Source organism: Ambystoma mexicanum, chromosome 2p, assembly GCF_040938575.1.
Source record: "Ambystoma mexicanum isolate Mex_15411 chromosome 2p, UKY_AmexF1_1, whole genome shotgun sequence".
In the NCBI taxonomy this organism is placed as follows: domain Eukaryota; kingdom Metazoa; phylum Chordata; class Amphibia; order Caudata; family Ambystomatidae; genus Ambystoma; species Ambystoma mexicanum.
This window is the reverse complement of record NC_090923.1, coordinates 1,362,160,297-1,363,313,729: the sequence shown is the minus strand read 5'-3', so window position 1 is coordinate 1,363,313,729 and position 1,153,433 is coordinate 1,362,160,297. Positions and strand designations below refer to the sequence as shown.

Genomic DNA, 1,153,433 nt, shown 5'->3' with positions numbered 1-1,153,433 from the left:
AGTGATATCCACGAACCTTCACAGTCCATTAGTAAATGCCTTAGTGTTGGATTTGCAGGGTTTAAGCAAATGGAACACAGTATTTTTGCCTTGTCCCCTTGGTTTCGCTTTTCTTAAGTTGTCCCACAATGGACCAAGTTTAATCTCATTCTGAGGAAATTTGAACGCAACTTTCTGTTAGGGGATTTCATTAGATAGCACGAAAGACACCCAAGTTTCTTTTCCCCCCTCAAGAACGCACTTTAAACTGGATCTGATCTAACCTTCTCTATTGTTTCGATCCAGTCTAAGACTTCCAGTTTTTTTTTTAAATTTTGAGTGGGTTTGAGATCAGAGTTTCCTCATCAAGGTCTATTTTTAGGAGTGCCTTTGTTACTTTTTCCCCAAGTGAGATCAAAAGTGATGACTTGCCCTGCAGCTTTTGAGACCTGAGGTCTCCGTATAGGGAAGTTTCTTTGCCCGTAATTATTTCTCGAAACAGGGAAATCAGTTTCCAGTCTGCCATACACTTCAGTGACTTTAAGCCCAGTTCGAATCTCAGGCTTCTGATAGATGTACAACTTGGAGTCCCAAAACTCTTTTCCAAAGTCGACTCTCGAAAATTTCCCAATTTGCTGACCAGAGACCCGGTTTAGCTTCCAATCCATAAAGTATCACTAGTACCACTTTTACTAAATAGCACTTCACTAGCGGAAGGATGGAAAATGTACAAAATTTATAGTTCAGTTTGATCATTTGTGATCCGGCTTGTTACCTTGTCCATAACCTCAGTTTCTGCCTTGTATTGGGCTGGATGGGCGTGTATATTATAACCCAGATATTTTAAGGTTTCTACAACTCTGATACATTCGCCCCCCAGTTTCCAGTTTCTATATTTAGTTTTTGACAACAGATGTTTGAAGATGAGGATGTTTGATTTGGCAGGGTTGACTGTTAGTTTGTTTATCCCAACGTACTCATTCAGTCTCGTTAGCAGACGTTGCAGACCAATTGGTGTTCTATCAAGAAGTATTATATTGTCTGCGTAAGCCAGCCAACAGATCTTTCTCCAATTTAAGGTGGGACTGGCCAACGCAGCCGATTCTAGGAAAGGTCCCATGTCTGCCAAAAACAGATTGAAAAAAAGAGGCACTCCTAGGCACCCTTGTCTGACCCCCATGTTTACCTCTATTAATTTTGATAGGTGGCCCATTGCATCAAGGCGAACTCTTAGGTTTGTGGCTCTATGCAGTTCCACCAAGATTGATAATAGCGTTTCTGGCATTCCCCACCATCGCAATTTTTGCTAGAGTAATGCTCGTTCTACTTAATCGAAAGCTTTCGATAAGTCGATCTAAGCTCGATACAATGGGGGCAATTTTTTACTCTGTCTGTTCGTTCAGGAGGTTTAGGATCAGACCATTAACTGAGGTTGAGTGTCCCTTCCGGAATCATGTTTGGAAGCATGATAAGATGTCAAAATCTTCTACCCATTTTGAAACATGATTTAGTAGGGGTTTCATAAATATTTTGCTTTCAATGTCAAGCAGCGCTATTGGCCTATAATTTGCTGCTGCCCGACGATCACCATTTTTAAAGAAGGGTATTACCAGTGCCATTTTCCAGGAGATTAGAAATGCCTGTTTCTTAAGGATTTCCCCAAAGAGACTGGATAATAATTTCAACCATAGTTCTGGTTTGCTTTTAAGTGGCTGATAGGTCAGACCGTTCAATCCTGAAGCTTTAGATGTTGAAGAGTTAATTATAATTTCATAGATTTCCTCTTCATTGAAGTTGAGTTGCCAGGGTATATCTGGTTTGGTCATAAAATGACAGGTACTCTGACTCTTAAGTCTCTGTTAGATATTCAACCCAACCTTCAGAGACTAGGTTACAAAGAGTTTCCTGTTTCCCCCTCAAATTGGTTTAGTGCTTCCCAAAAGTTTTTATTATTGTTCTCTCTTAGTATATTAAGTACATATTCCCTGTCTGTTTGCATCCGAATTTCCCTTTGTGAGCGTGACCAAGATTTATAATTGTTTTTTTCTCTTTTTATTTCTATTTTCAGTTGTTCTACCGGATACCCTGTTTTCTTGATTTCTCGCAGGGCTTTCCTATGCTCTCTTTTTCTCCTTTGTGTTGTTTCATCAAAGGCATGGAGATGTTTTTGTTTGTCTCTCCCCGCTAAATCTTCGGGTGCTAGTGTTGCCCAGAGAAACTTGTGAAACCTCTGCGGGTCGCATTCCAGTTTCCAGATATACTCAGGAATCTCTTTTAGCTGTTTGTTGAGCTTAAATCCCCCATTCTTGTATTTCACAACTCTAATTTTCCCTTTTTTTCCTTCTAGGTTCTGAATTTCTCTTTCTGTTCTTGTTCCTAGAATGTTTTGGAATGATAGCTTGAGTCTGCTATGATCACTGCCCCATCCCGTTTAAGAACAAGAAGGGAGGGTGAGGCATGCAGATTTTTGGAAACAAAAATGAAGTCTAAAGCCGCAGAGGATGATTTCCCTCTATGCCATGTTATATATGTTCCTTGATCAACCTCTTGTGGGCTATTGACCATTCTGAGGTCCCATCGTTCCATAAATTCCTGCCACATTCTACCCCTGCTTGTCTTCCCAGCAATCGAGTGTTGTGCCTCACTTTTTTGTGGGTATAGGCAATTTGTATTAAAATCTCCTGCCAAAATGATGTTGCTGGAGGCTGAGTTCACTTTCACTGCTTCCAGTAATAGACCCAAACCTTCCAAGAAAATGTCCAGTTTTGAGCTGGCGGAGTTCCAGTATATGTTTATCAGGACCCAAGTTGATGGTTTCCCTTGTAGATATGTTTTTGCTCTGCATGCGTGAATACCTAACGTATTTTTCCAGATTTCTACTATATTTTTGAAAATTTGATTCTTGAGTGCTATGAGCAAAGCCCCCAATGGTCGCCCTAATGATTTTTGTAATGCCGGTAGGCAGAAAACTGTATACCCTTCTATGTTTAGTGGGTTCACCAATCAAGTTTCTTGTAATAAAACAGCATCATCCAGATTAAATAGGGTACATAGATCAGCGCAGTGATCCTTAATTCCATCAAGTTCCCCCTTCTTCAACATACACTCTTGGGAAACATGGCATCACAAGTGTCATCTAGGCCATCATTTTTGGCAGATGCTTTGCCATTCACTGTTCTGTTTTGCTAAAAATAGAATATAAGAGAGAATTCTCAGAAATGTGCTAATTCCCTTCTACCTTAGAGACCGCCAACTCTTTTGCTAGACTTAAGAACATTTAATTTTTATCCTGGAGAGATTGAGACCTTTTTCTCCCTCTCTCATGTATTTTTCTGGGATTTGAACACTGTGTTTCTTTTGGTTTTGGAGTCTGACAAACTCCATAGGCATAATCTTTTTACATTGTGACACACAGCACCCTCAGTGCAGTGTCACAGAGAAGTCCTTTAGCTTTCTGTTAAGGTTTAAATACCTTCTCTTGGATAACTACTGTTTCCAAGAGCAGTGAAGTGAAATTGACTTTACTTAGATTTGTAACTTTCTAGACCCAGCACACGCTATCTTACAATAGGGTGCTGGATGGGGTTACTTATTGTCTATCTTATGTAGCATTTTTATGTGACCCTTTCAACAATTAATGGCTGGTGGCAGTGGTTTACTTTTTCCTACCATTGTGTGTTTTTACCGCAGGCTGTCCTCGCAGCTGCAGTATTGCACCCATGGGTGCCCATTTTGTCAAAATGGCCCTGGTCGTCTTTTTTTGCCATTTCCTGCGGTAAAGGTCCTTCTTGAAATGTACTCTGCATTCCAAACCAGGTTTGGTCCCTTTTATCTTTTTGTCTTTGATGGGATTCACTGGTGAGGCCCGCCTCTGGCGACAGCGTGTCTGGCAGGGCAGGAAGCAAGGGAGGATCCCGAAACTCCATGTGCTTAGTCTGCTTGGTTACAGGAATGCACCCAAAGGTGATTGGCCAGCTGGCTTTCTTTTGAGGACAGCCACCTTGCTGTTTAATTGACAGCTAGGCTGCGAACGAATGGGAGAAACCTGCATAAAAGGCAATGTCTTTTGGAAGGAAGGCAGAGCCGACCACTGGACGAAGGAATCCCAAGAGGAACTTGAAAGAGACGCTTGCTGCAACTCCTGGACTGTTGGTTTGCCCGGTGAAACCATGCTGCAGTGCTGAAGCTCCGAATTCGCCTCAACTAGAGAAGCCCTGCAAAGGACGACTCCTCCCCTTGGGTTGGTGGGACCAATCGACCCCAAGACTAACTCATCTGGAAAACCTCTCTGAGCTGACTGTACTTCCATTTGCTGCTGCAAGTCAGACCAGGGATCCAGGAAGATCTTCAGACTCCCTCAAAGCAGGACTGACCGAGCCTGAGCCACTTCAACAGAGTGCTGGACCCCAGAAGCAAGGAAAGTCCACAAGGTGTCCGATCTGAACTCTGTCCATTGCTGCCGGCCTCCGTCGAATCGTATTGCAGGAGTCCCCAGACATCCACTCTCTTGTCCCCACGACTGAGGGCCAGGAACAGCAGGACCTGCAGGATCTACAATGGGAACAGAAGCCAGCTGGAAGCATTTCTTCAGACCTAAGGTACTGTGAACTAGCAGTACTTACCTCTTAGCTGTGTAGCTTGCTTGCTCGCTCTCAGTTGAGAATTGTATCGCCTGCTCTTTGCAGAGTTGCTTGCAGCTTTGCCCTCCACAAGCCTCCCAGCGTGTGGCCCAACATTGATTCCTTTTTCAACAAACTCTCTATAACATTGTGCAATACTTTTTACTTACTTTCTATAAGTGCCTCAGCTCCCCTAGACTTTGCTCTAATGGCATTGGCTGTCCTGGCTCCCTGAAGACTCTTCTAAACTGTGACTTTGTGTTTTAGCTATCCCTCCAAAAAGTCATACATACATGTATAGAAAGGGTTAATCTACATTGCATTGGGGGTTCAAAAGTGCTTACCTGTTTGATAAACATGTCAACCATTATTTCCTTCCCTAACCTTTTCTTTTTTGCCACAAACTCACTATTACAGTTAATGTATGAAAAGTGATATATCAATGTCCACAGTGTCCTAGCTATGAGGGTATAGGAAACTCTGTGTGCCATGCCAAAAGGGTATCGGCTTACTTTACTGAACTGAATAAGTGTATTTTGAAGTGTATTTTTATTGTTGCCAATTGCTCCCTTCTAAAGAAGGCTTATTTTAAAACTGACTGTTAAATTAATAATTATTAATTATTTTATCAAGAAACCTTGTGTTAGGCAAGATTGTGTGCAGTACCCTTTGGGAGACTACAGCAACCTTGACCCCCTGGTAATAGGAACCCATCCTTTGATATAAGTCTGTACTACACAGGTTGGTAGTGTGGCTGAGCAGCCAGGTTTATCTCAAGAGGGGTCAATGTGAGCAGTAGTGTTCTTACACAGAGGTCTAAAGTGACAAGTATTTAAATAAACTCTTACACACAAGGTTTTTGTTTAAATGATTAATTTATTCAACAGTCAGTTCAGTAAGCATCTTTAGAAGGGAGCAAATATATGTAACACAAAATACACTTCAAAATACACACTCTCGGTTTTAGTAAACCAGTTGATACCCTTTTGGGGGTGGCACACAGACACTTCCTAGACCCTGACTTAAATAACTAGGACACTGTGGACATTGATATATCACTGGACATTTAGAGCAATACTGAGTTTGCTGTCAAAGAAAAGGGTTTGGAAAGAAACAAAGGTTAAACAATCTGAAGCAGGTAAGTACTTTTAAACCCCCAATGCAAAGTAAATTAACCCTTTCCTTGAGGAAAGGTAAAGCACAAAGTCGGACGTAAGAAGTTATTCAGGGAGCCAGGACAGCCAATGTTAGTTAACAAAACATGTAGGTGAGCTGAATCACTTTTTGCAGGTAAGTAAGTCTTGCACAATGTTTTAGAAGTCTTTGTAGAGAAAGTAGAATAAATGTAGGGCCACAAACTGGGAGGCTTGTGGGGTGCAAAGCTGCAAGCAGCTCTGCAAAGCAGCCAAGACAAGACTCAACTGAGAACAAGCAAGGCTACAAACAACAAGAGTTAAGTCCCCTTAGTTTCACAGTACCTTTGGTTATAAGAAATGGATCCAGCTGGCATCTGTTCCTGTGTAGTTCTGCAGATCCCGTTGTTCAAGAGGGAGGACGTCTGGGGACTCCTGCACTACAACTTGAAGGTCGGCGGCAGCAATGGGAAACTTCAATTCAGTTGCACTTCGCAGTTTCAGTTCCTCGCGTCTATAGCAAATAGCACCACTGCGGTCTCTCGGATACCACTCTAGACTTTCCTCGCATCTGGGGACCACCACTCTGTTGAGGTGGCTCAGGCTTGGTCAGTCCTGCTTCATGGGAGTCAGGGGGATCTTCCTGGAGCTTGGGTCCGACTAAAAGCGATGCACTCAATCTGGTGTTCCTCTCCCTAGCACTTCAGTTCCAGCAGCAGCAGTGGAAGTACAGCCTGCTCCGAGAGGATGTCCAGACAAGTTCATTTTGGAGTCGATTGGTCCCACCAACCCAAGGGGAGAAGTTGTCCTTGCAGGACTTCTCTAGTCCAGGCGAATTTGGAGCTTCAGCACAGCAGCATCGCTTCACTGGGCAAACCAACGGTCCAGGATTTGCAGCAGGTGTCTCTTCCACGTTCTTCTTCGGATTCCTTTGTCCGGTGGTTGACTCTGCCTTCCAAGCCAAAAAGCCTCACCTTTTATGCAGGTTTCTCCCATTCATTCCAGCCTAGCTGTCAATCACAGAGCAGGGTGGCTGTCCACCAAGGACAGCCAGCCGGCCAATCACATTTGAGTGCATTCCTGTAACCAAGGGGATTAAGCACAGGGAGTTTCGGGCACCTCCCTCACTTCCTGCCCCTGCAAAACCTTTCTAGAGCCAGAAGCGGGCTTCACTCGTGAATCCTGCCAAAGACAACAAAGGGACCAAACCTGGTTTGGCGCACAGAGTAAATCTCAAGAAGGACCGTTCCTACAAGAAATGGCGAAAAAAGAAGACTGTGGCCATTTTGACAAAATGGGCACCTACGGGTGCCTTACTGCAGCTGCGAACGCAGCCCGCGGTAAAAACACACAATGGTAGTAAAAAGTAAACCACTGCCACCAGCAATTAATTGTAGAAAGGGTAACATAAAAATGTTACATGAGAATCTAGACAAAGGGGATACGAAGTAACCCCTCCAGCACCCTATTGTCAGATAGTGTGTGCTGGGTCTAGAAAGTTACAAATGTAAGTAAAGTCAATTTCACTTCACTGCTCTTGGAAACAGTAGTTATCCAAGAGAAGGTATTTAAACCTTGGGGGAAATCTGAAAGACTTCCCCTTGCAACTGCACTGAAGGTGCTGTGTGCCACAATGTAAAAAGATTATGCCTATGGAGTTTTTCAGACTCCAAAACCAAAAGAAACCGCGTTCAAATTAAACAAAAATGCTTGAGAGTGGGGAAAAAGGTCTCATTCTCTTCAGGCTTAGAGATTAAAAAGTCCTAGAGTCCAGCAAAAGTGCTGGGAGTCTGTAAGGTAGAAGGGAATTAGCACATTTCTGAGAATTCTCCTAACACCTTGAGTAGAATTGTTATTTGAATACCTGTCACTGTGAAACTTCATGTTAAAACCCTACAGCTCACATTGACCCCTCTAGAGATGAGCCTGGCTGCTCAGTCATGCTACCAACTTATGTAGTAGAGACTTACACCAAAGGTATAATTACCTATTGCCAAGAGGACAAGGTTGGTGTAGTATCCCACAGGATTACTACATACATTCTTGCCTAACACAGAACAAGGTGCCTGTAATCTTCCATCATGAGTGGATCACAGCTGGACCCACTTGGTGCCTCTCCTTTTCAACTTCGCCACATTGTATCCCAGCAGCAGCCTGTCTCATCTTGCCTGGCCAAACAGATGTCTCGCTTATGGATTGCCCTTATTACTAACACACTGAGCTGGAGTTGTATATACTTCTCTGTTAAAGCGTGGTGGAATGTTCCATAGCAGATTTAATTGCATGTTCATGGCACTATTCTATGGCATTTTTCAGGGCTGTCTTACTGCTTTCAGGTCAACCCCTTCTTTGGCTCTTCATCCCTGATCAATAAAGTTTTGTGTTGGAAAATACCTTATAAATGCCAACCTGTCCTTTCTCTGATATTAGTTGCTTGCCAAATCAGACTGTAGAGCCAATGGGAGGGAGGCATGTGAGCAGTAGAAATAACTTTCCAAAAAGCATGCACAATGATGTTAAAGGATATTGCTCCAATGTAGTGTCCCCTGATTTTAGCATCATCCTGATTGTCCTAGCAAACGCACCTTCACATCAGTGAACTGGAACTGTTAGCCGTTCAATAAAAAGCACTTCCTAGGTTTCAAGCCCTAAAAGAACACAAAAATGTGCTTCTCAAGAGCGATGATAACACTACAGCTGTGTTTTAGATCAGCAAACTGGGCATAACACAATCTGACCTTCTTAGGCTGCTCTGCGGATCTGGCACTGGTGCATCTGACAAAGGGCATTCATCCAAGCATACCACGTGATGGGGGCTCAAAACTGTCTAGCAGGCAGTTTAAGCAGCCTACTTGTATAGGAACATGAGTGGAGACTAAATGCACACCTACTCAACTTCAATTTTCAGCAAGTGGGTTGCTACAAACTGACGATCCTTCAGATGGCGTCACTTCTCCCAAGGGAGAACCCCTTTCCATGAGGCTAGGGAGGTGAGGCCGCTAACCAATAGTTCCCTTTTGCAGGAGGAACTCATGGAGAGAGACTTCTCTCTTGGGGATAAGGACGCAATTGGGAGACACCCCCCCCCCCCCCTTAAATCCCAACCGGGTAGACTGATGATAGTACCTGAACCTTATGGGTCTAAACTCATGTCCAAAACCGTGTTATTGTGAAACATTGAACCATATTGATGTTTTTGGCACTGAGACGAAGAAGCATTCGAGAATGATGCAAGTGACAGTGAAAAGTACCGGAACAGCTGTAGTCAATAGAATGGATGTTACGTCAGGGCAGGCCTTACTATATCAGGGTGTCATAAACAAATGAAGGCGGAAGGGTACGAGGAAGGGTACCAAGGTGAGTACCAGGGAGAGTTACGGAGAGAGCAGTCGAGGTGGAGAAAGAAATTGAGAACCAGAGAGAGAGATAGAAGCCGAGAGAACACTCGGGGGCACGCTCGAGAAGCCCGAGCTAGAGACGTGCAGGGTGTGGTTCAATGGAATGCCCGAGGATGTCTTGCAGGTCGATTGGGTGTTGGTTGTGGAGAGAGTAGAAACAAAGAAGAGTAACCATCTCACATTGAGGCAGAACGCCAATCATTTTACAGATGCAGAACACCTGGGATAACCAGAAGTATATTGTCCGTAAGACGCTTGGAAAGCATCATACCAGTCGGCCTATGGACACAGAGATTGGGTCGTGATGGCGTGACCTGTAGTGGGTGGACTGGTGGACCGGGCGGTCCAACAACTGCACCAAAACTGCTAACCCTGCCTGTTTGCACAGCCACTTACACAGACCTGAACAGTATCCAGAGAGATGGTGGCTGGATGTTCTATACAGGGAAGGAAGGTTGAGTCCATGGTAGGCTTCCCGACAGCCCAGGGTCCAGGAGGTGAGCTGTGACGAAAGTGGAAAGAGGCGATTGACCATCATGAAAAACCCGGCCAAATTGCTGAAAACTCCTGACACCAAGTACCAGGTAAAGGGAATTATTAAAGCCTGGGAAACGACCAAGGGAAACCTAAGAGGGCCCCATAGGACATTAGTAATCCCAGGAGGGTGTAAAGAACTGTTAGCTGAACACATACACATTTTAAGAACAGTAAAAAGCTAACCCTCGCCTTGGCATTTGTGATTAACATGTGTCAGTGCTGCTCTGGAAACAAGACACCCCTTAAACCATATTCAAGGGGTTACTTTCTCGAGTACAATCCAAAGAAACGGAAACCTGACAACGGATCTTCGGAAGCATCATTAGTGGGAACACAGTTCTGAGGAAGGCATTCATTGACAGAGCTGGAAAGGTCTGACTGGGCACACCGCAGAATCATCCAGGGCTGATCTACTGAGCCAAGCCCCAGTCATCTTTTGTCATCAGTCTGTTACATATTGCTGATTGGTCTTCACCAGATCCTGCCAAGAGTCCCGTCTTTTCAGCTTGTGATCTTAACCTTGCCTCAAGCTAAGACGAAAACCATTATCTTTGTCATTTTCTTTTTGCTTGGCAAAACCAATAGAAGCGAGAATCCATTGAGACTGTAAATCATTTTGTGATCAAGTTCCCAGGTCAATTCCACAAAAGGGTGATCCTGGAAAGTCGAGAGGGACCCCAGGAACAGCTTCATCATCTCAGTGGGGGCAGAGCAAGATAAGTGCAAAACTCAGATTCTGAAAACCGCCATAGGGGCACTACAAACCTGTGAAGACACTGACTCCCTTCTCCTAGCTGGTTCCCCGCTTTTTTAGCCCCATAAGAACTTTGTGTAACTATATGGTTTTCTGTTGTGTTACAGAGAGCCCAAACACTTATGGAACGTTTGTTTTAAACAACCCAAGAGGCATGTGGATGCTTTTCATCCAGGAAAAGATGGGCATTCTCCTGGCTTACAAACAGTAGCAGGACTTTATGGTGCTTTTTTGTAGTGACAGGAATAGAGTAGGGTCATTTGTGAATGGTCAGGGCCTTTTTGTTTTGACTCGCACTGACTTCCTGATGAGGAATCGTTTTTCTTTAGTTTAGGTAGGGAAATCCTCTTAGCGTTGGCGATAGATAGGTTTGGTTTTTCATTTAAGAAAAATCTATAGTAACCATTATGGCACTACTTGGTCAGTCTCTTTATTCCTTGTCGCCACAAAACCTACTTACTTGGAATAAATACAAAAGCAAAATGCCCAACCTAAATGCCTAGCTACCCACAACTGGAGCATCTAGATAATTCTCTATGGGACAGCTGGTCAGGGATATTTGGTTACCCTTTGCTGCCGACTCCACTCCACAGATTTGCTCAAGCTACTAGAGGAGAGGATATGGGAGCCCCAGGTGTGATATACCCTCACCTGCTTCATGTGGCGATAGGCCCACCATTCAAACTAATCGAAGTGGGCAACCTATTAAAACAGCAGTATCAACAGGATAGTACATGCATATCCATAGATTATTAACTCTGCAGCCTGGCTCCTGAATTTGCCGAATTAGACCTTCCTCAACGCTGTATGGACATAATTTGTGAGGTGCAAAGTTCAATACGTAAGCATCTGAAAGATTTGTAATATGGTGCAATCTCAAGCAGATGAATTGCATAGATTGTTCCCAATCAGACATTAGTTTTGAACTCTCAAATGTCCACCTAGCAGTACTCACAGCATACACCACATCACAACATAAAGTATTGTGGAGATGGTGCCTGTTGTCAAAGCATGTATGCAGGCCCCGCAAAATCCAGTTGACCACTAGAATAGTGGAGCACGTTTTAGGAGGGTCAGATTTCCCTGTGGTCGAGTGGCTCTTCTGAAATGTTTGTATGCACTAATTGCACTGATCACAGCTGTCCTGTAGATGGCAGCAGTGCACCAGGTTAATCCCAATTACCTGGAAGTAAGTCAATCTATGGCAATCTGCCATCCAAACCCGTTGGTGGAGGCAGTCTGAGGCGAATCTGTACTGAGAACAAAGGAGTCCTGCCTATGTGTGGGTTGGCCTACTACTGCTTTTTCTAGAGTCTGCAAAGGAGAGTGCTCCCTGAAACTGTAAATAGTTGGAACAAAAAAGGTATCCATATACCCTAGAACTGGTGTGGTACAATAAAGATCTTGTGTTACCCCAGTCACTATGACAAAATTGTCCACACTGCAACTTTCAGCATGAAGTTTGTGGCTACACGATAAACCTTGAACATGATTAAATCCATTTTGTAAATATGTATTGGTATAGCATTGATAAGTAGTCTGAAACATTATTCTCCATCAATTTATGTACATTTGGAATTAATAAGGTTGAGCCCAAGTGGGTGTGGCAGGCTTTGTAGACGAAGTACCTGTGTTGAGGAAGAAAAGCATTGCGAGGGGTTCAAAAAATTAACATATTGTACATAACAGAGTTGTTTAATAGCCTTCTGTTTGTGGGGCTGAGAGATTTTGAAGCTCGGGTTTGGAACTGGCCCGTGCAGCTGGATGGGACTGTGGATGGTGAAGGTTTGATGTACATAGCCACCAGCCGTATTCTAGGTTGCACGAACCAAGCTCTAGGTGAGAAGAGAGTGATTATCTCTGCTCTCTACACTACAAGCTGAACGGGCCAACCACTACATGTTCATTGTTGAGAGCGAGAACCCAGAGCACAGGCTGAGCATCCATTGGAAATACTGCTCAATAGAGAGAATATAAGAAATATGTGAAAGTCATAAGGACAATACAGCGTTGACACAGACTTCAGACATATGGGCTCTTTTTTTGTATACAATCATGACTGGATGGATCTGAAGTGAGAGGCTGGTGCGAGAGGCAGCTGCATTGGAGCCCAGTGCCTGTGGTATCCCTGGCTGTTGCAGCCATAACACACACAGACCCTCCCCTGACAACTTACCAAACGCTGAGCCTCAAAATAGGTAGGTAAATGAGCGTACTTCATATATAGTTAGCTTGAAGAGTTCTGAGTCCTGTTCTTATTTTAAAATATTTTACATTCATGAATTAACCTGCTCATCTTTTTTCGTGATTGGATATTGAGCTAACAGGCAGCAGCCTGTAGCCTAACATGAATCCCGAGATGTCACTTTTCCTCAGGGGGAGCTCCTTCCCATGAGGCCAGGGAGGTGGGGCTGCTATCCGATACTCAGCAGGAGGATCTCATGGGAAGAGACCTCCCCTTGGGACTAGGAAGAGCATCTCGGGAGAACGTGGTATACCCACCCTCCATCCATGCCCTATACACCCCTACAGTCCTTAGACCCCTCTTCCAACACAGACTTCCATAGACCGAGTAGACCCATGTACTTCGGTAACATCTGTGAGCTTAACCTAACCAAAAGTACTGGGATGAATAAGATTGTTGAGAGCCCTGAGGATTTGCCTGACCCAGGTACTGGGACGAGGTGGCCCATAGGAGGAATAAGGACTGACAGAACGGCTACTACTGCAGGTGTGAATGTTGTGCCAGGGTGGAGCCTGCATAACAAAAGGGAAACCGAAGAAGGACTTGGTGTCTTCAGCCCGCGACAAACCTGTGAGTTTAGAATCGCGTCCAGAGAAGAACCTGGCAGAGCTGCAGACACAGGCGAGCAGCCTTCTTGCAGAGGCAGAGCAGGAAGCAACCTCCCTGCCAGTCCTGAAGAACTGTGTGGTGGCGAGGCAGTGAGAAGCAGACCACAGTCCTGAGCAGCCGACGAGCCAAAGGCCAAGGAACGCTGGTGCTGCCACAAGGATGCCCGTTCCCAGGATGAACAGGACAGCTTCCCGATCCCAACCGCATGTACAGGGAAGTTCAGGAGGCCCGGTAGGGATGGGGGGCAGGCAGCAAAGTGGCCCTGCATCAGAGGAAAACTTCCTCAGCCAAGTGTGAGCCAAGAGAGCTGAACCAAAGAGCAAGAGAAACAAGGCTTTGAGACCCAACCAGGAAGCAAGGCATCTTCCTCAGGGTCATACTTGGCAGGAGAGTGAACCAAGTGGACCCAACTAAACAGAGTGAGTAGCCAGGCTCACAGGACCTTGCTAACATTTGAGAACTGTGTATTTGAAGCTACACGAGAGGTGGACCAGGGGAAGGGAGTAATTCCCCCTGGTTGTGTGAAACTTTCAAAGCTGAGAGAAAGCCAGGGGGAAGGGAGGCGATCCCCCTGGTGTGGTGAACTGTGAGAAAAAAACAGAGGAAGGGAGTCATTTCCCCTGGTTGTGTTAAACTGTGAAGACACTAGGGAAAAGGGGGGCATTCTCCTAGTAACCAAAGTTATACGAACTCTAAAGCCAAGATACCAGGAGGAGGGAATCCTTCTCCTGGAAGATATGGGGGAGTCAGTCCAGCTGGTTATGTTGAACTTTTAGAAAATAGGAAGGGTGGTGGGGCGCTGTTGCACTGAGCAGAGATAGCCGCCTGAGTTCAGAGCTCCGGACTGGGGAAATCCTTTACCTATAAAATTACCCATATTACCGAGCGTATCCTTATTGCCTGATTGCAGCCTGAAGGGAGACCCCCATACTACACCCTTGCCGTCTCTGGAGGCTGGTAGCCCTGTGTGGACGGAGAACGGCCGGGGCGAAATCCAGCGCTGTGCACACCTATCTCGCGCCGTACAGCAGCTCTGGCACCCGCGGCCCCTTCGCCAACTTTGTGCCGTGGTGCGGCAGACCCCTGTGGGGGAGGGGTGACTCGCCCCAGAGTGCGAGCCAACCACCGAGATATACCCAGAGGGTGCCGCACATCATCCTGCGCAGTGGGGGGCTGGAGGACCCTGAGGCAAACTACTGTGGGCTCCCCCAACGGCCCGAAGATCCCCATTCACCGTGGGTCGTTCCCGCCTGACAGACACCTTGCGAACGGAGGCGCTGCGGAGGGTCCGCGACATTCACCTATAATCGCACTGTTGTGCACAACACTGAGCCCCCCCGCCGCCTGCTGCCTGACTTCCCGTTCCGTGGGACAGAGAGGAAGAAAAAGGTAAGAGCCGTGGCGAGGGAGGAGGGGGTCTGGGGGGTCACGCCTGCACCGCGGCGGTTATGGCCAGGGACCACCTCACTCCCAACTCCCCCAAAGACCCCCCCCCACAAGGGGCTCGGGGCCTGCTGAAATCGCCCGTGGCATGCAGGATGGGGCATAAATAGACATTATTGGCCCAGAATTCCTGACAACACTGTGCCTGCAGTGATACTTGGAGCTGGCCCCCCCTCCGGATAACAACGCTCGGCCTCCTCATCACAGGCTACCCATTCCTGTGCTCCTGGTCGTGCATGCGCCGGTGCCGCGGGGATTGCGGACCGCCCCCTGGGCACCGCCCATGGCGAACTGTCCCGTGTCTGGCCCCCCTCCTGGTGCCCCCACCCCCCACTACTTTGGCCTCAGGGACATTTTGATATAGCTGGAAGCACTAGAGACTGAACAGGCACATAAGCAAACAAGGCAGTGTTAAAAGGCATTTTCATAAACCTCAAGTAGCCTGGAAACACTTTCAGCCACTCCACAGGGCCCAGTCGATTGGTGGGGGCCCAACACTTACCGCCAGCGCCTATTCTACACACGCTTGCCCCCCTGGACCGCCGACTAACAGGTCCCCCGCTCCACATTCCCCAAGAGGTACCCTGTTGCTGCGCCCACGGATACGGCGCAACTGAATCCGCAGCGCTGGCATATGGGGCGAATCTGTGGCCGTCAGGACCCGGAACACAACTGTTGCTGAGTCACGTTTGCAGGCTCCAAATACTGCTGGGACCATAAATTCACTAGTAGAACACGATACCTCTTTGTACAGGACCCGTGAGATCAGTGTGCACGGATACTCCACTCCACTGGGCAACACAACGGAACCACGAGACCGCTAGCTGCCCACGCTTACCCACAGTGCTGGAACCCTCCCATGACGGCACCATGACCAAAGGGGCTGGCGCAGGGAAAAAACAGAGTTCGCTAAACATGTTTACAAAAACACCTGCCAAGTCGGTGGGCGAGACCCTGGAGGATGCGGCCGCGGCCCCTCCGGTCCCAGGCGACTCACAGAAGATGCTGGAGTATATTCCTGAGGGCTTCACCACATTACATACCAAACTCAATTACATGAACAGCACCATCTCATCCATAAAAGCTCACATCGAGAAGACCGATGGCTGGGTGGCTGAGATGGAAACAAGAGTGGGGGCCGCCAAGGATTATCTGGGCTCCCTGCGGGCTACTGTTTCCACACTATCCAACCGGGTACTGGCGGTTGAAAAAAGGAATGAGGATCTCGAATCGCGCTCAAGACGTAATAACCTACGCATAGCCGGGGTGCCTGAAGACAACATCAAGGAGCCCTTGGAGGACTTTGTGGAACGCATTCTTCTAACACGCCTGGATACGCCCAAACTGTCTCTGCAATTCGCAGTGGAAAGCGCCCACCGCTCTCTAACCACGAAACCCGGACCGGGAGCGCCTCCACGGCCCATCATAGCCAGAATCTTAAATTTTCGGGACCGGGATGCCCTTCTGAGGGTGGCCAGAGCCAAGTGGGAGCTGCTTCTTGGAGCAGCGAGAATTCATCTCTATTCAGATTTTTCCACAGCAGTACAGCAGGAACGCAAAACCTTTGTGGCAGTGAAAAAGAGACCACGAGACTTGGGGGTTAAGTACTCCTTGTTATTTCCTGCGAAACTGAGGATTGAACACTTAAATCAAAATTTTTCTTTATGATCCCTGAAGAAGCTTCAAAATGTATTGATGAACATTTCCCCAGCGACACACCCGCCCAAGCTTCGGCAGTGGCTACTGCTAAACCCGTAGGCTAAAATTCAACCAACATCCCCACACGAATGGCGGATAGCAGCTTAACCTTCATGAGCTGGAATGTGAGCGGTCTGGGTAACCACAGAAAGATGTGGCAGATACAGCTTTATGCCGAACGCCATGGGGCTAAAATCTTATGCGTACAAGAGACTCGCGCGCAATCTGAACAATTAAAAAATTGCTAAACAATGGGGACTCCTACTACTCCTCAGTTCACGACTCACACTCTAGGATAGATAGATGGCTCATTTCAAATGGATTGCGTCCTCCCACATATTCCTCATCTTAGATATATCCTTACCTTTAGGTTTCGCCTCAGGAAATGTTTTCTCTCTCCAGCAGGGGGCGCTCCACTCGAGGCCGCTGTGTCAATGTCATCCCCGGTATAAGAGCCTCGAGCGCGCCCGTTGGCTTCAATTCCGTTTTTCCGTTAGCTTCACTCTGAATCGAGTAAAGCAGCGCTTCAGTATTTTGTGAGTAAAAGCCATGTCGTCGTCTTTGAACCCTTCCACACCGAAGACGGGCTTTAAAAAATGCCTAAAATGTGGAAAGAAGTCCCTGATGGATCCACATAAGAACTGTCTATGGTGCCTATGTCCCGACCACCGTTCGAAAGACTGTGGTTCGTGCCAGTCGATGACCCACAAAGCCCTAAAAGAGCATAGAGGTAAACTAGCGATGGGGGAGGGTTTTTCAAAGTCCACCTTAAAAAAGAGAGACTCGGATGAGTCTTTGAAGTCACATCATAAAAAACATCATTCGAGAAGTAGATCGAGGAAGTCTTCTTCGTCTTCTAAGAAGGCTAAGAAGAGACAGCATTTTAGAGTTTCCATGCTAAAAATGTTTGAGAACGCGGCCCAGACCCTCTCAAAAATAGCTTAAGAAGACCATGCTCCTGATCACAAGAAAAGTGACAGAGGAAGGTCCAAAACAAGAAAGGCTGATAAAAAGACGTTGAGAGCGTCATCGAGAGACTCTTCTCGATCACCTCGTAAGTCAGATCCTTCGGTGCATAAATCAAAGGCAGAGGGAAATAAAATGGCGTCGAAAGATCATACGCCATCGAAGTCGACATTGACATCGTCGAAGACTTCAAAGCTCCTCGAGTCGACAATTTCCTCGAAGGAAGCTACGTCGAGCTTGCGCTGGAAAACCACAAAGGCTCCTTCGACGGTTACCACGGCTTCCTCGACGATTACATCGAGGTCGTCGAAAGTGATTAAAACTTCGGCGCCATCGACGCTTTCGTCGACGCCCAAACCTTTAATAAAGGGAAGACCTGTAATGCCTGAAAAGGTTTTTCAAACTGAGAGTCGACATGATTTTTTCAGGACCATGTCATCCATCTATGAGGGAGACTCATCAGAAGAGGAGGAAGTAACCTCTGCTGGTGTTCAATTTGGCACACGATCTGTCCTAGAGGAGTTAATCCTCAATCAAGAATTCAAGATCTGCAAGAATGTTTGCAAACCGCAAGTGGCCTGGATACTTCTCCAGAGTATGCATTTGACAAACCAGACCCATCAGAACATGTTACAGAATTTATGGGGTGGGGTAGGAGTTCACCAGTCTGTCATGATGATGACATGACAGATATATTATCTGGAACACCCCAACACGACCCCATTTTACCATTTCATATTGCCTTACAAAGAAGGGATAGTTGAGCATGGGAACATCCTGCAGCCATAGGGGCAGTAAATGGAAAATTTGTGGCAAAATATAGAACTTGTACATCTGATCCGGAATATCTCAGCAAACACCCAACTCCGGAAAGTTTGGTAGTACAGGCAGCCACTTCCACAAAGAATGCGGCATACCCTACAATCCCCCCAGATAGGGACGATAAAAAGGTGGATGCATGGTCTAGGAAAATCTTCACATCTGGCAGTATGGCTTTGAAGTCTACTAATGTAACCTGTACCTTGGCAAGGTTCACATATACCCTGTGGGACTGCATGTCGGCGGCAGCTAAACACATCCCAGAAGGTGAAGAACGTGATGGCTTTCTAGCAATTATAAGGGATGGAAAGTAGGCTTCGGGAGAATGCCTCCAATCAGGATTGGACACAGCTGACAGTATCAGCAGGTCCATGGCGACTAGCACAGTGCTACATAGATTTGCGTGGCTAAGAAAGTCTGTGTTTGCTCCTGATGTGCAATCCAGAATTCTTAATATGCCCTTTGATGGCTCGAGGTTGTTCGGTAGCAAGGCAGATGAAAGTTTGGAGAAGCTACAGACCTCCAAAGCGGCGGCAAAATCTCTCAGTGCCGCTATAAGACAACCTCAGCAACGCCCCCACACAGTCCTTTTCGCTATTATTCCTGAAGAGGAAGAGGGCAGGCCACTCAGAGGTCAAAGAAAATTTCCTCGGGGGCGAGGAAAAGGTGCTAGATCAGCCCCAGCAACGGCATCTGTACCATCAGCCGCCGCTGCAGCTGCCGCAACACCACTCTGAGGTTTTGACCCACAAGACCCTGGTGCGACGCAGAATCTCACAGCATTTAGAAGAATGGCGGGGCATTAGTTCAGATGCTTGGGCACTGTAAACAGTATCCCAGGGTTACTGCCTTCCTTTTCTAAAGAAACCTCAGAATCACCCTCCGGAATACAACTCTGCCAAACATCCGGATCCGCTCCTGTTGCAGGAAGTCTTAACCCTGCTACAGAAGGGTGCAATAGAACATGTACCTGTGCGGAGAGGAACAAGGGTTGGTATTCCCCATACTTCCTTTTTCTAAAGAAAGACGGAGGACTGAGACCCATCTTAGACTTGAGAAACTTGAACAAGTTCCTAATATTATTATTATTATTATAAGGAAGGACAAATTCTGAGAAAGTGTGACCATCTTGATCTTTCAGGCTCTCCAACTCCAGGACTGGTTAGTATCATTGGACCTTCGGGATGCTTACTTTCATGTGCCAATCCATCTCAAGCACAGAAAGTACCTGAGGTTTGTCATTGGCAATTCTCACTATCAGTTTCGAGTTCTGCCATTCGGGTTGACCTCCGCCCCAAGAGTTTTCACCAAGTTGATGGCGGTGGTGACAGCGAGTCTCAGGAGAGGGGGGGATTCATGTCCACCCCTATCTGGACGATTCGATGATCAGGGCACGTTCTCCAGGACAAGCCCTGGATCACCTGTCCAAGACTTGTCACTTCCTTCACAAACTAGGTTTTTCTCTGAATTTAAAAAAAGTCAAACATGATACCATCACAGAAGCTCCAGTTTATAGGAGCAGTCCTGGATACCTGTTTGGGCAAAGCCTCTCCTCCCAATGAGAGAGCTCACCACATTCTGCAGATGGTAACAAAATTCCAGAATGCCCAGCATCTTCTGGCCTCTGATTTTCTTAGGTTGCTCGGTCTGATGGCATCCTGCATTTTTCTGGTGCCAGAAGCCAGATTGAGAATGAGATCTCTTCAATGGGCTCTCAGAACTATATGGTCCCAATTCTCAGGGGAAATGTCAGATCTGCTGCAAGTCCCAGCCCAAGTAGCACAGGATCTACAATGGTGGGCTTGCAGACATCATATCCTCAGAGGAGAATCTTTTTGGCAACCATGGCCGGAGATGACAGTAGTGACGGACACCTTACTTACGGGGTGGGAGCCCATATCAACGATCTGACAATCAGCGGATGTTGGTCTCCATCGGAGTCCAAACTACACATCAATCTTTTGGAGTTGAGGGCAATCAGACTAGCGCTGAAGGCCCTCCTGCCCTCTGTACGTTTAAAGAATGTTCTGATAATGACGGACAACACAGTGGCCATGTACTACCTCAACAAGAGAGGAGTGGTGGGGTCACTACCATTGTGCAGAGAGGCGATGCAACTCTGGTTCTGGGCAATACAAGAAGGGATCTCTCTATCGGCAATTCATCTAGCCGGAGAGCAAAACACAACAGCGGACGCTCTGTGCAGGCAGAGCACAGTCTCTCACGAGTGGGAGATAGCTCAGGAAGTCATTCAAGAGATCTTCGCCCTTTGGGGAACCCCTCAAGTGGATCTGTTCGCGACCGGGGCCAACCGGAAGTGCGAACTGTACTGCTCAAGGGAATTTCCCCCGAGAGGAGCTCTAGGAGACACGTTTGTGGTGGAATGGGAGTTTCCACTTCTGTATGCGTTTCCTCCAATCCCTGTGATCCCTCAAGTAATCGGGAGGTTGAGGAAGTTTGGGAAAACCATGATCCTAATTGCCCCGGATTGGGCCAGGAGACCTTCTCAACATGTCCATCTGCCCTCCAATACGTCTTCCAAGAAGAGAGGATCTTCTCTCGCGACAGGAAGGTCACGTTCTTCATCCGGAGGTCAGCACACTCGACCTTCACGCATGGCTTCTGAAAGGCTGAGATACAAGGATTGGGATCTTCCGGATGGCGTGATGGAGATTTTGCTTTCGGCTAGAAGGCCAGCAACCAAATCTCTGTATCGGTGTCGTTGGAACAAGTTCAGTAGCTGGTGCAGAGAAAAGAATGTGGACGCATTTCAATGTAATATCCCTACAATTTTATCTTTTCTGTTACATTTAGCCAATCTGGGGCTCCAGGTTGGGACGATAAAGGGATACTTAGCAGCGCTATCCATCTTTAAGCGCTCTTCCGAAGAAGAATCTTACTTTAAAATACCCTTGATAATTCAATTCCTAAAAGGTTTAAATAATGTTTTTCCCCCAATACCTTTCCAGGTTCCAGTATGGGATCTTAACTTGGTTCTAAAATTTCTCACATGTGTTCCATTTGTGCCTTTACATTCTTGTCCACTAAGGCTCCTTGCGTTGAAAACAATACTCCTTGTAGCATTGACATCAGCCCGCAGGGTAAGTGAGTTGCAGGCGCTTTCGAGCGGTCCTCCTCACACCATCTTTTATAGAAGAAAGGACAAAGTAGTTCTTAGGGTTAAACCTTCTTTTTTGCCAAGGATTGTTTCGGATTTTCATCTGTCACAGAAAATAACTTTACCTACGTTTTACCCTCCTCCTCATGCACGCAAGGAAGAGGAGCGACTTCATAGACTAGCTCCCAGGAGAGCTCTTAGTTTTTACATCTAAAGATTGGCAAAAATTCGTCAGTGTGATCAACTTTTCGTGGGATACACTGGACGTAAGCTGGGCCTTCCAGTAACTAAACAAACATTATCCAGATGGATAATTTTAGCCATAACAGAATGTTACAGATTGGCGGGAAAAGAACCACCTGATGAACTAAGAGCTCGTTCGACCAGGGGCATGGCAACTTCAACAGCACTAAAAAGGGGTGTCCCTGTGCAAGATATTTGTGCAGCAGCCACATGGTCATCTATGCACACCTTTATAAAACATCATGTATTGGACTCGACTTCTTCTCAGTGAGGTCTGTTTGCGAAATCTGTACTACATTCTGTACACGATTAAAAAAGATACTGTACTCCCACCTCCAATACAAAACTGCTTTGGGAGTCTATTTAAGATGAGGAATACGTGGGAGGACACAATCCATTCGAAGAACAAGTTACTTACCAACTGTAACGTTCTTTCGATTGGATGTTCCTCCCATGTATTCCTCATCGACCCTCCCATCCTAACCCCACAGTACAGTTTACGTGAATTGCACTCTAAACTCTTTTAGGGCTTGGGTCAATGAGGCATGTCATTGACTATCAAAATCCATGGACGATAATATACGAAAAAACAGAACTGAAGTCAACGGGCGAGCTCGAGGCTCTTATACGGGGGATGACATCGATGCTCGACGGATGCCGCCGAGGGACATCGACGCTGTGGCCTCGAGTGGAGCGCTCCCTGCTGCAGAGAGAAAAAAAATTCTGAGGCGAAACCTAAAGGTAAGGATATATCTAAAATGAGGAATACGTGGGAGGAACATCCAATCGAAAGAACGTTACAGTTGGTAAGTAACTTGTTCATCAGACATAGTGGTCAGGTGCCTGTCCCATCTGGCGATCCTCCCTAGAACTTGATCGGACCATTCACCAGTAACAATCTCATTGAATTGGGGTCGAGACCATGCTAAATAAGACAGTGGAGAATGAGGCCTCACGCTCTCCTAGACCAGGTCTTTGCCTCTGAACTAGAATCCTCCATCAAAGAATTCTTTGAAATTAACACGGACTCTGTGCCATCACAAGCCACCCTCTGGGTATCCTTTAAGGCCTACACTAGGGGGGGTTGCCATCTCCAAAGGGAGCGGTATTTTGAAAGGAATCCGTGCAGACATTGCTAGTAGCAAATCGACCTGAACCAATCTAGAGACTCGATATGCCCTGGATCACTCCCCTGAAACACGAGCATTACTAGGGACAGAAATACACGTTCCGCAACCTAGCGGAGCGGGAAGTCAAATTCCTAGATAGCCCCCAATCAGTTAGGAAATATGGTGAGGGAGAGAGGCCACGCCGCTTGCTAGCCAGGTTGATACGCCGAGAATTTGGAGGCCCCAACATACCGGCGATAGAAAGACCCGATGGGACTAGCTACCTCACCAGAAGACATTAATTCAAAATTTCTATCATTCTATACCTCCCTGTACTCGGAGGTCGATGGCCCCCAGACATCGACTCCTATCTAGAAAACCTCCCTCTCTCGGTCCTCTCCACTGACGCTAGCATCACCCTGGAGAGGCCTTTCACTCCTGAAGAACTCGCAGAAGCCATTGAATCGTTGGCTTCGGGCAAAGCCCCTGGTCCGGATGGCCTCCCATGGACTTCTATAAACAATATAAATCTATCCTAGTTCCACATCTACTGGCCCTATGGGAGGAGGCATGTGAGAGGGGCATAATCCCCCCCTTCACTCCGGGAGGCAATGATAACAGTCCTTCTTAAACCTGGCAAACCTCCCACCCAATGCGGCTCATACCGCCCTCTCTCGCTAATTAACTGCAATGTCAAAATATACGCCAAAATACTTGCCAACCACCTCGCTTCGTTTATGCCGCACATCATTCACCCGGATCAGGCAGGATTTGTACCAGGCAGGTCCACATCCCTGAACCTAAGAAGACTCTTCAATGTAATCAGTCGGATAAACCCAAAGACACAGGCAGTGGCGGCCACCTTAGATATGCAGAAGGCATTCGACTCAGTGTCATCGGAGTATCTGTGGCGAGTCCTTGAGAAATGCAAGTTCGGCCCCAACTTCCGAACTTGGGTCAAGCTACTCTACAGCGGCCATCAGCCAGGGTCCGCACTGAGGACAGGTGCTCTACCCCCTTCCAGATAGCCAGAGGTACACAACAGGGATGCCCCTTTTCCCCGCTAATATTCACCATAGCCATGGAACCCTTTGCTGACATGATGCGCCAGTCACTCTCACAGAGGCTTGCGTACGGCGGGCCAATCCGATATTGTCTCCTTGTATGCTGACAATGCCCTCCTTTACATCCGCTCCCCAGAAACCAATCTTGCCCCGATCCTGAGAGATGTGGCCCTATTTGGACACATATCTGGGCTGAAGGTAAACTGTTCTAAATCTTCATTATTTCCACTTACAGATTCGACACAACCCCCCTCTGATCTAAAGGGATATACATGGTCACAATCCAACATCACTTACCTGGGGGTGACATTTTCCCGCCACACAGCGAAGTTGCGCGAAGACAACTACCGGAATTACCTTACAAACCTGGCCACTAAAACTGCTAGCTGGACTAGACTTCCCATCTCCCTGGCGGGCAGGATCAGGATACTTAAAATGGTGGTGCTACCTGAACTTCTTTACCGATTCACCAATTTCCCTTTGTGGCCAGGCGATGACTTCTTTAAGTCGCTACGCCAAATAACCAACACCTTCCTTTGGCATTCCGGTGCAGTCTGACTCAAATTAGCAACACTGACCAGTCTTAAGGAATTGGGTGGGTTTTGGAGCCCCCGACTTCATTAGGTATTGGATTGTAGCCCAAGCTCAATTTGCTTCCCATTGGTTCAACACCATAGATTCCCCTCCCGCCCCCCACTCATGTCCGACTGGAGAAACTAACGGTCAGCGACCGTGTGATCGGTTCCCTTATCCTCAAACCCATCCCTGCTGACCCCGACTCAGCAGACCCCGTTGTTAGTACTTCCTTGGCGCTTGCCATGATCTGGACAGTGGTCAACACACCTCATCCATTCCATGGGGACCTCCCTCTGCAACTTCTTCCCTGATATTCCACACATCCCACAATCCATTGTATCTCGCTGGGCTGATGCAGGCTTCTTGGTACTCCGAGATGCCTATGAAAACGGCAACTTCCTTGAATGGGCAGACCTCCCTCTCTCACTTAAACGGAAACCCTCGCCATGGCTACAATACTCCTCTCTCCAAAAGAATCTCAAAGCCAGATACCCCAACTTCCCTACACTGCCACCTGATGAACCCATAATCGCTGAACTGTGCTCCTGTGACTCCTTCAGAGGGAAAGTATCAAGGCCCTATACCCAGACTAGAGCTGCCCCCGCTTTCACTAAACTGAGACTCAGGTGGGGGGAGGATCTCGGAGTTGAGATCACCGATGAACGTTGGTCCCGAATGTGCACTCACACCCATGAAGTATCCTATAACTCCAAGTTTAAATTGATACAATTTAAGGTGCTGCACAGATATCATCACACGCCAAGTAGACTACATCACATGTTTCACTAACTTCCTCCTAGCTGCCCCAGATGTGGTGCCGATCAGGCCCCCTACATTCACATGCTCTGGATCTGCCCGCGTCTGACACAATACTGGACCAAAATATGCTCCACATTGTCGACCATACTGGACCACACTATAGACCCCTCCCCAATGCGCTGCCTATTCCATGACTTTCCCCAGTTGGGACGTGATTCTAAGAAACTAGCTGGACTCTGCATGTTACTGGCTATGGCTGCATATTGATGTGCTGGCTTCGCCCTAGAGCTCCCACATATGCACAGTGACTCAGGTCAGTCACGGGGGCGCACGACACTGAAGAGGCCTGAGGTGCATTGCAACATCCACACTCGAGACCGAGGGACATTTGGCGGCAGTTCCGTAGTTATATGTCCGCCTTGTCCTCGAACTCTGATACTGAATCCTCTTCCCCCTACTGCTCCCCCCAATAATGCCACCCTGTGAAATGTGTTCTATTTAATCCTGGTTCCGCTACATTACATTGAATCCAACCCTCTCCATGTGTACGGAATGCTAACACTGTACTGTAATGTATGCATTGTGTAAAAGTGTATTATGTTGTTACACTGTGACCATCTCTGCTTGCCTGTGTGTTGTCAAGTCAAATAAAGGTTTTTAAAAAAAATAGGAAGGGTGTCTGCCAAGGAGTCCTGTTTTGAACTTTTGTGTGTTGACTTGGGGGAGAGAGCCATTTCCCCCAGGAAGGAGCCAATACTTGAGAACAAACTTTTACTCAAAGTCCAGAAGAAAAGAGTCATTCTTCCGGAACAAGAAGACCTACTTTATCTTTAGTTTAGTATTAAGCGTAAGGGACAGAAGTACGGTTTTGTTGACACAGTATGGTGGACTATTTACACAGACATTCTGACAGAGCCATTAGTCTTTTAGTTGAGGTAGGTATCCCTCTCTTAAAGCTGGGGAAAGTTTGTTTTTTCTCTTTATTTTCTTAAACAATAAACGTTTATAGAAACCACTGTCACCTGTGTATTAGTCTCCTCCTCCTTCTGCAGCCTTACAAGCCTCTTCAGCACATCATTGTTTTGCAAACACATGCACTGCTACTCATCTATATATATATATATATATATATATATATATATATATATCATGTAGGTATGTTTCCGTACTCAGCTGATGTAATTCATCAGTGCTAGGTTGCCCTCTGCTGTCCAAATGGCAACGTGCACCCACTTCAACAACAGCCATCATTCCAGCATACAGATGCAATTTACCAGTCTTAGGCCACCCTCTGCTGGCCAAATGGCAAAGTGCACCCACTTCAAAAACTGCTACCATTTCAACAGAATGAACATGGTTCTACTTGGTCACCTTCACCTTTCACTATCGCCAACATTCAGAAGTTACTTCTTGCAACCCCCACTTCTCTTCACACGGGCCACAGCGGTCCAGTGTCAATGAACAGTTAATTACCGGCTCAATGTTTGTCTCTCAAGAGCGAAACGCTGTAGGACAAATGCCTCCTCACGAGCTAAACTGAAAGTAGATGCTGTAATTATGCAACTACGCAACCTTATGCCATTACAGGGACTCTGCAGTGGTACAAGGTTGACATTTACGCATCTACAAAGACACAGCATAGAGGCCAATGTGATCAATGGAACTTATATACTGTTCTTATACTCTACATACTTCTCACTACATCTGAAACGTTTAGCCTTTTCAATGACCATTAATGAGTCACAGGACCTACACCCCTTCTTGGAAGCGGTCAGTGGTAATTCCAATTTTTAAGAAGGGGGACAGAAGTGACCCTATGAATTACAGATCGATATCGACCTTCAAGATATGCTAGAACAGCGGATGTTATGCCGGGAACAGCTAGTATTAATATAATTTAGCATCAGTTTGCAGCCCACCATCTTCTTCCTGGTAACATCCTGCATTATTACGTTTCCTTTTTGTTTAATAAGTTCAAACACTAATTCACACTCTAACCCTATTAGCAGCTGATGTCCATTGGATATGGATCATTTCAAATCCAAACCTTTAGGCTTATTCAAACTCTAACTATCTTGTTATTCCAAACTCCAAGCCTATCAGACAAATGTATTGTAGCCCTCATATTAGCCTTGCCCAGCGGTACTTCACATGCGGGGCATGTTCTACACTTTGCAGTCTATTTTTTTTAAATTCGTGTTATTATGGTTATGCTAATGGTTATGGTTAAATAAACCTTTAAACACATTTCCAAAATAAATTAGCAACTCTGCAGTCTATAAGAAATAGTTTTCCAAAGTGCCCAGGGGGAGAACATTGAAAACGCACATTAGCATTGCTGATATTGTTTCTTTATGCATCACAAAGTTTTTCAATGCAAAAAATACTATTCCACCAAGTTTATGTATAGAATTTATTTATCTTAGGTTGAGTAGATAAACTAAATTCCTCGACCTGCAGGTCTGGCCGATTTTAAAGATTTTTTTCAAGGCCTTGTTTATAGAAGGGATTAACCCAATTTACCCACCAGCAACTCGACCAGTGCCAGGGTGGGATCTCAATATTATATTGCAGTGACATGTGGGTCCTCTATTTCAGCCCATCCATAAAGTCTCTTAAACTGCTTACATAAAAAGTTCCTTTTTGTTAGGGGAGTTTTCCTAAAGCCCGCTTAAGCTAAGACTTCATAAACTATCCCTTTGGTATACAGGTCATCAACTCTTAGTATAAGCTTGTACTACTCAAGGAACCTTGGTAGAGTGGCAGAGCAGTCAGGCTTCTTATGGGAGGAAGATGTGATTACACTGAACCCAGTTAGTACAGTCCAAAAAAGATTGTTATATTAATATAGAATATATCCTAGTTACACAAGGATGTCATAAATATACTCAGTTCAATTAAACAAAACACTTAGGAATACTTATAAATACTTTTCAAAGGCCATTGCTTAGTTGGTAGTTGCTTGCGGTATAATTATTACAGAGTTTGGCATGACAGTTCTAACGTATTATCGGTACGACAGCGCACTCGCGCAAAGACCAAGATATACAGTAATTGTATTTAGTTAGCAAAGGCACATAAGATCAAGTCTGATCCCTAACTATATGCAAAAGTCAGTTTGGAGAGGGCTCAAAATCTTACAAAGCAGCAGAACAGCAAAAGTTCCTAAGGATACTTTGTCTCTAAAACACTTGTGTCTTGAAACACTTGTGTATAGGCGCGTTACAAATGCCATATCATATCATATATATATCTAGGACAGGATACTAGAAGAGTTAACACAAAGTAGAGGATCATGTTAAAAGGCTTACAAAAGGGACACAAGCCGGCAGCTTGGGTCGGTGGGAAGAGTGGACAGATGTACGTTATAATATATCCCAAAAGACCGAATTACAAAATCACAAAGCCCATTAGCCCGCATTTTGTAATTCAGTCTCTTGGGATTTTGGCTGTTTGTCCTCCGCGCTGCCTATAATGTATGCAGGGGGCGCAACTGCACCCCTGTTCGGTATTATGGCCTTAGATCTTATATACTATGAAAAATGCTCTGTAAACGTGCATTCGGCATTTTAGATAATATCTTTTCATGCAGTCCCAGAGTGGATTCCTCTTCGTGCACACCCTGGAGCGACTTCTTGGTTCAAGGTAAGCAATACTTTTCACCCCACAGTATCTTAGGGTAAAAGAAATGTTTATTCGCTGGATTCTCCTCTGTGCAGCAGCGACGGAATGGGTCTCCTGATTCCTCAGTCTGGTGATGAAAGGAAAAGGAAGGATTCTGAATGGGACCCTTGGCACGGATTTCTTCGTCTTCTCTGGTCATTCTGCGGTTTTGACACCTTTTTCTCAAAACCAACAAAGGACAGTATTCGCCCAGTCAATCTTCGATTTCTGGAGTCATGCACTCTGAGGGTTCTTGGATGAGTCAGATTGTGTCTCTGTAGAGTCACCTGGAGCTCAGCAAAGACTTGGACGGATTCAGGCTTTCAAAGATGATGCACTGCAATTGGGTCAGAGGTCTGCTGTTATTCGCGGTCTGCAGCTCTTAAAAGGCACAGCACATCAGGAGATGGCTGATTGTAGTTCCTCTCAGAGCTGGTTGGTCCCACCAGCCAAAGGGAAGGAGTCTGCTTTGGAGCTCCTCTGCCGAGTAAAATTGGGGCCAGGACAGCAGTGGTCGCTTCAGTGATGCAAAGGATCTGCAGGCGTCTCTGGTCGTCTTATTCTTCGGTTACTTCAGTTTCCAGTGGTTGACTTGCTTTTCACCTCGGGAACCTCACCTTTTGTTCAGTTTAAGCACCGGACCGGTACAGTATGACTCTGCGGGCGGGTGCCGTCCCGCCACCAGGGTTTCCCGGAAGCACTGTCACCGTTTTTAACGGTGCTGGTGCTTCCGTGGTCCCCATTCCCATTGAGTCCTATGAGACTCAATGGGAATGGGGACTTAGAAAAATGGGACTTAAAATTACCGGCGGCTGACTTCCCGGGCGCCAAGGTTGTAATACCCTGGTGTTACCGGGAAGTCAGGCGCTGGTATTTGTTTTCAGGTCTGGCGGCAAGCCGCCGGTATCACCGGCAGGCTTACCGCCAGACCCGGTATGAGGCCCAATGTTATCGTATTATCGGTTATTCCTCAATCATGCGGTTTTCAACGGTTTATACAGTAATGCATTTACTTTGCATACACATATAGTAAAGTCACTTAAAGGGAAGAAAATTGTTATTTAGTGTAACATGAGCTTGGTTAAAGTTTCTAGAGAGGGTTTCTTCGCATAGTTTGTCTTAAGTCCCAAAACACAATCCTAGCTAAAGGCAGTTTGGAGAGGGCTTGAAGTCTTGACAAGCAGCAAATTGTGAGTTCCTGTGGATTTCTTCCAGTCGCTAGTGTTATTGAAGCACCAAATAAACAACAAGGGAGACCTTAAAACAGACCCAAGGAAGGTACACAAGCAGCAGCTTGGGTCTGAGGTAAGAGGGGGTTACCCTGGACACCTCTATGTGCACTTCGACGCTCTGGAGTGACTTCTTGGAATCAGGTAAGCAATACCTTTTTCCCCACAGTACCTCAGGTTAGAAGAAAATGTTAGTGCTAGATGCTCCACGATGTTGCAGCTCTGGACCCAAACCCTGGATTCCTTAGTTTGATGACTGAAGGCAAGACAATGGATGGGATTACTTAGCAGCAATCTCGAGGGAGGACCTGTAGCATGACTTTCAGCAACTTGTTGGTTCACTCTCGATTTTTGGTGCCTTTTCTGCCACACCAATAAAGGACACAGATCTCCCGGTCAATCTTCCTCACTTCCTGCAGTCCCACGCTCTGAGGAGGGGGTCTAGGCGAGTTGGATCGGATCTCTGGAGTGTCCTTACGGGTTCAGCAAAGATTTGGACGGATTCGGCATTTCCACGATGATTCACTCAAAATGGGCAGAAGGTCTCCTGGTATTGCGGTTACGCAGCTCTGGAAATTGCTAGGACCTCGAGAGATGGCTCGTTTCAAAGTGCGTCTTGGAACTTGTTGTTCCCACAAGCCAAAGGGAAGGAGTCCTCTTCGGAGCTCTTCTGTCGCACAGAAAACGGGATCGGGACAGCAGTGGTCGCTTCATACTGTTGCAAAGAGTCTGCAGGCATCTCTGGTTGTCTTCTTCGGTTACTTCAGCTTGCAGTGGTTGACTTGCTTTTCTCTCCAGAAGCTTTGCCTTTTATACAGTTCCAGCACACACTCCTCTGCAATTTCTCTCAGCATTATACAGAAAGGGGCGTTTGGCTGTCCAATCCAGACAGCCAGACCCCCCTGTGGGAGCTGGACCTATCCTATTGAGGCTCTCTGGCAGACAGAGGGCAGGGGGGTGGAAGACCCCTCCCCCACTTCTTGCCTGCCAGGCACGCTGGAGCCTAGGCGGGGGTACACAAGGGTTCCCGCCAAAGGCAAAACACACACACACAGGCCTCCGCCTCCCAGAATGGTAGAAGAAGGCCTGACAAAGAACAACCCTGCTAGTAAAGGTGAAAAAGGAGGTTCCCAAGTTGGTACTTGTGTGCCCTTATTGTGCACCACCAAGGCTATGGACATAGCCTGCGTTACCACAAAAAATACACAATAGCTAGTAGAACACGTCCACTGCCAACAGCCATAACTAGGTGATTGTCTATGTGACTAAAAAGTCACTGGAGCAGAGAGAAGGTGGTGTGTGCCAATCTCTGTCTATATAGTTTTGGGACAGAGACTAAGTATTCCTCTATCCCTAAGAACTGTACTTACTTGGGGATATTAAAAAAGAATCTTAAAGGAGTACCCTGAGGGTTCCCAGCAACACTGCCCATACAGAGCTGTGTGCTGTGGTAGTAAAACACAGATGCCTTTAGGACCTATGGAGCAGACAGACTCCATAGTATAGGTAGAATACAAAGAACAGAGTTACAAAAGACAGAACTTTAAAGAACAAATAAGTTGAAAAAGGCTCCACTCATTTAGGATTTAAAGAAAAAGGTCCAGAAGTCTGGCAAAGAGCGATGGGCGTCTCACTAGGAGAGGGGATGAAGCATAAAAATAATAAATCTCCCTAACACTTTTCTAGTAGCCATTACGTCAGTTTGGAGAGTACGAGACCTTCAGGCTCTTTTTGTAGATGTGGTGTTTGTGGTTATCCACTAGAACATTGGGATCCTCAAAAGGCATCCATATTTTTCACCAAAGCTTATTTCTAAATTCTACGTCGATCAATCCATTCAACTGCCCTACTTTTTCCCCAGATTCACATATAAGTGGCTGGGGTGTTCGATTGAGACATAACCTCAGCAATGCACCAAGCTGTCCAGTTCTACACTGACAAGACAGTCACTACCTAAAAGCAGTCCGTTCTTTGCTTTTCAAAGCGGGCAAATAGGGAAACAGGTCCACTTTTGCATGCTGAAGTTTACATTGGGTCAATGAATACTTCAAGCTGGCCCACATGTCTTTACCATTCACTTCTAAAGCTCACTCCACAAGAGGTACAAGAGTTATATTCAAATTTATTGTAAATGTTCCTGGATACAATTTGCCGAGCAGCAATATAGAGTTGGTGCATACGTTAACTAGACACTATTGCTTTGACACTCAAGCCAAAGCAGATTCACAGGTGTTCCTTCTCACCCACCTCCTTCTTAGGGTACTGCTCAATACTCTGTGCAACAAAAGCAAGTCTAAACAGATTCACAAGCCTCAGCAGGCAGATGTTGCTTAGCCAGTAATGATCTTTCTGTAGCTTGCATCCATTTATGCACCTACCCAACCTCCCCATATGTGAGCTGCAGAGCATTGCCTACTCACTATTTCTTTTGCTACCAAATGTGGGAATATTAACTGAAAAGAAAAAAATCAGAGGACGTCTGTGTGGGGCATCATGGGTAAATGCTTACGCCAGGGATTGTGTGGTGGCACCATCAGTGTCGACGCCTTTTTACTTTCCAAGTAAAAGCACTAGATGCTGGCCTATTTAAAGCATGTGACTCAAGCCACAGAAGGACTATTACAGGGTAAGTAACATTCTCACAGCCTCCACTGCTACTCGTATACCGACGAGACACAGATTATTGTTCAGCTTGATCTGTCCCAATCCGAGGTGTCGTCATGTTTCCAGGAATGTTTGGCGTTATGGGTTGTTGAATGGGGAACAATTGGCCTAAGCTCAATGGAGACACGATGGAGATCCTGGTGGTTGGCTCTGTCTCTATCCCATCTGCCTCTTCCCTGTGGACTTCTTCTTTTTGGCCATGTGCGCTCGGGGCACGCCCTGTGCAAGTTGCAGTAGTCAAAAATGTGAGCATTAAGATTTCTACATCTCTTTCCATGGAAGCACAGGTTAGCTACATCTGTCAGACTGGGCATTACCACCTGAGGATTCTCCTAAGAGTTCTTGTCTACCTTCCTGCTCACCTGCGGATGCAGGTGTTGCCTCTTCAGTGCTCAGTTTTATCGACTACTGCAATGCTCTGTTCCTGGCCCAGCCTCTCTTTCTCACACGCTGGCTGCAACTGCTTCAAAATTCAGCTGTACAAGTGGCTACCAGGTCTCCTTATGGTGCTCACATCTCCCTGGTACTAGGGTCTCTCCACTGGCTCACAGTCGCTAAGAGGGTTGTGTTTAAATCTTTGTGTATTGCCACCAGGCCTTTTATGGGCAAGGTCCAGAATATTTGAGAGAAATGTGCTCCCTATGTCCCAATGCATTCTCTTCACTCCCTAGATGCTATGTAGTTCCTCAGTTTTGGCTGTCCCGGGTTGGTGGGCATGCCTTTTCAATCGCTGCTGCTAAGTTGTGGAACAATTTGCCACCTTCAACAAAAACCATTATAAGTTCTGCCGCCTGTTGAACGTGCACTGTATAAATACTTATAACATAACATTGAGACTACTGGAACAAAGGCCCTTTATATCTGAAGCAGAACTTTAAAGAAAATGTTGCCCCGCATGGCACATAAGATTCTCAGGCTCTAAAACACTTATCATTGCTACCTTTAGAAAAAATTAACTTGGTAGCAGAAGTCGTGGACCTGCAGAATCATATCTTTGAAATGGCTTGCCTGTGGCCATCAGAGAAGTGGATAACCGCCTCAACTTCCACTAAAGACTGACCTTTTCCCGTTTAGGAAACCCTATGGACTCAACACTTGATCATGTTCCTTCCTGTGGTCTTCATGTCTATTACTCTGGAACACCTCCCTCCACTCCAGTCTGTTATTTCATTGCCATGCTTGTCTTGACTGTCTGTTGTGCACTGTGATATATTGTCTTGTGCATCTGTAATGTACTAAACTAAATACTGTCTGATACACCTGTATTGTACTAAACTCTCATGTACTAAGCTCTGTGATATACTAATCCCTTCTCCCTACCCTCTCTGCTTTACCAATCTGAATTGTCCTTCAGCCTGAGAAAGTCTGGATTACCTTCACCTTTTGCTCTGGATGTGCTGTGAAACAGTATTATAGAAGTCAAATGATCAGAGTTAGGTGAATTGTGGATGATACCATTATTAGCAATGGGCAACTTGATGAGATAATTGATACATTTCGTGAAAGAGGGTATAAAGATGAAGAAATTACACAAGCATAACCGGTGGATTCAATGTCAAGAACTGGATTACTTTTCGATAAGTCCATTAAGAAGACATAAGCAAATCTAGTCTGTGTCCACATATATGTGGTGCAGATTAGGACGTTCAAGCAGATTATATTGAAACCGAGGACAATCTTTGAACAGACGCAGATCTACAGGTATTTAAAGACACGCCCATCGTTGCATACAAAAATCTTTTCATCACACAAATGCTAGTGTTTACTACCGGGCATACAAAGGAAGAACACTTACAACACGGAAAGCCAGGACCTATCCATATTCACAGGGAAACAACTGCAATATTCTAATTCAGGGCCCCAACATTTTACAGCCACATTCAGGTAAAAAGATAAAAATACAGATTTTTGCAACTTGTGACTCCGAAAAACAGATCTATACTATTAAATGCCCCTTCTAGAAATAATATGTAGGCCAAACAAAAAGATGTAATGTACACAAGCCAAATATGAGAACGTAATCAGAAATTCAGTGTCGACAGACACTTCTATGAAGCAGGCCCCCAAGATAATCGGATGAAATTTCAGGTGTTGTGGAGGTGGTTAAAATTTCAAAGGAGGGGGAGATTAACATAATGTACTATTACAAATGGAAACATTTTGGATCGATTTTTTTTTTTTTTTTTTTTTTTTGCAAGACGTTTTCTCCCTATGGGATGAACGACATTTTATACTGCTTTATATTGATTGTAGTATTTTATTTTATTATCTTTTTTACATGTTAGCCCTAATGTTGGATTCAAAACAGCAATACATTAAATCTGGTTTGTTTAGTTGTTTCGGATTATGGTTTTTCATTAATTTTGATGTTTGGATCATTATCTTTGCGATGTGAATGGAATTTGTTACATGTAAAGCAAGACTATATTCCCTAAATATGGAGGACAGTTTGTCCGTAAAGTGATTAAACCTTCAGGAGTGAAACATAGCAAGTTGGAATTGATGAACTATTGAGGAGTGATAATGGTTCATGCCTTCACAGGTCTTTTGCGTGAACACGTACCTTAACAAACATAGAGAAGCGACTAATGAGATAACACGCTGATTAAAATACACTAACATAGAGAGTTGGTGGATCTTAAGTTGTTGCAGTTTTGAGAAGACGAAAATGAACATAGGAGGGTCTCTTTTTCCATTTATTTTCTTGGAGTTAGATATGTAGAAACAGAGTTACGCAAGGTTAGTTAATACTTGTAACAAACACAAGAATGTGTGTTGATTTTTGTAAATTGTTATTGATTTGTGATGTTTTTAAAAAATATTTTTGTTGCAGCCTTCGGATTCTCCTGACAATCTGTACAAGGATCGAAACGCATTGAACTATGGGCTTCCTCTGAATTGGTACTTTATGAATACTTTGGATACAAAAATGTCCTGCTAAATTTGGTTATTATGATGAGAATTTCTTAATTGAACAATTAACGCCACAATGTACAAGGTTTCATGCCAGTCAGTAGCCCCTCTGGCTTTAACACTATTCTGTGCATTGAAACCACTCAGTCCATAAATGTTGCCTTATAAAAACCAATAAAATAAAAATCAATACGGTGAGGAGTCACACATGCGTGATACACTGATTCAATTTAGTGACTATGCATGAGGGATCAGTTCATATTGCACTTACCTGTGCAACTACTTAAAGCTGTAGATCCTGCAAAATAGATATTTGTATGTTAGTTAATGCAAGACTTTTAAATACCTTCATGTATAACGGCATGGACCAGTAACCTCTCTGCTAAACCTGGAATAACAAATGATTAGTGGAGACTCACCAGAATCTATCCCCATGACATTAAAGAAACCTATAGCCAGCTGCGTATATATTTTCCGAGGCTTGTGTATCTGCTTAGAATAACATGCTTTGATTAGGCCGACATCTAGTGGTTGGTGCAGTGTTTTACATGACTTCTCCAGCATGGGGTCTTATATGGATTCATATGCTATGAATATTCCCCGTCGTTAGGCTAGGAATCCCCGGTAAAATAAAGCAGTTTAGCTTTTAGCTAAAAAATGCATTGTTGCTTGAATAGCCTATTGATGTCACTTTGGGTCATACTGCCCCATCCAATGACATTCGTCCTCTCTAGCTCCACCACTGATGGCCATCTTCAGATTTTTACTGCACGTTTTTGTGTTGGAAGTCCTCGAGTTTAGCTCCTCGGCTTTCTTGAGTATTTTGCCTATTTTTGATCTTTTTTTCTTCCAATTTTCTTCATTCCGTCACCGTGGTGACTTGTCGACAGTGGGGATCCGTTGCCGGTCTCGCTTACGTCGGATTGCTACATCGTGTGAGGCTACAAACCGAGTTTTGGGCGTAGCACATGCGCCTTGTCGGAGGCCGTGAAGTGCCCATTTAAGGCCTGTTCCAGATGTGGTCAGAAGAATGTCTTCATCGAAGACCGCTGCTAAAAGTGCATTTACTGCCTGCACCCAGACTATGGAGGAATGCCCCATTTGGCAGTCTTTCTCCACTAAGACGAGGAAGGGTCGCCATCGGAGACTGGTCTCCTGGCCGGACGAAGAGAAGTCTTCTGACTTGGGGCCTGTGCGCAGTCATGCCTCTCCCAGGGCCAAGGATCGTACTCCCTCTGGCAAGAGGTTGAGATCCTTTGAGGATGCTTCCAAGAAGAAGGTACCAAAAAAAAAAGGCCAAGTCTTCGCACACTCCGATGTGCTCGTTGGCAAGCACTGGGGCCACAGTGTCTGTCGTCTGGATCGGCGACGGGCATGAAGGGAACCCTGTATTCGGAGGGGCTGGAAATTTAACTCCATCACCGTCATACCTGTTGACGAAACATTGTTCATCTTTGTCGGCAGCCCCGAAGACTTTTTCGTCAACGGCACCAAGGCCGTTGTCAAAATCATCATCATCATCATCATCATCATCATCATCATCGACAAAGACTCCGTCAACAACATGGTTGATGACACCATCAGCCAGGCGGTTATGGTTTTTGTCACGCCTACAGGCTCGTCGTCGACTGCAGGTACCATTTCAGCGGTCACGATGGCTATCGCAAGGATAGCATTACCTCTGTCAGTCCAAGCTGCGTCTGTTCATCCACACTACCTTGTCCAGCTGCGCCTATGCTAGGCACCTTCCCGAGAGGTTCCAGCAGAGAGAGGGATGCACCGCCAGATCTCTTTGCTTCCAAAGCCACAAGGGCCCCTCATCTGCCAGCCACAACCCCTGTGAAGCCTCCCAAGGTCATGTATCCAGCCCCTGTCACCGTTCCTACCATCCTGTCAGAGTGGGAAGAGAGGCACGAGGAGGAAGAAGTCTTTGAAGACGTTGGCTCACACCCTATGGGGGATGATGTTGGCCTGCTTCCACAGCCAACCCTGCGGCCTGCACAGCCGCTTCAGCCTGCTTGCCCTAGGAGCCCCTGACCTCATGCACCAATCTTGACGCCTCAAGCTCAGAGAGATCCATTGCCAAGAGATGTTTCTTTGGACATTTTGTCAACTCTCCACACTCTGGTCTCAGAGATTCAGCAGCGACTACCGCTTGTGGCTCCTTGTCCTCCTGTGGTTCCATGCCCAGCTCCTGTGGCCAGTCTACCAAGACAGTCTCGTCCCCACCTGGCGCCCCTCCAGTGCCTACGATCCCACAACCACCTACTGTTCCACAGCCCTCTATTGTGGAGGAGTTGGATACAGATGATAAGAGTACGGATATGTTTGAGGACCACGTCCCTGCAGACGGTGAGCTGCCAGATGTAAACCTACCGTCTAGGGACTCTCCCCCGGATGAAGTGGGATCTTTCCAGATGATGATTTCCTGAGTGGTCAAGCTTTTCAACCTGGTTCCAGAGGAAAAGGAGGAGGGATTCCTTTTCCAGTGCTGTGAATAATCCAGAAAGACAGTGGTCGCAGACCCACTTCTGCATGACGTCTGGGAGGATGGACTGCTGGTGATGCAAAAACCCTTTTCCGCGCCTGTTCAAAAGGAGAGGCTGAAGAAGAAATATAGGGTCCTGGATATGGCTCCTAAATGCCTCCGATGCCATCCAACACGGACTCAGTATCCTCAGCTGCTGCCAGGAAATGGTTGTCTAATGCTTCATCATCTTGCTCCGTCCCGTCTGACCTGGAGGGCAGGAAGCTGGTGTCACGACCCTCGCCCAAAACCCCCTCTGGCAAACCCATTGGCCAAGTGGAGTCAGGACTCGGGCCTCTAGAGCCTGGCATCCTCTTTAAAAGCCCTCATGGGGCTAGCCCATGAAAAACAATGTGTTTGGGAACTACTTTATTGTATTGTCAGCCAACATGGAGGCATCCACATAGCTTGGTTCCTGAGAACCAAGCTATGCGGTGTAGTGTTTTGGGTGTGGTAGCTAGGGACTACTTTACCTGGACTATTTTGTTGGGGCTGTTTAAACCACACCCGAGCAAGACAACACGCTTCGCGTTACTTTGCAGCTTGCAACGTGACGCTCACCGTGTCCAGTTATTCCCTCGAACCTCGGAGAAGCAGAACCTGCAAGGAGACAAAAGGAACACCATTAGCAGCAGCATCTTACCTGCAGTCTTCATCTTTAAACACTCGCAGCTACTGAGAACAGCTTCCTCGAATCTGCACGCCTCCCGGACAGAACGACCTGAAAGAGGAAGATAGAGGCAACATTAAAGAAAGCAGTAGACGTTTACAAATTACGGACTGCTCAAAAGGCTTACCTGGCTGGTCGCCTCTCGGCTGGCACCACTCCGGACATTCCACTCGCGCTGAAGAACACCGCGACCTACAAGGAAGGAAAACGCAGGTTAGCAAAGGCAAGACTTTGCAGCGCTGCGCATAGCGCTTACTTACCGCATCATAGCGCTCTTAATGCGCCATCATTTACCAGCGGGATTCAACCAAGCCAGTTCGCCGCGCTGAAGCTCTGCATACCGAAGGGAGAAAAAAGAAACATTTTAAACAAAGAAAGGCATGCAGGTTAGCAACAAAACTAAAGAACAGCAATAAGACCTACCTGAACAATATCAAACGGGCCGGCGTCAGTGAAGTAACTCGACCGCAATCGCCCATGAAAGACAACGTGCCCCTGCAACGAAGGCAGGACGGAGAGCACGCCTAATTCTACCACAAGGCAGAACTTTCCACGCAGACCACATCGGGGCAAAGCTGAGAAGTATACCAGAGAGTAACCCGGCTGGGTGGCGTCCCAGTGGATACCAGGTGAGTGTAACAGCTGGATGCAGCTGGAAAGCGGATAACCACCACTGCAGCCTCTAGGCCATACCCATCCTTGCATGCTACGACAGAGAACTCTGGTACAGGTTGGGACCCATCCTGAATTTCCTGCCACAGGACAAGAAAGCGGAGGCCATGGCCATCTTTCAGGAAGGGCAAGTGGCATTGGACCATGCAATCACGGTCACCCTTGACATTGCCGACTCTGGTTTCCGGCAAATGATATGATATAATTTATCTCGTGCTCGTACAGAAGTACTTCAGAGCGTGACAAGGCAAGGCAGGGGAACAGGGGAGAACAAAAACAACACTCTTACTAGGCCCAGCGACATTGAGAACGCGCAAGTGCCTGGGAAAGGGGGAAAAGTGCATGGAACGGGGAGAGTGGAAAGTGCGGAGCAGAGGAGAAACATAAATAATAATAAATAAAAATAAATGGGTAATAAAGGCAATAAACAGTGGTAGTGCAGCCAGCAAGTGGCAAGTGCTATGTTTAAGGAAGCAGACTGGATAAGTCTGATAAGTGCAGAAAAGAAGAAGAAAATGGGGGTGTGGGGAACTGTATGGGTACAGATACAGTCCCCAGTGCAAGGGGTGGCCAGGAGGGTGGCAGGGTCTTGTCGAACTGCCTGCCACGTGTTGCTTGGCCTGCTGGGTCCAGCCCCCTCCAAGACTCTTGCGTGTGGATCATGAAGCCTACCCTGCTCCTCGGGCCTAGGCCCGATAGGTGGGACACCCTCGACCCGGTGGTCTGTAGAGCTGCGTTTAGGTGCCCCCTCGGTCGTATTGCTGGTACTAGAGCATAGCCCCTCGGACATAGTGCCGGTACAAGGGCAGAGCCCCTCGGGTGAAGACCCGGTAAAAGAACCTTCCGGTCCCTCAACAATGTCACCGGGAGGATCCGAGGATCCCTCGGCCCGGACGCCGGTAGCTGCAGCAGCTTCAGTGCACGTGCTGGTAGAAGGACCAGACCTGTCCCTCCCACGCGGGAGAGTCCCTGGGAAGGAGTCTCCTTTGCGGGGTGCGATGGAGAATATCCGCCCTACCTTGGGCTTGGTTCGATATTTCACAAAGTTCTTGAGGTACCCTGGAGGCGACTTCTGGAAGAGCTCCCTCCACCTGGCTAGTCTGTTCCTCAGCACTTTCGAGGACAGCGAGACACATGCTGTACAGGCTTGCCAACCGTGGTCTGGGCCAAGGCAACGTAGATAGAGGGCGTGGGGGTCTAAAGTTGGGAAGAGCCTTTTGCAGGATGGATACCTGCTGAACCCTGTGGAAGTAGACATGCGCCGGGGAGGGGTGTGACGCCTGAGGACTGAGTACCTGAATGATAAAAAGACAAAGAGAAGAAGTATCAGCACGTGCAATTACATGGCCGAAGCCAAACCCAGGAGCGCTTGCGAATTCGGCCCGTTCCTGTCCACGCGGAAAAGGGGACTGAGGTGTGACGTCGGAGGGAGGAGTCAGGGAAGTGCATGCTCCCTGGGCCACACACCCGGGTACCTCTAAATTTAAAGGGGGAGTTTTTTTCTGGTGAAAAAGGTTCCACCTCCTGTACCTTGGAAGGGACGCCCATGCAGTATGGAGGAAAGGGGACAGGACGTAAGAGACACATTTCAACAAAGCATTAATTGTGGCACAATGAAATCAAGGGCCACTTTATGTGCTATGGTCAAACATTCCTACACTGTATACAAGCTTTTAGGCACAAGGATTATGTCAAGTGACCAAGGACACCGGGATGGAATGTCTTGTGATGATGATCGTAACCAAGACAACGGCAGAAAAAACATGCTATAACTACGACTTGCGAAAAGCAAAATAAATAGGACCTCATGAGTTGGAGGGAGCGGCGAAAATTTGGCAGTAACGTTATTACCGCTCTGCCCAACTTTGAGTTGGGCAGAAAGTCGTCCGCTATACTTCCAGCTTTGAGCTGGAGGTAAATCTGGCGAGTTTCCACCCATTTGTGGCGCAATTACCGCAACGCAAATTTCGCTGCGTTAATAGTGCCCAGCATGCCCCATAGATGGGGATTTACAGCCTTACCACAACTCAGGATTGCAGTAACGATATATGCATTGGTGGTATCCTGGCGGATTTACCACTGGGATGCCACCAAGGTTCTTATCAGGCCCTGTAGTCCAAAATGGATACTTATTCTACTCTAAATGCTTTTTTGGGAGTTTTTGTTTGCATTGTGAATTTGAGGTGTTTAAGAACAGACTAAATCCATCTGAAGGATGCCTGAAATAAACCTTTAATGAGTCTAGCAATTATTGTATAGAATTCCAGAAAGACAAATTATTTGTTATTCCTATTCTGTCTTATTTTGGGTCACTGCTCAAAGTGTCAAACTTGCCTAGAACCCCCTCTTTATTTTAAGATGCCTGAAAAAGAAAGCCAGCCACTCCAGAACCAAAGAGCCAGGTGGCACTGGCCACAGGCCAGGAACTTCCGTAAAAAATGTTTTGAAAAAGTAGTTTAAAAAAAGTGTACACAATCTTCTTTTTTTTAATTTTTTTTTTAGGGGTAGCCAAGGAGACCTCAGGTGCTACTGACCATCCTCATGAGTGGGTAAAAGGGAGTCAGGATTTAGAGGAGCACATGTGATGAGGGTGATATTGGTGCTGGAGAGGAGTAGTTTCTCATACTTGGTGAGGCGTGCAGCTGATAGGTTTTGCGTTTTACCTCTGAGCATAGTGCTAATGGAGTGTGACACAGCCACGTTTGTGGTGTGGCAGTTTTTTTTATTGTTTTGATTCCCAAATGTAAACAAATAAATAAGAATCTTTCACAAACATACAAAATAAGAAATGTTTCACAATATATGTCTAATAAAACACATTAAAATAAATGTAGTTTATACAATTTATGCAATTTATACACAGAAGTAAACCTTTCTGTTACTCTTCATCACATGCAGCCTTTCCTAACTTCTCCAAAATGTTACAAAGAAGGTCACATAACACCAAGATTTGACCCTGCGCTTGGCCACCCACCAAACTACGCTTCCAGGCTTCATTACTATATGTCATATCTAAATATTTCTCCTGGTCTTCTGTCATGGCACCACAGCCCATTAACAGATGTTCTATAGTTTCTTTCATTTGCACCAAACTGCACAACCTACAGCTCATATTCCCCTCTTCTCCCCCCCCCCCATTCCACCTACTAACTCTCACCAGTGTCGATAATTGGTCTAGACGAACTCGGAGATACAGTAACCTTCTTCTCTGGCACAGAAAGATGATTATATGTTTTGGGACCGGTTTCCTATTGTAAACTAATTTAGCATATTCCTTATAGAGTGTATAAGTTGCCACCTCCTCTGCTGTTTTCCCCCAATCATAATTAAATAGCTTTTGTTTCACCCTAGATGGGTTAATAGCAAGCTCCTTCGTAGAGGATCCTATTTCTGTCAGCAAGATGTTCAGTTGTTACTTTCAGTTTGTTATTGAAGCCCCTGAAGTACGTGTTTGGACCTCTCCCCATTTTTCATATAATGAATGAGTCAGAGGATTTAATAGTTTGCCATATTCCATCAATTTCCTCCACACGGTCCTAGTGGACAAGGAAACCAAACCGAACTCCTGTCGTATTACTGGGTTTTGGACAGATTTTGCTAACCTTAATGTGTCTTTCCAAATCATACCTTGGATCGTATTTAGGTATCGCCCAAGTCGCTTAGATTGATTGCCAACCTCTAAAGGATTATTGGCTCCACTTCCATCAGATAAAACGGAATCAGTGGAATCAATGAGAAACAACATAACTGCGCATACACCCGTCTCATTTTTGTGAGTAGTTGGCCATATTTAGCGTTTATATACTTTATCCCCACTTGTTTAGATGTGGAGTTTAGCACTTCATTGCCCAAGTAAGTCGGAGCGGATAGCCGCTCAAGTGGCTCAGCTCCCATCCGCTGTCATCATTTTCGGATTGCTCTTCGTCAAGTATATACAAACTCTGATTTCAGACCATTTATTTTTTAGTTGTTTTTCACAGCATGTGTGTGAAACAACGTAAGTTTCCACTGCGGCCCAAGTGGGGTGAGGTCAAACAAAACTATCATCAGCTAAATCTATCCAGTCAAGTGTTGCTGAGCCCAACCTGACTGGATTTGTGAGACCTGGGGGCAGCCACACAACCCTGTCTCAACCCTGCAAAGATCTTAACAGGAGTGGTCATTGACCACCCCCTCACCACTGTAACGCTCACCAGATTCCCACAGAGACGCTGACCCGAACTGGACTGCTACCGTTTCTTCTATCGTGAGGCGCAGGGCCCGGAAGATGCTCTGGACGGGGCCTCCAAATTTGGATTGCCTGGCTTGTAGAGTAAGTTTTCTGCAGGTGGAAGAAAAGGGATTGATTACCAGCTGGGGTGGATATGTGTTCCCACCAATCTCCCGTTTCTCACTCTTCTTGACCCCCCAACTTGGTTTCTGCGAGCTCTCACCTTAGGTATTGTAAAGATGAGCTCTCCATCCTGCTTCAGGTGCAGGGGTGCGTAGAATCCAGTTACGACACTGGATGGGATATAGTTGCGGACACTGTGTCCTTTCGTCTCTCCTGCAGTAGCCGTAAGTATGAGTGTCTTTTCTCCACAGGAGCCGGGGCCCAGAAACCTAAAGCAGGTAAGTCTCTTGGTGAGTATTTGTTCTCCGTGCTTAGTAGTGCTCACCATGTATTCCTCTTATGCAGGTGCTGGGATGTAGCTGGCGTCGTAGCCGCGGTGGAGGAAGGTAAGTGAAAGAAAAGCGACTGCTTACTTCTAATGATTGTCTTTTTCTGCTTACAGGTGCCGAGATGCTGCCGGCGACACAGCCGCTGTCACTCGTGATGAGGCACGTAAGTAAGTGGAAGAAATGTGGGCGCTTTAGAGCGGGCACCTCTAATGACTGTCTTTTTCTGTTTTTCAGGTGCTGAGATGCTGCCGGCGTCGTGGCCGCGGTGGAGTTCGGCGAGGCCACGGATGGGTAAGGCAAGGCGGCGCGGCTGCGAGCGTTTGAGAGCGCTGCTAATCTTGTACCTTTCCTTTGCAGGATCGTCGGAGGTAGGATTGCTGAGGCCGGATTCCGGTAAGTATTATTTCTAATGCTCACCTTCTCTTTTCTTGTCTGTTTGCAGGTGTTCCGGGTGCTGGCGGGCGTGTCAGGAGCCAGGATGCAGGAGCCGACTCGGTGAGCGTCCTGCTGCTGATGCAGAATAACGCGAAGCACGTGTATTCCAACGGGCGTGGTTTAAATAGCAGAGAAGTGCTTCAGGTGTGTGTTCTTCCACCGGCCCCACCCAGGTAAGAAAAGAGTTCCTGAATAGAGGAAATAGTTCCTCCCAGCCCTGATGGCTGGGGACTTCAGCCAGATTGGATTGTTCTGGGTAAGTATGCAGCATGGTCTGCCTCAGGTAAGTCCACCCAAGCATTATTACACAGTTTATCAATATGAGCCCAGCGCCTATGGCGCCGGGACTGAAGTCCTTTATGAGCCTGGCGCCAAAGGCGCCAGGACACGGTCCAAAGGGCCCCTGCAGGGGTCTGCTGGGTCCGGAGATGTGGAAGAAGGGTCTGCTTCCGGGGGCGCTGGGCCAGTCCTGGCTCCTTGGGAGTAGTGCTCATGACAACCACCACCCCCCGGTCCAACCTTACTCTTACTGTTGTATCTGTGTGTAACAGGGCCAACAGTTTCACCAAAGTAACCAGAACCCCAGCCACCAAGAGCTTTTGCCACAGCTGACCTCGACTTTGTCTTGTACAACCTTCGGTCCGTTGCAGGAGCTGCTGAGCCCCACAGACACACCAAGGTGTAGCACACTCAACCTACTAATTACCAGTTGAGCCTGCTGCCCCCCAGGGGAAAGGGGAAGTGGATAAAATAACAAACTCAGACACCGGATCTCCAACCTCCTTCTGGTACCTGCATGGATGAGAGATTATACAATATTAGTTAAATTCTCAATTTCCCCACCTAAAATTATAATATTCCCAAAACACAATAGATCAGTAACTTGACTGCTCCTAACTTGACTACTCCTCTGCAACTGTTTAGAGGATTAATGGTCTTGTATTAACGTGTTTACCTCATGATAAGCCAGATTCCCAGTTTATACTTAATTTGGAACTTGAGATAAATCAGCTCTCCTGAATTGCCTTTGAAAACTCAGAATTAAAGTGTTCACCCTTTTTATGTTCCCTGAAGGTAATTAGTTCTAGAGAATGATAGAATCCCTTCAAGGAAAGATAAGTAGACTCCTGTCTTCATTTGCCTTACACAATGAATAAACTAAAATTGAGTTCAAATCAGCACTTGAAACACTTTAGGTTCATTGAGCAGTCATAGTAAGAATTCATTCTTTTTTAGGGCACACTTTCTTTTCAGTCTCTTCACTGGGAGTTATTGTTCATGTAGGTCTGTGACTTAATACCTTTGATAAACAGATCAGCCACAAAAGGAAAGAATTGTTCTATTATATACACATACACTGGATTCAGCTGGCACAGAAATATTGTGTCCACAATTGAGCGTGTGAATCTTAACTCCCAATAAAGTTTGTTTATTGAAAATAAACTTCCTGTAGTTCCTTACTATAGCCACTGCGCACAATGTGCCTATTTAAAAGAGTAGAAAGTAAATGGTTGTTTATTGTTAAACTACAGCTGTCTGCAGTACTCTGTCACTGCGCTTACCGCGTCCTGTTAATCAGAAGTAAACTTGCACACAACCGTGCTTTCTGAAAAAACAGGAAAATTAAGAAATCAACACAGTGCTGGAAAAGAAAGGCGTAACGCTCACCTCGTAGAGGAAGGAAACCCAGGAGGAATTTCCAACCTCACCTCTGGACTCCCGTTGCTACCGACGAGTTTGCGGAATGGAATCCTCTTCTCCGTTGGACATGACGCAGCTGCTGATTTTCCTCGTGTTACAGAAGCAGCGAGAAAAGAATAGAAAGCCGCCTAACAAGGTGAGAGAAAATAACCTTACCGAGTGCCCAGTGTCTCTGTCAAAACATCACACGCGCACTATAAAGTCAGAACCATTAACCCGTAATGACCCAAAATACCTCACTAGTTGATAGAATCCAGTCAAAAGACTAACATTGTATTTTAGGTAGAAACAGGAGTTCAAATTCGGACAAAATTCTACTTCGCGTTTAAAAATGAGAATTCTTAATATACATTCAAATCTTCATTTCTTCAATGGAGTCATATCTTCTTTTGATGAAACTTGTCCTGCTTCTTGCTTGTTCAAGGAAGGATTATTTCACTTGAGAACCTAGGCCCAAAACTCGGGAGCAAACAAAAACATGACCTGCATACTTGAAAACTAAAATGAAAGGCAGTTTAGAATGTTTAATATTCAAACGGGGATCATGTCAGCGGAATGTAGCAATACTCAATCAAAGAGACATAGCCGACAAAAAATGAAAAGAAAGGACCCCCAGGTCCACACCACAGATCAACCTTACATTGAATCCAAATTCATTATAAAAAACATTATTTAATTTTTCATCAATATTAAAATGCATATTAAATCATTATGAGCTCATATTTAATATAAACTTGATATGTCAAGAAATAAAGTGCATAATCATAAAGTGCTAATTTAAAGAAAAAACAAGAAAAAGGGCCATCTAATTGGCCCTTTTTTTCTTTCATTTTTTGTCAGCTATGTCTCTTTGATTATTGCTACATTCCGCTGACATGATCCCCGTTTGAATATTGTCTATTGCTTCCCCTCTGTCAGCGAGGAAGGGGTAACCCATCCGTTGTGTTAGTTTAGAATGTTTAGCCTTGTCCTTTGATCTTCCCTCCACCAATCACGACTCGTGTTCCTTTCCTCCATCTTGGCTTGGAACCCCACCTGCATTCTGAAAATCTAAGTTAAGGCCCAAACCAACTCCTAGAGAACTTTACTGTAAATAGTAAATAATAAAATAATAAAAGCTCAGTATAAAGATGGTGATCCACAAAGCAGGTAAAAGTGTATGAAAATAAGTTGGTAATTTAACCAAGGACCAGAATATACGGGTTGTCTTCCCAGGGACCTGACAGACTAACTGTGCAGGTTCAGGGTGTTGAATAGCTCAAAATAGTAACAAAGCACCTTAGCTGCTTGCCCCAGTATATATGTTCAAAATGTCCATATTATGAAAAGGCAATAGCAAACAATGGTCCATAGAATGCCAATCTTTTTTAATTGTAATCCAACGGTTGTGTGCAACATGTGTTTTGACCCTAATACAGGGTCCTCTTCAGGGCATTACTTGATCCATGCAGGACTAACGCTGTAGCTGTAGCTGCAGCGTTAGCGTCTTACTCTTGTTGAAACCACTCTTTGAGTAGTGTTGTTTAAAGGGTATGCTGAGTTCCACTCTTAAATTCATTTGCTGGTAATTCCTGACATTTTCTATCGTTTTCCCAAGATCCATGAAAGATTAGTTGATCTGCTGTGAAAGACCCGTTGTGGCAGCTACATATAGTGTTCTTCAACCTCTGGGAATGGACATTGTCTTCTTTTTACAACCACGTATACTAAAGTCCAATCCATAGAGTGAGCACTGTTAAGGTTTTCCACGGTTGTGGTTTCTACGTGATGGGGCTACTAATGGAAGTACTGAAGTGTCAGTTATTTACTGCAGGGAAGGGTCAGATCATAGAATTTGTGTTTTGCAAAAACAAATTTAGTTTGTTGCTGCAAGCCTTCCAAGGTATGGTAGCTCAAAATAGTGACTGGGTTGCAAGAAGCAACATTTAAAAAAATAATTCTTTTTGTTCAGTTATCGCAACTGCACGTGTGTGACATGTAGAGCATGTTGCAATCTAGGGATACTAGTGTGAGTGAGTGTAGGAAAGAGAGGGACAGAGTTTGTGGGCCCATTCAGTCAAACAAAACAGGACTATGTGGCAAAATTGGGCTAAACCCAAAACAAAACAAGGTGCGATCAGCGAGCATGGGGCAGGAACTGGAATCCTCCCGTTAGACGAGCCTGCAGGCAACAATTTAAAGAGCTCTGTAGTAAAAGGAGAAGTTAAGTGGTAGTGGCGTACCAATACAACGTGTGGGGATGGAGCAGTAACAGCAAACCAAAGTGTTAACCACACAAAACCCACTTCAAGAGAACATAGACGTTAGCATTGTTCAAAAAACCTACATTCTAATTGATGAATTACAATACTACCTCAGCGGTGGGCTGATGCATAACTTTAAGGAGAAAACAGCTAGCATAGACAGCAGAGACGTTTAGCACACTTGGCCATGTGACTAATCCTCCAAGAAAGTCATCAGGCCCGAAACACAAAAACCAAACAAGTGAGCCAAAAGGTTGATATGCAAATGTAGATACAATGGCTTGGAGACAATAAAGAAAATCATAAACAAATGTATGAAGAAAATATGTTTGATTTTCCCATCAGCAGGAATACACAGATTCACATCCGTGATGCCACACCGAGTTTGCTGCAGACCATCAAAGAGACCCTTTACCAATAGATGGCATTTTCGATATAGAACAGGCATGCTGCTTAGTCTTAATAGGCATACTACCTTTCACAACCAGTGTGGTTTGGTTTGGCAACCTCTCCGGTGGTCTGCAGGAACCCAGGGGTAAACGGGAAGGAACGGTCACAGCACCATTCTAAGGGAGAATTGGTCCAGCTTACCTCTCATGGGGGGGCAGGTCCACCCTCGGGACCTCAGAGCAAGAAGAGTCAGGAGACTGATAAACAAATCAAAGGTTCTTATTGGAAAGTACAATACAACAATTGCAATACAGAATGAAAAGTGGGTGGATTAGTTGCCAGACGGAGCACACTGCCCCTAATCGGTCGGCGCTTATGTTATTTAGCATGGCATAAGCATCAGCACTAGTATATTGTTAGTTTCCAAATGATTCCATGACGTTTGCAGACATTTTGACAAAGCAGAAAGCAGTTTGCTGTTCTGAAGGCTTGCGTTTGCATGCAGAGGACATTATGTTGAAATAACTGCAAGCAGCTTTGGCTTCAACAACTTTTATATTCCTTATAAGGTGACACTGGGTTTGAGCCTTGCAGGGCTGAAGGGGAGTGTGGGCAAGGTAGAAGAGCCAGGTGCAGCAGGAGGCTTTAGGCTGATAAAAAGTGGAGAGAGCAAGGCCCAATGTATCTGGCAAGGCCTAATGTCTAAGTGTGACTAATGTATAGCAGCAGGGCAATCCTGCAACATCAATTCTAATAGTCTTGCGCTTAGTACAGGTCTTCATATTATTTAACTTATTTCAAAGGTCTCTCAGTGATTGCCACACTTAGGTTCTCTTTTAAATGTTGCATTTCAGTCTGTAAGGTTACCTTGTGTAATCTTTCAGGGCTTTTATTAAAATATCAAAGTTCTCCAGCATGGGGTCTGGCATGGATTCACATGCTCATGAATATTCCCCATCGTCAGGATGGGAATCCTCGGTAAAGAAAAAATCAGTTTCAGTTTCGTTTCTGAACTGTCTTTCTCCTAATAACCAATCACTGGTCTCTGGGTCATACTGTCCCCAGCCAATGACTGCCCTCTACCTAAGCCCCTCCTCTGGCAGACATCTTCAGATTTTTACTGCACGTTCAAGTGTTGGAAGTCCTCGTGCTATAGCTCTTGAGCTTTTACTGCGTTTTGCGATTTATTTATTTTTTATTATTTTTTTTCTTCCAAGAGTTTAATCTCATTTTTTCAGTCAATCAAGCCTCAAGCTCAACCGTTTCTACTTCCGATCAACGGGACCCGTTTCGGAATTTTCTACGCCCCTCAAGGGCAAGGTTTTCGTCGAGTTTCGCTTCTTGGAGGATTCCGGAAGATCTTTGAGGCCTACCCTGCATGGAGATGGCCCAGGACAAATGAAACATGACGCCCGGATCCAAGCTGTTCAGGAGCTGCCCTGGATGCGGGTTGCAGAATGTCTTCAAGAAGGGTGAGCATTCCAGATGCCTCTACTGCCTTCACGAAGACAAAACGCACGTGGAGAGCCCAGCGGTAGGTGAGAAGAAGTCTGAGCGGTCTTGTAAGACCTTTGAGGGAGCTCCGGCGACGGGGGCCCAACAAAAGGCAAGGCACCGCGAGTCCGCGGGCACCAGGAGCGCTGATCAGTCGGGCTCCTCGGTTGCCAGGCAGGGCGCACTTTCACAGACGCCATCAACCACGAGCCAATGCTCTGGCTCGGGGAAGAGGAAATCAGAGAACCCGGGTAAGCTTCAGGAGAAGCCCCGGTCGATCCTGACAGACAGCCGAGGGGGAGCGAGGCGGTGACCCTCCCCCCAAGGTGAAGGCCTCAAGTGCGGCCAAAGTCATGAAGGCCCTGGTTCACCCGGCTAATGCATTTATCGAGGGAGTCGCCGAGGCCCTGGCGAAGCCTGTGGAGGCTACCCCAGTGGAGGAAACCTCGGGGCCCAGAGTTTCCCTGCCACCGCGGAGGGAATCCTCTTTTCAGCCCATCGATAAAACCCCCATGAAAGCCCCGGTGGAAAAAGGGGGGGGGGCGGTGGCCACCACGGACACTGATACAGCCTCTGAAGAGGAACTGGCTGGAGTAGTGAAGATCCTGAACAAGAAGTTCAAGGAGGTCCCGTCCCACGAATGGATCCCAACGAGGCGGACGAAGGAAGCAACGGCGATGCCGACGAGGAGCCCGTGGAGGCGGAGGATTCCACTCCCCAACCGTCGCAGCCGGTACCTGGGCCACAGGACAACTCGGGAGCAATCTTGATGGCGATCCAGGCCTTGTGTAAGGAGATAAGGACAAGGTTGCCCTTACCCCCAACGGACGATACAGAAGAGCCTGGCCCGTCGGGAAACCCTCCATGCAAGTGGAGGAAAATTCATCCCCCCTCCCCGCCCTTCCAGCCTTCACGGCCTTCGCAGCCTTCATCTCCTCCTGATCCGAGGGATGACACGGGAACAGAGACAGCCATGACGGGGACGGATGACGGTGGTGACGAAGGGATGGGCCTTCCATCACCACCTCCTCGGGCCTCCCCGCCCGACGAAATTGGCTCCTTCCACGCCATGATAGCCAGGGCATCCAAGCTCTTCCAGCTCTGCCCCGAGGAACAGAGGAAGGTTTCCTCTATCAACGGCGTGAGGCCAAGAGGAAGACGGTCCTCTCGGTTCCATTACTTGATGACATCTGGGACGAGGAGTTGTCGCTCCTGAAGAACCCATCCACGACTCCTGCCAAGAGAGACCGGTACGAGAAGTACCGGGTCCTGGATTCCGCCCCCATGTTCCTTAGGGCGCAGCCGACCCCAGATTTGGTTGTCTCTGCGGCGGCCAAGAAGAAAGCGGCGGGGATGATGGTGTCAACTTCGACCTCCCTGTCGGACGGCGAGGGGAAGCTGGACGCCATGGGACGGGGGGGGTCATCTCGGCTGCGGCGACGACGATTGAAGTGGTCAACGCCCTCGCGATTGTGGCCCGCTATGACAGGGAGCTGTGGTTTAAGATCGCTCCCCTGCTGGACTTCCTCCCGGATGACAAGAAGGCTGAGGCCCTGGAGATCGGACAGGAAGGCGAGGTGGCGTCAGACCACGCCATAACGGTGGCCACAGACATTGCTGACACTGGGTTTCGCCAGATGGGCAACGGTGTTTGCCTTCGCTGGCATGGTTGGCTCAAGGCAACCGACTTCCGCCAAGACGTGCAGACCAGAGTTCTGGACATGCCTTTCGACGGGAACAACCTGTTTGGCAAGAGAGTGGACGAGTCACGGAGACGGCTCGGCCCTTGGGGGTTTTGCAGCGACGACGGCCGCCCTTTCGGAACTCCGGAGGCAAGCAAGGTGCCTCCAAAGGATTCAGCGGTGGCTCCTCGACATACCGCCAGGCGGCCCGCTCCTCGTTGTAGGTCTACAGAGCATGCGGCAAGTCAGGAGGATCTCGTTGTCGCCAAGGAGGCCAAGCTTGGCAAGGCCGCTGCCAAGCAGGACTGAACCGGCCGTAGCGTCGGGCCCCCCCACCTGGACCTTTGTCGTTTAAACAAGTACATCAAGTCCCAGAAGTTCCGGATGGTCACCCTCCAGCACGTGCCGGGACAGCTGGAGGAAGGTAACTTCCTACCGTCGCTGGACTTGGAGGATGCCTATTTTCACATTCCCATTCTAAACGGACATCGAAAGTTCCTCAGATTCGTAGTCCAGGGGCGACACTACCAGTTCAAGGCCCTTCCCTTCGGATTGAAGTCGGCGCCCAGGGTATTCACCAAGTGCCTAGCACCAGTGGCGGCGCGGCTGCGCCTGCAGGGGATCCACGTCTACCCCTACCTGGACGATTGGCTCATCCGAGCAAAGACAAGAGAACTCGCCGTCGGGCACACTGCGAAGACCGTCCAACTGCTCACGGTGCTGGGATTCTCGATCAACTTCGTGAAATCCCACTTAGTGCCGTTGCAAGTCGCACTGTTCCTCGGAGCCAGGCTCGACACAGTGGCGCGATTGGCCTCTCCGTTGGAGGAAAGGATGAAGGCCATCTTGGGCAAGGTGCAACGGCTGTCGACCATGGACGTGGCCAGGGTGAGGTCCATCAAGTCCCTGTTCGGCATGATGTCCTTGTGCATCTACCTCGTGCGCCTGTGCAGGTTGCGGATGCTTCCACTACAGGAGTTCCTCGACGCCCATTGGATGCAGGCGGCGGGCAGCTTCGAAGACAGGATCTCGCTCAACGAGACCTTCCGCCAAGCGATCCGGTGGTGGGGCACCCGCGTGCATTTGCCGGTGGCGCATGTATGGAATTCCAGACCCCAGCACATCAGGAGACGGTGACGACGGATGCCTCCCTGGAGAGATGGGGGGCGAAACACTGGAGATCTCCATGCAAGAGGCCTTTGGCACCCGGCGGAGAGGTCACTACACATCAATATCCTGGAGCTCTGAGCCGTGTTCTGGGCCCTCGGGTCATTCCTCCCGTCCCTCAAGGGCAAGGTGGTAAGGATCTTGACCGACAACACCAGCACAATGTTCTACATCCGGAAGCAGGGAGGCACCAGATCCCCAGCCCTATCCAAGGAAGCCCAAGTGATGTTTCTGGTACCCTTCCATCTGGCAGGGATAAAGAACACCATTGCCGACTCTCACTCAGCAGGGAGCTGTGCTCGTGCAACGAGTGGGAACAGCGTCAGGATCAAGTGGCTTAACTTTTCCAACGATGGCGCAAACCCCAGATCGACCTATTCGCGACGGCGGAGAACACCAAGTGCCGGAGGCTCGCCAGCAGGTTTCCCAAGCTGGGGAGCATGGGCGATGCCTTCTCATTCCCCTGAGACGGCCTGTTCCTGTATGCGTTCCCACCGTTGCTGCTGCAACTCATCAACCAACTCACTGTCCCGGTGCAGGATGATCCTCGTCGCACCGGCATGGCCGAGGCAGATCTGGTTCCCGGACCTTCTGGACATGTCGGCGTCCCCCCAGTCAAACTGCCGATAGATGCGGACCTCCTCGCCAGAGGAGGCGCCATCCTCCACCACGACCCGGGGTCCCTGAACTTGCAGGCCTGGCTCCTGCAGCACTAGAGTTTGGAGGGTACGATATCCCGGCTGACTGCAAGGAGGTGCTTGCAAAGGCCAGGGCGTCCTCAACTCTCAAGTGCTATGGACACAAATTGAAGAGGTTCTCTGTCTGGTGCCGTGCACAGAAGATTAACCCTCTTACGGCCCCTCCTGTGCTGCCGTACCTACTGTCGATGGCCAAGGCGGGGCTAGCTCATGCCTCCATCAAGATACATCTGGCGGTCATTTCCCGCTACACCAGGACTCCGGGGTGATCATCTCTGTGGTCTCATCGCCTGGTGAAGGAGTTTATAAAGGGACTGTTCCGATCATTCCCGCCGGTGAAGGCTACGGCCCCGGCGTGGGAGCTCAACGTGGTGCTGGGCAGGCTCGCCATTCGAGCCTCTGCATTCGGCACCGTTGAAGTTTCTATCCTGGAAGACAGCGTTTCTTGTGGCCATCACCTCCGCACGACGAGTGGGAGAGATCCAGGCCCTCTCCTGCAAACCCACCCTACCTGACATTCCACGAGACGAGGGTGGTGCTGAGGACGCACCCCTCCTTCATGCCCAGGGTGCGATCGGACTTCCATCTCAACGAGACCTTGGTGTTACCTGTTTTCTTCCTGTCGCCTTCGTTGCCGGCCAAGAGGACTTTTCACTCGCTGGATGTGGCTAGAGCACTGAAGTTCTACGTGGACCGCACGTAGAGTTTTCGGAAGACATCACAGCTGTTTGTGAACTTTGGGACTGTGAACCAAGGGAAGGCCCTCTCGAAGGCTTCCATTTCCAGATGGCTCTCGGGCTGCATCATGCACTGTCACCGGTTGGCAAACCGACCGCTGCCCGGCCGTCCGAGAGCCCATTCAACCAGAGCAATCGCTGCTACCACAGCGTTCCTGTCTGGTGTGCCCCTGCTCGACATCTACAGGGCTGCTACGTGGAGGTCGACACACACACCTTTATGAGATTCTACTGTGTTGACCGGGATTCCAGGGAGTAGTCCAGCGTCGGCCAGGCAGTGCTGCGCAACCTGTTCGCCTGAAGTTGGGCCTGGTGAGGGGGTACGAGATGCTTAATGTTGAGTTGTATGTAAATGCTTAATGTTGAGCCTTGCCACCTCTCGTGGTTGTGCATGTGTGTACTGCTATGTATTCTTGTATTCATGAGCGTGTGAATCCATGCCAGACCCCATGCTGGAGAAGGAACAAGTTACTTAACTGTAACTGTTGTTCTCCAGCATGGGTCTGGCATGGATTCACATGCGGACCCACCCTCCTACCCCTCTGTGGCTCTTCTCTTGGTCCGACTGTCACTTTACGTGCTACCAATTCTGAAGATGGCTGCCAGAGGGAGGGGCTTAGGTAGAGGGCAGTCATTGGCTGGGGGCAGTATGACCCAGAGACCAGTGATTGGTTATTAGGAGAAAGACAGTTCAGAAACGAAACTGAAACTGATTTTTTCTTTACCGAGGATTCCCAGCCTGACAGGGAATATTCATGAGCATGAGAATCCATGACAGACCCATGCTAGTCTAGTTACAGGTAAGTAACTTGTTCCAATTTATTGGTGAGGGATTACTCCGTGTCTGCTGACTCACTAGGCTTCACTCCTAGTTCAGTATATCCTGGGCCTGCCAAATTACCGGACTATTGCCAGCCCTGCTTGTTTTGTCTCACTTCAGGGGATGAGGGAAAATGTGCATTAATGGGCCACACTAATGCTTTCCTCCTCCTTGGGTTTGCAGAGCATGGTGGGTCTGCCAACTAGTCACCAGCATCCTATGGTCATTAGCTCCCCTGCATGCCTCTCTTCAGCATCTTGCTGTTTCTAGAGGGGAACTGCACACTCCTTTCCTGTTCTCTGGTTATTCTTCACCGCCTGGGTCCTCTCAACATCCAGGGGCCACACCAGCCACCATTGAGTACACAGACTGGAAACATCCTGCACCTAGGCATCCATTGCACACAGCATCCACCCGAGACACAGCAAGCTGGGCCTCCCAGCAGCCATGTTCCCACTCCAGGACCACAGCAGTCGCCATTGCTCAGGCTGACCTCGAAGAATAACACCTCTCTCCTCCCTGGGCTGGGTAACACTCTACTGACAGGACCGGGGAATGCCCATGCCCAGCCCCCAGTAAATGTGCGTCTGGGTTCCTCTGGCGCACCTCTACCATGCTGCTTATGAAATAGGTCTTCTGCAGGCTCAAAGCTCACAGACTCTCCTCCCTCATTGCCATCATCTTGGCCACCCCTCCCGTACTGACACCCCTGAACTTCAATTTCTTTTTTCAACTAGAAAAATTGATCCTTATGTAAGCAACTATTTCTTCCAATTGCCTAATTGGTGACTATGGATGAGGCGGATGAAGTTTCTGCATTAGCCAGGATAGGGAAATGGGGCGCATCATTTCTGCTGTTACCATCTTGTGATAGGTGAAACCTAGGACCTTGTCATACCTTGGCAGTGCATCAAGATCATAAGCATGCACTCCTAACTTCCATACTATAATATTACTTTTGAACTTCTCTTTAGGAGCAGTTCCATTAAAGTAAAGTTCATATAATATGCACCTCTGTCTTGTAACATCTTGATGAGATAGTATGGGGGATTCCTGATGGTGTAAGCATACCCTGTGACATTAATGCTTCTTCCCTCCATAGTGGCGACCAGGATTCCATTGGTTTAGGCCCTTCAACTGGTGTAGTTTACCAGATTTGGTTGTCCGATCTGATAAGAGGTACACTTTTGTGCAGTCACACAATGTACAAAAGGAGTATTCCATGACACCTCATCTATTGGAATGCTCCCTCTACCTCCGTTTCCAGTCAAATCCAGGTAGTTACACAGTGTTTGTTCAAATACAAAACCATTTATAATGGCTGGACAGTGATGAAAGCAGTCCTGTAAGACAGCACTGCTACTTGGTATACAAAAATGGTCTAATACAATGTTTATACAAACTGACCTTTCAGCTCTTACCTCGATTTGGTGATGTGCCGTTAAAGGGGCTTTAGCATGGATCTTGTTTTTTCTTAAATCTCTCCTAATTATTTTTACAAGTGTTACCTCTTACAAGGTTTAAAGGATAATGGCTTTTTATACGTATGATTAAAATACAGAATATTACCTGGAATGCTGAAGTAAGGTTCATGCTTTGAGAAATGGTGAGACGCAAATATAAGTGGGTCTGGCTGGCGTTGAAGTAAGGAATACGTTAGTTACCTATAACTCCTGTTCTACAGCATTGGTATCTTTCATAAATTCACATGCTGTGTTTTTTCACCGTCGTTAGGCTGGAAATCCTTCTTAACAGAGCAGTTTGAATTTAAACAAACTTTCAGTCACTTTTGTGCTCTAGTATAGTCACCTTTGGGTAATGTTGCTGTCAGCCAATCGCAAAGGCTCCCTCATCTCCGCCCCAATCAGAAATGTTCAGATTTTGGCAAGCACACGTGAGTGGCAGTATGGGACAGAAGACAAGCCAGCAGGGTAGGCGGGAGGGTTGCATCTGAATCTATGAAAGATACCAATGATGTAGAACAGGAGTTATAGATCAGTAACCTATTCCTTCTCCACCACTGGATCTTACATAGATTTGCATGCTATGAATAGATTACAAAGCAATATATAACCATGAAAATAAGGGCAGAGGCAAGCTCCTTGTAGCAAAACGTATCACTGGAGACCAACTAACCTCACGCAAACAGGTTCGAACAACGGACTGGCCAACCTTGGACTCTGCCACAGAATCCCTGTTGCACAGTAGAATTTGGTGAACGTGTGCACTGACCTCCACCGACCTCCACCAACCTCCACATAGCTGCACTGCAAATGTGTAGCAGGAGTTCCAGAGAGGAAAGCTGTGTGGCTGCCACTGCCCTGGTGGAGTGAGCTCTGGGCCTGCCAGGTGGCAGGAGGAGATGCATGCAGTGATCCACCTGGAAATGGAATGCTTGAAGAGTGCCCTTCATTGGCGTGAGGTTCCTAATGCCACAAGAAGCTGGCAGGTGTGACAAAAGGGTTTGGTACGGACGACTTAATATAGGAGACGACGCACTCTGTCGAGCGCGTGCAATGAACGCTCAGCTGGTGAAGTAGGTAAGCCGAAGAAAACTGGCAATACCATAGGCTCATTCATGAAATGGGAAAAGTTAGGTCTGGTGCCCAAGTCTCCGTAACATGTCAAGGACATCCCGTGGCTCTCTGCCATGTAATAATTAGAATGGAGAAAATCCTGTTGAGGATTGTGGTGTTTTCCGGATGGCAAAAGGGCCCAAGGTGGTGTCATATCCCAGTTATTGCTGTCTGCTTCCATTAACTTCTTTAGGACATGCTTCAGGTTTTTATTGAATCGTTTCACTAACCCGTCAGTTTTTGGGTGATCAATGGAAGTCCTAAGAGTTTTTATATGCAGGACTTCCTTCACCTCAGACATGAGTCAAGTCATGAAGGCAAGTTCCTTCGGGAAACCAACTCGTGAGAAAAATTGGATCAAGTGTTTGAGGATTTGTTGTGTAGTATCATTGCGTAAATGGGAATACTTAAGGATATCCAGTTGCATATTCCACTATTACCAATATATATATATATTGGTTCCCTAATTTTGATGGTTTAAGGAGTCCAAATGTGTCCATGCCTATACGGGAAAAGGGCACATCAATGATTGGTAAATGTTGTAATGGAGCAGGGTGGGGCATCTTGAAAACTGGTATTTTGGCACACGGCACAAGTAAGCATGATGTTTTTCAGATCGGTGTCACGACCCACATCCCAGAACTCCTCTGGCAAGCCCATGGGCCAGGAGAGATCTAGGCTCGGGTCTCTTAACACGCCTTGGCATCCGCTTCCTAGGCCCTCTTGGAGCCAGTCCTGGCGCCTATGGTGCCAGGCTCATACACTGTGAAAAGACATGTGCTCAGGGGGCTACTTTATTTTGAAGCTGTAAGCCAACATGGAGGCATCCACATAGCTTGGCTCCTAGGAACCAAGTTATGCGGTATAGTTTTTTGGGTGTGGTAGCTTAGGGACTACTTTACCGGGACTACTTTCTTGAAACTATTTAAACCACACCCGAACTGGATAACACGCTTCGCGTTACTTTGCAATCTTGCAACGTGACGCTCGCCGTGTCCAGCTATACCCGCGAACCTTGGAAAAGCAGCACCTGCAAGGAGACAAAAGAAACATAATTAGCAGCAGCATCTTACCTGCAATCTTCATCTTTAGCCCCCCACAGCTCCTGAGAACAGCTTCCTAGGATCAGTGCGTCTCCCTGACCGAAGGATCTGAAAGAGGAAAGAAACCAGGTATTAAGAGACATCACAACATTACAAACTGCGCCGAAAGGCTTACCTGGCAGGTCGCCCCTCGGAATTCCACACCCTGGGAGAACACTGTGACCTATGAGAAAAGAAGAGAAAACAGGTTAGCAAAGGCAAGGCATCACAGCGATGCGCATAGCGCCTACTTACTGCATCATAGCGCTCATCACGCACCATTTACCGGCGAGGCCCAACTCAGCCAATGCACCACGCTGAACCTCCGCATATCTAAGGAAGAGAAAAAGACATTATTAAACCAAGAAAGGCATGCAGGAATAACAACACTATACAAAAACAGCAATAAGACCTACCTGAAAGACATCAAATGGGCTGGCGTCAGTGAAGTAACTAGATCGCATTCGCCCACAAAGGACAAGAAGGCAGGACGGAGAGCACAGCTAATTCAACAATAAGGTGAGGAGAGGCCTCAGAGGGGCTGAAGGCATACCGGGTGGTGGGAGGCTAATTACCTCAGTTGGCCAAAGCCTTTTCTCCCCCTCCGTTTTTATCGGTGGTCTTACATTCCCCTTCTTTAGGAAACAAAGCCCCCTGGGCTGTTTTCTCTCCTGCCTTTACTTGATATGCTTCCTTCCCACTGTTCTGAATCAAGATTAGTCACCTCTATAGTCAGGGTCTATGACGCCTGCTAAGATGTCCAGGCCATATCGGCAAGCCAGGCTTGACTTAGAGGCAAGTCTGATATACGTGTCTGAGGGGTTATTAAGACTCAGACTCCATGTGTATCAGCCCCCACCCCTGCTACTGCATAAATCAAATCCAATGGACTGTTCTGTAGCTACTGATGGGTCAGAAGCTCTGTTGCTAAGTTTTTCCAACCTGAGGGTCCCCCAGTTTGTGTCAACTGAGCCGATCGCACTTCCTGACACCATATGCGAGGAGCCAGGAATGAGACTTTGACACAAGGGAGTCATGGTTTTGATCAGACTTTAATTAAAATAAAAGGGGGTGGGGAAATGCCTCTCTGTCCCTGCTCTAAGCAGTGTTTCCCTACCTACAACCAAAACTAAGGGTCTATCAGTGTGGCAATGTCCAAAGCAAAACTATCCCCAACACAAAAGTCCCAGAAAGATAGTTCCTTGTTCCAGAGGGTGGTTCCCTTCCCCTGTATTTCTCTTCACTGTGTTGTATATGCAAATAATTCAGTTCCTTGAGTTGCTCGTGACCAACAAAACAACTGGTACACACAACAATTTGGCTTTGTCTTTTATATTGTTAGGATACTTGCTGTACTCTCCTGCCAGGTTTGAACTCCTCTCCTCTTGATTAGCACAGCCTTTTGCTAGTCCTGAGATATCTTTCTCCGGACCTCTTTAGGTGATGTATTTCATATACACTGTTTAGCTAGTCCTTACCTGGTGGGCTTCCCTGCCAGGGATTTCTTAAATTAACATAATTCAACTGTCTGGTATACTCTTCTGCCAGGGCATTCTTTGTGCATGTTCCTTGCAGCTTTAATTTTCCTGGTATACTCTCCAGCCAGGGCTTTTTTTTTAATGAACATACAGAGAGACCCAGAAACCGGCCAGCTACACCCGGTGGCCTTCTGGTCAAAACAATTCTCACCTTCGGAGATTAATTATGCCATCACTGTAATTACGCCCTCTAATAAGCCATTAACGAGTAAGCCTCCTACAGCGCAGTCATCCACGGGTCGCCCACCTAAGCAACTGTATAGGATCTCGTCCATGATGGGGGTGACGACGCACCGGCCGTCGATGTAGCAGTTGCCAACAAGGTCCTTGTCTATGACAGACACACCATTCAGGAAGAGCCGAGTGCCGTCGATGGATAGAATCTCAGCAACAGGAAAACATTGTATGGCGCATTGGTTTTCAACAGCTGCACTGTCAAGGAAGCCCCACAAGCCGTTAAAGGATAGGCGCCCGTCACCTATAGAAAACTCCTTCTCAACAGAACAGTGCTAGTCTACGACAGAGAGGTTCCACAAGTCACCTCAGGAAAGCAGAAAAAGCATGATTCCCCAGGGGGTGGAGGGCCTAATCACTAACGATTTTGCATTGTTTCATACTGTATTCACCAAGGCCGCACACACATTCAACCTCCAGGTGTCCACAGAGGAGAAGGAATACATCATTTATTTAGTAAGGAGGCTTACTCGTTAATGGCTCATTAGAGGGCGCCGACAAGTAAGAATGCCCTTCAGCTGTTTTTTGCAGTTTTTCCTTTCAGGACTAGTCCCTTAGTCCCTTTATGAACACAGGACCAAAAGGCGGCAAACTACTAAAGCCATAAATCGATTCTGGATACCATATGGAAAGCAACAGAGACTATCCTCGAAGCCCCCTATCAACACCAGCTACCACAGCTAGACTGGAAAAGAGATATAAAGGACCTGACGCTGCATCGCTGTGTTTGAGGGGCCACCCTAAACCTGACTGTCATCAAAGTGGCACAAGACAGAAGTTAGCAAATCCAACTTCCCCTCTTACTGCTCCTTCAGATAAAAAAAAAAGTACAGGAAACTAAAAGCCATGGGCCACAAGGTGTCTGCCTCTGCATCACTGTCCATAAGAACAGCTGTTGCCTGCCACGACAGGGAGCTTTGGCACAAAATTAATAGCTTTTTGGAACATCTATCATTCGACTTTGAAAAGGAAGCCTGGCCCATCGTCATGGAGGACGAGATGATGTTGGGCCATGCCATACACTCTGCGGCACGGTCGATGCCTCAAAAGCAGGATGCAGACAGATGACTCATAGCACAATGCTCAGAAGACGAGCTTGGATGAAGGCAACCAACGTTGTTCCAGAGGTACAGACTCGGATACTCATGTCATTTGCTGGTCAGGACAATTTCAGTAAGAAAATCGACAACCACCTTAAAGGCATCAAGATGTACACTGACATCGCTAGAACCATAAGCTCCTTGAAGGACTGAGACCAAAGACAGTTTCACTCCTTTTGATGGAGCTCAAGTAAATTGTGCACCTCCATGAGCACCAGCTACCACATGCATCGCTAATTTTCCACACATTTGATGCACGCCCAGAGGGGATAGACTAGGATCAAGACACTCCCACCCTCAGACATCCAAACATTATTTACTCGCTCCTGCCCTACCTCTCGCACAGCACCCTGTGCGAGGCAAGGTCAGCCACCATGTGAATTATTGGTGAGAAATAACTTTAGAAAACTGGGTACTGGATGTGGTTTCCAAAGTGGGGGCATGCTGAAATTTGTTAAATCGCCACCGGAATCTCCTGCACAAAAACCAAACTTCCCAGCCTCAACCAACTTTAGCTGGAAGTGGACAAACTGCTATAGAAAGAGTCGCACTGCGGCAAAGAGGGAAAAGTTTCTAATTCTAGTATTTTCTGGTGAGGATAAATGAACAGAGAATGGTGCCCCATTCTACACCTGTACCACCTCAACTAATGCATCAAACGACTCCAGTACCAAAAGACAACCCTTCAGCAGGTCATGCTATGGAAGAAGGCGACTTCCTATCGACCATAGATTTGGAGGATGCATACATTTATGTCCTCACCCGGCTTACAGGCGTTATCGAAGGTTCACCATGGGCGTGCTGCACTACCAGTTCCAAGGTGGAGGTCAATGACTGATTGAAAACGGCACCCTCCAGAACCCAAGCACTCCAGAATTTGCTGCGGACTGTGCCAACCATCACCGCTCTAGGGTTCTCTATCAACGTCCAAGTCCACATGTACCCTGGCTTGGACCGCCAGGTTTCTGGGAGTCAATTGCGACAAGAGTGTTCCACGAATATGGCCATTGTGGGAAAGAATTGCAGCCCTCCTGCTATTGGCAAACGTTTTCACATTGACAAGTTGCATGGTACGACAATACAAGTCCCTTCTGGGCATGATGTCGTCCTTTATATTGCTGGTACCCAATTGCAAACAAAAATGTGCCCCGTACAAGAGAAATAGATTCAAAGTGTACACAGGCCATAGGTTCTTGGGAAGATACCTGCATCCAAATCAACATTGTCATCAATCCCTGTGCTGTTGGATGAAGGACAACCTGCAGAATGGAATGCCATTTGAAACACCCACCGTCACATTAAGGTCTGACATTTCTGTGACCAGTTATGGGGCGCATCTGGGCCACCTGTAGACAAAAGTGTACATGGTCAGACTTAGAATCCAAACTTCATATAAGTGCCTTGGAGCTGACTGAGATTTTCTGGGCATTAAGTCCTTTCAATCCATCCTCCAGTGGCAAGTTGTGACGGTGCGGATGGACAATACAACATTAATGTGCTACTCCAACAAACAAGGCGGTACAAAATCCACACTGTTGTCTGCAGCGGCACAGCGTCTTTGAAAGTTGGCTCTGAAAGAGAGGATCCATATTACAGTGGAGCACTTCACGGGGAAGGAGAACCTTCTGGCAGACCGCCTCAGCGGGGAGTGTGGGATGTCCCACAAGTAGACACTGAACGAAGAGCAGTGCATCTTTAGGGTTTGGGGGACTCTGTAAGGGGACCTGTTTGCGACCCAGGCAAAGGCCAAATATCCCCACTTCGCAAGAAGAATCTCAGAGCGAGGATCCCTAGGAGATACGTCCTTTCGTCTGTGGAATGACAGGCTCCTATATGCTTTACGCTTTCCCACCAATGCCGTTGGTCTCCGGAGTGATCCGAAAAGTCCAGGAAGAACCATGCAGAATGATGCTCATTGCAGCCACATGGTCCAGACAGGTTTGGTATCCAGTCTTATTAAAAATGTCGATCAGGAAGCCCAGCCGCCTCAGGGGCATTGTTAACAACAGCCAGATATGGCACCACAACCCAACCTCCCTCTCCCTGTTCATCTGAACTTACCCGATTAATGTTGAACTGTGTTTCACGCTGCTAGGGCTCCATGCACTCATCGAACTTAACGCCAAGAAATTGAAGCATTTTTCCATGTGTTATGGTATACACTAAATCCTAAGGAAGTACCAGTAACCCAGCTATGACCCTATGCACTGGATTCCTAAATCTGCATCCTTCGTTCTGATCCTACAGTCAAGGCTTTTCTCAAGGGTCTCTTACAAACTTTCCCACTGGTGCAGCAACCCACCCCACGTTGGCAGCTAAATACCAATACTGGCAGCCCTAATGGATGCACCTTACAAAGCAGTCGACAGGTGTGACACAGTGTTCCTCTTGTGGAAAGTAGCCTCCTTAATTGCCATAATCTCAGCCAGATGAGCGCATTGTACTTCCATCATTCTTTGTAATTACTCAACTCCGGCAGAATGCTCCCTGCGCTGTCTGGACGTAAAGACCATATTCCAGTTTTATATTCAGCGCACAAGTTCTCTCTGTACTTTCGCCTGATTATTCGTCGCCTTTGTGGGCCCACAGAAGGACCAGTCCATTTTCAAACCAGGACTAGCTTGTTTGGTTTAAAGCTGCATCATACATTGTCACTAGATCAATGGCTGTGAACTCACAGGGCCAGTGACAGATCATTGCACCAGGGACAAAGCCACCACAACCGCTTTCCATCCTGTTGTATCCCTGAAGGACATTTGTAGTGCAGCCATGTGGAGTTCGCTCCATACGTTCGCCAAGCACTACTGCATAGATGAAGACACCAGGGCAAGGCCAGCAGTTGGCCAAGCAGTGCTTCAGCATCACTTTCACAAGGTAGGAGCAACCTCTCCCTTCTTTCCCCAAGGTTCAGTTGCATGCAAATATTTAGAGATTGGTATGAGAATCTGTATAGATATGTACACAGACACACAAACTTTGTTCTATTGGTATTCGACTACAGTTTTTTAAGGGGCAAGGTTTCCTATGCATGCTACAACTGCTTGGTGTTCTATTCAAGTGTGTGAACCTATGAAAGATCCAATGCTGGAGAATAGTTGCTTACCTGTAAGTCTAGTTCTCCAGCAATTGGTATCTTTGATAGATTCACATGCGCCTCCCACTGCTCCCGAGAGGCTGCTCCAAGAATACCCCCTGTTACTTGACCATGGATTTGAATCTGAAGATGGCTGCCTTCGGTGTAGCTAAAGCCTTGTTCACCTTATTGGGCTAAGCAGGAAAGAACCATAATGAGGTGGATAGGCTGCAATAGGGAGCTTCTCCACGTTATGGAAGTCAATTTCATTGCTGTGGTTTTGTCATTATATGTACCGGGGGATTCCCAGTCTGGCGACTGGGGATATTCAAACATGTAAATCCAAAAAAAATACAAATGTTGGAGAACTACAGTTGCAGGTAAGCAACTATTGACTTAAATTTTCTGTGTGAACAAGCAGGGGTGCGACCGCTCTCTCCCACTATGTATAATGGCAGTTCAGCGTTCGATCTGGGCTTAAGCAAACAGCATGCTTTTAAGTGGTGGTGTCATACTCAGGGTGTCCTCAGCAGAGGCGACTGGCTCAGCTGTCTCAGTCACTCTGCATGATTGGGAGCTCCATCAAGAGTAGTGCAGAGTATTTTTCTACTTTGGTGTGTGCCACAAGTGGATTTATTTGTGGCAAGACACACTGTATTCCCAGCCCGACCCGGACGAATGCCGAGCTGTATAGCCCAAATCAGGGGTCGTTTTGCCATCACCCACATTAGAGTAAGGCTTTTCGTATCGCAGCCGAGCACCGTTGCTCCCTTTCCATTGAATGCACAATTCAGTATTCCTTGTGGACCTACCCACCGAGGACCATTCCACCCCGGATCCTCGCCTAAGTGTAAAGAGGCTCTCCCTGCTCTACCCTTGAACCTCGTCCCGATGAAGCTGGTCCTGCTGCTTGCCAGTAGAGCAGTATAGCCAAAACTCGAGTCGACGATATGAACAACGCAGACAACTTTTCACCTGTATCTGTGTGTTGAAGGAGACGATCATTGACATTAATTGGACTCCACGTACTAGCGTTTTGATGCACATCATGGTGTGCACTGAGTAGAGACATTTTAGTTACGCCCAGTAAAAGAGATTTATGATCTTGGGTTTCAAGATCAATTTCAAAATAGAACTGGCAACTAGCTACATTTCAGTTTGTTTTGCTCATTTTTTGTGTTGTGTATGAATGGTATGGGTGTTTATTGTGTGCGGGAGAGGAATGATTGAGATGATTTTTAATTGAGTTTTCAGTTTTTGCAATGTCTGTCCCAGAAACAGACACAGCTCAATGATGTATCCTGTATGAAATGATCCAATAAATGCTTTTTTCGTTAATTAGCGGTGGTATGACCTATGTTTAATTGAAACTGCTATAGGGTATGTTCAGTGTTTGAATTTTTGGGCCTCAAGACACACAAGGTGTGTTAGCCCTATGCGTCTTGTTTTGGGGAAATGTTCAATTTCCTTGGTGGATGTTTTTCATCAGGGTGCGAAAGTTACTTTAAGCCTTCCCTCTAATACTGTTTAACCACAAGGTGCTTCAGAAATTCAGGCACAGTGTGAATATGATGGCAATTCTCGCCGAAAACTTGACTCACTAGTTCTGTTCCTCATATCTATTGCTGCTGTTGGACAGTATTCCTAACTCATACCTCTTAGAACAACCTTCTGTCAAATGCCAAAGAGTTGATCCTCCACTGCTCCCTATCCTTGCTCAGATTGAGAGCTTGGTCCCCGAGGGGCTAATTTACACTCGAGAGTATTTTTGGGCCCAACAGCTAGAACAGAGTGTAGCATTAATCATCTGATGGCATCCATAGGCGATTCCATGTCTTCCATGTCTTCCATGTCACATTTGGCTTGTAGTGGCATCAAGATTGAATCTTGCAAACATTATCATTTGGCTATTGCAGCCTATTTAATAAGGGGCAAGAAGTTAATTTTATCTGCAGCAGGGCACCTCTGCCAGGAAGGTGAGCAATTTACAGGCCTAATCATGTAAGGAGCCTTACACAGTCTTACCACGCCACAAAGGTGGTTCTGAGGACGGTTCCACCTTTTACCCCAAAGTCGCATGACTTTCATTTGAATCAGGAAATTACAAGGACTCTTCCCAAGGCATTTCTTCAAAGCAAGATGTCTTTCAGCAGGAAGTGTTGTGTAACCTATTAACTTAAAAACTTGCGACCTATGCTGCACCTCGTCCCTTATGGATTTGTGCTGTGTAATCTATTCCAAAAGGATGGAAGAGAAGAGAGTCGTTTTGGCCATAACAATAACATGCATATCTTCTTGGTGATTCAGGTATTTTAGTCCATGCCTGTCCCTCCTCTACAACTTCCGCCCAGCCACTCCCATGAACATAATCAATTGATTGTTGTTATATCCGGCTAAATGATGGAGTCCAGCCTCCAAGCGGAGCATTGTATTGTTTCAAAGACTCGCCAGTGTTATTGTGTATCATGCTTGGTATAAACGTGGAGGTCGTTTTTTATTTGTCACCATTTTGTCATGTACTAATGAGGGGGTTCAGCTGACAGACCTTTCCTCATTTATTTCTTTTTGTGTGTAAGTGCAAACAATGTTTTTAGTTATTTGTTCAGATGAATCTTGCTTTGGTTATCTAGACTGCCAAGTGTAAAACATTCCGAATAATGATGACTCGATTTTAGTTTTTTTTTTTTTTTAAAGACCTTTATGTTGGAAATAATACATGATTCACAAATCTATTTTCTTAAACAAAATGGGATTTCAGTGTAGACCAAGTATAATGCAAGCCCTTCTCTGGAAGTGATTAACTAATAATGTTAACATGTTGAATTGAGGGGGGAAAGATGCCATTCCATTTGGTCACTTAGTTTATGCTCTCTTCTTGTTCTGTATTTATAGTTTGTTTTGTAGTGTTCCAAGAATCGTAGTTAATCATATTGAACAAAAAACATTGTAACCTTTTGCAAAAACCATTCCCTTTATCAAATGCTTAATTGGTGTTTATACACCTTTTTACTCAACGTGCAGCCGAGAGATCTTTGGTATATTTTTGTGTAAGGGAGTACTGTTGGAAGAAGCATGGATACGTTTTTTTATTGTTTATTTTTATGTTCCATGTTGTTTTGACCCCACAATCCTGGACTGTCATAAGAATGGTTCATGCTGCAGTTTGGTGTACATCCAACATCCTCTTCTATGTTGTGGGATTGATAATAGTTGTAGTAGGTTGACCTATGCAAGTTTGTTCCACAACCACTCAAGAGAAAAGTGAACAGCAGAAACTGGCCCTCTTTGTGTGGTCACTTGGAGTATGTGCCAGGCTTGTTAGAAATCATTTCACGACCCATGTGGATTTATGTCTCGATGCCAAGGTACGCCTGCGGGCCTCACGTGTGTGTTTGTGTCGTACATGAAAAGCAGTGCATTTCGCATTTATGTATCTTTGTTTGTTTTGTCTCTTTGTTATTCTTCCTCCTCACAGTCCGTTATTGAGCAGGTCTCATGGGACAACTGAAACGTACCAGAATCCAGGTTCCCCATCACATAGGTAAACCACATAAATCAATAAGAAACCTAAAAACTAAATGGAGATTCTCACCATAAGTGTCACAATGCATGCACCGCTCACATCTCCATGTGTTTGTCTTCCTTGAGAACTAAGGACCTGACCATCTAATCAAACCATTTTGTGTGTCACTTGGATGTTTCCCACATTTGCTCGTTCATGCACAGGTGGGCCCCTTTTGATCTTGTAGCTGTGGCTTTGGGATTTAAAAATCTCTGTGACTGGCTTGGCACCCGATCTTGCCTGCGTTTGTGCGTGTGCGCCTGCTGTGTTGCCTAGTCACATTATATAATATATTTGCACGATTCGCCAGAGAATGCCTGAAGTGACTAAAAGGAAACCCACCCTACCTAACGTGTTTTTCTTGCTGATCTGTAGATGTATGGAAAATAAATGTGTATCCGTTCTTTTACTCAAAAAGCCAGATAAAGAAGAATTCTTTAATGGCTTAGTGTTGAAGAATGAACATGCAGCATAAGCGGGCAAACAGATTGTTGGCAAGATACAGATTCGTTTTACTGCTGCCCTGTATTCTAAGTGATAGTTTGCTCCTTTGCAGTGTGAAAAGAGTCCACATTCTGTAGCAATTCTTTTTTTTATTGACATTTGATGTAACAAAACAACCTAACGGTGCAGATATTTAACTGGTGGCAAAGTGACGTTCTGACAGAAAGATATCACGAACCCTCCCTCTATTCTGGCCGCCCCCCCCCCCCCTTAAGCTGAATTTAAAGATGCTGATTACATCTCGGCCATCTCCCCTCCCCCCGTATTTTCCCAGATTTGTCCGGACAGCCGTGGTGTACCCATGCAATAGTCCAACCCCCTCATCCCTTGCTCCACATGAAGAGCTGGGAATGTGTCCAATTCATTGCGATCTCCTGAAACCCGATTCTATCACTGCAGAACTCATTTAAAGCATCCCTGTTTTGCATGTTGTCTGACAAAAAGAGAACTGGTCATCGAACACTCTTCTTCAGTTCTAAAGCAATTGTTATGCGTGCTCAAGTGTTGAAAAGTGACATGGAGGTTTGCTAGCCATGGTATGAAGGATAGTTTTGCCCAGCCACGTGGATGATGGCATAGAAGCTTCTGTTTTGGTAAAATACCTTTCCAGTAGCCATATTGACCCCAGTGATTCTCGTATTATAACTAAACCCTTGTATGACTACATTTAAAAGATTCTGGATCAGAGGTAACATATTTCCACCTAGGCAGCTGTCACACTGGGAGTGGTGGTGTAATGCTCAGGAAAAATGCAAATTGTGAATTAATTCCTCACACGCGAATGTTTAACCCATTAAACCTTCTAGTAAAACCTTTGTGAATTATTAACTGTAATAAGCATGTCCAACTAATATCTTCACAAAGTGACCGTTCTATGTGTTGTCTTTACCTAATTGCACCACCTTTTGTGTCTGATAATATTGACATGCCTGCACTTAAGTGGACTGTTTCACAGTTCTTCCTGTGCCCTCCTTCTGCTATAAGGCTGAACTGCTCTGACATTTCTTTTTAATTTCTGTTCACCAGAGTCTAAAAGAAGGACTGACGGTGCAAGAACGGATGAAGCTCTTCGAAACTAAGGACTTGAAGAAACACTGAGTTTCCAAACCTCGTCGCTTGTGTTAGGACTTTCAACATGTGCAACTCCTTGCTTGCAAATGGACAACAAAATTGCGGAGTGTTGTCACCACTCAGTGATTTTTTTTTTTTATGGTCACTAATGGTGATTTGTAAGGAAAGGAATCTCCAGCCAAAGGACTGGGCTATAGACTGCAGTTCCCACAACCACTCCTTTCTCTTCTTTCTTTGATATTGTACAGAGAATTGAAAGTGTCTTTTGGTAATATCTTAGAAATGTCTTTGGTGAAATATACAGTTATTGTTAAATAATTGCATTAAGTATCAGTATTAAGGCTTGGCGGCCTACTAATAAGCTAGCTCTGGGTACCCAGGGTATTGCGAAAAGGGCATGGAGAGAATTGCAGCCTCTTTGCTGTGTGTAGATTCACTGTCATTGTACTTGATCTCTGGGGACCATGCCTACATTTTTGACATTAGCAAATGCTATGGAAACTCGCCCCTCACTTCACCTGCGTTCAGAGAGAAGGCAACTGAAACGGATATAAAATTGGTCTATGCAAACCCAGTAGTGGCGGACCAATGTAGCAAGAACTCTTTCAGGATTGCCAGGTTTCGTCATTACTGTGGTGAGTTGGAAAATACTGTGGAAAGAAGCTCATCCAGTTTTTTTCCTCCATCTGTCCTCTTTAACCGATGCAATTTGCTGACACAGGAGAAGAAATATGTGGGCTTCTCCAACCCCTACATGCAGCTCAGAATAAGATTTTACTGCAATTATTATTATTCACTCTTATCCACTTTTTGCCGAGTTCACTTTGCTTCATTGAAACATTAATATTGCTTATAACACTAGCCCTCTTTTTACCTCAGCCGTGTTCTTTTTGCAGTTCCCAATGTGTTTGTTTCACTTCCTTAGACAGAGGAGGAACTTGAAGCGGACCGGTAACTGCACACTTTTCATACAAACCTTTTGATGATGCTGTCCAATGATAAATATGTAGATCTTGGGTGCTCTGAAGGCAAAACATATTAGGATGTGTATGTTCTCTTTTATCCACAGCACTACATTGCTATTGCTCCTGCACTGATGGATTACTTTACTTGGATATCAACTCTCCTGTGAATCTTGTGGAATCAGATATACCAAATTCAAAAGAACTGTAGAAATGCAAACTCCCATTTCTAATGGTGGGCATTAAACAACCATGAATATCTGATATGCATGGTCGTGGGCCATTTATGTGCCCATTAATGTAAAGCACGGCCATTGGAGTATCAAAGGGGGTAAAAGTACAGGTAAATTGACCAAAGTGAGCAGGTCATGAAGCTTTAAAAAATAACTCCTTGAACCGCCTCCTCAATTCAGCAGCAAATCCAATTTGTAGGTTTTACATCTTTGCACATAAAACCTGAGAATCAATCCAGCTTATTGTTACCACTCTTTCTTGCTTTTGTGTCCCTTTAGCACAAACAGTCCAATGAGAAAGGAACAAAATATATCTTGAGTAGCAGCGCTATAACTAAGGCGGCCATCTATATCACAAATTGATGTTCCCGTTTTTCATATTCGTTCAGAGTAACAATGGCATATTTTCTATGTACTTAATATTTGCATCTAAATTCATTCCAGCAGTCACCAATTCAAATAAAACAAAGCAATGTCTTGTAAAAAAATGCTTTTCGCCAGTTCCACATTATACATTTATAAACTGTTCATTGATGATGGACAGCAACTACAAAACTACTACCGTGGTAGAATTCTTTGGATGCACAGGGTTATGGTCGCACAAAAGCACATTTTAATTCGAATGTAAGGTGGGAAAGGGAACTGGAGTTAACAGAAATTAAATAAGGATATACAGGCAGTTAGCTGTTTTTAGGAATCTTTGATCATTCGAATCGCTCTGCTGCCAAGATGTAATCTTGTTGCAGCTGTCAGCGTGGTTGTGGGGGGTTGAAATTGCATCCAAGTCAACTGGGTCTTTACTTCAGACGCACATAAAACAATATGGCAATGCTTATTAATAAACTACAGTCAGCACTTTTGTATTGTACCATGCAAGACTTTCGTTATTAGTGTTTCAAAGTAGTGGATGCATGAATTCTTCCCGTTTTTTTTCTTCATATTCTCCGTCTTCTAAGCATCACCACACGTATGTGAGTTTATTTTTTAAACAGACATACATAATCCGTAATTGTGTGGCTTTTAGTTATTCAACTCAACCTTGATATCACACATTACGGTGTTAGAGTCTGTGTAAGCTGATAATGAACGCATGCCTCCTGCAGAAATCCTTAGTCTGTGTAGTGCAATTTAAGGTTATTGGACCTCAAGATCCATCTAATAGCCTCATAGGTCCAAATCTGCCAGTGTTCATTTCCTTTAGGTCTCGCCAGTAAAGACAATCCAGGACGAAACAAGGTTTGAGAGGCAATTTCATGGCACAATATTGCATTATTTAATTAGTTTCTGATGGCTTCAGCTGTCATGCAGTGATTCTCATTTGCCTATTAAGTTGTTTAAATACAAGGAGGATAGGCAAGGAGCGCTAAGAATCCAATACATAGTAAACATTTGGAAACATCAACATAACATGATACAGATTTGTTTTTAGGAATGCCGGCAACCATCTTATGTGTTGTAATTCGTGCAGCAGACAGGCCCCTGTTCTTGGCTGTCAGGCGATTTATGTTGCTAGCAATGAGCAAGCACTCCATAAACAGTCTGTCATTAGCAGGTGTATTTTTGTAAACACCCTTGTGGCTTTGGAGAAGGCTATGTATCTGCCAACTGATAGTGTGTGTGCGTTTTACTTACTGTGAGATAGCAAACCAAAGGGAAAAGAGAGTTAATGAGGAATACAAATTCTGAACAAGAAGTCTAAGAATCAATTAGAGAGCCAATTGTCCTGCTGATTGTGTACAAAATGAATCTCAATGTTCCTTGTAATTTTTATTTTACCTTGCAATACATTGTGATTCAATGTGTAGTGTGGTGTTGCAGTGGATGTGTGCAGGATATTCTGTGACAGGCACATGATGCTTTAGAAGCCTCTGTGGTTAGTAGGGTAGCCGGCTGAACAGCAAGTTACTGTATGGTCAGTTGTCACGTTGCTTTCGTGGGAAACTTTTCAGAGAGTTGATGGATTTCGCGATAATAGTTTACACACAAAGCTAAACTGGCTAAAATGAAAGGGTGTACATATGTTATTTCTGCAGTCAATGAGGAGCTTTCTGGGGAAAAGTTGGTATTCGCTTTTAGAGTTTGAGTGTGGTGGACCAGAGTTGCATTGATCTTTTCCCATGTTTTAGTTTGCCCCTTTTTTAAAACAAGATTTACTAATTGACTGTGTCTACTGTAGTAGTGCTCTCATGGGGCAACCATAGTGCATCATTAGATCTGCCTGTCAGAAAGCATCATTTTGTCAGTGTCGCACCAATTTACAATTGAAAATGTCTTAGAATATTCATCAACATTTGAATGTTCTAGAAGATAACTGCAAGGACAATAAACCTCCACATATTGCCACTTGAAAAAAATATTCTGCATTGTGTTGAAGGGGAGGCCAGAGAAGGTGTCCATGACGAACACTGTGAAGCAGCCTTTAGACCCAGAACGAAATAAACACTGTAAAGCTTAGGTCCTGCTAGCAACCATTTACTCAGAGACACGTGAAATGCAGAGTATTTGGTAAACCCTGCCCTTTAGTGCTTCACAATCTCCCACGAGATAAACTATTGTATCCAAATATGGAATATAAATCTAGGTTAATCATGCACTTAAAAATGCTTTTAAAAAGCAATCCTATACATTTTGTTGTGATCATACTTTGGAGAAGATTAAAGTGCAAGCTCGTAGTTCTTCCACCCTTATGGCTGTCTGTTTTTGGAGCTTTCTTATATTTCTAGGTAGACCCGCTCTTCTAACACACAGGAGGTAAGGGGAAGTAGTTATACTGCTAAACCACAAAGCCCCCCCCCCGCCCCAGCATAGGCAACCCTATAAAATGCATACACAAAAATGTGGTAAGCAGTGTCTTATCACGGGTGGTGAATCTTCCTCTTGCTGCTAATGGCCAGCAAAGGGGTTGCTACAACCCTCAGTACTGATTACAATGCACACTAGTGCGCTGGACAAATTAAACCAACCACTAAAGCGTACTAGGAATGAAGAAATTATATAAAATACATGTTATTATTGTAGTTCACATTCAGTCAGACACGCTACCATCCCGCATTCCATACAAATGCAACAGAGTAAGTCATTTGTGCAAGAACACAATTTCCCAAAACTATAAACTTTACTGCAGGTCTTCAAATTAAGTTTCTACTTGTGTATCACTTCAATGTAGATACTTATTGTAGAAGAGTTTTTGCACACTTCATTTCCTCTTCAACTGGAAAGAAAAATGCTTCCTGTAAAGAGAAACCTGCTTATATCATTGAGAATGGTTGATTCTACTCTCCCTGATTTAAAGCTTACTAGAAGGCCTACTGTATTGCAAAGTGAGGATCCGTCTTAAGCCAGAAAAGGTTTGTGCAAAAACGGGCCATGAGGAAATTCCAGAAAAGTTTTGAATTGTATTGTGTTCTTTTTGTTGCTAACTAGACATTTTAGTCCTCAGATGGGCTACAGGATGACTAATATTCTAAAGGCATTGTGAGGGCGAGACAAGTGTTAATTTGGATATTGTAGATTAAGTAGGTGCAATTATTCCTTTACACATGTCAGTGACGTTTTTACGATATTAAAAAATCAATTGTATTTAGATGTCACTTTAAAATGTCTTCCATGAGTCGCTGAACACCAAAAATATGTATTTAGCCAATCGCGCAAATTCAACAACCGTCCCGCAAATGCTTTTCAGAGTATTTTGGAATAAACTCTAGTGTACGAAACTCAGTGTGCGTTCCAAGATGCCACTCATCTTTGGGTATGCAGTTATTAACTCCAATACATTCTTTTTTGTTTAAATCATGTGCTTGATTTTAATTTGTGTATACAGTGCATCTAAAAGCTGTTAAAAATGAACTAACGTACACATTTGGAGGTGTTGTCCAATAATGAACTCCCTTGTGAGTCTCCCTCACAGCAATCTGTTGATTTCATCTTATCTGAACTAATGCTACCACCACCTGTACAATTGTGAGTGGGCGGAGTTTACTGCTATAGTTTGTATCATGCACTGGTTTGTAAACTAACGAAAGTCTTAAATCTTTAAAAATGCATAGTTGCGCACTTGCTATTCAAAGTGTATTCCTCATCGACAATGCAACATTTTTACACCATGAAAAACAAACGTGTGGGTGCTTGAAGAGTTAAGACTGATATAGTTTTCAATTTATTTCTGGGACACTGAACCGTACATTTGCTTTTTAAGCAGCGTCTGGAGAGACCAGTTGGAAGAATATCACGAAATGAGTTTAAAAAACAAACTTTGCAGAGAATCAATCAGCAAAGTAACCATGCTATGCTAAAACATCTAAAATGCATAAAGCAGTAAATCAGTTTTTTTTTTTTAACATCTTGCTTTTAAATATATAGATGTGTGTGTATATATATATATATATAACTGTTGAACGGTACAAAGAAGCACCACGGACTGCACTCTCCAAGAGTTCTCCAGATAACCTGTTCAGTCCACGAGAAATTGACCAATTCAATCTAAACCACCAATTTAAAAACCTTGTATTCAATAATCAGGTAGAAAATTAAAAGAAGCAGCAGTGTGTGTGTGTGTATGTATATATATATATATATATATACCTCTTAAATAGTCATTTGGAGCAATATCAGTGTTTCTATTAATTCTAATCGCCTTTTTGAAAAAGCAGAACGGAACAGCGTAGCCCCTTGTTGCCAGATTGTTGAAACAGTGAACTATTAGCATGAATTGATATCTGTAGTAGTTCTCTTTCTAAACTGGCTACTAATGTGTATATATCAGTTCATGTGTTGTTTTGTTTGTTTTTTAGACAGTTGCATCCCTTTTTTTACTCGAGCATTTTTCCTTCACTTTGCATTCACATTTTCAGTATTCCAAGTGCAGATTTTTCACCGAAAACCTGATCCATCACTTTAAATAAGTAACATTCACACCTGGTTGATACATACTTGTTAAGGAATTCTAGTAATCTAAAAAGTTGAGTATACTTTATTGGAACTGAGTTATAGCAACAAGCCCAAACAGTCTGCTTATAAATAATGTTTATGTAATTGTGCATCGCGTTTATAAAAAAAGAGCATTTGCAAACAGTCCTTTATTATGGGTTAGTTGTGACATCAATGGTAGTCTGCAATAAGATGATGACATCAATACTTTGCTGAAATCCCTCTTATAGTAAAGGTTAACAAAGAGCCCACCACATAAGCTACATTTTTCAAAAGACTACTTCCAAATTCAATTCTTGTACATACGGCACAAGTACTAGTTTACCCTTGGGTGTTATACGTGCATGTTTTCAATTGGGAAGAGGACACCAGGTGTGTTCCTAAATGGCAGGACACATGTTTTATAAGGAATCAAGCGCTCCCAACCATGTATATAAATGATTTGCAAAGTTGACTCACTTTTCTGTGCACTTAATATCTCAAATTCCCTCCATAACCTGCAATAGTCTGATTATGCTGATTTGGCCCTTTACCCCTATATTATATGTCTTGCGTGTATTCCAGAATGTGTTCTGTGCACGCATTTGCATATACGGATATAATACAAATATTTATAAGAGAGATGCATATGGAAACTGCATGACGTGTAACAGTGGGGAACCAGACTTCAATTTCTGCAAATTATATTTGTCTAAGGACCACCAATGTTGACATCTAGGTGTGCCTTTTTCACCACCTACCCACAGTAACTATTGTTTCTAGTGTGTCTCACTTACTGGATTGGGACTTTGGTGGTGAACAGGCAAAATGCAGAAACGTTAATTGTTGCAGATATTGCTTTTTGCAAAGAGAAACGAAGTATTACAATTCTGTTACATAAACAACATGTATATGCCACCAGAATTCCCCTTTGCCTTCTATGATCCAGATCTTTAGAATGTTAATACCTAACCACATGCACGGTCCTGGTAGTTTACGAAATGATTGTTTATTTTCTCTTTCTTTTCTCGCTTTGTTGATTCTTCTCGAGATAATTTAAAACCTGTAAAGTATTCAAAGCACGCAATGTAAATATTTATTATTCAGAATTTTGTGGAGGGTTTTTTGTGACTAGGTTGTGCTTTTTTAAAATATTGTTCTGTACTAAAAATGGTAATTTTTGTTAAAAATTAGTTTTATATTTCTAATATTCTCTGCGTTCACTTGTTTATGCTGTCATAAAAGTTACTTGTATACTTATTCACAAAACGTCACTTTTTTGCTCCCAATGGTTTTGTGTGCCTAAGAACTGTCCAAGTGCACATGACAGCACTGGAATAATGAAAGTTTTATGGAGATGTCATTAAACTTGTGAGTATGCATTTGGCCTGTGATCACAAAGATTTCTTTGTTGCAAAGTTACAGCACATCATGTTTATACCAGCTCCACATGTTTTGGTTATGAATGCGGTGAAGTACAAGATTGTAAGCAATGCAAACTCAGTGTTAGAAATCGACAAAGGCCATCATACATTTTTTTTGTCTTCTACGCAATGTTAATTGCACAATTAGTTCAAAAGTGCACTTTTGAGCTTGTGTGCAAGCATTTCTCCCACCAACCATAGCTACTTTTGCCTGGCATGTATGGGATTCATTAAGTGTGAACATAACCAGAAGTACCATGATAACATAAAACCGTATACTATAGCTTCCTACTTAGATCTGAAAAACATAATGGAAAAGCATGTAGAAGTAATATTTTAGGTTAAAAAGTTCATTTGGCCAACATAAATCTTAGTTATTGCACACACATATTCTTTACTAAGCTTTACTGTGTGTGTGTGTGTGTGTGTGTGTGTGTGTGTGTGTACATGACATACATTTCTCCCCGTAATCGTATTTCTGATGATTGTATTTGCTTAGATTCACATGCTGTGCATATAGTCCGACATCTAGTGGTAATTGTAGAGTATTGCATCTTTATTTCGAAGATCGAAAAGGCACGTCAACATGGGCATGACTAACACTATCAGTGACGTGTAGTGTACCCAAAATCCTTCACGCGTCGAGGTCCCATCTGTTGTTTTTTCTTCTGCCGTGAGGGAGTACAGAAGAGAGAAGGCGTACAATGTCTATGTTCCTTTTCCTCCAAGAAGGGAGGAAGGGTGGGCAAATGTGAATCTAAGCAGATACAATCATCAGAAATACGATTACTGTGAGTAATTTATGGCTTGTGAATCTGCTTAAAATCACCTGCTGTGCATGGACCAAAGAGCAGTACCAGGAGATGGTGGTAGGATGTGTGAAGGAACAGTAGCAAAGAGATGTCTTACCACCGCTTGTCCCACCTGAGAATCAGACTTGGTGTGTATCTAAGCAGGAGTGTTGGGTGAAGGCATGAACAGAACTCCAGGTTTATGCTTTGCAAATGGATTCTAGAGGAACATTTGCTGTGAATGCTATGGTAGCCCTGAGAAGAGTGAGCTCTAGGCGTAAAAGGTAGAGCTCTCTTAGCAAGAGTTTAACATAGTGTGATGCAATTTACAATCCATTCGGATATAGCTGATTTAGAGACATGGTCCCATACTCTACCAGCTGCCACATAGACAAAGAATGTATTTGTCTTTCTCAGTGACTTTGTTTTTTCCAGGTAGTATATTACTGCCCGCTTCACATCAAGTGTATGGAGGCTTCTTTCTGCCAAGTTAGTGGGGTTTTGAAAGAAAGTGGGAAGTTCGATTGATTGATTCACATGGAACTTTGAGATAAATTTAGGCGCAAAACGTGTGTGTGTGTGTGTGTGTGTGTGTGTGTGTGTGTGTGTGTGTGTGTGTGTGTGTGTGTGTGTGTGTGTGTGTGTGTGTGTGTGTGTGTGTGTGTGTGTGTGTGTGTGTGTGTGTGTGTGTGTGTGTGTGTGTGTGTGTGTGTAAAACCATCTTGTGAATCGTCACAAATAGGTTCTGAAGTGAAACAGCCTGCAGTTCACCAACTCTCCTTATCGAGGTGACTGCTACTAAGAAGGCAGTCATACAGGTGAGGGCGTTAAGGCTGGCCTTGTGCATGGGTTTGAAAGGAGGTTCCATTAACCTTGTAAGGCCAACCTTCAAGTCCCATCTGGGGGTTGGGTTGGAAACATGGTGGTGAAGTCCTTCCATGAAAGCCTTAATGACAAGAATTTTTCACCATTAAACCTTGCTCTAGGATGTGGTATACACAAATCTAGAGGCCAGGTGGACCTTTAGGGAATTGAAAACAAGTCCTGAGTATAATTGGTGTGTTACATAAATGACTATCTTTAGCGGAGCAGTCAATGGGATTGATGTTCTTAGTATTGCTCCAGGTAACCATGAACTTCCACTTATGGGAGTAAAAATGTCTGGTGTTGGGTTTTTGTGCTTCTCTGAGTATCGCCATACATCTCTCAGGGAGTTGAAGGTGTCCAAACTCTGACTTCAGGAGGTAGTTTCCTGGATGGGGAGACTGACATTTTCATAAGATGGGAAAACCATGGCTGCCGGGCCCACATTGGTGCTACCAGGATCATCGTGACTTGTTCCTGTTGCATCTTGTGCACTATCCTGTTGAGAAGCGATTCAGGGGGCATTCAGTGGGGACGGGGGTTTTAGGCAAATCTCCTGGACCATGTTATCATGTTATCCAGAGACCGTTCCCTTTGGATTGCTTCTGTGGGTACCTGGAGGCGTAATCTGATCTGGGCATTGGGGCCTTCTCCAGAGTCGTGAACAAGTCGATGTCTGGAAAACCCCACTCTGCAAAAACATTGAGTAAAATGTGGCCTTACAAGCGCCACTCGTGCTCTAAGGGTAGGTTGAAGTCTGCTGAGCATGTCTGCCAGAAGATTGTGTTCCCCTGGAACATGTGTGAGAGGAGGAACATGTGTTTGAGTACCTACTTCCAGATGTTCTGGGACAGTTTGGATAGCCCTAGTACATGGCCGTGGTACTGTTAGGACAAGAACTGCCTTTCCCTGAAGGTGTGCTTGGGTGGCTTTTAGGGCTTTGAACACTGCAAGCAGTTCCAACAGATGGATGTGATTGGATGTTACTGATGGGGACCACACGCTGTGCACTGTCTGTTGAAGGAGGTGTGCCCACCCCGACAGAGAATCGTCCGTGGTGAGAGTGGCTTCTACTGCAGAGGTGGTAAAGGTTTTCCCCTGCAGAAAGTTCTCCCTGGACCACCACTGCAGAGACTGAACGAGACAACCACTAGATTTTCCCACTGGCTGCTGACCTGACGTCATTGATTCAAGAGCCACTCCTGCATGGGGTGCATACGCAGACTAGCGTGAGTAACTAGGAATATGCAGGAAGCCATATTTTCCCACTGGCTGCTGACCTGACGTCATTGGCTCAAGAGCCACTCCTGCATGGGGTGCATGCGCAGACTAGCGTGAGTACTAGGAATATGCAGGAAGCCATCATCCCCAGCAGCTGCATGGCCTTGCGAACGGTTACCCTGTGACTAGCTGCAATTATGAGGGATCGGGAACCGCATGTTTTTAGCCCTCTCGTAGAAGACCAGCCCATCTTCTGTCTGAATTAGGGTCCCCAGAAACTGTTTGACTTGACTGGGGACCAAACTTGACACTACTTCTCGTTGATAAGAGAATCCTAGGTTGAACAGGAGATCTACTGTCTTCTGGGTATTCTCCAGGCATGTTCCGTGCGAGTCTCCGGTTGTGAGCCTGTCGTCGAGGTAAGGATACACAGGGATGCACGGCCTGTGCAGGAGATCCGCCGCTACTGCTATGATATGGCATTTGTAACGGGCCTATACACAAGTGTTTCAAGGCGCGACGAGGCAAGGTAGGGGGAACGAAGGGAGGGCAGACAACAATGCTACTAGGCCAAGTGTCATTCAGATTGCGCAAGTGCATGGGATGGGAGAAGGGGAAAGTGTGGGGGGAGAGGGATGGAGAGTGCAGTACATGGGAATAGAATATTAACAATAAGTAACAGCCAACAAGTGGCAAGTGCAGAAATCAGGTGTCAAGTGCTGGTAGTGGGACTGTTGGGATACAGAAACAGTCCCCAAGTGCGGGGTTTGCCAGGCAGGCAGTGCAGGTGTGTGAGACTGGCAGGGGGAGAGACCTGGGCCCGAGATCAGAGGGTGACCAGGTAACCGGTGCAGTTTCAGTTCAGCCAGGAGGGCAGCAGGGGAGAGGAGGTGAACAAGCAGAAGCAAAGAGAAGGGTTTTGAGGTGCTTCCAGAACCGGAGATGGTTCTCCTCAAATTTCAGGGAGGCTGTTCCAGAGAGAGGCACCAGCTGAAGAAAGTGATCTACCACCAACTCATTGTTTGGAGAAGCGGCTGACCCTGAGGGAGTTGGAGGCGGATGAGCGAAGAGCTCGAGAAGGAAGATATTTAGGAAGAGAGAGTTGAAGGTATTGAGGCCCCAGCCCCCAGTAAGCCTTATGGACGATGCATAGGGTTTTTAACTTAATCCTCGCGCTCGCAGCCACTGGGAGCCAGTGCAGAGATTTCAGTCCCGGAGAGATACGATCCCTGGGCTTGAGGCCAAGGAAAAGTCTCGCAGTCCTGTTCTGGATGAGTTACAGAGGGTGGAGAGTAGAGGCGGGCAGATTAAGAAAGAGGCTGTTGCACTAGCCCAGCCTAGAGAGAACCAGAGCTCTGGAGACAGTGAGCTTCTGGGGGAAGGAGAGGAAAGGAAGAATACCTCTGAGGAGGTGCAGCTGGTAGTGTGACTTCTTAGAGACGTAAGAGATGTGAGGAGAGGAGGAGTGTGGAGTCGAAGATGACCCTAAGGTTTTTAGCCTCGCATGTGGGAGCAGGAAGAGGGCCAAGAGAGGCCGGCCAGAGAATGACAGGAAAGGAGGGGGTGGGGGCGCCGATTAGGAGAATCTCAGTCTTACTGGCATTAAGGCAGAGGTCATTGGCGGAACACCACTCCTGGATAGCAGAAAGACAGTGATGAGAGACGGAGAAGAGGTGGCCGAAGGTAGCCTGAAAATGAGCTGAGTGTCATCCACATAGCACTGAAAGTTGGGGCAGAGGGCGGCAATGCGGTGGGCAAGAAGTGCCAGGTATTGGTTGAACAGCCAGGGAGAGAGGTTAGACCCCTGGGGTACACCACATGTAGAGAAAAAGATAGCGGAGAGGAAGGACCCAAGTTGGACCTGGGATGGTCGGTCAGAGAGGAAAGAAGTCAGCCACGCCATGGCCTGACCATTGATACCCAGGTTATCACAGAGACATTTGAGCAGGATGGCATGGTTGACTGTGTCAAAGGCAGAAGAGATATCAAGCAAGACGAGGACACAGGGGGTGTTAGAATTGAGGTTGGAGAGCAGGTCTTCACGGATGTTCAGGAGAGCAGTTTCCATGCTTCTGGCAGCTCTGAAGCCAGACTGATGGTCATGAAGACAACCAACAAATTCAGTGTGGAGATTAAGCTGGGAGATGGTCAGCTTTTCCAGGAGTTTGCCTAGGAAGGGAGTGATGGAGATTGGGCAATAGTTAGCTGGGCAGGAGGGGTCGGCCGAAGGTTTCTTCAGAAGAGGGTGCACAAGGGAGTGCTTCAGGGGGGATAGGAAGACTCCAGTGGCAAAGGAGTGGTTGCAGAAGTCGGCCAGGGAGTCAATGTGGTCCTTGACGGTTTTAAAGGAACAGGGGTGAACCTGTTTTGACGAGACTTTCATAGATCAGACTTGTCTAGAAACCTCGTCTGCGGAGAACAGGGGGCAGGCAGAGAAGGAGGGAGGAGAGGTGGCTGCAGAAGGGCATGAGGAAGAGCAGGGAGTAGAGAGGAGAGGGGGAGAGTGAGGACATGCTATCCTGAGTTTTAGAGATGAAGTGAGAAGCCAGTGCTGTGCAGAGGGCCTGGGAAGGGACAGGAGAGGTAGAGACTGCAGCAGGGTTGGCCGGTACCTTGCAGATTTTAAAGAGTTCAGCCGAGTTGTTAGATGCTGCCGAGACGCGGACTTGGATATGAGCTCTCTTCTTGGTGGGGACAGAGAGCCGGTATTGCCTTTGGAGCAGGCGGCAGGCCAGTTTATCAGAGGATGTACATGAAGCACACCATTTCCTCTCAGCCATCCTGCACTTGCGTTTAAGGGTGACGAGGTCTGAGTCGTACCAGGAGTTGCACTGGGCTTTGGGCTTCAGGCAGATTCTCATGACAGGGGCAAGAATATCAAGAGTATCAGATATAGCAGAGTGGAGCATGGAAAGGGATGTGTCGGGGTGAGAGTCAGCCAAAGGAGGAGAGGTGGGTGAGAAAGTGGCAGGAAAAGCCTCAACTGACACGCGATTCATGGGTAGGATGACTGAGAAGGTGGGTGGCAATGATGGAAGTGGCTTGGCCTAGGGGTAGAGAGGGTGAAATGGGAGGAAAGGAGAAAGTGATCACTCCAGGAGAGAGGAGTGGTGAGAGGCACAGAAAGGGGAAGATCTGAGGGGATTAGAACATCCAGGGTGTGCCCTGCAGAGTGAGTCGGGCCAGAGGGGAGAATAGAGAGTGAGAGAGAGTCGCAGAGGTCGCGAAAGAGTCCAGAGGGAGGCCAGGAGGCATTCAGGTGGATGTTGAAGTCTCCAAGAAGTTGTTGTTGAGTGGTCGAGACCAGGAGGGAAGAAGAAAGGGCCGCCCGCTCAGAGGAAGGAAGAGATCTGACCAGGTGGCCGATAGATGGTAGCCACAGTAAGGGAATGGCTAGGGGAGAGTGAGAGCCTGCAGACGAGGCATTTGAAAGGGGAGTAGGCCTGCGTAGGAACGACAGAGGCAGGAATCCACTCGGGGAAGATCAAGGCTACACCCCCTCCAGAACAGTTGGATCTGGGGGCGGAGAGGATCTTGTAGCCATCAAGGAGTAGCGTATTAAAGATTGTGGCAGAAATGGCTGTGAACCATGTCTCAGTGAGACCAAGGATATCGAGGTCAAGTTCCTCCAGAAGGCGGCAGATGTCGGAGGAGTGTTTGACAGGTGAGCAAGAGTTAAGAGTGGCAATATGGAGAAGGTTGCCATCCTTGAAGGACTTCTGGGGAGGGGTACAAATCAGAAGTACGCCCTGCGGCGGTGAAGAAAGAGCCTGAGGGGGGGGCAGAAAGTAAAGGAAAGGGCAAGGTAGCCGAAGGATGAGGCAGCAGAGGGAGGCGAGGAAGCCATGGATGGGGGAGAGGGGACAGCAGGAGAAGAAAGGAAATTGATAAGGCGCAGGAAGCGTCTATTGAAGAGGAGAAGGTTGGCCTGAGGCCTTGCACCAGGATGGTGCCATTCACATAAACATTAATGATGACCTTAGAGGAGTGGAAGGAGGCCAGGCGGGCATCCCACCGGGTGCCGCCATTAATGGGAGAAGAAGAGAAAGGAGAGAGCACAGAGACCATATGAAGAGTCCATAGGTCTGGCGAAGGAACGACAAAGAGGATGTCGGTGAGAGTTTCCTTGGGGGAGGCACTGGTGTAGGTGTCAGCGATAGGGAGGCCTGGGCTGGAGACCAGGATGTCCTTTTTAAACTTATTCCTACCAGATTTAGTGAGGAGAGCAGGATAGTCAATAGAGAAGCAATTGGAGAGAAAAAAAAGAGGAGAGACCGAGAGCACCGTAGGGTAGAAGGGGAGAGGAGAGAGCGGGTAAGGGGAGAACACTAGGGAAGGACACAGGGTAGGGTGCAAGCAGATCAGACGAAGCAGAGCAAAGCTAGTACCTTTTATAAACACCCTCTGGGCTAATGCAATGCCAAAGGGGAGAACATTGAACTTATAGTGCGTATCCTCGATCTTGAACCTGAGGTACTTTCTGTGCCCTGGCAACATTGAAATATGAAAGTAATCATCTTTCATGTCCAGTCTGGCCATGTCATCCGCCTGCTGCAGTAGTGGTATTACCTCCTGAAGAGTTGTCATCCTGAACTTTTGTGGTTTGACATATTTGTCTGCAGTACGCATGGTTAGATCCTTTTTGTGTACAAGGAAGTATATTGAATAAATACCCTTGTTTACCTGAAGATGAGGGCCGCCTTTGATAGCGCCCTTTTCCAGCAGGACCTGGACCTTGTCCAACAGGATGTGCAGATGGTCTGGTGACAGTCTGCTTCCGGGTGGATGGTAGCAGGGTGGCTGGATGAGCTCTATGCAGTACCTGTGGGCGACATCTTGAGTACCCACTGATCCGATGTGATCCCCTCCCACTCATGGGTAAAAAATGTTAGACATCCCCCGACCGGGGAAGTTTAGGAGGGGACCCGTACTGCCGAGTCACGTGCATGCAGAGGCTAGAGAGCCTCTGCAAGCAGAGTTTCTACCTCTGCCTTTCCCCCCCGCAAAACCCTCTTTGATTGTAAATCACAGGGGGAGCCCTGTCTGGAAGCCCAGTTGGATCCCCCTGAAAGATGCTGTCCATGAGGAGAGTGGGAGAAGGACTGCCTTTGTAAGGGCCGGCAGGGGTTGAAACTGCCTCTCTGGACGAAGGGCTTGGCCGAAATCTGATTGAGTGATATCAAGGTCTCTTGCTTCTTTTTGGTGTTCTCCAGAGCCTCATCGACCGCTTTCCCAAAAAGTTGGATTCTTCCACTGGCTTATTAATCAGGGAGGCTTGGGTCTCTGCTTTAAAACACACATTTTTCAGCCAGGCATGGCGCTTGAGAAGGGTTTCCTGGGCAAGGACCCACCCCACAGTTTAGGCAGAATTCAAGTTATTTTTGAGGATATTCTGGGTGACTTGCTGTCCCTCTGTAACCACAGCTAAAAGGCGTGTGCAAGCGGCTCTGGGACATGCTTGAGGCCATCTTGGATAAGACCCCACTGAAGGTTACTGTAGCTCGCAAGGAGCGTGGTATTGTTGCCAATCCTGGTGGAGAATGCAGCAGAGGTGGTGACACGCTTGCCAAGGGACTACCATTTCTTGCAGTCCTTGTCGGGAAGGAATTCCAACAAGGACAGATGGACCTCTGCCCTCTTCTGTGTAGTAACGACCAGGGAGTCATGGGTGGCATGGCTTCTGATGTAGAGTGGGTCGGAAGGAGCAGAGCAGATCATTTTCTCCACACAGGGATTGACTGCACGTGTTAGCAATAAGGGGGCCAGGCGCTTCTTGACGGAGTTCAAGAAAGGGATGGCTTGTCTGACCAGAGTTTTTTCCTTAACGATACTTTTACACGAAGTCCGAGTCAGGGTCAGCTTCTTGTGTGGGAATCTTAAAGTGATCAGCCTTTTTCAAAAGGTTATTAGAAATCATCTGGTCGTATATAGGTGACGAATCCCAGGCTTGGGTGACAGGAGGAGCATCCAGAAAAGCGTGAGCTGGGGCATGTGGCGGTGGGGTGGTGGAATGCCACATGCCCTGGTCATTCACAGGGTTCCAGTCCGGGTCCTAATAAGTAGCATCATGGCCACCCTGGCCAGGGTCCTGGACATAAAATAAATCCTGGCTAGAGTCATCTAGATCATCTAGAAAGGCACCTACCTGGGGGTATGAAAATAGAGCACCTGGAGAGTGGAGCCTCTGATATTTAGGAGGGACAGGACAGGGATCAACACCCCTATGTCTCTTCAAGATGTCATCAAATTGGCCTGAGAAATTAATAAACTCCATTTTGTTGATACAAGCTTCAAACTTGTCCGTGGTCCATTCGGAGGAGTCTGAGGGATCAAGAGGGGGGAAAAGGTCATGTAGAAGGAGCTGGGTCATGGTGCAGGGCAGAAGAAAGAGAAGGCGTCAGAGAATAGTCCTCTGGCAAAGGGGAGGCCTTGTTGGAGTTCCGAAACATGCACAGTATACTTGGAAAGCTTCTACTGAAGATTTGGGGGTGTTTTCTATGAGTGGACCCGTTTCGGCATGCCCTTCTACGCTACCACTTCTGAGGCCATAGGTTTAGTGGAGGCGCCCGCTACAGAAGATTTAGCACCATGCATAGGCCACAGGGGCGGCTGCACAGAGGGCACCAAACTGCGAGGTTCAGAAGGCCCCACCGATGACTTTGATGGGCCTGTAGGCATAGAAACCTTCCTCGACCGATCTACAGGGGAAGGTTAGGGGTTGTGTGCTTTAGAGCAAGTGGTGCATGTGTGTCCCTGTCGCCAGGATGTGACTTCGCCATAGCACTGCCAGCGGCATACTTGTCAGGGCCGGGGAAGGACACTGGGGAGGGCAAGGCCTCCACAGTAAGGTCAACGGCCTCCGAATCGGAACTGTGGCTGCTGATAGATTCCTCGTCTGAGGCCCTGGCGGGGGGAGTGACTCTCGGCCTGCATTGCATAGGCTGCCCACCGTTTCGTACGCTTATCTTTCAGGGTCTTAGGCCGAAAGAGTTTGCAGGCTTTACAGTTAGACTTGTCGTGATCATGAGGGTGACACTGATTGCATCGGCGATGAGTGTCTTTCCAAGGGAACCTGCTGTTGCAAGACGAGCAAAACTTAAAAGGCGTCCTCTCCATAGCAGAGGGAAACGGCAGCCAGACCAAAGGAAAGAGGAAAGAAGTGGTAAAGGAAAGGCTTTCTTAAGAGATGTCTGTACAAACAGGACACCATTCTCCCTACTGTAAAGTTCAGGCCAGAGGGCCAAGGCCACGTGGAAAAGAGTTGCTGAGCAGTCAAGGATGGGACGGAGCAGGCGTCGAACAGCCGCTGAGTAGTCATCGAAGGCAAGCGAACCGCTGAAGAATTATGTGCAACTGGCTAGTTAGACGCAAAAAAAACAATCTGTGGGACCTCGACGCGTATGGATTTTTGGTACACTACATGTCACGTTCAGCATGGTGTTAGTCACGCCCATGTCAACGTACCTTTTCAATCTTCGAAAAAAAGATGCAATACTCTGCGATTACCACTAGATGTCGGACTATATGCACAGCATGTGATTCGAAGCAGATTCACAAGCATCAGAAATATTATTTCAATTTTAATCTCTGAGTGTACATTTTAATTCTATTAATGCCATAAGGCATTGAGAAATAAGAACAATGCATTACTCAAGAGTAGCATTGATCAGTTAAAGAAGGTGCCAATCGACACATATAGTATCACATCCAAGGCATACTGTTTTCAGGCAGAGATACTACATGATGTTTTTGTAGGTGTAAAAGGTACTACATCTAACAATTCTTTTCTAAACATAATTCTTAACATCTCATTGGGACTTTTTGCTGTAGTGATGTGATATTTAGAAACTGATTTGGAAATCTTTGTTAGCACCCAGTGCGATTTTCGAAGTCCAAACAGCCAGATTGTTGCTGAATCAATTTATAGTCTCAGTCGCTAACATCTATGGTAGCTTAAGTGCATACTACAGTGGCATGCCTATGGCCACAGCCTGACATTTACTGAGCGGGGGTGGGGATCCTCTTGTTCTTGACGTCTACCTACCACACTATACAGAAATATATTTTTTTTTAAAAAAGAAAACACATTTTAACCTTTTCAGGGGCTTCAATAAATTGGCCTAGTTCATCCTTACTTCTGTAATCCTTGATTAAAAACGAAGGTGACTCGGCATCATCTGTTTTTTTTGGTCACAAAACTTTCACATTGTACTTCAGAATCCATATTGAGAAACTGGATTTCTTGTTGTGGCAGAGATGACCTGAATTTTGAAAATTAACTTTTAATGGTGACTTTTTATGCACGAAGATTGTTTTTCTAGTTGGGCAAATCCAGATATCTGGATTGACCAGTGCTGACTGCTCTACTGTGAATTACTTTCATACTCCAGAACCACCTAAAATGCTGTGTTTCTACATTTGAACCTAAGGCAACCAATTGGATGCTGAAATCAGCGTGATGCCCTCTACACATAAAACATCTTAGCTATCATTAGGTATTTAAAACTTGTAGATAGTGTATTGAAACCAAAGTAACCTGGTAAAAATGGAAAGCATGCTCTGAGGTGCCAGGAGTGAGACGCGGACACAGAGGACTCATGTTGTGGGATAAATACTTTTATTATATCAAAAGGGGTTGAGAAAAGGTTTCACTATCCCTATTCCAAGAGGTATTTCCCTACCTCAACCAAAACTATGAGTCTGTCCTTTGTCAAGATATCCAAAATTATATATCTTGTGTCCGTAATCCTATTCTGGCCCTCACGCTCTAAGACTAAATCTAAGGTGCAACGGGTCTCTTGGGGACTGGATCTTAAAGGTGCACAAATGTTCAAATCCAATACAAAAATGTAAGATAAACTGAAGAGATCCAAACAGAACATTTTTCAAAGTTCCAGGGGATGACTCCCTTCCCCAGGTTCAACTTCACCAATATGATAGTTCACAAACAAACGAATGACCAAGTTCCTGGTAAGCCAAGTGGGTAGTTCTTTCCTCTTTGAGGGTCCACAATTCTCAGGGAATTTTCCTCTTCCGCAAGCTCCTCTTCACACACAAGATAGTTCCATGGGTCTTCCTTGGAGTTCTCTTTCAAGTTATAACTTGGGTGTGGGACTCAGACTCGCGGGTCACCTGGTATACTCCCATGCCAGGTTCTTTTCCACTTTTTCCAACTGCTCGCAATTTCCAGGGCATGGGTCTTCCTTGAGGTTGTCTTCTTTTAATGATTTAAGTGTCACACTTGACGGTGCCTGGTGTACTCCCTTGCCAGGTCTTTTTATACAGACTCTGTATTTAACTTGCAGTCTTTCTCACATTATTGGCTCTGCCTGGTTTACTCTCCTGCCATGCCCTTCATGCATTCTTGAAACTACTTAGCTTGTAGTTTTTCTCATAAACTTGGCTTTGCCTTGTATACACTCCTGCCAGGACTTCTATGTAATAATTTTCCCTTTTGTCCATGTAACACTGTTTGGCCAAAATTGGCTTGTTGGAATTTGTTAAACAGAATTCCCTTTAATATTCACTATTGCCTTCACTTTGCTTTCCTCCTGGGGGGTTGCTGTTGCACAGCTTCAAAATGGGTGCAGGCAGAGACAGCTGTGGCAGATGAACCTGTTAAGCCTACAAGGTGATCTTGCTTTCTGCTAGCTGTGGTAGTGCTGCGCACTCGCCCTGAATTTATGAACCCTGCTGTATCAACTCATCCTATGTTTAACCCTCAGGACTGTGGGCCCATGGAGATACCGGACTGGCTTGGGCTTGAGGGAAGAGGCCTGGTGTTCCGGCTGCTGGCACCACTGAGCGGGCGAGCCCAGTTCGGGGAAGTGATGTGCCCCGCCTGCCCTTTGTTGTGATCTCCTGCAGGGGCAGGGATGACATGCAGTGAGCCATGCGGTCGCAGTGACCTCTGCTGCTTCGTCCGGCGGCCGGGTCCAGAGCAGTAGTTGGCATGTCCCAACAGCGACATTGCGGGGAACATCTGCAGACCGGGCGTTGGAGTGCGCCTCACCTGTGCCGAGGGAGGACCTGGTTGCTGTTGCAGCGCGTTCTCGTCGGCCCTGTCCTGGGACGCAGGTGGAGTGGTGGGGATCGGCATGTGCCCCACATCGGGCGCCCTGGGGTGTGCTGGTGCGGACATCCAACAGTTGTGATCACCGCAGGGACAACCTGCTGGGCAGCCTGCAGTATGTGCCCCCCGCAGTATGTGCCCCCCCCCCCCACCTGCCCTGGGGTGCCCGCAGCCTCAAAGAAGACTGCCTGCCTGCTGTGTAGGGCAGACTGGCTTCGTAAAGGGAGTTAGTCAGACCATCCGGTCCAGGGGCCCTTTAGACGCTGGCATTCTTAATTATCTGGAGGATGTCTTCCTTGGGGAATTCAAGGTTCCATTTTTCTAGGGTCGATGTTGTAGGGTGTAACCACTTCCCTTTTTTACGATACAGGTTTGTGAAGTGGGTAATCCACCCTGTTTCCGGTACCACGCGGATTGTGGAGCACCTTCTTCATTCAGTAATCTCCAAAACTCAGTCGAGTTTTTATTTCTCATCTTTTGTATCATTAATTCTGCGTCTTTTTGGAACATTGAGGCTTTGTGGGTTCTTAGTCAGTTTTTGTATATTTTTGTTTTGCAGCACGCTTTGCTTGCAAATAGCTTGTGTCGTCCTTAGTTCTTATATGTCTTATTGTGGCACGTAAATCCTGCTTTCTTCTCATGACCTCCACGTCGAGTTTGTGTTAATTGACAAAGCCAGGTTTTCTTGACCCCTGTTTTTGTTTCCACAAAATTTTGTAGTAAGTGATCGTATTCCACTCCAAGTTCTTCGTCAATATAAGCATCTTTAATTTTGGAAACCTCTTCAGTCTGAAGTGTCAGCCTCACTCTATTTGACTCCACCAGAATCCAATGGTTCCAGGATCTATGTTCAGCCTGCCTTGCGCCTATCAAGGTCAAAGTCACCATCTCGTGGTGACTTTGACCTCAACGCTTAATTTACCCTTAATCAGATATGGTAACTGCATCATTTAGGCTGCAAGCCGCTTTTTAAAGTGTACATTTGGATTTTTCTTGATGTGCTTTTAATTAGTCTTCTCACCAAACTTCCCTGAGTTATAAATACTGTGTTGATTTCTTTGCGGTCTGTGGCGGCCTTTACTTCACGTCCTGCTCTTGAAGGCAGTAGTCTCTGCTCTTGCTGCTCCCCGAGTGGTTACGGGATTTCTCCTACCAGCATTTTTTGCCGGCAGACAAGACAGTGCAACGGGCACGCAAAAGCAGGGACATCATTTCACCAAAATGCCAGGGGTATCGGAAGTGACATCACACGACCCTTGACCCCCTGATGACATTGCAGGAAGTGATGTCATTTGACCCCACCACGAAGTGATATCGCAAGAAGCGATGGAACACCACCTTTCACCCGTTGACAAAACCGGACTTGGCATTACATAGCATTGCACACTATGAAAAATATGGTTACATATCACTATAGTGTGATGTACATTTCATACAAGAATGGATCGCCATATGTATCGTTAAGATCAGTCTGTATAGGCCCATATTACCAAATGACTGTGAATGCAAGCAGACGTCCATGACCAAATGATAATGATGTGTTATTATATAGCACTTACGCTTCAGTGCTTTATATAGAAAAAGAATATACACCCAACCTGTGTTGGTACTCATTTATCGACCTCAGAAGGATGAAAGTCTGAGTTGAGGCATTTAAGAACAGACTAAATCAGTGACTCACCCCCTGAATTGTGCCTGAAATAAACCTTTAATGAGTCTAGCAATTATTGTATAGAATTCCAGAAAGCCACATTATTTGGTATTCCTACTCTTTCTTAGTTGGGGTCAGTGCTGAAAGTGTTCGACTTGTGGCACTCCTGTTCTTCTTTTTCTTTAGGGGCCTGAACATGAAAGCCAGGCACTCCAGAAGTAAAGAGCCACATGGTGCTGGCCACAAGTTTTTTTCTTTTCTTTTCTTTTCTTTTTTTTGAGGTCACAAGGGAGACCCCAGAGGTCGCAAGAGAGTCTACTGTCCCAATTGTTCCTTCTGAGGCTGGGGTAGGTTTCCTTTCACAGGATATATTATTGAAACTTGCGCCTTTGGATAACATAGTCCTGTTTGGCATAACTCATCCTGTTGTGGGAAAGTTGCCCACCTGTGTGCCATCTGATTATCTATATTGTTTTCTGGTAAATGCGTGTTCGTTAGTTGCTCATGCTGCATCTTGCCATGACCTGATTGTTGATCATGCTCCTGACATTGTATGTGTAACAGAGACCTAGATTACGGATTCTTCTGGTCCTGATATAGTGCGTCTCATCCGGATCCAATTCCCTCCCACCCTGGTGGGGGAAACTGCAACTGTTTGCAAATCCGAGATCAAGCTGCTTGTTCTTCGACTAACTTGCACGATTACAATGGAAGCTGTCCTAGTCTCTTGCACCCTACCCACTTCAATCAATGGTGCGACACATATTAGTTGTCTACCACCCCCTCAATAAGACCCTATTTTTGATACTTTGTTCATGGATCTAGTGTCAGACCTCCACCATACATTTTCCAGCCTGTTAAGAGTGGGTGATTTTAACTTGAGTTTTAATCACCCGACAGACCCTCTTGCAGTTCAGTTTTTTGATAGCATGGGGGATTGTGGGTTCATTCAGTTAGTCCATGAGCATACACATCAGCAGGGCAATACCCTTGATCTTGCATTTTCTGCAACTTCATTATTGACGATCTACCCTGTTTTCCATATTACATGGTCAGACCACTGTGTTGTGCCTTTCACCATCAACGCACGGGTGGCTTATTCAGATCCCACCTCAGTGGAGATCCTTAAACGTAGATGGCGTTCAGTGAGTAAGCATGACATTGTTGCACAACTAAGTTTGGTAATGAAAGTATGGTAATGTCCAGACGATGCATCCACCTTATGTGCTGATGAGCTGGCTCCTACACATCTGGTTAAGTCTCGTAAATGCCCGACACAACCCTGGTTGTCAGAAGATCTCGAAGCCTTGCAGCTAAAACGTAGACAAACCGAGCATAAATGGCGGCTGAGCTATCTTCATAGTGATAGGCAAGCATTTCAAGCTGCCTCTATGACCTAACATGACTCTTTTAGCAGGGCTAAATGTACTTTCTTCCAGGAGAGGGTTGAAGAAGCTCGGAACCAACCTAAGCAACTTTTTTCCTTAGTTCGTTTGTTTGTTTATTTATAGAGCGCGCCAAACCCAGAGGTATCTGGCCACTTTACAAGAATATGCAATTTCTTAGTTACAAAGTAAGGCCATGTTAGAGGAATATACAGTTACTTAATTACAATATATAGGAGCAATATGATATGAAATGTATAACGCCCCTATACACAAGTGTTCAAGGCACAACGAGGCAAGGGAGGGGGAATAGAGGCAAGACAGACATCGATCCTACTAGGCCAGGTGCCATTCAGATCACGCAAGTGCATGGGAAGGGGGAAAGTGCGGGGGGAATGGGGAGGGGACAGTGCAGTACATGGGATAATAGAATAAATAAAAGTATGGCCAACAGGTGGCAAGTGCAAGGGTAAGTGCAGATATCGGGTGTCAAGTGCTGGTAATGGGACTGTAGGGATACAGAAACAGTCCCCAAGTGTGGGGGTTGCCAGGAAGGCAGTGCAGGTGTGCGACTGACGGGGGAGAGGACCTGGGCCCGAGATCAGAGGGTGGCCAGGTAACTAGTGCAGTTTCAGTTTCAGCCAGGAAGTCCGCAGGGGAGAGGAGGAGAAAAAGCAGAAGCAAAGAGAAAGGTTTTGAGGTGCTTCCGGAACCAGAGATGATTCTCTTCAAGTTTCAGCGAGGCTGTTCCAGAGTGAGGACCACGAGAGAGGGGTAGTCAGTCTGGTTCGTACTTTTTCTGTTCCAGAGTGAGGCCCCAGCCAAAGAAAGAGATCTACCACCAACTTGTTGCTTGGAGAAGCGACCCATCCTGAGGGAGTTGGAGGCGGATGAGCGAAGAGCTTGAGAAGGAAGATATTTAGGAAGAGAGAGTTAAGGGTATTGAGGCCCCAGAAGGCCTTGTGGACAATGCAGAGAGTTTTGAACTTCATCCTTGCAGCACTTCAATGCATTACATGACTTTTCATCCCCCACTGTATTTTTCATCTTGTAAACTTGTTCCCACCTCAGGCGGCATCTAAAAGCTGCCAGTTTTACAGCCAGCGTAAAATCTTCAGCCTGGTAGCTGGCCCTGCCCCCTTCCTGTACTAAGCTTCCTCGAGTCCTGTGAACAGCTTTCTCCCCACCCAAGGGTGCCTGCCTATGTTTGCTCACCTGCTCCTTTTTCCTTATCACCAGCTCCTCTGCACCCTGGAACTGTTGTGTGGAAATCATTGTGCCCATCGTTATATGGTTGCCAACCTGTCATGTCCCAGCCCCCTTCTTCCTTGGTCCCGCCATCCCCCTTCCTGGGTCAGCTGTGAAGGGAGGCAGCTGTGCATCCAACACCCTGTAAATCCCTGCCCTTTTCCTGTCACTTAGACCATGGGAACTATTCCGACCTCCTTCCCCTTTCTGTCACTTGGGCAGCTGTGTTGATCATGGCACTTCTTCCTGAGAAACTCTTCTCCTCTCCTCTGGAGTTGGGAAAGCAACAGATGCAGAGGGGGAACCTGGGCCTGCATGGGTCAACCTACACCCTGTCATCCCGCCCCCTTCCTCCTTGGACCATGTGGGCAGGCTCTGCAGGGGTGGAGCAACAGCCTTATAAGTGGACAGAGAACAAGGGTTGGGTCTCTTTTTGGCTGCAGTGCTGGACGCATGAGTGGGGGTAGGAGAGCTACAGAGTCTTAAGCCCAGTCTGACCTACTCCCTTTCCATCTGCTTGTGCCCCTTCCTCCCCAACCTGCTGTCCTCTGCCCCTGCCCCCACTATGCCCCTCTCTCTTTCTCTGCTTCTCTCTCTGTCTCTCTCTCACCCTCTGTGCTACTCACACTCTTTCTCTCTGGGCCTCTGGGTGTGCATTGCCAGCATTCCTGCCATCAGCCCCCCCTGACGAGTGCAGACAATCATCCATGTCTAGTGTGCCTAACTTACTCTGATGGCAATTATCTTACTTCTGTGTCCGACATGAATCAGTTTCCTGATTTCTGCAAAGGCGTTGGTTCCTTCTTTTGTGTTTCCACTTTCTTGGGTAGACTAAGAAACGAACTAGGGGTCGTATAATGACCATGCGGTATTTGATACCGCTACTAGTTGTTGCTAAAAGAAATTTGTACGCATTGGATCTGTAGCACCAACATACTTCTACTGGATCCCCTAGAAGGAACCAGGACACATGTATTATAAGTATTAGAATTGAAGGCGAGTACAGTGCGCCGATCCTAAGTATTCATGTTCAGTATTAATTAAAAAAGAGAAAGAATGCTTCTTGGACTACAATTGTTACAGCAATGATAACCTTTACCTGGAGAAATCTTCAAAATCAGCCGACACGTGTTTCGACCTTCACAGTTGTTGTCAAGGCTGTATAATTAGCAAAAGCATAAGTCCAAATGAAATAAGTACATTAACATGGCAGGTATGACAAGATATGACAGATATTCCAAAATAGCAACAACAAAAAAAAAACATAAACAAAGACTGTCACATATTGACAAATAATAGGCAATGATTAAATCATTTGGAACATTACCATAACATGGTTCAGTAGCGTAGATGAGAAAAACAAATTCATGATGGGTAAAAGCAGCCAGATAGTAACACAGAATGAATATTTAGCTAAGATTATTTGAAAATATATACTCTTACGCCACAGAGATTTATAAAGTTGACCAATTACAAATAGAAACATTGGCGTGGTTAGTAACCAAGTGTTATATGCATGTCTGGAAAGGAAGTGTAGTTAGATCACCCGTGCTAAAATGAGGTATTCAAAAAGCGGATGTGGGAAAAACCGGGTATTGGGAGTTAAAAGAAAAATGGCATGCATGGCATACCGTATGATTGGATGCTATTAGCGTAGATAAAGATGGATGGCTGGCTGGAATGGTTGTAGCACCACCTGGGGAGTGGTAAAGCATGTGATTGAAGAACATAGTAGTCAGAAATTTGTTAAAGAGTGCATGGAAAAGGGTCAAGGAATAAGCAACTTACCCTAAATGCTAATTAGCAGAAGAATATTTGAGATATAGCATAGATGCTAGGAAGGTAACAGTGCAAGTGCTAAGGCAGCTATCAAAAAACAAATCAAAACGGTATCAGCCAACAAAAAGAAGGTATAGTAGTGAGAGGTATACAACTTGATCCATATTAGTGGTAATAGTTTGTAAATAGCTAAAGTTCAAAATACTGAGTAATTGGGAGCAAGTGAATAACTAAACAGACAGGGAGAAATCTCCAATTACCTGTAAATTCATTAGTCAAGAGGCCCAATCCATTCCTAAATGTGCGTCCACCTCATTTTCCTACCTGAGGCGGACGCACATGCCACGCCATTAGGAAATGGGTGGCCCGGGTCCCTTATGTATAACATTATGTCGTCGACATAGAGTAATTATCTCTGACTTGCCTCCTATTTGAATCCCGGCTCTGCTGAATCGGGTGCGTACCAATTCGGCTAGTGGTTCAATAATTAGGGCAAAAACCGGGGGCGAGAGGGGTCTGCCCTGTCTAGTGCCTCCTTTCAGTTCAAAATCCAGACTAGGAATGGCCAGGAAACTGCATCAAACGCCTTCTGCATGTCTAAGGCTACAGCAACTGCTTGGCTGTCTTGTGGGGTCTGCGCCAGGATATTGTAAAATCTGCACAAATTGAGCACCATCGATCTATCGGGTATGAAACCCGCCTGATCCTTGTGCACTTTATATGGCAATATAGGGAATAGTCGCGTTGCCAGGACCTTGGCGAATATCTTCGCATCTATATTAATTAATAATAGCGCTCTGTATGACCCACATTCATTAGTTTCCTTTTCTGGTTTAAGCAGTAAAATAATAATTGCCTCACGCAGTATGCCGGGTAGCCATCCTGTCTCCAGGGCCTCCGTCAAGACCGGCAACATATCCGTCAAGACCCGCAACATATAGGGGGCACGTTCTTTCCTGAACTCCTTGTACAACTGAACGCAAAGCCTGTCCAACCCCAGTGCTTTCCCGTTAGGGAGGTCGCTGATGGCATTAATTATCTCAGTATTTATCGGGCCCTCCAGAGTCAGTCTAGCTTCGTCAGATAGTAGTGTTGTCGATATCCTCCCCAGATAATCGTCTATTGCAGAGGTTGTCCTCTCTCCCTTTAGAGCATACATGGCCGAATAATAGTCATAACATACTGCCTTTATATCTTTATCTAGGTTTGCTACATAGCCATCATCTTGTGCCACACTTGGTATATGGGGTGGGGGGCGGACGCCCCTGTCTACCCTGACCGTGCATGCTAATAGCTTGCCCAGTCTGTCCCCCTCTCCATGGCGGCGGGCAGCTGCTGGTCTGTCAAAATATTTCAGCTCTCTCTGTTATCCCTCAGTATTTCTCTAGGGTTATTTTGATGTCACACCTCAGTTCTGGGGAGGGATCCCTAGTGTACTTCTGCAGTCGCGACAGCTCTTATTCAGATTGTTTCAATTTCCTTCTAATGTCTCATAGTACTCCATATTCGGTTGAGACTGCTATTCCCCTGATATAGGCTTTAAACGCTTGCCATAATGTTGCATGTGACAGGACCGAACCCTCATTACTGTCAAAATATTGTGCAATGTGTTCCTTCATGTTCAGCCTAAATACCGGGTCCTATAGTGACGCTGGTTCAAACCGTCAGTGCATTCTCTCCCTGGTGTGCCCCACTAGTCGTATAGCAGGACCAGTGAATGAACCGATAATTTTCTGGGCAGTATCCGACACCCAGTAACCCGGTTCAGTAATGTACGGGCGATGAGCCACATGTCTATGCATGAGTGTAGGTCATGTACTATCGAGTAGTATGTGTCACCTCAGTCAGTTTTGTTCAGGGCACGCCACACATCTTCTAACCCCAGGTCCTCAGCATGTGACAGAATACACCGGTGAGGGATCTAGTAGTTATGGTGCGGTCCAGCTGCAAATCGAGTAAATCGAGTATTGTGTTGAAGCCCGCCCCCACATATCACTGAGGCGGTTGGGTACTTTGCACATCAGCGGAATGTCATAAAAATCGGGGTCATCTATATTGGGTCCATGCACATAAATTAACAGCACTCCTTGCCCACACAGTCTGCCATGTACTATAATGTATCGACCCTGCTCATCCCTTATAGAGTCTAGGCATTCAAATGGGAGAGAGCAGTGTACCAGTATCATAACGTGTGCCCTGGATTATGTATAGTAGCTATGATTCCCCCCCTCCCCCTCCGGTGCATGTCGGCTTGCCTGATGATTTAGCATATGTGTCTCTTGTAGGTATAGTACCTTTGCACCAAGCCTATTTACGTATGCAATAGTCTTACGTGCCTTTATCGGGGACCCGAAGCCTCTAACATTCCAGCTCAACAACTTAACTGCTGAGCTATTATCTCTGGCCTGCATCATCCAGCGTCCAGTGTCATTTTCATGTTCGTCGATGTGTCAACCTGTGTATTTCCCAACCTCCGAACCATCACCAAGTGCATTTTATAAATGTGTCCCCTAACACCCATCCCCACCCAACCCTCATAGCCTCCCAAACTTCGACTATGTATATCCCTCCCCCAGAGTAACCAACCAAGATTGCAATGGTACTCGCATTGGGGGTTGCAGTTACTGCAGCGAGTGGGGAGCAGTTCTTCACCTGAAGCCAGGCACTAGAGCTAGTCATTGTTCGTCCGTTGCATGGCAAGAACGGTCGGTGGTTGCCATTGGCCAGTAATAGACGGATCCATTCAGGGGTGGTGGCTGCATTCAGTCTGTCAAGTCTCGGGCACACTCTGACAAGGTGGTAGCAGGATCCGTGCCTCTATGAATGCTGTCGCCTCCTCCGGCATGTAAAGAAGTACGTCTTATTGTTATGGTAGATGCAGAGTCACACTGGGAATAGCATGGCATACACAGTGTTTCGCTCCCTGAGCAGTTTATTTACTCTGAGAAATATGCACCTCTCTTGTTGGACCGCCACCGCGGGTGGCACATAGTTCCAGGTCCCTATCTCGGTAGTTCATGAGGCGAGATATTATTGGTCGCGGGTAGTCACCAGGTTTGGGCTTTGCTGTTAATGCTCTGTGTGCTCTTTCAATTGTGAAAAGTGGAGACCACCCAGGATCGCCCAGCAGGTCTCTCACTAGATTCTCAACTGCTTTCTATATATTGCCCTTGAGTGCATCCTTTGGGATCCCTATGATGCGCACGTTATTTCTGTGTGACCTTGACTCCAAATTCTCGCACTTCACTTTCACCTGTTTCATGTCCTTGGTCTATGCTGGCACCACCTCCTGCAGCGATGTCACAGTGTCCTCTGTTACCAATTCAGTGTTCGGCTTCCATTATGTGCTGGGTCTCCTCTAGTTGGGCATGGATTGTGGTGACGTTGGTCGTTATGCCATCCAGCTTGTCATTGATGGAGGCAAACCCCTACTGCATAGAATCCATCACAATTTGTAGGTCAATAGGCACCAGCTACTGATGTTCCCCAGCTGGTGTTGGATTGCTGGACATGCTGCTGGGAATCTCTGTGGACCTTAGGTTGGGCTTGGTAAGTCGGTCAATTGTGTCCCCCTTCTTGCTTCCTGAGCCTTTTGTCATGGCTTCCACTTCCTAATCCACTCCGGGGTTCTGGTAATGCCGGTAACTGTGGTGTTTATGTCCGGATGTGATCGGTTGGGGGTCCAGGTTGTGCATTGCAACTGGGTGTAGGCAGCGCATGTTGTTGGTGGACATGTTGGTTCTTTATGCCTCCCCCGGGATGGCCTCCGGCAATTGTGGCAGCAACAAGCAATCGATCTGGGCCCACCCGGACTAGAATTTGTATTGCAATTATTGTGCATGGTCAGTGGCACACTCACTTGGATGTTCCGGCAGCAGTATGTTGCTTGGGACTGTGTTGTCCCAAGGAGTCGTGTTGGTCCCTTCACCCGGTCTCCAGTTTACAATGGCCTGCCCGCTCGGTCGAGCGCTGTCTCCTGGTCTGTAGTGCCGGATCGCCGTTCCGGTGGCTGCCCTTCATGGCGGTGTGCACCCAGAAGGGTTATTGGCTGCAATCTGCTCCACTGCCTCCAACGGGCACCCCGGTGGAGCTCTTTCGCACGGTGATCCCGCCCCCCCTCAGTCGTGCATCGGCCTCTGAGCGCAAGTTCAATTATTCTGGTACTGGAGCGCAGTTTCCTTTCGAGAGCGCATCAGGGTCTTCCCGGCCCACCAGCCTGCTAATACCTAGGGTAGAAGCGTTATTTCATCCGCACCTGCCACGCTTAAATGTCAGAAAGTCCCCACTCTGTATGGAGCTCAAGCACAGTCCGCCATCTTGGTTTGCCGCGCAACAAATCCACCACTGCAAGCTGTCCATGAGCAACTTTGTTACTGTTAGCTTGTCGTTCCATATTCATGTTATCGGGGACCTCTGATGCGCTAGGAATTCTTGTAGCAGTCTCATTTGTAACCTGCAATGCTGTATTCGAGGAATGCAGGATGATATGGTGCCTAATAGTTGCATGACTGTGATCCTGGCGCCTGGATAGAACTTCATGATTTGGTGAGGTACTGACGCTTCCCTCTCTACCAAGAAACGTACCAGGTTCTCATTGGTGTTGAACTGTGCCCCTATGAACAATAGCAAGTTCGATTGTTTGAAGCAGGATTTGCTTGAATTTATTGCGAAGCCAAGGACTAAAAGGGTGTTGCACACCTTCCGGATCGTTATTTCCGCCACCTGGTGTGACAGTGCTCATACTAACCAATCATCGAGATATGATACATGTGGTATCCTTTTTTCCTGAACAATGCGCCTATTGGATCTAGGCATTTTGGGAATGTTCTTGGGCCGGAGCGAAGATCCAATGGAGGACTTTTAATTGATAGTGATTTGTACTTACAATACATTTTAGGGACTTTCTGTGGATTTTGCAAATGGGAAAGGATGTGTCTTGGAGATCCAGTGATGCTAGAAAGTCATCCTCCCTTATTGACTTTGACATCTATCAAGGTGACCATTTCGAACTTGTACTTCTTTACATATTTGTTCAGCCTGCTTAAGTCCAGAATTGGTCGCCATGAGTCTGTTTTTTTTTTTTACCACTAAGAATCTGGACTAGGTGCCCTTGCACCTCTGATGTTTTGGATCTTTTTCGATTGCGTTTTTTATGAGCAGTTTCTGTACTTTGCTGGTTAAGATGTTTAAGTGTGGCTGGTGTTGAAATATTGGGGGCATTGGAGGGGGGGTTCCTTGGAATTCTATGATGTGTCCTTTTTGTATGATGTCCAACACCAAATTGTGTCTGTGGTTAACTGTTGCCACTGTTGTAGATGGTACTGCAAGTTGCCCCCCACTTGCTGCAGTTGGGCTGTGGGTGTATCTGGTCGATGGAAGTGAGGCTAATTTCTGCGCCTAGAGGAGGATGTTGTTTGTTGCCTCCTTGGAGCTTGCTTGTAATCCTTTCGTTTGTATGGGTATGCCGGCGATACCCCTGGTAGTACATCTATGAAATGAGGATCCCCTCTGGTATACGTTTCTGCCTCTATTTGTTGCTGTGGAATGACCTGAGGCACCTTGGAACGAGCGAAAGAACAAGTTACTTGCCTCTGCTAACGTTCTTTTCGATTGGATGTTCACCATCTTTTGATATATTCGTCTCCAGCTTTGGGGGGAAAAAAATGTCGGCAGAGGGCGCTGTGCGTCGATGCAGTCGACTCAAAGTCCCTCAAGGGCCTCAGACTCGATGTCGACGTCATCACTTCATCACTGGTCCATATAGCAAGTGCAGCGCCCGTTAGCGTCATTTCTGTTTTAATGCCCCTTTTCTTCTTGCAGAATTACAGGCATTAGTGTGCCCATGGCAGTGTAAGACCCTGAATGAGCATAAAGTGTAATGCATGTAAACTCTACTGTTGGGTAGGTTTGGAGGGGCGATGAGGAATATGTGGGAGGAACATCCAATCAAAAGAACGTTACCAGGGGTGAGTAACTTGTTCTTCAAATGGATTGTGTCCTCCCACGTAGTCCTCATCCTTTGAGAGACTCCCAAAGCAGTGTCAGATTTAGAGGGAGTAGGAATTTTAGAAGTGCTCTTAAGATTGGTCATGAACAGAGTGTAAAATCGCCTTTCCCAAATCTTCCTTCCTGGCCTGAAGATGAATCCAGACAGTAATGTTTAGTAGAAGTGTGAAGGGAAGACCATGTGGCTGCCGCACAAATATACTTTGTAAAGCAGAAGATGTTGCCATGTCCCTTGTCGATTGGGCTCTAAGGCCTTCTGGAGGATCTTTCTCAGCCAATCCGTAGCGTTCCGTAATGCCCAATATAATCCATCTGGACAAAGTTTGTTTAGCAACTGCAAATCCCACCTTGTGGCCTATAAACCCAACAAAAAGTTGGTCATCTTTATTTTATTGTTTTTTTTTTTTTTTTAGAATGCTCCTAATACCGTACCCGAGTTTGGTTTCTCACTGTGGATCCGGGATTCAAGTTTCTGTTGCTCTGCGTGGTGTTGCTTCCAAGACCAGCATGTTGCCCCTGTGCTATCCTCTGTTCTTGATGTAACTCAGCCATCCTAGAGATGTAAAATCTAAGAGGTCATCTTGGATGAAGTCTATGCAGCCCTTCTTCATCCTTGCCAAGATGTGGAGGCTAATAAAAAGATTGTAACAATTTTCTGGGATAAATGAAAATCCGATAACATTTTCGGCAGAAAAGTTGGTTTGACTTAACAACTACCCTGTCCTTAAAGAAATTAGTATATGGAGGTTTACAAGATAACGCCTGAAGTTCGCTCACTCTGCGGGCTGATGTCAACGCAACTAAAAAGGATGGTCTTAATGTCCAGCAATCTTCATGGACATGAATGGAGTGGCTCAAAAAGAGCGCACATAAGGAATTTTAGAACAAGATTAAGGTCCCAAATAGAAAACTGAAATAGAGATGGAGGTAACACGTTAGTAAGTCCCTTTAGAAATTGTAGGACTAACAATATCTTGAAGTATGAGACCTCCTCCGGCATGCGCTTCAAGATTGAAAGTGCCGCCAAATATCATTTAATGGTCCCAATCTGGAACCCCAGATTTGCCCAATGTAACAAAAAGGACAACACCATACGTGTACTGCACAAGGGTCCACATCATTTTCCCTACACCAGCTGCAGAATTTGTTCCAATGGCAGCGGTACAAGGGATTTGTGGCTGGCCACCTGACTGAAAGTTAAATCTCCATTACGTCATCTAGGAGGTCCCAATCCTTATACTAGGTTTTCCTGTTTTAAGGGTTTATTATTATAATTTTTTTTTCTTCTTCCGGGGCTGTTTTTCCGGTGTTTTTTAAAATTCCGGTAGCTGTGTTTATCTGTGTTTTCCCGTTTGCCCCTTTCAAAAAATCATGGATACCTTTTTTTTCCGGTGTAAACACAGAAGAACAAGTTACTTACCAACTGTAACGTTCTTTCGATTGGATGTTCCTCCCACATATTCCTCATCTTAGATATATCCTTACCTTCAGCTTTGCTGCTTCAGAAATGTTTTCTCTCTCCACCAGAGGGTGCACCACTCGAGGCTGTGGTGTCGATGTCCCTCGGCGGCATCCGTCGAGCGCCGACGTCATCCGCTGTATAAATGCTTCGAGCGTGCTTGTTGGCCTCAGTTCTGTTTTTTCGTATATTGTAGCCAATGGATTGTAGTTAAAGGTGTGCCTCTTTTGACCCATGCCTTAAAAGAATGAAGAGTGTAAACCACGTAAACTGTATTGTGGGGTAGGGTCGATGAGGAATACGTGGGTGGAACATCCAATCGAAAGACTGTTACAGTTGGTAGTAACTTGTTCTTTGAATGGATTGTGTCCTCCCACGTATTCCTCATCTTAGATAGACTCCCAAAGCAGTTTTGTATCAGAGGTGGGAGCACAGAAATTTTTGTCATGTACAGAATGAAGTACTGATTTGGCGAAAAGACCTCCTTGTGAAGAAGTCAAATCTAGAGCATAATGTTTTTGATAAAAGTGTGCATGGATGACCAGGTGGCTGCTGCGCAAATATCTTGCACAGGGACACCCCTTTTAAGTGCTGTTGAAGTTGCCATGCCCCTGGTTGAATGAGCCCTCAGCCCATCTGGAGGATCTTTCCCAGCTAATTCATTTAGTTATAGCCAAAATTATCCATCCAGATAATGTTTGCTTAGTCACGGCTAGTCCCAATTTGCGGCCAGTGTATTCCACACAAAGTTGGTCACACTGACGTAGTTTTGCCAATCTTGAAATATAGAAGCTAAGAGCTCTTCTAGGATCTAATATGTGTAGCCGTTCCTCTACAAAAAAGTAGGCAGTGTTATTTTTTGTGACAGGTGAAAATCTGAGAACATATTTGGCAAGAAAGAGGGTTTTAGCCTAAGGACCACTTTATCTTTATAAAAGATGGTGTGATGAGGCCCGCTAGAAAGTGCCTGCAACTCACTTACCCTGATGGCTGATGTAATTGCCACAAGAAGTATTGTTTTTAAAGTAAGGAACCTTAATGGACAAGAATGTAAAGGCTCAAATGGAATGCATGTGAGGAACTTTAGCACTAAGTTTAAGTCCCACACAGGTACTTGAAAAGGTATTGGGGGAAACACATCATTTAGACCTTTTAAGAATTGAGTTATCAAAAGGTATCTTAAAGTAAGATTCTTCCTCTGAGGAGCGCTTAAAAATGGATAGCGCTGCTAAATAACCTTTTTATAGTGCCAACCTGGAGCCCCAGATTAGCCAAGTGTAACAGAAAAGATAATATTGTAGGAATATTACACTGAAATGGGTCCACATTCTTATCTCTGCACGAGTTACTTAACAACGACACCGGTACAGAGATTTAGTTGCTGGCCTTCTGGCCGAAAGCAAGATTTCCATGATGAAGAGGGAAAATGGAGACCAAATCCATGCCCCCGCACCCCAAGCACCCCAGCGCACCCATGGGTGACAAATATGCTGAAACACACCCACTTCACCAACAGTGCAACTTCTATGCTACATTAGAATCAATGCTGCAATATCAGAATCTACAAACACAAAAATCCCTGTTTAAAGGCTTGCAAATGCCTATATGAACTAACATGGTCTAAATGCACAGTGTAAAGCTATGTTTCAGGAAAATTACAGCTAAGTTCATTTCACTCACTGAACACTGAACACTGGCTGCGGGAGCCTTATCAACATTCCTCGCAAAAGAAGTCCGACCTGCCAAGGCCGCAAATTCAAGATAAAATTGCTTTCTGCAGACAGACATTTTTTAATTATCCACAAATGCGAATAAACCACGGCAACCCAGTGTGCTTTTTTTTTCTTTCTGGGAAAGAAAGACATTTTCTCAAGGACACGCACAACATTGAAACATAACTTGTAACAAGCCAAAGCCAGGTGCGAACTGCTTGTTCAGCTAAAAAGTTATGGGAACAAAGTCACATTGCAACAAGATTAGAATTAGGTAATGGGGGCTGGCACAGCTAAATCAACCCACTGACGCAGGAGGTTAATATCCAATTATCAGGCTCTCTATAAGGGCTACATATGTAACCCACCACTCTGCAGCCAATAACAGGAGGAGATAGGTTTCTGGGAGCTGATCCAATTCTGTGAGGTCAGCCTGCAGTGTGATTATAAAACTTACTTGCAAGACAGCCCCGGGGAAGACGGCGCCTGAACTCACAATGCTTTTCTTTGGCTTTTTTCTCTTTTCTGTGCTTAGAAATAAAGCAGTTTGAAACATGTTGCTGCCTGCTTGGCACTCTGTTGTATTTCTGGGGGCCATATGGGAGGTGTTGGGGCCTCCCATATCTGGTGAGGGTATGGCTGCTGGCCCCCCACTGCCCTGGGGGGAGGGGGGTCCAGCTTCTCCCCGACAATGACATCATCGGGAAGGTGCCAATCCTTGTATCTCAACCTCTCAGAAGCTATGCGTGAAGGTTGAGCTTTTTGACCTCTGGATGGAGAACGTGACCGTTCTCTTGCGAGAGAAGATCCTCTCTTTTTGGAAGACGTATTGGAGGGCAGATGGACATGTCCAGAACGTCCGGGTACCACGTTCTCCTGGCCCAATCCGGGGCAATTAGGATCATGGTTTTCCTGAACTTTCTCAACCTCCTGATTACTTGAGGTATCACAGGGACTGGAGTAAACGCATACAGAAGTGGAAACTCCCAGTCCACTACGAACGCGTCTCCTAGAGCTCCTCGCTGAGGAAATTCCCTTGAGCAGTACAGTTCGCATTTGCTGTTGACACTGGTTGCGAACAGATCCACTGGTGGGGTTCCCCAAAGGGCGAAGATCTCTTGAAGGACTTCCTGAGCTATTTCCCACTCGGGGGAAACTGTGCTCTGCTGGCTCAGAGCGTTGGCCGCTGTGTTTTGCTCTCCGGCTAGATGAACTGCTGACAGAGAGATCCCTTCTTGTATTGCCCAGAACCAGAGCTGCAGTGCTTATCTGCACAGTGGTAGTGACCCTACTCCTCCTCTCTTGTTGAGGTAGTAAATGGCCACGGTGTTGTCAGTCATTATCAGGACATTCTTTCCCCGTACAGAGGGCAGGAAGGCCTTCAGCGCTTTGGACTCCGATGGAGACCATCGACCGCGGATTGTCAACTCTTTGGTGTGAGCTCCCCACCATGTGAGTAAGTTGTCCGTCACTACTGTTATCTCCGGCCATGGTTGCCAAAAAGATTCTCCCTTGAGGATATGTTCCCTGCAAGCCCACCATTGCAGATCCTGTGCCACTCTGGCTGGAACTTGCAAAAGATCTGACATTTCCCCTGAAAGTTGGGACCATTGAGTCCTGAGGGCCCATTGAAGGCATCTCATCCTCAATCTGGCTTCTGGCACCAGAAAAATGCAGGATGCCATAAAACCGAGCAACCTGAGAGAATCAAAGGCCGGTAGATACTGGGCATTCTGGAATTTTATTACTATCTGCAGAATGTGGTGAGCTCTCTTCGGGAGGCGAGGCTTTGCCCGAACGAGTATCCAGGACTGCTCCGATAAACTGGAGTTTCTGAGATGGTATCATGTTTGACTTTTTTTAAATTCAGAGAAAACCCTAGTTTGTGAAGGAAGTGGCAATTCTTGGACAGATGTTCCTGGGCTTGTTCTGAGAACGTGCCCTGATCATCCAATTGTCCAGGTAGGCGTAGACGTGAATCCCCCCTCTCCTGAGACTCGCTGCCACCACCGCCATCAGCTTGGTGAAAACTCTCGGGCGGAGGTCAACCCGAAAGGCAGAACTCGAAACTGATGGTGAGTATTGCCAATCATGAACCTCAGGTACTTTCTGTGCTTGAGATGGATTGGCACATGAAAGTAAGCATCCTGAAGGTCCAATGATACCAACCAGTCATGGAGTTGGAGAGCTTGAAGGATCTGAGAAAGTGTGACCATCTTGAACTTGTCCTACCTGAGGAACTTGTTCAAGCTTCTCAAGTCCAAGATGGGTTTCAGTCCTCCGTCCTTTGGTATGAGGAAATATGGGGAATATCAACCCTTGTTCCTCTCCGCTACAAGTATATGTTCTATTGCACCTTTCTGTAGCAGGGATAAGATTTCCTGCAACAGGAGTGGGTCTGGATGTTTGACAGAGTTGCATCCCGGCGGGTGACTCTGAGGTTTCTTTTGAAAAGGAAGGCAGTAACCTTGGGATACTGTTTCCAGTGCCCAAGCATCTGAAGTAATGCCCCACCATTCTTCCAGATGCCGTGAGATCCCCACTGGGGTTTTGTGGGTCAAAATTTCAGAGTGGTTTTGCGGCAGCTGCAGCAGCAGCTGATGGAACAGTTGCCGCTGTTGGGGCAGATCTAGCACCTTTTCCTCGCCCTGATGAAAATTCCTTTGCCCTTTGACTGGCCTGTCCCCTTCCTTTCCCACGAGGAATAAAAACGAAAAGGGACGACCCTTCCAGGAAGATGAGCCTGTGTAGGGGCGTTGTTGAGGTTGTTGTATAGCAGCACTGAGTGATTTTTCCGCCGCTTTGAAGGTCTGCAGCTTCTCCAAACTTTCATCCGCCTTGCTGCCAAACAACCTCGAGCCGTCAAATGGAATATTAAGAAGCCTTGATTGCACATCCAGTGCAAAACCTGACTTTCTTAGCCACGCAAATCTGCGTAGCACCGTACTAGACGCCATGGACCTACTGATACTGTCAGCTGTGTCCAAACCTGATTGAAGGTATTCCCCCGAAGCCTACTTTCCATCCATTACTATGAATAGGAACCCCTCACATTCCTCAACTTCCGGGATGTGTTCAGCTGCCGCTGATATGCAGTCCCACTGGGTATATGTAAATCTTGCAAGGGTGCAAGTTACATTTGTGGATTTTAAAGCCATGCTCTCTGACGTAAAAATCTTTCTGGACCATGCATCAATCTTTTTATCATCCCTATCTGGGAGAATTGTATGGTATGCAGCGTTTCTAGTAGAGGTAGCTGCTTGACTACCAGACATTCAGGAGATGGGTGTTTAGTATTCAGGATCTGAGGAACAGGGTCTATATTTTGACACATACTTCTTATTTACTGCCGGAATAGATTCAGGGTTTTCCCATGCAGTGTTAACCTTCCTTTGTAAGGCTACATGAAAAGGAAGTATGGGGTCTTGCTGAGGTCCTCCTGAAAGAATGTCGGTCATATCATCCTCCTGATAGACAGGTGAATTTCTACTCCATCCCATGAATTCAGTTACCCTGTTCATCAATTTTCTATAACCCACATCAGCATGTTCAGCTGGGTCAGGCTTTTCAAATTCATATTCTGGAGATGTATCCAGACCACTTGCTTACTGCAAGCACTCATAAATCTTGTATCTTAGATTGAGGGTCAATTAACTCCTCAGGGACTTGTTTTGTACCAAATTTAACACCAGCAGGTGAAATATCTTCTTCTTCTGATGAATCTCCTTCATATATGGAGGACATGGTTCTAAAGAAATCATGTCTATTTTCTGGATGAAACACCTTTTTTCAGGTGGCATAGATTTTGACATGGGTGTCGATTTTGATTCTGGAGTGAACGAAAAGGTTGACAAAAGCATCAATGTTGTAGTCATTACCTTCGATATTGTCGAGGTAATCTTCGACACCTTCGAAGAAAATGTCGACTCAGTCAAAGGAGTTGTCGAGACCGACAACACCGTCGAAGGAGCCTTCGACATAGCCCTCGACGTAACCTTTTTGGGTTGGGTCGCGACAACTTGTGCTCGACCGCGTTCGATAGAGGCTTCGAGGACATTTTAGACTAGGACTTTGATGGCGTATGAGAGTGTGATACCATTTTCTTGAGTTCTACCTCAGATATATGCACCGGTAGGCTTTTTCTATGAGGTGTTGGGAAGATTCCCTGGACGACACCCTCGATGATATTTTGTCGGATTTTCTCGTCTTATATCTTCCCGTCACTTTTTTTGTGAGCAGGGGTATGGTCTTCGTCAGACTTTTTTTTAGGGGATCTGGGTCTCATTCTCAAACATTTTTAACATAAATGCTCTGAAAGCTTCCCACTTTCTTGGGGAGTCATGTCTCGACGGACATGTTATGATTTCCTCAGACTTCGTAGAGGAAGAGGGAGACCGGTGTCGTCTTTGCTTTGCCTTTTTAGAAAAAGAAGAGGACTTCCTGGATCTACTCCTCGACCTAGATTTGTGACATTTTGCTGAAAGCTCAGCCAAGTATTTTCTCCCTCTCGAAGAAAACTTTGAGGTTTCCTCCCCCACCGCAAGTTTACCTCGTCGTTCTTTTAAGGCCTTATGGGTCGTCGACTGACAGGAACCACACTCATCTATATGGCGGTCGGAACCGAGGCACCAGAGGCAATTCCGATGGGAATCAATTAGCGACATCTTTCTCCCACATTTCTTGAATCCAGTCTTCGGTGTGGAAGGATTAGATGAAGACGACATTATCATACGAACTGAAGCGCCGTTTTCTCGATCCAAAGCGTAGCTAGCGGTAAAAATGGAACTGAGGACAACGGGCGTGCTCGAGGCATTTATACAGCAGATGTCGGTGCTCGACGGATGCCTGCGAGGGACATCGACGCCGCAGCCTCAAGTGGAGCGCCCTCTGGTGGACAGAGAAAAAATTCTTGAAGCAGCAAAGCTGAATGTAAGGATATATCTAAGATGAGGAATACGTGGGAGGAGACAATCCATTCAAAGTGTTCTTTTATTGTTTCAACATGACGACCGAGGTGGAACTTACCCACAATCCCCTGCTCCGGAGGGTGATGCCTTATCCATTAAGCCACTAATTTATATTATATAAAACACAGTGCATAGAATTTGCACAATTGGCCAATTCAAAGCAATTGCTAAGGATTGGTGCATGTCAGGACTATTTGGCCCTATTTTGTGATCATCTTCATTTCCGTCTGTACAAAGCACCAGTATAAACAAATTATTTAGAAGACAGAACATCAGAAGCCAAACGAAAACTATTTCAATGCATATAAATTGAAATGCTATAATTAACAATGGCGAGGCGTAGCAACCACCACACTGCATACACTCTTCAGTTAAAAGTGATAAATATGAATTGCTGAAGGGTTTGTGTTGCAGGAGTTTTTCCTTTCTTTACCTTTGCTCACTGCAACATCATATGTAGGGTGTGTTCTCCAAGCTCAAAGACCTGCTTTACATGTTGACCTGGTGTCTTCATGATTTTGTTTTGCCATGGGGTGTTCATTTTGTGTGCGACAGGGTGTTCACTCAGTCTATCACTGTCAGATCAGAGCTCACCAGTCAAGTGGCCTAATGGATAAGGAATCGGTCTCCGAAGCTGGGGATTGTGGGTTCAAGTCCCAACTGGGTTGTCAACTCTTTTTTAAATTTTGATATAATTAAATATTAACAATTTCAACAAATTAACACAAACATGATTAAAAGGTCTAATCAAAGAAAATCATCATACTCATTGTGATTACTGATGTGAGTATTACCCGATTGTATACAGTGAAGACACTTGTAACAGTCCTGCCCATGTCCCGCTCCTCTGCCACAGCATGGTTTATTTATTTATTTGGACAATGTATGTCGGGGGCGTGGACCCGATTAATTTATTTCTGCAATGTTGGCCGCGACCAACATTGCAGAAATAAATTAATTTCCTGCCAGCATTGTGATGGGAGGGGCTGGTATTAGCTGCAGGGGGAACTGAAGTGTCCTTATGAAGAAATAAGCGCAACAATAAGGGACTAATTAACAGTTAAGTAGACAAAACCTGCGAGAACCGATCAGGAAAAAAAAGCAGTTTGCAATGCACTCAATTGAACATTCGGCCACAAGGTGGCAATGGTGCATTAAAGTCACTAAATACAACTCTTTCATAGCGGTACACCCCCTTTCGGCGCGGCCGTTCGCCGCAGCCGTTTCGCCGCATCGGCCAGTTCAGCGCACCCGTTTTGGCGAGGGAGCCTTTCTGGCGCCGCCGATTTGGCGCAAGGGACGTTTGGACGTGGCTGACATTGCAGCCACGTCTAAACTTCCTCACGCCAAATTTAAAAGCATAATTATTTTCAAATGCAGCACGTTGACAGTTACTGTGCCTGACAACGTGTTGCATTTGAAAAGAATTTGGGGTCAAGTGACTGGCGTGAAGTATGTAGAACATCACAGTTAATCAAGAAGGCAGTGCAGCAGTAGTTGTTTATATACACACACAACACTGCATAATCCATTGCATCTGTTCCCACCATTGGGCAACTATAACATACTGTGCGCGTACCAACTTTAAACTTAGCGCGATTAAGCGTTCTGTTTACTCTAGTGCCAATGAAATGCGTTTTTGTAGAGAAGATTGTTTTGATTTGTAATAGGTAGAGATGGAGAGTGCCAAAACGTTGCCAGTACAGTGCGTGTTCAGGCGTGAAGTTGTATAGCAACTGTGATTTTGGGAAAAATGAACAGGTGATGGATGTACAATATTTATGTCCATGTTATATCGCATATTGTCCGTGTCCTGTAAGTCACTTGGGGCAACTTCTCCATCGTGAGGCTATGCTAGATAAGGGCCCCTAGACTCACATGCCCGCCTGGATCTCCTTGTAATGGGCTCCAGTATATTGTAGCCTGTCCTGGTAAATTTTCATTGCAGTGTTTGGGCTGGTAACAAGGATGGGGTGGTGTGGGGGGGGGGGGAGTACACCTCACGGATGTGCCAGTTTCACATAGGAAGATATCGTGATTTGCTGAAGATCACAGAATTTACTGCAGTGGGGATGCTAGGATTTGAACTCAGATCACCTGATTCCAGTTCTTGAAACGTACAGACACATCCTGAGCTGGGAGTTGACTCGGTGGCAAGGCTTAAGGCGGACTGCTTTGTGGCAATGCCCAGTGTGTGTGTGTCTCCATAACTTTAGCACGCGTTTCATTTTTGATGTCAGAGCAGAGTAAATCAGACAAATCATTTTTGATGTCAGTGTTTGTGTCCATGACTTTTACTCTGCTCTGACATCAAAAATTAAACGCGTGCTAAAGTTATGGAGACAAACACACACACTGACAGCAAAAATGAATTGCCTGATTAGCACGCGTTTCATTTTTGATGTTAGAGGAGAGTAAATCACGAGTAAATCCAATGTCCCCTCACGCCAAAAGATCCCTGCGGCGAAACGTCCCAGCGTCAAAATGGGCGCGCCCAATTGTCTCCTGCGCCGAATCGGTCGCAGCGAATCGGCCCACGCCGAACTGGCCAAGCCTAATCGTCCTGCTCCGCTTTCATGGAGCTGCCAGGGTAGCACACTGCCAAGGCTTCTGTCTTGCATACAAAACACAGTTTCAAATCCCGCTCCCTGCACATAGTAAGTAACTTAATGAATTACCGGGGTTTATCGGGGTCCCCTGAGTAATAGATTTATATTAATGGGGTCTAGATATCGGAGAAAATCGGTAATCCCTGAAAATCGGAATCCCTACTTATACCTCAACTTCTCAGAAACCATGCGTGAAGGTTGAGTGTCTTGACCTCTGGATGGAGAACCCCGACCCTCCTCTCACAAGGGAAAGGCCACTCTTTAGGGAAGACGCCTTGGAGGGCAGATGGTCATGTCCAGAAGGTCCGTGTACCACGTCCTCCTGGCCCAATCCCGGGCAATTATGATCATGGATTCCCCAAACGTTTTCAACCTCCTGCTCACATGAGAAATTACAGGGACTGGAGGAAACGCGTACAGGAGTGGAAACTCCCAGTCCACTATGAAAGCTTCTCCTAGAACAGTTTGCACATCCGGTTGACACTGGTTGTGAACAGATCCACTTGAGGGGTTCCCCTAAGGGTAAGGATCTCTTGAAGAACTGAGGCTGCACAACCCCTGAGCTCCGCCCGGGCGGCAAACTAAAGGAGAAAATAGCAGCCTTATACCTGAATATTCAGCAAGCCGGTCCCCGTGAAGCGCATGAGAAACCTTATGCAACATTATTTTTGAGGAGCGACCCATACGTAGTGAGCGCGAAGAGGAGGAGGTGCCCCCGAGGAGCTGGGCCGCTCTTGACATCTCATGGAGGCTTGAAAGTGGGAGCCGTTAAGGTACCAGCGTCCCAGAGGCCACGGAGCACAGCCCCCAGCCCCGGCCCCTACACATCCGGGGTGCCCCGGCAGGGGCCCGGCAGCAGCAGCGGAGTTGCACCGCAGGGGCAGAGGGGGACGGACGGCCCCCCCAAAAGACCGAACACGGAGAGAACAGCGGGAGCCATGGGGCGAGACCCGGAGGCATAGTGCGGGCGGTTCAGACCCCTCCCGGGCGCTGCGCGGCCCGGAGGGACCTCTCCCCACCTGTGAGGCGGGCCCACTGGGGGGGGGCGCTGGATTGCACCGCATATCAACTGGAGCACCCGTGAGGGGGAGGCTGCGGCGCCGCCCCCGAGTATGGCCCTGTGGGAACACCATCAGAAAGGGCTTTGTTTGGAAGACAGAGGGAGCGGTTCCCACGCGACCCCCCCCCGCCTTAAGGTACGAGGGCCATAGGACCACAGGGAAAATATATAAGGCACCTGGAACTTTAAAGGAGTTAAAGGCGGCACTACAAAGGGGTGCCAACGAGGTCCGTGGGAACCTGAGGACAGCGCGACCTCCATCTGGAGCGGTTCCCACGCGACCCCCCCCTGCATTAAGATACGAGGGCCGTATGTTCACAAGGAAAATATATAAGGCACCTGGAACTTTAAAGGAGTTAAAGGCGGCACTGCAAAGGGGCGCCAACGAGGTCCGTGGGAACCTGAGGACAGCAAGGCCTCCATCTGCAAGCTAAGACTCAAGCCAGCGAGGGACCTGGGGCAGTGCCATGGGGGGAAAAGAGACGATAAGGGCAAAGCAGTACAGCCACCAGCTGAATGAACAACCGCATAGTGCGCCGTGCACACATTACAATAAACAGCGGCTAGCACCGCACGTGGAAAGCCTCTGGGGGCCCGGACCCAGGAGGAGGCACAGGACGGTTGCTGGGCCTGGGGAACACTTGTCTACTATGACGGGCTCTGTCCCATAGGGGCCAAACACAAAAGCGGGCGCTGGCCCCCGGGCTCCTCCTAACACACCCGGAATTGAGATGAAGCAACCCCCAGGGCACTAAAAACAGACCTGTGGAGACTTTAGCGCCTCGGTCACTCACACAGACCCTGACGCAGAGCCGAACGCTGTTTGCCCCCCTCCCCCCAATCAGGAGCCACTGAGAGACTGCCAAGCACACGAACGCAGAAACAGAAGAAAGGGTGCGGGCGGTGGCGGCGCTCGGAGGGCAACGAGGAGGCTCACTGAGCCCAGTGACAACGCTGAAGACTGGACCCCGGAGGAAGGGGGCCCACTTGCGACCAGGCCGCATCATTAGCACGCCACCAGCCACGGCAGAAGCGAACAAAACGGACAGAGGACCCGGAGGGGGTCAGCTGGAGACAACGGGGGATATAGCAGCCCACATATCAGAAGAACGACAAATGTCAGACACAAAACAACACCCCAGCAAGAACCAGATCTAAGGCAAAGGCGCAAAGCAGACAGCTGGAACTATACTGGGGACAGCCCTAGGAGGCGATTCAACACAAGAATAACACAGAAGACCTAAGCACTGAAACAGAAACAGACATAGCGGATTCCAACACAATGGTGTTAAGTAAGGAGGATCTACAGGACTGTCTGAGAGGCATGGAAAATAGAATGATGGAATCCCTCCAGAGCCAACTGGGCACAATCCGTGAAGAACTAAAAATCGGCCCTCCAAGAGGTGAAGAAAGACATAGGGGAGCTGGGAGACAGAGTGGATATCACAGAGAAGGGCCTCTCAGAGACAACAGAAGACGTCAAACAGAATAGTATCCTCCTCAAACAGCTCTCCAGGGCCACACGCAACTTAGAACTCCGAGCGGAGGACCTTGAGAACCGCTCACGTAGGTCCAACATACAAGTCAAAGGCCTGGACGAGTCGATTGGGGAAAAAAGATCTTAAAAACACAATCCAGCTTGCTTTAGCAGCATCCTCAACGATACTCCACCAGAGGAAATATCCTCGACAGAATACATAGAGTGGGGTCTAAGCGAAATGACCCGGGAGCCAGGCCAACAGAGGTGATCATGGCAATGTCCTCATATCTAATGAAGGAGGACATATTACAAGCTGCCTGCACGCGACAGACAGTCACCATTAATGGCAACCAGATCCAACTCTTTCAGGATTTAGCCCTATCCACGCTACACAAAAGAAGACTGATGCAACCAGTCACGAGAGCACTGAAGGCTAAAAAAAATTATATACAGATGGACATATCCCTTTGGACTACAATTTACGTGGGAAGGCAAGTCACAGCGGATTTCTAAATGCGAGGAAGGAATAAGCTTGCTGCAGTTGGAAGATGAAGAGGAACCCCAGAAAAATACGGACACACCCCAATTGAGAAAGCTGGGGGGACCCAGACGATGGCAATTTTCCCCCGATTCGAGGCGACGTCACGAAAGAGAACCCACACCAAAAGGCCCCAAACCGCGATAAACCTTGGAGGAATAGACTGGACAAACCAACAATGAACAGAACACCCAAAGACCCGGAAATGTAACGGAAGGGAAACCGATGACCGCATAAAGGACGCAGCAAAAGGTAAAGCAGAAGGGAGATTAAAAAGAGCCTGGGCAGAGAGGGAGGGGAAATCTTGGATCCCACGACCAAGCCCAGATATGCCCTGGCGTACGGGACGCTGGGGGAATCCAGGGACCAAATGCTCCGGGGGGAACCCGGAGGAGGCGCAAAGACTCCTTATTCCCATCACCGTGAGGGTAAAACAAGTTCGGAAGTTTATAATTCTTTTGGTTCAGTTATGTTATGTTGGGATTCGTTCGAGGCATGGTCCGCATCTACATACTGTACACCATTCACTACTGACAAGAGGGCACACTGCTGATGAGAAATCCATTAAACGAACCTCATGTCTCAGTTAACTGTCATGACCCTGAATGTACAGGGCCTAAACTCACCAGTGAAACGACGCAGTATACTGACACGGCTGACGGAACTCTGAGCAGCAATAGTGTTCCTGCAAGAAACAGCTGCTCACGATAGATGAGAAACGGATGACCCATAAGGCCTTCCCTAAACAGTATTTTGCTTCCATAGAAGGGGGGGAAGAAAACTAGAGGAGTCGCAATCCTATTAAACACTAACTTACCATTCAAGAAAAAGGCCGTATATAGGGATACAGAGGGAAGGTTCCTGTTCCTTAAGGGGATTCTGCATGAGCAAACGTACACCCTAATAGCACTACATGCCCCGAATGATAGACCAGATATTTTCCTGGGTGAAATTCTGCGGAATATGGGAAGTTGGTGCGAAGGACAAATTAGAATAGGGGCAAATTTTAACTGCGTAATGGACGCTGCACCAGATAAGACTCTTCCCTCTACCGCGGCAGACGGCAGGAACAGACAAGCATTAGGCAAACTGTTCAGAGACCTACGGGTAATAGAGACATGCTGATTCTTTCATGGTACAGAAAAGGAATTTACCCACTACTCGCCAGTGCACAGGGGTTACTCGAGGATAGATATGATCCTAACTTCATCAACACTCATCCCACAAATCGAAGACGTACAAATAGGAGTACAATGTCTCACCGATCATGCCCCAGTCATACTTAAAATGATCCCCATAAAAGAGACACCCCGAACTAACAGAACCTCGAAATTGAACGAGATTATACTTAGAGATATCGCCCTTAGAGCCCACATGGAAACAGCTCTGAACAATTATTTTCAGGACAACGGCAACGGCAATACAAACTCAGGGGTAATATGGGACGCAGGGAAAGCGGTAATACGGGGAGAATTCATATCACAAACTGCAGCATACACACAGGAGGGAAAGCTGTTTAAACAGAAAACTTGAGCTGGAACTGAAGGAAGCAGAAACACTTGGGTTAAACAGGAGATAGAAAGCTCTAATCAACAGTTATCAACATTAAACACATAACTGGTCAAAAAATTAATCAATTTGTAATTTGTTAAGTCATAAAAAATACAAGTTATAAAAACTTTAACATTTTCTAAAAACACTGTATATAAAATACAAATCTTCAATAGTGACAATCACTGCCTTCTGGACTAGGCTTCGATCTTGATTGATCGAGAATCGGTCAGTCTAGAGAGGCTTTGCTTCGCATCTCTTAGACACATTTATCAATTGCTTGACCTGTAACTATTCCGAATGGTAGAATCACATAAACCATTATCATGTGCTCGACATGTTTCAGTCCTCTAAGTAGTTAAAGGGACCTTCGTCAGGAGTAGTGTCACCAATATAATGATTAAAACAAATACAAGATCTACTAATAATGTAGGTGGCTGTAGAGTGTCTACAGCTGCTTGTAAAACAGTGTAGCTGTAGATTTCTTCATACAGTGACCGTTGTAACTGTTGAAAAACAACAAAGAGAAAGGGTCAGCTCTAAATGCTGGATTGGGTCTCTTATCGACAATATTTGGTCTAGAACAAACTTAAAGGTCTAAAGTACCTGGTCTGTTCTGTGGAGTATATTGCAGAAAAAATCTTGAGTAAAGCAAGAGGTGTCTTCTGATAGGGTTGAGGATCTCTTAAAAAGTAGAGATAATTCACCTAGAAAGCAAAATTATGCTAATCAGATCCTGAGGGTTTTTGGCCCGGGCTAGGCCGACTGGAAGAACACACGTGCACAACCATCTTAAATGACTTATTCAGAAAAAAGCTTGTTTAAAAATGACAAGATTAAAAAAATACGTGAAAAAATAGTCATATTTAACGTGGAAAAATAGTCATATTTATAGCACAAAGGCTAACAGAGAACCAATCTTAAAATGGCAGGAAACCAGGATATAAATGGGATAACAGGAGCTGTATATAACTGTAGCGAATCCTAGGAGTATCAAGTCTCCTTATTTGTAGTTTCGAATTGAATGATGAGGACAGGGCTTGAAAGCGTCAATCTGGCTCTTTGCTAAAGATATTCTGCCGAACCACCTATTAACAAGTGGAAACAAAATGGTTGGTAAACTCTCCCCCAGGTAGAAGAATATTAGATGCTCAAATAGGCGAATGTTCATAGGATTACATTACCTATAAGGTGTGGATCACTCGATTGAATAGGGAAAATGAGACGGCCATCGATCTGAGGAACGGCCGTCTGTTTCTTCACTGCCACTCTCATACGAGTCTAGATAAAAAACATTTAAGGCAGGGACTTAGAATGCCAAGTCTTTTTTAAAGAATGTGTATTTTGCTCGTAGTCAACCTACACTAGAAGAACAAAAAAGTCTCTTCTACTAGTGTGGGAGATACTCCCGTTCTATCTATTGAAGAATCCTTACCTTTAGGAGTGCAGGCCTGGAAAAATAATCTGTGGTTTGGGACGCTACACGCTCGCCGCCAGACAGTTAGCTTCTGAATGCTAACTGAAACGCGGCCGCCATATTGAGTGGTCTTCTTATAGGCGATGTAGTCGACTCTGATAATTCAAGTCCTACTAACACTCGACAAAATAGAGGCAGAGGCAACCCTAGAAGAGGAGCTAATAATCAAGGCAATCGATCGAAGAATTTTTTACAACAAGGCCCCACAAGGGGCCAATGGAACAGCGACCAACGCCAGTTGAAGCGGGAATCGCTCGTAGTCAACATTTCCCAATATAAACCTACAGCGATCGAGGAACAAGTCTTGAATAAAGGATTGGGTTATGTGATCAGCAAACAGCATGACCCTTTTCAATTCCGAGTAGATTTTAACAACTTGATGCACAAAATACATCTTAAGGAATTTTTCGCTGATCCTACTAACAAAACTAATTCTATGCAAATGACTAACCACTCCGGTCTAAAAAAACCTTCATCGTTCTGTCCACCTCAATCTACCTTTTCTCCGGAATCTAGAATTTTTGAAAAAAAAGAGTCCTACAAGAAATAGATAAACTTGAATCTAAGAACAACCGGCTATTTCACAATCTTAGTCGTAAAGAAACCGATGCTCTAAGTGCCCTGTCGAAAAATGAAAAAATCATAATAAAAAGAGCTGACAAAGGCGGAAGTATAGTTATTCTAGACAAAAAAAAGACTATATAGATGAGTGCCTCATGCAATTGAACAATATGAACTATTATAAAAAACTCACGGAAAATCCCAGTATGAAACTCTTGGAGACTATAGAATCCAAAGTGACTAAAGCCAAAGAAAGGAACTGGATAAGTAGACAAGAGAGTGACTTTCTCATTAATAAAGAGGCAAGTATCCCTACCTTTTACTGCCTGCCTAAGGTGCATAAAACCCTTTATAAACCCCCGGGACGACCCATAGTAGCAGGGATTAATTCTATTTTAGAACCCCTGTCCAAATATGTAGATCATTACCTCAAGATATACGTATCCCAAATGAAATCGTATCATAAGGACACTAAAGACGTAATTAAAAAATTTGAACAACAACCTTATGATAACACTTCACACTATCTTATTACGCTTGATATAGTTTCATTATATACTAATATCCCGCAGAAAGCCACGCTCGACACCATTGAAGAAATACTCCTGGCACGGACTGATAATGACCCAGTCCCTACGTCCTTCATACTTTGGTGCCTTGAAATGGCACTGACTCAAAACTTCTTTGAATTTCAGGGAGTTTATTATCAACAGATAGAGGGAACTGCAATGAGAGCCACTATGGCTCCAAGTATAGCAAACCTCTATGTAGAATTTTTTGAGAAGGCATTTATCTACACTATGCACCCTTATGTCACGAACCTTATTTCATGGGCTCGGTACATAGACGACATTATCGTCATATGGAAAGGCACAAAACAAGAAGCAAATTAATTTCTTATCTGGCTGAATCAATGTAATAGGCATTTACAGTTTACGATGGACAATAATAGTATGAACTTTTTAGACCTAACTATTTTCCATCAGGATGGAGTCCTGCTAGTGAAACCATACCACAAAAGTACGGACAGAAACTCACTTCTCCATTACAATAGTCACCATGTTAAACATTTAAAAGATAACCTACCGTACGGCCAGTTTCTAAGGCTGAAACGGAGTAGCAGTCCAAAAGAATCATACGAGAGAGAAGCCATAATACTCTCTAAGAAACTAAAAGATAGGGACTATCCTAAGAAGCTAATACGAAAATCAGCCAAACGAGCATTTAATAATAATCGAGAATCACTGTTGGAAGAGAAAGTTAAAAAACCTCCAGATGACCGAATAGTTAGTGTGAAAACTTTTACCAACCTGAGACAATTACCAACATAGTTAGGAAACAATGGAACATTTTTGATAAGGCTACAGTGCAAATCCCCTGTCCTATTTTTGCTTACAGGAAGTCAACTACTATTGGAAATCATATTAGTAGTAGCCAACTTAAAACTATCCAAAAACAAAATTCCACACTAACAGAAACTTGGGGACTAGGTCCAGTCCAAGGTCACTACCCATGTGGACATTGTAGCGTATGTAAATACACTAAAAAATCCAAAGAAGCTGATATAGGTCTCGAAAAGAAATGGCAACAGACTACGTTTTCAGATTGTAATACGGAATTCGTAATTTACATGATTAGCTGCCCATGCGGAAGAAAATACATAGGCAAGACTAATAGGAAAATTAAAACTCGAATTATCAAGCACCGTAGCTGTATCAATAATAAAGTCCTGGCGGCACCCATGGTGAATCATTTTTTGGATAGCCATCATACTGCAGAAGATATCACATGGACTGTCCTGCTCACTATCATAGGCTCTGATGTTACAAAAAAGAAAAAAAACTTTAATTGAAAAGGAACAAAGATTAATATTCCTTACTAAAAGTGACCAATTAGGGCTTAATGAGGCAGGCGAATGGCACAAAGTTTGATACTATCTAGATTTCTCTACCCGTATTAAGACTCCTTATCTACTGAATTATATCAATCTTTAAAAATGATAGAGAGCGGGTTAGTGACTCGGATAGAGTTTTATTGGCATACTAACAAGGCTACAGACCTTTTCACCCTTTAGTATTGTAAATGTTATCTACTTTCCATCTATCATTCTCTTACTATACCGCTAACTTTACCCATAGTAAAGCTTCCTTTATGTCAGTGGATATTCCCCTTAGTCCTGACACTAAAAAAGGACTACATCGCCTATAAGAAGACCACTCAATATGGCGGCCGCGTTTCAGTTAGCATTCAGAAGCTAACTGTCCGGCGGCGAGCGTGTAGCGTCCCAAACCACTGACTATTTTTCCAGGCCTGCACTCCTAAAGGTAAGGATTCTTCAATAGATAGAACGGGAGTATCTCCCACACTAGTAGAAGAGACTTTTTTGTTCTTCTAGTGTAGGTTGACTACGAGCAAAATACACATTTTTTAAAAAGACTTGGCATTTTAAGTCCCTGCCTTAAATGTTTTTCATCTAGACTCGTATGAGAGTGGCAGTGAAGAAACAGAAGGCCGTTCCTCAGATCGATGGCCGTCTCATTTTCCCTATTCAATCGAGTGATCCACACCTTATAGGTAATGTAATCCTATGAACATTCGCCTATTTGAGCATCTAATATTCTTCTACCCGGGGGAGAGTTTGCCAACCATTTTGTTCCCACTTGTTAATAGGTGGTTCGGCAGAATAACTTTAGCAAAGAGCCAGATTGACGCTTTCAAGCCCTGTCCTTATCATTCAATTTGAAACTACAAATAAGGAGACTTGATACTCCTAGGATTCGCTACAGGTATATACAGCTGCTGTTATCCCATTTATATCCTGGTTTCCTGCCATTTTAAGATTGGTTCTCCGTTAGCCTTTGTGCTATAAATATGACTATTTTTTCACGTTAAATATGACTGTATTTTTTCACGTTGTATTTTTTAATCTTGTCATTTTTAAACTAGCTTTTTTCTGAATAAGTCATTTAAGATGGTTGTGCACGTGTGTTCTTCCAGTCGGCCTAGCCCTGGCCAAAAACCATCAGGATCTGATAATTTTGCTTTCTAGGTGAATTATCTCTACTTTGAGAGATCCTCAACCCTATCAGAAGACACCTCTTGCTTTACTCAAGATTTTTTCTGCAATATACTCCACAGAACAGACCAGGTACTTTAGACCTTTAACTTTGTTCTAGACCAATTATTGTCGATAAGAGACCCAATCCAGCATTTAGAGCTGACCCTTTCTCTTTGTTGTTTTTCAACAGTTACAACGGTCACTGTATGAAGAAATCTACAGCTACACCTTTTTACAAGCAGCTGTAGACACTCTACAGCCGCCTACATTATTAGTAGATCTTGTATTTATTTTAATCATTATATTAGTGACACTACTCCTAACGAAGGTCCCTTTAACTACTTATAGAGGACTGAAACATGTCAAGCACATGATAATGGTTTATGTGATTCTACCATTCGGAATAGTTACATGTCAAGCAATTGATAAATGTGTCTAAGAGATGCGAAGCAAAGCCTCTCTAGACTGACCGATTCTCGATCAATCAAGATCGAAGCCTAGTCCAGAAGGCTGTGATTGTCACTATTGAAGATTTGTATTTTATATACAGTGTTTTTAGAAAATGGTAAAGTTTTTATAACTTGTATTTTTATGACTTAATAAATTACGAATTGATTAATTTTTTGACCAGTTATGTGTTTAATGTTGATAACTGTTGATTAGAGCTTTCTATCTCCTGTTTAAACCAAGTTCTCACTACCCATCATAAGGTAGAGCTTCCACCCTGGTGGTACAGATGGGATTCCCTCCTAAAATTTAGTGGAAGCAGAAACACAACATAAGGCCAAACAAACACCCAAAACAGTAAGAAACCTCTGAAAAGTGAGAGTCCAACTAGAAACCTTCATGGCAGACCACACTGCACAATCCCTACTACGCACTAAACAGTCCTATGCACACAGAGGCAAAGCTAACAAGTTCCTAGCAGCTAAACCTAAACAAAAGACCCGTAACTACAAAGTTAGCCTCAAGAACCCAAAGGTGGGGGTAAGCACATCAGAGAATGAAAAGTTGGACATCCTCCTCGAAAGAGAGGAACTACCCCTGTAACTCCAACTAGATTACATGGCCAACATAGTTCTCCCCCAGATAACGGAAAAAGGCAATCTGAAGCTTCAAGCCCCCATAACGGCCCAAGAAATAGCGAAGCCATAACACAATTGCCGCACAATAAGACACCTGGCCCCGATGGCTTCGGGAACGGGTACTATAAAACCTTCAAGAACTAGCTAGTCGGTCCACTAACAAACCTTTTCAACCACATCAGAGAAACTGGGGTAGTCACGCCAGACATGGGGAAATCAACAAGTGTCCTAATTCTTAAACCAGGAAAAGACCCCACAGACTACGCAAGTTACAGGCCAATATCATTACTTAACACCGATGCCAAGTTATAAGCAAAGATCCTGGCAACCAGGTTGGCGAAGGTCTTACCCCAAATAATCCACGAAGATGAGGCGGAATTCATTGTAGGCAGGCATACACAGGACAACATCAGGCGGGCGGTAAACATTATAGAAGTAGGGAACAAAACAGAAATTCTCCATATCGGCCTTGGATGCACGTATAGTATTCGACAGCTTAGACTGGGCGTACCTGAAGCAAACCCTGGAAAAATACAGCTGCGACCCAACCTTTATAAGGATGGCTTTGGCAAACTACAAACTCCCCCCAACAACATTCATAATCAATGGCGGACCCACTACAACAATTCAAATTTGGAGAGGCACGCGGCAGGGCTGCCCACTATCTCCCCTTATATTTGCAATGGCAATGGAACCAGTGGCACAAACTATAAGACAGGACCTAGATATAAAAGGGGTGTTAGCAGGTGGGATAGAGCACAGAATAGCATTATACGCGGACGATATGCTATTATTTTTGAGAGACACCGCCAAATCACTACCCAAAACCCTAGAAAGATTGAGAATTTGCTAAGGTATCAGGGTTCACAATTAACTACGGAAAATCAAAAGCTCTAAACATAAAAGAGGAGGAGGTACCCAAAGAAATGGCGACACAATACCCACTAATCTGGGAACCCAAGGCAATAAATTATCTGGGCATCCAACTAACACGGGAATATAGACATTTATACGGGGAGAACATAGTACCACTATGGAAACAATTGAAGGAGGACCGCTCGAGATGGGATACTCAGGAACTCCTGATTGTGTGCCATTGGTGTAAAGGGGCAACGGGTAAACGGGACAATTTTTGGGTAAATTGGGGACGATCACACCCGATCCACCTGAAAGAGTTTTACCAGGAAGGAACCCCATTACAATTTGAGGAATGCTAGCAGAAATTCGGGATAGGGGAAAGGGATAGGTACACGTATATACAAATTAGGCACTGGATTTCCCAGGATGGGGGTTAAAAAAATGGCCACCAGGACCCCCATAGGATTGGAGCTTACCCTACAGGAAGGCCAGACCCATAAACCAATAACAAGAATATATAAACCGCTAGACAATGCACGAATTGAGGATCAACTCTCATATAGAGACAATTTGGAGAAAGACCTGGGAGCCCCAATCACGGAGGAGGTGGGAGACAAATCTGGAAGAGGGCTCAGAAAGCATCCAAATGCACTACAATTAGAGCGACTTCATGTAAGCTATACACAAGATGGTACCTGACCCCACACAGATTACATAAAATGAACCCTGCGTACCCCCCCAGCTGCTGGAGACAATGTGGTAACAGAGGGGACCTATACCACATGTGGTGGACCTGCCCTAAAGCTGAAATATACTGGAAAGAAATACTGGGACATATAAGAGACATCACAGGGCGACAACTCCTACACGACCCAAAGGTAGTATTTATGGGTACTGCAGTTGAAGGAGTGTACGCAGAGACAGGCATTAACGCAACCCTGATCACGCAACTACTAAATGCAGCAAAAATAACACTGGCCCAAGGATGGAAAAACTCCAGTGGTAGCATGCTGGTGGGTTAAAATATGGCACATCCTGGCAATGGAAAGGGTGGGGGCCATAAAAGACAACAGATACTCGAAATTCAGAGAAGTGTGGGACCCATTTATAGACTTTGTTGCAGATAGGGAAGCCTACTTCCATAGACCAAACTTGATGAGAAAGATTTTGGACTAAACTTCCTGGAAGGATGGATGCCCGAATGGGCCCATAGCAACCGCTAACACAGGTAGACAATGCCCAAACTGCATTTGCACTGGCCAATGGTGTAGAAAACGGAACCAGCCCAGATGGGGGGAGGAAGGGATGAAAGGGGACAATTGTTAACCATTTTATGGTAGACATAGCCGGGGGGGGGAGGGAGTTATAAATGTTAAAACTCATGGACCTCTGACCTTCCTGCAGGACTGAAATGGGAACTGAAAAAGAACAAAGACGAGAATACTGTTTCTCACATGCATGTTTGTAACAGTCCATGAGAAGAAAATAAAGTTGGTAAAAAAAAAAAATATATGTAATCAGCGATGCAATGCTGATGCGTAAAGCAAAGGTTTCTGTTTCATTTGCAAAATGCCTAATAAAATAAGTTTTGAAAAAATAATTCTCTCTTACCAACAACCAATGAAGTGCTTTGGGGTGGGAAGAAATGGATGCACATTTTAGCACATAAAACTCAGGTTTTGCAGCTGTATTTGGGGATTTTTGTAGACAGAAAATGTGTTTTGCTGGAATCCCTGAGTAGACTGCATTGCAGTAGTCCAGTTTAGAATTAATCAGTGCGCCAACCACTACCGTCCAATCCCTCACTGGAATAAGTGGGAGAATTGGTTGTAGAAGTCTCAGGCAGTAGTAGATGGTTTTCACTATTTTGCTTCCCTGGTAATTGTTGTAGCTGGCAGTCCAACCTCAACTGCAAAGGTTTTTAACCTCATGTACATAGGAAGGTCAAACAAAACATGGCAGGTAGGCAATTGAGATGGATTATCCAAGAGATGTTTGTTGGCCAAGGAGGATGACCTCAGTTTTTGAAGGATTCATCTGTAACATATTAAACATCATCCAGCTTTTTGTTAAAAGCTGGATCAGACATATGTTTGAGAGAATCCAAGGAGTTGTTTACCAGCACATAAATCTCAGTGTCATCAGCATAGGAGTGATTAACCAGGTTACTCACCATAGTGACCACCTTACTCCTAGTCCATAGTCCCCTTTCCTCCATACAGGCAGGGAGATTGACCGATTCAGATGGAATTCAGTTACCACCTTCGGTAGAAAGGCCGGGTTTGTCCATAGGACTACCTTGTCCTTGTGAAAGACCAAGAAGGGATGCTCCACTGACAAAGCCTGGAGCTCACTCACCAGCTTCACTGATGTAACGGCGACCAGAAAGGACACATTCCAGGATAGGTATTCGAGGTCCACCGTGGCCATTGGTTAAAAAGGCTTACGGCACAGCGCCATCAGGACTACATTTAGGTCCCACGGCGGGTGCGGACTATGAACTGGAGGGTAGAGGCGTGTCAAGCCTGCAAAATGCCTCTTAACCACTGGGTTACTCAGAGAGTAGGAACATTGGTCTGTAGAAAGATAAGCGGAGACCGCTGAAAGGTAAGTTCTGCATGACAGAACGTGAACACCAGACTCTGCTAGGGAGGACATGAAGGACAGCACTGTGTCAATCGTAGCCACCCTTGGGTACAACTGCTTTTCCAAACACCAATGTCAGAACCTGAGCCATTTTACTCCTGTACTGGGATCTGGTCGAGGGTTTCCTGGCTGCCTGGATAATACGCATGTTATCCGTAGAACCTGAGCCATTTTACTCCTGTACTGGGATCTGGTCGAGGGTTTCCTGGCTGCCTGGATAATACGCATGTTATCCGTAGACAAGTTAAGATGCTCTAAAGACCTGAACTTGGGCACCATGCCGCCAAGCTGAGCGATTGTGAGAAGGGGTGCCACAACTGCTGTTCCCCTTAATGAAGAAGATCGAGGGTCACTGTTAACCTGATCAGCGGATACACTGACAGGTGTTGAAGTTCTGAGAACCAAAACCTGGCCGGCCACCAGGGGGCTAGGAGTAGAAGGGAGCAGTTCACCGAGTTCTTCAGTTTCCAAATTGCTCGATGGACTAGAGGCAGAGGCGGGAAGGCATAAGCTCTCATGTTGTGCCATGCAATCCCGAGAGCATCCCCCAGAGAGGAGGCTCCCAGCCCCCCTCTGGAGACATACCGAGGAAGCTTCATGTTCACCTCCGTAGCAAAGAGATCCACCTCCGGTGTGCCCTAACGCAAGAAGATCCATGAGAGGAGCTCCACCTTCAACTCCCACTCGTAGCTGACCACTGTCCGCTGGCTGAGGGCATCCGCTGTGACATTCAGCTGGCCCGGGATGTGCACTGCAAGTAGCCAGACCCCATGAAGCACGGCCCACTCCCAAATCTGGATGGACAGATCCACGAGGGGGGAGACTTTGTTCCCCCTTGCTTGTTGATGCAATACATCGACACCACATTGTCCGTGCGTATGCGGACCACCTTGTTGGCAATGATCGGCCTGAACGCCCTGAGCGCAAGGAAGATCGCCAGAAGCTCCAGATGATTTATGTGAAGGAGCTTGTCCTGAGGCTACCAGAGGTCCGAGACCTGTAGAAGATCGAACGTCGCACCCCACCCCAGCAGGGAGGAGTCCGTCGTGATCGTCACCATAGGAGCTGGGTCCTGAAACCCTGCACCCACCGACAGTTTGCTGAAAGATGACCACCATTCCAGGTCCACCCTCATGGAAGCCGGAATCATTATCAGCTTGGAATCCGGGTCCACTGCCTGACACCAAGAACTCCGAAGAGCCATCTGGGTCCGTCTCATCTTTATAACAGCAAGAGGAAGAGCCAGCACACACAAGGCCATGAGTCCCAGAAGCCTCTGGAACCACCAGGCCGACATGCTCTCCGACTGCGCAAACATCTGATACGTGGCTAACAGATCCGCCATTCTGTCCCTGGTCAGCTACACTCTGCAGTCGATCATGTTCTAGCGAAAACCCAGGAAAATCAGGTCCTGCGAGACCGTCATGGAAGATTTCCGCCAGTTCACTGACAGCCCAAGATGGAACAGGAGCTGAAGGAGAGACTGCAGATTGCCCGCTGCTGCCAGCGGGCAAGGGCTGCTAAAGAGCCAGTCATCCAAATATGGATACACATGGATACCCTGGAGACGAAGACAGGCCGCAATCACTGACATCATCTTTATGAAGACACGCAGCGCCGAGCTGAGGCCAAAAGGAAGCACTCGAAACTGGAAGTGCTCCTCTCCCAAAGAGAAACTGAGATATCTCCTGTGTGGGTTCCAAATCAGGATATGCATGTACGCATCCTGAAGATCCACGACACTGAGCCAATCGCCCATCTGCAAGGAGGACCGTATCTGACTGGGCGTGATCATCTTGAATTTCTCTTGGGGTAGGAAAAGATTGAACTGGAAAGGTCTAGGATGGTGCGCAGGCTAGTCTGGTTGGGTTTGGGCACCGTAAACAGCCGGGAGTAGAAGCCCTGCCCTCGCTCCCCAAGGGGAACGGGTTCCACAGCTCTGAGGTCCAGAAGTTTCTGAACTTCGGCTTTGAGGGAGGGCGAGCCTGACAGCTGAAAAGGAGAGTTGAGGGGTGGGGTAGGGGTAAGCAGAAGCCCACCCAAGCGACTGACAAGACCCATCTGTCTTCTGTGATGATCTGCCACCCTCCCAAAGAGACTCAATGCGTCCTCCCACCGGGGTCTCATGCGAGCGCGGAAAACCCTAATTTAGTAGGTTTCTCGGTGGCGTTGCCACCTGAACCTGAGGAGGAGGCTGAGGAGCGGGAGAAAAAACGCGTCAGTTGTTGCCTACGGCGGTTGTTCCCCACAGGGGTATCCACTCTGAGATTTCCGGTTGAGGAATCCCCTAAAGCCAGAGGAAGGTCGACTTTGCGACAACGGTCTCTGGGTTTTGAAAGGAGTCTTAACAAGGACTGACAAGGACTTAGCTGTCTGAATGCTATCCTTCGCCTTGGTGAGCTCTACATCTATTGTAGAATGAAAGAGCTCCTTCCCATCGAATGGAAGGTCCAACACCTTGTCCTGCACTTCTTTTGAGAATTTAGTTGCATGCAACCACGCCTGCCGTGAGGTATCAACCCCCAGCATAAGGCCCCGAGCCGAGGTGTCTATGTGATGAGCCACAGCCTCCAGGAGATCCTGGGCCAAGACCCTGGCGTCGGATAAAAACCCCTTTAAAGTCTTCCAGCTTCTCGACCGGGATAAACTCCTCAGACTCTGACAGACCTTTCCGCATATTAGCTCCCGCTAACACCAATTCGGCGTTGGCCTGCCTGAGCTGCAAAGCCGAGTTGGCAAAGATTTTCCTCCCAAGGGAGTCAAGGAGCTTGTCCTCCTTTCCCAGAACCTGAGTAGCCGTCCTGGAAGAGGATGCTGCAGGCCTGGATTGCAAAGTGGCCGCGGCCACCACTGTGTAGGAGGGGGGCAGACAAGACGACGGGGCGACTTCTTCCGAAGAAGGCAGCCTGTATCTCGTGTCAATTTTCTTATTGACAAAAAGTCCAGAGTGTGGCTTTTCCCAGACCCTGCGGACCTCGGCCAGAACGTCCTTCTGCAAGAACAGGCCGGTACACTCCGAAGGAGACGGGGTGAACGCCCCAGAAAGCACACCCTCCTGCGGAGTGGGTGCCTCAGGCACTGGAACATCTAAGAAGCACATCATGTCCAGTACCTGGTCATGAAAAGTTCGAATAGAGCGGGGCAGGTCCTCGTTGTCCTGATCGCCCTGCGCTTCATCCGACAGGTCAGGATCCTGCTGAACCGTGACAGGCGCGGCCTTGTCCACAGGGCACAATGGGGGCAAAGGCGGAAGGGTCGGGGGAGGAGGCACCGTAGGCAAGGGGGGTGCTTGCGGAACCAACAGAGGAATGGGTGGAGCCAGGGGCGCAGGTGGACATATCTCCCTGAAAAGCCCTTTGAAATATTCCCTCATGGGGTCGGTATGCATTAACGTTTGAAATGTACCGAAAAAGGCCTCCTCCGGGGACTGCTTCGGAACCTGAGGAGACCTCACACGAGGTGGACAAATCCAGGGACGTAACGGGGAAGGTTGCCACACAGGCCCCTCCACCGATGTATCCACATAAATCAAAGGTGCCGACCCCTCAGGCAACGAAACATTGTGCAGAAGAGGCATCCGGGTGTTCTAATAATAAACTGGCCGATAAGGATTCGCACAAGGGACTCTTTGTTCACCCAAGGAACCAAGCCCTACACCTGAGGCCGATGCGTAGTTGTAGAGGTAGCACCCAAAATAGCTGCGGCGGTCGTGGTCGGAACCAGCGCCATTTTGACATCGCCTGAGGGGAACTGCAGCATGTGAGGAAGTGAGGCAGGGGTCCCCGTCGATGAATCAGGGGTCTTAACTTTAGCCTTAACATAAGGAACCTCGGCAGAGCCGGTACTATGAGACCTGGAATGTTTCTGCGACATACCAACCGCCAAATCAGCCTTCCCAGGAAGACCTCGGCATTGCCGGTAAAAGAAGAGCTTTCCTTCTTTGCCCCCTCAACAGATCTGGTATTGCCGCAAGAGCAGGAACGGTGATAAACAGCCTTCATTGGTAAGGCCTTGTCAGGCCTCTCAGAAACGTTGGTAACTTTAGCCTCTGAAAGAGGGACTTCGGACCCACGTCCGTTGACAGCCTTATCCGCGCGGGCCTCGAACATCCGTTCGGTAACAGCAAGCCCCACCAAGGCCTCGGGGCGCACCCGGTCTTATTTTTGAGGGAAGCCGACAGAGAGACCTCAGAGCGAGCGCCGGTATCCCACGATTCAGTAGAACTAGGTCTACAAACAGCCCCCACAGGAGGGACCTCGGAGCGTGCTGCGGTATCCATAGGCCCCTTACGGAGACCCTCAGAGAAAACTCCGGTACAATTATTAGGCCCAACGGGCACCTCAGGGCGAACCCCGGTGACAGAGCGATCAACGCCCCTCCCGGCCCGAGAGGAACCTGGAAAGGTATCCTCCGGCCAGGGTGCTCTGAAAAGTAAAGAACTTACCAGGCGTTTTTTCTTCTCGTCGATGAACGCCTGAAAATGTGAAGGAGGAGTTCGTCGGCACACATCCTCCCACCGCTCCAACCAACGTTGAAGTGACCGGACCGAAAGGGAGTCGCAGTAAAAACAGGAGTCCCAACGGTGATCCGGACCCAAGCACTCTAAACAAAGAGGATGGGGATCCGCCCTCGCTATACGACGGTGACATGATGAACAATCTGGAAAGTCTAGTTTGAACGACATAGACAGACTAGTACACGATCGCTAGCGAGAGCCAGAGAGGAAAAAAGGGAAGAAAATCTTCCGAGGACGCAAGTATATCCAGTCCTGAATGAGCAGAGAAAAGGACTGATAGGCGATGCGCGGGGCGGAGCCAAGGTGGGCTGGGTTACGCCACGTGCCGGGTCCCGCGCAGAGAGAGAGAGAGAGGAAGGACACATTTTAGAAAAAAGAATTTGGGATGCTTTTTACAAAAGTGCTCCGGTCCCGTCCCACAGGACGGAGAGATGTCCCATAAGTATGGAGGAAAGGGGACGGGACGTAGGAATAAATGTATATCAAATGTAGAAAGAATACTCCAACGTGGCCAAATGTAAATGTTAAAACAGCTAGGGTGACGAGGAGGAACCCTAAGGGACCGATAGTGGACCTGTTAGGTTCGCTCAGATAGAAAGGAGGTAAACCATATTAGGAAATCTTCTGACACACAAGCAGCATCAAATCAGTCTGGATTTAAGAATGTTGAAGTCGACAGTACTACTTGACTTGTTGGTGGCATTTGACACTAACAAGGTGCGATTGCCCTAATCAGCTGATCTCAGAATGCCATCCCAGACAGTAAGCAGTGCTGTCTTGGCCTGAAACTTGACTGAAATGGATCAAAGAGGCAGTGTTCTTCCATAAACTCTTGAAATTGTGCAGTGATTACCTTTTCGAGAATCTGTGGAGGCCCCAGCAATTGGCAATAATTCTGGAACATATAATCCAATGAGGGTTTCTTTCTCCTTCCACCTCTTGCTGAGAAGGTGTTTCTACCTGGTACCAGTAGTAGTAGGTGGTGCCTCTTTCGTCTGCTTACTCTCACTCACCTCCTTTGAGCACTCCCAGGGGCATCTACCCATGGTCTCTTTACCTAGGGACCTATACGTAGCTGTTTCAATAGGACCAAATTGAATTTTCTCTTCTTGTTCACTGGGCATCATGGCAAGCCATTAGAAGACTTGCAGTCTCACTGATATGCCTTTAATACGTGGAATTATTACCCCTTGAATGATGGGATAATTGCTCCCAGCTATTGCTAGTCCTAGACTCATTTCTGCTTTCGCTCGATGTGTGCTCAATACCTCTCTAGGAATGGATGTTAATGCTGTTATTGAGGGAGTCCCTATCAGATGAAGGTTTAAGCAAATGTACACGGAAACCCAGCTACCACAGTTTTTTATAGCTGGATTACAACCAGCTGGCATTATGATTGCTGAAGCCCTCTGCTGAGGAGTACCATGAGGGTAAGCTGCTCAAGCTTTAATGGGCTACCATTTAAGGATCTCCTCATGCTTAGAGAGACAGGTGCCCAACAAAGTCTTGAGGGTCTGGATCAGTAGTGCACCCTCCTCTCCTGCCAACACGGGCTTTAGTGCTGCTGGTGCAGCCCCCAGAGCTCTCACCTCTACAGCCAAAGCACAACCAGTTTCAAAGTGTCCCCTCGTCATAGAATTCCCTGGTGTATGGTTAATTTGCCTCCCTGTTTGGGTGGTACCTAAGGATGTGTTCTAAGGTTAACCCTGCCATATCAAAAGGACCATCCCCCTTGAAAATAGTTCTGGTGATCTACTTGCTTTAAAGCCAACGAAAGATACCTATGGGGTGCATATTGTATGTGGTGTAGGTCCCTCCTAATGTATTGGGTGTGAAACCTGTCCCATGTGTCTTTATGTAAGTAAAAAGGGCTTCCCCGGTCCATCCTCCAGGTAAGGCCACAGTGAAATTACTTTTAACATCTCAACACCTCCTTCATGTAACCATCTAGTAACTGCTCGGTGGCAATTTACAGTTATAGGAAAATTAACATGTGGGTTAGCCATTCTAGCAACTCTTAATTGCTTACAACTACTTGCTTAATAAAGATACCCTTCTCTTCACTAGAGTATACTTTTAACAAAAACCTTTGTATCACCAAGCCTGTTGCAGCCCTAGCCCCTCTTCTATATGCAAGTATGAAGAATATATTAGGATGTAGGATTGTGGTGTTAAGAGGTTTGTGCCCACCCACGGACGCCAAATGTGTTTTCTATCACTTCTACTACCAGAGCCTCCCTCCCAAAGGGAGTGCACTAGACCACCACTCTCCCCCAGTAAGAGCTAGGGTAGGAATAGAGGTAGAGAAAAGTATAAACCTGTCACTGTGCATTAAAGCGAAATTAGACAATAAACCCCTGCAGTGAGCTAACCACCCTCACCTATCCACACAGGACTGATGTATTAATGTCATGTAATTTACAGTGGAACAATTGTTAAAACACCTACAAACCCATTCCTTATCAAAACATGCACAATATACTCTAAAACGATATACAACAATGTATATAGATGCCCCACACTTCATGAAGATATGTTCATGAATGTATTCCCATTACTGAGCCCAAGCAGAGCAAGGGTGTCCCTGCTCCTCTTCGGTGCAGTAACGGGAGTCAGGGGTTGCAAGGTGTCCTCCGCTTACCGTAATTGTAAGTGGAGGATACGTTTAAAAATAATTTGTAAAAAGGACCCTGTGGCATCACTATCAACTCACGCAGACGGGAGGAACTAAAGCCGCAGGTTCGGAAGAGTGATGGCGGCACACTTCACTTTGTGCAGCCAAAAAGGTAAGTGGATAGGGGGGAGGCGGGTATCCGGATGCAGGGCACAGTGATCTATGTGATCACTGCACCGCGCCATAATGTGAGTCAGCAATTTAATATTCAACATTATGGGCGGTGCAGTGATCAATTCAGGAGGGTGAGTTAGAGCCAACTTTTTAGTAGTTTTCTGAATTTTAGGTGTTCGTCTGTTTGTTGTGCCTGAGATGCACAAGAAGGTTTATCACCATATTTCATTTTAAGTTTTGCTTTGGTTAATGCAAATGTCATTGCTGGATCACAGAGTTCGTTTTGGTTTGTAGTTGGAGATTTTGTCATGCATGAATTCCAATCCATGGCTGTGGGTTATGCAGTCTTTAGAAGTGGATCTTTTTTTTGATTGGTAGCCATTGTAGGGTTCCAAGTGCTGGTGTGATGTGTTCTTTCTTAGTGTGTCTGGGGAGTAGTCTTGCTGCCACATTCTGTATTCATTATTCTTTTTTGTTGAGGCAGTCCAGCATTCGATCTTGTTGCTGTAGTCTATTCTTGGACATGAGGGAGATGACGGCAAGCGTTGTATGGGAAGTTAAGGAAGGGTAGTATGCACTCGATTATGCACAGATGAAAGGAGCATTTCTTTACTACTGCCTTGACTTGTGGCTTGAGTGTATTTTCAGTGTCCATTAATATTCTGAGATTCTTTACTATTTTGGAAGATTCTGGTCAGTTTCCCATTGCTTTGTGCCAAGGAGCGTGAAGTTGATTCAATCTCTTGTTGGGCATGATCATGGGACACTTGGTTTCCTAGCAGTGGATGTTTGGTGTGCAGCCTTACAATCATGTGGTGAATGATGGTCCTGTGAGGCCTCTTTAGTTACTAAATGAGCGATTTGCGAGCAGTGGTTCCTTCACTGTGGTCTCTGCACAGCATATGATCTTTGAACATAATTGAAGGGGAATTTTAATGCAGTATTTCCTATCGAGAGAAGAAAAATAGCAACAAATGATCACGGTGACCAGCCGAAACCAACACACTCCAATATTCATTCAATTCATATAACGAATGCCATTCTTTTGAGGTTGGATAAATTAATTTTAGTTTCAACCAATTGCTTCAATGCATACATTTGTGCTGGGTACACAATTATAACGGGACATATAATGATGAAAATGCAGTATCCACACAATTATACACTAACATATTAGTCCATGCATTTGGCCTGGACGTACATTTAAAAAGACAAGAGTCCCAAATAATATTTTGGGATAAGGGGATCTAGTTTAACAAGGACAAAAACCAAATGAGTGTAAACCAAATTACAAAATTTATAGTGTTGACATTAGAGCACCACATTACAGTATAGGACCTAAGTCTCCTTGGAAAACATTGCCATGTTCGGGCCGATGTAATACAATGAACAGCTTGAAAAGAACCAATGAAAATGTAGCTGGTGGTTCAGCTACAGAGCAGTTTAAAACATTTTTTTTAGGTCAGTATTATGCTTAGGTCATATCTAGCTATGGATTTTGAATGTATAATTCTTTTTGTATGTCTCTGGAACTATCATGCTTGCTAACATGAATATTGTGAATTTTTATTTTAGGAACTTGGTAAGGATGTACCCCTGAAGATTGGATTGTGTCCCTAAATGTGTAGGGCTTTCAGTTGAATTATTGTATTAAGGTGTTAAATGGGTCTTATGGTGTTCTACTTATTATTAACGCTTTACTTTATTGAATGGTCTTTTTAAAAATATTTTCTTGCAATGATTTCATTAATGAATGCAGAATTTACGTTGTGGTGACAATTTTTTTTTAACCCATACTTTTCTTTAAATTTAATAAAACACTAAGTTTCTTTACATTTACTGATGTCATTATTTTGGCTTTGGCAAAGTAGAGTTCTGGGCAGCGTTCATCCAGACATTTGCTTAGTTCATTGTGTCAGGTACTGGGCGTACCTTGTTTCAACTATGCACCTGGTGGAAATGTACTTTGAAATAGTTTAATTTTATGGATACGTTTGGATTTGAATGATCTCTGAGTGCAGTCTCTTGTTTTTCTGGAACCCACTTGTGCCTGGTCTAGCATCTGGTTGCGTTCATGTTCCAGGATTTGTTGGTATATGTAGGTTTCTCTGAGTTTAGCTAGGTAAGGGATGTTTGAGATAAGCCGGCAATTGGTTAAATCCTCTGCGTTTCCCACTGGATCTTTGAAGTATGGTTTAATGTATACCGCTTTGAAACATGGTAGTAAGGCTCCTGTTGCAAATTAATTGTTAGTGACATTACAGAAGTATTCTGCTGGGTTAGGATGATCTTGTAGATATCTGGTGAGCATGGGTGTACGGGCGAACCTGGTTTGTTGCTTTGGCTCACTATGTTAGTGAATTTTTCTGTTGAGATTGGTGTGAAGTCATTTAGTCTTGTGGATATTTCTGGAATTGGCTGGTTTGTTCTTTATGTCCTTGGGCATACCATACCGTTGGAGATTTCTGGGAGGTTTATGGTTTTGTTTTTGTAGTGGTTTGTAAGGTCACAGTTTCTGGGGGGTTTGGTGTATTGTTGAAGGCTGTTGAGTTTTAGGCCATTGACATTGCAGAACATCTTTCTGTGTGTTCCCTTTTTTGATGCACTCATTGCAGTTTAGTTTTTTTGCTTTGATTTTTGTTTTATATAGTCTTTTCTGTTCCTGATATGAGTGTTTGCCATGCTTGTTATTGTTCTTCGTCCACACATGTTCCAGTTTTCTATTTGTTTTCTTCAGAGCTCTTAGGTGGGATGTGAACCATTTGTTTTTTTCTTATTCAAAGGGGCGAACTTTTTGTTTGGTGCAACAGCATCTACAGCATCCGTGATCCATTTTTGAATTGTCTCAGCTCTGTGGAGCCGGTCTATAGTCTGGTGTTGTGATCCATGCTGTTTAGGAATTTCCACTTCCTTTTCAAATTGGCACAGTGTTTAGGTGGTGGGTTTGTATTAGTGGGTATCTAGTGATTTTACCGAAAATGGATTGTTAAACCGAAACAAATCCATAAAAAAAAAAATACAGAATATATATATTTTCGAACAAGCGTACACAAGGGCACATGGGATTGCACTCCCCCGGAGCAGCAGATCAAAACTGCGATCTGCATGAACCGCTCAGCCACGTGCAGTCATTTTCAAAAGTAGTTTATTTCATTACAAGTGGACAAAAGTAATAAAAAAAAAAAATAAAAAAAAAACTGTACAACCAGTTTCACAGTTTTTTCCAACAGCTTGTGGGGAGGGGGTTGGGGTTAAAAACATAGGAGAACAGGTCTTGTGGGGACTCCCACCACCCAAATAAAACAGATATAAAAGTGATTTTTTTCGATGGAGTTTGTTCCAATAAAAATTGTATCTAAATATTTTTCTGTAAAAATCAGTGAACCGTATTCGTGTTGGGGAGGGAGGGGGTGCAGTTTTAGCTGAGTGGGTGATTCGCTTCACTAATTGTTGAAGATGCATCATTGACAGTTGTGCAGCTAGTGATTTATCTGAGTTGGTTTGTTCTTTCTCAATCCCTATTGAAGTATTCCAATATGATTAGGTGGTCGCATTTTAATGGCGATTTTGATTATGGCATCTGCAAAGGCCTCCATGAAAAAGTGGGCAGTCTGTAGACGAGTAGGAATTAAATATTAGTTTGGTGGTCCAGTGCTAGTTGGAAGAGGAGCGATTCACAGTTTGGGATATTTAAAAGAAGGTGCTGTTTGGTTGTCTTTGTATGCAATGCCAAGACCCCCTCCTTTTCTTCTCGGTTAGCTTGTTTCAGTCTGAAGTTGTTGGGTATGGATTTGTATGCTTCTACTTTGAGCTTTTCAGTTAGCCAGGTTTTGGTGAGGAATAGGGTGCCTGCTCCACCTTAGCTGAAGAGATTGTGTATCTTTGAGTTTTGACATCAACCTAACTGACTAGGTTGCAATTAATCTTTGTTTTCTGATGTTTGTATGTCTGTGTGAAATCGGTCGGCAAGGTCTTTATTTCCTGTTGATTCTGTGTCTGGATTTGATGTGCGAGTTTTGTGGCAGAATTGAGTTGTTTCTATTCCTTTGTTGAGAAGGTTGTTATGGGTTGTTCTCTGGGTTCGTACAATTGAGTCCTGTAATCTCACCAGTTTTTAGTGATGAACAGTGTTGTGGTCAATGGGTGCTAGATCTGCCATCCAACTAAGGTCACTTTATTGTGTTTCCTGCGTCCCTCTTTGTGTGGTTGGGATGATTAAGGGTGACTGGTTGTTGGGGGAGATGAAAGTAGATGGGTAGCATGACAAATAGTGATTTTGGTTATGCTATTGCAAAATGGCTCTTTTAGTAAGTGGCTTAATGTAGGGTTACTTGGTGTTAGACAGTTCATTGAGGTGGCTGGATGTGATTTTTGGTCTTCTATGTTTGGGCCTTTTATGGGACCTTGAGCATCGAACTTTCCGAGCGTTTTTCTGGTTGTCTGTTCCTCCTTTGGGTTCAGGGTGTTTTAGGTTAATGATCCAGGTCATGAGAGCCAATGTCGAGTCATTACATCACCTGGGTTATGAACGCTAGGATTTATGTTGGTTGATTGATTGACCTAGTCGACTGGCATCTCACTAGGAAGTACTTTATGAGCTGGTCAAACTAGCGGTTTGCATTTTGTTAGTTGGGCAATAGTATCAATGCCGCAGGGACCTAGGTATTGGGGTGTTTCCGGTTTGCGTTGCAGTACAACACACCATACAGTGGTGCAGTAGCCCTGGGGAGGAGTGTTGAGGGGCAGAATATAGCCAGTGTTGCAGAAACAGTGGTTATGCCTGGGAATGTTCTCGATTCTGTAGGAATTCAGGGGTGGGGTTCTTGGGTGCATAACCATTATGAACCCAGCAAATACAGAAAACATGAGTTACAAAAGGGTTCACAAATGGGACATCCAGCAATCACAAACCTAATTATGAAAGTGTTCCAGCATCCCTTACTTTATTGTCCATGATACTATAGGTCGGGGGTGGGGAAGGGGCTGATGAGCAAAGCTGGGTACCAGGTGAGAAGGCACACAGGGAATCACCCTAAGCCTCTGTTCTTTACTGGCTGCCTGGTAAAGGCTTCCATTGGAGGGTCCATGAAGAGTGCCGCTTTGGGTCTCCTAGCGCCCCCCCCCCCCCGCCTTTTCCAGCAGGACCAATCAGCACCTGGGAGAGCAGGCAGAGGGAGGTGTGGGAGGGAATGGGAGTTTGGGCGGGGAAGGGAATGTTGGGGGTTCTTTGGCAAAGGCAAGCTTGGCTTGCCTGTAGGGTGATGGTCTTCACACAAGCAACCCAGGAAGCAGAAGAGCTTCTCTCTGCTTGGTTCTGCTGTTCTGGTCTCATGGCCCTCAGCAGCCCCAATCATGGAATGGGGAGGGTGGACAGAGGCACGGTCGGGAGGTGATGAGGCAGGGACTGAGATTCAGATAGGCAGGGACTGAGATTCGGATAGGCGTGGCCTTCACACAAGCGAGGCAGTACGCAGAAGAGCTTCCCCCTGCTTCATTTCTTTCTCTACGAGAATGTTTTCTGATAGCAAGCTTTTCAGGAAATGTACGCCAAGAAGAAAAGTTGGAATCAAAATATACAATTGGTGTTGCAAATGCATGTTTAATGCTGACAGCAAAGTCTACAGCATCTCCAGATATGTTGCATGCCCTCACTCAAGCTGGAAATAACGCAGCACAGGAAAGATAGAGAAGCTAGGACTTGGAGGAAGAAGAAGAAATGACAAGGGCATTGACATATTCCAACCTTAACATCCTCTGGGTAGTCTTCCTTGCAGAGATGGCGGCCTCTGAGAAAGCAACCTTGAGCTGCACCGGTCTGTGGTGTTGTGAGCAGTTCCCTGCCTTGACAGCTAGAGAGGCAGGCACCAACCCTCCCTACCCCAAAGGGCGCTCAGCTACCCCTTTACAGTGGCAATTTGGAGGCCTGCCTGGGCCAATAAAAACAGAAAATCCAAAACTGAGGTAGTTAGGTTAGGTAAAAGGGTCTAGATCCTTCCCCACACACCAAGCTGAAAATTTACAACACCCGCAGGTTTAAACAGGCTTGCTTGCTGGCCTCAGAACCAAAAAGAGTACATACAGAATGTTTTCCACCAAATCCCACCCCTTGCCAAGCATGGAGCTACTGAGGTTCAGGTGGAAGATCAGCCTGTACGACAGAGAGAGGAGGGCCACTCAGCAGGTGGTGCAGCAGATGAACATGTCCAGATGTTCCAGGTACAATATACTCCAGGCCAAGTTCAGAGTTTTCAAAATCAACATGGACCCACAAAGGCATAGTCTGAGGACTAGCAGTATTACAGGAATTGGCAGGATCACAGAGGAGATGGAAATCCCACTCAATTGTCAGTGCATTCTCCAGGGCTCTTTGCCAAGGAAGTTTCCAGGAGCAGAACTCCCTTCTTGTGACACGGAAGGCAAAGAGATCTACCTGAGAAGTCCCCCACAAGGAGAAGCGCTCTTCCAGAACTTCCACAGAGCTCCCACTTGTGGGAGGCTTAAGATGACCTGCTCAAAGCATCCATTCTTTATTTATTGTTCACTTGTTAGTTGCTTATACAGAAAGCAAATACGGTTTCAAAGCGCCCACCGGGAGGGGACAGAGGATGATGGACAATGAAATTACAACAAAGTAAAATAATTGAATACAACAACAGAAGAGACAATGGGGAGGGGAAGACAAACCTACTATGCCCTGTGAGTGTTCAGAAAGTGCAAGTGCAGAGGGGGGTCGGGGTATGGGATAGGTGCTGTGGTGCCTATGGATAGCAGCATGTGAAGTGCTACGAAGAAAGGCTAAGGGCAACCTCCAGTGGTGGAGGGCAAGCCGAGGCAAGTGCTGAGGATAGACAGCCGCAGGGATTATGAGATGTGGGAGGGTCAGGGCCCCGAGAATGCAGAATGGCCCTGCACACCAATCAAGCTACTGTGCAATTAGCTGAGGGAAGGAAGCAGTAAAGAGGAAGGTCTTGAGGCTTTTCCAGAACTCAAGAAGGTCCTGCTCAAGACGAAGAGGGAGGCTGCTCCAAAGAAGGGAGCTTGCGGAGGAAAGCGATCGACCACCTGCTCTCTGTTTAACAAACCGCTTAACACACAAGGAGTTGGTGCCAGAGAAGCATAGGTGTGTAGAGGTGGAATATTTAGTCAGAAAGAGTTGCAGATAGAGTGGTTCCTGGCCCCAGACATTGTGGATGATGCAGAGGGATTTGAATTTAATCTGTGCTGCGATCGGGAGCCAGTGAAGTCTTTGTAGGGCAGGAGAGATGCAGTCCCTGGGCTTGAGGCCAAGGATAAATCTTGCACCCCTATTCTGGATTAGCTGGAGGAGTTGCAATAGCCTCCTCCTACCTTTGTCCACTCTGCAATAGTCCAGCCTAGAGAGAACCAGAGCCCGGGTAACATTGAGTGTCTGGGGCAAGGTGAGGAAAGATACAATTCCTTTCAGAAGGAAAAGCTGAAAGTGGGACTTTTTAGTATGAGGGAGGAAGGAGAGAGGGGAATCAAAGGTTTATGGCTTCCGTAGAGGGAGCAGGGGAGAACCCATGGAAGAAGGCCAGAGTGAAGGGAAGAAGTCAGGTGCCGGGGGCCCAATAGGGAGGATCTCTGTTTTGCTGGCATTGGGTCAGAGATCATTAGAAGTACACCAGGCCTGGATGGCTGAGAGGTAGTCGGGATGATGGAGATTGCAAGGGCGTCTGAAGGCAGTTTGAAGAAGAGTTGTGGGTCGTCAGCATAGCACTGGAAGTTGGGGAGGGGAAGATGTTACGCTTCCCTGGTCTCAGCGGAGGCGTTTGGACACGGTAGCAGCCGTCCCACGGATGAAACTCCTCTTGTCTGTTCCTCCCTCTGCATCTGTGTGGGGAACTGTGGTGATGAGCAGAGCAGTTCCTGCGTGAATATAGGGGGGGGGGGGGGGGGGGTCGTATGAGTATGCAGCCTGTGGTCCCTGACCCCTTCTCCAGACCTCTTCTTCCTGGATGTGGCGTCCCTGGGGTAGCACTACTCTTGAGGCTCACCTGCTGAATGATGATGAGCTCTCCATCCTGCTGCTTCTGGCAGGGGCGCTTGTTGAAGGGAACCGAGTTCCTTCACTGATCCCTTGTCGTGGAAGTCCTGGCAAGCTGTGACTAGTCCACTTCTCTTGTAGTTAAGTGTTTCCCTTGTTTCCACTTGCCCGCTTGTCTTCCTATTGTTGTAATTGTATTTGTAGAGTTTATTCTATGTAATGTCTCTTTTCTCTGCTCTCTCCCCTTGCAGGTGGTGTAGCGGTGCCGGCGGTAGCAGAAGCGGAGCCAGCAGTACGAAGGAGCGGGGCTGAGATGGTCCGACAGCTGGTAAGAAACCTTTAATGGTGCCTTAGGGTGCGCGTTGGGTTTTAAATGTGGCGCGATCCTGTGTGTGGTGTTTTCAGGTGTTCTAACCTGGTCTTGTCTTCTTTTCTTGTTTCAGGACTTCGGCTTCATGGGACAGAGAGCGCAGGTGCTGCAGCCTCGATTCGGGATCTGCCAAGATGGTGGAGCATTGCCGTGAGATGCGAGCCAGGGTAAGGATGCGGTTGTTGCAGGATCACAAGGCAAGTAGCTGGTACAGACGGCGGTGAGTGTCACGTTGCATGGAGGTGCAAAGTAAGGCCAAGCATTTGCTGGAGAGATCAGTGGGTTTATATAATCTTGTTCCCAGCACGCCGGTAGCTCTGGCCTGCCTGCTGCCATGCCCTGCCCTGCCACACCCAATGAGTCAGCACCTGAAGACCAGGCCTAGCGAGCCACGCCTGATGAATCAGCACCTGGAAAGTTCTTGTAAAATGAAAGCACTCCAGCACTGAAATAAAGGGTTCCTGCTTACGAAGGCACCAGCACTGAGTCCAGCCAGTGCCCCTGTGTTTGAGTCCATAAGGGACATAAATGAGCCAAGTGACCCATTGGCCCGTCACAAGGTGGTGTGGTGTTTGTGTTCTGGGGCCCATGGCCATGACAGGAAATGAGGCGTGCCAGCAGAGTAAGGTAGGTGTTAAAGAGCCAAGGCGAAAGAATGGAGCCCTGGGGGACGCCACAGGTGGAGAAGGAAGTAGGGGAGGAGAAGGTGCCCCCTATGACTTTGGAAGAGTGGCCAGTTAGGAAGGAGGTAAGCCAGTCCAGTGCCCGCTCCAAGATACCAAGGGTGTTACACAGCCTTTTTATGAGAATGGAGTAGTTCACTGTCAAATGCAGAAGAGAGATCAAGAAGGATGAGGACATCAAGGGAGTTAGAATAAAGGGATGTAAGCAGTTCTTCAAAGGTGTTGAGAAGAGCAGTTTCTGTGCCTCTGGATGCTCAGAATACAGATCGATTGTCGTGGAGACCACCAACAAGTTCAGTGTGGGAGTTAAGTTGGGGCAGGGCCAGCTTCTCGAGCAGTTTTCCCAGGAAAGGGGTGATGGCGATAGTTGGTTGGGCAGGAAGGGTCTGCTGATGGTAGTTTAAAGTAGGGGGCGCACAAGTGAGTACTTAAGGATGGAAATGAACCAGTAGCAAAGTAGTGGTTAAAAAGGTCAGCAAGTGCAGGGGCAAGAGAGGAAAAGTTGTCCTTAATAGTTCTGGATGAGCATGGGGCAACCTGTTTGGAAGAGACCATCATGGAGTCGACAACTCTGGTAACTTCTTCTGTAGAGACAGAGGCGAAGGAGGAGGGTGAGTGGTTATGGGAGGAAAGGGGGGGTGGGTTGTAAGAGTATGTGGCAAGGCTGTTCAGTATGTCCTGGGTTTTGGTGGTGAAGTGGAGAGTGCATTGCAAAGGGCCTGTGCGGGAATAGGGCAGAGGATACTGTGGACGGGTTGGCAAGGTCCCTGCAGATTCTGAAGAGTTCAGCCATGTTGTTGGACGCGAGAGGAGATGAGAGAGGGAGGGAGGGAGGGAGGTCGGAATGGATGATGGTGTCCAGCGTGTTTCCGGCAGAGTGGGTTGAACCAGAGGGAAGAATGGAGAGGGATAGTGAGGTGCAGAGGTCAATGAAGAGGGTAGATGGTGTGCACAGGAAGTCTAATTGGATGTTAAAGTCACCCAAGCATAGCAGGTTGGAGGTAGTTGAGCGTAAGGAGGAACAGAAATCAGCCCACTCAGAGAGAAACAGAGGAAGCACCTGGGGTCCAGTAAATGGTAGCAATGGTCAAAGTGGAGGAGGGGCAGATGACACATTTGCATAATAGGCTCTCAAAGGAAGAATGGAACTGGGTGGGTAGGATGGAAGAAGGAATCCACTGTGGGAAGATTAAGGCAACCCCACTCCCAGCCCGGTGAGGTCGAGGCTTGGAGGTGATCTTAAAGCTGTCAGGTAAGAGAGAGTCAAAGGAAGTGACTGAGGTGGCATTGAACCAAGTCTCAGTGTCATGATTCCTGCCCCTCATGTCCCCAGCCCTCCAAGATGTCAGACTGGAGCCAGGCCACGATCACCTACATGGCCCTCAAGGGCCTCTCCATCCCTCCAAAGACCCACTTGGAGTCAGACTTGGCGCTTGTGGCACCAGACTCACTCACTTGCATAGGATAACATTGGGGATTGGACTTGTAGTGCATTGATGGGGACAAGATGGACGGCCCCACATATTTCAGTTCCCAGAACTGCATGTGCAGTCTAGTCTTTTGGGTGTGGTTCAGCCCAGACACCTGGGATATCCAGAGAATATTTAAGCCACGCCCAGGCTGAGAAACATGCTTTGTGTTTTCTGCACCTGCAGCGTGACACTTACCGTGTTCGGATCGGTCTCCAGTAGGCCTGCATCTTTCTTCTGCGCTCAGCTCCTGCAAGAACAAGAACACCGTTAGGAACAGCCTTACCTTGCGGCGCTTCTGGCCATCATTCATCGCTCCTTCTGTTCTGCGGGCATCTTCGGCGGTGTCATTCCAATCCCGGCAGGCCGCTTCCTAAGGAAAAGGGAAAAGAAAAGAAAAATGGCATTAGTAAGCATTCAACAAATGTTCGCTTATTTTTAAAGAGTGTACGAGCTTCAAATGCTTACCCGAATCCCAGCCGCTCTGGGGGAACTCGGTCTCCAGAACTTCTCATCCATCTGCAAGAGGGAAAAGACACTCCAGGTTAGCGTGGAAACATATAGAGGCGCCGCATACCACGCTTACTCACCTCATTTCTTCTTCATAACCGGCATCCACGCTGAAAACGTTGCGGCACCTAAAAGACACAAAAAAAGAACTCAGTTCAATACAAATACGAAAGGGTCGCATCGCGCTCTCACTCACCTTCAGCGCTACTCCTCTGAGCAGCACGTCGCCATCCCCAGACGCCGGCCATCATCTAAGGAAGGAAAGGAACGAAGTTAGAGAACTGTTCAAAAGACTCATTATACTTGCCTGTCGGACTTTTGCCAGTGAAGTAACTAGGCAGCAACGAGCCCGCATCAATCAACGCGCCCCTGCGCTGAAAGCAGGACAGAGAGCACACTTTCCAAGAAAACAAGGTGAGCTGTGGATCAAAGGGAAGGGTTGGACCCCGGGAAAGAATGGGTTCAAGCACACAGACAATAGGGAGTTAAACTCTACCAATCCTGTGTTTCAGGCCCAGTCTCCGGTCGGGTAGACTCCAGGGAAGGGTTCGAGGTCGTAAGAGATCAGAACAGGCTGAGTGACGTCCCTGTGGGTACCAGGTGAGCGTTACACTCAGTGAGTGTGAGTATGTCAGTGTCTTCCAGAAGGCAGATGTCAGCAGAGTGTTTGTTGGCTGAGCATGCGTTGAGGGTCGCCAGGTGGAGACGATCACTTCCTTTGAAAAGTTGGCATACAGGGGCATGGTAGTTTAGTCAGAGGTGGAGGAGCGGGAGGTATAGGGGGGAGAGGCAGGAGAAGGAAGTTCATGAGACATGGTAGAATCAGGTCAAAGAGAAGGCGGTTGTCCTGAGGGCATTGAACCAGGATGGTGCCCATGAGGTAGACATTAATGCATCAGCGAGATGAGAAGAAGCCCACCAAGAGGACTTGGCGCTGCCATTAATGGGAGCATTAGCGTAAGAGTAGAGAGTAGAAGTCCATAGGTCTGGAGATGGAACAGAGAAAAGGATGTCAGTGAAGAGTTCTCTGGAGGACGCACGGACGTGGGTGTCTGTAATTTGGAGGCCTGGGTTTGCAGCGAAGATGTCTATTTTTTTGTAATGCTTTTAATGTCCAGATTTTGTGAGTGTGGATAGGTGTTGGTGCAGCAGTTGGAGTAGATTGGAGAGATAAAGGGTGCCATCTCAGAGCAGAGGAAATAAGTGAGGCAGAGAGATAGAGAGGAGGGGGTGGTTGTGCTGCAGTGCACAGGTCTGACCTTAACTCACAGGCAGTCAAGTTAAAAGCCACAAAGCAATGTAGGAATAAGACACAAGTATTGCAGCACAGAAGTGGAAGCAATAGCTGTGAAGACAATGTAAGCGTTATTGTCCATGAAGTACAAGGAGAAGGGTGCCGGGGGGGGTGCGCCAGCGAAGATAGATCAGTAAGAATGTCAGGAGAGGCACAGAGTAAAGGATAGCTGAGGGTCAGGAGAGGCACAGAGTAAAGGATAGCTGAGGCAGGCAAACAGAGCGAACTGTCAGCACTCACATTACAGCTAAAGGAAGGAGGCCATAGTCCAAGGGCGTGTGGTGTAATTGCCCAGCAGCATGGAGCATTCCTTGCCTGTAGAAGAGTAGGGGGCGGGGGGAGGCGCAGCCAAGCCCAGACAGGCACAGACAGGGCGTTCGATGTAGTGGCCAGCTCCTGGATCCTGCCTCTCGGTGCCACTGATTGGGTAAAGATAAAAGGAAGAGAGGAAACCAATGAGGACAGTGGTAGGAACCTTGGAGAAAAAAAAGCTCCACACAGCTAGGAGCCGGCGGCCTTCTTGAAGAGGAAGACTCTTACTTCATGAAGACAAAGAAGCCCCCAATAAACATTTGCCAACGTAAAAGGTGCTGCCAAACAGAAACGCGTCTAAATGGAACACATATTGAATTTAGCGTGATGTGTGTGCTTGCAGTTTTCCTTTTGTATCCTTTCGATTTATGGTACTGCAAAAAAGATGGTAAGGCCCTGCAGTGCTTCCCTTTCCAATGGGGCCAGCCTGACCACTTACTGCTCAAGCAAGTTTGTGCTCCCACTTACTATCTAAGATAACGTCCACTCCCCCTAAGGTCTAACGGCAGAGCTCCTCAACCCTTCGAGGACACATCCGTGACCACTGTCAGGAGAGGCCAAGGTTTCCCAAGCAACAATACTCTTCGGAGTTTGTCCCTAAGGGACCACCACCACCACCCGAGATCCCACAACACTTAATCCACAAACAGTCTGAGATTTTTGCCCTGTAACTGAGTAGCTACATAAATGACCTTAAGCACAGTCAGGCCGCTGGCACCACCAGAACGCAGGAAGCTATATGACCCAAGAGGCATAGCAAGAACCATTGTCTGGTATCTGTAGACATGAACCATCTGGGAGGAGTGGGGCCTGGGGACATATGCTTTCTCTCCAGAAGCGAGCCACAATAGCTTCCAGCAGTTTGGTAAAGACCCTGGGTACCGAAAAAAGGCAGAACGTCAGGACTTTGAATTGACAGTGGGAACAAACCTCAGATACTTCCTTTGCATGATATGGATCATTAGATGGCGAGAGTCCACAGACATCCTGCAGACGTCAAAGTGACCATCATTAACTTGTCCTTGTGTAGGTACAAAATGTCCAGCTCCAAGACGGTTTTGAGGCCACTGGCTTCTTGAACTGTAAGGCTGGTTCTAGCAGATCCCCCCCCTCACCATAAAAGTCCCCTGGAAAAATCCCTAGTTTCCCTTGTAAAAGAATTCCAGTCCGAAAGGGATAGGGTTCCCCCACCACATTGAAGACCTGATATCTTGGAGATAAACTTGCCTCTAGGAAGCACAGTGTATTCTTTAAAAAAATTCCAGCACCATGGCAGGTGAAGCAGACATCAGTCCCTTGCCACCCAGGTGAGGTAACTAGTCATCAGATCAGAGTCCATAGGTGTACATTCTCATGAGGGTCCCCTGCTGGTTCCTCCAACTGGGGTGGGTTCAGATGGTGATGCCAGCACAGAGGACTAACCCACAGATGTCAGGCCTTGACAAAGAGGTCTACTAACTTTTGCCTGAATTCTGCCCATTCATGCAGAGAAGAGGTTTGGGTAGGAAAAGAGCCAAATACTCTGTAGAGTCTCTGGAGTGATGGCTCTAATTTTGAAGAAGAGTGATTTAATGAACTACTCTGTGAGCTGGACCTCTTGTGAGGCTTTAATCCTTCCAAGTCAGGGAACGGTCTTCACTCCTTCATTCTAAACATAGGTAACTGGAGCGAGTTTGGGCATCCCTTTTGCGTGTCTTGTGGTGAAAGTTTTTGCAGCACACTTGCTGAGGGCCATTCCTACAGGCGGCTTTTCTCCTCCAAGCAGTATAGACACATCCAGTGGTGGCCAGAGACATACATCTGTTGTCCATGAGCCACACAGGGCTCAATTCCAGAGGTCTTTTCAAGATTGGGCATGATGCAGTAGAGCAAAGATTTATCGGTGTTCCCAAAGCCTATAGACTGTCTGGAAAAAAAGGAAACTATGGGCCTCATTATGAGTTTGCTGCTAAAAATCCAACATTACCAGCATGCCGGTGCTACAGTGTCCGTGTAGCACTGCTGCCAGAATCTACGGTAGATTCTAAGTCAGCGTGCATGCGCATACCGGCATTCTGGTAACGATGGCACCGGCATGCCGGTAACAGCCCCAAAACCCTTGATACCAGCATCCACGATGCCGCAGGCACCAGCACCAATGATGCTGATATTACTGGTACGCGGCCATCTTTAAAAACGCAATCCATTGCAATCCTCAGTCCATAGCAGTTGAACAGGAGAACAGAGTGGGCAGGAAGAAACCGAAGCAACATGACTACCAGACAAGGCACCGCCCGTCACCGTAAACCTAGATTCAGGGATGTTGAGCTGAACATGTTGGCAAACACACTTGTCCAACATGCAGACGTCGTGTTCTGTCCTGACCGGCGGCGGGCAGCCCAACTAAGGAAGAAAGCCGTGTCGGAGGAGGCGGCCCGCAAGGTCTCAGCAGTGGGGACAACAGCCCGCAGCGTCCGCGATTGCCGCAAGCGGTGGGATGACCTCTGCCTGCGGGTCCGGAACCTACTATCTGCCGACCTCAGCCAGGGGATGGCCACAGGAGGCGGACCGCCTCCCCCCCACCCCCCCCCCCCCAATCAAGTTTACCACATGGGAGGAGACCTGCAGCACTGTCATGAACATGGAGGGCATTGAGGGTGTGGAATATGCAGAGATGGGAGTTGTAACAACGGATGATGATGGCAAGTCTCCCTTACTGTCATTCCAAAGTCACACCACACACCTTCCTCCCCAACCCCAATGGAGAAGTCCAAATGCCAAGTAGGGGGGGGGCACCAAATTCCTGCTGCATCAGCACCCACCTAACGCCACCCCCCACACAACTACAATGTACCTGCCACGAACACATCCAACAAACCACATCCAACAAACCCCACTGACACCACACATGACCCAATAATAGTGCATTACTATTCTTCTATTGTCTTGGTGGTACTACATGTCCTAGGATTTTATTCATTTCCATGCTTGACCCATTGTACTTGGAGGTGTCCCTTAAGGTGACATGACTGCCATACGGATCTGCAGTGTACCTGTGGACTGAGTGCAGGGACTGAGATTTGGCTGTGTGGCCGATGGATCTAGCTCTGGCAGGGCATCATGACTCATGATTTCCTTTGTTGAGATCATGCATTGTGACTGGAGGCTGGTTCATTGTGGTACCTGTGGTTCAAGTTTTCTGATGTTCCAGATGCATGTGCTGGTGTGCGTACTGTCTGTTGATTGCATGTACACACAGCTGTGTGGGCCTGGCACATATGCAAGTATTGCCTGTGTTACACATTCTGTTGCTTTCACCAAGGTCACAGATTTAGCCACCCAGGACACAGTGTGTGCTCTGGTTCCATTCTGTGCATGTGATTTTATGGTGTGCAGGTTGGGGATGTAGAGGTTGATAGGTCTGATTCCTCATCCAACTTCGACTTCTATTGCCCAGACAAGTGTCTCTGCACTCCATTGCATGCCTAGTGATGCTTATGGCTGTTTGCTGGAATGATGATGGAATCATGCCGGTGGTGTCCACTTGTGCTACTCATGCATGCAATCTTGTGCTATGTTCCAACCCCCCTCATGGGCCAGTCAGCAGGCACGTTGTCAATGGTTGTGACCCCCCCACCCCAAATCAACACCCCTCATGGGCCAGCCAGCAGGCACGTTGTCTATGCTTGTGCCCCCCCCCCAAAATCAACCCCCTCATGGGCCAGCCAGCAGGCACGTGGTCTATGCTTGTGATTCCCCCCCCCAATTAGCCCCCCCCTCATGGGCTACATGGTTTATGCTTGTGATCGCCCCCCCTCCCCTCATGGGCCAGCCAGCAGGCACGTTGTCTATGCTTGTGATTTCCCCCCCCCCCCCCCCATGGTTACACTCACCCAGTAGCCAGGTACATTGTGCAGCATGTCATGCCATGTAGTGGGGCAGCACCATGGCGTCATGTGTGGAGCCAGGGAATCTTGCACAGCAATGCGTGATGATTTTGCGTGCATCACACACCATCTGTAAATTCAGGGATTGGTACAGCTTCCTGTTCCGGTACACTACCTCCACAGCATGCCAGACAACCAACTCCACATGGGTACAGTCGAGGGCACCAATTACATTTGGCTTGCCTGCCACTACATGGAATGCTATTTTGGTTCCATTCACCTCCTCCACAGTCCGTGGTAACTTGATGTGCTTGCTTGCGCGTTTCAGGAGTGCATCTAGCACCTGGATGAGCCCACAGGAGAAACAGGGTTGCAAGATTCCATCCAGATGCCCCATTGCGTGCTAAGAAGTGTAGCACAAACACTACCTTCAGCAAGGAGGGGTGGGGGTGGCTGTCCAGATATTGATCAGGCTCACCAGGTCATCATGGAGGAGGTCCACTATTGTGATGGTGTCCCTGTCCAGGCGGTACAGGGTGTGGCTCTGTGCAGGGGTTAGGTTAAATGGGCTGGCCCTTAGGCGAGGGATTGGTGGCTGCCTGCGGGTCACAACTGCCTGCACAATGCGTATGTGCTGGCCCAATCTCGCCCTCCTCCTCCTGTACCTCTGCTACATTCTCTGCCTCCTCAAGAAGTCCCAGTGCAAGCATGTCCTCCAGCTCCAGTGGTGCAAGTGCTATTGGTAGCATTGTGGATTTGGGTGTGGCGTGTGGGAGTGCTCCTTTTGGGCTGTGCCAGACTCCATTGCCTCCAACTGTGCTGATTTTGAGCACTTGTTGCAGGCCTCTACACAGCAGATTACTATTAACGCCTGCACCACGATGCCAGTGGTAACGGCTTCATTGTAACCGTTATTACCGGCAAGTCCATGCCAGTATTTGCATGTCCGTGCACCTCCTAATTTGCACTTAGCTGCAGCATGCCGTGTCACTGGCACGGCTTCCGCGTGTCACCATTCATACCGGCAACGGTGAGGCCAGTCACGGTGGGTTCCTGCCAATGCCACCGGCATCATGCTCGTAATACTCAAGTCCGGTAAATGATGCCAGTACGGTTATACAGGTATCGCTTTTACCAGACCAGCAACCTTGTATTGAGGCCCTATGTCAAGGGGCACAACTACTACTTATACTCACCCAGATCTGTCCAGCGTAGTGCATGTAATGGTGATGAGCTGAGCTGCACTGTACTCCTTAATGGTATGTGCTGTAGCTAGAATATCAAATGAGGAATCCATGGGAAATAGGAGTCCATTAGAAACAGAAGTGAGAGCAAAACTCCCATACACAAAGTTTAGTTTTTGAGGGTACCATAGAAATGGGAAAAGGCTGTGAAGGATAGATGTCAGGAGTGGATTTGAGTGATGAGTTAGTATGGAGATTTTAGTATTTAGCTCTACACTGCCAGGGAGCCTACTGCTCGAAGAATGGAGCTAGTAAAAAGAAAGAGCCCCCAAAATAATCCACAAAATTGTTGGTGTACCCATCACCCTTGGGTCTCGCCCTGTACAAAATTCCCGATCCAAAGGTCAAACACAGCTTATGCCTACCACGTCAACTAGAAAACAAATGGCCAACACACCATGCTTAGAATCTGCAAACTCAAAACAAAGATACTGTATGCACACTAACCAGATTAAAATGAATAAGAACAATCCAGTGCTGGATGGCACGATTTGAGGATAGATAAAACAGATGGCTTTTCCTTGTCTCAGCTGGTGGGCTGCATCACTTTCCAGGCAGCCATCTTGACATAATCAGGTTCTTTCAAAATATTTGCATACACTAGAGGATTGTGTAAATTACAATATGCTAACAAATTCATGGGTGAGAATGGCTCTCAAAAACAAAGCAGGGCTGACTGAAATTGAGCCAGACAGGGTTATGGATTTGGCCACACAGAATTATTGTAAAGTCTTACAAACCGAACAGTTTGAGTAGTATACTTTTGGGTTGCTGAGCAATTGTTCCAGTATCTACTAAACATGGCACACTTTCCCCCATTAATCTTGCATTCTATAAATGAGCCCTCCTAATCAAATGTTTCCAAAGTTTGGATGATGCCCTTTCTAACAGTTATATTTGCCATGCAACTGAACATTTTTCGCGTTCAGGAGCAGAGGGCACCACTGCTCCTGTGGCTTAGTGTCGAGGAAGATCTGGCACTTACCCAACCTGTATGCAAAAGAGTTGTGATATTGCCGTTCACAAACCCATTTTGCTCGATTTGAGGTTTGGGGCACAACCACCAGTACCACTCAGTAGGCCAGTTCCTGAAAACTGCCCGCCAACTCCTGCTATAAAATCTGTAATTGAAGAGACATTAACTTTCATTCACTCTATCCGACTAACAATGATTCGCTACAGACACAAACTCAGAGGGGCTTCATTTGCCTTCACACATCCGTGAACAAAACACTGCAACGTGCTACGGTACGGTCCCTCCATCATTGTGTTAAGTCTGCTGACATACTGATGCATACGAAAGGACTCTGCAAGCCACCATTTAATTTTCTTACAATTATTTATCTTGGCCCAATCTACTTTCATGAGCACACGATTGAGATGTACTGCATGGAAGCATCTCTAGCCTGCAGCAATTTCACCAGTGCCCATGTCTGCAGTGGGGCAACCACTCAAACAAACGTCGAACATTGGCTAACATTACCCTCATGAGTAGATTAAGGTCAGCCCAGAGGGGTTAACACAGTCACCGCCTCTTCAACTCGTCAGTACATTTTGCGTTCCTCCACAACAGTAGGAAATGCTTTAGACATTATTCTAATCCATGTGTGAGGACTGTACTATAACCACGAATGAGTGTGAATGGTCCTGGTAACTGTGGGGATCGTAAACTGCGCATTTGCTGTACCTTAAAAGGCACTCCTGCCCAGGTATGGTATAGTTTAGTGGCGTATGTGCTGCTTGCCCAACAGGGGTTTGAGCTTGGTCCTCGCACTGCATGCTTCACACATTTGCCCTTTCAGCAGATTTGGGGTCGTGCTTGCACTGCTGGCATGTATGCAGCATTGAGTTTGCAGGGCATGGCCAACTTCATGGAGCGCGGATGTGTCGCTCTGGGGCTCCCATTGAAACATGCACTAGATATGCTTTTCCGTTGAGCTGTGACAAAATAAGCAGCTTCCCGAGAACGGCGGACCCTCAAGCAACTGCTTTGTAGTCAGACACAAGGGACCTCGCACTGCGGCAGTGACATGTCAGCGGAGAAGGCACATGGGAGTGGAGCATACCAAGATTTGCAGCCACCATAGGGGAGTGACCCGATCCATCTAGGGAGAAGCCCCGGCCCGCAAACAGGCGAAGAAGCATAGGTTGGGGGCAAAGTCCCCTGCACAGGATGGGTGAGAAGAGGCGGGAGCCTCGAGGAGGGAAGAAGCAAGGCTCTGGTGCAGAGCGTCTGCAGGCCCAGACTGGGAGCAGCAGAGGCCAGAGCAGGGAGGGATGGGGGGGGGGGGGCTGTCCAAAGGGGGCATATAGCCTCCAGACGTGTTAGCAGGGGCTGGAGGAGAACGTGTGTGGCTGAGGTGGCCTGGGGAGTAGTAAGCCGACAGAACAATGGATGCCGAGATGGTGTCTGCAGTGACAGAGTGAGCAGTGGCCGCAGGAACAACTGTACTCGGTCACTCAGTGGGCCAAGGAGAGGCAGACGCGAAAGCTAGCTTGGGGCGGGCCCATAGAGCAGTACTGCCAGCAGGTGGGTCAGTTGCACCTGAAGTGGGCGCAAGGAGGAGGGCTGGCAAAGACTGCTGAAGGGCCCAGTGTGGACAGACGGAAAAAAGAAAAAACACACAAGCAGAAGCTAGGGGTTGTCCTGCTGGCTGAGCAAGTTGGACCCCTGACACAGGTGACCAACAGGTGATGGGGCAGAAGAAAGTCAAACTCTGAGCTCCTGGAGGTAAACGATGTCAGCTAAGGAGTTTGCAGCAGACTGGCACACATGCCAGACAACACTGGCAAAGCCTATGCAGTCCAAGATTGAGGTGCTTGCAAAGGAGGACAGGTCAGCAGAACCTCCAGACGTAAAGGAGGGGAACAAAGATGGAGCATTGCAATGACAGACTAGAGATAATGAGAAAATCCTCGAGGATATAGCAGCGCTGAGAGTCTCAACGGAAGCCAAGATGGATGTTGAAGTGCTCTGACAACATGTGTGCTCTTTGACTGAAAGAGCTAAGGTGGAGGCAGCTGTGGAAACCACTAAAGAATTTAGGACTAAGATCCATGGCCTGACCTCGAAAGGGAGAGTGCTGGAGGATAGAGTGGAAGGCAGGGCTAGACAGAACAAAGTCAAGATCCTGGGCCTGCCAGAGGGAGAAGAAGGCAGAGACCCTACAGCCTATGTTGAAAACCTGCTGCTACAGGAGATTGGCTGGGGTACCCTGTCCCAAGGATTCACGGTTAAAAGGGTGCATATATCCCTGGCTAAAAAACACCCCAGGGGGCACCACCAAGACTAATTATTGCAAGCATATTGAATTTTAAGGACAAGAAGATCCTGGCTTTCTCACGTGAAGGCGGCAAAAATCAAGAGAGCTTCTGCAACACTAACGATATACCCAGACTATGCGGTGCAGAAGCGCAGGAGAAGAGGCTAAGGCGGCAGGGACTGAAGTGCATGCTGCTGTATCCGGCCAAGCTGAAGGTGCTGCACAACAGGAAGGTGCACTTCTTTGACAGTCCAGAAAAGGTGCACCAGCAGATGGATATTAACAAGACACTGACCATGGGGGACAGAAGGAACAAGAAACATGGATGGCTTTTTGCATTGGAGTCATGTCAGATCTCGGGGTGGCAGAGGGAGCGTCGAGGGTAATTCCAGTAAAACGGGATGTGAGATATTTGAAGGGAACTCGAGGGGGTGACATGGGCCTACAGAACTACATTACATCTAGTGGGCGCATGACCCAAAAGGAGGCTCTGCTGGAGATAGGAGCAGCAAACTGAGATAACAGATGAGTTTGGTGAACAGTAGAGGTCACAAGGGGAGATAAATAGGATTTTCTTCAGGTTCTATGAGAACCTCAACAGTTGGGGCAGGTTTGTGGACAGGGAAGGAATAGAAGCAGCACCGTCCTAGATACATCTACCTAGATTGGAGACAGAACAGCAGGAAGCTTTGGGAGTGCTGCTCATGATAAAAGAGCTGCAGTGGGTAACGATTGCACTGCCCATTGGGAAGACCCCAGGGAGCGATGGCCTGCTGGCAGAATTTTACAGGTAATTCATGGGGAAACTGGCTCCGTAGCTTTAAGACGTTAGAAGACGCATATGAGCAGGACAGGTTGCCACCCAGCATGAGGGAATCTATTATAATACTAGTGTTAAAACAAGGCAAAGGATAAATGTGAATCGAACAGACCACTTTCTATGGTTAACCAGGATTGTAAGATCCTCACTGCTGTCCTGGCAGAAAATCTGAAAGTTGGGGGTTAATACATCTTGAGCAGACAGGGTACGTTCTGGGCATATCCACCTCCAGAAACCAGAGGCGATTGCATAGTTATTGAAAGGACAAGGTTTGGGAGGATAACTGCAGTGTTCTCGCTGTATGCCATTAAGGCATTCAACTCAATCAGGTGGGAATGGCTTTATGCCATGCTGGAACATTTGGGGGGGGGGGGGGGGGGGGGGGGATGGATTCCTCAAGGGGGTTAAGTTGATAGATACGATGCCAAATGCATGGGTGAAGACAGGCAGGCACATAGCCAAAGGATGGGACATACACATGCAACGGTGCCCACTGGCCCCCATGCTTTTCATATTGGCACTTTAACCTCTGGCAGCGTTCTTGCAGAGCTGCAGTGGTGACAGTAGATGGGACTCATGGAGTCTTGTATGTAGAGGACATGCTCTTAGAGTTTTGGACATCCAAGGATAAGTTGGAATATATCCTAGAAGTCCTTGACAACTTAATGCTCTCTGGGATAACGGTTAGCCAAGATAAATAATGTTGCTGCTGGCAGGATGGGCTGGACAGGACGCAGCACAGCTGTCAGACTTGGGGATGCAGCCGGCGACAAGCATTTGGGGTACAAATCTCTCAAATACTTTCAGAGCAAGGAAGGGTATTGCAAGCTCAATAGGTTTTTGGAAAAACTGACTCCTTCAATGAGAGGGATGGGGGGGGGGCACTCGTTAAAATGGTGGTTCTCCCTACTCTACTGTACCATTTTATGAATATGACTTTTCATTTTCCGAGGTGCTTTCTCAAGGAGCTGAACTCTGCACTGTGGGTTTATATGGGGTTCGGGGAGGCATAGGATGGCCATGGGCACACTGTGCTAGGATTATTCGGAGGGCAGAGTGAAGCTACCATATATGGAACTGTATTATTTGGCGGGACAGTTGCTGTATGTTGCAGATTGGCTCTCAGATGAGGTTACGTTGGAAACTAGGCTATTGTAACAAGCAATAAGTCCATACTTGCTCAAAGAGATACTCTGGTTGAACAACAAGGATTTCTGATGCCCCACACATTGTTCAACAGGGAAGACAAATTCGGAAGAGGACTAAGCTGCTGTGTCTGGGAGAACCTTACTTCCAGAATATACTCCTGGTGGCTACATGCAGGAAGAACGAGTGACCTCTGGATCAGCAGAAGCCAGTGGAAAGGTATTGAGGTGGCGGTTTGGGTGGGGGCGGAGGGGTCCTTTTGGAGTTCCAAGCTCTTGTGGAGGAGGCAGGAGTACATAGGGGCAGTTCCTAACATAGAAGCAATTCATTCATCAAGCCAGGATTGGGTGGAAGGGGTTCCTGGAGGCTATCGAAGAGCATGCTACCCTTAGGGTGTTATATGACTTCTTAGAAGGGCCACACAGGGTCTCTATGTTATATGAAAGATATTGGGCTGGCAGATGAGGGGGGCACACAGCATTAAATCCAAATGGGAGGTGGATTTGGACAGGAGCTTTGATGAACAAGCATGGGATGGTATTTTATACCCTAAGAAGGTATCTAGGAATTACACATTTAAGCAGACACACTTATATGTCCTGCATAGGGCATACCCAACACTGCACCAGATTGCGTGATTTCTGGGCATGACAGACGGGGAGTGGGGTGCTGTGGTTCCCTAGATGTGAGGTGAAGGGGGCAGGCATGATGCACATGTTTTGGAAGTGTGCAGTAATTCAGCATTTCTGGCAGGAGGTGCGAGTGAGGCTCGTGCTATGAGATTTAGGGGAAATCGCAGAGGCAGGACTGCTTGGCCTCTTCCCAAGACCAAAGGAGGCCAAACCAGAGAGGAAGATGCCGGATCTGGCATGCAAAATGGCAACAAGAAGGATTGCCATGATCTGGAAGACTCTTTTCATATATATATATATATATATATATATAATCTCTTCGAAGCACTGAAAAACGTCAGGCTGGATGAGTAGCACTCTTCATAGTTTCAGGAATAAACAAAGTCCGGACATCCAGGTTGAAATAAATGTATTCTTTATTAATGCCTTGCAAGTGGCAAAAATCAATTTAAAAAGCCATAAAAGTAAGGCTCTCCCAAAGTGCAAGTATCCGTGCGCGTTTGGAACGTTTACGCGTTTCGCGGCTTGCCTCGCCGCTTGGTCACAACCCTATATATATATATGGGATACATTACTCACCGTAATCGTATTTCTGATGCTTGTATCTGCTTAGATTCACATGCTGTGCATAGGCCGACATCTAGTGGAAGCTGCGGAGTGTTACAGTTTGTTTTTCGAAACTCGAAAATGGGCGTCGACACAGGGCGTGCCAGTAATACTATCCCTAGTGTGACGTCCACTGTACCCAAGATCCCTCACACGTCTAGGATCCTCAGATTGTATTTTTTCTCACATGAGGTAGCATGAGGAGTAGCGTGAGTACAGATAATCCAAGCAGATAGACAGAAAGGTAAGACTACAAGCAATCATGCGCCTTCTCTCAGAGGGGAGGAAGGGTGGGTCGCATGTGAATCTAAGGAGATACAAGCATCAGAAATACGATTACGGTGAGTAATGTACCCCTTCTGAGGCTTGTGGAATCTGCTTAGATCACATGCTGTGCATAGATTAGCGAGCAGTACCTGAAGAAGGTGGGATGTGAGAAGGGTCATGAGCAAATAAGTGTTTTAGAACGCTTGTCCCACTTGTGTATCTGCCTTGGAATGGGTGTCAATGCAGTAATGCTGAGTAAAAGTGTGAATAGAGCTCCAAGTAGCTGCTTTGCAAATGGTGTCAAGGGGTACATTTGCAATGAAAGCCAGAGTGGCCCCAATGCCTCTAGTAGAGTGGGCTCTTGGCGTGAAAGGCAGAGTTCTTTCAGAGAGTGAGTAACAGCTGGATACAGTTAATAATCCACTTCGAGATGGCACCTTTAGAGACGCAATCCCCCTCTCTGCCTGTAGCTACGGAGACAAACAGTTGATCTGTTTTTCTTAGCGGTCTGGTTTTATTTACATAGTAGAGGACCGCCCTACGCACATCTAGGGTGTGTAGTTTCACCTCAGCCGAGCTTTGCGGGTCCTGGATGAAAGCCGGAAGCTCAATGGACTGGTTTACATGGAATTTTGATATAAATTTAGGTGAGAACCTAGGGTGTGTGCGTAAAACCAGTTTGTCTTTATGGACAGTAAAGAAGGGATCCTGCACTGACAGAGCCTGAATTTCACTGACCCTTCTTATAGAAGTAATAGCTACTAAGAAGGCCGTTTTATAAGTCAGGTGTTTGAGACTGCTTTTATGCATGGGTTCGAAAGGGGGGCCCCATGAGCTTGGCTAGCACCACATTAAGGTCCCACCCTGGTGGTGGGTTTGAAATAGGAGGGTAAAGTCTCTTTACTCCTTCCATGAAGGCTTTAACTACTGGTACTTTCCACCACGAAACCTTGCTATGGGAAGTGGTGTAAGCCGACAGGGCTGCCAGGTGTACTTTCAGTGAGTTAAAAGCCAATCCTGCATCTAGCAGGTGGCGCATGTATGTAACAATAGTGGAAGGAGTGCAATCAAACGGGTTGATTTGTTTACTCTGGCACCAGATAACGAACCTCTTCCACTTGTCAAAGTAACAGTGCCTTGTGTTTGGTTTCCTAGATTCCTTTAGGATGTCCATACACCTCTGTGGCAAATTGAGATGTCCAAACTCTACAACCTCAGGAGCCATGCTGCCAGGTTCATTGAGTTGGGTTGCTGGTGCACTGTTTGACCTTTGTGCTGGGACAGTAGGTTGTACCAGGCTGGAAGTTTGATGGGCTCGCACACCGCCATCCTGCGTAGGTGTGGGAACCACGGTTGTCTTCTTGCCCACATGGGAGCAACTAGGACGACCGTCATCGATTCCCTGTTCATCTTGTTCACCACTTTCCTGATGAGGAGTTGGTGGAAAAGCGTAGGCAAACATCCCTGACCAGTTCATCCACAGGGTGTTCCCCTGGGAGTCTGGTTGGGGGAACCTGGATGCAAATCCTGGGCATTGTCTGTTTTCGCTTGTGGTGAATAAGTCTATAGTGGGGAAACCCCACTGAGAGAAGATATCTTCTACGACCTCTCTGTGTAGAACCCATTCGTGTTCCTCTGGGAGGGAGTCTCTGCTCAGAGCTTCAGCTAGGGAATTGAGATCCCCTGGAACATGTTGTGATGACAGGAAGATGTTCCGTCTGAGTGCCCATATCCAGATTTTCTGGGCAAGCTTGGACAGATTTGGCGAGCGAGTCCCTCCTTGCTTGTTCAGGTAGAACATGGCTGTTGTGCTGTCCGTCCGGATTTGCACTGACAGGTTTAGTAGGTGGGGCTCGAACGCCTGAAGCACTCTGAATACTGCCAGAAGCTCTAGCAGGTTGATGTGGTTCCTGGCCACTGAGTGAGACCAGAGACCCTGAGCTGTGTGGTGGAGATGGTGAGCTCCCCACCCCGTCAGACATGCATCTGTAGTGACTACTGCCTGTACTTCGGGATCGTAAAAGGGTTTCCCCTGTGGGAGATTCTCTCTTGTCCACCAGTGAAGGCTTTGTACCAGTGTTGGCGAAACGACCACTAGATCGTCCCACTGACCACTTGCCTGAGACCACTGTTTCGCCAACCATTCCTGCATGGGATGCATGCGCAGGCGCGCGTGGGGGACCAGGTAAATACATGACGCCATCATGCCCAGTAAACGCATTGCTTTGCGTACCGTTATTTGTTGACCGGACTGATAATGCGGAATTTGCAGTAGTATATTCCGAATTCTTTCTTCTGAAGGAAAGGTCAACCCCTCTTAAGTATCTAGGATTGCTCCTAGGAATTGTTTGGAGGTGCTTGGCACCAGGCTTGACTTTTTCCTCGTTGATTAAGCCTAACTCGTGGAGGGGGTCGATAGTCCTTTGAATGTTTGTCCTGCAAATTCCTGGGGTTTCCCCCGTTATGAGCCAGTCGTCCAGATAAGGGTACACTGGGATTGCCTCCCTGCGTAGGTGTGCAGCCGCCACCGCCAGTACCTTGGTGAATACCCTTGGTGCCGAAGCTATCCCGAAGGGCAGTACCTTGAATTGGTAGTGTCGACTGTCCACCTTGAAGCGCAAATACTTTCTGTGCGCTGGGAACAGCTTCTTTCATATCCAAGGTTGCCATGTAATCCCCCTTTTTTTTTTTAGGAGGGGGATTACTTCTTGTAGCGTGGTCATACGAAACCTTTGGGGCTTGACATACTTGTTGGCAGGCCTTAAGTCCAATACTGGGCGCATTGTCAAATCTTTCTTTGGCACAAGGAAGTAAGTTGAATAAATACCCTTGTTTACCTGGTGTCCCGGGACGAGTTCTATCGCGTCCTTTTCTAGCAGAATGGCGATCTCCTCGAGGAGAATCTTTTGATGTTCTAAAGAGTGTACTCTTTGTCGTAGAGGATGGTTCTGGGGACGCTGCAGTAGTTCTATACAATATCCTGTGGATACTGTTGACAGCACCCATCTGTCTGATGTGATCCCTTCCCAAGCCTGGGTGAAGCTGGAAATGCGTCCCCCCTACTGGGGTTGCTTGAGAAGGGACCCTGAACTGATCGTCACTGCTTTGGTGGAGGCGTGCCGCCTCCCTTGTTGGGGCTGCCTCTGCCTTTACCACGACCTCTCTTATTACCCCTGCCGTACCCCTGGGTAGACTTTTGGTTGTTGTTCCACTGTGTACCCTGCCCCTGGGAATAGTTAGATCCTCTGGGAATTTTGGCCGCGTGGGCGACGAAAATTACTATTCCCTCTCTGGTTAGGGGGTTTATTGGTTAACTGGCCAAGGGACTTGAGTGTTTCGTATTCGTCCTTGGCATTTTTCAGTGCGTCTTCGACCGCCTTACCAAACAACAGATCGGTTTCCACCGGTTTGTCCAACAATGATGCCTGGGTTTCTGCCTTAAAACCAGACTGCCGTAACCACGCATGTCTTTTGATAACAGTGCCTTCCACTATCAATCTGCCTGCGTTGTCTGCGGCGTCAAAGGTTGCTTTCAAAATGCAACCAGACACGGCTCTGCCCTCTGCGGAAATCCGAGCTAACTGGCCCTTTAAAGGTTCAGGAGCAGAGGCTATGAGTGCTGCGACTTCTTCCCACTGATGGCAGTTGTGGCTGGCCAACAGGGTGGTGGAGTTTGCAATCCTTGCTTGATAGGCGGACGTTGAGGCTACTTTCCTGCCGAAACCGTATAGTTTTTAGCTCTCCTTGTCGGGAGGAGCTTCGGACGATGACAAGGGTGTTCAAGCCCTCTTACGAGTGTTGGTGACAACTAGGGAGTCTGGCTTCAGATGTCCTCTTATATAGAGAGGGTCAGACTGGGCCGCCCTGAAAGGTTTTTCAACCCTGGGATTCACTGCTCTGGTGAGGTTCGGGTTCACCAGGGACGGATCTATTCTCCGCTGAATGGACTTAAGGATAGGGATGGTCTGGGCAACAGGCCTCCTTTCTCCCACTAACTCTTCTGCGAAGTCCCTCTCCTCTTGGACACCGTGGGTGTCAATGTGGAAGTGTTCTGCTGTGTGCGAGAACCTAGTTTAGGAGGGGTTGGTTATCGACCGGGGAGTCGGTAACCGGGGCTTCGTCCTCTACCGGGGAGTCTACTCTGTATGTTTCCGGGTCCTCCTCTTCCTGGTCCTCATCATCCCCATAGTAGCCCGTCCCGGTTTGCTCTTCTACCATGCCAAATTCTTGGTCCTCACCAAAGGAAGCCTCTCCTTGATACAGTGAGTATGGTCTTGAGTATGGTTGTACCTCGAAGGGGTCTGACCTCATCCGTGTTTCAAACTGGGGCTTTTTACTCGGGGGGGGGGGGGATAGGATCCTTAGAGCCTTAGGGTGTCGCCCCTTGTGGATCATACGAGAGGAAATGTTCTGGATTTTTATCATAAAAATCAGCTAAAGAAGACATTCTTGACATGACCCTATCTATGTCTTCACTGGACCATTTTTTGGAACTGGGAATGACTCTCTCAGCAAGTCTATGGGATTTATCTTGCGTAGCTTTGCTGGTTTTAGACATATCAGCAGACCTGGTTTTGTCTGTCTGTTTAGGGGGAGTGGTGTGTTTCACAGGTGTGGAAGAGTGCAAAGGTTGTTTCTTCTGCTGTTTTCCCCCCCTCCCCGTGAGTGGAAAAATGTTTTCCGTGTCCTTTTGTGGCTCCGGAGTTTTTCGACGCCTGGCGTCGAGGTTCGGGGGTGGTGTCCCGGTCCTTCGAGCGTGGGGCCTCGCTGATTTTAACTGCGGGCTCCGACTCCTGGAGCGCGGCCTGGGGGTGGAAGTCGTCTTCGTCTTCCGACAATCTAACTTCTGTTAGCCTAGGGAGCGAAGCACTCTTGGCAAGAGTGGATGATTGCCTGGAGTCATGCGGCGATCTTGATCGAGAGTGCCCAGAGGAGACCGAATCGGACCGTTCTGTTTGTGCCTCTTTCTGAGACCTCGACGTCGTCGAGTCTCGGTTGGATTTAGTGTGTTAATTGTGTGTAGTATGTGAAGCGCTTGTGTCGCCGGGGGTCTTCCCCATAGCCGTCCTGCCGGACGACCTTCCGAGGTCGGGGACCTGCGCTCGGCTGTCTTTCGACGCCGTAATGCCCTCGCCGTCTGAAAGTACGGCGTCGCTGCCGTCGCCCTCCGCTGCCATGGCCGTTCCTGCCTGGCGTGGTGGGCCCAACGCTTCGTCGAACGGTCCTTAAGTGTCTTAGGTTTAAACCTACTACACGCTCTGCAGTTCGCTTCGGGGTGGTCCCTCGGCAAGCAGAGATTGCACGTGGCGTGCCTGTCGACCCAAGGGTACTTGCGATTGCACTTGGGGCAGAATTGAAAAGGGGTACCCTCAATACGCACCTTGAGGCAGCGGGCTGTTAAGTGTAGGAAATGTATAAGGTGTACCTATATACCAAGAGTGTAGAGTATGTAACACCCCCCACTCTCCCTACTTGCAGGGCCAGAGGCCTTCCAAGGCCCGGGCCAGAGGCCTTCCAAGGCCCGGGCCGAGGCCAGAGGCCTTCCGAGGCCCAAATCCGTCGTGCAGCAGCCGACGGTCGATTTCTTCTCCAGCCGGCGTCGAGTGGCAAAGTTCGACGTTGGGGTGGGGAAGGATGTCAATAGATTATTATTTTAATTTTTAGCAAAAGTATGGCTAAGGCCAGGGGACTCCGCAAAATGCTTTCGACCACTATGGCGGAAAAAAACAATCTGAGGATCCTAGACGCGTGAGGGATCTTGGGTACAGTGGACGTCACACTAGGGATAGTATTACTGGCACGCCCTGTGTTGACGCCCATTTTCAAGTTTCGAAAATAAAACTGTAATACTCTGCAGCTTCCACTAGATGTCGGCCTATGCACAGCATGTGATCTAAGCAGATTCCACAAGCCTCAAATATATATGAAAGAACTATAAACCTCCTTTAAGAAACATCTTTTTTGCAACACATATGTATGTCTGTCATTTTCCATCCCCAGAATACGCTATGATAGAAATCATCGTTCAATTGCCTACAGCACAAGGCTCCACCATGACCCCAGCCAAGCCAAACCACCCTATTATTCACTGCACCTACACTGCATCCTAGCTCACTGTCTACTATACCCCAATAATGTAACCAATGTCCAGTGCTCACAGCTTGCAACTATGACCAGTCTCCAAATCTATGGGGCATAGGCCATGCCACATTCCCCAATAAGCAAATCAGAGTACACATTTGCGTTTGCCGAGGGCCAGGCCCACTACTAACGCACCAAATGTATATCACTAGTTTTTCTACTTACATTCTTACGCTTTTGAAGGGCCTGCAGATAGACTGATGGTGGAACTAATTGAGGCACTGGGCCATGGCAGAGTCGATGGTGTGGCAAAGCGCTCTACAAAAGGGGGTCAACAGAAGGGTGTGATAATGTGCTAGCCTGCAGTGCACTGGTGCAGGGGATGTTCACTTCACCTGATGACTAACCATAGTGAGATATGGCAATTTCCATATGAACAGGGTATTGTGAACTGAATGTTTGTGAGGTGGGGATCAGCAATACAGTGATGGGGAGTGGAGGTGCTTAATATATTACAGATGCAGACCCAGGACAAGACTTCACAGATGTATGCTACTCAAGTTGTTAGTTAAAATGTTTAGGAGTGGGTAGCTGTATATTAAGTCGTTTATTGGTTGGGTATTGAGAAGGTGGAGGGACAACTGCACGTTGTATGATGTCATGGCTGTACCAAACTTAAACTTTTTTTGAAGCGCATAGCATCTCAATGAGCTCTTTCTTTGGAACCACCTGTCTTCTTCGGCCAATTGTGGGTACAGCTACATAATCAAGACTATTTAAAAAGGTAGGAGAGTTAGACCTTGTTCCATTTTCAAAATCCTCTCTCCATTACTGTATTTTGTCCAACTTATTCCTTAGTTTTGCATTCTAATTTTCCAAGCCCCTCATTTTTGATCCCCAACTCTCAAACCCTTCCGCAAACTACTTGTAAAAACCTTCCATTAACTCCAATTTGTTTTTGTACTCACATTATAAAGCAGAATTTACTTCTCCAAAGGCTCCCACCCTCTTTGCTTCTCTTGCTCTGTCTTCCGCTCCCTTTAACGCGGTCCCTGTCTGTGATCCATTTATCCTGTATATATATATTTTCATGTAGTCCTCCCAATTTTCTCTGCTTCCCCTTTAATTAAATAATGCAGGCTTATCTTCACAAGCAGCCATCCTTGAAAACCCCTTGTGCAGCTACCAATTATTTGTGCACACAGAGAGGTTCATGGGGGAAGTAGTCCACTACTTCTGTTACGGTCTCAGCTGGACATGACCCATCAGAGGAATGACGGCACCCGATGCAGACACTCAAACTCGTCACCTAGTAAATAAGAAAACCTCAGGCTGCAAATGTAGAAACTGGATTTATTTCCATACAACTGTGCTGAAATTAGCAGAAACCGCAGCATAGAAACCCATTCCCTAAAATGTGCCACTTGGCACTGAAAACGTAGTCTTTTATAAGCTTTTACACAAACAGCCCTTTAGAGAAAAAGTTAAACACGTTGCGTTGGTTACATTAACTAGTATCTTATTAACAGAGCACCGTTTGACCTTCGAGGGCATGGCTTTACAGCACCAAGAGACCTGTACAAGTCGGCTCATTCTGCCCATGTGATGCAGACCACTAAGCCGGGCGGGTCTTTCCATTGCATATAAAACCTGATCCAGTAACTAGAGCCCACATTATCCTGTTCTTGTTGTACTCAGGCAGTAACACATGCCCCGATTAGCGATTTGAAACATGCCACTAGGACACCTGCACTGTGTTAACATGCTGACAGTTTTATGGGCTTGATGTGCTTTTATGAATAGCTTACCCCTCCAACTCCCCAAACATGGCTGCAGCTACTGTGTCACCTTCAAAACTGACTACGGTTTTGTCTGTTCCATGTGTCATACGTCTCCGAACCCCCCCCTGTCCCAGGATCGGCAGTATCAAGTATATCTGAGAATATTGGGATTGAACCATACCTGTCCTGACGTCAGTTCATTGCTCCATCTTTAGCATCTTGCTTGGTGCGTGAGGCTGGATTCTTGAATACCTGAACTGCACCTGGGAGTAGCAGAGGAGCCTTGTCACGTACCCTTAAAATAACCTTTCCATTCCTCTGCATAGAAGTTGCAGTGGGAGGAAAAAACAGATCTGGCTTACCTTACGAGCATCCTTATAACTCTGGTGTAGTGTCTCAAACACTTCTGCTACTTAAAACAGAAAGAAGAGCATGACAAGCAAAGACTCACTCCTGCAGTGACGATGCTGCTTCCTCTTATCACAATCAGCCTCCAGAGAGCAGCACATACTCTGGGGCAGGCTTTTTCCCAGCATGAACACTATGCTAAACGGAGCAAAAAGGCACGCAAAGCGCACCCGTTTCGAGTGTATGACCTGATAGGACATGATCTCATTGGGGCCATGCCAGTTCCCAAAGCAGAAAACGCAAGTGTTCTGGGTATCACTGCTAGGTCTGTGACAGACCCGCTCACCACGCCTTGAAGCACAATTTTTTGGCAGGATGTCAGAAAATTAGAGTTTCAGAGAAAACCTGCCTTAGACGCAGGAAAAAGAAAATTGAGAAAATGGCACCAGTAATTCAATGATATGCAAGTGCGCCATCACTTCCAGCACAAGACAGCAACAAAGAATCATCACAAGTCCGAGGGGAGAGCCACAACCTGGTGGCTAGAAGAAAACGTATTAAAGCAAGCCAGCGTCTGGAATAAATACAAAGAATGAGAATCTGAGAGAGGCATGCATCTATTACAAGCACACTGAAAGGCGCAGGAAAACCCCACACACTGGACTAGGTTATTAGTGTAACAGTATACTGAAAGAATTTGTCCAGAGGTTGTTTTTTTAAAGGTATCAAAAATTTATTTGAGATACATTATTTTCAAAAAATGAATTAATCATCGATTAATGCACACACATTAAATTACATCAACATTGCAGGAGAGCATAAGACACCAGATAATAAAAACCTAACATCACCATCATTCATCAACAGTCAAACCATTATTTGCAACTCTAATCAATCAGCCTCATTCACTCACGCCTCATTCACGCACAGTAAAAGATTTGGACTAAATCTTTTAGTACAATCCATATGTGGTAGCATTTCATAAATTAGCCCCACATGGTCTTAAATATTTCATTTTATCCACATGGAATGTGTATCAGCACAACCATTAACCAAAAAATGTGCTCTATTCCACGAAGTGGGTACATTCAACAAAGAATGATAAATCCCATCCCCGGATGTTCTTGTCTACCGGTTTCAATGTTTTGTGAAATAATTGGAACAACGTCTTCATCAGGAGAAACAATTGATATAATATTACCACTGACTCCCAATGTCATATGCTCTAAATGGTCAAAACCCGTAAGGTGTGACTCAAGGAAAATCAACCAAATTTCAAGAATCTCGGGAACGAACTGGAATTATTCCAGTATTCGAACTACTGTTGCCGATGTTGGTGTTAGCTCAGCACAAGTAAATTGAGTAATTGAAGCCTGCTGACGGCGCTGCCAAAAGCATGTTCGAATCTAAGTCTGCCGTTGTGTCGGAAGTCACCTGCTTGAATCGGCACCAGGGTCTCATCGCGGAGTTTCCCCAAGTTCTATTGCGGTGGGCCAATTGTGTTTAAACATAAAATGCGTGACATTGATCTATTACAAGGCATAAATTCGTTTTCAACAATTGATTAAATTTGCCAATTAAAATGTTATTAACCAACTGGTACAATTTACCCAAGACAAACTGAGAAACAATACAGAAAATTTGTGTACCGCTGAAGTAGGACATTTGTGAGATGGGTGTCTGAAATATAACAGTTGCCTGCATGAATGGACAAAAATCAATACATAGATACGATAAAATAAAAGCTCAGAACACAGTTTTCAGTGCAAGGCTGTGTGCAGCTGGGTTCAGTAGATGTTGAACAGGACAGGGCCCAGCATAATGTATGCTTGCCCCATCATTTGCAGCATACGAAGTTTTATAAATTCAAAGGGTCACAATGTTAAAGGAAAGAGATAGTGGGGGACTAAGTACGTAATATTGGGTTGCGCATGTTGACCAGGTGTACTTTTCTGTTTAATATCAATTTGTATTTCCAGAACCTGGAGGTGGGCCACAAAGTGTACAGGTGAGTGGGCAAAGGGGTCATCGAGGTGAGGCACGCCAGTGGAGACTAAGCCTGGCCTACTGCTTCAAATGTGAAGGCTGGGCAGAGGCGCTGCGGTCAGGCATTAAATGCAGATGGCTACTTGTGGATTCCACTTGCATTCTCAACATGCTGATTGGTCAGCTCTCTAACCCCCCAGACCCCCAGTGCAAATATATAATGCAATCACAATCCTAGAGCTAAGTGGGTGCTGGATACCTATTGCAGTGGATCTGTAGATGTACAGACTCGATGGAACTATTGACTTCTTTGCATGAACATAATTATTACATGGATTATGTAAGAGGAAAGAAAGTAAAAGACTAAGCAGACTGGATGGCATAGCAGGAGAACTGGGCAAACTAGGTGGAATATCGTAGCTTGCAGACATCTCACATGCAGGGTAGCTGGTATAAAGCAACAGTGAAGAGAATGTCAAGGAGTTTGGGATCAGCTAATCGGCTGGGCTCCAGTTGCACCTAGGTTTTCCCATCAAACTAATTTGCCCATGTGATCATGCATATTAAGCGTTAACTCCTCAGTCCACTACATTTCATTTTGTAGGGGAAGGTGCATCGTACTGAGATTTTAATATATAATCAATATATTACCGAAAAAAAAGGAGACAATCCAGTGATTTACAGTAGAAACACTTTATTTTATGCCTGTGGCAAAACAATCTACAAAAAATGAGTTGTAAAATAGGAGAAGATTTATGTAGAAAATTACAATGCGCAACAATTAAATATAGAAAATTGTTTAAATATTCTTAAGAAACACAAATATTGACATAACTAGAATTCAATTATCACTTAGTATTTTTGTGATGTATCTTATAGCTGCAACATACATTTAGGTTTGCCACCCGTTTAAAATGTCTCTTCCAGAATTCTTGAATTAAACTGCCTTTTTCATGAACATTTTTCAAAATGTACTTCTGAGGTTGGAAACCCAGACATTGAATATTCAAATGTTCTGAATGTTCTACTTTTGACAAATCACAAAATTGCCTATAGTAACCATCTTTCCATCAAATGTTCTGTCTTGCACCTAGAACTTCAAAAGTTTGGAATACAATTAGGTCACAGCCTCAAACAAGTTGCAGCACTCTCTGTTCGGAAACTTCTTTAAATAACTTTAAAACATGCAATCATGTACCATCTTATGTAAATAGTTTTTTCCACCATCTTCTATTCCATCCATTCAATCCAGAGTACATAGCTTTCTTTTAACCACCTACATATTCGTAATCAAGCTAAATGTGCCCAAGTTCATTTGTAATTAAAAACGTCCATACAACCATGTTCCCAATTGTTTAGTTCTTTACAATTTCCTTTCCTAACAAAATCTCACAAATCTTCAAATAACGAATGGGAAGGAGGATCTCAAACTTTCCGATATATAGTTTTTTCCAATGAATAGTTGCGTACAATGTCAAAAGACCCAATTCATATCAGATAACTGAAGGGCACTATTAGGTAGGGACAAGGTCTTTCTCCATAACGCCTCAATATTTTTGCTAATCCTGTTCTGATATTAAGGTGGTCTCTACTCCATAGAGAAAACACAGAAAGATTGTATATTTGTAAAATCCTATCATGGTCAATAAGAATATGTGTTAAATTGTTTAATTTGGCGACACGTAGACTGACATATTAGGTCTTAAGAAATAAAGGTTTTTCTATGGTTGGACCATAAAACCAAAGTATTTCCAATTTGATAATATTTCCAATGAGTCGCGATCTAAATGCCAACTGAATGGTTTCTTCTTGAATTAGAAATAATGACCTCTGATTTTGCATCTATTCAAGTGTGTACTTCCGCTTCACCCAGTGCCTTTGCTCAACCTAGCACCCGCTCTCCATGCTCCCCTCTCCTACTCCACCCCCTCCATCCAGACCCCAGACATACTTAAGACGACATCCGTGGCGAAGTCCAGGTAGTCCCACTCTGCTGTCTGCTGCAGAGTAACTGTGGGTTACGCTCAGAGTTGACCTGCGCTCTGTGCTTCTCGTGGCACCATCTACACCTGTGATGTGATGCCCTGAAGGGCTTGCCCCCATAAGTGGATTCACCATCTCCTCAAGCCCATCTGCAGCCTGGTCTTGTGTACCATCTGGGCGTTGCATACTGCACTAACTGATCCCCCTGCTAGCCATGCCCACTCTCTGGCTTCACCCCCTCCCCTCTATCCACAGAGGGCAAAGCCTGGTTTTTAGACACATTGCCGCCATGCTGCATCCCTTTGCCACCATTTTTTCTCTCCAACAACTGGCTACTCAAATTCTTTTTTCTATCTTTTGCACCATGCCCTGCATGCAGCATGAGCTCTTGCTTCCCCCCCCCCCCTCAAACGTATGGTGCTGTTCACTTCAACTTACCATATTCTCTTTCTGTTTTTCTCTGGTCTCCTCCGCACACAATGCCCCTCTATCCTTCTCAGATACTCCAGCCATCTTTTGTCGTTCATTCACAATTTCGTAATTTAAATAACCTGTCCTATCTACTTATTACTGATCCATCCTCCTATCAACATTGCCTTCTGGAACACAGGCTCTTTATGTAATTAAGCCCACTATGCCCTAGATCTTTCTCTAGTTTCAGCTTCATTTTCTGTGTCTGACTGAGACCTGGCTTACTCCCTTCACCTAGGTCACCCCTACTGCTCACTTTTCCCATACCCCTTGTGAGTCTGGACGCTGTAGGGGCATGGTCATTCTCTCCAGTCTCCCTTAATCTACTTTTATTTTTAAACCTTTAAATACCATGTTGCCTTCTTCTCTACACCTGATCCAATTGCTTTTCTGATAGTTTACTGTCCTCAGATAACCGTAACTTTTGCGACAATCTTTACACTCTTCTTCCACCTCTTCCTTTTGATTCGCCTCTGATCCTCCCTGGTGAATTTAATCTTTCTTCCACTCAATCAAACTCCCTATCCGTACTTGAGGCTCATCTTAATATCCCCACTCCTCATTTCTGGTTCTTCCCTGGACTTATGTGTTTTACTGTTCCATTTAGTTCTACAATATCCACCTTTACCCTTCACTCCTCGGATCATTTTTCCCCCTTACCTTCTCTCTCCCCCACCCCTCTCCTTACCTTCCCCCGCAACTTCCAATATCTTATCAGTGTTGTGATCTCCGATCGTTCAAACCTACAGCTTTTATTTTTGAACTTCACTTCTGCCTTCCCTCAAGACTTTTTCTGCTCTTTCTCCGGACTCTGCCTCTGCTACTCTACTGCAGTTTTGACACTCCACTCTTAGCCGTACCCTTCTGAGTAACCCCCGCCCCCCAACCCTCCCCTCAAATAAACCTCACCAGCCATGGATTAATCCCCCTTGTTTATCCAGGCAGTCTACATAGGGCAGAGTGCCGTTGTCTTAAATCCCAATCCCCTTTTTATTCTCACTCTAGTTAGGATTCTTTGCTATGGATTGCCAAAAGAGAATACTGCACTAATGTTGAACTCTTTTATCTCAGCCTTGTTCTTTGTATCACTTTAAACTGCATTCTGTTACCTCCTGCTACCACCATCTCCTCACTCACGGCTTCTGATATCTCTAAATATAATTTGGACAATATCCGTACTTCCATTTAGTCTTCCACCAGTACCTTTAGTTTCTGCTCATGTGCTCTTTTCACTAAGGTCCTAGTTTCCTCCACTCAGATTCAGGCCAAACCTACTTAGTCTCATTATGTTCCTCTCCCTTCGCCTATAATCCCTTCTGTCTACCCCATTTAACTCCTATTTCGAATGCAGTTTTCCCACATCATTTAAACAAGCTTCCACCAAGTCTAAAGAAACGCTCACTTGCCCCTTCTCTTCCTGCTAATTTTCAACCCATCTCTCAAACCTTTCCAAGCTTTTGGAGCGTATAGTCAATACACAGGTTTAACAGCATGTAAATACCAATGTTCTTATGCCCACTCACGAATCCGTCTTCCACCCGTGTCACTCCTCTGAGACCACTCTCCCCTCAATTTACTATTCCCTTCTCACTGCCCGCTATTCTAAATCATCTCCTCATACTTCTGGCTCTAGCTTTTGACACTACCGATCACTCTTTCCTTCCCTTTATTGTCTTGGTTTCCTGGTCTATTTTGGAATGGTTTTGCTCTCATCTTTCCACTCATACGTTTCCTGGCTTCATCATTCCTCTGCTGCTTACCTTCTGACTTGTGGTATTCCCAAGGCTCTGTCCCTGGTCCCTTACCCGTCTACGTACGATCCCACCTGCTTCTATAATTTATCCTTTTGGAGTCTCCCATCACTTATACGCAGATGACTCCCAGATCTTGCCATCCCTTTCTTCTTTCACCCTGCACTCCAATCTACACCTACGTCATGGCTTCTTGCTATCCAAGCTTGGCTGTCCGCTCGTCATCTCCATCTGAACCCTTTAAAAACAGAGGTTATATTTTGCCCTGCTTCTACTATTCCTCCTTGTATCTCTTTTCATCAGTCCTCAAATTGTACCTGCTTCTGCACAACTCGTATTATTTTTGATTCTTCGTCTTTTGCACATCTGTCATCTTCAGCCAAACAATATTAGCAAATCCCACCAATTCCTTACCACTGAAGCTAACAAGACTTTCCTCTCGTCTTTTCTATTCAACTATCCCTTTTGTTCTTTGGGCCTATAAACTTGCTCTGATCAATCTATAATTCCTCTATCCGTCTACTTCTCTTACTCTCACACCATGAACCCATTTCTCTGGCTTTCTCTTGACTCTGGGCTACTATATCCTCTACCTCATTCTCTCAGGTCTCAGTCTCAATTCTTCTTGTCTGTTCCCCACCATCTTTCCCTGGTGGGTCATCTCGTTTTTGCCGATTCTCCTTGCTAGCCCCAAAGAATTGGAATTCTCTCTCTTTATTGCTCCACCCGCTCTCTGCTTTCCCTCATTCCAAAACTAGTCTTAAGGAACACCTTCTTTGAAATGTTTGACGTATTATCATTTTGTTATACCATTTATGTTCAGTGCTTTGGCAAAAAGCGCTATAGAAATACAAACACTTTTCATGTACGATTCCAGAGTTTTAAATACACACTGTAGCCCAATTGGCGTTTGATCAAACAAACAATCAAAAATTGTCCACTTATAAAAGAACAGGGACTGTAGCCAAACATGGAAGAAATGCCATTTATGTTTTCAAATGCACATACATATAAATTAAATAGTGCAGGTGTTAAAATGCAGCCCTGCCTTAAGCATCTAAAAGGTCTGAACTGACTCCAACATAGGGCCCTCAGAGTCCAATCTAATTTGGGCCAAGGTGTAGGTACTTGAGTATATTTAATAATGATTGACACCATCAAATGCTAGTTAAGTCAATGAAAGGCATTTAGATGGGTTGTGATTTAAAGAATTCTGTTTTCGTGAAAGGGAAACAGTTTAGGGAAGTGCCCAGGTACTTCCTAAAACCTGACTGATATTGGTTAATAATTACTGCACAAAACCCATTGATCCAGCCATTTTATATCAGTCAAATATTTTGCTCAATTTGTCAAGGACTGCGATGGGCCGATACTTTATAGGGTCCTGCTGGTTGTTCTTGTATATCAGGACAATATAGGAGGTCTACCATGAAGCATTTGGAAAAGAAAATGTATTTGTTATTGCCTTCTTTTAAATTTGCTCTAACATTATGATGTTTAACAATCAAGTTGCTTGTCTCTTCAATGATGAGAATACCCATGCTTATTCTAAAATGAAATTTTCTTTTCCAAATGCTTGACCATGACGCGTGCTCTCTCCACTTGAAACATCTCGTGTGGTAAGTGTTTTTTCCGATTTGATTCCACAATGGATTTTATGTATGATTTAACTTTCCTTGTGATATTTTTCACACTATCTTGTGTTTATATCATTTGGTATCGTGACATTGCACAGCCTTGAGAACGACCAAGCTGGTCGAAATACGTGTCAGCTGTTTCTGGAGACAAGAAATAAATCCATTACATTCAATTCAAGAAATTGCATCTCTTAATTTTCAAATTGGATGTCCAAATTTCAATTGTCAAATATTTCTTTGGATTCTCATCTCCTAAATTCACTAATACTCACTACTACGATTGTACTGAGCACGAATATTATCTCTAAACTTATATTTGACATTTATAGTAAGGTAGCGCTCGCCAGAAGACTGGGCCAACCCATTGCTGGAGGCCATCACCACAGTCCCCATGCTGTGTCTCCACCTGGACTCTCAAATACTACCAACTGCACCGGCATGGTTTCAAAATGACTGGGGAGATAGCACCATAGCTCGCTACAGGTCCACACCTACAGTGGCGGTTAAGCCTCATCAGACTTAAGTAGACCCCCCCCACGCCCCCTCCTTCACTTTCCCAGAGTTGGGCTCAATACAGTCCCATTTTAGGAACCAGAACTATTGAAATCCCTTGCTTTATCTCCCTTGCTGTTACCACGTTATAATAATCCATCCGTTGGCCTCAATCACAACTCGCAAGCGATGTTGAATCAGACTCAAGAGCCTTCGTTTAAATCAATTGCCCCATGTCTATTGTACCCCTCAAACGTTCAAATAAAGTACCCAAGCTGCAACAAGTTCATAGGCCAGTCTTACTGTATTCCACAGCCGAATGATTGGTTGTATTTTGAAGCTCTGTTAAAGGCCTAATCAGTCACCCTATAAAGAGCACAGTTACCATCCTACATGATAGCAACATGCTTGAATTAAATTGTAATCCTATGCCACATACAGTTTGTATTTTTATGCACTGCGCACATTTTCTGCATGAAGGGTCAACTTATCAAATACTGCACGAAAGACAAAAAAAACATAGCATGCTAGTTCACTACCCTTAACTATGGTGTTCAGGTAAAATCTGTACCAACATGGAAATATCAGGATGCAGGCAATACAGTCCGCTTATGAAAAACGTGCATACAAAAATGCAGGAGGACTGATCTGAGCAGGCAAATAATTGAATAGCTGTGTATTTTGAACGCTAAAATACAAGTAAGCTAGAGCTAGATCTTTTTCGAGACTCCATTAGGGAAAAAGTCATACGTGGTTGGGTTGTAATGTTCCCAGAGATTTTCAAACTCTCGAAGAAAAGCTTGTACGATAACTGCATCATCCATGACCAAGAGGTTCTCCTTATTTCCCTGTATTGCTTGCGCCGTCCAGTTGAGGGACCCAGTGATTACTACAGTTTTATCCACCACTGCAAACTTATGATGCATATATCCTGAATCCTGGTCATGACGCACCTGGATGCCTGAAAAAAAGAAAAAGTGAAATTAAAAAAAAAAAATAAGCCACTTGCAGGAGTCTATTCCTCAGGAAATTCTGTTGCAATTACCCTAGAATCCTTTGGTGAATAGGTTGTCACAAAAACCAACCATTTATGAATTAAAGCAACTACTTATTCATTTACAGGATGACCATCACGTCCAACAGCCTCTATAGCCCACTGCTACACGTCTCTGCATCAGTTTGTGCAAATAGAATTTTCATAGTTTAAAAAAAAATGATATATCTAATTTGCAAATTATGGGCCCACTACCTATAGAAGAACAAGTTACTTCTTACCTTGTAAAGTTCTTTCGATGGGATGCTCCTCCGACGTTTTCCTTATCTTAGATATCCCTTTCCAGCTTTGCTGGCCTCGGAAAATTTTTCTCTAGAGGACGCTGCGCGTCGATGTCCGCCGAGTCGATGTCCCTCAACAGCCACTGTATCGACGTCATCCCGCCTATAAATGCCGCGCGTAGCGTCCGTTGCTCAGTTGTTTTGTAGCCCACAATGATTCTTTCTGGACTAGACTAATCACCCTGAAGGAGCGTAAACTGCAACAACAAGGGAAGTAGTACTGCGGGGATGGATGGGAGGGTCGATAAGGAATACGTCGCAGGAACATCCCATCGAAAGAACGTTACAAGGTAAGAAGTAACTTGTTCTTCGAAGGGATTGTGTCCTCCGACGTATTCCATATCTTAGTTAGGCTCCCATAGCAGTATTCTGTTATTGGAGGTGGGAGTACTGACTTCATGCTTCCTTTTATTGATGAATAGAGTACAATACTGCCCTTCCAAACCTAATCTCTTGACTGGATGAGGAATCCAAGTTGTAAAACCGTGTAAAGGTATGGACGGACGACCATGTGGCAGCCGCACATATGTCTCTAACCGGCACTCCTCTTTTGAGGGCCGATGAAGCTGCGATACCTCTGGTCGAATGAGCCCTAAGATTTTGAGGGGGCTCTTTTCTTGCCAGTTTATAACATTCCAAAATGGCTAGAATGATCCACCTGGAAATGGTCTGCTTAGTTATCGTTAACCCCAGCTTGTGACCTGCGTAGCCTACAAACAGCTGGTCTGCTTGTCTTATCCTAGCCAGTCTACTGATGTAAAAACTTAAAGCCCTTCTTGGGTCCAGCCTGTGTAACCTCTCTTCCTCTTTCCCCGGATGAGGAGGAGGATAGAAAGATGGGAGGGTAATCTTCTGAGTGATATGGAATTCAGAAACCACCTTTGGGAGGAAATTAGGCTTCACTTGCAGAACAACTTTGTCTTTGTGAAAGATTGTATGAGGGGGTTTACAAGAAAGAGCTTGTAACTCGCTCACCCTTCTAGCAGATGTAAGTGCTATTAATAAAACAGTTTTAAGGGTAAGAAATCTTAACGAACAAGAATGGAGTGGTTCGAAAGGTGGGCCCATCAGGAAAGTTAGGACTAAGTTTAAATCCCATAGGGGAAACTGGAATGGTCTTGGGGGATAAACGTTAGTTAACCCCTTTAGAAACTGTATTACCAAGGGTAATTTGAAATAGGATGGTTCTTCCGCAGTGCGCTTAAAGATGGATAGCGCTGCGAGATAGCCCTTAATGGTGCCACCTTGAAGACCTGAATTCGCTAAATAGAGTAGGAAGGACAAAACCATTGGTGTACCACATGAAAAGGGGTCGATATTCTTTTCTCTACACAAGCTGCAAAATCTGTTCCAACGGCAGCGGTATAAAGACTTGTTGCTGGCCTCCTTGCCGAAAGAAACACCTCCATATCATCAGGGAGGTCCCAATCCTTGTACCTCAGCCTTTCAGAAGCCAAGCGTGAAGGTTGAGGGTTCTGATGTCTGGATGGAGAACCTGACCTCCCTTCTGTGAGAGTAGATTCTCTCTGAGTGGAAGTCGAAATGGAGGGCAGATGGACAAGTCTAGAAGGTCCGGGTACCACGTTCTCCTGGCCCAATCCGGGGCAGTTAGGATCATGGTTTTCCGGAATCTTCTCAACCTCCTGATCATTTGAGGAATGACAGGGACCAATGGGAACGCGTACAGAAGTGGAAACTCCCAGTCCACTATGAACGCGTCTCCCAGAGGTCCTCTCAGGGGAAATTCCCTTGAACAGAACAGATCGCACTTCCTGTTGACACTGGTGGCGAACAGATCCACCTGAGGGGTTCCCCAAAGGGCGAGGATCTCTTGAAGGACTTCCTTAGCTAGTTCCCACTCGTGGGAGACTGCTCTGCCTGCTCAGAGCGTCCGCTGTCAAGTTCTTCTCTCCGGCTAGGTGAACTGCCGATAGTGAGATTCCTTCTTGGATTGCCCAAAACCAGAGCTGCATCGCCTCTCTGCACAGAGGTAGTGATCCTACGCCTCCTCTTTTGTTGAGGTAATACATGGCCACTGTATTGTCCGTCATTATCAGGACATTCTTCCCTTGTACAGATGGCAGGAACGCCTTCAGCGCAAGTCTGATGGCCCTCAGCTCTAACAGGTTGATATGTAGTCTGGACTCCGATGGAGACCAACGACCGCTGATGGTCAAGTCGTTGGCGTGGGCTCCCCACCCCGTGAGTGTGGCATCCGTGACTACTGTTATCTCCGGCCAGGGTTGCCAAAACTGTTCTCCTTTCAGAATGTTCTCCTGACAGGCCCACCACTGAAGGTCTCGAGCCACCCTGTCGGGAACCTGAAGAAGATCTGTCATTCTTCCTGAGAATTGAGACCACTGAGTTCTCAGTGCCCACTGGAGTGATCTCATTCTCAGGCGAGCCTCTGGCACTAGGAAAATGCAGGATGCCATGAGGCCTAGCAACCTCAAAAAGTCGAAGGCTGGGAGACATTGGGCATTTTGGAACTTGGTAACCATCTGTAGAATATCTTGAGCCCTCACCTCTGGTGGCGATGTTTTTCCCAGGGAACTGTCCAGGATCGCTCTGATGAACTGGAGTCTCTGCGATGGTATCAATTGTGACTTCTTTAAATTGAGGGAGAAGCCCAGTCTGTGAAGGGAGTGGCAAACGTGATTTAGCTGGATCTGAGCTTGTTCCGAAGATACAGCTCTGATCAACCAATCGTCCAGGTAGGGGTAGACGTGAATCCCTTCCCTCCTTACACTTGCAGCCACCATTGACATTAACTTGGTGAAGACCCTCGGGGCAGAGGTCAGCCCAAATGGCAGCACTCGAAATTGATAATGAGAGTTGCCAATTGCGAACCTCAGGTATTGCCTGTGTTTGAGATGGATAGGCACATGGAAATAAGCGTCCTGAAGGTCCAGAGATACCAACCAGTCCTGGAACTGAAGGGCCTGAAGGATCTGAGAAAGAGTTACCATCTTGAATTTGTCTTTCCTGAGGAATTTGTTCAATTCTCGCAAGTCCAAGATGGGTCTCAGTCATCCGTCTTTCTTTGGAATGAGAAAGTAAGGGGAGTACCAGCCCTTGTTCCTCTCCGCTACAGGGACCGGTTCTATGGCACCTTTCTCTAGCAGGTCTAAAATTTCCTGCAAGAGGAGCGGATCTGGAGCTTTTTGAGAGCTGATCCCCGGTGGATGACTCCGAGGTATGCGTAGGAAGGCAGGCAGTAACCTTGGGCAACTGTTTCCAATGCCCAAGCATCTGACGTGATAGCCTGCCATTCCGCCAGATGTTGATTTAACCTGCCTCCTACAGGTGTCTTGTGAGGCAAGTCCTCAGAGTGGTTTTGGGGGGGCTGATGCAGATGGTAAAGAGGCACCTGCTGTTGCTGCGGCTTTTGAATATCTACCCCGTCCACCTCGGGTAGTTCTTCTTTGAGCCGGTCGTCCTCTACCTCTTCCGAATGCGGAGTAGAAGCGAAAGGACTTGCCTCTCGCAGAGGATCCTGTGGAACGAAAAGGTGTCTGACGGATTGCAGCGCTTGGGATTTTGCTGCTGCCTTTGAGGTTTGCAGTTTTTCTAAACTGTCATTCACCTTTTTCCCAAACAAATAAGAGCCATCGAATGGCATGTTCAAGAGCCTGGCTTGCACATCTGGGGCAAAACCAGACTCTCAACCAAGCGAATCTCCTGGTTGTTGTACTTGCCGCCATTGCTCTGCTGATACTGTCAGCCGAATCAATGCCCGTCTGGAGGGATTCGCACATAGCGTCTTTACCGTCCTGTATGATATTTAGGAACGCCTCCCTTTCTTCTCCCTCCGGGATGCAGTCAGCCGCTGTAGAAGCACACTCCCAAAGTGTATGGCTGAATCTAGCAAGGGTGCAAGTAGCATTAATAGATTTTAATGCCATGCTACATGCCGAAAAAACTTTCTTTGCCATAGCATCATATTTCTTATCGTCCCTGTCCTGTGGGACGGTAGGGTAAGCAGTCTTGATGTCAGTAGAAGATGCTGCCTGTACCACCAGACTTTCTGGGGATGGGTGTTGGACAAAAACTCCGGGTCTGCAGAAGATACCCTGTATTTAGTAGACAGTTTTATTTACTGCCGGGACAACATCTGGGGTTTCCCAGTTCGTCATGATTTTCCTTTGAAGATCTTTATGAAAAAGGCACTACAGGATCCTCCTGTGGACCTTTATCAAGAATATCAGTGAGGTCATCTTGTTGGAAAGCCTGTGAAGGTGTTGACCACCCCATAAATTCTGTGATCCTGGCCATTAAGGCTCTATAGGGGGTTTCAGCATGCTCTCCCGGGTCTGGCCTAGCGAACTCCACCTCAGGGGAAGTGTCTAACCCACTTGCCTCATGTAAGGAATCATGGAGACCCTTTAACCTGCGTTCTTCTGAGGATAACTCCTCTTGAACTGGGGTTGCAGGTCCCTGCAAATCAAATCTCTCTTCTTGGTCAGATAGTTCTCCTTCTTCCATAATTGAGGACATAGTTCTCAATTGGTCTGAACTCACAAAGGGTGTGAAACCCATCTCCAAGGCAGAGGGTGCCAAACTTCTTGTAATCGGCCTTGAAACGTCGATGTCGTCGACGCCGACACCGAAGGCTTCGAGCGTGGCGTCGAAAACAAAGGCGGAGGCCTCGAGGACCTCGATAGAATTGGGATTCTGCTCGAGGAAGTCAATCTCGACGCCATCGAGGACCTGGGAATAGCCACTCGGTGCGCCGCAACCGTGACTTTCCTTGGTGTCGACGCCGGTGTCGAAGATGGCATCGAGTCGACAGACCCGTGTGTCGAAGGTCCCTTCGACAACGGCGTCGAAGACACCGACCTCGGCGTCGACAGAAATTTCGTCGACAGCACCTTCGAAGAAGGTTGAGGTCATAGCTTTACTCGAGGGTTCGTGATGCACTCGAGAAGCTTCCTTCGCCGGGTACTGCGACTCGCGGTGTTTTTGACCTTCGGGTCTTTCGACCAGAGCATCGCTCTCGGCAGTCTTCGAGGGGGTCGAGGCCGCTTTCTCAAAGACCTTCATCATATTTTTGCGGAATTCCTCCCATTCAGCCCGGGAACTATGTTTCGTGGGGCAAGGGATTCTCTTAGGAGAAACAGAGGAAGAGGACGATGAAGAAGGGGATCTTCGACGTCTCCTCTTCGAGTGTTTCGATCTCGAGGAGTGATGGGACCCACTCCGAGACCTGGAGCGCGAATGGTGACGAGGAGACGAATGTCTCGACTTCGTTGAGGAAGAAGAAGCTTTTGAAGTCTTACCTTTTTCCAGCTTCCCCCTACGCTCCTTCAGGGCCTTAGCTGTCATGGACATGCAGTCCTCGCACTCCGAACAATGGTGTTCAGCTCCCAAACACCACAGACAAACTCTGTGAGGGTCAGTCAGCGACATCTTTTTCCCACAGTCTCGGCATTTTTTGAAGCCGGACCGAGGGGTCGTCGGTTCCGACGAGGAAGCCATCGAGTCTGGATCGAATATCTCAAGGAAATACGATAAATTCTCTACGAAAACTGAGCAACGATATTCCGAGGCACTGAGTAAGCGCGGAAAAATGGAACTGAGCAACGGACACTGCCCGCGGCCTTTATAGGCGGGATGACGTCGACGTCGATACGGCGGCTGTCGAGGGACATCGACGCGCAGCGTCCTCTAGAGAAAAATTTTCCGAGGCCAGCAAAGCTGGAAAGAGATATCCAAGATGAGGAATACGTCGGAGGACACAATCCCTTCAAAGAACAACTTACTTCTTACCTTGTAACGTTCTTTCGATAGGATGTTCCTCCGACATATTCCTTATCTTTGATAATACGTTTCCAGCTTGCTGGCCTCGGAAATTATTTCTGTAGAGGGCGCTGCGCGTCGACGTCCACCAAGTCGATGTCACTTGACGGCCACCGTATCGGCGCCGACGTCACCATGCCCATGAATAGCCACGCGCTGCGTCCGTTGCTCAGTTCCGTTTTGTAGCATAAGAAAAGTCATGCCTGAATTGGTTATTTACCTTGAAGGAGCGTAAGCTGCAACCACAAGGGAAGTATTACTGCGGGGATGGATGGGAGGGGCAATAAGGAATACGTCGGAGGAACATCCCATCGAAAGAACGTTACAAGGTAAGAAGTAAGTTGTTCTTCGAAGGGATTGTGTCCTCCGATGTATTCCTTATCTTTGATAGACTCCCATAGCAGTGGCATGCGATTGGAGGTGGGAGAAAGAATGTTATGCATCCCTTTAGGGATAGACCGAATGAAATACGGCCTTGCCAAATCTGGTCTCTTGACAAGTGGAGGAATCCAGGTTGTAAAATTTTGTGAATGTATGTGCGGAAGAACATGTGGCAGCCGCACATATGTCTCGGACTGGTACCCCTCTTTGGAGAGCCGAAGAGGCTGTGATACCCGTGGTTGAATGAGCCCTAAGATTTTGGGGTGGCTCTTTCCCTGCCAGTTTATAACATTCCAGAATGGCCAAAATAATCCACCTGAAAATGGTTTGTTTTGTTATGGGTAGTCCCAACTTCTGAGTATCCTACAAACAGTTGGTCTGCTTGCCTGATCCTAGCCATTCTGCTGATGTAAAAGCTGAGAGCTCGCCTTGGGTCCAGCCTATGTAGCCCTTCTTCCTCTTTCCCCGGATGGGGAGGAGGGTAGAACGAAGGTAAGGTAATTTTCTGAGTAATATGAAATTCAGAAACCACCTCTGGGAGGAAATTAGGCTTCACCTGTAGGGCAACTTTGTCCTTGTGGAAAATTGTATGTGGGGGTTTACAGGAGAGAGCTTGTAGCTCGCTCACCCTCCTAGCAGATGTTAGTGCTACCAATAGGACAGATTTAAGCGTGAGAAATCTCAGCGAACAAGAGTGAAGTGGTTCGAATGGAGTGCCCATTAGGAAGTTTAAGACTAAATTTAAGTCCCATAAGGGAACCTGGAATGGTTTTGGAGGATAAACATTAGTTAATCCCTTGAGAAATGGTATCACTAGAGGTAGTTTGAAATACGATGGTTCCTCCGCAGTGCGCTTGAAGATAGAAAGCGCTGCGAGATAGCCTTTTACAGTGCCAACTTGAAGGCCTGAGTTTGCCAAGTAGAGTAGAAACGATAACACCGTTGGTGTACCACATGAAAAAGGGTCGATATTCTCTTCCCTACAACAGCTGCAAAATTTGTTCCAACGGCAGCAGTATAAAGACTTTGTTGCTGGCCTTCTGGCCAAAAGCAACACCTCCATGACGTCATCAGGGAGGTCCCAATCCTTGTACCTCACCCTTTCAGAAGCCAAGCGTGAAGGTTGAGGGTTCTGGTGACTGGATGGAGAACCTGACCTCCCTTCTGCGAGAGAAGATTCTCTTTGATTGGAAGACGGATTGGAGGGCAGATGGACATATCTAGAAGGTCCGGGTACCACGTTCTCCTGGCCCAGTCCGGGGCAATTAGGATCATGGTTTTCCAGAATCTTCTCAACCTCCTGATCATTTGAGGAATAACGGACTGGTGGAAACGCGTAGAAGAGTGGAAACTCCCAGTCCACTACGAACGCGTCGACTAGAGCGCCCCTCGGGGGAAATTCCCTTGAACAGAACAGATCGCACTTCCTGTTGGTGCTTGTGGCGAACAGATCCACCTGAGGGGTTCCCCAAAGGGCGAAGATCTCTTGAAGGATTTCCTGAGCTAGCTCCCACTCGTAGGAGACTGTACTCTTCCTGCTCAGAGCGTCCGCTGTCAAGTTCTTCTCTCCGGCTAGGTGGACTGCCGATAGAGAAATTCCTTCCTGAATTGCCCAAAACCAGAGCTGCATTGCCTCTCTGCAAAGTGGCAGTGATCCTACGCCTCCTCTTTTGTTGAGATAGTGCATGGCCACCGTGTTGTCTGTCATTATCAGGACATTCTTTCCCTGTACTGATGGCAGAAAAGCTTTCAGCGCTAGTCTGATCACTCTCAGCTCCAATAGGTTGATGTGTAGTCTGGACTCCGATGGAGACCAACGGCCGCTGATGGTCAAGTCGTTGGCATGGGCTCCCCACCCCGTGAGTGAGGCGTCTGTGACTACTGTTATCTCCGGCCATGGTTGCCAAAACAGTTCTCCTTTCAAGATGTTCTCTAGATAGGCCCACCATCGAAGGTCGCAGGGCTACCTTGTCCGGAATCCGGTGATCTGTCATTCTCCCTGAGAATTGGGACCACTGAGTTCTCAGTGCCCACTGAAGAGATCTCATTCTCAGGCGAGCCTCTGGCACAAGGAAGATGCAGGATGCCATGAGGCCTAGCAACCTCAAAAAGTCGAAGGCTGGGAGATGTTGGGCATTTTGAAATGTGTTGACCATCTGCAGAATATCTTGAGCCCTCACTTCTGGTGGCGAGGCTTTTCCCAGGGAAGTGTCCAGGACCGCTCCTATGAAATGGAGTCTCTGTGATGGTATCATCTGTGACTTCTTTAAATTGAGGGAGAAGCCCAGCTTGTGAAGGAAGTGGCAGACATAATCTAGCTGGATCTGAGCTTGTTCCGAAGATACAGCTCTGATCAGCCAATCGTCCAGGTAGGGGTAGACGTGGATCCCTTCCCTCCTTAGACTTGCAGCCACTACCGACATTAGCTTGGTGAAGACCCTCGGGGCGGAGGTCAGCCCAAATGGCAGAACTCAAAATTGATAGAGAGTCGCCAATTGCGAACCTCAGGTATTTCCTGTGTTTGAGATCGATTGGCACATGGAAATAAGCATCCTGAAGGTCCAGAGATACCAGCCAGTCCTGGAGCTGGAGGGCCTGAAGGGTCTGAGAGAGAGTTACCATCTTGAACTTGTCCTTCCTGAGGAACTTGTTCAATTCTCCAGGATGGGTCTCAGTCCTCCGTCTTTCTTTGGTATGAGAAAGTGGGGGGGGCGGGGGGGGAGGTGGGAGGGGTTGGGAGTACCAGCCCTTGTTCCTGTCCGCTACAGGTACCGGTTCTATGGCACCTTTCTCTAGCAGGTCTATGATCTCCTGCAAGAGGAGCGGATCTGGAACTTTTAGAGAGCTGTGCCCCGGTGGATGACTCTGAGGGATGTGTAGAAAGGTTAGGCAGTAACCCTGGGCAACTGTCTCCAATGCCCAAGCATCTGACGTTATAGCCTGCCATTCCGTCAGATGGTGAGTTAACCTGCCCCCTACAGATGTTTTGTGTGGAGAGGCCTCAGAGTGGTTTGGGGGCGGCTGATGCAGATGCAGAGGGTAAAGAGGCACCTGCTGCTGCTGCGGCTGTAGTACTTTTGACCCATCCACCTCGGGTAGGTCTTCTTTGGCCTCTTTGAGCCGGCTGTCCTCTGGCTTTCCGGAATGCAGAATAATAGCAAAAGGACTTTCCTCTTCCAGAGGTTCCTGAGGGGAGAAAAGGAGTTTGGCGGATTGCAGTTCCTAACGATTTTGCCGCTGCTTTAGATGTCTGCAACTTTTCCAGACGGTCATCAGCCTTCTTTCCAAATAACGAAGAGCCGTCAAAGGGCATATTCAAAAGTCTGGCCTGTACATCTGGAGCAAAGCCAGACTTTCGCAACCATGCATGTCTGCGGATTGTTGTACTTGCCGCCATGGCCCTGCTGATACTGTCGGCAGAATCAATACCAGTTTTAAGTGATTCTCACATGGCATCTTTGCCATCTTTAATAATGTTAAGGAAGGCTTCCTTTTCCGCTCCTTCCGGTATGCAGTCAGCCGCTGATGAAGCACACTCCCACAGTGTGTGACTGAACCTGGCGAGCGTACAGGTGGCGTTGATGGACTTCAACGCCATACTACAAGCAGAGAAGACTTTCTTCGCCATAGAATCGTACCTCTTGTCATCTCTATCCTGTGGGACAGTAGGGTAGGCGGTCCTACTGCTAGATGGAGTTGCCGCTTGGACCACCAGGCTCTCTGGAGTCGGGTGTTTTGATAAGTATTCAGGGTCAGCAGCCGCTACCCTATACTTGGCTGACAATCTTTTATTGACAGCAGGGATAACTTCAGGTGTTTCCCAATTAGATGTAATTTTCCTTTGTAAGGCTGCATGGAAGGGGACCACAGGGTCCTCTTGTGGACCTTTGTCTAATATGTCTGTCAGGTCATCCTGTTGAAAAACAGGCGAAGGCGCAGACCAACCCATAAATTCAATAATTCTTGCCATAAGGGTTCTATAGGGTGTTTCGGCATGTTCCCCTGGGTCTGGCTTAACAAATTCCACTTCTGGGGAAGTGTCCAGCCCACTTGCCTCATGTAGTGACTCCTGTAGGTCCTTCAATCTTCTTTCCTCAGAGGTGAAATCCTCCGAAATAGGCAGTGTGGTCCTCTGCAACCCAAATGTTTCCTGGTCAGAATCTTCCCCCTCTTCATAAATTGAAGATAGTCCAGGGTACTCCGACCTCTGAAATGGTGTAAAACCCATCTCCAAGGCAGAAGGAGCCAAACTTGTCATTATTGGGCGAGAAAACGTCGATGTCGTTGACGCCGATGTGACCGGCTTCGAAGGCGCTGAGAAGACTGGAAGAGGTCGAAGAACTCGTGAGGACCGGGATCCTACTCAAGGATGTCAACAACGGTCTCGGCGTCAAGCCGGAGGCCCTTGGAACCATCGTTGGCTGTGGAGTAGCCTTGGTCTTCTCTTTCATCGCGTCAATGTCGGCGTTGACGATGGCGTCGAGTCGATCGACCGATGTGTCTAAGAACCCTTCGACAACGGCGTCGATGGCGCCGATCCATGCGTCGAAGGAATCTTCGACGACGGCGAAGATGGTGCCTTCTTACCCGATGGCTCGTGGCGCTCTCGGGTGGAATTTTTCGCTGGGTGCAGCGACTCATGGCGTTTTGATTTTTTGGGTTTTTCACCCGGGGTATCACCCTCAGCTGTCTTCGAGTGGGTCAAGGCCGCTTTCTCGAAGACGCTTAGCATTTTCTTTCTGAATTCCTCCCACTCAGCCAGAGAGCTGTGTTTTGTGGGACAGGAGACCCTTTCTGGGGAAACAGAAGACAAGGAAGGGGATCTTCGACGTCTCTTTTTTGAGTGTCTTGATCTCGACGAATGATGGGAGCTACTTCGAGATCTAGAATGGGAAGGTTCGACTGTGAGGAGACGAATGCCTCGACTCAGCCGAAGACACCTTCGAGGAGGTTTTGACTGACTTACCTCTCTCGAGCTTCCCCTTGCGCTCCTTCAAGGCTTTCGCCGTCATGGACATGCAGTCCTCACACTCCGAACAATGGTGCTCGGCTCCCAAGCACCACAAGCAGATCCTGTGTGGATCCGTTATCGACATTTTATTACCGCAGTCTCGACATTTCTTGAAGCTGGATCGCGGCGTCGTTAGTTCCGATGAAGATGCCATCGAGAACGAGTTGGTATTTATTCGAGTAGATATAGAGGGTTATCCTGACTGAACTGAGCAACAACGTTCCGAGGCCCCACGAAGCGCGGAAAAACGGAACTGAGCAACGGATGCAGCGCGTGGCTATTTATGGGCATGGTGACGTCGGCGACAATACGGCGGCAGTTGAGGGACATCGACTCAGCGGATGTCGACGCGCCGCGCCCTCTACAGAAAAAATTTCCGAGGCCAGCAAGCTGGAAACGTATTATCAAAGATAAGGAGTCCGTCGGAGGACACAATACCTTCGAAAAGCTGATTAATGCAACAGGCAAATCTGCCCAATGTGGGATAGCTCTTCCTCCCTACAGCAAGAGGCATCTCTGCCCTAACCCCACCCCTCAAATGTCATCCATATCTCAATCCAAGTGGTGAACTTCTAGTAGACCTGCCAGTTTACCCAACTGTACCAGGCTAACGAAGATATTATGCAAGCTGCTGCAGGTTAAGAGTAACGTGCAGAGTCCAATGTTTGCCCAGCAAAATACCAGACTAACTTATTACAGATACCACTGAAATGGAAGTGCAAGGTGGGTCTCCTAGCACTGACACCGTAGGATCACTGGGAGTCAATAATTTGCAACCTAGCAGTTTCAGCGTTGGGTCGTATACGCAGGTCAAATAATGCATCCGTTATATTGGAGTACACCATGCATTCTAAAACCAATGGTCGGAGCGAGCAACAGCCTGATGCTGCAGCTCCTGCTCTCCCTCTGGCCTTCAACCAATCTATATAGCAGGTTCTTTCAGACTCAGGATAGTTTACACATTCAAGGGAGTATGAATGTGAGGACAAGGAAGCAAGCGAGAGCAAGGAACATATCCCTGGGGAGGCACAACCTATTAAGAGGGTAAGGATGGTGACCCCCTGCCCCTGCCCCCCCCCACATCGAATTGCCACTGGATTGACTTCACCAAGTTCTTCCTGATCAATATGACTGATTAGGATACATGGAAAAAGATAATTTATGGAGCTACAACAAGATTATCAGGCACTCATGCAAAATACTGATGCCTCAAGAGAAGAGTTAACAGACAGCTAACTGCATTTATTTTACGCCCAAACCCGGAGGTACCACAGCGAAGTTTACAGAATACTTGGTCTTACGGTTTACATAATTAGTAGAGTAATGTTTATAGTTCATATATACAATTCTTGGCATACCAACAGCAGTAAGCTTCACACATTTTGGACTTGGGCAAGTTGAGCAGTGGAAAGCTTGATGCAGACATTTGCCTAGTGGGTGATACAGTTCTCAATGTGAAGACAATAGCAGGAGGGAAGACAATAGCAGGAGGGGTCATATTGGATCAGAAGTTGGAGGCGATGATTAGAGTACATCGTGGGGTTAGAATTTGTTAGAGACGTTTTCAATAATTTCTTAAATTTGAGTGTGGGCTCGTTATCAATGTTTGGGGAGGGGGGGGGGTAGTGTGTTCAAAATTCTAGGGGCCACTGTTGGGAAGTTGGATTTACCTGTTCTGGTGCTCTTAAAGCGAGGCATGGATAGGTGGAGATGGGCATTAGATCTGAGTGTGGTTATTTTAGAAAAGGTGAGCTTCAGCCAACAGGAGAGCTCCACCGGGTAAAACTCTTGAGATTGAGAAGGCCCACTTCTCCAGCATCTAAATGTGCACCGGACCTGCTCAAAAAACCCTGTATGTAGTCTAAAATATTAACCAGTTATCTAAAAGATTTGCCAGTTAAAGAAAGGCTGATGCAATAAGGTGTATCAAAATGGGCTATGCAGCAATATCAGGAAGATTGGTGATGGGGAAGGCAATGATGGACTAAAGGATACTATATAAAAATGGCAAGAGATGTGCTCCACTGTGCCATCTGAAGGCTTGCGAGGCATGAGTGACTAAATTTCTCTGATCAAGAGAAGGCCCTACATTGACTGAGAAAGAACTAAGGCCTGCATAGAGGGCAGTACCATTATATGAATGTCCCTGCTTGTGGAAGTTAGTGAGTGCAACGTTTCACATGATTGGAAAAGTGTGGGGAGGGTGTGTGGGTCAATATTCCGGGCAGGGGTAGAAGGTGAGGTGGGAGAAAACAGAAGGCATTCTCTGCACACCCCAGGGCCAGAACCTCTGGGCATTAGTTAAATATTAAATGTGCAGTCCACCGATTCTCCAACACTTCAATCCCATTCATTTTACCCAACATAATGTGGTGTTAAGCCCCCCGTTCCATGGGCTGGAACAGGGGATCCAGGTCCCCCCCCCCCGCTTAACTCGGGGTGGTAAGTTTTGAGTCATTGAACAGGATGCACAAAGTGTCGCGTTCAATGACAGAAAATACTGTGCCAAGATGACCACCATTGACAGGGAAGGTGGTGCTCCAGTCAGAGCTCCTCTTCCCTTTCCATAGCGGCCTGGGAAGCTCCAGCCGTAACAAACAGGTACGTGGAGTTGGGGAGAGGGGTGGGAAATGGCAAAGGGTTGGGGAGTGTGGGGGCAGGGGGACAGTTGGTGAAGGGAATTTGGCAGCCAGATGAACCAGCTGTCAGGCGGCTTGGAATGCAGGCTGAGATTAACCAGGTTACTCACCGTAGTGACCACCTTACTCCTAGTCCATAGTCCCCTTTCCTCCATATTTATGGAACATTCCTTCCGTCCTGTGGGACGGGACCGGAGCACTTTGTAAAAACATCAAAACATTTTGCAAAATTTTAGTGCTTCCTCTCTTTCTACGCGGGGTACGGCACGCAGCCGTAACCCCGCCCATCTTAGCACCGCCACGCGCTCGCCCATCAGTCCTCGTCTATCGCCAGGTCACAGACCTTCAAGCAATAATAGAGGAACCTTATTAGAGGGGACTGCGGGCGTATGGAGGAAAGGGGACTATGGACTAGGAGTAAGGTGGTCACTACGGTGAGTAACCTAGTTATATTCCTACGTCCCGTCCCCCTTCCTCCATACTTATGGGAGATTCGCAAGCACTCCTTACAGGAACTACGGTTGGATGGAAAAAAACCCCTATTGAAAAGGGTTCTTCAGCGCAACCTGGCCAAACTGAGCATCAGCTCTGGAGCTCAAATCTAGACAATCAGGTTTACAAAAAGCCGATGGGGAGGCCCAAGTAGCTGCTTTTACGATGTCTCCCAGGGGACATATTTTTGAAAAGCAACTGCGGATGCTTCGCCCAGCACCAGGTGTGCATGAATACCTTTAGGAGGCTGCAGTCAGTCCTTGGACAGTGTAAGACTCCGTAATACAGGCAGAAATCCATCTGGAGATAGTCGCCTTAGAGGCCTGTTTACCTTGTGGATTACCAAAGGTCACCAACAGTTGAGAAGAGTTCCTAAATTCAGATGTTCTGCCTAGATAGAACTTAAGAGCCCTTCTCACATCCAAACAATGCAGAACCCTTTCTGCTTCTGAAGAGGTGTTCGGAAAGTAGACCGGTAGGGAGATCGATTGGTTCAGATGGAAATCAGAGACCACCTTTATCAGGAAAGTAGGATTTGTCCGTAGGACCACCTTATCCTTGTGCAAAACCAAGAAGGGATGCTCCACCAATAAAGCTTGGAGTTCACTCGCGCCTTGCTGAAGTAACGGCAACCAAAAAGGACACCTTCCACAAAAGGTGCTTGAAGTCCACCATGGCCATTGGTTAGAAAGGTTTATGGCACAACGCTCTATGGACCACATTCAGATCCCACGCTGGGTGCAGTTTGCGAACAAGGCGATAAAGGCGCGTCAAACCTGCAAAATATCTCCTAACCACTGGATTAGGCAGAGTGTAAGAGCATTGGTCCGTTAATAGGTAAGCGGATACCGCCAAAAGATAAGTTCTGCAAGACAGAACGTGAATGCCCAACTCGGTTAGATGAGACACGAAAGACAGCACAGTGTCAATCGTAGCCACCCTTGGGTCCAGCTGTTTGTCTAAGCACCAATGACAGAACCTAAGCCATGTGCTTCTATACTGAGACCTTGATGTGGGTTTCCTGGGTGCCTTAATAATGTGCATCTTATCCGCAGACAGGTTGAGCTGTTCTAATGACTTGAACTCAGGCACCATGCCGTCAAGTTGAACAATTGTGGGGAGGGATGCCACAGCTGTTGATCCTGGTGAAACAGGTCGGGACTCATCGGTAGCCTGATCAGAGGATACACCGACAGGTGTTGAATTTCTGAGAACCAAAACCTGGCCAGCCACCACAGGGCTATGAGCAGAAGAGAACAGTTTGCCATGTTCTTCACCTTGCAAATCGTCCGATGAACGAGGCAGAGGGGGGAAAACATAGGCCCTCATGTTGTGCCAGGGAATCTCGAGAGCATCCCCAGAGCGGAGGCTCCCAGCCCATTTCTGGAGGCATACAGAGGAAGTTTCTTGTTTGCCATTGTCGTGAAGAGGTCCACTTCCGGAGTGCCCCAACACAGGACTATCCAGGAGAGGATCTCCACCTTCAATTCCCACTCGTAGCTGACCATCATTTGCAGACTGAGGGCACCTGCCGTGACATTCAGCTAGCCCACAATGTGTACTGCAACTAGCCAGACACCATGACGAACTGCCCACTCCCAAATCTGGATGGACAGGTCCACGAGAGGGGGAGACTTGGTGCCCCCTTGCTTGTTGATGTAATACATTGACACCACTTTGTTGGTAATGATCGGTCTGAACGCCTTGAGCGCTAGGAAGATCACCAGAAGCTCCAGATTTATGTGGAGGAGCTTGTCCTGATGTGACCAACGATTGGAGACCTGAAGATCCAACGTCGCACCCCATCCCAGAAGGGAGGAGTCCGTTGTGACTGTTACCATAAGGGCTGGGTCCTGAAACCCTGCGCCCACCGACAGGTTGCCGAGAGACGACCACCACTCCAGGTCCGCTCTCATGGAAGCCGGAATCAATATCAACTTGGAGTCTGGATCCACAGCCTGACACCAAGAACTCCGAAGAACCATCTGAGTGCGCCTCATCTTGAGACGAGCAAGGAAGAGCCAATATGCACGAGGCCATGAGTCCCAGAAGCCTCTGGAACCACCAGGCCGACATGCTCTCCGACTGCGCAAACATCTGACAAGTGGCCAACAGATCCACCATTCTGTCCCAGGGTCAGGTACACTCTGCAGTCGATAGTGTTCCAGCGAAAACCCAGGAAAAGCAAGTCCTGCAAGACCGTCATGGAAGATTTCCGCCAGTTCAACGACAGCCCAAGATGGAACAGGAGCTGAAGGAGAGACTGAAGATTGCACGCGGCTTTTAACGGGCAAGGGCTGCGTAACAGCCAGTCGTTAAAAATACGGATACACATGGATCCCCGACATCTTTGTGGAGACACGCGGCGCCGAGCTGGGGCCAAAAAGCAGCACTGGAAACTCAAAGTGCCCCTCTCCGACAGAAACAGATATCTCCTGTGTGGATTCCAGATCAGAATATGCATATACGCATCCTGAAGGTCCACCACGCTGAGCCAATCGCCCATCTGCAAAGAGGGCCGTATCTGGCCGGGTGTAATCTTGATTTTCTCTTGGGGTAGGAAGAGATTGAACTGCGAAAGGTCTAGGATGGTGCCTGGTTGGGTTGGGGCACCGTAAACAGCCAGGAGTAGAAGCCCTCCCCTCATTCCCCGAGGGGAACGGGTTCCACAGCTCTGAGGTCCAGCAGTTTCTGAACCTCGGCTTTTAGGGAGGACGACCCAGACTGTTGGAAAGGAGGGTTGGAGGGCGGGGTAATGGTAAGCGGAAGCCCGAGCGAATGACAGGACCCACTGGTCCTCGGTGATGGTCTGCCACGCCTCCCAATGATACACAATGCGTCCTCCCACCAGGGTCTCGTGCGAGTGCTGAGAATCCTCATTTGGTAGGCTTTTCAGTGTTGTTACCACATGAACCTGAGGAGCGGGAGAAAAACCGTGTCCGTTGCTGCCTCCAGCGGTTATTACCCAAAGGGGTATTCGCTCTGCAGGATTTCCGATCTAGAAACCCTCTGAAGGCAGAGGAGGGCCGGCTTTGCAACAACTGTCTCTGGGTTCCAAAAGGAGTTTTAACCAGGACGAACAAGGACTTAACTGTCTGGGTGCTGTCCTTTGTTTTTGTCAGTTCCACATCCGTTGTGGAATGGAAAAGCTCTTTACCATCAAATGGCAGGTCCAACACTTTGTCCTGCACCTCCTTTCAGAACTTGGTGGCATGCAACCATGCTTGTCGAGAGGCATCAACTCCCAGCATAAGGCCCGAGCCGAAGTGTTGACGTGATGAGCCGCGGCCTCCAGCAGATCCTGGGCTAAGACCCTGGCATCGGACAATCACGCCTTAAAGTCCTCCAGCTTCTCGACCGGAATGAATTCCTCGAACGACAGACCTTTCCACATTTTCATATTCGCCCCCGCTAACACCAATTCTGCATTGGCCTGCCGGAGCTGCAGGGCCGAGTTAGCAAAAACCTTCCTCCGAGGGAGTCGAGGAGCTTGTCCCCTTTCCCCAGGACCCGAGTAGCAGTCGTAGAAGAGGATGCTGCAGGCCTGGACTGTAAAGTGAGTGCAGCCACCACCATAGAGTGGGGGGAGACGGGGGGGGGGGGGTGTTGAACAAGACGCTAGGGCCACCTCTTCCGAAGAATGCAGCCTGTATCGCGCGTCAATTTTCTTATTGACGAAAAGTCTGGAGTGTGGCTTCTCCCATACTCTACGGACCTCGGCCAGAACGTCCTTCTGCAAGGACAGGCCGGTACGCTCCAAAGGAGATAAGGTGAACTCCCCTGAAAGCACACCCTCCTGCGGAGCGGGTGCCTCGGGCACTGGGACATCCAATAGACATGTCCAGTACCCGGTCATAGAAAGCTCGAATAGAGCGGGGCTGGTCTTCACACTCCTGATCGCCCTGCGCATCATCCGACATGTCAGGGTCTTGCTGAACTGTGTCGATCACCGCCTTGTCCGCTGGGGACAAGGGCAGAAGGGTTGGGGGGGGGAGGCACCGCAGGCAAAGGCGGCGCAACCACCGGAGGCGCGGGTGGAGCTGGGCATATTTCCCTAAAAAGACCCTTAAAATACTCCCTCATGGGGTCGGTACACATGATCGTCTGAAATTTGCTGAAAAAAGCGTCCTCTGGAGAAGGCTTTGGAGTTGCCAGAGGAGGCCTCTGATGAGGAGGATAATCACCAGGTTACTCACCGTAGTGACCACCTTACACCTAGTCCATAGTCTCCTTTCCTCCACACTTATGGGACATCTCTCCGTCCTGTGGGACGGGACCGGAGCACTTTGTAAAAAGTATCCAAAATGTTTCCAAAAATGTGTCCTTCCTCTCTTTCTTGCGCGGGGCCCGGCACGCGGCCGTAACCCCACCCACCTTGGCTCCGCCCCGCGCATCACCCATCAGTCCTTTTCTATCGCCAGGTCAGAGACCTATTAGCAATAACAGAGGAACCTTATTAGAGGGGACGGCGGGCAGGCGTATGGAGGAAAGGGGACTATGGACTAGGAGTAAGGTGTTCACTACGGTGAGTAACCTGGTTATACTCCTAAGTCCCGTCCCCTTTCCTCCATACTTACGGGAGATTCCAAAACACTCCTAACTGGAACTACGGGTGGATGGAAATATCCCCTTACTGAAACAGGTTCTTCAGCACAGCCTGACCAAACTGAGCATCAGCTCTTGATCTCATGTCAAGACAATAATGCTTACATAAGCAGATGGGGAGGCCCAAGTAGCTGCCTTAGCAATGGACTCCCAGGGAACATATTTCTGAAAAGCAACCGCGGCTGCCTTGCCCCGCACCAGGTGTGCATGAATACCCTTAGGAGGTTTCAGCCCTTCGACGGTGAAAGACTCCGTGATGCAGGCGGCGATCCACCGAGAAACAGTCGCCTTACACGCCTGCTTACCCTGAGGGTTACCGAAGGTCACAAAAAGTTGAGAACTCCTAAGCTCGGAGGTCCTGTCGAGGTAGAACTTAAGAGCTCTTCTGACATCCAGACCGTGCAGAACCCTTTCAGTCCCTTGAGGCAGGGTTCGGAAAAAAGACCGGTAGGGAGATCGACTGATTCAGATGGAATTCAGTTACCACCTTCAGTAGAAAGGCCGGGTTTGTTCGTAGGACTACCTTGTCCTTGTGAAAGACTAAGAAAGGATGCTCCACCGACAAGGTCTGGAGCTCGCTCACTCTCCTCGCAGACGTAACGGCAACCAGAAAGGACACTTTCCAGGATAGGTACTTGAGGTCCACCATGGCCATGAGTTCAAAAGGTTTACGACAGCGCCGTCAGGACTACATTTAGGTCCCATGGCGAGTTCAGAGGCGTAGAGGCGTGTCAAGCCTGCAAAATGTTAACCACTGGGTTACTCAGACAATAAGAGCATTGGTCTGTAGCAAGATAAGCGGAAACACTGAAAGGTAAGTTCTGCATGACAGAACGTGAACACCCGACTCTGCTAGGGAGGACACGAAGGACAGCACCGTGTCAATCGTAGCTACCCTTGGATCCAACTGCTTTTACAAACACCAACGACAGAACCTGAGCCATTTACTCCTGTATTGGGATCTGGTCGAGGGTTTCCTGGCTGCCTGGATAATACGCATGTTATTCCTGGACAAGTTAAGATGCTCTAAAGACTTGAACTTGGGCACCATGCCGTCAAGCTGAGCGATTGTGGGGAGGGGTGCCACATCTGTTGTTCCCCTTGATGAAGAAGATCTGGGGTTACTGGTAACCTGATCAGAACTTGACACCGGTCAGTGTTTCCGCTGAAAACCAAAACCTGGCCGGCCACCACGGGGGTTCACAGAGTTCTTCAGCTTCCAAATTGCTCGATGAACTAGAGGGAGAGGCGGGAAGGCGTAAGCTCTCATGTTGTGCCATGGAATCTCGAGAGCATCCCCCAGAGAGGAGGCTCTCAGCCCCCCTCTGGAGGCATACTGAGGAAGCTTCTTGTTTACCGCTGTAGCAAAGAGGTCCACCTCCGGTGTGCCCCAACGCGAGAAAAATCCATGAGAGGACCTCCGCCTTCAATTCCCACTCGTAGCTGACCACTGACCGTCGGCTGAGGGCATCTGTTGTGACATTCAGCTGGCCAGGGATGTGCACCGCAAGCCGCCAGACACCATGAAGCATGGCCCATTCCCATATCTGGATGGACAGATCAACCAAAGGTGCGCACCCCGCAGGCAACGAAACATTGTGCGGAAGGGGCATCCGAGCGTTCTGGTCATAAACTGACCGATAAGGATGCGCAGAAGGCCCAGAACCGAGCCCTACACCTGAGGCCGATGGTGCAGTTGTAGGGGTAGCATTCAAAATGGCAGCTGCAGTCATGGCGGGAAAGGGTGCCATTTTGTCATCCCCTGAGGGGAACTGCGGCACGTGAGGCAGGGGTCCCCATCGATGGATCAGGGGTCTTAACTTTAGCCTTAACATAAAGAACCTCGGCCGAGCCGGTACTATGGGGCCTGCAATGTTTTTGTGACATACCAACCGCCAACTGAGTCTTCGAAGGAAGGACCTCGGCACTGCCGGTAAAAGAAGAACTTTGTTTCTTTGCCCCCTCAACAGATCTGGTATCACCACAAGAACGGGAACGGTGAGCAACCGCTTTCACCGACAAAGCCTTGTCCGGCCTCTCAGAACTGTTGGTAGCTTTAGCCTCTGAACGAGGGACCTCGGGACCCAGGCCCGGTAACAGCCTTATCTGCACGGGCCTCGAACATCCGTTCGGTAACAACCAGCCAAGGCCTTGGGGAACACCCCGGTCTTGTTTTTGAGGGAAGCCGACAGAGGCCTCAGAGCGAGCTCCGGTACCCCACAATTTAGTCGAACTGGGTCTACAAACAACACCCACAGGAGGGGCCTCTGAGTGTACTCGGTGTTCACAGGCCCCTTACGGAGACACTCTGAGAAAACTCTGGTAGAATTATTAGACCCAACGGTGAACCCCGGTGAAAGAGCGATCAACGCCCCTCCCGGACCGAGAGGAACCCGGAAAGGTATCCCCCGGCCGGGGTGCTCTGAAATGTAAAGAACTTACCGGGTGTTTCTTCTTCTCGTCAATGAACGCCTGAAAATGCGAAGGAGGAGTTTGTCGGAACACCTCCTCCCACCGCTCCAACCGACGTTGAAGTGCCCGGACCGAAAGGGAGTCCCAACAGTGTTCCGGACCAAAACACTCTAAACAAAGAGGATGGGGATCCGCCCTCGCGAAGCGACAGTAACACGAACAATCTGGAAAGTCTAATTTGAAAGACAGACAGACTAGTAAACGAACGCTAGGGAGAGCCAGAGAGGAAAAAAGGGAAGAAAATCTTCTGAGGATGCAAGTGCGTCCGGCCCCGATCGAGCGGAGAAAAGGACTGATGGGCGATGCGGAGCCAAGGTGGGCGGGGCTACGACGCGTGCCGGGTCCCGCGCAAGAAAGAGGAAGGACACATTTTTGGATGCTTTTTACAAAGTGCCCCGGTCCCGTCCCACAGGACGGAGAGATGTCCCATAAGTATGGAGGAAAGGGGACGGGACGTAGGAGTATTCCAGGGACAGAGGGGAGGGTTGCCAAACAGGCCCATCCCCAGAGGTGTCCACATAAATCAAGGGTGCCAAACCCACAGACAGCGAGATGTTGTTTGGAAGAGGCATCCGAGCGTTCCAGTTGTAAACTGGACGAAAACGATGCGCACAAGGAACCTTATGTTCACCACAGAACCAAACCCTACACCTGCGGCCGATGGTGTAGTTGTAGGGGAAGTGCCCAAAATGGCCGCTGTGGTTGTGGCGGGAACGGCCGCCATTTTGCCATCACCTGAGGGGAACTGCAGCACAAGTGGAAGTGAAGCAGGGGTCCCCCCCCGATGGATCAGGGGTCTTCACTTTAGCCTTTACTCAGGGAACCTTGGCCAAGCTGGTACCATGCCGCCTGGAATGTTTCTGCAACATACCAATAACCAAACTAGCCTTCACAGGAAGGACCTCGGCACTGCCGGTAAAGGAGTAACTTCGATCCAAAAGCTCACCCCTTGCCCCCTCAACGGTTCTGGTGTCGCCACAAGAGCGGGACCGGTGAGAAAGACATTCACCGATAAAGCCTTCTCAGAACTGTTGGTCACCTTAGCCTCTGTACGAGGGACCTCAGACCTGAGTCTGGTAGAAGCCTCTTGACAGCGGGCCCGAACATACGTTCGGTGTTACCAAGCCCAGCCGAGGCCTCGGGCGCAGCCCAGTACTTTTAAGGAAAGCCGATAAGGAGGCCTCGGAGCAAGCTCCGGTACCCCACGACTCAGTAGAACTAGGTCTACATGCAGCCCCCACAGGAGGGGCCTTGGATTGTAATCCGGTGTCCACAGGCCCCTTACAGAGACCCTCAGAGAAAGCTCTGGTGCACTTTTTAGGCCCAGAAGGCACTTCAGGGCAAGCTCTGGTGACAGAGCGATCAACGCTCCTCCCGGTCCAGGAAGAAGTCCCCCAGCCGGGGTGCTCTGAAAAGTAAATTACTCACCGGGCGTTGCTTCTTTTTCGTCGCTGAAGGATTGAAAATGCGTAGGAGTGCGCTGAAAAACCTCCTCCCACCGCTCTAACCGACGTTGAAGGGCCCGGACCAAAAGGGTATCACAATAGAAACAGTAGCCCCAACGGTGATCAGGACCCAAGAGGATGGGGGTCCGCCCTCGCGAAGCGCCGCTGACACGAGTTACAATTTGGAAAGTCTAGTTTAAATGACAGACAGACTACTAGCGATCACTAGCAAGAGCCAAAGAGGAGGGAAAAAAGAAATTCTTCCGCAGATGCAAGTGCGTGCAGTCCCGAACGAGCGGAGAAAAGGACTGATGGGCGATGCAGAGCTAACATGGGTGGGGTTACAGCTGCATGCCATACCCCGCGTAGAAAGAGGAAGGACTAACATTTGTGCAACATTTTTTGATGCTTTTACAAAGTGCTCCGGTCCCGTTCCATAAGTATGGAGGAAAGGGAACAGGACGTAGGAGTATGTAGGTTTCAGCCTGTGTTTCTAGCCACCTGATTGGCTGGTTCCCCATGCCAGGTGCTAATGGCTGTTACAAAGAAGCATAACGGCAATGCATAAGGGCAGTCTGAATGCAGGTTACTTGAAGGTAACATAGGCATGCTTCATTCAATGGAGATGGAAAGGCTGATTCTTCATGAGCGTTGGGGTGCATTGCACCTGCAAGGCGACTTAGGTTTGGCTTATGCACGCAGTGGCAGGGCCAATCATTTAAAGAAGGCCAGATGCTCTGCATTCTAACTGAGCCAGCAGCGAGGGAACTTGGGGCAGGTAGGAGCCCACCAGTCTGGACCTGGTCCAGATCAAGGCTTCTGGAGCCATCAACAGCCTTCTAGAATCGGGGGACAAAGGGACCATCCGATTCAGACAGGGACAGTATTTAACCAAACTGCCAGGGTTAGCGGAAGTGACATCACACGACCCTGGACCTCTGATTGAATCGCAGTAATTGATGACACAATCTTTCACCCCTTGACAAACAGGAAGTGGCATCAGATAGCATTGTTCCTCAGTACACTAAGAAAAATACAGTTATGATATAACTAATGATATACATTTCATACAAGAATGGATCACCATATGTAGCATTAATATCAGTGTGCATAGATCCATATTATCAATTACTGTGAATGTAAGCACTCAGCTTTTATTTTTTTAAAAAACTTGAAGTATAAAAACCATACTAAAAGCACTCACAAATATATAAACCCTTATAGAAATACGCTAGGCAAATAATTTACAATTCTGGCATGTGTGACTGAAAAAGCCCATGCTTGCCTTTGACCAGAACACCTACGGCTTACCCTGACTACAGAGTTTAGGCTCCCCCCCCCACCGTGCTTCAACACCAGCAAAATTAATGATTGCAGTACTCCCTCTGCTACAATAAACCAGACTCCCACCCATTGCCCCAAGCACCAAGAGGTCATGACAATTGCACTATGTTAAACTCAACCACAAAACGCTTGCTATTCCCCACACAGCCATGAAGATACACCAAACCCTGCGCTGCACAGGCTGTTTTTTGTACCTCAATTCAGACCACAGCACTCATGTGTATTAACTGTGCCCATTCAGGTGTCTGAGAGGCAGAGGCACTCCTCACCGGATCCGTGTGTAAGTGAGGATCGTTCAGTAACCCTTGTATCGCCCCAACTTATGCCCCCGTTTGGTAGCGCTTGTGAGCGAGGTGGTTACACTTCCTAATATTCAGTTTGGGGTCACCCAGCTTGCCATATGTTGATTGTATTGTATCCAATCATTAGCTGCAGCACTTTTCTGTTTATCAACAGGGATTCTCCCTGGAAGCGGGTCCATTATTGAAAATTGGTAGGTTTGTGCCAGTGCAGAAGCAATGAATGTCCCATGTATCCTCACGTGTCTTGGGCTACAACTCGTATTACCATTTTCTCAACTGGCATTCCCTTGACAAATATATGAAACGATATTTTCTGCCAAGGCAGTTCTCCAAGGGGAGGCGGGGGGCGGGGGGGGGGGGGGGAGAAGCAGCCACAGAGTTCAATAATAACATATGTTACTCCCGATGTATGCCCAGCCCAGCAGATTGTGAGAAAACCTACAGAGGAGCCACCACTAGAATTTCCATGCAAATATGGCCATATAGCCCTGGCCAAATCTGATCTTTAGAACACGCTTAAGTGCCCGCAGCAGCATTACATATGGCTAACCTCTCGATTCATTGTAGGGGACTAGGCGTGGGGCGTCCTCTTTGGTCCTCTTTGGTCCACTTGACCAGAGGTTTATCAAGAATTTACATTTTTTGAAAAAGCATTGCTTTGATACCACCTGTTAACTATAGCTTCTCCGCTTTTTGCGACATTACCTTCCTGGTGTTTGGCAGGAATATATGTGAGGGGGGAACTGTGGAGGGAGATCCTTCCAGTGATTTTAAGCTAGTGGTGTGCAGGTCTTCACTAATCTTGTGTTATACACACAGCCAAGTCAAAACATCCATGTGTTCTCTCCCTTGTGTGCAGTCTTGGTCAGGGACTAGACACAAGGTACACAATTGGATATGCGATTATATCTTGAAGGTGATGTGTTACTGGAGTACACATTAAGGTGCAACATTTTCAGGTAAGGATTGGGGAGGCCCACCACCAACACAGATCAGCAGAACATAGTGGGGAATTAGCCCCTTCTCCCAAGAGAGAGCCACCCACTTTGAGGCTAGGGCGGTGAGCCCGCTCTGTAAAACCCTCCGCAGGGTTTTGGGTAAGCAGGATCTCAGTGGGAGTGACTCCCCTTAGCGGACAAGGACTTCCAATCTCCAAAGACAATGAGATCTCCCTCAAATCCCAGGTTTTCAGCCTGCATTGCAATTGATAATTATGATGACTACACAGGGGCTTTGCCTGAAAATCAAGTGTTTGTTGAACCTTCCCAAAAAGGTTCACAGGACCAATGGGGCAGTGTTTCCCATTGTCGAAAACTACACGTAACTAACTCGCGCAACAACCTAAGACAGACCTAACGCAAGCGCCAGCAAGCAGAGACCTGATGCAGAGCAAACACGCCCACTGTGGCGTGGAACGGATGGACACTGGAGCCAGGAACACCAATGCTATGTGGTATGTTTGAGGCCTGAGGAATGCTGCCAAAACCAGAGACATCGGGGGAACAGACTCCGAGCTCTGACCGAGCACCAGCAGAAGCCTCAACAACAAGGCCGCAGAGTCAGAAGGAAGACAGCCAATACCAGATGCCAGACACCTGCCCTCCGCAGAGAAAAAGTCGATGGAGCGACTGCCCCTCCCAGGAGAGAAGACAGCAGGATCCCAGGTACAAGGTGGGAAGGCTGGTGAGGGAAGTGGTATTTATGTTCCACAGCACAAAGGGGGAAAACCGAACATTTGGATTCCAAGATACAGTATAGTGCTAGAGGCAGTTGGCAATATACCTGAAGGGAAATCGTGTTGCAAAACGAATTCATAAACAATAAGAAAACTACTCAAGAAGCTTGAATGTGACATGGATCTGAAAATATACCACTTGTCATACTCCAAATACAAAAAATACACGTCTATCCTATGAAGTTTAACAAAACAGACCCAGGAAACCACCATAGTTATTTCAGTGAAACAGAACTAATATTTTCTTTGTGACTGTTGAGATTAAGAAACCATTACTTACGTTTATAAGGATTGCATGAGGGAGCAAGACCAGTGAAGGCCAGAGACATTTTAAAGACATTTTGTTGAAGTGGCGCACAGGCCCATGTGGGGAAATCGGAGAAGAGCCAAATTGGATATTGACATTTGTTTGGGGAAAGAAGTGAGCTACCACAGCAAACCGAGCCCAAGTGCTGATCTTGTTCCTTTTGTACAGTATAGGTTTGGACAGATTCTTTTTATGGAGCCATCCGACAAGAATCTTAACTTAAGTTTGAAAGATAGGGACGTCCCTTACAGCAATCGGGTGAGGTTTTTTTTTTTTTAGTTAAACAGTGCTATTCAGAATAATGTCTCGTTGTCAGAGTTCTCTTTATGGCTCTGCAGAGAAGAAACGATATTGGAGGACATGGCAGTTCATTTGAAACTATGTGGAACATGAAGGGGCTGAACTCTAATGCAGAGAGTAAAAAAGGTACTTACCACAATAAGATAAAACGTGAATATAGTGTACTCCTCCAGGATACCCAGCTGCTAGATAGACACGGTCAATTTATAAATGGGTAAACTGCACATTTTAATACTAGGGTGGTTCTTAAAAAGTCCTTGTTCTACCAACCAGGGAACAGGTAATTTGCCCAGCAGGCAGGTTTGCAAAGGTGGAGCTAGTAGAAGGGCAAAGTACCAATTTTACCCAATATGTATAGCCTGAACACAACTTTGGATATATGCTTTATTTATTTATTTGCATTTTTAAAGCGCTCACACAGCCCGCGGGCATTGAGGCGCTGTTACAGGAATTGTTTTTTTAGTTGCGGAATTGCAATTTTTGTCTTAGTTGAGTATTTATAACGCGCTTAAATTCCCAGAGGTTTCTAAGCGCAGACCCAGGGAATCGAACATGTGTTGCTTTGTGTCGTCTTGCTTCCAAGGCGAATACATTGCCGTTGAGCTATACTCCCGGGAGAAGCAGGTGAATCAAAAGCTGTAGGGCTTCAAACTGACAATTCTTGTGGGCAGGGGACCAATTAGTTCCACTGAGTTGGATTGTGCGCTCATTGACAGAACCCACACCAAAAAGGAACAAAGGAAGAATAGCAGGTCCTTGGTGGGAAATAAGGATATGTGGGGTCTGGTTGATCCCTGGAGAAGTCCATTTCCTGATGGGAATTCACTTACCTTCTACTCAACCGCACAAGTCATAAATAATTGACTCTTCCTGAGGGGAGACAGAGCCAAGATGGCAGATGAGATGTCGTGAAAACTTGATGTATGACTTACTTTACAATAACTCAAAACCTGAGAGCCCCTGAAAAACATATGCTTACCCACGGAAAACAGTGCAGTCACCAGAGTTCACTGCACAGCTGTAATTCAGTTAGTCCAACTGGTGGAGCTCGATGACAGACCAAAGCCAACATGGTGGCCGTGCTACAGAGGTGAAGCAACTATGCAGGGAACACAGAACCCTTCTGCCCCTTCACTTCAGAGCAAAATGAGGTAAACTATGAGGCCAGGATTTCAAACTGAAGCCCCAGATGTTTAGCAATGTGGAACAGGTGAGGAGAGGCTGTAGTCTCCAGGATGATCCAACAGGCTGAGGCATTGCACTGTATTCCTGAAATACAGCAACATAATTGTTGGCGCTGGGTGGGCCAAACCGGATGGTAGCCAATAACTCTGCTAGAGCCTGACCCATTCAGAGACTATGCCCACTAACCTTGTTCAGGGTGGGTATATCCGCCAAATCTGCCACTCATACAGATGAATTCCTTAGAAAGAAACTACTGTGGGTAGGTATCAGCAGAGTGGTTTGCTGGCATCTATGAAACTGGGTCTCAGTTCTCAGTTCCCTCAAAAAGCACTGTTACAATCTGCAAAGTAGATCAAATGAGTTCTGCGAGAGGTGGGTCGGTAGGATGCAGACATTTCCAGTAGGGATTTCAGTTCATCTTTGTTCGACAAACGTCTTTAGCACAAATACATCCAATAAAATATACAGAATACAATAGAGTGAGAAGCACAGTTACAATAGAAAAACCTCTGCACAGTGATGGTACCTAGTAAACTATAAAATCAATTAGAAAACACTGACCCTTCACTCTATTATATACAAAAACCATTGGGTAATATCTAAAATCATATAAATCCCCAACTAGTAATACAGGATACCTGTTCATATCTTGCAATAAAACCGATTTATCTATATTAATCAGAAACAGGAGGTGACAAAACAGTAACTTAGACAAATTGAGTCTAGTCACCTACCAACTGAGAACCACCTATTGGTCTTAATACAGATCATGAAGTGGGTTATTTTTTTGGGGAGAGTATAGTACCTACTCTTATCTGTATTTACCAGTATCGCTGATGTTACTCTTCCATTCATATTGTGTACTACCGTGTTTAATTGCAATGACTGCGACCAGCAGGGAAGACACTATAACACATGCAATGATGCACAGGGTTTTAATGAATCCATCAGTAAATTGGCCATGTGCTTTTACTACAGCGACCTGCGCAATAATACCCATCTAGTACCAGATTGTGCCAAAATCAGACCACAGGGTCCTTATCTATTATCTCCACAATTGTGGTAGTGCATATTCACGTGAATCCAACCATATGGAGTCAATTCTTTCCCTACAGCATGTGCAACTTGCCGGACACCAATTTGTTATGTTTCATTATAACCTTGGTACTCATAACTATACCCTTCTCATCCTCCTTATCCAACCAATGGATCTCTGGTAATACAGAGCAGCACCAGACTTACATGGCCGCACTGGAGGACCAACTGACACTATGCACAGTGTGCGACGCTATCATCGGTTCAGCGACACTCATGGTTCACACCGTGATACAGAGATCCGCCCATCAGTTGGGGCGTACTAGCAGGAGCGCAACTTGGCAACTGCCACATTGTAATACAGTCATGGGCAATAAGCATAACAATCACTACGCGGTCCTCTTAATATCAGCCGCACTGGAAGACAGACTGTCCCATTTGCCATACACATTGCCCATGCCTGCATTGAAATCGCTACGAGGTTCTATGAATATGACTTTGCAATATGCCTATGCACCCCTAATCACGCAGTCATTAATTGGACATCAGCTTGGGTACCAAATGCACCATTCATAAACACAATGCCCATCATTTCCTAAGGCTGGTTCAGTCATCACTGAGCAGCCCCCTACCAATATGGCCGCATCACTGCACAAGATGTATGTGCATTAGCGTGACATTACCAGCACCCCGGCTAAATCTAAAGCAAACCAGATGGCAGACCGCCATCAGGCTTTTGTTTCCCACACCGAAAAACAGGGGTTTCTCTTATCATTGGGTGAGTTTATAACATTAAATAGATTCTATAGCAGAGGGCAGAGTTCTATCCCTCCACCCCAGTGTTTGGAGTCTGCTATGAGCCACATTAGGATCCCCCCGCCCCCATTTCTGGCAACTGCCTCACTTTCTCACTCTGTCAAGTACACATACCACATTAGTGCTTTGACTGGCAAGTATACATGTCAGCGCAAGTTGCTTTGAGTAATGATCTCAATTCACAGGTTCAGGGATTACCTGTGATTATACTGCAACACACTCATCTAGAGCAGTCAGTCAATCCTGGGTGAGTGCTTGAATACTGTCTCCAGGTATTCCACAGCACATGGCACGCTTTCTTGACCCGATTCAATCACTAACACTTAGTCATTGGCAAACAAAAATGGGGTCCACATGTTGTAGAGCATGCACCACAGAGTGTACTCTGATCGAATATTTGAAAATTCTAAAAGAGATATTCATTTCCATTTTTGTTTTTGTGCTTCTCCCTCATGTCTCTCACAATATCACTACTTCTCATTTATCCATTCTGTAACTTATGGTTTTCATTTCTGAATAGTTGATGCAACGATTTGCTTTATTAACAAAATGTGTAATTTGATGTGTTGGTTTCAGCATGTTCATACATGCCGTACAATTGAATGTTTCTGTATCGGTTTGAGTTGGCAATCTGATAGCAAGAATATTTTAACAAGTGCCCAGTTGCACAACTACAATAAAGGCACCTTTTGGATACACTGTCTCGAACAATTTTAGGACTGGCACCATACCTCGGGCAACCAATCTCACTTTCGCAGACGAAAGGGTTGGGTAAACCACCATTGCACCCGTAGCAGCGACAGACCACGCGGCTACTGTAATGGTTAGCGCAGAGAGGCAGTACTACCCCACAGCTACACAATTCTATACAGGCGTCATGACTTAGTCCGTATTGGTTACTGGCCGGTTGCCAGCCGTATTCCTTTGAGCCATGCACAAACCTGGCCACAAAGTAAACACCATTAAAGTAAATTGTAGATTTACAATGAGCCAAGGCTTCTTCTACGTGGCAGATGTGGATGTGTGCAATTTTAAACATTGGTATCAGATATTTAGCCCTCAATTCCCCCAAACCAAAAAATGTGTGATTGGCTCATCACTGGTACTACACACTGGCCAGATTGCAGAATTGAAGCCACCCCAGTTCCTTGTTAACTGTTAGCCTCAGCATGTACATCTTGAACTCAACATAAAGTGAGTGTGCATATGGTGGTGAAAATACATCATGGTACTCTTCAAACCCAGGTACAGGCTTGCTAGTCAAGTATGTCAGTCCCAGTTAAACAAGATGCACGAGTCCTCCATCCTTTTCCATAATAACAGTTGGGTGCTTTTCACATCGTGCTTGCTTCCCTTACTCATGACAGTCATATTGTGCCATAAACTACTCTGGTTCGAATGTAATGTCAGGTGCCAGACTCCATGTGAATTGGGGTGTTTGGGGAGCCTTAGCAGGTGTTAGGGAGTGTTAATAAAGTTCTCCTATGGTAGGACTGTGGAAGGCTCACTTAGGTTTACAGGGCTCCAATTCATAGGTTTGGCCTGAATTAGCCAAAAGGTTTGGTAGCTATGGTCGTGCAGCCAGGCTCAGTCTAGGAGGGCGAAGGGCTGTAGGTAAGTTCCAAGATCTTAAGGCACACCTATAGTCAAAAATTTGGAACATCTTATGAAAATAACTACAATGTGATACATTGAAAAGCTATCCCTTTTGAAAGAATGGAAAGTGAGATTTATAATATGAGACATGCACTAAAATAGTGTTGATATGTGGCATCGTATCCTAATTGTACTATAATTCTCCAATTTCTTAAAGCTTTTGACAAAGCCCTTTTCAAAAATTAAAATGCAAGCTGATCCTACCTCACATCTTATGCAATAATTGAAGTAAATTATTTCAAAATGCCTTCAGTTTATCTCGGTATATGGTACAACCCTGAGTGTTTAACTAATACTGAAATTACACAAACGATATCAGAATATGCACATTGTATTCTCTGCAAATGGGCTGTAAAGAGCTGCCCCCCACACCCCGGATCACCCAAACAAATGCTAGTGAACTCCCCTGTCCATTTTAAGTACCACCTGTTCTGATAGACGTCCACGGACCACTTCATGTGTGGGGGGTGTACATGGTTATTTAACAAATAATTAAATGGACAACATAAAAATGTTAAACCGTCTGTGAAACTTTAGAAGTTGTGAATGACAAACCTTTACAAGCCAGTTTTCATTAAAAAAATAAAAAAGACCTGCATGTACAATCTTGCACACAAAGGCTGTATTCCATGATTACTGAGATGTAGTGCATATTTCTGGAAGCTATTAATCCATTATAGCAATTGTTTTGGATCTATATGATGTCAGGCTAGGTTTTCCAGATATAAACTCGCTGAATATTTTTAAACCAGTTTTCCACTTTTTGTAACTGCAAAATGTGGGGCGCGAGGGGCAGCAGACCTACATTAAAAGAAACACTTGCTCATTGATGGGGCCCAATGCGTCAGGGGTCTTGAATGATTAACAATTCTAAAAGTAATAAAGAAAATCGACTTATGTAGGTACATTTCTTGATATCTACACAGTGAATATCACAAGTCACCAATTATCAATTTGTCTCAAATTAAGAACTTATAAATATATGACCATCTACCACCTTGTGTATCCCATTTTCCAAATGGTACCAATGTTCTTCAAACAAGAAATTAAGTGCTTGAGATTTCAAAATAAGGTAAGATACCTCGCTATTAAAAGACAGTGAATTACCAATTTGTTGCAGTAAAAAGTTAGACTAGTAGATGTAGAGAAGTCTCACCTTTAAATCCAAAATATTCGTACAGAATCCTCTCCATCAGGATAACAGTAGGGATCTATCTCAACTACGGTGTGTTGTTGATTCAATAGGGCAGCCAGCCTCCCAGTTTGAACTGGATCCTGCATCATAAAATAAACCTGGAATCCTGTCGCTACGCAGTCTGGTGGAGTGACAATCCAGATGGCATCACTTTTCCCGGGGGGGGACTGGGGGGGTGAGAGCCCTTCTCATGAGCCTAGAGTGGTGCAGTCGCTATCCAAATGTCGCCCCTAGGGGTGGTAAATTGCGGGAGGACCGTCCTCCAGGGGAGAGGGACCCTAGTTGGAGACGCTGCTCCTTTAATTCCCAACCCCATAGACTAGTAGCAGTAGTTACATCAGAAACTGTTATTGTATAAACTCCAGTACTCTTAAAAATGAACCAACAAGAAAACGCTTGGCTGTGGCTAATCTAACTGACGTCACGTTAGCACCGGCCCCGCTAGATGAGGTCATTAGAAACAAACAACTGAGAAAGACAATCGAGGGCTTGTGACGTGGAGAGAAGGAGAGATTCCTAAAGAGATCGAGGCCTATCTCAAGAACTGGTCGCAGAGGTGGAGAGACTTGGAAGGCAAGTCCAAGTGTTCCACCAAAGAAAGAAACCCATCATACTATGGTGCAGGAGATCCACAAGGATTTCTGATGCATATCCCAGGTGAGGACTGCACGAGAAGTAGGAGCAGAAACCGAAAAGTTATTTGAACAAAGCTTGGTGGCTGACAGGCAAATACAGTAGAGATCGAAACGAACAGTAATTAGCCCCGGCCTGTGTAGAGGTATGGTGCAAGGCATAAATTAGTATTGCAAAATTGATTAGTCAACCATGCTTAAGAAATTTTGATTAGCAATCCAACCTAAATGATTAGTAATTTTTGTAAACGAGCAGTTTATTGCAAGGAGACAAAGACTAAGTTTGTGTGTTCTACATTTTTGTTTCATCAAGCTAGTAAGAACATTTTGCCAGCGTTTGGAATAAAAGTGCACAGCCGCAAGCAAACAGGTTGGTTTAAGTCCAGGTAAAAATGTTGAAAAGGAATCCAGGGCTAAGATTGGTCTTGAGATGTGCTTGGTGTACATCTGTTATAAAACTCCTGTATCTTTTTCTGAAATTGAGCCAGAGAAGGGTCATAATCGGTCAGGTTTCAAATGTGTCGTTTATTATCTGATGTGCCCTTTTCAAGTCTCAAAAAACGAACACTGCTAGCCTGTTGAATCTGAAACTCATGTGTACCAACAACTAGGGACAAGAACACAATCCAGTCCTGAATTGTAGGCTGTGCTCCAATCACAGCTTCACTGTGTAACTTGTTAGATCATTGACAAATAATTTTCAGTCAATGTGCCTTCCCTGCAAAAATTGGAAGCGATTGTTTACTCATATTTTTACAGTTTTCAAATACAGTGCTTGTTGCAGCTTCTTACTGTAGTGGTCAATTCTGCTTGCACATCACAAAGTTATTTGTCACTTGGGTCAAGCAATTAACTGCCCCTGTGATTTACTTAACTGTTAAAGACTGGTGATACTTCAGACTCAGACAATTTTCTGCCACTGCTGTGGGCAAGGCACTGCACACAGACTGGAGGTAGAGGGGGCAGAGGGCATATTAGAAGTGAAGACCCCAGCAGGTGGATTCACAATAGTGGGCAAAGGGCGGACTGTCTATTCAGCAAGTCAGTTTGCCCTGTGGGCCTAGCATGAAAGAGTCAAGTGCTGGTCCCTTGATGGTTTAGGGATGCCTCACTATATGTATTCACCTGCTTCCTGTTCCCTCTCGATAATAATAATGGCTGTCTCAGACAACACAAATACATTAGCATAACTAAAGTGCCTGTGGGACCTTCTACAGCACCTTCCCCCAACAGGCTTCAGTTTAAGCAGGGCTGGTCACAAATCTGCCACATCTACACAGGTCATATTCACCTACAGGATACATAGATGTTAGCAACGGGCTTAGAAGTCTATTGTGGCAGTGCTGAACACAGATTCATACTATGTATGAGGTGACTATTTTAAAAGGGTTTTTAACTATTCCAAAGTCGGATACTGCCCCGGCTGGTGGTGGTCTCCCCATCTGCCCACGATTACTGCAGGTTTTATATCGGTTTGTTATGTGCACACTCATGTCCAATAAAACCAGGTACTATGTTAGCACAAAAAAGCAAGCCAAACCCTAACACCCATGTTGACCAGCAAATAGAGCTAAATGTACAACAGTCCCTACAGTGCATAGACCAGCTTCCCAGCTAAAACCATGTTTGATCCTTGCCAAACCATTTACACTCATTGCGCCTCAATACTAAAAAAAAAATAGAAGTATTTGGTTGCAGTTTTAAAAACTACCGCTTCTTGCTCCATAGAGAACTCAATTAAATATATGCACACGATTACAAAGCTATTTGCTGCTTGATTCACTCATGGCAAAATTACCATGTGACATACTCACTTGACTAACAGACTGGTGTCACTCCAGACAGGACATCTTTCCTGACACTATCTGGGGAAAGGCAATGTGCACATTTAGGGAAAGGTCGGATATAAAACACATAGAATGTGAAACCCTGCAAATATTGGGAATTTAGTAAAGAAAATGGAGTCCCTGGACGAGAATAGATGGTGAAAAAGGAAAGGCAAGTTGATGTATGGTTAACACAGGACTGCATCAATCATCCTGCCCTACTTGGAATTTAGGGCTGGCAGCTGCACATAATGCGATCTGTATATGGCAGGAGAAATATTCCCAGCACTGAGCTAGCAAAGAACCCTGCACTCCAATCACAACATGCTGGGGCCAGGTCCTACCTTCAAATAAAGAAATTCTTCCTTGGTAAAGGTGTTTGGAGTATTCCCACCACACCCGCTAGCATAACTCTGTAAATGCAGAGAACATTGTGAGCAGAGACGAGCGGAGGCGGGGGAAGAGTGCATGTGGTGCAGCGTTGCTGCACTTTGGCTCAGTTAGATCTGTCAGCCCAAGTAGTACTACCAAGGGCTAACATTTGGAGTAGTCCAAGCAGGGGTGAATTAAAATAATAAAAAAGGTAGGCGTGCCGCAGTGTACTTGGTTTACACTTCCCTCTGTCTGCCCTTTTGTCTCCTGTCTCGAGTCACGCCATTTCCCTCTGCAAAGCACTTCCTCTCTCCCACATTTTATTAGAAAGTTCGTGGTCGGGAGGGGTAGATTCCCTTTTGAGACGCTGTTTTGTCGGTGACTGCAGGGGTAATAGCGAAAACCCTCTGAGCCGAATACGGATTTAATACTAATACAATAAGAAAAGCAGCTCTTAGTAAGGAGTGCCAGTGACTTGGGTATAGCCCTTTGGAACCGACCACAATTTTAACCTGGTTAAAAGGAAGAAATAAATATTTATTGATATTGTAACAAAATCTTCCTGGGGAGTTTTTAAATTGTGGTATAAGGAGAACAGCACTTTGAGTACCACGCTAAGCATATAAAGGTTGTTAGTACCTACATGTTGTACCATGCACAGCAAAACTAAGGTATAATCTAAGGAGTGGGTAACCCACACCCTTGGATTGGATAAGGAAATGGCAACAAAAATTACATGAGGTAAGTGCTAATCAAGCAATGCAGGAAAAAAATGACCACTTTTTTTCCTGTGCAAATTAAATACAGCCCAGTAGCTCAATCACTTCCTGATACTGCAATATCAGAAATGGCAAATATGGCATAAGATAGACATTTCGGGTCCTGTTCTTTGTAGGGTCCTGTTCTTTGTAATGTGGAAAGGAGAGCAAATATACCGTTGATCTGGTGCATAACCCTGTGACATGCCCCACTGTACTGCCTGCCATTACTGTTGATCTGTTGCATACTCCCGTTACATGCCCCACTGTAATGTCTGCCATTACTGTTGATCTGGTGCATACTCCCGTTACATGCCCCACTGTATTGCCTGTTGACACTGTTGACTTGCCCAGCAATCAGCCCCTACCTGTTGCTCATCCCCTTGCAAGTCCCCCTACCAGCTTTTCTATGCCAATCAATTGTGCTCTCGTCAACTCGCGCTCTTGCCAGCACATTCCCTGGATGTTCATGACCTCATTACCAAGGACGACCTAGACCTCCTCTTTATCTGTGAGACTTGGCTGACAGACACCTCTGGCCCTAGACTCTCCCTTGCGATCCCATGTGGATACACTATCTACAGGCAAGACCGGGTGGGTCAACGAGGTGGAGGCTTAGCTGTCATAACTAAAGACATTATCTCTATCAGGCGGATCAATGGTGAACTAGGCCAAAACTCTGACTACCTCCCACTTAAACTTAATCCTTCTCCTAACTGCACCATTGTCCTTCATCTCGTCGAACGCCCGTCAGGCCCTGTCACAGATTTCCATGAATCCTTAATTCATGCCCTCTCAGACAATCTTAAGGAATCTTCTAAAATCCTGCTTCTTGGAGACCTCAATTTAGGACTCAATGACCCTAATGACTTGAATTCCGCCACTCTCCAGAAAGCCCTTTCCAGCCTAGGATTCTCCCAAGCTATCTCGCAGCCTACTCACGAGAAAGGCTGCAAGCTCGATTGGGTGTCCTCTCGTTAACTGCTCGCTCCTGGTCTCCGAGATTGCTCCCATTCCCTGGTCTGATCACATTGCATTAAATTCAGCATTACTACCTCCAAGGGGGCTCCGAAAGTAACTACTCCTCTTCCTGCTGCTCTCGAGAAGTTCTTGCAAGATCACTATAGAGAACATCCTGCCCCTTCTCGCAATACCAGCCCTCCTGCCTCCTTTTTCCAATGACCCAGAACTCCTTGCTTCAGCTTTTAATGTAGCCATCACTCAAGCTGTTGATAAAGTCGCATCTCTTACCCTCAAAATACCTAAAAGAAACAAGCTTGCCAATGCATGGTTCACCCAAGAACTAATGGAATTTCGTGCCAAAAAGAGGGCAGCGCTTGCTACCTCAAAAAAACACCCTAGTGATGACTCCAAAGCAGCTTTTTCAGGCCATCTCAAAAAATTACAAAACTTCCATCATTCAGGCCAAGGCGGCCTCCTTTAACACCAGAATTGAAAATGCAAAATCAGTCACAAAGGAAATCTCCATTTTCAGGGAGCTCGAGTCTCCTGCACCCCCTCCACCTACCATGCTAAAAGATACAACATGGTGCAACAAGATTCAAACAGCCATGCTGGACAAACTTGAAACTCTGCACACCAAAAACCTCATCCACCAAAAAGCCCCCTCTGACTTACTAGCCAAATCCCTCCACACAGCGCCTCCAACTGCCCCAGAGAACCCTACCTCAGTGTTTGACCTCAGGGATATGACTGACCGAGGTCAATGCACTCCTCAAATCCATCAAAGCTTCTAACTGTAAAGGGGATGCCTGTCCGGCTCAGGTCATTAAAGACTGCCTCGTCCCTTACCCCATTCATCACTGCTTTTATCAACTCCTCCTTCCAGTCAGGTCTTGTCCCAACGACACTCTGAAGCATTGGTCAGCCAACTCTTGAAAAAAAAAAACTGTCTCAACCCACTTGTCCCAGGGAACTACAGGCCGATTACCACTGCCGTTTTTACTAGAAATTCTGCACAAAGCAGTTCATCTGCAAGTCCAAGAATTCATCGAAGACAACCACCTCCTCGGTCTGCGGCAATCTGTCTTCCGACTCAGGCATGGCACGGAAACTGCCTTGCTCGACTTAAAAAAATCAAATGGACGATCTCAGAGATGTCGGCAAACCTGCGCTCCTTCTCCTAATTGACCTATCCGCTGCCTTCGATCTGGTGGATCACCAGACCCTTTGTCACCACCTCTCCACCGCAGCCAACTGCTCCCCGAGGGCCTGTACTTGGATAACTTCCTTCCAAAAGGACAGTCATGAAGGTTTTTTCTGAATCTTCTTGTGCCAACCCGAGTCTCATCAAATGCGGGGTCCCTCAGGGCTCATGCATTGCTCCCACACTTTACAACCTTTTCACAAGGCCGCTATTCAAAATCTTGGACTCAATGGGCATCTCATATACCAACTATGCAGATGATACCCAAGTGCTCATCCCCCTCTCGGGTGATTATCTGGCCGACCTCAACACCCTAAATTCCATCTACTCTACAATCCAATCCTGGATGGCAGAGAACTGGTTATGTCACAGTGATAAAACCAAACTTCTGTTAATTGAATCCTCATGTACCTTGGGTAAACTGGACAAGCAATACTGCTCCTTTACTGTTGACAACATCCCTATTGCTGTCAGTAATCAAGCCTCTGGGTGTGTACATCGAACCGGACCTAACCATGAATAGACAGGTTAATGCTGTAGCGTCTGCCTCAGCGTACCATTCCAAACTTCTTAATGCAGCCAGACCCTTCCTGTCCCAAGAGTACTGGTTCACAATTGCGAGGGCAATTATTGGCTCTAGGATTGACTACTGCAATACATTCTTTGTAGGGAGCTCCCGCAAGAACTTGGCTAAACTCCAACTCACTCAAAATAACGCCATGAGAGCTGCAACGGGCATATCGAGAAAAGACCACATTTTGGAAGTCAGGAGGAAGGTCCACTGGCTTCCCGTCAAGGAAAGGATTGTTTTCAACACACTCGCCTTGACGCACAAATGCCTTCATGGGTTGTCCCCCACACCAGCTCCAGACCGGCGAGAGCGGTGTACACCAACAGAATAATGGTGCCCATCACACACAGTGCAGGCTGGTGGCACTAGCTTCCCCAATATGGCTGCTACCTTCTGGAACTCCCTCCCACCGGAACTCCGTCAGATTGACTCTCACGCAGCCTTCAGAAAAGCTATCAAAACTAGGCTTTTTGTATGATGTTTACCCTTGTTCAGTAAGCAGCTGTACACACCGTCTGTTTCCTTGTAACTGATCACTATGCATTAAGTACCTTTGTGGGCCGCATTCATGTAACCCTGAATCAAGCCTTCATTCATGTCCTTTCACAGCGCCTCGATGCCCGAGAGCTGTAGTGTGCTCTATAAATTTAAATAAATAAAATCAAAATACCTCTGATGAACACATATTTAAGCTTGGGGGATGAAATTCAAGCTTTAGATATTCCATCAACATGTTTAAGCATTTCACTCTGCCTTACTTTTTCATGGCGATGATACTCCCTTTCAGGAATCCACTCATATGGGGGGCATTTTTTTTTAGAAGCGTTGAACGTGGTTTTGCAATCATGTATAAGATTATATAATACTTTGGTTGTAGAAGTAAACAAATACATCTATCCCAACAATTACTTGAGGCGATAAAAAAAAAAAAAATATTCACTTGGAACTTGGAAAGTAAGGCAAAATTCCTCAGAACAATTTTGGGAGTAACCCACTCCTGTGAACAAATTATAACAGATTGGCTATATTCAAGGATACAGTTGTTACAGATAGAGGTACACACTCAGGAGCTTCCTAAAACAGTCAAAAAATGATTTATTAAGAATAAATCTTAATGGAAATAGAATATTCTCTGCAATACACAGTGGTGGATTCTGTGTCAAGAGGATTCAGAACAAAATGTGATTGATTCTACTACTAGTTCTAACGAACAAGAGGCAAAGAGTGTAATTGATTCAGTTATACCAGCCATACTTTGGTTAACAGACTGGTGGCTGATAAAGATGGTGGTTCCAAGATTAACAGTTGAAACTAGAAGGAACCCATATGTAAACAAAAGTATCTACACCAAATACTAATTCTTTAACATTACCATTTGAATCTTTTGTCTAAAGAAAATCACAACATACCTCTAAAGAGATCCAGAACATGGTCACTTTAGTACGATTCCACAATTGGAGTCCATATTGTCCACAGATTTAGAAATTGTGGACTTTGATGGGTGGTTGGGAAAAGGTCTTGTTCATTTTTGCTCTCCACTGAAAACATTTGGTGTATCCAAACTGAAATTTTAAAAAGGGTATTTTCTTCTTACATTTGAAACCTGTTAAAAAATGGTGTAAGTGGATGTTTGACGATTGTAAGATGTCGTACTTGGAAATATAAAGTGTAATGTCGATGGGCAGGGACACAGGCAGGCCACATTCAATCATGAACCTGGCTTGCCTCCTCCCTTACCACCAACATTGGAAATCGTCCCAGGTTTAAATAAACATAATTAAAAATTATGAGCTGGAACTCTCGCGGTTACAATAGATTTCTGAATACCAACATGAGAAAGAAATTCCTGGAGTTTGATATTGTGCTAATACGGGAAACCTGGTTACATGTTAAGCAACCATTGATGGGTTCCTTTTGGACATCAAGCTAGCCAGAAAGCGAAGTAATGGGTGTCCATATGGAGGAATGTTAACAGCAGTAAAAAAAAAATAATTGTCAAGGGACAGGTATTGAACATATCTCATCAGGATCAGAAACTATTTTTGCCAACGAGTGTTTGTACACGGTGGAGGGGAGGGAGTTAAGGATGTGCATCATTCATGTTTATTTAATCCCATTACTGATGATATAGATGTTCATAATTGGAAAATATTGTAATGGATTTTGCCTTGAATTGCACTAATAGTCCTGTATTAATTGTGAGTTATTATAATAGTATTTGTATTGGAGTTGACAAACCCTTCTAGGAAATGAAAGGAGGGAAAGTCACTATGCATGTTTTATGACAGCAAGGAACAATGTCGTCAGACGTAGGCATTTGGGCTAGATGGGAGTTCATTCTGTTAAACTACCATTTTTGTCAAAGTCAAATTTCGGCTCCTTCTTGGTTTGGCACTGCCTCGTCATCAGCAATAGATTACATCTTTCTTTCACATGTAACTGGCATTATTTCCTTTGCTATAAAAAAAAAGACTAGGTCGAGTGAACATGCCATTTTTACTGCATGCTTTCCAAGATTGGTTGACAGATCCAACTCTGCATGCACAAATATAACGAATGACTCTGGCAACAGGTTAATACAATTTAATATGAAAGCGTCTAAAGTAAAGCGAGATCTAGATATATAAGCTCCGTGACATGCACCATGTTCCTCCTCAAAGGGAGGAAGAAACTCAGTAAGAAAATGGAAAAAAAACGATGTTTACAGAAAATAAGGAAAGTAAAGAAATCTTGAGAGCTGGATAGGGAGGGGGGAAAAAACAAAATACGCTTGCTTAAACAAAAACAAATTGGTTGAAGAACTACAAAATATTAAAGAAAATTAGTTTCTCATAAATATAGTTCAGAATGATGCACATGCAGCATGGTGGAAGCTAAACAGAGGAACAATTAAATCTAAGATGCAATCAACTGTTTTGCAGAAGTGGACCAGGTCAATGGCTTTTCCGCTGTCTTTATGAAGAATAGTGGAGATGAGGCACCTGATCTTAAGGGGTGATATGTGGAAGTATGAATTTTATGTAGAAGACAAATTAGGCATCATAAGGTCAAAAAATTGACGCACCTACAGCCCGGATAGATACTCTTTGAGAATACTGTAGATTTATGGGCCGAGATCCTTTTGAATGTGTTTAGACAGGTAGCTGAGACTATGGAGATTCCAGATTCTTGGCATAATGCAATATTAATTCCAATTTTAAAAAAAGGAAACGTGATTCACCTAGGAGTTACCATCCCATTTCCCAGAGACTGTTCCTCAAAGCTCCTTGCTAACTTGATCTTGAAGGATCTTAATAAATGGTCTCAGAAAGTGCAAAGATACAATTCCTGCCAAACGGGCTACCGTAAAGGGCCTGGAATGGTGAGTGTATGGCTCTGGCAGGTAGAGCGACAGGTTGTACACTATATGGCAAGCCTAGATCTATCCTCTGCCTTAAACCATGTGGATAGATCAATTGTGTGGAAGAAGTTGCTGGCTTGCTACATAAGTTGAAAATGCTGTACTCTAAAAATGAGGCAAGGGTAAGGTTAAATACAGATGGGGACTTGTCAAAGACTATTGCAGTTAATCAAGTAATACGACAGGGCTTCATGATCGTTCCATCACCATTTAATTTATACATCTCCGATCTATGGGAACACTAAATTGGGGAGCTTATCCACCAAAATTAAATTGAAAGAATACATTGCATAGCTTATGCAGACAATGCGCTCCTAGTTCTTACACCAACTGTCCTGCAGTGTTTGCTCAATGGGGCCACAGATCATCTTGGCAAAAATTGGTGATAAATCTGGTAAAATCAATGGTAATTACAGCAACTCGTAAAAAGCAGAAAAGGCCCTTTGAAAGTCCAATCAAAGTAGTTATTTGGGCTTTATTACAAATAAAACGATTTTAAACATACAGAAAGACAAGATGCAAGACAAAGCTAGAGTGTATATCCTTAATGAAGTCTATTACATTTCGTCTATCTGCCTTCTCTCTTACACCACAGATTGATTTTTACTGCATGAAAGTAACCGCTATGACACCATACGGAACTGAATTGAAACTGTCAAATTTCCCAATAGGAAATATTTTGATATACTATATATTTTGCAAGAAGGCCTTAGGGATCAAACTACAATCTTGGCGGGCCTCATACAAGCAAGTGTATCTGTTTGTATAGAAAGATTACGGAAGCAGAGGTGCTTAGTTTAGCAAGTATTCTGGGAGAGACTCCAAGGCTGATTTTAATCAATCTTAAATTTCAGAAGATGCCTTCAGTTTATACAATTGTTTAATAGTTTAAATAATGACGATAGATTTAGCGCCACACAGCAAAAGTGGGACAGAATACAGACTCGGAAGATCTACAAAGACTGAAATTGAATAAATGAAAATATATGTGTGGTATAGAACAAAAAATAACCTAGGGCCATACCTACAGACATTTCCTTAATTAAAATGAAATTCCATATACAGAAATCGAAAATCCGACTGGGAATTTTTCGTTTAGGTCCAACCACTTCCAAAATAGGCATAGAATTAAGAACCTGTAGAGTGTAAAAGTATGTGTATGGAAACTCTTCATGTATTTATTGTATGTCCAGCTCTTAGATTGCAGAGGATAAAGTATGTATCTTCCACCTCAAAGATCCCATCACAAATTATGGGGAAAACATGGTGCCCAAGTATCCTTAATATTGGCATTAATTAGGTTCTAAAAGGACATTTTTAAATTAGTGGATAAAGTCATTTGATAGATGTTTTAGTACTGCTGGTAATTATGTAGAAGGATTCATTTTAATCTTGAATATGTATTAGTGTGTGTTTTGTTGGCTTTGAAGATAATTATGGAATTGAATTTGATGTTTGATACATTTTCTATTTGTGAATGTTATGTTTTCTACCTAAAACAAAGAAAAAAAATATATATTGTGATTTTATTTCTTCAATTTCTACTTGCTTTACAGAAATGTTGCGTTTTATCACCAACAGAGGATAACAGCACATTACCACAATCAATTAAGATAGCTTATGGAATCACACAGCCACCATAATCTTTTTCAAGACCAGTGTGCGAGTTAAAAAAAATACATAGTGCATGTCTTGGAGATATCAAAATACAAACATTTAAATCATCCAGTTATGCCAAAATCTTCCTACCCTGCTTTGTCAGGCGTAATTGTAATTTTTCTTCATATACTATCCCTAACTGGCATGTGACTGTATAATGATTAGCATCAAACTAAATTCTCAATCTCATCTTCTGATACAGTCTCATCCTCTTATGCACCATACAATACGCCTGTTGTGAAGCATGTGTAAAACAATTAAATAAATATTACACACCCATAGTGGTTTTAAACCATGGATTTACGTTCCTGTTCAGCTCTCTTCATGTCTGTAGTGTCGCTCAACTGAATGGACTGGGGTATATCAAGCCCCACACTATTAAAATGTGTGCTAGAAACCTACTCGAGTGGACGTTTCATCAGATTATCTATTTTACCACCTTCATCAGGACCGTATTATTTGATGGACCCTTATTCATCCAATCATCTCTCCTGGATGGGTGAAGTGATGGAGTTTCTTCTACAGCTGTACATCTGCTACTTTATTCAAACACGACATAGCGTTCTTGCCGTTTGTATTTGACTCCATGCTGGGAAGCTGTGTTGTAACAGCTAAAGCGTATTCTAGTCATGTTTAGGTCATCATTTGGACTGAACAGTAAATTAAATAATAAAGTTGTGACCCACTTGGTTGCAAATATCCCTGGACTGTCCCACAAGATTGATACTGATAAGTCAAGAGGAAAGCAGGGAACATCTTGCTCATCCCAGTGGGGACACCAAGTAGACTGTTGGAACCTCGTCTAAAGAAATACCAGCTAGGTTAAAGTCTACCTCGAACTGAAGGGTGTCATACTCCTAGCCCTTGGGAAATCTGATGGAATTTTGTGTGCCAATGTTTTGAACTTATGAACTTTGTCGAAAAGGCTTTGCATCCAGGGGAAGAGTCATTCTCCTAGATTGGCAGACTGACTGTTCTTTTTGGACTTTGATTGGTGTAGCAATAAGCAGGAATTAGGGGCCCTGACCAAGACAGTACTTTGTTTGACTTCCGCGGACTTGACACTTGCCAGAGTTTTAGTTTAGGTAGGGAAACTTTGTTAGTTAGATAAGTGAAGTGTACAGTTATCATTACAGCACCACCTGGGTCAGTATCATTCCTTGCCACCACAGGGAGTCAAAACAACTTGCAGTTAGCTCCTCAAGGACTTCTTTAACCTTTTAACTGCCATGGGTCCCCCCAGTGTGAAGGCCTTTTTTGGTGACTTTGGTATTTTGCCATTCAATGCCTTCTAACTTTTTCTGTTTCATTAACACCTCAAGTGCCAAGGACAAGGTATCTTGTCCTTGGCAACAGGGAGGTAATCCCAAGGACGAGATACCTCGCCCTTGGCACTTCAGGGGTTAATGTATATGCTGAATAGGAGCGGGACGAGGACACATCCTGCCTCACGCCACTTTCCACATTAATCACTTCCGTTACCTTCCCTCGCAGTACAACCGCCTTGTTGTCAGTATACAGTTGTCATATAACTGTTAGTACGTTCATTTCAATGAGTTCCTGACACAGCAAATTTCATGGTACACTGCCAAAAGCAGTCTTCACATCTACAAAGACTGCATTCATTTTTTTAAACACTTTACAATAACACATCAATAAAGCTACATAAGGATAACAACCAGAATACAAGTTAATTAGCATTTCCAGAATTTAAAAAAGCAGGGAAAGAAAATGAATAGATCTAACAAAAGAACTAATAAAATATCCATAGATCATCTGATTGCCAAATAACAATTTGATGACATATCAGAAGCATACATTAGTTTGACAAATACAGGACACTAGACATGACAAACACCAACCCCCCACCATAAAGTATGAAACAAAATCATACACGCTCTAGCAAAGTATCAAGCATAAAACTCATTAAATACACTCCATTGCTCCTTGTAAGCATCTTCCATATTCATTTTACCAAATTTAACCTTCTCAAAGCTCGAAAGAAGCTGCACAAGCCATTCCTCAACACACGGCTTTTTCCTGGTTTTCCAGACTCAAAGTATTTGCCTGGTAGCTACCAGAAGAACTTTATTAACCCAACACAACGTTACGTAGCCAAGGTGCTGAACACAACTCAGGGACTTAAAAGCACAGCTAATGGTGTTCTTGGAAAAATAATATTCCATACCATGTCAACCGTAGGACATCATTCCAAAAGCCCTTCACTTTAGTACAATTCCACAACATATGCAACATGGTACCCCTTGCCTTCAAACATCCCCAGTATTTATCATCACTCAATCCCAATCTAATCGTCCTATCCGGGGTCCAAAAAAAGACACCCCAAAATCCTTTGTTGGATGTAGCGCAGATTCAGATCAGCTTTGGCCTTAATCGGAGCCTTCAACATACTCTCCCACTCCATCGATATAACCTCACCTAACTCTTCAGACCATGCAAGTCTCAAATTATCCCATGATATTACAGAATAGCTCTCCAAAGGGAAGAGCTTCAAAAAAAAAAAAAAAAAACTCAACCTTAAGAAGAGCACACCTCTCAGGCCTCTGCATCAAAGGTACATCCAGCATTTGTCGCCTCTCAGATATCAAAGTCTTCAACAAATTATATCTCCTCAATTCCCGCTTGTGTAAACCAAATTTCCTCCTCAAAAATTCAAACGTTGGCATTCCTCCATCACACCAGAGGTCTCCCAACAACAAAATACCTCTATTAATGCAGCTCATCCAACATAACATCCTATTGTTAATCTGTAATCCAGGATTATGCCAGATGCAAGCCTCCTTATACATATACAATCCTTGCCCACCACCTAATATCAGTGAGTTGATCTCATCTTTAGTGGCAACCACTGCTTGCAATTTAACTACTTGCCTAGGTAAAGAGAGTATAAACTTTCAATACGAAACAGTCTAATTTTACATTCCTCAATCTGAACGCAAAACGGAATCACTGGCCTATTCATAGTAAAATAAGTAACCGATTTCTTTAACAAAAAGCCTTTATAGTAATGGGGTATCCGAATCCCCCATCTTGTGCACCACGAACCATGACATACAGCGGTATCTTAGGTCTTTTCCCAACACCCCATAAAAATTCTTGGAAAACTATCTACACGGCCCAAACCTTTTTTTGTAAATCTCAGAGGAAGCGACTGAATAATATATAGAACCTTAGGCAGGAGCATCATCTTGATGGCATGGACTTTCGCCCAAATAGTCAGAAGGAGTCTCCCCCCCACTTACGGATATCTCTACGAAGAGTTTATATCCCTATATCCAAATTAAATCCAGCCATTCCCTTTATATCTCTGGTGAGATATACCCCAAATATTTCACATATCTATTTTCCCCATTTACAGTTCCAAGTCATCAATTGATCACGTATAGGAGTATCCCGAACTGGAAATACTACCGTTATCTCCCAGTTAATTTTATAACCTGAAAGCCTACCCACCTCCTCAACCGTATTTTGCAAAATGGGACCCCCCTGCCCCCTTCTTCTGGATTACCAAGAACAATCGTAACATCATCCGCATAGGCCAGTACTTTAATTTCAATCTCCCCTACCCTGAAGACTTTTGAGTTTGTCGAAAAATGGCCAAAATAAAAAAGTAAGGCAATAAAGTGCATCCCTGACATGTGCCTCTAAACAGTTTAAAAGAAGCCGATAGATCTCCATTCACCCAAACCCTGGGACTAATATCTGACTGCAACGCTCCAACAGCATTAATAAATAATCGACCAAAACCCACCATCAGTGTGAAATTAAGTCCAATTTACACTGTCAAAGGCCTCCTCGGCATCTAGAAAAATCAGAAGCAAACCATCCGCTTCCAAATCTGATAGATTAAAACATCTGAAAGGGTTCTAATATTATCGTAGCCATAGCACGGTTTCATAAATCCCACTTGCTTTCTATCAATAAGATCACCTATATATATTTATTCAATCTGCAGGATCAAGAAGCAGAAGCTCTGGTGAAGGGTACATACTCCCAACTGGAACCCGGCCTGGAGATGGTGGATATAGCAGTTTGAATAAGCCCATGCCTGAAGATGCGTTAGGATTGCTGTAGTAAAGATTTTCCTTGCGGCATCCAATAGTGAAATCGGGCAGTAGCTGCTCGGGCCACTCCCTCCCTCCCTTACCCATATTGGGACTACCTTGGAAATTAGCAGTGGAAGAATTAATCAGAGCGCTCCTGGGCAGTGCAGGGCTATCCCACATTTCACCATCTTGCGCGCCCATCAAGCATTGGCGGTCAAGCCTGGAGATTATGCCCGGCCAATCATTGGCCGCATCATGAACTACACGGATAGAGACCAGATCCCACAACGGGCCAGATAACTGAATAACTCCGCTACGAGTCTAAGGTCATCCACATCTACCCGCACTAGACCTCACACTAGCGCCATACATTTACCGGTGTAAAGATGCTACTATGGGACAGAAATAGATCCTATGCTGTGCTTTTCCCGGCGCACCTCAAGTTTCAGCAATAAGACCTACTTCTGCACAGTCCTGGCTGAGGCGGTATCCTAGAGACACAAACACCTGTGGACTGCAAACCAGGGGTGGCGGTGGGGGGTTGAGGTGAAGAGGGGAGGGGTTCTACCCATCACCTAAATTCTATGCTCTTCTCCTGAAATCCAGATACTGTGTGTTACAGGTCCATAGTACTGCTCTTAATAATCAGCTATGTTTTTCTTCCCTTTTTGGCATAGGACTAAGATACGTTGTGGGCAGTCCAGGCGTTAACAGCAATCCCCCTTGCGAGTGCAAATATATTGTTCTGGGTTGGTTGTTGCTGGGGAGGGGAAGGTACTGCCACAGTTCAGGGTGCAGTGAGGAAGGGGGTGGATGCACCCATGGGTTTGTTAAAATTACACTTCGGATGGATATATAGATCTAGATATATATTAGTTGCCCACGTTGGGGAGATCCGTTTGTACACTGGTGGTTTGAGCAGTGGGGATGACTCAGCGGGTCTTGTTTCTCAGCCAGAATGTCAGGGGGTTGGGCAATCCAATTAAGGCCTGCAAAATAGTAGCATATGCCAACAGGAAGGATGCGCATATCCTGTTTCTGCAGGAAATGCATGCCTTGGACCAACAAGCTCTTCACCTTGCACCGAACTGGGAGCCTCAGCGCTACTATACTGCCTATTCCACTAGCGCTAGAGGCACACTTATTCTGCTACATCGCACGTTGCGCTTCACACACCTAGACACTGAAGTGGACACAGGGTAGATATGTTCTGGACCATGGTGTCCTACACAGGAAGGAAGTTCTCTTGCTTAATGTATATGGTCCCAATGTCGACGACCCAGCCTTTTATAGCACATTTGCTTTGTGCCTCATACCCCTTGGCAGAGATTGTGTTGGGCGGTGACATGAACTCTATATTGGATACGACACTCAACCGATCTGGCTCCTCATCTGATCACTATCTAGGGCAGCTCAGGTAATACTGCGTAGTATGCAGTCCCAGGATCTACTAGATGTTTGGAGACGCTGCATGGCGAGGACAGGGAGTACTCGTTTTACTCCTCTGTGCACGATATGTGCTTGCATCGCCATGTGGCTGGTATCTACCCCCTTGCTTAATATAGTTGTGCAGTGCTCTATATTATCCCACACCCTTTCAGATCACTCCCCGGTACTTTTAACACTAGACTTCCCAGCAGAGGGGTTGACCCCGCCCACCGTGGCGGTTCAAGCCAGCTTCGCTTCTGGACACAGCTTTATTTGTGAGACCATTCTTTTTAGATAAACGTGGGGTCTGTCTCGTCTGTGGCAGGCATTCAAGGTGTAGGTCTGGGGAGTAGCCTTGTCAGAAGAATTCAGTTATTGAGTGCTTACAGAGAGACCTGGCTAGGAAAAAGAGGAACTGGCAGCACTACAGCAGAAAAGTGGGATATTCCAGACTCCAGGCCTACACCTCGAGGCATACAGGGACATGGCACAGAGGGAGTGGAGGTTCATGGACAAACCATTGATGGCCCGGAGGTATGGGGAAGCAAATGGGCCAGGCCGGACTCTGGCTTGCTTAGTCAAGTCAGTGACTGGGAGTGCGCATAGACCCTTTGTCCGAGCGCCCGACGGATAATAGCTTACACCAACAAACAAGTTGTATAACTTTTATTGGGCCTTATACCAACCTAAGGGGAGTGCTACGGAGAGAGACACTGAGCGGTATCTGAGCAGGTTACCCACCACCCTACTCTCCCGCGAGACTCGTGATGCACTTGAGAGCCATCTGCGTCCACCTCATCTTGAGGCGAGGAAGAGCCAGTACGCACAAAGCCATGAGGCCTAGAAGCCTCCGGGACCACCAGGCCGACATGCTCTCCGAATGCATGAACACCACGTGGCCAACAGATCCGCCATTCTGTCTCCAGTCAGGTAGACTCTAATCGATCGTGTTCCAATGAAAACCCAGGAACATAAAGTCCTGAGAGACCGTCATGGAGGATTTCCGCCAGTTCACCAACAGCCCAAGGTGGAACAAGAGCTGGAGGAGAGACTGAAAGATGTTCGAGGCTTTTTAGTGGACAAAGACTGCGCAGCAGCCAGTCGTCCAAATACAGATACACATGGATACCCTGTAGCCGAAGAAAATCTGCGATGACCGACATCTTCGTAAAGACACGCAGCGCCCAGCTGAGACCAAACGGGAGCACACAAAACTGGAAATGCTCCTCCCCCATGGAAAACCACAGGTATTTCCGATGCGGACTCCAAATGAGGATATGCATATAAGCATCCTGAAGGTCCACCACGCTGAGCCAATCGCCCTTCTGTAGAGAGGACTATTTGACGGGGCGTGATCATCTTGAATTTGTCTTGGAAGAGAAAGGTTGAACTGGTAAAGATCTAAGATGGTGCGCAGGCCAGCCTGGTTGGGTTCGGGAACCGTAAACAGACGGGAGTAGAAGCGCTCCCCTCGCTCCCCTAGGGGGAACGGGTTCCACCACCCTGAGATCCAGAAGCTTCTGGACTTCGCTCTGAGGGAGGGCGTCCCTGACTGCTGGAAGGGAGGATTGAAGGGTGGGGTAGGGGGAAGGGGCAAGCGGAAGCCACCCCGAGCAACTGACAAGATCCACCAGACCTCGATGAGGTCTGCCACACCCCCCAGTGAGACGCAATGCACCCTCCCACCGGGGTCTCCTGCGAGCGCCAAAAAACAATTTAGCTGACTTCTCGGTGGCGAGACCGCCTGATCCTGAAGAGGAGGCAGAGGACCAAGAGAAAAATCGGCCTGGCTGCTGTTTCCGACGAGGGTTCCCAGATGGAGGATTGACTCTGCGTGTCCTACGATCCAGAAACCCTCGAAAACCAGAGGAGGACTGAGACCGAGATGACGTTGTCTGAGCTTTGAACGGCGGCTTCACCAAAATGGACAGGGACTTGGCTGTTTGAGTGCTGTCCTTCGTCTTAGCTCCACATTCGTTGAAGAATGGAACAGCTCTTTGCCATCAAAAGGGAGGTCCAGAACCTTATCCTGGACCTCCTTAGAAAAATTTGTGGCATGAAGCCAAGCCTGACGAGAGTTGTTACCACCAAGCATGAGGCCCCGAGCCATGGTGTCAACATGTGCCACGGCCTCGAGCAGATCCTGCGCCAGAACCCTAGCATCTGACAAGCCACCCTTAAAACCATCCAACTTGTCCGCTGGAATGAACTCCTCAAATTCAGATCGACCTTTCCACATTTTCATATTTGCTGCTGCTAAGATGAGCTCTGCGTTCACCTGGCGCAACTGCAGGGCCGAATTAGCGAAGATCTTTCTCCCCAAGGAGTCAAGCAACTTGTCCTCCTTGGCCAGAACCTGGGCCGCCGCTGTAGAAGATGCGGAAGCCGGTCTGGATTGTAGCATGGCAGCCGCCACCACTGTGGCAAAAGGGAATGGACAAGACGCCAAGGCTACCTCTTCCAAAGTGTGAAGCCTATAACGAGCGTGTAGGCCAGAATGTGGTTTATCCCAGACCTCAGCCATAACGTCCCACTGAAGGAACAAGCCGGTACGCTCCTGAGGAGACAAGGTGAAAGCCCCAGAAAGCACCCCCTCTTGCGGAGTGGGTGCCTCAGGTACTGATACATCCAGAAGACGCATGTCCAGAACCCGGTCATGGAACACTAACAGAGGGGCGGGTCCCTGCTATCCTGATCCCCTTGCGTGTCATCCAACACGTCCAGATCAGCCTGCGTCACAACTGGTTCTGCCAAAGACTTGTCTATTGGGAGACAAGGAAGGCAGGGGCGTGAGGGCTGGAGGTGGGCCAATCGGTAGAGGTGGGATAGCCGCTGGAACAACTGGTGCTACAGTTGGAAACGCCAGCACAGGAGTAGGCGTTGGAGGGCAGATTTCCCTAAAATACCTCTGAAATACTCCTTCATGAGGTCAGAGTGCATGAGCCTCTGAAAATTTCCGAAAAAGGCTTCCTCTGCTGAAGGATTAGGCATTGGAGTGGGCAGAGGCCACTCATGAGAGGGGTAGCTCCAAGGCCGTAAGGGAGAGGGCTGCCAAGAAGGGCCTCCTCCAGCCGGAACATAGATCAAAGGAGCAGATGTAGCAGGAAGCGGGACTGTGTGCTGTAATGGCATCCAAGCATTCCAGTCAAACTGGACTAAAAGGATTCGCACAAGGAAGTCGATGTTCACCTGAAAGCACGCTCCCAGCACCCGATGGCGTAAGTAAGGGAGGAAACAAAAATGTTCACTATAGTTCACCCAGGAATGGGCGCCATTTATCAGAGTCTGAGGAGAACTGCGTCACATGTCTGAGTGAGGCAGGGGTCTCCACAGATGGATCAGGGGCCTTGACTTTAGCCTTAACACAAGGAAACTCAGCAGAGCCGGTAACAGGAATTACGGTCAGTGACCTCACTCTGTGCCCCCTGGTATTACCGCCAAGACAGGAACGTTGAGGAATCTACCTCATCGACAAGACCTTGACAGGTCTCTCAGTTCTGTCGGTCACCTTAGCCTCAGAAAGAGGAACCTCGGAACAGAGTCCAGTAACAGCTCCCTCAATAGGGTCCTCAAAACTGGGTTCGGTACAGAAAGCCTCTACAGAGGCCTCAGGGCATGCCCCGGTGTCTGTAAGGAAGCTCCAGAGAAGGAGACCTCGAAGCAAGCTCCGGTACCCACAGCCTCAGTAGAACTGGGCCGTCCATTAGCACCCACAGGAGGGGCCTCGGATTGTAATTCGGTGCAGACAGGCCCCTTACAGAAGCCCTTGGAGAAAACTCTGGTACCTTTTTTAGGCCTGGAAGGCACTTCAGGGGAAACCCCGGTAGTAGAGCTTAGGAAGCCCCTCCCGGACCGGGACGGAGTCCCCCGGTCAGGGTGCCCTAAAAACTAAAGACTTTACCGGGAGTCTCTTCTCGTCGATGAAACTCTGAAAATGTGGAGGAGGAATGTGCTGAAACACCTCCTCCCACCGCTCCAGACGACCGGACCGAAAGGGAATCACAGTAGAAACACGAGTCCCACCGGTGATCCGGCCCCAAACACTCTAAACAAAGAGGATGGGGATCCGCCCTAGCGAAGCATCGCTCGCAAGAAGACCAAGAAGGAAATTTTAACTGAACCGGCATAGACAGACTACGCGACCGCAAAACCGGAGCAGAAGAGAAGGACACTGGAAGGAAAAAAATCTGAAGATGCAAGTGCGTCCAGTCCCGACCGCACAGAGAAAAGGACTGATGGGTGATGCGCTGGGCAGAGCTAAGAAGGGCGGGGTTACGGCCACGTGTGGTACCCCGCATACAAATTGAAGAACACATTTTTGAAAATGCTTTTTACAAAAAGTGCTCCGGTCCCATCCCACGAGACGGAATGTCCCATAAGTATGGAGGAAAGGGAAGGGGACGCGACGTAGGAGTACTGTGAATACTAGCATGTAAATTGTGAACATCAACCAGCGACACATCTAGTTAGGACTGTGAAGATTAGCAAATGCTGCACTTAAATAAAATTGTGAATGTTAGCAAACTCGTTTATAGATCCGCCTGAGCACTCGGGGAACAATTCCGTTGGTGACGGTGCACTATACAAATACCTTTAACATTAACATATCCAATACATTCATATTTACGAACTGGTTACTAGATAAACATGACAGTGTGACTCCCTTGTAATCTTGCCTAAGTTTCATTAATCAACAAAATCTTGGTTGGCTCCCTTTTTTGGAGCTCATTTCTAGACAAAAACAAAATATACAAAGTTAGCAAACACTATGATGAATTAGGTTTGTTCAAATGGAGCACTATTGAAAGACTTGGCATATGTATGTAAAAAAAAAAAAAAGAATATAAGCAACGCTTTAAAAATTGGGTCAAGACAAACGCAATTTCAGTAATAATGCAGCACATTTCAGGTAACTGCTTTGATAGACAGAAAATGTCATTGCACGAATAGAGGGAAGGCAAGCGTCGTAGATTAACAATCAGTGGTGGTCAATGATCAAAATTTGAGAAAGAAAAGTCTACACAGAACTGTTACCTTAAATCCAAAGGCTCAAGCACAATGAAGGCGGCTTCCCAAAAGTGACAAGAGGGTGCCGGGTTTGGATGGTTGGTCCAATATGGCTCAATGATGGCAGAGTTTTTGGCAGATGCTCTGTACAGCCTCTTATGAAATAACTAGCAGAAGTACCCGTTCTCTGAACGGGTTCTGTAGACCGATAGGATAGCACTGATCCTCTAGGTCGCTGCTCTGAATCATTTATCGCTTGATGTGCTTTGCATCCTGAAGTAAACTGCACTGAGAATGGGGGTTTGTGGCTGGCTTACATACCCAACAGGGGAGGCAAGAATTGGTGTGCTGCTGCATACTGGGACTTTCTGTGCTCTCCCCTCCGGTCGCCTCACCCTTGCATGGTCTAGTTAGTTGTGGTGCAAATGACAAGAGCCCCGAACTGGCAGGCGTTCCAAGTATAAATACTTGTCAGCACTGAGGCGGATCTTTCTTTTCCAGCTTGGGCCATTATCTGCCTGCCCGCATCTAAGACCCCCTAGTGCCTCATGCATTGCATCCGGGCCATGCAGACCCTCCATAATGGCCGCTGTGTTCGGCAAGCTCATCAGCCATTTCTACAACAGAGCGAGGGCCCGCCTGATTAACTGCCCTCCTCTTCATCTACAGCAAGAGCCCCGAACCAGCAGGCGTTCGCTGGCCCCCTCAAAGGGCCTCTTCCAAGGGTCCGGCCACTACCTGTCTGGCCCTGTCCAGGCCTAGAGGGGCTCTCAATAACCCCTGAAAGATCTGGACACCGTCCAATGTGCTCAGTCGCTCCTCATACCTATTCCAGGCTTCATAAAAAGGTAAGCGCGCCCCATATACAGACCTCGCAAGCTACTCGGCGCATATGTTGTTTCCACAGCATTTGACCCAGCTTGCACGCAATTCGCAACATGCTCTTGGATGGCATCTCAATCTTGCTGCTTCACCATCAGCAACAACACCCATGTCTCCCTTGCAGGGCCCCCCGCATACACCCTCGCTCAATTCTGCTGCAACCCGTGCTGCCTGGTTGGAATCTTCGCTACTGCAACCCACGTGTTTCCTCTGCACTGATGCTATGTTTGGACGCCTACCTTGGTCTCTGCACTCCTACATCATTTGAATCTAGGTTGCTTTTAATCGCTGCACCCTCCACTCTGTACTTCGTATGTTGTGATTTCTGGGACATTTGAATCTAGGTGCCTTTTATCTTTTGCCCCTCCCTTTCCTCCATTTTATTTATGTCACAGCACTTGCACCCAGGTAATTGGCACCTCCAGTCTTGTGCTGTGTATGATCTGTACCTTTAACCTATCTAATTGACTTCTCCGGCTCTACATTGTACGATTCCTGTCCAACTTTCTTTAAGCACTGCAATCAAAAACAGAACAAGTTGCAGTGTAAATATCTTGGAAACCATGCATCATAAAGCCTGGATCTAGTGTTATGTTCCTCGTGTCAGAACCAGTCCTTCTACAACCATATTGATGTTTCGCCGATTTCAGGCAACAGTCTCATGTGTGAAGGTGCTGAAATCTGGGGAACGGGGTGGGGTGTCCCAATGTCATGTAGCCAGTAATGTCCGGATGATCCGAACAGGTAACTATGCATAATTTGGTGCAGATTGGTGAAACAGTGTGGAATTTTATAAGGAATGACACTTCCCACAAATCCTGCCACAAACACATTCTCACTTTTATAAAAAATAGATTAAAATAATATTTTGCTCAGGTTATGGACTCAGTCACATAGTACAAATATATCAAAGTGGATAGAGGGACAATCTGGATAATGATTGGCATATAGTATTACTAGACATGACTGGGAACGTAGATTTACATACCAGTTGCTAGGAACGCCAATGAAATGGACTTCAGAAGGGTCAAAGAGGGTCGTTTTGGAAATTTGCTGAAATCATGAGCCCATAGTCACCCAAATAAATCAGTTTACTTAGCAGGTACGGATTATTCTGGTGCATTTGACATTAATAGAAGAACAAGTTATTTACACCTGGTAACGTTATTTCGACTGATGTTCCTCCCACGTATTTGTCATCTTTGATATTCAATATCAAAACAAAATTCGGCACAGGGCACTATGCGTCGATGCAGTCGACTCGATGTCCCTCAAGGGCCTGCGTCTCGAGGATGAGGTCATCAAGGCATATATAGCACATGCAGCGCCCATTGGCTTCAGTTCTGTTTCTTCGTGTCATTCTCAAGTAGAACTATCCGCATCAGCACAAGTTTGACCGTACTAGGCTCTGAAGGAGCGAAAGCTGTAATAGCATGGGAAATTGCACTGATGGGGTAGGCTGGGGGGTGGGGGGCAATGAGGAATATGTGGGAGAAACATCCAGTTGAAAGAAGTTAACAGGGGTAAGTAACTTGCTCTTCGAATTAATTGTGTCCTCCCACATATTCCTCATCTTTTATAGACTGCTTCACCCACAAGACCGAAAACCATCAGTTTCCCCCCCTAGCTTTATCTGAACCCTGGGGGAGGGGGGAGAGAAATCGGGGAAGGGCAGAGTGTGAAGTGTCAGTAGGAAGAGTGCCAGAGGCCCTGCTCACCTGTAGGGACTCTTACGCGTGTGGTGGACTCCTGCAAACCAAGGGGATGAAGCAGGGTTTCCCCGCCACCCTGCCCCCTCACCACCCCCAATTCCTCTGGCCTCATCACTCTGCGGTTGGAGGTACCTGGCTACTTTAGTCTCCACAGTAACAGCCTAATAGCCAGGTAAGCGACTTCCTCTTAGCCTGTAAATCTTCTAATATATTTTTTTGAAGTGGCGGTCTGCTATAGAAATGGAGGCAGAACTATCCAGGAAGCTCCAAAGGGGTCTAAACGGTAACTTTTCTTGAGGAATCTATTGGCATGGTTTTAGTTGCTAAAGTGGTGCCCCTGGCGGATGAAATTAGAAGTGCTTATTTTGCTTAACGAACAACCATAGCTATTTTGCTTAAGCTTGCAGAATCAGGTGCAGCACTGGCATCGGTCCTCTGTTCATCGTGGTGCCATCTGTCAAGAAATAAGCTTAGTTGATCGCATCAAACCAGCATATTGTTTAAATATCCCCCACCTCATCCTCCCCTCCGCCCCCCCAACTGGACGCAGCCCTATGAGCATGAGAGGCACTCCAAAGTAGAAATAATGGCATGCGCATACGCCAGCCGGTCACCATTTCATGAGGGAACAAATGATGCCTACAGGGTTGCGTCCGCATGAAGAGGGCCAAAGGAAAACAGTGGACCCAATTCTTAAGCACCATTTTGAAAGCTTGGCCTTTAGGCTGTTCATTCGTCCAACCATGCCGTTGGCTTGGGTGATAAGTGGAACACAATTAATGCCCAATAGAGCTGTCATTTCTTTAAACAACTAGTTGAAGAGTGCGCCATTGTCTGATCTGAATACTTCACACGCTCCCCATCAGGGAAATACTTCTTACTAGAAATTTGGCCGCAGACTTGGCACCTGGATGTGCACATGGACCAGCCTCTGGGAGAAGGGACACACTACCATAATTATCGGAAAGTGGTGCACCACTCTTCCATGTCAGTGTATTCAATATGACGGTCACAGAATGGCCCAGTAGGGTGGGGCAATGTTCCTCGTAATCTCTGCAAAGTTTGACCAGTATTATACATACGACAGCACAATTTGAGACAAATGTATAGTAGTTATTTAACGTTGGGCACGTACCAATCCTCCTGAATGTCCAGAGCAATATGCTGCTTCAACACATGGGAAGGAAAGTGCAGTTGCTGAAATGCAACCATCACCAATTAATGGTGCATTACCACCTTAGCTGTAGTGTTCTGCTTCCAGATCAAGTCTGTGGGGTCTGCACACACCCTCTTGTGCCACAGTACTTTCTCTTTTTGTGGGTCCGAACCTAGCAGCTAAATAATTTTTATTGATGGGCAAAGAAGGGACTGGTAGTGGTACTTGCATGTTTGCAATATTCAAATATACAGATATTTCTGGTACTGGGAGGTAGGCTGCATATTTGGCCCCTGCATCTGCTGCAGCGTGAGAGATTTCGGTTGTACTATTGGTATGTGTGTCGCATTTAACCACTGCTACGCGAGTGGGCCGCAATAGGGCATAAATCAATCTGTCTAGCAAGGCAGCATGTTGTACAGGGGACCCAGCTGCTGTTCTAAAACCCCTCCTTTTCCACTGGGACAATCGTGAGTGCACTGTGGTTGAGACTTTAGTGTCCGAATAAACGGTTACACAGCAGCCCCGCAACGGCTCCGGAGCTTCTATTAACACAATGAGCTCAGCTGCTTGCATTGAGTAGTGCATGGGCCGCCTTTTCTGCACTAGGAGACGACCACGGTAGCTCACATGTGGCTCTTCCCTGTCTCCTGGTCAATAGTCGCTGAGCCGTCAAAGAACACTTAGTCATCAAGGGCATAATCCTGCGCTTTGGGTAGATAGTCTGATCCCTCATAAGTGGCACAGTCATGCACATCATTGTCAGTAAGAACCTCTGTCAAAAAGGTCGATGTGTTTACAGTGTCACACCGTACTATGCAGATGTTAGGAGCTGGACAATATGACCTCATAGGCTGATGCTCTGTGTAGTCCAGGTGCATTTGGAACCATCTAAAATGGCACTACTGCGTGCTCTACGTACAGCGTCACTGAACACGCCATCTTAATAGTGGCTGACTTCTCTATAGCAAATGCTGTGGCAGCAAGTGCTTGCTCACACAGAAATTGTTCCTGCATAACAGTCGAACATGCCACTATAATAGGCTATGGGCTTATGGCCCATCCTGCTATTCGGTGTCAATACATTTATCATTTGTCCATCAGAACGGGAATATAGACATCTTGTGCGTAGTCGGGTGTAGCTACGACAGGGGCTGTGGAAATCACATTTATTACTCCTGGAAACGAGTGAGCATGTCCTACATCCATGTGATTGTGCCCTTCAATTTCGGTGTGTCTGAGAACCTGCAACAGCGGTCTTGTGCAAGTCATGTAGTCAAAGATCCATGCTCTGCTATAATTACACAATCCCAAGAATTTCTGTGGGTGTGTTGCGCACAGCTACGGCACATTTGTCATCTTTTTCCCCCATGAATAGAAATAAGGTGACCGAGGTATAACACCTCCTGTTGGCAGTAATGAAGCTTCACTCTGTCCACTTTGTACCCTTTGACAACAAACAGTTGCAGTAAGTTGATAGAATCAGCTCTACATTGTTGCTCGTCTACGCTGCACACCAACAAATCGTCCACATACTGAATAATGGTACTCAACACATGTATGTTTCCCAAGTCTACATGTAGTACCCTTTTAAAAACGCTGGAGAATCTTGTGTACTGGAACAACCTCCTACCATGCGTAAAACGCTGTGAGATATTGGGAGTCAGTACAATGGTACTGAAAAGTCAATGACAAAGTGAGTCGCTGTTGTGGGTAGACAAATTATTGTAGCGGAGATGGGAACTACCGGAAACTCAACTTGCACCATCATTCAGAGGGCACAAGTCCTGAATCATTCTCCAACTGGTCCCTTTTGATGGGGTATATGGCCATGTTGCAATGGCGAGTTACAGGGCACGATAATGCCTTGGTGTAAGAGTGCCGTGATGGTGTCATCTATTCCCTCTTGTTTCCTTGGGTAGTGGGTACTGCTTCACTCAGGACAATACAGCACCTGGATTAAGAGTCATTTAAATTGGAGCCACGTCATGGGAGTTGGTCGTCAACAAAATGTCAGGGACATGTACCAGATCTTTGTGGACAAACGTGGAGACACTTACCACAAACATACTGTATCATGATCTCACAGGGACACCATTACCAATCATCATCCTCGTCTTCAAACAGGTAAATATCAGTCAATTGTTTCAGCGGCTTAGTTGGTTCTATGCACAACACTGTGCGCCACTGTCCGCCCTCTGTATCTACCCCTATTAGGACCATCCTTGTTTTCGACAGCACCACCCCTTCAATGTCCAACATGAGAATCGTCCCTGCAGCGTGTTCTTGAGGCAAAGCGGGCCTGAATGTGAAATATTAGGGTATTCATTAATACTCAATTGAGGGATTGCATTTAACACTGTCCCCATAAATAAACATATCCAGATGAACTGGATTCCCTCAGGCAGCCATCTCACTCCCCAAATAATGAATGACCACCATGGCCCTTATGTGGCTCATCCCTGGAGTTTCAGTAAACAAGATAGTCCTGTCATAGCAGATTGACAGGGGAGGTTTCCGAAAACGGGCCACACTGTCTTGCCCCGCAATTGGATTGCCAATTCTTCTGTAAAAAGGAACCTATTTCACAGCCCCAGAGAAGCCCTGCTTGTCTATAATCTCATTTGACAAAGGGAAATGCCCCTCCTTGATAAATTATTTAGTCGCACCTGTATCCACCATGAAAATAAAAGGTGTCGCCTACATCCACGGCCACAAAGGGTTTCTCTTCTGGGTTGGCCGTCACTGACAGGACTGGGCATGCAAGAGCTCTCTGGACTATCCTAATCTGGATAGGTGTTGGTCCCTGGGAAGATGAAAGGTTTGCCTCCTAGCAGACTGGCCCCTTGATAAGGACAGTGCCGTTGGGAACTGTGTTACTGTTGGGTTTTTGAGGTACCTGTGGCGGGGCAGGATGAGCAGCACACAACACTTGGCCGCTGGGAGCTGGCACCTGCAGGAACTGTGGAGGGGAAGCTAACCAGGCTGATGTTTGCAGAACACCATGCGAACTGCTGTGGGGACAGGAGCATAGGGCGGTTGATATGGGGCTGTTGCCCCTAGAGAGTATGGTGCATCTGATTATATCCAACTCCTGGCCTGCTTCTACACCTGTGAGAAATGTCCAATCCTTCTGCAGGTCCACTACTGTCCAGTATTCCCCCCCCACCCTCCAGCCCCATTCCTCCAAAGACTCCTCTCCCCCCCGTCCTGTGAATTTCCCCCCTCGCGCCCCGCATGTGTACCCTCCACGGGGACACCCTTGATATTGTGGCCGAAATCCCCTCCTCCCGCCCATGCTGGTGCCATTTTCATGTCTGCTGTACCGCCCTGTGCTCTATCAGTGTGTCTTGCAAGGCTTCTACTACCACCCCTTCCACTGATCTTTCGCTCAACCGTTTACAATGATGGATAATTATAGACTGCATCTCAGCCCACCCCATTGCCTCTCTGATCAAGTGCTTTCTGTAAGTCTTTGGGAATCCCCTTCTTGACAACAAAATGGGATCGACCGATCCACCCGTTTCTGCCCTCCACATCCCTTGCATCTGTAGAATGTACTGGGCGGGGGTCCTCAGTCTCATCATGTGTTGCATGATGGCCTGAAGATCAGGAGTATAGGGGTAGGCACAGCGTAATGCTGCCCCGATGTCATTAAATGTGCCATGTCATGAATGCCAACTCCGCACACCTGGATACCCTGCTTTCACCCGTATGTCATCAGCCTGGTCTCCCAATATCGCAACAAAAATCCACAACCAGAGTGATCACAGCTGTCTTTTTTCAAATGCATAAATCCACTTCCCCACCCCCCTGCAGTCAGAGACGGCAGTGTTTTGATTTGGTTATTCTGATCGATATGTGGACATGTAACCTACTGCGCTCTTCCTGGTCCTTTATGCAATAAGGGGAATGTGTCCCATCACCTTCTTTATACTCTTTTCTCTGTCAATTTACCCTTGGGCACTCCTATATGCCCATATCAAGTTCACAGCCTGTGTCCCCATAGACTCTCCAATCGGGGCGTTATCGCAGGCGGAGCCTCCCCTTCTATTTCGTCCCTGTGTCAGTCCTCTCCTACGTCCCCTCCCATCTCATCTGACCGCGGTGTCCTGTAATCCAAACTTCCCGCTCGCTGCCTTCCGGATCCCCCCCTCCCCTATCCTCCTCCATGCATATGTCCCTAAGGGCGGTGCCGTCAATCATGAACTATGTCCCCCAGAACCGCCAGTCATCCAACCCACCGGAGGACTTCTGTCCATCCTCAACCTTGCCAACTCCTCTTGTGTCCTCTGCAACGCCTCCCAACTCTTTCTGGGGTTTCCTATCTTGCCCCCCCCTGTGTTCCAGCCCCCACACAGCTACATATGCTATGAGATTGGGATGATTCTGATAGCGGGCTGATGAGGACTAAGGGGGCGGTGCTGTGGCAGGACATAAGGGGGGTTCATGTAGCCTGATGCTGCCCTGGTAGGATAACAGCCTAGTAGTGTTTTTAGGGGTCCTGATAGTACTTGCTCTGGTGTTCCCGGGATAGGGGCCTCTGCACTGGATGGGGCTATTGGTATGCAGGCTATTGGGCGAAGTGCGGGGGGGCTTATTAATGTCTTGGTCTGCTCTGGGGTACTTCCTCCAAATCCCACACATACGAGTTAACGGGAGCCATTTTGATCACCTCTCCCTCCTCAACTTTCTTTCACCAAACACCACAAAACACGCCTTTCATCCGAGGCCCGGCTCCAACATCACCTCTTGCCCCACCCCTTTTCACCCACTTCCTCTATACCACAACACACCCAGTCTTCCAAAATTCACACCCACACTAATCACTCACTCCCTTACTCCACACACCACGTCACATCACATCACCAACCTGGACCCCTCGGTTCACACCAATATAACACCAAAATCAATATAAAACACCAGAAGAAGAAAAGAAAAAAAAAAAAAAAAAAAAAAAAAAAAAAAAACAGCACATCTTGTTCCCACGCTCTTTATATCAGATGGGGAGATCCCAGGCCCACTCAATATACAGAGCCTGTACCCTTATTGCTTCCTTACTCTTAATAAAATACAGTGCTGTCTTCTTCCCCCCCAATTGGAAGGGATCCTGTTCCTTCATCTTAATCCATAATACAACCAAAGACCAAAATGCCAAGTGGTCTTTCCACCACACTCACTCCTCAATCACTGCATCACCATGTCCTTACGCTAATCTCCATGCCTCTTCCCACGTTTTCTCCCACAAAGGGTGCACACATCAGTATGCTCTCCCGAGTTCCTCCATCACGCATAAACGGCCTGCACAATTCGGGAGCAGCGCACGCTCCAAAGAACACAGGAATTTTGCAGCACGGCTCCTGTAAACTACTCCAGGTTGTGCACATAGGGACTGGTCGCTGCAGGTGGGCACAGCCCCTCTGAATGTGCGGCAGGAATCCTCGGTCTCTGAACATTCTGGGATCACGTCAGTGACACCAAATTCTGTAGGGCAGACCACCGGCAACCAGACAAATAAGACAATCCTCTGAGGAAAACTTCTTTAGAACCACAGAAGACCACATCACCTTTAGGAAACTACTCAAATCCTGGTTATTCAACAGACAATGACAAGCACAAAAGGGAGATCGACAGCAAAAACAATGCAGACCAAAAGACACTAAGGGATGCAATCACAGATAACAGCGGCAGAAATCAGAGGACCAGAATACAGACCCTAAAATCCCCCCAGCCTTGCCCAACTAGAGTGATCAATGAAGAGAAGGCCTCCAATCAACAGATTTAGGGATAACACCCATGTGCAATTTATGCACCAAGGAAAAAACTCAAAACAGCTAAAGCATTAAACCCAAGCATCACCTTAACTTGCTCAACCGTACCACTAGTGCCGCCCAGTTGAGCACCACTTCCTCCATTTTAACACCGGCTGCACACCCAACTGCCATGACCAACCCGAACAAGTAATCAGGAACACTAGGTACAACCAAACCCACAGGGAAGTCAGTCTCCAGGCCCGGAGAGAAGGCAAGATTGGCCACCGAACCACAACCAAGAATTTTGGTAAATACCATTGAGCGGCAAAGACTATTGCCAGAGGCATCGTCAAATCAGGCGACTGACTAACCCATTTCCCCCCTTCCTGCTCCTCTAACATAACCAACACCACTAAACATGGGCTAGCCACACAACACAAAAACACAGAATTAATCTAATATTCACACCATACCTCAGACTCTGGAAACACTAGAGGGAACACCCCTGCACATAGTCCATAGAGCACCACACACACCGTGGGTAATAAGCAGCACTCAGATGTCTTAGGGTTCGTAGCGCTATAGAAATGTGAATTATAATAAATCTGACGCTACAAACATGCACACCGACATACTCAAACACCCAACAACCATCTGTAACTCTTGACCCCTTATAGATGCAACTAACTAGTGAGCACAACCACAATTCCCACCCTAACATAACCCAACACTAACACCAGAGACAACAGAGGCACCAAGTCCAATACAACCCATACGGTTAAAACACACAGGCCTCCCGAACCAACTCCCACATGCAAGTAAATGCAGACGCCAGTTCCACCTGGTTCTGAACCATCCCCACTAACACACCCAGCACTCTTCCCTTGCAGAGTCACGTGAGCGCCTGGAGACTTTCCTTGGGTGGTAGCAGTGCACAGTATAAAGCAACAAAGAAAATAACGTCAGTAGAGGGATTCAATTCCGACTGCCATGGAGCGCACTGGTTACTTCAAAGCTTGATTCCCTGATTGAGAATGCTTCTCGCCTCACGAACAACTCACGGGATGTGCAAAGTGAGGAACCCGAGGGTATCCTCACCCCTTTCCCTGGCAAGGCCTCCACCCAGGTGGCCAGGGAAAGGCTGAAGCTACCAGATCCTGACCCTCGGGATATTCTGTAATGTTTTCAATATGCAAGCAGGTTCTGTAAGATTCTTAAGTTGCTATCCTCTGTAACAGCGCCTCAATGCCCACAGGCTGCATGTGCACTTTATAAATGTAAAAATCTGCAAGGGAGGACTAACAGGGGAGAGGTAACTTGAGAAGGTTCCCTTCACCATTTTCTCAGTGAGTCTCCTACTAACACCCACCAGTTAAGTACTGGGGTGAGGAGGAGGCAAGCAAGAGCAATGCAGAACTCCCAAACAGGTAGTGAGTGGTCTAGTCTTCTTTTTGGACTAATCAACCTGGCGGGAGGTGTAAAACTAACAGAGAAGATGTGTCAGCTGGGAAAGCAGGTCCGCAGACTGCTGGAGTAGAGCAAACCCTTAGTGGTAGGCGGCATGGCAGAACACGCATTTGAGACCAGCAGACAGATGCAGAAGGACGTGGAGCCGAGGGAAACTGAAGCAGTCATGACCAGGCAGCGCTTCAGAGCGAGGCACGCACTGTGAGCGATGCATCCGTGGCAGATGCAAAGCCACGGGGAGCCGGCACTGCACAAGAGAGATTGCGGCGGTCAGAAGCCTTGCTTCATCGCTGTGCGCAACCACCAGTTAGCCAGCCTAGAAAAGGGGTACACCGGGCACAGCAGACAGGCTCTCAAATTTGTGAGGACATTTGTTTTGAATACCAATATGAAAGAAAGACAGTACTTTTGAATACCTATTTGTCCAAAAGCAATTACTTTTGGCATACCGAATTAAAGGGAAGATTGTTAAACTGTTTAAAAAAAAAACAGGAGAAATGGAAATGGGAGGATAACAGAATTATCTAAATCTACGAAGGAACTTTGAGTTGTGAGAACAAACATTGGCAAAAGCTATATGAATACATGAAAGCACTAACAGATAGGTGGCAAAGCAGTGATATAGTGTATACAAGGAACTGATGAGAATAACCAGGTTACTCACCGCAGTGACCACCTTACTCCTAGTCCATAGTCCCCTTTCCTCCATACTTATGGACATCTCTCCGTCCTGTGGGACGGGACTGGAGCACTTTGTAAAAAGCATCCCAAAAATTTTCAAAAATGTGTCCTTCCTCTCTTTCTGCGCGGGGCCTGGCATGCGGCTGTAACCCCGCCCACCTTAGCTCCGCCCCACGCATCGCCCATCAGTCCTTTTCTATCGCCAGGTCAGAGACCTATTAGCAATAACAGAGGAACCTAATTAGAGGGGACGGCGGGCATATGGAAGAAAGGGGACTATGGACTAGGAGTAAGGTGGTCACTATGGTGAGTAACCTCGTTATACTCCTACGTTTCGTCCCCTTTCCCCCATACTTATGGGAGATTCCAAAGCACTCCTAACTGGAACTACGGGTGTATGGAAATAACCCTTATTGAAAAAGGTTTTTCAGCACAGCCTGACCAAACTGAGCATGAGCTCTCGAGCTCATGTCAAGACAATAATGCTTACAAAAAGCGGATGGGGAGGCCCAAGTAGCTGCCCTAGCGATGGACTCCCAGGGGACATACTTCTGAAAAGCAACCGCAGCTGCCTTGCCCCGTACCAGGTGTGCATGAATACCCTTAGGAGGTTTCAGCCCTTGGACGGTAATGCAGGCGGCGATCCACCGAGAAATGGTCGCCTTAGACGCCCGCTTACCCTGAGGGTTACCGAAAGTCACAAAATGGGAACTCCTAATCTCAGAAGTCCTGTCAAGATAGAACTTAAGAGCCCTTCTGACATCAAGACAGTGCAGAACCCTTTCTGCCTCTGAGGTAGGGTTCGGAAAAAACCGGCAGGGAGATCAACTGATTCAGATGGAATTCAGTTACCACCTTCGGTAGGAAGGCAGGGTTTTTCCATAGGACCACCTTGTCCTAGTGAAAGACCAAGAAGGGATGCTCCACTGACAAGGCCTGGAGCTCACTCACCCGGCTTGCTGAGGTAACGGTGACCAGAAAAGACTTTTCATGATAGGTACTTGAGGTCCACCGTGGCCATGGGTTCAAAAGGCTTATGGCACAGCGCTGTCAGGACTACATTTAGGTCCCACGGCGGGTGCGGACTACGAACTGGAGGGTAGAGACGTGTCAAGCCTGCAAAATGCCTCTTGACGACTTGAGTTACTCAGAGAGTAGGAACACTGGTCTGTAGAAAGATAAGCGGAGACCGCTGAAAGGTAAGTTCTGCAGGATAGAACGTGAACACCTGACTGCTAGGGAGGACACGAAGGACAGCACAGTGTCAATCGTAGCCACCCTTGGATCCAACTGCTTTTCCAAACACCAATAACAGAACCTGAGCCATTTACTCCTATATTGGGATCTGGTCGAGGGTTTCCTAGCTGCCTGGATAATACGCATGTTATCCGTAGACAAGTTAAGATGCTCTAAAGACCTGAACTCAGGCACCATGCCGCCAAGCTGAGCAAATGTGGGGAGGGGTGCCACAACTGCTGTTCCCCTTGAAGATCGAGGGTCACTGGTAACCTGATCGGCGAATACACCGACAGGTGTTGAAGTACTGAGAACCAAAATCTGGCCGGCCACCAGGGGCTATGAGTAGAAGGGAGCAGTTCGCAGAGTTCAGCTTCCAAATTGCTCGATGGACTAGAGGCAGAGGCGGGAAGGCATAAGCTCTCATGTTGTGCCATGGAATCTCGAGAGCATCCCCCAGAGAGGAGGCTCCCAGCCCCCCTCTGGAAGCATACTGAGGAAGCTTCCTGTTCACCGCCGTAGCGAAGAGATCCACCTACGGTGTGCCCCAACGCAAGAAGATCCATGAGAGGACCTCCACCTTCAACTCCGACTCGTGGCTGACACTGTCCGCCGGCTGAGGGCATCCACTATGACATTCAGCTGGCCCGGGATGTGGACTGCAAGCAGCCAGACACCATGAAGCATGGCCCACTCCCAAATCTGGATGGACAGGTCCACGAGGGGGCGGGGGGGGGGGGGAGACTTTGTTCCCCTTTGCTTGTTGATGTAATACATAGACACCACGTTGTCCGTGCGTATGCGGCCCACCTTGTTGGCAATGACCGGTCTGAACGCCCTGAGCGCTAGAAAGATCGCCAGATCTCCAAATGATTTATGTGCAGCAGCTTGTCCTGAGGCGACCAGAGGTCCGAGACTTGTAATAGATCTAACGTCGCACCCCACCCCAAGAGGGAGGAGTCCGTCGTGATCGTCACCATAGGAGCTGGGTCCTGAAACCCCGCACCCACCGACAGGTTGCTGAGAGATGACCACCATTCCAGGTCCACTCTCATGGAATCTGGAATCATCATCAGCTTGGAATCCGGGTCCACAGCCTGACGCCAGGAACTCCGAAGAGCCATCTGGGTCCGTCTCATCTTGAGACGAGCAAGAAGAGCCAGCACACACGAGGCCATGAGGCCCAGAAGCCTCTGGAACCACCAGGCCGACATGCTCTCAGACTGCGCAAACATCTGACACGTGGCTAACAGATCCACCATTCTGTCCCCGGTCAGGTACACTCTGCAGTCAATCGTGTTCCAGCGAAAACCCAGGAAAATCAGGTCCTGCAAGACCGTCATGGAATATTTCCGCCAGTTCACCGACAGCCCTAGATGGAACAGGAGCTGAAGGAGGGACTGGAGATTGCCCGCTGCTGCCAGCGGACAAGGGCTGCATAAGAGCCAGTCGTCCAAATATGGATACACATGGATACCCTGGAGACGAAGATGGGCCGCAATCACCGACATCTTCGAGAAGACACGCGGCACCGAGCTGAGGCCAAAAGGAAGCACTCGAAACTGGAAGTGCTCCTCTCCCAAAGGGAAGCGGAGATATCTCCTGTGTGGGTTCCAAATCAGGATATGTATGTATGCATCCTGAAGATCAACCACACTGAGCCAATCGCCCGTCTGCAAGGACCACCGTATCTGGCTGGGCGTGATCATCTTGAATTTCTCTTGGGGTAGGAAAAGATTGAACTGGGAAAGGTCTAGGAAGGTGCGCAGGCCAGCCTGGTAAACAGCCGGGATTTGAAGCCCTCCCCTCGCTCCCCAAGGGGAACGGCTTCCACAGCTCTTGAGGTCCAGAAGTTTCTGAACCTTGGCTTTGAGGGAGGGCGAGCCCGACAACTGAAAAGGAGGGTCGAGGGGTGAGGTAGAGGTAAGCGGAAGCCCGCCCGAGCGACTGACAAGACCCATCTGTCTTCTGTGATGGTCTGCCACGCCTCCCAACGAGACGCAATGCGTCCTCCCACCGGGGTCTCGTGCGAGCGTGGAAAACCCTCATTTAGTAGCTTTATTGGTGGCGTTGCCACCTGAACCTGAGGAGCAGGAGAAAAACTGCATCCGTTGTTGCCTACAGCGGTTGTTTCCCGCAGAGGTATCCACTCTGCGAGATTTTCAGTCGACAAAGCCCCTAAAGCCAGAGGAAGGTTGGCTTTGCGACAACGGTCTCTGGGTTTTGAAAGGCGTCTTAACCAGAACCGACACGGACTTCGCTGTCTGAGTGCTATCCTTCGTCTTGGTGAGCTCTACATATGTTGGAGAAGAGCTCCTTCCCATCAAACGGAAGGTCCCAACACCTTGTCCTGCACTTCTTTTGAGAATTTAGGTGCATGCAACCACGCCTGCCGTGAGGCATCAACCTCCAGCATAAGGCCCCAAGCAGAGTGGTCTACGTGATGGGCTGCAGCCTCCAGGAGATCCTGGGCCAAGACCCTGGCGTCGGATAGGCCTCTTTAAAGTCTTCCAGCTTCTCGACTGGGATAAACTCCTCAAACTCCGACAGACCTTTCCACATCCGCACATTAGCTCCCGCTAATACCAATTCGGCGTTGGCCTGCCTGAGCTGCAAGGCCGAGTTGGCAAAGATTTTCCTCCCAAGGGTGTCAAGGAGCTTGTCCTCCTTTCCCAGAACCCAAGTAGCCATAGTGGACGAGGATGCTGCAGGCCTGGATTGCAAAGTGGCCACGGCCACCACTGTGGAGGAGGGGGGGGGGGGACAAGACGACAGGGCCAACTCTTCTGAAGAATGCAGCCTGTATCTCGCGTCAATTTTCTAATTGACAAAAAGTCCAGAGTGTGGCTTTTCACAGACCCTGCGGACCTCGGCCAGAACATCCTTCTGCAAGAACAGGCTGGTACGCTCCGAAGGAGACGGGGTGAAGGCCCCAGAAAGCACACCCTCCTGCGGAGCAGATGCCTCGGGCACCGGAACATCTAAGAAGCAGACATCATGCCCAGTACCCGGTCATGAAAAGCTCTAATAGAGCGGGGCAGGTCCTCGTTGTCCTGATCGCCCTGCGCTTCATCCGACAGGTCAGGATCCTGCTGAACCGTGTCGGGCGCTGTCTTGTCCACAGGGGACAATGAGGGCAAAGGCGGAAGAGTCAGGGGCGGCACCGTAGGCAAGGGAGGCGCCGGCAGAACCACTGGAGGAACGGGTGAAGCCGGAGGCGCGGGTAGACATATCTCCCTGAAAAGCCCTTTGAAATATTCCTTCGTGGGGTCGGTACGCATTAACTTTTGAAAAGTACCGAAAAAGACCTCCTCTGGAGACTGCTTCGGAACCTGAGGAGGCCCCTCACAAGGTGGACAAATCCAGGGACGTAACGGGGAAGGGTGCCGCATAGGCCCCCTCCACCGACGTATCCACATGCCGACCCCGCAGGCAACGAAACATTGTGCGGAAGAGGCATCCGGGCGTTCATCATAAACTGGCCGATAAGGATGCGCACAAGGGACTATGTTCACCCAAGGAACCCTGCCCTGCACCTGAGGCCGACGGCGTAGTTGTAGGGGTAGCACCCAAAATGGCTGCTGCGGTCATGGCGGGAACGGGCGCCATTTTGTCATCGTCTGAGGGGAACTGCACACGTGAGGAAGTGAGGCAGGGGTCCCCGTCGATGGATCAGGGGTCTTAACTGTAGCTTTAACATAAGGAACCTCAGCAGACCTCGAATGTTTCTGCGACATTCCAACCGCCAAATCAACCTTCCCAGGAAGGACCTCAGCCTTGCCGGTAAAAGAAGAGCTTTCCTTCTTTGCCCCCTCAACAGATCTGGTGTCGCCGCAAGAGTGGGAACGGTGAAAAACAGCATTCACCGGTAATGCCTTGCCAGGCCTCTCAGAAATGTTGGTAACTTTAGCCTCTGAAAGAGGGACCTCGGACCGACGTCCGGTGACAGCCTTATCCGCTCGGGCCTCGAACAGCCGTTCGTTAACAGCAAGCCCCACCAAGGCCTCGGGGCGCACCCCGGTCGTATTTTTGAGGGAAGCCGACAGAGAGGCCTCAGAGCGAGCTACGGTATCCCACGATTTAGTAGAACTGGGTCTACAAACAGCCCCCAAAGGAGGGGCCTCGGAGCGTGCTCCGGTATCCACAGGCCCCTAACGGAGACCCTCGGAGAAAACTCTGGTACAATTATTAGGCCCAACTGGCACCTCAGGGCGAACCCCGGTGACAGAGCAATCAACGCCCCTCCCTGCCCAAGAGGAACCTGGAAAGGTATCCCGCGGCTGGGGTGCTCTGAAAAGTAAAGAACTTACTGGGCGTTTTTTCTTGTCGATGAATGCCTGAAAATGTGAAGGAGGAGTTCGTCTAACACTTCCTCCCACCACTCCAACCGACGTTGAAGTGCCAGGACTGAAAGGGAGTCGAAGTAAAAACAGGAGTCCCAAACGGTGATCCGGACCCAAGCACTCTAAGCAAAGAGGATGGGGATCCACCCTCGCAAAACGAGAGTGACACGATGAACAGTCTGGAAAGTCTAGTTTGAACGACATAGACTAGTACATGATCGCTAGCGAGAGCCAGAGAGGAAAAAAGGGAAGAAAATCTTCGAAGATTCCCGAACGAGCGGAGAAATGGACTGATGGGCGATGCGCGGAGCGGAGCCAAGGTTGGCGGGGTTACGCCCGCGTGACGGGCCCCGCGCAGACAGAGAGGAAGGACACATTTTTTGAAAAAAAAAAATGGGAATGCTTTTTACAAAGTGCTCCGGTCCCGTCCCACAGGACGGAGAGATGTCCATAAGTATGGAGGAAAGGGGACGGGACGTAGGAGTAGTGTCAGGTAATGTGCATCGGTTGCGTGACCTGTAATGGGTGAACCGTGTGGTCGGACAAATGCGCCTAGACCGTGGACACATACCTATTGAAAAGCCATGCAAATAACGACAGAAACCTGTGGTTGAATATAAAGGACGTTTTGTGTTTCAAGTCAAGGACCTTTGTGAATCCTGTGAAATGTACTTTTGTGAGACCAATGAAAAGTAACCAAATCTGAGGAGCTGGAACGTATTCCAAGACAACTGTTTTGACGAAGTTGGGACTTGAAAGCTTGGAGAAGGGAATCCCTTGGCATTGTGTACTGTCTTGAAGTGTGGGAAAGAACCACATTGCAAGCCCAGAGCTGGGAGAGACTCCGAACAATGAACACCTATTTATATAATTAAACCGTACACATTTTTCCAAGTAGTGAGGGCCAGGTTAGGTTTTGGACACAGACAGAACTTTTAATTTGAACATCCTGAAGCAGACTTGCCTTAGTTTGTTAGGTATGGAAAATTCCCATTAGAATAGGGGGAGTTGGGCCTCCCCCACCCATCCCCAATCTTTTCATTTAATAAAGTTTTATAGCCAAAGCTATACATCTCTTGCCTGGTAGTTGGACATGAGCTCTGTGGATACTCTAGGTCAAATTGGCCCTCTGAAGTGTGAGGCGCTTCTTTGGATCCCAGCCGCACGGGGCCCCCCGTCCACCATGCTTACCCAGCACCAACCTAGATTTGGTAGCCTCGCCCAGTGCACCTTGTTGTACAAATCACAGCACATCCTGCTCTGTGCTCCCCTTGGCAGCTGCACCCTCCCTGGACCTTCACCTGGGCTCTGCCGGGACCACACTAATCAGTCAACCAGTGAGGGATTGAGGTGCTCTGATGGGGGCATCTGGCAGTTCAAATAAAGTGACCAGTGTCAAGGGGGCACAAAGGCCCCAAATCCAAACTGGGCTGTATTGGCAGCTTAGGACCTCTGCCCTGGCTCCCAGTACATCGTCCTTCAGAAACAGGTGCAGCCCTGCCCACATTTGGCTATTCACATTCCCTTCTGGTTACATAGGCCTGCAACGTGAGACAAAGGGATGGTTGCATTTATTCGGTGTGAAGGCCTTTTAGTCTGCGGCCTGAGCTGGGAACGGGCATGGGAAGTGTATTGATGCTAAATTCGAGGATCTGCCATTGCTGGTACTGGCCTTTCTAGGCCTCAAAATTAAAAAATGGTGGTAGTGCAGTGCTTTCTGCCGCAGAATAGGGCTGGCTCACACTCCATTATACTACAAAATGCTATATTCCCCTTGTCTCTCAAGTGCACCCCAATCCCTGGGGCACCCACAAGACACGTAACCACTACTCTCTAGCCTGTATGTCATATTGCACACCTCCCTCCCCACCACTGTCACGCTTCTTCATTTCTGTATGCCCTTAATATATTTTCCTCAACCTAAAACGCTATGGGGCAGGAGACTTGGATATGCATCCCAACATTGCCTTATTGGAAAGGGTTACAGGTCATTTGGTCGAAAATAAATGGTCGACAGGACAAGTGGTCGACGCAATTTGGTCGAAAGACAAATGGTCGAATTTTTTTTATTTTAACTTTTTTTTTGTGGGGGTCCCCCCGTCCCGTCCCCCCAGCCCCCTTTTTTTGGCTAAAAAACCCTTTTTTTGCTAAACGAAAAACCTGAAGAAAAAAAAAAATATATATATATATATATATATATATATATATATATATATAAAAAATTCGACCATTTGTCTTTCGACCAAATTGCGTCGACCATTTGTCTGTCGACCAAATGACTGGACAGCATTGGAAAGTCCATCATACTCAAACCACCAAAATCCACATCTGGCACTGCCAACACACTGCTCTTAACTATTCCTTCAGCTGTCGCACCTCCCAGTCCCCTCGTTATGGTGCTACACTTTTTTTTAAATCCCCACTCCTTCCATCTTTTCTGCTCCTTCTTGCAGAGTTGCAGCATCACTGATACCGAAAGCACAGTGCTGCATCACAACCTAGTGAGAAGTGGCAGTTTGTGGCAAGGGATGGGGTATTTTCATTTTGACTGAATAATTTAGTGCTTGTGGGAGATGGAAGCGTATATCTCGGAGCTAAATAAGCAAGGAATCTGGTCCCTGCACCGACCAATCCCTGACAAATGCTTTGCCCTGCCTCGAAAGGTCAGTCCCAGGTGGCCAATGAGCATAGCAATGGAGCATCACTCAGCCTGCTAACCAACATGCTTAGTACAGGGAAATGGGGGACTGCAGTCCTCCTAGTGCAAGATTTTTCTATTTCATTTATATTGCGCCAGGCGCAGAAACATGAACACACGTAATGCCATCATAAAACACGGGACAAAACAAAGAATGCAGCTAGATGTAAAATGAGGGTCAATTAGCTAAAAATATGAGTCTTCACATGCTTCCTAAAGCTTAAGTAATTCACTTTTCTTAAATTAATGGGTAAGTTGTTCCAAAGACCTACAGTAACTGTCGGGAAGGATTTGCCTAGACCTAGCTTAAGATTATGCTTCTCTACCACCACTTTGTTTTGGTCAGCCGATCTAAGAAAACAAGTCGGTACGTATGTGTGATTTTTTTTGCTTTCAAGTGCACAGGAGCTTTGCCGTAAATGCAGCGATGTGCGATGGTAAGGGCATTGAATTGAATTCTATTCTCTATTCTAAGCCAATGCAATTCTCTCCTGAAATTGCTAATATGATCGCGTTTGGATAGGCACTTAATAATCCTGACTGTGTTGTTTTGTATAATCTGGAAGGCTTTAATGCATTTATTGTTTGCTCCTACCAACAGGGCATTTCCGTAATCCAGCCGAGATAGGATGGTTGTCCTAGCCACTGTGGCACAATTTATCTTCTGAGAGATAGGGCCTGATGATTTAAGGAGTCTAAAACAGTATCCGCAAGTTTTTTTTGTGTATTGCGCCTGTGCTTCAGCTCCTAATGATGCTTCCATCATTATGCGGAGCGTTTTAACTTTATCAAGGACCTTGATCGGTGTGTTATCCATCTGAAAAGATATGTATTCTGGGGAAAGGGAGTTTCTGACCTGCTGGGAACCGAAGACCATCAACTGGGTTTTCTTTCCGTTTAAACACATCCAATTCAGATCCATCCACTGCTCAATGCTGGAGTAGATGTTAAGTAGATTTTTATTTTCCTTCTTATGATCTCCACAAAGTTCAATCACGAGTATCGTCTGCGTAGTTCGTAAAGTAGACATTTAACTGCTCCAATACAAGGCAGAGAAATCTAAGATACAAGTTCAACAGGGGAGACATGCTGGCTCCCTAGGGAACCCCACAGAGGATTTCTCTTTGACGAAAATGTGTCACCCCAGTGAACCCGAGATGTCCTATTCTTCAGAAATGACTTTATCCACCCCTTAGCTGCCTTAGAGCAGTTGGCCGTTTTACTCGATGCCACTTCGAAAAGGTAATGGTCTAGAAGATTGAAGGCCGCACTGAGATCCAATAAGACCAGGAGGCCTGCTTTCCCATTGTCCATAATACTGAGCATCTTTGTCTGAAGGTCTAACATCGCTGTCTCAGTACTATGGGCCGGCCTAAAGCCCGACTGTTGGGGATGGAGATTCAGATGCTTCTACATGTGCCTGCAATTGTAGAGTGGCTATCCTATCCATAATTTTCAAAAGAAAATTACAGTTAGTGATGGCCTGAGATTACTAGGGTTTCAGGGATCCAGACCTGGTTTCTTAAACAGTGGAATAACAGTAACCCTTTTTATGTCCGAAGGGACTATTTGGTCCCTAAAAGAAGCGTTAATAATGTTGGATATTATAGGTGAGAAGAGATGAGTTGTCCAAGATAATTTTTGCTGGAAGAATATTTTCAGCGCAAGAAGTTGGCTTCATGGTAGCAAGTGTGTTTTCATCTCCTCTGGCTTAATATTAGAGAAGTTGAAAATGTTTCCTTTGTCAATGGCCTCTTCCCTAGGTAGATTTGAGTTTTTAGGTTTATCTAATTGAGATTTAGTAATTAACTCTCTAGCAGCTTCAATTTTCGTGAAAAATGCTTGGTGTATTCTCACTATCTTGTTGGGACGGGATGAACGCGGTTGAAATGGCCTTAGGCTTGTCAATAGACTTCAGGATACTGAATAGTTTGCCTGTGGCATTACTCGTGGAAGTAATTTTGTTATTGTAGTACTGTTTTTTTGCCTCAATTAACTTATATTTTTGCTCTATATTCTTCCATTTTTCCTTGTTCTGTACTGTAGGGCTTTTTTCCATACATTTTCTAACTTTCTTTTTTCCCTTTTTTGCTCTAGCAAATCTTTAGTAAACCAAGTAAGGGGTTTAGCAATTGATCTGCGAGTTTGACTGTAGGGGAGCATTCTGGTAGACCAACTGCTTGAGGTGTTCTAGTAGGTTGGTCATCATGCCTTCGCAGGAGTCATCCTCTTTGAAGTTATTATAACCTCTTTTATGCAAGATTCTAACTGTTCCCTATTGATGTTTTTAAAATCCCTTTGGGCTATTTTACAGTGTGGGTTTTGGATTTTATCTCCGGAGGATGGAGGGGTAATTTGAAAGGTGACACTACAGTGATCTGACCAAATACATGGTTCTGTCTTATAGTCATGTCTTTAAGTAGTTAGTCACTACCCAATCTAATAGAGGTCTATTTTTCATTGTGGGTTCTTTGTTGGTGACATGAAAGTCAAGATTGTTTAATAGTCTCTCTAGGTTGATGGCATCTTTATCTGCTGGGTCACCGTACCATCTATTGAGATCATCCACTACCAACGTGGCACAATTGGAGCCTTTGAGAAGGTTAAGAAGGTGGGAGAACTCTTCATTAAAGTCAAGAGTGCTAGAGGGAGGTCTATATACAACTATTAGGTTGAGACAGCTGTTTCCGGTCGGCAAGTATTTAAGGTGTAAGATTTCACTACCCTTACATATGGATTTACCTGGAAACAGGGGGAAATCGAATCCTTGGCAATGACTGCCACTCCTCCTCCTTGGCCTGATTCTCTATTAGTGAAATATATTACATATCCAACAGGTACTGCAATATCACATGTTGGGCCTATTGGTTCTTTTAATCATGTTTCTGTAATGCAGAATATGTCAGTATCCTCCTCCACAATCCTATCATGAATACAAAGAGCATGCTTATTCAGCGATCTAGACTGTTAAGTATGCAGATTTTAAGCTCTGCAATAGATAGTATTTTGGGTACTGGTTGACAGGACTGTCTCAGTCCGCCAACCTTTCTTTTGGTATCTTTTGATGGCCAAACTTTCTTCTTTCAAGGCTACAGAACTTTTACTATCTAACGTGTTATGAACTGCCTTAGTGGCGTTCATAACACTGTAGTTTATGATTGTTCATAAGGATTTTAGCCAGTATTGGATTTGGCGTGACTTTTTCAGTTTGGGTGTCCTGAGATGAGGGCAATATTGATGACACTGTACCTAAGGGCCACTCACGCAGTTTCCTGACCGCTGTGTCTAAGTCTGTCATGCCAACCCCTGGGGACCCAGACCAAGTCCAGCAACCCCGGAAGCAGGCATCAAGTTATTCCAAGCAAGCCCAACAACCCCTGCTAGGGGCTATTTGGGTGCAGTCCTGGCGTCTATGGCGCCAGGCTCATATGGAGAGTCAATCCTGGCGCCAGGCTCAGATTAAAACTTACCTGATGCAGACCATGCTGCAAGAGCTCCAAGCCAAAAGAGGCTTGGAAGGGACTTTTACCCTGCCATGCACAATGGGGAGTTTTTCCTCACCTCCCTGGTAAACCTAGGGACTATTTTTTACTCGGGTGGGGCTGGGGAGGAATACTTACCTGGGACTACTTTGGAGGCTATTTAAACCACGCCCGAAGAGCAGCACACGCTTCACGTTACTCTGCATCCAGCAGCATAACGCTCACCGTGCCTGCATGTCTGCATCCAGTCTTCTGCCACGTCCGCCTCGAGTCTGGGGCTCCTAGAAAAAGGGAGAAAAGATTAGAACAAGAGCAATACCTTTGATCCTTAACTGAATTCCCGATCCATCGCGCCTTCGAGCTGGAAGAAAGAAGTTATTTTATGCGCGTCGCCTCGCCTGCTGCAGCGCCGCGCTGAACTTGCTGGCCTTCGCAGCAGCTTCACATTCGACCGCATCCTTCTGCATGTTTCCGCCGCACTCCGGCACCTAAGGGGAAGACAAGAACAGCAAGGTGAGCCAAGGGAATACACAGAGGCAATATTAGTTACCCCCCATAGAGTTACCTGATTTTACCACCAGGGGGCACCATTCCTCTTCACTGGTCAGCGTAGCTTCCACTGCATCCTCGCCGAACCCTGGCCCCTAAGGGGAAACAAAAGGACAGCAAGGTGAAACAAAGGGACAAACAAGGGGAAACCTCACCACAATAGACTTACCTGATTTTACCGCCGGAGGCATTATTCCCCGAGACTTCATACTTTCTCTCAGCGCCTGAATAAGGGAGAAAGCAACAGGTTACATATTGACATTATTTTATCGAACTGTGCTGGATAATACAAATCCTTATCCGAATTATTACCGGTTGCCACGAGGAACTCTTCGCTAGGGTCAAGCTGCAACCTGCAAGGAATCGAACAAGAGTGAAAGTCAAGACATTTGCACTCTTACGAACTACATACTTACAGCGTCTTGCCAGGAATCTCAGAGTCAATATTGTTCTGGAACTTCCTTCGAGCCAGTGAAGCAACTGGTTATCTACGCGCCCCTGCGCTCAATGCAGGATGGAGAGCTCATCTTTCCAAACCATCAGGTGAGACTATAGGGGGGGAACATCAAAGGTGATCAGTGGGGAGAACAGCAGGAGTGGGGGAGGATTAACGCTCAACTCCACGGGTGGTTAATTCCCTTTCTCCATTTGCAGAAGAATATTCCTACGGGCCAAGCAAACGAAGCTAGGTAGGCCAGTCCAGTCCGTCATCTCGGCACTACGCGTCACACTGGTGGAGGCCGCAGCTGTCCAGTTCAGATCAACGCCCCTGTGGGAGCCAGGTGAGCGTAACAGAGTCATGATGTTCAGGGGAACCCTGACAGAAAGCTTTCTCCACTTGGAGGAGTTTCGGTCTTTGGGGCTGTATTGGTGGTGTAAAAGAAACAGAGGATGCTGGGGGTTAAACTCCATATTGTTAGTTGGGGTGGAGGTACTTACAATCATGGGCAAGGACCTGCTTCCAGGTGGATTGATGAAAATATTTTGCTGCAGCAATTGCCTCCAGAACCTCCTGAAGCCCCATCTAACTGGAGAGTGATACCACGTAACCACGTCCGGCCACGGACCGGCAGGACCCCTTCGCGCCGGTGCATTCGTGCCGGGTTCAGCAAGAAATGCACCAAAAAGAACTACAGGCGCTGCTGGGAAATGTAGTTTCCCAAAACGTTGTGCATGCAGGAAGCTTTTCTTCCAGATTCAAATCGCACAGAAATAACTGGTATTAGGCTAATCCAAATGTGCTGCTTACAATACTAAGAGGTGCAAACACAATACTATTATTAAAATACAAATGTAACAATAAAAAAAAGTGCTAATCAGCAACTTGAAATTACGAATTAAAATTCTACAATCAAAGCACAGACAAACCACGGACAACCTAAGATGCCCTACCACTGAATCTCATGCGCTTGCCTCCCATAAACTTCAGCAGGTTAAGGTAGTGTCATTTTCCACTCAGTCACTTCCCCTCATAACAACTCACAGATGACGTTTTATTCCTCAGTGGGTACAATGTATCTATTTGGGAAAGACATGTGATTGGGAGCTCGAGAAATGGGACCAGTCTGCAAATGGTAAGGGATAGGGTTACAGCTCGCCTTTTATGGCCTATTCCTGCCTTCATGACTACCAGACTCCCCCTTTAAGATATCCTACCACCTTACACTATACCGCAACATCAGCGGTTACTATACCTGGCCTAGCCCCATGGCCTTTTTCTTCCCCTGGTTAAGAAGTGCCTTGAAAGTGCTACCGTCCATGGCCGCAATAAATCCATGATGCTTAATGCCCATCTTCTGGGCATACCTTTACTGCCCTCCCTCACTGTCAGTGATGGTTTCCAAAGTACCAGAGCATGCCTCAGCCTAGGCTGGGTCCTTGAAAATAAAAGTAACAACAAACATTTAAAATATTGTCTTTTTCCCCAAATGAGAAAGTGATCTGCATTACCCGAATTGACCGATCACAATTTACCTTTTGACCGAATTACAGTGGTCCCAATTGACCTTCTGTACAATTGACCTTTTAATTATTATATATTAAAAGCCGCATTTCCTGTGGGTTGTGTGTGTGCCTGGACTATGTCACGTTGGCGGGCACCTTTGTTTACATTCTCTTCGCGTTTGTTGGTTTCATCTGCGCGGGTTTTGGCACGCAGTTAGTCAGAGCAATCTTGGTAGGCTCCTCCAGCAGGGGGAGCGGGGCTGTCTGTAAGGTGATTTCATCTCAGGGTGGGCGCGAGCCCCCCTGCTGGCAGACACAAGTGGAGAGTTCCCAGGGGAGATGAGGGGAATCGGCTGATGTGAGCCGGGAGAGACTAGCAGGAGAAGGGAGCCTGTTCTGTCACGGAGGGCATCCAGGCCCTCTGGTGTGCCAGGGACAGCCCATACTTCATAGGCCGTCCGCCGGTCTAGGCCTGCTGGCCTCTCTCGCACCTGGGGTTCGAGAGTGTTGCCGGAGGTTGCGCTGCAGAAGCACTTGGTTGGTGCTTGTCCACCGCTCCTGAGACAGATAGCAGTTTCGGTTTTCTCACGCCAAGTATTAGCTTTCAGGTAGGAAAGGGAAAGTGAGTAAAGAGACACCAGGCCCTGCATGAGCCGGCATTACGGCTAACACGTGGGCAGGTAAAGAACGGACGAAAAGGCAGTATTCTCCCAACCTGTCCCGGGGACTCTGAAAGGCTTTCTCTTACAGTAGCTCTGTGGAGGCGGGGTTGGCCAACTCTTGAGACAGTGTATAAGGCTCAGTGGTGCCCGGAAGGAGTTGGGTCACCCCTGCAGTGACAGGGTCCCTCCTGTCAGTCGGAGACCAGTTTTGGCCCAGGCTGTTAAGTTTAGTAATAGATCCGTTCCCCCGGAGATATCCGCAATGGGGGTGGGGACTGTAATTGAACCAGCCCGGAGCTCAGCACTTCGCCAACTGGTTGGGGAAGTTGAGAATTCCGGCTGGGATTCATTCCTAGGGGACTCACCTAGCGTATTGCTGAGGTGTAATACGGTCCGGTTGTCTGACTGGGTGAGTGGTATAATATTGTAATAAGTGTTGTACATACCAGTGGTAGTCTTTAGCTACCTGTAGTGAGAGGGAGCGGGTCCGATCAAGAGGATTATTTATTTGCCAAATATGAATGAGTACTTTCTCAGGTGACCCCACTGATTCATTTAATCAGTTATTTACAAACAAATGAAAATGAACTTGTCCTCTGGGGCCCCCACAGGACCTACTTCAATATTACTTCAACTAAAGTGTAATTAATGCTACGGAAGGTGATGGAATGAGAAGTATTGGGTCTGTTGTGTACTAGCAGAGAGCGCCTCTGTTAGGAGCACTGTATGTTACATGGTTCACGTGTACCAAGGATTGGGATAACAGATTGAAATTACATAAAAGAAAGCGGTTCATGCTATTTATAAGAAGCAAGGCTTTGTCGGTTTATTTAACCAGGGGCAGGGGTATAAGTGTCAGTCATCTGGGCTGACAAAAGCTAGGGCCTAATGAGGGTCCATCTATCATCCCACTGGGTCTTCATTATTTGCAATGTGTGCAGTAAGGTGTTGTACTCTTATGCTCAGATCTCGTACAGGTTGCTTTTCATTCATTCTAAAAAAATAAAAAAAATTTAAAAAAGGAGAACCACCTTACACTTTTTGTAGGCACTGCTGAGATTCTCAGGGGGGGCTTTGACACACAGGAACTTTGATCAAAATCTTAGTGATTGTTTACACATAGTCAAAATGGGGCATGAATACGTGTTACACTGGATACAAGCTGAAGGGCTTAGCCCCGAGGCCTGTTTCATCGTAGGTGAGGTCCCGTTGCACATTACGACAGATGAAGTATTAGCTATGACTGGCCCTCTAGAACCCATCCATACCTGGGCCAGAAACCAAATGTTATGTTATGGTGGAGTTTCTCTTACAGGCAACACCTTGCCCATGGAAATCCAAGGCGAGGAACGGGTTTACCTGCCCGGTGTGGCACTTAAACGCTTGGCCAGGAATACCTCTCCGCCCAGAAGCTACGACCCACACCAAGGATGCCATTGTCATTGCTGCTGCGGTGGCTGAAGCACTAGAGTAACTATGGAACGTCAAACACGGTCGCCCTTGATTAGTGAACATGAGGCCTACACACATTTGTGCCCTTTTTCAGGTGAAAAACCCGTACCCAAAGGAGAAGTGGGTTATGAAGTATGGGGCGACCTAGCACAACTTCTGCTACATGACTGGAAATTATCAGATCAAGGAAAGAGGAGACAAGTGATTGAGGCATTGCGAGGACCTTCACTACAGAAGGTACAGTCCCTGCGCACATTGAGTCCTGATCCAGCTTCCCTACAAGTAATGGGCGCACTGGAAGGAGCGTTTGGCACTACCGAGCCTGGGAAAGATTTGATGAGGTTCCATGCTACTTCTCTTAGGCTGGGAGAGATCGGAGTTCCTGGTGAGGATTGAACACATTTTGCGCCTGGCACACCATATAAGGGAAGTAGAGACTTCCCAATTGAAATAGTGTCGGTTGAAGCAGCTACTTAGGGGGGCTAAAGACGCTGCCATACCCATCCTCCACTGAGACTGCAGGAAAAACTGCACACCCCTCCCTCCTAGGAAGATCTCCTATGATAAGAGCTCTGGAAGAAGAAACCGGCGATGTCAATGTTCAGAGTCATCCTGTCCAAAGCAAGATCCCTGCATCGAACCATGTCAATACTCAGCAGAAACAGATTGAGGAGCTGTAGCAACTGGTAAGAAAGCTAAGCCTGGGCAACAAGCCCAAGAGCCTCGATAATGTTTTACCCAATCATCTGCACCTTTACACCATGGAGATTTTGCCAATGCTGTGGGGATGACAGCCACTCAACTTATCTGTGTGACCGAGACAAAGCCCAAGCTGCTCTATTTACTGCACGGAAACCCACTTCAGCCTGCGCATTGCCGTGAAACGCACAAGAGGTTGTAGCGTGGGAGCAGCTAGAACCTTGAACCCAGGAGTAAGCTCCACTGCCAATAACTACCGCATATCCATAGGGACACGAAATCCTGACTGATTATCTACCAGGCACCAAATGAAGGCTCAGGAAAGTCCCACAGCGGAGCATCTCGGACTAGTCCATGAGCTCTGCAACTCCAAGATGTCGCCAGCGACCTGCAACAGACTATGAACTCACTCATGCTCATTCTCCAAAAGGCTAATTGGACCCCCCATGACAATTCTAGTTGAAATTGAAGGGTGAAGGACTACAGCACTACTGGACAGTGGTTCACAGGTTACCATTGTCTATGAGGCCCATCATCGCCAACATATGTCACATCTTCCCTTAGAACTGCTGGAGAGGCTACATCTGATGGGGGTCGGAGATGCAACCTGCCGGTATCTGGGGCACATCTGCGTGAAGAGACACCTAGATCAAGAAGTGGCTGAGTAAGCACCAATTCCAGTATCCAGAGGTAGCCCTGATCATGGGCACCAACTCCGCCCCGTTTGGTACTCTAGCCAGGATGTGTATGGAGATTGCCTGTGCGCAGTTCGCACATTCTTTGACGATGCACCCAGCTTTAACAGTTCTACCTTAAGAAAAGCATGGAGAAGGCTGCGCAACCGGACGGGCCCGTGTGAAGTGTGACCACCACTAACCACAGTCATCTTGACATACTGCCTGGTTAGACAGTCATGGTGCCAGGCCAGGTACATCTCCAAGGTCAAAGCCGCTACAGGAGATTAGTGATAGAGGCTCCTGAAGGTGAAGAACTGCCTGGAGGCCAGATGGTCCAACGCACACTGATCAGTGATACCGGCCCAGGGGTGACCCATATAAGAGTCCCTATCACTAATGTCACTGATAAAACTGCATCTACCCGGAGGCCTGATAAATCGCACAGTTTCACATTGACTCGGTGGCACAGACGACTGGAACCCAAAGCTCATATACTCCCTTGGATGTGGGAAAGAAACTTTGGGGAATCCCAGTTGTCGGAACATGAAGAAAATGTACGAGACCAACTGGCCCTGAGGGCAGATGTGTTTTCATCCAGTGACTGGGATTTGGGTGAAGCCAAGGAGTGCAGCACGGCATCCACCTAAACAATACCACCCCCTTTAGAGAAAGGTTGCGAAGGCTGGCCCCAGCGGATGTCGGGCGTCATCTTGAAGAATTGCTGCATGCAAGTATAATCCTGGAGTCGAGAAGCCCTTATGCCTCCCCCATAGTGGTGGCGCGAAAGTAGAACCAGGATGTGCTTCTGTGCATAGACTTCCGGCAGCTAAACAGCAGAACAGTGCCAGACCAATATACCACTCCGAGTGGATGAGGCCCTTCACTGTCTGGTTGGGAGCCAGTGGTTTTCTGTATTAGATCTCTGAAGTGGGTACTACCAGATCCCCATGTTACCAGAGGATAAGGAGACAACGGCCTTCAGCTGCCCATTAGGTTCCTACCAGCTTACTCGAATGCCACAGGGGATATCAGGAGCGCCAGCCACGTTTCAACGCTTGATGGAACGAACCTTGGGGGACATGAACCTACTTGAGGTGCTGGTTTACCTAGAGGATGTGAGCGTGTTTGGAAGGACCCTGGAAGAACATCACCAAAGGTTACTGAAGGTTTTGGATCGTCTCCAGCAGCAGGGGCTGAACGTATCCCTAGAAAAATGTCAGTTTTGCCGCACTAGTGTGAAGTATATTGGCCATGTGATGTCTGCTGAAGGAGTGAGAGTGGATCCTGCCAAGATGGAAGCCCTCGAGACTTGGCCCCGCCCACAGAACCTGCAAGAGATGAGAAGTTTCCTGGCATTCTGCAATTACCGAAGGTTCGTGCCAAGTTTCACCAACATAGCTTGACCGCTCACAGACTTGACCAAGGGTTATCCAGCAGCACAGAAGACGGCGGCTAGCAAGAGAAATTAGTACATGCCCCGGTATCATCCTTAAGAGAACTTTGGTCTGCGATGGAATGAAAAATGTGAACAAGCCATTACCCAGTTAAAAAAAAAATGAAGCGCCTGTACTGGCGTACAGTGATCCACACCTGCCCTACATCCTACGTGTGGATGCCAGCTCTGATGGGCTGGGCGCCGTACTCTATCAATAGCAACAGGGAACTGTCTGACCTGTGGCGTTCACCAGCCAGCGGCTGAACCCCTCCGAATTGAACTACCCCACACAGGCTGAGTTTTTGGCCCTGAAGTGGGCAGTGTCTGAAAACTGCATGATTACCTGTACGGAGCTACGTTCAGTGAGAACAGACAACAATCCACTAACATACATCCTGAAGTCCGCCAAGTTGGACGCTATCGGCCATCGATGTTTGGCAGCTTTGTCCATGTACAATTTTCTAGTCGGAATATCGCCCTGGAAACAGATGCTGATGCACGATCCCGAAGACCTCCCACTGACAACAGCTCTGAGTCCATCCCTATCGAGATGGCCTCTGTGGCTGCAATGAAATCTTCCAAAAAGAAATTTGTCAGAACTTTGAACCAGCAGGTTTTATCGACTGCTTATGAAGGACTGAAAAAGGGATCCCTATGAGCTATTATGACGCAACCAGCCTAATTGCTCCTGAACTGCTGCACCTGAACCAGACTGATCCGGGACAAAAGAAGTAGCAAGATTTGGAAATACGAGAAGTGCTGCAAAGCAAAGAACGGCATCAACGGGCCACCGGAATGCAGAAACATGCCCCATCACCAGATCCATCGCAGAGAATGGAAATCGCTAGTGACAGAAGGAGGAGTACTGTACAAGGAGAGTAAAATCCAAGGACGCCTTGTACACCAGCTTGTGTTGCCAAGTTCACTACGTCCACTGGCCCTGCACGCTCTGCATGACCAGCATGGACACCTGGGAAGTGAACGGACATTGGAGATAGTACGAAATCAATTTTACTGGCCTCGCAGGCCCAGAAGTAGAAGAGTACCGCCATACCTGTGCCCGATGCATCTCCCGAAAAACAAAAACCCTCAGTCATTACATCTGCAGAGCTCTGGACCCATGGACTTAGTTTGTGTGTATTTCCTGAGCCTTGAAATGAACCACGGAGGAATACATAACATCTCTGTAGTGACAGATCACTTCACTCGATATGCCCAAGCATACCCCACCAGAGATCAGAAGGCGATTACAATAGCGAATGTACTCATGGACATCATTATGGCTGGCATGCTCGCCTACATTCCGATCAAGGATGAGACTTCGAATCCAAACTAAAGAACGCATGCAGTTGATTGGGGTAAAGGAAACCAAAACATCTCCTCACCACCGCCCAAGCAGAATGTTTCAATCGTATATTGTTGGGTATGCTGGGGACACCGAGTACCAAAGAGAAACTGAAGGAGCCAACAACATGTGTCCACTTTAGTTCATGCCTACAATTGTACCAACTGTGTTGCAGGCGTTGTGTGTGCCTGGACTGTGTGTCACGTTGTTGACGGGCATGTTGGTTTACATTCTCTTCACGTTCGTCCGTTTCATCTGCGCAGGATTTGGAACACAGTGTTAGTCAGAACAATCTTGGTAGGCTCCACAAGCAGGGGGAGCGGGGTTGTCTGAGGGGACTTCACCTCAGGGCGGGCGCGAGCCCCCCTGCTGGTGGACACAAGTGGAGAGTTCCAGGGGGAGATAAGAGCCTGAGGGGATTCGGCTGATGACTCAGGAGAGATGAGCAGGAGAAGGGAGCCTGTCCTGTCACGGAGGGCATCCAGGCCCTCTGGTGTGCCAGGGACTGCCTATACTTCATAGGCGACCCGCCGGTCTAGGCCCGCTGTCCCCTCTGCCCCACCTGGGGTCGAGAGAGTGGTGCCGGAGGTTGAGCTGCAGAAGCGTTTTGCGGGTTCTCCACCCTCCTCACCACCGCTCCCGAGAGAGAGCGTGTTGGTTTTCTCACGCTAAGTATTAGCGTTCAGGTAGGAAAGGGAAAGTGAGTAAAAAGAGACACGGCCCTGTGTGAGCTGGCATTACGGCTAACACGTGGGTAGGTAAAGACTGGACAAAAGGCAGTATTCTCCTAACCTGTCCCGGGGACACTGAAAGGCTTTCTCTTACAGTAGCTCTGTGGAGGTGGGGTTGGCCAACTCTTGAGACGCAGTGTATAAGGCTCAGTGGCGCCCGCGGGGAGTTGGGTCACCCCTGCAGTGATCCAACTCCACTACACCATTGTCATAATGTGCAAGTACACACCGTTTATTAAATTGGTAAATCTTAACATTCAAACGTTTTTAGAAGCCACCTAGCAATAAAATATACTTTTCCGTTTGTAGCAGTAATGGAACAGTACATTCTGCAAAAAGTCCAATGGAGAGAGTGTAGCAAAAATAGTGCCAAAAGCCTTTGTGGGAGTGCTAAGCAAGACAAGTTATTTCTATAACTTGAAACCAGAGTATGGATGCTACTTTTATTAAGACAAATATAGTTTGGTTGGCAAAAACTAGTATGTTAACTTTTTCTGCTCTAAAGCACTGCATTTCTCCCCGTGCTGTTCAGTAAAGTTTAGTGCCAACTGCATTTCATTTTGATGGTGAAGGTGCATCATAGTGACGAGTGAATACTTCTGAAAATTAACTTGATCACGCAGCCCAATGCTTTTGATGGAAAACCTAGTTCTGTGGCCAGCTGGTTGCATTCATCGATGCAAATGGTGCGCAAACCATGAGCTGATCACAAACTTCTTGACGTTCTAGATCATCATCATGTTGTTTTCTACAAGCTACCCGAGAATGAGATGTCCACAAACTAAAATATTCAACCTTGTTTGCCCAGTTCTCTGCCTGCTACGCCAACCACTCTGCTTAGTCTCTTACTTTCTTTCCATTTACATAATGAATACACAACTAGAGGCTTACGCAAAGTATACATTAGAAATTCCATACGGTCAGTACATTAACAGACCTACAGCAATACCATACACTGTAGTTGGTCTCCAGAGCTAGCTTTGCTCTACGAGTACATCATATTAGCACCTGGAGGGTGTGGGGGGGGGTTGGGAGGGGGAAGCTGGCCAATCAGGAGGCAGTGAACACAAGTGAACTCCACAGGTGGCTGCCCTCATTTCATGCCAGCCTGTGCTTCTTCCCAGCCTTCACCATGTCCTCGAGGTGGTGCCCCTAGCGTAGTCCGCACTGCAACCACCCGCCCTACAGGAGTCTACCAGCCAGCCCCCTTGACCACTCACCTGCCCCATCAGGGCCTGGAAATGGCGATTTCCAACTGCAGACATGTGTATAGTTTATTTTTAAGGGAAGCATGAACTGTGCAAAGCCTGGTTCCATTAAAACAAAAAACTACAGCAAAGTGCTGAATGCTGTGCTTCGGACTACCTTGCACAGGCTTGAGGGCAGTTACTGTCCCTGCCCCCTCCGAAAATGGTATTTAAAGTTGATATCAATGACATGCAAGGTCATCTCATCCACCTGACGTTTGCAATTACCCTGCCTGCTGCAACACCACACTAGGTACAGCGGCGATTCAGAAGAATACAGATTGTAACTTAAAAGGCCTTCCTTTCCCCATCACTTTGGGTTGTCCGGTCTACGATCCTAACTAAGGTGCTTGTTCGTCAGTCGTGAATGTCCAAATAAACAAGTCCGCTGTCCAAAACTTCCCTATCTGACTATACCACTTATGCAAACTTAAATCAAGAATATGGGGGTCATTCCGAGGTTGGATGTAAGGGATAAACTATGCCGGTAAAGGATTACCGGCATTGCTTACCGCTCCGGGATATTCAGACCAGTCAAACCGCTATTAGCGGAACCGTAAATAACGGTGCCTCTAACAGCTGCATGGGCGCGGGCCATCATACCGGCAATAGCAGCATGCCGTAAACTGAAGGACATCACAAGTGAAGCGGACATGCAAATACTGGCATCATGAAGGCCCTAAAAGTGAAATCCGGCATGCCGTAAATACTGGCATCGCTGACCAACCGTAAAATGCCATGTGCAGTGTTCCCAACTGCCATAGGTGCACACCATCAGCACAGGTAGAGGCAATCGAGTCTGGGCCTGAACAAAAGGAGCACACCCACACACCACACCCCTTTCCACACCAAGATCAATCCAATAGTAGCATCAACACTTCAGCTGGAAGGGGCGTGGCCAAGCAGCCCTGGAATAGGCTGCGATTCCTTGGAGCGCCGTGATTCGACCTATTGATCCGAAGCAAAGCGCATGTGTTGACGGCTGATTCCAGCAGAAATAAGATACTGTATCTGTGTGAATACCTCGGGCAGAAGATGAACGAATCGGCAGGAGAGGTTGGACACAGTAGCGAGAGTTAAGCTACTTTGTGTCCTGATCCGGGAGTGGTGTAACGGACACCAAGATGGCGGTGTGCCAGCACAAAGAAACCCCTCGGCGGCACTTGAAATCGGGTGCTGGGTTAGTAGTGAGCGGGCTGACTACCCAAGAGAAGCCCGGGCTGACAAGGGGAAGTGTGCAGTGTTGGGCTAACTGGCCATGTGGTCGGCGGCACGTCCTCAGAGCTCCCGCTGATCCAGGAAGATCGTGTACACACGGAACGAACATGAAGCAAGAGGAATGACAACGAACCCACAATAGTGCGAAAGTAACGGGCACGCAGTGATTGCATCCCGGAGCCGTACCGAGGAGTAGAATAGCAGCTACGGGCAAAACAAGCAACGCCGAGATCCGCGTTGTCCGAAACAAAATGGCGATCGATCCTGAACAAAGGAATTGCTCTGATGAACCGTGAAGCAGCCTCATAAGGATTGGGATGCACATACTGCAGAAGTCAACCACTGCGGCCTGCAGACGCAGCAAGTAGGCATAGACACCGTGTATGTACCACCAGCCTCTGATAGACACAGAGACCAGAAAGAGGCACCGGGGACACAGAAGCCAGCACCCTGCTGACGATAGGCACGGACACCGAGAGGAAATTGTGCCCGACCTGAAGATAGACACTGGTGGCGATCGGGGGCTCCAAGCCACAGCAACCCCCGGATCAGGATCGGAAGCGCTGGCTCATAGACGGGGCTGAGAGAGCAAAGGGCAAGTCATGCGATCGTAGGAGAAGATTAGATGAACGACACAGCCAGCCGGCACGTACCTGTGGCAGCGAAAAGGGAGACGGAGCGGAAGATGTGTGTGGAGACAAATGGCCCCTACTGAAGCTAGCAAGGCGGTGCACTAGCAGCTCAGCCCGCACTCTGACCGAATGGCCTCAGTGGCGGCACAATGAACACAACAAAGTAATTTGCTACAGTTGCCTCAATGATCGATTCCGGTGAGCACTGCATGAGCCCAAACACCCAGGTTTTACATAGCGTAGGCCAGATCGTGTAAGGACCCAGCAGATTCAGGGACACTACACAGGGCGAGATCCAGATACTGTGGGAAGCGCCAGTGAATAGGACATGAGGTGCTGTATCCTATGGGACAATGGTACTCCTATGAAAATGGGAGATAACACAGACGCCCATGCAGGATGCCGGAAGCGAGGAAGCAAATCATAGCCTAAGCGGACCCTGCAGAATGGCGGTGGTGTTGTATATTGTTGTGACATAACTAAAATAGGCTCCGAGAACCGGAGCGGCTTGCATCTGTGTGCATAGGCGGCCGGACCTTGCCGCTCAAGTGAAACGGAGGACAATAACTGCCGGCAGACAATGTCAAAAGCTTTCTCTGCCCGGCACCGACGAGGTGGCGCTCCTGGGACTCGCTGCAAAGCTCACTTTGGACTCGACACAATGAAGCAGATGGGAGCGGCTACATGCAGGGTAGCCGCGCTTGCGATGTGAGAACCACGAGATGATAGAAACGGACAGCGGCACTGGGTAAAGCTGTATGTGCTCACGTGCAGGAAGCCCTTACAATACTGACGGCGGAGGCTTTTATTGGTGCAGGCTGTGCAAGCGTCGGGTGACACTCGGTACTCAGTGACACTGAGGGTAAGCAAAAATCAATAAGTGAGGGTGCTTATTACAACCTCCAAAGGACGCCCAACCTGGCTTTCACTGTGCCTAGGTAAGGTGACCACAGGGGGAGGTGTCGGCGAACACGTGTGTTACGAGAATTATGTGCAGAAAGTAATACGTGGGAAGCTACAATCCACCCAAATAACAATTTCATGTGCCATAATAGATGTAGGTTGGTAGACAGAGACCCCAACGACTCGAACAACAACAAAACAGCACTGAGCCGGAGCCAGACACGTGTGCAGGGTTGCATTATGTCGGTAAAAAGTCTAGGAGCCAAGACCAAACAACCCACAATGGAGGTCTTTGCGAAAACGCAGGGGACCCCTACACACCGGCATAGCACTGCTGCGACTACTGCGGAAGAAGCCCCAGAAGGAGATAAGCACCAGATCCTGGAGGCTATAACGAAGCTGAGCACTAAATGGGGCGCGGCAATGGCGGACCTACGAACAGCCCTAGAGAACAAAATTGATGCGGTTAGAACTGAATTTACCCTGTTACGGCAAGATGTCAGGGCGCCGGCGGAGAGAACTAGTGGTCTGGAAAGTGCTGTAAAGACCAATACAGATGTCAGCACAAATAATGCAAAGGAAGTTCATGTGCTCAAACAGCAGGTTGCCAACCTTGAAAATCGGGTGGAAGAAGCGGAAGGAAGAGTGAGAATAAAGAACATACGGGTGGTCGGCCTGCCGGAGGGGGAGGAGGGCCAAGACCCTACAAACTACGTGGAGGACATGATCCTACAGGAGACAGGAGCCGACAAGCTTTCGCAGGGATTCACGGTGGAGCGGGCGCACTGCGCCTTCATGAGGAAACCACGACCTGGGGCTCCACCGAGACCGATCATCGCAAGGATCTTGAATTATAGAGACAGAAAATCCTGGAATATTTTCGTAAAGGCGGAACAATACAGAAAGCATCCACCAACATTACAGCGTACCCGGATTACACGATGCTGGTGCAGAGACAGAGATACAGCTACGTGGCCGTCAAGAGGAGGCTGCGAGCAGCAGGCATCAAGTACATGCTTCTGTACCCGGCAAGGCTGAAGGTGCTACAGAAGAGCAAAGCACATTTTTTTTTTACACTCCTGAGGAGGTGGTGACGTGGCTGGATCTGCAAGGCTGCCCGGAACAAGAAGTGGGCCGTGACCGGCAGGAACAGGACAACTGAAGAACTGGTGCCACGGACATTGAGGGGGTAAGTGGAAAGGTGTACTGGATTATACCGGGAAAGTGGGACCAGTTGAACACTGGGTAGCATTCGGGCCTTGTGCTCGGCATGGACTGGAATATAGTGGGTAAAATGCAATTGGAAGCTGCATAGCATTAACACAAAGCGTAATAAATTCGAAAATAGGAGCAACAGGATGGAAGCAACCCACCCCCGAAATAATAAAAGTGGCCATTAGGGCGACTTCACCCTACTGAGCACTGAGCATAAGCTTGTGCTGGACATGGCTAGATGTGGGGGTGCCTGAGATCCAGGGATGGAGCTGGGCAACAGTTGGGGAAGGTGTTGTTGGGGAAGGGATGGGTGGGGGGAGGGGAGGGAGGTGGAAAGTTTGGGGTGTACATAGTTATGGGGAGAAGTTCAAACATGAGCCTAAATGGAAGAGCCAAAGGGTTGTGTTTGCATAGTGCGACTGGGAGGGATCGGTTGGAAATAAGGGAGGAGAGTATTAACGAGCTATGGGAGATCGCAAGATAATAACGTGGAATGTCAGGGGACTTAACAGTTATATGAAGAGGAATAAGGTCATGATGTATTTGAGAAGGCAAAAGATAGATATTGCACTGTTGCAAGAGACGCATCTGACCCGAGAGAAGTTGGAGCTAGTGGGGAAAAAAATGGAAAGGGATTGTGGTGGGTTTGTCATACTCTGCTTATGCTAGGGAGTGCTTGACTCGGTGGCGCTGCACGTCCCGTTTCAGCTACTACAGGAAGTGGTAGAAACTGATGGCAGGATGGTTATATTGAGAGGGCTGGTGGAGAATAAAGAGGTATGCATCGTAAATACGTATACCCCCAACCAAAACACGGCAGCATACTTCAGAACTCTGTGCACCAACCTTAGTATGTGTGTGGGAAGCGCGGTTATTTGGGGTGGGGATTTCAATTGTGTAATGAACCCCAAGGTAGACAGATCCGATAGCAGGATTGATAGGCCCACCCCAGCGGCTAAAGCATTGCAGGTTTTACTAGATGATTTTGGCTTGGTAGATGTGTGGAGAACAAAACATCCTAATGGAAGGCAATATTTGCACTACTCAGCCCCGCAGCAGCTACACACGAGATTGGATTATGTCTTTGCCACACCGGATGTAATGCCAGAGAGTACTCAAATAGAATAAGGCTAGGGTCCTCTCAGATCACTTGCCGCTGGTCCTCGGGTGGCAATACTGCCCCCAGAGGGCGCGGGTCCCAACATGGTGCCTCCGAGCAGAGGCACTCAAGGATCCGGTCTTTAGAGAGGACATAAGAGATGAGATCACCAACTATTTTGAAGTGAATACTGGTAGTATTGACTCGGCGGGTACACTATGGGAAGCTTTTAAGGTGGCGATGCGGGGGGTTGGCATAGATAAATCAAAGGGCCTGCAGGGCAGGGTTCTGGCTGACCTACAAAGAGCAGAAGATTCACTAGAAAGAATATTAGAAAATGGCAGTGTGGATACGGAGCTAGTACTTAAACTACAGCAGAAGTGTGCGGAACACTGGGAAAGGCTCTGCAACCTCAATTATAAAAAGTATATAGAAAGACAGCATGCGGGAGGGAATAGAATGGGTAGGCTCTTAGCGTGGCTGTACAAGAGCGAAACCACTAGGCCCCCGATTAGGACAATAACTAGAGAAGACCGTGATGTAGTAGACACCCAAGGAGTCAACAAGGAATTTGCGGATTACTACAGGGTGCTATACAGGGACAAGGAGGGGGGCAGTCAAGAGGAGATAACCGAAACACTAGAAGATATAGGACTACCCAAGATAAGTGATGAGGAAAGCGAAGAGCTTGATGCACCAATTACCTTGGAGGAGGTTGTGAGGCAGTTGCCCACCAGTAAGACCCCAGGAGCAGGTGTGTTCCCTAGCAAATTTTATGAAGTATATAGAGAAGAAGTGCTCCCCCCCAATGCTAGAAATGCTTAACGAAGAGAAGGTTGCCGGAGTCACACAGAGAAGTGATCATAATACCGCTCCCTAAACCCAACAAACCAGGGCATAGCTGTAGCTCCTACAGGCCTTTGTCGATGCTGAACCAGGACAGCAAGATATTGACGGCTGTCCTGGCAAACAGATTGCGAAGAGTAATTAGCAAATTAATCCACCCAGACCAAACGGGCTATGTCCCGAATAGGAATATAACTCACAACCATAGGAGACTCCACCGGGTGATCGAATGGGCGGGTAGGAATGAAGGCGAAATGGCGATTGTATCCTTAGACGCAGTAAAAGCTTTCGACTCGGTTAAGTGGCCATGGCTGCTGGCGGCCCTGGGAGGATACGGAGTAGGGTCGGGTTATATCAAGTGGGCGAAAATGCTATACAGTGAGCCGCTAGCCAGAGTTCGAACGAGATCAGTGATATCCGAGAGATGGCAACTTAGTAGAGGCACCAGGTAGGGTTACCCCTGGTCCCCGATGCTTTACATTCTAGCCCTGGAGCCCCTAGCAATATACCTCAGGCAACAATAAGATACTATAGGTATTGAGGTTAGGGGGGGGAACGGCACCTAATATCCTTATATGCGGATGATTTGTTATTATACTTGAAATACCCGGAAGAAAATCTTCAATATATTATGGAAGTGATGGAGAGGCATGCAGGGTTGTCCGGCATAGCGGTGAATCCTCAAATATCTAGTATATTCCCGCTAGGTAGCTATAAGGGGACCCCTGTGGAAAGGTTACTGGTGTTAGATACCATGGGTGGTTAGTTCTTTCCGTTACCTTGAAATAGATGTGCAGTGCAAATGGCCTAGACACACAGATTGATGCGATTGGCGAAAAATTGTGTGTTGAAGGGCGGCGAGGGAAATGGATACTAACAAAGGATAAGGATATGTTGTTGTTTGTGTTTTCTTTTCTTTTTAAAGGTTGAATAAACCAATAAAAAAATAAAAAATAAATAGATGTGTATCACACAGCAGAAGAGGAACATAAGCACAACCCCGAGATAGCTCTTGAGAAAATCCGGAAATGCATGAAGTTTTGGGAGAAGTTGCCCCTACCAATGATGGGACGGGGGGCAATGCTTAAGATGGTGGTCCTGCCTAGGCTTCTACATTATTTTAGTAATATCCCACATATGATACTCAAGAAGTTTTTTGCTAAACTGAATAGTATGTGTAGGGACTTCCTATGGCATGGTACCCGGAATAGAGTGGCGCTATGGAAGTTGCAGAACTTCTATGAAAAGGAGAGGTATTAAATTGCCTAATTTTGAGGTTTACTATGTAGCAAGTCAACTACAATATGTGGCCAAGTGGCTCTCCGACGAAGCGACCCCTGAACTTAAGTTGTTTGGGCAGGACTGTACCCCATTTTACTTAAGGGAAATGATATGGTTTCCAAGTCAGAAATGAAGGAGCGCCCTGGGATGCTGATGTTTGGGTGGAAAATGTGGCGTCGAGCATGTCGGATGATGGTGGACCCATTCCCATGCTCCCCGCAGGTACCGCTGGTGGCTTTAGCAGGGGGAGATAAGCAGTTGAGGATGATTATCAGAACCTACTGGGAATCGGTGGGGCTGGTAATGTTAGGAGACATCTGGCAAGAGGGGACCTTTAGGGATTTTGAAGAACTCGGGGAGGAGGTGGGATTACATACGGGCCAATATGTTACATACCATAGGATGGTTCCGAAAATAACAGTATTGACAGAGGAACCAGACGCTATTATGGGGGTAATATATGACATATCAGAGGGAGGGCATGAGATTTCTAGATTGTATGAGATGGTGATGACTAAGGCTGGGAAGGAATTGACACATTTGAGACTGGATTGGGAAGCGGAGGTGGGGCCCCCAATGGAAGATGGGAACGCGCCCTGGCATATCACAAGAAGGTGTCAAGAAATGGCAGACTAAAACAAATACAGCTGTATATAATGCATAGAGCATATATGATCCCTCTGAGGATATCCAAGTTCGGAAACGCTGGGCGACAGGCGTGTCCTAAGTGCGACATGGAAAACGCTGACATGACACATGTTTTGGTCATGCCCAGTAATTGAGTGTTTCTGGGGTGAAGTGGCACAAAAATTAGCAGAGAAGGGGGTCACGCTCGTCATAGACACGGTCTGGGCTTGCTTGCTGGGAGGGTTCCCCAGACCACGGAAACTTAAACATGTTGGGAAATTGAAAGATTTTGCTAGGCACACGTGCTAGCAAAAAGGAGGATTGCCATGGGATGGAAGAAGTGCCCCAAGCCACGGTTGGAGGTATGGTGGAAGGAGTTGCAGAAATGCGCGGAGGCTGAAACGATAGTATAGCAGGAGGCGAGCAGCATGAGTGGGGAGGAAGAAGTGGGTACCCTGATGGCATGGAAATTATTAATAGCAGAACTTTTCGGATCTATATCGGACCCAACGGAATCTGAGGGTAGTGACACCCTGCCACATGTACCAGATACTGAATGCGAAGTACAAATAGGCTCATAATGGAGGGTGGGACTAAGGGAGCAGTGGCAAAAATGAAAAAACAAAATGGTGTTTAATGGAACTGTTGTAAATTGCACTGTGTGTTGGTTTGTTTGTATTGTTGTTTGGTTTGAATAAAATTAATAAAATCTTTTTTTAAAAAAATATAACACTTCAGCTGGAGGACATGCATGCATTGCAACACCAGGCACCACAGAGGAGACGCAGCAGGAGAAGGAAGGTGAGACAGGCCCAGCATGCCACACCAGTGCGACCAGTGTAACCACACATGCAGCCCCCAATCCCAAACACCAGAGCTAGTCCTTCCAACTCAACCCCGGAGCACTGTACCATCTGGACCGGGTGTAACGCTCACCTGATTCCCACAGAGGCGCAGGTCTGGCTTCAAGTGCTGATGCTTCTTCAATGGTGAAGCGCAGGACTCTGAAGATGGACAGGAAGGGCCCTCTACTCTGGCTTCTCCGGCTCGCAGGAATATTCCCCTGTGCGTGAAAAGGGAGTATTACCTACTGACTGAGTTATGCTCAAGCCTCCCACTCTCTTCCAACCCTCCACGATACCCTTCCACGATTCCCCGTGAAGTCTCACCTTAGGGTCTGAAAGGACGAGCGCTCCATCCTGCTTCTGACGCAGGGGCGCGTTGAACCCAGTTACTTCACTGGATTTAGGTTGGATGGGAGTTCAGGTAAGCTTGATTATACTGGTAAGGCGCTGTAAAAGTTCTGTTGCAAGTTCAAAAGTTCAAGCTTTAAATAATAATGTTCATTGTCTTTTTTCAGGTGATGAATGAAGATTCCTTTGGAGACTTCTTGCAACAAAGCGCTGATGTTGATGTCTTTTCCCCATAGGGGCCGGGGTTCGGAATGCCGGAGATATGGCGCCGACCCGAAGTGAAACGTGCAGTTCCAGTAAAGATCTGGTAAGTCCTAGATGAGCGCTCAGGTAACGTTTTTGCATTCGTTCATCTAATGTCTTTGTCTTTTTTCCCCATAGGGGCCGGGGTCCTGCTTGGAAGCAGCAAGACCCGAAATGAAATGGGAATGACCCAACAGGTAAGTCTTAGAAGGAAACTGAGCTTTTCCTATTCCCTTCCTTCTCTCACCTCTTATTCTTGTCTTTTTCTCTAGGCTCTGGGAAGTGGCTGTGTAACCGGATGATCACTGCTGAAGATGGAGGAACCCAGGAAAGGTGAGTGAAATGCAGCGCTGCAGCGATCGTAACGAAATGCTTTTAAAAATGATGTCTTCCCTTTCAGGATCGTCGGTGATGTCTCCGTGGTGCAGATTAGCTGGTAGGTCTCTTGTCTCCCTTTGCAGGTGACCCAGGATGCTGACAGGCGTGGCTGAAATCCAGATGCAGGAGCTGACACGGTGAGCGTCCAGCTGCGAGGAGCAGAACAACGCGAAGCGTGAGTTGCTGATCGGGTGTGGTTTAAATAGCTTTGGGTGTGGTTTAAATAGCTTTGGAAGAAGTACCAAGTGTGTATCCTTCCTCCGATCAGGTATGTATCCTTCCCCGACCACACCCGGGTGGAAAGTAGTCCCACAGGTAAAGTAGTTCCTATTCAGGCCTCAAGAGGGCCTGGATGTGGCAGCATGGTCTGCATCAGGTAAGTGCACATTAAAACACTTGAACACATGTCTAGCTTTATGAGCCTGGCGCCTAAGGCGCCAAGACAGAGGTCCAACATGAGCCTGGCGCCTAAGGCGCCAGGACTGCGTCCAAAGGGCCCCAGCTTGGGCCCGCTGGCACTCCCCTGGGGGAAATGATGCCTGCCTCTGGGGTTGCTGGGTCGGACCTGGCTCCTTGGAGGTAGGCATCATGACAGTACCCCCCCTCAAGGCCCCTCCCAAGGTTCTTCCCTCCGGGGGTTTGGGCTTGTTCGGAAATCTCCGGTGAAACCTTTGTACTAATCGAGGTGCGTGGACATGGTTACTAGGCTCCCACGATCTCTCCTGAGGTCCATATCCCTTCCAGTCAACAAGATAGAAGAGTTTCGACTTTACCACCTTGGAGTCTAAAATGTCTTTAACTTCAAATTCTAATTCCCCTTCAATTTGAACTGGATCTGGAGGCTTGGACAATCGGGTTCCTGGTTGTACTGGCTTCAAAAGTGATGCATGAAAAACTGGATGAATACGCATGTTGGACGGTAGATCCAGTTTAAAGGCCACTGGGTTGATTATAGCTTTGATGGGATAAGGTCCTATGAATCTGGGATTGAAGGTTCGCGGGCCCTTGAGGGGTAAATGTTTAGTTGCTAGCCATACCTGGTCTCCTACTTGGTAAGGAGGAGTTTTACTTCGGTGCAAATCAGCGTTTTCTTTATACTTTTTCTTGGCTTGCTGTAAATGAGTTGCAGCTTCTTTGAAGGCTCAGGTTATTGTGGAATGCAGATGATTTACTGCGGGCATTTCCAGGGTCAGAGGTGGATCTAGATCAGAGGTCCGAGGATGGTGACCATACAAAGTATAAAAGGGGGTTTGTCCGGTTCCAGAATGCACTGAATTGTTGTATGCATATTCTGCGATCCAAAGGATGTCTTTCCAATTTAACTCGGATTGGTGTAACATGCACCGAAGATATTGCTCGAGAGTCTGATTGGTTCTCTCGGTTTGTCCGTCGGTCTGGGGGTGGTGGCTGGTGGATAACCGCACATCTACTTGTGCTAGTTGGCAACACTTCTTCCAAAAATGTGAGATAAATTGACTTCCACGATCCGAGACTAAAATGGAAGGGAAACCATGTATGCGAACTATATTCTCCAGGAATTCCTTGGCCAAGGTGGAAGCTGAAGGCAAACCCTTTAAAGGGATAAAGTGGGCCATTTTGGAGAATAGGTCCACAATTACAAGGATTGTGTTGTAACCAGCAGAAGGAGGCAGATCTGTTATAAAGTCAATTGACAGGGTGTGCCATGGTGCCGGTGGAATATCCAAGGGTTGAAGTAGGCCGGCGGGCCTTTTCTTTTGAGCCTTGTTTTGGGCGCAAATTCCACAAGACAGTACAAAAGACTTTATGTCTTTTCTCCAAGAAGGCCACCAGAAGTGGCGTTTGATTTTTTCCTCCGTTTTAGCGATACCAGGGTGTCCTTCCATTAAAGATTCATGATGATGGGCAATAACAAGTACTTGCAATTCTTTACTTGGCAGAAACAACCGCTCCTGGAAGTAGGGTAAGTCATCCTTAACGGTGTAATGAGGACCCTTTTGACTCCATTCCAGTAAGGTTGAAGAGTCTAGAAGTTGTTTTACTTGCATTTGGATATCCTCAATAGATTGCAATGAAGTTAAGCCTAAGATTCTTTGCTCAGGTATGATGGGCACAGGTTCTAAGCTCGAATTAGGTTCTTCCATGCCAATCCGGGATAAGGCGTCTGCTTTTCCATTCTTGCAGCCAGGGCGATAGGTAATTACAAAATCAAATTCCGCAAAGAATAGAGCCCATCGGAGTTGTCGTGAAGATTGAGCTTTGGCCGTCTTTAAATACTGTAAGTTTCTGTGGTCCGTAATTACGGTGATGGTGTGTCTTGCCCCGAGAAGGTAGTGACGCCAAGCCTTGAAAGCAGATTTGATGGCCAGTAACTCTTTATCGGTAATTGCGTAGTTGATTTCAGGAGGAGAAAATGTTCTGGACCAAAAGGCCACTGGGTGTAGTTGGTTAGTTTTTGGGTCTCTTTGCGACAGGACAGCTCCCATGGCCGAACTGGAAGCATCGGTTTCCACTATGTACGGGAGATCTGGGTGCGGGTGCTTCAATACAGGTGCAGAGGTGAATTTGGTTTTCAGGTCCTGGAAGGTTTGTTCGGCCTCTAGAGTCCATTCGAAGCGTTTGTTTTTCTTTAGGAGAGCGGTGATGGGTTGGACTGTTCGGGAAAATTCCGGGATGAATCTTCGATAGAAATTGGCAAAGCCGAGCATGCTCTGAACTCCCTTCACCGAGCTTGGAGATTGCCATTTGAGGATGGCGTCCACCTTTCGCGAGTCCATTCGGACTCCTTGAGGTGTCAGGATGAATCCGAGAAACTCCGTGGTATGAAAAACGCATTTTTCGAGTTTTGCAAATAGTCTGTGCTGGCGCAGTTTCTCAAGAACTGCCCTAACATGTTTTCTGTGATCAGATTCTGAAGAAGAGTACACCAGGATGTCGTCAATGTAAACAATGACGCAGACATTGATAAGTTCCCGAAGAACATCATTCATAAAGTACTGAAAGGCGGCAGGTGCATTGCACAAACCGAAGGGCATCACCTGATATTCGAAGAGCCCAAATTTGGTGCGGAATGCAGTCTTCCATTCGTCGCCTTCTTTTATGCGCACCAGGTGATAAGCTCCTCGGCGATCTAACTTGGTGTACACACAAGCGTCTTTCAGATGGTCGATAAGCTCAGGGATCAAGGGCAGAGGATAACGATTCTTAATCGTTATATGATTTAGGGCGCGATAGTCTATACACGTTCTAAGGTCGCCTTCTTTTTTTGGCGCGAAGAACAGAGCTGAAGAGACAGGAGACTTGGACGGGCAAATAAAACCATTGGCTAGGTACTGATCTAAATACTGACGCAAATGCAGGTTCTCAGGTTCCGTAAGAGCATAAATCCTACTACAAGGTAGTTGAGCATTGGGTACCAGATCGATCTGGCAATCATAAGACCGATGGGGAGGTAACGTGTTAGCCTGTTCTTTCTGAAAAACGTCTTGGAATTCTTGGTATTCTGACAGTAGCTGTACAGGGGTGGAAGTTGCTGTGGCTAGACCCATAGCTGGATTTCTTGGATAACAAGTTGGTTCACAATCAGGAAAACATATCTTCTTTGCTCGCCAGTCAATTCTGGGATTATGTGTTTCTAACCAAGGAATTCCAAGAATTACTTGAAATTGTGGGGCCTTGATCACATCAAACACGATTGCTTCCCGATGTCCGTCCTGACCCACCAGAGTGATTTCAACTGTGGAATGCGTTACAGGCCCTGAGGCTATTTCGGTTCCATCTACTGTAGTAATGACATCTTGGGTTACTTTCGGGCGGAGAGGGAGCTTAATCCTGGAAGCCAATTCACGGTCTATGTAATTTCCAATAGCTCCACTGTCGATGTATGCTTTTATAGCATGCAACTGCTGAGGCTGTTTTGGGTCCACGAGCACCATTGGCATGACGAAATGCGAGGTCAAAGAGTTAGTTTTCAAGCTCGGCAAGCGGACCTCTACGCTTGCCGGGCTAGGTCGTTTCCCGAATCAGGTGTCACTAATTCGTTATCAGTAGCTCCAACCACCTTCTTAAGTGGTTTAACTGGACAATTTTGAAGAAAGTGACCGGAAGTCCCGCAATACAGACAAAGTTGCATTTGCCGCCTTCTCCCTCGTTCTTTCTGCGTTAATGGTCCTTTAACACCACCGATTTGCATAGGTTCAGATACGTCGGTACTCTTGGAGGTAGCGTGGGTTTTGATCGGTGCTCGGTTTTCATACTTGAACCGATCTGCTTTTCTATTTTGAAGTCTGTGATCAAGTTGAACCACCAAGTCAATGTAGTCTGCGCAGACTTGGGGTGGGTTTACTATCTGAGCTAAAACATCCTTAAGCTCTCTGCGCAGGCCTCGATGAAACAATGTGATTCTTTTGCTTTCTGGCCATCCAGTTTCCACAACCAGTCTGTTAAAGGTGGCTATGTAGGACAGAAGATCCTGATTACCTTGTCGCAAGGATAGCAGTTCGTTATCAAGGGCCTGTCCTTGAGAGTGTCGAGCGAACAATCTTTCCATGCTGGCCTGGAAGCCCTGAAAATTCTGGAGAATGGGATCATCCTGATTTACCAATGGAATAGACCAATCGGCAGCACTGCCACTGAGGTAAGATAGTATAAAGGCTACCTTGGTCTGGTCATTAGGGAAGGCTCCGGGTATGCATAGAAAGTGTAAACGACATTGGTTCATAAAGACGGCATATTTCTTGGGATCCCCCGCAAAACGTTCAGGCGGGGCCAAAGGCATGTGTCCAGGTAGATTAATTTTTACTGGGTTACTCAAACCCATTGATGTGGAAATGTCTCCGGAATTAGGTAAATGAGTGTGCCCTGCCTGGGCCTGTAATAACCTTTTGGCTAGGTCATCAGTTCTTTCCATAGATAAGATCAGTTCTCTTTTGAGAGCGTTGGTCTCCTGGCGGGCTGAGTGCACCTCTGCCCGTAATTCCCCCAAAAGCTGGGCAGTCTCGGAAGTCTCCATAGCGCCCGGGTGGGAAATTGTGGGTAGGCTTCGCGTTCTGTAACGCTCACCTGATTCCCACAGAGGCGCAGGTCTGGCTTCAAGTGCTGATGCTTCTTCAATGGTGAAGCGCAGGACTCTGAAGATGGACAGGAAGGGCCCTCTACTCTGGCTTCTCCGGCTCGCAGGAATATTCCCCTGTGCGTGAAAAGGGAGTATTACCTACTGACTGAGTTATGCTCAAGCCTCCCACTCTCTTCCAACCCTCCACGATACCCTTCCACGATTCCCCGTGAAGTCTCACCTTAGGGTCTGAAAGGACGAGCGCTCCATCCTGCTTCTGACGCAGGGGCGCGTTGAACCCAGTTACTTCACTGGATTTAGGTTGGATGGGAGTTCAGGTAAGCTTGATTATACTGGTAAGGCGCTGTAAAAGTTCTGTTGCAAGTTCAAAAGTTCAAGCTTTAAATAATAATGTTCATTGTCTTTTTTCAGGTGATGAATGAAGATTCCTTTGGAGACTTCTTGCAACAAAGCGCTGATGTTGATGTCTTTTCCCCATAGGGGCCGGGGTTCGGAATGCCGGAGATATGGCGCCGACCCGAAGTGAAACGTGCAGTTCCAGTAAAGATCTGGTAAGTCCTAGATGAGCGCTCAGGTAACGTTTTTGCATTTGCTCATCTAATGTCTTTGTCTTTTTTCCCCATAGGGGCCGGGGTCCTGCTTGGAAGCAGCAAGACCCGAAATGAAATGGGAATGACCCAACAGGTAAGTCTTAGAAGGAAACTGAGCTTTTCCTATTCCCTTCCTTCTCTCACCTGTTATTCTTGTCTTTTTCTCTAGGCTCTGGGAAGTGGCTGTGTATCCGGATGATCGCTGCTGAAGATGGAGGAACCCAGGAAAGGTGAGTGAAATGCAGCGCTGCAGCAATCGTAACGAAATGCTTTTAAAAATGATGTCTTCCCTTTCAGGATCGTCGGTGATGTCTCCGTGGTGCAGATTAGCTGGTAGGTCTCTTGTCTCCCTTTGCAGGTGACCCAGGATGCTGACAGGCGTGGCTGAAGTCCAGATGCAGGAGCTGACACGGTGAGCGTCCAGCTGCGAGGAGCAGAACAACGCGAAGCGTGAGTTGCTGATCGGGTGTGGTTTAAATAGCTTTGGAAGAAGTTCCAAGTGTGTATCCTTCCTCCGATCAGGTATGTATCCTTCCCCGACCACACCCGGGTGGAAAGTAGTCCCACAGGTAAAGTAGTTCCTATTCAGGCCTCAAGAGGGCCTGGTTGTGGCAGCATGGTCTGCATCAGGTAAGTGCACATTAAAACACTTGAACACATGTCTAGATTTATGAGCCTGGTGCCTAAGGCGGCAGGACAGAGGTCCAACATGAGCCTGGCGCCTAAGGCGCCAGGACTGCGTCCAAAGGGCCCCAGCTTGGGCCCGCTGGCACTCCCCTGGGGGAAATGATGCCTGCCTCTGGGGTTGCTGGGTCGGACCTGGCTCCTTGGAGGTAGGCATCATGACACCGGGACACCATCAACACCATGGTGGACATGATACACGATTGTCAGCCTCATTGAAATACGCACCGCCATCCCCCCTCAACTGAAGGTAGTTTCGGTGCTCCACTTCCTTTCCACAGCCACCTACCAGCACAGTGGGGCACATGCATGGCATATCACCACCCTTATTCACTCGCATCCTGAAGCAAGTGCTGGATGCCCTCCTCAAGCACACAATGGAATACATATCCCTACCATGGACTCCCAAGGAGATTCTTGAAACAAAAAGGTGGCCTCCATGCCATGGAGGTGGTTTATCGCAAGCAATACCACTCCAACCAGGTGCAGATGGGAGGCGACGCAAGCAAGATCACATTGTTGTGCCTGATATCCCGGATCAACCACAGGAATGCTGCATTTCACCATGGCAAAAATCAGCGCAAAATGCCTAACACTGTGGAGCCTACTGCCAACGCTCCCCATCAGATAATCCTACAGAACACAACACATCACTAAATTGACACAAACACAGCTGTATGCGTACACAATGCATGAGCTACAAGACGGCAGAGCACACCATGTATCATCTTGAAGATGCAACCTACACCATTATTCCATGGGACAGGACACATTGAGGGCCTAAAAACGGCGTGCATACAACCAGGGACATGTGCATGTGACCAACGATAATCTGTTGACATGTGTGACTAGTACAGCTGTCCATCATCAATCGACTGACATACCTTTTTATGCCTCCCATGCAGGTGACCGTGGCTATCCCTGGATGCCGTGGCTCCTCACCCCTGTCCGAAACACACATAACAGGCATGAGGAGGAGTACAATCGATCCCACACCCGTACCCGTGTGGTCATTGAGCAGACCTTTGGCCTGTTGAAGGCATGGTTTTGCTGCCTTATCCCGTCAGGTGGGGCACTCGTCTACAGGCATGAGAAGGTGGCCAAGGTCATCCTGGCATGTGTCATGCTGCACAACATGTGTATCCGACACAACGTGCCCCTGACATTGAACTGCAACCACCTGGTGGTGATGAAGAAGTGGCTGCACATCATTGCAGTGCCGATGCACAGGAGGGACGTGCTGTGCGTCAGTCAGTGATTGCACAATATTACTGACACACTTGGCTGCAGAGGTGACAGAGGCCACTGGGTGTGTGGGTACATGCACACTATGCACTGTATATGAATAAATGACAAATGCGCAATGATGAATGTCCACTCAGAACTTGCTTTTGACACAACAGCTGTATTGAATTTAACAATGAAAACGAAACAAGAGTGCAATAACCCTCCACCACCGTCACCCCCTCCGATGTTCTCCCGCCACTCCTGCCTTGCCTGTGCGTTGTCCTCAACGAACTGCCGCACAAGGGCAGTCAGCTGCTCAGCACGCTGCGGCCCTGCAGGTGCACCTGTGGAGGTGGACGGTTCCTGGGCGTCTTGCTCGGCCTCACTACTCGCCACTATCTGACTAAATGGCCTTTCAATGAGCTCCCGCCTAGACTGCTCCAGGGTGGTGGCGTGGTCTGTCTCAAGGGATGAGATTTGGGGGGGGTGCCTGTGGAATGGGCGTGCGGGGCCGTTCTGAGGAATCGTCCTCAACGAGCACAGATACCTCATGCTGTGCCTTCTCCACAGCCTGGGGTGCTGTGGCCGCCACCTCCCCAGCCAACCTTGACTCGGAGTGTGGTGCCTCGGCTGATTCCTCTGGCTGTGCAATGGGTGTTGGCGCGGCAACCTGGGGTGTCTTCCCTGGTGGTGCACAGCGGCCCTTGGGTTGGCCCTGGCCCTTCGAGGTGGAAGGCCGGTTAGCCTCATCCCGGGACCTCTTCTGGGGTGTGTTTTTTGCAGGGAGTCCTGGGCATCGTTGTCATGGTCAGAGCCTGTTGGGGGGGAGGGACAGGGACGGCATGAGTGATGTTTTGATAGGCATCATACATACATTTGGACAATCGATCATCCACACAATCGAGGGTAATAGGCATTTGAGTTTGGATGATCACGTTGTTTGATACATGGGTGGGTTATGCAGGCATACGTTGGGGTCACTCATGTTGGCCAAGACCTATGCTATGTGAGATGCATATTTGTTGGGGCCTGCATGCTGTGTGACTTATGGCATTTACATTTTGTGTGGTATGTGTCAGGTACAGCATTGCAGGCATCTGCATGTGTCCGATGTGTCCGCCAACTTTGCTGGGAGTGTGTCTGTGTTGGGCCATGGCTTGCCTCTTTGGACGGACATATTGGTTGACTTTCATCAGACTCTGCATTAGAGTGTTTTCTTAGGACACACCTTCATCTGCCGATGTTTTGGCGCCACACTCCATGTCACCGACAAATTCTATCCCCTCAATGCCAATCATGCTGGCGCAGATGTCCTCCCATGGGGTCAGCTTGATGGGGGAGCTTGCACCTCCGCCTGTTGCGATTGCCTGAGAGTATGCTCCGTACTCGGAGGCGCAAGTCGTCCTAGCGCTTCCGGCAGTCTTTGATGGTGCGTGGGGTGTTCCGGACTGCACTCGCTTTCTGCGCCACAAGAGCCCAGATCTCATTTCTTAATGATGGCCTCCCTCTTCATACTGTTGGCGAACACAATCTCAGCATGTTCCTGCAGGGTCCCAGCTAGCATCTCCAACTCGTCTTAGTTGAGGCGCTCCTTGCGCTGGCGGCCGGCTCCCTTATTAAGGGCCATGGGCATTGTGGTGTGTTGGATGAAGGTTTTCAAACAAACAGCAGAGTCCCACGTGCCCTGTGTTCTGAGGATGGCAAAGGATTGTGTTTTTAAAAACGGCCGCCGTGCTCCTTCCCGTTCCTGTGCGAGGATGCTACTTCCGGTTATACTTATTTACGGTGACCGTTATTAGCGGTCACCGCTAATGCTGCATTGGTTCATGCCGGTAGTGCAATCTGCGCTATGCATGATGCCGCTAAGGTCATTTTTCGTGCCTTTAACGGCATGGCGGTAATGCCCTTACTGGCATTGGTGCAAAGCTTGTGCCCGTGAAGTCGTAATAGCCCTCTATTAGCAGGCTATTGACTATACGGACACGCTATTTGCGCCATGCCGGTAAGGACCGTTACTTACTTCCAACCTCGGAATGACCCCCAATGACTCCCTTCTCCTGAAGAGTATTCCTGGTACCAGTGTATATGTGTTCCAGGTTAGTATTTGATTTGCAACAGTCTTTAGTTCCATCAACTGCATTATCAAATCTTCCTTTTGGACTCATAGGATCCATAATTCTTGTTGTTGCTGTTACAATATCTTGTTGAAGTATTCTTGTTCTGGTTAGTGTTCCCTCCTGGACAATTACATATCTCCTTGTGTTGAGCTGCTTCTCTGGTTATATATTCCAATTTCTCTCGGAATCTGGTTCACACTGTCTCTTTATACTATTCTTGTGTAAAGTTACTAGTTATGTTCCTTTTTTCCCCAGGGTACTTCATCCCATTGCTTTTCGTTAGCTTTGTTTAGCTTGTCAAGGTTTCCTTTTCTAGCATCAATACAATTGAAGTTCATTAGCTTCCATATACACTCAGTTTCATGTTCATCACAGAAGAGTTATTTGCGTGGTATGATTCCCTGGGTGCCTCCCGTGCTTCCCATCTTTGCCATTATCTTAGTTCCTGATGGGGGGTTAGGGGTGAGAACACCCTTGGGAGCTTCGTCCGTCGGCCACCTCTACCCAGATCAGAGACCGCTACTTGCTTAGTTTTGCTGGCGTTTCCCCCTCTACCTCCTCACTTGCTTCTTCACAGGGTTCTGGTATTTCACAGAGTGAATGGACATCTATGGACTCTTTTACTGGTGGTCTCAGCAATCGTTTGTGGAAGGGACCATCCACCATGGTTGCTTGTTCGTCAACTCGCCACCACCACTTTCCCTTGCTCGCTCCTCTCCGTTCGAGTTCACAATATCGTGGCCGTTCTGCACTGTGTTGTCTGGCGAGTTCAAAACTTGAGGTCTTCCCCCAGGTGTGACATATCAGCGGAGTTCCCCAAGCCTACATATGTGCTTGTCTCGGTTTCTCGTTGCCTTCTCACAGAGGACTCCTTAATAAACCAGCTCTTCTCAGGTCAAGAGATATGCTAGTCTCCCATAAAATAATAGCATTGATTAGGTGCATCTTCAGCCCAGTCTTAATACTTTATATCTTCTGGTCCTTTTGTGCATCCCATGTAGGCTACAATATGTCCAGCCTTAGGGAGCTCCTCATGGTAGGGGGACTCTTCCGGTGAGGTCCCACGTGCCTCTACCCCTGGGAGGGGGTGGGGGGGATGTGCGGAGCAGGCTCGCCTCCCTATCCTCAGAGGGGAGGGGGGTGGGAATTTCCTCAATTGGCCAATTTCACATACACTTCCCCTTATCTCTGGCTTCCCCTTCTTGATTGATCGGAAAGCAGCTTAAGAAATCCATATTTTCTTGTTCACGTCCTTTCCGATGTTCGAATGAAAACCAGAAAGTCTAGGAACCATCAACAGCAGGACTTGGCAGGTCAATGGAAGAAGGTCTGAGGTCACTTTTCCCACCGTCAGCCTCAGTCTTTGATTCGTAGGGGTTGCAGGTTCGAGCAGATCTCCAGTCTGTGTATTTGGCTGGTACAAGGACCCTCGGTGGCAGAATGCAGCAAAACACGATGCAGGACCCCTCAGGATTGGATTGGACTCAGGTAAGCTGTTTCGGATGGTGGTCACTGCAGCACTGCGATGCAAAAGGGACTCAGTTGTCGCAGTTGGACTAGCCCTCCTATTTCGGGTACCCTTGATGCTAGGACTCTCAGGTTTTGCTGAGGTAAGTCTTGTAGGACAAGCTGAGGATCCACCAAGTTCCAGGCCTCAACGCGGAATGGCGATGTCACAGCACAGTAGTCCAAACTCAGAGCTGGCCAGCCACAGGGTAGTCCCGGGGCACTTCCGAATGCTCTTCGCAGGGTACCAGCCAGACATCAGGAATGGTTGTTCACTCCACGGGTCGCAGCTACCTCACAGGACTGTTGAAGAGGGCTCTTCTAAGACAGCAGCAGAAGTTGGTCGCCAGGCCTTGTTCAGGCGGATCAGAGTTCTCACAGCTGGACAGAAGTCTAAGCTCCAGCAGGTTTCTCCAGGATCTCTCTAGAGTAGGTGCAGGGGTCCCCTTATTCCAAAAGCCGAAACTTCCAATAGCAGAACTAGCCCCCCTCCCCTCCACACACACACACACACACAACCCAGCAGTGGTCCAATCGGAACCACTGGCGGGAAACCCTGATGCATAACACTCTAGACACACTGAAACCAGTTTGTGGATTGGAACCAGACAGTCCTAGCTGTGAGGAACTCATGGTGGCAACAGTAAAGACAGACAAGTGATCACAGTTCAAGGGTTTTTCATTAAACTGTATAGGTAGGTTGGAAAAACGCCTAATCTAAACCTAAATCTAAGATGGGAGCAAGCTCGGACCATCAAGTAGTAAGGCAGTCCTAGTGGTGTCTTGGCAAATAAAAGTGCATATGCTAAAGATAAAATAAAAACGATTACCAATCCTTACAACTGAATACAAAATGAATGTGGGATAGGGTTCATAAGAAAGCATGCAACTCCTGATGAGGAACCTTAAATAGGCACTTCTCAAGGTAGACCTCAGCGCCCTTCGTCTTATCCAAAAAAATATATTTATACTAATTGTCGCATGAATTTCGCAACCCCAGAGAAATTGTGGTTCCTCAACTCCGTTTTAATTAACTGTAACAAAGAATAGTTGCCCTCTTTCATTCATGCGCCAACTGGATCAAATAAAAAGCTCCACTCAATTGGAATATGATAAATGCGATTTAGTATTGGTTAGAACTGCTGCCCTTTGCGATGTCACGTTTTTCAACGGACTGCGCCGTCTTTTTCAAATCAGGGCCAATGTTATTGATTATCAATTTGGAACGTTGCTTTTCAGCATTACAAACACGATTCACGGGTTAAATCCCAGCCTCTGATGTTCAAAAAAACAAGCTCCGTACAATTCTGTCCGCGTTTTCATAAGAAAGCAGTGTTCACAACATGGTAAGTCAGGATGTGGTAGCCGGGGTCTCCCTTCAACATGTTTTGAGCACGGGACAAGGCAGACCTCCTGAGCACCGCACACGCTTTCCCAGCATGAGACTACATTTCCGTTCTCTACCAGGAGCTATACAAAAAAGTCTTTTGCTTTCGAGGACCTGATGTGTTCAAAATAACCAAACAAAGTTCCCTTCAGTATGTACGTTGGGTGATGACTTTTCACCCCTGGATCCGTCTTCCGGGTTCAGACCCTTCTCGGATGTTAGCCTCCCTCCGTCAGGTTCACTGCATCTTTTATTCACAAGATTATCTGTTTCTTTCACTAATCTTTGGGTGATGGCTTTTCACCCTTACCCCACCTCCCCCTCTTCCGGGCTGAGACCCTTTCTCGAATGTTAGCCTTCCTCTGTCGGGTTACCTACGGCTTTTATTCACAAGTCTTAATGTCCTTTTTGATAATCCACTGAACATCCCTCTGTCAGTTTCACTCCTGTCAACACAATGTTCAGTGGGACATCATGCTTCCCCTAGTTTAGCAGGAATCCCTCCGTCGGGTTCACGTTTGCCAGCCACACAGTTTCTCATTTCTCACTATGCAGGATTCATTTCCCCTTGTTTTTCAATTACTTGTCGGTCAAGGACTTAGACTGTACAGGGGGTTTTAATAGACCCCTGTATGACCACTTTGACCCTTTCCTTACAGCTCTCCTAAGGTCTGCTGGTATCAGTAGTTTCAACAATGGGGGAAAACAACCAGAGTCTCGAGTGAGCACCCATGTGGTGCCGAACCCCTCTGTAGCTAGTTTTCCCCATTAGGTGTTAAGTTCTTTGATTTTCCCTTATTTGTCATTCGCAACTTCGTTCAACACAGTTTGGCTTCTTATCAGTTTTCCTTTTGAATCACCAGCTGCGATAACCACTCGGCTTTCCTCGTCTTTGGAGTCAGGACTGCACCAATTGTAGCAAGCGCCTCTCCCTGTCCTGGTTATCCATGTAGGAGGGCTCTGCGTACTGTTGACATCTGCTGCAACACACGCTGGCTATTGACCGCGGTCTTAAGATTCCCTTCACTGAGGCTTCGTGGGTCTGGCTCGTAAAGGGCAAGGTTGTTTCCCTCCTTGTCGCCCCTTTGGTTCTAGCTGCCTTTCTCCTCAACTGCCGCCCTGGGATAGCAGTCTCGTTGTGCACTTTGCCTTGCTCGTTGTTCGGCAAGATTGTATGTAGTAACCCTGTGGGAGACTGCACCAGCTGTGTCCTCTTGGCAATAGGTAGCCCAAAGTCTGTGCTGCACAAGTTGGTAGAGCGACTGAGCCGTCAGACTTCTCAATAGGGATCAATGTGACTGTAGAGATGCAATAGAGATTCATAGTGACAAGTATTCAAATAACACTTTTATTCAAGGTTTCTTATTAAAATAATTATCAATTTAACAGTCAGTTTTAAAATAAGCTTTCTTTAGGAAAGGCAATATGCAACAATAAAATACACTTCAAAAATACACTCCTTCAGTTTCAGTTACGTAAGTAGATACCTTTTGGGATGTCACACATACTTGCTACACCCAGAGGTGACTTCAATAGCTAGGACACTGGACATTAATATATCACTTGAACACTTAAATGCAATACTGTGGAAAAAGGAAAAGGTTAGGGAAGGAAACAAGTTTAACAAGTTCTCTGAACAGGCGAGTACTTTACAATCCCCCAATGAAGTATAGGTTAAGGATTATATGTGTGGATAGAACTGCTGCGACTCGCACCCAACCGAGAAGGGATATTATTTCTCCAACAATCCAGTTTTTCTGGCACTAGGAATGCTTAATTAATTTGCAGGCACGAACCACCAATCATGTCTTCATCACTCAAACTGTTTCTTGTTTAAAAAGTCTCTTTTGGACAATTAATACACAATTTACATTGTAGAATTACTTGCTTATTTGCAACTCCATATTTTCTGGATTTCGCCAACGCACTTCTAAGGAGACCTCAATCTTCAGGACATTTGTGTGCTTTCAGGTACATCTCATATCACCAAATACCAACTAGTGTCTGGTTGTATCTGGTCAATAACTTTATGTCCAGTTTTGGAATTAGTAATTGATTAGCTCTTTCATATATGACTTTTCAGAAATTTCACGTGCTGGAATCAAGAGCCAGGGTAAGCATGGCCTTAGACCCACTGAGGGTTTATTTTCGAGACTTATTTTCATGACAAGCTGTCTATGAAATCTCTAATTACTTTGCTCACAAAGGGGCATACTTTAATTTGCATGGAACTTCATACTCAGTGACTAGTGTCCAATATAATGAAGCCTCTCACTTAAAACTATGGGGGGCTAATTTAAGCGTATTATGATTCTTTTGAGAAGTAGTAAGATACTACGCTTTATGGTTGAATTACTCCCGTGTCAGTCTCTAATTTTTTCAAATTTTTACTGTTTCTCCTTGCAATCACTTGAATCAAACTGACTGCCCCATCCTCATCAATTGTGGTATATTTTGTTCTGTTTTTTGATTATTGATACTTATTGATTTATTGTGCATTATATATCATTGTCAATAATGTATGTTTTAAACACAATGTTGATGAATCAGATTTCGTTTACAACAATGATTCAATATGTTGGTCTATCTGATATACTAACATTATGATGACTATCACGATTAGGACTATGATTATGATGATCAACAATTACAGCCTTGAAAGCGACCGAAGCATCGAAACACATGTCGGCTGTTTGCGATTTGAATTAAAACTTTACAAACTTGAGAATTTGGGACTTCTATTGATATTTTCATTGTAATATAAATAATCCTTTGTACCATAATTACGGTTTTGAGCACAAATCATTTATCCGCACATCTATCTTTTTTGTTCTTATTTCCCAACCCTGGTAGATGAGTTGGAGGATTTAGTGTGATCGCTGCCAAACATTTTTCTACGTTCAACCTTAGAACGATTTTTTAAAATTGGTCAAGAGCGCACAGGTTGCATCAATCGAATCCACCCATCGAAGTATAGGTTAACCCTTTCCCAGCAATACAAGTAACGTATGCCTGACCTATGAGGGACAGAAACACAAGGTCAAAGGGTCAGAAGAGTCTTCAGGGAGCCAGGACAGCCAATGTCAATTGAACAAAGTCTATGGGGGCTGAGACACTTCTTGTAGATACAAAGTCTTGCACATTGTTATATAGAGAGTGTAAACAAAAATCACTGTAGGGCCACAGGCTGGGAGGCTTGTAAAATGCAAAGATGCAAGCAACTCTGCAAAGGGCAGCTAATGCAAGACTCCAATGAGAGCAAGCAAGCTACAGACATTTCAAAACAGCTGGGAACGTGGCACGCCAACACTCATAACATTTAGAGAGGAAAGAAAGTGAAAAATATGCCTACCTAGACAATCGGATACATAGAACAAGAATTATAAGTACTAAGACGTAAAACCCACCAACCCTATGCTCAAATCTCTGCACACCTAACTCAAACGAGAATCCACACAACCATTTTGTCACTCGGCAAACCGCACGCACTTCACCACACTGCATCAACAAACTAACACATAAACCACACAAGGTCTCACGTCGGTCCAATATCCACACCAAAGTTCAGCGCACAGTGAAAACCAAACTGAAGCAGTCAACAGCACACCACTTTCTCACTTTCCTATTCCCTCTTCACCGGACTAACCCATTCCCGCCTTCTTGTTTGCAGATCCACCTGGGCGCCTGGGGACCAATTCCGTTGGTGACGGTGCGTGGTACAAATACCTTTAACATTATCCTCTCAAAAAGCTGTCCTGCTGCTCTGTCCTTGCTGTAGGTGAGTGACCCCCCAACCAAGCAGCCCTTTCCATCCTCGCTCTTTTCCGGCCTTTTCTCCTTTCACCGACTTCTCTCTCCCCCTGTCATTTTTTCTCTTTTCCCTCTCCCTTTCTGCTGCCCTTTTCTCCCTCCCTTTCTGCCACCATTGTTTCTCTTTTCTCCCTTTACCGACTTTTCCCCCCTCTCCCTTTCTGCCGCTATTTTTCTCCTCATGCCTACCCCTGCTTTTACCAGTTTCTCACCCCCCTCTCCCTTGGGATTGGCGGACCTCTGTCAAGGCTGCCTTAACAGCAGGATCCAAAGCAGCCTTGCCCAGGCAGCCATCGGCTAAGGACCAGAGTCAAACGGCAGCTCCCTCCTAAGCATCTCATCTCCCGTTATCCCCTCTTAGCCTCAAGATGCTGACAACCTACAGCAACAGAAAATGTGTGATGTGGGCTTGGAGCACAGCCATTACTGTACTTCATTAAAATCCCACCACTCTTATTACTATACTGACCTGCATGTAGCCTAATTATGTAAACTGGATGTTTTCTGCATCTGGCCTATTTGCATGGGTTGGCGCCTTGTTGGCACTTAGCCGATTTGTGTAGGTTAGCCTTGTTTTGCATTTGGCCTAATTATATAGGTTAGCCATATGCTCCCTGTTGCGCCCTGAGATGGGCATTGTATAACAGCTTTATTATGTTGGGTTCTGCTCCCTGAAATGGATTGTTGGGGGCAGAAATGTGCTGCACTTAACTGGTTGTCGGGCGTAGGAAATGTATCGCACGCAGGTGGACTGTTGGGGTGGAAACAGTGTTGCTCCTACCTAACCGTACTAAAAACTCACCATTCTGCACCTCAAACTCTGAAATAAACACAACCATACTCTACCGCACCACAAACCACACACCCAACAGGAAACCAAACCACACTCGATCATACATCACCTCCACAAGTCGGAAACCAACCGATAAGGCACCTACGCTCAATGACTGGTGTCTCCGAACTGAAGCTGCCAGCAGCAGAAAGCTCCCTTGATAGTCTCCCTCTCAATCCCACTAAGAAACCCCCCTAACCTCCTTCCACTGCGGATCCGCTAGAGTGCCAAGAGACCAGCAAGTGGCAACAGTGCAAGACTCATCATCATTACTCCGGCATTTGTGTTTTTTTGAAAACTCATCCAGGTCAGTGGAGAATGGTCAGTGATTAGCCTGAATTTTCAGCATTTTTGATAATATCGTAATTTGGTGACAGCCCATTTTATGGCCAAATCTTCCAATTACACAGTAGCGTAGGATTTCTCCCTGGGGAAAAGTTTCCTGCTTGCATGCAATTCAGGATGTTCAAATCCATCATACTCTTGAGAGAGAACAGTGCTGAGTCAAACCCTAGAAGCGTTGTAACAAGAACCCTTTTGTTAAAGTCTGGTATCTTAAGGATGGGATTTCTGCAAAGGATGCTTCTCAGCCCCATTAAACGTTCCTCATCTTCCTTACTTCAGACTAGATTCTGTGGTTGGGCATTGTCCAACGTATCCCGTCAGATGAGCAGCAAGAGTGGAATAGTTACGGATGAATGGTCTGTAGTAACCAGTCAACCCCAAGAAGGCACAAAGTTCTCTCTTGGTATTTTTTTTATTTTTTTATTTTTTTAATACCGCCTTCACAGTTTGGGGTTGCATCAGGCCATTTCCTACGAAACAGCCTAAATATTTTACTGCCGACTCCCCCAGATGGCATTTTTGTGGGTTGGCTTTGAGGCCCATTTTGTTCTGTGGGCTAGGATGATTTCATATAGGTGGTGCAGATGTTCCGGCCAGAGGACCACAATGTCATCTAGGTAAACTCAGCAGAAGCTTGAATATAATATTCTGTATATTAACTGCTGAAATGTAGCTGAGGCACCATGAATGTCGGATGGCACGACCTTGAAATGAAATAGGCTCTGGGGTGTCAAAAAGTTGTTTTTTTTCTCCATCTGCTGGATTCAAATGTGCTTGCCAAAATACTTTTGTTAAATCCTACCTGGATATACATTTAGCTGTGCCCAATTTTGAGCAGTTCAAAACGATCCTCAGCATCAGGTAGTTGTCGTACAAAGATCTTGAATTTAATTTCCTGAAGTCGATACAAAAAACACCAGGCTTGGCGACAAGAACTCTAGAGAAACAGCAGGGACTCTGATGGTTCAATTTAATCTGGCATAAGTATGTCCTCCATTTCTTGTTCTGTCACTTTCTTTCGGGCTTCAACAATCCTAGAAGGACTCCGATTTATGGCTTGCTCTGCGGGTGTCCCGATAAAAATGACTAAAGGTGGTAACTCTTCCCGGGTGCTCCAAAAAGACATCGGGAAAATGGTCTAACAAATCTTTAATATCGGCCTGTTGACAACTCAGGGTAAATCAAGGTATTTTCCCTATGTGCATCTGTAGGGGGGGCACCATGGTGACAGTGGTCTCACCATTATCTACTTTCCATTCCTTAAGCAAGTTTACATTATAGACTTGAATATTTTGGAGTCTCTGGTTGCAAGATGAGGTGAGATTTAATGGACACTTCTGTTCCAGGACTTTATAGTTTCAGATATAAATTCTGTGCGGAGAAACAAATAATTACATATATACATACTCCTTCAAACCACATATGCACAGGTTTTTCCCACTCTGTTGAAGTAGGTTTGAGGGAATATATTGTATACATTTGTTACTCCATACAGAATTTATATCAGGAGGGTACATTAACAGCCTCTCCCATCATCTCATGTCTGCAAACAAGATGAAGGTGAGCTTGGTCAAACATCCGGAATGTAACAAATCACTCCAGAGTGGAGTGGGACACATACATGTAAAACCCTATATCCTTATCTTATTTATAGGGCTGTCCAGAGAACGTGTAATTACAATATGGATTCTCATCCCAGCTAAACTAAAAGAAGCTGGGATATCTAGAAGACAGCCCCCTTAAGGTAGGAGGGTCAGTCCGTCTGCATAAGTTTGCCTTTTGAAATTTGAAAACAGATTAATTCTATATAAAATACGGATAGACCACCGTTGCTGTATTTTACACATCACAGGATCTCTCCTTCTGTCCTGATGAAGACCTACCATACTTTATGCACATGTACTGCTCATTCGAGACCGAAACAGTACGTCGACTGTATTTCTGGTTCTAAGTAAACACTTACACTGCAATAATTACAAGTCACAGAAGAAATTGGATCTACAACCCCTTGAATGAGGAAATGGGTCGCCAACTATGAGGAGATTTCATGTACAGCTAGCTCTATGTAAAGTGATGGATATGCAGTCATATTGCTCTGATGTATACACCTTGTTTGTATAATACTTGATACATGTCAGTTATTGGTATCCTGTATGATATGGTTTTGTGAGACGATGTGTTATATACACACGTGATTTATTAATCTTAATTTAATAAAGTGACCATTTTTCGGTACTTTGAGGTGTAGGCTGTATATATTTTCAATACAGCACCCATGGCATTCCACATTATGGGCCCTGATCATTTGTTGCTAGTTTACTTCCATTTTTGGGTCGTTTGTGAAATTGGCAATAAGGCTTCTTAATGCTACTCCCTTTTGAGCATCTATCTATTATGGTTTTTATATAGCGCCCTATCGCCCATAGGCCTCAAAGCACTAAAGAAAAAAACAAACATAAAACAGAAGCTCAGGTCAAAGAGAGGAAAGAGGGACTATTAAGTTTCTACATCAAACAAGTTTGTCTTAGGAAGTTTCTTTAAAAAATGGCTAGAGACACACTTGTTTTAATCAGAAGGGGGGTATAATTCCAGATCATAGGAGCCCAATTAACAAAATGTGTACCACCTACTTTCCAGGATTTTACGTGGTTGTTGTAGGTTATATTTATCCTTAGATCAAAGATTTCTTCGAACAGGGGCCTTAATTTATTTGCTAGATAGCTACGGGCAGTGCCGGCTAGACACTTAAAAATCGTAACAGAGCATTTGAACTTAATCCGCTGTTGGACTGGTAGCCAGTGAAGTTTTTACGGCTGCTGGCATTTTTCCTGCCAATTCAATCCAAAAACAGCCCTAACTGCACCATTCTGTGTGGTCTGCAGTTTAGTGGTATTGCTTTTGGAAGTACCCATCAGGAGACTATTGCAGTAATCCAATTTCCCACTAATTATGGCTCCTGCAATATTGGCAAGACGAAGCACCCGATAAAACAGAATATGCGAACATCGTTCGTGTACAAGATTGAAAATAAACCAATTGTAGCACATTTCACCCAGTTAAAACATTCCCACAATGATTTATTTTGGTTTATTATTCAAACGATCCCAGCACGCCCCAGAGGAGGCAACAGAGACCTACTCCTCACAAAACAGGAACAAAAATGGATTTTCAATCTGGACACCGTTAAACGGGGTCTAAACACCACAGTGGAGTGGCCCCTCTTTTTCAAGAGTCCCCTTTCTCTACAGGGCTCTTCTGTTTTCCCCTTTTTTTGCAAAAAATATCTATTGTCTACACATCATCTTAGATATCTGCATTCACAGCAACCCACATAATTGCTGATCTGACAAGTAATTTAATCAGTGCAGACCCTATATTGATTTACCGAAGAATCTGCATTTTCTTCAACAAACAATAGTGCATATACAGAAATAAGGGAGCTAGAAGGGCTCTTCCCGTTTATTTGCTGGCCGACACCCTGTTAGGGTTCTTTAAATGACATTGAGTGCCGCTCCTCCTCATCATTATACATCTGAAAATAAAAAGAGAGCACTTGGATCGTTTTGCAAAAAAGATTAAAAAAAGAGCTAAACTGCAGCAGTACTTCCATGGCCAAATATACAATCCATAATCCCTCCAGTGTATTTTACATGGTTTCGTTGTGTGTTGTAGGGTGGAACACGAGAGCCGGTAGGCTGCATGTTCCACTATTCCACAAACCACCACACTGCCATGGCCAAATACACGATCCACAATCCTTTCAGTGTACTCCACACTGTCCCTTTTTGTTTTACAGTGTAGAACACGAGAGCGGTTCCATTCCATTTCAGCTGCCTTCCATTAGCTCGGGCTCAGCTGACCACAACAGCTGAGGCGCCCGACACGCCTCCTGGTCCTGGATACGCGGAGTACCACGCCCCTTTTTTCCTCACGCGGACCCGTAGCCAACACCGACCGACGACTCTGCTTACACGGCCCACTGCAGGCTGTTATCAGTTAAGAATCGGGTGACTCTTCTATCTCTAAATGGTAATTAAAAACAGTAGTTTACACTGTATTAACTTGCCGTTACCTACCTTTCTGTAGGTCTCGCCCACTTTAACACAACCTTGGTGAAAAAGCGCCTGTCCTAAACGGACTATTCTCTACACAACATAGCGGTTACTAAGTGGACCCACCCCTATAGTTAAAAAGGTAATGAGACCATTTTGTTCATTTATATTAAGATCGTGAATATATTCTATCCTGTATATTCACTGCCTCTACTTTGTTGCTACATTTTACATCTAACAGCAATTGTTCTAACAGCGCAAACCTTGAGGCTGTATTTCAGACGTAGCATCATTCAACAATGAGCATTGAGGCCATTCCTAAAAAAAAAAAGAAATCACTACAGCATTAAATATAGGTGAGTGCACCTAGGTTTTCTAACTGACTTCCACATTTGGTGCTTCAGGTAAACACCAAACTAACAAGTGCGAAAATAGACAAAACCAACTAAAAGCCTGTTTGATTTACAGATCTGTTTTGGTTCCCAGAGATAAAAGCTTAATCTCTCCCCGGCCATTCCTTCGCTTCATCTAGTACATAGGTGAGTGTTTTGAAAAAAAACATTGAATAACCATTTCCTTGAGACACATACAGTCTCTCCCTTGGTTGTATAGCTCCCTTTGGGGAATTTTGCTCCAATTTGCCAGCTGGAGGGTTCTTACACAACACGTCTCCCTCCTGTATGTATGAAAAAGTAATCATATGCATATCTCACGGCCACTATCTATGTTGATAATGATTATGTGCACTGCCAGGGAGAGCTTTGCTCCTGCAACACGTTAAAGGGTTTTTCCTCAAATGTTGGTTATTAAGAAGTGCTCAACACTACCAAGTTGTTCTATCACTCTGGTTTCCTGTGTCCTGAAGATGGCTATACCCGCATCAACAGACAACGGTTTTGTGCATTGCCTGATTTTGAAGATGCTTTTAGCCAAAACATATGTCGACCTCCACATTTAGAAACCTAAAATCTAATAGGTTTCCTGTCTGATAGAGCTGGCTCAACCAAATAGCGCTCTACTCCCAAATGCTTGATGTTGCACTCTCAGTGCCCATAGAGTACTACTTTGCACGTACTAATCCCACTAAACTTTCAGTTTTGAAAACAATTCAACATTTGCTGTAATTTCTGTTTATATGTACTGTGTACAATGTCTTCCGCCCCCTTAAGTGGAACTTTTAGATTAATTGTTAATTTTGTCATAAAGATAAATACAATTAATGTTGTTACTATCCAGTGGTTGTTTTCTGAGGTGCTTGTGTTATATGTATTTTCATCTGCACCTCCCTGTTTCTAATCTATTGAGCGTCACTATGACACTCATACATTTTAAATAAGTGTTGCAGCGGCCTTGCTTTCCAATAACAGGAACATTATTTACCTGAGTGTGGCTGGAAGAGATAGGGTTACCACCCCTTTTGTTTGCTTTTTTCAGTCCCTTCTGATCCCCAAGGGTGGTACTCCCAAAAATCGGATCTTTCCTAATTCTTTATTAGACTCCTGCAATCAGCGCCAGGTTTTGTTCAGGTAAGTATGGTCGGATTTGCCATATAAGATTATTGTAGAAAGCACATGTGGATTTTAAGTAGGAGACAGGTTTCTTGGACGAAAGATGTGAGTCCATGAAAATACCCAAGGTCTTAACATGCTCTGAGACTTCAATGAAACTATTGATCAATCTTACATTTTAAGCTTGTCTAAGACATCTCAAAGTTCCCTTCCATACAAAATTTCAAAGTGAGAATATCCCAGAGAAGCAAGTGGAGTTTTTCTGACTGCAAACATGGCCCAGGGTATGATCACGGCCCAATTCTTTACACAAAATGGATCAAGGGTGCAAGGGATTAGAAGAGCAATAATCCACTTTCCTGGGCAAGGATCTGCAGAGCTCTTACGCAGTCAACTTGGTCTGTGCCCCCTGGTGGTCTACTTGTAAATAGATTTAGTTGCCAAAAAAAAACTTTGAGGTAAGGGGATGTGTTGAACAACTGCTTCCAGTGGAATTCGCAGGTTAATGCAGGATATTGGAAGTTTGAGTAGGAAGGTGGAAGCTGTGTTAATGAACTGGAGCCAATAAAGAAATGTATTACACCCCAATTTGGAAGGGCTTAAGCCATCCCACAGAGGAGTTTGCAGGCCGAAGGCAGTGCTGTTAATGGCCTCACAACCAGCTTTTAAAACTGTCATCCAGCCCCTACAAAATGTTGAGGCCGAATTGGCTCCTAACAATTTGCAGGAGTGCTCTCTGAAAAGCATAAGCATGTGTGTGGCAAGGACACCATTTTAGTTCCCTGCAGACTCCTTAGGTGCCACCCACATATTGATGTGGGGGTTTTATGTGTGCAGGAAAGGTTTTTAGCCCTGTGCAGTTTGCGTATTGGGACATACTCCCTTACTTTGATAGAGGGAAGCGACCCACTACACAAGGGGAGCGTGGCAGAAAATTCAGCAGGTGTTCCATGTGATACTGGTCCACTTGTTTGGGATATACAGCACACAGCCCTGGCAAGTGTCATACAGAAGAGAAACACATTAGCACGCCCTCTGCATTCCAACAAACATTTTGTCATGCAAAGTTCATTAGCCTGAGAATTTACAGTCCACAACTCTGAACCTTCTGCAACCCAGTGTTCCAGCAATTCAAGAACCAATGTTCTATAAAACATAGAATATTCCAGATAAACACATTTACTTGAAGTGTATCTGTATGTCTTCAGCTGTTCAGTTTTGGGCTCAACATTAGTCAGTTAAAGGTGCTAATTGGCATACACTAGACAGCAGCAATGCCTTAGAAACTACACTGCAGAAACCTGTGGAAGGGGAGAACAAATGAGACAACTTCTCCCCTCCGATTGCATTCACCACTTCAATCTGTAAGTTTGCATTTTTTGTATGTTCTGATGAAACACTGGTAGATATAAGTCCACCCATTACCATGTCAAACATAACGGTTTGGGATCATATGGAAACAAAACATATTTACATTCTGAAACGTACACAGGAACACTTAAGATGGTCAAGTGGAAAAGCTGATATTACAACAGAGGCCCAACAATTTAGCCACATAAAATCACTCATAGGAGAAACTGAGAAATGTATGGAAAGAATTCCAACGGCTTATATAGAATGGCTTGGTGGCAGAAATTGATGCGGAAAGAGTTGTGGAGGGTGAAAGTTATCCGGTTAATTCAATGTTAGTGACTCTTCATTAAAACTTTCATTGTAGAAAATGGCGTGGGTCTGATGACCTGAATACAAAATCATTACAGGGACATAGGCACTTAGCTCACACAGCACTATCACTCAAGGTGCCGCACACAAGAGATGGAAATGTCACAAATACTGAGAACATGGATGTCACATGAGCAAGAAGTTGAAAACTTGCCAGCTGCGCGCGCAATCCTATTACGGTCGCTAACTCGCTACGTGTAGAAAGAATACCTGCTTTCCTCAATCGACTTATCTGAGAGCCCGACACGGCCATGTAGTCCGAATCGGTGATAACACGGACCCTCACGCCTCGTTGGTGGAGCAATAACACGGCCCTGCCCAGATGCAGGCTAGAGAATGAGAAAATGCAGAGTTCGAGTGTGTGCCGGGCCGATAACAAGTGCTGAAGCAACCTGTTCAGGGAGCTTTCTACGTGGGGCAGCTTACAGGTACAAGGCAGGGATCTGCTGGGGTGCAGCTCGGCTTCGGTGCAGGTCACCTGCGCGGGAAAAAACAGCACCTCACGCAAGGGCTTCCGTCTATGACGTCGAAGCAGGTGGATAATGCCCTCAACGCTTAGCGCGACCGCCAAAGCGGCGAGGCCTAGAAACTTCCACGTGTAAAAGAACGCCATGACAAACGGCGCATTAAATAAAGGAGCGTGATCGGTGGCAGTTTGCTGCGCACGCTCAGAGCTGGGTGGGCGGAGTCAGTGGCTGAGGTGTAGACCGGACAGTACAAGGTAACAAAGAACTAGTCGCCCAACTTTCTATACCTGACACCACAAATTGAGGCAGCAGCTGCTTCAGTTTGTGGTGGCAACTTTCTGGTTGATTATATGAAACTAAAAGCCACACCACTGACTATGGAGTAGGACACAGACAGCGTGGGTGTTAAGAGTACGTTACGTCTTCTGCCTTCCAAGATAAGAAAGGATGTTCAACTTTAGTACATCATTTTGCGGACCAATGACGTCATTGATTCATTCACCATCGGCCTACCCACAATTTGTTATTTTAGATTTTGGTGAGCGACTATTAACTCCCAAACACCAGCTGAACTCCAATGCTAATTGTCGTTGCATACACATACTTTCCAACATTCTGTGACCAAAAAGATGTAGGATTTTTCAAGTTTGAAAAATAACAATTTCCATAACAACGACATCACAGGAAAATACAAAACATACACACAGCACAACATGGAAAGATGTTGAAATGTTAAAAATGTATAATTCTGAATGGTACCACCAAATTGTCTGCAGATGCTGTGTGATGGTGTTATACTCTGCTACTTGCTTTCACTGGTGGTTCACCTAAGGGTTGCCCCAGCAAGAGTGCAGGACAGAGCCAAGTAGCTGTCATGTCAGTAGATTTTCTTCGGAGTGCAATCAAAGTAATCACCTACCAGTTCATTGTATAGACAGACTAATGTGTTGCATGCCTTGTCCTGGAGCCTGCCTTAGAGTCATATAAATTACTTGCCACTGTAAAAAGCAGTAGGATCTGTCACTGGAATCTGTAGGGGTTAGGACTGATTCAAAAGCAGTAGCCTACTGCCTAAAGCTGTAGGGTTGGCAAGTATGCATACATGCCAACATTCTAAAGCACTTGCCACTGAAGAAGGCCAGAAAAAGGCCCTGTTTGCCCCTGTTCGCCACAGGAGCCAAGACCAGTCCAGGTGAGCCTCCCTCCCCTAGACTGCCTGTACACGCTCAAATTGCTTGCAGCTTCCTAAACCCTTTCAACTCTCTCCTGAAGCCCCTTCCAATCACATACTGCGTCACCAGAGGCTATCTGCCTTTTACTCACATAAGCGGGCAACGTGTCTCTACGCTACTCCGCCTCGCATTGCCCATTACTCTTACGTCAGTTCTCCCTCAAGGATTTCCCAAACAGCCGCGGCTCCTGGCGATACTGCCTAGTGCCTCTCACTACGAACACCTAATCCCTGGTCCTTTGCATTATAGTTATCAAACTTCTCGTACTGGTCGAACATTTCTGATCTTTTGAACCTCACATGGTTCAGTTTAGACAAAATACTGTACTCACTGCATTATCTGCATGCACTGCTGCCGTTTCATTCATTGTCTCAACTTCTTACATATGACTACACTGTAAATACTGTAATGCGACCTGTGCCCTACTTTCACATAATTTTATTTGAAATGCATTGTTTCTCCACAAGTGGATATTTTTCTTCCTTACCATAACTGCAATATCCGTTGGCACTAACCTGGTGAAATGTAAAGTGTCTTATGCTGACTTATCCATAGCTGATACACCTAGCATATTGTTATCATCCTTTGATAATTGGCTTCTGTTTGGTATCGTACTCTCAGCCCTACCAGCCACCTTTGTATCTTATTGTGCTACATGATGCATTATTTAATCAACAGTGATACCAACTTCCCTTGACAGTATGAATACCTGTTGTCTTCCACTAATTGCAAGGTGCGAACCCCTCTGTATCTGACGTGATTTGTTACTATCGGCCATTTTTCCTACCCATCTTGGCCTACAATGCTGCGACTGCAACACCACTGCCCCCTACTACCAGCATTATGCACTTTCTCAACTTTCTGTTGTTAAAATTACTGTACGCCTCATTGGCTGCTGGTTCACAAGTGAATGTACCAGCCCTAAACTACCGTGACTACCTCAGGACTGACTTAACTACTAAGGACATCAAATCCTCTACAGTAACCAAACCTCTCACACTTTGCCTTCAGCTGAGATGTGGCCTTCTCCCTCTAACTATCCAATGCCTTAGTTCCCTACCATCCTTGAACCCCACTACCCAGCCAGGACAAGCCATCAGCATGGGCTTTAATTACGTGCCACCTACCATCACAAAGACTCACTACCCTATCAGCAAAACTAATCTTCCATGCCCTTCTATAGCCAGAAATTTGAGACTTCGGGCTAGACTAACTAAACTCCATGAACCGCCATACAACTCCCTTATTAAAACGAACCCCTCTACTATGGGAAATAACATCAAAACCAAAACCTATGACAGAAATAGAAAATCTGACCTACCCTCCTCTCCAGGCTCATTCCACAAAATATGCCAGGATAAACTGCATGTTGCGACTAATGACATTAACCTTCCGCATATCAAGTGCGCCCTAATTAACACCAGATCCGTAGTGGCGCACCCTACAGAAAATGCGGATCTGATTACAGTTGACAATCTCGACTTCCCTGATGTAACAGAGTCATGGCTGCACGCTGCTGCAGGCCCCGCACTTCTGCTAGCAATACCTGACAACTATGAAATCTTAAGAGCAGACAGAGCTGATTCTAGAGTCGGAGGCATTGCTCTCATTGCCAAATCTGACCTATCCATGAGAATAGCCCCTTCTCCTGTTGTTAGCTCTTGTGAACTACTCACAGTTAAATGACCAACCACCAATTCTGGCACCTTAACAATATACTTAATATACAGACCACCAGGTCCGATTGGGTCATTCGACGAAGACCTCTCTGCAATCCTTTCCAATAACACTAAATTGACCTCCCAAATTCTCCCGTTAGGAGATCTTAACCTAGGTTTTAATGATCTTAACGACCATCACGCCTTAGCAATCTCCAATGTACTAACAGAATTGGGGTTCACTAAAGAGTGACCCAGGCCACTCACGATAAAGGGAGAACTCTTGATTGGGTAGCAGACCTCAATTGCGCAACATCTATCACATCAATCATACCCCAAACTTGGACAGATCACTTCCTGATCTCATTTAGCCTGTCAGCCAACTCCTCCAGCCACAAGGTTAATCAAATTGCACCACCACTCCCTACGAGGAACAAAATGAACATTACCGCAGATAAGCTTATTCCACTCATCATGCCTACACTCAACTTACTGCCAAACTCAACTAGTACAGATAACCTAGTAGATGCCTATAACGCCACTATGACCAATGCCCTAGACACTATTGCTCTACTTAAGATGCAGAAAAGCAAACCCAAAGCTCATCTGAACTCATGGTTCACCCCCCACCTAAAAACTTTGAGAGCGGAAAAAAGTGTCATGATGCCTACCTCTAAGGAGCCAGGTCGGGCCCAGCAACCCCAGAGGCAGACATCATTTTCCCCAGGGAAGTCTCAGCGGGCCCAAGTCGGGGCCCTTTGGACTCAGTCCTGGCGCCTTAGGCGCCAGTCTCATAGCGGACCCCAGTCCTGGCGCCTTAGGCGCCAGGCTCATAGAAGAAGATATGTGTTTAAGTGCTTGGGTGCACACTTACCTGATGCAGACCTTGCTGCTTCATCCAGGCCCTCTTGAGGCCGGAATGGGACTACTTAACCTGTAGGACTACTTCACCACCCGGGTGTGGTCGAGGAAGGATACATACCTGATTGGTGGAAGGATACATACCAGGAACTTCTTCCAAGGCTATTTAAACCCCACCCGAACAGCCACACATGCTTCGCGTTGTTCTGCACCTAGCAGCTGGACGCTCACCGTGTCAGCTCCTGCATCCTGACTTCAGCCACGCCTTCCAGCACCCTGGAACACCTGCAAGGGGAGAAAGGAAGAGAATAGGAGAAGAAAAGCCCTTACCTGCTAAATCTGCATCCCGGAGTCATTTCTCCAACGGCCCTGAAAAGGAAGGCATCATTTTAAAGGCATTTCGTTTCGATCGCTGCAGCGCTGCATTTTACTCACCTTTGCAAGGCGCTTCCATCTTCAGCAGCGATCTTCCGGATTCGGCTACGCCCCGGCGCCTAGAGGAAAAAAGACAAGAACAAAGGTGAGAGGGAGAAAAGGAATAAGGAAAGCTCAGTTTCCTTTTAAGTCTTACCTGTTGGATTATTCCCACTGCATTTCGGGTCCTGCCGCTTCTTGGCATCTCCGGACCCCGGGCCCTATGGGGAAAAAAGACAAAGACATTGAATGAGCGAATGCAAAGACATTATTATTGCGCTCATCCAGAACTGTTTCACTTCGGGTCGGCGCCATATCTCCGGCACTCCGAACTCCGGCCCCTAAGGGGAAAAAGACATAAGCATTAGCGCTTGCTGCAATTAGACAACGAACATTATTATTAAGCTTGAACTTTTGAACAGAACTTTTACAGCGCCTTACCTGAACAGCCAAGCTTACCTGAACTCCCATCAATCCTCAATCCAGTGAAGTAACTGGGTTTCAACGCGCCCCTGCATCAGAAGCAGGATGGAGAGCTCATCCTTCCAAATCCTAAGGTGAGGTTTCACGGGGAATCGTGGAGGAGGTATCGTGGAGGGTTGGAAGGGAGTGGGAGGCTTGAGCATTGTTCCACAGTTGGTAATACTCCCTTTTCACGCACAGGAGGGTATCCAACGAGCCAGGGAAGCCAGAATAGAGGGGCCCTTCCTGTCCATCTTCAGAGTTCTGCGCCTTCAACGCCGCGCCTCCGTGGGAACCAGGTGAGCGTTACAGAACACGAAGCCTTACCACAATTTCCCACCTGGGCGCTATGGAGACTTCCGAGACAGATCAGCTGGCCCATCTTTTAGGGGAATTACGGGCAGAAATGCACTCAGCCCGCCAGGAGACTAATGCTCTCAGAAGGGAACTAATCCTATCCAAGGAAAGAACTGATGATCTGGCCAAAAGGTTATTGCAGGGCCAGGCAGAGCACACTCCTTTACCTGTTTCCGGAGATATTTCTACAACAATGGGTTCGATAACCCGGTACAAATCAATCTACCTGGACATATGCCGTTTTTATGAACCAATGCTGTTTACACTTTTTATGCAGGCCCGGGGCCTTCCCCATCGACCAGACCAAAGTAGCCTTTGTACTATCTTACCTCAGTGGCTGTGCTGCCGATTGGTCTATTCCATTGGTAAATCAGGATGATCCCATTCTCCGGGATTTCCAGGGCTTCCAGGCCAGCATGGAAAGATTGTTCGCTCGACACTCGCAGGGACAGGCCCTTGACAACGAACTGCTATCCTTACGACGAGGTAATCAGGATCTTTTGTCCTATATCGCCACCTTTAATAGACTAGTTGTGGAAACCGGATGGCCTGAAAATAAAAGGATCACATTGTTTCATCGAGGCCTGCGCGGAGAGCTTAAAGATGTTATAGCTCAGATAGTAGATCCACCCCAGGCCTGCGCAGACTACATAGACTTAGTGGTTCAACTTGATCACAGACTTCAAAATAGAAAAGCAGATCGGCTCAAGTATGAAACCAGAGTACCTATCAAGACCCACGTTAACTCCAAGAGTACTGATGTTTCCGAACCTATGCAAATTGGCAGTGTTAAAGGACCATTAACGCAGAAGGAACGAGAGAGAAGGCGACAAATGCAACTTTGTCTGTATTGCGGAACTTCCGGTCACTTTCTTCAAAGTTGTCCAGTTAAACCACCCAAGAAGGTGGTTGGAGCCACTGATAACGAGTTATTGACGCCTGGTTCGGGAAACGACCTAGCCCGACAAGCGTAGGGGTCCGCTTGCCGAGCTTGAAAACAAACTCTTTGACCTCGCATTTTGTCATGCCAATGGTGCTTGTGAACCCAAAACAGCCTCAGCAGTTGCATGCTATAAAAGCATACATAGACAGTGGAGCTATTGGAAATTACATAGACCGTGAATTGGCTTCCAGGATTAAGCTTCCTCTCCGCCCGAAAGTAGCCCAAGATGTAATTACTACAGTTGATGGAACCGAAATAGCCTCAGGGCCTGTAACGCATTCCACAGTTGAAATCACTCTGGTGGGTCAGGACGGACATCGGGAAGCAATCGTGTTTGATGTGATCAAGGCCCCACAATTTCAAGTACTTCTTGGAATCCCTTGGTTAGAAACACATAATCCGAGAATAGACTGGCGAGCAAAGAAGATAACTTTTCCTGATTGTGAACCAACCTGTTACCCAAGGAATCCAGCTATGGGTCTAGCCTCTGTAACTTCCACCCCTGTACAGCTACCATCTGAATACCAAGAATTCCAAGACGTTTTTCAGAAAGAGCAGGCTAACACCTTACCTCCCCATCGATCTTACGATTGCCAAATCGACTTGGTACCCAATGCACAACTACCTTGTAGTAGGATTTATGCTCTTACTGAACCTGAGAACCTGCATTTGCGCCAGTATTTGGATCAATACCTGGCCAATGGTTTCATTCGCCCATCAAAGTCACCAGTCTCTTCCGCTTTGTTCTTCGTACCTAAAAAGGAAGGAGACCTTAGGGCCTGTATTGACTACCGCGCCCTAAATCAGATAACGATTAAGAATCGTTACCCTTTGCCCCTGATACCTGAGCTTATCGACCAAGAAAAAGATGCTCGTGTGTACACCAAGCTAGATCCCCGAGGAGCTTACCACCTGGTACGTATAAAAGAGGGCGACGAGTGGAAGACTGCATTCCGCACCAAATTTGGGCTCTTCGAATATCAAGTAATGCCCTTCGGTTTGTGCAACGCACCTGCCGCCTTTCAGTACTTCATGAATGATGTTCTTCGGGAACTTATCGATGTTTGTGTCATTGTTTATATTGACGACATCCTGGTGTATTCCTCCTCAGAATCTGATCACAGAAACCATGTTAGGGCAGTTCTTGAGAAATTGCGCCAGCACAAATTATTTGCCAAGCTCGAAAAATGCGTTTTTCATACCACAGAAGTGGAGTTTCTCGGATTCATCCTGACACCTCAAGGAATCCGAATGGACTCGCGGAAAGTGGACGCCATTCTCAAATGGCCATCTCCTAGCTCTGTGAAGGGAGTGCAAAGCATGCTTGGCTTTGCCAATTTCTATCGAAGGTTCATCCCGGAATTTTCTCGAACTGTTCAACCCATCACAGCTCTCCTAAAGAAAAACAAACGCTTTGAATGGACTCTTGAGGCTGAACAAGCCTTTCAAGACCTGAAAACCAAATTCACCTCTGCACCTGTATTGAAGCACCCGCGCCCAGATCTCCCTTACATCGTGGAAACCGATGCATCCAGTTCGGCCATGGGAGCGGTCCTGTCGCAAAGAGACCCAGAAACTAACCAACTACACCCTGTAGCCTTTTGGTCCAGAAAATTCTCTCCACCTGAACTCAATTACGCAATTACCGACAAAGAACTACTGGCTATTAAATCAGCTTTCAAGGCTGGCGTCACTATCTTCTCGGTGCAAGACACACCATCACCGTAATTACGGACCACAGAAATTTGCAGTATTTAAAGACGGCCAAAGCTCAATCTTCGCGACAACTCCGATGGGCTTTATTCTTTGCGGAATTTGATTTTGTAATTATCTATCGCCCTGGATGCAAGAATGGTAAGGCAGATGCCTTATCCCGGATAGGCATGGAAGAACCCAATTCGAGTTTAGAACCTGTGCCAATCATACCGGAACAAAGAATTCTGGGCTTGACTTCATTGCAAACCATTGAGGACATCCAAGCTCAAGTAAAACAGCTTTTTGACTCTTCTGCCTTACTGGAATGGAGTCAAAAGGGTCCTCACTACACCGTTAAGGATGATTTACCCTACTTCCAAGAGCGGTTATTTCTGCCAAGTAAAGAATTGCAGGAACTTGTCATTACCCGTCATCATGAATCATTAATGGAAGGACACCCCGGTATCGCGAAAACAGAAGAAAAGATCAAACGCCACTTCTGGTGGCCTTCTTGGAGAAAAGACATAAAGTCATTTGTGTTGTCTTGCGGAATCTGTGCCGAAAATAGGAGTCAAAAGAAAAGGCCAGCCGGCCTACTTAAACCTTTGGACATTCCACCAGCACCTTGGCACACCTTGTCAATGGACTTTATAACTGACCTGCCTCCTTGTGGTGGTTACAACACGATTCTCGTAATAGTGGATCTATTCTCCAAAATGGCCCATTTTATCCCTTTAAAAGGATTGCCGTCAGCTTCCACCTTGGCCAAGGAATTTATGGAAAATATAGTGCGGTTACATGGTTTCCCTTCCATATTAGTCTCAGACCGTGGAAGTCAATTTATCTCCCACTTTTGGAAGAAATGTTGCCAACTAGCACAAATAGACGTGCGGTTATCCACCAGCCACCACCCCCAGACCGACGGACAAACCGAGAGAACCAATCAGACTCTCGAGCAATATCTGCGGTGCATGTTACACCAATCCGAGTTGAATTGGAAGGACATCCTTTGGATTGCAGAATATGCATACAACAATTCAGTGCATTCTGGAACCGGACAGACTCCTTTTTATACCCTGTATGGTCACCATCCTCGGACCTCTGACCTAGATCCACCTCTGACCCTGGAGATGCCTGCAGTAAATTACCTACATTCCACAATAACCCAAGCCTTCAAAGAAGCTACAACCCACTTACAGCAAGCCAAGAAAAAGTATAAAGAAAACGCTGATTTGCACCGAAGTAAAACTCCTCCTTACCAAGTAGGAGATCAGGTATGGCTAGCAACTAAACATCTACCCCTCAAGGGTCAGCGAACTTTCCCAGATTCATTGGGCCTTACCCCATCAAAGCTATTATCAACCCAGTGGCCTTTAAACTCGATTTACCATCCAACATGCAGATTCATCCCGTTTTTCACGCATCTCTTCTAAAACCAGTACAACCTGGAACCAGACTGTCTGAGCCCCCAGGCCCTGTCCAGATTGATGGAGAATTAGAATTCGAAGTGAAAGACATTTTAGATTCCAAGATAGTTAAGTCGCAACTCTTCTATCTTGTTGATTGGAAAGGATATGGACCTCAGGAAAGATCTTGGGAACCCACTAACTATGTTCACGCACCACGATTAATTCAAAGATTCCATCGAAGATTCCAGCACAAACCAAAACCCCCGGAGGAAAAGACCTTGGGAGGGGCCTTGAGGGGGGGTACTGTCATGATGCCTACCTCTAAGGAGCCAGGTCGGGCCCAGCAACCCCAGAGGCAGACATCATTTTCCCCAGGGAAGTCTCAGCGGGCCCAAGTCGGGGCCCTTTGGACTCAATCCTGGCGCCTTATGCGCCAGGCTCATAGCGGACCCCAGTCCTGGCGCCTTAGGCGCCAGGCTCATAGAAGAGGATATGTGTTTAAGTGCTTGGGTGCGCACTTACCTGATGCAGACCTTGCTGCTTCATCCAGGCCCTCTTGAGGCCTGAATGGGACTACTTAACCTGTAGGACTACTTCACCACCCGGGTGTGGTCGGGGAAGGATACATACCAGGAACTTCTTCCAAGGCTATTTAAACCCCACCCGAACAGCCACACATGCTTCGCGTTGTTCTGCACCTAGCAGCTGGACGCTCACCGTGTCAGCTCCTGCATCCTGACTTCAGCCACGCCTGCAGCACCCTGGAACACCTGCAAGGGGAGAAAGGAAGAGAATAGGAGAAGAAAAGCCCTTACCTGCTAAATCTGCATCCCGGAGTCATTTCTCCAACGGCCCTGAAAAGGAAGGCATCATTTTAAAGGCATTTCGTTTCGATCGCTGCAGCGCTGCATTTTACTCACCTTTGCAAGGCGCTTCCATCTTCAGCAGCGATCTTCCGGATTCAGCTACGCCCCGGCGCCTAGAGGAAAAAAGACAAGAACAAAGGTGAGAGGGAGAAAAGGAATAAGGAAAGCTCAGTTTCCTTTTAAGTCTTACCTGTTGGATTATTCCCACTGCATTTCGGGTCCTGCCGCTTCCTGGCATCTCCGGACCCCGGCCCCTATGGGGAAAAAAGACAAAGACATTGAATGAGCGAATGCAAAGACATTATTATTGCGCTCATCCAGAACTGTTTCACTTCGGGTCGGCGCCATATCTCCGGCACTCCGAACCCCGGCCCCTAAGGGGAAAAAGACATAAGCATTAGCGCTTGCTGCAATTAGACAACGAACATTATTATTAAGCTTGAACTTTTGAACAAAACTTTTACAGCGCCTTACCTGAACAGCCAAGCTTACCTGAACTCCCATCAATCCTCAATCCAGTGAAGTAACTGGGTTTCAACGCGCCCCTGCATCAGAAGCAGGATGGAGAGCTCATCCTTCCAAACCCTAAGGTGAGGCTTCACGGGGAATCGTGGAGGAGGTATCGTGGAGGGTTGGAAGGGAGTGGGAGGCTTGAGCATTGTTCCACAGTTGGTAATACTCCCTTTTCACACACAGGAGGGTATCCAACGAGCCAGGGAAGCCAGAATAGAGGGGCCCTTCCTGTCCATCTTCAGAGTTCTGCGCCTTCGACGCCGCGCCTCCGTGGGAACCAGGTGAGCGTTACAAAAAGAAAGCTTGCAACTCTATGGAAACACCTTACTACTGAGGAAAAACAAACTAATATGATCAACTTAGCTGCCTTCTACATAAAGGAAATAATACGCTCCAAACAAGAATCCTACAAGGAGAGAATTGATAAAGCAAGCTCAAGTTACACAGGTACGTCCTGCTCCCCACGATACTAGTGCACATCCAGCTCCCACACACCGTATCAGGCATTCCAGGCACTCAGCACTTGGACACAAATAATAAACAAAGCCAGAAGTTTGGTGTAAAAGCACTGTATTGCTAACACACACCAAGCTATAGAGGGCTGCATTTGACTCTGCCCCCTCCCAGGCCTGGCTTATACTTATGTACAAGGCAAAAGCTAAATATTTATTCGCCTCTCATTAACAGTGCGTATTCATAACAACAGGTCATTTAGCCGAAGAGGGAGAATCAAGTACATTTCGTAACTTCAGATTGTCTTTGCAAGTCAGGCTCTTATCAACTTTGGGACTTGAGCCAAAAGCATCCGAACTGTGTACATTCTTGAAGGGAGAGCTGTTCATGCCTGTCTCTCTGAGGCCTGGGGATTAACACCATTTCGCCTCCGTGATTCCCGGGAAACTGGGGTTGTAATGCCCCGGTAATTCCGGGAATCACAGAGGCGGAATGGTAATACGAGTCCGGCGGTAACAGGCGGTTTTACCACCTCGGTTACCGCCGGACCTGTAATGAGGCCCTATGTCTTTACTCATTTAAAGCCATTTATTGTACTGTATTGCATAAACACCCCCACCTATTAAGATCAGCCACAATCTAGGGTGCATCTAAAACACCCAAAACAGGCATAACTACATGTCGCACCCTTTCTAGCTCTGAGCATCCCTGTCACTCTCACATTCAGCAACACCCCATTCACGTGCCTGTCACGTTTGTTTGCACTGTCCAAGTCAAAGTCTCCCTTACTTTCCAGTATATAGTAACCCGCCAGTACCTCCCAGTCCCTAGGTGCACCCGCAGTCAGTGTCAGCAGCAACTTGTCAGTGCTTGTCATATTTTTCTCAAGTAGCATCTGGCATGCTGAATACCTGGTCGCTGAAAACTCTCTCAGTAGTCCATGGAGAACAAATGACAGGCAGTCTTCCCACTGTGTGCCTTTCACATCCATCGGTTTGAACTGCTCCTTCTTTGGCTCGTCTTTCTGTTTTTTCTTCCAATGAGCCACACAAATGTCCATGTGCTCCTGCCAGCCTTCTTTTGCCGTGGGCCACCAGGCCATCTCTGTCGAGCACTGAAATGCATTGTCGTGCCCTTTCTCTGCATTGATATGCAGCATCATTTGTTCATCCTCCCCTTTCCAAATGGCCAGGAGGCGCTCACATTTCCTTTGATCCTCCTTGTTGCTCTTCTGTAGGATAATCTCCACCACTTCAATCTGTGGGCCCTCCATCACATGACACTCCTTATCTTCTATGGATGCCATTAGCTGTGTTTGGCGGTCATTGTCAGGTGCCACGGGCCACTCTCGCTCAGATGCATTCCTCTTCTTTCTTCCTAGAGCCAACACCACTGATTGTGCTTCACCATGCTGTGCTCTTTCACCTCCAAACACTATTAAGTCACGCTGATATTGACCACCAACTTCATATGTGGGCCTATCAATGTCCTTCTCTGGTGCACATGCCCTGAAAGCGCCCTGTTGTGATTTGACATTCTCCAACATGTATTCGCTTGACACTACACCTTTCACTAGCATCTTGTTCACTTCCTCGTCTAAGGTGCACACTCCACAGTCACCTGTCCTTCTGAAATCCTGTTTATTTATTGCCACTTTGTCCGGATATGCCTCCCCCATTCTGTCAGGACCCCGTTTCCCAAATCAGTAATTGCATCTCTTTTTTCCAACATGTCCTCCCTCCCCTGTGTTGCACACAGTTGCTTCCTCCCAGCGAGCCCGTGTCTTCCCCCACTTCCTCTTCCTCCCCTTTCTCAGAAATACATAGAGCCACCCCCACAGCATTGTGCATCATCCACCCCAACCTCACAGGCACTGGTACTAGCACCTCACAATCCTGCCCCTCGGTGTGTCCTTCCTCCTCCCACTCCTTCACTGACACTGCTTTTTTCATTCTCAGCCATGCATCATCAGCTGCATTCAGAAAGTCTGCCCACCCCTTGGTGGATCTTAACCTTTCCTCCACATCCACATTCCTTTCCACCTCCCTCCTTATCTCGTCTGGCAACAGCCGCCATATTGTGCCCCTCATGAAAATCTGTGTAAGCATTACTTCAAAATCTGCAGGTCTCTGATCACTCTCTACCTCCATCCCCTTTGTGATATATTTGTGCTTTCCTTGTGATTCAGCACTATCTCCCTTGCTCTTCAGCCTCTCCAGGAAAGCTCTTGCCTACGACTTTTATGCAGGGTCAGATTGGCCCCTCAGCCTTTCGGCCCATGGCCGGGCCGAAATCGTCCTTGGAGAGTGGGGACCGGTTAATTGCCACGCCTGGGCCGGTTTGGAAAAAAAGAATATTTTATCCGATGCATCTCAAAGAAACCAAAAAGAGAGTGCAGAATCAGAAATGTACCAGGTAACACCATGGAATTGTTTACCATCCTAAGGGAAATGGAAGCTCCCATTCCTCAGACAGACGAGTGTCTGAAGGACAAACTCTGGTGCACGAATATACAGAACGCCCTTCAGAATAAAATTTCCCTCCTCCAAAGTAAGATTGCTAATAAAAAAGCTAACTTACCTAGCATTGGTAAGCATAGTACAGCGTCAGCCTCTGTGAGCAAACCTCCCTATCAGTTTAGCTTCTCTCAAGTCTCCCCCCTTGAGGTAGAAAAAATCATCTCCTCCCTCAAACCCTCAAGGTGTCAAGGAGACATCTGCCCGGCACAGATAATTAAGGATGCTGCTAGAGACCTGGCGCCATTTATAACTAAACTAATTAATGCATCATTCACGTCTGGCACTGTCCCCAGTAACCTAAAGGAGTCCTGGATCTTACCCCTCCTGAAAAAACAGTAATTGGACCCTTCAATTCCGACCAACTACAGGCCAATCACCACGGTACCATTTTTACTCAAGATCCTTGACAAAGTGGTGTACATCCAAATACAAGAGTACCTAGAGTCTAACCACCTTCTTGGAGCCCGCCAATCTGGCTTTAGATCACGCCATGGCACACAGACAGCTCTAATAGATTTAAAAACACAGATCGATGAACTGAAGGATAAAGGAAAAACAGCCTTGCTCTTGCTTCTTGATCTCTCGGCCGCCTTCGATCTGGTGTATCACCAAGTATTATGTAAACATCTTTCTTCGGCGGTGCACTTTTCACAAGACGCCATCACTTGGATTAAATCCTTTTTGAACAACAGGACTATGAGAGTCTTCTCTCCACTAGCAGCTGCTGACCCGATCCCAATAACTTGTGGTGTGCCACAAGGTTCTTGTGTCTCTCCTACAATGTATAATATATTCACAAAGCCATTTTCGATTATCTAGACCATCTCGGTGTCTCCTACACTAACTATGCAGATGACACCCAGATCCTCATACCTCTTTCAGGTGATTATAACAAGGACCTGGCTTTGGTGAATAAAATATACCTGATCATACAGGACTGGATGGCTGCACACAGCCTATGCCTGAACGTTGATAAAACAGAGCTCCTAATACTCGGCACCATAACTAACCTCAACAAATTGAGTTTGAATTATACCTCTTTCAATATCGATGGCAACGATATTAAAGTGGTAAAAGAAGTACAAACTTTAGGTTTTTACCTTGACTCTGCCTTCATATTCAACGAACAAGTCAGCGCCTTGGCAGCCTCTACAGCTTACACCTTTAAGTTGATCAGGGCCTGCAATCCATTTCTGTCCAAAGAAAGTTGCACAATCCTAGCTAGACCACACATCCTCTCCAAGCTGGATTATTGTAATGCTTTGTACTTGGGGGCAAGCAAATACATTACCAATAAAATCCAAATAAAATCCAAATTCTGCAAAACAATGCTCTTAGAGCAGCTCATGGCATACCAAGGAGAGAACACATCTTGCACCTGAGAAGACAGACCAAATGGCTCTCTACTAAAGACAAAATTATGCTCAAAACTCACTAATGCATAAATGCCTTAACCTAGTAGCCCCTATCTACCTCTATGAGAGAATCACCCAAAAATCCACTACACGTCCTACAAGGACAGGCAATTCAGCATGTCTGGTCGGGCCCAGATTTAAGCTAAAAAAAAGCAGGGGGGAAGTAGCTTCCCTGTATTGGCAGCGCAAGCATGGAATACCTTACCCATCCCCCCCCCCCACTGAGAGCCAACCAACCTTTCTTCTTGTTCAGGCGCAATACCATAAAATAGCTTGTTACGATTGACATAAATGGTCAGCACTAGTCCTGCACCTACAAGGTTATCTGACATCTCCAACCTTGCCAAGTAACTTCTTCTTGACCACCAATTTATAACTACCAATTTATTCTCTTCTGAACTTGTTCTCTGCATATTTTCCTCACCTAGTCTGTATAGATTTGCCTTACCTAGTCTTTATAATTCACTGTATCTACTGTATTATTTGTATCTACTGTAACTAAGCTGAAAGTATACTTGTACATTTTATGTGAAAGGCGCCCAGATACCTCCAGGTTAGACACGCCATACAAGTAAATAAACAAACAAACAAACAAACAAACTTGGGAGGGAGAAAGGAATTTGTCCATAGGCTTGCATTGGGGATTTGGATTAATTTAGGGTTGGCATGTATGTTGTTGGGAGATAATGGCATTGATCGAAATTAAAATCGAATAAGCAGAAGCTAAAAGCAGCTCCTGTGTATCCAGCATTAACCAGGGACCAGGAGCTACCACTAGGCAGTGGTGTCGCCAGGAATCAACTTTAGGGGGACACACAGAGGGGGCCACAGATAAAAGTAGGGGGCCACCTATAAAAGGCCAATGTGTGACGTCACAAGCACTCCTGCAGAGAAGCTTCTATGCTCACCAGCTACCACACCCCACTGCACCTCCCCTCCCCTGGGTGGAATTGGGCTCACTTACTATTTCCAACAATACCGTAGCCCAATTCCAGGGAAATCTTTATGCTACGCAAGCAGCCTCTGCAACGCACCACATACTTATCCAGTCTACCCAAAACTCACCTGTTCGTGATTAAATAGACACAAGAACAGGACATCCCAACAACCTACACCGGCCGTACTTGGCAGTATACTCCAGGTACACGCCAATGAAGGCTAAATGGCACACACACCCAGCGCTATCTTGCATTGTTGCACTTATATTTCATGCTTTTATCTCCACCTAATTTTGCAAGGTGGCTGTCGCATGCAGTCACTAACCTCCCTTCTGCTGGTGCCGTCATATTGACACCTCTAACCAGCTCAGTATTTTATTCCAATTTGCATTCTGGGATTTGTAGTTTAACCTTTCACTTAGTAACGTGAGCACCTAAAAGCCCCGTTATGCAAACCTCAATTGACTAAAAAGCACTCTACATGGACCAGGTCTCTCACACACTATGGTGTCACTGGACAGTTGCAGCTTTCATCGAGAAAACATTTTTTTATCCTACGCTGCACTCTCACGTCCTCCAATGCCCTCTCACCAAACAATACTTACTTCAGTGACAGGCAGTGTTTACACTTTTTTTTAGCCATTCGAATGGCTCGCTCACGTACTTTCATGCTTTTTCCTCCAGTGAATCAATGTTTAATTCTTGACTATCTTCTCGTGCCACTTTTGGATTTAACCATTTGTGGTTTAAGTCGCCAGTGTGGTGGAGGTTTTTTTCAGCACTAACCAAATAGTGCGAATGTGTATTCAAAAATATGAATCTGATCAAAATGGGATCCAATTGCCAGGCTGATCTTGCTTAGATCGACATCACGCCGATGAGCATTCGCGAGATCCCTGAGCGGACACAGCACTGCGGACAGTGCAGAGAGTAGCCCAGCTGAGGTAGAGGGGGCAGAAGGAGGAACCCAGGATTTCAGAGGAGGGGCCCGGGCCCCCCAATCCCCATCCTTGTGACACCACAGCCACTCGGGAACAAGGAGCTAATATATAGTTTTCTGCAAATCTAACTTCCAAATAAGAAGCAAACCTATAATTATGCCCATTATTTATGACCCTTTATGCTTTAAATGTCATATAAACATATCCCAATGTTTTTGATTGTCCTACATGCAGAGAGTTAATCTCCCTCCCAGGTGTGTCTGAATGTTGGTGTTTGTTTGGTATTGGTTGGCCTGGAGAGCCAAAAATAGCTCTTGGTAACTGTTGGTGTCAGCTACCAGACTCTTATAGGTTACAAGCAGGAGCTAAATAGCTCCCAGCTCCCCTCAATTCCGAACCCTGTGATGTTCACGTTTTCAGAAGTTAATAGCAGCACCCACAGAGGCCCACTTTAACTGTAAACATGGCCATCACAAGCCCAAGAACAAAGCATTAGAATTGGAATTAAGCCAGGTGTCAGAGCATTAACAGTTACTGTTATCACTACTCGCAAAGCGACGGAACAGCAGCGCACAGTTCCTTGATCTGCAGGCACACAAAGGAAGTATTGATCGAGAATAACTACTTAATGAAGAAAGTCTGCACTTTTCCCCATCTCGCACAAGTATGGGCAAGACACAGGACAAAGTCATGTAAAACGGGACAGTCCCGCAAAATACAGGAAGGTTGGCGTGAAAGCCCTGTTTTTTGTAAATCATAAGTCCCATGCCAAAAGCATAGTGTGTACTTGTGCCTTGCTGCATCAGCATCCTGCTCTGCAGCGCCTGCTCTACCAGTGGCACAGAGCATGTTCAGAGGGCTCAGGTGCCCAACTGATCGCTGCAGTGACAGCCAAGTCTCTACAGCGCCGGGGCTGCATTTAAGATATGCACCCCTGTACCATGATCATAGGTAGCCTGTGCTGGTGGAAGGGTAAACTCTAAAAATAAGCTATGCCCAGGTGAAACCATGGTACATAGCACCACTTTCAATTTGATATCACACATGTGGACCCTGCTGGGAGAACAGTCCTTTCCAGAGTCCTCCAGTTGTGCGTTAAAGGCAGATGTTCCAAGGCAGAGGCAAGCTCTATCCCCTAACCGTCCCTAGGGACCACTGGGGGAGAACCTGCTGCTGGAACAAGACGTGATTCTCTGCTAGCCACAGTGGTACCCAGGACCTCACAGTGTTGAAGGACGCCTGCAGATGTGTGCCAGCCTCCTCTGTGTTTGGGAGCCCATACAAGGACCCATCTTGTCCCTGGAGTGGGACTCGCATCACAGCGAGAAGTAACCTGCTGCTGGAGCAAGACCTGCCTCTCTGCCAGCCACAGCGGTACCCAGGACCTCACTGTGTTGAAGGACCCCTGCAGTTGTGTGCCAGCCTCCCCCGTGTTTCGTAGCACAAGATAAGGTCTCATCTTTTCCCTGAGCCCCTGGTTTGGGACTCAAATCACCCTGAATGCCAAGACAGCCGGGAGCCTATAGTTCTTCGCCATCTAAGTGCTTGGAGCCATGTTTCAAGAATCGTTTGACACATTTGAACCAACAAGACCCTACAGTACTGCCTTTTGCACACTCCCTATCTTCAAATTGCCCACACAGCACCAAAAAAGTCTGATTTGGCGCTGCCAGATCACCAAGAACTGCAAAAAGGTACTAATGAATGCTAATTGCCCCCTTTTGTACCCTAAAGATTGGTTAGCTCACTTCTATCCCTTTTGCACCCAAGAACATATTCTTTTTGAATATTGTTCTCCCCCTGTCTCATTAACCAGAGTGCTGTGTCCGCTATGTTTGTATATTCTGTGTACATTATATAGGATGTTTTTTTTGGAGTGTTTTCTTGTTAATTATTACCGTGCATGGTATGTTTGATTAATCTATATATATATTTATAGAAGATTGATTGAACATTCCTTTATTTTTGACTGTTATACTTCTCTGTTTGGGTTTCTACTGAACCACACTCACATCTCTCTTGAGAGTATAGCCATCCCTCAGCCCACGTTACCACAAAAGGCAAAGGAGGTATATCTCTTAACTGTGCCTGATTTACCTTTATGATTGTGTTGGCTCTTGGTTTGTAGAAGTGTGAGGGGTTGAGTGGCTGCTTTTAGCTGTACTCATCCTTGTACTGCAGGGCAGAAGTCAATTTGTCACAGTTGGCCATCCCACCAAGATATGCCCATTGTTACTGCTCACAGAGTCCAATGATTCTAAGACCTGGCACGGAAGTTTCTTGTTAGAAATCCCGTTCGGGCCATCTCGAAGGCTAGTAATATACCTGTATCTAATACACTTCATGGTCATTTCCGTTCCTCTCCTCGTTCGCCACTCGCAACCTCTAACACTCCCGTTAGCACACAAGACGCCTTGTTCCTTTCAACAACGCTGGATGTTGCCCTGGAAACGCTGGCTGCCGTTGCACTGTTGTCCTGGGTCACGTTACCTTAGACGGCATGCCGCTAATGGCAGATCAGCTGACATTAATATAAACCCTGCCCGCTCCAGGAAGCGTTGCTTTTGAATTTACTTTCTTGCTAGCCTTACGCGTATTGATTCATTGTTTATTCTTGCGAACCTTTGACCCATTTCTGCTTTCACAGAATCTCTTTGTCTTGATCCCTGGTTACGTTGCCTGGCTACTGATGATTTTCCCGTTACCCTGACCTCGGAACTCTGTTACGACTTGCCTTGCCTGCCGTTTTTGCCTGAAGTCAAACGCTGTATCGAACCTTGCTCCTGTTTTCGGATTTGCCTTTCCTCACGTCTTCGCAACCGGATCTATTTGGAACTTTGTCGACCTTGGAACATTTATTTTGGATGGCCTTTGCTTTTCAATCCTCTGCAACTATGAACTTTTGGGCTTGGACTAGAGACTGCCATCCGAGCACTTTATTAGGCGTCCTCGTGCCGGCGGTGTTAGGGTTGCCATTCCTGGGACCATTTCTTGGATTGAACTTTTGCATCACTATCACGCTAAGACATTTTTGGATTTTGGTACTTCATGGATCCAGATCAACATTTTCTGTGGGTAAGACTTTGTTATACATTCTTGCTTAGTTAAAGAAGGAGTTGTTAGTTCCTTTCCTCTTTCTAATTTTGACCCTTTCATCTGTAGGATATCGCCCCGCTAGTTGAGTCCTTATTCTGACCTAGTGGAAGACTAGATAAACGTGAGTTACCACTGTTTCTTTTGAATATCTTTTGTTGTAACCACGTTGATTACTGATTGCGTGTTTTTTCATTGCAGCCAGTTGTCTTCTGGGGCTAATACCATCTACACGCGGCTGTCTTCCTGGGGCGACATTCCACCTTTCAGGCAATCCACCTTCCAAGATAGTCCTTCAGTACTATTGGAAGTTGTATCGTAGGGAAGAATTCATCACTACGAGGTCAAAACGCTCATAGGCCTGGATAGTTACGTCCACGTAAGGGATCTTACACTTCTTTTATGTACTCTTTTCATCTTTATTTTTATAACAGCAAGAAAAGTAAACATTTACAGAAATCTTTAAAAAGCTACTGCTCCCAGCATCCACTAGTCCATGCTCTCCTCCTTTCCTCCTCCGTTCGGTGACTGGTGTGTCCCATAACTTCCTCTGGCTCCATGACATCTTTCTCTTTTCTTGCTGCTCTGACCATCCGAGTATTTGGTTCTCATTCTGGGTTATTTCTTTTCTGATCATATGTTACTTCCAAAGAAGTATTGGATGTGATTAATTTGTTTATAAGAGATATTCACTGCAGAACACTAGCTTCGCCCAGGACAGTTGCAGCGAGGCAGGGCATATATAGAAAGCGCAGGGCGCCGCCATTCCAAAGTTGGTGTTTTCCAATGATTCAAACTTCTTATCTGCATGCAGAGGGGGCAGTGAAAGGGGAGCATCTGCCATGGATCTGGGCGCCCAGTACCCCGGCATTTCTTTATGCAACGTAGCAGCTATTGGTCGCGGCTGCGTTAGAGGAAAGGATCAGGCTTTCTGGTGACAGTTGCAATCACATAAAGAAGAGATCTCTTTTAAAACCAAGTTCTCTGATATAGGGGCAGTGTAGGTGCCTCCTACTGGGCATCATGTCGTCACGTCACATAAAGACAGTAAAGCTTCTAAGTTGCCAGTCCAAGCAAATTCACCCATTAGGTCAGCAGAATATGCAGACTAATCTAGCCACTTTTGTTTCCAGCAGGGTGGCTCAAGCATACAAACGCTCGGGAGCCTCGAGTTAGCAATGCAATTAAGGAAGCCATGGCTAGAATGGTGCTGAGCTTTCCGTGAGTCAGTGGCAATTGCAGTAAGGCAAGGTCTAGCGGAAGGAGAAATGACCTAGACCATCAATGATGGGTAAAAACCATACGTCCCTAGTATTGATCGGAAGTAGGCATGTTTTTTTCCCGGTATGGGAAAGATTTCTCCAAAGGTGCCAACGAGGCATGGGCAACTTACCAAGGCAATGTGGTGGGCCCAGTCTTAAAAATCCTGGACATGATGGACACCTGGTAGTACCTCATCCACATACTTACCTGTACTGTGCACTGATGTCCTACCTGCCTCTGAACTAACCTGTCACAGGGTGCCTGCAAATGACCAAGTACCCTTACGCAATGTATCAATGTTACTTGTTATATGTAATTACCTATCGGATGCTACCAATGTAACGAACATCTTTATCCCATGTAAGAAATGTCTGGTACTTATATATTTGTAAGCTACTACTGTAACCAACCTACTTAAGCAAAAGCGCCCAGATGCCTCTGGGCTTGGCAGACTGTGCACATGTCTAAATAAATAAATAAAAATAAATATATAAGATTAATCCCAAACTGGTAGACTTGGCGGAGGCACCAGCACAGTGTGAGGCAGAGCAAGTTTTCTTTGGAGACGCTTTGATAAAGGATATTGATGTATTTATTGCAAATTTGTCTCTACCTTTACTAACCTTGATCGGGCACAGACCTCTTGGAAGAGAGTTTTTCAGCCTCTGGTTTCCCGTTTGGCCAGTTGGCCTAGGGGTCATTTGGCTGGCCGAGTGTCACAACTCTTGTTTGGAGACCTGGCCTTCGGGAACTATGAAGAAATGTCACCAACGAAAAGAAGGAAAGGTAGTTCCGTTATTGTGACCAACTGAACCCCTTACCCTCCTCATCTTGATGTTATAATGAATCTGGAGTGCAGAAGATTCCGGTGGGCTGGTCTTTGATGCTGAAGAGCTGCAGCAAGTGGGGAAGATAACATGGAATAAGGATGCAAGATCATTTATCTCTCCTCATTCCCTTCATACCCCATATACAATAAGTACCTGTTATGGATGGTTAATCCTCCAAGAAGGGGAGCTGCCTAGGACCCTATCTACAGTCCTATGACAGCCACCTTCAGTCTTTAGGTTGAAAGAGGCATGGACAGAGAAGGGTGGCACTCTCTTAATGGTTGCCTTTTGCAGTGTGAATTCCTTCAGCACAACATGGATTGGCAATGTGTGTTCTAGTCTTGATTCTGGACATTAAATAAACATACCAGAAACTTTTGTCTTATGTCACTGGTAGTTTTAACAGAATGTCTATTCTGTGATTTACAGATCGTAGCAACATAAAATACAATCAATCCAGGAGGACAAACCAAATGCGGCAGCCACAGCTAAGTACCTAATAAGTCAAGCCGCTGTTCGTACTTCTCACCATGGCTTCCGTCCGACCCTGTGCATTGTGCACAGTGGCCTTGGTCTCGAACAGATGTAAGGCAGGTTTGGGTCGCAGCGGTCCTCCGCGGCGGTCTCCTCCATGAAGAGTTTGAAAGACGAGTGCATCTCGGAGCTCGAGGCATAAATAGGCATACCCGTTCGAGTTCCGGGTATGCACTTCAGAGACTGAAGAACCAGGAACTACAAGGAAGTGCAGATTATTCCAACTTTGTATAGCTTTCTTCAGAAGCATGCAATGAGTGGCCCTGGTGGCTATGCCATTTAGAGGCATGGAATGACAGGGCCATGTTCGATACTGTAGCAGAGTCTTGTCTTAGAGGCAGATGGCAGCCTCAGCAGGTGGGTGGCTCGGTGCGGTGGGGTCTTCATTGGAGGGCGGTGGTCGCATATAGAGTTGAGCAAGCACATCAATTGTTTAGAGATGCTTGTACGTTTCTATGCAGTGCAAAATTTCACAAAATGCAGGTGGCATTGTACCATCACACTTCAGATGGACAATCAATTGGCAGTCCATTATGTAAACAAGCTGGGAGGAATGAATTCCCAGGACTTGTCAGATCTATACATGAATTTTGGGGAATTTTGCCTACCTCAACAATTGAATGTACAGCCAGTGTTCATTCTGGGAGTGCCCAACGTGGTTGCGGATTGGTGCTCACATCACTGGCGAGACCCGCCAGACTGGCGTCTGCTGTCAGTATTTTTACGAACCTTAAGAGACTTTGCGGTTTGTGACTGGTCATAAAAATGATAAGGACTCTGGTCTTCCAAAGAAAAGTGAACATTCCTGACTTTCCCTGTACTACGGGTTTTCCCTATCTAACAAAAACAAACTATGCTCGTCAGTTGTGAGTCCAAAAGGAAGATCTGTCCTCTGTCCAAACTCAACTAACCTGTCCCTACCACTATCAAAACAACTAAGGCCCAGGAGAAGGGGTCGGCGGGTGAAGCTCCTGAGACACGGAAGCCTCTTAGATCTGGAGCCGAAGCTTAAACAAAATGGCAGGTGCCTCTCGCCCGATGTCTAAATAAGAGCCTGTACCCCTGGGAGGCACATCAGAGCGGACGGCAAACGAGAAGAGGCAGCCTGGGGTAGACGCACGCTGGCCCCATGAAGCGCCGGAGAGCCAGGACCAGTGCTCAGAGCCTGTGCTGATAAAAGCAGAGCGGTTGGGAGACTTCACCCCAGCTGCGGGACGTGTGGCGGCTGCCTCACCTGGGTCACGAAAGCCATCAAAGAGATACCAGGACTTGCTGGTAACACGAACGGTGGGTGTATTGGCAGCCTAGAAGGAGCCTGCTCTGCCACAGGGAGTGACAAGTATCCAGCGGGGATTGAAGGGACAGAAGCAACTGAGCGGGGAGCCCTCACTGGGCTGCCTGTTTCCCCACACTGGAAAGCACAGGGGAGTGGAAGAATAGAGCCCATGGAGGAATACAGCAGGGGTTGCCATGGAGAGAGGACAGTGCACATGTCTAATAGGGGCAGTAATAATATAAGTATGAACATTAGGATGGAAGCCTCCGTTAGCAAAGATTTCCATTTATGGGTAATTTTCCCTCCAGCTGTGAACCCCCCAACCTTTTGCTTTTGTCTGACCATCATAGCATGACTTTTACTTGTGGAGCCCAGCCTTCTGCTGTACTCTGCTAGGCTTTTTCTCATCTTGTTAAGGGGAAACTGACATGCCCTTCAGACTGTCAGTACTGGAAAACTTTGTTTCCCTTAGTCTTTCACTTTGTTACCATTTCTTGGTAACATTTTATCAGTGCAAAATCTACCTTCCAGTACAGTGCACTGGGGTCTCTTTTTAACTTTTTAAGGCCCTAGACACCCTCAAAGGATTTCTGGTGAATGTACAAGTGTTCCCTGGAGATGGTGCCAGCTGTTACTTTTGAAGCATTTTTGACTCTTTTCAAGGGTCCAAACCGTGTTTAACGCGTTTGGGCCAGGACAGTGGCCAGTGCCTAAAATGGCCCTGCCACGAAGTCCTTTGTTCTGTCCTTTGGCCATTTTGTCCCTTTGCCTTCCCCAGGTCGAGGGGAAATTCCTTATTTGGTCATGTAGGCTCCCGCGAAAACCAAAGCTTTTGCGGGCTTCTGCATGCCTTGTGTGTGTGCACCCAGGTTGTGGGCTGCAGCTGTCTAGTTCCAGTACACATCCTGGGTGCCAGGATGTCTGGTGTGCTGGGATGACTGGGACCACCGTGGTCTGTGATTGGTCCACGTATGGGATGGTTGCATGTGAGCAGATCTCCCATTGGTTTCCCTTTATTTTGGCTCAAAGGAGACTTTGGATAAGATAAGGCACTCTACACCCATTCCAGGTCGACCTTCTGAGTTCTCACCGAACTTAGTAAAGGAGCCAAGTATCCTGAACCGAAGAAGCAGAACCGTGGAACCGCTGGCGACCCGCTGGAAGGTTTGGCACCCTGACCCCGCTGTTGCCCTGTCAGAGCCCCTGTCTCTCAAGGCCTGGAAGGATGCTTCGACCCATTGGAGTAGTTGGACTAACTACTCTCGGCACCTCCGGCTTGACCTGCAAACAAGCCTCTTCAGAAGTTTTCCTGGATTGCCCAGTGGCCTAACCAGCTTGTACAGGACCTTTGCCTTGGAACCGCGGCCGTCTGGAGTTTTGACTTGAGACTTTGGCAACCGTAAGCTCTTGTTAGAAGGCACTCTCCTGCCGAGTATTGTACACCTAGCATTCCTAGGTCTGGAATTAGGAGAGTCTGCCGGAACCGAGCCTATGCAGTACCTGTATTTTTTTGCTGCTGTGCCATCCTGTGCCCTAAGACGACCTGCAGTGGAACTGGCCCAATTGCCTTCCCCAGAAGCGGAATAAATGCCACTGTCCTGCCATGGATTGAGATCCCGGAGCGCAGACCCCGAAAACCTGAGATACGCGCAACTGCGGGACTCGAACCTGCGAGTGAACTGGACTTGACTGGCGAAGTTTGGTCCTGCGTCGAGGATTGGTGAATACTTGCAACACTGACCGGTGGCCCCTGGCGCATCCATAGACATTTACGCACAAGTGTCCCCCAAGGGCCACTTACCTTTGTTAGGGTAGCCTGAGCTACCATGCTATTCCCGATTTCTTGGAATCCCTCTGCCCTCTTGTAGAGACCCTTCTCGAATAGTGGAACTCTATTCTTCATCGACTCACCCCCCTTCCTGCGACACTACAGCCCCTTGAAGAGACCTGTTTTGGACTTTAATGCATGCTCGAGTGCTGCCACACTAAACGTACTTTTGAGCACAAGGCTCCACACTTTCGACTGCCTATTAGTTAGGGTTTGGGTTGCTGAAAAATTATATTTGCACTCTCTGACCCTCTTCTGTTACAGGTTGTGGATCCATACTTGTTTAATATTAGTTTAGGAGAATAGTTACTGTATATGTTCCCTAGTATAAGGTTGTGTTAGAATCATTATTATTACTGTGGTTTCATCTTTTGTTGACTCAAAAGGCCTTTAATAAATGAATATGTATTTTTTATAAATACACCTGACTCAGAGTAATTTGTGGTGTCGTTTACTGTGTATGCTCATTGTACCCTCACCCCTACTGAGACCTAGTCTTGACTGCCTCCAATGCTACCTTGATTGGTCTGGCTTGTTCAGAAGGTTACCCTGTTCCAAGAAACTAAGCTGGCCTTCTGAACCTCTGCCCACCAGATCAGAGTTCAGAAATCCAGCTTAACAGCCTCTGCCTGCAAGAATGATGGCAAGTCTGTCCCTGCAATGGAGGAACAAGCACTGCAAGCACACGCCTCAGTGGAAGCCAGCGAGGAGGAGGGCCAGATACTGGCGCCCATACCTACATTACAAGCATCTGTGGAAAGAAAGATAGACAAAGTCAGGTTGGATGTTGGCCTCCTCAGACAAGACTTCCCAGCATTAGCTGACAGGATGGGCACCGTGGAGCAGCAGGTCAACGAGAACAAAATGAGCATCAAGACTGTTCAGGCAGAAGCAAAGATACGTCTGAAGAGAGATCCCAGCACAGAAGGAGAAGGAGCACAAGATGCTCATGGCATTATGTCAAGAGTGTATTGCAGACTGGGACAGGGTGGGCAACTTCTACTACACCAAATATACAGAGAAATTACATGGAGGGGACAAACCTGGTAGGCTGCTGGCGGGGATATGAGAAGGGCGATGATTACGGCCATTAACAACAAATGTGGTGAAACTGTAAGGGCACAGAGTGCAATCAATGCCGTATTCAGTAAGTATTACAAATATATGTAACGGGAACAGAGGGTAACATACAGGACATAGAGGAGGCCCTGTCCCAGATTGCATTGCCCCGATTGGAGAGGGAACAATCGGAACAGCTGGACGCCCCATTGATGGAGGACAAGATAAAGGCAGTTATAATGTCATTACCATCGAGTAGTACTCGTGGGATGGATGGTCTCCAGGCGGAGTTCTACAAAGAATATGTCACAGAATTGGCACCTAGAGTATTGGAGACACTCAGAGAAGCATATGAGTTGAAAGTGCTGCCCAACAGCATGAGAGAATCCCTTATTGTGCCAATTATGAAACCAAACAAACCCCCACTGACTGCGGCATGTATAGGCCGCTCTTTATGGTGAATCAGGACTGTAAGATTCTGACAGCACTACTTGCGAATAGATTAGATCAGGCTGACATGTTGCATATGTTCTGTTCCTGCCCAGTGATCAGAGAGTTCTGGTCTGGGATTGCAGATAAGGTGGCCCAGCGAGGCATACATAGGCACACATGGCCACCAGTGGCGTTCTTGCTGGGGATGTTCCTGCGCAACCGCTTGGCGGCTCATCTCACAAGCATGATGGACCTCCTTTGTATATTGGCCAAGCAAAGACTATCAATGAATCCTGAATAGGTGATGCACTCACTGTTAGAGTATTACTGGCATTTAGAGTAATAGACACTCATTCTAGTTTCTGTCTTTGTTTTGTCTGATAGGGTTTGGACGACACAACACACCGACTTATACAACCAACACACTAGCGCAATTTGTATGCTAGTGTAACAACCAGGGTCCCACTCATGATGAATGTTCTGGATTGATCACCCATATGAACAGAAACCTGTTGAGAAGTGATACTGTATAATGGAAATGCAGTCATAAATGGATGCAATTAACCATCAAATGTTATGCACAACTCCAAGGTTTTATTGAAATTATATAAAAACCACAGGTCAACAAATGTTACAATTGAAGGTTGTTTGAGATACTCTGGCCACGGAAGTGGCAGTTTGTATATGTTTCTTTGATCCACTATCACATTTTAGGTGCTGTTTTAACGGATTTTAGTAAATTTAATGTATGATGTTTTGATGTTATAATTTATGATGATTACAATGGTTTTTAATTACTGAAAGCAACCCCACTTTCAGTAGTCCACTCCACCAGACACTGCCTCTATCTCCTTTTTTTCATGGCTTAAGGGTTCTACATGACAATAACAAATATCAGCTTGTACTTCATGTTTTCTTCTGGTAGGTGTTATTATTGAAGGCTTAAGTGGTTTGGTTAGGGAGTTCCTCATCTGAACGGGAGTCCTTGTCCCTCACAGGGAAGGGCTGCCATCTGGGGAGAAGTGACTGAATCCGTGATTCATCACAGGTTCCTTCGAGATTGCTCTCTTTGCATCCTGTCTCAATACACATCTTCCAGAGTTTTTCAGCTCGAAACCAGACCAACATGCCCTAGGTACTGTATGGAAGGCATTGTATCAAACAGTAAGACAGACACAAGTGACCACAGTTCAAGAGGGTTTATTGAACTTCAATTGGTTTTAAAAAACGCCTATCTAATCCTAAACCGAAAGATGGGAGGAAGCTATGACCATCAAATAATAACGCAGTCCTAGTGGTGTCTTGTCAAAATAAAAGGGCCTATGCTAATAAACCCATTGCCAATCCTTACTTCTAAATACAAATGGTGTGGGAAACAATGTTATACAAAAGAAAAGGGTTGAAGAAATGATATGTCAGGATAGTTGAGCCGTTAGCTTCCCCTCCCACGTTTTCAGCACGGGACAAGGCGGCACACTCGAGCTTAGCACATACTGTGGCTTTTCTAGCACAAGAATGTAGTTAAAAATCTCAGTATCAGGACTTTCTGTGCCAAAGTCTCTTTACCATTCAAAGTCTCTTATTTCAGAGGGCCTGATGCGACAAACAAACATTCAAAGTTCCTTTCTCCTCAGGATTCTTATATGCACAACTTCTCTGGTGATTCACTATTCACCTCGGATCCTCCTCTGCAGGACTCAGACCCACTTTAACACAAAACTTTCAATTGGCCTCCCTCCACCGGGCTCGCACCAAATTTATCTAATTTTCCAAACTTTCTTTACTGTATCAAAATCGAAGACTTTCGACTGGGCGAAGGATTTTGCTTGACCCGTCGCAGGACCAGTTCGATTCACAATTCTTTGTTCTCTTCTTAATACAACCCTTTAACTTTCACTTCTGCCACTTCTCAGCTGGATACCTTAGAGACCTTCGATTGAGCACCCACGCGGTACCAGACTGCTCTGTCAAAGGTATCGTATTTTGCTTTTCAAAGTTCAAACACTCATCAGCAGTTCAACTTTACTTCTGTCTTGTATCACACACGTTTTAACAATGTTCATTCCAGCGCTCGCCATCCAATGTAGCTGCTTGCAATGTTGGCTTCAACAGAGACCGGTCCTGTACCGGTCTGCCCAACTCACTGGCTGCATTGATTTCACTGACGCTGCTTTGTTCTTGGAGCCAAGGACAGTACCACCGTGGCTGCTGTTTCTCACACCTTGATTAGTGACACAGAAGGGCCCCGGGTATCTCCGACACACAATACAGGATTCTTTAGTCTTGTTTCTTGGTCTTATGCTTTCTAATCTCGAGGGCTCTTGAAAGCAAGGGTTTCTTGTCAGAACGGTCAAGGGAACCTCCCCCCCCTTGTGATTCCCTCCTGTTTTGCGGTCTTTCCTCTCTCGTTCAGCTGCCGTCTCAAAACTGCTGTTTCCTCAAGTGCTTTGCCTCGCGCAGAGTGTGCTTTCGTGCTCCGCCTTTTATCCGTGTGGGGAAGCTTAATGGAAGTCAGGTGTGAGTGCCGGTCAGTGATTCCCTGACCTCGCCTGACCATTGTATTGGGACACATCAGGTATACTGCTTGGGTGTTAGTCTGTTTTCTCTCAGAACGGGCTGACTGTGTGAATGTGTTTGCGTAGGAAAAGGCGGGGGGTAGAGTTCCTACATATCCTACCTGGTAAGATGTGCTAAAGGTGTTTCAGGGAAGGGGATACCATGTCTCACCATCCTGTGTCCCACTCCCTAAAGACCCCTCACCCAGGTCATCCTCCTGCACTGGTCCACCCCCAGGGTCTGGATCCAAAGGTGATGGATGTGCCCAGGCCACCTGAGAGAGAGATCCGCGGGGACTAGCGGGGGAGACACCTTCTGGTTTCTCATATACCATTCCCCTATGTGATGTAACCGCATCTGTTTCACAGGGAAGCCGAGAAAGGAAATCAACGTTTCCCTGGTCTCTACCTTATCGGTGCCCCACAGTGAAACAGTAGGGTTGCAGGTCTAAGAACCATTGCATGACTCGAGGGTTAGAGTCCTTTTTTTGGCTTATCCATACTAAAGGAGAATGATCGTGACCAGTGTGAACTTTCTTCCTAAAAGATAGTATCTCAGATGGGTGGTGGCCCATTTGATGACAAGGGTCTCTAATTCCAGCACAGAGTAGTTTCTTTCACGTGGGAAGAACTTTCGACTAGTGAATAGAATAGGGTGTTAAGGTGCATCACAAATTTGTGACAAAACTGCTCCTAACCCAGTGAGAGAAGCATCAGTTTGTAACACGAACTCGTTTGAAAAATCTACCACTTTTAGGATCGGGCTCTGGCACAAGGTTTGTTTTAGACTGTTGCAACATACATCGTCCTCATCAGTCCAATGAATCCTCTGGGATTCAGCTTTCTTTAATTTGTCTGTCAACCTAGCTGTTCTGTCTGAGAAATTAGAGATAAACCTACGGTAATAACCAAATAATCCTAAGAATGCTCTGATGTCTCTCTTGGTTTTAGGCATGGGGGTATCTAGGACAGCTTTCACTTTTTCTCGTTGAGGCTGGGCACTGCTATTCCCTACAAAGAAGCTGAGGTATTTCACGGCTGATTGGGCCAGTTTGCATTTGGATGGATTGGCAGTTAAGCCAGCTTCTCTGAGGGCCCTCATAATAGTAAAGAGATGGAAAAGATGGTCTACCCATGTTTTACTATAAATGGCTATGTCGTCAATATAAGCACCACAGAACCCAGGGTAGGGCTGTAATATCCGGTCCATAAGCCTTTGGAAAGTGGATGGGACCCTGTGTAGACCAAAAGGGAGGACTTTAAACTGGAATAGTCCCAGGGGCTTTGAGAAAGCTGTCCTTTCCTTATAAGGTCCATGTACTGGGACCTACCGATACCCCTTGGTTAAGTCTAGGGTTGATAGGAATGTGCCATTTCCGAGTTTATCGGTCAATTCCCTTGCCGCGTGCACAGTATAGGCATCAAAATCGGAGATGGCGTTGACCTGCCGGAAGTCGATGCAAAACCTCCAGGAATTATCAGGGTTATGAACCAACACAATAGGGGAGGACCATGGGCTTGAGGGTTCAATAATTGGTGCCCTCAGCATGTTTTTCACTTCTTCAACCACTATCTGTCTTCGGGCTTCCGGGAGACTATCAGGTTTCAAATGGACCACTTTTCCCTTGGGAGTTCTAAAATAGTGGTAGGTGCTGTGTACTCTCCCTGGTTTCTCGCTGAATACATCAGGGAATGTTGTGACCAGATTGTTTAAGTCTTTTTGTTTTTGTTTAGATAGCTCTTGAGAAATCAGCTGAAAATTATTTATTTCCTCTGGTACCAAACAATACAGTATTGAGGCAGTGGCTGCCGAAGGATTTTCTTTACACTCCTGTAAGAAATGTACATGGTAAATGTGGGTCTTTTGCTTCCTGTCAGGTTGGGCTATTTTATAGGTATAGGTCCATGTTTGCTCTAGTACCTCATATGGCTCATGCCATTTTGAAACAAGTTTATTTTCAGAGGTGGTAAGAGGACTAGTACTTTTTGTCCTACTGAAAAAGATCTTAAGTTTACCTTCTTGTCGTAGGTGGACTTATGTTGGGCTTGGGCTTTTTCCATGTGAGTATAGACTGGATTTTGAGCAAGTTTCATATGCTCTTGCAATCGGGTAGCTATTTGCGAGAGAAATAGGTGCCTCTTCTCTCTCTTCCAAGGTCTCCCGGAGCATGTCTAGGACATCTCTCGGTTCTCTACCATAAAGCAATTCAAAAGGAGAGAATCTGGTGGATGCCTGATGGTTTTTTCTTAGTGCAAATAGGGCCCAGGGAATCATACGATCCAGTCTTTCCCATCCTTGTCTACCAACTTTCTCAAGAACATCTTACAGGTTTTTTAAAATCTTTCTACCAATCCGTCTGTTTGCGGGTGGTAAACTAAGATTCTTAAGGTGGAAATATGGAGCAATTCCTGACTTCACCAATGAGTTTGCTCAGAAAATTGAATCCCTGATCCGTTATAATTTCCCTGGGGAAACCAACCCTGGAAAAAAAGGGTAATAGGTGTTTCCAAATGTGTTGGGTTCTGTTATTCCGCACCGGGAAGGCCTCCGGATAGCAGATAGCGCAATCAACGATTACGAGGACATATTTGTTACCCAGTCTAGAGGTTTCCAACAGTACAATATCCATCCCAATTCGGGAGAAAGGGACTTCTACTATTGGTAAAGAGTTCAAAGGGGGAGAAAGGGACTTCTATTATTGGTAAAGAGTTCAAAGGGGCAAGTAAGGGAATATGTGTACTGGTTTTCTGACATATTTCACATGTCTGAATGAAGTTCTTTATGTCAGCATGGATACCTGGCCAGTAAAATTTCACACTGATATGCGCTTGGGTCTTAGTTTGTCCTAAGTGCCCCCTGTCAAATGAGAATGTGCAATATCTAACACGATCTTCCGATGGGTTTTGGGGATTACTGAGTTTTACTTAGGCCTTCTCTCGAGGTTTTGTTTCTATACAGTAATCCTTGCTTTAGGAAGAAAAAGGGACTTCCCTTCTCTAACCCTTCCCCTTCAGGAATCACCTGCAAGAAAGCTTCTGTGAGTGCTTGATCATTTCACTGGGCGAAGGCTAGATCGGGAAGGATGGCAGGCTCTTCTTCCGTCTTTGCCTCAGTGGTAGGTGGTTCATTGGCTTCTCCAAAGCCTAAGCTTACCTCTCTGTGTTTCTTCTAGTTCACTTTCTGTAAAATGAGGAATAGAGCCCTTTCAAGAATTCCCTGTGCAAATTTGTCCCCACGATGTAATTCAAAGGGAGTTTCGCCATGGTTCTGTAAGATAATCCTTATGTCTCCCCAGAAGAAAGGAACATTGTATGACACCAACTTGGACATCCAGACCAAACTTCCAGGCAAGGCCACATTTTAGAGCCAATCTTATATAACACCCTGCATGGGATATTAGGACTAAGTCTGTAGGAATCATTCCTCTTTTCCCAGGAGGGATAGTAGCTTCTCTGCTACTTCAGATATCAAAGCCGATGGATTCTTTCATGGCGATAGAGGGATCAGAGGCTTTATAATCAAGCTTCTGGAATTTTAGGGTCTCCAATTTGTCTCAATTGAGCCACATCCCACTCCTGGCACCACATGTAAGGATGGCATGATATCAAACAGTAGGACAGACACAGGTGAGCACAGGTCAATGTGTTTATTGAACTTCAATTGGGTTTGAAAAATACCTATCCAATCTAAATCTAAAGATGGGAGCAAGCTACGACCATCAAATAATAATAACGCAGTCCTAGTGGTGCCTTGTCAAAATAAAAGGCCCTATGCTAACAAACCTATTGCCAATCCTTACCTCTAAATACAAACGGTGTGGGAAACAATGTTATACAAAAGAAAAGTGTTCAAGAAATTATATGTCAGGTTAGTTGAGCCGTTAGCGTCCCTTCTCCACATTTTCAGCACAGGACAAGATGGCACACTCAAGCTTAGCACATACTGTGGGTTTTCTAGCACCAGGATGTAGTTCAAAACCTCAGTATCTGGACCTTCTGTGCCAAAGTCTCTTTGCCATTCAAAGTCTTTTATTTCAGAGGGCCTGATGCAACAAACAAACATTCAAAGTTCCTTTCTCCTCAGGATTCTTATATGCACAACTTCTCGGGTGATTCACTATTCATCCTGGGTCCCCCTGCACTGGGCTCAGAACCACTTTAACACAAAACTTTGAATTGGTCTCCCTCCGCCAGGCTCGGACCAAATTTATCTAATTTTCCAAACTTTCTTTACTTTATCAAAATTGAAGACTTTCGATTGTGCGCAGGATTTTGCTTGACCCGTCGCAGGACCAGTTCGCTTCACAATTCTTTGTTCTCTTCTTAATACAACCCTTTAACTTTCACTTCTGCCACTTCCCAGCTGGATACCTTACAGAGACCTTCGATTGAGCACCCATGTGGTACCGGACCACTCTGTCAAAGGTATCGTATTTTGCTTTTCAAAGTTCAAACACTCATCAGCAGTTCAACTTTACTTGCATCTTTTATCACACGCGTTTTAACAATGTTCATTCCAGCACTCACCATTCAATGCTGCTGCTTGCAATCTTGGCTTCAACACAGACTGGTCCTATATCCGTCTCCCCAACTCACCGGCTGTGTTGATTCCACTAACGCTGCTTTGCTCTTGGAGCCAAGGACAGTAACACTGCATCTGCTGATTCTTCCTGCCTTGATTAGTGACCGGGCCCCGGGTATCTCCGACACACAATACAGGATTCTTTAGCATGGTTTCCTGGTGTTATGCTTTCTAATCTCGAGGGCTCTTGAAAGTAAGGGTTCTTGTCGGAACGGTCAAGGGAACCTCCCTCCTTGCGATGCTCTCCTGTTTTGCCATCTTTCCTCTCTCGTTCAGCTGCCGTCTCAAAACTGCTGTTTCCTTGTGTGCCTTGCCTCGCTCTAGTGTGTTTTCATGCTCCACATTTTACCCATGTGGGGAAGCTTAATGGAAGTCAGGTGTGAATGTCTGTCAGTGATTGACTGACCTCGCCTGACCATTGTATTGGGACACGTCAGGTATACTGCTCGGGTGTTAGTCTGTTTTCTCCCAGAGCGGCCTGTCCATGTGAATGTGTTTGTGTAGGAAAAGGGGGGGGAGGTGGTAGAGTTCCTACGTATCCTACCTGGTAGGATGGGGTAAAGGTGTTACATGGAAGGGGATTCCGCTTTCGCCATCCAGTGTCACACTCCCACTCCCCGAAGACCCCTCACCCAGGTGATCCTCCCCACACTGGTCGAACCCCAAGGACTGGCTCCAAAGGCGATGTATATCCCCTGGCCACCTGAAAAAGGGATCCGCGGAGACTAGCGGGTGATACACCTTCTGGTTTCTCACAGTACCCACATGGTCCTCCAGAGATGGGTTGGGGGGCATTAAATATGTGTTTCCACCATTTGCCCCGATTCCTGGAGTGCTCCTTTCCATGATCGCTCAAGGCACAGACAATCATGTTTATCACCCCCGTTATGGCCCACACAGGTCTGGCATCCAGCAGTGCCCCGCTTGTTGCGGGATGGTCCATGATTACTGCCGATACGCCTCGAGATCATTCAGAATTCTGACAGGGAGTTTCACAGTTGAGCGGCCCCACATGGCATTTCTGAACCTGCTGCAACACTTGTGAGACAATCCTGGGTCCCTAATACCCTGCAATCCTATATATCCACATGGAAAGCTTGGGTGCATTGAGTTTACCAAAGGGATTTTGATCCCTATCAAGCCCCTGTTGTAGCGGTGACCATCTCCACCTATCTATGAATTGTTGGGTGATTACCATGTAGGTGAACATCCCTTAGCTTTTCGACACCTTAAAGGGGTCTGTATTTCAAGGCTGCCACACCCTAGGTATTCCCGTCTTTGGGATGTTAATTTGATTTTGAGTTTTTTTGATCGATGGCCATCCAATGGCCAGTTATCTGTGACGAATGCTGGGAATTCATCCCTTCTCCCCAAGGGGGAGCCACCCACCATGAGACTAAGGAAGTGAGCCTGCAACGCAATACACTCCATAGGGGATGGGGTAAGCGGTATCCCATTGGGGGTAACCCCCCACTCGGGACAAGGAATGCCGAAGTAGGGATTCCGTTTCACCTCCCCTCACTGGAAAGTCCCAAGCATTTGTTGGGTAAATGGGAACTGAGCAGGGTAGCCATGTACCGGGCCCCTTTAAGTGGATGGCTTGGTCTCTGTCATATCTGTTGCAGTCTCAATGGAAAACCCAGAACCAATGGGATCTCTCCCACCTCTCTAAGGATGGTCTAAAATACAAAGGCAGAGCAAGAGAAGGAAAGACCAGTCGAGATGCTGGCTGGAACTCCTGCACATAAGAGGAAGTCCCACCCCCTCAGGAGGAGCAGAACGGGAGAGCCGCGCAGTTGGTGTGGTCGTCAGGGACGCGAAGCAGCCTGTGGAGTGCTGCTTCTTCGCTGATTGCTGAGATCCCACCGAGCCCAGAACCACCAGGAGAGGAAGCCACTTACTGCGATGGGGCACATACCAGCGTCTTGCTCCAACAACCCAAGAGGAAAGAACTGAGGTGAAACAGCCGACCGTGCCCTCTGGGGCAAGGACAAGAACCCTGGTACATACACACTAGGATGACCACCTCCACAACCAAGCCGTGCTGCTTGAGCATAGGTATGTGGCCTTACACGAATATCAGGTTGAGGGCGGTGAGACAAACCTGTAGCCCTCACAGGGTTTAAAATCAGAAGATCTCTAAGAGGGAGTAATAGAAGCCACAATAGCAACTGCAACCAAAACATGACCAAACAGGCCAAAAGCCCACACAGGGCTGATGACCAGAAGACCCCAGGAGGGGGTAAGAAAAGTTGCAAAAGAAACCGAAATGAAAGCGGAGCCAGGCCGGTTCATAGCCCATATGGGGCTGATAACCAGAAGACACCAGGAGGGGACAAGAGAACCCGCTAGAGAAACCACAACCAAAGCAAGGCCAAGCAGGCACATAGCCCACACAGGGCTGATAACCAGAAGTCCCCAGCTGGGGTAAGAGAAACCGCCAGAGAAACCTCAACCAAAGCAGGGACAAGCAGGCCCATAGGCCACACAGGGCTGACAACCAGAAGACACCAGGAGGGGGCAAGAGAACCCGCTAGAGAAACCACAACCAAAGCGAGCACAAGCAGGCCCATAGCTGACACAGGGCTAATAATCAGAAGAACCCAGGAACGGCTCAGAGAAACTACGATGAAAGCCAGAGCTAAAGTTGGGCTAAGCAAGCTCTTTGCCTCCCCGAGAATAAAAGCAGGAATATCCAAACAGGAAGAAGAATCGAGTGGTGTTTTCTAAATACTGATGGCCACAAATCATAGCAACTCATTATGTTTAATATATCCATGAGGATGGGGTAAAACAAGAACTGTTTGGAGTAGCAGATAAAGCCATTGTGCCAAAAGAACATTAAGAGCCTTTTTTTTGTTTTGTTCACGGAACCACCAGGCCAAGAGCTAGAAGAGTCTTTCTGTTGTAAATACCTTTTTGTTTGTCCATTGGAACTACCAAACCATGAGCTGGAAGAGACCTTTTGAGAACTTTTTGTTAGGGGTCAGAAAACCAGCCATCACAGAATGAATCCAGGGAGAGGGCAACCTTCATCTAGGTAAAACTTAGATTGACTTTATTCTTTTCATAGTGGTAGGACAGATGTATCTTAGGTTTTGACAGAGGACCAAGTTTATTTGTTCGACATCCTGATGAGAAAGGTTTGCTAGAGCAGAGAACTCATCAAAATGGTAGGGCTTATAGAAGGGTTTCTTTCATTTCAAATAAAAGTTGTGTTTAAACATGTCCGCTTTTCCGTCTCCTATATATGACTTACCAAATGTGGTGTCAGAGTGGGATACGATTGACTACAGTCAGACCCATTAAGTTTCTATATGCCTAACCCCATCGACAAGCTCTCCCCTATAGGCCAGCGAGGTATTAAACCATCGCTACGTGTAGTTCAGAAACGTGTTTCAGTAGTGAGTAGGCCACCTCCAACCTACCCAGCCTGTCTCCTGAGGAGCAAATTCCCTAATGGATCCGAGGAACACAAGGAGTTTGACTGTGTAGGCTCTAAATTGTTTTAGACACAGAGGTCACTAGGGACATTACTGGGGATATTGTTCCCAGGGTCTTGGGTTTGAATATGGCATCCTCTTCCTCTCTGTCTCAAAACTCTCCTAGAAATGATTATTGACAACCAAGCCAGGGCCATTCAACGCCACCAGGAGAGTCTTGAATACTTGGGTAGTGGTCCAGGGAATGAAGCAATCCCTCACGGGGTATAGCAACCCTATCGAGAATGAGGGGCCTTCTTTATAAATGTTGAAAGGTGGGCCACCCAATTCCACTAGGAAGATTGCCTTTCAATGGGCCTCATTACAACCCAGGCGTTAAGCTTTTAGCAGCCGTTAAAATGCAAGGCGCTAACCCGCCTTGGTGCTAATTACGGCATCGTAATTTACGGTGCCGTAATTAGCGCCTTCCCCACTCCCATTATGCCCTATGGGGCAAAAATGGGAATGGGGAAGGGTAAATGGGGAATGGGGATTTACCGCCCCACTCACCTTGGAATGGGGGCGGTAAATCCGCCATCCACCATGGTGTAAACAGAGTTTACACCATGGTGGTAAAGTAGGGAACTTGCCGCCTGGGTTGTAATGAGGCCCAATGTGTTATTTGGCACTTCTACTAAAGGGAGAGTTACAACTGTTCTATCAGATAAAAAATGGGACTACCCTTTTCAGTGAGATAAAAACAGCCATTTTGGGCAGAGCCGGGTAGTGAGTCTTTTTTCAAAGAACACTCAGACACATTCAGTTACTTCCCAATGAGACCTGATGGAGTTAGCTGAGTAAATACAAAATCTCGTAAACCAGTGGCTAGGGAGGAAAATCTTACTGAGGTCTTAGTGATACTGATGCTGGCACAATTTGTCAATGCTTTGCACCCTCACTTCCAGAGGGCTGTTTTACAATAGCATCAACCCTCCTTAGAGACCGCCATTCAAATAGCCCAGACTCAAACTGAGGGTTTCAAGTTCTTCCGACAACATCATATGAAACCTCCTGAGAACCAAAGATTTCCCAGTCCTCGGTCAGGGATAGCCATCCGTCCATGGTCAGAGGTCGAGACATTCCACCACTTTTGTACCTTAAAGGAAGGAGGAGGTAATCCGACAACCAGTAGCCTTTCCACCCTCAGAACCCTGCGTCTTGTCAGAGGAGCCAGTCAGTAGGAAAAAGCCCATTCCCACCAAAGCCTCCATCTGTTTCTCATGTGGGAAAAAGGAGCACCTTGCCCATACCTGTTCCATAAAACAACCAGAACAACCATGGAAATAGGTTGGGTTGGGGTGGAGGAATGGAAAAAATGGGATGGGTCAAGGGATGACAGACTTGAAGAAGCCAGCTATTCCATATGCATTAGTTCTCCCTTCCAGGTTCGAGAACAGGTTCAGGTGAACAGAACCTGGGCTAAAGCCCTAATTAATTCCGGCAGCAGACAGAGGGCCTGATCACGACTTTGGCGGTAACGCCGGCGGTATTACCGCTGGTGGTATTAGCCTTACCGCCAAACTCCCTGGCGCTAATAGCGCCGGATCACGAGTTCGGTGGTAATGTAATTCCCCATTCCCCATTGAGCCCATTCGGGAATGCCCCATTCCCCATTGGGCTCAATGGGGAAAATTCGCGCTCTTACCGCCTGCGGATTTCCCGCCGGCGGTAATAGCACGAATTTTCAGCGGATTTCCCCCCAGCCAAGAGCTGGGTAATAGCGCGACCGCCGGATTTAAGGGTTACCGCCAAAGTCGTGATGAGGGCCAGAGCACAGTCCGTTTGGACCTGATATATCCTGATACCCTAGACCCGAACAACACCATAGAATAACCTGCGTCCTATATCCTAAGGTCCGACTCACCTTAGAGGTCAGGGTAGATAAAACCATCCTAAAAAGTAGCAGGAGTTCCCGGGTTACCCGAGGAGGTAATTATTGGGACCAATTTTCCAATATTCTTGGATCTCCTTCACCAGAACCCAGAAGAAATACCCACAGAGAAATACTCTCCGCTGACTACCTCGGAAACATACCCAGAGGACAATACTGAACCACCATGGGTCTGGGAAAAAGGGACCTTTACTTCGAGTAGTACTTCGAGTAGTACTCTTAGAAAGAGGGTGCTCCCATTTAACGGAAGGGGTATGTGACGAATCCAGAGGTGTCAAGGAGTTCCCCCCTTCTCACCTGGGTCCGTTCTTGCTGGAGTCCTTGGTCGCTGCCTTCTTGCGGACAGACCTGGTTTTGAACAAGGCTGCCCGAGTCTCTTCCGACTCCAGAGTGCGTTCAGTTTCCGGGACGCGGATCCAGGAATCCGGGGAACTAGGAAAGGTGCAACTAGCACACGAGTCCAGGAAATAGGAGGAAAGGAAGAGGCAAGGAACGGGTAGATAGACAGGTACAAGGAAACAATACTGCGAGCTACGGGACAGACGTCAGATCGCTACTTTGCAATATCATTGAGACGCGCAGAGCCGCGGAAGGCGTGGTCTATTAATATAATTAGTTACGTCCAGCGCATGGAGCGAGAAAGGGGTTTCACGCTGGACGTCCATGTTGGGAGTATTATGGAGTGCACGCCCCGTTGTGACAAGGACCAGGAAGTCCAAAAAGGACGTGTTCTGTAGTTCATGACAGCATGCCTCCTCTGAAGACCCTTTCCTCCAGGTTTGCCCGGGTGTATGAGGTGAAATCTTCTGAGCAAACGAGGGGCCTTGATATTAGAAATAGGTTCCCAGGTTCTTTCACTAGGAGGGTATCCTTTCCATTCAACCAGGTATTGAAGCTGGCCCCGTTTATACCTGGAATCGGAAATCCAGGATACCTCATATTCCAGTTGGTTGTCGACCAGCAGAGGAGGAGGTCTACAGGATTTCCGGGAGGATGGAATGTAGGGTTTCAATAAGGAGGTATGAAAAACTGGATGAATTTTCTTCCAGGAGTCTGGTAGTTTGATCCGGTATGAGAGGGGATTAATAATTCCCTTGATGGGAAATGGACCATAGTACCAGGGGGCCAATTCGTTTGGTCGTAGAAGTCGGGGTAGTAATTTAGATGACAACCATACTTGGTCACCGACTACATAAGAGGGGCCTGGTCTTCTTTTGTAATCCGCATATCTCTTGGTCAGCGTTCTGGCCTTCTCTAAGTATTCCTTGGCCTCCTGGTGTATGTTGACAAGGGTTTCGATCCAGGAATCAACAGTAGGTACCGGTGTAGAATGAGGAAGAACAGAGGGTAAAACCGATGGATGGAACCCTTGACTACAATAAAAAGGACTGGTTCTGAGCGCTGAATGTTCGGAGTTGTTGTAGACGAATTCAGCAACGGGTATCAGGAGTGACCAGTCATCCTGGACCTTGGTGGCGAAACATCGAAGATACTGTTCCAGGGTCTGATTTGCACGCTCTGTGGCTCTGTTGGTTTGGGGGTAATACCCTGAAGAGAGGGCACATTGAATTCCGAGAACTCGACAGAGATGTGTCCAGAATTGTGAGACGTATTGAGGTCCTCTATCAGATATGATCTTGGAAGGAAGTCCATGCAGGCGGAATATGTGTTCCAGAAAGATTCCAGCTAGTTCGGAGGAGGATGGTAGTTTACTGAGGGGCGTAAAATGAGCCATATGAGTGAACAAGTCTATGTTCATGATAGTAGTGTATCCTCGAGATGGTGGTAGTTCCACAATGAAGTCTGTAGCGATGAATTCCCATGGCCTAGCTGGCAGTGTTGGTTGCAGTAGAAGACCCGCCGGTCTCTTGTTATCATGCTTATTTTGAGCACAGACAACGCAAGCTTGGACGTACTGCTGTACGTCAGTCTTCATCTTAGGCCACCAGAACTGTCCCTGTATAAGACGGAGGGTATTGGTGATGCCACAATGCCCGGAGTGAAGTGTGTCATGACAGAGGTTTATTATTTTCTGTTGTAATTTCTGTGTTGGAATGAGCAGTGCATTGTCCTTGAATAAATATCCTTCCTTGGCTCTTAGATTCCATTGGGTTTTCCTTGACATATCCTTCCATAACTCAGAGGATTGGGTTTGCGCTCGGATTTCTTCCAGGAGGTTGACTGCTTGAGCTACGAAGATCGTGGGTGAAAACATCTTAGGATATGCCTTATCTTCAGTGGTTAAGTAGTCAGGACGTCGAGACAATGCGTCAGCAATCAGGTTATGTGATCCGGGAACATGAGTGATGTGGAACTGGTACTGGGCAAAAAAGTAGGCACAACGCGCCTGACGACTATTTCTACATTCCAATGACTGTAGAATCTGAAGATTCCGATGGTCCGTACGGACTTGGACTGGATGTCTAGCTCCCAGAAGTAGATGCCGCCATTCAGTGAAGGCTTGGCGGATGGCTAACGATTCCTTTTCGAGGACGGAGTAGTGTGTTTCACTCGGAGTCAGGGTTCGTGAAAGATAAGCAATGGGGTGTTCCAGCTTATCTTCTAATTTCTGTTTCAACACTGCTCCTATGGCGTAATTAGAGGCATCCGTTTCCACTAGAAATGGTCAGCTTATGTCGGGTTGGGCTAAGATAGGAGCTTGTGTAAACTCGGTCTTCAAACGCTGGAACGCTGTGTCTTGCTGTGTGGACCAGTTAAAAGGGGTGTCCTTCTTTAAGAGAGCAACGATCGGTTGAACAATCTCGGAAAAGGTGGATATGAACTTTCGGTAGAAATTGAAAAGCCCCAGGAAGGATTGAACTTGTTTCACGGACGTAGGAGCAGGCCATGCCAGAATAGCCTTTACCTTTGAAGGGTCCATACCAATTCCCTCTGGGCTAAGGATAAATCCTAGGTAGTGAACAGAGGTAACGTGAAACAAGCATTTTTCGGGTTTGGCTAAGAGTTGGTGTTCACAGAGTCTTTGTAGTACTGCCTTTACCTGTTCTTCATGCTTTTGAGGGTCCTTGGAAAAGATCAATATGTCATCCAGATATACAATGACGAAGAGGAACAACATGTCAGAGAACACCCTATCCATAAAACGTTGGAAGACTGCCGGGGCATTAGCTAGTCCAAAGGGCATGACCAGGTATTCGTAATGGCCAAAGGGTGTTCAAAGGCGGTTTTCCACTTGTCTCCTTCCCGGATCAAATGATAGGCACCCCAGAGATCCAACTTGGTGAATATTACCGCGCCTCTTACAGCTTCCAGGATATCCGAAATCAAGGGTAGTGCGTATCGGTCTTTGAGGGTGCATTGATTTAGGCCACAATAATCGAGGCAGGGTCTGAGTTCCTGGGTATCCTTTTTGGGAACAAAGAATAACGAAGCACCTGCTGGAGATTTTGAAGGTCTTAGGGTGCCATTTTCAAGGTTGCTATCCAGGTATTCTTTGAGGGCCTTTTTCTCGGGTTCAGAAAGGATGAACATCCTGCCAAAGGCAATCACTGCTGAGGGTTCTGTTTCTATTGCGCAGTCTTCAGGCCTGTGTGGGGGTAAGGCCTGGACTATGGCAGTCGAAAACACATCAGCGTAACCTTGGTAGGCCTCAGGGACTTGTATGATATTGGAAACCATGAGTGGTGTTTCTTGGTCTTTATGCGGTTCCCTAGGGGGTGTCAATGAAGGTTCCAGGAATAGACAGTGAGACATACAAAACTCTGAGCCTAGGAATAGTGATCCTGCTGCCCAGTTGATATACGAATTGTGTTTTTGTAACCAGGGCATACCCAATACCATGGGGTAGTGGCCTGACCTAATGATGTCAAACCTAATCAGCTCTTGATGCTGATTTATTGAGAGCTGGATCTCCTTGGTCTGCAGGCTTATGGGCCCTGAAGTGAAGGGTCTTCCGTCGATGGCTTCCACAGGCTGCAATTGTACTTCGTGTCTCGTACGGAATCTGGTGACTAGCAACCCAATCATGATCAATGAAGATCCCCATAGTTCCGCGGTCTACCAAGGCCAAAATGGGATAGGTCTTGCTCTTGGAGGGTGATAGAAATGCCTGTAGTATGACCAATTTGTTTTGTCCAGGAGAGTTCAAGGATGGAATTGATGTGGAGCAAACATCTCTCTCCTGAAGCTCTGCTCCATCTACGATCGGGAGCTGGCGTTTCCCGAACGCCGAGGGGGGGCTAGAGGACATTCCCTAACCAAATGTTTGTCCGAAGCACAATACATACACAACCCCGTATGAATCCTTCTCATCCTTTCTTGCAGGGATATGGGTCCACAGAAGGCTCCTATCTGCATGCGTTCTGGTTCTGTGACTGAGCCTGGGTTTGTGTCCGTTCTGACGGTGTTCTCAAAGGACACCTTGGAAGGATTTCCCCTGGATTTCTTCTTTTCAGCCTTTCTTTCCTGGATACGGAAGTCTATTTGCATGGCAAGGTCCATTAGTGCATGGAATGAGTTTGGTCGAGCCACACTGGCCAACTCATCCTTAATCTCATCATTCAGTCCTCTCTTGAACAGGGTGAAACTCGCCTGAGAGGACCAATCAGCTTCCTTGGCCAATTGTTTGAATCGGGTCACATAAGTGAGCATATCCTGGGAACCCTGCTGAAAGTCTAACAGATGTTCCTGGGCACTATAGACCTGCTCAAGGTGATCAAACATGTTTTCAAGGGCCTGTATGAACCCATCATAGTCATCTAGGAGGGCATTGCCGGAGTTAACAAGGGGTGTAGCCCAGGTTAAGGCATTCCCGGAAAGGTGGGAAATTATGAAACCCACCTTAGCCCTGGGAGTCGAAAAGTAATAAGGCTTAAATGTAAAGTGGACCAAACATGAATCCAGGAATCCATGAAGGGTTTTTGCCGACCCATCGTATTTGTCAACAATGCCGCCCAACAAGACGCTTTCTTTTGTGGCCGAATCCCGGGATAGGACCAATTGTTTGAGTGCAGCGTTTTCCGCCTTTAGATTTTGGACCTCGGTTGATAGTTCTTGCATGCGACGCATCAGGTCCTGAACGGCGGCTTCCATGTCGCTATCGAGTTCGGTCGGGTGGCGTCTCAAACTGTCAAGGAGTCCCCCCGCCTTCTCACCTGGGTCCGTTCTTTGCTGGAGTCCTTGGTCTCTGCCTTCTTCTTACGGACGGACCTGGTTTTGAACAAGGCTGCCCGAGTCTCTTCCGACTCCAGAGTGCGTTCAGTGTCTGGAACGCGGATCCAGGAATCCGGGGAACTAGGAAAGGTGCAACTAGCACACGAGTCCAGGAAAGAGGAGGAAAAGAAGGGGCAAGGAACGGGTAGACAGGTACAAGGAACAATACCGCGAGCTACGGGACACATGTCAGATCGCGGAAGGCATGGTTGATTAATAGAATACGTTACGTCCAGCGCGTGGAGCGAGAAAGGGGTTTCACGCTGGACGACCATGTTGGGAGTATTATGGAGTGCACGTCCCGTTGTGACAAGGACAAGGAAGTCCAAAAGGGACGTGTTCTGTAGTTCATGACAAAGGGGGAGCCACCTCCTTTGGGAATAGGGATGTAAACCCACTACGTAATACCCTCTCTAGGGGCTAGAGCAAGCAGGATCCCATTGATGGTGACCCCCGCCCCTCCCTCTGGGTACAAGTAATGATGAAGTAGGGATTCCCTTTCGCCTCACCTCACTGCGAAGTCCCAAGTATGCGTTGGGTATATGGGAACCGAGCACGGTAGCCATTGTAGCAATAATCCAATATGGATTGCCGGATTCAAATACACATCTACCTGTAATGCAGCCAAGATAAACAGGAATATCAATGAAAATACCATCATGGGAGCCATAGATGGAACAAATGATTTTGCATAGCAGATCCAAACCCAACTGATTAATAGGGATTCAGGGTGTAAGGGTGCTGAAGTCAGGGTCAGACACATGGGTGGCATGATTTTGGATAAAGACTTTTATTAAAGGGAAAAGGGTTGGAAAATGATCTCTCTGTCCCTAAACTAAGAGGGGTTTCCCTCCTCTAAAGAAACTAACGAAAATGTCAGAATTCCAAAAACTATCCTGTTGTGTAAAAATAAAAAAAAGACTTCTGCCCCTAACATTAATATACTACTATAACTGTGCAAGGAATGACTTTACTTCAAATAAACAGTGTTCTTGGTGTTATCAGAAAACAGAAAAGTCTCCAGGCTTGTGGTTATAAAGTAATGCAAAATCAATGTTCTAAAATAGCTAGTTCCAAAACTAGGGGGTTGCTCCTTTCCCCTAGGTTTATTAGCCTTCCAAGAAACTGGTCAGCACACAAAGAATGATCTCTTGTATTCCCAGTTTTAAATTTCCCTCACTAGGCATACTCCTCTACCAAGTAAAGGTTTTCACTTTCACAACTGCAGAGTCTTTATTCCCCTGGTTTACAATCTTCTAGGGGAGAGCGAAACCCATACCCTCAAAAGGGTTTCTTATAAAATGTCTCTTCTACTGGGTTCTGGACCCTTCTGGCTTTAGACTGTGGTTTCTGATATGGGTGGGGTCCCAGACTCACACAGATTTGCTGCCCCTTGTTCACCCTTCTGTCAAGTGTGCAACTTCAGGGTCCCAAACACCATGCTACTTACTTATTTATTTGGGTGGGGGTCCCTGACTTGCACAGGTTCGGTGCCCCTTGGTTCACGCTCCAGCCAAATATGCAATTTCAGGACCCTCTGCTTCTTGTTTCTTTATATGGGTGTGGGTTCTTAACTCACACAAGTTTGCTGCCCCTTGGTTCACTATCCTGGCAAGTATGCAACTTCACGGTCCCAGACCTTCTGCTTCTTGTTTCCTTGTTTGGCTGCCGGTCCCGAATCGCACAGGTTTGCTGCCCCCTGCTAAATATGCAACTTTCTTTCAGTCCATTTTGGGTCTGGGACCCTTCTCTTCCAGCTTTTAAATTCACTCTTGAGCTTCCCCAGACCTGCAACACGTTCTGGTAAACCTGGGTACCTGTTCTCTCTGTGAATCGGTACCAGCGTTTTCCCAGCTCCTTTGTTGCTCGTCAAGGCTCTGCCAGCTCCCTACTGAATGGCGGGGTCTGCAGCGGTTCAACAGGCGTCTCTTCTTCTCCGGTTACTCATCCTGCCTTGCAAGCAGTTTGCTGTTGCTATGGTCACCAGGAGGTAAGCAACAACCCTGTCCGTCCTGCCAGCTCAGACCTTCGTCTGGGTTTCCTTCCCCGGCCCACTGTTCCTCCTCTGAGGATCGATCTCTCTCTGCTTCATAGCTGTGCTTCTTTTGAATTCTAGCACAAGCCAGATTTGTTGATTCCGGCACTTAAGGTGGAAGAATACTGCGTTCTCCGAGAGCAATTGTCCCCAATTTCATAGGGGGCTTCTCTATGTGACCCATCCTCAGTGCACCACCCCCAGGGGGAATATTGTTCTGTGAACACACAGCCCTGGCCCCATGGAAAAGGTCCCCTCTAGGGAAGAGGGAAGAAGGGGCGACATCCTCAGATTTGTCACAAGGGACTAAGCATGAAAGCATTATTCTCAGAAATCGGACCCAGGGCGAGAGACAGAGGATGGGGTAGTGGCATGCCCCCAATACCAACAGCATTAACCATTTCATTAGAGCACACAACATGAGGAAATTCAGAAGCTTCCAGTGTGGAGCGTGACGACCCGGAATCAACAGAGCATGAAACGTTATGTCCTCCAACAGCACAGTGTACATAGGGGTGAAGCAGTTTGAGTGTGTTAACAATCTCACGGACCATCTGGCTGTCCTAATGGGTATTACCTATGGCTGGTGGAGGAGGCCGAGGAAACACAGGAGAAGTAGGGTTTGTGGGCTGGCTGACTCGTCTGCTGTGTGGCTGTCTGTTTGGACATTCCATTTTCCAGTGACCAAACTCTTTACAACAATTACATTGATAAATAGACACATTCTCAGTCTGTCTTTCAACATTGTTTTCATGAACCATCTGCATGAAAGGGGCTCCTCTTCTCCTTCCTGTTCCCCGCCACCCTGAAGTGGGTCAGAAGCCACCTCTGCCCTGAGAGGGTTGCAACAGCTGTATCTAAAACAACATGAGCTTCACTTCAGTGCTTACTTTCTGTCTCTCGGCTTTTCTCATAAAAGTGTGGTGCAGCGAATAAAATCTCAGTAAAATTCTTTCCTTCTTAGTCAATCAAAACAGACTTTATCCCTTTGTCTGCTTTCGATTGCAGGCCCATAGCAAACTATTACACTACGGCTTGTGGGGCGAGCGTAGTATTGTTTATCATTCCTGAATATTTATCAAAGCATTGTTTCAATCTTTCGAGAAAGTCAGCTGTATTTTCACCCTTCGCTTGTTTAAGTTAATTTATTTTGGTCCAGTCAGTTCTTATGGGGCAGATCTCTAGCAGGGAAGATATCAGTCTGTCGGTAAAGGCTTGCAAACCCTATGCAGGAGGTTCTGCCGTTCTCCATTTACATCTTTATTTAAGCAGGTTAAAGGTGTCAGTAGGGAGAGCAGGTCTTCAATAATTGAGATCCACACATGTAGGTCAATAACAGGTAATTATGACCTGCAGTTCTTCCCGAAACATGGTTGGATAGTCTCGGATTTGGGGGAATTTCTGAACAATATTAAACAGGCTGACAGCACTCCAGGCTGCGTGGACTGTAACCAGAGTGGCCCGCCCCCTGGAAGTTGCCTTAAAAGGATCTCTGCAGCATAGTTAAAGGAGGGAGCTGTGAAATCTTTCAAAAGAAATAGTGGTGCCATCAAACAGGCCCCGAAAAAGGTTGGATAGTTGTCCGTGGATAGTGTCTGAACGGTTGTGTGGAACTGGTGAGTGATTATATGGGGGTGGATTGGCTGAAGGTGGGCAGTCCACTCAGGGTCAAATCAGGGCTCAGGGTTGGGGGATTGGGAGCCAAATTCAAAATAGCTGAATTATGTGAGTCAAGGATATACTCAGGTAATTCATTGATGGGGCTACCTCTTGGATGACTGGATATAAGTGACGATAGTCTATTTTATGCTTAGGGACCTGCAGGTTGACCAACTCTGCTTTTAGGGGTTTAACTCCTGCAGTTTCTCTTGCACATCTTTGAGGGAACGCATTTCCGACTGTCTTTGTGGTTCTGTAGTACCAGTCCAGCTAGATCGAACACTGTTGCTGGTGCACCTGTGCCCCTTTTTCTTCTTTTGATTTTCTTATTTAGACCAGACTGATGTCAGTTAGATTAGGTACCTTCCCTCCTTGTTTCCATATTTACCAGGTGGTTCCCAGGATCAGAATGTTCCCTTGTCAGAGACAACACGCTAATGGGACCCTTCACCAGAGATCCCACTTTAAACAGGACATGAACCCATGACAGATAGCAATGCGATTAACTGCGCTCACCAACCCACGTTTTGTCGGCTCCTCTTCCGCATCTGCTCTGCCTACTTCCCCTGGATGAAATTGTCTTACCTTGGTCCTTGGGGGTCACTGAGAGTTGTGTCCGGTGTCCCCTGAGTGTTTGCTGCAGGGCAGTGGGAATCCAATGTCGGCAGCACCAATTTGTAGTGAAAAATCACCTGACAGCAATAATCCAATCTCAGGGTAGGCTGGAAAGCGTCTTTAAAGACAGTCAGCAAAGCATCATACAAACAATCCACAGAACAGGACACAAAACCAACGTACAAACTGTACATTGCAACTGCACCCCCCTCCCTGGATTTACATGTTTTTTATACTGTCAACTAGTACAGGTCTTCTATGAAAGGGGTGGTCCATACAACGTTCTATGACAAAAGTATGCAATGTATCAAGGTAGATTGTACCTATATCACAAGGTCCTCAGAACAAGGCACATATGCATGAACTACATACTCTTGTCTGGGTTAGCGCATTTGGCAACAAGGAGCTGACATTGTCAGACACAATTTGTATCAATTCAGCAGATTCTACTATTACTACTGTTCCCACATTACCCAAGCGGTGCTTGGCATGCCTAATGTTGCTAATTCTGCCTGCTGAAGCCACCACTCCGAGCGCAGCGAGAGTGTGGCGGAGAACTAAAATGCGTTTGTGAGAGCCAATACGGAAATACGTAAGAACCGAAAATTCCATGAAGCGGGTAGCTTCCCGCAGCTAACCCGGAGCACATCTGGTCAGGACATGCGCACAACAAGATTGGGCAGAGCAGTTATAGGCAGTAAGGTACAATTCAACATGGTAACCACTGGTGGCTGAGCTTTTGCAAGCAAGGCGCAGAGTACCCTGTATAAATGGAGGGTGCGATTTCCCAACACACCATGTACGGGGCCCCTTTAAGGTTGATGGCTTGGAATCTCACATATATCTGTTGCCGTCTCATTGGAAAACCGAGAACCAAGAAGGGTCTAAAATACTCCAGCATAGTAAGAGAAGGAGAGACCAGCTGAGACGCAAGAGACGCCAGTTTGCGCTGCTGCTGAAATGAGGAAGTCCTGCCACCTCAGGAGGAGAAGAATGTGAGAGCCACACAGTCAGCGTGGTTGGCCGCGACTCGAAGCAGCCCGTGGAATGCTGCTTCTTCACCGATGGCAGATAATCCACCACGCCCAGAGCTGCCTGGAGAGGAAGCTACTTCCCGCATCGGAAGACATACTGGCATACTGCTCCTCCAACCCAAGAGAAAAGAACCGTGGCGAAGCAGCGGACTGCGCTGTCAAGAGCCAGGATGAGAATGCGGGTCTGCACATGCCAGGAAGACCGCCTCCACAACCGAGCCCACTGCTGTAGCAAAGTTATGTTGCATGAATAGAAAGTGGAGGGCAGTAAGACAACCCCGTAGCCCACAGAGGGCTGGTAGTCAGAAGAACGAAAATTAAGAGAAGCCGCAAGAGAAACCACAACCCAAACGGGGCCATTCAGGCTCATAGCCCCCCATAGCCCACACGGTTCGGAGGACGAGAAGACCCAGAGGGGTGAGGGGTTAATAGAAACCACCAGAGAAACCCCAACCAAAGCAGGACCCATAGCCCAGCCCACATAGGGTTCATATTGTCGGAAGACCCCAGATGGGGATAAGAGAAGCCGCAAGAGAAACCTCATCCAAAGCAGGGCCAAGCAGGCCCATATCTCACACAGGGCTGATAACCAGAAGACCCTGGGGGATGAGGAGGGTAACTGAAACTGCCAGAGAAACGGCAACCAAAGTGGGGCCAAGCAGGCCCTATGGCCCACACAAGGCTGATAACCAAAGGACCCCAGGAGGGGGGTAAGAGAAACTGCCAGAGAAACTGCAACCAAAGTAGGGTTAAGCAGGCCCCATAACCTCCACAGGGCGGATAACCAGGAGACCCCAGGAAGGCGTAAGAGAAACTGCAACCAATTGGGGCCAAGCAGTCCCTATAGCCCACCGGTGGCTAATACTCAGAAGAACCAGGAGGGTTTGAGAGAAGAGTGATCAAAGCCAGAACCCAAGCTGGGCTAAGCAAGCCCTTTGCCTATCCAAGACCAAAATCAGGAATATCTGAACAGGAACAAGAGAGTGGTGGTTCCTAAATACCGATGACCACAAATCAGAGGAACTCACTGGGTTTAATATATCCCTGAGGAGGGGGAAAACAAGAACTGTTTGGATTATCTGATAAAGCTGTCATTGTGCCAAAAGGACCTTAAGAGACATTAATTGTTTGTTTGTTCACAGAACCACCAGACCAAGAGATGGATGAGACTCTCTGTTGTAAAGACCTTTTTATTTGTTTATTGGAACTCCCAAACCAACAGCTGGAAGAGACCTTTTGACAACTCTTTGATGGGGATCAGAGAACCAGTCACCAAGGAATGGACCCAGGGGTAGGAGAGATGTTAGGACAGATAGGTTTTGACAGAGGACCGAGTTTATTTGTTCGACGTCCTGATGAGCACTGTTTGTTGTTTTTATATAGCAGGGAACTCATCATAATGGTAGGGTTTAGAGAAGGGTTTCTTTCATTTCAAATGAAGGTTGTGTTTAAACATGTCCTCTTGTCCATCTCCTATACCTAAGGCCATTGATTATGCAGCATTTCTAAATAATCCACGGTTATGAGTTGTACAATATCTGAAATGTTATGAGCAGGGTATGGTTGAGAAAATCTGCAGTGTTGCTTAAATTGTTTCGGAAGCATTCGCCCCAGTTTCCTCTCCCACTTTGGATAGATAGGTAAAAACTGTAATGGGAGAGGCAGGGGTCAGCACAGAGTTATTTCGGGCCCATTCTGCTAGGCGGCAATTGGCATCCAAGGCTTTTTGGGCCAGGCCAAATTGGGAGATATCCTCAGAGCAACCGATTAGGCCAATGCTTCAACATTTTACACCTTTTATTACAAACCTATTCTGCATACTGTAACGGCCGGATAATAGGAGCCTCCGTTCCATGCCTTAAACACTGATTAGTCCTAGGATTCGACGACAGTGGTGATTCTATTAATGGCATGGAGATGAGTATTATCCCTCCCTGGACCTGCCCGGTAATTGCTTTGTCTTGTGTTCTCTCCACCAGATGCAGGGGGGGGGGGGCTGGATGGCCAGATATTCTACTGGTACCATTGGATGAGGACTGAATTGGGCGGGCATTTTGTTGGCACAGTCTCAAGTGGTCTTCTACAGGGTGTTGTGGTCGTCAGCAGAAAGGAGGAGGGTGTCATGGAGCCAGAGGAAGTTATGGGCCACTCCAACCATGGATTGGACGAGGAATGGGGGGCGAGCAAGGACTAGTGGACAGTGGGAGCAGTAATTGTTTATGATTTCTAGAGAAGTTTACTTTTCTTCCTATTATAAAAAAAAATAAGAGTTCACAATACTCACTGTAAGGGAGGCATTGTATCACAAGTATGACACTGACACAAGAGTTACAAGTTTCAAAACCGTTATTCAATTCTTGGGTTTGGAAAAACTCTTACATTACCCTATAGCTATGATGGGAGTAGTGTCTACCATCAAATAATAAATAAAACACAGTCCTAGTCAGCCTCTGTCAAATCCAAATGGCCTTTACTAACAAAACCTAATGCCTGCCCTGTCTCTTATACAAAATGTGGGTAAAGGGGAATGTGTATGCACAGGAAAGTCAGTTTTATAACATAAAAGATCAAGGTGGCTGAGTCAGCTCTCCTTCCCACATTGGACAGCACGTAGTAAGGCGGCGCCCTCGTAAACAGGATGACGGACTCTGGCTCAGGTTATCAAAAAAAGGCAATTCAAAACGTGGGTCGAGGCCCGCTTGGCCTTCCACGTTAAAGTTACTTATTCCAGTTTTCCAAAAGTTCTTTCACATTTCAACAAATGTTCACGTAGGTCTCCCTCTGTCCGGTTCAGACCATGCAACACAAAAAGTACCTGATTCAACATCACGTAGGTCTCCCTCAATTGGACTCGGACATCGCATTCACAGCACTTGCAGGAGTTCCCTTCCCCAAGCTTTATTCACAGTCGTTAGAGGTTCCCTTCCCCTATCTTATTTCATATTCTAGGTCTCCGTCGGTCGGTCTCGGACCTGATGTCGAAGACTTTCGAATGTGGGAGGCTTTTTCCATAGACCTCCACAGGACCACTTCGACTTTCACTTTATCTCCCTTATGGTATTTGTCCCAGTGTCTCTTCGTCTTGGTAGTTCCATAACACAATCGGCAAAGTTCAAAGAGATCTTTCTCTTGAAGTGATCACTTTTTAACTTCCCCTTTCGATGAGATTAACCTTGACCATTACGCATTTCAGAGTTCGTTCACTTGCAGCTTTATAACAAGACATCAAACATTTTGTGGAGACTTTGAGTGGGCTACTTCCTTTCGCCGGACCACTCCACTACTCTGTATCAGTGACTTCACAGTTATCATTAACTTTAGGGTTTACTACTGGTTTGCTTTCTTTCGCGTCTCCTCAGCATGCGCGCAACCTTCAATTGTGAGATACACTGTTGCAGCTTCAATCTTTCCTTGACAGAAACTAGCCTTTCAGGTCTTTTGCTAACTTGCTGGGTGAATGCATTCCTTTCTCGTCTCTCTGGCTTTGATTCACGAGTCAAGGTTGATAACACAAGCTTGGCCTCGCCTCCCCAACTCTGTTGTTCACCTGGGAGTGTCGCTGGCATCCTTGGCACACAATGCAGGCTTCTTCTTGTCTGGGATTTGGCTTTCTCTGCGAATCCTTCACGGTTTCCCCGAGGCAACAACCTCCTGCAGGGACCTTCAGGGTTTCCCTACCCTTCGCTGTGGTCCCTCGATTGGTTGTCCTGCTCCAGTGGGTTCACCTTTGCCCCAGAAGATCTGCTCCTTCTCGTGTCTTACCTTGCTCAGAGTATGTCTCTCTGTTCTGCCTTTTATAAGTGTGGGTGGAGCTAATGTGTATCAGATGTATGTGATTAAGGTCAAGTGCCTGACTTTGCCTGTTCTGATTAACGCAACATGTCCAATGAGATATGTAAGTGTTAGCCTCTTTCCTCTCAGTCGCCCTCTTCCTCGGCCCAGTGGTTGTGTAGAATTGGGGGGAGGTTGGAACGTCTGAGAATCCTATAAAACAGGATTGGGTATGGGCATGGAAAACGGGGAGGGGGGGGTACTGCGTCTCACCATCGTTTGTCTCACCCTCACTCCCTGAAGATCCCCCACCTAGGTGATCCTCCCGCACTGGTCAACCTCCAGGGTCTGGATGCAAAGGCGATGGTCGTGCCCTGGCCCCCTGAGAGAGAGATCCCTGGGGACTAGTAAGCGAGACACCCTTTGGTTTCTCACATTACCTCTGTGCATTAATAGAATCATAACTGTTTGTTGAATCCTATGACTAAATGGTATCATCTATCATCTACCGCATGGAATATTCATGTAGGCATGCATGCGTTCATGCTGCTTGACTTAAGCCATGCTTGAAAAATGTCCAGCTATTCCCCTCCATACACACCATTGTGAATGCTTCTGCGCTCATAAGCACTGGCAGAGGATGCAAAACCTGGCAAGTGATATTAATAAACCTACTACAAGGTTTCCGTACTGTTCTCTGTAGTCTGGCACCTTCTCTTTCCAGGTTTGTGTTTTCCTCTACTGGTGTCTCGTCTCTTTCTCTCGTACATTTCTCTTTCCTCTTCTGACGCTGAGTAATTTCCTATGTCTTGTGTTAATGCTGTCGAGAATTTCCTTTTGACCCCTGAAGTGTTTCAAGCAAGAGACATTTCTTGTTATCTGAAGCTGCTGCTACCAGGGTTCCATTTTGTTCTATTACCTTTAATGGAGTGTGCACATATTGTGAATAAGAATGTATCACATGTTGTCTCACGAAGACTTCATCGCCCACTTCAAATTCCTTTTTTTGCACATCTTCTGTCACTATTTTATTTGGTCTTCCATTTTGTTTGAGTGTCTCTAGTGCACATTTTTGCATCTTTGTCTTCTGTGTTGATTAAAACCCCAAAGACTTGCATTTTCAGGGATACCTCTTATCACGAGTGTTGCCTGAATACCCTATGAAGCAGCATGTGGTGTAATATGTGTGTTCCTGAAAACTGTGCCAATGAATAGGAGTGGGCGATTGTCTGATTTGACTGGGTTACTGTTGCTTGTGTGCTTTTACACACCACTTTAATAAAATCTTCAAAGTCATGAATCTAATTAGTCCATTGCAGCGTCCTATTTTGCTTGGGTCTTTGGGCAAACAGAGATGGCTTCCTCAAGAAAGAGGGCCTGCCAGCAGTGGAAAGATCGGCCTGCTGGTGCTATGGATGTCCTCTACATCACTCATGCGTAAATGGGGGGTTACGGCGCTGTGTGCAATTGCGCGTGCATCGGCTTTCATTGTCAACGTTCTGGCAGGATGAGTATGAGGCCCATACCCTCCATGTAACCACAGAAGCTGTACAACATAACCCCTCCTACCTTGGTTGGCACAGGTGCCTGAATATGAAATGACAGGACACCATGAGGCAACCATGAGGGTTAGAGAGAGGTTACAAACATCACTAAGGTGAAACCACCTGCCAAACAGTAAAAATGCAGAGAGAGGACAACAAGGGAACCGGATGAAGCTAGGATCAAGGGAAAACTAGATATTAAAACAGAAAACAAGGAAGCACTGCAGAACTTACCGGACACAGCTTCAGTCCAGGCTAAGCGCGAGCAGGTGCATTGAGGCAAGAGTCCCGGGCCGGAGTTGCCAGGACAACAGTGGACCGTTGGGCTAGCCGCGCACGGCTCATATACAGAAAGTAACTGCACACGGTAACACAGGCCTAACAGCAGCACCAGTGCCGTATGAAAGACAGTGGGCCTCATTACGACCCAAGCGGTAAGGGGATACCGGTACTGGTAATGGCACTGGTGCCGGTATTCCCTCACCGCCCTATTCCGAGGTCCATTTGCGGGTCCTCCCTTAACGCCTGGTTTTACCAGGCGTTGAGGACAGGACCCGCAAAGGGACTTTGGAGCTAATAATGGTACCGCAATTAGCGGTATCGTTATTAGCCCCTTCCCCATTCCCATTGAGCCCTATGGGGGCTCAAATGGGAATGGGAAGGGGCCATGGTGAATGGGGATTTACCGCCCCCCAACCTTGGAATGGGGTGATATTGCTCCATTCACAATGGCGGAATCGGTAAGGTTTTGGAGGCAACCATGGCGCAAATAGCACCATGGTTACCGCCCGGGTCGTAATGAGGCCCAGTACATCTTGTTCACGAGATAAGTTCGCATCACGCATTTCGGACCCCGCCATATTTTGACAACAGGAAAACGGAACAAAAGCCACAAAACACATAGGATAAAAAGAACAACACCGGCAGCATTTGACAAAGAAAACCAAAAACGTCACGGCAACCGATGAATAAAGAAGGAACACAAGAACGTCCAAGAACTAGGAAAATGGCAAGCCTTAGGAAAAGAATGCAGCAGCAAAAACACAAACAGCAGCAGCAGTTAAAGGGGGGGAAGAAATTGATAGCATGGGCAGCAGAGGCAGATAAAATACATGGCTGGCCTTGAGTTAGACAAAGGCTGGATGAAGACTCAGATGAGGAAGAAACCATTGTAGAACTGGACGAAGAGGAGCCCCCAAGAAAGAAAGCCAGAGAATGAGGAACCAACCCATCAGGAGAATCAGGCAATGGAAGGCAAAGCAAGAAAGTAGAAGGTAACAACATTATGCCTGATATGAATGCTTTTACAAAAATGTTTGAAATAATAAATGAAAATCTTAAGACAATGGAAAAGGTCATGTCTGAAATGGGAGAGAAAGGAAAAGGGGATGAGGTGACAATGGGAAATGGACCACATACGAGTAGCCATCTCCAGGCATGGTTGAGGGAAAACAGCACACAAAGTAATACTAGTGAAGAACATAACAGGGAGGGGGCTATTGCGCTCAATCCAATTATAACAATAAGCAACCTGAACGGGGGGCCAAATAACTTGGGGGCGATCAGAACCATTACCATAGAGCTAATTACAAATAACACAAAGGAGAGCATACCCAACAATAACACGGTTACTGAGGGTAGCAACAACGCGACAGCAGAGCTGAGCACGGGGCTACAAGCTTTACTAGCGGCTATAATTAAGGAAGTAGAAAAAGCCATGCAAGACAAATTCAAGAAACAATTATCCTGGAATATAGAACAAGTAGCCAAAGAAAAAATATGGAAGAAAGAATTAATTGCGATATTTTCTTTACTTGAGGCAGAACAAAAGGGTTATGATGTACACAGGGATCCAAAGAAAATTGAGGAAAATAATCTAACACGCAAAGCACAAGTGGCACACAATTATGACAATTGGTGCAAAGCTTTTAATATTTTATCATCCGTCATATTGGAGAAAAACCCCACTGCAGGCATGGCACTCGTTTCATACCGAAACAAAATCCTACAGGTTAGGGAGGATTTTGAGGGGGATGCATGGCTCACATATGACATTGTGTTCAGGAGACACATGGCAACCCATACTGAAATAGAATGGGACCAAGTGGAAGCAAACATATATATACATGAAGTATTAAAAACCAAATCAACTTGCTGCGCAGACAAAAACGGGGGTCAGGCCAAAGTTACACAAAATAGCAACACACAGCCCACTGACACAGAGCAAAAAAACAAAGGGTACCAGTCCTATCGGAAGAAACAGCCATGGGGGGCTAGGTCAAATACCTGTAATCAAAACAATAACAAAGCCTATGGCACAATTAAAAGCAATACCACTTTCTAGAAATTTGACAAAGGTCAACACTGTTCATGGGGCAAAGATTGTAGATACAAGCATGCATGCTCAAAATGTGGGGCGGGGAGCACATCAGCAATAATTGCACCAAGCTCCCCAACAAAAATACTAGGAGAGAAGATCCATAAAAGGAGCGCAGAAACAGTCAGAGTCAAGGAGAAGAAGACAGAAAATGAACACCTGGGCAGCATACAAATGGCGCCAGGGAAGACACCCATACAATTTGAAAACTTTAGAGAATTCTTGAAAACATACCCAGACAGACAAATAAGCCAAGCCATAGAGGAAGGTTTTACAAAGGGTTTTTACATCCCCTTCACAGGGCAGGGCTCAAACATAATACCAGCTAATTTAAAAACAGCAAGAGAAAACCCCACCCTGATAGAGCAAAAAATACAAAAAGAACTGAGCATGGGGAGAATCGGTGGACCTTGGATGGAAATACCTTTCAAACAGTACATATGTTCACCTCTGGGTTTAGTACCTAAAAAAGAACCCGGCCAATGCAAGATGATTCACCAACTATCATACCCCAAAGGCAACTCGGTAAATGATGGTATACCCAGTACAGAGACAGCAGGATCATACATACACTTCCAGGGAGCCATCAGAATGGTGATGAAAGCAGGGAGGGGAGCAGTAATGGCCAAACTAGATATTGAATCTGCATTTAGATTAATGCCAGTCCACCCCAACCCTCAACCCTGGCTGGGTTTCTTTTTCGGGGGTACATTTTACACAGACAAATGCCTACCCATGGGGTGCGCAATATCATGTGCAATCTTTGGACGATTTAGTTCATTTTTTCCATCGGCATTCATAAAACAAAACCCTGGGGCGCTAACAACCCACTACCTAGATGATTTCTTATTAATAGGTCAACCAGGGAGAAAAGAATGCAAGCAAGCACTGGGAAGGATGATAGCAATGGCCAGACAGTGGGGCATCCCGCTGGCAGAAGAGAAAACAACATGGCCTGACACTAACATAACATTTTTAGGGATAGGGATTGACTCAGAAGCAGGTCAATGCAGGATCCCAGCAGCAAAAATAGATGAACTAATGAAAAATGTAAAAAATGTAAAAACAAAATACAACGGGACAGTAAGAGAGCTACAAGCACTAGCGAGCAGTATAAATTTTGCGGCCAGGGTTATACCTGAGAGAAAAACTTTTGCAAGAAGTATGGAGCTAAAAACAAAATGGGTGCAGAAACCACACCTCCAGATACGGTTGGGGGAAAAAGTAAAAAAAGGACTTCGAGATATGGGAAGCATTACTAAAAAATGTCAACCTGAAAAGAACATGGCGGACGCCATTACACACCAGCAAAAAACGGGTTCTGTTCACAGATTCTGCAGGAAGTAAAGGATTTGGAGCAATTTTAGTAGAATCTTGGTTCGCAGGCCCATGGCCGGAGAATTGGCACATTCAAGGTTTTACTAGAAACATGACATTACTGGAGCTCATCCCCATATGGCTGTCACTGCATATATGGGGAGGGTGAATGACCAATTCAGAACTGACGGCATGGTCAGACAACATGGCAGTGGTGTAAATCATAAATAGAAGATCCACCTCGTGCCAGTCAGTATTGAAAATTCTGAGAGCAATGACGTTGTTAACACTAAAGTACAATATTGATATGAGAGCCAAGCATATAGCGGGCATTGACAATAACATTGAAGATGCTTTGTCTCGCTTCGACTGGGACACGTTTTACGAGCTGAAACCGGAAGCAGAATCCCAAATGACAGATACACGAGGAATGCTGCAACATATTGGCAGGCTGAAGCCAAGCTCAGCAAAGTCAACGCTGGATGGCAGAGACCAAGGTGAGAAAAAGAAAAATGCTTGCACTCCAGAAGTAGGTGCCAGGGCAAACGAGCCACAAAAGGTTGGCAAGACAGTGACACAGGGTTCCTAATAGGTCTGGCCAAAAGGCCATTTTATAAACAAATACTGCAAGGCAGTATAACAAATGTCTAGAAACAGTGCAAAAAGTTACACAGGTAGAGTATGTGGAAATGTTGACAACAAAGGATATCAATACATTTTTGAGATGGGCATACCATAAGAATATGAAAAAAGACTGGGCTAAGAGGCATTTGGCAGCGATAGCCCACTTTTTAAAAATACAGGGAGATGCAGACCCAACCCACAGCACTTAACATATGCATTGAAACGCTGGGGGAAGGTAGAAGGGGAACACAAGGATAAGAGACGCCCTCTAGACTTCAATAAATTAATAATACTACTGAATATGCTGGAGGCAGTATGTACCAATGAATACAAGGTAAAGCTCTACAAAACAGCTTTCTCCCTGGCTTATTTTGGGGCATTCCGGGTCAGCAAATTAATTGCATCCAGCACCAAGAGCGCTGACGGCGTAGGCATGCTGGAAGTACAGGTGGAAAAGGAATTTATGGCAATGGACATACAAATGTCCAAATCAGGCCGCAGCAGGCAATGTATAATCCAATGGGCCTCATTACACGTTAGGCGGTAAGGGTTTACCGGTACCGGTAAGGGCACCGGTACCGGTAAACCCTTACTGCCTTACTACGAGTTCCCTTTGCGGGACCCGACCTTATGGCTGGTTTTACCAGCCATTAAAGTAGGGTGCCGCAAAGGGACCTTGGAGCTAATTACGGTACCGCAATTTGCGGTACAGTAATTAGGGCCTTCCCCATTCCCATTATGCCCTATGGGGGCAAAAATGGGAATGGGGAAGTGCCTTGGTGAATGGGGAATTACCGCCCCCGCTCACCTTGGAGTAGGGCGGTAATTCCACCATCCACCAAGGCGAACACAGTAAAATACCGGCGGCAACCATGGCGCTAATAGCGCCATGGTTACCGCCTACCGTGTAATGAGGCCCAATGTATCAAAGATACTGAGAACTGCCCAGTTTGCATAACCAATCAATATTTCAAACTCCGTGCAAAAATCAGACGATGCTTCCTGGTGCACCAAGATGAGGAGGCTTTAAGCCAATACCAATTCCAGGCGGTCCTCAAAACAACCATCAGCAAAGCTGGTTGGGACAGCAGAGAATTTGGAACACACTAATTTCGGATAGGGGCAGCGACAGCAGCATGGCAAGGGAGTCTGGGGGCAGAGAAAGTAAAGAAAATAGGAGGGTGGAAATCAGAGTATTATAAAAGATACATAAGGCCGGATTTGATATAACGTATGGTTTTCTCCCCCACAGAGTGCAGTGCCCCCCTCAAATCGGTGCCCAGCTGATCGAGTAATCCTGAAGCGCACATTCTTATGCGCAAGCCCACGCTATAGAGTATCCCTTGCCCAGCTGATCGAGCACTCCGAGAAGTGCATTGTACCCTGTGCATCGCCGCGCTGCATGGGAAGTGAAAGTAGCCGACTCCATCCGCACCGTTTCATTGTGAGGTATGTTCAGGCTAAGGCTTGTGCTCCTGCAAAACCTCCATCCACTTGCTATTTCCCCCAGCTGCGTTTGAAACGTTATTTCTGCATTTGTCCCGAAACATGCCTGCCTTAACAATGGCCGCCGTGCTTTTTTCGGCACGATAGCGAGGCTGTTTGGTCGTTGCTAAGCAACACCCCTCTTCATTACCCAGAACACACCGCCGGAAGGCGGAAGCCGTCCCACTACTGAGAATGCCCTGTTTGCGCCTGTTCGGGTCGTGGAGCGTGAGGGAGCGTTCCTGTCTGAACTCGCTTATCAGGAAGAAGGTATTACCTACCAGCATAGCGCACCTTTGCTAATACGAACTCTGCTGACTTTTGACCAATTCTGCTTATCCATCCCTGGTCTAGACCCGCTATATCCGGCCTATCACCTTATGTCATACCTACTGCCTACCATCTGCATGCTTTGTCACTGTATCCTCCTCTCCCCTGCCCCACGCAAATTGCAATGTCGTGCCGATTAAATATCTGACATGCTCAGAATCATATATTATTGCTGCATATTCCGTACTACAAGGGCCTACCCAGATTGGCTATATCCCTATACCTCCACGAACTAGCCCCATGATATTCACAGTTGCCTGCCATAAACTCACTATTGACACAACTGCCCACGGCTATATTAAAACTAGCCTAACGTGATATGACCCCTATTGCCACTACCCGTTTAATGCTGATCTTAGGCCTACCTGGCAAAAATCGAATCTGCCCACTGTGACGTACTGTTTTTTTATGATACATTGCTGATTCTGCATACTGTGTTTTTAGGCCTGCCTAGCAAAAATCGAATCTGCCCACTGTGACTTACTGTGTTTTTATGATTAATTGCTGATTCTGCATACTTTGCTTTTAGGCCTGCCTACCAAAAATTGAATCTGCCCACTGTGAGCTACTGTGTCTTTATGACACACTGATCATTCTGCATACTGTGTTTTAAGCTTGATTAGCAAACCACACCACACCCTGTCTCCTTGATAAACATGCCAGGCCAAAGCATTACTTACCCCATCCTGGTATTAGGTGCCCTACAACTCCTTGCCACCAGCATCTCAGTCCATCTCAACTGAACCACACCAGACGAGAATAGACCAGACCCATACAACTTGCTAAACATGGATCCTAACACCTGCGGCCTTACCCCTTCTAATCACCTCCCCTGCAAGTCTTCAGGAGACTATACTACGGCCCCATGCACTACGATCAATAGAAATCTCAAACTGCGTGCCAGACTTAAACTTTATGAGCCTCGGACCAGATCCTTACCTCCAACCAATAAGAAAAACTGTCACCGCTCATTGATCCCTAATACGTCCAAATGGCCTACTTCCTCACCCGCCCTCTGTGCTAATGAAAATGAGACTACTACACCCCTCACCAAGCCCATGGCTCATATCTGCCCTACTCTGCGCTCGACCCCAGTTAAATAGACAATCAGCCCCTCAAAGGAGCTCTTCTTAATGTGAGATCCCTTGTGGTACATGCCATTGGCATAGCCGATTTAATCACAGAAGATAGTCTGGACTTCCTAGCTATAACAGAGTCCTGGCTACACGTTGCTGCAGGACCCACACTCATGCTAGCCATCCCAGAAGGCTACGCCATTTCCAGACAAGACAGAGATGGAACCCGAGGCGGCGGAAGAGCCATCATATCCAGAGAGAGTCTATCAATGAGAATAGTCTCTCCCCAAACATTGCAATCATGCGAAATCCTCTCTATTAAACTCCCTTTAAATAACTCCCAATCACTTACTATGCACGTAATATACAGACCTCCTGGTCCCCTTGGAACATTTGAGGAGGACCTGCATAATATACTTGCGAATAACCTCAAATCTACCTCCCAATTACTGTTGCTAGGCGACTTTAATTTAGGCTTTAATGATCCTGCGGATAAACATGCCTCACAAATCTCCAATGCCCTTAATGCATTAGGACTTTTGCAAAAAGTAAACAAACCTACCCATATTAAGGGTATAACCTTGGACTGGGTAGCCGACTACAATTGTACAGCTACCATTACCTCCATTTCCCCCCTATCATGGACTGACCACTCTCTTGTGTCCATTACTCTATCAACCACCAGACCACTACTCATGGCCGCACAAAAAGCGCCACCTTGTCTAACCAGATTGAAAAAGAATATCACAGTGGACAATGTGATTCCCGATATTCTACCTACCCTAAATTCTCTGCCAGATAATCTTGACCCAAGCACCCTGGTGCAGGAATACAACAAAATCATGCTCTCCACATTGGACAAAGTTGCCCCTCTCAAACTGAGATCAAGCAAAGCCACAGCACACCTTAACAAGTGGTTCACTCCACAACTAAAGGATTTATGCCTACTGAAAAGAAAGTGTGAAACCGCCTGGCATCTATGCCCTTCTGATGAGAATAAAAAGAAGCTAACTACTACCTCATCGCACTACAAAAATGAAATTTGTCTGGCAAAACGAAACTCATACAATGTACACATTGCCAACTCCAACTCTAGTATGAAAGAACTATTTACTATATAGAGTCACCGATCTCCACACCTGATATATGTATCAAAAACAAGACTTGGTGCTCAGAGATCCAACAAGCTCTAACCAATAAAATAAACACCCTACAAAATAAAATAAAACCTAAGAAAGACCTGCTGAATTTACCACAGCTGACTAACTCTCTCCCACCTAGTGAAGAAACTACTGATCTGAATAATAGATTCCGTTTCACCAAAACTTCCATCCTAGAAGTAGAAAAAACTATTTTATCACTCAAACCTTCTAATTGCATAGGAGATGTCTGCCCAGCACATATTATAAAAGATGCTGCTAGAAACCTCTCTCCATTCATCTCCAAGCTGATCAACGCATCATTCGCCACTGGCACCGTCCCAGCCAACCTTAAACAATCCTGGGTTCTCCCACTTCCAAAGAAGCAAACATTAGACCCACTCATTGCCACAAATTACCGCCCCATCACCATTTTTACTTAAAATTTTGGACAAAGTTGCCTACTCACAGATCCAAAAATACCTTGAGCTACATAGGCTCCTAGGGGTTAGACAATCAGGATTCCGACCGTTACATGGGACGGAAACTGCCTTGATAGATCTGAAAACACAAATCGATGAGCTGAGAGATAAAGGGAAGACAGCACTACTTCTATTACTTGATCTCTCAGCTGCATTCGACTTGGTGGATCACAAGGTCCTCTGCAGGCACCTTGATTCAGCAGCCCACTTCTCCACAAATGCTGTCAAGTGGATAGAATCATTCTTGAGTGACAGAACCATCAGAGTGTTCTCCCCAACGGCAGCAGCTGACCCTACCTCAATTGTGTGCGGGGTCCCTCAGGGTTCATGCGTGTCTCCAACTCTGTACAACATATTCACCAAACCTTTGTTCGATGATTTCGACCTTCTGGGTATCACCTACACTAATTACACAGATTCTCCTCCCGCTTTCCGGGGATCATGGCAAGGACCTGGCGTTGGTTAATAGGATCTACCTCATTCAGGCATGGATGGCCACACATGGTCTATGCCTGAATGATGACAAGACAGAGCTGATAATTCTAGGCACCCCTTCCAACATCACCAAACTAGGTCATGAATACGCCTCTTTCATCATTGATGGCAATAAGACCATAGTCTCTAAGGAGGTGAAAACACTGGGTTCTACCTGGACGCTACCATGTCCTTCAATAAACAACTGAAATCCCTGGCCTCTACCACAGCCTACACATGTAAGCTTATTAGAGCCGGTAAGCCCTTCCTCTCCAACGACAGCTGCATTATACTGGCCAGAGAATTAATTCTCTCCAGATTAGATTATTGCAATGCTCTCTATAGCAGCGCTTACAAAGCCAGTTTCCAAAAACTGCAAATATTACAAAATAACGCTCTTAGAGCCGCACTAGGCATCAACAAAAGAGTGCACATGACCTCCATCAGACGTTAATACAAATGGTTGTCCACCCACAACAAGATACAGCTAAAAATCGCCTCCCTGACACACAAAACATTACACAATGCTGCCCCTAGTTACCTAATTGACAAATTGACAAGAAGAACTTCCAGCAGGCCTACTAGAGTCATCAATACGAACTGCCTGGTGGTACCAAGATTCAAATCTTCTAAGATTGGCGGCAACAGTTTCCCTGTGAAGGCCGCCAAACTCTGGAATTCTTTGCCACACGAGCTGAGAGCTGACCAACCCTACCCACATTTTAGAAAGAGTCGCATCACCCACCTCAATCTGACCGAAGGCTAGCCCAAACTGAAACTATTGCACAAGAGCACGTACTGTATACTATTGTACATCATTGATGTAAATAACTTTACTGTAATCTATTTTTATCTGTATATTCATAGCCTTAACTGTCTTGTACTTCACTTGTCACGTTTATTGTTATTCACTATGTAACCTTGTAAGCTTTGTACCTTCTTGCTGCGCCCTGTTACCTTTGGGTCTGGTGCGCATTAGCAATTCAATAAACAAACAAACAAACAAATCAGTGTGGATTGATGGACACTCGTTTGTCTTTAGAACAGGGAGATGGTTGTAAGAAACAGTGGAGAAACCCGTTTTTAGAAACACCATCACATCATGGTGGGGTTACAGGGGCTTAAAGTGGGAAGAAATTCATGACAGGCTAGAAGATCTGGTGGCATACAGAGACCCACCAGAATGCTTAATCATACATCTGGGCGGGAATTACCTGGTGGAACAAGGGAGAAAGAAACTATTGACCGACATATGTGCCTCACTGGCAGGCATTGCTCACAATTGGAGGGACACATACTTCTTATTCTCAGCAATACTCCCAAGAAAACTATGGCGGGGAGGCAATTCTCGCAAAGCAATCAACAGGAAAAAGCTTAACAAAGGCATACAAACTTTTTGCAGCAGCAGAGGGATACATTTTATCCGACACACAGCCATAACCCTGGGTGACCCCGATCTGTTCAACCCAGATAGAGTACACATATCGGTCAAAGGAATGGAGAAATTCCATGACGAAATTATAGAGAACCTAACAGCCAGAGGGTGTAAGTAAGGCAACTTTTGGGGGTAACCTGGCTGGCCAGTAACCCATCCAGGTGTGGCGGCACGGGCCAGGCAGATGCACTGGCTCCTTGCCCAAAAGATGACAGTTTGGTTTATCATATGTGGTTTATCATTTGGTTATCAGTATGTCCGGTTGGATAAATAAATGTACCAAATTGTGATGAAATTACCATGTGCAATAAAATACCACAGCCTTTTATTGCCAAACACAAAACTAACTTGTCCAGTCATCATTTCTCAGCTGCAAGGCACAGGTAACCAACACACCAAAAGGAGTACAAGTCCGGACGGCTCTGCTTCCTCTGATTATGCCCAGTGCCAAAAACTTGGGCACCAAGTTGAATCAAGGGACAGAGGGGAATAATCTGAGCATAGGCAGGGCAAGGGAACAGAAGCACAGACAAGGGCTGCTATGCAGCAATTGCACAAAACATAATAGTGCTCAGGTGCCACCAGGCAGTCACCCCCGGCCCCTACAACAAGTGTCACACTGCAGGGAGGGAAGGGGGCATGACAAAGGATCAGGATTTATCCAAAGGCAGACAGGAAGGGAGGCTAGGGCCACACACCTAGGTGTGAATGGCCGTCGGCGCCAGTCGGCCATGAGGCAGGAACCCCCCAAGAGTGCGAATACATGCCCTCGGCAAGAAAAAAAGAATATAAGGAGAGGCTGGGCTGTTGGAAAGCCAGTTCACCTTGATACTCTGCTCGGATTATCAGTGTCAACTGCGCACGCAGAAGACGTTTATTCTTGTTCCCCAAGAGCTACCCACCCTAAGGAAAGGCAGAAGAAAAAGGACACAGGGCAACAAACGGGGCCCACAAAGTCGTGGGAAGAATGGTGGCACGGGCCAGGCAGATGCACTGGCTCCTTGCCCAAAAGATGACTTTGTGGTTTATCATTTGGTTATCAGTATGTCCGGTTGTATAAATACATTTTCCAAATTGTGAGGACATTACCATGTGCAATAAAATACCACAGCCTTTTATTGCCAAACACAAAACAAATTTGTCCAGTCATCATTTCTCAGCCGCAAGGCACAGGTAACCAACACACCAAAAGGGGTACAGGTCCGGATGGCTCTGCTACCTCTGATTATGTCATCAGAGAGACATCCACACTGAGAGCCCTGAAAAGGGTAGTGCAGGGCTCTTCCTCAGGGCTGCACCTAACAGACCATGCCCAGGCACGAAATATCAGCCTCCCAACTTCTTAACTTCTTAGGGTTGGGGGGAGAGGCCATGCTCACAGGGCTACTTCTCCTCCTGTCTGGGCCGCACCTCAGAGACGCGGTCCGGCCGGGCTTGTGAAATCACCCACCTCTCCCCACTCTTTACCTTGTTAGAGATGGGGCTCCCCTCTTGCTTTTTGCCTTCAGTCATCGCCGGACTGCACTTTGCAGATGCAGCCTAGTTGCATATTAGTCCTTGCCCCTCCCTCCTCATCACGTATGTACGGGGTCGCTGGGAGCAAGCCAGATCCCAGCAACCACTTAAGGCAGATTTCCTTTTTTGTGTGTGTTCTTTTAAGGGACATAATAGCTTTATAGGCCACTCCCTCTGGCCTTTACCTTGGTCTTCAGGGCCCATAACATTTTGAACAACCCTCAGGCTAGACTTATAAAGCTTAATTACAGTGAGGCACATTGGAAGAATTGCTGATCAGGGGGCTGGAGATTTCTGAGCCTCCCAATCTGCTCGCCTGTGCCACCTCAGTGAATTACACATTCCACTGCAAGGAGTGTGAGCAAGGCAGACACTAAAATGCAGAATATGCCACTGCAGACATTCACAATAGGTTACAATGGGCTGCAACGGCCATGAAGCTGCAGTAATTCAATTGCTGGTAGGGCAGAGGCCGCAGGTATTTCTGTGGAGGCAACATTTTCTATGCTGGTGACATATCATGGATGCTGGGTTTCAGTTGCGCTTTGTCACCAGGTTGTTTTGTCTACAAGTTAAAACGTGAAGGATCATGCAAGAGACAATCTATTTAGAATGAGTTCTTTATTTTCATTGCTCCGATTACAATACGAAGGTGGCACTTGTTACAGGGGGCCCGCTATGGACATCCAGCGGGCCCCTTAGTGCTACAGCCATCCGCACTTTAGAGGCCCAGTGCCTCTGGTGGTTGGGGCCTGCTCTGGACATCCATCAGCCCCCATGGTGCTATGGGACACCAGCACCATCAGGGGTGGGAGCAGCGCCAGCCATGCCCCTGACCATGCCGACCTCTGCCTCTGTACTGGCACAAGGGTATTACGGCATCATTGCACGCAGGCCTGTGCCCACACGTGTAAGCCTGCAGACCTACATAAATGAGACATTGTCTCAGTCGTTCCTCTTTGGCGTCTGCCGGCTCCTTTTATAAGCTTGGGCCATGCCACAGTCATGGCCCATGTCAAAAGGGCAATACACAGGGGAGGGACACATCCCCTTTAAAGGGCAACACACTTGGGAGGGTTCCACACCACAGTACTGTCTCTAATGTCCCTCCTTTAACCCTTTCTAAAAATACCCTGTCCTCACCCACCTTTATTCTCAATCCCTCCATGTTTCCCACAGAAGTCCATAGGCGTCATACAGCTTGTCTTGTTTTGGGCGGGTCATTACTACAGTAGCTTCCCTAGGACATAATACACTCCACAGACACTAGGTCAATACATCACTCCCATTCCTTGGCGAAGTAGTCACGGGCGGTTTATAACCGACGTTGGTATGTAGCCTCTTCTGTTATGCACAGGATATCACTTCTGTCATGGACAGAGCTCCAATTGAGGAGCTCTGCCATGAAAGAAAAAGCATCTACTGCCTACTGGGACAGAGGCCACGCATGCCCTCATTTGGGTGCTTTCCCAGGTGGAAACCTGCTGTGCTTCTGTCCCACAGGCAGGAGGAGAGCTAAGGGCACGGGTTATAGGAGGTCCTGAGGGTGTCATTATAGATGCTCTTCTCATGTCATCCTATTTGCTGTGCAAAGACAGATTCATGGCGGAAAGTGCCAATAAACATTATTTCCTTCTTCTTACTGATGTAAAGGCTGTAGTGAGATGAGCAGTGATATGGGCAGAGCTAAGGTATGAGGTGCTGGACCAGTCAGTAGAAACTGTAAGTAAAAAAAAAACTACTTGAGTGCTTGTGTGAGTGTGAGGACAACATTCTGAAGGGAGAACCTTTTTTGCAGCTATGTCCGGAGTTAACAGTAGTGATGGATGCCTCACTCATGGAGTGGGGAGTCCACACCAATGATCTGACAATCAGCGGTCGTTGGTCTCCATCAGAGTCCAAACTACATATCTATCTTTAAGAGCTGAGGGCAATCAGACTAGCAGTGAAGGTCATTCTGCCCTCTGTAAAGGGAAAGTATGTCCTGATAATGATGGACAACATAGTGGCCATGTACTAACTCAATAAGAGAGGAGGTGTAGAGTCACTACCACTGTGCAGAGGGCAATGCAACTCTGGTACTGGGCAATTCAAGAAGGAATCTCCCTATTGGCAGTTCACCTAACCGGGGAGGAGAACACAGTGGCAGATGCTCTAAGCAGGAAGAGCACAGTCTCCCACGAGTGGGAACTAGCTCAGGAAGTCCTTCAAGACTTTTATAAACCCCTCAAGTGGATCTGTTCACGACTAGTGTCAACCAGAAGTGTGAACTGTTCTGCTCCTGGGAACTTTCCCCAAGAGGAGCTCTAGGAGACGCGTTTGTGGTGGACTAGGAGTTTCCACTTCTGTATGCGTTTCCTCCAGTCCCCGCCATTCCTCATGTGATTAGGAGGTTGAGAAAGTTAGGGAAATCCATGATCCTAACTGCCCCAGATTGGGCCAGGAGGACATGGTACCCGATGCATCTTCCACAAAGAGAGGACCTTCTCTCGCAAGAGGGTCGGGTTCTCCATTCAGAGGTCAAAACACTCAGCCTTCATGCATGGTTTCTGAAAGGCTGAGGTACAAGGATTGGGATCTCAGGGAAGACGTAATGGAGATTTTGCTTTCGGCCAAAAGGCCAGCAACAAAATCCTTATACCGCTGTTGTTGGAACAAGTTCAGCAGCTTTTGTAGGGATAAGAACGTGGATCCATTTAAGTGTGATACACCTAAAGTGTTATCTTTTTGACTTCACTTAGGAAATCTGGGGCTTCAGATCACAACAATAAAGGGTTATCCGGCAGCGTTTTCGATTTTCAAGCGCTCATCAGAGGAAACCTCATACTTTAAAATCCCTTTAATCATTCACTTTCTTACAGGACTCACTAATGTGTTTCCTCCTACTCCCTTTCAGGTCCCGGTTTGGGATTTATATCTTGTATTAAAATTCTTAACGTGCATCTCTTTTGAACACATGCATTCATGCCGTTAAGACTATAAACACTAAAAACTGTTTTGCTAGTCGCAATCACATCTGCCCGCAGGGTGAGCAAATTGCAAGCACTGTCTTGTAAACCTCCATATACAGTGTTTCATAAGGTTATTCTTAAAGTAAGACCTTTGTTTCTGCCAAAAATATTCTCTGACTTCCATTTGTCCCAAAAGATAGTTTTATCAACATTCTATACCCCTCCTCATCCTAGTAAGAAGTAGGAGAGGTTACGTAGACTGAACCCTAGGAGTGCTGTCAGTTTTTATATCTCGCGAATGTCAAAAATTTGCCCCAGGACGTCCAATTAGTTATCGGATATACAGGTCATAAATTTAGGTTAGCAATAACGAAACAGACTCTATCCAGATATATTATTCTGGCTATCCAAGACTGCTATAGAGTAGATCCCCCAGAGGGTCTAAGAGCTCACTCAAACAGGGTCATGGCTACTTCTTCCGCTCTTCCGAGAGGGGTACCTATTAAAGACATCTGTGCGTCAGCCACTTGGTCTACCATACACACCTTTGTAAAACATTACTCCCTGGACACTTCTACTCAAGAGGGACCTTTTGGAAAAGCTGTCTTGCACTCGGTCCATGATAACTGCTAAAAAAAGATCTAAATTCTTTTCCCACCTCCAAGACTATTACTGCTTGGGAGGCTATCAAAGATGAGGAATACCTGGGAGGACACAATCCATTCGAAGAACAAGTTACTTACCTCTGGTAACGTTCTATCGTTTGGATGTTCCTCCCACGTATTCGTCATCGCCCCTCCCAACTTACCCCACTGCAGAATTACTTTTTTGTACACTCTACGCTCTCTCAGAGTCTTTTAAGGTCTAACGAGGCACTAGTAATTCGTCTAAACATGGAAAAACAAAACTGAAGCCAACAGGCGCTGCACGTGCTACATATACTGCGGATGACTTCGACCAACGGACAGAGGCCTTTGAGGGACATTGAGTCATCAACACTACCGCACAGCATGCTCTGTCGAGAATTTATTTTGCCGAATCAGCTAAAGCTGGAACATAATTATCAAAGATGAGGAATACGTGGGAGGAACATCCAATCGAAAGAACGTTACTAGGGGTAAGTAACTTGTTCTTCAAATGGATTGTGTCCTCCCATGTATTCCTCATCTTTGATAATCGTATCTCCCAGCTTCGCTGCTTCGGAATAACATTTCAGCAGAGGGCACTGTGCACGGGGTCGAGGCGTCGATGTCCCTCGGAGGTCGCTGTAGCTTGTCGATATCACTCGTGGTGCAAATAGCTTGTGCTGTGCCCGTCGGTTTGAGTTCCGTTTTTCCGAGCTTTGCTTCGAGACACGTTGCGCTTCATTTTTCTTCCTCAAAAGAAAAATGTCATCTTCATCGACTCATTCTACCCTGAAATCGGGTTTCAAAAAGTGTAAATGCTGTGAGGCAAAAATGTCTATCACAGATCCCCACGAGTTTGCCTTTGGTGCTTGGGTCCTGACCACCGGACCAGCGACTGTGGCCCCGGCCAATCGATGATGGAATAAGCTCTTCGTGAACGTAAAGGTAAGCTAGCGCTGGGTCGGGATGCTTCGAAGTGCTCTTCGAAGAAATTCAAAAAATCTGAGGAATCTAAAGATTACGCTCGACATAAACACCAGAAGAGGTCTAGATCGAGGAGTCGATCAGAACATTCTTCAACGTCCTCCAAGAAATCAAAAAAGAGACGTCATAGGTCTCCCTCTTCCTCCTCAGACTCCTCCAAGGAGCTAGTCCGAAGTCCGACCAAATCGGATTCCCCCAGAAAATGGGAGGCATTTCGAACAAAATGATGCAAATCCTTGAAAAGGCGGCCTCGACCCCCTCAAAAGAGCCTCGCAAGAGCATGACCCCGGTCGCTCCCCTGGACGATGCAGGCAGGTCAAAAGCTACATCAGCAAGTAGCAAGTCAGAGAAACGAAATCGTCGACCCGACGCCAAAGTCTTCGACTCGAGAATCGAGTACATCTCCAACCTCATCTAAGAGACAAAAAACATCGATGACCTAGACAAGTACAATGATGCCATTGGCGCCGATCACCTCGACGCCAAAAACCTCGACGGTTACGAGGAAAATTGGGAAAAAGAAAACACTTACAAACCTGTACTTAGGTCTGACTTTTTTAGATCTATGTCCTCCATATTTTGAGGAGGAAAGTGCATCAGAAGGAGAAGTTTCTCCTCTGTGAGTGAGGTATGGCTCTAGAGATGTGCCTGAAGAATTGATTGGCCCCGAGTCAAAGTTAAAACATCTCTGCGACTCCCTCCACTATGCCAGTGGCATTGATACATCTCCAGAGTTGGAGTTTAGTAAACCTGACCCTAAGGATCACGCTGATTCGGGGTCCAGAAACCTCATGAATATGGTGACGGATTACATGGGGTGGAGCAGGGCCTTGCCAACCTTCGAGCAAGACGATATGACCGATATTCTGAATCAGGGGCAGTAAAAAGATCCAGTACTCCCTTTACACAGGGCCTTGCAGAGAAAGGTATAGGCAAATTGGAAAACACCTGAATCTAGCTCTGCTATAGATAGAAACCTCACTAGAAAATACAGACCATCGTCTACTGACCCTGATTACCTCAGGAAACACCCCACACCTGAAAGTTTGGTGATCCAAGTTGCGACTGCTTCCAGACAGTCAGCTTATCCCTCTATCCCTCCTGATAGAGAAGATAAGGAGGTGGACGCTTGGGCCCGCAAGATATTTACCTCGGGCAGTATAGCTCTAAAATCCACAAATGTCACCTGTACCCTGGCCAGGTTTACACATACCCTCTGGGACTGCATTAAAGGGGCGGCTGAACATATTCCAGAAGGGGAAGAAAGGGAAGGCTTTCTGAATATTGTAAAAGATGACAAGGAGACGATGGGAGAGTGCCTCCGATCAGGGTTGGATACGGTTGACAGCGTCAGCAGATCCATGGCTCCGAGCACAGTTCTATGCAGATTTGCGTGGTTAAGAAAGTCAGGATTTGCACACGACGTGCAGGCCAAGCTTCTTAACATGCCTTTCGACGGTTCGAGGTTGTTCGGCAGCAAGGCAGATGACAGTTTGGAGAAGCTGCAGACCTCCAGGGCTGCAGCTAAGTCCCTTAGCGCCCCCATTCGACAACCTCAACACCTCTACTCAGGGTCATCTTCCTGGAGAGGTGATTCTTTTCGATACTACTCCTCATTTGGTAGCGGGAAAGGACAGGCCATACAGAAAGGACAAAGAAAGCTTCCTCGAGGTGGATAAGGAAGAGGTGCAAATCAGCCTCAACAGCGATATCTTTTCCCTCAGCCACTGCTGCAGCCGCCCCTAGACCGCTTTGAGGCCTTAACCCACAAATCCCCGGTGGGGGGCAGGATTTCTCGACATCTGAAGGTATGGCGGGGCATTACTTCAGATGCTTGGGCACTGGAAACAGTAGACCAAGGTTACTGCCTTCCATTCATAAAAAGGCCTCGAGATCATCCACCGGGAGCCAGCTCTGCCAAAATTCCAGACCTGCTCCTTGTGCAGGAAATATTAACCCTGCTAGAGAAAGGTGCAATAGAACATGTACCTGTAACAGAGAGGAACAAGGGCTGGTACTCCCCATACTTTCTCATCCCCAAGAAAGACAGAGGACTGAGACCCTTCTTGTCCTTAAGAAATTTGAACAAATTCCTTCGGAAGGACAAGTTCAAGATGAAGATCAGCGGTCGTTGGTCTCCATCAGAGTCCAAACTACATATTAACCTGTTGGAGCTGAAGGCAATCAGACTAGCGCTGATGGCCTTTCTGCCCTCAGTGCGGGGAAAACATTTCCTTATAATGACAGACAACACAGTGGCCATGCACTACCTCAACGGGAGAGGAGGAGTAGGGTCACTACCACTGTGCAGAGAGGACATGCAGCTCTGGTTCTGTGCAATACAAGAAGGAATCTCTCTATCGGCAGTTCACCTAGCCAGAGAGAAGAACATGACGGCGGACGGTCAAGCAGGCAGAACACCGTCTCCCACGAGTGGGAACTAGCTCAGGAAGTCTTCAACCTTTGGGGAACCCCTGAAGTGGATCTTTTCGAGACCGATACCAACCGGAAGTGCAAGCAGTATTGCTCAAGGGAATTTCCCCCAAGAGGAGCTCTATGGGACGCGTTCGTGGTGGACTGGGAATTTCCACTTCTGTACGTGTTCCCTCAATTCCCCGTAATACCTCATGTTATCAGGACGTTGAGAAAGTTCAGGAAAACCATGATTCTAATTGCCACGGATTGGGCCAGGAGAATGTGGTACCCAGACCTTCTGTACATGTCCATCTGTCCTTGAATACGTCTTCCACAAAGAGAGGATCTTCTATCGCAAGAAGGAGGTCGGGTTCTCCATCCAGAGGTTAAAACACTCAGCCTTCACCCATGGTTTCTGAGAGGCTGAGATATAAGGATTGGGACCTCCCGAACGACATAATGGAGATTTTGCTTTCGGCCAGAAGGCCAGCAAAGAAATCTTTGTACCGGTGTCTATAAATTCAGTAACTGATGCAAAGTCAAGAATGTGGACCCTTTTCAGTGTGGCACTCCCATAGTGCTCTCTTTCCTGCTACATCTAGCCAATCTGGGGCTCCAGCTTGGAACAATAAAAGGGATATTTGGCCGCGCTTTCGATATTCAAGCGCTCCTCGGAGGAGGTCTCATGTTTCAAGATTCCGTTAGTCATCCAGTTTCTAAAAGGGCTCACTAATGTGTTCCCACCAATACCATTTCATGTCCCGGCCTGGGATTTAAATATTGTTTTAAAATGTCTAACGGGTATACCTTTCGAGCCTTTACATTCCTGCCCATTAAAGCTCTTGACATTGAAAACTGCCCTTCTTGTAGCGCTAACATCAGCCCGCAGGGTAAGCGAGTTGCAGGCTCTTTCATGTAAACCACCTTATACTACTTTTCATAAAGACAAGGTAATCCTTAAAGTTAAACCATCCTTCTTGCCGAAAGTAGTTTCTGACTTTCACCTGTCGCAGAAAATAATACTTCCAACTTTCTACCCCATCATTTGGGTAAAGAGGAAGAGAGACTGCACAGACTCGACCCAAAAAGGGCTCTGTCAAGATTACGTCAAGACGACCAGCTCTTTGTTGGTTATACTGGTCCCAAATTGTGATTAGCAGTCACGAAACAAACTATATCCTGTTGAATTACTCTAGCCATTATGAAATTTTGCAGACTGGCAGGGAAAGATCCACCGGAAGGACTTAGAGCTCATTCCACGAGGGGCATGTGTACTTCCGTGGCTCTTCAGAGGGGAGTCCCAGTGGCCAACATCTGTTCAGACGCAACCTGGACTTCAATTCACACATTTGTTAAGCATTACTGCTTACATACTTCATCCTCCCAAGATGGTTAATTCGCAAAAGCAGTACTTCATTCTGTACATGGAAAAAGTTAAATAGGACTCCCACCTCCACATTTCTTACTGCTTTGGGAGTCTATCATAGATGAGGAATACGTGGGGGGACACAATACATTCAAAGAACAAGTTACTTACCAACTGTAACCTTCTTCCGACTGGATGTTCCCTCCACGTATTCCTCATCGGCCACCCATCCTACCCCATTGTACAATTTACGAGTTTGCTTGTTGTGTTTGCGAAGAGCTTTCCATCTGGAGCACACCTATCTGGTTCCTCTACTTAATAATCAAAAAAACAGAACTGAAACCAACGGGCACAGCACAAGCTATTTGTACCACGAGTGACGTCGACACGCTACGGCGACCTCCGAGGGACATCGACGCCTCGACCTTGTGCACAGCACCCTCTGCCGAAAAAAATCTTTCCAAAGCAGCAAAGCTGGGAGATACGATTATCACAGATGAGGAATATGTGGGAGGAACATCCAGTCAAAAGAACGTTACAGTTGGTAAGTAACTTGTTTTTCTGTTTCGACCGGATTTGGGGTTTCAAAATCACTTCACACACCTGTGTCGCCTTTTCATTGATCCAACTTATTGAATGATTATCATGCTAATCTCTATCGAACTGTGCTACAACGCTACGACTTCTGCTCTGAGGGAGAAAAAGTATGAATAACAGAAATGTAACGATCTAATATCCAAGTTTGGATCAATCCTGCAAAAAGGCGCAAAAGAGTCTTTGCAAGAACTCACAAGGGGATTTGTTTGGTTCACAACCCATAGAGTAGGCAACAGACTTTGCTTCTTGAACGGAACAATATTCATTGAAATGCCTACGCAATTCATTTTTAAAAGCATTTCAAGATTTGGTATTTTGTTCTGACAGACTAAAGAAAAATGCATCCTGATTTTCATCTACTGTCCAGCTTAAGTATTTGATATTTTTTTTTTATCCTCATGAATATCTGCAGTCCTACATGCTCGCTCTACAGACTCATCATGCTGTGTAATGCTTGCATCTTTATCTCTTGTTCCTTATATTCCAAAATTGCCACCATTGGCGCACTCGAGGTGCTCCATATAATAAGATGGCCGCCGCCCCTGCACTGTCGTGCCCTCATCCATGCCTGCCTTCTCCAGGCCATTAGCTGGCTGCTGATTGACCAATACACTGTTCCTAAGCAGCAACGCGATTCACCGACAGGCGGAGCCGGAAGTAAGGCGACGGAAAGAAGGCTTGGCACTGACTGAGCTGGTCAGTAGTAGCCAGTGCCAGGCGACATCCTTATTCCCATACAGCTACAGTCTAGAATGCTTAAGTGACTGTGTTCCTGCTCGCGTTCACTCATCTGCGCAAGCCCAGTGCTCTACCGAGTCTATTATGGCCTCCCCCTTCCACCAAAGCTGCTGAACCATAAATCACTACCTTTACAACTGCTATGATCTTCATCTCCGGCCCTGCCGCGCCATTTGCATTGACTATCCTAAGGTACCTGGATTTCTGTCATTTATCCTGGCTGTAGCCCGCACTGCGTGGCCTATCGATCGTACCTAGATTCTAACCGTGCTGCATTGCACTGTTATACCTTGTTGAGCCCACATTCGAATTTAGCCTTGCTGCATTGCACTGTTATACCTTGTTGAGCCCACATTCGAATTTAGTCTTGCTGCATCGCACTGTTTTACCTTGTTGAGCCCACATTCGAATTTAGTCTTGCTGCATCGCACTGTTTTACCTTGTGGAGCCCACATTCGATTTTAGCCTTGCTGCATCGCACTGTTTTACCTTGTGGAGCCCACACTCGATTTTAGCCTTGCTGCACTGCACTGTTTTACCTGTTGAGCCCATATTCGATGCCATGCTGCATTTTGCCCTGCTTTCTAGCTTGCTAAGATGTGCTATTGTTTCGGCCTTACTGTGTACACTGTTCTAGTACTCTGCACTGCTGAGCCTCCCAATTGACATCAACCTGGTGCAATCTGCATTGCTCTCTAGGCATGCCCATTAACCGTAGCCTTTTACACTGCCCAGCTTGATGTGCCCAACACTCGTCCTTAGCGCTAGTGCACGTTGCTTTGATTACCTTGCAGAGCCCATTAACATCAGCATTCCTGTATGGTGTATTGTACATCTCTTACTTCAGTCTAGTGTCCCATCCACACCCCATTCAGGTATCATGTTGCCACGCCTACCCACTCAAAACATTTCCCTCTCACTATTAAGATTACTCTTCGTACTGTGGACACCCACCAGCGCGCTCTCTACATCACCCCTCAGTACACTGATACACTCCATCCGCATACGACAATCATGGCCCCGAACTGTAGACCTGCTGACACTTGTTCTAGCACTTACACCCAGCACCCTAACATTTACCTTAACGCACCAGCCTTATGGCTCGACCACTTCACTAAAAAACCTACACCGAATCAACCTTGCGCCACCGCCTTAAGAAACCTAAGACTGGGCTCTAGACTTATGGGCAAGAAGAGTCACCCCATGCACCCTAGCATACCTCAAAAAACCCTGAAGCCTAGCCTAGTCCGATTAAGGCAAAGCCAAGCAACACTAGCATGATCAAGGCCGCCATGATTAATGCTCGGTCCCTAGCAGCTCACGCCTTAGACATTGCTGAACTTATCAAGACTCAGGAGCTTGACTTCATCGCCATCTCTGAGATTTGGTTGCACCCCGCCTCCGGCCCAGCCCTCTCACTGGCTATCCCTCAGAATTATTCCATCACCAGATGTGACCGCACCTCTAGAGGTGGAGGAATTGCATTCATATATAAAAACTCACTAGGACTTAGAACTTTACCGAGTATTAAGATGGACTCAGCAGAATTACTCTCTGCTAAACTTACCTTATCGGCCAACCAAACAGCTACCATCCACTTATTATACAGACCACCAGGCCCCCCCACTTCCTTTGTGGATGACATTACCGCTCTAGTACTTGACAAAGCTAAAACAAACTCTCAAACTATTATCCTCTGCGACCTTAACTTAGGTTTCCAAGACCCCAGTGACCCCGCGGCCCTCGATCTTGCTAACATCTTAACAGACCTAGGTTTCTCTCACCACATAAAAGCACCTACACACACCAAAGGGCGAGCCCTAGACTGGCTCAGTGACACCAACTGCAACATCCGCTTATTATCTAGCATCCCTTGCGTTTGGTCGGACCACCACATCATCACCTTCAGCATTGAAGCAGCCTTGCCACCAACGTCGCTTGTCGCCCCAGCTACCCTCACCAGAAACAAAAAGAACATGACTACTGAAAAATTACTCCCTCTCATCCTCCCTACCCTCAATAATGCCTCGGACTCCTGCTCAGACCCCACTATCTTAGCCAACATATACAACCAATCAGTTCTTTCAGCCATAAACTCTATCGCCCCATTTAAACTCAGAAGACCTAAACAACAAGCGCACCTTAACTCGTGGTTTACACCACAGCTTAGAGTGCTACGCAAAGAGAAACGTAGTGCAGAGGCACGCTGGAAAAGTCACCCCACTGACACCCACAAGGACAGCCTCTTATTAGCCACCCTCAATTACAAAGAAGCTCTACTCCAGGCCAAAAAAGATTCTTTTAACAACCGTATCACATCAGCACAATCAAATACGAAGGAATTATTCAAAATTCATAAGGAACTCGAGACACCTGCAGCCCCCCCTCCCACCGATTCCTGTCCTAAAGACAGCAACTGGTGCACGAATATTCAGACAGCACTCCTAGGCAAAATTGCCACCCTCCAAACTAAAATTAGAGATAAGCAAAAGTCTTTACAGCTGAACCAACCTTTGTTCTCATCTACACCTAGCACCCAACACCCAGCTAACCCGGCTGTTAAACCATTCGCCTTCTCCCCCCTTACCACCCGTGAAGTAGAAGGTATCATAAACAACCTCAAACCTTCCAACTGCCAGGGTGACCCTTGCCCGGCTCCTATCATTAAGGAAGCCTCGCACCACCTTGCCCCTTTCATCACACCCTTCATAAATGCCTCCTTCAAAACGGGCACTGTTCCTGACAATCTCAAGGATGCATGGGTTATCCCTCTACTTAAAAAACCGTCCCTCGACCCCAACATCCCGATCAACTTCCGTCCTATCACTACGGTCCCGTTCCTGCTTAAAATTCTTGATCGCGCAGCTTACCTGCAGATTCAAGACTACCTTGAGTCCAACAATCTCCTGGGGCTAAGACAATCAGGCTTCCGCCCCAAACACGGCACCGAAACAGCCCTGATTGATCTGAAAACTCAGATGGAGACACTAAAGGACAATGGAAAGCTAGCGTTACTCCTACTCCTCGACCTCTCCGCAGCATTTGATTTGGTCAATCATCAAATACTCTGCCAACATCTTAAATCCGCTGCCTACTTCTCTGGCTCTGCCAATGCCTGGATCCACTCGTTCCTCAGCAACCGATCCATGCGGGTCTTCTCTCCCTCAGCATCAGCAGACCCCGCTCCTGCGGCGTCCCCCAAGGCTCTTGTGTATCGCCTACATTATACAATGTATTCACCAAGCCTCTTTTCGATGTGCTTGACTATGTGGGTGTATCCTACACTAATTACACGGATGACACCCAGATACTCATTCCCATTACTGGTGACTACACAGTCGATACCAAATCCTTGAATGATGTCTACTTGGTTAGATGGCGCAACATGAACTCTGCCTTAACGACGATAAGACGGAGCTCTTACTACTAGGATCCACCTATCGTCTTAACAAACTCGACCAAGTCTACAAGGCCTTCACTATTGACGGCAACGTCAGCAAGGTCTCTAAAGACACCAAAACTTTAGGCGTTTATCTGGACTCCACCCTCTCCATGAACAGAAACAAACGCGGTTAGATCGGCCTCGGCCTATACATGCAAACTTATCACTGCCTGCAGACTATTTTTGAACCTTCACAACTGCACTACTTTGGCTAGAACAATCATCATGTCCAAAATCGACTACTGTAGCGCCCTCTACCTAGGGACTAGTCAGTCCAACATCAATAAACTCCAAACTATTCAAAACAATGCAATAAGGGCAGCCCTCAATATCCCCAGACGCTCCCATATTTCCATCATCAGATCTGACCTACATTGGCTCCCGGTAAAACACAGAATTGCCCTGAAAACATTAGCCTTGACGCACAAATGCCTGAATAACAACGCACCTCCATACCTCTCTTCGCGTCTCACACTTCACTCTCATCCCGCCCCACCAGATCAGCCCAAGTTCACAGCCTAACCCTGCCCAGATTTAAACTGCAAAAAGCAGGTGGTGCGAGCTTCCCTGTTCTAGTTTCAAATTGTGGAACTCTCTGCCAACCCACTTAAGAACTGAACCTGCATTCCTAACCTTCAAGAACAACGCCAAAGCTTGCCTGTTCACACAGAAATCATAAGGTTCCTCTCACTAGCCTGGATCCCTACCCACAACCATCTCTATGTACATTTCCCACTCTGTCACCATCATAACTTGTAAATTTGTATATGCATAATTTTTAAAGATTGTCTATTTGGTACCATGTGTATACTTTGTTGTAACCTTCACTATGATTATGCGCCCGGTTGCCCACGGGCCTGGTGCGCTTTACAAATAAACAAAACTTCAAACATCTGATTTACAAAAAATGATGATCAGACTTCTCAGATTTAATCATCTTGGTTGGATCCATGTTTTGTTAACAATGTTTATTTTTGTGTTCTACCCTTCACAACTGTTTCTCATCTTCTGAATAGGTGTAAAGTCTCTATTTCTGTTTTTAGATCTCTTCATGAATTCATGGTCAGTATTGTTATGTTCCTCATGCTCTTTGCTAGCCTTAATATTGCCACCACTATGCTGCTTTTTGTATTTTCCTTCTAATTTGAAATGGGCTTATTAGCTTTAACATGGCCATTGCCATTTGTGGGGTTCCTGTGTCTGGTTCTGTAGGTATCACTTTGATTTGGGAATGAAAAAATAACTTCCACCATTTTCACCTTGAAAATGTATCAGTTGCAGTTCCACTTTTGGCCCCTAGGCGGCGATGTTCGATCGCAAATGCACAACATCTTTTTCTTGGTGGCAAAATGGTGGATTTTTCTCAAGTACCCATCTATTCCTTTCAGAATGTAAGTCCCCACGCTCAGACAGGGGTGCAACGAAACCTGTTGTTGGGGGGGAGGCTAAGTGGTGATGGGAGGGGCCACTTCAGCAAATGGCGAGGCAAACTTAGAGGCTCTGCACCCTCTTTTCACTCAGACCCCCATTCACCGTAAACTCGCTCATTCACACGTGCACCCAGTCCCCCATTCATCATGCACTCCTTCACACACACATTACATAATGCATATATACACTCCTTGCACACATACATAAACAATGAGCTAACATGCAACCATGCTTCCCTCTGCTTTATAAACAGCAAGTGCGCACATCAGCCCCCTTCCCTCAGATGTGAAAGAGCACATACGTTATATGCTGGCTCGCATCTGTGGGGACAGGGCTGGCTTATGTGTGAATTTGATTTTTGTTAGGCAGAGAAGGGAGGGAAGCCTTTAGCTTTAAAGTTTAGCTGCGTTTGTACAAATACATTTTATTGCACAAACACAGTAAAACCTTTAATGCCGGAAGTTTCAGGAAAGGCTTCCCTCACCTCCGTGCTTAACAAAAAGTAGTGCGCACATCAGCTCCCTCCAGGGGTGCACTTAAGCTAACATTTTGGGGGGTTAATCCTTCAAATGTTGGGAGAGGCAATAACTTCAAAGTCTGTTGGGGAGGGGCAAACTTACTTGTGTGGGGGCATCTAACTTCTTTACGTATTCCAATGAGAATAGTCTAGTGCAGCATCAATCTTACACGCAGTTAATGCTCTCCTTCACATCCCACACCCTTAAGGACTGCTGGAAGAATGAGCGTTCTCATGCCCCTCACCCCCAATTCCAATCATGTAAGTACTAATCTCACATCACGATTTCAATTGCCTAAACAAGAATGCATATAAATGCAGGTTCTATCAATTAAATGCTTTAATTGCAGGGCCTTTGTGAACAATGAATCCCAGGCGCCGTTTAACGTATGTGTCCTGTTCTGTCCAGCCACGGGTCTGTGGGTCAGCCAGGTCGAGTCAACATAGCCCAAAATTTCTGGGCGGGGGCTACAGCCCGTTCAGCTCAATGGTGTTGTGCCACTGCCCTCAGAAGAGGATATTTCACCGGTTATAGCAACTCTCTGTCCCCTTTGAGGATCGACCCAGTCACTGGAGCATTGTCATAGAATAAGCATTTTCTCAATTTTATCCTGCAAAGTCTATGCGTTTATATGCTGGTTTATGCAAAATGTGTGTGTATAATGTCCCTGCAGCAAGTTATACTCCCCTTTCAGTAGCTCTAACTCTTTTGCAATGTGATTATTGTCTTCTTTAACCTTTCTTATATTGGAATTCAATTGATCAGTGGATGACTGGTGCTGCTTAGCCTCCAAAGGTAATTGAGTACACCTGATGTCAGTCTGTACTTGATTACTCAATAACTGTTGGTATTTCCATGACCAATAATTTTTTTCTGTTTGCAACTCACACTCGCTAATGTATAAATCGTTCACTTGATGTTTTAATTCAATAATCTGGTGTAGATCCCGGGAGACTCAAAGCGAAAGCACCGGCGTTCATAAATACAACCTTGTTGTATTTATAAATGCCATGGTTTTCTTTTTAAGTTTCCCGGGCTCCTCCGGCCCGGGGTAGCCTGGGAAACAAAAAGAAAACCACAGCATTTATAAATACAACCTTGTTGTATTTACGATATCCGTGGTTTCTTACCACAGCAATTATAAATACACCAACATTGTATTTATAATTGCTGTGCCTTTTCTTGTAGGCAAGTCTAGGCAATTATGAATACTCTGCCGTCATCCGGCAGAGTATTCATAATTGCTGCAACTTTCTTTTCTAGTTTCCAGCGCACAGGAAACTAGAAAAGAAAGTAGCAGCAATTCTGAAAACTCCACCGGCAGCCGGCGAAGTATTTATAATTGCACTGCCTTTCATTTTACGTTTTCTATGCTTCCCTGGGCTTGGGGAGCAGAGAAAACAAAATGAAAGTGAATGCTGCCTCCTCTCCATGTTGAGCTCTGCTCTGGCTACAGTAAGCAAAAGCCCCCTTTAAGGGGCTTTTGCTGCTTGATTAGTGCCGCCAGAGCAGAGTTTAACATACACAGAGGAGCCTGCTTGAAATCACAAAATGGATGCCCCCATGTAAACACTTTGAGCCTCATTTTCTCAAAACTTTACATAGGAACTTTCTTTAAAAATATGTTTTACATATATTTTTGATTATTGCCCATCTTTTGGGACAATAACATTTTTGAGCGCACTATCGATCTAAAATAAACCATTCATAGTAATCATCATATATACAAATACTTAGGTAATACATTTTATCAACAATTCAATAAGATCATAATTAAAATCCACATAGAAAAATACACTCACTTTTCAGCCCAATAGCCCCACTCCAATTAAGATCATACTTTCATATATAGCAACATAACCATAATCTAAACAAAACCCCCTCACAGAGTAGCACATCTTTATCAAAGAGCCCGTTGGGCATTAGTTGCATTTTCACAACTATCTACTTCCTGCTAGAAAACCAGCGGCTCTTTGTTCAAAAATTAACTCTTAAATCTTATCTCAATTAAGAGTTTACACAACTGCTCGTAATAGTACGCTTCACACTTCGCAATGCAGCTTTACTCTTTGTTCCACTAGCCGCCAATGTAGCAGCAAACTGCTGCTCGTAACAACACACCTCACGCTTCACGATTTAGCATATTCTCTGTTCGGATAGCCGCACATGCAGAACACAGGACTTTAAATACAGATAATGCTGTCTTACTTATTAGATGTGATAAGACCAATTTTCAACTGAGTATTCACATAAATTATCGGATTATCACTTCCTGGATTTCTAACAAATGAAGCACGGAAAGAAAGAATGGATCGCTGACTCTAGCGCAAACTAGCAAACTGCAAAAGAGTACACTTCACAGTGCACTTTCACGGGCGGATGTGCATGCGCCTATTTAAAATAGGGTAGCTGAGTGGCTAGCTGTATTCAGGCTATTTCCACCATAATTGTGCAGTAAAACATAGAATAAGGAAGTGCTATGAGTAATTACTCTATTAACATCAGTCCATATGAAATAGTCCATAATAATTGATAAATCTTCACCTTGCAGCACAGCTCCTGAGTCTCCCAACAGGAAAACAGTACACTTCACAGTGCACTTCCACGGATCCGCTCGTGTGCCTACTTAAAATAGGGTAGCTGGGTAAAGGGGGAGTGGCCAGCTGTATTCAGGCTATTTCCACTGTAATACTTGCAGCACATCCCCCAAGAGTCTCCCAACAGCAAAACAGTAAACTTCACAGTGCACTTCCGCGGATGCGCACACACTCCTACTTAAAATAGGGTAACTGGTTAAAGGTGGAGTGGCCAGCTGTATTCGGGCTATTGCCACCGTAATTCTTCCCAACAGGAAAACAGTACACTTCACAGCACACCTTTATAAAACCTATTCCAATACTCTTTCAGCATCCAAATGTTTTAAGATTTCCTTCCAAATCATAAAAGCAGCAGCCGATATGACAATGGATTCTGCCCCATATAGCGTAGACCAAAATTGATCACTCCTGATATTTTCTATCTTTGTAACAAAGGCTGCATACCCTTTTATATATCGTTTTATCAGGGCAGGGCATGCTCTTAACAGGTGGCGACCTGATTCAATGGCATTTTGGCACATTCTGCATACACCTATATTGTTTATCTTTTTGTTCCATATATCAGTAAGATCCCTAGTCGGTAGGATATTAAAACGTAGGTAAAGTATAAAACATTTAAGTTCGACTGAACATAATTTCACAAGATACCCGCGTGGTTTAGAGACAACAAAACTCTCATGCGAGTATTCCAAGTATCTTTTCTTCATGTGTAATGCATCAAAACGCACCCTTCTCCATAACATTTCCCCATTTGACTGCACTCTTAAGAGTCTTGCATAACTAATTACTGTTCTCTGAACATGACGTTTACAGCTGCCACCATAATTCTGTCTCTTTCCTTAATAAATCATCATACACAGTTTGAGAAGTTGTGAGAAAAATCCATTCCACGTTCCAACAGCATTGCGCCCAGCTTTTGGATTGTCAAGCCAGAACGCCTTCAGAGCTTTGAAAAGCACTATCAAGATCACTCTATGATCCAGTTCCAGCCGGCAATGGGCCGAAAAAAGAGGTAGAGCGGGCTCGACAAAAAACGTCTTGCCGGAGCGACACCTCGCCCCCCAGACCTAGGGGCATCTGCTCTGACAGCCGGCAAACGCAATGTTTACAATTCCACACCAGCACCTCTCTGAGAAGGTGAGATTCGGAGCCCTCCACTGAACCGTGCATGAGCCGATTGGTTCCCATAATGCTCTTTGCTTTTATGCAAATCACCAGGACTGGGTAAAATGAAGAGATACTGTGTTGCACAACCTGGCCGGGGGCTACACCCCTTGGACCCGCCCCTTCCCACAGCCCCACCCCACCAAAGAGGTGACAGTTCCCCCAGTATTTGTTTTCCATTTCCAGCACTGGTTCCAGCCATGCTGTCAACACAGCTAATCGACAGAAAATCTCAGCTGCAGGAAACCAGCATCCACTTTCTGGAAACCCTGAAATGTGACTGTTCACCCACACCTTATCCTTGCAAAACAATGCCATAGTTGACAGAGACACATCCCATTTCTGGTAGCAAATGTATCGAACCGATGCATATCTGGTAGCAGGCTGAAAGGCCCAAGATGAACAACCCTTCATAAGTCATTTGCTGTGTACAACGATTAACCACACATGCAAGATAAGTCATCTTTCAGTATTAAGCTGATTTTCTGTAGTGTAGTGCCATTGTCCAATGAAACAAAAGGGTTGATAAATAAGCATTGTCACACAGGACATGGGGATCAATGACCAGACAAACACAGAAAACTAAAACTTAAGGGTGAGGTGGTTTATTAAGCAACTGTGTGGACGCAAAATAATAAATGGGAAAAGCATGAAGCAGAACATCAAATGTGCCAAAGTAGGTATAGTGGTTTCTAAGATTCAACGAAAACCCAGAGTTCACAATGTGTCTCAGTCTGAAGTGGTAACAGGATTCCCTTTTTGCAGAGTGAAAAAAGTGTATGAAGAGAAGACACCTTCACAAAAACTCTCTATTTATCCGGGTAACTGGGACTTGCATTTCACTGCTTTCTTTCTCCCTTCTCTTCGTCCCTTATCCTTGCTGGTCTGCAGTTGTGTCAGGTCCATCAGCGTCAGAAAAGGAGTCAGGAAGAACAGAGGGCTTATCCCATTTCAAGAGGGCTTTTGGTGTCCACAGCAGGAGAAGATTAAAACCTTGGCAAGAAGTGCCTTTCATTAAGAACCCTTATTAAGGGTAAGGCATGTTTTGTGGAGCACTTGACTAGGCCGCTGAATCTCCACGCGAGGAAAATTAAGGAGTGAAGGATCAGGGGCATGATCGCAGTCTCAACAAAAGAAGCCAACAACTGTACGTAAAAATAATTTATTATAATTGAAGCCGGATAGTTCCTAAGATATTCAAGTCAGCTTCGAGTTGAATTGGGACATTTGAAGTACCGGTGTGAGGCAATGAGAGTGTTCAAGTACGGCTCAGCTAACTACCAGAAGTAATTAACTATTCCGGACACTTGTGAGCTTTCAACTGCGATTAAGCCTTCATCGGCCCTGCTTACACTCTCTGTGCACGCTGTCTACGCTGGTTACACAGTGCAGGTGAAGCAAACTCTTGCATGTGTGCAGTGTATGCAGAAGACTAGATCGCTGTATGCTTAATACATGCTTCAAGTGGGATGCTTTTCTGACTCGTGCACATTAGTCCTTGGAACTGTCTTCGCGCTCTTTCTCGTTCATCCTGCATGCATCCTTGGAGCCTGCCATTTTGAAGAAGAGACAGTCGTACCTCCCAGGAGACAATGCTCTTTTGCAGATAAAAGAAAGAGTGATGTACAAACTTTCAATGAAAGAATGTAAATAGTGGGCGACACTTCTAACCAAAAAACAGTAACTTCAGTTAGAACCAGAAGGAGCATAATTATCTTAGTTCAAAGAGAGACCTAGTCTTGCTCTAGAAGTAGTACAAACCTTCTCCAAAGAAATGTTCAGTCTGAAGATTAATACCATTTGATTTTATGCCCCTAGGCAATTGGCAGGTGCCACTAGGTATTTGTGGTTCAGAGGGAAGGGAGGTAAAATGTTGTGCTAAAATAACGACAGGTCATCTAATAATTTGATGAATCATTTCTTACCATCTGCAGGACATCAGAGTTGTGATGAGAAATCCTGGTGTATGTTCATTTCTCCAATTCCCCTTTCCCCTGGGAGCGTTGAAAATGCAACAGTAAACTAGAATGTTGTCGGCTTAACATTCCCAGGGATTCGTGGGGCCAGTCAGTATTAGGACTTGGGTAGTGGGATGGGTTGGAGAGCAACTCCTTTTTTGTTTTGTTTTTAAAATGTGTTTATTAAGTTTTGTAACAAAGCATACAACAACATATCAACGTAAACCCCCTGGCCCCAAGAATAACTCTTTAAGTGAAATCAATAAGGTAATCACTCCCAGGGAAGTCCTCTTTCTCCCATACCAGAGGAAGAAGCAGGGATCTGGTCTTTAGGTGAAGCACTTCCCAGATTTGTGGGCTACGTCCATCTCTCACTAACAGCCATGACCTTCCCCTTCATCCCCTTGGGCACAGTTATTTCCTCAGCAGAGCTATTTCCCAGTGCCAGATCTCTCAGTATATCACCTTCTTCTCCCCTTAGGGCACAACTGTCTCCACTTTCCAGATCTTTTTCTCAATCACCTTCACCATTTCTGGCCACAACTTTCTCATTCTCCTCATCTCTTACACAGTCACCTTCTCCCCCTATAGCAAAACAAAAGAGGTGATGATTGGAAGGTTTAGAATTAATATTAAACCTCTGCCATTGCTCTGGGCAACCCTCCAGACCGTCGTTCCTTGCCTGCCAAGCCAGTGCAAAAGGGGAAAGACCATATGCAAATAAGGCTTGGTCCCACACCAAATGGGGCAGTCTAGCCCAAATGACGTGGTCACATCCCTTCTGCATGAAACTACAAGCATCCCCAAACATGTTTCGGCCTCGTTGGGCCTCATCAGTGAGGAGTAGCTCGTGTCTCTAGGCCCAGCAGGCACAGGACCCACGTCTGGGCATACCCGACCCACTCAGAGTGACTACAGCAAAAGAGGTGATGGCTGGAAGGTTTATAACTCATTTTAAACCTCTGCCTTTGCTATAGGCAACCCTGCAGATCATCGATCCTCGCCTTCCAAGCACCTTCTCCCCCTATGGCACAACTGTCTCCACTTTCCCGATCTTTCTCTTAATCACTTTCTTCACCCCTTTGGATACAATTTTCGCATTCTCCACATTTCTCACACTGTTGCCTTCTCCCCTTAGCGCACACATGCCTCTACTTTCCAACTATTTTCCTCTCTGATCTTCTTCGTCCCCTTAGGCACAAATGTCTCTCCTTGCCAGATCTCCCTCCCGATCAACTTCTTAACCCCTTAGTGCAGAGCTTTGTCTGAGAGACCTGCCACATCCTGGCCTACATTCCAGCTTCTCTCAAGAGAAAGGGAGCTGAGTTGGGTCTTCAGGAAGCTAGTGCAGGGATTGGTTGGTGGCCCCCACCTTTTGGGACGGCTTTCAGTTCTGAACTTGGGGTTGGCTAGCCCCTCCTCTTAAGTAGTTCTCTCTCTGGCTGTCACACTTTAACCATGCCCTCTCAGTGTACTACCAGAGTCTAACTGCTGTTAACTGTATGACAGTGGCAGCTTTGTACTGCCTGGTTGATTGTTGAGTTTCCCTTCCTAATTCAGGTTCCCCAGTTGCCCACTGTATATTTAGATGAAATTCCCAGCACCCACTCCGTCACCAGCTTTAGAGGATGCTCTGTGCTTTGTGACTGTAGAGAGCATAATTTCCCCCTGTTTCCCAGGTGTACCTTGTCCCTTCTGGGCACCATAGACTGCCCCCTGTCCTGAAACCGAGAATAGGTATGACCAGGGTACCATCCAGCATCCTTGCTCACTCCATTGAGGTCCCACAGTATTTTGCCATCTAGGATCAGGTGACCTGGTATGTGGTTCAGTGGAGAAGACAAGGATTCTGATTAAAAAAAAAGATAAGATTGTTGAACTAGAGCTAGCTTAATACTACAGTATTTAAAGCTATGCTGCTGAATCGTAAAGTGCATGCATGGAACTGCTATCCCACTACAGCCCTGCCAAGAAGCTGAAACTGCAAGCGGATCAAAATAGCCTGAACCAGGGGGAGGAATTCACAAATGCTGACAATAGCGGATGAATGAACGACACAGAGTATGGACAGGAACAAGTGGCACTAGATGGAAAGTTCGGCCACAGAGCCAGTGTCTAGAAAGAAGCAGTAAGAGGAAGTGGTGAGTGCTCTAGACTGAAGGAGAGCCCCGGGAAGCTGCATGCTGGGAGTTGCAATTCCACACTGGAGCATGAAAAGCGTTGAGCCACTGGAAGAATGCCCAGGAGAATTGTATGTTAGGAGATCCTGGTCAGTCAATCCCTGAAATGAAGAAAGAATTTTCTGTGGGTATTTTGTCTTTCTTCCTGCGACAAAGTTCAATTTTCTGTGCAAAAGTCTGTACGTCACACTATTTACAGTATCTGAAGAAAATGCACACTCCTTTGTAACATTAGATTATCGAGTAATATACTCTAGCATTGCGCCGTACACCTCAAACATATTCCAAAACGGTTTTGTTGATTGGAATTTTTTTATTCCATGTTTACGCCCATCTGTGTTTACACGTGTTTCGGCCACCTGGTGGACTGCAGAAGAAAGTGTCTCTCTGAGCTGGAGAGGAACGAGGGATTTATCCTTGATAACAAGAATGAGGGATGACCTCAACTAAAGGACCACAACAAGTGTAAAGAAAGCAGCGGATTGGAAATATATAGCCCAGTTTTGACTGCAAAAGGTAATGCCTGTGGTGCCGAGGAGCCTCGGGAGAGCCCAAGTGAGTTGTCTTTAGGGAGTTTAAGTCCTGTCACTCCCCATGGTGGCGCTAGAGGTGCTGAGAAACAGATATTGTCAGTGAGAGAAGGGCTGGTTCGATTAATCATTCTGAGATGGGGAATCAAGGAATAGAGCGAAAGATTAACTGTGAGATGTAGTAATCGCTAGCCACAGCGAGAGTCAACTGAGAGGAAGAATAATCTGAGAAAGAAAGAAATGAAACCCGAGACTTAAAGAGAGGAAAGCCTTTCTTTTATTTGTGACCTGGAGAAAACGTAAGATTTTCATTTTACTTTATTTGATTTTTTGAAATCATCTCTGTCGGCGATCCTCCACAATTGACTAAGATTACAATATAATTTCATCAAAGTACAACTAGAAGTAGAAATCCTTCTGATTTTATGAAAATATATATCTAACATTTTATTTATAATTTTTCGATAACCTGTACCCTAGAAAATAAAGCAAAACAAAAAACAATCCAGGGTTATAAATAAACTAGTCATATGCTGTTTTACAGGTCCAACAGGGTATGAAGGCTGTGCAGAGTTCTCCTTCATGTATTTGATTTGCATACAATGAAAGGGTCTTTAAAAAGCAGTAGCTTTTGGTGGTACTGATACAGGTCTACAACACCTTATTATTACCTAGCCTAGTACAAGTGCATTTTTCTAATGAAGATCCTGTAGTATTGCTTCTTAAGAACATGACATTGCAATGTACAAAGATGCACTAATGTGCCAACAGTTTTTATATACATTAAAAAAGGAATATTTTAACAGGTGCAGAAATATCTAGTGAGCTCCTTAATTTCCCCAGAACTTTTATCGCACCACCACTTGAATTTTGAAGACTCCTTGCAAGGGATCCCAAAAACGTTTCATCAAACATTTATTAAAGTAAAAAAAAAAAAAGAAGATATATACACATTTTAGATTCCTGATAGCTGGTAAATTATACCTATTTATACAGGCACATGCGAGGATCATTAACATGGGCGCTGGTTCATGTTCATTTGCACCAGCCTGATGTACTCCACGCACAAATACATTCTCAGATGATGGTATGTCCTGGAGAATTGGCGAAACAAGAGTTCTAAACAAGGTATTAATATACACACTGTCCGCCCATTTCACTGCTTGACCCAATATCAGATGCACACGATATAGACTAACACAACTTTTCGAGCCGCTCTGCTTTACAGTGATTGCCCCACCATTTCCCTTTGTATAGGCACTACAGCCAGCATGTCATGCTTGAATCCCCTACCCGCTGCTGCTTGGTCGTACTTAAATTGGAAAATAGAAGTAGATGGCAGGGGAGCAAGTCCCTTTTTTGTAGCAAAAACACAACAGCATCCTAAAGTGGCCACGACTTTCTATTCTGTTCACATCCATTTAAAGTTGATGATCAGACATTCATTTTGCAGAAGGTCCTTCTACAAGTAAGGGCCTTAAACCAGTGGTGAATCTGATACCTTAGTCCAAATTCTTCATCGTAGGTATCTTCATTCCTTTAATAAACACTGACCAGCTCCAACCATAGGGCAGCATCTCTGAACAGTTAATGGAACGTAACGCTTTAAATCCCTAAATCAATTTACTATACATTTATTTGTATGACATAGTGGCACCCAGGCTGTGGGTGCTGCAACACCCCGAAGAAGCTCCCAGTCGGGCTGTGCATCCAGCCCCTTGCCTGTCCTTAACACTCCTCTAAGGCATTCAGCGTACTGCCCTATGTATGGTGCGTGAATCAGGTAGACACACCTATGCAAATAGTATGACCATCTTTTCTGAATTTTGTGCCACCGCATGGGGCGGCACATTTGTCAAAAGTAAAGTGCTGACATGGTGCAGAAAAAGGTCTTGGAACACCAGACTGATCTCGAAATAAAAGGGTGAAAAAACATACATCCACAAAGTGTTTCACCTTGCCAGAGGATAGAGGAGACTTTGAGTGATGCTGAAAGTGTACTCTTAAAGTATGTCTTTAATCTGAAAAACTCTTGCAAAGATCCAATCAGTGCTCAGAGATCCTTACTTCGCAGAGCAGAACAATGAATTGAGGCGCAACTGCCACCACGCTGCATGATGAAATACTGTTGCAGCTTAGCTGCATTAAAAGGACAGCTTTCTCTTTTATGATGAGCTAGATTATTGAACCCTAAATGTCTCAGGCATATCTACTGCATTTTTAATGATGACATTTTAAAGAACATTTAAAAGAAAGCTAGTTAGGCATTATATGTGTGTGTATTTCTATATACATGTATTTGCTTTTGGATTTAAAATTATATTTTAATTATCTTTTGAGATCCCACCAATAGGCAGAGCTATTCAGTGTTCATGATAACTAATTCATAGCCCATGAATCGCTGCACAAATGTAGTCATCACCAGGTTGAGCTGTTGTGGAGATGGTTTTGCATATTTGCTGCATATTTTAATCCTTGGCATGTTAACCCAACAAATATTCTGTCTGACTTTTCGTCAATGCAGTGGCTGAAAAAAAATTAATTCAATATGCAAGGTGACTGAATGTGCTAGGATTGCTCTTGGTTCATGGTCACCTTTGATCCAGGATCAGATAGAAGGTCAGCAAATCATTTGGCAGAAAGTTCCTTGGAGTTTTTATGTCCATAAATACGGAATCTTTATGGTAGATATCAGTTCCGACACTCAGAGGAAGTGGGGCTCCGAACGGTAGACATGAGATGGGATTTGTAAGTCTTGCTCAGGCCAGTCATCCAGAACTTCAGGAGCTTGACGTTATCCTCCTCAGAAGCTCCTAGAATGCTCAGCAACTTCTGGGTCTCTTCCTTGGGCCGGCCATCCACTTTAGTGAACTTGAAGAGGACCTTCACTTTGCTGTCAAAGAAATATCAACACTTGTTTATTGTATAGCATTAGCCATGGCAACACACATCCGCATACAATCAGGTATCCGTTATCATAAATACACCAAATAACATATACAGTTTTATAGCATGCATAGGTGAAAGGTTAAAACACAGTGCACATAGTACAAACTTAATTTCACATAATCTATACTAAACTACCATAAACAATTTGTCTATATGCGCAATTTCATGAACTGCTGTCATACCCTCCATGCTGCCCATAAGCACCGTGTGACAGTCACCTGTACAAGACTTGCATTGTGCAATCATAACATAACCACATCCTACATGCTGTTATTGGGAACGTTTTGAACATGACTAAGATATCACTTTTCTTATGTATCCTATATGTAGGGCAGAACAATACAAAGCATGCTACGGCCTCCCCAGATATTAGACCCACATACACCTTTCTGAGTTTTAGCGTTTTGCATTGCAGTAGTATAACATGCTAAGAGTAGTATCCCCAGTCTGAACTTCACATACAATGCATGTTTGGCAAAGGACACTGTTACAAAAGGTATTTCTTGTCCCATAAATTCCGATAGATATGCAAGTACCTGTCTCAGTCTGCCTTTTGTAATAATTATGTTTGCTCCCATTCCGAATAGATAGTGCACATTTACTTGGCATGTGTGTTCTGCACTAGAGCCGTGGAATCCAGATATCTTCTAGAGATACATTTCTTTTTTTTGTTTTTAAATAGTTTTTATTATTTTAAACAGCACACCAAACATTACAAACATTTAGGACTTCCATGTTCAAGTTTTACAGCATAACATTACAGAGTACACTCTTCTGTCCTTCCCTCTCCCACCACATTAACTCAAGCCCCTGAGTCCATATCATCAGCCTGTTCATCTTCAGATGTATCCGCTGCCTTTGTCTCTTCCGTATCATCATCACTATGGTCGACCTGGGGGGGACCCGCCATCGAGGCCACCAGTTGTCTCCATGCTATCAGGGGGTCCCACCTCCTCCCTCCCCCCCTGCTGACCGCCTCATACCAGGCAGCCGTTTCTGCCTCTGCTCACTTCATGAGGTCAGCCCACCACATCTCAATTCTAGGCCTGTAGGTTGCTTTCCAGCCCATTGAAATCCTCCTTTTTGCCAGGATGTAGGCCAGGTCCTTCATCTTGCTAATGTGCCTCAGGTTGCATGGTCTGGGAAAGCCCCCAAGCATACATGCCCAAGCTGACTCCACCTCCAGCGTGATACCTTTCTCTGCCAGGCACATTTTCAGTTCTGTCCAAAACCTTCCCACCTCCGGGCAAGCCCAAAACATATGTAGCATCCCCGCCTCCTTCTCCCCACACTTGGGGCATTTCTGTATCACCGGGCCACCAAACCTGGCAATTTTGCTGGGGGTGAAATATGCTCTATGAGTGATATATTAGAGTAAAGAAAAACAAATTTTCAGGATCAGGAAACAATCTCCAAACCGAACTCTACAGAAAACCAACAGACCGCAATAGTCTATTACATTTCTCCAGTTACCACCCGCAGGGTCTCAGATACAATTTGCCTTATGGTCAGTTTCTGAGAATCAGACGTAATTGTTCCAACAAAGAGAAATACGAGCAACATGCCAACGGCCTACAAAATCGGCTGAAAGAAAGGGGGTACCCCAAAAAATCAATCAAACAAGCAAGAAAAAGGGCACTGAACATTGACAGAACAATATGTCTGACACCCAAGGAAAAAACTGAGATGACCAGACTAGTGTGTGTCACAACATATAGCCCATTGAGCAATCTCACTAAACAAGCTATCAACAAACACTGGCATTTAATAAATAAACAAGGGCACTCTGGAGAAGACGCCCATTTTTGCATTTAAAAAGAACAGGAATTTAAGGGACACTTTGGTCCATACATATATCGAAGAAACCAAGACCCCAAACACATTGTGGGACCTTCCAAGTGTTGTGGGACACTACTGTTGTGGAAACTGTGTGGCATGCCGCTACACCACTCCCACTAAAACCTTCGATCACAAAGACTACCACTGCACTCTACAAACCCACACCAACTGTAATAATAGTAAGTTTGTGATCTACGGAATACGATGTCCATGCCTTTTGCTGTATATAGGCAAGACCACCAGACCAATAAAACAGCGGATCTCAGAGCACAAATCCTGTATCAAGAACAGAATACAGGACAAACCTTTGGTTGAGCACTTCAACCGACTAGGACACACAAACGAAGATATTTCTTTGACCATCATACTGCAACTCACTCCACAAAAAAGAGGAGGAGATAGGGACAAAGCACTTACGAGACTGGAACAACAATTAGTCCACAAACTTGACACGGTCAAAACTGGTTTGAATGTTGCGGTAGAATGGAAGCATTTTTATAACCAGTGAACAATAACTTTTGACTTCTTTTTTACCCCTATATCTTGCCCAACATGGGGCTATGGTGGATCTAGACCGTGGGTACTTGAGTCTGTAATGTTATGTTGTGGGTTTCTCCTTAATGCATTTTGAGTTATCCACTACAGGACGTGCTGTTTCTCGTAAATGATTAATTTTCAAATGTTTAATGGCATTGATACCTTGCCATGTCTAATGACACCATGCCAACACATCATCATGTACTGCCTTAGATTGGAAGTGTTTGTTACCACTTGTAAGTTACCACTGATTAATTATATGATGACATCCATTTTTTGTTACAATTGCTAAAATGTTGGTCGAAAAGTTCTTTAAGGTCTGTCCATGACAATTATCCAAGCATACATGATTGCGATTTCATGTCCAGTACACTGGTTATCATTTTTAGATCATGCTGTTAAGTTTTTGTGTCAGCACTTGCATTTACATGCCCCGCACATACATCGCCATATAGTGCCCACAGGGGTACACGTCTCTAGATTTAGGTGATGTGACTAGTCGTTCTTGTCCCTATGACAGCACTTGCAACATGCTGCCTCTCGCAACATGATTCTATTTCAGTAATTCTTTAAGGGCGGGGTCACTGTCCGTCATCCGTATCGCGCATACTCATTGGACACAGCTGCTCGCACACGTCGTGTGAGCACGAGTAACACTGCCCATGCGCCTCTCGTACACTCTGTTTCTTTGCGGGCACTAGCTTCACACGATTAGGGGCCCGCGGCGCGCGCACGCCTGCTGAGTGCGATGCATTGCGTGCGCACCCCGCCACTCTCTTACAGTAACGCACCCCTCTGGCCCGCCTCCTGGCTTTCGTGGCAGTCGGGCATTGGCCACATTTTTACATGACGCCCTACTGTGGGCGCGCTACCACCGAACCTATCAACGCGATCAATGGGTTTGATTACCCATGGTCGCCTAGCTTACGGTTTCATTTACACGACCCTTTCCGCGTTCAGAGCGGACGCTGAGCCTCTCAGCAGAGACGAACACTTCGATTCACAGAAGTAAGTTCGATTCGTGTCAATGTTTGGGGTTATTTTGGAAAGCCGACCACGTCTATATAGTGGTTACTTTCCCCATTATGAGCAGTTCTTGGCTCTTGCAGCACACGTGTGTTAGTTACGCCGTTTTGGTGTACTCATGTGCTTTTTTCCGTACTGTTGTTATGGGTCTTTTTAGAATACTTACCATTTTCGCAGCTATGTAGTTGTTACAGGTACTAATATGAGCTTTAGCAATGCTGTTTGGCTTACCCATGTGTTTGCTTTAAACACAGGCGTTGTCACTGTTGGACAATCTGGCTTAGCAGATACCATCTGCAGGAAGTGTCTTCCCCATTATCAACTTTGAAAACATTCCTTACCGTTTGAGGTAAGATTTTACCTTTCTTCCGTCTAATTATGTATGACATTAGGATCTGTATAGATTTACTTACAGCCCCTCATATGTCGTTACAGGTACACACTTGTTTCCCTTACAGCGCATTCAATGCCGTCTAGACATCTATACTTATGATGGATTTTCTCGCTTACCCTTGCACTGGATAAGTCTTTGGTAAGAATCAGGCTCCTCTAATAGGGAGTTTTTCCTTTGTTATGCAATGAAGGAGCTTATTGAAGGATCATTTTATATTCGAGGTCACTTTTCCACTCACTACACTCCATTTGTTGTTTTTAGATAGAGATCCCGGGACTACCATTGATTCCATCACACGTCCTGATGAAGGCCTGTCCACCAAGCTGCACTTCACAGCTCCTTTAGGCCGAAACACTGTTGTGTCGACGTTAAACACCACCTGAACAGTGCACAATCCTAGCATTGTTGTTTTTCTTTGTGATTTACTGTATACATGTTCATGAAATTGAGTTTGTTCGTTCCTGTGACCGCACAAGTGTTATAATTGAACAAGAGTAACATTTTGCCGTTGCCGTTTATTGCATTGAGATCCAGTTCTGTCCACTGGATCATACTTATTTGTATTGTGTTCTCAAACACTCCTGGGTGCTCTATCCCTATCATGTTTTATCCAGATTTTATTAAAACACATTGATGTGAAAAAAATGTATTTCCAGTGACTGTGATATATGTTCAGAATGCTGGAGTGGTGTGACCTCTCACCCTGAAAATTTGTTTTTGTTTACTCTAATATACCTACCTGGGTTTTTCAGGGTTTTAGCCAGGTGCCCTAATATTTAATCTATGAGTGATATATAATTGGATTTGCTGGAGCCTCGCGTTTCGGGACACCTTCTTATGATACTTTTGGGCTCTGTCCCATTGCCCATCCGACATGGATTCCCCCACCTCCTCTTCCCAATCTCGCCTCAGTTGGAACAACTCCTTCCCCACCCTGGTTCCCAGTAGCTCATATATGTGGGATATTTCATGCCCACCCTCCAAGATGTCGTACATCGTCTCGATGGTGGCATAAGGTTGTTCCGCTAGCCCTACCGCAGGCCACCTTTCTCGCACCTGTCTGATGATTCTGGAATGGGTAATATGTTGGCCCCTTGTGCACTCCGGTGTCCACTGTTAGCCTCTGAAAGTCCAGCGCCTCCCCCTCCTGCCATATGTCCCCAAGAGTAGACAGGCCCACCGGTTCCCAGTATTTACGGACCCCTTTTATCATTTGGGAGTTATCTCCGCATAGCGCCACTAACGGTTCCTGCATGGAGAGCGGGGCCGGGCATCCCACGGTCTGCCATGTTCTATGCCACACCTCCCAGCCAAGCACCAGCAGCCTCGCCATTCCCAGTGTTTTCACCTTAGGCAACCACACGGTCTCTCTAAGGAAGTAGGGAGCAGGATCCTTATATAACAGCCTACCTTCAGCCGTTTCCTCCTCAGACAACCACCTGGCCACATATTGCAGCTGTCCTGCCAAGTAATACAACTCGCAATTCGGTAGGTTTATACCACCCTTGTCACACGAGTTTTGTAGTTTCCAGAGGGCCACTCCATTCCTGGAGTTATGCCATATAAACCCCCTGCACAAGCTGTGGAGTCTGGCGAAGAAGCGCTTGGGGATCATATATGGGATGTTTACAAAGAAGTGTAACAGTCTGGGCAGGACTACCATTTTAATCAGGGCCGCTCTTCCCATCATGGCCAGGGGTAGTTTGGACCAAAATCCCATGCTATTTTTGATGCCTTCAACTGCCTTTTCCGTGTTGTGTTTGTGTTCTTCTCCTGTCGTGTGGTAAATATCAATACCCAGGTATCGGAACGTCTCGGTACGCCAGGGTATCGGCAACACCGGTAGGCTTCTTGGTAGGACACTTCTATATCTCCCCAGGGGAAACAAACTGGATTTCTTGGGGTTCACTGCTATGCCCGAGAGGGTGGCGTATCATTCCATCACCTCCAGGACATACTGTAGGTTCTCCTCTAGGAAGTGTAGATATAAAAGTATGTCATCGGCATACAAGGATATAAGATGGGAGCCTCCCGCTGTGGGGATCCCTATCTCCCCATATTGTTGTCTGAGGCATACTGCCAGTAGCTCCAACGCTAGGATATATAGCATAGGCGACCAAGGGCAGCCTTGTCTGGTGCCCCTGCTATATTGCCATTTATCCGAGATAGTAGCACTCGTTTTGACCCTTGCAATTGGGTAGATATATAGCATTTTAACCCACCTTAGGTACCCCGGCCCCATTCCATATTCTCTAAGAGTCGCTAGCAGCCAGGGCCATCTGACTGAGTCGAAGGCCTTAACCGCATCCAGCGAAATGATTGCTAGTTCGCCAGGGTCCTGCTCCGTTTGGTCAATAATATGGTGGAGTCTCCTATGGTTGTCAGTTATATTCCTACCAGGGACGTAGCCTGTTTAGTCAGGGTGTATCAGTCTCCCGATGACTCGCTTAAGCCTGTTTGCCAGCACAGCCGTGAGGATTTTGCTGTCCTGATTAAGCATTGTTAGGGGTCTATAAGACCCACAATCTGTGCTTGGCTTACCTGGTTTTAAGAGCGGGATGATCACCACCTCCGGTAGGGACTCCAGCAACCTACCACGCTCAAACGCCTCATTAAGCATGGCCAGCAGCGGGGGGAGCAGCTCTTGTTTATATGTTTTATAGAATTCGCTGGGGAGCTCGTCCGACCCCGGAGCTTTGCATGTGGGCAGGTGCTGGATCACTATATCTAGTTCGTCTAAGGTGATTGGAGCATCCAGGTCTGTCTGTTCCTGATCATCTACCGTGGGCAAGCCTATGTCCTCTAATATGTCCTGGATCTCTTGGGCCTCATCTTCTCCTATGTCCTCATAAAGGCGCTTATAATATCTAAGGAACTCTTCGTTTACTCCCTCTTGGGTATTCCAAATCTGGCCTTCGTCTAATTTCACTGGATGATGTTTCACATTTATATAACCAGGCCAGCAATCTGCTCGGCTTGTCTACCCCCGCATGCTGTCTTTCGACATATTTCTTGTAGCTCAACTTGCAAAATCTATCCCAGTGCTCACTGCTGGCTTGTTGTAATTGCCTCACCCTTGCCCCATCCTCCCGAGTGGTGCCTCCCTTATGCATTATGTCTTCCAACTCCCTCTCCGTTTTCTGCAACTCCCGTTCTATGCCCCCCTGGAGCCCTCTTGATTTTGTAATAGCTACGCCCCGCACTACAACTTTGAATGCCTCCCACACGGTTCCCTCAGATTGGGCTCTACCGGTATTAATATCGAAGTACTCGATGATTGCCTCCCTTAGGTCCTCCCGGAATCCCGAGTCCTGCAGGGCCTCAGCTCTGAGCTTCCACGTTGGGATTTGCGCTCTAGGGGGTTGGTGTCGCCACTCCAGGATTAAGGGGGAGTGGTCCGAAAGCACTCTGGCCTTATATTCCGTGTCATTTCGCCCATTAACCCAGCCATAGCAAACACATAATGCAGCCTTGTGTGCAGATCATGAGGTGCCGCGTAGTGTGAGTACTGCCTGTCCACTGGATGCAGCTGCCTCCAAACGTCTTCAAGTCCAAAGTCTCTCAACAGGGCCTGTAACGCCTTTGCGGCCGGGTTGGGTTTGCATAGTTTGCCATCTGATCTATCCAATTGAGGGTTCAGTGCACAGTTGAAGTCCCCTCCCCACAGGATCGTGCCACCCAGCAGGAGGCTAATTTTCCCATATAGAGTCCTAAAATAGGCCGCTGTATCTTGGTTAGGGGCGTATACATTTATAATGCTCACCTCTTGGTTCTCCAGCATCCCCCGCACTACTATCATCCTACCTTCCGGGTCCCCTGTGGATTGAATCAGTTGAAACGGTACATGCAGTGCCACCCATATGAGAACACCCCTTGCGTAAACTGAGTATGTGGCTCCCGTAACGCTCCCCCTTCACTTTCTCCTGACCACCTCCAGTTTCTCCCTAGCAAGATGGGTTTCCTGTATCAATGCTATATCGATCCTCATCCTTCTCAAGTACATCATCACTTACGCTTCATGTAGCTATTGAGGCCCCTCACATTCCAAGTGACCACTCCAAGACTACCCAAAGCCATTTATGGAGTATCGCGCCTCCCCTCCCAGTTTCCCTCCTGTCTGAAGTGACATAAAATTTGGCTCGTTCCCTTCCCCATTTCCAACAAACTCCCCCCTCCCCACCTTTCTCAACTTTAAACCACTGCACACAACCCCATCCCTCCCCCCGCCCCGCCCAACCCCAACAAGTGCACAGCTCCATCCCTGGATCTCAGGCTGCCCCCGCGTTTGGTCCTGCCTCGGAATGCCGAGGCCAGGAACCCAACAGGGTGTCACCGGAATACCGGTGACCTAACTAGACTTCTCGTTATGGGGGTATGAGGGCAGGCTCTGTAAGGCTCCCGCCCTGATATCAAAGTTTCTCGGTGCCAACGGATACTACTTACATATTGCCCAAGCAACACCCGCCCGTAGGCCATGTCTCAGACTATATTCCAGTCCCATTGTCCTTGACTGTGACACCCTGGGTGCCCCAGACTTCTGCTACTTATCTTCTCCTTCTCCCGTCTGAATATCCGGTTCTTGGGGGCAGCTCTGCGTGTCCAGCCATCCCATCGCGTCCTCCGGGGTCTCGAAAAACAAAGTTCTGTTCTTGTGGAACACCTTCAATTTTGCCGGGTAGATCAGCATGTACTTGTGACCTGATTCACGCAATCTTCTCTCCACAGTCCCAAAGTTCATGTGTCTGCGCTGCACCTGCAAGGTGTAATCCGGGTATGCAGTGATGTGTGCCGACCCCCTTTGTATTGTTTCGCTCTTCTGAAAATGTTAGAGAATCTTTTTGTGATCCCAGTAGTTCAGGATCTTGGCAATCACCGGCCTAGGAGGGGTCCCCGGCGGCGGCCTCCTCATCAGGGCCCTGTGCGCCCTCTCAACGGCAAACCCCTGGGACAACACCCCCCCGGTTATCTCCTGCAGCAGCAAGGATTCAATGTACTCCGTGGGGTTCGGTCCCACAGCTCCCTCCGGCAGATCAACGATACGGATATTATTCGTTCAGGCGCATCCTTCTGCCTCCTCCGCCCTACTTTCAAGGTTCCCCACGCGTTGTACTAGGGCGTGGAGTTCTGATTTATGAGTTGCGCAGTCTGCTGTGTTCGGGGCCACCTTTTTTCTAAGTTGCCCGTGCATTCCGCCAGTGATCAGACATCTTGTCGGAGAAGATTCACCTCCTCTTGCACCGCTCCAACTTTGAGCTCCAGTGCTGATTTTAATTCGGTCATGGCCAGACCCAGTTTGGTCTCCCAGGCCACTTTCAGATCAGCAATCGCAGCAAGGATCTCTTGGTTCGTGCCCATGGTGGCTGTGCCCCTGACGGGGTTTTGTCTTTGCTCCTGGCTCCTTCAGCACCCAGTGACGATCTAGCATATTCGTCGAGCGTGGGTTGCTTACCCTTTGTTCTTAAAGGTTTATTGGTCATCGTGCTGTGACAAAGGAGTGCGGGCGAGCCCCACAACTTGCAGCCCACAGGCTTAGCAGAGTTTTAGACTGTTGTTAATGTTAAGGCCCGGCAGTGTCTCATCCTGTCCTCAAAGGTCCTCCTTCGCAGGCACACACGCTGGGCTCGGTCTCCGCTGCGCCTCGCCTGCCACCTCTTCCTGCGATGCAGTGGTCAGTTCATATGGCCCTTTGTCCACCGTCCGCCATTTTGTTCAGCCCCGAGACTCGGGCTCCCCAGATCTTCCAGCATCCGTCCCGCGCCCGTCACGCCGCGGATCGGGCCCTCATTGCGCTCCATTCGTGCCCCCGACGTTCATGCATCCATAGGTGTGCAGCAGGCTCATGTGGCAAAGGTGAAGCATTTTCATATCCAAGGTTCAATGTCAGATCTGCGGGAGCGTCCAGAAACACGTCCACTCATGCGGCCATGTAGCCACGCCCCCCTAGAGATACATTTGTGTGTTCGAGCCATGCTAGTGTCACTCAACGACATTATGGGTCTCATTACAAGTTCGGAAATGCAATAAAATGGTGGTAATGCAGTTAATTACACTGTTTTGTTGGCAGTATGCTTCTATGTTGTCTGTTCTATGTTGAGCGCTCTTAGGCCTATGGGCGATAGGGCGCTATATAAAAACTATAATAGATAGATAGTAAAGGAATGACTGCCTGTTTCCCCCTGCTGCTGAATTCAAGCTTTACCATGAAGTGGAGGATTTATTTACCTCAAAAAGGAGTGGCTTCCTTGCAGGTCAAATAACCGACTACAGTAAATTCAGCAAATCCCCAAAGAACTTCTATGGACTCCAAAAATGGAGATTGACGCTGTCACTCCAGCCCTCGTAATCGGCTGGTAAACCCGCCAGACCAAGCAGCATTAATGATAACAGTTTCAAATGCCGACAAACTTGGAATGAGGGTCTGCCTTTAAGATTAGCAGACACATTGCACATTCAGACTTGTGCAAAAGGTTGTAGTGGGTGAGGACATTTTATCAGAAAGATATTTTACACTCAGTTCACAGTGTATCTGCATCCTAGGCATGCGCATGCGTTACATAGACTAAGCTGTAACAGACAAAGAAAGAAAACTGCTCTCGACACCAAAGTTTGAATGGCGCAAACTTTGAGTAACCCTATAATTCTGCACGATCGAAGGATGATGAAATGGTCTTCCTTTGATAACTTGGATGGCCTGATCAATGGAGTGTACCCTAATGGCATGGTACTACAACACCCACAGCGATTTAAAGATGCACTCCTTTCAGTAGTTGCATAAAACGAAGGCCTAAATAGTTCAAATGTGTGACTGATTCCAACATTTTAGCGTTTTTGGGAGACCTAACATCTGTATTCTGCTGTTTATCACAACATATTTTTTTTCAGTAGTCTACAAAACATGCAATCAGTTTGGGCATGGCTAGTTCCATTCTTGCCAGAAGAACGTCATCATCAGCCAGAAATAATGGTACTGGTGTCCCACTTACACTTGGTATGCCCAGTTTTACATTGGTTGGACGGCTCTCCATGTAAGTCAGAAACAAACTGAACAGTGTTCAGAATAGGCCTTAACCGGCCTGACCCCCCACGACTGTGAACTGTATTAGTATTTTGCTGTTTGAACATTATTTCATACGCTGACTTTAGTCACAAAGCCTTGTGAACTAGGCAGAGCACACAACTCAGATTCAAGGTTTATTTGGAACTAAGTACAATGTTAGCCAACTCATAAGGGGCCAGAACGGCAACACAGATTTTTGTTCAAAAGAGGGCTCAGTCTGCCGTGCAAAGTTGAGGCAATCAATCCCTTATGCTTTGGTGGTGGAGAGGCCTCCCCAGAACGCCACCGGTGGATAGTATTGCTAGGTTGTCTCAGGTACAGCATCTTCCAGCTGTTAGGTAGGATAGGCAGGCTTCTAGCTCACACCACTCTCAGCGTCCTTCACCTACAACCACCCAAACCTGTCTAACGCCCCTCCTTGCCGAGTCAGCTCTTGCTGGTGCTTATAGCCCGGTGGCTAAGCTGGTCTCGAGCCCTCAAGCTGGCTATGGTTCAGTGTTGTTGATGTTTCGCCACATTCTCTTTCCTCCTCCCCCTTAACCCAGACAGCAGACAGGCTTCTGTTGTCTTGCTCTCTGTTTGGCACTACCCCTATGACTCCAAGGGGCTTCCCACAGGCCCCCTCTCTCACCACCACCTACTTATTTCAACTATCCTTTCTTCTTCCAACATCTCTGTCTTGCTCTCTGATAGTGGTTTTCCATGTTCCCACCTTTTCCCCTCATCTGCTTCCTCCTCTCCTCCTGGGTGTTCACCTCCTCCAACCGTTTTTAATTTCACCCTTCCTCATGGATGGCTAGTCTTCATCCTCACCTGCTTTCTTCCCTTCCTGATTGCAGCAGAAGCATTGGGTGGGTAGGGATCACAGCTTCATCCACGAGGAAGGATTGCAAAATAATGCGCTTAGATCCGCCTTCAACATACCGAGATCCCATCACATATCTGAAACTAGACGCAATTCCCATTGGCTATCCATCAAGAACAGAATCTCGTTCAAAACTCTTGCTCTCACCCACAAGTGCCTGTCTAACTCAGCACCTAAATACCTGACATGTAAATTCACCAAAAGCCAATCAGACCGACCTACCAGATCCGCTCAACTACATTGTCTCAGAGTCCCCAGATTTAATCTACAGAAATCAGGAGGCACTAGCTTCCCTGTCCTAGCATCAAAACTGTGGAACTCCCTACCTATAGCTCTAAGAGCAGAACCGTCATTCTCCTGATTCAGGACAAATGTACAAAATTGGCTTACCACTCAGGAGATTCAATAAAGGCCTGTTCCCTCTTGATAATATTATCTTACTGTCAATTTCCTACCTATTGCACTGTACTTACAATGTATAAATCCCTATAATTGTACATAACCTGATATGTTTATCTTTGTATTATGTATTATGTATGATGCTGTAACCTGCTACTGTAACCTTGTAATTTGTAACTTAAGTAATGCGCCCAGATACCAGAGGGTCAGGTGAGCTATATAAATAAACAATTCAATTCAATCATTGTCACAGAGAGGCAGATTCTAAGGTCACTTGATCTCCCTGAAGTATTGGAGTTGTGGATCCCTCGAAGCAGAGACAGCACAGGCCGTACACCTATTGCAGCGTACACTGCTGCAGGCACTGAAAACAACGGTCCATTTGGGCGGCGCAATTCAGGTGCACCGTACGTGAGGGAACACTGTGTGATCATGCTGCCTTTGTCAGATCTCAGGATCCTATTCTTTCAATAAACGACACAGACACACCCAGGGACTTTCATGTATCTACTTTTATTACTCTTTTCCCCTTTTTCCTACCTGACAATCACCTTCCTCTGACTTCACATACCCGTGTCCCTGCCCGTGGGCATAGACATAGGACAGGATGCTGCACTCTGCCTCCAGGATGCTCTCCTGCTAACTTCTTCTGCTTTCTCCCCTCTTCCACCTCCAACTCCTCCTACACCTCCAACTCGTCTGCTTGCTGCTCTGCTACTCCAAACTCTTCCACACTGCTATTATCCCTGTGGGAACTTTTATGATAGTTCCTTCCCTCCACCTGGGACACAGAGTCAATCAACTGGGGGTAGAGATGCGCAGACCGGATGCCACTATTGTGTAAAACCAGCACTGCTTGGTGTGGTGGCAGGACCACGGAGGGCACGTGGTGGGCGAGCAGCCCACAAAAGTTTTCCGAATCCAGGGACATGGACCAAATCAAGTTTTCCTCCTGTGTCCTGAGTGATGCCGACAGAACCAACAGAAGAGACACTGGCAAAGCCATGAGAAGGCCGCCACTAGCAGGAAGCAAAGATAATGCCGTTGAGCTCATGAGAAGGATGCCACCTGTGAGACAGAGAAATCACTGGTACACCCACGAGAAGGGTGCAGCTGGAGCAGTCCACAGAAAGCATTGGCGAACCCACGAGAAGGTCGTCATCGGAGAAAGCCAGCGAACGAGATACCGGTGAGGCTCTGGGAAGGCTGCCGCCAGCGAATGCAAGAAAGCGGCACAACACAAGCGAGTCCGCCATGACCACAGTCACCGACCCACCACAAAAAGAGTACAGCACACCATCAGGTATGCGGGTTGGGCACAAGAGATGGAGGTGGGCGGTCGAACTCCGCAACGAACACTGGGAAGTACAAGACTCTGTGAAATACAAGGGAGGCAATGTTTATGTGAATGCTAATCTCCAACCTCACAAAAACCAAAGCAACCATACAGATGAGACAGAGATTAAACATGAGGAAATACCCAAGCAGGCTGTAAACTGTAAGGAAGGCATAGTAGCAAACAGTAAGACAGACACAAGTGATCACAGTTCAAGAGTGTTTATTGACCTTCGATAGGGTTTGAAAAACGCTCATCTAATCCTAAATCTAAAGATGGGAGCAAGCTACGACCATCAAACAATAATAACACAGTCCTAGTCCAGTCTGTCAAAATAAAGGTGCCTGTACTGATTAACCTATTGCCAATCCTTACCTCTAAACACAAATAGTGTGGGAAATAATATGATGCAAAAGAAAAGTTTTCAAGAAATGATATGTCAGAATATTCAAGCCATTGGCTTCCCTTCCCCACGTTTACAGCACAGGACAAGGAGGCACACTCGAGCTTTGCACACTCTCTAGCACGAAGATGCAGTTCAAAACTTTAACATCAGGGCCTTCTGTGCCAAAGGATCTTTGCCCTTCAAAGTTTCTTATTGCAGAGGGCCTGATGCAACACAACAAACATAATAGTTCCTTTATTCTTAGGAAATTACAAATACAACTTCACAGGTGATTTACTGTTCACCCTGGGTCCATCTTCTCCGGGCTCAGACCCACTTTAACACAAAACTCTCAATTGGTCTCCCTCCGTCGGGCTCGGACCACATTTCTCTATTTCATCAAAATCGAAGACTTTAGACTGTGCGCAGGATTTTGCTTCACCCATCACAGGACCACTTCGATTCACATTTACTCGTTCTCTTCTTGATATAACCTTTCTCTCAGTTCACTTTTGTCACTTCTCAGATGGCTACCTTAAAGAGACCTTTGGTTGAGCCCCCACGCGGCGCCGGACGACTCTGTTCAAGGTATTGTATCTTGATTTTAAAGTTGAATCACTCATCAGCAGTTCAACTTTATTTGGTTCTCTTATCACACACGTTTTAACAATGTTCGTTCCAGCACTCGCCATACAATGTTGCTGCTCGCAACCATGGTTTCAACACAGACCGGTCTTGTATCGGTCTCCCCAACTCCCCAACTCACCGGCTGTGTTGATTCACTGATGCTGCCTTGTTCTTGGAGCTAAGGCCGGTAACACGGCGGCTGGTGCTCCCCCCGCTTTGATTATTGAGGCGAGAGGGCCCCGGGTATCTCCGACACAAAATGCAGGATTCATCAGCTTGTTTTCATGGTTTTATGCTTTCTATTCTCGAGGTCTTGGGAAAATAACAGTTTCTTGTCGAAAAGGTCAAGGGAAACTCCCTCCTTACGATCCCCTTCTGTGTTGCCGTCTTTCCTCTATCATTCAGGTGCCATTTCGAAAGTGCTGTTTCCTCGTATGCTTTGCCTCGCTCAGAGTGTGCTTTCGTGCCCTGCCTTTTATTTGTGTGGGGAAGCTTAATGGAAGTCAGGTGTGTGTAATGGTCAGTAATTGCCTGACCTCGCCTAACCACTGTATCGTAAAACGTCAGGTATACAGCTCGGGTGTTAGTCTGTTTTCTCGCATAGCGGGCTGTTTGTGAGAAAGTGCTTGTGTTGTTAAATGGGGAGAGGGTAGAGTTCTTAAATATCCTACAGGGTAGAATGGGGTAAGGGTTTTACAGGGAAGGGGATACTGTACCTCACCATCTGGTGTTCCACTCCCACTGCCCAAAGACCCCTCACCCAGGTGATACTCCGGCACTGGTCCAACACCAGGGACTGGATCCAAAATTGATGGCTGTGTCCTGGCCACCTGGATGACAGATCGCTGGGGACTAGTGGGTGAGACACCTTCTGGTTTCCCACATGCCCTTCCCCTACGCGATGTCGCCGCAGCTGTTTCACAAGGAAATCGATGTTCCCCTGGTCTTTACCTTTTTCGGTGCTGCACAGAGAAACTAGGAACCATCGCATGACTCGAGGGTTACAGTCCTTTTGCTGGCTTATCCACACTAATGGAGAATGATCTGTGAAGAGTGTGAACTTCTTTCCTAGGAGATAGTATCTTAGATGGGTGATGGCTCATTTGATGGCAATGGCCTCTTATTCTAGCACAGAGTAATTCTTTTCACGTGGGAAGAGTTTTCGACTAGTGAATAAGATAGGGTGTTCTAATACATCACAAATTTGGGACAAAACTGCTCCTAAACTTGTAAGAGAGGCGTCAGTTTGTAACACAAACTCATTTGAAAAATATACGACCTTTAGGATCGGGTTCTGGCACAGGGTTTGTTTTAAGCTGTTGTAACATACATTGCCCTCGTCAGTCCAATGAATCTTCTGGGGTTTGGCGTTCTTTTATTTGGCTGTCAACCTAGCTGTTCTGTCCGAGAAATTAGGAATAAACCTACGGTAATAAATGATTAATCCTAAGAATTCTCTGAGGTCTTCCTTGGTCTTAGGCATGGGGGTATCTCAGACGGCTTTAACTTTTTCTCGTTGAGGCTGGACACTGCCATTCCCTACAAAGAAGCCAAGGTATTTCACGGCTGATTCAGGCAGCTTACATTTGGACGGATTGGCAGTTAGGCCGGCTTCTCTCCGGGCTCTCATAATAGTAAAGAGATGAAAAGCTGGTCTTCCCAAGTCTTACCCATGTCTTACCATGCCTATGTCGTCAATATAAACCCCACAGAAATCGGAGTAGGGCTGTAATTTCCTGTCCATAAGCCGTTGGAAGGTGGTGGGGGCCCTGTGTTGGCCAAAAGGGAGGACTTTGAACTGGAATAGTCCTAGGGGCGTCGAGAAAGCGGTCTTTTCCTTATCAGGTCCATGTACTAGCACCTGCCAATACCCCTTGGTTAAGTGTAGGTTTGATAAGGAGGTGGCATTTCTGAGTTTATCAATCAATTTGTCAATGTGCGGTATAGGATAGGCATCGAAGTCAAAGATGGCATTGACCTGTCAGAGGTTTATGCAAAACCTCCAGAAATGATCAGGTTTTGTGGACAACGAAATAGGGGAGGACCATGGGCATGAAGTGGGTTTGATAATATTTGCCGTAGCATTTTGTTCACTTCCACAACCACTATCTGTCTGCAGGCTTCCAGGAGTAATATGGTTTCAAATGGACCACTTTTCCCTTTGGAGTTGTGATATAATGATAAGTGCCTTGAACTCTCCCTGGTTTCTCACAGAATACATCAGGGAATGTTGTGACTAAATCTTTTAACTCTTCTTGTTGTTGACTAGATAGCTCTTGGGGAATTAATTCAAAATTATCTATTTCCTCCACTGCCAAACAAGACAGTATCGAGGCAGTGGCTGCGGAAGGATTTTCTTTCCACTCCTTTAAGAGATTTACGTGGTAGAGGTTGGTCTTTAGTCTCCCGTCAGGTTGGGCTATTCTATAGATAGAGGTGTTACGCTCACCTGGCTCCCACAGGGGCGTCGGTCGGACCCGGACTGCTGCGGCCTCCACCCACGTGATGTGTAGTGCAGCGATGACTGACTGGATCTGCCCTCCTAATCTTGTCTGCTTGACCCGTAGAAATATTCTCCTACAAGTGGGGAGATGGATTTAGCCACTTGTGGATTCAAGTGATAGCACCCCCACTGTCCTCCCCACTAATCACCTCTGAAGTGCCCTCTCAGCAATCTCACCTTATATTCTTGAAGGATGAGCCCTCCATCCTGCAAAGTACGCAGGGGCGCGTTGATGACCAGTTACTTCACTGGCCTGAAGATATTGGAAGAGTTGTAGACGAATCCTGACTCCAAAAGGTCCAGGCAAAGAGCCGTAAGTATATAGTTCGTTAGAGTTCAAAATGTCTGGAATTCACTTCTGTCCAATTCCTCTTTTTATCTTGCAGCTTTGACCCAATAAGAAGATTGACAGCTGAAAGCGCTCCGGTAAAAGTCTGTGTTACCCAACACTGTCCGGTAAATAATGCCAAGGGTTAAACTTGCTGCTTTCTCCTTTTCTTACAGGTGCAGCATAAGAAGATGTGGCGTACTGATGAAGAATACCTCTGGCGGTAAAATCAGGTAAGCATATGGCGGCTAAAGAGATTGTCTCTGCCTGTTCTCTCTGCTCATCTTATTGTTTCTTGTCCCCCTTAGGTGCCGGAATTCGGCGATGTAAAGATGGAGACAGCGCCGGATCGAAGAGATGCTGCGTGGAACGGTGAATATGGCGCGGCGCTGCTGCTGGCGATGCGACGCGTTTAAAACAAAGTCTTTCCTCTGGTTTGAAGATGCGATGAATCCGGGATCAGGTAAGAAATCAGGTAATACTCTTGTTCTAACCTTTGCTTCTTTCCTTCTTTCTAGGTGCTCCAGGTTCGAGGCGGGTGTGGCAGAAGGCTGGATGCTGCTGCTGGCACGGCGAAGGTTACGCTGCTGGATGCAGAATAACGCGAAGCGGGTGCTGCTCTTTGGGCGTGGTTTAAATAGCTTCCAAAGTAGTCCCAGGTAGGTATTCCTCCCCGACCACACCCGAGTAACAAAATAGTCCCTAACGTAAAGTAGTCCCTCCCAGGCCTCACATGGGCTTGGATCTTCTTGCAGCATGGTCTGCACCAGGTAAATGTGCACCTATGAGACTGATGTCTCATATGAGTCTGGCGCCATGGGCGCCACGACTGAACCCAGAAAGCCCCTAGCAGGGGTTGCTGGGTTTTCTCAAGGCAACATGATGCCTGCTCTCGGGGCTGATGGACGTGGTCTGGATGCCCGGGGGTATGCATCATGACAGCAGGTCCCTGTTTGCTCTAATACTTCATAGGGCCCATGGCACTTTTAGACAAGATGATTTCCAGAGGTAGGTAAGAGGACAAATACCTTTTGTCCTATTGAAAAAGACCTTACGTTTACCTTCTTGTCGTAGGTGGATTTTTGTTGTGCTTTTTCCATGTGAGCGTAGATTAGATTTTGAACAAGTTTCATATGCTCTTGCAATCAATTGTTTTTGAGAGGGGAATAGATGCCTCTTCTCTTTCTTCCCAGGTCTCTCGGAGAATGTCTAGGACATCTCTTGGTTCTCTATCATGAAGTAGTTTGAAAGGAGAGAATCCGATGGATGCCTGAGGGGTCTTTCTTACTGCAAATAGGGCCTAGGGAATTATGCGATCCTAGTCCTTCCCGTCTTTGTCTACCAACTTTCTTAGTATCATCTTGAGTGTTTGGTAACATCTTTCTACCAATCCATCTGTTTGGGGGGTGGTAAAATGAGGTTCTTAAGGAGGAAATATGGAGCAATTCTTTGACTTCACCCATGAGTTTGCTCATAAAATTGGATCCCTGATCCGTTCGAATTTCCGTGGGGAAACCAACCCTGGAAATATATGGCAATATATCTTTTAAAATCTGCTGGGTGGTGTTGTTCCGCATGGGAAATGCCTCTGGGTATCGGGTAGCGTAATCAACGATTACAAGGATATATTTGTTACCCAGTTTAGAGGTTTCCAACAGTCCAATGATATCCATCCCAATTCGGGAGAAAGGGATTTCTATTATTGGTAAAGGTTTCAGAGGGGCATGCAAGGGAATATGCGTACTGGTTTTCTGACATATTTCACATATCTGAATGAAGTTCTTTATATCAGCATGGATACCTGGCCAGTAAAACTTCCCACTGGCCTGGGTCTTAGATTGTCCTAAGTGGCCCCCTGTCAAATGAGAATGGGCAATCTCTAGCATGATCTTTCAATGGGTTTTGGGGATTACTAACTGAGTTTTACTTAGGCTTTATCTAGAGGTTTCCTTTCTATACAGTAATCCTTGCCTTAGGAAAAAAAAGGACTTCCTTTCTCCAATCCTTCCCCTTCCGGAATCCCCTGCAAGAAAGCCTTTTCAAGTGCAGGATCATTTCACTGGGCGAAGGCTAGGTCAGGAATGATGGTAGGTTCTTTATCGCTTTTTACCTCAGTGGTAGATGGTCATCAGCTTCCCCAAAGCCTATGGTACTGCTCTCAGTTTCTTCTGGTTCACTCTCTACAAAACGGGGAAATAGAACCCTTTCAAGAATTCCCTGTGCAATGTTGTCCCCACGATGTACTTCAAATGAAGTTTCACCCTGGTTCTGTAGGAGAAACTTTATGTCTCCCCGAAGTTGGGATCTATGACATCTGATAGGAAATCCAGACATGACTTCCAGGCCAGGCCATATTTTGGAGCCAATCCTATACAACAACCAGGAGGGGGTATCAGGACCAAGTCCGTCGGAATTATCCCTACTTTTCCGTGGAGGGATAGTAGCCTCTCTGCTGCTATAGATATTAAAGCCTATGGGTTCTTTTGTGGCGATAGAGGTATCTGAGGCTCTATGACTAAGCTTCTGGAATGTTAGGTTTCCCCAATTTGTCTCAATTGAGTCGCATCCCACGCTTGACACCATATGTAAGGAAGGTATGGTATCAAACTTTAAGACAGACATAAGTGATCACAGTTCAAGGATGTTTATTGAACTTCAATTGGGTTTGAAAAACGCCTATCTAATCTGAAATCTAAAGATGAGAGCAAGCTACGACCATCAAATAATAATGCAGTCCTAGTCAACTCTGTCAAATTAAAAAGGGCCTATACTAATAAACCTATTGCCAATACTTACCTCTAAATATAAATAGTGTGGGAAACAATGTTATGCAAAAGAAATGATATGTCAGGATATTCAAGCTGTTGGCTTCCCTTCCCCACATTTTCCGCACGTGACAAGGCGGCACATTCAAGTTTAGCACACTCTCTGGCTTCTCTAGAACAAGGATGCAGTTCAAAACTTCAACATCAGGGCCTTCTGTGCCAAAGTCTCTTTGTCCTTCAACATCTCTTATTTCAGAAGCCTGATGCAACACGACAAACAAACGTTTCTTTCTTCTTAAGAAATCACATATACAACTTCTCAGTTGATTTACTGTTCACCCCGGGTGCCACTTTAACACGTAATCTTCAGTTGGTCACCCTCCTCCAGGCTCAGACCAAATATCACAAATATACAACTTCACAGGTGATTTACTGTTCACACTGGGCCCCTGTCATGCACTCACCGTCCCAGAATACACCTGTCCCATGCCTGACACACCAGAACATACCCACCCACAGGCTTCGCTCTCTTCCATTGCAGCAGCGGTGGTACGTTCTGTCGGCTCCTCCACAAACAGGCTCGCACACTCGGAAGGCCCAAAATGGTATACCATGTACCGGGCGGCTGCGGCCGCTTCTACGATGGCAACTACACGTTGGTGTTTGTCAACACGCCCACAGAGAAGTCGTGTTTCCATGGTACCACAGCTCCCTGCACGTCACGTGATACAGAAATTGCGATCACGTGTCTTGGGTTCGATGGCAACCCTGTAAACGGCTGCGGTTCGCGCCACTCTGCGCTTCTCAGCTGTTTCTTCAGCATTTGGCGTTTCGTTTTTGGACCTCGTCTTGCTTCCAGAAATTCTGACTACGGACTATGTATTTTTGGATTGCCTTCTGCCTCGCTCTTTTGTCTTGGTGTTTATTCTGTTGATTCACCTGGACTGCCTTGATTTCAGCTTCTGTTTATTGGACTGCTCTGCACTCTGCTCTTTGGTACCGTACTTCTGATTGATTGTCCGGCTTCCACAACCTTGATTCATGTACTTTGGACTCCTTGGTCTACCAAGTGGACTCCCACTTTGACAGGGGCCTGCCTGCCCTTTCCTCTCTCTCAGGTGCGTCCAGTGAGCGTCTTCTTTTGCATTGAGTTACTGCCACAGACACCTCTTGCTGCTGCAAACCACTCACTGAGGGTACAGTGGACACCGTCGTCCTGGGAAACCTGAAGCAGGAGATCGGCTTCCTTGGTTTTCCTTTGCTACCACCTCCATTCATCATTCTTTGTAGCTTAGCCTATTGTCACTTTGCCATTGGGGGCCCTGTTGTACAACTTGCCTAATTGCTTGTTTCCTTTGCAGTCACTCGGAGGACCCAGTGTTTCTGTTCCTGCCACCTGTGGCCCTATTAACCAAACACCGAGTTGTTGGTATCTCTCTGGTGCTTAGGGACGGAGGTAAACCTAATCTACGCGACTCCAGAGTCTTTACAGCCCCCCTCTGCCAGGCTCAGACCCACTTGAACACGAAACTCTCAATTGGTCTCCCTCGTTCGGGCTCGGACCACATTTCTCTATTTCATCAAAATCGAAGACTTTCGACTGTGCGTGGGATTTTTCTTGACCCGTCTTAGGACCACTTCGATTCACATTTACTCGTTCTCTTTATGATATACCCTTTCTCTCAGTTCACTTTTTTCACTTCTCAGCTGAATACCTTCGATTGAGCACCTATACTGCGCTGGACCACTCTGTCTAAGGTATTGTATCTTGCTTTTAAAATTCAATCACTCATCAGCAGTTCAACTTTACTTGCGTCTCTTGTCACACGCGTTTTAACAATGTTCGTTCCAGCACTCGCCATACCATGTTGCTGCTCGAAACCTTGGTTGCAACACAAACTGGTTTTGTATCGGTCTCCCCAACTCACCGGCCGTGTTGATTCACTGCCACTGCTTTGTTCTTGGAGCCAAGGATGGTACGACGGCAGCTGGCGTTTCACTACGCCTTGATTATTGATGCGGGAGTTATCTCAGACACACAATGCAGGATTCTTCAGTTTGTTCTCGTGGTATTTCACGCTTTCCGTTCATTGAGGTCTCAGGAAAATAACAGTTCCTTGTAGAAAAAGTAAAGGGAACTTACCTCCTTACGATCCACTTCTGTGTTACCGTCTTTCCTCTCTCACTCAGCTGCCTTTTTGATAGGGCTGTTTCCTTGTGTGCTTTGCCTCACTCAGGAGTGTGCTCTCGTGCTCTGCCTTTTATCCATGTGGGGAAGCTTAATTGAAGTCAGGTGTGTGTGATGGCCAGTAATTGCCTGACCTCGCCTGAACATTGTATTGGGACACGTCAGGTATACGGCTCAGGTGTTAGTCCATTTTATCTCATAGCGGGCTATCTGTGAGAAAGTGTTTGTGTTGTAAAAGGGGGTAGAGCTCCTAAATATCCTGCAGGGTAGGATGGGGTAAAGGTGTTACAGGGAAGGGGATACTGTGTCTCACCATCCGGTGTCCCACTCCCATTCTCCTAAGACCCCTCACCCAGGTGATCCTCCCGCACTGGTCCACCCCCAGAAAAAGAAGCGATGGCCATGTCCTGGACACCTAGATGACAGATCCCCGGGGACCTGTGGGTGAAACACCTTCTGGTGACTCACAAAACAAAGGGGCTAGAGGGTCCAGTAAAGGTCTAAAGGGACCAAACCAAGACACTGTCTGAGAACTGTGTAAATCATGTAAATATGTATACTTATAATCGATTTCTAATGCATCCCTCACAACTGTATTAACCTATGTACCCATTGTAATTACTGTATAGCACTGTAACCAAGCTGAGAATAACCTTAATGCTTCTGCGCCCTCATACCCTCGGGTCTGGTGCGCAATATAAATGAATAAACAAACATAAACACAGATAACGAGGCGGCCAAAGAGGTCCCAAAGAGAAAGTTGAACATAGCACAACCCTGAAAAGGGGGTATACCAAGTATTTGGAAGGGAATGGTAAAAGCAACCTTTTTTCTGCATCAGCGAAACTTCTAAGTTTGTGGAGGACTGAAAGGTAAACCAGTTCTTTTGAAAAGGCTTGACAAGTGAATTGAGCTTTCATGAACTGCTGAAAAACTGAGAATTGTGCACAAGAGACTGTTGGCAAAGGCCAAATTCAGAGAACTGTGATTATCATTTCTTTTCAATTAACTTTTATTTTCAATAACTGTTAAGGGAGGATGGGGGTCAGCTACAAGATCCTAAGCCTAACAGGAATTTACTTCAGGTTTTGTTTTTTTTAAAAGAATTTGAGTTTTATTGGTTTTTAAACATGAGGGCAGTACATACAGATAGATGCGTGTTATAGTCACACTGTTGCATCAATGTTACATAATTATTAAACAAAAATAAGACTTTCATATAGATTAACTCCCCCCCCCAATTGAATGATGTTTTCTCAATCCCTCTCCCTTCCCCTCTCCCTCCCCACGGCGGCGTTCCTGATTCTTCCAGTTCATTGGCTAAGGTTCAGCTCTTGGTTAGCGCGAGATGGGACGTTTATCACTGATGTTCTGTTTAGGTTCAGGATTTGTGACAGAGTTTGTGACAGGCTTGGTTGGCTTGTAACATGTCGGGTGATGTTTGGTTCGTATTGGGGCGTGTTGCTTTCTAGGGTCCTTGATGTGTTGAGTTGTTCCCTTCTGTGCGTGTGATATGCTGATTAGCGAAGTCGGATCAAGTTTCCTCGTGACGTGCGGCCTTCTCATGGAGGGCGGCCGTTATTTTATCCATTGTATAAATGTTTGTTGCAATCTTAATCCATTCCTTTTTAACTGGAAGGCATGGGGATTTCCATTTAATGACCAGACCAGCTCTCGCAGCCAATAGCAGTGGGCATGCCAGTCCCTTTATCCTGATTAGCTCCTCATCTTCCTCTTCCAAGCCAAAGAGAGTCAGGAGGGGGGATGGCTTCCGTTTGATGCCGTCTATCTGTTTGATCCATCCTAAGACTTCGTGCCAGTATGTGCGGACTTTGGGGCAGGCCCACCACATGTGCCAGTAGTTGGTGTCTATTCCGCTTTGTCGCCAGCATCTTGGGCTGTTGGTCTGGTACATTTTCGAAAGCCTGTATGGGTCGTACTGCCATCTGTGAAGTAGAATTTTGCATGCAGCTTATATTGTGCTGAGATTGATATTCGGGATGGTGTTTCGCAAATTATTTCCCATGCCTGCTGATCGAATTCTCTGTCGAAGTCCTTTTCCCATTTTTCTTTGAGGCGGAGGCTTGGGACTCGCTCCCTGCAGATCAAGGCACTGTACATGCACGCTATCAACCCTTTGTGGTGGTCGTATCTAGGATTTTTTCGAAGGGCGCGAGTTCTCTTCGTGTCTTGGCTTTCCATTCCCTTTTGGAAAGGACGCCTTTCAAACGTAGCAGGAAGATCGGAATCCGATGCAATTGGAGGGCTTCTAGTTCTGTGATTGGTATGAATTTATTGTCTCTCCACAGCTGGCCGACCCTTTCGAGTCCGGCATCGAACCAAGCTTGGTATCTGGAGTGTTCGGGGATTTCCTCTCTGATCCCGGGGGACCAGAGATGGCTCAGGGGGGAAGACCATGTGGTGACGCCGGTCATTCCTTTCCCTTCCTTCCATATGTTCCATACTGTCCCCAATATTGGGTGATTGCGTAGTCTTCTCGTGAGCTTTGGTCTGGGTACCCATAGCCATTCTGCAAGAGTTGCAGGGGTTAGATTGTCGTTGTCCAATTGGACCCATTACAGGTCCCCTCTGTCTCGTAGATGTGGGATGAGGACTCTTAGTTGAGCAGCCTGGTAATATTGCTCGATATCAGGAAGGCCTACCCCTCCTTGCTCTTTGTGTAGTATCAGGGTTTCATACGGTATTCTTGGTTTCTTTCTCTCCTATAGGAATTTGGTTATTGCCCTTTTCACTTGTTTAAACAATTGTTCTGGGACTGTCACGGGAAGGACTTGAAAGGTGTATAAGATGCGTGGGAGGCTCACCATCTTGATAGGGTACAGACGTCCCATCCAGAAAATCGTGAGGGGTTTCCATTTTGTGAGGTCTGCGTTGAGGGCGGCGAGGAGTTGAGGAAGGTTTGCCTCATACAGGTCTGCAATGTCTCTCGTTAGGTTGACCCCTAGGTATCTTAGTGTTGGGCCTCCGATAATTAGTCCCAGGCGTTCGGGGTCTATTCGTTGGTCCGGGGTGGGTTTGTGGAGCGGGAAGATGATGGATTTGGTTTTGTTCATTTTGAAGCCTGACAGTGCGCCGTATTCTTCTATAAGACGGATTGCTTGGGAAATCGATGTCATCGGATTCTGCACGTGGAGCAGGATATCATCCACGTACAAGGCCAGCTTATATTCTCTACCATTCTCCTGCATCCCCTCTACGCCATTGTTTGTTCTAAGCGTTTGTGCCAGCGGTTCCAGCGACAGCGCGAAAAGTATTGCCGAGAGAGGCCAACCCTGTCTTGTCCCTCTACTCGGGGAACCAGCGTGAATACTGGGAGCCCACTACCACGGACGGTCGAGGCGCTGTGTAAACAGCCTTAATTACTCATCGGAGAGCAGGGCCCAAGCCTATTTTCTGTACTGTGGCTTCCAAGAAGTGCCATTCAACTCTATCGAACAACTTCTGAGCGTCGATTGAAAATAGTGCGGGTGTGTTCGGCATTTTCTTAGCTTCGTGTATGAGGTGAAGGGTCTTCCGGATAGAGTCGGCTCCCTGTCTGCCGAGGAAGAATCCCACCTGGTCGTTGTGAATTATGGCGGGCATGTGTGACTCCAGTCGCGCGGTGAGGCCCCTTGTGTAGATTTTGGCGTCCGTATTTAGGAGGGAAATCGGACCGTAGGATGCACACAGTTTGGGGTCCTTGCCTTCCTTAAGATAACCGTTATGAGCGCCTCTGAGAAGGATTCTGGGGCAGAGCCCGATTGGAGGATGTTATTGAAGAGCTCGACCATGAATGGGAGGAGGGTGTCCATGAAGGTCTTGTAGAACCCCGCTGTGTAGCCATCATTTCCAGGGGGCTTTCCCTGTTGGGAGCCTTTTAATTGCTTCTTCTATCTCCTCACCTGTGATGGGGGCGTCGATGGCTTGTGCTATGTCCAGGGGTAGGATTGGAAGGGATACCTTGTTCATGTATTCTGTAATCGCCTCTGGGTGTGGGGCGGCGACCGAGGTGTATAGTTTCTCATAGAAGCTGGCAAAGGTCTCTGGGATATTGGGAGGGTGGTTTCCGTGGGACACTTCCTCACTTTGTATTGTTGACACCCATCTTTCTCTGCGTTGCCCTCGGAGTCTTGCGGCAAGTAGGGTGTCCGCTTTTTCCCCTTTTTCATATTGTTTTTGTTTTAGATATTGACGTTTGCGCACAATGCAATCGGTTTCTAATCGCTGCAGTTCCTCCCTCTTGTCGTTGGCTTCCTCTATTTTTTGGTTTCTATCGGGGCTGGCTGAGCGGGCGCTATAATCCATTTGGGTTTTTTCGTCTAGGAGCTTGTTTTCATTGAGTTGGCATTCGCTTTTCTTTGCTGCTCCTTCTTTGATGCGTATCCCCCTTCATGTGGCTGTGCCTGCTTCCCATACTGTGTTTACAGAAATTTCACCTGTGTTGTTTTGTTCGAAATACTGATCAATGTCCTGCCTAAATTGGTCTCGGAATATTGGGTCCTTCAAGAGTGTCTTGTTGCAACACCATTTCGAACTTCTGTGGGGGAGCGCCATCCGACTGATGGTGGCCGTTACCATGTCGTGGTGCAACCATGTTACTGGGGATATACTGGATTTGGACATCGCCTCGGTGAGTTCTAGGGTGAGATATATATAATCAATTCTGGTGTACGTGGCATGTGGTGCGGAGTAGAACGTGAAGCCTGTTTGCCGTGGGTTTATGTGTCGCCATGCGTCTTTGAGTTTGTAGACGTCCATCATGTCTGCAACCTGTGAGTGACCAGATTCCGGTGCAGTGGCCGCTAGCGGGTTACCTGCTTGTCTATCCCATTCTGGGTCTATCCATGTGTTAAGGTCTCCTCCCAAGATCACTTTGCCTTCTGCTTCGGTCATTACTTTGGGGACTGTATGTTGTAGGAACCTGGACTGCCCAGAGTTTGGGGCATATATGGATGCAAGTGTAATGGTAGTGCCCTGTATTTTGCAGACCAGTATGATTGCTCTGCCGCTTACATCGGTCCAGGTTCTTAAGGTTTTGAACCAGAGCTCTTTGCTGATTAAGATGCTGACGCCGGCTTTCTTGAGTGGGCCGGAGCCCCAGTATTCGGAGCCTGTCTTAGCGTACAGGACCTTCCTCTCCTCTGCCCTGCTGTATCTGGTTTCCTGTAAGAAAAGTATATCAAGCTTCGCCCTCTTGAACTCTCTGGACACTAGTTACCTTTTGGTGGGGGAGTTGAATCCCTTGACGTTCAATGTGCCAATTTTGATTGTGCCATGCCTGTCACTTGGCGTGTCATGTCTGTCGATCACTTGTATGTCTTCTTGGTTTGCGCGGCGAGTCCCGTCTTCCATCACTGGGTGCCGCTGCAGTGGAAGTAGCCTGGTAGGTGCCTGTAGCTGTGATGTTTTCGACTGCCCTCCACCCACTCTCCCCCTAGAGGTATTCAACGTGATACCCCTTGCCCTCTGTTCGCTTTCTTGGTCTTTCCCCTTTTCAACGAGGGCCTGCATCTTGGTTCAGTGGCGTCCGGATTGGACTGAGTGAATGCAGCCGGTCCGATATCGGACCATCGGTGGGGACCGTTACCTCACGGTCCCTGTCGCAACTAATATCAATGTAACATTTTGAGCCCTCTCCCCCCACCCAACACTTGAATACTCAACAATAACTGTTATAAGTGGAAAATATGGTGATACATGCGGTTTCACGGTTCTTCGTCAGCCGACTATTCCAACCTGCCCTCCAGGAGGAGGCCCTTCTATGAGTCGGGCCTCATATCGGAGGTGCGTGGGTCACCGGGATGTTGACAAATATCTATGCAGTATTGTCCAGCTGACCATTTCTGAGGTTTGGAACACTGGGGTGTGTTATCATTTGTTGCTGTCTGGTGTGTCGTTGGGCCTCCTATACTTCCTTTACCCCTTCACTCTTTTCCTCCTCGGACCCCTGAGAAGGATTCTGGGGCAGAGCCCGATTGGAGGATGTTATTGAAGAGCTCGACCATGAATGGGAGGAGGGTGTCCATGAAGGTCTTGTAGAACCCCGCTGTGTAGCCATCATTTCCAGGGGGCTTTCCCTGTTGGGAGCCTTTTAATTGCTTCTTCTATCTCCTCACCTGTGATGGGGGCGTCGATGGCTTGTGCTATGTCCAGGGGTAGGATTGGAAGGGATACCTTGTTCATGTATTTTGTAATCGCCTCTGGGTGTGGGGCGGCGACCGAGGTGTATAGTTTCTCATAGAAGCTGGCAAAGGTCTCTGGGATATTGGGAGGGTGGTTTCCGTGGGACACTTCCTCACTTTGTATTGTTGACACCCATCTTTCTCTGCGTTGCCCTCAGAGTCTTGCGGCAAGTAGGGTGTCCGCTTTTTCCCCTTTTTCATATTGTTTTTGTTTTAGATATTGACTTTTGCGCACAATGCAATCGGTTTCTAATCGCTGCAGTTCCTCCCTCTTGTCGTTGGCTTCCTCTATTTTTTGGTTTCTATCGGGGCTGGCTGAGCGGCCGCTATAATCCAGTTGGGTTTTTTCATCTAGGAGCTTGTTTTCATTGAGTTGGCATTCGCTTTTCTTTGCTGCTCCTTCTTTGATGCGTATCCCTCTCCATGTGGCTGTGCCTGCTTCCCATTCTGTGTTTACAGAAATTTCACCTGTGTTGTTTTGTTCGAAATACTGATCAATGTCCTGCCTAAATTGGTCTCGGAATATTGGGTCCTTCAAGAGTGTCTCGTTGCAACACCATTTCGAACTTCTGTGGGGGAGCGCCATCCGACTGATGGTGGCCGTTACCATGTCGTGGTGCAACCATGTTACTGGGGATATACTGGATTTGGACATCGCCTCGGTGAGTTCTAGGGTGAGATATATGTAATCAATTCTGGTGTACGTGGCATTTGGTGCGGAGTAGAACGTGAAGCCTGTTTGCCGTGGGTTTATGTGTCGCCATGCGTCTTTGAGTTTGTAGACGTCCATCATGTCTGCAACCTGTGAGTGACCAGATTCCGGTGCAGTGGCCGCTAGCGGGTTACCTGCTTGTCTATCCCATTCTGGGTCTATCCATGTGTTAAGGTCTCCTCCCAAGATCACTTTGCCTTCTGCTTCGGTCATTACTTTGGGGACTGTATGTTGTAGGAACCTGGAATGTCCAGAGTTTGGGGCATATATGGATGCAAGTGTAATGGTAGTGCCCTGTATTTTGCAGACCAGTATGATTGCTCTGCCGCTTACATCGGTCCAGGTTCTTAAGGTTTTGAACCAGAGCTCTTTGCTGATTAAGATGCTGACGCCGGCTTTCTTGAGTGGGCCGGAGCCCCAGTATTCGGAGCCTGTCTTAGCGTACAGGACCTTCCTCTCCTCTGCCCTGCTGTATCTGGTTTCCTGTAAGAAAAGTATATCAAGCTTCGCCCTCTTGAACTCTCTGGACACTAGTTACCTTTTGGTGGGGGAGTTGAATCCCTTGACGTTCAATGTGCCAATTTTGATTGTGCCATGCCTGTCACTTGGCGTGTCATGTCTGTCGATCACTTGTATGTCTTCTTGGTTTGCGGGCGAGTCCCATCTTCCATCACTGGGTGCCGCTGCAGTGGAAGTAGCCTGGTAGGTGCCTGTAGCTGTCTGGAGCTGTGATGTTTTCGACTGCCCTCCACCCACTCTCCCCCTAGAGGTATTCAACGTGATACCCCTTGCCCTCTGTTCGCTTTCTTGGTCTTTCCCCTTTTCAACGAGGGCCTGCATCTTGGTTCAGTGGCGTCCGGATTGGACTGAGTGAATGCAGCCGGTCCGATATCGGACCGTCGGTGGGGACCGTTACCTCACGGTCCCTGTCGCAACTAATATCAATGTAACATTTTGAGCCCTCTCCCCCCACCCAACACTTGAATACTCAACAATAACTGTTATAAGTGGAAAATATGGTGATACATGCGGTTTCACGGTTCTTCGTCAGCCGACTATTCCAACCTGCCCTCCAGGAGGAGGCCCTTCTATGAGTCGGGCCTCATATCGGAGGTGCGCGGGTCGCCGGGATGTTGACAAATATCTATGCAGTATTGTCCAGCTGACCATTTCTGAGGTTTGGAACACTGGGGTGTGTTATCATTTGTTGCTGTCTGGTGTGTCGTTGGGCCTCCTATACTTCCTTTACCCCTTCACTCTTTTCCTCCTCGGACCCTGAAGCTCCCATCGCGTTCTATTCTGCTCAGGCTCCTCTCGAGCTCCTTCTTTTGGGCCTGTTCTGAGGAGGTCCGCAATACAGTCTTGAATCTCTTCTTCAGATCGCAGCTGTATCGTTTTGCTTCCGTGCTCAAAAGTGAGGGAGAAGGGGAATCCCCACCTGTATCTCGTGCCTTACTCTTTGAGCCATTTTGTTAACGGACTGCAGAGACATCTCAGGGCCAGGGTGAGAGAGGATAGGTCCTGGAACATGGTGATCTGCACCCACCCCAGTGTGAGGGGGGGCCCCCGTACCTGGCTTTCGTGAGTATCCTCACTCTGTCCTGGTATCGGTGGAATCTAGCGAGGACGGACCTTGGGCCGCCTGGTGGGCCTCCGGCTCTATGTATTCTCTCGGTTTTAGGCTCGTCGATGTCCTCGCCTGCTGTCAAGATTTTAATGATGTTGTGTATTGTTTTTTCGAGGTCTTCTTCTGTTTCCCCTTCGTGCTCCGGTATCCCGAAAAAACGTAGGTTGTTCCTTCTTTCTCTATTTTCTAGATCGTTCATCTTGAGGCGAATTACTTCGTCCCTCTTCTCTGTGTTACTATCCTGAGGTCCATTTGGGTTTCAAGGGTATCTATTGAGGCTTGGTTGTTTTCAACGCCTTCTAGTCTCTCTTCGATGCTGTCCACTCTGTGTCATCCTATCAATTTTGCCACCTAGGCTGACCAACATGTTTTTAATTTCGCTCAGGAGGGCAGCGATGTCGCCCTTGGTGGCTACCGCACCCGTCTCTGAGGCTTCCGTCGAAATTGTGGTTCCGGAGACGGAGCTCGAGGGGAGTGAGGTGTATGCGTATCTGGCTAGCTTGCTTTTAGTGTTCATTAAGCAATTGTTGTGTCAGAAGAGGCACACGCCCCTAATGTGGGGGCCTTACCCTCTGTACCACTGTGTGATCGGATGTCTTTAGAATGAATCCAGGCCGTTGGGCCGTAGCGCTGCACACCTCGTGGATGGGGGACCTGTGTAGGGCTTCTCTAGGCAGCGTCTAGCGCCGTTTGGTCAATCCATGGTCTAGGTGTTTATGGCGGGCCGCCAGTTTCAGGCAAAGACGTGGCACGGGCCTCCTGTGGGAGTGGGGTGTGGGTGCCGGTGCTGCGTGGTCTTTTGCATGCAATTTCAGCAAGTGGTCCAGGGGGGACTTAACGTTTCCTATTGGTACGTCAGTGAAAGGTCCTGGTGCGTTGTGAGGGATCTGCACCGTGGACGTCACTTTTTCCCACAGGCGGGGGCGGGCTTAGGCAGTGTGCTGAGGCTTTGTGAGTCCGGCGCACTGTGCGGGGGTGGTGGTGGTGGTGTCTCTCTGATTGGTAATGTGCTTGTAGCATCCGCAGGGTAGGAGGAGGCACTTGCCCTGGGTCCAGGGGCCCTACCCTCTGTTTGACTAGTCGTGTGTTGATGGGTCCAATGTGATTCCAGGAGTGCCCCGATGTTCAGGGTATCTTGTGCAGGGCCACTGGTGGGTTCACGTGTGACCGATATCTTTTTTTAGCTTTCGGCGTGGTCTCAATTTCACGGGGGTTACGTGGTTGCTCTGGTACTCTTTGTCACTGCGGGCCACTTGTACCCGTCCTGGTCCAGCCGGGGGCTAATGGACTACCTTTCCGTCATGGGGTAATTCTGACACTGTCATTCATTCAGAGGAGGGCACACGCCCCGTGTTTGGGGGCCCAACCCTCTGAGCAGCCTTCAATGCGGCGGTGATCTCTTTGCCTTGTTCCCCGTGGACCTCGTTATTGTACTTAGCAGGGGCTATATTGGTGGCCCGCTGGTTCTGTGTGTCAGGTTCAGGGCTGCCAGTTGTGGTGTTTAGGCTGGGTGGGCGAGGACTGCGTCGCTGTGGAGTGCTCCTGTGGCGAGGTGCCCAACCCGGTAAGTGGGGAGGGAGTTTCTATGGCCTCGAGTGTTCTGGTGCCCTCGGGAGCTGCAGGGATGTCAGTCCGCTAGTAGCGCTTTATGCCGAGGTCCTGAGGGGGGGGCAGTGACTTTGTTGGAGGTGCCTGATGTGTGGGGGCGTCACTGGATAACGTTCTGTCCCCTTATGGCTTTCAGGAGTTTGTGGCACTTAGTGATCCATCGCCTTCCCACGTTCTGCGCAGGCTTGTTTTGTTTCAGTCGGCCTCTTGGGATTTGGGGCCTTTCAGGAGAACACAGAGTCCTGTGGGCTCTTATCAAAGGCACGGTCCTGTGGGCTGCAGGTTGCGAGATTGCAGACTGGGGCGAAGGGCTCTTGAGGGGTGTCGGATCACCTTTGTGTTATCTCTGTGAACCGCTTTGTCGGGAGGTCGGTGCGTATGGCGGGACCCCTTCGCGGGCCTGCGTGCACTTAAGCAATGAGGGGGCGAGGCGGCCTAGCCACTAGTTTGTTCCTTTATTGGGGCAGGGTGCGCTCTCTGTACACGGCTCGAATGTGGGTTCTACACCCGACACTCGGGTTGGCTGCACGCCAGTGGTTGATGGGGCCCCAGTATTGAGCGCAGCACTCCCGAGCGCACCCGGGAGGGGGGCCGGCAGACCCACCTTATTTCCACTCGCGTCCTGGCGGGACGCCGGGGCTCACTCTCACGCAGCCTCCCGCGTGCTCTGTCAGCCTGTCTTGGCGGGGCGAGGAGTGGCGATTTACCTGCTGGTAGAGTTGCTGGGCGGCCCGTACCATCAGCGAGGGCTCATGACCAGGGACTGGGCTCCTCAGTGATCCTTTGGTGCGCAGCTCGTGTCCCGTTCCTGCGTACATCGCGGAGGGGGGGAGGCGCAGAAAGTCGATCCGTTCTCAGGGAATACTCGTCCGTTTTGGGTCGGGTTTTTGCTCAGTAGGGGGGGGGCACTTCGCACAGCCATCCATCGATTGATATGTACGGGGGGGTCATAAGTGGGGGCTCAACTCACTTCTTGGACCCGTTGGACGAGAGCTCACACGGAGGTGTTCCTCATCTGTGCGCCCCCTGGTGGCCAGAAACTACTTCAGGTTTTAAAACGTGTATCGAGTTGTAGGGCCGGTTAGTTAGATTTTGGACTGAGGACAGACTTTTTTATGTTGACTAAAGATCCTAATGCGCACCTTAGGTTTTTTCAGTTGTAGAATGGGAGACGCACAGTAGCAGTAGGGCCAGATTATGCAGGTTTACAATAAAGTTAATGAAAATCTTCTGTTTAAATCATGTCCAGTGGTCCGACTCCTATTTCTGGCACACCACAGATCCTAAGAGTGACTTCATGGCAGCATCCACAAAGTCAGACCATGCTGTCTGCAACAGTTGCTTCTACCCAGTTATTGATATAGAGATTTTCTAAACACTTTGTGTAGGAAAGTCTCAATTGTATTTGAGACATAGACACAAGCATTCATCTTCTCTTACTTTAAGCTTGCACAGCACGTGTCAGAACAACATATAGCACATGATATAACTTTCTAGACATCACAGCAGTCATGTGAAAAGCTGGTAGTCCTTCACCACTGAATATATGACCCAGTTCATCCAATTTCCATGCACTGGTCCCCGTAACCCTGACTGTCTGTACTTCCTTTTCCTCTTTCTTTTGCTACAGGGACCCTACACTTGACAAATCAGAATAAACAACAGCCATCTGAACGGACCCAACTTCTGGGCAGGCCTCTCTATCACTCATCAGGCTTCTTGGTTCTTAAGATATCTTTGCCTCGTACCCTGCAATGTAAAGTTCCTGGTTATAAACTCATAGGGATACCAGCATAAAAATAAACTCTGGCCCTTCCCAATCCAGTCTAAATAAGGCATTGGCCCTCATCGATGAACAGCATACTCTCTTGATTATCTTAGTTCCTCAAAACATCAATACACATATTAATGACAATTGTGCCAAAAACTACACAAAGGCTACTGAACCCTTTCAGTAGCTTGGCATCACTAGTGCTGTATCGCAGAACAAACCACCTCAAGGCACCTCCTTTTGCACTGCTGGGAGGGATAATGCTCACCTCCATGTCTTTCATAGAATCAAAACTTTCCTACAGAAAGAGTCTGGAAAACCTCCATCATATGTCAGGAACGGAGGTGAGCATTATGCTAATTTAAAGCTTAGTCACCACCTACGAGGCTGGTTGTGTGACAGGCTTCAGATACAACATTTTAAACTCTGATACGCCCAACCAGTCTGCCGCCTTCATGCTATCTTCCAAGCAGGCCCTGCTTGGAAAGCCTTAGAAGAAATAGCTCCTCTGGTAGGGTGGGCCCTTAAGCGACCTCTATCTATGCCAGCCTCCTTCAGCACCCTATGGCTCCTCTAGACAGCATAGGTGAAGACACAGAGTTGTGGGGCTTACAGACCCTGAAAAGCAGTTGTTGGTTCCCTATCGTGTGCAGACATTTTGACCTGCTGGTAAGCTTTCAAGTCATTCACCACACAATGTTTATGATGCTCCGAGAAGTCTGGATAAGAAATGTTGCATCTCAAAATGTAAAATGCCACATCAGACGACAGATACCATCTGACAGGATACTTGACACAAAAGTGTAAATAACTTGCATGAAAGAGCTATTCTAGATAGTCTCATTCGACATTCCAAGACTGAAACCATGCTAGAACCATGATAACATCTCATAGCGCTGAATAACGGGCTAACGCAGGAGTCGTCAAACGCAAGTCTTTAAGTAAGCTTGTCCAGCAGATTCCCATCTACTGGAGTATGACCAGCCGAGATGGCTGACCGATAAGTACTTACTATATGAGAAGTGTAACCATCCTCAACTAAGCCCACCAGGCAGTTGAGTACCAGTGCTAAAGTCAGAAATCATACCGCAAATCCTATCCATGCTATGGATCGTAATGGCCAGCTATGTGTCTCACAGATTCAGACTACATAGCTTGTGTCCCCCCTCCCGCAGCCCTTGAAGAATATCCTTGAACATGCCCACCATCTTGGAGTGCTGATCAACTACCCATTCGTTGAAGTTTTTGATGTTTATTTCTGGCCCTACTTTATGCTTTCTCTTCACTACGGAAAGGTTGCTAAGAAAACCACATGGATATGCTTGCCGTACTATACCACTTTTCTTGATAGTTTATTTCCTGTAACCCAAGTCCATAAGCTCCCGTCCCTATTGCAAAAAGGCCACAGGAACAGAAGTTGCACACTGTAGTTGAGGGCCTAGAAGGCTTACGTGGAACCCCTTAATTGTCTGCAGAACCAAAGCATGTACTAATATCTCTTCCCAACTGCGCTTACACAAAACTATGCCAACTACTGCAGCTAGTGCTGCAGTCGCAGGATCCACCCGACGCAACGGTTGGCTGTTTGGCTGCTCTCCTCCAACTCCTGCCTCTCGTTCCCATGCCTGTGGGAGGGGAAAGGTGTCAATCTGTTGCTCCTGCAATATTGGTGCACGCCTTGGTATTTCCTGGACAAATGCCCCCACCCACGTCTGGCCTTGTCAAAAATCTGTGACATAAATAGGCATTTAATAGGGGATTGGACTCTCGCTAAAGTCATGTAGGTGCCCACAAAGTTGGAGAGCTCTTTAGTGAACAGATCCCCCAAACTTGAGGCCCTGGGCAGCAGCCAGTTCTCCTAACCACCTAGCTTTCTGCTTCTTGCGGGCCTCGGTACAACCCTCTTCATCCACTCTTCCTTTCGCAGTAGCTCATGGCTCTTGCAGTGGAGATACTCCATGTCATTCAGCATGTACTGGACGGGCAAGGTAATTTACGATACGGAGCGTAACTCCGTCTTATGCACAGATGTGCCAAGAACTCTTCTAAAGCTGGCTGTGTGGGTAAAGTTCTGGCCCAAATCATCTGCCTTGCTGATTCTCAGATCACCTGAGCGCATCAACCTTGCCAATTTTAGTTCAGGTGATTTTAAAAAAAATGTCTTCAGGCTTTCCTTTTTCCCAATATTCTTGCCGTACTCCTCACTTCTGCAGCACAGGAGTCCAGCGATGACCTTTACTATATTTAATTTTTCAATCCTTGAATATATCTGTTCCATATCAGTTATCGTTATGTGCTCTGACATGCTGTCTGATACAGTTAGATTTATGAATGCTCCAGCGTTCTGAAAGTGATGCTCAGGCTAGCACTTGTCCACTGTTATTACTGTGTCCCATGGTCTTGGGGCCGCCCATCAACATGTGTCGTGGTCCATCCAACTAGTGGGCGCTTTAGAATAAACAGCATGCCCATGGCATAGGAGCCCTGCCCTCCAATTTCTCTACATAGTGGGTGCTGTTAGCCTGGTGCCACTCCCCCGCCCCCACCTCCACCAGCTAACTTACAGGCCCTTAAAGATTCTAAGCAGAAAACAGGTAATAATCACTCTAATGTATACAAATCACTGGCTCTGCTGTGGAGCGCTTTGCGCCATGTATGTACGCCTTAATCAAACACTACTTTGTGTCTGTAAGGGTGCAGAAGTAAAGCACAGACACAAAGGTGGCATAGTTTTGGCTCGAAACTTTAATTAACCAAAAAAAGGGTTGGGAAAAACGCCTCTCTGTCCCTAAAGCTGTCAGGGTGTCAAATAAAAAAATGTCTGTCACCGTTGTGTCACGCTGGCTGCACCAAAAGCTCCATCTCTTCCAAGCTGCTTTGTAACGTTTGAGTGTAGAGCCGGCCCAGGATTAATTGATGAATTCTGCTGCGGCCCCCAAAATGCCTGGCAAGGTCCCTCTGCTCCCGATACACTGCACGCAATCAGAAATAGTTGGCCTGTCCTCGTCAGAGGATGATAGGTCCCCGAGGTAGGACTCATGGGAAATCTGTGGAATATGTAGGGAAGGGTAGGTCAATAGGACCCCCCTCCCACTACATGTCCCACCCTGGTTGAGACCCATGACTCGCCGGCAGCCCCCCGGCCTCCCGGGCCCAGGCAGCAGGGCGGCTGCCGGCCGACACGTGGGGCTGCACCATCACGTTATGTGGCAGAGAATAGAAGCCATCTTGTATTAAGCCATCTCCATCTTGCTAGAAACGTGCATATCTAACCCAAGGCAGAAACACTGAACGCTGCAGAGTGACCCCCACTTGACCGCACTCACAGAGGCCCACACTTCCCCCACCTCCCACTGCATGGCAGATCCGCTGAAGACTCGTTCTCACGAGTCACCAGACGCGAGCGAACAACAAAATAAAACACTGTAGCTGTTGACCTTCCGCAGTACATCATTGCCCCAGCTATGAACGAGAATACTAGGATGTAACTGAGATCAGCCCAAACCCTGGTCCCGGAGTTGAAGAAGCTAGAATGGAGAGTAGCAGCAGAATTTGTCTTTCGCCCAATCGCCAGCCCCGAGATAGTGCCTGGAACAGTGATGTCAGTGGACATACATGCCGTACAAATACGACCAAAAGAATAGTTGTAATTGCAATGGATATGCACGGCTGCGAGTGGTGCACGGTATTGTGCATAAACGCTGACATTGCACTCCAAGATCTGTCAGATGAGGAGCTTTTCACAGATTCAGAGAGTGACGGAGAAATAATAATGGAAATAGCCATCCCTTGTGAAATAATGATACAGCAAAGACAAGTGCCAATACAGCTGATGGCAGTGAAATGCGCCCCACCTTCATTCTTTAATGACAACATGCAGTCAGTACCCTGGTAGTTGTGGACAACGGGTCCCCATGACGTAGGGCTACTGCACGGAGTAACACCAGTAGAAATAATAATAATTCTGCCCCGTGTCAAACACCCTCTGTCCCGAGAAGCAGAGGAAGGTATAAAAGAAACAATAAATGCTCTACTCGCACAGGGGATAATAGTACCCTCAAACTCCCCGTGCAATACATGCATTTACCAAATCAAAAAAGCAAAAGGAGCCACTTGTACCCGTCCTGGTCCAAATTGTGCTTGATTTATCACCCGCAATGTAACGGGATGGTAGAAAAGATCAACGGATTACTAAAAGGCAGACTCTCAAAACTATGTTTCACGCTTAAGAAAAATTGGGTGCACTGTCTCCCATTGGCCCTTTTTGGGCTGAGGAATCAGCCAAGCAAGGACCACCATTTGTCGCCCCACGAGATTGTGACAGGGAGACGAATGCACACAGCACACTCACCCCTCCGTAGACATTCAGATGCACACAGAAGTGCAACTGTACTGGGAGAAGAATTTAATGACTACCTGACTAAACTTAATAAGGCAGCACGAATAATAGCGAGACAACTTGCACCACCATTCATAAGTGATGGGGAAAATGAAATGCACACTCCAGAGAAAGAAAGCCCAACAGGTCAGCTGGTACCAGGCGAGATGATATACGTCAGGAGCTTTGTGCGTAGGTGGAATGCTCCAAGATTTCATGGCCCATACGAGGTGGTGTTTTGCACACCCACAGCGGTGAAAGTGAAGGGCCTGAGATATTGGATACATTTAACAGACGTCAGAAAAGCATACGACAGTGTGGGGTCAGCAGAAGGTGCAGAGGGCCCCGACGGGGTAAATGTGCATGAATTAAAAAAATAAAAAAAACAAGAGCATGCGAAATGTATTAAACTGACAACTGTATTATAATAATGTTTATGACAGTGTGTAAATAAGTATAAAATGATTTCACTCACTCTCTCCCCTTCCTCAACCCTGCTCTCTCTCTCTATTTCTCTATCTCTATACCTCTCTATCGCTACATCTCTCTATCTCTCTATCCCTATATCTCTCTATCTCTCTCTCACTCTAAAGTAACACTGAAAAGCGGAAAATGCAAAAATAATTGCACTGTATGCTTAATGCGCCCTTTTCAATGTTTCAACATGTAGGAGTAACAATGGCAACAAACAGGCAGCCTGCAACGATTAGCAATAGGGACACTAGGAATAGAAATGTTTTTGATTTACAAACATATTCATACGAATGTGGGTTGACTGTCTGTGCTATTATATTTTTTACACTCATGTTTGGCTTGGCAACATATTACCTATTAACATTTATCTACATTGAGATAAATGAGGGGGGAGGTAATGGAACTAATATGGAAAATGTAAGGTAACTATTTAATATGGGATGGCTTTCAGCTGGTTTGGGGGTATGGCCCGCATCCAGACGAGGCGAAACAGCAGAACGATACTAACAACAAGCCGACCATCCATTTGAAGCCCCAAAGCCACACCACAAATTTTTGCGTACATGAACTAAATGATCGACACCCTTCTGTTATATCATGGTTATATGGCACCACTGCTACCCCACCCGCAACGACAATCAGTCCTCCCAGAGACAAAGACTACACCACAGAGAGAATGAAGGAAAATATTGAAATGGCTAACAAATTCATTACTCTGTATGAGGAATGGGAGAAGGAGGGGGTGGGGGGAGGGAGTCCCTGTTGCACGCAGCCAGACATGCTAAAACATTCCTTAACAACAAGAAGAAGAGGGAAATAGGTAGAAAGAGATATGACGAATACTATGGCCTGGGGCTTGGCACAATAGAGGATCCCAGGCACCCACACCAGTCGAATAAATGGTATGCAGACATGAGCTCCACAGCCAAACAAACAACTAATGAAAGTTGCTACGTGTGCTCCCTGATCCCCCATGCCTCAGGCACACCTAAAGTCTTAATGCCGCAAGAATTGCCTCTTGAAGACGCCCAGTGTCTCCTCCATCTCACTCTGTGCAGAATTAAGAACACCTTCCAGGCACACACGGTATCTATTGAAATGCTGCAGAACAAGAAAACGTGCTACTGAAGACCAAAGGGAGTGGTATGCTTAAAGGAACCATTTTTAGTAATAAAAGGAACACTATTTTCAGAAAACAAATGGAAAGATGACGTGGTAACGTGCAAAGCTGAAGCGCTGCTAGGGCTGCCAGCTGAAAAACTACAATGGATTGCAAAGACGTGTGCCGCGGTGTGGTCAGAACATGTGGCAAAATTGACCTGGGTGAGCGCTATAGAAAAAGCATTGAAACTACAGAAAGAAATCTCAAGTGAACTTTGCTTCCTAGGAGAAGGGAAAATCGACATGGGAAGAAACACAAACTGCAGCAAGAGCCTAATGATCCCAGACATGAAGAAAGGAACAGCAGCCCTGACGGACACTTACTGGGTCTGTGGCAAGCGGGCGTACATGCACCTCCCACCATCATGGAGGGGCACATGTTCCCTGGCGACACTGCACTCAGCTTTAATGGTAATACCGGAGAGCCACCTCGGCCAGGGGGGCCGGAAAACGACTCAAGTTACAACCAATGCCTCACCTACTGAAGAGCCACCACTGTATGCCCTATTAGAGGGAACAGCCGATGAAATCCTGTCCAGAAAGCAGAGGTCATCAAACTATATCTCAAAGGCCTCCTCAGAATTCTTGGCACAGATCCCAGACAGGTACAGGTTATTCAGCTCAGCAGAAAGCTTCTTTGCCTCCCTCATTCCAAGCATTCAGGCACAAGCAAATGCAAAATGGCTGCAGATCACACGGTGGGAGCTGATTCAATTGGCCAACGACACTGAAGAAGGATTCAAAGTGATCAAAGTGGAACTAAGGGCACTGAGACCGATGACAATGCAAAACAGGTATGTCCTAGACCTGTTGACAGCGATGGACGGAGGCTTTTGCCGAAAAATCGGAAGTGCCTGTTGCACTTTTGTACCTTCTGAAGATGCTGATAATGGGACACTATCACACGTCATCGCCGCAGTCCACAACCTGGGGGAACGAATGAAGACAGAAGGTGGCAGTGACCCAAGCACGTGGTTCGACAACCTTTTTTCCTGGGTACCTTCCTGGATGGGGCTCGCAGTGAAATTACTAATGCCACTCATCGTGTTTTTATTGTTGATTTTTTGTATGTGCCAGTTGGGTCTGCGATGCTGCGCAAATGCAGTCCACAATGGAGCAATGATGGTGGTGACGATGGGCAACGCCGGAGGAAGGGCATGGGCGCAACAGGAAGCACACGTACAAACTGGAGAGGCTTCAGAATCCAAATATAGAATGGTGCCCAAATATTACGACGGGGATATAGTGGACAGGTTATATCATACCACGATAAAGGAACCCCGGGAACTAGAGTGGTACACGGAGGTATGGGTGGACCTGGCGGGAGATATGGGATGTATATATATGACTTGCACCCCAGATAAGTATGCCAGAAGGGGGGAAAGCCTCCGGGGGGTGTGCAGAGTCTGGATGCCCATAAAAGGAACACCAGCCTGGGAAGAGGCAGTGTTGGCTGAGAAAGAGAGCGAACGACTGGGGGAGCTAAGGTATTCATTACTTAAGTAACAAAAGGGGGAAAATGTAGGGAAGGGTAGGTCAATAGGACCCCCCCTTCCACTACATGTCCCACCCTGGTTGAGACCCATGACTCGTCGGCAGCCCGCCGGCCGACACATGGGGCTGCACCATCACGTTATGTGGCAGAGAATAGAAGCCATCTTGTATTAAGCCATCTCCATCTTGCTAGAAACGTGCATATCTAACCCAAGGCAGAAACACTGAATGCTGCAGAGTGACCCCCACTTGACCGCACTCACAGAGGCCCACACTTCCCCCACCTCCCACTGCATGGCAGATCTGCTAAAGACTCGTTCTCACGAGTCACCAGACGTGAGCGAACAAAATAAAACACTGTAGCTGTTGACCTTCCGCAGTACATCATTGCCCAAGCTATGAACGAGAATACTAGGATGTAACTGAGATCAGCCCAAACCCTGCAGGCCCTGACCCCTGTACCAAGCCCTCCAGCTATAGGCGGCGTGGCGCCTTGCACCCATACCCACCCCGAAAGCCCTTGCAACGTGCAGAAACCATTTATGTAATATGTGCCTTGTTGACTAACGTTCGCTGCTAATATAAAGGAGAATGGGTAAAGAGAAAGTTGTGCAACCGATATTACATGTAATGAAGAGATATACAAAGACTGGACAGCTGATAACTGAACAAATAACTAATGTGTTACTCTCTTAATACACTCTTTACACACACCTGCTTGACACTACCTCATGTTCGTATGTCAACTGTAAATGTGAAATGCTATGTAAAAAAGTATGATCATCAGCTAGTATCCCATGTAAATACAAATACATATGAGTGCTTTTAGGAACCCCATGTGTTGTTAGTCGCCCCTCACCCATACGACAGTAAAACCGCCTCGTGCAAGATGCCACGCACGGAGCTGGAAGGCCATTTCCCTCCTCCCCCTGCCCAGGCTCTCTCTCGAGATAGACGGTGTTCAAACAGCAAAGCCTTGCCTTCCCTCCCGACCCTGCTGGACCCGTTTCAAGCATCCGCCACCCTCCCCCGTGTCAGAGGCCGCCACAGCCTGACTCTGTGATTTACGAGCTACCTGGTCCTAAATCCCACCGTCTTTCAGGCACCGGTCACATGCCCCCCACGGGTCAGTAGTACCTCCATCGACCCCGAGTTAATGACCCTAGAAAAGGGGGCGCCCACACGTGTACCAACAGATCATAATACCATCCCTCACCAAAATTGCCAAGGATGGTTAGTCGAGCACCCCCGCCCATGCCCCTGACTACGCCCATGGGACCTGATTATTTGAACCTAAGGTGCCTCCCAAACTGATGTATTAAGACACTCCAGATCGCATATCAATGTTCCTGGCCATGTATTGATCTAAGGTCAGCGCTTACAAGAGTTGCAACCCAACAGGACACAGGAAGTGTTTTGAATGGGTGGGAATGTGTGGCCAAAAGGGCAAATGTTAGTTTAGCTATCAATCGTTGTTACAAGGCATGTCCGGCTCAGCGCTACATCCCGATGAGCCCAGCTGACCTCCCGCCCCACGTGGCGCAGCACCAACGTCCGCCAATCCTGGAGAAGCAACTGTATACAATGTATACCACCTAGCCATCACCACCCAATCCCTGAGACTCTGTGGCCCCTATAGCTTACCTCATGCATGATGTGTATTTGTAATATAACTAACTGTCTTTGCTATTGTCAGACAGAGCACTCTCGGAGTTTGCAGAGTCCTTTGCATGCCCTATATTGAATTATATAAAGCTCTTTTGATCTTACCCGCACTTGGTCCTGGCCTCATTCCCCTTCTGGGGTGTGTCCATCATTGTCTCTCACTAAGGGGGGGTGCGTTTCTTGGGACACTTACATTCAAATGTTCCATCAGAACTGGAAACCACACTTGCGACATCCATTTCTGTACTTCTGCCTTTTCTCTCTCTCCTGACCTTCGCCAGTACTCTCACTAACATCACCAAGGGTGTGAAAGCGTAGTGCACTGCCTCCAGCTGAAAAATCTTGGTAACTGTCTGTTTAATCTTGACGCAAATAGGTCAGTGTCTAGGGGTCCCCATAGGGCTGCAATCTGCGCAAACACCTCCTTGTGCAGCATCCAATCGCTTGAGTCGCAGCGATAGCGGGAGTTCCAATCCGATACTACATTCTCCACGCCCAGAAGGTACGCCACTGTCACAGAGATCTTGCGATGGAGGCAATAATACCAGAAGTCCTTGGTCAATTCCACCAGCATACGCGACTGAGTGCTGTAGTTGGTTGATATATCTGACTGCTGAGATGGTGTCCACCCTGAGCAGAATGCAACACTCCACCTGGTTGTCCTTGGCAAAAGCTTTAATTGCAAAAGAGCCTGCGAGCAGCTACAAGCAATTGATGTGGAGTGATAGCTCTTCCTGAGACCATCTTCTGCCTGCTTCCAAGTGGCCTCACCTTACCCCCCCAGCCTGCTCTGCTGCCGTCAGACTATGGCCCTCATTCTGAGTTTGGAGGTAAGTAACATTCCTTACCGGCATGGCGTAAATAGCGTGTCTGTGCTGTCACTAGTCCGTTAATAGAGGACTATTACGACTTCGCGGGCACGAGCTTTACGCCATGCCGGTAAGGTCTTTTGCGCCATGCCGTTAAAGGCACCCAAAATGCCCTTAGCGGCATCAAGCACAGCGCAGATAACACTACCGACATTGTCCAAAGCGGCATTAGCGGTGACCGTTATTAGCGGTCACCGCTATTTAAGGTCACAGCTAATAAGCGGTACCGGAAGTAGCGTCATCGCACAGGAACGGGTAGGAGCACGGCACCCATCTTTAAAAACACAATCCATTGCCATCCTCACCACACAGGACCCCTGGGACTCTGCTGATGTTTGCAAAAGATCCACCTCCAACATCACTATGCCTAAGGCCCTGAAGAAGGGAGCTGCCCGCCTGCAAAAAGAAAGGTTCAATGAGGATGAGCTGCAGATGCTGGTAGACACACTGCAGGAGCATGCTGCCATGTGTTCCCTAACAACATGAAGAGAAAGGCAGTGCCTAAGAAGAAAGATCTGGGCACTTGTTGCCCAGAAGGTCAGTGCTGTGGGGAACACCCCACACACGATTAAGGACTGTCGCAAGCACTGGGACGACCTGCGACTAAGGGTACGCAACATCCTCTCTGTGAACCGCAGCCAGGCCATGGGAACAGGAGGAGGTCCCAGTTCCCCGATCAAGCTCACCCCATGGGAGGAAATCTGCGCCAGCATGACATGGATGGAAGGCATTGAAGTACTTGGCGAGATCGAGTGTGGCGCCACAACATTGGGCGATGGAGGTGAGTGTCCAAAGTAAACATTGCTATGCCAAATCTGAAGAAAGTCAACCAATATGTGAGTTAAAAGAATCAAGCCATGGCCCCCCCCCACGCACACACTCCCAGCAAAGTAGGCTGATGCATTACAGACACATGCAGATGCCTAGTGCAAGGCAATATCGTACATGACACATATCACACAAAGATGAAAATGCCACGAGTCACACAGCGTGCATGGGCAAGCACTGCTCCTGGGCTACATGAGTGACGCCGACGTATGCCTGCATAAACCACCCATTTATCAAAGAACGTGCTCATCCAAACACAAATGCCAATTACGGCCAATTGTGTGGATGAGCAATTGTCCTAATGTATGTATGATGCCTATCAAAACATCACTCATGCCGTCCCTCTCTTCGACCCCCACAGGCACTGACAGCGATGGGCAGGACGCAACCCCTGCACAGGCCACACCCCAGAAGCAATCGGCCTTCAACCTCGAGGAGACAACCCAGGGGGCGCCGTGTACCAACATGCAAGCCACCCCAGGGACCCATTACACCGGTGCCACCAAGGCCCGTAGAGGGCAAAGCACCACCTCCACCCATTTCCCATCCTGATGACTCATGCGAGGCACCACCATCCGAGGAGTCACGTTTGGCTGGGGAGGTGGCAGCCACAGCACCCCTGGGTGTGGGGGACACACAGGACGACATCTGGGTGCCCATGGAGGACAATGTTTCAGAAGTCGTCCATACCCCGACTCCACCGGCATCCCCCAAGTATTGTCGCTCGATACAGAGCATGCCACCACCCCGGAGCAGTCTGGTCAGGAGCAGACGGAGGGATACTTCAGTCCAGTTAGCACGACTGGGGAGGCTGAGCAGGACAGGCAGGGGCCGACTACCTCCAGAGGTGCACCCGCAGGGCCGCAGCGGTCTGACCTGCTAACTGCCCTTGAGCGGGAGTTTGTCCAGGACAACAGACTGGCCAGAGAGGAGTGGCGTCAGGACTTAGCCGCCCTAGGGAGGTCCATCAAGGACAACACTGCCTCTATGGCCAGATCATTCACTGACAACACCAGCCGCCTCTGCGAGGAGGTCTCAGCCCTCCGGCAGGTGTTAGGCCGCATAGCGGATGCCATGGAGGCAGGGCATCCCGCTACACATTCACAACAGGCGGCCACACCGTCTTCCTCCAGTTCTACGCAAACAAGCCCGCTCCGCAGGTCGGCCCGTACCCAGCGCCGGCAAGACATGCCGCCCCCTGGACCAGGGAGTGCCAATTAATTGTCAGGGAAGCCTCATGTAGGCTTTGGAGATTCAATGAGACTTGTGTGGGGGAGTTGTGGGGGGGGGGGTGTGTGGGGGAGTTGTAGGGGGAGTGGGGGGGAGGGTGTGTGGGGGAGTTGTGGGGGGAGTGAGAGGGGGAGGGTGTGTGGGGGAGTTGTGGGGGAGGGGAAGGGGGTTGAGGGTGTGTGGGGGAGTTGTGGTGGGAGGGTGACAGGGGTGAGGGTGGTGGAGGGATTTTGCACTTACATTTAAATTGTTACATTTAATACACCGGTTGTGTGAAAAACAAGACCTGAGTGGACATTCATCATTGCGCATGTGTCATTTATTAATTTACAGTGCATAGTGTAAATGTACCCCCACACCCAGTGCCCTCTGTCCAACCATCATGTCACCCTCTGCTGCCATGTGTGTCAGTAATATTGTGCATACTCCTACGTCCCATCCCCTTTCCTCCATACTTGTGGGACATCTCTCCGTCCTGTGGGACGGGACCGGAGCACTTTGTAAAAAGCATCCAAATTTTTCCAAAAGTTTGTCCCTCCTCCCTTTCCTGCGCGGGTCCCGGCACGCGGCCGTAACCCCGCCCTCCAGTCCTTTTCTTCGCACGATTGGGGCCGGATGCACTTGCATCCTCAGAAGATTTTCTTCCCCGTTTTCCTCTCTGGCTCTCGCTAGCGTTCGTTAAACTAGTCTGTCTATGTCTTTTAAATTAGATTTTCCAGACTGTTCATCGTGTCACTGTCGCTTCGCGAGGGCGGATCCCCATCCTCTTTGTTTAGAGTGTTTGGGTCCGGATCACTGTTGGGACTTCTGTTTTTACTGCGACTCCCTTTCAGGTCCGGGCACTTCAACGTCAGTTGGAGCGGTGGGAGGAGGTGTTCCGACGAACTCCTCTTTCTCATTTTGAGGCGTTCATCGATGAGAAGAAGAAACGCTGGTAAGTTCTTTACTTTTCAGAGCACCCCAACCGGGGGATAACTTCCCAGGTTCCTCTCGGGCCGGGAGGGGCGTTGATCTCTCTGTTACCGGGGTTCGCCCTGAGGTGCCTGTCGGGCCTAATAATTCTACCGGAGTTTTCTCCGAGGGTCTCCGTAAGGGGCCTGTGTACACCGGAGTACGCTCCGGGGCCCCTCCTGTGGGGGCTGTTTGTAGGCCCAGTTCTACTGAGTCGTGGGGTACCGGAGCTTGCTCTGAGGCCTCTCTTTCGGCTTCCCTCAAAAACAAAACCGGGGTGCGCACAAGGCCTTGGCTGGGCTTGTGGTTACCGAACGGAGGTTCGAGGCCCGTGCCAATAAGGCTATTACCGGGCCTAGGTCCGAGGTCCCTCATACAGAGGCTAAGGCTACCAACAGTTCTGAGGGGCCAGGCAAGGCCCTGTCGGTGAAAGCGGTTGCTCACCGTTCCCGCTCTTGTGGTGACACCAGACCTGTTGAGGGGGCAAAGAAGCAAGGTTCTTCTTTTGCCGGCAGTGCCGAGGCCCTTTCTTCGAAGGCTCAGTTGGCGGTTGGTATGTCGCAGAAACATTCCAGGCCTCATAGTACCGGCTCTGCCGAGGTTCCTTACGTTAAGGCTAAAATTCAGACCTCTGACCCATCGACTGGGACCCCTGCCTCACTTCCTCACGTGCTGCAGTTCCCCTCAGATGAGGACAAAATGGCGGCCGTTCCCACCACGACCACGGCGGCCATTTAAGGTACTACCCCTACAACTACGCCATCGGCCCCTGGTGTAGGGTTCGGTCCTTTGGGTGAACCTAAGGTCCCTTGTGTGCATCCTTACCGGCCGGTTTATGATTGGAACGCCCGGATGCCTCTTCCGCACAATGTTTTGTTGCTCGCAGGGGCGGCTCCTTTGATTTATGTGGATACGTCGGTGGAGGGGCCGGTGTGGCACCCTTCTCCGTTACGTCCCTGGATTTGTCCACCTCATGAGAGGCCTCCTCAGGTTCCGAAACAATCTCCTGAGGACGCCTTTTTCGGTAAATTTCAAGCGCTTATGCGCACCGACCCCATGAGGGAATATTTCAAAGGGCTTTTCAAGGAGATATGTCCACCTGCGCCTCCGTCTCCACCTGTTGCTACGGTGGTTCCGCCGGCGCCTCCCTTGCCCGCGGTGCCTCCCCCTGCTCTTCCGTCTTTGCCACCATTGTCCCCACTGGACAAGGCAGTGCCCGACACGGCTCAGCAGGATCCTGACCTGTCAGATGACCCTCAAGGCGATCAGGACAACGAGGACCTTCTCTGCTCTATCAGAGCCTTTCATGACCGGGTACTAGATGTTCCGGGGGCCCGAGGCACCAGCTCCGCAGGAGGCCGTGCTTTCTGGGGCGTTCACCTTGTTTCCCTTGGAGCGTACCGGCCTGTTCCTGCAGAAGGACGTTCTGGCCGAGGTCCAAAGAGTTTGGGAAAAGCCACACTCGGGACTTTTTGTCAATAAAAAGATTGACGCGAGGGACAGGCTGTATTCTTCAGAAGAAGTGGCCTTGTCGTCTTGTCCGCCTCCCTCCTCCACAGTGGTGGCTGCGGCTATGTTGCAATCCAGACCTGCAGCATCCTCTTCCACGACGGCTACTCAGGTCTTGGGAAAGGAGGACAAGCTCCTGGACTCCCTAGGGAGGAAAATCTTTGCCAATTCGGCCTTGCAGCTCAGGCAGGCCAATGCAGAATTGATTTTGGCGGGAGCTAACATGCGGATGTGGAAAGGTCTGTCGGAGTTTGAGGAGCACATTCCGGTCGAGAAGTTGGAAGACTTCAGAGGGTCTTGGCCCAGGATCTCCTGGAGGCTGCGGCTCATCACGTAGACACCTTGGCTCGGGGCCTGATGCTTGAGGTTGATACCTTGCGGCAAGCATGGCTGCATGCCACTAAGTTCTCGAAGGAGGTGCAAGACAAGGTACTGGACCTTCCATTCGATGGTAAGGAGCTTTTTCACTCTTCTACTGATGTAGAGCTCACCAAAACCAAGGATAGCACTCAGACGGCTAAATCATTGTCTGTTCTGGTTAAAGCTCCTTTCAAATCCCAGAGACCGTTGTCGTAAAGTCGACCTTCCTCTGGTTTTAGGGGCTTCCTCGACCGCAAATCTCACAGAGTGGATACTCCTGTGGGGAATAATCACTGTAGACAACAGCGTACACAGTTTTTCTCCCACTCCTCAGCCTCCTCATAAGGTTCAGGTGGCACCGCCACTGATAAGCCTGCCAAATGAGGGTTTTCCGCGCTCGCACGAAACCCCGGTGGGAGGGCGCATTGCGTCTCATTGGGGGGCGTGGCAGACCATCACAGAAGACAGATGGGTCTTGTCAGTCACTCGAACGGGCTTCCGCTTACCTTTACCCCCTACCCCACCCCTCAACCCTCCTTTTCAGCTGTCGGGCTCACCCTCCCTCAAGGCCGAGGTTCAGAAACTTCTGGACCTCAGAGCTGTGGAACCCGTTCCCCTTGGGGAGCGAGGGGAGGGCTTCTACTCCCGGCTGTTTACGGTGCCCAAACTCAACCAGGCTGGCCTGCGCACCATCCTAGACCTTTCCCAGTTCAATCTTTTCCTACCCCAACAGAAATTCAAGATGATCACGCCCGGCCGATTCGCTCCTCTTTGCAGATGGGCGATTGGCTCAGCATGGTGAATCTTCAGGATGCATACATGCATATCCCGATTTGGAATCCACACAGGAGATACCTCCGCTTCTCTTTGGGAGAGGAGCACTTCCAGTTTCGGGTGCTTCCTTTTGGCCTCAGCTCGGCGCCGCGTGTCTTCACGAAGATGATGTCGGTGATTGCGGCCTATCTTCGTCTCCAGGGTATCCATGTGTATCCTTATTTGGACGACTGGCTCTTACGCAGCCCTTGTCCGTTGGCAGCAGCGGGCAAACTCCAGTCTCTCCTTCAGCTCCTGTTCCATCTTGGGCTGTCGGTGAACTGGTGGAAATCCTCCATGACGGTCTCACAGGACCTGATCTTCCTGGGTTTTCGTTAGAACACGATCGACTGCCGAGTGTATCTGACCGGGTACAGAATGACGGATCTGTTGGCCACGTGTCAGATGTTTGCGCAGTCGGAGAGCATGTCGGCCTGGTGGTTCCAGAGGCTTCTGGGCCTCATGGCCTTGTGTGTACTGGCTCTTCCTCTTGCTCGTCTCAAAATGAGACGGACCCAGATGGCTCTTCGGAGTTCCTGGCGTTAGGCTGTGGACCCGGATTCCAAGCGGATAATGATTCCAGATTCCATGAGAGTGGACCTGGACTGGTGGTCATCTCTCAGCAACCTGTCGGTGGGCGCGGGGTTTCAGGACCCAGCCCCCCCATGGTGACGATCACGACGGACTCCTCCCTTTAGGGGTGGGGTGCAACGTTAGATCTTCTTCAGGTCTCGGACCTATGGTCGCCTCAGGACAAGCTCCTGCACATAAATCATTTGGAGCTTCTGGCGATCTTTCTGGCGCTCAAGGCATTCAGACCGCTCATTGTAAACAAGGTGGTCCGCATAAGAACGGACAATGTGGTATCAATGTATTACATAAACAAGCAAGGGGGAACAAAGTCTCCCCCTCTCGTGGACCTGTCCATCCAGATTTGGGAGTGGGCCGTGCTTCATGGGGTCTGGCTGCTTGCAGTGCACATCCCGGGCCAGCTGAATGTCACAGCGGATGCCCTCAGCCGGCGGACAGTGACCAGCTACGAGTGGGAGTTGAAGGCGGAGGTCCTCTCATGGATTTTCTCGCGTTGGGGCACACCGGAGGTGGACCTCTTCGCCACGGCGGTAAACAAGAAGCTTCCTCAGTACGTCTCCAGAGGGGGGCTGGGAGCCTACTCTCTGGGGGATGCTCTTGAGATTCCATGGCACACCATGAGAGCTTACGCCTTCCCGCCTCTGCCTCTAGTTCATCGGGCAATTTGGAAGTTGAAGAACTCTGTGAACTGTTCTCTTCTACTGATAGCCCTCTAGTGGCTAGCCAGGTTTTGGTTTCTCAGAACTTCAACACCTGTCGCCGTATCCGCCAATCAGGTTACCAGTAACTCCCGATCTTCTTCACCAAGGGGAACAAAAGATGTGGCACCCCTCCCCACAATCGCTCAGCTTGGCGGCATGGCACCTGAGTTCAAGTCTTTAGAGCATTTGAATTTGTCTGCGGATAACATGCGCATTATCCAGGCAGCCAGGAAACCCTCGACCAGATTTCAATGCAAGAGTAAATGGCTCAGGTTCTGTCATTGGTGTTTGGAGAAAGAGTTGGATCAGAGGGTGGCCACGATTGACACGGTGCTGTCCTTCGTATCCTCCCTAGCAGAGTCAGGGGTTCATGTTCTGTCTTGCAGGACTTATCTCTCAGCGGTTTCCGCTTACCTTTCTACAGACCTGTGTTCTTATTCGCTATCTAACCCGGTGGCGAAGAGACATTTTGCTGGCTTGACACGCCTCTACCCTCCGGTTCGTAGTTCGCATCCGCCTTGGGATCTAAATGTAGTCCTGACGGCGCTGTGCCATAAACCCTTTCAGCCAATGGCTACAGTTGACCTCAAGTACGTGTCCTGGAAAGTGTCCTTTCTGGTCGCCGTTACGTCAGCGAGGAGAGTGAGTGAGCTCCAGGCATTGTCGGTGGAGCAACCTTTCTTGGTCTTTCACAAGGACAAGGTAGTCCTTCGGACAAACCTGGCTTTCCTACCGAAGGTAGTGACCGAATTCCATCTGAATCAGTCAATCTCCCTTCCGGTCTTTTTTCCGAACCCTGCCTCAGAGGCTGAAAGGGTTCTAGACTTTCTTGACGTCCAAAGAGCTCTTAAGTTCTACCTGGACAGGACTTCCGAGCTTCGGAGTTCTTCTCAACTTTTTGTGACCTTTGGTAACCCTCAGGGCAGGCCGGCGTCTAAGGCATCTATTTCCAGAAGGATTGCCGCCTGCATCACGGAGTCTTTCACCATCCAAAAGCTGAAACCTCCTAAAGCTATCCATGCACACCTGGTGCGGGGCAAGGCAGCCGTGGTTGCTTTTCAGAAATATGTTCCCTGGAAGTCCATCGCTAAGGCAGCTACTTGGGCCTCCCCAACTGCTTTTTGTAAGCATTACTGCCTCGATATGAGCTCTAGAGCTGACGCTCAGTTTGGTCAGGCTGTGCTAAAGAACCTGTTTCAGTAAGGGGTATTTCCATCCACCCATAGTTCCTGTAAGGAGTGCTTGGGAATCTCCCACGAGTATGGAGGAAAGGGGACGGGACGTAGGAGTATTACCAGGTTACTCACCGTAGTGACCACCTTACTCCTAGTCCATAGTTCCCTTTCCTCCATACGCCCACCCGCCGTCCCCTCTAATAAGGTTCCTCTGTTATTGCTAATGGGTCTTTGACCCTGCGATAGAAAAGGACTGATGGGCGATGCACGGGGCGGAGCCAAGGAATGCGGTGTTACGGCCACGTGCCGGGCCCCGTGCAGGAAAGAGAGGAGGGACACATTTTTGAAACATTTGGATGCTTTTTACAAAGTGCTCCGGTCCCGTCCCACAGGACGGAGAGATGTCCCACAAGTATGGAGGAAAGGGGACTATGGACTAGGAGTAAGGTGGTCACTATGGTGAGTAACCTGGTAAAATCACTGACTGGCGCACAGCACGTCCCTCCTGTGCATCGGCACCGCAATGATGTCCAGCCACATCTTCTTCTTCCCCTTCATCATCACCAGGTGGTAGCAGTTCAATGTCAGGGGGCAGGGGCACATTCCGGCTGATGCACAACTTGTGCAGCATGACACATGCCATGATGATCTTGGCCACCTTCTCATGCCTGTAGAGGAGTGCTCCACCAGACCAGTGAGGCAGCAAAATCATGCCTTCAACAGGGCAAAGGTCTGCTCGATGACCACATGGGTACGGGTAAGGGAACGATTGTAGTCCTCCTCGTGCCTGTTCTGTGGGTTTCGGACAGGGGTGAGGAGCCACGGCTTCAAGGGATAGTCACTATCACCTGCATGAGAGGCAATTAAAGGTAAATGTCAGGCGAATCAGGATGGACAGCTGTACTAGTCACACATGCCTGCAGGTTTCCGTTGGCCACATGCACACGTCCCTGGATGTATTGACACCTTTTTCAGTCCCTCAATGTGTCCTGTGCCATGGACTAATGGTCTGGGTTGCACCTTCAAGATGATACATGGTGTGCACTGACGTCTTGTTGCACATGCATCGTGTACGCATACCGCTGTGTTCATGTCAAATTAGTGAGGTGTTGTGTTCTGTGAGATTTACTTAGGAGCGTTGGCAGTACTCTGCAATATTGGGTAATCAGCGCTGATCATTCCCATGGTGACATGCAGCACTCCTGTGGGTGTACCGGCCCTGTGCCAGACAGTGGATTCTGTAGTAGGTTCAGTTTGATGCACTCACAGGGATGCTTGTCCTGTGTGGTGATATGCTTGAGACAGCAACATAGTGCATATGCGCTGCATGATGCTGGATGGCGTTGCGGAGGGTGAGGGCGGCTGACGAGTGGTGCACAAATGTTGTGGGATGTGGGGGGGTTTCCTGTTAGTCATGTAGTGACAGTTGTCGACCTTACTTCATTCCTATGGGATTTGGGCGTCATGTACAGTTTGTGATGCTTTGGGGCACAGTGTCTGGTGATGTGCACATCGTGCAGTCACATCAACATTGACAACATGGTGGTGTGTGCATCTCTCCCCCCATTTCAATGCCATGTGCCAGTCATGTAACTTAACAAACAGCCAGGCACGTTGTCCAGCATGTCGCTCCATGAAGCGGGGTAGCGTGGAGTTCTGCAGGACCATAGAGTCATGAGTTGATCCGGGATATCGGGCACAACAATGTGTGATGATCTTGCTGGCGTCGCATGCCATCTGCACATTGTAGTCCCTTGTGTGCTTGAGGAGGGCATCCAGCACTTGGTTCAGTATCCGGGAAAATAAGGGTTGTGATAAGCCATGCATGTGCCCCACTGTGTGCTGGTAGGTGCCTGTGGCAAGGAAGTGGAGCACAGACACCACCTTCAGTCGATGGGGGATGGCGGTGCGTATTTCAATGAGGCGCACTATGTCGTTGTCTATCAGGTCCACTATGGCGGTGATGGTGTCCCGGTCCAGACGTTACAGGGTGTGGATCTGCTCAGTGGTTAGGTTGAAAGGACTGGCTCTGATGCAAGGGATTGGGGGCTGCCGGCATGGTAACGGTGGCTGCACTGGTTGGGCATGCTGGGCCTGTCGCACCCTCCTCCTCCTCCTGCGTCTCCTCTGTGGTGGCAGCTGTTGTTGTTGATGTTGTGGCAATGCAAGCATGTCCTCCAGCTCCAGTAATGCTACTACTATTGGACTCATCTTGGTGTGGGAGGGGATGTGGTGTATGGGTGTGCTCCTTTTGCACTGGGCCAGACTCCATTGCCTCCACCTGTGCTGATTGTGTGCACCTGTGGCAGTTGTGAACACTGCTTAGGGCATTTTACGGTAGGTCAGCAATGCCGGTATTTATGGCATTCCGGTAACCACTTTTTCCGCCTTCATTTGCGTTATTTGCATGTCCGCTTCACTTGTGATCTACTCCAGTTTACGGCATGCCGCTATTGCCGGCATGGTGGGTTGCGTGCCCGCGCCCACACCACTATTAACGGCATCGAACTTTACGATGCCGCTAATAGTGGTCGGGCTGATCAGAATAGCCCGTAACGGTAATCGATGCCGGTATTCCTTTACCGGCATCGTTGTTCCCTTAGCACCAAGCACGGAATGACCCCCTTTTGACTAGCTCCGGGACTTTGCCAAATATGGCTTGGCCATTGCAGGCTTCCATGTTCTGAAGCCACCATTCCAGCTCTGACCACCCTTCCTGATCTAGGGGTACTAGCTGATGGTATCCCAGACCTTGTAGGTGACATATATTTAGCCTCTGCAGGGCTCTGTAATGTAGCGGCCCTGGAAAGATTGCTTGGATGGAAGCTTATAGAAGTCCGACAATCCGTGGTAGGGCCCGAAGAGAGATCATTTCTTTCTCTAAAGCTGCTCTGAGCTCCTTCTTTATTGCTCTCATCTTGGGGCCTGGCAGCTCCAACGTTGCCTTTGTTGTGTCTACCACAAATCCCAGAAACTCTAGGCATTGCTTGGGGATCAATTCTGATTTCTACCAATTTATCAAGAAGCCTAGAGAGGAGAGCAGATGGGACGACCACTGTGTCCGATCGATGGGAGCCTGTTTGTCGTCCGCTAGCATTAGAATGTCATCTAAGTAGACGATCATCCGGATCCCCCTCCCTTTTCTCATGGCCGCTGCTACAGGCCTCATGACTTTCGTAAAGGACAAGGGAGCTGAGGACAGCCTGAATGGAAGGCATTTGAATTGCCATATCTGATCGTTCCAGATCGATCCTAGATAGCTCTGGTGTTCTTTGGTGATGGTAACTGTCAGGTAGGCGTCTTTCAGATCCAACCTTGCTACTCAGTCTCCCGTCCGGAGGATGTCTCGGAGGAGGTACACTCCTTTCATTTTTAAGTGTCTGTAAACTAGCCACCTATTCAGTTCATCCACGTTTATAACCGGTCTCACTTTCTCCTTCCTGTGCACAAAGAAAAGTTGCTTAAGAAAGCACTTCCTGCTGGCCATCGCTCTATCGCGCCTTTGCTTGCCAGCATGTTCAGTTGCCTTTCAAAGAAATTGTTCACTTCGTGGGCCATCGCAAAGGGCTCTGGCCTGTCTCGCCAACTCTAGGCAAAAACCTGTCACTGCCTGCAGTAGCCATGCATTGTTTGAAAGCACTTACCATTTTTTAAAGAAATGCTGCGTCCTGCCCCCCACCGGGTTGTAGGTTACAGTACCTCTAACCTGCTTGTATGGCGGTAATAACCGCGTCCTCTGCGCCCCCTGTTGCTGCGCCCACACGCTGGGAAGAAAGCGTCTTGTTGTCGGGATTCCAAGTACTGCACGCTTGGATTCTGAGGCCTTCTCTGTGAGTGGAAACGACCAGACGCACCACCTCTGTTGCGACCGGTCCCGGCAAAAACTCTTGACTAAAATATCTTTCTAATGGAGTATTGAGCTTTTTTGGGGGGCTGTGTACATGCCCACAAACCTCCCCATTTCCTTCACAAACACTTCGCTGAATAGTAACTCTTGGGCAGCTTCACCTGCCTTGTAGGATGCTAGATCCTCCAGTTTGGAATCTATTTTCAACAAAAGGCTCCTTCTCCTCTCTGAGGGGAGAGCACAATATGCATTTCCCTAGGAGGCACACAGCTTCCTGTGCCCAATTGGCCAAGACGTCTGGGTCCACTGGCTCCCCGGTGTCCCTGCTTCTTTCTGCCAAGTCCATAATATTGGCATTGGGACCGGCCATGTCCAAGACTTTCTCTTGGCAGCCCTTCCAGGTTCTGTCCATACCTTTCCTCAAGTCTTTGTAACGCTCACCTGATTCCCGTAGAGGCGCCGGTCTTGACTGGGCGTATACCGTATCTTCAAAGGTGATGTGTAACACACGGCTGGCTCTTTGGGCTGGACCTCTGTGCACTGTATGTTTGACTCGAAGGGTAAGATGTCTGCAGATAGAAAATATGGGATTAATGAACTGGGTTATTGAATGTCTCTCTCTTCTTCCCTTTCTCTTCTCCTGTAGAACCCCGAAGGTTAACGCTCTCACCTTAGGTAAGTGAACGCCGTGCTCTCCATCTGCCTCGTGGCAGGGTGCTGTAACCAGTTTCTTCACTGGATAAGGGGAGCAGGCCTCTTGACTTCAGAGGACTGCTGTCCGTCGTTTACTGCACGAACGGTAAGTTTCGAGTAATTCTAATGTCTTTAAAGTCTTTAGTAATGATGTCTCTTGTTTTGCAGGGTTCCGGCGATGGTGGATGACGGGCTGAAGTGAGTTGAATATGGAGCCCGTGTGATGAATAGAAGCGCCTGGAAGCACGTAAGTAAGCGCTTGTTGCCTGCTTCACGATGCGCTCTAACTGTCTTTTTATTTTGCAGGTACAAGTTCGGAGCGGCTGCAGGGTGCCGGAATACCCACTGGGTTAGATGTGGAAAGGAGTAATGGCACGTGAGTATTAAAGTTCCCCAATGTCTTTAAACATACCTTGTTTTGTCTTTCAGATGCGGGATGCAGCGCCGAAGGCCTCCGGAGCGTGCGAAGAGTTGGTAAGCTTTTGTCTTTCAGATGCCGGAATGCAGTGTGAAGACCTCCGGAGCGCACGAAGAGTAGGTAAGCCTTTGTCTTTCAGAATGCAGCGCGGGGCGTTGGTGACAGCCGATGGCCCAGGTAAGTGAAGAGCTGTCACTGAAGACCGTAATGCTAACCTGTTCTTTCTTGTCTTTATAGGTGTTGCTGAAGACTGGATTCAGGATGGTAAGCCTTTTTCCTTAGGCCCACGATCAGATGCTGAAGACACGATGAGCGTTCTGCTGCAGAGGATGTAGAATAGGTCAAAGCAATATTCATCCATCGGGTGTGGTTTAAATAGCCTCCTGTAGTGCGTAGGTGTCTCCTTCCACAGCCACGCCTAGGTAAGAAAAGAGTTCCTGCTTTCCAGAAGAGTTCCAGTGTTCTGAACCTAGGGAGTGGCTCCTGCCCCACCCAACAGGAAAAGTAGTTCCAAACAGAAGAGGATCAGAGGCTCAACTGGCAGGCAAGTAAGCAGCATGGTCTGCTGCAGGTAAGTCCACCCAAGCATTATGAGCCCGGCGCTTCCAGCGCTGGGACTGGGCATATTTATGAGCCTGGTGCCACTGGCGCCAGGACTGGGTCCAAAAGGTCCCAATTGGGACTGGTTGGCACTCGGAACCTGGGTTATGAATCTGCTTCCAAGGGAGTTGGGAAAACCCTGACCTTTTGGAAGCAGAGATCATGACAGTACCCCCCCTCAAGGCCCCTCCCAAACCGGGCTTCTCCGGGGGTTTTGGCTTGTCAGGAAATGTTCGGTGAAATCTTTTGATTAGGCGAGGAGCGTGGACATATTCAGCAGGTTCCCAGGATCTCTCTTGGGGGCCGTAGCCTTTCCAGTCAATTAGGTAAAATAGTTTAGATTTGGAGATCTTGGAGTCCAGAATGCTTTTGACTTCAAACTCGAGTTCCCCATCAACTAGGATAGGTTTTGGAGATTTAGTTAGTCGGGTTTGAGGTTGCACGGGTTTTAATAGAGAGATGTGGAAGACCGGATGTATCTTCATGTGCGGGGGCAAGTCCAACTTGACCGCTACTGGGTTTACTATGGTAGTGATGGAATAGGGACCAAGGTATCTTGGGTTGAATGTGCGTGGCCCTTTTAGAGGTAGATATTTGGTGGATAACCAGACTTGATCCCCTACTCGATATTGAGGGGCTTCCTTCCGATGTTGATCTGCTCCTTTCTTGTATTGTTCTTTAGCCCTTTGAAGGTGAGAAACAGCTTCCTTAAAGGCTTGGGTGATTGTAGAATGCAGGTAGTCTACTGCTGGTGTTTCAAGATCTTGGAGGGGATCCAACTCCGAGGTTCGAGGGTGACTGCCGTACAAAAGAAAAAACGGGGTTTTCCCAGTTCCCGAATGGACAGAGTTATTGTAGGCATATTCGGCTATCCAAAGGATGTCTTTCCAAGTTTTTTCAGTTTGTTGCAGCATGCAGCGTAAATACTGTTCCAGAGTTTGATTGGTCCTCTCGGTTTGTCCGTCGGTCTGAGGGTGGTGACTGGTCGATAGTCTCACATCAATTTGAGCCGACCGACAGCAACTTCGCCAAAAATGAGAAATAAATTGACTACCTCGATCCGAAATTAGAACCGAAGGAAAACCGTGCAGTCGGACGATGTTTTCGAGAAATTCTCGGGCCAGAGTTGCTGCTGTTGGCAAGCCTTTGAGCGGAATGAAATGCGCCATCTTGGAGAATAAGTCCACGATTATTAGAATCGTATTGTATCCGGAGCATGGAGGTAGATCGGTGATGAAGTCCATAGAAAGCGTATGCCAAGGGCGAGGTGGGATGTCAATAGGGCGTAAGAGGCCTGCTGGTCTTTCCTTTTGACTCTTGTTTTGGGCGCATACTCCACAGGACATTATAAAGTCTCTGATATCTTTTTTCCAAGACGGCCACCAGAAGTAGAGCTTGATCTTTTCTGAGGTCTTGGCTATACCGGGATGTCCTTCCATTAAAGAATCGTGATAACAAGAGATTACTTCTTTCTGTAAATCTGTGCTGGGTAGGTATAATCGTTCTTGGAAATACAATAAGTTGTCCTTTACTGCAAAGTCCTTTCCTTGAAGATGCCAATTCTGTATGTCTGCTGGAGTTACAAGTTGCCTGGCTTTATCCTTAACTTCCTCTATGGATTGTGTGGCGATTACACCCAGAATTCTTTGTTCGGGAATGATTGGTACAGGTTTAGGGTTGAACAAGTATTCTTCCACTCCCATCCGAGAAAGGGCATCAGCTTTACCGTTTTTTGTACCAGGTCGATAGGTAATTATGAAGTCAAACTCGGCAAAGAATAATGCCCAACGGTGTTGTCTAGAGGATTGGGCTTTTGCGGTTTTCAAATATTGCAGGTTTCGGTGATCCGTAATCACAGTAACGGTGTGTCGGGCCCCCAGCAGATAATGCCGCCAAGCCTTAAAGGCAGACTTGATAGCCAGAAGTTCCTTGTCAGTAATCGTGTAATTGATTTCAGGAGGCGAGAATTTGCGGGACCAAAATGCCACGGGATGCAACTGATTGGTTACCGGGTCCTTCTGGAATAGAACTGCCCCCATGGCAAGGCTTGAAGCATCAGTTTCCACGATGTAGGGGAGTTCGGGGCGAGGGTGTTTTATGATTGGTGCAGAGATAAATTTAGTCTTCAAATCCTGGAAAGCTTGTTCCGCCTCGGCAGACCATTCAAAACGTTTGTTTTTCTTTAACAAGGCAGTGATGGGCTGGACTATTCGAGAGAATTCGGGGATAAACCTGCGGTAAAAGTTAGCGAAGCCTAACATGCTTTGCACACCTTTTACGGAGGATGGTGATGGCTATTTGAGAACTGCATCGACCTTCTTTGAATCCATACGCACTCCGCCAGGTGATAATATGAATCCCAAGAATTCAACTTCAGTCACGTTGAAAACACATTTTTCCAACTTAGCGAAAAGTTTGTGTTGACGCAATCTTTCGAGGACCATTTTCACGTGTTTCCGATGTTCAGATTCCGATGAAGAATAAACGAGGATGTCGTCAATGTAAACAACAACACACACATCTATGAGCTCTCTGAGGACATCGTTCATAAAATATTGAAAGGCGGCCGGGGCATTGCAAAGTCCGAAGGGCATGACCTGATATTCAAATAGCCCATACTTGGTGCGGAAGGCCGTCTTCCATTCATCGCCCTCTTTTACTCGTACCAAGTGGTAAGCTCCTCTAAGATCCAGCTTTGTATATATGCATGCTTTTCTGACTTGGTCCAGGAGTTCAGGGATCAAAGGTAACGGATATCTATTCTTAACGGTGATCTGGTTCAGGGAGCGATAATCTATACAAGTTCTAAGGTCTCCTTCCTTTTTTGGAACGAAGAACAAAGCTGAAGAAGCAGGGGACTTGGAAGGACGAATAAACCCATTTGCCAGGTATTGATCCAGGTATTGTCGAAGGTGAAGGTTCTCAGGCTCGGTGAGGGCATAAATTCTACTACAAGGAGGAGTAGATCCAGGTATCAGGTCTATCTGGCAGTCATAAGACCTATGAGGAGGTAGAGAGTTAGCCTGATCCTTCCGGAAAACATCTTGGTATTCTAGGTATTCGGGAGGTAACTGGGGAGTCTCTGAAGAAATTGCTGCCAGTGCAACACCAGGTGGAGGGTGACAAGTAGAGACACATTCTGGAAACTGGACCGTTCTTGCTCGCCAATCGATCAGAGGATTGTGTTTCTCTAACCAAGGTATTCCTAGAATAATCTGAAACTGAGGGGCCTTGATCACATCGAACACGATCTTCTCATGGTGTCCATCTTGACTTATTAGCGCCACTTCTTGAGTGGTATGCGTTACTGGCCCGGAGGCTATCTCCGTACCATCCACCGTAGTAATGACGTCCTTTACAGCCTTGGGACAAAGAGTTAGATTCATCCTCAAAACCATTTCATGATCCATATAATTGCCGATGGCACCGCTGTTGACGTAAGCTTCAATTGCATGTAATCGATCCGGATTATCAGGGCTAATGAGGACCATAGGTATCACGAAATGCGAGGTCACGGAACTGGTTTTCACGCTCGGCAAGAGGACCTCTATTCTTGTCGGGCGAGGTCGTTTCCCTGCTCAGAGTTTGTAACTTTGGTAACTGCATCTCCTACTGCCTTCTTAGCAGGTTTCACCGGACAGTCTCGAAGAAAGTGCCCTGAGTTTCCGCAATAGAGGCATAATTGCAACTGTTTTCTCCTTTCCCGCTCCTTTTGTGTTAGAGGACCTTTCAGACCCCCTATTTGCATGGGTTCCCCGGAGTCTACTCCTTTGGAAGGAGTTGGCGGTTTGGAAAATACTCGAGCATCAAACTTGGAACGATCGGCCTTCCTGTTCTGCAGTCTGATCTATTTGAACGACTAAGTCTATATAGTCCGAACAATCTTGTGGGGGATTCACTACTTGGGCTAACACATCTTTGAGCTCTCCACGTAGACCTCTATAAAACAGCGTAATCCTTTTGTCCTCAGGCCATTGAGTTTCCACTATCAGTCTGTTGAAAGACGCAATATAAGCCAAAAGGTCTTGATTACCTTGTCGCAACGAAAGAAGCTCATTGTCCAAGGTCTGCCCCTGTGAATGTCTTGCGAACAGTTTTTCCATACTGAGCTGAAAAGCTTGAAAATCATGGAGGACCGGATCATCTTGATTTACTAGAGGGATCGACCAGTCTGCCGCATTGCCACTAAGGTACGAAAGCACGAAAGCTACTTTAGCTTGATCAGTTGGAAAGGCTGCTGGCCGGCATAAGAAATGCAACCGGCACTGATTGATAAATACTGCAAACCTCTTTGGGTCACCAGAAAATCGTTCGGGCGGAGCCAGAGGTACATTCCCAGGTAGGTTGATCTGCACTGGATTCATAGAGGATGTAGAAGGAAGATTTCCCCCAGATGCGGGTAACGGGGTCTGTCCGGCTTGTGACTGTAGCAATTGTCTAGCGAGATCATCTGTTCGCTCCTTGGAAATAATCAGTTCCCTTCTTAGAGCGTTCGTTTCCTGATGGGCTGCATGCACTTCTGCCCTTAGTTCCCCAAGTAACTGGGCTAGTTGGTCGGTATCCGAGGTTTCCATAGCGCCTGGACGGGAGTTTTGTGGTAGGCTTTGCATTCTGTAACGCTCACCTGATTCCCGTAGAGGCGCCGGTCTTGACTGGGCGTATACCGTATCTTCAAAGGTGATGTGTAACACATGGCTGGCTCTTTGGGCTGGACCTCTGTGCACTGTATGTTTGACTCGAAGGGTAAGATGTCTGCAGATAGAAAATATGGGATTAATGAACTGGGTTATTGAATGTCTCTCTCTTCTTCCCTTTCTCTTCTCCTGTAGAACCCCGAAGGTTAACGCTCTCACCTTAGGTAAGTGAACGCCGTGCTCTCCATCTGCCTCGGGGCAGGGTGCTGTAACCAGTTTCTTCACTGGATAAGGGGAGCAGGCCTCTTGACTTCAGAGGACTGCTGTCCGTCGTTTACTGCACGAACGGTAAGTTTCGAGTAATTCTAATGTCTTTAAAGTCTTTAGTAATGATGTCTCTTGTTTTGCAGGGTTCCGGCGATGGTGGATGACGGGCTGAAGTGAGTTGAAGATGGAGCCCGTGTGATGAATAGAAGCGCCTGGAAGCACGTAAGTAAGCGCTTGTTGCCTGCTTCACGATGCGCTCTAACTGTCTTTTTATTTTGCAGGTACAAGTTCGGAGCGGCTGCAGGGTGCCGGAATACCCACTGGGTTAGATGTGGAAAGGAGTAATGGCACGTGAGTATTAAAGTTCCCCAATGTCTTTAAACGCACCTTGTTTTGTCTTTCAGATGCGGGATGCAGCGCCGAAGGCCTCCGGAGCGTGCGAAGAGTTGGTAAGCTTTTGTCTTTCAGATGCCGGAATGCAGTGTGAAGACCTCCGGAGCGCACGAAGAGTAGGTAAGCCTTTGTCTTTCAGAATGCAGCGCGAGGCGTTGGTGACAGCCGATGGCCCAGGTAAGTGAAGAGCTGTCACTGAAGACCGTAATGCTAACCTGTTCTTTCTTGTCTTTATAGGTGTTGCTGAAGACTGGATTCAGGATGGTAAGCCTTTTTCCTTAGGCCCAGGATCAGATGCTGAAGACACGATGAGCGTTCTGCTGCAGAGGATGCAGAATAATGCAAAGCAAGATTCATCCATCGGGTGTGGTTTAAATAGCCTCCTGTAGTGCTTAGGTGTCTCCTTCCACAGCCACGCCTAGGAAAGAAAAGAGTTCCTGCTTTCCAGAAGAGTTCCAGTGTTCTGAACCTAGGGAGTGGCTCCTGCCCCACCCAACAGGAAAAGTAGTTCCAAACAGATGAGGATCAGAGGCTCAACTGGCAGGCAAGTAAGCAGCATGGTCTGCTGCAGGTAAGTCCACCCAAGCATTATGAGCCCGGCGCTTCCAGCGCTGGGACTGGGCATATTTATGAGCCTGGTGCCACTGGCGCCAGGACTGGGTCCAAAAGGTCCCAATTGGGACTGGTTGGCACTCGGAACCTGGGTTATGAATCTGCTTCCAAGGGAGTTGGGAAAACCCTGACCTTTTGGAAGCAGAGATCATGACAGTCTTTGACAGTTTGGGAAATGAATGTGGTCATCATGGGGGCTAATTCCAGCCTGGGACATTCAGAGCGCATCCGCAGTCTCACTTCTTTCTCAATATGTGTGCGCAACATTTGGGCCATATATGAGGTCACCCTTTGTGCCCGCTGCCTGTCATTTGATCTTGGATGTATTATCGACTCTGGATCAAACATATCCATCAACTCTTCTTTGGGCTCCTCCAACTGCTTCTCTTTATGTTATATTAGCCGTATTTCTTAAGCGTACGCTCGCCAAAGGCATCATGGCGCTGGCAGTATTTTGCATTCTCTTTGCATTTTCTCTTCCCACTCTTGGACTTCTGGGATGCTCTAGAGTCAGAGACTGTGGATTCTGATGAGTCGCCATCCCCTGTATTTTGCGCACCTGGGGAAGGGGGTAGGTGGCTTGGCACAGTCGTCCGCAGTAAGAAAGCGTCTTTCAGCTTCTCAAATGCATGAACAGCATCAGGAGGCTTTCTGTTTTCCCTCCTCCTTGGCGTGACCCTGCAGAGTCGGTGAGCCTTTTCGTTTGTGGGTCTGTTGTCTCCCCTTTTCCGTTGCCTTGCTAATAGGCAGTTCAGAGTATGTGCTGGTGGATGCTTCAGAGCCCTTTTGCTTAAGGCAATCCCTGATCAAATACTCCAGAGCTTCTAGTCTATCTGGTAGTGGGCGTACCCATTGTGATTCTGCTTTGACCAAAGAGTCTCCTAACATTTCAAACATAAGTCTGATTCCACTGCACAAAACATTTGGTCCTGGTTTCCAACACTCTCTTCATCTGATTCCATTATGTATTTGTGCCTGGCTGCCTGAACAGTGCAGGCTGAATGGCATGTCCTCTGTGGAGGTGGCGTGGAGTAGGCACCTTAGGGGGTGGAAAGCTATAACTGCTTTCTGCCTTGTTGGCAGTATATGTTTATTAGTGCCCAATTTGCAGGTTATGATTGATCTGCTCGTGGTCAGCCTGAGCTGTGAAACTGACTCTTGGCAGGAGTGAAAGCCCTCTCCGGCTAACTGCGGTTCCTGATGCAGGATTCTCCAAGAAAATGCTCCCTAATGTTCTATTTTCATCACGCCGATGGGAGAAATGGCTGTGGTCTCTCTGCTCCGTGTTGAGCGGAGTTACTGCCAGTTTAGAGTAAGGCACATTCCCTGTGTCGTGTCCTCACGTGCTGATGCCGCTGCGCTCGCACGCAGAGTGTGGCTACCCCTCAGGCGTTCGCGAGACGAAATAACTACTTTGCTCGGTCGCAGAGTGCCTCTGATAAAAAAACGAATGCCAGCACGATTGTAATACGGAGCACAGCCAGGGGCCCTGCCATGAGTTTGATACTCACGGGTCTGGCTGCGCATCAGTGAAAAAAAAGGGGGTAAAGATATTACACTCGCCCAAGAAGGCGAACAAGTCACAATTTGCTGCATGGCGCACTGTGCTGATAGCCAGGCTCACGGTCTAGAGTGCACTTTCACTCGAGAAGGCGCAAAGCTATAAAGCATCTCATGATACACCCAATACACTTAACAATATAACCAACTGTTTAAGGAGGTGCTTTGCACGTTATTAAAGTGATGTAATCACTACTTGATACTGTCATTAACACTCCATTGTTGGTGACACACAGACATGCAACTTATCTATGAGAAGAGCAGAAAAAGAAGAGGAAAGGACCCAGGCAGGAAGTGGCTCATGGGACAGGATATGGACAAAGGACTACCTGGGACACTGAGGGTCATGGGAGTTGAAGTTTCGAGAGTGTTTTCTGTTTTCATAAAAAGAAAAAGAACATATTTTATTAAAGAAATTTGAAGATTTAAATCTGCAGAAGAGTAGAAATAAAAGAAGAGTAAGCATAATGCTCGCCTCCGGTCTTGAATTGTTTTTGACTAGATTTTAGCTGTGGCAGAGCAGTTGGTAACAAATTATCTTTCTATAATTCTCTTAACAATGGTATATATATGATATGATATGATAGGTTATTTATAAAGTGCTTAATACCCGGAGGTTTATAAGCGCGGACCCGGGGATCAAACCTGTGTTGCTCCGTGTCGCCTTGCTTCCAAGGCGAGCATGTTGCCCCTGTGCTATCCTCCTGAGATAATGAGCAATCAGACTTAATGCTCATTATCGATGCACAAGTGCTGTAGTCACCTAACCTCCTGTGAGTTCAGGGAAGTATTCATACTGTCATCTGTCCTATTCGGTTTATTGGCCAAACTTACAATTTAGAGTAGTAGTTCAATATAGACTGAATTGGAGTTTCATCATAGCAGACTAAGCATCAGTCCATATTTCGAATTTGGACCTTTCTAACGTCCACTCTAGTAGGCAAAATGTACAGCTTAGTCCAAAGACAGTCCAATCATAAGATTAATTCAGAACAGATATAAAACACTGGCAAGCTCTCCTAGACCTACTTACCGGCATAAAGACCTTGAGAATAGCCCATGAATTATCTTCACCTAGGAAACGGAGGTCTATCATCATGCATGTATGTATGTATTATGAGTAATCTCAAACCCTGCCTCTGCGGAGAGTCAGGGGAGCAGCACGGGGGCTGGGTACCTCTGCGAGCCAGTGAATGATGGGTCCATGGGTGAAATGGGAAGGATCCCAGAGCACCCTTCCTGTGTACAGGTTGCTACACAGGGTTCTGTCACAGTGACAAGACCATACACCCCTAAAATAGACCAACTTATCAGGCCCCTCCACCACAACACCCTTAGAGAGACCCCCCACTCCTAACGCTAAACAAAGAAAGGGGCTGGCCCCAGCCCCCACAACAGATGAACAGTGCAATTGCAATTTGTGCTTTCCACAAGGTTTGCAGATCTGTCCATGGGATTCTCAGGCCTGTTGAAAAAGTCTGCGAAACTGAGAAAGTGCATATAAGAGAACTGTGCAAGGAACTAAGGGGTTGTCTGAAAAATACTGCTAGCCCTCCAATCCAGCTGGGTGCCAGGGGCACAGGTAGCGCTACCCTACTCAACACATACACACAGGAATTCTAAGACTGCTTTGAGGGTCTGTAGAAATGTGGGTGAGCCCCCGCAGCAATACTCTGACCTACAGGAAGTCAAGGGCCACAGCCAATTACAACCTGCAGCCCATTATCACTCACACGTGCAGACCGCCAGGGAAATCCCACCCAAGGGGAGGAGGACTTTGAAGCATGCTGCAAGGACTTTAGAGAGGTGGATGCTGCTCGAGGTATGAGGGGAAGAAGGTTGGAGGCGGTGGTATTAGAAGGAGCTGGTGGGAGCTGGAAGGAGGGACGAATAACAGGAGGTGGTGGTGAAGAGTTGAAGTAGGTGGGTGTCGGAAGGAGCTAGTGATAGTTTAAAGGAGAAAGGCAGGGATAACGTCAGGAGGAGGAGGTGGTGAGAAGTTGACCCGTTATGAGGAGGTGGAGAGAGTAGGTGGAGGTGGTATCAGCTGAAGGAAGCAAGAGCAGGATGGAACACTTGGCTGCATTAACCCGAGGCAGGTGGAAGCAGTGGGAAGAGGTATGAGACTCCGAGCAGGGAGAGCAGAGCAGTCAGGGCTTTACAAGCAGGATTAATGCAAGGTTCTAGCTGGAAGGTGATACACAGGGTCTCCTTGTTCCAAATCCCAGAACTCGAGTACTACTTGATGTTGGTCAAGAGAGTGTGGCAAGTCAGAATCATCAGACTGACAAGGTGGCATTTTGGGTTAAATGTTTCTTTTATGTTGAACACCCAAAACCTGAGCTATCCCTGAGTTTTTCTGCCCTACTCTATAGAAAAGAAAGGAGTCTAAAAGAGTGCTCGTCAGGATATCCCACAAAATAAATAAAGTCCTCTGTCCAGAAACCTGATCTTGCCTGAAATCTGCCACTACCACTATAAACAGAAAAGCCTAACTCTAAAAAAAAAAAAGGTACACTAAGGACCTTTGCCTATACAAAAGAATAGTGGCAGGTTTCTGACACCACTGTGAAGTCTCTATTAGAAAGAGGTTTCTTGCACAGTTCAAGTATAGGCACCAAATGTCTTTTCTACCTTTCCTTCCTCAGGTTGTCTATCAGTCATTGGTTAGCCTCTTTATCCCTGGATTACCAGGCGCTTTGTCTCAGTCTCTGGTTGTCGTCCACCACCTCCGCAGAGGAGTCTTGAGGTATTTTCTCCAGTTACCTACCTTCTGGTTTTCACTCCTCCCTGAGGTGTCGCACCTTGCCTTGGGATTTGGTTTCTGACGCTCCACCTTGCAGTTTGCTTTCTGTCACCCTGCCTTGGGCCCTGATTTCTCTAACCCCGCTCAGGGGTCTGGTTTCTCTCATCCCGCCTACGGGTCTGTTTGGCTTGTGCCCTCTTCTTTGTTCCCTGGAGCGACCACATACCTACTGTCTCTGGGTGGTGTTCCTCTGGCCAGGCGTTCACATAGGCTAACGCTGTTTTACCTATCGGCCTCCTCCAGGTATTTTCGCATTTGATGGAGCTGGTGCTCCCTTTCCCACTGTCTTCCGGCAGGGCTTCTGCGTCGGTTCTGCATTACGCCGCTTGCGTGATACTCTGGAGATCTTCACTGCTGGAGAATCTCGTGGGCCAGGCTTCTCCGGTCCTGGCAATGGCCGGTTTGCTGAGTGTTCCATGGGCTTGGCTGTGGGTCAATCCGCCATGCTAGGCCTGTGCTCGATTCTCTCTGTCACATCTTCCAGGAGGAAGTCTCTCCTCTGCAGTTTGGCTGGCTTCTCTCTTCGCCAGGTCCAATGCAGACTGAGTCTTTATCCTCCAAGCAACAAGGGAAGCTTATTCTCTTCTCTCTCTTCTGAGGGTGGATGGTGTCTGTAAAGGGTCAGAAACCATATCAGCCATTTGTATTTGTGTAGTAAGTTGCAAGTTATTACACAGTTTAACTCCCATATAACCAACTAAACTATTAGGTTCTTGAGACAAGGGAGGATAACACATATCCCTGTTTAAGGATTGCCTGTCCTCTAAGGGGGTTACCCCCATTGGGATCCCCTTGGGGAGAAGGGACAAACTCCCTGGATTCATCACAAGAGACGGCATGAGTCCCGAGGAGGTGAATCAGACTTGGAAGAGACCCTTTTGCTAGCAAGCAATGGGCATGTAGGTAGTTGTTCAATGTACGTAAGTTGGTCAATGAATGAAGAATACACTGGAGCGAGAAGGTGAGAGATTTGGTTTGGGGGTTTTCTGAGGATTACTTTTCATTTGGACTTCTGTGAACTGTCTAAATAAAAGACTAAAAATGATACTGCTGTTTCCAGTCCTTTGTGCATCCCCCTCGGCATTCGTGGCCGTATTTATATATGGTAGCAAGGTCGAACAACGATGCAAGTTATGCAATAGGAGTGTGTTTTAAACACAAACCTTTATTCTTTGTTAAGTCAGGAAAGGTGTTGGAACAAATGCCTGTAAGAACTAGACAAAGATTTACAAACAATAAAAGGAAGTTCCAAATGTAACAGGGTCAGGGATTAGAGAACACAAAGTAGGATACTCAACACATCCATTGGGGTTTTTCAGAATATAGCAGTGTCTCTCAATGGGCACACTATTGTATAAATCTGTGAGGTACAACCTACCGGCAATGCATTCATGGCAACTCGCCTGGCAGCTTGCTGACATATCCAGTGGAGGGAGATTCCATTAGCCGCCTCTCTGGGTACAGTAAAGGATCAGGTGACTGCCGTCTGATGAGTGCATCAGTCATGGGAGGCGGAAACCAGGTAAAGTGCTGGAGTGCCGGAGACAACTGCAATGTTATAAGCAGCAGTAATGCCAGCGCTTCTCAGCTGTTTTTCCAGTCCTAATGGCTGTCTTCTGCAAATCTCTGTTCCATGTTTTGGATTTCGGATTGTATATTGGATCTAGAATTGGATTTTGTTTTGGCTTTGGTATCCATTCTGGAAGGTATTATTGTACTTTGGGCTGTTCATAGGATTAAGATTTGATGCTCCTCTTTGGCTTTTTGTGTCCTTGGGACACTTTCTACCTGGTGTGGAACTTTGATTACTGGACTCATTCCTATTGGAACAAGATCTGTGACTGTGCCTTGCTTCATTCCCTCAATACAAAGCACCATCTCAGAGCCTCCTTGTGACGCATGGGGTTAGGTACCAGCCTTTTACCTCTTTTGGGGAATTCCTATTGTGTTGCCGTCTGTCCCATTTCCTGTCGGTGGTGTCCTCCTGTTCCCTAATCTTTCCTCCTGACCCATCATAACTTGGGACCTCAGGTAATGGGGCATGGTGTTTTCATAACGCAGAACAGTGATATGGAGGTGGCACTGTACTCACCCGTTGTTATTTTCTGTTGCAGCTCCAGAGAGTGTGAAGTGAGTGGCATTCCTCCCTTCAAAAAACCTTTTGCTCCATCGTCTGGCTACAGACGTGCTTTCATTATCACTCTGGATGGTCTATACAAAAGGACATTCAGTTCACCTGGGAAATCCGGTATTACACTGACAAAAATGTCCAAAGATGTGACCAACAGAAAGATCAAAATCAAGCCTTAGCTGAAACACAAAATGTTCAAAATCTGGGTCAGCAGAAAGGTTCACTATGTGCAGCCCTAGACTACAGCATCAAAGAAAGAATTTCCCTTAAAGGGATGGTCTAGTAAAAAATTTTATTTAAAAAATAGATAGGCCACATAAAAAAAATATACTAGCATCCTCCGTTTTAAAACTTCCTATGTAAAATTGAGCTATTCAAGCTCAAAATTCGAAAAAGCAAGCACAGGGGCGCCGCCATTTTGTGAAATGGAGGCCCTCCTGTGCTGGCTTTTGCTTTTGCGGCACTAATTAAGGAAAAGCCAGCCAGGTGTAGTAAACAAAGTCTACCGCTGGGTGGCTTTCCCTTCATTAGTGCCGGGACTCGGAGGACGCGGACCGCAGACCAGAGCAGGAAAGCTGCAGCTGAATCTCGGTAAGTGCTATTTATTTTTTTTACAAAAAATAAGCACTAGCTGCGGTTTTTTTTCTAAGTTTTCCGGGCTGGAGGAGCCCGGAAAACTTAGAAATAAAACCGCAGCTTTAAAAACGTTTTTGAAGCGACCGCAAACATAAATAGAACATTATTGTGTTGGAAAACGCTGCGGTTTTAAAACCGCAGCGTTTTCCAACACAACCGCGTTGTGTCTGCCTGAATCTGCTTTACCATTTGGGGCTCTCGGGCTCCCCACGGTGAGCCCGAGAACCCCAAATGGGAAAGCAGATTTAGGCAGACAACGCAGCATTTAGCATTTCCCATTTGGGGCTCTCGGGCTCCCCACGGGGAGCCCAAGAGCCCCAAATGGGAAATCAGCTGCAGGTAGAAACACTACGCGGCATGTAAACATAACTGCGTGTGTTTCTGCCTGCTGTGGCTTTCACTTTGGGTCTCCGGTGCTCCCCTGAGAGCACCGGAGACCCAAAGTGATAGCCACAGCAGGCAGAAACACACGCGGTTGTGTTGGAAAACGCTGCGGTTTTAAAACCGCAGCGTTTTCCAACACAATAACGTTGTATTTATGTTTGCGGTCGCTTCAAAAGCGACCGCAAACATAAATACGTTTTTAAAGCTGCAGTTTTATTTCTAAGTTTTCCGGGCTCCATTAATTAATCTTCGGCTGTGCTATTCCCGGGTTAGTATAGAATCCCCTTACTTCCAGGACAAATGCAATTACATCCTTTTTAGGTCTAGGAGGAGTACAACAGTCCTGATGCGACTATTCCATGTTCATTGGCAGGGACTAAGGGCCTGATTCATGGACGTGTTTTATAATGGGGCAATGCCATTGGAAAACGTTCTGTGAATCAGGCCCTAAATGTGGGCGACAAGGGGATCCTCCACAATCCACCTCCGGCCTCATCTTCCGCTAGTTCAGGGAGTCCTCTTGGTCACCTAAGTAGATGCCCACAGTGATAGGCCGGGGACTTCGTAACACTAGACATGCATGATTACCCTTATGTAGGACACGACACTGCAATATGCAAGGGTATCTTGGTAGAAGAGGCTTAGACCATCAGTGTTTTCACCTGGAAAAGACCTAGGCAGGAAGTTCCAGAATGTATGGGGCATGCATCACAAAATGGCTGCCTCCTATGTACACAAGTTTACATACGTGGATCTGTGAGGTGAATAAGTCAGATTTATTGGTTTTTGTACATAGTCCACTTATGGGGATAGCACAATGCTGTACAGGATGAATATTTAAGAAACACCGAATAAAAACTCAGCAAGGATGGTCATTGACAAAAGTAGGTCTTACAGCTGGAAGAAGGTCCCCAGCTGGGACTCCGGAGTTCCTGGTGAAGTGACTCTCAAAACCTCCAGTTCACTTGCGCAGCATCCCTTGCTCATATGCAGGAGACAATCACCTGGGTCTTTGAATAGTAATAGCTCCCCCGGAGGGAACCCTATCCTCAAACAGCCAGACCTATATGGGAAAGATGGAAAGCAACCACTACAGCACCCATAATTCCCCACTTGGTCAAAGACAAGACATGGAGCATATCCAGAAAATGTGGACTGGGGATTTGGGACAAAGACCACAATGGGGCTGGCGCAGCCATGTCCCAGAGAGTTGATAGAACCCCCAGGAATACGTCCGCAACCCAGGCCACCACCGTTTTGTCCACATATCAGTAGTAGGAGGACTACACCTCTCATAATCCCCCTTGTAGCTTAAAGGAAAAACAAAACCAGGAAACCACAATCACAGTGACAGAGAGCTGGCGGGCTGGGTCAACCAGAGATTGTTAAACTTGAGTGAAGTTAACACAGAGGCACCCACATCCCTTGTTCACAAGAGAGGAGAAAGCACACACCCTCACCCTAATGACAGGAGTAAAAATGAAAATACAGTATCGCTCTTACTCACCCAACTCTTCTTGTATTCGTATTTATTTATGAGGAACAAAGGACTTGAGAGAGATGACTTCAGTATCCGGGCAAGCCTGCACTGAGGTGCTTTATGACAAGGTACACATTTGAGCGATAATCCGATTTGTGTGAGGGTCAAATGGGGCATATACCAGGGATGGAAGTTGGAACAAATACACTATTCATCTCTCCACCAAAAATGCGGATGTCGGTGGTATAATGCTGTAGTGTGCTGCTCAATGCCAACAGACATGTTGATACAATCCTGCCGTTCAGAGGACACAGTGTTGCATTGTCAATGACCAAGATGGCAGGAATACCCTTGCTACTAAAAAAACCGACGTCAGAAAATGCATTACATCACTGATGATGACTTTTTCTCAGAACTCAACTACTGACCAATGGACGTAATAGTCCACAAGCCAAAGCAAATCTTTTGCTGTGCGGCAATGTCTGGCACTGAACTGAAATGTCTAGTACCGCCCTCTGCCAAGGGCCTCAAGGTAATTGTACAGATTTAAGTGGAGCAGGGGGTGCCATCAATTTCTTACCACTGTTCCGCCATTCAATACACATTCTCGCAAGGCTGTCACTACCTTTATCCAACCCTTGGGTGACAATGTTTCCTGCCTGGTTCGGGAAACCCCCAGGGCGGTGACACAAGGGGCGGCACACCACCCTGCACCAGTGGATGTTGTGCCAGGGGTGGTATGAGGAGGATCCCCTGGTCACATTGAACAGGTTTCTGGCACATGGCTGGGATCAGTAACATTGCCGTAAGCAGGCTGGGGCTGGGCTCACCCGAATACATCAGTACACTAGAGCAGCTAGAATACAAACCCTTCACCGGCCCAACACCCTGGGAAACCCATGCAGGGTAATAAGACACCCCTCCCCAATTCAGCGAGCCTGCACCCCTCCCCCAACAAACAACATGGAGGTCCAGTGAAGAAAAAAAGAGATATTCCCTTTAAGGGAAAAGTTTCCCTTCACCAAATACTGCAAGCATGCAAGTTGACGTTGAGTAGACGTCACTTGGAACATCAGGGATGTCATATGACCACTCAAAAGGGACATCTGATGAAAAATGCAGTCCCGCAGATATCATGTTTAAATCCTGAGGCTGACTGAACTGCAAAACCAAGTTACAAAAGCATGGTCTCTCAGAATAGACATCCCTGTCGAGAATACAATGTGAAAAATTCCCAAAGCACACCGATTATTCTGTGGACCGAAACGTATAGAACGCTTATACAGTCTGTTTCCAGCATGGGATGTAGAAGCTGGGAAAGCAGAAGCTATCAGCTCAGTGCTGGCAGCCTCGGGGAGGGCACATACAAACTAGCAGAGGTCAGATGTAGGGTTTGTCCACTCAGAGAAGGCCAATGCCAGCCCTCACTTAAAAAACATTCACAGGGACAGACCCTCAGTAAAAAGCACACTTGAGAGGAGGGAACAGACTATAAATGCAACTAGCTACAGTTGAGCAAGAGCCTCGATTGGAGAGTGTTGGAAAGGAAGTGGCATGAGAGAAGTTGCAGCAGAAGAGAGGGAACATCTACAGGGGAGAAGAGGCAATGGTAGCAACCGGAGTGACAGAGGCAGGAGCAGGTAAGGAGGCGGTGAGACCAGAGCGAAAGGAGATGAGGAGATTAGAAGGTAAGGTGATGGTGGTGTCACACAAGGCAGAGCTGGTAGCTGTCATGCATGCTGGACGTGGTCCTACCTCCTACGCTCGTAGAACAGCTAGACCATTCTATTCCAAATGGCGGTTGTTCGACACGTTGCCGGGAAAACGACGTTTGCACTTTTCACGTCGCTAACTCACGTGTATTCTGCTTCGTAACGTGAACTACGGCATTACGTATTTAAGCAGCGTGGAAACTTCACTCGCTGCTTCTGATCGAATCATTTGGCGTTGTGTAGCTGAACCTCCGGTCTGCATCCTTGCAGGTTACTACCGCTACCTTTTTGGCCTTCTATAGCGTGTTTTCCGCCACACGCTGATTCCTGGAGCTGTTTGGTTGCGTGTAAATCCACACGTTGTCTTCAAACGCGGCCGGCCTGGGCTGCGTGAATCCTGTTCGCGTGTAATTTCACACGCGCACGCTATCTTCAAACGCGGCTAGCCTGGGCTGCGTGAATCCTGTTCGCGTGTAAATCCACATGCGCACGCTATCTTCAAACGCGGCTGGCCTGGGCTGCGTGAATCCTGTTCGCGTGTAAATCCACACGCGCACGCTATCTTCAAACGCGGCTGGCCTGGGCTGCGTGAATCCTGCTCGCGTGTAAATCCACACGCGCACGCTATCTTCAAGTACGGCTGGCCTGGACTGCGTGAATCCTGCTCGCGTGTAAATCCACACGCGCACACTATCTTCAAACGCGGCTGGCCTGGGCTGCGTGAATCCTGTTCGCGTGTAAATCCACATGCGCACGCTATCTTCAAACGTGGCTGGCCTGGGCTGCGTGAATCCTGCTCGCGTGTAAATCCACACGCGCACGCTATCTTCAAGTACGGCTGGCCTGGACTGCGTGAATCCTGCTCGCGTGTAAATCCACACGCATATGTTGTCTGCAAGCGCTGCTGGCCTGGACTGCCTGAATCCTAATCGCGTGTAAATCCACACGCACACGCTCTTTTCTTCGCGGCTTTCCAGAACCGCGTGTACTTTGTTTATACCTTAAAAGGAGCGCTATTTCCAACTCCTGCACCTGTGTTATTAACAGGGGGATTGATTCATTTCTATACTTTACACTACGTGGGAAGGAAACTTTTCAAGGATAATTGGAAGGCGACAATGAACAGTACTTTGGACGCTATCCTGTGGTGCATCAACCCGGTATCTAGCGTGAGCCTCGTTCCGTTCGGGATAAGTCTCCCTTACTAATCTTCCCTTCCTTGTCGTTTGTTCTACCTTGGATTCTGCAAGAGACTCTGCTGGATTCATCTGCCCTAGACTCAAGGTCAGTGTATGCATTCATGACATTTCCTATTCCATCATACCCAGGTTGGGGCAGTTATTCATGATACTTTATTTTGTTCTAGGCTGACTTCTTATACCTTACCCACGCCCTTTCCAGTGATCCATCGCTCTGCCTGTTTTACCAGTCAGAGAGTTGTATCATTTGGAAGATCTTAACTTGACTTCACAACTATCAAAATGCGTGAACAGGGATCCGGAAGACCCTACCACCTGTATCCTTTTAAGTACCGTATCCTTTTCAGTTAATACTTTGGTGCTTTCTGACAGAATCAGAAGCCATGGAGGGTACGGATCCTTTAGCTGTTTTGACTCAGTTGATCAGCGATTTGAGAAATGAAATAGTTACGGCACAGGACATGTTACGGCACCGTATGGACGTTATGCAAGACGCCATGCACGGTAGTCCTCAGGGAGCACAGGTTCCAATGGCCACTGCATCCGGATCTGGGACTATGACACCCCCACATGAAACTATTAATGTGGTTATGCCCACTCAGTTTTCCTTGGCCCCTCCGGAACGGTTCACTGGTGATCCTAAAACCTATAGAACCTTCGTTAATCAGTGCCGACTCCATTTTCTTTGCCGTCCTACATCTTTTCCTGACCTAACCACAAAAGCAGCATTCGTGCTTTCCCATTTAGGGGGCACAGCTGCTGCTTGGGCTAACCCTTTGTTGGAAACAAATAGCCCTTTGTTGTACGACTGTGACGATCTCTTGGCTGCTATGAGTAAAGTCTTTGACATGCGTTATGCTACTCAAGCCATGGATCTGGAGTTACTTAATCTACAACAAGGCAATCAACCTCTTTTGCCTTACATTGCCCGGTTCAATCAACTAACGGCCGAAACTCAATGGCCTGACGGCAAGAAAACGGCTGTTTTCTACAAGGGTCTTTCAGAAGAACTGAAAGATGCCTTAGCTACTGTTCCGGTGGTTCCTACGGGATTCACAGAGTTGCTCGATTTGGTTTTACAAATCGATGCCCGAAGGAATGCTCGGAAAGGAGAGAAAAAGCCCTTCATGCAAGCCTCGGGGCGTTCAGAGACACCGGCAGTCCTCTCGAACGACCCCGAACCCATGCAGATTGGCGTCGTGAGAGGCCGATTGTCCAATGCAGAACGAGAGAACCAAAGAAAGAACCATTTATGTATGTATTGCGGTTCATCCGAGCATTTATTGGCGACATGTCCTAAAAAACCCATCAAGCGTTCGGGAAACGCCAAAACTCGACAATAGCAGGAGTCCCTATGTCGAGTGTTTCATCGGACTCCAGTACCATTCCTAAACACGCACCCGTAATTGTTGAGGTGACGTTACGTTGTGGGGAACGAGAATTGGTTTCCAAGGCCATGGTTGATTCCGGAGCCACCAACAATTACATAGACATCACATATGCCAAGAACTGTTCCATACCCCTTGTAAACAAAAACAAACCTGAAACGGTTAATACCGTGGACGGATCTGTTTTGACTTCGGGTATGGTAACCCAGGAGACGGTATCTGTTCAGATGACATTATCGAATAATCATTCGGAAGAAATCATCTTCGATGTCATAGCTGCTCCGCAGTACGAGATCATACTTGGTCTTGCATGGTTAACCCTTCATAATCCCGCCGTTGACTGGGTTTCGGGATTGCTCCAGTATCCTTCGATTCATTGCAATGAACATTGCTTTACCAGTCAGGAGGTGTCAAACAAGCAACACATATTGGCCTCTATGGTGGGAGCTTCGACTATCAGCGTGGTACATCAAAGCGACGCTACCATACCATGCGAATACGCTGAGTATGCTGATGTCTTTGACAAGGGCCAGGCAGAACAATTGCCTCCCCATCGACAGTACGACTGTCCTATTGAACTGATTCCTGGTGCCAAAATCCCTACAGGTCGTTTATATTCACTGACCCCAAAAGAAGACGTTGTGTTGAAAGAATACATTGACAAAGCTGTAGCGATGGGTTTCATACGGCCATCACAATCACCTGCTGCGTCTCCTCTATTCTTTGTTCCGAAGAAAGAGGGAGATCTAAGGCCTTGTATTGATTACAGGGCACTTAACGACATTACCATAAAAAACCAATATCCTTTACCACTGATAAACGTTCTATTGGATCAATTAGGTACCTCCAGTTACTTCACCAAATTGGACTTGCGAGGAGCATACAATTTAGTTCGCATTCGTGAAGGCAACGAATGGAAGACTGCTTTCAAGACACGGTATGGTCTTTACGAGTATTTGGTGATGCCTTTTGGTCTGTGCAACGCTCCCGCCACTTTTCAATTCTTCATGAATGATATATTCAGGGACATAATGGACCAGTTTGTGGTGATTTATCTGGATGACATTCTGATCTATTCATCATCTTTTTCGGAACACGTCAAACACGTTTCTACAGTCCTACAAAGACTCAGGGAGAACCTTCTTTATGTGAAAGCCGAGAAATGCGTCTTTCATTCACAGGAAGTGGAATTCCTGGGCTATGACATTACCAATCTAGGTGCTCGAATGAGCCGTTCCAAGGTGAAGGCCATATTGAATTGGCCGATTCCGCACAATGTCAAGTCATTACAGTCTTTCTTAGGCTTTGCGAATTTTTATCGCAGATTTATTCATTCCTTCTCCAAAACAGTAGCTCCTTTGACGGCCTTAACTAGTTCTAAAGTTCCTTTCTGTTGGAACCCAAATGCCCAAGCATCATTCGAAAAATTGAAAGAGGCATTTACCACTGCACCCGTGCTTCAACATCCAGATCCAGATCGCCAGTTTATCGTTGAAGCGGATGCATCCAGTGTCGCTACTGGAGCGGTACTCTCACAAGTTTGCACAGAAACCAAGGAGGAGCACCCAGTGGCTTTCTTCTCTCGCAAACTTACCCCATATGAACGGAACTACACCGTCACTGAGCGGGAACTGCTGGCTATCAAGGATGCCTTCCGAGAATGGCGTCACCATCTTCTTGGGGCCAAACATCAGGTGTTAGTGTACTCTGACCATAGAAATCTTCAAGCATTCAAATCCATGAAATGCCTTACGGCCCGACAGGCCAGATGGCATGTCTTTTTTGCCCCTTACGATTTCCAGGTCACATATCGTCCTGCCCGAGAACACGTTAAGTCGGACGCATTGTCCCGTATGAGTGAAGAGGCGAAGGAAGAAGCACAAGTACAGAATCAGTTGTTGGCAGATCATGTAATATGTAGTTGTTCTGTTCAACCATCCTTAAAAACCGAAGTACAAGAGTGGGTGAAAAATCATCCACAAGTTATCCAGGATATGAATCTGGACGTACATAACGGTTTACCATTCACACAAGGAGTGCTCTACCTACCGACGTCTTCAACGCGGAATAAAGCCCTCAAGTGGAATCATGATTCCTTGATCGCAGCCCATCCTGGACGGAAGAAGACACTAGAACTACTCAAAAGATGGTGCTGGTGGCCGTCCATGTCAAAAGATGTCATAGATCATGTATCTACTTGTTCTGTATGCATCCAATGTAAAAACACTCCTGGTAAACCAGTGGGTTTACTCCAGTCCCTACCTGTCCCTCCCAAACCATGGGACATGATATCTATGGACTTTGTGGTAGAACTCCCACCAAACCAGGAGTTCGATACCATATGGGTTGTAGTGGATTATTTCACTAAATTGGCTCTTTTTGTTCCCTGTATTGGTTTACCAACCGCTGCTGTTCTGGCTGACCTATTCATCCAACATATATTTCGTTTCTTTGGTCTACCGTCAGTAATCATTACAGACAGGGGCTCACAGTTTGCGTCACGCTTTTGGAGAGCACTAACCTCTGCATTACTGATTGATGATAGGATGTCCAGTGCTTATCACCCTCAAACTGATGGACAGACCGAAAGAGTCAACTGCACTATGGAACAATATCTGCGGTGTCTGTGTCTGCAGTACCAATCGGATTGGCTCACGGTCCTGCCGGCAGCTGAATTCGCCTATAACAACTCCTATCATAGTGCCATAGGCACTTCACCGTTCTATGCGCTTTATGGACAGCACCCTCGATCAATACCTTTGGATCCCAGCTTGTCTTTGGATACTCCTGCCGCAGGCCGTACCTTTCGTGATCTGAAGAAATTACAGAGGAAAGTGAAGCAGCAATTGGAGCAGGCTAAAAGACGCGACAAGTTCTATGCCGATGCTCATAGAATACCCGCACCCGTCTACAAGGCTGGTATGAAAGTATGACTGTCCTCTAAGCACTTGAGAATTCCTGGCAAAAAGAAATTATTGCCTAAATACATTGGTCCGTATATAGTGCTCCAAGTAATTAATCCGGCTGCTGTCCGTCTGGCTTTGCCACAACGATGGCGAGTGCATCCCGTATTCCACGTGTCACTCATTAAGCCATGTTCTGAAGCTACTAGATTGCCTGTACGGCCTGTTGCTATTTCTGTGCGGGGTTCGGATGAATACGAGGTACAGGACATACTGGATATGAGACTACGTTCTGGTAGGCCGTTTTATCTGGTGGACTGGAAGGGCTATGGTCCCGAAGATAGATCCTGGGAACCTCTTTCTAATATTCATGCTCCTGCTTTATTGAAGCGTTTTCACACGAGAAGGGGTGAGGTTGCCCCTTTGGGGGATGGCACTGTCATGCATGCTGGACGTGGTCCTACCTCCTACGCTCGTAGAACAGCTAGACCGTTCTATTCCAAATGGCGGTTGTTCGACACGTTGCCGGGAAAACGACGTTTGCACTTTTCACGTCGCTAACTCACGTGTATTCTGCTTCGTCACGTGAACTACGGCATTACGTATTTAAGCAGCGTGGAAACTTCACTCGCTGCTTCTGATCGAATCATTTGGCGTTGTGTAGCTGAACCTCCGGTCTGCATCCTTGCAGGTTACTACCGCTACCTTTTTGGCCTTCTATAGCGTGTTTTCCGCCACACGCTGATTCCTGGAGCTGTTTGGTTGCGTGTAAATCCACACGTTGTCTTCAAACGCGGCCGGCCTGGGCTGCGTGAATCCTGTTCGCGTGTAATTTCACACGCGCACGCTATCTTCAAACGCGGCTAGCCTGGGCTGCGTGAATCCTGTTCGCGTGTAAATCCACATGCGCACGCTATCTTCAAACGCGGCTGGCCTGGGCTGCGTGAATCCTGTTCGCGTGTAAATCCACACGCGCACGCTATCTTCAAATGCGGCTGGCCTGGGCTGCGTGAATCCTGCTCGCGTGTAAATCCACACGCGCACACTATCTTCAAGCGCTGCTGGCCTGGACTGCGTGAATCCTGCTCGCGTGTAAATCCACACGCATATGTTGTCTGCAAGCGCTGCTGGCCTGGACTGCCTGAATCCTAATCGCGTGTAAATCCACACGCACACGCTCTTTTCTTCGCGGCTGTCCAGAACCGCGTGTACTTTGTTTATACCTTAAAAGGAGCGCTATTTCCAACTCCTGCACCTGTGTTATTAACAGGGGGATTGATTCATTTCTATACTTTACACTACTTTGGAAGGAAACTTTTCAAGGATAATTGGAAGGTGACAGTGAACAGTACTTTGGACGCTATCCTGTGGTGCATCAACCCGGTATCTAGCGTGAGCCTCGTTCCGTTCGGGATAAGTCTCCCTTACTAATCTTCCCTTCCTTGTCGTTTGTTCTACCTTGGATTCCGCAAGAGACTCTGCTGGATTCATCTGCCCTAGACTCAAGGTCAGTGTATGCATTCATGACATTTCCTATTCCATCATACCCAGGTTGGGGCAGTTATTCATGATACTTTATTTTGTTCTAGGCTGACTTCTTATACCTTACCCACGCCCTTTCCAGTGATCCATCGCTCTGCCTGTTTTACCAGTCAGAGAGTTGTATCATTTGGAAGGTCTTAACTTGACTTCACAACTATCAAAACGCGTGAACAGGGATCCGGAAGACCCTACCACCTGTATCCTTTTAAGTACCGTATCCTTTTCAGTTAATACTTTGGTGCTTTCTGACAGTAACAACCAAGGAGAAAGTAGTTAAGCAGATGGCAGTACAGGAGTTGGAGGAGACCTAACCGTTCAGGGTTGTAGAAAGGAGGTGATAATAATCAGATGATGAGATTTTGCAGGAAGTAAGAAGCTGAAGGAGGTGGAGGTAACAATGAACACCACAGAGGAGGTGGTGGTGGTTAGGAGCATGATGGAGGGGGCGATATCAGGGGAGGAAGCAGGTGGCGGAAAGTGAACAAAAGAAGGTGGAAGAAATGTCGCTGGTGACACATGGAGGGAAGAGTTGACACGGAGGGAGGAGTCAACAGAAGGAGGTGCTAACACTAAAAGAGGTAAAGGAGGAACTTGCTACATCAGGAAAGACGAGTGATACCGAAAAGGTGGGAGGAAAACAGATAAGATCAATGAGTGAAAGACTGAGAAAGATCAGGGCCTCGTCAGCCAGAATTGGAAGGTTCCGTTGGGCTAGGTCGGCCCTATGCAGAAACAGAAGGTGGTACAAGGAACGAGTGATGGACAGGGCGGTTCCAGCAGTGGAAAAGAGGGAGAAGGGCCACGTTCTGCCTCTCTCTAGCCAGAATACCAAGGACATTCTGCCCCCACAGACTCCATAAGCTGTTCCACCGCAAGACTTAATCTCTGGGGTTCGAGGTCCCCGGGAACCCACATCTATCTTCATCCAAGAGAGTATTCAGGATCCCTTACTCCTTTAGGTTGAGGTCAAGGAAAGGCCTTTAAACTCGACAGACTGGAAATATTGCTTCAGAGACACAGCTGCCCGCATTCGGTGGGAGAGGGATTTGGGGAAATGGCCATTCAGTTTGTGGTTTTATTTAGGGAAAGGCTGATTACTGCTTTCTTTGGGAAGCTACCAGTTTTACTTATGTACGCCCATAATTGTACCCATACCTCCAATGAAAGTGTAGAACGACTGTACTTAGTCTTGGTGTCCTTCTTGGTAACAGATGTCTGCTATGTGACACTAGCCACCTGAAATGTTCTCTAACCCGGGATTTAGTTGCTGTGTTTCCTGGATAGCTCATGTGGTGTCCGCATGATCTTCAACTGTACATCTAGCTGAGGTACAACCTTTCCTGCTTTTCTTACTAGGCAACCTTCCACTGTTCGTTTTTCCACTGTTTGTACACATGGACTGAAGGAATAATCTGTGTGTCCTATCCTTGGCCAGCCCTGGTTCTTGACTACCTTAATTATGAAATGATGTTCCTCCACACTGGCTCACTGTTCTTTGGAAACATTGCTGTCATGTGTGATGCGCACATCTGTTACGGAACATTTTACCATGTCCTCCAGGTGTGACAAAGTCACATTTAATGGACCTGTTGGGGAATCACTGGCTTTTCATGCAACCACTGGAGGTGGCATAAGGGAGAATCCCGCAGAGTCCTCCCACAGTTCAAATGGAGGGCAGAAGGTGCTCTTCCCAAACCTTCCAAGTACCATTAAACCACACCATTGCAACTAAAACCTTAAGTTTAAGGTTTCAACGTGCACGCTGGTAGGAGATCAGGAAGGGTAAACCTAGCACGTTTGATTCACCATTAACACAGAACCAACTGAAAATGGAGGGGCTTGGACTACATCTCCCATGATGCCTTGTACTGTCTGACTAAAAACAGACCTTGAATTTTCCAAACTGGACTGGGAGAAGGCAAGCTCAAAACATCCAGGGAAGCCCGTTTGCCATCATCACAAATATGAAAAGGGGACCCCCACAAACTCACCTCAAACCATAACAGTATCTACAGTGAATGTACACGACTTCCACATTGGCACTTTCCGAAATTACTCTTCACCACCCCGCCGCAGGGCTTCCTTCTCCAGAGCATTCACTTTTCCTTACATACAGATTGGAGGCACCAATTCGAAATTCCCCAGGGAAAGGCAAAGCAGCAGGCACCAATCCTTTAAAATTCCCCACTTTTAAAATCCTTAAATGTTAAAAAGGCAGCACACTCGGCAGAGATGGGCATCTTTCACCAATATGACTAAGTCCTGTGTCTTAAGGTGAGGGTGGTGTTAGGAAGACCATCAGGGCAGCGTGCCATCCCTGGCAGACCAATCAAGGGGCTGGAGGCAGAATAGGAGGATACCCCTGATCTAGCCCACTATGCCACAGGCCACCAGCAGGGGCAAGTCTCATGTGAAAAGAGGTCAGGGTGCCCCTCTGCAAGAAAGAGCATGGCATGATAACCTGTTCTGTGGGAATTTACCCACTCAGAGTCTGCAGCCACATGTTCTAGCTCAGTGTACCTTTCACAAAGGAGGAATATCAATTTGCAGATCAGTCTTTGTCCTGCCCACTTGAGCAGTCCAGCAACGAAATGCTAGGCAATCCTCCTTTGAACAAGAGTACCAACAGCAACCCCAGACACGTGTTTCGGCCTAGTCGGGCCTCATCAGTGAGGTGGAGCATGTGTCTCATGTGCCCTAGAGTATCTACTGGCCCTTTAAATGATCAAAATCCAGAAAGCAGTATTGTGGTTAATACTCTAGGCTCTGTCACTGACCCCGCGACTGAGAAATGCCTTTACTCCGTCTTACACATAAACTGAGAGACTTCTATGACAGGGTCAGCGACCTGACCCTGTCGAGGGATTTGGGGAACCTTCTTATTCTGGGGCAGGTGACCTACTAGAGTATTTTTCAGTGTCAGTCCTGTCTCATGGGTGGGGTGAGGGAGTTAAGAAGGCCCCTATTTGTTCCTCTTTTATGTACCTGGTTGGGAGTGGGAAGTACCACTGTTAATCATCCCATGCCTGCCATAGAACATGCTGGCCAGGGTTTTCTTTCTTCCATTTCAGAACTCAAAAGCCTATAAATCTCTGCGTTGAAAGAAGAAACATTCAACCCACCGGAGACAGAAGTGGTGGCAAACTCAGAGCCGGAACAACAATTTTCACTACAGATCGGCAATCAGGTCGCTCAGTTACACTGGACTACGAACTCTGAAATTGACATTTGGTGTACCAAGCCGTCATCGTGAAGCAGTGGTTGACCCATGTTTGAAAAAGGGGCAAGCTTAAAGGGCACTTTATTGGTTCAAACCGGTGTGACCCAGCCCCTGGGAGAAACATTGGCCCAGGGGAATATCTGAGCACAAAGCCAATTGAAGAGGATGGGGTTGGGGGGGAGATACAAAGGGACAAGCAGAATGGGAGAGTGTGGGTTGTTTGAGTGAAGTCGAGGGGCGAGGAGGTGTACCACGAGACCAGGCGGTGGAAGGACAGTGGAGCGGAGCATGGAAGAGAGTAGCAGAGAAAGTGCTGAATGTGAGGTATTCGTTGGTAAGAGAAAGTAGTACTTGGGTGTCTGTGCGTGTATGGTGATTAAAGGGAGGAGTGAGACTAAGTGGAAGAGCAGTGGGAGTGGACAGGTGTGGAGTGTAGAGTGGAGGGTAGGCGTAAGAAGTAGACATGAGAGAAAATAACATCAGAGGTACAGACGTGAGAGGGAGAATAGAGAGTGGGAGGAAGAGAAGGCAGGCAGTACAAGGAAGGGAAAGGGAGGAAATAACATCACAGTGAGGGGCATGAGAGCCTGAGAGGGATGATAGCAAGTGAGGTCTGTGCAGTTGGAAGGCACCAATTCCTGTTTCAAAGACCATTATAGTTGTTGGGGGACACCAGGCTAGGATCCACCTACAAGTCCCCAGAGGGAGTCAGAAAGATAAGGCTGTTGCTTTTAGGCCATCACCACCAGCCAATAAGATTTCAGCTAGTAGGTTTTACCAATCTCTAATGGCCATCTTGGGGATTAGGGAAGTCTGGGCTAGTGTGGAAAGCCTGCGCGAATACAAGAGAGGGATGGCTTTTTGTAAACCCCTTTAACTTGATAATCAAAACCCCTGAGCCTTCTTTGGCCATCTGTGACACTTCCCTAACAACGATACCCCTTACCTGTAAACCAACAAATAATTGACCTTCAATCCCTGCCAGAGCATTGTGGTCTTCCTGCTGGAATTTCTGTGACACCCAGATTCAAATACGAAAGGTGGGGAGGCCGTTCATTCACTGTCCAGGCAGCCAAACTGTGGAAGGGCCTCCCTGTGTCCTTACGCATGAGCAACCATCTGGAGTTCAGCCAAGGTGTGAAGACCTTCCTGTTCCCCCAGTAATTACTTCCTATGCGGTTGTGGATCCTTGAGATGGAGCCTTTTTCAGCACTTTGATGCCTTCTACAAGGTGTGTGTTTGCGCTCTTTGAGTGAGTCTCATTACCATACCATACCAGATGGAGCCAATGCTAGAGCGGCATTGGATCAATAGATCACTGCAGAGCTTCATGTCTTCCAAGAATGCGCGAGACAGAATTCAAATAGACAAATAGGCTTCTTGCAGTCACAATCTGACGCACAAGAGGCTCTAGTTGCACAAGCCAATAACCTTGTAGTAAACTGTTTGTTAGTATATGACCTGTCCCACACAGGTGGAGAAAGTACTCACAGGTGCTGGTGCCCTCAGCTGGAGCCTGACCCGGGACAGGGCAGGGGCATATACATTGGAGCCCAGAGTGGACAGGGTGTGGACGTTTGAAGACAAAGCAAAGGAGCATTTGGGAGCAAAGCACAACTTGAGAGAGGCAGAGAGATTTGAAAGGTGGCATTAAGGAGGTGGTTGGGAAATGTCCAGAGGAGGCGAGTTGGAACTTGAGGTAAACTAAATTGGTGGTTAGGGAAATCCAAGAGCAGGAGAGAAGGAACATAACAGAGACTAAGGAGGTCATTGGGCAAAGTCAAGAAGGTGAGGATTACCAGTAAAACTTGCTAAGTGAGAGGAAAAAGACAGTAGGTAGACCGATACTTGGACTGAAGGAAAATCTTCAGCTCTAAGCAACTTTGGTCAACAGAAAAGACAAGACTGTGACAGAGAAAGCCATACGTCCAAGAAAGCAGGGAGATAACTAGAGATAGTGTGTGACAAACAGAGCGAACCACAGAAAACCCTTGCCCGGATAAGAGTATGAGAGACTGTTGAACTTTTCAATGAGATGCTATCCAGATTTACTGGAGTCTCCCATTAAAAAAAAAAAATCCTAATATTGTATGGCCTTGTACGAGACTCACTCTGCTTCTTGACACAGAATTCTATTCCTTGTCATATGGTTTGATTTCAAGATGGATGCAGGCTGTTGCCCAATCAGTTCATGACAAGAATGCATCTGACCACCCCAGCCAATCCAGGAGCATGGACGTGATCTGGGAGGCATACAAAGGGCTCCAATTTCTAGGTAAGGGTGAAGAGAGGTTAAAGCGGAGACGTGCATTTCAGAGTTAAGCCAGAGCAAGGAGGAGGTGCAAGGGGAGATTGCAAGGGGAAGACAGGTGCTGAGAAGGGGAAAATCAAGGAGAAGGAAGGATTGTGACTGTAAGGTTGTTGCGGTAGGAGGGAGAGAAAAGAGAATTTCAGGGAGGAGGAAAGGAGACATGTCAGTAATGGTGTTTTAGGATGGACAGAGAAGCTTAGGGATGAAGTTGGAGAGTGGAAAAGAGAAGAACATCTAAGGCATGGAGAGTGTTAGGCAGAAACCTGTGCAGTTCCCTCTGGGACCACTGCAAAAGATTTAAGACCACAGGTGGTTGGCAGTAAACCCAATTGGTAGCAATCTGCACCACCCAGATTTACCTGGTAGCTGTGGCTGAGCAGTCAGACTTCTCTCAAGAAGAGTTAGGCAGTATATAGAGTATTCACAATAGGTCAATAGAACACAGTAGAACAAGCAAACACTGACCAGAGCTTGGTGTAAAAGAGATATAATTATTTATTTAAAAACACATCTAGTTAAACACACTGGCACTAATATCAAGCAGTTCAAAAACACGGTCACTAAAAGATATACACTCCCTTCAACGATTATTAGACAAGTCTTAAGTAAAGCAACACTTATTTTCAGACAGCGGTGAGCGCTTAACGAAGATGGCACTCTAATCAATCAGTTTAAGAGGGAGAGAAAGGCAGAGCAAAGATAGCAACAGATCCCAACACTTTCGGAGAACACAGTAGGAGAAGAAGGCAGGTTAAAACCGTACAGTCAAAGTTAAAAAGGCCGGACCCACTTTAAGAGGCTCCGGTTGAAATGTGTCCAAGGTCACACGGTTGAAAGTGCCCAAAAGTCTCGCAAAAGGTTCAGAAAGAGTTGGACCAAAAGAAAGGGACCAGTTAGATGGTCAAGGCGGCCAGCCCAGTGCAGAAGGTTAAGGGGTTATTGTTACCTTGTAGCAATCTTTAGAAAGGGAGACCTAGCGGACACGGTACCTTAAAATGGTGAGAACGCTCCAACGGGGGCAGTTGTTCCTGGCAGCGGGTGCAAGTCGGTGCTTCGTCCGGGGGAAGAGAGGATCTCGTCGTGGAGGAAAACAGGAGTCCGTTGCACTGCCAGGGAAGAAACCAGCCGCGGAGTTCTCAATTAAAAGGAGCGGTCCTTTTATTTGCGGTCCAGTGGCTATCCGGTTGCCGGGGTGCTCGGCACGGGCAATTCGACCACGAGACGTCCTGGAATGCGAGAAAAGAAGGTAAACTGGTTGTGCCCACCAGTCAAGGGAAGAAGACTCTCCAGCAGGGAGATCTCCTCTGTCGTTGGGAAGTGGTGAGTCGGTTCAGCAGTGCTCTACCGGTGGTGTCGTCGTAGCAGGTCGGCTCAGCTTCTCTCTCGTCGGATTTTCACGTCCTGTGGCGACTTCTGAAGTTCCAGTCCCTAAAGCCCTGCTTTTATGCAGAAAACCCCCATTCATTCAGCCTAGCTGTCAATCAAACATGCTAAGTGGTGAGCGGGGTGGTTCACCACTTGGGCCAATCACGCAAGAGTGCAACTTGGGTTGGTAAGGCAACTTAGTCCACGGTGCCTAAACCCCCTAGAACACTCCCTGTGGTACCCAGACAGAGTGGCACCACTTTGGAGGGCTTCTGTGTAGAAGCCCGCCAAAGGTGGAACAAAGGGCTCGACCTTTGGTTTGGAGTTACAAAGGCGAACACAAACGCCATTTTAAAACCGAGTTTTGGCAGAAAATACCAACCGGTGAATTAATATTAAATAAATAAACAGGCGATATGTTAGAGGCTATGTAAAAAAGTATTAGCCTCGAACAATGGGAAAATCCCATAGAGATATATTCGCAGTTCAATACAAAAAGTAGTATCCACTGCCACCAGCCAAAACTCGACGAGGGGGAACGGGACAGTGCCCCCTCGAACAACAGACCCAGGGGCAATCGAATTGCCCCTACCAGTACGTCCACAATATGATGGTTTGTACTGGTTCTGTTAGTAATTTGGGACTAGTAAAGCCAATAGTGACTTTACATGCCCTGGGAGACAGTAGTCAGTCCCAGGGTATGGAGTCTATGGTGGGGGGTCACTATGACACCCCGGTGTTACCTCACGGAGGGTGCTGTGTAACACATATAGGAAAAACACATGAGACCCTATGGAGTAAAGGACCCCATATCCCATGAAACACATTAACATTCAAAGGAACACCACAAATCATGTCCAAGAGTGGGAGAAAAAGAGTCTCACTCTTGGCAGGAGAAAAAAAAACAAACTCCCGAAATCCAGCAAAGCTGCTGGGGGACTCACTAGGTTAGGAAATTCAGCCTAAACAGAGAATTCTCCCTAACATAGAGTGAGAGAGAAAGAAGGAGGAAGGAAGGTGCCATAGGAGGAGGTTGATGGAAAAAAAGGGACAGAGTTGGTATAGACAACGGGGACAGAGGGGTAGGAAGTTGGGAGCAAGCATAGGCCAAGCGAAGCTCGCCAGAAGCAAAGGGCGCTGAGAGACAAGTGGCAAAACTAGAGGGGCCTGAGCATGGTGGCAGGCAAGGGATACAATTCAGGAAAGAAGAGAGCCTGTGAGACCTGGGCCCAAGGATTGATAGGGCCAAAGACTGCAGACCTCAAGAGTGAGAAAGAATGAGAGACCCTGACAGAGGCAAGAGGAAAGCCATAAAATAGACTTTGGAGGGACTAGCAAGCCCACGAAGAAAAGTAAATAACACCTGTCCAATAACAAGCCAAACCCAGGAGACTTTGCCACCTAGACTAAGCCTCTTGTCAGAACAGCAAAAGAATAGTTGTGGGCTATGGAACCCTTGCTCTCTGCCTTACACAAAGTCAATCGTGGGGGGCCAAATTTGAATAAATGGTGGGAACTTGCTATTGGCCAGAGGTGAGATTGTCTCAATAGCCAAACATAAAAACACCCCATACCTTAACCCTCCATAGTTCAATGTTCATACCAGGTGGAGTTCTCCAGGCTTGTGCCAAGGTAAGGTGGGCTGCGTTCAGAACATGTTTAATCAGGGCAGCCACATCACTGCCTTCTAGCACTATCAGCTGCGGGTTCATGGGGAATTGATTACCTAAGGATTGTGCTAGGATTTCCTTCCAGAAGACCTGGGATCTGAGACAGTTACATTGCATGTGCTCCATATCCCTAATCTTCCCAGTTTATCCAAAGCAGATACAGCGTAATGCAGATTCTAGAAGTCTTTGGGGAGCTATGTACTATCAGAATCACAATTTCTATGCAGACTCTTTAATCAAGATACATATAGAGGACCATTGAGCCCTTACCCAGAGAGACACCCAAGATTCCTCAGAGATCTGTATCCACAAATCTTGTCGCCACCTTGTCATGTAAGTTTTGGCATCCAAGGGCATGGAGGAATCAAGAAGCTTTTAGATCCGGGATATTTTACCTAGAGAGATCCCGTCAGCCAGCAACAATTCAAGTCCTCTTGGTGGTCAGGCTCCTTCAGCCATAACCTCTGTGGGAAACCCAATGGCATATCTAGAGATATCTGAACCATTTTGCTTCATCCAGATGGAATGCTTGTTTACATCCCATAAATGTAAGCGGATTACCATTAGCGTATAGATCACCTACTCCTAGTGACCTCTGCCATTCCCATGTTTCCCAGCTGTTCAGGAACATTCCAGGAGAGAAATCTGGATCATAAATTATAGGTGAAAGGGGGCTCAACCGGGTATCTACCTCCATCAGTTCAGACCCTTTGTCCCAAGAACACAGGGAACAACTTGTTTTATAAGTTAGGGAAACGACCACATTTCTAGCTCTGCCACACAGGAAAGGTTTCTTCCTGTAAGGTTTGTAGCTTGCTTTCTCTCTTACTAACTCCTTCCATAATGTCTCTCCTCTCGGCCTGAACTTCTCCTCACTATTCCTCTCCTCTGCCCTTCTAACTTCTCTGTCAAATACCTCCCCTGCAATCCTATACTCCTATTCCTCCTGACCCCCTCCATACTATACTCTTCTCATCACTTGCTGGTACCACCAACCTCATTGATATTCATTTACCCCATCTCTCCTCTTATGTCACTACCCCGCCACCGCACTCCTTCCATACTGATTAATCAACTCTTTCATCCTCACCACCCCTTTCTCCAAACACCCATCCCTGAAAATGCCTGCTGTTTATATAGTGGCCTGGCCCAGTCTCCAGAGACTGCCCTTGCTTAACACTATTAAGGTGTTCATGTTTGACTCAAAACGGACCCTTGATGTATGCTGGCCCATATTCTGCAATGCCATTCAGTGTTCAACCTGGCACCGTTCTACCACGTAGACAATCCAGACAGCTGAATGTTTCCCGAGTGAGGTTGCTCATGTGTGTAGTTTGTCTGTGGTGATCAGTATTTCAATTTCCGGCCCAGTATATTTCTAACCGTAGTGCATCCTAACTTCTTTCTTTACAAGCAGGATTTGGAGGTCCCACCTTTCCATGCCATGCTAATGGTACTGGTCTAGGAGGATTGTGTGACCTGCCTGAATCTCCCTTTGCAGGTGGGTTTTCCATTATTTCAGTATGGGATGTTTCGAGTACAATTGCACAGGAGTGCTGGCAGTTTAGAGGGTCTATTTATATTGGGAGCTTTTCTTAAAGGGACAGAGGCTGGCTTCTGCTTCCTGTGACGAGGCCCTGCTAAATGACTGGAGAATGGAGGGGCAATGGGATCCTCTGAGTACTACCTAAAGGGGCCTGCGTAGCGGGCACATAGCTAGCTACCCCACCCTTTACCCCAAGAGCCAGACAAGGTAGTTCATCACAATGCCCAAAATGGAGAAAACCACTGCATTCTGAAGGTGGGAACATTTTCAAGTGACATAGAATGGTTGTAGAGGTGTACTCGTATGTCACAATTCAAGGATGGCTATGTTAAACAAGTTGAGTAAGTAACCAAACAATTCTAGGTGCTAACCTATTAGATCTGTGCTACCAGATCTGACAAATATTGGAAAACAAAAAATGGTGCCTCAGAATCCCGCCGAGACACAAATAGGTGCACTGCTAATACAGTAAAGACTGAAGTATTTGTTTTATCACTAAATGTTATTATATGTCAAACACATAAATCATAAACATATGTTGTTGCAATTCACAAATTAAATAATTCATAAGACTCTGTATACACATTTGCCAAGAATAAACATTCACATAAGAATATAATTCAATTTATCCTAATTCCAATAGTCCACACTATTCAAAATCATAGTAGTATGCAACACAAAACAAAACAAAGTTTAACACAATTGTAATTATCAGTCAATTTTCAGTGTTAATAAAGCTTCTTATAACTGTCACGATATCTGGACCAGGAGTCTTGTTAAAGATGCTTATTTAAACATGCTCCACTAGTCGTATTGCTACGCGTTTCGGGCTAGATGCCCTTCTTCAGGTATTAGATATCGTTTCTTCCTATGAATTAATAAATAAAATTTGTCAGTATGTTTTAGTACTCACTGTACTTGTAAAGGTAAATAAAATTTGAAGAAATGTAAGTCTAACTAGATTTCCATACACTAACCTGTGTCTTCTACACTTGTCAACCAGCTGTTGTCTGTTGGGTACTATTATCCCCCCTAAAAACAAATCAAAGTTATAAAATTCAGTTCCAGAGATTGACCTCAGGGCTTCATACTTGACATCAGTGAATTATCTGTACCCCATAGAAGATCTGAGGCCGGACATTACGCAAAAAAGCGTGGTGTCTCGCACAGTAAACAGATCTTCCGAGATACAGGAATTCAATAAAGTTATTCATCATTCATCACTTTTAACCTGGGGCTCACCTCTGGCTGTTTGTAGAGCCCTCAGAAGGATATGTTGAGTTGGCCAGGTAATTATGTGAGTTTAAAGAAACTCCAGCTGTGAAAGAGACATGTATAGAATTGTCACCTTTCTGGGTCATGTGAGTCTGAATTAGTCATTCAAAAAATTGCACAAAAGCATACCTGCACGGAATTCAAATAGGATCCCTTTCTGAATTAGCAGGATTATCTACGTATTGGAAAAGGTGCTGGTAACGGTCTGTCCAAGCCTTACAGTCTTTCCCCGCCGAGCGTTTCAATCCCTGTTTAGAGAGCAAAATACACGTTGGATCTACTTGAATTTGTGTACATCTATAAGGGTTACAGCAAAAAATAGTTCCCAATTGGTCTTTAACTTTTGCCGACTAATTCAGTAAATACACTGCGTCGTTGCATCTCGTGAATCCGCGATTCCTCCGCGCATCCGAGATATTAACATTACCCAATTTAGCAGTTCGAATTCTATAACATCTTTTTGTTTTACACCGCAGCTCACCTGCAGCCATGTAATGGTAAACCGTGCTTCTCCCCTTATCGCCTCCCGGAGACGAGCATTCGTTCCGGGTTAAATTCTCGAAGCTAGACCTTTCTCTATACTTCCATTGAGCTACTGGCTCAACGCCATCTTGGAAAGAAAAATGGAAAGTTGCGAAAAACCGTCACTACGTTCCCATGTACATCCTGGTTAGTCATAGAGTATATTATCAGATTTTTCTATTCGAATGCCACTTTCTCTCATCAGTTAATAGTGATGACGATTAAAGACTTACTCTTAGGGAACCAATTTCTCTCATTAAATCACGTGACATGTTGGGCCGTCATGTGTACTTCTTAGCCTAAACTTATCCTCGATGTTACATAATTAAAGAAGCATCTTGCGACTCAATGATCCATACACCATTGACTTCATCGTGTCTGACCAAAGTCTTTCTCATAGAACACATAACCAACAGTTAAGTTCCTATATTGTATGCATAAAAGAACTAAACAAAATGGTATTTTTCATCAGTCACAGTTGTTCTTTGATACCTCAGATGTCATTCAACTCACAAGCCAATTCTTAATCCTTATATCATAGCAGCGATGTGTCATCACTATTTGTCAAGAGATTTTATATAATATTGAAAATTCCCTAGATTTCTCATGAATTTCACAATCCTACAACAACATAATTCACAACATGTCAGATCAGAAGAATATATACAGGATCATGACAAACAGTATCTTGATTTACAAAAAGCAGTATAGATCCCATTCAAGGTTCATTCCTGTAGGGTACATTGAATCCAAACGCTCGATCCAATATGTCTCTCTCTGTTGTAAGAGTCTTTGTAGGTTACCACCTCGCCTGGGTAATACCACATGTTCAAGAATAACAAATTGCAATTTGGCCACAGAATGTTTGAAATCTTTAAAGTGTTGTGCAACTGGGGATTTAACTGAACCTGTCCTTACATTGGATTTATGTTTGACCCATCTTTGTTTGGCTTTTCTGTACCAAGACTGCCCTCCGGTCGAAAGTGTATATTTCCATTGTGCCATGGGAGTAGCGGGTACACCCCAGAGTGCATCATGGATTCTCTAAGAGATGTCCATTTGGAAATGCCTGTCACCGTGGAAGATTTCCCTGCAACCGGCACACCCCATCACAAACCAGGTGCAGGGGAAAGCACAGTGCAGCAAGTGGTCTTTACCACTCAGAAGCAGGGGTGAAAGGGTAAACAATGCTTTGCCAGTTATGAGGCCGTTTAAACTCACCACCCAATCAGGTGGAGAGCTGTTTTGTCCTCTCTAACCAAGAGATTCCTGTGGGCTGTTGCATTTCTGGGTGTTGGAGGAATGCATGGCCCTTGCGAAGAGGAGCAGACTGCAAGACCTTTGCTTTCGTAGTCCATACCTCCTGCACTCTTTGAATATTGGGACTTACGCACAGGCGGTCCTGGATGCAAGAGACAACACACTATTCTTCTGTTTTGTGAATTGTGTCCACAAAGTCTGTGCCAGCTATCAATCAATTTAGGAGGACAGAGATGCTCACATCTGCCTTGCATTAGTCATACAAACGCACACTGAAAGCAAATGGAAAAGGGTCCATTTTAAAAGGATAGGCTTATCTGAGTAGAAGTTAATTGCATATTGGAAGGTAAGAAAGCGCAGAAAAAATACAAAGGGTAATCTTACTTCATCCATTCCTCTTTGAGACAAACAAGGCACTGATCCACGACATCCACGGACAAGTTCTCATTTATCAGAGCAGCTTCAATTTTACTTAAGATTGTCGGTCCGTCTAGCAGGGAACAGGGGACAAAAACACAGACAGGTTAGAATTGTACAGTTGTCACTGGTGAATGCTGAAAGACAAGCCTTCCAGGAGGTCAGCATGTATTCACTGTCAAATAAATACTGCAAGCGTGACACCTCCACAGTCCTTTAGACAAAACATGTACACATTATCACGGCAAACAACATCTGATGTAGTGGACGATTTAAGCATCAACAGCAAGCTTGATTTTGTTTGGTCATGATGCGTTCAAATGCTCACCCTAAATATAGCGTCAAAGGTTAACAATCATGTACGCTTTGGTACTTCCAAGTGTTATGAGTCTCATGCTTTTTGTAGAACACTATGAATAAATCATACCAAATCAAATACCCAGTTGGACAAAGAGCATGTAGGTTCTGTGAGCACCATCAAGGAAGGGAGACCTTGAGGCATATAGTGGTAGCTTTCCCCAAGCTGCTGACGCAAAGGAGGTTCTTTTTGGAAAACTGTTGTAGAGATTGTAGAAATTTAACTGAAGATCTATGGCGAATGATTTTAAGTGGACAAAGGGTCTTGGTGATTTTAGCAGTAATACAATTTTTATTATCGTTAAATATTTTACCAATTGTTTAAAATTGAGAGGGAACTTTGGAAATAAGGATAAGGATTGTCTATATATTGTTATGAGAGTCTCTATTTTGAATTTCTCATGTTGAATATTGTCTTATGAAATTATGGATATTTTATGGATATGTGAAATGTTTTTAAAGGATGAATTTATAGAAATGTGATATATAGTGTGTATCGTTGCATTGATGTACTGTTTATTTACTTATTTACTGTGTATTGAAAGGTTGATTTGTTTCAGCCATAACAATAACAAACAAAAAAATAATTCTTGCTGCTGCAACATCTGCCAAAGTACCCTTTAAAACCTATGGAAACTCAGAAGGGCTATCTTTAAACCTAGCTGTTCTCCTAGAATCCCTTTTCAACCTTTCACTCTCCGGATGTTTTGGACTACAACTCCCATTATCCATAGACAGTGTAGTCAATGATGAGGGTTCATGAAGGTCGCAGAACAAATTGTCCGGAGAGACACCTGTTGCAGACCAATGAACTACGGAAACAGAGAACACCCAAGAGTTCCCCCAGATCTGCTTTCCTCTCACTCACTTTAGCTCTGGGCTCTCCAGGTGAATGCGTCTATAATTAAAGAGACCGTGAGTGAAAAGGTCCTGTTTAAAGAGTTACATGTCAATTTGCAGACAGTAATTACTTCGAAGTAATTTACTTCTAAGTCATTACTTCTAAGAAAAATCCCTTTGAATTGTAATTATTGTATTGGGGGCTTCCACCACCAAACCTTCCTTCCACTACACTAGTACCACTACCCTAAGCCCCTCAACACCTCTTTTAACCCCTTAACCCACAACCCCTTATATGAGTCATACTGTTTTCAAAGTAATTACTTAGAAGTAATTACTGTTGGAAAAATCATGAGATACTGCCGGCAGATGCTGTGGTGGGAAGATAGAGTTAGCCTGGGATTTTCTTGTCCTAACTAGCCTCTAACGTACTGTCAAGTTTCCTTTAATTTCCCTTCTATACCTTTCAATTTCTCTTCAAACCCTCTAGCTCTTGAATTTCATCTATTACCTTGTGTGGCTTTGAAGTGATCTGAATGTGGCAATAAGGGTTAAAAAGAAATCCAACTGTTAGGTCAATAGCCTTGACCCTACAACTGTTGGGGATTCCCCTGACTTTTTACTTGTAGTCAAGGTTGATCAACCTAAACTTATCCCACCGAGTCCTGTGAGAAACCAGAGGGTGTCTCACCTGCTAGTCCCCGGGGATCTCTCTCTAAGGTGGCCAGGGCAAACATTAACTTTCACACATCGTACTGGACATGTCCCGCTAATCATTTCAGGCAAAGTCAGGCACTTGATTGTAAGTGCATACACCTGATACCAATTATCTCATCACACAAATAAAAGGTAGAACCTAGAAACACACTCTGAGCAAGGCGCAACACGGGTATGAGCAGAACTTCCAGGGCAAAGGCAAACCTACTGGAGCAGAGCGACAGACCAAGGGACGAGAGGAGCGGGTCGAAATCCCCAAGAGTTCCCTACTGTAGGTCGTTGCCTCTGAAAGGCTGTGAAAGACACGTGGAGAAGGCCAGATCCCACATCAGAAGGCTGCATTGTGTTTCAAGGACGCCTGTGGTACTAACCTTGACACGTGAATTGGAAATCGTAAAACCAAACAAAGTAACACACACAACCTGTCGATCCAGAAAAACAGACACCCCTCGATCATGGGGAAATGTACTATGTTGGCCAAAGACCAACCGACTCATGCTCTTATGTTAGTAATACATAATCATAAGCTTGACCGAAGTGCGGCCATTTTAAGGTGACAGAAATCGCCATCTTGTTTTCTCCAACGTTTGCTTATTGCTTTCTTTTTTAAATGCTTTGCTGACATGATATTCTGCTTTACCAGTGTGCAATCCAAGGCCAAGGGAAATATGCTGAAACATAACGTAGCAACCCTGATAGAAATACCCGGTCTCCTCCCGCGCGCTATCCTTGAAAGAGGGCAGCAAGGCATCCTAATCAGCCCACAGGTGTCAGTGTGTCTCGAAAACACAGTGAAAATACTCGGAACGAACATTAAATTGCTTGAATTATGTTCTTCTTTGTGGCCCCCCTTCTTGAGCCCTGTAGAGTCCTGGAGAGCGAATTGACCCCCAGGACCCAAATAGAAACTAGGAGATAGGAAGGCCTGGAATGTGGCTCTCCCCCCCACATGCAGCTTGCTAGCGAGAACAAAAGCATTGTGTTCTTTTCAACAAAGACTTATGTCTGCAGCTTTACAAAATTGCAAACTATTGCTAAAACAAATGTTTGAGGTGTCATACTCGTCACGATTGTCAATCATCATGCTCAGTTCAAAGGAGATGTGCAAGGGGTGGTTTTTTATGTGACACTACTGATTGTAAGATGTTAGTTTTGTATATACGTAACTGATGTTTGTGTCTCGCTGTCTTGCGTCTCCCGAAGTCCGTTAGACACACGTCGCGGGGCGTGAGACCAGTTGGCCAACTGAGACTATTTACTTTGCAATAAACCCTAGCTTTTGGGAATACAACCTCGTGTCTGGCGTATCAGTTTGTGTGTGGTGACTGTGCCTTGTTTCCACATTCGAGGGTCCCTCAGGGGCCCCTTCAAGATGGCCCCCGAATAGGGACCCTCCCCCACTTGTTCCATCGTGTATGTTGCAAAATAAGGAAGGCAGTAAGAACGGCGAGGACGGGAACGATCGAGCCGGGATCAAGAGGTGTACGGGGCGCCCCTGCGTAAGCGATGAGACTCCTTTCTGCAGATCTGCATACAGCTGATCCCTGATCGACGTGCCCGGCCAGTGAACAAGGAGGCGAGGGTCCCGAAACGAGGCAGAGCCGAGATACGCAGACACAACGTCATTGGTTGCATCAGTATACGGACGAACTGTGTCTTGGAAAGACAAACTGACTAATCAGGTGAGTCGTGCCCCGATTCGTAAGTAATCCTGATATTGGTTGAGAGTTGATTTGCAAAATCAAACCCCCTGAGGAAGTTTGATTAACCAAGGGTAAGGTTAAAACATGCCTGGGTATTGTCCACCCTAGCAGGGTTTTTCCGCTGCGGCAGACAATATTTGGAAACTGGCCAGGTTGCACCTCTGGGTGGAACGCCGGCTTATGATATGTATGTGAAATATGGTGTGGGAGCGATAATGTTTTGTGAAATTTGGCATAAGCAAACCAGAAAGCAGGAAGATCTTCAGTGGCCGAGGAATGGGAGTTTTGAGATGGATCAAATAGATAACCTGGAAAAGGTTTTGATAAGTAAACAAACACGCCCCGCAGCACTCGATATCCTTAGAGATTGGAGGAGGGAAGCGATGGTCCGATTTAGAAGTAGAGAGTAACATGCACGCAGGCATAAATCGAAATCAGAAAAGGAGGAGGAGGAGTGGAGTAATAGCTTGAGGAAAGCAAATAGACGCGACCAGTTAAATATCGAGAAAATATATCCACAAAGAGAGATACACTCATCAGACGAATTGATAAATAAAATATTAACTGAAACGAAACAAGGCCAGAGAATAGAAACTAAAAAGACTAAGTCAGTAGCTGCTGCTCAGCCCCTCCCAACCCCAGTACAGCCACAGGCTGCATCAGTAACCGCGCCGCCCACTAGTCAGCACGCCCCGAGTGTTTTGCAATTACCACAGCCCCAACAGACATCTCTCGCTTACACTGCCCCCTCCGCACCTTCCGCCCAAGATGGTGTCTCCGCCCCGACTGCTCCCCCAATAAGCAAACTTGAACAAAGTGAATGTGTGAGAGTGACCCACAGGGTGATCAGCAAGGAGAGAAAGTGAGAGTTGCAAGAGCAGGCGGAAATGTATATAGATGAGAATGATGAGGCGGCCACGCTAGCGTCGATGTATGATTTCAGGAGAAGCAATGAAAGACAGGTATTGTTGGAATGCATGGGGGAATATTTGTCGAAACAATGGAAAAAGTTAATTGGGAAGTTTCCGCCACAACGATTGTTGGATTTGAATGCATTAGCCCGTTGTAGAGAGAGAGATGAAGAAATAAAAGAGCATGTGGACCGACTTTTTGAACTTAAGAATGAACTTGATGAAGAATATTCTGAAGTACTTGCCACACCGGGGTATAGTAGGAAAGATATTGAGAGGGGTAGGAAAGAAACGGTACCCAATAGACAGCAGCGATTCTTGTCGCCAGCAGGACAGACTGGGGCTGGGCTAAAAGTATGCATACGAGAGGCGTTAAAATGGATGGCAGACCCTAGTATTCCTGCGATGGAAATACATGGAATATTTGATGAATATTCTCTACCGTTGAAAAGGAAAGCATTACAGACAATGGTTGAATACCTGATAAACCGGGATATACGCGAGTAGAGAGCTAGCCCCCACCCGCTCCGAGACAATGGCAGTATATAAGAGGGCATTGGAACGAGGGACGGGAGAAACAGCCTTATCCCTCGATCTTGGAATATTGTTGCATATGAGAGAAGGGGGAGGAACAGTGAGCACGGTATTTCCTATGAGGGAAGTGCCCCCTACCTTTGTACCAAAGGTAGAGATTCCTGCGGTAGGTACCGCTCCAGCTCAGATAACTCCAGCACATTACACAGCTCTATATGTGCACGTCCCTTTCTCTAGACAGGAAGTAAATAACATAAACCAAACGATCCCTGATATACAAAAGAACCCAGCGGGCTTCTATAAAGAAGTAGAGTCTTTATTGCAATCATCAGTGTTCACTATGAGTGATATAGATCTAATATTCCCAGTAATCCTGCCAGCGGACATATGGAAACGGATAAGGAAGGTAGATGATGAGACGGCCTATGGCGCCACTTGGGCAAATTTAATGCAGGAGGATAGAAATAAAGAAGAAGGCGCGAAACCGGGGCCGAATATGACGGCGTTACCGGCACGAATAGTACAAAAATTGAAAGAATTAGTCCCAGAGAAAAGAATTCAATGGGACAAATTGACTGTGTGTGTTCAAGGAAATGACGAGTTGGCTACAGATTATTTTAATAGATTTGAGGAAGTATTTACAGACTTCAGTGGACAGGATGTAAGCACGGAAGCAGGAAAAAGGTTATTTGTTGACAAATATGTGAGAGGATTAATACTCCCGATTCAAAACTTAATAATGACATCAGAAAGTGCATGGCAAGCGAAAACGTTAGGAGAAGTATTACACATGGCCCAATATTATGAAAATCGAGTGAATACAGAGAAAGAGAAGGAAGCGAAGGAAAGAACAAATTTAAAAACAACGGTTGTACACCAGCAAGTATCAGGACACAACAGGTGAAGGGTAAATGCACAGAGCAGGAGTAATTTGAATATGCACAGAGGGCCCTTGGGATTAAATCAATGTGCGTGTTGCAGAGAGGAAGGACACTGGCGAGCGCAATGTCCACATTTACAAAATAGAGGTGGGTACGGTCAGAGAAGACAGCACAGAGGGCACCCAGGAACAAATGGCCACAAGAGAAACCATATGCAGCAGCACCAGAACAGTCAAGGGAATGGAGCACAGAATCAAGGCCAGGCTCTGAATCAAACTACTTTTACCCAGAATCAAAATCATCAGGGTATGCAAAATGGAAATCGAGGAAGAGGCGGTAACATTTTTGATACTCAAGCGGGTGCATATTACAATAATAACAGTGACTACACCTCAGATGATGTGTTGTTACCCCAATAGGACGGCCCAAGACAGGGGTCGGAACAAGTATCTATTCCCGTGAATCAGAAAGGACCCTACGTAGAAATGAAAGTCGGGAATGAAGAGCATAGATTCCTCGTAGATACAGGGTCACAAAAGTGCTCGATAGACCATCACTTAGTTCCAGAGATACCACTGTCAGGGCATAAAAATATCTCAGTAGGGTTCGCAGGTACCCCAGTGATTAATCCAGTGTCCCAACCAGTAGCCGTAACATCAGGCCCATTCACTGAATACTGTCCATTCCTGTTGACAGAGAATTGTGGGGAGAATCTTTTGGGATTAAACTTATTGAAAAAAATGAGTGCAGTTATTCACTGTACACCAGATGGAGTGTTTTTAACTATTGCGCCACAGAATGTACCAGTGTCAGAATTTTTGTCCAAGCCTTTGCCAGGAGAATTGAGTGACGTGCAAACTTGTATATGGGCAATACATGATAATGACGTGGGATGCTTGAAGATAGAGCCAGTGAAGATTACATTGAAAGAGGGAGTAACGTTGCCACGTATTCCACAGTATAAAATTTCAGCAGACGGAGAGAAAGGATTGAAAAGTATTGTGTCTGATTTGGTAAAATTGGGAGTGATTGAAGAGATTACAGGCAGCATTCTTCCGGTGTATAAGAAAGGAGGTAATGAGGTACCATATCGTTTCATAATTGATTTGCGTGCACTAAACAAGCTAGTAGATCCCCAATTCCCATTGGTTCCGGATGTTACCACAATTTTGACAATGATCCCAGCTTCCGCAAAGTATTTTAGTGTTATTGATTTGAAAAATGCTTTCTTCAGTATTCCAGTACACAAAGAAAGTAGATATCTGTTCGCTTTCACACTAGGAGGGCGATCGTTTACTTTCGAGCGCATTCCTCAAGGCTACACAGAACGCCCAGCATCTATAGTAGAGCATTAAAAGAACAACTAGATATGCTAGAGCTACCAACAGGTTGTGTATTGCTATAATATATAGATGATCTGTTGATCGTAGCAGACACAGAGGAGATTTGTAAAGAGAGTACCATTTTACTATTAACACACTTAGCAGCGCATGGCCACAAAGCCAGCTTAAAAAAGTTTCAGTATTGTCGAGAGGAAGTGGCTTATTTGGGTTACTTACTTTCGAAAGAAGGGAGAAGACTAACGCCGGAGAGAATAGAAAGCATTTCTGGTATGCCTATTCCAAAAACATAAAAAGGAGTCAGAGCTATAATAGGCATGGCTTCTTATTGTCGGCAATGGATAGTGAATTTTGCCTTAATTGTGAAGCCGATGGTGGAGTTGACAAAGAAAGATGTTGTGATGCCCTTGCAGTGGAATGAAGAATGTCAGAGAGCATTTGACTTACTAAAAACTGCATTGCGTTCTGCTCCAGTTTTGGGGACACCAAATTATGAAAAGATTTTTAAATTGTTTGTGCATGAGAATGACGGCTGCGCATTGGTCGTCTTAAAACACAGGAACAAGGTGGAAGAAATAGGTAATGCGGCTATTTTTATTCTGCGCTGGACCCTGTAGCCCGCACTACCACGATGTTTGCGAGCTGTTGCAGCGGCTGCTGCGTCAGTGAAACAAACAGAAGGGATGGTATTGAGGGACACTTTAATTTTGATGGTGCCACATGCCATAGATGTTCTACTCAATAGAACGCAGACGCAACACCTCACTTCTGCTAGATTGACTAGATATGAAATTGTGTTGTTTGCACCCCACATGCAAATTATGAGGTGTAGCGCTTTGAATCCAGCAGAATTAATGCCAATGCCCGGGGAAAACCTTGGTGGAAATGAATCACCCCCCATGATTGTTTAATGGTTACTTAGGAAGAAACAAAAGGGAGAATTGATTTAAGTGATACCCCACTAAAAGAACCAGATGGAGAACTGTTTTGTGACGGTTCCTGCTTTAAATTACCTGACAGCACTTCAACTGCCGCATATGCCATCACCACGGTAAAGAGTATTGTGGAGAGCAAAAGAATCCCTTACAACTCTGCACAAGCGGCAGAAATAATAGCATTAACCAGAGCTTGTGAGATAGATGAGAATCTGAGCGTGAATATATATACTGACAGTCAGTACGTCTTTGGCGTGGTTCATAACTTTGGCCGACTCTGGGCTGAGAGAGGTTTCCTAACATCACATGGGGCTAGAATCCAACATGGCTCTTTGATTGTACGATTGCTGTCTGCACTCACGTGTCCAAAGCACCTAGAAATAATGAAATGCGAGGCGCACAAGAAGGTAACATGTAAAGTGGGAGAGGGAAACACGTTTGCAGACAGAATTTCAAAACAAACGGCCAATGATATGAGTACAAAGATGTTTACAGTACAGTCTGAAGAGGTGCCCTGCATGATAGAGAATAGAATTGCTACTGTCAAAGAGATCCAGGCGGAAGCCACTGTTGATGAAATCCAAGCGTGGGCTGAGGGCTCTGCAGAATTAGATCTGGAGGGTTGTTGGGTGGACAAAAAGAGCGGGAATTGGATGTTGCCAAATGCCTATGTAAATGCAATGGTCACGATGGCTCACAGCCCCACTCATATCTGTGCAAAGAAAATAATTCAACATCTAGCCACAGTTTGGGAAAATCCACTCATAAAAAAGAATGCCGAGAGTTTGGTACAGAATTGTATCACGTGCCTACAACAAAATGTGGGGAAGGGAACGGTGACTCCAACAGGCAGTTTTGGCCCTACCTCTATGCCATTTGAGGTGATCCATTTTGATTTCATAGAAATGGAGTGATGCCAAAACTTGAAGTATGTCCTAGTGGTTATATGTGCATTTAGCAAATGGGTGGAAGCATATCAATTGAAAGACTGCACTGCTATAAGCACGGCGAAAGTGATGTTGAAGGAATATTTCTCCCCTTTTGGCCTGCCCCGTGTCATATGGTCAGATAATGGTCCGCATTTTGTAGGTGCAGTAGTACTACAGATTTGTGCAGGTCTCCAGATCGATAAGCGATTCCATGGTTCGAGACATCCGATGTCGGCCTGTCTTATTGAATGCCACAACGGAATCCTGAAATCTAAGATTAGCAAGATATGTACAGGAAGCAAGTTAAGTTGGGTAGATGCGTTACCAATAGCACTATTATGCATGCGAACATCTGTGCAGGCGAGAACTGGGCTCTCCCCATATGAGATAGTCATGGGGAGACCGGCGAATGTTTGGTGTGCACCTCAGCCGAAGAAACTGAACGAAGTTGAATACCCAGTGCTCAGCATTTATTGTAATCTCCTGATTCAAAAATTGCGTTTTATTCATCAGCAGGTGCAGGAGGCGCTACCGATCAGATATACTGGCCCGGGACACACACTGGAGCCAGGTGACTGGGTGCTGCTTAAAAGTTTTGAACAAAAAACATCATTGGCACCCAGGTGGCGTGGTCCCTATTTGATACTCTTGACAACGCAGACGGCCATTGGTGTGGATGGGCGTAAAGCGTGGATCCATGCCACCCATGCAAAAAAGGTGCCGCCACCATCTGAAAAACTGACTGATCAAGGCGACTGGAAAGAAACAGCGGTTCCAGAAACGAAAGAAACAATTGCCAGTTCTTTGCCACAGAAACTGCCTGATTCTGAAATAAAGCCTGATGAGATTGCCATAAAAGAGGAAGGGCAAAGAATCCCCCAACGTTGTCCAGCAGATTCTGCATCACTGCTGGCTGACACCAAGTGAATACCTCTGCGGCACCCACCATCCTCTGTTGCGCCACAGCCTGCATCGTCGCCTGGGCGCCCATCATCATCTGTCATTGCGCCCCAGGCTGACTCCAAGCTTGAGTCCGGAATAACACCCACACTATTCGTTGATCACACGGTACCAGGAGCAAGGCGGTACAATCTACGAAGTCGGAAAAAGGAGTGATCAAATCTTCGTTTCATCAATCTTTTGTTGCCTGTTTCCTATTCTCGAATGAAGTAGGAACCGGAGGCCTAGAGGAGAGCAACGTGAGGGTTGTGCAAGTCAGACAGCCCAAAAGCGAGACTCCTCGGTGCTAACATCAAATCCATGTGTCCTGAACCCGAGCGGACAAGCGGGGCGCACATGGTACAGAAGGCAATTGATAACTGCTCTGAAGTTCTTTAAGCAGTATACTAACGCATAAGAGATCTTGCCCAACGTGTAAGCAATCCAGGCTGCTGAGAACTGGCAGAATAGACAGTTGACATTTATCGAACTCATTGACGTTCGGACAACTGCAGCGAGGAGAGATATCCATGATGAGAATCGCTGAGGAAGAAGGACCGTGAGAGAAGATGCCAGAACTAGCTTTTGCCCCCTCCTGCACCATTGCTGACGATGCTGATAATGAATCAAACATAGAAACTGAAAGATTGCATAGAACAAGTTACCAAAAGAATTCCATGCTGACCTTGACGATAATCATGTGCATAATGAGCATAATGGCCCCAGTAATAACAGCACTGGTACTGTGGCATTTAGAGGAGATGCACCCTTTAGAAATTCTCTTACCAATTAGGAACATCTCGACCACCGAAAGCCCTGTTTATGTAATTACTTACACTCTGTCCCCAATGGAAGAGAGACAAAGAGAGGGTTATGGAAATAATACATTACTGCAAATTATGAACATGACACATTCAATTTTGAAAAAGAACAACTGTTGGGTGTGTGCTCATTTGCCACAGCATGGTGGCAAAGGAATAGGTTGGTACGTGCAGCCACTGACATTAAGTTCTGCATGCAGTGCATCTCTGAGTACATTGTATTATGGAAAAAGGAATAAAAGCGAAACGGGTCAATTAGATAGCACAAACATGAATTAATTTGAAGAAATTATTATGAGACCCATAGGTTGCTCAATATTTCATAAAGCACGGATGATAACACCAAAAGCTATGCCCAAACCAATGCCACGAGATAGACTGTCTGCACCAGAAAAGTCATCTGTGATCGTAAATCGCATAAGATCATAAGGAAATAAAGATGCAGTGCCCCCCTCTTACACAGTAAACTACAGCCCACAATCTGTTCCTCTTTGTTTAAAAAAGAAGGGCTCCTATTTTGTAGGGACATTCACTAGATGTATAAATACAGCGATTATTAATAGGGAAGTAGAGCCAGTGTACGTAGGTGACCCGGTGTATTTCATATGTCGAGATAAAGCGTATCCTTGGTTACCTAGAAACTGGGGAGGTACATGCTATTTAAGACTACTGTTCCCAGGAGTGTTTTTCTTAGAAACAACAGACATAGCCAAACTATCTAGACCTAGGCCACGAAGAAGTAATGAAGACGGATTAATAGCAGTAGATGTAGCAAAATCATTTATACAATTTTTGGCCCAAGCAATAAACTCCTATAATATTCGACGATTATCCAGAATCTTAGAAAAAACAATAAACGGAACAACAGATATATTATACAACCTGACGTTGGAGGAGAAAGGGGTTAGATTGATGACACTGCAAAACAGAATGGCTCTTGATGTAATCCTGGTTAATCGTGGTGGTGTTTGCAAAATTGTGGGATCAGCGTGCTGTGTATTTGTAAACGACTCCTCCCACGATTTTCGAGGCAATAAGAAAATTACATGTATTAAGTTCTGAACTCCATACCCAAGACGGGGGTTGGGATATAAGTTTCTGGTTCTGGGAATTATTATATTCATGGGGATGGAAACTATTTGTGCTTCTGATAGCAGTACTAGGGATATTCATGACATGTTGTTGTTGCATACACTGCCTACCTGTGATATGCACCGAAATTAGTGAAGGATGTGTACAGATGATAGAGAAAAAGAGCACTAGTAGATCAAGTATCCTTGGTAGAGAAGAGACAAAGACAGTCAAGAATTCATGTCCATTGACATAGGTGACAATGAGGAGGAAACTGAAAATATGCAAGATTCAGAGTCTGATTCAGAATCAGAATCTGAAACAGATACGTGGCCGGAAGAGGATGCAATGTACGGATGAGACGTTTGGCATACGGCCAAAAGGAGGGTTTGTCGATCCAGAAAAACAGACACCCCTTGATCATGGGGAAATGTACCATGTTGGCCTAAGACCAACCGTCTCATGCTCTTAGTGTTAGTAATACATAATCATAAGCTTGACCGAAGTGCGGCCATTTTAAGGTGACAGAAATCACCATCTTGTTTTCTCTAACGTTTGCTTATTGCTTTCTGTTCTAAATGCTTTGCTGACATGATATTCTGCTTTACCAGTGTGCAATGCAAGGCCAAGGGAAATATGCTGAAACATAACGTAGCAACCCTGATAGAAATACCCAGTCTCCTCCTGCACGCTATCCTTGAAAGAGGGCAGCGAGGCATCCTAATCAGCCCACAGGTGCCAGTGTGTCTCGAAAACACAGTGAAAATACTCAGAACGAACATTAACTTGCTTGAATTATGTTCTTCTTTGCAGCCCCCCTTCTTGAGCCCTGTAGTGTCCTGAAGAGCGAGTTGACCCCCAGGACTCAAATAGAAACTAGGAGATAGGAAGGCCTGGAATGTGGCTCTCCCCCCCACATGCAGCTTGCTAGCGAGAACAGAAGCATTCTGTTCTTTTCAACAAAGACTTATGTCTGCAGCTTTACAAAATTGCAAACTGTTGCTAAAACAAATGTTTGAGGTGTCATACTCGTCACAATTGTCAATGATCGTGCTCAGTTCAAAGGAGATGTGCAAGGGGCGGGTTTTGATGTGACACTACTGATTGTAAGATGTTAGTTTTGTATATATGTAACTGATGTTTGTGTCTCACTCTCTTGCGTCTCCCGAGGTCTGTTAGACACACGTCACGGGGCGTGAGACCAGTTGGCCAACTGAGACTATTTACTTTGCAATAAACCCTAACTTTTGGGAATACAACCTTGTGTCTGGTGTATCAGTTCGTGTGTGGTGACTGCGCCTTGTTTCCACATTCAAGGGTCCCTCAGGGGCCCCTTCAAGCCGGTGAGTTGGCAAGCGAGCTGAGAGACCGGTGTGTGTTAAAGTTTGAAGTAGCAACATTATATCACAAGTGAAGGCTGCACGTATGCGTTGTGAGACGTGAAGAAAGACAGACCTGTGAATGATCTTTACAGTAAGGACAGCTGGGAAATCAGCAATACTAAGTAACAGAGTGGTTCGGCGAAAGGAAGTAGCCCATTCGAAAGTCTCAGTGAAAGATACATTGTATGAAGCGATAAAGTGACTGAACGGCAAAAATGAAGTAAGCAAAATTAACTCCTAGAGAAGGGGAGAGTGAAAGTTAAACCATGAACCATGGGTCGAAGTGGCCCTGCAGTGGTCTTTTAAAGAAAGCCATGCACATTTGAAAGTCTTCGACATCCGAAAGTGGTCTGAGACCGACAGAGGGAGACCCGAAGTGTAAAAAGCTTGGGGAAGGAAGCCCCCTTGCAAGTTTTTGTTGAACTTTGTTGTGAAAGGTCTGAGCCTAACAGAGGGGACCTACGTGAACTTTTGTTGAAACATTAGTTGGAAGTCAGGAAACGAGACTTTAACGTGGAAGGCCAGGCGGGGCTCAATCCATGTTTTTGAACGTTTTATTGTGTTGAAAACCAAGCCAGAGTGTGACATCTTTTTTTTTAATTTTTTTTTTGTTTTGGTCGAAACTGACCTTTACAAAATAGAAACATGAAATAAAAGTAAAAATAAAAAAAGTAAAAGTTTACATTTGCACTCTTTTTTCATTCTTAAGAACTTAACTAAATCAGTTCCCAAAAAAACGAGCCAGAGTGTGTCATCCTGCTTACAAGGACAGCCTTCCTCCGTGAGATCTAACGTGGGGAGGAGAGCTGGTTCAATCACATTTATTCTGTTGAACACTGATTTTTCCTTTGCATACATTTTCCTTTATAAATTTGTTGTACAAGAGATAGGGGAGGCATTCGGTTTTGTTAGCATATGCCATTTTGATTTGACAGACTCCACTAGGACTGTTTTGTTTATCGGTTGATGGTCGAGACTACTCCCATCTTAGTTATAGGGCAAAGTAGGAGTTTTTCCAGCCCCAACAACTTCAATAAAGGTTTTACAAATTGTACCCATTGTGTCAGTGTCATGCATGTGATACCATGCCTCCCCTACAGTCCTCACCCAGGGCATCACTGGTGACGCTACAATATTTTGTGTACCTAAGAGTTTCTAAAGCTCCTAGGTCAGGCTGTCCTAAAAGCACCCTCTACTCTGTTTCCCCAAGCAGGTCACCCTGCTTGGCACCTTGTACAATACTCTGGCTGGTGTCAGCTCTGTGTATTTTTAGAAGATTGCATGCTGTATTAGTCATTTTAGCTTTTGTCATTGTTTTCTCTGCAGGTCCCCCCTCATGTGGTGACCTGGATTTAGAAGTCCAGCGATACTTCACAACAAGGCTGTGTTCACCCTCCAAGTGTGGAAATAAGTGTGTGTCCATACATGGTTGTAGCATTCAGGAGACTCCAGAGTGCAAGCTCAGAGCAGCCTTGACCCGATTTTGCCAGATGTATGAATATATATGTGGGATACCAGGTGAATGCTCATTCTCAGTATTTTCCACCAAGAAGAATCCCAGGAAGGTTTGAATGCAGTGATCACTCATGATTTGGTAGCAGTCTAATGTTTGAAGGGTCCAGTGCCCCTCATTGCAAGATGGATGCACGGCCCCTCCCAAGACTGCTAAAGGAATATAGGTACCTTAACCATACCTTTGGCAACTGCTGCAATTTGTCTCGAAGCAGAGGGAAGGGGAGTGGTGTGTGTGTATATATTGTAAGGGTATCAAAGACGGAAGCTGACACAAAGGTGGCAGAGTGGTCGTTATAGACTTATGTGTGCAGAAAAGACCCTCACTATCCCCATCTTCTATAAGGGATTTCCCTGCCTCAAAACTAATACTAAAGCGACATTCAGAATGTCAGTCAAATCAAATTCCACGTTTTAAGTGAAAAGATCCTTTTGAAAATATCTTTTCACTAAAAGACTGATTTAGAAAGACCGCTCCGTGACTGCACAGAGCGATCTTTCTAAATTGAACTGTCATGCCCCTGCCGCACACTAGTACGCGCAGGGGCTGACAGGCAGGTTGGAACCAGGAGCGCAGGACCAGAAGAACGGGTAAGTGTGTGGGTATTGGTGTGTGTGTGTGTATGTATGTGTTTTGGTGAAGTGGGGGGTTGGGGAGAGGGGGTTGGGGCTGAGAGATGGGGGTTCGTGCAGCAAAATGCGAGAGGGTGGGGATTGAGGGTGGTGGGGGGGACCATGGCGGCCTCGGGGGGGTTAAACCCCCCCACCCCGAATATAAAAAAAGAAGAAAAAAAACACGTTTTAAAGATCTTAAGAGAAAAAGACCTTTACAATGCAGGTTTTCCGATCAAAATAAAAATCGGTCAATGTAAATCAGTCTTTTTCTCTTGAGACCTTTAAAAAGAGGTCTTTTCAAACAGAACCAAATTCCACCGTCCTGTGTCACAACCTACTTCTATCCATCACAGTAAAAATAAAGGATGATCTAACACAAAGTTAATTCTCCAGGAGAATGCCTCCCTTCTCCTGAGGCTTGGGCAGTGTTTAAAAGAATGTTCTCTTTTAACAAGAATGCCAGGGGGAATGACTCCCTTTCCCTGGCTTGTGGTTTTCACACAGTCTTCATACAATTCCATGTCCAGGAGAATGGCTCCCTTCTCCTGGTGTAGATCTATACAAGTTCCAATAAAACCAGAGGGAATGACTCCCTTCCCCTGGCATTGCTAGCGCAATTCCCCATTCGGGACCAGGAGAATGACTCCCTTCTCCTGGTATTGCTTGGAGCACTTCACAACAAGACCAAGGGGAGTTACTCCCTTCCCCTGGCATGTTTAGAGTATGTTGCAAGAGCTTTAGCCCCTGCACCAGGAGAACGACTACCATCTACTGGTGTCTAACAAGTTATTTCTCACAATCCTCATCTTGATGTACACTTTGCCATTCAGATTTGTTGTTCGCAAAGTCCCAAATCCTTCTTGGCTGATCACTGTGCTTAATGTCGCCACTGCAACAAGGAAGTTCTCCTTGCTTGTTCAGTTCCCTTTTATTGGGGTCCCAGACCCTTCTCTAGTGTTTAGTGGGCTTATTGCTGCCACTGCAATGTTGCAGCTCTCCTCGGATAATAGGTTTCAAATAGTTGGTGCCTCTGACCCGTCTCTGGTGGTCATTTGGCTTATTGTCACCATTGCGATGAGGAAGCTCTCCTCTGATGCTTGGTTTCAAATAGCTGGGGCTTCTTACCCGTCTCTGGTGGTCAGTGGCCTTATTGATGCAACTTCAACGAGGAAGCTCTCATTGGATGCTGGGTTGATACTGGCTATGGTCTCTGACCCATCTCTGGTGGTCAGTGGGCTTCTTATCACCAGTTACATTCTGAGGGATGTCGGCATGCCACCAGGACTTCTTGGGACTGGGGTTCTTCTCGCCGATGCACCAGGCTACTCTCTTCGGTTTCCACAGCACAGCGGCGACGCTGCGCTCTGGAATGCTGCTTGGCTCTTCTCTCTGTCTTCGCGTTTGGGTCTGCATTAGCTGGACCCTCGGAGAACTCCTTCCGTGCTTTGCCGGCATCCTCCGTTCTCTTCCGACTCTGGTCTGCCCACAGTGTTTGAAACTCCAGCTGGTTTCCGCACCTGTTGCCTCTGCCGGCTGGGTTTGAGAGGTTTGTTAGTCCATTGTCTATTTTGCCAGTCCCGTCCTGGCGGACTGTATAAGTCCTTTATCTCTGTTGCTAACTTAATCCTCATGCCTCCTCAGGGCCTCCTGGTAAAAGTACTAGCACAGTCAATGACCTTCAGATCTACTGTGCTCTTCTTTGTTCTAGTACTTTTGGCTTTAGCTTTGTCCTCTATGTTACAACAATACATAGGTTTGCTTTCAATAAAATGGTTCTGAACAGAGGGAAGGGCTAGGGCATGTTGGGGAGTGACAATACTAAATGGGCAGTACCCCAGGTGATGTTCCCTCCCCATGAGGTCCTCCCGCATTAAACCACCCCAACGGGGGTCTACTGGATAGCATCTGCACCTCCCTAGCCACATTGTAAAGGGCACCCCCTTGGGGAGAAGTGACAACACCTTGTGAATGTGTGAATTGTCACTGTATATATATATATATATATATATATATATATATATATATATATATATATATATATATATATATATATATATAATAGTCACTATAGTTAAGTTGTGTAGCCTGAGCCATAGCAAATCCGAAAATTCAATTGCTAATAACTTTTGATTCGCATGACGGAATTGGCTGACATTTTTCAAACAAAATGCAATCCCCACCGATCTCCCCGGCTGGAAATTATGGGAAAGATTTGTTAAAGATTCAGCCTAGTCCCATTCATTTTCCCATAGAGAAAAAGTTAAAATGTTATCAAGCCCAAGCGCAAAAACCGCTGGAGGGAATTGGACCAAATAAGAAAGAACTTGGGCACAAAGCATTTGGGGTTATTCCGTCTATTTGTTTTTAAAATATTTGACAAGGATAGAGACAGGGGAAGGGGTGCCCCTTCTCCCAAAAATATAGCTATATCCCCATGGTGCTTTGCAGCAGAGAGGCTTTCCAGAAATGAAAATCGCAATTTTTATTGTATTTTTGCTCGATGCGAGCGATTACTGCAGTAATACTGGAGGAAGCTGCAAACAAAACATACTGACAAAGCTATTCAGAGGTGGAGAATGGATACAAAAGTATTAGGCTACAGGTGGGGAGGGAGAGGACAACATGTGAAGTTGGGGGTCATCTGGGGGCCAAGTTACAGAAAAGAGATGTACGGCTTATCGAGTGGAATACTGCGGAATCTCGCGAGATTATCGCGGTAATAACGGAAGACACGATCGGAAAAGAAAAATACATCACAGGAAGAAAAATGAGAAAGGGAGCAATGGTAGGGGGCCAGGGAGGTCAAAATCAACTGAGGTGTGTGGGGGACCTAGGAAAAGGAAAAAGGCACTGGCTAGTGGGCCCCAAGGCACCATATATGTGGAGCATGCAGTGGCCATGGCTGACTGTCATGGATAATGGGCCCTAAAGAAACCCATTGGTGCAATATGTACAGTGGCCACAGCCAAATGCCATTGCTAGTAGCCCTTGAATAAATTATGGTGGAACAAAACGCTTGAGAAATTCACTGAAAAACTTTAGTTAAGGGACATTTAAGGTGATCAGATTTAACGCAACAAAACCCATGAAATTCAGCAGATGTGGAAAGTGATGTGAATCTTAACTAGACGTCCCCCCTGTTGCAAAGCCCACAAGCACATATATAACAGATGGGATTCACAATGACATACATAATTAGAGTCTGGCAAGATAGCTCAGTGGGTTGAACACTCACTGCTGTGTTCTGTGTGTGATCTGCAGGTGACAGGTTCAAATCCTGGCAAGGCAAACTCAGCCTTTCATCCTTCCGAGGTCAATAAATGAGTACCAACTCCGGTTGGGTTATATTGTATGTATATGTGTTCTATGTAAAGCGCTTAGTCATAAGTGCTATATAAATAACACATCATTAGATCCTAGGGGTCATCAACGGGGGGGCGCAGATTTAAGATAATGACTTCCACATCCGCTGATTTTCATGGGTTTTGTTGTGTCAAATCTGATTATCCCCTTAACTCAAGTTTTTTCAGTGAGAGAAAGAAGCTTTGGGTGGGCTTCCCTGTTGGACGGATGTCCTGAAGTGCTTTGGGATTCATGTCACTGAGCTTGCCCACTCAAGTGCCTTCAAAGGTTTGAGCATGGTGACTAGCATAATTGGCTAACCACCAAAATATTGAATGGTTCATGTGTATTTGAATGGGGTTAGAGTCACGCCTTACACTCCCAATCACAATTGAGATCTATTCAAAAGGGAAATCAATGTGTTGTAGGAAAGTTGATCTGGACCTAACAGGACCAGTAAGTCTCCCCATAGGTCATACAGACCGTGAAATACATTTTGAGCACTTTACAACCATTCTGGGACACCTTCCTAAACACACACTTTCAAAAAGTAATTTACTTACTTGTAAAACTGTAAGTATCTTTACAAATTTATTGTAGCAAGAATACATTTTGATAATTATATTGTGTGGACCATCCCTTATTGTGTGTCTATTGAAACTGTTTCTCCTTCTGAGAGTTTACCTGGACTGCTCCGCCATACTGCCTTATCTATAGTCAGGTTATCTCAATGATAATACACTATAAGCCAAATAAATTGACGTACATGGGCGCTATTTATAGGACTGAATGGCCTTAACCAGCTCCCTTTAAACATAAATGTGGGGCTTTATGCTTGCATTTGCACTACAGAAAAATATTCGGTGCAAGTTGTCCAAAATCGTAACCTGTGCAGACTTTGGATAACTCTGAAGAGCTTGGCATCACAATAACCAACGATGTCTACGCCATTGTTTAATAATGTGGTTTCTTTAAAAATACATAAAATTATAATTTGAAAAAGACAGGAGGCAGGCGGTTTTGTTTCCTATGCAATCGGCCACACTGGTTGAATAGTTAATCTGTGGTTGGAGCTGCTCTCATAATCCAGGTGTACACACGTTAGCCTGTGTTCATTTGTAGAATCATTTGAGTACATAGCCTGGTAAGTTTCCAAAAGTACTAAACCTGTGGGCAAAGTTTTGGTTCAGTATTTCTTTTTTAAACTACATCTGATCTAAATAAAGAACCACTTAACTCACCCTGATGCTTACTGTATTATAATTGTGTTTGTTCATAATGTTTCACAACTTTATTAACAATCAATATGTTTTCCCGTCTGTGTACAAGTGTTTCACACTTACTAAGCGCAGTATAGTACGCTAGTTAACTTCATGGCATTGTTAAAAGTAGTTCACATTAAAGTATATAAATTGATTGGAGGACAAAAGACTTTTCAGAACAAAATAAACCAAAATTCATAATAAATGAAAACATAAGTAACAGTAAAATTAAAAAAGAGAAATAAAGACAAAAAGAGCAAAAAAATAATAAATAAATGGCTAAATCGGAAAAAGGTCCTTCATCGATTTTAATGCGTTGAGAGTTGACGAATATCTTTTAACAGTTAATTACTAGTCACATCAAGGTCGTCATATGCACATGGTACAGCATTTAAAAAAAAATCTCTTAGTTAATTTTTATGTTGGCACAGTGACTAATATTTTCCTAAGTTGTATCCCATAAATGTTGCCTCCTTATTGTACACATAATTCCATCAATAGTTCATGTATATTACTTGTGATATTTAGTTATTCTGTATGTATTATTGTTGGTGCCCCTTGGTGCCCCTCCGCTATAGCTAACAGGTTTTTGCTCTGCATCTCAAGATCGTTAATTGGAAGTTTGTTTTCTCACCTGGCCGATGCTGTAAAGAATGGTGGCCCTCTTTGCTTTAGCTTTCTGTGTTCTGTTTTTGCTGCTAGTACTGGTATGGATATGCCTTTGCAGATTCTTGCATTGAATGGGCATAGAAAAAGGATGAAGGGTCCTCTAGCCTTTTTCTTGAAAGACAGAATGGTATATTTATTAGACCAACATATTGAAGGAAACGTTGGTGTTTTCTTTACAGTGTCGAGCTGCACTTTGCGTTGCTGCCTTGTACTTGGTATCTTGTGGCATGAGTTCATCTGCTGGTCCACAGTGTTGTTCTGTTAATGCCTTGAATGAAAAATATGTGGTGGTGGAGCCTGTCAAAACTACACTAGTTACAAAAGGGCTCAGGCTGTGGTGCTACGGTCGCCATGGAATCGCCACCCACTATTTAAAAAACGTTTTCTTAATATTTCACGGTTGGAGTGCAATATCTTTATCAAGAAGATAAGACTATAAAACAATGAGCTTGACATGACATCCAGCAGATAATGGGTTTCACTCATGTTATACATGCAAGTTCAGGCCTAAAGTGTCAGCATTAATCTGAATGGTTCTATAATAAATTTCCATTGAATTATGCTTGATAGATTCAATACTATTTGAGTACAGAAGTATACAAGTCCATTATGTCCAAGAACGTTGATTATACTATGTGGGTTTAAGTACATACTGAGTTGTTCCTATAATACTGGAAGCGTGTTAGAGTGTATTTTGAAAAGAAGCTCTCCAAAAGTGCTGTAATTTTCTCAGATGCCATAATTCCCCAAGTTCTACTCACCCACATATTCAAGACTCGCCCATTGTGATCTTTCCAACATCTAGCCAAAACTACTGTAGCAGCTGTAAGTAAATGTGTTATGAAACACGCTGTCACCCAGAAAATGGATGGCATTGCCCACCACTAAAACTGCAGGACTGTACATGCACTGGGGTGGGCGGCAACTGACGGAATAAGTCAGGACAGTAATTAGCCACATTCTGGATAGACCTTCAGGAAGAGACAGAGTAGGCTTAAAGAACTCAAGAGAGTACATTTATATTAGGTACAGTAGTGTTATGGCCCCTTCTACGGGAAAGAGTAGGGAGGAACAGGCTAACAGGAGGAAGGGGGACCCCAGAACATGCCAAGAGGGAAACTTGACCAGGCAAGGCATAGGGATAGGCCAAAGAAGGCCAAAGAGAAAACAGAGGAGGAACAGTGTCAGAGCCTCCAGGGGACAGGTGAACACCACAGAGATATACATTCAGAAAGCGGCTTGATAGTGATGGAGAATTCAAACTGCCATGGTTAGTAGGGCAGCAGAAAGAAATTAATGTATTGCACATGTGCGGAACCCAGACAATGGTCCGACAAGCATGCACATAGCAGAATAAATGGTGGTGCCCACGTGAACGGGGATTCCGGGGAGTAAGCCTTCCAGCGCACAGTGATTGCACCATAAACAACAATGTATTTATTTTGAACAACCACTATTACTACCAGACAAAAAGTATTGCAAGGGGCACGAAGTATGCACCACCGCTGGACAATTTATTTATGGGTCAATATAAGCTGTGAAGGCATCATGAAGAAGGACGCAGACAACAAATTCAAAATTCCAAATAAACACTTTTATTAACTTAAATGTCAGGATGGAAAAAGGCCTAACTTGCCCTATGCCAAGGTGGGATTTCCCTACCTAAAGTAAACTAACTAAAGTCTGAGTCAAGGAGTTCAACTGAAGAATCTGCCTGTGTCCAAAACCTATACTTGCTCTCACAACTAGATATATACAATGTTTAGGGATTTCAGCAACCAAAAAGAAAACAGTCTTTAACCCAATTTTCTGAGCTTCTTCCAGCTCACAGGTTTCCTTAAGGTCCCTTCCCCAAGTAGAAAAACAGTTCTAGCAAAAGTCTCAACGTTGCTTCTCGTGTTTTAACCAGCATTCGGGGTTCCCTTCCCCAAGTTCCAAATAACACAAATCCAAGCACCAATGAATCTTGAGACTTCGTTCTCAAGTCAATAAATGATTCAAGTCTTAGGGCTTCCTTCCCCAAGACTTAAGTTCAACAACACAAAAATATCTGTTGTCTATGTAAAGATTTTTGCCACTCGTGGGCCTTCTCTTTATGGTTGGTAGTTCATGTATAAATTATAATTATATTCAAAAGCAACTTCAAAGTCTTACTTGGTTCTGCTTCAAAATTAATTCTCTGTGATAAGCAGTTTTTGGCTTTGCATAGATTTTAAATTCAACTTAGAGTTCAACACTTACTAGTTTCACTTGATTTTTTTTGTTTTAATTAGATTTTATTAAGTTTTAACACATAACAGTTCTCTCAATGAGAAAAGAGAATAAAGAAAAAGTTACATATGTATCCATATTCGTTACACAGGTGGAAGTAATTCCAATATACAGTGCTTCGTTTCGTTTCTATACATCCAACGGTATAACAAATGGAAAAAACCAACATATTTTTCTCGTTCTCTTTATTCTTTTGCACCTTCCCCCCTCCCACCACCCCTCACGGACTAAGAAATCGTGTTACCAAGGAGTTGTGTTTTCATGGTCATGTGCTCGTTGTCGCAGGCTGAAACTGTTTCGATGTGGTGTGTTTAGGGGCTCGCCATAAGGAGGGTGTCTTGTCATGGTTCTACTGATGCCTGAGAGGTAGCGTAGAAGCGGTCACATAACAGGTAGAGGGGGAATGGTACCCAAGGTAAGGACCTAGTCGGGCCCAATAGACAGTGAACCCTATCTCCATTTGGGGTTGGATGTCTGTTTGATGTGTGTTTGCTTAGGAAATCTGCCCACAGGACTTCACACTGTGTTGCCCTGCCGTGGAGTGATGCAGTAATTTTCTCCATGGTACATATGTTCATTGCAACATTGATCCATTAATTCTCGGTCGGGGTCGTAATTGATTTCCATTTGGTGGCAAGTAATGCCCAAGCACCGAGCAACAGATGGGGAGCTAGGCCTTGGACTCTCTGCCACTCGTCCTCTATTTTCTCGAGACCGAACAGGACAAGATGGGGGTCCGCCATTCTTTGAATCCCGTCCAGGTGTCTAATCCACCCCAAGACCTCATCACAATAGATCTTAATCTTAGGACATCCCCACCACATGTGCAAATAGTCTGCGACTTGTCCACATTCACGCCAACAGAGGGGGGAGGATGATTGATACATTTTGGATAGTTTGTAAGGGTCATACTGCCAGTGGTGCAAGAGTTTGATGGAATGGAGTTTATATTGGCATGATATGGAATTGCGTATTGCCATGTGGCACATTTTATCCCACACGTCTTCATCAATTTCCGACCCCATGTCATTCCCCCAACGTGCTCTGAGGTTATGTGTGTTCCCTCTGCTCGCCTCCACTAGTAATTTGTACAAGGCGGAAATCAGGCCCTTCCTGTCAGTCTTGCAGTCCAAGAGTTTTTCGAAGGGGGCGAGTTCCCTACTCAGTTTTTCCTTCCATGCTGCCTTTGTTAGGACCCCTTTGATCTGTAAGTAGTGGAAAGTGGACAGCACGCCTATATTTAGGGCCTCTGTTAGCTCCGGGAGAGTGATAAAGGAATCGTTTCGGAGAAGCTGGCCCACCCTTTCTAGTCCTGCTTCATACCACGCCTGGAATCTTTCAACATTGGGGATGTGGTTATTTATGCCCGGGGACCATAGGCGGCTCAGTGGAGATGGCCATGTTGTGATTTCTCTCATCTCTGGACCCTCCCTCCATATTTCCCATATGGTGGCAAAGAGCGGATGCTCCTTCGCCTCCTCAACACTCTCTTTCGTGGGGCCCATAGCCACTTCGAGAGTGTTGCTGGGTCTAAATAGTGGTTGTCCATTGCTATCCACTGTGGTTCTTTTTGGTTACGTAAGTGAGGGACGAGCACCCCTAATTGGGCAGCAACATAATACTTCTTGAGGTCTGGGAGGCCTACCCTTCCTTTATCTTTGGGCAACGTTAATGTGTTGTAGGCGATCCTGGCTTTTTTCCCACGCCACAGGAATTTCAGGGTCGCTTTTCTAACCTCGGTGAAGTATTGCTCCGGTATTCTAATGGGAAGCATCTGAAAGGGGTAGAGAAACCTCGGGAGACATGTCATTTTAATGGCGTTAAGCCAGCCAAGCCACGAGATTGTCAATTTGTACCACCTGGCCAGATCTGCATGGAATTTGGCAAGAAGCTGTGGAAAGTTCGCTTCATAAAGAGTGTATTTGTTTCGTAATTCGAATCCCTAAATATCGCATGGTGTCATGCTCAAGCATCAGTCCAAGGGAGGAATATTTTGTTTCGTTTACCTCTGCTGCCCCCTTGAGGGGGAACAATAGGGATTTGGACCGATTGACCTTGAACCCTGATAACTGACCATATTCTTCAAGGAGGGATATAGCTCGGGAATGGATCTTTCAGGATTGACCACATGCACGAGAATGTCATCAGCATACAATGCCAACTTGTACTCTGTGTGTCCCAGGTGCATCCCTTCTATACTTGTGTCCGTTCTCATCTTGTGTGCTAATGGTTTGAGCGATAAAGCAAACAGGATGGTCGACCGTGGGCATCCCTGTCGGGTACCCCGCTTCAGTTGGAACCACATAAAATATACCCCATTTACAAATACCGAAACTGTAGGCATTGAGTAGACCGCCTGGATTCCCTTGCTAAGCTTGGGGCCCATCCCAATTTTTCGAAGGACTCCCATTAGAAAGTCCCAATCTACCCTATCAAATGCTTTTTCTGCATCGATGGAAAATAGCGAGGGATCAGTGTTCAGGTTGTGGGAGGCATGTACCAAGTGCAGAGTCTTGCGCATGGTGTCTGCACCCTGGCGACCCAGTATAAGGCCAACCTGGGTCAGGGTGGATGAGGCAGGGCATGTATGTTTCAATTCTAGCTGCCAAGACCCTTGTGTATATCTTTGCATCTAAGTTGAGTAGGGAGATAGCACCATATGATCCGCTTTTTCTGGGATCTCTCCCTTCTTTTGGGATGACAGTTATGAGTGCTTTGACAAATGAGTCCGGTGGTTTCCCCGTCTCCAGGATCTCATTAAATAGTTTCATTAGAAAGGGTGTGAGCTGTGAGGAAAATTACCAGGTTACTCACCGTAGTGACCACCTTACTCCTAGTCCATAGTCCCCTTTCCTCCATAGTTGTGGGACATCTCTCCGTCCTGTGGGACGGGACCGGAGCACTTTGTAAAAAGCATCCACATTTTTCCAAAAATGTGTCCCTCCTCTCTTTCCTGCGCAGGGCCCGGCACGCGGCCGTAACCCCGGCCATCTTGGCTCTGCCCCGCGCATCGCCCATCAGTCCTTTTCTATCGCAGGGTCAAAGACCCATTAGCAATAACAGAGGAACCTTATTAGAGGGGACGGCGGGCGGGCGGGCGTATGGAGGAAAGGGGACTATGGACTAGCAGTAAGGTGGTCACTACGTTGAGTAACCTGGTAATACTCCTACGTCCCGTCCCCTTTCCTCCATACTTATGGGAGATTCCCAAGCACTCCTTACAGGAACTATGGGTGGATGGAAATACCCCTTACTGAAACATGTTCTTTAGCACAGCCTGACCAAACTGAGCGTCAGCTCTAGAGCTCATATCGAGGCAGTAATGCTTACAGAAAGCAGATGGGGAGGCCCAGGTAGCTGCCTTTGCGATGGACTCGCAGGGAACATATTTCTGAAAAGCAACCGCGGCTGCCTTGCTCTGCACCAGGTGTGCATGGATACCTTTAGGAGGTTTCAGCTTTTGGACGGTGAAAGACTCCGTGATGCAGGCGGCAATCCTTCTGGAAATAGATGCCTTAGATGCCGGCCTGCCCTGAGGGTTACCGAAGGTCACAAAAAGTTGAGAAGAACTCCAAAGCTCGGAAGTCCTGTCCAGGTAGAACTTAAGAGCTCTTCGGACGTCAAGACAGTGTAGAACCCTTTCAGCTTCTGAGGCAGGGTTCGGAAAAAAGACCGGAAGGGAGATCGACTGATTCAGATGGAATTCGGTCACTACCTTCTGTAGGAAAGCCGGGTTTGTCCGAAGGACTACCTTGTCCTTGTGAAAGACCAAGAAAGGATGCTCCACCGACAATGCCTGGAGCTCACTCACTCTCCTCGCTGACGTAAGGGCGACCAGAAAGGACACTTTACAGGACACGTACTTGAGGTCAACCGTAGCCATTGGTTCAAAGGGTTTATGGCACAGCGCCGTCAGGACTACATTTAGATCCCAAGGCGGGTGCGGACTACGAACCGGAGGGTAGAGGCGTGTGAAGCCAGCAAAATGTCTCTTCACCACCGGGTTAGTTAGAGAATAAGAACACAGGTCTGTAGAAAGGTAAGCGGAAACCGCTGAGAGATAAGTCCTGCAAGACAGAACATGAACCCCTGACTCTGCTAGGGAGGATACGAAGGACAGCATTGTGTCAATCGTGGCCACCCTCAGATCCAACTCTTTCTCCAAACACCAATGACAGAACCTGAGCCATTTACTCTTGTATTGAGATCTGGTCGAGGGTTTCCTGGCTGCCTGGATAATGCGCATGTTATCCGCAGACAAACTCAAATGCTCTAAAGACTTGAACTCAGGCACCATGCCGCCAAGCTGAGCGATTGTGGGGAGGGGTGCCACATCTGTTGTTTCCCTTGGTGAAGAAGATCAGGAGTTACTGGTAACCTGATCGGCGGATACACCGACAGGTGTTGAAGTTCTGAGAAACTAAAACCTGGCCGGCCACCACGGGGCTATCAGTAGAAGAGAGCAGTTCACAGAGTTCTTCAACTTCCAAATTGCCCGATGAACTAGAGGGAGAGGTGGGAAGGCGTAAGCTCTCATGTTGTGCCATGGAATCTCGAGAGCATCCCCCAGAGAGGACCCTTCTGGAGGCGTACTGAGGAAGCTTCTTGTTTACCGCCGTGGCGAAGAGGTCCACCTCCGGTGTGCCCCAACGCGAGAAAATCCATGAGAGGACCTCCGCCTTCAACTCCCACTCATAGCTGACCACTGTCCGCCGGCTGAGGGCATCCGCTGTGGCATTCAGCTGGCCCGGGATGTGCACTGCAAGCAGCCAGACCCCATGAAGCACGGCCCACTCCCAAATCTGGATGGACAGGTCCACAAGAGGGGGAGACTTTGTTCTGCCTTGCTTGTTTATGTAATACATTGATACCACATTGTCCGTTCTTATGCGGACCACCTTGTTGACCATGAGCGGTCTGAACGCCTTGAGCGCCAGAAAGATCGCCAGAAGCTCCAAATGATTTATGTGCAGGAGCTTGTCCTGAGGCGACCAGAGGTCCGAGACCTGAAGAAGATCTAACGTCGCACCCCACCCCAAAAGGGAGGAGTCCGTCGTGATCGTCACCATGGGGGCTGGGTCCTGAAACCCTGCGCCCACCAACAGGTTGCTGAGAGATGACCACCAGTCCAGGTCCACTCTCATGGAATCCGGAATCATTATCCGCTTGGAATCCGGGTCCACAGCCTGACGCCAGGAACTCCGAAGAGCCATCTGGGTCCGTCTCATTTTGAGACGAGCAAGAGGAGGAGCCAGTACACACGAGACCATGAGGCCCAGAAGCCTCTGGAACCACCAGGCTGACATGCTCTCCGACTGCGCAAACATCTGACACGTGGCCAACAGATCCGCCATTCTGTCCCCGGTCAGATACACTTGGCAGTCGATCGTGTTCCAACGAAAACCCAGGAAGATCAGGTCCTGTGAGACCGTCATGGAGGATTTCCGCCAGTTCACCGACAGCCCAAGATGGAACAGGAGCTGAAGGAGAGACTGACGGTTGACCGCTGCTGCCAACGGACAAGGGCTGCGTAAGAGCCAGTCGTCCAAATAAGGATACACATGGATACCCTGGAGACGAAGATAGGCCGCAATCACCGACATCATCTTCGCGAAGACACGCGATGCCGAGCTGAGGCCAAAATGAAGCACCCGAAACTGGAAGTGCTCCTCTCCCAAAGAGAAGCGGAGGTATCTCCTGTGTGGATCCCAAATCAGGATATGCATGTACGCATCCTGAAGATCCACCACGTTGAGCCAATCGCCCATCTGCAAAGAGGAGCGAATCTGGCCAGGCGTGATCATCTTGAATTTCTCTTGGGGTAGGAAAAGATTGAACTGCGAAAAGTCTAGGATGGTGCGCAGGCCAGCCTGGTTGGGTTTGGGCACCATAAACAGCTGGGAGTAGAAGCCCTCCCCTTGCTCCCCAAGGGGAACGGGTTCCACAGCTCTGAGGTCCAGAAGTTTCTGAACCTCGGCCTTGAGAGAGGGTGAGCCCGACAGCTGAAAAGGAGGGTTGAGGGGTGGGGTAGGGGGTATAGGTAAGCGGAAGCCCGCTCGAGCGACTGACAAGACCCATAAGTCTTCTGTGATGGTCTTCCACGCCTCGCAATGAGACGCAATGCATCCTCCTACCAGGGTCTCGTGCGAGCGTGGAAAATTCTCATTTGGCAGGCTTATCGGTGGCGGTGCCACCTGAACCTGATGAGGAGGCTGAGGAGCGGGAGAAAAACCGCATACGCTGTTGTCTATGGCGGTTATTCCCCGCAGGAGTATCCACTCTGTGAGATTTGCGGTGAAGGAAGCCCCTAAAACCAGAGGAAGGTCGACTTTGCGACAACGGTCTCTGGGATTTGAAAGGAGCTTTAACCAGAACAGAAAATGATTTAGCCGTCTGAGTGCTATCCTTGGTTTTGGTGAGCTCTACATCAGTAGAAGAGTGAAAAAGCTCCTTACCATCGAATGGAAGGTCCAGTACCTTGTCTTGCACTTCCTTTGAAAACTTAGTGGCATGCAGCCACGCTTGCCGCGAGGTATCAACCCCAAGCATCAGGCCCCGAGCCGAGGTGTCTACGTGATGAGCCGCAGCCTCCAGGAGATCCTGGGCCAAGACCCTGGCATCGGAAAGGCCACCTCTGAAGTCTTCCAACTTCTCAACCGGAATGTGCTCCTCAAACTCCGACAGACCTTTGCACATCTGCATGTTAGCTCCCGCCAAAATCAATTCTGCATTGGCCTGCCTGAGCTGCAAGGCCGAATTGCCAAAGATTTTCCTCCCTAGGGAGTCCAGGAGCTTGTCCTCCTTTCCCAAGACCTGAGTAGCCGTCGCAGAAGAGGATGCTGCAGGTCGGATTGCAACGTAGCCGCAGCCACCACTCTGGAGGAGGGAGGCGGAGAAGACGACAAGGCCACTTCTTCCGAAGAATGCAGTGTGTACCTCGCGTCAATCTTTTTATTGACAAAAAGTCCTGAGTGTGGCTTTTCCCAAACTCTTTGGACCTCGGCCAGAACGTCCTTCTGCAGGAACAGGCCGGTACGCTCCAAGGGAGACAAGGTGAATGCCCCACAAAGCACGCCCTCCTTCGGAGCGGGTGCCTCGGGCACCGGAACATCTAAGAAACTCATCATGTCCAGTACCCGGTCATGAAAGGCTCTCATAGAGCAGGGAAGGTCCTCGTTGTCCTGATTGCCTTGAGGGTCATCTGACAGGTCAGGATCCTGCTAAGCCGTGTCAGGCACTGCCTTGTCCACTGGGGATAATGGGGGCAAAGGCGGAAGAGCAGGGGGAGGCACCACGGGAAAGGGAGGTGCCGGTGGAACCACTGGAGGAACAGGTGGAGCCGGAGGCGCAGGTGGACATATCTCCTTGAAAAGCCCTTTGAAATATTCCCTCATGGGGTCGGTGCGCATAAGCGCTTGAAATTTACCGAAAAAGGCGTCCTCAGGAGATTGTATCGGAACCTGAGGAGGCGGCTCATGAGGTTGACAAATCCAGGGACGTAATGGAGAAGGGTGCCACACCGGCCCCTCCACCTACGTATCCACATAAATCAAAGGAGCCGCCCCCGCGGGCAACGAAACATTGTGCGGAAGAGGCATCCGGGTGTTCCAATCATAAACCGGGCGGTAAGGATGCGCACAAGGGACTTTAGGTTCACCCAAAGGACTGAACCCTACACCAGGGGCCGATGGCGTAGTTGTAGGCGTAGTACCTAAAATGGCCGCCGTGGTCGCGGCGGGAATGGCCGCCATTTTGTCCTCATCTGAGGGGTACTGCGGCACGTGAGGAAGTGAGGCAGGGGTCCCCGTCGATGGGTCAGGGGTCTTAATTTTAGCCTTAACGTAAGGAACCTCGGCAGAGCCGGTACTATGAGGCTTGGAATGTTTCTGCGACATACCAACCGCCAACTGAGCCTTCGAAGGAAGGGCATCGGCACTACCGGTAAAAGAAGAACCTTGCTTCTTTGCCCCCTCAACAGATCTGGTGTCACCACAAGAGCGGGAACGGTGAGCAACCGCTTTCACCGACAGGGCCTTGCCATGCCCCTCAGAACTGTTGGTAGCCTTAGCCTCTGTACGAGCGACCTCGGACCTAGGCCCGGTAATAGCCTTATCGGCACGGGCCTCGAACATCCGTTCGGTAACCACAAGCCCAGCCAAGGCCTCGGGCGCACCCCGGTTTTGTTTTTGAGGGAAGCCGAAAGAGAGGCCTCAGAGCAAGCTCCGGTACCCCACGACTCAGTAGAACTGGGCCTACAAACAGCCCCCACAGGAGGGGCCTCGGAGCATACTCTGGTGTACACAGGCCCCTTACTCTGGTAGAATTATTAGGCCCGACAGACACCTCAGGGCGAACCCCGGTAACAGAGCAATCAACGCCCCTCCCGGCCCGAGAGGAACCTGGGAAGGTATCCCCCGGTCGGGGTGCTCTGAAAAGTAAAGAACTTACTGGGTGTTTCTTCTTCTCGTCGAGGAACGCCTGAAAATGAGAAGGAGGAGTTCGTCGGAACACCTCCTCCCACCGCTCCAACTGACGTTGGAGCGGTGGGAGGAGGTGAAAGACTGAAAGGGAGTTACAATAAAAACAGGAGTCCCAACAGCGATCCGGACCCAAACACTCTAAACAAAGAGGATGGGGATCCGCCCTCGCGAAGCGACTGTGACACGATGAACAGTGTGGAAAATCTAATTTAAAAGACATAGGGCCTCATTACACGGATGGCGGAGAACCATGGCGCTATTAGCGCCATGGTTCATGCCGGTAAAATACCGGCACCGCCTTGGCGGAAAGGGGAATTACCGCCCCATTCCAAGGTTGGCGGGGCGGTAATTCCCCCTTCCACCATTGCCCTTCCCCATTCCCATTTTTGCCCCATAGGGCATAATGGGAATGGGGAAGGCGCTAATTACGGTACCGCAAATTGCGGTACCGTAATTAGCCCCCTGGGTCGCTTTGCGGGTTGGTTTTTAACGCCTGCAAGAAGCAGGCGTTAAATCCTCCAACCCGCAAAGGGACCTCGTAGTAAGGCGGTAAGGATTTACCGGTACCGGTATTTTACCGGTACCGGTAAATCCTTACCGCCATCCGTGTAATGAGGCCCATAGACAGACTAGTAAACGAACGCTAGCGAGAGCCAGAGAGGAAAACAGGGAAGAAAATCTTCCGAGGATGCAAGTGCGTGCGGAGAAAAGGACTGATGGGATGCGCGGGGCGGAGCCAAGGTGGGCGGGGTTACGGCTGGGTGCCGGGCCCCACACATGAAAGAGAGGAGGGACACATTTTTGGAAACATTTGGATGCTTTTTACAAAGTGCTCCGGTCCCGTCACACAGGACGGAGAGATGTCCCACAAGTATGGAGGAAAGGGGACGGGACGTAGGAGTACGTCTTGTAAAAACCTGCAGTATACCCCTCTCCGCCTGCGGATTTATCTAGTGTTAGTCGTTTGATGGCCTCCTGAATCTCCGCCTCAGTTATGGGGGCGTCCAGGGTCTCAGACTCAATGTATGTCAGTTTGGGCATATCGATATCAGCTAAATAGGATCGAATGCTAGACTGGTCCGATTCCGTCTCTGGGGTATACAGGGCTTCATAGAAGTCTGCAGAGGCTTCGGGGATGGTGGTCCTACTTATGACTGTGTTGGGTCCTCCATCAACTATTTCCTGTACTCTGCGTTCTGCCTGCTGTGCTCGTAGCCTAGCCGACAGCAACGCGCCTGCTTTGTCTCCTTTGTCATAAAATGTTTGTCTTAGGAAAAGAAGTTTACAAGCTATTTGGTCGTGTTCTAGGAGACGGAGTTCCGCCCTTTTTTTCCTTGCTTCACTGACTTTTTCATGGTCCATTACATCCCGTTTGCTTCGTTATCTAGTTGGGCGATTTCTCTACAGAGTCTATTTTCAATCAGGGTTCTCTCTCTCTTTTTATTGGCTCCCTCCCTCATCAGGACTCCCCTCCAGGTCGCCTTGCCCGCATCCCAGACCCCTTGTGTAGAGACCTCCCCGGTATCGTTCAATCGAAAGTAATCAGCAATTTCAGTTTCCATCTCCGACTTAAAAACAGGGTCTTTCCATAGGGTCTCGTTGCATCTCCATTTTCCACCTCTAACTGGTAGGGATTCCCATATTATATCGGCGGTCACCATGTCATGGTCAGACCATGTGATCGGTGTGATTTCTGTCTGTGAGACCGTATCACATAGATCTCTTGAGAGGTAGAGGTAGTCAATGCGGGTGAGTGTATTGTGTGGGGCTAAAAAAAGGTGTAAGCTCTCGCCGTGGGGTGCATTCGTCTCCACACATCAGTCAATCCATACAGTTCCATCATCACCCTGAATTGGGCGTGGTCTCCCCCGAGTTTATCACGTGTTTCTGGGTTACCGGGATTCCAATCTAACGTGGGATCTGCCCATGTATTAAAATCTCCTCCAAGGATGATATGATCCGTTGACTCTAGCATGATTTTGGGGATTGTTTTGGCGAGGAATCTACCCTGTCCTACGTTGGGGGAGTAAATCGTGGTGATCGTAGTGGACACATTCCCAATGGTCCCTGAAACAAGCAAGGCTCATCCTTCTGCATCTGACCAAACCTTCCATGTCTTGAAGTCTATCCCCTTCTTAATGATTATTCCCACTCCCCCTCTTTAATGGTCCAGAGGCCCAGAATTCAATCTGGATCGCCTCCCCAGGACCGCCCTCTCCTCACCCTTCATATATTTAGTCTCCTGCAATAAAAGGATATCGATATTTGATCTGCGAAACTCTCTAAAGACAAGTGATCTCTTGGTCGGTGAATTAAGACCTTTGATGTTCAGTGTACCCACCCTTATGGCACCCCTGCTATATGGTTCAGCGGTCATCGTAACAACAGAATCTGAGACCATACATACTCTTTGACCATTTCAACCCGCTTCCTCGGTGTTTAAACAACCACGTAACCATTGTGCTGTTCATAGTTCTTGAATATCCCCTTGATTTGACACGTGCCTTTGTCCGTCTTCCCCACCCCCCCTCCCTTCCTTCTTCCTGAGTTCGGTGGCGTCCGATCGAGCTTAGTTAAACGCACTAGCCCGGAACCGAACCACCAGTGGAGACCGTTACCTCACGGTCCCCTTGTAAAATAAGCATCAAAATAACTAATGAGCCCCCGGTAACCTCCCCCCAGAGCGAGCACATTTCTGTAAAATAAGTGAAGGTCTCAATCACGTTACCCCAATAGACACCCATGTTTTCCCCTTATAAAATGTCAATTCAAGCAAAGGGTACCATACTTGTCGAGGATCAGCTGCCCCCTTCTGAGGAGCCGTTTCCCCTGTGATATTTCCTCGAGCCTTTCACCTTCTTCCTCTTCGGGCCCTGTATCTGCCACTCCCTCCCGTCCTTGGGGGCATGGTCACGGGATTCCTCCCGATCCTGCGGGCCTACTAAGTCAAATATGCAAGCTTTGATTTGTTGCTCAGAGCTCAACCTGATCCTTGTGCCTTCATGTTCGAAAGAAAGAGAAAAGGGGTATCCCCATCTGTACCGTGTGTCACGAGATTTAAGCCATGTCGTGAGTGGTTTACACATTTTCCTCAGGGCCAAGGTCAGGGAGGAGAGGTCCTGGTATATCGTTATTTGGGATCCATTTAGGGAGATGGTGCTCCCGCTCCTCGCCTTTTCCAACACTCTCATCCTATCCTGATAACGGTGAAATCTTGCCAGAACTGATCTCGGGCCTCCAGGTGGACCTCCCGCTCTATGGATGCGCTCTGTCTTGGGTTCATCAATGTTGTTGTCGGCAACTAGGAGCTTGATGATGTCGTGAAGGGTTGTTTTCAGGTCCTCTTCTGTTGCCCCTTCTTTCTCGGGAATCCCAAAAAAACGTAGGTTGTTTCTCCTTTCACGATTCTCCAAATCGTCCATCTTGAGTCTACGCCTGCTCTCTTTGTTCCAGCTCAGTTATTCTGTGGGCCAGCTGTGTTTCCAAGACATCGATTGAGGCCTGGTTGTTTTCGACACCTTCAACCCTATCCTCTATGTTGTCAAGGCGCTGTGTAAGTTTATCAATCTTTCCTCCTATATTGGCTCCCATGTTCCTTATTTCCGCCAGTAAATCTGCTATGTCTCCTTTTGTGGTGGTGGTTTCTGTATCTGTGATTGGCGATGTGGCCATTTTGGAGCCGACGTCCGTCCCAAGACAGACCATGGTGAAGAGGCAGAGTCTGGATAAGGTCCTTATCCTCTGGCGGGTGAACGGAGGGGGGGGACAAGGGCAGACACTCACTTCTCTTGGGCCGCGGGGAGTCCCAGGTCTCAGGCCGCACCCCAGCCCGGTGGTGGGCCCGCCTCGCTTGGTCCGTCAGGAGGAGGCGATCTGATCCCGCCGCGAAGGTTTGTTTCGGCGGAAGAGGAAGCACATTTTCTTCACGGGGTGCCTGGCGTCGGACCGCTTCCGAAGTTCCTCCCCGCTCCTTTCTCCACTATTGCGGTCTATCGTCTGCTCTGCCGGTTCCACCCATCCAGGAGTGGCGTTGTATGGACGTGGGGGCCCAACCTCTAGTGTGCGCTCCAGCAGGCCAAGAGTTCCGGGCAGAGTCGAGGCCGATTCTAGTTTCGTTTTCACCTTTACAGTTTCACGACGATATTTGGTAGAAGTGGGGGCCGTTTTCACCCGGGATTTCTTCCGTACATGGCGAGTACCTTCACAGACCTTCGTCTCGAGTTTACACCCTAGGGGGGGGTCAAAAAACGGGGGCTCATTCCGTTTTTCGGGACCTCGGGACAGGAGCTCACGCAGGAGAGGATCTCATCTGCACGCCCCCTGGTGGCCACCTCGTTTCACTTGATTTTAATGTTCTGTTTTACTTCTGAACTTCATATGTAATAGATTTGCTAGTTAGTAGAGGTTTCACTCAGTTCGGTATTCAATGAATGTTGAATTGTACTTGTTACGATCTCATTCAGTTTAGTATTCAATAGACACGGGTTGCGTTCCGAACAAACCTTCCTTTTTAACTTGTGATATCATTTTGCACTTAGTTTGACGTTTAATATGAGCGGGTTGCACTCAAAACAAACTTGCTATTCAGCCCGCTGTGTAATACTTCTTTAATAATGTTAAATAGGGGCGGGTTGCAGTCAAAACACACTTTCTGTTCAGCCCGTGGTATAATACTTCTTTAATTAACTTCAAATGAAATGTCCAATGATCAGAATCTTTCGAGAACATGTTTCCTCCCACACACATCCACTCAGATACAAAGTATTCTTCTAGGAAAGTTCAAACACATGTATACAGTGTTTCTCCCTTGCTAGAAACTCACTAGTGGTGTTTAAGGGTCTCCCAGCCGCGTTGATTTCTCGGCCCTCTGCTTTCCATATCAGGGCTCCAATTCCTGCCCCTCAAGCACTCCTGTTTCACCATCTGAACACAGGAGAACGAACACTTGGAATTCAATGAAAAGAGATAGCTTCTCCACACTGTTCCCTTCCCAACGTTTGATCTGCTACACAGAGCCCCAGCTCCCACGCCATGCTTCCATAGGTTGTCCCCCTCTGCAAACTTCAGCATCTCATCGTGCCTCTTCACCATGGTTCCCTGTTGCTTCTCTTGGCCTCTCTGCTGCTGCTTCCAATCCGCCCCCACTTCCACCTTCACCCTCTTTCCTTGAATGGGGCTTTTTTAATACACCTGCAGCCCTTTAACAGGCTGCATTGTGAATGTTCAATTAGCCCTGCCTGACCACAATTAAAGGAACATGCTTGACCATTACAACTTTCAGCAGGCATCTTCCTCGTCCCAGTACCAGAGTGGTAAAAAAGCACAATCTTCATTGCTCTTGGTTGCCTCTTCTTTGTCCCAGTACTGTCAACTGCCAAATGTTAATGTTGACAGTATTTATATCGTGCACTGTTACCAACAGAGTTGGTCCTCAGGCGGATCTGTAACAAGAGCGCGGGCGGGTTAGGTTAGTCGGGTGAAGACGGAGTAGGAGAGTGAGAGAAGAGGTGTGCTGTTGGCGGCTACAGTTCGGTTTCCACCATGCGCTGAGCTTTGGTGTAAGTATCGGAGCAAGACCTTGTGTGCTGTTGATGCAGTTTATGTGTTGTTTGTTGTTGGTGCGGTGTGGTGAAGTGGGTGCGGGTTGCTCGGCGAGAAATGATTGTGTGGGCTTTCGGGTGAATTAGGTATGCAGAGATTTGAAGGTGGTTTAGTGTGTTGTATGACATGGTTCTAGCTGATCTTGTTCTATTTAAATGGCATTCCAGTGGGTACGCTTAGTAGCTGGTTACATTTCTTGGCCATCTATCTGTTAAGTTAGATGGAACGGCGCGTTCCCGGTTGTGTTGTATGGGTTTTAGGTTGGTGGGGCGGTTATGTCTAGTCCTCCCTCTGCTGTGGGGCTGTGGATTGGCCGCCCCCTATTCCCTCGCTGACTATGTTGGCGGTGGTCTGCTGGGTTTGGGCATGATTCAGGGCCAGGATATTATTGATGAATCGTCCTTGACCTTCCGTCTTGGTCTAACTATGTATTCAGTCATTAGTGTCCTCCTGTTATGGCTATCTCTCAGTTTGTAGTTTGGTACATCATAGAATGTCTTCCTTAGATTCTGTTTGTAGTTGATAGATTGTTGGGGTACGGGATCGGTGTCTTCACTCATCATTGTTACCAGGTCTGTGTGTGCCCCTGTGGGTGTTTTTCTAGTTATGCAGTGAAAAGCCAGGATTTGAGCAGTTTCCTGAATAGTAGGTGTTTCTTGTGTTGCATATATTCTTTAGTAAGTCGTTCCACATTTCTTGTGCGAGGTGAGAGAAAGAGGATCCTCTGAGTTTTCACTTGTTGTAGGGTTTTGGTTCCAGGCGAATGCCATTGATTGATCTGAGCGTTCTTGTTGGGTGATGTAGGTGCAATTTGTCTATCAGGAATTCTGCGCCTTGGTTCTGGATTGGCTTGGATATGTGAAGTAATACGGGGAATTGGTTTATAACAGTCCAGGAAGACTGAGGAATGGTTGGGTTGATTATCAATAGGGAAATGGGGATACCATGTCTCGCCCAAGGGCATCCCACTCCCAGTCCCCAAAGACCCTCTACCCATGTGATCCTCCCTTGCTCGTCCATCCCCAGGGTCAGGATCCAAAAGCAATTGCCTTTCCCTGGCCACCTGCGCAGAGGACCCAAGGGGAATAGGAGTGAGAATACCCTCAGGTTTCTCACAGAACGTACACATTTTTTTATTTATTTATTTAAATTTATATAGCGTGCAAACAGCCAAAGGGCATTGAGGCACTGTTACTTGTAAGAGCTTAGTTACAGATACAGGAATGGTAGCAGTCGTTGGTACATCATAAATACTACAGACGTAATTCAAAACTTACAGTTTATGCAACTGGTCATGACATTAAAGCTTATGCAGTGGGTCATATGTATAGTATTCATGCTGATGCGAGGGACCTTATGTAAAGAGGATGGTTTTCATAGCTTTACGGAAAGCGATGAGGGAGGTCTCACCTAGGATTGTGGGAGGTAGGGCATTCCAGTGTGTGGGTGCAAGATATGGGAAGCTGGAACCACCCGCTCTGGCTCTTTTTACTAGTGGCACATAGAGCATGTTGGTATAGAAAGATCTGGTTGGCCATGTAGAGGAGACGGGTGGATCCTTTCCGAGAGGTAGACAGGAGCAGTGAGGTGAATGCACTTGTGGGTCAGCGTCAGAGCTTTGAAGACAATTCTTTCCTTTATTGGGAGCCAGTGGGCTAGTTTTCTAGCCTCAGAGATGTGTTCTCTTTTAGCAATGCCTTGGGTTGCGCGGAGAGCACTATTCTGTATGACTTGTAACCTCTCCAGATTTCTATTGGAGGTTCCTAGGAAGAGTACATTGCAGTATTCTGTTCTCTTTGGAGAGAATGCCTGACTGCGTTGATTAGTTTAGCGTGATATGCAGCTGAGGAGGCTATTGCATTGACTTGTCTGTCCGTGGATAGGTTGGAATCTAAATAGACTCCAAGAGTTTTGACTGAGTCTGAGACAGGTATTTTGATGGTGTCGATGGTGAAGTGACTGAATTGGGAGTCTAGATTTTTTAGTGTGTCGGGGGAACCTATCGGGAGGAGTTTGGTCTTATCAGAGTTGAGGCATAGTCCATTCTGATTCTTGCTATCACAGAAGACAAATTTGAAAATAAAGTGCTAATATGGATAAGGTATGGAGATATCTATGTGATCTGGACTGGCGCATCAGATGATCCAGATATACAAGTAACAGACTACCTGATCCATTTAGAATTCAATTAACCTGCACTTTAGACTTAGAAACCATCACATTTTAAGACTTGCGTATTTTGGTTAAAGACAAACTAGAAAACAAAACGTATAGAAAAGAAACATGGGTCAATTCGATGTTTAATGAAAACGATAGTCAAAAAGTAAGCACAATCAGTAATATTTTAAAAAAGAGAAATGATACGTGGTAAGAGAAATTGCAGTAAGAAAAAAATGAATTTGAAGTAGAAATGGCTACTATTAGTGATACATTCAGACTGAAAGGTTTGTGAGGGGTCAGAAATGTGAGGCGGACTGCTTTGTGAAGCTTTCTCAAAAGGTTGGATAAACGCCTCACTATCCTGATGAGGATTCCGCTGCCTATAATAAACTAAAGGAAACACTAACAAAAGGATTCTGTCCCTCACACTTAATCATACAAAACATAAGGCATTTATATGGCAGTTCAACAACAACATATATAACAGGTAAATTCACATCATAATAAATGTCTCTCCTTCCAATCTGGGTGAATTCACCTTTCCCAGATTCAAGTAGGATTTTGTTCAACAGTTCCAAAAAGGTTAAGGAAATCCTGTATAGTAACACCGTTCTCTTTGGTTCCAACTTTAAGAAAACACAGTTCCAATTTGATAACACCAAGCTCTTGAAATAACTTCTGTTCAACAATTCAGAATATTTCCATACTTCATTGATTTCAACAAAAAGGTTTTTGTTGGGCTATGTCTGCACCAGTTCACAAAACCATTTGTTTGACAAAATTGAAGACTTCAGCAGCAATTCACATAACACTTGCTTCAATGTTATTAATTTGTCAAGATGATTCTGCATCAATCAACAAAATACTTTAGTGGTTCTTTAACATCTTCAAGACTTTTAACCATACCACAGTAGTTCAAAGGCTTCCACCTGGGCCATTCATCGGCCAAGCTTATTGATGCAAAGTTCTCTGCTCTGGTATACTCTCCAGCCAGAACAGATCCAACTGCTACAACAATCTCTGACCTGGTGTACTCTCCTGCCAGAGTAAATTACTACTCGTCAGTACTTTAGTGGTAAAGCTTAAACTCCAACAAAACAAATTAGCAATGTCTTTTTGCTCTACAATTTCAAATATCAGAACCACTTCAAAGCAAAGTACCACTAACTAACCGCTGATAAGGGTTTTGTTTCAACTTCACACTTCTTTGGTTTTGGCAAAGTGGGGTTAAGTCCTCTCTTAGAACCTCCATTTCATACGGGCAATCATTTTTCTCAACAGTGAAAACACCAACTGTCTTCGTTTGGCTTTGCCAATTATAGTTCTTTCTTAATTGCTTTGATATATTTCTCTTTTGGCTTTGGCAATTAGTGTTTTTCCTTTCTCTCATAGATAATGCCTTTTCGTTGCTGGCTCTTTATATGTCCCACAATGTCACAATCACCCGCTTCGGATATAACAAGCAGATTCTTATGTTGCCATCTGTGCCCTTTTAAATCACCTTGGTTGTTAACATAGTGGTTAACTTGTTTTCTATTAGTTTGGGTTCTTTTCTTGTGTTGAGACTTGGCCAGCAGCTGGATACGGGGTGCTCGGGATCACTCTCTACCAGTGAACTCACTGGGTCTGGCGTGTGCATCCATTCGCCTTGTTTCCTCCACGTCGTATGCTTCACTTTCCCCACACGGTCCGTAAACATTGTCTCTCTGGCTCTCTCCGGCTTGCGTCCACTGTCAGCAGATCTCTTTTGGCCCCAACGAGGAGTTAGTGCTTGCCTGCCACTGGTATTTGCAAAACAGGGGGAACGTTTTCAAAAAGCACGCTTTCGCTGCCTGATGCTGCAGTGGTGTTGCTCAGAGGGAGAGTCGTCTCTCCCAACACTTTCCAGAACTACCCCACCTTCTACGGCTGCTACTTCCTATGACCTGCAGACCTGTGCCTCTGCAGTCTTCCTACTCATCGCAGTACTTAGGGATGTATGGGACTTGGCGTCCATAATATCAATTTCAGCTTTCTAACAGTTTCTATTTTGCAATAGGCTATTAGAAGGTTAGGATCTTGGGGAAAATTATATAAGCGGTTTCCCATTTTTCCTACCAAGGCCCACCAACCCCCTTTGTGATCCTCCCGCAGAAAACCACCCACAGGGTCAGGATCAGAAAACATATGCCTTTCCCTGGCCACATGAGAAGAGTCCCAAGTAGGGTTTCCTGGGTGAATAATCTCCGATTCATCACAGGTTATAAAAATAAAATGCGTTATAGGCCATTAAGAAATGTACAACAGAAAGGAAAGATCATCTTACACATAAGATCAGAACAAACTAGACAGAAAGCAGATTTATTACACAATATTGTTTACAAATCTTAACCATAGATAAGGTTCTCATGAAACATTGACATATTCTTACATGACACAAAGAATCAGCAAACTATGTTGATGCAACACCAACATTAACATATAGAAAAGCCCCAACCATTAGAAATTATTTGGGTCCCAGCTATAAGCAACTGAAAAACACACGCCAAAGCTTGGGTGAGGAACAATTTAGCTGTTTTATTTATAAATGGGACACAAATACCATGTGTGCCTATGAAGCACACAAACTTATAAATTCATTTCTGGAAAGAGGTTATTATTAAGGAATTTATCAAATGTGAAAGTATATTTATGATTTATGCAATGATCTATATATGTAGCAATTATTACATTGGCAGCCCAAAAAAAGAACTAAGAATTTGCAATTGAAAGAACATGCATGCAATTTGCAGTAATGATAACAAATATCCAATAGCACAACAATGACAAAAGGACAACAAAGTTGATGTCTGGTTTCTTGGCTTAGAAAAAAATAATCAGTTACTGGATCGAGAAAGGGACAGGGAGCTACAAGTGAGTAAGAAAGATGGCAATCTGTTTCGCCTAAAAGCAATCAAAGAGTGTTTAAACATAGACAACATAGACTTAGGGCCTCGTTACAGGTCTGGCAGTAACCCTGCTGGTGCTACCGGTGGGTTGGCACCGGACCCGTAGCATTTTACCAGCACCTGACTTCCCGGTGCCACCGGGAGATTACAAATCCGGCAGCCCGGCAAGTCAGGCGCCAGTAAAATTTTAGTCCCCATTCCCATATGGACGCAGAGGACTCTATGGGAGTGGGGACCCAGAAGCGCCGACACCGTTTCTAATGATGCCGGCGCTTCTGTAAAGAGTCTGCCTACCGTGACTGCTTCGCCTGGCAGGGTCAGACCTGTCGGTCAAAGCAGCCCCAGCAGGCAAACTCGTAGTTTGCTGGTCCGGAAACAAGGGTCCCGGTGAGCTTACCGGCACCCTTGTTTCCGGACCGGCAAACTTGTAATGAGGCCAATGTCTCCTTATTGTAAATGTATTTACAAATGAGTTGAAAGATCGGTTTTGAAGTTAACATCCATTTATTTATGCCTAAATGAACATTCTGTGATTGAGCCAACATCTAGACAAGTTATCATGAGTTTGGACTACTCAAAACTGTACTCAAGGGAACATAAAAAATGGATTCCGCTTTATTTATCAATGTGGCTATTTCTAGAAATATAGCAATAAGAATAAGAAACTAATAACGAATGAATAACGGAAACACAAAGTGATCAGAGTTAATGAATGCCCTAATAGTAAAGGTAACACGATCAAATATGCAGGCTTGACTCAAGGTTGTAACAAATGGGTACAAGATTGAGTGGATCCGTTTATGGCAAGACGAAAGATGTTCACAGCGTGCACCACTGCATACAGGACACACTTGTATGATTTGCACACATTGATACATAACCAGGTTGAGAAACAATATAAAATTGTGCTCTAGATTTGTGATACAAGAGAATGAACTAAGTAAGTATATGACAGTCAACAAAATATATGAACATGATTACAGTTATCGTATTGCTAAATTTCACTAAAGCATGCACGCGCAAGGAAGGCAGGCTACCATCAAAATAGATGCAACCTTAAATAGACATGCTACAAAGCTGATACTGATCCATTAATGCTTTGCACAAAATCACACAGAATTCTGATCAGCATTTAAAGGATCTTAATCTCCACAGTGGAACAATACGTGCATACATGGTGGGACTATTCCGAAGAGTCTTTGTCTAGGTACATTCAATGTAAGAATAAACACCAGCAACGGTGGCCAAGATGCCAGCGAACACGCAGAGACCAGGCACAGCCTCCCTACATGTGGAACTGAAAAAGCAAAAACTCGAGGCAAAAGATAAGCGAGAAATAATGTGGCTGTCGGGGAGATACTTCACACAGCCCTCTGGAGAGGGATGTACAACCATCACACCTAATGCGTGAGGGAACAAATCCAGCCAAAAGGGAAGCCAAGCCATTCTCAAAGTAGTAGCAATGACAAAGCAGTCAGGACAGAAGGAGTTCTGGTAAGCCAGTTCAGTTAGTCCATACAGTTAACCAAACACTCAACACAGGTGAACTGAAAAAAGATACACTTCATTAAAGTCACACATTTAAACCCTTTCATGTCCAAATAAGCACTTTAGGTACTAATAACCACGTCACAAGTGAAATAACGTAGCCAGGCATTTCCATGAACAGGAGGGTAATATTGGACTTTAAATATACACATAAAATATAGAACAGCAGGTAAAATTCCAGCTAAAATTCCAGTCCATGGACCTAAAACTCCAGGAGACCCAGGAAAAAGGTTCCCTAGGAAATCGGGGCTAAGTCAGCAAGCAGTCCTGCAGTTGTGGTAAAATGCCTGGTAAAGTACTAGATCTACCTACACCACAGGTGCAGAGAGGGTGGCAACCCACTCCAGGGGACACTATAGAAGACCCTCCCGAAGAGATCCTGTGCCAGGTTGTAGAGCCAGCAGCCCCAGGAGGAGATGCAGCCAAGCAAGATTTAGCCCCAATGCAAGTCAAGGGTTAAAACTCAGTTGAAGTACACCTGCACAGATCTTCGACCATAGACCATTATCGAGGATAACCCACAAACCCAGGACCTTAAATTAAGTACTCACAGTTGTGGTTACTGAAAAGGGGTTTCCAGGAAAGCGAAACAACTAAGTACAGCACTTTTGCATAGCAATTTAAGTGATCTGGTCACCCAAGAACCTGAACCAACTATGACCCTGAAGGCAAAAAAGAACAATCATCCTTTCTTAAAGTGGGACCCACCAGCCAGAAGTGACAGCAACAATGTGGTGGCTTCAGGAGGATGGAAGAACTTGGACAGACAGTCGCAGTAGCATGAATGATGGCAGCCTACCAACAGAGATCCTCATGAGGAAGACTATGGTGGGGGGCGAGACCGGGCAGCCGAGATGAGCAGATGAGGTGGGTTAGTACAGTCCTACAACCCTTCCAACAATGACAGCTTCCAACACTGAGGTGGGAGATCCAGGCAGTGAAAATGGAAAGTGGTGGTAAAATGGCCCAGAAAACAGCACCAGCATGGAAAGCCTGGCAAAGCTAGCAGGGGTAACCTAAGGAGAGGGCGGGGAAAGCCCAGGAAAAACATCCAGCGGTCAAAAGGCATCAGGAGTAATCTCCCTCATCTCAGTAATTGGTCTAAAGCTAATCAAAGCATCAGAAATAATCTCCCTCGTCACAGTGGTTGGCGGAGAAGTGCAAGAGTGACCTTGTCAGTGAGAAGTGCATTGGGAGTGATCTCCCTCGCCTAAGAAATTGGTGTAATGCCTACCAATGCCTCAGAAGTAATCTTCCTCGTCTCAGTTATTCTGGCAAAGATAACCAAGGACTCGGGAGTACTCTCCCTCACAACAATGCTTATGGTGACAGTAAACAAAGTGTAGCAGGAACTGTTAAATTAAGAACGCCTGGAGAGAGAAGTCCAAAGCTTAATAAGAACTGTTAAGAAATATTGTCATCAAAAGTCAAGTGGACCAGGAGAAGGGAGTCATTCTCTAGGGTTTTTATATGTTCTTTGTGTATATAGTGGTAGAGCTAGAGTTACGTCACATATGACAGGACTTTTTCATTTGGACAATCACCCTGAATATGAGCACCCGAGTTTTCCTTAGTTTGGTAGGGAATACCTTTTAAAATAGGGAGAGTTAGGCCTTTTTGGTTATTATTTAATAAAGAAGCATTCATACCATGCCACCCCTTTGTCCGACTCCTTCCTTCAGCACGCCACACAGCCCAAAGAGGCTGGAAGAAGAGGTAGAGAGCTGTTAAGCCCTGGGAGTCCTGAAAGTGGCCTGAAGGTCACCCGAACTCCACAACTCTCCTTGGGTGAACTGAATAGCCAATCCCTGAGTCTTTCCACCCGTAATCCTTGGGGAAGATAAGAGGTTCCAGGCTCTAGCAGGAGGAACCCAGGCCTATGAGAGAGGCCCGATATGAATGCTGAACCCAAGGCCTAGGAGAGAGATGTGTTGTGAATGCAGAACCAGAGGCTTATGAGAAAGGCATCCTATGAATAGTAGAAAAGACCCCAATACAAGGGGAGATGCAAGTCCTGTATAACCCAAGGTCTATGAGAGAGTCCTACTGCAAGCCTTCTAACCTAAGGTCTAGGAGAGAGACCTACCGTGAGCCCTGTAACCAAAGGACCAGGAAGGAGGCCTGTTGTGAATGCAGAATCTGAGACTTATGAGAGGGACCTACTGTAAATGCTGTGCTCTTGACATTAAGTAGAATGGACCCTTATCCCAAAGGAGATGCAATTTCTGTAACCTAAGGCCTGAGAGTGGCCTGTTGTGCAATCCAAGACCTATGAGATAAGCATGTGAATCCTGTGACATCCTGTGACAAAGGGCCTGTTACAGAGGCTTACTGTGAATCCTACAAAGAAGACAGGAAGACAGAACCCTAATATACAAGGGAAGACAGAGAACAGAAGGCCCATGGGGGATCTGTAGTAAATCGTGAAGCAGAGGTTCAGGGGGGTTCTGCCAGGAATTCTGAAATCTAAGATCCTGGAGGGTTCTGTTGAAAATCTTGAACAAGTATATTAAAATTTTGCATTGAATTAGCATAGGGTAGCCAGGAGGATAAAGACTCCTTAAGTTTAGGATTAAGACTTTTTTGTTGGCCACATCATTTGGACATTTCTTTGTAGATTAGGGCATGCCTGTAGCAGAAAGGTATTGTTAGAATAGGTTTCGGATCTTATGTTTCATCACAAGGGGACCACTGGGAGAACTAAGGGATCATTACAGAGTTCAACCCATCCTGGCAGTTCTATTTAGAAGTTGGTCTTCAGTTGTAGAGTTCCCCCCTAGCACCCATTATGGGTTTTATTTAACCATAACCCCATTAAATTTGATCAATCAAAATAAAGATTTGTTGAAGCTTAAGTCAGCACCGACATGTATTATTGCTTAGAGTTCCCCACAGTGTCAGTCTAGAAATACGGATACCTCTACTTTGAAACCGCAAACGCATTTTGGTGGCCGTGGCCCAACCGTCTCATACACGATATGACAAAATATAGGTTTTCGAGTTTGCCAATGAACGGCCATTTTGATGTAACAAGAATCGCCATTTTGTTTTCTAACCATTGCTCATTGCTTTCTGTTCCTATTGCTTCGCAGTATATTTTCCGCTTACACTGCTCGACTGTGAAACATTGTTGTCTGTATGTGAAAAAGACAAGGCCGCAGGGCCGTGAGGATAACAAGAGTTCGCTGAAACACAAACGTAGGCAGCGCCAGGAAGAATGCCCGGCTCCCTCCCGAATGTAGCCTTGAAGCAGAGCTGCAGGGCATTCAATCATTTCACAGCTGCCAGCCACTCTCGTTATATGGTAGAATATGTTAGAATAATACCGCTAAAGGCTTGAATTATGCTTTTCTTACGGCCCCCCTTTGCTGAGCCCGCTAGAGCATGTTGGCTCCCAGGACGCGAATAGCACCTGATAGATAGCAAGGTCCGGAATGCAACCCCCCCCTGTATGTAGTTCGCTTCCAAGAACAGAAGCGCTGTGTTCTATTCAACAACTGTAAGATGCCTTCGCACTCACAAATTGCAAATTGTTACTAGAATAGATGTTTGAAGGTGTCATAGTGGTCAGAGATGTCCATCATCACACCAAGTTCAAAGAAACCCAATAAAGGGGGGTGTTAAACATGTCATAGCTGATTGTTTGATATGCATTTTGTATATATGTAACTGATGTATGTAATTCACGCTCTTGCGTCCCTCAAGGTCTAGAGATACACGTCGCGGGGCATGAGACCGAGTTGGTCAACTGAGACTTTTGCTTTGCAATAAAACCCTAGCTTTGGGAATACAACCTTGTGTCTGGCGTCTCTATCGTGTGTGGTGACTCGCCTTGTTTCCACAGACGTTAGGGTCCCCTAGGGGCCCCTTTCAAGATGGCGCCCGAATAGGGACCCTCCCCCACTTGTTCCATCGCATAACGTTGTAATTGAGTAAGGCAGAGAACGGCGAGGACGGGACGATCGAGCCGGGATCAAGAGGTGTTCGGGGCGCCCTGTAGAAGTGATGAGACTCCTTTGCAGATCTGCACACATCTGATCCCTGATCGATGTGCCTGGCTAGAGAACAAGGAGGTGAGGGTCCCGAAACGAGGCGGAAGCCAAGAAACGCAGACACAACGTCCTTTGGTGCGTCAGTATACAGATGACTTGATTTATCAGGTGAGTCATTCCCCGATTCAAAGCATCCTGATATTGGTTGTGAGTTGACTTTGCAAAATCAAACACCCTAGGTAAGGTTGATTAACCAGGGGGAAGGTTGAAACATTCCTGGAGTATTGTCCACCCTAGCAGGGTTTTTCCGCTGTGGTAGACAATCTTTGGAAGATGGCCAAGTTGTACCACCTGGGGGAACACCAGCGTATGAGATGTATGTGAAGTATGGAGTGGGTGCGATAATATTCTGTGAGACTTGGCATAGGCAAACCAGAAAGCAACCAGACCATCAGTGGCCGATTAATGGTAGTTTTGAGATAGCGAAGATAGATAACCTGGAAAGGGTGTTGATAAGTAAGAAAGCGTGTCCTGCAGCATTTGAGACTATGAAAGACTGGAGAAAGGAAGCAATGCTCTGATTTAAAAGCGGAGCAAAGCATGCGCACAGGCATAAATCGAAAGGTGAAGTAGCGGAAGAGAAAGAAGAGGAGGAGTGGACTGAGAGTCTAAGAAGGGCAGGTAGGCGTGACCAGTTGAATATAGAAAAGATATACCCACAACGAGAATTACACATAGCAGATGAATTGATAGAAAATATATTGACCCATAGAAAACAAGGCCCAAGATCAGAAGTAAGACCAGACACGTCAGTAGCTATTGCCCAGACCCCTCCGGTAGCTCAAGCCCTCCCACAGCTACAGACCGCGCGCGTAGCACTTCCTATTAGCCAACCAGACCCACAACAGACACTCCCTGTTCCCATTGTCCCATCCGCACCTCCCGCCTCTGGCGCAGACTCCGAACCGTATGTTCCTCCCGGGGTTGAAGTTGAAACCACGGGGGCAAGAGGCGGGACTGACCAACGGGGGTGCACGAGGGAAACCCGCAGCGCAATCAGCAAAGAAAGGAAGGTGGAATTGCAGCAACAGGCAGAGATGTATATAGACAGGAATGATGGGACAACAAACATTGGCTTCGATATATGACTACCGTAGAAGCAACGAAAGACAGGTAGTGTTGGAATGCATGGGTGAATATTTGGTGGAGAAATGGAAACAGCTAATTGGGAAATTACCATCGCAGCGATTGTTAGATTTGAATGCATTAGCACGCTGTAGGGAGAGGGATGAAGAAGTGAGAGAACATGTATATAGACTTTTTGAGCTTAGAGATGAATTAGATAGTGATTATGTCGAAACGTTTACTGCACCTGTCAAAGTGTTTACTACACCTGCATACAGGAGTAGGGATATCGGGAGACCTGGGAAGGGGGAAAAGGGGTTGCATAATAAACGGCAGTAATTACCATCACCGGGGCAGAAGGAGATGGTGAACGAATTATCGTTGCTAAAACAGGTGGGGGCAGACTTGAAAGAATGTCTAATTAGAACACAGGTACTATTGCAGCAAGTAACGGGACATAATAGAGGGTGAGGGAACGCACAAGGAAGGAGTAATTCGAATATACTGTAACGCTCACCTGGTTCCCCCGGAGGCGCGGGTCTTGATCTGGCGAGGATACTGTCTTCAGTGTTAGGCGCAGGGTTCGTTTTGCTCCCGGACTGGGCCCCCTTCCCACCGACAGTTTAAGCTGAAGAGAGAGATGTCTGCAAGGGTAAACCAAGGTATTAGTGTTTGGAAGGTTCGGAAAGTTCCTAGCCCCTCTCGCCCTTTCTTTCCCCGTGGAACTGGGTTGATATTGCGCTTACCTTATATAGGTAAATGCCGGGCTCTCCATCCTGCGTCTTATGCAGGGGCGCTGGATCCAGTTGCTTCACTGGATGCGAGCTCTGCCTCTTGATAGCAGAGGATTTGCTGAGAGCGAAGACGCCGTTAATGCACGAGCGTGCCTTGTAAGTATTAAAGTTCCTTTTGCCTTGTTTTCTTCTCTTTCAGAAGTCTTAAAAGTCTATGTCTTTCCCTTTTCAACGATGAAGATTATCCTTCTAATGGCACGTAAGTAGAAAGACTGCACTAGCGCTGGAGAATGCTCCGTAATGTCTCTTTTGTCTTTGCAGGTGCTGAGGTGCAGCGCGAACAGATTGAAAGCGAGCATAACACAGGTAAGCAGTCTTGTAACTAAGCGTTACTAACCGATGTATCTTGCCTTGCAGGTGCCGGAATGCAGCGCGAGCTGAGTTGGAACGGGCGTAACACAGGTAAGCAGAACTTGTAGTTGAATATTACTAACCGATGTTCTCCCTCTTTGCAGATGTCGGATGCCGGAAGAGAAAGGCAGAAAAAGGCGCCTTGGATGCTGCTGTTGGATTAGGTAAGTAGATTCACTGCCTTTACTTAACCTAACCTGTGCCTTTGTTTTGCAGGAGCTGCAGAAGACTGAAGAAGACTGCAGATTGGATTCCAGCAGGTTATTTCGTGTTCACAGGATCTGGAGCTGGAGGTTTCCTGGAGCTGACACGGTGAGCGTCCTGCTGCAGATGCAGAATAACGCGAAGCACGTGAAACCAATCGGGTGTGGTTTAAATAGCCTTCTGTAGTGCTTAGGCGTCTCCTTCCACGGCCCCACCCAGGTAAGAAAAGAGTTCCAGATTTCTAAAAGAGTTCCTGTGTTCTGCTTCCAGGGAGTGGCTCCTGCTCCACCCAGACAGAAAAAGTAGTTCCAGGCAGAGAAGGATCAGGAGACCAGTTAGCTGGTAAGTAAGCAGCATGGTCTGCTACAGGTAGGTCCACCAAGCACTCTTATCCAATATGAGCCCGGCGCTTCCTGTGCCGGGACCAGTCACCATCATGAGCCTGGCGCCACTGGCGCCAGGACAAGGTCCAGAGGGTCCCTATAGGGACTGGCTGGTTCCTGGGATCAGAGTCATGGGCCTGCTTCCAAGGTCGTGGGGCAAGTCCTGACCCCTTGGAAGCAGGGATCATGACATATACATGGGGGAACAGTGGGACCGAATCAGGGTGCATATTGTAAAGAGGAAGGACATTGGTGAGCGCAATGTCCGCATCTACAGAATTGAAATGGGTCTGGTCAGAGGAGACAGCATAGAGGACACCCAGGAGCAAATGGACCAAATAGGAATAGTATGCAGCAGCATCATAATAACAGAGGTAATCAAAACCAAGGCCAAAACCAAAATGCCCCAAACCAGAGTCAGGGACTGCAAAATCAACAATATGGAAATCAGAGTGGGGGAAATAGAGGGAAGAGTGGACATTTTTTCGATACACAGCCAAACACGTATTACAGTAATAGTAATGATTACACATCGGACGATGTGTTATTTCCCCAATATGACAGGCCAGGACAGGGGTCGGAACCAGTGTCTATTCCCGTGAATCAGAGAGGACCCTACGTAGAAATGAGAGTCAGGAATGAGGAGCACCGCTTTCTTGTAGATACAGGAGCACAGAAGTGTTCAATAGACCATCACTTGGTTCCGGATATACCAATGTCAGAGCAAAAGAATATTTCCATAGGGTTCGCAGGTACACCAGTCATAAACCCAGTGTCCAAACCAGTCCCAGTTCCCATAGGACCATATACTGAACATTGTCCTTTCCTTCTAACAGAAAATTGTGGAGAAAATGTGTTGGGATTAAATTTGTTGAAAAAACTAGGTTCTGTTATACATTGCACGGCAGACGGAGTGTTTCTAACGATATGGCCACACGATGCACCTGTGTCAGAATTCATGTCTAAAGCGTTACCAGGGGAACTAAGTAAAGTACCAACCTGTATATGGGCAATGCATGACAACGATGTAGGATGTTTAAAGATAGAGCCAGTAAAGATTATTTTGAAAGAAGGTGTTACCCTACCGCGAATACCCCAATACAAAATTTCGGTTGAAGGTGAGAAAGTATTGAAGAGTATTGTTACAGATTTGGTGAAATTAGGGGTAATCGATGAAATCACAGGCAGTACATGCAACAGCCCGATTCTTCCGGTTTATAAAAAAGGAGGTAATGCGGTACCATACCGTTTCATAATTGATCTACGCGCATTGAATAAGGTAGTAGATCCACAATTTCCTCTAGTGCCAGACGTCACTACAATATTGACAATGATACCTGTTTCAGCAGAATATTTTAGTGTAGTAGATTTGAAAAACGCATTCTTTAGTATTCCAGTGGACAAGGACAGTAGATATTTGTTCGCGTTCACATTAGGAGGACGATCATTTACATTTACACGGATTCCGCAAGGTTACACGGAAAGTCCAAGTATTTACAGTAGAGCATTAAAAGAGCAGCTAGACATGCTGGAATTACCCGTGGGTTGTGCACTTTTGCAATACATAGACAATCTATTGCTAGCTGCAGACACAAAGGAGATTTGTAAAGAAAGCACTGTATTACTACTATCACACCTAGCGGCACATGGCTATAAAGCTAGTTTGAAGAAATTTCAGTATAATCGAAAGGAGGTGGCTTATTTGGGCTACCTACTTTCGAAAGGAGGGAGAAAACTAACGCCAGAATGCATAGAAAGTATTTCTTGTATGCCTATTCCAAAGACACAAAAAGGAGTCAGAGCCATAATAGGCATGGCTTCATATTGCCGACAATGGATTGGTAATTTTGCGTTAATTGTGAAACCATTAGTGAATTTAACTAGAAAGGACGCGGTTATGCCTTTGCAGTGGGATGAGGAATGTCAGAAAGAATTTGATGGATTGAAAACTGCATTATGCTCGGCTCGAGTTTTGGGTATGCCGAACTATGAGAACATTTTTAGACTATTTGTGTGTGAAAGTGAAGGATGTGCATTGGCGGTTTTGACACAGGAACAAGGTGGAAGAAATAGGCCGTGCGGCTATTTTTCTTCTGCGCTGGACCCTGTAGCGCGCGCACTACCACGATGTTTGCGATCTGTCGCGGCGGCTGCTGCGTCAGTGAAACAAACGGAAGGGATGGTATTGGGGCACACTTTAATTCTGATGGTGCCACATGCCATAGACGTTCTATTAAATAGGACACAGACGCAACACCTCACCTCTGCTAGTTTGACAAGATATGAGATTATCTTGTTCACGCCCCATATCCAAATTATGAGGTGTAGCGCTTTGAATCCTGCAGAATTAATGCCACTAACCATAAAAGAAATTGGGGAGAATGAATCACCCCCCACCATTGCTTAATGGTCACTGAGGAAGAAACCAAGGGAAGAGTTGATTTAAGTGATATTCCACAGAAAGAGGCAGATGGAGAGTTATTTTGTGAGGGCTCATGTTTTAAATTACCAGATGGCACGACAACTGCCTCATATGCTATCACTACTCTAGAGAGTGTTGTAGAAAGTAAAAGAATCCCCTATAATTCAGCACAAGCTGCGGAAATAATAGCATTGACCAGAGCCTGCGAGATTTCTGAAAATTTGAATGTCAATATATATACTGATAGTCAGTATGCTTTTGGAGTGGTTCATAATTTTGGTCGACTCTGGGCTGAGAGAGGGTTTCTGACATCACATGGCGCCAGAATTCAACATGGCCCTTTGATTGTACGATTGCTGTCTGCACTCACGTTTCCAAAGCGCCTAGCAATAGTGAATTGCGAGGCACACAAAAAAGTATCATGCAAAGTAGGAGAGGAAAACGTGATTGCAGACAGAATTGCGAAACAAACTGCCACTGATTTGAATACCAAGATGATGACGGTTCAGACAGAGGAAGTACCCTGTATGATAGAAGATGGAGTTGCCACTGTCAAAGAAATGCAGGCCGAGGCTACGGCCGATGAAATACAGGGATGGGCAGAGGGATCTGCTGAGTTGGATCTTGAGGGTTGTTGGGTGGACAAGGGAACTAGAAACTGGATGTTGCCGAATTCGTATGTGACTGCAATGGTCACAATGGCCCACAGCCCTACGCACATCTGTGCCAAGAAAATAATACAGCACCTTTCTACAGTTTGGCAGAATGTAAACATAAAAAAGAATGCAGAGAGGTTGGTGCAGAACTGTATCACGTGTTTGCAACACATTGTAGGAAAGGGAACAGTGACTCCAACAGGCAGTTTTGGCCCGCCCTCCATGCCATTTGAGGTAATTCATTTTGATTTCATAGAGATGGAAAGGTGCCAAAACTTGAAATACGTCCTGGTGGTGATCTGTGCATTCAGTAAGTGGGTGGAGGCATATCCTTTGAAAGACTGCACAGCAATGAGTACGGCAAAAGTAATGTTGAAGGAGTACTTTTCCAGATTTGGCTTGCCCTAAGTCCTATGGTCTGATAATGGACCGCATTTTGTGGGTGCAGTGGTATTACAGATATGTGCTGGTCTCCAGATTGATAAGAGATTCCATAGATCAAGGCATCCGAGTTCTGTCGGTCTTGTGGAGAGGCACAACGGGATTCTTAAATCAAAGATTAGCAAGATTTGTGCGGGAAGCAAGTTGAGTTGGGTGGATGCATTACCAATAGCACTATTATGCATGCGTACATCTGTACAGGCTAAAACTGGGCTCTCCCCATACGAAATCGTAATGGGGAAGCCGGCAAATGTTTGGTGTGCACCTCAGCCAAAGCGACTAAGTGAGATAGAACATCCTGTGCTTAGTACTTATTGTGGTCTTTTAATGCAGAAATTGCGTTTGATTCATCAGCAGGTGCAGGAGGCATTACCAGTGAGATACACCGGTCCGGGGCACGCGCTGGAGCCAGGAGACTGGGTGCTGCTAAAAAACTTTGAAAGAAAGTCATCATTAGCACCCAGGTGGCGCGGGCCCTATCAAGTACTTTTGGCGACGCAGACGGCAATACGGGTGGATGGAAGGAAGTCGTGGATCCATGCCACCCATGCCAAGAAGATTCCAACTGCACTGAAAGACTTGACTGACACTGATGACCGGAAAGAGACAGCGGTCCCAGAAACGAAAGACACTGTTGCCAGTGAGCAGCCACCTAATCTGCCAAAACGAGAAGTGAAACTCGAAACAAAGCCTGAGACGATTGCCAAAGAGGGGGAAGGGCAAAGAGTGCCCCAACGTTGCCCAGCAGAATCGACATCACTGCTGACCGACGCGAAATTTGCCTTGCAAATACCAGCAAAACCAAATCGTGTACCCCTTTGGCGCCCACCAGCACTTGCCAGCACGCCAAAGAACGGATCTGCATCATTGGCGCGGCGAAGACCAGCACCAGCAGTAGCGCCACAGGCTGACTTTGAGCCTAAATCTGGAAGTGCACCGACACTGTTCACGGATCATACGATACCAGAAGCAAGGCGATACAACCTGCGGCCTCGGAAGACAAAGTGATTCGCAGTTCTTTTTGGTGTTTATGTCAACCTCTGGTTCAGCTCATGGATGGAGAAGGAACCGGAGGTATAGAGGAGAGAAGCGTGAGAATTGTGCAAGTCGGACAATTCAAGACTCGCGGCTCCTCTGTGCGATCATAAAAAGTACATGTGTCCTGAACCAGAACGGACAAACTGGGCGCACATGGTACTATGGCAAGTGAGATAACCGATTAACAGTACATGTGTCCTGAACCAGAGCGGGCAAGCTGGGCGCACATGATACTAAGGCGATAAGATAACTGATCAAAGGTCCTCTGAGCAGTAAAAGAGGGGACAAGTGATCTTGCCTAAAAACGAATAATCGAATGCAGGCTAAAAAAGAGACAGGCAGAACTGAACTGTGACAATTCCATTGAACTTATTAACATCAGAGCACGCGCGACGAAGAGAGATATCCACAACGAACTGTGATAAAAAAGAAGAAGGACGACGAGAAACATGCCGGGACCGGTTCCAGCCTCCTCCTGCACCACCACCGCTGAGAATGAGTCATTTATACAGACTATAAACTTAAGAAAAGTGCATGGTAAAACGAATTGTATGCTGGTACTAACGATAATAATGTGCTTTATGAGTGTGGTAGCACCAATATCGACAGCCCTAATATTATGGTGGGTAGAAACAATACACCCATTAGAAATGTTTTTACCAATAATTAATATATCCACTACTGAAAGCCCGGTTCAGGTGATCACTTATACCCTACCCCAATGGAAGAAAAACACAGGGAAGGTTTTGGAAATAACACCTTACTGCTGATAATGAACATGACACATGCAATCCTGAAGAAAACAAATTGTTGGGTATGTGCCCATTTACCACAGCATGCCGGGAAAGGAATAGGGTGGTATGTGCAGCCATTCCCATTAAGTTCTGCATGTAGTGCATCTTTAGGTGCAATGTTCTATGGGAAATGGAATGAGAGTAATACGGGTCAATTAGACAGAACCAACATGAATGAGTTTGAGGAGATAATAATGAAGCCTGTGGGTTGTTCAATTTTCCATAAAGCACAAGTAATAGCCCCAGAGCCCACGAGGAAAAATACACGAAAGATAACACGACAAAATAGACGAGATAGATTGCCCCCACCAGAAAAAACATCTCTAATGACGTTTCGTGTAAGAACAGAAGGGGACAAAGATGCAATTCCCCCATTTTACACAGTGAATTATAGCCCAAGAACTGTCCCTTTTTGTCTAAAAAAGAAAGGCTCTTTTTTAGTCGGAACATATGCTAGTTGTATGAATACAGTGGTACTAAAATGGCAAATAGAACCAGTATATGTAGGTGATCCAGTTTATTTTATATGCAGAGAGAAAGCATACCCTTGGTTGCCCAGAAACTGGGGAGGTACATGTTACCTAGGGCTACTGTTCCCAGGAGTATTCCTCTTAGAAACAGCAGCCATGGCCAGATTATCCAGAACTAGAGTCAAAAGGACTGACAAAGGTGTTTTAATAGCAACTGATGTAGCAAAATCATTCATTCCATTCTTAGGGCAGATAGTGAACTCCTATAATATAAGGCAACTGTCCAGAATCCTAAAGAATGCAATAAACACAACAGATACATTATTTAACATGACGTTGGAAGAAAGAGGAATCAGGTTAATGACGCTGCAAAATAGAATGGCTCTCGATGTGATCCTGGTTGATCGTGGGGGAATTTGCAAAATAGTGGTATCAGCATGTTGCGTTTATTTGGATGATTATTCCCCCACGATCTTTGAAGCAATAAAGAAAATGCACGTTCTAAGCTCTGAACTCCCTACTGGAGAAAGGAGCTGGGGAATAGGATCTTGGTTTTGGGGAATACTACGATCTTGGGAATGGAAGTTTATCTCAATATTAGCAGTGGTATTCGGAATATTCCTAACGTGCTGTTGTTGTATACATTGTTTACCCATAGTTTGCGCTGAGGTAACTGAGGGATGTACGGAAGGATGCATGCATATGATAAAGAAAAAACAACCTCATGATCGAACTAGCCCAGACCCAAAGGAGATGAGAGCAGTAAAAGAGTTGATGGCAATAGATATTGATAAAGACAATGATGTCCACGATAGCATGCAAGACTCAGACATAAGTACTTCTGATTCATCATCACTAGAGGAGGTTTCAATAAATAGATGAGACGTTTGGCATACGGCCAAAGGAGGGTTTGTCAGTCTAGAAATACAGACACCTCTACTTTGAAACCGCAAACGCATTTTGGTGGCCGTGGGCCAACCGTCTCATGCACGATATGACAAAATATAGGTTTTTGAGTTTGCCAATGAACGGCCATTTTGATGTAACAAGAATCGCCATTTTGTTTTCTAACCATTGCACATTGCTTTCTGTTCTTATTGCTTCGCAGTATATTTTCCGCTTACACTGCTCGACTGTGAAACATTGTTGTCTGTATGTGAAAAGGACAAGGCCGCAGGGCAGTGATGATAACAAGAGTTCGCTGAAAAACAAACGTAGGCAGCGCCAGGAAGAATGCCCGGCACCCTCCCGAATGTAGGCTTGAAGCAGAGCTGCAGGGCATTTAATCATTTCACAGCTGCCAGCCAGTCTCGTTATATGGTAGAATATGTTAGAATAATACCGCTAAAGACTTGAATTATGCTTTTCTTACGGCCCCCCTTTGCTGAGCCCACTAGAGCATGTCGGCTCCCAGGGCGCGAATAGCACCTGATAGATAGCAAGGTCCGGAATGTAACCCCCCCCCGTATGTAGTTCGCTTCCAAGAACAGAAGCGCTGTGTTCTATTCAACAACTGTAAGATGCCTTCGCACTCGCAAATTGTTACTAGAATAGATGTTTGAAGGTGTCATAGTGGTCGGAGATGTCCATCATCACACCAAGTTCAAAGAAACCCAATAAAGGGGGGTGTTAAACATGTCATAGCTGATTGTTTGATATGCATTTTGTATATATGTAACTGATGTACGTAATTCACGGTCTTGCGTCCCTCGAGGTCTAGAGATACACGTCACGGGCCGTGAGACCGAGTTGGCCAACTGAGACTTTTGTTTTGCAATAAAACCCTAGCTTTGGGAATACAACCTCGTGTCTGGCGTCTCTGTCGTGTGTGGTGACTCGCCTTGTTTCCATAGACGTCAGGGTCCCCTAGGGGCCCCTTTCAACAGTACCCCAAATGCTGCCAAAAAGGTACATTGGGCTACTAATTACCAAATTACTTACCTCTCAGAAATGTTCCTTCTGATGGACGTTCCTCCCACGGATTCCTCATCTTAGATATCCATCTCCCATCCTACCTGCTCTTCGGAAACATTTCCAGCAGCAGGCGGCGCTGTGCTACTCTTTGTCAGCTCCACCCAACTCCTCTATGCGCCCCACCCCGGAAACATCAGAGTCAGTATTTATACAGGTGCTGTGCTCCATGACCTTAGTTCCACCCTTTTTCCCTAGCACGCTGACGCGGAGGGTCCCCAGAACCACAGTGTACTAGCTATGCACCAAGATGGGCAGGTAGGGAGGATGATGAGGAATCCGTGGGAGGAATGCCCATCAGGAAGAACATTACCAAGAGGCAAGCAATTTGGTCTTCTAATGAAGTACTTCCTCTCATGGATTCCTCATCTTTGATAAGACTCCCAACGCAGTATATAGACCTGCAGGAAGGAGGATAGCAATGACACCACCTAAAACCAGAACACTCTAGAGGACAGCTCTGCCAAAACAATAATTCTGACCAGACATATAATCTAAGCAGATAACCTTAGCAAATGTGTGCAACGATGCCCATGAAGATGCTTGGCAAATATCCAGAATAGGGACCCAACGTTGCAGAGCCGAGGCGGTGGCCAACCCTGAGATGGAGTGATGCCCGAGTCCCTCAGAGACCTCCTTGCCAGTTAGATCATAGCATTCTGAGATGCATAGAATAATCCATCTTGATAGGGTCTGTTTGGTCACAGCCCTGCCAGCACCAGCGTAAACATCAAAATGTGGGGCATATTTCCTGTCCTTTCTTGTCTGAGAGACCTAGAACCTGAGGGCCCATACCGGTCAAGCCAATAGGAAAACTACTCTGCCTTGGAAAGGTGAGGGAGAGAAAACAAAAAAAAGAGAAGACAGATCTTTTGAGAGAGATGGATGTCCGAGACCATCTTCGGGATGAAGGATGGCCTTACTCTCAAAGTAACCTTTTCTTTGGAGAAAACCAAGTAAGGAGGTTCAACTGACAACACCTGGAGCTCACTCACCAGTCTAGCCAATATGATGGCGCAATCTTAATGAACAAGAAATGAAGGCGCTCAAACAGAGCGCCCATTATAAACATCACACTCAATTTAAATCCCACGCCGTGGGGGCAGGGGGGTAATATTAGAAAGACCCCTCAAGAATGACATGGCTGTGGGGATTGAGAAAAAGGAGTCTTGCTCTGGGTTCCTCCTGGCTGGAAGATACCCCTTTACTGTACCAATCTGTAGACCCGTCCGGGCCAAAGACAGAAGAAAATCCAACACAGAGGATGTGGAGCAAGTCAAAGGATTCTGATACATCTCCCGGCACCAAGCCAAAAACGTACATCGCCTGCAGGCATAGATGGATTTGGTGGCAGGTCTTCAAGCAGAGGAGTACGTCCAGAACGTCCTCTAACTAATCCCACTCTGTATACTTCAGCCTTTCTCCAGCTAGGCATGAAGGTTCAGGCTGTGGAGGTTCAGGTGCAGAAGCCTCGCCTTCCGATAGGCACCACAGACGGAAGATGGCCATGTCCAGCAACTCTGGGGACCATTTACTCCTACGTCCGTTCCTTTTTCCATCGGGACGGAACCGGAGCACTTTTGAAGCATCACAAATAATTGTCCCTTTATTTTTACGTGGGCCACTGCACGTGACCGTAGCCCCACCTTCCTGATCGCCACCCCACGCATCACCCTTCAGTCATTTTCTCCGCGTGGTCGAGCTCGGACCCACTTGCATCGTAGGGAATTTTTCATTTCTGTTCCCTTGCCCTTCATCATCCTGCTCCGGTTCCACAGGCTTCTTTACTCCGTCTATGCCGGAGCGTCTGGGATTTGTGTCCTGTTCTTCTAGCGAATGTCGTTTCGCATGGGCGGATCCCCATTCTCTCTGTCTGGAGTGCTTGGACCCAAAACACCGGTGGGACTCTTGCTTCTACTGCAACTCCCTCTCCGTCCGGGCACTCCAGTGTTGGTTCGTAAGGTGGGTGGAGGTGTTCCAACGGCTTCCTCCTCCACATTTACAGCAGTTCATCGACGAAAAAAGGAAGCGTCCGGTAAGTGCCTTCCTTTTTAGGGCACCCCGGCCAGACGACTCCTTCCCAGGGTCTTCTCGTTCCGGGAGGGGCAGAAGTGGCTCTGGTACCAGGATTCTCCCTGAGGTGTCCCGAAAGGGATCTAACCTGGATTCCGGAGTTTGCTCTGAGGCCCCCTGTAAAGGGGCTGTCAGGACTGGATATTCATCCGAGATTCCCCATCTGGGGGCTAAGGTTAAGCCCAACATTGCTGGGGCTGTTTTGACCAGGGTTTTTCCTGAGGTTTCCAAGTCTGGAACTAAACCTACCAAGCCTAGTCTCGAGATTTCTTGTACAGTGACTAAAGGTACCAGGGTAATCACTGAGGATCCCAGATTAGGGGCTATAATTAAAACCACCAGTATCGAGGGGCCTCCTCCAAGGGCTGTGGCTGCAGGGGGTGACCCTAAGCCTTCCCACAAACAATCTTGTGGTAGAACTGATCCTGCTGAGGGGGCAAAGAAGGAGGGCAAATCCCCCAAGTCTTCAAGTACCAGCCTTGCTGAGGTTCCCTCACCAAGGGATCATTCTTCCACAGAATTAAAAGGGGCTCAAAAGCACTCTAGATCTGCTAGTATTGGCTCTGACAAAGTTCCCTGTCACAAGGCTAAAATGGATAAAAAAAGCCCCGAAACCCCTGTGGTGACAATGGCCTCACTGACAACTCTGACGCACATTACCTCAGCTGGGGACAAAATGGTGGTTCAATGAAGGCGGTCTGACACAGCCCTTTTGACGAGCTCTTTCACACCAACGTTCTTAATGGCTGGTGCCAAGGGGCCTATTTTGGGGGCTGAGCAGCATTTTCCACAAAATGTGGACAATAGGAATCCTTTCCGCGCTCCAATGGATTGGCGAGCTTGGTTTCCGCTGCCACACACAGTCTCGCTTCCTCCTGCATCTGCTCCCTTAGTTTATGTGGATCAAGTTGGTGGAGGGCCATCCTTGCAAGCAGCCTCTTTACAAACCTGTGGGTATGCCCCTCCAGAGCAGCCTCTACCTACTCCTGTGCCTAGACCTTCCTCTGAGGGCATGTTCTTTGGCAAATTCCAGGCCCTTATGCACTCTGACCCGATGAAGGCATTCTTTAAGGAACTATTCAAAGAAATGTATCCCAAGCCTCTCAAGCTGCAGCCTGCTCGTACTAACCCACAGCAGGTTTCGGTAGTGCCGCCTCCTTCTCCTCCACTGCCACCACTGTCTCCACTTTCACCACTTCTTAAAACACTGGTTGCGCAGATGACCATGGGGACTGAGGTACCACAGGCTGCAGATTTGTTTTCTGTTTCCGCCACAAGGACCAAGCAAACCAGGATAGCAAAGACCCGACCCACTATACCAGAGCCTTTCATGAGCGGGTCGTGGATATGAGGGCGTTGCTGGATATTCGACACCTGAGCCTCCGGCTCCACAAGAAGGTGTACTTTCAGGGTCAGAGGGGACACACACACACACCATTGCAGGGGTCAGAGGGGACACACACACACCATTGTGGGGGTTAGAGGGGACACACACACACACCCACACCATTGCGGGGGTTAGAGCGGACACACACACCCACCATTGCGGGGTTTAGAGGGGACACACAGACCATTGCGAGGGTGAGAGGGGACACACAGAACATTGCAGGGGTCCGAGGGGACATATACCCCAATGCGGGGATCAGAGGGGCACACACACCATTGCGGCGGTCAGAGGGGACACACACACCATTGCGGGGTGCAGAGGGGACACACACACACCATTGCGGGGTGCAGAGGGGACACACACACACCATTGCAGCAGGGTCAGAGGGGACACACACACCCCTGCAGGGGTCAGAGGGGACACACACCATTACGGGGGACAGCGAGGCAGCATACCGTGGTGGACAGGGGTAGACCGGGCCTTAGGAGTGGGCCTTGTTATCAATGGAATACCCTAGGGACATGGAGGAATCTGATGTAGAACATGACAGTCCTTGCTCCATTAGTGACACCGAGGAGACATCCGATCGGGAATCGGAAGCTTCCCGGGTGCCAGTTCCCAGCGCCGAACGGAAAGCATCCCGCACTTGTATGGCGGTTTCCACTGGCAACACTAATGGGAACCCACCCCATCTTATCTAGAGTGTCATTATTTCCCCTATTGGTCTTCTCCTGGCTATCAATGATTGTCTCCAGGAGGATCTCAGGTGGCGGGGGAGTGGCCATATTTAACTTTGAAATCCCTTGCTCCAAGGCTCCCACAAACCCTTCAGTGGTAAGAGAAAACGTTTCAGAATCGGCACACCAGAATTCTCCCTCATCTTCTGAATCACTAGGTAACTCGTTAGTCAGAAAGAGGGCTTTTGAGGTAGGTTGATGGTCGTCCCCCGCTAGGAGAGTTTGCCCCTTGGAGCAAAGTAAAGTAGGTTTGATACCCCAATGGCCTATAGACCGTAAAAGGTCAATGGGTTTTGACAACTAGGGTTTGACCTGAATCTGTCTCTATCGGGTCACGCACATCCCACTTCTGACACCACTAGTGGTAGGTCAGAATCAGGAGACTGACAAGGAGGCAAGATTTTCACAAGTTATATCCTCTCCTCAAAGAAAGAAGGCCCAGTCTTTCCCTAAGCATGCGTTACTAATCCCTATTGTATACAAAAGAAAGTCAAAAGAGGTGCTTGTCAGGATGTCAAGATTCGCAAATATGTACAACTCTCTCAACCAATACCTCACCTGTACTTCGCACCAACTCCTCAGCACTCTTCTCCACCGTCCTTCCTCTGCCTGGTCTCTCAGTCTGCCTCCACTCCTTCCGACCTCACCCATAAAATCCACAATACCACATCCATTCCTTTCCCTTTTATACTGTTCTCCTCCTCAGTCTACCATTCCCCCATGCACTACCCTCAAAATGATAATCCCATGCACAAATGTAAGAGCAAAGTGACAAGAGAAACACCATAAAACACAATGTATCATAACTTGCCTTATATGTATGAGGTAGGTACCTCACTTCTTCAGTATTTCCCAAACTCACAAAAGATTCAGTGTTCAGACAAGTACCTGCTTGGGGGTAAGAAGTACAAATTCCCCAGCGCAAGCCAAGCCAAAAGTTACTAACAGCAGTATTCTGGTGCAGGACGCAAGACCAACTATTTCCACCATTCCAGGGATAGAAGGCACTGACAATGTTCTTCTCTGGTCGAAGGGAGAGCAGGAGGGCTATACACCAGGAGTTGGTTTAGGCAATGCTGGTTGTCCGTAGCAGCAGTCTTCCAGGTCATCAGTGTAGGTGCCTATCCTTCAGACTCTTGTTCCACTGGGTGACCTCCAGAATGGTGGCAAAGCTCTTCTTACACTAAATCTAGCTTGTGTGTTATCCCAGCACACCAATGGCAACGACCTGCACCATTCAAACAGTTAAGGGCTAAACAATCAGAGACAGCCACAACCCCAAATCTGCCCAGCAACCAACAGAGTTGCGTTTTGGCAATAGACAATCCCAAACCCAATTTTGACCAGTTCAGCTACACAAAAGGTACTAACTCTGGAATCCAAGCAGGATTCCAGGAAGTGCCTACCCTTACATGGTGTTTCCTGACCCAAGAGGGCAGGAAGACAGACTAAAAAGAGCATGGCCAAATGACAATCCATTTTACCAAGCAAAACTGAAAAAGGAATAAAAGTACCCCTCCAGAACTCCACTGTAAGGTGGTGTGTGCTACATTAAAATATTGAACATTAAAACAAAACAGTGGGTGAGTGAAACAAACAGTCATCGTGGGATCACTAGTGCCCCCAAAATAAATGATATTAGCAGGAAAATAAAAGTTTAAAAGGCTTTAATAACCACAAGAAGTAAGGCGAGGGTTCTAGACAAAGCTGCTGGGGATTCCACTGAAATCTATGGTAGCAAAAGAAACCTTTTCCTAAACAGTAACTTTATAGGAGAGCCTTGCAAGATTCCCTGTATACCGCCTGCAGAGCTACCATTGCAGTGTGGGTAGCAGTCCGCAGCCCGAGGGTTTCCACGGACCCATCCCTTAGCGTCCCAAATGTAATGGTCACACCATTGAAAGCATCAGCTGCCAGACTGCCCCTATTCTAACACAAAAATTAGTCCTGCCACACAACTGAATCAGTGGGTATTAATATAAGAGAACCAAAAGACAGAGTCGCATTGGCAACATTAAGATAAGTTTTTCTTTTACATATGCCTGCTTTGCAGGATACAAACATGTGAACCAATTGGGTTTTCAACCATAACATACTGTCCAGTGGACTGCAGTGTGTGTCAAGAATACCATTTGTTGAGCTGCTGTATCATAAAAGTACGACTTCTCAAGTATGTGTGGAGAAAGATTAGGAGAAATCAATGCTGACGAATCAAAATCCTGTACATTTGTGGGTTCAACAGAAATTCTAGATGTGAAAGCCATACGCTCATGTGTTGCCTCACCTCTGTCTGTTGCCACAGGGCTCCCGCTATTGACCACAAATTCGTACTTGCTCAGGGGCTCTTCCTCCTCGAACAACAGCGGGTAAAGGTTGGAACGGGTGGCCCCACGCACATCGACAATGACTGCAAATTCTAGTTGAAGACAAAATAGCAAGATTTAACACTACTCAGTGGCCTGCGTGTTCAGCTGGTGGATAATGTGTCAAAGAAGTAATGCCGTCACCTAATGTGACTGGTGGTGTAGCTGCAGCCGCTCTTTAATTAAGAGGAAGTCATTCTTGATGGGCGTTTTGAATTCAAGCAGAGTTAGCGGTCTCCAAGTCAGGGGAAGAGCATCCCAGTGAGGGAACAGTGCCTAAACACAAATATATGAATTAGTGGCCTGGTTTTCTGGGTGGAATGTGGTGTTGGGTTTGGTAGTGTAACTGAGCCAGTGATTCAGATGGTGTGAGCAAGACAGCAAGTCGACGTCATGCACTTCGATTGATTGAAAGAGTAGGGTGAGAAATGAGAACAGGGTCCTGCAGTGCATCAAGACCCAGTCTAACTGGTGCCAGAAGGAAGAGGGCTGTATTCTCTTGAGGTTAAACATAGCATTAGTGGTATATTTTCTGGAATGTAATCAGTGTTTGGGAGAACGACAAAGAGGCTAAAGAAATAGACGTTGGGGCAGTCAATGATGATATGTAGATTATTCGTTGACGTATTTGCCAAGAAGAATGGAAGATGAGGATGGTTAAAAACAGTGTGGATTCCATTTGAAATGGAAAATGTCCAGAAGCTACTACCAACTCTAAGTACAAAGGGCCCCAGGAAAGGATTATAGAACATTATCACAAGACAAGCAAGGAAACGTTGCATAAAAAGTAAGCTTCACACAGTGAACGAAATATACAGATGCTAAATTAAACTTCAGCTATAAATATATATTGACCTTGCTTGGTAGACCTTCAAGGCTTCTATCCATACGCAGAGAGATCTAATGTTAGAACAATTAAAATTGACTGAGATCCTCCTCATCGGCACCCCTTCACCCACCTTTCCTCTCACTCTCTGGCCGGGGTCCCTTGGACCTCCTCCTACCCCTACCTGCGAGGTTAAGAACCTTGGGGTCATCTTTGGCTCCACGCTGGCCTTCTCTGCCCACATTTCAGATGTCCCTAAAAAGTCAAACTTCCTTCTACACCTCCTCAGAGGTATTCTGCCTTTCCTCTCCTTCCCCCAGAAGCTCACTGTCTCTCAAGCCCTGCTTCTTTCTAGGTTGGATTACTGTAACAGCCTCTTTTTAAATCTACCTGCCTCTACTCTCCGCCCATTGCAACTTATCCAGAACAGGACTGCAACACGTGTCCTTGGCCTCAAGCCCTGGGTTCGTATCTCTCCCGCCCTGAAATCTCTCCACTGGCTCCCAGTGGCTGCAAAGATTAAGTAAAAAATCCTTTGCATTGTCCACAAGGCTTTCTGGGCCCTGGGTCCAATATACCTTCAGCTGTCCCTTTGTAAATACCTTCCCTCTCAAGCTATTCACTCCTCTAACTCCCCCAGGGTCAGTCGTTTTTCAAAGAAACGAGCTGGGGGTAGATCTTTTTCTTCGGCTGGGGCCTCCCTCTGGAACAGCCCCCCTGCCGCTCTGAAACTTGAGGAAAACCATCTCTGGTTCCATAACCACCTCAAGACCTGCTGATCTGCTCTCTTGGCACCGTGCACCTGGCCTACCTTTCTGATTTCTGGGCCCAGGTACTTGCTCACCGTGATACTCGCCCGCACTGACTCCTGGCAATCCCTTGCACTGGGGCCTGTATCTGTAACCATACAGCCCCCCCTTTCTCTTTCTGCACTTACCAGACTCACTGTGTCTGTTGCGTTAAACCAGCACTAGCCACCTGTTGGCTGCACTTCCACTGTTTGTTGCTTGTTGTTATTTATTTATTATTTACTATGTATCTGTTTTTCTTTTCTCTGCACTTTCCACTGCCCCCCCCCACCTTGCAGTTCTCCCCTTTTTCCCTCTCCCATGCACTTGCACGTTCCCAATGTCACTGGGCCTAGTAAGATCGTTGTTTTGTTTCTCCCTTGTACTCCTCCCTTGTCTTGTCATGCTCTGAAACACGTGTACGAGCGCAATATAAATAAAAATCAATTCAATTGCATTTTCTACGGTTCTAATAGCCACTATTTATTTATTGGTGATTTGTTAGGCGCTTATACAATTAGGAAAACTGTGTCAAAGCGCCCAGTACTAAAGTACATTAAACAATAATTGATTCGATTCAGATACAAGCCACCCCAGGGGGGAAACTACATTTTCACTGTGTATTTTGATTAATCAATGTTTAGTTTATTTCGGAAATTCCACAAAACATAAATACAATCTATAAACCCACAATTATCAGTTATCACCATAAAACAAGATACCTAAAATACCAATACACAATTTCATGAATTCTCATTATAAAAGGAACTTCTGCTCCATAAGCGAAGAGATACGAGAATCAACGGGGCTTTTATTGGCCTCGAATAGAAAACACGCCATTGTCCCAATAATTGATTCTCTGCAAACCCATATGACACACAGCGATTACCCAGCAGATCGCTGGATTTTGACAAGAGCACGCTGTGATCATGTGCTGCTGCGTGTGAGCACAGTGAATTGGCAGGGTTATGTCCAGGATTCAGAATGCCCTTGTTGCAGTTCAGCAGTAGAACATCTTCTGCCCTTCGTTTTGCTGTGCCCCTATTAGAAGTATATTAGAAAGCAGACGATCGTCCCGATTCTGAAACAATGGAAATGTACTCCGTGTCGTTCGGCACTAATCTTTTTATTACAAGCTGAGCCTCGTGTTGTGCTTGGGGCTTCCTTACCTATTTGAGGAGGGCCTGGATGCAAGGAAATATTTTCTGGACACTCTTATCTGAATGTATTGTATGAGGGGGAATATTTTACTGTGCAATTCTTTTTAATTGGTCACACACTGCTGATACTTTTATTGTGTATATGTTTAATGCATTTTATCAGAATAAACGTATTAGATGATGATGATGAATTCTCACTGTAAAGTGCCAAATGCAAATATAAATATATACAATGTTACGGTATTCTCCCAGAGATGACAATGCGAGTACATACAGTTTATAATAGTCACAATATCCATTAACAATTCAACTCTACATCTCGTAAAAATCCAGAACAATAAAACATTTGCTTGTAATACCATAGCTACTAAATGTGGCGTTGCCCCGTGAGGGGATACGCACGCGGCGGCGTGACGTTGCACGACGCCGCGTGCGCCTTAAATAAACGGGGCGCTCCCGGCCGCGTCAGAGCGACCGGGGAGCCCGAACCGCACAGACGTGTCCGTGTGGAGTCTGTGGGTGGAGGGGCTCGCGGGCACGCAGTGGGGGCACCCAGAGACCCCCAACAGTGGCGACGAGTGTCGGATGCCCGGGCCCGGCGGTGACCTGACCATCTGAAACGCCTAGCCAAGACCCTTGAAAGGCTGCAGTCGCTGGGGCTCACCCTCCACAAGGACAAGTGTGAGTTCCTCCGCCCGACCATTGAGTTCTTTGGTTTCATCTTCAAGGAGGGCGGGGTATCCCCTGACCCCAAGAAGGTCCAAGACATCAAGACGGCACGCCCCCCTGAGTCGGCGTCAGAGGTGCGGAGCTTCCTGGGAATGGTGACGTACTGTGGGCGTTTCATCAGGAATCTCGCCTCGAGGTCGGAACCACTGAGGGCCCTGACGAAAAAGGATACCATCTGGCAGTGGGGCCCGTTAGAACAGTCGGCATTCGAGGACATCAAGGGTGCCCTGACAGCAGAGGACACAGTGGCTTTCTTTGACCCCTCCCTGGAGTCGGAGATCATTGTGGACGCCAGCCCGTTTGGCCTCGGGGCAGTCCTCACCCAGGTGGGCAAAGATGGGGGAATGAGGCCCGTGGCATACGCGAGCAAGGCCCTCTCCGAGACCGAACAGAGGTACTCACAGATTGAACGGGAGGCCCTGGCGGTTCTGTGGGGCTGTCGGCATTTTCGGCTCTACGTGCTGGGGAGACCCGTGACAGTGGTAACAGACCATAAACCACTGATTCCGATTATGGCCGGATCCTCTTCCAAACCACCAGCCAGGATCGAGCGATGGTTGCTGGCCCTCCTGGAATATGGCGTCACCCTGATCTACCGGCCGGGGGCCAACAATGCGGCTGATTACCTGTCCAGGCATCCGGTGGGCAGGGGCGGACCCGCACAAGAGTCGTGTGCGGAGGAAGCCGATGATCACGTCAGCATGGTGGTCGAGAGCGCCACCCCCAATGCAATGCCGCTACCCGAGCTGGAGAGTGCTGCGGCCAACGACGAATGCTTCCGCATCCTGAGGAGATCGATGCAGTCGGGGTCCTGGAAGGCCGTGCTGGAGTTGGTGGCAGGGCGCACTCAAGAGGCCAAAGTGACCCTCGAGCAACTCTGGAAGGTGAGGGACGAGCTGTCCTTCACAGAGTCGGGCCTGCTGCTGCGGGGCGATCGCCTGGTGGTGCCGGGCTCCAAGGTCCACGAAGTCATCAACCTGGCACACCAGGGACACCAAGGGGCCGCCAAAACGAAGGCGAGACTGAGGCTGAAGGTGTGGTTCCCCGAGTTGGAAAGGAAAGTGGACGACTTTGTAGCGGCCTGTGTATGGTGCCAGGCGGCCTCCCCAGTACAGCGGGAGCCTGAAATTGAAGTAATGCCACGGGGGACCCGCCCGTGGGAGGTAGTACATGCGGACTTCGGATCCACGGCCGTAGGTACTCACTTCCTAGCCATCGTCGATGAGTACTCGCGATACCCGGAGGTGGAATTCGTCGAGTCGGTGGCGTTTGAGCACGTGGTCGGCGCCGTGGAAAAGATCTTTGCCACCCATGGGTTTCCCGTGACCCTGTGCTCGGACAATGGATCCCCATTCCAGAGCGCGAGGTTCTCGGAGTTTCTCGAGAGCTGCGGAGTGGCCCACCGGAAGGTGTCCCCGCTGTGGCCCCGCGCCAACGGGGATGCCGAGAGGCTGATGAGGACATTAAACAAAATGTTCCGGATAGCCCAGGGACAGGGCCAGCCTCTCCAGCGGGCGCTATACCAGTTTCTAAGAGTGTACCGCACCACCCCACACGCCTCGACTGGGGTAGCCCCGGCTGAGGCACTATTTCGAAGGTGCCCCCGAGGTCTCCTCCCGGAGGTACAGGAAAAGATACCCGGCGTAATAGATGACCAACGGGTGGAAGCGGAGCGACAGGCAAGGACACTTCAAGAAAACACACGGCGGGGTCTTCGTCCGCAGCGGCTGGAACCGGGCGACGAAGTGCTGATCAGGAATCGGCATCCCCATGGAAAACTCTCGCTCCCATATGAACCCGAGCCGCTGGACGTAGTGGCAGTGAAGGGATCAATGGTAACGGCCTCGGACGGGAAGTAGGCCGTCACTCGAAATGTGAGTTTTTTCAAGAAACTGGGGGACTCTCGAACTGAACTCCCGCCTGACCCGGATGAGACTGTCCTCCCGGATGAAGATACCCCCCGGGGGGAACTCGTGGGGTCACCAGAACGAGGCACTGGAGCAGCAGGGAGTCCGGCGGCTGAGGTAGGTGGGAGGTACCCCCAGAGGGCTGGGCGAGGGAGACCTGCCTACCTCGGAGACTACGTGCTGGGGCCAATTGACTGTGTTCCGGAGTGAAGGGGACCTGGGAGGCTGATAATAAAAGGGGGCATGGGCTTTGAAGTTCGCAAGTGACTTTGTGTGCAGTGCTATGTTTTGACGTGTCTGTTTGTTGTTGTTCCTCCCGGAAAAAGGAGGAGTGTGGCGTTGCCCCGTGAGGGGATACGCACGCGGCAGCGTGACGTTGCACGTCGCCGCGTGCGCCTTAAATAAACGGGGCGTTCCCGGCCGCGTCAGAGCGACCGGGGAGCCCGAACCGCACAGACGTGTCCGTGTGGAGTCTGTGGGTGGAGGGGCTCGCGGGCACGCAGTGGGGGCACCCAGAGACCCCCAACACTAAATCGACTGTAATCTCTAATCCCTAATGATTGTTACATTCTGATAGCGTAATTAACTGTCCATGGTGAGAATACATGCCAACTATCTGGCACCCACAATAGGGACTGTCATTAAAGTATTTACTTGCAAATGCACTCACTAGTTTCTATGGCTGTCCCCCATATATCCACATAATCTTCCCTTGATAAAGAAATCATACAGTAAATGAAAACATGGGGGATATACTGCAGATTCACTGTTATTTGTATTTGTATTTTATTTATTTGTATAGCGCGCCTGGCCCGAGGGCATCTGGGCGCATGTCTTGGTACAGTTAGAATGTAGTACAACATAATACAGTTACATAGTAAAATTACATATGAACAAGAGAGACCTATGTACACAATAGAGGCAAAGTTACCTAGTAAAATTGCAAAGAAACATGAGAAACCCTATATACACACATTATGATTCACAAAATATACAAGGCGAGGAACCAGGTAGTAGGTTTGCATGCATGGTTCACTATATACCTACAGTGTGGCACAGGAGAGGAGTTTAATCGTTTTGGGGGATTAACCACAGTTTGGCTTTTTGTTTAAACGAGGAAGGGGAAGGTTCGGTCCTGATAAAAATCGGCAGTGAATTCCAAAGTTTGGAAGCAAGAACTGGGAAGCTCACCCCACCTGCTTTCTGCAGTTTGTATCTGGAAATAGACAAGCAGTGAGCTTGGGCTGATTTTAGTGGCCGGGCGGCTTGTGTTGAGAGAAGCGGTTGGCCAGGTAGATGGGGGCCTGATTGGTCACACATTTGTGTGTAAGGGCAAGGGATTTCAGAGATATTCTTTGTGCTACTGAGAGCCAGTGTATGCTTCTCCTAGTTTCAGAAATGTGTGAAGATCTGGAGATGTTAAGGGCAGCTCTGATGGTGTTATTTTGAATAACCTGTAGTTTATTGAGGTTGCGTTTGTTTGTCCCTAGATATAGAGCGTTGCAGTAATCAAGTTTGCACATGACCAAAGTCCTGGCAAAAGTAATGCAGTTAGTGGTGCTTAGGAAAGGGTGACACTCTGTGATGAGCTTACAAGTATAAGCAGAGGCATAGATTGCAGCATTGGTTTGTCTATTAAAGGAATGGTTCGGTCAAAATTTTTCATTGCCCCTACGGGTCGGCCATGTGTTTTTAAGCCTAAGTCACTCGATTTTAGAAAAATTTCCTATGGACCTAACCCGAGTTTTCGTCCATTAAACGCATGCGAAAACAGGCACCAGGGAGCTGCCATTTTGTGATAATCCTATCATTTCCCCCATCGCCCTGGCTGACCTGCTTTTGCGGCACTAAATCATATCCCCCGCCCCTGAGCCTGACATTATCAAAACATGCATATTCCCCGCCTCTCTCCGTGACGTTACTGTGCTGCGTAGGCAAACGCGCCCAGTCGTCTTCTACGCGACTTCACACAGAACCCGGAAACCAACACAGATCAGCTCACAACACAGCGCGCCACAATTCGGAATATAAAACTGTACTTTAAAATCAAACAGCAACACGGTAAATTTGTTAAAGTACATTTATTTGACATGAAATGTTTATAGAATATTCTGCAATTGCCATAAGAACTCCGAAAGTCATTTATTTTCTTTTATTTCTATCCGCAAATCCTTAAAATGTTATCGTGAGTCACGCGCTGTTCCTTTATGGTACACAGGGTGTTGGTTTTCGTTCAAAGAGGCACTTTTGTCGCACGTTGAACCGCAAGGCTGTTCTATCAAGTAGGGACTAGGCCAGCGTAAAGGTTGAAATGTTGCTTCTAGCCGCTAGTACCGCGTAAGCGCATATGGGCCCTTGGCGATGGTCCCATAAGATCATCAGAATGGTGCAGTTGTTTACATTAAACTGCAGCTGGCGGCTGAAGAAACCGTCTGCCGGTGTCTGAAACTGGTGGCAGTGGCAAAAGGGGAGTATATACCTATTTTGAAAACATAAAATTTATAATTAGTCTCGCCAGCCGATCTTTATTAATATTATTCATTTCATTTATTACGGCCGAGCTGAAACTATTTCCTTTCAAGTATAGTGCAATGGAGTATGTTCGGCTCTAAAATCAATGCGAAAACTAACTAAATAAATCGAGGTTGGTACACAATGAGAAACGACTTTTTGTCTACATGCGTGTGGAATGTGGACCTGCATGCCCATGTGCCCGCTACAAGGACAATCTCACAAACCTTTTCAAAGCTCTTCATTCATTCATTTATTCATGCATCCATTCATTAATTCTTCATTCCGGTATAAAAGCGTCTAAAGAGTTACTTACATTATATTTGCAATTTCCATTGTGTCTCTTTGAATGCAGTCCGTAAATCCCACTGTGCTCTTGACAATGATTTTTCGTATACTGAACTAACATGAAACTCGGTCTAGTTTAAGAATGTTCTGCCTTATCGTCTGAAACGTTATTGCACCCCTCAACCCCCCCTTCAAATGAAGTTCTTTCTGCATGGTCCCTGTCTCTCAAGGTCAAAAAACAATAGAACCTTATACTGGCAGTGCAAGTTGTGGGCCTCTTCAGGACGCGAGCTGAAAATCAAAGCCGCTGACCTTCACTAGAAATTAGCATACATTCCTTCTTTGCAACATCCCGTAGTAAAGCCATCTGTGAGAACTTGAAGTTTCGAATCCATCTATGTAGTGCGCCTCAATGTGCAAATGCGAACTGGCTTCTCTCCCATCTGCAACGGCTCGCTTGGCGCGTTCTAAAGCCCCAATTTTGTCCTCGTTGTCTGCGAGCTTTGAAGCCCCAAAGAACCATAACTATTGAGACTTTTAATTTTTTGGGGAAGGTCAGGTGAAAGTATAAAGTACCTGAGCAGTTGATTTGAAAGTGAGATTTATTGTTTGTTTGTTTTATTATTTGCAATACGCAAGCCTCCCCTCGGTTAACAGTGCCCAGCATTTATAAGAGATTGCGAAAATTAGTTACATCAACAAAAATATATACATACACATATAGACAAGGTCAGCAATATGAGGTGAATAGAGAGAGAATTCAAAGATGACACCCAGGTAGTTCAGCACCCAGGATGGTGAAGGTAGGGGTTAGGGTTAGCGTACTTTGTATGCACACTGTACAATAAAATTTATTTACAAAAAGACAATCGTATTACAATTATTTAAACCGGGATTTGTACTTCACATCTAGCGCTCCTTTGGGTGGACATGGCACAGTGGCAATGTTGGGTGGCAATGGATCAGTGCTCTGCACAGAAACATTCAAAATTCCATATCTGTGCTTCTCTAATACAGCAACAATAAGGCTTTTGACAAAGTCGAACTCCATTTCCTCATAGACTGGTTTTATCACCCATTGCTTACTTCTTTTTGAAAAGGCCTTAGTGTAGCGAGGCATCCTTACATTACCCTTAGTCCTAGATTGTTCACGGCCGAGATTCTCGTTATGGGCCAAGACGGCAAGTAGAGTCCTATGTCTCATGCCCTGTATGCTGAAATGCAAGCGCTTTGGCCTGTACTTTAGGCACATATTGTGGAACATCTCCAAACCTCCTGTGTGACAGAATTCTGTCAGTCCCCTCAAATCTCTTGATAGAGTTTTATCGAAAACAATCTTCTCAATGGCTTTGTGTGTCGGTGAAGATGGATTCAACCACTTCTTCTTCCGTGCCTCCACTGGGGATAAAGGGCCATGTTCACATTGGTGGAAATGTAGGTTTTCTGACCAGCGGTGCACGTTGGTACAGTGGTGCATCAGTGACCGCCATTTTTCAAGTAGTATTTCCACTGACCCTTCACAAGTTTTGGAGCTCCACCAAAGATGGTTGCTGATAGACTGGGACCACTCTGAAATACTTTCCAAACCTTTTTTTTTCCCTGCAGCCGAGATTTTCTTATTGATTGATTTAGCAAGATGCCATGCGTCAAATTGATGTTTAATATGTGGGAACTGCTCTCTCATTGTCTTGGCAATTGAAACGTGTCTGTCCGTGGCTATGAGGTCGATGTGCATTCCCCTCGATTGTAGATATTCCACTGATTTTATAAATCCTAGTTTCTCCATGGCCACTGAGGATGTACATTGTGTTACCTGCACGACCACCAAACTCACAATTTTCTTACTATCCATGTCCTGAAAGTGGTAGGTGCAGTACTTGGCAGAAAATCCAGGGCTGTCGCACTGTCCATCGCCAGCTAGCCTGAATCGTTTGCCTTCGAATGTACTTGCTAGAGACAATTGTTCAATTTTCCAAGCATCACTAATGGCCGGAAACAGATAATCATGTTGGTATTTGTAGTACTGCGTTTTTGAAATGAAATGGAGTCCCACAAACTGAAAGAAAGACTCTAACTTTCTAAAACTGGAGCCACTAAAAAGTGATGCAGCTGCACACAGTAGATTGCCTGCTGGCAGTTTCCCCAGCATCGGCTGTGCAGACCATGAGAACGTATGATGTAATCTATAGGCGGCATGTATTGTGACGTTACTGCCTTGTTTTTGACGAGTCACATGAATCAATGGTTTTCCACATACTTTCCCTCTGACGGAATGCCCACATTTCAGCATACTTATAATATCCATCAAACAACTGTCGAATACTATGTATTTGCCCTCTTTCATTAGACTGTCATCCTGCGTCAAAGTTGATTCGGCCCGTGACGTTGAGGACATATCACCACATTTGAAAGAAATATTGCTGCTATCAAGTTCTGATGTGTCGGTGAATGCTGCTGCTGGTTCATTCTCTGTCATTTCAACATCTGTTACTTCAACATTGATGGGAGAACACAACAATGTCGACAGCTTTTTTGGTGGCAATTTTTTGGCGGGTGTAGATTGTGTGAATTGATCTGCGACTACTTCAGAGCTATCTTCAATATTTTCAGTATCATGTTGTTGCGGCGGTGCGGTCGTACTGTAGCAATTGTCCAATAAAACTTTGCTGGATTCTCCGGACACATTCATTTCATGTTCTGGCCATTGGACATGAGCATCCTGAGTCTCAACACGCCGCGTCTGAATTAATAGTTCCTCCATAGCCCCCATAGTGTAAATGGTCTGGTAAGCAACATCTCTCATTCGCTTCACTGTCTGTGTATGTATAGTTCGTAGACCCACGGGTAACTAGAGGACAGATTGGAAAAGGGATGTTCAGTTTAAACACAATATAAAGTATAGTACAATTGACTGGAAAAAAACATAAAATAGTCCCCAGCACACAAAAATGTCTAAAGTTATGAACTGTTTGTAACTAACCTTATTTTGGTTTCTTTTCTTTACAACTTTTTTGACTCGACCTTCAACGTCTGCACGCTGTTGCTCTGATACGTATCCGCATGTCTCCCCTTCCTTTTGCGCTGCAACGACTATATTTTCTGTATCCACATAGACAGCACAGAATAAGGCTCCATCGACTCCCTGAAACATAGTATTTTCATTACTGTGTATCAAAATATTGTTAGCGTAAAACACACGTGAGGACGAACACACATGTACATCTCAATAGCCAAACACGATTTAAACATTGTGTGGAACAATCGAACGACAAGTATTCAAGCTCTGATGACCTAGTTCGATGGAGATGTCAGTATACATACCTCTGGCTCTACATGGACTGCCACAAATGATTGTATTGAAGAGGAAGCATCAGCAACTCCCTGAAACACAGTACTTGCGTTAGTATGGTTTTCAATATCGTAAACATAACACACACTTGGGGTCGACGGCACAGGTACATATAAAGAGATAACCACAAATGTTGCATTATTTAAAAGAATCAAGGAATATTTAAAAATGATCAGATTTAATCGACTTACTTCTCCGATTTCTTTACATCTGCATCATCTAAATGTGATCTTGTGATTGTAGTGGAAGCTCCATCATCTCCCTGAAACATAGTACTTGCGTTAATAGGGAGGAAAGTATAGCAAATGGAATCACGTTATATGATCACGCTTGATGGAGCGGTCAGTATCCATACCTCATGCTGCTGAAGAATATTTAGGGCTGTTGTCAATGTGGTGCGTACTTCCGAAAGCCGTTGCGCGAATTCGTATCCGCATGGTCACGCTTCCACCGGAATTACTTGAATGTCAGGCTCCGCATCAAGTGCGTGGGTTGACGATTCAACAACAGCCTGAAACATAGTATTTGCATTAGTAAGGATTACAATATTGAAAACACAACACACACTTGGGGTCGACCGCACAGGTACATATCAACGGCTAACCACAAATGAAACATGGTGTAGAACAATCAAACGACAAGTGTTCCAGTCCTGATGATCACGGTCAGTTGAGCTGTCAGTATCCATACCTCGGGCTGCTGAAGAACATCTAGGGCTGTTGTCAATGTGGTGGACGCTTCAGCATCTCCCTGAAAGACAGTACTTGCATTAGTATGGATAACACTAATTATAACTGAAAACAAACACCAGGGGACGACAACTAAGGTGTATATCAATTGGAAAGCACTAACCAAACAATTGGTAAAATAATCACACGATACATACAAACTATTACTTGACATGCATAAAGCAAGTCTGTAGCGGAATAGCCAAGTATGATTACCTGATACGCGCTAGAAGTGGTTGATAACTGTGATCATGTGACGGAAGTAGAATGTTCTTGCTTCAGATTCAAGGGATAGTCAAGAAGTTGTAAAGGTAAATTATTGTTTGATAATGAAAAGCCAATATTTAAAATTGCCATGTAAGGAGACAGAATACTTGTGTAATGCGCAATATAGCACAGTTCCCTCTGCCCATATATAGATTTCCTTTGTGGGTTATGAAATCTAAAAATAATATATTGATAAATGTCATTATTCAAAAAGCTGTACACTCATATCAATGTCGAAAGTATTACAAATTGGAAACAACACCTAAAATATCAATGAATCCATTCGGCTACCTACACACTACTGCAAGGCCTAAAGCTAAAAACGGACACTTGACTCACCAGTGGCGGATTGTGGATGAATAGAGTGGGAATAGCGTTTGCGAGCAATTTTCATGTTGATCGCCGTTTGTTCTTCTTTGTTACCCAAGATGTGGTGTACATGTTCGAGGGAAAGTGCCGGCTGCAGATGCGGTATCAATCACCCCTCTTGTCCTCAAAGACTTGTTGGACTCTACTTTCCAGCTCATCCAGTGGATATCCGCAATGTCTGACCCATTCTCTTATTCGATCAACAGTTTTCGGGAATACATGCATTGTAGTGCCTTCAGATTTAGCATGGGTCTTCGAAGGGCAACCGCTAATCGAACAGGCAGGCATTGTTGAAAATTCTGAAAAGTAAATATCAAGATTATTTTACAACCTTGATGAATAAAAATGTCATAAAATAGTAAATGAACCATACCATGCTCAATGCAAGGTTTGTTTTGGTCGCCGGAACTATACCAGTTCATCATGTGCGGCTTAGTATTTGCATAAGTTACAGAAATTTCTGTTTTGTCTTGCACGAAAAGGAACCATGCTTACATTATAGACTGGACCCCCGAAGGATGCAATTCGATGACAATTGACACAGATGAAAATAAATAGATCTATTGATAGCTTAACAATTGAAACTCAAGTCAATAGCAATGAGACCAATGACCATAGCTCTATTGGGTACTGTAATAGCAAATAGATTGAAATGTAAAAATGACCGAAATATGACTAGGATACATGGCCTTACCTTGACCAACAAACAGTTGGATTCAGCAGGCCGAGCAGTATGTTGCAGGAGAACAGGTAGATGGCCACAGGTAGCACACTGACGAGTTTCCTCGAAGCGGTCACAGATAGCACGGCGACGAGCAGATTAGCATAGATCTCAGTGCTTCTCAGGTAGAAGGTTCAGGAGTTGACTTGCAAAGCACAAATATGTTCTCATGAGACATATGAAGTGGTTTAAAAAGTATTAGAAACAGGGGTGTGTTTGTGAATGAATGACGTGTGTATGTCGTGGTATTATGTTTATTGCAGGGGGGCGACCTGCCTCAGGGGAGGCCTGCCTGGAGACACGGGGTCTGAGGAGGCCATGTGAGCGATGGCCCCTGGGCGTGGGATACCTTTTGAAGTGTACATGCTATTTGGCACCTTTGCCGTTTGCGCCCGTCACAGCCCCCCATGCCAGCGCTCATCCCCGGGTGCGAACCGCATTTGATAGAGGGGGTGGGATGGATGGGCCTGGGGCGTGCAGATAAGGCACAGGAAGACTGCTGAATGGAGACACACTTATGTGGATTGCAGGGGGGCGGCTTGCCTCAGGGGAGGCCTGCCTGGAGACACGGGGTCTGAGGAGGCCATGTGAGCGATGGCCCCTGGGCGTGGGATAGCTTTTAAAGTGTACATGCTGTTTGGCACCTTGGCCGTTTGCGCCCATCCCTTGCCCTTATGTGATGTTAAAGGACACGGGGAATCCATTTTTGTATCCCCTTTCCACTCCATTTTGGTGACCAGGCCTCACTGCGATAGTACAGCGCGCAGAGCACATGGCCCACAGCCTCGTTCCCACTCTGACTGGAAAACTCCAGAGGTATTTGCAACAGCTAATAAATGTAACACATCACTCTCTGAGATCAAGGTCCTGCATGTGAACTGGCTTGAACCATGCACATGGCTCGTTCATCTCCACAAACGTGTCCTTGCCCACGCACCCTCGCCAGTGGAAAGTAACTACCATTCTGACCCTGTGTCCCTGCAAGGTACTCTCTTCATGTGCCTGACCACTGACCACGCCATGATGGCCACCTAGCAGATCCCCAACTAACATTAGACCCCTACTGCAGTATATCGTTGCCTATCAATAACAAATGCCACATATCGGAGATTCTTGTGAGCACAGACCCACACTCACAGACCCACACTTCAAACACTGTATTATAGTGGTCAAGACCCTTGACCTAAGGCCTGTATAATCCAATGTTCATTGATAGTATTGATATATGTGTGACTTTTATTGAGACATAACCGACTGAAAGACTTTGAACAAGTGTTATTTAGTGCATGCATTATTGATAATATATTTGGTTAGCTTAGATAGTGACCACCCCGCTTCACAGCGACCTGAACTTCACCCATTCCGAGCACAGGTGTCTGACGTCCATCCTTGAATGGAGACACACTTCATTCATTTAAAAAATCGAAACAACCGTTGTTAAAATATATGTGGTGTTTTATTTTGTAGCTTATTTTGATGACACAAAAATACAAAAGTTTACACATTGTACAGTTCAGGTTGCAGCACAGCGAGAGAAAATCCCCTGTACTGACCGCTGTCACTCGGGAATGTTTCTCTTATGGCACGAACGGCACAGGCGGGTATCACTCTTCGAACGCGGTGTCCAAGCCTCCCGTGAAGCCACCATGTAAAGGAATGATAGGCCACCAGCCTGTACCACCTGTCAAAAGGAATGAAACAAACTGTTTTTAAATGACCAAGATAATTTTAATAAACGTTTGTTGTCAATGACAATTCTTGTAATTAATGGCATTCTGCTCGGACAAATGCTATCTAGACACTGCACACTATTGAACGACTTTCATGCGTTACAATGATATGTATATGTAATTTTGGATATAGTAGAAGACCATGAAATAGTAGTGGCATTACAAGCAGAGTATACTTACTCGTTACTCGGATTACGAGGACGAACAGTTGCGCGAAGTTCGTGCATAAGCACCATCATTATCCTCAACACGGACCGTGTGAGGCAGGCTGCCCTGAAGTCTGGCAGCTCGGTGATGCATTGCGGTCGTGGCTCGCCTTCCGAAATGTAGGCCACGCATCCCGAGTTTTCACAGCAGCAGCAGTTCTCCTCCTCGGTCGGCATTAGCTCGCACCGATTGCATGTGCACCAGGTGGAAACACTGTCCATGCGACTAGGTCCAGTGTCTTCATCCGTTGATTCGTCCTGCCAACTGCTGTCCGAAGCCACATCGTTTCCGCGTGTTTCCCTTTCCAGTAGTTCCTCCTCGGTATACTCGGGCTCGTACATGTAGGGCATTATTGTATCCATTGTGTGTTGCACAAACTAAAATAATTGATAGCGGTGGTACTGGTATCTGTCCACACGGGCTACAAGCAACGAAGGTAGCTGACCAGGCACAGAAACGAGTCACAGAATACTCAAAGTAACACACAGAGAGGAATGGAATCGAAAATCTGCTAATGTGTGTTGTGAAACGGTCTGTTTATACTTATTGAGGAAAAAGGCGTCCTGCCATTTCCATGGCGACACGTCATTAGCTGAAGCGCAGCGAATGTTGACACGAGACGTGCTTTGGCGTTGTGAAATGGGCGGTACGCGTCTGCTGATGACAGGCTCAGGGGCGGGGGATATGATTTAGTGCCGCAAAAGCAGGTCAGCCAGGGCGATGGGAGAAATGATAGGATTATCACAAAATGGCAGCTCCCTGGTGCCTGTTTTCGCATGCGTTTAATGGACAAAAACTCGGGTAAGGTCCATAGGAAATATTTCTAAAATTGAGGGATTTAGGCTTAAATACACATGGCCGACCCGTAGGGGCAATAACAAATTTTGACCGAACCATTCCTTTAAGCGATAGTGTGGGGTCAATGTAGATTCCTAACATTTTGGTGTCGTTGGAGACTTTGATGGAGTTGCCGTCAATATTAAAGACTTTAAATGACGGATGGAGCCTGTTCAGTTGGTGTTGGGAGCATAGGATGAGTAGCTCTGTCATATCATCATTGAGACAGAGCTCATGTTGGGCCAACCAGGCTTGGATGACTTGATAATCCTCATTGAGGGCTTTAGTGTCCACGATATGGTCCCCAGTGACAGGGAGGAGTATCTGGGTGTTGTCAGCGTAATTGGTGTAGGTGACACCCAGATAGTCAAGTATGTCGAAAAGAGGTTTTGTAAACACATTGTAGAGTGTCAGCGAGACGCAAGAGCCTTGTGGCACCCCGCATGGAACAGGTGATGGTTCGGCCGAAGCAGTAGGGAAGAAGACCCTCATGGATCTATTATCCAGGAAGGATCTGATCCATTTGGTGGCTTTCTCAGAGAAGTTGCCAGCTGTTTTAAGGTGGCGGCAAAGGATTTGGTGGTTGACCAAGTCAAATTCTACCGATAAGTCAAGGAGTAATAACAGGGCAATTTTACCATTGTCTTTTAGATCCTCAATTTGTGTTTTGAGGTCAATCAAGGCTGTTTCCGTCCCATGCTTAGGTTGGAAGCCCGATTGTCTCAGACCAAGTAGTTTGTTAGATTGCAGGTAATTCTGTATCTGCAGGTAGGCTGTGCGGTCCAGAATTTTAAGCAGGAATGGGACCATGGTGATGGACCTGTATTTGGTTGGTATGCTGGGGTCTAATGTGTTTTTTTTTTTAAAGAGGGATGACCCATGCATCCTTGAGGTCATCAGGTACAATGCCCGAGTGAAACGAGGAGTTGATGAGGGCAGTGATGAAAGGGGCCATTTTGTGCGCAGACTCTTTGATGATGGGAGCAGGGCAAGTGTCACCCTGACAGTTAGAAGGTTTGAGTTTACTGATGATGTTTTCCACCTCTAGGATGGTGAGAGGTGAAAAGCTGAAGGGTGCATGTGTGTGTGTGATGGGCGGGATATTACTAGTAGGGAGGTTGGCTTGGAGGACAGTTTGAAGGCAATTTTGTTTCACATTGATTTTAGACTGTTGGGTGGATATTTTAGTGAGGAGAGCTTTTTGGATGTTATCAGACCACGTGCTGTCTTTGCTACAAGTGTCAGGGGGGGATGAAGGAGATTCTAGTTCTTTTAGAATTTTGAATAGCTCCTTAGTGTTAGATTCCGCTTGTGATATGTGCACGTTGTAAGTCTCTCTTTTAGCTTGGAATATAGCTTCCTTGTAGTTAAGTGACGCTATGGTAAGGTTATTTTTGTTGGCGTCGCAGGGGAGGCTTTTCCAGCGGGCTTCGCATTACGTTTTTCTTTACGTAGTACTCTTAATTGTGGGGTGAACCACAAATTAAGGTGGGCACGCTGTTTAGGTTTCCTAGATTTTAGGGGGGCGATAGTGTTAATTGCTTTGAGCATAGTGTGGTTGAAAGTATCTCCTAGGACAGTGGGGTCGTCATGTGTCAAGGCAAGTTTATTAAGGATGGGCAAAATGAGGGGGAGCAGTTTGACCCTGGTAATATCCTTTTTGTTTCTTGTGCGAATGGAAGATGCGATATTCAGTTTAGTAAGTGGGTCCTTGACAGGGATGTTGAAGATGATGTGGTGGTCGGACCAGACACAAGGGAGGTTCGGGATAATATTAGTATTGCAATTTAGATCGGCGACTCAATCGAGTGTTCTCCCCTTAGTGTTTGTGGGTTTGCGGATGCGATGTGAGATGCTAAATTAGAGATGGTACTCGTGAAGTCCAAGGCATTGTGGTCATTAGGGTCCAATAGGCCAAGGTTGAAGTTGCCTAGTAATAAAATTTGGGAGTTAGGTTTCTTTTTATCTGCAAGGATGTTAGTAATGTCATCGGAGAATGTAGTGAGAGGCCCTGGTGGTCTGTAGATAAGGTGAAGAGTGAATGTATTATTTTGGGATATAGCGAGTTTAACTGATAGTGACTCAGCAGAGGGGAGCTGTAAATTGGGAATAGTTCTCATGTTGATGTCATTGTGAATTAAGGCGACAACGCCACCGTTGGATTGGTTGGAGTTGCTGTTGCATCTGATAATGGAGTATCCGATGGGAATGGCAAGTGCAAGTAGGGGGCCTGAGGCTGTATGTAGCCATGTCTCAGTGATGGCAATGAAGTCGAGGGTTTGTGAGGTAACGAGAACAGCAATGTCAAGAGCGTGGGTCAGGAGGTATCTAGCATTAAGGAGAGCGCCCTTAATCTCATTTTTTAGGGGGGGCTTGGGGTTGCCGGAGTGTAAATGAGTGGTATAGGGCGGTGTTGTCTTTGTCGTCAGGTCTAAGTTGCGAGATTGGAGAGGTATATGTTGGAATCTGGATCCAAGTCTATAGTTTCTCAGGTGAAGCGTGCAAGGTTGGTTAGGTGTAGGTTTTGTCGCGAAGTGTTCTAGCCAGAGGGCAGGAGAGTTCAGGTATGGATTGGTCACTTGTGGTGAGTTGGGGTTATGGGCACCTAATAGGGCGTTAGGTGAAGTAGGCATAACAGGGGGTGTGCTGTGGTGCACAGGCATAATCTCGCCTATGTTGAAGGCAAGAGGCAAGGTGTTTAGATAGTGAGTCTCAGAGGTGGTGTTGCAGTAAAAACTGCATAGGCAAGCCAGTAAGAATATCTTGACCCCTAGTGCAAGGAAGTAGCGAGCAATAAGGTGCAGCTGCATAGAGATGCAGGGTGGCAGTGCAAGCTGGTTGTTTACGTTATGTACTGTTGTTGCAATGTAGCAATTGTTGTGTGGTCACAGTAATCGAATCGGATGGCAGTCAGAGGTAAGGCTGATAAATGTCAATGGAGCTGCATAAAGATTCATGTCCCGAGCCTGGCCAGACTCAATGTTGCACAGCAAAGGTACAGTACGTTAGGACAGTTGGACACTGATAACATGGTGATTGAGGTCAAATTAGTACACAACGTGTAAGGGGTGCTGTGGCAATAGGCAACTCAAGGTGTGAAGGAGATAAAAGTGGTAGGCAAATATAGTGCCACGTAATTGGCACAAATCAGCAAAGGCAATATGATAGTGATGAGAGGTGTTCGGGATATAGAATACAGTCAAGAGTGTATGTTATGGCATTATGGAGGGCAATCATTACACAGCATTACAACTGTCAGAGCCTAAAAGTGGTACAAGAATGCTACGAGACATTCAGGGAGCAGCCTTGTAAAAGGTAAGTAAATATAAAGACGTCAGCAATATCACAGTAGTAAATATTGGTACAGCGGCACACGCTATTAGGATGGCAGTACGTATATGCTCAGCGGGATGAAAAGGCAGCAGCGGCCCCGGGAAGTACACAAACAATCGTGGGATGGATCATTTCTATGGGCACGGAACTCTGAATATCAGCAAAAGTCATTGAATGAACAAAGATATATTACCGGCAGTGTGACGGGTAACACTGTTTGGAAGATATAATGGGGGGGCAGAGTTTTAGGACCTGGGGTCTGGCAGTTCTGGGCAGGCTCGGGACAGGAAAAGAGCCTTATTCTCGTGGGCCTTACTGGAGTGGGGCCGGCTTTGCCTGTCGGTTCGTGATTGGTCGGGATATGCAATGCCGTATCCAATCATGAAGCAGGCTGGAGTTTCAGCCAGTTGTCTTAGCTGATTATAGATCTTAATCACTTCTTCTATGCTAATACCAAGAGAGCAATGCTCTTTATTTGGTTCCAATCTTGTGTAGCCTAGCTAGAGCACACTACAGCACTTACATTACTTATTCCTCTTTCCCTGAACAAGGGTTTAAGCCTCTGCTCCCTTGGTCTTCTATAGAGGGGACACAAACATATGTATTTTATTTATATTTATATACAGGATGAACAATGCTCTTTTGAGCACAAAAGAATGTACAACAGATAAAAAATCAGATTTGATGGTAAGTAGTGAGCTTCTTACAATGGGGTGAGTTAGGACATTTTGACCAGGTTGTGGAGGGGAATAAATGGAACAGTCACCGGGGACAATACATAAGTGGACATATATAGGTTAAGTACAACCAACATTGTACATTTTTAAGTGCAGGTAGGCGGTACGGCCAGCTGTGCACATGATGTGAACATGATGGTTGAAGTGCTACAGTGGAGGCAGAGTATGTGAGGGACAGAGGAAGGTTAGAGGCGAGGTAATAATGTTAGCTAGCAGGCAGATGAGAGGGTGACTTGGGGGCAAGGAGGTAGGCTTTTAGATTGGTTTCCAACACATCCATGTGGACTGTTTCTCGGATGTCCAGTGGAAGATCCATGTGGACTGTTTCTCGGATGTCCAGCGGAAGAGAATTCCATGCAAGTGGAGCAAGAAGAGAGAAAGAGCGAGAGGAAGCACAGGAAGGACATGGAACCACAAGGGTTGTCGATGAGGCATAGCAGAGATGCTGAGAAGGCTTGTAGAGTTGGATAGAGGATAGATGATACAGTGGTGCCTTACGGTGGATAGATTTGTGAAACAGGAGAAGACATTTAAATCTGGCCCTGTTTTGCAGCATCAGCCATCCAGCCCGGTCATGGTACAAGGAAGTAGGTGTGAAGTTATGGAGTGCCAAGAGTCCTGGTAGAGAAATTAATTATCTTGTCGAGAGGACAGAGTATAGTTTGGGGAGGCCAAAGAGGATGCTGGCACAGTAGTCCAGTTTAGAGAAGACAAGAGTGGTTAAGTGATGCTTGGTGCTGTTAACAGGAAAGAGGTGGCTGATTTCTCTAATATTTAGGAGGTTGAGGTGAGCTGCTGTTCCAGTTTTTGAGATCAAAGTAGAGAAGGCGAGATAAGGGTAATAGATGACACCTCTGTTTTGGTAGAGTTTAACACTGGAGAGTGCAAAGCCATCCAATATTTAATGGCAGACACACAATTTGAAATTTTGATAGAGCAATCAGAGGAGAATTCAGGAAAAGAGAAGATGATTTGGGTGTCATCCGTGAAGAGGTGGTACAATAACCCAAAGAAGGAGATTAGTTCCCCAAGAGCAGAGGTGTAGAGTGTATAGAGGAGCAGACTCCTGGCAGAGTCTTATGGAAGACCAACAGTTAGAGGAATAAGCTGAGAGGTGTTGTTGCTCCAGGAGAGAGAGAACTGGCAAAGTGCAAGGTAGGATTCAATCCAGGCAAGAGCTTGATCGCGAATCCCAAGATGAAAGAGTATTAAGGAGATCAGAGTGATCGACAGTGTCAAAAGAAGCAGACAGGTCAAGGAGAATTAGGATAGAGGATAGGCTGGCGTGCTTAGCAGAGGCAATGAAGTTGGATACATTCATGAGAGCAGTTTCCCTGGGGTGACAGTAGCGGAAACCTGCTTGTTGGGGGTCTCAAACGTTGTGGATGTCTAAGAAATTGGTAAAATGGTTGAACACAACCCTTTTGAGCACTTCAGAGTAGTGCGGAAGGCGAGACACAGGGCGAATGTTAGCCGCTATGTTCAGGTCAACCCCTTGCTTTTTTAGGAGAGGGGTGACTGTGGCTGTTTTGAAAACAGAGGAAAAGAAAGCTGAGTAGAAGGACAGGTTGAAGAGTTCAGTGAGGTGAGGCCACTAAAGGTGCAATAGGCTTGACTAGCTGAGGAGCATGAGGGTCTCATTGGGAAAAAGAAGGGTTAGCCTTCATCAGTAGAGATAGAACTTTGTCAGTATTAGTGTGACTTAAGTGGGCGATAGAGGCAGAGGATGATGGTAGAGTAGGCGGAGTGTAAAAGGGAGGAGGAAGAGGAGGGAGTGTGAGGAAGGTCAGGAGAAAGCCTCTAATTTTGGAAATGTTATCAGCGAAATATTCAGCTATGTCCTTAGCTGTGAGAGTGGAGTTGATAGTCAGACTTAGGAGGAGTGATATTAGGGTGCCCTGTAGCCTGCAAGGATAGTTGGAGTGAGAGTTAATGATGGTCAGGTTGAATTCTCTTTTTGCTCTATCGAAATGATATGATACGATAAGGCATTTATAACGCGCCTATACACAAGTGTTTCAAGGCGCAACGAGGCAAGGGAAGGGGAAACAGAGGGAAGACAGACAACGATCCTACTAGGCCAAGTGTCATTCAGATCGCGCAAGTGCATGGGAAGGGGGAAGGGGGAACGGGGAAAGTGCAAGGGGCAGGGGACAGTGCAGTACATGGGATAATAGAATAAATAACAATAAATAAATAACAATAAGTAAAGTACGGCCAGCAGGTGGCAAGTGCAAGGGTAAAAGGTATGTGCAGGCGTACGGTGTCAAGCTCTGGTAGTGGGACTGAAGGGATACAAAAATACAGTCCCCAAATGCGGGGGGTTGCCAGGAAGGCAGTGCAGGTATGCGACTGGCAGGGGAGGGGACCTGGGCCCGAGATCAGAGGGTGGCCAGGTAACCAGTGCAGTTTCAGTTTCAGCCAAGGAGTCAGCTGCGGAGAGGAGGGGGGAAAAAGTAGAAGCAAAGGGAGGATAGCTCAGGAAGATAGCTCAGCAGCAACATGATCGCCTTGGAAGCAAGACGACACAGAGCAATACAGGTTCGATCCCTGGGTCAGCGCTAAGAAACCTCTGGGTCTTAAGCGTGTTATAAATAGCCTATCATATCATATCATAAAAAGAAAGGTTTTGAGGTGCTTCCGGAACCAGAGATGATTCTCCTCAAGTTTCAGGGGGGCAGGGAGGCTGTTCTAGAGGGAGGCCCCAGCCGAAGAAAGAGATCGATCACCAACTCGTTTCTTGGAGAAGCGACTGACCCTTAGGGAATTAGAGGCGGATGAGAGAAGTCTTACAACTGTGGAACTCAGACGGGGTACTCACGGCTCTTCGGATTCCAAGATCTGACGTGAAGAGGTAAGAAGCGTCCCCCCGGAGGTCCAGAGGCCAGATAATCTGTGCTCTGTGCTCCCCAGGGGGCCGCCCCCTGGGAAACCCTCTCGGGGAAGAAAACCCAGACTGTGCAGATGTAGAGGAGGATCAGATGCACAAGTTCCGTAGTGTCCGGTAGAAGGATGAAGAAGATTCCAATCCAATCGGTGCAATTGACTGAAGGTTCTTGACTGCAGTAGATCACTTAGACGGCTGTAGCCAGAAGGAAAGGAATGGGGCAGCAGAATTAAGAAACAGAGGAAAGACTGAAGAATCAAAGGAGAGAGAAGGAAAGAAGAATGTTTAGGTAAGTCAAAGCGAGGATAGAGGAAAGGTAAGTGCAGAATAAAGCCGCGAGCGGCTGAAAACAGAAGCTGCAAGCGGAGGCTACCGCAGCCGAGGACAAGAATTGCCTAGGGTGGCAGGAAAGGACAGAAAGCAGAAAACAGTGCCGAGGAGGGCTAGTCGGGAGCGAGAGGAAAGGAAAATTGAGAAAACCCGAAGAAACGGTCAAAAACGAAGGAAGGGAGAAAGGAGGAGGAAAGAGGGAGGACTCAGAAGGAGGTCTGAGTGGGAGCCGGTACCAAAAGATACGAGCGAGCAAAAACAAGGGAGCAAGGCGAATAGAGTAGCAACGCAGTTACCAATTTGTTCGCGGGGAATAAGTACGAACAATTGGTAGAAAGAGAGGACGGACAAAGTGAAAGAAAAAGACTAGACCTGTATTGTTAGTGGATAGAGATGTTACCAGGGAGCCGCCATCTTGGATTCCACTGAGTTTATCGTGGTTGATGTAACTTCCAGTGTCTCCATAGGCTTCTAGGAGTTCTTCTAACAGTATGCCCTCCCCGTGGGGGAAAGGACCGGGTTTCCAAGGATGGAATTTCCTCACCAAAGCAGGTGCATGAACTGCGGATGCTGGTTCCCAAGTTCTATCAGATGGACCGTACCCTTTCCAATCAACCAGGTATTGTAGCGTACCTCTGTGATACCTGGAATCAGCTATGGCGGAAACTTCGTATTCCGGTCCTTCTAGTGTATCAATAGGAGGGGGTGCTATCACTCCTTGTCTACAGAATCTGTCAGATACATGAGTCTTTAATTGGAAGACATGGAATACATTGGGTATCCGTGACCAAGAAGGTGGTAATTGTATTTGATATGAAACCTTTCCAATAGCCTTGAGTACCTGAAAAGGACCAAAGAATTTGGGAGATAGTTTGGAGGGTATCAATCTTTTAGGTAAATAACGAGATGACAACCATACGAGATCCCCATGTTTGTACGTTGGTTCTTGGGATCTTCTTTTATCCGCTTGGACCTTGGTTCTCTGTTGAGTGTCTTTTAGGATGGTACGAGCGATGTTATGTCCAGATTGAATGTGTGCCACCCACTCCTCTACAGAAGGGGAGTTTGTTATCCGAGAGGCTGTGATGGGTACAACCACAGGATGGAACCCATAGTTACAGTAGAATGGGGACATCTTGATGGCGGAATGTTGAGAGTTGTTGTAAGCAATTTCAGCATATGGTAACAGCTCATTCCAGTTATCCTGTGTAGCGGATACAAAGCATCTGAGATATTGTTCTAATGATTGATTTAATCTTTCGGTTTGACCATTGGCTTGTGGATGGTAACCTGAGGTAAGATTCCGGTGTATGCCTAAAGCTTGGCAAAGATTCTTCCAAAAGGCGGAAATGTATTGTGGCCCTCTGTCCGAGATGATGTTCTTAGGTAGGCCATGTAAACGAAAGATAGTCTTTAGGAAGCATGATGCCATCTGTGCCACCGTTGGAAGTTTAACCATGGGAATGAAATGCGCCATTTTAGTCAGTGAATCAATGGTCACCATAATGGTGGTGTTGCGATTGGAAGGAGGCAATTCCACAATAAAGTCAGTCGAAATCCTTTCCCAAGGTTGATTAGGAATGGGAGGTTGAAATAACTTCCCTATCGGTAGTCTTCTTGGTGTCTTTTCTTGAAGACATACAGGACATGCTGTAACGTAGTCTCTTACGTCCAAAGAAACAGATGGCCACCAGAAATGTCTATTTACTAGTTCGAGGGTGTTGGCTATTCCCCTATGTCCTGCGATCTTGTGGTCGTGACACATGTATAATACCTGTTTTCTGAGGGACTCAGTGGGCACGTAAAGCTCTGTGGTAGTACAATCCTTGTTCTTTCTGGAGTTGGTATTTTTGGATATCCATTTCATTGATTCCATGGAGCTGTTTGCGGATGTCCTGAAGAAAGGTGGATACCAAAAAGATAAAAGTGGCTTGAGGTAATATCTTCTCTTGAATGTGGTTCTCTTCTGTTTGTAGACTCTGGGATAAGGCGTCCGCCAATTGATTGTTGGTTCCAGGAATGTGAGTAATGATGAAGTCAAAGGAGGAAAAGAAGTAGGCCCAGCGGGCTTGGCGACTGTTCTGACATTCATAGTTTTGGAGTACCTTCAGATTACTATGGTCAGTTCTGATGGTGATAGGATGTCTTGCTCCTATTAAGAGATGTCTCCACTCTTGGCATGCCTTCTTAATAGCGAGTAGTTCCTTCTCAAGGACTGTGTAGTTTTGTTCCGAAGGGAGTAAGGTCTTTGACATGTATGCTATGGGGTGTTCGAAGCCCGACAAGGAGGCCTGTTTTAACACTCGCCCAATAACTGAATGTGAGGCATCAGTTTCGAGAACAAATGGTCTTGTTTGATCTGGTAATCTCAGGATAGGTGCAGTAGAAAAGGCAGTCTTAAGTTTGTCGAAGGCTTGTTGTGTCTCCGTAGTCCATATATATTTCTTGCCCTTTTGAAGAAGAGTGGTCAAGGGTTTGATGGTTTTTGAGAAGTTAGGGATATATCTGCGATAAAAGTTCGAGAATCCCAGAAATCTTTGGAGTTCTTTTACCCCTTCAGGAGCCTTCCATTGCAGTATGCCATGTACCTTTCGTGGATCCATGGAAGCCCCTTCAGCAGAGAGGATAATACCCAGTGCTGGTACCTTTTCGATTATAGTGTCCTGGAATTGGATGGTTAACGGTAACACTACCATTTGCGGGGCATTAGTTACGCAGTTGAGGGAACGCTTCAAAATGGACCCGTTCACGGTTCCCCTTATGAACGGGTGGGTGCGTTTCCCGAGCGCTGTGGAGGAACCAAGTTACAGTCTTTAAGTACATGTTTATCGGATCCGCAATACATGCACAACCCCAGAGTACGTCTCCTGTTCCTCTCTTCTGTTGTAAGAGGGCCTCGAGTAGTGCCTATTTGCATAGGTTCATCTTCGGTGGAACGGGATGTCTTGAGTGTATCGTTTCTAAGCGAAGATGGTATTCCTTTTGCCTTTCCTTTCCTTCTCTCCGTATTTCGTTCTTGGTGCGATAATCCATTTGAAGAACAAGAGTGATCATCTCTGCAAGATTATGTAGGCGGGGAACACGAGATAACTCGTCCTTTAATTCCTCGTTAACATTTCTTCTGAATATGGTTAAGAGGGCATCATCGGACCATGCTGTCTCGTTAGCCAAGTGCTTGAATTGTGTTATAAAAGACATTAGTTCCATGGTTCCTTGCTTTAAATCAAGAAGGTTTTCCTGGGCTGTGACCACTAATTCTCTGCGACCAAACATGGCATGTAGACTATTGAGAAAGCCTGCTAAAGAGTCTAAGAGTTCATTGTTAGTGGTGACTAAGGGAGTAGCTTAAGCTAGAGCACTACCAGAGAGATTAGATATAATAAAACTAACCTTGGACCGTTCTGTAGGAAAAAATACCAGTTTCAGCGTAAATTGTACTGTACAAGAATCTATAAATTCTTTAAGCTTCCTGGGGTTGCCTTCATATTTTCCCATAGGTAAGGGTCCTGGAGGTAATTCAGTCCTTGTAACCATTTGGCGGAGCAGGGTGTTTTCATTCCGTAATCCCTGCATTTCTGTATTCAAAGTTTGTACCGCAGTCATCAACTGCTGAATTTGTTGATCCATGCTTCTATTTTTATAGGCGTTGCTATCTCTTACAACCTCTTACCACTGTGGAACTCAGACGGGGTACTCACGGCTCTTCGGATTCCAAGATCTGACGTGAAGAGGTAAGAAGCGTCCCCCCGGAGGTCCAGAGGCCAGATAATCTGTGCTCTGTGCTCCCCAGGGTTCCGCCCCCTGGGAAACCCTCTCGGGGAAGAAAACCCAGACTGTGCAGATGTAGAGGAGGATCAGATGCACAAGTTCCGTAGTGTCCGGTAGAAGGATGAAGAAGATTCCAATCCAATCGATGCAATTGACTGAAGGTTCTTGACTGCAGTAGATCACTTAGACGGCTGTAGCCAGAATGAAAGGAATGGGGCAGCAGAATTAAGAAACAGAGGAAAGACTGAAGAATCAAAGGAGAGAGAAGGAAAGAAGAATGTTTAGGTAAGTCAAAGCGAGGATAGAGGAAAGGTAAGTGCAGAATAAAGCCGCGAGCGGCTGAAAACAGAAGCTGCAAGCGGAGGCTACCGCAGCTGAGGACAAGAATTGCCTAGGGCGGCAGGAAAGGACAGAAAGCAGAAAACAGTGCCGAGGAGGGCTAGTCGGGAGCGAGAGGAAAGGAAAATTGAGAAAACCCAAAGAAACGGTCAAAAACAAAGGAAGGGAGAAAGGAGGAGGAAAGAGGGAGGACCCAGAACGAGGTCTGAGTGGGAGCCGGTACCAAAAGATACGAGCGAGCAAAAACAAGGGAGCAAGGCAAATAGAGTAGCAACGCAGTTACCAGTTTGTTTGCGCAGGATAAGTACGAACAATTGCTAGAAAGAGAGGACGGACAAAGTGAAAGAAAAAGACTAGACCTGTATTGTTAGTGGGTAGAGATATTACCAAGGAGCTGCCATCTTGGATTCCACTGAGTATATCGTGTTTGATGTAACTTCCAGTGTCTCCATAGGCTTCTAGGAGTTCTTCTAACAAGAAGAGCTCGAGAAGGAAAATATTTAGGAAGAGAGGGTTGAAGGTATTGAGGCCCCAGGTCCCAGAAGGCCTTGTGGACAATGCAGAGGGTTTTGAACTTAATCCTTGCAGCCACTGGGAGCCAGTGCAGAGATTTCAGTCCTGGAGAGATAAAATCCCTGGGCTTGAGGCCAAGGACAAGTCTGGCAGTCCTGTTCTGGATGAGTTGCAGAGGGCGAAGTGTAGAAGCAGGCAGATTTAGAAAGAGGATGTTGCAATAGTCCAACCTAGAGAGAACCAGAGCTCTGGAGACAGTGAGCTTCTGGGGGAAGGAGAGGAAAGGAAGAATACCTCTGAGGAGGTGCAGCTGGTAGTGTGACTTCTTAGCGACGTCAGAGAGGTGAGGAGAGAAGGAGAGTGTGGAGTCGAAGATGACCCTGAGGTTTTTAGCCTCACAGGTGGGAGCAGGAAGAGGGCCAAGAGAGGCCGGATAGAGAGTGACAGGAAAGGAGGGTGTGGGTGTGCTGATGAGGAGAATCTCAGTCTTATTGGCATTAAGGCAGAGATCATTGGCGGCACACCACTCCTGGATGGCGGACAGACAGTCAGAGATGAGAGAGGGAGAAGAGGTGGGTGAGGGTAGCCTGAAAATGAGCTGAGTGTCATCAGCATAGCACTGGAAGTTGGGGCAGAGCACTGCAATGCGGTGGGCAAGAAGTTCCAGGTATTGGTTGAACAGCCAGGGAGAGAGATTAGACCCCTGGGGAACACCACAGGTAGAGTGAGAGATAGAGGAGAGGAAGCACCCAAGTTGACCCTGGGAGGTTCGATCAGAGAGGAAAGAAGTCAGCCACGCCAGTGCCTGACCGGTGATCCCCAGTTTATCACGGAGACGGTTGAGCAGGATGGCATGGTGGACTAGAGCGAGTTTGGGGCAGAGAGGTAGAGTTGCAGGTCCTCATGCGAGTGGGTACGCCTCCATTTGCTCATCAGCCAATGCATGTCTGTGCGGAGAGAGCGTAAAAATGGGTTGACCCATGGTTAAGGATACTAAGTGTAAGGGGTGAAAGTAAGAAGTGGGAAGTGAGAGGAGAATAAGTCATAAAGTAGGAATTGGAAGCCAGAGAAGGCAGTGTTGGTGGAAGAGGCATCAGGTGTCAAGGAGGAGAGTGAGAACTGTAGGAAGTGGACTACTGTTTCATCATACAAAATACAGTGGGAACACTTTGCAAACTGGTTCCCCACCCTGTGGTAAAGGTTTGTATTGTGAGAATTCCTAACCTACATTTGAATAGAAAGGAGTATTCTTTCATTTCTAGCATTTCAATATGATTCTTGAAGCCAGGTGTACATTTGAGCTCCAAATAATTGCCTGACAAGTGAGCGCAAACACTGCTTAGCCAAACCTCATACATTGCCCACTCCTTATATGCCTCCTTAACCTGGATTTGGCATGCATTCCATAGCAGCTGGGATTATCCCACAACTCAAGTAGATGAATAGCCTGCTACATTAAGCATAAGAAAATCACAGTAATTCACTGACGCCAGTTGTTGACACGTGGTTTTACAGAGATTAACAATAAACCTTGAGATGTACACAGTTCCAAATCTTCACCCCGTCTATAAATGGCTAAAATCTCAGGGTATTTGCAGCTTCATTTAAGTAAAACCTGCTTAAATTAAACTAGAGCACTATGCCTCAGGCTCAGGCTTTGTCCATCCCCGTTTTGGGCAATATCTCTCAGGATATTATTCTCAGTTCCGAATAAAATGTTCAATGGCTGTTCACCAAAGAAGACTCTTCAACTTCCCCTTTAACTTCCTTAGGAAAAGTTGCAACTATTGATATGAATCAAACATCGTATATCCTTTTAACAGAGGATGTTTCCTTCATCCCTTTTCAACCAGTTTGGTTGTTCCCCTCTTGGCTTTTGTTTTGCTCACTGAACCCTACAAATTTGTTTCTATTCAGATAATGTACAATGACACTTGTTTCAATAGGGTTCTCCTTACCCCTTTGATTCTCTAATTTAGGTGATCTCTTTGGCCTTGGCCAATGTTAAAGACTCTGGTTTCTAGAGGTTGCGTTACCAGTTCTGGCTTCCTGTTCTCCTCCTACTTGCCTCACTCTGCCCTGGACAATCCTGCTACCTCTATTACCTTGGGGTCTGTTCCAGTTGGTTAGCGTCTCCGCGTGGTAGTTTTGATTCATTCTCCTCTCCGGTATATCAGTGTGTGCTCTCTGGACTCTGCGCATCTCGGCAGTCACCTTCCTTGTATTCAGAGCAGGGATTTGTTCATCCATGTAACCCTGGTTTCAGCATCATTCTGCCGGCCCCAGACCCACTACAGCTGCAGCGTTGTCACGCCAACAGGAGAGAGAATACTTCCGTCCCTGTCTCGATTACGGCTTGCTTGCCACTCTCAGTGCCAGCCTTCTGCCGTCTTTCCTTGCTCTTGCCCTTCCTTCATGCTAGCGTTGGCTCCGTGGTGCAGCGCAGCTCCATTCCTTTCATGTCAGAGGCTCGCCCCTGTGTAGGATCCTCTTTCCTCCATTCAAGGTTCCTCGTCTCTACTTCTGTCGCCGTATTTGAAATGGGTGCGTCGTTCCTCTTTGACTGTTGAGTTCAAGGGGAATCCAGCATTACCTGAAGCCAAAGAGGGTGAAGCAATATCACTATTTGTTGGATTTAAAACAGAAGTAACATCAGTCTTTGTTATCCTCATATTGTAGACAGTGTATTCGAGATAGGGAGATCCTTATATGAATGGGAGTGCTTGTACCCTAGAGGGGTGTCAATTCCAGTGAGTTATCACTTTCCCCAACCTCTACGGAGGGTCTTGGTTAGCAGGCAAAGGGACAAATGTAGCCCAGATTCATCACAGCACCTAAACCTATATAATGCAAATTTTGTCTGTATTCAGAGAAACAGGCACATTATATTTTTGGTTGACTGTCCATAACATCCAAGAAGCACAGTCCTCGATTATATTTGTTTATGAATGTTGGGAGGGACCTGACAATATGTTTAAAACAGGAGGAGAAATAAAGAAAATGTCTATTCTGGGGAATTCACACAGTATCCCCGCCCTTTTTCATGCCTCAAATCACACTCGCTAATTTGAGAAAAGAGTGCAATCATGTAAATAGCTTACGACCAATCAAGGCTACTTCTCAATGGATCCATATAATCCTTCGCTGAGTGAGTCATTGTAACTCTCCCCAGCAGGGAAAGGATGCAATCCAATACATGTCGGATTGCCATAAGTCAAGTACAGGGGCAACTCGTCTATAATGGGCGAAGGGGAGTCGACCCACTGGGTCTTGGCCCCCTCTCGCCCATTACGGAGGAGCCAGCCCAGTGAAATACTGAGCGCTCGCTCAGCTGTTTTTTTCAGCCGAGGGAGCGCTCTAAACTGTTGAAGGGAAACAATGTTTCCCTTTGACAGTTCCAGTTCCCCAGCCACACAAGCTCAATGAGCCATGCAAGGCTGGGGGCGCTTTGCTTCCCCAGCCTTGCCTGGCTCATTGGAAATGCTGTCTGGGGAACTGCATGTCTGTATGTGCAAGGCGGCACCCCTGCACCTCCTCGCACATAGACAGAGCAGGCTGAAGTGGGGCGTCTGCTCACTCGCGCTCAGGCCCTTACACGCATGTGCAGGAACCAGGAAGCTTCCTGTTCATGCTAGCAGGGGCTGGAGCGCTGGAGAGGAAACGTCAGGACCCGCGGCAGAAGGTATGTTTGTTTATGTCCATGTATTGTTTTATTTAAATTATGTATATGGATGCGTACATGCTTGGGTTGTTGGGTGAATGTTTTGATGGATACTGGTGTGAATGAGAGAGTGATTGCTGTGTGTATGTTGTGTAAATGTGTTTATTTGTATGGGTATTTATTTATTATTTAAATATGTGTGTGGATGCGTGTATGCTTGTGTTATGAGAGAGTGCATGATGGGTGCTTGGGTGAATGTTGTATGTGTGTGTACTGTGAAGGCATCATGAAGCAAGACACAGACAACAGATTCAAAGTTCAAATAAAATACTTTTATTAACTGAAATGCCAGGCTGGTGTAAGGCCTAACTTGCCCTATGCTTAGGTGGGATTTCCCTTCCTAAAGAAACTAAGGATAGTCTGAGTGAGTAAAGTTCAACTTAAAAGTCTGTCTGTGTCCAAAAACCTATGCTTGCCCTCACGACTAAAGCTAAACAATGGGCCTCATTACAAATCAGGCGGTCAGTAAATAACGGTGGCGTTAAACCCGCCGCCACCGTTGTTTCCGGACCGCCTGATCCTGACTCCTGCAGGCGGGAGGTGATGTTCCCGCCAGGTTTGACGGACGAGGAAACACCGGCAGCATTACGAGATGCTGCCGGTGTTTCCATGATCCCCATTCCCCTTGAGTCCAATAGGACTCATTGGGAATGGAGATTAACACCATTCCGCCTCCGTGATTCCCGGAAAACCGGGGTTGTAATGCCCCGGTAATTCCCGGAATCACGGAGGCGGAATGGTAATACGAGTCCGGCGGTAACCAGGTGGTTTTACCGCCTTGGTTACCGCCGGACTCGTAATGAGGCCCAATGTGTAGGGATGTCAACAACAAACTAAGCAGTGTTCCAAGAAAAAAGTTCTGAGCTTCTTCCAGCTTTTGGCTTACTTTTCAGCTTCCCTTCCCCAAGTTCAAAACAGTTCCACAAGTCTCAGGTTTTCCTTCCCCAAGAAGATAAGACCGTTCCAAACGGGCCTTGAGGTTCCCTTCCCCAAGACATCAACTTGTGCTGCTTGCCAGTTCACACTTCAGTTCTGGGTCAATTTTACACTCCTTCTGATTCCTTAAGAGTTTACACAGATTGCTCTCTTCTGCTTCCACTTCAGCAATATCTTTCATGCGTACCTGTATGTTTCTTTGACTTTCACAAACAGCGTATCCTCGGTCTCGACGCAGTTGTTGGACCACACAGTTCACCCATTACAGGTCAGACAACCGATAACCCTTGGCTTTCTTGCCCACACAAGTTTCTCTGTCACTGTCCCTGTGTTTTGGTTCACTTTCACTTTGGTTTCTCACAGCCAGTCTCTTGGCTTTGCCACAATGTGTTCTTTTCACTGAGTTCACTCCATGGTGTCTACTTTCCTTCACTACATTACTTTCACACTCTTCAGTAATGTTCATCACTTGCTTTGTCACTTTATCTCATAGGATTCGTGCATTGCCTTTCATTATTTTTTGCATGTGTTCCACACATGCTTGCTTTTCATTCATAAGTTTCTCAAAGCTTTCCTTTAGTTCAGTATTCAATAATGCTTTATTCACAACGCTTTCTCTCATAGTTCAACTTGCTAGTATAACCCCTCACTTTGGTATCCAGTCATTTTATTGCGAGCAAAACAGAGTGGTACATAACAGAGCGGGCAATGACACTGAAAAACACAGAAAATATTAAATAAATATCTAAAAGGTAGTGGGGTAAGGGGTTAAAATGGGTCGGAATGGGGTTGGGGTGGTTTTAAAAGGGTATAAAAAAAGGAGAACTTGTGGGGGGGACACCCTAAAATTAAAAAAACCTAAAGAAATGTGTTTTTCAATGTTTTGTCCGCTCTGTTATGTACTACTCTGCTTTTGTTGTCGGTAACATCACATATAACCCTCAATTTGGGTTAACTTGGGCTTGGATATCGATTTTCGTTCATCCGGCAATTACATTTGCTTCACAATAACCCCAGGAGCGCCCGGTACATGTGTTTCCTTTTGTTCGCTCACCGGACCCTGGTGGCTCCTCCGGGCGTCTTCTTCCTTGCTCTCTGCTACACTTCCACGTCTCTGTAATGCTGTGAGCCGCGCTTGCACTTTGCAAACCTCGCTGTGGGTTGCCGGCAGCTCCGCTCACCACCTGTAGCTTGCGACACTGAGGTCTCTTCTGTGCCGTGGGCACCCGACCAAGGAGGCTTGAGCAGCTCTGATCCTCCCACGGCCCACCCAGCCCGGCTTCTCTCCTGCTGGATATTTGCTGGCGTCCTGACCTCCAGGCAGGACCCTTTTCGGCAGCCTCCCTCTCGACAGGATTTCTCTCCTCGCAGGCCCGGCACACAGGGCCCGGCTTCTCTCCTGCTGGTCTCCCTCTCTAATTGTCGGCTCAACCATTTATGCACCAGCAGCCACTTAACAGGTTGCAGGTGCAAGTCTTTAAACCTTGCCTGGCCATAGTTACTGGTGGTGTCTGGATATACCTGACCCTCATAACAGCCATGAGGCCTCTTCCTCGTCTCAGTACCAGAGTAGTGAAATGACCTGTTAGTGTGTACCATTCCTAGTCCCCTCTTACTTGTCCCAGTACTATAGCGGTGTGACCGAGGGGGAATGACGGTATGGGATTGGCAATAGCCTATAAAAGGCAGGGGAGGGTAAGGTATTGGTTATCACAAGGAAAAGGGGGATTCCAGGTCTCGCCTGTGGACATCCTCTCCGACGCCCCAAGGACACTCCAACCAGGTGATCACCCCTCAAATTTCCACCCTCAGGATCTAAAAACGATGGCCTTTCTCTGGCCACCTGAGAAGAGGATCCAAGGGGAATAGGTTTTAGGATGCCCTCAGGTTTCTCACAGTACCATCACAAACACACACACATACATACACATACAGTGTTGTGTGTGTGTGTTTGTGCTGGTCCGTGGAGCCGAGTTTGGTGAGTGGAGGGAGGAGGTTTGTATAACAAAGGCATTTTAAAATGCCTTTGTTGCTCAATCCCACTCCCCACCGGCCAAAATAACAAAATAAGCTCTCCTTAGGAGGCATCATCGGACCCAGGGGACAGTGATGATATTTGTTTACTGGACATCTATCATAGATGTCCAGTACAAAATACCATAACTGGCCCCCCTGGGCCACTCAGCACCTCGTATACGCACATTATCACATTGATTGTGTGCGTGTATTAGGCGCTGCGGGGCCCAAGGGACAGGGATGGCATTTTTTTTCTGGACATCCATCATAGATGTCTACTCAAAAATCGCATGCCTGACCCTTGTGGCCCCCCCCCCAGCACCTTGCATACACACAATCACGTTCACCATGTGAAGCAATGGGGCCCATGGGGCAGGCATGACAATCAATGTGTGCCTGTGAGGCGCTCGTGCCTCAGGGGGCGTGCAAGGCAATTTTCTACTGGGCATTTAAGCCCAGTAAGAAATGCCATGGCTGTACCCTGGGACCTCAGCTTCTGAGACACATCTACCCCCTGGGCCTCCGGCACCTCGCAATCACACACTCACATTTATCATTAATATGATTCTGCCTGAGTGTAAGGCGGGGGCGCACCATGGAGCAGGCATGGCATTTTTTACTGGGCATGGTTGAGAAAGCAAGCATGATAAGTGCTGGAATTTTAGTGCAGCCAGTTTGGACATGTTTTTATACTTTGGCATGCATTTGTAACGGTAAAGGCAACTGGAGTATGTTCTTACGTGGGGATACTGCCATATATTAGCAGAACAAACATCGACATGTTTTCTTATAATATCATTACTGACATTATGCGCAAAGCAAACATGATTATGTTCTTATATGGGAATACTAGGGTATAATGGTGCAGTCAGTATTGTAAATGTTGGTGACCTGCATCTATTGGATTTTGTTCATGAGTTACCCTGGAAAAGCAATTGCACATGGTTTGCTTTTTACCCAATTTTTCTAATAATTGTGCACTAAATTTCACCATTTTAACCCATTATGTAAAAAGAAATTCTCGGGGGAGAACGGCCCTCGCGTCCCCCGGCACCAAACGTCCTTGATTGGTATGGGCTCCCTGCCTATGCTCAGTCACTGTCGCATATCTGGGTCAAATATATTTACACCCCTCCAGTTAAAATAAATCACCAGCCGCTGCTGATCATGTCACGACTGAAAAGAAGTAATATGGGAGGTGCATAAGGCAATGATAATGGTGATCAATTGGAAATAAGATGAACGAAATGTGGTTTTACGAAAAGGGTTCGGTCTTACCAGAGGACTGTATATGTGATGGGATCTGCACATGGGGACTGAGCCCCAAGAAGTTGCAACGATAGGTTTCCTCGTACTGTTCACTGTACGGGATGGTCCGCACACAGCCAACAGGCAGCATGGCCTAAAGCACAAGACACAAAAGGAACACTTCAGACAAATGAAATCCTTCCAGCACTTTTGAGTCCATAAGCTTCAAAGAGGATTGTGTCCAACATGCTCATATCTCAATGGAGTGGATATGAATGCTAAATAATAATATTGCCTTTAAAACTCAAACAATGCATACTCTGAGAGGTGTCTTCCTCCTTTCCACACAAAACCACTACATTATTTCTGTTACAGATTTCTCCATCACCAAAAGTCTCTTACCAGGCCTTTTGCATGTACATTTCTAAAGTCAGGTGAAAAAGAATGAAACGCTAGTACAGAAGCAAAGTTAAAACACAGGAGAGACAAAGGGATAGATCTGAATACACAGCTAAATGGCTGGTCTTTTTGTAAAGAATTCTATGGCATGATAGCCTCACTCACATTCCCTTTTGTGTACTTGTCTCCCCAGTAGCACCTTAGCATTCAGCCGCTAGTGTGAGACCACAACAGCCCACAGATAAAAGGTGGAGACAATTGACAGAATGGTTAGCTCTCTTTAGTTCTCAGACTTCTACCCAATGATCTATTAATATGAGTAAACTGAAGCTTTTGTAACAGAGACATTCAAGGATGTTTGAGCAGCTAAACAGCACAGTTGCTTTAATTGTGCCACATAAAAAAGTGAAGTCAAAACATAATGCAAGCATACCACAATCAAGTTAGAAAATAATATTTTGTAACCAAACTAAGCTCAAACTTGGCGACATCAATTGTTTAGTTGAAATGGTTGATTTTTAACAATTGAAAAAGTCGTCAGCATGGGTGCCTCGCATATATTTGTGTGGCTACTTCACAAGTTAATTTCATTAATTGGTTAATATGCGAGAGATTATCACTCTAATGCGCCAACTCATTAATCCGTTAAATGAAAACTTGTTTACTCTTTATGATGAGTCAAATCGAGTTTATTTCCATAATGTTATCTTCACACTGGTCAAGATTTGACTTCAAGTTCTAATTCCACAATACAATTTATAATGTTCCGTGTTCTTTACACACTGGTCAAAGTTTGTCTTCAAATTTTATTTCCAGAGTACAATATAATTTCAAAGTACAATTCTATTCATTTTATCGCTTTCTCGACACGTGGTTCCCCATTGTCAATCCCAATGGTTCCTCAGGAGAAAAAAGAAGAAATAGTTTTGATCTGTAGACAAAAAAGAAAAGTAGAAAAGAAGGGGGGGGGCAAAGGAATCAATTGTAATTTTAATTCCCCCTTATGTTTTTGAAAATTATTTGTTTAATTCATGAAAGTGTAACTGACTCACCCTTTTAATTTGTCTGATAATTCTTAAATTTCTTTTTCCATTATACTGGTTCGACAAATTGTTGTTTTTGTCTAATCTCTTCTCAAAGAACAAAATCCTCAATTATGCTGTTAGAAAGTAAAAAAGAAAAAGAAAACAAAAGGGAAGAGAAAAAGAAAAAGGAAAAGTTTGTTTAGGGAAAATTGCCTTCATCTTTGGGTTGGAGAACAAACTATTGGGTTATTACAAATAGTACTAGTTATGGCATTGGTTTTAGCCTTACCTTTGTTTAATACAGCTTTCTGTTCAAAAATGAAGTTTCCAGGCCTTGGTAAGCCTCTCCCTTGTCCTCGGCTGCTTTCGCATTGAAAGCCTGCCGAAATCCGCTATTTATAGCGTGCGATGATGTCATCACACCGCGGGTGCCGTTAAAATAGCGTGACACGGTGACGTCATACGTTTGCACGTACCCAACGCTCCCGGTGGCCATTTTGGAGCGAGTAGGATGCCGTGAGAGCAAAAGCACCCCAGATAATATAATCTGTTTAATTTTTATGGCGGTGATTAGGTGGTTTGTAAAGCTGGGGATCACGTAACTATAAATCAAAATGATCCCTGAAATAAGACGATTGGCCTAAATTTACAGCTTTTGATTGCTGTGTAAATCCTATAGTCCTTAATGCTAACAAAACAATTAGATAACGAAAAATTAACAGGGTTGAATAAAGTTGTGAAGTTTACGAAGAAAGACAGACGTAAGGGCAAATAATGTCTCAAGGTATATTACAAATGCATTTGTAAAAAAATCTACATAGGGAGCACAATAAGAAAATTGAAAGTGAGAATCTTTGAACACATTAGAGCAATCAAACATAAAGACCTTAGATCTCCCCTATCAGTTCACATTATCAACAAGCATCCAGAATTTGAAATTGCATCGCTAAAAATCTTTGGCTTGGAGAAAATGTCCTCCCCACCAAGAGGATGAGACAAAGAGGAACAATTAAGGAAACAAGAAAGCAAATGGATTTGCATAATGGATGTGTGTATCTCAGGATTAAATTGTGATTCAGAAATGTATAATTGGCTGTAAATTTTGTTTGTTTAATAACATGCAGAAAAATATGCAAGATAATGCATATGATCGAATATGTAATATACATTGAGACATTATTTGCCCTTACTTCTGTCTTTCTTCGTAAACTTCACAACTTTATTCAACCATGTTAATTTTTCGTTATCTAATTATTCTATTAGCATTAAGGACTATAGGATTTACACAGCAATCAAAAGCTGTAAATTTAGGCCAATCATCTTATTTCAGGGATCATTTTGAATTATAAATACGTGATCCACAGCTTTACAAACCAACTAAACACCACCATAAGAATTAAACAGATTATATTATCTGGGGTGCTTTTGCTCTCACGGGATCCTACTCGCTCCAAAATGGCCACCGGGAGCGTTGGGTACGTGCAAACGTATGACGTCATCGCGTCACGCTATTTTAACGGCAGGTGCGGTGTGATGACATCATCGCACGCTATAAATAGTGGATTTCGGCAGGCTTTCAATGCGAAAGCAGCCGAGGACAAGGGAGAGGCTTACCAAGGCCTGGAAACTTCATTTTTTAACAGAAAGCTGTATTAAACAAAGGTAAGGCTAAAACCAACGCCATAACTAGTACTATTTGTAATAACCCAATAATTTGTTCTCCAACCCAAAGAGGAAGGCAATTTTCCCTAAACAAACTTTTCCTTTTTTTTTCTCTTCCCTTTTGTTTTCTTTTTTACTTTCTAACACCATAATTGAGGATTTTTTTCTTTGAGAAGAGATTAGACAAAAACAACAATGTGTCGAACCAGTATAATGGAAAAAGAAATTTAAGAATTATCAGACAAATTAAAAGGGTGAGTCAGTTACACTTTCATGAATTAAACAAATCATTTTCAAAAACATAAGGGGAAATTAAAATTACAATTGATTCCTTTGCTTCCCCCGCCTTCTTTTCTACTTTTCTTTTTTGTCTACAGATCAAAACTATTTCTTCTTCTTTCTTCTGAGGAACCATTGGGAGTGACAATGGGGAAACACGTGTCGAGAAAGTGATAAAATGAATAGAATTGTACTTTGAAATTATATTGTACTCGGGAAATAAAATTTGAAGACAAACTTTGACCAGTGTGAAAAGAACACTGAACATTATAAATTGTATTGTGGAATTAGAACTTGAAGTCAAATCTTGACCAGTGTGAAGATAACATTATGGAAATAAACTTGTTTTGACTCACCATAAAGAGTAAACAAGTTTTCATTTAACGGATTAATGAGTTGGCGCATTAGAGTGATAATCTCTCGCATATTAACCAATTAATGATACCACCATCAAGGCATAAATATCCCAACATACATTTTGTTTTTAAGTATTTTCATTAGGAAGGCAAACCCGTAAACCTATCATACCTTCAACAAAATGTTCTGCTCTACGCAACTGAAATCCTGATGCAAGCCCTCTAATGTCACCTTCTTGCGACCATGGATACCTGTGGACCTCAGAACTACACTGGGCTAAGAAGGTACCACACAGAGCAAGAGCAGCATTCTAATATAGAAGTGCCAGACCATAATAAGGAGATAACCTTTTAGAATATGGGAAACTGGGCAGGGATGACAGAAGGAGGCACTATCCTCAGTCACACCATAAAATCCACCTATCCCTACATCCCCCGACACTACTAAGAAGTTCAAATAACTACATGATACGACTAGGCAAACTTTGCAATAACCTTGCATGGCCACCCGTACTATGCCAACTGCCCACCTAATGTATAGTTTCTTTTAATGGGGTTACTCTGTATTTAGCTTAAAATATAACTCTAAGCCACCCTAATAACGAGTGCACCATTATCCTGAGTGTGGGGCATATCTGATAATCAATATTGATTTAAAGAACTACAAGAACAAAAATCTAGGAAATCTACAAAAACATTAGAAACTATTACCAATTTCCTTACACTTCCTTAGTCGAGCGACATGTCTCGCCATTAAATATAGATCTCCATTTAAAGAGTTGGGAAGCAGAGTCTTACCTGCAGGACCTGGAAGGCTGACTGAATTAGATTGCGATCTTGCCCTTTCCATATGACCTGATTTCCCATCAGCACATGCCACGCCAATATTCGGAATGCAGAGCATCCCAGAACCTAGAAGGAACAGGAGAATTGACATGCCTTAAGTTTGTTTTCCACCTCCTACTTATCCTGCACTAAAGGAGCTGCAACTGGAACCAGAATCGATTTACCCGCAGGTGGAGCGCTTTTTAAATTTGCATCTGCTAAAAGGGTTCCCCCCTGGGCAGAACATGGAGAGACATTCCCAATTTCACAGAAAAATAACTGAAACCTACCTTTCTCCCCCGCCCTCAAGATTTAATGGTTTATGGCCCACCATACTGACTGAGTGATGGGAGGGGTTTTCCGAACCACTACAGATAAGGGGTGTATCAGCCACTTTTAATCCCTAACAATTTGTCAAATTTTCACAAAAATGAAAAATAGGGAGCAAAAATACCCCCAATGAAAAAGAAGAAGCGAACACATAGCAGCTTGCCCCACTGCTTTTATCCACACAGCTCCATTGATATGTTTGTAACAGTAGTACATGTAGTGCCAGAGGAACAGACTAATTTTTTTTGTTTCGGCAAAAGTCATAAAAGTACACTTACAAAGTTACAGTAAATAAAATTAAAAGACTTAAAACACAGTACTTAAAACCATACACTAACATTTGGTATTACAATCATACCGTCATTGATAACATTAAACAACAGTCCCCCATTCCTCTGTTGCTAAGTATATCACTTATACCATATCGCCTTTCCAGAACTTTCAGTAGCATCAGGGTCATTACGGTCTATTTCATGTCATTTACCCTATTTCCCGTTGTACATACATGACCATGCACATCATTTAAGATATGTAGCCTTATGTTTAGTAGTACATATTGTGAGAAACCAGAAGATGTCTCACCCGCTAGTGTCCGGGGATCTATCATCCAGGTGGCCAGGGCACAGACATTGCTTTTGGATCCAGTTCCTGGGGGTGGACCAGTGCCAGAGGATCACCTTGATGAGGGGTCTTCAAGGAGTGGGCGTGGGACACCGAATGGTGAGATGCTGTATCCCCTTCCCTTTAATACCTTTTCCCCATTCCACCAAATAGGATACTTAGGAACTCAAACCCCCCACCCCTTTTCCGACATGAACACTTTCTCACTGACAGCTCACTGTGATAGAAAACAGACTAACATCTGAGCCGTATACCTGACATGTCCCAGCGCAAAAGTCAGGCAGAGTCAGGCCGTTACTGATAATTACACACACCTAACTTCCATTACACTTCCCCACACGGATAAAAGGCAGAGCATGAAAGCACACTCTGAGCAAGGCAAAACCCACGAGGAAGCAGCAGTTCCAAGATAGCAGTTTAATACGAGCAGAAAGATGGTAAAACCATAGAGGGTTGCAAGGAGGTAAGTACCCTTGACCTTTTCGGAGAAGAACCTCTACTTTCACGAACCCTCAAGAATAAGAAACATAAGACTGTTAATTAACACTGAAGAAAGGGGCATTGTGTGTCGAAGGTACCCGGGGTCCTCCCGCATCGATAGACAAGGCGGGGAGGAGCAATTGCCGCTGTGGTACTGTACTTGGCTCCTAAAGCAGCGCCAACAAAGTCAGCACAGCCGGTGAGGCAGGGAGACTGATAGCGGACCGGTCTGTGTTACAACCAAGGTTGCAAGCAGCAACATTGTATGAATAAATCTGTAAAGAACAGAGTGTGAGGCGTATGTGATGAGCGGTGCGAATATAATTAAATATCCAAGGAGTGACTGAACTTTTGAAGCCAATATAGCTAACATATACAGAGTGGTCCGGCACCATGTGGGTGCTCATTTGAAGGTCTATGTTAGGTATCCAAATGGGAGTGTAAAACTGTAAACTGTGAAATTGAAGTGGTCCTGCAACGAGTCAAGCAAAACCCTGTGCACATTCGAAAGTCTTCGATAGCTAATACAAACTGCAATTGGTCCGATCCTGGCTGAGGGAGACTAATTGTGAAAAGGGATCTGAGCCTGGCTGAATGAGATCCGGGATGAACCGCGAGTCATTCGAGAAAATATATTGTATAGGCATTGGAGAAGAGGATCTGAGCCCGGAAGAGGGGAATCCAGGGTGAAGAGTTTATCGCCTGATTGGAGTACTTGTAAAGGAACCTGAACCTTTCATCAGGCCCTCTGAATCAAGAGACTTTGAAAACTTAAGAGACTTGTGCACAGAAGGCCCTGATGCTGGTAATGGAAATGTGTCCTCATGCTGAAGAAGCCAGAGAGTGTGCTATGCTCAAGTGAACTGCCTTGCCCAGTGCTGAAAACGTGGGGAAGGGAGGCCAACAACCTAAATATCCAGACTTATCATTTTGTGAACACTTCTTTCTTTTTCATGAACATTACCCCACATTATTTGTAAATTAGTGGTAAGGATTGGCAATAGGTTTTTGTAGTATAGGCCCTTTTATTTTGACAAGACTCCACTAGGACTGCCTTATTATTATTTGATGGTCGTAGCTTGCTCCCATCTGTAGATTTAAGTTTAGATAGGCGTTTATCACACATTTGTAAAGTTTAATAAACACCCTTGAACTGTGATCACCTATGTCAGTCTTACTTTGATACCATGCCTTCCTTACAATATTTAAAAACTTTAATGTAACATTTATCATTGGTAGCCCTGCACACAAAAAATAAATCATGGGTGGGACGGCCTTTGTATTAAATGATGTGCGAGGAAACATGTGGTGCATTTGCCAAATCTGATGTTACCTCCCTGCACCTACAATGTATCCAACAAGAAGCCTGGATCTCCCACCTAGCCCACAGATCTATATTTGAATCCTTGGTCTATCAGGCCGTTCTTGGTATAAAGTGCAGGTGCCGTCGCTTAAAACAGGAGTTAGTACTTAAACATTAGATGTCTGGAAGTTTTCGTCGTCTCAGACCTCCTCAACTATAATTCTTTATAAGATGTATTCAGTTAGGCCCTTAGCTACCAAGTGATCATTATTTAGTAAAGTGCCTACGAGTTAATAGCTAGTTACTGGGAGAATTCTCCATGATAACTCTTAGATCTCCTTCGTTATCATTAGCTCTACTCTGCATATGCATGGGCCCTGGTTACCAAGTTCCTTGTTTGATAAAGTGTATTCAAATAATGAATGAATATTGCACAAAATCTCCATCCAAAGTTCAGTCAAGTTTTCCATTCTCACAAGCCAAACAAAATAGTGAGGGATTCACATCCCTCTTGATGTAAAGTGCATGTTGCCTGTAAAAACTAATTAACTATATGGTTTCGGCGTCTTAAATCCCCATTTGATGCGATTCTTTATATGAATAAGATGCATGCGGTTGACTAGTTATATACTTCCTAGGTTTGAGGTTCTGCCAGCATATTCATGCTCGTCTACCAGGTACTTGTCAAATACTGAGCCACTATTCCTTTAGTATCTACTTGATTATCAGATTTGCAGAATTATTCTGCATCATGAATACATCTTAATCCTGTAGCATGGAGAATTGGCTTTAGAATTCTCTTGCTCATATTACTGTATGCACGGTATACAAAACAAAGATATTGGGCAGCTTCAGATCTGCCTGGGCAGAAAGGACAGGTTTCGGAACTAAGTCTTTTCATGCTTTTCCCAACGGGTAGGATCCCAAATCTCAGTATGAGATATAACGTTCTTTGGGGTGATGGGTTAACCACGTCTAAGTAGGTCTCAAATTCACCTGTCATTTTGAATGCAAGGTATGTGTGACCGCTCTCACTGGTGGCTTCCTTCGCTACATATTCAGACCAGCTGTTAATCTTAAGGACCTCACAACCTGAACTTTCACTTTCTTTGTTATAGTCTCTGCCCTAGATCAAAGACTCAGTAGGCCAAGTTCTTCTGCCACTGTCTTTATGTGGTTAGCCCAATTGAAAGATCTCTGGGGCTTGGCTGTAAGAACATCTATCAGCTCATCTCTATAGACTAGCAGTGATGGTGTAGTCCATAGACAAATCCAATAAGACTAGCAGTGACGATGTAGTCAATAGATACATCCAATATAATAGGGATTTTACTCTAATCTTTTTGCCCACGTGTATGAGACCTAACTCCAAGTGTATTAAGGCACCAGAGGTGTTCTTTGGCAATCTAAGTAGCCTCTTAAGAATTTATATATTTTTCACATGGTTCGAGTCCCCAAAGTTCTGGACCATAAATAGCACTGTTTACTGCCTTCATGCTATATGCTTCTAGAGCTGCCATTATGGATCTTTTCCACAGACTGGAACAGAGTTTTGTGATTATTGAGCTAGTTTTGGCCAGTGTCATCTCACTTTTCTCTTTATGAGCACCCCAGTCGCCAGATGAGTTTATCCTATATGCTAGATAGTAACAGCATTGTACCTCCTCAATTTGCCTTCCTGTGTCCACCAGATCCAATGTTTTTACAGATTGTTTTGTTGGACGACTGATCATAGATTTAGCTTTTCACATTCATTTCCAGCCCCTTGCTTTTACACATATCAAGGAATCAGCAATTTGGTTCCTATGTCCTACTGGTGTTTTAGATATTAAAATTGCATCATCTGCATACAGAAGTATACCAACTTTCTTGCCGTTTAACGTTGGGGCGTCTGCCTCTCGTTGGCTTATCTCGTTCACTATATCTTTAGTATATGGGCAGAAAAGGGTGGGGGCCAGTATACACCCATGAATACACCATTTCTGCGAAAGCTTTGCTCAGTTTTCCCTTTTGGCCATATTTTACACAGGCCATACTGTTGGTATACAAACTGATAATACACTCAAGCAGTCCACTAGGTAAGCCAAGGGATGATGAACACTTCCATAGTTCACTTTCTGGGAACATTGTCACTGCTGCCTTTAGATCTAGAAAAAGAAAACAAAGGCAGCACTTGTTTACATGCACATTCTTATGGATGATACGCACAAGCCTCAGAACCTGGTCCGTGCAGTTGTTGGGAGGCGGATTGCTGTGCTGGTGCAGTCTGTTTTTGCTGTTTTTCGTTGTGAGGAGGAGCTGGGCTCAGATGCCTCCTTTCAGCGCAGCGCGCCAGAGTCAGCTGCAGAAATCAAGCTGCAGTTGTTGGCAGTTTGTAGCGGTGAGTGGTCGTGTGCTGACTAACCCTTGTAAGGCTCCATAAGTCCATGCAGTGGCATTCACGAGGCGTGTAGTTGTGCAACTCTCAAGTTGCCTCTCTCTGCTCCCGCACGCCCGACTGGTTTTTCTGACGGGGGTGTTCTGTCGCGTGAGACGCCGGCGACTGGGTCAACACACATTTGTAAACAAATCTAAAATAACTTCAAACAGAGCCTGTGACTTTGCCTAGAATGGAACAAGCAGAGCATATGGGCGCCCGCACTCAGCACCAGCTGAAATTGCAAGGCACCACATCTACACCACGGATGTCTGAAGCAGACAGACTCTGAGGTGAGACTGTACGTACTTTTACCGCCCTTACATGCTAAACGCATACCTTTTGAAAAGTCAAAGCAGGGTCAATTACCTGCCCTTGATGTGACCGATGGTGAAATGCTAGAATTGGGCGATGAAGCGTCCCAATTGCCCTTTGAGATTCCTGGTCCGCAGGGCTCTTTTGAGACCTTAATTAGCTTGACGAGGGCCAGTCATCAGGATATCCTGGAGAGCGCGTGAGCTGATTAGTGAAGAGGAAAGTGATCGAATGGCCCTCCACCTCATTAGCAGTGTTGTCGGCAAATGGCCCTCCCCCTCATTAGCAGTGTTGTCGGGGAGGAAGAAATGGATGACACCCAGCTGAATATGTGATTGGAGAACAAACCTAATGCTGCATTGGTTGAAAAAAAGAGCCTGCGGGGCGGGTTGCGGGGGTGGGGGGCAAAATGTTGTCAGAAAACTCAAACCTGAAGAAACTTGATGCTAGCCTGACATCAGCTTCTATGGTGGCGTTGAGGCTATCATAAGATATTTCTGTCATCCAAGCTACTCTAGAAGAAAGAAATCCTACATGCACCCTAAACACCACAGAAAGTGACAACCCACGTGCCCTCCACACAAAGACTGTGTATGCTCCTTTATGCAACCCCCTTAGAGAAGGGGAATTAGCACAGGAGATGCAGGGGGAGCTGGTGATAGTCCCAAATAGCCTCCCGACTAGGATATCACGCGAAAGTGCTTTGGATGATCTGAAGCAGCCTTCTGTTCTCTCCTCAATTCCATCCTCAGTGTCAACCACGACAAGCCTAAATTAGTCTGTTTTTTCTGCAAACACGTCCCTTCAGGATGCTCAGGGTACGATCGCTTCTCGAGCTAAAATTTAAAGCATGATAATGTCAGCTCTTACAATCTCACTGGCCCCTTTCATCAAGTTGTATGAATCAATTCATGAGAACTATAAAGACCAAGCCACTCTTTTGGCAATGGTCCATTCTAAGCTGATCTACCTTGTGTCATTCAAAGCCACAGTCCAGGCCAGACTAGATAGGGAAGCTGAGCAATCGAATACAAAAAAGGTAGCAGGCGCCACATGGCTTTTTGCTCACTGTAATTTTCACAAATGAGGAACATCCATTTGCATATCAGTCTTTGTCCCGCCCACAAGGGCAGTTCAGCATCGAAATGCCAGGCAAACCTCCTTTGAACAAGAGTACCAACAGCAACCCCAAACACGTGTTTCAGCCTTGTTGGAAATTATCAGTGAGGTGGAGCTGTGCGCCTCTCTGAGCACAGTGAGCAAGGGGTCTACGTCTGGGTTCCCCCAAGAGGGGAGCTAGCAAAGTGGGAGCGAAATAAAAGAAAGATAATTATGGGTCTCAAAGTCCAAAGCCATTACATTTTGCAAATTAAGAGGGGTCCGAACCTGGCTGAGGGAGACCCATGTGTGAACTTTAAGGAGGGGGTTTCAGCACGATCGAGGGAGACCCTGGAGAAAACAAGAAAACTTTGTGTTTTAAGGATACCAGCTACACTTCCGGGTGAACGGCAGAGTTGGGGAGGCAAGGCCAAGCCTGTGGTGTTACCCTTGACTCGTGAATGGGAAATCGTAAAACCAAAAAAGAAACGCACACAGCCGGTGAGTTGGCAAGCGACCTCAGAGACCAGTGTGTGGTAAAGAAAGTTTGAAGTGGCAACAATATATCGCAAGTGAAGGCTGTACGCGGGTGGATGAGATGCGAATAAAGACAGACATGTGAATTAACTTTGGAGTAAGCACAGCAGTGAATTCAGCGATACTGAGCAACGGAGTGGTCCGGCGAAAGAAAGTAGCCCACTCGAAAGTCTCTGTGGAAGGTACATTGTTTGCAACGATAAAGTGATTGAATTGCAAAAGTGAAGCAAGCAAAATTAACTCCTAGAGAAGGGAAGAGAGAAAGTTGAACCTTGAACTATTAGTCAAAGTGGTCATGCAGAGGTCTCTAAAGAAAGCCAGGCACATTCGAAAGTCATTGACATCCAAAAGCGGTATGAGCCCAACTGAGGGCGACCCCAAGTGCAATAAGCTTGGGGAAGGGAGCCCCCTTGCATGTTTTGTTGAACTTTGTTCTGAACAAGCGGTCTGAGTCTGACAGAGGGGGACCCATGTGAACTTTGTTGTGAAAGGTCTGAGCCTGACAGAGAGGGACCCAGGTGAAATGTATTTTGAAGAGGTCTGAGCCCGACAGAGGGGGACCTATGTGAACTTTTGTTGAAACATTATTTGGAAGTAGAAAGACTTTTTTTTCCCATTCAAAATTTTTATTGAGATATCAAGTTGGGCAACATTGTAATGACAACACATGCGTCATTTATAGACATGACCTCAAAATGAAAGCCATATATGAAAATTACATCATTGCTCCATTACCTGTTCATAGTGTAGGTAAATATTGGTCATACATCGCTAAAGTCATATGATCCCAGCTTAACATCAGCAATCATAACAGCAAAAGGACAATGTATAATATCTTTACTAAACCTCTACTCGACAAATTGGACAGACTGGGTGTCACCTACACAAATTATGCAGAGGACACCCAGATCCTCATCCCCCTTTCGGGCAATTTCACTACGGATACACCTTTAGTAAACAAAATGCACACCCTCATTCAGGCATGGATGGCAACCCATGGCCCCTGCCTGAATGACGAAAAAACAGAGATCCTCATTCTAGGCTCACCCAACAACTGTAACGCTCACCTGACTCCCACGGAGGCGCTGGCCTGGTTCGCGCTGCTGTGACCTCTTCTAAGGTGATGCGCAGGGTTCGGAAGATGGACTGGACCGGGCCCCCAAATCTGGCTTGTCTGGCTCGCAGAAGTATCCTTCTGTAGGCGAAAATAGGGGATTGACTGTCTGGTTAGGTAAGTCTTTAATGAGCGTTTTTTGGTAATGTCTTTTCATTCGCTCATTAATGCTGATGTCTTTTTTTTCCCCTTAGGGGCCGGGGTCCGGAAATGCCAGGATGCGGCGCGGACCCGAAATGAATCAACAGGTAAGTCTTAACATGGAGATTTAGCTTTCCTTATTTCCTTCTCTCTCTCACCTTTTGTTCTGGTCTTTTTCTCCCTAGGCGCTGGGGCGTGACTGCGAATCCGGATGATCGCTGCTGAAAATGGAGGCGCCCTGTAAAGGTGAGTGGAATGCGGCGCTGCAGCGATCGACGCGATGAGCTTTTAAATAAAAGTCTTCCTTTTCAGGATTGTCGGAGAGATGTCTCCGGGATGCGGATTTAGCAGGTAAGGACTTTTCCTTCTTCTGTTCTCTTCTTCTCTTCCTTTGCAGGTGATCCAGGATGCTGGCAGGCATAGCAGAAGTCAGGATGCAGGAGCAGACACGGTGAGCGTCCAGCTGCTAGATGCAGAACAACGCAAAGCACGTGTAGCTGTTCGGGTGGGGTTTAAATAGCCTTGGAAGAAGTTCCAGGTATGTATCCTTCCTCCAATCAGGTATGTATCCTTCTCCGACCACGCCCGGATGGTAAATTAGTCCCACAGGTAAAGTAGTGCCTTTCAGGCCTCAAGGAGGCCGGGATCCTGCAGCATGGTCTGCATCAGGTAAGTGCACCCAAGCAGTCCCATAATGAGCCTGGCGCCTATGGCGCCAGGACTGATGTCTTTTATGAGCCTGGCGCCATAGGCGCCAGGACACTGTCCAAAGGGCCCCTATATGGGGTTGCTGGGTCCTTCCTTGGGGACTGGATGTCCGCTTTCGGGGACGCAGGGCTTGAACCGGCTCCCCGGGAGTGGTCATCATGACAGCACTCCCCCCCCCCCCCCAAGGCCCCTCCCAAGGTTGTTCCCTCTGGGGGTTTTGGTTTGTCTGGGAAGAGTCGGTGGAATTTCCTGACTAATCGAGGTGCATGCACATGGTCGCTGGGTTCCCACGACCTCTCCTGAGGGCCGTACCCCTTCCAATCAATTAGGTAGAACAGTTTTGACCTAAACATTTTTGAGTCTAAAATGTTCTTCACTTCGAATTCGGGCTCCCCATCTATTAGAATAGGTTCTGGAGGTTTGAGTAGTCGGGTTCCGGGTACCACTGGTTTCAGAAGTGACACATGAAAAACAGGGTGAATTCGCATACTAGCTGGTAAATCAAGTTTAACAGCCACTGGGTTAATTATTGCCGTAATAGAATAAGGTCCCAGATATTTTGGGTTAAAAGTTTGAGGCCCTTTGAGAGGTAAATGTCTGGTAGCTAACCACACTTGATCCCCAATCTGATACGGAGGTGCTTCACTCCGATGTAGATCAGCATTCTCCTTGTATTTTCTCTTGGCTTGTTGTAAATGCGTAGTTGCCTCTTTGAAGGCTTGGGTAATTGTAGAATGCAGATGTTCTACTGCAGGCATTCCGAGGTTCTGAGGTGAGTCAAGGTTTGAGGTTCGAGGGTGATGCCCAAACAAAGTATAAAAAGGACTGTGGCCAGTTCCAGAGTGTACCGAATTATTATATGCGTATTCGGCTATCCAAAGAATGTCTTTCCAGTTGCTTTCAGATTGCTGTAACATACACCGTAAGTACTGCTCAAGGGTCTGATTTGTCCTCTCGGTCTGACCATCGGTCTGAGGGGGGTGACTGGTCGATAATCTTACGTCGATCTGCGCCATTTGACAACATTTGCGCCAGAAGTGGAAAATGAATTGGCTTCCCCGGTCAGAGATTAGTATAGATGGGAATCCATGTAGCCGAACAATATTTTCGAGGAATTCTTTGGCTAGGACAGAAGCTGAAGGTAAACCTTTCAAAGGAATAAAGTGGGCCATTTTGGAAAACAAATCCACAGTTACCAGAATAGTATTGTACTATTGTACAAGGAGGCAGGTCCATAATAAAATCCATTGATAGGGTGTGCCAGGGTGCTGGCGGTATGTCTAGAGGTTGAAGGAGACCGGCTGGTCTTTTCTTTTGACTTTTATTTTGGGCGCAAACACCACAGGACATCACAAAAGATTTAACATCTTTTCGCCAAGAGGGCCACCAAAATTGTCGTTTCACCTTTTCCTCTGTCTTGGCAATACCGGGGTGTCCCTCTATAAATGTATCATGATAACCGGAAATAACTAGTTTTTGTAATTCCTTATGTGGCAGGAATAAGCGTCCTTGGAAATAAGGTAAACCATTATCTATGGTAAAGTCTGATCCCTTTTGTATCCAATCCTGTAAGGTTGTAGGGTCCAGGAGTTGTTTCACTCTGGCTTGAATGTCTTCAAGCGTCTGTAACGAAGTCATGCCTAGAATCCTCTGTTCGGGAATTATTGGTACTGGTTCTAAGTTTGTATCAGATTCTCCCATTCCAATTCGGGATAAGGCGTCTGCTTTGCCATTCTTGCAGCCAGGTCGATAGGTAATCACGAAATCAAATTCAGCGAAAAACAAAGCCCATCGGAGCTGCCGTGATGACTGAGCCTTGGCGGTTTTCAAATACTGTAAATTCCGGTGATCAGTGATCACTGTGATGGTATGTCGAGCGCCAAGCAGATAATGCCGCCAGGCTTTAAAAGCGGACTTAATGGCTAACAGTTCTTTGTCCGTGATTGCATAATTAACCTCGGGTGCCGAGAATTTTCTGGAACAAAATGCTACGGGATGCAGTTGGTTGGTTTTGGGATCTCTTTGGGACAGGACAGCTCCCATGGCTAGGCTGGATGCGTCAGTCTCGACGACATAAGGGAGATCTGGACGCGGGTGTTTCAATATAGGTGCGGAGGTAAACTTAGCTTTTAAATCCTGAAAGGCCTGCTCGGCTTCTTCAGACCATTCAAAACGTTTATTTTTCCTCAAGAGTGCAGTAATGGGTTGTACCACGCGTGAAAATTGCGGGATAAACCTGCGATAGAAATTGGCAAAGCCGAGCATGCTTTGAACCCATTTTACAGTGCTAGGTGATGGCCATTTGAGGATGGCATCCACTTTTCTTGAGTCCATTCGGACTCCTTTGGGTGTCAGGATGAAACCTAGAAACTCGACTTCTGTGGTATGGAAAACACATTTCTCCAATTTAGCAAATAGTTTGTGTTGGCGCAGTTTTTCAAGTACTGCCCTGACGTGTTTTCTGTGATCAGATTCCGAAGAGGAGTACACCAGAATGTCATCGATATATATGACAACACAAACATCAATGAGTTCCCGAAGGACATCATTCATGAAGTATTGGAAGGCAGCCGGCGCGTTACACAATCCGAAAGGCATCACCTGGTACTCGAATAATCCGTATTTAGTACGGAAGGCAGTTTTCCATTCGTCGCCTACTTTAACTCGTACCAGATGATAAGCCCCCCGGAGATCTAACTTGGTGTATATGCAAGCGTCCTTCACCTGGTCAAGGAGTTCAGGGATCAGAGGCAGATTATAACGGTTTTTAACCGTTATCTGGTTCAATACGCGGTAATCGATACAAGTTCTAAGGTCGCCTTCTTTTTTGGGCACGAAGAACATAGCCGAGGATGCCGGGGACTTTGACGGGCGAATAAAACCATTAGCTAGGTATTGATCCAAATATTGTCTGAAATGCAGATTCTCAGGTTCGGTAAGGGCATAAATCCTGCTACAAGGGGGTTGTGCACCGGGCACCAGATCGATCTGGCAATCGTACGATCTGTGAGGAGGTAACGTGTTGGCCTGTTCCTTTTGGAAGACGTCCTGAAAGTCTTGGTATTCCGGAGGTAGTTGCATGGAGGCAGAGGTTACAGATGCTAGATTAATCTTCAGATTTTCTGGTTAGCAGGTTTGTGTACAATCCGGGAAGGTTATTCTCCTAGCTCGCCAATCAATTCGAGGATTATGTGTCTCCAACCAAGGGATTCCAAGAATAACCTGAAACTGTGGAGCCTTGATTACATCAAACACAACGCCCTCCCGATGGCCGTCGGGACCAATAAGAGTCACCTCAGTAGTGGAATGTGTTACCGGTCCAGAGGCAATTTCAGTTCCATCGACTGTGGTGTTGACATCTTTGCTGGTTTTAGGACGGAGAGGGAGGTTAATCCTAGAGACCAATTCACGATCCACATAGTTTCCAATAGCTCCACTATCGATGTATGCCTTTATTGCATGCAACCGCTTAGGCTGTTCTGGATCTACGAGAACCATTGGCACAATGAAATGCGAGGTCTGAGAGTTAGTTTTCAAGCTCGGCAAGCGGACCCCTACACTTGTAGGGCGGAGTCGTTTCCCGAAACAGAGTCTTCATGGTTATTATCAGCGGCTCCTACCGCCTTTCGGGGCGGTTTTGCCGGGCAATTCCGTAGAAAGGGTCCAGAATTCCCACAATAAAGACATAATTTTAACTGCTGCCTCCTTTCACGTTCCTTTTGAGTTAAGGGTCCTTTAACCCCTCCAATTTGCATAGGCTCAGAGACATCAACTCCCTTGGGATTAGCATGGGTCTTGACCAACACCCGGGTCTCAAACCTGGACCGATCTGCTTTTCTGTTTTGAAGTCTGTGATCCAATTGGACCACTAAGTCTATATACTCTGTGCATTCTTGGGGCGGATTTAAAACTTGGGCCAAGACATCTTTAAGTTCTCCGCGTAGGCCTCGATAAAACAATGTGACTCTTTTATCCTCTGGCCATCCCGTTTCCACAATTAGTCTATTAAAGGTTGCAATATAGGATAGGAGGTCCTGATTGCCCTGTCGCAGGGATAGAAGTTCGTCATCCAGAGCCTGCCCCTGAGAGTGTCGAGCAAATAACCTTTCCATGCTTGCTTGAAACCTTTGAAAATCACGGAGAATCGGGTCATCTTGAGTAACCAGTGGAACTGACCAATCGGCAGCGCAGCCGCTGAGATATGACAATACAAAGGCTACCTTGGTCTGATCATTAGGGAAGGCCCCAGGTCTGCATAGGAAGTGCAAACGACACTGATTCATGAATACGGCGAATCGTTTGGGGTCCCCAGCAAAGCGTTCGGGTGGGGCCAGCGGCATGTTTCCAGGTAGATTAATCTGCACAGGGTTACTGGAAACCACAGGAGCCGGGTTCCCTCCGGAACCGGGTAGAGGAGTTTGCCCAGCTTGACCTTGCAAAAGCTGTCTGGCCAGGTCATCAGTTCTTTCCTTAGATATTATTAATTCCCTCCTGAGGGCATTAGTCTCTTGACGAGCGGCATGTACTTCGGCCCGTAATTCCCCCAGTAATTGGGCCAACTGATCAGTCTCAGACCTTTCCATAGCGCCTGGGTGGGAATTTGTAGGAAGGCTTCGCGTTCTGTAACGCTCACCTGACTCCCACGGAGGCGCTGGCCTGGTTCGCGCTGCTGTGACCTCTTCTAAGGTGATGCGCAGGGTTCGGAAGACGGACTGGACCGGGCCCCCAAATCTGGCTTGTCTGGCTTGCAGAAGTATCCTTCTGTAGGCGAAAATAGGGGATTAACTGTCTGCGGGGTAATGCAATCGGCCTCCCACTTTCCCCTCTCACCCTCCTCGAAACCCTTCTGTGATTCCTCGTAGCGTCTCACCTTAGGGTCTGAAAGGACAAGCTCTCCATCCTGCTTCTTATGCAGGGGCGCGTTGGTATCCAGTTACTTCACTGGATTTTCGGATTGGTGAGAACCAAACTTGCTTGGCTTCCAGGTAAGTTTTTTGATAAGAGGTTCCCCTTGTGTCCATGCATTAATGTACTAATGCTAGTGTCTTTTTCCCCAAAGGGGCCGGGGTACGGAATGCCGGGGAACAGGCACCGACCCGAGATGAGAGGTGAAATCCTTGTAGAAATCAGGTAAGTCTTTAATGAGCGTTTTTTGGTAATGTCTTTTCATTCGCTCATTAACACTGATGTCTTTTTTTTCCCCTTAGGGGCTGGGGTCCGGAAATGCCAGGATGCGGCGCGGACCCGAAATGAAGAGGGAATGAATCAACAGGTAAGTCTTAACATGGAGATTTAGCTTTCCTTATTCCCTTCTCTCTCTCACCTTTTGTTCTGGTCTTTTTCTCCCTAGGCGCTGGGGCGTGACTGCGAATCCGGATGATCGCTGCTGAACATGGAGGCGCCCTTTGTTGGCCTCCATGACTTTTCCTTCTTCTGTTCTCTTCTTCTCTTCTTTTGCAGGTGATCCAGGATGCTGGCAGGCGTAGCAGAAGTCAGGATGCAGGAGCAGACACGGTGAGCGTCCAGCTGCTAGATGCAGAACAACGCGAAGCACGTGTGGCTGTTCGGGTGGGGTTTAAATAGCCTTGGAAGAAGTTCCAGGTATGTATCCTTCCTCCAATCAGGTATGTATCCTTCCCTGACCACGCCCGGATGGTAAATTAGTCCCACAGGTAAAGTAGTGCCTTTCAGGCCTCAAGGAGGCCGGGATCCGCAGCATGGTCTGCATCAGGTAAGTGCACCCAAGCACTCCCATAATGAGCCTGGCGCCTATGGCGCCAGGACTTATGTCTTTTATGAGCCTGGCGCCAGGACACTGCCCAAAGGGCCCCTATATGGGGTTGCTGGGTCCTTCCTTGGGGACTGGATGTCTGCTTTCGGGGACGCAGGGCTTGCACCGGCTCCCCGGGAGCGGGCATCATGACAACAACTTAAAAAAACTCGATTCCAACTACAGCTCCTTCAATATCGATGGCAATATAATCCCAGTCACCAAAGAGGTGAAAACCCTCGGTTTCTATTTGGACTCCACTTTGTCCCTAAGAAAACAAGTGAACTCCCTGGCCTCATCCACAGCCTACACCGGTAAACTTATTAAAGCATGCAGACCCTTCCTCTCACCAGCTAGCTGCATTATCCTAGCCAATGCACGAATCCTCTCAAAACTGGATTACTGCAATGCACTTTATGCAGGCACAAATAAATACATCATCAATAAACTTCAAACCCTACAAAACAACGCGCTCAGAACGGCCCTGAACCTCCCAGCTAGAGAGCATATCTCGAATGTGCGGAGAAAATACAACTGGCTAAAAATTAGCGATAGGATCACCTTCAAAATTGTCACACTAACATTCAAATGTCTGAACAATGCAGCCCCCCCATACTTTAGGGATAGAATAATAATAAAAACCACTGCACGACCAACCAGAACAGCCAACTCTTTCTGCCTCCAACCCCCTAGATTCTGACTAAAAAAAAACAGGAGGTAATAGCTTCCCTGTGCAAGCAGCCCAGCACTGGAACACCCTACCAGTTGAACTAAGAAGGGACCAGCCCTACAACAGCTTCAGGTACCATACCCGCACCTGGCTTTGACGCAAAGACCTCTGAAACCGGCGACCCAGAGCATTGTGATCTAATTACACACGTACCCCCCCTCCACTCTTACATGTAAAATGTACATAATGTATTTACTGTATATAATTTGTTACCTTTCCACCCTTACATGTATAGAATGTACATAATGTAATTACTGTATACAATTCATGTTACCAACAAACTGTAATATGCAACCTGTAACCAAGTTCTAAGAATTTGTTATTCTGTGCACCCAGCTACCCAAGGGTTTTCTGGCGCTCTATAAATAAACAAACAAACAAACATGAACATTTAAACACGTACAAGTGTGGAAGCATGGTGGGTTGTAATGCCTAAAATACATTATGAACTATTACAACAGTGAAAAGGAAGTCATCTCATGGGGCTTGTGGTATATCCTGGAGCCGTCATGCTGGCTCACATAAGTAATAAGAGGGGCCCATTCTTGGAGATATCATGCAGATTCTCCCTTAGCTGCTGCATCTATTTTGTGCATTGCCACTACATACCAAATCCTATACCACCATTCTTTAATGTCTGGGGGGAGTGGGGAATTCCAATTCTTTGCTATGACCATCTTTGCTGCAAGAAAATGGGTTAATAGTTTAGACTGTTTTGGCGCCAGCTTGCAATACCCCTGCGGATCTGCATCGCATAACAGTATCACTAGTGGGTCCGCTACCAATTCTACTCCAATTATTGTTTTGATCTGAGCTAATGCTTCCTTCCAAAACACCTATGTGACTGGGCATGTCCACCACAAGTGATTGAAGGTGCCCGTAGCAACGGAGCATCTCCAACACGTGGGGGGGTATGCAAGGTTAATTTTATTTAAGCGTTCTATGGTCAAATACCATCGTAGTAACAGCTACGATCTCATTTTCCTTGAGATTAACTGATTTAGAGCATTTCCCTGTCCTAGTCCATATATTATACCAGGCCAGTTCATCTATGGGTCTCCCGAGGTCTTTCTCCCATTTGGCCATGCATGTGTGGGGCGAGTTGAACCTTTTAGAGTTAAGGATTTTATAGATGGATAATACTAGGCCTTTCGGGTAGTCCCCAATAAATCAGTCCTCAAACTGGGTAGTGTCTCGTTTGACTTGAGCGCCAGCTTTGAATTAGAGAGCGAATGACTGAGTTGTATATACCTGTATCTATCTGTGTCTAATACTAAGGAGGTATGTTTGCACTGCTCAAATGATAGGGGTTGCTAGTTGTCAAATAGTTGGCCTGTCCTAGACAAACCCCCTTCTCTCCATCGAGTAAATCTCTTAGTGCCCTGTCCCGGGGGTGTGGGAGGATTCCCAATTATTGCAGATTCCCGTGAGAGTGGACGGGAAGGTGGTTGTTCCATATCTTCAGGCCGCCTTATCCCAGTACCCAAAAGTTGACTTAGTGATTGGAAGCCCATTCCCATTTTTCTTCCTAGTTCTCGGGGAACGCCAGCACCATTCGTGCATGGGACCACCTAAGGCAGATTGTTCTATGGATGCCCAGTGCTTGGTGTTAGGCTGCAATGCTTGGCTTTCTAGTACTGGGGCAATTTGTGCTGCATATAGGTAACTCTACATTCTGGACTGGCCGTTCTCCCCTCTCTTTTGCTGCCATCAGCGTTTTTCTAGCCACTCTTGGGGGTATATGTCCGCAGACAAAGTTAAACATATGCGGCTGGAGTTCCTTAAGAACCACTCTGGGGATCCAGATGGGCAATGCTTGAAAAATATATAATAGCCTTGCCAACAGCGTCATCTTGACCACTGTCATTCTGCTTAACCAAGAGATTTCCATCCTCCCCCACTTCACCAAGTCCTGTTTGACTGACGTTCGGAGTGTTACGATATTAGTCGCGTACAATTGGTCGTAACAGGAAGTCAAAAAGACCCCCAAATACTTCAGGGGGTTTGTTGCCCATGCAAAATCAAAGGTTCCTTTTAAATGCTGAATAGCATTATATGTTTCTGAGCTGTTAAGTATAGTGGATTTTGTATAATTAATCTTAAATCAGAAAACCCCCTGAAATCTTGCTAATAAGGAAATTATATTGGGAAGTGTTTTTACTGTGTACACCATATAAAAAAGCAGGTTGTCTGCATATAATGCCATTTTGTGTTGATAACCAGCCACCTCTGGCCCTTGTATATGCTCTGTGGAGCGAACTACCCTCGCCAGAGGTTCCATGGATAAGGTGAAGAGATGGGGGATAAAGGGCATCCCTGCCGTGTACCTCTTGCAAGCCTTATTGGGTCAGATAATACGCCATTTAGTTTAATGCGGTAAGATGGAAGTGTAAAATTAGCAAGCACACTCGCAAGAACCTTAGGCCCAAAACCAAACTCTGTTAGCACCTTGGACAGATAACCCCAATCCACCCGATCAAACGCCTTCTCCGCATCGATCGATAATACCGCCATCGCTTTGTTACACTGTCTGGCTAAGGCTATTACATTTATTGTTCTTCGGATGTTATCATGTGTATGCCGACCCGGGACAAACCTGGTCTGATCTGCTCCAACCAATATCGGGAGCACAGAAGCCAGGCCGGTGGCTAAAATCTTGGAATAAATGCGTGCATCGTAATGAAGGACTGAAATTGGCTGATAAGAGGAGCATTGTGTAGGGTCCTTGTCCGGTTTGCCAATTAGTGTTAAGACCAATTCTCCCATAGTGGAGGTGATGGTGCCCATATCCACAAAGGAGCTGAAAAGGGGAGCCAGTTGAGGTGCAAGTGTATTAACAAACTTTTTATTGAAGAGAGCAATAAAGCTATCTGGCCCTGGGGGTATCAGGTAATATTATCCCCACCAAAAATATCGCCGTATATATGGTCGTCGGAAACGGCCATAGGCGAGATTTTTAGTGGGGATAATATTAGGGTTTTTTGGGAGCAGGGGATGTGGGGGTGTCCCCCGCTCCTTTTAAAATAATACAGGGGTTGCGGGGATGTCCCCCACAGGTTCCATGCCTTAATATCGCCGCAAAAATATGGCGATATTTTTGCGGGGATATTAACACATGGAACAGCCCTGGGGCTTTATTAGTAGAGAGGCAGTGGATTGCCTGGGTGATTCCTTCGGTTGTAATGGGATCCTCTAGCATCTTCATCTCAACCTCTGCAATCTTCGGGAGGTGAGCATCCCTCATAAAATTCTCTTGGGCGGCCACATCTACTGTTTCAGCAGTGAACAATGATTTTTAATATTTTGATATAATAATTAATTTCTCAGGTTCCTCCACCGATAACTTGCCCGTTATATCTCTTAACCCCTTGATCGTGTTTCTGTTCTCCTGAGCTTTAAGCTTATATGCCAGGACGCAGGAAGCCTTGTCTGAGGTGTTAAAGTAAAGTTTTTTCTCTTAAGCATCTTGTGGAGGTGTCGGCTTCCCATAGAGCTTTTACCTCAGCTCTAGCTACTTGTAGTTGTCTGTATACCTTTTGTGTACCCTGAACTTTATATTTAGTTTCCCATTCCTGTACCTTCCTCTCAGTTTGCTGCCTTTGGGCAATTAATGTACGTTTACTCGCTGAGGCTAAGCTAATAATTTCCCCCCGTAATGTAGGTTTAAAAGCATCCCATACAGTCGCTACAGGCACTCCCCCATTCAGGTTATCCCAAAAATATTGTGTAATCCTTTCGGAAATGGTCTCACAAACCACTGGGTCTGTTAACAATGAGTTATTTAGTTTCCACAGGGTAGTTTTCCTAACCTCCGAGGCTAAAGAGTTTAATTGTGGTCAGGGAGTAGTCGGGGAGTGATCCGACACCAACGCTAACTCTATGCTGGCTGAGCTAGCTAACTGAAGCAAGGGCCCGGGAGACCAACAGGTAATCTATTCTAGAATAACTCTGATGTACATGTGAAAAATGTGTGTAATCTCGGGAGTGTGGGTGTAGAGAGCGCCATTTGTCTAGCAGTTGTAAATCATTCATAGCTTGCTTAAGCAAAACCAACTTTGTGTCATCTGACCCTGACGCTAGCTCTGATCTATCCATCGCTGAGTCTAGGACCGCACTGAAATCCCCTCCAGCCACCAGATCTCCTCTCTGAAACTGTGCTATTTGTGGGAACACCCGATTGTAGAAGGCATCCTGTTGCTGATTTGGACCATAAATTGAGACCAGGGTCAGGTCTCTTCCTCCAACCCTTAAATGTACCCCTACATACTAGCCCTGGGGATCTCGTAAGACATTTATTTTTTCAACCGATATGGAGCTAGACGTTAGGATTGGTACCCCTGCCCTTTTTTGACGGGCCGAGGCTAAGAATCGGTGTGGGAACCATATGGATCTCAACCTTGGCCAGTCCGTTCTCAATAAATGAGTCTCTTGCAATAATACAATATCGGCCTTCAGTACAACCAGTCTGGACAACACACTCTTCCTCTTCCTTGAGGGCATTAAGCCCTTGAGCATTCATGGATACAATCTTCATACATGCCATTCTATGGTTCTTAACCAATCTATGTAACCCCAACAGCCCATGGGACCATTACCGAACTTATGTCTTTCCAATTTGGTAGTATTACATGAGGGCAACCTTTTGCATTACCCATCTGACTTTTATGGACTTCATTGATTCACGGTGTGTCGCCCTTTCTCATGGTGGCCTTGAATCATGCTGTTCCCATCTTCATCTTGTATCCAGGCTTGCAACATTATGGGCCTCATTACAAGGAAGGCGGTAGAGGGTTAACAGCGCCGTTAGAGCTGCCGGCGCCGTTAACCCTCTACCGCCTCATTATGAGGACTGCTCGCGGGTCCCGCTAAGGACGTCTGGTAAAACCAGGCGTCCTTAGCGGGACCCGCTAGCAGACCAGAATGCTAACAACGGGCCCGTCATTAACGGGACCGTTGTTACCATCCTCCCCATTCCCATTGAGCCCTATACTCCATACTAAGTTGTAGTATATACTATATGTCTTATACTCCGTGCTCCGTGCTAAGGGCAGTGCAATATTAATGGCAAGCAGTGGCAGAGGAATTCTGATAATCCTACTCTGTGGTGCAGCAATTCAGATGCAATTATTGTCCTGCCACAAATCATAAGGCATGTTCGCCTGGCCCATTAACTACCTTTTTAAAGTTGCATTTGAACACTTATTGAAATGTTATCTGTGTCACCGCTTTTAGTTTCCATTATTCCATCAGGCAAATAATGTATCACAACTGAATTTTTTTTACCAGCCACATGACTTTTTCTTTGTAACGCACATGATCTTTTTTTTCCAATGGCATGGGTACTATAACTCAGTGGCAACGCGCTCATCTTGGAAGCAAGACGACGCAGAGCAACACAGGTTTGAATCCAGTATCCATGCTTAGAAACCTTTTCGGTATTAGATGTCTTATCAATAACCAATTATAATAATTATTATAATTATAAAACATATTCTGCATTGTCTCTAAGCAGTAGTTGCCACTCGACAAATGCATAACCCAACTAAGCCAATTGTTTATACGGTGCATGCAATGCTTTGTTTTTGTACATTCATTTTTCTCTGCACATGAGTTGTTTTCTATGTACTGTGGCAGATCTTGAAATCCTGGACTGTTCTTTGAGCTCTCTTAGAACAGCATATACAAATATGCTGGAGCCCCTCTACCAAGAATGAACTCAGCCAAATAACCTGCTCCATGGGATGTTTCCCATTCAGGAGGGTCTTCAACCATTTTTTAAGTTAGTGTACCTTTCAGAGGTGAAATATTCTACTGCATATCACGCTGGTCCCACCCACAAGGGTAGTACAGCACCAAATGGCTATGTATCCTCTGAAAGACTAATCAGGGACATTGATGGTACCGGAGTTCTGCTGTGCAAATGTCGAGGAGTGCCAGCTGACCAGTTACCAGCTTGTCAAGGAGGCTAGCCAATGACGGTGTTCCTCCTTCGGCCTCAGCTGCTCCTAGAACGGAACTGAACTTTCTGTCCCAGGATGCATCTTGGCGGGGCCTGGCGACCACCATCCAAAGGTTTTGGTGACTGATGGATAGCTCTACTTGTTTCTTCTGACCCCTCTGCAACGTGGAACCACACAGAACAGCGAGTCAGTAGACTGGAGAGCGCAATTGCTGTACATTCTGGTGCACTAATGTCTTCTAACTTCTGGTCCAGATAGATCACTGTGTTTGTAGGTATGTGGATCCATCACATCAGAGCTGAAGGATGCCCCAGAATATCCTGCCAGGGTAGATGGCTGGGTATTTGCCCACATGGTGAGAGTGGTGGACACCCCAGGGGTTTGGTGGTAACCGAGACTGGTCCTATCATGGTTTCAGTAGGGAAGATGGGTGGGACACTGCCTAGAATTAGGGGTTGGGCAGTCTTAAATTAATCCTAACCAAGCAGAGAAGGACATTTCATCTAATCTTGGTGTGGTTATGGTGGGGTTATTGCCGTCTTGGGTCAACTAACCAGTCTAAGCCTAGTCGATTCAACTTCCGACACCACCAGCAATAATGAAGTACAACACCACCATGTACTGCTAAATAACTATTCTGGGCCAACAAATACAAAACAGGATCTTTCCAAAGGAAACAATCCGGATGGTCTTTCTCCAAGTGTCTCTCACGCTGGATGTGGGTACTATGACGAATCACAGGTACTCGTCCCTTCTCCCCAAAAGGGAGCCCCCTCCTCCATGAGGCTAGAGAGGCAAGCCTGTTCCGCAACACCCTCGCTAGGGTTCGAGGCAAGTGGGAACTCACCGGGAGAGTCTTCCCCCTTTGGGGACAAGGAATCCTGTTCCTGTGACTCCCTAAACCATTTCCCATTGTGGCGTATATGGGAATGCCAGATATCCCGAACACTATAAAAGGCAGAGATTGGGAAGGAGATGAAACTAAATAAAAAGTCTTTGAGCAAGCAAGAGGGTCTGTCTCTTTAAGGAAAGACTTCCATATAAAGGAGTAGACTAAACATGAAGAATGAGGAGAGACACCCGCTGAGGCGAAGTCCAGAGAGAAAGCAGACAGCATAAGCAAGGGACGCCCCCTCACACCTGGTCACCTGTGCGAGGTAGAGCCAAGGAAAACCAAGGCACACACGACTTTCAGGAGTGGTATGAACGTGACATTAAGACGCTGGAGGGCCAGCGTGTATCTGCAGTGAGTGGAGAAGGAGACAGGAATCTAAATCCCAGTGGTGGCGTGACCACAAAGACTCTGTGGTGGGCAGCTGCACCCAGCCAACGATGCCGAAACCGCTAGGCCGGAGAATCCGCGAGACACCCGCTTACCCACAGGCATACCTGCCCCCACAGAGAAAGAGAACAGAGATTGGGACTCTGACGAAGTTGACAAGACGGAGAACCGGAGCGAACAAAGCAAGCCTGACCATCTGCAGGCCCCAGTGCCGTTCCCTTGGAGATTCAAAGGTAACGCGAGAAGCCAGAGGCTGCCAGTGAATCATTATAGAGCAACAGAAACTGGTCCCAGTAAAATTGACGAGACATTGAATTTAAAGTCGATAAAGTGGAACTGCATTAATGTGAGAAAGGATTTCACAAATAATCGTCCAAGAGAGATCACTAAGAAACGGGTACAAATACCCTGGGAAGAGGGGAAAACAATCTCTAAGGGCCTCAACTGTAATAGCTTTAGCGCCCAACGGTACGAATCACAGGTTGGGCGTTAACGGTAAATCCCCATTCCCCATTAGGTTCATTGGATCCAATGGGGCATTTACGGCACTAATACCGCGCGCTAATACAGCCGGAGGGAATACCACCAAAAACAGGGTGCCAAATGGGATTTTCTGGAGGTAAAACAGCGCATTTAGCGCCCAACTCGTGATAGTGCCAGCACTTAAATACGATGGTAATACAGTTAACGCTGCATTTAAGGGCTACAGCCCAACATGTGATGAGGGCCTAATTCAAGAGATAAAGAGTGGAGAATATTAAAGAGAGACGTCTAAGAATACAAAGAGAAGTCAAGTGAACCACTTAAGGGAAAAAAGACTCGAGTCAGCATCCCGAGGAAAGGGGGAATCTTAAGACCCAAGATAGCATATCCGGGCTAAGAAGTTAAATGATGCCAAACCCAAAAGGGGATAACAATGTGAACAGTGAAAAGAAGAAATATCAAAATGAGGTATTGGAAAAAGGGAGGAAGACAAAGACATGGTGATAAAATGGCAAAAACTGAGACAGAATGTGACAAAAGACTTAAAGAATATCCTACTAACAAAGAATCCTGAAGAAAAGGAGAGTCATTTCCATAAAATAATCAGGAGGAGGGAGACATACTCCTGATTTTATTTAGGTTGGTTAAAATAGTGGTAGGGTCAGCTAGAACACATTTTTGGACAGCGGACTTATTTTTTTCAGACTTCCTGACGAGGGATGAGCACCTAAGTTATTTATTTAGGCAGGGAAAACCCATATATCAATAGGGAAAGATAGGCCTTATTCTTATTGTTTAAAAAATAAGCAGGTGAAATGTCATCACAGTGTCTGCGTCTTTCTCCTGGCCCACCACAGTACCTGGGGCTTTACAGTATCTCTCCATACAGTTCAAAGGGGGTTCCTTCACCCTTTGACTCTTGGTGTTGCTGGCTTAAGTTTAACAGGACCCTTCTCTATTTTCTTAGTTTACCTTGGTCTGCTGACTTGGTCGGGCCCAGTTTCTCCACCTCCCTCAAGGTGTTTTGCTTCCTCCCTTTAGTATGTCACATCCCACCCCCCTTTTCCATGCACAATGTTCAACATGGGAAATAGTGCCTACTCAGATAGTCTATGTTAGATTTAAAACACCATCTCATTATTCTCGGGTTGCTATCTTTGTTATGGAGCAACCAGACAAAAGGCCATGGTCTGTAATGAGATGAAATCTTTTGCCGGTCAAGTAATACTTCACGCATTATGTGGGCCATTTAATGGCCAAACACACGTTCAATAATCTGGTACTTTCTCTCCATAGGGAACAACTTGCTAATAATATAGAGGATAGATTGCTCAATCCTCTGTCACTCTTGCAATATTTGTTTGCAGCAGGAAAAGTTGGGAGAATTCTAGCAGATAATTGTATAAAGGGTTTTTCAAGACGTGGAAAGCTTTGACCTCCTCTGGACTTCACTACAATTGGGAGGGCCGGATGATGTTTATCTTGTTTGTGAGGGAATAAGCAAAGTCAGGTCAAATTGGGTGGAAAAAATGGGAAGGAACCATTTTCCCTAGTCCTGGAGAAGCCTATAGTTCCTTCTTGATACTGGCAAAAGTGACTCTCTGGACTGCTTCAATTTCTTTTTGCTTGAGGTTGAATAAATCCATGCCGATCACTAAACACAAGACACTTGAAGGTGGGTTGTGCAAGTCTGGATTAGCTATGAAGTCAGATGTATGTAGTGCTTGACAGATTAAGTATAACTGCAGCACAGTGAACTGGAACAACTCCTCTAGATGGAAAAGGATGTCTTCTCTGTAAGGGTGCAGAAGTAAGGCCGGGACACAAGGGTGACATTTTTTTGGTTATAAACTAATGGGATAGGAAGATTCCATTGCTGTATTTGCCATCACTGGAGAATTCATTTATTTTTGTCCATTGCATTTTGTAACAAATGTATGTGGAGGGATGTGTTAGGGTAATAAAGGTAGGGGGGCCTGGGTGGGGGGAGCGGTGGTCGGGCTGTGGAGGTCTCCCCCCCCACGTACATTTGAGGAGTTTACAGCAGCTTAACCTCTCTAATTTCCTTAAACCTCTCAAAAAGGTGAACCTTTAGAATTTGAACATGCTCCTTCAAGAGCAAAGCTGATGGAGGAAAATGTGCCTGTGCATTAACTTTACATAAAATAAATTAAATTAAAAAAAAAAGATTTTACATATGAGCGCGACGGAACTTGGTCGACTCCCAACAAGTTAAACATTTTCCTAATAAAATGTTTTGCCATTCATCCTCAATCAAACCAGCCCCCAACTCCTCGTTAACTTCAAAGTTTTGCAGCAGCATTTGGCAAGCCTAATAAGGACTTGAAAAAAAGTAGTTCCGGCTATCTGCAGACCTGAAACATCTTCAAAGCCCCAAAATACTGCACCATAATTTGTCGCTGCCATAGACTGGGTGTTATAAACATTGAGGTTCAAATCTAGCAGTTTAACCATACACATACCCATAAATTGGGAAATACCACCAGGCCTTTGACTAAATCAAGTTTTCCGTTTCATAAAAAGGATGATGCCTAACAAAGACTTTGAAAACCGCATGCCCAAATAGTAAAAGTCTGTCACTCTCGGTATAATCATCCCGTGGCATAACATATGTTTCCCATCTCAGCTCCCTTGCACCTGGGCACTCAAGCCATGACTGCACATTTGACATATGCCAGTACTGGGATCGCACGATTACCAATACTTGGTAGTGTGAGAAACCGGACAGTATTCTCCCGAGTAGACTTCGAAAATCCCTTATTCAGGTGGCCAGGGAAGGGCTGCTGCTCTCAGATCCCAACTCTGGGGGTGGATGAGCAAGGGAGGATCACCTGGATAGGGGAGCCCGGGGTTATGCTTGGGGGAATATCCAAAGTGAGACGCAGCATTATACCAGGGAAGAAGGTAAGGGGGACGAAGTCCCTATGGCTTTTATAGGCTGCTCTACATCTTCCTCCCTTCCGCCCAATGAATCTCCCTTACTAGAATCCAACAACGCCACTGCATCTGATAAACCGATCAAAAATCAAAACTACCAGAATCCCCGCTATCCTGTCTCTACCCAGATATTCCAAATCCTTCTTCTTCCTGTCCCTCTGATTAACATTTCCTGCATTTCCAACCTGCTCAGATAAAACACTACCATTCCCACAAACTGCCTTGTTTATTTTGTGATAATACTGATCATTCCTGTTTGCTTCAAAAACCCTAACAATCCAACCCTTCTGAATTTCCCAACCCCCTAGGATGAAGAATATAATTTCCCATGACAAAACCCCCCCCTTTGACACAAACCCTTTCTTACCCTGGGGAAGATAGCTAACTCAAGAGCTAATTACCTGACTTGTCCCGACGCAAGGGTCAGACAAAGTCAGGCAATTAACCAGAATTACACACACTTGACAGCCCTTTCCTTTCCCCACAGGGGTAAAAGGTGGAGCACAAGACAACCAAGGCACACCGGACGACGTGAGAACTAACTCTGCCCAGCAGTTCAAGAGGAGGAGAAAGACGGCACAGACCACAAGGGTGACAAGGAGAGAAGCGACCTTGCCCTTTCCGTCCAAGCCCCGTGAAGCCTCTGCAGAGAGAATTATAAGTCCGCAAACAATAGCCAGTGTCCGCTGCAGCAGATGTCTACAGTACATGAGACCCCCTCTGCTGATAACCAAGCCGAGTAGAGACGCGGGTCTCTGTGGTACCAACCTTGACTCGAAGGATAAGAAAGCCAGGTGGTTCATCACAGCCAGTGAGTCGAGGGAGGAGCCGATAAGAAACTGAACTGTGTTGAACGATAAATAGCAATTTGAACTTTTGCAAAGCTTAAAGATTCAACTGACGAAAGAGGGGGAAAACCAGCAAAAGAGGAGCCCGGCACCAAGTGGGTGCTCAGGCAGGAAACTCTGGGCGAGTACCCGATGGTAGAACTACCTTAACCAGAAACCCTTAGGAAGAGCCTGCAGCGACAGACCTGGCTAACCCAACTGACCGGGGCTTCACCCACCACATTATGGAATCTACTCACTCCAAAGGGAGAACCCTCGTTTGGCTAGCTGAATCTAACTGCTGTATCAACCTCCAGGACAACATACCTTGTGCATGGTCAGACCATCACACAATCATTGTTAAGATTAAAGCCACTGACCATTGCCCCAAACAAGAACATGCCCCAGCCACCCAGACAGAAACAAAAGAGACATTACAAAGGCAAAATTGCTCCCCCTTATTCTCCTGCTATTAAATAACGTTGCGTCCTCATGCACGGATCCTACAGCTCTAGTTGACACCTTCAACCAGTCCATGCTTAAAGCACTGAATGTCATTGCCCCCATTAAACCTAGGAAACCCAAACCCCGAGCTAACCTCAACTCGTGGTTCACTCCACATCTAAGAAAACTCTACAACTCCCTTAAGTTAACGCCCGTAACTACAAAGAAGCCATCTTCCAGGCAAAAAAAAACACTTACAATGGCCGCATCATGGAAGCCAAATCCAACACCAAAGAGCTCTTCAAGATTCTCAAAGAACTTGAATCTCCCGCAACCCCCTCGGACACATGTATTGAGAACAGCACATGGTGCACAAATATACAAGCTGCCCTCCTGGGTAAAATTACCACTCTCCAGGCCAAAATTAATGCCAAACAATCCTGTCTCCGGACTGACAACCAGCCTCCTCCTCCCACTCGCACCGCCTCCCCCGACTCTACTCACAAGCCTTTCAGCTTCACAGCCCTGAGCACCATTGAGGTTGAAAACATCATCAACAAGCTTAAACTGACCAACTGCCAAGGCGACCTTTGCCCCGCCCTTACTATTAAGGAAGCGGCTCACGAACTACCCGCTTTTATCACCACCCTCATCAACACATCCTTCAAAACAGGCATTGTCCCTGACAATCTAAAAGATGCATGGGTCATCCCCTTGCTCAAAAAGCCCTCTCTTGACCCGAGTATACCTACCAACTACAGGCCCATTACCACAGTTCCTTTCCTGCTTAAAATCCTTGATCGAGCGGCTTACCTCCAGATTCAGGAGTACTTCGAATCCAACAAACTCCTTGGTCTTAGGCAATCAGGCTTCAGGCCTAGGCACGGGACAGAAACTGCCCTCATGGATTTGAAAACACAAATCGAGGACCTTAAAGACAAAGGGAAACTGGCTCTGTTGCTCCTATTAGAACTATCCACAGCCTCCTTCGACCTTGTTAACCACTGCATCCTTTGTCAACACCTCTCTTCAGCCGCCAATTTTTCAGACTCTGCCACTTCCTGGATTAGATCATTCCTCGACAATAGATCTATGCGAGTCTTCTCCCACTTTGCAGCCGCTGAACCCTCACCTGTTCCTTGCGGCGTGCCTCAGGGCTCCTTTGTGTCTCCCACTCTATACAACGTGTTCACCAAACCTCTCTTTGATATTCTTGACTATCTGGGTTTCACCTACACAAATTATTCCGGGGACACCCAGATACTCATCCCTATCACTGGAGACTATTTGGCGGACACCAAATCACTGAATGACGTCTACCTGGTCATACAGGCATGGATGGCTCAAAATGAGCTTTGTCTAAATGATGATAAGACTGAGCTCCTCATCCTTGGTTCACACCATCATCTCAGCAAACTTGATCCTGCTTTCAAGTCTTTCATCATTGACGGCAAAACTATCAAGGTCTCTAATGACACCAAAACCCTCGGTATCTACCTTGATTCCACCTTGTCTGTATCCAGACAAAAAAACTCTGTTACATCTGCCTCTGCCTACACATGCAAACAGATTACCGCTTGTCACCCCTTTCTCTCCACGGCTAACTGCATCATCTTAGCCAGAACTCTTGTCATGTCCAAGATCGACTACTGCCACGGTCTTTATCTGGGAACCAGACAACAGAACCTACACAAGCTGCAGGTCACCCAGAACAACGCCATCAGAGCAGCCCTTAACATTCCAAGAAATAACCACATTTCAGACAGCAGACGCAACTTGGGCTGGCTCTCAGTAACCCAAAGAATTTCACTAAAAACCCTGACACTCACTCATAAGTGTCTCTCTAACCAGGCTCCCACATACCTCTCCAATCGATTTACACCCTGCACCTCCACTCGCCCTAGCGATCTGCCCAAGCCAAGTGTCTCGCCCTCCCAAGGTTCAAGCGGCAGAAAGCGGGTGGTTGCAGCTTCCCGGTGCTAGCAACCAAATTATGGAACTCACTGCCCTCCACACTCAGGTTCGAACCCTCCTCTCACGCCTTCAAACATAATCAGGATAGCGACAATTAAGTAGCGGCCCTACTCGTTACCTGACCACTTCCTACCCCACTCTGTTATATCTCTGTATTTACCTGCTACATTTTGTATGCATATAACCTGTATATACCCACTATTGTAAATTTTGTAAATTGTAATTATATTTTGTAAAAGCGCTGTTGTACAAGGGCTGTCTGCGGCTGGAGACTCTGCATGTCCCGTGCCTTTCTTGTGAAATACGGAGGATTCATGTGACTATTGCAGTGACTTTCTGTGAATTTCTTCTAAGTGTGGCTGTCCCCGCCCACTCAGCCGCCCACTTTGACCATAATGCATTTAAAATGGATTTCCCGCGCTTTATGCGCACGCGCTTTTGTTCAAAGCGCTGTTGTACAAGGGCTGTCTGCGGCTGGAGACTCTGCGTGTCCCGTGCCTTTCTTGTGAAATACTGAGGATTCATGGTATGGATTGACACCGTGTGAAGCTTTATCAACTCTCCAACTGCAGTGACGTTCGTTCTGTAATACTTATCCTTTACTATTGCAGTGACTTTCTGTGAATTTCTTCTAAGTGTGGCTGTCCCCGCCCACTTTGACCATAGTGCATTTAAACTGGATTTCCCGCGCTTTATGTGCGCGCGCTTTTGTGAAAGCGCTGTTGTACAAGGGCTGTCTGCGGCTGTCTCGGGCTGCTTGAGGGCTGAAGAGGGCACGGGTATTTGATTTATTCGATATATTGTGTTTACTCGGAAATACTTGAACGTGTTTAATTGTGTAACCACGGAGTGGGGCGAAATAAATGCAGCGTGTACTTCCAACGCTAACAACAGGTATGCCACCAACTAACATTGTAAAGAGTAACATGTTAAATTCATGCTCGTCAGCTCGTCTTAGCCAAAGACGTATATCTAAAGCAACGAGCTCTACTCCAATAAGTTGACATACACCTAAAACAAAGAAAACTATTTTAAAAGCGGACGTTTTAGCAGACATCCGAAAATATTGTAAAGATTTTTCTCCAGTGTTAGAGGTTCAGTCAGACCTGGCAACCGCGACATGTGAGCCTCCTTCAGCACCTGTGTCTCACAAAATAGCAATGGTGATTGCGCTGCGAGATCCCACTGTAGGAAGTGGGCCCGCGGTCAATATAGTGGTTGTTCCACCTGTGGCTGTACAACCCTCGCCATCGGATAGTGTAATGTTAAATAATGTATGTGAGGTATGCGAATGCCCTGAGACCTCAACTCTAGTGGTGCGAGTGACACAAAGAATAGAAGTCCAAGCGGCTTCTAAAAGAGTTACACTTAGTGTTAGTCATGAAGATGACAGTTTACATCAAAATGTATCCAAATCTCCAGTTATGTTTCCCGATACCACACATTCATCTATTAATTCAATACCTTCTTTTGCGGCCCCTACGCCCCGTAATTTGAAAAATACAGGGGAGGAATTTAAGAATGATCAACTTGACCCAAACACAAAAGTGTTAGAAGTGACACTTACCACAATGAATCTAGCCTTACAAACGATGACAAAATTGTTTGAATCGCTAGAAGGTAAAATGTCCATGCAGCACACACAGATGGAGCAAATTCTTCAATGGCAGGCGGAGACAACTGTACTATTACAGAATAGAAACTGTTTGTGCGCCGAAAACCATGATAGTGGACAGAAGAATACTGTAAAAAAATCTTGCCAAACTACAGATACGGATACAACTAGATTCATACCGTACATACATCGCCCAATTGTTGAAGTACTTGATTAACCTAAAAACAACAAATCCTTGAAGTCCCAGGCAACACTGACACAATCAGTGAAATTGACAGCTAGCTGTCCTATTACAATTTAGAATCAGAACCACGTACATCATTCAACTATAATGATTACAGTAAAAAATCAGCATACACCATTTTTTCAAAAACCAAAGCTGTCACCAAGAAAATAATGAGTCAAACTAAACTACCAAAAAATCAAAAAGCAATTTCGAAGAACTATGGCTCCAACTCAAAACAATTCTTTAAAGCATTATCTATGCCAAAAACCAGTAAAAAACACACTTTTACTATCCAAAGCTATCTCCAAGAAATATCAAAAATTAGATAAGGTTAAAAAAACAGTGCCTCCAACTGGAAATGATGTGTGTAGAGTTATCATCGATTATGCCCCATTAGATAATTTGATTGAGATGGCAGAGAATCAAAATAAACAAATTGCGCAAAAAGATAAAAAAATGCAATCTGTTGATAATAGAGCTTTATAACGAAGAGAGATTCGAGAAGCGGTAGACGCTTATATGGCGGACCAATCATTCAACAATATCCCTTCGAGTAATCACCCCCAGGGTACTTCAAAGATTGTGACATTGCAAACTTGTGGCGAACAGATCAAACAAACTGCTACGAAGCAGGGCAAAAATGAGCTGCCTTTATGCAATTTAGATACCTGTAGATCTACTATAGTGCAAAAGATGAACGAAAGCAAATCACTAAAAAAGCAAATTGAGCCTGAACTTAATCTCTATCCGCAACATGATAACATAAATGCCCAAGCACCAATGAGTTCAATACAAACCATACAACTTCTACAAACAGTGCTAGCAGGGTTTTTACCATTGAGAGTGGAAGAGATCCAATCTAAATTGAATGTCAAGAAACCAGAACCATTGCAAGCCACATTATTTCCAACTGGCTTGAAACGACCGGCTGCATATGCTCTGATCTTATCCTGCCGCCAAGCACCACTCCCACAGTATGACATTAACCGACACACTGTTTTAGCAATATTCTCTGATGTTCCTCAATTAGAGGATATATTATCTACTGATATTGCCTTAGTCGAATTTGCTAAAAACAGTTTGTCCACTACAGTGAAACTCTGGATGAACTCAAGAGTAGTGCAAAATACAATATGGTTGGCAAAAGAGGCACTTTATAATTTAGGGTTTATTATTTCAACAGAGGATTTACAAGAACCTATCCCAAGTACAAAACAATCCCTGTATAGTAATGGACCATACAAGGCTCTTACCAAAGAACAAATGGTGTCCGAAAACAAGCCCAGTGACAATCAGCATATGTCTTCTCATATACAGAATTAGCTAGGCCGAGAGAGCTTATTAGATACATATGCCTTAATTAGCTGGAACACAAGAGGTTATAAGCATTTGATTCAAAACTTTAGAGAACTTGTTAAATATGATATCATCATGCTCCAAGAAATCTGGTTACAGATCTTACCAATGACAGATGGATACAATGCATGTTTAAACCCGGCCCATAAATCAAAAAACGGCCGCCCTACATCAGGACTTCTAATTGCAATTAAAATTGTACCAGGCACCACTATAGACCCCTAGATCAACGCAAGCAGTGTTGTACAAACGGCTAAGGTCACAACATCAGAGTATTCATTTGTGGTTATCAACTTGTATTGGAATCCGGCTGGCGTAACAGAAACGTGTTTCATCGAGGATCTAACCGATATAATGCTAATGATCTCCCAGGATAAATCGATAAGGTATATCATCATGGGGGGTGATGTAAATTTGAACTGTTTAGATGTTAAATCACCAAAGACTCAATCAAGACTAGAAGTCTGGAATCAATTCATAAAATGTCTTAGTTTTGTAATGCTCAATGGATCGGGTGATTCTGATAACGCCAGCCAAACCAACTTGGAGGCGTGGGAAAACAGAGGCTTTGATTGATTATATCTATGTGAGTGCCTCTTTTTTTCCATATATTGTTGACTTCCATGTAGTGCAATCTAGCTTTAGCGATCATGATCAGTTGACAGCAAATGGACTTTTGGCAGACCTTCAAGGCCAATAGAGATGGCGCTTTCCTTGACTAACCTCAGTATAAATGCGAGGAGCACTAGACTATGATGTTCAGATAAACAGCTGCATGAATTTCATGATTGTATACAATCTTGTGTGAGGTTGACAAAACAGGGGGAGCTGTCTGACGATTGTTATTATACAATGATGCCTTATTTTCTTGGGAATAAGGGAAGAAAACTAACACAATTGAAACCACATTTCCATACTTATAATGATGAGTTAAAAAAGCATAAAACCCTGTTTAGGAATGAAAAAATAAATGCTTTAAAATTACCCATGGTAGCAAGAGGGACCGCACTGATTAAGATTAAGTATAAAAATTGGTTAAGAGCGAGGCACGCAAATTTATATCAGATGGAAGGCAAAAATATGCTCAGACTAATACAATCCAAAAATCTTTCAAAAATATGGGCCATCATGAATAGGGTCATGAGTGGACCACAAGGTTTTGTCCAGGTAAATAGCGTTAAAGAGTCGGACTGGATATCTTATTTCTCCAATCTGTATGCTCATCCAGCAAATAATGGAAGTTTGGAGACAATACATTTCCCTATGTATTATCAAATTCAACTTGGAATTTGACATCGTAGATATCCAAATATGCATCAAATCTATATCTCAATCGAGAGCGTGTGGTCCCGATGGACTGTCTAATCAGACCTTAAGACAGAATCCTAAAATATGGGCCCAACCACTTTTTAATATCTTTACCCTGGTGAATGAATCTCAATCAATCCCTCAGTCATGGAGAGATTCGATAACTGTGCCGATTTACAAAAAAGGCAACCGGCAAGCTCCTAATAGCTATCGCCCCATAGCATTATTGGATGCCCCGGGCAAGATATTTACGCGCCTAATCTTAAAAAAACTTAAACATTGGGCACAGGACAAACATTTATTGGATCCTCTGCAGGCAGGTTTTGTCACTGGGGTAGGAACAATAACTAACATAATGATCCTGAACTTAATCAAGGATAAGTATGCTAAACTAGGCCAACCGATCTATCTCGCATTTGTCGACTTCAGAATAGCTCTGATTGGGATGCTTCACTCAAATACCTACATGCAAGTGAGATTGACTCTAAATGGCATACTATCTGCCTACATACGGACACAGAGAGGATTAAAACAAGGATGCATTCTAGCGTCAACATTGTTCAACCTCTTCATCTTAGATATAAGTCTCATCTTCTCGCAAATAATATGCAACTCTCCCAAACTGGGTACCCATTTGAACAACTACCTGCTTTATGCAGATGATCTCATTCTCCTATCTAAAACCCATAGTGGACTACAAAATATGCTGAAGGCATTAAACTCGTATGCCAAACAACAACTTGGTGATTAATACGACAAAAACGCAAGTACTAGTCTGTAAACCTAGGGTACAGTCGAAGAACATCACTTACAAATGGTATTTAAGAAGTGAACAACTAGAAATAGTTAAAATGTATAAATACTTGGGAGTTATGATCACCAACTCGTTAAAAAAAAATCATAATGGGACTGAAATCAGTCAGAAATTACTCCTCTTGATCACTCAGGCAAAGTCTTTAATGTACAAATATGCGAAATTCTCTTACTCTCATATATTATTATATTACAAACAAAAAGTGATTCCCATCCTTACATATGGGGCCGAAACCACGTTACCAAAACAGCGTAAATTTTGGGATGGATTAGAATCTAAGTTCTGGAAAATAATCTGAGCCTTCCTATGTCCTTGTCCAAAGCAATATTACGATACGAATTGGGTTTGACATCTATGGCTGCAAAAGATCAATGGAAACGATGTGCCCTATTTAGGAAATGCTTGCTAAATATTGGTTTGACCAATGTAGTCGGAATACTAGCGTCTTGTCTTATCTAGCAACTACAAATGATTCCTTTTCCAAGGTATGGACTCAGAATATATTAAACACTCTTGCAGACTGTGATATATCTCTAGATATCTTGCTTAATAATCCTGTTAGAGCTAAAGTGAAGCTATTTCAAATGGATTGGATCACAACTATTGACGAATACTCCAAAATGAAAGATTTTGACATAGCAACATTTGGTCATAAAAAATTGGGAATCATGGCTAGTTATTTGCAAAAATATCCTTCGTCGTATATGCGTAATCAATACATGCGCTTTAGATGTAACCTTTGGCATACAAGATCAGTTTTGGCAAAACGAAAACAAATATCAGAAAATGAGAATTATTGAAGATGGTGTAGAGTAAAAGTGCAAAAAGAAACGTTGAAGTATTGTATAATTGAATGTCCAAATCTTAATGATCTGCGAAAGAAACATTTTTCCACAATTACTTCCGAGTTACTTCCTATGAATCACTCGGAAGCTTGGCGGTGGCTATTTTCGACTACGAAATTGTCGGTACAAATTGCCATTGTTCAATTTTTGGATGAATTATTTAAATCCGAAGTCTGTTGAATAATATCAATGAAACATAGAGATTGATGCTGAACGGTAAAGTTACTGTATTATGGTATAGATGATGTGGTAAGCTCAAATTTGATATATGAATTTATCAGAAAATCAAAGCAAAACAATATTAGCAATTGTCTATAACGTATAGACATATTGGTTTTAAGGTGTATAAGAATATGCAAAATGTAATGATGATATTTGATTTTATTGTAATATTTGAAAGGTTCAATGAATTGAACTAACCAAATAATTTTTTTTTTTTTAAAATGATATATGACCCAACTCGCCACGTGCTTGTTACATATTCTCCTATGTTGCTCATACCCGCACTATCTCATGTTCTTGTGCTGTACTATATGCTGTACTATATGTCTCTGTAACCTAACCTAAGATATGAACCCAGATGCCCGAGGCCCCCCCACCCCGACCCCCAGAGAAGAAAGCACAAGAAGGTCGTCCGCCGGCATCGGTGGGCGGATCGGGAGCAGAGAAGCAGCTCCCTGTCAGAGCGGCCCAGGCGCGGCCATGTGGAGGTGGGAGAAGGGGCTGGAAACAAGCGGTGAGCCCCGCGGTGCTGCCCAGACCTCGGAGGGAGTCTGCCCAGGCGGCAGGACCAGACGCAGAGGGAACAGCACAGCAGCGAAGGCAGAGCCCTTGGCGGGGGCGGGGAGCGTGGCTGGCTCCGCCTGAGATCCCACACAACGGAGCATTAGGTGCTGGGTTGGGGGGTACTGCCGGTGCCTCCTTGTGCGGCGGGGCCTCTGCAAGTCCCTCAGCCGAGAATGAGCCCTGCAATGGGGGTGGCCAATCAACGGTGCACACGGGGCCCAGGCGAAGACCCGTGCAGCGAGGTGGATGACGAGGAATCAGAGGAGGTGACAACGGCAGCTGGGGAAGGACCGAAGGGACATTACATTACACAGCCTGATTCCACCATTAAACAGAGCAACGCAGGCCACGTGGCCGGGCTACCAGAAGCGGTTCCTGGGCCGTAGTAGATACTGGAGAAGCTTAGCGCATTGCCAAACGGGGAAAGGTGAACACCAACTGACAGCAGACGCACCCTATGGGGCCCGTCGGGAAAAGGTGAACACAAACTGTCAGCAGACACACTCCATCGGGGGCACGTCAAGCCACAGAGTGTCTACAGAAGACTTAATAAACCCTGGCCCAAACGGAGCAAATGGAATCAGCATCAGTGGCAGTCGCCAGAGCAAGGTAGGAGGCTCGCTCGCGTCCCTTAACTAACACACAACCAGGGAGGGAGGCCCAAAAGCAGGCACTGGTCCGGACAGGCCCGACGGGGGCGAGGAGGAGTGGGAGGAGGCCTAGCGGACGCTCCTTCGGGGCCGGCTGGATTCCGGGAAGTTAAAGGGGACTTAAAGGACAATCCCCCTCGGGGGATAACGCTTCAATAGCAGCAATCCCAAATAATAAAAGTGGGGGGAGAGGCTGCAACCGAACACAGATGCGCCGGGGGCTCGTGCAGCACTGTACACAATCCCAATAGCCGCGAAGCACGACCAGCCAAGTCCCGCCTCAGCAGCAGCAATGCATTGGCGGAGGGCACAAAAGAGTGGAGATATCTGTGATTAGCCCAGATGCCTGGCGCCAGGACAAAAAGTGCACCCCAAAGGCGAAAAGGTCCCCCCAAGTCCGGGATAGCCATCTGGTCAAGTGCTGGAGTCGTCAACAACCACAGGACCTAAACACACGGTCACTGCCACAACGCCCTGCAGAGACAATGTCGGATACATCCCCTAGCGCCACAGACCCGAATAAGGAAGACCTGCTGTCCTGCTTGAAGGGAATGGAGTTAAGAATGACAAATGTATTCCAGACTCAAATAGGGCAACTACGGGACGACCTTAGAACTTCACTACAGGAAGTCCGTAAGGAGATCAATGAGCTGGGAGAGAGAGTGGACACAACAGAGAATGGCCTCTCCAACCTATCAGAAGAAGCTAAACAAGTCAGCCAGTTGCTGGACCAGATAGCGGTAGCTACGAACAACCTCGAGCTGCAGGTGGAGGATCTGGAAAACAGATCACACTGATCCAACATTCGAGTTAAGGGCCTACCAAAATCGGTTCCAGACGGAGATCTGCGTGACACATTGCAGCAGGCTTTTGGTAGCCTGCTACTAGACATTAAGCCGGAATCAATAGAGTTTGATAGGATCCACCGAGTTGGGCCCCGCAGAACGGAACCAGGAGCTCGCCCTAGGGACGTGCTGGTGGCACTAACATCCTACGCCATAAAAGAAACTATCCTGAAATCAGCCAGAGCCACCACAGTTCTGACAATCAATGGGAGTTCGATCCAGCTGTTCCAGGATCTGGCACTCTCCTCCTTACATACGCGGCGCCTGATGCGCCCAGTGACGAGAATTCTGCGGGATAAACAAATCCCCTATGGATGGTCGCACCCATTTGGCCTTACATTCAGTTGGGAGGGTAGACAGAAGAAAATCAGCACGTGTGATGAGGGCCTCGAGTTGCTGGGAGTGGAAGAGAATCAAAGCAGAGAGGAGAGTGGTCGGATTCAAAACAAACAGCAGACTGGGGCCAACGCATCGGAATGGTCTAGACCTCGCAGGAGCAAACTTGGACAGAACTGCACCTTAGAGGCCCAACTAACACCTCGCCACGTCAGGAAGCTTAAGGTGGATAACCCGGGAAGTCCCGGGGCCCGCGGCCAAAGATGCCTACAGCAACATCCTAAAATAAAAACACACGTATTTATAGGCCTGCAGGGGCGGAGCGGGGAGATGCCGAACCTTGGAATCCAAACCGAGACAGGGATCTCCGAGACCGCTCGGGAGTAAGGCCCAATATAGTGACTTTAAGCCCCAGTTTTTTCGGAAGGGGGGCGGGGGGGAGTATGTGAAATCCCGGTCACACGGGCCACATGGGGTGGGGGGGCGGGGAGGGAGGTAGTTGGGGGGAGTAGAGAAACAAAACACAGTGCAAATAGCGGCAGTATGAAACAGAATAGAATAAAAATGCAAAGAGCAGGGACGGGCGTCATTGAAGTGAATCGGGAGAGGGCCACAGAGAGAGGGGACCCCCAATAGAGGAAGGATGGCAGAATCTAATGTAGTTTCCCTGAACACACAGGGGCTAAACTCTCTGACAAAGAGCCATACTGGAAAGGTTGAGGGCTATGAGGGCGTCTATTGGGATCCTGCAGGAGACCCACCTCCTCCCGAAAGATGAGAGGATGTCCCACCAAGCTTTCCCATAGCAGTTTTACGCCTCCAGCGGGGAAAAGATGAGGGGAGTGGCTATCCTGATAGGACGGGATTTAAGAGTTCAAAAAGCTACAACTCTGAAAAGATAGTGGGGGAAGATACCTTGGGGTCAAGGGGAGAATAAAGGGCTGTCTATATACAATCCTAGCTATTTATGCCCCCAATGAACGGCAGGACGAATTCCTCTTGAACCTACTAAACCAGTTGGGCAGCTGGTGTGAAGGCCAGCTGATAATAGGCGGGGACTTTAACTGTGTCATGGACCCGGCGCTAGATAAAACCCTCCCCCCCACAGCGGCGGACCAAAAGAATAGGCAGGCACTGGGACGTCTCTTTAGAGAACTAGGGGTCATAGAGACGTGGCGATTCTTTCATGAGGAAACCAGGGAGTACACCCACTACTCGGTGGTTCACTTGGGTTATTCCAGGATTGACATGGTCCTAGTATCGGCTACGCTAATCCCCCAAATAACATCAGTAGAAATAGGGGCGGAATACTGTTCAGATCATGCTCATGTCATGGTGGGGGTGGACTGGGGAGAGGGAATGCGGAAACAGAAGCCACCTTGGAAATTCAACAAACTCCTCCTGAAGCATATAGCGGTACGGGCCCATATAAAAAGCACCATCAATAATTACTTTAAAGTAAATAATAACGGGGAAGTGAGCTGGGGGGGAATATGGGACGCAGGGAAGGCAGTGATTAGAGGGAGTTGATGTCTCAGGCGGCAAGGTATTATAGGACCAGGCCCACAACAACTAGAGAGAGAGGTGAAGAATGCTGAAGTTCAAAACAAGGCCCAGCAAACAAGGAAGTCCCTACGCGAACTCAGGGAAATCTGCGCCCAGCTCGAGAACCACATGGCAGAGCGCGTGGCCCAGACACTATTAAATGCGAAACAGTCCTATTATAAACATGGGGGCAAGGCAAACAGATTCTTGGCCGCTAAATTGAGGAAAAGGAAGGCCCAAAACTACATTACGCAACTGTACGATAAGCATGGCACCCCCCACACAGCGGAAGCCAAAAAGATGGAAATAATACTGAAATTCCATGAAGACCTCCTGTGTAGAGAGAAACTTGACAGGGCGAAACAATACTCCTACATCCACTCAACCATCCGGCCACGAATCACGGAGCAAGAAAGGAGTGACCTGGGAAGCCCGATTACAGCACAGGAGATCAGTGATGCAATTACAGCACTTCCGACGAGGAAAGCTACCGGCCCGGACGGCTTCAGCAATGGCTTCTACAAAACATTTCCCTTGCAACTATTGGCCCCATTGACCAAGCTCTACAACACGATCAGGGAAGAGGGTAGAGTGACGCCAGACATGGGGAGATCCACAACCATACTGCTATTAAGGCCAGGGAGAGACCCCCGTGAGTGCTCCAGCTATCGGCCAATCGCTTTGCTAAATACCGATGCGAAAATCTACACCAAAATCTTGGCAACAAGACTGAGGAGGATCCTTCTGGGCATAATCCACGAAGATCAGGCAGGTTTCATTACAGGCAGACTCACACAGGACAATGTAAGAAGGGCAATAGATGTAATAGATGTAGGGAGAAGAACGCAACAAGCAATTGCGGTGGCCGCCCTGGATGCAAAACGAGCATTCGACAGTATGGATTGGAGCTACCTGGAAATGGTGACGGAGGCCTTCGGATGTGGACCGAAATTCATTAATATGGTGCTAGCTAACTATTAAATTCCGGCAACTAGCTTCATGATCAACGGACAAAGCACAAAGTACATCAAAATTCGCAGAGGCACACGACAAGGGTGTCCACTTTCCCCGCTGATATTTGCGATGGCAATGGAGCCATTTGCCACGCGGGTTAGGCAGGATGCCGAAATCAGGGGCCTGAAATGTGGTCAGACAATTCACAAAATTGCGCTATACGCCGATGACATTATGCTTTTTATGAAAGTCCCAGAAGTAACGATGCCCCGAGCAATGTCACAACTACAGGTATTTCGGGAGGTTTCTGGATTCGCCATCAATCTCTCGAAATCCAAAGCAATGAACATTACGGAGAAGAGAGAGGTGATTGAGCATCTAGAGAAGGCCTTCCCGGTGCCGTGGGTGAAAGACTCACTGGAGTATCTGGGGATACGCCTAACGAGCGACCCGCATAAACTATACAAAACGAACATACCCCCCCCCCTATGGAAACAGATGCAGGACGATATGCTCAGGTGGGAAAACCAGGAACTGTTGTGGTTTGCCCGAATCCCGGCAGTAAAAATGACTATCCTCACCGTCTTCTCTACGTGGTGGGAGCCATCCCAATGACCATCCCTCAGGCCAAAATCAAAGAACTGCAAAACGCGATATCCAAATTCATATGGCAGGGGAAGAAACCTAGGGTCCAGAATCACATCATGTCGCGCCCACCGCTGCTCGGAGGCCTAGGAGTGCCGGACGTGAAAGGCTACATATTGGCAGCTCAGCTAGCCCCAATGTTATGGTGGGATAACCCCGAAAATCATAAAGGCTGGTGTCAAATGGAGCAAGCGGCCACAGCAACACCTTCAAAAGCCCTAATATTCCTGAAAACAAGGGACAGAGAGAAAGGGGGCCTACTCCTGGAAGCGACGAGGTGGTCCCTGCTTAATTGGGACACTGCCCGGAAAAGGAAGGGAATCCCATGAGGGCTAGGTCTTAACTCTCCATTAATGCACAACCCGGATTTCTCACCGGGCCTCCAGAAGAGGTTCTGGGACGGGTGGACTGGAGCAGAAGAATTGACCCTACACGATGTATACATTAACGGCACCCCAGTGCGCTTCACGGAATGCCAGCAGAAATTTGGCCTAGATGAAAATGAGCGATTCAGATACACACAGGTCAGGCAATGGATAACTCACCCAAAAGTGAAACAGGCGGGCACAATGTGATGCTGGAAATGCATCGGAGGGACAGGGCCTCCATATCCTTGTCCTTTACTGCTTTTTATCGTGTGTTCTGTTGTGTTTTCCGCGCAGGAGTTCATGTGGGACTCCTGGCGGTGCAGCTCTCTTTCTTTTGGTTTGGTGAACAGACCCGTGGGATTCCCTTATGCCACCCATGGGTGGGGGTACAAACCTGTGCCCCTAGTGTATGTTTTTGGGCAACTGTGGGTGGCCCGCAGAGCAGGGTATGGGTTGGTGGCAGCTCCATGCTGAATTTGACAGGTGCGCGGATTATCCTCCATTTTGGGATACCCCGGCCCTGCCATTGGGATCAGTTGATTCCTGATGGAAAACAAGATGGCCCCGGTGGCCTCTTGCTTTCTATTACCCATTACCTTGTTTTCCCAAAGTCCTGGGAAGCCCTGACTCTGTCCCTTCCCCCTGACGGGCTGTTGGGTGGAAATGCCATATATGGTGTTGTTGTGAAGGCCCGGCCAGACTAGCTGGAGCCTTCCCGGTGATGTATGTTGTGGGTACCTCCTGTGGGTGGGACCTGGGTAAATAGAGTGTGTGACGAATATGCATTCTGTGTTGTGGGTGTCTAGTATCTGGTGGTTGCCACAATGACTGAGACAGCCCTGCCCGAAACCGGTATGAATGCAGCTTGGAGTGTTGAATGGCTCGGTACTTGTCCCAATACACATAGCTTGTTGTGAGTGTCTGGAGAGAAGTGAATGGCCTGAATACCTGGTGTGCCTGATTGGCTGCATGAATGCCCGTAGTCGTGATTGGATGCTTGAGTGTGACCCAGCGGAATGAATGGGAATTCAACAGTATATCTGGGGACCTCTCACTGCTAGGAATCGTGTTCAGAAGCTGAAGTCCACCACGACGAGTAACTGGAGTAACTGACGATTGACCTTGAAGCCCTGCTGGATGAGAAGAATTGCTGTTGCTCTACTTCACAATCTGAAAGCTGCTGTGCCTCCAAGGACTGACCCAGAGAGGACCTGGTAAGGCGCCCTCTTCCCGAGCTACGAGGGACCATCGTGCACAGCTGATCTTTGCCAACGCTCCCTGGTAGACAGACCTTCGAGAGGCTGCCGACCCGATACGGGGACTGCTGCGGAACTCCAAGGAGAAGCACTCGGACTGATGTGCGCCACTGTCGACGACCGCCGTCGCCGACCGGAGTCGCCATGCTCCCGTTTGCCTAAGAACTTCCATTGATCATCGGACGCTCTCGTCTGCATCGTCACCCGCTTGTCTCCCGCTGGAGAAGGCCCGACCGTCGACGCGCCGTGGAACATCCACCGGTGGGTTTTCCGCCACCCAAGGACCACAGAGACGCCGACGACTCGACGCCCTTGCTGGGCCACAGTTCTTCATCATCTCTTTGCGGTCGAGAACTATTGTCATCGAGGTGCCCCGCACGCCTCTTCCTTGCAGGATGCCAACGCTCTGTCGTCGACGAGCACCGCTAGGGACGAAGCTGTCGCTTCCCTGCCGTAGTTCAACCTGTTCACTGTCGGACGTTCGACGACCCGTGACTCCTGCTTTAAAGGGAGGGCACTCAAGAAGGGCCGTCGATTCCCCGACACCTAACGCCGAGTTCCTCGACACCTCTTGACGATCTGTGGCTCCTGCCTTAAAGGGAGTCACTCAAGAAGGATCGATCTACGCATCGTCGGAGAACTCTACTCCCCCAGGTACATTGGGGGGGGTAAAACCTTAATAGCAAGAAGTGAGACTATTGAACATATGGACTGGGCTTGTGCTATATATCTTTATTTACAGGTTGCCCAGGTGGGGGGATCTCCACACAGAACTGTGCCTCGTGGTAGGGGTCAGCATTCTGCCTACTGTTTCAACCATCTTACGTTCCTTCCGATCTCTATTGCTGGTTTCCTCCTTATTGATCTGTGTGTCATTTTAACCGTACAGTTGATGCACTTTAATGAGATTCGATAACATTGGTGGTACCACTTTACAATTGTATATTTTTATCATTATTGACTTCTGAGTACAAAGTGCATTATTGTGATTGTGTACATACCTTTGAATATTAATTATATAAAGACTGTTTTCAGTAATACAGTGTGTGGACATTCCTTTGTGGGGGTTCGGGAACTACACTGTACTTAAGAACCAGCCTGCATCACCTCCTGAGAAGCTAGGCCTTGATTGCTCGACCACATACCAATAATAGAGAATCTTGGCTGGGGTCCTCTGTGCCTCTCCTCTACCATATAGAGAGCGGAAGTACAGTCACCCCCTACCAGTCTTTACACTGGTGGCAGCGGTGGAATGCTTATGGTTTTAAGAATCAGTGTATAACCGTGCCACTTACAAAATATCTGCACTTTATTAGATTAAGGTTTGGGTGTGTACAGAATAACTGCATTACAAGCAATGGAGTCTATTGCGAATGGTAAATTGGCTCGGATGAGCTTAAAGGCTCTCCAGAGTGCTTGTGAAGCCAGGGAGTTAGACTTTGTGGATAATTCTAGGGCTGAGCTGATAGCTGCCCTGGTGGACTACCAGACCGATGGTGAAACTCTTGATGAGGGGGGGAATGCAACCAATGAGGACTCTGCCCCTGGGGTTTCTACTGAATCTGTTCCTGGGAATGCCGCCATTCCTGCTGCCTCCGTTCCGAACCCCAGCAATTCCTTGGAGCTTGAGTTATTAAGGATGAAATTGGCCTTTGAATATCGCAAGTTGGAAATAGATGCTGAGTTTAAGAAGGAGGAGTTGGCTCAACAAGTTGAATTCAAGAATAGGGATCTTGAACTCAAAGACAAGGACACTGAATGTCAGAGAATCCATCTAGAGAAAGCTCGAGTGGAGACTTCAGCGAAACCCAGTGAGAGTGTCAGGTCCCCAGCAACTAAGTTTATGAAGGATTTGGTTGGTGTGTTTTCGGAGGGTTCTGATATCCTCCAATGGATTGAAGCGTTTGAAATGGCTTGTGCAATTCATGATGTTGACAAAAGAGATTGGGCTAAGTGTTTGCTAAGCAGAGTGCCTCAAACTGGATATGACTGTATTCTGAAGCTGAGTGTGGAAGAAAGAGGTCAGTATGAGTGTATGAAATCTGCTTTGATTGCCAATTTTGGCAAGACGCCTACCCAATACCTTAAAGGGTTCAGGGATTTTAAGAAAAGAGAGAATGTGTCTTGGGTTGACTGTGCACATGAATATGATGGGGTGGATTGATGGTTACAAAGTGAAAACTTTTGTTGAATTGTCCCACCTGTTGTTTTTTGAGCATTTTTCTGAAGCCTGTTCACCAGAGCTGCGTCAGTATGTTGCTGACCAGAACATTTTGGATCCCTTTAAGCTGGCTAGGTTAGCTGACAAGTGGGTCTCCCACCGGGTGTCCCCTAAGGACTCCAGTGGGAAGGACAAGGACAAAGAAAAGGGGGCCTCTCAGAAAGCTGAGGAGTCCCAAAAGCAGTCACAGTCGAATAAACCTAAACCCTCCTCTCCTAAGACCCAAAAATCTAGTGGGGATAAGTCCTCTGTGGGTGGGAATAAGAGTAGTGGTCCACCTGCTGCAAAGCAGGCTCCCGGTGGTTCCAATACCGTACCCCGCACTTGTTGGGTTTGTGGGGCTCTGGATCACAAAAGGGGTGACTCCAAGTGTAAAGGTAAGGCACTCGGAGTACAGGCTGTCAGCCTGACCTACCCTTGCCCCATGTCTGAGGTGGAGGCCACTGTCCTCCCCTCCTCTACAGGGATCACTTTTGGTGCTCCCGTAGAGATTTCCTTAGTGTCCCTTGGGGCCTGGGACCAGTACGCGGAAGTACTGGCGACTATCCCACAGAACACCCGTAGATTTTTGAGAAGTGTCCTCCTGAATGGCCAGCCTTCTACTGGTTTGACACTGGGGCAAGCATGACAGTGGTGGACAGGACCCTGCTCAAGCCAGAGGACTATGTAGATGCTCCTCTGAGAACCACCAGGTTAGCTGGTGGGCCTCCCGAATTATCACCTGTAGCCTGAGTCACACTCATAATTGGAGACAAGACAGCAAAGCTTCCTGTCCTGGTTCAGGACAATGTCCCTGCTAACATTCTGTTAGGTAACGATCTAGCAGAGTTGGGATTGATCACGGATGGTCTTCCCATGACTGCTGCTGCGGTCACTAGATCACAGGTGACACCGGGTCTGGCTGTGAGTCAGGTACCCGAGCCGAAGGCGCGGCCTAAGGCAAGACGAAGGAAGAGCAAGAAGGCCACCTCTGTGGAGGGAGCTCCTTCTCTTCCTGTTGTTCCTACAGCACCCATTGGGATCCATGCTCCGGACGGGCTCGGTCCAGTGGTAAACTGCGTCTCAACTCCTGTGGGAGAAGAGCCAGAAGACTCTCCTGTGGGAGAGGCTCTCAACCCGGAGGATCATCCCGATCTTCAATGCTTGTTAGCTGAAGGGGGACCCTCCCGGGCAGACTTCTGTAAAGGACAGAGAGAGAGTGTCCCTCTCTCGAGGGTCTGAGGAAACAGGCCCTGTCCCAGGCACACAGAGAAGTGCCTATGACTTTCCGGATTTATTGGGAGCGTGAGCTCCTTGTTAGTGAGCCCACTAAGCCTGAACCTGGTGCCCTCAAGAGGTTGGTGGTACCCCAGGTTTACAGGCCCTTCCTACTGCAGTTTACGCATAAGGTGCCCTTGGCTGGTCATCTTGGTACCAAGAAGACTAAGCAGAGGCTCTCTGCCCATTTCTACTGGCCTCGGATGGGGGTAGAAGTGGAGTCCCACTGCAGGACCTGCCCCACTTGTCAGTTGTCTGGCAAGACTGGAGGCAGTGTCATTGCCCCACTGCAGCCATTGCCAGTGGTTGGCACACCGTTTGAGAGGGTGGGCATCAACATAGTCTGTCCCCTTGACCCTCCCACATCAGGTGGACATCGGTTCATCCTGGTTTTGGCAGATCATGCCACCAGGTACACAGAGGCTATACCCCTTCGGACTGTTACTGCCAAGGTGGTTGCCCGGGCCCTCCTGGGCATTTTCACCCGTGTTGGAATCGGAATGTAGGCTATTGGCAGGTATGGAGTCCCTCAGGGCTCATGTACGGCTCCTACCCTCTATAATCCTTTTACCAAACCTCTCTTTGATAAACTGGACGCACTTGGGATCACATACACCAACTACGCTGACGATACCCAAGTACTCCTCCCGCTCACAGGACTCTTACCATCAGGACGCAGCCACCCTCCAGAATATATACGCCACCATCCAATCATGGATGGCCACGAACGGCCTATGTCTTAACGGAGATAAGACTGAAATTCTCATCCTTGGTCAAAAATACACTCTCACGAACCTCAACCCACTCTACACCAACTTCTGCATAGACAATTGTGTCATCCCAGTTCTACCTTCTGTTAAAACACTAGGAGTCCACATTGACGCCTCACTCTCCATGGACAAGCAAGTCAACTCCATTGTTTCTGCCTCCACCCTGAGCACTAAGCTCATTAATGCCATCAAACCTTTCCTAACCAAAGATAATTGCCTTTCTATTGCCAGAGCCACCATTGGAGCCAAACTAGATTATTGTAATACGCTATTGGGCTGGCACCTCCAACTCCAATCTCAATAAACTCCAAACAACACAGAATAATGCACTAAGAGCAGCTCTAAATATACCAAAAAGGGACCACATCGCGCAAGCCAGAAAGGCAGCACACTGGCTACCTGTCAAAGAGTGCATTACATTCAAAATACTTACCACCGCACACAAATGCATCAACCTGTCTGCACCCTCATACCTGTTTGATACGCTAGCCAGATCTCACTCCACCAGACCAACGAGGCAATGCCACACCAACCAACTTAGGGTCCCATGCATCAAACGAGCAAGAGCAGGTGGAATAAGCTTCCCCTACATTGCCCCTAAGCTATGGAACGCACTACCTAGCACGCTCAGAGCAGAAACCTCTCTCACTGCCTTCCAAAAAAAAACTGAAAAGCACCTTGTTTAACTAATTCCTCTTCCTTCGTGTAGTTTACTCTCTCCTCCTCCTCTCCTCTCTTCTCTTCTCTTCTCTTCTCCTCTCCTGTAAGTACTATTCTTCTCTTGCAACTAAGTAATGACTTCACTGTATGTACAACAAGTCATTTTCATATCTGTAACAAGCGCCATGATGCCCTCTGGGCTGCCTGTGCGCTAAACAAATGCGAATAAATAAATAAATAAATAAATTACCCAAGGAGGTTGTCTTTGACCGAGGGTCCAACTTCATGTCTAGTTATATGAAAACCATGTGGAAAGAGTGCGGGGTAACCTACGAGTTCTCCACTTCTTACCCCCCCCCCCCCAGACCAATGGTCTGGTTAAGAGATTTAATAAAACTCTCAAGGGCATGCTAGGTGCTTTGGAAGAGCCCCTAAGGAGGAAATGGGATCTCCCCCTGCCATGCCTGCTGTTTGCTTACAGAGAGGTACCTCAAGAAGGCGTTGGTTTCAGCCCCTTTGAGTTACTCTTTGGACATCCCGTGAGGGGGCCCCTCGCCTTGATCAGAGAAGGTTTGGAAGCCACCCCTCCCGGTCCCGCCAAGCAAGTGGGGGACTATGTGTTAGGCCTCAGACGGAGGATGACACAGATGATGGGTCAAGCAACGGCGAATCTCAAGGCCAGCCACGAATTGAACAAATACTGGCATGATCTTAAAGCATCACAAGTGGATTGGACTCCGGGACAAGAGGTCCTTGTGATGGAGCCTACCAAGCCTCGGGCATTGGCAGATAAATGGACTGGACCCTTCCGGATAATCTCCAAGATGGGTGAGGTCAACTATCTGGTTGACATGGGAGTCCCAGGGGTAGCCCCTCAGGTATTCCATGTCAATAGGCTCAAGCCTTTCCACAGGCGAGCAGAAGTCTCATGTCTCTTGCTAGCTTCAGAGCAAGAAGAGGATGAGAGTGAGCCCCTTCCTGATTTGCTGCATAGCAACCCTCAGGATGGCTCAGTGGAGGGAGTGCAGCTCTCTCCAGATTTGACAACCGAGCAGCAGAGGGCCTGCAGGACTTTGCTCCAGAAGTATGCCTCTCTGTTTTGGCTGACGCCAGGCCTTACACCGTGGTGTAAGCACGAGATTGACACTGGTGACAGCGTGCCTGTCAAAAGCAGGAGCTACCGAATGTCAGATACGGTTAAGAACCACATCCAGGCTGAGGTCGCCAAGATGCTGGATCTGGGTGTTATTGAACCCTCAACCAGTCCCTGGTCCAGTCCAGTGGTCCTTGTCCCCAAGGCAAGTTCCCAGGCAGGTACCAAGGATTGGAGGTTCTGTGTGGACTACCGAGGAGTCAATGCCGTCACCAAAACTGACGCGCACCCACTGCCCAGGGCTGATGAGCTTGTGGACACAATAGGTGCTGCCAAATTTGTGAGCACCTTTGACCTCACCTCAGGCTATTGGCAAATAGCTCTGACGGACCATGCCAAGGAAAAGACGGCTTTCTGAACACCAGAGGGACTCTACCAGTTTAGGGTCATGCCTTTTGGGTTGAAGAATGCCCCTGCCACCTTCCAGAGATTGGTCAATCATGCTCTCAGTGGGCTGGAAGCCTTCTGTGTGGCTTATTTAGACGACATTGCCGTCTACAGTTCCACTTGGGAAGAGCACTTGACACATCTGGGTAGAGTGTTGCAGGTCTTAAAAAGGGCTAACCTCAAGGCCACCAAGTGCCAGATAGCCCAGGGGAAAGTCATGTATCTTGGTCATGAGGTAGGAGGGGGTCAAATCCAACCTCTCCCCAATAAGGTACAGGATGTACAGGACTGGGAGACTCCCACTACTCAAACCCAGGTGAGAGCCTTTTTGGGCCTCACCAGGTATTATCGCAATTTCATGGCTGGTTATGGAACCATAGCTGCCCCACTGACAGCTCTGACGTCACCCAAGCAGCCTAGGAAGGTCAATTGGACTGGAGACTGTCAGAGGCCCTTGGATGGCTTGAAAGAAAGTCTGTGTCAGGCACCGTTTTGTGTGCGCTTGACTACAGCCGACACTTTATCGTCCAGACGGATGCCTGCGACACCGGAATTGGAGCTGTCTTGTCCCAGTTAGATGACAAAGTGAGAGAACATCCTATCATATTCATCAGTAGACAACTCAAGGGTAGAGATCTTAGGTGGGCTACTGTTGAAAAGGAATGTTTTAGTATAGTTTGGAGCCTTAGGCGTTTTAGGCCCTACCTTCCGGGGTCTACCTTCAAGGTCCAAACAGATCATAAGTCCCTGAAGTGGCTTTTGCAGATGAAGGGTGAAAACCCGAAACTGCTCAGGTGGTCCATTAGCATGCAAGGGCTAGACTTCACCATAGAGCACAGACCAGGGAAGAGTCACGATAATGCAGATAGCCTTTCCAGAAGGTATGTTGACTGTCTGGATGAAGGTGTCTATCCCGTGGGAGATTAAGCACCCTCCACCTCAGTCTGGGGGGGCGGGCGACTGTGATGCTGGAAATGCATCGGAGGGACAGGGCCTCCGTATCCTTGTCCTTTACTGCTTTTTATCGTGTGTTCTGTCGTGTTTTCCACGCAGGAGTTCATGTGGGACTCCTGGCGGTGCAGCTCTCTTTCTTTTGGTTTGGTGAACGGACCCGTGAGATACCCTTGTGGCACCCATGGGTGGGGGTACAACCCTGTGCCCCTAGTGTATGTTTTTGGGCACCTGTGGGTGGCCCGCAGAGCAGGGTATGGGCTGCTGAATTTGACAGGTGCGCTGAGTATCCTACATTTTGGGATACCCCGGCCCTGCCATTGGGATCAGTTGATTCCTGATTGAAAACAAGATGGCCCCGGTGGCCTCTTGCTTTCTATTACCCATTACCTTGTTTTCCCAAAGTCCTGGGAAGCCCTGACTCTGTCTCTTCCCCCTGACTGGCTGTTGGGTGGAAATGCCATATATGGTGTTGTTGTGAAGGCCCGGCCAGACTAGCTGGAGCCTTCCCGGTGATGTATGTTGTGGGTACCTCCTGTGGGTGGGACCTGGGTGAATAGAGTGTGTGACGAATATGCATTCTGTGTTGTGGGTGTCTAGTATCTGGTGGTTGCCACAATGACTGAGACAGACCTGCCTGAAACCGGTATGAATGCAGCTTGGAGTGTTGAATGGCTCGGTACTTGTCCCAATACACATAACTTGTTGTGAGTGTCTGGAGAGAAGTGAATGGCCTGAATACCTCATGTGCCTGATTGGCTGCCTGCCTGCATGAATGCCCGTAGTCGTGATCGGATGCTTGAGTGTGACCCAGCGGAATGAATGGGAGATCAACAGTATATCTGGGGTCCTCTCACTGCTAGGAATCGTGTTCAGAAGCTGAAGTCCACTACGACGAGTAACTGGAGTAACTGACACCTGACCTTGAAGCCCTGCTGGACGAGAAGAATTGCTGTTGCTCTCCTTCACAATCTGAAAGCTGCTGTGCCTCCAAGGACTGACCCAGAGAGCACCTGGTAAGGCGCCCTCTTCCTGAGCTACGAGGGACCATCGTGCACAGCTGATCTTTGCCAACGCTCCCTGGTAGACAGACCTTCGACAGACCTTCTACCCGATACGGGGACTGCTGCGGAACTCCAAGGAGAAGCACTCTGACTGCTGTCCGCCACTGTTGACGACCGCCGTCGCCGACTGGAGCCGCCGTGCTCCCGTTTGCCTAAGAACTTCCATTGATCATCGGACGCTCTCGTCTGCATCGTCACCTGCTTGTCTCCCGCTGGAGAAGGCCCGACTGTCGACGCGCCGAGGAGCATCCACCGATGGGTTTCCCGCCACCTAAGGACCACAGAGACGCCGACTACTCGACGCCCTTGCTGGGCCACAGTTCTTCATCATCTCTTTGCGGTCCAGAACTATCGTCATCGAGGTGCCCCGCATGCCTCTTCCTTGCAGGACGCCAACGCTCTGTCGTCGTCGAGCACCACTAGGGACGAAGCTGTCACTTCCCTGCCGTAGTTCAACCTGTTCACCGTCGGACGTTCGACGACCCGTGACTCCTGCTTTAAAGGGAGGGCACTCAAGAAGGGCCGTCGATTCCCTGACACCGAACGCCGAGTTCCTCGACATCTCTCGACGATCCGTGGCTCCTGCCTTCAAGGGAGTCACTCAAGAAGGATCTATCGACGCATCGTCAGAGAACTCTACTCCACCAGGTACATTGGGGGTGGGGGGTAAAACCTTAATAGAAAGAAGTGAGACTATTGAACATATGGACTGAGCTTGTGCTATATATCTTTATTTACAGGTTGCCCAGGTGGGGGGGGGATCTCCACACAGAACTGTGCCTCGTGGTAGGGGTCAGCATTCTGCCTACTGTTTCAACCATCTTGCGTTCCTTCCGATCTCTATTGCTGGTTTCCTCGTTATTGATCTGTGTGACATTTTAACCATACAGTTGATGCACTTTAATGAGATTCGATAACATTGGTGGTACCACTTTAGAATTGTATATATTTATCATTATTCACTTCCGAGTACAAAGTACGTTATTGTGATCGTGTACATACCTTTGAATATTAATTATATAAAGACTATGTTTTCAGTAATACAGTGTGTGGACATTCCTTTGTGGGGGTTCGGGAACTACACTGTACTTAACAACCAGCCTGCATCACTTCCTGAGAAGCTAGGCCTTGATTGCTCGACCACGTACCAATAATAGAGAATTGTGGCTGGGGTCCTCTGTGCCTCTCCTCTACCATATAGAGAGCGGAAGTACAGACACCCCATACCAGTCTTTACACACAAGGACACCAACAGGCCTGGAACTGACCTTACGGGAAGGGCAGACAACGAAAGGAGTGACTAGACTTTACAGACTACTCTCTAAGGCCCAAGCAGAGGAGGTGCTCCCGTACCAAGAGCGTTGAGACAAAGACTTGGAGGCACCCTTAACAGAGCAAGAATGGAGCCAAATCAAGAGCACACAGCACCTCCAGATGCACCACAATCAAGGAATCGGCATATAAATTATGCATTAGGTGGTACCTGACCCCCCACCACATCCACAAAATTAACAGGTCCTATTCACCCAACTGTTGGAGGAAATGCGGTGCGAAAGGCGACCTGTACCACATGTGGTGGACATGCCCCAAAGCAAATGTCTTTTGGAAAGAAATATTGGGCCATATTAAAGACATTACAGGGGTGGAGTTGCCGATGTCCCCAAAAACGATACTGCTGAGAGTGCCTATAGAGGGAATATACGCAATGACAGGGCCCAGAGCCACTCTGATAACCCATCTGCTATCAGCAGCGAGAATGTCCCTAGCACAGAATTGGAAGGACGAGTCAAGCCCACAGACTGCATGGTGGTGGGTTAAGATCTGGAATGTAATGGTTATGGAGAAGATATGCGCCCTCAATGCCGAAAAATACACAAGGTTCCTAACAATATGGTCGCCCTTCCATGACCTAGTGAAAGACAGAGAAGCCCATTACTTCAAGCCATGCCTACTCAGGAACATACACGTTATTTGACTCTTTACTGTGTTATACCCAAGACGCATTTACTCACCGGGAAAACCTCCCAGTTTGTTCTCTACAACCCAAATGTTGGTGTTCAAATGTTACAGGTTTAAGAGGGTATAAAGGGGGGAGGGGAGGAGGGGAGAAAATGGAAAACACTCAGAGACTAATAGACAAATGTCACCCTGAAGAGTATATAACAGGTGGCGTGCATTATTCTACCAGACTATAAAGACTCAACAAGGGGTAATGTATGTGTTTCGCTGTTTTGATGTCGTATGCCTTATTCTACCAGACTATAAAGACTCAACAAGGGGTAATGTATTTGTTTCGCTGTTTTGATGTGTCATATGCCTTCGATTAATAAATAAAGCTGTTTAAAAAAAGTTGGCAAAAGGGATCCCGGCAGAGGGATGCTAACGAAAAGGGATGAGGTCTGAAGTACCTATGAACAGTGTGTTATTCGAAGTAAACCCGACCGTGGGGTGCCGGTGAAATATCTGTAAAAGTTGGCAAGAGCTGACCCGGACAAGGGAAGCTGACAAAAAGGGGTGAAGCCCGAAGAACTGATTAAAAAGACATTAAGATTCGTGAATGTAAGAAGTTTTGGAAGACATGGGGAAGTGAATTTTCCCCCTTGTCATTCGGGTCCGAGCCCGGCAGAGGGAGATCCAGGGGTGGAAAGTTGTCACACAAAGTGCATTGGAAAAGGAACTGTTTAATCGATTTGTTGAATACGATTTTGTGAAGGGTCTACATCCGGAAAGGGGGACCCAGGGGTGAAATCATCCCTCAAGATATACTTGAAGCAGAACTTTGTGTTTGTTTGTTGGATTGATTTATTTATTTATTACATTTGTTACTTGCCCAGACCCAAGGGTATCACGGCAAAAATATAGGTGACTCGTCTCATTTTTATACAGTGTTACAGATACAGTCATATAAAACATTTTTATACTTAGCTTACAAAAAATCATACAGTCAAATTACTTATCCCAAGTTACAATAGCTCAGGTAGCCACTCGCACTTTGTTTCAGCACTACTTACAGTTCTGAAGGTGACCCATAGCTGTATATGTTGGCCATGGGACAGTAGGACTCAAGCAGTTAATATTTGTTGAATAACCAAGTTTTCAGTGCTTTTTTGAATCTTTGTAAGGAGTCCTTGTTTTTGATGCTCAGGGGTAGTGCGTTCCAGTGCGATGGGGCTAAGACTTTGAAGCTACTTCCTCCAGCTCTACTGTATTTGTATTGAGGAACTTCTAAGAGGGCCAGTTTGTTGGATCTCAGTGTCCTACAAGAGATTTTCTCTTAATGGAGTCGTTGGGGTAGCTAGGTGCTTTTTTGGTGGTACATTTGTAGACGATACTAAGGGTTTTGAAGATGATCCATGCTTCAATTGGCAGCCAGTGGTTTTCTCTTCTAATGCTGGATATGTGTTCGGATTTCTTTATACCTAGTGCCGCTCTAAGGGCTTTGTTCTGTAGTAATTGGATTTTGTTTAAATTGGTTTTAGAGGTTCCTAGAAAGAGGATGTTACAATAATACAGTTTCGTTAAAATCAAAGCTCTGGCCAGGGTGATGCAATTTGAGGGGGTAACAAATTGGCGGCTGAGTGCAATAAGTTTTGCTGTGTAGGCTGTGGACGAGGAGAGGGCTGCTATTTGTTTGTGCATAGTGAGGTTGGCGTCTATGTAGACACCAAGCATTTTGACTTGTTTGAGTACAGGGATCAGTGTGCCGTCAATGTTAATGTGAGAGTAGTCCGGGTGGAGGGTGCTTATTCTTTTTTGAGAGCCCACAATGAGGACCTCCGTTTTCTCATTGTTAAGGCAGAGGCTATTGAGGGCCATCCAATTTTGGATTATAGAGTATTCTTTATTGATGGTGAGGGTGTCTTGGGTGTAATCGCCAGTAATGGGGATAAGGATCTGGGTGTCATCTGCAAAGTTGGTGTAGATGAAACCCATATCGTCTAAAGCCGAGAAGAACAAGTTACTTACCAACTGGTAACGTTCTTTCGATTGGATGTTCTTCCAACGTATTCCTCATCTTAGATGTATACCATCCAGCTTTGCTGCTCTTCGGAAATAATTTCGGCAGAGGGCGCCGTGCGTCGATGTCGTCGAGTTGATGGTCCCTCGAAGGCCTCTGTCGAGGGTGACGTCATCGGGTGTATAAGTGGCACGCGCGGCGCCCGTTGGCCTCAGTTCTGTTTTTCCCCTTTTTATCTTTGATCTTGTACTGTGTAGATTGTGCCGGCAGACAGGAATGAACCTTGTGAGATTTGAGATGGCAATAACCTGGAAAAATCTACAGAGGGGTAGGCTGGGAGGGCGATGAAAAATACGTTGGAGGAACATCCAATCAAAAGAACGTTACCAGTTGGTAAGTAACTTGTTCTTCGAGTGGATTGTGTCCTCCACCGTATTCCTCATCTTAGATAGACTCCCAAAGCAGTATGGACAATTCCTCTGGAGGAGGGGGTAGATTTTTCGATACTCTTCGATGGCTGAGTATAGTACTGCTTTTCCAAAAGTTAGCTCCCTAGACTGGGAAGCATCCAGGTTATAGAATTTTGAGAAGGTGTGTAGCGAAGACCAAGTTGCTGCTTCGCAAATGGATCTTATTGGAACACCTCTTTGAAGGGCCGTGGAGGAGGCGATGCCTCTGGTGGAATGAGCCCTTAACCCTTCCGGAGGGGTTTTTTGAGCTAGTCTGTAGCATTCTGAAATGCAAAGCACAATCCAGCATGAGATTGTCTCTTTTGTCACCGATTGACCCAGTTTCCTTCCTGTATAACCTATAAACAGTTGGTTGTCCACTCTAAGTCTGGAAAGTCTAGAGATGTAAAAGCTTAAAGCTCTTTTCGGATCCAACCTGTGTATCTTTCCTCCTCCTTCGAAGGATGGGGTGAAGGATAGAATGCGGACAAGACAATTTTCTGACTTAAATGAAAATCAGACATTACTTTCGGTAAAAATGATGGTTTTACCCTCAACACAACTCTGTCCTTATGGAACACAGTGTAGGGTGGCCCAGAAGACAGTGCCTGCAATTCGCTCACTCTTCTTGCTGATGTTAGAGCAACCAAGAAGGCTGTTTTCCACGTTAGTAATCTTAATGGACACGTGTGCATAGGCTCAAAAGGAACACTGTTAGGGAGAATTCTCTGTTTAGGCTGAATTTCCTAACCTAGTGAGTCCCCCAGCAGCTTTGCTGGATTTTTGGGGTTTATTTTAACTCCTGCTAAGAGTGAGACTCTTTTACCCTCACTCTCGGGCATGATTTGAGTGTGTTTCTTTGAATCTAGATGTGTTTAATGGGCTATGGGGTCTTTTACTCCATAGGGCCTCGTGTTTTTGTGATGTGTGTTTCACAGCACCCTCCGTGCAGTAACACAAGGGAGTCATAGTGACCCCCCCAGTATAGACTCCATACCCTGGGACTGACTACTGTCTCCCAGGGCATGTAAAGTCACCATTGACTTTACTAGTCTTAAATTCTGAACAGAACCAGAACAAACCATCATATTGTGGACGTACTAGCTGGGGCAATTCAATTGCCCCGGGGTCTTTTAGTCGAGGGGGCATGTCTCCGTCCCCCCTGATCGAGTTTTGGCTGGTGGCAGTGGATACTACTTTTTATATTCAACCGCGAATATTTTCCTATGGGATTTCCCATTGTTTTAGGCTACTATCTTTATTTAATTATTTACGGTAGCCTCGAACATACCGCCGGTTTATTTAATTAATATTAATTCTCCGGTTGGTATTTTTTGCCAAAACTTGATTCTAAAATGGCGTTTGTGTTCTCTTCTGTGACTCCAACCCAAGTCGAGCCCTTTGTTCCACTTTTTGGCGGGCTTCTCCACAGAAGCCCTCCAAAGTGGTGCCACTCTGTCTGGGGTACTTAGGAGGGGTGGAGGGAAATTTAGGCACCCTGGACTGAGTTGCCTAGGCAACTCAAGTCGCACTCCATTCTGATTGGCCCAAGTGGTTAGCCGGCCGGCTCACCACTTAGCACGTTTGAGTGACAGCTAGGCTGAGTGAATGGGGGTTTGCTGCATAAAAGCAGGGCTTTGGGGACTGGAACTTCAGAAGTCACCACAGGACCTAAGAATCCGACGAGGGAGAAGCTGAGCCGACCTGCCACGACACCACCACCGGTGGAGCCCTGCTGGACTGCCTCACCACTTTTCCCAACGACAGAGGAGATCTCCCGCCGGAGAGTCTTCTTCCTTTGACTGGTGGGGATAACCAGTTTCACCGTCTTTTCGCTTTCCCGACGTACCTCGTGGCCGCCTTGCCGTGCCAAGCACCCTGGCAACCGGGATACCACGTTTTACCACGACCGCGAAACAAAGGTACCACATTTAACCGGAAAACTCAGCGGCTGGTTTCTTCCCTGGTAGTGCAACGACCTTCATCTTTCCTCCAAGTCGAGATCTTCTCTTCCCCTGGACGACGACGCAACTTGCACCCACTACCAGGAACAACTGCCACCGCTGGAGGATCCTTCCCACTTAAGGTACCGTGTCCCGCCTGGCTTCCCTTGCTACCGACTGTACGGGGTAGATTTAGCCCCCGGCTTTCGAACCTGGGTTAGCCTGGGACACCCTGGCTAAACTTTTCTAAGCCTCTCTAAACTCTTTTTGAACCCTCTGCAAGACTTTCTAAGCCTAGTGTAACTGTGTGATGTTGGACGCGTTTGTGCTCTGCTCTCTCTAAGAGTGGGCCCAGCCTTTGGACTTTGGCTCACCAGTGACTTTTTGCTCTCTGCCTTACTAATAGTGTCCCTGAATCGTAGAGTGGTGTACCTCTTCATATTCTGTCTTTTTCCCTCCCTTTCTCACAAACTTATTAGAGTGCAATCTAGTTAAGCGCTCACCTCTGTATGAAAATAAGTGGTATTTTACTGTGATTTATCTGATAGGGAAAAAGGGGTGTATATATTACAATAGTAACTGTGTTTAGAATATTTTACAATAAGAGTGCTGGAGTGTTTCAACTGTGTTTTTAAATAAATAATTATATACTTTGATACCAAAGCTCAGGTCAGTGTTTGCTTGTATTATTGTATCTGAGTGCCTATTGAGTATACTTTGCATACTGCCTAACTCTTCTTGAGAGAAGTCTGACTGCTCAGCCACAGCTACCAGGTAAATCTGGGTGGTACAGACTGCTACCAAGTGGGTTTACTGCCAACACCTGTAGTCTTAAATCTTTTGCAGTGGTCCCTAAGGGAACTGCACAGGTTTCTGCCTAACAAGCACACATTAAGAATTTTAGGACTAAATTTAGATCCCAGATCGGTACTTGAAATGGGTGAGGAGGAAACACATTAGTGAGTCCTTTTAAGAATTGTATTATCAAAGTAATTTTGAAGTAGGAGCATTCTTCCGATGAGCGCTTGAAAATGGAAAGCGCCGCAAGGTAACCTTTTATTGTTCCGATATTCAGACCTCTATGTGCTAGGGTCAGATGGAAGATAATACTTCCGGAATAGAACATAGGAAAGGATCGACATTCTTTTCTCTGCACCAGTTGCAAAACTTTTTCCAACGGCAACGGTATAGAGACTTTGTTGCTGGCCTTCTTGCTGAAAGCAACACCTCCATAACGTCATCTGGAAGGTTCCAATCTCTGTATCTCAGCCTTTCAGATACCTAGCATGAAGGTTGAGCGTTTTGACCTCTGGATGGAGAACCTGACCCTCCATTTGAGAGAGAAGGTTCTCTCTCTGAGGAAGACGTACTGGGGGACAGATGGACATGTCTAGAAGGTCCGGGTACCACGTTCTCCTGGCCCAATCTGGGGCAATTAGGATCATGCGGCTCCGAAACCTTCTCAGCCTCCTGATGACCTGAGGAATGACGGGAATTGGAGGGAACGCGTACACTAGTGGGAAATTCCACTCCACCACGAACACGTCCCCCAGGGCTCCTCTCGGGAGAAATTCCCCTGAGCAATACATTTCGCATTTTCGGTTGATTCTGGTTGCAAACAGGTCTACTTGAGGGGTTCCCCAAAGGGCGAAGATCTCTTAAATGACTTCCTGAGCCAGTTCCCATTCGTGGGATACCGTGCTCTGCCTGCTCAGAGCATCTGCTGTCATATTCTCTTCCCCGGCTAGATGAATTGCCGTTAAAGAGATTCCTTCCTGAATCGCCCAATACCAGAGCTACATTGCCTCTCTGCACAGGGGTAGTGACCCCACACCTCCTCTTTTGTTTAGGTAGTGCATGGCCACTGTGTTGTCCGTCATTATCAGGACATTCTTTCCCCTGACAGATGGCAGGAAGGCCTTCAGCGCTAGTCTGATTGCCCTCAGCTCTAAAAGGTTGATATGTAGTGTGGACACCGATGGAGACCAAGACCGTTGATTGTCAAATCGTTGGCATGAGCTCCCCACCCCAGGAGTGAGGCGTCCGTCACTACTGTGATCTCCGGCCATGGTTGCCAAAAAGGTTCTCCTTTTAGGATGTTCTCTGTACAGGTCCACCATAGAAGGTCTTGTCTGACCTTGTTCGGAATCTGAAGAAGATCCGTCATTTGACCCGAGAACTGGGACCACTGAGTCTTTAGGGCCCATTGAAGAGATCTCATCCTCAAGCGTGCCTCTGGCATCAGAAAGACGCAGGATGCCATGAGGCCGAGCAACCTTAAAAAGTCGTAAGCCTGGAGATTTTGGGCATTTTGGAATTTGGAAACCATCTGAAGAATCTTGAGCCCTCGACTTGGGAGGAGAGCTCTTTCTCAAGGACGTGTCTAATACAGCTCCTATGTACTGAAGCTGTTGGGAAGGTGTCATCTGTGACTTCTTGAAATTGAAGGAGAAGCCCAGTTTGTGAAGGAAGTGGCAGGTGACTTTCAGATGATCCAGTGCTTGCTCGGCAGAACGCGCTCTGATCAACCAATCGTCCAGGTAGGGGTAGACATGAATCTCCCCTCTCCTGAGGTGCGCTGCCACCACTACCATTAACTTGGTGAAGACCATCGGGCGGAGGTCAACTCGAAAGGCAGAACTCGAAACGGATAATGTCAGTCGCCAACTACCAACCACAGGTATTTTCTGTGTTTGAGATGAATCGGCACATGAAAATAAGCACCCTGGAGGTCTAATGACACCAACCAGTCCTGAAGTTGAAGGGCCTGAAGGATCTGAGAAAGGGTAACCATCTTGAACTTGTCCTTTCTGAGGTACTTGTTCAAGCTTCTTAAGTCCAAGATGGGTCTCAGTCCTCCGTCCTTTTTGGGGATCAAAAAATACGGGGAGTACCATCCCTTGTTCCTCTCTGCTGCAGGTACTGGTTCTATAGCACCTTTCTCCAGAAGGGTTAAAACTTCCTGCTGTAAGAGCGGGTTTGAAGACTTCAACAGGTGTCTCCCTGGTGGATTGCTTTGAGGTTGCGTTAGAAAAGGAAGGCAGTAACCTTGAGCTATTATTTCTAGAGCCCAAACATCTGCAGTAATGGCTCGCCATTCTTGCAGATGCTGTGACAGCCTGCCCCCTACAGGTGTTTTGTGATGCAAGTCCTCAAAGCTGTTTTGTGGCGGATGTTGCAGCCGCTGATGGCAGAGAGGCTGCAGCTGGAGCTGTTTTAGCATGTTTTCCTCGTCCACCACGAGTGGCCGTTTTCTGGCCCCTTTGACTGGCCATTCCTCTTGCCTTTCCATATGAGGTGTAGTAACGATAGGATCGTCCCCTCCATGACTGTCCTTGCGCACGAAAAGGCTGAGGTTGCCTAATAGCAGCTCCTAAAGATTTGGCAGCTGCTTTTGAGGTCTGCAACCTCTCAAGGCTCTTGTCAGCCTTGTTGCCAAAAAGGTGAGACCCGTCAAAAGGCATGTTCAGAAGGCGGTTCTGTACGTCATGTGTGAAACCCGACTTCGGTAACCACGCAAATCTGCGCATTACCGTGCTAGTGCCCATGGACCTGCTTACACTATCTGCAGTGTCCAATCCAGATTGAAGGGATTCCTGCATGGCTTCCTTTCCATCTCTAACGATGGCTAGGAACCCTTCCCTTTCTTCCCCTTCTGGTATGTGCTCTGCCGCCATTGCAATGCACTTCCAAAGAGTGTACGAAAATGTTGCCAAGGCACATGTGGAGTTGGCAGATTTTAATGCCATGCTCCCAGCTGAAAATACCTTCCGTGCCCAACCATCCACACACTTATCGTCCCTGTCTGGAGGAATAGATGGGTATGCAAGTTTGTTAGAAGCTGTGGCTGCCTGTATGACCAGACTCTCGGGAGTTGAGTGTTTGGACAGATAGCCGGGGTCACTACTGGCCGGGCGGTATTTTGAGTTGAGGGATTTATTTACCGGAGGAATAGAATCCGGAGTTTCCCAATTCTTGGCCACCCTATTTTGCAGGGCTACATGAAAGGGTAGTACTGGGTCTTAGGTGGGACCATGGTCCAATATATCTGTTAAATCATCCTGAATGAATTGGGCTGATGGTTTAGCCTATCCTAAGTAATCTACTACCTTTGTCATTAATTGACGGTATGATGGGCTGGCATGCTCTCCTGGTTCTGGTCTGCCAAAGTCGTTTTCAGGAGATGTGTCAATGCCACTTGCATTGTGTAATGATTGTACTAAGTCCTTCATTCTGCTTTCTTCTGAAATCAAGCATTCTGGGACATTTGGTGTGCCATATTCCAGCCCAAAAGGTACATTCTCCTCTTCAGATCTCTCCTGTTCCTCAAAAATTGAGGTCAGGGATTTGAAAAACTCTTTTCTGGGGAGAGGCTTGAAAACCTTCTCTGGGAAAAGAGGAGGAAGAGGTCTAGTACCTGGCTCTGAGGACAATACAGGTTTTGTAACCTTATCCTTCTCTTTTTCTGGCTTCCCTGGCTTGGCTGGAGCCGTTGGCGCCAAGGGTTTCGGCATTGACGTCGATAACAGCGTTGACAACATCGTGGTCGTCGACAGGGTCTGGTTCGAGGGCGTCGAGGCGACCTTTGAAGATTTTCCCTTCGAGGTATGATGGGTCTCAGACGGCATCGAGAGCGGTCGACTCGACTCGAGCGTTTTTCACTCGGCGTCCTGGAAGGTTCCCTATCCTTCCTTTTTCGATCAACCGGGCTCGAGAGCGCGCGAGTGTCGGAGCGATGACGCTCCCGGGCCGGCTTCCGAAGAAGGCGTGGACCGAGGCTTCGCTTTTTCAAACACCTCCATCATTTTGACCCTGAATGCTTCCCACTCTTCAGTAGACAAATGTTTCGTGGGGCATTTCATCTTTTTTGGAGACTCACCTGACGACAAGGTGGGGGGAGACCTGTGCGTCGTTTCTTCGATCTTTTTGACGAAGACGACGAGCGATGGGAATCGCTACGGGACCTCGATCGATGCCTTTCGCATCGAGGAGAATTCTCCTCAAGGGATCTCGACTCGACGCTAGAGGTTTTTCGATCGGTTTTTCGACCTACCTGTAGCTTTCCTCTCCTCTCTCGCAAGGCCTTCCCCGTCAGTGCCTGACACTTCGTACAGGCCTCCATGTCGTGGCCTTCTCCGAGGCACCACAAACACTCTCAATGCGGGTCCGTGATCGACATTTTTGACCAGCACGATTTGCACTTTTTGAATCCCGATTTCGGGGTCGTGGTCGGCGTCTATGACGAGGACATATTTCGTTTATTATATATTCTCACAGAACTCGAGGCGCGCCGAATGTCCAAAGCAACGTATACTGCGGAAAAACGGAACTGAGGCCAACGGGCGCCGCGCATGCTACTTATACACCCGATGACGTCACCCTCGACGGGGGCCTTCGAGGGACCATCGAATCCACGACATCGATGCACGGCGCCCTCTGCCTAAAAAATTTCCGAAGAGCAGCAAAGCTGGATGGAATACATTTAAGATGAGGAATACGTTGGAGGACACAATCCACTCGAATAGGAGTTTAGTATATGCATTGTAGAGGGTGGGGGAGAGGCAGGATCCCTGGGGGACTCCTATGGGTACTATTATAGGGTCCGCTGCAAAATTTCCGATGGCAACTCTGGATGTACGGTCCGTTAGAAAGGATTTGATCCCAAGTGTGGCGTTGCTGGAGAAATTGAAATCTTTTTTTAGCGTGTCGCATAGTTTATCATGGTCTACCAAGTCGAATGCTGCTGGTAGGTCCAGTAGCAGTAGGGTGGCTAGTCTGCATGAATCTCTAATGGAGTCCAGTTGGATTTTCAGATCCAGGAGAGCTATCTCGGTGCTATGGTTGGGTCTAAAACCTGATTGTCTGGCTCCTAGCAAGTCCTTTTGTTCGAGGTGGGTTTGTATTTGGTTATAGGCTATTTTATCAATGATTTTAAGTAAGAATGGGACAGTCGTTATGGGCCGGTAGTTCTTGGGCACTAATGGAACTAGAGTGGGCTTTTTTAGTAGGGGGGTGACCCATGCCGCTTTAATGCTGACTGGGACCCGATTGGTGTAAAGGAGGTATTCACAAAGTTAGTGATTATAGGCGTGAGGTGGGGGCACAGAGTTTAATTAGGTGTGCTGGAAAATGATCTCCTTTGCAGTTAGAAGCTTTAAGTTTGCATATAGTATTAAGTACTATATCATGGGTGACTGGTGTGAAATTGAAGAGGGGGGTGGAGTTTTCTGTATTCGTGGTGATTTGGTTGGCCGTGGAGTGTTTATCCGACAGGAGGTTTCTTTTGGAGATAATTTTGTTTTGTAGTAGCTTGATTTTTGAAGCCAAGGCATCTTGGATGGTGGTACACCATTCTTTGCTTGGTTGGACTGGGTTGATTATAGGGATCGAATTCTCCAACTCCTTGAGTATGGTAAATAACTCTTTGCTGTCGGAGGATGCATTGCTGATTCTGGTATTAAAGGCATCTGCTTTATGGGCAATGATAGCTGATTTATAGATTTTGTTTGCAGAGTTGAATGCTTCCAGGGCTTCTAAGGTGTGGGTTTTCTTTAGCCGGTGTTCAAGCGATCTTTTAATCCGTCTAAGAGTGACTAATTCCTCGTTGAACCAAAAAGAGGCCTTTTTGACCTTACGTTTGGTTTTATTAACGCAAGGTGCTAGGGTATCAATTGTGCTGGTGAGACAATTATGGTAATAGTCCGTCAGGGCACAGGGTTCTTTAGCAGTAATGATATTGTTGTTAAGGGCGTTGGCTAATAGAGGGTTGAGGTTTTCTGCTGTAAGTTTACGGATGTTTCTCGTTACGTAAAGTTCTTCCATGACCGTTTTTGGTAAGTCTGGTTTGTTACACAGGATAGTGAAGTGTATGCTATGATGGTTTGACCAGGGTACTGAGTGAATGGAGTCTATAGAGACTATAGTGTTGAGTGGTAGTATCCAATCTAGTGATCTCCCTTTTATATGAGTAGGGGCGTTCACAAGTTGTGTGAATGCCATGTCTTTGAGTGCACTGTATAGTGCTTCTGCTTTGTAGTCTTGGGAGTCATTAAATCCTAGATTCAGGTCCCCTAGGACTAGACATTTTGTGTTTGGTTTAATAAGTGTCGTTAGCAAGGTTACCAGACATTTGGTCGAAAAAAATTGGTCGACCAGACAAATGGTCGGACCAATTTGGTCGAAAACCAAATGGTCGAATTTTTTTTTTTTTTTTATTTTCACCCTTTTTTTTTATTTTTTTGGGGGGGTCCCCCCCTAAACCCCCTTTTTTTCTCTAAAAACCCCTTTTTTTAAAAAAAATGAAAACCCGAAAAATAAATATATAAATAAAAAAAAAATTCGACCATTTGGTTTTCGACCAAATTGCGTCGACCAAATGTCATTCGACCAGTTTTCAGTCGACCAAATAACTGGACACCGTTAGCAATAGTGGTATGTCTAATTCTGGTTGAGATTTGGTGTTAGGTGCTCTATAGATGGTTATTATGTTTATAGTAGTTTTATGGTTCATAGCTAGTTTAGCTAGCAGGACTTCATAGCCGTCTGGGTTCTCAATGGGGCAGGTTCTTATTTTGAGATGGGTTTTAGCAATAATAGCTACTCCCCCATCTACTGATTTCGTTCTGTCCGTCCTGAGGATGTTATAGTCTGGAGGAATGGCAATAGAGAGCGAGGGCCCGGAAGCTTGGTGGAGCCAGGTTTCCGTCACTATAAGTAGATCGAGTTGTTGCTCAGTGATTAAGTCATGTATTTCTGTGGCGTGGGCAGGTATAGACCGCGCATTAATGAGGGCTGCTTTGAGGTGTATGGGTGGGGGAGGCTTTTGGCCTGGAGGAGATGGGTGAGTGTTGGTCGTCTCTGTGGTGGTGGATTGTTGTTTGGTTGCAGTGGATCTTTTGGGGTGTTTAGATTGGGTCATTAACGGAGGTACACTTCCTAAGTTATCAGAACTGGCGGAGGCATTTGTTCTAGGAAGGTTGGTGAGTCTGGATCTGAGTCTTTGGGTTCTTATGGGACCTAGTAGTGGGATATTTTTGGATTGCTTAACTTTAAGGAGGTCCCTACTTGGAGGACAGGAGGTTGTAAGGGTCTGTGATCTGAATCTGGAGCGTCTAAGTGCACTGAGGACCGGAGCAGTCATGGGTACTGAGAGGGGTGTGTTGGCTCTTTGTGGCTTTTGGATGCCTTTGTGGTCTGTTAGACCATTGATCGGATGGTGAAGATATGGGAACGGTTTAGTGTGGGGCAAGAAAGGCGTAGGGCATGGAATGGGGTGATGACGGGGGCAGGCTGCTCTAGAGAGGCCATTATCATGGATAATGAAATGGGCGCCTGTGCAGGGTGTGTCCTGCGGTACGACACAGAAGGGAAACATCATGATTGGTAACCAACCTAGCATGATTTGGTTAGGACGGGGGATAGGTACCGGCTAGCTGTAGCTGTAGTGTACCTCAAATCATAAGCCAGAATGGGTATCAGGCCTCGAAGGCAAGAGACTTTTGTTAACAGAGACTTAACCATCGAAGAACCTGATAGCTGGTACGGAACTGCCGTCTCGTGTTGGGAAAGTTCGAGCGTTTGCTGTGCTCAGGAGTCCCGCCTTGTCCTGTGCTCAAAACGTGGGGGAGACCCCTGGCTAAAGCCCATTCTGACTTATGATTTGAGAACACTTTTTTCTCTATTGAAAATCCTATCCCACACTCTTTCTATATTTAGTTGTAAGGATTTGGCAATAGTTTTTTTTTTTTTTTTTAGTATAGGCCATTTATTTTGATAAGACGCCACAAAGACTGCCTTATTTTCATTTGATGGTCGATGCTTGCTCCCATCTTAAATTTAGGTTAGGCGTTTTTTCCACCCTGCATTAATTGTTCAATAAACACCATTCAACTGTGATTACTTGTGTCTGTCTTTACTGTTGCCACCATGAGTTCCTTACAGTAGTCAACCTTGGTGTCTAACAGGGTCTTCTCCAGACCATTAATATAGAGTGTAAACAACACTGGCGCCAATACACATCCTTGCCGTACACCTCTATTCACTTTAAAATGCCAGGTACATTGGCCTTGTTCGCTAAAACGGATGCAGGCTCTGTTATCACTATGCATCGCCTCCAACAAGGCAATTAAACTCCACAGACAGTTCAAGGACCAGAGCCCTCCCCACAACCTAGGCCTAGACACCTTATCAAAGGCAGTATTCGGGGGTCCATGAAGGCCATGTATATGGGTTCCCCCCTCATAAAAGTTGAGCGGGCCAGAATTAGATACAGGTTAAGTACCTGTTCACCTGTGTCAATCTGGAAAAATGAATACCCTTCATTTGAATGATAGACGTAACTTGATGGCCGTGGGCCAACCGTCTTATGCACCGAATTATAATATAAACTGCTATGCTTGACCCACGAGCGGCCATTTTAAATATAGCAAGAATCGCCATTTTGCTTGTTAACCATTGCTCATTGCTTTCTGTCCAAAAACTGCTTTGCAGCTTGCAATTCTTGCGGATTCTGCTTACTCTGCTCAACTGTTAACATTGTTGTCTGAATATGAAAGGACAAGGTCGCGGGACTGAAGAGTTTGCTGAAACTCTTCATGAGTAGCCCAGAGAGGAATGCCCACGCTCCCTCTCTGTAGCCTTGGGAGGAAGCTGCAGGGCATTTAATCACTTCACAGCTGCCAGCCAGTCTTGTACGATGGTAGAATATGTTAGAATAATACAGTTAAAGGCTTGAATTATGCTTTTCTTACGGCCCCCCTTCGCAAAACCCTTTAGAACATGTCGGCTCCCAGGACCCGAATAGTACCTCATAGATAGCAAAGCTTGGAATGTGGCTCTTCCCCCGTGTGCAGCTTGCTTCCAAGAACAGAACCACCGTGTTCTAAAAGATGCCTCTGCAAATTGCACATTGTTACTAGAATAGACATTGAAAGCATTATGATCGTCATACTCGTCGGAAATGTCCATCGTCATCCTAAGTTCAAAGGAACTTAGTAAAGAGGGGTGTCGAACATGACTTTGCTGATTGTATGATATGCATTTTGTATATATGTAACTGATGTACGTAATTCGCTCTCTTGCGTCCCTCGAGGTCTAGGAAACTCACGTCGCGGGGCGTGAGATCAGAATTGGCCAATTGATACTATCTTTTGCTTGCAATAAACCCTAGCATTGGGAATTTGAACCTCGTGTCTGGCGCATCTTTTCGTGTATGGTTATTGCCTTGTTTCCATAGCGCGAGGGACCCCTAGGGCCCCCTTTCAAGATGGCGCCCGAATAGGGACCCTCCCCCACTTGCCCCATTGTATACGTTGTAACGGAGTAAAGGCGGAAGAACGGCGAGGACGGGACGGGATCAAGAAGTGTACGGGGCGCCCTGTAGAAGAGAGGAGAGATTCCTTCCGCAGATCTGCACACATATGATCCCTGATCGACGTACCGGGCCAGAGGGCAAAGGAGGCGAAGGTCCCGAGACGAGGCAGAAGCCAGAGAAGCGTAGACACGACATTGGGAGCGGTTGCATTAGAACAGGCGACTTGTTTTATCAAGTGAGTCATTCCCCGATTCAAAGAGAAACCTGATTTTTGGTAGAGTGTTGATTTTGCAAACTCAAACGTCCAGGTAAAAGTGGCTAACCAAAGGGGAAGGTTAAAGAAACATGCCTGGAGTACTGTCCACCTTAGCGGGGCTTTTCAGCTGCCGTAGACAGTCCTTGGAATATGGCCAAAGTGCACCGCCTGGGAGAACGCCGGCTTATGATATGTATGCAAAATATGGTGTGGGTGCGATAATATTTTGTGAAATTTGGCATAGGCAAACTAGAAAGCAACCCGACCATCAGTGGCCAATTAATGGTAGTTTTGAGATGGGGAAGATAGATAACCTAGAGAGGGTGCCGATTAGAAAGAAAGCACGACCTGCAGCTTTTGAGACCGTCAAAGATTGGAGGAGGGAAGCAATGCTCCGACTAAGGAGTAGAGAGAAGCATGCGCGTAGGCACAAAACGAAGCTTGAGATAGCAGAAGAGAAGGAAGAGGAGGAGTGGACTGAGAGTCTAAAACGGGAAGAGAGACGGGACCAGATGAACATAGACAGAATATACCCGCAGCGGGAACTACACATAGCAGATGAATTAATGGAACATTTGTTAACTAACACAGGCCGAGGCCCAAAACCAGAATCGAAACCAAACATGCCAGCAGTGACTACGCAGGCCCAACCAAAAGCTCTCATACCCCCTCCCGCAGCCCAAGCACTTCCCCTCACGCAAGTGTTAACCCAAGCCCCGCCCACAGTGCGAGCACTCCCACAAGCGCAGACCGCAGACACACAATTTCCCAGAACTCAGCAAGGCCCTTCACAGATGGCACCCGTGTCACTTGTCCCATTCGCACCTCCCGCTCTAGGGACAGATTCAGCACCATCCGCCCCTCCAGAAGTCGAAATTGAGACTGGGGAGGGGGGAGGCGAGAGGCGGGGCTGAAGGAACAGGATTTGGACGGGTAACTCGAAGCGCGATCAGCAAAGAGAGAAAGATTGAATTACGACAAGAGGCAGAAATGTATATAGAAGGAAATGATGAGACGGCAGCATTGGCCTCATTATATGGGTACCGAAGAAGAGACGAGAGACAGGTAGAGTTGGAATGCATGGGGGAAATTCTGGTGGGAGAATGGAAAAAGATACTTGGGAATTTACCGCCACAGCGATTGTTAGATTTGAATAAATTAGCATGCAGTGAGCAAAGAGATGAGGATGTAAGAAAACATGTGCACAAACTGATTGAAGTAAAAAATGAAATGGAAAACAGATATGCTGAGATGTTTGCTACACCTGAGTATAGTAGAGAGTTTATTAAGAAAGGTAGGAAGGAGGCGTCAAGGTTGAATATGAAAAAATCATGGCTGAGAATTTTTCCAGGTAGTACAAAGCATTTGCCGGTCCCGGGACAGATAGGAGATAATCAAAGATTGCAGATATGGGTAGGGGAAACAATGCGATGGATGTCGAACAAAAGAATGTCAGTAAAAGAAGTAAGTGAGATATGTAATGGGTACCCATTGGAGATGAGAAAATAAGCGATGCAAATGATAGTAGGGGTGTTACTGCAACAGGTCATTGGATACAATAGAGGTAGAGGAAACACACAAGGCCGGGGAAATTTGAATAATATGCATGGGGTGTCATTGGGATTAAATCAATGTGCGTACTGTAAGGAGGAAGGACACTGGCGAGCGCAATGCCCGCACCTACAGAATAGAGGTGGGTTTGGTCAGAGAAGGTCTCATAGAGGAAATCAGGGGTCAAACGGCCCAAGCAGAAATAACATGCAGCAGCAGCAGGGATATACCAATGGAGGTACTCAAACCCAATCATCTGGTCAAAACCAAGCACAACAGAACCAGACATTGAACCAAAGTGTTTCGAACCAAAATCAGGGCGGGCAGGGCCAACAGAGAAATGATCAGAGTGGAGGACATCAAGGGGGAAATGGGAATATTTCTGATACACAACCAAACACGTATTATAGCAGTAGCGGTGACTACACATCGGACAATGTGTTATTTTCGCGATAGGACAGCCCACGACAGGGGTCGGAACCAGTGTCTATTCCCGTGAATCAGAGAGGACCCTACGTAGAAATGAGAGTCGGGAATAAGGAGCACCTTTTCCTTGTAGATACAGGGGCACAGAAGTGCTCGATAGACCACCACTTGGTTCCGGAGATACCACTGTCGGGGCAGAAGAATGTTTCTGTAGGGTTCGCAGGTACACCAGTAATTAACCCCATGTCCGAAGCTGTCCCAATTACAATAGGACCAGTTACGGAGCAGAGTCCATTTCTTTTGACAGAAAATTGTGGAGAGGACTTGCTAGGATAAAATTTATTGAGAAAATTGGGGGCAGTCATACATTGTACGGCAGACGGGGTGTTCCTCACGATGTGGCCTCACGAAGCACAGAATATATGTCAAAAGAATTGCCAGAAGAGCTAAGTAGAGTACCAACTTGTCTGTGGGCAATGCATGATAACGATGTAGGATGCTTGAAAATAGAGCCAGCAAAAAAAACTCTGAAAGAAGGTGTAACACTACCACGAATTCCCCAGTATAAAATTTCTGTTGAAGGTGAGAAGGGATTGAAAAGCATTGTTACTTACCTGGTGAGATTGGGGTGGTTGAGGAAATTGCAGGTAGCACGTGCAACAGCCCGATTCTTCCAGTTTACAAGAAAGGAGGCAATGAGGTACCCTATCGTTTCATAATTGATCTGCGCGCATTAAACAAAGTGGTAGACCCACAATTCCCTTTGGTCCCAGATGTCACAACAATACTGACAATGATACCGGCCACTGCAAAATACTTTAGTGTAGTCGATTTGAAGAACGCATTCTTTAGCATCCCAGTGGATAAAAGCAGTAGATATCTGTTCGCGTTCACTCTAGGAGGTCGATCATTCACATTCACACGCATTCCACAAGGATACACAGAAAGCCTGAGCATTTACAGCAGAGCGCTAAAAGAGTAGCTAGACATGCTAGAATTACCCGAAGGTTGCGTACTCTTGCAGTACATAGATGATTTGTTATTAGCTGCTGACACGAAAGAGGTCTGCAAAAGTTGAAACAAAGAGAAAACGAGAAGTGAAACTCGAAACAGAACCTGAGGAAAATAACGCGTGTACCCCTTTGGCACCCACCAGTTCCTGCGAATGCACCAAAGCCAAAGAAAGAAACTACATCATTGCCACGACGCTCATCGCTGCCCATCATTGTGCCACAGGCTGACACTGAGCCTGATACTGGAAATGCAACGGCACTATTCACGGATCATACAATACCAGGAGTGAATCAGTATAATTTGCGGCCTCGACAGGCAAAGTGATCCACAGATCTTTGGTGCTTTTCTTTATGCCTTTGGTTCTACTCACGGACAGAGTAGGAACCAGGGGCGTAGAGGAGAGAAGTGTGAGAACTGTGCAAGTCGGACAATTCAAGACTCACGGCTCCTCGGTGCGCTTATAAAAGTAAATGTGTCAGGAGCCAGAGCAGGACAAGCTGGACGCACATAAGTACTAAGGCTGCTGGAGTACATGTGTCCTAAACCAGAGCAGGACAAGCTGGACGCACATAAGTACTAAGGCTGATGGAGTACATGTGTCCTAAGCCAGAGCGGGTCATGCTGGATGCACATAGTACTCTGTCAATAAAGAACTGTCCGGAAATAAGTTTGAGCAGTGGGAGAAAGAACAACTAATCTTGCTCGGAGCGGTTAATTGATCCAGGCTGTGAAAAGGCTGGCAGAATTGAACTGTGACATTTTTCATTGAACTTTCCTGGCATCAAGAAACGAGAGACATTCACGACGAACTTTGCCAGCAAGAAGAAGGACGATGAAGAACAAGTCAAGACCGGTTTCAGCTTCCTCCTGCACCCCTGCTGAAAAGATAATAGATTTAGAGACTGTAAATTTAGGGAAAAAGCATGGTAAAAGGAATAAGGTACTGATTTGGACATTGGTCCTATGTTTTTTAAGTATGATAGTATCAACAATAACAGCTATTACACTATGGTTCCTGGAGTACGTACACCCATTAGAAACACTTTTGCCAAAAGCAGCTACTGACTGCCCGGTTCATGTAATCACTGGTACTTTGCCCCCAATGGAAGGGAGACATAGAGAAGGATACGGCAACAATACATTGTTGCTCATCATGAACATGACCCATGCGGTTTTAAAGAAAAAAGATTGCTGGGTTTGCGCCCATTTAGCACAGCACGGTGGGAAAGGGATAGGCTGGTATGTACAACCGTTGCCATTGATTTATTCATGTGAAGTAACATTAAGTGCAATGTTCTTTGGGAAATGGAACAAGAGTAGTACGGGTCAGCTAGATGAGACCAATATGAATGAATTTGAGGAAGTAATCATGAGACCTGTGGGTTGTTCCATATTCCAAAAAGCTTGCGTATGTGCACTAGAACCCATGAGAAAGAATACATGAAAAATAACAAGACTAGACAGATTACATAGGCAGAATAGACCAACCCCGCCAGCAGAAAAAACATCAGTAATGACATTTCGGAAGAAGGATGAATGGAACAAAGATGCTGTGCCCCCTGCCTATACAGTGGATCACAGCCCCAAAACTCCTCCCCTATGTCTACAGAGAAAGGGTTCCTATAAAGTAGGAACGTTTAGCAACTGCCTGAACACAGTGGTTTTAAAACATGAAATAGAACCCGTGTACGTGGGAGACCCTGTTTATTTTATATGTGGAGAAAAAGCATATCCATGGTTACCTAGAAACTGGGGAGGTACCTGCTACCTAGGTCTACTGTTTCCAGGAGTGTTCCTCTTGGAGACAGCAGAAGTAGCCAAACGAACAAAAGGTAGAACTCAAAGGAGTAGTGAGGATGGAATGATAGCAATGGATATAGCCAAATCATTTATACCAATCTTATCCCAAATAGAAAATTCTTACAATATAAGAAAACTGTCTGGAATATTACAAAAAACAATAGATTCCACAACAGATATTTTATTGAATATGACATTAGAAGAAAAAGGAATAAGACTAATGGCACTTCAAAACAGGATGGCCCTCGATATAATATTAGTTGATCGTGGGGGAGTTTGCAAGCTCCTAAAAACTGCGTGCTGTGTGTATATAGATGACTACTCCCCAACAATATTTAAAGCAATCCGGAAATTACATGTCATAAGCTCCACATTCTCTACTGAAGACGGGGGTTGGGGGATAGGATCCTGGTTTTGGGGATTATTGCGGTCTTGGGGATGGAAGTTAATTTCGATACTAATGATGGTACTGGGGATATTTATAACATGCTGCTGTTGCATACAATGTTTACCAATAATGTGCACTGAAATAACTGATGGATGTACTAAGGGATGTATGCACATGGTGTTGAAAGGAAAACAAACGCATGGCCGACATAACAGACACTGAGGAAACAAAAATAGTAAAACAATTCATGGCAATAGACATTAATGATGGAGATGATTCAGATGTAGATACCCCAGTCTTATCCTCGGTAGAGGAGGATACAATGAATAAATAAGACGTTTGGCACACGGCCAAAAGGAGGGTTTGTCAATCTGGAAAAATGAATACTCTTCATTTGAATGATAGACGTAACTTGATGGCCGTGGGCCAACCGTCTTATGCACCGAATTATAGAAATATAAACTGCTATGCTTGACCGACGAGCGGCCATTTTAAATATAGCAAGAATCGCCATTTTGCTTGTTAACCATTGCTCATTGCTTTCTGTCCAAAAACTGCTTTGCAGCTTGCAATTCTTGCAGATTCTGCTTACTCTGCTCAACTGTTAACATTGTTGTCTGAATATGAAAGGACAAGGTCGCGGGACTGAAGAGTTTGCTGAAACTCTTCATGAGTAGCCCAGAGAGGAATGCCCACGCTCCCTCTCTGTAGCCTTGGGAGGAAGCTGCAGGGCATTTAATCACTTCACAGCTGCCAGCCAGTCTCGTACGATGGTAGAATATGTTACAATATTACAGTTAAAGGCTTGAATTATGCTCTTCTTACAGCCCCCCTTCGCGAAACCCTTTAGAACGTGTCGGCTCCCAGGACACGAATAGTACCTCATAGATAGCAAAGCTTGGAATGTGGCTCTTCCCCCGTTTGCAGCTTGCTTCCAAGAACAGAACCACCGTGTTCTAAAAGATGCCTCTGCACTTTCTAATTGCACATTGTTACTAGAATAGACATCGAAAGCATTATGATCGTCATACTCGTCAGAAATGTCCATTGTCATCCTAAGTTCAAAGGAACTTAGTAAAGAGGGGTGTCGAACATGACTTTGCTGATTGTATGATATGCATTTTGTACATATGTAACTGATGTACGTAATTCGCTCTCTTGCGTCCCTCAAGGTCTAGGAAACTCACGTCGCGGGGCGTGAGATCAGAATTGGCCAATTGATACTATCTTTTGCTTGCAATAAACCCTAGCATTGGGAATTTGAACCTCGTGTCTGGCAAATCTTTTCGTGTATGGTTATTGCCTTGTTTCCATAGCACAAGGGACCCCTAGGGGCCCCTTTCACCTGTACCCATGTCTGGCCTAAATCCCAGCTTAGTATCGGATAAAATAGAATTACCCTCTATCCACTCCTCTAGGTGCCTCAAAACCAATATCCCAAAAACTTTAAAAGAGGTATCCAGGAGAGATATCGGGCGATATGAGTGAGGGATTGCCCTATGACTCATCTTATAAATAGGAAAAATTATAGCATCTTTCCAAAAGGGCAGAACTACACTACTATTCAAAATTGCATAAAAAAAATAATCAAAAGAGGAGCCCAAAGATCAATAAGATTCTGGAAAAAAATCAATCGAACAGCATCCTGACACAGGACCTTATTATGGGCGTGGTCCATAGCTTGTGTCACATCCGTTAGACCAAACAGCATTAATTACTCAACGACTGCACTTGCTGGGGCTTCTGACGAATCCCTATATAAGTTGGCAAAATGGTCCACCCAATCAGCGGCTGTAACGAACATCACCTTCCTGTTCTAGAGCGATTATACACTGGTCCCAAATTAACTAAGGCCCAGACGTTTTTTCTATCCTTACAATAGGCTGCCCTGACTATTGCTTCCCATGTCAGTGTATCCAGCTCCTTTTTTCTCTTAATAATAGCGATTTATATGCTGCCTCTGCCTGGATAATGCCCATTTTAGAAGGGCTGGACGCCTTTAGAGAAGACAAAAGGGATATTTTAGCATGTTTACACTCATCATTAAACCAGCCTTTATTCCGGTTCACCTTAGATGTGGCATCCTGAGTAAACAAACCTTAAACCCTTGTAAGTGAATTTTCAAATAGAGAGAACTAGAACCGGAGGAGACTCATCATCTAGAAGAGTTTGAATCAAGTTCAGGTCAGGGGACACCACCTCTTGCTGTATATTTGAGTTGCACCACTTTTCCCACTTGATTCGGCATCTACCAAGAGATGCATCTTCCATTAAATCGAGGTGCGGATACAGTTCAAAGGAGTGGGTAGATCTATGCCACTTAATGATCAACCTTAAAGGGAAATGGTCACACACAAGTCTTTTTCCATCTGACAGCATAGACCCAAAATACAAAAATAGTCTATCATGGACGAGCCCTGGTGGTTTTTAAAAGTAGGACTCCCTGGAACATCAGACTTTACTCAACCATTTTTTGACGTAATTCCCCATTCTATCAACCAGAACCTGATTGCTGTCCCTTTTGCTCACATTCTGTCATCTAGCATCAATGGTCGCTTGATCCCCAAGACATGTTCTTCTGTCTCGTCACAGATACCTTATGGAGGGCCATTGCCCAATTTCAAATTACAATCACCCCCCAAAAGAATCATTATTGGCTTCCAAATAACCCAGAACTTTAGAATCCATGTAAGATTTAAATGTGTCTAAAGCAGTATCACATGAATAACGCGAGCTATTACACAAGTTTAAAAGTACAATGCAATCTCCCCTCATGGGTGTGAGAATAAACAGCTGTAAGAAGTGCACGTGAGTGTCCATCTGTTTTATAGTGCAATGTAGAGATGCCCGAGCAAACAACATCAAGCCCCCAAACCACCGCCCTCTTTGTTTCATCATCGCAGGAGTAAAAAAATGAATAAAACCATTCAAGAATACACTTTCACTGGCCCATGTCTCCTGTAATAAAAACACATCATAGGTTTTAAGAATCATAGCAAGGTCCTCATCGGCAAATTTCACTTTTGCCCCAGCGATGTTACATGAAAGGATTTGGTTAAGGACCCTGTTGGAGGGCAGATCCAAAAACCTACTGGGGACTGGGAGTTTCCTCGTGGGATACTGGTTGAACCATCCTGTAGTCAATCATTCGAAGGGATTGTGTCCTCCGATGTATTCCTTATCTTTGATAATACGTTTCCAGCTTGCTGACCTCGGAAATTTTTTCTGTAGAGGGCGCTGCGCGTCGACGTCCGCCGAGTCGATGTCCCTCGACGGCCACCGTATCGGCGCCGACGTCATCATGCCCATAAATAGCCACGCGCTGCGTCCGTTGCTCAGTTCCGTTTTTCCGCGCTTCGTGGGGCCTCGGAACGTTGTTGCTCAGTTCAGTCAGGATAACTCTATATCTACTCGAATAATACCTTCTCGTTCTCAATGGCATCTTCGACGATGCCGCGATCCGGCTTCAAGAAATGTCGAGACTGCGGTAAAAAAATGTCGATAACGGATCCACACAGGATCTGCTTGTGGTGCTTGGGATCCAAGCACCATTGTTCGGAGTGTGAGGACTGCATGGTCATGACAGCGAAAGCCTTGAAGGAGCGCAAGGGGAAGCTCGAGAGAGGTAAGTCAGTCAAAACCTCCTCGAAGGTTTCTTCGGCTGAGTCGAGGCATTCGTCTCCTCGCCGTCAAAAACATTCCCATTCTAGATCTCGAAGTAGCTCCCACCATTCGTCGAGATCAAGACACTCAAAAAAGAGATGTCAAATATCCCCTTCCTCGTCGTCTTCTGTGTCCCCAGAAAGGGTCTCCTGTCCCACTAAACACAGCTCTCAAACTGAGTGGGAGGAATATAGAAAAGAAAATGTTAAGCGTCTTCGAGAACGCGGCCTCGACCCCCTCAAAGACAGCTGAGGGTGATACCCCAGGTGAAAAACCCAAAAAATCAAAACGCCGCGAGTCGCAGCACCCGGCGAAACATTCCACCCGAGAGCGCCACGAGCCATCGGGTAAGAAGGCACCGTCTTTGACGCCGTCATCGAAGATTCCTTCAACGCACGGATCGGCGCCATCGATGCCGTTGTCGAAGGGTTCCTCGACGCATCGGTCGATCGACTCGACGCCATCGTCGACATCGACGCCGATGAAAGAGAAGACTAAGGCCACTCCACAGCCAACGGTGATTCCAAGGGCCTCCGGCATGACACCGAGACCGTCGTCGATGTCCTCGAGTAGGATCCCGATCCTCTCGAGTTCTTCAAGACCCCTTCCAGTTTTTTTGACGCCTTCGAAGCGACATCGACGTTTTCTCGCCCAGTTATGACGAGTTTGGCTCCTTCTGCCTTAGAGATGGGTTTTACACCATTTCAGAGGTCAGAGTACCCTGGACTATCTTCAATTTATGAATAGGGAGAAGATTCTGACCAGGAAACATTTGGGTTACAGAGGACCACACTGCCTATTTCAGAGGAATTCACCTCTGAGGAAAGAAGGCTGAAGGACCTACAGGAGTCACTACATGAGGCAAGTGGGCTGGACACTTCCCCAGAAGTGGAATTTGTTAAACCAGACCCAGGGGAACATGCCGAAACACCCTATAGAACCCTTATGGCAAGAATTATTGAATTTATGGGTTGGTCTGCGCCTTCACCTGTTTTTCAACAGGATGACCTAACAGACATATTAGACAAAGGTCCACAAGAGGACCCTGTGGTCCCCTTCCATGCAGCCTTACAAAAGAAAATTACATCTAATTGGGAAACTCCTGATGTTATCCCTGCGGTCAATAAAAGATTGTCAGCCAAGTATAGGGTAGCAGCTGCTGACCCTGAATACTTACCAAAACACCCGACTCCAGAGAGCCTGGTTGTTCAAGCGGCAACTTCATCTAGCAGTAGGACCACTTACCCTACTGTCCCACAGGATAGAGATGACAAGAGGTACGATTCTATGGCGAAGAAAGTCTTCCCTGCTTGTAGTATGGCGTTGAAGTCCATCAACGCCACCTGTACGCTCGCCAGGTTCAGTCACACACTATGGGAGTGTGCTTCATCAGCGGCTGACTGCATACCCGAAGGAGAGGAAAAGGAAGCCTTCCTTAACATTATGAAAGATGGCAAAGATGCCATGTGCGAATCACTTCAAACTGGCATCTATTCCGCTGACCGTATCAGCAGGGCCATGGCGGCAAGTACAACAATCCGCAGGCATGCGTGGTTGCGAAAGTCTGGCTTTGCTCCAGATGTACAGACCAGACTTTTGAATATGCCCTTTGACGGCTCTTCACTATTCGGGAAAAAGGCTGATGACAGTCTGGAAAAGTTGCAGACTTCTAAAGCAGCAGCAACATCTTTAGGAGCTGCTATCCGCCAAACTCCTTTTCGCCCCTCAGGAACCTCTGGGAGAGGAAAGTCCTTTCACTATTATTCTGCATTCGGGAAAGGCAGAGGACAGCCGGCTCAAAGAGGCCAAAGGAGATCCACCCAAGGTGGACGGGTCAAAAGTACTAAGGCCGCAGCAGCAGCAGGTGCCTCTTTACCCTCGGCATCTGCATCAGCCACCCCCAAACCACTCTGAGGCCTTTCCACACAATACACCTGTAGGGGGCAGGTTACCTCACCATCTGACGGAATGGCAGGCTATAACGTCAGATGCTTGGGCATTGGAGACAGTTGCCCAGGGTTACTGCCTACCCTTTCTACACATTCCTCAGAGTCATCCACCGGGGAACAGCTCTCTAAAAGTTTCAGATCTGCTCCTCTAGCAGGAAATTATAGACCTGCTAGAGAACGGTGCCATAGAACCGGTACCTGTAGCAGACAGGAACAAGGGCTGGTACTCCCCCTACTTTCTCATACCAAAGAAGGACGGAGGACTGAGACCCTGTCACACGACACGTTTCTGGCTGGCGTCTGTGGCCCCGAGTGCGTTTGTGCACTTCCTGATTCCTGTCACGTCTAACTACTACGTGCACTCGGCGGTCTAGTCTTCGCTAACCGAGCGCACGTAGCGTTATTTAGCCACGCCCCTCTTCCGGCTCTATGCGTTGCAACCGCTTTCGGTCAGCTGTGCTCCTTGCTGCCGCGGTCTTGCAATACGCTGTGTGTTTGCTCCGCTGAGCAATCCCTTATTTTTCTTTTTGTTTTGGTCCTTTTTTCCTCCTTCCGGTTTTCTGCCTTTTTGTTTTCCCCAGCCAGCTTTCTCGGAAGCTCTCAGGAATCTCTCCCTTCCTGCCTGTCCCTGCAGTTCTTTTCCTCAGCTCTGTTTTTGTAGTTTTTTCCCTACTGTCCACCGGATTGCCTCTTCCAGTCTGGGTCATTTGCCAAGACATCCTTCGGGCTCACTTACCATCAGGAGACCTGCTGGGCCTTTATCATCAGTGGGTCTTTTTTTGCCTTTACTGGCATTGAGTTTGTAAAAAGTTACCCCCGGATGGGCTGAAAATGTGCCATATTTTTTGTAATGCATTTGACCTTGTTGGCAAAACATTCAACTCTTGTTCTAAGAGCTGTTTCCCACTCCTCTCTAATACTAGAGTTGACCCACACTCCAAGGCATTTTATTGAATAGACTTGGTCTAATAACTTATTCCCCAGAAAGAGCTTAAACTTGCCTTTTACGATTCCCCTGTTGGGCACAGAATGTCATTATTTGTGTCTTTCGGACATTTATTTTTAGGCCATTTTCCTGTACATACCTCTCTAGGCCTTTTAAACTTCTCTGGAGGCCGACAGGGGCCTTGTCAAGGAGTACTAGGTCATCAGCATACATGACCCAAGGGACTTGCTGACTATTCAGGATCGGGGAATAGGCATTTATTTCCCTTTGACTGTTTCGCAAGTCTGACATGTAAAGATTAAAAATAATTGGCACCAACCGGCAGCCTTGCTGTAGGCCACAAATTTTTAATTTCTGTTGATAGGGCTCCATCACCTTACAGCCTAACCTGAACTGACGTTGCAGAGTATAGGGATCTGATAGCGTCGACTAGATCCGGGGGGCAATTCCACAATAGGAGTTTATCCAACAGCCTCTCTCTGTCAACGCTATCAAAAGCCTGCTCTAAGTCAATAAAAAACAAATATGTTTTCATTTTAGACCTAATGGCCTCCACCTTTAGCAAGTTGGATAAGAACAAGTTCATATTGGTGCCTACACCCATCACAAAACCTGTCTGGTGTCCATCCTATTATTCGCTGATACCCAGATAGTTAATCAACACAGGAGGATTGAGGCAAAAAAGCTTCCCCAAGTGGTCCAGCAGGGCTATGGGACAATAATTTCCCGGGACTGATCGGTCTCCCTTTTTAAATAATGGCACCAGGATGGCATTTCTCCATGTAGAAGGAACGTCTTTCTTTTCCAAGATATTTGTGAATAGTAGGGAACAAAATTTGGTCCATGCCTCAGGGTTAGATCTGAGGGTATTGTTGCATACTGTAACGCTCACCTGATTCTCGCAGAGGCGCCGGTCTTGACTGGGCGACTACTGTATCTTCAAAGGTGATGTGTAGCACCCGGTTGGCTCTTTGGGCTGGACCTCTGTGCACTGTATGCCTGACGTGTAGAGTAAGATGTCTGCAGATAGAAAATATGGGGTTAATGAACTGGGGTTATTGGGGTGTCCCTATCTCTTTCCTCTTCTCCTCTCCTGTAGACCCCCAAAGGTTAACGCTCTCACCTTAGGTAAGTGAATGCCGAGCTCTCCATCTGCCTCGGGGCAGGGTGCTGTAACCAGTTTCTTCACTGGATAGGTAGCGCAGGCCTCTTGACTTCAGAGGACTGCTGTCCGTCGTTTACTGCACGAACGGTAAGTTTCGAGTCATTCAAATGTCTTTAAAGTCTTTAGTAATGATGTCTCTTGTTTTGCAGGGTTCCGGCGATGGCGGATGACGGGCTGAAGTGAGTTGAAGATGGAGCCCGTGTGATGAATAGAAGCGCCTGGAAGCATGTAAGTAAGCGCTTGTTGCCTGCTTCACTATGCGCTCTAACTGTCTTTTTATTTTGCAGGTACGAGTTCGGAGCGGCTGCAGGGTGCCGGAATACCCACTGGATTAGATGTGGAAAGGAGTAATGGCACGTGAGTATTAAAGTTCCCCAATGTCTTTAAACGCACCTTGTTTTGTCTTTCAGATGCGGGATGCAGCGCCGAAGGCCTCCGGAGCGTGCAAAGAGTTGGTAAACTTTTGTCTTTCAGATGCCGGAATGCTAACCTGTTCTTTCTTGTCTTTATAGGTGTTGCTGAAGACTGGATTCAGGATGGTAAGCCTTTGCCTTTCAGATGCCGGAATGCTAACCTGTTCTTTCTTGTCTTTATAGGTGTTGCTGAAGACTGGATTCAGGATGGTAAGCCTTTTTCCTTAGGCCCAGGACCGGATGCAGAAGACACGATGAGCGTTCTGCTGCAGAGGTTGCAGAATAACGCAAAGCAAGATTCATCCACCGGGTGTGGTTTAAATAGCCTCCTGTAGTGCTTAGGTGTCTCCTTCCACAGCCACGCCTAAGTAAGAAAGGAGTTCCTGGTAAGAAAAGAGTTCCTGCCTTCCAGAAGAGTTCCAGTGTTCTGAATCTAGGGAGTGGCTCCAGCCCCACCCAACAGGAAAAGTAGTTCCAAACAGAAGAGGATCAGAGGCTCAACTGGCAGGCAAGTAAGCAGCATGGTCTGCTGAAGGTAAGTCCACCCAAGCATTATGAGCCCGGCGCTTCCAGCGCTGGGACTGGGCATATTTATGAGCCTGGTGCCACTGGCGCCAGGACTGGGTCCAAAAGGTCCCAATTGGGACTGGTTGGCACTCGGAACCTGGGTTATGGATCTGCTTCCAAGGGAGTTGGGAAAACCCTGACCTTTTGGAAGCAGAGATCATGACAGTACCCCCCCTCAAGGCCCCTCCCAAACCGGGCTTCTCCGGGGGTTTTGGCTTGTCAGGAAATGTTCGGTGAAATCTTTTGATTAGGCGAGGAGCGTGGACATATTCAGCAGGTTCCCAGGATCTCTCTTGGGGGCCGTAGCCTTTCCAGTCAATTAGGTAGAATAGTTTAGATTTGGAGATCTTGGAGTCCAGAATGCTTTTGACTTCAAACTCGAGTTCTCCATCAACTAGGATAGGTTTTGGAGATTTGGTTAGTCGGGTTTGAGGTTGCACGGGTTTTAATAGAGAGACGTGGAAGACCGGATGTATCTTCATGTGCGGGGGCAAGTCCAACTTGACCGCTACTGGGTTTACTATGGTAGTGATGGAATAGGGACCAAGGTATCTTGGGTTGAATGTGCGTGGCCCTTTTAGAGATAGATATTTGGTGGATAACCAGACTTGATCCCCTACTTGATAGTGAGGGGCTTCCTTCCGATGTTGATCTGCTCCTTTCTTGTATTGTTCTTTAGCCCTTTGAAGGTGAGAAACAGCTTCCTTAAAGGCTTGGGTGATTGTAGAATGCAGGTAGTCTACTGCTGGTGTTTCAAGATCTTGGAGGGGATCCAACTCCGAGGTTCGAGGGTGACTGCCGTACAAAAGAAAAAACGGGGTTTTCCCAGTTCCCGAATGGACAGAGTTATTGTAGGCATACTCGGCTATCCAAAGGATATCTTTCCAAGTTTTTTCAGTTTGTTGCAGCATGCAGCGTAAATACTGTTCCAGAGTTTGATTGGTCCTCTCGGTTTGTCCGTCGGTCTGAGGGTGGTGACTGGTCGATAGTCTCACATCAATTTGAGCCGACCGACAGCAACTTCGCCAAAAATGAGAAATAAATTGACTACCTCGATCCGAAATTAGAACCGAAGGAAAACCGTGCAGTCGGACGATGTTTTCGAGAAATTCTCGGGCCAGAGTTGCTGCTGTTGGCAAGCCTTTGAGCGGAATGAAATGCGCCATCTTGGAGAATAAGTCCACGATTACTAGAATCGTATTGTATCCGGAGCATGGAGGTAGATCGGTGATGAAGTCCATAGAAAGCGTATGCCAAGGGCGAGGTGGGATGTCAATAGGGCGTAAGAGGCCTGCTGGTCTTTCCTTTTGACTCTTGTTTTGGGCGCATACTCCACAGGACATTATAAAGTCTCTGATATCTTTTTTCCAAGACGGCCACCAGAAGTAGCGCTTGATCTTTTCTGAGGTCTTGGCTATACCGGGATGACCTTCCATTAAAGAGTCGTGATAACAAGAGATTACTTTTTTCTGTAAATCTGTGCTGGGTAGGTATAATCGTTCTTGGAAATACAATAAGTTGTCCTTTACTGCAAAGTCCTTTCCCTGCAGATGCCAATTCTGTATGTCTGCTGGAGTTACAAGTTGCCTGGCTTTATCCTTAACTTCCTCTATGGATTCTGTGGCGATTATACCCAGAATTCTTTGTTCGGGAATGATTGGTACAGGTTTAGGGTTGACCAAGTGTTCTTCCACTCCCATCCGAGAAAGGGCATCGGCTTTACCGTTCTTTGTACCAGGTCGATAGGTAATTATGAAGTCAAACTCGGCAAAGAATAATGCCCAACAGAGTTGTCTAGAGGATTGGGCTTTTGCGGTCTTCAAATATTGCAGGTTTCGGTGATCCGTAATCACAGTAACGGTGTGTCGGGCCCCCAGCAGATAATGCCGCCAAGCCTTAAAGGCAGACTTGATAGCCAGAAGTTCCTTGTCAGTAATCGTGTAATTGATTTCAGGAGGCGAGAATTTGCGGGACCAAAATGCCACGGGATGCAACTGATTGGTTACCGGGTCCTTTTGTGATAGAACTGCCCCCATGGCAAGGCTTGAAGCATCAGTTTCCACGATGTAGGGGAGTTCGGGGCGAGGGTGTTTTAAGATTGGTGCAGAGATAAATTTAGTCTTCAAATCCTGGAAAGCTTGTTCAGCCTCGGTAGACCATTCAAAACGTTTGTTTTTCTTTAACAAGGCAGTGATGGGCTGGACTATTCGAGAGAATTCGGGGATAAACCTGCGGTAAAAGTTAGCGAAGCCTAACATGCTTTGCACACCTTTTACGGAGGATGGTGATGGCCATTTGAGAACTGCATCGACCTTCTTTGAATCCATACGCACTCCGCCAGGTGATAATATGAATCCCAAGAATTCAACTTCAGTCACGTTGAAAACACATTTTTCCAACTTAGCGAAAAGTTTGTGTTGACGCAATCTTTCGAGGACCATTTTCACGTGTTTCCGATGTTCAGATTCCGATGAAGAATAAACGAGGATGTCGTCAATGTAAACAACAACACATACATCTATGAGCTCTCTGAGGACATCGTTCATGAAATATTGAAAGGCGGCCGGGGCATTGCAAAGTCCGAAGGGCATGACCTGATATTCAAATAGCCCATACTTGGTGCGGAAGGCCGTCTTCCATTCATCGCCCTCTTTTACTCGTACCAAGTGGTAAGCTCCTCTAAGATCCAGCTTTGTATATATGCATGCTTTTCTGACTTGGTCCAGGAGTTCAGGGATCAAAGGTAACGGATATCTATTCTTAACGGTGATCTGGTTCAGGGAGCGATAATCGATACAAGTTCTAAGGTCTCCTTCCTTTTTTGGAACGAAGAACAAAGCTGAAGAAGCAGGGGACTTGGAAGGACGAATAAACCCATTTGCCAGGTATTGATCCAGGTATTGTCAAAGGTGAAGGTTCTCAGGCTCGGTGAGGGCATAAATTCTACTACAAGGAGGAGTAGATCCAGGTATCAGGTCTATCTGGCAGTCATAAGACCTATGAGGAGGTAGAGAGTTAGCCTGATCCTTCCGGAAAACATCTTGGTATTCTAGGTATTCGGGAGGTAACTGGGGAGTCTCTGAAGAAATTGCGGCCAGTGCAACACCAGGTGGAGGGTGACAAGTAGAGACACATTCTGGAAACTGGACCGTTCTTGCTCGCCAATCGATCAGAGGATTGTGTTTCTCTAACCAAGGTATTCCTAGAATAATCTGAAACTGAGGGGCCTTGATCACATCGAACACGATCTTCTCATGGTGTCCATCTTGACTTACTAGCGTCACCTCTTGAGTGGTATGCGTTACTGGCCCGGAGGCTATCTCCGTACCATCCACCGTAGTAATGACGTCCTTGACAGCCTTGGGACAAAGAGTTAGATTCATCCTCAAAACCATTTCATGATCCACATAATTGCCGATGGCACCGCTGTCGACGTAAGCTTCAATTGCATGTAATCGATCCGGATTATCAGGGCTAATGAGGACCATAGGTATCACGAAATGCGAGGTCACGGAACTGGTTTTCACGCTCGGCAAGAGGACCTCTATTCTTGTCGGGCAAGGTCGTTTCCCTGCTCAGAGTTTGTAACTTTGGTAACTGCAGCTCCTACTGCCTTCCTGGCAGGTTTCACCGGACAGTCTCGAAGAAAGTGCCCTGAGTTTCCGCAATATAGGCATAATTGCAACTGTTTCCTCCTTTCCCGCTCCCTTTGTGTTAGAGGACCTTTCAGACCCCCTATTTGCATGGGTTCCCCGGAGTCTACTCCTTTGGAAGGAGTTGGAGGTTTGGAAAATACTCGAGCATCAAACTTGGAACGATCGGCCTTCCTGTTCTGCAGCCTGTGATCTATTTGAACAACCAAGTCTATATAATCCGAACAGTCTTGTGGGGGATTCACTACTTGGGCTAAAACGTCTTTGAGCTCTCCACGTAGACCTCTATAAAACAGCGTAATCCTTTTGTCCTCAGGCCATTGAGTTTCCACTATTAGTCTATTGAAAGATGCAATATAAGCCAAAAGGTCTTGATTACCCTGTCGCAACGAAAGAAGCTCATTGTCCAAGGCCTGCCCCTGTGAATGTCTTGCGAACAGTTTTTCCATACTAAGCTGAAAGGCTTGAAAATCATGGAGAACCGGATCATCTTGATTAACTAGAGGGATCGACCAGTCTGCCGCATTGCCACTAAGGTACGAAAGTACAAAAGCTACTTTTGCTTGATCAGTTGGAAAGGCTGCTGGCCGGCATAAGAAGTGCAACCGGCACTGATTGATAAATACTGCAAACGTCTTTGGGTCACCAGAAAATCGTTCGGGCGGAGCCAGAGGTACATTCCCAGGTAGGTTGATCTGCACTGGATTCATAGAGGATGTTGAAGGAAGATTTGCCCCTGATGCGGGTAACGGGGTCTGTCCGGCTTGTGACTGTAGCACTTGTCTAGCAAGATTGTCTGTTCTCTCCTTGGAAATAATTAGTTCCCTTCTTAGAGCATTCGTTTCCTGACGAGCTGCATGCACTTCTGCCCTTAGTTCCCCAAGTAACCGGGCTAGGGGGTCAGTATCCGAGGTTTCCATAGCGCCTGGGCGAGAGTTTTGCGGTAGGCTTTGCGTTCTGTAATGCTCACCTGATTCTCGGAGAGGCGCCGGTCTTGACTGGGCGACTACTGTATCTTCAAAGGTGATGTGTAGCACCCGGTTGGCTCTTTGGGCTGGACCTCTGTGCACTGTATGCCTGACGTGTAGAGTAAGATGTCTGCAGATAGAAAATATGGGGTTAATGAACTGGGGTTATTGGGGTGTCCCTATCTCTTTCCTCTTCTCCTCTCCTGTAGACCCCCAAAGGTTAACGCTCTCACCTTAGGTAAGTGAATGCCGAGCTCTCCATCTGCCTCGGGGCAGGGTGCTGTAACCAGTTTCTTCACTGGATAGGTAGCGCAGGCCTCTTGACTTCAGAGGACTGCTGTCCGTCGTTTACTGCACGAACGGTAAGTTTCGAGTCATTCAAATGTCTTTAAAGTCTTTAGTAATGATGTCTCTTGTTTTGCAGGGTTCCGGCGATGGCGGATGACGGGCTGAAGTGAGTTGAAGATGGAGCCCGTGTGATGAATAGAAGCGCCTGGAAGCACGTAAGTAAGCGCTTGTTGCCTGCTTCACTATGCGCTCTAACTGTCTTTTTATTTTGGAGGTACGAGTTCGGAGCGGCTGCAGGGTGCCGGAATACCCACTGGATTAGATGTGGAAAGGAGTAATGGCACGTGAGTATTAAAGTTCCCCAATGTCTTTAAACGCACCTTGTTTTGTCTTTCAGATGCGGGATGCAGCGCCGAAGGCCTCCGGAGCGTGCAAAGAGTTGGTAAACTTTTGTCTTTCAGATGCCGGAATGCTAACCTGTTCTTTCTTGTCTTTATAGGTGTTGCTGAAGACTGGATTCAGGATGGTAAGCCTTTTTCCTTAGGCCCAGGACCGGATGCAGAAGACACGATGAGCGTTCTGCTGCAGAGGCTGCAGAATAACGCAAAGCAAGATTCATCCACCGGGTGTGGTTTAAATAGCCTCCTGTAGTGCTTAGGTGTCTCCTTCCACAGCCACGCCTAAGTGAGAAAAGAGTTCCTGGTAAGAAAAGAGTTCCTGCCTTCCAGAAGAGTTCCAGTGTTCTGAATCTAGGGAGTGGCTCCAGCCCCACCCAACAGGAAAAGTAGTTCCAAACAGAAGAGGATCAGAGGCTCAACTGGCAGGCAAGTAAGCAGCATGGTCTGCTGAAGGTAAGTCCACCCAAGCATTATGAGCCCGGCGCTTCCAGCGCTGGGACTGGGCATATTTATGAGCCTGGTGCCACTGGCGCCAGGACTGGGTCCAAAAGGTCCCAATTGGGACTGGTTGGCACTCGGAACCTGGGTTATGGATCTGCTTCCAAGGGAGTTGGGAAAACCCTGACCTTTTGGAAGCAGAGATCATGACACATACACCGTCTGGACCCGGGGCTTGTGATGTTTTAAGTTTCTTTATCAACATAATATTTCATCTTGGTCAACTTCAATTTGCCATCTCTGCGTTTGCTCACCTCATGGCCACTCACAATTTCGTCCCCCTCTAGCAAAGAGGGCTGAGAAATGAGAGACCATGCCTCCTTCGCCACTGCAGTCGTTAGAAGATGTGACTGTCTAGTCTGCCCGTCTAACAGAACTCACAAGCTATGCGTATTTTGTGCACAGATTGTCCTCAACATAGTTTCGGCATTGTGTTGAAGGCGTTGGGATCTTGAGTACAATAGCCAATTTCGGTATTATGGTTTCTGTTTTTTTTATACTCCGGATCCTTTCTTCGAGCGGAAGGTGTTTCAATTATTTTTAGATCCCCTCGATAGATCTTTGTAGTATCCACTAGCCCCATGTTATAGTTATGGTCATTTGTAGTGTTGATTTTCAGACCTTTATGGTCTCCTGCCCTAGATGTGATTCCCTGGGATACATTTGCAGTCTATTTTTCTCATTGGTTGGGTGAAAGCAAGGAAGCTTAGCTGTTGTCTGTGTTAGCTGTTTCCCTTTCCATGTAAGGGTGATCATATAAGGGTCACTACTATCTGTGGCTACGACTGCCAGATAGGCAAGGGATGATGATGTTTTAAGAGAGGCAAAAATATAATCTAGATGTGCTTTGGTTTTTTCTGTTTGCCAGTTAGGGGGGGGGGGGGGGATATCTATCACCTGTTAATTGGCCATTAAGGAGATGGATTGAGCGCGTTTGTAATTATTTTAGCCATGCACCAGCGTTCTGCAATAACAACTTGTCTGCTAATCGATAGCCCTTCGCATCAAAATAGTGGACATTCAGATCACCACACAAAATGATGTCAGCATCAATGAAACGGGCAGACAAACTATCCACCCAGCCCAAGATTACATCAATAAATTAAACATCATCGATTCCCCCCGGGTTCCAAAAGATGTTAAAAATCACCAAGGGCCTAGAAACACCCCACACTGTGTTGTTATAGTCTATTATCATGATTTGTGTGAACGGGTTGGGATTCAATAATTCCATCATAGTCGGGCCACAAGCAGACTTAAATAAAGTCAATAGGCTTGAAGAGGGATGGCCGTGTTTCCCTTTCTTTGCTGGATTTAAGTATGCAATGTAACCATCACACAACGGAACTGAACGCAGCCAGGTCTCCTGGAAACACAAGATGTCAAATTTCAATAGGTCTGAATTTTTCTCCCTGAATAAATGTGCAAACCCTCTTGTGTTCCAAGAGCACAGCTTCAACAGCTTGTTCAAGACATGGGGCCTCATTACACGGACGGCAGTGGACCAAGGTGCTATTAGCACCTTGGTCCATGCCGGTAAAATACCGGCACCGTCTTGGTGGAAAGGGGAATTACCGCCCTATTCCAAGGTTGGTGGGGCGGTAATTCTCCTTTCCCCCATTGCCCTTCCCCATTCCCATTTTTGCCCCATAGGGCATAATGGGAATGCGGAAGGTGCTAATTACGGTACCATAATTAGCTCCCTGGTCCCTTTGCGGGTTGGTTTTTAACGCCTGCAAAAAGCAGGCGTTAAATTCTCCAACCCGCAAAGGGACCTCGTAGTAAGGCGGTAAGGGTTTACCGGTACTGGTAAAATACTGGTACCGATAAACCCTTACCGCCTACCGTGTAACGAGGCCCATGGACTGTTGCTAATTTTACCCTGGAGACATTTGTGGGCTTTGCACCCATGCATCATTCTTAAGGCCACACTATTCTCTATATTTGCTTCCGCTGATCTTAATCCTTCTTGCTGCAGTCCTTTCCTCTGGATCACACCTCACTGTTATCCGGAGATTGTCATCAATCTCAGTTGCATGATTTTTTTGTTTCGCATGCATTTCTAAATTCTGTTTTCCTTCCTTCGCTACTATTGTACTTTAATTTCTTCCAATAACTCCTTTTTCTCTTTTTCCCGGAAGTAGGGATTCTGTTGGACTGCAGTTTTTAGGGCTCTGTGTATTTTTGGATAGTTCAAATCCCAATGGAAGAAAAGGGGCCATCATTTCGAAGAGCGGTGCTTCAACCAATGGGGAAAAGAGATGCAGGATGACCCAATCTGTTCTCCTATCTTCCACAAATTGCACTATTTTGATGTCATCCAAGTCTATGAATCTGAGTTTCGGTATGTGACGAAAAAGCTCTAGTCCATCGGTTCGATTGAGAATCAATCCAACCTCTGTTCTCAAGAGTCGCTCAATCACTACTATGTTGTCATTTCAAGGGCTTTCACAGACACTGGGAAGTAATGAGTTTTGTTTTTATTTATTTATTTATTCTCAATGTGTCAGAAGCCAACCATTGTGGGTGTTTAATCAGGGTTAAAAGGTTTCTTGCTTCAAGTGTCAAGAACGAGGCTGTAGAACAACTTTCAGCTTTAGCATGGTGTAAGGTGCTTTGCGTTTGTGTGGGCGCAGGATCTTCCTTGTCATCTGCTTCTCCATCTGAAGAATCCTGCGTTGTTTCGATTTCATGGACGTTTTGTTGCACCTTTTAGTCTATCTCCTCTTCAGACATGTACACAGATAGATTCATAAGCAAATCTTGGTGTTCTTGTTCTGAATTGTTTAAGATGGTAGGTTCCATGACTCTTCTTCCGTTTGGTCTCTATGCGGATTAGGCGGGGACACTGGCGGAGTTCTTGGATTCCTTAAAAAGGCTCTTGAGCCATTTGATTTTGGCTTTGCTCCCCTTTGTCTGCTCTTAGATTTCATCTGCTGGTTCCTCCGTTCCTTCTGCCTAGTAGATGTTGTGTCAAAAATAGAAAAAGGTTTTCTGACCCCAATTTATTGTAGTTTGGAGTTCGCAGTAGAGTGGGGCAACGAGCAGCTCTGCATGGAAATCTCCAGGGCTAATTGACCCGGCACAATTACTGATTCAAGAGACTGGATTTGATCTGTTGTTATCTGGGTTACAGAATATTGCGCCATTGCTCCTTCTGTTATCAGTGATTCAACTTTGAAGGGGTCTCTGGACACTCTAAGATTGTTTTTACTCCTTTCCTTAGGCATCTTGCAGGGGTTCACCACAAGGGCAGGAAGTCTAACTCTCTTTTTTGGTTGTTTTTGGTGGCTCATTAGCTCAAGGCCTCAAACCCTGATCTGCAATTGTGTCGCTATGCTTCAAATCACTTTTCATGTTACGGCTGCAGTCTCTTGATCGACACCATTTAATTAATTCCAAGATTGCCGTCATCATGGCTGTTTTGTCGTATTGCTCTCATCTCGCCAGATTAATCCGCTTGGCCTGCCACTCGGCTGATGCTTCTGCTTCCTTATCCAATCTTGTTTGGATCATGGCTATAAATGATTCCAAAAGATTTGTTTTGAACAGACGCATATCTTGATCTTTTAGGGCATCTCCTATAGTTTCATAAAGTTTCATAAATGGAGAAAGGGAGATGGATAGCGCTGCCATTACGTTGTTTTGAATTTCTGCCATGTTCACTAGCAAAAGCCCCTGGCGGACTTCAAGTTTCTGGTTTAATATTTTAGATTGCGTAATATTATGAGAGTCGTACAGGCTGATGTCATCCAAGCTACTTTCCGACGTGTCAAACCCAAGGGTCCGGGTGCGACAGGCAGTACTTCATGCACCTCACCTATAGGGGGTGTGATTGCTTATAGATCTCTGGGGCAGTTAGGCATAACAGTAAAGTTCAGTTGAGGGGTCGACACCGCTGTAAGGTCTGTTATGATGTTTCTTTTGCCACACAGGGTCGCTACCCCAGAGTTTGCATTTTGTATTGCAGCTGCATTACTGGAGGGACTGGGAAGTATGGAATAATCACTTAAGAGCAAACTTTGATCAGCATGTGATGGTAATTGTCCTAACACGTTGTTTCACCTTTTTTTGGTTGATTATCAGAGATTGTATTTCGGCTATGTCTTGCTACAAACGTGCAGCCAGTTCTGAAGGGCGTTTTGCTGCACTCTTTCTTCTGATGAAGTTTAGGGTCAGTAAATGGGGATTTTGACATGTCTTACTCTCCCTCCTTCGTTATGGTGCCCTGGGACGCCAGCCTCGCTCTGGGCACCAGTCCCTGTTCTGTTACATCCGCCAGTAAGACAGGAAGGGTAGATGGAGCAATGGTCGTCAATCTGTCAGCCGCTTCGGCGTTCTGCAGAGTAATGAGGAGTCTGGTGTTGAAATTGCCTGCAGAAGCAGGAGTCTTCTGTAGTCCAAGTGCACCCTCGTCATGCCCATCTACTTCCATTTCTTTCGAGCGAGGGTCGGTGGACCGGGACTCCTCTGGGGTTTGACCGAAGGCTAAGATAGAAGAACGCCCTTCCCCTCTGACCCGCCACTTAACACAGTATTTTGACCGTTTCCAGACGAGGCTTCTCCTTCAGGCGGGTATTCTATAATCGAGCCCCACGAATCATCCAGCGCAGACTGAGTGTTGGTTACTTCGAGTTCCTTCCAGTTACTGGGGTTTCAGAGGAAACTGGGCAGGGCTTTAAGTTAGGACTCGCGTCTCTACTTTGGGCGGCCTCCTTATACGTATCCAGTTGACTGCCCAAGCCAAACCCATCTGTGATTGCAGCAGCATCACGGCGTTGCGTCCTCGGACCGGTGGAAACCATATGGACGCACCACCACTGACCTAACTCCGACTCAACTCCTTGGCAACTCTTGTGCCCAGGTTGGGGTTATGTAGAAAGGCGCGTCTCCCACGTTAAAGGCACAGTACATGCAACAAGAGGTAGCAGCAACAGCGTCACTCTCAAGTACTCTGACTCAACACCTTGCCAACTCTCGTGCTTTGTTAATTAAAGAGATTGTGGACTCAAAACGGCCCTCTAGGAGGAGCGGGACGTCCACAATAACAGCAACCAACTGCACTGCTGCAGGCGGGAGATCCAAAACACTAGATGCTGCCCCAAAAGGAGCAGCCTTCAACGGGCCCCTCCCCCCAAAAAAACTGGATTGTTCCCTCCGCCTAGCAGTACAAACCATCCTTCTCTATCCTTAATCGCTTCCTCCTCTGCTCCAGCCCTTATAACCCTCTCAGGGGGATGCACTGACACTCCCCTCTCCAGCGCATTGGGTGGGGGCACCTCGCCAGATAGAAGGAAAGTTTCTTTCCCTGCAATACTCCTTTTTAAACTCCTTATCGTATCATCCATAATGCGAGAGAACTTAGCACTGTTTGTCTCAAATGAGTGATGGCATTAAATAAAGGCGGTAACTTTTTATGCAGAGTCTTCTCCAGTAATTTGAGCTCACCCCTTGGGACCTCCTCTCTAACAATCATAGAACTGCCAGAAGATAGATTCACAAGAGGAGGCGGAATAACTGGGATGGCTAGGGCAAACCATGGGATACTAAGTTAGAGGCAAGCATGGGAGAATTAGTCACGCTAACCGAGATCACGACAGGACTTATTTGTACTACGGCATGGATCTGGGTCAAAATACTAGGCACAACCTCGCTCACACTGCGCCTAGCCACACCCCCAGTTAAATCAATCGGGGTAGTTCAACTGCTTGATACTTCCCTCTGCATGGCCTCCACAATAGCCCTTTCTGGAACCAAGATTCTGACCTCGATTTTCCCTGCTATATCCATCAAAAAAGAGTCCAGAGAGGGCCGAGCTCCTCCAATTCCTCTTATCCCATCACACCTCTGCCTATCCAGAGTGTTCCTGCTCGAAAGGCCTCTCAATTCTCTGTCGCCTTCCGTTTAGCCATGAGCCTCTCAAAAATATATAAAAAGCTATTAAAAAATAAATGTTTAAAACTAAGTAGCAGCCAAAGAGCCCTCTGGGTAGCTGTGAACGCACAATAGGGTACAATATTAATGTTACGGCTACAAGAGCTGCAGAGGCAGGGACTCCCACGTTACAAGCTATGCACCCGCCAGCATCCACTAACAGCTCACTTCACTTCTCTGATCCCGGCGCAGCTCCATGTCACGCACTTCATAGGACCTTAGCCGAGACAACCGTTGGCCAAGGGGCCGAGGGACGGTTGTCACCACTGTCACCACCACCACCATCAAACCGGAGAGGGGTTGAGTGGGGGGGGTCACTGGAGAGTCTTAGCCACTGGTTCAGGACAGGTTCGGACGGGTTCAGTGTTGCCCTTATCTTTGCCACCTTGCCCTCCTTACCTTGCTTCCACTTGCTTCACCTTTGGGCCTTGCTTCACTTTTGGTTAATCTTTGGGCCTCAAAACCTATACCTCAAGCCCCAACCTGGCAGCATCAGATAGAGAAAAAAGGAGAGGCAACGGTAAACTGCCAATTCTATAGCCCCACCAGCCGAAAGTCCGATGCTGAGGCTCCAACGTGAAAAATGGTAAGTAATGGACCCTACGCCATCAGGAGTCAAGCCGCACCACATTCGTGGCTGCTTCCGACACTGCACCAGTAAGTTTAGTGAACCCCATACGCAGCCCTCTTCACTGACAGTCCCTAAGCATACCTAGGCCCAGAATACCAATGAGACAATGTTCTGTCTTTTTCTAGTAGTATCAATCTGTATATTGTGAGACAGGCATGGTATCAAGAGATGACACAGACAACAGAACTCAAGTTTCATTCAAAGAACTTTACTAAAATGTCAGGATGGTGAAAGGCCTAACTTGCCTTATAACTAAAGAATGGATTTCTCCTGCCTAAAGGAAGTTAAGGAAAGTCTGTGTCTGAAAGTCCAAATCAAAGTTCTGTCTGTGTCCAAAACCCATGCTTGCCATCACATGTGTAAATAAACAAATGATGGGGTTCTTCTTACCCAAAATAGTCTTCAAAAGTAAAGTCTGGGCTCCTCTCAGCCTAGGTTCTTCTTGGGCCTTCTATTTCAGGCTCAATACAGTTCCAATAGATGTTTGGTTCACCAATGTCTTGAGGTTTTCTTCCCCAAGTTCAATATGGTACAGTTCACACAACCAGAAGATCTTGGGGTTCCCTTCCCCAAGACAACACTTCTCAGTTCCTTTGATTCTCAGGGTTCCCTTCCCCAAGATTTCAATATAGCACTTATTGTAAAGTCACTTGTTCACAGTGGCTTACCTTAGTTCACAGTTCTGAGTGGCTTACTTACAATGTCCTTTGTTGGTCATCATCTAGGGCTCCCTGGTCTATGCGCAGTTATCAGACCACATGGTCCACCCATCACAAGTCACGCAACAAGGAACCCTATGCTTCTGCTTGGCTTGCTTTAGAATGCCTGTGAATGTGACAGTAGAGAGCTCCTTCATCTAGGCACATTTGTCAGACCACACGGTCCACCCATTACAGGTCGCATAACCATAAGTCTCCCCTTTAGGTTTGTTTTTCCCCTCACAGGCTCTTCTGCCTTGTGCTTCGGATTTTCCACACTTGGCTTTCCTTTTGGCTAGTGCAACACTTTTCTGCACCCGTCTTTGCTTTGCCAAAAGTTCATAAATCTTCCTCACATTTGTAATTCGAATATTTAAGTATTTGTTCAATTTGCCACTTGCTATAGTTCTGTTCACAATGTTGCAGGTGAACAATTTGACATTCACTATGCCGATTTAACTTCCAAATGTTTGTTTGGTATTCAAAATCATTTGTTCTTAATCAAATGGAAGTTTTCATTCAGTTCGGTTTTCAATAGGATGTGCTTTCACTCATATTTATTATTATTATTATTATTATTACATAGCAATTTCCATTCAGTTCGACATTCATTATAATTCGCATTCACTTGTGCTTATGGACCATTACTTGGCTTCGGTCCTGTAGGAGCGCTCTGGTCTGCCTGTCTCCTCTGACACTCACCAGCTCTTCTTGTCTCCCCAGCAGCGGTCCCAGCTGCTCCCACTCACCTCTTCCGCTGTGCTCTCTCTACTCCCACCTCCTTTCTGCAACAGGCCAGCTGTTTGGCAGCTCTGTCTGCCTGCCTTCCATTTTTAAGGCTCCCCAGTCCTGCAACAACATGCAACCCCTTCTCCTCGGGTCCTGCAGGTTTTCCGGGATCGTTGACGGTCTTCAGACTGCCTAGTCTCGCTCCAACCCGGCAGTTCTTCTCCCTGCACAAAGTTGCTTCTCCTTCCTTTATAGACCTGAGCCCTATTAAGGTGCCTCAGGTGTGTGTTGTTAACCTGAATTGTTTCTCACAATATACACTTGAGACTGGGCATTCTTCCTATCCATAGGTACATTTGTAAATGGAATAAGATACAGTGCGAAGTGGGTGAGTGGCACTAGAAATAGCAGAACACTATTCTTGATCTTCAATCTTGGTAATATACCCTTCTGCTGGTGATGGGGTTCCAAATGAGAAAGTGCCCTTCTTTCTCCATGTGCTATGTAGCGAAAAAGAGTTTGAGCCCTGTTCACCTGAGCGCTGGGTTACTGATTTATTCAATATGTGGGTATTGATGTAATAATTGGATGCAATTTGACTTGTTCGTGCTATATTTATTGCAGAAGTCAGCAGACACGTTTTTCGACCCTCCTGGGTCTTTCTCAAGGCGTGTGTTGTGAAGATGTAGTCATTGCTGGGGCATGGTTGATTCAAGTCGAAAGATTGCTGAAAGATCGCGGTGACCGCAGCAGGACCAAAACAAGCCCCACCTGGCTTCCAGCTATTGCTAACAAGCTAAATATCGACTAGCACGCCTTCTAGGACATCAGTTTGGACTTCGGTTCAACCAACCCAACCAGGAAATGTTTGGCACCCAGACCACACATGGGCAAGAACATGAGAATCCACCTCGGACTTGAATTAACCATGCCCAAGCAATGACTACATCATCACACCACACACCTTGAGAAAGACAAAGTGGAATAAGATACAGTCCTCAAGTGCATGGTGTCCCTTTTTGCCAGAAGTACTAGGGGTTGTCAAGCACTTTTTTTCTTTTCTTCCCTCATGACCAGATGGAGGACTGTGTCTCAGGCCGCTATTTGTTACTCAAAACATTTCCACAGGTGCTGATGCCCTACTATGTAGATCTACTTAATGTGATTATGTCGTGTGGGGTTTCACAAAGTTTGTCTGGAAGCTAAGTAACATTAACACCCAGATGATTCAACCAGAATGTTATGCACTTTGTATTGTATTTGCAATATACTATTTATTGAATTGTGTTGTTAGAAAATATCCTTGTTGTTGCATCTTCATTCTACTTTTTTTAACCCATTTCTTTTGATGAATTTATGAATAAAGGAGATTTGATACAACAACAAAGAAAGGATGTGTTGTGCTTAAGGAATTTAGTCTGATTTTTTGGTTTGGTTTTTTCGATCTGTAGATTCATGTGACAGTATTTATTAGTTATATTACTAGCTATAATTCAGGGAAGTAAAGTAATGTGAGAAACCAGAAGGTGTCTCACCCCCTAGTCCGCACGGATTCATCTCTCAGTTGGCCACGGCACGGCCATTGCCTTTGGATCCAGACTCGGGGGGGGGGTGGACCAGTGCGGGAGGATCACCTGGGTGAAGGGTCTTCGGGGAGTGGGAGTGAGACACCGGATGGCGAATGCGGTATCCCCTTCCCTTTAACACCTTTACCCCATCATACCAGGTAGGATACGTAGGAACTCTACCCTCCCCCCTTTCCTACACAAACACATTCACATGGACAGCCCGTTCTGGGAGAAAACAGACTAACGCCCCAGTAGTATACCTGACGTGTCCCAATACAATGGTCAGGCGGGCAATTACTGACTGACACTCACACCTGACTTCCATTAAGCTTCCCCACATGGATAAAAGGCAGAGCACGAAAGCACACTCGGAGCGAGGCAAAGCACACGAAGAAACAGCAGTTTCAAGACGGCAGCTGAATGAGAGAAGAAAAACAGCAATACAGGAGGGGATCGCAAGGAGGGTAGATCCCTTGACCTTTCCAACAAGAAACCGTTACTTTCAAGAGCCCTCGAGATTAGAAAGCATAAGACCAGAAAACCAGGCTAAAGAATCATGTATTGTGTGTCGGAGATACCTGGGGCCCTTCGCGTTACTAATAAATGCTGGGAGAAGCAGCAGCCGTGGTGGTACGGTCCTTGGCTCCAAGAACAAAGCAGCGTCAGTGAAATCAACACAGCCGTGAGATGGGGAGACCGATACAGGACCTGTCTGTGTTGAAGCCAATGTTGCAAGCACCAACATTGCATGGCAAGCGCTGGAATTAACATTGTTAAAACGTGTGTGATAAAAGACGCAAATAAAGTTGAACTGCTGATGAGTGTTTGAACTTTGAAAAGCCAGATACGATACCTTTGAGGGAGTTGTCCGGCACCGCGTGGGTGCTCAAACGAAGGTCTCTGTAAGGTATCCAGCTGAGAAGTGGCAGAAGTGAAAGTTAAAGGGTTGTATTAAGAAGAGACAAAGAATTGTGAATTGAAGGGGTTCTGCGACACAGTCGAAAGTCTTTGATTTTGATACAGTAAAGAAAGTTTGGAAAATTAGATCAATTTGTTCTGAGCCGGGCAGAGGGAGAACAAGTGAAAGTTTTGTGTTAAAGTGGGTCTGAGCCCGGCCAAGGGGCACCTGGAGTGAATAGTGAATCACCAGAGAATTTATGCATATCAGAATCCTGAGGAGAAAGGAACTTGAATGTTTGTTTGTAGCATCAGGCCCTCTGAAATAAGAGACTTTGAATTGCAAAGAGACTTTAATACAGAAGGTCCTGATACTGAGATTTGAACTACATCCTCGTGCTAGAAAAGCCACAGTATGTGCTAAGCTCGAGTGTGCCAGCTTGTCCCGTGCTGAAAATGTGGGAAGGGAAGCTAATGGCTCAACTATCCTGACATATCATTTCTTGAACACTTTTCTTTTGTATAACATTGTTTCCCACACCATTTGTATTTAGAAGTAAGGATGGGCAATAGGTTTATTAGCATAGGTCCTTTTATTTTGACAAGACACTAGGACTGCATTATTATTATTGGATGGTCGTAGCTTGCTTCCATCTTTAGATTTAGGATTAGATAGGCATTTTTCAAACCCAATTGAAGTTCAATAAACACCCTTGAACTGTGGCCACTTGTGTTTGTCTTACTGTTTGATACCATGCCTTCCATGCAATTTGTATCTAGGCAAACAGTTCCTACTGAATACTGTTGGATCTAAAAGTCTTCCCAAGCAGCACTAGCTACTTTATTATGATAGTTGGGTTTTATTAAATTATGTATGAGTCTGAAATTAAATGCAGGGTTTGAAATTGAGGGGAGCTGGGAACTATTTAGCTCATGCTTCTAGCATAATAGAGCCTGGTTAGCTTGAAGCAAACAGTAGCTACTATTGACTGCTAGGGCCAACTGGTGCCTTCTTAACATGTAAATGATACATTAACTATGAGTATTTGAGAATGTTAATAAAGAAGAATTAGAACACATCTAATACACATTTAAACACAGTGGCTCATACAAAATGGACAAAAATGTTACGGAGCATCTCTGGAAGCTCCTGGTACCCCTGCAGTAGCTCCTGCCTACTGGGTGATGCTCTACACCAAAGAGCTGGTTTTAGCTCCTGCTCATTGAATCTCGATTTCGAACCCTGAAATGTGAAACTGACGATGTGATTTCTTATGAAGTGGAAGAGTGCTATTGTTGAACTATATTTGTAACCATTTTATGACCTTTCTTTTTTTTGTGGTAAAAAGCCAAATAAGATTCTATGTGATTCTACAGTACTGTTATGCTTTTATTAAACTCTTTTCCGAAATAAATGTGAAAGAAAGAGAAAGAGAAAGAGAAAGAGAGAGAGAGAGAGAGAGAGAGAGAGAGAGAGAGAGAGAGAGAGAGAGAGAGAGAGAGAGAGAGAGAGAGAGAGAATATCAATTGAATCCTTGAATCCTAGAGATACAGTGGTCAGGGGTTACCGGGAGTCCTGGTAACTCTTGGTTGGGGACATCTGCTTTCTAGGGCAGACAACAGGGTTTCAGTGGCTGTGGCATGTCGTCGTCCTATCTCTTGCCCCTTTCCTTCTCCGCAGGCTTCTTCATCTTGTTGGAGTTGACCTTTTTTGGGTCAGGGGTTCTACCATTAAGACCTATGTTAAAGAATTTGGGACCAAGGCTGGTGATGGACTGGGGAATCTGAGTTAGAGGGCTCCACATGGGATCAAGAAGGTCACAGATACCAGATATCGGGGTCTGATATCTTCTTTATTTTTTAAAAGAATTTGTACAAGGTTTGGTAACTTAAATAGAAACGGACTTTCGCAAAAACCTAAATGATGGCAGGATGGTCTTCCTCCTTAATAGGCTTAGGTCTTCTTTCTGAAGCACCTAGTTTTGCCAAATGTCTCGTCCGTGGGATGCAGGTAACTCGGTCCCTCCAGCCTCAGATGCAAATGGGTCAGTTCAAACATCTCAAGAGCGGTTGTCGCACCAACATGGCATTGCGGCTCATCTGACCCAAACCTTTCTTTTTGGTCTATTCTTTTCTTTTCATTTATTTATTGGGGAATTTATAATGCGCCTATACAGCAAAAGGGTGTTTCAAGGCGCCACAAGACAAAATAGAGAGGGTCGGGGGACAAGGATGAAGAATGACAAAAACAGTCCTAGTAAACCTTGTGTCTTTCGGATCGTGCAAGTGCAGGAGAGCGGGGAGGGGAAGTGCCGGTCAGAGCAGAATGCATTAAGCTAAGTTGGAAAGGGAAGAGTGGAGAGCATGCAAGTGTTAGTGGGGGGAAGACAGGGAATAGGGCCCCTGGGCAAATTGAGTGCTAAGGGGAAGTCAGCTGTACCTGTGCTAGGGAAAAGCAGGCCGTGCAGGGAAAAGGGGTCCACATGCTAAGTGCAAGGACGGGGCTGGAACGGGCTCAGTAGGGGTGTAGGCCCCGCCAGGCTTGTACAGGGGGAGGGAGCAAAGGTAGGGCAAGTGCAGGTTGGTGGGGGGGGGTCAGGGAAGAATGAAGTGCTGGGGTAGACTGGGCGAGGAGGACCTGGTGTCCAGTCCAGTGCCAGGTCTGTGATGCCAGGGGTATCACAGAGCTGATTTATAAGGGTGGCATGATTGACCGTGTCAAAGGCAGAGGAAATGTCAAGAAGGATGAGAACGGACGGAGAGTTTGAATCAAAATTAGAGAGCAGGTCTTCATTAGTGTTCAGAACCTACCATTTCCGTTGCTCTGGCTGCTTTGAAGCCAGACTGGTGGTCGTGGAGATAACCAACAGATTCAGTATGGTGGTTTAGCTGGGAGATGACCAGCTTCTCCAAGAGTTTGCCCAGGAAGGGGGTAATAGACAAAAGGCAGTAGTTAGCCAGGCAGGAGGGGTCGGCAGAAGGCTTTTTGCGGACAGGGTGCACAAGGGAGTGCTTGAGGGGTAGAGGGAAGGAGCCAGTGGCCAGTGGCAAAGGAGTGATTTTAGAAATCAGCCAAAGCTGAAGCAAGGGATGCAATAATGTCCTTGATAGTTCTGGAGGAGCAGGGGACTACCTGTTTGGAGGAGACTTTCATAGAGAGGGCTTGTCTAGAGATCTCATCCGGAGGTATGGGCAAGAAAGATGAGAGTAGGAGGGAAGGGGAGAGGAGAGGGGGGGGGCAATGAAGGCTTGAGAACAGGTGAGGGAGAAGCGAGGGGTGAAGGGGGGAGTGAAGACATGATGTCCTGAGTTTTGGTTATGAAGTGAGTGGCCAGAGCAGTGCAGAGGGTCTGGGATGGCAGAGAAGAGTTGGAATGATTGGTTGAGTTCCATGCAGATTCTGAACAGTTCAGCCATGTTGGTAGTAGCCCCAGAGATGCGGGCTTGGATATAGGCCTTCTTCCTATTCGAGCAGATGGAGAGTCTGTATTACCTTAGGAGCATGCAGCAGGCCAGTCTGTCAGGATGTGCTTGAGGCCTGCCACTTCCGCTCAGCAACTCTGCACTTTTGTTTCAGAGAGGCTAATTCGAAGTCATACCAGTTGTTGTGCTTGGAGGCAGGTTTCATGTGGTGGGGGGGGGTCAGGGAAGAATGAAGTGCTGGGGTAGACTGGCCGAGGAGGACCTGGTGTCCAGTCCAGTGCCAGGTCTGTGATGCCAGGGGTATCACAGAGCTGATTTATAAGGGTGGCATGATTGACCGTGTCAAAGGCAGAGGAAATGTCAAGAAGGATGAGAACGGACGGAGAGTTTGAATCAAAATTAGAGAGCAGGTCTTCATTAGTGTTCAGAACCTACCATTTCCGTTGCTCTGGCTGCTTTGAAGCCAGACTGGTGGTCGTGGAGATAACCAACAGATTCAGTATGGTGGTTTAGCTGGGAGATGACCAGCTTCTCCAAGAGTTTGCCCAGGAAGGGGGTAATAGACAAAAGGCAGTAGTTAGCCAGGCAGGAGGGGTCGGCAGAAGGCTTTTTGCGGACAGGGTGCACAAGGGAGTGCTTGAGGGGTAGAGGGAAGGAGCCAGTGGCCAGTGGCAAAGGAGTGATTTTAGAAATCAGCCAAAGCTGAAGCAAGGGATGCAATAATGTCCTTGATAGTTCTGGAGGAGCAGGGGACTACCTGTTTGGAGGAGACTTTCATAGAGAGGACTTGTCTAGAGATCTCATCCGGAGGTATGGGCAAGAAAGATGAGAGTAGGAGGGAAGGGGAGAGGAGAGGAGAGGGGGGGGGGGCAATGAAGGCTTGAGAACAGGTGAGGGAGAAGCGAGGGGTGAAGGGGGGAGTGAAGACATGATGTCCTGAGTTTTGGTTATGAAGTGAGCGGCCAGAGCAGTGTAGAGGGTCTGGGATGGCAGAGAAGAGTTGGAATGATTGGTTGAGTTCCATGCAGATTCTGAACAGTTCAGCCATGTTGGTAGTAGCCCCAGAGATGCGGGCTTGGATATAGGCCTTCTTCCTATTCGAGCAGATGGAGAGTCTGTATTACCTTAGGAGCATGCAGCAGGCCAGTCTGTCAGGATGTGCTTGAGGCCTGCCACTTCCGCTCAGCAACTCTGCACTTGTGGTTTCAGAGAGGCTAATTCGAAGTCATACCAGTTGTTGTGCTTGGAGGCAGGTTTCATGTGGATCCTCAAGACAGGGGCAAGGATGTCCAGAGTGTTGGCGATGGGGAGGTGAAGGTTAGCAAGGGCTCTGTCAGTGTGAGAGTCAGTGGGAGGGGGAATGAAAGTGGCTGCAAAAGCAGCAACTGACACTCTCTTCATCGGTCGAATGATGGAGAAGGAAACTGGCTGTGTGGGCATAGGTCTTAGCCGGCAGACCCAAGAGATCCAGGTGAGAGGACTGGAGGGCATAGTCAGACCAAGAGAGGGATGTAGTAAGAGGTTTGGAGATGGGGATGTCTGCTGAGATGAGAACATCCAAGGTGTGTCCAGAGGCCGCATCAGGAGAGTCAAGGTGAATATCAAAGTCTCAGAGGAAGAGAAGCTTAGAGGTGGAGGCCAGGAGAGAAGAGATGAGGTCAGACCACTCTGAAAGGAAGAGGGAGACCGGACCAAGGGTCCTCTAGATGGTGGCAAGAGTCAGCAAGATGATTGGAGAGACACCAAGCCTGCAGACAAGGCATTCAAAGGAAGAGTAGGTCTAAGTGGGTGTGATAGTAGCAGGGACCCATTCAGGGAAGATCAGGGCCACTTGCCCCCATTTTATTCTAGACACAGGTTTTCTATGGTCCTGTACCCCAAGATTCACTCTATTGTATATTCGAATGAGCAGGCAAGTTAGTGGATGTAGACATCAGGGGTAGACAGAGAAGGGTCCCCGGGGCTTCTCTGGACTTCCTTCTGGTCTTTCTTTTACCATGTCTTGAAACTAACAACAAACTCCCCGGTCCCCAGCTCGTACCTCCTTCCAATGTCTGGACCTGCCTAGGGCCAACAGAGTTCACAGGAAACCTGCCTGCTCTTAGTAGCTGGGTGTTGGCTCTTTCCCATCTCAGAATTCCTTTTCTCGCTGATGTTCCTGTCTCAACTTTCCTTTCCCATCCTGATGTTAGTCCCATTATCTGCCCTGTACTACCCTTAGTGACCGCGTCTGTGTCACTCCCAGTATCGGTTGCCACCTACTACTTGCCACCTCCTCCTTGGGTCTCATCCCCGCCTGCACCTGGACTCCTACCACCTCCTCTTGTCTTCTACTCTCCTGGCCTGATGTTCTTTTCTCCTCCTCCCACCATCCTTCTCATGAAGTTACCATTTCCTCTTCTACACTCTTAATTCTAAGCAACCCTCCCTTCTCTCTTTCTCGCTCGGTTGTCATTATCTCCTCTCTGATTTATTCCTTCTCCTATCCACCCATCCTATGAGGTTATCACTCTTCCCTCCTTGACCCTCTAAACTCCCAACACCTTCTTCTTTGCACCTTCAGCCTCTGATATTATCACTTTCTTCTTGACCATGCATCTCCACTGCTACCACAACTCCACTCTCCATCTCACCAGGCTCTGCGTCTTCCAGTACGCTGTCACCAGCCTTCTCCAAACAAGAGACTCCTTTTGCTACAACCAAAGCTGTTTAACATAGACTGGGTGTTTTATAGTGTGCTCCCTCCCTGTTGTTTTTGTCTCACTCAGATGGAAAACGGGTTGTACTAAGGTTAGTTTCCAGGGTTTTTCAAGCGGGTTAAATAGGAACAGAACTTTCAGGACTGGGTTGCATCACGGGAAGTTCTGGCCTCCTAGGACTAGCCTGAGGGGAGACACTGTAATTGTCCTATGTCATGTGGTGGGGGTCAAAGTGAGGTGACTCAAGGATCCTCCCCATTCCACCCCTAGGATCAACATCCACTGGATTGGCACCCTGTTGGTACCCAACACCAAGCATGGGACTTTGTCACACACCTTATAAGCATAATCGGGTGTTTTCACCCACAGTGGGGTGACTAAACATTGAGAGCTATGGAGACCATAGTCCCATCACTTTGACTAAACCATAGGGCGTTGACAAGTACCCAGGGAGAACCCCGGGAGAAGGTCAGCAGGGGAGACCCAGGGGTATTGAAGAAAGGAAGCAGTGACAGTAGAAGTCAGAAGACCCCAAAGGTGAAATAAGGCTGCTGAAATGTGTTGAAATGGCACATGAATGAGGATGCATATGGGAGTTATGGTGTTGGGTTTCTATTGTCACGGTTGTGGTTTTACGTAACAAGGACTGCAGAAAGAGCCACTGGGTGCAGAAGAATGGAATCAGAATTGAAAATGAGATCAGAGGGCCCATAGGAGATGTCCCACATTCAGGCCCGTGTTGGCAGGCGCAGTAGCGAGTATGTACAATAGTAACCCTCTGGAACAGCTTGGAACATGTTCCTTTTCGGGAGTTGGCACTGCCGAACAGGCAAAGGAGGTTCCCTTGAAGGACAGCTACATAACTCTTGACTGATGAATTCTGGAATGGAGCTGGACTTGGGCTGCAGCTAAATGAGCAGTAACAGGTTTTAAACAGCCTTCACAGGGTCCCCTACTTGTGTTTTGATAATCTGCACTGTCCAGGAGCTTCAAGGGAGCACACACCGGCTGCAGAGACGTACCACCTAACTATGCCTGTCAGGTCAAGGGTAGGAGCACCTGAAACAGGTTCCCTCTGATCAGAAACAGCAGAACTTTGCCTTGAGGAAGATCAGCAGTTCCAGTAACAAAGTCTTCAACTAGAATTATCAGAGCTGTGATCTTCTTTCAACTTCTTAAGGAACAGTTCCAGGATGTCAACTCACAAATGTATGAGTGTCTCCTATTTTTTTTTAAAAACACAAAGGGGTGGGGTGGCCTCACTCGCAACCTATTCACAATTCAATGTATTGGCACTCTCCCAAATCAGTGGACGCCAGCCTCACTTCTACTTTGGCAGGCAACCAAGCGTGCACACACAGGGATGTGGATTGAGGTGTCTCAGAGGCCCTGCAATTGGATGCCATTACTCCAGAGAAGCCTTTGTGAGCTAGGAGTCAGACATCAATTAGGCAAAATGGACAAAATTGCTGTTTCAGTTTAAAAACATGAACAAGAAGTACCACAAAGAGAATGGCTAGGTCAAAGGAATTCACATATACCAGGCAGCTATTTTGCTTGGACTATGTGCACTGCTTGGCTGGGAGGGTGATTGGGGGCCGACTCACAGGGAGGCCTTCGACCATCCGCTAGTTGATATGGGGCTGGATCAGTACAGGGAGGAGACCCTGGTTCCCCCCACAACACCATGGGCCTATGGCAAAGGATTGCCACATTCAGTCTACTACTGGCCCTTTAGATCTTTTGCTATGTGAGATGAAGTAACTCAAGTTTGTTTGGTGTTTGGAGCAGCAGAGATGCAAGCTGTGTAGAGGCAGAGGTGCCGAGAGATCTAAAGGTGCAAGGAGTAGTGTGGAGCGATCTGAAGGAGCAGGAAGTCATGGAAGTGTGGAAAGGACTGAAGATGGAGGTGCAAAGATAGCCGAAGGCGCAGGGGATGGAGGTGCAGAAAGACTGGGGCTGCAGGAGGGGGGAATGTGGAAGCTGGAGGAAGAGATGTTCACAGAGATGAGGAAAGGAGAGAGCACAGAGGTGAGAGGAAAACCTTAAGGAAGAGAGGAAAGTAGAAAGGTGGGATGGGGTGATCAAGGTGGAATAGAGGGTGCTGAGGTTGGAAGAGGAGACGATAAAGGGGGAAGAGAGTGGCCAGTGTTTGGAGGAAGAATGCAGAACAGGTTGTAGGAGGGGAACCTAAATTGAGCAGAGAAATGCCAGGAAGGGAGGAAGAGCAAAGTCATATAAACAGTGTGGAAGTAGGCGGCAGTACGGGGACAGAAACAGTCAGATAGTAAGACAATGTCGGACTACCGGTTGCCTGTGGCAAGTCAGAGGAAGAGGAAAGAGATTGTGTGGCAGATCGGTATGGAGGTTAGCTGACAGATAGCTTGAGGATCAGAGCGAAGACCTAACCATAGGTTCCCAGGTACGAGTGAGTGTCGATTCAGCGAGAAGGAAAATGGAAAGGGCTTCAGTAATAAGATCAAACCCCTGTAATAGAGAAGCACTAACACCAGAAGCAGCAACTAGAGACCTACCAAGCCTACCTCTTCAATTGTCATTCTTCAAATTCTACTTCCACAACTATTGCATGTTCCTTTTTTTACCTTTTTGCTACTTCTTTACCCACTCTTCCCATCTCTCTCCACATTTTAATTCTCCTACTCTCTTCTCGGTTTACTGTAAAATTATAACAATTCGACCTCAGGTAAGGTTTATTGAATGCACCTACTTACAACTTTAAAAATGCATTAAAAAGGAAATTGTGCTAACGTATTTCAATTTAAAATAAATTCAAGAATGTTGGAAGCTCACTCGGTCAAGAAGTTAGCAAACACAAGTTCTGCAAAGTGAGACTGAAGGAGACCCAATCCCTTTTATCCTACCTGTCTCATATGCCGCAGTGACTTAAAACCAGCTTGTCTCCTTGGTGGGACATTCCAGCTGCCACAATCGGAGAGAAGCGATGCATCAGTGGGGGATTTGGTAAGCTCCCGCCCTTCCACCGCATCTGAAGAAACACAAGATTTCCCCTCCTCTCCTTCTTGAGATTCCCAAGCCTCAGATTCCTCTTCCAGGTCTAAATGACAATGAAACATCATGTGTACACTTTTACATAAACATATGCATTGTATTATGCTGATATTTTATATTGTGGGACACGCGGTGCTACAGTACATCAATTAAAGTAAAGGTACTTTGATAACATGGCAATCATAATGGCTAAATGGGAGCCAGATCCAATAGATTATTGGACCACTGGTGCCCACCAGCCATGCTACATCCCTGCAACTACCACAGGTGGAACACCAGGGGCCAGACATTCATTCCACTTATATTCTACATTCTCCCTCATTCCACCTACAGGACATCACAAACTCTCTCACGTCACACACACTAACATTCATCACACATACAGGGAGAACGGCTCAGATATTACACGTATAAAGCATGAGAACAATCTTTGGCATTCCTTTCTGTTTGGAGATAATGCTAGGATAGATTGTTTCCCATTAAACCCTGATATAGGCAGGTTTAATGTGTCTGCATATTTCTTGCTTACAATAAGAAAGAATAATCATTCCGTTTTAATGAGCTTGGAAAAAAAGAATGAGATATTTTTTTTTCAAATTGATCCCATTCCCCTTTTTCTGAAATGACCTTTCAACTTTTCACATTCTCCTGTGTATGAATTCACTAATGTTAATATACATGTGTTCTTTTTGTACGGACTTTTTTTGTTAAGATTTTGTCACATTTACTTTATGTTTTTTTGCACTTACCATACAGTTCAAAGGATGTGTCATGCAGCACGAAACATGTGTAGCCTGTTTGCAATAAAGGATATACAAACCATTCCATAGTGAGCATGTTTCGTCAGTTCACATGATTCATATGCATGCCATCATGCATGGCTGATTACACCGGATTCTACTGAAATGTGCTCTACCTAGTGCTTTATCGAAGGAGAGAGGTTTTTTCTCAGTATTTTGCAGCAACGTCTTGAACCAGTGCTCTAGGGGCTGTGTGAAGTCCTGTTTAGCACCGGGACATCTAGTCAGGTGACCAAGGGGGCCACCAGCCTCCCCAACCTAACAGATGATGGACATTGCTTTTGTTGGCAGAGGAGTGCCATGCCGCCCTTACATAGTCCCTGTTGCAGAACAAGGGACAGTCTATGAGAAAGTTATGTGCAACCCTACCCACATAAAGGGGCCTGGAACTCACTATTAGCCACTGTTACTGTTTCCGGCAGCTTGGCAGAGAAGAAATATATGCTCCAAACGATAAGCAGAGACATTTTCCACAACACATTTGTTCCTGCGAGTGATATAACCCTGCCAGTTCCTTGTTAACTGGCAGAATTTCCACCCACCTGTGAAACTATATTTCCACTCCATTGTCTACTGGCTGAGTTTTCACAAGCGAGGGGCCACAGCAAGAGCTCAAGAGAGGGACCGCGGTGGGAGCTCAAGAGAGGGGCCGCAGCAACAGTTCAAGCGAGGGGCCGCGGCAAGAGCCCAAGAGAGGGGCCAGGCAGGAGATCAATAGAGGGGCCATGGCAGGAGCTCAAGAGAGGGGTCATGGCAGGAGCTCAAGAGAGGGGCCGCGACGGGAGCTCAAGAGCGGGCCCGGGCGGGAGCTCAAGAGCTGGGCCAGGGCGGGAGCTCAAGAGAGGGGCAGGTGCCAGAGCAAGAGTGCAGGAGGTCAAGAGAGGGCTCGGAAAGGGGCCCAAGAGCTCAAAAGATGTCTGGCAGAGAAACCCAAGAGCTACGGAGAAGGACAGAGGAAAGAGCCCAAGAGCTGTAAAAAGCTGAAGGAGAAGGTAAAGACTAGCAGAGTGGTGGCAAAAGGTAGCGAGTATCATCAGGTGCTGAAAGGTGAACATCAGAAGGTGGGAGAGTGGTAAATATCAAGAGGAGAAGAGTTGCGGACGTCACAAGTTGAGGAAAGGCATCTATCAGGATTGGGTAGGAGCAGAAGACTACAAAAGAGAAGGAGAGGTGAAGAAGGTGAAAGAGACAGAAGAACATTAGAGGTGGTATGCGAAGCGAGGTGTGCCAAGATGAATGAATAAAGTGGAGGTGGCTGACAAGGGGACAGTCCAAAAAATAAAAGGGATCACTGGTGAAAAGACTGAAAACTAAGGGATTAGGGAGGACTAACATAGTAGTAGGCCACTCTCATATCCAGCTTACCTTTCCCAGCACTACTCCAGGCCTTTGCCCAGAAGCCTTATTCCCTGACCCATGTGTGACAAGAAGCTGTGAGAGAGAGAAAGAGAAAGAGGGAGAGAAATAGAGAGAGAGAGAGAAATAGGGAGAGGGAAAGGGACTGGTGTTGGAACCAGGGTGTGATATCCCAGAAACTATTATCTTCATGTCAAGGTGAGTTGGTTGAAATGGAACCCTTGGTGAGACCCTGAATTGAAGAACTCCTATTTGGAACGTTTAGTGGCGCCTGACCTTTTGCAAAGTTTGATAACCAAAGTTATCCTGACAATTTGGGCTGAACTTTATTCCATCCCATTTGTTATTTCATCTAGCATTGTTTAAACTCCTCAATAACCTATGCTAAACTTGTATTGACTGTGTATGCTCAAACGATACCCGTCACCGACATGGCAGTGCGCAGAGGCCTGAATGTCTTCTGGTTTTGCCTCTACGGCTCACAAGAGCGTAGGGTTTACATTAGTGAAATAGGACCATTTGCCTAATACATGAACATTAATGAAAACTAAGTAAAAGCTTGATGGACAGTGTGGAGTGGCTGGTATCAGTGCCCTCCATTAAGATTCATACATATGGGGACAAAGCGGCCAAGACCGACTTGTCAGGCAGTGGGGTGTTGCAACCAATAAAACCACAAGCAGCTAGTAGACTTGTAAGGATCAGTACTTAAAGGTTTATTTTGTAACACAAGTATGTGAATGGCTCAGGATGGATGGGAAACAAATTCAGGACAACCAAATGAATCAAATACGAGAAATTACAGCTTGCTTAAAGTCCATTGTCTATTAATCCGTCCCTCACTTTCCTTGGACTCCACCACCTGGTGGTCAAATGAAAATTGCTCGGAGTCTGGCTTTCATGTGTTCCCGGTACAACTTTCCTGTCTCTGTGGAATATTTGCTCTTGGTCCTTGGTCATGGGATACTGATTTTCCAAAAGGATGCAGACTCTTACCTTCAGGTGGGGCTCAGAGCTGGTCGTTCAAATCTCCAGGGTCTGTGTGAAGGAAGGTCACACCTCCCTAGCACCGAGTATATGGGGCCCAGGTACCACAATGCTATAATGCTATAATCTCCTTAATCAATGGATTGCTTTGTAACGGGTAAGCAGATGGCTTGGGCCTCTGCCTGGTCTACTGTGCTTTCTGTGCATTTTCCCATGCCCCTGCTAAGGCCCGTCCACTTAATGTATCGTAAATACCTTGCAACGCTTGGGACCTTTGAGTCGTCCCTCCTGTCTTTTTACCTGTAACATTTTCTACTTTCTTCTCACTGCTAACTTCCTGCCTCCCTTTCGGTTGATTCTACATAGGAGTTGATGTGCTAGATTACCCTCCCTTCCCTTCTGTCCTCTCCTCTTCCTTATTTCACACCCCCACTGCTCTTCCCACCCTCTACCTCCCTCTGAAGTTGTTGTTCACTTTCCTTGGCTTCTTCCACCCCTCCTTACTTGCCTTCCTCCTCCCACTTCACCCCTTATCTTCTGCTTCTCAGATGTTTCTGGTCTTTCTTCCTGCCCCACTCCTTTATCCAATTTCTTTGCTCCTCCCCCAGTTGTTCAACTTTATATTTCCCGACCAGGAGGAGATCGCTCAGGGTCAACATGTTTGCCTTGGAAGCAAGACCACGCAGAGCAACACAGGCTCGAATCCCAGTCCCACGCTTCGAGACTGGTCTCTGGTATTAAGCGCGTTATGAATAACATTTTCAATAATAACTTTTTATCCTCCTACTCTTCCTCTAGCCCTTTTGTTCCACCATCCTTCAGCTGCTTTTCTTCCTCCCTCCACATACTCTTTATTGGTCACCTGCTTCGCTACATCCTTTTCTTTCCCTTCGTTATCTGTTCTTTTTCTCTCTTTCTTCCTCCACCCACCTGCTCAGGACATTGAACTTTTACCTCCTCCACTTACTTTCCCCCTTGCAGGTATTTTCACTCAATTTTCCCTTCCTTCTCCCTTATTTCACTTTCTAGTTCTCGCTTTTTTAGTTCTAAATAAACAAGTATTTCGTTAGTGTCCATTGTGACACTGCCATATAATCCAGAATGCAACATACTTTCAACAAGTCGGTGATCGAGAAACAAGCCTTACAAACTCTCCTTTTCTATTAACAAGTCATTTTTCTTTTTTCACCTTTTCCCATGCGTATATACTGTGTGCACTATTCGCTCTCCTTTGCGCACATACATTTCCAATCTCGTCTTCTGTACCTTCGCCTCCAACACTTCCCTCCTGCTTGCTCTCTCCTCTTCTCCACTCTGTATTATAACTGTGTTGGGTAGAATTTCCTTTTTGGATGTAATTCTCCCCACTTGTGAGTCTCCCAGCACTTTTTGCTGCACTCTTGGATTTGTAATCAGTTCTTCTGAGTGAGTGGGAACCTTTTTCCACACTCAGTCTTTCACTTTACCTTTGAGAGGCTTTTTCAAGGCTTTTGGTTGCATCTTTCTGGAGTTATGCTTTCCTCCAACTTTTTAGCCATCTGCAATTTATTATTGCAGCACACAGTACTTTCTGTGCAGTGTTGCTGGGAAATCCTTGAGCTGCCCTTTTAATTTTCCTGTGATAACAGCCGTTACCAAGGACACAGGGATACCTTTTATCCTACTCGACTTATTTTGTAGAATCAGCAGATCCCAACTTGTGTGGAGTGCTGAGGGGACATAGTGTATCCCTTTTTCCACTTCTTGTGTAACTTTCCGGTTGTAGTGACAAGTTCATCTGAGTGGCGATGGCAGTGGATGTTTTCTACCGATTTTTGTGAATCCTACACGCAGGCTGCTGTTGCAGCTGCGGTAAGGGACACATGGGTCACCATTGACCTAAAATGGTGGGTGTACTTTATTTTTGACACCTCTTGATAACTTGTCCTTTCTTGAGCCTTCTTCTACCTGCGTCGGGGAGATCCTGCTAGGTCTTTTGTCTTTGGCGGGCTTCCTTGCTAAAGCCCACCAAGGCTCTTTGCGTGCCTCAAAGGACAGGAAGTGGAGGAGGGGATTGAAGCTCCATATGTCTTTATCCTGCAGAATGGCTGCCTGGATCCAGTTCGAACTGGGAGGTTGGCTGTCCTTTTAGACAAGCCAGACCCCAGATTTGCATGAAAGCTTGAATGGTGATTGGTGAATCCCGATGGTTTTTCTGCATAAAAGGCAAGGGTCCTGGAGCAGAAAGCAGAGTCGTCCAATGGAAATAAGAAACCGAAGAATGAGGACACATCCTCCCATGGACATGTGGGCCTAACCAGTCTCGAGACCACCTGCATTTTCAGCCATCCATTGAAGAGCTGCAACAGTCCTGGGCTGCAATTCCCAAATATCCTGGGATCTGGGCCACTTTGCTGTGCAACGTCTCCTGAAGTGCAGTTTTGGCTGGAACTTTGTGGGTCTCCTTCTGGGCCTACAGTGACTCTTTCCCACTCTTAGAAGCCTTCTCAACCAAGACGGAGACCGAGAAACAGAGAGGAGGCTGCCATGTGACAACCGTTGCTGAACCAAAGCCTATGTCGAGTCCCAACGAGCCAGTATTGTGAAGATCATCTGCTGGGCGTCCCATGCGGAGAAGCAGACCATCTGCTCACTCCAAATGTTCTTTCTTCAGCCTCCAGGTCAAGAATCCGAACAGGAGCTGCTGTCGTTTCACCTTGGGGACCCGTCAGTGGCATTGTTGTTGTTCATCAGAAAAGGTATTGTCCCACTCCTAGGTGCGCGCTGGGCTACTGCAGTGATGTTGATTCCCAACAGTTACCCCAGGGAGGGGGCGGGGGGAACAGGAGCAGGGATGGGGAGGGAGCGACAGGTTAAAACGGTTTCTATGTTGTTACCCGACAGATGTACAAAAAAAAGAATAATTATGAGGAAAAAGAAATGTATGGTATTGTTATGGAAAGGTTAAATGCATGCAAAGTGATTGCCAACGTTGGTTTACATAAGAAAAATAAAATAAAAATGTTAAAAAAAGTTTGGTTGTTATATAATCCCAACTTGCCATGGCAAAATGTCATTTTGTGAACTTCTTGGTGCTATACTTTAACCATGTAACAATAACCACTGTGCTGACAGGGCATGACATTTGGCCATTCTCAGGGCATAGTCACACTTCTTGCAGTGCCTGCAGGGCATAGCCTGCTTTCATGCCCTGCGGCACAGGGACTATTCAGCATTGCTAATAAGGCCACGACATGGCCTGTTGACTTGTGCACAGGACTAGTCTGCCTGGGCAAAGCGAGGTCTAGTTTAATTTGTATTTTTGTATTTTATTTGGATTTTATTAAGCACCTTAAATCAAAGCGCTATAGAGAGAATGACGAACGGTACAATAAAAATGAATAAACAATACAATTCAGAGAACATCACTCAGGGATGTTGGAGTAAGTAAGATTTTCAGGGAATCACAGAAGAGTAGACAGAGATAGAATGGAGAGAAAGAGGAAGAGCATTCCAGTGAAGAGGGGTAAGAAGTTCAAAGGAGCGAAAACAAGATTGAGCACAGGGAGGATGGGGGGCCACCAATAAAATCTGAGAAGAAGAACAAAGAGAGAAAGAGGGAATATAGAAAGATATCAATGAAAAAAGATAACTAGGAGCCAGACCATGAAACGATTTGAAAACAAGACAGCGAAAATGAAATTTGATTTGAGAATAAAAGGGTAGCCATCCAAGAGTTGCAAGGGAAGAAGAGATAGAATCCCGAAATGAGAGAAGTCACAAAAGACTAATAGAAGAATTGAATACTGATTTAAGAGGAGCAAGACGAGAGCTAGGAAGTCCAAAGAGGGCAGTAGAACAAAGCCTGGAGAAAATTAAAGAAGTAATTAGGAATTTAGATGCTTGAAAAGTAAGAAATGGGCAAGCTTTACAAAGGTTGAGAAGATGAAAATGACAGAAACGAGAAGTTAATGAAATGTGGTAAGAAAAAGAAAGATTAGTGTGAAAATCAAGGCCAAGATTTCGGTCCGTGGGTGAGATTGAGAGCTTAGATGGGGGAAAGAATATAAAAGAAGGTGAAGGATGGGGAGGAAGGGTATTAGTGGGGAAAAAACAATACTTGAGTCTTCCCAGCATTGAGAGTAAGATAGTGGGAAGACATCCAAGATGTAATAGCAACTAAGTAAGCAGAGAGAGTATGATGGATTTCAGGCGAAAAAGAAGAAAAATAAATAAATAGTTTAGTATCATCAGCATAACAGTGGTGAGATTAGGCAAACACCCCTGTCTCCTCAATTCTCTGATCTCTGATCTTGAGAGATGTAGAGGAGGTAAGGGGACATGAGTGCCAAGCTTGGCCACTCCTCGCCTGGCGACGTCAGTCACAGGGTGTAGTTACATTGTGTCTGATGTCAGCCCAGCTTGTCTCCCTTGTCTGGGTTCCCACTCCAGGAGTAACCATTATATATTCTCTGAGAACATATTGCCTAGCTGGTTAATAAAGTTATGTGAATTTCCCCCAGGTAATGTTTATCTTGTGAACATACACAAGACAGGGTTAGTCATGTTCACCTGTCAGGGGTCACTCCCTCTGGATTGTTAATAACTGAGATAATTTATGGTATCACATTGATAAGTAGGGATAGCTTTCTCCCCCTTTCCCTTTTAGATAGGCTGGCGTATCACCGCCGACCTAGGGACGGCACCTCCTGACAGGGTCAGGGTGAGCTTCCATTGAGGGACAGTCGAAGTGGTCTACATGCACTTTTTTGCTTTACTTTAAGATAACATGCATGAGCAAGTGCTTCAATGTCCGTTCATGTGTGTGGAAAATGTATGGGATATAACAGCGGAATGAAAGTAAGTGTTTTCCCACTCAGATTTTTAATCTATCCCCGTTTGTTGTGTTGCCTATAGGCAAGATGACACACTCTGGCTCGGCTTCCAATACGATAAACAGTTCCAGAACGTGGATCAAGGCCCATCTAGCGTTCCAAGTTTAAGTCTCTTTTCTCTAGTTTCCAAAGATACTGTTTCAACCAAAAAGGTCACAAAGGTACCCCTCTGTTGGGCTCAGACCTTTTACTACACAGTTCTCGTAGGTCCCCCTCTGCCGTGCTCAGACCTCCCATGATAAAGTTCAACACAAACTTGCAAGGGGGTAGGGGGCTCCCTTTCTCAAGCTTATTTCACGTTGGGTCTCCCTCTGTCGGGCTCGGACCACTTCCAAGTTCGAAGACTTTGGAATGTGCATGGTTTACTTTTCAGACCACTTCGACTCAAAGCTTATAGTTCAATTTTCACTTTCCCCTTCTCTAGGAGTTAAAGCTCTTTATTTCACTTTTGCTGTTCATTCAATGTATCGTTCTAACAATGTACCTTTCACAGAGACTGTTGAGTGGGCTACTTCCTTTCCCCGGAACACTCCGTTACTTGGTATCATTGATTTCGCAGTTGTCTTTTACTTCAAAGTTCATTCACAGGTCTGCCTTTACTCGCGTCTCATCCACACGCGAGCAGCCTTCACTTGCGATATAATGTTCCTACTTCCACTTCAACTCAGAATGCTTGCCAACTCACCGCCTGTGTGCATCTCTTTCTTGGTTTTGCAATATCCACTTCACGAGTCAATGTCAGTAACACAGGCTTGGCCTCGCCTCACCAACTCTGCCGTTCACACGGGAGGGTCGCTGCCGTCCTTGAAACACAATGCAGTCTTCGCTTGTGGGACCTGGCCTTCTCCACGTGTTTTCCATGGCTTGTCGGAGGCAACGACCTCCAGTAGGGAACTTTTGGGGTTTTCTACCCCCTGTTCTCGCCCACTGGTCCGTCGCTCTGCTCCAGTAGGTTTGCATTTGTCCCGAAGTTATGCTCGTAATCGTGTTCCGCCTTGCCCAGAGTGTGTCTTTGGTTTCTGCCTTTTAGTCGTGTGAAGAGAGCTAATTGGAATCAGGTGTCTGCACCTAGAGTCAAGTGCCTGACCTTGCCTGACCTGATTAGCGGGACAGGTCGAGCACAATGTGTGAAAACTAATGTTGTTACTCTCAGTCGCCCTCTTCCTCGGCCAGTGTTTGTGTAAAAAAAGACGGGGAGGTATGGGACTTTGGTGAATCCTAAAAAAGAATGGGCTGGAGACATTAAATTAGGGGGGGGGAATAGTGCTTCTTACCATCAGCTGCCTCATCCCTACCTCCAGAAGACTTCACACCCAGATGATCCTCTCGCACTGGTCCACCCCCAGGGTCTGAATCCAAAGGCTATGGCCGTGTCCTGGCCACCTGAGAGAGAGAGATCACTGGGGACTAGCGGGTGAGACACCCTCTGGTTTCTCACACCTACTTGTAATTAGAGTAAAGTAGGAAACATGTACTTCGGTTCTGTACCATTGGATCCTGAGCATGAGGACAGTTACTGTTTGTAATACTGTCTAGGGGTCGAACGCATATCTGGAAGTCTATACGTGTTGCATCTGCCAACAGGTATGGTCCTTACATTTTAGGGTAGATTATATTAGGCTTTAACTCGCCTTTTACAGTTTTTTAATCTACACTATGCTATGTTTAACTTAAGTACTTACTTTTCCTATCATAAATAAAGTGTATATTTTTCAGTATACCAGGTTCCCTCCCTCCCTCCCTCTCTCCCTCCCTCCCTCAGAGAGTCTGATCATTCCTTTTGGAAAACACACTGTGCTACCATTGGTTTAGATGATTACACAGCCGTTTCCAGAGTGTTGTGCAAATATCGTCCTTACAAACTGTGTACCCAAGTTTGATCTCGTAAGTCAGCTGAACTAAACCTCTTTGCTACTTCACCAGTACAGGAGGACAGCACTTATAGAAACATCTTTTCCCCTTCAATGACTTACAAGAGCTCTGTTATGATTAATCAATATTACAGATGTACTCCACTTCATGAAAGCCGTAACCTAGTTTGTCTAATTTTCCAAAATGGACTCAAATAGATGTTGAGTTTCAGTGGCTGCCCTCTTCCCCCTGTTCTTTAGTAACATGCAATAAGATCTTGTTCATTTGGCACCCAAAAACATCATCACCATTACCAACATCTATACAGCGATTTCACATTGTATAAAAAAAGGACATCCTTTGTTACATTATTACAGCTAACTTGGAGGAAAGCAGACTCAAACACGGCAACGTGACCATCTTTGCTGCTAGGCATACTTTGCTAGATCCAAGAGTTTCTCCATCAGTATCACACATTCGCCCTGTCACATGCTTGACCTCCAATTCACTTATAACGAAAGCTCACTGGCTTTTAGGAGGGGATTCACATGAAACAGTTATAGTAAGCAGTGCCTTGCTTATGGGAGTTCATAAGGCGTTCATAAGGCATTCATAAGGCAGTCTAAATTCTGGACATGGTGGCTGCAATGAGCCAGAAACGTACCTGCCATCTGTTCCTTCTGAACTAAAGTGTCCTCCGTAGGCGCTCCCTCCAGTAGCTTTTCCGTAAGTCGGCACCCACATGCTTTCAAGAGCCTTTTGAAAACATAACAAATAATTTAGTGACATGGACAGGTAAGATTTTGAAAAGGAAATAGCCATGCAAATGCCGATGGAAAATTCTTATCAGCATACTAGTGGCATCCGAACAGCTGCAGTAACTATGACATTTTTTTGGCCTTCCTGGTATTGATGATCTATGGGATTAAATGAGCTATAAACCTCTTTGCAACCAATGGCTAGAAATGTACAGAAGTAGCCAAACATCCAATTATACGTCTGCCACTGCCTTGGTGTATGCTCTAACACACGTAATGATAACCACAGTGATCATATGAAACTAAAATACTCTGAAACATAAGGTGAGAAAGGCAAAACCGAGAAAGAAACTCTGGGAAGGTTCCCAATAAACCTCAAGGAACTATTTTTGCTGCTGCAGACAAATGATGATTTGCCAACTCTTGTGTGAGCCATTCCCAAGTGTTATCAGCATACATGGTAGGACGCAAAAAATAAAGAGGATGTTGGCCCACTCCCATTTCCAAAATAGCAAGCTCCAAAATTGACCACCCCACATCTTGCCAAAGTCAAGTTATCTGCACAGTCTTGATCCACTTAAAAAAGTCTCAATGTTTGAGTTGAACTCTTTCTAACTTGGGCTAATGCTATTTGAACTGTGCATAATTTATTGATCTTGTCTAGTGTGTTACCATATCTGTAATTAACATCAAAACATGCACAGCTCTTAAAATTGTGCGCTGGTGTTATAATTAATTATAATTGGTTATTTATAACACGCTTAATACCCAGAGGTTTCTAAGCACGGATCCGGGGATCCAACCTGTGTTGCTCCGCCTCGTTTTGCTTTCAGGGGGAGCATGTTGCCCCTGAGCTATCCTCCCGAGACAATGTTGTGTGAGATGCTGGCAACGAGCTTTGTTTTTCCCACCTCCAGCTTAAGTCCATATACTGATGTAATCCCATCCACTGGATCCCAAGATTGTTCTACTCTGAACCCATAAGATTTTAAAAATATCCACACTAGGAATGACAGTGCCCCAATTTGTTTTGTCACAGTATAGAACCTGTATCGCTGAGTACTCTGTTACCAGCTCTTTTTTCATTTTTACATTCCTTAATAGATTTTTATGAAAGCATTATCTTCTCACATGTAAAGATGAGGGTACATATTGATTAGAAAAATGTAGTCATCACTTAACATCTGTTATTACTTCAGTGTGCTATTTTATTGCATTCACAACAGGCTGCAAATCTACATTCCTTTCAAAATTATCTAGACAGTATGATAAAAAGTTCATTGTGTGTGTAAGTGCAAAATAATTACTGCATTCCTGAACGGTATCTTGATCTTCCACTTAAACAAATAAAATTAAGTTAATTTTTGTCATTTAACATATTGCCTTTAGAACAGGTGCAAACATGCATGTTACGGATCAGAAATTATTTTCTCTAAAAATGAAGGCAATACAAACTCTCCTTACTAGTCTCCATAAAACACGCATAGGACACAAAAATGAGAAAATATTTGTTATAGGTCTAATAATAAAAATGCAAAAGTATGGACTGAGCCTATATCCCTCCTAAACACTATTCAGAACACTGTCTAACAGACAGTGTTCGAGTGCAAACCTGACCCCCTACAATATAAAGTACCACTCTAGTACTCCTCCACGTCTATGGCAGAAACACTTGAACTTATATAAAATTGTTGTAGCATTCAAGGCAGCTTAATGAAATGGTGCACTGTGCATTGGGCCACAAGCTAAAGGAATTACCAAGCAAAGGAGGTGTGCAGGCAGGCCCATAGATTCTCATCATTGGTTAAGGAGGTCAGCGACCGAGCTGCGTTCCCATTCCTCTGATGCAGGAAAGGCGTGAAAGCTGTGTTTATTCTTAAGGGCCGCTGTGGACAGCCAAATTGCTCTGCTTCAAACACCTAAAATAGAAAAAGGACCAATTGAAATCCCAGCAAGAAAAATACAGCTATGTTTGTTTCGGAAGTTTGACAGTTTCAAGGTTTGCTTGGCTGATGCCAAAATAGAGATTGATGACAATTATACAGTTTGGAGATGCCAGTTAAAAAGGGAAGGCAGTCTCTCACCAAATACAAGGCCGAAGATATGGATGGGCAACTGAGCAATGCACAGGTTAGAAGGGTTTTTCGGAACCACCACTAGTACAGGGCTCTGGGAAGCCAACCTTAGTGGATCAGCAGGGTTTAACACAAAAGTCTAACAAAAACACTTACTTGGTAGAGTGACTGTGTACTAAGGTTTAGACTAAGTGTGAGAAACCTAAGGGCGTCCTTACTTCCTTCTCCTCTGCTCATGTAGCCAGGGAAAGCCATCGCTTTTGGATCCCGACCCTGTGGGTGGGTATGCGAGGGAGGATTACCTGGGTGGAGGAGATTTGGGGAATGGAAGGAGGATGTCCTTAGGTGAGACACTGTATTCCCCGTTTTCATTTCACAATGAACCTTCTGTCCCTGAAGCTTTTATAAGCTACTGCCAAACCCCCTCCATTTTCCCCTTTCAAAATAACCCTCAGATAAATCCTCAGTATCGAGGAACAGGGAAGAGAACAATAATAAGAACACCTCATTATATGGGCAGGTTAGTCCCACATTCATCTCCTATGGTTAAACCAAGAAATTGTCAAAATACATCCTATACTCCTCCTACCAATGTAGGTTATTATCAGTCTTCCCCAATTGTCACACACACCAACTGTCCCATATTCATATCCCTTTAAGACTGGGACGAGGAAGAGGCAACTAGGAGTAATGCACACTTCCATATGTGCACACCACTTTGGTACTGGGACAAGGAAGAGGACTGTGGAAAACCACTATAATGGTCAGGCATGTCCCATTGACAAAAGTAATTATGGTCAGGCAAAGTACTTGCACCTTCAGCCATTTGAGGGGCAACAGGTGCATATAAGACGAAAACAGCGACTGAGCAGGGGAGATCCAGCTGGAAGAGATACACCTGGGAAGGAGGACACAGTAACCCGATGTGGAGCAGGCAGAAGAGGGGCTGGTGAAAGGACCCTAACAGCTGCAGGAGAGCAAGAAAGACGCTGAGGCCAGAACGGGCTGCAAGAGGGTCGAGAGCACTGCAGAATCCTGAGCTCTGTGTCTGATAGAGAGAGGGGAGCGAGCAAGAGCCATAGAGGAAAGTGAAAGCACCCAGGAGGAGCGGCTGTACAACTTTGAGGGACAGAGAGGGATCACTCATGCCGGGGCACTCCAGGGGCTTGCTGTGGGCAAAGGAAGATGATGATCAAGTGAAAGCATGTAATGAATGGGTCTGGAGACCAAAACGGACAATATTGAAAACTGAGCAAGCTGCAAAGTACTTAATGAGTTATTAAATACCGAACTAAGGAAAAGATATGCAGAATATATGAAATCCAGTACAAGTGAAAAGAAAGTGTTGACATTTACGACCGAAGTGAAAAAAAGTAAAAAGCCTTAATGAAAAATGTGCAAGTTCAAGCCAAGTGAAAGCCAATAATGAGAGCTTGTGAAGCAAATGATAAACACTATAGTGTTAAGGCAAGGGGGTGACAAGGAGAAATACCATAAAGTGAAGTCTGTGAAAGTCACATGTTCACAGAGACAAAATACTGTCAAAGTGAAACAGAAGTGCATATGGACTAATGGCACAGATGCAGAAAGGAAACCTGTGGTGGCAAGGAAGTCCAATAAGAGTCAATAAGCATTACAAAATGCCAAGGGTTATAGGTTGCGTGACCTGTGATGGGTGGACCGTGTGGTCCGACAACTGCGCCTAGACCGAGTAACCCCTACTTGGAGTGAACCAAGGAATGTCAAGAGGCTTAAGCAATTATGCCTCACACATGTTCATGTGACTATAAGAAAGGCAAAAGAAAATTATGGAAAAGCCTGAAAGGTTACAAAGTGGATTTGCTAAGAAAGTTGAATTGACTGAATTGGAAGGCAGGAGAGTTGCCTTCTTGTGGAATTGAACACTGAGGCCTTTTGGAACTGTATTGAACTTGGGGAAGGGAACCCCGAGGCCTTTTGTAACTGTGTTGAACTTGGGGGAGGGACCCCCAAGGTCTTTTTGTGGCACTACCTTGAACTTCGGGACTGCCTTCTTGGGGAAGGGAACCCTGAGATTTTGGAACTGTGTTGAACTTCGGGAAGGGAACACTGAGGTCTTTTGGAACTGTATTGAACTTGGGTAAGGGAACCCTGGGGTCTTTTGTGGAACTGTTTTGAACTTGGGGAAGGCGAAGCTGAAAGCAAGCCAGGAGCTGGAAGAAGTTCAGAACTTTATTTTGAACACTGTTTCTTTGGTTGCGGACATCCCTACACATTGTATATCTTAAGTTGTGAGGGCAAGTATAGGTTTTGGACACAGACAGACTTTTTAGTTGAATTTGATGACACAGACTATCCTTAGTTTCTATAGGTAGGGAAATCCCACCTTAGCAAAGGGCAAGTTAGGCCTTATTCCATCCTGACATTCAAAAAATAAATCTTTGATTTGAGAAAAGTGAATCTGTTCTCCGTGTCTTACTTCATGATGCCTTCACAGATGGTGCCAGTAAGCAGTGGGATACACACAATTGATACAAATTGAGGAACCCCTATCTGGCTGATAGTTCAACAACCCTCACGGAAGGACACGATTGTAAAGGTTCAGGATCAAGATCGAGTTTCAACACTAAGGAAATCAATTTCTCTTCAATTACAAATCCTGGTTAAGTGTCAAGATCTATAGATCAGAGATTCTTCTTGATACCCTTCCCTTGACAACCTATCGTCTGAAACACAGGGACAAAATTCTGTAAATATTAGAAAATCTCAAACCTTTATTCAACCAGGGGCCTTAGGCCCCATAGGCCTGGAACACGGGTGCTCCTGTGCTCATTCCCTCCTTCTCCCTTAGGATTAGTGAAAGAGAAAGGCACAGTTGGAACTACAAATTCTAGCAGTACAGTTGAAATTGATGTAAAATCCAACACCACAGAAGACCTAGAAAAAAGTTAATCTGTTGTCTGTGTCTTCCTTCATTTAGGAGCCTGATATAAGGCACAGTTAACATAGAAGTGTTTGTCATGCAATATATTGTCCATACATGTACGTACACTTATTAATTTAACAATGCAGATGCATCAAGCTAGATTATTACTAGTAAGTAAAATCTGTATACAAATATATACTATCACAGTAAGGTGTCCAATGGGGACACCTATCACACTTTACAATGAATACAGTTTAATGCAATACTGTAAAAAGAGGCAAAGTGAAGGGAACATATGTTGAGAGTAGTTATCACAGGTCTTATAAAATAATAATACTAGCACTAGTCCAACATTGATTAGAAACACGTGTTCCACAACGTTTCAAGTAAGTAACCACTTTTTGGATACTTTGGGGGAGTTCTAAGAGATAGTCAAAGTTCTCCCACAGGAATCAACAGGGCTCAATTGAGTAGACTTGTCATTTTTTACCCTCCCCATTTTCTAGTATAGAGATGCTTCCCGGGGAGGGAAGGGGCAGCTACCAATCCTGAATATCTAGAGGGACCCGAGACAGGATTCCCATACCCACGTTCCACGTCCAAAGTTAAGGCAGGGTAGGAGTTTACATCCATTAAAACTGAATGGGGGCCAGGACACAAGTGAGTAAAAGCTCACCCGTCCCTCTAACCCTGATCAGGATGGACAATGACTGTCAGGAATTAGGTGTGGGGCAGAAAAAGGCGAGTTCAGGGTAAGAAATAGTGTTGAACTAAAATTCCCAGCATCCTATGGACTCACGTGTAGTTCTTTGGGGCTGTGCGCGGCTAGTCAGCTGTGCATGATTGACGGCCTAATAAAACCGCCGGCTGCCCATTCCCTGGTGTGGAAAATTAATGATGGCAGCACGGGCGGTCACGGTGGGAGTAAGGAGATCTAGGGTTTACTCAATGCAACAAGAAGACCGATCCTGTTTCCCGGGCCGCAGTGGTCCGGAGCTTCGGCTCGAGAATCGCATCTCGCTTTCCTTCTGCAGAACAGAGGTGTGTGAATGCAGGGCCCGGCCCAAGGTGGTGTGCAGTGAAGGCACCAGCAATGGCCCTGCTTCAGGCTGCGGCGTCCGGGTGTGCTTGAGAGGCACCCAGACACTCTGATAAGTACTGGAGTAGTTTCATCGTGCTCTGAATAATATCATTGTTTTGTGTGGGTCACGTACGCTATTTACATTAAGACTACAGGTGGGGGGTTTGGATATCCAAATTTGGAAAAGTATTATAGGGGTTTTATTCTAAAAAAAAAAGCAGCCCAATATGCTATGGTAAAGACGGAAGAAGAACCAATCTGGTTAACTATAGAAAGGGATGCTTTGATGCCATTCAGGTTGGATAATATCTTCTCAATGGGGAAAGTACCTAGAGGTTCTACTAGGTTACCAACTATTAAGGTGACTAAAGATTTAATGTCGGGGTGTGGCCAGCCGAGGACCCGTTCGGATGACTCAGAGGTAGGCTCTGGCAACACCTTTCCCGACGAAGCACAAATCCCCCCTAAATGCATCCGTATTCTTCTAAAATATGATGCAGATGTTGATGAACGCCTAAGGCACCGTTGGGGGAGAGATGAGGCGATGAGATGCCACCATGGGCGAGTTCGGAGTGTTTGCGCGGCATGATCCGAACCTCCAGCCAAGGCGGCCCAGCGATGAAGCGCCGGGACCCAAAGCTGGTGCGTAGCATGTGGAGCGGAAAAGCAGCGTGTGTACCCGCTCGGGGTAGAGGTAGCAGAGTCACGCAGTGACCGGCCGGACTCATCCCCAGGACTGATGCCCGGAGGAGACCTGCAGGGCCGAGGACTACTGGAGAAGCAAGGTGAGAGGGAGCAGCGGGCGCACCGACCCGTCTACATCAGTAACGGAAGAGGAGCGGTGGACCGCTCTGGGATATCGAGAGCCGGTCAGGCGCACCTCCGCCTTCCCCCGCCCTCCCTGCAGCTGGGCCTTGGTCCTGGCACTTCCCGGCTGGGTGCGGGCTCGGCGAGGGGCGGAGGGAATGGGAGGATCTTCCCCTGTGGCCCAGCACGGAGGTCTGTGTGAGACTCCTGGGAAGGGGGCGCACCCCAACGTGGCCCGGCATCACAGGGCGAACAGCCAGCTGTAAGCTATGCCTTAACGGAGCTGATCGAAATAACTGGAGGAATCTCCTTAGCCACCACTATAACATTTATTTATTTATTTATTCAGATTTGTAGAGCGCACGTCAGCCCGGGGGCATCGTGGCGCTTGTTACAACATAATATAATACAGGTAAAGACAATATTAACAAAGAATACATTATTTACAGTGGAAATGTGGTGTTAGTACAAGAAGCAATGCAGTATATTTACATGGATTTGCAGGGGTCACATTATTGTGTAAGGAAAGAGGTCTTCAGTTTCCTACGAAAAATCGGGAGCGAGTTTTCCGCTCTAATGTCTGCAGGAAGAGCATTCCAGGTCTTGGCGGCAATGTAGGGGAAGCTTAGGCCACCGGCTTTGGCTTTTTTAATGCGTGGGATGCAGAGTAGGTTGGTGTATTGCGTCCTGGTGGGACGGGCGGAGCAGGGTTTGGAGATGGTCTCTGATAGATAGGACGGGGCGGAGAGAGAGAGGCATTTGTGGTTGAGCGTGAGGATTTTGAGAGTGATTCGTTCTTTAACCGGGAGCCATTAGGCTGCATGCCTGGCATGGGAGATATGCTCTCTTCTTGGGATGCTGAGAGCGGCCCGGAGAGCATTGTTCTGTGTGACTTGGAGTTTGTTTAGGTTTTTTGCTGATATGCCCGCTAGGAGGGCATTGCAATAGTCCAGTTTGGCTCCAATGGTTGCTCTGGCTATGGAGAGGCAGTTTGGTTTGGAGAGATATGGCTTGATGGCGTTTATGAGTTTAGTGGTATGCGCAGATGAGGAGGTAATTGCGCTGACTTGTCTATTCATAGATAGAGAGGAGTCTATGTACACTCCCAGTGTTTTTACCGCTGTGGAGACGGGGATGATGGAGTTGTTAATGGAGAAGTTGGCGTACAGTATGTCCAGTTTGTCTAGGATGCTCTGTTGACCTAATATCATGATTTCCGTCTTGTCTCCATTTAGGCATAGGCCATTTACTGCCATCCAGGCCTGGATGATGGCGTAGATGGAGTGGAGTGCCTTAGCGTCGTTGTGGTATGTACCTGTGAGGGGTAGAAGTACTTGAGTGTCGTCAGCGTAGTTCGTGTAAGTGATGCCGTAGGAGTCAAGTTTGTCAAAAAGAGGTTTAGTGAACAGGTTGTAAAGTGTGGGTGCAGTGCACGAGCCTTGAGGGACCCCGCAGTGGATTGTCGTGGGAGTGGCGTTAGCGATGTCCAAGAAGACTTTCATGGCTCTTCCCTCTAGGAAGGAGGTGACCCATAGAGCCGATTCTTTAGAAAAGTTGGCAGAGTGTGTGAGATGTGAGGTGAGGGACTTGTGGTCAACTAGGTCGAAGGCGGCTGAGAGATCTAGTAGGAGAGCTGGCTTGCCCTTGTCCATGATTTGGGTGACCTGGTTCTTTAGGTCCACCAGGGCTGTTTCTGTGCCGTGTCCTTTCCGGAAGCCTGATTGCCTCGTTCCAAGGATGGAGTGTGTTTACAGAAAGTGCTGGATTTGGCAGTGTGCGGCTTTGTCCAGTAATTTCAGGAGGAATGGCACTGTGGTTATTGGTCTGTAGTTGTTGGGTTGTAGGGGGTCGAGAGTGTTTTTTTTTTAGGAGGGGGCGGACCCAAGCCTCTTTGAGGCTGGCAGGGATAATGCCAGTTTTAAAAGACGCATTGATGAAAGCCGTAAAGAGCGGTGCAAAGCAATCTGCACAGTCTTTGACGAGTTTTGGTGGGCAGATGTCGCCTTTGCAGGGGGAGGGTTTGAGATTTTTTAGTAGATTAATAACTTCTGTTTCAGTGACGTCCCTGAAGGAGAGGTTGGGTATAGTGGGCTTGGACGAGGAGGGTGAGGCGATAGGGGGCTTGGTACCTGACTGTAGAGGTAATGCTTGGCAATGGTTTCTGATTTTTTTTTGGAGAAGGTCAATTTTGTGTAGCATGGCCGTTTGAATGCTGGCACACCACGCTTCATCCTTGATTATTTCATCTGGTGTATTGGGGGGGGGGGAGATGAGTTCGTTGAAGATGGCGAAGATCTCTTTAGTGTGCGATTTTGCATTAGAGATTTAGCACCCACTAGAAATTTTTCAGAGCTGCACTGCCCTTCTTATTCAATCAAGGAGGGTGAGAACATATACACCCCACAGATTGCCCTGAAGCTCTGGGGTCATTGCTCCTGCACCCCAACGAGGCGAGAGAATCCAACAACAGCGGAAGCTACCCAATAGGATGCTGCCACAGGAAGATCTTAGTCAATAGAGCCGCCTGAAACGACGGAGAAGAAACAAGAGGAGCAGACCCAAGAGGCCTCTATATTCATAGAAGGAGTCTCAAGACTCAGCTGAAGACACCTGGCAGAGGCAGCAGCCACTGTGGGGCTCTGCGGAACGGAGGAACAAGGGGACCACCTGTGCCAGCACAGCGCATACCACGAGCACGCCAGAGGCAAGTTCAGACCCGAAGTAGCCGCAGAGAGTGCTCCCTACTCAAAATATGTCCAAGAAGTCCGCTAAATCGAAAGGGGGAGCATCAGGAGATATCAAAACGATGATGCAGGCGGCAGAGACTCCAAAACGTGGCCAGATTCAAGCTACCGCCCAGATACACCCCTCCCCAATGGAAGACCCAGCTGAATCGGCGGATCCCCCAATCCGGAAATCGGACCTCCGCAGATTTAGCTAAGTCTATAGCGGATCTCAACAAAGGGGTCATGGCGGTTGAAAGAAGGGTGGACGAGGTGGAGACCACGATAGCCGAACAGGGGCAGGATCACGAAGAACTAATCAAAAGAGTACAGGAGCTTGAACAATAGATGGAGCGGGTTCAGAATAAGCAGGAGGATGCCGAAAACAGGTCTAGGAGAAACAACATACGGATCCGGGGAATTCCAAAATCCGTGGCGGATCCCGAACTTCAACAATATGTTATAAACCTGTTTCAATATATCCTAGATACTGGGGATAACAGAGACATGGTGCTGGACCGCACCTTCAGGGTCTACTCGACATATCAATTCAACAAAAACTTGACTCCGGATGTCCTAACGCAGATACACCTATTCCAGTTGAAAGAAGACATCATGCGTGCCGCTAGAAAGAAAGAACCCATACATTTCCGGTCCGCAACCATTAAATTATATCAGGATCTGGCGCAGGCAACCCTCCTCAAGAGGAAACGGTTGAGGGTTGCAACAAACTGGCTGCGGGCTAAGGGAGTGCGCCATCGATGGGCATACCCTACCAGACTCCGATTTGAATGGGATGGCCATCGGTACACGCTTACAAAAGAGGAAGAAATAGAGAACCTTATGAGAGGCGAAGGAGGCAACGAAAACTCTGGCGTGAATGGCTCCCCACCTAGAGGCAAAAGGAGGGAGGACACATCTGAAAAGGAACAATGGAAACCTGCGTGCCCCCGCCCAAAGGGCCACAATAAGGACACCAACGTTACGGATCCCGCATGATCGACTGATTTCAAGGCATCGATGGACACATCTAAAGAGAGGTGTCAAGTATCAAACGCTTGGTCTCGAACTGCGACAGGCACCAACAAGATGGAGGGTAAATGGGGAGGCTGGGGACGGGTGGGTATGGGGAGAGGTGAGCAGAATCTATCACCAACTCTGCCACACGGGAGATCAACAAGCGGATTCCCTGTTGCACCGACTGGACGGAAACTTAAACAAAACATGACATGCGCAAGGGACAGTTCGCAGTAATAGGGATGCATATTTGCAAATCCCAACGAGCATCAAAATTAACGGGGGGAACTGTTTGGGGGGGGAGGAGAGGAACCAGACCCTAATTTCCCGGGTAATTTTGTACCTGGTGATTTGTTGTGGTAAATCCACCATGTGTGTTCAAAGGGGAAGTTGGAGTTCTGGGGTTAATGGGTTAATGGGTTAAAGGGAGAAAGTTTAAGTTTATGGATGACAGTGATATATGGCATGCAAAGAGTACCTAAAGGCACAGAAGGGTTTAAGAAACTTAAGAGAAGCGTAAGAGCAAAGCACGAGAATGGCTGAATTAACATTTGTTACACTAAACGTCCAGGGGCTTAATTCCCGAATCAAACGCAAATCCATATTGTCTAGACTGGGAGATATGCAGGCCTCAGTGGTCTGGATGCAGGAAACACATCTGCTTAGAGAAGATGAACACAGACTAAGGCTCAGGGCCTTCCCCATGCAATTTTTCGCATCCAGTGGAACGAAAAGACGAGGGGTGGGCATCCTGCTGGCCAAGGGAGTTACCTTTGAAAAACAATTCGTAAAGAAAGACCCTGAAGGCCGCTACCTGTTGGTGGGAGGGAAACTGATGGGGCAGCAGGTAACGTTAGTATCGACCTATGTCCCTAATGAAGGGCAGGACCGATTCCTGATGGAGGTGCTCCCGATCATTGCGCAGTGGGGGAGGGGGCAGATACTAATGGGTGGCAATTTTAATGGGATAATGGATGCTGAGATGGACAAAACTCTCCCGGCTTCCCCCAACGACCACACGTTTACACAGGCCCTAGCAAAATTCCTCAGAGACCTACATCTAATTGAAACGTGGCGTTTCTTTAACCCACAAGATGAGGCATATACCCATTACTCCGCGGTACATAGAGGTCATTCCCGGATTGACATGGTGCTGATCCCGGACTCGCTGATCCCACAAGTTACAGGACTAGAGAGTGAAGTGCCTGTCGGACCATGCCCCAGTCCTCTTAAAGTTGGAACCCCTAAGCCCATAGTATTGGCCCCGCAAACCATGGCATCTAAATGAGGTAATCTTGAAAGATGTAGCCCTCAGAGCAGACATAGAACAAGCCTTGAAAAATGACTTCCAAGAAAATGTTACCCCTGAAATACACTGGAACACCATTTGGGACGCGAGTAAAGCAATGGTAAGAGGGGAATTTATAACGCACACAACAAACTGCATTAAAAGAAAAGAAAGGGTGACACAAGACATGGAAACCCAAGTGGCAGAAGCCAAAGCAGAGTATAAAAACAGGGGCTCGCAGAAAGCATGGAGGGCACTGAAAAAAGTCAGGGCAGTCTTGGAGACCCACCTGGCGGATGAAGCGGCGCTTCTTCTTGTACAAACTAAACAATCGTACTATATTAAAGGGGATAAGGCGAATCGATTCCTCGCGGCCAAATTGAGCCAGCAAAGTAACCGGAATCGCATAACCCAACTTCAAAATCAAGAAGGGAACCTAGTTTGGGGGGAAAAAACAACAGAGGAAGTGATTCACTCATACTATATCAAAAACCTAAAAGGGGAGGACCTGGTAAGAGAAGAACAGACCACATTCCTTAAATGTCCCTGCCACAAATCAGCGATCTAGATAAGCAAATGCTAGTAGCTCCCATAACGGAGGAAGAGGTGGGAGAGGTAATGAAAGCACTAAAAGCAAATAAATCCCCAGGCCCAGATGGGCTTAGTAATGCATATTACAAAACGTTCAGAACCACCCTTATAGGCCCCCTAACGAAACTCTTTAACTCCATCCGGGACTCTGGGAGGATCTCTGGGGACATGAGCCAGGCAACCACAGTATTGCTATTAAAACCGGATAGGGACCCCATCGAATGCGCAAGTTATCGCCCTACATCTTTATTAAATGGGGATGCAAAAAACTATTGAACAGTGCTGGCCCGTAGACTAGCAGGGGTCATGCCGGGGATAATCCATCCTGATCAAGCGGGGTTTGTACATGGGCGAAACACACACGACAACATCCGCAGACCCATAGACACAATTGATTGGGGTCGCAGAACAGGGCAGCAGTTTTCGGTTCTGGCGTTAGATGCCTCCCGAGCCTTTGACAGTGTACATTGGGGTTTCTTACAGCTGACTCTGGAAAAGTTTGGGTGTGGCCTGATTTTTACCTGCATGGTAATGGCCAATTTTGCATATCCATCTACACAACTAATGGTTAATGGACGGCTCACAGATAAAATCCTCATTCAGAAGTGCACAAAACAGGGGTGTACACTGTCGCCCCTGATCTTCGCCATGGCCATGGAGCCGTTGGCACAAAATGCCAGCGACGACCCAGAGATCCAGGGGGTAGAGGTAGACGCTGGAAGGCCCCAAAAAATAGCTCTCTACGCCGATGATATTCTCAGGTTTCTCAAAGGTACAACACATTCCCTCCCAAAGGTATTAGATTTACTAGAAGAGTTTGCAAAGATTTCCGGATTCCATATTAATTATTGTAAATCCAAGGCGCTTAACATTACCGAAAGAGCAGAGCAAGTGACAGAATGGGAGGACAGGTACCCGCTGAAGTGGGAACAGAGTGCAGTAAAATATCTAGGAATACAGTTAACCTCCAAATACGGGAAACTATACGGGGCTAACATCCCGGAACTACTGAAGGAGCTAGCAGGGGACCTAAAACGCTGGGAGGTGCAGGAATTGTCATGGCTGGCAAGGATAACGGCTTGAAAATGACCCTGCTCCCCAGGTTCCTCTACGTGGTAAGGGCCCTACCAATACGCATCCCAAATCCAGCAATCCAAAAATTACAAAGGGAGGTAATGGCATTTACTTGGAAAGGGAAAAAACCAAGGGTCCCGAAAAAGGTCCTGTTTAGACCACAAGTGTTGGGAGGGCTAGGGGTCCCTGAAATCCGCAGATATTTATAGGCAGCGCAGATAGCCCCCATGTTACAATGGTCACCCAGAAATAATCAAATCGTTTGATTAGCAATTAAAGCCCCCCCTGGACACCCTTGCCTTCCTTGCTGAACGGCACAGAAGCAAAGAGGGTACATTACTGATCAACCAAGACCACCTTATGGTACTGGGACAAAGCACTGAGAAGTAGAAAGGTGAAAATCAGAGGAGGTCCTTTGACACCAGTGGCCCACAACCTGGACTTCACTCCCGGAATGCAACCTGACCTCTGGGTACAATGGGCGGGGGGTGAGAAAACATTGACAATGGGAGACCTTTACCTTGCCTGCTGCTCTTTTTCACCACTTAGCAAGCCCTGCCCACCTGGTTCCTTCCTTCACCATCACCGTCTTGTGGCCAATGCTGGATTTGACTTTTATGGACTTCATTCATTCACGGTGCGTCACTCTTTCTCAACTCTCATGCTGGACTTCCTTTGCATCTTGTACTCATGGTGGCCCTGAATCATGCTGTTCCCATCTTCATTTTGTATCCTGGCTTGCAACATTATGTGTTACTACTGACTTCTGCAATTTTATTCGATCTCCACTCTTGCTTCTCCACTCTTTTTGACTGCTTACTCTCTTTTCTCTCCTCCTTTCCCTTCTCCCTTTTCCTATCTCCTCCCCTTACTTTCTTCTATGCACTTAATCTATCAGAATTGTCCCTGGAACTACTATGATAGCAACCTCGTCTGTTTCCTCCACCCTCCCATTACAGTTTTTTTTCCTCCCCACCGCCCCTCCAGCACTATCTGAAATGTCGTCAGGCCTAGTAGGATAGTCGCTTGTTTTGTTCCTCCCCTCCCTTTCTGCACCCCTCTCCCTCACCTTTTGTTTTTCTCCGGCTCTACCAGAAATGTCGTCAGGCCTAGTACGGTAGTCACATGTCTGTTTCCATTTCCTTCCGACTCTCCCCCTCCCTTCCTCATCTATGTCTTAGCTCTTGCACTATCTGAAACATCGTCAGGCCGAGTACGATAGTTAATTTCACATCCTTACTGTTCATGGCCTGTAAGAATGTGGTTGTATTTTCCCTTGTTCCCTCCCTTGCCTTGAAGCACTTTGAAACACATTGTGTATAGGCGCTATATAAATAAACAATCATATCATATCAAGGCACACCCCTAACTTTTGAGAGATGCAAGGCTAAATTTAGTATACCTGAAACTGAGAGGTTCCACTATCTTAAACTTAGGCATTGGATTTCTAACAGGAGGGTCCGGGAAGAGGCAACCCAGGATCCAGTGGGACTAGAACTCACGATAAAAGAAGGCCAACCCGGGAAAGGGGTGTCGAAACTATATAGCTTAATGGGAACGGTAGACCCTTAGGAATTCCTCCTATATATGCAAAAGTGGGAAGCAGAAGTAGGGAAACCAATCTCTGGCGAGACTTGGAGCCAAATATGGCAAAGAGCCGCTAAAAGTTCCAAATGCACTTCAATCAAAGAAGCAGCATACAAAATGTGTTTCAGATGGTATATGACACCAGCAAGCATGCATTCCATTAACCCAGACTACCCCATATCCTGCTGGAGAGGCTGCGGGCACCCTGGTGACCTAATACATATGTGGTGGTCCTGTCCGGTGGCAGAAATATATTGGAGGGAGATCCTGTGCCACATCAAGGAGATAACAGGGGTACAGCTGCCATTTGACCCAATGGTGGTCCTATTGGGGGAGGCGGTTGATGGGTGCTATGCAAACTCCGGGTTGAAAGCTTGCCTCATTACTCATATGCTAAGTGCTGCTAGAATAACCTTGGCACAAACATGGAAGAACAAACAAGGACCGATAGTGGTCATGTGGTGGGTAAGACTATGGGGGGTGATGGCCATGGAAAAGACGGCTCTTACACAAAATACTTGAACACCTGGATGCCACTGCACGAATTTACAGATGATAGAGAACAAATGTATTTTAAGCCTAAATGATTGCGCAGTATCCCTGTTATTTAAAAGCACATACTCCGGGCCAGAAGGTAACTTGGCCCAAAAGACTCAGAATGCTGCAACATGCTACACTGTATACAAATGTTGAGATTTGTTAGGGGTCAGGGGTGAGGGAATATTTTCAAATGTTTGTAACCTATGCTCTTGAAGAACCAAAATAAATAAAGTTGGTAAAAAAAAAAAGATTTAATGTCATGGTGGATACTTAACTTTGATGGTAATATATTTTTGAATCATAATTCTTCAATTTGGTATAATCCTGCCTTTCAAATAAGTAATAGAGTTTTGTACTGGAGAAGTTGGGTTTCAAAAGGGAGTTTTGATATTGGGGGATTTATTGAGGGATGGGAATTTATTGTCTTTTGAAGAACTTCAAAGTAGGTTTCATTTAAGTGGAAGAGAGAGGAATAGATATAGGGAATTGGAAAGTCTTCTAACTCAGGTTTTTGGTATGATGACTATCCCGATTGAAAAGGAGCCAGTGGGTTGGGACATGTTTCACTTATCGCCTCGCAATGTATCTACATATTCAAAACTTATGAGAGATGATGATTCAGTGTTAGAGTCTTGGAACACATTGAAGCAGAAATTGTAGGTAGATTTAGGTTTTGCAGTTAGTGATGATGCCTGGAAATATGTGTGGCAAGTTGGATATACCAGTAAGATGGATCTTAAGTTACGTCTTGTACATCAGAAGGCTTTGGGGAGATTATACTGGACTCCAGTGCAAATGTGTGATTTAGGACTGATTAATGATGATCTTTGTATGGGCTGTGGGAAAGAGAAGGGGACGTTACTCCATATGTTGTGACATTGTCCAAGAGTGTTGACTTTGTGGAGGGAGGTGCTAGATAGGTTGGATATCACTTCGAAAATTTAATTTCCGAGAGAGCCATTTCAGGTTTTGTTATTGGTAAAAAAGTAGCCGTTGTTTGACGGCTCGCTTGTATGGACATTGGATAGATAAAATATTAATTATAGCAGTCAAACAGATCAGATCATGAAAGTTTGGAAGTCCAGGAAAAAGCCAACGGTAGAGGACTGGATAAATGATGTGGTTATGTTATCTGAATTTGAATTAGTTATGTTAAAGAAACAGGGTAAAGAAAGGGACTATTGGTCCTTGTGGGGATCTTTCATTGATTCGTATGGTGGTAGGGTGCAAGATGGAGAACAGGGTGAATGAGGTATTCTTTTGTGCGTTTGTGTTGTTGCGTCCTTTGTACTGTTCCTTGTCTATACGTTAAGGGAAGCAGTACAAAATGATGTAAATATATTGATTTCACAATGAGCATTATTGACTCAATGTATGTATTTTTTATTCATTGATTTGGTTTACTGTTTATGCTGTTTCCTCTATTAACATGCATCTTTTTGAAATATGATTGATGTGTTGGGATATATGGGGAGATTTCAAGATGTTATTGTTCAAATTCTTTGGTGTTGTTATCTCTCCATGTATGAATTTGATTGAAAACAAAGAAAGATGTTAAAAACTAAATTAAAAATAAATTTAAAAAAAGACTACAGGTGCCTTTTCAGACGGTTACGTGCTAGATAAGCAAGGATTATGGCATGTATTATTTCAAACATTTGGGGGCAGGTGTTTCCTACGGAGCTCATGTCATTTTTGAGTTTCTTTAAAACCAGAGCCATGTGTGCATAAAAGAAACTGCAGACATGCATTTTCTTTCAATGAACTGTGAACTTTACTGGGTACCCACGCACTTCTGAGATTAGCAGCACTTCGGGCAGTGCAGCTACAGAAATTATCACATGCTGAGCAGGGTGTCTCTTTTAGGGCTAAACAGAAGAGCACTGCTAAATGTATTGTTCTATGTTGCTAGCCCATTGGGCCATGTGTTTTGTTCTTTCACTACAGGGAGCTCCCCTTGTTTGTGCCATACAGCTTGATGTTTTGTATGCTCCCTATTTTGCACGTTATATGTGAATTTCATGTTGTTTGTGCGTTAAGACTTTGTTACATGTACATGTATGTTCAACTAGGGTGATTAAGCTGCTGTAGGCTGATGGGTTATGTAAGGCAGCAGGAGTAAGACTTAAGGAGTATTAATAGGCGTTGGAGGTTTGGCTTAGGTGTACAGGTTTTGGAGCATGCTAGTTAGGAAGTATATGTATGATTTATCTTCCCTACCTTCCCTTTATCGGTTCACACCCTTTCCCTAAACTCCTTCTTCCCCCTATTGGCAGCCACATGGTTTCCTGTATTATTAATATCCAGGCGCCCGTGCCAACCACGGTGGGAGGGTCGAACTGTTCGGCTTCTGTGGTTCGGGTGCAGGGGGTTGACACCCTCTCACCCCTTTGGTTATTGACAAAGACCCTAGGTAACTCTAGGATGCTGGAGACTGCTTCTAACACTATTGGTTACGGCATTATAGGTCCAAGGAGTCATGGTTGCAGAGGTGTTTTCTTTTGATAACTGTCAGCTGAGTCCAGTGCTTCGGTAGTTCCAGTTTCTATCAGTGACCTCACAATATTGAGGACCACCAGGTTGGACATGGGTGCAGATGAAGAAGGATCTCTGCTTCGGATTGCCACTACAATGGAGACCGCAGTCAGAGGATGCAGTCGCTGTGACCCTCCATGGGGTCTGACAGCACGAAAACAAGGAACACCAGGACTGTGAATGCAGCAAGGCTCATCTTCTTGGCAGAGAGTAGCTGCCACAGGTTTATGGAGTCCAGGTATCATGATGAGGAAGCACTGCAGGATTCACAGGCCGTCCTATTCTGTGCAAGATCCAGACAACAAGAGAAGTCCACACTCTAGATGATGTGTGCCAGCTACAGGCCAACAACTCTTCTGAGCTGCAGGAGGCCAATCTTGGTGATTTTGGTCTAAAAACTGGATAGGCCCACCAGTCCAAGGGACGTAGGCACAGTGTAGAATCACCCCTGGTGCTGAAAAAGCAGAACTTCAACTTGGGTCCCAATACAGCCTCTGTTGCTTGAGATTCTTGCCTCTAGTAGTTGACTAGTAGAATAGGTTCAGACCCCCTTCAAATATACAGAAACATGGGCTGGTGGGATCTCAGAGGGCCAACTATCTGGGGCTCTGCCACATTAAACGCTGAGTGGCTGTCCAATCATTGAGAGCCAGTTCGGGTACAGTCATTACATCACTCAGGTTTGGAATGTATATTGAGGTTGTCCACTACTTTCCAGGTGAAACTGGTCCTAAATATACAAAAAGGTTTATTTCCGGAGCCCGCAAAGAGAATTATTATTTATGGGAATTTCCTACACCTGCCTGGGAGGAAAATGGCCAACAAAGACAGGACTTGAACATATTAATGTTAGTCATTTTGGTCTGTTGCAGATTTCGCAGAGTGAGGGACACAAGACAAGACCAAGTTCATTGTCAACTAAAACTTTTATTAGACTTTTTACAAGGAGTAACATGATTCAGGCAAGTCAACTGTAGGGAATAACACAAAATAAGATGGTTAGCAATAAAGAAATGAAAAATCAGCTTGCTTTAGCAGGAACCTCTTTGTATTCTCTTGGCCGATCAGACCCTTGATTATGGAAGTCCGTCACACATTGTATCCATAAGCCTGTGATGAACAATTTGCAAACCAGCCCAATCTATTTAAGCTTAGAACATATGTGAATTCATTATTATTGGGTTTAGCTCATTTTACCAAGCGCTAATGACACAAGTACATGGGAATTCTGTGCTATTGCATTTGACACAAATGATGCTTGCAATGCACTTGAAGCTGTCGACGAGAAAATAAAAGAAAATGAAGGAGGCGGCCCGGTAACCCTTGCAGGGTCCACCTCTACCACTCCTCCCCTCCGCCCTGGATGAGGGGAGAGGTCAGGCACGAAACAGCACCAAAAACACAAAAAACCCACGAAGGGCGAACAATAGAAAGGGGCGTGGTAAGCGCTTTATAATGAGCGGGCATCCTACAGCAGGGAGCATCCAGCACCTGCAGTAGGAAGCCCGCCCTGCCGCCGGAAAGGAGAAGGAAATTGCCATAAAAAAAAAACAGGAAGCCTCTGGAAGAAGAAGAAAACACTGCAAGTTGCCACCAGCTCATGTGAGGAGGAGGGGGATCTTGTAGAGTCTGAGGAAGAAGACTACCCAGTTGACAGATTGCAACACCCAGCAGCAACTATGGCCACGGCCGAGCAGGTTCAGCAGTTAGACGCGGCCGTGCAAGGACTGACGTTGGAAGTCCAGAACTTAAATGCAGAAAACTCTGTCTTACGTCAGCTGGTCTCTGGTTGGGAACCACATCCAGCTGATCTGCCTCCCATGGCCTTCTCCTCTGGCAAATTTGATGGAGCTCCTAAGAGGCTTAAGGAGTTAATCGAAGCTTGTATGGTGTACTTTGCATTTTGACCCTACGCCGCAGAACACTCCCGAGTGGGGTTCATGGTCTCGAACATGACCGGCAATGCCCTGGCATGGGCTACACCGTTGGTGACTGGCAACAACCTGGTTCTCCGGGACTACAGTGGGTTTCTAGCCCTGCTTAAACAGGCCTTCGAACGCCCAGAAACTATATATGTGGCCTGCCCGCCTAGGAGAACGAAGATCTGAGAGAAGGAAAAGAAAGGTCCCTTTGGCTCACTCTACATCAGCGTTTCCTCCTCCTCCCTCTGCTACATGACAAACCAAGGACGAACCAATGCAGATTGGCTCAGCCAGAACCCTGCTTACCCCCGAAGAAAGAAGATACTGACAGGAGTTGGGCATCTGCATGTACTGTGGATCTTCCAACCACCTTCTTTGTTCCTTTCCAGAAGTTCCTCCCAGGTGGTCGGAAAAGCAGTCCCTACGTATTACTCACTGTGGCTCCTATTTCTGGCAGCGAAGACACCCGCCTCATGGTGATCGCATTACAGATTATCGCCAATCATCAAACCATTGACACAATGGCGGTCATCGATTGCTAGGCAGCAGGAAACTTCATTGACACCCTTTGGGCAGACAAGATTGGTCTGCCTCGCCTACGACGAGAGGAAGACCAGAAGGTCGAGGGGGTGGATGGTACACCTCTCACTTCTGGCCCCATCACTCATTCTACTGAAACCCTTTGGGTCAAGGTTCTGCAACACTCAGAAAGATTAACGTTTGACATCATACGGGCCGCTCACTTTCCCGTAATTCTAGGTATCTCATGGCTAAGAAGGCACAACCCTACCATAGACTGGGCGAAGAACACAATGGCCTTCAGCTCTGCCTTCTCCCGACAAAACCGCCTGCTGGACATCACAAAAGAGACAGTGAACATCCTGCCAGCCAGTCAGAACGAATCCTGAGGGGTTTGTCGTATCCCACCAGAACTCGGGGAGTACGAGGAAGTGTTCATGAACAAGACTGTCCTGGATTTACGCCCCCCCCACTACCCGGAGGACTGCCATCGAGTTGGTAACCGATGCAGTAGTCCCATCCGGACAAATGTTTGCCCTGTCTCTTACAGAAAAGAAAGCCTTGAGAGTTTACTTGGATGCCCATTTGGAGAACAGCCTTATTCAACCGTCCAGATCCCTGGCCGCGGCTTCATTATTTTTCATACCCATACGGGATTCCACAGACCTAAGGCCCTGTATAGATTACAGAGGACTGAACAAGGTCACCATCAGGGATAGATACCCCATGCCTCATCTCTGATACCGCCCAACCACCCTCCCAGATCCACCCCATCCCGCCACCACCCTGTGCACTTTCCTCGCGTCAACTCCCTCTAACATCCTCTACCGTCCTCATCCTTTCCCATCTCTAAAAACTGCACGTCTCGCCCTGGCAAGAACAGTGGCCGCATCTCCATCGCCCTCCGACCCCACTACCCTCTCACACACACCAACTGCAATAAAAACTCTGAAAAAAGAAAACGGGCCTGGTCTCCTTCAATCTCCCACTCCTCCTCGCCCCTTCTTCCTCGACCCACCACCTCAATTTCTCAACCTCCACCATCACCACCCTCCCCCCTCCTGCTTCCACCCCCTCTCCATTGAATTTTCGCCAACGACACCTAGAACCCCTATACCCATGCGCTTCACCCTTGAATCCCCAGCCCCAAATCCATCTTCCCAACCGACCACCCACACACACCCGTCCAACTTGCCCCACTCCCACCTCCTCCCCTGCCCGCCTACTCTTCCCAACCACCATCGACCAATCCGCTTCTCTCACCTCCCAGATCCCACTCACTCCCGACCACCTGTCACCCCTCCTGGCCACTCACCCACTCCTCCCCACCACCACCCCTACAACCTCCACAACATCCCACTGTGCCAAAGTAAGATGTATCCTTCTTAATGCCCGATCTGTAGCAAAAAAAGACAGTGCATCTTTGACCTCCTCGTCTCAGACAATCCAGACCTATTCTTTATCACGTAAACCTGGTTCTCCGACGACTTTGCCCCTATCGCCCATGAAGCCTTCCCCCAGACTACTCCCTCATCCCACTCAACCGAGCCTCTAGAGAAGGAGGAGTAGCAATCGTCTTCAAGTCACACTTCTCCGCCTCAATCATCGACTGCCAGACAACAAACCCTTCCCGTGAATCGCTTCTCGTCAAACTATCCCTCCCCCCAATGTTCTCCCACAGCTTCCTAATCATCTACAGACCCCCTGGCTATGACAGACAATTCTCAAGCAAACTCTGTGATTCGATAGCCACCAACCAAATAAACCATCCCACCCTCACTCTTCTAGGGGACTTCAATATCTGGCTCAACATTCCCACCAACCCCATGACCCACTCACTGGCCGACTGCCTAGATGCGCTTAACCTCCGCCTTCACATCACTCTAAAGGGCACCCCCTTGATGCCATCTTTTGCTCCCACGACCAGATACATCTAAGCCCCCCTATACCTATCATCTGGTCTGATCACTTCATTGTGCCTTTCACCATTCGCTCGCACGCCCCCAATTCCCATACCTGAACCAGAACCCCCAATCAACGCAAATGCTGGAAGAAACTAAAGATCCTCCCTGATCCAGCCGATGCCCTGCTTCAAAGTCCTCCCTCAACCATGCCACGTAATGAACCCTTAACCATCGACTCCTTCGACTCGTGGCTGAATATCTCACTAATCCCGCTCACCCCCCCACTTGCCAATCCTCCGCTCACCGTGGCCCTTATCCCAGATGGTTAACACCAGAACTGAAGACTGCAAAACAACTGTATAAATCCCTCAAACGAAAATAGCGGAAAGATAAAAACAACCTGAGTAGATCCACCCTGGCCCGGCACCATCGCCACTAGAAAGCCGAAATCCAAAAAGCAAAAAAAGTCCACTACAACTCTCAAATTCTCAGCTGTGAAAACCCCAGCAAGGAACTCCACAAAATCATTTCCGAATTCACCAAACCAACTTGTACCTCCACCCAATCCACCCCATCTCAGTCACTCTGCGACTAACTCTCACTCCACTTCTACACCACTGCTCTCGACAGAACAAATTCCCTCAACAACAAACTGGCCCTCCTGTCCCCAGCATGTAATCCACCCGCCCTACCAGTCACCCCCCCAGCAACTACAACCCAACCCACCTCCGACTCATTCACACCAATATCGAGAGATGAATTTCTCAAGCTTCTCTCTGCCCGGTAACCATCTGGCTCCCCCCTGCCCCGCCTCAATCCTCAAAGAAATATCTGCATCCACCTGCGCAGGAGAGCATGCAAGAACCATCATAAATGACTCCCTCTCCTCCTCAGGAATCTTCCCCAATGCCTTCAAAACTGCACATGTCAAGCCTCTTCTAAAAAACCTTCCCTCGACCCCCTCAACTCCAAAAACTACCACCCCATCTCAAACACCAGGTTCCTTGCTAAACTCATTGTTCGAACCGCATACTCCCAACTAAATGCCTTTGTCGAATCCAACAATCTCCTAGACCCTGCACAATCAGGCTTCTGACCACGACACAGAACCAAAACGACTTTGACCTCAATCTGGGACGACCTTAAGATCACTGCAGACTCTGCGGGATGCGCTGCACTAATCCTTCTTGACCTCTCCGCCGCTTTTGACACAATCAACTACTCAATTTCCTCGACCACCTCCAGTCCCCAGGAATCTGTGGAAACGCTCTCAAATGGGCATCCTTCCTCAACAATAGGGAACAAATAACCCTCCTCTCCGCCTTTGTTTCCGCCGCCCGACCAGTCAACACCGGAGTTCCACAAGGAGCATGCCTATCAGCCCTCCTGTTCAACCTCTATATGTCCACCGTCCCAGGAATAATCCGCTCACACAATATCCTGTGTTATAACTATGCTGATGACACCCAAATAATCCTAAAACTCCTCAACTCAAACTCCAACCGTCAGCCCGACCTTGCACCCTGCCTCCTTGACATTGATCATTGGATGACTTCAAACCACCTCCTCCTAAACCCCACTAAAACCGAAATCATGGTGTGCGGCAACACCAAGCTTCTCCCCCACCCTCTACCATGGCCCACATCCATGGGCAATCCGCCCACCACCTCGACCACAGAAAAAAACCTTGGATGCACTCTCGACTCTGACCTAACACTCTCTTGCCAAATCGACAACATCTCTAAATCCTGCCATTACCACCTCAAAATTCTTAGATGCATTCTTCCATACCTCTCCTTTCCCAACAGACTTGCCGATGTCCAATCTATTGTAATGTCGAGACTGGACTATGCCAACTCCCTCTACCTCGAGGTCCAAGCATACCACCTCATTAAATTAAAAAGAGCACAAAACTCTGCAAACAAAATGCTTCTAGCGCTTGGCCCAAGAGTACACACCTCTCCAGCCCTCAGAACTCTCCACTGGCTCCCGGTTGAACGAAGGGTGACTTTCAAAACCTTATGCATCTCCCACCGAGCAGTGCATAAATCGGCCCTTTATACCTACAGGACAAGCTAAAACCCTACCACCCACCGCGTACTCTAAGATCAAGCTCTGCCCTCCTCTTAGTGATACCAAACACAAACTCAGTCAGGTGAGGAGGATCCTTATTCTCAGCCTTGTCCCCCACTCTATGGAACTCGCTTCCACCCCACATTCGACTCACCGAAGACTACCGGTCTTTCCGCAAATGACTGAAAACGTGGCTCTTCCCATAAAGAATCGACGCTTAGAGCAAATGGAATGAATAAGTCACAATAAACAGTAATCCAAGGTTGTTTGAACAAAGTAAAGAGCAAAGAGCAAATTACTGAAAACGTGGCTCTTCCCATAAAGAATCGACGTTAGAGCAAATGGAATGAATAAGTCACAATAAACAGAAATCCAAGGTTGTTTGAACAAAGTAAATAAAAGAGCAAAGAGAGTCGATGGAATGTGATAGAAAGACTAAAACAGATAGTGTAACTAAAACAGATAGAGCGAGTGAAACGGATAAAGTAAGTGAAATGGATGGAATGGATAGAACAGATAGAGTAGATGGAATGGATAGAGTAGATGAAACGGATAGAGTGGATGGAACGAATGAGGGGATAGAACAGATGAAGTGAATGAAACGGATGGAGTGGATGAAACGGATGGAGTAGGTAGTGGATGGAACGGATAGAGGGGATGGAACGGATGAGGGGATGGAACGGATGAGAGCATGGAACAGATGAGAGGATGGAACAGATGAGGGGATGGAACGGATAAGGGGATGGAACGGATAAGGGGATGGAACGGATAAGGGGATAGAAAAGATGAAGTGAATGGAACGGATGAAGTGAATGGAACGGATGAAGTGAATGGAACAGATGGAGTAGATGGAACGAATGGAGTAGATGGAACGGACAGTCGATGGAACGGATGGAGTAGTTGGAACGGATGGAGTAGTTGGAACGGATGGAGTGGATGGAGTAGATTGAACGGATGGAGTGGACGGAACGGATGGAGTGGACGGAACGGATGGAGTGGATGGAGTGGATGGAACGGATAGATTGGATGGAGTAGATGGAATGCATGGAACGGATGGAACGCATGCAAAGATGAAAATGGATGGATGAATGGAACATATTGAGTGATGGAAATAATGGAACGCATGGAGCAGATGCAACGGGCTGAGTGTATAGAACAGATAGAATCGATGTAACGAACGGAGTGGCGGAATGGATGAAGAAGATGGAACAGATGGTGCGGTTGCCACGGATGGCACGGAAGGTGCGGATGGCACGGATGGTGCCGATGCTGCTATGGATGGCTCGGATGCTATAGATGGTGTCGATGCTACAGATTGTCCGGATGTTACAGATGGTGCAGATGGAACGGATGGTACGGATGCTATGGATGGTGCTGATGCTACGGATGGTGCGGGTGGCGTGGATGGTGCGGTTGGCGTGGATGGTGCGGGCGATGCGGATGGTGCGGGCAATGCGGATGGTGCGGGTAATGCGGATGGTGCGGCCGCTGCGGACGGTGCAGACGCTAAGTATGGTGCGGATGCTATGGACGGTACATATCTGTATCGCCTATATATGCTATGTACCTGTATTCCCACATTGTCTGTATCACATGTTTACCCCTTTCCATCCAGTCGCTTTATATACGTTTGCCGCTATGTACACCCCCTGTCCTGCTCTCGTGCCTGGTCGCAGGCGCTTTACTGATAACCACCATATCACACTACTACGCTTACTCTCTCCTATACACCATTATTCAATTAGAACACAGCTATACCATGATAAATTCGGGCTAGCTGTTCTCATACTAACATCACCCCATGAACACCTCATCATCCTAATAAAACATAGCTCGCTGAGCACATTCCGGCTAGCTTAGGCGTCTCCTCAGGCCTAACGCAGCCAGAACTCAGTCAAGGTGTCCACCCGCCAGACTGAACACATCCAACCGATTTCCCCAGTACCACACCTACCGCTAAGAAGCAGCTAACATGCAACAACCACACCAGCTGCACACAGATCGTGTGCCCACACACCATACAACACTCGCTCTCTCTACTGACTTGAACTGTGGTTCCAGAGGGCGTTCAACCTACCAGCGCTTTGAGGTCATAATAATGAAATAGAAGGCGCTATATAAATGCCAAGTAACATAACATAACATATCTTCGAGGCAGTCCATGGGGCATCTGTTTTCTCCAAACTCGACCTTCGGAGTGCTTCTCATCTGCTCCGCATCCGAAGCGGGGACGAATGGAAGACAGCCTTTAGAACTCCCTACGGGTTGTTTGAATGTAGGGTCATGCCTTTCAGGCTTGTTAACGCCCCTGCTGTGTTTCACTGATTGATGGACCGTCTATTCTCTGACTTTCTTTTTCTGAACACTATTGTATACTTGGACAATATCTTGGTGTTGTCCCACAACCCACAAAAACACACAGAGCATTTTCGAGCAGTACTCCACCGACTACAGACTCATCAATTGCTGGTCAAGCCCAAGAAATGTCTCTTTGGTGTTGCTACTGTACCCTACTTATGGTTCATCCTGTCCAAACAGGGCGTTATGATGGATCCCAAGAAGGTCTCAGCCATCCTAGAGTGGCCAACACTGTCCACGGTGAAAAAAATTCAGAGGTTTCTAGGACTGGCAAACTTTTATCGCAAGTTCATTACTAATTTCTCGAAGGTAATCTGACCCATCACGGCGCTACTTAAGAAGGATGCTCAACCATTCAAGTGGACAATCAGGCCGACGAAGTAGTAAGTCATCTCAAAGGCCTGTTTTGTTTAGCCCCAATTTTCTGTCAGCCGGACCAGTCCAGGATGTTTATCGTTGAAGCCGATGCCTCCGCAAGGAGCGGTGGGGGCCGTGTTGTTACAGGAAAGGGACGGCCTGGAGCATCCGATAGCTTATCTATCGAAGACTCTAACCTCGAGCCAGCGGAATTACTCGTTTATTGAGAAGGAGCTGTTGGCGATAAAAGTAGCTTGTGAGGAGTGGAGACATCTCTTAAAAGGCTTGCTATGTTGTTTCATATATTTATGCGCCTCTTAAAAGGCGTGCTATGTTGTTTCATATATTTATGCGCCACAAAAAAAGTTACAAGTGTACATCTCTTAAAAGGCGGTTGCCTTCCATTCACCATCCGCACGGATCACAAAAACCTGAAAGTATTCTGAGGTATGGAGTGTGTTAACTCCCGACAGGCTAGGTGGGCCCATTTCTTTAACCAGTACGACTTTACCATCACATACATTCCCAGCAGCCAGAACGTTTTGGCGGATGCCCTGTCCCGCCGGGATTCTGCAGAACTGCTTTCTGAACACCAACCCGAAACCATCTTTCAGAGGAACAGAATAGTCTGTCAACTGACCTTGTTTCTGCAGGATGTCAAGTCGGACACTGTGCTCTTCCGAACGGCCACATTACCACGTGTTACACACACCCAGGTTGAAAGGAAGGACGGGTTACTGTTTGTGAATCAGAGGTTGTATGTACCCTCCCAACCTCTGCAATGGAAGATGTTGGGCTGGTGTCATGAAAATGTATCAGCTGGACATCGCAGAATCAAAGACACATTGGAGTTAGTTTCTCCCACCTTTTATTGGCCGACTCTGTTTTCCGATGTGGAGAAGTATTGCAAGGCATGTCAGGTCTGTCCCAGGAGTAAAAACCACACCCAAAGACCCATCGGTCTCCTGGAGCAAACCCCGATACCAACCAAGCCTTGGTCTTCGATCTCCACAGATTTTATTGTTGATCCCCCCCGTATCTCGAGGCTGTTCGTGCATCATGGTAACCATTGACTCCTTCTCCAAGTTGGCTCATTTTTCTCCTCTGCCAGGGGTTCCTACAGCCTCAGGGATGGCCAAGGTGTTTATTTGGGACATATTTCATCTACATGGATTGCCAGACAAGATCATCTCTGACAGAGGATGCCAATATACGTCCAGGTTTTGGAAAGCGTTGTGTGCTCAACTGCGTATCGAAAGGGCGTTGTCGTCTGGGTTCCATCCGCAGACCTACGGACAGACAGAGCATCTCAACACAACATTAGAACAATACCTCATATGTTACATCAACCAAAATCAGGATAACTGGGTTTCTCCTTTACCCATGGCGGAATACGCCTACAACAACGCAGTTCATTCGGCAATAAGCATTAGCCCTTTCTTTTGCAGTATCTTCCCGACCAGTTTTCATCCCACCAACATTCCTTCCATTGAGTCCAACTTGGCTGATCTTGCTACTGCTCACAACACCGCAAAAAGAAGCCTGCTGGAAGCACGCAGACAGTACAAGACATAGGCGGATCGCCACCGCGTGCCATGTCCCGAGTGGAAGGTGGGTTCCAAGGTCTGGCTGTCCACAAGATACCTGCCTCGCTGGGTTCACCCCTCTAAACTATCGCCCCGTTTTCTGGGTCCCTAGGAAATCATCGCCTCAGGGTCCCTAAGAGTCTTGCTTGCATCCATCCGGTATTCCACACATTCCTTTTGCATCCAGTGGAGCAGGGGTCTAACCCCTCTCTGGACCGCAGACTGCACGGCCACTCCACTCCACTCCACTCCATTCCATTCCATTCCCATTCCCATTCCGGAGGAATACGAGGTCTCCCTTATTCGTGACTCCCGTTACAGAAGGGGATGTCTGGAATACTTGGTGAGTTGGTAGGGGTTTCCCTCTTCGGAGGATTCTTGGGAGCCCTGGTCCTATGTCCATGTGCCTAGGTTGGTTCGGATGTTTCACTGGGCTCACCCGGGCAAGCCTGGGGGACCTGGCACAAGACAGGGGCATACTGTCATGCGCCGCCAGTACTGGCGCTTATGGGACAATTGGCGCGTTGGCAGCCATTGAAGGTTCCGCCACATTTCATTTCCGTTCTACACTAGCGTTCTAGTGGTTTCCAACATGGCCTTTTTTTAATCAATTGCAAGTCAATGGAAAATGGCCTGCTGATCACTTTTAAAGATGAAAACTAGTGTTTAAAATACTGCCGCCTACAAGTCAGGACTGGCTGGCAAGGAAATAGGAGTTGTTCAGATAAACAGGGTGCCACATCATTAATAATCAATGTCACATAAGGGCAGCACACAGACCTCAGAAGAACACAGAGATAGACAGGCACTATATTCCCGATGAGAACCCTGGAGGGGCAGAGCTGGGAGGGCTAACTGAATAACAATGCTGGACTGCCTGGGTAAGAGGAAGCAAGCTATTGTATTGCATTTGGCAAATGTGACAGGGCCAGTGTTGTGGCCCTGTCTAGGGGAGGGGAAGGAGCCCGACTCCATCACCTTTCCCCAGTGCCTGCAGGAATGCAGGCCCCCTTCTAGCCCCTCCTTACCGTGTCTGATGGCAGCAGTGCGGCGTAGGGACACCGCTGCAGTAGGAGCAGCACCAGAGCCCGTGGAAAGGAGCCAGAGCCGCGCAGCAGCAGCTAACTCTAGGCTGTGGGTGCAGCAAGAGTCAACACTGGGCCTCCTAAGGACACAGCCCAGGAAGGGAGAACCAATGGGTGTGGCGGCCGCAATAACACCGGCTGTCACAGCCCAGGACCTCACAGAGCCCACTAGCCCACCAGGGAGGCTGTTCTTATTAAACAAAGGCCCTACTGTAAGGAATTGCCATCTGGCAAGGGTACAAAGCCCTGTTTTTTATCATTTTTATGAATACATAAAATGATGCTAGTAATTCCTTCTTCAAATGGGTACTCTGCTAACCAGATTCCCCCTTTGTCGCAACTCCATACCAAAAGCATAGTGTGCTTGTGCCCTGCTGCGACAGTAGCCTGAACTGTAGCGCCCGGTCTGCTCGTGGTACAGAGCAGGCTCAAAGGTCACAAGATGCCCACTCGACCACTGCAGCAACAGCAAAGTCACTGCAGCACAGGGACGGCATTTAAGATATTCCCCCTGTACCAAATCTACGATGATCACGAGTACCCCATGCTGCTGGCAGGGTAATCTCTAAGAATAAGCTATGCCTAGGCATATTGCATGGACCTACTTATGGTCATGGCCGTCACATCCCAATTGATATCACACATGTGTCAGCTCCTGTGAGCCAACTCTACTGTGGAAGGGAATGTGTATTTGGGTCAGATGGGCCGATACTGCCACATGGCAGGACTGAAACCCAGAGGACCCAGTCTCTCTTTAATTCTCTTTGTGAGGGTCAGTAACCCCCTCGCCCAGAGATGGCCACACAGCAGTCAGCTGTCCTGTGCCTAGGCATCTAAGGAGCACACCCATTCAGGAGTAGCCTCAAACCAGGGTGCTGCAGGTCTAAAGTTCTTTGCTGTCAGTAGAAGGGAAGGGGCGCGAATAAGATGGGCAGCGGACACTGGAAGAAGGCTTCAACCATCTTGTTTCTCGCTGCCTCTCTTCCCCTTTCCTGTCTCCTCCACTTCCTCTGCAGCAAAGCACTTTGGTTGTGACATCAACAAGGCAAAGTCAAGTCCAGCCAGGGGCAGGGATTGGTCCACTACATCAGGCTACCTTTAGACCAATCACCTGAGGACATGTGCCTTTAAAAGAAGGGGTTTTGTACCCCTTCAGCAGAATTCCCTCAGTTCTTCAAGGATGCTTTAAGGGCAGAGACTTTCTGAACATTCTCATCTGGACTTCCTTTAGGACAGTTGCACTGTCCAAAGCCCTCAGCCTAAAGTAAAGAAGGAGCCGTCCAAGACAGAAGAAAGATCTGTCCCCTAACCACTTGCTGGGAACATTGGGAGTGACCAGTGATGTGCACCAGGACAAACCATTCTGCAATGGATCGTCTGAGCTAAAAGAGCAAACCCTGAACTGACGTATCCTGTCCTCAAGTCGTTTGTGAAGGCCTCACAGCAACCGGAAAGCCAGACCAGACATGTTCTATTGCACCATACTGGTCTCTTTATGTTCCCCTGCATCTTGAACAATAGGGAAGGGTCACTAGTGCTGGTGTCTACGTTCGTCCAACCAGCCGAACTACTGCACTGCATCTGAACCAGTTCGACATTACATTGTGTGCTAGCCAAGCACGTCCCCTGCTAGGCCCGAAGTGACTGAGCAATGCCGGAACCAGAACTGAATCTCTGGAGGGTCACTCGCTGACTCTAACTGGGCGTTACAACCATGGCTTGGCCCAACTAGCCCAAGAACTGCCACCTCATTGATAGCGCATCGGCGCACCCTGAATCACCACTTCGGTGACCGTTGCCCGCTGACTCAAATTGCTGGAGCGTCACTCGCCGACCTCTACCAGCGGCTAAAGCCTGATTGGTTCTGGCCAACCGCAAAGCGTTCTTTGGATTGCCCCGACCTGCATCATTAAACCGATGCCGTTCGACCACACAGACTATCCACATTCACGTCTGCTCGATGCCCGCTTGCTGCCAGGGCCTCCACGATCCTACATGCCTGATTAGCTCACATCATTCGACATCCGGTCTGATGTGTCAGCCCACAGAGAACTGAATCTGGGTACTGTTGACACTGAACTTCCCCCATGGTCCACTTGGACCATAGAGAATGGTTAGGTCATGATCGCTCCTGCTTTCAACCCATTATCATTCTTATGCTAGTACCTGATCTACAAAAAAACCTGGAACGACACTCAGAGTGCTACTTTCTCCCGTCTGTTGCATCTTCTTTGTTCTTTCCTTTGGGGTGGGCTTTTGTGTGGTAGTCTCTATTCATTCTACATGCAGATGGTGGGTTTTATTAAAGTGTTTATATTTTTATAGAACCTTGATTAGACATTCTCTTTATTTTGGACTGGGATACTGTACTGTTTGGGTCACTACTGGCTCACCTTCACACCCTTCTTGAGAGTATAGCCTTCCCTCTGCCCACGTTCTCACAAAAGGTGAAGGTGGTATAGATCTCTTGATTTTCCCTTTTTTACCTTTATGATTGCGTTTTATTTTGGTTTGTAAAAGTGAGTGGGCCATTTGTCCTGCTCACCCCTGTGCTCCTGCGAGGCAGAATCCAATTCGTCAAAGTGGTCGGATTTGAAACAGACTGTGCCTACAGCTCAGAGAGCCAAAATTAAAAAGTGTGCAGATAACGTTAGTTTTGACTGCCAAGATATTTCTACGACCATGGAACTCGAAATGAGCATAGTACAGACTTAAAAGCAAGTGTCTTGCAAGGCATCTGTCGAGAGAGGGTCTCCCTTGTGGCGGTAAGGTTAAGAAGGCTGAACTGTTGAAAAGCCTCAGAGCTTTCGAGGAAGCTAGGCAAATGAAGGGGTGCCCGGGGACCAGCAGCAAACTGTATCGCCTAGACCTATTATCCACATACCTCAGGGGCATGGAAACCACAGAGGAGTGTGGCGGCGTTAGCGCTTCTCAGCATTCCTCCCACCGGGCGAACACAGTGGTCTCCCAAAGGTAACAAGCCTCCTGTAGGTCACGCTCATCCATGAGTTCCCGTGCTCTGAACAGGCCTCTAGGGAATCTTGCTGTGCTCGACTCCGACAGGCTCTAACTCCTGGAGGAAAGGAGAATAGCCCTGGAGAAACAGAAACAGCATGCTGCTGTGGCACTGGTAGAGAAAAAGCAAAGTGACTTTTTGATGCTGTGCAAAATGGAGCTTGAGATCCAAAAAGAGGCAACAAAAACTTCCAGTGGAGAAGGAAGTGTCTCCAGTGGTGGCTCCCAAGGAAAGCCTAGGCGTCACCTCCCCAAGGACTTAGTATAACCATATGAGGAGAGGAAAGATATTTTTGACTGGTTTGACAAGCTGGAGTTAGCTTTCTGCCTCCAGGAGGTGGAAGAGGAATTTTGAGGTGCAGCCTTTATGAGCGGTCTACTGACTGTTGGAACTGATGCCATTATTTAGTTGATTCCGGAGGAGAGGCCTATCTATGCCAAGATGAGGGCCGCAGTCGTCCGGAAGTTCTGCAAGAACCCGGAACAGTACCTCAAGAGTTTTAGAGAGCTCACCAAGAAGGGGAGTCAAACCTTTGAGGCGTTTATGTATCAATCCCTGAAATATCTGAGTCGTTGGGTCACAGGTAACAAAGTTGACACATTCCTGGGCATGTTCAATCTGATTGCATGTGAAAGTATGCTTAAACAATGCGAGAGTTAAACCAGCATTTAGTGGACAAGACTATCACAGACCCTCGGGTGCTTGCAAAGGCTGCTGATCGGTTTGTGAGTACTCGAATCCAGAAGGTGTTTGTGGTTAGTGTATCCTAACCACATAACAAAGAAGTAGAGAAACATAAATCGAAAGAGGGTAATGTAAGGGTGTTGAAGAAGGATGCAGACACAAGAGTGGCATTTTGATTGGCAAAAACTTGTATTTTCAAGAAAAGAAACCCTCACCATCCCTATCTTCTAAGAGGGGTGTCCCTGCCTCAAACTAATACTAAAGGATCTGTCAGAATGTCTGTCGAAATCGAAGCTCCACCATCCTGTGTCATAACTAAAGAATAAGTCAGCATAAAATTCCTTTTCCTGGAGAATGACTCACATCTCCTGGTATTTGGCTGGTATTACAAACATTTTCTTTGGCAAAAGGTATGCCAGGGGGAATGCCTCCCTTGCCCTGGCTTGTGGTTCCAACAATTCTTTAGAACAGTCAACTTTCAGAACCAAGAGAATGACTCCCTTCTCTTGGTTGGTTCCCCACACTCCAATATAGTTCACACAAAAACCAGGGGAAATGATCCCCATTCCCTGACATGTCTTGATCAAAAGGGTTTTCAGTTTCTTCAGCTCTCAGGACCCAGAGAATGGCTGCCTTCTTCTGGTATTGGTTCACACACTCGAATATAGTTCACACCAAAGCCAGGGGGAATGACAACCTTCCCCTGACGTCTCTTGATCAAAAAGGTTTACATTTTCTTCACTAGGAGAATGACTCTCGTCTTACACTTATGTCAGGGTCCCAGACCCTTCTCTGGTGGTCAGTGGGCTCACTGCTGTCACAGCAATGAGGAAGTTCTCCTCAGATGCCTGATGCACTTGTGTTGGGATCCCACACCCTTCTCTGGTGGTCAGTGACTTGTTACTGCCACTGCGATGAGGAAGTTCTCAGATGCCTGATGCACTCTCCCAGATAGTTGGACTGTTACTACTGGGCAGGCGGAAAGCCGCTCACGCCCCTCTCTCATCCACCCCTGTCCCTCTCTGGGTCTCTTGTACCTCCCGTTACCTTGGTTGGAAATTTGGTATGCCACCGGGACTTCCTGGGACTGGTGAGCATCTCTATGGCTCTTTGGCTTCTCTCCCTTGCTTCTGCAGCACTGCAGCGACTCTGCGCTCTACTGCTCAACTGAGGTCGCTCTTCCCGTTTCCTGTTCGGTCTCCTCCAGCTGGACCCACTGAGAACTCCCTCAGCGACTCACTGGCGTCCTCTGCTCTTAGGTATCCCCGGTCAACCGACATGATTCAAAACTCCCACGCTGGATGGTTTCCACACCTGCTGCCTCTCCCGGCTGGGCTTCACAAAGTCTTCAGTCCTTCTTCTCTTTTTATACAATGTTGTCAGTACCACTCTGGCGTATTGTCAAAGTCCTGTTCTTGTACTTTGCCTGTACCGAGTGAGACTGCTGGAGCCATCCCGGTGAGCCTCCTGGCCTGGAGGCTTTTTAAATTGACCATCGCAGCACTGCTGCACCGCAGGTAAAGCCCGATGGGCTTGGTGTGTTTTGGGAGTGGGCTTCATCGACCTGAATGTTTTTTACAAAATATTTTCTAAAATACCAGAGTGAGGCCCGCTGGCTTTAATTGTGGGCTGCGCACTCCTGGTTCATATTGTGGCGCTTTTACCACAGTTTCCATCTCAGTAGCCCTGGTGGGCTGTTCAATACCTCGTGTGGCATTCTACATCATCATGGCTGACACGATCTTGCTTTGAACCGGTGCCTTGCCTGCCTGCCCTGCATCCACTGCAATTGGCCAGCCTGGGCCTCCAAGAACCAATCAGGGAGACGGCAGGCTGTGCCGGCCACCCGACAAAGACCCACATACTACTGCACTTCCAAACCACCCATCACAGACCAAACTATCTACATCTTACATCCTAGACCTTTGACAATGTTCAACCTCCTCACCCCGGTAAGCACACTGGTTCACCTGCCTTGGAAATGAGCTCTCCACAAGACTGCCCACTGACTCTTGCCTCACAGCCACACTACCATTGGCGCCCTCCTCCAAATTGCAATGGTTACTTACTGTACATCTCTAATTCACCTGTTTCTGATGCTTACTGTTCTCAACCCTTTCAATACTGCACTGGTGCTCATTAATGTCTTTCACAATGGCACTATCATGGCCCAGGGTCCTCAACCCAATCTCCTCCTCTTTGACCGGCGCCTGCCTTCTCTCATCAACTTCCTTCCTGCTCCTGCTGCTCCTCCTTCCTCTCTCTCAGAATCGCCTTCACCTCATCCGATGGGTGTACCACCTTCCTGTACCCCTCCTCAGAAAACCTTCAAAAGGTGGTGACCGGCTTCACTTAGCCACACTGACTACTCATTCTGCTATTAAACATTCTTCCGACATCTGCGTCCTCCTTGAAGACCTTGAGCTTGACGTCCTTGCTCTCACCAAGACGTGGTTCAATGCCAGCTCAGTCACCGCCTTTGACTCCCTCCTCCCTGAGGCCTACACGATCATCTCAAAGCCCTGTCTCAACCGCACTGGCGTGGTGTAGCCTTGATCTTCCCAGAGTGGGTCCCTAAGTGCAGAGCTGCTCAACGGAAGTGGCAGACCTTAAGCTCATCCTCTGATAAACTGGCCTGTCACCTTCTCCAAAAGCAATATCGCCCGTCCATTCACTCCAAGGAGAGAGCTCACATCCAGGCACACATCTCTGGAGCTTATAACAACATGGCTGAACTCTTTGAAATCTGCAAGAATCTATCCAATCCATTTGCAGTCTCTACCTCGCCTCTTCCATCCAGGCCTTCTGCATTGGCCACCCACTTCACTGCTAAAACTCAGGACATCCTGAGTTCTCTCATCCTCCCTGTAATGCCTTTGCATTACCAGTAGAGATTGCGGACGCCGTGGCAAATCCACAAGCTTCGGTCACTATGGCAACATTGGGACTGGAGAGCCCAAACCAAGATGGCTACGTGCCGTTGCACATTGCGCACGTCATCACGTGTGCGTGATCGGTGTCACGGCAACAAGTATCAGGAAATAGTGGGAGCGCTTTGCGCTGCAACTGTTACCCTTCGTTGCTGCACGCTCGTAAGCTCTTTTCGCTCGCTTTTGAGCCATTCTTTTCTATCCGTCCTGGTATCTCTGTTTCCCCCGTTCCTGGAGATCGCTATGCCCACCGTGTTTCCCGGAATTCTTGACTTCGTTTGTACCCTTGCTTGTGCTGTCCTTGTTGCTTTTCGTGCTGGCTCATTCTGAGTTCTGTTTCCTGTTCCTGTGTCCTCTCGAACTCTTGAGTTTCTTCTGTGTATATTGGATGCTCGTTACTGCAGCTCTTTATACGAAGCCGTGGTGCATGGTTGGGAATTCTCATATTGTGATACCAGTCTCCTGGAAACCAGCCCATGGCTATTCTACAAGATCAAGTCTGGAGATTCCAAGACACGCTGCAGTATTGGACTCGATGGTTTTTCCCTCTATTCTCGAGTTTTTTTTTCCCTGTTGAGGCCCAGCTCTCTGGGTGGCCCCCCATGCCTCCCAGTTTCCTTGGGTCGGCACGTTGGCGGCCTGGAGTGATCGGCCTTACCTCTTCTCACCGAAAGAAGGAAAGACAAAGAAGAAAGACCCAGATACTGGGACCAAGACAAAAAAGGTGAGACCCAAACCTGACACTCCCCTTCCCACTGCCGCCCTTGGCCCCTCCTCCTCCCTCATCCACTCTTTCCTCCTTTTCTCCTATCACACCGGACAAGGTCACTAGAGTTATCTGCACTTTGAAGGTCGCTTCCAAACAGGTCTCCGCCTGTTCTTCCAGAACTATTAAGGACAATATCAGCGCACTTGCCCTTGTACTCACAGACCTCTGCAATTAATCTCTCGTCACTGGGTCTTTCCCCTCTTCCCAAAAGCACCCTCTTGTACGGCCCACCCTCCTAAAAAAGCCTTTGGCTGACCCCCTCGTGTCAGGCTAACTACCGCCCCATCTCTCTCACTCCTTCCTTGGGAAACTCCTGGAGAAGTTGTCTTCCCCAAACTGAGCTCATTGGTTGCTGCATGACCATCAATCTGGATTCCGAGCATCCAGGGGCACAGAAACTGCTCTCCTGAACACCCGTGAAGAATTCCTCACATCTACTGATTCCAACTCACCTGCTGTCCTCATTCTACTCGATCTCTCCTCTGCTTTTGACACAGTGAACCACTCCATCCTCATAAAACGGCTCAACAATACCCTTGGTATCTCAGAGTGGGAACTGGACTCGCTGACTTCCGTCCTCACGGACCATCCCTCCCAGGTTACCCTGGGTTCTTTCTCCTCACCCACCTCCAACTCCACCTATGGCGTTCACCAGGGCTCCATCCTCTCGCCTTGGCTCATTAACATCTATCTCGCTCCTCTCACACACCTTATCTCCACTTTTTCACCACACTTACAGTGTTATGCAGATGATACCCAACCTTTCTTCAGACTACCCTGTGCATCTCTTCTAACCTCCTCTCTCATTCCTGACTGCGTGTCCACTTTCCAGTCTTAGTGTACCTCCAATGACTTCTGTTTCCTGTTCCTTCTTTTCGTCCTTCACTCTGGCCACCCACAATGGGCTCTCCCTCATCTCCTTCCTCTGAGGCCAGAAACCCGGGAGTTATCTTCGACTCCTCTCTCTCTTTCATTCCTCACATCTTGGACCTTGCCAAGAAGGCCCATTTCCAACTCCATCTACTCAGGGGCATCCTTCCCATCCTCACCTTCCCCCAACACCTCAATGTCACCTGAGCTCTGGTACTCTCCAGGCTGGACTACTGTAACAGCCTCTTCCTTAATCTGCCTTCTTCTATCTGCACCCTCCAGCTAATCCAGAATAGGGCTGCAAGAATTATCCTTGGCCTTAAGCCCAGGGACTGTATCTCTCCAACCCTAAAATCTCTCCACTGGCTCCCAGTTGCTGCAAGGATCACATTTAAATCCCTCTGCATCATCCATAAGGCTGTCTGGGGCCCGGGACCACACTATCGGCAACTTGCTCTCACCAAGTTCTCTCCTTCCAGATCCCTCCAATCCTCTGTGTTCAACTCTCAGCTTGTCAAGTGTTTCTCTAAGCAGAAAGCGGTAGCCGTTCCCTCTCATTAGCTGGCTCCCTCCTCTGGGTCATCCTCCCACTTTCTCTCCGTCTTGAGCCGGATTTCCTCAAATTCCACAAACACCACAAGACTTTCCTCTTTTCCTCCTCCTTCCCTCTCTCCCTCCCGTGCTAAACCACACAGTAGTTTGATTGGTGGCCTGGGTCCTTCTGGGTCCTGGCCCTCTGTCCGATCACCCGCAGCATCCGCCCTCCCCCTGCATTTGCCTTCGGGCACCATTTGGCCTGTTGCCCCACATGTAGGCACTTATTGCTAGGCTGTTGACCCCTCCTCTTGTGGTCACTACTTGGCATTTACTCTTTGCCTTCGCAACTGACTTCTTTCACTTAACTGTTGCCTTGCAACTATCCCCCTGGCACTTCTCCCCTCTGTGGACCCTCTAGCACTTACCCCCTTACCCTGTTCCTTCTCTCTCCCTGCACTTGTACGATCCAAATGTTCACAAGGCCTCGTAGGGCCTCTTTCTGTATTTTGCATTTTCCATTGTCTTGTTGTTTCACGTGTTCCCTTCCCTTGCCCTGTAGGCGCTTTGAAACACAATTTTCTTGACGTAAAAGCACCTTACAAATGCCCAATAGATAAATAAATAAATACATTGATGGATTGATCTTCATGCATCCTCGGGGCCACCTTGTACCAATACTAGCACAACCAGTCATCTTCATGTCTCATGTGCTCTTCTTCATCCTGGTACTTTCTTTTGTGGTTGTTTCACCTACATTACAGAAATACATGGATCTACTCTCAAGGAAGTTGTTTTCCATAGAGGGTGGGGGTTAGGGAAGGTTGGGGTGTGAGGTTGGCCAACGGGCTGTACCCTAGGTGAACCTCTTTCTCCCCAGAGGGGTAGTCCCTCCCAATGAGATCCTCCCACATTAAACCACCCCTAGGGGGACCATTGGGTAGCAGTCACACCTCCCTAGCCTCATGAGAAAGGGCTCCCCCTTGGGCAGAAGTGATAATACCTAGCGAATCATCACAGTAAGGACAGAGGCGTGTACCCTCTTGCCAAGAAAGGGCTCCATAAATCTGAGGGAAGAACCCGGTCACCTATATCGTCAGAAAGGAGAAATGAGGGCTCCCCTAGCACGATATCCAGTGTTAATAAGGAAAAAGAAATAACGACACATTTTAGACGACACCTAACTAACGACAACAAGTTGAATTTTAAAGTAAAAGTACATATGGGGGTAAGGTAAGGGATTAAAAGGGGTGGGGTAGTTGGGGGGAGGGTAAAAAGGCAGTAGAAACGGAGGCTTGGGGGAGGGGACCCCCAAAGTTAAAATAAATAATTCAGGTGTCGTTTTAAAAGTATCTCGTTATTTAGGGCGTCGTCGTAAATACATGGAACCCCCTAGCACTGGGGCGTCCGCACTCATAGCCCCTCAAGGCTGCTTTACTTGCAGAGATCGGAAACATAGGAAGGGGATCCCAGCTGCAAGGGTAGACCCAAGCCGGCCGTAGTTAGTGCTACGCTCAGGGAGGAGGAAGAAGAGGAAGAAATAGTCAACGTGGGCATCTTAGACGATGAATTCCCACTCTGCCTGGGGTTAGTATCCCTGAGTGGGAAAGGTACTGGGTCTCCCACTGAGGCCCTGCTTCCCGCTAACACAGAGATCTTTTTGGACCATGTGTTCATTAACATGAGCAAAGCCCCCATCCCTTCATTATACTGATGCATGTATCACCACTGTCCGACGACAGTGAATACAAGAGGACCAGATCATCCATAGTCCTCCCAGACTAGTCGGGGGATTCGATGGGCTCACCCGATACCCACTGGCTATCTTTTGTCCCTGTTTTACCTTTATGATTGCATTGTGTTTTGGTTTGTAGAAGTGTGAAGGCTGAATGGGCCTTTTTTCCCTGCTCACCCTTGAACTCCTGCGAGGCAGAATCCAATTCATCACACCTTCACAGGGAAAATGTTACACTCACCTGGTATCCACAGTGACGCCACCCAGCCGGGTTACTCGCTGGTATGCTTCTCAGCTTTGCCCTGATGTGGTCTGCGGGGAAGGTTCTGCCTGAAAATACAGTAGGACTGTGTTCAAGACTGACCGGCTGGGGTAGGTATCCTCCCTCCACCCCCGTATGCTTTCAGTCCCTCTGGCGCCCTCTCCTCATCTTGTGGTAGAAATAGGCGTGCTCTCCGTCCTGCCTTCTTTGCAGGGGCACGTTGTCTTTGGGCGAGTGCGGTCCAGTTACTTCACTGACGCCGGCCCGTTTGATATTGTTCAGGTAGGTCTTATTGCTGTTCTTTAGTTTTGTTGCTATCCTGCATGCCTTTCTTTGTTTAAAATGTCTCTTTTTTCTCCCTTAGGTATGCATAGCTTCGGCGCGGCGAACTGGCTTGGTTGAGCCCCTGCTGGTAAATGATGGCGCATTAAGAGCGCTATGATGCTGTAAGTAGCGCTATGCGCAGCGCTGCGAAGTCTTGCCTTTGCTGACCTGTGTTTTCCTTCCTTGTAGGTTGCAGTGTTCTTCAGGGCGAGTGGAATGTCCGGAGTGGTGCCAGCCGAGAGGCGACCAGCCAGGTAAGCCTTTTGAGCAGTTCGTAATTTGTAAATGTCTCTACAGCTTTCTTTAATATTGCCTATATCTTCTTCTTTCAGGTCGTTCTGTCCGGGAGGCGTGCAGATTCAAGGAAGCTGTTCTCAGTAGCTGTGAGTGTTTAAAGATGAAGACTGCAGGTAAGATGCTGCTGCTAATGATGTTCCTTTTGTCTCCTTGCAGGTTCTGCTTCTCCGAGGTTCGAGGGAATAGCTGGACACGGTGAGCGTCACGTTGCAAGCTGCAAAGTAACACGAAGCATGTTCTGCAGTCAGGGTGTGGTTTATATAGCCCAGGTAAAGTAGTACCAGGGAAAGTAGTTCCAGGCCTGCCACACCCAAAACACTACACCGCATAGCTTGGTTCTTACGGAACCAAGCTATGTGGATGCCTCCATGTTGGTTGACAATACAATAAAGTAGTTCCCAAGCAAATTGTTGTACATGGTGTATGAGCCTGGCGCCATAGGCGCCAGGACTGCCCCATGAGGGCTTTTGAAGAGGATGCCAGGCTCTAGAGGTCCGAGTCCTGACTCCACCTGGCCAATGGGTTTGCCAGAGGGGGTTTTGGGCGAGGGTCGTGACAGCAAATGAGCCCCGCTAGACCACCAGTGGCCTGCATTAGGAAAAAGCTGCAGGGAGGCATGACTCCTGGAAGTTGTTACAGGCTTCAGGTCAATAATGCAGCCAGAAGGGGGCAGGGCTTACCAGCCCCTAAGAAGCCTTCCAAAGCCCTTCCCCCCCCCCTCACACCCTCTGGAGACAGGTAGGTGATTTGCTATGGTAAATTGGCCAATCCAGGGAGGGCTTTGGGTATTTAAGGACGTGTGTGAGAAAGATCGAGTCTGGGTTAGTAGGGTGAGGACAGGAGGGGGTGAAGGAGGCGTCTGAGAGACCAGAGGAGGCGAGAGCGATTGGAGTCGGGAGTCCATTTGTTAAGAGGGGGTCTGTAGAGTTTTTGAGTGCGAGAACGGAAAGTGTGAGGAGTAGAGGTAGAGTAGGAGCAGTATTGGCAGAGGAAGTAGTAGTGGAGAGTGGAGATAGTTTTAGTGGGAGTAGTGGAATGGAAAAGGAGTAAGCAGTAGTAGTAGTGGGAGTAAAGTATAATATTGGAAGTGGAGTAGGTAGTAGAGAGCATTAGTGTGTAGAAGAAGCAGTAGAGCAGTAGTAGGTAGTAGAGGGCAATAGTGGGGGTTAAGTATGCAGTAGAAATAGTAGGAGCAACAGAATAGTAAAAGCGACAGTGAGTGGAATATAGGAGTAACTATCAGCGTAGAGTGAGACATAGATTAGAACAGAAAAATAGCAAGAGGCAGGGAAATAGAGTGGGAGGAAGAAGGAAGTAGAGTGGGGGTTAGGAGGGAAGAGAAGATAACAGAGGTAGAGGGGCAGTTGGAGCTTCAAGCAATAGTAAGAATAGGAGTAAGAAAAGAAGATCCAAATGTGGACGTGGAAAGGCAGTGTGAGAGATCGGAGGGATAATAACATGGTTGGAGGAGAACATCTTAAGAACCCAGTGTAGTGAAGGGTCAGGTAAGAACATGTGTAGAAGGAGAAAGAGTGACACCGTACGAAAGAAGGCACCCACCCAAAATCCCTATACTACTGAGCGGGGTAGGTCATGGAAAGTCTAGAAAATCCCTGAGAGAGTTAGGTAGCCTCCATCTGAGGGAAATGTCAACAGAATAAGGCAGCTGATAGATAGATAGTTGACCCGGATGGCAAGAAACTAACATTCAAATGCCTGGGCTAGGAAGTGGGTAAACCGGCGGGAAGTAGAGGGCGAGGGATGCCCCTAGCGCCAAACTTCCCTAAAAGACTGACAGGCCCTGGAGACCATTCTAAGATCCTACAGCTAGTGTCTCTTATATACAGCTAGTCTGTCTTATATTCTACAATAAAGACCCTTGTACCGGCAATCAGAGTCAGAGTGGTTATTTGTGGTGGGCTGGTGGGCCACCCTGTCACACATAGTAAAGCACATCTGCCTAAGGGCCTACAAATGAGAATGTTGTTAAATGTTTCAAATTCAAATTTTTATGCTGGCTTCAATATATTGGAAGCAGAACAGAGCCACAAGGCTGAACAACTTTGCTGAAGCAAAAAGCTTTGAAATGCCTTCACCATCACAGTGTTACAAAGTTGCCGGTCATGCAGATATGAATACCTCCGTCCCCAAGTACCACACATGCAATTATATGAACACTGCCTGTGCAATCCTTGAGGCCACAGGTGTGGTAGTTCGTCGAGTCTGGAGTCAGGAACTGCCGGAAGGACCCTTTGAGCGCTGTAAGGCCAGGAGGGATTAAGTACAGGGCGAAATGCAATATTACAGGGTATTTTAGGAATAGAAACTAAACGTTCTTACCTATGTGTACTGTAGGCCCACCCAGAAAGGAAGGAGAGTGACTGGACCTGAGCCCGGGTTCAGATGGGTTTCCCACAACCTCTGGTATGGTGATGGTAAGCACTGGAGTTTGGAGTGCTTGCACAGGCGAACGCCTAGTGAGAGGCCATAGGCCCAGGTTCCAAAAATCATGGTTCGTGGAGAAATCCGTTAGTCAGGCCGTGGTCGAGTAACCAAGAGTTTCAGAGCTAATCCAGGCAAGTTCAGGGTTAAGAGAGAGCAATCCATTAGGCAGACCGTTGTCGAGTGACTGAGAGTTCCGATGATATTCAAGGCAAGTTCAGGGCGTAGAGCGTAGAGCAAGCAATCCGTTAGGCAGACCGTTGTCGAGTGACCAAAATCCTGGTAAGTACGAAGCGTCGCAATGTCCGAGAGAAAGACCAGCTGTGAAGCAACGTTTCGGTGTTTCTGAAAGCATTTTAACCAATGGAGAAAATCACGTGATGCTCAACAGGGAAACGTTGAGGCGTGGGGGTCGTCACGTGATACCGATTGCGTTTGGTCTCCTCACGTGACGATCAGGTCCACACGAGCAACGGTGATTGCGGCCAAATGGGAACCTCCAATTACATTGCCAACGGAGAGAAGGGCGATAGACACCAAGCCTGCCATGGACCCCCCTGACATGACGGGTGCAATGGTGCCGCCTCGTCTGCGCGCCCAGAGCTAAGCATTGGGGGCTACGTAATGTGGGAGTGTGGAAACGTGAGCCTGTGGGAATCATAGTAGTTCGTAAGGTAGAGGATGTGGAAGATGTAACACACAGGGTAAATCTGCCTATGGGCCTAAAAGCTTTTCCAAATTCTATTTTTTGACAGTTTCAATGTTTTTGGGGCTGAAATAAAGCAATTTTGACCCATTTTTTGCAACATATTTTTCTGTTCCATGGTTAGACTATAAAGAGACACCAGGGTGTATTTTTGTCAGGGCCTTTTAGCTTTCCGTGATTGTGAAACACTGGCCCGCATTACAAGCCCGGCAGTAGCCGTGGTGGTAAAGCCGGCAGGCTGCCGATGGACCCCTAAGCAGTTACCAGCGCCTGGTAAGTGCTGTAAATAGACAGCGGCTAGGATGAGAGATGTGGGGTGTCAGGGCCCCGAGGATACATAAGGGCACTGCACATCAGTCACTATACTGTATGATTAGCAGGGAAGAGAGGAGGAGGACGAAGAAGTAAAGAAAAAGGTCTTGAGGCTTTTTCGGAACTTAAGGAGGTCATGCTCAAGACGCAAAGGGAGGCTGTTCCACAGAGGAAGCCCGCCGAGGAAAGTGATCGACCACTAGCTCTCAGTTTAGCAAACCGTTTCACATGCAGGGAGTTGGTGCCAGAGTAATGCAGGAGTCTAGAAGGGGTGTATTTGGTCAGGAAGCATTGAAGATAGCGTGGTCTCCGGCCCCAGATAGCCATGTGGATGATTCAGAGGGATTTGAATTTAATCTGTGCGGAGACCGAGAGCCAGTGAAGGCTTGGAAGGGCAGGAGAGATGCAGTCCCTGGGCTTGAGGCCAAGTATAAGTCTCGCTGCTCTATTGCTGGAGCTGGAGGGGTCGCAGGATGGACAAAGGAAGATTAAGGAGGAGGCTATTGCAATAGTCTAGCCTGGAGAGAACCAGAGCACGGTTACATTGAGTCTATGGGGGAAGGTGAGGAAGGGTAGAGTTCCTTTGAGAAGGAAGAGCTGAAAGTGGGACTTCTTGACAATGTCCTGAATATGAGGGATGAAGGAAAGGGAGGAATCGAAGATGAGTCAGAGATTCCTGGCTTCAGAGGAGGGGGAGGGGGGAACCCATGGAGGAAGGCCAGAGTGATGGGAAGATGTAAGGTGCAGCAGGGGACCCAATAGGGAGAATCTCTGTTTTGCTGGCATTGAGGCAGAGGTCATTAGCAGTGCACCAGGCCTGGAAGGCAGAGAGGCAGTTAGGGATGAAAGAAGGTGAAAGGGCATCAGTAGGAAGTTTGAAGAAGAGTTGTGTTTCGTTAGAGTAGCACTGGAAGTTGGGGGAGAAGGAGGAAATGAGGCATGCCAGCAGAGAAAGGTATATGTTAAAGAGCCAGGGCAAAAGAATGGAGTCCTGGGGGACGCCACAGGTGGAAGAGGAAGTAGGGGAGGAGAAAGGGCCCAGAATGGTTTTGGAGGAATGGTCAGTTAGGAAGGAGGTAAGCCAGTCCAGTGCCGGCTCCGAGATACTAAGGGTATCAGGGAGCCTTTCTATGAGGATGGAATTGTTCACTGTGTCAAATGCAGAAGAGAGATCAAGGAGGATGAGGACAGCAGGGGAGTTGGAGTCAAGGGATGCAAACAGTTCTTCACGGGTGTTGTGAAGAGCAGTTTCCGTGCCTCTGGATGCTCAGAATCCAGACTGGTGGTCGTGTAGACAGCCAACAAGTTTAGTATGAGAGTTCAGTTGGGGGAGGGCCAACTTCTCAAGCAGTTTCCCCAGGAAGGGCGTGATGGAAATGGGGCGGTAGTTGGCTGGGCAGGGCAGGAAGGGTCAGTAGAGGGTTTTTTAATTAAGGGGCACACAAGGGAGTGCTTGATGGTGGCTGGGAAAGAACGAGTAGCAAAGGAGTGGTTGCAGAGATCAGTAAGGGCAGGGGCGAGAGAGGAGATGTTGTCCTTGATGGTTCTAGAAGAGCATGAGGCAACCTGTTTGTAAGAGACCTTCATGGAGTTGAAAACTCTGGTGCCTTCTTCAGGGGGGATAGGAGCAAAGGAAGAGAAGGAGAAAGGAGGAGGGTGAGTGGTAGGGGGGGGGATAGGGGAGAGGCTTGGGTTAGAAGAGTGTGTGACAAGGCTGTTCAGTATGTTCTGGGTTTTGTAAGTGCAGTGAGAGGCGAGTGCATTGCAAAGGGCCTGGGAAGGAGTAGGGGCAGAAGATACTGCGGACTGGTTGGCAAGTTCCCTGCAGATTGTGTTGTTGGTCACATTGGACACACGTGCCTGAATGTGTGCGCTTTTTTTGGCACGGATGGATAGCCTGTAGTGTCTCTGGGTCAGGCGGCAGGCCCGTTTGTCAGAGGGTGAGTGAGCCTGAAGTGTGCCACTTCCTTTCAGCAGCACTGTACTTACATTTTTCGTCTGAAAGTTCTGGCGGATTCTCATGACTGGGGCAAGGATGACAAGGGTGTTGGTAATGGACAGATAGAGGTTGCTGAGGGCAGAATCAGTGGTAGAGTCTGTTTTCGGTGGGTAAGGGGGAATGACGGTGGAAGAGAAGGCAGCAGCCACACCCGTTTCATCGGACGGATGTTCGTGAACGAGGTTGGCAGAGATTTATGTGGAGTTGTCACAGGGCCATAGGGACCCAGATGAGTGGTATGGAGAGACTGGTCAGACCAGGAGAGAGGGGTGACCAGGGGAGTAGAGAGAATGATGTTGGAGTGGATGATGGCATCTAACGTGTGTCCAGCACAATGGGTAGGGCCAGAGGGAAGAATGGAGAGGGATAGGGAGGAGCAGAGGTCAGTGAAGAGGGTGGTTGCTGTGCAAGGGGCGTCTAGGTGGAAGTTGAAGTAACCTAGTATTAGCAGGTTGGAGGTGGTAGGGAGGAACAGAAGTCCGCCCACTCAGAGAGGAACAGAGAAGTGTCTGGGGGCCGGTAGATGGTAGCAATGGTCAAGGTGGTGGAAGGAGAGATGACCAATTTGCATACTATACTCTCAAAGGAGGAATAGGGCTGAGTGGGTAGGATGGAAGAAGGAATCCACTCAGGGAAAATGAAGGCAACCCTGTGCCAGCAGGGAGGTGTCGGGGCTTTGAGGTGATCTTAAAGCCGTTGGATAGGAGTGAGTGAAAGGAAGTAACTGAGCTGGCCTTGAACCAAGTTTCAGTGAGTGCAAGCATGTCCAGGTAAATGTCTTCAAGGAGAAGGCAGATGTCAGCAGAGTGTTTGATGGCTGAGCGTGAGTTGAGGGTCGCCAGGTGGAGACGATTGCTGCCATTGAAGGTTTTTTGAGGCGGAGTATAGGGGCGTGTGGCTTCCATCAGAGGTGGTGGATTAGAGAGGGTAGAAGGGGGAAGAGGCAGGAGAAGGAAGGAAATTGATGAGAGATGGCAGGATTTCGTCAAAGAGAAGGAGGTTGGCTTGAGGGCCTTGGACCAGGACTGTTTCGTGAGGTAGACATTGACGCAGCACCGGGATGAGAAGAAGCCTGTAAGGAGGACTTCCCACTTGGTGCCGCCATTAATGGATGTGGAAGAGTAAGGTGGGAGAGTGGCAGTGAGGTGAGAGGACCATAGGTCAGGAGATGAGACATAGAAGCGGATCTCCCATCACCTGATGCTAATAATACACACAAGGGTAATCATCATTGGTTAGTAGAGGTTCTAGAGTTAGACCCACGCCCACCACTGTATTGCTGTTCAATAGTAAACATGTCGGGTGGGATCCAACTCTCGCAGGGGTTTATATCAGGTAAATTACTATTCTCTGCCGGAAAGCCTGCCACAGCCCCACGTGGGCCTCTAGACCGTGAAGGACTTTTATCTCCTTTCTCCACATGATCAATTATTTTTTCTGAAGGTTATTCTCCCGTAACCTGACTGCACTCCGTTTCTAGATAGTATCAATTCTCCTCCAACATCCTCACAACTCTCCTGTGTCCTCAGATTGACTTATTCCTAACTCCCAAACAACTCTTACCTTATTTATTTATTTATGCATGTGTTACAGTGCACAAAATCCTCAAGCTTTCTCTTTTGGCAACAGCTTACCAACTTGTTTTCTTTGATGCACTCTCCAACAATTCACCTCCCCCTGGTGACACCTCCCTCTTCCTCCAACCTCCTCCAGACTCTCCCTCCAACCTACATCTCTCTCCTCTTAATCTCCTCTCAGTACCCTCTCCCTCTGCACTCTGCCAAAGTCCTTCCTTCAACTCCTAATCTATCTTTCCCCACTGCCAGAATAAACTGGCTGCTTTTGATACTGGTGTCCCCGCTCCCAATAGGTGGCACTTGTGGACAAACAGCATTCGTGTATTGAGGATTCTGCTTTTCAGATTGGACCATGAGAGAGTGGACAGGTGGTTTACAAGAGGGCTGGCCTGAGATTAAATAAGGCTGTGCCGCCATCTTGGAATTTAGTGAAGACATGGACTTGTCTGGGGTCTCCTTGCTTCCCACTTAGATCCTTGCCTGTGAAAATCTGGGTCTCGTGGTTCTGTCAGCGTGTATAGTGGGAGTCAGAAAATCCTCAGGGAAGTCAGGAAGGCTGTGGCCATTATGTCTCAGTCAATGGGAATTTGCAGTTTTGTGATCCTTGCAACACTAGTCCAATTTGGAGAATGTGTTAGGTGTACCTACTCCATCAATGTGTGCAAACCACTTCCTCCTTGGTCGGACAAACATTTGCACCCGCAGGAGTTCTGCAAACCACGAAAAAACACAGAATTTATCCACCAGCCATTCCACCGAGACAATGCATTTCTTAGCTTGCCCAGTTCCTTGGACTGTTGCAGCATTCTCACCTTAATGAGAGAGGTTCTGATGTCCATGCTCCGTGTGGATCTAGGGTCTTAAACGTAGGGTGACCAGAAAAAAAGTAAAAAGCCGGGACAGGGTAACTAACATAAAAGTAGGACTACCTCTTGACAGTGGCTTTCAAGGCACTACACTTCTGTAGCGGTTGGAGGAGAATGATGTTTAAGTATTACTGTTGGAATAAACACATACTATAAATTGCTTTATCGCAAACTACCACTATCTTCATTCATAAAATGCAGCATTTCTTCTGTGCTGAGACCGGGAGCCAGTGGCAGCATTTCTTCTGTGTGCGATTGGGCATTCCTGCCTGCCAGCCAAAAACCGGAACCACTGCGTTTTCCAATGGAAAAATAATCTTGAGAAAGGGGGGGAGAGCAGCCAAATCCGGGTCTGGTCACCCTATGTAAACGGCTCTCCTAGTTTTTCAGCCTTATGAGAAGTAGTTCCCTACGAAGTCTAGCTATCCGTTTCCATCTGGGAGGTCCATCACATGCGTAAGGGTGCTGGGCTTATGTGTGTGCATGTGTCTACTCCTTTGGTGGTGCTGGACATCTACAGGGATGGTAGAGGGGTGAGCATTCCTGTGACTACGCTCTGTGGGGATCCTGCACATTTGGGGTGTGTGAAAGCTCTTGCGACTACCCCACAGGAGAGTTGGTAAAATCTCCTGTGACAGCCACCAGGAGGTCACAAGTGCCTGTAGGGCTGGGAAGATGTGCTCCTGTGACTGCCCCCCTGCCTTAGTCTGTGGACCCAGTTGGTGTGGTGCAAGGAGAACCCATATACCTTCTCTGGAACCAGCATTCCCTAACTCAGGGCAGCCCTGGCCCCTTTGACGACCCCACTGTCAATCCCCAAGGTTAGGGAGGTGACTTAGTCACAGGTCACTCTAGTGATACAATGGCTACCATTTGGTAAAAGAGAAAGTTTACAAAGGTGTGCATCTGCAACATTAAAAAAACAATAAGGCACGGCTGCCCCCAACCTGCCTAGACTACACTGAATATGGACAGAATGCCCATAAAGAAAAAAGCGGAAACAAGGTCCCACTGTACTATGCCCATAAGCAAGTGCATAGTGCCATATCATAGACACAAATGAGGGACTGCCCCCCCACCCCCCGGCACTGGAAGCCTTAAGGACTAAAAAGTGCCACCCAAACAAAATGAGTTAAGCAAGTGAGTGAGGCTTAAAAGGCCTCAATCCTAAACATCGGGACAGGATCCCACAAACTGTCAGCAGAAATGCTTGGTTTTCCATTAAAAGGGATGTAAAAGTGGCACAAAAATCTTTGTTTTACACACATTTTGGATTATGGCCTTAAATAAGTGCTGCAGATGGAAGAGCTTTGTGAAATTAGAAGCACAATGAATAGCACATTTAAAAAACTTATCAATCCCATTCCAGGACGGGTCCAATTCCAGTAGGGTCAGGAGGCCTATTCCATGTTCAGCCATCAAGGGGCTTGAGAGACAAATATAAACATCTAACTAACAGGAGTTGGGGTCGGCCCACTCTGACCCTTTCCTGAATGTTCCTCCATCCTTGTTACCTGTGTAAAAATGTTGATTTTGTCAGAATATGTAAATGATATGTAGACTATTTGGCAGTTATAAGAAACAATGGTTGTGCCACTGATTTTGAAGTCTGGGTTTGCAGTCTATTGCATCGCTGTACGGCTATATGGATTCATGCATTGTTAACCACACTAAGTTCTGTAGTGCAAATGTACCATGGCACTATATTGGTTTCGAAAACTTTTTATCATTAGCTTATTTTATATAACCTTTTTCTTTAAACCATACAATTCTACTGTATGTGTGCCATAAGCCAAGCAAATACTTTACTGTCTAAAGGGGGCTCTTCCTTTGTTTCTATTTTGGTTTTACAGATTTCCAAACCATAAAGCATAAATAATTCCTATTGAGTATCATATTATTGCCTCTCACCCAGATGCCTGAGATATGGCTGGCATATGCCGACTTCTCACTAGTCTCATATTAGTTCACCAACCTTCATAGCCTTGCCCTGAAGCTCATCCAGAATGCCCCGGATCTTAGCCAGTAGAAATGGCCAGGAGTTGATGAGGTAGATTCGGTCCATCATGATGACAATGATGCTGTACCATCGCTGGAAGCCACGAGCCAGGCTGTCCTTGATAAAGAAGGTGTGGCTGAAGACAAAGCCATGCTGCTCGTCCCCAAAAAAGATTGGTCCTTCACGCCCAGGACACACCTTTCAGAAAATGAAAATGATTACAGGATAAGCATGGCAAACATCAACACCTCATCATCCCTTAACATAACAGATTGTCACTGAATGTGTATTTGGAATGTTTTATTACATAGGTCTTAGAATGTGCTTCAAATAAAGAAAGCAGAAGGGCCAACATATTATTTTTATTATAGTTTTACATATAAGCAATAGCAAGAGAAGAGACCAACATGAGAACCCCATTTCAACAGAAATACACAAAACTGTGTTGGCATCACAATGTACATTCGAGGCTTTGCTAGCAGTCCTCTTAATCATGTGGTGGCGGGGGGCTCAAATTACATCCGCCGCAGGGTACAAATGGCCCTAACATCAACTCCAAGTATAATAGTGTAGCATATTGCACCTCAGATATTACATGTAGAACCTATACCTCATCTTGTTCTGACAGCAAATTATAAAACCCCAACAAAACTCCCTCCTAGACTGGGTCACAACCCCAACTACCACGTTTCCCTGGCCCCTGGTCTACTATATACTTATTGAGGAGGTAACGGTTCCATCTCTGTCCAACTGTAAGCATTCAGCAAACAGATTTTCTTATTATAATAAATATTTGCCAGTAACACCACCCTCTATATTTGACGTAGTACTCTGTATACCAGGGTGGGGGTGTCCTTGAATACAGCCCTATTATATATTCCTGGCTTGACTCGGACCCCCAATGATCCTATATTCTAGTCTAACAACCGGAAAATATCAAACACCACTGTGACAAATCTCATGATGTCGTCCCTGCTCCCAATGGGGGAGACCCTTTCCGTAAGGCCAGGGAGCTGAGGCCGCTACCCAATAGTCCCCCAAGGGGTGGTACTCGGCGGGTGGATCTCATTGGGAAGGGATTCCCCTTCTGGGATACAGGGCGGACATCAGGAGCCAATGCAGTATGACACACCTTCACCCACCTTTCTTTCCTCATCTTCTTTTCCTTCCCTTGATCTTATAGGTTTCTCTATGTATTTTTGTTATAGCAGTGATACCGCTACTGGTTCGATGAAGATTAGGGCTGACTCCACTGAGTCGTCCCCTCTAAGTACTGTGACGAAGAAGATGCACAGAACCCTAACCAACCAGAGTGAATGGTCCATTTCTTTTTTGTTTTTTTAATACTCTTCATTTCCAAAAGACAAATAAAAAGAAATGTACAACAAATACAACTAATGGCTTGCAGTCATCACTATTCAAGCACTCATATCAATCAGTACAATATGCGAGAGATCAAAATTAGTAATAAAACAAATCAAAGAACAAATAAGAGCCACCCATAAAACAAAAAATAAAAAAATAAACCTAACCAAGGATACTTACATCAACACTTGCTCGTGCAGTTTCAATCCATAGTTACAGCGAATCAAGAGTGAGGTTCCCTACATGTCCCAGGGAGGCGCATAGATTTAAGGCTCATGCCCATGATTGTGTCTGTCCAAAGTGGATCTACTATGGAGGCATGTCATCTGATGGAGCAAACATAGCTTGTGTCAAGTCTATCCAAGCCTCCACATCGTCACACACTTCTTTCACTTATCTATATACAGCTCTACACCAGGCCGAGGTCTCAGCAATCGCCCTTCTCTTCAAATCACACCAGCACGCATTCACACTGGGTTCCTCCTTCACTTTCCAGGCTATTGCAATCCTGCGCTTGGCAAGCACGCAGACCAAGTCTTTCATCCTAATGAAGTGTGCAGTATGTTTTTTACTTCTTGGAAACAACCCCAGAAGGCACGCCTCTGGAGGCCACAAATGCATCTTGATATCACCTGTGGCAACCTTGTCCGCAACTGCCACCCAGAACTTCAGAACCACTGGGCAAAACATGTGCAACATATCAGCGTTCTCATTCACACAGCGAGGGAAGACCTGCAGTGCCACCCTATGAAACTGATATATTTTATGAGGGGTCATGTATGCCCTCTGTGTTTCATAAAATTGTGATAATTTAAATCGGCATTCCTAGAGACCCTCCTGGTGTAAAGCAAGGTCGGTGCCCATTCTGCATCCGTGAAGGACTTGGCCAGGTCCAACTCCCACTGCGTCTGAACTTTCAGCCCGTGCTTGATTAGCTTGCTCAGGACCAATTGATACACTCTGGAGACCTCATGACCTCCCTCTAATGTATCCTAACATGGTGTCCAAGACCGGATCCAGCTCAGTGCCTTAAAGGAAAGCAGGCCATCTCCCACCAATCTAGTTCATGAGGCCCATGTGCAGTACAAATTGACCCCTATCTATACCTGAGATCTGTACTAGGGGCTCAAAGTCCATCACCTTCCCTTCAGACATCAGATCAACTACTGTAGCCACCCCACTGGCCTACCAATGTCTTCTAATCTCTTGTACCGACTTGAGTCGCGCACCTGACAACACCACAATGGGGATACTTGGGGAATAAGGATCCAGGATTCCCATGAGCCGCCACGGTTTCCGCCACACAGCCTTCCCCAGTGCCAGAAGGTGGGACAAGTGCAAAAACACACTCTCACTGATCCACAAGAACTCTTTCAAGAAATAACATGTGAGAGAGCTGCAGCAGGACAGTGTCAAAAGACTGTTTGTCTGCCAGCCAATCCATACCAAACTGCAGCTGCCCCGCCAGAAAACACAACTCAAAATGCGGAAGTCTAATCTCCCGCCCATATATTCCCTTTGAAAAGTACTCTGTGCGGCCTGGTTTCTCTGACTCTTCCAGATGAAAGCACGGACAGTAGAATCCAACTCATTAAAAGAAAATGTGGGGATGTTGAAGGGAATATTGACAAAGTGATAAAGCAAACATGGGAGCGTTAGCATTTTCAAACGTGCCACCCTTCCCATCATTGACAGTGGAAGCCTATCCCATACCATCCAGGGCCTTCAGGGTGTTGTGTACATGCGAGGTGCAAAGGTCATGCCTCACATTTACCCCCCTCTATATATCTGAAAGTGTCCATCTCACAGCACAAGTCTACGTAAGGCAGCTGACTCCTATTGAGGCATCTGATTGCAGCGAATGGAAATAAACAGGATTTCGTCCTGCTGATATGTATACCTGAATAGTCCAGGAATCCTATTACATCATAGAAATACTGCACATTTTCTTCTGGGTGCGAGACAGAGAAGCATATCGTCCGCATATAATGAAATCAAATGTCGAACGCCGTCAATCAGAATGCCCGCTTACTGATATTCAGATCTTTGGTACACCGCGAGCGGCTCAAGGGCCAGAATAAACAGCATAGGGGACAGCGGACAGCCCTACCTTTTGCCTTTCCTCAGCCACTTGGAAATCTGCCTGCGCAACCTCACCCTAGCCCTTGGTTCCGTGTACACCAGGTGCACCCACTGCAAGAAGCCCTTCCCGATGCCAAAACAGTGCAGGGCCTTGTATAACCAGTCCCATCTGTAAGGAAGGCATGGTATCAAATAATGAAGACAGACACAAGTGATCACAGTTCAAGGGTGTTTATTGAACTTCGATGGGTTGGTTGAACGCCTATCTAAGCCTAAATCTAAGGATGCGAGCAAGCTACGACCATCACATAACAATAATGCAGTCCTAGTGGAATCTCTGTCAAAATAAAAGGGCCTATACTAATAAACCTATTGCCAATCCTTACTTCTAAATACAAATGGTGTGGGATAACAAAAAGAAAAAAGAGTTCAAGAAATAATATGTCAGGATATGAAGGGAGCAGTTAGCTTCCCTTCCCCACATTTTCAACACGGGGTAAGGCTGCACGTTTCGAGCTTCCCACACACTCTGGCTTCTCTGCCACAAGGATACAGTTCAAAGTATAGGTATCAAGGCTTTCTGCCAAAACCTCTTTCCCAATAATAGTCTCTTATTGCAATGGGCCCGTCGTAACAAACAAGCACCAAAGTTCCTTTCTTATCAGGATTTTCACATTCACAAGTTCTCGTTAACGTGATGTTCACGATTGGTCTCCCTCGATCAGTCTCAGACCATGGCCCTCCCTCCTTGGGGCTCGGACCTCTTTAGCACAATGTTCACAATTGGTCTCCCTCGTTCAGGCTCGGACCATGTAATCTCACTTTCTAATTTCTCCTCTTTGTATCAAAAATCGAATACATTTGAATGTGCAATGGTTTTTGCTTAAACCATCGCAGGACTACTTTGATTCCCCTTCCCTTCTCATTCTTCCAAATATTCTACTTTAGTTTCTGCTACTTCTTAGTTGGATACCTTACAGAGACCTTCGATTGAGCACCCCCGCAGTGCCGGAACCACTCTGTCACTGGTATTGTATGTTTCTTCCTTAATGTTCAAACATCCATCAGCAATTAAGCTTTTCTCGCATCATTCATCACGCTTGTTACCAATTTTTGTTCTTGAGCTCTTTATACAACGTTGCCGCTTGCAACTTTGACTTCAACACAGACCGGTCTTGCATCAGTCTCCCCAACTCACCGGCTGTGTTGATCTCTCTGGAGCTGCTTTGATCTTGGAGCCAAGGACAGTACCACAGTGACTGCTGTTCCTCCCGACTCGGTCATCCGTTCAGGAGGCCCACAAGAATCTCCAACACACAATAAGGATTCTTCAGTCTGGTTTCATGGCCTTACACTTTTAAATCTGAAGGATTTATGAAAGTAACGGTTTCTTGCTGGAAAGGTCAAGGGTATTTCTCTCCTTGCGTACCATTCTTGGTTTGCTGTCTTTCTTCCCTTGTTCAGCTGCCGTCTGGAAAATGCTGTTCCTTCCTGTGCTTTGCCTCACTCAGAGTGCTCTCGTGCTCTGCCTTTTATCCATGTGTGGAGGCGTAATCGAAGTCAGGATGAGTGGTTACCAGTAATTGCCTGACCTTGCCTGACCATAGTAGGGGGACATGTCAGGTACAATGCTTGGGTGCAATGGGGTTCTCCCAGAGCAGGCTGTCCGTGTGAAAGTGTTTGTGAAGGGAAATGGGGGGTGGGGGGAAGGGTTCCTAAATATCCTAATGGGTAGGATGGGGTAAAGTTGTTACAGGGAGGGGGATACTGCATCTCGCCATCAGGTGTCCCACTCCCAAGAGACCCCTCACCTATGTGATCCTCCTGCATTGGACCACCCCCAGCAACTGGATCCAAAAGCGATGACCGTGTCCTGGCCACCTGGATGACAGATCCCAGAGGGCGGGTGAGACACCTTTTGCTTTTGCACACATCTGACCAAATCAAATGCCTTTATTGCATCTAGCGAGGCAACCGTGCAATCCAGATCCAAATTAAAATTTGCAGTGCTATCAATAATATGGTGAAGTCTCTTCAAATTCCATGCGTTGTTTCTGCCAGCAACACACCCAATCTGGTCTGTGTGGACCAATGTGCCTATCACTTCCTTTAGTCTAGCTGCCAGTAGAGCCATAAGGATCTTACAGTCTTGATTGACCATGGAGAGGGCTCTATAGTAACTACAATCCAACAGATGTTTGGTTGGCTTAAGTACAGGCACTATGATTGATTCCTGCAAGTTGCTAGGTAATATTACTGTCTCATAGGCCTCCTCTAAGGTTTCAAGGACCCTAGGCACCAGTAACTCAGCATTTTCCTTATAGAATACCCCTGGTAGACCTTCAGTCCCAGGGATCTTCCCAGACCGCAATGTACGCATGGCAACCAGGAACTCCTCAAGAGAGAGCGGGCATCCAACAATTCCCTCTGTTCCCTTTCAAGGTGGGGTAACACTATGTGAGACAAGCCTCTGATCCAGATGAGCACAGCTTTTCATAGTACGTGGAGAACACTGTGTAGATCTCCACTTGCCTGTACCGAGTGACCGCCCTGTTCATCTCCCTTTTATCTTCCCTACTGTATAAGCATGCCAGCAGCATACCGGGTTTGTCACCCTCTGCATGCAACATTTGTGTGTACTCTACAAAGTCAAATTTGCCCAACCAGTCCCATGCCAAAAGGCACTGTTGCCTCAATGCAGTCAGGTCGCCAGACTCCCCTCCAGTCTGCATCCCTGCCTTCCAACAATTTGATGTCTACCTCGATAATCTTGAGGGAGTTCAACAGCTCTCTCCGAAGCCCACCCACTCAAAAGATCTCCCCATCCTTAACCCTCTCACCACTCCTCTATCCTGGAGTGACCACTTGCTCCTCTCCTTTGACATCTCTCTCTCTACCCCTTACGCTGAGCCTAAACCCACACTGCCACCCACCTTCTCGGTCATCCGACCCATGAAGCGTTTGTCAGTGGAGGCTTTCGCCACCACTTTCTAACCCCCCTCCTGCACCTCTGGCTGACTCACATCCTGACATAGCCCTTTTCAAGCTCCACTCTTTATCTCTGATACTCTTGATGTACTTGCCCCTGTCATGAGGATCCACCTGAAGCCAAAAGCCAAGTGCAACTCCTGGTACGACTCAGACCTAGTCACCCTTAAACGCAAGTGTAGGGTGGCTGAGATGAAATGGCTGGCATTTTGTGCATCCTCTAACAAACTGGCCTGCCGCCTGCTCCAAAGGCAATACTGACTCTCTGTCCTCCAAGAAGAGAGCTCACCTCCAAGCCGGCGTCTCTGCGCCATAAAACAAATCGGCCGCACTCTTTAAAATCTGCACGGAGCTGGCCAATCCTGCTGCAGTCTCTACCTCTTCTGTCCCCTCCCAGGCACTCTTCACGGCTCTGGCCTCTCATTTCATCTCTAAAACCCCCGACATCCTGTCCACCCTCTCCTTCTCCCTCTGCCTTCTCCTCTTCCTCCGGCTCCCTTGCGGCCACCTCTCCTCCTCCCTTTCCTCTGTTCACCAATGACAAGGTTTCTAGGCAAGTCCGATCTATGAAAGTCTCATCAAAACAGGATTGTCCCTGTTCTTCCAAAACCATCAAGGACCACATTGACACCCTCGCTCCAGCCTTGGCCGACTTCTGCAATCACCTTTCGCCACTGGACCCTTCCCTTCCCCTCTGAAGCACTCTCTTGTGCACCCCCTTCTCAAGAAACCCTCAGCGGACTCCTCCTGTCTGGGTAATGATCGCCCGATCTCCATTACTCCTTTCCTGGGCAAACTCTTGGAAAAGCTGGCCATCTCTCAGCTTAATCTTGACACTGAATCTGTTGGTTGTCTCCATGACCATCAGTCTGGCCTCAGAGCAGCCAGACGCATGGAAACTGCTCTCCTGAACATCCGTGAAGAAATGCTCTCTAACTTTGATGATAATCAACCCTCTGTCCTCATCTTACTCAATCACTCTTCGGCTTTTGAACTGTCAGCCATGCCATCTTGCTCAACCGGCTCCGTGATAACCTGGGTATCACTGATCAGGCCCTGGCCTGGCTGACCTCTTTCCTCTTGGACCGACCCTCCCAGGTCCAACTTGGGTCCTTCCTCTCCCCAATCTCTCTCTCTACCTGTGGTGTTCCCAGGGGTCTAACCTTTCTCTCTGGCTGTTTAACCAATACCTGGCACCTTTCGCCCATCACATTGCTGCTCTATGCTCCAACTTTCATTGCTATCTGAATGACACACAGCTCGCTTTTAGGCTCCCCTTTGCTGTGTTTTCTCCATCTCTCATCCCGGATTGTCTGTCTGCAATCCAGGAGTGGTGTGCCACCAATGATCTCTGCCTTAATGCCAGTAAGACAAGATCCTCCTGATCGACACACCTGCACCTTCCTTTCCTGTCACTCTCTGGCCGGCCACTCTTGGCCCTCTTCCTGCTCCCACCTGTGAGGCTAAGAACCTCGGGTCATCTTCGACTCCACACTCCCCTTCTCTGCTCACATCCCCAACGTCTCTAAGAAATCAAACTACCAGCTTCACCTGCTCAGAGGTATTCTTCCTTTCCTCCCCCTCCCCAGAAGCTCACTGTCTACAGAGCTCTGGTTCTCTCTAGGAAGGACAACTGCAACAGTCTCTTTATAAAAATGCTTGCCTCTACTGTCCATCCTTTACAACTCATCCAGAACAGGACTGCGAGACTAGTCCTTGGCCTCAAGCCCAGGGATCGTATCTCTCCAGCCCTGAAATCTCTCCATTGGCTCCCAGTGGCTGCAAGGATCAAGTTCAAGACCCTCTGCATTGTCCACAAGGCCTTCTGGGGCCTGAGACAGAAAAGCCTCCAACTCTCTCTTCAGAAATAATGTCCTACTTTGCTCCTCTACCTCCAACTCCTTGAGGGTCAGTCGCTTCTCCAAGCAACGAGTTGGGAGCAGATCTCTTTCTTCGGCTGGCACCTCCCTCTGGAACAGCCTCTCTGCCTCTCTGAAACTTGAGCAGAACCATCTCCAGTTCCGGAAGCACCTCAAGACCTTCATCTTTGCTTCTGCCTTCTCTCTTCATCTCCCCTGCTGATCTCCTGTCCGATACTGCACTGGTCACCTGGTTACCCTCTGAATTCGGGCCCAGGTCCCTGCCCATCCAGTTGCACACCTGCACTGCCTCCTGGCAAACCCTGCATTTGGGGGGTCTGTATCTCAACCCTACATTCCCCTTACCTGCACTTATTAGGCACCTGTTGTCTGCACTTTTAACACTTGCACTTGCCACCTGTTGGCCGCACTACTTGTTGTTTTTGATCCCATGTCTGGCACTTGCTCACCCTCCCCATCCCCCGGTTGTTCAAGCTCCCAACCTCCCCTGCACTATCTCAGTGTCACTAGGCCTAGTAATATTGTTGCCTTTGTCCTCCCTCTCTTTCCTCTCCCTTGCCTCGTCGTGCCTTGAAACAATTGTGTATAGGTGCGTTATCAATGCCCTATCATATCTTACCAACCACTTCCCCATGCAGCACTACTTTAAAGGCCTCCCATGAGGTACCCCATCCCAGCGCTGCTACCATTGTTAGTTTAAAAAAAAGTCTCTATCGCATTCCCCAAATGTTCCCTGAATCCAGTGCCCAACAGAGTTTCTGCTCTTAATCTCCAGGTAGGTATCAAAGGCATGATCAGAAAGGACTCTAGCTTGATAAGTGGTGTCATCAAATTACCCTAGCTCCTCACGCCCATGAAAATATAATCAATACGGGTGTGCACCCCATGAGAGGCAGAAAAGTATGAGTAAGAGCGGTCTCTCTCGCGAGTCGCCCTCCATATGTCCGTCAGCCCAAAGTTCCCCAGCAATCCATTCAAGGCCTTTGCCGGGGGAGTAGGCTTCTGAAATTTGCTATCCGGTGATGTGGCCGTGTGATTGGGGGCATATGAGTTTATGATATATACTTCCCTACCCTCCAGGAGCCCTAGAACATCAGGCCTTCAAGGGACAGTTGGGGCGATCCACACAAGAACTCCCCAAGCAAACGCTGAGTAGGGGGACAATACAGTTGTCCTCCCCATTTCCCAGCAAGCTTGATCTGCCTATCCCCTGTGCGGTGTGTCTCCTGAAGAAGGGCTATCCAGACGCCCTTGCTACGCAGATATGCAAATGTCCTAACTGGTTTAAAATATCCATTCAAGCCACGGACATTCCACATAGCCACCCGCACATTGCTAGCCATCTCTTCCAGGTCTCGCTTCATCTCATCGACTCCTCCCCATCTCCCTACATCCACCCATATCGCCCCATTTAGCAACAGCACCCAAACCAGTGTCATCCCTTGTAATCAATCAATCACAGAATATAAACACAACAACCATTGCCACGAGCAAAAAAAAGCTATGCAACAACAAATCTAAACCCACGCCCCCCCAAAACGCCCTCACCCTCCATCCAATCAAATAATACAAACCTAATAGCAACACGCATATTCAGGCCGAACTGCCTCTGATGCACCCCCTTCCAGCCTCCCGGGTGACGAACAGCAGCGGATGCCCTAAAACTGGTATCAAAAGGTGTAATGTCTATAGTAGCGTCTCAGGGGAAAATTCAGCCGGCAGCAAGTCCCCACGAGAAGAATAAAGAAAAAAACAGCGGCGACAAGGGTAGTGGGCTAAGATGCCAACCACCAGGCTCCTACCATTAGCCCATCAAGACGCCGTAAACTTGTAACAGTTTGGGCAACCGGACATTGCAAACATCACAATTAGGGGTCATTGTTCTGTCGCGCCGGTAACTGTGCGATCCCCATCAAGTCCATCCATGAGTGTGCAGCCGTGGTCTCCTCGAAAAAGTGTGATCGCCCAGTATGCAACACCTTCAACTTGGCAGGGTAAATTAACATATATTGTATGTCGGCCAAACGCAGTCGCTCTTTGTTAGGTCATAACGCCGTCCTCCTTCTCTGCACCATCTGTCTGTAATCTGGATAAATAGTTTGTTTGGAGGATGCTCGCTCTATTACCCTGCCTTCCCTGGAGAAGGCCAGTATGTGCGCTCTGTCTTTATAATACAAGCTCTTAGCAATCAGCAGTGTTGGGGGTCACCGAGCGGGGGTGTTTTAGCTAGAGATCTCTGGGCCCACTCCACCGTGAACCTCTGAGTCAGCACTCCTGGGCCCAACTCCTGTAACAAGTTCTGGACATAGGAAGTGGGGTCCTGTCCTTCCTCCCCCTCATGCAGTCTTAGGATCCACACATTATTCCTCCTTGCCCTGCCTTCTATGTCCACAGCACGCCGTTCCAATTCCTGCACCTTCTCTGTCATCGTAGCAATTTCTGATTGAGCACCATCAATGTTGCTTCTGTTCTCCCGTGCCTGGGCTTCTGTGGTACCAAGTCGGTCCGCATTCTGTCTCAAAAGGCTGACATTCAGGGTAACCATCTCAATCTTATGTTCCAGGGATGCCTGTAACGTTGCTATTGCTGCCAATATCTGATCTGCCCTTTGCTGACTCACTGCCCCGGAGGCAGGCTCTGCACCCCTATGCAGTAGCGACTGCGCCGTGCCACCTCCCTCCTGGGTAAAGGCCTCCATGACAGTCTGCTTGGCTCTGCCCCTGTTATGCTTATCTGGCACCTGCAGGTAGTTCTGTACATGCTTGATGCTGTGAAGGGCCCGATCCGGTGGGAGCTGCGCAAATGTATCTTCTCCTATGTGCTCAGCTCAGGTAGTGCCGGCAGAATGCCTGTCCACAGGGTACCCCAGGGGCAGCGTATCCCCCAGGTGCCACAGTAAGGAAGCATACTCCGCTCTACCCTCCTTACTTATAACACCTGTGTGTTCACGCAGGGTGAGGGCTGGGTACAGCAGCAGTCCACCCTCTCCTCCAGCTAGCGCCCTGCAGCAGGACCACCAACCAGCAGCCCAGGCAAGGACAACACACTCTGACTGTCCGGCACCCTCCACTAGAGCCAATTCAGTGCTGCAGTCACTAATTCTTGCCGGGCAGCGCAGCAGCCAGATCGGCTCTCTATGTCTGCACTGATCAAGCAGCTGGGCTGCTATTAGGATGCCAGTGCCCTGATGCCCCAGGCTGTCTCCGTCACACACAACAAAAGAATCAGGGGCTTATTCACTGAAGAAATAAGGGCCATATTGGTGGCATCATGCAAGGCGCAGCGTGAAGGCTCAAAACTTATCACACATAAATGTTACACCTCAGCAGAAGCCGTGTCCAGTGAAAAACCATCTTCTCTCCCTCCCTGCCCCTCTCCTAGGCAAACACCCAGACCAGGTGTGTGAGGCCTCACAGAAACAGCAGGCCTGGATTGTCCATCTATTGCCAAGGGATCAAACCGGTCCTCTTTCCATCTCCCTGCCCCACAGCCCTGCTCGGTGTCCGATTACTGAAACTCTGAGTGAGCTACTTGAATAGCTGGAGAGCAGGGAGAAAAATGATGAGGACAGCTTGTGTTGCTCTCCTCTGCAGCCCGCTCCAGTCAGTTGAGTCGGGCTGCCCACGGAAAGGGGAAGACGCCCTAGGACCACTGCCCCGGCCCCCTCTTCACCAATCGCTGCGTCCCAAGCCACCTCAGCCCCCCCTGCACAGCACCAGTGGGCTCAATCTGCTCTGGTCATGCTCCAGAGCAGGGATTTCACAATAAAATGTATATTTAGGCAGTATTTTCACGGTGCATCAATGAAGAATCCATCAGTAGCACAGGAAGGCTGCTGCTCACTGCATGGCTGCTGGCCACACCCGAGTGAACGGTCCAATTATCCAGTAACAAGTAGCTTAAAGATAGAAGAGGGACTAGCATTGTTGTCAATCTCTCCGCAGAGGCACCATGAGCGGAGGTCCTTGCTTGCACCGTGAAGAATTGAGCCTGTAGCTGCTGACCAGTACGAAACAGGGCAAGTACGGGAGTCCCTACCTGCTTTGCCGAAGTGAGACGTGTCGAGAATAAGCAAGACAGAAAGCATAGGCGCAGGAGAACGCTACACAACGTATGCTAGCAGGTACGTGCTGCACGGCTCCACCGAAGAGTGGCAGAGCCGTATAAACCAGTGCAAGAATAGGAAATGGCTAAGAAGAGCGTCAAGAAAACTGACAAAGACCTGAGAAGGAGGCGAAGGACCGGGAGCCCCAAAAGAAGCTATGGGTGCTGCCCGATGACCTCTGGGACACTTGAGAAACCATTGTAAAGGGATCTGGGACACACAATTTAGAAGCCGATACGAATGGGTCTGGGACCTGCATTTAAGAAGCTATTATGAAGGGGTCTGGGACCTGCACTTGAGAAGCCAAGCCTGAACAAAAGTCTGGGACCCGCAGATAAGAAGTCCAGTCTTGGGAGGATAGCTCAGGGGCAACATGCTCGCTTTGGAAGCAAGACGGCACGAGGCAACACAGGTTCGATCCCGGGTTCGCGCTTAGAAACCTCTGGGTATTAAGCGCGTTATAAATAACCTATCATATCATACACGGTGGTCTGGGACCCACATATGAGAAGCCTAAGAAGGCGTCTGGGACCCATACTTGAGAAAGACAGCCCCTGGCAGGAGAGTCCACCTGGGCTGTCCAGTGAACTGCCAAGAGAAGCCTGAAAAAGGCCTGGTGACGGGACACCTTCTCCCAGGCACAGTGAATTATCAAGAGAAGTCAGAGAAAGGCCAGGGGGAGGGAGAATTTACCCCAATCACAGTAAATTGCTAAAAGGAGCCTGAAAAAGGCCTGGGGAAGGTAGACATTCCCCCAACCACAATAAACTGTAAAGAGAAGCTTGAGAAAAGCCTGGGGAAGTGAGACATTCCCCCTACTTTGCAAACCACACTGTCCCGTAGAAGGGAGTCATTCTTCTGGACCTTGAAGAGACAAATCCATTTTTGTTTTGTTATAAGTGTGAGGGTTAGAAGTAGGATTTACAAAGGTTTCTTTCTTTTGGTATACAATAAAAGTCTTTGCCTAAAAGCATGCCTCCTGTGTCTCACTCTCAGACCACACATGTCCTTGACATAACTAAGACTCCCTAGAGATTCCAATCAAACCTCGGTAGGGAACAAGATATAGGGCCTCATTACGAGTCCGGCGGCAACCAGCCGGTTTTTCCGGCTTGGTTACCGCCAGACTCGTATTACCATTCCGCCTCCGTGACTCCCGGAATTACCAGGGCATTACGACCCTGGTGTCACTGGAATTCCGGAGGCGGGATTTGGTAAATCCCCATTCCCATTGAGTACAATAGGACTCAATGGGAATGGGGAAGTGGAAACACCGGCACCATCTCGTGATGGTGCTGGTGTTTCCACCTCCGCCTGCAGGCGGGCGGTGTTAAACCCGCCAGGTCAGACCTGGCGGGAACGCCACCTCCCGCCTGCAGGACTCAGGATCGGGCGGTCCGGAATTAACAGTGGCGGCGGGTTTACCGCCACTGTTATTTCCGGACCGCCCGACCGTAATGAGGCCCATATTCTTAGAAAAGCAAGCCTATGGCATTTCAACCTTTAGTTTATCTTACACAATAGTGAGCTTCAAACATTGCCAACCCTTATCTACGACTATCAGCAACCTGAGGTGTCACCTTCAATAACATCTCCACCCCCTCTGCATCTCAGAAAATGTATTATTTTTCTGTCCAAGATACTCACAGTTTGGCAGGACGCAATTGTTTGGCTTTAGATCCCTGTCCAAGGAAAGCTTTCTTGAGAGGGAGTTTAGTCTCCTCTTCCTTTTCTCGGTTACTTGCGCCTGGAGACATAGTTCAATTTAAGGAAATTCGGTTTTTTCACTTCCTTTAGTTGGCAAAAGGGCATCAGAAGGAGGGCGGGGGGTTACATGAAAGTTAAAAAGGGGTCCCTCACAGTCTTCCTACTCTGATTCCTCCCTCATGTGATCCTCCCGCAGAACACCACCCCCAGGGTCAGGATCAGAGAGCACATGCCTTTCCCTGGCCACATGAGAAGGGTCCCAGAACAGCTTCCTGGGGAAAATCCTCATGGATTCCCAATAGCACCCAGTGGTTTCCGCCATTAATATGGCCTCCCGACCTCTGCCCAAGAAATACTCACCAGAGCTGCTTCACCACCCGGCCGGGGGTGAAGACCCTTGCTCCAGAAGCAACAGCTGGGTTTATCCCTGGTTCCTCCTATGGCGATCTGCCTGTTCTAGGACAGAACGTCCTATCTCCGGAACCACTCCTGTAAGTTGCACGATTGCTCCCCTCTCCATGGTGAACATGCCTCCAGCACAGTTCACCTCCTCACCTCCCTATAGAGAGGCTCTCGGCATCAGTGGTCGAAGTGAGCGGGAGCAGTAGGGAGCGGTGCTCCTATACTTTTTTTAATTAACTTTTACAGCTCCTATACTTTTATTTTAAAAAGAAACCGTTCCGGAATGGTTTTGTTTTAAAATAAAAGTGTAGGAAGAAGTTGAAACCTTCATTTTCAGTGCACTGAACGTTCCCTTAAACAGCAGGTGCAAGTGTTTGGTGGGGGGGGGGTTATTGTGTGTGGGAGGGGGTTTATTGTGTGTGGGAGGTGTTGTGGCAATGGGGTTTGTGGGGAGCAGGGGCAGGCCAGCAGGGAACATAGTTCCACTACTTCTTTTCGTACACTTCGACCACTGCTCGGCATCCATCAGCCCCACAGGCTCGTCCTCGTTTACATGTCGGGGAAGGCCCTCAGCAGCAATGCTGACCCGCTTTTTCCACCGCGCTGTTGGGGGTGGGGGGGTCAGGCACAGGGATATCCCTCTGCCTCGGTGTGGGTGTTGGGCTCTCGCATAGCGCACATTAAGCTATTCAGAGCTCACTCCTCTACGGAGCTGCAAAGAAGTAAGGCCATCTTGGTGGGCCGCCAAGTCACGCCGGGACACATTATTTAATGCTCTTCTTTCCACGAAAATAAATGTAATGCTGCTCTTCCTGCTCGGCAACAGCATTACTTCTTCCAAATAGCTTTATTTCAGAAGTAATACATTTCTTAAAGGCACTGCAACAAAACATCACTGTAAAAAATAAAAAAGTGACGGATAAGTCTTGAAAGAGTTCAAAACAATACAGAAACAAAGGGACCACATAGGAAATTCAAGGTATGATGAGGCGATTTTATAAAGCCTTGTAAGGAAGGTGGAGGCTGGTGAGTGGAAAAGGAAACACTAGGTCTTGGCATCCCCACTAGTGGTGCAAATTCAGCAAGGATAAACGGTCAGCCAATAAATCTAAAGAGAGCCATATGCACCAACATGTGGAGCTGATGGTTTGTGTGGGATGCTGGGGAGATGGGTTTGAGTCCCTCGGGTATAGCAAAGCTTCCAACTAAAGAGAATGCAGATGATGAATGATTTTGTCTCCGTTAAGACAGTTCAGTCATCCCTGGCAGTAGAGCAACACCACGTCTGACTACAGTAACACTTTAGAAATCCTCAGTTAGAAAAAGGGCGCCAACGTTTGGTATATAGTCTTTCATTTTATTCCGCACAATTTTTATTTAAAAAAAAAAAAGGCCCATCTTTCCCTATTTCTATGTGGGTGTTCCCTGTCTATGTCAACACCCAGGGTGCTCGTCAGTCGTTAGGAAATGTCCAAGTGAATAGGTCAGCTGTCCAATAACTAAGTCCAACTGACCGTACCACTATTCTAACAAATTATGTTCAGGAGAAAGCTTCCTTCTGCCAATTGTCTGTTCGAACAATGGTTCTCCTTCCGCTTTAGAATTCTTGCTAATAGGATATTCTTAAATAGTCGGTTGTCACACTCTATATGAGTTCTTGTAATTCTTTCACCAGGTAATTGGGCTTTTACTTCTCTTTAGGGATTGTTCTCCAGGAACCCCTATTTGCACTTTACTTTGTCCTTTCATTCAGACTACCTGGTCTTGGCGGTTTCTGTAACATACACTTTCATATGAGTGACATGCTGTCTTGGCAATTAATGTCCCACCTTACTTGCTGGGGTTTGTTTTGTATATCGTTTCTCTCATGTGTGTCTCTGGACTTTACATCAAAGACTTCCCTTTTTGCTAAGTCCCATTTGACAAGTGCATTTGCAAAGTGTATTTGCTGTCTGGCTGGCTATCACCATTACGCTGCTGGATTCTTACGAGCTGCCATTGAATTGGAGCTTTGTGAACTGATTGCCATGCTGGATTTCGGATACTATGTGACTGATAACAACTTTCGAACACTTCCTCACTTCCTCACCTTTTTCTTTCTTTGTTTTTCTTTTCTATTCACAGTGCATGCCCCGCCTCCACTCCCAGCAGCATTCCTTCTAAAGAACTGGGCGCGCGCATTTGACAAGTGCATTTACAAAGTGTATTTACAGTCTGGCTGTCTAGCGGGAAAGCGGGAGGCAGAGGACTTACTTGCTAAAACCGTGGCACTTTTTTTCTTTCTATTGTCAAGTGTTATTTTACCCAACATGTCCTCGAACACTTATTCTCTCAAGTCGTGTATGCCACGGCAACAGGCAAACGAGGAGGTGATAAATATAGCCACATCACATTTGAAGAAATCTGTACTAACCTCTCCTGACAGAACACGAATCCTAAAAAAAATCCCAGCGGGCTATCTCACTCTCGACAAACATATGATCCTTTTGTGTGGACGACACAAGGCAAACCATAAAGGAACCAACTCGATTAGCTCATAAGGCCATCGTAGCCTCACTGGAAGCTCCGCCTGCAGCGTCCAATAATGAACAAGTAATTCCTGCCCTGGCCCCGAAAACGCCACATAAAGACGTTCAAAATGGCCAAGCTTCTGGTGAAATCTCCGACTCGGCTTTGAGATCAGCTTGCCTAAGTGGCAACATTCAACCCATGCAAGCGGTGTCTTCAAACACCGACACGCATGCACAAGTAAGGTTATTACAAGCCAAATCACCACAAAAGGCTCCTCTAGCTTGTTGGTGCAAGCCCAGCATAAGCTTTGGGAAGCCTATGACGCACTGACAATAGTCAGCGAAATAGACGAGGACGCACTGGACTTCATGAATACACTCAATAATACATGTCCCGACTCTCAGGAAATAATGTATATTTGCTCAAATACGGGTGACCTAATCCAGTTGAACGATGAAAATGAGGAGTATAGTACAACAAATACCGTAATGAACAAGCCTATACAGGCAGATGATGCTTTTAGAGCAGTATACTTGAATTGTCAAAGTCACCAATAATGTTTGACAAGTCTGTTAACCAGTCCCTGAGCAATTCACTGTCTTTTATAGCGCCAACCCCTCGACTCTCCCAATTTAATGAATTGGCTGAGGAACATCAGTATTTTATTTGAGATCAGTATCCAAATCGATTTTCTTTCCCCGAAGCTCCGCCCTCAATAATACGTTAAGTGCCATGAACACAGCTCTTTTAACTGTAGCTAGATTGTACGAAGTCCTGGAACAAAAAATGAATAAACAAACAGATCTACTAATACAAGTATTGAAAGATACTAAAATAACACGTTCCCTCTCTGAATTAAAAAATCAACCATTAACCACAGCGAATACACAGAAGGAAAAGGTGGCGATCTTAAACCTCGAGAAAAACAACGACAGGCCGGAGATACATTCACATGTTAAAGGAGGTATTGATAAATCGCCCATGCCCAAAGTCAATCTACCTACAAGTACTAGCCCCGTCCCGTCACAAAGGCTGAGAAATATAGATAGTCTACTAGACACTACCAAGTCTGTTGAGTATACCAAGGACCTTAGAAAAAATACTGATAGCAATGTTGTTAAAGGGGAGGGTACTAAATCCACCGATTCATCCCTCTTTAAATCATGTAATCCATTTAACATGTTCACTAACTCAACAACGACACAACCCAGAATTAAGAAAATGGCTCCAAAAGAAGCGAAAATGAAAACAATGCAGCTTAGAAAGTCACAAATAGGCAAGACAAGATCTAAAACAAGGTGTTTTATTAAAATCTGATCTACCCCGATGAAGACAAGGGCTACTGTATTGATGACAAACTGTAACACTTGGAATAAGAAAAGCACAATTAGCCCAGATCCAGTGAATTATAACCCACTGAATGTCTTTGTGGCCCTAGTCTCTCTCACAACACCCACTAAGCCTATCCAAGTGCAAACCAACATAGCGTCATCACCACGATTGGGAGCCGTTGATGTAATCAAATCAGCGTGTCCAACCATGCAAGAGCTGCGAGACGAGATAAAAAGCTCTATTGCACAATACATCTCACAAGCTCAGGGCACAATTGAAAGCAGATGTGATAAGCAGACAAATCCTGCATCAATTCCAAATCTAACCTCTCTTCTAAAGGGGCCTTCCTTTGCCCTGAAAGGGATACACATAGGCCCAACATCATCAGATTTATCCATGAATATAAAACCTACGAATGATAATTCTCAGATTGATGCCTTTTACCAATAAGTAGGAATACCTACTGTAACTTCAGGGAATATCTGGCAACAATATAAAAATCATAATCGATTATTGATAAGATGCAGGGAACACCCCTTGATAAAGTACGATCTCAATCGAGCAAGTATTCTGAATATATGCTCGGAAATTCCAACTCTAGAAGATCTTACCTCTTCAGATATTGATATAGTCGAATTCACGGACCATCGAGATAAGTGAAGCAAGACTCTTCATTCGATCAGGAGTGATATTAAATCACCTTATTGCAAGCGATAGCAACATTATACAATCTAGGTTTTATACTGAATCAAGATATCATACAAAACAAGAAGATTGAATCTGTGCAAGCACCTTCTAAGCCGATAATTTATGATAATTCAATAAAGAATCACCAGGACATACTTTATAATCCAATCTACAATAAAAAATGGCAAAAGCAGGCATATGAGAGGAGACCATAACAATCCCTGACTAGCGAAAATGTGAGTTTAATGTCGTGGAACACGAGAGGTCACAGGCACTTTATTAATACAAAATGTGAAGAACTGAATAACTATGACATCATCGAGTTCCAAGAAACATGGCTCACAGTTGATCCTGTATGGGACCTATTCAATATATTAACAGTACCAACCATAAGTAATACAACAGGCCGCCTGGTGGCAGGGTTGCTAAGAGACACTATGAAATCTAAGAACTTTAAAATCCAAGCTTGTAAATCGCCCAGTCCCTACATGGAGATAGTTAAAGAGCAGAAGGACTCCCATATAATTGTCATCATTAATATATATTGGGCCAAACAACATCTAACATCAGACGTGTTTTTTGAACATTTAAATTCCACGCTTGATGACTTGTTATTAGACTCCACTATTAATCATACCTTGATCATGGGAGACTTGAATCTTCATCTATTATCTCAAGATAAAACTCAAACTGCAGTTGATGAACTGTGGTGGAAGAATCTAATCCCCCGCAAACCAATTGGCACAGAGGCATGCAACATGCTACCCTAGATGATATTTTCACTGACATACAGTTTTTGAACATAGCTACCTCGGCGGTCATCAAGGTGACCGATCTAAGCGATCATAAACAGCTATGCCTAACATGGACATTGCATTCTTACCAACAGGCCAACTCGATAAACACTCATGCGGCCCACGTCTCTGCAAATAATGCAGGTAATCAAATAAGATGGACAAAGACTAAACTAGTACAATTCGAACAAATTCTAGTAAATGCATTCCAGGGACCAAATATATATGAGGCAGGATGTTATGTGAGCTCAATGCAAAAGTTTACTCAGGGGAGGACAACTGATCAACAGTATAGACATACACATCTCCATGCTTTTGATCCAGAACTAAAGGGGAAAAAAGCCCAATTAAGGCAAACATGCGAAATTTGAAAAATGATCCACCAACAACGAGAACCCGTCAAATAAGGCATTTGAAATCATATAAAAATTGGCTACAGGGGAGAAGGGCAATTCGATACCAAAAAGATGGGGAACATATGATGGTTCACATCATATCTAAATCCGCAGGTGGTATATGGGCCTTGTTGAATAAAGGGCTTCATAAAACTCAGGCCTCTGTACAACTGATTCCGTTAACAGAAGAAGCATGGCAAGCCTACTATTGTACCGTTTATCAGACACCCTTCCCCGACATGGAAGTTCAACTTAACAGCATAAATCTTGACCATATATTTCCATTTGATAGAGACAACATATTGCATTGTATATCAAAGCTTAGTCGCTCACGTGCTGCTGGACCCGATGGTCTTCATAATTATATGCTGAAACAAAATCTCCAGGCTTGGGCCTCAATTCTATATCAAATATATAAACACATAATGAGAACTGGTAAAATTCCAACCTCCTGGAAGAAGTCTATCATCTTACCCATCTTAAAAAAAGGAGACAGATCTGATCCAAAATTGTATCGTCCTATTGCCCTCCTAGATTGTCCAGGCAAGAATTTTGCCCGCCTGGTGCTAATAGAATTTAACAAATGGCTAACTAATATGAAATTGAGAGATCCCTTCCAGACAGGCTTTATCCCAAATCTGGGAACATCTATTAACTTGATCACGCTAAATTCAATCATACAGCAGGGAAAGCAATGGAAGCAGCCAATCTATGTCACTTTCATAGACTTTTGGACTGCATTTGATTCAGTTCCCAGAGAGCTACTTTACAAAAAACTGATAAACCAAGGATGTCCTTGGTTCATCTTAAAATGGCTCATTGAATTTCATTCAGCTACAAGCATTAATTTCCGCCTAAGACGCGATGGCCTATTATCTAACGCAATTGAGATGGAGCGAGGGTTAAAACAAGGTTGCCTGTTAGCAGAAGCTCTAATTTCTTCATTGCTGACATAAGCTCTTGTTTTGAAGGTCTAACAATTGATGCACCTAGGCTGAACGGATCACCAATAAATTAGCTGTTGTATGCAGATGACATGATTTTACTGTCAAAAACACCAAAGGGTTTGAGGTTGATGCTAAGAGCTTTTGATCCATATGTCCAGAAAAATTGTATTACAATCAACACAACAAAAACTCAAATAATCCAATTTGGCAATCGTAAACAAAGAACCACTCATTATTTGTGGCAATTGCAAAATGTTAATTTGTAATTGGTCCCTAGTTATGTATACCTAGGTGTGGCTGTAAATAACCACCCGACAGACATTCCTTACGAAGAAAATATAAAAACTAAACAGCTTACAGCACTTTCTCAAACCATAATTATTAGAGCTAAATACTGCAAATTCACGATAGAACCAATGATAGTATACTATGAACAAAGAACAAGTTACTTCTTACCTTGTAACGTTCTTTCGACGGGATGTTCCTCCGACGTATTCCTCATCTTAGATATATCCTTCCAGCTCTGCTGGCCTCGGAAAATTTTTTCTCCAGAGGGCGCTGCGCGTCGACGTCCCTCGAGTCGATGACCCTCGACAGCCGCCGTATCGACGCTCGACGTCATCCTGCCTATAAAGGCTGCGCGCAGCGTCCGTTGCTCAGTTCCGTTTTGTAGCCCACAGTATTACTGTTTGGACTAGACTAATCACCCTGAAGGAGCGTAAGCTGCAACAACAAGGGAAGTAAAACTGCGGGGATGGATGGGAGGGTCGATGAGGAATACGTCGGAGGAACATCCCGTCGAAAGAACGTTACAAGGTAAGAAGTAACTTGTTCTTCGAAGGGATTGTGTCCTCCGACGTATTCCTCATCTTAGATAGGCTCCCATAGCAGTATTCTATATTCGGAGGAGGGAGTACTGACTTCACGCTGTCTTCTATTGGTGAATAGAATGCAGTACAGCCCTTCCAAACCTAGTCTCTTGACTAGAGGAGGAATCCAGATTGTAAAAACGTGTAAAGGTATGGACAGACGACCATGTAGCGGCCGCACATATGTCTTTAATCGGCACGCCTCTTTTGAGGGCCGATGAAGCTGCAATACCTCTGGTCGAATGAGCCCTAAGGTTTTGAGGGGGCTCTTTCCCTGCCAATTTATAACATTCCAGAATGGCTAGAATGATCCATCTGGAAATAGTCTGCTTAGTTATTGGTAACCCCAGCTTGTGACCTGCGTAGCCTACAAACAGCTGGTCTGCCTGTCTTATCCTGGCTAGTCTACTAATGTAAAAACTTAAAACCCTCCTAGGGTCTAGTCTGTGTAACCTCTCTTCCTCTTTCCCAGGGTGAGGAGGAGGATAGAAAGATGGTAGGATAATCTTCTGAGAGATATGGAATTCAGAGACTACTTTTGGGAGGAAATTAGGCTTCACTTGCAGGACAACTTTGTCTTTGTGAAAGATTGTATGAGGAGGTTTACAAGAAAGAGCTTGTAATTCGCTCACCCTTCTAGCAGATGTAAGTGCTATTAATAAAACAGTCTTAAGGGTAAGGAATCTTAACGAACAAGAATGGAGAGGTTCGAAAGGTGTCCCCATCAGGAAAGTTAATACGAAGTTTAAATCCCATAGGGGAACTTGGAATGGTCTTGGGGGATAAACATTGGTTAACCCCTTTAGAAACTGTATTACCAAGGGTAATTTGAAATAGGATGGTTCCTCCGCAGTACGCTTAAAGATAGATAGCGCTGCGAGATAGCCCTTAATGGTGCCAACTTGAAGGCCTGAATTTGCCAAATATAGTAGGAAGGACAAAACCATTGGTGTACCACATGAAAATGGGTCGATATTCTGTTCTCTACACCAGCTGCAAAATCTGTTCCAACGGCAGCGGTATAAAGACTTTGTTGCTGGTCTCCTTGCCGAAAGCAACACCTCCATAACATCATCAGGGAGGTCCCAATCCTTGTACCTCAGCCGTTCAGAAGCCAAGCGTGAAGGTTGAGGGTTTTGATGTCTGGATGGAGAACCTGACCTCCCTTCTGTGAGAGTAGGTTCTCTCTGAGAGGAAGTCGAAATGGAGGGCAGATGGACAAGTCTAGAAGGTCCGGGTACCACGTTCTCCTGGCCCAATCCGGGGCAATTAGGATCATGGTTCGCCGGAATCTTCTCAACCTCCTGATCATTTGAGGAATGACAGGGACCGGTGGGAACGCGTACAGAAGCGGAAACTCCCAGTCCACTATGAACGCGTCTCCCAGAGCTCCTCTCGGAGGAAATTCCCTTGAGCAGAACAGGTCGCATTTCCTGTTTAGGCTGGTGGCGAACAGATCTACCTGAGGGGTTCCCCAAAGGGCGAAGATCTCTTGAAGGACTTCCTGAGCTAGCTCCCACTCGTGAGAGACTGTGTTCTGCCTGCTCAGAGCGTCCGCTGTCAAGTTCTTCTCTCCGGCTAGGTGAACTGCCGATAGAGAGATTCCTTCTTGGATTGCCCAAAACCAGAGCTGCATCGCCTCTCTGCACAGGGGTAGTGATCATACGCCTCCTCTTTTGTTGAGGTAATGCATGGCCACCGTGTTGTCCGTCATTATCAGGACGTTCTTCCCTTGTACAATTGGCAGGAAAGCCTTCAACGCAAGTTTGATGGCTCTCAGCTCTAACAGGTTGATGTGTAGTCTGGACTCCGATGGAGACCAACGACCGCTGATGGTCAAGTCGTTGGCGTGGGCTCCCCACCCCGTGAGTGAGGCATCCGTGACTACTGTTATCTCCGGCCAGGGTTGCCAAAACTGTTCTCCTTTCAGAATGTTCTCCTGACAGGCCCACCACTGAAGGTCTCGAGCCACCCTGCCGGGAACCTGAAGAAGATCTGTCATTCTCCCTGAGAATTGTGACCACTGAGTCCTCAGTGCCCACTGGAGGGATCTCATTCTCAGGCGAGCCTCTGGCACAAGGAAAATGCAGGATGCCATGAGGCCTAGCAACCTCAAAAAGTCAAAAGCTGGGAGACGTTGGGCAAGTTGGAACTTGGTAACCATCTGTAGAATATCTTGAGCCCTCACCTCTGGTGGCGAGGCTTTTCCCAGGGAAGTATCCAGGATCGCTCCTATGAACTGGAGTCTCTGCGATGGTATCATTTGAGACTTCTTTAAATTGAGGGAGAAGCCCAGCTTGTGAAGGAAGTAGCATACGTGATTTAGCTGGATCTGAGCTTGCTCCGGAGAAACAGCCCTGATCAGCCAATCGTCCAGGTAGGGGTAGACGTGAATCCCTTCCCTCCTTAGACTTGCCGCCACTACCGACATTAACTTGGTGAAGACCCTCGGGGCGGAGGTCAGCCCAAAAGGCAGTACTCGAAATTGATAGTGAGAGTTGCCAATTGCGAACCTCAGGTATTTCCTGTGTTTGAGGTGGATAGGCACATGGAAATAAGCGTCCTGAAGGTCCAGAGATACCAACCAGTCCTGAAACTGAAGGGCCTGGAGGATCTGAGAAAGAGTGACCATCTTGAATTTGTCTTTCCTGAGGAATTTGTTCAATTCTCGCAAGTCCAAGATGGGTCTCAGTCCTCCGTCTTTCTTTGGAACGAGAAAGTAAGGGGAGTACCAGCCCTTGTTCCTCTCCGCTACAGGTACCGGTTCTATGGCACCTTTCTCTAGCAGGTCTATAATTTCCTGCAAGAGGAGCAGATCTGGAGCTTTCTGAGAGCTGATCCCCGGTGGATGACTCTGAGGTATACGTAGGAAAGGTAGGCAGTAACCTTGGGCAACTGTTTCCAATGCCCAAGCATCTGACGTGATAGCCTGCCATTCCGCCAGATGTTGAGTCAACCTGCCTCCTACAGGTGTCCTGTGAGGGAAGTCCTCAGAGTGGTTTTGGGGCGGCTGATGCAGATGCCGATGGTAAAGAGGCACCTGCTGTTGCTGCGGCTTTAGAATATCTACCCCGTCCACCTCGGGTAGTTCTTCTTTGACCCCTTTGAGCCGGTCGTCCTCTACCTCTTCCGAATGAGGAGTAGAAGCGAAAGGACTTGCCCCTCGCAGAGGTTCCTGTGGGACGAAAAGGAGTCTGACGGATTGCAGCTCCTAGGGATTTTGCTGCTGCTTTTGAAGTTTGCAGTTTCTCTAAACTGTCATCCGCCTTTTTCCCGAACAAAGAAGAGCCATCAAATGGCATGTTCAAGAGCCTGGCTTGCACATCTGGGGCAAAACCCGACTTTCTCAACCAAGCGAACCGCCTGATTGATGTACTTGCCGCCATTGCTCTGCTGATACTGTCAGCCGAATCAATGCCAGTCTGGAGGGATTCGCACATAGCGTCTTTACCGTCCTGTATAATATTCAGGAACGCATCCCTTTCTTCTCCCTCCGGGATGCAGTCAGCCGCTGTAGAAGCACACTCCCAAAGAGTATGGCTGAACCTAGCAAGGGTGCAAGTAGCATTAACAGACTTTAACGCCATGCTACATGCTGAAAAGACTTTCTTAGCCATAGCATCATATTTTTTATCGTCCCTGTCCTGTGGGACAGTAGGATAAGCCGTCTTGACGTCGGTAGAGGATGCTGCTTGTACCACCAGACTTTCTGGGGATGGATGTTTAGACAAGAACTCTGGGTCTGTGGAAGATACTCTGTATTTTGCAGACAGTTTTTTATTTACTGCTGGTATTACATCTGGGGTTTCCCAGTTTGTCATGATCTTTCTCTGAAGAGCTTTATGAAAGGGCACCACTGGATCCTCTTGTGGGCCTTTGTCAAGAATATCCGTGAGGTCATCTTGCTGGAAAGATTGTGAAGGTGTAGACCACCCCATGAACTCTGTAATTCTGGCCATTAAGGCTCTGTAGGGGGTTTCAGCATGCTCCCCCGGGTCTGGTTTAGCAAAATCCACCTCAGGGGAAGTGTCTAAACCACTTGCCTCATGTAAAGAATCATGAAGATCCTTTAATCTGCGCTCTTCAGAGGAAAATTCCTCTCGAACTGGGGTTACAGGTCCCTGTAACTCATCTTGTTCTGACAGATCACCCTCTTCTAAAATTGAGGATATAGTTCTCAATTGTTCTGAATTAATAAAGGGAGTAAATCCCATTTCCAAGGCAGAGGGTGCTGAACTTGTCATTATTGGCCTCGAAAACGTCGATGTCGTCGACGCCGACGTCGAAGGCTTCGAGCGTGGCGTTGAAAACAGAGGTGGAGGCCTCGAGGACCTCGACAGAATTGGAATTTTACTCGACAATATCGACGCCATCGACGTCGAGGGCCTGGGAATCGTCACTGGATGTGAGGTCATCGTGACTTTTCTCGGCGTCGACGCCGGTGTCGAGGCCGGCGTCGAGTCGACAGACCTGTATGTCGAAGGTCCCTTCGACAACGGCGTCGAAGACCTCGACGTCGACGGAACCTTCGAGGAAGGTTTGGAGGTCATGGTCCTACTCGAGGGTTCGAGACGCACTCGAGAGGTTTCTTTCGCCGGGTACTGCGACTCGCGGCGTTTTTGACCTTCGGGTCTTTCGACCAGAGCATCGCTCTCGGCAGTCTTCGAGGGGGTCGAGGCCGCTTTCTCGAAGACGCTCATCATGTTTTTTCTGAATTCCTCCCAATCAGCCCGGGAACTATGTTTCGTGGGGCAAGGGATTCTTTTTGGCGAAACAGAGGAAGAGGAAGACGGAGAAGGGGATCTTCGACGTCTCCTCTTCGAGTGTTTCGATCTCGAGGAGTGATGAGACCCACTCCGAGACCTGGAGCGTGAGTGGTGACGAGGAGACGAATGTCTCGACTTCGTCGAAGAAGAAGAAGCTTTAAAAGTCTTACCTTTCTCCAGCTTCCCCCTACGCTCCTTCAGGGCCTTAGCAGTCATGGACATACAGTCCTCGCACTCCGAACAATGGTGTTCGCCTCCCAAGCACCACAGACAATTTCTGTGAGGATCGGTCAACGACATCTTTTTCCCACAATCTCGACATTTTTTGAAGCCGGATCGAGGGGTTGTCGGTTCCGACGAGGAAGCCATCGAGTACGATTCGAATAACTTGAAGTAAATATTACTAAGAACTGAGCAACGGTATTCCGAGGCACCGAGTAGCGCGGAAAAACGGAACTGAGCAACGGACGCTGCGCGCGGCCTTTATAGGCAGGATGACGTCGAGCGTCGATACGGCGGCTGTTGAGGGTCATCGACTCGAGGGACGTCGACGCGCAGCGCCCTCTGGAGAAAATTTTTTCCGAGGCCAGCAGAGCTGGAAGGATATATCTAAGATGAGGAATACGTCGGAGGACACAATCCCTTCGAAAAATTATACCTGTACTACTTTATGGCATAGAAACGAAAATGTGGAAACCATATTCATATTGGTCAGAAAGTGAAGGCTCCTACTGGAAAAAAGCCTTACAACTACCAATGTCGGAACCATTACCGATAATTAGATATGAATTGGGTCTGATCTCCTTCCATGCCTTATACAAATGGAAAGTATGCTCCCTGTACCGAAAATGCATTATGGGTGAGGACAAGAATGGCCTTTTAGCATAAATATCAATCTACCTGAAAAAATCTACCGATGACTTTGCTAAGGCATGGCGTACAAGAGTGCAAAAAGTCCTGAACGATGCAGACATTTCCGTTACATTATTAATTGAAAATCCAGACAAAGCTAAACGAAAACTATGGGAACATGACTGGATACAAACCAGTAAACAATGTATGCGATATAAAAAAGTTAATCAAAATCCATTTGCCCAGAAAAGGTATGGCATACCCGCTCCATATCTGATAAAGTCGCTGAATCCACAGCATCGTGCAGCCTTTATGCGCTTTAAGTTGAATTTGTGGCCAACCAATTAAATCCTTTGTAAAGGAAAAATCATATCTCATGCTAATATAACATGTCGCTTCCGGCAAATTGAAACTCTAAGGCATTTAATGATAGACTGCTATGAATTGTCATCACAGAGAAGCACTTATTTTAAATGTCATTTTGAGGAGCATGTAAACTTAACCCTCTGCCAAACCAAAGATAAATAAAAAAATTAAAAAAATGATAAGTCCCATTCTCTGTTTCTCAAACTTGGAAATACTTTCCCTTGTTGCCAGATATTAATGATCTCTCTCTCAGATTCAACTGCGATTCAGTTTCTCACATTATGAAAGTTCACCTTCGTCAACTTTACTTTTCCAATTTCATTCAGGCGCGTTTCTCTTGTTGAATAACAATTCCCCGGCGGCCTTCTGGGACTCCTGGGCCTCCTGGGCCTCCCGTTCTCCCCGTTACATCTGGTTTTATAGGGGAACTTCCCTGGGGCCTGCACTTCCTCAGGTTCTTCTCATTCGTTCTGCCTCTCTGTCTGTCCGATTTGCCACTCTCGGACCTTTCGCACTCAGCGTCCTGTTATTCCTGTGGGTAAGCTGCTTGTTCGCGGAATTCTCAGCCTGAAGGTTTCAGCGTCATTGGATGGGCGTACTACCCCCCACCAAGTCATTGTGGTCATGCCACCACCGGGATAGGTATCTCCTTCTCTGCCGGCTCCTGCTGGGGATAAACGTTGGGTCTCCAGCTTCCCTCGACTCTCCCCCTCTCTCAGGAGCTACGCATTCAGGGGGGCTCCCCTGCTTACGTATGTATCTCTCTTCCCCACCTTGGCTCGCTGTGTTCTCCTTTTTCGGTTCACTCATCTCTGTTGAGTGGATGTCCCTTTTTAAAGAGATAGCATTCTTTTCCTGGTGGTAACATATTTTAGCTTTGCCTTCTGCCAAGTGACTGTTTTTTTATATTGTCAGACAGTGCCATGTATGCTACCATGGGGAATGGCTTAGGGAGTTCCTCAAAGGAACAGGAGTCCTTGTCCCCTAAGGGGGAGTCTCTCCTAGTGAGGTCCTGCTTGCCCAAACCCCTAGGGAGGGTCTTGCGAAGTGGGCTCGCCTCCCGAGCCTCAAAGGGGGGAGGCTTCCCCTTGGGGAAAATTGTCAAATTCCCTCGATTCGTCACATACATTTCCCCTTATGTTCATGGTTCCCCTTGTTGATTGATTAGAAACCAGCTTTTAAAAAAAAAATTATAAGAAAAAAAAAAAATCCATGTTCTTCCCCATTTCGATATTTCGATGTTCGACTGTGAAACAAAATGGTTGTAAGACCAAAAACCACCTCATTGCCCTTGCTTTGTTGTCCTTTCTTAAGCTCATCCAGGTCAACAATGAATAATCTGTAATCAAACTGGATTTTCTCCCAGTCCAACAATATCTTAGATGCATGACTGCCCAGTTTGTAGCCAATGTCTTAGGTTCCACCCAAGCATAGGATTGTTCTCTTGGAGAAAGCTTAGGCTGGCATATAGCAAAGGATTTTTGATGCCATTGTGTACTTGCGAGAGCACTACACTTATGCCCACCTTCGATGCAGCATTTTGTAGTATGAATTCTTTTATTTAAGTCTGGAATCCTGAGGATGGGTTTGTGATACAGAATGGTTTTCAAGTCGTCAAAACTGGCTTGATTTTCTCTATCCCAGATTAACTTCTGTGGTTGGGTGTTCTTTAATTTGCCTGTGAGATAAGCGACTATGTTGGAATAGTTAGGTTTGAACCTTCTATAATAGCAGGTTCGCCCAAGGAAGGCACAAAAGTCTCTTTTAGTCTTTGGGGTGGGTGTTCGTTGGGGTGTCTTCACTTTCTCAGCCTTTGGTTGTATCAGGCCATTCCCAACAACAATTCTGAGGTACTTCACTGTGGATTGGGCCAGATGACATTTCCGAGAATTGGCTTTTAAACCTGCTTTTCTCAGGGCACAGGTAACGGAGTATAGGTGATGAATGTGGTCGGGCCAACTATCACTGTGGACGACAGTGTCATCTAGATATGCTCCACAAAATGGCGAGAATGGTTTTAGCACTTTGTCCATTAGTCTATGAAAAGTGGCTGGGGCTCTGTGTAGACCAAAGGGTAATATCTTGAATTGGAACATGTTGAAAAGGCGTTGTAAAGACTGATTTAAGGGGATCTGCCAGTAGCCCTTTGTTAGGTCTAGGGTTGATATATATTTAGACAAGCCTAGCTTTTCGATCAGATCATCAATTGTCATCATAGGATAGTTATCAAATATCAAGATTGAATTCAATTTCTTTCTGAAGTCTATACACAAACCCAAGGACTGATCAGGTTTTGAGACCAAGACAATAGGGGAGGACCAAAGACGCTCAGAGGACTCGGCAATATCTGCCTCCATCTCCTTTTCAATGATTTCCTTCCAGTCATCGAGGATCCTGTAGGGTTTTAAATTCACAGTCTTACCTGCTGCATTTCGAATATAGTGGAAGAAATCAGTAACCCTGCCTGGTTGTTCTGAAAGTACCTCAGGAAACTGGGCCAGTAGATTGATGATATCACTCTGTTGGGAAGACGACAGGTCGGGCAAACCAAGGAGGTTCCACTTTCAGATTCAGTAAGTAGAGCGGCCACATTATCTGTGGTATTTTCACTATGGTCTATTCTCCATTCATTGAGCAGGTTTCGATGATAAACGTGTGTTTTCTGTCATTCATCTGGGTGGGATATGAGGTAATTCAAGGGGCCTTTTTCCAGGACTTTATAGGAACTGTAACACTTGGAAATTATCTTGTTTTCCGACATAGGAAACAGAACCAAGACTGACTGTTCAACTGAGAAGGTACGGGGTACAGCATGCTGATTATAGGCAGCGTGTTGTTCTTGGGCTTGCCCCAGATGTTTTTTTTAGAATTTCTCTTAACGCTGCCATATGTGTTAATTTCTGGGAGGTTCGAGAAATTGGCAAAATAGCTTCCTCTCTTTCCTCCCAAGTTTCTTTTAGCATGTCTAAAACATCCCTAAATTCCTTCTCAGAGTAATTCAAATGGGGAATATCCCAGGGAAGCTTTGTTTTTTCCGAATGGCAAACAATTCCCAGGGTATCATGACATCCCAGTTTTTAACGTCACTCTGCACTAACCTCCGTAATAACACTCTACCAAGCCATTGATCTGGGGATGGTAGACAGAGGTTCTCAAGGTTTTAATTTTAAGCAATTCCTTTACCTCTTGCATCAAATAAGACATGAAGGTGGTGCCCTGATCCATAAGGATCTCCTTTGGGAATCCTACTCTTGATCAGAAAGGTAAATTATGCCTTCAAATTTGCTGCATAGTGGTGTTACACAGAGGAAAGGCTTCTGGATATCGAGTGGCATAATTCATGATCGAAAAGATAAAGCGATTGCCAAATTTAGAAGTTTCTAGTAGCCCTACTGTAGCTATCACTATTCGAGAAAATGCTATCTGAATGATGGGTAATGGTTATAATGGGGCGGTCGGGACAGGAGTGCTCGCAGTTTTCTGACAGATCTGACATGTCAGCACAACATTGTTAACATCGGCAAAAACTCTGGTCTGATCCGGCTCTTTACAACGCCCTAATGGGCTGCTGTCAGATGGGATTGTGCCAATTCTAAAACAATTCATCTATGGCTTCGGGGAACTGCCATTTGCATTTGACATACTCCCTCAGTAGTTATATCGCCCCGGAACAGCAATCCTTTTATTAAAATAAAAAAAGAAGGGGGTCACCTAGCTGCATCCAGCGTCTTCAGTAGTCACTCTAATAAGGCCTTGGTGAGGACTGGGTCGTTCCTCTGGTTAAAATCCAGATCAGGTAATTAGACAACCTCCTCTGTTGGTCTCTTCATGGCGGTTCTCCACTATGGGGAGATCTGCCTCTCTGAACCCTTTTGATCTCCTTTCAGTTTCCTTTTGTATCCCTACCTCTTGGGGTATAGGGAACACTGTTTTTTCATGGATGCCTTGGGCTATCTTCTCTCCCTCTTTTACCATATATGGATTATTTCCATGGTTATGCAGAAGTGCTTTAATATCCTTCTGAAGTCAAGATCAATTACTTCCGCCATCACATCCAACCCATATCTTCAAGCCAAGCCTGATTTCGAGGCTAGTCTAACATAGGTACCTGGGGAGGGACCAATGTGAGGCCGGTGAAGGTCAATCTTATCTCTCCTGATTGTATCACAATGTATTCAGTACTTTGTAGGTCAAGCCCTATGGATTCTGTTGTGGCTACTGTAGGGGCTTTGGCCTTGCAACTTAACCAAGTGTAAAGTACAGGTCCCCAACTTTTATCAGTTGGTATGAATCCCATTTCTAGCACCATATGTGGTGGTTCAGATGGACGACCTGGACACGACAGCGACACTTTTAATGTGTTTTATTAAATGATAAGAAAAAGGCCTATCTTTCCTTATTTCTATCTGAGTCTTCCCAGCCTGTGTAAATAACTAGGGTGCTCGTCAGTCATCAGGAAATGTCCAAATTAATAAGTATGTTGTATAAAGACTAAGTCTAACCGACCCTACCGCTATTCTAACAAATGAAGGTCAGGAGAGAAGGTTTCCCTTCTCCTTATTGTCTCTTCGGACAGAGGTTCTCCTTCTGCTTCAGAGTTCTTGCTAATAGGATATTCTTAAATAATCGTGTGTCACGCTCTGTATGAGTTCTTGTAATTCTTTAACCAGGTCTTTGGGCTTTTCCTTCTCTTTATTGGTTGTTCTCCAAGAACCCTTATTTGCACTTTGCTTTATACTTTGATTCAGACTACCTGGTCTTGGAGGTTTCTGTAACATACACTTTCTTAAGAGTAGTATGCTGTCTTGGCAATTAATGTCCCCCCTTACTTGCTGGGGCATGTTTTGTATATATTTTCTCTTATGGAGGTTACGTCACTGACATCTCTTTCAGATATGTCGCATTCTCTGTTTCTCAAACTTAGGAATACTTTCCCTCCAAGCCAGAGTGTTGGTCGCCAGATATGAATGATCTCGTTCTCAGATTCAATTGCGATTCGGTTTCGAAACCTTATTAAAGTTCACCTTCATCAACCTTACTTGGTCAATTTCATTAGGACGAGTTTCTCCAGTTGAATAACTATTCCCCAGCGGCCACCCAGACCTCACGTTCTTCCCGTTACCACTGGTCTAACAGGGGAACTTCTCTGGGGGCTGCACTCACACAAGTTTTTTTTGTTCGTTCTGCCTCTCCGTCTGTTCGTTTCCACAGGTTCGCTACTCTCGGACCTCTCTCGCCCAGTGTCCCGTTATGACTGCAGGTAAGCTGCTTGTTTGCTGAATTCTCAGCCTGATGGTTTTGGCTTTGATGGACTGGCGTACTGCCCACGACAAAGTCATTGTGGCCAACTCACCATCGGGATAGCTATCCCCTTCTCTCCAGTCTCTTGCTGCGGGAAAACACTTGGTCTTCAGCGCTCTGTTCTGGCTTTCAGAACACTTCTGATATATAAAGAGTCCATGGCTATCCTGAACTCTGTCTCTCTCAACAGCTACATGTGCAGGGGGCCTCTTCTTCCTCGCCTCGGCGCGTCCTCCTTTTTAAGTTCACTCGTCCCAGTTGAGTGAATGTCTATCTTTAAAGATACAGCATCTTTTTCCTGGTAGCAGCAACATATTTGAGCTTTGCCTTCCGACAAGTATCTGATTTGTATATTGGTCTTCAAGCCAGACAGTCCCATGTATGCTACCATGGGGTAGGGAATGGCTTAGGGAGTTCCTCAAAGGAACGGCAGTCCTTGTCCCCGAAAGAGGAGTCTCTCCCAGTGAGGTGCTGCTTACCCAAACACCTAGGGAGGGTCCTGTGAAGCAGGCTCACCTTCCTAGCCTCAAAGGGGGAGGCTCCCTGTTGGGGAGAAGGTGCGAATTCCATCGATTCATCACATCACTTAATTGCACCAAATTAAATCACATTAAATCAGATTTGTTCACAGTTCATTGTAATCCTTCTTGCCTTTGCTGGCACTTGTTTTGATCCTAAGATCTTCATTAAGGATGTGCAAATTATCAAAAGAATATATACATTATAAAAATATGCAAATTGTCCATTTTCATTCTCCCATATATCTAAGACTAAGAAAACGTTTGTGCAACAGCACCTCAGAAACTAGCACTCTATTTCAATTAGTAATAGCATGAACATTGATTCAGAATTATACAACAAAGTCAAGGCTCTACCTCAACTATATATTATATATATTTTCAATTCAAAAATATATTCAAATCATTTGTTCCCATTTCTAGTGCTAGGGTACAGAGAGCAGAAATGTATGCAAATATTAGAATTAATTAATTCTTATCACTTTAGTTCCCTGCTTATACTAATTTGTTAATACCTTTGCCAGATAAGATTTTTCTAGTTTCAATTCATTACTCGTTTTTCCCTGCTTTGATCCTTTCTTATTGCCTCAAAAAGAAGGTATCAATTTGAGTGTCATTGATCATCTTTTATGTCCTATTTCAACTTAATCGAATGTACCTTATTCTTTTTCATTTAGTGGTAATCTGTTAGCTTTTGGTTACTGCAATATGTCTAAACTTTCTGCTTTGCAGCAGTTATAAAACAAAGTTTTAACACTGAATCTTTATTATCAGGTCTCCATTATTTGAACCTGATTTACCAATGGTTATATTACCCAAAATTACTTGCAGTAGATCTTTTAGTAGCAAACCGCCTTTCAGCTCCGAGCTCTTTCCAAGAGTGAGTTGCCCCCACTGATCGCTTTCGATAATATAGCCGTCCCACGTTTTCGCATGTTTGCAATAGTGGCATCTACCTCGTTCACGTAATCTACAGGACGATGTCACCTCACAATTTTATGTAGCATCGCTGTGCGTGATCATTCGTTTTTTGTTTCCTTTACCGTAGATTTAGCATATACTTATAGCCTATCTTGAAAATAATTCTTATTGTTCATTGAAGATAGACAACTTATCCTGGAAATCATGTTATTATTAATATAGATTCCTTAATACATTTGTTATGTATTTTTATTATGGCTTACTTAAATCGCCTGATCTGTGCAACAACATATTTCCGAAAGTTTAAAATAAGTATTCTCGTTTTCTGTATTTGCAATCATTCCAAGGAACCATAATCTATACTCTTATTTAGCAGAATGAGATCATTTTGCAAATATTTTCATTAACACAAATGCTCACCCTTGTATTAACAAAATATTAGATATAGTCATATAAAACATGTTCTATATGCACCTGTAGATGTTAATTTTCTAGAGACATTGAGCAATATATAACAGGACATTTATAACGCACCTATACACAAGTATTTCAAGGCGCGACGAGGCAAGGGAAGGGTAACAGAGGGAAGACAGAAAATGATCTTCCTAGGTCAGGTGAAATTGAGATCGCGCAAGTGCAGGGGAGGGGGGGAGTGGGAGAAGTGCGGGGGTCAGGGGCAGGGGCAGTGCTGTGCATAGGATAAACAGTAAAATAATAAAGACAATAAATGAAAAGTACGGCCAGCTGGTGGCAAGTGCAAGGGTAAGTGCAGACATCAGGTGCCAAGTTCTGGTAGGGGGCTGTAGAGGTACAGAAACAGTCCCCGAGTGCAAGGGTTGCCAGAGGGGCAGTGCAGGTGTGCAACTGGCAGGGAGGGGATCTGGGCCCAAGAACAGGGGGTAGCCAGGTAACCAGTGCAGTGTCAGTTTCAGCCAGGAGATCAGCAGGGAGAGGAGAAGAGGAAGGTCTGGGCTGCGAGGGCTGTGGGGGGCCTGGCCGGGCCGTGCTCTACCCTGTGGTGCGACCTCCTGACGACGGGACCCGTAGCCCTGCTGAGACCTCCCTCCCTTCCCCCGCACCGGAGTCATCGCGGGCTGCCTGGCAGAGCCCCCTCATTGCCGGGGGGGCTGAGACGTGCTCTCCCTGCTGGACTTGGTGCGGGGCCTTCACCTGGCACGGGTTCCCCCGCTGACTCCTCCGCGGCCCTCCTGCGGGCTCGGCCCGCCCTGGTGCTGCGGGCGGCGGTTGCCTCCGGGCCACGATTCCACCGTGCCCTACACAGCGGGAGGCGCCACGGCCACTGCGCCTGTGGAGGGGCTAGCCCTGCGGGCACCCGGGCCACTTGAGACTGAAGATTGAGGTGAGGAGCTGGGGGGCCGCTGTTACATGTATATAAGCTGCATCCATCGAGGGCCGGTCCCCAGCTTCTGCGCCTAGCTACTGGGGCTGTATTTGAACCCTGTATCCCCACCTCAAGCTGTTGGCCCACTGCTGGGTCTCCGGGACCATCCTGCCATACAACGCGGCCTCCGCTCTCTGCTGGGCCCCACACGGGAAATACAGCCCACGTGGCTGGGATCAACAAGCGGACATAAGCATATTTATAAAGGGGGACACCCCCCCCCTGTCGTTGCCACAGTGTGAGCATGGGCACCTACGGTCACCCAGACCACGACATCACCGGCCTGGGGGGGCTCTGCTCCGGATCCTCGTGCCTGGCCCCCCCTGATACGTAGAACCATACCAACTTTGTGGGGCTGGTGGGACGATCCCCCCCTGCGCTGTGCCTTACCCACCACTGGTCGCTGTACTCTGGCACCTGGGACCCATTCGCCCCACCTCTTGGGATTGATCTGATCTAGTGATCTAGTGCCCTCCTACTGCTACGCTTGGGGGGCCCCGTGGTCTCCTGTGGATTTGCGACACCGAGCGCTGCTCCCTGCCCCCAGCCTCGTGATCCCCGCTTGAGCACCTGAGAAGCCCTCATTCTGAAGGTATCCTGACGCTCTTGTTTGCATTCAGGGTGTCTGGCCCCGCGCCACCTTGTTCTGCTGCCCCCCAGAGCCTACCAGATTCTGTCCCTGAATTGCGGCAGCGCGGCTTCCCATATCTACACATCTTATCACCTACCCTTGTGATGCCCAGCAAGTCTCACGGGACAACCAAGGCGGGGGCCATGGACAAGTTTACCAAGCTAGCGCCCAGGCTGGAGCAGGGTGCCACCACTTCCACTGGCACTGACATGGAGGCCCCAATGGACCCCCCGCAGCCCAACCTGGCGACAATGATGGAATCCATGGCAAAGAATTTTGCCTCATTCCACGAGAAATTGGACGATATAAATGCAAATGTGGCCTCACTTAGGTCGAAATTAGACCAACACAGCACCAGGATCACCAAGGCTGAAACTAGAATTGGGGCAAATGAGGACAATATACTCACCCTACAAAATACTGTGTCGGTGTTAGTGCGCGACATGAAAAGCGTCAAGGCTAAGTGTGACGATCTAGAATCGAGGTCACGCAGAAATAATATCCGCATTGTGGGGGTTCCAGAGTCGGCGCTTAAGGGCTGCATGGAGCTGGCGGTCGAGACCCTTCTCAAAGATCTCCTTGGCGACCCTCCGCTCTCACCATTCTTCACAATTGAGCGGGCACACGATCGCTCGCTCCCCGCCCCAAGCCAGGTGACTTCCCCAGGCCGATAATTGCTAAAGTCCTTAGCTATAGAGACAGAGACCATATACTGCGATTGGCACGAGAAAAGGGCGAGCTAAGAATGGACTCTCAAATCATCAGAATTTTCCCAGACTTTTTGGTGGGTGTCGAGGCGGAGCGCAAACAGTTTAATGGGGTGAAGAAAATGCTCCGAGAACGAAAAATCGAGTATGCAATGTTATTCCCGGCACATCTGAAATTCACCTACCATAATAAACTGTACTTTTTACAGTTCCGGATGAAGCTGTCAAATTTATTGAATCACAGATCCCGCTGGAAGCACCTGTAAATGACTTGATGGACAATGACTGAGGTCTTCTACATTTCCTATGTACTAATTGAGACTGCGTCTCTCCTTGCCTGCTACCATCCGTCATTATTTTTGCAATGTAACACAGCACACTGTAACTTCAATGCTGCCCTATAGGCGCCTTTCACGCCAAACTACTTGCTTAATTGGGTACACGGCAGTGGCGACCCCCACTACAATTGCAATGCCAGCTTCTTTGTTCTGTTTTCAGGTTTGCCCCCATTGGGCAAACTGGTCGGAGTGGCCGGGTTTGATACGACACCCTGACATTCCTGTTACGGGTAGGGTAAACTGAGCGTTGCCAAGTTGGGGACGGCACTCAGATGGTCGATGCATGGGAGGGAGCTATCACACTGCTAGTTTGTACCGGGCGGTGAGGTTAGGGGGTGGCGCAGTTGAGGAATGTTTTATAAAAGTCGGCAGAAAGGTAATGACGGGTTTGGAAAGGGGGCAGGTTTGGGCCTCCGTAGCACATGTAGTGGTTATCAGAGATGGATCCTTCAATTGGGATGTTCCATAAATGGCCAGCATGTCTCCATGCTACCGCAGCACACATGGTTGCAGACAGAGACAAATCCTCGATTTGAGATGTCCCGTAAAGTGTAAGCATGGCCATTAAAATGTTGACGTGGAATGTTCGGGGATTGACATATTTCACAAAGTCCCGCAGGATCACAGCATATGCACAAAGGCATGGGATCAAGGTACTCCTATTGCAGGAGACACATACTCTGAAACTCTTGTCAGCTAACCTGGCACAGTCCTGGGGCCCCAACAGGTTCTATACCCAATTCTCCACCCAATCCAGGGGAGTCCTGACTCTCATCCACAAGTCAGTGAAGTTCACACTCCACACATCCCACATTGACACAGAGGGCAGGTATGTAATTCTCCACTGCACGCTGGCTAACAACGAATGCCTGCTCATGAACTCTTATGGCCCCAACACTGACTCCCCCGAATTTATAGATGCTTTGACCACCATCCTTATGAGATATGTGGAAGTTCCCATTATATGGGAGGGAGACATGAATCTGATACTCGATAATGCCCTGGACAGAACAACCACTACCCGCAGGGTCACGTCTCGAGCTGCCAAACGACTCCTTACACACATGAATTCCCTAAACTTACACGATGTGTGAAGAACGCTCCATCCCCAGGATAGAGATTACACTTTCTACTCAACAGTGCACGACAGCTCTTCAAGAATAGACACGTTTCTACTGTCGTGGTGCCGGATGGGCAGGGTGTCAGATGTCAGGATCCTAGCACGCACGCTCTCTGACCACTCCCCCGTGTTACTGCAGATCCAATTGGGCAATACTGTGGCCGCCCGCCCCGCCTGGCGCTTTAAATCTGAGGCTCTATCTGACATTGTCTTTAAAGCTGAGATCCTAGCGGATATAAACATGTTCTTCGAGAGTAACAACTTGCAAGACACACCCGAGGGGACCCGTTGGGAGGCATTTAAAGTTTACATAAGAGGGATGTGCATCTCAAGGGAGGCCGGGGTCCTCAAAACCATAAGGCAGACCCTTAATAGCTCAGAAAATAAGCTCAAAACTCTAGAGCAAGAACATGCTCCGCGCCAGCTCCGGCAACTCCAGCCAAAATTCGAACAGAACTAGAACTTTTTGAAGCTCACGCTCTGAGCGAGGTACGTTACTATGCTCGCCCCGTGGCTGCTCGAAGGTATGGTGAGGGTGACAGGCCTGGAAGAACTCTAGCCAAGTTGGTGCGCGCAGAGGCAGGGCCCATATAGATAACGTTGTAGACGAGAACGGCCTACGACACTGGTCTGACCAAGCTATCATTGACACCTTCGCCAGTTTTTACGCCAGGCTATATGGCCCTCAGCCGGAACACACAGCCCATGACCTGGACGACCCGCTAGAACACATCCCTATGACCCTCATCTCCCAAAACACCAAGGAACAACTAGATGCCCCATTCACCCTAGATGAGATGGTCCAGGCAATCTCAGACCTTCCAAAGAACCAAGCCCCGGGTCCTGATGGACTCGCATCTGAGTTCTACCAGGAGCATGTTGCCATCCTTGCTCTCATACTGCACGGGGTTTGGATGGAATCACTCCGGTTAGCCACCCTCCCCCCTCCCTTAGGGAAGCCCTAATCACTGTCCTCCCTAAACCAGGGAAACCCCCAGACGAATGTGGTTCCTATAGGCCCTTATCGCTTATCAACACGGACATGAAAATCTTTGCCAAAATAATAGCGAACAGGTTCCTTCCGTTCATGCCCCACCTGGTCCACGCAGACCAAAGTGGATTTGTCCCTGGCCCCTCGACTGCACTTAATATCTGCCGTCTATTTAATGTTATGTCCAGAATTGACCCTAAGGCAGACGCAGTGGCGGTCACGCTAGACGCCCAGAAGGCATTTGACATGGTTTCATGGCAATACCTATGGGCTGCGCTGGGGAAAATGGGAGTAGGGCCAAATATGATCTCCTATATAAAACTGCTATATACGGGCCCAATGGCCAGGGTGCTGGTCAACTCCATTGTCTCCTCTCCCTTCGCGCTACACAGGGGTACCCACCAAGGATGTACGTTCTCCCCCATCCTTTTTGCGCTCGCCATTGAACCCATGGCAGACCACATCAAGGATCGACACACCCGTAAAGGTATTCGTTTACAAGATATGCTGGAAATCATCTCACTATACGCGGATGATGTACTCCTATATGTTAGAAACCCCTCCACATATCTAGACCAAATCATCCGTGATATAACCAAAATAGGCACGTACTCTGGCTTCACCATCAACTACTCTAAATCTGAAATATTTCCTCTCACTGCGGCAACCCAACAACCGTCCTGTGAATTTCCCCTACGCTGGTCCCCGGGGGGGCATTAAGTACCTAGGTGTACAAGTGTCACTAACCAAAACTTCGCTATTGAGGGATAACTATGAGACAACAGCACAACTCATCGAATCCAAGATGCTCAGATGGCGCAACCTCCCACTGTCACTGGCGGGCAGACTGTCCTAGTAAAAACGATAGTGGTTCCCAAGCAGCTTTATACCTTTGCCAATGTACCAGTGTGGCCCGGGAAGCAATACTTCAAGAGGCTGCACTCGGCGTGCGCCCAATTTCTCTGGCATTCTGGTGCTGTCTGCAAGAAGTGGCAAAATATGACCCCACCGTAAGAGAAGAACAAGTTACTTCTTACCTTGTAACGTTCTTTCGATGGGATGTTCCTCTGACGTATTCCTTATCTTTAATAATTCGTCTCCAGCTTGCTGGCCTCGTAAATTTTTTCTCTGTAGAGGGCGCTGCGCATCGACGTCTGCTGAGTCGATGTCCCTCGACAGCCAGCGTATCGGCGCCGACGTCACCATGCCCATAAATAGCCACGCGCGGCCTCCGTTGCTCAGTTCTGTTTTGTAGCATAAGATAAGTCGTGCCTGAATTGGTTACTGACCTTGAAGGAGCGTAAGCTGCAACCACAAGGGAAGTATTACTGCGGGGATGGACGGGAGGGGCGATAAGGAATAAGTCGGAGGAACATCCCATGGAAAGAACGTTACAAGGTAAGAAGTAACTTGTTCTTCAAAGGGATTGTGTCCTCCGACGTATTCCTCATCTTTGATAGACTCCCATAGCAGTGGCATGTAATTGGAGGTGGGAGTAATAATGTCATGTATCCCTTTTAGGAATGAACCAAATGTAATACGGCTTTTGACTAGTGGAGGAATCCAGGTTGTAAAATGTTGTGAATGTATGTGCGGACGACCATGTGGCAGCCGCACATGTCTCGGACCGGTACCCCTCTTTGGAGGGCTGAAGAGGCTGCGATACCCCTGGTTGAATGAGCCCTAAGATTTTGGGGCGGCTCTTTCCCTGCCGGTTTGTAACATTCCAGAATGGCCAAAATAATCCACCTGGAAATGGTCTGTTTTGTTGTGGGTAGTCCCAACTTGTGACCTGAGTATCCTACAAACAGTTGGTCTGCTTGCCTAATCCTAGCCAGTCTGCTGATGTAAAAGCTCAGAGCTCGCCTTGGGTCCAGCCTATGTAGCCTTTCTTCCTCTTTCCCCGGATGGGGAGGAGGGTAGAACGAAGGTAAGGTAATTTTCTGAGTAATGTGAAATTCAGAAACCACCTTTGGGAGGAAATTAGGCTTCACCTGTAGGACAACTTTGTCTTTATGGAAAATTGTATGGGGGGGTTTACAAGAAAGAGCTTGTAATTCGCTCACCCTCCTAGCAGATGTTGGTGCTACCAATAGGACAGTTTTAAGAGTGAGAAATCTCAGCGAACAAGAGTGGAGTGGTTCGAATGGAGTACCCATTAGGAAATTTAAGACTAAATTTAAGTCCCATAAGGGAACTTGGAATGGTCTTGGAGGATAAAGATTAGTTAATCCCTTGAGAAACTGTATTACTAGAGGTAGTTTGAAATGCGATGGTTCCTCCGCAGTGCGCTTGAAGATTGAAAGCGCTGCGAGATAGCCTTTTACAGTGCCAACTTGAAGGCCTGAGTTTGCCAAGTAGAGTAGAAACGATAACACCGTTGGTGTACCACATAAAAAAGGGTCGATATTCTCTTCTCTACACCAGTTGCAAAATTTGTTCCAACGGCAGTGGTATAAAGACTTTGTTGCTGGCCTTCTGGCTGAAAGCAACACCTCCATGACGTCATCAGGGAGGTCCCAATCCTTGTACCTCACCCTTTCAGAAGCCAAGCGTGAAGGTTGAGGGTTCTGATGTCTGGATGGAGAACCTGACCTCCCTTCTGTAAGAGAAGATTCACTTTGAGTGGAAGACGGATTGGAGGATAGATGGACATATCTAGAAAGTCCGGGTACTACGTTCTCCTGGCCCAGTCCGGGGCAATTAGGATCATGGTTTTCCGGAATCTTCTCAACCTCCTGATCATTTGAGGAATAACAGGGACTGGTGGAAACGCGTAAAGGAGTGGGAACTCCCAGTCCACTACGAACGCGTCCCATAGAGCTCCTCTCTGGGGAAATTCCCTTGAACAGAACAGATCGCACTTCCTGTTGGTGCTGGTGGCGAACAGATCCACCTGAGGGATTCCCCAAAGGGCGAAGATCTCTTGAAGGACTTCCTGAGCTAGCTCCCACTCGTGGGAGACTGTGCTCTGCCTGCTCAGAGCGTCCGCTGTCAAGTTCTTCTCTCCGGCTAGGTGCATTGCCGATAGAGAGATTCCTTCCTGAATTGCCCAAAACCAGAGCTGCATTGCCTCTCTGCACAGTGGCAGTGACCCTACGCCTCCTCTTTTGTTGAGGTAGTGCATGGCCACCGTGTTGGCCGCCATTATCAGGACATTTCTCCCCTGTACTGATGGCAGGAAAGCTTTCAGCGCTAGTCTGATCACTCTCAGCTCTAATAGGTTGATGTGTAGTCTGGACTCCGATGGAGACCAACGACCGCTGATGTTCAAGTCGTTGGCATGGGCTCCCCACCCCGTGATTGAGGCGTCTGTGACTACTGTCATCTCCGGCCATGGTTGCCAAAACAGTTCTCCTTTCAAGATGTTCTCTGGATAGGCCCATCATTGAAGGTCGTGGGCTACCTTGTCTGGAATCCGGAGGAGATCTGTCATTCTCCCTGAGAATTGCGACCACTGAGTTCTCAGTGCCCACTGAAGAGATCTCATTCTCAGGCGAGCCTCTGGCACAAGGAAGATGCAGGATGCCATGAGGCCTAGCAACCTCAAAAAGTCGAAGGCTGGGAGACGTTGGGCATTTTGAAATTTGTAGACCATCTGCAGAATATCTTGAGCCCTCACCTCTGGTGGCGAGGCTTTTCCCAGGGAAGTGTCCAGGACCGCTCCAATGAACTGGAGTCTCTGTGATGGTATCATCTGTGACTTCTTTAAATTGAGGGAGAAGCCCAGTTTGTGAAGGAAGTGGCAGACATAATCTAGCTGGATCTGAGCTTGTTCCGAAGATACAGCTCTGATCAGCCAGTCGTCCAGGTAGGGGTAGACGTGGATCCCTTTCCTCAGACTCGCAGCCACTACCGACATTAGCTTGGTGAAGACCCTCGGGCGGAGGTCAGCCCAAATGGCAGAACTCGAAATTGATAATGAGAGCCGCCAATTGCGAACCTCAGGTATTTCCTGTGTTTGAGATGGATTGGCACATGGAAATAAGCATCCTGAAGGTCCAGAGATACCAGCCAGTCCTGGAGCTGGAGGGCCTGAAGGATCTGAGAGAAAGTTACCATCTTGAACTTATCCTTCCTGAGGAACTTGTTCAATTCTCGTAAGTCCAGGATGGGTCTCAGTCCTCCGTCCTTCTTTGGTATGAGAAAGTAGGGGAGTACCAGCCCTTGTTCCTGTCCACTACAGGTACCGGTTCTATGTCACCTTTCTCTAGCAGGTCTATAACTTCCTGCAAGAGGAGCGGATCTGGAACTTTTAGAGAGCTGTGCCCCGGTGGATGAATCTGAGGGATGTGTAGAAAGGGTAGGCAGTAACCCTGGGCAACTGTCTCCAATGCCGGAGCTGGCGCGGAGCATGTTCTTGCTCTAGAGTTTTGAGCTTATTTTCTGAGCTATTAAGGGTCTGCCTTATGGTTTTGAGGACCCCGGCCTACCTTGAGATGCACATCCCTCTTATGTAAACTTTAAATGCCTCCCAACGGGTCCCCTCGGGTGTGTCTTGCAAGTTGTTACTCTCGAAGAACATGTTTATATCCGCTAGGATCTCAGCTTTAAAGACAATGTCAGATAGAGCCTCAGATTTAAAGCGCCAGGCGGGGCGGGCGGCCACAGTATTGCCCAATTGGATCTGCAGTAACACGGGGGAGTGGTCAGAGAGCGTGCGTGCTAGGATCCTGACATCTGACACCCTGCCCATCCGGCACCACGACAGTAGAAACGTGTCTATTCTTGAAGAGCTGTCGTGCACTGTTGAGTAGAAAGTGTAATCTCTATCCTGGGGATGGAGCGTTCTTCACACATCGTGTAAGTTTAGGGAATTCATGTGTGTAAGGAGTCGTTTGGCAGCTCGAGACGTGACCCTGCGGGTAGTGGTTGTTCTGTCCAGGGCATTATCGAGTATCAGATTCATGTCCCCCTCCCATATAATGGGAACTTCCACATATCTCATAAGGATGGTGGTCAAAGCATCTATAAATTCGGGGGAGTCAGTGTTGGGGCCATAAGAGTTCATGAGCAGGCATTCGTTGTTAGCCAGCGTGCAGTGGAGAATTACATACCTGCCCTCTGTGTCAATGTGGGATGTGTGGAGTGTGAACTTCACTGACTTGTGGATGAGAGTCAGGACTCCCCTGGATTGGGTGGAGAATTGGGTATAGAACCTGTTGGGGCCCCAGGACTGTGCCAGGTTAGCTGACAAGAGTTTCAGAGTGTGTGTCTCCTGCAATAGGAGTACCTTGATCCCATGCCTTTGTGCATATGCTGTGATCCTGCGGGACTTTGTGAAATATGTCAATCCCCGAACATTCCACGTCAACATTTTAATGGCCATGCTTACACTTTACGGGACATCTCAAATCGAGGATTTGTCTCTGTCTGCAACCATGTGTGCTGCGGTAGCATGGAGACATGCTGGCCATTTATGGAACATCCCAATTGAAGGATCCATCTCTGATAACCACTACATGTGCTACGGAGGCCCAAACCTGCCCCCTTTCCAAACCCGTCATTACCTTTCTGCCGACTTTTATAAAACATTCCTCAACTGCGCCACCCCCTAACCCCACCGCCCGGTACAAACTAGCAGTGTGATAGCTCCCTCCCATGCATCGACCATCTGAGTGCCGTCCCCAACTTGGCAACGCTCAGTTTACCCTACCCGTAACAGGAATGTCAGGGTGTCGTATCAAACCCGGCCACTCCGACCAGTTTGCCCAATGGGGGCAAACCTGAAAACAGAACAAAGAAGCTGGCATTGCAATTGTAGTGGGGGTCGCCACTGCCGTGTACCCAATTAAGCAAGTAGTTTGGCGTGAAAGGCGCCTATAGGGCAGCATTGAAGTTACAGTGTGCTGTGTTACATTGCAAAAATAATGACGGATGGTAGCAGGCAAGGAGAGACGCAGTCTCAATTAGTACCCACTGAAGAGATCTCATTCTCAGGCGAGCCTCTGGCACAAGGAAGATGCAGGATGCCATGAGGCCTAGCAACCTCAAAAAGTCGAAGGCTGGGAGACGTTGGGCATTTTGAAATTTGTAGACCATCTGCAGAATATCTTGAGCCCTCACCTCTGGTGGCGAGGCTTTTCCCAGGGAAGTGTCCAGGACCGCTCCAATGAACTGGAGTCTCTGTGATGGTATCATCTGTGACTTCTTTAAATTGAGGGAGAAGCCCAGTTTGTGAAGGAAGTGGCAGACATAATCTAGCTGGATCTGAGCTTGTTCCGAAGATACAGCTCTGATCAGCCAGTCGTCCAGGTAGGGGTAGACGTGGATCCCTTTCCTCAGACTCGCAGCCACTACCGACATTAGCTTGGTGAAGACCCTCGGGCGGAGGTCAGCCCAAATGGCAGAACTCGAAATTGATAATGAGAGCCGCCAATTGCGAACCTCAGGTATTTCCTGTGTTTGAGATGGATTGGCACATGGAAATAAGCATCCTGAAGGTCCAGAGATACCAGCCAGTCCTGGAGCTGGAGGGCCTGAAGGATCTGAGAGAAAGTTACCATCTTGAACTTATCCTTCCTGAGGAACTTGTTCAATTCTCGTAAGTCCAGGATGGGTCTCAGTCCTCCGTCCTTCTTTGGTATGAGAAAGTAGGGGAGTACCAGCCCTTGTTCCTGTCCGCTACAGGTACCGGTTCTATGTCACCTTTCTCTAGCAGGTCTATAACTTCCTGCAAGAGGAGCGGATCTGGAACTTTTAGAGAGCTGTGCCCCGGTGGATGAATCTGAGGGATGTGTAGAAAGGGTAGGCAGTAACCCTGGGCAACTGTCTCCAATGCCCAAGCATCTGACATAATAGCCTGCCATTCCGTCAGATGGTGAGTTAACCTGCCCCCTACAGGTGTTTTGTGTGGAAAGACCTCAGAGTGGTTTGGGGGCGGCTGATGCGGATGCCGAGGGTAAAGAGGCACCTGCTGCTGCTTCAGCTTTAGTACTTTTGACCCGTCCACCTCGGGTGGATCTCCTTTGGCCTCTTTGAGCTGGCTGTCCTCTGCCTTTCCCGAATGTGGAATAATAGCGAAAGGACTTTCCTCTCCCAGAGGTTCCTGAGGGGCGAAAAGGAGTTTGGCGGATTGCAGCTCCTAAAGATTTTGCCGCTGCTTTAGATGTTTGCAACTTTTCCAGACTGTCATCAGCCTTTTTACCGAATAAAGAAGAGCCGTCAAAGGGCATATTCAAATGTCTGGCCTGTACATCTGGAGCAAAGACAGACTTTCGCAACCACGCATGCCTGCGGATTGTCGTACTTGCCGCCATGGCCCTGCTGATACTGTCAGCGGAATCGATGCCAGTTTGAAGTGACTCGCTCATGGCATCTTTAATGATGTTAAGGAAGGCTTCCCTTTCCTCTCCTTCCGGTATGCAGTCAGCCGCTGATGAAGCACACTCCCACAGTGTGTGACTGAACCTGGCGAGCGTACAGGTGGCGTTGATGGACTTTAACGCCATACTGCAAGCAGAAAAGACTTTTTTTTGCCATAGAATCGTACCTTTTGTCATCCCTATCCTGTGGGACAGTAGGGTAAGCGGATCTGCTGCTTGATGAAGTTGCCGCTTGAACCACCAGGCTCTCTGGAGTCGGGTGTTTTGATAAGTATTCAGGGTCAGCCACAGCTACCCTATACTTGGCTGACAATCTTTTATTGACTGCAGGGATAACCTCAGGAGTTTCCCAATTTGATGAAATCTTCCTTTGCAAGGCTGCATGGAAGGGGACCACAGGGTCCTCCTGTGAACCTTTGTCTAGTATGTCTGTCAGGTCATCCTGTTGAAAAACAGGTGAAGGCGCAGACCAACCCATAAATTCAATAATCCTTGCCATCAGGGTTCTATAGGGTGTTTCGGCATGTTCCCCTGGGTCTGGTTTGACAAATTCCACTTCTGGGGAAGTGTCCAGCCCACTTGCCTCATGTAATGATTCCTGTAGGTCTTTCAACCTTCTTTCCTCAGAGGTAAAATCCTCTGAAACAGGTAGTGTGGTCCTCTGCAACCCGAAGGTTTCCTGGTCAGAATCCTCCCCTTCTTCATAGATTGAAGATAATCCGGGGTACTCTGACCTCGGAAATGGTGTAAAACCCATTTCTAAGGCAGAAGGAGCCAAACTCGTCATTATTGGGCGAGAAAACGTTGATGTCGTCGATGCCGATGTGACAGGCTTCGAAGGCGCCGAGAAAGGCGTCGAGAAAACTGGAAGAGGCCTTGAAGAACTCGAGAGGATCGGGATCCTACTCGAGGATGTCGACGACGGTCTCGACGTCGTGCCGGCAGCTCTTGGTATCACCATTGGCTGTGAAGTAGCCGTGGTTTTCTCTTTTATCGGCGTCGATGTCGGCGTCGACGATGGCGTCGATTCGATCGACCGATGCGTCGAAGAACCCTTCGACAACAGCGTTGATGGTGCCGATCCATGCGTCGAAGGGATCTTCGACGACGGCGTCGAAGATGGTGCCTTCTTACCCGATGGCCGTGGCGCTCTCGGGTGGACTCTTTCGCCGGGTGCAGCGACTCGCAGCGTTTCAATTTTTTGGGTTTTTCACCCGGGGTATCACCCTCAGCTGTCTTCGAGGGGGTCAAGGCCGCTTTCTCGAAGACGCTTAGCATTTTCTTCCTGAATTCCTCCCACTCAGCCTGAGAGCTGTGTTTTGTGGGGCAGGAGACCCTTTCTGGGGAAACAGAAGATGATGAGGAAGGGGATCTTCGACGTCTCTTCTTTGAGTGTCTAGATCTCGACGAATGGTGGGAGCTACTTCGAGACCTAGAATGGGAACGCTTTCGACGGCGAGGGGACGAATGCCTCGACTCGGCCGAAGAAACTTTCAAGGAGGTTTTGACTGACTTACCTCTCTCGAGGTAAGTGACTGACTTACCTCTCCCCTTGCGCTCCTTCAAGGCTTTCGCCGTCATGAACATGCAGTCCTCACACTCCGAACAATGGTGCTCGACTCCCAAGCACCACAAGCAGATCCTGTGTGGATCCGTTATTGACATTATCTTTCCGCAGTCTCGACATTTTTTGAAGCCGGACCGCACAGTCGTCGGTTCCGATGAAGAAGCCATCGAGAACGAGTTGGTATTTCGAGTAAATATAAGAGTTTTTATCTGACTGAACTGAGCAACGATATTCCGAGGCCCCACGAAGCACGGAAAAACGGAACTGAGCAACGGACGCCGCGCGTGGCTATTTATGGGCATGGTGACGTCGGCGCCGATACGGTGGCTGTCGAGGGACATCGACTCGGCGGACGTCGATGTGCAGCGCCCTCTACAGAGAAAAAATTTCCGATGCCAGCGAGCTGGAGACGAATTATCAAAGATAAGGAATACGTCGGAGTACACAATCCCTTCGAAAGGGGGCTTCACAGCCCCAGACCTAACATGGTACTGGATTGCGGCACAGGCCCAACATGCCACGCACTGGTATGCACACTCGAACCCGCCCCGTCATGTCAAATTAGAGAAACTGGCAGGTGATGGGACCAATATCATGACCCTAGTACTACACCGCACGTTTCAGACAGACGCCCCGTCAGACCCTGTGGCCACCACGATTAGAGCATGGAATAGGATTTAGAACTCTAAACAAGAGCATCGCCCATATTATAAGTGGCTTCCTATACAGCAATTCCCAGGACTCTCCCCCACGCATGACCAGAATTTCCTGCAACACTGGGAAAACCTGGGCTATAGAGTGCTAACGGATCTATACCATGAAGGCAAATTTACCACCCCCCAAAGTGACGGCCCGAACACTCCAACTCAGCGCTAAAGTTACTACAGTACTTCAGGCTAAGAGCGGCGGTCTGAGCAATGTGGCCCTCATACCCAGACGAGCCCCCAGACTCACCCGAACTTCAATACATAGCAAACTCTACAGGCAGCAGGGGCATAGTATCCTCTCTGTATAGAATGCAGCTAGAAAAACTAGAGAATGCATCCCTCAAACCGCGGGAGGCATGGGCTAGGGAGCTGGAAATGGAAATCACTGAAGGAATGTGGAACAAAATGTGTGCACACACGCGCAAAGTCTCCCTCAGCGCTAGATTTCGTTGCATACAGTATAAACTCCTCAATAGACTGTATTACACACCGCAAAGAGTAGCGAAATTTGCACTCACTCTGACTCACACATGTCCGAAATGTAAATCTGAAGAAGCAGATCATATACAGATGTTTTGGTCCTGCACTGCGCTGAGTGTGTTTTGGACGGAGGTAGCAAAAGCACTCGCAGAGATAATTGGGTCTCCAGTAGACCTTGACCCACTGGCTCTACTGTTTGGAATATGGGCTGGAGAAAATGCAAAGAAAATGTCAAGGTTTTTAAATGTAAGTGATATTGTCGCTAAAAGATGTATATTACAATGTTGGAAGCGCCGTTCCCCCCTACCTTGGAGATGTGGTTGAAAGCCCTCGCCTGGGTACAAATGTGCGAAGAATAGTATATTGGATCCCTCCCTATGTCATCCCGCCCCAAAAACGTGTGGACCGAATTCTGCAGCTATCTGAACAATAAAGACGAGGTTGGGTGGAGTTCCACCCCCCCGCCGGGCCTGCCCGACGCATCATAAGAACAGTGCACCTTGCGCTCACTCGTGTTGTCAATACTCCCCCCCCCCCCCCATTCTGTACGGTCTTGGGAAAATGTATGATACAATGTCTAAATGTGATGTTATGTTTTCTGTTTATCTCTACGCAACATATGCTATACCCGTCTTAACTTTCTGCCAATAAACAAAAGTTAAAAAAAAAAAAAAAATTGTTGCTCAAGGTCATGATTTAGTCCTTCCATTGTACTGCACATATTATATATGCAAGTAGCTTCTCTTTGTCTTAAAGCTAGCTCTCCGTTACCTTTTCTATCTAATGGGTGAATTGATTCTAAACCTATTACTTTCATATCATTAACATTTGCATCTCTATGGTTCTTTTCGCAGTGTAAACTAAGAGGTTGTCGTAAATTTTTATTTCATATTGCCCCAATATTCTCTGTGAAGGTACCATGAAGCAGACACATACAACAGCTTCAGGTTTGCTCTAGAACAGCTTTATTAATTCGAAATGTAGGGTTGGATAAGATCTAACTTGCCCTATACCAAGGTGGGATTTTCCTACCAAAATAAACTAAGGACAGTCTGACAGGAAGTCCAAAGCAAAAGTCTGTCTGTGTCCAAAACCTATACTGGCCCTCAAGTCTAACTGTATACAATGTGTAGGGATGTCAGTAACAAAATAAACAGTTTTCAAAGTAAAAGCTCAGAGCTTTTTCCAGTTCTTGGCTTGCAATCAGCTTCCCTTTCCCAAGTATAAAATAGTTCAAAAGGCACAGCGGATTCCCTTCCCCAAGAGTTCAAGTCTTCCAGCTTTTCAAAACAAGACAATTCCCTGGGACACTTCCCAGCTCTTATGATATTGTCACATTTCACTATTTCACATAGGCAGCTCAGTTTATTGGCTTAAAAACCACATTAGAGGTTGTTGTAAAATACAAGTGTCTTTATAGGTGATTTCAGTGGCTTTTTCATACTGGGGTGCACTCAGTCTAGGCGCAGTTGTCGATCACATGTTCCACCCATCACAGGTCACGCAACTGATACCCCTTCTTGGCTGCTTTTCCATCAACTCTACGCCACTGCTTCAACTTGACAGTGATGCTTCATTCATTCACCTGTGTCACACTCTCCTGACACTGTGTGTGGCTTGTATGGCTACTAAGCATTTGTCACACTTTCTTGCATTCTCCTGGCTCTTGCCAGTGCTCGTTTCCTCATAATATATAGTTCCTTGAATTTCCTTGGCTGTTGCCAATGCTTGTTTTCTCATATACTTTGTCATATAATGCAGTTCCTTGAATCACGCAGATTCCCAAACTTTCTCTCACTCTGCTCAATGTTCAAGAATGCTCAGCACTTGCATCCCCTCTGTTCGATATTCAAAAGTACTTATATTTGCTTTCAGTTCATTCGGTATTCAAATGTACTCCTATTTGGTTTAATTTCGTTCGGTATTCAAAATTACTTATAATTGCCTTTGCTTCATTTTAAATCAACGTTCATTGCCCGATTTTCATACACGCTGGCCAGACCGGTTTTACCTCGCTCTTTCTCCCAGCAGCTTCCCATGAGTCTGCTCACCCGACGATGCTCCACTTGCAGCTCTGGACTCTTACGACCGCTTCGCTCGGTCGTGCCGGTCTCCCTCTTGTGGTCTGCCACCGGCTTCCATGGTCCTTCAGCTTTGCTTCCCACTGTATAAACTCTGCATCCTCTAACGGGTCTCGAGTGCTCCGCTTACCACACCGCTGATCTGGAGAGGTCTGCCTGCACCCAGCAGTCCGTAGCCCTGATTCCACAGTAGACTACATTTCCAAAAGGGTGTCGGCTTTTAAAGTTCCTGCCACCATGAGGAGTCCAGAAAAGACTAGACCGCTCACCATTAGAACGGTGGTCCTGCCTTACTCAAGCTGTCGTCCTCCTCATCACAGTACACAGCTGAGGCTGATATGTGTCTGTGTTAACAAAATGAAGCTGATATGCATCTGTATTTACAAAATGAGGATGTGGCTTTCTAGTTGGTCTCTTCTTCATCCCAGTGTGAAACTGGTGTTTCTTGGGGAATGTTTTAAAGGAAGGACAGGGAGAGGGCTTGGGGGATAGAGGGTTCATTATGAAAAGGAAATGGGGGATACCATGTCTCACCTAAGGATGTCCTCTCCACACTCCCAAAGTCTCCTCCACCCAGGTGATCCTCCCTCGTGTATCCACTTCCAGGGTCAGGATCCGATAGCGATGGCGATGGCCTTTCCCTGGCCACCTTCGAGGAGGACATCCTGGGGAAAGAAGTGAGGATGCCCTCAGATTCCTCACAGCTCCTCAATACGTTCTTTTAGTTTGTGTATGGTACTACCAATATAATATTTGCAACATGCAGTTAATGAATGACTTGATCTTCTTTGGTCCATTTGGTAGACCAACCTTTTTAGTTTTGTCTAATACACACAGACAGCTAATACATTTGCCACATTTGTAAAACCTTAAGTCATGCTTTTTCTTTCCTTGATCACTGTAAATGGCTAGGACTTCATTTATTATGCAAGATAGTTACTTTTTTATAAATCACTCTTGGACACTTATCTATGCACATATTTAGATCTGTGTCGAGTTGTAGTATGTTCCAATGTTTTAGTAAGCTTTTTTTCAAATGTTTCTTATTCCCAGAAAATCTAATGACAAACTGTACTTTTACTGGTTTTTATTTTCTTGGCATTGCATCGATCGGATTTTGTTGGCGAGTTAGTTTCTACTTCTCTTCTAACTTTCTGTATTATCTTTTCTGCATAAACTCTTTCTGAGAATCATTTTTTGATTAACATGTCTGCTTCTTGATAATCAGATTCTTTACCGCATATTCTTTTTGCTCTCAAGAATTCTCCTTTTGGTATATTTGTTGTTACCGATTTTTTTTATGTGCTCTGTCCACATGTACAACTGTATTGGCCTCACATTTTCTGCGAAATATATAAAAAGAAGCAAAGTTCTGGGAAGATTTTCTGGGAATAACAAAGATTTGGAAAAAAGTTTACATAAATATTGCCACATACTACAAGTAGACTAAATGTTATCAGTTCTCATTCTTTATTTGTGAGGAGTATATACAAGTGCAGGACAACTTCAATGAGAAAACTGAGAACTCCCCACAAAAAAGCATACTCAAAGAAAATCAGAATGGTCTTCGCCAAAGAATAATCACTCTTGCCAGATGGGAGTGGTCACTTAGGAGCCAATGTTTCAGTCTTTATAGTCGAAAGGAAGTTGCCTAACCTCCCCACCTCTGTTGTTGCCGATTTGCAGGGTTCCCAAACCACCTTCTTTTGCCAAATACAAATTCAGGCTTTCTGGGTACCCACACCCCTCAAATGACTCACAGCAGTCTGTTAGGTTCACCGATTGTAGCCAGCAGGGAGAACTACAGAGGAGTCCATAGGGCTGACTGAGCTTACTCTGGCTATCTTCCCCTTCACCTCAATGAACTTGGTGTAAACTCCTTGATCCTCTTACTCCTCCTACTATAGTCTGGTCCTGCATACGACCAATCTGGACCACTGGAACCTTCCGAGTTTGGCTGCCTATGTCCTGATCTTCCTTACTCTCTTTCGGTTCCTTGAGATTCTACGTTTTTTTTCTCCTCCTATGTACTACTATTTTCCTCTGTTATGATTACTTGGGTTTAACTCTTGAATACTTATGTCTGCTTCTCTTTCTCATCCCAGGATTGGACCTCCTCCTCCTGAACCCAGTCCTCAACCTCCTGTAGAAGTCCCGGGTCTGGCCTCCCCACCATCTCTGGTCTTGTTTCCATCTCGGTTGTTCCCACCTCTTCCTTTAACCTTTTTTTCCGTTGCTACCTCCTGCCAACTGTTGACTTCATATGTTACTTCTTCCTTCCCTAGTAGCACCTCTTTCTGTCAAGTTACAACCACCTTTTAACTCTAAGGTTTAGATGTGATCCATAATGTGAGAGGTAACACTGGCCCACCTGAACGCTCGCCCATTAGTGACATACCACTCCAGCTCAGTGTAATCAATTAGCGCTCCCCCAGCTGCTTGTTGCAGCTGGGGGAGCACTCTTGGGCTGGCTTAAACAGTCAAAGGGAAACCTTGTTTCCCTTTGACAGTTTAGTTTCCCAGTATGCATGCTTAATGAGCCATGCAAGGTCGGGGGCATTTTGCTTCTGCAGCCTTGCATGGCCCGTTGAGGGTGCAGGCTGGAGAACTGCATGTTTGCATGAGTGAAGGGGCGCCGCAGCGCATCCCCACACATACAAATGGAAGGCAACGCAATGTCATCAGTGCTCTGGCTCCTGTGTGCATTTGCAGGATTTTGTTCTTGTGCCTGGGAGCCAGAGAACTCTTGTCACTGGAGGCGGTGTGGAGAGTGGTAGGATCTCGACCAGGGCTGAGGTAAGTATAACATGTAATTTTGAATGTGTATGTTGCTTGGTATGTTTGTATGGATGCATGTGTGAATGAGCAAGTATTTGATGTATGGGTAGTTGGACGCATGTAAATACTGTGTGAAGGCTGTTTGAATGCGTGACTATGTGCTTGAATGAGCATGTGAATGCTGTGTGAATGCTGTTTGAATAGGTCTGTGTTTGAATGAGCGAGTAAATGCTGTTTGAATGCGTGAATAGGCATTTGAATGAGCAAATACATGCTCTGTGAGTGCTGTTTGAATGCATGAATATGTATTTGCAGACTTATTACACCAAAATGGCAGTATTGGCACATAATAAATTATCATGCTTGCTTCAAAAGCATCATAAAGCAAGCAGAAGTGTTAATTTGTGGCTAGGCTGGCTTTTTGATGCACTCAGTCTGGTCATTTCGTATTGTGGCATGACATTGTTTTACTGGGCATCTATGATAAAGCAAGCATGACATTTTGTTACATGGCTAGGCTGGCATTTTGGTGTAGCCAGTCTAGCCATTTCTTACTGTGGCAGGACTTTTTTTTTTACTGGGCATCTATCTATGACTTTGGGGTCTTGCTTCTATTACTCCGCCTTGGGGTTCCGCATCTTTTACCCTGGCTTGGGGTTCTGCTTCTCTCACTCCACCTTGGGGTCTTGCCTCTCGCGCCAGCTGTGGGGTCTTTTTTCTCTCAGCCTTCCTAGGGGTCTGCTTTCTCTCACCCAGCCCTGGGGTCTTGTAGGGTCTTGCCGTCCTCCTCCCAGTACCCAAGAGCCTCTGCATACCTCTGATCTCCTGGCTGTGATCCTCGGAGTGTCAGTTAGTTTGGCCGACGTGGTACTGCTCCTTCAGCTTCCCCACAGTGTTCTACATCGGGCAGAGCTTGCCTTCTCTCCCCACTGTCTTCCGGTGGGACTTTGGGATCGGCTCGACAGTCGTCACTCCTCAGGTGGCTTCCACTCCTCGATACTCTTCTAAGCGAAACCTTTCCTGTTTGTGTCCCGACATGACTGGTGAGAGTTCCACAGGCTCTGCCGCGGCTGGATCCGCCATGACTGGCGTACTATCCCTCTTTCCTGACATATCTCCCAGGAGGAGCTCACTGGGCTTCTGCAGTTCTACAGGCTTCTCCTATCTCTGCATTTAGATCTGATTGGCTCTTTATCGCTCTGTGTGCTATGGAATGGGACTAGCTACTGTTCTCCCGTTCCTGGCAAGGACAGGGAATACTAAGGGTTAGAAACCATACCAGCTGTCCATACATGGAGTTTCAAGTTATCAAACAGTTTAACTCGCACATTGACAACAAAGATATGAAGCCATCTGATATCCCTTTCTGGGGATATCCTGTGCCCTAAAGGGGGAGCAAGGGGGTCACTGCTGGTGGAATGTTGTTTGCCCTGTCCCTTAGGGAGTGTTAAGCTTAGCTGACTCACCTCCCTAGTACCAAAAGGGGATGGAGAAGGGATGAATTCTCTGGATTTGTCACAGTATTCAAAGTAAGTGGGCATAATTTCAAGTGTATTGAGCTTGTTTCCAATGATTTGTAGATCTACCTTTAGAACTTAATAAAATATGTCGATTTTGTACCGCACTTGCTAAGAGGTTTTTTGCAGTTTGGTAACATTGTGAACTGAACGCAGTATGGGTTAGAGAAATTAAAACTGTGTTATCTATCTCAGAAGATACAAAAGCAGAATCTGCCATAACCAGACTCAAACGTGATCTGCAGGTCAAACACTGATGTCAGCAGCAAGTGCTTAACTCAAGAGCAATTGGACAAGCTTGACCTGCAAAAGTGAAAGCACATCCATGTTCTTGAAGCCTCTCCTATGAGCATATCCATTCCTGACCCCCTCCAGCAGTGATTCTGCCACCAGTGTGGCCATGAAAAGAGGCAGTGGGTATCCTTAGCCTCATGACTATCCCAGGTCAGAGACCTAGGGACTGGTTAGCACTCAAACGTACCCAGCTCAGAGTATGGGAACAAAATATTCACACTCATGGTCCTGAACCAATATTTATGACCACCATCTGACTCACAGGGTTCAAGCTCTGTTTACTTTTAGTCATGTTCAGGAGTTGACACACACTTCTAAGATATGGGAATCAGATCAGGTGACATTAGATACACATATGATGACTCACAATCGAGCAGCAGGCCACCAATGATTTAGGAGAGGGTGGGGGGCTGGAGAAAAGCAGCCACATTCCTTGAAATCCCTTTGGAGAGACAACTTGAAGAATGATTTGCTGCACATATTCAAATCCCTCCCATGATCAGCTGTGTGGTTATGGTGGCCTTAACGATTTTGCTGAGATTAACAGATGAGGGAAGAATCATAGAGAAAAGGTTACTGAGTGCCTCACATGTTGGTGTGATTCAGGGGCTATGTTACACCTTTCATTTTGTCTCTTAATCATACCTTTACAATCTTTGTAATGGCACTAGAAACCAAAGAATTCAATTGTTAGGCTCAACTGCTCCCTGCAAGAGGGTCATGTGTCCAATAGGTGAAGTACACTGGTCCCAGTATAGGTAAAAAGAACATCCCTCTTTTCTCCCCTGAGGTCTCTAGACAAGTCAGATCTATGAAAGTCTCATCAAAACAGGTTCCACCCTGTTCTTCCAAAACCATCAAGGACCACATTGACACCCTTGCGCCTGCCCTGGCTGATTCCTGCAACTACTCCTTCACCTGAGGAGCCTTCCCCTCCCCTCTGAAGCACTCTCTTGTGCACCCTCTTCTCAAGAAACCCACAGCTGACCCTTCTTGCTTGGCTAACTATCGCCCAATATCCATTACTCCTTTTCTGGGCAAACACCTGGAAAGGCTGGCCATCTCGCAGCTTAACCTTCACTCTGATTCTGTTGGTCGTCTACATGACCATTAGTCTGCCTTTAGAGCGGCCAGAAGCACGGAAACTGCTCTCCTGAACATCCGTGAAGATCTGCTCTCCAACCTTGACTCTAACATCCCCTCTGTCCTCATTCTACTCGATCTCTCTTCTGCCTTTGACATGGTCAACCGTACTATCCTGCGCAACCGTCTCCTGATAACTTGGGTATCACCGATCAGGCTCTAGCCTGGCTGACCTCTTTCCTCTCTGATCGACCCTCCCAGCTCCAACTTGGGTCCTTCTTTTCATCCATCTCCCTTTCTACTTGCGGTGTTCCCCAGGGGTCTAACCTCTCACCCTGGCTTTTCAACCAATACCTGGCAACTCTCGCCTACCGCATTGCCATTTTCTGCTCCAATTTTCAGTGCTATGCTGAGGACACAACTCATTTTCATGTTTCCCTCGGCCCTCCTCTTCTCCTTCTCTCATCTCGGATTGCCTATCTGCCATTCAGGATTAATGTGCCGCCAATGATCTCTGGCCAAATGCCAGAAAGACAGAGATCCTACTCATCGGCACACCTTCACCCTCCTTTCCTGTCACTCTTTGGCTGGCCTCCCTTGGCCGTCCTCCTACCCCCACCCGTGAGGATAAGAACCTCTGGGTCATCTTTGACTCCAAGCTCTCTTCCTCTGCCCACATCTCTGATGTCTCTAAAAAGTCAAACTTTCTACTTAACCTCCTCAGAGGTATTCTGCCTTTCCTCTCCTTCCCCCAGAAGCTCACTGTCTCTCGAGCCCTGGTTCTCTCTAGGTTGGATTATTGCAACAGCCTCTTTCTAAATCTACCTGCTTCTACTCTGCCCTTTGCAACTTATCTAGAACAGGACTGCAAGACTTGTCCTTGGCCTCAAGCCCTGGCATCGTATCGCTCCAGGATCGTATCTCTCCAACCCTGAAATCTCTCCACTGGCTACCAGTGGCTGCAAGGAAACATTTCAAGACCCTTTGCATTGTCCACAAGGCTTTCTGGGGCCTGGGCCCAAAAAAGCTCCAGCTCTCCTTCCGTAAATACCTTCCCTCCCAAGCTCTTCGCTCCTCCACCTCTAACTCCCTCACGGTCAGTCGTTTTTCAAAGAAACAAGCTGGGGGTAGATCTCGGTCTTCAGCTGGGGCCTCCCTCTGCACAGCTTTGCTGCCACTCTGAAACTTGAGGAGAACCATCTCCGGTTCTGGAAGCACCTCAAGACCTTCCTCTTAGCTTCTGCCTTCTTTCCTCCTCTCCCCTGCTGATCTGCTCTGTCACAGCATCGTGCATCTGGTCACCCTCTGACTTTTGGGCCCAGGTACCTGCTCCCCCTGCCACCCACCCGCACTTCCTCCTGGCAATCTCTTGCATTGCGTTCTGTATCTGTAACCCTACAGACCCCCCTCCCCTCTGTTTTCTGCACTTATCAGACACACCCTGTCTGTTGCCTTACACCTAGCACTTGGCACTTGCTGGCTGCACTACCACTGTTTGTTGCTTTATTTATTTAAGTTTTCTTTATTTGTATTCCTTTTTTTTAGCACTTTCCCCCTCTCCCCATCCCATGCACTTTCCCCTTTCCCTCTCCCATGCACTTGCGCGTTCCCAATGTCACTGGGCCCAGTAAGATCGTTGTTTGTTCTCCCTTGTTCCCCTCCCTTGCCTCGTTGCACTCTGAAACACTTGTGTATGAGCACGATACAAATAAAATATCAATATCAATATCAATATCCAACAAACCCTGCTTGCTACAAAGTCATCTTTGCAAACAACTATAACTAGATCAAGGAAGAAAAGCAAACCATAAAACTCTGGACGTAGCTCTGATTGACTAGTGATCTCGTTGCTGGAGTTTCTCCAAATCCAAGACACACCTAAGGGAAAGTAAATATTTGCATATAAAGCATTAGTTTGCTGAAATAGCTTCCCAGAAGACTTGTAGGAACAAGCGGGCCATACGACCTTAAGGAAAACTGTGACATCCATTCTGTTTTTATAACTTTACTGTGGCTTCCTTATAGTAACTGGTCCTTTAGCCCACATGTGAACAGCAATTAGAGATGCCAAGAGTAGAGATGTTGTTACACTAAATGTTTGCACTCAATTCACTTATTGCTATCTTTAAGTGCAATGAAGAACTTACTGACCACTTTCGTAAACACTAGGGCAAGGCCAGAACAAACCATTATCCAATTCAGTATACATCGAGGTAATTGCAGTCAATCATGGCTATCCACCAACTAGCTGCCAGTTACCCAACACCTTGGTGTGTTAACATTTTCCTGTAAAACAATGTCTTGAACAACACGGGGCAAGAATACTGCAAATACATATTAACTATGCCATTACAGTCCAAATCAGGAATCAGTAGAGATGGCTGTACGTCTCTTGACTAATAAATCACTACCTAACCCTGATAGACTAGTATTCCTGTTTCCCTGCAAAGCGTGGGAAACCTATGATCTGATCTAAAAGGATATCTCGCTACAGTATTCAAAATTGCTAGAAGCTGTGAACTATTTACCCCCTGCTTGTAGCCTAGAAGGGTCTAGTTAGCTTCTCACCAACATCTACCAGGAGCTACCTTTAGGCCCACTGGTGCCATACAAACATACCCATGTGAAATTAATTTTGTGCGTTTGTGAATGCTTATAAAGGAGCATGAGGACAAACCGAGTAGACTTTGAAAGATTAATGGGTGATATATGCAGTACAAAAGGCTAGTGATAGATACCGTAACCTGGGCTGGTCATTCTTCTGCCTCACTCTCTCATCTTTATGGTGTCCCTCAAGGCTCAGCACTCAAGCCTCTTCCTTTCTCCCTGTACACTGCTCCCCTTTATGCCCTTATCTCTTTCTTTCATCTCTCTTTTCATTTGCATGCCAATGACGCCCAGATCTTTTTCTCTGTTTCTTCCTTTGGTTCTGCTCTTCACTCTGTTTCAAACTGTCTTTCTGCTGCTCAGAACTGGATGTCCTCTCATTTCCTACATCTTAATCCCTCCTAAACTGTGGTTCTGTTCTTTCTTTTCTCTATTTCTCCCAGCGCCAAAACCTCCTCTCTCTCCTTTCCCCTTCCTTTCTTCCCTTTTCACCATCTGCATGCAACCTGGGCGTTATCTTTGATCTTTCTCGCTCCTATACTTTTCATATTTCTCCTATTGCCCACTCTATCGCTATGCTCTTTTTTAACATTTGTCATCCTTGCCCCATCTTTCTTTTCATGCTACAAAACATTTCTCTCTTGTCTTTTTCCACACTGACTATTGTTCATCTTTATTGCTTTGTCTCCCCTGCTTCCCACCTTCTTCATCTTTGTTCAATTTAGAATTCCTCCATTCGTCTCCTTTTCACTTTACCCCCTCGGTCTTCAATTACACCCTCCCTACTCCCAATTTAATTACTTCCTTCTGAATCTCGTCTTCTTTACCACTTTCTCTCGATTGTTTTCAACTGCACTCATGTTCTGGCCCCCACTATCTTTCCGCCTTACTCTTGTTTTATGTCCCCTCGCTCCCCTTACGTTCACAGAATGGATTTCTTCAAACTGTTCCTAAACCTCCCTGTGCTTCGTCTCGTTTCCGTTCATTTACTCTCCTGGCTCCCAAACACTGGAACGCTCTTCCCCTTTCACTTCGTTCCACCTCATCTCTTCCTATCGTTCAAACAAACCTCAAAATCTATCTTAAATTCTCTGGATTCTCTCCCTTCTGATGTAACTTGTACCTATGCTCATTTTTTATCATGATGAATTGTACTGTTTTTTGATATTTTTAATTGTTCAGCGCCTTTGGCGAAAGACGCTCTATACATTCAATAAAATGAAAAGGCTATACATTGTTGCCCAAATACACTAGCCCCTTGAGCCGTAGAGGAAAAACCTGCTTACTGTTAATGCCCGATGCCCAGGAGCTCAATTATAGCCCCTGCATTTCCAATCTTTATTTCAATCCATGTAATTTTAAGAAAAACCGACATCCAGTAATGGACGACTAACTGCACTGTTGAGCAGGTCTTTAGTCCATCTCTGCAGAAAGCCAAATAAAAAAATAACAATATCAATAAAAATAACACCACAAGACCTACCACCCAGAGGGAGGATGCAGTACCAAAGTCAAAAAATCACAAAACCAAGAAGATCAAGAATTCGGGGTCTAGGAACTTTATGCAGAGATTAAGAATGAGAAACCTGAAAGAATCATCTTCAGAATCATCTACCCCTTTGATTCAGGGCTGCCCCAAGTAAATCCTGCAGCTTAGGTCCCAGTGCCTCTACCTCTACAGCTCAGCCCAGGAAGGGGGGGGGGGTGGGGGCAGAGGATGGCCTTGCCATTTGGCCAATTAAACTCGCCCCAAAATGTGCATCCAACGAAAGAAAAGGTCAATGCCTTTAGTGGGGGGGAACCACAGTCAGTGGACACGGCAGCGACTGACATCGTGGGCCAAGGGGTTCTCACATTGCAAGACTTTTCTCTGCCAAGGAACTCGGGAGACCTGGAAGGGCAGGAGATCTCTCCCTCGAGCCAGATCAAGGTTGCAGAGAGATCCTCTGAGGTGAAACGACATGCTTTGCCCACAATATGGATACACCATTTGCCGGGAGGGAAGAGTGGCTGCGTTTTAAACAGGACGAGAGTACTGGCCATTACTAGATCTATTCCTGAACTGTACCTATTCTCTCAGCCTCTGAGAGTTAACAACATTGGGAGAGGGGAAGGGTCTTCCTAGAGCACTAATACTGTCCAAGTTGGATTATTGTAATGCCCTATAGGTAGGCTGCAACAAATATATCACCAATAAAATCCAAATCCTTCAAAATAGCGCTCTAAGAGCTGCCCTGAGCTTCCCAAACAAAGCACATATCTCGGATACTAGAAGATCTTTCAACTGGCTATCAACCATAGACAAAATCTTCCTTAAATCTGTCTCACTGACGCATAAGTGCCTCCACCAGGCAGCCCCCCAATATTTAATAACTAGATTTACCAGACCTATCTCCTCCCGCCCATCTAGAAAGGCCAACGCCAATATCCTCCTTGTGCCCAAATTCAAACGTATGAGGTCTGGGGGGGGAACAGCTTCCCCGTCAAAGCAGCCCAATGTTGGAATTCACTACCTCCACCGCTTAGGGAGGACCTCCCGTACTTACAATTTAGAGCTAAGACTATCCAGATCAAGGTTGCAGAGAGATCCTCTGAGGTGAAACCACATGCTTTGCTCACAATATGGATACACCATTTGCCGGGAGGGAAGAGTGGCTGCGTTTTAAACAGGACGAGAGTACTGGCCATTACTAGATCTATTCCTGAACTGTACCTATTCTCTACTTTGGACATAAATTATGTATGTTTTCCTTTTGAATTCAGAACGGATGCGTTAGGGATAGGTTTAAAATCTCATCTGGGTTTGGACGCTTTGTTGGCCACAGGATAGGAGTTCAGGAGATTGGGCTTTATGCTATTGTCCTCACCCCCTATTGTGGGCGGGTTGGGGGATGAGGCGCATCCAAATGTAATCTCGAGTGACGAAGCAGGGGTCGAGACACAGCCTCTGAGAGTTTCCAACATTGGGAGAGGGGAAGGGTCTTCCCTTAGAGCCCGTGGGGATAGGAAGGAAGAAGCGCAGCTTGAATTGATTACACTCTTGCCTCAGATCATCTCTCAGATCTTTTCAGCTAGGTTTAGGACAAGACTCACCCTAGGTAGGGGTGAACCTATCAATGGTCTGTTGGAAAACGCAGGGTTCCAGTAGCATTTTAATCAAAAGAGAAGGTCTCAGTATTTTTGGTCCTTTTGACATAGTGCAGTAATGTGAGGCAGAAGTGTGTAGGCCCGAAGGCAAGTCCACGACTGGTGGGGGAGCCTGAGACCTGTGAGGCACCAGGCAACCAGTCAGCTGTTGAATTTTGAGGTGCTTATCTTTATGCAATGGCTCCTTATAAGTGTTCTTGTACTAGACCTTTGAAGCGACTCACTGAAATAAGCAAGACTTCTTGTGTCAAGATATATGGGAGACTACCACAAACTGGCACCCCGTCAGGGTGATTACCCCATATCTGTTCACCCATAAGAACTTGCTGACCATGCCTAGATTCTACACTTACTCTCTCAAAACAAGTTAATGCTATGGGGCTTCTGCCACATCATACACCTGCAAACTTATTAGAGCAGCTAAACCTTTCCTCTCATCGCCTAACTGCATTACACTAGCTAGAGCGCTAATACTGTCCAAGTTGGATTATTGTAATGCCCTATATGTAGGCTGCAACAAATATATCACCAATAAAATCCAAACCCTTCAAAATAACGCTCTAAGAGCTGCCCTGAGCTTCCCAAACAAAGCACATATCTCGGATACTAGAAGATCTGTCAACTGGCTATCAACCATAGACAAAATCTTCCTTAAATCTGTCTCACTGACGCATAAGTGCCTCCACCAGGCAGCTCCCCAATATTTAATAACTAGATTTACCAGACCTATCTCCTCCCGCCCATCTAGAAAGGCCAACGCCAATATCCTCCTTGTGCCCAAATTCAAACGTATGAGGTCTGGGGGGAACAGCTTCCCCGTCAAAGCAGCCCAATGTTGGAATTCACTACCTCCACCACTTAGGGAGGACCTCCAGTACTTACAATTTAGAGCCAAGACTATCCACTGGCTTAAGGAACACAATACTTAATATCTCTCTAGGTTGTGCTTCACCATAACTCTTGTGAATTGTACATACTTTGTCTATTTTTGCCTATTGGAGGATACATGCTAGAATATTTGTATATACTGTACATCCTGTGTGATACTTGATTGATTGTCCATTATTGTACAGGTGCCACCAGCAATGTAACCTCTGCTGGACACACCTCCTGCTGCTATGTAACTAAGCTTCACAAACCTCTTGATACTTCTGCGCCTTGCTACCCTTTGGGTTAGGTGCGCACTATAAATAAACAATACCAATACCAATCATTTTACCACCATAAACGGTGTATGGGCAAATACAAACAAATACATTATTGAATCTGTTTAAGAGACATAAAATGTACTGTGTTAAATATCCTGGACAATGTCAGTTTGACGACAGCACCTGGAACTGATCAACTACTGAAAATGCAGTGTTCTTACCTCACAGCTCAGACTACGAACACAAGCCCGACGCACAATGCTGAAGAGCTGGGGATGATTCGGCTGCTGATGACTGACATACTTGATCGAGGTCTCCTTATCATGACTGATGTAACCAGGGTGTCCCACTGCAAGCGATCTACAGCCCTGTGTAAGAGAAGAAGGAAAAAATGTCAATCTTAAGAGATGAAAAAAGCTGTCAAAGGTTACAAGCTCTCATACAACCATTCTATTGACATTTAAATATGGTCAATTAACTTTTCATCATCATCATCTCAAGATGCCTACAAAGACTGGTCTAAAGAATGTGACTAGAAAATTGCATCCTTTGTTGTGCTTTTGGATTTGATAAAGCAGAGCTACCCCGAAGGGCCAGCAGAGTACCTAAAAGAGAACATTTACTGTAGCAGAAGAGTCCCAGATATGAGCTGGTGTAAAGTAGAATAGGCAAGTGTGTGGGGTCTGATTGACACCCGATTACAGAAACCATGATGTTATAGCGAGCATAGGTGGGTGCATGTAAGTGGAGCAGTACAAGGCACCACAATGTACATTTATTTTATAAATGTACTCTACATTAGACAGTAAAAGCTTCATTGAGCACCTATAGTAATTGCTAACCAAATATGCCAGATATCGGAATATTGGTTATCCAGGTGGCAAGGAGCCAGAAAACAGCGAAAAAAGGCCAGATAACAAACCTTCCTGGTCATCTGTTATCTTTACGGGCTCTCTGAATCCTAAACCTTGGGTATCTGGCCTCCAAACAGTTTTTATCCAGCATTTCCTTAACGAAAAAGTATACTATTATGGCAATGGAAGGTGCCGGTTAACAGAACATTCTGTTTAACGGGTTGCTGGATAACAAAGCTTCTAATGTACACATTTATAAATGCGGGACAGTGCGGTAAACCGATTTAGTAATGCAGGTAAAGAGAAGAGGCAGGCTGCTCATTGTTGAGGGCAGCACAGAATGTATTGTTAGATATTAGAGCATCTGCATAAACTCTGGGTATACATAGAAAAAACAGAATCAGAATATTTCGAGGACAGAGGACAAAATGACAGTTTTTTTGGCAGAATTTTTCCAACATTTTTATTGAAATATTGTTGGAGGTAGGGTAAGGGATAACGTGGGGTAGGGAGTAGCGAATGGGCGGATGCGGGGGTGTCTCCCCCCACATTGTTTTAAAAGAAAAAATGCAAAAAACCCAAAGAAATGTTTGACTTTTTTTAGTTCTTTTTTCGATTTTTTTCACGGACATCCTAAACTCTTAGTACGACGTTAACAATTTGTTAAGATCCCCAAGTAGCATAGCTAGCACCCTTAAACCTGATGAATGGAGGCCCCTCGTTACAAAAGGACCTGTGTGTGATGCTCATAAAAAAAAAGATTGGTCTTGGCTGGCCACAGGCAACTTGTGTAGATGCCTTGGGATAGACGATGAAGTCTCATCTCTTCCTCCCGATAACATATTGAGCCAGTGTTTCAGATAAGAATTGGAAGTGGTACTTTTTTACTCCCTATTTTTCAAAGTTGGGAATAAAATGATTTTTAGGGAGTAAAAATGTACATCCATTTCCCAATGGGAGTATTTTACAAGTGAGCAAAAATATGTTTTAACTGGATAACGTAAATATGTTTGTAATAATTATTTATTTGCACCTAGTTACGCATGCACATTAAAAGATATGCGTTTACTTCTTCCTATCAGGCAGTTATAATAGTAGTTTCTTCCTGTGGTACTATGTTTTCTACTGACCCAAACATATCCATGGAGCTGTCTGGCTGAAAGCAGCTCTACGGTTCCAATTCTTTTTTTTTTATTAGGAGTAATTTTACTCAGTATTTTTATTTTTGGGGAATATTTGCCTATTTTTATGGAGTAAAAGTGTCCGATATACCCCTTATCTGTAGGGCTGCATTGAGCTACTAAATTGCGCACTTACTTTAAGCGGTGCATCAGTAGCATAGACCCAGTTTGGCTCATCAAAGTACACTCCCATTTTGGCAATCCCAGTCAATTCCCAATTTACACTGTCTCAGTGTATTTCCAGTTTGCAGCCTCAAAGTGACTGAAAACTCCCAAACAAACCATGGAGAGCAAAGTGATACCAGAGAGACCCTTCTTGTGTAGATTTACCTAACGGCATCAAAGACTATAAGGGCAGACATTTTTTCGAGGCTCAGTGTATTTCACATGGAGATATGGTAAGCCACTTCAACGTGGGGGGGAAAAAAGAAGATTACTTGCAACAAATTACAATGAAAACTAAGCAGGTTGCACCTAAACACACAAAGAAAACACAAACTATTGTCAGGAGTGTTCCTAGATAAAGGTCACATAAGGCTCACAAATTGATTTCAATGGCTTTTCTTGATGAAATGATATTTTATTTATATCGTGCTCATACACAAGTGTTTCAGAGCGCGACCAGGCAAAGGGAGGGGAGCAAGGGAGAACAAAAACAACGATCTTACTAGGCCCAGTGACATTAAGAGAAGGGGGAGAAGTGGAAAGTGCGGAAACAGAGGAGAGAACAGAATAAATAATAAGTAAAGTAAATAAATAAAGGTGATAAACAGTGGTAGTGCAGCCAGCAAGTGTCAAATGCTAGGTTAGTCAGATGGGGTGTATCCAATAAGTTCAGAATATAGGTGGGTGGGGGGCTGTATGGGTACGGATACAGACCCCAGTGCAAGGGGTGGCCCGGAGACAATGCAGAAGGGTGGCAGGGTGAGCAAATACCTGGGCCCAAAGGACAGAGGGTGGCCAGGTGCATGATGCTGAGAGAGAAAACAGATCAGAGAGGCAAAGGCAGAAGCGAAAAGGAAGGTCTTGAGATGCTTCCGGAACCATAGATGGTTCTCCTCCAGCAGACATTATGCCAGAAAGAGGAAAAATTGGTGCATTGATTGTGATAACATGTAGTTAATGGACAGTGTTAAGAACAATGTAGTTTTTTTTTTTTATATTTTACAAATTCTGTAATTGCTTATTCTCCTTTTGGAAAATGAAATAAATCTGTCAAAAAAAGAACAATTTAATTATCACACATTACTTAATACTATTCAGAGGATTAAACAATGGCCCACCATTCAGTACTTACATATCGCATTGTATGAACATAATCACTTACAATCTTAGGTAACTGATTATACCTTTTAGTACAAAAATATAATTTATAACAAACACAGTTTTGTAGTTTATAATTAAAGATGCATTATGGTCTTCCAACGAAATTATGTACCACGAATAGCAATATATTATCTATTTATGTTAATGTTTTCATTTTTTCTTTTATAATTTGAGGTATTAACATGTTTAATTTGGTCTTTTTTCAATTTTTAGTTTGGGCTATTAGGTGTCACTTGCGACACCTATAAGCCGAAACTATTGCATTACAGTACAGATCGGGAGAAAAGGCATATGAGGAGGGACACACAGCCTGTAGGTGTTGTTTGGTTATTTGTCCAACTATTGACTGACAATGGCCATGCTAATCCCTATGGCCATCCCCATCCACTTCCTGCCCCTCCCTGCCCAAAACACCTCGTGTTGGGAACTCTTTGAGCTCGCTTTACTCAAGCTTTCAAGCCATCCAACTTTGCACGCGAAGTGCCTGCCAGTGTTTTCTCAAAACAGGCTTCTGAGAGTTAATGAATTAATTGAAGTTGTAAACCCACTACTGGTGTAAGAAAAATGTCAACCAAGCCTGCTTTCAGACACTCGATTTATAAGCCTTTGGTAAAAATGCAAGTTCAGCGTGGTAAAGAGGCGTGAACTTACCAGCTGCGGGATTAGCCCACTAAAAGAGGAGGAGGCTTCATTGATAGCTGCACTGTTAATATGCACTAGGCTGGAGAATGCCCTATCACCTGTGTTTTAAGCCAACACTATATAGGCAAAAGAGTTAAGTTACAGGTAAGTATAGAAGTCTTAAGGTAAAAACGAGGCACAGTGAACTGTCCTCCAAGCATGCTTGTTTAGAAACATGTTCACATTTCATTAACTTGCTTAGTAGCTGCAGAGGTTGACAGCACGTTCTAAGGATCGCATGGTAGGAAGCAAACAGCCTTTGGTACTTTATAGGTCAGGAAGCAGAGCTTTTGGGTCCCCTGGAAAAACAATGAATGCACAACCATTTTACAATTTGGCATATTCGTTTTTGAAGCTGGTCTACTGACTGTTTCAAAATGCTCATGGCGGTCTGAAATTGCCCCTTAGCACATCCCAGTTTGGGAAGAAGTTTGATGAGTTTTTGAAATGCAACATTAAAGCAGTAACGTGTTGGTCGTTCAAGTATCTGGCAGTGCCATGATCTAATACCTTCCTGTGAGAATACGGATGGGGATGATCGGTGGCAGTTGAATAAAGATCCGCTGGTCATCCCAAATATTTCATTAAATTGGCACTACCAATGTGGGAATTGGGGGCTGGATTGTGAAAGCACAAGGGTGGACTAGGGCGGTGTGGTAAGGTTTGTGAGACCCAATCATTTTGAGATAATGCATGTCCCTCTATAGGGGAATGGCACAATCCCACCAATCAATCGCCGTGGAGGAATGTCCTAATGTTGCAATGTGTTTTCGGTGCTAATTAGTTCATGAGATTATAAAAGCTTTTGGTTTAGAGGCGTATCTTTGACAGCGCTTTTCATGCAGTTCTGTTCCGCATTCTGTTTGAATTTCGCTTTCCCAGCTGGCACTGGTCCCAGAATAAAGTGTGTTACTTCTTACCAGGTGTACACTCCTTTATATACTGCTTTTGGCATTTTTACTGGCGAGTTCCAAGGCAACCCGCTGAACAAGCCCTACACCTGTCCTTCACTGACTTCCTGTTAAAAACAAGCATTGGCAAAGCCAACCGTTTTGGCTTCTATATAAGTATTAGGTATTTTCCAGGCACAGCTATCAGATGCCCAAGTACTCGTACCATTTTGCACCTGCTACCATCCATGGCCAGTTAATACCACTATGGCTGTGCCTGGCAAGTGCCTTTCCCAAGCCTACAGAAAAGCCTAAACTGTTAGCCTTGTCAATGCTTTTTCTCCATAATGTTCATTTTACCATGGGGAAAATGTGCCATTTTCTTTTTCTTTTAAAAACTGACTTCCTGTGTATAGTTCTGCATTTTCTTTTTTTTAACTTTGTTTTTATTGACATAATACAAATAAGGTAGGGTGCACGAGCAATCCCTACCAGGAATACACCAGACCAACATAACTGACAGAATTTTTTACTTTTTACTCCCCCCCCAACTTTTTTCAACATAATTCCCTTCCCCCACCCCCCACCCTCCCCTCCCCCCCAACTTTGCAACATACCAAGCTTTGAGGTTTTTGCAGTTTACGGAAGCAACAGTGAGAACTTTTGAACATCGTTATATGCATTTGTTATACAATTTGACATCGTGGGAGCAGCATGGATCCAAGCAAAATGTTGGGCAGTCTCCCGTTCTAGGGCCGGCGCTGGGGTGAGCCCGGGAGATAAATATTGGGATCCATCATTACAGTCGCATAGAGACACAGTCATCGTGGAGGAGAACTGCTGTCCATTCCTGTGAGAACTCCAAGACTCTATCGTTTTTTACTGCAGTAAGTTTTTCATAAGTGAATATAGCCCTTAATTTACCGAGCCACTCCTCCTTGGTGGGTGCAAAAGCGCTTTTCCACTTTTGGGCCAGTGCTAGCCTCCCCGCCCTCAGCATGGCCCCGATGACCCTTGGGAATGCAGTTTGTTCCGTCTCCGGCATGGGAGTACCCAGGAGGATTTCTAAGGGGAGAAGCGTTGGACAGAATCCCTCTATATCCTTAATCCAGCTGAGAAGCTCCGACCAGAACACCTGAATAACCGGGCATCCCCACCACATATGGAACCATGTGCCTCTTTGGTGACATAGCCTAGGACAGTAGGGGGATACTTCCGCGAACATTTTGGAGAGGGTGTCTGGGGGGCGATGCCAGGAGTGGAGAATCTTGAAAGTATGCTCCATGGCTGCAGTGTACAAAGTACCAGTAAATATGGTTTTGAAAACTGCCCTCCATGTATGATCATCTAATGCCATGCCCAGCCTTTCTTCCCATATACCTTTGAAGGGCTGCCTCCCCTCCAGATTGGCCGTTATCAAGGTACTATAGAACTTGGACAGGGAGCCCTTTCGAGTGACACTTTTAGTTAATACTTCTTCAAAGGGGGTGAGGGGGCGGGTTAGATTGTCAGCCCACCGAGGATGGGTCAGAATCCCCTTCAAACGCAAGTACTCAAAGATCGTTGGTGGTTTATCCCCCAGTGCTTCGGTCAATTGTTCGTAGTCAATGAAGCCCTCCTCACGGGAGAGCTGGGAAACTCTCTCCAACCCCATGTCTGACCAGGCTTGCGTGTCGCGGAAGCCTCTGGTGTCTAGGTTGATAGGGGGACCCCATAGAGACGTTAAAGGGGCCGGCCAGGACGACAGCATTTTGTTATCTTTATTCGGCTTCCAGAGTGTCCATAAGACTGCCAGTGTGGGGTGTTCTCTGAGATAGGAGGGGATGGTTCTGGGGGAGGCCCATAGCAGATCTCTAACTTTTTTAGGGTGTGTGTGGACATCTTCTATATATGTCCAGTATGTCCTCATATCCTCTCGCATGTGCTCCATCATCACCCGGAGCTGAGCTGCTTTATAGTATAATCTGAAGTCGGGGAGGGCAAATCCACCATGAGATTTCGGCAGAGTCAGGGTGGAAAATTTGACTCTTGGTCTTCTCCCGTCCCATATAAACTGGAGGACGCGGGCCTGTAGAACCTCGAAGAAGGATTCAGGAATGACCACAGGGAGGGCTGCAAAGAGATACAGGAGGCGAGGCAGAATGTTCATTTTAACCGTTACCATACGGCCAAACCAGGAGAGTGTAAGGGGAGCCCAGCGTTTGAGGTCACTGCTGATTTTGGCCAGGATCTCCGGGAAGTTATACTGATATAGCAGCGAAAGGTTCCTAGGAATACTAGTGCCCAAATACCTGGTGGATACACGTTCTATCCTTACTCCCAGGAGTTCCGAGCGATCCCCAATGTCTTTGTCCCCGAGACCCATTGGCATAATACTAGACTTGGAGGCGTTTATCTTAAGCCCCGAGAAGGCCCCATAGTGGTTTATAAGAATCAAATAATCTGGGTAGAGAGACCTGGAGGTTGGTTAGGTACCCCAAGATATCGTCGGCAAATAGTGAAAGTTTAAAATCGCAGTCACCACAGCGTATCCCCGTAATTCCACAGTCCGCTCTGATCGCGATGGCCAGTGGCTCCATTGCCAGAGCGTATAGAAGGGGGGAAAGGGGACAGCCTTGCCGGGTTCCTCTAGACAGAGCCAAGGGTTCCGACGTACCGCCGTTAACCAGAACTCTTGCCGTGGGAGTATTATATAGTGTGGAGACCCATCTACAAAAATTCTCCCCAAGGCCCATTTTCTGGAGAACTTTGCCCATATAAGGCCACTCGACACGGTCAAAGGCCTTCTCTGAATCTAGCGCTAGCAGGTAGCCCTCCTCCCCCTGCCTAGAGGCCTCGTGCATGAGGTCTAGGGTCTTTCGTATGTTATCGGACCCCTGGCGTCCCGGGATGAACCCTACCTGATCTCCGTGTATAAGTGAAGGGAGGAGTTTTGCCAGCCTGTTCGCCAGAAGTTTGGCCAGGATCTTGACATCCACATTGAGAAGGGAAATGGGGCGATATGATTGACACTGGGAAGGGTCCTTCCCCTCTTTAGGGATTACTACTATCAGTGCTGACATCATTGAAGGTGGGAGGGTGCCCTGGTCAAGTGCCGAGTTGAACATTTTGGACATAAACGGGGCTAGCGTGGACCGGAAAGTCTTATAGAATTTGACTGTAAACCCATCGTCGCCTGGGGCTGTTCCACTCTTCAAGGAGGATATGGTATCTATTATCTCCTCTGGAAATACAGGGAGATCCAATATGTCTGCCTTTTCAGGTGAGAGGCCGGGAATCGGGAAAGAGTCCAAGAAACTATCGATCTCGGTTCCGTCCCCTGTGTATTCCGAGCTGTATAAGCGTTCATAATAGTGCCGAAAGTGTTCAGCTATTTTGCTGTCCCTTGCAGTTGGCTCCCCTCCCGGTGGCCGGATGGAATTAACCCTCCTACTATGTCTGAGCTCCCGGAGCCTCCAAGCAAGTATTTTATCAGCCTTTTCCCCCTTTTCCATGTACTTCTGTTTCAGGAAGGACAGCTTTTTTTCCGTTTGTCCAACCTGGAGATCTGCTAGGCTTGAGCGCAACCTTTGGAGTTCCTCCCACTTCCCGGGGAACATTTGTGTTTTTAGTTTCCCACCAGGTTGGATAGCCTCTATCTTTTTCCTCAACTGTGCCTCCTCCTGTCCCCTCTCCCTCTTTTTTCTTGAACCTGTCCCGATGAGAATGCCTCTAATAGTCGCCTTGAATGCCTCCCAAACCCCCATGACTCCGACCTCCCCGTTGCCGTTGATAGAGAAGTATTCAGTAATGGCTGTAAGGAGGGATTGTCGCACCTCTTTGTCATGTAGAAGGAGGTCGTTACACCTCCATAAGGACCCGGGTGGCGGGGCCGGGGGCACACCCATTTTTATTCTAACCATGTCGTGGTCTGTCCAGGGAACCACCTCTACCCCTGATTCGATGACTTCGCCCCGGACCGTGGCGTCCACCAAGATGTGATCAATGCGGGAGAACGTGGCATGAGGTTTCGAGAAAAAAGTGAAGTCAGGGTCTCGATCTTTGTCTGTGTGGTGTGTGTCGCTCAAGCCCAGATCGTCGTTAACTGATTGAAATGCCACGGGCAGTTTTTTTTTGGAGGCGTTGGTTGGGGTGTGGATTGGGCGAACTCCTATCTCTATCAGGGCAGAGAACCATATTAAAATCCCCCCCGACCAGTAAAGTACCCTCGGAGAAAGCTACGATTTTCTCTCTCATCCCCATCCAAAAGACATCTTGCGCCTCATTCGGAGCATAGATACCGACCATGGTGAACAGCCGACCCCTCACCTCCCCCTTAACCATGATGTATCGTCCTTCCGGGTCTGACCTTTGGGCTTTGAGAACGAAACGAGCCCTGGGGGAAACCAATAGGGCCACTCCCCGTTTCTTGGCCCGGAAGGACGCTGCATAGACCTGTTCAATAGCCTTAGCTCTCAGCTTTGGTTCCCTGTCCCGAACCCAATGTGTTTCTTGTACAAATAAGAAATGGAGCCGGAGCCTTGTGAATTCCCTTACCAGCAAGGACCTTTTGGTGGGAGAGTTGAGTCCCCGCCCATTTAGCGAACCCACTGTCAAATATTGCAAGGAATCATCCATCATAGCAATGGTAAGAGCCCATGTCTCCCTTCTCGGGACGAATAATTCCAGCGCTCTCACAGTGCTTCCACCTCCCGCTATAATCCAATAACAAAACCACTGTTACAAAACAGACCAGAAAACTTGGCTTGGCCCCATTAGAATCCCCTCGAACTAACCCCAACCTTTCCTTCCCCCCTAGCCCCTCCCCCCTGAACGCCTGGTAGACCAGCGGCTTCATCTTGTCGCTGAGCCAGGCCACCATTGTCTCCTTCCTCCGGGCTCTTAAACTATCCTAAAACCCCAACTTGAGCCCCCCCCCTTATCATGTTCAGAATACAAATGATCACAGTGTTTCCCCCAAAGACATGGAAGTCAAACTTGACCGTGAAGTATCCTGGGATTCCTCAAGTGTCAGGTTGCCCCGGGGATGCCGGAGCCACTCTCCTGAATTTCCTGTGGCCTCGGACTTTACGTCTCTCCTGAGAAGCCTTGATTCTCCCGGGTCCGACGGGCTCTCTTCCACGTTCTTGGTCCTCCCCCTCCACGTTTGGTTCTCCGAGAAGTTCGCCCGACACCCTGCGAATGTCATCCTCCGTGACCAGGGCATACTTATACCCATCCAGTTCAAAAGAGAGCGAAAAAGGGTATCCCCACCTGTATCGGGCCCCCTTGGCTTGGAGCATTTTCGTCAGCGGGGAACAGAGGCGGCGTCTCGCCAGGGTGAAGGCGGACAGATCCTGATACACCGAGATCCGGGCTCCCTCCCAGTCCACCGGGCCCCTCTTACGCGCCAGTTCCAGTATTTTGTTCTTCTCCGTGAAGTAATGGAAACGCACAAGTATGGACCTGGGGCTTCTGTTGATCGCTCCCGCCCTGTGGGCTCTGTCAATTGTGGGTTCATTCATGTTCGCCCCCTCGAAGAGAGACCCCACCACTGCGTTCACAGCTTTGATTATGTCCATTTGCGTTTCACCCTCCCGTTCCGGGAACCCCAGAAAGCGAAGATTACAGCGCCGTTCCCTGTTTTCCAGATCATCCAATTTCAGGGAGCATTTCTCTTCTCTCCTCTCAAGTTCCGATAGGCGCATGTCGAATTGCGTCTCGAAAATGTCATTCGAGGCCGTGTTATTTTCAAGCGCTTGGACCCTGTCGTCTATGTTGTCCACTTTTTTATCCAGGGTATCCAGCCGTGGCGTTATGTCTGCTCTGAAACCTCTTATTTCCTCCAGGGCCGCCATGCCTCTGGTGACCGTGCTAGTGTCAGACATGTCCAGGGGTGCCGGGGCCGCCATCTCCGGGCGGGTTGGCGAGCCTGAAGGTTTACGTCGAAATCTCTGTAGGGATTCCTTCCAGTTCATAGGCCTCCCCCGACCAACACCACGGGATCTTTTCCCCAGTGCCCTAGGCCCAATGGGCAGTACCGGCGGGTTACCAGACTATGCCCGGGGGAGGGCAGCGGGGGGTCTATCCTGTATACGGCCTCGGCGTTGTACTCACTGTTGAGGCGGGAGGTTGCTCAAGCCAGGTCTCCGAGGCACAGCCGATACGGGCCCATCGCTCCTCGTCCCGAGTCTGATTCAAGTCGCCACAGTATTGGCGTTCTTTGTGGTCATTCCAGAAATGCTGCGGGGGACCCAGGGGGGTACCCTTTCTTTTTCTCCGTGGCGCTGGTTGCAGGTTGTCGATTTGGGGCACCCTCGCCCCTAAGCTCCCGTCGTGCGGTTCCCAAGCTGTGTAGAGAAGGCCTGCCTGAGGAGGGGTGTAGGGATCGTCGTGGGCACCTTTGTGGGGGCCCCTACCCTTGGGGGCCTCCGATGAAGACTGGCTCTGTGGCCGTCGATGGGGTTGATAAATTCCGGGAGGGCAGGCCGCGCCTCCTGAGTGCGCTTCTGCGCCAGCTCCACAGTCCGGCGGTGGGCTCCGGGGAGGCCCAGCATGCAGCACCCAAATGAAGCGGGGCGCAGCCCAGAGCACTGCGCAAACCCGCCCGGATTCAGGAGGGCTCCCAAGCTCAGAAGGCCAGGGGGGGTGGGGGGGCGCTCTTCCGCGCCGTCCGGCTGAGATGGAAGCTTCGCGTAGGCTGCGGCTTGGCGGCGCCCCGCTCCAGGGGCCGCGGTGCTGGGGAAGGCTGGCACTGCCCGAGATCCTGTGTGGCTCCGCTCGGGGCCCCAAGAAGGCAGGATCCGCCCCGAGAAAGGCAGGGTCCGCCCCGAGAAAGTTCAACGCGGAGGGGGACAGCACCCGCGGGGCCTATCCGAGCCGCGGCTCTCCGTTACTTCCTGCGGAGCCGTGGCGCGGGGGAAGGCGGAGCTCCTTCTCCCTCCTCTCTCCGAGGGTCCGAACTCAGTGAAATCTCCACGCCTGGAGATCGGAGTTGGGGCCGCGGGGGCACCGCTGTGTCGTTGATCCGCGGGGGGGGTCGGCACTGCACTCCTGGGGGTCCGGGGGGGGCTCAGGTCCCACTTACAGCGCCCTTCGGAGGAGACCAGTGCGGATGCGTCAGTGCATCTCGGCACCCCCTGGTGGTTCCAGTTCTGCATTTTCTATGCAATTAATCAGATTCACAATAACGAGAAACCTAGAAAGCACAGTATTATGTGATGTCGCATGAGCATGCATGGCACTGATAAAGCTCTGGTTTGAGTCCAACACATATCGGCCCTAAAACTGTGATTTTGTTCTTGGTTGAAAGCCTCAACTAACGTTATATTTTGCTCTTGGCACAAATATATTATCTTATTTTTTCACAATCAACACAAACAATACAATTACAATGATCTAACATGGGTGATAAGATTTGCAAACAAACTGGAATCAGCAATGTGCACTAGAATACAGAAGTATTGTTTTCAATGTTTAGAATTATTGACATTTAGGATAGAAATTTTATTTTGCATGCATTACTGCCATATACGCACTGACTTGACTTCACATCATTGCTGAGTCACGCCCGAGCATAAACACCAATTTAAGGTAGTAAGTCGTTAAAACGAGACCTATTGTTGAGTCATCGAACTCTTCTCGGTTTTATGATATTTAGGCTTTAGACATGTGCATCTGTTTTCATTTTGTGGCAATGTTGTCTGTATTTATCTAGATTTCTTTTTTCCTCTGTAAAATATAGGTTGCAACCAGTCATTTTGTACATTATTCAAATGAAAAATGAACAGTGACATGTACGATGGTAGTGGGGACTGTAATGGAGATAGGTTCTTCCACATCATCGCAAGCTCTACCTTCACCCTAAAACATTGGTTGCTGGTGTTCGTGCTGCTGGCTTGAGCAACAACTCCACAGCCATTTAAATAATTTAAAAAGAAAATACATTCCTTAGTTTTTTCTTTCCACTTTGTTTGTTTGTACTAACCATTCATAGGTTATTGAGGCATGTATGACAGCTTGGAGAGCCAAGCGAGAGACCTGAATATCGACTTTTATGATCTGTGTTTTGGAAATAAATATTGACAGGAATTTCTATTTTTATTTATATGTGCAAATTGAAAACAGGGAGCTTTAATGTCAATCAATCCACCTTTCCATGTTTTGGACCCTTTCTGTAGGTCACTGTGTCAATGAACATTGTAAATAAAGAAAAGGATGCCATGAGGCCTACTGGACCGTTACAACATTTAAAGGTATGCTGTACAGCCAGTAAGTAGGCTTTTGTGCTAGGTTATATTCCTGTAAATGTATGGTGTGCACTATGCTAAGAGTTCTGTTTCCGTGACCGTGGAATTCTTTTCTGCATCAGGGAGGCGTCATGGAAAGTATGCCACCTGATGGAGTAGAACATCATTTTGGCAATATGGCACCCAAAGAAACTCCTCCTAGGGCTGAGTCAAAAGGAAATGCAAGGGTAGGACCTAGATGCTATAACTCAGATGTCGTAACAAATGCTTGTTTAAGCTGGTCAGATATGTTGTGGCAGATTCTGACTACTCAAAACAGGTGCCCTTCTAGCAAGAATGATCAGAGACGATAGGAGTCTTGAAAAATCATGAATAAATCACTGATTAAAGTTGACAAAACCAGTCAATCCAGTATATCTCTCACTGGCTGGGGAATTGGCTACTAAATTGCTCTCACTGGGCTACTTGAGCACTCCCATCAATATATAGGCCATGCTGCAAGGATTTATTGGTGGACACATAATATGTACATTTCTGTCCAGTTTAGCAAATAGACTGTTTGCATTCAAAACTCCTACGCATATAGAGATCCAAAAATGGTTTGATGGTGAGGGATATGTGATTTATGGAATGCTGAAACACTGCTGTGGTGTTAGAGCATGAAAGGCATGGCTAAATATGTTTGATCCATATTTCACCCAGAAGGTGCTTCTCAATGCACAATCCTCTCTAATATGAAGATTATATGATCTCTTAAGATCAAAGCTGCCTTGCATACTTGTTCTAGAAAAACAAAATTATGGATAGAGTATTCACTCTTAATTGCTATATATTTGAATGAAAAATAATTCAATACAATTCCTAATTTCTACTCCTGGTAAAAAAAGAAGGTGAGGCTGTCAGACTTCGAATGGCGAGTCCGCTATTTGCTGAGCTGTTTATCGAATTGCTCAATAAAAGCATAAGCAGATCCCTACGGGACACCACAAGAAAGAGGGACCGAGCTAGAATGGAAAGGAGAAAGACAGACCGACTGAGCGATCGACCAGAAAGGAGACAAACCAGTCAAGTACTTTACCGGACAACCGAGCGGTGCACAGACAGATGTAAAAGTATGACTGTGTCGACATCCCCCTGATCCACCAGGCAGTCCAGATCTAGGAAGATTCGAGAAAAGCAGACAACAGGTGAGAAACCAAGGCTACCAGCAACTTCATGAGGAAGGGCAACAATGAGATGGGTCGGTAGTTAGCCAACACCTCAGGGTTCAACGAGGGCTTCTTTTTCATTAGCATCCAGGCCTGCAGGTCTGTCAACAGCGTTATGGCCTCCATCAAAGTTCCAGTCTGGCCATCGTGAGAAGGTATAATTGTGCAACATGATGGCCCAATTTTGGCACAAACTCCTCCTTCCATCGCTGTGATCATAGCAAGGACAGATCTATTCTGGAGGGTCGGCAGTCGTATGGCCCTCAGACTACAACTACTGGGCCTGATTTGTCTTCTACCCATGTCAACAATTTAGAGTGCTTGGCCCATGACTTTAAGCATCCATCATTAACTTTCTGCACTTCTTGTACGTACGTAGTCCATCTTCAGCAATTGAGCTGGGTTATAGGTCAAAGGTTCGAATGCAAAGGATCGAATTACAAAAGGGTTGAATCAAAAGGACCGAAAACAAAAGGGTTGAATGTCGAAACACCCTTTTTTGTGTTAAAAACCACTTTTAATTCAAAAACGGAAACCCAAAAATAAATATATTTAAAAATTTAAAAAAATAAATAAAATCAACCCTTTTGTTTTAGGTCAAATTGACTCGACCCTATGGCATTCAATCCTTTTGGATTTGAACCTTTCACTGGACACCGTTGAGCTGCACAGGACACCATTCCTTCTTCCCATCCCTTCTTGGTATGCACTTGTCCATCGATCAACATTCGAGTTTGTTCCGAACATCCAGGTGATCCTGCTATTTCTGTCACATCAGGACAATTCATTCTCTTAATTTCTTCAATGATCACCTCATCCTGTCCTACAGGAGGACATTCACGTATTTTGCTTTTCCATCTAGGCTCCTTCTCCATTTATGTGGTTTTGATATAGTCATCCTGGTATGGAAACAACCATTTTGATCTCCATTGCAAGGTCGCCAAACTTTAGTGAAACTGTCCTCGAGTAGTACATGCTGCAAGATGGCCGAGGCATTTCTCATTGTGTGCTGAAACCTCCTTTGAAATGAAAGTCCTTACTGTATTCATGGCATAGGGGACGAGAGAGCAGACATAGCAACTCTCATCAGATGCTCTTTCCCACACCTTTTTCATGCATTGATACAACATGTCATTCCCCAGGTGAGCTGTATTATCTAGATATGCATTAATCCCTTCATTATCTTCCTCTGCATCTCTTTTATGTTTCCCAATATACGTATAGAGATCAAGGAACTTGTCATTATTCGTTTACATAGTTGGGAAAATATTTGGAGCTCTTTCTTCTGTAGAAAGATTAAGATGATAGAGACTGTAAAAGAAAAAGAACAAAAAGATAACAAGAACAATCATGCAAATATATATAATGCATAGAAATCTGGCTAGCCATTTTTCGTGCCATCCGACTGCTTTCTGAACTTGTGCTCTTTCTATAATCGTAATGTTTTCATTAATAATTTGTAATACAATCATCAAGTTTATTTTATGCCTGCAACTGTACGATTATTTCAATTATAGCAATAAGGAGTCTTCTCATCACTGGATAATTTTTAAGATCCTGTAAAAAGGTGTGAATATTAACATCTCTTCTAACAAGAGCAGGGTAAGATTGAAGAATGAACACAAAGACAGCAACCACAAGCCGATGAACATCACTGTCGGCAGGTATCATGTGTTTTTATCACTTAAAACAAATATTCTCCACAAAATGAATCTGGATATTGATCGATTTTCCAATTTCGAATCAAGAACTGTCATTTAGGCATAACTCTGGTGCTTTATTTACTGCTTCAATTTATTTCTAAATGTTATTTCAAACTCTGGAATTCTCTGCAAGTCCTTTCACTCTCTGCTAAAATATATATAAGGAGTGTCTATTGAATGCAAGTCCAAATAAAGTATGTATTAATCACTCGTTGTTTTATCGACCTTCTTCTTAGTCATCGATCGGGTCTGCACACGCATAAATTCTTCTGGTCTTGTTTCTGGATCAGCAACAGTGGAAGGCAGGGTCTCGCCTTTATAAATCTTCATGTCATTTAGATGCAACCAAGCTCTTCTTCCTTGAACCTTAACAGCACAAGGGGACACTCCTTCAACACAGAATGGGCCATTAAAGCTAGGCTCATGCTACTTCTGGGTAAAGTTCTTGATCAGGATCAGGTTCCTAACATATAACTTAGGTGGTGGTAATAGTTCACTTGGACTGGTTGCTGAATTATCTTCTTCCGTGTTCCTAGACCGTCCCACCGATGCTTGAGTTGATCTGAAATGAAAGAGATACTGGTAGTCATACATGTGAAATAATCATGCATCTCATCACCTAACGTTTTTGGCTACACTCTGGGCATCACTTCTAATCCTAGACGGAGGTGCAAGGGGCATTCTCATTTGACGTCCTGTTACTAGCTCATGTGGGGTCAGGTGGTGGTCCGACCCTTGCTCATTCCAAAGGGCGTATAAGGCCATTGGATGGGCAATACAGCCATCCCTTTTTCAAAGTCAATTTAATCTTGGCAATCCTCTCTTTGAGGAGGCCGTTGAGTCTCTCATAGATACCGTTCGCTTGTGGGTGATACGCAGAAGAAAACATTTGGTTCACGCTTAATAAAAGCCCTATTTGTTTGAATAGCTCATTGACAAAATGTAGGCCATTATCGGATCTTAGTACTTCACACACATCCCACCTCGGAAATACTTTGCACACTAAAAACCCTGCTGTGCAAGTGGCATCAGGGTGTGTACACGGACCCGCCTCGATCCATCTGGAGAAGGGCTACAAACCACCACTAATATATCCATTACATGTCTGTAGCATACTGACATAGTCGATATGTAAATGCTGAAACAGACCATTCAGTCGAGGTATTACTCGTTCTCAGTGTATGCCCAGCAGTAAACTTTTGACACATGATGCAATTCACCATGAACAGTGCAACGTGTTCCAATAAATTAGGAATGAACCAGTCTTCTGCAATATTAGCAGCAAGACTTTCCCTAATTACATGTGCAGGGTAATGCAGCTGTTCAACAGCAACCTTTAATAAAGTTACTGGCATCACTGGTTTTCAGTGCTGTCCTGTCGCTACAGAGCTTCCGTGGAGGATAAAGAACACCCCCTTAATTTCAATAGTTCTTTCTCTTCCTGTGGTGCGCTTCCCTGAATCTCTATGAATTGGGTTATTGAAAACATATTAAACCCCTCCTGTACTAACATGGATGTAGCTGGATTCTATTTATTATCCTCAATATCAAAACTAGAAATTTCTGGAGAATATGCAACCCTTTTGGCTTCTACATCTGCAGCTTCGTTCCCGCAAGAGATCAAATCTATTTGTTCAGTATGCACTGCACATTTCACGACGACTATGGCTACTTGGAGTTGTAGTGCCTTAATGAGTTTCTCCAATAAGGATGCATGCTGCACTGGAGAGTCGTCTGCCCGGAGGTAGCACCCCCAATGTGCCAACCCTGCGCGTACGGTTGTCTTCAAATAGGCTGAGTCACTGTATACCGTCACTTCCTGTCCTTCATGTTTTTCAAGTGCCATAATAAGCGCTATTAATTCTGCTGCTTGCGCTGAAAAGTGAGATGGTAGCCTTGCGCTTGCTACTACCTCAAATTCCCCATTTAATCTGTGCCTCAATACTGCAGCGCCTGAATGCCTTTGTCCACTAGTGAAATTAATTTTCGAATAACCATCAATAAAAACAATCTCCCCTGCTGTTAAAGCATTCTCCTTCACACGGGGTATATCATCATAAAATTCAAAATTATTGGCACAGTCATGCACATGATCACATTCTTCTACGGGTTCAACTATGAATGTGGCTGGGTTCAATATTTTATATCTTACAATTTTAATCGTTGGTTTAGAAATCATTACCTCACAAGCTGAAGCCCTTTGTGATGTCAATGTGCCTTTGGGTTTCTCTAGAATGGCAAATAGAGCATGCTCTACGTAAAGGGTCAAAGAGCAGCCCATGGCAATACTTGTGGACTTCTCAATTGCAAACGCGGCAGCTGCCAAAGATAGTTCGCAAGGGAAGTGTCCTCTCATAACTGGGTCTAAAATCCCACTGTAATATGCCAAAGGTTTGTACCCTAATGGGGTTCTTTGTGTAAGCATTGCGTCATTACTGACCCACTTGTGTGTGAAAACAAATAAAATTCCTCGCCATAATTGGGAATTCCTAAAACTGGGGCTGTACAAATTGCTGTTTTCAATTCCTCAAATCCTTCCTCCATTTTTCGGTCCATTCTAATTTTGTTTTACCAACTTGTGCTTTCTTTAATGCTTGCAGAAGTGGCCTTGTGTACGTACTATAATCAAACACTCAGACTCTAACGTAATTGCACAAACCCAGAAACTGTTGCATCTGTCTCACTGTGTTTGGCTTTGATGTTTTCATGATTGCCTCAGCTGTCTCTGGTCACTTTCTTTCCTTCATGCGAAATCCTACACTCATCCTCTGTTTTACTTCAAATCAATAGGTCATCTACGCACTGCATCACCGCACTTTCGAGAACGATATTGCCTAGATCCATCTGTAGGACTCTGTTAAAGATTGATGGGGACTCACAGTACCCTTGAGGCAAACAAGTATGTTTTAGTCTCTTTTGGCGAAACGTAAATGAAGTCAAGTCTTGGGGGTCCTTTTGCAACGGGATCGAGAAATGCGCATTTTTCAAATCGATCACTGTGAAGTATCGAGTTTCTACTGGGATACTACACAATACTGTCGTCGGATTAGAAACTAGAGGAAACATCTACAATCTGGTTGAGAGGTCTCAAATCCTGGATAAATCTCCACAACCCTCCTTTGGATTTTTTAAACGGATACACTGCAGTATTATACAATGACTTTGATGGCACCAAAATCCCTGATTCATCAGTGCTGAAACAGTCTGAAATATACCTTCATCAGCTTCTCGAGACATGGGGTACTGTTTTGCTCGGGGTAAAATTGCTCCTTGCTTAAGCTTTATTTTAACCTCTCCTATTCCCTTCAATAAACCTACCTCATAGGGCACTCAGCACTTTTTCTAGATCCTCCTTAAAAAATGCTGGTCGCTGCCGCATTATTGACATTCTTTGTGGGACTTCCCTTTTCTCTATCATTATCCAGTATGTAATGCTCATGAAGAACACTACTTCATCATTGCTTCGGTTTTCCCTGAACATATCGTCATCAGTTATGTCAGACAGTCTGTACCCCTCCTCAAGAGCTATCATTGTTCAAGAGCTAGCACTCTTCTCCATGGTCTACCCTCATCGTCTATCCCTTCGATCATTGCCATTTATTTTCATACTATAGCTGCTTCCAACTCTATAGGAATAGTCTGTCCACCCTCCTCATTCATAGGTATTTGTGGTCTAAATAAAAACTCAAGAGTTATCCTCACAATGTTTCCTACCAGGCAAGGTAGCCATGTCAGTAAAATGCATACCCCATATCAGAAAATCTCTGGATCTATTGGAATGCCTCGCAGAGCCACTTGCCCTGTGAACACCAGTATGAACTCTCCCACGTTTAAATAGTTTATTCCTGGAGTGGAGTACACTATTCCTTGATCAGTAAATGAAATCGTCATGTTACGTTTTGTCATTAAATATCTTCCTAAAATGTTAACCGGTGTCTGTTGTGAATATAACAGAGGAACGGACATGTCCCATTATCCTATGGAGACTGGTAATTTATCAGTACAAGGAACTTGACTCGTAACTCCAGAGAAACCTGTGGAACTGTATGAACCCCATCCCATAGTCAGATTCCACTATTAGTCTATCCATGGCAGGAATAATCGTCCCTGTCTGTTCTTCTTCAATAATGACCTTAAGCTGCTTACATATGATGGAGACTCTCCCTTCTCATTATGTGATCGTCCTCTGGGATGCTCAGCATATGCTATTGGATCTGGCGTTCTATCTTTAAATTGTTCCAGATCCGACCATCTCACTTCCTTATGCATTTGTGGGCTTGCTTCATGGGCGCATGCGCTCCCTCCTTCTGCCCCAACACCGGACTCTCTTTCCTCATCTGACATGTCTAGGCCCCAACTAGTGTGACCCCCTCACCCTGGTCTAAGTTCAGTCTGCTCGAAGACAATGTCCGACTTTCATCACTGAACAGGTTTCCCTCCTCACTTCATGAGTGAGGTAATGGGGATTGATCATCGTTCCCTCAAGCTCCATGCACGCTTTCTCATCTTAACCTTATCGATCATTTCTCCAATGCTTTCCGCATCAAATGTTTCTTTTATCAGGAGGATCTCTTCCACTCTATCCCATCGTATTTCTAGGCTCAGCCAAATAAGACTAGTATCCGAACTTCGCTGTCTCCTCTTTCGCTCTATTTCTTCATCTGCTTCCCTTTGCTTTCTTGCATCCCTTGTAACTCTTTCTGCCTCTTGCCTTTGTTCTTCTCCTCTCCTTACTCCTTCCCTTCTTTCCTCTTCTTCCCTTTGTCTCTGTAATCTTTTGTCTTTTAATCGTTCTGCTTCTTCCTCCTCTCTTTCTTTCCTTTCTGTCACTTTCTTTGATCGCTCTTTGTCTATTGTCGTACTTTCTCTGTTCTTCTGCCCGTTCTTCAATTTTCTCTTGCTCCTCCTGATATATCTGCTGTCGACGCTCCATACTTTTCCTTCTCTGCTCATCCTCTTTCAATCTTTTCTCTCGTTCCTTATCCTTCCTTTCTTGTTTGTCCTTATCTTCTCTTTGCCTAACTTTCTCAATACATTTCCCATCTATCTTGAGTAATACCTGTACTCCCATCCATTCGTTTTTTTACAAGTGCTGCTTCGTCAGCCTTATCTTCTTCTAATTTCCGTTTCTTAATCTCCCTGTCTATTTCTGTCGACAAATTAGATCACTCACTTCTTCCTTCCTTGTCCTGTATGAATTAAAAAATATCTTCCTTTCTTTCATTCTCTTCCGGACTATCGTCACTATGTAAGCGGGGAGTTCATATATCGGATTACTGTACCCTGTCGCTGCTCTTAATTCAATTAAAGGATACACTCCTATCTCTTCCGAAGCAACACTCTTTGCTTCATGCCAGGTAGGGGGAGGTGAGACTCCTCAGGTGGCGGGTCTTCTCTTTCCTCTTGATACATTTTCCAAAGTTCTAAAATTGCTAATCTTTTCTCTAATTTCTTTCCTGTGTACGCAGCGTGCAAGTACGTGGTCATGTGTTACCGCTCTTGACAATGATCCCCTTGTGGCAATGGCATGAACGTTTTATCTGCTGTGCCCTTTACCCATTTTGCGCTGTACTGTTTGAGCTTGGGCATATGTTTTGTAGTGTCTTGCAAAGGTGCATGAGAGAGGTATCCCCCATAATGACAAGCCTTAATTGACTGTCAATACTTACCAGATCGTTAAATAAACCTTTTACCTTGGCTTAAATCACTATTTTTAACATTTTAAAACAAAAATATGAGCAAGCACCATCAACTGCTGCTCAATCCTATTTCACTGCCCCATACTGGTGGCAATTGTTTTACTACACTTTATCTTTAATCACTGTAATTTATTCAACTCTTCACAATTTCTATCGTTTCTCAATATTTTAACCAACAAACAACATTTAGACTAGTCACACATTCTACTTTATAAAACACTGTGATCACCTCTTCCCTCGCCTTTACATTTTACCCTGTACAGGGATTGAGACATTACCTTACACGGTCCTGACCTGTGCGTTTTATATTTCTCTCTACTCAAGTTGGAGTTTGAAATGTCTCCTTCTATTTCCCTTGAATTAGGATTCCTAGGCGGTATCTCTTTATCTTCACAATATTTCCCCCGTTACTCAAAATGATTACAATCCTGTCCCTTTTTTTGCCATTTCCCTTAGTATACTCACCATTCGTTAATCGGCTCGAAGCCTTCGGTATCAACTCCTCCTGCAATTCGACCACTTCTCTTTCAGTCCGCTGAGTGCCTGTGCAAGTTTATTTCTCCACAGGAAACTCTGCCTTCTTCCCACTAATGGCAGAGGATGCCTGATCATCTGAAAATCTGGAGCTGAACTAGTTTGGATCTTTAAACCATCCTCTGCTACCATGTGAGCTTAGGGCCCTTTAGGAATGTGCATATGTAATGGATGGGATCACACAGAATAACTCCAAATCCAAATAACTGAACCAACTCAGGAAGATGGCAAATTACTGTTTTATTAACAATTATCTAAAACAAGGAGTTTACAACGAACATCAACGGGCGTACCCTCAGGTTCTCTCAGCGATCTTCACACAAATCATAGCTTTTATATCAAAAATACATCAGAGGCGATGTCAAACTACTTGGTAATAATTAAAAACCTACCAAGGGTTGAGATTGGTTTAAGGGGAACATCTAAATATACTTCCTATAGGAACTAGGATTGTGATTGGTTGCCCACTGTCAGGTGGACTACATATGCCTACCTCTAAAACAGGTCAGCTTCAGAAACATTAGATACACAGTTTCTCATTGGTTTTCAAACTCTAAGGTCCTTCGTTATATGGACCACAACAATTGGATGGCATGCTTGTGCCAGATCTGGAACATTCGGTTCACTTAGCAGCACCACGTAAACCCAGACCCAGGTGCAAGGGGATGGGGCATGACACTACCTCCCTAACCAATTAGCTCAGCATCTCTCATCACCCATGCCTTCTGCCATAAGATTGTCTTTGAACTAGGCCTCTTGGAATTCTTTCTTTGCACCTTAACAAGGGATGATTCATTCTTGCTCCTTTCCAAAATAGATAGCTGACCTTGACTGCTTCAGTCTTGACTCCAGGCCAGACAAGCTCGCCATGCAGTTCCTCAAGTCTGCTTATTTTTGCTGCAACAGTTTTCCCTTCACGCTTCATGGGTCCTGGCTTACTAAATTCAAGATACCGATGTCCAGCTTCTATACAATGGCGGCTTCGCCTGTGCCCTATTCACTATCTATAGCCAGTTTCTATGATGACTTCGGTCTACTTGCGTTTCAGCATCTGTACAATTATTTAACGGTTGATTTTTTTGCAGCACTTTGTGCATGTGTAATCTCCTTTTTCATATTTAAAAATTCACAGACGGCGCTAGAGAGCCCAAACATAATGGATGCTCCTCTGTGAGCTACGACTAGAGCTCCTGAATATCCTGACATAAATGACATGTATGGTGGCAAAAGAGACGTGCCAGCAACATCTGAAGACTCCTGCACCACTCCTAAACTAGAACAAGCCAGGGGGAACTCTCAGAGCCCCCCTAAAACCAAGAGCGAGGAGACCAGCTCTGGGCAGGAGAACAGCAGCGGCCACTGGAAGATTTGTTCGTTCACCCTGAAGAAGGCTGTGGCGCTGGGTCGCAATAGGCAAAGAGCGAAGACGGCCTGAACCCATCATGCAGCGGAAAGGGCAGAGGCGGCAGACCCCATTATCACACAGGATCCCTGACAGCAACGACACCCGGGGGGGCCTGCCGCATGCCATAACAGTGAAGCGAGGAGCCCTGCCTCTGGAAAAGCCTCAGTGAAGCAGCCGCGGCAGGGGGAAGGAGAAGTGACAGCCCGAGTGTTGAGCTACGCAAAGTTTGACAGCAGGATCCACGAATCTCCTGGCTGCCTTCACCCGCCCAGTCAACCTCTGAGAAACCCAGGCCAACCCGCCCAGCAGACGCCAGAACAGAGAGTAGTGACGGCGATGTAGCCGCTGAGCAAGGCTTGACACGCGACACCCAGTGAGTGAAACGCTATACACGCCGGGCCAACACTAGCAAAACAATGAATTACCAGCAGCAGCTTGATAACAGGTCCATCAACCTTGCGTAACACAGATTGCCCAGCATTGAAGCGGCAAAAAGACTAGGAAGAGGCACACCCCACTGCTCCAGCCCCCGCACCTGGGAGGGTTCGACAGTGGGTTCCCCTCTTGAACAGCAGCGGCCTCCGGAGTGAGCCTGGGCAGATCCTGACAACTGTATGAATCCAGTCCTACACAGGCCCTTTGGAGCACACTAGCTTCTTGCATAGGAGGTGGTCTGGGGGAAGCCACAGTAGGCCATAAAAATACCAGCTCAGTTGGTTGCGAGCCCACCGGCATAGGCGCTTGGTACGAGCACATATAACTACGACCACACACTGACATAAACAGAAGCCTACCTACTCTCGAAGTTCTCCTGTTGTGCCGAAAAGTCGCAGAACAGACATGTTACCACTGAGTTTGGCATCAGGCCACCTCCCGATAACCCACCCCCTGAACGGCCTGCGTAATACGGCACCTCCAGAACCGTTAAGTCGCCAGCAGTAGCTACGCTAAACAACGTCCAAACTCACAGCAATCGGATGGCACACAAGAACAGGAAAGGCCCAGATCTGCCTGCACGCCTCTCGGGAAAGACCGGGGGCAGTGAAGATCACCGCCTGAGCCCACCAACATCACTGTGACAATGCGTGAACTGTGAACACCACATCGTCACCTCTAGACATCACAGTTCAACATAAAGGGTCTGAGCTAAACATCACCCTTCTGCAAGGTGAATAGCATACCAATAACAAACTAGTCCATAATCAAGAAGAACCAAGAATGAGCCAGAAACCCGAAATAAGAGCAAGGCGACAAGGGAAGTGGCACAAACATATGATCAAACTGATCGGCCGATAGCGGGTTCGACAGGGCAATGCCAGGACTCCTGCATTAAAAGGGGCCGTCGGGCCCACACCGCAGTGCAGAAGACAACGGGCATCACTCCAGGCCAAGTCAGTCGTCACCGGGTGCCTGGTGGGTCAATCAGGCCACCATCAGCAGCCGCAACCATGTAGACAAGGGTCGTCGGGACCCAAAACAACGGACCCAGGGCGACAATCTCCCAAACACAGCTGCAATATCCGAACCGTCATGACACATCCCGATCGGACCACTGAGACCCTGTCAACAACAGTCCCCGACTATGGGGAAATCAGACAAATCACAAAGGAAACTTAATTTCAAAGGCGGAACATCCACCAACACCCCAGGGCCACTAACTCAGTCAGAACCCCCAGAAATAATGGCGGAACATGACAGAAACGTGGCCTCGACCCCAGACATTGGCATCCGAGTGATCCTGCTGGAACTTAAAGCAGGCATCGGGGGCCTCGACTCTAATCTAGACTCTCTATCCTCAAAAGAAGACCAGCTACAGCATCGGCTAGATAAGCATGGGGACCGACTGGACACAGTTAAACAGAGTGTCAGGCCTGGAGGATGAAGCACTGCATTGGTGGCCACAGTGTCCGCACTGGAAGTCCAAGTTAAAACGGTAACGGCCAAAAATTTGGAATTAGCGGGGAGAACCCGCCGTAATATCTGCTTGGTCGGGGTGAGGGAGAGACAAAATCCTCAGAAAATAGAAGAAATTGTTGAGGCCTTGTGTAAAGAACTGTTCGGGAACGCTCGCTGTCCCACCTGTATGTGGTAGAAAGAGCTCACCGGGTGCCTACCAACCATCCAGTTCCAGGAGCGCCCCCGCGCCCCATCATAGAACGGCTGCTCAACTATAGAGAACGCGACACAATACTGCGACTAGCCAGAGATGTCATGATCCATCGATCACGTCCCTTCTGGTCTTCCTGGTCCCTGGCACGTCGGGAGTTACTCGCTGTAGTACACCCAACATGGCCGTATACACGGAACGCGGTCTATCGACCTTTACGTCCTATGCAGCACGTTCTATAAATTAGCCACTCCCCTGCGGTTCCGCACGTCTCAACGCTACCGATAGCTCTGGCCTGACGTGCTCCGTAGTTCGTTCTCCTGAACTGTGTTGCTTCCTGGTTCCCGGACCTTCCTCCTCCTCCTTTCCTACTACCTTCCATTACCCTGTCTCTTCCGCGTTACGCGCAGACCGCCTCCATGTGCTGCCCCCATTCCAAGCTTCCTGGAGTTTCCTAGATCCCGGACGAAGAAGCTGAACGAATCCTGGAATCCGAAGATGGCCGAGCGGGCTTGTACAAGACCCAAACTGCTTGAAAGAAAACCCTGACAAAGGACTCCGCAAAACAGAGAACACAGGTGAGAAAAGGGGAAACCTGTGACAGATTGAGACGCCACCTGACCAATCTCGATACAGACATGGAAGTGGCCGTCCCGGATCTTATGCGTGGCATGCAAGAGCTGACGACCGAAGTGCAAAACTTAAAGGCGGAAAACGCAGCGTTAAAACAATTGGTGTTATCCCGTGATTCCGCCACGAAGGAGAGTGTAATTCTAGGCGGCGTCGTTGATACGTTTGACGGTTCAGCAAAGAGCCTTCGTGGATTCCTAGATTCTTGTTTGGTCCACTTTACATTTAAGCCTTATTATTTTTCTACGCCCAGGGCTAAAGTGAGCTTTATAATCTCGCATCTTTCCGGGAATGCCTTGACCTGGCACACCCCATTGGTTAACTCTGGTGATGCTCTCCTGGATGACTACGACGGCTTTATAGAGGCCCTCAAGACCATGTTCGAACGCCCAGAACAAGTTTACAGTGCCCAGGAACGTCTACTCGACTTTCATCAGGGTACCCAGGACTTACTCACGTATGTCACACGCTTCAAACAGCTGGCTAAGGAGGCGGATTGGTCCACTGAAGCTTGTTTTACTTTATTTTGAAGAGGGCTAAACAAAGAGATCAAAGACGAACTATCCAGAGCGGCACGCCTGGGTTCCTTTCAAGCTCTAATGGATCTCGCTCTACAGATTGACTTTCGCATTCAGTAGAGAAAGGCAGAAAAGAAGAAAACCAAGTTACCACTCCAGAAAAACCCCATTGGAACCCCTTCGAGCTCAGAAGGCATTTGTACTCCAAGCAATTAGTACTCCAATTTGTACTATGCAATTAGGGGCCTTCCGTGGACCCATTACACCACAAGAGAGGATGTGAAGGATTCATACTGGATTATGTATGTATTGTGCATCCGACAAACATTTAGTAAGAGAATGTCCGATTGCCCCCCCACGGTGCTCGAGAAACGGCAGCCCCTGATCCTAAATGGAGCACAGGTTCGGGAGAGAGATGTCTGCTATACCTCTATTCCATCCTTGAACTCTCCTGGAGAAAATTCCTTGGTAATCTTACAGGCCTTCTTGACAACATCCAAGAAAGAAATATACCCCATCCTGGCACTGGTCGACTGTGGAGCTATGGGGGTATTCATAGATCATGAATGGGTCTTAAAACACCATATTCCTTATGAATCCCAGACTATCATGCAACCTGTGGAAGCAATTGATGGAAGACCCCTTTCTTCCGGACCTATAACCCTGCAGACCACGGAAATCGAGCTTGCTATAAATCAACATCGAGAAAGGATAAGATTTGACATTATCAAGTCTGCCCATTACCCCATGGTTTTGGGAATGCCCTGGCTTCAAAGACACAACCCCTATATCAATTGGGCAGCGGGATCCTTGTTCCTGGGTTCTGAGTTTTGTATGTCCCACTGTTTACATCCAGACCTTGATCCTACACCATCTAAGGAGTTTCCTACAACTCATCAGAACACAATCGCAGTTTCAAACATTATCCGGGTCCCAGAGGCTTACCAGGAATATTCCGATGTTTTGTGCTCCACCATTGTTCAGGCCTTACCTCCCCACAGACCTGAAGATTGTGCTATTGAGACGGAACCTTCCGCGGTGATTCCATTTGGAAGGATGTTCATCCTATCAGAACCTGAAAAGAAAGCCCTTCGTGAATACCTGGATACTAATCTCGCAAATGGCACCATACGACCATCTAAATCTCCATCAGGGGCCTCCCTGTTCTTCGTTCCTAAAAAAGACACTAAAGAACTCAGACCGTGTCTGGATTATCGAGGTCTAAATCAATGTACTCTCAAGGACCGCTATCCGTTGCCCTTGATCTCAGACATCCTGGAGGCAGTAAGAGGCGCAGTTGTGTTCACCAAGCTGGATCTCAGGGGTGCCTATCATTTGATTCGTATCAGGGCAGGTGACGAGTGGAAGACAGCCTTTAGAACACCCTTTGGGCATTTTGAATACTTGGTCATGCCCTTGCTAATGCCCAGCGGTGTTCCAGTGTTTCATGGCTCGAGTGTTCTCGGACATGCTGTTCCGTTTTGTGATTGTCTATCTGGATGATATTCTAATATTTTCGAAGGACCCTCTCAAGCATGAAGAACATGTGAAAGCAGTTTTACAACACTTACGCGAAAATAAACTCCTGGCGAAGCCCGAGAAATGCATCTTCCATACTTCTACTGTTCACTACCTAGGGTTTGTCCTTACTCCCGATGGTATCGGTATGGATCAGTCCAAGGTCAAGGCTATTTTATCCTGGCCTAGCCCCGCCTCAGTGAAACAGATACAATCCTTCCTGGGCTTGGCTAATTTTTATAGGAAATTCATACCTTCCTTTTCCGAGATTGTCCAACCAATAATTACCTTATTGAAAAAAGATGTTCCCTTTCATTGGACACTGGCCCAAGAGAAAGCCATCCAACAGTTAAAGTCTGAATTTACACAAGCTCCCATTCTTGCTCAGCCTGATGTTAATCAACCATTCATAGTGGAGACAGATGCCTCCAATTAAGCCATTGGAGCCGTTCTAAAACAGCAATTCGAGGATAGCTTGGAACATCCCATCGCCTACCTTTCTCGGACATTAACTCCTAGTGAAACCCATTACTCCGTCCTAGAAAAAGAGCTGCTAGCCATCCGTCAAGCCTTCACAGAGTGGCGTCATTTACTTCTAGGAGCCAAATTTCCGGTCCATGTCCGCACGGATCATCGAAACCTACAAGTATTACAAGTCCTGGAATGTAGGAATAGTCCCCAAGCTCGGTGGGCCTTCTTTTTTGCCCAATATCAGTTTCAGATTCACCATGTCCCTGGAACCCAAAATGTAATAGCTGATGCACTTTCTCGTCGTCCAGACTATGAACCTCCGGAGGACCGGACGTATCCCAAGATGTTTCCTCATACCATATTTGTAGCTCAAGCAAACAAACTGCTGGAAGAGATTCGCGTGCAAACTCAGACTTCGGAACTTTGGAAAGGACTTTCAGAGAAGAATGAATGGGACTTAAGAATCAAGGACGGATACTTGTTCAAGGATAATAACCTGGTCATCCCCACACAGAAACTACAACAAAGGATAATAAATCTCTGCCATGATACTCTTCACTCCGGTCATCATGGTATTTCCAACACCCTCCGTCTAATACAAAGACAATTTTGGTGGCCCAAGATGAAGACAGACGTACAATTGTACATTCAATCTTGTTCCGTCTGTAATCAGAACAAACATGATACCCAGAAGCCAGCTGGTCTTTTATTACAGCCAACTCCACCAACAAGACCTTGGGAAATCATAGCTACAGACTTCGTTGTGGAATTGCCACCTTCCAGAGGTTATACCACTATCATGGTCACCATTGACCTATTCACTCATATGGCTCACTTTACTCCTCTGTATAAATTACCATCCTCATCAGAACTTGCTGGTATTTTCCTGGAACACATCTTCCGACTGCATGGACTTCCTTCCAAGATCATATCGGACAGAGGACCACAGTATATCTCTCAGTTCTGGAAACACCTCTGCAGGATATTAGGGATCCAACAAGCTCTTTCCTCGGGATATCATCCCCAAACCAATGGTATCACAGAACGAGTGAATCAAACCCTTGAACAATATCTTCGTTGCTTCTCTACCAAAGTCCAGGATGATTGGTCTCTTTTAATACCAGTGGCCGAATTCGCCTACAATAATTCGGATCATTCGGCTGTTAAGACCAGCCCCTTTTTCTGCAGCCAACGATTCCCCCTTCGGTCTTACCTTCTGTTCTTCCACACCCAACACCTGTTCCAACTGTCGATTCCTGGATCGAAACACTCATCAATGTACAGAAAGACGCCAAGGAACATCTTGAAAGTGCGCGAATCCAAACCAAGCACTATGCAGATTCAAAGAGAAGACCAGGACCTTCTTACTCTATTGGGGATAGAGTATGGCTATCCTCGAAACTTCTGCCCCGACATCTCAGACCGAATAAGTTGGCTCCCCTGTATTATGGGCTCTTCTCTATAAAAGAAATCATTAATCCTGTGGCCTTTCGACTCCAACTTCCGGACTCCTGGAAGAAGATACATCCAGTTTTTCACAAATCTCTGTTGAAGCCATTCATCCAAACCACCCGGACTACTCTCAGACCTAGTCCCGTGATTGTCGATGACCAGCTGGAATATGAAGTTTCTCGTATTTGTGACTCCCGATATAGACGAGGCCGACTTCAATACCTGGTGGAATGGAAGGGCTATCCACCCAGTGAAAGTACCTGGGAACCAGTCTCGAATTTAAACTCCCCCCAGATTGCTCAGAAGGTTCCACCGAATACATCCAGGTAAACCCGGTGGAACGGGTTTTAGAAGGGGGCATGCTGTCATGATCCATCGATCACGCCCCTTCTGGTCTTCCTGGTCCCTGGCACGTCAGGGGTTACTCGCTGTAGTACACCCAACATGGCCGTATACACGGAACGCGGTCTATCGACCTTAACGTCCTATGCAGCACGTTCTATAAATTAGCCACTCCCCTGCGGTTCCGCGCGTCTCAACGCTACCGATAGCTGTGGCCTGACGTGCTCCGCAGTTTGTTCTCCTGAACTGTGTTGCTTCCTGGTTCCCGGACCTTCCTCCTTCTCCTTTCCTACTACCTTCCTTGACCCTGTCTCTTCCGCGTTCCGCGCAGACCGCCTCCGTGTGCTGCCCCCATTCCAAGCTTCCTGGAGTTTCCTAGATCCCGGACGAAGAAGCTGAACGAATCCTGGAATCCGAAGACGGCCGAGCGGGCTTGTACAAGACCCGAACTGCTCGAAAGAAAACCCTGACAAAGGACTCCACAAAACAGAGAAAACAGTTGAGAAAAGGGGAAACCTGTGACAAGAGAAAAAGGAGAGCTACAATATGATGGGGACAAAATCCAAAAATACCCAGACTTTTTCGTCCAAGCATCACAAAGATCGTTTGCAGGAGTGAAGAGATGCCTGAGAGATGTCAAATACAGTAGTCTATGCTCTTCCTGGCCAAACTACGCATCCAACATCTTCAATTCACCCAAAGCAGCGAGTATCTTCCTCGATGAGATCGGATTTCGGCCCCCTAGCAACAACCCAAGGCCAGAGAGGGAAGACTGAGAAAGAAGAGACCCAACCTGAGGCTACCTGGTATGTGGCGAATTAAGCGACAACATCATGCACCCTGTGTTATGTACACAAGAGAACACCTAAATAAGGGGTGGCAACACAGCACACTTACATACACCAACCACACTTTAAATATTTGAGTTAATACATCTAGACGCATTCATGACCAATTCTGGAAGGGAGCTATTGGACTCGGCTGGTTATTAGCGCCCCGAGCTCAGCATTGTTTCAAAGTTATAAGTTAAAAGGGAGGGAAAAGTCAACGGGCGGGTTGGGGGTTGCCCGTGGGAGTGGGAAACTGAGAATCTAGTACAAACAATTAAAGGTAGAATGCATCGAGTGGGGAAAAGGGATCTTACGGGTAGTTACACTAGTTTGGTGGCTGCTCCTCATCAGCAATCCCTACAGCTGGACACCATGGGGTGAGCAGAGTATATACGTGCAGGTACAGCAGTAGTTTGAGAGTCCAATACCGTAATTTGCAAAGATACCAAGGGTCGATGGGATTCAAAGTAGCAACGTGGAATATTAGAGGAGGAAACAACCCAATTAAAACTCGGACGATATCCCAATACCTTAAAAGACATAATGTGGGCATTGCACTAATACAAGCAACCCACCTCACCCCATTGTCTGAAGGTAGATGGGCCACAAGCTGGGGTTGCCACAGATATTACTCCTCCTTTTCGTCCTATGCCAGGTGAGTGGCAATCCGAATAAACAAACAAGTGAAATTCCGACAGCTATCAGTGGCCAGGGATGATGCAGGGAGGGCATTACTGGTGCACAAGGTTCTCGAAGGCAAAGTCGTCGTCCTGGTAAACTCATATGGACCAAACACAGACAGCACCAATGCATTCGACTGGGTGATGACACACCTAGCAGAGTTTAACACTGGCACGATCATCTGGGGAGGTGACCTGAACACCACACTAGACTCTATATGGGACAGATCTAACACGACCCCAAGCGGGATCGCTAAAGCGAGCCTTCAGATTCAAGAAATGTGTACAGCCTACAACCTGATTTTTGCATGGAGACTCAGTCATATAAAGACCCGAGACTTCACGGATCACTCATGGGTTCACGGCACCAGCTCCAGGCTGGACTATATACTGGTATCCCGGGGGGGGGGGGGGGATTCCAATGGGGTGGTAGTCATATTCTTCAGAGAATGCTTTCTGACCAATCCCCAGTCATCCTGTAGTGTATACCGGAAACTAGCGGGACGGGGGGTACTCCTTGAGATTTAAAATGCAGCACTCCAAGACCAGGTGTTTGCCCAAGAGCTACTGGCTGAGATACAGTCCTTTCTCACACTTAACCGAGAGTCAGACTCTTCAAGTGGGACTCTATGGGAAACCCTAAAATGCTATGTCCGCGGGATCTGTATGGCCAAAGAAAACGGGATCCTGAAAATTATTAGAAGAGAGCTCGCAGAAGGCAAGACACGACTGAAAGAAATCGAGAGAGCATACACCGAAAACTGAGAGCCCCAATTACTGGCCCAGTTGCGTGAGGAACTAGACAAATTCAGGGCGAATGCTGACCGCGAAGTCCGGTTCCTGGCGCAAGGCCACCATGTCCGTCAGTATGGTGAAGGCCAGAAACGAGGTGCGCTCCTAGCAAGGCTGCTGGCTGCTGACAGACGTCCCCAATATGTAGAATGGGTCCGGGACCCCAATGGGGAGCTCGTTCACACCAAGAAGGAAATTGTCAAAGTGTTTCACACCTTCTACCAGGATCTCTATAGTTCCAAATCCCAAAGGGACCCCACAGCTCTACAAGAGTACTTGGAAGAAACAGAATTGAACTTGGTGGAGGGAGACATGAGAGAATCCCTTAATAAACCAATCACTGTGGAAGAAGTAATAGCAACAATCAAAGAACTTCCAGGGTCTAAATCACTGGGCCCGATGGGCTAACCAGGGAATTTTACAAAACATTCGCTCAGACCCTAGCTCCGATCCCTGGTGTACGAAGAGGCACTACAAAAATGGAGTCTGCCCCCTACACTACATGAAGTGAACGTTATTCTGCTTCACAAAACCGGGAAGCCACCTGAGGAGTGCGCCTTGTATAGACTGGTCTTGTTGATAAATGTAGATAAAAACATTTTTGCCAAGATTCTAACCAAGAGACTGCTTCCACTGATGCCGGGGCTGGTACTAGCGGGTTTCATACCTGAGCAAAACACATCATTCGGTACTTGACGCCTCCTTGGCCTCATGGAAGCCCTGGACCCCTCGACGCAAGCGGCGGCGGTCCTCTTAGATGCAGAAAAAGCCTTCGACTCGGTCTAATGGCCAAACCTTTTCGCAGTCCTTTGGAAATTAGGTCTCGGAGCGCACTTCCTGAAGCTAGTTTCAACCCTCTATGTTATGTTATGTTACGTTACTTTGCATTTATATAGCGCCTTATCTACCATTGGTATGGTCTCAAGGCGCTGGTAGGTTGAACGCCCTCAGGAACCGAAGTTCAAGTCAGTAGAGAGAAGAAGAGGGAGTCAAAAAGGTGCGTGTGAGCACCGGATAAGTGTGCAGCTGGTGTGGCATTCGTGTGATAGCTGCTCGTTAGCGGTAGGTGTGGTGGTTCAGAGATCAAGAGTATGTGTTTGTTCTGGCAGGTTGTTATCCAGACCGATAATGGCTGTGTTAGGCCTGAGGAGAATGCCTAGGCTGGAAGGTGTATAACCAGCAGTGTTTAGTTAGGGTGATGGGGAGTATGAGGCAAATGATGGTATGAGAACAGCTATACCAAATGGTGTCATAGTATCGCTGTGTTCTAGATGAGTGGTGGTGTAAAGAAGAGAGTAAGCGTGGAGATATGATATGGTGGTTTATCTTAGGTGCTTGCGGTCGAGCCCGCTCCAAATAGTTCCATGTACGCCATCTGTTCCATGTACTCAGACTGTTCTACGCATTTACGACCGTTTCAAGCGCTCAAAACCGTTTGTTTCAATGCTCTTTCAAACGTTTCATGCACTCCAAACCATTCCAGGTAAGTCACGTCATTCTATGCAATCCAATTCATTCCATGCACTCTACAAGACCCCTCTACAAGAACCCCTTGGCTAGAATCGTACTGGGGAAAATGCAGTCGGCACACTTTGAACTGAAAAGAGGGACCAGACAAGGCTGCCCTCTGTCGTCCCTACTATTTGCCCTTGCGATGGTGCTGCTTGCCGCGGGCCTGAGAGATAGACAAAAAGAAAGAGGGCTTTGCCTAAGTGCTCACAAACTAATTCTATCATTATACGCTGACGATGAGGTGCTTTTCATTAGCAACCCAGTGACAAATCTGAATCCGGTGATGAGGGAGATCCTCAGGTTTGGGGCTCTTTCAGGGCTGAAAATTAACCATAATAAATCAGTGGTGTTTCCCCTGACAGCGGAAACTAAACAGTTTAGCGACGATTTTGAATTTCGATGGGAATCCTCAGGCGTCAGGTACCTGGGAATAATGCTGTCTAGAAACCTCGAAGAACTTTTTCGAGACAACTACGGGAAGGCTATTGAAACACTAAGTGAAAAAATATCAAGGTGGCGACAACTTCCACTCACGCTGATGGGCCGTGTATCCATAGTTAAAAGGGTTATATTACCCAAACTTTTATACCAGTTTGTCAACATCCCGCTATTACAATCGGGAGGTTTCTTCCGACGTTTACCCAGTATGATCTTAGACTTAATATGGGCAGGCAAACTAGCAAGAGTCACCCACACGATCCTCACCCAACCGACAGAAAAGGGAGGATTGGCACTACCAGACCTGCAACGCTATTACTGGGCCGCACAGTCACAGTTCCTAGGACACTGGTAAGCCATCCACTTTGTCCGCCCACATGTCCAAGTTGAACGTGCTCTAACGACCCCCAATCTCCAACGGGCAGTGATGATAGGTGAACTCCGAGTGCCGCCGACCATGCTAAACATAGTTCTGATCACGTACGAAATATGGAGGAGGATTGCCAGCAAAAGTAATGTCACCAGTCGATACTCACCCCTGCTCCCTGCAAGATTCATTCTGGGAATACCGATCACAGCTGAGAGGGTATATCTCCAGTGGACAGACAAACTAAAGATAGCAACACTAAGAGATCTATTCTTAGATAGAACGTTCCTCACGTCCCAAAAGGCACGAGAACGAGGAGCAGACTCAGCTCTCGGCGTGTTCATACACTTTGGACGGCGACATACACTACAAGCTCTCTTCCCATCACTCCCAACACAACCTCCCACATGGCAACTCCTACACGAGGTGATCCAGACACAAGGCGAGGGTAAATTGATATCTAGAATTTACAAAGAACTATTGGCAAACACGACAGGAAAGCTCACAACCCAGAAAAAGAGGTGGGAAACGGCACTCAGGGACCCCATAGCAGAGGAGGATTGGGCTTCACATACTGTGGCAAAGCCAAAAGGTTTCCCTCAACTCAAGGTATAAATTGATTCACTTTAACTTCGTCCACCAAGTGTACCATACCCTAGCTAGACTCTACAGACAATGCACGACCATATCGGAGGCATGCAAGAGATCTGGCAGTGCCCCAGCAGGCTTTCTCCATCTCGCCTGGGAGTGCCTGATAATCGCCCGATACTGGGCAGAAGTATTAGACACAATTTCATTAATCGTTGGGGAAAAATTACAGTAGAGTCCCGTTATAGCTTTGCTGTGATGCACCAAAGACATACAATCTACCGTAAAGAGACTCACTGGGCTACTGTTGGTGCTGGCACGTAGGAGGGTGGCTATGACCTGGGGAAGAGGTCGCCCACCCACCATGCAGCACTGGCTCCAGGACATCGCATACTGTCCCGACATGGAGACAACTTTCATCAGAACTTTACCCCTCCATGCACGTCCTCCAGACGTCTGGGGACCCTACATTCACCACCTATTGACAACATCGAACTGATCAACGACTAGACAATGAACTAAAATGAATGACTTTCTTCTTCTTTTTCTCTGCTTTCCTATGCTGCATACATAAATAGCTATATCTGTGCTGCTCAAAAGACTCTTCTCTGGGAGGGGAAGTGTGGGGGGAATCAGACACCACGTTGTATGTTATTGTGGGTTTCGTTATGTTGAAAATTCAAAAATAAAGTTAAAAAAAATAATAAATTCACTTGATTCTTTACTTCGTCATTAGTCTCTCCAGGATCTATACATCTTCTTCAGCCAGTATCTAGGGACATTGTACATACTCTTGTGATGTCACTGGCTTGTTTTCTCTGCTCCTTCAGGGAGTTCCTCTCTCAAGTTGTCATCCCTTCGGGGATACATTGGGTAGGGTTGCCTCAATGGGTATCTTTTCTCAAACACACGCTGTGGTATTGGCACAACTGCTGGAGTCAAACACGGCACAATCTCAGGTCTCCAACATATGGGAGGTAATGGGGCAGGGTTTCCTGCAGAGTAATGCAGCTGCTCCTCTACAAATGTATTAATTATAATTTTTGAGTAATGCTAAACAAATTTCCTCTTTTTTCTTATATTAAATAAAATACAGTGAATTAATTTAATGAACAATACTTGATCTGACCTGTGTTGTTAAATTAACAGTGATTCTGTCACTGCAAGTAGGGTTCCCTTGTATATAATAGGCACAACAATATTTTTGGGATAGATGATGTTGAGAATAATTCCTAGTGGGAACACCTCTTTGGTTTAGTAATTGAATCCATTGCCAAAATGTCACCTTCCATTCTAGAGTGAATTGTGTGCAGTTTACAGAGGTTTCTATAATGTCTTCCATAATGAGAGAGATTAAACCCCTTTCTCTGGTGTTTTTTCTAGTTTCCAGAAAAGGGACACCCCGGCTGCAGATTGGCAAGATTTGATGCTATATTAGGTGCTGGGGGATGTGGGTTGTTATGCTGCCATTCGTGTGGCACCCCTGACTTATATGTAGTCTCTCTTAAGGACTACGTGACTCCACGTGTTTTCTGTGGCTATCCCCTGCCCTATACTGGGAACTAAGAACGGGTAGTCAGGGGATACCCCATATACCACCTCTGGGTGAATCATTCTCTACATTGGGGAGGTACCCAGCCCCATCTGGTGGCTGCACTTAAAGTCCCCAGATTCAGGCAGAGGTCTTAGTCTCACAAGGCAAACAGAGAACATCCCAAGATTACTAAGGACAATGGTCAAAAGAGATAGAATTGGAGGTAGGAAAATGGGGGACATTCTGCCTCTGCCTATCCTTTAGCGTAATGCCCTCTGTGAGGTACATTTTCTAGATATAGGGACTTGACGTGCCTCATACCTGACTCTGTATTCAGGCATGATTGGGGACTGATGAGCCATTTTTACTCTTTGGGGTCAGTCTGGTTGTTGTCAAGTTGGCCCCTCTGAGTAGTCTTTTGCTCCCTATACAAACTACTTTGCCTCTGCTTGCCTCTGGCATCTCTGTCATTTAAATGTCTGCTCCGAGTCTTCAGGGGAGTACACCTAAACTCTTGGATTCAGGAAAAAAGTACCTTGTGTGGAATGAAACTGACATGCAAGCTGAAATGGGCTTTCATATCTAATCCTCAAGTCTGCTTTGCTAGCTGCTGTTTTGGACTGCTCAAGATGTAACATTGTTCTCCAACATAGGCAAGCCAGAAGGGTGAGATGATAGGGCATTAGGAAAGGAAACAAAAACCCCTGTAAAATGGACTTTAAATCCTAAAATGTCATGGTCAAGTCCATTGCTCGAATTCAATTTAAAACTGTATTTCTCTAGCTGGCTTCTCAGTTTTGTCCTCTTTGGTATTCCCGTGCCTTGCCCTGAAAGGATGTGTCCTTCTGAACACAATCAAAGGGCACTACCATACAAGAGTTCAGCTCAAGGACAATTCTGTCAGTATTGTCAGAGACCATTCCAGCATACTGTCAGTAGAAATGTACTGATAATGTCTAACAGTACATAATCCATCACCCATTGTGCTACTAACCTCACCATATAGAGATTTGTATGTTTTATGCTTAGCGATTGATGAATACCTGTGTTTTTTAGTATGTTTCTTTAATGAGGATAAAATGTGTTTTATCAGTAATCCTTTGTGGGATCAAATGGCTAGTTTATAACAAATCCTAGCCTTCTGCAGGTCCCTCGCACTTCCTGTGTGTCCAAGAGAGGGGTAGCCTTGACTTACTGTTTGCTCTGTTACTTATTTACCCTCGAGTCAGGCCTCCCGACAATAAAAAAAAGGAGGGTAATAGCCCTATTTTTCTGCAGAAAATCAGTACTCACATCCCATTGCCTGCCCCTCTGAATCCTTTACCAATAATAGAAGTCCCTTTCTCAAAAATTGGGATGGACATCATTGGACCTTTAGAAACGTCTAGACTGGGTAACAAATATGTCCTTGTGATTGTCGACTACTCGACCAGATGCCCTGAGGCATTCCCTTTGTGGAACACCACCAGCAGATCCTAAAGCAACTCCTACCATACTTTTCCAGAGTAGGCTTTCCTAAGCAAATCCTAACGGATCAAGGATCCAGTTTCATAAGGAAGCTCATGGGTGAAGTCAAGCAGCTGCTCCATATTACCACCTTACGAACTTCAGTCTACCGTCTCCAAACAGACGGATTGGTAGAAAGATTCAACAAAACACTCAAAATTATCCTAAGAAAGTTGGTTGATAAGGATGGGAAGGAATGGGAGTATTCGATCACCTGGGCACTATTTGCAGTAAGGAAAACCCCTCAGGCATCCACTGGATTCACTCCTTTTGAACTACTTTATGGTAGGGAGCCAAGAGATGTCCTGGACATGCTCCGGGACACCTGGGAAGAAAGACAAGAGGCACCCATTCTGCAGGAACATATGAGACTTGTTCGAGATCTAGTCTACACTCATATTGAAAAGGCTCAAATCCCAAAAAGTCCACCTATGACAAAAAGGTAAACTTAAGATCGTTTTCCGTAGGACAAAAAGTATTGGTCCTCTTGCTTACCATCGAAAAACAACTTGTCTCTAAGTGGCATGGGCCATATAAGATACGGGAACGAACAGGAACCTGTACCTATAAGGTAGCTCAACCTGACAGGAAACAAAAGATCCATCTATATCACGTAAGTCTCTTAAAAGAGTGGAAGGAAAATCTGCTGCCACCAATGCCATAATACTATCCTGTTTGGTACCAGAAGAAATAGATAACTTTGAAATAATTCCTCAAGATCTATCTAATCAGTCAGTCAAACAAGTTTATTCGGATTTCAAAAATCGATCAAACACAAGAAAAACAAAATCACAACACATAAAAGGAATTACAATCTATGCTCCATAGCCAAATGCATTAAATCAAAAGATACTGGGAGGGAGAAAAGAGTAAACCATAAGGCCCCCATTCCATCCCACATTGTCCCTTTACTAGTCCAGATGGTCACAAGACTGATTGCCCACATTTGGCACTCAGTCACATCCCACCGCGGCCTTTTTCCCCAGAGGTGTACAGTTCGCTCCAGACAGGACATTACTATGTGTGACAGTACCAGGGGGAGCAACGGCTCCCAGATAGGGCCGCAAGCTAATTGCAATGCCACTATACGGGCCCGCACATAACCCTCAGATCTTCTCAGGACTTCCCTGACCATTTGATCATTCCTGAAAACCAGTTTAACAGAATCAGAGGAGTTGGTGCCCTCGCCGGCCAATCTAACGTACCCCACCATAGCTTCCCTGGCCACAAAGGGACAGTTCCCAACTGTACGAAGCCAGTGGAGACATTTGTTAGAGAAGGCATCCCTTGGTTCTCACCTGTCCAAAGGCAGCTTAGGTACCCCATGCAGGAAAACAGTAGCAGTTCTTTGCCCCCCATATACAGGTCTCTTGGAGCTGCGCACCCTTGAACAGAAGCCACATGCTCCAATCCCTCCCTCCCTAGGGGGGAATGGTTATCAGGGAGCTTGGGGGACCCTCCACCAGCACAGTTGGCTTGGTGCACCCAGTGGGGTGTCCCCCATCAGCGTCGGGGTGCATCGACTGGTCATCCAGAGTAAGGCTCATTAATGCATGGACAGTCCTTTCGCAGGGTGCAGTGTTCAAAGGTTGCTGTGGGAGGTTGGGACCCTTACCAACATGAGGCATGCTGGTAGACTCCCCCAGCGGGTCCACTCCACCGTTCCCCTCCCCACTCCTCCCCTGGGCATCAATCAGTACCAAAAGCAGTTATTTTAATGACTGCTAGTTCAGAGAGCACCTGTGCGTAGGGGCAGCCTCTGACAGTATGCACCTCCTTGAGTGATGGAGCAGAGGAGGGATGGCTGCCGTGGGTGGTGGACTTGAGGGCCCTAAAGGGGGTTAAGTGAAGAAAAGAACTGGACCCTGAGATCGTTGCAAGTAGGTTCTGGCACCAGGAGCTGCAGATGGGACTGGGCGGGAGCTTATCTTTGGTTGCTCCAACAATTTCTGTGTCCATTAGATCCAGAGTAGCAGCAACAGTGACTAGGGGATGACAGTCGAGAGTAGGTCCCGATATGGACGGGAGAACAGGGGGCAAACGTGGGTTTGCAAGGGGCGGGCTGGGTGGGGGGGTGATAGGTACAGCAGTTGCCAGGGATGCGAGTGGGAGGACTAACACATCACAGACCCCCACTATGCCATTGCCAGATGCATTGACCGGAGGCAAGGCATCTGGATTCCCAGTGGCGGCGGGCAGAGTTTCTTGACAGGCAGTGACTTTGTAGTTCAGTCTTGGAAGGCTGCCTTTGCAGCTCTACTCTGGGAGGCTAGCCAGATTACTGAAAGGTCCCCACCTGCAGTGGGTTCCTGGGGTGGGTGCTTTCACACCATCCATGGTGTGGATGGACCCTCGGTATGCAGGGTCAGTATCAGAGCACGAGGAGGCCGAGGTATGGGTCTTTGCTTTGGCTGTTACACCCAGTTGACTTCTTCTCTTGACAACCAGGAGCTTTCGCGCTGGGGTATATTTCAAATTTCGCAGGACTCGGAGCAGAACATGGGTGGGGTAGATGGCAAAATGCCGGCCGGTTTCCTGGCCAGTTTCCTTGGCACGGCATGGCCCTTAAAGGACCTCAAGGACTTTAATAAGGCGGACAGAACCCCCGGAGCTGACCAAGAGAACTGAGCTGTACTGCCGAGTATGAGCCCCAACAGTCTTCACAGGCTCTACACCTTTTGGGAAACGGTCACAAGCAGTCACAGGTGCAAAACACTTGCCTGCATTTACTTTCCTTTTCACTCCCATCCGATAACCAACACAGGAAATGCCTCCCTCCACGGACGCTGAACACCAGCGGCGCCAAACACTGCGCCCTTGCCCCGCCGCGGGCTGCACCGCTGCGGGGCTTGTGGTCGCGAGATAAGCCCAGGGGGCGTGGCCTCCAACCAGGAAATGGAACGTCATTCCAGGGACCAGCGGCACCAAACACTGCGCCCTTGCCCCGCCACGGGCTATCTAATCAACAACAACAAGATTTAGAGTATTTAGTTACATCATTTCCCCAATGTATTCTGAGAGAAACAGGGAAGAGTGAAAGGCACTTATCACTACATTAGAACACCCAAGGGAAAGGTAGTTAATCTGAAACCTTCTAGACTCCAGGAAGCCCGCAAACAGATAGTGGTTGAGGAAGTGAATAAAATGTTAAGAGCGAATATTATCAAACCTTCTTCAAGCCCATGGTCCTCCCCTATCGTATTGGTCACCAAACGTGACCATTCCTGGAGGTTTCGCATAGACTCCTGCCAAGTCAATGCCATTTCCGATTTCGATGCTTATCCCATGTCACGCATCGACGACCTGATTGATAAACTCAGAAACACCACTTTTCTATCAACCCTAAGCTTAACAAAAGGGTACTGGCAGGTTGCAGTGTATGGACCTGATAATGAAAAGACAGCTTTCTCAACATCCCTGGGACTGTTCCAGTTCAAAGTCCTCCCTTTTGGTTTACACAGGGCTCCAGTCACTTTCCAACGACTTATGGAGAAAATATTACAGACCTACTCTGATTTCTGTGGAGCTTATATTGACGATATTGTCGTTTATAGTAAAACCTGGGAAGACCATCTTTTCCATCTCTTTACTATTATGAGAGCCCTCAGAGAATCTGGCATAGCTGCTAATCCATCCAAATGCAGACTGGCCCAATCAGCGGTGAAATACCTCAGCTTCTTTGTAGGAAATGGTAGTGTCCAACCTCGATGCGAGAAAGTGAAGGCCGTCCTAGATACCCCTACACCTAAAACTAAAAGAGACCGCAGAGCATTCCCAGGGCTAATCCGTTATTACCGTAGGTTTATCCCAAACTTCTCAGACAGAACAGCTTGGCTAACGGATAAATTGAAGAACGCCGGACCCCAGAAAAATCAGGGGACTGACAAGGATGATATATGTTACAACCTAAAACAAACCCTGTGCCAGAACCCCATCCTAAAGGTAGTGGATTTCTCAAAGGAATTTGTATTACAAACTGACACCTCCCCTTACTGGGCTAAGAGCAGTCTTGTCACAAATCTGCACCGGATTGGAACATCCCATCTTAATTACGAGTCGCAAACTTTTCCCACCTGAAAATAATTACTCTGTGCTGGTATCAGAGGCCCTTGCCATTAAGTGGCCCATTATCCACCTTATGTCCTTGGAAGAAAGTTCACACACATTTTGGATTAGCCCGTGAAAAGACTAACCCTCGATTCATGCAATGGTACTTGGACCTGCAACCCTACTGTTTCACTGTGGAGCAACGAAAGGGCAAAGACCAAGAAAACACAGATGTCCTCTCTCGGTTCCCTTGTGAAACAGATGCAGCTACGTCGAAACCAGAAGGTGTCTCACCCGCTAGTCCCCGGGGATCTGTCATCCAGGTGACCAGGACATGGCCATCGCTTTTGGATCCAGTTCCTGGGAGTGGACCAGTGCGGGAGGATCACCTGGATGAGGGGTCTTGTGGGAGTGGGACACTCGGATGGTGAGATACGGTATCACCTTCCCTGTTACACCTTTTCCCCCATCCTACCAGGTAGGATACTTAGGAACTCAATCCCCCCTTTCCCGACACAAACACGTTCTCACAGATAGCCCACTGTGAGAGAAAATGGACTAACACCTAAGCCGTCTACCTGACATGTCCCAACACAATGGTTTGGCTGAGTCAGGCAATAACTGAGAATTACACACACCTGACTTCCATAACACTTCCCCACATGGATGAAAGGCGGAGCACAAAAGCACACTCTCAGCAACGAAAAACACACAAGGAAGCAGCAGTTCCAAGATGGCAGTTTAATACAAGGAGAAAGCCGGCAAGACCAGAGAGGGTTGCAAGGAGGGAAGTGCCCTTGACCTTTTCGGAGAGAAAACGCTACTTACATGAGCCTTCGAGAATAAGAAACATAAGACCTTGAATTAAAGCTGAAGAAGCGTGCATTGTGTGTTAGAGGTAACCGGGGCTCTACTGCATCAATAACCAAGGCGGGGAGGAATGTATGCTGCTGTGGTACTGTTCTTGGCTCCTACAACAAAGCAGCACCAGTAAAGTCAGCACAGCCAGTGAGTCTGGGAGACTGATAACAGACCGGTCTGTGTTAGAATCAAGGTTGCAAGAGGCAACCTTGTAGGAAGAAATCTGAAGAGAACAGTGTGTGAAGCGTATGTGATGAGTGACGCGAATATAATTGAACATCCAAGCAGTGACTGAACTTTTGAAGCCAAGATAGATACCATATACAGAGTGGTCTGGCGCCATGCGGGTACTCATTCAAAGATATCCAACTGAGAGGTGGCAAATGTAAATTGTGAAATCGAAGTGGTCCTGCAATGGGTCAAGCTAAACCATGTGCACATTCCAAAGGAGAGTGAACCTATGCCTCAAACGGATTACCAACCTCTATTATTACCATACTACTCGAATTCAAAGAAAAAACTAAGGGGAAATCCACAACCCCTTCATGAGTACGACAAGGAGCTGGTAATGAAACAACGAAACCTGAGGAAACTAAAAAGACAGGCGAAAATCGGCAACTCCGACTGTCTAAAGAAGGCCTACTTAGAGGAACAAAAAAAGTATAAATCTTGGCTAAGATTTAATCGGTGTGCCCTTTACCAACAAGACTCGGAGGAAATGCTGCGAAAGTTAGCAGATAAAAACTCCGGAGCTTTCTGGCAACTGATCGAAAAGTCTGGTAATGCACAGTCTCTCATACCGTCAAACAGCGTCACCGAGGAAAACTGGATATCTCACTTTAGCACCATATTTCAGCTCCCCGAGCCAACAGAAGACCCCGAAGAAACCAACTGGGAAGACTTCTCGGACACAGAAGACATAGAGACGGCTATACGAAGACTAACATCCTCAAGAGCCCCGGGCCCAGACGGAATCACTAACATAGATCTGCAAAATCAGCCGGCAGAATGGGCATCATTCATCAGCCAAGTCTTTAAGAGCTGCTCCCGTTCAAGATCAACTGCAAAGTCCTGGACCTCTTCTGTGTTGGCTCCAATTTACAAAAAAGGAGACAGGGCGGTTCCTGGGAATTATCGCCCCATCGCGCTGCTGGATACGATCGGCAAGATCTACAGCTCTTTTCTCTTAAGGAATTTCCAAAAATGAGCTAAAACCGCCCCGTGCAACGACCCTTTTCAAGCGGGATTCAGGAAAAACTCTGGAACAACAGTCAACATTATGATACTCAGCATCATAAAAAACAAACTCATGACAGGAGGAGGAAAGGTGTATCTGGCTTTTATAGACCTCACTCAGGCGTTTGACCAGATAGACAGAGAGATGTTATGGTCATAATTGATCCACTGGAATTACCCGAAAGAAATACTTGAGCCAATTAAAGCACTGCATACTGGGACCACCATGAGAGTCAAGCTAAACCAAAAGGGTCTGCCATCTGATGAAATTCCAACGCACAGAGGGGTAAAACAGGGCTGCCGGCTTGCCCCGGCCCCGTTTACTTCTTTTCTGGGCGACTACAAAGAGGGCCAAAAGTCGGAACAACAACAGTGGCATGCCTACTATACGCAGACGACATTATTCTTCTAGATCAGGCTGAAATTGGTCTCCAAAGAAAACTGGACAACTTCACCAACTTTATATCAAAAAACCACTTGGAGATAAACAAAGAGAAAACGAAAATCATGATCTTAGACAAACAGTCGAAAAAGAAGGCGAAGAACCGAGGCTGGCACATCGAAAACTCCAACATCGAAGTAGTGAAAGACTTCAAATACTTGGGTGTGATGGTGGACAGTTCAAAAGGGGAAATGTCGATGCAAAAACACCTTTGGGAAAAGACTAGAAAACTCACCGTACAGGCTTGCATAATAGACAGGAAATACCGCCGTTTCTCATTGTTACCAGTATTAAAGTACTACAAGGGAAAAGTGGTGCCTAGCCTAGTGTATGGATGCGAGCCAATGCCAACAATTCCCTCGACAATATGGCAAAAACTGGAAGGTTTACTTCTGGCGCAAGGTTCTTCAATTCCCCAACGCCACTTCCATCTCGGCAATTCGGGGAGAATTGGGACTACTTTCCTTGAAAGCAGCAAAAGATGCTGGAGAAATGGCTCTGTACAGGAAAGGGATAATGTCCGAATCCCCGCCACTGTACAACATGATAAAAACAGAAATGGAGGCTGGCGGCTGTAAAGCGCTAACAGCATGGGCCGCGAAACAGAGTTTCCATCGCATGCACAGAAGAGGTACTGATGCAGAATGCTACAAAAGTCAAACACAAAATGGACCAGGCTGACTGGATCGAAACTCAAACCCTAGCAGAGAAAAACAAGCTATTGATCTACTTACCTCCCCAGGCTAAAAAAGTACACTTCACCAGCCAAATACTGAAAAGGTTTCCGGACAAAAACCTGAGACTTACCTTCCTAAGGTCCTGTTTAAACCTACTCCCGACAAATGAAATTCGGGCTATCCGGGGCCTATCAACAACAAGCCATTGTCGCTTATGCAAAAACAAATCAGAAAACGAATCGGTGAAACACCTTCTGATGTCCTGTCCAGCAACCATCAAGTGGAGAAAAGCGTATCTCGGACCCCTAATCGAATCAAGCATCCTGTATGAAGTGGAATTATGGTGGAGTCGACTTCTGAGTGGCTCAAAGACATCTTGGTCCTTAGCAACTGTGACAATCCTAACGGCTGCCCTCAACCACTGCACTAAACAAACCACCGTTTAACACGGCGACAACAAAGCAAACCACTGAACGAAATAAACTTAAGGAACAAGAAACAAGGAACACGAATAGAAGCATCAAACTAAAGAATTTTGCAAAATCATTGACTTGATAAAGGCAAATAAAAAAATAAAAATAAAAAATAAGATACTTTTAGTTCAACTGTTCTCTTGGGATAAAATGCAACAACATATTAAATATTATAACAGCATGTGCACTTCATTATACATATGTAAGCCAATTCAATACATAGATGTAGATTTTCAACAGTGTCCCCCAGTTTGTTTTGCAGACTTGAGTACTGAGGCACTGCCTTTGCCTTCTACCTGACGGGGCCAAGAACACCAACGCCACTCACCCTCATTTCTGGTGAACTGGGATCCACCAATCAAATAACACTCAATTAGTTGCGATCCTTCATAATTAAGACAAAATAGCAATTGCCCTAGAAGAAATTCATGATTGCTAAGAGACCGGACGTCCACACTTACATTGTTACAATATTAGCACAGTAACATGACAAGTAACACGCCCCTCCAAAAAATACCTAGAGAAATACATGTCCTTACTTCACACATGTCTGATTTCTTGGGCCCTGGACTGCTGGAGTCTGTGCTCACACCTTCTGCTGGGCTGTTGGAGCGTATCCTACTGCTCATCTGGATGCCACCCTCCTCTTCCTCACCCTGCCCAGGGCTGTCGCTGCTGCCAGCCCCTTGGGGCAGAGGAGAATGGAGAGCCTCTGTGCAGAATAATGTACGAGGTCCATGCAGCTCACAAAAATGGCACAGAGCAACAATGGCATTCATGGTACTAGGACAACTCTGGATGCCTTCCCCAAAGACCTAGAAGAAAAAGAACACATTGACAACACTGGAATACATAGAGTAAGGGCATAGCCAGTACATCTAATGGCATGGGTATAAAGTGGCTCTTAATACTGAATGATTGAACTCTTACGAACAGTTATGTACACTGTTGACACATCGCCAGAAATCACCATTTATGCTTCTCTACTACACAATAGAGCCGACATTTTACAGTGTAGGAGAGATAGAAAACAACAACAGGAGCAGGCTACTGACTTGAATGTTTCTTATATCTAAGAAACAAGGTATTGTTGAGAATTCAGTTATTTCTAAAAGAAAAATATAGTCTTGCACCAACCCTTAACCAATTGTAGTTCTGTATTGTTTATCGAGGAATTGCCATTAAGGTGAGCCTCAATCAAACCTTTAAACGTTTTGGATCTACATTTTCACAATTAAAGAACATTGCATGACAATTGAAAGCACTGCTGATAAGTCATCTGTGTGTGGGCAAGTTATAGGGAGATTATAACAGACTACATAGGCAGCATTCATAAATTCATTCATTTTCTTAATGCAGTAAGCACTATTCAAAGGATCATCCAATATTTGAAACCAGACATTATGACAGGTCTTTTTGCAGATATTCTGTTAAAATGTGTGTTGAGTAAACTTCAGATTATATTGTCTCATGGTGTAGTGTGAACAGAAGGAAAGCAGGAACAGAAACCGGATGCTCGAGTCTCAGGAAGACCAATGGCAGACAGCAAGGGAAGAGCAGGGTCATAATGGCTCAGCTAAAGAAGAGTAATGAGGCACCGTCTCCTATTTTGCACAGAAGACTGTTCCAAAAGGCGAGTCCTTGGAAAGAAAAAGTCTGGTAACCTCTTTCAGCATAGTTCGAGGTGGATATCCATGAATGGCAGACCCGAGGGAGGGAGCAGTGGCATGCTTTGGAAAGGGTCACTGAGGAAAGAGTAGATCTCTGTCAGACAGGCATTTGAAGGTCAAGCAGGAGATTGCAGGCATTACAGACTCTCTGTCCTGCCAAGAAGAGAGTCCACTTTCAAGCCCACGCCTCTGCAGCCTCTAACAACATGGCCAAACTCTTTAAAATCTGCAAGGTGCTGGCCCATCCTTCTGCTGTCTCCACCTCTCCTGTTCCCTCCCAGGCCCTCTGTACGGCTCTGGCTTCTCACTTCACCAATAAAACTCAGGACGTCCTGTCCTCCCTCTCCTCTTACTCTCCCTCTACCTCGCTTGGCACCCCTCTGGTCGCCTCTTCCTCTCCTCCTCGTTTCTCCTCTTTCTACCCGACAACTCCTGCCAAGATTTCTAGACAAGCCCGATCTATGAAAGTGTCATCCAAGCAGGTGCTCCCTCTATTCCAGAACCTTCAAGGACCACATTGACACCCTCGCTCCAGCCTTGGCCGATTTCTGCAATCACTCTTTTGCCACTAGATCTTTCCCCTTCCCCTCAAGCACTCCCTTGTGCACCCCCTCCTGAAAAAGCCTTCTGCCAATCCTTCCTGTATGGCAATCTACCGCCCGATCTCCATCACTCCTTTCCTGGGCAAACTCCTGGAAAAGCTGGCCATATCCCAGCTTACTCTCCACACTGAATCTATTGGTTGTCTCCATGGCCTCCAGTCTGGTTTCAGAGCAGCCAGAGGCACGGAAACTGCTATCCTGAACAACCGTGAAGATCTGCTCACTAATCTTGATTCTAGCATTCCATCTGTTCTCCTCCTCTTGGATCTTTCCTCTGCTCTCGACATGGTCAATCATGGCATCCTGATCAATCATTTCTGTGGGAACCTGGGCATCACAGATTAGGCCATGGCTTGGCTGACCTCCTTCCTCCTGGACCGACCCTCTCAGGTCCAATTCGGGTCTTTTCTCTCCACCACGTCTCTCTCCACATGTGGTGTTCCCCAGGGCTCTAACCTCTCACCCTGGCTCTTCAATATCTACTTGGCCCCTTTGGCCCACCTTATCTCTAACGTGTCCTCTAACTTTCAGTATTATGCGGATGACACTCGGCTTTCCTTCAGGATACCCTCAGCCTCCTCTCGCGCTCATTCCTGACTGCCTATCCGCGATTCAGGAGTGGTGCGCCTCCAACGATCTCTGCCTTAATACCAATAATACTGATATCCTTCTCATTGGGACCCTGCTCCCGCTTTCCCTCTCTCTCTGGCCGTCCTCCTTGGGCCCTCTTCCTTCGCCTTCCTCTGAGGCAAAAAAACTTTGGTGTCATCTTCGACTCTACTCTCTCCTTCTCTCCTCACATCACAGACGTTGCCACGAAGGCACACTACCAGTTGCACCTCGTCAGAGATATTCTTTCTTTCCTCATGTTCCCCCAGAAGCTCAGTCTCCAGAGCCCTGGTTCTCGCTAGGCTGGACTACTGCAACAGCCTCTGCCTTCCTCTACTCTCCGCCCTCTGCAACTAATCCAGAACAGGCCCGCAGACTTGTCCTTGGCCTCAAGCCCAGGGACCATATCTCTCCAGCCCTGAAATCTCTCCACTGGCTCCCGGTGGCAGCAAGGATCAAGTTCAAGACCCTCTACATCGTCCACATCCAACTATTTCTTCCTTAACACCTTCCTTCTCGCACCCTTCACTCAGCCACCTCCAACTCTGAGGGTTAGACGCTTCTCCAGGCAGAGAGAAGGGGGTAGATCTCTCTCCTCTGCAGCCGCCTCCATCTGGAATGGCCTCCCTGCCCCTCTCAAACTTGAGCCGGACCACACGAAGTTCTGTACGCAGCTCAAGACCTTCCTCTTCGTTTCTGCTTTCTCTCTCCCTCTCCCCTGCTAAACAACCTGTATGCTGCGCTGACTGGCTACCTGGCTACCCTCAGAGTCTCACAGGTAACCGGCCCCCCTTGACCAGTAGCCCCTGTACTGCCTCCAAGTCTACCGCGCACTTAGGGGCTGTATCTGAAACCCTACAGTCCACTGCCTCCTTGCACTTACCCAGAGCTGCGCTTCCCTGGCTGCACTTAATCAGAGCAGTGCTGCCCTGATTGCACTTCCCCCTTCCCTCCCCCTGGCACTTCTCCTCTCCCTCCCTCCCCCTTGCACTTTCCTTCTCGCACTTGCACGATCTGAATGACACAAGGCCTAGTAAGATCGTTTGTTTTGTCCTCCCTCTGCTCTTCCCTCCCTTGTCCCGTCGTGCCTAGAAACACTTGTGTACAGGTGCGTTATAAATTACTTATATCATTCGTGCTTGAAGAAGTGTTAGGATGGTTTCTGTCCTCCCTATGTTTAGGGTATGTCAGGAATTGGTCCACAGGTATTCCCCTCGAGCCCTGCCTGCTGCATCTAGTGGTGGCAATGGCTGAACAGTCAACGACCACTCAGAATGGTAGCAAGGTGGTTTGAGATACAGTAGAACATACACATATCAAATTCAATAAGGTAAGGGCCACACATGATTTTTATTTATTTATTTTGATAGAATGTCATTTTGAACAAAAATAACTTAAAGGATTATGGTATCAGATGACAGAGTAGTCATGGTGTGGGGGTGCCTTCACGATATGCAGCGATTAATGTGTAGTGGGTAAGCCTGGTGATGGTGGTATAGGATGAACATGGAACACAGACCATGGCCGTATAAACAGATGTAGGATGAACATGCAAGGCCTGATGCCATTATCTTTGTTTAATCAATATAAATATTTACAGATTTACATTCCTGAGTGAGATGTCAGGTGTGTTATAGGTGTCTTTGAAAAGCATGTGAAGGTGGTCGGAGATGCCATCTAGACATGGTGTTTGAATCAGACTTTTGAAGAGTTCCACTGCTGGGCTGTTTTTGATGGCTAGTGGAAAGGCTATGCATTGGAGGGGGGGAAATTGGGTAGAAAGAACAAGCATAGGTGGGGGCACAGGTAGGGCAGAACACAAAGATTAAGGAGAGCAAAGGACCTTGGAGAACGAGATGGAGAATAAAAGGAGATGCAGATCAGTGAGTTATGGGGGTGGGGCAAAGCCCATTGAAGTATTTGAAAACAAGGAGCAGGAAATTGAAGAGGGAGTGATTGTGCATCAAGAAACAACCAGCATGGTGCCTCTAGGAGAAAGAGGAGGGGTTTCTGAGTAGGTTTATAGGTGGTATGTGGGGAAAGGTTTAGAACTTACTTCAGGTGCAAAAGAGTAGGGCGGGAGGCCAAGGAGTAGGGAAGAGCAGTAGTCAAGTTTGCGGAGTACAGATATACATGTTTCTAACTAGGGTCACTTTCCACATGTATTTCTCCTTGCAGGCGTTTTCCTCAGATTTCTTTTTTTTTTAAATAAATGGGGGGTCCCCCCATGCAACCCTCATTTAACTCACATTCCCAACACCCTCCACCCCTGCCACCCAATTACCCCCAATCCTCTAACCCAAAACATACATGTATAAAAGAAATGAGGGAAAAAACCACGAGTACTAGGGTAGAGATCAGAGTCTTGGTTGTATGATGGGTGAGGTGGGGGAAGTGATTCTTATATTCAGGATGTTGATCCTGGCCACAGTAGCAATACAATGATGGAGCCTAAGGTTGCTGTTGAAGAAGGCCCCAAAGTTGCGAGCCTTCCTTTAGTGAGGGAGAGAGAAGGTCGTGTGGGGATGAAAATGAGGTAGCCTTTGGAAGCTTGGAGAAAGGGACCTTTCAGTTTAGCAACAGGCAGCATAAATCCATCCAGTGTTGGATAGCTGTAAAACTATTGCCAATCTATACTATGATTGCTGCAGTGACAGAGGTAAAGAAGAAAACGCATGGAGTGTCATCAGCAAAGAGGTTTTATTAAAAGCCAAATGATTGGATGAGTTTACCTAGGCGAGATGTATTTAAGGTGAAGAGGAGTGGTCCTAGTTCTGATCCCAGGAGAACACCCACTGAGAGAGGAGTGAGGGGGGAGATTATATCTCTGCAATGTCTAATGTCATGTAGCTAGTTTTGGTACCAAACATGGCAGTCAGTATGTCAGAAGGGCCTCGGCATGCATAATCAGTCCACCAGTGTCAGTCTCTATTAGGAAGGAATGTGAGAGATTGACTGGCTCCTTGACTGGCATATGGTCCTAATGTAGTGGTACCTCCCACCCCCATTGTTAAGTAACGGTTAAAGATAGGGCCCTATTGCAGGCCCACAGTTGCGGTCAGGCAAGAGCCATTGGTCCTGACCGATGACTGTGAAAATAGCGGCTGTTCTGATGGCGATGAGAATATGCAGGAAAGCAGTATCTCTGGAGAAGATGCTGCTTTGGAGTGGAAGGCAAAATGTGGACAATGGGGTACTGTTCAGCTATGTTTATTGCAGCAGATATAGTTCCGGCATCAGTGTTGTGCAGTGGGTGCCCAGCTTTTGCAGTCCAGGAAAAACTTGTACACCTTGGCATCCCAAACCTTGTTTGGCTTTTGTGACGAAGGGACACGTGAATTGTTAACCAGTGCTCAGGATGATCAGTGCTCCAGCCTCTTGGTGTCAAGTCTGCACTGGGTCGAGCAGCAATGTGTTTTCTGGAAACAGGGGATCTTTAAGGCCTAAAGCCCAACTGTGGCGCTCTAGATATGGTAAGCGTTCATTTGTTCCTGCTTGGACCTTGAAGTTCAAAGACACTGACAGAGATTAGCCAACAGACATGTCATGGCAAGATGCAGCAGAAAAGTTTCCTCACAGGCTTGTTCGGATTGGTGTCAAAACATGCTTTAGGACCTAGTCCCTTTGCCAGAAAAGGGGAATCCCAAATTAAATAGGAAAATTGGGATGAATACAAACTCTGCTTCATATCAGAACAGTGCTTCCTTTCAAACGTTTGGAAGCCAACCAATTGTTCTTGGTTACCCGATTCAAACGTACCCAGGCCTCCTCACAAGCTTTAACTCAAGAAGTAGATTCCACTCTGGAATCCCAGACATCACTCTGATATCCAATCAGATTTGGTCTTGGTTCTGTTGCCCTCACCATTCCAAGGACGGAAGAAGCCATCACCCTTTCTGGCAACATGTGTCTCCCTTGGACTCAGAGGAGCAAGGTTTAGCTGTGTCACTCTGTACTGATTTTAACAGAGGGGGGTGTCTCTAGAGCATCTCTTGGGATAAAACAAGCTGAACTTCACTTGTATTTCATATCAGTAAATCACTGCCACTACAGCAAGGTATCCTGCACAGGGAACATGGGGTCTTTGGCACAGCCTAACCAAGAGACACGGAGGACCTCTCAGGGGGTTATATAACAGAGTCACAACTGTGGTAGGTCAGAATCAGGAGACAGACAACGAGGCAGGGTTTTTACACACTGTTTTCTCTTTTTGGACCTAATCTGTCCCAACCGTGGTCTACGAAGTCCTACTCTATACAAAGGAAGGTCAAAAGGGTGCTCATCAGGATGTCAAGATGTTGTAAAGTCCTCTGTCCACAATTCCTACTCCAACCTAATTCCTCTCCCTACTCTTCACAGGATAAACAAAACATACTTTTCGGCCTTGTCCCTAGAAAAGGATGGATACTGGAATCTGACCACTCCACGCCAGTGTTTCTTTACCATAGAACTGTGCCTTTGTTTACAGTCCTCAGGGCTTGTCTCAGTCTCACTCCCCACTCTGGGGATCCTGGGTTCTCTCCCAACACCAGGGCTTGTTGCAATTTTTCTCCCAAACCTGGGGCTTCTCACGCCTATCCCCGCTATGGCAGGGACTTTTTGCACAATATGTCCCCACTTTGGGGCTTCTCAGGTCTCGCCCCGCTGCTGGGATTTTCTCCCCCTCTCTCCACCTCAATGGGCTTGCTCTTCTCTCTGCTATGGGGCTTCTCTCAGACTTGCTCTCCCGACTATGGGGTTTTGTGCTCTTTTCCCAGCTCTGGTGGTTCTCTGAGTCTCTTTGGACGTACCGCCACCTCCCGCTGCAGGGGAACCACTGCATACACATTTGTTCTGGGCGGTGATCCTCGGGAGGCTGGTGTGGTCTGGGAGACGCTCCTCTCTCTGTGGAGCTATGTACGCGGCTCTCATGCTTGAGTCGGCATGGGCCGCTGGCTCCTCTTCCTGTCCAGCCTCTCTGCATCTGGAACAGCGAGGAGGGGGTTCTCTGCAGGCACTTTCCTCAGCCCTCCAGATCTGTGCTCTCACTCTTCTTTGGATGTGGGCCGCCTCTGTACATTCTTCGGTGAGGACCCACTGCACTCGCCATATCCAGCCGGTCATACTCCCTCAGTGCACTGCTGTGTTTTTTTTAACACTGCAGGCTTCACTGAATTTTTTATTTGATTGATCCATTCACTGATGCGCCTCAAGGAAGGTGTTCTTCACGCTTTTCTGTGGTTCCCCACAAGAATTGAATAAAGAGAGGGTCAGAAGCCATGCTAGCCATAAAGGGGGCGGTAGGATTATCATAGACCTTAACTCATATAACCCACAAAGGTATTAGTGTCTGGGGAAAGGGCAGCATGACTTAAATCCCTCTCTGGGGTTTCCCTGTACCCAAAGGGGGATTCACCTAGAGAGGTGTTAAGCGTAGCATGCTCACCTGACTTGTCCCAAAGCTGGAGGCTTCCCCCTTCATAAGAGATAACAAACAACTTGGATTCGTCATACAACGCAGATAAGGTAAGGGATGTGGGCTTATTTCAGATTAAGGTCTATAAAGCAGACATGAAAAAGCAAAATGTTCAGGCCCTGGCGCCAGAGGTCCAGTTTAGGACTTTTGTCCTGAACCAAGAGCTAGTGAAGAGAGGCTAGGGTGGGAGTGACATGGTCACCTTTATGATTCTGTTCTTTTTGAAGCATGTCCAATTAGTAATCAGGGAGGTTGGAGTAAAGGGAATTGCCATTGTCTATCATATCATAGGTGAATATTTGTTAAGTTTGTAGCAGTTTTAGTGAGAAAAAGGTGGGACTGGCGGTGTGTCATTACAAAATACCAACAAATTAATAATTCCCATTATCACTGTATGGTGTTTGGCATGTCGGATTGATGACATCATCAAAAAAGTGAACTACAACATTGCTTCCGAAATCCAGGGCGTCTGAGAAATGTCCATATTTATAGAATGAAATTGTACTTTTCATAGGTTTCGTTTTCTGTGTGGGTGTTCCACAGGAAACATGGACATTTCTGAGACAACTTTGACATTTGGAATTTGAAAATATTAAATTGTGAAATATGATTATATACTAGCACTGATTACAGACCTTGATATATAATTACATAGGGTCCTTTAGCAGGTCACTAATTGTGATCAGTATCATCTTTGCCGGAATACATTTACCAGCAGTATGGGGAGAGGAAATCCCTCAGCAGCCCAGGAAGCGGTAATCAGCAGCACAGCGGGGGAAGAGATGCAGCACGAACCAGAAGCAGCGGTAGACCGCACCCACACCAAGTGCTCCATGGACAATGCACTGGGGGAGAGCGGCAGCACAGATCCCCAGTCAAGGAAACACAGTAACTGGCCAGACAGATCCATATAAGAACTGGGACTTACCAGACATTACACTCAACTAGGAGAAAAGGTTCCCCAGCAGATTGGCCAGCCAGCAGAGCCCTCATACAAACTGGACCTTGAACAACATAAACCATCAAGGCGGGCTGCCATTACCATAAAGATGCAGATTCGCACATGGGAAAGGGGCGGGCTTAGACCCTTTTGTAGGAAGGGCAGTGCAGAGGAGTATGGAGGGGATTATACAGGCGGTGTGCAAGGTGAGGCATTGGTCACTGAGAGGAAGTGGTACTGGAAGTGAATGTGTATGAGTGGAGTGATAGGAAAGAGTAGGGAGTGAATGAGAGTGTGTGGGGAAGTGAAAGGAGTGACTGGGGGAAGGAAGGTGGGGGAGAGTACTAGTGTGGAGAATTGTAGTGTGAAGGGAGGAGAGTAGTAGTGTGTAGAAGGCCAGGAAATAGTGAGGAAAGGGGAGAGTAGCATAGAGAGAGATAGGAAAGGAGAGTAGTTGGGTGAGGAGGAGACAGTAATAATGCAAAGGGGCAGAAGTAGTGAGAGGGAGTAAGATCGGAGGGTGGGGGAAGAGCTTAGTAGGAGGAACGTCAGAGAGGGAGTGGGGGGAGAGAGAGAGAGAAGAGGAGAATCAGAAAGACAGCAGAGGGAGTGTGGGGGAGAGTGAGGGGAGACGGTGGGTGGAGTAAGAGGAAGGAGAGTGGGGTAGAAGAGGTTGAGTAGTAGATGGAATCAGGGAGAGGAAAATCAGGCCATGAAAGGATTTCTGGGTTTCCGGTGCGCTTAAGTCTATACACTTGAACACATTAAATTGTTAATAGCAATTTGATAGCTGCAAAGTTGTGGTTGCAGAGACTCCGCCCTCTGTTTCGAATAGTTAAACTCGAAAAATAAGTGCTATCAAAAGTATTTTGCTCTTCCTAAATGTGTAGCATTCAACACAATTCAATTCAACATTCATTGTTATCGTTTGATCAATGTTTATTAGTTGCCCTCAGACCCACAGTAAAATAGCTGGTTACCTATCCCTAGTACCAGACAGGGCTCGAGGAAAGCCTTGGCTAGAGTGGGATCGCTCTTCCTAGGCTAGAGAGATGAGGATGACCAAAAGGCCTAATGCGGAACAAATAAAAAGCCTTGAACTGTCACAGCGAGTTTATGCATTATTGAGGCCATCTGTTCCAATCATCATATAGTTAAATCGTTTCCTCTACCCTCAAACATGTTTGACCAAGGTAGGTGTTTTGCTAAACATTTACACTTGGACTACATTTGCTCTACAAACACTAACAGCTTATCAACTGAAGAACGTATTCTGGAGCACATGGCAATTTGCAGGTAATGGGAGCTTTTTCTCAGTCTTCCACGTTCCATCCACGTCCAATGGAAGATGGACTTGTTGGCTGTGATTGGTAATTTTGGTTCCAGATCATGACGTTGTAGATCGCACTCTTCATCGCTAGTACAAAAAGCACTTTTCATAGGCAGTCACATTTTGCAGCTCCCCCGTTTCTTAGAAAGCATAGTCCAGCGCAACTCGACAAGTTTAATTATACTGGTTCATGGCAGATAGACTTGGCAAATGCATGCTTTAAGGTTATCCAGTCCCTGTTCAGGAATATTTTCTTGTGCTCCTAGTGAATTAAGTGCCAAAGGTGTCACTTGAGTTGCTGCACTGAAAGCTTTCCCGTACAGAATTGTACATTTCCGTGACAAAGTACCTGCCCAATCAGATCCAGCTATGGAGTGAAATGCAGGTAATGCAGAAGCCTTCAAGAAGTCTACTAATAGGAATATCTCTGCAACTGAAATTCTGGGTTTTGAAGTAGGAACAATGTGACCGCTGGGAGTTTTGAAAATCTCCTAGCAAGAATTAAGACGTCTGTGTCTGGTACAAATGTAGAGAGTTTTGAAGTTCCTCTTTCTGTGGCATCGATGGCATGAAGATTATTCTTCTCCTGCCTTTTCTTTTGTAAGGCAAGTGGTTGTGTATATAACACCCTTCTGACAATGATGGCCATGCTATGCGTGGCTCTGTAAAATAAAATGGGTGGGTAGAGGATGTTAGTGGGGCAGAAGGGAAGGCAGATGTGGGAATGCCTGTGGTGTTGATGAGTGCAGGTCCGAAGCAACAGTAACATCAGTGGGGGAGGGGTGGGACACTGGGGCAGGTTAGCCATAAGGGTATTTCCAAGGTTCAGCGAGTACTAATGGGTGCATTGGATGTTGATAGTAACAGGGCAGGGCAGAGTCTGTCTAGCATGCTAGACCATGTGGGTCATCTGATGGGAAATGAATGGGGTAGTAATGAAGATATTAGAGAGAAGGTGGGGAGGAGGAGTAGTAGTAGGGTCACTGCTCAGACTCTTTGGGTGTAACAGAGTCCTTTCTTTGTTTGACAAATTGTGGACTGATGTTGTGTGACATAGGAGAGGAGCTGGACATCCAGACGGGCCACCCCTGAATGGGATTCTAATTCCTTGTGTACGTGCAGCAGATGAGTATGCACTCTACAGTATTACTGTTTGGCAATCTATGTGCTGGGTTCCTATGTGACTTAAGACATAAGGAGCCAGTGTTTCCTGTTATGTTTATCTTTGTTCTTTGCGATTTATTCATTCAGTTCATTGAAGAGCTATATCTTAAGCTGTATTTTGAAAGAGAGGTGGTTCATTTCCATGTGAGGATGGATAGGTAGGGAGTTCCATAGTTTGGTAGCTGGTAGGGAGAATGAGAACCCTCCTAGTATTTTCCTGTTGAAGTTGGGAACTAGGACTAGAGTAGCTTTACTGGATCAGAGGTATGCAATACTGAAATGTACCTGTGCTGAAAGCCTGCTCTACGATAAGGGCAGTGGGTGATGCAGAGGAATTTGAAATGTATTCTTTACTTGATGAGGAGCCATTGGAGAATGCATGGTGCAGGGTTGCTATTTTCAAATCTTTTTATCCTGAGGGGTAGTTTAGCCACCGCATTTTGTACTCTTTGTAGTTTTTCCATGTGGTATTCTGTGAGTCCGAGATATAGTCTGTTTGCATAGACCAGTCTTAATAAGACTAGAGATGCCACGGCCATGGTCCTGGGCCTGAAGTATAAGTAATGTAAGATCCATTGTAAAGTTGGAGGAAAAAACAACAACTTCGGACTATGACTCTCACTTGAGGTTAGTGTGTGCGGCTATTATACATTGTGATTCCGTGGTTCCTTGCTATGAAGGATGGTATTGAGCATGGGTCCATCTTGTCAGGCCGAGAGAATTAGGTGGTGTTGGAAGGAGCTGCATTGATAAGCAGGAGTTCAGTTTTGGGTGGGCTGAGCTTAAATCCGTTTACCATCATCCATGGATCCATATGTGCAAGACATGCTTTAAGAACTGGCGAGTTTGTTTAAAAGGTAGTTCATCAATTTATAGATTTGTGTGTCGCCTGTATAGTTGCAGCAGGTAAGGCCGACAAACTGATGAGCTGTCATGTAGATATTAAAAATGGGAGACAACAGTTAGGATCCTTGGGGTAGTCCAAAGGTCAATGGGTCAGGGGGCATAATTGTGGTTTCAGTTCCATCAGTTTGCAGAGGGGTGATCAAGCATAGAGCGGCTCCTTTTATTCCATTGTTTCTGCGTCTTTTTAGAAGAATCTCGTGGCTAATGGTATCAAAGGCTGCTGAGATGTCCAAGAACGTAAGTGCGCTTGTGGTTTTTTTCATCTGCATGGTATTTTAGTATGGCCCAAATTGAGCACAGAGCCGATTTTGTACACCTCATTCCTCTAAAGCCTTGCTGTGCCTCAAGGAGGAGGTTGGTTGTCTCAAAGTAAGTCCAGTAGCTGAAGTATATGAATTATTTCTGTGCTTGTAATATGAACTGAGTGTTTGAGATGGGGCGTTTGCTTAAAGGGTCATTTGTGTCTCCTGTTTTTTTTGTTTGCGAAGTGGTGTCATGTAATCAGATTTCAAAGGTAGCCTTTTTGTAGCCAAGTGGCAGTTGATTGATCTATGGTGTTGGTGCGTTTAAGTAGCTTCTTCATAGCAACATTACCTATGTTGGTGCGGTCCATGATTTTGTAGTGAGTTGGCGCAATCCTCTTCTGCCTCAATCTTACTCTTGGTTGAGTTTTCTGAGTATGTGTCGAACTCTGGGTGTACTTCATTATACTCTTAGTACTTCCATTGATGGTTTTTGGTGACCGATTCATCCAGATCTTAGCATTCCTGAATGCTTTCGACTTATTTAAAGCGTGTACCTCTGCCAAGCCATGCCATCAGAAAGTGCAACAAACATGTAGAGTATTGGTAATTGCTGTTTTGGAATGGTTTGTTCTGCTGTTTTGTGGTGCTGGTATGGAAGATTTCAATCAGTTTGCTTTTTTGCTGGCAAAAGGCATGGTTTCATCATCATTGAAAGGGGATCATGATACTTACAGAGAATTCATAAAATCCTAATGTCTCACATACATCTAGTTGATGCTATGATTTGTTAATAATAAGTAGTTGGGAAAATAGTGATCTGTACGCTCTTAACTCTGTAACAGTACCAAACAAGTATTTATTTATTCTTGGTGATTTAGCACTGATTTAGCTTGTCCTTGACTGTGTCAGATAATTTCATAGTGGTAGTTTCAGAGAGGAGGCTCTGTGTTTTGAACTGTTCATACAATCAAATACCAAGAGCTTGGAGCTGACCAACATCTTCTGTCATACTCCCAATAGAAACTGCATTGGTTTCAGTGTTGATAAGCCCAGGCCCGTCATATGAAAATGGCTTTCAAACCCATTTAAGTTCAATAAGCAAATAGTTTATTGTATTATCCTCCTTGTGTTTGTGCGATGCTTGCTCCCTGCCATGTCTGCTCAGAATATGGCTAATTACTGGTGCTGTTTACAAATAGCATGCAAGTACCGTAGGGTGCTCTGTTTTGATGTACAATTGCTTCACCGGCTCCACAAGCCCAGAATGGAATATTAGTTTTCCTCACAAGCTAGTTTCTTTTTTCAATCTCCTTCCATATAGCAGGAACTGACTATTTCAAAACACACATCATTTAGCAAACTAGTGTGCCATCACCTCGAAGCAATTATGAAAGTTGTATGCAAAGAAATACTCTATGATTGTTTCCATTGATGAAATGTTTTCATTCCATTCACCACATCTAAACAACCTTATCACTTGAAACAAAGCCTCCACCATTGCCATGTAATCCTGCAGCATTTTAAATGCTGGGTATGATTCCTTCAATTGTTCAGATAGTTTAAATTTCTCCATGGTTGCTAGCAGATCTTGAATATTGTACCTCTTTACAATTTTTAAAAAAAATTCTTGTACCTTATTTTGAATTGATACACACAGATGCTTCCTTAAGGAACACTTCCAGGTTGCAGGCCCACAGTGCAATATGTGTGCTTCTTTGGCAAGTCGAGTATGTTTGCCCATAATGATTGGTTGTACAGTGCTTTAACTGTAGCAATCATCCAACATTTCAGGAATTTTGGATCCATCAATAAAAGAGCCAACAGCACAAAGTAATGCCTTACATATGGGCAGTTCACAGGGCCGGTAGACAAATCGATCACAAAGACACTGTTGAGATATTATTAGTTGCTGAACAGGATGGTAGAGAAGTAATGTAATATCCCAACAACTTTTGTATCTGTTGTAAGAATAGTTGTTTCCACACATTTCAAAGTAGAATAAGTCATTTGATCAAAGCCAAATGCCACAACGGCACAGAGTAGCCCTCACTGCAAGTTCAATTCCAGTTGCGAGCCAGATGAGCAAAAGCATAAAGAAAGTCAACTGAATTGAATGATCTGTTGGGGTATCGTCTTGCAATGTTGCACTGAAAACAGTTGAGTTTGGAAATCAGGATAGGAACTATTTTTTCTACGCTCATTTTAGGAGTATGCAATCATTGCATCACTATCCATCCTGCTTGCAGATTCTGTGCTCTGCACCTTCAAAGTAGTAGTATTTGCTCTACTTCCAGTTTTGCATAGGAAGCATGCCACATCTACTTGGCGAAAGGATTTGAGATCCTTATCTCATGTGTTAACATTAGATTCCTTAACAACAATATGCTTTGAAGAATTTTGGGCCACTGTAGGTCATGTAGAGGGGGCAGTAGTTTCTGTAGTGAACGATTCAGCATGCTTGTATTGTACAAAGTTACAGACAGTGATTCATCTTTGATGTGGGATTCTTCAGAGGAAGTCAGTTACCCAAAAGGTTCCCTTTGCATAAGGTGTATCCTCAAGGAAGTCCAAATGATCTGCTGCACCATACATAAATCTTCCTTTCAGAAGTTTCAGTAGTACAAATACTCATCCATCATCTTTCATGCAGCATAGAACTTCATTAGCTAAAGTGATCTGAAGCCGGTGAACTTCGTTATAGTGACTAAGGAACCCAAGCCATGCATAAGCTGTTCAAAGACTTTGCTGCATATTTTTGAATGTATTGTTAGGCCAATAGCAACTTGAAGTGGAAGGTCATACGTCTTATCTATGATGAGGTTAGGGCGCTGTATGATGACTTCCTTTATGCCAGGCACTCATGCATAAGAGTTTGTGACAAAGCAGCTGCCTTCTGGTTCAAATGCGTATTTTCAGTCTGCATGCTTCCCCCACTTATTCACCATTTGAAAAAAGATGCAACACTTCTTGTAGTACTGCTTTTGTAACTTTGCCCTGCATGAAGGAACCTATGAAATGTCCAGCTCCATTCCCAGCATAGTATTTAAGCACAGCTATTGCCAAAGTGCCATGTACTGCCACAACGGAAACACTTACCACCTTGATGGCTACCATTCAGCTTGTATTCATCATTCATAGAAGACTTTATGGCACATATATCCAAGTTGTCCACTTTCATTTGTTTGATGTACATAGCAGTCTGCGCAATACTGCAGGCTATTGAACTTGATTTACTTTGTGGTATCTTTCTGATGTGTGCCAACTAATACAATCTTTATGAAGTAAAACTACATCACAATTTCCAGTCAGAAAAAGGGTTATTTTCTTTTTATTTTATACCAATTTTCTCTTCAGAAATATAGTATTAACATGGTTTTTCTTTCAAACATGCATTTAGCTCCTTATAACTCAAAAGTATGATTATGACATTCATTGATTTTCCACAAATGTCTTATATCTTCTCTCTACTCCTCTTAACTCAAAAATGTAATTTTTCTCATTGTGATGTTCGTTTACTTCATAAAGAATTTATTAGTTGGCGCACTCAGAAAGATACCACAAAGTAAATCAAGTTCAATTCAATTATTGCTACGGTCACAATAATGGTATCTGAAGTAGCGACGACTATTGTTAAAGGAAATTCTCTCTAAAGAAAAAGATTTGCCTAGGAATAAAAGCAGCGGACAATGACACTACAAACTGCAGGCTATTGGAACAGCTTCTAGTGATGGATTGTTAGCCAACAGCCTCTAGTATTTTTGGATTATTGGTCCACCTGGCAAGTTGATCCCTCATAAGTGATGAATCTCGGTCACTGAAATCGCAAAAAAGACTCAACCTCCTCATAGTTCTCAACAGACTCATTAGGTTTGTGTGTCATCTGAAAAAATGATGCGTCTTTCGAACACTGTTTTAGCTTTGGGGCCAAAGTGATTTTGCAGCTTCTTTGATGCCATGGTAAACTCATCCAGGTCATCTTCTCCTTCTTCTACTTAGGGTTAAATCGGCCATATATACTGCAACTCTCAGTACCAAGGGTATGCAAAAGTATTGCTCGCTTCCTTGTGGTTGAGAATTTTTCTCCACCTATGGCAATCGGTTATGTACTGAATATTCTGATCTATCTCTTCCACAACACTGGAGGAGGTGCGGGATCTAAAATGAATGGCTGAGGTGTGGTGATGTCATACTTGCAGTTGCCCTGGGTGTTTGTGATATTGTGCGTCATATCCCCGTAAATATCTTCATCAATTCAGTTCCTTAGTACATTTTATTTTATAGTGCAGTGACTGGCTCTGTTCATCTTAGTGCTTGAAACTTTCTATTCAAATGTACCTTACCTTCGATGTTCTTTTACAAGTGTTGTTCGAGTAGCTTGCTAACGATTATGAAAACTGCTATACGCGGTCTAGACTTCTTTCAATAAGGCCACCACTGTATGACGTTGTTGAGCCCTCGTGTTCTACTTCCTGGGTGGGGATGTATGTGCGCTGAGGCTTCAAAATAACTTTTTTTTATTTTTAATTTTTTTATTTTGAGAATAAACAATACAAACCAAACTTGCAGCATTAAGTACAATAGACTCATAAACATCAATTAACACTTGTTACTGCACCCCAATCCCCTCCCCCCGCTCAAGAGCTTATCAACCTTTCGGTTCTGTATCCACTACGTGTGGCTGGGTGTCGCTTCCTTCCGAAGCTGCAGGGTCCACTGCCGTGCCAAACAGTCCTGTAATTAACATCCTCCCAGCCGCCAGGTTACCTACATCTTCCTCCCCGCAATTGCTACATGCCTCCTGCCATACCACCGTTTCAGCCTCCGCCCATTTTTGCAAGTCCCGCCACCATACCTCTATCCGTGGCTTGTGGCATTGCTTCCAGCTCATGGCTATCCTTCTTTTAGCAAGCACATACGCCAGGTCCCTCAGTTTCCCAAGATGTTTAGTGTTCCGTGGTCTGGGAAACCCTCCCAGCAGGCAGGCCCAGGCCGTATCTATGTGTAGCGGGACCCCTTTGTCTGCTAGTTTCCGTGCCACTTCCCCCCAAAAAGCTTCGATCACTGGGCAGGACCAGAACATGTGTGTCATGTCTGCGTCTTCCTCATCGCATTTCGGACATGCTTGTCTTCCTGCGCTCGCAAACTTGGATATTCTTTTCGGGGTCATATAGGCTCTATGCGTAATGTATAGCTGTATTTGCTGCAATCTAGCATTCCTGGACACTTTCTTATGGTATCCCATGGCCCGTTCCCACATCCCATCGGTCAACTGCGCCCCCATCTCCGCTTCCCAGTCCAACCCCAAGTCCATCAAGTCCTTCCCCACCCGGGACATCACCACCTCGTATAGTCTAGAGATCTCGTGCCCTCCCTCCGATATGTCATATACCGTTCCAATTAGAGCGTCTGGTTCTTCTGCCAGCACAGTCTCCGGCCAGGTTTTACGGATAGTCTGCACCAGCCTAAGATACGTAACATATTGGCCCCCATGCAACCCTGTCTCTTCTCCCAGGTCTTCGAATTCTTTAATAGCCCCTTCTTGCCATATATATCCCAATGTGGCCAGCCCCACCGATTCCCAATAGGTCCTGATTATCATCCTAAGCTGGCTGTCTCCCTTAGTTAAGGCAACTAGCGGCACCTGTGGGGAACACAGGTATGGGCTCTCCATCAATTGGCATGCTCTGTGCCACATCTTCCATCCAAGAAACAGCATACTCGGGCGTTCATTCAGTTCAAGTCTAGGAACCCAGATGATCTCTTTTAGGTAAAACGGGGCGCAGTCCTGCCCAACCAGCCTAGATTCAGGAGTTTCTTCATCAGAAAGCCATTTAGTTACATATTGCAATTGGCTGGCTACATAATAGGCCTCAAAGTTCGGCAGCTTGATGCCCCCTCTATCATGGAAGTTTTGTAGCTTCCATAGCGCCACTTTATTGCGGGTGCGTGCCACAGGAAGTCCCTACACATGCTGTTAAGTTTGGCAAAGAACTTCTTGGGTATCAGGTGTGGTATATTACTGAAAAAGTGCAACAGCCTAGGCAGGACCACCATCTGGAGCATCGCCCCCCACCCCATCATCGCCAGCGGCAGCTTCTCCCAAAACTTCATGTTCGTGTGAATTTTTTTCACAGCCACCTCGGTATTGTGCAAGTGTTCCCCCTCCACAGTATGATATACATCTATTCCGAGGTAGCGGAAAGAATCAGCTGCCCAAGGCACGGACAACACTGGCAATCGTTCCAGAGGAAATCCTGTGTAGCTCCCCAGTGGAAACATGCTCGATTTTTGGGGGTTTACCGCTATGCCGGACAGTTCCGCATACTTTTCCATGACCTCTAAAATGTACTGGAGATTTTCCTCCGGATATTTTAAATACAGTAACAAATCGTCAGCATATAAGGATATTAGGTGTTTCTCTCCTCTCACTTCAATGCCAACCAAGTCATATTGTTGTCTGAGGTACACTGCTAAAGGCTCCAGGGCTAGAATGTATAACATCGGGGACCAGGGGCACCCTTGTCTGGTGCCTCTGCTGAGTTGCCACCTCTTAGATATCACTGATCCCCTGCGCACTCTGGCCAGTGGTTCGCTGTACAACAATTCCCCCCACCTAACATAACCCGGCCCCATCCCGTATTCTTCCAGGGCCGCCAGCAACCATGGCCACCTCACCGAATCAAAAGCCTTGACTGCATCTAGGGACACCACCACCATCTCTTCATCGCTTCTGTTCCCCTCTTCAATCACCCGGTGGAGTCGCCTGTGGTTGTGAGTTATATTTCTATTGGGGACATAGCCTGTCTGATCCGGGTGTATCAATTTACTGATGACCCTTCGTAGCCTATTAGCTAGGACCGCCGTCAGGATCTTGCTCAACATTGACAGCGGCCTATACGAGCCGCAGCAATGCCCCGGTTTGTTGGGCTTGGGGAGCGGTACGATTAGTGCTTCTCTAAGCGTATCCAGTAGCCGACCCTTCTCAAAAGACTCATTAAACCTCTCTAGCATGGGGGGGGAGGGGGGAGTACCTCTGCCCTATATACTTTATAAAACTCGCCCTGGAATCCGTCCGTGCCCGGGGTCTTGCAGGTGGGCAGCTGTTTCACCACCTCCTCTAGTTCATCCAGGGTAATAGGTGCGTCTAGTTCCTCCCTTTCTTCGTCACTAATCCTAGGTAGTTCCATGTCTTTCAATGTTTCTCTGATCTCTTCCTGGTTTTTCCCTCCTCCGTCTTCATATAGTTTTCTATAATAGTCAAAAAATGCCTCATTGACTCCTTCCTGGGTGTCAACCTCCTCCCCGTTCTCTCTAGTTATTATCCTAATCGGGGGCCTGGGGGTTTCGCTCTTATATAACCACGCCAGCAAGCGGCCAGTTTTGTCCCCACCCGCATGTTGCCTCTCGACATATTTTTTATAGTTAAGGTTGCAGAGCCTTTCCCAAAGCTCCGCACACCTCTGCTGCAGCTCGAGTACTAGTTCCGCGTCCCCTCCTGCCCTGTCGCTTTCGCACTCCAGTTGCTTCTCCGCCTTCTCTAGTTCTGTCAGGACCCCGCCTTGCAGGACCTTTGACTTGGAAATGACAGTACCCCGCAACACAACCTTGAAAGCCTCCCAGAGTGTGCTCGCTGAATCCACACTGCCCGTGTTCACCTCAAAGTACTGCAAGATCGCATCCCTGATGTCCTACCTGAAGACTGAGTCTCTAAGCGCCTCCGTACGGAGGTATCCGCGCCCTAGGGCGACAGTACTGCCAGGTCAGCACCAGGGGCGAGTGGTCCGACAGGACCCTTGCTCTATATTCTATTTGGGTGGTCTCTATCACCACATCTAGCGTGGCAAAAATAATAATCAAATCTCGTATGTAAGTGCTCCGGAGCAGAGTACTGCGTGGCATTAGGGTGTTTCAGTCTCCAAACATCCGCCAACCCAAAGTCCTCTAGTAATGCCTGTAATACCCTGGCCCCCGGGGTGGGCCGATCAATCTTCTCATCAGACCTTTCTGCCTTTGGGTCGAGCACGCAGTTAAAGTCCCCTCCCCAAATAATCGCTCCCCCCACACACGCGCCCAGGTGAGTGCATAGGGTTCTGAAGTACGTGGCAGTGTTTTGGTTGGGGGCATATGTATTGATAATCCACACATCTTTATTCTCTACCAAGGCCCTCAGCATGACCAGCCTGCCCTCCGTGTCCACCACCTCCTGTATGAGTCGGAGCGGAACATGCGGTGCCACCCAGATCAGCACTCCCCTAGCATAGGCAGAGTACGGAGAGCCCACTACTGTGCCTCTCCACTTTTTCCCCACCAGTTCCAATTTCTGTTGGGTCCGGTGTGTTTCCTGCAGCAGCGCCATGTCAATCCTCTGTCTTTTAAGGTACATCATGACCTTGTTCCTTTTTAAATAGCTGTTAAGTCCCCTGACATTCCAGGTTACGATCTTAAGGTCTCCCATGGCACATGAGTATCTTCCTGCTTCCCATGTAGCGACTCCCCTTTGCCCACGTGATACAGATAGCATCTCGTTCTAGTAGCTCCTCGTACCAGCTCAAACCCCCTATGTACACAGCAAAACCCCAACTTCCCTCCCCTCCCCCCCCCCGTCCCTTCCCCAACATCACACACCCCAACTGCTGCCCAGCTCCAGCCTCAGAGCTCAGGCACCCCCACATCTAGCCCCGCAAGCACCGATCGATGCAGAGCTCAGTAGGGTGAGGTCACCCTAATGGCCACCCAACTAAAACTATCGTGGGGTAAAAAGAATCGTTCCGTAAGGCTCCCGTTAAGTAAACATTAACCACAGTGCTCATGACAAACAGTGCAATCATCTGACCTTCTCTACCGAAGGCTTCGCAAACAACTATATTCAAGTCCCACGTGCCACGCCATCTTGCGACGCCATTTTCATGCCTCCCGTATCTCTTCCGAGCTCTTTCTCGTCCGAACTTCTGACTACTGGGGGCATCCTTGTGCATCGAGCCATCCCATGGCATCCTCCGGGGTCTCAAAAAACAGAGTTTTATGTGCATGAATGACCTTCAATTTTGCGGGATAAAGTAACATATATTTGTGGCCCGCCTCTCTCAATCTCCGCTTTACGGACCAAAATTCATGCGGCTACGCTGTACAGTCAGGGTATAATCCGGGTAAGCCGTGATGTTTGCCGCTCCTCGTGTGATCGTTCCTCCTTTTCGAAAGTGTTCCAGTATCCTCTCCCGGTCGCGGTAGTTGAGAATTTTAGCGATCATAGGCCTAGGCGGGTTCCCCGGCGGCGGCGGCCTCCTCGTTAGGGCTCTGTGTGCCCTTTCTACTGCAAATCCTTGTGATAGGGCTCCTCCGGGTATCTCTTGTGATAACATGGATTCAATGAATTCCGTAGGGTCACGGCCCTCCATCCCCTCCGGCAGGCCCACGATGCGGATGTTATTGCGACGGGCTCGTCCTTCCGCCTCCTCCGCTCTGCTCTCCAGGTTGCCCACTCTTTGTATCAGGGCGTGCAATTCGGCTTTATGGGAGGCGCAATCTGCAGTATTTGGGCCGACTTCCTTCTCAAGGGACTCTGTGCGCTCCGCCAAGGACCTGACATCCTGTCGGAGCAGGTTAACGTCCTCTTGAACCTCTCCGACCTTGAGGTCCAGCACCGTTTTTAGTTCGGTGACGGCCAGTTCAAGCTTAGATTCCCAGGCCGCCCTTAGGTCCGCAATCGCCGCCAGGATCTCTTGGTTGGCGCCCGAAGTCATCGTGCCGCTCGCGGCCAGCTCATCCCTGCTCTTGGTGGTGTCCTGGCCCGGGGACGTCCTAGTGAAGTCATCCAGGGTGGGCTGTTTCGCCTTCGGCCGCACCGTCCTATTCGACATGACCCAGGGAATCTGTAGTCTGCTCAAGTGACAAATGTGCACGCAGTGCGCCTCCTCTGCTGGGTCACCGTGCGGCTCACTTCATCCTTTGTTCCGGACCCTGGTCGGCCATTTTGTGTCGTCCTTCGTCCCCGGTGTCCTTTATCTCATCCGCACCGATCTCCGTCGTCGTCACTCCTGCACCATCCAGAAGTTCACCACGCGTGGCCCACTCATTCACACACCGGCATGTGTTTCGTCAGTGGTCAGCGGTCCGTCCTAACGCACTTATTCGCCCGGATCGTTGCAGGATCTCGGGAGCTCCTCCAGAACGCATCCTCCTACATGGCTCTCGTAGCCACGCCCCTCCTTCAAAATAACTTTAACCTCTTTTCTTCATCTTACTATCCTGGGATCCAGTTTTGCCAGTCTACTGTGGCCGTGGAGCCTTCCAGTCCTCCTCTTTCATGGGATCATCAATGGCACCAGTAGGTTCTTACTTTTTGTGGCACTGCCACTGCGCCGCGGTGTGGTGATCACTCTATTTCACATCGACCCCGAAGTGACTGCTATCCCTGTTGCTAAATATTGAGGTGCTGCATACTGTAAGATACTTTAGAACCTTTATTTCGCCATAATCACATACTGTCCACCATCTCCAACCGCTTCCCGTTCCGTTCCATCGCCCAGCTCTGCCCTCATGTTCCATTGTAAAATCATGACATGTCCTAGTACAATTCAACATAAACCACAACAGACTGCTTCTTTTCACGTCCATTGAATCATTGTGAAGCAGTGGCCTATGAATGCCAGGGGAGGGTGGTCCATCTGCATGAGAGTGAATTTGAAAACAAAGGGGGGAAAAAAGTATTGACAAGAATTTTTAAACAAAACCAACACTCCTGAAAAAGGTAAAACAAATGTCAGAGACATGGTTCCCTTCTAAAACCAAGGCCTATAGACGCACCCAGGGGCTGGCTCAACAGCGAACAGAAGTGAAGCAGGGAAAGGAAAATAACAAAACAATGCATATATTGGATGGAGCTGAGGAGGTGCAAAGGAGATGGAGCACAAGTGGCAACCAGGCTGGGGGACTCCACTCGACCATGCGTTTTCACAGGTCCAAGGAGACAGAGAGACAACAAAATACTGCTAAGACATTAATTGTAGTAAGAAACTCTGATTCCCTTCATCATTCACAATGCTTTCACCCTGCCACCAAGTTGGAGCACCCAAGTTGCCTCTGGGATCTGACACCTGTTTTATGTTGCTACAGAATATAAGTATCCTGCAACTGACCAAAACAAATCTCAGAGGAATTTTGGAATGGACTACTCCGGGATCCAGCACTTTCAGAGTTAATGGTGCATTTTGGTAGTCTTCACTCCTTGAAACATGGTGCTGGTTTCAGCCCATTACGCTCTTGCAATGAACAAGACTCCCCGTACATGTCAATGTCCGTCTTTGCAATCTTTCCTTCCCTCAAACCATGCATTGACAATGTTCAGGAGTAGTGATTCTAAAAGCTTGCAGCTGGCCCAGCGATAAGTGCTCACATCTGTGGCACTGCTGCTTTAAGTGGGAGCAGATAGCTCTAAACATATTGCCCATCTTCAATGAGGAGCAGCAAATGCCCTGAAAAAGGTTTTATACTATGGAGAGACTCATACCTTCATCCTTCAGAGGCCGTAAACAGAGTACCACAAATTTGAGCAAACGATATATGGTATTTATAACGCGCTTATAGACAAGTGTTTCAAGGTGTAAAACTGGTAACTAATAACACCTGTTACAAAGTTATCTGAAATTGGAATTTCTGGTATGGTGTGCTATTAAAAAAATATTTATGCTTCTATATCACTATTATAAACCATCTGAAGCTGGACCCAACCATTCTGAAAAAATGCTGTCCCTCCCTTGCACTTGTTGCACATAACCAAAATGGCCCAGGCCTTTTGGTTTGTTTGTTCTAGCAGGTTCCTGTTTAGAAGTGCCGTGCTCCGCACAACTTTACAGACTGAAGCTTGCTTGCAAGCTCTCTGTGCTTTGATCTTTGCTGCAATTATCAGCCTGAAGCCTTTGCTCACAGACTACTTGTGTGGTTCAGACTCATGTAGTTCTGCTGGCTGTCTTTCAGTAGCGCCACATTCACGTTTCCAGTGTGTAGCAGAACTCAGTTTGCCCTGGTTGTTAGGAATACCATTGCTCCATAGTCCTGATAATGTAAAAGCATTCGGTTTTCATTTGCACATACAGTTGCTTCAGGAAATGTTTGCTATCAGCTTCTAGTGTGATTTCTTGTATTTATGTTTCCAAGTTATTAAGTCATAAGGTTAATAGTAGTGTTAGGCATAGCTCTGCTATCTATGCTTTCTGTCTATTCTATTCTTTCCTTCTCGTGCCCTTTGCTTTCCTCTAGCTAAAGCCCTGATGTGGTTCCCTTTATCTCAGTCCTTCATTTCAAGCCCCAAACAGATGTTCCTTGGAATTCATTCACAGATTCCCTGGCAGCTTTTCTCTTGTTCATGAGAATTTTTGGGCTCACCCTTCTTGTGAGTGTTATGTTTTTGAACACCAGTGACCATTTATGTACCAAAGGAGCTTGCAAGTTCGCTGATAGGGGTAGTGAGCAGGATCTTCATAGTTCCTTGCGTACAAAAGAGATTAGCTCTCTATCCCAATAAAGATACAGAGTCACTTTGCAAATACAAATTATTGCAAGGTTAGGTCCCACTCATTAGCCTTCTCGTAGGACAGAATAGAAGATCTAGATTCTGATTTTAGGATTCCCCCCCACCCCACTCCCAACAATGATATGAAAGGATAAGGCATTTATAACGCGCCTATACACAAGTGTTTCAAGGCGCGACGAGGCAAGGGAGGGGGAACAGAGGGAAGACAGACAACGATCCTACTAGGCCAGGTGTCATTCAGATCGCGCAAGTGCATGGGAAGGGGGAAAAGTGCGGGGGGGAGGGGAAAGTGCAGTATATGGGAAAAAAGAATAAATAATAAGTAAAAGTATGGTCAGCAGGCTGCAAGTGCAAGGGTAAGTGCAGACATCAGGTGTCAATTGCTGGTAGTGGGACTGTGGGGATACAGAAAAAACAGTGCAGCGGTTACCAAGAAGGCAGTGCAGGTGTGTGTGACTGGCGGGGGACCAGAGGGTGGCCAGGTAACCAGTGCAGATTAAGTTTCACCCAGGTGGTCAGCAGGGGAGAGGAGGAGAAAAAGCAGAAGCACAGTGAAAGGTTTTGAGGTGCTGCCGGAACTGGAGATGGTTCTCAAGTTTCAGGGAGGCTGTTCCAGAGGGAGGCTCCAGCCAAAGAAAGATCTACCACCAACTCGTTGCTTGGAGAAGCGACTGACCCTGAGGGAGTTGGAGGCGGCTGAGCGAAGAGCTCAAGAAGGAAGATATTTAGGAAGAGAGAGTTGAAGGTATTGAGGCCCCAGGTCCCAGAAGGCCTTGTGGACAATGCAGAGTTTTGAACTTAATCCTTGCAGCCACTGAGAGCCAGTGCAGAGATTCCAGTCCTGGAGAGATACGATCTATGGGCTTGAGGCCAAGGAAAAGCCTTGCAGTCCTGTTCTGGATGAGTTGCGGAGAGTAGTAGCAGGAAGATTTAGAAAGAGGCTGTTGCTGTAGTCCAGCCTAGAGAGAATCAGAGCTCTGGAGACAGTGAGTTTCTGGGGCAAGGAGAGGAAAGGAAGAATACCTAGGAGGAGGTGCAGCTGGTAGTGTGACTTCTTAGAGACGTGAGAGATGTGAGGAGAGAAGGAGAGTGTGGAGTCGAAGATGACCCCGAGGTTTTTAGCCTCACAATATACTGCCATATGCTCTAAACTCAGGTTACCTTTCCTTAGTACTCTTACCTCAGCTGCAAAAGCGTGTTATTAGCTTAAAATGAAACAGTAGAGGATAAATTGCTTAATGTAGATTTTGAGGGAGGCAATGTTTTCCGGCGTTACCCTAATCTTATGTTATTTGGCTAACTAAACAAACGGCAATTCAAATGAAGTATGAGGATTCGAGAGATCCCATTATCAATACTCGTGACATGAAGAGGAAATCTTATTTGTGGCATTGTAATGAGAAAAATGGAATTAGTGAATAAAACAGCTGGCTTGCAAAAGAGTTGCCATCTTACACAAAAGCGCTGCCCTATAAAAGTCATTTTCTGGATTAAAACAAAAAGGAAAGTTTTCATGAAATGTTGTTTTAACCTTTCAGAAATACAGGAAGCTTTGGGTACAAGACCTGGTGTAACAGATAAATACAGAACATGTAGATTCTGGAGCGATACTAACACAGACTCACTATAGTGAGTAACTTTACAAACACTTATATCCTGTCAACTTTCCTCCATACCGATGAGATTTATAATGCACATAAGTTAACAGATGTTAGAAACATATCAACCGAACACAAAGTACCCTTTGCCCAAAGCTACCATCAACGCTGAGTGGCTACCCAAGGAATAGTATCTGCAGAAGGTTGAACAAGATCGAGCAGCAACTTTGCAGATAAATTATATCGGAACATGCCTCTAAAAAGACACACAGGCTGCCTTAACTCTGACCATACAGGCATGCAGCCCCTTAGGAGGAGCTTTATTCAGGCATATGTAGGCCCCTAGAATGCATTAAACTATTCACCTTGCTATCTAAGCCTTAAAAGCTTGTTTTCCTGAATTTGCCCACTGAAAGTGACAAAAAACCCACTGAAGTGCTCACATGACTTGTTCTCTGCAAGTGCAATTTGAATCCTTAACAGACAGCAAGACAATGAAAGGTCCTCTCAGCCTCAGACTGAGGATCTCAGAAGAAAGCGGGAAGCCAAAACTCTTGATTAATGTGAAAATCCCAAACTAATTTTTGGCAGAAAGGAAGGATTGGTTCTAAGAACCAAGCTACTTTGCGAAAAAATGTATACCGCTCCCTCTTAGATGGGCCTGAAACTCTCAGCATAAGTGATTGCCACAACAAAGGCTGTTTTCCAGGAGACTAAATTAATGCCTGCAGAAGCCATGGGCGCAAACGGTCTATGTGCCAACATATTTATGAAGGCATCCAAATCACTAGCCGGATGAAAAGGCCTCACAGGCAGATCAAATCACATAAAATCCTCAAAATGCCTTTTCACGACTGGATTTGAAAAAGACAGATATAACCTGCAAGAGTGGAGTTAGGCTGCCAAGTGCCGCTAAGTAAGTCCTGCAGGAATCTGATATCACACGTGAGCAAGAAGGTTTTCAATAAAAGACAAGACTACACCTAGAGAATCCACAGGATGATCAGGCTGGTATTCTAGGGAACGGTGACAGAACCTTATCCATTTGTCCTTGTACTGAGCTCTAGTAGAATCCTTTCTAACTGCCTTTAAAACCGCTAGCGTTTTTTCAGAAGTCTTTATGTCCTAGCACTAACTCCTACATTAAGTGATTGTGGGAAGGCATGAAGGACCCCGCCCACCTTGCTGAGACAGAAGCTGAGAACTTGGGATGAATTGAGGAAGGTTTAAAAAATGTATTAGCTCAGAGAACCATAACTTCTTTGGCCAATGAGGGGCTATCGGAATCAAGAAGCAAATAATCGACTCCTTGAATTTCTTGAGAAACCAATGAACCAATATAATGGGCGAGGAAAAGCATGCACTGAGAGATGGTTGTAGTGGAACAGAAGGTGCATTTTCCTTAGGTGCATTAGCCTGCTGAGCTAACCATATCACATATTAGGTCCTTAGAGGGCTGCATTAACAGTTAAGACTACTAGCTTATTCAAAGTATATGCTAAATGCTGAAACAGATCTTTATAGATGAATTAGTAATGTGTTGTGTTAGTAGAGCCTACATTAGTAGCATGAGGAGCTACATTGAAATGTGCAGGCCTCTAAAGGGGTGGAAGGTTACATTGTGCATAGAAAGGCAGGGCAGATGCCCACGTTTAGTAGCTAATAGAGACATGTATTTGAGTGTTTGAAGCATCATAGCACCTATAGCGCCTGCCTTGTAGCACTATGACACTAGCTAGTGAAGCACAGGGCCGGTAAAGCTTCCCCACAAGGGGGTTAATGACAATCTTCTCCTGGAATATTCTTTCTTTGCAACCGTGGCGCTGCCAGCCTGGTAAACAAATCCTCTTTCGCATAAGAAGGAATGGAACGGCCTTGCACGCACTGATAACAAACATTCCTGAAGTGGCAGATGGGCTCCAAGGGGGGAGGAAGGAGTGTCTTGGAGAGTTAGCAAGTTGGGTTTTTACCATCGGTAAACATGTTTGCACTGAACAAGGTCTAGAATGTTGCGTCACGCTGACTGACGGCACGAAGGTACAAGAATGCATGCACTCATGATCCAGTGGGAGATTCATCCGTGGACTCCTTCGAGCAAGTGCCCGGAGCATGGTGATGCCCCAGGCGGCCCCTTGTGGGGCTGTCATCTACAGAGCTGGCTGAGGAATGATGAGCAGCAGTTTGTTTTAGATGACCTGGGTCCCCCAGCACTAATAATAACATACAAGGAACATAAGACTGTGTTTCTCTAATTATGTGTGATTTCTCGAACTTGAATTCCATCATTTCCACATTGCTGCTACATTTACTGTTCTGTTATATGCTAAATTTATGCTAAAGGTGTTATATCTCCAGTGGTGAGTTCATGGCCGTCACATGGGGAACCTGTATGGGGGTGTGATAGGGTAATTTATTGCAATAAGGGCTGGTCCCGGGGGAGAAATACCCCTTTCAATACAATGGTTCAACCACTCCCCATCAAGCCTGCTCCTCTCCCCATCAATGAAGTACAAGTCATGCACTTCATGTTGCTCTCAGTAGCAAATAGTTCTATACACAGGAAACCCCAGATCTGAAGACCAGATACAAGACCTCCTCCTGCAATTATCATTTGAGGGACTGGTAAGTATGCTGAGTTTGTCAACTAAGAAATTGATTTCTCTCAGTACATGGGCAGTCCCAGTAGAAAGGTGTTTTTAAGATGAGCCCATTCCCAGTGCCCTAGGGCTAAGAAACATAGCATGGCCGATTTGGTATCTGCCTGCTTGTTCAGTGCAGCTGTGTTGTCCATCATCACTGGCACACTCTTGCCCTTCACAAAATAAAGAAAGGCCTTCAAGCCAGCCATATGCTTCTCAGATCCAGAACATTTATGTGTTATTCCACTTCCTCCTCATTCCATAGGTCATGAACATATTGGCCCTTCAGGGAGGCTCCCCATCCAAAGGAAGAGTATGTGATAATAGTCACCTCACACAAGGGATTGTGGAACAGAACCCCCAGAAGATTCTATTCCATTGACCACCAAGTTACCTATTGCTTCACCAAAGCCAACATACTGATCATTGTGGATTGAGAATGTAGATTTGTATTCCAAACACTGGCGAGGTATAGCAGAGTATGCTTCATATGAAATCTTGCCAGAGGGAACACAAGACAGATGCCCTACTGCCCAAAAATCTCTGGAACCACCATGTTAATGCGAGTTCTCAGTAAAAGAAAAGTTAAAAGTCTGCCCAGTACTGATCATCTGTTATGTTGTTAACACTTTTGGCTGGAGCAGTAACCTAGACAGTGACAGTCTGGTAGTCCAATTGAGGGGACTCTAGGCAATGTGGAGCAATGGGGTCTAAGTGGAGGTGACCAGAGAATCCTCAGTGTACCCCCACAGGGCTGATTAACCACTAGTTGGGGCAGTAATAAGGTTCTGTGGGTCACCCCACTAGAAATCCCCTTAACCAGAAACGGGACTTTGTCGGATAGGTTTATAAATGTCACTGGTAGTTTTTCTTTGTTAGGCAGAAACCTGTGCAGTTCCCTCTGGGACCACTGCAAAAGATTTAGGACTACATGTGTCTGGCAGTAAACCCACTTGGCAGCAGTCTGTACCACACAGATTCACTTGGTAGCTGTGGCTGAGCAGTCAGACTTCCCTCAAGAAGAGTTAGGCAGTATACAGAGTATTCACAATAGGTCAAGAGAACACAGTAGAACAAGTAAACACTGACCAGGGCTTGGTGTAAAAGAGATATAATTATTTATTTAAAACCACATCTAAAAAAAAAAAAACACACAGGCACTAATAGTAAGCAATTCAAAAAACACGGTCACTAAAAGATATACACTCCCTTAAAAGAATATTAGACAAGTCTTAAGTAAAGCCCCACTTATTTTCAGACAGCGGTGAGCGCTTAACGTAGATGGCACTCTAATAACTCGTTTTTAAAAAAGGGAGAGAAAAACAGAGAATAAACTGAAACAGGTCCCAACACTTTTTCACGAACACACAAGAGAGGAAGACAAAGTAACACCCTGAATTCAGAGTCAGTAGGCCGGATCCGCTTTAAGAGGATCAAACTAAATGTGTCCAAGGTCACACAGTTGCAGTGCACCAGAGTCTTGTAAAGGTTCAAAAAGGAGTTGGACCAAAGAAAGGGACCAGTTAGAGGGTCAAGGCGGCCAGCCCACTCCAGAAGGTTAAGGGGTTATTATTACCTTGTAGCAATCTTTAGAAAGAGAGGCCTAGCAGACACGGTACCTTAAAGTGGTGAGAACGCTCCAGCGGCGGCAGTTGTTCCTGGCAGCGGGTGCAAGTCGGTGCTTCGTCCGGGGCAAGAGAGGATCTCGTTGTGGAGGAAGACAGGAGTCCGTTGCACTGCCAGGAAAGAAACCAGCCGCGGAGTTTCTCAGGTACAAGGAGCGGTCCGGTGGTTCGCGGTTCAGTGGTGAGTGGCTATACGGTCGCCGGGGTGCTTGGCACGGGCAGTTCGACCACAAACCGGGCTGGAGTGCGAAAAAGAAAGGAAAACTGGTTGTGCCCACCAGTCAGGGGAAGGAGCCTCTCCAGCCGGGAGATCTTCTCTATCGTCGGGAAGTGGGGAGTCGGTTCTGCAGGGCTCCACCGGTGGTGTCGTCGTGGTAGGTCGGCTCAGCTTCACCCTCGTCGGATTCTCAGGTCCTGTGGCGACTTCTGAAGTTCCAGTCCCCAAAGCCCTGCTTTTATGCAGAAAACCCCCATTCACTCAGCCTAGCTGTCACTCAAACATGCTAAGTGGTGAGCCGGCCGGCTCACCACTTGGGCCAATCACACAAGAGTGCGACCTGAGTTACCAAGGTAACTCGGTCCAGGGTGCCTAAACCCCCTTCCACACCCACTGTGGTACCCAGACAGAGTGGCACCACTTTTGGAGGCTTCTGTGGAGAAGCCTGCCAAAAAAGTGGAACAAAGGGCTCGACTTGGGTTGGAGTCACAGAAGAGAACACAAACGCCATTTTAGAATCGAGTCTTGGCAAAAAATACCAACCGGAGAATTAATATTAATTAAATAAACCGGTGGTATGTTCGAGGCTATGAGAATTAAATAATTAAAGTTGGTAGCCTCGAACAATGGGAAAATCCTGTAGGAAAATATTCGCGGTCGAATATAAAAAGTAGTTTCCACTGCCACCAGCCAAAACTCGATCAGGGGGGACGGAGAAGTGCCCCCTCGACTAACAGACCCCGGGGCAATCGAATTGCCCCGACCAGTACGTCCACAATAGGATGGTTTTTACTGGTTTCTGTTAATAATTTGGGACTAGTAAAGCCAATGGTGACTGAACATGCCCTGGGAGACAGTAGTCAGTCCCAGGGTATGGAGTCTATGGTGGGGTGTCACTATGACACCCCGGTGTTACTGCACGGAGGGTGCTGTGTAACACACATAGGAAAAACACATGAGACCCTATGGAGTAAAGGACCCCTTAGCCCATAAAACACATTACCAGTCAAAGGAATACCATTAATCATGTCCAAAAGTGGGAGGAAAAGAGTCTCACTCTTTGCGGGAGGAAAAAAACAAACTCCAGAAATCCAGCAAAGCTGCTGGGGGACTCACTAGGTTAGGAAATTCAGCCTAAAGAGAGAATTCTCCCTAACATTCTACTTGTGATAATCAAGGCTGCTTAATTAGCTACAGCTGGATGCATTGCCGTTACATGACTGTTTGCATTACCCATATTTCTGGTTGCTCGAATTGATTACTTCTAATTGCCTTCATACTGCCTACGCTTTTAAATGTTTTATTACCAGAGTGTTCGCATTATAGGTTTTGCTTTTAAACTTTTGCCTTTGTTATTTTCCCTCATTTCTATATAGCGTTTGAACTAGCTGTATACTTGTCTGGAAAACATCACAAGCAGTTTAGTGCTGCCGTACTCGCAGGCTTCCTCCTGGCCTTTAACTATTAAAATATGTATTTTTTGCCAACTTGGCTTGTCAGTGTGTTTTCAATGCCTAGAATAAGGCGGGAATAGTGAATGTCTTCCCTGAATAATGAACTTTATAAACCACAAGCGTATTGTGTCTGTTGACTAAACGTTATTCACCTATTTGAAGGGGCCGCTTGATGGTTTGTTTTCCCTTCGGCCTCTTAAAGTTGTCTGTTGTTCCTCCCGGCCTTAGTCACATTCGCGCTGTGCGAGCGTGGTTATGCGTGTTAAATGCAGGGGCTAGTAAAGACTGCATCTTTAATTGGTGCCCGGCCCCAGCTGTGTCTACTCCGTTCAATCGAGTTGCACTCCCCACCTTCACCGTTTGCTAATAGTGTATCGATTCCTGTCTCGTTAGCCAGGGTGCCACTCAACAATGCGCAAGTCCTTTCAGTAAGTTTCATCTGGTCCTTTACCGTCCATTTTACTCTGCCATTTTTTTACTTTGCAAATTGTTGTTCTTGACATTTTTGGTAAGTTTAATTTTATGATGAGCACCTAGAGAGTTAATGCTGTACTGAATAAATGCATTCTTCAACTAGCCAAACAGGAGGTCACCTCTGCCTGTAAACAAATACCATTCTCAAACTAAAAAAAGTCCACTCCTTCCAATTTGAACTCGTACTCGGTTCCACAGCCTTAACCACATACTAGGCAACCAACTACTCACAGAACACGGCCAACATTTATACCCCAACAATCGGACACACTGGGCCTCATTATGGGTGGGCGGTCTGGAAATAACAGTGACCTGGCGGGTTTAACAACGCCCGCCTGCAGGCGGACGTGGAAACACCGGCACCATCACAAGATGGTGCCGGTGTTTCCACTTCCCCATTCCCATTGAGTCATATGGGACTCAATGGGAATGGGGATTTACCGAATTCCGCCTCTGGAATTCCCGGGACACCAGGGTCGTAATGCCCTGGTAATTCCAGGAGTCACGGAGGCGGAATGGTAATACGAGTCCGCGGTAACCGAGCCGGAAAAACCGGCTGGTTGCCGCTGGACTCATAATGAGGCCCTATGTCTAGAAGTGCATCACCATCTAACAGAACCGAGGGGTTAATGGTTGCTTCATTCATCGATTTCAATAAATCCGTTTGAAGGGCTAAGCATTCAGGCAACCCCAGTGACAGTTACACATCCAAACTTGTTTTTGAAACGTCACGCTAATAAGACCTATGGCAAAACACAAAATCTGAGCTGCGCCCTATTAAATGTGTGATCACTTCCTGCGCGTTCTCTTGACATTGCCGACATTATTACCATTCATGACTTTGACGTATTTGTCATCACCGAGACATGGCTACAGTACCACTCAGGACCGGCCATTGATCTAGCCATCCCAGACAGGTTCACTATACTACACAAAAAGAGAGCAGAGTGTAGAGGAGGTAGAGTGGCCCTCATCCACAGATCTGTATTAAAAATTCAGACGATAAATTGCCAGGATGTGAACTCCTGTGTGTTAAGATCTGTAGCATCAACTACCCTCCCCCTATTGCATATTAAATAATCTTATATAGGCCTCATCATTATCACTGGATTTTACCTTGCATTTATTAAAGCTTACTATGTTCATCATGTCCAAGGAAGGCCAATTAATAATTATGGGTGACTTTAATCTTGGATTTGAACAACCCTCTTGATTCAAAAGCAACTGACTTGGGGTCAATTCTGTATTCTCGTGGCGTCTCCCAAATGGTAACTAGCCAAACACATAATAAGAGATGTTTAATGACTGGGTTGTCTTGAGAAACCTGGCAACAGTTCATACTACCTTAACTCCCCTCAGCTGGTCGGATCACTTTCTGATCAGCTTTAACTTAATTCTTGACTACCCACCATCATGTCAGCCCGCAAAATAAATCTTTTTTGAAACCCTTTTTGACTAAAGGGAATCTGACCTATGCACGTAAAGGTAGTATAGGTACAATTGATCTTGAGCAGCCTTGGGATCAATTAGTATAGAACTATTACTCACATGTTAACAACATGATAAATACAGAAGCGCCCCTAATAAAGAAAATTATTAGAATAGAAGGCAAGAAAAACAAGTGGTACAACTCCCATCTCAGTTCCATCCAAACTAAAAATCAGATCTCTTAAGCGTTGTTGGAGGAAACATCCTTCCCCAACCATTAATTGGGATTTAAAAGTAAAACAGGAGGAATAACATTTTTTAGGCCAACCATAGGTTTTATTAAAGTCAAATCAACAGCACTTAGAAGCACCAAAAAACAGTTGCAAATACTACAAAACTCAGCAACCCAAAGGCCTGTGTAAAATCTATACCCGCCTCCACTGAATGGTGCAAGCCTCTGCCCACCGCCTTTCGTAACAAAATAACAAAATACACAACAGAACCAAGAAAGTAAATGAGAAACTACCCAGTCAGGATTTACCTTTTCAGAACATACGAAGCCAGGATAATTCTCAAGCTAAAGGAACAGCTAAGAACTTAACCCCATTTTTAATTTCAAAAGCATAACCACCTAGCAAGCATCCTTGGTCATCTCATCTATTAATCTGACTACATGCCCAGGTGACCCATGTCAGTCTAGATTAATCAAACTTTGCAGCCCCTCTGTAATTCCATATATTACACACTTCTTAAACTGTTTCTTTTCTGAAGGATTAATCCTAAAGGAAATAAAAAGCACCTAGATTACACCATTATTAAAGATCAAATCTCTGGATCCTCTTGACACTGGGAATTACCGGCGGATTTCTAACTGTCCTATCCTTTTAAAATAGTTGATAAAGTGGCCACAACCCAGCTACAGGAGCACTTAAAAATCCCTACTGGGGGAGTTTCAACCTGGGTTTCAGTCAGGTCTGTATCAGAGGCATGGTACCACAAATATGACTGACACAAAAGGTACAATTTGTAAAACTTTTATTTAAGTTTCTGGGTTTGGAAAAACGACTTTGCCCTATAGCAAGGATTGGTGTAGTCTCTATGGATCTGGGTTGTTTGTTTGTGTTTCATTTGTTCGCCGCCGAACAGTCCGCTGTCTAATTGCTCGGGCCCCCGTACTGATATTTCATTGTTCGTTTGTTTTGTCGCCCCCGCCGCCAATGGTAAGGAAGCGGGGGACACCCCTGCAACCCCAAATAACGAACATGGGAGATGGGGAGCGGGGGACACCCCCGCAGCTCCCGCTCCTCATGTTCAGTATTTTTGTATTCGAGGAAAACGGTAACACCCAATTCCATATGGTCAGTTTTTTGGATCAAATTAGGTGTTACCGCCTGGTGTGCAGTGCATTCTGGGGTACTCTGAGCTATAATGGATATTTGCTCCATGCCTCAATGAAAGCTGCACTTGCTGTGAACTGTGCACAGATTGTCTGCATCGTTAACATTATATTACTGGAACAACATGTTTTCAACGTTATTCATTGCTTATGTTGGTTTGCATGCCTCATCCAAGGTACCGGTGCTCGCAAAGACTGTGATCCACAAGTGCAGGCTGGTACCTGATAAGGTTGCCATGGGCACTGTCAAAGTTGAGGATGAGTTAGAGTTGTTTTCTTTGCTGTTTTGAGAAAGGGAAGAGCTCTGCTGCTTGGGGTTGCCGTAGGTCACTCTGGCCGGGGACAACGATCAACCACCAATGCGCAGATGCTCAGGCTAGAAGATTCGAGGAAATGCCACCCCGCCTTTAGGGGAATGCTTATAATGCAGAACTCTGGAAAGGTCAGGTAGAAAGCAAAGACCTCAGTCGGAGGGAGACGATTCGCTCCGAGCCTGTTGGTTGCTGTGCTCTGTGCCTGGCTGTGTTCCGCAGCTTTCCAGCCGCTTCTGGCAAGATGAGGAATTAAGTTGCACCAACGCATGCATTCTCTTTAGAGTACGGTCTTTTTTCTGTGATTTATTTCTGTTGCAGTTTATTCACTTATGTATGCTCTTTATAAATAAATATCCGGACAAGAGCCAACTTATCTTCTAACTGTGTGTGTATATGTGTGAACGATTGCTTTGCCTACCTGCGTCCAAGGTTTGCCCTTCAGTGTACTGGTGATAAAAAGATATACGTCTGTCTGCGCACTTTTTGGCAGGAAATACATGTGGCGCTGTGAGCAGGGTACTTTGTGATGAGGAATTCAAAGTATCCAAGAATCTGTGCTTGAACACTGGTAGGCAAGATTTATATTGCAAGTGAAATTTTGTTTGTGATTGGCAGTTAGAGTCAGGTTGCCTTCATCAGTGTTCTTTGTGTGTGCATTGCCGGAGTGAAGGAGTGGCGGTAAAAAAGAGGTTTGTAAATTATTGTACAACTGATTTGTATGTTAATGTTAAAGTATATTTGTACCACGCACTATCACCACCGGAGTGGTCTCCTGGTGCTCTTTAAGAGTAAAGGGGCTTCCGCTGGTGAAGAACATCTTGAAGTCATGATTCCAGGGTGGGCTAAGAGTCCCTATGATAATTGGCACAAGCCTGAGTGTGTGGTGCAGGCTTGAATGAGGCATGGGATGAGAGTTTAGGGAATGCAAGCCCCGCAGAGGTGGTGTTTTGTTTACAGCACGTTTCACTTGAGAAGGGAAAGGAATGTGAAGCTTTAGGCAGAAGAGGGTGGGTTCTCTTACATGCTTATAGAAAGCTACACCAGAGGAATGAAGTTGAAAGGGGATATTTAACGGCTGGAAAATGAGTTAGCTGCAGAAAGACAGCTTGGGCTAATGCAGCCATTGCAAATGAAGCTTTTTAAAGGACAAGGCTAATAGATATCAGACCGTAGCAGAGAGCAGCAGTCAGAGTTGCCTGATAAAATATAGAAAGAGGGGGGATCAATCAAAAGAAAGTAGCAGCTGTAATCGCCTCAGCAGGCGTAGACTGGGACCCCGACATGTGGAATGGAGCCATTGTTAACTCAACCGGCTCTGTGAGCACCCAGAGGTGGAGGCAGAATCCAAGTCATAACCTACTGAAAAGACAGTGACGACTAAGCCTATTACAAGACGCCGAGCTGGACCTCACGCGCATAATCCTGGGGGAGGAGTTGTAGATTTAACCACGCTGGAAGATTACACTCAACAGGAGGTTGGTGAAATCATTACTTGTCTGAGGAAAAAGTCAAGGAAACCTTTGCTGGCATGGATGGTGAGGCTGTTTGATGGAGGGTTAACAGTGTTATTGGTAGATGTGACATATTCCCTGCGCTTCCTGCCTTTGTTGAATTACACCAATGTACAGGAGGTATTCGGGGCAGGGCCACTCCCAGAAGCTAATGGTCAAGCTTTGACATGCGTCTTTGTTGCACCTAGCAGCCCAAGGGTGTAACCGCAAGTATCCCATTAATACAGACTGGCCTAGTGAGGAAAACAGGTGGTATACTTTGAAAGAAGTGATTCAAAAGATCAGAGAGCATGCCATGAAGGAGGCAATTCACATAGATAGGCCAGGACACATGGGGTAGTGAGACTTCAACCAGGAATATGGTGATAGGAACTGCCCCACCCGCATACAAAAGGGACATGACATGGATTGTAGCTATGACGGGCAAACCCACTGATTAAGTACTGGAGGCGCACACGGAAGTACATGAAAGTACTGTTAGCGGTGTGAGAACGTTGGGTGAAATTGACTGCATTACGGATCTTCACGTTCACCTTTCAAGTACTTGCTCGTCTGTGCGCTGCTGAATTGCAGGATCAACACTGAGCGGACGTCTTTAAAAGACACACGGAAGCTGCCTGACTCATTTCAGAGAACTTCTTTCTGATTGGGCTAGTGACTCCTTCTCCCACCCTTGATCCCGCCCACTTAACCTCAAAAATAGCATGTGCAGCGCACTCGAGCATGCACACGGAAGTACATGAAAGTACTGTTAGCTGTTTGAGAACGTTGGGTGAAATTGACTGTATTACGCATCTTCGCGTTCACCTTTCAAGTACTTGCTCGTCTGTGCTTTGCTGAATTGCAGGATCAACGCTGAGCAGACGTCTTTAAAAGACACACAGAAGCTGCCTGACTCGTTTCAGAGAAGTAAATAGTGAAAGCGACTTAAGTTCCTGTACTGGAACGTAAACGTATACTGCCATTTCTATCTACTTGTGGCTGAACTAAACTCCTCCCTCTCTTACTTGTTTGCAGCTTCTTTCTGATTGGGCTAGTGACTCCTTCTCCCACCCTTGATCCCGCCCACTTAACCTCAAAAATAGCGTGTGCAGCGCACTCGCACACGGAAGTACATGAAAGTACTGTTAGCCGTTTGCTGCTTTGCTGTTTGTGTACTTATACTTGTAACCTGCACCGTAGTTCTGGGGGAGAAACTGAATAAGTCTATTAGTGAAATATTGTATGGTGAGTCCATTCAATTTTTGTGTCATTTATATTGAACTTTGTTGTCACTGCTATTGTCCTTTCTGGGTTTTGTTGGAAAAGCTTATTGACAAAGCGAGAGATAAGTAAGCCGCGACTGCCGGTAATTTAGTGATCTCCTACTTGAAAAAAAGGGAAAAAACAAAATATACTCTGCAGTCCTGCCATAATGGTGCTAACGCTGAAAACAGGAATGCCGCCCCAAGACAAAATAAAAACTTGTGTGGCTGCGGCTTACCAAACCACAAAATCCTCCTCGCGCACCATTCAGTTAGTACGTGCGTGTAAATCTGCTACAAACATACGATCCTGTGCACCCTTAGCTAACATACGCAAGTTTTGTGAACTGGGTGCTAAAATGGGAGGAGGAGGTGAAAAATCTCAATTTTCTCACTCAACCAAGGGGACTTGTATTGAACATGCAGATTAACAGGAAGAAATCGGGGGGGGGGGGGGTGATTGATTTGATGAATACCCCGCCTGATTCTCTAATAGCAGCTGGTGCGCTGGCTATCATTCAAGAACAACTAGCAATAAGAGGGGGAGTGAATGAAGTCGTACATACGGCAAAACCCCCAAATCCAACAAAGGACTTTGTATCTGATGATCAGGTTGAAATTATGGCTGAACCGATTTCCCTGCTATAGCTTTGAAAAAGGCAACATCAAGCAGGGAAAATTGTACTACTAATAATGATGATGATTGTGATGCGAGTTTTCATAACCACAGCAAGGAGGTTAACTTAAGAGTGTGAAACTGGAGCGAGCATTCATGATCTATCTAAATCGCCACTGATGTTCTCCCCCTCGCCTATTGAGTCATCTGTATTGTCTTGCTCCTTCACGCACCCCACTCCACGGCGCAATACACTCCGGCTTTAAAAACCCCACCCTCTCAAGGGACGTTTATCGTAGGTGTTGAGACCTCTCTTCAAACGATGAATGCAGTGTTATTTTCACTGACACAACTGTATGATTCTTTAGATTTGAAAATGAATGAGCAACATGTGCTATTAACTAAAGTACTACAGAATCAAAAGAATGCCAAGCTTTCATGCGACTGCTGTAATAATCAATATAATAGTGATTCAAATGTGAAAAAAATCTGTGAAGAGAAACAGGGGAAAATACATACTGATACATTTGAAAAACCTGGTGTACTACTAATTGATTTCTCACAGAATCAACAGCTGGTGTTAGAGCATCAGGCAGGAAAGGAGAAAATACCAGTGCAAAATAATGATGCTGCTAATAAAGCTGGAGAGAAAGTGCTAGAAATTAAAAAGGGTGTAACTACTCCCACTCCTGAAGTCGAAATTTGTCTGAAGGATAATTGTGTTACTGGACAGCAATGCTCCAAAAAAAGAAAGGCAAAACTGAAGAACATAGAAACCCCGGCTCCATCTTCAAGTGTGAATGGCCAACAAAGCAAGGGTGTTGAAATTGTGAAAGGATTCTATCCCAGATAACAAAGGGACCACTTAGCTTATATTTGAGAAGCAAGCTAAAAAAGGACAAATTCCGATACCTAAGGCTACAAAAAAACCAAAAAATGTTAAATCTATTCCTAACTCTAATATTTCTGGAACTAGACAGTTCATACAGATGCTATCAAAACCTATTTCGGCAACTACAATGGCGCGGAAAGCTATTGCCAATAAATATTGTGATGTATTATTGTTTAAAGCTAATCAAACCAAATTGGCCAAAATAGCGTCTTTGGTGTATGAACCTCTAGATAGCCTGGTTTCATTAAGTAATCAGAACAATGCAATCGCCTCCAATCAGGTGGCTTTGGCTTCAGCTCCGTTAGGGAATGACACGGTTTCTGTGGAGCCCGCTTCTGTAAATATAGTGAATCCTACAGATTTGAAATCCTCTGTTGAACTTTTGCCAGGAGAGCCTGCTAAATTGCCGGGTGTGGACACTTTAATAATGAAAGAACGGAAAGAAGAAATTGAGAAATCGGTTCAAAGAATTGTCTCTATGGTAAACAAATCTAATACAGCGGCCTCTTTGGAAAAGAATATTTCGATCCAAGCAGTTCCAATGGCCTATCCAAATAAAATGTTACATCAAAGAGATCTAAAGACGAATCTTGCCTTAAGAGGGGCGCAGCGAACCCCTCTGAAACCTGTGTTAACACACCATCTAATTTTGCAGTGCCGCTCGCATCCGTTCCACGCATTTGATCTCAACTTTCTTTGCGATTGTACCAGCTCTGGAAGGAATATGTTCGGCTGACATTGACCAGATAGAGTTCTTGCTTCAAACTGACTTATCTGTCGTAAAGTTGTGGATGAAATCGGGCTTTGTTAAAAATGCATTATGGCAAGCAAGAATGGATTTATACGAATTGGGGTTTCAACTGTTAAATAATTCCATGGCAGATCCCCCACAAATGTCTATAATGAGGAATCAATATCAGTCCAAAGCTTTCACAAATGCACAAAATCAGTCTATAAACCGACAATCAGGTTCATCAATTGAAAGTGAAAGATGTTACAATGACAGAGAAGAGAGACCATGCAGAAATTAACTATCCCAGAAATCAATCACTCTTTCTATATCCTCTTGGAAAACGAGAGGATTTAAACATCTGACAAAAAGTAAGGATTGTCTGTTGGGAAAATTTGATATCTTGGCTTTTCAAGAGATATGGTTAGCATCTGCCACGGTCTGGGACAATGACATTATAGCTCTAGTTCCAGCGATTATGCCTGTTAAGGGTAGGCCTAGAGCTGGATTTATGGTAGCCATAAAAATATCTCCAAAATTCAATCAGAGCCGTGGTTTTCCCCAAATAGTTTCCTTCAAATGGTGAGGATAAAAATTGATTCCAAGACCATAGGATTAATAAATATATACTGGAACAACGCAGCTATTACAGACCGGGAATTTTTTACCTCCTTAGAGGTCCTTTTGAATATGACTCTTCTAGATCCAACCTGTGATCACATAATCATCATGGGGGATCTGACTATAACTTGTCATGCTCAAAGAGGCAAATGTGTATCTACAGCTGCTCTGAGATGGAATTCAATAATGGAAGAGCGTCATCTATTCAAACTTAACGGTGCCAAAAGAGTGGGCATTCCACAACATGACACCTGGCATTGTGGTGCACAATCTGCCATGATCGATTGATTATACATTCGTAGATGGGCAATTGTTTAATTGTATAAGAGAATTCTTTATTCTCCCCCAGCTAATAAGTGATCATGATATACAAACCATCAAATGGTCATGGTCTGTACACGAGAAACAGTATGAAAAATCGTTGGCAACAAACTTATCCTTGAATAACGCGTTAAACAGATTCAAATGGTGTCCAAAATCTCTGCACATATTAAACTATAATTTGGTTACGAGTGAGACGAAGAGACTGAGTGGGTGTCTAACTGTTGCGCGTTTCTATGTGGAAGAAATGCAAATGTTTGCTGTTAAAAGAAACCACACAAAAACAAATGGTAATAAGACCTTGCACACATATGATCAGGAGGTCTCAGTGCGGAAAGCACAATATCGAAAAGACAAAAGACAGGTGATGTATTTGAACTATTGTGATAGGGGACCCAAACTCAGATTGCTAAAGTGTAAATATAAGAACTGGTTGAAATCGAAACATGCTATATTGTACCAGCAGGATGCAGAAAATATGTTAGACAAACTGAAGTCTAAGAACTCAGCTAAGATTTGGTCCCTGTTGAATTATAGACAGTCCAAAGATCAAACAATCCACCAGCTGAATCCCATATCTCAAGAAGCATGGGCCTCTTTCTACAAGTCCCTGTATGCGGATATTAATTTAGAAGAGGACACTACTTCAACTGATAATAGACAAGCGAAGGACTTGTCCTTCGATCTGGATGACATACTGTTTCATATTTCTAAACTGTCAACTTCTCGTGCACCAGGGCCTGATGGCTTATCTAATTATATGATAAAACAACATCCAATGGCTTGGGCGAAAGTTTTTCTATGTATTTTTCTGAAAATAGTGAGAACTCGTCGTATACCTAGCTCTTGGAGGAAAGCGATATCTATACCCATCTACAAAAAAGGAGACCATGAGAATCCTGCTAACTACAGGCCAATATCTTTACTAGACATACCAAGCAAAATCTTTGCTAGATTGTTGTTAAGAGATCTGAATGACTGGTTGAATGTTGCGAAATTGAGAGACCCAAATCAAACTGGGTTTATGTCGGGAATGGGGACAGCGATTAATCTGCACATTCTGGAAGTTATCAAAAAGCAAGAACAGCTAAAAGGTCAAACATTATACTTGGCCTTTATTGATTTCCAAGCGGCGTTTGATTCTGTGTGCAGGAAATTGTTGATAAAGAAACTCCGGGAGGCAAATTGTCCAGAATATTGTGGATAAAAGAATTGCACTTGGAAACAACTGTGCAAATCAGACTAGCCTCGGATGGAACACTATCAGATCCAATTCCGACATTCAGAGGCCTCAAGCAGGGGTGCATCCTGGCCAGCACTCTCTTCAATTTTTTCATGGCTGCGGTGCGTCATGACTTTTTGAATTGTAGAGCAGATGCCCCTCGAATTGGGGGTCATCCTGTGCCGTGGTTGTTCTATGCGGACGACCTGGTGTTATTGGCCAAGACTCCTGGGGGTTTGCACAACCTGTTGGCTGCCCTGAGCAGATGCAAACTTTTTGACAATAAATCAAGCGAAATGCAAAATGATGATATTGGGTCTGAAGAGAAAAGGTCCTCAGTTTAACTACCGTTGGGTGATACAAGATGTAGAAATTGAAATAGTGGCAGAGTATAAATATCTAGGCCTCCAATTTAGTAATGATACAGCTGACGAACCATTTTTTAGAGTTTTGAAAGAAAAAGTAGCAACTGGGAAACGAAAATATTACAGGCAAAATATGGCAAGTTTTCTCTGATGCCAGCAGTGATATTTTATAAACAGAAGGTTGTCCCTATACTAACCTATGCTTCTGAAACAAGAGAAATCATGAAGAAGTATATATATGTCTCAAAATGGAAGGCGAATTTTGGAAATTTGTATGTGGCCTTCCAATGTCAGTTTCAGTATGCCTATTAAGACATGAACTGGGTTTGGTATCCCTGAATGCAGTTTATCTTTGGAAAGTGCTGAGTTTAAGTATTTGATGGTTTCTGAAGATAATGGTGTGATGTTTATGATGGGAAAAATCATGTTGAATACAGCCAACAATAACATTATTAAGTGGCGAAAGTGGATTCAATCAATAATGACAGAGACTGGTATAGATGACGAGCTCTTAACAAATAACCCAGTAAGAAACTATGAATGTTTGATTGGATCAAGACTAGGGATGCATGTGCAAAACTAAAGATTTTTAAATGCCAATCTTTCGCTATCAAGGAAGTACATAAAGTAGAGCAATACCTTGTCCAATTTCCTAATCCAAAAAGCAGATTTAACTATCTGAGAATAAGATTGAATATTTGTCTTTCAAATGAAGTGCGTTTTATGCGTAGGATGACGACTAATGGGGATTGTAGATTTTGTAAGGAGCCGTTACAGTCTGAACCTTTACAACATTTAATTTAATTGCTGTCTGTCCTGCATTGATTGAAAAGAGATGCAAATTTTTCAAACACTTGTTCGGGAAACAGGTCATTACGGACTATGAGGTCTTATGGGACAAATTGTACCATAGTCAACTGGCTAAAAAAAACTTAGCTATACTTATGTTTGTTGAGACACTAAATCTGAAAGAATGTAACGACAAGTGTATTTTGGAAAATATGTAATATCTGAAAAGGACGTTGTAAATTATATTTCTGGGTAGATAAGGAATTGAGCAAACTAAACTAAGAGACTGCAAAGGTCATGGCTAAATGTGAATGAACAAACTTCTTGAATTTAGTGCTAAATGTGATAGCCATAAGAGATGTGCAAAATTAATTGGTTTAAAAATGATTGATATTTTAGCATTTAATAATTTTAATGTGAAATTTAGGGTGAAAAATGTAACTTTTTCTGTAGTGGATGCTACCTGGCAACTGGCAGACTTGGGGGAATTGGACAAAAGTGAATATAAGCCACAAGAGAGCCGTAGCGAGAGAAGAACTGAATGTAGGAGGCAAGATAGTGGAGACTCCCGAGTGTACAGAAAGGATATGTTTTTGGCCTTGTTGAAAAATGGTGTGCCACAAGAAGAAAATGATGCCATTGAAACAAGGCTGATGTACGAACTATACAAAAAGAGGGCTTACAGCGAAAGAGCGCTATAAACCGGTTAAGAGACAGGTGGTCACTAAGCCACAGCTGGACACCTCGCCTTCAGCTCCTCCCGAGGAAGAGCAGGAAGAAGGGTCTATGGGGATCCCTTCCCTGTACCAGCCAACATATGCTGATTTGAGGAAGGTGGTGAGTGCCATGTTAGAGTCGGTGTCGAGATACACTCATTTGAAATTTGACTTGGATTACGGCCAAGCCCCAGCAGCATCTGCTTGCATAAAAGTTCCGGGAGGATAGCTCAGCGGCAGCGTGCGCGTCTTGGAAGCAAGACGACACGAAGCAATAACAGGTTCGATCCCCGGGTCCGCGCTTAGAAACCTCTGGGTGTTTAAGCGCGTTATAAATACGTAACTAAGACAAAAAAAAAAACACAATTACGCAATTAAGAAAAAAAACAAACAACTCCTGTAACAGCGCCTCGATGCCTGCGGGCTGTGTGAGCGCTTTATAAAAGTAAAATAAAATAAAATAAAATAAAAGTTGATAGGCGACCTCATGTTACTGTTGAGATTTTTTGGGGGCCGGGAAATACACAAGAGGTGCGAGCATTGATAGATACCGGGCAGAGGCCTCTTTGATTCATGGAAATCCGATACAATTTAAAGGTAGACATTTAACCATTAGACGGCTGTGGGTTGGGGGGGGGGAACCCCCGCAGTACAAACAGGAGTGGAGATGAAAATCTGCAATTTGACAAGGCAGAAATACCAAGTGTTGATTGTCCCTATACCCGAGTACATAATTGGGTTTCACATTTTGGAAGGGTTGACTCTGGGACTTGGAGGTAAAACCTATCAGTTTGGAGTGAGTGCATTGACTTGTACACCAGTTACCGCAGGCAAATTGAGAATGCCCCCAGTGCATGTGCTTTTGGCAACCAAGTGGGTAGCGATGAAGCAATACTGAATTCCCGGGGGCATAAGGAAATTTCAGACATCATCAAAGGATATGTAGAGGTAGGAGTGTTATGCCCCGTTACTATTGTGTCGAACAGTCTACTTTGGCCCTGAAAAAGAGGGATGGAAGCTGGAGGATGACTGTGGATTATCGCAAATTGAATAAACACACTCCTCCTTTAGTGCCTGCAGTCCCAGATGCCATTACTTTGAGAATGTCCAAAAGTTTGAGGAATCCTGGTATGCCGTGGTAGACTTAGCCAGCATTTTTCTCTGTGCCAATTGCTGAGGAGTGCCAAGAACAGTTTGCATTTTCTTGGAACGGGCGTCGGTACACCTTCACGAGATTACCTATGGGGTACATACATAGCTGGACCATCTGCCATTGGCTGGTGGAAGAACGCTTAGACAAGATACCATGTAAACCTGACATACAAATCTCTCACTACATTGACGATATTTTGATTCAGGGGAAAGATGAACAAAGTGAGCAAACTCAGTTAGAAGTCATCATGGAATGGTTAAAGAAGGAAGGGTGGGAGATTAACCCTAACAGAATTCAAGGGCCCTCTGAGACAGTGGTATTCTTAGGAATTCAGTGGCATAATGGGCATCGAGAGACGGTGTCGAAGGCCTGACAGGAAATACTGAGTTCACAACCCGGATAAACAAAAACAAGCTCAGCAGTTCATACGGCTGTTTGGGTTCTGGAGACAGCACGTACCCCATCTCGGGCAGATAGTGGCCCCCCTCTATAAAGTGACACAAAAGAAATATGAATTTCAGTGGGGGGAGGAGCAGCAAAGAACATTTGATTTGGAAAAAGACAGTGCAGCAGGTGCTTGATTTGTGGCCATTGAAGGAAGGAGAAGTGGAGTTAAATGGGTCTGTACAAGACAATTATGCCAACTGGAGTGTGTGGCAGAAACAGGACAGAAAATGTTTTCAATTGAGATTCTGGAGTCGTAAGTTGCCCGAGGCTGGTAACACATACACTCAGTATGAGAAGCAGTTGTTGGCATGTTATTGGGTTCTTGTTGATACCGAGCAAATGACAGTGGGGCATGATACATTGATGAGGCCCTGAAATCCCTATTATGCAATGGGTGTTGAGCTCTCCTAAAACACACAGAATAGGACGCTCAAGAAGCCTGTATAATCAAGTGGACATGGTGCATTCAAGACAGGGCCAAATCAGGAAAGAGTGGAGTTACGAAATTACATGAGCAGGCGGCCAACATAGCACCCACAGATTACATACCACAGGAAGTGACTGAAATACATGCGTCTCCCGTGAAATGGGGAGTACCTTATGGCGATCTGACAGAGCAGACAGAGCATGCCTGTTTTACAGATGGCTCAGCTCGCTATGTGGGAACGGAGCGATATTGGAAAGTGGCGTCATACAATTCCAAGGCAAAAAAAGATGTTGATGACATCAGGGAAAGGAAAGAGCAGTCAGTTTGCAGAACTCTACGCAGTTTACGAAGCGTTAAAACAAGAGACACCCGGTCAATGTTATTTGTACACAGATTCATGGTCGGTGGCAAATGGGTTGGCAGTGTAGCTGCCAACATGGCAAAAGAATGGATGGAAAATTCATTCAATAGAATTGCGGGGACAGGAACTGTGGCAAGATATTGGGGCAATGTTATCACAATCATTTTGTAATGTCTGGTGTGTCAACACCAACAGCATAGACCCATCCCTCAAATCGTCCAGAATACGTTGTGAAGGGGAAAGGTCAAATCTGGCAGATCGATTATATTGGTTCTATGCCAATCAGCAAAGGCTGTCAATAGGCATGCACCATTGTAGATACATATCCCGGATATTGATTGGTATTGCTGTGTAAACATGCTACACAACTGAACACCATTAAGTTGTTAGAGCAGATTATGCTGTATTATGGTATACCCTTGCAAATTCAGAGTGACAACGGGTCACACTTTAAAGGCAAATTGATTCAGGAATATTGTCAGGAAAAAAAACAATGAGTGGGTATACCACATCCCTTACCACCCAGAGGCATCAGGTTTGATTGAGAGAATGAATGGGTTGTTGAAAGAACAACTGTGCAAATCTGGCAAAGGCAGTTTAGCAGGCTGGCATGATCGAGTGCTGGATGCGGTACAGATGTTGACTAATAGACCAGTGAATAAACATAAGACCCAATTGCTGCGATTAATGACTTCTGCTTTACAGATGCAACCCAATTCAGCTAGAGAGACTTTAATGTACTGGGAAATTATACCGGATTCTTTAGCTCCCTACTGAGCAACCCCAGAATCAGCAGGGGTAGACTTGTATTCTCATGAGGAGATCAGGTTAGAACCAAGAGGGATAATTGTGATTGAAACAGGGATTGGAGTACAGATTCCACCAGAACATATGGGATGGATTTCCCCTAGATCGGAGTTAGTATTGAAAGGCATTCAAGGGGTAGGAGGGATCATCGATGCAGATTACCATGGATAAATCAAAATCATTTTAATGAACAGTGGAGACCAAGTTTTACCGATTCATAAGGGAGACCGAGTAGCCCAATTGACTATTGTCCCAGTTAAGTTGTCCATGATCAAAAAAGGGGAGCCCCCCACAGTGTTAACTACTCGTTGGGATCGTGGTTTCGGCTCTTCAGACAGCATGGAACCGGGTGCGAAAGTGTTGGTCGAAAGACCAAGTGGCCAGCCGGTACCCACAGATGTTATTGCATCAGACAAGGACCAAGTAGTCTTAGTGATGGAACCTGGCAAGGAAAAATTGAGTTATGTGCACGCAGACAAATGTTACTTAGAGTGATTATCAACACTGATATCTCTTTTCTGGGTTTGCGTTGTAGATCGTGTGTCTGGCTGGTGTAATTGTGGGACTAAATGGACTCCATTTGGGAGAGTCAAACGGCATGCTGCAACCGATGTGAAATGTCACATCTGTGCCAGTGATCCACAGGAGTCTGATGATAAGAAATTAAGTCCAAAAGCAGCCCATTGTTGATGCCAAAAAAACCAGCCAGACCGAAGAACGGGATTCGTGGAACGCGAAAGACATGTCAGGTGTGAGCACAAACAAGATTGATGTCGGCGGAGCAAGAGATGTCAGCAAAGATATTCACTGATGATTGACCACACAGAGAACATGTGGACATATCTAGCATGGCAAGTTTTAAACATTTCACATTTCTGCCCGACTGGTGTGCATCATGCAGAAGCTTTGCCGACTACCTGTATAGTAGTAGTGCAACGCCTGTGCTGATCCCGAGGCAAATCTTTGGGGTCATGCACAATGATTCTTCAGTACAGAATTCCGATGTACGGCAGTCCTTTTCCGTCTATGAATATTGTACGTTTTGCAAAGAAACGAAATCGCAAATGGAGAAACCTGACACAAATTATAACCTACAATTTTATGCAAGGCGATGTTTGCGATCGTATGACCTGTGAACCAAAGGAAATTGGCAAATGCCAACAGCTGAACCTAACTAAACAGAAAAATCAAACTAAGTTCGAGAAGAAATTGTGTGCACGAGTTCCAAGCACATGTACCAGTGTAAATAACACCATGACCTGTAATTACACAGTGGTAGCTGCCAGTCATCTGAACCATGTGCAACTTCCAACGGGATGGCTTTTTTCATGTGGAAACATCACATACATTCCAGCTAACATTTCTGGAGGTCATGTGCCTTAATCCGATTAGGATTAATGATGTTTCCTTTACACCCAGCAGTATATCGAAGCAAACGATCAACTTCCGAATCTGCAGGGCTATCCCTAAATTGTGTCACATGTGCATTTGTTATCAGAGACCAAGGTATTAGCACTGGCCTATTCATTAGTGGGAATTTGGGGTTTAGCTGCTGGGGGTTATACATCTTTAATCGGATTAGCATGTTTAGTAGTGAAAGGGCTCAATCACACTTCTGAGCCATTAGAGGAGTTGCTTCTTGATAGCAAAATTATTACAAAGGCAGCCTTCCAAAACCCAGCTGCCATTGATTATTTGTTGCTGAAACATAACCTGTGTTGTAATGCAGTTGAAGGTATGTGTTTTAATCTAAGTGATCATTCACAGTTCATTGGAAGTCATGTTCAAGGATTGATATCCCAAGTTTCTCAAGATCATACTGGAATTGGTGGGACTGGCTATTATCATGGATTCCTGATATTGGGGGTACCCTGCGTTACGCCTTTGCTTGCATTTGTGTAATACTAGCAATTATAACTGCTGGTTGCTGTTGCATGCAATTCATCCGCAACTTAGTTATGATGTTTCGTCGGTTTCAGAAAAAGACTCAAATGCCACTTGGCTATGGAAGTCTAATATCCAAGGGTGGATTGTAATGCTTGAGCTAACATATGGCACTGGTGTGCAGTGCATTCTGGGGCACTCAAAGCCATAATGGATATTTGCTCCATGCCTCAGTGAAAGCTGCACTTGCCGTGAACTGTACACAGATTTTCAACGTTAGCATTATTTTAACTGGAAAAACATGTTTTCAACGTTATTCATTGCCTAGTTGGTTTGCACGGTTCATCCAATGGCACGGTGCTCGCAAAGACTGGGATCCGCAGGTGCAGGCTGGTACCTGATAACGTTGCCATGGGCACTGTCAAATATGAGGATGAGTTACAGAGTTGTTTTCTTTCCTGTTTTGCGAAAGGGAAGAGCTCTGCTCCTGGGGTTGCCGTAGGTCACTCTGGCCAGTGACAAGTGGTCAATCACCAATGCGCAGATGCTCAGGCTAGAAGGTTCGAGAACATTTCACCCCGCCTTTGCAGAGTCCTTATAATACTGGAAAGGTTAGGCAGAAAGCAAAGGCCTCAGTCGGAGGGGGGACACTTCGCTCCAGGCCAGTTGGTTGCTGTGCTCTGTGCCTGCATGGGTTCCGGAGCTTTCCAGCCGCTTCTGGGAAGATGAGGAATGAACTTGCACGAACAGTGATGTATTCTCTTTAGATCACGGTCTTTTTTCTGTGATTTTATTCTGTTGCAGTTTATTCACTTAGGTATGCTCTTTATAAGTAAAGATATTTAAGTTGTAACCATTACATTTGAAAATGACTGGCAAGCGAGAAGGCTCATCACCCATCACAAATGACCCATGGAAGCTTCAAATCAATGTTTTGGGAATTACCAGAGAGGGCTTTACACTTTTTTTTTCTTTTTAAAAAAAAAAGATTTTATTGAATTATACAATCAAACAATAAAAACCAAACAAACAGTGCATGTTCCAACAGTTTCATTACACTTTCTTAACCTCTAACCACTACTTCTCCTAACCCACCCCCCCTTACGAGTCTATTGCATTAAACCTTCAGTTTCCGCAACCTGCGGTTCGGTGTCCTCTTCTACAGGCTCCGCCGGGTCAGCTAATGACCCAAACAGTTCGGCCATCAGTGATTTCCAGGCCATCAGGGACTCATTCTCCTCCTCCCCCCCTGTGCTACTCGCTTCTTGCCATGCCATGGTTTCGGCTTCTGCCCATTTTTGCAAATCTCTCCACCACATCTCTACCTTTGGCACATGGCATGACTTCCATCCCATGGCAATCCTCCTTTTTGCAAGCACATAAGCCAGATCCCTCAGCTTACTTACATGCCTGAGCTTCTGTGGTCTGGGAAACCCCGCCCCCCAGCAGACAGGCCCACACTGTATCCACTACCATATTGACCCCTTTTTCTTCCAGTTTCTCTTTCACTCCTCTCCAGAATCGCTCTATGATCGGGCATGACCAGAACATATGCACCATGCCCACGTTCTCCTCATCACACTTGGCGCATGCTTACCGCCCTGCATTTTCAAACCTCGATATCCGCCAAGGCGTCATATAGGCCCTGTGCGTTATGTACAGCTGAATCTGTTTCATCCTCGTGTTTCTAGACACCTTCTTATGATACCCCTGCACCTGTTCCCACATCATGTCTCCCATCGGGGCCCCAACCTCCATTTCCCAGTCGAGTCTCAACTGCGTGACCTCCTTCCCCACTTTAGACATCAGCATTTCATACAATCTGGAAATTTTGTGACCCCCCCTCAGCTAGGTCATATATCACGTCTATGGTGGCATCTGATTCTTCCTCCAACACAGTTTCAGGCCATGTTCTCTTAATCCTCTTTACCACTCAATGATACGTAAAATACTGGCCCTCGTGCAACCCAGTTTCTTCCCGCAGCCCCTCAAAAGTAATACTAAAGCCCTCCCACCAAATATCACCCATTGCTGCCACCCCAGCCGGTTCCCAGTGGTTCCTGAGTATCATACGTAGCTGCGCGTCTGCCCCAGTCAATACAACCAGTGGCATCTGCGGTGAGCATGCGGACGGGTCCTCCATCATTTGACATGCCCTGCGCCACACCTTCCACCCCAGTAGCATCATTTTAGGGCGCCCCACCATTTCCCCCCTGGGTACCCACATCATCTCTTTTAAATAAAAAGGTGCACAATCACGCCCAAACAACCTGAATTCAGAGGTCTCTTCGTCACAGAGCCATTTGGCAACATACTGTAACTGGCTTGCCACATAGTACGCCTCATAGTTGGGCAGCTTTATCCCTCCTTTGTCATGGAAGTTCTGTAGCTTCCATATCGCCACTCTATTTTGCGTGCCATGCCACAAAAAGTCCCTACACATGCTATTCAATTTGGTGAAGAACTTCTTAGGAATCAGGTACGGTATGTTCCCGAAGTAGTGTAGGAGCCTTGGCAGGACCACCATCTTTAGCACTGCTCCCCGCCCCATCATCGCCAAGGGCAGCTTTGCCCAAAACTGCATGCACTTCTCAATTTTTTTTAATGGCTACTTCTGTATTGCACCTATGCTCTTCCTCCACGGTGTGGTATATACCTATCCCCAGGTACCGAAATGTATTAACCGCCCACGGCACTTGCAATACAGGTAACCGCTCTGCTGGAATCCCCATGTACCCCGATAATGGGAACAAGCTAGACCTCTGGGGGTTCACTGCTATGCCGGACAGCACAGCATATCTCCCCAGCACTTCTAGAATGTACTGGAGATTTTCTTCTGGGAAATCGCAGGTACAACAGCATGTCATCTGCATATAGGGAGATCAGATGCCGCTCCCCTTTCACCTTGATGCCTATGGTGTCATATTGCTGCCTCAGATATATTGCTAGAGGTTCCAGGGCCAGTATGTAGAGCATTGGAGACCACGGGTATCCCGGTCTAGTACCCCTGCTGAGCTGCCACCTTTCCGATATCACAGATCCTGTCCTAACTCTAGCCAGTGGTTCGCTATATAACATTTTCGCCCACCTTACTTATCCAGGCCCTAACCCGTAGTGCTTCAGAGCCGCCAGCAGCCATGGCCATTTAACGGAGTCAAAGGCCTTGATCGCATCCAAAGACACAATTGCCATTTCCTCATCTCTTTCCCTGCCAAACTCAATGATTCTCTGGAGTCGCCTATGATTATTGGTAATGTTTCTATGGGGGGACATAGCCCGTTTGATCCGGATGTATTAATTTGCTAATAACCTTCTTCAGTCTATTTGCTAAGACAGCAGTTAATATCTTGCCGTCTTGATTCAGCATTGACAAGGGTCTATAGGAACCACAACTGTGCCCAGGTTTATTAGGTTTGGGGAGAGGTATTATGACAGCCTCTCTCAGTGACTCCGGTAAGCGTCCCGTCTCGAACACTTCGTTTAACATCTCTAGCAGTGGGGGGATGACCTCTTCCATGCACACTTTGTAAAACTCACTTGGGAGTCCATCTGTCCATGGGGTTTTACTAGTAGGCAGCTGCCTCACCACCTCCCCTAATTCTTCCAAGGTGACCGGGGTATCTAATTCCTCTCTCTCCTCCTCGCTTATCTTGGGCAACCGCATATCCTTAAGCGTTTCTTCCATCATAGCGCGACTACTTTCCACGTCATCTCTGTATAATACTTTATAATAATCCACAACCGCTTGATTAACTCCCTCCTGGGTGTCCTCTACGCTACCGTCTTCTCTCTCTATAGTCCCGATTGTGACTCTGGGGGTCTCACTCTTATCTAACCACGCCAAAAGTCTCCCCGGTTTATCACCTCCCGCATGCTGTCTCCCTATATATTTTTTATAATTAAGGTTACACAATCTCTCCCAATATTCAGCACATTTTTGCTGTAGCCTAAGTGTCAATTCAAGCTTCTCTGCTGTATTGTCTCCGCCCCTTAAGGCCTCTTCTAATTTTTCTTCCGTCTCCTGCAGTACAGCCAAAACCCCACCTTGTAGGCCCTTGGATTTCGCTATGGCTACTCCCCTCATGACAACTTTAAAGGCCTCCCATAGTGTTCCCGCGGAATCCACGCTCCCAGTATTTGTTTCAAAATAATTTACGATCTCCTCCCTCAAGTCCTCCCTAAAAAAGGGGTCCCGCAACGCCTCCGCTCGTAGGCGCTATATCGGGATCCTCGCTCTCGGGGGGCAGTATTGCCATGCGAGAATCAGGGGGGAGTGGTCCGAAAGGACCATGGCCTTGTACTCTACTTGTGCGATCTCCGCTATCATTTCAGGTGATGTGAAGACATAATCCAACCTCGTTGATAACTGCTGTGGGGCAGAATAATGTGAATATTGCCTTTCCTGGGGGTGCCTCACTCTCCATGCATCTTCCCACCCAAAGTCATCCAGCAATGTCTGTAATGCCCTGGCTGCAGGGGCCGGTCTATCCATCTTCCCATCCGATCTGTCCACCCTCGGGTTCAATACGCAGTTGAAGTCCCCTCCCCAGATCATTGCGCTTCCTATGCATACGCTCAAATTTGCACCCAATGTCCTAATGTACGCCGCTGTGTCCTGGTTCGGGGCATACGTGTTAACAATGCTTATCTCCCTGTTCTCCACCAGTCCCCTCAGCATAACCATCCTCGCGTCTGTCTCAACCACCACTTGCAATCGCTGAAAAGGGACATGTGGCACCACCCAAATAAGCACTCCTCTTGCATAAGCAGAGTACGATGAGCCCACCAACATCCCTTTCCACTTCCCAGCGATCGTGTCCATCCTCTCTCGTGTAAGGTGGGTTTCCTGCAGCAATGCAATATCTATTTTCTGCCTGCGCAGGTACAACATAACTTTGTTCCTTTTTAAGTAGCTGTTGAGCCCCCGCACATTCCATGTAAGTATCTTAAGGTCCCCCATGGCCTGTTCCAGTTCCGTTCCCTCTCTCACAGGTGCAGTCAGACTTTGAATTCCAATCCAATCTGTATAGGCTCGCATCCTATTCTAAATTCCCTTTAACCAAAAACACACCAAACTTCCCGTTCCCCCTCCCTCCCGCCTCCCGTCCCTTCCCCAACATCACACCCCCCAACTGTTGCCCAGCTCCACCCCTGGATCTCTGGCTCCCCCGCATCTAGCTCTTTGTGGCTCTAGCCTGTACTCAAAGCTCCGCAGGGTGAGGCCGCCTTAGTGGCCAACCTACTACTACTACAACTATAATTCGGGGGGTAGGGTGCTTTCGCCCTGCCGCTCCTATGACGCATCAGATTGACTACACATTGCTATACAATTTGAATATATGTACACGCTACTATATTCCAGTCCTTCAAGTCCGTTACAATCAGCGGTATTTTATCAAAATATCAGCCTCCTACAGCCGTGCCCATTGTTCTTAATCTTCGTCTAGGCACCCCTGGGGTGCTCACTCGACGCCTTAACAGTATGCATACCGAATCCCAGTCACTTATCGCGTCCCTCTTGGGTCACTTCCGTGTCTTGTTCCGGGCAGCCCTGCAGATCCAGCCACGTCGTTGCTTCTTCCGGAGTGTCAAAAAAATACATTTTGCTCTTGTGCACCACCTTCAATTTCGCGGGGTACAGAAGCATATATTTTATTCCAGCCGCACGCAGCCTCCTTTTGATGGTCACATAGCTGTACCATTGCCTCTGGACGAACATAGTGTAGTCCAGATACGCCGTGATGGTGCTTGAGGCCCTTTCGATTGTTCCACCTTTTCGGAAGTACTCCAGTATTTTCTCACAGTCTTTGTAGTTCAATATTTTGGCGGTTATCGCCCGGGGAGGGGCCCCTGGTCGCGGCTTGCTCATAAGGGCTCTATGTGCACGCTCCACTGCGAATCCATGCGAGAGTTTGCCAGCCCCAATTCCTTGTAGGAGTAGGTTCTCGATGTAGTCTGTCCGGTCCTGGCCCTCCTCAGCCTCCGGCAAGCCCACTACGTGAATATTGTTTCTCCTCGCTCTCCCTTCTGCTTCCTCTGCTCAAGTTAGCCACCTGTTGTTTGAGTACATGGATCTCCTTTGCGTTGTTAGTGCTGGTGTCCGTGTTAGTTTTCACCGCACCTTCCAGGCTGCTTGTTCGTTCCGCCAGCCCCCTGACATCTTGCCTCAGCAGGGAGACTTCTATGCCCACTGCGTCTATTTTAGCCTCCAGGGAAGTGCGCGGTCCAACATCGCAACCCCCCAAGAGTCTTTCAGCTCCGTGATGGCCTTTAAAATCTGATTATCATCAGCCACTGTGGTGCCCTCCGCTGGTACCATCGAGCCTTTGGGTGCGATGGCCGCAGGAGAATGTTGCGTTTTGGCGAAAATATCCATTGTGAGTTGTTAATTCTTATTCTTGCCCACGGCCCCACGCGCTGACATTCTGCGGCCTCCGTTGGGCCTCTCTATCACGATTCAGCATCCGCGTGCCCCCCCGACAGTCTCAGCTATTAGTAGTAATCTTCAAGCAGTCGCACCGTCCGCCGCCTCTCGCCGCCTCTCGCCTACTGCTCATCAATGCCGAGCGAGCGCTTCCCATGCCTGTCGGGGCGCGGCTTATCTGTTCGCACCCCCGCTGCCCCTGAGCTCTTGCCTTCCGGGTCAGCACGCAAGCCATCGCGACACAAGGCTTACCGCCACAGGGGTTTCGCTCCGTCTCCACTTCGCCATCATCATTCTTTCCCCGCGGCTGCCGTCTCTATTCTGCCGCTCCGGGTGCTCCAGTTTCGTTTCCTTTGTTGTCGGCCATCTTGTGTAACAATGGACCGAGCAGCCGCCGTCGTTCGCCGAGCAATTCCTCCAGAATTCCAATCACGCTTCTCTCGGTCTTTATACAGCAAGCAGAACACACGTTCCCATGCATGTATAGTCAATACTGGAACCAGTAGCGCGTTTTTGAAGGTAGTTTTCACGGACCATATGTCGGATCCTCTGGAGCTGCTCAGGAAGCATGTCCTACTCCATGGCTGCCCAAGCCACGCCCCTCTGAGGGCTTTACACTTATAGTTGGGGTGGGCAGGGTGTTAAAGGCATGGTCTAGTAAAAATTTGTATTGTCCCTACGGGTCGCCCATGTTTTTTTGAGCCTAAGTGGCTCGATTTTAGAAAACTTTCCTATGGACCTTACCCGAGTTTTCGTCCATTAAACGCACGCGAAAACAAGCACCAGAGAGCCGCCATTTTCTGATAATCCTATCTTTTCCCCCATTGCCCTGGCTGACCTGCTTTTGCGGCACTAAATCAATTCCCCCGCCCCTGAGCCTGTCATCAGCAGACTCGTACCGCCCATTTCACAACGCCAAAGCACGTCTTGTGTCAACATTCGCTGCGCTTCAGCTAATGACGTGTCGCCATGGAAATGGCAGGACGCCTCTTTCCTCAATAAGTATAAACAGACCGTTTCACAACACACAGCAGCAGATTTTCAATTCCATTCCTCTCTCTGTGTTACTTTGAGTATTCTGTGACTCGTTTCAGTGCTCTGGTGTCAGGATTAGTCAGGCGAGTACAAAGGCAGCGAATATGGCAAGGGAAATGTGCACTAAATCACACAGTGAATAGCTTCAAATTAAACTACGTGCACACAGGAACAACGACTCATGTATGCTAGAACCCAGGAGTGCAAATAGAGTGTGACAACAAAACCAATATATGAAAAGGGATGTGGGGTAAGCACCTGACCGCGAGGAAAGTCGGCAAGCGCCTTACCCCCAATTGCTGTTACAGATACTGACAGCGCTAAACCCACGTGGAGGGCAAGCAATGACAGGATCTGTGAACTAACACTCTTGATGGTATTAAATAAGGGAACTAAAGAACAGTACTCACGAGGACGAGATAAACCTCTTGAATGTCAGCTAGCCCACGAATCCTGTTGATGAAACTGGGACCCAGAAAGGCTATAACAGCAATGGGAGGAAAACTAAATACCTAAATTGGAATAGTGATTACAAATTAGTGAGGAAAACATAAGCATTCACACAGGAGCTAGCTACAACCGCACACCACACCTAATAATCAAATGGGAAATAAATGCAGAAGTGCAATGGAAAACATAGAATGGATCCCAATAGAAAGTAAGGATCAGGAGCAGGGAAAAACAAAATAACCAATGCAAACTTCCCCCTACCCCTCCAAGGAAAAGACAGGAAGCTAATCTAAGAGGAAGGCTAAGGCATACGGGTTTACAGCAGCAAAGGACAGAGTCAAAGAAATATAGAACACAAACTGGGCTGCATCTAAAAGGGGAAAGCACTGAGAAATGCTGCCTGCAAACAGAGGAAGACAAAAAGGGAAATCAAGGGAGCAGAAATCAATTAGCGCATGAATCCGAAATTCAGGGTGGAGGAACAAGAAACAGGAACTAGGAACTAGGTACAAAAGCTAAGATCAAGGAAAAAAGGGACTAGTTACAACAGGAAACACTGCAACGATGACCAGCGCTGGACTGAAGTAAGACTGAGGCTTTTAAAGCTGCTTAACGAGCACACGCCTCAGGTGTGCTGATTGCTGCACCTGCTGCCACAGGTGTTGCCTATCCTCCACCCAACCTTGTCCTGCAAGGGTGGAGGTGAAGCAGTGGGCCAGGCATTCTGGGAAGCATAGTCATTTGGTTAAAGAAGCATGCTGGCTGCCAAAAACCTGGAATGGATCCGGAAGGGAAGTAGCTTGGAAAATAGGGATTTAGCGCTCCCAATTCATCACAGCACGGTAGCATAAGGTTCGGAGGAAAAGTCCAGTAGGGAATAAACCCCAAATCATGCCCCAAAGTGGTGGGAACGGGACCGAAGGGAGCGAGTCGTGACAGTATACCCCCTCCCACGGCCGTCTTCTGGTGCCCGCCACCCGCACGAGACATCTTCTTTCCATGATGGGAGTGCTTTTTCTTTGGAGGTGGCACTGATGGAAATGGTGGCCTGTGGGCAAAGGCAGATGGACTTCCATGATAGGAGCGCTTTGTCTTTGGAGGTGGCACTGATGGAAACGGTGGCTTCTGGTAAGGAAGAGACTCATGGTTCGAAGAAAGGCATGAAGGACTTGCAGGACCTGAAGCAGAGTTGGAAGGTCCAGGAAGCTCAGTCACTGGGAGTGGACACTTATAAGTCTTTGAGGAGGGAGGCAGGCTGGTGCAACATGCCTTAGACAATGGTAGAAGCCCTGTTAGCCTTTCTGCCGAGAGTGGACATGCGGGAGGTGAGGAAATTGCTGGCTTCAGGAAAGGTTTATGTTCAGCCATTAGAGAAGGTGGTGGCTGAGGTAGAGGTTCAGATTTTCTTCTGTCATCCATCTGGGAAAAGGCTTGTGGTTGAAAGTGACTAAGGTTTGACTGCACATGTTCTACGCCTTGGAGACCTTAAAGTCCAATGGGTTGTACAAGGCTGGTACTCCTGGTGACAGTCGTGTAGCCACTTTGTTGCACGTGGGATACAACAGCAGGGACATTTGGCATACTGATAGGAGTGATAGACGCAGTACTTGGTATTTCAGGCACACTCGCAGAAGGAGCAATAACAGACACATTTTGAACTGCAGCAGTCATTCCCTTCCTTTGGCTACTAGCACCCAACTGGTGCTTCTTGGCGGAATTCTGTTGCACAAGTCCTGTAGGTAATACGCCGGTCTGCACCACCCCCTGTGCACACCCAGGTGAGTGGGTCTGACTCATCACTTGGTCCAGCTTGATGACTCTGAAGCGGGAGCTGGCAAAAGTCTCAAACTCTGATGCTGCATTTTTAGGAGGCTCTGATGCTAAAGTGAAGCAGTTGGGAGAATCGTCTTGTGTAAAAGGCAGGCATTCTGATGATCCCCCTGAAGCATAAGAAAGGCAGGCTAGACGTTCATCGGCAGTCAATGGTTGGGATTCAGGAGGAATCGCTGGAGCAGAAGAAAATACAGCAGGATCTGATGGTGTATACAGGTATACCTCTGATATTGGCAGCGAGGCTAAGCAGGATACAGGTGTCTCATGAACTGAAGGCAAATACTCAGTATACTCCGGGACTGAAGACATGCACTTATGATGGACTACCGGAGGCTCTATGGCTGAAGGATGATCTGCAGGATGAGTCACTGTAGCTGAAGACAGGCAGGCCAGAGGAAACCTTGAGGCTGAAGGCATGCAAGCTGGAGCAATCTCGGTTGCTGAATACAAACATGTCCAGGTCTTTGGGACTGGCTCTTGAGTAAATGGCAGACATGGCAGCGGTTCATTGATTGAAGACACGCGTGCCAAAGATGACTGCAGGGCAGTGGATTGGATCATAGAAAAGTCAATGGTTGTAGGAGGACAGACAGAAGTCTCAGAAGTTGACAGACACATTGGTGGCTCAGGAATGGAGGGCACCTTTAGGGCTGTAGACTCCTTGGCACCAGTAACCAAAGACTGAGCTGTACCCTTGCAGTCCCTTTCTTTAGTGGGTGACACAGAGTCTCTTTCTTTGTAGAAGTCAAAATCCACCATTGGAATCACCATAGTAAAGTCTCTGTTAATCAGGATTTCGTCAATTGTCCATTCCTCTGTCTTAGCTTCTGAAAGAGGCAGATTAACAATCAACAGTTCAGGAATCGCCTGCCGGTTTTTTGGTTCTGTATACTGTGGAATGAGTCCATCAGAACATGAAATCTGTACTGTCTCTGACTGTTCGTGTTGATCAGAATTGGCAGAAGGAAGAGTGAACCCAGAGGTAACATTGTTTTCCACATCAGCTTTAACATCTACTTCAGTCTCAGCAGCTGTATCAAGAGCAGGGCCTAAGTCTATTGTAGTGACTGAATCTGTGTATGCCACCATTGTGGATTGTGTTTGGAAATCAGAAGCTTGTATGTGTGCTAGCTCAGAATTATGACAAACTGCTACACAGGAAATTTTAGGTAAAGGAGTGGCTTGTAAATCTTCAGCTAACTGCAATCCCTGACAAACAGCAGAACAATTGTTAGAAACTGTGCCCAGATTAAGCGCTGTGCTAGAAGAAAGACCTTCACTCCCAATAGATCTAACATATTGACAAATATCATGGTTTACCAAAGTCTCTGCACTCAGGGGCTGAACAGTGTTCACTTCCTCAACATCAACAGATAAAGTCTGATGTGTATTCAGTAAAGAGTGCAAGGTTTTATTCTCCTCTTGTAAAGAAATTAATTCTTGTCTTAACTCCTCAAGCTTAGCTCTTAGCATGCCCTGCATAAACTGTACATCACTATCAGTAGGCACAAGGGGAGGCATAGTGGCATCAGGGCTGGATCCTGCACTAGCAATCTGGATGTGCACCGATTGTACATTGTCCTCTACTGCTTGCAGGTTCTGTGATTTATACTTTCTCTTATCAACTTGGTCTGTGTTTCCCTTAAGCAAACTATTGACATTAGACCTCTTGGCATTAGGGACTACAGTATGTACTTGTGCAAAGGAGTATGCTTTAGACTGAGGATAGAAAACAGAAGTTATGCAAGGAACCCCTCCATTCTTTATGTTGGTACCATGAAACTGTTCAATCTGAGGTGAAGCACAACTGGAATCATGGGGTTCAACAACAGAGGTACTCTTGTATAATAAATCTAACAGTGTGTTGTTTTCTGCGGCTAAGGCTTGCGCTGACATAGAATCTGGATCAAAATAAAAGACAGAACTAGGATCAGGCAATGTAGGATGTGCCATCCTGTGGGAAAAATACTTTGCACGTATATGCCCATTCGTGACAAGGAGTTCATTTAAGTCAGGACTAGTGATTTGATTGTCACAGGTAAATGTAGGGGAAGCTTTCTGTACAAACATGTTAGAGGCCTTGCTGCCTTTCTTTCTTAAACTTGCCATATTCAATGGGAATTTTGGGCTGGTCATTCTGTCAGGATTAGTCAGGCGAGTATAAAGGCAGCGAATATGGCAAGGGAAATGTACACTAAATCACACAGTGAATAGCTCCAAATTAAACTACGTGCACACAGGAACAACGACTCATGTATGCTAGAACCCAGGAGTGCAAATAGAGTGTGACAACAAAACCAATATATGAAAAGGGATGTGGGGTAAGCACCTGACCGCGAGGAAAGTCGGCAAGCGCCTTACCCCCAATTGCTGTTACAGATACTGACAGCGCTAAACCCACGTGGAGGGCAAGCAATGACAGGATCTGTGAACTAACACTCTTGATGGTATTAAATAAGGGAACTAAAGAACAGTACTCACGAGGACGAGATAAACCTCTTGAATGTCAGCTAGCCCACGAATCCTGTTGATGAAACTGGGACCCAGAAAGGCTATAACAGCAATGGGAGGAAAACTAAATACCTAAGTTGGAATAGTGATTACAAATTAGTGAGGAAAACATAAGCATTCACACAGGAGCTAGCTACAACCGCACACCACACCTAATAATCAAATGGGAAATAAATGCAGAAGTGCAATGGAAAACATAGAATGGATCCCAATAGAAAGTAAGGATCAGGAGCAGGGAAAAACGAAATAACCAATGCAAACTTCCCCCTGCCCCTCCAAGGAAAAGACAGGAAGCTAATCTAAGAGGAAGGCTAAGGCATACGGGTTTACAGCAGCAAAGGACAGAGTCAGAGAAATATAGAACACAGACAAACTGGGCTGCATCTAAAAGGGGAAAGCACTGAGAAATGCTGCCTGCAAACAGAGGAAGACAAAAAGGGAAATCAAGGGAGCAGAAATCAATTAGCGCATGAATCCGAAATTCAGGGTGGAGGAACAAGAAACAGGAACTAGGAACTAGGTACAAAAGCTAAGATCAAGGAAAAAAGGGACTAGTTACAACAGGAAACACTGCAACGATGACCAGCGCTGGACTGAAGTAAGACTGAGGCTTTTAAAGCTGCTTAACGAGCACACGCCTCAGGTGTGCTGATTGCTGCACCTGCTGCCACAGGTGTTGCCTATCCTCCACCCAACCTTGTCCTGCAAGGGTGGAGGTGAAGCAGTGGGCCAGGCATTCTGGGAAGCATAGTCATTTGGTTAAAGAAGCATGCTGGCTGCCAAAAACCTGGAATGGATCCGGAAGGGAAGTAGCTTGGAAAATAGGGATTTAGCGCTCCCAATTCATCACAGCACGGTAGCATAAGGTTCGGAGGAAAAGTCCAGTAGGGAATAAACCCCAAATCATGCCCCAAAGTGGTGGGAACGGGAGCGAAGGGAGCGAGTCGTGACATCTGGTCAGCTACCTTCGCCGCTTGTAGCCCGTGTGAACAGATACCAGTACCACCGCTATAAATTATTTTAGTTTGTTTAACACACAATGGCTACAATAATGCCCTACATGTACGAGCCCGAGTATACCGAGGAGGAACTACTGGAAAGGGAAGCACGCGAAAACGATGGGGATTCGGACGGCAGTTGGCAGGACGAATCAACAGATGAAGAGCCTGGGCCTAGTCGAATGGACGGCGTCTCCACCTGGTGCACATGCAATCGGTGCGAGCTAATGCCAACTGAGGACGAGAACTGCTGCTGCCGAGAAAACTCGCGATGCCTGGCCTACATTTCGGAAGGCGAGCCACGACCGCAATGCATTACCGATCTGCCAGACTTCAGGGCAGCCTGCCTCACATGGGCCGTGTTGAGAATAATGATGGTGCTTATGCACGAACTTCGCGCAACTGTTCGTCCTCGTAATCCGAGTAACGAGTAAGTATACTCTGCTTGTCATGCCACTCCTATTTCATGTTCTTCTACTATATCCAAAATTACATCTACATATCATTGTAACGCATGTAAGCCGTTCAATAGTGTGCATTGTCTAGATAGCATTTGTCCGTGCAGAATGCCATTAGTTACAAGAATTGTCATTGACAACAAACGTTTATTAAACTTATCTTGGTCATTTAAAAACAGTTTGTTTCATTCCTTTTCACAGGTGGTACAGGCTGGTGGCCGATCGCTCCTTTACATGGTGGCTCCACGGGAGGCTTAGACACCGCGTTCGAAGAGTGATACCCGCCTGTGCCGTTCGTGCCATTAGAGAAATGTTCCCGAGTGACAGCGGTCAGTACAGGGGATTTTCTCTCGCTGTGCTGCAACCTGAACTGTACAATGTTTAAAGTCTTGTATTTTTGTGTCATCAAAATAAGATACAAAATAAAACACCACATATATTTTAACAACGGTTGTTTCGATTTTTTAAATGAATCAAGTGTGTCTCCATTCAAGGATGGACGTCAGACATCTGTGCTCCGAATGGGTGAAGGTCTGGTCGCTGTGAAGCAGGGGGGTCACTATCTATCTAAGCTAACATAACATATTCTCGATAATGCATGCACTAAATAACACTTGTTCAAAGTCTTTCAGTGGGTTATGTCTCTATAAAAGTCACACATATGTCTATACTAACAATTACCATTGGATTATACAGGCCTTAGGGTCTTGACCACTATAATACACCGGTTGAAGTGTGGGTCTGTGCTCACAAGAATCTCCGGTATGTGGCATTTGTTATTGATAAGCAACCATATACTATATATTGATATAAAGGCGGTTCGCGCAGTGGATGCGCGCTGGCATGGGGGGCTGTCAGGGGCGCGAAAGGCCAAGGTGCCAAAATACATGTACACTTCAAAAGGTATCCCACGCCAAGGGGCCATCGGTCACATGGCCACCTCAGACCCTGTGTCTCTAGCCAGGCCTCCCCTTGAAGCAGGCCGCCCCCCTGCAATCCACATAAGTGTGTCTCCATTCAGCAGTCTTCCTGTGCCTTATCTGCACGCCCCAGGCCCATCCATCCCACCCCCCTCTATCAAAGGCGGTTCGCGCCAGTGGATGCGCGCTGGCATGGGGGGCTGTCAGGGGCGCGAAAGGCCAAGGTGCCAAACTACATGTACACTTCAAAAGGTATCCCACGCCAAGGGGCCATCGGTCACTTGGCCTCCTCAGACCCCGTGTCTCCAGCCAGGCCTCCCCTTAAAGAAGGCCGCCCCCCTAAGACCACGACATACATACGTCATTCATTCACAAACACACCCCTGTTTCTAATACTTTATAAACCACTTGATATGTCTCATGAGAACATCTTGGTGCTTTGCAAGTCAACTCCTGAACGTGTTACCTGGCAACCACTGAGATCTACGCTAATCTGCTCGTCGTCGTGCTATCCGTGAACTTCTGTGACCGCTTAGAGCAAACCCATCAGTGTGCTACCTGTGGCCACCCACCTATTCTCCTGCAACATACTGCTCTGCTTGCTGAATCCAACTGTTTGTTGGTCAAGGTAAGGCCATGTATCCTAGTCATATTTCGCAGATTTTTAAATTTCTATCTATTTGCGAGTAGAGTACACAATAGTGCTATGTTCATTGGTCTCATTGCTAGTGACTAGAGTTTCCATTACTATGCTATCAATAGATCTATTTATTTTCATCTGTGTCTATTGTCATCGAATTGCACCCTTCGGGGGTCCAGTCTATAATGGAAGCATGTTTTCTTCTCGTGCAATACAGAACATCCAAGGGATGAGTCACATGTTCAGTTTTTAGTCACATCATTTATACATTTCTGCAACTTATGCAAATACTAAGCCGCACATAATGAACTGGTATAGTTCCTGCGACCAAAACAAACCTTGCATTGATCATTGTGTGATTCATTTACTTTTGTATCAAATCTTTATTCTTGAAGATTGTATAATAATGTTGATATTTACTTTTCAGATTTATCAACAATGCCTGCCTGTTCGATTAGCGTTTGCCCTTCGAAGACCCATGCGAAATCTGAAGGCACTAAAATGCATGTATTCCCGAAAACTGTTGATCGAATAAGAGAATGGGTCAGACATTGCGGATATCCACTGGATGAGCTGGAAAGTAGAGTCCAACAAGTCTTACAGGACAAGAGGGGTGATCGATACCGCATCTGCAGCCGGCACTTTTCCTTGGACATGTACACAATATCTTGGGTAACAAAGAAGAATAAACGGCGAACGACACGGAAATTGCTCGAAAACGCTATTCCCACTCTATTCGTCCACATTCCGCCACCGGTGAGTCAAGTGTCCGGATTTAGCTTTAGGCCTTGCGGTAGTGTGTAGGTATCCGAACGGATTAATTGATATTGTAGGTGTTCTATCCCTTGTAATAATTTCGATATTGATATGAGTGTATAGTTTTTTGAATAATGACATTTACCAATATATTCTTTTTCGATTTCATAACCCACAAACGCAATGTATATATATGGGAACAGGGAACTGTGCTGTATTGAGCATTTTTCAAGTATTATGTCGCCTTACATGGCTATTTTTAATATTGGCATTTCATTATCAATCATTAATTTACCTTTACAACTTCCTGACTATCCCTTGAATCTGAAGCAAGAACATTCTACATCCTTGACGTGGTCGCAGTTATCAACCACTTCTAGCGCGTATCAGGTAATCTTACTAGGCTAATCCGCTCCAGACTTGTTTTATGCATGTCAAGTAATATTTTTATTTTATTGTGTAATCATTTTACCGAATGTTTGGTTAGTGCTTTCCAATTGATATACACCTTAGTTATCGTCCACTGGTGTTTGTTTTCAGTTATAATTAGTGTTATCCATACTAATGCAAGTACTGTCTTTCTGGGAGATGCTGAAGCGTCCGCCACATCTACAACATTTGTAGATGTTCTTCACCAGCAGGAGGTATGGATACTGACAGCTCCATCGAGCGTCATCATCAGAGCTGGAATTCTTGTTGTTTGATTGTTCGACACAATGTTTCATTCGTGGTTAGCCGTTGATATGTACCTGTGCTGTCAACCCCAGGTGTGCGTTATGTTTTCACTATTGTAATCCTCACTAATGCAAGTACTATATTTCAGGGAGTTGATGGAGCGTCAACCCCTGCACTTGATGCAGAGCCTGACATTCAAGTAATTCCAGGGGAAGTGGAAGCGGGACCATGCGTATACGAATCAGCGCAACAGCTTTCGGAAGTGCGCACTACATTTGCAACATCCATAGATATTCTTCAGCAGCACGAGGTATGGATAATGACAGCTCCATCATGCGTGATCATATAACGTGATTCCATTTGCTATACTTTCTTCCCTATTAACGCAAGTGCTGTGTTTCAGGGAGACGACGAAGCTTCCACTACAATCACAACATCCAATTTAGATGATGCAGATGTAAATAAATCGGAGAAATAAGTCGATGAAATGTGATCATATTTAGATTTTCCTTGATTCTTTTGGACAATGCATTATTTGCGGTTATCTCTTTATATGTACCTGTGCGTTCGACCCCAAGTGTGTGTTATGTTTCCAATATTGAAAACCATACTAATCCAAGTACTGTGTTTCAGGGAGACGACGGAGCTTCCACCACAATCACAACATCTCATTTAGATGATGCGGATGTAAAGGAATCGTTGAAATAAATCGATGAAATGTGATCATATTTAGATTTTCCTTGATTCTTTTGGACAATGCATTATTTGCGGTTATCTCTTTATATGTACCTGTGCGTTCGACCCCAAGTGTGTGTTATGTTTCCAATATTGAAAACCATACTAATCCAAGTACTGTGTTTCAGGGAGATGCGGATGCCTCTTCTCCAATACAACCATTCATGGCAGTCCATGCAGAGCCAGAGGTATGGATACTGACAGTTCCATCGAAATAGATCATCACTGGTCGAATACTTGTCGTTTGATTGTTGCTGTCACCAGGATCGGTGATATCAACGTCAGAGAACGTAGAATCCGATTCACCACCCTCCCCTAACTCCTCACCTTCATCTCTTCTTCCTGTACCCTTCTTTCCTTTACTTCTTGGTCGCTCCTTTTTTTATGTAGGTAAGGGCGACCACGGAAGGAAGCCACCGTGTCACCCAAGAAGGGTACCCGGTGCCTCCTCCCGGGAACGCCGGGAAGGGGAAAAAGCCAAAAGGCACAAAAAAACCCTAAGCGACCTGCGTGACTCTCCTAAGGAATGAGCTGGTATGCTGGGAGAATGCAGTCGGCTGAAGCTGAACTCCGTGGTAGAAGGGAAGATGCTTCGGAGGAAGGTAGTCAGTAAGTAGTAAGGAATCTCACAAGGGGAACCAAGTCCATAGGTGTAGCACAAGAGAATAGGCAGCCCTTAAAGAGGCCAGGATCTGGTACACGGGAGATCACAGGGGAAGGTATCCGAACAGTAGAATCAGCAATCCAAGAAAACAGGCCTAGGTCTGGTACACAAGGAGGCAGGCAGAAGAAGAAAAACAGGAAGGGGAAAAATAAGGAAGGAGAACGGAAACAGAGAAAAGCCGGGAGAAGGAGGGTGGCGAGGAGAGAGGAAGGAGAATATCAGGAGAAAAAGGGCAGCAGGCAAAACAAGGAGAAAGAGGACAAGGACTCAATAGAGATTGGGTAATACTGCAACAAGGGCGAGCGAGGGAAAGGCAGGCAAAAGGCAGACAGCACTAACTGAGGAAACCGGAAGCGTTGCAATGCATACGCAACCCGGAAGCAGCTGTATTTAAACTCCGGGCCGCATCAGCGCGCATACGCACAGGCAGAGCTGCAGGTGGGCTTGACAGGCTACCAGCATGCGCGGCGGAATAATGTCCGCGCCGCCAGCGGTTCCACAGGCGCCAAGTGCCGCGTGGCATGACAGTTGTACACAATGTTTAAATCGTGTTTGGCTATTGAGATGTACCTGTGTGTTCGTCCTCACGTGTGTTTTATGCTAACAATATTTTGATACATAGTAATGAAAGTACTATGTTTCAGGGAGACGATGGAGCCTCATTCCATGCTGTCTATGCGGATACAGAAAATATAGTCATTGCCGCGCAAGAGGAAGGGAGGACATGCGGAAACGAATCGGAGCTGCAGCGTGCAGATGTTGAAGGTCGAGTCAAAAAAGTTGCAAAGAAAAAAAAAACAAAAAAAGGTTAGTTACAAACAGTTCATAACTTTAAAAAAATGTTTGTGCTGGGGACTATTTTATGTTTTTTTCCAGTCAATTCTACTACACTCCATCTTGTGTTTAAACTGAACATCCCTTTTCCAATCTCTCCTCCAGTTACCCGTGGGTGTCAGAACTATACACACACAGTCAGTGAAGCGAATGAGAGATGTGGCTTGCCAGACCGTGTACACTATGGAGGAACTATTAATTGAGGCGAGGCGTGTTCAGGCTCGAGATGCTCATGTCCAATGGCCAGAACATGAATTAACTGTGTTTGGAGACTACAGCAAAGTTGCATTGGACCATAGTTACAGTGCGACCGCACCACCACAAGAAGATGTTATTGAATGCATTGAAGATAGTTCTGAAGTAGTTGCAGATCAATTCACACAATCTACACCCGCCAAAAATTTGCCACCAAAAAAACCTGTCGACATTGTTGTGTTCTCCCATCAATGTTAAAGTAATAGATGTCGAAATGACAGAGAATGAACCAGCCGCAGCATCCATAGACGCATCAGAACTTGATATCAGCGATATTACTTTCCAATGTGTTGAAATCTCCACAATGTCACAGGCCGAAACAACGTTGACGCAGGATGACAGTCTAATGAAAGAGAGCAAATACAATGTATTCGACAGTTGTTTGATGGAAATTATAAGTATGCTGAAATGTGTGCATTCCATTAGAGGGAAAGTATGTGGGAAGCCATTGATTAATGTGACTCGTCAAATAAAAGGCAGTAACGTCAAAATAAATGCTGCCTGTAGATTAAATCATAGGTTCTCATGGTCTGCACAACCGATGCTGGGGAAACTGCCAGCAGGCAATCTACTGTGTGCAGCTGCATCACTTTTTAGTGGCTCCAGTTTTAGAAAGTTAGAGGCTTTCTTTCAGTTTGTGGGACTCCATTTCATTTCTAAAGCGCTGTACTACATATGCCAACGTGATTATCTGTTTCCGGCCATTAGTGATGCTTGGAAAATTGAACAATTGTCTCTAGCAAGTACATTCGAAGGCAAACGATTCAGGCTAGCCAGTGATGGACAGTGCGACAGCCCTGGATTTTCTGCCAAGTACTGCACCTACCACTTTCAGGACATGGATAGTAAGAAAATTGCGAGTTCGGTGGTCGTGCAGGTAACACAATGTACATCGTCAGTGGCCATGGAGAAACTAGGATTTATAAAATCAGTGGAATATCTACAATCAAGGGGAATGCACAGCGACCTCATAGCCACGGATAGGCACGTTTCAATTGCCAAGACAATGAGAGAGCAGTTCCCACATATTAAACATCAATTTGACGTATGGCATCTTGCTAAATCAATCAATAAGAAAATCTCGGCTGCAGGGAAAAAAAAGGTTTTGAAAGTATTTTGCAGTGGTCACATTCTATCACCAACCATCTTTGGTGGAGCTCAAAAACTTGTGAGGGGTCAGTGGAAATACTACTTGAAAAATGGCGGTCACTGATGCACCACTGTACCAACGTTCACCGCTGGACAGCAAATCAACATTTCCACCAATGTGAACATGGCCCTTTGTCCCCAGAGGAGGCACGGAAGAAGAAGTGGTTGATTCCATCTTCACTGACACACAAAGCCATTGAGAAGATTGTTTTCGACAAAACTCTATCAAGAGATTTGAGAGGACTGACAGAATTCTGTCACACAGGAGATTTGGAGGTGTTCCACAATATGTGCCTAAAGTACAGGCCAAAGCGCTTGCATTTTAGCTTTCGGGGCATGAAACATCGCACTCTACTAGCGGTCTTGGCCCATAACAGCAATGTCGGACGTGAACAATCTAGGACTAGGGGTAAAGTAAGGATGCCTCGCTACACTAAGGTGTTTTCAAAACGAAGTAAGCAATGGGTGATCAAACCAGTCTATGATGAAATGCAGTTCGACTTTGTGAAAGGCCTTATTGTTGCTGTGTTAGAGAAGCACAGATATGGAATTTTGGACGTTTCTGTGCAGAGCAGTGATCCATTGCCACCGAACATTGCGACTGTGCCATGCCCACCCGAAGCACAGCTGATTGTGAAGTACAAATCCCGGTTTAAATAATTGCAATACGATTGTCTTTTTGTAAATAAATGTTATTGTACAGTGTACCTGTAAACCTAACCCCTACCTTCACCATCATGGGTGGCGAACAAGCTGGGTGTCATCTTTGAATTCTCTCAATTCACCTCACATATGTGTATATTTTTCTCATGTCTCATCTCATGTAAATGTAAATGCTGCGCACTGTTAACGGAGGGGAGGCTTGAGTATTGCAAATAATAAAACAAACAAACAAACAATAAATCTCACTTTTAACTCAACTCCTGTGGTACTTTATACTTTCCCTGACCTTCCGCCACAAATTAAATGTCTCAATTTGGGCTGCAAAGCTCGCAGACAACGGGGACAAAATTGGGGCACTTAGAACGCGCCAGCCAAGCGGGCCGTGGCATTTGGGAGAGAAGCCAGTTTGTATTTGCACATTGAGGCGCACTACATAGACGGATTCTAAACTTCAAGTTCTCACAGATGCCTATACTACGTGATGTTGCAAATAAAGAATGCGAAGGACAGCGCCCAGATGAGGCCCACAAGTCGCACTGGAAGTATAAGGGTCTATTGTTTTTTGACCTTGAGACAGGGACCATGCCGAAAGAACTACATTTGAAGGGGGTGCGCAATAACGTAAGAGATGATAAGGCAGAAAATTCAGAAACTAGACCGAGTTTCATTTTAGTTCATTATACGAAAAATCGTTGTCAAGAGCACGGTCCGTTTTACAGACTGCATTGCGAAGAGACACAATGGAAATTTCAAATATAATGTAAGTAAATCTTTACACTCTTTTATACCGGAATGAAGATTTAATGAATGGATGCATGAATAAATGAATGAATGAAGAGCTAGGAAAAGCAAGTAAAACGTGTTCGTAGTGGGCACATGGGCATGCAGGTCCACTGGTCTCACTGATCCCGGTCCTTGGCCCAGCCACTTTTCCCTGCACTGCCTACCTGCACTACGGGACTGTCTCTCTATCCTTCAGCCCCTTCTCCCGGCATTTACCTTGCACTTGCCACCAGCTGGCCCTATTATTTAATTTGTATTCAACTAACCATGTACAGCCCTTCCCCATGCGCGATCAGAAAGACACCTGGCCTAGTAGGATCGTTGTCTGTCTGCTCTTGTTCCCCACCTGACTCGTCACGCCTAGAAACACTTGAGTATAGGCGCGTTACAAATACCATATCATATATCATATCATTCCTCACGCATGTAGACTAACTGTCGTTTATCATTGTGTGTTGGCCTCGATTTATTTAGTTACTTTTCGCATTGATTTTAGAGCCGAACATACTCCATTGAACTATCCTTGCAAGCAAATATTTTATTTATTACAGCCGATCAGAAACTAAGTAATATTAATGAAGATCGGCTGGCGAGACTAATTATAATTTTTTTGTTTTCATAACAGTTATTTGCTCCCCTTCTGCTACTGCCATCGGTTTGAGACACCAGCAGATGGGTTTTACAGTAGACACCTGCAGCTTCGTGTGAACAACTGGAGCACACTAACAATTTTATGGGACCATCGCCAAGGCCACACATGCCCTTACGCTGTACCAGTGGCTAGAAGCAACATATCAACCTTTACGATGGACTAGTGCCTAGTTGATGGAACAGCCTTGCGGTTCACCGTGCTTCCAAAGTGCTTCTTTTAACAAAAAGCAACACCCTGTGTACCATGGCGGATACAGATAAAATAAAATAAATGGCTTTCGGAGTTCATATGGCAATTGCTGAATATTCTCTAAACATTTAATGTAAAATAAATGTACTTTACCAAATGTACCGTGTTGCTGTTTGATTTTAAAGTACAGTTTCATATTCCGAATTGTGGCGCGCTGTGTTGTGAGATGGTCTGTGTTGGTTTCCGGGTTCTGTGTGGAGTCGCGTAGAAGACGACTGGGCGCGTTTGCCTACGCAGCACAGTAACGTCACGGAGAGAGGTGGGGAATAGGAATGTTTTGATAATTTCAGGCTCAGGGGCGGGGGAATTCATTTAGTGCCGCAAAAGCAGGTCAGCCAGCGCGATGGGGGAAAAGATAGGATTATCAGAAAATGGCGGCTCCCTGGTGCTCGTTTTCGCGTGCGTTTAATGGACGAAAACTCGGGTAAGGTCCATAGGAAAGTTTTCTAAAATCGAGCCACTTAGGCTTAAAAAAACATGGCCAACCCGTAGCGACAATACAATTTTTTACTAGACCATACCTTTAATGGTCATGTTAATTGGCACAATTCTTTGAATAAGTTAGAACACAGAGCCTACATTAAAAACCTCAGTGATACGAGAGGTTTGACACAGCAACACAATACTCTTCAGTGGTTTTATGTTGTTTCCTCTGTGATACATAATACCAAATGTCACATTTAAAGCTTGTAGTAATGGCATGTAACATCTGAGGAAAAATTACAGAAAAATGCATTAAGTCTTGGCCTACGTAGATATATATGCATTAGATATATTGTGCTCATAAAAAGCTCACTTGACAAGTTGAATACAGAATTCCATAGTTAATAACTGTTGGACTAATAAATACTATGCTTCATATGCTTCCTACACCAGGGGTATTCAGCCATCCTAGTGCATAAGTCCCAATATTGTATTCATTCGACGTTAACACAGAATATGAAGTCTGGCTAAAAGTTTGGTTGACATGATTTGTGTTGGAGATTTCAACATGTGCGGGATCCCGGTAGAGACGACTTGCAAGGTAAACCCAGACCTATTCCTTGATCTGCTACAACTGTGAATAATCTACTGGATTTCCATGGACTTACGCATGCCTTTTTTTCCAATGGGGATTTCAAAAAACCCTTCTTTAGGAAAATCTTGATTCTATTAAAGACAAGGAGGCAGGCTATGTTTCTCTTCCTTTATTGAACACAACACATAAGCTGGAGCAGCACATTTTAATGTAACAAAAGAGTCAACTTAAAAACTTCCTACATACCCCACCACTCCTCTGGATACAAATTATAGTCCTCTAAGCCTGGTCACATGACCCAACTCCACCAATGTGTTCCTGCTTCGGTCCCCATAAGGTCTGGTGACTGCACTTCCTCTTTCTGTCTTTCGCTGTGAGAAATTAACCCTCAAAGAACCAGAAAAACAAACTTGAAACCATTGTCTCATTGGACTCTCCTTTTCCAGACCTGCCGATCCATTATCTGCACACTGATAACTCCTCAATGACTTCCCTTAAGACCCTGCAACAAAAAAGGTCATTATCAACTTATTGGGAGGCAAGTGCAAAGAGAAATACACGTGTGTTTTTAATGAATCAAGACGAGATATCAACACAAACTAGACTCACAGCAATTATGAGGGCACTGCTCTTGCAAGTGTCACAGTTAAACAGAATGCAATAACCTTCTTTCAAATATGAAGCGTTTCTCAAGCAGTACCACTACAGCATTGCTTTGTAGGTGTGGACCATAGAACAAGCCGTCTGCCAGCTCCCTCCCTTTATATTGTTCAAAAGAGATAAAGATTGCCTCAGAGTCTTTAATAGAATCAAGACTTTCTTAAACAAGGGTTGGGAAAATCTGCATTCTGGGTCAAGATCATAGTTGAGCAATATGCTGGTTTAATGTTTGCTCTTCACAAAGGATGCTGGCTCTGCGATAGGCTCCAGACCAGTCTGTTGTCTTCACAACGTCTTTTAAACGTGCTCTCGCCTTGAAGGATTTTGATACCATAGCACTCCATAGTGGAGTAGGTGCCGAAGCAACCTCCTTCAGGATCCAACAACCCCAGCACCTAATGCAGGAGATGAGACTGGGTTGTGAGGTTCACAAATAATCCGCTGTTCGCACCCTCTCATTTGCCGGGACACTACAATCACCTCTCAGCAGCACACTACACCTAGTTGGTAAGCCCGATACAAAAATCACTCTGGAATTGCATTTCGTACGGCTAGAGATGTGAAAAACCACACCATCCTGCAAGAATACTCTACCTTCTAAATCCAGGATTCACACATCAGAAAACCTACGACAAGACACAAGGGATAACAAGGTGGTTAACTTGATAGGTTCAGGGCCGGGAGGATAGCTCAGGGGCAACGCATTGGTCTTGGAAGCAAAACAACGCAGAGCAATACAGGTTCGAATGCTGTCCCACGGTTAGAGACTGGTCTCCGGTGTCAAGTGGCTAATAAAAGATTCATTATTTGTTCTTTTAATGAATTTATTCTTGATAAGGACTAATTGTTTACCCAAACCTGAATGAGATTAAAAGCCATATTATTGTCCAAAGGTGTAGAATAATGGGCTACTGGAGATGTCATCAACCTCCAACCTTTGAGTACCCCGTGCGCTTGTGAGGAATGGCCATCTAGCAGGGGTGCAAAGCCCTAGCTTTTTTTTATTAACTAACAGAATAGGGTAATTCCGTCTCAAAAAGGGGTAACCTACCAACAAGATTCCGTCTTTCCCCATCAACTCCATGCCAAAAGCATAATGCACTTGTGCTATGTCCCATCAGTAGCCTGATCCGTGGCACCCGTTCTACTCGTGGCACAGAGCGAGTTTGAAGGTGACAAAGTGCCCACTTGACAGCTGCAGAAGAAAGGCAGCGTTTAAGATATGCCACACTGTACCCACAATTATAATGATCATGAATCGCCAATGCTGGTGGCAGGGTTAACTCCAAATAAAAGCTATGCCTATGTTTAGGTAAGTGCATGGTGCTACTTACGATCACAACCGCCACAATCCAATTGATATTGAACGTGTTAGTTCCTGTGAGCTAGCTCCACTATGGAAGGGGATGTGTATTCTGGTCAGTTTGGTGTAGCCCGCAAAATGGCAGGACAAGAACCTGGAAGGCTCTTTGACCTCTTTGTGAGGGTCGCCAACACCTTCCAACAGAGACAGCCACGCAGCAGGCAGCTGTCCCGGGCCCAGGCATCAAGGGAGCACACCCATTAAAAAGTAGTAGCCTCACACCAGGGTGCTGCATCTCTGAAGGCCTTTGTTCTCAGTCAGAAGGGAAGGGTGCAGGATTAGGATATATAGGAGGGCTCTGGTCAATGGGAGAAGGATTCTGGGATTTTGATTCTCACTGTCCCTCCCGCTCTTTCCTGTCCCCTTAACCTCCTCTGGCACAAAGCACTTTGGGTATGACATCAACAGGGCAAAGTGCACTCCTTCCCGGAGCATGGATTGGACCCCTAAGGCAGGCTAGCTTTAGTCCAATCACCCGAGGACTCTTGCCCTTAAAAGAAGGAGTATTCCACACCTTCAGCAGATTGCGCAGTTCCTCTTGGATCCTTTAAGGACACAGATGAATTCTAATGATCTCTCTGGACTCAGGAGGTGAAGATGGAATCATCCAAGACAGAAGGAAGATCTGCCACCTACCACTCATAAGGCACATTGGGAGTAACCTCTACTGTGGATCAACACCTACCACTCTGTACCAGAATCTCCTGAAATGAACAGAGCAGGCCCTGAACAGGAATCAACCTATCCTCAAGTCCCCTTGAAAGGGCCTCACAGCAACCGGAGGACCAAACCAGCAAAGCTCCCCGATTACTGCACCAAGTCGGTCGCTCTGTGTTCATCACACCTGGAACAAGAGGCAGTCGCTGGCGCTGGTTGCTGCGCTCCTCCACCAACCGCACATTTGATGGCAACTTCGACCAGCTAGCTTGACACAGCATCATGTCCCAGCCAAAGTTCGTCACCTGGTAGGCCCGAAGTGACTGCTCAATGACAGGACCCCAACCGACAGTCACTCGCCAACTCTAACTGGGGGTTACAACCACGTCTCAGCCCAGCTAGCCCTTGAACTGCCCCTCGCCGATCGGACATCAACGCACCCAAGATCACCACTTCGACGACCGTCGCCCACCGACTCAAACCGCTGGAGTGTCACATTCCGACCCCTCCCAGCGGCTAAAGCTGGACTCTGTCTGACCACCTATGAAGTGTTCCTGGGGCCGCCCCAACCTGCATCTTTGAAGAGCCACCGTTTTACTGCACAGAGCATGTGCATTCACCCTTACTCAACACCACCTTGCTGCCAGGGCCTCCACGATCCTACGTGCCTGAACCGAGCCTGATCAGCTCACATTGAAGTTCGACCACGGGTCTGACTGCGTCAGCCTACCAAGAACTGAATCCAGGTACTGTTGACTTTGAACTGCCCCCTCGGTCCACTTGTATCCTAGAGACTGGTTAGGTCACGTTTTCTACTCATATATCCTTTTTATGGTGGTACCTTACCTACTACCCCTGGAACTATGCTCAGAGTGGTACTTTATCCAGTCTGCCGCATCTTCTCTGTTCTTCTCTTTGGAGTGGGTTTTTATACAATGTTTCTATTCGTTCTACATGCAGAGGTTGTGTTTTAATTGGTGTTTATATACCTTCATAGAACCTTGATTGGACATTCCCTTTATTTTGGACTGTGATAGTGTGTTGTTTGGGTCACTATTTTTTCACCCTCACAGCCCTCTTAAGAGCATAGCCTTCCCTTGCCCAGATTACCATAAATGGCACAGGAGGTAGATCTATGCGCTCTGTTTTTGTTTGTAGAAGTGTGGGGGCTGAGTGGGCCATTTGACCCCCGACTCATCCTTGTACTCCTGCGAGGCGGAATCCAATTCGTCACAATGCAAACTGATGATTTTCATCCATAGGGGATTTCTTCACTGAGTAATGCTTTGCTGAGAAGATTGCCTTCCATCCTTTCCTAGCCTGGCCAGGAAATTTAGGGCAGATTTCAAAAAGATGCTGAAACAGGATTGCGCCCCCTCTTCAGGAACTATCTCGCCCACAAGGACCAAGTTGCTTTGTAACATTGCAACATTGCGGGAGCCCACCAACTTCATAAGCACGTCAGCCCTTCACAAAAGGCCTGGGAGCAGCAAGTCTGACAGGAAATCATCCAGGCTACGCGAGTCAACGAACCCTTTAATGGGGGAATTGCCTGGAGGGTCCACCAGGAGCCTCCGGTTCTGGTGGAATTCTGAATGGAAAATCCATTGAAAGTTCCAGAATCATTGGAAAGTACATTTACAAGGTCCAGAGGTGGTGACCTCTAGTTATACCTCTTAGTGAGGGACCTGCAACAGCGCTGTCACCATCATAGCAAAAAGGGTAAATGCATAGTGCACCCACCCCCTCCTCTGGAGAATAAAGCTGGAGAATGCATTTTTGGCCGAAATGCTGAGGTCTGGGCCTTCAGCTGAAGCTGCAAGTGGAGTCATGAAGTGAAGAGATCCATCTGCGGTGGCCCCTACACGCTATTCAATCTCAGAAAGCGATCTGGATCCAACCTCCAGTCATTAGCATTGACCAGATATTTAGAATTCCAGTCTGCCACTATGTTTTGACAGACCTTGAATGTGTTCTGCTGTGACCATTCGATTCCCCTTGAGGCAGCAGTTCCAAAGATTCTTTGCAATCTGTGCCACCCAGGTAATATGTAGAGCATGGTGGGCACGTTCTCCAGTCTTGATCGTGAATTACCTGAAAGGATAGTTGCTACTAAGACCACCGGTCTCCTATGGAAACTGCCGCCCAGCTAGCGCTCCAACCAGGCCAGCTCATGCACAACTCTATTATTATATGCAGCGCCCCTCTAAACATAGCCCCATCATTGCAGGTCACTGTGTGCTCGAGCCGCCAGTGCAACTGCACCTTTGCTTTCCCAAACAGGAAACGATCCGGTTGTAGGTTAGCGTGTTATTTCTGCTCTTTAAACATGTAATCTTCAGACTCTGCAAGTCTCTGTAGTGTTGCAGCCTTGGACAGATCGCCTGTATCGAGGCCAACAGACCTACCACCCATGCCAGATTCCTGAGAGATGCCCAATCCCTGTCCAGCAGTTTGTGAACCGCTCTCTTTATGGTTGATACTTTCTTCAGCACCAACTTAAGAACTGATTCCGGAGTCTGTTCACAGGGAACCATAGGAAGGTCATCTCCCGAGCCAGAGTTAACTCCGATTTTTCACAGTTTATGAAAAACCTGAGATTCTGCAGGAGCTCCCAGTCTTGGGACATGAAGATCACGTCGTCCAGGCAGAAGATCATTCGGATTTCCTGCTCAATGTCACTGAGAAAGCGTACCACTGCCTTCATTACTTTCTTGAACAAGTCGAATGGCAGGCTCACAAACTCAGAGAGTTGACCTGTCCGTAGAAACTAAAGGAAACGCCTGTGCAGGCTATGGATCAGGAGGGCTAGATAATAGTCTTGTGGATCAGAATTGCCAGCCAGTTGCCCCACTGTAGGCTGTCTGCAAGCACGTTAAGATGGCGCTCATTCAAATGCTCTCAATGAACCCATTTGTTGAACTGAATTTTATCGCCAGTCTTACTTTCTTCTACTGCATCACAAGAAAGGGGGGGCATCATGGAAGCTTTCTGCTCCTTGCCATCCTCAATATATCATCCTGTACCTGCTCTCTCCTCTTAGAAGGATAACCAAAGTCCATATAATTCAGCCTCTGCAGGGGGCAGGAGGACCTCCAAAACGGTGGATCACATAGTCTTAGGCACAGATGTGCTGAGCACCCTCCTGACGCAAACCCCAAGGGCAGAGCCCTGAGCACATTCATGTACCATGATTTTTGTATGGGTACTTTTTTAATCCATTTCTACTGCACCTCAAAACCTAGCAAAAACCCAATCTGCGTTGGCACCCAACTGCCCACTCTGCTGTGGTGCTTATTATTAAGCACTTCTAGGCCGAAGCCTCTTTGTGTAGAACTTACACTGGAGACAAGACGCTCTGCACACCGTTCCAGCATGCAGAGGACTTTTTGAATTTGAAGATCCCTGCACACCGGAAATAACAATGCAGTTGTGCATGCAACGCCTGGGAGCTATGGGCCACTCGGTCCTGGGGCAGCTGATGAAACGTGGCCCGACAGGCAGCAGGTCGCCTGTGCGTACTGCTCAGTAGAAACTGGTGGTCCTGTTAAGGAAGGCTGTTTAAATGCAAAGGTGCATGGGCCACACAACTGATTTACTCACGTAGCAGGAGCTATGCTTGATAAGCCGTGTCTCTCCTTCTCAACTTGTGAAAAATGGATTGGGCTTGTAGTGTTCAAGGTAGAGAAGCATAGTGCTCACCTCCGGTCTTGAAATAGAATTGTGATTCCAGAGAGTTTTCTGGTGTACATGACATCTTGGCTCGCAAAGACTACATTCTGCTGTTTGATGCCGTGCTCCACTGGGTTAAAAATTGTCATATATTGGCTTGAACACTTTCTGACCATAGTCACAGTGAAGCTTATGCTGGCATTAGCAGCATTACAAACTGGAACCGGTACCGAGAGGTTTAAGGCTCCGACACCAACTGATGCTGTATTTAAACAGGCTTTAAAAAATAATTGAATTGATAAATATTTTAAAAGCAATGTTGGTTTGGATTGGTCTGCAGCTAAACTAGTATAAGGATTCAAAACATATTTGTGGGGTTTGCGTGTCTAAAGAGGCTGGTATACTTAGATATTCATAACTCACTGTCACTTTGGAAGCCTATGTTTCTTTGCCAGCTAGAACAGAATAGCTATGATACTAGAAGTATATTCACAGTCTATTTTAAAGGTAGAACTACATATAAGACCTTGCCAACTATATTGTTGTCATGAGCTGACTGGGCCTATAAATTGTGAGAGAAACTAGGGATAAACAATAAGGTGTTTGCTAGGAAATGACATGATGAGATGGCATGTGCAATTGAACATCTGCAAATTACTACAGTGCACCAGGAATAACAGATAGTTGAACCAGGCTATGCTGATACTGTTGATTAGAGATCAGAAGTAACATGTGTTTTGAGACAATTAGTAAATGAGATTAATGTATCAATGTGACCATACATGTATATTTCTGATACAAACAATTGCAAAAACAATTATCTAAAGCTGCTAATATCAGCAAATGAGTTACCTCTGACACTGAATATACAGAATAGTATTGTCTAGAGGAGGTATAAATAAGGAATGGAGGGGGAAATAGGTTGCTAATGAACATCATAATATTGGGCACAGACCTTACTGGTGTGTATGGTTCGGAATGAGGAGATCTGTGTATATAATTTTGCTCAGAATGTGTCGGATGATGATCGGACACTATGAGTATATTCCCAGATAATCTGTTGTGGGTTAGATTGATATAGGGCGAACATAAGACAAAACTATCTAATTTATGTAGGCAAATGCTCCATATCATACTCTATGTTGTTCCATCAAGGACTAATATGTAGAAAATAAAAAGATGGCCGCAATTGGTACATGAAGCCATTAATTTTCATCTCATGGAATTTAAAGGGATTAAATTGCGCACGTAAAAGAAAAAAGTGTTAGCAAGAATTTGGAGAAGTAAGGCAAACATTGTGTTTACCCAGGAAACGCACCTACTTGTAAACTCCGAGAGCCTTTTGATTAATTGAAGATATGCACATGCATTGTCCAACTGCTATATATCGAAATCAAGGGGTGAGCATATTATTTAGGAAAGTGTTTGTTATTCAGATAGAGAAGGTGGTGAGGGATGATGAGGGCCGAATTCTGTTAAATGAAGTTGTATATTATGGAAAGAAAATGACCACTGGTACAGTCTATGGTCCTTGTTCCCCGAGTGTTCCCTTCTTTGAAGAGCCAAGTACACTTTGGGTGGAAGGCATGGGGACAATATTGCACTAGGCAGAGACTTCAATTGTGTACTAGATGGCAGATGAGACAGAATCACACAATGCTGGGAATTAGCGAAGAATTTAACAATTTAACAATTTCCTTCAAAAATTTTGCCTGGTTGATATTTGGAGGATGATGTGTCAGGGAGGGAATATACATTTTATTCGCCTGTACACAATTCATACTCACAAATAGACTATTTATTGATCAGTGATAGGTTGATTAGTCACATCGTGAGCACCAACATAAGAGCAAGCTATTTCAGACCATGATATAGTAGATCTACAGTTGGTTGTCTCAGGTACAGGGGCTAAAACAGTGAAATGGAGACTACATACCAGACTACTTCATGATCCTACAGTAACCACAGGCAAGGAAACCTTTATAGATGTATACTTTAATGAGAATAAGGGGACGGCCGATACATCAGTAGTATGGGATTGGTTTAAAGTAGCTGTGAGAAGTGAGCCAATTAGTAGATCCCCACATGCTAGGAAAAAAGGCTTAGAGAATTTGAAATCACTAGAGGTTTAACTCAGACGAATACAACAACGATTTGCTGCGTTGAATACTGAAAAGGGCAGGCTAGAGCTGAACAAAGTAAAGCATACCTTGGAGAGTGAGATAAATATAATGACAGAGAAGGGGATTTTTTTTATACTAAACAAAGATTCTGGGAGGCCGGAGAAAAAGAGTGGCAAATTACTGGCTAACAAACTCAAGGGAATATTATAGGGTTCCTGTATTAAGTGCATAGAAACTCAAGATGGGAGGATTTTACTGAAGAATTCAGAGACCTGTGATTATTTTCGTGGACTTTATTTCGAATTGTATACTGAATATACTGTTCGAGTAGAGTAGATTTAGATGATTTCTTTGGAAAAATTGAGCTTCCAACTCTATGCTCTGATGGCAAGACCAGAATTGATGCAAAAATTGAAATCAACTATGAAGTATTAGATGCCATTAAACAACTTAACACTGGGAAATCCCCTGGGCCTGACGGTCGTACGCCAGAGTTTTATAAATTCTTTGCAACCCAGCTATCACTATTCTTATGTGATCTGTTCAATCCTTTTTTGTCAACTGGGGCATTGTCAGACAGTGAAGAAAGCCTAAATCATTCTGATCCCAAAGCCAGGCAAGGATCACAAACAATGTGGTAATTACAGACCAATATCACTGTTGAATGTAGATTTCAAGATTTTTATTAAAATATGGGTGATGTTTGACGAGTCACAGTGGTCTTTATGTTGGGTAGATTCGGATATGATAACATCAGGATTTTAGATATTTCGGGGATGCACAGTAATGAGATGTCAAGCTCGGTATTAGCCTTTTTTGATGCAGAAAAGGCATTTGATAAGAGAGAACTGGAGGTTTTTAGAACACACTACAAAAATTGGGGGTTGGCCCAGTATTTATGAAGGCAGTGAGTTGTTTACATAGGATATCTCAGCAAAGGTGCAAGCCAATGGTCTGATATCGGATTTGTTTCCACTGACACGAGGTACAAGACAAGGGTACTGTTAAACTATAATGGGTTTCCCTCTGTCTTTTTGGAGAAGGCCCACAAGCAAAACCCCGCTGACAAAAACATGGAAACAAAGCCTACCTTGTCTTCGATATGAAGTGAAGTATAGAGAGTCCACCTGAAGCGATCTTCCGACACCTTCAAACTCAGGTGTCAAAAGGAAGCTCCCGGGAAACCCTCTTGGGGAAGAAAACCCGGTAGCAGATAGGGAGCGTTGGAAGAGGAACTGGACTCGTCTTTCCCTGGTCTTGCGTGATGACGCTCTTTCAAACAGGTGAGTGGGTTCTGGAGAGGTACCGGTCTTGGGATGAACTGGGAACAAAGCAAATACAAAGTTAGTAGAGGAGTGTTAGTGGCTGTACTTCCGAGGAGTTTCGGATGGGGTTTCGTATTACCTGACTGGAAACCTAAGAGAGGGCTATTGGATGGCACTGGATAGTTGTAGAGGGTTCCCACTCTATAGGGAATGCAGAAAAGGTGTTAAGGATTCAGAGATAAGAGAAAAACAAGAACGGAAGAAGAAGGTAAGTGGACAGGGTTCCTACCAAGATTTGAATGTATGCGAGTCCCTGAGATGAGTTCCGGTGGAGTTTGCGACGGGATTCCGGAATGTAGCGGGATCGTTACTGGAAAAAAAGGGTTCTCTAAAGATGGACAAGGGCAAGGAAAGGAAATCAACAAAAGCCGGGGAGGGGTACGATCCATCAATCTCGTAACCCGATATGAGAGATAACTTACAAAAGTAGATAGGAAATACTTCCGCGTTCGATGGCCGAAGGAGGTCGGCAAAGCGAGTGTGGATGATAGGAGAGGCGGAGCTTCCCTGTACGAGAGTGTACACAAAGGAAGTAAGGGTTAGTGACAGAAGAGTAATTCTACCAAAAGCAACGTAGTGCTCCCGACGATAACTCACGGAGCGAAGCCTCTGAAAACAGTAGCAACGCAATGTTGTTCGGATGTCCAGGATCCTTGTACCGTTTCCGGGCGGAGAGGCGGAGCTACTCTCCCGTCTCTCTTCCGGAGAACTAGACCGTTCCTTTCCATTACAGGTGCCATGTTGGAAGCACAAAGCGTAATCCTCGGCTGAAGCCGCCACCGTTGCCATAACGACCTGCGCCGGAGGCCAGTCGTAACAGGTACCCCTTATCAACATACCTATTTAATTTAGCTCTAGAACCACTAGCAGCATGCATCTGAATATGTGGAATTAAAATGGGGGATAAAGAAATAAAAGTAATAGTATATGCTGATGACATGACAGTACTTCTTTCAAATTCAATAGAGTGTGGCCCAATTTTGAAATTGACATTTGAAGAAGTGGGAATACTATGAGGGCTTAAAAACAATTGGGGTAAAACAGAAATGTTCACTCTCTGTTACATGTGAAAAGGGTGCCCTGGCATCATGGGATTGTAGTTGGTCACCAACTTGAGTGAAATACTGAGGGATACACATTATTCGAAATCTAAAAATAATTGTTACCTTTAATGCAAATAAAATAATAGAGAAACTTTTAAATGATGTTAGGAAATGGGAGAGGTTAATCTTAAATTTATGGGCCAGAATTGACACAGTAAAAATGGTTCTGTTGCCAAAAGTGTTGTATATGATACAGTTGCTCCCGTTGCCGATGTCCAAAAAAGAATTGCGGAAAATGTTTTCCTGAATTCTTTTGTGGGCACACTGCTAAGCGCCCGAAAATACCTAAGTTCATGTTATTGCGTAGCGTCAGGGAAGGGGGCTTTGGCTATCCGGATCACGGAAAGTATCAGAGGTTTCCTTCTTAAGAAGGCAACACATTATTTCAATCATAGAGACACATCAAACCAACTTTGATTCAATCTGGGAAAGAAAGTTTGTAAAACGTATACCCTAGACAGTTTGTGCACAATGGAAAAGTTATTTAGAAAAGTTATTTAGGAAGATTATAAAGTTACTAACAATAAATGCTACTAGGACCGCATTAGTGACCTGGTTTTCCTCAAATGATCAAATGATATGGTTGCAATATGATGCTTCGCTTTGGCTAAACCCTGCACTTGAAATTCGGAACAGAAGTCTACACTGGTACAGTTGGATTATAGAAGGTATTTTAAAAGTGCCCAACATTTTCAAGGAGGGCAGGGTATTAGATTTTGAAGAACAGCTACTTTTTGGTCTGAGCAGAGGAGAATTAGTCCGCTATACAGAGTGACGGTCCCTAATGACGCTGAGAGTTAGTAACTGTAAGTGTACGTTTAATGGGTTATTTATAACATGCTTAATACCCAGAGGTTTCTAAGCGCGGACCCAGGGATCGAACCTGTGTTGCTCAGCGTCGTCTTGCTTCCAAGGCGAGCGTGTGGTCCCTGAGCTATCCTCCCGAGACAATGCTCGCCAAAGTTAGGATCTAAGCCGGAAATGTGTAAATTGTTTGATGGGTCGGAACACGGAGTACCTACTTATATGAATTTGATGTCCTTAGAATCTGTCCATTTAGAATCTTGGTCAAAGATGAGAGAGACTTGGTCAGAAGATCTAAATATGGAGATATCTGAAGAGGAATGGGAAGAGTTGCTCAAAATTGGATACAAATCTAGGATGGATACGGCTTTGAGATTAATATGACAAAATAATTGTAGGGCGTCTCTACTGGATGATAAAAATTGATAAATTACATTTGAAAGATAATTAACTATTTTGGGGCCGTGGGAGTGATAAAGGAACATTGTTACATCAACTTTGGAGCTGTTCACGTGTAGATTATTTCTGGTGGGAGGTTTCAGATAAAATAGATATGATTCTGTATCTGAGTTCCTAGAACAGTTGTAAATTTGATTTTGTTACGTGGTGGGAGATGCTCAATTGCAATGGAATATAGTGAGTGAATTGATAAGGCTCTGGTAGTTGCAGTGAAGTTAAGAGTTTTGAAAGCAAGGAAAACGCTTACGTTTGAGGATTAGATAGTGAAGATGCAAATATTATCAGTACTCTAAAACACTGTGACGACCTATATCTCACCCTATGGAGCCCATTTCAATGCCTTATATGAGTGATTTTGTTTTTGGTTGGTTTAAGTATGTGTTGTGTGTGAATTTGCGTGTAGTGCGTTTGTCCATAGACTGATATTTCAAACACTATGAAAATATAACTGCTTTTAACTTAATGTGATTGCAAGGCATAAAAGAAAGCAGTGTCGCATAGCAATTTGCTATGCAATTCTGTAGGTATGCTAATCAAATTGACACTTGTGTAGCAAATCTAGCTATTTAAGTTGCCCTGTTCAATGAAGCCCAGATTGCCCTGCATTCCTCTCTTGCCGTTGGTGCTCTGTTCACCCCCTTTTCTCTGTTCACTTCAAGTGCTGATGGATGGAAAGTGCAGCAGTAATAATCTCCCTCAATCTTAAGTACCAAAGGCCTGTGTGGGATGGCTAGGCAAGAATGTATTTTTCAAATAATTGCAAACCAGAAGAAATCGGGATGATACTTTTAGTGATACTTTTATTACGCTTTCTATATCCTGTCTGGCAAAGACATGTGTTAACGTTATATTTTTTTAAAAGACAGTCATGTAATTCCATTCCTCAAATGTAAATTGCTTCATTTTGCAGAATTACAGTACTGATACTGTAAAACACTGCATCATCTCCATGCTTTACAGTAAAGTTTAGGATAGTGCATCTAAATCTCATAGCATCATATTGACGAGTAGGGGTGTCACGGTATTAGTTTTATGACGGTACGATAACCTTCTTGTAAAATGACGGTATATCATGGTTATGTTACGCTCACCTGACTCCCACGGAGGCACTGGCCTGGTTCGTGCTGCTGTGACCTCTTCTAAGGTGATGCGCAGGGTTCGGAAGACGGACTGGACCGGGCCCCCAAATCTGGCTTGTCTGGCTCGCAGAAGTATCCTTCTGTAGGCGAAAATAGGGGATTAACTGTCTGCGGGGTAATGCAATCGGCCTCCCACTTTCCCCTCTCACCCTCCTCGAAACCCTTCTGTGATTCCTCGTAGCGTCTCACCTTATGGTCTGGAAGGGCGAGCTCTCTATCCTGCTTCTGATGCAAGGGCGCGTTGGTATCCAGTTAATTCACTGGATTTTCGGATTGGTGAGAACCAAACTTGCTTGGCTTCCAGGTATGTTTTTTGATATGAGGTTCCCCTTGTGTCCATGCATTAATGTACTAATGCTAGTGTCTTTTTTCCCCATAGGGGCATAGGGGCCGGGGTACGGAATGCCGGGGAACAGGCACCGACCCGAGATGAGAGGTGAAATCCTTGTAGAAATCAGGTAAGTCTTTAATGAGCATTTTTTGGTAATGTCTTTTCATTCGCTCATTAACGCTGATGTCTCTTTTTCCCCTTAGGGGCCGGGGTCCGGAAATGCCAGGATGTGCGCGGACCCGAAATGAAGAGGGAATGAATCAACAGGTAAGTCTTAACATGGAGATTTAGCTTTCCTTATTCCCTTCTCTCTCTCACCTTTCATTCTTGCCTTTTTCTCCCTAGGCGCTGGGGCGTGACTGCGAATCCGGATGATCGCTGCTGAACATGGAGGCGCCCTGTAAAGGTGAGTGGAATGCGGCGCTGCAGCGATCGACGCAATGAGCTTTTAAATAAAAGTCTTCCTTTTCAGGATTGTCGGCGAGATGTCTCCGGGATGCGGATTTAGCAGGTAAGGACTTTTCCTTCTTCTGTTCTCTTCTTCTCTTCCTTTTGCAGGTGATCCAGGATGCTGGCAGGTGTGGCAGAAGTCAGGATGCAGGAGCAGACACGGTGAGCGTCCAGCTGCTAGATGCAGAACAACGCGAAGCACGTGTGGCTGTTCGGGTGGGGTTTAAATAGCCTTGGAAGAAGTTCCAGGTATGTATCCTTCCTCCAATCAGGTATGTATCCTTCCCTGACCACGCCCGGATGGTAAATTAGTCCCACAGGTAATGTAGTTCCTTTCAGGCTTCAAGGAGGCCGGGATCCTGCAGCATGGTCTGCATCAGGTAAGTGCACCCAAGAACTCCCATAATGAGCCTGGCGCCTATGGCGCCAGGACTGATGTCTTTTATGAGCCTGGCGCGATAGGCGCCAGGACACTGTCCAAAGGGCCCCTATATGGGGTTGCTGGGTCTTTCCTTGGGGACTGGATGTCCATTTTCGGGGACGCAGGGCTTGAACCGGCTCCCCGGGAGCAGGCATCATGACAGGTTATCGCGGTATAGCAGGTGGAGTTAACCAATCTTAACAAATATTTTCTAAAAGGTCATAAATTGTCAGATTTATCATCACAAACAAAACCTGGCACCCAGAGTCAGAATTGGGCTTTTCAACATACTTTTCACTGAAATGCCACCCCTTGCTTCCACCAAACACAAACATGTGTGGATAGGAGGAGGGGGAGAGCCCTGCTGCGACTGGCAAAGCAAACTGAATAGCTTTTCTTAAGTGGTCATTTAGGCTTTTAGCTCCCCCACTGGCTACTGGTGAAGATGAACATGTTGCCATATTTATAACATGCATGCCCCAGATCAATGGAGGCTGATGGTAGTATAAGCTTGTGCGCATACTCGCACACGCATGCTCTCTTTACGTTACAGCCTTTAGTTTACTTGTGGGCCAAAAGGTGTTCAGTAATCAAGGACATGTCACCCTTTGGTATGGCAGCAGGGAATACCCACAGAGATGAGTGAATTTCGCAGTGTGACTTATCATATGTTAATTCAATGATAGAACCAGGGACATCCTCCATTGTCATACGTTTAGCAAACATACATTATAAATATATAAACCCCAAAGCCGCCAACCCAAAGTAAACCCTTTTCCTTCTTGGCACTGTATTTATTCTTCCTATTGCTAACATATTGATTTTGTGTCAGGCACGTGTAGTTTATGGAATGGCATTAAAAACTGCTCCAACTGAAACTACTTGGCAGATGGCACATCCAACAGTGCAAGACCAAGACTGCGCAGCACTTGCTTACTGCAGCTTTCCAAATCAGATTGAAAAGCACAAAAGCACACTTAACGGTATACCGGTATGAACAATGTGACGGTTATTATTGTTCAATTGAGTGGTTCGCGGTATCTTTAACGGTATAGCGTTATACCGTTACATCCCTATTGACGAGTGAACAATTTTGAAAATGTACAGGAGAACACGTTCAAATGGTTTTGATGGCAAACCTAGTTCTGTAACTTGCTATTTGCATACATTTGTGCAACAGGTGCTCAACCCATGACCAATCCCATACTCCTTGGCATTATATATGATATTATCATCACCCTGTTGCTTTATACCAGCTACCCTGAAAGTGAAATGACCACAAACTACAATATTACACCTAGTTTGCCCAGTTCTCTGCTTTCTACGCCATCCACTCTGCATAGTCTCTTTCTTTCCTCTTGCATAATGAATACACAAAGCTAACTAGATGTTTACGCAAGTAGTGCTCAATAGTTCCATCCAGGAAGACAGCTGGCAAAACTGCTTCCAGAGCCGTTTTTTTATCATATCTATTTATTTTACAGACACTCATCCAGGGCTCGTAGGGTCTTTTCGCCAGCTCGCATAGTTGAGTAGATTTTATGAAGTGTACCATTTGCAAGGGATGAAACTTTTATTTAACATTTACTTTTTTTGCAGTGTCAAATAAAAATGTCACTGTGCATGACTGGTCTCTGGGTGGCAGCAGTGTGCCACGCAAAGAGTGTTTGTAGTGACATGCACCATTTTACAGAAATCACATTTACATTTGTTGTCATACGTTGCTATGGGTTGAGTGCACTTTTCCCTTAGGTCGAATAGGTAAACTAAGTTACCTGACCTGCAGCTTTAGATGAATTTTAAAGAATTTGCAAGGCCCGACAACTCTCAATAATGTCTTAATTCAGTGATAAGTAAAACTGCTGTATCGTCGCTCATTTCATGTCTAAATAACTTCTGGTGACATTAACAATATTAGTACAACATTGCTAATCAAATGGGTCTGTCTGCTAATCAAGAAGATTTTAATTAGCAAACTCTGATAATCAATTTTTGAAAACTAATTTATGCCTTGGATTGCATTAAATTATCATTGCTATCGTTTTCTGGTAAGCACTATTAGTCAATATTTTATGTCAATGTTAATTTTAATATGATCCACATATTTAGAGTTTATATCATTTTGTCCGATATTCACACGTATTGGACGTGTAATCGCTATAAAAAATGTTTTTTAAAAAAAGAACAGCAATATAGCAACACACAGTCAAAGTTTTGGTGTACCTATTTAAATAAATCTGAAGACACTTCTGACTCCGAAATAAAAATGTACATGCACACACAGCCAAAAGGCAATTTGGCAACAACAAGACCTGTATAAGGGTGGCGGCCTGCAGGTAGAGGAAGTAAACGAAGGTGGAAAGCAATTATCTATCACAGCAGTTTGCAGAGAAAGGTTAACATTCTATTCTCCAGAACGGTTTCAAATCATGTTACGGTACAGTCAGACCCAGACGTTCTTTCAGTAGCAGACTCTTGTGACATTGTCTTATAACAAGAAGCATTGTTAATTGCATCTTTCCACAGAAAAGTTATTTCAGTCTCAAATGAAGTTAAGACAACTATCAAGGGACATTCTGGAGGACCTATGCACATTGAATTTGTTTGAGGGAGTGACACATGCAGATCATTAAGTTAATTTGCAGAGGGGGGCTTAGCTACAAGGCTAATATATTGCTATAATGCACCATGAAAAAGGAAAAGGCTGGCTTTTTTGGGGAAGACCTAAGGATGTTAAAGTCAAGATTTTAGACATAAACCTGGACAGTATCTCACTGATAATGACGGTCATTTTATTCTCAAGTTTGGCAATTGGTCTCTGGAAGAACTATTTGAAAGAAATTAGGTTATAGACCATGATATACTACTCCCAGCGACAGCTGATGGACGGACAGACATACTATTTTATATGATGCATAAATCACTCACGCAATCAGGATTAAGGGCTATGCATGGCAGGGTTTTGCCCAATATACTTGAGAAAGCAACTTTTAATAGCACCTGTGGCAGTTCCACCATAGGTTATAGTAGGTTAGTAGGTTAAATACAATAGATTGGAAATAGAAGGATTGCAGTGACCAGTGTGAGAAACCTGAAGGCACGCTCACAACTACTTCCCATGGATCCTCTGTTCAGGTGGCCAGGGAAGGCCCATCGCTTTTGGATCCCATCCCTGGGGGTGCACTAGCGAGGGAGGATCACCTGAGTGGAGGATCCTTGGGAATTGGTTTACAGAGGGTGAGACACAGTATCCCCTTTTCCTGACATTGACTTATCTAACCCTCCCTCAGCCTTTGTAATATATGGTTGTCCATATCCTAATTACCCCCTGAAATTACACAAAGTACTGAGAAGAGAAAGATGCCTCAAAGCGTAGTACAGACTACCTATAGAAAACACCACTATATTACTGGGATGAAGAAGAGGGATCCTGGAGACTATAGAGCTGAAGGTCAGGCATGTCCCACTAATTGGGTTAACTATAGTCAGGCAAGCCAAATCCAGGACTCACACTTGAAACCCTTTGGAAGGGTTCAGGTGCATAAAAGGTGGAGCACAAGAAAGGAGGAGTAGAGTGCAGCAGGGAAGCCAAAGCAGACTTATGAGCCAGAGGAGAGCAGAACATGAGAAAGCTGGAAACTTGCCGAATAGGGCGCTTGGTGAAAGAATGGTGAGGGAGCTGTAATTCCAGGGAGCTGGTAACATTGGAGGAAGGAAGCCGTGTGGAGTGTCGGCCAGCCCTTCCCGTTTGGTGCTGCAGATGCTCGTTACCCTGGGCAGAGTAGCCGGCCCAGGAGTGCCTGAGGGGCAGGTGGCAAGACCCTGACCTCCTTTGCTGAGAAGTTGTGAAAGCAGAAAGCGACCGGTGATTTTCTTTGTGTGAAGAAACCCGAACGCGAGTGTAGGAATAGAGGCTACATTGTGACTGAGCAGACACGTGCCGCCGGTATGCTAATGAATGTCTACGAGTTGCGATGAGAGCAAGAATAATTGAATGCTACGTTAACAATCTAATACATTGAAAGCTGATGCAAGGTTAAAAAACGGATTGTGTGGAAACAATATATCAGAGTGGTCACGTCTGAGGAAGCTGAACATATTCAAAAGTCTCCGATTAATTAAGGACCTTGAAAAAGCAATAAGAACAGTTAATACTATTGAAAACAGAATGAGAACTCTGAATGAGCAGCCGAGGAGAGCAAGTGAAGTGTGAGCAAAATGCCAAACTAATAGAAATGAAGGCTGTTAACCAAAGCCAACAACGTGGAAGTTGGAAAAGAGAGCCAAAGAAATGCCAAGAAAGATAAATCATTAACCTATGAACTTTTAAGTTTTCTGAGTTTGTTGTGAACCACCAAAGCAATCTAAGTCAAAATAACAGAAAGCTTGGGGAAGGCAAACCGGAGCTCCTTCGGAACATTGTTTTGTGAACCAGTACTTGAAGCTTGGGGAAGAGAAACCCAAGTCTTGAAGGAACATTTAAATTCTGTATTTGTTGGAATTGTATCCTGAACTTGGGTAAGGCAGCTAGAGATTGCTCCAGACTGTGTTTAACACCTCCGAGTTTGCATAACCTACGCTACATTTTTGTATTAGATGACAGGGCAAGCATAGGTTTTGACACAGACATACTTTTGATTTGGACGTACAGACATATACTTTCCTTCGTTTCTTTAGGCAGGGAAATACCCACCATAACTATAGAGCAGGTTAGGCATTACACCCATCTTGACATTTGATAAAGATTCTATTGTTCAATTCATAATCTGTTATCTGTGTCATCTCTTGATACCATGCCTGTCTCACATCAGTTGCCCAGGCAGCAACGCTATCACTCAAATTTGACTCCTAAATGCGCAAATACAAGCTGCGGGCAATAACAGCCAACAGGAGAAGAATACGCTGGGATACACTTTTTCTTGTATATTAAGGAAAACGTTCAATTGCTGAAAGTCTTTCCACAATAAAAATATATATTTCATAAACTTTAGATCATAAAGACACCCTTGAGCAGTGAGCAATCCAGGAATTGCATTCTCGACAGATAAGGCTCCTGGGGGTATGAAAGATGTGCCAGTATCGTTTGAGAAGATGTAAAAAAAAGCATGGAAAACCCTTTTCTATGCCATCAAACCAAGGGATGCTCCGAATATGGGTACCACACACCTAAGGAAACAGTACACAGATGCAATAAAAGGCTTTTACAGAGTGTTCACCAAGCTAGATTGAGCCAAATAGTCCCAACTATCCAACTGTCCCAAGAATTGAGAACAATGTACCTGTGGAGAGTTGGTTATCACATGTTGCCACTCTGTACAGTTATAACTATGTAAAATCGGAACAGCAAACTGGGATGCCATGCCACCTTGGAATGGTGACTGGGACTATTAACACCTTGATAATCCCTAAGTAAGTAATGGAAGTGATCACAACTACAAAAGCAAACAAACGTTGTGACCCAATATGATGTGCAAGTCATGTGGGATCCACTTTTAAGTAATGTATTCAGTGCAATGAGAGAGAAATACCAAAAGCTGGAGAAAAGCTATACTCTGTCCTACCCATAAAAAGAATGATGGCAAGTCTGCAACCGCTACAGACAGATTTCTCTGCTAGGTAATACATTCAAGATAGTTTTGAAAGTGATACTGGAGACGATGAAGAAGTGGGTCAGCGAAAAAAAACCTATTCCCACCTGCATTCAACTGTGGTTCATGGAGGGCCCTGGCACTACACACCAAGACGTGAATCTTTACTTAGTGGCTGCCAAATCCCTATATGTCAAAGGAGTATATCTATGTGGTGTTCATAGACTTGGCAACTGTCTTGGACTTGTGGACAGTTCCAAACATTGGATAACATTTGGGGGCTTGGTGTCACGACGATGACTATAACTAGCCTCACCTGCGTCTTGCACGGTTTCAGCAGGAGCGGCGGCGGTAGAGCCTTGCTTCTTTTCCTTGGACTTCTTTCTAAGGAGGAACGCTCCTTAATGAGATAAGGGTGATCCCTTCTCACAGCCACCTGAGGGTCCGTCTCTGTGAAATACACTCCCAGCAACCACATGGTTGTTGCGAGTCTGTCATACATTAGTGTCAGGAGTGCTCCAGACACTAATGTATTGGAGGGGGCCCAATAGCACATCTTTGCGTGACTGTCCAAACCCCTTCTGAAATGTGCAGGTCCCCTAAGGTGGCCTGCGCATGACTAAAATGGCATAAATGAAAAAAATGTATTCACTGCGCTCCTTTTGTGCTTCTTTTTGAGAAACTGCCCATAGGTATTTTTCTACTTATTCATCTTTTGATTAAATGCAAGTTTGTTTTAATATGGACTACTTCCAAGGTTTACTGCTTACACTCTTTAGGTGTTTGTGCTTTTCCTATAACTTTGCCTATGCTTGAGCTTCAGTGAAATACTACAGACGGGCCCTATGTTTAATATGGAGCAAGTGCTGTTTTGGTTGCTCAATTTAACTCCGCCAATGTCCCCTATCAAAACACTTAAAGACAAAAATGAATGTATGTTAATGTTGTACTTTTTTGTCTGTGGTTTAAAAAGTGCATATGATCACCGTTTTTATTTGTGTGCGTACCTTTAACTTTTGACAATTTATATAGAAAACAAAATCAGTACTATACAAATAGCCACGTCCTTCGGGCTGGTACAATGACATATTTTGTGATGCTGTTTTTTCTTCATGCAACAAACATGTAATTCGTTATGTATCAAGTATGTTACTTGTAAATTATTTAATCTCCTGTGCCACGTTCTGTAACCTGTAAGTTTAACATATCCTCGTCTCCGTGCCCTGATACCTCTGGGTCTGGCGCGTTAGAAATAAATAAAGAAAAAAACAAACATATTAAGTTTCTCGCACTTTGGAATTCCACACTTGCAACACAACTTGGAATGTTTCAGGAAATCCTTCGCCACCTACCCCACTATCTGCTATTAAACCGCATTCACCTCCCACACAATCTATTCTTGAAAGGGAATTACTTGTATTATACTGTATTGTACTTGTTATATGAATAGCGCCAATTTTACCATTATCATAGTTTCAATGCACTGTTAGTGGGAACGCCCTCCGAGGACCGAAGTCCACAGTGTTGGAGGTTATGGAGCACGATTATGATGCGTGTGTGCATTTGGCCGCAAAAGGCTTAGCAGGGCTGACCAGGCTCCGGTAGAGAAGCAACCCATGTGGTCCGGTATGTGGATGGGTGCGGAGAGGAGTAGGAATGGCATCAGTGCTAGACACTCGCTATGTCTTCAACGTGCCCGAATCTATCGTAGGTCAGCGCTGCAATCTGCTGTCAGAGGTTGTGAGGCAAAGTTTGGCGTAGATAGGCAGAGAGTTTATGTAAACAGCACAACCACATTCTTGTTGTAGTCCTTGCTGTATACTGATGTGTGTGGATAGCCATGCCTGCGGCCAGTTCAGTGGTGTATTATACAGACTATGCTCCAACTGATCGCCACACAAGGTGCATGGGAGGGGACCGATATGGGAGGAGGTGCCTGGGGAGATTGGGGTTTGTGGCAAGAGGCGGACCAGTGGGCTGCCCGAGGGGCCCTCAGGGTGGAGAAGTGTCGGGACTGCTGAGAGAGAGGAGGGGATTGGAGCATGGAAGGGGGTGGGGCCTGGGCGCGGCATGTCTATCTATACAGCATTTAAAGCATGAGGGGTCATACATAATGGGCAAAATTATATTTGTACATCTCATGTGGAAGTTAGATTTGCGGAACGCTATGTACTAGCACCTTATCCCACTGTGGTATCTCCTGGTTAATGCTGGATAGCCAGGAGCTGGTTTTAGCCACCGCTTATAGAATCTTAATTTCAAACCCTGGACTATGGTACTGCGCTTTGGTCACATTAACTGACAACCCTCAGAATTGGCTTTGGCACAGCAATGGACAGACTTATAAAATCAACCATGGCACCACAGCGCTAACATCTGGATTGAACTGTGGCAGTGCGAGCAACGGCTACCATGTAATCACCTGGATTCATCTAATTCAGCTAGAGGGAAAGGCCTATATGCAACCTTGGCAACAGTAACCCAAGTACACCGAATTGGCTATGACAGAGCAATGGACAAACTCAGAAATAAACTTTGACACTGCTGAAGAAACACCTAGATTTAACTATGGCGGCAGTGAGAGGGAGAATGGAGACACCCCTAAATTTGAGGCTCAGACAATGGAGAAATATCTACATTTAGGATACTAGAGCAGTGGCAGAAAGCGCCCAATTTAGAGCCTCAGCAGTAAATGGGCAGTAAACGGGAAAATGCCTGAATTTGAGACACAGCAGTAAATGGAGAAACACCCAACTTTGAAACACTTGAGCAGAGATTCAACAGTACATGGAGAAATGCCTAAATTTGAGATACATGAGCAGTAGTAGAAACGCCTAAATTTGAGGTTCAACAGTACCCGGAGGAACACCTAAATTGGAGACGCGCGGGCAGTGGGAGTAAATGGCTACATTTGAGCCTTAACAGTTCAAGGAGGAACACAAACATTTGAGATTCAGAGGTGCATGGACAAACCCCTAAATCTTAGATTCAACAGTGCATGGAGCAATACCCAAGTTTGAGATACGCAAGCAGTCAGAGGAAATGGCTAAATCTGAGATACTCTATGAAGAATACCAACTACCTTTCTGAGGTTCATAAAGAACCACACAGAACAAGGACCAGCAGCACACCCACGTCCTTTTGTTCTGTGTACAGTTCAACATGACACGTTGCTCAGAACACACTTTGCAAATAACGTATGTATAAGTCAAGACAACCAAAGACAACAAAGTCTCCGAAATGTCAGGGGGAGGCCCAAATAGCCACCCTGCAGATGTCCAAGACCGAAGCCCCTCCACCGAGCCTCCGTCCAGGAAGCCGCCAGATCTCCCCAAAACACCTGGGGAATCACTGGGGCCCACTCACCAAATAGGCCAGAGAGATGGATTCCTTAAACCACCTACTGATAGTAAGGGAGGAAGCCTTACCTCCTAGCCCTGCCGCCCCATAGGTGACAGAGACAACGGGATGATCGAAATCCATTCTGAAGGTAGAGGAGAACAGCCCTTACATCCAAGCCAGAAAGAGCCATTCAACTGGCAGATGTTCCATGTGTCAAAATCGCTACAAAAATGTCTGTTTAAATCGTGGCAAAAAGGCTGTGGTTTTGCCAACGCAATCCATGTAATGGATGCAGGGGACACCCCTCCAACCCCCGGACACATTATACCATTTAAAGGGAGCGGGGGGACACCCCTGCAACCCCCGCTCTCCTTAAATGGTAGAATGGGTACACCTTTACCAGGTCAAACCACTGCATTTTTGAGGCATTTTATTATTGCACACCCTGGCAGATTGAGTGGAATGGCCGGGATGATGATCTCTTGCGATAAGTGGAAAGGGGATACCACCTTGGGGCAAAACGCGGTATCACACCTCAGGGTGATTGATTCAGGAGAGACAGTTAGGTAGGGAGAGGAACATAAGCGTGCCCCTAGTTCCCCAATTCGCATAGCTGAAATAATATCAATAAGGAAGACTGTCTTTAAGCTGAGGAACAGGAGACCGACAGTCCCCAAGATTCAAAGGGAGGACCCAGCAGAGCATGAAGGACCAGTGGAAGATCCCAGTAAGGGACTAAGGTACTCACTCTGGGAGGGAAACCGAGAAATTCCACAAGTGGAAAATGATTGGGTTCGCTGCTTCCACACCCCTCAAGACTCCTTAAAGGCTATACAGTTGTCCACTGGGCCCTAAGAGAGGAAGGAGAAAAACCCAGATAAAACTCATCCTGAAGAAATTGGTAAAAAAAAGACCCACCCCGCACTGCAGAGGAGGGACCCCAGGACCTTTACACCAAGTCACAAAGGATTCCCATTGGCGGGCATAAAAAGCTAATGTAAAACCAAAAAATTGATGGCTGGTTTTGAATAAATCATAACCACGGGCACAACTCCGGGCAACGCTCCAGACCATTGTTTTTCACCCTGCCAAGCTATTACAAAAGGGTAAAGACCATATGTAAATGAAGCCTGGCCCCACCCCAAAACGGCAGTCAGCCCGAACTGCTAGGTCACATGCCTTCTGCACGAGTCCACAAGCAACCAAAGACAGGTTTCAAACTTGTTTTGCGTCATCAGTGAAAAGTAGCTTGGGTCTGAAGGCCCAGCAGGGTCGGGACCAATGTCTGTGCATACCGTCCCACTTGGGGAGACCAAAGCAAAACCAAAAGCTGATGGCTGGAAGGTTTTGAATAAATCATAACAGGACACCACTGGGCAACCCTCCAGACCATCGTTTTTCAGCCTGTGGTTCAGATTTATTCAAAACCTTGCAACCATCACTTTTTTGGTTATAGTTTGTCTCCCAGTGTGAGAGGGTATGCCCAGACGTGGGTCACTCACTCACTGTGCCATAGCGAACCAAGCTGGACCTCACTGCTGAGGCCTAACAAGGCTGAAACCTGCCTGGGGTTGCTTGGGTTTCCAAGCAGAGGTGATCTGGCCTAGCAGTTCGGGCTGGGCTGCTCCCATTGGTGGCAGTGCCTGACTGATATGCATATGGCTGGACCCCTTTTGCAACGGCACAGACAGGCTAAAAACCGGTGGTGGGGAAGGTTGTCTACAGCAGTGCTAGCGAGTCCGATTTATTAAAAAATGTCCACCCATCACATTTTGGGTTATAAGACCCTAATGTGGCAGGGCGTAGGTGCTTGAACCGAGGCAGATGCACTGGCTTTCATACCTAATCTTTGCAATCCTCCCTCGCAAGCCTCCCTCTCAACATTCAAGCCCCCCAGGCCCAGTTGTAGAAGAGGGCACAGCCATCCATTCTGCTCACAGGAGGAGGGTGATCGAGGGGAGGGGACACCTTACCAGGGCCAGGTGGGCAAACAAGCCCCTCCATGGCCACCGCAAAGCTACCAGAATGACCGGGGATCTGCTGTTCCGGATTATCCCAATCAATCGAGGAAGGACAGCCACTGTTGAAAAAGGCGAAGAATAGTCAGGCATCCACCTCCATGCCCCCAGCTCCTGTAGTCTGAAGCAAAACCTGTGAAGGAGACAATATGAGGCAGAGGCAAACATTTCCATTCTGTGGGTCCCCCATCTCTGGCACAGAGCCGCGAACACCGCCCTAGACAGCCTGTAATCTGAAAAGACAGGACACCTTGCCATGGAGCAGGCAATCCTGGGCAGGGAGGGTGGACAGCATGCCCCCCTGATTGGCCGTCGTGTTCCTGACCAGGATTCTTGGACCTTCACCCTTCTGAAGAAGGCAAGTAGGGAGAGTCTCACCGCTTCCAGCTCCTTGCAGTACGATGATAGGACCCAACGACCCTCAGTTGTCCTCTGGTCCAACACTGCTCCCCATCTGATGGCACTGGCATTCGTGGTAAGAGTTTGTTCAGAGGCGATCCAGGGGATTCCTCCCTACATGTTCTTCCCCTGCAGCCACCATTGGAGATGCCTCACCAGTGACAGCATCATGGGGATGAACTGTTCGAAGTCCATTGATTCCGGACACCAATGGCGGTGGAGGTGCATGAGAAGGGGACAGAGATGAAGCCTGGCCCATGGGGTGACAAAAACAGTGACCGCCATTGGGCCCTGAACCAGCAGCCAGAAATTCGTTTTGAGTCCTTTGAAGCTGGCACAACTTCCTCACACCCTCCTGTAGGGTACGGGCCCTGTCCTCCGAAAGACAGATGTTAGTCAGAAACCTGTGCAGTTCCCTTGGGGAACACTGCAAAAGATTTAAGACTACAGGTACAGCAGTAAACCCACTTGGTAGCAGTCCGCACCACCCAGATTTACCTGGTAGCTGTGGCTGAGCAGTCAGACTCCCCTCAAGAAGAGTTAGGCAGTATGCAAAGTATACACAATATGTCCTCAGACACAATAGTACAAGCAAACACTGACCAGAGCTTGGTTTCAAAAGTATATAGTTATTTATTTTTTAAGAACACATAAGTTGAAAACACTCTAGCAAAGTATAGTAAAAACACTTAAAACACAGTTATAATGAAAGCAGTTTCAACCCTTACTCCTATCTAGACAACTCTAAGTTAACTCCACATAATTAAAACAGAGGTGAGCGCTTAACGTTAGATGACACTCTAGTAGGTTTAAGGAAGGGATAAAAAGAAACAGAAATGGGTTAAACACACCACTCTAAGGTCCAGAACACTTGCAATAGGCTCAAAGAAACACAAAGTCACAGGTGAGCAAAAGTCACTAGGCAGGGCCCACTCTTAGAGTAGCCGGAGCGAAAATGTGCCCAAGATCACACTGTTATTAGGGATTCAAAGTCTTGCAAAGAGTTAGAAAGGGTGTAGAGTGGCTTAGAAAGTTTAGCCAGGGTGTCCCAGGCACTCCCAGGTTCGAAAGCCGGGGGCTAAATCTACCCCGTACAGTCGGTAGCAAGGGAAGCCAGGCGGAACACGGTACCTTAAGCGGAAAGGATCCTCCAGCGGTGGCAGTTGGGCTCGACGTCGGTCAGGGGAGAAGAAGTTCTCGCTGAAGAGCAGAAGAAGAGGGTCGTTGCACTGCCCGGGAAGAATCCAGCCGCGGAGTCCTCCGGTTGAAGGGTTGTACCGACTTTCGTGGTTTGGGGTAAAAGTGGTGGGGTTCCGGTTGCCGGGGTGCTTGGCACTGGCAAGGCGGCCACGAGATACCTCGAGAAGCGAAAAGAAGGCGAAAACTGGTTGTCCCCACCAGTCAAGGGAAGGAGCCACTCTGTTAGGAGTTCTCCTCGGTCGTCGGGAAAAGTGGTGAGACGGTTCAGCAGGGCTCCACCGGGTGGTGTCGTCGAAGCAGGTCGGCTCAGCTCTTCCCTCGTCGGATTCTTGATCCTGTGGCGACTTCTGAAGTTCCAGTCCCCAAAGCCCTGCTTTTATGCAGCAAACCCCCATTCACCCAGCCTAGCTGTCACTCAAACATGCTAAGTGGTGAGCCGGGCGGCTCACCACTTGGGCCAATCAGGACGGAGTGCGACTTGAGTTACCAAGGTAACTCAGTCCAGGGTGCCTAAATCCCCCTCCACCCCTCCTAAGTACCCCAGACAGAGTGGCACCACTTTGGAGGGCTTCTGTGGAGAAGCCCGCCAAAAGTGGAACAAAGGGCTCCACTTTGGGTCAGAGTTACAGAGGCGAACACCAACGCCATTTTAGCATCAAGTTTTGGCAAAAAGTCCCAACCGGAGTTATAAAAATAAATATATAAACCGGTGGTATGTTTAAGGCTACCGTAAATAAATAATTAAATGTGTTAGCCTAAAACAATGGGAAATCCCATAGGAAAATATTCGCGGTCGAATATAAAACGTAGTTTCCACTGCCACCAGCCAAAACTCGATCAGGGGGGACGGAGACGTGCCCCCTCGACTAACAGACCCTGGGGCAATCGAATTGCCCCAGCCAGTACGTCCACAATATGATGGTTTGTACTGGTTCTGTTCAGGATTCAAGACTAGCAAAGTCTTTGGTGACTTTACATGCCCTGGGAGACAGTAGTCAGTCCCAGGGTATGGAGTCTATGTTGGGGAGTCCCTAGGACACCCCTGGGTCACGGCACAGAGGGTGCTGTGTAACCCACATCACAAAAATACATGAGGCCCTATGGAGTAAAAGACCCCATAGCCCATTCAACACAAGGTTTGTCCAAGATAACACAGTTCAACATGTCCAAGAGTGAGGGTAAAAGAGTCTCACTCTTGGCAGGAGAAAAAAATAAACCCCAGAAATCCAGCAAAGCTGCTGGGGGACTCACTAGGGAGGGAAATTCAGCCTAAACAGAGAATTCTCCCTAACAACAGACCCAGCCTGCTTCTGTGATGAAAAAAGCGCCTAAAAATTGTAACTGCTGGGTCGGAGACAGGTCGACCAATAAGCCAAGCAATGTCAGCAGGCGGACGGTTCTTGTGGCAATACTGGACAACCCCATAATCAACCAGTCATCCAAGTAAGGGTACACAGTAATCCCCTCCTCGTGCAGAGAGGTGCTTGAACTTTTGTGAAGATTCTGGGAGGTAAGCAAAGCCTGGACGAAAGTACCATGACCTGATAATGAGCCTGTCCCACATCGAATCTCAAATACTTTCAGATGTGCAGAAGGATAGGGATGTGGAAGTAGGTATCAAGGAGGTCCAGGGATTTAGTAGTGGTAGTAGTACTGCATCATTTGTATAGCACCTTTCACCATTAGTATGGTCGCAATGCACTGTAGGTTAAACGCCCATGGGAGACCGGAGTCTGGGTATGGAAAGAAAACCAAGGAGGTGCTAGTATGCTTGCGTGCATATAGATCAGTGCTTAAGATATAAGGGGTGGCCAAGTCCCTCCTAGCGACCAATGTCAAGCTGGCATGTGGATGGGTGGTAGTAAGTGGTCTAGAGGGGGTAAGCGAGAGCGGGATAGTGGTTTTTTTTTGTGCTTCTGCGTATCAGGTTTTGGTTGTGTGCTGTAACTGCATTCCTATGACAGAGGCATTGTGCAGAGTGGCTTCAAGTAGTGTATGATGGCAGATGCGTGCATATCTGCGACCATGCCTTCGGCTGTACACCCAGTTAGCCTTTTTCCTCCCTAACATAGTGCAGTCTGGAGCCCAGCAGCTTCAATGCCATTTAACAGATAGGGTGGCTAGGTCATTTTTGCACTGTTGGGTTACATTACTACAGCACCACAACCCTCCCCACCCAAAATGGCTCGAATGGGGTGGGGAAGCAGCAATGGCAAAGGAAATCAGCAATTTAAGCTACTTTGGCCTAGACTACGCAACCAGTCCACTAGTGCTGTAATACAGTTAGAAGAAAGATGCTCTGTTTCTATAATGATAGCAAGCTCTACCCACCATTATACAATGGGCAAGAAGTACACATTTCCTATCAGTATCGTGGCTGGAAGATTTCTGCTCAGGCGACGGAGCATAGGCCCACCCAAATATAAATGCCATAGTTCAATGCTTCAGAAATATCCGAACTGGACTACAAGAAGTGCACTGTGTGAGCACATTCAATCTGTTAAACTGCCATTGCCACAACTGGTTCAAAGCAATGCCAAATTAACGAGTAGCTAGCATAAGGATATTATCAGAATGTCAACGGATCCACACGTCTTTTTTCTTCTGGTGGTGCACTCAAACAGACCATGTCTCCGTAAAGATGCATCTAAAAAGGATCCTTGTGTCACGCCACTTACCTGTGGGTCACGGCCATCCTGCCGGTTTCGGCGTGCCCCATCCTGGCGGATCTATATGCGCTTACGTCTGGGGGGTCCTTGGACTTCCACGTCCCCAGAAGATTCCGGGTTTCCCGTTCGCGCTGGTCTGAGCATGCGCAGGAGGCCGTGTTTCACCCTCTGTGCATGCGCAGTGCACAGGGCGCTCGGGCTGAGGCGGACTTGCGGTCCAAGCCTCACTTTGGGTATACCAACACCTGGGAACGGCACGGCTTGCATTCCAAGCCTCCCAGGTGTTGGTTGCTTGTTAAGATGAATCTTCTCAGTGTTGTCATTGTGCCATCTTATGTTATAATATGTTTAGCAAAAGGAGTGGCATTGTGATGTCATGTTGTTCTTATTGGAATGTTTAGTTTCACTGTATATTCTGGTTTGGTCAGTTGGAGCCTGCCTCTTGAGGGGGTACCTGCTGTCCTTGTATCATACCTAATAAAAGTCAGTGTGATACTTTAAGTCACTGTGTGGACCCATACTTAACATTGGCGACGAGGATTGGCACTTCATGTGGAATTCGCTGGTCTCCGGTCCTTCCCAGAGAATCTCTTCCTCCGACGTTGACAGCAGGTGAGAGGCGGGCAGGAGGTGGAGTGAGGGCCCATACTGAGACAACCCAGGCTCCCTGAAGTCACAGCGCAGCAACCGCTATGTTGGGGGGGGTCGCAAGTGAGCCCTGAGGGAAGGAGAAGTACTACCGGGCCCAGCGCGAGCTGCTGTCAGTTTTAATTCAGCGCTTAGGCAGCGGCTGCTGCGGGCCCAGCGCGAGCTGCAGCCGGCTTTGATTACGGCGCCGGAGCAGCGGGAAGGAGAAGCACCGCCGAGCCCAGCGCGAGCGGCAGCGGGCTCTGATCACGGCGCAGGAGCAGCGGACGCTGCTGTAAAGCCCTGCGCGAGCCCCAAAAGCAGGAGGGGCGTCGCACAAACACAGAACGAGCCGTGACCCAGCTGTGATCTCGGCGCTGGGACAACGATCACCGCCGTGGAGCTCCACGCGAGCCTCTTGGGAGCGAGGAGCATCGCACAGATCTAACGCGAGCCGCAGCCCAGCTGGGGGAGCGTTATATGTGCAGTGCCTGCCGTTTTAAGTGGGAAAGGAAACCCTGGGTCATCCGGAACAGCTGACAGCGAGCGCCGCCGCTCACGGAGGTTGTTAGCCACGGCACTCAAATATGTTTAAGTTTCCAGAAGCCCTGGTCTTTCAATGGTAACAGTGTCTCCCAGCAAGAAAATTTGCAAGCAGTGATCAGCAGACTATTAAGAGTGGATTGCAAACTTTGCTTGTAATAAAAAAAAAAAAAAAAGAAAAAAAAAAAAAAAGAAAAGTCTGCCTGAATTGTAAATCCTTCTGTAACCATGGCTGCCTCCATCCCACCTCCTTTGCCCTTTCTGAGTGAACCAGGCCGGCCTTCAATCACATGGGACAGGTGGAAGGATATGTTTGAGAACTACCTAGTAGCCATGGGAGGGGAAAGATTTCCATCTGCGCGAAAAAGGGCCTTACTACTACACAACCTTGGCATAGAAGGACGCAGAATTTTTGATGGACTCTCCAGACACCATACCCCTGAGGCAGGGGACATGGATGAATATATGTTTGCTCTTAACCAGCTTCGGGATCACTTCGAACCGAAGAAGAATGTTAGCTTTGAGAGGCACAAATTCTTCCAGCGAGCCCAGGAGAAGTCAGAGTCGGTGGAGTCCTACATCGCTTGTCTCAGATCCCTGAGTTACACTTGTGAATTTGAACATTTGGCTGATTCCCTTATCAGAGACCAGCTGGTTAGATGCACCAATAACGTGAGAGTACAGGAAAAACTTCTTGCAAAGGATATGAAATTAGACGAGGCAGTAGAATTGGCAAGAAGTATTGAACAGACTTCAGAGTATGTCAAGGAACTTAGGGTTGACAAATCCAATCCTTCATCGTCCTCGGTTTGTGTCGTCAATCAAAAGAAGAAAGTTGGCGTTCCCACAGTCAAGAGAGGAGGAGGGAATGCAAGAAATGCATGTGCTCACTGTGGCAGTTCAAGACATGGTATGAACTACCCGACCTGCCCTGCAAAATATGCGGAATGTTTCAAGTGCAAGAATAAAGGGCATATTGAGTTCAGCCCTGTGGACAATTACGAGGACGGCATTGGAAAAGGGTACAATATCCATGAAGTATCCAGCGCTCAAGAACTCACACCAAGGCACATTTTCGAGATTTCGGAGATGTCTGGGATGACCAAAGGTCCCGTGGACAAGTTCCAAGTAGATGGAATAGAGCTCCTAATGAAAGTGGACACTTGTTCCCCTTGGACCATCATATCCCAAGAAACATTAACTAACATTCTGGGAAGGGGTAGCAACATTATACAAGCTACCAATGTCAGGGTGTGTGGATATGCAGAGTCGGATATAAATATCTTGGGTGAATTCCGTGCAGAAATCACAGACAAGGAAAGAAGGTGCCAAGCCACAATCCTGGTGGCGGAAAAAGGGACCTCTCTGCTAGGCTGGGAGGAGCAGAGGAAGCTGGTTTTAAGGGTACAAGCCAGTGCACCGGACCCGGTCACCATTGCTGAGTTGGGGGACTCTTGGACCAAAGAATTTCCACAAGTGTTTTCTGAGAGTTTGGGAAGGCTTAAACATTTCGAACATCACACCAGGCTTAAGAAAAATGCTCAACCAGTAGTACACAAGGTACGACAGGTACCACTGAAGATGAGAGCACAACTAAAGGAGGAGCTAAAAGGCCTGGTTGTCAAAGGGGTGATTGAACCTGTTGTAGCCACGGAATGGTTGTCCCCAGTGGTTTTAGTCACTAAGGCCAATGAAAAGATGAGATTGTGTGTTGACCTACGTAGCCTCAATCAGAACATAGTGGTTGAGAGACACCCATTGCCTAATATCTCAGAAGTTTTGTCCACGCTAGGGGAACCCAAGTTATTTTCCATTATAGACCTCTCTGCTGCCTACCATCAGGTTCCGTTGTCTAAGGAATGTCAACACTTGACTGCATTCATCACTCCTGAGGGTGTTTTCAAGTACAACCGGATGCCCTTTGGATTAGCCTCTGCGGCATCCGTGTTTCAGAGAGTGATGGAAACGGTATTGAAAGGTCTTGAGAAAGTAACAGTGTTTCAAGATGACATTTTGATATTTGCAAATGATGGTTCTGAGCATGATACAATACTTAGATCGGTTTTAGTGAGACTAAAAGAAGCGGGTCTTACTGTTCAAAGGGAGAAATGCAAAATTGCTGTAACGGAAGTGGATTACTTGGGGCATAAAATCTCCTGTGAGGGTATTGCTCCCAGGAAGTCTTTAGTGGATAGTATTGTGAGTGCTCCCCAACCCCTTGACAAGGAGCAACTACGCTCGTTCATGGGATTGGCGGAGTACTACCACAAATTTGTGGATGGTTTTGCTACAATGTCATCTCCCCTGAGAGATTTATTGAAAAAAGGAACTAAATATGTGTGGTCGGAAGAATGTCAAAATGCCTTTAGTAAGATTAAAGATAGCATTGTGAAGGCACCCTCTTTAGGAGGGTTTGTGTCTGGCCGACGAACTGTGCTTACCGTAGATGCGAGCACATTAGGTCTGGGTGCCGCTCTTTGTCAATATGATGGCAACATTGAACATGTCATAGCTTTTGCCTCCCGACCTCTGAGGGGGGCGGAGAGCAATTATTCTGTGGTGGAGAGAGAGGCCCTAGCTGTATCATGGGCTGTTGCTCATTTTAAATTGTTTTTATGGGGTCAGTCGTTTGTGGTTAAGACTGATCACAAGCCGTTAGTCCAGCTACTGGGCAGTGCGGAATGGGCCAAAGGCTCACCTAGAATATCCCGTTGGATGGTTGACTTGCTGGCATATGACTTTAGAATGGTGTATATACCTGGGGGCGAAAATGTGATTGCTGATTGTCTGTCCAGACTTCCTGCACAGAACGAGAGTGTCAAGGATGTGAGCGCAGAAAGTACAGTGGGTATTTGTGCTTTAGTACACAATGCCATAAGCAAAGAGGAGTGGCAGTCAGCTGATGTCATGGATGAGGTCTTGGGGCAGGTAAAAGAGTGGACAAAAAGTGGTTGGCCCAGAAAAGATCTCATTGAAAAGAAATATGATGTTTATTACTGTATTAAAGAGGAGTTAAACATGTCGGAAGATGGGTCTCAACTCAGAAAAGGAATGAAAATAGTACCCCCGTATGAGATCAGGCCCAAATTAGTGGACATAGCTCACCAAGGTCATCTAGGCATGGGAGGTACCAAAAGGCATATCAGAGAATTCTTTTGGTGGCCAGGTATTGATGGTCAGGTTTAGAAATGTGTGAGGAACTGCAAAGAATGTGACAGAAGTGACAAAAGTAAGACCATTAAGGAAGTTCCCTTAAGACCAGTAAGTGTTCCAAGTGAGCCATGGAAGAAATTAGCAGTTGATTTAATGGGACCCATACAGGAATTGGGAGAGGGTGTTAAATACCTCATTGTCCTGGTGGATTATCATTCAAAATGGGTTGAGTGGAAAGCCATTAGAGAAGCAACAACTTCACAAATGATTGATTTTTTTGAGGAAGTCTTTTATAGGGAAGGATTTCCCTCAGAACTTGTTTCTGATAATGGGGTGCAATTCTGTTCGGACAGGATGGTAGAGTTTCTCAAGAGGTTTGGTATTAAGCACTACAGGACAGCACTATACCAGCCCAGAGTGAATGGTCTTGTCGAGAGAGCAAATAGATTTCTTAAAGGAGGGTTGCAACTAGCGATGGCTTCAGGTTTGAAGTGGCAGACAGCTCTCAGGGAGATGGTCTGGAACTATTGTGTAACTCCTCACTCGGTTACTGGTATTTCATCTTTCATGTCTCTCAAAGGCAGACAACCAGGTACAAAATTGTGTCCGGGTTGGTTGGATTTAGCGAAGAGTGTACATGTTAACAGGGAAAGGATCATGGATCTCATTAGGGAAACTCAAGATGATTACAAGGAGAGGTTTGACACAAAAAGGGGTGCCAAGGAGGTGAAATGGTCAGTGGGTGACTGGGTTTATGTTAAGAATCCCAGAGCTTCTCCCAAAAATGTATTGTGAGCAAGTTTATTGGCCCAAAGAAAATTGCTGTGATAAGAGGTAATGTTGTTATCATGGAGGGTGGAGAATGTTGGTCAATGGCCAAATTGGTTAAGTGCAATATGGTGGACAGCGGAGCTGGTGAGGGAACCAGAGAGGAACAAACCTTATGGGAGAATGGAGGGGAAGAACAAATGTATGAACCTAATGTGAGTACAGCCTCCAGCAACAACAGCAGTTTGAATGCCAATAGGGTCAGGAACAAACCGGTCAGGTTAAATGATTATTACCTGGGTTAAACTTGCCACAAAATGAAGGGAGGAGATGTGTTAAGATGAATCTTCTCAGTGTTGTCATTGTGCCATCTTATGTTATAATATGTTTAGCAAAAAGAGTGGCATTGTGATGTCATGTTGTTCTTATTGGAATATTTTGTTTCACTGTATATTCTGGTTTGGTCAGTTGGAGCCTGCCTCTTGAGGGGGTACCTGCTGTCCTTGTATCATACCTAATAAAAGTCAGTGTGATACTTTAAGTCACTGTGTGGACCCATACTTAACATTGCTCTTTATAAGGGGCCGGGCCACTTGAACAAACCGCGTCCGAACACGGTTTGTTTCCAGATCGTGTCCTCGCCGATACTCTGAGTTCTTGCTCTTCCTCCTGGCCTGATTCCTGGTTCCTCCTTTCCCGGTTTCCTTTCCCTGGCTGTCCTGTCCTGGACCTTGCTGCCTCCTTGTTCTTTGCTCCTGGGGAGGAGTCCCTCCTGTTCTTTCTGGTTCCTTGTTCTGGGGTGGTTCCCCCTTCCCATTTCCATTAGTAGGTTGGCCTTGTTCCTATGTTCCCGGGTTCCCCTGCCTTTGGGTTCTTTGCCTGCCTCTTGTCCTGCCTTGGTACTCTGCCACCTTTTGGACTCACCGACTCTACAGTCTACATCCTTTGCCTGAACTTCCACTGTCACCTGGATCCAGTCTTCTACAAAGGAAATGCTTTCCCTGTCAGTGCTGACCTGACGCCACGATAATCAGGGGAGAGCGCACCCATTGGCGTTGGGAGCTGGTTCACCACCAACCCGGTTCCCATTTGGGTGGGTGTCGGACCGGTTTCCCGCATCATCAATCTCCACAGGAACTTCCGACAGTCTGGCAGCTTCTCCGAGACCATCGCCCGGACGAACAGGTACTCAGTGCCCTCGAGACGTTTTCTTTAACACCTTGCAGCTTGAAAAAAGATGTATCAACCAGTTGCCCCATAAAAGAAAAGGGATAATGCACTGCAATGTTTCCATTTTGATGGAGATCTTCCTCACTACCCGGTTGATCCCTATCAAGTTGATCACCAGGCGGAATGCTCCCCATGCCTTGGGCACCAGAAAAACAATTGAGTAGCACCTGCATTTCCACCTCTGCCTCCTCTGGGACCTTCACAATAGCTCCCTTCTACTTCATGATAAGAATCTCTGCTGATAAGGCACCCCGCTTTCTCTGATGCTTTGGAAAAACAGTCACCACTGGTCCAGTACCGGCAGGGAATGAGCTTCCCATTGGTGTCTAAAAGCTTTCAGTCGTACTCCCACTAAGAGGGAACCGGTGTAGAGAGGAAGGCCGATTCTTAACGATGGGGACATTCCGCTTCTGTTACACAGCTGGTGGCGCCATCCGCCAGCTCCTGTAATCCTGACGAGGCTCTACAAGGTGGTTTTGAGGGTTGGACCAATCTAAGCTGTCTTGAGGGAGGAAAGGACCTCTGCCAGAGTGAGCCTACATGAATCGCCTGTTTATAAGCTTGGTCCAACTTGACCTCTAAATCCTCACCAAACAGCTTTTCCCCCAGGAAGGGAAGGTGGAGGGGCAATGACTTTCCAGAGCTTTCCGTATTTCTATTTCAAGTGTGGATTTGCCTTCTGGCAGCTATTGCAGATCCCATGGCCAAAGAGACAGCCCGTAACTGGCCATAAATCAGGTTTGATTTAAGTTCAGCCTGCACATGCATAGCCTCAATCAAATCGGAACAATCTGCACCTTCCACCATCCGATCATATAGGGTCTGGAAGTCCTCCAACAGGGATTTGGCCATGTACAAGGTGTAGGTCCCAGCTGTTAGCCCCAACTTGGATGCAGCATATGTTTTCTTGACTCAATCTTTCGATCTGTGGGATCCCTCACAGTCACTTCCTTTGATGACATTAAAGATGTACCCATCAGGCTTGCCAGCAGGGAATCCACCTTGATGTTCACAAGCAAATTGATCAGCAAATTGACAAAGGGTATATCTTCTTCATAAACCTGGGCGCTGATAACTTCTTGGGGTCCTTCCAGTCCTTTTGGAGCCTCCATCAAATCGATTAAATCACCAGAAACCCCTTTTTAGGATTGTCTTCAAACTGTTGACCCATGGGATCTTCAACATCCACCCCCATCGTCGGGTTACACAGTCTGCCACCCTATGCAGAACTCGAGGGATGCCCTTCTGATCCTACATTTAATCTTTATGTCTTTCTTCCTCATCTGAGGAAGCAGGGGTATATGTGTCAGAGGATGAGGAGGAAGAGTCCTCTTTCTTGCACCCCTTTGTTTACTTGCCGACTCCTCCCTCAATTTCATCCTCAACACCTGCAACAGTCTGGCCTTACCCTGGTCTAAAAGGATGACTTTAGAGACCCTCCTGGGGTCATCTGATGATCATCAAACTACACTAGAAGTCATTCCCACATCATCAGACGCCATCATGCTGTTAAAGTCAACAGCAAATGTCTCAGAATGGTGGGTGATGATTTGGGGAGCTTAAGATGACTTAATGAATATGCCAACATCATCCCTATTTTAGGAAACTCTTTGTTCCTGATGCTTTTAGGATGACTTGCTAATCAATTCAAGAGATTACACGTTTGTCCCTGATGATTTGGGGATGATTCTGGGATGGCCGGCTGATTACTTCAAGAGCATTGCCATGAAACATGGTTGTTCTTCATGATTCGCGGATGACGTACTGATTACTTCAGAACATCAGAGTTTGTAGGAGGATATTCCGGACAAATACAGACTGTCATTCCGCTTTTGCTTAGGTGCCTTTGTGCTAAATGAACCCCAATGTGGTAAGGGTAAAGCTTGAGACTATGTTGGGCCAAAGTGGAAGCCAGAGGCCTAAACATAGCATGTGAATCCTTTGCCATCCCAGTCAAAAGCAGGAACCCAGCACCCTCACAATCAATACATTTCCATGCTGACTGCACCAATATATGCCAGTAGTCACATGTATTCATTCACACAGTATTCATGTTTGCTTTGCGCATAATTCAACAATCAACAAACAACAAACATAACCAAAAGGACAACCAGGATAAATAATTAAAAAACTATAAACAAAAAAAAACACATAGGATCCAAAAAAGAAACAAACAATAAACAAACAGAACCACAAAGTCCCATCAACCGAGGTCTCAACTACCCACAACCTACCAAATACAAGCAAGAACAAACCACAAACAGCAAAGACTAAACTCAAAAGACCAGGAAAAACACTAATCGAAAGAGGACGCCCACTCAAAGGAACACAACCCACATCACGCCACACCAAAAGAAAGACAAAGAAGCCAGAACAGACAACAGAAATAAAAAGAAAACCCAAACCACTGGGGAAGGCACTGACCAGCATGATCACACAATCCCAAATAAATGCGACAATAAACATCCCAGATGGCCCAAGGAGACATACAAATAAAAGACTAAAGAGAGACTACATTGCTCTCTACCTGTCCACATACGACAACGTGTTAAACAAACATGGCACAGCAACAACGGACAGCCAACAAGCGTAAAAAATACAGACCCAACCAATAAATGTAGTGCCCAGGGATCTGTTGTCCAGTTGGCCAGGACATTGCCATCGCTATTGGATCCAGTTTCTGGGGGTGGACCAGTCCAGGAGGATCACCTGGATAACCACAACATACTGATCTCACGGCTTTGTAACACCTTGGGACTCACAGGTCAGGCACTGGCTTGGTTAGCCTCTTTTATCTCTGACCCCCCCCATCCCAGGTCGAACTTGGTGCCTTTCTCTCGACTATCACCCTCTCAACCTGCGGCGTTCCCCGGGAGTCTAACCTATCCCCCGGTTCTTCAACGCATACATGGCTACCCTGGCACGGGTGATTGACACTTTCACCTCTAATTTACAGTGTTATGCGGATGACAGGCAACTATCCTTCAGGCTACCCTCAGCCGCCTTCTCCTCCTCACTCATACCCGACTGTTTGTCCGCTATTCAGTCATGGTGTGCTGCAAACTACCTTCGTCTCAATACCAGTAAAACTGAGATTGTTCGCTTTGGGACACCTGCCCCAGCTTTCCTCCCCTCACTCTGGCCGGCCACCCTTGGCCCTGCGCCTACCCCCACCTGTAAGGTCAAAGACCTCGGGGTCATCTTCGACTCCACTCTCTCCTTCGCCTCTCACATTTCCGACATCTCAAAAAAGTCTACCAACTACACCTCCTCAGGGTTACTCTACCCTTTCTCACTTTCCCTCAGCGTTTCACTGTCTCCAGAGCCCTGGTTCTCTCCAAACTGGAGAACTGCAACAGCCTCTTCCTCAACATCCCTGCTTCTACCTTGTGCCCTCTGCAACTCATCCAGAACAGAACCGCAAGGCCTATCCTTGGCCTCAAGCTCAGGTACCGCATCTCTCCAATGCTGAAATCCCTTCACTGGCTCCCCATGGCTGCAAGATCAACTTCAAGACCCTCTGCATTGTCCACAAGGCTTTCTGGGGTCAGGGACCTACTTACCTTCAACGTTGCCTTCCTAAATACTGTCCCTCTTGAGCCCTCCGCTCATCTACCTCCAACCTTCTGCGAGTGAGCCGGTTCTCCAAGCAGATATTTGGAGGGAGATCCCTTTCCTCAGCAGGTGCCTCCTTCTGGAACAGCCTTCCTGCCACCCCCTGTCTTGAGCCTGATATTCTTAAATTCTAGAAACTCCTTAAGACCTTCCTCTTCTCTCTTCCATCTCTTTCACCCTACCCAGCTAACCTAGCTCTCTGCTCTTCGTTCTCTCCCTCCTTTCCACACAGCTTACTGACTGGCCGCCTTGTGTACCTCAAAGTCACAGGTCCCAGGCACCCCAGCTAGTCCTTCTGCACTTTCCTCAGGGACCTGCAACCCCCTTTCCCCCACTGCACTTGTAATAAAACCTTGAGAGGTTCTCTCTCTGCACTTCACCCGTCTCTACCGACTGGGTGCATTTGTTCCCCTGCCCCTCTCTTGCCCACCCTGCACTTGCACAATCTGTCCACAGCCCTGCCTGAAGATCGTTCTGTCTGTTCTCCCTCGTCTTCACCCCATAATGTGCACTTGAAAAACCGCAGAATCGCCGTCAGGCCCATTTGCTGTGTCTAAACGGTTAAATGTATCATTCACTTAATCTGCCTCTGCAGACAGTTATTGTCTCAGAAATTCAAGGGCTCTGAGCGACTGTTGTGTTTTCCCCCGTGTTTCCTCCCTCCTTGAGCGCTTTGAAATACTTGCCTGTGTATAGGTGCTATATAAATAAACATTACCAAACCTTACCATACGCGGTCCACAGGGAGTGGAATAGTGACACCGAAGGGTGAAATGCTGTACCAATCCCTTTTCCCCATCCTACCAGGAAGGATATTTAGGAACTCAAACCCCCCCGCCCCCATTCCCGACACTGACACTTTCTCACGGACAACTCACTGTTAGCGACAAGACTACCCCCCCTTTCGACAGTATTTTACTGGATTTTCCTAAATTTACTAGTGAAAACTACAATCCCCATAATTCCTCCCCTCTGTTTTTTTCTAAAGTCACCGAAACGAGGAGGAGAGAGATTGGGAGGATGAAGATTACCAACAGGGAACCACAGACACAGAAAACAGACTCCCCCCTTTCTAGCAGACTGTCCCATTAATGAGGCCAGGCTAAGTCAGGCCTCCTTCTTTAATTACTAATACCTGACTCCACTTGTCTCTCCCAGGCGGCATAAAAGGCGGAGCAGGAAAGCACACTGAGCGAGTCGGGCATGCTGGAAAGTGCCAGAGAGAAGGAGAAAGCCCAAGTGAGCTGCAGAAGCCCTGGAAGAGGAGAAAACCGCCCAACCACTGGCACTGCTATTTGAGAGGAGACTGCATTGTGGAGGAGGGAGCTGTACTTCCAGAAGGCAAGACCTGGGGCAGCTGGGGTTGCCTGGTGGAACCTATAGCAGAACTTCTCCCCTTGGTCGAGACAGCCGAACCCAGGTACACGAGGGGCAGGAGGAAAGACCCTGACCTCATTGAAACAACCCCCTTGTGGCTCCTACAGCGCCCAAAAGATGAAATGTCATTTTGGGGAGTTGTGAAGTGGGAGCAAAATGATCACAAGTGCATTCTGGGACTGTGAGTCCAAAAACATACTTTTGAAGCTTATGAACTTTGTGAGAAGGGTCCGAGCCCGGCAGAGGGAGACCCCTGTGACCTTTGTGGGAGGGGTCCGAGCCTGGTAGAGGGAGACCTTGTGAACTTTTGTGAGAGAAACTGGCACCAGAGATAGTTGGTCTGGTGCCACGTGGGCACTCATTCAAAAGGTATCTGGCTGGTGGCCCCTCTCCGAACCAGGAGAAACAAGTACCAAGAGGCCTTAGGGGAGGTCGGTGTGAGGTGTCAAGGTGTTCATGCGAGGGCTAAACCAAACCCCTTGTACAGTCGAAGGTCTTTGACACATTGTGGGGGCAAACGTGAACCCGACTGAGGGATGCCTGCGAAATGGGGTGAACCCTAAGACACCCTATAACATTGTGACCACTGTTAAAACCAAACACGTCTCATAATTCATATATATAAAATTCAGTGCATTACATAATAAAATCAATCAATACAACGTAAAATCATTACAATCTGTTTATAAAAGCAGTCATGAAATATATCAAATTTAAGTCATCGCCACGCAAGAATTGGAGCCACAGTGCCTCTATTTCACCAGGGTCAAATTGATTGTTGTAGGACTTCATGTGTTTATACCGCACAGCGTAAAAACTTTCACACACAATCAATAGATGGTGCAGTGTCTCAATTGTTTAATTTCCACACAGGCGACACATACGCTTTGTGCGTGGTAACCCCATTTGGGCACCTTGTGTTGCAAGTGCCACCAATCTATTAAATTTAAGTAGAATATATAGCCGAACAGTTTGCGGGCTTGGGTAAGCATTGATGTAGCCTGGCGTGGAACTTCTGGTGATGCGTTCTTGACAATAAATTCCACTAAGAGATTTAGTGGCAAGGTTGATTAGCTGTTCTTCATAACATATTTCTTTCATTACTCTTTTTAGTGTCAGTTTCATGGTAAGGATACTAGGTGTTCTTTCTATAGACAATACACCGATTCAGTTTGAGTGTCGCCTTTTTAGTTTACCATAATACCAAACGAGGCAGTCCCATCAAATCTCATTAGTGCAGCGACATAGGGTACAATTATGGTGTCCATGTCCAATCGGTTTAACTTCTCATAGTTTAACACACAATGACTGGTGAATACATATGGCATCCCTAGCAGATCAAATTCTAGGTAGATGTACTCCACACTTACATTGGCTGGTAGGCGAACATCTTTCGTAGCAAGCGAGCTTCGAACCGCTCCACCGACTTAATAATGTTATGGCCCCAAATTGTTATTGCATACAATAGTATTGCTCTGATTTTTGCTGTGTATATACACAGTACTGCAGATACGGAGTAGCCGCAATTTCTGCCGATAAATATGCTCAGAGCATTCGTCGAGATAATGCAACGAGCCTGAAGGGATGACCAATGTGCATTCCATGTGAGACGGTCATCCACAATAACACCCAGATATTTGTAAGAAGTTACTTGTTCCACGCTTTTACTATTCAATTGCCACACGTATTTTTCTGGTCTTTGTTTTTTTGTGAATGCCATCACTTTGCTCTTATCAATGTTAATTCGTAGGCCATTATCAGTGCAATATGTACCAAGGGCGTCTAGCATATGCTGGAGACCAGCAGGACTGTAATCTAGCAAGATGAGATCATCCGCATATGCTAGCCAACCGACAATTACATCTGAGATCTTCACAGTGTTCACTGCACTAAGGCGGAATGCCAAATGCATATCTGCCAGATATAGGTTGAAGAGTACCACAGCAACCATGCACCCCTGTGTTACTCCACTATATGTTGGCATGGTCGCAGATAATTTACCTTCAGCATTTAGGCGGATCCGCACTGTTGTGTTAGTGTGCATCATCATCAGCATCCGAAGAAGACCCAATGGAATTCCCCAACTATGCAACTTCTGCCACAGACGGTTTCTCTGAACCGTATCGAATGCTGCAGATAAGTCGATATATGCGCAGTATACGTCTAGATTTCATTTTAGCCAGGCATGTTCAACCGCAGTGGTTAACAATAGCAAGCCATGCACTGTGCCCGAGCCTTTTCGGAATCCGATTTGATGGTAATATTTTTTTTGCCAGTAATCCACACATTCAATTCCTGCAGGAGGACACAAGCAAAAATCTTGGACAATGTATCAAGCATAGCCAGCATACGCAAATTATTCGGGGAATCCCAAGCACCCTTTTTGTGTACTGTTAGTATGTGACTGGATTGCCAGGAATGGGGAATCGAGCCAGTGACACCTATCTGTACAAACAATAAGTGTAGAGCGGCTGCCCAAAGTTCTGGCTGCCTTTTTATTAAGAGATTACACACACCATCGGGCCCTGCAGCTCTTGACTTTTTTAGTTTTATGATGATCGCCATTATATCCGATATGGTAGCACGACAGACCCAGTGCTCATAAGGGATTTCAAGAATGTTACCATTAGCCACAGAGCGACCCAAGGTTCTACTTATATGGCTGCACCATTGTTCTTCCGTTATGCCTTACTGGGGGCCTTAGAGAAAACCTGACTGACTGGGGCTTTAGAGAGAGCCTGACTGGGGGCTTAAGGGAAAGCCTGACTGGGGACCGAGAACCGAACTTAAGAAAAGGGAAGAACCCAAGGGGTCTAGAATGACTTTGTTGAAACGTGAACTGTGGCAAATGTGAACCCGACGGAGGGATACCAAGAGAAAGCTAGGGGAAGGGACCCCACGCTTTCTGATGAGATTGAGAAAGTGTGAACCCGACCGAGAGAATTGTGAAACTGGTGTTTGCGCCCGGCTGAGGGGGAACGCTGTGCAAAATGTAATATTGTGAAGCATGCACTTGCCATAGAATAACCGTGACCCAGTGAGACGTGATCGCTCTTCGGAAGCCTCCGTTTAAATTGGCAAGTGCTTTGACAGGCTAACGCTGAAAGAAGGATCGGAGCCCGGCTGTGGGGGGAGCCTAGGGTGAAGAGTAATCACCCGACTCAAAGGTTACCAGAAGGAACTGTTTGTTTTGTTGTTCTTTGTTGTTTTTGGCATATCATGCCCTCTGAAGCAAGAGACCCTGCATGAGAAGAGACTTGGCCAAAGAAGGCCCTGATATAGAGAAAAGGAACTGTAAGCTGTGCCGGAGAAGTCCAGGAGCGTGCTGTGCTCAAGATTCCCGCCTTGTCCTGTGCTAAAAACTTGGGGAAGGAAGATCCCGGCCTGACTTATCATTTTGTGAACACTTTTTTTTATTGTGAACATTATCTCACACTATTTTGTAGCATAGCGGTAAGGAATGGCAATCGTTTTTTTTAGTATAGGCCCTTTTTATTTGACTAGTCTCCACTTGGACTGTATTATTATTTGATGGTCGTAGCTTGCTCCCATCTTAGATTTAGGCTTAAATTAGGTGTTTATCATAATAAACACCCTTGAACTATGATCACTTGTGTCTGTCTTGCTTTGATCGTGGGGACAACAGGGTAGGTCCAAGGACAATGCGGGAGGACAACTGCCTTCCCTAACCGTTAACAGAGAACAGTTTGTTAACACAAACACAATGTCTCTTTAGGAGAAAAATTGTTATAGAAAACAGTGCGCTTATCAATCATAGGTGGACACACAGTACAAAGAGGAAAGACATTGTGCTAGCTAACCCTAGGGAAGAACACCCTGTCCCTAACAGGGGTGCCTGGCCCTAGGTGGCGTGTGGTGCAAGGCCTATCTAATAGGGATAGACAGGAGATTCTGTCCCTAATATTTCACATTTAGTGCATCCATATATATATAGATGTATTATCATACACAATGTACAAATCCGACCGTCTGTTGATGGACTGGCAGGACTGGTTATTAGATTCTTCCGGAACAACTCAGGTTGATGCTACAACAACCTGTCACCTGGAGGACGCTCTTAATTGTAGTTTTAAACAACCTTTAGGTGTTAGAGTCACCAGGCGCAGTAGGATTATACCACAAGACTGGTTAAAAGTAATGCTCATTAAGGCTGAGCATGTTAAAAAGCTCACTCTACATGAGTATTAAGTATAAGTTGTTAAGACTAGCATCTCTGTATTACTGTGAGAGATATCATCAAGGTCATGAGAACCCTCATGCCCAAAAAGGTCGACCAGTTTCGATGGCAGGTAAAAGTTAGGCCATCTTCTTCAGGACCTTACTTATGTTTTGAAATTGATCCAATATCTACCTACACTGGAGGCGCTGAAGGCGAATGCATATGTCTCCTATTGAGGCTTATATGGAAGTGCAGTCAAGAAGAAAGGTCACTGCAAAACTTTCAAGAAGGTAAATATCACTTGCACTTGGTGGTGCAGTTGCTCTGTGTGTCAGTGCAGGACATTGGGTCGTCTGGGAAAAAACCCTGTTAGGGACAGGGTGGTCTTCCCTAGGGTTAGCTAGCACAATGCCTGTCTTGCTTTGATACCATGCCTTCCTTACAGAAACCATTCCAACCCGGTCTCCACCATGGACAATACCCCAACCAGAACAAGGGACATGTTGGAATCCAATCACACTCTACACCCCCTACATCATCAAGACTGGAACAACAGAGCGGTAGCTACCCTATTTACCCCCCGGAACGAACCGGAAACAACTAACCCTGCCATACACCATATTGGTCAACTCGACAAAGACTGACCACCAAAGAACCACCCAACAGACTCAACTGGGGGAAACCCACCTGGAACAGAACCCCAATCAACACCACACCGGTCAGAACAGACAATACTACCAACAACCCGAAAGGGAAATTAAGCAAACTACACTGCAGTCCCCTCAACGGTAGATCCATGGCAAAACACTCAACAGAAATCCATGACCTAAGTGAAGGAGGCACAGACGTACTCTTCCTTACAAAACTCTGGCTGTTAGACAACTATAAAGCGAACAAAGCAATACCCAGCAATTATAAATGAATACACGCCAACAGAGAAAACCAAAGAGGAGACAAAATCGCAATTATACACACAGAACACGCCCCAGCATCTAAAATCATCACAACCAACGCGGAAGACTATGGATCCCTCCTCATCAAGGTAGAACTGTCATAAGTCTCTGTTTTTCCTGTTTGCTTGCGACCTTCTTTGATGATTTCTTTCGCACGGTCCGGGATTTGTATAGACCCGTGTGCTGGTCTTCGGTTTCCAGCGTGAGGATAGCAATCCTACACCAGGAGGCGTTCAGATGTCCGAGAACCAGGAAGGAAGCATTGTCTGAGCTCGAAGGCACGGAACACCGTGACCCGAGCTTAGGCGAGGATCCAGGAAGAAGCTCGAAGGTAAGTTCGAGGAAGGGAAGGGAAAGGAAGAAGATTCAAGGAATCGGGAAACAGGACTCAGAAGGAAGCCTGAGCGAACTCCGGCAACCCATGTCCGACTACAGCTAGCGGTAGCGTTGAGACGCGCAGAGCGGCAGGGGCGTGTCTGTTTTGTAGAATGTTGAACCTAGCACGTAAAGACTGGCAAGCTGCGTTCCGCACCAGACGGCCATGTTGGAAGGATCACGGAATTCAGTCCTCTATGGGTCAGGGACCACGAAGTCCAGAATGGACGCAGGCGACGGTTCATGACAAGAACTCAACGACCAATCCTACATAGTATTCCTCCTGATCTACAGACCACCGTCTTACAATCCCAACTTTGCAACAAAACTAGCAGACGAGGCCGCCATGCTATCAACCCACCACGACAACCTAGTCATACTGGGAGATTTCAACATATGGTTTGAAAAAGAAAACGAGTACACAGAAAACTCACTCTGCGACTCCTGGAAACCTTGCAGTTCAATCAAACAGTAAATAGATCCACCCACGATGCCAGACACAACCTGGATGCAATTTTCCGCAGGGAAGAACTATGCGCATCCGCACCACTTACACCAATGGTGTGGAGTGACCACTACTTGATACCATTCTACATCACACCCCAAACTCACCTACCGACCAGGAAGGAAATACTCCACACTAGCAAGAAAAGAAAGTGGCAGAACTTGCACCTAGAGGCCCGAACAAACCTTCTAGACGCAACCGTCCCAAGCGAAAGAGATCCCACTGATACAAACAGATACAACAGAAGACACACTCAACAATTGGATCACCAATGCCCTTGACCAATTAGCACCAACTAAAACATTCAAAGCAAAGGTTATTCTGCCGTACCCTGTTAATTGCATTTATCCTTTGACGAGTCTAAACAATTAGCACAAAATATTCTATGAGCAAGCTTCTTGATCAGATATCCATAAAATGTTTTCCCAGTCAAATTAGAGCCTTGGGTTCACACAGAATTAAATTGTCCCTGCCCCTCCACCTACCAACGAGCCAAAACAATCTGGGGGTCATCTTCAACTCCACTATCTTTCTCGTCTCACATCACAGACATCTCTAAAAAGTCCCACTACCAACTGCACCTTGTCAGAGGTATTCTACCTTTTCTCACCTTCCCCCAGAGGCTCACCATCTCCAGAGCCCTGGTCCTCTCTAGGCAGGACTGCTGTAACGGCCTCTTTCTCAACCTGCCCTCTTCTACTCTCCGTCCTCTTCAACTCATCCAGAACAGAACCGCATGACATATGCTTGGCCTCAAGCCCAGGCACTGCATCTCTCTGGCACTGAAATCCCTTCACTGGCACCCTGTGGCTGCAAGGATTAAGTTCAAGACCCTTTGCATTGTCCACAAGGCTTTCTGGGGCCTGGGCCCACTATCTGCAACGCTTTCTTCCTAAATACTCCCCTTCCGAGCACTCAGCTCGTCTTCCTCCAAATATCTGCGGGCGAGCCGCTTCTCCAAGCAGAGGCTTTGCGGGGAGATCTTTATCCACTCTAGGAGCCTCCCTCTGGAACAGCCTCCCTGCCTCTCTCCACCCCGAGCCGGACATCCTTAAGTTCTGGAAACTCCTCAAGACTTTCCTCTTCGCCTCCTCCTTCTCTCTCCCCCTCCCCTGCAAACCACCTCTTTCTGCTCTCTCTCCTCTATTTCTGCTTCAGTTTCACCGACTGGCTGCCCGGCGCACCTGCAGAACCTCACAGGTCCCAAGCTTCCTCACCAGTCTACTGCACTTGCCCTCGGGCCTTGCACTTGCTGCAGCACTACTGCACTTCGGTTACGACCCATGGGAGTGGTATCTCCCTGCAATTAACCCATGCTTGGTCCCCATTCCACCCCCCCCCCCCACACACTTCCTGTTTCTGGGACAAAGTGGTCATACAGGGGTCTTGTAAAATCCTCTGTACCATTGAAAGTCTATGACCTACAGATGACAGAAGGAAAGGGAGAAGAATCCTGCTTGGAGAAATTAGCACATGAACTATGTGTTATAAAGGTTGGCAATAGTGAACCCGGCGGAGGGATGCTAACGAAAAGGGGCGAGGCCTGAAGTTCCTATGAATAGTGTGTTGACCGAAGTGAACCCGACCACGGGATGTCCACAGTGAACTGTCTATAAAAGTTGGTGAGAGTGAACCCGGCAAACGGAAGCCGACCAAAAGGGGCGAAGCCCAAAGAACTGTTTATAAAGACATTAAGATTTGTGAATGCAAGAAGTAATTGAAGACCAGAGGAAGTGAATTGTCCCCCTTGTCATTTGGGTCCGAGCCCGGCCGAGTGAGTTCCAGGGGTGAGAATTTATCACCCAAAGTTCATTGGAAAAGGAACTGTATATTTGAATTATTGAATACGATTTGTGAAGGGTCTACGCCTTGAAAAAAGGGGGACCCAGGGGTGAAGCCATCACCAAAGTATACGTGAAGCAGAAATCTGTGTTTGTTTGTTGGATACATCAGGCCTTGAAGGCAAAAGACTTTTTATTGAGAGGAGACTTACCCATCGAAGAACCTGATAACTGGTACGGAACTGTTGGCTTGTGCTGGGAAAACTCAAGCGTATGCTGTGCTCAGGAGATCCACTTTGTCCCGTGCTCAAAACGTGGGGAAGGAAGACACCTGGCAATCACACCCTTACTTGTTATCTGAGACACTGCTTTCTTTATTGAAAACCCTATCCCACGCTCCTTCTGTAATTAGTTGTAAGGATTTGGCAATAGGTTTTTTTAAGTATAGGTCTTTTACGCCGCAAGGACTGCCTTAATTTTAATTTGATGGCCCAAGCTTGCTCCATCTAAGGTTTTTCCACCCTGCATTTACAGTTTAATAAACACCCTTGAACTGTGATCACTTGTCTGTCTATACTGTTGCCACCATGCGTTCCATACAAAGGACATAAAGAATAAAATCTTGGATCACTTTGCACTTAACGCAACAGAGGGTGTACGCGACCAAGTGGTGTGGGACGCGTTTAAGGCTACATTGAGGGGGGAGCTCATCATAATGAAGTGCTAGAGGGACAAACAACTAGGTCTCTTACAGGAGGAACTGGAAGCTAAACTTGATTAGGGGGCAATTAGATGTTTTGCACACTAAAGTTGCAGAGCATTCATTGCTCTACCTCCAACAGAGGTATTATGTCAAAGCAGATTGCCTGTTAGCGAGGTTGATTAAGAAAAAAGAAGCGTTGAGGACAATCCTTAAAATAAAGGCAGGGGGCAAGAAAGCACTGCTCTTCCCGAGATAATTTTGGGCCTCACAGAATATTATTCATCCCAGTACACATCAGATTCCCCTGACGATGTTTCCCAAAGGGAATACCTGTCCCGGTGCCCTCTCCCTAAGATTCAAGAATGGGAAGAACTTGAGGGAGCCATTACTCCTGAAGAAGTAAGGGTGGCTGCAGCTGCCTTCGCATCAGGGAAGGACTCGAGCCAGGACGGCTTTCCAGTGTGTTTTTACAAAAACTTTAGAGAGGCACAGAAACTGTGCTTAGTTCAGCTCTTCAACTATTTAGGGTGGAGGGGCGTGAGCAGGGTGTATCCCCCTGGCAATGGAAGAAGCCATGGCTGTGCTGCTCCCAAAGCCGGGTAAGGATGTCACTCTATGCGATTCAAACTGGCCAATTGCCCTCATTAATCTAAACACAAAGATATACACCAAGGTTCTGGCGTCACACATGGATAAGCTCCTACCCAGATAGTAGAGGGATTCCCTTTGGGGGTGAGGAGCACAGAGTCGCAGCGTTTGCAGATATACACAAATATTTGTTCCACCATGGGGCCGTGTTAACGGTGACATATTTAGGAAGGAATTCATGGGTGCGGGTATCCCTACCAAATATCCCTTGAAATACTCCAGGTAGGATGATCGAAAAAAAACTGATACTGCAGTGTTTGCTGATGACATGCTCCTTTTGACCACAGAACCAGAAACCTCTTTTCCAGGGATCTCGGCGGAACTTCTACTCTTTGGGGAGGTGGCAGGGTTAAAAATAAATGCCCACAAGTCAGTTATTAAACGTGACTGCCCCTCAGAAAAGGTTCAGGAATTGCGGGCTATAGTACCCTATAGATGGGCCGAAACCGGCATTAGATATTTGGGGGTACAGATTACTAGTTCCCTGGGTGTTCTTTCCCGTGCAAACTACCCGACTTTAGTGGAAAAGCTGCACTGCCTGCTGGCACAATGGGTGCCCTTATCAATATCCGGGATGGGGAGGATAAATGCCCTTAAAATGGTGATTTTGCCAAAAGTCCTGTACTATTTTACAGCCCTGCCAGTGGGGGTTGCCCAAGGTTTCTTCAGGACCCTTCAAAAACATGTGGGGTCATTTATTTGGAACCACAAGCGACCCAGGATAGCTATGCAGATGCTAATGTCTCCCAGAAGCAAGGGGGGGGGCTGTGAGCGCCAAACTTCTGCCTCCATTTCCTTGCGGCTCAAATCAGAGTGATTTGGATTGGTTCAGGGCTGATCGCAAGAAGGTCTGGTATCAAATGAACAAAGCAGTGGTGGGCTCGCCTTTGGACGAGGTGTTGTGGTGACCCAAGGGGGATAGACCTGCAAACAAGTACTGTAGCAGGATAGGGGCCCTAGCAGGGGACTCATGAGATCTGGTGCGGAGGGTGAACTTGACCACCTCCTCTCCGCTGACATCGCCATTGAGGAATCCCCAGTTCACAAAGGGTATGGAAAGGGGGGCCTTCAATGGGTGGGAGGCGGCAGGGTGCCGCAAACTACATGTTCTCGGTTCAGGACATTAAATTCTTTGCACAGTGCAACCAGGACTTCAGGCTAGATGAGGGGCAGAGGTATCGCTACTCCTAACTGATGCACTGGCTTACGAACCCAATGGTCAGGTCAGCTGCCACCAGGGATCTCACGCCCTTTGAATGGTTTGTAACGATGGACACGGGGACAGGCATTTGGTAGGAAGGGGCAAAGAGCCAGGCATGGCGCTATATGGAGCAGTGGGAAACTGCAGTGGGGCTTGCGCTGAAGGGGGAACTTTGGACTCAGTTATGGGCAGATATCCCCAAGCTCACGCAGGCCATCCAAATTCAGGAGATGTGTGTTAAGGTAACGGCCCCATGGCATCTCACTCCAGAAAAACTACATAAATTCTACCCAACTGCGTCAGCGCTCTGCTGGAGGGGATGTGGGGAACTGGGATTGTGGAAGTATATCTGGTGGGAATGCCCAATCATACAGCCTTATTGGGACATGATCCGCGCAGCAATGAAAAGTATTTCTGGGAGTCAGATGCCTGAGAACATAGGGATGGCTTTCCTGGGATGGGGCGGGGTTCTGGAAAATATAGCCTCGAAAGCTCAAAGAAAGGCCATACGTCATCCTGATAGTGGCGGCAACACTTGTTGTGGCACACAAATGGAAACAAAAAGCTGCCCCCACAGAACAAGAATGGGTTAGTAAAATCTGGAACTTTGTGGCACTGGAGTGGGTGATCCCTTTGATTCAAGGGGATCACCAAAGGTTTCTTGTAGCCTGGGACATTGTCCTGCATCACCTGCCGCGAGACTCGCAGGCCACATGGTGCCAGAGGAAAATAGGACTGCTGGTGTGAATTTGGGGAGGGCACCTTCACAGGAAGCAGGGAGGCGATATAGCTGAGGTTTCTAGGGGAGGGTTATGGGGCAGGGGTTACAACATACAACAGCTGGCGAGAGAGCTGGCCACTCACAGAAACTTGGGACCAGGAGCTATCTTCAGAGTTTATGGTGTGTTGTTGGTTACATGTGTTTGGATCGAGTTGGGGCAAGAAGGGATGGGTTCACATGTGCTCTTACTGTTGAAAATGGCAATAACATTTTTTGAAAGTGCATTTTTACTGTGCTGCACTGACCAGTCAAAATCAGCTCTCTGGCCCAGCACAAACACACCCACACACACACATTCTTTAACATTCACTCACTCATTATTGAATGAGAGGATCAAAAGTGACCTTCCCATACATTTTATATCCCTCTGCACCGGTTCCAAATAGGCACAGGGAAATATTTTTGTTCCCTGTGCTTTGAAAAGTGCACCTCGATTGAAAATCTGGAATTAATTGAAAATGCCCATAAATACACTTTCCACCTGTGCATTTGGTGGGAAAAGATCACCTCAATGTGCACAACTATGATCCATTCATTTAAATGTCCTTTGTGCACGGTTCACCACCTTTTTGGAGAAAGTGAAGTGAATGAGCATCTCATCAGATGCACCAAACACGTTTTGAAAATCGTGGCACAATGGCTTTTCCCTACTTATCAGTTCTTTACGCTGCACGTTCATTTCAGAGCGTGTGGTTCGAGGTGTCAGAGGGGAATTAGGAATGGGAAAGGACACACGGGAAAGAAAGGGTGCATGGGGTCTTTACTGTTTCTGCAGTCATTAACCCCAGATATGCTTATGACTGAAATCGTTAGCCCCAGTGCACGTACTGTGCATGCCTCAGGTATTCTGTCATATGTAACGGATTAGCAGGTACTCTATCAAACGTCATTAGTTTCAGGGCAGATACTGTGTCTGAAATCGGTATCCAAGATCAGGTACTGTACCTGGGCAGGTATTGTCAGATGTAGCTGATGAGCAGGTACTTACTGTATCATACGTCATTAGCTCCTGAGCAAGTATTGTGTCTGCACTCATTCGCTCCAGCCAGAGAATACCATTAGCGCTAGAGGCGTTAGTGTCTGCTGATATTCTTCGGTGTTGTTTCTGTGTCTGAAGCCATTTGTGCCTGCAGTTATTATCCACAGAGGGCCATTAGACCCCAAGAAAGTACCGGGTCTGCAGCCATTAGCCCTGGGGAATCATTACTTTCAGAGTAGGCAATGGAACTGGAGACAGTACACGCCTGAATCATTAGCCGGCGCAGGTAGATATATACATATATATATATATCACACATTCACACACATAACATAATATATGGTCACTTACACCAGACCACGGTCTGTGTAGTGGCATACTTGCCAACATTCTGTGACCAAAAAGATGTAGGATTTTTCAAGTTTCAAGAATAATATTTAGATGGGTGAGAATGGGAATAGTCCTCATATGTGCCAACCATTGAGTTCAAAGTAGCTTGTGATTTGCTGGTGAGTCAAAAATCAATTGACAAGCTGACACAAGGTTCAATTTCCAAAAGGTTATTCTCATTTTAATTTTGGTTTTTATTTAGACAGTGTTGCTTCACACCTATTTTCAAATGATGATTCAACAAAGAACAGTGTTGATTATCACAATTTTTCTCATTTGTGAAAGTCTCAAAAATAATAATTCACATAACAATGACATCACAGGGAAATGCAAAACATACATTGTTGGCACCAATGAAGCATCCTAAAATACACAACCCATCAAACAGCATAACATGGACAAATGTTCAAATATTAAAAATGTATAATTCTGAATGGTAAGTTAACACCAAATTCAATTACACAGAAGGTAATCACACAGAACCGGTAGGCAACATTTGCCACTGCTCTGTAGCTGCAGCCTGGGCAATACATATGTATTCCTGCAGTGCAAGTTGAACACAGAATGACATCAAGACCGATACCCCCGCTCTGTCTGATAAGCAGGTACTGTGTGATGGTGGTACACTCTGCCACTTGTCTTCACTGGTGGTTCGCCTACGGGTTGTACCGGCAAGAGTGCAGGACAGAGTCACGTAGTTGTCAGGTCAGTGGATTGGTCTGATCCCAATCAAAGTAACCACCTACCAGCCCACTGTACAGCAGACTAATATGTTGCATGCTTTGTCCTGGGCTGAGTCTCAAGCAGCCTGCCTTTGAGTCACATAAATTACCTGCCACTGTAAAAAGCAGTAGCATCTGTAACCCAAATCTGTAGGCAGTGGGACTGCTAAAAAAGCAGTAGCCAGTGCCTAAATCTATAGGGTTGGTAAGTATGTAGTAGCTGCACAGCAGTTACTGCGTTTGCGAGCATTCCAGAGCCTGAACTGTACCGTAAATGAGCTTAGGAGCAGCTACTGTGTCTACGATACCAACCAACAACAACAGGCTGCCCTCTGTAATTTCAAAACCAGATGTTTAGAAATGTACGCACTTACAATTTTAATTTCAACATGAGATAAGTACAATACAACCTCACCTGCAGCCTTTTAAACGTGCATTTCCAGAGGTTGCAAAAGGGCTCCTCTTACCAATATAACAACAAAAGGGTGAGAACGATCTAAGTGAACGTATGCTACAAGCACCGCATATAACATTCTCTACAAGAGCTGGATCGCAAACGCTCACCTGCTGCTGTGTGGGAATTGTAAATGAGCGTTTGGTAAAGGGAGGCCTTGTGTACGCATAGCATTGTGCGTTTGTTTAAAAGTTTGCCGACACTTTTTGAAATGCCTTTAAGATAGTATGACGTAAATGACGTATTTCTGAAATGCCGTTAAATCGTCGTGACGTTTCCACGTAGGACGTATACGTGCTTAGAGAGACTCGTGGAGGAAAGGGGACTTGCACCGGTCACGGGCATGTTTTTAATGCGCGCCTACATCTCGGAATTGTTTCGATGTTGCGCCAGGTATATATAGGCGCGGGTGGGCTTTCCCTATTTTGATTTTGGTTGCAGCAACAGCGGATCTTTGTGTGTCTTCTGTAAGTATTATCCCCATCCTTGGCTCCCTTCCACTCTCCGCCAACAAACAGTAGTGATTTATGGCCGTGCCGAGCGAATTTCAGGGCAGAGTTTTTTTGTCCAAATTTGGCAGCCAGCGATTCGGATTTAGTGTTTGCATAAGGGGCTTTTGCTGTATTCGCTACGGCATGAAGGTCCCTTGGTATGATTTCTCTAACTTTACTGCCTTTTTCGAGTTGAGGGGTTCTGATTTGAACATTGTAGGGAGATGTGCCTAACTTTACCGCTCAGTGCTGCCAGGCAGTGTGGTGTTGTCTTGTGTTTCCTGCCTTGGTCCTGCATTGATGCTTGGAAGCAGGCATTCTATGTGCTGGACACATTGTTCAAATGTGCTTTTTACACGTTAATAATAAGTAATTTTCAAACTTAAAATGCTGCTGATACTCAAGTTCATTATTTTTCTTTGAAATGTTGTTTTTGTTGGAGCGCCCTACCAATACTACGTAATTTGTGTGCCCCTTGCTTTGTGTTTTATCACAGGTTATATTTATAAAGATTAGGCAAAAAGCTGTGGGGAACCTTTTTAATGGACACTCTTAACAGAGGACCTCAGCGCCCTTGGTATAGATGGTGATTGTCGCATGGATTGTGCAACAATGGAGAAAAATATGGTTCCTCTACTCCGTTTTAAAAGCTAAAAATGAAGAAGGTATTTGCACTTATTCCTTCATGCGGCAGTTTCAGTTAAATGAAAAAAGAGACTCCACTCAATTGGAATGTAATAATTGTGAATTTGTATTATTTAGACCGAGTGCCCTTTGTGATAACACGTGTTTCAACGGTCTGCGCTGTAAATCAGGGCCAATGGTATTGGTTGTAAATATTGAATGTGGCTTGTCGGCATAGCAAACATGTAAATTCACGGGTTAAATCCCAGCCTCTGCAGTCAAAAATACGTTCGAACGCGGACGGAATTGTACAGAGCTTGTATTTTGACTGCAGAGACTGGGATTTAACCCGTGAATTTACATTTTTGCTATGCTGACAAGCCACGTTCAATATTTACAACCAATACCATTGGCCCGGATTTGAGAAAGACGGTGCAGACCGTTGAAACGCGTGTTATCACAAAGGGCACTCGTTCTAAATAATAAAAATTCACAATTATTACATTCCAATTGAGTGGAGTCTCTTCTTTTTTTCATTTAACTGAAACTGGTGCATGAAGGAATAAGTGCAACTACCTTCTTCATAATTATAAAGATGTTATATTTGTCAAATTGGGTAATCGCAAATAAATGGTCTGTGTGCTGACAGCAGTTATTAGGAAATTAAACTGGGTTCATGGGTGCCAACTTTTGATTTTTCACTAGCGGCCGAAATAAATAACCCCAACCCATCCTCTGTCCAAACACATTTTATAGCACTTTCTTGTTTATAAGTAATTGCAAAAGTCATTTGATTAGTAACTTTTACATATATAACATCTCTGCAACGGTCTGTCAACCTGCTGAGCTACCCCAGTTGCCATCTACCCTAGAGTGAGTCTATGAATCCCTTGATGTACTAAATCACTGCATTACCAACAGTACCAGTACTTTGGGTGCAGCTTTGCCATATAAGTGATTTTAAAGTGGAATTCATGTATATCTTCCTGCTGTGTGTGCCAGGCCTTCGCCTGCATGGGGCACCACATGCTGCAGAGAAGGTAGGGGCCCTTGTGTCTGGTTTGGCAGCCGCGGCAGTCCTCTTCCACTTCAGCGCTGTTGCTGAACTGTACTAGAAGCTAAATGGCTATTACTCAATGTTTACGAACATTGCTCGGTGGGGTAAGCACTACTGTGTTGGATTCTATGTAAGATATGTAGAATGATTGTAATGCCAGCAGGCTTGACTTCTCTACTAGGTAGGGAATAGAAAGGGTAAAATGTAACAAGCTGATGTCCCTTTTGTGTGCGGGGGAGGATGTGCGCTACTGGCAGAGGGTAGTGCGTAAATATTCTATCTGGTATGTCTGTGATTTTATTGTACTTTTTAATAATAATAATAATAATAATAATAATAATAATAATTAGGCTTTTATATAGCGCTACAAACCCTCAGGTATCTGAGCGCTGCTTATTATTACCCACGGTGTGTGGTGCTCATTTATCGACCTCGGAAGGATGAAAGGCTGAGTTTGGCCCCGCCGGGATTCGAACCTGCGTTAACAGGCTCTGCACGGGTGTCAAAGCGGGCGCTCTACTCGCTGTGCCACTTGACCGGCTTTTTCAATTGTAGGAACACAAATTGGCTCATCTCCGCAGCAGTGCACCATCAAAAATCCTGACCTCTGTAGTAGGACTTGCCGACGATAAGGATGCGTTTTTTTAAAATGACTATGTTGCTGTGGGTGAAGGTGGGGCAATTTTAAAGGTGTAGTTGGGAGTCCCAATCAGGGATTTAAAACCTATTTTTGAGGCTGTCGTTTACAGTGCAATGTGTACTCTCTCCTGGTTTCCCAGCGTTGGGTCCTGCTTACTAGCTGGTGCCAACACCCCAGAGCTGGTTTTAGCCCCTGCTCATCTAATCTTAATTTTGAAGTCTCAGGTGGACCCATGTATCCTTGACTAACTTTTCGTTGCAGCAGCATCGCTTCAAGCGTCAGTGTATCAACCTAACCACCTCTGTCCCAGCAAGAAAAATCCAGTGAAACAAGCCACGCAGGCAGGTAAGGGTTTCTTTTACCTATGTATCATAAGTGCTAAGGTTTATATTTGAGCTAGGACTTCACAAGCTGAACATGGAGTCTTCTGAGACTTGGTTCCATTTGAATCTTTGCATGTGGTGTTTGCCATTGTTTAAATCTTTTAGGGACTTAAAAAAAGAAAACGTACATAGTTATGGCCCATTTCATGGATGGGCGTCCCCCCACCCCCAACCTTTTCACATAGTTCATTTTAATCTTTGCATGTAGTTTTGCCGTTTTAAATCTTATTTATTATGATTTATTTTATTTTTAGGAATTGCAATGTTTTCACGGATTCAGGCTCCTTTTTTAGATGGATCGTTGGTACTAAGTGAAAAGATCTTCTTCCCTGTCCGAAGGGGAAAAAGGTCAATTTAGAAAGACCGCTCCGGGCAGTCACAGAGCAGTCTTTCTAAATCGAACTGTCATGCTTGTCAAACCCCTGCCACACAGGGGCTGACAGGCTCTGTGAGCCCGAGCGGAGTCATCACTGGAGCCAGAGGTGAGTTTTGCACTTTGTGTGTGTGCGCTTGTGGGTATGCGTGGGGAGGATGTGTGTGTTGATGGGGGGGGGGGGGGAATGGGTGGGGTTAAAACCCCTGATTAACGAGTGACTATGCGGAAGTGGGTGGGGGAGGGAAGGGGGCAGTATGAGATATTTCTGCATTTTAAAGCCAACACAAAAAGGGCTGGAAAAAACTCTTATGTTCGGGCTTTAAAATGGAGGAATATCGCAGTGATCCGGATCGTTTCCTAGTGCCCAAAGAGGGTAGTAATCTCAAACGAAAAAGCAGAAGGAGAGGTGGAAACGGACCAAGGAAATGCAAATACATGGAAATGTCTCTCATTTGGACTTTGGGTTCACGAGGATCGCAGTTGCTGGAGATGTTAAGCTGCAGTGTGTGTGGTTTTTGGTGCTACATTAGCAAATGACAGCCTGAAGCCAACTACATTAAGGTGGCATTTGGCAACAAAACATGCTCATTTAGCAAAAAAGACCAGGCATTTTTCTTTGTAATGGAGCTGCAAGGCATAAAAAAGCATAATGACACATTGTGGCTTCAGTACCTACAAAAAGCCTTTTACAGATGCTGAGAAAGTGTTTCTGCCAACACTTCTCCATCTCAACCGGGTAATGCTTGGTGATGGTGCAGCAGAGAAATGTAAAAGTATCCTTATGTCTGACCTCACAATTTTCCGCCGCATCACTGGCCTGTCCCCTATCAGTACAGAATTGATATTGCACTTGAAACACAGTTTGTCCTACAGTTGGATGAGGCCACTGATCTTTCAAAAGAAGCTCTTTTGGTTGCTTATGTGAGGTACTGCCATGGAAAAGAAATATTGGAGGATTTTGTAAACCAGTCCAAGGCAGAATAACTGTATCGGAAGTCTTTGACATTGTTAACTACTGCCTTAGTTCGTGGAAGGCATGTGTTGGTATTTACACGGGTGGTGCTCCTTCAATGTGTGGCGCTAAAGCTGGGTTGTTAGCAGTAGCTCCATTGCATGATACACCGGGAAGCTTTGCCTGTGCACAATATGGGGAATTAACTCGCAGAGGTGCTGACTTCTGTTGTAAAGATTTTACATTTTATTAAGATGCACCCCACAATAGCCAGTCTGTTTGTCACATTATGTGCAGAAATGGGAACAGAACATGATGCTTTGTTTCACACCGAGGTCGGGTGGCTCTCCAGGGGAAAGGTTTTAAATCTCATTTATGAATTCAGGAACGAAGTGAGATACTTTCTCCAGCTTTTAGACCAGACGAAAGAAGAGCCTTTGTGTGATTCACGCTGGCTTGTACTGTTAGCTTAACCATGGCAACATCTTAGAAAATGTAGCTTTTCAAAACCTCTCCCTGCAATAAACCACATCGTTTTGCTATGAATGCAAAAATACCAGCATTCAAGAAGAAGCTGGAGCTTTGGAGGAGGAGGAGGGTTGATGTTGGCATTACAGATGTGTTTCCATTATTAGCAGATGCTGTTGAGGAGATGGGAGTATGATCTTTTGCTGAACTACTAGGAAACCATCTCAGAACCAGTCTCAAAGTACTTTCCAGAGGACAATGGTAACGTCAATGACTGGGTGGTTCAGCCTTCCTAGCAGACATAGGGGCCCGCCTCCCAATATACCTTCAGGAGGAACTAATGGAGCTTCAAAGTGACCGCCTATTGCAGAGCCAATTAAAAAAAAAATTGTCTTTGGCAAAATTGGTCTGCAGAGTTTCCAACTTTATCCAAATGTACTGTTACCTTTCAGCACCTCGTACCTTTGCAAGATTGGATTCTCAGCACTTGCAGCCCTAAAGACTAAATATCAGTCAAAGCTGGAGGTGGAAGAACACCTGCTGTTGATTATTACAAAAATTAAATCCAAAAGTGACAGGCTGCCTGCAGAAAGGCAGGCCCACCCTTCACAGTAGTTCTCAAATATGCCACTGTCCAGCATGCAAGTGACTGCATTGACAGTAATCTCAAAGTTGTTGTACTTCAGAAACAAATTGTTACATCAGTTGCATGTCAGATGTTACTATAGGACCGCAATGTCGGCTGTTTTCGTTTGTGGGAAATAAATATCCAACACTACTTTTAGTCAAGTCCTCCTGTATTGTAGCAACAAATTCTGAATGCTGTGTTTACAAATATTTGTCCTCTAATTTAAATTATTGCAAGCAATGATTTTGAAAGTATTTAGTGTTTGCCACCCACGCCTCCATTTGGGTTACCACTCTACACAAGCGCACGATAACCGTTCGCAACCAATAAACATTTTGGAGTCCATTTGTATAGGGGGGCCCAAGCCAGGTACATTTTTCTTGGGGGATGCTTGGGGTCAGAAAAGTTTGACGACTGCTCTAGAGTGACTATCTTATCAAGAAAATGTTTTTAAATAGAAAGGGCAAAAAACCTAATTGCTATCTTGCTGGCACCGTTATATGTTCATTTTGAATGCTAGTTTGGAAGAGCACTTAGACCCTCCAGGTCCCTAGCGGACAATGTACGTGCAGGCTTGAACGGCGGAAGCTTAATGTACTAGAACAAACCTTTGCAAAATCCCTGGTTGCGTTTTAAAAAAAAAAGATATAACATGCGGTATTGCATCGCAATTTGCGATACAATACTGCTGTTTTGCTGTAGATTTAATTAATCATGTCGCACCAACTGCGGTATGATTCAATATACAGCAAAAGATTGTGCCTTAACTCTGCGCCTGAGTCTGTGCACAGAATGCACTGCAGGCGAGGCAGAAGAACCCGGGGCTGGGCTCATACATTGTATCAATGTTATGAGCCCAGCCTGGATGTCATGATGCCTGCCCCCGGAAGACCAGACCAGGCCCCTCAGCCCCGGAAGCAGGCATCATGCCACTTGGAGCATGCCCAAAAGCCCCAGTTAGAGGCTGTTTGGGTACAGTCCTGGCGCCATGGGCGCCAGGCTCATTATTGATAACTTACCTGAAGCAGACCATGCTGCATACTCAGCTGAGGCAGACCATGCTGCATGAAGACTCAAGCCAAATGAGGCTTAGGAGGGACTATTTTACTGAAGGGACTATTTTGTTACTTGGGTGGGGCTGTGGAAGAATACTTACCTGGATCTTCTTCCAAGGCTATTTAAACCACGCCCGGACAGCCACACGTGCTTCGCGTTATTCTGCTTGCTGCAGCGTAACGCTCACCGTGTTTTCAGCAGCTCCAGTCTTCGACCACGCCCGCTTCAGTCCTGGGACTCCTGAAACAAGAAGAAAAGAAGGATAAAGGTTAGAACAGGAGTTTTAACTTTAATCCTTACCTGAATCCTGATCCATTTCGCCACGGAACTGAAAGACAGAAGTCTTTGAAGCATCGCTTCGCATTCCTACGGCGCCGCGCTGAACTCACCTGCTTGGTGGTACTTCAGCATTCCATCACGCTCTCTCCATCTCGCGGCCGCCCTCCGACACCTAAGGAGACAAAGACAGCAAGATGAGCAAGGGGACTCTCTAAGGCTATACAAGCTACCCCCAAGGATTTACCTTATTTACCACGGGAGGCACTCACCTCATCTCAGGTCGGCGCAGTCAACTCTGCTTCATCGCCGTACCCCGGCCCCTAAGGGGAGAAAGCAAAGACAATACCAGTTACCCCCCACAAAACTTACCTGATTTACCACGGGGGTCTCACCTCATCTCGGGTCGGCACAGTCAACTCTGCTTCATCGCCGTACCCCGGCCCCTCAGGGGAAAACCACAATAGACTTACCTGAATCTTACCGAGTGCCATTTGGAAATCTTCGAGTGGATTAATCGGCAACCTGCAAGGAATCGGACAGAGTGAAGAGCAGACATTTGAACTCTTATCAACAATTGGATTTTAGAGTCAATACTGGAACTCACCAATTCCTCTACGCCAGTGAAGAAACTGTTCATCAACGCGCCCCTGCGGTCGACGCAGGATGGAGAGCTCATCCTTCCAAACCATCAGGTGAGACTAAGGAGGGGACATCAAGAGTGATCTGTGGGAAGACGGGAGTGGGGAAGGTGGGTTGACACCCAATTCCGCGGGTGGTTAACTCCTCTTCTCCTTTGCAGAAGAATATTCTTGCGAGCCAGACCAACTAGGCTGAGCGGGCCAGTCCAGTCAGTCATCTCGGCGCTACACGCCACGCTGGTGGAAATAACAGCGGCCCAGTTCCGGTACACGCCCCCGTGGGAACCAGGTGAGCGTAACACCGGATGCAACGTCATCGCGTGAGAGGAGGATCTCAGTCCCCCTCTCACACTCGGCTCTGGCGTTTCAGGTAAGGAGTGCTTAGGGGAGGTTTGGGTGGGGGAGCCGGGCCTGTTTTACATTCATGTTTCATGGGGTGGTGGGGGGGGCTGGGTGTTTAGCAAGTGGGCATCCTGGGAAGAAATATTTCTCCCGCCCGTTCGGGTGGGAGAAATATTAATTCCAGCCATACTTGCTATTACCCAGCCCCTCAGTAACACAGCATGCTCGTAGAAGGCTTTAAAATATATTTAAAGCCTTCTGCGAGCAGGCTGCGTTATTACTGCGAGTGCTGGAGGGTGTTAGAGAGTGGCAGGCAATAATATTTCTCCTACCCATTCGGGCGGGAGAAATATTATTAACAGCCACTCTCTAACACCCAGCAACAGGCTGGCTGAAGATGTGTGCCACCCGGCCCGCCACTGCTGAGGGTGAAAAGTGGTGCACGGTCAGACTGGTGCATACAATAATTGACTCGGGCACCAACGAAAAAGTGCTCCACAGTTGCAAATGGGGAATTAATTCCTTTTGTGACGCTGTTTGAACACATTTTAGAGAATATTTATTCAGCAACACTGGTCAAAACTATAATAGTCCAGTTGAGTAACTCTTCAAACTGGCCCACATTGGCAAAAAAGCAGCTTGCAGAAGGCCTTTCAAAAGGTCATCTGCAAGCAGGCTGTGTTATTACTGCGGGTGCTGGGTGTTAGCAAGTGGCTGAGAATAATATTTCGGGAGAAATATTATTGCCAGCCACTCTCTAACACCAGCACTCGCGTTAATAACGCAGCCTGCTAGCAGAAGGCCTTTGAAAAATGCTTCTGTGAGCAGCAACAGGCCCGGTTCGAGATGTGTGCCTCCCCTGGCCCCCCACTGCTGAGGGTGGAAAGTGGTGCAGCGTCAGACTGGGGCATACAATAATTGTCTCGGGCACCAACTAAAAAGTGCTCCACAGTTACAAATGGGAATTCATTCCTTTTGTGACGCTGTTTAACCCAAGGGGGAGGTTTCTGATCAAATGTGATGCAAATTGTACGTTTTAGAGAATATTTATTCAACAACACTGGTCAAAACTATTAGTCACAATATAGTCCAGTAACGCATCAAACTGGCCCACATTGGCAAAAAAAAGTGGCCCACTTTGACCCAAAAAATGGGCCCACACAAGCATTTTGCGTTTTTGGTTAAGCCATGGGCCTATTGCCCTATAGGCCAGTCCGAGCCTGCAATGGTGCATGGAGGTTAGGGGCCGAATTATCACGAGGCAGGCAGCCAGCCAGAGCCAGTAGGAAGCTTTACACTGGCCATAACTTTAATGTGAGCATTGCAAAGCGTATATTAAAAGCCCCAGAACGGAAATTGTGACTTTTTTTGCTGTGCTTTGCCGACTGGAAACATGGGGGAAGTTGCTGGACTCCCTCCACCCCCCCCCCTCCCAGAGGCTTGAGTCCTCTTTTGTTTGTAAAGGCGAAAGGCCCCAATGCTGTCCCTGATTGCTGGGCTGGGTGTTAGCAAGTGGCTGCGCTAGCATTTATTTCTCCGACCTGTTTGGGTGGAAGAAATATTATTTTCACTCCATAGCGGGTGCTGAGGGGCCCTGTTGATTCTCGAGCCCCCACCCCCCCAGAGTGAGTGTGCATTGTTGTGGGTAATGAGTTGCCTTTTGCCTATTTTGTAGGAATTGGTCTGAGTGTGGAGGAAGATTAGACAGAGAGGACCATCCCACTGTGACTTGATAACAACGTGCCTGAGAGCTAAGCGAAGCCTAGCCCAACCTTTTGTTCTAGAAATATCTTTTTAATTGTAGACTATTCAAAGGCCTTCTGCAAGCAGGATGTGTTATTGGTGCAGGTGGCCACGCTCTATTCAGGGTATTGCAAATACTCCCCTACTAACAATTGCTCCTCTTTATTGAATGGGCCAGCTGTGACCCTACTTGCACTGATGATCTATGTCTGATCTGTAATGCCTACTGTTTACTTGTTGCAATCGGTCGGGACTATTGTGATTATATGTAATGTACTGTTCCCTTACTTGTAAATATTATGTAACTGTTTGACTAAGATATGCGCCCGGTTGCCCTTGGGCCTGGCCTGCGCTATATAAGTAAAATAAATACAAATACAAAGGTGGTTGCTTCGAGTGATTTGTGTTCTTTGCAAATAAACAACCATTTGTAGTTCTTGAACCAAAACAAATATGTGTACTAATTAGAGCTTGGAAGGTATGTGGCAAGTTGCTTAAATTGCTGGCAAATTCTGGCTTCACTGCTTAACCAAACTGTGTGATCCTGGGCAAATCACTTGACCCAACCCAGCCACACCAGTGTGCTGGCAAGAATAGAAATGTGCATTATTTATCCTTCGGCAGTGTTGGTGGCCTGATGGACATTACATTGCACAATTTGCTGCTAACTTGCCACTCAATACTTCCCACAATGCCACAGAGTCACAAAATGTGGTGCCTGTGTGCCATGGGTTTAGAGAAGAGATTTCCAACCTCTTGGGCACCCTGATGATTTTTCTATTGGCTTTTAGATGTCTGATGGCACTCCCATTTTAGATTAATTATTTTGATCTTTTAAATCATCTCACTTTTTGTTCACTTGGCAATAAGCCAGAAAAAAAATGGATGGGTATGTTAACTTGCTGGATCTCTGGCAGAAACCTGAGACTTTATGGCACTAGTAACTGGTAGGTGCTGCATCAGGGCCTCACTGACCTGGGCAGACCAAGAGACTGATATCTGGCCATTTGGTTCTGCAGAATAAGATAACTAATGTCCCCAGTTTGTCACAAACTCCTTGAGGTGCTGTCTTCATCTTGGGGAGTTGCTTGTGACTGTTAAATGCCAGAACATTAGCTAAATGAAACTTAATAATAAAATAAAAATGACACACTCGCAATTGCATCTTTATTGATGTCTTGTTGACAATTTGATGGGCACTGCACTATGCACCACTGACTGCTGCATGACCCAGCTGCATAGAGCCTTGAACTGAAAAAAAAAAATCTGAGTTTTTTTTTTAAATCGGATCTATTTATGTGGTCCATTCATGCAGTGAACCTTTACATTTTACAGACACTTATGTTATTTTGCATTTATATAGCGCCTTATATACCATTGGTATGGTCTGAAGGCGCTGGTAGGTTGAACGCCCTTGGGAACCGAAGTTCGGGTCAGTAGAGAGTAGAGAGTCCAAAGGTGCGTGTGCGCACCAGGTATGTGTGCAGCTGATGCGGAATTCGTGTGGTAGCTGCTTAGCGGTAGGGGTGGTGGTTGAGAGATCAGGAGTATGTGTTCGATCTGGCAGGATTTATCCAGATCGAGTGTGGCTGTGTTAGGCCTGAGGAGAACGCCTGGCTGGGGGTGTGAAACCAGCAGTGTTTACTTAGAGTGTTGGGGAGTGAGCGGGAGATGTTGATATGAGAACAGTTACACCGAATGGTGTCATAGTATCTCTGTGTTCTAGATGAGTGGTGGTGTAAAGAAGAGAGTAAGCGTGGGGTGTGGTATGATATATGCTCTACATACCCATCCGTTCCATGCGTTCATCCGCTCCACACACTCATCCGCTATACCCACACTCATCTGCTCCACATAGACTCATCCTTTCCATCTACTCGCCCGCTCTACGTACTCGCCCGTTCCACACACTCCTCCGCTCCACATAGACTCATCCTTTCCATACATTCGTCTGCTCCACGCACTCGTCTGCTCCACGTATTTATCCGCTCCACACACTCATCCGCTCTGTACACTCATCCGCCCTCCACACTCTAAATACAACTTTCACAGAGAAGCTATTGGGCACATTTCTAAATGCAACTTTCCACAGATAGGCTATTGGGGACACTTCTAAATGCAACTTTCTCAGAGAGACTATTGGATGGTCATAACTTCTGAATGCAATTGGGCACACTTCTAAAATGCAGCTTTTCTCACAGAGGCTATTGGTCACAACTTCTAAATGCAATTGGGTATACTTCTAAATGCAATTGGGTATACCTCTAAATGCAATTGGGCACACTCTGAATGCAAGTTTCCTCAGAGAGGCTATTGACTTCTAATTGCAACTTTTCTAAGCGATGCTATTGGGCACACTTCTAATTGCAGCTTTTCTCAGAGAGGCTATTGGTCACAACTTCTAAATGCAATTGGGTATACTTCTGAATGCAATTGGGTACACTTCTAAATGTGGCTTTTCTCAGAGGGGCTATTGGGCACAACTTTCACATGCAAAGGACCAAGTTTCTGACTGCAATTATAATGAATTTACGGTGGTGATGCTTTGTTAGATGAGAGTGGTAGGCTAGTATGGCCTGAAGTAGTTGCTTCTGGCCCCGCCCTTGCCACACTTACTTGTTGTTGGCTTCTTGCTTCTCCTGCGGATACCTGCAGATACTAAAGTATTACTTGAGAGGTACATAGAAATGCTGTATTCTTGCTAATTGTTTGTCTTGGGGTAAAACTAACTTTGGGTGACATTTAAAATAGGAGTACAAAATTGCTAATCAAATACGTGTATTTGCTAATAAAAAATATTTGAATTAGCAAATTCTGCTAATCAATTTTTGAAAACAAATTTATTGTTACGCTCACCTGGCTCCCTCAGGGGCGTCGATCTGAACTGGACACCTGCGGTCTCCACCAATGTGACGCGTAGTGCCGAGATGACAGACTGGACTGGCCCACCTAGCTTTGTTTGCTTGGTCCGTAGGAGTATTCTTCTGCAAATGGAGAAAGGGAATTAACCACCCGTGGAGTTGAGTGTTAACCCCCACCCCCGCTGTTCTCCCCACTGATCACCTTTAATGTCCCCTCTTATAGTCTCACCTGATGGTTTGGAAAGATGAGCTCTCCATCCTGCATTGAGCGCAGGGGCGCGTAGATAACCAGTTGCTTCACTGGTTCGAAGGAATTGGTGAATTCCAGAACAATATTGACTGAGATTTCCGGCCAGACGCCGTAAATATATAGTTTGTAAGAGTTCAAGTGTCTGACTTTCACTCTTGTCCGATTCCTTGCAGGTTCCAGCTTGACCCTAGCGAAGAGTTCCTCGTGGCAACCGGTAACATTCAGGTAAGGATTTGTATTATCCAACAGATCGATAAAATAATGTCAGTATGTAACCTGTTGCTTTCTCCCTTATTCAGGTGCTGAGAGAAATTATGAAGTCTCGGGGGAATAATGCCTCAGGCGGTAAAATTAGGTAAGTCTATTATGATGAGAAGGTTTCCCCTTGCCTGTCCCTTTTGTTTCACCTTGCTGTCCTTTTGTTCCCCTTAGGGGCCGGGGTACGGCGAAGATGCGGTGGAGGCTGCACCGACCCGTGAAGAGGAATAGTACCCCTGGCGGTAAAATCAGGTAAGTCTATGAGGGGTAACTAATATTGCCTCTGTTTATTCCCTTGGCTCACCTTGCTGTTCTTGTGTTCTCCCTTAGGTGCCGGAGTGCGGCGGGAACATGCAGAAGGGTGCGGTGGATAGTGAAGATGCTGCGAAAGCCGGTGAGTTCAGCGCGCGCTGCAGCAGGCGAGGCGACGCGCATAAAATAACTTCTTTCTTCCAGCTCGAAGGAGCGGTGGATCGGGAATTCAGGTAAGGATCAAAGCTATTGCTCTTGTTCTAACCTTTCTCCCTTTTTCTAGGAGCTCCAGACTCGAGGCGGGAGTGGCAGAAGACTGGATGCAGACTTGCAGGCACGGTGAGCGTTACGCTGCTGGATGCAGAATAACACGAAGCGTGTGCTGCTCTTCGGGCATGGTTTAAATAGCCTCCAAAGTAGTCCCAGGTAAGTATTCGTCCCCGTCCCCACCCGAGTAAAAGAATAGTCCCTATGTAAAGTAGTCCCTTCCAAGCCTCTTTTGGCTTGGAGTTCTTGCAGCATGGTCTGCATCAGGTAAGTTTGCAGCATGGTCTGCATCAGGTAAGTTTTAATCTATGAGCCTGGCTGGCGCCAGGACTGACTCTCCATATGAGCCTGGCGCCATAGACGCCAGGACTGCACCCAAATAGCCCCTAGCAGGGGTTGTTGGGCTTGCTTGTAATAACTTGATTCCAGCTTCCGGGGTTGCTGGACTTGATCTGGATCCACAGGGGTAGGCATCATGACATTTATGCCTTGCAGTGCATATACAACCGTACACATGACCAAACCTTCTTTGGGTACGAGCAATCATTCTAGTACTTTACTGGAAAGCGTCGCACAGGCCCATTGATACTCTAGATTTGACTCGGTCGCCTACTTAAGAACATTGCAGTGTTGTGTAGCCCGTGTGAGAATGTGCCTATTGTGTGTATATAAAGGGCACAGTGGCGCTATGCCTCTAATTTTCAATAAGTTGCCCAGATGGCTGCATGCCGGTGCACAGACGCCGGCTGGCATAGATTTCCCTTGTGTGAGGATGTTGTGTGGCACGTGGGAAGCGTGTGCGACTTTTGCAGCATCTTCAATATTGCTTAGTTCTGAAGCTTAGTGCCAAGGGGCACAGTTTTGTTTGGCTGGCATGAAGGCTAGCTAAGTTGTGTGTGGCAGACATTTTGAGCTGTTGTGTGGTATGGGGTGTACTGCACACACCGCTAGGTGTAGTCTCAGGCGGGGATGGTTGAAATTCCCTGGCGAATGCACTCTTTAATGCCTGCCTACTTCTGGTGGCACAGGGCATTTTGGACTTTACAAAAGCTCCTAATTAGATTTGCTGTTGTTATTCTGCACACAGAGAATGGATGTAGATGTTGGCCATCCAAGCTCTCATTAAGAAGGGAGCAAAGAAGGCTTCTCTAACCAGCAGTGGACAGATGCCCCACCACCTATTTATTTCTGTTGACATTGCCCACGGCCTGATCATTGCTTTCACATAAGTCCTTACTTTCGTTTGTTATTCAACGCTAGCCAACAAAAAAAAGTAAAAATGCAACGCCACTCTGAGTGAGACTTGCATTAAAGGAGTCTCGTTTCTCCACCCGCACCCCCTCCCCTTTTCCACTTTGTTCAAGCTGAGGAAGATTGTTTGCAGTATATGCATCAGTTTGAGATTTGTGTAATGTGAAAAGTGTACAGGACAGGTACTGTTCTTTCAAGGTCAAAGCACACCTGTAAAGCTGCCCCCATAAAAAGCGAGCTGTCTGGCATTTTGTATTGTAATACTTTTGAATATTCTCACTGCTGGAAGTTAATTGCTATACCCTTGAGGCAGAGCTGTTGTATTGCTTTTACGCCATTTATTTTAAAGAACATAGCTTGTTTACCCCATAGAGCGAAGTTGTGACAGCCTTTGGGCGCGGCAGACAGTGTTCTAATTCCCTCCATGACTTGTCTCGCTTAATCTACGGTTAGTTTATGTTCTTACACAATCATGTAAGTTTCAGGGACTCGGATTACTGCATGTTCTAGTTATACTTATGTCCCATTCTATATATATAGGTTGATGAGGTTCCTGCAGGATTTGTATTGCCCATTCAATGTGGTTTGTTTTTACCAACCATTGCACCTCAGCTGTTTAATTGAAGATAGTTTGCATGTAAACTTTAAACGTTATTTATTGAATGCTTGCCAGAGCTAGTGATCACTGTTTCATTAATTTGAAAATCTCTTTTTGATCATTGTTTATGATGATCTGGGGTGAATGCCTTTTATGGTGGTCTATTTCTTTTTGTCTCTAATGATGGGACCAGTTAATTTTCGTTAGATGTTGTGGAGCTTGGACCCATTTTCTTGCTTTTCCGGATATTTCAAAAGCCTTGTGTAACAGAGGACTGGTGCGGTAGAGGGGAGTTCTCTGCCCCACCGCGGTAGCACTGGCGCGGTAGCAGGAGTTCTCTGACCTGGGCGTGAAAGGAGTGCTGTTAATTGCTTTGCTATTTGAAAGTGGGAGGTCACTCTATTCCCTTAAGGCAGAGATCTTACAACCTTTTTATGCTGATTTCCCCTTCACTCCCCGAGTATAAATATAGTCCCTGCACCCCCACAAGCGACAAATGAAATGCTTATATTTTGTATTAAATGCTTATAACAGTCTGGCCGCCCAGTTTGAAGACCACTGCCTTAAGGCACCCTAGCTGTTTAGCATACAGAGGCCCCCTTTTCGTGGGTGGGGCGATTCTTTCCCTTTCTAGTTCCACACAATGACTATTCTACTGATCAGTCTGATCGCTTTCAAACTGTTGCCAAGTAGGGGATAAATGCTCCTGCTGGCTGCCCCTCGCTGGCTTTAACCCTGTTGCTGCTCCAATGCCCCCCACAATGTTCCACATGAATAGGTCCATGCCTTCCTCAGATAGGTGCACCCAACCCTCTAAGTAATAAGTTATCTACGTGTATCGGGCTGTGGTGCATGTGTGAGAAACCATGCCTCTGCAAAATCTACCCATGGCTTGGGTGACTTCTATTGCAGGATTTTTCCACTGCTCATGAGCGCTGCACTAGTTCAGCTGTAGTGCATAGTTTTATGGCACAGTAGCGATGCTTATAGGGTGGGTGGACTTCTGACTCTTCTGGAGGATAGTGCCTGGCTCATATTAGCAAAGGCCTGCCTGCTATGGTTTAACACAATTGGCCTCATTACACGGATGGTGCTAAGGGATTACCGGTGCTGGTAATCCCTTAGCGCCATACTACGAGGTCCCTCAGCGGGTCCCGTCCTTAACGTGTGGCCAGACCACACGTTAAGGAAGGGACCCGCTGAGGGACTTCAGGGCAAATAACGGTACCGGTATATGCTCCTTCCCCATTCCCATTGAGCCCTATGGGAACTCAAATGGGAATGGGGAAGGGCCTTGGTGAATGGGGAATTACCGCCCCGCCAGCCTTGGAATGGGGCGGTAATTCCCCCCCCCCTTCACCAAGGCGGAATTGGTAAAATACCGGCGGCAACCATGGCGCTATCGCTATGGTTATCGCCGTCTGTGTAATGAGGCCCAGTGACTCTGCAGCATTTTAGGTGCAAGAGCTCTGCAGTTAAGAACATCTTGCCTCTCCAGAACACCCACCTCTAATTTTATTAGCGAGCAGATGCCACTAGTTGAAGCCACAATGGGTGAAAGTCTTGGAGGATGTTGCCAAGACGCTTCACTCAAAAATAGGGACACATCGGGCAGGAACATCCATAACAAGCCCACTGTAAATTAATGGTTTTGAGTACAGACAAGTTTCACAAATCCTTGGAGCATACTTTTTTTCTTCTTCTTTTAGGCAATAATTCAAATTATGGCATGTGCTTTTCTTTGATTCCGACAATTCTCTGTGTATTTGAAAGGATGGGGAATTTGAGGCTTTGACAATTCTTGGTGAAGTAAATGGCTGATAAAGTAGAAGAGAAATATCTGAAGAAAAGGATTTCAAAGCAGTAGTGCTTTTCCAGTCCGCAGGTAAGCGGTGTATTATTATTTTTTGTTCATCTATTTGATGTTTGGGGGAGGAGGGTACATCTGACGTCCATACGCACAGTCATCCCCTTTTTTCACACATACAGGTGAGTGCTGCACAATGCCCACCACTCTTTTACAGCATCTCTTCCTCTAGAGTAACTAGATGGTCTACATGATTTCTCTTATGTTATTGGGCATTTGTAGAGCCCCTTTTTCCCATTGGTATGATGTCAAAGCGCTATGGGTTGAACGCCCTCTGGGACTATAGTCCAGATCCGAGTATGTGTGCAGCTGCACGGGGAGGGAGGGAAAGTGCCAAGGAGAATAAGCAAAAATGAAACCAAGGGGACGGATAGGATTGCACTTAAGGAGTGGCGGGGGGGTCACTTAGCCAACGGCTCACGCAATAAGTCTGTTGTATTGAAGTTTTAACTTGCCCTTTTCATACCCGCAGCCAAGAAACAGTGTATTGGGACACAGAAAACATTTTGATTAAATAATTAAAACCTTTTGTGATGCAGAGTCATTAATTTAGGCTTTGAAAAGAAAGGCAGAGGAGAAAAAGCAGCTACTGGTGGAATCTGGAAAAAGTGTTGCGTGAAATACAAGAAAAAGCTTCAGTGAAAAAACAAAGAGAATTATATTGTAAAAGCTGATGGGTGGAAACTGTCTATTCCCAAACTTGGTAATGGCTGTTCAGTTATGGTCACAAAAGCTGGAAAACCGAAGTCTTTTGGCAGGGATGGCTAGTGTCCTTCATTCCTCCTACATTCCTGCCTCAGAACCGGTCTCTGTTACTCCACCTTGACCATTGAAAGAGACAGCAGTAAATCGGAAGATGTCTCTGTGTAATGTTGCAGTTACTAAAGATGTAGCTGTGCATCAACTACAAAATATTGGACTATCAAGTAACCTCAGTTGTCTGCTACAAAAGTTTTGTCGGACAGATATAATTTGACAAGCTCGACTATATCGCCACGTCTACTCCAACTGTGTGTCCTTGTTAGAGTATGACTGTCATGCCTGTTTAGACCGTGAAGTTGCACCTACACGTTCCCACACACCTGCTCAATCATTCAGATTATGGTCTTAAAAAAAATGGAATTGGGACATCCCTGCAAACAAGCTCGGTTGTGTGGATGTTGTCAGCCCCTGCTACTAATCGACAAAGTAATTGTAGCATGCATGCTGCTGTGTGAACTGAAGATGCAAATGCTCTTGTGTATAGAACTATATAGTTGATCTGGTGGGTCGGTGCCAACTTGTAAATGGTTTTGGGTGGGATCGGCGAGTGTTTTCTTGGTTGTGATGAATGGTGGAATAATTGTTAGCTGCTCATGGTGATATTGGGTGAAGTGACTGTTGGCATTCTGCCATGCGGGTAGACCTTTAACTGATTCTGTTTAGGTTACTGAAAGTGTGTATTTTAGTGCAGTGATTTGTAATTGTGGGAGTGATGCCATGTTAGCTAGAGGTGTGAACTGAAATGAAGGCATTGACAGGTTGGTTCGTGACATTGTGGTGTGGATTTGATGTTTTGTATAATAAATCCACAAACTTAATGATCAAACTTGTACATACTAAAGTTGAGTGAAATAAGGTGGGGGTGGTGGAAGACTCAGTATTTGTTGCCGAATAATGTGTGTATATTGCAATTTTGGTGATGGGATTTTGATTGACACATTTTTCTGTATATATGTGAATTGTTTTTTGGAAAATTTAAATAAATATAAAAGGTTTTGTATACTAAATCAGCGAACTTAGTTGACAGATGAGTGCTCTAGCATAGAAGGCAAAGATGGAAAGTGACGGCTGCAAATTCCCTTGATGTTTTCCAGTACACTATCCGTAAGTCTAACTAGACTAATACTGTTGTAATTCCACCCGTTTTACACACAAGGGGGACGGGGGGTGTAAATCAAAACCCTTTTTCCTAAATCTTTTGGAAGCGTCAAGAAATAACTCCTCCCGAAGATGTCTGCAACAATCATTCACAATTCCAAACCCATCCTAAAGTTGTCATGGACCCATCCTGAAGTTGTCATGGGGCCATCCTGGAGTAATACCCCCCCCCCCCCCCAACCCATCTTGAAGTTGTCCTGGGGTCATCCTGGAGTAATACAAGATAATCACTGGAAGTAATCAGAACTCATCCTAGAGTAGTTTCTGTGATCACTCTAGTCATCTCATTTAAATATTTGGCCTATACGTGTACTTCAGGATGATCTCCCTGAACTGGCGATGGAGTTAGGAGCCTGGCCCTTGCTCCCGTATCAAGTGCACCAACCCAGCAGGTCCACTGGCTGCCTGGTGGACAGAAGACAAAACGGGCAATTCCTTGTATGGTTGCCTCTTTTCGGGGTGGTTGGAGGTAAGTGGGTGGACATACAAAAGAGTTTGTATTGGTTATTCCTGTTGGGAGGGCAGGGACCTTCGCTGGGAAGAGGAAGAGGGGCGTGAAGGTACTCGCCATTGTGGCCAAGAACATAACTGCATACGGTGAATGTTCCTTAACAGTCGTGGTTGTGCCTATGTAATGGTTGCTTGTCAAAGCCCCGGTAAGAAAGGTAGGTTTACATTTCAATGCACACCAAACATATACTTTTAAAAGGCACTGTAGCAGATCAATGATTTTTTTCTTTTTTATTAATTTATTTTCAAGATTATCAAAAAGTACATCACCAAAAGTTCAACAGAGTATAAAAGATAACACTTAGCATTACATAGGTATGAAAACAAAAGCAATCTGAAGCATGTATGAATATTGAAACATGTAAGATAATTCAAAACAAATTTTGTACCTTTCTCAAAACAAAACGCCTAATCACAAAATAACTCATCGAAAATTGTAACATAAAACAGTACAAAAATATAAAGGCATCAGACAGACTACATAAAACAGTCAAAATCTAAAACTTGATGGTATAAAGAAGGATCACACACCAAAGATGATATATATTTTTTACATTTATGCAAGATTCTACAAGGACAATAACAAAACTGAATATTGTTTCAATGTTACTTTAAGCTGTTCTGTGTCACCTGGCACACAAATACCCAGCAATGGATATGAATAACTCTTATAGGATCGGTATTCGTGAATCACTTCAACTGAAGCAATTGAAGTGACCGAATACATAGTTTATTAAAAAAAGAATTCTCCTGCCCCCCTTGATCTGATAGCATAGTTGTACAACAGAGAAATAGACAGGTAGCTAAATATAGCACTTTTTATTTATTTTTTTTATTGCATTTTAAGTACACATGGCACCTTACACTATTTACATTTAACCAATTAGTACAATCCATGACATGGCATTTAAACCATAACACCAGCATTCAAAACATTTCAATATGATAAGTACACAATAAAAAAGAAAATGTCATAACTTTCAATTGCCTTTTGTCTCACCCTACTCCTAAATCCGCTCCATCACTCACTACGTCAGAAACAAATCTAAAATGTCCCATATACTGCCCATGTCCTGTTCCCCTTCTTGCATTACACTAGTGATGTCAGAAAGACTTTGTAGGAATTTTACCAATGCTAGGATCTTTGCCAGTTGAGATGGTAACATCAACCTCTCCCATAAACTAACACGTGTGCTGTAGAGTGGATAAAGCACTCCTATCAATAAGGTTTTCAGCAGAAATTGCACATTACAACAAAAATGGTCCAGAACTCTCCCCAAAAGCCTCCCCTGCTGTCCTTTGAAATCAGGCGTACACAACACAAACACTTCCAATTACGAAGTAACAACTCACCCGCTCTTAAGCTACAGTTGTCCTGGCCGGGATATATAAAACATTCCATCCGAGAAGCAAATCTCAGCAACACTGAGCCTCATCCGCATCATGTGATTTGCACGTTATGTGAAGGGCAGTACGTCGGAGATCTACTGTATCGACAGTGTTCCAATAAAGTAGAGGGACAAAATTCTGCTCTCCACGCCATGCTGGTGTATAAAAAAAGACACTTAATTTTCCTATGCATCCAGCAAAGATGATTTCTCCTCTGTGCTGTCATGAATTTTAAGTGTACGGTGGAGTCCTTATACAAATTATATTTAATTTCACATGCCAGTTGTGTACATTTCCATTTTATTCTAGCCTGTATGTGCTTTTTTCCCTACCGAAAAATCCTTCGGAATGTCAGAATTTACTGTTATGTATATGTTGCAGTATTAGAAATTGATTGGTATTGTTTTAAGATCCTGTCCAACTGTCCTTCTACACAGACAAATGCTACATACATTAGAAAGTGTTGTACCAGTGATCTGATGGTTTGGCTCACCCTCGTCCCTTTTTGCACCTTGTGTTTGCTTATGTTGTTTGTCCTATTGTTTCTTGTGTTGTGTATTGTTGTTTTCGGGAAGAAGTGTGTAAAGTGGCTTTGGGATATTCTATATTATTACAACAATACAGGATGTTTTGGTTTGTTTGCCATCTTCTGCTTTTGCACAATCTCTCGTTGGATTGCTTACATTACCCGTCCTTTGTTTTTTACTTTATTATATTTTGTTTACACTGTTGGATTGAAAATGACAAATTTATTTTTAAAAGTGTATTCAACGGGACATAGGAAACCTATGATAGGTGGCTTTCAACATTATAGGCAAAGAAATGCTTTTGGTGTGTAACAAACAGCCACACCTGTACATCAAATCAGTGCTGTACGCAATGAAGTATAACATAGTGCCAAAACATACATGCTAACCCTCCCGAGTTAGGCGGGAGTCTCCCGATAAATAGTGCTTTTTTTTTTTCTTACTGTCTCCCGCCTTAAATAACTAGATCCACAATGCAAGCCTATGGGACAAATGCATTCTCCCGATTTCTGTAGTGTAGATGTCGGCAACTTAATCTTGTTACAATGCATATTGAGAGTTGTACTGCTTCAAACATGTTTAGCTTACCTGATTCTAGACTTGGGAATATTAATTCTGTGATACGTTTAACTGCATACCTTTAAGTGCTGACCTAGTTTATTATATGTCTCCATACACAGTCCTACTACACCTTACCCAGTCCTACTACACCTACAATCCATATGATCTAGTGAACGTGAAGGATTTTTTATTGCCTCAAAGATAGCCTTTTGGCCTACTGTTTGATTACCTTCAGGAATGCCCTCTTATCTGTACTTGCCCTCCCTTAGACGTCTATAGCCGGTACCAACCTGTGAATTGCTCGCACAACGTATGTTTTTACCTTCGTTGAACTTTGGCCCATGTTATATTTGACCAAGTATAGACACTGTGTAAATGGTGTGATTCCTAGGGTCCCAGTGCCTTTTGCAAAAGTGTACTATCAATTAGCTGATGCGATACCACTAAACTTTGGCTCAGCAAATACTGTCTCCAATACGTCTGAAGTGCACTATGTATGACACCAGCTGTCTACGCCTTCACCTACTGCATGCCCTACTGGCACTAGGACAATTGACCATTGCAGTAGGTTACAATTATACCACTTCAATTTACTCAACTGTGGGAAGTTCTAGTGTACCTATAATGGGTACCCTACCCACTACCTCCCCACCCCAACTGATCAGCACAGCACAACTATCAGACATCCCATAGGGACGATGATTGATACTAAATCCCGACTGAACCATTACTACTCACTCTGGATCAATGTTCACCCACTTACCACATTTTAAATCCTAGCTTAAGCATAACCAAACTCCTGTGCCACACTCCACTACGAAACCTCAGACTCTGCTCAAGATTGACCTGATTCTATGAGCCCCCGATCAGATCCACTATCAAACTATGCCCCCGTAATGAATGTCTATCTAATAACATAATACTAAGGATAAAGCGCGGAAGAGAGTACAGCAGTAGCAGGAAGGGCTGAGAGAGGCAAACGGGTTACGGCGACAGACGCCGCGCAAGCGGAGAATTAAGTAGACCAGAACGAAAGGAGGCAAGGAGCCGTTCGAGCCGGAAGCAAAACCTACTAGCAAACAACAAACCAGGTAAGCAGAAATCAGGGAGGGAACACAAGAGGGAGCGTAAGCAAACTTACTCGCGGGTACAAAGTAAGGAAGTTGCATTGCACAGGTGCTTCTCATCTGCTGGTCTTTAAGGCGGCTAATACAGGAAGACTACAACGTGCTGTGCGTTGCATGGAATAAATCAGTCCTTCTTCCATATCGACCATCTCCTCCATACTTTCCATGGGCGATATGTGACAGTATGACCCCTTCTCAGTAGACACCCTCCTGTTTCCTGGGTGCAGTCGATGAAACTTCTGAATGAGACGAGGTGCTGATATCTGTCTAATAAGTTCTAAAAAGCTCTCAGACATTAGGTACCCCTTCCATAGTACCAGATATTGCAAGGTGCCATTCATGTACCTGGAATCAAGGAGTCTGGAGACTTCGTATTCCTTGGTTCTTTCTTTCCGCTGGAATCCGATTGTCTTTTTTTATTTTTATTTTGTGTAAGTTCTCTGTGTATTATTTCAGTAATGAGGTATGACACACTGGATGGATTCTTTGTAGTTTGGCTGGCAGAGCCAAGCGAAAAGCTACCGGATTAATTGCAGTAGTGATCCGGAAGGGTCCAATGTAACGGGGAGAGAATTTGCCTCGGTGTATCCACCTGGGTAGGTATTTGGTTGACAACCATACTTTGGTACCAATTTCCCATTCAGGGTTGGGTTGTCTCTTGAGATCCGCCCACCTTTTGCTCTTATGAAGTGCCATATCAAGGTTGGCTCGTGTCTTCCTGTGAAGGTCTTGCAGAGTATTCATGAGCAGATCAACGGAGGGTACATTAGAAGAATTCTGACCAAACAGAGGTATGTGTCTGGGATGGAATCCATAGGTGCATGAAAAGGGACTCATGCCTGTAGAAGAATGTCTGGTGGTGTTGTAGGAAAATTCTGCCATGGGCAGAAGCTGATACCAATCACTCTGTTCTTGATTACAAAAACACCTGATGTACTGTTCTAAAGTGGCATTGAGACGTTCAGTTTGTCCATTGCTTTCCGGATGAAACCCAGACGAAAGGGATCTTTTTATTCCTAAAGATTTGCATAGAGCAGTCCAAAATATTGATGTGAATTGTGAGCCGCTATCTGGGGTAGTCTGTAATCTGACCACGTCTCTCAAAAACACCTCTACACTAATGCCTGCTGAGGGTAACCCTTTTAAGGGTGAGAAAGGAGCCAATTTGCTGAATGAAGAAGAAACGGGTAAATCTACAATGAAATCAGTGGAGATGTGTTGCCATGGACCTTGTGGAGGGGTTTCCTGCTGTAGAAAACCCAGGGGTTTGCAATATGCTTTATTCTGGGCACATACAGGACATGAGGCGACATAGTTCCTGATATCTTTTGCCATCGTGGGCCACCAGAATTGTCTAGAAACCAATTTTAAAGTGGCATTTTGTCCCTTGTGTCCTGCTAATGGTATGTCATGACGCCAGGCCATTGCTTGTTCTTTTAAGTCGGTCGTAGGTAGAAACAAACCTTCCTTGAACTACAGTTCTCCCCTTTGATTCATACCCTTGTTTAGAGGGTCCTTTTCCTTGCTCTGGGAGGATTGTACTTGTTGCAGAAAAGTGTTAAGGGTATTAACAAACCGCTTCCCTGCTAAAAGGATCTCCTGACCCTGATAACCTCAAGTCTCCTTGACTGTGTGAAAGAGCATCAGCAAAGAGGCTTGTCCTTTCCTGGTAAGTATGTCAGAACAAAGTCGAACTGAGAGAAGAAATAGGCCCATCTGGCATGTCTGGAATTCCGGCATTCCATCTTCTGGACTACCTTTAGATTTTGGTGGTCGGTACGAACCTGAAAAGGATGAATGGTTCCTTGTAATAGATGTCTCCATTCTTCGCATGCTTGCCTAATAGCCAGGAATTCTCTTTCCAAGACATAGTAATTTTGTTCACTTGGGCTAAGCGTACGCGACGAGTAGGTGATGGGGTGTTCCAATCCATCCTCCTTCCTTTGCAGTAGTGCTGCCCCAATTGCACCGCCTGAAGCATTGATTTCCACAATGAAAGGTAAGGACTGGTCGGGTTTTCTCAATATGGGAGCAGTCACAACAGCTGTCTTGAGTCTTTGGAAAGCTTGTTCTGTCGTTAGGTCCCAAACAAATTTAACACCCTTTTTTAAGAGATTAGTAATGGGCAAGATGATTTCTGAAAAGTTGGGTTTAAATTTACGGTAAAAGTTGGCAAGACCTAAAAATCTCTGTGTCCTTCACTGATGTGGGTACCAGCCATTGAGTTATTGCTTGTGTTTTGGAGGGGTCCATTTGCACGCTGTCTGCTGAGAGTATAAACCCTAGGTAAGGTACGGTTGTAGCTTCAAAGACCCACTTCTCGGATTTTGCCAACAGACTGTTCATTCTCAACCTGTGTAGTACCTCCTGAACATGTTGGTGGTGTTCTTCCTGAGCGTTGGGGGAAAAAACGAGTATTTCATCCAAATATACTACAACTGAGGAATATAGGACATCCGCAAATATTTTGTCCATAAACCGTTGGAACTAGGATGGTGCGTTCACTAAACCAAAGGGCATGACTCTGTACTCGTAATGTCCAAGAGGTGTTCTAAAAGCCGTCTTCCACTCGTCTCCTTCACGGATTCTCAGAAGATGATATGCTCCCCTAAGATCTAATTTGGTGAAAACCCGGGCTCCTTGAACAGCTTCTATAATGTCTTTCATCAATGGCATGGGATACGTCTTTTATGGTTAGACTGTTAAGTCCTCGGTAATCGATACATGGTCTTAGTTCGGTCGTCCCTTTCTTTTGAAATAAAGAAAAGGGATGCCCCTGCTGATGAGGAGGATTCACGGATGAGTCTGTTTTTTAGATTTCTGGCTAAGTATTCCTTGAGGGCCTCCTTTTCAGGTAGTGACAAAGGGGACATTCTTCCAAACGGTACTTCTGCGTCTGGAATGGAACCAGTTCGATCTTGCAATCCTCCTTTTGGTGAGGTGGAAGATTCCGTGGCTGAGTGTCTAAAAACACATCAGTATTCTCTTGGTATTGGAGAGGTATCAAGTTGACACTGTTTTTGGATCTGTGTACCATTGTTTGTACTTTCGGCTTTGCAGGTTCTGGAAACGAACAATGTTGACAGCAGTAATGGGATTGAAATTCAACCGAGTTCCGACACCAGTCTATGCTTGGGTTGTGTCTTCGAAGCCATGGTATGCCCAAGAAATAGGAAAATGTGCTGCTCTTATCAGATCAAAGGATAGATATTCATGGTGATTGGACATCTGGACCTTTTAATTCCTGTGTCTTTTGACTGATCGGTCCGGAGGTTAACGGGGCACCATCAACCCCTTCAACTGGGATAGGTCGTATCTTGGAGCGTCTTGGTATCTGATGCTCCATGGCCCACTTATCGTCCAAAAAGTTACCAGCTGCCCCACAATCCAACATGGCTAGACATTCAACAGGATTTCCAATGTTCCAGTCAATAAGAATCTTGATCACCATTAGACTGTTGCTGTCAATTACAGCGGGTTGAGCCAATGCACAGGGATTAATTGTACTTTCCCCTTCCTTTCCCTGTTCAAGGTCGGGGTCTTTCATTTCCCTGTCTTCTGGGAGGTACTTCGGGACAGTCCCGTAACAAATGAGTATTGGAGCCGCAGTACATGCACAGCCCGAGATCTTTGCGTCTTTCGTTTGCATGCAGTAAGTGGTCCTCTTGCTGTTCCTATTTGCATAGGTTCTTCAGTTGGTGTCTTCAAGTGTTGGGGGTAGGCTAGGTAGGGCAGAAAACGAACGGGGCCTCTTTTTCTCTGCTCTTCTTTCGGTCATACAGTAGTCTATCTGCAAAACCAAAGCCACTAGTTCCTGGAAAGACGCAGGCCTGGCCGCTCTAGCCAATTCGTCTTTTAGGTCTTCGTGCAGACCACGATGGGAAATGGCCTGTTGAGCCGTCTCCGGCCATCTGGCTTTGGTTGCTACTTTCTGAAAGTTGGTGACAAATGTTTTGTAGGTCCAAGGTTCCTTGACGTATGTCAAGTAGAGTCTCAAAAGTTGAATAGAAGACTTTGGGTCTTTCGAATCTTGTTTTCAATTGTGTTACAAAGGTGCCATAGTTGTTTAAGGCTGGATCTGTAGCGGTCACCAAGTGAGTTGCCCAGGACAGGGCGTTACCTACCATATTGGAAATCAGAAATCCCACCTTAGCCCTGTCCAGCTCATATGTTTTAGGGCGAAAGGTAAAATGTATTGTACAAGCATCGAGGAATTCCTTCACCTTTTTTGGGTTGCCATCAAATTTTCCGCAGGGTAGGGAAATAGGAGGTAAGTCTCCCTTGGTGTCTTCTCTCTGTTGAACTTGCTGCCTCAAAGCGGCGTTATCCACTCAGAGGTTTTGCATTTCCACATTTAAAGCCTGTATGGCATTGGCCATTTCCTGATATTGCTCGAGGCTAGCCACTCTTTTCGGGCGTTGCAATCTCTCAGGTTTGACAGGTTGATCAATTACAGTGTCTATACAACTAGCCCACTCCTCACCTGATGAATCTGTTGGAGACGCAGTAGATTCGTCTGTAGAACTTTCCTTCTTCGTTTCTCTCCAGGTGGTTCTTGTGGACTTGGTTTCGATCTTGCTCTTGGATTTGAAGAGAGAAGGACGCGCTCGCCTAGAGACCACTTTGCCAAAGAGGCTATGTGCCTGGCAGCGGGGACCCCAGGGAGCCCACCCCCAAACCAGAGAAAAAACTGGATGAAAAAACCCTGGTAGATCTTGATATGGATGGTAGCTGATGCAGTCGATGCGGTCAGTAGAGAAATCCAGTAAGGGTGAAGGCGAGAATAGTATTGCCTACAAGTACCGGAATGCACTGGTTGTTGTCGTAGTAGGCGGTAGCTTGTTGTCCGGGTAGAGGTCCAGCTGGCGTGCGGTAAACACATAGAGATAATGGAACACAAGGAAAGGACCGTGTGTCAGGAACACACGGTTCCGACGGTAGACACCGCTCACAGAAAACAATGAAAGCTGGGGAACCGCCCAGCGCGGTGAGAGTACAGCAGTAGCAGGAAGGGCTGAGAGAGAGGCAAACAGGTTACGGCGACAGACGCCGCACAAGCGGAGAGGTAAGTAGACCAGAACGGAAGGAGGCAAGGAGCCGTTCGAGTGGGAAGCAAAACCCACTAGCAAACGACAAACAAGGAAAGCAGAACCCGGGGAGGGAACACAAGAGGGAGCATAAGCAAACTTACTTGTGGGTACAAAGTAAGGAAGTTGCAACGCACAGGTGCTTCTCATCAGCTGGTCTTTAAGGCGGCTAATACAGGAAGACTAGAATGTGCATTGCATGGAATAAATCAGTGGGTTAAGGGAGCAATTTGTTAATACGTACATAATGGTATACACAATTCCAGTTGGATAAAAATCCTCCGTATGGGGTGCAGGGCCTAGTCAATAAATTATATTTAAAAAGTGACTAGTGCATGGTGCTTCTGAGCTGTCTTACTGCACTACTTTATTTCTCTTGATCGTTACTGGAAGTGTAATAACGGGGATCAATCCCAACTGCGTCCCGCTTGACCGCGGGACGCGGCAATGATATTTGCAGTTGGGATTGATCCCCGTTATTACACTTCCAGTAATGATCAAGAGAAATAAAGTTGGATAAGCCCTGATTTGAGAAAGGCACCTTGCCGAAACACGTATAATCCATAGGGCAGATCAATTAAACTTTCTTATCACACAACAGCAATTGGACTTAGTCTCCAGCATAATTTTTTTCTGGCGCAGTAATAAGGTGTGACCACAGCAGCCTGGTTTCCTAATTAAACAAACGGAGTTGAGGAACTCGAAGTCTCCGTTCTATGGCACACCAATGCAACAGTGCAAATTTTTGCATTGAATCAGGTTGCGGGGGTTCTAAGTGATATCAACCCAAAAGTTCCTTCAAAATCTGTCCTAGTATAGTACGTGGCATTTCCGTAAGCGCTCATTTTAAAATCCATTTGCGATTTTCGCTTGATCAATAAAAAAGTGTCAGATAATCTACCAAGTTGCATAATGGTATTATTCTGAATATGCACAAAGTCTGCCAAATAAAGTGCTAATCTTGTATTCAACAACAATTCAAATACTAGATAGTAAATGGTGGATATTTAAGCCGGAAATGACACTTGATAACTTGTCATAACGATTAATTCTACTATTAGTTATCTGTAAAATACTAAAAGTGCTGTATTACAATCTGCTGAAGTGCCTACAAATATAAACCTGCTCGTCATCCCCATAATTAATTTGATTATGATGTTAAAACCCTGAGTTCATGCCTCACTAAAACCAGTTAACTCCTCTACTCTCTAAAAGCTACATGTTAAAATGCTATTCATGTAATAAGGAAATAACAAACAATTGTATAAAGTGCAATGTGAGAAAAAGCTAATCAGAGAAAAAGCTAATCAGTGAAATTACAAAAAATACAGACACACGGATAATACTAATATTAAAAAGTGCAAGACAATCCTACAAAACTATATGAATGTCAGTTATAAAATAGATGTATGTACACATACAGGATATATATATATATTTTTAATGTTTTTATTTGCATTTGTTATTAAACATACATTTCAGGTTATAGGACAATCTTATAGGAATTATATTATAGCGGCCGTGGTATTAAATTTCAATCAACAATTAAACAATAAACCACTAACAACAAATTCTGTCTGTAGCAGTTGCAAATCAGGTGGTGTTATTGCTACGATGGTGGGCCTGGAGGTGCTCCGGCCGGGTGGTCCCTCAATGTTCTCTTTGTGCTATGTCCAGTTTATGTGATGATTTTGTGGTTTTTCAGGGGGGTTTGGCGTCTCCTGTGAGGGACAAGTCTCTGATTAGGGCCTTCCATGCTTCTAGGGTGGGGCTAATGTCACTATCTGATCCTTTGTTTCCTTCGGTCCAAGCTTTGGTCTCTGCTGTTGCCCATCTTTCCATTTCCCTGCTCCATAGTATGTATTGTGGTCATCCAGGTGTTTTCCATGCCATGACGATTGCCCTTTTTGCCAGTATGCATGCCAGGTCTATTAGTTTCACTACGTGCTTGTGCTTGCTTAGTCGAGGGTATGTGCCCAGTAAACATTCTTGCGCAGACCAGTCGTACCTGTGCACTTCCGTCCTCCTGCATGCTTGCTCAATTTTGGCCCAGAATCTTTGTATTTTGGGGCAGCCCCAAAACATGTTAAATCCGCTTGTCCATTTCCAGACCAAGGGCAGTTTGCGAGGCCAGTTTGTTGAAGCTTGCGACTCTGAGGGGTGCATGTATGTCCTGTACAGGAGATTCAATTGGATTAGTCTGAAGCTGGCGTTTCTGGACACCTCTTTAGTATGCAACGGTGCCCTTTCCCATTCCTTCTTTGACATTGTGTCCCCTAGGTCTTTCTCCCATTTCTCTTTTAGTTTGTTGCGGCTGGGATTGGGCCTGTCTGTTAGTTGTTAGCGGTACAGTCTTGACACAGGTCTCCAACCGTCGCTCAAGTTGTGCATCTCTGTAAGTATGGGGCTTGGTGTTGGTTCTTTTGGCCAGGTGTCCCGTTTTTTTCTTGGCGGTGTGTTTGATCCGTTGATACCATAGGAATTGCCCTTCTGCTAGTCCCACCTGTGCGTGCAGTTCTTCAAACTCTCTGAAAGCTCTATCCTCGAACATGTCTCCCCAGGTGTACAAGCCCACCTTTTCCCATTTCCTCATTGCTGGTGTTTCTGCGGGAGCTTTACATACATCCGCTAGCATTGGGATATCGGGTGCATAGGGCTGTTTCAATTGAATTACTGCCTTAGTTCTGTTCCATACCTGTCTGCCCAGGGTCACAATCATTGGTGGGTGTGCTCTGTTCGTTGGAGGATTCCACAATATTTCTTTGAGGTATGTCTGGGCTATTTGGTGCTGCAGGAGGTTGGTCTCGGGTGTTGTCTCGTCCGATAGCCATCTTGTTACGTGGCTAAGCTGTGCTGCCAGGTAATACTTTTCTAGGTCTGGGAGTTGTATCCCTCCCTCCTTGTATGGTAGCGTGAGTGTGTTTATCGATATTTTATGTCTGGCCGCGCGCCATAGTAAGTCTTTGATTGATACTTCTAGTTTCCTGAAGGATGGTCCAATATAGTGGCATATGTTTTGAAAGTGATATAGGAACCTCGGGAGTATGATCATCTTGGTGATTGCTGCACTACCCATCATGGACAGTGGTAGTTTGGACCAGAATCTCATGGATTTGTATAGTCCGTTTTTCACTGCTACTGTGTTGCTTTCATGTGAGCTCTGGTGTATGTTTGATGTTGACCCCTAGATATCTGAACCTCCTCCGCCTGCCAGCCGACTCCCACGTCCGGTAGGTCTGTGGGGGTTCATCTCTCTGTTTTGCCAGCGGGTATGCGCATGATTTATGTTTGCTGAACTGTATCGCGCGTAGTTCTCTAGTACTATTGGGGCATTTATGTGTGGTTCCCTCAGGTATAGTAGCACATCATCGGTGTATGGGGATATTGTATTGTGTGTGTTACCAACCTTTATCCCAGCGTCAAAGAACTGCTTTCTGAGGTAGATGGCCATTGGTTCCAGCCCTGGAATGTATAACATGGGGTGATAGTGGGCAGCCCTGTCTGGTGCCTCTCTGTATCTCCCACACCTTGGACACCGTGTTCCCGGTCTTCACTTTGACCCACCGCACAAATCCCTCTCCAAAACCGAAGTCCCTCAACACCTCCACTAGCCACTCCCAGTATATGGAGTTGAACGCTTTGTTTGCATCCAACGATAATATTGCCAACCGTTCCTCGCTCTCTAGTGTTTGTGCTATAATGTGTTGTAATCGGCGTAGGTTGGCCGTTGTGTTGCGGCATGGTACGAATCCATTTTGGTCTTCGTGAATCAGTGTTCCCACCACCCTCACTAGCCGCTTGGCCAATATGGAGGTCAGTATTTTGCTGTCGTAGTTCAGCATCGCCAATGGGCGGTATGAGTCGCAGGTTTCTGGGGGTTTGTTTGGTTTGACTATAGGGACAATCGGTGTTTCTCTCATGCTTTCCGGCAGGGTCCCTAGCTCGAACGCCTCCATAAATACCTCATGGAGCAATGGCGCTAAGGTTGGCTCGTATGCTTTGTAAAACTCTGGCAGCAAGCCATCGCTACCTGGGGTCTTACATGTGGCTAGGGATCTGATGGCCTCCGTTACATCTTCTATGGTTATGATTTTGTCTAGGAACGCTCTCTGCTCACTGCTTAGTTTGGGTAGGCCTATTTCTTCTAATGTTTGTCTAATGTTAGTTATCGGTTCTTTGTTGTTGTGGGCATAAAGTTTGGAGTGAAAGGCGGCAAATGTGTTTGATTGTTGTGTCATGTGAGTTGTGCCATTATCATCTTTTATTTCATGGGGTAGGTGCTTCAAGTGCTCTCGCTTGCGCAACTAGGCAAGTAGTCTGCTTGGTTTATCTGCCTCTATGTGCTCTTATTGTGTGCGTGGCAAAGTCGAATTTGGAGAGCCTTTGCCTTGCCTCTTGGCATCCTGTTCTGATCTCTTTCAGTTTTAACTCATCTGCCTCAGTGAGTTGGGCGTTTGCCTCCAGTTGCTTTTTTTTTGGTCTCTAGTTCTTGCTTTATCTGTCTTTAAACCCCCCCCCCCAGCTCCCGCTATTACCTCTACCATTGTCACTACTTTCATTGTTTCCCATAGCGTGGCTGTTTTGTCTATGCTACCTTTATTTATTTGCACAAATTCCTCTAGCTTGTCCCCAAGCTCGTCCTTCAATGCTAAGTCTGTGAGTGCCATAGCTGGCATGCACCACAGCGGTATTGGAGGGGGGGGGGGACTGGGTCCCTTGTTTTCCATTGTATGGTTAGGGGGGAGTGGTCTGATATTGTTCTGTCTAGGTATTGTGCATTTTCTACCTGTGTCATTTGGTTTCTGTCGACAAACGGGTAATCTATCCTGGTGTGCAAGTTGTGGGGGGAAGAGTAGTGCGTGTAACCTCTGTCTGCGGGATGTAGTGCCCTCCATGCATCGACCAGATCTAAGTGGTCCACCATTGTATTTAACGCCTCTGAGGATGTGTTAGCCCTTTGTTGCAGTGAGTCCGATGTGTCCAGGGCTGCATTTTTAACATCGTTAAAATCACTGCCCCATATCAAAAGGCCTTCTCTATGGTGTGTCATTTTGACGCATATTTGTTTGAGGTGTGCAGGTATGCCATGGTTAGGGAAATAGGAGTTCACTATGCATACATTAGTTTGTTCGATCATTCCCCAGGCTGCCAGGTACCTGCCATCCTTGTCACCTTCGTATCCCAGCAGTTGGAATGGAGTCTCCGGGCTCACCCACGTGAATACTCCTCTTGCATATTTAGAGTAGGGTGCTCCTTGCCCCTGTCCGCCCCAGCGTTCTTTCAGTTTAATTGTGTCTTCTGTCGTTAGGTGTGTTTCTTGGAGCAGGGCTATCGAGATTTTTTTCCGTTGCAAGTAGGATTTGATCCGGTTTCGTCTCGTGTAGAACCCAGTCCCCTCACATTCCAGGTAATTATTCTAAATTGTGTGGCCATAGTCTTGTCTTATCGGCTCCTTTCTCCTCCCCCTTTCCCTTTCCTTCTGCGTTTAGTTTGTTTTTCCAGGGTGTTTCCTCTAATCTTCGATCGGGTACCTCCTTGGTTGCATTGTCATGGGTTCTTCTGGCCCTTTTCCCACCTCTTGTTTGCGTCAAACAGACAGTATGTAACAGGTAACATGTACCAAACTGGTGCACCTAGGAGCTGCGTAGGACGTGTAGCGCTCAGGCCCCCTTGCGCTTTCTAGTCCCATTCAGGGTTTCGGGCGTGAGCGGTTTCGTGCTGGCAACAGGCCCGCACAGTTCAGTCCGTGGGTTAGGGCTGTGTGCTCGGTTGGGGAGGTCGAACTCGTCCTGCGGCCATCTGACTTGGTGCTTCAGTGATCTTGTTGTTTCTTTGTGCTGTTCCCTATGCTCGTGTGGTCTTTTCTTTGTCATCCACCAGGTTATTGTGCTCCAGCCACATGGTGGCCGCTGCTGGTGTTTCTAGGAATATAGCGCGTCCTTTGTGCATCACCTTTAGTCTGGATGGGTACAGTAGCATGTATTTCAGGTTGAGTTGTCTGAGCTTTGCCTTGATTGGAATGAAAGAGTTTCTCGCCTTCTGTACAGCCAGAGTACACTCGGGGTATATGGTAATTTTGGAGTTGTCTCTCTCTATTGTTTCCCCTTCCCTGGAGTATTTGAGGATGGTCTCCCTGTCTTGGAAATTGAGGATCTTTACAATTGATCATGGGTAAGAGCACGGTGGTGGTCTTTTCTGGAGCGATCTGTGGGCCCCCTCCACCGCAAAGCCCTGTGTTAGATGACTCGCTCCGATTTCTTGCTGCAGTAGGGTTTCAACATAGCCCGTCGGGTTTGGGCCTTCTGCTCCTTCAGGTACCCCCAGTATCCTTATGTTACTTCGTCTTGCGCGCCCTTATGCTTCCTCGGATCGTGCTTCCAGTGTGGCCACTTTCTTTTCTAGTTCTGATACTCCGATCCTGAGGTCCGCTGCATTTTCTGTTTCTTGGAGTGCCGTTTCTGCGTTAGTTACTCTCTCCGCCAGGTTTCGTGCGTCCTGCCTCATTAGCTGCATGTCCGTCTTTACCTCTTCAACTTTAGTGTCAATAAAAGTTTTTAGTGCAGCTATGGCTTCTAGTACTTGGCTGTCTTTATTAGTTTCTTCCAATGCTTTCTGGGGTTTGTTTACAGGGTCCCCAGTTTGCGGCACATGCTGTGATTTGGTGGCAGCAAACGAGTCAATTATGGTTGCCTTCCCTTTGTTTCTGGAGGATGACATTGCGGCCACGTGTAGCAGCTATGTTGTTGCTCTGGTGCTTGCAGTGTCCTAGGGTCCCCCCTTTTCTTTTTTCCCCCCCTTTCTCAGAGCAGTGTTTGTCTAGGTTAGAGGACAGTGTTGTTCCTGCTGCTCCTAGTTTGCTCGTGGGTTAGTTAGAGCTGTCTCTGGGGTCTGCTTTCTGCTCTGTGATTTGTCTTGTAGCGCGTTTGCTCAGGGCTGGGGGGTTGAGTTGTGTCCTTTTATTATTTATGGCTCTTGTTTTTCACTTGAGGCAGCGTGTTAAGAAGATTGGTCTACTGTTTCAGAGCGCTGTGTTGTGTTTCTTGCGTGCTTGGAGCCTATGTGGATTGTTTAATTCTTTGCTTACTTTCTCAGGCTCATTTGGGTCTTGTCATGCTAAGTTTTTAGTCCCAGTGTTACGACCCAGATCTTTTGGCGCTGTGTTGCTTATATTGGTGCCCTCAGCGGTTGTGCGTGCTTACTTGCTCCGCGTGTTGTGGGCCTCCATTGATTATATATGGGATGGGAGTCGTTGGTGCTGTGGTTCCCTGCTGGCCCTTGCCCTGGTTTAGCTGGGCTTTTTGGTTCCGGTCAGTTTGTGCTAACAGGTGCGCCCCTTACCATTGTTTGGTTCTGTGCCCAGGGTTGAGGGCCAGTGGGCTTCGTTTATCGGTGTCCATAAATCGTGGCCTCACCTTGTTCCCTTCGGCGTGTTCTCCTTGTGCGGTGCTCCCCTACTCTCACCTCCGTTGGTTCTCCTGCCTGGCGAACTCGCTCCTCCTCGCTCTCCAGCGCTCCGCTCCTCTGGTCTGGGGGATCCGCTCCACTGACTTTAGGACTCCTGGGCGCGCTGTCTTCCTTATTCCGCCTTCCGTCGTACCCAGGCGTACCTCATTGCGCTTCTGTTCGGCTCTTGACTGCAGATCTGCGCTCACTGCTTGCTTGCGCTGCCTTCAGGTGGTCCGCCCGTCGGACTCTGTGCCTCAGCTGTCGTTGGTTCCCTCTGGCAGTCTCGCTCTTCCTGTCAGCTACCTTCTGTTGGGTGTCACGACCAGACCCAGACAATAGGTTCAAGGTTGGTTCACAAAAGGCTTTATTCAATTAAAAATCAGGATGGAGTAAGGCCCAACTTGCCCTATGGTAAGGTGGGATTTCCCTAACTAAAGAAAATTAAGGATAGTCTGTGTCAGGAAGTCCAAATCAAATGTCTGTGTGTCCAAAACCTATTTATTTTCAAATTTGTTTATTGGCATTTATTATTTGCAGCTGTTAAATGGCATTTACATGTACCTTTCACATGCGGCAATATCAATATTTTCATAATAGAACAATAACATTTTAACAAAACAACATTAACTGTGTCTGTGTTTTGTCCATGTGTTTCAGTTCCATATTTTACAGAGGGGGGGGGGGGAGATTGTTAGGCGTCAGCAAGAGGGGGCCATCAGGGGACCACTTCTATCTGCACAAGTTTTTCCTTAGTTGTCTTGTAGGTTAGTGTTGCCTGGGGTCTTTAGTTCATGGGGGCTTATCATCTGAGGGGTGGAACATGTTTCTAGTGAGTTCTTTCCATGCCTCCAGTACCACACTGGGGTCACCAGTGGACCTGGCAACGCTGTCCTCCCAGGCCTTTGTCTCTGCACTCACCCATCGCTCCAGTTCTCTGTACCATATATTGTATTGCGGCCCTGCAGGTTTTTTCCAAGACATTGCGATGGTTCTTTTAGCCAGTATGCATGTTATGTCCATGAGTCTTACCACATGTTTGAGTTTGGCTAGTCTGGGATAAGTTCCCAGCAGGCAGTCTTCCGGGGTCCATTTATACCTGGTCTGGTCATGCCTGCTTTTTCACATATCTGTCTTATTTTGTCCCATAGGGACAGTGTTTTGGGGCATTCCCACAGCATGTGAATCAAGTCGGGCTTTTCCACCTTGCACCAGACGCAATTGGGTTTTATTTGCTTATTGAATTTCGCCATTCTGCATGGGGGTTAGGTAAGTGCGGTGCAATACGTTCAGTTGTATCAGCCGGAATCTGTGGTTTCTGGACATCTCTTTAGGGAATGTAAGCGCTCTGCTCCATTCCCCATCTGTCATTTCTTGACCTATGTCTGCTTCCCACTTTTCTTTCATTTCCATGCTTCGGGATTGGGAGTGTCACTCAGGTGGCTATATATTAGAGATACCGGTTTCCAACCCTCCCCCAAGTTGTACAGCAGCGTCGTGAGAGGGTCTGTGTCTGGCTCCTCAGGCCAGGTGTCCAACTTGTGTCGTGCTACGTTGCGGACCCTTTGGTACCATAGGAATTGGCCGATGTGAAGGTCTTTTTTCCTGTAGTGAGGCAAACTCTCTGAAGGTGCCTTTATCATATAGGTCCCTTCAGGTCTAGACCCCTTTCTTTTCCCATAGTCTGATATGTTTCAGATCCATATCCGTTGTGCATAAATCTGTGATCAGTGGCACTTCTGGCACGTAGGGGTGCTGCGAGTGGATACGCGTTTTTGCACTGTGCCATACTTTCCTCCCCAGGGCTGCTAGGAAGGGTGTGTTTTTTAGTAGGTGTTGTGGTGCCCAGATCAGCTCTTTTAGTTGTATCGGGGGGATCATGGCTTGCAGCAGGGGCGTCTCAGATGTAGGTTCGTCCTAATCTAAGTTGGGCTGCCAAGTAATATTTTTCCAGGTTTGGGAGTTGGATTCCGCCCTGTTTGTATGGTAGAACTAGAGCGGAGAGTGCTACCTTATGTCTGCTTTTCCCCCATAGGAACTCTCGTATGATTGTCTCAAGTAGGCAAAAGAAGGGTCTGTTGATATAATAATGCACATTTTGGAACCTGTAGAGAAACCTTGGGAGGACAATCATTTTGACTATCGAGGCCCTGCCCATCATTGATTGGGGGAGTTTCGCCCAGAAGTTCATTGACTTGCGCAGCGCTGGGACTGCTGCCTTTGTGTTGTGCTCATGCATTAGTTCAGGGGTATGCATTATTTGGACTCGAGGTATCGGAATGTGGTGGTCTGTCATTTTATCCCTACTGCGGGAAGTTCCTGTGTCCTTGTTTTTCAGACCCGCTACGGGGAACAGACAGGATTTTGTCTTGCTAAATTGTATGCCTGAGACCTTGGAATAATTGTTTAAAACTTCAAGCATGGTGGGCACATTGAGGTGGGGGTTTTTAACATATAGAAGAATATCGTCTGCATAGAGTGAGATAATGTGGTCTACCCCTCCCAGTCTTATACCTGCGTCGAAAAATTGCTTTCTGAAATAGATGGCTATTGGCTCTAATCGTAATATGTAAAGCATAGGAGACAGTGGGCAGCCCTGTTGAGTTCCTCTACATATATGTCATGATGCATACCCCCGGGCATCCAGACCACGTCCATCAGCCCCGGGAGCAGGCATCATCTCACCTTGATAAAACCCAGCAACCCCTGGTAGGGGCTGTCTGGGTTCAGTCCTGACGCCTATGGCGCCAGGCTCATATGGGACATCAGTCTCATAGGTGCACACTTACCTGATGCAGACCATGCTGCAAGAAGATCCAAGCCCATGTGAGGCCTGGAAGGGACTACTTTACCTTAGGGACTATTTTGTTACTCGGGTGTGGTCGGGGAGGAATACCTACCTGGCACTACTTTGGATGCTATTTAAACCACGCCCGAAGAGCAGCACACACTTTGCGTTATTCTGCATCCAGCAGCGTAACGCTCACCGTGCCAGCAGCAGCATCCAGCCTTCTGCCACGCCCGCCTCGAACCTGGAGCACCTAGAACAAGAGTATTACCGGATTTCTTACCTGATTCCGGATTCATTGCATCTTCAAACCAGAGGAAAGAGTTTGTTTTTAAATGCGTCGCATCGCCAGCAGCAGCGCCGCGCCAAACTCCCCGTTCCACGCAGCATCTCTTCGATCTGGCGCTGTCTCCATCTTTACATCGCCGAATCCCGGCACCTAAGGGGGACAAGAAACAACAAGGTGAGCAGAGAGAACAGACAGACAATCTCTTTAGCCGCCATATGCTTACCTGATTTTACCGCCGGAGGTGTAATTCATCAGCACGCCACATCTTCTTATGCCGCACCTGTAAGATAAGGAGAAAGCAGTTTAACCCTTGGCATTATTTACCGGACAGTGTTGGGTAACAGACTTTTTCTGGAGCGCTTTCAGCTGTCAATCTTCTTATTGGGTCAAAGCTGCAAGATAAGAGGAATTGGAAAGGAGTGAATTCCAGACATTTTGAACTCTTACGAACTATATACTTACGGCTCTTCGTCAGGATCTTTTGGAGTCAGGATTCGTCTACAACTCTTCCAATACCTTCAAGCCAGTGAAGTAACTGGCCATCAATGCGCCCCTGCGTGCTTCGCAGGATGGAGGACTTATCCTTCAAGAATATAAGGTGAGATTGCTGAGAGGGCGCTTCAGAGGTGATTAGTGGGGAGGACAGTGAATCCACAAGTGTCTAAATCCATCTCTCCACTTGTAGGAGAATATTTCTACGGGCCAAGCAGACAAGAATAGGAGGGCAGATCCAGTCATCGCTGCACTACGCATCATGTGGGTGGAGGCCACAGCAGTCCGGGTCCGACCGACGCCTCTGTGGGAGCCAGGTGAGCGTAACAATATGTCCCAGGCCTCTGACACGTTTCCCGGATTTCACCCGTGCTCTTGGTTTAGTATAGAGTATTTTGATCCATCTAATGAACCCTGGTCCAAAACCAAATTCCTCAAGGACAGCCCCCAGCCATTCCCAAAATATGGAATCAAATGCCTTAACGGCGTCTAGGGATAGTAGTGCGTATGATTCTTTGTCTGTGTCAGTTTGTGCCATAACATGTTGCAGCCTGCGTAAATTCATGGATGTGTTATGACCTGGCACAAAACCGCTTTGGTCTATGTGTATTATGTCTCCTATTAGTCTGCACAGTCTTTTGGCTAGTACTGTGGTTAAGATTTTCACATCATAGTTAAGCATCGCAAGTGGGCGGTAGGAGTCGCATCTGTCTGCTGGTTTGTTGGGCTTAAGGACTGGGACCACAAGCGTCTCTCTCATGCTTTCAGGCAGTATCCCCCCTCTTGTGTGCCTCTTGATAAACTTCATGTAGCAGAGGGGTCAGGGAGGACTCGTATGTTTTGTAAAACTCGGAAGGTAGTCCATCGCTACCAGGAGCTTTGCATGTGGCTAGGGACTTAATACCTTCAGCTATGTCTTCAGGTGTGATGCCTGCATCCAGGGTTTCGGCTTGTGAAGGGGGATCATCTGGGGAGTCCTATCTCTTCCAACGTGTCTGTTATCTGATCTTGGATGACCCGGTCTTTGTGGGAATACAGGTGTGCGTAAAAGTGTTTAAAGGTGTCGTTTATGCTCTGCTGTGTCTGGTGCATGTTTCCGTCCTCGTCTTGCAGTGAGGGTAGGATGCTTGGGGTGTTCCTTTTTGCAGAGCCAGGCCAGTAGTCTATTTGGCCTGTCTGCTTCTACGTGTGCTCTGTTTGTTCTAGTGGCGTAGTCACATTTTTCGAGTCTGCTCCATGCGTTTGTGCTATCTCTGAGTTTTTTAAGTTCAACTTCCTTCTGACGGGTACCTGTGGGAGTGGCCTCCAACCCATCAATCTCTCGTTCCCATTGGTCTAGTTCCCTTCGGAGTAGTTTCCTGATGCCTCCCGCTTTTGCTATGATTTCTCCCCGTGTCACTACTTTTGGGGCATCCCACATTGTGCTTATGTGTTCTACACTTCCTGTGTTCTCTTCTATGTAGTTATCAATGGAGACTTGTAGTTCATCTTTGAACGCTGGGTCCCTCAGGGTTTCTACATGCATTCTCCACATGGGGATCGGCGGTCTGGGGCCAATATGGTTCCATTCCGCTAGGAGCGGGGAGTGATCCGAGATGGTTCTTCCCAGGTAGTGTGTTGTTTCCATCTGGGGCAGGTGTTCCCTGCCTATGAAGATGTAATCTAGCCTCGTGTATAGGCCATGCAGGGACGAGAAATATGAATAACCTTGTGTTACCGGTTGCAGTTCCCGCCATGCGTCCGCCAGGCCTAGCCTATTCGTCATGACAGCCAGGGCATTTGTTGCTGCCGATGGGCCTTTCGGTTGGGGCATGGACCTATCCAGTATTGGGTCGGGTATGCAATTGAAATCCCCTTCCCCCGCCCCCCCACCCCCAGATGAAAAGGACATTCCTATGTTGTATGATTCTAGTATACAGTGAGTTCAGATGGGCCGTGATGTTGTTGTTGGGGAGATAGGAGTTCACTATACATATCTCTGTTTGCTCAATGTGCCCCCATATTATCACACATCTGCCTTCTGGGTCTTTCTCAGACTTGGTCAGGTGAAATGGGAGTTGTGGGTGGATCCAGGTGTACACTCCCGTGGCGTATTTAGAGTAAGTAGTTCCACATTCCTGCCCCCCTCCCCCCCCAGTGTGCCTGGAGTCTGGCCATGGATTCTGCTGTGCAGTGGGTCTCTTACAGCAGTGCTATCTCCACCCCTTTTCTGTGTAAATAGGATTTAATTCTGTTCCTGCGAAGGTAAGTGCCCAAACCTCTCACATTCCATGTCATTATTTTTACTCTTGCTCTCATGGTGGTTCAGGGAGGGTATTTCGGATGTCCTGCTTCCCTGGCATGGTTGCTCGCGCCCGTGGCTTGGTTGCCGAAGGTACCGCTTGTGTGTGGGTTCGGCCCTTTCTTTCCCCTCCCTCCTCCCCCCCCTTCATGTATTACTTGGAGACTTACCAACGTCAGTAACCTTCATTCTGGTGAATGAGAATAACAAACCGGTTAACTGTGAACTGCCCCCAGCAGTTGCTTCTAACTTTCAGCGCTCAGGGGCTCCCGAGCCTTCTGGGCCATGCCAGGCCTTCCGGTGCAGGCGGTGTGTTGGCATTCGGCCTACACATTTTCTGGAGGGGTGGGTCCTAGTCATCCGTGTCTGTGTGGGTCTTTGTGCTCCTGCCCGATGTTGCTTTCATTATGTTGTAGTTCCTAGTTCGGTCCAATAGTCCAGTCTTCGTTTCATTATGCGGGCATCTGTCGCTTCCTGTTACATTGGATGTTCATTATCTTGTGACCGCCTTTGTTGTTTCTTCTTTATCGTCTGCGAAGTTGTGTTCGAGCCACATGTTCGCTGCAGCTGGAGTCTCTAAGAAGATTTTTCCCTTGTATAGTACTTTGAAGCGCGATGGGTATAGTAGCATATGCTTGAGATTGAGTTTCCGTAATCTTGCTTCCACCGGAATTAATGAGTTTGTTGCACTGTGGGAGTGTAGTCTGGGTACATGACTATTGTGGCATCTTGTCTTTTGATTTCCCCGCCTTCTCTCGAGAATCGTAGTATTCTCTCTGTCGCGGAAATGTAGGACTTTTGCAATTATTGGGCATGGGTAGGAGCCCGGGGGAGGTCGTTTCTGTAGTGACCTGTGGGCCCGTTCTATTGAAAATCTCTGGGAGAGTTTACCTGCTCCAATTTCCTGTTGTAGCATTGTCTCTATGAATTCTGTTGGGTCTGGGCCTTCCATATCTTCCGATACTGCCAGAATTCGAATATTATTGCGGCGGGCTGGTCCTTCCGCATCCTCCGAGCGCGCCTCCAGTCGTGCCACCTTCAGTTCGAGTTCTTGAACTCTTGTTTTCCGATCTGATGTGTTTTCAACATTGTCCTGTAGTGTGGCCTCCGCATTAGTCACTCTTTCGGTCAATTTGCGGGCGTCTTGTCGCATCAGCTGCATGTCCGACTTTACTTCTATTTTGGTATCGATAAACGTGCGGAGCGCCGCTATGGCCTGCAGGACTTGCGTGTCTTTAGGGTCCCCTTCCTGGGTTGAGGGTTTTTCGGTGGCCGTGGCTTCTTGTTGTTGTTTGGGCCTGACCGTCGTGAAGGAGTCCATTGTTGCAGATTTCAGTTAGTTTTTAGGGGAAGACATCCCTTATTTTGGGGTTCTCAGTCTGTTGCTGTGAGTCAGGAGTAGTGACCCAGTTGGCGATTTCAAGTTCTTTGGCAATTGCTCTGTTCTTGGGCAGAGAACCGTGGCTGGGCTGTTTGTTTGTTGGATTTTTTTGGCTGCGTAGGGTTGTGTTGCCGTTTCTCAGGTTCGCCTGCGAGTGCTGTTTTTAGGTTGTCGTGGAAGCGGCTCAGGATGTTTTGCAGTTCGGCTGTCATTGCGTCGGCCTCCTGGTGGCAAGATCTATGCTTTGCTGGGCTTAAGGCGTGCTTGTTAATGAGTGTTCACCAGGACCAGAGTCCCGTGGGGCACAGTGTGTGATGGTTTGGTTTCTGTTCTGGTTTATCGCTTATGGACGTGGGATTGTCTCCACTCCTAACTGGTTTCAATGTTGTGTGCCGCCTCTGAGTGTTAGCTGTCCTAGTGCTGGTATGTTTAGCCGTTGGGCCGATAGTGGTTCTGTCTGTAGGGGTTGGAGGGCAGATTGCAGCGATTCAAGCAGTACCCTCCCTTTGCCGGTTGTTTTTAGCTTGCCTCCCACTAAAGCTGGTGGTTTCCACTATTAAGCCCAGTAACACTGTGGGCCCATTAGGTTGGTCCCCTGTTTCTCCCTCTCTCTGTTTCGGTGGTTGTTTTAGTTTTGCAGGGTTAACCCTGTGCCTGGGCCCTGGCTGTTGGTGGAGTATGGGGGTCTCTAATGCCCAGGTCCAGCTTGCTTTGGGGCCCTTAGTGCAGCTTATTGCTGGGCCAACCACTCATTCCCTCATATCTGGGGTGGTGCGCAGCCTCCCGGCTCTGTCGTGGGACCCGCCGTACTGTCTGTTTACTCACAGCTTTTCTCCAGGCCCACTGCGCTCAGTTGCAGCTTGGGCCGCGCCCCTCCGCCTCACCGGTGGGGCTCCGACAGAGCGGCGGTTCACCAGCGCGTCCGCTCTCAGGTGCAGCAGGGGCTCCCCCTCTCCCCCCCCCACTCTTCCGCCTCAGGGCTCCTTCCGCGGTGCCGGAGCCCCCGCTCCAGTGTTCAGCCCAGGGAGTGGAGCTTGCTGTGCCTCCCCCTCGAGGTCGCGGTTCTATGTGGGTGCCGGAGGTCCAGCGACGAGTCCGGGCGTTGTCTGAAGCGTCCGCTGTGCCTGATGTAGGGGGTGCTGTGCACTGCTATCCTCTCTCGACATGCAGTGGGCTCCCTGTTCGCCGGCGTTGCTTCGCCGTGGCTTACTTGTCTGCCGCGGGCCCCGCCATCTTGTACATCTCAGGGGCTGTTCTTCTCCCACTCTGTTTATTTATTTCGCAGGTCTGATTACTTCTTAGAAGCAGCGTCGGACGTAGGAAAACGGTTCCCCTTCATGTGGCTGCTGGATTTATTCCAATATGTTGTGTATTACTGGAGCAGTGTGGTCCGTTACAGGATCTCGGGCAGGAGTGCAGGCAGATTCTGTCTTCACACCATGCGCGCTGGCCACGCCCCCCGTGTCCAAAACCTATGCATGCGCTCACAACTAACTGTATACAATATGTAGGAATGTCAGCATCAAAATGAATAGTGTTCAAATTAAAGTTCATAGCTTCTTCCAGCTCTTGGCTTGTAATTAGCTCTCCCTCCCCCAAGTTCAACATAGTTCACAAGATACTGGGGTTCCCTTCCGCAAGAGTTCAAATCTTCTAGCTTTCTCAAAACAGTACAGTGCATTGAGACTCTTCTCAGCTCTTTTGATTATTGGTTCTTTTCACAAGTTCACACAGGCAATTCAATATCTTGGTTTCAAAAGCACATAAAAGGTTGCTGCAAAACATAAACTTCTTGATGGGTACTTTCAATGGCTTCTCCATACAGGGCCCTCAGTCTAGGCACAGTTGTTGGACCACACGTTCCACCTATTACAGGTCACACAACCAGTACCTTTTCTTGACTGCTTTTCCATCAACACGAGTCCACTGTTTCTCCTTAGCAGTGGTACTTGCTTCATTCACATGTGTCAAAATCTCCTGACACTATGCTGCGGTTTGGTTGGCAACCATGCATTTGTTACATTCACTTATGTTCTCTGGGCATTTGCCAATGTTTGTTTCCTCTCAGCATACAGTCCCCTGAACTCTCTTGGCTCTGGCCAATGCAGCATTTCTCACATTTTACAACTCTTTATCTGTTTTTGATAGCCCTGTTTCTCGGGTACAACAGTTTCTTGTATTTTGGCTATTGCCAGTGCTTGGTTTCTAATAACATGCATATACATTTTTGTCTCTTGGCTTTGCCAGCATTTGTTTTTCATACTATACCCTTCTCGGTGTTATCTTGACTTTGCCAGTACTTGTTTTTCACAAAATACAATTTGTTGTATCCATTAATTTCACAACCTTTCTTTCACTCCGCTCACACGTGCTCAAATGTTGTGTTGGCTCTGCTTGGCATTAAAGTGTTTATATATGTGATTTTCCTTTGTGCCCCCCCTCCCTTCTCGCACACAGGTGTTGCCTGTTCTGCTTGATTCTTCTACCCTGCTCCCCCTCCACACCTCTCCACTCCAGCCTACTTCGGCAGGAGTCTGTCCTGATACATTCTGGTTTCACCATCACCGTCTTGTGGCCAATGGTGGATTTGACTTTTATGGACTTCATTGATTCACGGTGTGTCACCCTTTCTGAACTCTCATGCTCGACTTCCTTTGCATCTTGTACTCATGGTGGCCCTGAATCATGCTGTTCCCATCTTCCTCTTGTATCCTGGCTTGCAACATTGTGTTACTACTGACTTCTGCAATTGTATTTGCTCTCCCCTCTTGCTTCTCCACTTTTTTTGACTGCTTACCCTCTGTTCTCTCCTGCTCCCTTCTCCCTTTTCCTATCGCCTCCCCTCCTCACCTGACTTTCTTCTATGCACTTACTCTATCAGAATTGTCCCTGGACCTAGTTTGATAGCAACCTTGTCTGTCGCCTCCCCCTGCCCTTTATTTGTCCCCCGCCTCCAGCACTATCTGAAATGTCCTTCCCCTCCGTTTCTGCACCCCTCTCCCTCACCTTTTGTTTTTCTCCGGCTCTACCAGAAATGTTGTCAGGCCTAGTACGGTAGTCGCGCCTGTCTGTTTCCATTCCCACCCCCCCCCCCTCCCTTCCTTATCTATGTCTTAGCTCTTGCACTATCTGAAATGTCGTCAAGCCGAGTACATTAGTTAATTTCACATCCTTAATGTTCATGGCCTGTAAGAATGTCATTGTCTTTTCCCTTGTTCCCTCCCTTGCCTTGAAGCGCTTTGAAACACATTGTGTATAGGCGCTATATAAATAGACTATCATATCATATCATTAACCAGTATTGGCAGATCACAAGGGTGCCCAGACCATTACGCTCCTGCGGGGGCAAGGTAAGCGTTACAGAACGCAAAGCCATTTACTTAAAATACTCTGCCCGAAGGTAATGGAGGCCACAGATAGAGATAATTTGTCCCAGTTGTTGGGGGAACTACGCGCTGAAGTCCATGCAGCACGGTCTGAATCCAATTCCTTGAGGCGAGAGTTGGTAGTTAATAGGGATCGCACTGATGAGTTGGGCCGCCAAATACTACAAACACAGGCAGGACAGGCCCCACTTTCTGCTGTCCTTCCACCTCCCCACCCCCCAGTGCAAGTTTCCCCAACAGTACCCCCGGTTCAGGTGGTTGTACCAGGAAATAGTCCGTTGGCACCCCCAGAACGGTTTATGGGGGATCCTAAGTGTTTTGCAGTGTTCATGAATCAGTGTAATTTGGATTTCCTGTGCAGACCAGGGGTTTTTCCATCAGACCAGTCTGGAGGGGCATTTGTATTATCCTATTTAGATGGGCATGCTGCGGATTGGTCCATTGCTCTGGTGAACAGGGATGAGCCTTTGTTACGAAATGTTCCTGGGTTTCAGCAGGAACTAGAGAAACTCTTTGCCGTCATACACAGGGGGAGGCCTTGGACAATTAATTACTTTCCCTACGGCAAGGCAGCCAAGATTTTCTGGCTTATGTAGCTTCCTTCAATCGGTTGGTGGTAGAAACTAACTGGCTGGAAGAAAAGAGGACGCTTTTTTATCTGGGTTTGCGAGGGATCTAAAAAACATTCTGGCTCAGGTTGTGAATCCTCCCGCAGGATGTGCGGAATTCATTTATCTCACTATTCACTTGGACCACCGCTTGCAAGACCGTCGGGTGGATCGTTCCTGCTCAGATAACAGCAATTGGGGGTGTTCAGGGCCCCATCTCGAAGGAAGAAAGGGAGAAGAGAAGGCAGCAGCATTTATGCCTCTATTGTGGTTCATCTGGACGGTTCCTTTGCAACTGTCCGGTGAAACCTCTCAGGAAACCGGTAGGAGCCTTGGATAAGGCTGAAAAAGAAGAAAGAGAAGACCAGACGGAAAACTCCAATGCCCAGCAAGCTTAGAGGTCGGCTTGCTGAGCCAGAAGAAGGATTCTCAGATCTCTTGTTGTACCCGTTATCCTGCGTAGCCACCAGCAACCCTCCAAACTGCATGCTTTAGAAGCATACGTGGACAGCGGTGCGATAGGTAACTACATGGATCACGAACTAGCAAGCAAGATTGGTATAGCTATGTACCCAAAGCCAGTGGTTGAGAACGTCACAGCGGTAGGCGGTACCCAGCTAATATCAGGACCAGTGACGCAGTGCACTGAGGTTTGCAACTTGCTCTGCCAAGATGGACATCACAAAAATATATTGTTTGACCTAATCAGTGCTTCGCAGTTCAAATTTATCTTAGGTATCCCATGGTTAGAAGAACACAATCCACAGATTGATTGCCGTGCCCGGACCTTGACGTTCGCCGAAGAGTGCAAGAGTTCAGGCAGTATGCAGAGAGGGTCCTGCATTGGGGTCGTTGGGAATCTCCCCCCACCCAGAATATCAAGACTTCCAGGATGTTTTTGAGAAGGAGCAGGTCAACGTGCTCCCACTGCATCGGCCCTACGATTGTCAAATCTATCTTATTCCTGGATCCCAGACCCCGTGTAGCAGAATCTATGCCTTGACTGAGCAAGAAAATACACATCTGAAGACCTATCTTGATAAGTACCTTGCTAATGGATTTCTCCAACCTTCTAAATCGCCTGCAGCTTCTCCTCTCTTCTTCGCGCCTAAGAAGGAGGGGGACCTTCGCACCTGCATAGATAATTGTGCGCTAAATCAGATCACAGTGAAGAACAGGTACCCACTTCCACTCATTCCAGTGTTGTTGGACACGTCAAAAATGATAAGGTTTTCACTAAGTTAGACCTTCGGGGAGCTTACCACCTGGTGCGAATCAAGAAAGGTGATGAGTGGAAGACTGCTTTCCGCACTATGTACGGATTATTGAGTACCAAGTTATGCCCTTTGGCTTATGCAATGGACTGGCCGCCTTCAAGAATTTCATGAATGAGGTGCTACGTGAATTGTTAGATGTGAGCGCTGTGGTGTACATTGATGACATCTTGATCTATTCAGCTTCAGCCCAGGATTGCCCATGTTCGAGCGGTACTTACTAACTACGGCAACATCAACTGTACATCAAATTGGAAAAATTTTCTTTTCATGTGACTTCTGTGGAATTTATGGGATTCGTCTTGTCACCACAGGGTATTCAGATGGACAACAGAAAAGTGGAAGCGGTTTTAACATGGCCATCTCCCACATCGGTGAAAGAAGTCCAAAGTGTCTTGGAATTCGACAATTTTTATCTGCGCTTTGTAGCTGGTTTCTCTCAACTTGTTCATCCAATAACGTAGTTACTATCGAAACGCAGAAAGTTTGATTGGACCGCTGAAGCTGAAGAGGCATTCCAGACTTTGAAGAATAGGTTCACAACTGCCCCCTGTGTTACGACATCCTCAACCCAATTTGCCGTTTATGGTGGAGAACGATGCTTCTACTGCTGCCATGGGAGCGGTACTCTCCCAAAAGGACTCAGAAACCGGACAGTTGCACCCAGTGGTCTTTTAGTCTAAGAAATTTTTATCGGCTGCAGAATTTAATTATTTTATCACAGGCAAGGCACTATTGGTTATTAAGAATGCATTCAAGGAATGGAAAAATCATTTGTTGGTAGCTCAGCACACTATCACTGTCCTCACAGACCAAACAACTTGCAATACTTGCGATCTGCAAAAGCCTAGTCCTCGCGACCGGTCCGTTGGGCTCTGTTTTTTTGCAGAATATGATTTTGTTATTACGTACCGCCCTGGAGTGTGCAACGGCAAGGCGGATGCTTTGTCAGGCATCGGGGAGGGTGAAGATGTCCATGTAGCCCAAAATCCTGTGAACATCATTCCTGAAGAAAATGTTTTGGAAGTTACTGCCTGCTCTGTAGAGGATTTCAAGACAAAGATCCGGCTTAGTATGACAACCTCCGAATTGGAGGCCTGGGAGTCTAAAGGGCCTCAGTGTTCAATCCAAGAGAACCTACCTGTAAAACCTGATAGTATGGAGAAGGCTGGTTTGTTATCATTATGGAATCATTACCCATTTAGGGATCCAGTTATCCATCATACATTCTGATCACTACCGATTAGTAGTGACATGAAGTTGTGACCACATTATATTGTCGTGGTGCGATGGGTAAAAGAATTATCTTGAGAAGTTGGAAGACGGTGAACCCTGTTCTAAGTGAAATGTGGATTGAGGAAATGCATGGTCTGGCGGAGATGGAAAGGGTAATTTTTCGGAGAAACAGAAAGCTTAATTTATTTGAGAAAATATGGGGAAAATTCCTCACTATGTATTGATTACTAATCGATGATTGATGTGAACCCTGGATGAGGGTGTGGGGGACGGTTTTGTTAATATGTACAGGTTGCACACTATGAGCTAATTGTTATGAAATTTTGCTTTTCGTTTGGATGTTTATAATTGTACATACTACAATCTTAAAATAAATTTTTTTTAAAAAAAATGATCCACATATATGTAGCCATTTGTATTTGCTATAGAATGAGGCCTGTTATATTTGAAGTGCCATGTAGAGACATGTAAAGATATGTTATGTATTATGTATGCATGTAGAGAGACACGCATGAGTGTGCACTTAGAATATGTAATGAGTCCACATTAGATAGTGCTTGGAACGAGTGAATGTGTTAGGCACTACATTCAAGAATAGAGAATGCATGTAGCTGGCTCCTGAGCCATTCTGAATGGAGAAACACAGAAGCGCCGTGGAGTGCGGAAAGATGGTATGAGTGACAGTGTACCAAGAATGTAAACAGTTTCTTGGCGGGAAGGTCATAACTTTGCCCGAGAAACCGATGAGACGGCCTGGCTTATCAGCATCTTGGAGGCCTGGTGCTTCGCAGACAGAGAAAAGGTGGGGGCAGGGCAATGGAGGGAGAAGAGTTTGGCTCACAGAGACATGCAGAAGGAGGATAGAGGGATTTGAATGGAGAAATATGGGAGAATGGTAGCATGATTTTGTAACACATAGGCCATATATGCCAACAGATATAGAAATAATATTGAAAGCGGTTCCATCTTGCTTTGAAATGTCATGATGACAGAACACGGACTGATTGAAAAGTACAAGTACATGCATCACAGACATTTAGACACTGCTCACATTTAGAAATGATGACAGAGAGAACGAATGTAACCATGGATATGTATACGTCATTGGACCGTATAATGGAGAGGTGAGGTTTTGGGAGTCATAGTTGTTGGAGATGGAGTTTTTGTAGTTGCTGCGGTCTGCTGGTCTGCTCTCTGAAGGAGAGAGGGAGTTGGTAGTTCGAGATGCCAGTTGGAGTTGTAGATGATGACTTGGAGAGGCGAATGAAAGGAAGTTGCCATTGAGGGAGAAGTGTTTTTGGTGCAGCAGAATCCAATGGCTTTGGGAGTTCGGAAGCTTGGGGAAGCATTCTGATGAGGCCTTGATGAGATCGATCTGGCAGAGAGAGGCCGAGGCCTGGCCCTGACTGACTGACTGGCTGGTTGCAGAATTAGCGGGAGACGAGAGACAGAAAAGAGCTGAAAAGGGGAGTATTGCTGAATAAGACACGTGCATGGGGAATTGGAACAGACACTCACACAGAGCTTTGGCTGACATGATAGATGGGGTAATCAGACAGGGTCTGTCTTTGAGAGAGAGTGTGAATATGGTGTGGAATGGAGATGAATGGTGTGGAATGGAGGAGCTATGCTTGCATTAGAAGACTGAAAGGCTTGCAGTTATTTCATTGCATGGTAGATTTGCAGCAAAAGCATAAAAGGTGCGAATTCGAGATTTGCATTATAGTAGTGTTTGCATCATACGTTGCTATGTATGAATAAAAGTGTTTCTATTGTTGAGTCGATTCATATGTTTTCTTTGTGTCTTATGTTAATGTGTCCATAGGAGTAAGATGGGAGTAACACAGTGCACAAAGGCCATGAGATACAAAAGCAGGGGGGGCATAGTGATCCACACCCCCCTAGGAGATTTGTCTAAGGTTTGACATGGTCGACAACACGGGGCTAGACCAATGGTAGGATTTGTCTGACTGTCTCGCATACCATACTATCAGGGGCGTCTTTATCTGCCTACTCGGGTCCTGCAAGAGCAGGACCTGGCAGATTACAATGGAGCGCTATTGGGGGGGGGGTCATTCGGGAATTGCTAAAAACTACAGCTAAGATTAAACGACTGTTCTGGTGGCCCACATGGCGTAAGACATTATCGATTATGTCCAAAACTGTGGAATATGCACCCAAAATAAAGGTTCCAAGCAAAAACCTGCAGGACTTCTTCAACCTTTAGCTGTCTCACCAACCCCATGGCACACCATCTCAATGGATTTCATTAGAGAGTTGCCACCCTGTTCGGGTTACAACACAATTTTGGTAGTGGTGGATGTTTTTCTGAAGATGGCCCACTTTGTGGCTTTAAAAGGAATTCCGTCGGCATCAGTCTTGGCCAAGGTCTTCTTGGAACTCAGGATGGAGAGATCCCTAACATAAAAACAGTGGGGAAATTCCTTTTAACCAGTATTGGCAGATCACAAGGGTGCCCAGACCATTACGCTCCTGCGGGGACAAGGTAAGCGTTCCTAATCTGAACTTTGGACACTTGACCGCATATCTTCCCAGCTCAAATTGGTACAAATATTTAATGGGAATCTACAAAAATATCCTACAGACAAAAAGTGAAATAAAATGGATGGCAAGGTCATTGTTTCACACAGCATGCAGATTGGTATGCACTGTGTCATTTCTAAGTACCCAACAATCGCACCTCAAGTGCCAATGGCAAAATTCCTGGGGGCTATGGTCACCCACAGAAAGCAAACAAAGGGGGGGTCTGAGAATCTCTCTACCAGCACGAACACAGCCCAATGACCTGTTCTTGGGTGAATAACCCCTGGGAGAGACTCTACCAAGTCTTTAGCTCACTGTCCTTTTCACAGAGAAGAAATTTCCCCGCATATCAGCCTTTGTCCTGCCCAGGGGCAGTCCAGCGCCGAAATGCTAGGCAATTCTCCTCTGAACAAGAGTACCATCAGTAACCCCATACACGTGTTTCAGCCTTGTTGGGCATCATCAGTGAGGTGAAACTGTTGCCTCTCTAAGAACAGTGAGCAAGGGGTCCACGTCTGGATTGCCCTGTTAACTTAGGGTGAAACCCAAAGTTAATGTATGCAAACAAAGGGGGGTCTGGGAATCTCTCTACCAGCACGAACACAGCCCAATGACCTGTTCTTGGGTGAATAACCCCTGGGAGAGACTCTACCAAGTCTTTAGCTCACTGTCCTTTTCACAGAGAAGAAATTTCCCCGCATATCAGCCTTTGTCCTGCCCAGGGGCAGTCCAGCGCATACATTAACTTTGGATTTCACCCTAAGTTAACAGGGCAATCCAGACGTGGACCCCTTGCTCACTGTTCTTAGAGAGGCAACAGTTTCACCTCACTGATGATGCCCAACAAGGCTGAAACACGTGTATGGGGTTACTGATGGTACTCTTGTTCAGAGGAGAATTGCCTAGCATTTCGGCGCTGGACTGCCCCTGGGCAGGACAAAGGCTGATGTGCGGGGAAATGTCTTCTCTGTGAAAAGGACAGTGAGCTAAAGACTCTCCCAGGGGTTATTCACCCAAGAACAGGTCATTGGGCTGTGTTTGTGCTGGTAGAGAGAGTCCCATACCCCCCTTTGTTTGCATACATTAACTTTGGGTTTCACCCTAAGTTAACAGGGCAATCCAGACGTGGACCCCCTTGCTCACTGTTCTTAGAGAGGCAACAGTTTCACCTCACTGATGATGCCCAACAAGGCTGAAACACGTGTATGGGGTTACTGATGGTACTCTTGTTCAGAGGAGAATTGCCTAGCATTTCGGCGCTGGACTGCCCCTGGGCAGGACAAAGGCTGATGTGCGGGGAAAGTTCTTCTCTGTGAAAAGGACAGTGAGCTAAAGACTTGGTAGAGTCTCTCCCAGGGGTTATTCACCCAAGAACAGGTCATTGGGCTGTGTTCGTGCTGGTAGAGAGATTCCCAGACCCCCCCCTTTGTTTTCACCCACAGAAAGGCTTTAGAGTCTACAATACTTATTGGGAACAACCATTTAGCGCTCAGGTCTTCATGCCTAAATAAGGATGAAAGGGAAGGGGCAGCGGGAAAAAGCGAAAAGCAGGAAAACAAAGCATGGGAAGCCACAAGATTCAGGGGGAGTTCACATAAGGAGAAAGCAGGGACAAGGGCCTAATAAGAAGGGTGTGAGAGATGAAGTGCCTTACCCACAACAGGCCCAGTTTATTTGATGTGTATCCTGTTATTGACAGAAAACAGAAGCTGAATGGTTAGAAACTATGACATTCATGAAATGCTTGCAGGGAATCGAGATTCCTTATGAGTGGCAAAGTCGGGTGCCAGATCAGCATAGTTCCTGCAGCTGGGTAGTGTGTGAAACCTGAAGACACTCTCACATCTACTCACCAGGGATCTTCGGTTCAGGTGGCCTGGGAAGTGCCATCGCTTTTGGATCCCAACCCTGGGGGTGGACTAGTGAGGGAGGATCACCTGGGTGGAGGTCCTTGGGGATTGGGGAAAGGGTACCAGAGGATGAGACCTGGTATCCCCCATTTCCTGACAGTGCTTTACTTTACCCTCCCTCAGCCATGGTAAGATTTTGTTACACAGACTCTACTTTTCCCCCTGAAGTCAACCAAGTGCCGAGAAGAAGAAACTAACTCTAAGAGTAATGAAGATTACTCATAGGAAACACCACTATAGTACTGTGACGAAGGAGTCAGAAGGCTATAGAACTGAAGATCGGGCATGTCTTGTTAATTGGACTAATTGGGGTCAGGCAAATGAGCCTAAGAATTCACACATGCCACCTGTTAGAGACTCGCGGGTGTATAAAAGGTGGAGTTTACAGAGAGTGAGAGAAAAGGGTTTTGGAGAGAGCAACAGGAGAGCCATTGCAGTCCGTGGGAAGCAAGAGGAGAACGGGATGCCAGGAAGCTGAAGGACAGCAGAGCAAGATACTGGTTCCTGTTAATGTGGCCAAGAGCTGCTTGTTCCCCTGAATGGCAGTAAGCATCGAGGGGTATCTGATGGGAAGGCGGTGAGACCCTGACTTCAAATCCCAGAAAGTATCTGATTGAAGAAAAGTGCATCGCAGCTGGTGAGTTACAAGAGAATGAAAGGAAACCCGGTGTACATATGAAAGTGAAAGAATTACATTTTAACGGAGTGGTCACGTGCGGTTGGCACGTTCTCAAAAGCCTTAGAGTGAAATAAGGGAACTAATCGAAGCAAATGCAGTACCTAAATTGAAACTTGCAGAAACATTGTGTCGGAGAACACCCTGAAAGTGATGAACGAGTAACCCGTGGGCAGCCAGTGAAGTGCGAGCAAAATGCAGATCGGGCAAATTAAAACTTTATTTGAAAATCAAGCAAGCATATTATAGAAAGGAGAACCAAAGGAGCATAAAGAAAGGCAAACCCTGAATCTAAGAACTGGGGAAACTCTTTAGTTCGCCACAGTGGTAAAAAGCTGGAAAAGGGCAACTGGTTGTGTGACCTGTAATGGGTGGGCTGAGCGGCCTATTAACTGCACTTAGACCAGGACGCCCCAACAAGAAAAAGTGTGAAAGCAACTTTGAAATACGCTAAAGCCTCCCCATCCATGAGATCTGTCCCTTGGCCCATCCCGCCATTTAATTAAACAGGGTGTCAAATAGGGGGGTAATTGGCAGCACCTAGGTCCTCTCCTCTCCTGGCCTAACTATGTTAACTCCCAGATATCGTATGCTTTTCCCGTTGGATTTATAACCATCTCTTTGGTCGTCTCCTGCAAAGGGAAACACGACTGACTTGTCCCTGTTCACCTTAAAGCCTGAGTAATAGCCATATCCCTCAATTATTGCGTAGTTGAACCCAGGAGATTCACCAGGTGCAACAGGACGTCGTCTGCATAGAACCCCACCTTGAATTCCCTGTCACTGATCCTCATCTCTTCCACCTGTGGGTCCCTTCTAAGCCGTTCTGCCAGCACCGTCATTGTAAGCGCAAACAGGTGGTGGCGAGAGAGGGCAGCCCTGCCTCGTGCCCCTCATCAGATTGATAGGCCTCGATAGTCTCCCATTGACCATCACACGGGCCGCCGGGTAATCGTACAATGCCTGTATACCCTTGAGGAACCGGTTCCCCATCTCTTACTTCTGCAAAACCCCATAAAAGAAGTCCCTGTCAACCAAAACCCCATAATAGAAGTCCCAGTCAACCTGGTCAAAAGCTTTCTCAGCATCCAGGGAGATTAGCACTGGGTTGCCCTCTTTTTTTCGCTGCAGCCTACATCAGAAATATTTACGTACTGTGCCGGCCCGGCCCACTGTCGTCTCTGAATAAACCCCACCTGTTCAGAATGGACCAGTCTCGACATAAGCCCCTCCATTCTCGTGGCCAGAATCCTGGTGAAGATCTTAGCATTGACATTTAAAAGGGAGATTGGACGGTATGATTTACAATTCTTTGGCTCCCTTCCTGCATCTGGTATCAGTTATTAGTGCCCTCCCAAACGAGGGGGGTGCCTTCCCCAGGGTCCGGATGCTGTTGAACAATTTAGCCATGTGCTGGTTCAATCGTCCCGCAAATGCCTTGTAGAACCCTGCTGGTTAACCATTGTTGCCAGGGGCCTTCCCCACCTTAAGACCGTTAATGGCTCTCAGTACTTCTTCCTGTGTGATCGATTTCTCGATGTCCGTGACCTCGCGTTCCTGAAGGGCTGGGAGAGAGACCTCCCTCTAATATCTGTGAAGCTCCCCCTCTCTCCTTTCTGTACAATTGCTCATAGAAAGTGGCAAATTCCTGGACAACTTCACCCATCGTAGAGTATGATTCTCCCCCTGAGTTCACAAACTCGGAGACCCACCTGTCCACTCTGACTCTTGAGCTACGATGCCAACAGGGCATCCGCCTTGTCCCCCTTCTCATAGTATCTTTGATTAAGGAACTGTAGGCCTGAGACCACCTTCCCCACCCACTTCAAGTTCCCTTAACTCACTTCATTTCCCCCGTGCCATTCTCAGGTTATCATCCTTCTTCCCTCCCCCGGGTACCTCGGCTTCCAGCCTACCGATTTCCCCCTCCCCCCTCAATTTCTCAGTTCAGTGGTTCATAACCCTTTTCTTCGAGGCGCCCTCCCTTATCAAAAGGCCTCTCCAGGTGGCTTTAGCTGCTCCCAGACCGTGCATAGGTCTACCTCTCCAGGGCCATTTAGTCTAAAGTATTCCTCTATGGCTTCTCTCATTTCCTTGGCAAAGGCAAGGTCCTTTACTAGGATACCATTACAGCGCCATAGTGATTCTCTAGATCTGAGGCCCGTCAACCCTGCACCCATGTCGACAATGTTGTGGTCCAAATAGATCCCTTGAGTGTTTGCAGGCATGATTCAAACCTCTGGGGAACGTCATGGATTTGGTTTTTGCTGTTTGTTTTGTTGCTGACCTACTGCTCCAGATATTGTGTCTGCCCAATAGCTGTTTATTAGAAGAAAGTTTGGAGAAAGAAGCATAGTTTTAGCGCCAACTATTGTTTGTCCTAGAGTTCGGGTATTTGGCTCTCTCAAAAAAAAAATAGTAGTTGAATCACTTGTTTTTGAACTTGATTTATTTAATCATATTTTTGGTGCAGTGTCTTTATAAAGGTAAATTCAAAATCCTTGATTTCTGAGTCCTCTACACCTGTTCCACCAACAAAGAGAATGCTGGTTCATCAGGAGGAGATAGAAGGATATGTTTTATGTACAGAAGTAAAGTTCATTGAGCTTATTTTGCAAAAATTCAATTTCCTTTGTGTATCTAGTGGTTCATGGACATATCCTCAAAATGCAAATTAGATGATAGCGAAACTAATTTCTTGTTCAAACGAAGAACCCCATATCTAGGCTCAACATCAAAAAACGGCCTGTCCTTTCTGTAGGTTGTGGTGCCCTAAAGAGGATTTGTCTGACCGGCAAAATCCTTTCTTTGTCCTTGCAGAAGCAGCGAGCCGGTATCATGTCGTGGTCCGACCAGCTAATGGGACTGATTTCACTGGTCGTTTCTGCCTGGGCATGTTGATAGTGAACAAACCAGTAGTCTATCCTCATTCGGGACCCATGGACCGGGGAAAAGAAAGTAAAGCCTCTTGTAGCCGGGTGGCATTATCGGGTTCACTAGGTTTGTTACTTACTTCATATAACTCTTCTTCGTCCTCACCTGTCTCACTGGAACTTGTCTGCAGATTCTTGTCTCTTCCACTCTGCTGGGTGTTCCGTTTCTTGTGCTAGAGATAAGGTATCCCTCTGAGGGAAGCCACTATGCCTGCCTACTGGAATTGGCGGGCTAGTGGCCCCTTCTCAGAGGAAGCCACAAAGGGGAAAACGCCTTGGAAAGTGGAAAAAAACCCTTTCAGTTGTGGTCTTGTTGGTTGGGCTTGCAAGGACAATAGCCTGAAGTGGGTGGATAAGCGATTTCCAAATGGGGAAAATCCAGTGGAGAAATCCTTCCAGAAGCGGCCAATACCTTCAGCAGACGGTAGGTAAGCAAACACTGTAAGTCAAGACAGGACGAACAGTATATGTGGGCAGGAGATCCCAAAGTCCTATAGGATGGCACGAGAGCAGACAAGAGAAGGCAATGGAGAGAAATCTAAGCAGCCCTGGGGTGAAGGAGAATAGCAACCGCGCTGAGAAGGGAGCGCGTAGAGAAAGCCTAGAGAGAAAACAAGGACAGCGATCCACCAAGTAGGGAAAGAAGCGGATGCCGTGAATGGAGAGAGAGAGAGTGGGAGGGGCGTGGAAGAAACCGCAGCCCAAGCCGACGAGAAAGCAGGAAGAAGGCGTGCAAGAATGGCAGACGGGAGGAAAGGCCAAGCAGGAAAAACAGAAGGAGAAAAGGCTCGGTGCCGAGCGAAAAACAGCAGCAGGAAACTAGCGTGAGACCCAAAGACCGGTAGGTCAGGGGTTGCAACACGCTGGGTGCAGGATGGCTAATGCAACCCGGCAGCGGCCATGTTGGAAAGATCTAGACCGTCACTTCACGTTGCAGAAAAGCGTGGTGTGCCATTCAATGGCGGTGTAACCTCCATTCGTTCCACAAGCACCACCTGAGTGGGCAAGTGACAGGCATTCCCTACAAACGTCAATTAAGCCCTGATCTGTCATGTATCCGAGGAGGCCCCCTTCCGCACCACCACCTCCGGTTGTACCCTGACCCCCACTGTGATCCATGAGCCGATCTGCCCACATGTTAAAGTCTCCTCCCAACAAGAGGAGTTCCCGCATACGCATTAGTATCTCTCCCATGACTCCAGGTAGGAACTGGCCCACGTTGGGGCAGTACATTGTGGAGATGATCACCAGAACTCCCTCAATAGTCCCAGACACCACCAGGGCCCTCCCATCTTCCCTCCTCCAAACCTGTGGCTCAGCTATGTGAATCCTCCGATTAATGAGGATACCCACTCCTCCCTTCTTGGTAGGCCCGATGACCAGAAAGTCTGCCCAACTTGAGCCCCTGGGATGCGCCTTTCCTCCCCGTGAATCGACCTCGTCTCTTGGACCAGCAACACGTCTAGACACCAGTTTCGAAACTCCCTGCCCAACAGTGAGTGCTTAGCGAGGGGGATTCAGGCCCTTGACATTTAAAGCCGCCATCTTTAGGGCATCAGCTCAAGCCCCTATGTCAAGTTGCGCCATTCTGAAAATTACTCAAGTGTCCTGATCACACTATTCTCCTTGGGCCCCTGATAGCCATCTGTTTCTTTTCCGTCCTTTCCCCTCTCTCTGGCCAGCCTCGCTTGGCACTCCTCCTATCCCCAACTGTGAGGCTAACAACCTAGGGGTCATCTTTGATTCCACACTTTCCTTCTCCGCCCACATCTCTGAGGTCTCTAAAAAGTCAAACTTCCTATTGCACCTCCTCAGAGGCACTCCTCCTTTCATCTCCTTCCCCAGAAGCCCACTGTCTCCCAAGCTCTGGTTCTCTCTAGGTTGGACTATCGTAACACCCTCTTTCTAAATCTACCTGCTTCTACTCTTCGTTCTCTGCAACTAATCCAGAACAGGACTGCAACACTTGTCCTTGGCCTCAAGCCCTGGGATCATATCGCTCCAGCTCTGAAATCTCTCCATTGGCTCGCAGTGGATGCAAGGATTACATTTAAAACCCTCTGCATTGTCCACAAGGCTTTCAGGGTCCTGGGTCCAAAGTATCTTCAGCTATCCCTCCGCAAATGCATCCCCTCTTGAGCTCTTTGCTCCTCTAATTCCCTCAGGGTCAGTTGTTTCTAAAAAACGAGCCGGGGGTAGATCTCTGTCTTCGGCCGGGGCGTCCCTCTGGAACAGCCTCCCTGACACTCTAAAACTTGAGGAGAACCATCTCTGGTTCCGGAAACACCTCAAGACCTTCGTCTTTGCATCTGCCTTTGCTCCCCCTCTGCCTTGCTGATCTGCTCTCTCTTGGCACTGCATCTGTCCACCCTCCGTCCCCTTAGCCCAGTTACCTGCTCACCCTGCCACCCTTCTGCACTGCCTCCCGTCCACCCCTTGCACTGGGGACTGTATCTGTACCCATACAGCCCCTCCATCCCTCCCATTTTCTTCTTTTTGTGCACTTGTCAGACGTACCCAGTTCTGCTGCAGTAAACGCAGCACTTGCTGGCTGCACTACCCCTGTTTATTGCTCCATCATATATTTTATTTGTATTTATTATTATTTATCTGTTTATCCTCTGCTCTGCACTTTCCACTCCCCCCCCCCCCCTTCCATGCACTTTTCCCCTTTCCCTTTCCCATGCACTTTTCCCCTTTCCCATGCACTTGCACAATCTCAATGTCACTGGGCCTAGTAAGATTGTTGTTTTGTTCTCCCCTGTTCCCCTCCCCTCCCCTCCCTTGCCTTGTCGCTCTCTGAAACACTTGTGTATGAGCGCAATACAAATAAAATATCATATATCATTTCTGGACTGCCCCCCTACCCACCCTCTCCACCCCTTGCCCCCATCCCCTATTCCTGCTTCTTGCCCCTTTCCCCTCCCTTGTCCCCCACCCAGTCCCCCTAACCTGGGACCCCTTCTTACCCTGTGAGACACCCGCCGCGTGATGGGCCATCAGAGGTGACCAATGCTTTGCCCACCATCTCCCCTCCACTCATCTGCCCATATACTTTGCAGGCTCCCTGGGGCAATCTGATCAAAATCAGTCTGTTTCTTTGCCCGGGCCTCAGTCTTATTTCGTCGTAGGTGGAGTGTTCAGCTTATATTTCCGGCCTCCTGACATCCTTCTCTTTACACTGCGATTCTCTTCCTGGCTTTGCTCCATTGGCGTGCCACTCCTAACCCCCTCTGAATCTGTGTTCAAAGTCTCCTCCTCTAGGACATGTAGCACCTGTTGTGCCTCCTGGCCGCTCGTGATATGATAGTCCAGTTCTCCTCTTTCAAATGTCATTGCGAAGGGGAAAGACCAGCGGTATCTGATGCCCTTCTCCATCAGCCATTGTGTTGGGGAGGTAGTCTCCACGTCGTGACAGGGTAAGACTCGAGAAATCCTGAAACACTTTGACCCTGCCCCCCTCTAATTTAATTCCGCCCAGGTGCTTCTCTTTCTTGAGCACTTCCATCTTTTCCCTGTACCTCAGGAGTTGGACCACTATAGACATCAGACCCCTACCGCCTCCACCGCCCCATCTGTGGGCCCTTTCCAATTGGACCTCCTTCCCTCCGTCTGCCATGAAGATAGGGTTGATCAATCCTTTGACTTTCCGTCCTACATCTGTGGCCGTTTCTCCCTTCTGTTCTCTTATCCTGAGAATGCGTATGATATTGCGACTCTCCCTGTTCTCAAGGTCGTCCAGTTTAAGCAACGCTTCTTCCTCCCTAGACTCAAGGTCTGTCAGTCATGCCTCATACTTCATGTCGAGAAGGTTGACCTGCAGGTGGTTATTTTCCATCCCCTCCATTTTATCATCCAGTTTATCAACCCTACCCTTGAGGTTGCATATCGAGGCTTAAATGTCAGTCTGGATGGCCTTGATTTCATGAAAAATATCTTTCAAATCATCTCTGTTTAGAGCCGGCACGCTTCCGCCCTCAGCCATAGTGTCCTTTTTGTTTGGGGTGCCACCTGGGTCTCCCTCCAATTGCATCCTGAAACATTGTAGGGTACCTATCCCAGAGTCTGGGACCTTCTGCTGTGAGATCTGGTCTTGAGGTCTCTCCAGTGTGGCTGAATGTTTTGGAGCTGCCCTGGGGAGGGTTTCGAGCTGGGTCCTACTCTGTCCCCCCTTGCCGGATCCTGTGTTGGGTCTCCCGTGTTCGCCGTATGTTCTGGTGCAAAGGGATTATGTGATGCCTGCGAGGGCCTCCCCCGCTACTCCCACCGCACTTGTCCCCTGTGTCCTCCGTGCGCCTGCGTTCTTAGGGGGCGCTGGCCCCCCTGGACTAGTGTCAATGGGGTGTCCCCAATCTTCTGTGCTCTGGCCTGTACTCCAGCTGTTCCCAGGATATGCAGCCCTAGTGCTGGCCCGTTTGTGTGGTGTGGCGCTGTTGGCCACTTGGGCACGGGGGGAGGGAGTCGGTTTATGGTGGCGTGCGTGTTGTACTCCACTGGCCACTCCCTGCCCCTGGGGCAATCTGTGCCTGGTCCTCGCCCAGGTGGGTCTGGGTGGTGCGGGGTCCGCCTCCCCTCAATTCACTTCAAGGTAGGCCAGTCCCCCGCCATCTCTCCCCTAATGGGCCCGGGGGAGTACCACACCTCATGCGCCGGTCAGGTCCGGAGTTTCTGGCTAGCTCTGTGGTCTGGGTCCCTCTGCGATGAAATCTCGACTTGCTGCTGGCCCTCCTCGGCTCGCCCGAGGCTTCTGACTCGGAGTTACTTGGGCCTGTCCCCACCGCGTGCGGGGGGAGGAGGGCCAATACATCTCCGCCATGCATCAATTGTGCACTGCTGGCTTGTGCTGCTCCCGTTTCGTGGGGGATCGAGTCTCCCCACATCCTGCTGTAACTGGGCAGCATTGGCGATTTGGCAGGTCCTCAGCGGGATTCTGGCAGGCCGTGTGGATTGCACGTGGCTCCTGCACTGGTGCTGCCAAGGCCCAGCCCGGTCTGCCTGAGCTAGTCTCTGGCGGGAGGTGCGTGAAACTCCTCAGCTCCACACACTGGGTGTGTAAGTCACTGCACAGCTCATAGTATTGGGGGAAGCTGTTATTCTTGCATAACGACGGTGTGTGGCAGAGCTCCATCTATATGTGCCCATCGTGGTCCACGCCCCCTGATGGTCTGCCTTCAAACCCTTTTTGAAGTTCAATAAACACCCTTGAACTGTGTTCACTTGTGTCTGTCTTACTGTTGATACCATGCCTTCCTTATAGTACTCCTAAGAAAAAGTAAGTCGTAAAATGCATGCAATACCTTGAAAGCATAGTGTCACAGATGGCCTAAAGAACACATCAACTCCCAGAGATGGTTCTAGGGTTTTTATTAACATTTTTGGCAGGGAGCTGAAGGCACGCCCCTGCACAATCACACCAGAAAAAATACAGCCCGATAGGGGGGAAAAAGGCCCAAGACACGCTTGCAAGTATTTATTTCTACAAAATGGCGTAGTTCCATAGGCATGTGCGGTACATTCTAAGCACAAACAACGTTACTAATGATGTAATCATATATAGTACAATACGGATTGGAGGAGCCCTATAGATGTAGGGCCTGCTCCATATGGGATGCCAGGCCATTGGTCCGTCTTCATCTGGCCATCTCTGTTTACGTGGGTGCTGCTGGGTTCGTCATCCGCGGTGAGCTTATCTAACAATTAATTAGCTGCTCTGGCAAACTTTTTTTATTCTATCATTGTAAGAATGCACCTGGCAGATACAGGGATGTGCTCAGGAGGAGAGCCGAGGTCACACTAACTCACATGCTTCACTTGCTCCCAGAAAGATCTGCAACTCCCAAGGTCCTCCACCTTAGTTTTAGGATATAATTCTGATGCTACCCTGTACATCACTGCACAAATCACGTGACCCCTTTCTGAAGGCGCACTAGCCTTGCCTTCTGATCTTAGTGATCGATCGAGGGGTGTAAAAGTTTTATGGTCAGGGGTCTGGGTTTGGGTGGTGCTGTGGCATGTGGGATCATGGGATGAAAGCATGGCAAAGCTGTATATCTCATGTGGGAATTGTTGGGAGCAGGAAGGCCTTGCTATCGGTTTCGTGGGATGGTGCTACCAAGAGGCACTCTGCTTCCTTCTCATGACCTTGCTGGGCGCATTCTTCCCAGGGCGCGAGGGCCTGTAACTTTCTGAACAATGGAGGATGTTGTGGATCTCTGAAACCTGACCATGGTGGGGGTGGTGTTTGCACTTATGCAAGGGTCCTAATAACACACAAAATGCTGCTCGCCGCACTTGGGCCTAAACTGTAAGATGGCTGCTGCTTGCCAAGATGGCGTTCACACCCATATGTACTGTACAGCTTGCTATGCATGCTCTAAGATAATCATGCACCCAACACTATGTGCACCCCCTTCCTCCTGCTCCCTGGATGTGCTCTCTTGGCATTTATTTCTCATTTGGTATTGCCTATGGGGCTGTGAGGACCCTCTCACCTTTCAAACATTCCCCCCTTTTGTTAATCCTAGATAAACTAACTCCACCGCAGTGTCATTGGCAGCTAAATTCAAATATATGTTCTCCTCCCCCCTCTGCACCCTCTCATCTTCCAAGTATGGTGATAACCCGTCCTGTGGAACCCATGATCTGCAAACATCCCCTGCTAAATGTACCCAGTGCTCTGTATAATTTTTGGGGTCTGGTAGGGAGGGGGGCTGTTTGTTGTGCCACGGGGGTATAAGGAATGGTAAATCTCTATCATGTGGGGATTTGTTTGGGTCGTCTGTGTACCGTTCTGTGTGGTGCTGCGAGTTGCTTTGGGTGATCCCGTCAATTGAGACCATCATCATTGCGCTACTGGGCACTGCTTTGGTACAACATTGGAGTCACATTTGGCACGTGCAAAAAATGACCAGGATGAAGACGATGATGGGCACTAACATTTTCATAATCGCCCCCATCCAGGATGGAGCCCAAGAGAACATCGAATCAGAACTGTCTTCATTTTGTATTCCAGCTTCTTCATGCACACTCCCAGGTTGTGCACAGATTCGATTATGTGTGACAGAGAGCCATTCTCAGCATCTTTGGGAGGCTCGAACATGCAGCAGGAATCACCTATTTTTTTTGCACACACCTCCCTCCATTGCAGTAAGCATATCTAGGACATAGCAATTCTATATGCTCATTAGCCTCAGGGCGTGGCGTTCCCACTTTTATGACGTTGAACCCTTGCTTGGTGTCATTAGCCAACTATATTAGTTCCCAACAGACAATCTGAAGCCATTTAGTGTTGGCCATAGCTTGCACACTGGACAGTAACAAGGATGCAAAGAAAGTCTCTGCTTTGGTGAAGAGCCGGTATTAGTCTGGTATTTCCTTGAGCATGTTTGATAAGTCTTTGGACAGACACTACGCTCTTTTATTCCTTTGCAGTGCTACGCCCTTTTCTTTCACAGGGAAGGTGTGGAGCGCTGGCAAGGGGTTTCTTCATCAGAGGTTGGAAAGGGGATGGGGGCAAAATTCTCTGTTGCTCCCCCCCCAAACCCCCCTCCTTGCAAATGTACTTCTGGGAATACAAGCAGGTCTGAGTGCAGCGTGGCCAGCGAAAAGTAGCCCATCCATTGATGGTGGGAGGCGCAAGTACACTTGGTGGCTGCCACCCAACAGTAATCCATCACTGCCGCTGTGCCTTTCTTGAGATCAGGAATGAGCGAAGTCTTGTTGCAATTTTCATTGGCCCCTACAGATACTGTTCTGGCACTGTAAAAACAAAGTTCACTTGTTTCGTCTCTCTGCACGTTCACTGGTTTCTCCATTGCTTCAATCCGTGTTCGTTTTATGATATGTTCAGTCCAGAATGGTGCACATACTGCTTCCTCCCGGGCTAGAACCCCCTTCTTTGTATCACATCAGACCCTCTGCCATGCAGCTTACTGTTTTTTCTTGCCATTTGTTATTTTTGTATTTTAGTCCTTTTATCACCAGGTAGGGTCTCTTCAGGCATTTGCTATCTTTTGGATTTCTGTCGCATTGCAGGCTATCTGGATCAACAAGTTCGAGCCTTATGTTGAGTGCCTGGAAAGTGCCCCTGAGCCTACATAGTGCAAGATGTACTAGGCATTGCGCCTCTAGAATTGGTACTTCCTGCGGCACTAGGACTGTGGGTTCCCCTGACGCATGCAGGATCAATGAACACACATAACAACTGCCATTCACTTTGTTTCTCCCCACTGAACGCATGTCTGTATATCAGCTATTAGACATTTCTGGGTGACGCACATCTTCTATGGCATCAAGACCAAGCCTGTGGTAGGCGTCGTACTTCGCCCTTCATGCTTGTCTCTTCGTACATTTGGGTGTGCCTCTATATCCATTATTAATACTATTAATATTATTTACATGAGTAAAGTTTGTGTTATAAAAGGCATTAGAAAATATTGGAAACTGTAGGGACCTAGCAATATATTCTAACAATCCAGTGCGAGGTGGTACATTGTCATGTACAGAATTGTTTGCCTGTTGGTGCGTAACGCTGGGCCTTGGGGAAAACAAATGTTAATCTTTATTTAGGTGTGTTTGATCTATTATTTACAGTAAGGTTGTAATGTATTCCTTTGCACCCACACCCCTCATTTATATGTCCCTGTAATATAAAAGACACCCCTAAATAAATCCCTAAAACAAGCATTGAAATCACAAATATACCCGCTATAAAATGCATTGCACACATATATGAATATGAAAACCTAGCCATAATACTATAGTTAGAATTTATTTGAATGTATAATGAGTGATTTGAGAGCGCTGGTTCCATCTTCTTTACAACTTGAAACGCAAAACGTATGCACACAAAGAGAGCGAGAGAGGTTGAGAGATGCCGAGAGGAGCGAGGGATGATGAAAGGGAGCTAGAGAGAGGAAAAGAGATAGAGAGGAAAGAGATAGAGAGGAAAGAGAGAGAGTGCAAGAGCGCCCCCCCCCCCCTGTGCAAATGTAACTTTTTTGGCAGCTGTGCATGTGCACAGGTTTAGCGGGCGTCGGTGGGGGGGGCAGTTCAAATTTGGATGATGGCAGTGGAAAGGGAAATGAGGTAGATGCACACCAACAAGTGCTGGTTCAACATCCGAGGGTGCCTTCCGAACGTCAGATCGGTGGATCCAATAACCGAAACCTTTTAACATTCACCACAAGAGGAGTAGAAAATACTACATCAAACGGTCCATTGAATCTGGGGCTGTTCCACGTGCGGACAAAGGACTGCACGTAGACACGTTCTCCCTTTAGCAGCAGTTGAGTGGGTGGGGAATTGGCTGTGGCGCCTGGCACATCTTCTGATCGGGGCGGTGCAATCTGCAGGGAAATACATTTGAGTGTTCATGTTAAAGTTGTTGAATAGTCTTTGAACTTGGCACCTAAAACAGCTGCTGCCCTATGTGTCTCTGAAGCTTTCCTAATGGGGGATATTGGTGTGAATGCGACGACCAGTGACCACCTCATGGAGTGACAAATGGTGGTCCTTGCTGGGCTGTTTTCACAAACTAAATAGTACCAAGGGTAAGCAATGCACCCAATTTAACGTGGCGCAAAGCTTAGATAGCTTACTTTTGAGGAATCTGTTGATCTTCTCCTCAACTCTGTTGGCCGGTGATAAATCATACACATCCAGTGTTTAATGCCACTGAAACACTTGTTACGAGCGTGATACAAATAATATATCAAGAAAATTCAAAGTAGTGCAGTAATCTCCTTAAACAACTCATTGAAAAAGTGTGTGCCATTATCTGACCTTAATACACACATCCCATCAGAAATGTGGCCACGCATTTGGCATCCGGATGTGCACAAGGACCTGCCTCCACCCAACTTGAGAAGGGACCGACGACAATGATCAAATACCCGGACACGCTTCATCTCTCGCCCATGTCGGCGTAGTGGCGGAGCAGCCCAGTGGGGTGGGGCAGAGTGCCTCTCAGGGTTCTTAATGTCATGCATGTGCTGACACTCTGACACGTGGTGCATCTAATAACCATACTTGTGAAGTGTTCCTGGATGTTTGGAATGTGGTGTTTGGAGCTGTGGACAGGGTGATGGAGCTGATCAAATGCTATAATTAACAGTTTGTGTGGCATGACTGCGTTTCCTGCCTTCACAATAAATCAGTAGGGGATTGTGTGCATCTTCTTTTTACCCACAACTGCTTTTCCCTTCTGAGGCCATCCCTTGTAATTCAATATTAATCCCCCCCTTGCTGTCCTCTATGTGCTAGCATGTGATTTTTGTATCCCTCAACCAACCTCACAAGCCGCATGACGGTCTAATGGTATCCCCCTAGCACCCTAAAGTGCTATATACACATTAGATTAGACTAATGCGCCTGTCCTTGAATGTATCATTGTCCTAGCATTGAAATAGTAACTGGGAGCCTATTGACTATCCAACAGATACTGATGTAGTTATAGACTTCTTGTATCTTTAATTTTTGTGATTATTTTGGGATATGCCAATTAGGAGTGTGTTTCAGTGTCTCAAGAACCTTCATCAATGTGAATACATGCATTTGCAAGTAAGCCATGTTTGCATCAAGCTAGTAAATGCATTTAAAGGATTAGCTACTTGGGCTGGTGGTAGTGGAATGTGTCACATCAAAGCTGGTGCATGGTCACCTAACCACAGGTTTGGTCAGGGTACTGGACCTACTTAGTATTTATTGAATCCAATCATATAAATGAATCATGTAATGGATACAGATAATTTAGTGGGATTACCGTTAAAATCAAATTTATTGTGCTATGATTGCAGTCGTTATGGCGGCATTATTAAACTAATGAGTGCCACCCCCATCCAGCTATTATCAGGTAACAGTTCATGAGCATAAGAAGGCTACGTGTTAAATTGTAGGTACTGGCATGCCCGTGATCCGAGGGACACCTATAAGGGCATGTCTCTACATATACCGGCAAGTGCATTCATATATGGTTACAGTTGACCAGCAATCAATCAACTTGGCAATTGTACTATTTTTGATATTGTAGATCGAGAGCTAACATACATGCTAATGCACAATTGTACTATTTTTGATATTCAAGATCGCGGTTTAACCCAATGGGTATGATTACATAATAATCAAGAAATATATGTACAAGATTGAGAATTGTTGGCTTAACATTACAACCAATGTGGTTTGTATTGTTAGCGAACAGAATAGCATCAGAGCATTAGTAGAATACAACAGCTAGTCCCCATCCAAGATGGCGGACAGTCAATCACATGCTGCTGTCTCAATAGTGACAGGCTAGGCATATACTAAGAAGGTATAGCTCTAAGCAATGGGAGTGTTGCGCTTCCTTGACAACGGTCCATTACGCCGCAAACCAAGGTATGAGAAGAACTCTCAGACACGCCCCGAGTGGTGGCCTGCAGTTAGTTTCAATGTAGATGGATGGGGCGGCATTTTGGTGAATTTAACTTGGGCGCTCCATTTTCTTTCCCTTCCTTTGTTATAATCGGTTCCCTTGATCTATTCAAAATGATGACAAATCTACTCTTGTGAATCATCATGGTGGATTGCAGATTCCTTTGTACCGCAATTGCGAGGAAATAGAGGTAAATTGCTTTTAATTTACTTTGTGCCTAAAGTGAAGTGTACTACCACTCAACTTGTATTTATTGGGAATTATCTGTAGGTTGTGTATTACAAATATATATATATATCTTTTCAGAAATGCATTAGGACATCATGATTATGATCCACAATATTAAGTGGTAAGTGAGTGGAATTATATGCAGTACCTGTAGCACAGGATGGGATAACTAGTGTAGATGCAATGATATTTAAGTAGATTGGGATTCTTGCTTGGAGTGCGAAGGAACCTGGGAAATCAGACTGTCGTTGCTCAGGAGATTCGTGGCCAAAGAAGAGAGTCTAATTTCAGAATCCTTCTGGGACAGATTGATAGATGGTTAGGAGATCATGCTAACTGCAACAATAGTAGAAGTTCTAAAACAATGTTCCATTCTATCGTGAAAGGAAATCCGCTGCTGGTGGACAGTGGGCCGTCCAGTTGAGATAGGTCCCCTTAGTAGTCGCAAGGTTTTTGTTTGCTTCTTCTTCCTACCAGTTTGTCTTTATCACAGTCCCCATGTGTCTTTTATATTGAGACTAACCTGTGGAAAAGTGTTACTTTTGTTCCATCTTTTGTAAAGGTTTTTCTTTTTAAAACCAAAACAAATAAATAATTTAAAAAAAAGATTCTTGCTTGTTATTTGTGTAGCACTACACGTCATGGAACAGTTTAGTATTATTATTCTTATGTTTTCCATTCAGATATGTGAAGGAACCTAAGAGCGTGGAAAGTATATTTTATTTTCTTATCTAATCACGCATATTTGATGTGACTCTAGCCACTTTAACTACTATGCACAGAATACAACAAATTTCAATCAATAATTCTTTGTTTTCATTATTTTCCCTTTCTCTTCAATTATGTTTGTAATTTGTGTGCATCTACTATGGATTTGCAAACTGTATTTTTGTGTATAAATGGATATAACATTCACTATGTTATTGTATTCACTATGGTATTGTATTTGATTTATTTCATACTTACATTTGACATTTCTTAATGTATGGCGCTAATAATTTGATCAACCAAAATTCTTTTGAATTGAGTCAACCTGTTGGTATACAACCTGGTTGTCACGGGTTTGTGTTGCTGATGTTTCATGTACACTTGTGTGTTATTGTTAATCACATGTGATGTATTAATTCAGCCTCAGAAGAAGAGCATTGGCTCGAAACACGTGTCAGGCTAACTTGGAACTCAATACATTATTTTGCGACTTTGCATTTAAAATCTCTGACACATGCAAAGCGTGGATGCATTTGTGCCTGTATATGTATTGTATTGTGGTGCATTGAGAGCCAACATACCCACACTCACCTGCTGTGATTTGTCTATAATTTTACATACGCCTAAAATCTGGCATATATCTTTACTGTATTAGCGCTTGGGTCTCTAGTCTTTTCTGCTCCAGTTCTGATACAAACAGGAAGCCAACTGCAAAGAGGGCAAACATTCCCTTGCTTTTGATAATGAATAGAAAGCACGTAACACCAGATTCACTGCTCAGCAAAAAATATCCAGTCCCAGAGAATGGAAGCAAATTGGAGCAGGGGCCTTCAATTGATAGTGGACAGTCTCAAGCCTCTTTAAGCATGCACATTGGCTTCTGTAACTGCGTTACGTGACTATCTCGGGGGTGGGTTTGATGGGGTGGTCACAGTGGATGGGTGGCACCCGTAGTGGGATCCCAGAGGTGGTAGTTGATTATTTTTCCAGGGACCATCCCATCATACATCCTTCCTTAGAGTCTTGTCTCATGGAGAGCTTATCCATCCAAGGGATGCCCCTGGATGCATCGTGCAGTGCTGTAGGATGCCAAGTATGTTACTGGCATGTATCCCGATAATCGGGGTAAAAAGAGGCAGCGTGTAAAACTTACTATGTCTGCGTAATTGATTGACATCAGTTTGGGAGTCTGCAAAGATGCATGGACACCACAGCAGTCTGGTGGCAGAGCCATGCACACGGGCCAGCAGCACTATCTAGGTGGATGTCGATTCTATTCGAACATGGCAGACGAGCATTATGAAGGCTTGGTGCACAATACGCCATAGGCCCACGACTTCACACCTGTCCATAACAAAGCCCTGCTAGTAAACCAATCAAACACAGAAGAGCACACAGGTGAACACAGTTACAAGCAGCGTGGCACAGGGGGATGTGCAAGGGCTCAAGAAATATTCAACATACATAGGGTGTGAGTGTTAGGAGTTGGTGAGAGGCACAGTGGTCATGGAGAGGAGCTGATGGCAGACAGGAGACTGACTGGGGGCAGAAGGCCGCCTGCCAGAAGGGGCAAGGGAGTGGAGATTGTATCAAGAGGAAGGTTGGAGGGTGCATCCATGATGAGCAGAGGTAAACTAGTGAGGAGGGTGGCCAAAGTGGTGAGAAGAAAGATGGCAAAGGGAATACGGTGATGTTAGCAGAGGTTACAACGCGGGGGTTGTGGAAAGAACAGAAGAGACTGACAAAGGAAAGGTGAGTGGGAGGAAGGAGAGCACCCTAAGCTGGAGTCAAGGAGGAAGATGTACAGTGTTGGAGGTAGCAAAACGGCAGACATAGAACTCACGAGGTAAGGGAGCAGAGAGTACTGAAAGGCTCTTAGGAAAAATTGAGTCATTAACATACGCCTAGGTGAGGGATTCTGGGAACCAGGCTCCAGGAGAAAGTGACCGTACAGGGACTCCAACTTGAAGGGAGGAACAGGAAACTGGACTAGATAATAGAGGGGAGAGCTGGTAAGATAAAGGGAGATATTTGAACACAATCGAAGAGGTAAACGTTGGGGGTTTGAGGAACATAGCTAGTACCCTGGCAGTGGGCAAATAAAATATGTGAAAGCTAGGTTAACAATTCCCTGGGGGTCCCACAGCCGACCGGCACCGCAGCTCCAGAATCTGGGAGGCTTAGTGTGCCAGTCCACATGGGCATGGAGGTTCCACAGAAAGGTCTTCTGCAAATGACTGAATTCATCAGAATCAGGTGGCAAGAAAGAAGTGTCTGTGCCACTTAACACCCCCTTCCTCTGCTTCTGGATTGTGGGTGACTGTAAAACTACTGCGCATTTCAAATGACACCTGGATTGAGGTTTGCCAAACCAGAGACTGACGTATGAGCAGCAATGCCCTAGTAGGTGTTGAGAACTTATTCTGAGAAATTCTCTGGACTCTGAGGCTGAGCCCAATGAGGAGGAGTTATGCAAGTATCCAGGAACTAAGTTAGGAGTTGGAGAAGCCACAGTTTTACTATTGTTGAATAGTGTTTTTCATTGCCACTTGTTTGACCCAAGCCTGTTAATAAAGAACCGAAACTCAAGCCCTGCGTGTTGGCCTGTTGGGCCTGCTTTACTTTGTGACATTTCCGTTTCAAAAGGTGCTAATTCTTGGCATAGTGTGCTCCAGTCTGGGCAGTGAGACCACCAATATCCCAAAAGTGCAGGAAAAGAAGACCTTGACATAAAACAATACTGTTTGCATGAGAACTACCAAGATCAGATTGAAATCTCATTAAGGCAAGGGATCCCTAAAGGCAGGAATGAAGAAATTTCTCAAGTGAAAAAGTGACTTCTGTAGAATTTCAATGCACAGAAACAGTTGAAAGATAATGGTTACAAGAATCAGTAAGAAATGTTGTGCAAGCCAGTTAAGAACAAACGGACATAACACAGTACAGGTGGAAGCTTTTCAGATTAACTTTGGACAGTGTGTGGGTAGATGTCTTCCTTGCTGGTTCCTAATAAACAGATCCTGTACTGAAACATACAAACGTCCCAGGAACCAGGCCCTCAGATGTACTGGTAAAAGGTAGAGTTGCAGAAAGCATCCCTTCTGCATTATTGGGATCTGGAACCTGATGCAGTATATCGGGAATTTCTTTCCTCACTAACGGAAGAGAAACGAAGCTGGTGAGTGCAGGTTTGAACTACTACCTCGATTGCCAAATCTGATAATGACAAACATCTTTAGTTTAAAAAAAAAATAAACACATGCGACCACACACAAAATAAAGGTTCGGTTAATCACTATCAAGAAGTATAGTAACTCATATGGATTTTGGCGCAATGTGTGAAGGCACTCTAAGCTGATGCCTTAAACTGTATTCAAATGAACAAGTCAGATAACATTGATGGAGCAACAATGCACAATTTATGGATCAGGTTTTGCCCTTGCAATTAAATTACAAATTGCCTTTAATTCTCTTACTGTACTCGTCTTTATTTTAAAAAGTACTTAATTGCATCAAAATATTTTATAACGGACATTTTGAGGTTCATATAGGATACGCATAGACATCATAGATAACATATATACACACATTATGTAATTCCAATCACGTTTTATAATGTATCTGACAAAAAATAATTAATATTGACAAGTAACTCATGTGGTAATGATTTCAACTCAGCGTGTTTTGACTCCTTTTTAACTTCTTCAGGAGTGGTATAACTGGTCTGCCTTAAATATATATGTGAAGCACAACTTTATTTTGATCAGAATGGCAAGACCTGCCCCATAATCAGTCAATGTTTTGTCACACTTGTTTTCACAATCAAAGTGCATGATGGAAAGCCATAAAGCAGCGTTGGAGCGAATACCCTGACTAGACGCCGAAAGCAGACACTGAACATTATGGCAATCAGCAAAGAGGTATATTTGTTGCTTTGATTGCAGTGACTTGAAAAATGTTCCCTCGAAATGTTTGGACAAGAGATGAGCAAGCTAGGACATTTGCGATGGTACTAAATGGCCCATAGACAACATGAGAGTCATGTTCTCAAAATGGGTTCTGCAACCATACATGTATGTTGTGAATAGTCTGATAGATGAGTGGTTGGAAAGTAGAGACTTCCACCATGGTTCCTAATTTGGAGTCTGATACCACTGCAGGGGATTAGAGTTGGGGGCACTACCTACGCAAGCGAAGGACATGAGACCCTGAAATCTCTAAAGCCATCAAGCTGTAGTTGAGGAATCAATTAAAATATTAATTCCAGCCTTTTGTAAGGATGTTAGTTGTGCCTGAGGAGCAATATCAGGACAGTACAGCTTGGATGGCTTGAATTGGGTATCACTACATATTATCCCCACCAAAAATATCGCCATATATATGGTCATTTGGAACGGCCATAGGTGATATTTTTGGGGGGGATAATTTTTGGGAGCAGGGGTTGCGGGGTGTCCCCCGCTACTTTAAAAATAATGCGCAGGTTGCGGGGGTGTCCCCCACAGGTTCCATGCCTTAATAATCGACGCAAAAAATATGGCAATATTTTTGCAGGGATATTAAAACATGGAACCTTGAATTGTCCACATTTTTGGGTTGGTTTGCTGAAAATCCTAGGTGAACTTTGGTATTACACACCATCTGAAGACTGTGCAGGCCAACTCAGTGATGGGGCCTGAATCAACCATATATGGATACAACTGAATGACATTTTATTTGTTTGTGAACAGTCTACTGCAAACTAAACACATCTGCAGAGTTCTTCTAGAATGGGAATGTACAATTATGCAACCTAGTGACCCACACATTCAGTTGTCTAGTTACACTTCCTAAGTCTGCACTATTACCCTAATGGAAGGTTGGGAAATTGCTTGAGTTCATAAACGTCTAGAATGTGCCAAAGGCTCGAGTTTTACTTGGGATTATAAAGTACTGGAAATACAAAATTTAAAAAAATCAATGATTCTATTGATATTCTGGGACTACCTGTATAACAGATTTTGAAATCTCTTTTAAAGACATGTAGCAGTTCTTAGCAGTTTGGGAGACGACCTCTGATCATTTGGAGAGGAAGCTGGATAGCCTGCAGACAGCATAAGATTGTGATCATCCTTAAAGATCTTGAGAACCCTGGGATCCAGGGTTAATTACACCTACTTTTGTTAAGAGGGTGGCACTGCCATTCACAGAGGATCGGTGCCCCTTGATGAAGGAACCAACATCCCCAAATGAAAGTCACACATACTGCTTTGAAGAGTCTTGTGTAGTAATTAAATACGGTTTGGGTTTAGAACCAAAGCTTGTTTTTTAAGTTACTGCCGTTAGTTGAAGAGTACGTACTGGCCATCTCATAGGCTTTATACGCCTTAAAACTTAAGGCAGCTCAAAGCTGAGCCATTTGTTGAAAAGGTAGCGTACTAAACATTCACTTGAAGGATTAGAAAAACAAGTTCACTAGTCTGATATAGCAATTCTATGTCAAGACCGGAGGCTCCCATTATGCTTCTCTCTTCTTTTATTTAACTAATTAAGAAAGGCTCAGCAGCAAAATATTTTCTTTAGTGCTTGGAAAATATGTAACTGAAAACATAAACAGGTAATCATGTCCAATGACTTTAACAGTCCTGAAACACAAAAAACTCCATTTCCCAGGAAGCCTGAGGAAAGTCCAACGTGATGTCACCAACATGTGACTAAATCCTCCAATGAGATAAACATATCCCTCCATAAACAGTCCAGGATATGATGACACTTCCTCTTTCTTTGCTGCTCACAGCAAGAGATAAGTGCCTCATATTGTAGATTATTTACCTTGATTGTACTGAAATTTTAATATACTTTTTATGCTTACACGCGCTGCGTTCATCGCGCGTTATTTAAAGGGTTAATTCCTTACAGTCTGATGCGCTCGCGTCAGTCGAGCGTGACTGGAATGATCTCCGACGCCAGCTGCTTCCTGCTGGCGTCGGAGAGTACTGCGCGAGGTGTTTAGGCCTCGTTAGGCTTTTACAAGCCGCGTTTTCTTTATTTGCGAAGGCCTGTCTTCACAGACCCTCGCGATCGTATTCCGCTTTACTTCCCGAGGCGGCTTGCGTCGCCGGGCCTCGGGAAGCAGCGGTTTAATCTCAGGGTGACCGCGATTCCACTCGCGGTCACCAGAGGGAGCACCTGCTGCTGCAGGTCCATTCCTCAGCTCTCTGGCGCCCGCGATCGCTTTTCCGTTGCATTTCACAACGAATTTAGCGATCGAGAGTGCCAGAAGCTGTAGCATCATTTCAAAGTGAGAGAAAATAAAGGGAGACAGCAACAGTTAATTTATGCCCTTCTGAGCTAATACAAGACTCCCAATTTCATACTGTGGGCATAGAGAGAAGGTGGTCTGCCCACATATTAAAAAAAAGAAGAAGTAGGGTAATTTAAAGGTGCTAACAACATGGCAGCTCAGTACTTCCCTTAGGAGGGCCAGGATTGGTCTGGATACGAGGAAGATACTTTGGATATTGATGAAGTGGCTATGGCTTCCAGCCTGGAAAAAGTGCTGGGTTCCACGGTGGAGACCAGCATCAAGAAAGCTGTGTCAGAAATGCTCCTGCCTATACAGCAACGCCTAGATAACATGGAGGAGCATTTACAAGAAAAATCCCTACCAAGAAAAAAGACACAAAAAAGAAAGCACCTTTTAGATGGGGGATGTATACCGGCTCACCTGAGTAAAGACTCTACGACCCCCCCGAGCCAGCCAGTACCAGCCACTGCTGCCCTATCAGACGCCTTCTCCAGGCTGAAAAAGGTCTTTTTGAATAGGAAGGAACTCCCTTCCGGTGACGAACCCTCTTACCACGAGGAAGAAAACAGGGACTTCGGACCCTTTAACCCAGAGAGATGTCATCTGGGCTCTGACCCAGAGGAATATGACCGTCACAGTCAATCTCCAGTTTCTTCGGACGAAGATGTCCAGACACTAGGGTCCCAACCCTCAACCTCAGGGATTGCGGCAGTCCCCATCCCTAGTAAGCCAGCCAAAGATTCCCTTTCCTCAAAAGGGATGTTTGCTCCAGAGGACTTGGTGCACCCCAGGTCTTCACACTGGGAACCATCTTCTAGGACGACAGACTACATTAAAGACAGGCTACGTAAGCCATTAGACAAAGAAGTCTGAGCAAGACTCAGGGCAGAATGTCCACACCCAGAGATCCCAGATAAGGTGGCCCTCACACCGGAGTTAGACTCCAAAATGATCACTTTCCTTGGAAAGAATACTAAAGATCCACGTAAAGGCATAGATCGTGCCTGGAAGTCTTGCCAAGACCGAGTGCTGGACGTCACCGGTCCACTGGCAAAGATAATTGACCTGGCTGAAGCAGCCATAAATACAGAGGAACCCATTGATCCTCTGATACTATCAGGTTGGGCTCAAAGAGCCATATGTTTGCTTGGAAGCGCCAGCTGTGCCATATCAACTGAGCGCCGCAAAGGTATTCTCTATAAAATTGACGCCAAGCTAAGTGAGTTAGCAGATTCGGAATCTGGAGCGGCAGCCCAAGGTCTCCTTTTCGGAGACTCCTTCATGAAGGAGATGTCAAAATTTGTGGGCACCTTCACTGCGCTGGACAAAGCGCAATCATCCATCAGAAGAGTTTTTTCTTCAAAGATTTTCACCAGGGCCGGACGAGGCAGAGGTCGCTCTTCCGGCCGATACTCTTTCGATAGAAGACCTCAACAATCCAGGGATCAACAAGCCTGGCAAGATCGCACAGATACCTTCTTCCCATCGAGAGGGCGAGGAAGAGGTCGCGGTTGGAGGAGAGTCGGCCGATATCCAGCTCAACAACAAGCCACAGGTCAGTCTACCCATTGCAGCGCCAGCGCCGCAAATGCCTACAGGATTGAGGCTAGCTCCTTTTGCGCATGCTTGGGATTCCTTATCAGGGGACGCATTGGTCAGAGATACAGTTCGCGGCTTGCGCCTAGAATTTTTCGCACAGCCCTTTCAAACGGCTCGTCCCATTCCCATTCCAATGTCCAAAGAGGACGAGGTTGCATTAGACAAAGAGATTTGCAGTTTAGCGACAAAAAAAGCAATTCGCCCCTGCACAAGCCAAGGCAGTTTCTTCAGTCCAATATTTCTGGTACGCAGAAAAGAGAAAGTGCGTCCAGTGATAAACCTGAAGGCTCTCAACGATTTCATCATCTACCGCCATTTCAAAATGGAGGGTATTTACATGCTTGGAGACCTTCTGAGACCCAACGACTGGCTTATGCGTCTCGATCTGAAAGATGCGTACCTCGCGGTACCCATACATCAGGACCACGCAAGCTATCTGAGATTCTCTTGGAATCGTCAGAACTAGGAATTTACGAGTCTGCCCTTCGGTCTTTCTTTAGCTCCTTGGGCTTTCTCCAAACTCCTGAGACCGGTAGTAGCACATTTAAGAGAACAAGGTGTTCGACTGATCATATACCTGGACGATATGATCTTTATGGCTCAGTCTCAAGCACTGGTAGAGCAACAGACCAGGTTAGCCATAGACCTACTGCACAGTCTCGGATTCCTCATAAATTGGGAAAAATCAATCCTTTTTCCATCCAGAAGCCTAGAGTTTCTAGGGTTTGTGGTAGACACCGAGTTAGCTCAACTTCGTCTTCCCACGGCCAAGATTCATTCTACCAAACGGGAGATCCGCAGACTTCTACAGAGAGAAGAGATTTCTCTTCGGGATTTAGCAAGGGTAATAGGACTTCTCTCCTCCTCTATCCAAGCTATCTTTCCCGGACCTCTGCATTATCGAGAGTTAGAGACTGAAAGGACAACACCTAAGACGCAGTCTCTCTTATTCAAAACGGATGACTCTGTCACCGGAAGCAAGAACAGAACTCAACTGGTGGCTTACGCACATGGAGGCCTGGAACGGCCGAGCTATCTTCGGGTCTGCACCAGACATAGTGATAGAGTCAGATGCCAGCCGTTCCGGCTGGGGAGCGAGATGCGGTTCAGTAGCCACAGGAGGAACTTGGTCTCCTCTAGAACTCGAGATGCATATAAACTGCCTAGAGCTCTTGGCGGGTTCCTTCGCAGTACGCTCCTTCGCCAAAGACAAAGTGAGTTGTTGTATCTTACTGAAAATGGACAATGTCTTTGCAGTAAGATACATCAATCATCTGGGTGGCACCAGATCTCGACCTCTAGCGGAATTAGCCAAAGCTTTTTGGCATTTCTGTCTACAACACCGGATTTCGGTCCCAGCGGAGTATCTGCCAGGCCTTACGAACGTAGTGGCAGACTGGTACTCCCGGAACACGACAGACTACAGCGATTGGAGACTGGACAGAGAAGTCTTCCTCCGAATTCAACAAATATGGGGTCCCATGTCCAAGGACCTGTTTTTCTCTCGCCTGAACACTCAGCTTCCAGTGTTCTTCAGCTGGAATCCGGATCCAGCAGCGACGGCGACGGATGCCTTCCTCCAACACTGGACAGAAGGGGTGCACTATGCCTTTCCCCCCTTCAACATGATTGCGAGGACCCTGGCGAAGGTCCGTCAACAAACAGAATTGGTTCTCATAGCACCAGTCTGGACCTCTCAGACCTGGTATCCAGTTCTTCTGGAACTTTCTTCGGATTTTCCATTCCTTCTACCCCAATTTCCAGATCTCCTGTTAGATCCAGCGGGACATCGTCACCCTCTACTCCTCCACGGATCTCTGACCCTGGCAGCCTGGAGGATTTCAGGTCAAGGTGGAGAGTTCCAGGCATGTCCCACATGGCAGTCAGCCTCATCGAAGAAAGTTGGGCTCCTGCCACTCTCAAAAGATACTCAAACTCTTGGAATGCCTGGAGAAACTGGTGTCAAGACAAAGGACTACATCCAGTTTCAGCACCTATAGAGGAAATTCTGAATTTCTTAGCATCCTTAGCAGAAAGAGGTCTAGCCTACAGAACAGTCAACGCGTACCGTTCTGCCATTTCAGCAGGCCACAATCCTATAGAAGGGATTCCAGCAGGAGAGCACCATCTAATTTGCAGGCTACTCAAGGGCATCAGACTTACAGTCCCGCCTCCATCCCGTTACAGCAAGCTTTGGGACGTTAGTAAAGTGCTCAACCTTTTTCTGTCCTGGCCAGATAATAAGGATCTATCCCGCACTGCCCTATCCGGCAAACTCACTACACTGCTCTGCCTCGTCTCCTGCAGGAGAGTTTCTGATGTCAAAGCCTTAGACCTAGCAGGCAGAACCTTTTCCCCCGATGGCATTGTATTCCACATACATAGAAGGACTAAGTGCAACTCAAGAGTGATCTCTTATCCTGCCTTCAAGGATCAGCCCAAGCTCTGCTTGGTAAGATGCCTGAAGACTTACGAAGAGGTTACGGCGCCTCTCAGGACCGCGCCAGAAGGGCAACTTTTGATAGCCTTACGCAAACCTCACAAAGCAGTTTCCGCCCCAACTCTAGCACGCTGGGTGCGGTGGACCTTGACCCAAGCAGGAATAGACACCTTGCACTTCGGAGCCCACTCCGTGAGAGGAGCCATGGCTTCCAAGGCCTTCCAAGTCGGGATCCGACTAGACGACATCATGAAAATGGCAGACTGGGCAAGTGAATCTGTGTTTAAGCAATTCTACCTGAAACCGGTAGAACAGCCGGCATCCGTTGTGGTAAGTAAGCTTTAAACTAGCATAATGGGAGCCTCCGGTCTTGACATAGAATAAAGATTTTCCATAATGTCTTACTAGAAAGTCTTAATTCTATTAAAGACACAGAGGCGAGCATTATCCCATCCGGCGAGAAATTTTAACACATCATTCTGAATGGTTATACATATATTGCAAAATGATTGCTTGATTTTGAATACAGTATTGTTCATTAAAGTAACAACGTATTTCTCTCCCACCCCTATATGGGAACTAGGGTTGTAATATACATGAACTGATAGCAATTTTTTCTCTCTTGACAGCGTCAACAGACAAGTCTGCCTAATACTCGGCATACTTTCACTTCTATGAGATGGCTTCAGATTCACACCTTCTACTGGACAGTTCACAGCTTCGAAAGAGGAAGTGTCATATCCTGGACTGTTTATGGAGGGATATGTTTATCTCATTGGAGGATTTAGTCACATGTTGGTGACATCACGTTGGACTTTCCTCAGGCTTCCTGGGAAATGGAGTTTTATGTGTTTCAGGACTGTTAAAGTCATTGGACATGATTACCTGTTTATGTTTTCAGTTACATATTTTCCAAGCACTAAAGAAAATATTTTTCTGCTGAGCCTTTCTTAATTAATTAAATAAAAGAAAGAGAAGCATAATGCTCGCCTCCGTGTCTTTAATAGAATTAAGACTTTCTAGTAAGACATTATGGAAAATCTTTATTGTCTCACCTCTTTGTACCAATGATACATCTGAAGAATCCTCCTTTATAGCCGAAGGGCTTGAGGATCAATTCAGTACTGGATCAGATTTTATATTTTTGTGCTCAGAAAAAGGATCTTTTGATCTTTCTTCTTTTTTGTCCCGTCTGCTAGACTTTTGGGAGGAAGGGTAAGCTGAAGGAGTTTACGCTATTGCTCCTGCTACAGATATGTGATGAATGTTCCTGTACTACTCTGTATCATCAGCTGAAGAAAAGAAGAATCACCCTTTTTAAGACTGTGTGGAGTCTTCAGAATGCCAGCACCAATAGTTTGCTACGCGGCTTCTGAAGAGGGCTGGACTTGACCTCCAAAGACATTGGCTTTGCTTGAGCAATAGCTGCAGATTGGGAGGATTTTCCACCCAAAGCTGCCTGATCAAACTCCAGCTCATCTAGTGCTTGCACAACTAACGGATAGCAGCAGCACCCCTCGGCACTACATTGTGGCCTCATCAGAATGGATTGTGACATCAGGAACACCAACCTAGGAAACAGCTATTTTTTTTACTGATGGAGGTACTTGCTTGTGTATGCATCTAGGATATGATCACCAAATAAGGCCCTGGGAACCGGGGGGAGGGGGTAAGGATCATTATGCTGTATGCAAAATGCACCGCTGGTTTGGGCACCGCACCTTGTACCAAATCTACCTTGCCGCTATATCTGACAGCATGTGTCATGCTATCATGCAATCAATTGCACTTTTATCTGCATTAACAATCTCCTACTGGTCATAATGTGAGGATGAGTCTTCTGCAATCTGGAGCATATATTTACCAGAGATTCCAAAACACTCCATTTAGTTTTTTTGTGGGTCATACATGGTAGAAGAGCCAGAAAGAAAAGATACAGCTCTCTTGGCCGCAAATGTATATGATTTGCGGTAATGGGAAGAGCAACAAGTAAATTAAAAGGTTCAAATGGAGCTGCTGTCAAAAAATATTAGCAGGAAATTCAAATCACACACATGGACAAATGCGCATGTTTGAAACTTATTTAAGCCCCTATAAAACGGCATTATAGCAGGGATGGGCAAGTTGCTCTGCTCGGAGGTCATCTTAAAGACTGAAAAGGCACCAGGTACTCCTTAAAAGAAAGTACCAATTTGAAAGTCCCCTTGGGCCAAAAAAGCAGAAAAATCCAGAACAGGAGAGGTTGAAGTATACAGACTCTTCTTACAGCACCCAAGTATAAAACGTACACCCCTTGCAGTAATCTATGGACCTGGCCATGGGCATCCTGGAAGAAAGGAGCACACCCTGGACAGCAGCCAAGTGTGACGTTGAAGGCTGCTCAGATTTAGATGGAGGATCCTACCTTCTGATTTGGAGAACAGGTTACTCTCCCTGAGATGCTAGGGAAGACAAATGGACATGTCCAGACGTTTCAGGTAACATACCCTTGGCCGAGTACAGGGCAATCAAGGTGAGGGTCCACTTGAACCTAGGCAGTCTAAGGACCAATGAGATGACCAGAATTTTTGCAGGTTTGCAGGGTGGGAGCAGGGGATGCCTAGAGGAAGGTTTACTCTACAATCATGGAGTGCTCCAAAACACCTACAGGGGAAATGTCCTGAATCGGAATAGCTTTCATTTCCTGCTGTTTTTGGTGGCAAAGATGGCCACTTGAGGCGACCCTTGGGGAAACAAATATTTCATAAATAACTTTCTATCACAGGCCCCACTCATGTGAGACCAATAAAGGTCTGCTTAGTGGTCCATAACCTTGTTCTTGGTCCAAGCCTGATAAGCTACCAACATGGAGACTTCTCCAGAGCCCAGAACCACAGTTGCATCGCATCGTTGCACAGAGCCAGCAACACTTGACCCCCCCCCCCCCATTTGCTGGGGTAATGCATGGCCCCTATGTTGTCCATCTGTATCTGGACATAATTGCCTCACATGGAAGGAAGACAAGCAGTCAGGGCCAGCCTGATATATTGCAGTACTAGGAGGTTGATTGGCTCCCTTGCCACTGCAGGTGACCACTGGCTGCTCACAGTCAGATCGTCCAGGTGAGTGCTCCAGCCGTTCAGGGAGGCATCCGTGAGCACGGTTAATTGTGGCCATGTTTGTCATAGAGGTTTCCAAGAGGTCTCTTAGGGACCCAGGACATCCTGCAATACCTTTCATAAGACCTGTAAAAGGTACATAGAGGTGCCTTGAAATCGAGAACATTGACATCAAGGTAGCCATTGTAGCGTCCTCATGTGCAACTGGCCCTCTGGGACCAGAATGGTTGTTTTCCCCCTACTCAGGCAGCCCTCCAGCCTCTTTTCCTTTACGGTTGGTGAGCAGGTGCAAGTGGATCCAGGTCACCTGGCCTAAGCTCCACCCACCTTCTTAGCCATGCCTCTTCCTTTCTGCTCTAACTCTCCCATCAAGGTGTCCCTTGCCTGGGCATCCGAAGTGAATGGCAGACGAAAAAAATGGCAATTCCTGTTGGGACCGGGAGGACCCAGGGCGTGAACCCCTGATCAGGCAACAGGTAAGCACGTGCCGACATGTGTTTTCTGCCTCTGTCGCCACACACCATCCCCACCATCACCAGGTAACACAGTCAACAACATCGTCCCTCCTCTAAGGCATGGACTCTGCAATGCAGCAACCTCACCCAAATTAGCCTTAAGCCCATCAGCACCCCCTTACCATCCAGAACACAGAAGTTGATGCTCGCGAAAATCCGCTCAGCTATCACCCATACAGCAGACATCAACCTCATCACTACACATGACCTTGACACAATCTTCAGCACAGAGACCTGGCTGACACCCACCTCCACCCACATCCTAGACGTCCTAGTCACTGATTGCTACAGCATCCAACACAGAGAACAGCCGAACAAGACAGGTGGAGGCCTCGCAGTCTTCCACAAGACCTTGTGGCCCTGCCCCAGACTTGACGTCGACAACATTGGCTCCTTCAAAGTCTGCCCCTGCCACTTCCTGCTCTACCCGATCGGCACAGTCACCTTCCATATGATCTACAGACCACCCAACACTGCCTTCATCGGAAACTTCACCAAACTGGTCACCACCAGGTCCTTCACGCACACCTACAACATCTTCATAGGCAATTTCAATCTCCCAGGCAACAAGGCCACCAAGCCGATGAAGGAAGGTCTCCTCAACACCCTCAGCCTCACAGCACACAAAAGACCCAACGCACGAGAAAGGTAACATCCTTGACCTAATCATCAGCACACTGCCTTCCCTCCACGGCAACGCCCCTCTCCCGCTTGACTGGTCTGACCACCTGCCCGTGCCTTTCAACATCCTGCAAACCACCCCAGTCAAGCACTCCCAGCAGAAACCCATCAGACAAACCTTCAGGTCCTTCAAGAACCTCCCGGTGGAAGCCCTCACGGAAGACCTCTCAACCTCCACCTCACATGGACCAAACACTCCCAACCAAATGGTACATTTCTATTGGAAGCACTCAACGTCATCCTCTCAGCCTCCATCAACCGACACGTGCCTCTGAAACAACACACTGGCACACCAAAACCATCAGCAGACTGGTACACGCAAGAACTCAACCTCAGTAAAAGAGTCAACAGGAAATGAGAAAATATGGTGCCCTTCCAGTAGCACATCCGACCTGCCGATCCTCAAGGAACTCTGAGCAACCCGCTGACAACTAATCAACACAGCCAAGGCATCTTACTATCAGAGCACCATAGTAGAGGCAGACAGAAGCAGAGCTCTCTTCAAATCGGTCAAGCACTGCGCACTTCCCACCCCTCTTATACCCAAAATCTACCCTGGTCTTATTCCTTACCTCACCTCCTTCTTCAACATCTGTCTCTCCTCTGCCTCCTTCCCATCCGTCTTCAAACATGCCACTATCATCCCCATCCTGAAAAAACCCTCTGCTAACCCCCTCCTTGCCTCCAACTTCTTCCATTCCTTTCTAAGCTTCTCGAACGCTTAGTCTACTCTCAACTCTCTGCTTTTATTTCCAGTCTCTCTCTTGTCCCCCCTTCTTAATCTGGATTCCACCTTAAACACTCCACTGAAACCACCCTAACCTCTGTTCTCAACTCCCTCCTCACCGCTCGATACTCTAAGCAATCATCTGTCCTCGTTCTCCTCGACCGCTCTGCTGCCTTTGATACCGTTGACCACCCTTTGCTCCTCAACACTCTTTCTTCCTTTGGTCTCAAAGGCCCTGTTCTTAACTGGTTCTCTTCCTACCACTCCAACTGTTCTTTCGCTGTCTCTTGTGGTGGCCGGCCGTACCTCCCCTACTCTCCCTTTGGACCTCGGTGTACCCCACGGCTCTGTACTGGGCCCTTTCCTTTTTCCTCTTTACACTGCCCTTTTGGCCCCATCATCTCTTCTTTCGGTATCTCTCACCATTTCTATGCTGATGATACCCAGCTCTTTCTATCCTTCTCGTCTTTCACACCCGACATCCACCACAATCTTTCTTTCCGTCTCACAACCATCAAAAACTGGATGTCATCTCACTTCCTCTCCCTCAAGTCTTATTCTTTCCCTCCACCTCGCCTCCCCTTCCTTCTCCCGCTCCTTTCATTCACTTCCCCCCCTCCAATCTCCCCATCTCTGACCACACCTGCAATCAAGGCCTCCACCTTGACTCCTCCCTTTTCCTTCCACATTTCTCTTACCTCCCTCGCCTGTCGCTACCATCTCTTCAATATTCGCAAAATCCGTTCCTCTCTCAACTTCCATGCCACCAAACTCTTAATCTCTTCTCTCATCTTCTCTCGTCTCTTCTACTGCTCCACTCTTCTCTTTGGCCTCCCTGCCTCCCATCTTGCTCCTCTGAAATCCCTATATCACTCTGCCATCCGTACCCTTTGCCTTCTCTCTCCTCATGACTCCATTTCTTCTTCGCTCTCTTATCTTGGCTGGCTTCCGTTCTACTCTCAACTTAAATTCAACTTCCTTTGTCTCGTCTTTAAATCTTCTCATGATCTCGCCCCTCCCTATCTTTCCTCTCTCCTCTCTCCTCTCATTCCATTCACCCTCTCGCCCCCTATGATCTGCTGATCTCTTCCTTCTTACTGTTCCCCCGCCCCCTTGTGCCCCTTCCCACTTCCGATCCTTCCAGCTCCTCGCCCCCCCTCCATTGGAACTCTCTACCTCTGTCAATCCGCTCCATTTCTACTTACCCGTCCTTCCGGTCCTCCATGAAAACTCACCTTCTCCTTTCCCTGACCTGTTAACATCTTCTCCTCCCTCTTCTCTTCCTCTGTTGTTTTTCTCTTTTACTGAGCTAGGCTAATTGTTCTGTATATTGTTTTGATGGTTTGTCTCATGTTTTGCATTTAAGCTTCCAATTATTCCATGTATCCTGTTGTTGTAATGTAAAGTGCTTTGGAGTAAAGCGCTCTATAAATTTAATAAATGCAAATACAAAGCCTGCTACCTGACCCTGCCATACTGCACTGCCTCGAGAAATCCACTGCCATCAACACCTTCTTTGACAAAATCAACAAGATGCGCCAGCACATAAACACCAGCTCTGCATCCACAGACCCACCTCAAGTCCCTCTTCGCAAAATCTCCACACCCTGGCCAACATTCAAGGCAATCTCTAAAGAGAACCTGGTAGAAATCCTAGCTACTGTCAAAGCCACATCGTATACAGACATCCTCCCATCATTCCATCCTCAAGACCCTCCCAGAAGAAGCTCTCCTTCCCTACCTGGAGATCATCAACAGCTCCCTAACTCAAGGCACCTTCCCATCGACCCTAAAAGAGTACAAATCCTCCCTCTACTAAAGAAACCAACTCTGTATCACGACAACCTAGGTAACTATCGCCCCATCACCCATTCCTAGGTAAGATTGAGAAAGCGGTAGCCGTACAACTGCAGCAACAAATTGACGGCAACAATCTCCTCCAAACCAACCAATCTGAGTTCAGACCCAGATGCAGCACGGAGACAGCAACTATACAGGTGGTCGACAACCCCCTCAACATCCTTGACAACGGCCACCTCTCCCTCCTGGTTCTACTCAACCTCTCTGCCACATTTGACACAGTAGACCACAAGGTGCTCCCAGACACCCTATATCAGCACATGGATCAGTGACCTTGTACCACGCTGGCTGAAGTCCGACCTCGCCAACCCACAGCAGTTTGTTCAGATGGACTCCTGTAGATCGCCAATGCTACCCGCCACTTGTGGAGTCCCGCAAGGTTCCATCCTCTCCCCAGTGATCTTCAGTCTATACATGGAGCTGCTTGGAGCCCTCCTAGCCACATACAACATCGACATACACCAATACGCTGACACACAGCTATACCTCAATATCATCTACAAGGACATCCACAGGCTCAAAACCTGAGCCTCGCTGATCCATTCTTGGATGTCCAATGCATACTTGAAGCTCAACCCCTGCAAGATCGAATTCCTACTCCTGACCAACCACACTGAACACCCAGACATACAGACCTGGCTATCCACCATGAAACCGGAGGGCTTCACACCTGAGCTCACCTCCTGCGCCAAGTCCCTTGGGTTCCCCATCAACAAACACCACTCCTTCAAAACACACCTAGCTAAGAAAACTCAACAGCTTGGTATCAGCTTGCGCTCCTGCGGAAAGTCGAGCCCTTCCTGCCTCCGGACAGCTTTAGATACACTGTTCAAGCACTGGTCCTATCCCAGCTGGATTGGGGAAGTGCCCTCCTCGAATGCCTCCCATCATCCTCCCTGATGCCCCTGAGAAGTGTCCTACATGCGGCTGCATGCCTCATCAAGGGTCTACGCAGATACGACCACATCACCTTGGCCCTCATTGACAGTCACTGGCTCCCACTGCACTGCACGCAAGAATCAACTTCAATTCTTGCTTCCTCTATAAGGCAGTCGCCCTCAAGTCACCCAGCTTCTTCGCAGAGAAACTCTGCATCTCTGGCAGACATCACATCACCAGAAGCCAGGACACATGCAGACTTGAAATCTGAAGCTGCAAAAAGGAAAGGACCAGAACACAAGCCTTCTTTGCCTATGCCCCAAGACTTTGGAACCTCCTCCCCGTCTGCATCCGACTCGCTCCTACAATCGAGAAAAGAACACAAGATCACCCTCTTCAAGGAGTCTTTCCTCCTCAACTGCTTGGCCATCACATCACCCCCTCCACCCCCATGCCATCTGACTCGCTAGATGCCATCCGCCCTTCTCCTCCCCGCCACCCTATACAGCTGTACCCCTCTATCTCTGCCCCTCTGTATCCTACCCCCACTGTACATCTGTTCTGTTACCTCTGCAAAGTGCTCTGTTGTGTATCTGTATTGTTGTATACCTCTGTAAAGGGCTCCGTTGCTTCTCAAAGCTAGGTCAGCACTCAATAAATAACTCAACCATAATATTAATAAGAGGCCATGAGGCCCAGACGATGGAGGTTGGGACTCTGATCCAAAATTGAAAAAGCAACCCAATTTGGATGATGTTGAGTGCATGTTCATGGGTAAACCAGCCCCAATGAAGCAGAGTGTCCGATATACTATGGCCTGGGATTTTTCGATGTTCAAGGAGAAGCCCAAGCTGTGCAAATGACAAATGTGGTGCACATGGACTAACATATTCTCCAAGGTGCAGGATCAAATGGCCACTCACCTAGGTAGGGAAAGACTTAAATCTGTTCCTTTGGAGTCGAGCAGCCAACACAGTCAAAAGCTTGCTGAAAACCCAGGGTGCTAAGGACAAACTGGTACTGGACTTTTCCAACCATGAGCCTCAGGTAGTTCCTTAATATGGGATGGATGGGCCTATGAAAGTAGGTGTCCTGCAGGGACTGCGGGATTTGGGCAACGGTGACCATCTTGAACATAGCCTTGCCCAGGTACATTTTCAGCCTCCTCAGACTGAATTGTACATAGCCCCCTGTTGTCCTTCGGCATTGAAAAATATGAAGAATACTACCTCTTCCCTCTCTCCAAGGTGGACAAAAGCTGAATGCCAAATTCCATCCAGCAAGGGTTTGTAGGGCAGGGAGAGGGGCTTAACTGTGTAAAGGAATGGGAGGCAGTAGTCCTATGAATGACTTGTAAGTGCCAGACATCTTAGGTGTAGTTTCTCTACTTTGGGACAACAGGGATAGCCCTATCCCCGACAGGTTAGAGAAGTTCAAATCAAAGAATTTTTGAATGAGGGGTGCAGGAGGGGACAGTGAAGGTGGAAGCATTGCACGTAGGCGGGAACTCCTCAATACAGTTTGCAGAGGGCAAATGACCCAGCCCCTGTGGGCGAAAAATGAAAAGGCCAGAACTGGCTGTCCTATGGCGGAAATATCTGAAGGCTGCTAGACAGCCTTGTATATAAACATTCGTCCCCATTGAAAGGCATGTCAAGGAATTGACAGCGCAAACCTGGACGTTTCTTAAAATGGATTTTCGGAATCAGTCCTGTGTTCAGGTTCTGAGAGGTCTCACTATTCTGGTAAACAGAAAAACAATAAGGTCTAGCTATATTCTATCTGGGTAGTGTGACTGAGCAGCAAGGCTTAGCCCTAAAGAAGTGGGAGAATGGTGAAGGGTTCTGCTAAGCACACACAGTGCACTCTTAATAATACAAGTTAGGCAAGATGTATAACATACAGTTATTTATTTGGGACTTCGACAAACTCTTAGCAATGAAATACCACAGGTAAGTAACACTGAAACATTGACTAATACTATATACATATGCACTTTGGTGTGTTCTTCTAAGAGCATCAAGTCTTCACTTTTAAAATACAGTTAAAGCAGTTTTAGAAAACTACAGTAGTAAAGAACATGATTAAAAAGTATGAGGTAAGTAACCATCAGTTAGAGAAATAATATGATGAAAATAAAAGGTGTAAGAAACACCATGCAAACCTTATATAAAATAAGGCATTACACCTTAAAAAGTTCTTCCTTAGTTAGAAAAGATGGGGCCTAGCGGTCTAGAGTCACTGGTCCCAATGTACTTATCTTCAGGAGGCGACTTTAAAAGCCTGAACAAGAGTTGGCCAAGTGTTTCAAGGCTAGCTACTAAAAATGAAGAAATGTTCTTAGCAGACCAATCCAACTACCATAGGGGAAGCCCAAGGATGGTAACTTGACCAGAACACCTCCATTCACGGTCAGGCAAGGAAGGGGAATGGTATGGACTTTATGCGCGTTAAACACTATGGAGGAACAGGAGCAGAACAGGGATGGTTAGTAACCCCCTATACTAAGATTCACTCTGGGGACACTGAATACGTTTTTCAGGGGTCTCGGGTGCAGTGGTCACTTGCAGCGTAGGGTTATTGGGTCCATCTAGCTTGTGTTTCCGTGCTCCGATAGATTGGTTCTGGACACCTACTAAACAGAAGCAAGCACCATCACTACAGCAACGAACTCACAGGTGGTGATCAATGATGTCCACTCCAAAGAAATAGCTTAAGTCGACTTTTGTGCCGGAATCAAAGAAACTGGTCCTGCAAGGCCCCTCTTTGTGGTGGAGAGCTGCAACTTTAAGGAAATGCTTCTCGTTTCATAACCTGAAGATTTCCAGAGGCCCAAGGCTCAACTCGGGACGACGATTGTTGCAATGAGGTAGCACAATTCGAAGCTGGTCAACCCACAGGATGGTTCAGGGATGCTCCAGAAGGCCTTCCAAAGGCAGTGTGCTCAAGCATAGGTGGAGACATGTTCACAGATGTCGGATCACGGAAGACCTTCAGTAGATCAGGAGTAACCGTCCTTTGTTGGAATGATTGATAAAAGTGCTGCTGGCTGGCTTCCAACAAGAAGTTCCGGGTCTTCAGCAGGATGTTCCTTTTCATATGGGACCTGGCTCAAACAATGATCTGACACATGCTGCAGGATTCGAGTAGGAGTCACCTGAAGCTCACCAATGGTTAGGACCTGCACCATTCAAATTGCCAGGAGCCGTCCAACACATTTGCCCGACAAAACTTTAGCATGAACAATGCCCATGGGCTGTTGTGCGCTATACAAATAAAAAAAGGAATGTGGCCTGGGACAAGACAGTCCCAGCCCACACATCCAGCCACACACACAGACGCCCATTTCGCCCAGGAACGCAGAAGATGTCCTCAGGAAAGGGCTTTCCATATATGGAAATTCTGGCAGTTCAAGAGCAGCAACATTATCATGGCACAGCCATGTTATAGTGTACTTGTGTAAGAGTCAGTGTACACGGGCCAAAGTACGTAGAGAAAAATGTTCCAAGTGTTAATCTATTACGTGGTATATGTTTATGTAATTTCTGTTAATAGAAAGACATTGACACAGTAGGACCAATATATAATAGAAATAAAATGTACACAGTAAGACCAGAACATATCCTAAGGCAAACGCTCCCTCTAGTGGTAACACCAGGCGAAGCTACTGCATCGGACAAACATACATCTGGCCTTTTATTATATTGTTCGATTAGATTAGATGGTACTCTATATGGCATTAACAAGTGAAATGTAAAAGTGTATGAGACAACCAAAACGAAAATGGTAGAAAAGTATCTGCTGCCACCAACTCATCCCGGACACATCATGTTAGTAACCAAGAAGTTACAAATAACAAAGCACTTCAGATAAGAGGATATGTGAAAGGAAAAAGAAAACCGAATTGTACTATGGAGAACAGAGTTCTCATGCACTGATGATAGCCATAGGGATTGATCAGTGCCCAAAACAGATGGACTTTGTAGGGCCAGTGAAGTAAAAAGACTTCACTGGCCTCCAAAGTTCCGCACACCGGCTCATGCTTCCATCTTCCGCACACCGACTTATGCTTACAGCTTCTGCCCACCGGAACAGAACAAGTAGCAAAAAGTTGGGTGTCGCACTGATGTTTATGGAGGGAAAGCAGGAAAAAGATAATCATTCATAAGAACATCCTAGAAATATTCCCAAGCACAGTCCCCAAGCCCTTCGGGGGAGTCACCTCCCCCCATCCCCCATATTCAAGCCAGACTGAAGGATCGGTGTTGTAGCACACTTGCCATCCTATCAGTGTGGTCATTCCTTCATCTCACCTTGCCTCTCTCCGCTATATTTTCAACTCTGCCATTCATCTCCCCTTTCAACTTTCTCCACGTTCTTCTAAACAATTCTCTTCTCTCAATTTCTCTTTCCTCTTAAATTCTCATCTCTATTTCCACTTTCTTACTATCGTTTTGAAATGTTACGATGGGCTTGCTCCCTCCCATCTCTCATGTCGTTTCTCTTCTTACACTCCTGCATGCACCCTACGCTCTCAGCATCTGCAATTTCTTTCTTCTCCTAAACCTCCATGCGCTCCCTTGCGTTTCTGCTCGTTTTCCCACTTGGCCCTGAAATTCTGGAATGCCTTTTCTCCCGGATATCCGCACCTCCCTCTCTCTACACATCTTTAACTCTTGTCTTAAAGCACATCTTCTACTACGATTTTCTTCTTCTTAAACTGTCCCTCTTCATTACCATGTAAATGAGCACCGTTGTTGTTGCTACATAAAGCGCCTTGGCGAAGGCACTCAATAAATGTCCTTAAAATACAAAAATACAATGAAACAGGACACTTGCTGGACAACTCCCTACCCTTGAGGAGAGTGGTGCACAGCTTAGTGTAATGCTCCGGGAGGACATGGAGTGCATGGATTGACAGATCACATTCCTCCATGCCACGGTCAGGCCCCAAAAACCAAAGGCAGTACTTTTAGGACACTGGGGGAGGTATGATGCAGTTAGATATTGCTATCAAGTAGTGGCATGTTCCCAAAGCAGTATGAAGAGTGTGTTGAAAAAAGGAGATGTCAGGGGGCGCGGATGGCTCCATGTACAGTGCGCCCATGACGACATTACTTCTGGAGTCATGGGTGACACACAGGCTGAGCAGAGATGTGTAGCTGCGGTGCACCACTTTGTCGCTAAATAAATGGCCAAAGCCAGACTGAAGAACCTTTTTTTTTAAATTCTTTTTTTATTGACATCATACATATAAGGTAGGGTGCGCGAGCAATCCCTGCCAGCAATGCAACACACGAACATAGATGTCAGTAATTTTACCTTTTACTCCCATCCCTCCTCCCCCCTCCCTCCCCACCCCTGCAACTTTTCAACATACCAAGTCTTGAGGTTTTGCAGGTTATAGAAGCTGCAGAGAGAACATTCAAACATCGTTGTATTATTGGTCATACAATTTGACATAGTGGGGTCAGATTGATTGACAACAGTCTGGGGGCCAACCCTGATCCCTAGGGCTAATGGTAAGATGTACAAGATGGACATGTAATAGGTTGTACTTTACAGACGCATGGAGATGCGGTCATCATTAAGAAGAACTGCGGTCCATTCCTGTACGAATTCCGACACGGTATCATTTATTATCGCTGTGAGTTTTTCATAGGTGAAGATCGACCTCAGTTTACAAAGCCATTCCTCCTTGGATGGAGCTAGCGCGCTTTTCCACTTTTGGGCCAGTGCTAACCCCCCCAACATGGCCCTGATGACCTTCGGGAATGCATTCTGTTCTGTCTCCGGCATAGGAGTGCCCAGGAAGATTTCCAGTGGGAGTAGAGACGGGCAGTACCCCTCTATATCCTTAATCCAGCTGAGCAGTTCTGACCAGTACATCTGAATGACCGGACATCCCCACCACATATGAAACCAAGTGCCCCTTTGCTGACATATCCTAGGGCAAAAAGGGGATACCTCCTTAAAAATTTTGGACAGGGTGGCCGGGGGCCGATGCCATGAGTGGAGTATCTTGTTCCATGGCAGCGGTATACAGTGAACCCGTGAATATAGCTTTGAAGATTGCCCTCCATGTGTGATCGTCCAGCGTCATGCCCAGCCTTTCTTCCCATATTCGTTTGAAGGGTTGTCTACCCTCCAGGTTGGCCGTTATCAATGTGCTGTAAAACCCAGATAGGGAGCCCTTCCGGGAGACGCTTTTGGCTAGGACATTTTCAAAAGGGGTGAGGGGACGTTTGAAGTTATCAGCCCACCGGGGGTGAGTCAGGATTCCCTTCAAATGCAGATATTCAAAGATCGAAGGTGGACTGTCGCTCAGTGCCTCAGTCAGGTGGTTGTATTCTATGAAGCCCTCTTTGCGAGAGAGTTGGGCAACCCTCTCCAGGCCCATGTCTGACCATGATTGGGTATCTCGGAAGCCTCTGGTGCCTAGGTTGATGGGAGTGCCCCACAGCGATGTTAAAGGGGACGGCCAGGATGACAGCAGTTTATTATCTTTATTTGGTTTCCAGGCTGCCCAGAGGACCGCTAAGGTAGGGTGTGTTCTGAGGTGGGTGGGGAGGGCTTTAGGAGGGGGGGCCCATAATAAGTCCCTGACTTTTTTCGGGTGGGTGTGGACGTCCTCAATGTAAGTCCAATACGTCCCCATGTCATCTCTCATGTGCTCCAACATCACCCAGAGCTGGGCTGCTTTATAGTATAGTCTAAAGTCTGGGAGGCTGAATCCATGAAGAATCTTTTTAAGATGAGGAATTTGTGGGAAAAAGGAATCCATTAGGAAGGTCTTAAGGAAACCGCATCTTTTCCAATGCCTTTCCCGGCTCTACAGACAATTCTGCACCAGTTGGGAAAGGGAAACAAGCCTCAAGTACTCAAAACCTGTACAAAATGCAGTCACTGTCATAAGACTTACCCCCAGGATGTGTCACTAAATTCACTGTACGTCAAAACATGGCTCTTTGATGAACAAGCCTTCTCCTCTAGTCACCCTCTTGGCGCTGGTATACATTGGTAATTTGTTATAAGGAATCCATTTCTAGGAGGTTTCCCTCCATTTCAACACTTCACTGTTTCTTTGCTGCAAACTACAGTACAAAAAATATCGAAAATGATGGTTGTTTCAGGCACTGAAGGCAACTGATTGAAGTTATAGCAAGTCAATTGTAACCTCCTTGTTCAATGTCCAATGCCGTTTCTAAAACCATTCACTAGATGGCAGGATTATGCAGAGCATGTTCGCCTGTGACTGATCTATGCTGCACAACTATTCTTGCTGTCAAACCCACAGGCATTCAAAGGATGCCAGTTGATGAAAGGGTGTGAAAGCCCTCATGGTTTCCTCTGGGGGGGATTTGTGTTAAGTGATGACAAATCTGGGTGCTAAACACTGAAGGTTCAGGCTAAACTAAACATGTACAATAGGCCTACTTTGGACCATGAAGTGCCTCAATTAAGACAAGGATTGAAAAATGGAAGAACACTACACTGGTGGGGGCTTCTATTCCGATTGTGGATGACCTGAACCTGCGATTTGTACCTTTAATGACGTTTAATGGGATATGAGATGAAGAAAATCTAGCCTGGGACATGCCAGACTTATTGGAAAGCTACCTGAAGAGATGACACAAGCACGCCTTCGATGTGGCTTGCATGTTTTAGTCTCAATTTAAAGTCATGGTTATATACTAAGGAATTGCCAGTATTAGATCAAACTGAAAGTGATCACCTGCCCCATGTGCCATTAAAGGATAGTTCCGGGACTTTTTTTTTATTGTCCCTACGGTTCGGCCATGTGTTTTTAAGCATAACTCGGTAGATCGTAGAAAACTTTCCTATGGACCTTACCCGACTTTTCGTCCATTAACGCACTCGAAATCAACTGCCATTTTCTGATAATCCTATCATTTCCCTCCATCGCCCTGGCTCACCTGCTTTTGCGGCACTAAATCAAATCCCCCGCCCCTGAAACAGACTTTATCAAAACATTCATATTCCCCGCCTCTATCCGTGACGTGACTGTGCTGCATAGGCAAACGCGCCCAGGCGTCTTCTACGCGACTCCACACAGAACCCGGAAACCAACACAGATCAGCTCACAACACAGCGCGCCACAATTGGGAATATGAAACTGTACTTTTAAATCAAACCGCAAGATTGTAAATTTGGTAAAGTACATTTATTTGACATCAAATGTTTAGAGAATATTCAGCGATTTGCATTTTTATTTGCTCACGTTCCAAAAAGTTCGTTTTGAGGCACGCAATGTTCCTTTGCTGTACACAGGGTCTTAGATCATCTCACAATACAGCGCCACAATTTGGAATATGAAACTGTGGTTTAAAAGCAAACGGCAAGATTGTCCATTTGGCAAAGTACATTTATTGGACATCAAATGTTTAGAGAATATTCTGCGATTTGCATTTTTATTTGCTCTCGATCCAAAATAGTTCGTCTTGAGGCAAGCGATGTTCGTGTGCGGTACACAGGGTGTTGGTTTACGATAAAATAAGCTCTTCGGTCGCACTGATAATCGCACGGCTGTTCCAACAACGAGGCACTAGGCCACCACAACGGTCTGTATGTTGCATCTAGCCGTTAGTACCGCGTAAGGGCATACTTGTACTTGGCGATCGTCCCATAAAATGGTCAGGGTGGTAACGTTGTTCACGCGGAGAAGCGACTGGCGGTTGAAAAAGCCATCCGCCGGTGTCTGGTACTCGTGACACATACAAAAATGAATGATGTACCTGTTTGAAAAACATAAAAAATGAAATTAGTCTCACCATCAGATCTTTATTAAAATTATTCATTTTATATATAAGGTGGGGCATTTATTTCATAGCTCGGACAGTGCAACTGGGTATTATACGTCAAGGGGGGGGCTGTAGGATACTGAGACAGTCCCCCAGTGCAGGGGTTGACAGGGAGGCAGTGCAGGTGGAGAGTGGAAGGGCCCAGGACCGAGGTCGCAGACAGTGGACCAGTTGTAGCAGGGGAGAGGGAGAGAGAAAGCAGAAGCAAAGAGGAAGGTTTTGAGGTGCTTCCGTAAAAGGAGATGGTTCTCCTCAAGATAGTGCGCGGTACAAAACAATATGCCACATAGAACGAACAAGTACAACTTAACCCGTCTTTAAAGCTACTGTATAGTAATTAAATTGCGGTATAAACTCATCTAAAGAGTTACTTACATTATATTTGCATTTTCCATTGTGTCTGTGCGTAGGGCAGCCCCGAAATACCACTCCTTCTATGCCGACGTTATTTCTTCTAATGAACGAACATTAAATGGCTTTCGTTTCTGAAATTATATTCATTATCGTTTACGTTATTGCACCACACCCCCAAAAAGAAGTCTTTCGGGATGGTCCCGGCCTGTCAAGGTCAAATAACAATAGAACCTTATACTGAGTCGTGGGCCATTCCGGCACCCGAGCAAAAAATCAAAGCAACTGACCTTCACTTTGAACGAGCACACATTCCTAGTTAGCTACATTCAGTGTAAGGCCATCTCACAGGACTTGAAATTTACACTCCATCTTTGCATTTTGTGTGCGTGTATTTGCAGCCCCAGAGAACCATAAATACGGAGACATTCTATATATTTTGAAAAATGATTTATATTACTGTTTGGTTTAATTCAATGCGCAAATGAACAAGGTTGGAGAGACACATTGCATGTACACTGAGCAATCACTTTTATTTACACAATACATAGCTACACATATTCAATGGGCCTGCGACATGAGGAGACTCGAGAGCAAAGTCACAGGTGACACCCGGGTGGTTCGCACTACTGCACGGTGAAGGGAGGGGCAACGGTGGAGAGACACATTGCATGTACACTGAGCAATCACTTTTATTTACACAATACATAGCTACACATATTCAATGGGCCTGCGACATGAGGAGACTCGAGAGCAAAGTCACAGGTGACACCCGGGTGGTTCGCACTACTGCACGGTGAAGGGAGGGGCAACGGTGGAGAGACACATTGCATGTACACTGAGCAATCACTTTTATTTACACATTACATAGATACACATATTCAATGGGCCTGCAACATGAGGAGACTCGAGAGAACAGACAATCAAATTACAATCATTTAAACCGTGATGTGTATTTCTCAATGAGCTCTTCTTTAGGTGGACATGGAACAGAGGCAATGTTGGGTGGCAATGCAGTTGTCCCCTGCACAGATTCGTTCACAACTCCATGTATGTGCCTATCTAGGACATCAACAATAAGTCTCTCAATAAAGTCATATTGCATATCCTCAAACACTGGTTTGATAATCCATTGTTTACTTCTTTTAGTGAAGGCCTTATTGTAGCGAAGCGTCCCTAAAGTTCCGGTCGTCCTACTTTGTTGACGGCCAACATTATGGTTATGTGCCAAGACCGCTAGAAGAGTCCGATTTATCATGCCCTCCATGCCAAAATGCAATCGTTTTGGCCTGTACTTTAGGCACATATTGTGGAACACCTCCAAATCTCCTGTGTGGCAGAATTCCGTGAGTCCCCTCAAATCTCTTGTTATAGTTTTATCAAATACAATCTTTTCAATGGCTTTGTGAGTGGGTGATGAAGGAATCAACCACTTCTTCTTCCGTGCCTCCTCTGTGGACAAATGGCCATGTTCACAATTGTGGAAATGTTGGTTTGTGTTCCAACGGTGAACGTTGGTACAGTGTAGCATTACTGACCGCCATTTTTCCAGTAGAATTTCCAACGACCCTCCACATGTTTTTGAGCTCCACCAAAGATGGTTGCTGATTGACTTGGACCACTGTGAAATACCTTGCATATCTTTTTTTTTACCTGCAGCCGACATTTTTTTATTGATTGTTTTTGCAAGATGCCAAACGTCAAATTGGTGATTTATATTTTTGTACTCTTCTCTCTCTCTGTCTTGGCAATTGAAACGTGTCTGTCCGTGGCTATCAGGTCGATCACCATTCCCCGCGATTGTAGTTCTTGCAATGATGCTACAAAGCCAACTTTCTCCATGGCCACTGAGGATGTACTTTGTGACACCTGCACGACCACCGAACTCACAATTTTCTTACTTTCCATGTCCTGAAAGTGGTAGGTGCAGTACTTGGCTGAAAATCCTGGGCTGTCGCACTGTCCATCACCGGCTTCGCTAATGGCTGGAAATAGATAATCGGTTTGGTATTTGTAGAACTGAGTTTTCGCAATGAAATGGATTCCCACAAACTGAAAGAAAGACTAACTTTTTAAAACTTGAACCACTAAAAAGTGCAGCCGCTGCACAAAGTAGATTGCCTGCTGGCAGTTGCCCCAGCATGGGTTGTGCAGACCATGAGAAAGGATGATATTTTGTACAGGTGGCATGTATTTTAAGGTTAGTGCCTCGAATTGCACGAGTCACATTAATCAATGGCTCCCCACATACTTCCCCACCAACCGAATGCCCACATTTCATCCGAATAATAATATCAATCAAACAACTATCGAATACAATGAATTTGGCCTCTTTCCTTATATTGTCACTCTGCATCCCAGCTGGTTCGGCCTGTAACGTTGAGGACATGTCACTCACATGAAAGGTAGAATCTCTGATATCGTCTTCCGCTATGTTCAGTGATATTGATGGTGTTTCATTGTCGTCCACTTCATTCTCTTCCATTGCAACATCTGTTCCTTCTCCGGCGATGGGTGAATAAAACAATTTCTTCAACTTTCTCGCGGTCTTAGTTTTTGCGGGTGTGGATTCTGTGAATTGATTTCCGACTGCATCCGAACTACCAGGAGGACATTCACTATCAATGGCTAGTGGTGGTATAGCTCCGTTGTCAATCACTTCATATTCTTCCCATTGGCACGATGCATCTCCAGTCTCAAGTCCCTGCCAAAAGGTTTGACAAGCAACATCTCTCGTTCGCTTCACTGTCTGTGTAGATCTAGTTCGTACACCCACTCGCAACTAGAGGACAGATTGGAAAAGGGATGTTCAGTTTAAACACAACTTACAGTATTGAACTATTAACAGTGAAAAACAACATAATATAGTGACCAGGACACTAACCTTCTTTTGCTTTCTTTTCTTTGAAACTTTCTTGCCTCGAACTTCAACATCAGGACGCTGTTGCGCCGACTCTCCACTTCCTCTTGCGCTGCAACGACTATATTTTCATGATAAGCACATCCATCACGCACTGACGCTCCATCGACTCCCTGAAACATAGAACTTTCATTAGTATGTATAATAATATCGAAAACACAAAATGTACTTGGGGACCAATACACACGTACATCTCAATAGCAAAACACGAATGAACGCTTTGTGTAGAACATTCAAACGACAATTATTCAAGCATTGTTGATCTAGTTAGAAGGAACTGTCAAGATCCATACCTCGGGCTCCTCATAGACTTCCATTGATGATATTATTGAAGATGATGCTTCAGTAACTCCCTGAAACACAGTAATTGCATTAGTATGGTTTTCTATTTTGTTAAAAAGAACATAAACTTTGTGCAGGCGTCAACGGCTCATCTAAATAGACCTGCACAAATGATCAGTTGTCTAAAATAAATAATGGATATGTAAATATGATTCGATTTGCTCGATCGTTGGAAGTGTCACCACCCAGAGATCTGCATCAACTTCTAGGGGTGATGTTCTTGTAGAAGAAGCTCCGTCATCTCCCTGAAACATAGTACTTGCGTTAATAAAGAAGGAAGTATAGCGGATGTAATCACGTCATATGATTTCGCTTGATCGAACTGTCAGTATCCATACCTCGAAATGCATAAGAACATCAAGGGACGATGTAACTGCGGTGCACACTTCTGCAAGCTGTTGCGCCGACCCGTAACTGCATGCTCCCCCTTCTTCTTGGACTAATGCTCCATCGACTCCCTGAAACATAGGACTTTCATTAGTAATGAACACAATATTGAAAAAAGAAGACATATAGGAGGGCGACGACAGAAGGACATATCAATGGCTAAAAACGAAAGAAACATTGTGTGTAACAATCACGCTACAAGAATGCAAGATCTGATGATCTCCATCGATGGAACTGTCCGGAAACGTACCTCGAGCATCTGAGTCACATCAACGGTAGTCGTCAATACGTTGGACTCCTCAGCATCTCCCTGAAAGACATTACTTGCATTATTTTGGATAACAATAATTATAACTGAAAACAAAGACTAGAGGACGAGTACAAGGGTGTACCATTAGGTAAAATAATTACACGGTAAATTAAAACTATTGATTTACATGCCTAAAACAAGTCAGTGGCAGAATAGCCAAGTAAGATTACCCGATAGGCGCTTGAAGTGGCTGATGACTGCAATAACGACACGGATGGAGAATCTTCCGCCTTCATATTGAGTGGATACATAAATGGGGAAATTATTGTTAGCTAATGCTACACACTACCGCAAGGCCGAGAGATAAATACGTAAACTTGACTCACCAGTGGAGGGATGTGGACGAATAGAGTGGGAATAGCGGTTGAGAGCAATTTTCGCCTCGCTCGCGGTGTGTTCTTCTTTATTAGCAATGATGTGGAGTACATGTCAGAGGTAAAGTGCCTGCTGCAGATGCGGTATCGATCACCCCTCTTGTCCGCAAAGACTTCTAGGAATCTACTTTCAAGCTCAGACGGTGGATATCCGCAATATCGGACCCATTCTCTTATCTGATCTATTGTCTTAGGGAAAACATGCATTATAGTACCTTCAGATTTATTATGGGTCTTCGAAGGGCAACCGCCAATGGAACAGGCAGGCATTGTGGAAAGTTCTGAAAAGTAAAGATCAACAATTCTCTATGAATACCAATGTAAACTCAGAACATGTGACTAGTTCCTTGCATGTACTGTCTTGAACGAAAAGAAATTGGACGCAAAATGATTACGGTACATGGCCTTACCTTGACGAACAAACAGTTAGATGCAGGGATCAGAGTAGTTCTTGTCGTAGAACAGGGAGCAGTTCACAGGTTGCAAACTGACGAGTTTCCTCGAAGTGGTCACGGAAGTTCACAGAGACGAAGAGCAGATAACCAGCACCTTCATGGGTTGACTAGCAAAGCGCAAAGAAGTTCTCATTAGAAATATGAAGTGGGTTATAAAGAATTCGAATCAGGGGTGTGTTTGTGAATGAATGACGTGTATATGTCGTGGCAGTATGCGGTTTGCAGGGGGCCGTCCAGGGTGAGGGGGGATGCTTGGCAGGAGACACGGGGTCTGGAGGTAGACATGGGAACAACAACAACCCATGCTCTATAGACCACTTTGAAGTGTACATGGTCTTTGGCACCTCTTGGCCTTTATCGCTCCCTGACAGCTCCACTTGGCAGCACAAGTACCCCGGTGCGAACTGCCTTTGATGGGGGGGGGGGGGTGGATTGGGGCGGTGGTCGTGCAGACAAGACACAGGAAGACTCGTGAATGGAGACACACTTATGTGGATTGCAGGGGGGCGTCCAGCGTGAGGGGGGATGCTTGGCAGGAGACACGGGGTCTGGAGGTAGACATGGGAACAACAACCCATGCTCTATAGACCACTTTGAAGTGTACATGGTCTTTGGCACCTCTTGGCCTTTATCGCTCCCTGACAGCTCCACTTGGCAGCACAAGTACCCCGGTGCGAACTGCCTTTGATGGGGGGGGGGGTGGATTGGGGCGGTGGTCGTGCAGACAAGACACAGGAAGACTCGTGAATGGAGACACACTTATGTGGATTGCAGGGGGGCGTCCAGCGTGAGGGGGGATGCTTGGCAGGAGACACGGGGTCTGGAGGTAGACATGGGAACAACAACCCATGCTCTATAGACCACTTTGAAGTGTACATGGTCTTTGGCACCTCTTGGCCTTGATCGCTCCCTGACAGCTCCACTTGGCAGCACAAGTACCCCGGTGCGAACTGCCTTTGATGGGGGGGGGGGGGGTGGATTGGGGCGGTGGTCGTGCAGACAAGACACAGGAAGACTCGTGAATGGAGACACACTTATGTGGATTGCAGGGGGGCGTCCAGCGTGAGGGGGGATGCTTGGCAGGAGACACGGGGTCTGGAGGTAGACATGGGAACAACAACCCATGCTCTATAGACCACTTTGAAGTGTACATGGTCTTTGGCACCTCTTGGCCTTTATCGCTCCCTGACAGCTCCACAGTACCCCGGTGCGAACTGCCTTTGATAGGGCGGGGGGGTGGATTGGGGCGGTGGTCGTGCAGACAAGACTCGTTTGCCGCAGGGCCTCACCAAGGAGAGGCCATCTAACTGCATGTAAGAGGCAGGCTGTAGGATCTAGTACATGGAAGGCAGGGGGGTGAGTTTATAAATACCTCACCCTCCCAGGAGAATATATGGGTGCAGTTCACCCTGGAGACCCTGGATGCCTGGGCAGTTAGTCAGCAGCAGGCTGGCCTGTGGTGGCAAGGCGGCACGGGCCAGAGGGGGTCATCTCTGTACCCGGTGCCCAAAAGGATGATTTATTATGATCAACCATATTGATTATTTACCTATAACCATGCTTTGTATCAATAAAATCCAACGGCCTTCCTTTTATTGCCAACGCTTGAACAAAGTGGTGTGGTAAGTATTTTTGGGGGAGGAGGCAAGGCCGGGAGGCTTGATGCCAACCCGCAAAATAACATATGTATGTCTGCTGCATATGGGTTCAACGGTTATGTGGATTGAAGGTGGGCGGCCAGCGTGAGGGAGGATGCTGGCCGGAGACATGTGGTGTGACAAGACAAGGCACAGGAAGACTATTCAATGGAGACACACTAGATTCATTTAAAAAATCAAAACAACCATTGTTAAAATATATGTTGGGTTTTATTTTAGATCTTAATTTCAATTGAACATAAATAATAAACATTACACATTGTAAAGTTCCGGTTGCAGCACATCCAGGGAAAATCCGCGGTATTGTCCACGGTCGCTGGGGAAATGTTGTCTAATGGCAAGTACCGCACAGGCAGGTGTTACTCTCCGAACGCGGTGTCCGAGCCTCCCGTGAAGCCACCAAGTGAAGCAACGATAGGCCACCAGCCTGTACCACCTGTGAAAACGAAAGATGCAAACTGTATTAAAATGACAAAACTTTCTTATCACTGTCGATTCAGGTAAAAAATGTCATTCTGCTTTGAAAAAAATTCTATCTAGAAAATGCACAATATGGAACCAATTTACATGCATTCGAATGATATGTAGATGTCATTTTATATGTGGGAGACGACCATGACATAGTAGTGGTATCACTGACATCAAAACCAGAGTATACTTACTCGGATTACGCGGACGAACAGTGCCGCGAAGTTCGTGCATAAGCACCATCATCATCCTCAACACGGTCCGTGAGAGGCAGGCTTCCCTGAACTCTGGCAGCTCGGTGATGCATTGTGGACTTGGCTCGCCTTCCGAAATGTAGGCCAAGCACCCGGAATTTTCACGGCAGCAGCAGTTCTCCTCCTCAGTTGGCATTAGCTCGCACCGATTGCACGTGCACCAGGTGGAGACGCCGTCCATGCGACATGGTCCAGGCTCTTCATCCGTTGACTGGTCCTCCCAACTGCCGTCCGAATCCCCATCGTTTTCGCGTGCTTGCCTTTCCAGTAGTTCCTCCTCGGTGTACTGGGGCTCGTACATATACGGCATTATTGTAGCCATTGTGTGGTAAAGAAAGTAAAATAATTTACAGAGATGGTACAGGTGTTCACAAGGCCTAGAAGCGGTGAAGGTAGCTGACCAGAGCACAGAAACGAGTCACAGAATACTCAAAGTAACACAGACCGAGGAATGGAATCGAAAATCTGCTGCTGTGTGTTGTGAAACGGTGTGTTTATACTTATTGAGGAAAGAGGCGTCCTGCCATTTCCATGGCGACACTTCATTAGCTGAGGTGCAGCGATTGTTGACACGAAACATGCTTTGGCGTTGGGAAATGGGCGGTACGCGTCTGCTGATGTCAGGCTCAGGGGTGAGGGATTTGATTTAGTGCCGCAAAAGCAGGTGAGCCAGGGCGATGGGGGGAAATGATAGGATTATCAGAAAATGGCGGCTGTTTTCGAGTGCGTTAATGGACGAAAAGTCGGGTAAGGTCCATAGGAAAGTTTTCTACGATCTACCGAGTTATGCTTAAAAACACATGGCCGTACCGTAGGGACAATAAAAAAAAAGTCCCGGAACTATCCTTTAACAATTTCGTTTTACTCCTGTTGAGACAGCAGAACAGGACAATATACATGTCTTTTTAGAATTGAGCTTTATTAGATGGGAGAGTCTTGACATGGATACGATTTTAGCCCTAATATATAGAATAATTCTACCTAACATTGTGAAGGAACTACGAGACCAATCAGTCCAAGGTGCATTTAGTCTTTTTTTTTGGTGGGGAGATGGACAAGATCAACTCGCTTATTACTAAACCTAGCTCCAGTGTACCAAAAATATTGAAGAACACCACTCAAGGGTTCCATAAAGAATGTTGGCAAGCAAAACAATAGCTTGTTAATCGCCTACTATATTTAGTCTGCTGCAATGGTAATAATATTCCCATGGCCAGATTCAGATGTAGGAGTAAGGTTGATCAGAAAAAAAAGGGGCCATGTCGAAGAGAATTGGAGTAGGATATTACAAACCCGTCAGGATACAAATAGTGTATATTTCTGGAAGTTGATGACAACGAGGGTTGAATGAGGAACTTTTGCATTTCAGCATTCCTGAAAGTGTGCGGTATAGTCACATCAAAGATATTTATAATGCATCCAGGAATTCCATGGAGGAGCATTTATTTCACCAGTCTCTTTAGCACTTACTTTAGAGCAGGTGGCAATTACGTCACAATAAAGCACCAGACCGGGGTAAGATTCCAGTGGACGTGTTCAAATCAGATCCTGTGATAGGGGCACGTACTCATTGGAATTATATAATGCTATTTTAACCAAATCCCAGGCTCTGAATTCTTGGTCCAGGGCTCTAATAATTCTGGTTTATGAAAGGGGAGGTTATTAGGCTGCCTCTAATTATCACCCAACTTCTCTACTGGATTTGGCAAGTAAGATCAATACCAGAGTCCTGCTGGGCCATCCTAAGGTGTGGGTTGGTGATCATAATATAATCAACCACCTGTAGGCAGGTTTTCAGACTGGTCACAGCACAGTTGACCAATGTTTTAGGTTCTTCTTGCTGTTGCCGAGAACAAATGACTTACCTCTTGGTAATGTTCTTTCTGATGGATGTTCCTCCCATGAATTTTTCATCTATGATATCCTATCTGCAGCGCAGCTCATTTTCAGAAAGTTTTCCACCACGAGGGGTTGAAGCGCGGCTTCGCCAGACTTCTCTATTCACCCCGAGCCAGATATGCCTGAGCCAGTATATATCGAGGGACTTCACCTGTGACCTCAGTACCACCCTTTTTCTCCAAGCACGGACACTGAGGGAGAATGAAACCAAAGGCGTACAAGCGATCCGCCAACTGTGGGCATGTAGGGAGGGCGATGAGGAATCTGTGAGAGGAACAGCCACCAGAAAGATGGTTACCGAAAGGCAAGTATTTTGTTCTAATGGATTCCATCTGCCTGCGGATTCCACATTTATGAGACTCCCAGAGCAAAACATGGATCCGGAGGAGGGAGGAGATCTAGGACGCCACCTATACCCAAATGCTCTAGAGATCTGCCCTACCAAAATGGGCGCTCTGCCCAGACTGGGAATCCGGGCAGTAATGTTTGGTAAACGTGTGCAGTGAGGTCCATGTAGTCATCTGGTAAATGTCCAGAACAGGTACCCCTTTCTGCAGGGCAGAGGTGGCAGCCAGTTCTACAGTAGAATGAGCTCTGAGACCTTCAGGCACATCCTTCCCAGCCAGATTATGGCATTCCGAGATGCAGAGAAGAATCCACCTTGACATGATCCTTACGGTCACAGCCCTGCCAGCACTAGCATGACCTATAGAAAGCTGGTCATCTTTCCTCTTGTCCCTCGTCCAAGGGACGTAGTTACCCGAGGGCCTGCACTGGGACCAGCCAAAAGAACCTTTCCTCTGCCTTGGAAGGATGGGTCAGAGGGAATAAAAAAGACAGGAAGATGGATCTTTTGGGAGAGATGAAATTCTTTTGGAAGGAAGTTCTCATTCTCAATATCACCTTCTCTTTGAGAAAACCAAATAAGGAGGTTTAACCAACGACATTTGGAGCTCACTCACCCATCTAGCAGAAATGATGGCCACCAGGAAGATAACCTTATGGGTGAGCAATATAATATAACAAGAATTCAGGGGCTCAAACGTAGCACCCAGGAGAAATGTTAACACCAAATTCAAATCCAACGCCGGAACCACAACCTGGCATGGCACAATCCCCATGAAAACTGTGGGGATTGTGAAGAAAGAGCCCTTCTCAGCGGAACGTTTACAAATTAACATAGCGGCTAGGTACCCCTTCACAGTGCCAATCCTCAGACCCAATTGGGATGAAGACAGCAGAAACTCCAGAGCATTAGCGAGAGGACACAGAACAGGTTCCAAATTGCTTTCCCCGACACCAATTAGAGAATTTACGCAATCTACATGCATACATTGACTTAGTAACAGGCCTACAGACCGTAAGGAGCACGTCCAGGATGGTGTCTGACAAGTCCCACTCCTTGTATCTCAGCCTCACAGTTGCCAAGCATGAAAGTGTAGGTGGAGGACCTTACCCCTTTGACTGAGATTATATCTATTCTCCTCGGAAGGCACAAGGGAGGGCAGATGGACATGTCCAGCAACTCTGGGTACCACGTCCTCCAGGCCCAGACTGTAGCAATCAAGACCAACATGGTCCTGAACAGGCATAGTCTCCTGAGGAACAGCAGAATGACAGACATGGGTGGGCATGCATAAAGGAGGTTTAACGTCCACTCAACCATCAATGCATCCCCAAAGCTCCTTGACAAGGAAATTCCCTGGAGCAGAATAACTCACAATTCCTGTTCACCCGGGAAGCAAAGAGATCTACTCAAAGAGTACCCCCAGCAAGAGAAAATCTACTCTAAAACTTCTTGGCAGAGCTACCACTCATCTAAGGTTGAAGTTTGTCTGCTGAAGGCATCCACGGTGTGGTATCCAGTTAAAATGTCGAAAACATTTTTTCGAATGCAATAATGTCGAAAAAAAGAATGGCGAAAAAAAAATTCTAATGTGTTTTTTTTTTTAGTTTAGCTAGTAAAAATAAATTGAAAATAAAAACGCCGGTTTGTTGGGGAACCCCCCGATTAGATTTTTTTTTTTTTTTAAAATACATTTTTTCAGCATTTTTCTTTTCGACATTATGGCATTCCAAAAAAAGTCATTCAACATACTCACTATAAATCCCACTGTGACATTCTCCATTCTGCCAAGATGGGAAACTGCCAGAGAGACATTGTCCTCCAGAGCCCAAAACTAGGGTCACATTGCTTCTCTGCAATGTGGGAAGGGCCCACACCACCTAGTTTGTTGACGTACTGCATGGCCACTGTTCTGTTTTTAAGGATCAGAACACATTTCCTTTTCACAGAGGCAGCCAGGGCCAGCCTTATCACCCTCAGCTCCAGCAAAATAATGTGCTCTTGAGATTCTGAGGGAGACCACAGTCCGCTTTGCCAGATGACAGATGAGTGCCCCAACTTGTTAGGGATGCATCAGCAACTATTGCCACCTGAGGCCAGGGTTGGCGGAACAATATGCATTTTAGCAGCTTGTCCCACAGGGACGACCATGCAAAGTCTTGAGCCACTCGACACTTGCAGAAGTTCGGACACATGTCCCTGAAACTGATCATTTGCAGCAGAGTAGCCATTGAAGTGACCTCATGCATAGCCGAGCCTCTGGCACCACCAGAATGCGGGAGGCCATGAGACCCAGAAGATGCGGGAAGGCTGAGGCAGGAACTTGTCCCTGGGATTGGAGGACATGTACTATCTGATAGATTCTCGCCACTCTGTCCTTGTGTGGAAAGACCTTGCCCAGGCAAGTGTCCAAGACTGCTCCAATGAATCAGTGGGACTGGGATAGCGAAACATTAGACTTTTTGAAGTTCAGGAAAAAGCTCAAGCTGCACAACAATGCTGCATGTGCAGCCGACGTCTGGACTGGGGAGCTATCTCGGACGAGCCAGTCCAGTTAGGGAAAGACATGAACGCCTTCTTCACGCCTGAGGCGAGCCACTTCCACTACCACTTCCTATAACGTGGTAAAAACCTTAGGTGCCGAAGAAAGGCAGGACTTTGAACTGTTAGTGATATTGCCCCACAATGAACCTCAGGCACTTCCTGTGCTTTCGATGAATGGGCATGTGGAAGTAGGCATTCTGCAGGTCCAGCGACAACAACCAGTCTTGCAGATGGAGGGCTTGGAGGATCTGGGCTAGAGTTACCACCCTGAATTTGTCCTTTCAAAGGTACAAATTCAGAATACTCTAATAGAGTATTGGGCGCAAGCTCCAGTCTTTCTTAGGAGCCAGAGAATACGTTGAGCACCACGCCTCATACTGAGCGTAGAAGGAGTTCCAATATGCTCTTTGTGAGAAGCCAATGACCCTCTTCTAAGAGGGTAGGGTCTGGAGGCAAGGTGGTCGTGTAAGGAAAGTGGCCCAGAGGAAGCTGAACGAAAGGGAGACAGTTGCACTGCTGAACGGCCTGTAAGGTGCAAGCATTGTATGTAGTTCAAGACCATTCCGCACCAGGAAGATTCTGCCATGCAGTCTCCCAGGGACCGTCTGACCTCTTCCACTGGGGGAATAGAAAGCAGAGGGGCGAAAGCCCCAACCCCTCGCAGATGGTGTGGAAGGCTACTGTATATCCAATCCCAAAGGCTTCGCCATCACCTTGGAGTAATGGGCCCAAACAGGTTCTCTCCATCAAAGGGCATATCCAGTAGCTTTGCTTGTACATGCTTGGCAAAGCCTGATGACCGCATCCACGCTTGACATTGCTCCACCTAACTCATGGCCCTGGCATGTCCGAAGAAGTCAGCTGTGTTGAGACATAACTGCAGTATCTGGCAGCAAGCCGCCCTGCCATCCTGTATCATTGACAGAAAACCTTCTCATATATCCCCTTCACAAATGTGCTCTGCTGCCTTGGCCATCATGGACCAAAGGCGGACAGAGAACTTTGCCAAGACGCAGGAAGCATCACTGCTCAGAGAGCAGTGCTGCCTGAAGCAAACACCTTTTCCACATGCACCAGGTATCTTACTCTCCCTGTAAGGCAGGAGAGAAAGGTGGATGTCTTCAAGTGTGACATCGCAGCCTGAACCACTAAGCTCTCATGGGAGGCATGAGTGGACAAAAAGGCTGGATCAAATGGAGTAGGAAGATGTTCTCTTGCTAGCTGTGTCTTATGTAGGGGTAGAGGCAGGCCTCTCTCACACCTATACACGGGGGCTTTCACAGCTACACTGAAGGGTAGCAAGGTCTCTCTTTTAATAATTTCAGTTAACTCAAACTGGACTCGGTCTAAACGGGGCCACTAATCCCAGTAACCTTGGCCATCAACTTCAGGAAGGAGGCTTGAGGCCTACTCTGAGTTGGGGCTGCTCAGGGGAGGTGTCAAGACCGCTGGCCTCCCCAAGGTCTGAGGCTAGTAAATGAATGCCTTCACCTTCCCCTTAGAATCCTTATGGGAAGTCCCTCTCTGGAGCCCATGGGTTCCATCCCAAAGGGTATAGGGAGGCCTTCCTTATTGCAGATCTAGTGCATTTTCAACATAAATGGCATCATCGGAAGAGGGGCATATTTCAGAGGGGATCAGTCGCCTCAGCACCAACAATGAAGACAAGGACCGGACTGCCATCAACCTTGAGGTCTATGCCTGAGCCCGTAGGCGTTCAGGAGTGTTTCCCTGCTGGTGTGTGTCATCATAGTGGGTCCAGCTGAATCCAGCGGCACCAAGGTCAAAACCGTTGGGGCCTTGGCAAAGATGTCAAGCATCTTGAATCAGGGTTCTCCCATTTCTCTGGGGTGGATTGGGTGGAAAGCGGTACCTGCAGTGCCACTTCCAGGGAGCCTCTAAAGCAATGACTCCTTTTCCTCGAGTACGAAGAATGATGGGAAGAACTGCCTGGCACCTCTTGTGGAGGAGTTTGGGTAACCTGTCCTAGGACCTCAATGAGACCCCTGTGCCTTCACACAGCACCTTGTGGAGGTAGGTGAATATTTTAAGCGCCCTTTCCCAGTGGGTCTTGAGATGCATTGATTGACAGAACTCACAATTGACGCATGCACACCGTACCAACTGTATGATTGATTGTGGTGCACATGGAAGCGTACAAACAGGAGAATATTGATTATCTGCCTTCTCCCACCCGAATTGTGATGTCTCTGGGAGATTTGGGTGTTGTTGATCAGTGCGTCGCCATGCCATCACCTGATAATGAGTCCTTAAGACATGGTATTACAGAGGATCTTGTTGGCGGCGGATTTTCATTTTGCATCTCATTTTGTGTGTGAGCATCCACCAATGCATTTGACCAATGTCTGAAATCTTTGTTCTTGGTGAGTAGACTTGACAAATGAATCGCTCTATCAAGTTGTTCATCTTCCTTTTTAAATTTTTCTAGATATCCAAGTCTTGCCAAAGTTTCAAGGATTCTTTTTCTGAAGTCTTGAAAACTTTCCAGAAATATCCTTCGTTAAGGACCTGGTAACATCACACCCTAAAAGAGCATGAATGCCAGCAATGCCTGCAATTTTGTAGGGTCCAAGCAGGAGCACACACATTTGAGATCTATACATCTTCTATTAGTTCCAACTCCTGTGACAAACATGCTGTCAGATGAGAAAAACTGTGACCAGCACAGTGAAAGGACAAAAACATTGATATCAGGTGAAAAAATGTGAATGGTAGTGGCATTACGACGTGAGGCATAAAGGGAGTGAAGAATTATTTTTGTGTCTGCCGCCTCATGAGTGCTTTCAATGACTCCAATGTCATTTCCATCTGATGACTTTGCTTCATTTCTCCAACTGTCTACCAGGCTTGTTTACCTCCTCTGTGTATGCAGAACTGCTTTGAGAGATAAGCCGTTAACTCATTTTTAAGGGGGTTCTCATGGAAAATGTTTCAATATTTGTATAATCTGTGATTTTGTACTCAACACGTGTTGCTTTTCCTGCTCTTTTCCTTTGCATGGAGTTATTGGGTGAATTGTCTAGATAGTGTAAGGGTGCAGACGGAGGAGACTGACACACAGGTAGCGTAGTGATAGCTATAGACTTAATTTTATCAAATGAAAAGGAAAACCTAGCTGTCCCCATCTCTAGGAGGGGTTCCCTGCATCCACTAAAACTCTAAGGGCTCTGTCAGAATGTCTGTATAAATCGATAGTCCACCGTCCTGTGTCAAAAAACCTACTTCTATCCCTCACATCCAAAACTAAACTAAAGACAAAGTAGATCTTCCTGGTCCAGAAGGGGGACTCCCTTCTTCGGGACTGTGGATCAGAGTTTGTTTCCAGGCTTTTAGTCCTTCTTAGAGGAATGGCTCCCTTCCCTGGATCAGAAATGTCCTTCAGCAGAAAAGACAAGTTCCAGCACTTCTCCTTGGCAGGCACATTGTATCTTTTAACACACTCTGTAATCAGAAAGTCTTTTCCAATTTTGGTTACCAGAAGAATACCTTCCTTCTCCTGGTATCTTGGGTCCACAGTACAACACAACTAGGTGGGGGAATGACTCCTTGTCTAAGGTCCTCTCTGGCTTTACAACTACACACCAAGTCTTTCACTCGGGCGGTCCCAGACACCAACTTCCCGTCCCTATATTGGGGCAGACTTGGTTTACTCTCCTGCCAGGTACTGACATGAGGAAGGGGACTTCTGCTTTTCTTCTCCTGTGGGTGCAGGCCTCAGACCTGTGTCCCTCTATTGCCTTGTTCTGGCAGACCTGGTTTGCTCTCCTGCCAGGTACTGTCACGAAGAAGGGGATTTGTACTACTTCTCTCTCATTTGTGTGCGTTTATTTTCTCTGCATTCAACTCTTAGTGTTCACTTTGCCCCCAGGGCTTCCCTTCTTGGCCCCTGCTCTGTGGGATCTTGACTGCTCTCCTCTTCAGAGTCTCCCTCGACTCTCTTGGGGCCCCATCAACCATCACGGCAATGCAGACAACTTTTTGGTTCTCACCAGCATCCTCTGGTCGGTCTTGGGTGTTTTCTTCTGCTTTGCTCTTTCCAGGGCTTCCCTCGCCCTATGGAATCCTGCTGCGGCTCTGCAGCTTCTGGTCCCTCAGACAGCATGTCTAGCTTCGACAGCGCGGCCCAGATTCTTCTCCGCTCTGTACTTCTGCCTCACCAGCATCCAAATCCATCCTACTTCAGACCGATTCGGGACGCCTCTGCCTCAACACCAGCATCCCGATCAGCAGCCTCTTATTTACATGCAGCACTGCTTCCCCACTCGCAGCTCAAGGGATGGCTTGACAACATAACCAGTCCTTTCATTTTCATATCATAGAGGTCAGGACAACTAGAATGCTCATACAGCTTATTACCAGTGTACTTCATTGTCCTGCATCTCCTGGTCCCAGTCTTTGCTAAGTGTGTCTCTATTAAATAATCCCTACTCTTCCTCATCTCAGTATATGTCAAGTCCTCTGATTTACCAAGATACATGGAAGTGTGGGATGTTGGATTAGGGGTGTTCGGTTGTCATACTGCGCTCTCCCGAGATGTCCTCGCTTGTCCACAGAGGGGGAATCTTTCCCCCACAAGATCCTCCTGCTGTGCACCACCCACAGGAGGACAATCGGGTAGCTGCCTCACCACCCTGGCCTCATGGGAAGGGGCTCCCCTTCAGGGAGAAGTGAGGACATCTCTTAATTTGTCACAGTCGATATCAAATACTAAATGAGGTTTATCCTACTTGAGCAGATAAGGTTCTATTGTTTTGTTGAATTCAATTGCAAGGTCATGGCAGGTCTACATATATGATTGTTTCTGCAGTGCTTGCAATTCTGTCATTCCGTCAAGGACAGCTGCATAGGTTTGCTCTGGTAAAGATAATGTCAGTAAGGTATGTTGTTGAGGAGAGGTGAGTGTGCACAACCTGAACCTTTAATTCTCTTTTGTTCAAATTGTAACAGTTTAAATTTACTGCATGTGGTGCAAACCCACTTGAGAGGTGCTGCCGTGAAAAGCACTACAAGTCTGAGCAAAAAAGAACCTTAGCTACAAAGCCAGCGGTGTGGGCTGCACTACCAAAAACCACATAAATGTGGTATATGTTTTAAATCATAAATTCAATGAACGACGTGCGCAAAATGTGTAACTTGTATATTTCAATCTTAATTTATTTATTCAACTTTATCCTGAAAAAATGAAATCAATAGTTGCAGATGCATCAGAGCCAGGGCCTATGCATTTCGGACGTTCTCGTCTTTCACCAGGGCCAATGCTTAATATTCATTGCATACCACAGTAAACATTTCCTCCACATGTCAAATCAACATTGCCATACAGTATTCAATTCGCATTATGACCATGAAATACCAATTAATTTAATGTACAAGGCATTTCAGCCCCGTAGTGTAACATTAGAGAAAGTCCACAGAGTGATATGACCCACATTGCATCAGTCCAAATTTTATTTCACATAATATGAAATGTATTAAAGCATCCATCAAATTTCAATGTTCAATGTTTCCCAGTGCTGCACAGTATTCACATATAGTTCATGATAACTTTGTCAGTTTTTCAATGTTCATAGATACGTGATGCTGTGCATTGCAGATTGCAGGTAGACAGATAAGGGAAATTAAAGAAAAACAAAAGAAAGATATATGCCAGCTCATAAACAAGTATAATGAAATGCTGTGTGTGTGTAGTCACAGGTTGGTACTAACCTGATGCTATTGATCTCTTCAGTATCTCTGTGAAAGTTAGTCTGTACGAGTTACTCAAAACATCTTGTTGTAAAGAACTAACGTGTCGGGTGGAAGGCCATAAATAATGGATTGAGTTTAGCGATCATTATCATATTTGTGCAGCACACCCCTTAAACTCTTACAAATTAAGGAAAATGCTCACAATGTGTGGCTGCACAGGTGTACGGGTTGGATATATAAACAAATGGGTGGAAGGCAGTTCATAATTACACGTAGATGCTAGTATACGGTTACAACATGGTGTAGTTTGAATGTATTACGCCGGATACTGAGTTGGGCAATCTATTTGATTGACAAAGTTAAGGGTAAGATAGGGGTAAATATCTGTGATCTGTGCTCACAGATCACAATGATAAAGCTGCGTGCTGAAGTGTTGATCACTTGTGTCTTATTATGTCTGATATCTATCTATTTTCTGAGCGGTGAGTGCTAGAGTCCTGGTAGCGGTCTAACAGAACATACAAACAGTGATCATTCCATGGTCATCTTGCTAAAATACACCTGCTGGAATTATAAAAACTTCATATCCATTAAATATATATCATCACACAAAACTCAAGACAAACATTCAGGCACTTTTCCATGCCTCAATTGTAGCAATTTTAATAACGCCATAAAGGGCACCACAGTGTCACAACCAAGAACAGGCGAAAAAATACAATTGAAATACCATGCTACATGTCTCTCTGAGAATGTGATCTACACAATCAAATGCCCCTGTGGGATATACTGTGTTGGGGAAACATGAAGAAAAATAAGATTACGGATCAACTAACATAAATCATGTATCAGAAACAATAATCAAGCATCAGCGGTGGCTAAACATTTCAAAGAGAATGGACATTCAGTAACACAGCTAAGATTTGTGGTATTGGAGATTATACAAACCATAGGCTACAGCACAGAAATTAAGAAACTATGCGCACAAAAGGAGGCCTTCTGGATCGAGACAGTAGATGCTCTCTCGCCTGGCGGAATCAATGAGGAATTTGATTTGGGTTGCTTTTTATACTTTTGACATCTTTATTTCAGCAGGATGACCATTAATATGCATACTGAACGATATCTGCTTATATGTTCTGTTAGATTATTATTAGGACTTCAGCACTCACAGTTCATTTAATAGATATACAGTTTCTATAATTCCAGCAGGTGTATTTTAGCAAGATGACCATAGAATGATTACTGTTTGTATGTTCTGTTAGATCACTACCAGGACTCTAGCACTCACAGCTCAGAAAATAGATAGACATCAGACCTAATAAGACACAAGTGATCAAGACTTCAGCACGCAGCTTTATCATTGTGATCTGTGAGCACAGAATACAGATATTTACCCCTACATTACCCATAACTTTGTCAATCCAATAGATTGCCCAACTCAGTATCCGGCGTAATACATTCAAATTACACCATGTTGTAACCGTATACTAGCAGCTACGCGTAATTATGAACTGCCTTCCACCCATTTGTTTATATATCCAACCCATACACATGTGCAGCCACACATTGTGAGCATTTTCCTTAATTTGTAAGAGTTTAAGGGGTTTGCTGCACAAATATGATAATGATCGCTAAACTCAATCCATTATTTATGGCCTTCCACCCGACACGTTAGTTCTTTACAACAAGATGTTTTGAGTAACTTGTACAGAATTATAACTACACTGTCTACCAGTATCCTTTAGATTTGCAACATTCATTGACCATTCTAAGATGGCCGACCTGTATGGTGTTATACTCCTGGACGGTTTCCATGACAACTCCTCACAACACAAGATATCCAACGCATTGCTTCGTGCATCCTCGCTGCACCCAAAGAACACAGACTAACCGTTCCTACGGTAAGGTCTATGACAGACTATGATCAGAGTCCAACTATAACCGAGTGATCATATATACATGTTCCTCATTATTGAATCTGTTTTTCCCAACAGGGATAGTCTCTCGGCCGGAAGTTATCATTGAAATTGGGAACACTAAGTTTCCAATGCGATTTGTTCTAATCGCTAGTAGAATAGATAAGAAATTATCATTTTTCAGCACTCCAGTGCTAATCGCAATCTAGGCAATACATATGAGTAATTCTATGGTAATTAACTTTCATAGAGATACCAAAGAGATCAGTAGCATCAGGTTAGTACCAACCTGCGACTATACGCAGACAGCATTTCATTATACTTGTTTATGAGCTGACACATGTCTTTCTTTTGTTTTTCTTTAATTTCCATTATCTGTCAACCTGCACTGCACAACGTCACGCATGTATGAACATTGAAAAACTGCCAAATTTATCGCAATGAACTTCAATTAATATATGTGAATACTGTGCAACACTCAGACACATTGAACATTGAAATTTGATGGATGCTTTAATGGATTTCATATTATGTCAAACGAAATTTGGACTGATGCAATGTGGGTCATATCACTCTGTGGACTTTCTCTAATGATACACTACAGGGGTTGAAATGCCATGTGCATTAAATGAATTGGTATTTCATGGTCATAATGCGAATTGAATACTGTATGGCAATGTTGATTTGACATGTGGATGAAAAGTTTACTATGGTATGTAATGAATAGTAAGTATTGGCCCTGACGAGAACGTCCGAAATGCATAGGCCCCGGCTCTGATCCATCTGCAACTATTGATTGCATTTTCTCAGGCTAAAGTTGAAGAAATAAATTAAGATTGAAATATACAAGTTACACATTTTGCGCACGTTGTTCATTGAATTTATGATTTGAAACATACCACATTTATGTGATTTTTGGGAGTGCAGCCCACACCGCTGGCTTTGTAGCCAAGGTCCTTTTTTTGCTCAGTAAGGTATGTTGTTACATTCAGATACTTCCAGTATATTCATAAGCTTGCTTTTGTTTGCAGCTAAATTCATGAAAATTGAAAGAGGTACCGCAGATAATTCATAATTACTCAAGCATTCCTGTAGATAAATGTTAGTTCGACTTTGTGAAGCAATCAGCAAACACGTGAACAAAGAAAGATTTGCCTTCAATGCACTATGGTGTCTGATACTTTTGTCTTAACAACTTTGCTTGAACTTTTACACAGCTGAAGATTCTCCTTCTTCATTGGTGCCCACAGGCTACAACTGTCTGTTTCAATCTAGACTTCTTTAAAGCTGTTGTACATTTGGCAACCTTTTTCTGTCATTCTTGGGATGTCCTTTGTTGAGGAGTTATTTTCCATCACAATTCACAGAATTAATCAATGTTACAATCAAGTTGTAGATCCGTTGAATATCTTCCTTTTGGCGTGTTGCTATGCTGTTAGGTGGTGATATTTTGACTGTTGTGATCTGATTCCTACAATTATTTTGATTCTGTAGACAGCCTTTACAGCTCAGGAGAGGCTACAAAGAATCATCCTAGAGCTTGTTTCTTTTGAGCAACATTAACCACACCACCAAGTACTTTCATTGCCCTGTTTTGATGTTCCAGAACTTCACCTGAACCTGAAGCACAAAGGGTACTTTTGTCTTGCTTACTACCCAATTGCCTGTCTGAAACCTGCTCCACAAGTCCAGGTGTTTGCTTTCAAGCAGTTCCATTTCTGCTTACCATACTTTCGTAGTTTATCCAATCGAGGGTGAAAAAGTAAAGCTCTTCAAGTGGGCAAGGTGTGAATCCCAGTTTGCAGTTCGGATGAATCTGATAAATAAAAGCATTATCAGTGTACTGAAGAGCTACTCAGAGTTGCTTTTTCTTGAGATTCTTTACCCTCAAATGCTTCCATTTTGGCCATCATATTCAAATTTGTCAGAACTGTCACAACATAAATATGGACTGATTTTGTTTCTTGGGAATCATCCACTTGTAAACATTTAAGTAATGAAAGGTAGCTCAACATACAGCGGTACCCCCTTAAATATACAGATACCCCTAATCCCACTCACACCAGATTAATAATGCACCCCTCTAGGGAATTAAGGCCAAGAGTCATCTTGCAAGGATAATAAACTTTAATCTGTACAATGAGGATGGTGGGGCAAAGGACTCTGCCCACCCCCCCTCCCATCTCCCCGACCAGCATTCTGTCCTTCTTCTGTGGCCGGCTCCTCCAGACTATTGGCAAGCAGGCGCCTGACACCAGGCAATGCATGTAGTCTATTTTTTAGCACAGGCTGCATTCACCGTGCTTTGAGATTTTAAAGCTACAATTTAATATTATTACAAATTCATTCAGATAAATAGTTATTTGCAACTTATATTTACTACATACTATTTTCATTTAGTGGCTGGTCACGCCTGCGTGTGATTATTTTTGCCATGAAAAAAGCTTTCTCAGTGCTATAGTGCTTAGAGAAGTCTTGCCTAATTGTAAAGCACTTTGGGGGTGGGTGCAGGGAGGCGCTAGCCCAAGTGCTAACTCCTCTCCAACATTCCCCCCTTTCGTTACTTCTACAGTAACAAACTCATCCCCACCCGACAGATCTACAACCCCAGAAATATTAGATTGAGTTTCGCTGTTTATTGTATGGAAAAGTGTTTTAGATCCTCCAATTGATAACATCATCTTTGCACTATTAGGGATTATATGAACACATCATCAGAGACCCAATTGGCACATGCAGAAGAGGACCAAGAAGAACACGATAACAGGTTTTTTACTGCTGCCTCCAGCCATGACGGGACCCAATCAAAGGCACGCGATAGCCAATCTGTGTTCTGAACGCCACCTTCTTTCTTCATTTGAACACCTAGATTGTGCACTGCCTTGATGACGTGCGATAGTGACCCATGCTCAGCATCCTCCCGGGGTATAAAAGTGCAGCAGCTGCTTGTACCCCAGGAGCCAAAAAAAGATGAAAAACAAAGTCTCTGTTGAGCTAAAAAGAGCAGTGTGAAAGAATCTTTTGAGACAGCTGGAGCACTTCTTTCTTCCCTGTCATTGAAATTGTCCTTTTTCTGGCAGCATACCAAATTCTTGTGTGATCTGCAAGCTTCTTTAGGTGCTAGAGTGGCTGTTGGCACCTCGAGAGGCATTTCTTCTCCCCCTTCAGGTGTTCTTCTAGGATTACTAGTAGCACTGAGTGCAGGGCGGCCAGTGTACACTTGCCCCTCCAAGATGGTAGGAGGTGCAGGTTGACTTGTCAGCCACAAACCCAGTAATAATCCATCACCACTGCCGTACCTTCCATCATATTGGGATCAAAAGAGTGTGGTTGCACTGTCCGTTTGTGCCACCAGGAACTGTTTCTTCATTGTGTCTATGGCTCTATGTACTTGCACTGGGTTCTTCCTTGTTGCAATCTGTGTCAACCTTGTGATGTGCTGGGACCATATTCGCACACACATAGTCTCTATTTGGGATATTGGTTGTCCACTGTACGCAATCTGTCCATCTGCCTGACATGTCACTGTGGTGCCCTGCCATTTGTCATTGACATGTGAATAACCTCCCATGGAGAAATATGGTCCTTGTAGACACTAGCAGTATTTTGTGTTGCCATTGCAATAAGCTGGGTATAGATCAATGCTCCTCAACTGCCCCCTGTGTGCCTGGAATGTGCCCTTTATCCCCTATAGTGCAAGATGTACCAGGCATTGTGCCTCTGTAATTGGGACTGAAAGTGGAACTAAAAACCTTAGGAGCCCCTGATGTGTGTGGGATAAGTGCACACACGTAACAGCTTTCATTGATTATATTCCTTCCTCTAATGCACATATCAGAGTATCAGCTATTCAATGTTTCAAAGTTTCTAAATGCTGGATGTCAGAAATAGTGTCAACGCCCAACCCCTCATATAAATCATACATCATTCATACTTCCTGTTTCGTTCATCTAAGAAAACTTGTAGGGGTGGCCGGCGAAAAGTGAGCCATTTTGTATTTCCCTTTTTAAAGACATATTAGCATTTTTTTCCAACTGTCCATCCAAGCCCTTAATACGGCCACCCCATATAACAGACATCCACTCCAACAACAACCACGACCAGTGTGATACAAAACAATTATACTACATTTCTACAATACATTACATCTTTATGATCATTATCCCTACATAACAGAGGTCGGCACCCAATATCTAACTCCTTCATACAGATGGTGAGAGGAGTACGGAACACTACCTCACATGGACGTTCAAACCTGGGGCTGATCAGTTCCCCAGATAATAATGGTCCAGTTGTAATATGGGCAATGCTGTGTATAGAACTATGATCTTGCTTTCTCCAGGGGTGGTCACTATTCCCCCCCCCTTTACCGCACACCACTACCAGCCCTGTGTGCTTCCGTCCCCTGATAAATTATTTATGACCCATCAACATATAATATGTCTCCTTCCGTCAATGCACAAGCCATTCATCAGAGTGGGAAAATAAATAAAACTCATGTACATAATTCCAGAGTTGTGAAATTAGGGGCCGTGTTAATAGCTTAAGTCCTCAATTTGTCTAGTCATTTTGTCAGTCAATTCCAATGTACTTTTAAGTCCCCTGTCCTTCCCTGAGACTTTGTAACAGTGGCCTTGTGTAGACTCTGTAGTCTAGGATTCATGCCCTACAATAATTACATAAGCCCAAAAAACTGCTAGATTTCCTTCACAGTACTGGGCCTAGGGGCGGCGCATACTGCAGCCACCTTATCTGGTAAGCCAAGCACCCAACTGCAATGTAATCTGTACTGGGGTCACATCTCTCAGTAACCCAACATCATGTGGATTAACAGTCCATAATTGTGCTGGCACATATCGCATGTCCTCCTCAAAAAATAAAAACGACTGGGTCACCACTGCCATCAGGGGGCACTGTACCTTCCTATACTGCACCATGATATCACAGGGGATGCAGATTCCCAAAATAATTTCCCCATTTTGCTCAGTCCTCAAATAACTCATCAGTCATTTTCTTCAATTGTACTGTCGGGTCTAGACATAGGACTGTGCGCCACTCGCACCGGTCCTGGTCTGTTCCAACCAGGACAACTCTTTTCTGACACAACTAGTCCTTGTAAATCTAATGACAATATTGTCCCTGCCACCATCTCGGTGGCACCATGGGTCGGAAAATAAAATCTGTAGGTACTTGCCAACACGCTGTCGCAATTGGAGGCACTGCTTTTACTAATACCTTTAATAACATAGAAAAATATATCTGCGACCACAGGAACCCCAATGTACTACTGTCTCCCTCGCCATTGCATTGATTTTTACTATTGCCTGAGCTACACACATCCCTGGAATGGAACACACTACCCCTTGATCTGTGAATGATATAGTTATATTTATTGTACTGAGCAGATCCCTACCCAAAAAGTTCACAGGGGAACTCTCTGAATATAACAAGGGGGATGATACTACCCCCCTCCCCCACCTTTTATATCCAGCTCCTCAGGAACTGTAGAAATAGTCCCAGAGAATCCCTGCATGTAAAGAGTTTTACCTGATAATGCAAAGTTTCCCTCCATGATGCACGATTTGGTTGCACCTGAATCTACCATAAATATAAATTGCCCGTATCCTATTTCCACCTCCACCAAGAGCTCCTCTTCAGGGTGTGCGGTTATCACTAGGATTGGACATGCAAGTGCTCTCTGTGGGCTATCCGAATCAAAATATGTATTTGTCCCGGGGGGAATTAAAAACGGCTGCCCCAGCCATTGCAACTCCTTGGAATGGGGCCCCTGTTCCCTCTGACATCCTGTTAAACTGTGTTCCCTCACCCTGCTGTAGTTGTTGCCCACGTTGCCCCTGCCTGTCAGTCCCATAAAGGAACTGATTTGTATCCCCTCGCCCAAATTGCTGTTGTCCCATTCTTTGAGGCCCTTGGAATCCCTGACCTGGAGATGATGGTCTCCAATTAAATCCCATCCCAGCCCGGTTCCTGCATTCCCTTGCGAAATGCCATTTCCCGCAATACCAGCACTGTGATGTTCCCAATCCTCCTCCCCAGGTCCCCATCTTCCCAAAGCCTCCAGCTCTTGCTCCTCGAAATCCTCCTTTTCCCTTTGGTGCTCCTTCATACTGCATTAAATAATGTAAGTCAGGGGTATCTGAGTACATCCTTTGTAGGGCATTCCATACTGTTGCCTTTACCTTATCAAAGGCTGCTCCACCATATTCATTATCTGCAAGACTTACCCCAGTCCTTGCTCATATGTTCCCAGCCTGGTCCCCAACTATGGTGACCAGTAGACTTAAAATCTCCTAGTGCTAAGGCTACCCCTGCTGTATGTTTTTCAAATTCATAGATCCATTTACTAGCTCCGGCTATAAGCTGGGGAGAGCTTTAATCAAATTATTTGTGTCCATTTGAGGCCATCGCATTTATTTTTTGGGACTTGTTCCCTTCATATTTTGCTGCTACAAATATGGAAATCTTTTCTAGCATGTTTCTGTTATGTGAGCCCTGCTCTGGACAGGAGCAGGACATCCCCCCTTCCTTTGTTTCTACTATCCATTGTTTATTTATTCTGTCACAATACAGTGGCAGAACCCTATGCATGGGTTTTATTGGAGTTTCTTCCTCCATAAAGTTGCGCACGTCCATAATAATTCCTTTAGACCCTGTTGCATGCTTCAGCTTTTTACACAAAAAATACAGATCAACCCGCTTTTTCCCCCACCCCATTTGCACTTTCTCCACTTGATTTCACACATACACACCGCAACTCATCCACCTTCCTTCCTTTTTTACCACGAAAGACAGCAAGAGAAAATATACAAAATAATGGACTACAATCCAGGCCCATTCCTTACAGACCCACTACTGTTTTTCCTTATATCCTTAGTAATACCACCTTCTCAGCATGTTTTAATATGCTGAGGATCCCATTGCTTTTATCGTCATAAAAGAATAACGTGTGGTACTACCTTTTCGATCTATTATGGCTGAGGATCCCTTACTTCCCAGTCCTTATAAGCTGAGGTTCCATTTTTCCATTATAAAAAATAGAAAAACTAAAATACGTGACAATTTCGATACATAACCCACCTCCTATCCAATCTACTCCTTAACACATCACCTGAAATCCTATCCAATCTATTCCTTATCACCAAAAAGTCCTATTCCATAATGCATCACCAAAGGTCCTATTCCATTGACCTCGTACATCATTCACATCACCATAGTATCATTCACATCACCATATCATGCATTCATGTTCCCATTTTGTTATCACTTGCAAGAGTATACTCACCTGGGCGTTGTTCACTTGAGTTTTTCCTCCGTTACGAAGTCCCAAGCTGGCCTGTCATTCTGGAACCACGCCCTGCTTCAGTGAGCAGAGAAGATTTCTTTTAAAATGGCTTCTACTAAAACCACTCAGGAAACGCATGTTTTTTGATTTAGGGGACCAGTCACTATAGATGGGCGTGGCTGACTGGCCTGGGGCTTCGCAAAGTACAGGGGCAAGAAACTAAGATCACGTTAAAGGTCACCACTGAAAGGTAGCCAAACTTACTAGGGTACCCCCTTAAATATACAGGTACCCCTAATCCCGCTCACACCTGATTAATAATTCACCCTCTAGGGAATTAAGGCCAAGAGTCATCTTGCAAGATAAACTTTAATCTGTACAAAGATGAGGATGGGGCGGGGGGGCAAAGGACTCTACGCCCCCCTCCTACCAGCATTCTGTCCTTCTGTAGCTGGCTCCTCCAGACTGATGGCAAGCAGGTGCCTTTATATACTGTTCAACTTGGTTACTGGATAATGGCATAGCTCATCCAAAACTGTTGTTCGAAGGGATTGTGTCCTCCGACGTATTCCTCATCTTAGATATCTCCTTCCAGCTCTGCTGGCCTCGGAACATTTTTTCTCTCTAGAGGGCGCTGCGCGTCGACGTCCTCCGAGTCGCTGTCCCTCGACAGCCGCCGTATCGACGTCGACGTCATCCTGCCTATAAAGGCCGCGCGCAGCGTCCGTTGCTCAGTTCCGTTTTTTCGCGCTTAGTCAGTGCCTCGGAATACCGTTGCTCAGTTTTGTCAGGTTAAACCGATTTACCTCGAGTTATTCGATCCGTACTCGATGGCTTCTTCGTCGGAACCGACAACTCCTCGATCCGGCTTCAAAAAATGCTGAGATTGTGGGAAAAAGATGTTGCTGACTGACCCTCACAGAGTTTGTCTGTGGTGTTTGGGAGCTGAACACCATTGTTCGGAGTGCGAGGACTGTATGTCCATGACAGCTAAGGCCCTGAAGGAGCGTAGGGGGAAGCTGGAGAAAGGTAAGACTTTTAAAGCTTCTTCTTCGTCGACGAAGTCGAGACATTCGTCTCCTCGTCACCATTCGCGCTCTAGGTCTCGGAGTGGGTCCCATCACTCCTCGAGATCGAAGCACTCGAAGAGGAGACGTCGAAGATCCCCTTCTCCGTCTTCCTCTTCCTCTGTTTCGCCAAAGAGAATCCCTTGCCCCACGAAACATAGTTCCCGGGCTGAATGGGAGGAATTCCGCAAAAATATGAGCGTCTTCGAGAAAGCGGCCTCGACCCCCTCGAAGACTGCTGAAAGCGATGCTCAGGTCGAAAGACCCGAAGGTCAAAAACGCTGCGAGTCGCAGTACCCAGCGAAGGAAACCTCTCGAGCGCGTCTCGAACCCTCGAGTAGGACTATGACCTCCAAACCTTCCTCGAAGGTTCCGTCAACGCCGTCGACGAAGGTTCCGTCAACGCCGTCGACGAAGGGACCTTCGACACACGGGTCTGTCGACTCGACGCCAGCTTCGACACCGGCGTCGACGCCAAGAAAAGTCACGGTTACGACACACCCAGTGACTATCCACAGGTCCTCGATGACGATGGCTTCGAGATTGTCGAGCAGAATCCCAATTCGGTCGAGGTCATCGAGGCCTCCGCCTTTGTTTTCGACGCCACGCTCGAAGCCTTCGACGTCGACGACATCGACGTTTTCGAGGCCGATTATGACAAGTTCGGCACCCTCTGCCTTGGAAATGGGGTTTACACCCTTTATGAGTTCAGAACAATTGAGAACTATGTCCTCAATTATGGAAGAGGGTGAATTGTCTGAACAGGAAGACACATTTGAGTTGCAGGGACCTGTAACCCCAATTAGAGAGGAATTTTCCTCTGAAGAACGCAGGTTAAAGGATCTTCATGATTCCTTACATGAGGCAAGTGGGTTAGACACCTCCCCTGAGGTGGAGTTTGCTAGGCCAGACCCGGGGGAGCATGCTGAAACCCCCTATAGAGCCTTAATGGCCAGGATCACAGAGTTTAAGGGGTGGTCTGCACCTTCACAATCTTTCCAACAAGATGACCTCATGGATATTCTTGACAAAGGCCCACAGGAGGATCCTGTGGTGCCTTTTCATAAAGCTCTTCAGAGGAAGATTATGACGAACTGGGAAACCCCAGATGTCGTCCCGGCAGTAAATAAAAAACTGTCTACAAAATACAGGGTATCCTCTACAGACCCGGAGTTTTTGTCAAAACACCCATCCCCAGAAAGTCTGGTGGTACAGGCAGCATCTTCTACCGATGTCAAGACGGCTTATCCTACCGTCCCACAGGACAGGGACGATAAAAAAATATGATGCTATGGCAAAGAAAGTTTTTTCGGCATGTAGCATGGCGTTAAAATCTGTTAATGCTACTTGCACCCTTGCTAGATTCAGCCATACACTTTGGGAGTGTGCTTCTACAGCGGCTGACTGCATCCCGGAGGGAGAAGAAAGGGATGCGTTCCTGAATATCATACAGGACGGTAAAGACGCTATGTGCGAATCCCTCCAGACGGGCATTGATTCGGCTGACAGTATCAGCAGAGCAATGGCGGCAAGTACAACAACCAGGAGATTCGCTTGGTTGAGAAAGTCTGGTTTTGCCCCAGATGTGCAAGCCAGGCTCTTGAACATGCCATTCGATGGCTCTTCTTTGTTCGGGAAAAAGGCGGATGACAGTTTAGAGAAACTGCAAACTTCAAAAGCAGCAGCAAAATCCCTAGGCGCTGCAATCCGTCAGACACCTTTTCGTCCCACAGGAACCTCTGCGAGGGGCAAGTCCTTTCGCTTCTACTCCGCATTCGGAAGAGGTAGAGGACGACCGGCTCAAAGGGGACAAACAAGAACTACCCGAGGTGGACGGGGTAGATATTCAAAAGCCGCAGCAACAGCAGGTGCCTCTTTACCACCGGCATCTGCATCAGCCGCCCCAAAACCACTCTGAGGACTTCCCCCACAGGACACCTGTAGGAGGCAGGTTGACTCAACATCTGGCGGTATGGCAGGCTATCACGTCAGATGCTTGGGCATTGGAAACAGTTGCCCAAGGTTACTGCCTGCCTTTCCTACGCATACCTCAGAGTCATCCACCGGGAATCAGCTCTCAGAAAGCTCCAGATCCGCTCCTCTTGCAGGAAATTTTGGACCTGCTAGAGAAAGGTGCCATAGAACCGGTACCTGTAGCGGAGAGAAACAAGGGCTGGTACTCCCCTTACTTTCTCATTCCAAAGAAAGACGAAGGACGGAGACCCATCTTGGACTTGCGAGAATTGACAAATTCCTCAGGAAAGACAAATTCAAGATGGTCACTCTTTCTCAGATCCTCCAGGCCCTTCAGTTCCAGGACTGGTTGGTATCTCTGGACCTTCAGGACGCTTATTTCCGTGTGCCTATCCATCTCAAACACAGGAAATACCTGAGGTTCGCAATTGGCAACTCTCACTATCAATTTCGAGTGCTGCCATTTGGGCTGACCTCCGCCCCGAGGGTCTTCACCAAGTTAATGTCGGTAGTGGCGGCAAGTCTAAGGAGGGAAGGGATTCACGTCTACCCCTACCTGGACGATTGGTTGATCAGGGCTGCTTCTCCCTCAATTTAAAGAAGTCACAAATGATACCATTGCAGAGACTCCAGTTCATAGGAGCGATCCTGGACACTTCCCTGGGAAAAGCCTCGCCACCAGAGGTGAGGGTTCAAGATATTCTACAGATGGTTACCAAGTTCCAAGATGCCCAACGTCTCCCAGCCTTCGACTTTTTGAGGTTGCTAGGCCTCATGGCATCCTGCATTTTCCTAGTGCCAGAGGCTCGCCTGAGAATGAGATCCCTCCAGTGGGTACTGAGGACTCAGTGGTCACAATTCTCAGGGAGAATGACAGATCTTCTTCAGGTTCCCGACAGGGTGGCTCGAGACCTTCAGTGGTGGGCCTGTCAGGAGAACATTCTGAAAGGAGAACATTTTTGGCAACCCTGGCCGGAGATAACAGTAGTCACGGGGTGGGGAGCCCAGGCCAACGACTTGACCATCAGCGGTCGTTGGTCTCCATCGGAGTCCAGACTACATATCAACCTGTTAGAGCTGAGAGCCATCAGACTTGCGCTGAAGGCGTTCCTGCCAGCTGTACAAGGGAAAAACGTCCTGATAATGACGGACAACACAGTGGCAATGCATTACCTCAACAAAAGAGGAGGCGTAGGATCACTACCCCTGTGCAGAGAGGCGATGCAGCTCTGGTTTTGGGCAATCCAAGAAGGAATCTCTCTATCGGCAGTTCGCCTAGCCGGAGAGAAGAACTTGACAGCGGACGCTCTGAGCAGGCAGAGCACAGTCTCCCACGAGTGGGAGCTAGCTCAGGAAGTCCTTCAAGAGATCTTCACCCTTTGGGGAACCCCTCAGGTGGATCTGTTCGCCACCAGCCTCAACAGGAAATGCGATCTGTTCTGCTCAAGGGAATTTCCCCCGAGAGGAGCTCTGGGAGACGCGTTCATAGTGGACTGGGAGTTTCCACTTCTGCACGCGTTCCCACCGGTCCCTGTCATTCCTCAAATGATCAGGAGGTTGAGAAGATTCCGGAGAATCATGATCCTAATTGCCCCGGATTGGGCCAGGAAAACGTGGTACCCGGACCTTCTAGACTTGTCCATCTGCCCTCCAATTCGACTTCCACTCAGAGAGAACCTACTCTCACAGAAGGGAGGTCAGGTTCTCCATCCAGACATCAAAACCCTCAACCTTCACGCTTGGCTTCTGAAAGGCTGAGGTACAAGGATTGGGACCTCCCTGATGATGTTATGGAGGTGTTGCTTTCGGCAAGGAGGCCAGCAACAAAGTCTTTATACCGCTGCCGTTGGAACAGATTTTGCAGCTGGTGTAGAGAACAGAATATCGACCCTTTTTCATGTGGTACACCAATGGTTTTGTCCTTCCTACTATATTTGGCGAATTCAGGCCTTAAAGTTCGCACCATTAAGGGCGATCTCGCAGCGCTATCCATCTTTAAGCGCACTGCGGAAGAACCATCCTATTTCAAGTTACCCTTGGTAATACAGTTTCTAAAGGGGTTAACCAATGTTTATCCCCCAAGACCATTCCAAGTTCCCCTATGGGATTTAAACTTAGTCCTAACTTACCTGATGGGCACACCTTTCGAACCACTCCATTCTTGTTCGTTAAGATTCCTTACCCTTAAAACTGTTTTATTAATAGCACTTACATCTGCTAGAAGGGTGAGCGAATTACAAGCTCTTTCTTGTAAACCCCCTCACACAATCTTTCACAAAGACAAAGTTGTCCTGCAAGTGAAGCCTAATTTCCTCCCAAAGGTGGTTTCTGAATTTCATATCACTCAGAAGATTACCCTTCCATCTTTCTATCCTCCTCCTCATCCGGGGAAAGAGGAAGAGAGGTTACACAGGCTAGACCCTAGAAGGGCTTTAAGTTTTTACATCAGTAGACTAGCCAGGATAAGACAGGCAGACCAGCTGTTTGTAGGTTACACAGGTCACAAGCTGGGGTTACCAATAACTAAGCAGACCATTTCCAGATGGATCATTCTAGCCATTCTGGAATGTTATAAACTGGCAGGGAAAGAGCCCCCTCAAAACCTTAGGGCTCATTCGACCAGAGGTATTGCAGCTTCATCGGCCCTCAAAAGAGGTGTACCGGTTAAAGACATCTGTGCGGCCGCTACATGGTCGTCTGTCCATACCTTTACACGATTTTACAACTTGGATTCCTCCTCCAGTCAAAAGATTAGGTTTGGAAGGGCTGTACTGCATTCTATTCATCAATAGAAGACAGCGTGAAGTCAGTACTCCCTCCTCCAATAATAGAATACTGCTATGGGAGCCTATCTAAGATGAGGAATACGTCGGAGGACACAATCTCTTCGAAGAACAAGTTACTTCTTACCTTGTAACGTTCTTTCGAAGGGATGTTCCTCCGACGTATTCCTCATCGACCCTCCCATCCATCCCCGCAGTTCTACTTCCCTTGTTGTTGCAGCTTACGCTCCTTCAGGGTGATTAGTCTAGTCCAGAAAGAATTATTGTGGGCTACAAAACGGAACTGAGCAACGGACGCTGCGTGCAGCCTTTATAGGCAGGATGACGTCGACGTCGATACGGCGGCTGTCGAGGGACATCGACTCGGAGAGAGAAAAAAAATTCCGAGGCCAGCAGAGCTGGAAGGAGATATCTAAGATGAGGAATACGTCAGAGGAACATCCCGTCGAAAGAACGTTACAAGGTAAGAAGTAACTTAAAAGGGATTCTGCAGTCTCCCTTCTTGCATGGCCAGGTTACAAACTACTTAAAAACTGCTACCTCTGCAGGAATACATTGTAACTCCTGTTTGGCATCATTTTCTATATTATAAACATTTATATATAAACACACCTTCCCGCCATACTCTTAACACTTCACTCAATACTCTTATATTTTATCTGGTCCAGTAATTCTCCTCAAAAACCTTGTTTCCATAGTACTCTGTATGTCGTGCATTGAATCTTTTAGTCTCCATTGACTTTTGATGGACAGGGAACAGCTGCTGAGTTACTTCAGGCTCTCTGCCAGAGCTACCCAACACCAGGCAATGCCTGTAGTCTATTATTAGCACAGGTTGCATTCACTGTGCTTTGAGATTTTAAAACTACAATTTAACATTTTTACAAATTCATTCAGCTAAATTCACTTAGACCCTACTGCATGTTTCAGCTTTTTTACACAAAAAATACAGATCAAACCACTTTTTCCCCACCACTTTTACACTTTCTCCACTTTGATTGCACCTTGTATTTAAATACTATTTCATTTAGTGGCTGGCCACGCCTGAGTGTGATTATTTTTGCATGAAAAAAGCATGAAAAAAGCGTTCAGTGCTATAGTGCTTAGTCTTGCCTAATTGTAAAGCGCTTGGGGGTGCAGGGTGGCACTAGCCAAAGTGCTAGCTCCTTCCCAACAGTAACAACTTAAGTGCAGGCTCCATCCTTTCCTTGATTTCAACATGCTCTTTGTAGAATTCATCAATGATGCATTTGAAAAGTGCAAGGTTTAGTGATGTGTGCTTCAACTGCTCTCCTTATGCACTTCCCTGATAAAACACAACATTTGCATCATAAAGTACAGTTAAGGTGGCCTCAATGCCTGTGTCATCCGAGAAAGAACCAATAGCTCAAAGCATCACCCTTATTATCTGTAGCTCACCTGGTCTAAGCATCCGTTCTTTGACAGGTCTTTTTTAGCCATAGCTAGTTTTCAAACAGGCTCCAATGTTATAATGGTTTTTGATTCTGGGGTGACGACAGATGCTATTTTCTCCAATATCTTCATGACTGTGAGCTGTGTTTGTGTGCCTGTTGGGCTGGCATCCATGAGTGGGAGTACAGACTCTAGTTTCTTTAGTTGGAGGATGACTTCTAACGGAATTGTAAGCTGACCAAGTCGGAACTGTAGTGAGTGTTTCAGACTAACATTCATCAGTCTCAGTTTCTACAGTGAGATCACAATGTGTACCCAGCAACTCTTCATCTAAACATTCTAGAAAATCACTCAATGGCAAGACTTCCGCCATCATCCAAAGTAGCTCCTCGAGTCTGTTGGAATCTAAAATAACCTTATTCCTCTCTGTATAATCAGTGATTTGACTGCTTACAGGATTTTGTGGTGTACACCCTTTTGGGTTGCAAGACATAACCTCAGACGGGAACTGAGCAATCTTTTGCAGTGATCAAAGTGATGATGGTCCAGATATTTCAATTGGACATAGGATATCTGACTCCTTCTCCTCCTGATAAACCATAACTGTACCGTTCAAAGTTTCTTTGCCATACCAAATATCCTTGAGAAAGTCAATGTTGTCAGCTGCACAATAGACAGATCTGCCTCTGACCAACTCTGAGGGAACGTATGATCCTCCACACTCATCCATGTGTTTAATTAACTCTGTGCCTATCAGGTTCTCAAACCGAAGGACTCTGGCGTAAGCTATAAAAGCTCCCATGCTATGCAGAAATTGAATGATGAATATGCTGCCGGTAGCTGTGTGCACTGTGAGCCCAACTGCCACTTGCAAGGGCATTTCGCAGGTATACTATGTGGTAGAAGTGCTCACGTGGGAATCTTGTTGTGTTCATAGCATTTCTGTGACAATTTTTGAACCCTGTTCATTACAGTGTTATCCCTCTTTTCTGAATTACTTTTCATATCCATCTGTCCTTGACAGCACAACTTGTAAAAGTAAAAAAAAAAAACACAACAACTTACCTCGGATCACGATCTGCCAAATTCACAAAACATCCAGTGAATTTCCATTTTTCACGAGTCTGTACGGCTCTCTGTAAAACTGTAGCTGCTTCAAGAAGGGTTCTGAAGTATACAGGAGCCAGACAGGTTTCACAAACGTAGTATCATCCGACGTCCCCACCAGCAGCACAGCATCCCTCCTTTCAGTAGCTCTCTATCCTTCAGTCATCCTTCCAATCTAGATCCCGCACCACTCAAAATTTCCTACATTACATCATAGGCACTGTGCTGATGACTGGGATAAAGATACTACACACTTCCCTCCTATTAACGCAACATTAATACAACACAAAGTGTTTGAATCTCTCAGGCCTGCGGATCGACCTGCGTGGCTCATCAGCGCCACACCACAGCCCATTGTCACTTGTGAAATGTTTTCTCGTCCACTTGCTCATTCACAGTTCCCATCCTCTTTTCTGTCACTTTTACAAATCTATTAATGTTCCAAAATCTACCATCATCTGTTCTCACTGAATTATGCAAAACTTTCACTACCTCATATGGCGAGGACCACTTCATAGGACCCTGCCTCAATGGACCAGGCAGTTTAATCCTGACAGTCGCCTCCTTTCATCTCATTTTCTTACCGACTTCCTCTCATCGTACCTGCATTTGTTCTTCATTTGCTTTTCTCTCATTCTCTCCCTCACCTGCTGCACACACTCCCACATCCATCATGCTTGCCCCATCCATAGAGGACTCAATTTGCAGTTGTGGTTTCTCGCTCTACACTACTCAAATGGCGATATTCCAGTCATGGTGTGGGGATAGAATCTGTGCGCCACCATCTTGCTCATCACAACAACCTCCCAATCTTCCATTCACCCATGCCCACCTAATGCCGTCTTTGATCACTTTATTGAAGCATTCTGCCACCCCATTAGTTTGAGAATGATAAATCGTGGTTACTTTATGTTGCATACGATTTCTCATTAAATAATCACTCATTTCTTTAGATTTAAATTGAACGCCATTGTCAGTCAACAGTTCCATCGGGTACCATTCTCTCCTAAACACATCTTCCATGAAAGTGATAACATCTCTAGTCGTAATAGACTTTGTGATCTTCACCTCTACCCATTTGGATAATACGTCAATCAACACAATGTAATATTTGTCCACACATTTTCCATGAATTGGGTCCAACAATATCCATGCCCCTTTCTGACGGCATGCAGAGAGCTCAAACAAGTGACATGGGACTTTATCTTGGCACAAGATTTTTTCCACTTACAGCATGGTACAGTCCCTTACCATCTTTTCTACTTATAAATCACAACCCGGGCCACCAGAATTCAGCTGTCAAGGGTCGTTTGATTTTCGTGATACCCTGGTGTTCCTCACAAGCTGTTTCAATCATCCTTTTCCTCATGTCAGTGGGTGGAATGACTATATCCCCTCAGGATAACCTCTTTCCACATGCAGTACCTCACTCACTTCACAAAGTCCCAAATTGGTTCCACTAACTCTTTTTTCACTTCTTCACCTCTCTCCCAAATTTTTCACTTTCTTAATAATGCCATCTCCTTCCAAACTCCTCACTTATCACCTTGGGCTCAACATACAACACACATTCACCCTCTTCCATGCACTCATTTCTATCCACTCCTATGCAAGACCAACGGTTTGCTGGTTTATTCTTCTTTCCTGGTACATATTCTACATCTAATCAATATTCTTGCAGTGCAATAACCCATCTCCTTATATGAGAGGATACACCATCCAGACCCTTCTGTAATGTCTCTCAAAGGCTTGTGATCAGTACGTATGACTAATGCAGTTCCCCATAGAAATCTTCTAAATGTCTCAATTGCCCACTTGACATTGAGTTCTTTTTCAATGGTAATTTACTTCTACTCCTCTTAACAAACGTGATGTAAAAGCAATGACAAACTCCTTGTTGTCTTCGATCTGCGTGAACACTGCATCTAGTCCCGTGTTGCTGACACCCTTTGTAACTATCAATGTTCTAGTTAGTTTTGAAGTCTTTAAGAGAAGGTGTGCATTCTAATACAGCTTTGATGGCAACAGATTATTGGGCACACTCCGAGCTCCATATGAATTCAGAGTTATTTTTAAGAAGCATCCTCATATTTACCATCATGCTAGGAAAGTTGAGAATAAATATTGAATAATATTCTGACATGCCCAAGAATGTACAAACTGAATCTTAATTCTTCGCTTCAACAGCATTCTTTATGTTGTTGGCAAGTTTCTTCTTTACATTGACTCCATCAGCCGACACAGCATGTCCTAAATACTCAATCTTTGTTCGATTAATTTAGCATTTCTCCTTACTGAGTGTTAGGCCTCTTTTGATCAGCATTTTCATCACCTTGTCTAACCTCTGACTGTGCGTTTGTTGGTCTAGTCCAAATATCAAGATGTTATCTTGAAAACATTTCACCCACTCTACATTTTTAAAGATATCATACATGATCCTTTGAAACACAGAGGCCGCTGAGACAAGGCCAAAGGGCATTCTCACAAATTGAAATAATCCTTCTGGGGTCACAAATGCTATAAATTGTTTTGATTCATGGTGTAGCTTGACTTGATGTTAGGTTGCCATTAGATCCAATGACAAAAATATTTTTGCGCCATTTATGGTTGATGAAGTTTCCAAGATGTTGGGAAGAGGGTGGCAGTCCAGTATTACGCATTTATTGAGTGCACAGGGGTCTACACATAATCGCAATTCTCCATTGGGTTTGTGAACAACTACAAGAGGTGAACGTCATCTTGATGACTCAATTGTTTCTATAATGCTATTTTCTTCCAACCTCTTTAATTCATGTTTTACTTCTTCTCGTAGAGCCAAAGGGATTGTCCTTCATTTATTTAACAGTAAATCCCTTCAGGCAACCCGGTTTATCATTGAATATTTGATTCTGTAACTCTTCTTTGTCAACTTGTAATATGCACTCTTTTTCATTCGGATGAAGGTTTATTTTTCATCTTGTCTGCTGTAACCAGCTAAGTAAAGGCATTGACCCCCTTTCTGTGACAAACTTTCCCTGTGGCCGTTCTTCCTTTAAATTCTAAAAAGGCCTTGAACCATCCAATTATATCTATTCTTGCCCCACCATAGGCTCGTAGATTGATGTCAATCTTCCGCAACGTCTTGCTTGTGAATATTTTTTCAAATATTCTTCTTGGTAGTAGAGTGTATTTTGTCCCAGAGTCTATCATCATCTTTATCTTGTCACCGTTGATGGTAGCGCCGCATCTGAAATTTTTTTTCTGGAATTCCGGATTCATCTTGGTATTGAAATTATTGTTCACATGAATGGGCTTGGATTTAGTTGAAGGTGCTACCTTACATAAAGAGATAGCAGCAGTTGTCTCAGCACTAATACCATGGTTCTTTTCTTCAGGTAGTTTGATCTGGTGAACCTTGGCTTCAACCGTCTTCACACATTTATTTATGTGCTCTATGTAAGGAAAGGCTTGGTATCATCAATGAAGACTCACACAAATGAGACCCAGTTCAGGGGGTGTTTATTGAATTTTAAAGGGTTGGTTAAAAGCCTATTAAACCTAAATCTAAGGATGGGAGCAAATTACAACCATCAAATAACGCAGTACTAGTCAAATCTGTCAACATAACAGGGCCTTTGTTAATAAACCTATTGCCAATCCTTACTTCTAAACACAAAATAGTGTGGGACAGTTGTATGCAAAAAAGGAAAAGTGCTCAGGAAACAATATATGTCAGGACAGTTGAGCAGCTGGCCTCCTTTCCCTATGCTTTCAGCACAGGACAAGGTAGCACGCTCGAGCCTCGTGCACACTTTGGCTTCCTCGGCACGAGGACACAGTTCAATGATTCAGTTTGTCTCACACCACTCTGGCAAAGTCTTTAACAAAAGGAATTCTCAAAACATCTCGTCAAAACACAGGCTTCCTCCGCCTTGAAATAAAGTTCACTTTGCTTATCAAGCACAGACTTCCTTTGTCAGAATACAGGCTTCCTCCACCTTGAAACAGGAGTTCACTTTACTTGTCAAAATACATAGTATTATCTTCTTTCGCAGTGACTGCTGGTACTTGTAGTTCCTTTTGTTACTCGTACAGCTCAATATCTCAGTCTCAGGACCTTCTGTGCCAAAGTCTCTTTGCATTCAAAGTCTCTTACTGCAGACGGTCTGATGTAGCAAACAAAACAAAAAAGTAATTTTCCTTTGTGAAGATGCTCACCTTAATAAGTTCACGATTGATCTCCCTCCTTTGGGCTCGGATCACGGCTCCCCTTCGTCCGGGCTCATACCCCTTTTCTACAATGTTCACAATTCACAACTTCGTCTCCCTCATCCGGGCTCAGACCATGAATCCTTTTCTGGGCTCAGATCCATTTTGACATCAGAATCAAAGACTTTCGACTGTGCGCAGGATTTTGCTTCACCAGTCGCAGGTCCACTTCAATTTACATTCTTTACAACTGCCACTTCTCAACTGGATACCTTACAGAGAACTTTGATTTGGCACATACACAGTGCCGAACCACTCTGTCCCACAGCTTTGCTCTTTTGGACTACAAGTGCCAGAATGAACATTCAAGGTTTATTTCCCACTTCGCCAGTTACAGGCACATTTGTGATTTACACAAAGTTCTTCACACAACAGATTATTCCGCCTTAGCTTCCCTCGAGTTACAGGGTCTCCCTCTTACTCTCTGTGATGAGGTGTTAACAGGTCCTCAATGGGGATTCACCTGAGGTCAGGGTCCCAGCACCTGCCCCTCAACTTCCTGGGTTTCTGGAACTCACCCAGGGAGAAGGCATGGATTTAAACACTGCCAGAAAAGTGTAGCCAGAGTTCTGGTTCCCTGGGGCATGGCTCCCCTGCCACACTGTAGCCCCCTTTGTACTCACAGGCTTCAGTGTCTTGGCAGTCCGTCCCCCCTTCTAACTTCCCAAGGTTCTCCCAACTGCTGACTTCTCCCTCTGGTCTTTACGGTTCTTTTCAGCATCTCCATCTCGCTCAGAGTGTGCCTGACCTTTTATACTTGTTGAAACAGTTGATTGGAGTCAGGTGTGAGTAGTTGTCCCTTCCTGCCTGACTTCATCGGGACAAAATGGAGACTGCCCATAGGAATCCATTGCCCATTGTTTCCTATGGGTAATCATCATGACTCTCTGCCTCTTCTTCATCCCAGTAGCTGGACTTCTAGAATGGAAGTAGGGATTGTGGGAGATGTAGGTTTTCCTAGAGATCATGGAAAAACCATGTAGGTTTTAGTCAGGATGGAGGGGGTAAATTTATAGTGATGGGTGAGTGGATTTTCTATTGGGTTTTAATTTCCGTGGTCGTTTTCTCCTTTTTATTACAGAAAGGTACTGGGGTATGATTGGACTCGGGTGACAATATCCAATGACAACTGAAGGGATGTCGGCTAAGGGTGTGTTGGAACAGGAGGAATACCATATCTCGCCCGAGGGCATGTCTTCCATAGTTCCCAAGGTCCCACTGCCCAGGTGATCCTACCTTGCTCGTCCACCCCCAGGGTTGGAATCCAAGAGCGATGGCTCTCCCCTGGCCACCTGAACAAAGGATCCCCAGGAATAGCCTGGGAGAAACGCCTCTGGTTTCTCACATCTACTTCTTTCGCTATACGCAAAACCTCATCAAGTGGTGGGTCACTCTTGGACCACAGATGTTCTCTTATTTTGCCGTCATTACACTCCAACATAAACTGGTCTTGCAAACGTTCTTATGTCGGGAGTTCGAAATTGCATGTTCTCGCCAACCCTCTCAGCACTCTGATGAATGCTTCCACTGTTTCCCCTTCAATTTGAGATCTCTTACCAAATTTATACCGTTCTAATATAATGCTCACTTTACACTCAATGAATGCTTGTCAAGTTTCGCTAAGCACCTTTCATATTCATTGAGGTTATATTCTTCATCAGGTGGCAGGTAAGGCAAGTCCTGGGGTGCCTAAGCAATGCATAAGTAAGGATTTCTTTTATTCAGTGCCATAGCTGTTTGTCATGAACCGTCGCCTGCGTCCATCCTGGACTTCGTGGTCCCTGACCCATAGAGGACTGAATGCAGTAATCCTCCCAACATGGCCGCCTGATATGGAACGCAGCCTGCCAGTCTTTGCACTACACGCTTTGCACACTACTAAACAGACACGCCCCCGCGGCGCTCTGCATCTCAACGCTACCGCTCGTTGTAGTTGGACGTGTGTTGCCGCAGTTTGCTCGGGGCTTTTTCCTCACTCCTGTTTACCAGTTCCTTGTCTCCCCCTCGTTCCCTCCCTCTAACTCACCTCCGAACTTCCTGGATTTTCACCTGCGCTCGAGTCACAGAATTCTGTGCCTCCGAGCCCGGACACTATTCCTTCCTGGTTCCGTCCTGGACTTTTGAACATATCCTGGAGTTGAAACATCTTTCTCACGCTGGAATGCGAAGACCAGCACACGGGTGTCATGCCCCACGTTCCTGCACACGGACGACTAGGGTCATCCGTTTCCATGTGGAAGTTGCCTTGGCGACTATTTCCAAGTCGCGGGACACGCTGCACTACATTTCCCAGCATTTCCCCTTTTTGCGATCACATGACACGCCGACAACGCGTCTCACGTCCTGGGAAAGATACTCGTACTTAACTCAGCTTGTCCATGCAACGGGTGCTCCTAAAACTAAGCAGTTAGTTGAAGTGCCCGATTCTCGTTATCCTGTTTTCTGAATCTCCTGGACCCGGCTCTTGCTTTAAGGACTATTCCATACGTCTCCTCCCTTACCATTTCTGGCGCCAAAACCCTCGACTGTTTTCCCTTTGGTAATCGAACCCCTGGCTTTGTATACGGATTGCTCTCTCCTGCTCCTACTGGTTGTGACGCTTTCGGATTTGCTTCCTCATCACTGAACTTCCAATTAAGTTTTGTTTATCTCTGGCTGCTATCTCCACGGACTTCCTAATTCCCCTTCAATATTCTACGCATTCTGGATTGTTTAATGGTACTTTTCATTTTGTCACAAAACACATCACTCTACGCATCAACGTGACTATATGAACGCTCTCCTGATTCTACTGGTCACTACCTGGATTGCTTACCTTCACTTCAGGGACGCTTTGCTGAATTGAACAAGGGATTGCTTTTTGGACACTAGCGGCGCCCTCGTGCCGTTCGGGTTAGGTGAATCTCCGCACTAACTTCTACCAACTGGGACCTTCTTCCTGCATCACCTGGTTTCCGTGGTGTGTTTGGACTTACATAAGGTTGTGGGATTTCTTTCTGGCTAAGCAGGTAAGAGAGGGTAATTGTGGGTGGCTGGTCGCTGCATTTTGGATAACCTTAGTTATTCTATTGAATCATTGTTTTGTTTGCTCCTTTAGCTCTGTTGTCGCTGCTCCTGCCTTTTCGCTCAAGCCCCTGGCCTGTTAGTTATAATTAAATTCCTACAGGCTATGCTCTTGGGGGGGGAAAGTCTTGTTTAGCATCACGCGCAAGGTGTCCCGGAAGAATCTGGTTCGCTGCACGTTCAAGCTACCCCAGAGCGGAAGGGCTTCCCGAGAGTGGATGCTGACTGTATCCTTTACACGACTGTATCCTTTTATAAAGTTTGTCTAAACTGTGACAGATTTAGGAGCCTTATTCTATTTTTGCCTGTCGGTCACGGACACCGGAGCTGATCAAATGGCTACTTTGATGCAAGCCTTTGCGGCTTTGCGTACCGACATGGCATCAGCACATGCGACCCTCCATCAGCGCATGGATGTACTACAGAGTTTCGTGCAGCCACTACCACCCGATGAGGAGTTTGATGATGCTGTTGCAGCGGTAGCTCCTCCTACAACCCAAGTTCAACCTCCTGCTTCAGCCCCCATTGTACTTCCTGGACTTTTCCCCTTGGCCCCTCCGGAACGCTTTTTTGGAGATCCAAAAACATATCGGACCTTCATAAATCAGTGCCGTCTGCATTTTCTGTGTCAGCCACTGGCATTTCCTGATGCTGTTACTAAAGCAGTGTTCCTTCTTTCCCATTTGGGAGGAACAGCAGCGGCTTGGGCTAACCCGTTACTCGAAGCCAACGACCCAGCCTTGTATGATTTTGATACCCTTATTCAATCCATGAATAGAGTATTCGACATGCGTTACAAGGCACAAACTTCCGATCTCGAGTTCCTTGCTATCAGCCAGGGCAAAACGGACCTTTTATCCTACCTTGCCTGCTTTAATCAGTTAGCAGCGGAAACTACATGGCCCGAACAGAAGAAAGCAGCCGTCTTCTATAAGGGTCTTTCGGTAGAGTTAAGTCGCTCTATCAGTGGTACCGACTCTACCGTCCAGTTTTCCGGAACTGGTAGACTTGGTTTTACAGGTCGATGCTAGGCTACGACAGAGACTCCAGGAGAGGTCGAACCGATGCAAATAGGAGCTGTCAGAGGTCCATTAACCAAAGCCGAACGGGAACGGCGTATGGTTAACAATCTATGTTTCTATTGTGGCCAGTCAGGCCACTTCATCCGTGTATGCCCTAGGCGACCTGTCAAGACGGCAGGAAACGCCAGGACTCGTCCTTAAGCCGAGCCCTAAGGATGAGTCACCAAACGGATGGCTCGGAACAACGTTCCCCCTCCTCACACATCTACCTGGCTATGTATTTTGTGATCCCTGGTGTGGAGCCTTTCACCAATCCAGTCATGATTGATTCGGGGGCTAACGGTAACTTTATGGATATACAGTTGGCTCGGTGCCATGGTTTAATGGTAGTTCCTAAGGTTAGACTTGAGGAGGTGCATGCTGTAGACGGTTCTCGTCTGGTATCCGGATGGGTAACGGAACAGACAACCCCGCTTTGCATGTCCATCACAGAAGGCCACACTGAAAATATAGTGTTTGACCTTATTTCGGCCCCTCAGTTTGGGATCATTCTTGGTCTCCCCTGGCTTCGGACTCACAACCCTGTAATCGACTGGATCCAACAGACGGTGCATTTTTCTTCTGTGTTTTGTACCCAACATTGTCTGCAAAACCCAGATATGACGTCTGTTTCTCCTTGTTTGGCTTTGGTGGCTAATGTCCCCTCCATTAATGCCACGCCGAGAGATCCAACGTCCGAACTGCCGACGATATACAAGGACTTTCCTGATGTCTTTGACAAGGGACTATCAGAGAAACTCCCTCCACACCGTTGTTACGACTGCCACATCGACTTAGTGCCTGGGGCAGTGGTGCCTCACGGTCGTGTCTACTCCTTAACCGTCCAAGAAGAGGAACATCTAAAGGAGTATGTGGATAAAGCATTGCGTCTGGGACATATTCGACCTTCCCGGTCCCCTGCTGCCTCTCCCATATTTTTTGTGCCAAAAAAGGAGGGGGACCTATGCCCTTGCGTAGATTATAGGGCCTTGAACAAGATAACAATAAAAACCAGTACCCGCTACCCCTCAGAACGGAACTACTTGACAAGATGACATCTTCCACCATTTATACCAAATTAGATCTCAGAGGGGCATATAATTTGGTTAGAATGCGAAGCGGTGATGAATGGAAAACCGCTTTTAAGACGAAGTTTGGGCTCTACGAATACTGTGTCATGCCCTTTGGGCTTTGTAACGCCCCCGCCACTTTTCAGCACTTCGTTAACGACATCTTTGGAGACATGCTGGATTGTTATGTAGTGATCTACTTAGACGACATCCTGATATTCTCGGATTCACTCACTCAACACATCCAGCATGTCCGCTCCGTGCTGCGGCGTTTAAGTACTCACTCCCTCTATGCTAAGCTAGAGAAATGTGTGTTCCACGCCGCCTCAGTTGAGTTCTTAGGGTTCCAAATATCAGCAAAAGGGGTGCTCATGTGCACTTCCAAAGTCAAAGCTGTGATGGACTGGCCGGTTCCGGACTCTGTAAAAGCGCTCCAGTCTTTTCTGGGTTTTTCAAATTTTTACAGACGCTTTATTGCCTCCTTCTCTGAAATAGTGGCACCTCTTACTCGTCTCACTAGTCCCAAAGTCCCCTTTGTTTGGGACAATGAAGCCCAGTCGGCCTTTGAGGCATTAAAAAAGGCCTTCACCACAGCTCCTGTTCTACAACACCCAAACTCCTCTCTCCCTTTTATAGAGGCTGATGCCTCCGCAATAGCGGTGGGGGCCATCCTGTCTCAGATCTGCCCTGCTACACAGCGGTTGCATCCGGTGGCCTATTTCTCCCGAAAACTGTCCCCGGCTGAACGCAACTATACCGTTATGGAGAGAGAGTTTCTGGCAATTCGAGCGGCTTTCAAGGAGTGGAGGCACCATCTCCTGGGTGCTCGACACACCATAACGGTGTACTCTGACCATCGGAACCTCCAAGCTCCTTCACATGCAAAATGTACTTGTAGTAGTGGATGTTTTCACAAAGATGGCACGGTTTATACCATGTTCTGGTCTACCTACTGCTCCATTGTTGGCTAAACTATTCTTCGATCATGTGGTGCGTTTCTTCGGTCTTCCTACAATCATGGTTTCCGATCGGGGCACCCAGTTTACCTCACGGTTCTGGAGAGCCCTTACCCATTCCTTGGGCATAGATGCACGGCTTTCATCATCCTATCACCCTCAAACGGACGGACAAACCGAACGCACCAATGGCACCATGGAGCAGTACCTTCGTTGTCTGTGCTTGCAACATCAGACCGACTTGTTGTCCGTTCTGGGAACCGCAGAATTTGCTTATAATAACTCTCGGCACTCTTCAACAGGTTGTTCCCCGTTTTACGCTTTGTATGGTCTACACCCAAGGATTCTTCCGCATGTCCTACCTTCATTGGACCAGATCCCTGCTGCAAAATCTACAAGAGACACCTTGGTTGCTATACGCGATTCGATTAGGTCTCATCTACTGGCTGCGCAGTCCCGGAAAAAAAAACAAGCGGATAGGCATCGTTCACCTGCCCCCTCTTATGCACCGGGTGATCGTGCCTGGCTCTCTACCAAGCATCTCAACATTCGGGGTAAACGAAAGCTTTTGCCTCGCTATGTAGGTCCTTATAAGGTACAGCATTGTCTCAATCCTGTTGCAATCCGTTTGGACATTCCATCTCATTGGCGGATTCACCCTGTTTTCCATGTTTCCCTCCTCCGCCCCTTTGTACCTGGTACCCGGCTTTCTGTTGCTCCCGCTCCCATCGATGTGCAGGGGGAAGACGAATACGAAGTGCATGCTATACTGGACACTCGTCTGCGTCACGGAGTACGATCTTACCTGATTGATTGGAAAGGTTACGGCCCCGAAGATAGAACTTGGGAACCGGCCTCAAATGTACATGCACCCCGGCTTTTGCGTGCCTTCTTTTTGGAAAGATTGCGTGCCCGCAGGGGTAGTCGCTCTTTGCGGAGGGGTACTGTCATGCCCCGCGTTCCTGCACACGGACGACTAGGGTCATCCGTTTCCATGTGGAAGGTTGTGGGATTTCTTTCTGGCTAAGCAGGTAAGAGAGGGTAATTGTGGGTGGCTGGTCGCTGCATTTTGGATAACCTTAGTTATTCTATTGAATCATTGTTTTGTTTGCTCCTTTAGCTCTGTTGTCGCTGCTCCTGCCTTTTCGCTCAAGCCCCTGGCCTGTTAGTTATAATTAAATTCCTACAGGCTATGCTCTTGGGGGGGGGGGAAGTCTTGTTTAGCATCCTGCGCAAGGTGTCCCGGAAGAATCTGGTTCGCTGCACGTTCAAGCTACCCCAGAGCGGAAGGGCTTCCCGAGAGTGGATGCTGACTATCCTTTTCACGACTGTATCCTTTTATAAAGTTTGTCTAAACTGTGACAACGGGCTTATATAAATCCCGGACCGTGCGAAAGAAGTCACCAAAGAAGGTCACAAGCAAACAAGAAAAACAGGTGAGAAGAGGTGAGACTTGTGACACTGTTCCCACACACAGCCAATGTGTAATGTTCCAGCTTTTCCACAGTACTGGCGGGCCACCTGGCATAGGCAGAAAAGTAATTGGGGGTGCAATGTTCTGCATGTCCAGAATTGGGGAGTGCCCATCACCCGAAGCAATTTATTCTCACTTGGGTAGTAGAATTGTAAAGTGTAAAAGTTACTGTGTATAGAGTTCAATCCAGTTTTACTTTTCTCTGCTTTAACTGATATTCATACATATTTGTATACGTCTGTCCACTGTAGGAAGGTTTTTGCAGCTCGCCTACTAAATTCCTTATGTTTTCTCATTAAATACACAGCAAACAATGGATTCCCATTCTCCGTGTAGAGGATGGAATACTGAGCGCTCATTTTCCTTTACTGTATGTCACATTTGCTGGGTGGAATGTAGAGACCTGAGCATAATCAGTTGATGGGCAGAATAGGCCTGGAATGTTGGGCATAGTTTGTTTTATGAGCCCTGGTGACACTATTAGTGCTAATGGCTTCAATAGCACACACAGGCAGAGATTAGTGCTACAAGGATTTCTCTTTCGTAATTGAGCTGTAGTTTTGTAGCATTTTAAAGTGCTTCGGGCCCGCAGCTGTAACGTGCCTTATTGATATGAAGGGAATGATGCGCCCTTACTTTCTTTTGTTTTTGGATGAATCCGCAGGATTCTTGATGCTTTTCTCACATGTGGGTGGCTGGTGGGCGCCTTGTCGCCAGAATTGAAGTATACAGGAGCCAGGCAGGTTTCTCAAACTTTAGTTTATTCTTCAAGTATCATCTGACGTCCCCACCAGCAGCACACCATACCTCCTTTCAGTAGGCGCTCTATCTCTCAGCCATCCTTCCAATCTAGATTCCTTATTACTCCATTCCCTACATTACATCATAGGCACTGTGCTGGCAGGGATCAAGATAATACAGGTCCTCATAATTTTCCCAATATCCTCAAATTATTAATCTGCATGAGATAGTTCAGCATCTGTCACTTTCTCTGAGACTCATGCTTCATTTACCCCTTTGGGATTACTAAAAAGAATGCCAATACTTTCAAGCTCTTCTTCTATGAAACTTTTTTCTTATTTTCATCTGTCCTTCTAAACCATTGTTAGCTGGAATTTTTGCTCCAAAGCTTTTCAATTTCCCCCATTGTTGTTACATTGCCTTCAAGGAGAAAATCACTGACTGAAGATACAAATTAACATTTGTTGCTTTTTAAGACAATGAATTTGGCTGCATCTTTTCTCTTAGTGTAGGATTGCGTCATAAGACATTCACTACATGTGTGTTCCAACATAGCGTGTGATATGCAATTTCCCTTGCGTGAGGGTCTCCAGGGTCTGTACAATCGCCAAGACAAATCTTCAATGTGTCATTGTAAAACAGTTCTACTGCTCTTTCCAAATGGATGCCTGCTGAATCAGTTGCTATCAAATATAACCGATTTCTTCTTTTTCCTTCTTTATTGCAAAAGAATCATTTCTGTAGTACATAGGTATTTTTGATCTTGTAGTATAGCTTTGTTCTAGTTCTTCCTCTTCTTCTTGGGTGGAGATAGGCAGCTTTGGCTCAAATACATGCTTTCCATATAATCTTTTGCTTCGATCCAGGTTTGCCTTACGAGTGCATTGCTTGTAGCATTCCAAATGCGATGATGCTTTTTTTTCCCCGTCATTTTTCAGTTGCCTCATCAGACACTTTGGTTCAAGTATTTGTTCCACTTGGCTCTCTTCTTAATATACTCTAAAATATTTTCATAACATTTTGGATTAATCAGGAGATTTTTTTTTTTTTTTACATAAAATACACAAGGAAAAGTCAGTTATCCATTTTCTTTTTTTGGCTGATGGTGGAAGTTCTACTTTTAAATGACTTTCAATATCTGGAGGTATTGACATTTTGAAAAAATTGATTTTACTGGAAGATGGAATCAAATTTCATGCTTCAACTGCTCCTAAATTTTCAAATGTTATTTACCATAACATGTAACAAAATAGAAGGAAAAAAAATGTTAGAAATCATGAAAAACAAACTGCGAATAGAAACTTCTAAATAAGAGATGTCAAATTATTTTAAGGACCTTCTGTATTCAGTTTTTATGGTGAACAAAAAAGGTCCTTAGAAAATATTGGATATGATCACTCAGAGGATTTACAGATCAAATTCCGATTCATAGATTGTAGCCTCGGCCCTCTTGAATTAATGACGTCCGACATGCCCTCTGCCACAAATTCAGACAAAACACAAGATTATATGCTTCATTTGCATTGCACACCCGGTAGTTATAACTTCCTTCATTCAAAATCCCACAGAATTACATATGCCCCTCAACTATTAAGGAAACTGGTAATGATGTAATTAGGTTGACTTTAGGAGTATTGCCTTTGATTGATTTTTAAAGATGGCTTTTATTGGTGTGGTATTCTAGAACAGCTTTTACAATTGCCTCTTAGTGTATATTTGCATTCCTTTATCATGTTCTAATGTATATTTGTGCAGTTTTAATGCAATGCTGTTGTTGTATCCTAATGACAATGTATGCCTTTGACTATCACAAAACATCGAACAAGATAAAAACGTTGGAACATATAAACCCAATTTAAAATTAAGGGGGGAAAGCAATGGTTAAAGTGGGTCTTTCTGTGCTTCTAAACAGGGGGAGGTGAAACACTGATGTGGGTCCAAATGAAGGGGCAGAGTATTGCAGACGACCTGAGGCGCAACTAAGAAAGCCTGAACCACAACTGTTGAGTAAATCCGTTGTAGCCCATTGAGGCACTCTTCTTTGGAGGATGGCAGTTTATGGTTT

At 46.5% G+C, this 1,153,433-nt stretch overlaps 3 protein-coding genes and 1 long non-coding RNA gene across 11 annotated transcripts in view; 2 read left to right on the top strand and 2 right to left on the bottom strand.

Moving 5' to 3' along the window:
- The window catches only part of MPRIP (myosin phosphatase Rho interacting protein), a 1,106,800-nt gene extending 1,029,137 nt beyond the window's left edge, over nt 1–77,663 (top strand). For 4 of the 6 annotated variants that reach the window (XM_069645743.1, XM_069645742.1, XM_069645739.1 and 1 more), the window contains 3 exons: nt 35,459–35,526; nt 68,515–68,580; nt 70,132–77,663. In XM_069645743.1, the coding sequence (XP_069501844.1) occupies nt 35,459–35,526; nt 68,515–68,580; nt 70,132–70,138 (141 nt within the window). In that variant the 3' untranslated portion in view covers nt 70,139–77,663. The remainder of the gene's footprint in view (nt 1–35,458; nt 35,527–68,514; nt 68,581–70,131) is intronic. The other 2 variants (XM_069645741.1, XM_069645740.1) reach the window with 2 other exon arrangements.
- A 99,097-nt stretch (nt 77,664–176,760) lies between these two features.
- PLD6 (phospholipase D family member 6) lies at nt 176,761–301,001 on the bottom strand. The gene is made up of 2 exons (XM_069645738.1): nt 300,870–301,001; nt 176,761–177,060 (listed from the first exon to the last, which is right to left on the bottom strand). The coding sequence occupies exons 1-2, from the start codon at nt 300,910–300,912 to the stop codon at nt 176,810–176,812; spliced, it is 294 nt and encodes a 97-aa protein (XP_069501839.1). The 5' UTR covers nt 300,913–301,001; the 3' UTR covers nt 176,761–176,809.
- A 93,648-nt stretch (nt 301,002–394,649) lies between these two features.
- Nucleotides 394,650–1,006,474, bottom strand: FLCN (folliculin). 3 transcript variants are annotated; one of them, XM_069645735.1, is made up of 12 exons: nt 1,006,390–1,006,474; nt 877,708–877,983; nt 830,660–830,806; nt 765,704–765,925; nt 716,137–716,297; nt 714,285–714,376; nt 703,605–703,798; nt 596,009–596,122; nt 591,520–591,643; nt 555,166–555,297; nt 490,264–490,369; nt 394,650–395,101 (listed from the first exon to the last, which is right to left on the bottom strand). In XM_069645735.1, exons 2-12 carry the CDS (start codon nt 877,945–877,947, stop codon nt 394,900–394,902), a joined length of 1,734 nt encoding a protein of 577 aa, XP_069501836.1. In that variant the 5' UTR covers nt 877,948–877,983; nt 1,006,390–1,006,474; the 3' UTR covers nt 394,650–394,899. The 3 variants fall into 3 exon arrangements, with proteins under 3 accessions (XP_069501836.1, XP_069501835.1, XP_069501837.1); XM_069645734.1 differs by having other exon boundaries at nt 1,006,241–1,006,410; XM_069645736.1 differs by lacking the exon at nt 1,006,390–1,006,474 and adding an exon at nt 981,304–981,361.
- A 2,523-nt stretch (nt 1,006,475–1,008,997) lies between these two features.
- Nucleotides 1,008,998–1,014,267, top strand: LOC138567495 (uncharacterized). The gene is made up of 3 exons (XR_011302227.1): nt 1,008,998–1,009,436; nt 1,009,729–1,009,956; nt 1,011,438–1,014,267. It is a non-coding gene; the product is annotated as an uncharacterized lncRNA (long non-coding RNA).
- Nucleotides 1,014,268–1,153,433: the final 139,166 nt, after the last annotated feature.

What these genes read in the sequence shown, in the direction of transcription:
- PLD6 (XM_069645738.1), bottom strand. Translation starts at nt 300,912, where the DNA reads ATGGCCGTGTCGGGCTCTCAGATAAGTCGATTGAGGAAAGCAG. An exon ending in AAGTCGATTGAGGAAAGCAG is followed by an intron (nt 177,061 to 300,869) that starts GTATTCTTTCTA and finishes TCTTTTTTTCAG; the next exon opens with GCATCCAGGTGCGTCATGAC.
- FLCN (XM_069645735.1), bottom strand. Translation starts at nt 877,947, where the DNA reads ATGAATGCCATTGTTGCTCTGTGCCATTTTTGTGAGCTGCATGGACCT. An exon ending in AGAAATCAGACATGTGTGAA is followed by an intron (nt 830,807 to 877,707) that starts GTAAGGACATGT and finishes TCTCTTACACAG; the next exon opens with GGCTGTAGATCGCTTGCAGT. An exon ending in TTCAGGGCAAGGCTATGAAG is followed by an intron (nt 716,298 to 765,703) that starts GTTGGTGAACTA and finishes TTTCTATTTTAG; the next exon opens with GTGTTTGAAGCAGAGCAATT.